The sequence below is a fragment of the Schistocerca americana genome, chromosome 6 (assembly GCF_021461395.2).
Source record: "Schistocerca americana isolate TAMUIC-IGC-003095 chromosome 6, iqSchAmer2.1, whole genome shotgun sequence".
NCBI lineage: Eukaryota > Metazoa > Arthropoda > Insecta > Orthoptera > Acrididae > Schistocerca > Schistocerca americana.
Window position 1 is genome coordinate 346,506,758 of NC_060124.1, and position 863,014 is coordinate 347,369,771.

Here is an 863,014-nt window from a genome sequence, read left to right on the forward strand (position 1 = left end):
TCAAATTCTAAAGGTGGCAGGGTTAAATTACAGGGAGCGAAAGGCTATTTACAATTTGTACAGAAACCAGATGGCAGTTATAAGAGTCGAGGGGCACGAAAGGGAAGCAGTGGTTGGGAAGGGAGTGAGACAGGGTGTTATTCAATCTGTATATTGAGCAAGCAGTAAAGGCATATATTGAGCAAGCAGTAAAGGCAACAAAAGAAAAATTCGGAGTAAGTATTAAAATCCATGGAGGAGAAATAAAAACTTTGAAGTTCGCCGATGACATTGTAACTCTGTCAGAGACAGCAAAGGACTTTGAAGAGCAGTTGAACGGAATTGACAGTGTCTTGAAAGGAGGATATAAGATGAACATTAACAAAAGCAAAACGAGGGTAATGGAATGTAGTCGAATTAAGTCGGGCGATTCTGAGGGAATTAGATTAGGAAATGAGACACTTATAGTAGTAAAGGAGTTTTGCTGTTTGGGGAGCAAAATAACTGATGATGGTCGAAGTAGAGAAGATATTAAATGTAGACTGGCAATGGCAAGGAAAGCGTTTCTGAAAAAGAGAAATTTGTTAACATCGAGTATAGATTTAAGTGTCAGGAAGGCGTTTCTGAAAGTATTTGTATGGAGTGTAGCCATGTATGGAAGTGAAACATGGACGACAACTAGTTTGGACAGGAAGAGAATAGAAGCTTTCGAAATGTGGTGCTACAGAAGAATGCTGAAGATTAGATGGGTAGATCACATGACTAATGAGGAGGTATTGAATAGAATTGGAGAGAAGAGGAGCTTATGGCACAACTTGACAAGAAGAAGGGACCGGTTGGTAGGACATGTTCTGAGGCATCAGGGGATCACCAGTTTAGTATTGGGGGGCAGCGTGGAGGGTAAAACTCGCAGAGGGAGACCATGAGATGAATACACTAAGCAGATTCAGAAGGATATAGGTTGCAGTAAGTACTGGGAGATGAAGAAGCTTGCACAGGATAGAGTAGCATGGAGAGCTGCATCAAACCAGTCTCAGGACTGAAGAACGCAACAACAACAAGTTCTAGGGGACGTGGAAAATGCAAGTGCATATGTTGAAATGTGATTTAATAAGCAAATGGTACACCCTAATAATGTATTCAATGGGAATAAAAGTATGGTAAGTTGTTTATTTTTGGAAATTTTCGTTGTTACAAATAGGTACTGGCTTTACAAGTACCCCGCATGCAACCCCGAAAAAGTACTCGCTCCATTTGTGATCTCTAACGCTTACCCGCTCAGTTTCCATAAAGAATCTCATTCCCGCGGTCGCAGTTGGAAAGCGGAGTGGCCGGGCGTTATCTGGGCTGGGAGAGAGGAAGGGCCGAGTTTGCCGCGTTTGCGTCCTCCGCCGGTTCCGCCGCGTCGGTGCGTCCACCGCCCACGCCGGCGCCCCGTGAGGCAGGTAGCAGCGGCAGCGGCGGCGGCGGCGTCTGCGCAGCGAAAGGGTGCCGGGGGCGGAAGGGGTGGGGGGGGGCGCCAGGCGACGCCGGCGGCGAGCGACGCCTGGGCAGCGCCGCGCAGTGGGCGCCGCGACGCCATGCCGTGACTGCCGCAGCCATGCGCGCTCTCCGCCCCGCCATGTTCTTCGCCTCCTCAGGTACGTGCGGCGCACACGCCTCCTGCCACCCTCCGGAATGTCGCTGCTCCGAGCTGCTTACTGGACGTCGCCTTCTCAGCTGTTAGCGCGTTACACGCACCACTGTGAACCCGTCGCACTGCGTTGTTCGTGTGGTTAAGAACGCAGAACCCATTCACAGAACTGCACCGTTTTAGAAACTGCCTGCACTAATTATTACCTGTGTTTGGTCTGTTATGCCATTCTCAAGTGGTAGTTCGCTATGGAGTGCCTCAGTACATTTCGTTTCTTGGCTTCGTGACAACAATGTTTACGTGTTCCGTGTATGCAGTGACACAGGAGTCCTGATCGTTTATACGGGGCGCTTTTAGATTCCCGCTACAGGCTTCGAGGGGTTGTAGAGAGGACTTGGTAGATACAGTTTTGATAAAGAACCCGTATCTGGAAATGTACCGTTTTGACGTATTAAGGTCGGATCACGTTCAAATCTCTCGGTTCACTGTACGCATACAGCAGAGACAATGACCTCCGACCTGCGTTCTCTGCAGAAGTCCACGGCGTGGATCATATTTCGGACACTAGCCTTAGGACTCTATTCTATGTGACAAAGAACGTCAAGCCGGGAGTGCGGCGCGTCTGTGTAGCACCACAGTCAACCCTCTTTGTTGTCACGTACCAATTTCTCGTAGTAGTTGTAATCGTACGAAGGTGTTAGTTATTAAATGTCACAATTATAACAGTGGCTGACGACAGCACCTGCTCCTCAGCTTGTGTCCGTACCGCGAAGCGGGAGGTTTCAAAGTGATTCGATGTCCACACTTACTTTGTATCCAGACGGACACTTCCCGATACGGGTTGCTTATCACAACTTTGTCCGCTCTGTAATTCATAGAAGCCTGTACTAACAACTCTGAAACACCCTATGTAAAACATTCTTGTTTTTATTACTATAGAACACATGTCAAATGTCACAGCTCCTCGATACACAGTGGAAATTATGTGCGCAGATGAATTGATTCCATAATAATTATTTCGTGACGTACTACGTTCTTTTATAGAAATGACGAAGACTCATGTCTTTATCGTAATGGAATTTTCAAGTCCTGCTTCCGTGCTTGCAGAGAGTAATAGTGAATTAAGGGGGGTAGGACGTCAAACGGTCCGACTTGGAGCAGGAGAGGCATCACAAGACATTTTAATTTCCAGTGTCTACACTTTTACAAATAAATTCATAAAGCTTTGTCAGCATCACCAGGAAGGATTCAGGATTCACACTCATTGCAGTGGAAGTTCGAAAACATAATAAAATAATTTTTTTTACGTGTGAAATTTCTTCATTTTTTCACTTACTAGTGGCTGCATTTGTTGCTATAGGTACACTTTTCTTCACAAGATACAGAGATTCTTCGATGAATTTTGCACAGAATACATACCATACTTACAGGTGTATGAAAGTCTAGAATTTGTTTAATTCGTGAAAAAACAAATGATCTGTTGTATTTTAAACTTCATGTTTAGAAGCTCGTGGTCGTGCGGTAGCGTTCTCGCTTCCCACGCCCGGGTTCCCGGGTTCGATTCCCGGCGGGGTCAGGGATTTTCTCTGCCTCGTGATGACTGGGTGTTGTGTGCTGTCCTTAGGTTAGTTAGGTTTAAGTAGTTCTAAGTTCTAGGGGACTGATGACCATAGATGTTATATCCCATAGTGCTCAGAGCCATTTAAACCATGTTTAGAAAAAAAAAAACACAAATTTTGTAGTTAATTACCTCAATTTTTACCACAGTTTTTAATAGATTTCGAAACTTCTAGAGTTTCATACACCTTTAAGTATGGTTTGTATGCTGTGCAACATTCATCGAACCATCTCTCTTACTTATGAAGAAAAGTGTACCTATAGCAACAAAGGCTGCCATTAGTAAGTGAAAAAAATTATGAAATTTTAGATGTAAAAAAAATTACTTCGTTATGTTTTCGAACTTCCACTGCTATGAGTGTGAATTCTGAATCGTTCCTGGTCATATTGACAAAGTTTTATGAATTTATTTGTAAAAGTATAGACAGTGGGAATTAAAATGTCCTGTGGTGCCTCTCCTGCTCCAAGTCGGCCCGTTTGACGTCCTACCCCCCTTAAAGAGGTTTCGCCTTCTTGCAAGAAAACAATGTTTCTTTCGTTTCACTGAAGTTTTTTCTTTTTCTTTCTTTTATTATTTCAGAAACAATAAAAGAAAAACCGCGTAGTGGATGCCACTACTGGTTCGGAGAATAAACAAATTAATTAATAATAAATAAATAATTGAACAAGAAGGCGGGTCTTCTTGAGTTAGTTATTACTCCTATCTTACTATAAAAGGGAATACGCAAACAAAGTGCACACAAGAACAGTGTCCTCTTAAAACGGAACGATATGCATTCGCACACATCATAGTGAGCTATGACTTGAGAATAACACAACAGGCCGAAATCGTGATCGTGGTGAATGAATAATTCTCCAAAATTGCTCGAACGAGTGTTTTGCAAGCCATTTCCTTTGTAGCTGAATTAAGTTAGCGTAACATTATCACAATGAATCACAATCAGGCATCTGCTTTCCTCACAACTTGTCTTTGTGATTATTCTACTTTACGTGGGTCCGAGTGGTTAGTGCTAGGTGCTTTACGGTAGTTGCCTTTTCCAGTGATTTCTCTCCAGTGGCGTAATCCAACAGAAGCGGATTCTTTGCCTGTTTATGCGCAGTATTTATGTCTCAAGAGAAAGGAGCTAACATGTACACTTCTCACCAGCGCTGGAGTTCGCTTCATGCTTTCTCCTGTGAGATGCTAGTTTTAGCCCACTACATTCGGAACTATAAACTATTTGACAACATTCATCTTCGTATCATAAGCGGCATTTAGGAAGCTTCGGACGATTAGTGCATTGGGGGGGGGGGGGGGGGGGGGGAAGCTGATATCCAGCAACTTTGATGATTCAGTTTCTGTGCTCAGTGTTTCCACGACGAATTAGTCATGTGCTACGAACAAATATAATTTCCTCTAATAGCTTGAAGCCTATACAATAAGCAAATAAAAGAGCTTGGTTCAAAGCACCTGACGCAGGTGACTTTGTCGTTAGCAGAAATACTGTAAGAAAAAACACAATTACCGATTCAGACACACCAACTACCTCTGCGCATGTCGATTTGCAGTCCACTATCCCCGCAATATCGATTATCGATTACTGAAAAGTGAAGCATCTAGCGTTAACGATGTTGAAAACAGGCGTATAATCACCGCAAGATATTTTTATTGCTGTTTGATTACCTAGTGCTGGCGACCGAACTGCTGCAAATTTCTGTTTCACATAATATAAATATTACTTTATTGCTTTCTTCTTGCTGACAGTACCACCAGTTGCCAACATTCTTATGCACAAAAGCAGCATTTACGCTACACTAGCATTAGCTGAATCTATGTGATGGTGCAGGTATTGTACTTCGAAATATATCGTGAAATAGAAAAATAAATAAGACTGGTTACATTTTCTTGTATGTTTGTGTTGTGGGTTGGCAGGAGAGCCAACTTCGGGATACAAGAGGAAGCCGAAAGGCACGCGTTTTAGCTCACGCAGGCTGGCGTGAGGTCTGGAACAGGACAAGGAAATTAGAATTTAGAAAAAACGGACATAGCGGGTGGAATACTTAACTTTAATTCATAAATGGTGAACGTCGCTCTTGACTGTACATTATTCTCAGTATCAACAGTAACTGGTAATGGCGCCTTGCTAGATCGTAGCAAATGACGTAGCTGAAGGCTATGCTAACTATCGTCTCGGCAAATGAGAGCGTATTTTGTCAGTGATCCATCGCTAGCAAAGTCGGTTGTAGAACTGGGGCGAGTGCTAGGAAGTCTCTCTAGACCTGCCGTGTGGCGGCTCTCGGTCTGCAATCACTGATAGTGGCGACACGCGGGTCCGACGTATACTAATGGACCGCGGCCGATTGAAAGGCTACCACCTAGCAAGTGTGGTGTCTGGCGGTGACACCACAGTTTGTTTTTCCTTATAGTCGTAAGATTTTTTTAACTTCTGATAAGTTCAAAATGGTTCAAATGGCTCTGAGCACTATGGGACTTAGCTTCTGAGGTCATCAGTCCCCTAGAACTTAGAACTACTTAAACCTAACTAACCTAAGGACATCACACACATCCATGCCCGAGGCAGGATTCGAACTTGCGACCGTTGCGGTCGCGGGGTTCCAGACTGAAGCGCCTAGAACCGCTCGTCCACCCAGGCCGGCTTCTGATAAGTCAGTTCACTCATATTTCTATGTTTATTTACAACAAAACGCCACAGAGCTTCTGATGCTGTTGTGTTAGTTTAAATACTGGCTATTCTATATTTCCGTGCTGCTTTAGAGTGAAGTAACCTGTAGTACAGGGATAACGTAAAAAGTCGTTTTTCAGCTTATAACCACCATCTCTTTATAGAATTTAGATAATTTAATTGTTCTCGTTTTTCTTATTGAAATGGCACAGAGAGAAGCAACACTGGTGCTGACCAGTCAGTCCAGATATATCAATGAATTTTACAGCACTGTTTGTGGAAAACGGCATTCGTTACGCTTGGTGTTACTTGAAACGGCAGCAATTACAATTTGGCCATAGTTTCGACTGCACATCGTATTAGTGCGGCTAGCAGTCTTTGTTAATTAGAGGGTCACGTCTAGACGTCACCTGTTAGGGATAAATTAGACACTAATTTTCGCTCTTTAAATAACGCAGTGGCCCCACAGCCTGTAGGTCTCCCGTCTTTCGTTTAATTTATGCAAGCATTCCTTTCCATTCAGATATTTCTAGGCATCTGTCCAAATCTGCTTCTAACAGAGATTTTGTTGTGATGGAGAACATGACTTTTTCCGTCGCTTTCATTATTTTGTATCGAAGTAGAATCAATCATTTTCAGTATGGTAATGTATACAGCTAACATGCGTTTATGCTGGAGAAAGAATATTTTTTTAGCCGTCACCTCAAGCTTGTGGTTAAAATTATTCGCGATACTGGACATTTAGCTGGTAAAATATGTCAAAGAAATATACAGGGTGGCCCAAAAGTCTGTTAACATTTGAAAATGCAGTAATTCAGTGGATAATGTACGTAGATAGGTATAAATTGACACGCATGTCTACAATTACGTGGACTCTTATTGAAACCGCCAACAGCCTTGCGTTAGTGGCAACACGGGTTCCTGTCAGATGACCGAAATTAAGCGCTGTCGGGCTGGGCTAGCACTTGGATGGGTGACCAACCGGTCTGCCGAGCGCTGTTGGCAAGCGGAGTGCACTCAGCCCTTGTGAGGCAAACTGAGGAGCTATTTGACTGAGAAGTAGCGGCTCCAGTATCGGTAAACTGACATACAGACGGGAGAGCGGTGTGCTGACCACTTACCCCTTCATATCCGCATCCAGTGACGCCTGTGGGATGAGGATGACACGGCGGCTGGTCGGTATCGTTGGGTCTTCATGGCCTGTTCGGGCGGAGTTTAGAGATTTTTTTTAGTTTTTAGTCCTATTGAAACCACAAACGAGTGCAAAAAATGGCCAAGAGATGACGCTGAGCGGCAACACGTGAGTGATGCCGCATGATGTTCAAATGTGTGTGAAATCTTATGGAACTTAACTGCTAAGGTCATCAGTCCCTGAGCTTAACACTACTTAACCTAAATTGACCTAAGGACAAACACACACACACTCCCATGCCCGAGGGAGGACTCTAACCTCCGCCGGGACCAGCCGCACAGTCCAGGACTGCCGCATGATAATCGTGTGTAGAATGAGCTGTAGTGAGAGAGGAAGTCAGATGCGCCAGCAATCGCAGTATGCTGCCTCCACCAGAAAAGCCACTGTTAAGTTTACTATCAGAATAGTGAGTCTGTTGCTGCAACTTAACGATACAGAGGGTATTAGAACTGATAAAGGACCTGTGATAAGTGAAAAAAGTAATCACGAAGTACGAAGCCCGCAGCGGCCGACCAGACACAAGGGCTACTGCTGCTCGGACAGTCCAGGAAGAAACGGGGACTTTAGCGGGTTCGTCTCCACAGGGCGAAGTCAGAGCTCGTGAAGTCGCACGTCGCATCAGCATTCCACGCACTACTGTTTGGAGAGAACTGAGGCGTAACACAAACACCGACCCTCTCCCTCCCTCATCCAATGCTACCCGTAGAAAATCCAGCGCCAACAAGAACCGTTAGCCTCCGAATTGTGAGCGCAGAGCATTTGCAGTTTGGGAATTTCAGAATAAAGGGAAGATGACGATTGGTGTCTAACGTGTTGGGGACAGATGAAGCCCATTTCACACACCAGGATCTGAAAACACCAACAACAGCAGAATTAGTGCTACCGAAAATCCTAGAACTCTCGTGGAAGCCCTATTTCATGACGAGGAAGTCACGGTGTGATGTGGATTTAGCGCATCAATCGTGATGGTACCCTTTTTCTTCGAGGAAATGCTGGGTGCTGCTTTTCAAACTATCAGCGTGACGGGTGCGAAATACGCCGGTATATTATAGAAACGCATCGTACCTAACGTGGCTGATAAATAGTTGCCGGAAGGTACGGCTTTTATGCAGATGGTGCTTCGTCCCAATTGCTACACATATGAAAGATTAGAATTATATTAATACTTTCAACTGCTAACGGTCGTTGAGACATATCAACGGGGACAGGTGAAAATGTATGCCCCGACCGGGACTCGAACCCAGAATCTTCTGCTTATATAACAGACGCTCTATCCATCTGAGCTACCGAGGGCACAGAGCATAGAGTGACCGCAGGGACGATCTCGCGAACGCCTTCGGACATGTCCGAAAGAACAGACACCATATCCATATAAGCATATGAGAGATCTCTTATGCACATCTTTTGGTGTGGATCGCCTGCTGAACCACCACTTCGGTCATCCTTGGCCTTCCAGGTACCCAGATTTCAATACGTGTGATTATTGGGTATGGGAATGCCTGAAGTCGCAAGTCTACTGCGATCGTCCGACCTCATTACAGTGCTAAAAGAAAACATCTGATCGCAATTTCTCACCATATCTGCTGATAACGCTGTACAATGTTGTTAACAACATTGACCTTCGTCTACATACATTGTTGATGAATGATGCTAAAATATTGAGCATTTGTTATAAAGAACATCGTCGTTGTTAAAAATCAGTTGTTATGCTTATTATTGCTTTTGTATCATATGAAGCGCCATCTGTAGGTCGTTTTGTGCGCTTTTTATCGGTTTCAATAAAACCTGACGTCGTTTCAAGCACGTGTGTCAGTGTGCACCTCCCTACCTACATTATTCTGGAAAGTATTGAATTGTCAAATGTTAACGGGATTTTGGGGCACTCCGTACTTTAAACTTCTCCTGTATCCTGCTGATACGATCTCAGTTTCTGAAGCGCTGCGTCTTCTTTACCTTTGATTACGTTTTTCTGTTTCTCATGGTCACATTCACCTTTGATGAGAGGAAGAAGGGACTGGATGACAGGACGTTTGTTAAGACATGAGGGAATAACTTCCTTGGTACTAGAGGGAAATGTTTACGATAAACACGGTAGAGGAACACAGAGATTAGGATACATCCAACAAATAATTGAGTACGTAGTTTGCAAGTGCTAATCTGAGATGAAAAGGTTGGCACAGAAGAGGAATTCGTGACGGCCCGCATCAAAGCATTTAGAAGACTGATGACTAAAAAGAACCGCTTGCCCTCCATGGAGGCTGGCACCGGCACTATTTCTTGAAGTCGTAATAGCATAGCAGAGGGTGGCATCAGTCAGTCCTTCAAAGGTGTGGCCGTCGCCATGTCTGACCACTCTGTCAGTTCTTCCGGGACCGACCGGCAGCTGCCGGCTCGTCACTTGGGTGTCCCTAAACTGCCCCAGAAATCCTGCCAGCAGAAGGTGACCTACAGTCCACTGTGCAACCGGAACCACGTTTTGCTTCTGGCTAAACGGAGAGGTGACGCTAGGTTAAAAGCAGGCTGAAATATTTCGTTGTGCAGCCGGGATTCGATCTCGCGGCCTTTCGGTTTCCAGGCACGCGCTTTACCACGAGATAAACGGGCCTGACTCGCTAAACTATTTTTCAGAACTTTAGAGTGGAATACACTGGGCATAGTGAACTGACTACTCCAAATATAATTTGCACCCGATAGGCATACGTTAGTTTTTGCGTGGGATCGAAGCTAAGCTGAAAGAACCGTTTCTCGCAGTCCATTAGCAGAGCCCAGGACACTTTTTTTCTACAATGTTACATGTACACTGTGAATACACTACATGCAAAATAGTGTAAAAAGTCTTCAGCTATCTCCATCTACGAAGTAAGTTGAGATTTTATTAAATCTGCTACAAGTGTGTGTAGAAACATAAAGGAATCGTAACATTATCTCACTGTCATCATTACTCTAATGAATGTTCCTTGTCTGTAACTGCCACTTGTACAACACGCACCGACTAGCAACTGCAGCAGACGGCGAAAGCAAACGAAGTTGAGTATTTATGAGAAACAAAGAAGCACTGACGCAGTTTTGTATAAAAACAGTGTGGCTATCAAGCAGAGTGCCGGCCTGTTATAGAACACAATCAAAGTTCCGACAAACTTCGCAGTGATTAGTTCGCGCATCTGACTATAAATAAAGAATCATCTCCGTTCGTTGATTATGTCTGGCTCTGAGTACACAATTGATGTGAGTGGCTGCTTTACAATTTTTCCGTTGTCGAACAGTAATTTTTTGATTCAGTTCTAGCAGATCTAAAATTTAAAGCCTAGCTAAAATATATGGAAAGCGCGAGTATAGAGAGTTATTTCGAATATGTCGTCAAAGACTCGTGTTATCAAAGATTAAATTATGTGTGCTCTACACTGTTTCCTGCAACCTATTTTACTTCGTACTTAGTTAATTTATTCTGTAGCCTGTAATAATATCCGTTCGGTAACGGTTCTTCCGTGGCTGTTTTCATGAACCTGTGAAATTCCAAGGAAATACTTAACAAAAAATCAGTGCTTCGAGCCCATTTTACGAAGTATGTACGTAAAATATCAAACCTGAAAAATCATGTTGCGACAGTGAAAGCAGGTGACTGGCCAATTCTCCACATGGTCTCCTTCGCTGTGACACGTTTTCTCAACTACTGATGGCGGAGACCTTGTTGTGGAAGTATGCATTTTCGCTGTCCAGAAAACACTCAGTCTCGAAAATCGCCTCACCTACACTACTGGTCAGCCCAAACGTTGTGGCCACTGCCCACGGCGACGTTGGATGCTGCCTGGTGGCGTTGCGGGCACGTTCCTCGGTAACAAAAGTGTGTAAGCGGAGCAGACACGGACGGGTTATCACCCTAGCGAAGATATGGGCTGCAAATGGTGAATCCCATTGAGATAAGCGACTCTGACAAAAGGCAGATTAATATTAAGCGATGCCTGTGAACGGATATCACGAGAACGGCGAAGCTGGTCGAATGTTCACGTGCTATTGTCGAGAGCATCTACGGAAACAGAAGGACAGCGAAACTACCAATAGGCGCTAAATGCTTGGTTTCCACGACTCTTCACAGTACGTGGGGTTCGGACGTTTGTCTACTCTGTAAAGTAAGACAGATGGTGATCTGTGGCATCTCCGCCGAAAGAGCACAGTGCTGGTGCACGCACAAGTGTTCCAGAGTGCACCGTTCATTGACACTACTGACCATTAAAATTGCTACACCACGAAGATGACGTGCTACAGACGCGAAATTTAACCGACAGGAAGAAGATGCTGCGATACGCAAATGATTAGCTTTTCAGGGCATTCCCACAAGGTTGGCGCCGGTGGCGACACCTACAACGTACTGACATGAGAAAAGTTTCCAGCCGATTTCTCAGACACAAACAGCAGTTGACCGGCGTTGCCTGGTGAAACGTTGTTGTGATGCCTCGTGTAAGGAGGAGAAATGCGTAACATCACGTTTCCGACTTTGATAAAGGTCGGGTTGTAGCCTATCGCAATTGCGGTTTATCGTGTCGCGACGTTACTGGTCGCGTTGGTCGAGATTCAATGACTGTTAGCAGAATATGGAATCGGTGGGTTCAGGAGGGTAATACGGAACGCCGTGCTGGATCCCAACGGCCTCGTATCACTAGCAAACGAGATGACAGGCATCTTATTCGCATGGCTGTAACGGATCGTGCAGCCACGTCTCGATCCCTGAGTCAACAGATGGGGACGTTTGCAAGACAATAACCATCTGCACGAACAGTTCGACGACGTTTGCTGCAGCATGGACTATCAGCTCGGAGACCATGGTTGAGGTTACCCTTGACGCTGCATCACAGTCAGGAGCGCCTGCGATGGAGTACTCAACGACGAACCTAGGTGCACGAATGGCAAAACGTCATATTTTCGGATGAATCCAGGTTCTGTTTACAGCATCATGATGGTCGTATCCGTGTTTGGCGACATCGCGGTCAACGCACATTGGAAGCGTGTAATTGTCACCGCCATACTGGCGTATCACCCGGCGTGATAGTATGGGTGCCATTGGTTACACGTCTCGGTCACCTCTTGTTCGCATTGACGGCACTTTTTGAACAGTGGACGTTACATTTCAGATGTGGTACGACCCGCGGCTTTACCGTTCATTCGATCCCTGCGAAACCCTACATTTCAGCAAGATAATGCACGACCGCATGTTGCAGGTCCTGTACGGGCCTTTCTGGATACAGAAAATGTTCGACTGCTGCACTGGCTTGCACATTCTCCAGATCTCTCACCAATTGAAAACGTCTGGTCAATGGTGGCCGAGCAACTGGCTCGTCACAATACGCCAGTCACTACTCTTGATGAACTGTGGTATCGTGTTGAAGCTGCATGGGCAGCTGTACCTGTACACGCCATCCAAGCTCTGTTTGACTCAATGATCAGGCGTATCAAGGCCGTTATTACGGCCAGAGGTGGTCGTTCTGGGTACTGATTTCTCAGGATCTATGCACCCAAACTGCGTGAAAATGTAATCACATGTCAGTTCTAGTATAATATATTTGTCCAGTGAATACCCGTTTATCATCTGCATTTCTTCTTGGTGTAGCAGTTTTAATGGCCAGTAGTGTACATTGTGGAACACGCAGCTCCGAAGCAGATAACTCATACGTGTTTATATTTTGACCCAATGGCATGGTCAATTACGATTGCACTGGGACCATCAGGATTCGACCGTCTAACAATGGAAACTTTTCTTTTCTTAGGGTGCATCACATTTTTTTGTCTCCACAAACTCTGTCATCGAGATGAACGGCGACTGAAAAGTGTAGCACGCCACGGACGCTGGCTGGTGGACAGTGTTATGCTGTGGGAGACATTCTCCTGCGCTTGCGTGGGACCTGTGGTAGTAACCGAAGAAAGCTGACGGCTATGAACCATCTGAATCCATTCATGCTTGACCTCTTTCTCGACAGCGATATCAGATTTGAGCGGTATAATTGTCCGTAATTCGGAGCCAGAACGGTACTACAGAGGTTGGGGGAGCGTTATAGTGATCTCACGTTGATGTCTCGAAGATCAAATTCGCCTGATGTAAATCCTATGGAACCGATCTGGGTCGCTGTCGGACGCCATCACCGAGCACGCAAATCAATGGCACTTTATTTACACGAACTACATGACCTGTGCGTAGGTATATAAGGCCACATACATCCAAAAACTTACAAACTGTCGGGTCCCTGATACGCAGAATCAGTTATGTGTTTTATTGTATAGACAGACAAACAAGCTATTAAGCAGGTGGTCATAATGTTTTGGCTCATAAGTGTGCATCAGTACTCTACAGTTCACATTCAAGTGCCTGGCAGAGGCTTCTTCGAGCCACCCTCAGAATATTTGGCTACCGTTCCACTCTATAGCAGCACGTAAGTCTTTCTCTATGAGTTCTGACTGCTCTTAGTTTATTACACTGATCATTTCTCCGTATGTAGGTTGGAGGCAAGAAAATATTTTCAAGACACAAAGGAAATAAAGACATTAGCTGCCAGTGGGCATTGATTTATACACTCCTGGAAATTGAAATAAGAACACCGTGAATTCATTGTCCCAGGAAGGGGAAACTTTATTGACACATTCCTGGGGTCAGATACATCGCATGATCACACTGACAGAACCACAGGCACATACACACAGGCAACAGAGCATGCACAATGTCGGCACTAGTACAGTGTATATCCACCTTTCGCAGCAATGCAGGCTGCTATTCTCCCATGGAGACGATCGTAGAGATGCTGGATGTAGTCCTGTGGAACGGCTTGCCATGCCATTTCCACCTGGCGCCTCAGTTGGACCAGCGTTCGTGCTGGACGTGCAGACCGCGTGAGACGACGCTTCATCCAGTCCCAAACATGCTCAATGGGGGACAGATCCGGAGATCTTGCTGGCCAGGGTAGTTGACTTACACCTTCTAGAGCACGTTGGGTGGCGCGGGATACATGCGGACGTGCATTGTCCTGTTGGAACAGCAAGTTCCCTTGCCGGTCTAGGAATGGTAGAACGATGGGTTCGATGACGGTTTGGATGTACCGTGCACTATTCAGTGTCCCCTCGACGATCACCAGTGGTGTACGGCCAGTGTAGGAGATCGCTCCCCACACCATGATGCCGGGTGTTGGCCCTGTGTGCCTCGGTCGTATGCAGTCCTGATTGTGGCGCTCACCTGCACGGCGCCAAACACGCATACGACCATCATTGGCACCAAGGCAGAAGCGACTCTCATCGCTGAAGACGACACGTCTCCATTCGTCCCTCCATTCACGCCTGTCGCGACACCACTGGAGGCGGGCTGCACGATGTTGGGGCGTGAGCGGAAGACGGCCTAACGGTGTGCGGGACCGTAGCCCAGCTTCATGGAGACGGTTGCGAATGGTCCTCGCCGATACCCCAGGAGCAACAGTGTCCCTAATTTGCTGGGAAGTGGCGGTGCGGTCCCCTACGGCACTGCGTAGGATCCTACGGTCTTGGCGTGCATCCGTGCGTCGCTGCGGTCCGGTCCCAGGTCGACGGGCACGTGCACCTTCCGCCGACCACTGGCGACAACATCGATGTACTGTGGAGACCTCACGCCCCACGTGTTGAGCAATTCGGCGGTACGTCCACCCGGCCTCCCGCATGCCCACTATACGCCCTCGCTCAAAGTCCGTCAACTGCACATACGGTTCACGTCCACGCTGTCGCGGCATGCTACCAGTGTTAAAGACTGCGATGGAGCTCCGTATGCCACGGCAAACTGGCTGACACTGACGGCGGCGGTGCACAAATGCTGCGCAGCTAGCGCCATTCGACGGCCAACACCGCGGTTCCTGGTGTGTCCGCTGTGCCGTGCGTGTGATCATTGCTTGTACAGCCCTCTCGCAGTGTCCGGAGCAAGTATGGTGGGTCTGACACACCGGTGTCAATGTGTTCTTTTTTCCATTTCCAGGAGTGTACAAACGTGGTAAGTTGAAAATTTGTGCCAGAGCGGGATAGAACCCAGGCCTCACGTTTATCAGACTGTTACGCAGACCACTACGCCCTCCAGACACACTGGTCACCAGAGTCGATCGGACTACCCTAGCACGCCTCTCGTCAAACTCAAGTTCTCAGCTTACACCACACAGTACTGATGTAGAGCGCCTGCTCATTATCGTTTCGCCGATTCCCGTAAGAGTTCGAGCTTGGTGTGCATCTGGCTGAAGGAATCATTACCCGTCACCTCCTCATCTGCATACAAAATATTTTCACATTAGGAGAAAGTTGGTGGAGATCTCGTCGGAACGAAAAACGCCCCCTGTTGTAGTGATTGCCATCCCGACTCGCTTATCATATCCGTGACACTTTCTCCTCTATTACGACTTAATGCAAAACTCGCTGCCCTTCTTTCGATTTTTTCCATGCCCTCCGTCAATTTTATCTAGTAAAGATCCCGTGCCGTACAGAAATCGCTAGCAGAGGATGAACAGGCGTTGTGTAGACAGTGTTTATAGTCGACTCCTCGTCATCAGAGAAAGGGCTTCTCTACAATGGTTTCTTCATCCGTGGAAGATGTCAGTGGGTGCTATGTCCGGTGGAAACGGGAGTGAAGTAAAAGTTAATAGTCTAAAGAACAGTGTGTGGGACTGTGATCCGTGGAGAATGAGTTAAGGCGTTGTCGTGGGGCAAAAACATCCGCTTCGACAATTTCGCGCGGCGCTTCGAATTTACAGCTGTACGTAAACTCGTCGGGCGATTTCGATTGTTTTCTCCTGTGGAGGACTTAGCCTTACGATCATAATCTGTTGGCACCACTCCAAGGTAGTGGCAAAAACCGCTCAGCATCACCGAGACAGATGATGGTTGTGTCTTCACCTTTTTCGGAGGTTCGTTTTGCTCCTTTGGTTGCACCCGTAGTGATGCACCCAGCTGTCGTCCACGGTGATCATGTGGCTAAGGATGTTATCCAGATTGGCCGTATGCAGCTGCAACATTTCCGCTAGTGCCTACGGTCGGCAGATTTTTTGAACGCGTGAGCTGTCATGGAATCCAGTGAGAGTGGGAAAGTAAATAACTTTGTATGTACATTTCTGTCCTTTTTTACAAGGTGTGTTCTCGACCTTACAACTGAATTTGTGTTTGCGAAAACAGTGCCCTCTACCGCCAACCGTTAACTCCAGGGATAATCATTACTGTTGCTTGCGACGATGATATTTCAGTTATCATTCTGAAGCTTTGTGAGTGAATTGCAACTTGCTAAAAGAAATGGCAAACTAAAGTAGACACCAACAAGAAAGGGGAAAAAAGACAGGCATCAGGGTTGTCTGTGCCATAATTTGAATAAAATAGTTAGAGCGGGTAAGCGGTGTAACAAATATGCATGAAAGGACTGCGCGCAAAATAGGGGTTTGGGGATTTTGGTGCCTGGTCCTATTTGAGCTACGAACGGGGGTAAAAAGTGTTTAAATGAAATGACACAATTTCAGATACTTTAATGGTCTCATACAGATAAGCAGGAGATCTTGGCTCGATTCCTGGCCTTACTACAAGTTTTCAGTCGCCTCTTCAGTCTACATACATAAAATCCTCTGAAACCGTGTCATTTTATTTGTATAAATACCTGCACCTGGGTTCCCCGATTCTACCTTCGATACTATGGTGCTCTTACAGAACATGGAGAGTCTCGTCAATTCTGTTCGTCTGTAAGGAGAAGTTTAAAGTAGACTGGCGCGGCAGTGAGAATTTGGATCGAGGACGGAGGCGTTCCAGGGTAATCCGTGCAGTTTTGCGAACCTCTATGACAGAGTGCTTAGTAGTTGGCGAACGTGGCTAGTAAGCAGGAGATGCGGGTTCGATTCCCGGTCTTGGTACAAATTTTCACTCGGCGCGTAAGTCTATATATATAAAAAGTGTTTAATTTAACGTGGACCTGGGACCATTTCTGTGGCCATTCAAACATCTTACTGAAGCCATGTTATAGTATATTAATCAATGTTTGAACGACTAACCGGGACTGGCGCACAGGCAGATTGTGCGAATCGATTAATTCCTTTTGGAAAAGACTGTAATTGGGCTGAAATTAATGCTCAAGTAATGGCACCGTTTGTATATTCATCGTTCTGATTTGCAAAAACACGAAAAAAAAATGTTTTTTCTGGAAGGCTTTATGAGGCGCGCCAGTTCTATAATTTAAACTCGTACGAATCGGTTCAAACTTTGCACGATTTTAGATAAGCAGATAGTGACGAAACGAATTTTTTTCATCCGGTAATCTTTATCCGTTGTCGAGATACGATGGTTTAAAGTTGAGCTAAATGTAGCAAATAAAATACGTTCTTACGTGAATTGAATGCACGGAAGTAGTTTATAAGGTCACCCAAATAAATAAAAAATGCGTTCTTACGATAAAATTTAAAACTCGTGGCAATAAATCTAGCTTCATTCGGATTTTACGTGCAAAAAACATTTTTGTAAGTTTTTACGCACGGCAAGCTTCAAACTCGTGCTAATCGGATCAACTTTTGGAAGGAGTTAGACATATATATGTAATTAGTGGTCGTCCTGTTGTTTTGTGAAAGCTTTATGCGTTGCCGCGATATATGCACCATGATTCGAAAGACAATAAAAAAACCTATACCGGATCAGTCATCGGCAGAGATCTACATCGGCTGTCAAGCTGTGGTGTCTAATGTCAAAGTTATGTTACAGTAACAGTTGGAAACCATAGTGAAAAATGTTCCTATCGTAGCACAAAAAAAGTCGAATGTGTCCTGGACACTGATCGGCATGTAATGGAAGGGAATCGACTTACCTGGCAGATTCAAAGACATTTAAATCGAAATATTTTGACGTATGTGCGCTTTTACGAGTTAACCCTACTTCCCCAACGCAGTGAACTCTCTCAGCTGCAAGTTGTTTGCACACCTGTACCTTGCAATTTGTAGGCCAAGGTGCCTGATTATTTGCTAAAATCCAGAAGATTCGCTAGCCATAGTAAACAATAACATATGGATGAGGAGCATACATGTAACAGGTAAGAGCCCGCCGCTGTGGCCGGGCGCTTCTAGGCGCTTCAGTCCGGAACCGAGCAGCTGCTAGGGTCGCAGGTTCGAATCCTGCCTCGGCATGGATATGTGTGATGTCCTTAGTTAGGTTTAAGTAGTTCTAAGTCTAGGGGATTAATGACCTCGGATGTTAAGTCCCATAGTGCTTAGAGCCATTTGAACCATTTTTGATAGCTAAAAACTTTTTTGTAGGGAGATAAAATTTCTACGGGTGGTTTTGTTACTACTGCCATATAGGTCGAAAAGTTAGTTCCCTTCTTATGCATCTCTAAATCTGCCCAGGACATATTCGTCTTTTTTGTGCTACGATAGGAGCATTTTTCATAGTGATTTAACTTTGCGATTGATTGTTCGCAGTAGCGGGAGCCACTGTTGCCGGTGTACAGCCAGTACGGGATATGGCGCCTCCATTTCTCGGTTCGCTGAAACGTCAGTCACAGTCTTATTTTTACGTCTTTCATAAAATTTTGACGATTTGTTGTAGATAACCATTCTTTTTAGCCGAAAATCCCAGAAAGCTGAGAGTGGGACAAACGTACTGCCAGGTGGGAAATTTAGGAGGGGCATTTCCGGTTAGAGTATTAGCTTGATAACCAAGCGAAACACCTCGAAATTCTTGGAAGGAACCGGACGATTGAAACTATGTTTGTATCTGGGATAATGGAAACACTGGCACGGAAAGAAATGAAATTTTTTGCCCGAATTCAGAGAGGGAAATTGAAAATGGTTTTCACATCGAATGAAGGCAGCGGACACCCACATTACGGCCTCCCGCTATGATGGAGTATCGATAAAAAATCAACACAAAAATGACATGAAATTGCGAAAATGAAATGCGTACAGCCATTGCTTTTATTAATATCTCTAGGTAGGACTGGTTGTACGATTGCGTGTTTCTCCTCCTAGGGGCTCTGGATTTCTATTCTAAATGAAGGCAATCGGACTTCTTTGGAAATTAATTATAGGTTTAGCTCTTTTTTCGTTGTGGTCGCTTGCTTGTTGGCAGGAAACATGCGGTCAGGCTTTGCTCTTTGCTGATATTAGAACATCCTTCTTTAGTGTATTGTCTTATGACAGGCTTCAACTGGAGGTCCTCCATCGTGCCCTGTTCTGAGCAGCTTCCTTGATCTGTCTTTAAGAACATCCTTTTCTAATGTCGTCCAATATTCCAACTATTTTCTTACCTTTTCCTCTCATTACTTCCACTTTTCCTTCAATAATTATTTCCTGCAGCATCTTCCTACGTAGTATGTGTCCCAGCCAAGATATTTTCCTGTTTCTGGTCACTTCCAATAATCTTCGTTTTTTCCCTATTATCTTCATTACTTCCCCATTCTTAAGTTTGTTGGCTAACTTCGCAGTAGGATCTTCTCCAAAGCCACATTTCAAAACGTTCTACATATCTTTCTTCTTTGTTTTTAACTGTCCATGGATTCACTGCTATATAACACTACCCTCGAGACAAAAGATATAGCAGATATTTTCCTCAGTTCCTAATGGTATTCTTCCAGATATTAGTAACTGCTTCACCTTTCCATATGCTCTCTTTCCCGTAGAAATTATTCTTCCTTATTTCTTCTGTGCGCCTTCTTTTCCATGTCATTAAACTTCCCGGTACAGAAAGGATTTTATGTATGTCTGACATCGGGTCAATCATTGGGGGCAATCTGAAAGTATATTATTCTTGAAGAATCGAGTTTGCCAAGATCGCTGGCATTCTTTTTATTACTATTACATATTTCGACATATGTATGCTGTCATCATCGGCACGTGTACCATTATTAGATGTGCTTGCTATTTACAGCACTGAAAGTTGCATAGTGATGTTGAAACTTTTTATTACAATTTGACGCAACATCTCTGTGTGGCCGGTCGAAGTGGCCGTGCGGTTAAAGGCGCTGCAGTCTGGAACCGCAAGACCGCTACGGTCGCAGGTTCGAATCCTGCCTCGGGCATGGATGTTTGTGATGTCCTTAGGTTAGTTAGGTTTAACTAGTTCTAAGTTCTAGGGGACTAATGACCTCAGCAGTTGAGTCCCATAGTGCTCAGAGCCATTTGAACATCTCTGTGTGACTTTCATTGTTGTAAAAAGAATGTACACCGAATAATGCACGATCCGATGATGACAGAGTAGGTCTGTCGAAACCGCTAATAGTAATAAAAGGAATTACTAGCGATCTTGGCAAACTTGATTCTTCAAGAATAATAGAAACGTTCATACTTGTACTGTTTTTCCATCTAGAATTATGTTAACTGAAGCTTCTATCTCATCACTTTTGCCTTTCCTCTATTGATCCCCATTCCACACTCTTTGCGCCTTCTTCCTGTTCTGATTCCGCCAGTACTGCTTCATCATCGGCTTTTTTTATAGTTTTTATCCTTTCTCCTCCAATCCTTGCATCCTATCAGTTCTCTTCCATAGCTGAATAGTTTCGCAGACATTAAGCATCCTTGTGTTACACTCCTTCCAGTGCTCATCTCTTCCGTCTCCTCATTCCCTACTCTGTCAACTTTTGCTTTACAAACATCCCCTTTATTATTAACCTTTTATCTTCCCAATCTTTACCAACATCTTTCTGTACCAACATTCTTAGCAGTATACTCCCATGTTCATTGCTGTCATTCATTATCCAGTCACCCTCAAACGTTCTATATCATCTCTTGTTCCTTTACCCTTTCTGAACCCAAACTGTTCTTCCCCAATATCTTCCTCGATTTTCTTTCCAGTTCTCCTTAGTATGACACTCGTTACAGCCTTTTACATGACTGACAAAATTAATTCTCCTATAGTCTTTGCATTCTTTTGCGTTGCACCTTTTAGATAAAGTAAGATGGTCTTCAGTAGTACTTGAGGCCAGATTCCTGTGTCATAAATTCTGTTTACTAGCTCAGTCAATAAAACTGACAACAGATTGTGACCTGTGGTATTTGTGATTAATAAATTAAATTTTTATACAGTCGCCTAGTTTAATTGGTGGATGATAAGCGCTTCTTCACAATAATAATATGTCGTCCAGCGCTAGAACATGCAGCGATAGAAAACTCTACTACCACAACCAGAATTTGAGTGAGTGAATCTTCATTTGTTAAAAAAAACTAAGCCAGAAATTTTTACACTTCGTTGAAAATTATTAATCTCGCAGTTGAAGGGTGGTCCACGCATGTCTTCGCTTACTACCACACAAAATGTTTTGCTACCTGGGGACGTTACACCGAGTAATGAAGTAGAGCAAGGGACTTTTCAGCTAAATGGAACAGAGGTAGTGCCAACTGGGACTTCCGTACTAGGTATGGTGTGGATCCTCCCACAGCACAGAGCAATAGACCATGGCAGAAATCCGTTCGCGGTGCAGCTCGATAGCTCAACATGCCCCCGATGACCGTCTGGCGTGTGTAACGACGACGTTTACACTGGAAACCATACAAAATTCAGCTACTGCAGGCTCTTCGTGAAGGTGACAAACAACAACGTATGGATTTGCGTAGTTTCGTTCTTCGCAAGATGCAGGATGACAGTTTTCTTCAACGCTTAGTGTTTAGTCACGAGGCAACATTCCATTTAAATGGAAATGTGAACCGTAATAATGTGGGATATGGGGTACGAGTAACCACATGAGGTTGTACAACATGAGAGGGACTCTCCAAAATTTAATGTGTTTTGTGCAATTTCACGGGAAAAGTGTGTGGTCCACTTTCTTTTGCCGAGACCACTGTTACAGGAAGCAAATATCTCGATATGCTTGACAACTTTCTTTTCCCAAGTTGGAAACTGATTCGAACGACTTCATTTACCAACAGGATGTGGCACCGCCACACTGGCGTCTGGAAGTGCTGGAATTTTTAAATCAAAGTGTTACTGAATCATGGATCGGTCGCTCTGGACCAGATGACTCAGTCTTACATTACTGGCGACCAGGGTCACCGGACCTGACTGTATCTGACTATTTCTTGTGGGGGTTTATAAAAGACTCTGTTTATGTGCCTCCCTTCCAACAACATTGAATGAACTGAGACATCGCGTAACAGCAGCTGTGGAAGCTGTAACTCGAGGAATGCACGCTGCAGTGTGGGGACAATCTGAATACCGAATTGACATATGCCTTGCAATCTCAAAGGGAGCATATTGAACAGCTGTGAAAAGTATAAAAGAAAATGACTTTAAGTTTCCGGTTCACCAAAAAACAAAATTAGTTTCAGATATATACATGTGTCAAATCGGATGATTCTTTTTGACACACCCTGTGTATCGCACGATTCGGACAGCTGGCCAAATGAAGACCCACAACGAGGTCTCTTACAAAGTCTGTCAGGCGCCCACTGCGCTATTTTACACGAGTACGTGGCATCTCCGCGTCCTTCAAAGTGATCACACATCTGACGCTTTTCACGCCCCTCATGTACCGTAACAGTCCTGGTAACACCACTAAACGGAATAACACTGATGCAGTTGGTTGCCCGTTCTACCTCTCACAGAGAATAGCAACTTCAGTCATTTACATGCCCGTCAGTGGTTTGTGCTTGACGAAGTTAATTTTACATCCGATCGTATCCTCTGGCTGCTTGACTTTTTTTGTCAGGCAGTGTAGTTTCACAAAAAAAAAAAAAAAAAAAAACACGCCACTTTAATTTTTTACTAAATAGTGAAGCAATTAAAGCAGAGATAAAATGACCATTGTTTTATTCAAACAGACTTGGATTAATACATGTTACTCTGTGAATAAACGTTGTCACAGTGGTAGTGTGCGAGGATTTATGTCAAATGAAAGTGTCAGCTGTTGTTCGAGTGCTGTGCTAAGCAGCACACTGGCGTATAGCCGTGTACCCTATAGACATAACACAGAGTGAAAATTATTAAACCCGACAACCTCTGGGTGGTTGCACGGGACACGGAAATACATATTTTTCTGTTACGTCATATTTTCCTGTGCGGATTTTTTAAACTGGTAGAGGGAGTTTTCTCTGGATGGAAATTAATTAAACTAACAGACTCCGCGAGGTTGCGTTGGATAGTGAACACTTCTTCTAATTTGTTTCTCTGTGAGGACGAAAAGTAACATAAAGAGGTTTCATTTCTTTCTTACCAAGAGGCAACAACATTAATACAAAACAGTTACTTTAATTACCGTAGAGGTTCAAAAGATGCCTCCATTGGCATGTAAACAGAGATTGAACTGGCGGGTCATGTTTTGTCTATCGTGGTCAAAGACTGAAGGACTGCCCGTAATTCGTACCGCTGCTGCTATTATCCAGCCAACAAGATCTTCTTCAGGGAGAACAGAGGTTTAGTAAACAAGACGGCACGAAACTCAGTGGCCTAGGCAGGAGATATGGCCAGTTAAAATGTCACCAGCACCAGCCCACACGAATGGCTCGAAGCACTAACATCTGAGGTCATCAGTCCTCTAGACCTAGAACTACTTAAACCTAACTAATCTAAGGACATCACACACATCCATGCCCGAGGCAGGATTCGAACCTGCGACCGTAGCAGCAGCGCGGTTCCGGACTGAAGCGCCTAGAACCGCTCGGCCACCGCGGCCGGCCCAGCCCACACATTCACGTAGAACCTCAGATGTTCAAATGTGTGGGAAATCTAAAGATGACTAAGGTCATCAGTCCCTAAGCTTACACACTACTTAACCTAAATTATCCTAAGGACAAACACACACACCCATGCAAGAGGGAGGACTCGAACCTCCGCCGGGACCAGCCGCACAGTCCATGGCTGCAGCGCCCTAGACCGCTCGGCTAATCCCGCGCGGCGTAGAACCGCAAATGACGAGCGCGAGTAAATGTGTCATGTGGATTACCCTCACTCAGAACATGCGAATTGTGGATGTTGAAGACCGCATCACGTCCGAACGTTGCTTCATCTGCAAACAGCACAGAGGACGCGAATATAAGATGAATTTGACACGGCGCCAAGTACCACTGCGAAAGCTGTGCTCTGAGTGGATAATAACCTGGCTCCAGGTCGTGCAGCCGCTATAAATAAATTGTATTAATAAATATTCGTAAAGGACGTTTTTTGTAATCGTCTGATTCGCTCCCGTGTTATGCACAATTGCACTATGAGGTGCATTCAAGTTCTAAGGCCTCCGATTTTTTTTCTCCGGACTGAAAAGAGATGGAAACATGCGCATTGTTTTAAAATGAGGCCGCGTTCATTGTCAATACGTCCCAGAGATGGAATTTTACCGCCAGCGGCGAGAATGAGAACTGTTTTAAATACTTCAAATGGCGACGTTTTCCTTACTTGAACAGCGTTCAATCATTCGTTTTCTGAATTTGCGTGGTGTGAAACCAATTGAAATTCATCGACAGTTGAAGGAGACATGTGTTGATGGAGTTATGGATGTGTCGAAAGTGCGTTTGTGGGTGCGACAGTTTAATGAAGGCAGAACATTGTGTGACAACAAACCGAAACAACCTCGGGCTCGCACAAGCCGGTCTGACGACACGATCGAGAAAGTGGAGAGAATTGTTTTGGGGGGTCGCCGAATGACTGTTGAACAGATCGCCTCCAGAGTTGGCATTTCTGTGCGTTCTGTGGACACAATCCTGCATGACGACCTGAAAATGCGAAAAGTGTCATCCAGGTGGGTGCCACGAATGCTGACGGACGACCACATGGCTGCCCGTGTGGCATGTTGCCAAGCAATGTTGACGCGCAACGACAGCATGAATGGGACTATCTTTTCGTCGGTTGTGACAATGGATGAGACGTGGATGCCATTTTTCAATCCAGAAACAAAGCGCCAGTCAGCTCAATGGAAGCACACAGATTCACCGCCACCAAAAAAACTTCGGGTAACCGCCAGTGCTGAAAAAATGATGGTGTCCATGTTCTGGGACAGCGAGGGCGTAATCCCTACCTATTGGGTTCCAAAGGGCACTACGGTAACAGGTGCATCCTACGAAAATGTTTTGAAGAACAAATTCCTTCCTGCACTGCAACAAAAACGTCCGGGAAGGGCTGCGCGTGTGCTGTTTCACCAAGACAACGCACCCGCACATCGAGCTAACGTTACGCAACAGTTTCTTCGTGATAACAACTTTGAAGTGATTCCTCATGCTCCCTACTCACCTGACCTGGCTCCTAGTGACTTTTGGGTTTTTCCAACAATGATAGACACTCTCCGTGGCCGCACATTCACCAGCAGTGCTGCTATGGCCTCAGCGATTTTCCGGTGGTCAAAACAGACTCCTAAAGAAGCCTTCGCCGCTGCCATGGAATCATGGCGTCAGCGTTGTGAAAAATGTGTACGTCTGCAGGGTGATTACGTCGAGAAGTAACGCCAGATTCATCGATTTCGAGGGAGTAGTTGATAAGAAAAAAAATCGGAGGCCTTAGAACTTGAATGCACCTCGTAGTAGCGAGGGCGATTATGCACTCTACCGGATTAAATAATGCTCACATATAATTATATGAATGCGTGGTGTCTATTCTTTCGAACGTGTCCGAGAGGACGCACATCATTCGGAATCGGCACCTGTGTGATTCATATTACGTAAATTAAAGATGGAGGGCGCAGAAAGGAAAGGAAAGGAATTATTGCAGCCTGGGGACTTTATGCGGAATCAGCGGCGACGAGTGAAAATGTGTGCTGGACTGGGATTCGAACCCATGACCCCCTGCTTAATAGCCAGCTGCGTTAACCATTCCGCCATCCGGACATTGTGTTTATCACAACTGGGCGGACTATCTCGGTATGCCCCCCGATCAGTTCACATTCCCACGTGGCGCACTTATCTGCAGTCGCTATCCATGCTCTCTATGCTCGCTACTTTGAGATTCCCGCAGGAGTCCGCTAGCGCAATAGCAGTGGAAATACTATCGACGATTCTAGCTGCCAAAGCAGAGTTAGCCTTCCGAAATTCCCACACCAAAGAATACGGAGTAAATATTTCAGAATTCGAATCACGAACAGCTGCAAAAATGAGTAACTTAGAAATAGATATTCTCGGAGTAGTGACGCAACTTAAATCACATAACAAAAGCAAGTCTTCCGGTCCGGACTGTATGGATTCCTTTCAGACTAAGCTGATACAATAGGTCCATACTTAACAGTCATATACAACCGCTCGTTCGACGAAAAAAAATGGTTCAAATGGCTCTGAGCACTATGGGACTTAACTGCTGAGGTCATCAGTCCCCTAGAACTTAGAACTACTTAAACCTAACAAACCTAAGGACATCACACACATCCACGCCTGAGGCAGAATTCGAACCTGCGACCGCAGTGGTCGCGTTCGACGAAAGATCCGTACACAAAGACTGGAAAGTTGCACAGGTCACACCAATATTCACGAAAAGTAGTGGCAGTAATACACTAAATTACAGGCCCATATCATTAACGTCGATATGCAGCAGGATTTTGGAATATATATGTATCACTTCGAAGAGAATGGCCTATTGACATACGGTCAACATGGGTTTAGAAAACATCGTTCATGTGAAACAGAACTAGCTCTTTACTCGTACGAAGTGCTGAGTGCTATTGACAAGGGATTTCAAATTGATTTCGTATTTCTAGATTTCCAGAAGGCTTTTGACACTGTGCCACACAAGCAGCTTCTAGTGAAATTGCGTTCTAATGGAATATCGTCTTAGTTACGTGACTGGATTCGTGATTTTCTGTCAGAGAGGCCACAGTTCGTAACAATTGACGGGAAGTCTTCAGTAAAACAGAAGTGACCTGTGCCGTTCCCCAAGGTAGTGTTATAGGCCCTCTGCTGGTTTTTATCTATATAAACGATTCAGGAGACAATCTGAGCAGTCGTCTTATGTTGTTTGTAGATGATGCTGTAGTTTATTGACTAGTAAAGTCATCAGAAGATAAAACAAATTGCAAAACGATTTAGAAAAGATATCTGTTTGATGCAAAAATTGGCAGTTCAACCTAAATAACGAAAAGTGTGAGAGGTCACCCCCAAGAGTGCTAAAAGGAATCCGTTAAACTTCGGTTACACGATAAATGAGTCTAATCTAAAAGCCGTAAATTCAACTAAATACCTAGGAACTACAATTACCAACAACGTAAAGAGGAAGGAACACATAGAAAATGTTGTGGGGAAGGCTAACCAAAGACTCCGTTTTATTGGCAGGACACTTAGAAAATGGAACAGACCTACTAAGGAGAGTGCCAAAACTACGCTTGTCCGTCCTATTTTAGAATACTGCTGCGCGGTGTGGGATCCTTACCAGATAGGATTGACGGAGTACAACGAAAAAGTTCAAAAAAAGTCAGCACGTTTTGTATTATCGGGAAATTGGGGAGAGAGTGTCACTGAAATGATACGGGATGTGGGGTGGACATCATTAAAACAAAGGCGTTTCTCGTTGAGGCGGAATTTTCTCACGAAATTCCAATCGCCACCTTTCTCCTCCGAATGCGAAAATATTTTGTTGACGCCGATCTGCATGGGGAGACACGATCATCATAAGAAAATAATGGAAATCAGAGCTCGCACGGGAAGTGTTCGTTTCTGCCGCACGCTTTACGAGATTGGAATAATAGAGAATTAGAGTGAATGTGGTTCGTTGAGCCCTCTGTCAGGCACTGAAATGTGATTTGCAGAGTATCCATGTAGATGTAATTGTAATTGTGCATCCGAACTGAAGTTGGTGGTTGGTGGATTCAGTGCCCATCGAGGTCAATCAAATATACCGGGTGATCAAAAAGTCAGTATAAATTTGAAAACTGAATAAACCACGGAATAATGTAGATAGAGAGGTAAAAATTGACACACATGCTTGGAATGACATGGTGTTTTATTAGAACAAAAAAACAAAGTTATTGGGCCTTTTTTCTTCGAGGAAATGCGTGATTCTGGTTTTGTAACTGCTACCGTCACGGGTGAGAGGTACGCCGATATGTTACAGAATCGCATAATCCCCAGCCTGGCTGATAAACACCTGCTGGAACGTACGATGTTTATGCAGGATGGCGCTCCACACCATATTGCTAGAAAGATCTCTTGCGCGCGTCGTTTGGTGATGATCGTGTGCTCAGCCACCACTTTGTCATTCTTGACCTCCCAGGTCCCCAGACCTCAATTTCGTGCGATTATTGGCTTTGGGGTTACCTGAAGTCGCAAGTGTATCGTGATCGACCGACATCTCTAGGGATGCTGAAAGACAACATCCGACGCCAATGCCTCACCATAACTCCGGACATTCTTTACAGTGCTGTTCACAACATTATTCCTCGACTACAGCTATTGTTGAGGAATATTGGTGGACATATTGAGCATTTCCTGTAAAGAACATCATCTTTGCTTTGTCTTACTTTGTTATGCTAATTATTGCTATTCTGATCAGATGAAGCGCCATCTGTCGGACATTTTTTGAACTTTTATTGGTTCTAATAAAACCCCATGTCATTCCAAGCATGTGTGTCAATCTGTACTTCTCTGTCTACATTATTCCGTGATTTATCCAGTTTTCAAATTTATACTGACTTTTTGATCACCCGGTATGAATGCGTGGTGGCAGTTGTTTCGGACATGTTCATATAACCGATTCGCCTCGATGGGCAATGGATCCACCTACTTCAGTGCGGATGCACAATTACGTTGGACCTCCTGCGGGAAAGCAGCGGGCATGTAGCACAGAGACTGCAGGTAAGTGGCGCAGGTGGGATTGTGGGTCGTCCAGGAGGCGTGCTGTGACAGTCCGCACAACTGCATTAGACACTGTCTCCAGATAGCGCAGTAGTTAACGCAATCGCCTAGTCATCTGGAGATCCCTGATTCAAATACTGCCGGCCGGTGTGGCCGCGCGGTTTTAGGCGCTCCAGTCTGGAACCGCGTGACCGCTACGGTTGCAGGCTCGAATCCTGCCTCGGGCATGGATGTGTGTGATGTCCTTAGGTTAGTTAGGTTTAATTAGTTCTAAGATCTAGGCGACTGATGACCTCAGAAGTTAAGTCGCATAGTGCTCAGAGCCATTTGAACCAATTTTGCACCATTCAAATACTGGTCAAGCGCACATTTTCACTCGTCGTCTCTGGTTCCGCGTAAAGTCCCGATGCATTTGATCAATAGTTCCTTCCCTTCCCTTCCCTTCCCTTCCCTTCCCTTTCCTTTCCTTTCCTTTCTCCCCCTTGTAATGGTACTTGAATTACGTAACCATTACGGCACCTCAACTGAACCTCTCGATACCCGCAATATTCTAATGTGTTTCTTAAAGTAGTTGACATATTTCTGAGACAACATTCAGATTTGATTTCATTAACGTAGAGGCACTTCGATACATCGATATGTTTATATTGCAATGATATTATTCTTATGTGTATTATTTCGTTTGTCACTATGATTTTAGACGTACTTGTAACTCTGATTTTTGGGCGCGTAAGAGACTAGTAGTTGTTAGAGAGTCGGACCTTGAAAAAGTCAAGTCTTGGACGTCATGTTGGATTTGTCACTATGATTTTTGACGTACTTGTAACTCTGATTTTTGGGCGCGTAAGAGATTAGTAGTTGTTAGAGAGTCGGACCTTGAAAAAGTCAAGTCTTGGACGTCATGTTGGAGAGACGCATATTGTAGTCAGCTTATAAAAATGTGAACTTTAACAGTGCGGAAGATGTTTTCAAGTATGTTTTGTATTGTGAAGTGATGTTTTGTGTGTTACGTGATATTGCAACAAAAGCAATAAAAAAGAAGTGTAACTTAAATTCGGAGTGCTGAATATTTTTTTACATCACCTTTGTGCTAACTTTCTAAGGTTTAATCTTAAAGAATGGTTTGTGAAACACGTCTATAAAACTTTTGAACATAGCAGAATAAAACCTAGGCCTCTTTGCATTCGAACTTGGAACCATCACCACCTAGATTTTCGACGATTCAGCCATGATTTTACAACGAGACCAGCGTGGGAAACACGAAAAGATGAGTGCCTAGTTTATTCATTATTACATGAAATGACTTTATTAACTGTGCTCTAATGACACCTGCCACATAATAACTTTGTTGTTGCCCGAAAGTGCAGTATTTAGCAGCGTGAGCAACACCACAATCATTATTAAATTTTGACTTTTGTTGTGGTAGTGTTCTTAGACCCTCCACCTTTAATTAACATTATTCGAGAAAAATGTTTGGTTTGGTGTCCCTTGGAACCTCCCAGAGTCTGCCGGTTTAAATAATTTTCGCTCTGCAGACGTAAGAATATTGGAGTGCACGCAGTGGCTACCTCCCCTCCTTGCTTCTCTGTGGTGAACACCCCTATACCTTCAAGCTGGGCAGGTGATGAGTTCGCTTTGCCGTATAACATCCACGTCGCTAGGGATCGCAGGTGATGCGAAGTAATTGTTGTGCGAGTGCGCACTTAACTGCAGTAGGGTCAGCAGGGCTTTAGCTGCGAGTTACTAAAGAGCTTTCGGTTGAAGTGCTTGCGCTGGCGTCGCGGTCAGATTGCAGACGGCTTGCGGTGTGTGCAATTGGAAGCTCGTAACCGGGACAAAGACCCAGCGGCTTTGCCAGCTGGGTTGGTGTTTGTGCTCCAGTCGTATGCAGCCTGGCGCACGATTTCCAGTTAACGCGAAATGCTCCAGCAGAGGCGGCTCGCTTGTAACGCCGGCCATTGCCGACAGATAATTCACGTGAGTGCTCTCACGAACGAGAGCTCGACAACAACTGAATTTCTGCTGGTGTAGCGGTTGCCATTTCCCGACCTGCACAGCCTAACACGGTTCGCAGACAACGCCATTTTTTGTACCACGTGTCTATACTCCCGTAAGAGAGCATCTGCAGTGGACTAACTTGCATGTAAGCACACCGCTAACCTTCACATGCGCGGTGTACCCATTCTTCTGCCTTCGGTTCTCTTGAGCTGCAGCACAGCTAGAGTGCAACATAGGCATTCTTTTGGAGACACAGTGTGGACGAGGGTCACAAAGACGTAAAAGCAGATGTAATACAGTAGTTCATAGGAGAACAAAGTAACATTACTAGTGATTCACGCGGAATGTATCTTATGAAATTTAAGGCTACGTATTGGGCACACATTTCAATTTGGTTCATTTTAAATGGGAGTGTAGGGTATGTGTGAAGCAAATGTTGCTAGGAACGGATGTGGTGCGACGGAAGCATGCTTGTAACAAACAGTTTCGATACCTCAGTTTGGATAGTTAGGTTTCTTTTTTGAGAAGGAGCTGCAGTACCACTAGCGATGTGTCATTATATATATATATATATAAAATGTTAAAAATAAACAGTGCCAATTGTCGCTTCGCCTCATTAGTTCTTGGTTTAGTAAAATGTCTACATAAGCTACTGCATATGATTTGCCTGCCCCGTTAGTGGTGCGGTCGAACGCACGGCTTTCCGCATTGGGAAGGAGCGCCTGGTTCCCGGCACGAATCCGCCCGGCGTACCTGTGTCGAGGTCCGGTGAGCCGGCCAGTCTGTGGATGGTTTTTAGACGGTTTTCCATCTGCCTCGGCGAATGCGAACTGGTTCCCCTTATTCCACCTCAGCTACACTACGTCGGCGATTGCAGCGCAAACAAGTTCTCCACGTACGCGTACACCACCATTAGCACGCAAACATAGGGGTTACACTCGTCTGGTGTGAGACGTTTCCTGGGGGGTGCACCGGGGGCCGAACCGCACAATAACCCTGAGAGAGTGGTTCGGTGTGGGGCCGCGGAGGGGTGAAGTGGACTGCGGTAGTCGTCGTGGGGTTGTGGACCACTGCGGCTGCGGCGGGGACGGAGCCTCTTCGTCGTTTCTAGGTCCCCGGTTAACATACAATACAGTACATATCATTTATTTTTCGTGATTTAAAAAAAAGTTCAAAGAATATTCTCTCCCATTGTTAAGTTAAATAGGCATCAATGGTAGCGCGGGGAGGGCTGAGGGGGGGGGGGGGGGAGACGAACGAGTATGTGGTGTGATTGTACTCAGATGTAAAGGATGGGAACTGTTGTGGCGTAACAAGACTGCTACGCCACACTGAAGTAGCCGAAAGGCACGCGTAATCTCACTTAGGCTAGAGAAAGGTCTGAAACAGGATAAGTAATAAATGGTAACAAGAAAAGTACGTAGCTGCTATAATACTTAACTTTTAATTCGTCATTGGTTTACAACGTTCTTGATGAGACATTTCATACGATAACTATCAAACTATGTAAGGCTAATGGCGCCTTGCTAGGTCGTAGCCATGGACTTAGCTGAAGGCTATTCTAACTGTCTCCCGGCAAATGAGAGAAAGGCTTCGTCAGTGTAGTCGCTAGCAAAGTCGTCGTACAACTGGGGCGAGTGCTATTCCGTATCTCGAGACCTGCCTTGTGGTGGCGCTCGGTCTGCGATCACACAGTGGCGACACGCGGGTCCGACATGTACTAAATGGACCGCGGCCGATTTAAGCTACCACCTAGCAAGTGTGGTGTCTGGCGGTGACACCACAGGAACCACTGATCTAGAGAATGGTGAAACAGGTCCCTGGTTGCTTGTACTACGGTGCACAAGTCAGTCGTTCTAGAAACACGATCTTCGCACGTGGCGATGTGCGCCAAGAACCATACGTGGGGAATATAGTCTTCATGGAAAGGAATGTAAGCAGTTAGTTTACGCATCATTAAGAACAGACATTCTGCTAATATTATTATCCATGTTGTTCTCACACGTTACTGAATTTAGACTATTCTTCGCGAAAATTGCAACATCAAGGAGACGTGGCAATGCACAAATAGCAATTACGGAACAGTGCGCACACTGTGACCGTGAGAGTTCAATACAATGACACCCCATTTGGGGTTGGTTCAAATGGCTCTGAGCACTATGGGACTTAACTTCTAAGGTCATCAGTCACCTAGAACTTAGTACTACTTAAACCAAACTGACCTAAGGACATCACACACATCCATTCCCGAGGCAGGATTCGAACCTGCGACCGTAGCGGTCGTGCGGTTCCAGACTGTAGCGCCTAGAACCGCTCGGCCACCCATTTGGGGTTGTTCGGCCGCCTAGTACAAGTCTTTTTATTTGACGCCACTTCGTCAACTTGCGCGTCTATCACAATGGAGATAATGGCAATACAACATCCAGTCCCCGAGCGGATAAAATCTATCTGGCCGGGAATCGGACAGAGGTCCCACGCACGGCAATCAGCTGCGTTGCAATCAGAGTCTCTGGTTCCTGAATGAGATTTTCACTCCGCAGCGGAGTGTGCGCTGATATGAAACTTCCTAGCAGATTAAAACTGTGTGCCGGACCGAGACTCGAACTCGGGACCTTTGCCTTTCGCGGGCAAGTGCTCTACCAACTGAGCTACCCAAGCACGACTCACGCCCCGTCCTCACAGCCTTACTTCTGCCAGTACCTCGTCTCCTACCTTCCGAACTTTACAGAAGCTCTCCTGCGAACCTTGCAGAGTTCGAGTCTCGGTCCGGCACAAGGTTTTAATCTGCCAGGAAGTTTCAGAGTCTCTGATGTTGTGGCATGGAGAGAAAGAGGACCTCGTCTGGTCACAAATAACGGAACAGTCAAAACTTCTGTCATCAAACTGAAGTTTCATAGCAGCTTTTTGGTTTTGTGTAAAAAAAATGTCTGTCATAGCTTTGCAGGATAACTTAAGGAAGATTTTGAAGTATGGAGTTAACCTAATCAGGATTTGCATGCTACTGTTCAGACTTTTCGATCAAGTATATTTTCCGTGCGCCACCTCATCTTTTGATTTTAACTATGAGGTTTTTGCTATTATTCGCTGTGAACAACTCATGGTGGATGATTTCGTATCTGCTGCCATCTTTGTAACTGATGGTCAAATCGGAGGCCCTGAGGATAGAAATGGCTGACTGGTCTTCCACCGCCATTCAACGGGTATGAGCTCTTAGCGGTACAATTAACGCACGTCTAATTGTCCGTGCTCACAAGCAGCAGGCGAAATCCTTATGACAACCGTGTCGCTCGCTCACACTAACCCCAGAGCTCTTCAGAGACTGATTCTTCTGTGCCTAGTAACTCGTACTGACTGAACCAAACTTATTTCCAGTTATTATGTTAAAGAGGTAGCAGCACCTGCTAATATCCTCCTGTTTCGCTTTGGATACTCTCATCACGTTTAACTGGTTAAAACGGAGCAATCCAAAATAAATATAGGATTTGTTGTAGCTACTAAAATGATAGCATTACATCGCTAAGATATACAGAAAATATAACAGAAAACTATTTTTTCATATACATACTTCACTAGTGCTGATTCCCCTTCGTAATACGGTCAAAAATGGTTCAAATGGCTCTGAGCACTATGGGACTCAACTGCTGAGGTCATTAGTCCCCTAGAACTTAGAACTAGTTAAACCTAACGAACCTAAGGACATCACAAACATCCATGCCCGAGGCAGGATTCGAACCTGCGACCGTAGCGGTCTTGCGGTTCCAGACTGCAACGCCTTTAACCGCACGGCCACTTCGGCCGGCCATACGGTCAAGATATAAGTGGTAATCATCTCATTCTATATGTGCAATGTGTGTTGGAATCACTACAACAAGTGTTTTTTTTTCTTATTCTTTGTCATCACTCTTCAGAATAGCTTGATGCGGCCCGCCACGAATTCCTCTCATGTCATCTCAGAGTAGCAGTTGCAACCTACGCCCTCAATTATCTGTGTTCCAGTCTCTATCTTCCTCCACAGTTTTGACCTCTACAGCTCTCTCTGGTACCATGGAAGTCATTCCCTGAGGATGTCCTATCATTCTGTCCCTTCTCCTTTTGATCCTTCCTCTGCGATCCTGCACAGAACCTGCTCATTCCCTACCTTATCAGTCCACCTAATTTTCAACATTCGTCCGTAGCACCACATCTCAGATGATTCGATTCTCTTCTGTTCCCGTTTTCCCACAGTCCACGTTTCACTACCATACGATGCTGTGCTCCAAACTTACAGTCTCAGGAGTTTCTTCTTCAAATGTTTGATGCTAGTAGGCTTCTTTTAACCGGGAATGCCCTTTTTGCCATTGCTAGTCTGCTTTTGATGTCCTCCTTGCTCCGTCCGTTATTGGTTACTTTGCTGCCTAGGTAGCAGAATTTCTTACCTTCATCTACTTCGTGACCATCAATCCTGATGTTAAATATCTCTCTTTAATCATTCCTGCTACTTCTCATTACTTTCGTCTTTCTTCGATTTACCCTCAATCCATTTTCGGCACCCATTAGACTGTTCATTCCATTTAGGAGATCATGCAACTCTTCTTCACTTTCATTCAGGATAGCAATGTCATCAACGAATCGTATCATAGATATCCTTTCACCTTGAATTTTAATTCCGCTCTTGACCCTTTATTTTATTTCCATCATTGCTTCTTCGATGTACAGTAGAGGCGAAAGACTGCATCCATGTTTTACACCCTTTTTAATCCGAGCACTTCGTTCTTGTTCGTCCACTCTTACTATTCCCTCTTGGCTCTTGTACATATTGTATATGACCCGTCTCTCACTATAGCTTATCCCTACTTTTCTCAGAATTTCAAACATTTTGCACCATTTTACATTGTCGAACGCTTTTTCTAGGTCGACAAATCCTATAAACGTGTCTTGCTTCCATTATTAACCGCAACGTCAGAATTGCCTCTTTGATGTCTTTACCTTTCCTAAAGCCAAACTAATAGTCTTCTAGCCCATCCTCAGTTTTCTTTCCAATTCTTCTGTGTATTATTCCAGTTACTAATTTCGGCACATGAGGTATTAAGCTGATTGTGCGATAATTCTCGCACTCGTCAGCTCTTCCAGTCTTCAGAATTCTGTGAATGATATTTTTCTGAAAGTCAGGTGGTATATCGCAGACTCATACATTCTACACAGCAATGTGAATAGTCGTTTTGTTGCCACTTCCCCCAATGATTTTAGAAATTCTGGTAGAAAGTTATCCATCCCTTCTGTCTTATTTGATATTAAATCTTCCAAAGCTCCCTTACATTCCGAGTCTAATACTGGATCCCCTATCTGTTCTAAATCGACTCCTCTTTCTTCTTCTATCACATCAGACAAATCCCCCCCCCCTCCCCCCCCCCCCCCCCCCCCCCCACAGTAGAGGCCTTCAATGTAGTCTTTACACCTATCCGCTCTCTCCTCTGCATTTAACAGTGGAATTCCCGCTGCACTCTTCATGTCACCACCATTTCTTTTATTTTCACCGAATGTTGTTTTGAATTTCCTATATGATGAGTCAATCCTTCCGACAATCATTTCTTTTTCGATTACTTCACATTTTTTATGCAGTCATTCCGTATTAGAAACCCAGCATTTCCCATTTATTTCATTCCTCAGCGCCTTGTATTTCTGTATTCCTGAATTTCCCTGATCATTTTTGTATTGTCTTCTGTTACTCATGATTTCTTCGCAGTTACCTTCTTTGTACCTATGTTTTTCTTTCCAATTACTGTGATTGCCCTTTTTAGAGATGGCCATTCCTTTGTAACTGTACTGCCTACTGAGCTACTCCATATTGCTGTGTCTATAGCCTTAGAGAACTTCAACCGTATCTCGCCATTCCTTAATACTTCTGTATCCTACTTCTTTGCCTATTGATACTTCCTGACCAATCTCTTAAACTTCTGCCTATTCTTCATCGCTACTACATTGTGATCTGAGTCTATTTCTGCTCCTGGGTATGCCGTACAATTTCTGATTTCGGAATCTCTGCCTGACCATGATGTAATCCAACTGAAATCTTCCCGAATCACCTGGCCTTTTCCAAGTATACCTCCTCCTCTTGTGGTTCTTGAACAGAGTATTCGCTATTACTAGTTGAAATTCCTTACAGAACTCAATTAGTCTCTCTCGTCTCTCATGCCTTGTCCCAAGCCCATATTCTCCTGCAACCTTTTCTTCTACTCCTTCCCCTACAACTGCATTCCAGTCGCCTATGACTATTAGATTTTCATTTCCCTTTTATGTATATCCTCATATACTTTCTCTATCTCTACATCTTCGGCTTGCGACATCGGCATGTATGACTGAACTATCGTTGACGGTGTTTGTTTGCTATCGATTCTGATGAGAACAAGCCTATCATTGAACTGTTCATAGTAACACACTGTCCCATTCATAACCAGTCCTATTCCCGTTTTATACCATTTTCTGCTGCTGTTGATTTTACCCTATACACATCCGACAAGAAATCCTTGTCTTCTTTCCATTTCACTTCACTGACCCCTCGTGTATCTATATTGAGCCTTTGCATTTCTATTTTTTGATTTTCTAGCTTTGCTACCACGTTCAAGCTCCCAACATTTCACCCCTCCCCCCCACCCCCCGACTTTTAGAATGTTATCCTTTCGTTGGTTATGCAATCTTTTTCTTATGGTCACCTCACCCTTGGCAGCTCCGTCCCAGCGGTCCGAATGGGGGACTATTCCGGAATCTTTTGTCAGTGGAGTGATCATCATGACACTATTTCAGTTACAGCCCACATGTCCTGTGGACACACATTATGTATATTTAATGTAGTGGTTTCCATTGCCTTCTGCATCCTCCTGCCTTTGATCGTTACTGATTCTTCCGATTTTGGTGGCAATTTCCCACCCCAGGGACAAGAGAGTGCCCTGAAACTCCGTCCACTTTTACGACCTCTTTGCCAAGGTCTTTGGCAGAATGAGGGTGATTTCGTATGCCGAAAGTCTTCGGCCGCCAATGCTGATTATTAATCAAAATTTAAACCGTGGCGCTTTTCGAACCTGGGACCGAGGACGTTTTGATTACTAATCAAAGAATCTACCGCTTGGCCATGGGTGTATTATGGATTCATTGTGGAATAATTTTCGACAAAGGAGGCACGTACACAAGGTCCTACACGTAACCCCATATAAGGGAATCCATGGGTCTGGAGACCTACTAACAAAATAGGCACGAATGCTGGTCGTGAAAAAATACAATTTCATCACTTTCAAGAGCCGTAAAAATGAGTTCTAAGTTGGAAACAGAGTGTTACAGGCCTCGTGTGTGTGTACTCTCCACTATTGCGACGTAGTCCAACACGACACAGGTACTGAGATCACTAGACAGAACTAACAACGAATGCTTGTGTTTATCCAACACTGTAGGACTGCAAATTAATGAAACAAAAACATTAGCAGACCCCTTGGTTGGAACTTCCTCGCAAATTGTAACCGTTTGCTGGTCTAGGATTCGAACCTGGAACCTCTTCCTTTCAAGTGCGGCTGCTCTACCAACTGAGATATTTTTTAAAGAAAAATTAATGTTATGTTGAATTGTAACACAAGAAACTGAAGGTTTTACAAAAGTTGATGGAGGAGAGGAGATAAGTGTTAAACGTCCCGTCGACAACGAGGTCATTAGAAACGGAGCAGAAGCTCGGACTAGGGAAGGATGGTGAAGGAAATCGACCGTGCCCTTTCAAAGGAACCATCCCGGCATTTGCCTGAAACGATCCAGGGAAATCACGGAAAACCTAAATCAGGATCGCCGGAGATGGGTTTGAACCCTCGCCGTCCCGAATGCGAGTCTAGTTTGCTAACCACTGCACCATCTCCCTCGGTAAAAGTTGATAGTTAGCTTAACCATTATCTGTATATCCTACAAATTATTTATATTAACCAAGGAATTAATAATAATAAAAAGAAGAAAATGATGATAATGATGATAAAATGACCGACTATATCAATAAACATTTTGTATCCACAGGAACTTATCTTTTTAAACAACAAAAATTGCTTTTAGTTCTTCTTCCAAAACATTTTCTTTATGGTATTTTATATATAATTTGAACTGCATTTAGAATTGGGGAAATTGAAGAGCCGAATTCCAACAACTGCTACAGAATTTAAGTTTATTTTCCTGAAATAAGAATTGCGTGTGTATTACAAGAAAATGAAGAAGCGTTATGTACGTTAATAACACGAACGATTAGTTCAATTTTTTTGTAGAGGAAATTCTTCGGTCCAGTTTTTGACGATTAAACTGTACAAATATAAAAATAAAGGTGAGATGCAAAACGTATCATTTCCTTTTTACATCTAATATGACAATAATACTAACGCAATGTAGAAAAGGAAGAACGCGAAGTCACACTAAAAAATTATTTGTTTTTGTTGCATTCTCATCCCAAGCACTCCTCTCTTGGTGCTGCCCCCTCTGGAACGTTACCCTGCTCTATTCGCACAATTCAGTAGCATGTTGCTTTTACGAAGAAGCTGAATCACTACGTTCAGTCACCCCCACAAAGCTCCCTCCAAAAATAACGCATTTGGCCAATTTTCCCTCTGCCACAAAGTAGAGCAAATGTTCGCATCTTCTCTCATTTACGCTCCTTTCTCTGTTCACTTCTCAATCAGTCACGCCACTTTCTTTCCCGTAACTCTTCATTAATTGCTTTATCACTTTCATTCTCTCTCTCTCTCTCTCTCTGTCTCTCTATCCCACCCCATCTCCCCCCCCCCCTCTCTCACTCACCCTCTTCCACCCCTTCTCCACTGGTAGCGCTCATAGTTTAAATCGACCTTCTTGTACATATTCTTTATTGTTTACTTCTCTTGAACGAAATTAACTGGTAAATAATTATTTTTCCCCCTTTCCGCACTATAAAAATAACGTTATCTTCTTCTTTTTTCTTAGCCTTATCTTCATGGGGTCGCCATGTTGTTCCGTATTTGTCAATGTTAGTGCTAGATGGTGCACTCCCTGCCGCCTCTGCCCCAATTCTCCCCCTGCTCTCCCTGCGTCTTCCACTCCACCTGCCCTCACTGGGACTTAGGTTACTTAAATGGTTCAAATGGCTCTGAGCACTATGGGACTCAACTGCTGTGGTCATCAGTCCCCTAGAACTTAGAACTACTTAAACCTAACTAACCTAAGGACATGACACACACCCATGCCCGAGGCAGGATTCGAACCTGCGACCGTAGCAACAGCGCGGCTCCGGTCTGGAGCGCCTAGAACCGCACGGCCACCGCGGCCGGCACTTAGGTTAGTTAGTTCTTAGTCTAGGGGGACTAATGACTTCAGATGTTAAGTCCCATACGGCTTAGAGCCATTTGAACCATTTTGAGGGTTAAATTCTGTAGCACTGCGTCTAATGTTATCCCACGTGAAAGTGTAATAACGATTAAAAAAATGGTTCAAATGGCTCTGAGCACTATGGGACTTAACATCTGAGGTCATCAGTCCCCTAGAACTTAGAACTACTTAAACCTAACTAGCCTAAGGACATCACACACATCCATACCCGAGGCAGGATTCGAACCTGCGACCGTAGCGGTCGCACGGTTCCAGACTGAAGCGCCTAGAACCGCTCGGCCACACCGGCCGGCGTAATAACGTTTATTAAAGTATTTCCGAATCGTGTAACTGAAGTGTGACACGGGTACCAGGCCGGTACTCACCTAGTCAGACGTCAAACTACCAAATAACCGCATCCAGATAAGTCAGCACACTTTCCCTTGTTGTTAATAGGCCGGGCGGATTCGATTCGGAATCGGCTCACCTGCCTGAGTACCGGAAGCGGAATGCTAAAGCGCTAAGCTATTTGCGAGAGTTACTTACAGTGAGGTGTATCACCTAATATCGTGTTAGACCCCCTTTTGCCCGGCGTAGTGCAACAAGTCGTGACATAGACTCAACAAGTTGTTTGAAGTCCCCTGAACAAATATTGAGGCATGCTGTCTCTATCGTCGTCCATACTTGCGGGAGTATTGCTTGTGCAGGATTTTGTGCATGAACTGACATCTTTATGGTCGGCCATAGATATTCGATGGCATACATGTTGGACGATCTGTATTGCTAAACCATTCGCTCAAACCGTCCAGAATGTTTAAACCAATCGTCGGCGACATGGCACATTGGCATCCATAGAAATTCTATAGTCGTTTGAGAACTTGGGGTCATGAGTAGCTTCAAATGGCCTCCAAGTAGTCGAACAAAACCATTTCCAGTCTATTATAGGTTCACTTCGGCCAGAGGATCCACTCCATTCCCTGTGAACACAGCCCACACCATTATCGAGCCACCACGAGCTCGCTCAACACCTTGTTGACAGCTTGAGTCCATGGCGTCTTGTGGTCTGCGCCGCACTCCAAGCCTACCATTAGCTCTTACCAACTGACATTGGGACTCATCTGACCAGGTGACGGTTCTCCCTTCGTCCAGGGCCAAACTGGTATTGCCACGAGCACTGAAGGCGATGTCGTGCTGTTACCAAAGACACGTGCGTCGGTCGTCTGCTGCCATAGCCCATTAACGCCAATTTTCGCCGCACTGTCCTAACCTATACGCTTGTCGTATGTCCCACATTGATTTCTGCGGTTATCTCACGCAGTGTTGCTTGTCTGTTAGTACTGACAACTCTGCGCAAACGCCGCTGTTCTTCGGTGGTTACGTGAAGGCCGTCAGCCACTGCGCTGTCCGTGGTGAGAAGTAATACCTGAAATGTGGTATTGTCGACACAGACTTTACACTTTGGTTCTTGTACACTCCTGGAAATGGAAAAAAGAACACATTGACACCGGTGTGTCAGACCCACCATACTTGCTCCGGACACTGCGAGAGGGCTGTACAAGCAATGATCACACGCACGGCACAGCGGACACACCAGGAACGGCGGTGTTGGCCGTCGAATGGCGCTAGCTGCGCAGCATTTGTGCACCGCCGCCGTCAGTGCCAGCCAGTTTGCCGTGGCATACGGAGCTCCATCGCAGTCTTTAACACTGGTAGCATGCCGCGACAGCGTGGACGTGAACCGTATGTGCAGTTGACGGACTTTGAGCGAGGGCGTATAGTGGGCATGCGGGACGCCGAGTGGACGTACCGCCGAATTGCTCAACACGTGGGGCGTGAGGTCTCCACAGTACATCGATGTTGTCGCCAGTGGTCGGCGGAAGGTGCACGTGCCCGTCGACCTGGGACCGGACCGCAGCGACGCACGGATGCACGCCAAGACCGTAGGATCCTACGCAGTGCCGTAGGGGACCGCACCGCCACTTCCCAGCAAATTAGGGACACTGTTGCTCCTGGGGTATCGGCGAGGACCATTCGCAACCGTCTCCATGAAGCTGGGCTACGGTCCCGCACACCGTTAGGCCGTCTTCCGCTCACGCCCCAACACCGTGCAGCCCGCCTCCAGTGGTGTCGCGACAGGCGTGAATGGAGGGACGAATGGAGACGTGTCGTCTTCAGCGATGAGAGTCGCTTCTGCCTTGGTGCCAATGATGGTCGTATGCGTGTTTGGCGCCGTGCAGGTGAGCGCCACAATCAGGACTGCATACGACCGAGGCACACAGGGCCAACACCCGGCATCATGGTGTGGGGAGCGATCTCCTACACTGGCCGTACAGCACTGGTGATCGTCGAGGGGACACTGAATAGTGCACGGTACATCCAAACCGTCATCGAACCCATCGTTCTACCATTCCAAGACCGGCAAGGGAACTTGCTGTTCCAACAGGACAATGCACGTCCCCATGTATCCCGTGCCACCCAACGTGCTCTAGAAGGTGTAAGTCAACTACCCTGGCCAGCAAGATCACCGGATCTGTCCCCCATTGAGCATGTTTGGGACTGGATGAAGCGTCGTCTCACGCGGTCTGCACGTCCAGCACGAACGCTGGTCCAACTGAGGCGCCAGGTGGAAATGGCATGGCAAGCCGTTCCACAGGACTACATCCAGCATCTCTACGATCGTCTCCATGGGAGAATAGCAGCCTGCATTGCTGCGAAAGGTGGATATACACAGTACTAGTGCCGACATTGTGCATGCTCTGTTGCCTGTGTCTATGTGCCTGTGGTTCTGTCAGTGTGATCATGTGATGTATCTGACCCCAGGAATGTGTCAATAAAGTTTCCCCTTCCTGGGACAATGAATTCACGGTGTTCTTATTTCAATTTCCAGGAGTGTAATACTGAATTTCGTAACAATTTCCAAAATGGATTGTCCGTTGCATCTAGCTGCAAGTACCATTCCGTGTTCAAAGTCTGTTGATTGCCGTCGTGCGTCCATAATCACGTCGAAATTCTTTTCACCTGAATTACTTAAGTACAAATGACAGCTCCACCAATGCATATCCCTTTTAGAGTTTGTGTACGCGATACTGCTCCATCTGTATATGTGTATATCGCTATCCAATGACTTTTGTCAGCTCAGTGTAGGGCTATGTTTTATAAAATTGTATATTAGACTTGTAATATGTTCTTCAAAATGATCGTAATGAAAGATGTAGTGGCTCTAGTCTAAACAGGTTAGATACATATAAATAAGTATATTATTCCTCTATATGTGCGGAAGCCACCTCTGTGTTCGAGGTCGCTGGTGCACACCTTCGCTGTGGCACTTGACTCGGGGGTTAGCCAGTTCTAATCCTGGAGGTGGCAGTATTTGGCCAGCATAAAGTCCTTGATGAAATAACAAACGTCTTTGTAATCTCTCATGAAGTGAGGGCATGTCACAATGTTGATGACCATCCATCCATCTGTGGAGGATGTAAAGTTTGGTGGTCGCCGTGGTCCTTTCAGAGAGGGGTGGACTACGCGGCAGCACCAGGTTTTACCCGCCCCTACCCTTCACCTGTAACAAAATAAACCCAACACTACACTGCACAATCATTCATCACAGTAATCTTCATGACACACATACTCACTTGACACTTCGTAAAATGTCAGAGTATGGCAATGTGTAACGTTACACACATGCAGTCGAACTATTTGGCTGCCAAGAATTGGTAGGAGGTGAATTTGTTTGTGCAGTTGAACGCTAGTGGGCCCAGAGGCCAGTGTGCACTGTGGCTGGCTCTGCTAGACGCAGAGACTGTGTAGCTGGCTCGTCCGACCAAGTGCAATGGCGAGGAACACTTTGACGGAAATGCATAACCCCCACAGAGCATGTGAACAGCGTACTTAGCCCGCGTGCAGAGTGGCGGACTTGGAATCAGTCTGAAATATGACTACTTACGGCTCCTATAAATTATATAATAAATCTCAGTTAAATAAAAGAGCAAATATAAATACATCTGCAGTCTCAGAAAGCTGAGGTGCAACCAATGAAACAATAATATTTGCAATATCTTAAAAAACTGCATGAGGTAATATTTTACAGTGATTAAACATTTTCACCGTAACTTTAGAGTTAACAACTTTTAAACCCTTCATGCAGTGTCAAGAAACTATATCTCAGATGATAGCATTGTACTGTAGCTATCATCTCTGAAAGCTATTCATCTGTATCTAATTTATGGATTTATTATATACACACATCAAAAAAAGTTCTGCATCATCTCGATTTCGAGAGTTCTGGAACCTGTACAAAAAATTGGAATAGAGATCAACATAAACATCATTTCCGCCCTTTTTATTGCTCATGAAAACCACACATTGCATGTTGTACCACCATACAGTGAGACCTTCGGAGGTAGTGGTCCAGATTGCTGTACACACCGGTACCTCTCATACTCAGCAGCACGTCCTCTTACATTGATGCATGCCTGTATTCGTCGTGGCATACTATCTACAAGTTCATCAAGGCACTGTTGATCCAGATCGTCCCACTCCCCAACGGCGATTCGGTGGGTCACGTCCACCATAAACAGCCCTTTTCAATCCATCCCAGCCATGTTCGATACGGTTCATGTCTGGAGAACACGCTGGCCACTCTAGTCGAGCCATGTCGTTATCCTGAGGGAAGTCATTCACAAGATGTGCACGATGGGGGCGCGAATTGTCGTCCATAAAGACGAATTCCTCGCCAATATTCTGCTGTATGGTTGCACTATCGGTCGGAGGATGGCATTCACATACCATTCAGCCGTTTACGGCACCTTCCTTGACCACCAGCGGCGTTCATCGGCCCCATATAATGCCACCCCAAAACTGCAGAGAACCTCCACCTTGCTGCACTCGCTGGACACTGTGTCTAAACCGTTCAGCCTGACCGGATTGCCTCGAAATAGGTATTGATCGTCTAGGCATCGTTGAACTACAGACAACACGACCCGTGTACCTCCTTCCTTGTGGAATGACTGCAACTGATCGGCTACCATACCCCCTCCGCCCAACAGGAACGGCTCATGCATGGTTGTTTACATTTTTTGGCAGGTTTAGTGACATCTCTGAACAGTCAAAGAGACTGTGTCTATCTTCTGGAGTTCTGGGAACCGGGATGATGCAAAACTTTTTTGTTGTGTGTATTTGTATCTTTTTCATTACCGGTGTGCAAATGTTTGTCAGAACATTGCAATCTCCACAATAACTCAGCAACTCACTGCATGAGTACCTCATATCTTCTGATACTTGTGTGGTTATTAAAGACAAGGCTACCATTTTGCCAACAGAATTATTAAAAAATCATGGTAATGTAAGTGGTCAGTCGCATGTCTTAGCTGTCATCACTATTGAAAATAGAACTAAAAAACGCTTCTATCCAGCAGACATAAATAATTCCTTAAACAATATTTAATGACAGTTTGTTGTCATTTAATGTGATCATAATGACGCAACACCAAATCTTTATTTATATTTACTGTGAATGATTTGAGTGTGACTTTTGTAATGTATTAGCTTAGTGTGGAAAGCGGTCAAGTTGAGTCAAGTCACATCACTGGAACATAAGAACGATGTATTTTTTGGTGGATTCGGCTTTCTACCAACGGAGGAGCAGACAGTAGCGGAACACTGCTGGAGTCAAGTGGAGATTTATCTAGTGGTGTGCTCCAAGGAGCGATTCAAATCACTTTTATGTGATTTCTGTAAGAAGTCAGACCTACATATGGTAACGTATGTTAATCGATCATGTACGATATATATCCTAGACAGTGAAAGGATGCTACAATACCTTAACTTTTTAAGGGACTATATTTCGAGAGGGCCGAAGGTGCTCATTTTGAACTCTAACTTTTTTCCTCTTACTTTAAGGTATCGAGAGTAGACAAATCATGAGTTTCTATTCGTTATATCTCTTGAGTTATTGTGCAAATCGTCATAATCAGTTTTGAGTTATTTTGAGCTGGCGAGTATTTCGTATACTATGATCATGTAATTGTCTTAGTTTTTCATGCATCCTGGATGACTTGGGTATTCTACTACAATTCTCGTAATGCTCTCAACACAACTTTACCGCATAGGACCACTTTCTGTTTGTTTGAGATATAACTTCTTGAATAAACATAATTCAGAATTATTCTCTGTCGTCTACATCAATTGAAAATATTAGGATATAACCCTTTTTATTAATCAATATCTTTTGTTTAATGTCTGTTTATTTTATTAATATGCAATTACAGTCAGTGCATAGACTATATGACCGCAGGATCACAGGTACAGATTACTATTTGCAACGAGTTAGCTGCTGGACATGCAACAGAACGGTACATAGCACAATAAAGTACGAGTGGCCGCAGGTAAAGTCTCAGTTGCTTTGCTTATATGGGATGCTGTTTGGAGAACCTACTATTCAGCAGAATAGCCATTAAGTAAAGTCGAAAATGGGAAACGATCTCAACTAAGACCTTGTCATGAGCGGCGCTGCAGGATTCCTGCGTATATTTCCTCTCAAAATGTTCAAATGTGTGTGAAATCTTATGGGACTCAAATGCTTAGGTCATCAGTCCCTAAGCTTACACACTACGTAACCTAAATTATCCTAAGGACAAACACACACACACACACACACACACACACACACACACACACACATGCCCGAGGGAGGACTCGAACCTCCGCCGGGACCAGCCGCACAGTCCATGACTGCAGCGCGTTAGACCGCTCCGCTAATCCCGCGCGGCTATGTTTTCTCTACGCTCATTCCTTGGGTATGAGAGTATTTATTATTACACGTCAGGAAAACGGCCTGAAAGTGTGCTGATTCTCCTTGTTGCTCCTCACACTGCTTTTCCACGCTGAAAGGCGCTACCCAAACGTCGTCTCACACGCCCTGTCCCCGCAGCCAGTGCCCGCTGACGGTCTGAGAGCAGCGCATTCGCCGCCAACAGAGCTTGACCCGCGGCGTTGTGTCTCGCCCGTCTGAGGTGCACCTTCACTTTCAATTACCCGCCGCGTTGTACTGTTAATTACTCTGCCGCCTGTCAAAGCGGCGCTCATGAGCGCCAAGTTTCTCCGTCACTGCCATCTGCAAAGTGTGTGTCGTAAACGCGCTCTCCCCGAATAATTAACGGCACTCCGCGTTTATCACGCCCCCTCCCCTTTCACGTCCTGTATTTCGTAGCTCGCTTTCGCCCCGTTGTGCGCTATTTCCTTGTTACTCAATAGCTTCCAACAATTTGCTCACTAGCAATAAAGTCTTTCCTAAAAATGTTAGTTTAACATAACATCTCTAATTAACGGAAGTAAGTGTAAGTTCAAAGTAAAGCGTCTAGCTGTACTTTTATTGTAGGTGATGTCATAGCGAAACTACTGGCAAGCCAAGGATTTTACACTTTCTGTTATACTCTGGAAACAGCCACTGTTACAAGATTTTAAACATGCTGGAGCAGCAACTGTTGAAAATCTTCACGGTAAAAGATAACAGCCAAACAGTTGCAGGATAAAGATTTATTGAAATCCTTGACCACGGTTGCGGTATATCTAAATATACCTGTTGTGTTGGCAGAAGAGACAACACCGTGTTACGAGTGGGGGCCGAAATGCACGCGTTTTAGCTCACGCAGGCTAGCGTGAGGAGGGAAGAACTATACTGACGTGGGGTCTGGAACATGACAAGGAATTAGAATTCAGAAAGCGGACGTAATTAGTTTGATACTTAACTTTAATCCATTAATGATGAACGTCGCTCTTGACGGTTCATGATTCACAATATTATCTGTTAGTAACTGACTATGGCGCCTTGCTAGGTCGTAGCAAATGACGTAGCTGAAGGCTATGCTAAACTGTCGTCTCTGCAACTGAGAGCGTATGTAGACAGTTAACCATCGCTAGCAAAGTCGGCTGTGCAACTGGGGCGAGTGCTAGGGAGTCTCTCTAGACTAGACCTGCCGTGTAGCGGCGCTCGGTCTCCAATCACTGACAGTGGTGACACGCGGGTCCGACGTATACTAACCAACCGCAGCCGATTTAAAGGCTACCACCTAGCAAGTGTGGTGTCTGGCGGTGACACAATACCTTCATCAGAAGCAAAAATATACTAAAATCTCATCCTGTAGTGGAGATAGATAAAACAGTAGTGCCAAAGGCGTCATCAATAGTTAAAACATAACCTCCATTTATGGATCATACTTATGAAGAGAAGGTCGATGCGAACACGGCATAACATCAGTACTTCGCCTGTACTTTTATGTATCTCCACTGCAGGATGTGATTTTAGTGTATTTTTGCTTCTGATGAAGGTATATTTGTATATACCGAAACCGTGGTCAAGGATTTTAATAAATCTTTATCCTGCAACTGTTTGGCTGTTATCATTTACCTTGAAGCTACTTTTACTTTAGGGGTTGCAGTCCCGCTGCAGTTACGGAACGTGAAGTTAGCACTGAGACACAGGGTGTCACGGAAATCCTGCGACAAACTTCTAGCGGAGATGTGGCACCTATAAGAATTGGCTGCGAACGTCAGGGGTAAGTGGTAGCAGAAGTCGAAGATCGGAAGGATACAAGACAGTGATTCATTTTAAATATTTATGGTCGCGATGGGTACACATGATGTATTCATTGGAAGAATCCTAAGGAAATGCAGTCCGAAAACAAAGGATGTAGGTTACAGTACACTTGTTCGCCCACTGCTTGAATACTGCTCACCAGTGTGGGATCCATACCAGATAGGGTTGATAGAAGAGATAGAGAAGATCCAACGGAGAGCAGCGCGCTTCGTTACAGGATCATTCAGTAATCGCGAAAGCGTTACGGAGATGATAGATAAACTCTAGTGGAAGACTCTGCAAGAGAGACGCTCAGTAGCTCGGTACGAGCTTTTGTTGAAGTTTCGAGAACATACCTTCACGGAGGAGTCAAGCAGTATACTGCTCTCTCCTACGTGTATCTCGCGAAGATACCATGAGGATAAAATGAGAGAGATTAGAGCCCACACAGAGGCATACCGACAGTCTTTCTTTCCACGAACAATACGAGACTGGAATGGAAGGGAGAAGCGATAGAGGTACCCAAGGTACCCACCGCCACACACCGCCGTGGCTTGCGGAGTATGGATGAAGATGTAGATGTAGATGTAGGACATGCAACTCTAACGTTACAACAGATGCTCGAAGTTGGCACAATCAAAAGCCACGCATGCGTGGCATGAACAGAGGACTGGCTGTTGGACATGCTCGGACACATCAGGAGTTTCTTTGATTGCAGCAGCGGCGCAGACGATTCTTGCAATGAGAGATCCCACAGGATCGCGATACATGAGAGACTTCGTGGCTCCCCTCAGAGGGAAATCAAGGATCGATAAATCCATTGTGTGTGATGGCCTGGGAACCGGTGCAGGGACGACCTGCTCAAATACCCATGAGCAGCCAGTCCAAAATGAACAAACCTCTCATGCCTTGCGATCCAGTGGGATCTCAAACGGACCTCTCGCAAGAAAGGTCTGATCAGCTGCTACAATCAAAGAAACTCCCAGTGTGTTTGAGTATGTCATGCAGTTCGTGCTCTGTTGGTGTGAGGCATGTGGTGGTCTGTAATGGATTGCAAGAGCCGTTTGTGCAGCTGATACAATCAAACTGATGTATTCGATCATGTCTGGCAGTCGATGCTCCATCAGTGTCAGGCATGCGTGATCTAAAATAGAGCTCTTCGCAGGAATCGTCTGAACGACTGCTACAGTCAAAGGAACTCCTAGTATGTTTGAGTGTGCCCAGTAGTCAACGCTTCGTCGTTGTCAGGCATGCAAGGTCTGAAATGGATCTCATCGCAAGAATCCTGTGCGCAGCTGCTACAATCAAAGAAACTCCCGATGTATTCAAGCATGTCCAGCAATCTGTGCACTGTCAGTGTAAGGCATATGTGGTCTTAAATGGATCTTGTCGCAAGAGTTGTTTGCGCAGATGCGACAACCGAAGAAATTCGGGGTGCATTCGAGCATGTCCGGCAGGCGACGCCCTGTCAGTGTCAGACATGTGTGGCATCTGGTGGTGCAAACTTCTGTCATCTGTTGTAACATTAGAGCTATGGTCATTTCAGATGAATCACTCTCTTGATTCATTTTCGATCTTCGACCTCTGCTGCCATTTACTCCTGCTGTTTGTGTCCATGATTTCAAAAATGGTTTAAATGGCTCTGAGCACTATGGGATTTAACATCTATGGTCATCAGTCCCCTAGAACTTAGAACTACTTAAACCTAACTAACCTAAGGACATCACACACATACGTGCCCGAGGCAGGATTCGAACCTGCGACCGTAGCGGTCACGCGGTTCCAGACTGAAGTGCCTAGAACCTCACGGCCACACCGGCCGGCGTCCATGATTTGCTATGCAATTCTTAATGCTAACGACGTACCCACTTCCCCTAGAAGCCTGCTGCAATATTTCTAAGGCACCTTGTGTAAAAATGAAGAAATATAATTTTGGTTTTATTGTGGTACCAAAAAACAGTAAAATAGATAAAGAGGAATTTTCTAACATGTAACATAAATCTAAATGTTAGGAACTATTTCCTGAAGGTATTTGTCTGGGTAGTGGGCTTGTATGGAAGAGCCGCCAGGGTAGCCGAGTGCGCTGACGCACTGCTACCTGGACTCCGGTAGGCGCGCCGGCCCCGAATCGAATCCGCCCGGCGGATTAACGACGAGGGCCGGTGTGCCGGCCAGGCTGGATGTGGTTTTTAGGCGGTTTTCCACATCCCGCTAGGTGAATACCGGGCTGGTCCCCAGGTTCCTTCTCAGTTCCACGCGTCGCAGACATTTGGAACACGTCCACACGATTTACACTAGACGCAAACAGTTGGGGTATGCTGATTCCACCTGGGGGTTACGGAGTGGCGGCAGGAAGGGCATCCGGCCATCCCTAACACTAACACTGCCAAATCCGTTGTAACCACGCCGACCCTGCGATCGCTGCGAGATTATGGCGTAAGCGAGAGAAAAAAAAAAGTGGGCTTGTATGGAAACGCCGGCCGGTGTGGCCATGCGGTTCTAGGCGCTTCCGTCTGGAACCGGGTGACCGCTACGGTCGCAGGTTCGAATCCTGCCTGGGGCATGGATGTGTGTGATGTCCTTAGGTTAGTTAGGTTTAAGTAGTTCTAAGTTCTAGGGGACTGATGACCTCAGATGTTAAGTCCCATAGTGCTCAGAGCCATTTGAACTTTTTGTATGGAAATGAAACGCGGATGGTAAGCAGTACAGACAAGAAGAGAGTAGAAGTTTCTGAAATGTAGTGCTACAGAAGAATGCTGAAGATTACATGGGTAGAACATCTACTAATGAGTAGGCATTGAATCGAATTTGGGATAGTAGAAATTTATATGACACAACTAGACCAAAAGGAGGGATCGTATTTCAGTCTGATAGTGTAATATTGGTAAAATAATCTGCGAAATGCAATGTCTGTTCTGGAATACTGAATACCTTTGTTCTCATGTTGAACGTGTGACTTGACCTGTTCTCCAAGTGATGTTACCGGAAAATGCCAATAATGTGCTGTGTTACCTTTATCATCGCGGCGAACGCTGGTTGAATGCGTCACTCCCATTATGGTAATGTCACTGTCAACTTTTGAAGTGATATTCCTAGGGAGATAATTACGTTAAATAAGAAGCCCACAATTTTATTTGTTTTGGGTTAAGAGTTATTATTATTACTTTTAGGTTCTCGGCATCAGCTAGAAGCGATTCAAGCATGTTTGTCAATCACGTTACAAAGTTCGCTGAGCACCCAGATGAACACAGTACTTTGCCTGTTACTGATTCGTGATACTCTCGCCTTCCTTGGTCCCTCAACATGATTTTTATAAGAGTTAATTTTTGTCCTGCGCACACACTTCCGACCGTAATCACACGCCATCCGCTGTTGCCACTTCAGCCTTGCCTGTCTTCCCTCTGTGACCTTCCGAATACTCTACTGGCGACCCTGTAGCATGCTCTGGTGACATCAGCACAATTCCAGCGTTCACAGAAAAAAATAATAATTTCTCACGTGTTAGTCGTTTCTAAACGCATCATTTTTTCACGGTACTTTTGTAATCAAATACTGAAATCAAAGGGATACCGCTTTAATTGGTTAACTCAGACATTAATTTGCGTGTTAAAAACAAAAAAATTGTATGACAATAAAAATGTGAGGTGACATCTGAGCTACCCGAGGATGTGCTCACTTTACAAACTGATGAAGGATAAGCCTTACGAGGTATATTATTTTTTATCAGCTTCTAGCAGAAGCAACTGAATAAGTACCCACGTGGCTTGCAGCTATTCGGGCAGGTTTCCATTGACAACAGAGTACTGTAGCGCAGGGACTGAAGCCTATCTGTTACAAAGACCTTTGACGCTTTTCGGAGGAACGTCGACCCTCTTTCTCCATGTAGCACCTGCCAGTTCCGCTTATTCTTGGCCTTCTATGGAACTACGTTTCAAAAGTCGTCCGCTTTTCACGTTCATTTTTCCGCGGAAGCTCCTCGCTTGGCGCTTGCCGTCAAAGGAGGCGCCCCCGCTTCGCTTCTTTTTTTTTTATGGCGGATTTCAGAACTGAGCCCCGGGGCCGAGTTAAGTCGCAGCGGTGCTCGTTATTCTGCTCTATTTGGCGCTCTGGAAACTATTCTCTTCCGGCAGAGCAGCGGCGCAAATTTTAGCCTCCGGTGCTTCCGACGTGTACTCTTCCAGAAGTGCTTTCCCCGTTCTTTCTTTCTTTCTTTCGTTCTTGTTCTCTGCATACTTGCCTACAGGGCATGCCACATAGATCTGACGGAAGTCGAACATCGTCACCGAGCGGCAAAACTGTCTGTAGTGTAACGGCATCTAAAAAGCAAATGTAAGCATGGAGTGAAAACATTTTTAAAACTGGTCGCACTCTCAGAGAATTAAACCTACATCGTAGTCAACGTGGATTTAAATTCAGTTCCCATAAGTAAGGAAATACTGACATCTCTATATACAAAAGGCACTGTCCTCACTGACTGAGTCACCATCACTCAACCCAGACCGCTAAGGATAGAAACTTGAAGTTTGGAGAAGGTGCGGATCGTATACTGTAGGCGTTGGCTAAGAAGGTATTTTTCGAAATTTCAACCCTAATGGTGTGAAATAGAGGTTTAAGTGTTTCTCACTGTCTCTATTAAGACAATTTTGAAGCTAGACCTGTAGAAATTGGTGTTTGGTTTCTCGGCCATAAATAAAGAAATATATGTTTCAGCATTTTTGGAAATTTATCCCTGTGGGGTGAAATAGTGGGTGAACGCTTTTTTTGAAAATATATCGTTACTAAAGATTTACCAAAGTATCTTTAGAGCTATATCTATGAACATTGGTATTTGAATTCTCGGGTACAAATAAAAAAAAATAAGTGGTTCAGCGTTTTTGTAAGTTAAACCCCTAAGGGAGTGAAATAGGGGATGAGACTGTATGTGAAAATATTTTATTATCAAAGCATTTTTAAACCTAAATCTGTGAAGAACTAAATTTGGCTACTCAGTTGGAAATAAAAAAATACTTTTCATTGTTTTTGGAAATTAAACCCGTATGAGGGTGAAACGGGGATGAAAGTTTTTATGGAAATGTTTCATTTTGCAAGCATTTTTGAACCTAAATCTATGAAAATTTGTATTTGACTTCTCTGCTGTAAAACATACGCATGTCACTGTTTTTGGAAATTCCATCCCTAATGAGGGAAAACAGGGTCAGGCGAAATCACTGAATCATCATCGCCAGCCAAAACCGCTAAGGACAGAAACCTCAAGTTTGGAGTGGGTGTGGAACTTATGCAGTAGGCATTGTTTAAGAATAGACTGTCCTAAATTCCACTCCTAAGGGGGTAAAAGAGGGGATGAAAGGCTTTTTGAAAGTACGTCGCTGTTAAGGGAATTTTGAAGCTATAGCTACGAAAACGTAATTGGTTTCTCCGTCAGAAAATAAAAAATATGTGCTTCAGTATTTTTGGAAATTTAACCTCTAAGGGCGTAAAAAAGTGAGTAAAAGGTTGTTTCAAAATGATTACTAAAGAACTACTAACGGATTTTTAAGGCTACATCTATGACAGTAGGTACCTGACTTCTGGGTTAGAAATTAAAAAAAAAAAAATACGTATATGAGTGTTTCTGGAAATTTAACCCTGAAGGAAGTGCAATAGGGGCTGAAAATTTTTAAGAAAACATTTCATTAAATTAAAAAATTTTAAAGCTTAGTGTATGAAAATTGGTATTTCACTTCTCGGTTATATAAAAAGAAATCTTCGTTATGGGATGAAAGTTACTGTGAAAATTCCTCCACGAGAACGCAGAAAACATGGTTAACAAAAGCTTTGGACTCCAGCTACCAGAATCGCTTTTTGATCAGAAGAACATCTGAAAAAAGATCAGGCTTATATGGCCTCACTTAGCGTGAAAAGCTTAGAAAGTGTTGCGATTTGTGAGTAACACAAAAATTCGATTAAATAAAAACAAAAAAATCTCTCCAGGCCGTACAGTATAAGGTAGCGGAGCGGCGGGCGCTAAGCTAGTAAATAGATAAGACCATCAGTATTGAAGTTGTTTTCTTTGTGCTTGGGTCCACAGCCAATAACCATTAATTTCTTTTTTCTTTCTTTCTTTTTTTTTTTTCAAAGATCGACGTAACGTCATTTTAAGAGCACGCTATCGTGATAGCTGTTACTACAGCTACACTGCCATAAAAAGAAGAGAAGCACTCAGAAGACGTGGTCTAATATCAATGTAACTTCATACACGTGCACACCATCGGCGGGGATATAAATGATGAGTGACAGGTAGAACGGCCATGAGAGCGTATTAGTGTTGTTTGTGTTTAGTGTTGTTACCAGGCCTGGTGTCCGCCCCCAGTAGCTGAATGGTCAGCATGACGGATTGTCAATCCTCTGGGCCCAGGTTCGATTCCCGGCTGGGTCGGGGAATTTTCCCGCCCAGGGACTGGGTGTTCTGTTGTCCTCATCATCATCGACTGCCGGTCGCCGAAGTGGCGTCAAGTTGAAAGACCGGCACCCGGCGATCGGTCTGCCCGACGGGGGGCCCTAGGTCTGGTAGGCTATATAAGAAACTCGAGCGGTGTCAGTTGTGAAAGAAGTGCCGCGTACTCTTGTTTGAGAGCGTTATCTGCAGCTGGTAGAATCTGAAAGGGACTTTATTGTGGTTACATTTGGCTGGCATGTCAATCGTGCAATATGCATATTTGTGTGGCATTCCTATGTGTGTGTGACTACGTTTTGGACTGTGTAGGATCGTGAGGTCAGGCGAACTCGTTGTGAAGGTTCAAGTAGACCAAAGGGAGGATCACCATACTGTGCAACAAGCGCATCGTAACCCCTTCACATGTGCGCCTGCTGTCCGAGAACGGGTTACGGACTCCCTGTGGCTTCGCGGAGCATTGGTGTGAGAGTGGAACAGGGAATTACCGTTCCATGCGTAGGCTGACGTGGACACCACAACACAAACGCCGGCATTTGGAGTGGTGCCATGTCCGGAAAGCACGGATTGCTGATGAATGGAGTCGCATTGTGTTCACTGATGAATCTGCACTGCCCCGGATGACCATCGTCTGCAAGTATGGCGACGATCTGGGCACAGGTTCCATTCTTCCAATGTCTAGGAGAGGCGGTACAGCGATGTTACTGCTGGCGTCATAGCGTGCGGAATTATAGAGTATAACTTCAGATCCCTGTTGGAAGTGACTGTGGGAATTCTGATAACACGAAGTTACGTTATGGACATCCATCGTCCTTATGTATTACTTCTGCGCAACAATATCGTGTTGCTATTTTCCAATAGGAATGCTCGTACCCACATAGTACTGTCTGCGTAATGGTGAGGTACTCCTACGGCCAGCGAAATCTCCTGATGTGTCCCCAGTAGAACGGATTTCACGTTGTACATCAGTTACGTCCCAGAGACGTATTCGCGATATCAAGCACCGGTTAAAACAGTGTTAGGCGATATTGCCTTAGTAAAGGATATAACGATCGTATGACATCCTGCCCAAACGAATCCGTTCGTTCATCCAGACTATAGGGGTTGCAATTTCATACTGAAAAGTGGGCTCATACTGAAAAGTTCTTTATAAATTTGACTCGATTTTGTAATCGCATGCCCTTTCAAGCCGTGAAGTTACATTTCCTTCTCTCGTCCCCTCCTGGGGAGGAGGAACAGCTTGCAGTAGAAGAGATGTTTCACACTTGAAGGGCTTACTTCAATAGTGGCCCAAGTCCGTTTTTTTTTCATTCTGATACAGATTCCTAAAGTTAAATGAGCGCTGAAAAATCTGCAGTTGAGATACCAAAAATATTCAAGCATATGGCTTCTTGCTAGAGATGAACCTTTCTTTCTGTTTGTTTGGATCATTAATTTCAGAAGCATTATGGGCAGAAAAGTGGAGGTAATGGACTTGTACCACTATTGAAATAAGATCTTCACTCGTGAAAATGAACAACTGTTCGTAATTATTAAGACGTGTGTGATCGAGGCCATGATTACTGAACTTTTTTCTCCTTGTTTCGGTCCATACCACCATGTCTCAAAATGGAAAACTTTTTACCACTCTTTACAGATCAAGGGGTGTCACACTTCCTTGGAGAATGTCAGATATCTTTTCGGCTTCACAAGGATAATATTTTCTGAATCCATGCTGGTTACGTGTCAATAGATCGTTCTCTTTAAGGTTTTCCATAACATTGGAAACCTGAAACCTGCGACTGTTCAAACCCGCGTCCGACCATCCTTATTTAGGTTTTCAGTGATTTCCCTAAATCGCTCCAGGCAAATGCCGGCATGGTTCCTTTGAAAGGACCAATATGCTTCCCTATCGTTCCCTAATCCGAGCTTGGGCTCCGTCTCTAATGACCTCGTTGTGGACGGGATGTTAAACACTAATATCCTCCTCCTCCAAATCGATGTCGGTGATATGGATCTATAATTCAGGGTTATTCTTATTTTCTTTCTTGTGTTTTGTGTGACATGTGCAACTTCGCAATATTTCGGTACGGAAGTTGCTGCCCAGTGGGTAATGGAAGTTAGATTAGAAAGAAAAGGGTCGAAATGTTGTCAAACATTGTCAAAAGCTTTCTCTAAGTCTACAAACGCCAGAAACGTAGGTTTGCCTTTCCTTAATCTTTCTTCTAAGATAAGTCGTAGGGTCAGTACTGTCTCACGTGTGCCAACATTTCTACGAAATCCAAACTGATCTTCCCCGAGGTCGGCTTCTACCAGTTTTTCCATTCGTCTGTAAAGAATTCGCGTTAGTATTTTGCATCTGTGACTTATTAAACTGATATTTCGGTAATTTTCACATCTGTCAACACCTGCTTTCTTTGGGATTGGAATTATTATATTCTTCTTGAAGTCTGAGGGTATTTCGCCTGTCTCATACATCTTTCTCACCAGATGGTAGAGTTTTGTTAGGCCTGACTCTGTCAAGGCTGTCAGTAGTTCTAATGGAATGTTGTCTACTCCCGAGGACTTGTTTCGACTGAGGTCTTTCAGTGCTCTGTCAAACTCTTCACGCGGTATCACATCTCCCATTTCATCTTCATCTACATTCTCTTCCATTTCTATAATATTGTCCTCGAGTATATTGCCCTTGTATAGACCCTCTATATACTCCGTCCACCTACCTGCTTTTCCTTCTTTGCTTACAACTGGGTTTCCATTTGAGCTCTTGATATTCATGCAAGTGGTTGTCTTTTCTCCAATTTGCTTCGATGTTTACCTTTAATCCGATCTGGTGTGGATCCCACACATTCGAGCAGTACACAATACTGTGCCGTACGAGTATGCTGTACGTTGACTCCTTTATAGACGAGATACACTTTCCTAGAATTCTCCCAATAAACTGTAGTTGAGCATTCTTATTCCCTACAAATGAGCTTACTTTACGCGTGGATATGTAATCAACGTGACTGTGGCAAGCGGCAGGACACTAATACTGTATTCAAACATTGCATGATTGTTTTTACTACTCACCTGCATTAGCTTACATTACCCACATTAAGAGCAAGCAGCCATTTTTCACACCGCAGAGAAATTCCGTGGAAGTCAACGTGTATCGTTCTACATCACTCAAAGACGACACTGTCTCGCCCACTACAGTGTATTCAGAAAACAGTCGCAGATTGCTGCTCTTCCAGTGCAACACATTGTTTATGTATATAAAGAACAAGAGAGGCCGTATCACACTTCCCTGGGGTATGCCTGACAATCTCTTTGCCCCCAATGAATAACGTGTGCGAAATCTATCTTTTAACTTCAAATAATACTTGATTTTCTAAGACGATTACATGTTAATAAAAATAACTAGAAAGCAAGAAAGTGCCATTGTAGAAAAACTATGCCAACTAAGGTTTTCAGGATTTTTTTGCCAGGTAAATGCCTGAATTGGTAATTTACTCCCAAATATTCCACTTTCCTCCACTCCAGGATCGTTGGATTTTATTTGAGACGAACCAAAAGCTCTACAACAGCTCGCACAGTCGACTTAAGCACGAAGCGAAAGATGCAGATTTAAGCGAAGGTATACGGAGATGCATTCTATTCCTGAAAATACACTATCTGTCACGCAACTTCTTTTGTATGACCCAGTGTCAAAGTGATGTCATCGTATTACACGCAATGGACTTTGCGCCACCCTAAAAATTCCATTGGGACACACAGAAGCAGTTGCATCATTCTTTCTGAATGTCGTTTTTCCAAATTCATTTGAGTTGGTTTTAAGCTCTAGCAGTAACTGTGTTTGCTGATCAAATTATGGAAATTCAGATCTGCCCATTAGGCGAACAACTATTATTTATATACATTTATAAACAGTTGCTTGTATAATAAGTGGGACCTGAATCTTCATAGTTTAATACACAAACACGGCTAGTATTAGAGCTACAAAACCGGACAGTGATTATTTCATCGCTTAATCGCATATTCAGGCATTCCGGAGAAATCTCAGTAATAAATATGGGAAAACCCTATCGAAACATCAGAAGACAATCCTCAATATAAATGAAAGTCGTCTGTACCGTAATGTAACTCCGAATAGCATGCCATCCACAGAAAAATAAAAAGGAAGGTCGATATATTGTGGTAAAAACAAGAAATGTAGGAAATATATGCTAAAAACAATTGCTTAACACTGAACTTTACAAAAACAAATCCGCAATTGGCCGATAAAGTCAAAATTATAGCTTACTTTAAGCAAATAATAGAAGGAGTAAAGGCGTACACAGATAAGAGGTAATACAAGAAAACAGGAGAAACAAAAGGAAAAAACGCTCAGATATGTAAACAACACCAAATTCAAAGATATTTTCCACAACAAAATCATCAAGCTGACATAAATCTACCGAAACCAGAGAAGTGATTTCTTGATAGAGGACCAAATAAAACATGGACACAAAAGTAACATAATAAACAGCAGAAGCCCCTGCAACAAAATCTGAAAAACATTATAAAATAACAAGAGAAAAACAGCAAACCAAATTTGAATGTAAACCTGACAAGAGAATTATTAACTGTAGAAAGAACACAAATAATCAAAACCCACAAAACCACCATTAATCTCCAAAAAGCAGAACATGCAAAGATATTACATCTAAGAAGCTAAGGCAAAAAATAAAACAGCACGAATCCAAACTGACAAAGTGGAGAGAGTCAACGTAATTATGATCATGAATGAAAAGAGTACATCTAACATTAGTGTTTTTGGAGGGTAACATCATCACCAAGATGACAAGTGACCCAGTTCCAAGAAACCAGAGAAACATTCAACAAACACTTAAAAACATTAAAACATATTTACGTATGGCTGGATAAGAATGACAGAAAAATCTAAAGACATACTCTGAATTCCTTACCAAAAGTACACTAACAAAATATTCCTAGAAGACCAGTCATTAAGTTTGATCAAGACCACAGAGATTCCAGACATGGCAATCACTGTATCGTTTGATGTCATATCAATTTGTACTTCATTCCAATAGATGAAACAATCATCTTCATCGCAAGAAGACTAAGACAGCAAGACAACACACGAGACACACAAACCGAAGAAACAGGACCCGTATGCAGCAATATGTAACTGCACAAAACTACTTTGTGTTGAATACTTTGGGTTGACAACACTGCAAACGGGCTCACCAAGTAGTGGTCTCTTAGCTAATACATTCATAAGCGTCTTTAAAAACAAGGTACTTAGACGTGTAACAAAAAATACAAAGTTATATATTGGTATCATTACATCTATGACATTATTGCTGATTGACAAATCACGTAGCCTTATGAAATAGCTACATATCTAAATAAACGATTAACACCCTAAAAGTCAGTTAGTATTAGAAACAGAAACAGAAAACGTGCTAAATTTTCTATATCTTATCATACAAAGAACCAACAACACACATAATTTTGCAATATACAGCAAACCCACAAGCATAATCCCCAGTGTTTACAGTCAGTCTAACCACACATTGACACACAAACTAGCAAGCAATAGATTTGTGCTCCCTCATTAACATACAGTAAACTAAACCTTAAAATATGCAAACAGACAGGGAATGAATATGCCACATGAATAAAAGACCTTGCACAACTACACAGAGAAACATAACACACAAACAATGACCACACACAGAACACAGAGCAAGACTCCTCACACACAACAGAATCGCACATACTCAGCTACAATAACAAAATAGTTCATAGAATCGGCAACATTTTAAAGAAACAGTGGAATCGGATAGAACACAGAACACACAACATAACCTAGAAAAAAATTCAGAACCCAAGAAATTCCCACATACAGATGCAACATATCAGGCATATACCCAGTGATATGCAGTTGTTCCGCTGGTGGCGGTCCGTAAACGTAGGGCGAACGTGCGGAAAGTTACGAGAAAATATTCAGAACCCCAAAAAGTAAAACCTACCGTAGCACATTTTCTGACCACTTAATAGCCCACAATAACTACCGAACTAAAATATACACAGATTTAAAAGCACTAAAATACAGCCATATCTATAACAAAAACAATATAAGAAAACTTCCACGTGTAGAAGGTATTAACAGATGGAAAACTGGCTATAAACGACACTGTACAGTAGCACGCTACTTGACAGATTAATGGAGGTATCAAAAAAAAAAAAAAAAAAAAAACACACACACACACACACACACACAGACTCCCGCACCCGCGCGCGTGGAGAATGCGTAAACGGAGTTTGTTTAGCTCCAGACTGATATGGAAAAATGTGAACATCAGCAGTGGCTATAGATATACCAGTGACATTAACACTATGTTCTGTAAGACGCAAAAGTGTAAATTGCGACGAGAGTTCCTCAAAAACATGTATCGTGTTTCCAAATTTTCGAAATTTATGGTAAGTTCCTATTAGACCAAACTGCTGAGATCATCGGTTCCTAGGATTATGCACTACTTAACCTAACTTATATTAATTTACGCTAAGGGCAACACACACACCCATGCCCGAGGGAGGACTTGACCTCCGACGGGGGAAGCCGCGCGAACCGTGCAAGGCGCTTTACACCGCGCGGCGTATGGAGTTTCTTTATGCACTTACACAAAAGACGAGCATACAAATAAGGGCGGATACTTTCACAAGTAATTGTAAATATAGCGATATGTGTATACATAATTTCATTATAGCATATGATGTAAGGTGTCAGGCAAATCCAACACCTTCCATGAAAACCCTGACATGATAAGCAAATCCAGTAGTATGTCACATAGCTCCGAATAAATCGTGAAATTAAATTAACCAAAGTAATACAAGTAACGAGTGAGCAAATGGAATACCACAGACTAACACAAGAATGCCTAAATGCATGTCATACCTTCCCAGCGTGAGACAGACGCTGTTCCGAGGGGAGAAACGAGAACAGAAGCCGAGAGCAGAACCGTGTTAAGCTAGAAGGCCCTACGATAAGGAACGGACACCCACGTCGCCAGCTAACCGCTAGGACCACCCCCAGCCCATGTTAAAAGCTAGAGCCCTCCAGTAGAACAGTATAGATCTTACGATAACACAAAAAGGGCTACCCCAGCCGCAAGTTTTAGCGTGAGACTTTTTCGCGTCTCTGTTACGTCAGGACCACCCCCAGCCCATGTTAAAAGATAGAGCCCTCCAGAGGAACAGTATAGATCTTACGATAGCACTAAAAGGACCACACCAGCTGCAAGTTTCAGCGTGAGACTTTTTCGCGTCTCTGTTACGTTGCAAACTTTAAATACATTGCCCCACCACGAAAAGTATAACGTTTCTCATTGGATAGACAGAATTTTTGTAGGCGGAGCTTAAGGTTAACATTGAGACCCTGATTGGTCAGATGAAAACCCAGTCAGATAGTTTTTTTTTTAACCAACTTCGGTAAATTGGAGTAACGAGAAATTAGGAGAGAGTTGCTTCTGAGATGGCGAGGTGACCGGAGCTGTGCTGTCCGCCGCCCCCTGACGAACACCGACAAGGTAATGAACGCACGCAATGCGGCATAACAGCGCATAAAGCTTCACTCAGAACTGCAGAAGTCTCATCTGTTACACCCCCTTTTTGCGTAATACTAGTGTCGATCGTCAATTAAAGCTCATGGTGTTCACATTTGCCACTTGAAGTAAAAATCTGAAGCGCGATGATTTTTCTGTTATATAATTATTGAGAAGCCACATCAGCCACTGTAATTTACGACAAGTTAGATAAGTAATTAAAGATAATTGAGGGTCACTGTAGACCATTTTGATAGTTTTCTCTTTTGTGAAACTTAATTTAAACCTAGATTATAGATTTGATATGCCATAGGTCATTCTTCGATCCATTGTAGAACTTGGAAACCCATTCAGGGAATATTCGTTCACATTTTTGTTGAATGCAGTTGGTTTTTACCATCCTGTATTAAAACATTTCCTTTTATCGATAGTGCAATTCATAAACAATGTTTTGTGAGTAGAATAAAATTTCCAATGGTAAACTTAACTGCTTTTTCGACGTTATTTTACCAGCTAACTAAAAATAGGAATGCCTTGAACCCCTTCCACTAAATTTAGTTAGTATTAAGATTCTTTTACAGGGAGTGCAGTGGAGCTGACGCTGAAATCATTAAGTATTAGATTATATCATCGCTAGTCTCACTGAACTCTTCTGAACTCTACATGTCATGTGTGGTCTGACGTCTCCTTATCAGCAACAGGTCCCAGGTTCAAACTAGTCAATTCCCTAAAAATCACGCTCAGAGCGTCGTTGCGCGAAAGTGGTGGGGAGACACGATATAGAACAAACAGACACCACGCAGAATGTTAGAATGAAATAAAACCTTTGTTTTTTCTTGTTTCAGGTGAGTGCTGTGCTATGGAAAACTGGCTACAAACTGGCGTGATGTCACATTCATACGGTAAGAGCCCGTCAGGGGTTCCTTATTGTCATTAGAAACGTTTTGTTTTTGTAGATATACACTTATGAAAATTTTTGTATTGAATAAGTTAAAAGATCTCATTTTCTGTGTTTCCGTCAAATGATCATCAGATATCAACTGTAAATTCCTTTATTTTTGGTTTGTTTGTTAGTTCATTGCTCTCTCTCTCTCTGTCTCTGGTTTACATTCCTTCATCAGAGAGCTCCAACACGGGTCCGAGATGTTAAACGCCCTTTCATATCACTACATACTTCGTTCACTCTATGTGCGCCGCCATATTGGGCAATGGAAATTTGTCAACTAACACACGCACGTACAGACTTAAAATGGCCAGTAAAGTAGTACCGCTGAAAGTCTACAGTAGGTCCCATCCTTTCATAATTTATTCCGTAGTTAAACGTATTCGTAGTTTGAACTTACTGGAAGATTAAAACTGTGTGCTGGTCCGCGTCTCGAACCCGTGATCTTTGCCTTTCGTAGGCAAGTGCTCTACTGTCTGAGCAATCCAAGCACGACTCACGTCCCGCCCTCACAACTTTACTTCCGTCGTTATCTCTTTCTTACTTTACAAACTTCGTAGAAGTTCTGCTGCATGCCTTGTAGGACAAGCACTCCTGGAGGAAACGAGATTGTGGAGACATGGCTTAGCCACTGCCTGAGGGGATGCTTTCCAGAATGAACTTTGTAAGGTACGAAATCTGAAAAAAAATGTGTGGTACGATGACCTGGTGCAACTCTTTCAGTTGGACGCCAATTGGGCGACTTGCAGCTTTGGAGACGGGCCTTAAGTCGTGGTGGGATACCTCAGGCGGTGTACTCGCTTCGGCGGTATATACAGTAAAATTTGAATGATACAGAGGAGATTAGTATGTCCCCTCAGCAAGAATCACATGCAAAATCGTGATGCGTTCCACGTTTTCGACAATGGAGGAGCAAGAAGTAGAAATCACAAAGTGTACTTCAAAATCCACACACGGCTCACAATGCTTTCTGTTCCGTGACGAGTTCTTTTATCCGGTAATGAAAAACAACGCATTTCTGTGGCTCGTAACCAGTTATAACTGCTACTCAATTAACAAGAAAACCGAAATGCGTCTTACTGTACTACCTACCAGTGGAGCACAAAGAACTGCTGCATTGCATGAAGTGCAAAGATAACTTCGGCAGATTGTTCATTGCTGTACTATCATACTGATACATGCTATTCAACAGAGAAGCACTCCGTCTTCAGGCCATAAGTGTCCCATAGAGACCATCCGATCGCCGTGCGATACTTAAGCCGAGGATGCGGATAGGAGGGGCGTGTGGTCAGCACACCGCTCTCCTGGTCGAGTAGCTCCTCAAGTGGCATCAAGAGGCTGACAAGGGAACCTCTCCATCGCACCCCCCTCACATTTAGTTATAAGTTGGCACAGTGGATAGGACTTGAAAAACTGAACACAGGTCAATCGAGAAAACAGGAAGAAGTTGCGTGGAACTATGAAAAAAAAATAAGGAAAATATACAAACTGAGTAGTCCATGCGAAAGATAGGCAACATCAAGCAGAGTGTGAGCTCAGGAGCGACGTGGTCCCGTGGTTAGCGTGAGCAGCTGCGGAATGAGATGTCCTTGGTTGAAGTCTTCCCTCGAGTGAAAAGTTTAATTTTTTATTTTCAGACAATTATTATCTGTCCGTCCGTCCGTCCGATGCGAGGTAACTGCGCCGTAGTATGGGGACACACAATCAACTTCGCTCTCCAAAATTCCAGGACATGTTCAGATTTGCTTGGACATATGCAGGATTTGACGGTTTACACACGGAAAAATTTGAAAACGTTAAAAACATATGTTTTGACAGAGCACAGGGAAAACTGTGCGACTGTGAAACTGCTGCATTCATTTGTTGCACTTTATGTGACAAACTCTTATGTTTTCATCACTTTTTTGGGAGTGGTTATCACATCCACAAGAAAACCTAAATCGAGCAAGGTAGAAGAATCTTTTTACCCGTTCGCCAAGTGTACAAGTTAGGTGGGTCGACAACATATTCCTGTCATGTGATGCACATGCCGTCACCAGTGTCGTATAGAATATATCAGACGTGGTGACCTATGACCTTGAGATCAAATGTTTTCAGTTCCCATTGGAGAGGCACGTCCTTTCGTCTACTAATCGTACGGTTTTGCGGTGCGGTCGCAAAACACTGACACTAAATTTGTTACAGTGAACAGAGACGTCAATGAACGAACGGACAGATCGTAACTTTGTGAAAATAAAGAAAGTAAACCTTTCACTCGAGGGAAGACTTGAACCAAGGACCTCTCGCTCCGCAGCTGCTCACGCTAACCACGGCGCTCCTGAGCTTACACTATCCTTGATGTTGCCTATCTTGTGCATGGACTACTCAGATTGTGTATTTTACTTATTTTTTTCATAGTTCCACCCAACTTCTTCCTGTTTTCTCGATTGATCTGTGTTCAGTTTTTCAAGGCATATCCACTGTGCCAACTTATAACTAAATCTGAGGGGGGTGCGATGGGGAGGTTCCCTTGTGAGTGCACCCCGAAAAATGGCAACAGCGCGGGGCGGCCGGGATGGTCACCCATCCAGGAGCCGGCCACGCCCGACAGCGCTTAACTTCGGGGATCTGACTGGAACCTGTGTATCCACTGCGGTAAGGCCGTTGCCCCATTCAACAGAGCTTTTGGTTAGAAAATAAGGAGGGGGGGGGGGAGTCAGCTCCTTAGAAAGTGAACACTTTCTTTCTTCACTCAAGCAGAAACTTTTGGTTTCCAGAGAAACTATTCAATTTCCCAATAGCATACTGCAGTTTTTTAAGGACTACAAAATCTTCACTTTGCTGTTTTCCTTGCTGAAGAACAGATATAGAACGACAGAAAAGCCAGGATTTGTTTGTTCATACGAAATAAATTTTTACGAGTAGAAATTATATCATTGTTTTAAGATAGGAAGAACTTTTGGTTTCATAGAAGGAGAAAATGTAGGTAGATCTCTGGCCTCTTTAGGTAAAAGTTCCGGGTTCGAGTCCCGCCCCAGTGCCCCAGTGCACAGTTTTAATCTATCAGGATGTTTCAAATTAGCACAGGGGTCTCCAAACTACGGCCCGCGGGCCGAAACCGGCCCGCGAGGGCCGGCAAACCGGCCCGCCAGATATTTGAGGTGGCACCTATACTGCCAACAATTGAGTTTCAAGGTCTATCGCGACCAATACACCGCGACATTGTCGGAGCTCTATCTTTACAAAGCAGAAGGTCATGGTTAAAGTTGTGGCTATCCGCAATAAACAGACAGACCATTCTTCGTGCGATGGTGAAAAAAAAAGAACGGTTAACAGACTAGTTTGGCGAAAACATTTAAGTGAAAAAATTCTTTGCATTTTATTCTACTCAAGAGTCTGGTGCAAGTCTTTCAAAGGGACGCCACTTCGGCGACTGGCCTTAGTAATCAATCATTATGGAAGATGCTTCTTAAGCGAGGATTCACTTTCTTTTGATTTCGTTGTAAAATACATACAGAATGTGCAGTGACATACTTTTTTGTCGGTGGAATTCGCCAGAGTAAAATACGCCAGAATTTCGGTCAGGTACGTCCACCAATCAAAATTATGTAATTAAATAAAAATCGTTGTTCGTTTCAGTGCTAGCTATTCCCACAACCTTAGATTTTTGCGATTTCATCTTTCCTTTAGCCTTACATAACGGTGATCATGGAGTGCCAGGTTGCTTTAATCCCACTAGGTAGATCTTGGCCCTTATGACTTCGTGGAGGAGTCAATGTGGCCAGCGGACTCAAAAGTTTGGAGACCCCTGAATTGGCACAAACTGCGATGCCTAGTTATTTTACTCTGGTACTCACAATTGATTAAGAATATACTTGTCTGATTGTGGAACAATGAGGTATATGTAGGGAGACTTGTGTCTTTTTCACTGAGCTAGCTTTCGTTGCGCGTTTGGGAGGCTATGCGTGACAGCTCCGGAGGTGATTACTATGCGAAACGCAATATGTTTCGGCGAGCTGCTGTGACAAGCGGGCTGATAAGACTAGTGACGAAGTAATTAGACGGCGTGGGGAGGCTGCGGCACATATTGCGTGTTCTGCACTTCTCTCACACTGAGGGATTGAATGTTTGCTTACGGCTGCCGTTACTCTAAATTACACTGATGTAGCAGACGGTCGGTTCTCCTTCGCAATGGTCTCGGTGCTGTTCGCAACCAGCCCTCCTCGTTTCGTTGTATCCTAAGTGAAAGTGACCACGAATTGCAGGACTTGTTTAATGGAATCGACAGTTTATCACACACTAAGGTTTTTTTAAAAAAAAAAAAAAAAAAAAAACGAAAATAATGACGAGTAGCCGCAGAAATGGGGTCAGCGATAACTTTAATAAGAGAACGGGGAGGGGGGGGGCCGAGAATTAGACAAAGTGAAGAAATTTTACTATCTTGGAAGGAAAAGAACTCGTGATGGATGAAGCCAGCCGCGCGGGATTAGCCGAGCGGTTTGGGGCGCTGCAGTCATGGACTGTGCGGCTGTTCGCGACTGAGGCTCGAATCCTCCCTCGGGCATGGGTGTCCTTACGATAATTTAGGTTAAATAGTGAGTAAGCTTAGGGACTGATGACCTTAGCAGTTAAGTCCCACAAGATTTCACACGCATTTGAACATTTTTTGATGAAGCCTGGATGATGTAAGAGGCAGACTAGCACACGCAGAGACGGTATTCCTGGCCGAAAGAGTTTACCAGTATCATGCGTTGGCCTCAGTTTGAGGAAGAAAATTTTGAGAAGGTACTTTTGGTGTGGTGTCGATAGCTACGATGCCACGGCGTAGGTGCAAGTTGTTACGTTGGCACTACGGCACCGACACCGACGACAGCGCCCTCTAGCCGCCGCTGTAGAGCTCTACCAGCGTCGCTTCAGATTCTGCCCATTTGATCATGAGCAGACGGCCGGGACATTTCGCTTCAGCTTCGCTTCATATAGAGACTTTGCACTACTTACGACGGGTCTAAGACTTCGCACCTACGTGCTCCTCAGTGCAAAGTCAGGTATTCACATTATTATGTATTCAATTAATATTGTGATATAGTAAAACCATGTCTAAGAGCAGTACCGAGAGATTTTCACCTTTTCCTGCTCCTACTCACTTTCTACATTCGGCCTACCCTTCAGTTTATAGGAGCAGACTCACGCGCCGCCTTCCAGGCGGGATACAAAATTTGGAGCATAGCGTTACGTAGTAGTGAATCGTGGGTTGTAGAGAAATCGGAAAAGAAGAGTGATGTGTACGGATCGTCTGGGTGGAACAGCTCGCACACATTGTGTTACGTTTAGATGTTCCGAGGTGGACGGAGGAACTGTGACAGTGCAGACAAATTAGTGACAAATTAGTGCACTGCAGTATTTAACTAAAGTCGTACAGCAACTCGTCCGCCGTGCTTGTGGACAGATACAACTAAACAGTGGCCTTCCAAGGCGTGCGTTACTGAAAACAATGTCGACAAGAGTATGTCTGTCCTGGATGAAACACTGTCAATCATTGTAGTGATCACTTGTCCCTGTGCGAAGGCTGTAAGAGGTTCCAGTTGTAGACTGATCTCCACTGCGAACTGTAGATACGAGCAGCAACACTGGAACTCCGTACTGGAACTGTCGCACGGCACCGCCGAAATAAACTGTCCGTTGCTGCCTGTGACCGCAGCTTATCACGATGCGGAAGTCCACCTCACTGGCGGCGGCGCGAACGTTGCTGATCAAACCATGCTTGTGGTTGTCGGCGCCAGTGACAAACTTTCCCAGCGCGCGAGCTCTGGTTGCGTCCATAGGCGAGGACACAACAAAGATAATTGAAGTGTTTGAGGTGTGGTGCAATAGAAGGATCTTAAAAATCACAGGGACTCTAATGAGATAAGAAATCAGGAAATTTTCCACAGACACGAAAATGTGGAAAACACTTATGAGAAGAAAGAGCAGGATGATAGGACATACAGGAAATAACTGCCGTGGTACCTGGGGGAGCTTAGTAGCAAGGTAGACACTGGATTATATCCAATAAATAACTGAGGAATACTCTCAGATCAAGAGGTTGGCGCAGGAGAGGAATTCATGGCGTGTTGCTTTAAACATATCGGAAGACTGATTAACTCTCTCCTCCCGGACAGGCCATGAAGGCCCAAAGGTACCGACTGGCCGCCGTGTCTTCCTCAGCCCACAGGCGTCACTGGATGCGGATATGGAAGGGCATGTGGTCAGCACACCGCTCTCCGGGCCGTATGTCAGTTTCCGGGACCGGAGCCGCTACTTCACAATCAAGTAGCTCCTCAGTTTGCCTCACAAGGGCTGAGTGCACCCCGCTTACCAACAGCGATCGGCAGACTGGATGGTCACCCATCCAGTGCTAACCCGCCCCGACAGCGCTTAACTTCGGTGATCTGACGGGACCCGGTGTTGCCACTGCGGCAAGGCCGTTGGCTGGAAGACTGATTACTAGACACAAGAAACGCGAGGGAAACAGGAATTAGAACATTTCGTGGAGAAGAATTTTGGTTTAATAACCTTATTTTTCTACTTGGGTTGTATTTATTTGGACTTCCTCGTTTCATAACTGTTTGCGGCTTTTTTAAAGGCGTTGTCGAGTGTTTATCCAAGGTGCCACAACTATGAAAATGACAGAGTTTCCATATCATTTGTTTCCATTAGATCTGATTTATAAATGGTGTTATTCTTGGTAGCTTTACAGTACTATTTGTATACAAAAGCTAATACAAGCGCCTCCTGTTGTTGTGTTGCCTTTTCTATACGTGTGGCATCTTGTTCTAACTACACAACCTATCGAACAGGTTTGAAACGGAAAATCTATCTGAATAAATACAGACCAAGTGTAAAAATAGCGCCTTCATTTGATAAATTTATCGCTCTGCTGTCCACTATGTAGGAGAATTGTATTGTATTCAAAGTTCGACAATATAAAATTTCTAGTGGGGCAATATCCCTAACTTCGGTTTGCTGCAGAATCCTTGAACATATTCTCAGTTCGAATATAATAAATCTTCTTGAGACTGAGAAATTTGTTTCCGCATCTCGTGGTCGTGCGGTAGCGCTCTTGCTTCCCACGCCCGGGTTCCCGGGTTCGATTCCCGGCGGGGTCAGGGATTTTCTCTGCCTCGTGATGACTGGGCGTTGTGTGATGTCCTTAGGTTAGTTAGGTTTCAGTAGTTCTAAGTTCTAGGGGACTGATGACCATAGTTCTTAAGTCCCATAGTGCTCAGAGCCATTTGAACCATTTTTTGAGAAACTTGTGCCCACGAACAGGCATGGTTTTAGAAAGCATCGCTCGTGTGAAACTCATCTTACCCTTTTGTCGCACGATATACTGCGAACTATCGATGAAGGGCAACAGACAGATTCCCTATTCTTAGATTTTCGGAAGGTGTTTGACAAGGTGCCCCATTACAGGCTGTTAAAAAAGGTACGAGCATATAGAACAGGTTCATAGATATGTGAGTAGCTCGAAGACTTTTTAAGTTATAGAACACAGTATGTTGTTATCGATGGCGAGTGTTTATAAGAGACAAGGGTATCTTAAGGAGTGGTAGTACTGCTGTTGTTCTCTCTATGCATAAATGATTTGGCGCACAGGGTGGACAGCAATCTGCGGTTGTTTGCTGATGATGCTTTGATGTAGGATAAGGTGTCGGGTTTGAATGGCTGTAGGAGGATACACGATGACTTAAACAAAATTTCTAGTTGATGTTATGAATGGCAGCTCGCACTAAATGTGGAAAAATTGAAGTTATTGCTGATGAGTAGGAAAAAAAACCCATAGTGTTCGGATACAGCGTCAGTAGAGTCGTGCTTGAGACAGTCACGCCCTTTAAATATATGGGCGTAACTTTTCAAAGCGATATGGAAGGAGCATGTGAGGTTTCAATAAGGGGAGCATGTGACGGTTCGATAAGGGGAACGACACCAGAGAAACAATTCTGAATAGCATTTAGTTAAAGAAGGAAGGGCGAAAGAAAATCAGCATATCTTTGTAGAGTTTGTGGACCCATAGAATATCTGTGAGGTTAGAACAAAATGTGGAGAGTGGTCACAGTAATGGCCACGATGGGCAGGCGCGATGATTTGTTGTTAAGGTCATAAATTTTATGACGGTGAGACAGAGAAAGGAGTGTCAGTGCTGAAGGAAAACCTGACGGGACGTGCGAGCAAAACTTTAAAGTTGAGTAAGGCGATTGTGTGCAAACTACGACACTAAAGGCAGGAGACTAAAGACAGCGGGAGTCAGGTATCTGTCTCAAGAACAAGAAGAGAAGTTCACACAGTAAATATCTATTGGCTACATGGATAAATGTGTTATTATGCACTAATTTCTTCGTTATTTTACGAAGTACATAGAAAAGACAACTTTGCGAAAACTTCGCAACCTCTATCGAATAGAAATGGAATTCAAGGCTAGAACGGAAAAAAATGGGAAAATTATGCTGTGGGATTTAGTTTTTAAAGGCGACAGAAAAAATACAGTTGCAGTAGTGGAAGGTCGGGTAACATGGCACAGCGGATTGTATCGGCCAAGAGCTGTTTCTAAAACTCAAGCGCAGGTGGAAGCACCTAAAGCACCACTCAGATGTGAACCGTGGAGAAAAACACCCTCACGCGATTTTGAATCAAAACGACCGTGCGCATCGGAGTGGCAACAAGGTATCTACTACTACTGGGTTTTTAGCTGCACGACGGTAATTTCAGCGTTTTGTACCATGTTTGCAACTGATATTACATTTTTGCAGTATCTTTAGATACAACTGACATTCAATATATTGTAGGCTGTAGCATTGTCAAGCCCAACTTGGTGCTGCGTTGTTTTCGTAATCATTTCATCCTCGCCGACACGCAAATCGCCGATATGGCGTCAACTAAAAAGGCTTGTACCAGGCGGCCGGGCTCCCCGCAGATGGTGCTCCCGGCTTAGCGACACTCATTGTTATTGCAGTTACGTTGAGTATTTTTTGTACTGGAGAGAAGCAAAATGGAGGTTCCGTACTTTGTAAATGCTCGGTCAGGGAGGGGTGTCAGCTGCGTCAGGAAGTGCCGTCGACGTGACGCCTGATCCCGGCTCGTCAGCTCAGCTCTCGCATCTGTATCGACCTTATCGACCAGCGCAGCCGCCATCTTGGTCTCGCATTAATTAGCCCTGCGCGCTACACTGGCCATTCCGACTGCAGTTATTAGCAAAAATATTAACCGCTTACTTTCTGCTGCAGGATCTTAATGAGTCCTACAAATTATTCCGCTGACATGAGCGAAACCTTTTGATATGCTACTGCTGTTCCGCAGGCTACTAAGGACAGCAAATGTATAAAATTGCGTCGTCCTCCAAAGACACGCAAGAAACGGTAGTTTGTATTTCTTTTTCAATGCAGAACGGAGGTAATTTTCCTCGTTCGTATGTCTGTCTCTATTTTGTACAACTATTTCTTTCATTGCTACAATTTAAAAACTCCGATTTGCACATTACACTTCTTTACAGTGGTTTTCAGTGGACAGCGCTCTTTCTCAGGCAAGTGTAGAGGCAACTATCATAGCTATGAGCTATGAAACGAGGTGAAATTTATTAAATACACAAACAGAAAAGAAAGCCAACATGAAAAAGTAGTTAATGTAGAGTAATGAAATTTCCGAATACATTTCTCAAGGTTACACATTTAGGTGATTAACATTGCAAAATCACAGGTTAAGCCGTTGGAAATGTCAAATGCTGGTACATTAATAACCTGTGTAACCGCCAGAATGTTGAATGCGATCTTGCAAACGTGGATTCATTGTGCTGTACAGGTGCCGAATGTTAGTTTGTGGGATGGAGTTCCATGCTTGTTGCAATTGGTCGGTAGATGACTCTGCAGTTGTCGTACGATGACGTCCCGTATGTGCTAGAATGGAGATGGATCTGGAGATCGAGAAGGCCAAGGCAACATGTCGGCACTGTGTAGAGCATGTTGGGTTAAAAACAGCGCTATGTGGGCGAGCAATATCCTCTTGGAAAACACCCCCTGGAATGCTGCTCATAAACGACTGCACGACAGGTCGAATCACCTGACTGTTGTACAAAACTGCAGTCAGGGCACGTGGGATATCCACGAGACCACATCTGGCGTCATGCGAAATCGCACGCTAGACCAGAGCTCCAGGTGTAAGTCCAGTGTGTCTAGAACACAGACAGGTTGGTTGCATGCCCTCAGCTGGCCTGCTCCTATAACCAACACACGGCTCCCGCTAGCGCCGAGGCAGAAGCAGTTTTCATGAAGAAACACAACAGACCTCCGCCTTGCTTTCCAATGAGCTCTCCCTTGACACCACTGAAGTCTCAAATGACTTTCAGAGAAATGCACGCTACAGGGCGTCCGTCTCGGAGCTGTCCGGAAGTAACCGATCTGTTATAGTTTGTTGTGTCACAGTGGTGGCAGCCGTTGCTGTACCGTAGACGCAGTGCCATGCGCCAGAGCCATACGCCGAACACGATGGTCTTTGCTCTTGGTAGTGTCATGTGGCCGTTCGGAACCCGGTCTTCTTGCGACCGTACATTCTCCTGACCACCGCTGCCAGCCGTCATGAACAGTAGCTACATTCCAGCAGTAGCGCAGAATGTACAGCCACTTGTCATAGCCCTATCACACGACCTCGTTCAGACTCAGTCAGGTGTTGATAACGGCGTCTTTGTCGCCTTAAAGGATTTCTTGACTAACATCAACACATCAAGCTGAGTTACACAGGCAAGTAACGATCACGACTGTACAGCTTGTGTTTAAAGTAAACGTGATTTGCGTTCTCATACTGGTGCTACTGGCTTCACTCTAACGCGACTGGCGTGATATCTGAAAAGACGTCATCTTTCAGATGTAGAAACACGCAACACGCCTACCAACTTTCGTTTATGTCGCACAACTCCTTCTTGCTGCTGAAATTTATTTTTTTTTCTTTTTTGCCGTCAGTGTAATAGGATTTTTCATATACAAATAAAAACGAAACTTTTTTCTTTTACTTGCTTCTTTTACTTTACGATAATCACTGGGGCCGGCCGCTGTGACCGAGCGGTTCTAGGCGCTTCAGTCTGGACCGCGCGATCGCTACGGTCGCAGGTTCGAATCCTGCCTCGGGCATGGATGTGTGCGATGTCCTTAGGTTAGTTAGGTTTAAGTAGTTCTAAGTTCTAGGGGACTGATGACCTCAGATGTCAAGTCCCATAGTGCTCAGAGCCATTTGAACCATTTGATATTCAACGGTTTGCTTTTACAATTGCCATATTGTGTGTGATTTATAGCCATCCTCGAATATATAAACAAGAAAATAGTAAAAAGAAGTCTAAAAATCAAAACGTAGGCTAACATTATAGATGGAGAAGATTAAAAGTGACATATAATTTTTGCGGCACTAGAATCCTCGTAGTTCAGCGGCACATGCCTTGTCATGCGGCTTAATCTAACGTGTACAAGAGCAATAAATGATGAAATCATTATGTATAGATGACTTATTTACACACTTGTCACCAGAAGTTTTGCATCACCCCGATATATCGTACATTTGTGTCGCTATTGGGACTGTTCCCGTACCGATAGGAACAACTGACGGTGTTTGTAAATATTCACACAGTTACCACGAGCGCTGCCTTCGGGTAGAATTCCGCACTCAAATGGATTGGAGCATCTGAGTTGAAAGTAAAACATCAGTAGGACGTCTGTGGAAGAGTAGCGTGAACATCCGTCATGCCACGAAGGACAGTCGTGACAAAGGCCCCCACGTTCGACAGATGCACAGGACGATCGATATCTGTGATTTTGAGTCACAGGAAACATACAGAGCGCTCCAGAACCGAATTCGGCTACAGGACGTGATGTATCACATCAAACAGTAGACGACTGCGTAATGCGAATATTAACTCCCCACTACCGTGGCGAGCACCACGCCGTACACCAAAACACCGCGGACCCGGCTACAGATGGGCAAGAAATCACGCAGAATTGACACCCCAGGATTGACATCGGGTGTTGTTTACGGATGAAACTCGGATCTCTTTGTACCCTGGTAATCACACACAATGTGTTTGGAGACAAGCCGGTGATCTCGGTCACCTCGGGCACTGTGCCTCGTATGTGCAAGAGGAAGGTGGTGGTTTGAAGTTCTGGAGTAGCATTACATGGAGCCATCGTACGCATCTCGTGGTTATTGAGGGCACTCTCAGTGCTCTTCTGTACAGGGACTAGATTCTGCAACGAATAGTGGGACAATATCGCCAAGATTTTGTCGAGAATTTCATCCTGATGGATGATAACTCATGTGATCATCGCACTGTTGTCGTGATCACTTTTCTTCAGCATGCTAGGATGAGCAGAATCGAATGGCCTGCCTGTTCTCCAGCCATGAACCAAAACAAAAATGAGGTTGGGGTGGGTGGGGGGTGGGGGGGGAAATCGATTGAAACGAGCTGTTTTTGAACGTCGACAACGATCGGGTACCCTACGCGATATACGCAGAATCGCCATTGAAGAACGGGATAGTTCTCACCAAAGGTGGTGGCTTGCTGATATCAACGGTGTGTCACGAAGGATTCAAACCTGCATCCGAGCAAGGCCACGTTCCACCACTTTCTCATGTTGCTGAGGAGTGTTGTGAAAAACCCCCCACGGAAAACAGCCCCTTCTGTCGTTGCACATTTTTTGTTTTTATCTGGTGAGCTAAAAACATTGCAAATGAATATATACGCATGCTTCAGAGCTAATTTTTGTTTTCTGTGCCTTGAATTTCGAAATAAAGGGGATGACGCAAAGCTTTTGTTTATGCGTGTATACGCACACCGAGAAAAGATTCATCATCTCCTTCACACTGGTCGCTTTGGAGCCCTGCAGATGGGTTACAACTGGTACCAGGTCTGTGACCCTTCACAGCTACCAACGAATCTCAAGCTGGCATTTCTTTTCCTACACCTTGTTTTATGTGGTCATTCCATTTTAGACTACTCCAGGTGACTGCTTCTAGACGTTTTACGGTAGTTACTGTTTTCAGTGACTTGTCGCCAGGAGTGTAACCGGTCAATTTTGGCGTATTTATGAGCAATACATTACATTTATTTACGTCACCGACCAGTACCTGCATCAATCATTGATAGTTTGCAAGTCTTCCTGCATGTCGTTAGTGTGGCGTTGCAGCCTTTACACAGATAACAGTGTCGTCCACGAATAGTATCATGTCGCCTCCAACGTTATCCATTAGGTCGTTAGTACATATTGTAAACGGTAACGACGCTATAATACTCCCTTGGGGTACTCCCGAAATCACCTTCATATCTTTTGATTTGGTTTTGTTTAGAACAAAGTGTCCAGCCTTATCTGCAAAGATATATCTGAATACAGTCACAAATCTGGTCCATTAATGGCCCCAAATGGTTCCTCAGTGTGCTATAAATTTCCTAAATATTCCACGTCATTGAGCAAGACCAAATATTTGGGGGACCGGAAAGTTATAGCGTAGTCTTACATTACATTCAAACAGATGTTATTAAAAGCTTTTTATTTTTAATCAATGATGTAATGGCTCTTAGCACCATGGGACTTAACTTCTCAGGTCATCAGTTCCCTAGAACTCAGAACTACTTAAACCTAACTAACCTAAGGACATCACACACATCCATGCCCGAGGCAGGATTCGAACCTGCGACCGTAGCGGTCGAATGATGTAATCACCTTCGTTATCAACAACTTTTTGTCATCCAAGGTACAAATTTTCAATACCGAATCGATAAACATGAACGGGTTTTTGAGAAAAATATCTGGCGATGGTTTTTAGACATCATCCACCTTTTCACATTTTTACCACTTGGAAAATGCTGTAGCGATGGGAATAAATGGGAATCCGACGGCGCAATATCGGGCTGATATGATGGGTGAGACAATACCTCCCACTAGCTGTACTTCGTAGCGATTGCTTCGGAGAGAGTGCTTTTTGCGTTTTGGATTATCGTAAAGGACCCATTTTTCATCACATTTTTCATAAGTAGTATGTCGTATATTGATTAGCTTCGTTTGTCTCTACCAACCTGCTGCAAATGATCTTGGGTGGTTGACAAAGATCGGTGAAAAGTATTTGGACAAAGCTTTGCTTCCGCTTCGGCCGTAATCATGTCTTTGTCTAAAGTCGCTGGTCTTCTTGATCGAGATGAGTTGCAAAGGTCAAAATTACTGGATTTGAACTTAAATCCACTTTTGGCATTTACGAACGTCTAAGCCACTTGTATCAGTTTCGCAAGTATTTCTGGTAGCAACTGATGCATTACTACCCTTTCAAAACCCAAAAAGCATACAATGCCGGATATGTACTTCCCCTGGTAGTCGGCTGGCCATTTCACCATAAAGAAATAAAATTAATTATTTACAAGTAAACAAGTCATTACAACCTTAAAATCTCTTTGGCACGACTTTCTTTGATGTACAAAAATGAGTTGATGAATGACAAACGAATATCGAAATATATACAAACGATATTACTTTTCGGTCCCCCTTGGCATTGATTGCGAATCACGATGCGAAATGCTGTTTTTGACACAAAGTGTTTCCACATTTGAATCATTTTAATGATTGCTTTACGATAGACTTGTGATTTGTAGTCAAACACCCCGTGAGCCGAAGCCTTCCATTCTTATTATTGTCTTTCAGGTAAATTTATTACATGGTCGTTTTCTACCTTGCATGTATCCAACTGACCGAGCAAACAACTACGTACTACCTATTAACCTGCCACATACAATTTAACGAGACTATGTGTCATGGCATTTTAAAACTTTTGTCCAAAGATATGTATTTGCATGATATACTTGCAACAACACGGAGGGCGTTTACACTCATATTCGCAACGGAGCATTGTGCACGCATGTAAATTCCGTAGGCCATAACTTGATGAATAATAAACAGCGTTGTACGTCGCTTGAAGCGTGCTCCGCTATTATTTTGCGCTTTCATACTCGTTACTATGCGCCATGCCGCTAAATACAAATAATACGTGGGCAGGCAGTTGGTATTTCCCTCCTATAGTCTGCAGAACGAACTGTGCCGCTGCTAGAACTGAAGCACTCTAACAGGCCGCGACCGGCACAACACTTTGTGCATCTGTAACAGTTGAGTTAGCACCCTAATCATATTTCCCTTTAGATTGCTTGCCATTCTCCTAAATATGTTCATATTGACATCATTCCGATCACTGCCTTTCACTGTTTACAGTATAGGCCTATAACGAGAATGGAGGTAGCCTAATTTTCAGCCCTTGTTCCATTACTCTTCGAGAACATCACATACCAACCCTTCTTTCTAGATTATTCTGCCATAACCCTCATACAGTTTCGATTTAGTGTTTTCATCCGTTGGAGCCGCAGAAACTATGCCTTCACATGATACTTCGGCCATACAACTTTCGGCAATTTTCCGAGTGAGCTAACATGCAGAAGTAAGGCGATGTAGATATGACCTAATGTGGGCTTAAGCAATGGGAAAAACGAAGTAGAGAGATTTAAATCCATGGCTTACCTGCCATGTATGGGAAGCTTTCAAAAATAAGTCGAATGCCCGCCAATTACACAGTTAAAGTGATATGTCGCCTTCATCCGAACACAGCAACACTTGTGCTCCGTGAAGGACGGTTGAGTGCTCCACAAGGCAGGAGTTTACCTGATTCACTGAAGTGTGGCCTTTCATGTATCCGGCAGACGACGCGTACAGTCCATGGGAGATGCGCGGAACACCCAAGGAACAGCAGGGGGTTCGGAGTAGGTATTAAAATCCATGGAGAAGAAATTAAAACTTTGAGGGAATTAGATTAGGAAATGAGACACTTAAAGTAGTAAAGGAGACTTATTATTTGGGGAGCAAAAAAAGTGATGATGGTCGAAGTAGAGAGGATATAAAATGTAGACTGGCAATGGCAAGGAAAGCGTTTCTGAAGAAGAGAAATTGTTAACATCGAGTATAGATTTAAGTGTCAGGAAATCGTTTCTAAAAGTATTTGTATGGAGTGTAGCCATGTCTGGAAGTGAAACATGGACGATAAATAGCTTGGACGAGAAGAGAATAGAAGCTTTCGAAATGTGGTGCTACAGAAGAATGCTGAAGATTACATGGGTAGATCACATAACTAATGAGGAGGTATTGAATAGGATTAGGGAGAAGAGGAGTTTGTGACACAACTTCACTGGAATCGGTTGTTAGGACATGTTCTGCGGCATCAAGGGATCACCAATTTAGTATTGGAGGGCAGCGTGGTGAAAATAGTAGAGGGAGGCCAAGAGATGAATACACTAAACAGATTCAGAAGGATGTAGGTTGCAGTAGGCACTGGGAGATGAAGCAGCTTGCACAGTATAGAGTAGCATGGAGAGCTGCATCAAACCAGTCTCAGGACTGTAGACCACAACAATATACTGGGCAGTGGTTTTTACAAATACGAATTGTAATTAAAATAATATCCCTCCTTCTGCTAGTGCTGACATATAATAATAAAATCTCAGTGCAGTATAATGCAGTTCGCAGCAAGCAAGTATCATCAAAAATCCTTTAACGTGAGAAATGAATTGTGACCTGATGTCTCTAAGTTCAGAAGAAACTATTCGCTTGCTTGCCAACCGCTATGTGATGCTTGGCGCCAACTGTAGTTAGTTTCGCTAATTTCTTTATGAACTTCAGACTCATTCTAATAATTTTGCAATTAGATGCTATCTTTACGTCTCCGACGTTATTTATCGTCAAAATAGACATTTTGGCATAGTCTTTGCGTGTACTTATCAAGTTTCACTTTTCCGGCTGCAGCATGTCCGGCTCTAGCATGTCCATCAAGTTTACATACATATCTTAACCTACAGCTAGCCTATGTTCCATAACATTTAGCGCAAAACTCAATTTCTACTCTTTGTCAGTTACCACTGCTGTATCATCAATGAGTCTTTTTGTGCTAATTTTCTGGCCTTGACAAACAACAACAGTTCTGCAATTCCCTTTTCAATGAACAAAATAAACATCAATCGTGAAAATGAACTTGCTTTACATCTTTTCTGTCAGTGCAGAATATTTGAATTCGCTTTGAAGAAAGAGTGAGTTTCCATCTCCCTGCCTAAAAAGGGAAAAAACATTTTATTTCATCCCAGATTATAAACTGCCTTTCCAAATTTATAGCGCCACAATAAGCTCCAAAATCCGACCTGCTTTGCATTCTGAATGTGCTTCTGCACTCCATATACACAATACACATTTGTTTTTCCTTTATTCGTATTTCAGTTCCTCACAAAGGGCATGGGCTGACAGCGGATATAAACCGCTCTTCAGCCAAAGTTTACGTAAATTCTATTAAAAAGATGACAATAACAGGTGATTTTGTAAAAAAGAACGCGTTGATAGACGATACTTACAATTTTTTAAGCAAAAGACAGTAAATAAAATTTTTGTAAAATACACATAGATGGAAAATATTGATGGTTTTTAAATTTAGTTTGGTAATTTTGTATTGTAATTAAAATATAGTCATTGATGAATGTGAATTAATGTTGCCATGGTGTAAGAATGATCCTAGGTGATACATGAAACTGAGTACGATGATGAATGTGAATATGAGCCCTGTAGAACCAGAGCCGGCCGGTGTGGCCGAGCGGTTCTAGGCGCTTCAGTCTGGAACCGCGCAACCGCTACGGTCGCAGGTTCGAATCCTGCCTCGGGCATGGATATGTGTGATGTCCTTAGGTTCGCTAGGTATAAGTAGTTCTAAGTACTAGGGGACTGATGACCTCCGATGTTAAGTCCCATAGTGCTCAGAGCCATTGAACCATTTTTGTAGAACCAGAGGGAGCGATTCAGATCAGTGAGGTGGATGAAGGAACGAGGAGAAAATGGAAGGATAAGTATTTTTATGGAGTGTAGCGATGTATGGATGTGAAACATGGACGATAAATAGTTTAGAAAAGAAGAGAATAGAAGCTTTCGAAATATGGTGCTACAGAAGAATGCTGAAGTTTAGATGGGTAGATCACGTAACTAATGAGGAGGTACTCAATAGAATTGGGGAGAAGAGGAATTTGTGGCACAAGTTGACTAGAAGAAGGGATCGGTTGGTAGGACATGTTCTGAGGCATCAAGGGATCACCAATTTAGTGTTGGAGGGCAGCGTGGAGGATAAAAATCGTAGAGGGAGACCAAGAGATATCTTGCACAGGATAGAGTAACATGGAGAGTTGCATCAAACCAGTCTCTGGACTGAAGACCACATCAACAACAGTTTGAGGTCGAGCATTGTGATAGGGTTAGAGAGAAAGGTATATCTCGGGACGGATTTCGCTGTTGTGGAGTGGAAGTCAGTTAAAATTCAGGCGGAAGATAATACATCATCGTTTAACAGTGTATTTATACATCCCAGTCACTTGCAGCAAACAGAGCACGATCGCTTTCTTGGATGAAAGCAAGGTGCTAAGAGTTGACGAAATAAAATTGACGAAAGACATCATTTGACTTTCATTCTTTAGTACACTATGTCAAATGTATTTGACAAGATAACTTTGTCAAAGAAATATGATAATGGAATATCAGCTTCAAACCGGCCTAAGGCATAGAAGTTATTAGATCGCGGGACGATGGATATCTCGAGCAGAAGTCGAGATTTCTCGACTTTAGACGTAAACTGTTCGACCAAGTCGAGTCGCGCTCAAACGCACCGCTGCCACTAAGATGGGCACAGAAAAGTAAAGCCACCTTTTGTGGTCATCTGTCCATCGTAATGCCCGCAACAAAGCGCACGTCGGAGACTTCCTGTTATCTGGGCTGCGGCGGAGGTAATGTAGTGGAAGGTTATGGCGGCAGGCGGAAGACCTCGCAGCGCGTGGGCGTAATAACAAAGCCTGGAGAAGTGAGGCTGCAGACCATCTCCGCCTTCCTTCTGCAGGCCGTAACGGCGAAGCTTCCAGAGAAACAACGCAGCCCCAGACAATATAAAGACAAATGACCGACAAGTCCGAAGAACTACTACCACTGCGCCTAACGTTTCCGTAAATCAAGGAGAAATCACGAAAATAATTAAAGCTCAGAAGTTCTGTGTACACTGCCACAGAACGTACTCAGAGACTACCGTACATTACGAAGAATACATATAACACGGAAGGCAAGTTTCTGACAAAGACTTAAGTCCGTACCCGGAACCTGTTTCAGATGTGAAAAATATCCGACAGGGTATTCCCGTGGCGCTGTTACACACGGGGTACTCGAGAGGGTGGTTCCGCATCCTACTTTAGTGTAATGCTGGTTGATTATGTTATGTCGTTGCCTGACCCAGACTAGACAAGACACTTCAGAAGACAGTTCGTCTTCCCCTACAAAGAGCCAAAGAACAGTATAAACGCAAACTTGGTCTCCTGCTCCTCATCGATGTGTTTATTGTATTTCTTAGTTTCTGAAGGCCTTGCGTAAGTGACTCAGCTCCTGGGCAGGTTATCAGTGTCTGGTTTAGTAAACGAGAAAAAATTAAATCTATCTTGAGGCCTCTATCCGAAGTTGCATCTTCTGTTTGTATCTGCACAGAAAATATAAATTAGTATTTTGGTAATGGGATAATGAAGTTATTTGAGATATCTTAAAGTACTGAGTGAATATACTTAAACAAGGAACAAAATATTATGCATCTGGTTAGGAAACTAGGTGTCGACCGTACACTTCCCACAAAGAACGGACGTATACGTATTTAAAAAATAAAGTTTGTAATTTCGTACCAAAAGACGGTGATCTACTAAGTCCCCTCTGCAAACTCGAGAAGGGTGTGACATGAATTGAGAAACACTTTGTACATATGTAGGAGCTTTTGTTCAGCAGCTTCGTCCATGTATGCATATGTCAGATACACTATGCGATCAAAAATATCCGGATACCTGGCTGAAAATGACTTACAAGTTCGTGGCGCCCTCCATCAGTAACGCCGGAATTCAGTTTGGTGTTGGCCCACCCTTAGCCTTGATGACAGCTTCCACTCTCGCAGGCATTTCAATCAGGTGCTGGAAGGTTTCTTCGGGAATGGCAGCTCATTCTTCACGGAGTGCTGTACTGAGGAGAGGTATCGATGTCGGTCGATGAGGCCTGGCGCGGCGTTCCAAAACATCACAAAGGTGTTCTATAGGATTCAGGTTAGTCCATTACAGGGATATTATTGTCGTGTAACCACTCCGCCACAGGACGTGCATTATGAACAGGTGCTCTATCGTGTAAAAAGATGCAATCGCTATCCCCGAATTGCTCTTCCACAGTGGAAAGCAAGAAGGTACTTAAAACATCATCGATGTAGCCCGGTGCTGTGATAGTGCCACGCAAAACAAGTGGTGCAAGCCCCCTCCATGAAAAACACGACCACACCGTAACACCACCGCCTCCGAATTTTACTGTTGGCATTACACACGCTAGCAGATGACGTTCACCTGGCATTCGCCTTACCCACACCCTGCCATCGGATCGCCACATTGTGCACCGTGATTCGTCACCCCAAACAACGTTTTTCCATTGTTCAATCGTCCAATGTTTTCCCTCCTTAAACCAAGCGAGGCGTCGTTTGGCATTTACCGGCGTGATGTGTGGCTAATGAGCAGGCGCTTGACCATGAAATCCAAGTTTTCTTAACTGTCATAATACTTGCAGTGGATCCCGATTCAGTTTGGAATTCTGTGTGATGGTGTGGATAGATGTCTGCCTATTACATATTACGACCCTCTTCAACTGTCGGCAGTCTCTTTCATTCAACAGACAAGGTCGACCTGTACGATTTTGTGCTGTACGTGTCCCTTCACGTTCCCACTTCACATCGGAAACAGTGGACCTGGGGATGTTTAGGAGTGTGGAAGTCTCGCGTACAGATGTATGACACAAGTGACGCCCAATCACCTGATCACGTTCGAAGTACGTGAGTTCCGCGGAGCGCCCCATTCTGCTATCTCACAATGTCTAATGACTATAGAAGTCGCTGATATGGAGCACCTGGCAGTAGGTGGCAGCAGCACCTGATATGAAAAATGTATGTTTTTGAGGGTGTCCGGATACTTTTGATCACATACTGTACTCCACATATCTTGCCGATTCCTCTCTCTGCCTTCTGATACTATCAACACAACACACCGAACCCAGAAGACACCCGAGATGTCAGGCGTTACCACCCTTTTTCAGCCTTACCCGCCCCTAGAAAACAGACCGACAATACAGTGAGTAAACACTGCATCATCATCCCGTTCTGAGCTATGTATAAAATATAAAATCTGTACCTCATCAGGAAGTTTGTTTAAAATGGTTCAAATGGCTCTGACAAGGGAACCTCCCCATCGCACCTCCCTCAGATTTAGTTATAAATTGACAGAGGGATAGGCCTTGAAAAACTGAACACAGATCAATCGAGAAAACAGGAAGAAGTTGTGTGGAACTATGAAAAATAAGCAAAATATACAAACTGAGTAGTCCATGTGTAAGATATGCAACATACGTGAACGATGATAGCTGATGAGTGCCGTGGTCTCGTGGTTAGAGTGAGCAACTGCGGAAAGAAAAGTACTTGGTTCGAGTCCTCCCTGGAGTGAAAATTTTACTTTCTTTATTTTCGCAAAGTTACCATCTGTCCGTTCATTCATTGACGTCTCCGTTCACTGTGATAAGTTTAGTGTCTGTGTTTTGCGACCGCACCGCAAAACCGTCCGATTAGTAGACGAAAGGACGTGCCTCTCCAACAGGAACCGAAAACATTTGATCGCAAGGTCATAGGTCAACCGATTCCTCCATAGGAAAACACGTCTGATATATTCTTTACGACACTGGTGACGGCATGTGCGTCACATGACAGGAATATGTTGTCGACCCACCTAACTTGCACACTTGGCGAATGGGTAAAAAGATTCAGCTACCTTGCCCGATTTAGGTTTTTTGTGGATGTGATAATCACTCCAAAAAAAGTGATTAAAACATAAGAGATTGTCACATAAACTGCATCAAATGAATGCAACAGTATCAGAGTCTCACAGTTTTCCCTGTGCTCTGTCAAAACATACGTTTTTTACGTTTTCAAATGTTTCCGTGCGTAGACCGTCAAATTCTGTATATGTCCAAGCAAATCTGAACATGTCCCGGATTTTGGAGAGCGAAGTTGATTATGTGTGAGTGCCTGAACTTTGATAATTATCTGAAACAAAAAATTAAAATTTTCACCCAGGAGAAGATTTGAACCAAGGACCTGTCGTTCAACAGTTGCTCACGCTAACCACGGGACCACGGCGCTCGTAAGCTAACAGTCTCCTTGATGTTGCTTACCTGGCGCATGGACTACTCAGTTTGTATATTTTGCTTATTTTTTCATAGTTCCACACAACTTCTTCCTGTTTTCTCGATTGATTTGTGTTCAGTTTTTCAAGGCCTATCCCTGTGCCAACTTATAACTAAATCTGAGGGGGGTGCGATGGGGAGGTTCCCTTGTGAGCACTATGGGACTTAACATCTATGGTCATCAGTCCCCTAGAACTTAGAACTACTTAAACCTAACTAACCTCAGTACAGCACACACATCCATGCTAGAGGCAGGATTCGAACCTGCGACCGGAGCAGTCGCGCGAACTTTGTTTAAAGTCAGTTGCTACGTTTGTTCCCAGCAGACACACAGAAAATGAAAGCGACCTAATACACACACGTTAGAAAGGCGTGTCAGTTTATGAAACGAATAATTACCTCGGAATTTCACTGCAGAAAGTAAAGTCCTTCGTAAACAGTTACTTATTGCCAGTGATGTAATTTCCTTCTCTTTGTGTGCGCCGAGGTATGGTGAGGGGGGCAGTTCAGTAGCATTATTGTGGATCGGTGAGAAATGCGCGCCCGCTGGGCTTCTCAGCAGGCAGGATGTTCTGCTATTGGCGGCGGTTGCGCGCTAAGCCGCGCAGCATTTTGCCGGCGACCGCACCGCCGTTATTCCGAGACAATGCAAGGCAAAGCCGCCCACGCCGCCGCCACCGCCTGCCCGGCTGGCTGCTCTTCGCCGCCTCGGCTCCGCCGCGTTAGCCCTCGCCTGGCTAGGATTATTCCTGCCAGACATTTAGCAGCCGCGCGCACCGAATTTCACAGCCGCTGGCCGGATTACACGTCGGCTGCGATATTCGCCGCTACCCGGCGCGAATGCGCGGCCCCCTAGCGGCACAATTGCTTACCTCAGGCCGCTGTGCTCCCACCATTATGGAGAATATCTTCTGCTCACGTCAGGGCCGTGCGGGCGAGGGATGTGCGGTGGTGGGTGTTTGAGGCGAGGGAATCTTATGAACGAAACACGGTGATATACATAGCAAGTTGCGCTTCATGACTTGAGACAAGCCTTACCCAACGTAGTTGATGTTTGACAATAGTACACTACTGGCCATTAAAATTGCTACACCAAGAAGAAATGCAGATGACAAACGGGTACACATTGGACAAATATATTATACTAGAACTGACATGTGATTACATTTTCACGCAATTTGGGTGCATAGATTCTGAGAAATCAGTGCCCAGAACAACCACTCCTGGCCGTAATAACGGCCCTGATACGCCTGGGCATTGAGTCAAACAGAGCTTGGATGGCGCGTACAGGTACAGCTGCCCATGAAGCTTCAACACGATACCACAGTTCGTCAAGAGTACTGACTGGGGTATTGTGACGAGCCAGTTGCTCGGCCACCATTGACCAGACGTTTTCAATTTGTGAGAGATATGGAGAATGTGCTGGCCAGGGCAGCAGTCGAACATTTTCTGTATCCAGAAAGGCCTGTGCAGGACCTGCAACATGAGGTCGTGCATTATCCTGCTGAAATGTAGGGTTTCGCAGGGATCGAATGAAGGGTAGAGCCACGGGTCGTAACATATCTGAAATGTAACGTCCACTGTTCAAAGTGCCGTTAATGCGAGCAAGAGGTGACCGAGACGTGTAACCAATGGCACCCCATACCATCACACCGGATAATACGCCAGTATGGCGATGACGAGTACACGCTTCCAATGTGCGTTCACCGCGATGTCGCCAGACACGCATGCGACAATCATGATGCTGTAAACAAAACCTGGATACATCCGAAAAAATGACGTTTTGCCATTCGTGCACCCAGGTTCGTCGTCGAGTACACCATCGCAGGCGCTCGTGTCTGTGATGCACCGTCAAGGGTAACCGCAGCCATGGTCTCCGAGCTGATAGTCCATGCTGCTGCAAACGTCGTCGAACTGTTCGTGCAGATGGTTGTTGACTCAGTGATCTAGACGTGGCTGCACGATCCGTTACAGCCATGCGGATAAGATGCCTGTCACCTCGACTGCTAGTGATGCGAGGCCGTTGGGATCCAGCACGGCGTTCCGTATTACCCTCCTGAACCTAACGATTCCATATTCTGCTAACAGTCATTGGATCTCGACCAACGCGAGCAGCAATGTTGCGATACGATAAACCGCAATCGCGATAGGCTACAATCTGACCTTTATCAAAGTCGGAAACGTGATGGTACGCATTTTTCTTCCTCACACGACGCATCACAACAACGTTTCTCCAGGCAACGGCGGTCAACTGCTGTTTGTGTATGAGAAATCGGTTGGAAACTTTACTCATGTCAGCACGTTGTAGGTGCCGCCACCGGCGCCAACCTTGTGTGAATGCTCTGAAAAGCTAATTATTTGCATATCACAGCATCTTCTTTCTGCCGGTTAAATTTCGCGTCAGTAGCACGTCATTTTCGTGGTGTAGCAATTTCAATGGCCAGTAGTGTAGCTTCACCACAAGTGATTCACATTCGTTTCAAAATAGAGACACGGCGGGTTGGTCGAATAGTTTCTAGCACAACAAATAATGAATGACAAAAAATTCGTAATACCAATCTACTTTTCAATATAATATCCGTGTACACTAAAACACTTGCGGACACGTTCAGATAACTTCCGCAACCTATCTTCCATTTCGAATCCAACCAAGCATTCGCAGCATCAATCACTTTATCATCATTGTCAAATAGTCGTCCTTTGTGATCTTGTTTTATGTTTGGGAAAAGAAACAAGTCTGATGGAGTCAAATCTGGAAAATATGGCGGATGACGTAACAATTCGAACCCGCAGTCACGCAGTTTCCAGTGTTGCGAGACCTTTGTGCGCAGGTGCGTTTTCCTGATGCAAAAGAAGTCCACGCGCCAATTTTCCGCACTTTTTTTTTCTTTATCTGTTCTCTCAAATGGCGCAGGATCCTGCAGTAGTATGATGCATGGCAGTTACGCCCTTTTGCAATTAATGCGCCATAATTACCACTTCTGCATCCCAGAAGACCGATGCCATCACCTTACCGGATGATTTTTTCCACTGTTTTGTCTCAGGATCAAAGTGGTGAACCCACATTTCGCCCATCGTCATATACCTTGCAAGAAATCCGTCTTCATCCGCTTCAAATTGGCGGACGAGTTCTTCTAACACTGCACAAAAACAGTCTTTCGGGACCAACCGAAATGAAACTTTCCGCGTTCCCAAAATATCCAGAACAATGTCATGAGCACGCCATGGGCGATTCCAAATGTGGTTTCAATGTGATGCAACGTTGCTCGACGATCCTGCAAAATCGTATCGTGAATTGCAGTCACTGTTTCATCAATGGCAACGGTGACAGACCTTCCGCTCCTTGGCGCATCTTCCACACTTGTTCTTCCATGTTTGATACTGGACACCCAGTTTTTCACTGTTGCATAAACGGAGCACTGTCCTTAATTGTACTCCGCAGGTCCTCTGCAATTTCCTTGGGCGTCATTCCCCTCAAATGAAGATATTCAATCACAGCACGGTTCTTGATTCTCTCGACATTCAAAATGGCTCTGAGCACTATGGGGCTTAACTTCTGAGGTCAACAGTCCCCTAGAACTTAGAACTACTTAAACCTAACTAACCTAAGGACATCACTCACATCCATGTCTAAGGCAGGATTCGAACCTGCGACCCTAGCGGTCGCGCGGTTCCAGACTGAAGCGCCTAGAACCCCTCAGCCACATGGGCCGGCCTCTCGACATTCGCTACTTTGCTTACACTACGGTATACATCGCATCCTAGCGGCAAAACTAACGACGCTGGAGCCACGAAATTTGACTTGCATACCCACAAAGGGTCACCGTAAAAGTAGGTGTTGTTGTTTGTGCGAGACATTACGTTAACGATCTCGTGCTGGAAACTTTTCGCCCGCCCCTCGTACACTGCCTGACAAAAGTACAGCACCCACACGCGAAGGTGAAAACGAGATGCAACTTCATACATTGAAAGGATATGTGAAGTTACTTCAGTGATTACAAAATCGTTTCAGAATAAAAAACAGTCTTGGATGCGAAATTGTTTAATGTCAATGACTTGTTTCATCCTTTTGGGGCATCATCAGATTGTGTAAAAGTAGGTGGATATGTAAGCCATCCGTCAAAAGTCATATACAATGGAAAATGGACGCAGCAGTAACGGGATATGCAGTTGCTGTGGCCTCCATTTTTCGTTTTACGTGGCCTTATAACGGATCGATTGCATATCCAGCTACTTTTACACAATACAGTGATGCTCCAAAAGGATGAAACAAGCCATTGATATTAAATAATTTCGCAACCGAGGTTGTTTTTACTCTGAAATAATTCGAAACTGGTTGCTGTAGCGCCCTGCCACAATGGAATGGAAACTTGGCAATATGAGGCCATGTAGCAGTATGACGTTGCACCATGACTGGCCTGGACGCATGCACTTATTCGGTTAGGAAGTGTGTCATCCTCTATTGAGACAATTTGGCCCGCAGTTCTTGTAACTGGTCTTTAATATTCTGAACACTGGCCAGAGACACATATTGAAGTACGTACAAGACGGTGCTACACGCGCTCTATCAGGCACTGATCTGTGTATCTTACTGTCCATGGCAGTACCTCAGCACCACCCAGAGATGTGTGCCATGTGTGGACGACACTGTTATGGGTCTCCACAGGTCACCACCAGTCTCGTTGACGATGGTTCAAAAAATGGTTCAAATGGCTCTGAGCAGTATGAGACTTAACTTCTGAGGTCATCAGTCCCCTAGAACTTAGAACTACTTAAACCTAACTAGCCTAAGGACAATACACACAGCCATGCCCGAGGCAGGATTCGAACCTGCGACTGTAGCGGTCACGCGGTTCCAGACTGTAGCGCCTAGAACCGCTCGGCCACCCCGGCCGGCGCTGACAATGGTTATCCGAGGCAGTGCAGAACTGCGATTTAGCACTGAACATGATGCGATGTCATGTATTGGCAGTTTATGCTTCCCAGTCACGACACCACTTAAAATGCAGATACTTGTGTTGTGGTGTTGTGGTGTTAACAGCAGTCTACACATGGACGGCAGTTCCGCAGTCTGGCAGCTGCCACTCTCTGACCAATGGCGCGGGATGACAGAAACGTTGCTGGAAGTCCATTACTTGTTCTCAGATGGCAGGCACAAATGTGAAATGGTTAAGTGTGCTTTGCTGCACAGTACAGCGATTCTCCCTCGTGGTGGTCAGATGTGGTCGACCGGCACCTTCATAACGATTATGCCTCCTGCCCTCATGTTTCCACACATTTCAACATTGGGCCACTGTCTCATCTGAATGCCCCACAATTCGACCAGCTGACCAAATGGAGACAACAATGAAGCCATTTTCAATCTCTTTCACTGTCTCACATGAGTGTGTGGCATCTGTGTCCTTTACATCCAGTGCTGCTCACACCCCTTGCTGGGCCTGTGTGGACAACCAAGCACAAACAACACTAAGGTAGTCTTGTGGCCACTCTCTCACACATACATGCCGATAGTGCGTATGTGTAAGAAGTAACATTGACCTCCAACACCTCTGGGTGCCTCACTTTTTTTGCAGATGATGTAACTGTAATATGTATCACCGCTTCAGTGGAAGGAGTTTTCTTTGACATCGCCGGTGATGTTTTTCAAATATCTTAGTTGTCGAAACTTCCTGGCAGATTAAAACTGTGTGCCCGACCGAGACTCGAACTCGGGACCTTTGCCTTTCGCGGGCAAGTCCTCTACCAACTGAGCTACCGAAGCACGACTCACGCCCGCTATCACAGCTTTACTTCTGCCAGTACCTCGTCTCCTACCTTCTAAACTTTACAGAAGCTCTACTGCGAACCTAGCAGAACTAGCACTCCTGAACGAAAGGATATTGCGGAGACATGGCTTAGCCACAGCCTGGGGGATGTTTCCAGAAAGAGAATGAGGCAAAGGTCCCGAGTTCGAGTCTCGGTCCGGTACACAGTTTTAATCTGCTAGGAAGTTTCATATCAGCGCACACTCCGCTGCAGACTGAAAATCTCATTCTGGAAACATCCTCCAGGCTGTGGCTAAGCCATGTCTCCGCAATATCCTTTCTTTCAGGAGTGCTAGTTCTGCTAGGTTCGTAGGAGAACTTCTGTAAAGTTTGGAAGGTAGGAGACGAGGTACTGGCAAAAGTAAAGCTGTGATACCGGGCTTGAGTCGTGCTTCGGTAGCTCAGTTGGTAGAGCACTTGCCCGCGAAAGGCGAAGGTCCCGAGTTCGAGTCTCGGTCGGGCACACAGTTTTAATCTGCCAGTAAGTTTCATATCAGCGCTCACTCCGCTGCAGAGTGAAAATCTCATTCTGGATCTTAGTTGTCTTTTGTATGTTGTCCGCGTTTTGCAGCTGCAGATGGTAGTAAGTACTACAACGCCTTTATATGAGTAGAATTAGATCTGTGTTTTAATGTTGCGGTTAATGATTTGAGAGAGATCCGCTTCAGTTGTACTGGTATGTATTCAAAGCATGACCAGTTTCGGGATTAAAATCCCATCCTCAGGTGTATGAAATTATTGTATTTAGTAACACACAACATGCAGTCAGGCCAGTGAGTGCAGAAGTGGTTGGCGTTTCTACCGAACGATTGCACGCGGGCGGACGGTTGGGGTTGGGTTGATTTGGGGGAAGAGGTCGTCGGTTTCATCGGATCAGGGAAGGATGGGGAAGGAAGTCTGCCGCTTGGTGGACGGACAGTTTCTGCCAACATGCAGTGTCAAAGGAACCATCCCGGCATTTGCCTGAAGCGATTTAGGTAAATCACCGAAAACCTAAATCAGGATGGCCGGACGCGGGATTCAACTGAAGTCCTCCCGAATGCTAGTCCAGTGTGCTAAAGCCACTGCGCCACCCCGCTCGGTGGGCGGACAGTTTCGGCCAACATGCAGTGATTGCAGCTCTCGCACTGACTGACCCGACCGCATGTTATGTTTTACCAAATACAATAATTTCGTACACCTGAAGATGAGATTTTAAAATCCCAAAACCAGTCGTGGTTTGACTAAATATTAGCACAGCTGAAGTGGATCTCTCTTGTGCCATGTTGTAGAGTTTGAAAACACTTCCAATGGTGACTACACGCAATGCTGGTAGACGTCAGGCGAAGCTAAATTTCAACATCAGCTTTTGCGTTTGAAATAGTATACCCATGTTAAGTGAAGCACTCAGCATTCTATAAGACCTCGTCCTTAACTGTTTTGGTATAGATACGTGTTAGCTTATATTGGAGCTCGGGTTAAAAAAAAATTGAGTCTTTCCCGATTACTAAGATAAATATTAAAATAGTATTATTAAACGCATTCAGAATGAATACAGTCTGAAAAGCTGGTGGTGTTTTTCTTTTTTCAACTGTTCATAGATATCACCACCAACTTCAGAGCACTTTACAGGTCTTGTAAACAGATGATGTATCCATAATCAGAGCTGCTGAATACCTTGTGTGGCAGCACTGGAATTGAAAATATGAACTTGAGGATGAGGATGAAGAATAGCTACTGCTCCTTTGTTAACACTATTTGCTCGTGGAGGTTATTTTTTTACCATCTCTGTGGTAGTGACGTATTGAAGAAATTCGCAAGTTTCTTGTGCCGTGGAATGGCCAAATGCTGTTACTTTTACTTTTGTATCATATACTGTCGATAATAAAGATGCAGGTTCTACTAGCTGAGAAATACGACTTGCCTGGGTATTAATATAGTTGTGCCCAAGACGTCACACAGGTGGAATTTATTTTTGATTTATAGAGTTTCTTTGTAAACAACCCTTGCAGTAGTTTGATTTGAGACATGAACGAAGTGGTTGTCTGCTTCACTAACATGGGAGGGAACCACATAGAGTTGGCCAAGCAAAAGGTAACTGATACTAAGGTCCACTCCTGCGACGTGCAGTGTCTGGCCTTGTACTTTGTTTATGGTCATGACATAAACTTGCTAGGAATTGTACACGTTTAAAGTTAAATGGTAAATGGTTCAAATGGCTCTGAGCACTATGAGACTCAACATCTTAGGTCATCAGTCCCCTAGAACTTAGAACTACTTAAACCTAATTAACCTAAGGACATCACACATATCCATGGCCGAGGCAGGATTCGAACCTGCGACCATAGCGGCCGCGCGGTTCCAGACTGTAGCGCCTAGAACCACGTGGCCACACCGGCCGGCTAAATGGTAAATTGTTAGGAATAAATGCGATTCACAGTATGAAAACTTATCCGCCTGCAACAGTTACCATCAAAATTTCCGCTACCATGACGGTACGTCAGAGAGAGCTAATTTTAAACATGTGTGAGTCAAAGGTTCTGAGGAATGAGATAATACAAGACACTCTCAACCAGACTTATGTCGTACCTCACTTTCAGAAGGAGATTCCAAAGAGTCTGGTATTCTCGAGCCACAGCAAGTCTCACCTCACGATCTTCATTGGATTCTTGAGACGACATAGTCCTAAGTCTTCTAGTCATTCTGCTTTATTCAGAGTGATTCTTCACTTCAATTTTCTAGGCATTTTTATTCGTAAACGAAATAAAATTAAAATGTAATGAGTAGGCATTCAAATCAAAAAGCAAAATTAACAAATTCATTTTTCCTAGCAAAGCTTGTAAATAAAACTTATCGAAAGACCAAAAACAATTTCATGAAGCCTTTAATACACAAAGCGAAATCAATAAACCTGTATATTCTAACCAAGTAAATTCATTGTTAGTTTGCATTCGTAAAGATAAGATTGAGGCGCTTAATTTTGTCTCTGACTTAAACTTCCGAAAATGCATCTTTCAGTGTGTTAAAAATACTAATAGCGCCGTCTTTTGGTTTTTGATGTACTGTGAAACTAACAGCACTCTATTGGCTCTTTCGTGTATTACGCCGTGATGATTAAACATCAAAACTACAAAGCTGAGCAGACGGTTTTAGATAAAACTTTAAATTACGATCGCTTTCTTTTTCTGTGAACCGATTTTGTTGAAACGAAGCCTATATGTAGCCCCAAGTTACGCTCAACTTACGTATTATCTGAACGTGCTCACTGCCCGCACCACCATAATTTGAGGTCTCAATGATGTAGATTTCTCGCCATTACGTTCCTTTTTTTCCTCCGCTCCACCAGTTCACTCTTTTAGTGCACATATTTTTTTGTTTAATTCTGTATGACATTTGTTTCTGTTGTGATAATCTTCGCTTTTGATGTCAAAAAGCCTCTGTTTCAGTTCACATTAGTCCATTAACACACCCACTTGATCGTTGCACCAAGTTACCATATTGTTCCTTCCTTCTTCTTTAAATCACTCACCAAGCGGGCAGCGGAATTTCTAAACTGCGGCTGCAGACGTCTTCGCTGACTGAAAAGACAACATGCAGCAGTTAATAGGTGTGGAGCGCGTTTAGGTTGTCCGACCAACTCTGCTGACTCTTGGCGTGCACCAGAAGGATATTGTAAACAGGCACTAATAGTATGAGACGCATTTTTAAAACTCCCTGTATATTTGTATGATGTTTTCCCTTGAGAACGATCCGTGCATCTTAAATAAACTGCATTTTCTCCGTAGACGCCCTGACGAACACTCTCCACTAATAAGGGGAAAGTACGAACATCCCCACACCAATTTGAATCAAATCGACAGGGTCTGTGGGGCACTACTAGGACTTTAACATACGTAAACAGGAAGATGCAACTTTCAACCATTTCTGAGAAAATAGAGTTTAAAAATTATAGACATGTTGATGCTATAAGCTTTGTAGCGGTAATAGTGTTCGAGGAAACCGCAGCCGAGTGAGTAAGCGCTTAGTTTCGTATGCGCGAGATCTGTGGATCGAATCCCGATGCTGGTAGCTTATATTGTATTTCCTCATAATTCTAACAACAGATTTATTATGACTGTTAAAAGTATCAATATTCAATTCTTCATTTACTATTATCCAGACCTTTAACATGAAAAAGGTGCTCGCTCGCTCGTCCGTCAACGGGATGCCAACACCCCGAGGTGTGGTAGTTCCAGCACTGAAGTGCTTCTCCTACCTGCCTTGGATAGGGGAAATTTTTTTTTCCAGAAGGATACTGAAAACGAAAAAAGGATACACGACAACTTTCAATCAAATCTGTGTACTCGTTTTATTTATAGTATCTACATTTTTGGCAAGTATAATATTTAACCTACGCAACACTTCACGAATCAAGATGATACTGGTAAACAATAATTATCACTACATATGGGAGAGAGGAGAACATTGCAGGAAGGGTACACTGCAACATCTGCAATTTTTTCATAAAGTATTCTGTCAGGTGCTGCCATCGTGTGGCGGCACCTTTAACTGCGTGGTAGCTTCACTGTGGTGGTCGGAGTTTGCGCTTGAAGATGTTTTTCTTTGTCTTCTCTTTCTTTGACCGAAATTACCTTTGTCAAGTAATGTTCACAGTTTCAAAAATGTTGTGTATGTATTAATACGTCTGGCAACATAAATTAAAATCACAAGTAATAAAAGTTCCATTTTGTCGTTTAACAATTTAGTAACTGATTTTAGTTTAATGTGATTATCAGGAAGTTTACTTGTATTTTACACGGCGGTGTGAAGTGTTGCAACGTACCCCGCTCTTGGTTAGGTAGACTTTTTATGTCTGTTGGATAATGTAATGCTTTGATTTTCCTTCTTCTTGTATTTTACATTTACTCAGGCTAAATTTTTATTTTCAGATAAACAAAACGCAAAACAGAAAAAAGGCTGACACCTTTAGATATGATGCAGAGAGCAGCCACTTTGGTTCAGGAAAATGGGCGAAATGGCGATTATTCTATTAGAAAAATTGAAAAAGGATTTAATATTTGTTACTGCATCCCCTTTCGATTAATCAAAATGAAAAAGGAAACAGGCGGAAGACATACTTGTAGGAACTCAAAACACATGAAAGTATTTTCAGACAGTCAGGAAATAATACCCAGGGACTATATCGTGAGATTCGACAAAATTTTGTTCAGGTTGACCAAAGAAGTAGTACGAAAGGGATAGCTTCGTGCAAAATACTTTAAATGCTGTCATCTTGGGCACAAAATGAAACAATAATCTACCCATCACACAATCCAGAAGCATAAGTCTGGGAAGAATGACAGCATTTAACAAAAAAAATTATTGGGGTGTTTTTCCAAAAGTTAGGAGATATTTATCCCCCTCATCTTCTTCCCCCTTCAAGAATCTGGTACGTGGATGAAACGGGTGTAACTACAGTGTTAAAGCCAAACAGGATAGTAGGGCAGAAGGGCGTGAAACATGTTGAAACTGTGAGCTCTGCTGAACGGAGAGAAATGGTGTCAGTAGCAGCTGCTACATGTTCTCGAGGGACCTTCGTTCCACGCATGATAATTTTTCCAAGGAAAAATTTTAAACGTCATTTTATTCGTGATGGGCCCACCGGATGCATCGGTGTTGCCACAGGCTCTTGATGGATGGTGTAGCAAACTTTTTTAACAATTCTCGATCATTTTATTAGGCAAACCAGACCAACAAAAGAAGATCCTATCCTAATACTGCTGGCCAACCATTCGTCACATCTCACCATAGAAGCTCTTAGTGAATGTAAGAACAATAACGTAGTTCTATCACTTCCTTCCCACTGTTTTCACAGATTACAGGCCCTACATGTTTTTATGGACCTTTCAAGAAGATGCGCATCAGGGGAACCGACGCCTGGTTGAAAGCCAGAAAGACGCTAACAATTTATGATTTGCCTTCCATTACAAGTAAAGTACTTCTCGCCACTTTCACACCAGCAAACGTTACTTCAGGGTTCTCAGCACTAGGCATATTGCCATTTGAGTCTGACAAATTCCAAGAAAATGTTTTTTCTGCGTCTTTTGTGGCCGATAGCCCTGTTGCAGAAGAAAAACTTTCAGATCCTCTGGCTGAATCCGAGAGTGTGGCGAATGCTGTTAATGCTATGCCAGAAACTTCAGCGGAGAAACGTTTTTCCCCGGAGCAAATTCGCCCTTTTCCTTAAAGCTGGACCAAGGAAACAGAGCAACCGTGGAAGAATGGAGTGTGCGCTATCTTAATAGATACCCGACAAAAGAAAGAGAAGAGAGAAATGATAAGAAGACACCAAAGAATGGAAAGGAAAAAAGGGAATAAGGAAGCAACAACTAGCAGCAAAGGAAAATTGCAGTTCCATCCATGTTCCGAAGAAGAAGAAGAAAATAATTGTTTGACCTATGGTGAGAATGTACTACATGCAAATTATGTTCTCACTGGTCATCTGCAAATTATGATCCATGCTACGTGTGTGTAGAAAGGGACACAATGAAGACACTTCTGACATGTCAGACATTTCGAAATGAGTAGGCTATTTTCAGTGAAATTTTGGTATGTTACAACGTGCCCCATTATTGGGGTAAACTGAAACACGTGCTTACCTCTCTTATATATTTTATTGTAGCTACTCTAATGGTTGAAACGGACTTTTTGTTAGTGATTGCTATGTGTAAAAGTATTATATTCCCAAAGTCATTTTCAAATTACCCCCGTTTGACGTAAAAAGTAATAAAAATTAAAAACTGTTTTTTGCTGCAACGTGCCTCTCCCACCCCACAGCAGACGTAAGTAACTCCGACTTTTGGCATGTCCATGGTTTTTTTCAATGTGTGTATTGCAAAACAAATTTCGTTTACATTTATAAACTGTTCTCGGTACGACGCATAACGAAGAGTAGCACCGTTTATTAGTGCAGATAACTCACAAAAAAAGTAGTACCAGCACCGAGATTCTATCAAGAGACCTCGCACTTATGGAACTAAGCACTTACTCTCTCGAAAAAATGGCTCTGAGCACTATGGGACTTAACATCTATGGTCATCAGTCCCCTAGAACTTAGAACTACTTAAACCTAACTAACCTAAGGACAGCACACAACACTTACTCTCTCGGCTGGGGACGCGTTACCTACTGCCGACCGTACAAAGTATATAAGCACGCCAAAAGTTTTCAAACTCGATTTCCCCGAAAACGGTTAAGAGTTGCGCCTTCCTGTTCACACGTGCCCTACACACTCCGTCAACATGAAACAGATCGGTGAGAGGAAGTGCGCACGGTACCGTTGTAAGAGTATTCGAGTAAGAAGCAAATTATATTTCAGGATTACCTCCTGGCAGGAATAGCAGATGCGTCGTTTCATTTGAGTTTGTAAATGTTTGCATCCTCCTCGTGTAATTATTCTCTTAACACTCTCTCTATGCAGCGCCCCCCTTGTCTCCCTCCCCCCCCCCGCCCCCCATCGCTCTCTCCTCTGTTGCTCTCTCTGACCCCCTCTTCCAGCCACCCGCAAACACAGGAAGCAACCGAGTGTCCACTGGATCTAGTGTAGGGTAGTCTAACTGACGCTGACAAATTCTGGCCGGCGGCTTTTGTTTTTGTTTCACTGGAAATTAGGTCGGCGTGGCGCGCTCATCAATTTGGGAGAGGAGACAGACGGCGGGGAGTGGTGGCGGGCGGGGAGGGGAGGGAAAGGGAGGGGAACGGTAGCAGGTTGCGAGTGTTTCCAGCAATCGCTGCCCCCGTACAGAGCACTGCAGCCAGCCCGCTGCGTCCGAGTGGAGGCGCTCTGCCAGACAAATGCCACCCACGCTCTGTCCTCGTTTCGGTCGTAATCAATTCAACCGTGCAACAAGATTGATTGCTCTACAAAGCTATCTGTATTTCTATGATTTAATCGCGGCAAGTAACGAACAGTCGCCGGCCGAAGTGGCCGAGCGGTTCAAGGCGCTACAGTCTGGAACCACGCGACCGCTACAGTCACAGGTTCGAATCCTGCTTCGGGCATGGATGTGTGTCATGTCCTTAGGTTAGTTAGGTTTAAGTTCTAGGGGACTGATGACCTCAGAAGTTAAGCCCCATAGTGCTCAGAGCCATTTGAACCATTTTTTTGAACAACCAGTCGCCATCGAAACACACTAACGGCGTATTAATTGATCCACAAAATTAAGAAAACGCAGCCGTAATCCTACTTTGTCTCGTATTAATTTTCGACTGTAAACCTTCCAGCCACCTTAGGACCTAGTCGAACACATTTAATGCTGCCAGTTCATCTGACAAAAGCATTTACCGCATTCGTATGGTGAGACTGCCCCGTATTGACTAAGAATATTCACGTAGCCATCTTCCACAGTCGTAGGGGCCATCTCCATTAAAATGGACAGCAAAAATTACCGCCTTGCTGCATTTTAATGGTGATATACTCCAGTAATTCTGATGACCTCAGATGTTAAGTTCCATAGAGCTCAGAGCCATTTGAACCAGCATGATGAAATGCATGTCAAAAATGTAATACTACAAATCTTGAAAAATTACCCGTATGTGGCGGAGAAAGCGACGAGGTAACTGAGCTCACGTGCTGACAAGTGGCTCTGGCTCTGAGCACTATGGGACTTAACGTCTGAGGTCATCAGTCCCCTAGAACTTAGAACTACTTAAACCTAACTAACCAAAGGACATCACACACATCCATGCCCGAGGCAGGATTCGAACCTGCGACCGTATCAGGCGCGCGGTTCCACACTGAGCGCCTAGAACCGCTAGACCACCGCGGCCGGCTGCTGACAAGTGGGTTGACTACAGTTCTGAACAATAGTACGATTGGTGGGGTAAATGAGTGCACAAAGTTTTTAAAAGAAACGTAGCTAAAACAACGGAAGTACAGTAATAATTTTGTTTTTACCGACTCTAGGAACTGTGTTTGGTCGTACCTTGTCTGTTGCAAAATGCTGCGAAATGTTAATTCCTACAAGTTCTGCGATCTCGCCCTTTCAAAGGGACCCTAATCTTCCTTCCTTCCATATTGTTTCGCCCTCAAACTCGTTTGATACTGTAGACATAATCATACGGTGTTTACGTAACAGTTAACAATAATTACTAAATAATGCTGCATTTTAAAATTTCTTATAAAAACGTTTTGTAAAATAGGTCTGTTTTGCCTTGGAATCCGAGCTACATTTCTTGTATCACAGTTGTAGCTATAATGTTACTTCGTGAAAGCATGAATAGGAAAAATGTGCGCTGTTCGTCCGAGTAACAAAAGTCTCTGACATATTAATATGCAATAAACCAGATTGTGTAATGAAGCTACCCGTAAGAACGTATTGTGATTTTAGAATGATCTTATTGTTAAAAATTAACAATATTTTATTTACTTATTTTTTCGTTGTGTGAGAAGTGTTTAATGACATGATGTTTTGGAAAATTATTTAAATATCACTATCTAGGCTAAAAAGGGTCAACCGGTCTCGATATGTCAACGGAAAGGACGTTTTTGTGCTTCGCGAGTACACGAAGGTACTGGCAGAAGTACAGCTGTGTGGAGGGGGCGTGAGTCATTCTTGGGTAGCTCAGATGGTAGAGCACTTGCCTGCGAAAGGCAAAGGTCCCGAGTTCGAGTCTCGGTCCGGCAGACAGTTTTAATCTGCCAGGAAGTTTCATATCACCGCACACTCCGCTGCGGAGTGAAAATCTCATTGTAGCAGGGCTGTCAGCCTTCAGTAATATCAGAAATAAATTCTGTAACAGCGATGGGTAACTAAATTCGTATGTTTCAGGGTGACAAAACGATCAAATTGCTACAATTATTTCAATAAAAACCACGTATAATGGCAATATATCTTGCGACTGCTAGACCTCAGTAAGTACGCACATGTAAAAGTGAACAATCGATGCAAAATGCGAGGATTTAGTTCAGTTAACGACTTTAACGTACTGGTAAATATGCGGAAGTATTTCAACTCAGACGATGCAGTCAATTAAACTTCAGCTTCACGGAGTGTAATGCACGTGGAAATATGCCTGCTGAAAAGATAAACAGTTTAATTACGACTACAATGGTATCTATTACGATTCTGCATATGAAAAGTAAAATTTAACAGAAAACTTCAAACAACACCAACTCTTTCTACGAATTCCTCATTTGATTATAGTTTAAGAAACAATGGATGAAATACAATCGTTTCAGTTTAATTTTCTATTACTTCCACTGAAATCTTAGTTTAACAAAATAGCTGTTCAAATTAGCTGCTGACCCGTCGTTGATGGCAAAAATGGCAACAGACTTGACACGGGGTCAATCAGCTGTTACAGTAGCGGTGCTGCCCGTCGTGCCAGCTACCTCACTATTCTTAGAGTAAATAATGACCAAAAACCCAATAATTTAAAAATGGGTGCTTCTGAAGAAATTTTTAATATGCAATATCTCGTTGAGTACTATTTATTGACATGTCCTGAGGGGATGTTAAAAAGAAATAAATAGCTGATGGACGTACCGATTGCACATATACAGTAATATAATACAATAAATACAAAAATCCAATCTGTAAAGCATATTGTAAATAAGAACCTTTTGTAGAAGTGTATAAACTCTTATTACATAAAAATCGGTCTGGTTTTGAAATGTCGAAGAAGTACGGTCAAGGAGCCCGCACGGTTAGCCGTGCGGTCTAACGCACGGCTGTCCGGATTGGGAAAGAGCGCCCGGTACCCGGCACAAATCCACCCGGCGGACTTGTGTCGAGGTCCGGTGAGCCGGCCAGTCTGTGGATGGTTTTTAGACGGTTTTCCATCAGCCTCGGCGAATGAGGGCTGGTTCCCCTTATTCCGTCTCAGGTACACTATGTCGGCGATTGCTGAGCAAACAAGTTCTCCACGCACGCGTACACCACCATTACTCTACCACGCAAACATAGAGGTTACACTCGTCTGGTGTGAGACATTCCTTTGGTTCTTGCACATATTATATATTACGTGTCTTTCCCTATAGCTTACGCTATTTTTCTCAGAATTGTAAACATCTTGCATGATTTGACTCTGCCGTACGCTTTTTCCAGGTCGACAAATCCTATGAACGTGTCTTGATTTTTCTTTAGTGTTGCTTCCGTCATCAACCGCAGCGTCAGAACTGCCTCTCTCGCGTCTTTACCTTTCCTAAAGCCGATCTGATCGTCGTCTAACAGATCCCCGATTTTCTTTTCCATTCTTCTGTATGTTATTCTTGTCAGCAACTAGTATGGATGAGCTGTGAGGCTCGCGCTTGTCAACACTTGCTATCTTCAGAACTGTGTAGATGATGTTTTTCCGAAAGTCTGATGGTATGTCGCCACTCTCGTACGTTCTAAACACCAACGTGAATAATCTCTTTGTTGCCATTTCCCCCAATGATTTTAGAAATTGCAATGGAATGTTATCTAGCCCTTCTGCCGTCTTTTTTTTTAAGTCACCCAAAGTGCTTTTAATTTCTCACTCTAGTATTGGATCCCCTACCTCTACCTTGTTGACTCCTGTTTCTTCTTCTATCACATCAGAAAAATCTTCCCCCTTATACAGGCCTTCAGTGTACTCTTCCCACCTATCTGCTCTCTCCTCTGCGGCCGGCCGGTGTGGCCGAGCGGTTCTAGGCGCTACAGTCTGAAACCGCGCGACCGCTAAGGTCGCAGGTTCGAATCCTGCCTCGGGCATGGATGTGTGTGATGTCCTTAGGTTAGTTAGGTTTAAGTAGTTCTAAGTTCTAGGGGACTGATGACCTCAGAAGTTAAGTCCCATAGTGCTTAGAGCCATTTGAACCATCTCTCCTTTGCATTTAATAGTGGAATTCCCATTGCACTCTTAAAGTTACCGCCCTTTCTTTTTGTTTTGATTTTTCTATACGCCGGTCAGTCCTTCCGACTATCATTTCTTCTTCGATTTCGTCACATTTTTCATACAACCATTTTGAACCTTAGCTTCCGCGCACTTCCCATTTATTTCAATTCTAAGTGACTTGTACTTCTCTAACCCTGAATTTCCCTAGACATTTTTGTACTTCCTTTTTTTGCCGATTAGCTGAAGTATTTCTTCTGTCACCCATGGATTCTTTCTTCGCTGTTATCTTCGTTGAACCTATGTTTTCCTTTCCAACTTCTGTGACTGCCCGTTTAAGAGATATCCATTCCTCTTCAAACTGACTGCTTACTGAGTTGTTCATTATAGCATTACCTATAAACTGAGAGAACGTCAAGCATGTCTCTTCATTCTTTAGTACTTCTGTATCCAACTGCTTTAAGCACTGATTAATTGTTCCTGCCTAGTGTCTTAAGCTTCAAAAAAATGGTTCAAATGACTCTGAGCACTATGGGACTTAACTGCTGTGGTCATCAGTCCCCCAGAACTTAGAACTACTTAAACCTAACTAACCTAAGGGCATCACACACATCCATGCCCGAGGCAGGATTCGAACCTGCGACCGTAGCAGCAGCGCGGCTCCGGACTGGAGCGCCTAGAACCGCACGACCACCGCGGCCGGCTCTTAAGCTTCAGTACACTCTTCACGATTACTAAATGGTCACCTGAATCAATATCTGCTCTTGAGTACGCATTACAGTCTAGCACCTGAGTTCGGAATCTTTGATTGACTATGATGCAATCTAACTGGAATCTTCCCGTATCTCCGAGCCTTTTCCCAGTAAAATTAAGTCATATAACTCACCTTTGGTGGGTATCAAGTTGCTGTTACGTCAAAAGATTTCTTTCCGTTAAAAATTACATACTGTGCTCTGTGTGCTAGAAACACGTCAACATATTTTGGGTGTTGAGATCCATGTTTCGCTGGAGACGGCACTAATTTCAGTTTCCGATAAGTGTTGCCTCAACCTTCTCGTTCAGTCATTCCGTAAATCGCTCAAGGCAAATGTCGGGTCGGTTCATTCGAAAGGAGTCCGCAGCTCGTGGTCTCGCGGTCGCGTTTTCGCTTCCCAAGCACGGGGTCCTAGGTTCGATTCCGGACGGGGTCAGGGATTTTCACCTGCCTCGAGATGACTGGGTGTTTGTATTGTCCTCATAATTTCATTATCATTCATGAAAGTGGCGAGATTGGATTGAGCAAAGATTTGGAATTTGTACGGGCGCTGATGACCGCGCAGTTGAGAGCCCCACAAACCAAACATCACCATCATCATCATTTGAAAAGGTACGGCCGATTTTCTTCCCCGTCCTTAAACATTCTGAGCTTATGCTCCGTCTTTGATGATCTCGATATCGACGGGACCCTAATCTTCCTTCCTTCCATATTGTTTCGCCCTCAAACTCGTTTGATACTGTAGACATAATCATGCGGTGTTTATGTAACAGTTAACAAAAATTACTAAATAATGCTGCATTTTAAAATTTCTTATAAAAACGTTTCGTAAAATAACTCTGTTTTGCCTTGGAATCCGAGCTACATTTCTTGTATCACAGTTGCAGCTATAATGTTACTTCGTGAAAGCATGAATAGGAAAAATGTGCGCTGTTCGTCCGAGTAACAAAAGTCTCTGACATGTTAATATGCAATAAACCAGATTGTGTAATGAAGCTTCCCGTAACAACGTATTGTGATTTTAGAATTATTTTATTGTTAAAAATTAACAATATTTTATTTACTTATTTTTTCGTTGTGCGAGAAGTGTTTAATGACATGATGTTTTGGAAAATTATTTAAATATCACTATCTAGGCTAAAAAGGGTCAACCGGTCTCGATATGTCAACGGAAAGGAAGTTTTAGTGCTTCGCGAGTACACGAAGCCCCGTCTGGCACGACGGGCAGCACCGCTACTGTAACAGCTGATTGACCCCGTGTCAAGTCTGTTGCCATTTTTGCCATCAACGACGGGTCAGCAGCTAATTTGAACAGCTATTTTGTTAAACTAAGATTTCAGTGGAAGTAATAGAAAATTAAACTGAAACGATTGTATTTCATCCATTGTTTCTTAAACTATAATCAAATGAGGAATTCGTAGAAAGAGTTGGTGTTGTTTGAAGTTTCCTGTTAAATTTTACTTTTCATATGCAGAATCGTAATAGATACCATTGTAGTCGTAATTAAACTGTTTATCTTTTCAGCAGGCATATTTCCACGTGCATTACACTCCGTGAAGCTGAAGTTTAATTGACTGCATCGTCTGAGTTTGAAATACTTCCGCATATTTACCAGTACGTTAAAGTCGTTAACTGAACTAAATCCTCGCATTTTGCATCGATTGTTCACTTTTACATGTGCGTACTTACTGAGGTCTAGCAGTCGACGAGATATATTGCCATTATACGTGGTTTTTATTGAAATAATTGTAGCAATTTGATCGTTTTGTCACCCTGAAACATACGAATTTAGTTACCCATCCTTGTTACAGAATTTATTTCTGATATTACTGAAGGCTGACAGCCCTGCTGCAATGAGATTTTCACTCCGCAGCGGAGTGTGCGCTAATATGAAACTTCCTGGCGGATTAAAACTGTCTGCCGGACCGAGACTCGAACTCGGGACCTTTGCCTTTCGCGGGCAAGTGCTCTACCATCTGAGCTACCCAAGAATGACTCACGCCCCGTCCACACAGCTTTACTTCTGCCAGTACCTCGTCACGTACCTTCCAAACTTCACAGAAGCTCTTCTGCGAACCTTGCAGAACTAGCACTCCTGGAGGAAAGGATATTGCGGAGACATGGCTTAGCCACAGCGTGGGTGATTTTTCCAGAGTGAGATTTTCACTCTGCAGCGGAGTGTGTGCTGATATGAAACTTCCTGGCAGATTAAAGGTTCGCAGAAGAGCTTCTGTGAAGTTTGAAAGGTAGGAGACGAGGTACTGGCAGAACTGAAGCCGTGAGGACGGGTCGTGAGTCGTTCTTGGGTAGCTCAGATGGTAGAGCACTTGCCCGCGAAAGGCAAAGGTCCCGAGTTCGAGTCTCGGTCCGGCACACAGTTTTAATCTGCCAGGAAGTTTCAGCCCTGCTACAGTTGTAAAATTCGTTTCCTTAATTAGAAATGTCTGAAACGTAACCTGTTATACATAACGAGCATGTAACCATTTCCATACCACACAAAATAGCGCGTGGAGACACCCGAAAACTTTGTGCTCCGCGCTAAGCAAAAACCCGATCTCTCTTGATGTTTTAGTCCTGAAATTTCTTCTCTCTCTCTCTCTCTGTCTGTCTCTCTCTCGCTCGGACGCACGCACGTGCGCACACACACACACACACACACACACACACACACACACACACACACACACACACACACGGAGGGAGAGAGAGAGAGAGAGAGAGAGCGAGAGAGAGAGAGAGAGAGAGACTATCTGAGCGAAAATATCGGAACACCTATTAGTGAATTTTAATGTGGTATGTGTCCACCCTTCGTTCTTATGACGGCTTGAAAGCTGCTGGGGAAAATTTCAGTGACTTGTCTATTATGTCTGTGAGGGAATGGCAGCACATTCATCAAGAGGCGAAACCGAAGAAGTTAGTTATGCTGGACGCTGGGGTCTGGAGCGGAGTCGTTCCATTGGTTTCAATCGGGACGCCGGGGAGACAGTCCGTTCACGGAATATTGTAATCCACAAGCTATTGCCTCACAGATGCGGCTTTAAAACAGAGTGCATTATCATGCTCATACATTTATCAGGTCCAAACTGTTCGTTTACCGTTATGTTATGTTAACCGGGGACCTAAAAACGACGGAGAATATCCGTCCCCGCCGCAGCTGCAGTGGTCCGCAACTCCACGACGACTACCGCAGTCTACTTCACCCCTCCGCCGCGCCGCCCCACACCGAACCCAGGGTTATTGTGCGGTTCGGACCCCGGTGGACCCCCCAGGGAACATCTCACACCAGACGAGCGTAACCCCTATGTTTGCGTGGTAGAGTAATGGTGGTGTACGCGTACGTGGAGAACTTTGCGCAGCAATCGCCGACATAGTGTAGCTGAGGCGGAATAAGGGGAACCAGCCCGCATTCGCCGAGGCAGATGGAAAACCTCCTAGAAACCATCCAGAGACTGGCCGGCACACCGGATCTCGACACAAATCCGCCTGGGGGATTCGTGCCAGGGACCGGCGCTGCATCCCGCCCGGAAAGCCGTGCATCAGACCGCACGGCCAACCGGGCGGGCCTCGTTTACCGTACGCGGTACACAATGCTATAAAATGTCACCATATCCATTCGCTTTTAGCGTTTTCGTTAGCTTAATAAGCGGACCAACCCTAGTCACGAGAACCATCTCTTTACCGTACGCCACCTCCTCAAAGTTCACTGCTGCAGCTACACATTGTAGCATGGAGCGTTCTCCGTCGAATTGCCACAGGGTGCAGCGTTATTCGTCACTCCAAATCCGTTGTTTCCAGTCAGCCACTGTCAAGGGGCGTCGCCCATCACATCAACTCAAACGTAGCTTAGCACTGGCTGTAAAAATGTGAAGCTTTGAGGAGTTGCTCGACCTTTGCACCACTGGAGGTGTCACTTTGGAAGACACGAGTCGCTCTTTCCGGTGATTTTAAGCGTTTTTTTACAGCCACTCTTTGAAATGATCGACGGTCTCTGTCCGCCAGTTCACGAAATTTGTCTGATTTTTCTGTGGCTGTGGTTGTTCCTTCGCGTTTCCACTTCACAGTAACATCACCAGCAGTCGACTGATGTAGCTGTAGAAGGGTTGAAATGTCGCTGATCGATTTGTTAGATGACATTCACGTTCTAAGTCACTGCCGCGCGGAGTGGCCGCGAGTTTAGAGGGGCCATGTCACGGATTGCGCGGCCCCTCCCGCCGGGGGTTCGAGTTCTCCCTCGGACATTGATGTATGTGTGTGTGTGTGTGTGTTTTGTTCTTAGCATAAGTTAGTTTAAGTAGTGTGTAAGTCTAGGGACCGATGACCTCAGCAGTTTGGTCTCTTAGAAATTCACACACATTCGAACATTTCTAAGTCACTAGCTCTCCTAACCGACCCAATGGGCAGTTACTGCTTCTTTATTGACGGTCTCGCAAACTGACCTACGATCGGGAGAGCGGAGTGCTGACCACATGCCCCTCCATATCCGCGTCCAGTGACGCCTGTGGCCTGTGGATGACACGGCGGCCGGTCGGTACCGTTGGACCTCAGCTCCCGTTCGGACGAAGTTTTTTAGTTGTTTATTTAATTTTTACTTCCTCTATTGAAAACACTGTACCATTCGCCTCCTTTGGTTCTAGCACATTCGCGTACCGTGACACCTCAAAAAATGGCTCTAAGCACTATGGGACTTAACATCTGAGGTCATCAGTCCCCTAGACTTAGAACTACTTAAACCTAACTAACCTAAGGACATCACACATATCCATGCCCGAGGCAAGATTCGAACCTGCGACCGTAGCAGCAGCGCGGTTCCGGACTGAAGCGCCTAGAACCACTCGGCCACAGCGGCCGGCCCGTGACACCCAATGATCAATTCCACATTACAAAGGAGTGACTTGCTAGTTTTGATGAGATAGTGTACGAGGTGTGTTCAACAAGTATCGCGAACTTACATTTTTCTGAAATAATTTTATTTACTCGTCTTCAAAAATGGTTCTGAGCACTATGGGACTATGGAACTTAACTTCTGAGTTCTTCAGCCCCCAGAACTTAGAAATAGTTAAACCTAACTAACCTAAGGACGTCCCACACATCCATGCCCGAGGCAGGATTCGAACCTTGGTCCGTAGTGGTCACGCGGTTCCAGTCTGTAGCGCCTAGAACCGCTCGGCCACCCTGGCTGGCACTCGTCTTCATTAATGCCATCACCTTCAAAGTAGTCCACGTTAGACCTTATACACTTATGCCAGCGATTCTTCCAACACCTAAGACACTTCTGGAACTTGATCTTCGGAATTGAACGTAGCTCTTTCAGTGATGCCCTTTTAATCCCGCCTGAGCTTGTAAAACGACGGCCCTGTGAGGTCACATTTATTTTTGGAAACGGAAAAAAGTCACACAGAACCATATCTGGCGAATATGGAAGCTGGGGCATCATTACAACATAGTTTCTCGCCAAAAATTCACGAACAAACTACTTGGGCTGTTCCGAAAGTAAGCTCCGATCGGTTGCGAAATGAAAACTGTCCTGAAAATCAAAGATGTTTTCTCTACATAGTCGCCATTCCGACTAAGACATTTTTTGTAACGTTGTACCAATTTTCCAATACCCTCGTCATTGAAGGAAGCAGCCAGTGCTTTTCGCAAGTTCTCTACACTCGTCTACAGCTCGTTGTCAGTGCCAAAACTCTGTCTTCATTTGAGCAGAGATGAACCTCAGGGGTAGCCAATTACGGGCTGTATTGTGGGTGATCAAACACTTCCCATCGAAAACTCTGCTGGAGCATCTTCATTGCCCCTGCAGAGTGCGGCCGAGAACTGTCCAGAAGGGCGATTGGGTTGTTTCGGGGTAGGAGACCAAACTGCGAGGTCATCGGTCTCATCGGATTAGGGAAGGATGAGTAAGGAAGTCGGCCGTGTCCTTTTCAAACCATCCCGGCATTGGCCTGAAGAGATTTAGGGAAATCACGGAAAACCTAAATCAGGAAGGCCGGGCGCGGGATTGAACCGTCGTCCTCCCGAATGAGGAAGAGTGAAACGCATGACAGTTATGTTATATGGGCTGCACGACATCAGGCGAAATCTCTCACCAAGCTCTCATACTTGGTGGAATATACTATTTTCCAGGCATGTTTACGTGCTCACTGTGCGCTCGGTATTGGGAAGAGCAACGTACTGCGATCGCCGGCCGAAGTGGCCGAGCGGTTCTAGGCGCTAGAGTCTGGAACTCTGTGACCGCTACGGTCGCAGGTTCGAATCCTGCCACGGGCATGGATGTATGTGATGTCCTTACGTTAGTTAGGTTTAAGTTGTTCTAAGTGCTCAGAGTCGTTTTTTGTACTGCGATCGACGACCATATGAGACACGCTAACAACGCATCTGTGCAAAAATTCATCGGATTTTCGCAGTGGTTTCAATTTCGCGACCCATCGGAACTTAAGTTTCCGAATAACCCTTGCATGAAGCGTGAGCAAGTGCGTTATCGTGGTGCAAAAGTCATGAATTGTTTCGCCACAAATCTGGGTGTCTTTTTCAAGTTGTTTTCCGCCAGTGGCATTCAACCTGTGGGAAGTCCTCCCCATTGATCGTTTGACTTTTCTCAAAAACTCATGATGCACTATGTCGTTAAAATTGAAGAAAACAGTGAGCACAACCTTCACATTGGACCGCATCTGCCGAGCTTTTTTCTGTCTATGCGATCCAGAATGCCTCTACTGGGACGATTGAGCCTTACTTTCGACGTCATGCCCGTATACATATGTTTCGTCACGTGTTATGACACGTTGCAATAGTTCTACATCGTTTTTGACTTCATTTAGCAACTCTTGAACATTTTGCATTCGCCTCTATTTTTGCTCTGAATACATTTTGCTGTAACGTATTTCATACGCAAAACATCCGAAAAGATTTCAACCTCCTGAGCAACTTCTGTTCGCCGCTGTTTTCGCTCAAAATTCGCCTGCGGCACACATTTTACTGTCAGAAGTTTCATATCGAAAAATACGAAAGTATTTCATGGTATGAGCCAATTACACTCCTGGAAATGGAAAAAAGAACACATTGACACCGGTGTGTCAGACCCACCATACTTGCTCCGGACACTGCGAGAGGGCTGTACAAGCAATGATCACACGCACGGCGCAGCGGACACACCAGGAACCGCGGTGTTGGCCGTCGAATGGCGCTAGCTGCGCAGCATTTGTGCACCGCCGCCGTTAGTGTCAGCCAGTTTGCCGTGGCATACGGAGCTCCATCGCAGTCTTTAACACTGGTAGCATGCCGCGACAGCGTGGACGTGAACCGTATGTGCAGTTGACGGACTTTGAGCGAGGGCGTATAGTGGGCATGCGGGAGGCCGGGTGGACGTACCGCCGAATTGCTCAACACGTGGGGCGTGAGGTCTCCACAGTACATCGATGTTGTCGCCAGTGGTCGGCGGAAGGTGCACGTGCCCGTCGACCTGGGACCGGACCGCAGCGACGCACGGATGCACGCCAAGACCGTAGGATCCTACGCAGTGCCGTAGGGGACCGCACCGCCACTTCCCAGCAAATTAGGGACACTGTTGCTCCTGGGGTATCGGCGAGGACCATTCGCAACCGTCTCCATGAAGCTGGGCTACGGTCCCGCACACCGTTAGGCCGTCTTCCGCTCACGCCCCAACATCGTGCAGCCCGCCTCCAGTGGTGTCGCGACAGGCGTAAATGGAGGGACGAATGGAGACGTGTCGTCTTCAGCGATGAGAGTCGCTTCTGCCTTGGTGCCAATGATGGTCGTATGCGTGTTTGGCGCCGTGCAGGTGAGCGCCACAATCAGGACTGCATACGACCGAGGCACACAGGGCCAACACCCGGCATCATGGTGTGGGGAGCGATCTCCTACACTGGCCGTACACCACTGGTGATCGTCGAGGGGACACTGAATAGTGCACGGTACATCCACACCGTCATCGAACCCATCGTTCTACCATTCGTAGACCGGCAAGGGAACTTGCTGTTCCAACAGGACAATGCACGTCCGCATGTATCCCGTGCCACCCAACGTGCTCTAGAAGGTGTAAGTCAACTACCCTGGCCAGCAAGATCTCCGGATCTGTCCCCCATTGAGCATGTTTGGGACTGGATGAAGCGTCGTCTCACGCGGTCTGCACGTCCAGCACGAACGCTGGTCCAACTGAGGCGCCAGGTGGAAATGGCATGGCAAGCCGTTCCACAGGACTACATCCAGCATCTCTACGATCGTCTCCATGGGAGAATAGCAGCCTGTATTGCTGTGAAAGGTGGATATACACTGTATTGGATATACACTGTACTAGTGCCGACATTGTGCATGCTCTGTTGCCTGTGTCTATGTGCCTGTGGTTCTGTCAGCGTGATCATGTGATGTATCTGACCCCAGGAATGTGTCAATAAAGTTTCCCCTTCCTGGGACAATGAATTCACGGTGTTCTTATTTCAATTTCCAGGAGTGTATTATGCCAGTTATCAGCAACTACTCCAGTTGTGATTTGGCGATAGTTCATAGTCACTTCTCTCACCTTTAACGCTTTTTCATCGTTTCTTAATGTGTTGGGGCGTCCAGAACAATCTTCACGCCGCGCGGGATTAGCCTAGCGGTCTGAGGCGCTGCAGTCATGGACTGTGCGGGTGGTCCTGGAGGAGGTTCGAGTCCTCCCTCGGACATGGGTTTGTATGTTTGTCCTTAGGATAATTTAGGTTAGGTAGTGTGTAAGCTTAGGGACTGATGACCTTAGCAGTTAAGTCCCATAAAAAAAATTTAAAAAAAAATCGTCATCTTCCACACCCGTGTATCCTTGTAGTTCTCATAGCAGACTCACCTAAAGCAGTAGTCAACATTTTCATAACTTATTTGCATTTTATTCCATTTTTATAGACAAATTTAATGCAAATTTTCTGATCCACATTTAAAATTAATCAATAATCGCCATTCGTTTGGATTAAATTAGATTAGATTGAAGTACTGGATCACCCTCCATATAGTCCCGATCTTGCCCTTTCTGATTATCTCTTATTTGGTCCACTCAAACAGGCATTAATGGGCCGTCGATTAGCCTCGGACGAAGCAGTGAAAGAAGCGGTGCATTCCTAGCTCGCATCCTAATGGAGAACCTTGTTTTATGAGGGCATCAGTGAAGCTTGTACAACTATGGACCAAGTGCGTTGAAATGCAAGACGGCTGGTGTGGCCGTGTGCGGTTCTAGGCGCTTGAGTCTGGAACCGGGCGACCGCTACGGTCGCAGGTTCGAATCCTGCCTCGGGCATGGATGTGTGTGATGTCCTTAGGTTAGTTAGGTTTAAGTAGTTCTAAGTTATAGGGGGCTGATGACCTCAGAAGTTAAGTCCCATAGTGCTCAGAGCCATTTGAACCATTTGTAATTAGAAAAACTTGAGTTTAATTAATTTTAATGATCCTCAGTCAATAAACAGTAAAATTATGTACATGAATCAAATTTAAACTTCCACTATTTACAGACTTAAGACTTACGTCTGCTTTCCATACATCCATCATTCACACAGTAGGTACTTACATGGCTGTTACAACCAAGTATTGTCAAAAATTAAAATATAATACGAGGTGCATTCAAGTTCTAAGGCCCCCGATTTTTTTTCTCTGGACTGGAAAGAGATAGAAACATGCGCATTGTTTTAAAATGAGGCCGCGTTCATTGTCAATACGTCTCAGAGATGGCAGCACCGTACAGCAGATAGAATTTTACTGCCAGCGGCGAGAATGAGAACTGTTTTAAATACTTAAAATGGCGACGTTTTCCTTACTTGAACAGCGTTCAATCATTCGTTCTCTGAATTTGCGTGGTGTGAAACCAATTGAAATTCATTGACAGTTGAAGGAGACATATGGTGATGGAGTTATGGATGTCTCCAAAGTGCGTTCGTGGGTGCGACAGTTTAATGAAGGCAGAACATTGTGTGACAACAAACCGAAACAACCTCGGGCTCGCACAAGCCGGTCTGACGACATGATCGAGAAAGTGGAGAGAATTGTTTTGGGGGATCGCCGAATGACTATTGAACAGATCGCCTCCAGAGTTGGCATTTCTGTGGGTTCTGTGCACACAATCCTGCATGACGACCTGAACATGCGAAAAGTGTCATCCAGGTGGGTGGCACGAAGGCTGACGGACGACCACACGGGTGCCCGTGTGGCATGTTGCCAAGCAATGTTGACGCACAACGACAGCACGAATGGGACTTTCTTTTCGTCGGTTGTGACAATGGATGAGACGTGGATGCCATTTTTCAATCCAGAAACAAAGCGCCAGTCAGCTCAATGGAAGCACACAGACTCACCGCCACCAAAAAAATTTCGGGTAACCGACAGTGCTGAAAAAATGATAGTGTCCATGTTCTGGGACAGCGGGCGCGTAATCTTTACCCATTGCGTTCCAAAGAACACTACGGTAACAGGTGCATCCTACAAAAATGTTTTGAAGAACAAATTCCTTCCTGCACTGCAACGAAAACGTCCTGGAAGGGTTGCGCGTGTGCTGTTTCACCAAGACAATGCACCCGCACATCGAGCTAACGTTACGCAAGAGTTTCTTCGTGATAACAACTTTGAAGTGATTCCTCATGCTCCCTACTGACCTGACCTGGCTCCTAGTGATTTTTGGCTTTTTCCAACAATGATAGACACTCTCCGTGGCCGCACATTCACCAGCCGTGCTGCTATTGCCTCAGCGATTTTCCAGTGGTCAAAACAGACTCCTAAAGAAGCCTTCGCCGCTGCCATGGAATCATGGCGTCAGCGTTGTGAAAAATGTGTACGTCTGCAGGGTGATTACGTCGAGAAGTAACGCCAGTTTCATCGATTTCGGGTGAGTAATTAATTAGAAAAAAAGTCGGAGGCCTTAGAACTTGAATGCACCTCGTAAATTTTCATTAAAATGGTCTACTGCACTTGTTGAGCAACTCATGGATGGAATAGAAGGAGTTGGCCACCAAAAATTATTTTAAATTATGTTTAAATTGTGCCTCATCTGAAACTAAACTCTTAATGGTTGCTGGTAACTTATTGAAAATATACTTTGCTGAATACTGAATTCCTTTCTGGGCAAGAAAGTAAACACATGTAACGTTCTACACAACTGACAACAGACAAGATCCAATATGGCTACCAGCGTGCAGTTACGTTTCAGATACGTTTACCAATACAACGACGAAAAATCGCGCGAGTCGGCCCAATACAACCCGTGAAGTTACAAATTCCGATGCTTTTTGGACACACCTCGTACCGAGACAGAGAGAGAGAGAGAGAGAGAGAGAGAGAGAGAGAGGTATGTGAAGTTTGTTGTCACCTGATATATTTCCTCTCTCGGTAAATTCATTTTTCCGTTGGCAATAAAATTCTGTAAAAAATTACGTTCGTGAAAAAGTCGGCTGCTCGATGTAATTTGATACAACTGTGAAATGAGGGGGGAAAGAAACCGCCAGCGAACTTTCAGGAGAGCCAGCGTCCAGTGCGCGTTATCTCGCAGAACGCTCTCAGCCCACCAGACTCGGTAACTGGATTCCGGGCGTCGCGCCGCGTCCAACCCTGCTGCCACGGTTGCGATGGCCGTGTCTTTTCTTTTTTGGTACACAGTGGTCCGTGCCAGCCAGCCAGGCGCACAGCCGACAGTGAAAGTAGTTCATAAGGCCGCCGGCGTGGCGCTGCGCCGCCAAGCGACGAGATAATGCGACGCTGGCGCCGGCGGCGTTTTCCGCTAAATTCAATTCCTCCGCGGAATTAGCTAAAGCGCGCTTGACCTGTTTCCACCAGACAAGAATTTAATCAACGCTATATTGGGTTCGCCCATAAAATGCGCGGTAGCAAGTCACATCCGAGGACACGGTGTGCTCTCAAAGGGGTGGTGGAGTAGCAGGGAGGAAGAGCGACTATCTATACCTCCGCCCTTTGTCTCTATTCTGGAACCTCACCTGTCTGAGAGTAGCCGTTGTCGACCTTTGGTGGCCCTCATTCCGAACGCAGCCCGGCATGAAAGCTTTGATGAACTAATATATCTCTCCCGGTAGTGGTACGTGTCGAGTTTCGAAGCCATAGTGCTTTTGCTGGAACTATACCTTCTCGATAGTATTTTATTACTAGCTGACGGCGTTGCCTGGATATGTATTTATTTTAATCTCCTTTAGTCCATCTTCTCCTTTCCCCCCATCTCTCCCCATCTGCTCCTTTCTTTGTCCGTTTCCTCCTCTCCCCTTTCTCCGCTGATGGCCTCGCTGCTGGGCGCCCATAAGATCCTATCCTTCCCTTTCTCTCTATTTCCCCCTACCCTCTCTCTCTCCATGTCCTACCCAAATTTGATTGAAATCGATCCAGGGATTTAGGAGCAGATCTGTACACGTGGTTTCGCCCGCGTATGCGCAAGTCACATATATTTAACATATTTCACACATAGTTCATCTGTCTCTCTATCGAATTTCGCCCTGCAATTTCGTTTGCATGCAGTTCAATATTTGTGACGTCAACTATGCGTCGTATATTGACGATTCCGTGGTGAAAGGTAATGCCTCCGAATTTTGTTACGTAAAATCTCTTAATGTTTTTTTTAAATAAAACAAACGTTATTAACATTTTAAATCTTGATTCTTCATGTTTATATATTTGCAACCCTCTGCCGCTAGAGGGCTCCGGATTGTAACGTGTAACATAGCATTGTGCGACGTAACTGTCGGTGCGTGAGAAACAGCGTGCTGTATTCGAGTTTCAAATTCGGAGAGTTCATCCACACATGTCATTCACTATGGTAATGCCAGACCACACACGAGCGCTGCGACATCTGCAACAATTCGTCGCCTTGGGTTCACTGTCCTCGATCATCCTCCATATGGTCCGGAGATGATCCCATCCGATATTCACCTGTTTCCAAAACTGGTGCTGTGTGGTGAGAAGCAGTTACCATATGCTGTAGATGATTTTGTACATGTTACTCATGATTGCCGATTGTGCCTATTCGCGGATTTACTGGGTGTATTACGTTCCAGAACTTACGTTGAAGGAGCTTGTTTGATGGTGCTTGTTTGATAACGGACGTCGTGTCGGAGACTAGTCCCCGCAAATAAAAGGATATTCCAGAATGAGATTTTCATTCTGCAGTGGAGTGTGCTCTGATATGAATCTACATCTACATCTACATTTATACTCCGCAAGCCACCCAACGGTGTGTGGCGGAGGGCACTTTACGTGCCACTGTCATTACCTCCCTTTCCTGTTCCAGTCGCGTATGGTTCGCGGGAAGAACGACTGTCTGAAAGCCTCCGTGCGCGCTCTAATCTCTCTAATTTTACATTCGTGATCTCCTCGGGAGGTATAAGTAGGGGGAAGCAATATATTCGATACCTCATCCAGAAACGCACCCTCTCGAAACCTGGCGAGCAATCTACACCGCGATGCAGAGCGCCTCTCTTGCAGAGTCTGCCACTTGAGTTTATTAAACATCTCCGTAACGCTATCACGGTTACCAAATAAGCCTGTGACGAAACGCGCCGCTCCTCTTTGGATCTTCTCTATCTCCTCCGTCAAACCGATCTGGTACGGATCCCACACTGATGAGCAGATTAAAACTGTGTGCCGGACCGAGACTCGAACTCGGGACCGTGCGTTTCGCGGGCAAGGGCTCTACTACTTTTTTATTTGTATTATTTTTTTTTTTTTTTTTTGCATTTTCTTCGTTGTTTATCGTTGTTTACATGACATCCGTCCAAGTTCGTTTGTTGATCCTTCCACTCAGTTTTTTATTACAGAGGTCAACCGGTTCTCTGACCGAACAAGCTGAGCTACAGTGCCGGCGCCATCTGAGCTACTCAAGCACGACTCACGACCCGTCCTCACTGCTTTACTCCCGCCAGTACCTCGTCTCCTACCTTCCAAACTTCACAGAAGTATTCAAATTTCGGCAGGATTACAGTTAGTAGTTTCACAAATACTTTATTAATAGCTTGGTCTCTTCTGGCCACTGGCTATCCTCAAGTCGTGAAATAGGTTGACGCAACGTATCTTGTCAGTTCATGGAAGTCCACCTTAATGCCTGGAATAGGGACTTCAGCTGATGATATATATGAGAAAAAGTGCCACCATAACTATATCTTGAAACTGTCTTTATTCTATCACACGACTAGTTTCGGCGTCACATTACTGCCTTCCTCAGACCCCCACAACTGCCAAAAGAGTATTTTATTTGCGTGGAGCATTTACGGGGGGACCTTGTTACTAGCACACATGGGCTTCCATCAAGATGAAGACCGTGTTGCCTCCAATCATTCTCCGTCTTGGAGAGAACGCGGTGTCGAGTATAGAATCCTGATGAAAGCAAACGCGTGCTGGTAACAAGGGTCCCACAGTAAATGTTCCAAGGAAATCAAATGCTCTTTTGGCAGTGGTGCAGAATGGCGGTAATGTGCCGCCGAAACTAGCCGTGTGATAGAATAAAGACATTCTCAAGATACAGCTGTGGTGGTAATTTTTCTCACATACCTCGTAAGTGTTGTTGGTACAAATCATGAGTTCATATTGATACCAACCTGTCACTTTACATTCATTATTTGTACCGACAACACTGACAACATACTTTACATGTCTTCACAGCCTGACAAAAAAAAAAAAAGAAAAAAAAAAGTGAAGCACCCAGAAAACGTGATCGAATGTCAATGTAACTTTGTACACTTACACGCTATCGGCTGGAATTTAAATGGTTAGAAGGGGTGTAATTCTCTGTGACAGAACTATCACCAGACTGCGCTGGTGTTGTTTGTGTTTAGTGCTGGTACGAGGCCTGATAGCGCATCTAAGAGGCACGAATAGCGTCAGATGATGAGTGATCCCTGCGAACCGAGAAAACAACATACTGCGATGTCCCTCGTGTGAGACAGCGTTATCAGCATCGTACAGAGATTGAAAGAGGCCTCGCTGTGGATCTCCGTTTGGCCGGCGGTCGAATGGTGCAACATCCAGATTTGTGTCGCATTCAGATGTGACAGTGGCCCGATGTTGGACAGCATGGGAATTTCAGGGCCGGCATACTCTTATGAAGATTCCGATCGACCACCAAAACGAGAATCGCCGTGTTGTGCACCACGTATGTTTCTACGCCTTCACATCTGCACCTGCCATCCCAGAACGAGTAATGGACTCCCTCAAATATTCTGAGTCATCGTGCACCATTGGTCAGAGAGCATCAGGAGCCGGACTTTGGAATTACTGTCCCATGTGTAGACTGCCATTAACATTACAATACGAGCGGCTGCGTTTGGAGAGATGCCGTGACCGGGAATCCTGGAATGCTAATGAATGGCGTCACACTGTATTCCGCGATGAATCACACTTCTGCACTACACCGGATAACCATCGTCGGCGAGTATGTCGGTGACCTGGAAAGAGGTCCCCTCCTTCCAAATTTTGGAGAGGCACAGCGGCGTCACGTGTTGGGGAGTCGTCGAGTACGACTTCTGGTCACGGCTGGTAGCGATTGAGGAAATTGTGACGGCATAATGGTACGACACGGACATTTTGCGGCCTGCTGTGTTACCTCTCACGCGAAAATATTGCAGTGCAGTTTTTCAACAGGACAATGCTCGTCCACAAATGGCACGTGTCTGTATGACCTGTTTGCTGAGGCACTCACGTGACCAACAAGACCTCCATACCGGTCCCCAATAGAAATGTGTCGACCAGATCAGACGTCAACTCCGTTCCGGCGCCAGTATCGTGGATATTAAAGTATTAAAGAGCAGTTACAACAACTGTCTACATATACATCTACATAGATACTCCGCAAGCCACCGTATGATGCGTGGCGGAGGATACCCTGTACCGATACTAGTCAATTCCTTTCCTATTCCACTCTCAAGTAGAGCGAAGGAAAAACGACTTTCTTTATGTCTCCGTATGAGCCCTAATTTCTCGTAACTGGTCTTCGTGGTCCTTACGCGCAATGTATGTTGGCGGCAGTAGATTCGTTCGGCGTCAGCTTCAAATGCCGGTTCTCTAAATTTTCTCAACAGTATTTCTCGAAACGAAAGTCGCCTTACCTCCAGCGATTCCCATCTGAGTTCCCGAAGCATCTCAGTAACACTTATTGTTCGAACCTACCGGTAGCAAATCTAGCAGCCCGCCTCTGAATTAGTTCGATGTCCTCCTGCAATCTGAAGTGGTACGGATCCCAAACACTCGAGCAGTACGCAAGAACAGGTCTCACCAGTGTAACATATGCGGTCCCCCTTAGAGCTGAACCACTCTTCCTTAAAATTCTCCCAATAAACCGAAGTTGACAATTCGCCTTCCCTACCAGAGTTCTCACATGCTCGTTCCATACCATATCGCTTTGGAACGTTACGCCCAGACATTTAAACGACTTGACTGCATCAAGCAAGACACTAGTAATACTGTATCCGAACATTACAGGTTTATTCTTCCTATTCATCCGTGTTGACTTATATTTTTCCTCTTTACGTCTAGCTGCCATTCGTCACACGAACCGGATATTTTGTGTAAGCCCTCTTCCATTTTCCTTCAGTCACTCAACTTCGACACCTTATTCAACGCCACAGCATCATCAGCAAACAACCGCAGACTGCTGCGTACCGTGTCCGCCAGATCATTTATGTATACACAGAGCCAGCCTGCCACGGGAGAGCATACAACGCCGTTATGAAACCCTTACCAACCGATCCAGTGCATCCATCTAGTCCAGACAGGATGCGACGTCATACTGATAGCTGGGCCCGACTTCCGTGTCAAAAGGAAAAGGAACAAAGGAAGAGTGGTTTTAACGTTCCGTCAACATCGAGGTCATTTGAGATGGAGCTCAAGCTCAGACTGTGTCAAGAATGGGGAAGGAAATGGACCGTGCCCTTTCAAAGGAACCAGCCCGGCATTTGTTGTGTTGTTGTAGTTTTCAGTCCTGAGGCTGGTTTAATGCAGCTCCCCATGCTACTCTATCCTGTGCGAGCTTCTTCATCTCCCAGTACCTACTGCAACCTGAATCTGTTTAGTGTATTCATCTGTTGGTCTCCCTCTACGATTTTTACCCTCCACGCTGCCCTACAATACTAAATCGGTGATCCCTTGATGCCTCAGAACATGTCCTACCAACCGATCCCTTCTTCTTGTCAAGTTGTGCCACAAACTCCTCTTCTCCCCAATTCAATTCAATACCTCCTCATAATCTTCAGCATTCTTCTGTAGCACCACATTTCGAAAGCTTCTATTCTCTTCTCGTCCAAACTATTTATCGTCCATGTTTCACTTCCATACATGGCTACACTCCATACAAATACTTTCAGAAACGACTTCCTGACACTTAAATCTATACTCGATGTTAACAAATTTCTCTTCTTCAGAAACGCTTTCCTTGCCATTGCCAGTCTACATTTTATATCCTCTCTACTTCGACCATGATCAGTTGCTTTGCTCCCCAAGTAGCAAAATTTCTTTACTACTGTGTCTCATTTCCTAATCTAATTCCCTCACCATCACCCGACTTAACTCGACTACATTCCATTATCCCCGTTTTGCTTTTGTTGATGTTTATCTTATATCTTCCTTTCAAGACACTATCCATTCCGTTCAACTGTTCTTCCAAGTCCTTTGCAGTCTCTGACAGGATTACAATGTCATCGGCGAACCTCAAACTTTTTATTTCTTCTCCGAATTTTCTTTTGCTTCCTTTACTGCTTGGTCAATATACAGAATGAATAACATCGGGCAGAGGCTACAACCTTGTCTCACTCCATTCCCAACCACTGCTTCTCTTTCATGCTCGGCATTTACCTGGAGCAAATTAGGGAAATCATGGAAAACCTAAATCTGTATGGCCGGAGGCGGGTTTGATCCGTCGTCCACCTGAATGCGAGTCCATTGTGCTAATTCTGTGTCAAATTGACTGGATTTTGTCATCACTGCAATAATGTAACATACATGCTGAAACTGTGCGGTTCATTTCGTTTCCTGCTCCCCTTCTGGGCACTTCACTGCTTTTGTCAGGCAGTGTATTTCAGAATTTTAGAAAGCTTTCTGTAATTGGAGCAAAGCAGCAATCGGTATAAAATGCTAAAAATCAAATAAAAACAGCCTCAACAGCGTTTTGAGATTTTTATTCGTTAGCAGCCGGTTTCGGGCGTTTCCTCAAACCATCTTCAGGCTTTCCCCACCATTTGGTTGCTGGTGGCGGCAGACGGAGCGAGGCCCGTGGAAGTAAAGATGTCACAGCTAAAGATGGTCTGATTAAAGGGTCGAAACCGGTTTTTAACGAATAAAAAATTTGAAAACGCAATCGAGACTGTTTTTATTTGTTTTTTAATAATGTATTTCACGTCCTTCCGTGCAGTAACAATCTGTGCTGATCAGTGCAAAGAACTTGCGACATTTGCAGTAACCTTGTGCAAAGAACGGTTTCATTGCAGTTCTAGTCAGGCTACGGGAGTAATTAACTGCGTTGCGTGAAAAATAGCCAAAAACATAGAAAGGCCAACACGATTTTCATATCTGAAGTCGTCATGGAAAACAACACCATAAAAAGAAAAAAAGTCTTGTCAGATATCTACAGCTTCTTTGACAGCGTACCTTAAATGTGTTAGTAGGAAACAAACCGAACTACGCTCTACTCATTGATCCAACGTTTTATGAGATACACATTTCTTATCATTGACCTCTGTGCTATAAAACTGTGATGATGCGACCATTTTACTATAGTTCTTATTACAAGTGACAACCTGTTGCCCAGCCACTTAGTTTTTAGGTTATCTTCCACGTGTTGTTTCTCTTTGGTACAAGCGAACAATTACGAGCGTTAACGAATCGTCTGCAGAGGAACAAAGGGGCCTTAATACGAGTGTTGGAACTTTAACAGAGGCAACTATTTATTTACAGGTCGTACAAGATAGATACGTATTTCAAAGTTTTACTGACCTTCAGAGTAGTCACCAGCATTGTGTATAACCCGTTGCCAGCGATGTGGAAGTCGTAGCAGTGCCAGTTGTGTTGACCGTTCGATCGGCGCGGTCTATTGCTCGACGAATTTGTAGCAGTTCTGAAGCGAATGGCCCGAAGTGTGCCGGCCGGAATGGCCGAGCGGTTCTAGGCGCTACAGTCTGCAGAAAGTGTCATTATTTCTCTCTCTATGCTGTTCATTTTTGGAACACAACCTACGACAAATTTAGAAACAGAAGTGATGACACTTTCTGCAGGACCTGACCATCATTTTGCAGGACAATGCTCAAGCGCGTACAGTGCAATCTGTTCCTGATATGTTTGACTGATGGGGCTGCTAAGTGCTTTACCACCTAGTGCACTCCCCGACTTAAGCCCTCGTGAGCTCAACCCGATTTCTAAACTGAAGGAAACACTTAGCTGCATTCGCTTCAGAACTGCTACAAATTCGTCGGGGAATAGACCGCGCCGCTCGAACTGTCAACACAACTGGCACTGCTAAGAGTATCCTACGACTTCAAAAATGTTCAAATGTGTGTGAAATCTTATGAGACTGAACTGCTAAGGTCATAAGTCCCTAAGCTTACACACTACTTAACCTAAATTTTCGTAAGGACAAACACACACACCCATGCCCGAGGGAGGACTCGAACCTCCGCCGGGATCGGCCGCACAGTCCATGACTGCAGCGCCCCAGGCCGCTCGGCTAATCCCGCGAGGCTCCTACGACTTCCACATCGGTGGCAACGGGTTCTACAGTAGCTCAGTAAAACTTTGAAACACGTACCTATTTTGTACGAGCTGTAAATAAATAGTTGCCACTATTAAACTTCCAGCCCTCGACATTTTTATACACAATCTAATTCGGTGCAGTCGTGCAGCTGTCAGAAAACTGCTCTCGAATGCAAGTGAGTATTGCATCCATAGGTATTCGTCTACGCTGTAAACGTAATGCCGGAGCCTGCCGCGAGTAATTGGCGTAATTGCTCGGTGCTATTTGGCTGCCAAACTGCCTCGCGCTGCTGTATGTTTTTGCGGTCCATCCGCTGCGAATTGATGCATGTACGCGGCAAGAGCAGCATCGCTTTGTGCTCCCCGTTTGATGTTTGCCTACACTCCCGAACGGCATTTGCGGGACCGCGTATGGCAGCCAGACGTACTGAGACCGAAACTTGCCTGCTGCAGCAGGTGCGCGTGTCAAGTGCGACATTCATTTAGTAGCTGCCTCCTTCCGTGCATGTCTTTAGCCCTTCCTTCCTGACACAGCTCTCATTAAGGTACTCCATGAACGATTTTCAGCGTTAATAAGCAAGTGAGAACACTTTACTACTGGGAGAAACTAATAGTAGCTGTAATAGCGTCTCAGAATGTTTATCTTTAATGTGAATAATTGTTTGCCAGTCTGTTAACTATTATATCTACTTGCTGCTTGGCTTTCACTTTGTTTGGCAGTGTAAGTGATTTTTGAAGGTCTAGCAGATATCTTTTTTTTCTTTGTTAATCAAAACTGGACGCATCTGAAAGTAGGAAGTGATCGAAGATCTTTATTTTTCGAAAATTTTCAGCCTGTCGATTGTTGTGTTGTTGTTGTTGCGGTCTTCAGTCTAGAGGCGGGTTTCCTACCCACCTAATTTTCTGCATTCTTCTGTAGCACGACATTTCAGAAATTTCTGTTCTCTTCTTGTCTAAACTATTTATCGTCCATGTTTCACATCCATACATGGTTACACTCCATACAAATACTTACAGAAACGACTACCTGACACTTAAATCTATAACTGTGTTGACAAGTCTTTCGTGTGACGTCATAAGCGCGTGAATGCGTGTGAGATCGCTCTCTAAGTTTTCATGTATTTTTAGGTTTCAGATACATATTTTAACGGTTTTTGTGATAATATTTACTATATAAGTGACTTATTAGTGGTTTCTTCATTCACCTCCGCCTTTCTTGTGACCTGATATTTGTGAGTGTTTCGTATCGAGCAACTTAACCTCTTACCTGTGTTTACATTCCCCGCTGACCAGTTGCAGCTGTAGCGGCGCATCGAAAGCTAATTACTAATTAATTGTTTGTGTATAGTGGTGTATTTAGGAACTTTAGTAGTCTTCAACCGGTGTTCTTGGTGTTTTCTGGTGAAATAATTTTAGAAGAAATTTTTGGGAACTGTTTTCAGTTTCGTTACTGTGTCATTAGACGTTTGATTTTCTTTCTGTGTTAGACTTTTGTTATATTCTCATTTGCTGTTGATTATTATTGTTAATAATAGTAGTTACTTCCCTTGTAGAGTAAGTTTGTGATTATTGTAGTCAGTTTTTTAACATCTTCTTATTGTACTAGCGGAACTTAGATAAAGTAGTTTTCTTGTTTCAATAACTCTAAAATTTTACCATGAGTGAGAAGTGTGGGCTTTGCCGTAGGTTAGTGAGTAGTGGACTGCGGTGTGAGACTTGTTCTAAGTACTTTCACTGGGGGGGGGAGGAGGGGGGGAATGCAGTGGGGAAGCCAGTGGGCATTCTAGTGATATCCTCTCCTGGAACTGCAGGTTATGTAGCAAGAGTAAGTTGATAGAGGAGCAGGAGCGTAAGATCTGTGCCCTTCAGGTACAGTCGAAAAACGCACAGGAGGAGCTAGATAGGATGAGGAGGGAGAAGGGGGTTGGGGAATGGGAGCTGGCTGTTGGCAAGAAATCTGCTAGGAGAAGGAGATTTTCAGATACTTTTACTATTGGTGTTTGCAATAGATATGACCAACTGTCAGAGTCTAGTGGAGAGGAATCTCTAGTAGCTGTAGATGTAGCAAGTATTCAGCAGACCTCAACAGTTACGGTGGCTAGGACAGTTGCAAAGTCTAAGAGAAAGAAGAAGGTTCTGCTGTTAGGTAGTTCTCATGGTAGTGATTGTGGGTGGGGCTGGTAATAGTATTGATAGGGATAGGGAGTATGACATAGATGGTGACCTGGAAAAGATAGCCACTCAGACTGGCAACACGAATGTGCATTTCGTGGAACTGTTTCAGCGTCACGATCGGCTTCATCTTAATACAGCCGTCAAGCGTAATAACATGAGACTTGGGGGTGCGCTGATGACAGAAGGCATGAGTCACATTTCAGTGGTGTCGGTGGAGTCTATCAGCAGGACGGGTTTCACTAGACATGGAAAGGGGAGGCTGGCAAAGCTTATAGGTGATAGCATAGGTGGGGGTGGTGGGATCACTCATGGGAAAATTCCTGTACTAGTGGGTGTTAGAGCTGCACCTTTTTTAGACTGAAGTCAGCTGATAGGTATTCGTGCTTAAGGAAAATCTCTCTAACAAATAAACCACTTTCGACAAAGCTTAGGTATCCGAGTAATGAGAGAATTAGTATATTTCATCAAAATATACAAGGTATTAGAGATTAAGATAGTGAACTGCTTATAGATGTTGACTCTGAAATTATTGGTATATCTGAACACTTCTTAAATAAGGGGATAATTCAGAGGCTTCCTTTACCAGGATACAGGTTGGCTGGCAGCTTCTCTAGGAGCTCTTTGCGGTGCGGGGGAGTAGCCATGTATGTGAAAAACGGTATCCCATTTGAGTCAATTGATGTTTCAAAGTACTGCACTGAAAAGGTGTTTGAATGTTGTGCAGGTGTGGTTAAATTTAGTGGAGTTAAACTTCTAACTGTTGTTATTTATACGAGTAGATCCCAGACTCCGATTTCACAACATTTTTGCTAAAGCTAGAGGAAGTTCTTGGTTCACTTTATAGGAAATACAAAATGTTAATTATATGTGGTGACTTCAATATTAATTGTATAAGTGATTGTGCAAGGAAAAGGATGCTGGTAAACCTCCTTAATTCATATAATCGTATGCAAACCGTATTCTTTCCAACGAGAGTGCAAGGGAACAGTAGAACAACCATAGGCAACATTTTTGTTCATTCCTCATTACTAGAAGGGCATTCTGTTAGCAAAAAAGTGAATGGCCTTTCAGATCATGATGTACATGTTTTAACTCTAAAAGATTTTTGTGCTGCAACACATGTTAAATATAGTTATCAACTTTTTAGGAAAGCTGATCCAGTTGCTGTAGAGACCTTCGTAAACCTTATCAAGCAACAAGAGTGGCAAGATGTTTATAGTACTGATACAATAGACGATAAATATAATGCTTTCCTCAAGACTTTTCTCGTGCTCTTTGAAAGTTGCTATCCGTTAGAACGTTCAAAACAGGGTACTAGCACAAACAGGCAGCCTGGGTGGCTGACTAGAGGGATAAGAATATACTGTAGAACAAAGTGGCAATTATATCAAAACGTTAGAAACAGTCAAAATCTAAATGCAGCAGCCCATTACAAACAGTATTGTAAGGTGCTTAAAAAAGTTATTTGGAAGGCAAAAAAGTATGTGGTATGCAGATAGAACAGCTAGGTCTCAGGATAAAATTAAAACCATATGGTCAGTCGTAAAGGAAGTGGCTGGTCCGCAGAGACAGGTCGAGGATATAGAATCAGTGAGTAGTGGGAATGTCCGTGTTACTGATAAGTCGCATGTATGTACAGTATTTAATAATCACTTTCTGAATATAGCAGGTGAACTAAATAGAAACCTAGTCCCAACAGGGAATCATATAGCGCTCGCAGAAAAAAGTGTTCCGAGACTGTTACCTGAAATGCCCCTCCATGATACTGACAAGAGGGAGATTGAGTTAATAATTAAATCACTAAAGACCAAGAACTCTCATGGATATGACGGGGTATCTAGCAGAATACTGAAGTATTGTTCTATGTATGTTAGCCCAGTACTTAGCCATATCTGTAACTTTTCCTTTAGGAGTGGTCGGTTTCCTGACCGATTAAAGTACTCGGTAGTGAAACCACTTTATAAAAAGGGAGACAGGGATAATGTTGACAATTATAGACCTATTTTTATGCCATCGGTTTTTGCTAAAGTTATCGAGAAGGTTGTATATACAAGGTTACTGGAGCATTTAAATTCACATAATTTGCTGTCAAAAGTACAGTTTGGTTTTAGAAACGGTTTAACAACTGAAAATGCTATATTCTCTTTTCTCTGTGAGGTTTTGGACGGATTAAATAAAAGGTTGCGAACGCTAGGTGTTTTCTTTGATGTAACGAAAGCTTTTGACTGTGTTGACCACAGGATTTTAGTGCAGAAGTTGGACCATTATGGAGTAAGGGGATAGCTTACAATTGGTTCGCCTCTTACTTCAAGAACAGGTAATTCTCCGCAATATTGAGAGTGGTAGTGATGTTCAGTCCCAATGGGGCACTGTTAAGTGGGGCGTCCCCCAAGGGTCGGTGCTGGGGCCACTGCTGTTTCTTAGTTATATAAATGATATGCCTTCTAGTATTACTGGTGATTCAAAAATATTTCTGTTTGCTGATGGCACCAGCTTGGTAGTGAAGGATATTGTGTGTAATATTGAAACATTATCAAATAATGTAGCTCATGAAATAAGTTCGTGGCTTGTGGAAAATAATTTGATGCTAAATCACAGTAAGACTCAGTTTGTACAGTTTCTAACTCACAATTCAACAAGAACTGATATCTTGATCAGAGAATGGGCATATTATAAGCGAGACGGAACAGTTCAAGTTCCTAGGCGTTCGGACAGATAGTAAGCTGTTGTGGAAAGCCCATATTCGGGATCTTGTTCAGAAACTAAATGCTGCTTTATTTACCATTAGAACAGTATCTGAAATAAGTGACAGTTCAACACGAAAAGTAGTCTACTTCGCATATTTTCACACGCTTACGTCATATGGCATTATTTTCTGGGGTAATTCTTCTGATTCAAAAAGGGTATTTTTGGCTCAAAAACGGGCTGTTCGAGCTATGTGGTGTAAGTTCGAGAACCTCTTGTCGACCCTTATTCAATAGTCTGGGAATTCTGACATTGCCCTCACAGTATATATTTTCTTTAATGTCGTTTGTTGTTAGCAATATTAGCTTATTCCCAAGAGTTAGCAGCTTCCATTCAGTTAATACTAGGCAGAAATCTTGTGATCAAGACTGAACTTTAGTTAAAATATATTCCAGTCAATATTGTCAAAAGCTTTCTCTAAGTCTACAAATGCTAGAAACGTCGGTTTGCTTTTCCTTAATCTATCTTGTAAGATAAGTCGTAGGTTCAGTATTGCCTCACACGTTCCAACATTTCTACGGAATCCAAACTGGTCTTTCCCGATAGACTACCAGTTTTTCCATTCGTCTATAAGGAAAGGATTGCTATTTTATGACCTCAAAATTACTGCTTTCTGGTAGCATCGCTCATCGTCACATCTGTTAAGAAACATAAAAAGAAACGACAGTTGGGGTTTAATCTTGTGTTTACGGTATTACTGGGCTAAAAAGTTCCTATCTACTCTGCGCAACGCAATTAAAGGGTCACTTTCTTGAAACACGGTAATTGTCTCTCATTACGACGCGTAAGTTCGTAATTTGGCTCATAGATACCTACAACCTTACTCTCTAATGGTGCGAGAACCATGGCTCCCTGCGATGTATTCCGCGGACTCTACGACGCTTGAAACACCAAGTGCTCGCCACATCCGGAAAAAGGCCGTAGCTCAGAAGTTCATGTGAGATGTAAGGTGGGTTGATGATGTCACATTGTCGCCAGGTTTCACCACAATTCTGCCTAAAGCCACGTAGGACGTCTCACACATTGGGCAGGTCGTCACACCACCCCTTATCCATATTTCATTTTTTTTTTTTTAGCCCTATGCGATGGAGATCGCAACAGAAACAACCAGCGTTGAACTCACGCGGTTTTCTTGTGAGTAGCCCAGAAAACATTCCAAACACACTACCGCGCAGAATCGACTCGAAAAGGCCTCAGGAAATGGCATAAAGGGCGTCCATAGAACTACCTCTTTCCTTGGGACGTCTACTTCCACACATTTTGCTATACAAAACGACAGTCTGCAGTTCTGTGTGCAAAAGGACGACGTTCTTGACAACCTTCGACAATACTGGCACCTCTCGGGCTATTCAGTCCATAGATAAGAACATTGCGGGGCTGCAGCCCTATTAAAAGTGATCTGATCGCTGTGAAGTGTGACGCAATTGGAAGAGCAGTCGAATGAAATGCATAGTGCCCGCCCGGTTAGCCGTCCGGTCTGACGCACGGCTTTCCGGATTGGGAAGGAGCGCCTGGTCCCCAGCACGAATCCGCCCGGCGGACTTGTGGTCGAAGTCCGGAGAGCCGGCCAGTCTGTGGATGGTTTTTAAACGGTTTTGCATCTGCCTCGGCGAATGCGGGCTGGTTCCCCTTATTCTTATCTGGTGTGAGAGGTTCCCTGGGCGGGGGGGGGGGGGGGGGGGGGGGGGGTCCACCGGGGGCCGAACCGCATTATAACCCTGAACCGTGAAAGAGAGGTTCGGTATGGAGCGGCGGAGGGGTGAAGTGGACTGCGGTAGTCGTCGTGGGCACTGCGGCTGCGGCTGTGACGGAGCCTCTCCGTCGTTTCTAGGGTCCCACTTAACATACAATACAATACAAAGGCATAGTGTCTTGAAGAGAGATTATAAGGTGAACATCAACAATAGTAAAACAATTGTAACGGAGTGTAGTCGAATTAATCAGGCGACGCTGAGGGAATTAGATTAGGAAATGAGATACTAAACGTAGCTGCTGATTCGAGGCATGCAGCTTCGGAATGGTAGGTCCGCAGCTGCATGATATTGAGGAAAATCTGATAATTCTAATTTTGTCCGTCTCAGTTGCATTAATGTACAATTTATTGCTGCAGTGGTTGCCGCTTTAGGGCTAACTCGTCCATTCTCAGATCACACACCTTGTTATTAACCGTAACTACTTAAACATGGCGCCGAAAGGCACGAACTGCTTGATACGAGTGAGTCAAACTGTGAAGCAGTTCGTGCTTTTTGGCACCCTGTCGTGTAAATAGTTACGGTTAATAAGAAGGTGTGCGGATTGACAACATGAAAGCCGGCTCGAAATCGGTAACCACTGCAGCAATAAATTGTATATTCATGCAACTGAGAGGGACAAAATTAAAATTTATCAAATTTTCCTCAATAAATGTTGTAGATGAGCTCTACTCTTTGGGCAACAAAATAACTGTTGATGGCGAAAACAGAGAGAATGTAAAATACAGAATGGCAGTGCCAAGAAAAGCGTTTCTGAAAAAGCTGAATTTATTATGTAATATATATTGTTTAGCCTTGTACGGAAGGGAAAGGTGGGCGACAAACAGTCAGGGAAGAAGAGAATAGTAGATTCGAAACGCGCTACAAAGGAATGTTGACGATTAGGTGTGTAGATCGAATAACTAATAAGAGAGGTACTAAAATGGATCTGAGAGGAAAGAAATATATGGCACAGTTCGATCGGTAAATAGGACACTTTATGACTGATCAAGCAGTTGTCACTCTGGTGATGGTAGAAAGTGCGAGGAGTCAAAATTGTAGAGGGAAACAAAGTCTTGACTAGTAAGCAGGCTGAAATTGATGTAGGCTGCAGTAGTTACGCAGAGATTGAGAGGCTGGTTCAGGATAGACTAGCGTGGACACATACAACAAAGCATTCTCTGGAATGAAGACCGGTACAACAAAAACACCACTACCACCTCATTTACTACTCTTGTGAGTCTGCAGACTGTATTTGTCTCTAATACGATATTCCTTGTTCAGAGACTTGGGTTTCTGTCATCTTTAAACTCGTTACCTAACGAACACCGATTGTCCACAACCGCAGTTTTACGGATACGATGACGGAAAAAAATCGTAACACCAAAAAATAATTAACGTAGATAATTCTTCCGGGTTATATGGCCGTGGTCCATGGAATACTTCTATTCCTAACGTTTCGTCGAATACTACGTTGGACATCCTCAGTCGGCAGGACTCAACAGGACCAGCCATACCTCTGAGGATGTCCAACGTAGTATTGGACGAAACATTAGGAATAGAAGTATTCCATGGACCACGGCCATATAACCTGGAAGAATTATCAATAACAGTACCATCCGGTCGTGAAAGCCTTCATTGTATGATTAACGTAGAGAAATGAAATTTCGGGATTACATTTGCCTACGAAACTTATTTAAGTGATTAACATTGCAGAATCACAAGTTACTCTAAGCGCGAGATAGCCATCGCAAACGTGAAATGCAGGTACTTCAATAACCGATGTAACCGCCAGGATATTGAATGCAAGCATACAAATGTGCATATATTGTGTTGTACAGGTGCCGAATTTCAGGCTGTGGGATGGAAATCCATGCTTGTTGCACTTGGTCGCTCAGTGCAGGAACGGTTAACGCTGTTTGTGGATGACGCTGGAGTTGTCCGATGATGACCCATCCATGCTCGATTGGGGACAGATCTGGTGATCGAAGGCAACATATTGACATTCTGTAGAGCATGTTGGGTAACAACAGCGGTATGGGTGCGACCATTATCCTCTCGTAAAACACTCCCTGGAATGCTGTTCGTGACTGGCAGCACAATAGATCGAATCACCAGAACATGTTGAAAATTGTAGTCAGGGTGCGTGTGATAACCACGAGAGTGCGTCCGAAATCAGACCCCAGGTCGCAGCTCCAGGTTTAGTTCCAGTGGGTCTACCACGCAGACCGGTTGGTTGCAGGCCCTCAGCTGGCCTTCTTCTAACCAACACACGGCCATCATTGGCACCGAGGCAGAACCATATTTCATCAGAGAACACAACATACCTCCAGCCAGCCCTCTCGCTTGTCCTCACTGAAGTCGCAGATGGCGGTGGTTTGGGGTCAGTGGAATGCACGCTACACGGCGACTGGATCGGAGCTTTTCTTGAAGTAACCGATTTGTAACAGTTCGTCGTGTCACTGTGGTGTCAGCTGCAGCTCAGATTGCTGCTGCATGTGCAGTACGATGCGCCAGAGCCATAACCAGAAATGACATTCCCTCACGTGGCCGCCTGGACTGTGTATACAGGGTGTTACAAAAAGGTACGGCCAAACTTTCAGGAAACATTCCTCACACACAAAGAAAGAAAATATGTTATGTGGACATGCGTCCGGAAACGCTTACTTTCCATGTTAGAGCTCATTTTATTACTTCTCTTCAAATCAGATTGATCATGGAATGGAAACACACAGCAAGAGAACGTACCAGCGTGACTTCAAACACTTTGTTACAGGAAATGTTCAAAACGTCCTCCGCTAGCGAGGATACATGCATCCACCCTCCGTCGCATGGAATCCCTGATGCGCTGATGCAATCCCTGGAGAATGGCGTATTGTATCACAGCCGTCCACAATACGAGCACGAAGAGTCTCTACATTTGGTACCGGGGTTGCGTAGACAAGAGCTTTCAAATGCCCCCATAAATGAAAATCAAGAGGGTTGAGGTCAGGAGAGCGTGGAGGCCATGGAATTGGTCCGCCTCTGCCAATCCATCGGTCACCGAATCTGTTGTTGAGAAGTGTACGAACACTTCGACTGAAATGTGCAGGAGCTCCATCGTGCATGAACCACATGTTGTGTCGTACTTGTAAAGGCACATGTTCTAGCAGCACCGGTACAGTATCCCGTATGAAATCATGATAACGTGCTCCATTGAGCGTAGGTGGAAGAAACTAAAATGAGCTCTAACATGGAAATTAAGCGTTTCCGGACACATGTCCACATAACATCTTTTCTTTATTTGTGTATGAGGAATGTTTCCTGAAAGTTTGGCCGTACCTTTTTGTAACACCCTGTATAACTTTGATGGGTGGTGCAATACACCTGTCTCCATATTTTACAATCATTTTTATTCGGTTTTAGCCATTGGAGCTGAGATATTTCTCTTGGAAGGGCCTGTTACCTGCGATACAGCCACGGAAACTACGATGAAATAAAGCAGAATAACGAGAAAGGCTATGATCGCGAGACAGTGAGGTGAAGAAAGCAAAACCCATCAGGAAGAACTGTCGTTTTCATATAACATTTAAAAAAATCGTTACCTTTTGCGAGAGAAATTTGCAGAAGATTGTACTGGTAATGAGCACGTACGTTTGGAACAGCGCCTTTTCCATAAAATATTAAACAGCGCAGACTGCAAGTCTACCGGTTCGTTCCGCCGAACTGAAGGCATTTTCAGAACAATGCAGACCGTTTTCCACAGAGAATCAGTGAGGTCCTGCCTGCCAAGCGCCGTTAATCTGAAATGAGAGTGCAATTAGACGTGAGGACGAGGAAATGAAAGACGTGTGCTGCTATTGCTACAGTCTCGCTTTAGACACAGGATCAATCACGGAACAAAACCAGCTTCCCGCCGCAAACAGCTCTCTTCTCCCACTGCGACTTCAGGAATGTGAAAATTGCGGGGAGAGTCGCTGCGATAACGAGATGAGTTGACGCCGGCCACGTGTCTGCTCCACAGAATGGAGCTTTATTTCCGCGCTTCACATCGCGAAATTTCATAACTGCGCGACGGACATCGTATTTGCTTATTCGCTCCTCTTTCCATAAACTTCGAACTACTCCACTGAGTTAGTATTTTTGTCATTTCTGATGCAGAAAACAGCTGATATTTAGTGACTGGAGAATTGCACCTATGTGTAAGTTTCTATGCTCATTCCAAGTAATGCATTTTCTCATTATTTATCCTCCAGAAATGTCAGCTGAACGACTCTTATTCTATGCAAAGATCTGTTGACATATTACCACCTCGTTTGACGACAGAAAGAATACCCCCTACTATTTGCATTTTTCTCAGCGATTTGAGACAAGATGATAGCCTCTTGGTATGTTATGGAATAGCTTCATGCAGCCCCTACATCTGTGACTCGTTCCAACCCATTTCGACAGAAACCAAGCAGATGTTCTACGAAATAGTCACTAACAAGATATCTAATTGCGAACGTTCTGTTAGAGATATTTAGAAACCAAGACATCATCGCCATCATCATGTGTTCAGCCGTAGGGCAGGTCTTCCCATGTAGCTATCCACGCTGTCCGTCATTTGCTACCCCCTTCGTCTTCTCATAACTGTTTTCTGTCGCTATAGTAGCCACCGTCTGGTATCTTCTACGCCCGCTTCCTTTTTCTTCTATTCGCCGTTTCTTCCATAGAATCCACCTGTAAACAGTCTCTTCTCATCCTGTGTCCAAGCCAACTGTATTTGCTCTTCCTGATTATCTTCAAAATTTCTCTTCTCCCTCTTTTCTCAACACCTCCTCATTTCTCACTTAATCGACTTATTATATCCCTTCCGTGCTTCTCCACATACCAAATGCTTCTATTCTTCTTTCTTCCTCTTTCCATGTCTCAGGACTATATTTTGCCGTGCTCCATATAAAGCACTCCTCCAGTGTCTTCCTCAGGTTCTTGTCTATGTAAGCACATAGAAGCCGCCCCCTCTTATGAAATGCCTCCTTGGCAATAGATATACGCGTTTTCGCCTCCTTCTTGCATCTCATGTCTTCTATAATTATATTTCTCAAATATGTGGAAGCATTAACGTATTCTATATCTTCCTGTTCTAACTTTATAGTTGTTCTTACTTTTCTTGCACTTATCACCATAAAATTTGTCTTTTTCTTGTTAATTTCCATTCCGAGTACCTCACATGTCTTATCTAATTATTTTAACATTCAAATCATAATTTTTTCGCTCTCTGACAGTAACACGATATCACAAGCAAATCGAATACATTCTATCCTCCTCTTTTTCGTTTCAGACATTTCTGAATACTATGCTTCAAGTACATGTTAAACAGCACTGGGGAGAGGCAGTAGCTTTGCTCACTCCCAATTGTGCTTTCCTATGTCATTCTGAATCTGTACTCGTGGTTTCTGTTGTAAATATAGGTTGTCAATCAGTCTTCTATCCCTCCAGACGACTTCATTCTTTCTAAGAATGTGCATTAATTTATTCTACTGTACTGTATCAAATTCATTCTGCAATTAAATTAAAACTGGATAAACTTCTCTTCCTCTTTCAATGTATCTCTCACCTATATTTCTCAACAATCTAATTCCATCTATTGTACGCTTTCTCTTTCAAATCCATGCCGTTCTCCCCAACACATTTTTTGAGTCTTCTGTCGAGTCTTCTACGTATCACCCTTAGTAGAACTTTTCCTGCATGAGAAATCAAAGTTATGGTTCTAAAATCCCCAAAGTAGGCACTGCTTTTCTTCTCAATCGGTGTCGTTACTTCCAAGAGAAAGTTATCCCGCCATTCACCTATTTTATATGTCTTATTAGATGGATGAGTTAACTCTTTCACACCCCTACTCCCAAGGCTCTTAAACAATTATGCTGGTAATCCACCAATTCACCTCGCTTTATGATTCTTCATCTCTCTTATACCCTTTCTACTTCTCTTTCCAAGGTGCAGTATCCTCTGTCCTCTTTCATAACTCTCGTTTCCTAATTCAATATCGTTTGGTTTTTCATCAGCCTTATGTAAGCTCTCTACATATTCTTGCCACCTTCCCAACACTTCCTCCGGTTTATGAATCATAGTATCATCACTTCTTTCTGCGATTACGTAGGCTTTCCCGGCGTAATAAGTCTTGAAAATCTCTTCGGGTTTGCTGCCGGATCCTAAAATCAACTCGACTCAATATTTCGGCGATCCAACTGTTCGCCATCTTCAGGAAAATGCTGCTTATCCTGATGAGTCCCGCTGAGAACTGACGCCAGGTTGCAAATCGAAGTCCTATATAGGCCACCGTTCAGTACACGGCGCATGCGCCGCCCATCACGGTTTCTGCCTTCCAAAACAGGGAGGTGGCGCCCCCCTTAGTGAAACACTGCTGGCAACGATATATCGCAATCAAGGCCGCACCGAAGAACGTTCAGTTTTGATGCGAGATAATACAGGATTCCACGTTTTGCTAAGAGGAAACCCATTGTCCCTGTTGATTAAATTATCAGTCAACCTAATTTCAATCGCCTCTTTATATACACTGTTCCAAAAACCGGAAATGTTGGCAACCACAACAGTTTCCTCAAATTTCATTTTGTGTCCCTCATTTAGGCAGTGTTCTGCTACCGCCGATTTTTCCGGCTGTTGTAGCCTCGTATGTCGGCGATGTTCCACACACCTGTCTTGCACTGTGCGAATAGAACGGCCAACGTAATCTTTCCCACATTGACACGGAAATGTCTGTTTGAGTGGACCAAACAAGTGATAGAAGGGGCAAGATCGGGACTATATGGAGGATGATCCAGTACTTCAAATTTTAGTTCCTGGAGCGTTTCAGCAGTGTAGGCAGCAGTAAGCGGACGGGCATTGTCGTGCAACAACACACCACCTTTTGACAGCAGTCCTCGGCGTTTGCTCCGAACTGCAGGCTTTAGCCTGGCAGTAAGCATCTCACTGTAACGTACACTGTTTATTGTTGTGCTCCTTTCCCCATAGTGTTCCAGTACTGGACCTTGTACGTCCCAAAAAACCGTAAGCATCAGTTTTCCTGCGTACGGTTGGGTCTTAAACTTTTTCTTGCGCGGCGAATTTGGATGTTTCCATTCCATACTCTGCCGTCTAATCTCCGGCTTTAATGATGGATCCATGTTTCGTCACCAGTAATGATCCTGTCTAAGAGGTTGTCCTCTTCGTTACTATAGCGATCCAAATTGTTTTTTGCAGATGTCCAAGCGCTTTTGTTTATGCAACTGTGTGAGTTGTTTTCGGACCTATCTTGCACGAACTATATGAAACCCAAGTCAGTTGTAAATGATTTGGTAGGCAGAACCGTGACTAATTTGCTAACGATGTGCCACGTCGTCAATAGTCAATCGTCTGTCTAAGAGAATCATTTCCCGTGTACGCTAAATAGTTTCTTCATTTGTGGCGGGAGACGGTCGTCCGGCTCCTTCATCGTGCATAACACTTGTGCGACCATTTCGGAATTTTTCAATCCATTCGTAGACACTCCGTTGCGGCAAAACACTGTTCCCGTACTGTACCGAAAGTCTTCGATGAATTTCGGCCCGTGTTACGCCTTCCGACCACAAAAAACGGATCACTGAACGTTGCTTTTCCTTGGTGCGGCAGCAGTAATGAAACTAACCTAGCAGTTTGAAAATTGTAAAGATGTAACAACAAATAAGCAAAGCATGCGTCATCAACATAAAACGACAGTACTACCAAAATAAAGAAAACTATAAATAAATTGCGGATAATAATTGACTTATCCTCGTATATACATAGCCTAAGTTGCATTTTTTGGCTGTGATACATCATGCGAACTTTTCTTTTATCCTGAAGTTGCATTACAAAGTAGTTGCCGCTACCATACATCTAACAATCAGTTAACTGTATGAGATGTAGTATCTAATATTTTTATCTCTCTTTGCAACCTCGCATACTCCTTGTTACGTTTGAGAAGCAGACACGTCTCATGATTTTTATGTGCTCGATGCGCGCGCCTCTGTGTATGTGTCTGTGTGCGTGTGTGTGTGTGTGTGTGTGTGTGTGTGTGTGTGTGTGTTTTGCACGCTCGAGTTTTCTAGAAAATGTAACGTTTTAAATTTATTACAGTCGCTATTCGTGTAAGAATCTCGGAAAGCTGGAGGTACACAAAAAGAACTATATCACATCCGTTGCGAATTGCGTCGCCGAACTTTGTTGCCCTTGCACTGACGGAAAGATGAGGTAAATTCGAAATTATGAAACTAATTCGCTATCGAGTGCGTTCTTCATTTTTCAGCTTGCGCGTACTTTTACCGGTACTGGCTCTGGCGAGAGTTCGCCGTAAATAAAAGACTACAACGTTAATAATCAATTAGTCTCTGCTGAAAGAACAGCGTCGAAGAGCCAATTAAAAATCCACATCCTTGTTCGTTACACGGCAGCTTGAGATCTCCTCACAGAAACGCTCCTCTATTCTCTCAGTTTTTATCTTCTTTTAACCTCTTCGTCCAATTAAAATCAGATTACACAGCCGAGACCAGCTATGTACTCAGAGCTAAACTCGACGAAAATTTCGAGGCAAGAGAGAATATATCTTGTATTGCGAAATATTCGCAGAAAATCTCATTCGAAATATTTATCTCGCTGTCCTCCAATATGAAAGGATAACCTATTGAGCCGCGATAAATACGATTCACTCGTACGTCTATAAAATTTCGTTTTATCTTCACTATCCATCGAAATAATTTTAAATGAAACTGAAGACATGATGACAAGTCTAGTTCATTAAAGGTTAAAGTTTTAGCGTGATCAGAACAGCTGCTTTTTGGGATGAAGTATGTAATATGTTAGGGCTAACAAAGTGGTTGCCTGTTACAGTTTCACCCAATTATCAGCCAAAGATGTCACTGATACGCAAAACTAACTTGAAATATTGCGGGAAGAAGCAGGGAGAAGTTGACTACTAATTTCATCAAAAAAAAAAGAAAGAAAATTCTGATGTCAAAACACCAGGGAGCGACTTCAAAATTAACAGTAACAAAATATTCCCTAGTAAAGCATGGGTTTAGGAAATATCTCTTCTGTATAATATATATCCTTCCACAAATCACATTCTCCAAATAAAGGGCTCACGAGGGGACTACGTGGTAGTAGGATTGTTGTAATCTTTCGTATTTATAGTACGTGAAGTTCAGAACTCAATTACAAAGTCCTGAAAATTTTTCAATGCAGCTTATAATGTTACATATCCCTTACTATCAAAATGTTCGTAGACGTACAGAAAGTAAACAGACTACGTTGAACTAAGTGTTCTAGTGTTGTCAACGTTTATATATGATTTCATAAGGACAGCAACATTATATTAGGAGATAATTGTTGCGTATCTTGCTATGGCTGTCTTGTTGTCTGGGGTGTTGGTTCTGTTTATGCTTTCCATTAAACGGATCCAAGGAATTTTGTTTCAGTAAAAGTCGGTGGAATATTGCTGCTTTTTTTACATCATCAGTACTTATTCATAAATTCTTGATACTTTCTACAATACTACTCGTTAAGTAAACGCATTGTGCAACATTTCAACAGAACGCAAAGAACTTGATAGTTAACACCGACTATTTTGGAGCGTTTGGCGCCAAAAATTTCTAAAGTATTACGCACATAGCTCCCAGATCTTTCTAGAACAGAATGTGGTTCAAATTAATTTTATTACTGAAATTATTTTTCAGGTGTAATTTACATAATGTTTTCTGGAAATAATTACTTATCTAAAGATTTATGCACCTAATAATTAACAACGTAGGTTGCAAATTTTGACTATAAAAACTATCAGCTTCGTGTCTTTGTATAATTGTCGATGAATTAGCGATAAGAAAATTAGGAAAAAGAGAAATGAAAACCGAAATTTTGTTTACGTGAAAACTAAAGCATAATAACATTAGTTACACTGTAAAGTGTCTTTGACTCATTTAAGTTAACAGTTGTAATTACTAATTTTTGTGATTCAATATCGGTGTTGCTAAATGTATCGATGTTCAAAATAAAACTATATTATCAGAAGAATAGTGTTTTAGTGGTCAAATGTATGCAAAATCATCTTTAGATGTGAAATATGTAATTTAAGTATAAAAATTAAGTCAGGCCAAAATTTATTTCAATTGTAGTACGAAAGTTCTGAGGAGGCAAGATTCATTACAAACTCTCAAAAATTCTCGAGAAAATCAATTTTGTAATTTTCCGTCAGTCTTTAATGTGTTAAAGCAAGGTCGATTTTTCTCGAAAGGCCGTGTTTTATGTTAGATTCCTGCCCTGCTTGCAATTTCGTGAAGTGTAAAATACATAAAGATGGGGAAAAAATCAAAAGCGTTTGAGACTAGTAATCGTTTGTTCAAGTCTTACTTCGTTCATTATTTTTTCGTTTTTTTCGCTCAGTTCTTATACCTAAATTTCATCAAATATATGCTGACAGATATTTAATTGCTGTTTTTATGAAAAGTACACGTCTTCTTACTTCCAATTACATTTCGCAAACAAAAATCCAACTTTCATTGAAAATACACATCCTTTATTACAGCTCTTTTGTAAAGGACTGTTTAAACTAAAAAACTTACAAACTAAATTCTTTTACATCCTTATGTATTTTACCCTTCATAGAACATGCACGTTTGTTAAAAGCTTTGGCAGGGCTGGGAAATTAATCTGGCGAGTATTCTACCACACAGCTACAAGATCTGTCGACAAAAATTGACCTCCCTTTAGCTGTAAAAGACGGTTAGAAAATTTCAAAGTCAATTTTCTCGAGAATTTTTGAGAGCAGCATCTGAGAATTTAGTGGAAGTATGTTACAGTACTGTCATAAATATAAAGAAATACCAAAATCCGATTACGATGTGGCCCGCTTGTCAGACAAACACTTCAATTCCGTCGCTCATATTTCCGAAATGCGTACGACACTCTACCACGTTTGGAAAAATTGCATAAAATTTTCTCGCTATTCTCGCCGCATCTCGGAGATACTCGTCTGTCAGCGTCCTAACTGAGAGGGCAGCGCGGCTGACTGCCAACCAACGGACCCGGGTTCGATTCCCGGCACTGCTGGGGATTTTTCCTTGGTGGGATGTCTGTTACGGGGTGCGCTCAGCCACGAGACGCCAGTTGAGGAGCCACTTAACGAGTAGTAGCGGCTCCAGGTCACGAAACTGACCTCACACCCCTCAAATCACGTCAAATGACGACATTACCGGAGGATGACACGATGGTCGGTCGGTAACAATGACCCTCCATCGAGAACTGTGGACGGAGAGTTGTCGTCTTTCGGATATGTTCGAATGAACAGATACCATCTTCATATAGTTAAGGCTAACCAGCAATTGACCTCCTTGTTCTGTAAAGTTGCACATGTATTGCCCGAACTCTACGGCACTCGGAATTGTCTGCCGCGAGTAATGAGTGTAATGGGCAGGGGCACTACGAATGTAGTGTGTGGACATTAAGTTGGGAATGTGAGTCTCACGGGGAACGTGCAAGGGATAAGTCCCTGCAGTCCCACAATTCTCTGTGCCCTCGGTTGCTCAGATGGATAGAGCGTCTGCCATGTAAGCAGGAGATTCCGGGTTCGAGTCCCGGTTGGGGCACACATTTTCAATTGTCCCCGTTAATGTATATCAACGCCTGTCGGCAGCGTAGGGTCTTTATTTATCATTTCATAACCCTAGTTGTCGCTCTCTTGCACTCTGTCTCCCTCTCTCTCTCGCCGACTTGGAATATTAAATCAGCTGTTGCCCCGGGAGTAGACAACATTCCACTGGAACTACTGACGGCCTTGGGAGAGCCAGTCCTGACAAAACTCTAGCATCTGCTGAGCAAGATGTATGAGACAGGCGAAATGCCCTCAGACTTCAAGAAGAATATAATAATTCCAATCCCAAAGAAAGCAGGTGTTGACAAATATGAAAATTACAGAACTATCAGTTCAGTAAGTCACAGCTGCAAAATACTAACGAGAATTCCTTACAGACGAATGGAAAAACTGGTAGAAGCCGACCTCGGGGAAGATCAGTTTGGATTCCGTAGAAATGTTGGAACACGTGAGGCAATACTGAGCTGTATTATCTTAGAAAATAGATTAAGGAAAGGCAAACCTACGTTCCTAGCATTTGTAGACTTCGTGAAAGCTTTTTACAGTGTTGACTGGAATACTCTCTTTCAGATCCTAAAGGTGGCACGGGTAAAATACAGGGAGCGAAAGGCTATTTTCAATTTTTACAGAAACCAGATGGTGGTTATAAGAGTCGAGGGACATGAAAGGGAAGCAGTGGTTGGGAAGGGAGTGAGACAGGGTGTAGCCTCTCCCCGGTGTTATTCAATCTGTATATTCAGCAAGCAGTAAAGGAAACAAAAGAAAAATTCGGAGTAGGTATCAAAATCCATGGAGAAGAAATAAAAACTTTGAGGTTCGCCGATGACATTGTAATTCTGTCAGAGACAGCAAAGGACTTGGAAGAGTAGTTGAACGGAATGGATGGTGTCTTGAAAGCAGGATATAAGATGAACATCACCAAAAGCAAAACGAGGATAATGGAATGTATTCTAATTAAGTCGGGTGATTCTGAGGGAATTAGATTAGGAAATGAGACACTTAAAGCAGTAAAGGAGTTTTGCTATTTGGGGAGCAAAATAACTGATGATGGTCGAAGTAGTGAGGATATAAAATGTAGACTGGCAATGGCAAGGAAAGCGTTTCTGAGGTTGAGAAATTTGTTACCATCGAGTATAGATTTAAGTGTCAGGAAGTCATTTCTGAAAGTATTTGTATGGAGTGTAGCCATGTATGGAAGTGAAACATGGACGATAAATAGTTTGGACAAGAAGAGAATAGAAGCATTCGAAATGTGGTGCTACAGAAGAATGCTGAAGATTATATGGGTAGATCACTTAACTAATGAGGAGGTATCGAATAGGATTGGGGAGAAGAGGAGTTTGTAGCACAACTTGACTAGAAGAAGGGATCGGTTGGTAGGACATGTTCTGAGGCATCAGGGGATCACAAATTTAGCATTGGAGGGTAGCGTGGAGGCTCAAAATCGTAGAGGGAGACCAATAGATGAATACACTAAACAGATTCAGAAGGATGTAGGTTGCAGTAAGTACTGGGAGATGATGAAGCTTGCACAGGATAGAGTAGCATGGAGAGCTGCATCAAACCAGTCTCAGGACTGAAGACCACAACAACAACATTGTCGAATTGTTCGAGCGAAAGTAGCACCTGTTACGAAAACTACCTGGGTCTCTTGTTTTACGTTTACATGCATTTCCGAGTATCAGTAAGGTATTATCAAACGAGTGCCATCATGATCATTGCACTAACGCCACAACAGGGGCTCGCTGACGCAGTTAGTGTAGGCTAAAGGGCAAACACCGACGATAGACAACTGTCAAGCACATGTACGGGGCAATAAAAGCCCGTTTTGTTTTACGGCCTGCTGTGATAACTGGCAGCATGGCGTGCTAGGAACTCGGGGCATAACAATGTTCGTTTATAACTGTATTAAGTGCTTCGATCCGCATTAGCCTCTCCTGGCGCGACTCTCGAATTCCGGTCGTAAACCCATAATGGTGCCGCTCGCTCGCCGTCACGTGATGTTATCCACCCACCGAGATTGCTGTTCCCAGAGCTTTACTGTCGTGTATGTCACGCGTCCGGCTCGGTGAAATTTCGTCAGTTGGCAAGAAGGGCAATAAAGGTGCTGGTGAACCTTCCTCTTTCAGACTTCTTAGCTGGCAGTTCTTTTCTATAGGTTTGCTGACGAAAACATTGTGCTTCTTTGCTTTCCTTTTGCCTCCATAACCGGTATCTGTAATGTAATACACTGCTAGCGTTAAAAATATCAGCTCCAGGAAGGATAGCAGATATCGAATTTTTACTGATTGTGTGCTTACGATATGAGACGGCTTGTTGAAAAATAATGCCGCCGTTTTTTTTTTTTTTTTTTTTTTTTTTTAATTCTGTTCTCAATATCGCTTGAGGTCGACTTTCCCGATTTTCTGACGCAAGTTGCAACCCTCTGTCGCTAGATAACTCCGAATAATAGCGTTTAACATGGCGGTGTGCAACATAATGATGTCTGTGCGTGAGAAACAGCGTGCTGTTATCGAGTTTCTAATCGAGGAAAACATGGCTTCAATTTCAATCTATTTCTCTTTTCAGCAAGACAATGCCAGACCACACAAGAGGGCTGCGACATTTGCAACAATCGACACCTTCGGTTCGTTGCCAGCGATCATCTTCCACACAGTCCCAACTTGGCCCCATCCGCTTTTCATCTGTTTCTAAAACTTAACTAACAAGTTCGAGGACTTCACTTTGATAGTGAAACAGCACTGCAAGCAGAGGTGAGGCCGTGGCTTCGTCAATAATGTCACACATTTTACAGTGACGCTATCAACAAAGTGGTCTCTCGTTGGCAGAAATATGTTAGTCGCGATGGTGATGATATCGAGAAAAAAATATGTAGTTGGTAATAAACTTTCACAAAAATTTAGAACAAGCAAAGGCCTTTTACAGGGCTTCCTCATGTCACGATCATTATTTAAAACCTATATAGATATTAGCCTTAGAACATGGTGTCGTAAATGTAATAAAATGGCTCTGAGTACTATGGGACTCAACATCTTAGGTCATAAGTCCCCTAGAACTTAGAACTACTTAAACCTAACTAACCTAAGGACATCACACACACCCATGCCCGAGGCAGGATTCGAACCTGCGACCGTAGCAGTCCCGGGGTTCCGGACTGCAGCGCCAGAACCCCACGGTCACCGCGGCCGGCGTAAATGTAATAGTATGGGATTAGAAATAAGAGATGGTGTTTACCTACATCATTTATTGTTTGCTGGTGATCAAGTAGTCGTAGCACAAGATGGGGAGGATGCTAACTATATGTGCAATCAACTAGCAGTAGCATACAAAACTTGGGATTTGGAGATTAGTTACCAAAAAGCAGTACTTGACTAATGATTCAGGTGAGCGATGCATTGAAAGAAAGAAAATCAAAAAGATAAAGACTTTCTGTTATTTGGGATCCATTTTAGAAATCGAAGTAAAATCAGAGTAAGAAATCAATAAAAGCATTAGTAGTTGACAGAAGGTCATTGGCATACTTAACTCAGTCTTATGGAGCGGGAATCTAATGAGCAGAACTAAAAAATTAATATACAAATATATACTAGAGGGTGTGGTTCTGTATGGAGCGGAGACCTGGATAATTAACCTGAAGCATATCAAAAATTTATAAGCTCTAGAGATGGACTTCTGGAGAAGATCGGCAAGACTCTCCAGGAAAGAGAAGGAACACCGAAATAATAAGGAGAATGGAAATAAAAGAAGGAATATATGACGTTATGGATAGGAAGAAATTACGGTGGTACGGGCATGTACGACGAATGGAGGAAGCCAGAACAGCAAAATTGATACTGGAGTGGGAACCGGAGGGGAGAAGAAGACCTATGACCACCTGGCTCCAAAATGTACAGCACACAATGAGGAGAATGGGTGCAGAGGAAGAGGACACACAAGATCGAAACACCTGGAGGAATATTTTGAAAATATAGTTTAAGAACCTTTATTCTTGGTATACTAATTTCCGAGTAGATTATTATGTTGGAGATAAGCCTCTGTAGTGAGGAAAAGCTCAAATAATAAAAAAATAAATAATGACGCATAATGTTAATAAAGTTTGTTACATTTAAAAAGCTTCAACAGTTTTCATGCAAAAATTTCGGTGGCATTACTTTTCAGCAGGTCCTCGTACACTGTGCAACACAATTAAAGGGACACTTTTTGAAACTCCTAATTTCTCCCTTTTCTGCGCACGATTTTGAAATTTGGCTCAAAGGGGTTCAAATAATGGTTCCAATGCCTCTGAACACTATGGGACTTAACGTCTGAGGTCATCAGTCCCCTAGAACTTAGAACTGCTTAAACCTAACTAACCTAAGGACATCACACACACCCATGCCCGAGGCAGGATTCGTACCTGCGACCGTAGCGGTCGCGCGGTTCCAGACTGTAGCGCCTAGAACCGCTCGGCCACCCCGGCCGGCGGTTCAAAGGGGGCTACAAGCTTCCTCTGTAATTGTGTAAAAACGTGACGCCCTCCGACATCGTCCTCGAACTCGGGGATCCTTCAAACAGCAAAGTATCGACACATGCGAATAAAAGGCCAGAGTTTGGAAGTTCATATGATTTCTAAGGTGAGTTTATGATGTCACACTGGCACCAAAGTTCACCAAAATTCTGTCAAAGCCACTGTGGACGTGTCACACAATATGGAGATTGTCGCATCTTTTCTTACCGACAGTTAACCCCTTCGTTTGACGCCATTGCGGTGGTGGTCAGAACCGTGAGCCCTAACAGTTGAAATCATGCCGGTTTATTATGGGTGGCGAAGGAAAACGTTTCAAACACACCGCCGCTAAGACTCCCCCGTTCGGTAACAATATCAGTGTCACTTGCGCACCTCTGTTTGGCACTTGGAAAATAACTCTGTAAACACACTCTGCGTCCAGTAGAAGATAGTGCGATGTACATTCGAGCCATATTTCAAACTTCTGAGTCGCAGTGCGGGACAAATATGGGATTTCAAAGAAGTGACGTGACATTTCTGTTGCTAGCTTTAGTACGAAGAGTACATGATTAAATTTGCTATCTCTAGTCATTCACGGTGCTCCCGTTTTTCATAATATGAGTATATGTCAAACAGTACTAGGGAGAACAGCAGCCTTGCCTCACTATCCTTCCTATTGCGCTTTCCTCCAGCATCTCATTCACAATGTGTACTCCTATTTTCTGTTTTCTATGCCTCCAGACGATTCCATTCTTTCTTAGAATGTGTATTAATTTGTTCCACTTTATCAAATGCATTCTCCAAACTTCTCTACATCCTTCAATACATCCATCACCCATATTTCTCAACAGTTTAATTGCATCTCTTGTACCCTTTCCTCTTGTAACTGAAATGGGTCAAAAGACAGGGGGAGAGGGGGCAAAAGAGTGTGGACAGAGTGTGGGGAGGAGGATATGAACAGACAGAGGTGAGAATATATATAATCAGATCGAAAGTATCCAGACACTTCTATGTAATTTTGTAAACAGAAGGTACTGCAGAACGGTTGCTGAATAAACGATATCTAACGATAAAGATATAAAGCTCTATAAAGCTTACTTCATTCAGCTGGTGTAAACTGTAGAAATTAAAAGAATATATTACAAGGCTTGGGCAAGCAAACCTCAAAAAATCAGAAAGTAACGGATAAGCTATTATACACACTTAAGAATTCCTAAAGGAATCAATAAAAAAAAGTAGATGGGATGTTACTCGCATATAAAAACACTTAACCAACTGAGGTCATCTTCCACCCTTATGTTGACATGGGACAAAAGTTCAGTGTCTGAAGTATAAAAGAATGAAGTTGAGAATTTACTAAAACGACATCACAACGAGGAAACAAGGTCAACTGAATCACGCAAGATTTAAAATTAGATACAAAGGAAAACGAATACATTACGTAGAAACACTTACATAGATTTCAGGAACAGTTTTTGTGCTGCTCGATCGGCCCCACAAACAGGAAAACTGTGAAAGGTAAATAGTTCGGTGTGGACAGCGAGACCACACGCCGTAATGACGCAGACACAGTATAAACTAGAGTGAAACTAGGAGAAAAGTCACAACATAAGGAGGGTGGAGAACGTGTACATCAAAGCAACGAAGAACAGTACTGTGTAACTGATGTGTTGGTAAATGTGCCAACACCTTGTAGATAGAGGAGGCCGAAATACGCTACCTAACGCAGACGGGCGTGAATTCTGGAACAGGATAAGTAGTGAATTCTAATAAGAAAAGTATGCAGCTCCTCGAATACTTAACTTTATTCCATGTTGTGGTACATCGCTGTTGATAATACAAATAAGACTCTCTTCAGATACGGTTAACGGCGCCTTGCTAGGTCGTAGCCATGGACTTAGCTGAAGGCTATTCTAACTGTCTCTCGGCAAATGAGAGAAAGGCTTCGTCAGTGTAGTCGCTAGCAAAGTCGTCGTACAACTGGGGCGAGTGCTATTCCGTATCTCGAGACCTGCCTTGTGGTGGCGCTCGGTCTGCGATCACACAGTGGCGACACGCGGGTCCGACATGTACTAAATGGACCGCGGCCGATTTAAGCTACCACCTAGCAAGTGTGGTGTCTGGCGGTGACACCACATTCCTCCCCCGCAAATCGGCGAACGGTCGTGTTATAAGGCTTCCGCCCGCCGTGGGGAGGACCCCATGTTGACGTATGCGATGAGGTGGGGAGCCTAACAACAGGCGAGGCTGTGCCACCCGCACCCGGCCATTCGGTCCGAGGGGAGCTAGGAAACGCCTGAAAACCTAGTCCAGGGTGCACGTCAACATGCGGTGTATGCGCCCGTAAAGAGACAGTAGGGGCCGAAGGGTCAACCTCCATTGCGTCGGGGTATTCGACGCGCGATGACATCATGTGGTCCGGAGCGGGCAAGAGTTCCATGGCGGAGGACGGCTGGTCACGGGAAGCGATTGGCGGCGCGTGACCCAGGGAAGCGCTTGGCGGCTGCAGCGAAGCGTCGCATGTGGGCGGCGCCGGCGGGAGAACAGGCGGCGGCGGCGGCGGCGGCTGCGGCTGCGGCGGCGCGTCGCCATGGGGCAAAATGGAAGGCATCGTCGGTAACACCTGGGGATGAGGCGAGCCAGTAGATGGGTCCCCAGGGCGCCGACCGGACGGCACCGTCGCTGAAAGCAGACGGGGAGCGGCAGAACCCGTGCGACGACAGAGGCGCAGCTGATTGAGATGCCGACGCACCTCACCAGAGGCCCCCAAAACCAAATACATCGCGCGGCCGAGGCAGTGAAGAATGCGCCCTGCGAGCCAACGCCGTGAACCTCGATAGTTGCGATAGAATACAACGTCGCCTGGAGCAAAAGCAGAAGTCTGCCACTGCACAGGAACCTGATGCGGCGGATGCAGCAAAGACATCAAGGTTCGATGAGGACGACCGTGGAGCAACTCAGCCGGCGAGCGACCATCTCGGGGCTGAGAGCGATACGAAGACAAAAAGAGCAACAACGCGTCCTCCCGAGAATGCGACTCTTTCAACTTCAACATCTGTGACTTGAAAGTCCGGACCAATCGTTCAGCGGCACCGTTTGACTGAGGCGAAAACGGCGCGGATGTCAGATGTTGAATACCATTGGCCTGGCAGAATGACTGAAATTCAGCGGACATGAATTGTGGGCCATTGTCGGAAACAATAGTCTGCGGAAGACCTTCAATGCAAAAGATAGCAGACAACGCTTGGATGGTGGCAGAGGACGTCGTGGAAGACATCCGGACAACAAAAGGAAAATTACTGAAGGCATCTACCAGAACCAACCATTGAGCATTCCAGAATGGACCAGCAAAATCGGTGTGCAAGCGTTGCCAAGGGGAAGTGGCTTTTGGCCATGCAAAGACTTTCTGCGGCGGTGCAGATTGTTGTTCGGCACACGCCATGCAAGAAGAACACATATTCGTAATCGCAGCATCGATTCCGAACCAAGTACAGTGCTGACGAGCAAGTTGTTTCGTTCGCACTATACCCCAATGTCCTTGGTGTAGAAGCCGTAAGACAGAGGACTGTAACGAACGTGGGACCACGACTCTGGACTGATCATTATCAGAACGCAACAACAAAACACCACGTCGAACAAAAATTCTCCTTGTGAGCAAAAAATCTGCGAACCAACGGATCCTCGATCCGAGACTTTGACCAAGGCCATTGCGTAGCAACAAAACGCAAAACGGTAGCAAGGACAGGGTCAGCAGCTGTGGCTGTAGCTACACGACGAAAATCAATCGGAAACGATTCGACCACTTCATCGGTTTCCGCATCAGTGAACATGCAAGCAAGTTCGGAAGAATCGAATGCTTTATCCTCAGCAACAGGCAAACGGGACAACGCATCGGCGGTTCCGTGCTTAGCAGTGGACCGATACAAGATATCGTAGCGGTACTGCGAGAGGAAAATAGACCAGTGAATGAATTTCTGCGCTGTACGCGGAGGTACAGGCTTGTACGGATGAAAAAGCGATGTCAAAGGTTTGTGGTCTGTGATGATAGTAAAGTGACGACCATACAAGAAATCATGGAACGTAGTAACACCAAATACGAGAGCCAAAGCTTCTTTCTCTATCTGTGAATAATTTCTTTGCGCAGACGAGAGCAATTTTGACGCAAAGGCAATAGGGCGATCATGCGAGCCATCTTTGTGCACAAGCACAGCACCGATCCCGAAATTCGATGCATCTACCATCAACAAAAGGGGTTTCTGGGGATCGAATGGCGTAAGGCAAGTATTTGAAAGCAACGCCGATATCAACTGGCGAAAGGCGCGTTCGCATTCCGTCGTCCAGAGAAACGGAACACCTGTATGGCGTAAGCGATGAAGCGGAGCTGAAATGGAAGAGGCATTGCGCACATTCACTCACACCTTGTGATTCTAAATCGTGTAATGTTCTTGCGACCTCAACACACAACGCGTGAGGAACATTGCGTGCTCTGAAAAATTGCGGTTGCGCGTTTACTTTCAGGTCCACATGTGCTTCATAATTCTTAGCGCAACCAAGGCCCGGTGCAAAAATGTCTGCAAATTCTTCACATAGCCGAGAAACACTGTCTGAAGGCACAGTCTGGTTTACTGATAGGACCTGATTTACTACAGACAAGTTAAACAACTGAAATAAATCTAAACCAAACAAGTTCACTGCAGTAGAAGAACGAAGAACGTAAAATGACACAAGTTTTGTTTGTCCATTATATGTTGCAAGAAGGGTGCACTGTCCTAACACAGGGATAAGCTGTCCTGAATAACTTTTTAACTGAACATTTGCGGCACGCAATGGAGGTTTGCCCAGTTGTTTGTGCGTGTCGTGATTGAGCAATGAAACTGCAGCTCCGATATCGAGCTGGAATGGTATGACCGTGCCATTAAAGTCCAAATCTACTAAAAGTTTATTGTCCTGCTGACGACAAGAGCGACTGTTTTGGGCAATTTGAACAGACACTGGTACAGAATCACTTGCTAATGGACGTGATTTCCGGCGACGTCGACGCACACTTTTTGTGGGACGAACACAGTCACTATTATAGGAAGTGGCACTGGACGAAGCGGAATTAACTACATGAATGTCCAAGGGCGATGGTTCACGAGTCTGAGTGTCCTTGGTTCGATTCCGGCGCGAAGCAAAAGGCCTGGAATGATTAAGAGTGTCTGATCTGAGCTTTTTCTGGCAAACACTTTGAACATGTCCTTTCTTATTACAGTAAAAGCAAATAGCCTGGCGTGACGGGCAATTTTCACGCGAATGTCTAGTTGCACACCGCGGGCATGATTTCACTGCAGTTGTGTGCTGGCGCGGCACACCTGGTATAGAGCGTGGCGGCAGCTGCGCAGACGTGCGCGAGGGCAGTGTACCGGGCCGCGCAGCGCGCCCGGCCGGCCAGTTAATGTTACACACGGCTGGCGAAGTCGCAAAGGATTCCTGAGTAAAGTCAAGCGTGTCTTGTCTATCCAATATGTCTATCACTTGTTGAAGGGAGGGATTAACTAGTTTCAAAATTTGCTCCCGTATGCGAACATCAGAAACGTTCTGTGCAATTGCATCACGCACCATATTATCTGAATAAGGAAGGCCACAGTCACATTCAAACGCACAATCCCTAGTAAGGCCTTGCAAAGTTGCAACCCACTCCCTATTAGTTTGACTGGTCGTACGTTTTGTACGAAAGAACGTATACCTTTTTTCAACTACATTAACTGTTTCTTTGAAATAGGCGTCCAATGCCGACAAAATTTCTTCGTAGGACAGAGTTGCTACGTCGCGTCGGGGAAACAATTTCACTATCACACGGTACGTTTGCACCCCTACACACGACAATAAATAAGGCTGCCGCTCGTTACCTTGAATTCTGTAGGCGGCGAGATGAAATCCAAACTGGCGGGACCACTCGGTCCACGATTCCACGTCTGGGTCGTAGGGCCTAAAAGGCGGTGCAACTGCATGTTGTGGCTGCGGGAGCGGTGAAGCGGCGGCGGCCGCATCGGTTTGAATGGCACGTTGACCCTGGACGAGCTGTCCAAGGGCATCCAATAACGCCTGCGTCTGCTGATTCTGCAAGTGATAAAATTCGGACAGTACATCTGGCGAAGCCATGACACAAGTAAATGGAAGCAATTAGAAAGAACAAGACCCTTTCCGTTAAATCGTCGCCAATGATGTGTTGGTAAATGTGCCAACACCTTGTAGATAGAGGAGGCCGAAATACGCTACCTAACGCAGATGGGCGTGAATTCTGGAACAGGATAAGTAGTGAATTCTAATAAGAAAAGTATGCAGCTCCTTGAATACTTTGTTGTGGTACATCGCTGTTGATAATACAAATAAGACTCTCTTCAGATATGGTTAATGGCGCCTTGCTAGGTCGTAGCCATGGACTTAGCTGAAGGCTATTCTGTCTCTCGGCAAATGAGAGAAGGCTTCGTCAGTGTAGTCGCTAGCAAAGTCGTCGTACAACTGGGGCGAGTGCTATTCCGTATCTCGAGACCTGCCTTGTGGTGGCGCTCGGTCTGCGATCACACAGTGGCGACACGCGGGTCCGACATGTACTAAATGGACCGCGGCCGATTTAAGCTACCACCTAGCAAGTGTGGTGTCTGGCGGTGACACCACAGTAACGAACATATTTGTTCAATCAGATACAGAAAACAGGGAGGTGGCCTAGATTATGTGATAATTGTTGAAATGTGTGTGAAATCTTATGGGACTTAACTGCTAAGGTCATAAGTCCCTAAGCTTACACACTACTTAACCTAAATTATCCTAAGGACAAACACACACACAACCCATGCCCGAGGGAGGACTCGAACCTCCGCCGGAACCAGCCGCACAGTCCATGACTGCAGCGCCTTAGACCACTCGGCTAATCCCACGCAGCTATGTGATAATTAATTAAAATATTTTTATGATATAGGTCTCTTGAGTTCATTGGTAGTATCAAGAGAATAAGAATGTACACTTCTTAAAATTTCAATTCTTCCAGCACATTAAGAATACGACCTTTCTCCCAGTATGTAAGACAACCAAACCATAGCTAACCTGCTGCGGATAATGCTGTTTGTCAGTCAAATGCGTGGCCAAAGCTGACACAGAATTGGCGGCCGGTCCAAAACAAGAACTCTCTGTACCGCTATTTCACTACATGACGACGTGAAACCAGGATGCGGAATTCACCACTAAACGTCACCAGAGCTGGATTCGCCAATAAGGAACACTGCCTGTGTTGTTAACAAGAACGATGTAGTGTTCCATACGACATGCATGTATGTCTGGAGAGACAGGCACTGCGGCCTTAACCGCTTTGGCTGTCCATACACGACTCGCAGCGACACCCAAATTTCCACATGTCGTCGTTCCTGCGTCCCAACTTGTATACACGTTATGTAATTTCCCGTTCAAGGAATGGCATCTTAACTTAAAGTTGTTGCCTGGTACCGGCGGATAAATACGATATTGCAGTGCCTGTGTTGTTAAGAAGAATGATGGGATGTTCCTTCGGAGATGCGTGCAGCGGGAAATCTGGGTTCGAGTACCGGTCCACCACAAATTTTCACTGTCACTATTCCGTTATACAGCTGGCAGTTGTTCGTATTCCCAATTAAGAATACATTTCAAGTGTAAAAGGTGGTGGTGAGTTTTGTGTTGTTAGTATCGGAGCAGTATCAGCACAAAGGTGAGCTCAGTGAGTTCGAACGTGCTCTAGCCATTGAATGTCATCGAAGTAAGAAAAGCTTTTAAAACGGGCAAAAAAGACTGTTGATGATTTATGATTGTGAAGCGTAATCGCAAACAAACGGCAACTAAAGCAAGACACAGACCGTAAGGAATTCCAGAGGTTGGTTGTACAAAGGGCGTTCGAAAAGTTTTGTACAGTCGTCTATAATTTTTTTTATTTTTTGCAGGAGGAGAATGAATTTTTTTTGTGAACATTCTTGGAACAATTTAGCTATACACTGAGCCTGCTCAATGTAGCCTCCATCAGCTGTGACGCATCTGGTCCAACGTTCTTTCCATGATGTAAATGCGCTTTAGTAAAATTCTGGAGATTGACTCTGGAAATGAGGTATTTCTCACTATCAATATTTTACCAGGCATCTGGGTCTTCAGACGACCAAAGAGGTAAAAATCAGACGGAGCCGAGTCCAGACTGTAGGGAGGATAACGAACAATTTTCCAACCCATTTTCCTGATTTTTCTCCTGCGTCATAAGGGCTGTATGGGGTTTGGTATTGCCATGGTGTAGTCTGATGAGCTGACCCTGAAGCTGTGGTCTGTGAGACTTGATGGCACGTCGCAGTTTGTCCAGTGACAAACAGTAACGGTTCCGGTTAACTGTGGAGCCATGTTCCAAAAAGTAAATGAAAATGTGTTCCTACTGCTTGTCTTCGTTCTAGGTAAACTCTATCTTGGTAGCAGCGCCGTCTGAGGCGCCATGCCACGGTCCCTGCGGCTCCCCCCCCCCCCCCCCTTCGGTTGTTTGAGTCCTCCCTCGGGCATGGGTGTGTGTGTGTTGTCCATAACGTAATTTAAAGTTAGAGTAAGTAGTGTGTAGGCTAAGGGACCGATGATCTCAGCTGTGTGGTCCCATAAGACCTTACCACAAATTTTCAAATTTCTCTCTGCAATTGAGAACGCTTGCAGCATTATACAAAGCCACTCCAACCAGCTAACGTGCCTCTTGGACAGAATTTGGCACGATATCCTTCAGGAGGGCAACCAACAACTTTGTCAATCAATGCTAAGCCGAATAACTGTTTGCATAAGCGCCAGAGCTGAACCAACGCGTTATTGACTTGCTTAATTAGCGAAGTTCTCTTGAATAAATCATCTAATTTTTATGAAATTGTAATCATTTGTTTGTCTGTACATGTAGATCGCGTGTACCGATTTACTTCCCATTCGGAAAATTTCTTGCGTATGATTTTTTTTTAAAGGCCCACAGAATTCGGAACCGAACTAATAAGCACTGTTACCAGTCGCCTGATGTTTGGCGCACAAAATGAAAGCTACGGCATCGCCGCCGACGGCACATTAATAGAAAGTGAGTCTATTGGGCCGGACTTGTCGATTGCAGGCTTGGCGCGGAGTCTCGTGGCCACAGTTTACTGGCTTTTTATGGGCGATCGGCGCGTGGTCATCTGCAGTGAGCGTGAATAATTCGTGTCGCCGTGTCCCCGTGGCGTTGTAAAGCCACAGGCTGCGCAGGTATGCGAGGCAATCATTCTGAATGTTTCACGACGCCTGCTTGGCAGCTGAGTAGTGCGACGCTGGAGTAGCGCAACTAGCGTGTTCATACGCGGGGAAGTTGCTCTCGTGTATAATACACGATGGCGCTCAACTATTCCGGTTCTATCACGCTGCTGACAAGTCAATAATGTACGACCCATTCGTTGCAGTAAATAACTGGCTCTGCTTTGTGAGGTACACGAAATGAATGTTATGAACGTTGCAGGAAACACATGCACAAACCCAACGGAGAGAGGGTGAAAACAGAATAACATCTGCATATGCATACACACTTGGCAAGCCACCACAGAGTATCAGATCTTGTACCACTGCTAGTAATTCGCTTTTCTGTTCCACTTGATAGTTAAGCGAGGGAAAAACGATTGTATACATGTTTCCATAAAAGCCCTGATTTCTCTCGTCTTCGCGGTCCTTACGCGTAATAGACTTTGGTAGCAATGGCATCTTTCGGCAATCTTTCGCAAATGCCGATTCTCTACTCTCAAAAGTGTTTCGCAAAAACAAACAAAACAAAAAAAAACATGTTCTACCTTCCAGGATTCCCATTTGAGGTCATGGAGGATTTCCATAATACTCGCGTGCTGATCGAACCTATCGGTAACTACTGCAGCAATACAGTTTCTGAACTGCTTCAATGCCTTCCTTTAATCCGACCTGGTAGGGATCCCATACACTCACGAATGGACCACAAGAGTATTCCTTACTCAGTCTCCTCTATAGATGAGCTACACCCTAATAAACTGAAGCCGGCCGTTGGTCTTTCCTACAACCAACCTCACGTGCTCATTCCATTCCATGTCGCTTTTCAAAAAAAATGGTTCAAATGGCTCTGAGCACTATGGGACTTGACTTCTGAGGTCATCAGTCGCCTAGAACTTAGAACTAATCAAACCTAACTAACCTAACGACATCACACACATCCATGCCCGAGGCAGGATTCGAACATGCGACCGTAGCGGTCGCTCGGCTCCAGACTATAGCGCCTAGAACCGCACGGCCACTCCGGCTGGCTGTCGCTTTTCAACGTTACGTATTTGAAAAGCAACGATATCAGAAATTGGGTCCGCCTTGATGCAAAACACCTTCTTTTTTGTTTACTCGTTTGTTTCCCAAACTAATTTCGAGGACAAATATCACCATCATCAGTGTTCTTTTTAATCTAAAAGATGCAGAAAATGCATAGTTATACATGCACAGTAACACATTATTACATTTTTACTGTTCGTTTTTGAAATATATTTTTCTATGGATACTTTCGTACTACCTTATTTATTGTATGCTATGGCATGTTTCTAAGAATTATTATCGCTGTTTCCGACATATTTTCTGTGCTTTTTTCTGTTGACGTTTTCTCTCAGCGAACATCATATCATCTGCAACTGTGTGAGCGGCTGTTAGTAAACAAAATACTAAAAGGTGAACTTGGTATGTCAGCAACATACTCTTGGGGTTGCGGTAGTGTTGTGGAATCCAGTTTTTGGTGTGTCCTGGGCTGTTACTTATTTATTCGTGTACTCACATTCGTTGGACGGCATGTAGCTGATTCTATACACAGAAAAACAAAACTTTCGCACTTTGTTTATGGCCAAGAACATAACGCCATCTTGCTGTTCGCGTGTGTCGCGAGAGGTGTATTGCATGTTGCAAGAAAGCTATGAAAACTGTAGTGGGGGTTTCGACGACTTCTGTTCCTTATTTACGTCACTGCGTGTGACGGGGTAGTTGTTCTTTTGCGTGTGTGCTTTATATTCTGTGTCCTTGGTCAGTTCTCTCACAGCGGTAGAGAGTGGGTTGCAAAGCGTTGTGTTTTCGTTTATCACATTTTTCCCTTCCACTATAGCCTTTTGTATGTAATAATTTTATTATATTGTTAATTGTCGGTATTGACTTCCCTATCACACACAGAGACATAAATAAGGAACAGAAATCGCAATTCCCTCTACAGTTTTCATAGCTTTCTCGCAACATGCGATACACCTCTCGCGACTCGCGCGAACAGCAATATGGCGTAATGTTCTTGACCATAAACAAAGGGCGAAAGTCTTGTTTATCTGTGTACTGAAACAGCTACATGCCGTCCAACGAATGTGAGTACACGAATATATAAGTAACAGCCCAGGACACACCAAAAACTAGATTCCACAACCCTACCGCAACCCCAAGTGTATATTGCTGATACACTAAGTTCACCTTTTAGTATTTTGTTTACTAACAGCCCCTCACACAGCTGCAGATGACATGATGTTCGCTGATGTTGCTCATAAGCGATGCAGTGTGCACGCGATAACTTGAACGTATCCTGAGACATACTTTCCTTGTGTCTGAATTTTTGGCCGTTGTTCTGAAGAATATAATAAGCCGGAGTTATGTTTTTTGAAACCAGGCATTTGCCTATTCTGTCAGAATATTTCCAAAGAAAAGGAATCATATGGTACTCTTTTCTACTGGAAGTACTATTGTTTATTGTTATAAGAGAGCTGATAGTTTCTGGTTGGAATAAAAATTGCACCACATTGCGCTTCATATGTAGCCTACAAGTGTTTTGCAGTAATTACAGTGCTGTTTAACTGTGCACTCTGTAGTCACCCGAACCGCTTGAGAATTTTGTATTGAAACATTCTTATGATTGTTTTTCTTTCGCATTTCACTTTCCGATGTCGATGCAGAGGTCAACAGAATCGTCGGCACAGATTCGCTATCAATGATTGAACCTTCCTGATGATGCTACACACTCTGGTAAGCGTCGTGCAGTTTTAAAGTAAAAAACATGTGCGTACAGATGCGTCATTTGACGTTTAATAGCTTGTTTCTGACTTATTTAGTAAAGCACGAAACATCTGCACACTGCTAGTTACATTAGTCATACAGCAGCAATGGTGATGTTCTGTGTGATGGGCAGAGAGTAACGCCATTTTCATTCTCTCTTGAGCAGCGTTGTTTTATTCGTTACCCCGTTCTTCATTTGTTCTCATATGTAGCCCTACACGTTTATCATATTCTCTAGCGGGACGAGAGACAAATGGGCCCCAGAGGAGTGTCATGGTTATTACTACATGGTTACCCTCACCATTTGTCTTCGCGTTGCTTATTTCGTAGTCTGAAACATATTTCGCACCTCTAGGCTCCCAGGATTAAGGCGTGTTTTATAGACGAAAAACGGAAGATCCACTGAGAGCTTAACGGTAACTACGCCACGGGTAACTTATTTTCGCTCTGGGATTAGGCACACATTACGTTCAGAACACTACCCCCGTTCCACGATTTGCTGTTGGTTGCCACAGTTATTAATCTAAGGCAATGGAAATCGCTGCGTCGCGAAAATAACAGTGATACAAGGTCCAATTGTTCGCTGAGAAGCGTGTCAACTGTCTCCAAAAACTGAAAAATTATACTGGGAGGTCTCCATGCTTTAATAATTAATATCAATAGTTACAACAACTATTTTTCTTGGTTTAACTTCTGCTGTATGAAGATGTTACAGGCATAGTTGATGATCCAACAAATTTCCACGCAGCGGCGTCACTCTTACACTTTTTTATTTTATGTGATCATTTAATAAGTCAAAAATACCGACACGAATTATTTACAGAACAACTGGGAAACTGCTAGAAGCCGACGTCAAAGGTTAAACCTACGTTATAGTATTTGTACGAAGGTAATCCCAAAGGTAAGGTCTATATTTTTACAAGTACATAGACCTGTTTATTGCTACAATGGTTTACATCAGTTTACAGCTTGAACATTTAGCTATTTTTCGATATAATCACCATTTCTGTCGATGCATTTTTATAGACACCGTAGCAGTTTTTGTATGCCCATGTCATATCAGCTCGTCATCATGCTATTCAGAAAGTTATTAACCGCTTCTTTCACCTCTTCGTCGGAGCTGAATCGCTTTCCGGCCAAATGTTCTTTTTAATAATCATTAGGCGCCAAGTCAGGACTATAGAGTGGGTGGGTGATTATGTTGCACTGAAACTGTTGCAGGAGAGCAACGGTTTGCCGAGCGATGTGTGGGCGAGCGTTGTCATGGAGAATGTGTACGCTCTTACTCAACATTCCTCTTCTCCGGTTCTGAATTGCCCGTTAGAGTTTTTTCAGAGACTCACAGTACCTGTCAGCGTTAATTGTGGTCCCAGCGATTCAGTTCCGACGACGAGGTGAAAGAAGAGGTTCATAACTTTCTGAACAGCATGGCGGTGAGATGATATGACATGTGAATACAAAAATTGCCACACCGTCTACAAAAATGCAGCGACAGAAATTGTAATTATGTCGAAAAATAGCTAAATGTTCAAGCTGTAAACTAATGTAAACCATTGTAGAAATAAACAGGTCTATGTACTTATAAAAAAATAGGAGACCTTACTTTTGGGATTACCCTCGTAGACTTACAGAAAGTTTTTGACAATGCTAACTGGAATACACTCTTTCAAATTCTGACGGTAGTAGGGTAAAATACGGGAAGCGAAACGTTATCTACAACATGTACAGAAACAAGATTGAAGTTATGAAAATCGAGAGGCACGAAAGGGAAACAGCAGTAGAGGATGAGTGGCACAGAATTGTAACCTCTCCCCGACGTTATTTAATCTGTGCATTGAGCAAGCTTTGAAGGAACAAAAGAAGAAATTTTATGAACGCATTAAAAGTAGTCAATGAGCTCTGCTATTTGGGCACCAAAATAACTGATGATGGCCAACCAGAGGGAATATACGAGGGATATTTTTTGAGAAGCTCGGATCGGTCGCGAAGTTAAAACCACCAAATGAAGCTGTGCACAGATCTGCTGCACAATGTCTCTGGTACGCCCGTCGATCGCGTCACGTCGCGCTTTTCGGGTCTGAACGCACAGTGAGAACATAAAGATGCGTAAAACACTAGAGTCTCCCGCCAGCTGTGAAGTGCCTGCTGAGGCATTCCGTCTGACTTCTTTCCGCCCACACAGAGTTAGTTGTCATGATATTCGTTCTTCATGACAATTCTCGGTCGCACGCTGCAGGTGCAAAGAAGTGGGAAGTGTTTGGACACCCACCATACAGCTCGACATTGGCTCCCTCTGAGTTTCATCTCTGCTTACGTGAGCCGCTGGCTATGAGGACCGCATTTTGGCACAGACAACGAGCTGCAGACCAGCATGTGGAATAGGCGGATATCACAAGTGGCTGCCTTCTATGACGAGGGTACTGGTAAGCTGGGTACCACCCTACCACCGATGTCTAAGTGGGTGCAGCGACTAGGTAGGGAAGTAGCTGTGTAACACATCCGGGGGTACAAATGGGGGGGGGGGGGTGGAGATGTCCTTTAATTGGTTGTCGATTCGTCACCGTGCGCCCTGTCAATACCACGTCACATACCTGATAATCCCGCGGCGGTCGTATTGTTCTGCTCCACATTGCTGCTGTCTTGCCTGAAATTATGTATCTAAATAGGCAAGCGGGTTCAGGGAAGCTACTCAACGTTAAGCACAACACTGTCCTACGTCTGGCATGAACATCTACACTGCTGGCCATTAAAATTGCTACACCAAGAAGATATGCAGATGATACACGGGTGTTCATTGAAAAAATATATTATACTAGAACTGACATATGATTACATTTTCACGCAATTTGGGCGCATAGGTCCTGAGAAATCAGTACCCAAAACAACCACCTCTGGCCGTAATAACGGCCATGATACGCCCGGGCATTGAGTCAAACAGAGCTTGGCAGTTACAGCTGCCCATGCAGCTTCAACAAGATACCACAGTTCATAAAGAGTAGTGACTGGGGTATTGTGACGAGCCAGTTGCTCGGCCACCATTGACCAGACGTTTTCAATTGGTGAGAGATCTGGAGAATGTGCGGCCAGGGCAGCGGTCGAACATTTTCTGTATCCAAAAAGGCCCGTACAGGTCGTGCATTATCCTGCTGAAATATAGGGTTTAGCAGGGATCGAATGAAGGGTAGAGCCACGGGTCGTAACACATCTGAAATGTAACGTCCACTCTTCAAAGTGCCGTCAATGCGAACAAGAGGTGACCGAGATGTGTAACCAATTGCACTCCATACCATCACGCCGGGTGATACGCCAGTATGGCGATGACGAATACACGCTTCCAATGTGCGTTCACCGCCTGTCGCCAAACACGGATGCGACCATCATGATGCTGTAAACATAACCTGGATTCATCCGAAAAAATTACGTTTTGCCATTCGTGCACCCAGGTTCGTCGTTGAATACACCATCGCAGGCGCTCCTGTCTGTGATGCAGCGTCAAGGGTAACCGCAGCCATGGTCTCTGATCTGATAGTCCATGCTGCTGCAAACGTCGTCGAACTGTTCCTGCAGATGGTTGTTGTCTTGCAAACGTCCCCATCTGTTGACTCAGGGATCGAGACGTGGCTGCACGATCCGTTACAGCTATTCGGATCCTGAACCCACCGATTCCATATTCTGCTAACAGTCATTGGATCTCGACCAACGCGAGCAACCATATCGCGATACGATAAACCGCAATCGCGATAGGCTACAATCCGACCTTTATCAAAGTCGGAAACTTGATGGTATGCATTGCTCATCCTTACACGAGGCATCACAACAACGTTTCACCAGGCAACGCTGGTCAACTGCTATTTGTGTATGAGAAATCGGTTGGAAGGTTTCCTCATGTCAGCACGTTGTAGTTGTCGCCACCGGCGCCAACCTTGTGTGAATGCTCTGAAAAGCTAATCATTTGCGTATCACAGCATCTTCTTCCTGTCGGTTAAATTTCGCGTGTGTAGCACGTCATCTTCGTGGTATAGCAATTACAATGGCCAGTAGTGTATATTCGAAGTTGTGATGAAGGACAACCATCGTGTGTACAATGGAATGACGACAATGGAAATTTGTGCCGGATTGAGACTCGAAACCGGATTTCTCGCTTATCGCGAGCGGCAGCTCTACCCAAACTTCCATATCTCGTCAACCATGTATCTACATCCTGCACTCGTACGTTCCTTATCTGCATTCCCGCACAGGTTGGCATTATAATTGAAAGTGACCCGCCCGGTGTCAGCGGATAAATACGGTAGTCCAGAGCTTGTTTTGTTCGTAAGAATGTTGCAATGTTGCCCAGGACATGCATGCATGACCGAAAGAACAGGTACTGCGGTGACTACAGCCGTTATGAAATACACGAAATATATTCGCCGTTGCGTATATGGACAACCATCGACTGGCTGTGGAATGACGACTATGGAAATTTGTGTCGGACTGGGACTGGATTTCCCCGCCGGCCGGTGTGGCCGAGCGGTTCTAGGCGCTTCAGTCTGGAACCGCGCGATCGCTACGGTCGCCGGTTCGAATCCTGCCTCGGGCATGGATGTGTGTGATGTCCTTAGGTTAGTTAGGTTTAAGTAGTTCTAAGTTCTAGGGGACTGATGACCTCAGATGTTAAGTCAGAGCCATTTTGAACCATGGATTTCCCCCTTTATCGCGAGCAGTCACCTTAACCGCTTTGGATTCCCGTGCACAGCTCACGGCCAGACAGACCCAAAAACACAGGCATATCGTATTTATCCACCGATATCAGGCAGCGACTTTCAATTAAAAATTCCACCCGCCCCCACCTTGCAGCGGTATTACAAGACCTATGTGCGAGTATAGGTTGTGACGCAGGATCGACGACATATTGAAGTTTGGGTCTGGCCTTGAATCGTGCACAGATAGCCGAAGCGGCTGAGGTGACCTCTCGCGCACAGGGAGAAATCCGGGTTCGAGTCTTGGTCCGGCTCAAATTTTCATGCATGCATGCATGCATATCCGAAGGAACATTAAAGCGTTCTTCTTAACAAAACAGGCACTGGAGTACCATATTTTCTAACTTCGAACATAAATTGTCTTGAATGCTTTTCTAAAGGATGTAGTCTTGTACCGAAGTGAACCAGTTCGTACAAGAAAAGAACAGGGCTGTACCGAGGGCGTTGCGAGATAGGGCCCCGCCAAGGAAGCGGGCAGAAGCTGCGAAAAAACTAAATGAAAAAAGAAAAGCAAGAAAGAAAGACGGTTTAAGTATTAACCGGGACAGGTACGCAAGTTTTCCAACCCCCTCCCGTCTTCCCTCTGACATCCCCCCCCCTACCCCCACCCCCTCGCCGCACGTGTTGCTGTCTTTTGCCTCCGAGAACACGCCTTTCCCTTAGCCCGCGACTGCAAACGCACTTTGTTGTCACCGTGCCATTTCTCCCATGTCATTTCTTCCACATTATATCCTATAGAAACGACTACTTCCGAACAGTTCGCATCAGTGCGTTCGGCTGACGCGTACATAGCTCGCTCGTGTTGAACAACAACTTCTTCTTCCTCTCGGTCCACAAATGTGGACCTTCTTAGTTTTTTTTTTTCTCTCTCCACAAATAAGAGGATTTTTCCTCTTATAGGGCGATGGTATGGACCTTCTCCATTTTAACACTATAGTGCAGCTTGCTGCAAAGAACTATTCGTGTGTGAGTTTTGAGTTGGTCGTATGCTGAAAATGACTTCTTCTACACATCGGAAAGATTTTTAAATAACCATTATACCTAAATATTAGACTGAGAACCTGTGTTTTTATCTAAAATTCACTAACTGTTCTAGATGGTGCGAATTACTTCACATTTGCATAAATTTAGTTCATTGGTATGAAATAATACATTTTCTTAACGTCCTCGTACCTGGACCTCAACTCATAATGCAAATACGAGAGAAATAGGATATTTCACAACCAATGATAGTGAAACTCTATCATGAAAACAGGAAAAATTGTGATCTTTTTTATCACATTAGAAGTGTTACATTGGCACTGAAGAACTGCCGGTGTGAATTTTTAATAATTTTGTAGACGGTGTGATTGCCAGTTGTTGGATGATGTACCACAGATGGTGTTCAATGACTCAAACACATGTTGGCAAAGTTATAATTAATTACAAATATGTCATGCTAGTTGAGAACATTCTTGTACAGTGAATTTCTTTGGCAGTGAAGATATAGATGATATAGAAAACCTTAATAAATATCCAAGCAGAGCTCTCTTGCGGAAATTGAGTTTGACAATGTTGAGCACCGAACATTCAAAGAATGTTTCAAAAAGTGGCTCAAATGGCTCTGAGCACTATGGGACTTAACATCTGAGGTCATCAGTCCCCTAGAACTTAGAACTACTTAAACCTAACCAACCTAAGGACATCACACACATCCATGCCCTAAGAAGGATTCGAACCTGCGACCGTAGCGGTCGCGAGGTTCCCGACTGAAGCGCCTAGAACCGCACGGCTACTCCAACTGGCAGAATGTTTCAAAATGCAGGAAACCTAGCTGCAATTCCAAGATAAGAGTCATGTTCATCAAGTGTGAAATGTACTTAGGTATTGTGGAAAATAACTGTTTTGAAGTTTGTACTACAAAGTAAAGATTTTTTTAATGGCTGTAGCAGATTATTGCTTGCCAGAAATTGTTGTATGATTATTACTTCCTTGCGTATATGAAGCTACATCAGAGCATCAACAAAAACCCGTATTTGAAATCATGTATTACGAAAATGTTAGCACTAAGAAACCTATTTTCTGTATACTTTAGCGAATGTAGTGGCCTGTTTGAAATTAAATAAATATTTGGCTGCAACAGGAAGAGAAAATACAAAGCAAATGCTTGTACGTTTTTACGATAAGAGAGATTGGGGGTCCACACAAATAGACTTCATTTATACCTTAGTGAATCATCAAAAAAATAATTCTTCTGCATTTGTGTGTAATGCTTGTGAATTAGTTTGTCGGATAATATGAAAAAATTCCTGTGAATTTGTTAATCCCAGGTGTGGGGAGGATAACCTTCTTGCTTCTACTATGCTACGGTATTGTAGAACCTGAAAGGCTGGCGAGCTGTTGCTGAAGCAAATACGCTATTTGACAGAATGATTCTGGTTTTTGCCGCTTTCTGCGTACTGAGGGCTGGAACGAGTCCCGACCGTGCAAGTAGCAGGTAAAAAAGGTGAAGGACATATGAAATTTGCTTACCCCTCCCACAAGTTTCGATTCGTACAATCTGCTTTGTGAACAAAAATAATTCAGTTATATGGTTCCTGAGGCTAATGACAACAGTACGGGTGTTGTTGCATCTAAAAACTGCTATAACGTGTCAACGTAAACTTTACCCTCAAGTAAAGACACGTGTGTCCTGCAATTGGACATCAGCTGCATTGCTCAAACACCTGGTGTCGCAAGGCCACTGGAAGTAGGAATTACTTATGTACACTGTCTAGTCACGTTAATTTAATCACCTTCTGCAGAGCGGACGTGAAGAAAAAGTGACAGTGAGTTTCTGGAAGGTACCGACAGGGATGTGGTGTGGAGCCAAGCCGTGGCCAGCTGCGCTAGGTTAGTCGCTTGAGGATCTATGACGTGAACAGCCCGACCGAGGCTCTATTGGATTTACATCCAGACAATTTGTTGCCAAGGGAATTACAATAAATTCATTGTGGTGCTCTTCCAGCCACGCACTTACACTGTGAGCTGTATGACACGTTGCGTTATCCAGCACATAGATGCCATCGTACTGAGGAAAAACAAATTGCATTAGCGGTGGACATGGTCCTCAACGATAGATGCGTTCTTGTGCTGATGCACTGGACCTTCCAAAATGACTAAATCACGTAGGTGATGCCCTACGGCCTGGACCCTTCCGACGATTGTTGGAGGGTGTTTGCTTTCAGACTTTCCACACCGTACACGACAACGGTCATTTGTGTGATGGAGATAAAACGTGATTCACCATTCAGTGGGCGTCCAGTTACGGTACTGACGTTCAGTCTTGGTCGCCGATGAACAGTAGTCAGCATGAGTGCGTAAACCAGATACCTGCTGCCGAGGGTCATGCGCAGCAAAGTTCGCTGCTCGCTCGGTGAGGGAACACTTGGTAGCTCTGCGGTTCATCTAGGCGGTTATTTGCTGAACTGTTGCGCTTCTATTTGCCGTGCATACCTCCGTAACCGTCGTCCGCCCCTGTCATCTATGGTCATTGTGCACCGTAGTTGCCTCGTTGCCGGTTTTGGATAGCGCAATTTTGCCATTCACTGTATACTTTAACCACGGCGGCGAGCGACAAGCTTACAAACTCTTTTTCGGGAATATTTCCACCCTTGACCCAGAAGGCAATGATCAAGCCCTCTTGGACGTCAGATAAATCGCTTCGTCTTCGCTATAGACAACGACTGCTCTGTTTTTCGGGTCCCCTCGACATGCTTTACATAACATGCACTGCTAGTGCTGCAGCGTACTGTTTGAGTGTGGTTCTTCAAAAATGGTTCAAATGGTTCTAAGCACTATGGGACTTAACATCTGAGGTCATAAGTCCCCTAGACTTAGAACTACCTAAACCTAACTAACCTAAAGACACCACACACATCCATGCCCGAGTCAGGATTCGAACCTGCGACCGTAGCAGCAGCGCGGTTCCGGGCTGAAGCGCCTACAACCACTCGGCCACAGCGGCCGGCGAGTGTGGTTCTTGCACATTGACGTCGAATGAAAGCTGTGGTTACATCAATATGACCGGCCAGTGTATTTGATATTTTGTTGTTATTGAAGTTCGAATGGAACTGACACACGCTAAGGCATCGAGAGTGTAACATTTCTGTGTTATATGTTAAACACAACGTTATCTCCATGAAGTTCTTGTAGCAAATCTCACTGGACGGTCTATTTTAATGTCCTTTTCCAGCCATGCCCACATGGTCGTGTCGTTCGTACGTGCGCGTCCGAGCGAACCGCAACGAGTTGTGCAGCGCTGTTACAGAGTAAATGAGCCGATAATTGTCGGGTACGTTTCATCACCGCCGAGCCGAGCCAGCTATGTACCAATATCGAGGCTGCAGCATAAAGCCTTCATAGTCGTACGTGACTGTACTCGAGGAGGGAATTTTTGAGCAGGAGTACCTGACAGCAAAATGCCAAACAGGGGTCAATCAAACCATTTCATGTCACTAACTTCGTGTCTGCAAGCATCTTAAAGAAATTGTATGTGTCGTATGTCGAAAAACGTGCCGCAATTTTGGTTCTAACTACAGCACAGATATTGATACAGCAGAGCTAGTTTACTTTCAAGTGCCAGGTTAAAGAGATGCTGAACGGTGTTGCGACGGCTTTCCCTTTAAAAACGAGGGTTGTCCAGAAAGTAAGTTCCGATCAGTCGCGAAATGGAAACCACTGGGAAAATCCGGTAAAGCATTGCACAGATGTGTTGGGCAGTGTCTCTAGTATGCTCGTCGATCGTGTCGCGTCGCTCTTTTCAGTTTTGAGTGAACAGTGAGCACGTAAAGATGCGTAGGAAATAGCGTCTCCCGCCAAGTATGAGGCCCTGGTTAGAGATTTCGCCTGTGTCATGCAGCCCACGTAACACAACTGTCGAGCAGTTCCTTCTTTATGTCAATTCTCGGCCGCACACTGCAGGGACAATGAAGACGCTCCTGCAGCGTTTCGGATGAGAAGTGTTTGATCACCCACAATACAGTCCGTAATTGTCTTCCCCTGAGTCTCATCTCTGCTCACAAGAACCGTTGGCTATGAAGACAAAATTTTTCCACAGACAACGAGTTGCAGACCAGTGCAGATAACTGGCCGAAAGCACAGGCGGCTGCTTTCTATGACGAGGATATTTGAAAGTTGATACAACACCACGACAACACTCGAAGTTGGAGCTGCGACTATGTAGAGAAGTATTTCCTGATGCGATAATTTACCAACAGCCGTATGTATTGTAGAAATTTATTTTAGGAACTTTTTATGTGCTACCAGTTTCGGCGTTACAACGATGCCATCTTCAGGCCCCACGCGTCGTAGTCGTAAAATCCCTATACACGGAATGAGCCGATTTTATGAACTTCTTATGTGTTACCAGTTCATCGTAATGCCGAAACTGGTAGCACATAAGAAGTTTAAAAAAAACGAACAGTTCGGCTGGAGACACCAAAGGGTACAGTTCGGATTGAGACGCGAAAGCGGACGGTCCGCCTTTAGGCAGCCAGGACGTGAAACGACTTAGAAAATTTCGCGTTGTATGGTATCGCAGGACTTAGTCTCTGAGCGGTGAGCAGCTGTGTGCCTGTGTTTAACTTGTCGCATAGTTAGTGAGGTGGAGTGTTGGACTTTTAATTCACGATGAGATTGTGCATGATCGAACTGTGTCAAATGGATATGCGCTCGAGTCTAATAGTGATTCTAAATACGACCACTTCCGCTATTAGTTTGCTTTGTGAATAATCATTATTCTACCCAAAACGGAACTGCGTGACCTACATCATTTATGGGTCGTTAATTTAGTTCCCGATATTATTATTACGGTTATTATATGTTATATTAACTGTGTATTTCGCCAACTTGCCATCAGCCAGACAATTTATCCAACGGGTTACAAGTGTCTAATTTAGGGCATGTAATGCGACACGTGCGGTTCATCTCCTAGACGAGGTTGAGCCAAGACATTTCGACGAAGAGGAACTGCATGTGAGCCCGACCGCCTATGGGAAGTTAGCTCTCACCGGATACTTTCGATCAGATGTGTAGCCTGCATAGAAACGTTATAGACTGAGTAGCCAAAACTCATGGGGTAACACTGAGTGTGATGTCGCTCGTCGATTGCTGTATCCTAGGTGGTACATTCTTCTCCTGTAGAAAGCGTTGCTGAAGCGTCGAGCTGACTCGTGCAAGACCGCCGAACGCCCCGTACTGTCATGCGGAGGCAACAGTCAGACTTTTGCGCGTGTGAAAACACGGTGTCTGCGACTTTGGAGAGCCACCCGATGTACTGCTGCCCTCGAAAACCCGAATTCTTATGTCTGATATCGGATGACCTAAGCATCTTGCACCGATTATCATAGGATGATTGGCTGACGATGAGCTGTCATGTCCTCTGCACATCTGTCTGTAACAAATTCCTCAGGTATCGCGTCTAGACTTGCGTCATTGACAATATCTACTCGCAACAATCGGCTGTCATACAAGACACATCGCCAAATGGGACAAGCCTTCCTGTGGCCAATCAGTTAATTCGGGTAGGCGACTCTGTAACCGAGGTTTCCACGATTGTGACTCGCTGGCCTTGGTGGCCGAGCGGTTCTAGGTGCTTCAGTCCGGAACCGCGATGCTGCTACGGTCGTAGGTTCGAATTCTGCCTCGGGCATGGATGTGTGTGATGTCCTTAGGTTAGTTAGGTTTAAGTAGTTCTAAGTCTAGGGGACTGATGACCTCATATGTTAAGTTCCATAGTGCTCAAAGCCATTTGACCCATTTGATAGTGACTCCTGCAGCCTTTGTTGTAAACTGCACGCTCATGATTGATGATTGAGTGATGATTCTCAGATAGCCTTTAAGTACACTTTTATTGAAGACTCACAAAATACATAAAACGAATAGCAATCGAGATAATAGTCTTAGATGAGATCTGAGTACCAGAATAAAGCCCGTTGGGATATCAGTGCAGTGATTCCACTAATACAAGTATACAGCCAATGTTTCACTGTAGCAATTCCAAGCCTGTAGGGGCATTTGGAGCGATGTCATATGTATAGTGTTGTGTAGATATGAGACCCGAACTGGACTCAGCAGAAGCTCCGGCTGACGTGTAAGAACTCTGAGGGAAGAGCTGAACAGGCGGAAGAATATCCACGTGCGCTTGACGGACACATGACCTGCGGATGCAAGCTAATTCCCTCGATTGCACCGCCGCGATTGTTGCTGCACGCGCTGCTTACAGGCGATGTCGGTGCTCCTGGTAACACCTGCTAGCGTTTAACCTGTGAACAAATTGCAATCAATTCGGTGTCCACAACAAGCAACGTACTGGCGAGGCGGCTAAACAGTCTCCGACAGAGGAGCGCCTGTAGCCCTGCAGCAGACTACCCGCTTATCAGCGCCGTTGTGCCGGAAGGAGGAGTGGCCGACGAACGGCCACATACTTGGTAACTAGAGAGACTCTCGCCCAGAAAGTAGCATGATGCCCTTCCATTTAGAGTGACTTCTGCAAGGAGAACTTTGTTTTCGTCAATAATCCTTAACTGGTATGACACGACTGTGACACGGCTGTCGTCCTTCCTGGTGATCACACCCTTCCCTTACGGGGATGTTTCAACTTTTCGCTGCGTGTATCTTTCAGTTGTAGTGCCGGCTTCCCTCTGTGGAGCTGGGTTGTCGGTCGCACACTGCATGAGTTTCAGTTAATCCACAGTGAAGTCACCGTGACGTCTCGCAGACATATGATACCAGTTGCGCGATTATAATTTGTCAGACTTGTTTTCGTGTTTATTGTGGTTATTCTGGTTCAAAAAATGGTTCAAATGGCTCTGAGCACTATGGGACTTAACATCTGAGGTCATCAGTCCCCTAGAACTTAGAACTACTTAAACCTAACTAACCTAAGGACATCACACACATCCATGCCCGAGGCAGGATTCGAACCTGCGACCGTAGCGGTCGCGCGGTTCCAGACTGAAGCGCCTTTAACCGCGTGGCCACACTGGCCGGCTGGTTATTCTGGTGTTACATATTATGATTATTACTGAAAGTACCTCGTAATTAATTTTCTGAATATGGAGCCTCTACCAGGACCAGCTCACTATTCAAAACAGCTTGAACAGATAATTATTCCCCATGATTTCTGAGAGTCAGTGAACCAAATTTCGAAATGCATTTACAGGAATTGATTGATGAAGTTTTGGTCGTCAGTGATACTGATCCACATTTCGTAATAGAAAGTGATACGAATTTAAAACGGGCAGTAGATGACGTATGGATAATTGTGACGAATGCTTGTATGGTGTAGTATGGTATTTGTAGATTATGGAATGGATGAAAGCAGTACACACCTTGCTGCTTTCGAACAACACTAGAGTCGCCAAGTAATATTTTAATATTGTTGATCTATCAATTTTAAGTTGCTGTTAACCATAGATTACTAAACCCTCATAAAATTCACGATTGCGTTTGGTATCTCTTCATGGTTCCCACCAATCTCGACACATTGGCGACACGTGCTCTTAGTAATTTCACACAAAACGTAGTTGTTAACAATGGCTGAATTATTTATTGCCTTACTCCAGCGATGTGAGATATCAAGCAGTCACATTTAGAAGAGTGTTGGCCTATGTCACATTGCCCCTTTTCAGTGCTTATCTCGTCTTTTTCTACTAAAATTATCACAATATGGGTGGTGCTGAGTTCGATTGTGACACAAAAATGATTTGCTTCAAGAAGCTGATAAAGACACAGCCAATGGAGAATTTAACGAAGAGGAAGATTGTGTTCAAGAAGATAATCTTATTTGTACAGATGGCAGTGATGTAAACACAGACGTTGGAGCAGCAAATGAGGAATCGGATGAAGAATCCCTTGGTGGCCGTCGAAGAGAGCAGAAGACTCCCTTCCCATTTTGTTTGTAAAATACTCTTGGAGTCATGATAATTATAATGATTTGCAACTAGTGTTTATCATAAATTATGACTTCTTTCCGCGTAACATTTTGGGCTGTGAAATTGTCATTATTGGATATAAAACAGAGCATTTTGTAATTATTCTGTATGTAAAATACCACTGGAAATTATGAATTCCTTTGAAAAAAATTTGGAATAGTAAAATTTACCATGGTTTAGTGGTAATGAAACATTTCCCATACAGAAGGAGGAGAAATAAAATCCTGCAAAAGCGTAAAAATATTTGGGAAAAATAAAGATAACTCCAGCACACGTGACAATGACATTAGTTCCAGAATAGCAATGTAAAGAGGGCTACTAAAGCTTTGCGTAGAAGAATATGGTATAATAACATTTGGCGGGACACAAAGAAAAGAATATTTCGCAGTGTGATTGTCTATGGAGCTAGTATATGGCATCAAACAAGGAAAGTTAGGGAGAAAATCGGCATAGTGGAAATGGACTATGTGTGAAGATGTCTGCCATTAACAAGGCGAGATAGGATACCAAATGAGAAAGTATGGAGGCGAATGGAGACAACGTGCTTCATAAAAAATAAGAAAATAAAAAAATGGAGAACAGAGCTCTTCAGGGGTAGGGATGGGGTTTCGCCGAAACAACCTGTTTTCGGTTATACCGCTTTTTTCTTTTCACGCCAGTTTAGCATGATTGTTAAAATTGCTGAATGTAACCGGTTTCTGAAATAAGCGATTTTCGTTTTTTGATTCCTATTATTTCCTGTAATAAATGTAAATAGAAATCAAACAAAGACAAAAATTTTAACTCTTTCAATTTCAAGATACATAGAATCAAAATGTTCAGTTAAATAGCAATATAAAAGAAAACTTAGTCCGTCCACCATTCGATGCTTTACTCGAAAAGTTATAAGTGACTGATACTACAAAAAATCGGCAGTGCTCCCTGGTGATTCTAATTTCTTTAAACGCTGCTAAAAAATCATACCACTATTTGCGCATTACGAATAGTGAGTGCTAAAAGGTGAAAACTGAGGTTGAGAAGCTCTGTTTTTAAGTTGTCCGTTTCCGGGTCTACTAGCAAATAAAGGCATATTGTGTAGATACAGGCAGCAGATGAACTGCTTTCTATTTTTATTTTATACTATGAATGAATTGTTGTTAATTTTTGAACTTACTACTGTTGCCATAATTTCCTTGCTATTTCATTATTTCATAGAAGTGGCGTACAAACTTCTAAGCTTCTAAAGCAAATGAAGCATTGTAATTCATTGCATCGTCACTTCATCACAGTGTTCTCAGACTAGGGATGGTGCCATTCTGCAGTATAAGATGTCCGGCAACAAGAGCAAGAAACTAGTGTATAGACCAAGTGGGCCAAGGCTTGCAGGCTGCACATACACGCGTGCCTTAGGACATGGCAGGCGGAAACAAGGTTCAAATGGTTCAAATGGCTCTGAGTAACATAGGAATTAACATCTGAGGTCATCAGCCCCCTAGACTTAGAACTACTTAGAACCTAACTAATCTAAGGACAGCACACACATCCAAGCCCGAGGCAGGATTCGAACCTGCGACCGTAGCAGCAGCGCGGTTCCGGACTGAAGCGCCTAGAACCGCTCGGCCACAACGGCCGGCCGGAAACAAGGACGTTATTGTCATAGCAGTGCTGTAGCAATTCTTATGCCATATGTTGCTCGTTTCTGTCGGCATTGTAGTTAAAATAGTACTGACCGCTTTTACCATTTTCTGTAATAACGTAATATTTCAAACCATTGCAAAATTTACGAGTAAAATTACTCCCTTTTTTAAAAAAAAGGTTTATTTAAAAATGAAAAATTTTAGCGCTGTTGCTGTGACTAATTGGTATTTCGGTTTTTTACTCGCTTATTAATAAAAACTAAAAAGCATTTGTTACAACCGAGACTAAACAAATACCAAGAAATACCGATTATTCAGAACTGAAATATCGGTATCGGTTTTAACCGTTCGTTTTTTGCCCTATTTAGGGGTACTTACGCGTACGGAGAATGTCTGTCCGAAGGTGGCGAAGAAAGATTTCCAACTGGAAGCCGCCTGGAAGGAAGAGGAGAGGAACGTCAGCGCTGTGGTGGAGTAAACACATACAGGAAGCAATGGAAGACATGGATCTAGGACCGGATGACTAGAACCAAACAGGCCTATAGAAATCAAAAATGGTTAACTCCCTTTGGGAAACGCCGTAGAAGAGGAAGAAGAACCAGAACAACAAGAAAAAAAAATCCGCTCTACGGTCAATGTAGGCAGACCATCGCAAGATACACAGGAGGGGATATCTTCGGGACATCACCTGTGTGTAGCAGATAAAGTAGCGGTCATAAGACGGCCCCTTGAGGTACGCCTGTAGTTGAATGGGGAACGCGGTGTTTGTATATTTATATTTGTGCTGATCAGAGCAAGAGGAATGAAGAACAAAACGTTTCTCCGCAGTTGTAGCAGAGCTGCTGAGGCGATAAACTGCTTAAGTCTGCGTGTTGGGGAGTTGCCGGGGTGGACAGGGAATTGTAGGGTTGGGGAGTGGGGAGGAGTTGGGGGAGGGTGGTGGTGGGGGGGGGGGATGCCGGGGTCTGACAGAGGCGCACCTACTCGGAATTATATTTGCAGGGCGCAAATTGCGGATCTGAGAAGGCGAGGCGGTGAGATCAATAGGGCGCGCGACGTGTAGCGAAAGCACGATTGCCGCCGTGTCTGCCGGCGCCCACGCCGCTCCCGAGACGCCGCCGACCCGATGGGGTCCCGCGAATCAGGAAGGCGGCGCTTTATATTTAGCGACGCCAGAAAGGAGACGCAAAATAAAAGGGACGGGCTCTGCACCACCGTAGCGTGCGCGCCGGTCGTAAATTCTGTTCAAGGGTACGTCGTAAATTCTCTCGATTCGCTCGCTAACGTAGCATTCCTAACGATTCAGGAAATAAGCTTCAAAAATTATGTTCGACTGTATAATGGAACTGGCCAGTGACACACTTTTATTTTACAGTACACAATACGATACATAGTATAAAACAATTATCGATCTAGTAACATTTTTATTTACATCCAAACAGGTGCGTAAGTGCCATTTGTTTATCTGCGAATGTAGAAAATATATAGATATAAATTATTATTGGCGAAACACTGTAATACTAAAAATTTGGCAAACATACTGTGTGTTTTTGAACAACTAGTCACAGTAATAATAATAATTATTATTATTGTTATTAACAGCATCGATATTGAATTTCGAAGTAATAAAATCAAAATACTGAACTGTAAATGAAAAACATACGAAGATAATTTAATTTGTATCTATGGGAATGCGATGGCAGGACACGTGGTTAGGCAAGTACAAGGCTATAAATTTAAAATCAAATTAGGGGAATCTACAAACCAAGGGGTCCGAGAAGAGTGTAGCTTATCACCTACACCTATAAATATATACATTGACGATATGATTAAAACATGGAAACAACAACAGATCCGGACTTGATATTGTCATATGACTTATTTCGTAACACAGTGTTTTTTTGCAGACGAACTTGCAGTTGTACAGGATAGCTAAACTTCGCTACAAAGATCAATCTATAAAATTAACCAAATTTGTAAAGAATACAATATGAAACTATCCATTCCAAAAACCAAAGTGACGACTTTGTATATGACAAAACCGCTGAGGACTGTCAGTCACTTTAGTTACCTAGTAAATATTATAAGCTACCAGAATGAACTCGACATTGACAACAAACAGCAGAAATATCAAGCGAAAGGTGGAACAATCAATATAACATTGAGAAATAAAGTGAGAAGAGACAGAGAAATCAAGTTTTATGAGGTACTGGCAGGGTCCACATTGCTAGTTGGAAGTGAAACATTACAACTGCTAAAAAGCAAGAAAGTAGAAACCAAGCGGCAGAAGTGAAATTTCTAAGAGGAGTGAAAGGCTGCACAAGATTAGATAGATTAAGAAACAAAGACATAAGAGCAGAGTTTGGTATATCTGCTGCAAATGAGAAGATCAACTTTAATCGACAAAACTGGCCATGAAGTCTACAAAAAAATGCCAGATTCAAGACTACCAAAACAACCATAAATTCCAGACCTTTGGATATAAGATCCGTAGGAAGACCAAGAAAAATAGCACTGGACGCTTAGAAGACGTAACAAGTCTAAGGCATAGATCCTAGACCATGATGAATGAAGAAAAAGGAGAAGAACTAGAAGAAGAAATTACTGTAATGCAGGAGTAGGTCTAATAACAAATAATAAAATAGGAATGAAAGTGAACTACTATGTACAGCACAGTGAAAGCTGAGTAGGAAAAACAATCCCACAGTGTTCGAATACAGCATTAGTGGTGCGCTGCTTGATGCAGTCAGATCTAGTAAATATCTAGGCGTAATGTTGCAAAGCGATATGAAATGGAACGAACATGTGATGTTGTGGTAGGGAAGGTGAATGGCCGACTTCGTTTTATCTGAAGAATTTTGGGAAAGTGTGGTTCACCTGTAAAGGAGGCGACGTATAGAGTACTGATCGAGCGTCTGGGATCCTCAGTAGGTCGCATTAAAGGGAGACATCGAAGCAGTTCAGAGGCGGGTGCTAGATTTGATACCAGTAGGCTCGAGCGACAAGTGAGTATTACGGAAATGCTTGGTGAGCACACATGTGAATGCCTGGAGGGAATATGACGTTATTTTCGCGATACACAATTGAGAAAATGTAGAGAATCGGCATTTGAAGTTTACTGCAGAACGACTGTACTGATGCCAATGTACATTTCGTGTAAAGGCCGCGAAACCAAGATAAGAGAAATTATGGCCATATAGAGAATTGTCTTTCCCTCGCTCTCTGTATGAGTGGAGCAGGGACGGATTGATTAAAAGTGGTAAAAGGCATCGTCCGCCATGCACCATACGGGCCGGCCCGTGTGGCCGAGCGGTTCTAGGCGCTTCAGTCTGGAACCGCGCGACCCCTACGGTCGCAGGTTCGAATTCTGCCTCGGGTATGGATGTGTGTGATGTTCTTAGGTTAGTTAGGTTTAAGTAGTTCTAAGTCCTAGGGGACTGATGACCTCAGATGTTAAGTCCCATAGTGCTCAGAGCCATTTGAGCCATTTTGAGCGCCATACGGTTGTTGCACCGTATGTCTGTAGATGTTGATGTAGAAATGTAGGGACACTCGAGGCAGTACTGACACTGTAACTTGTCTTTGAGGATAGGTCGAACAGAGGCAAACCTACTTTCATAGTATACGTGGGTTTATGATCTTGCAGATACGGGGGTTGGAACTTAAATAGTGGGAACTATTTATTCACAACCGATACAAAAGAGTTACATCTTTGCACCTGTTACTGTCCTTCAAAGTAGTCACCAGCGTTGTGTAGAATCCGTTGCCACCGATGTGGAAGGCGTAGTACACCGTTAGCAGAGCCTGTTCTGTTGATGGTACGAATGGAGCAGTCTAAAGTTATGGTGATTCTCTTGTACGACTGTGATGGTGTTATCCTAACGCATTACGTTCCTTGACGCCAGAACGTCAGTGCACAATGTTACTGTTCGTTTTTGGAGCATCACCTGCGACAGGCTTTGCGAAAGAAGCGGCGACACTTTCTACACAACCCACCCATCACTTTGCACGACAATGCGCGGGAGCACACAGCGCGAGCTGTGGCTGTTCTGTTCGGTCGATGGGACTGGGAAGTACTGTACCATCCACCATACTCTCCGGGCTTAAATCCTTGTGACTTTGATTTGATTCCGAAGATGAAGGAACTACTTCGTGGCATTCGCTTCAGAACTGTCCTAGACGTTCGGCAGGCAGTAGACCGCTCCATTCGCACCATCAACAGAACAGATTCTGCTAACGGTATACTACGCCTTCCACATCGCTGGCAACGAGTTCAACACAACACTGGTGATTACTTTGAAGTACTCTAACAGATGCAAACATGTAACTCTTTTGTATCGGTTGTGAAAAAATAGTTGCCTCTATTTAAGTTCCAACCCTCGTAGTAATTGCCTTTAGATACCTGAAAATGATCTGAGACCGAATTTGTACGATAGTACGAAAAATAATAGAAGAGTTTATAGGTGCAGGCCATAAGGAATCATCAAAAATATCTAACTACTGTGGATCCTTGTTTAAAGAAAATATCATCAAATATTGTATTGCGGGTATCCACAGCTGTAGAATTGAACCATGATGAATAAGTGTAGAATAGGCCACATCGTCCACACAGTCATTATTGCAATAATGACTGTGTGGACGATGTGGCCTATTCTACACTTTATTTTAGATCTATGTGACGATGCTGTGCTGATTATATTTATATGTTTTGACCGTGCCATTATGGCCTTATCGCTTTAAGACTTTGTGTAAAAAAGATCTGAGGATGGTCATTACGGACTGAAACCGGTCATCGTCTAAAGAATTGATATTGTGATCAAAGACTGGAATAAAAAACATTTGACAGTATTTGATCTCTGCATTCGCGACCATGTCACAGTTGGTGAAAAGACTCTAACACACTAATTGGCTAATCCTGAAGACGAAATCAGCGCATTCCGTGCCCATTTGCGTCAGTAAAGGGAGTCGAGTTGAGCCAGAATTGCTGTATAAGCAAGAAACAAGTGTCTGCCGTGACACTTACACCTTCTGCATGATAATACGAAATGTTCTGTCGTGGGAACCTCCTTGCTGGACACCTCCGCAGGAGCCTGTGAATCAGCGGTTGCCGCGGCTCCGCACTTGAGGGCGCTGCAAGTTTCGGGTCAGCTCATTTTTCGGCGCCGGCAGACTTTGGAGGGCGGGTCCCTCGTCGCTGACGGCTGTCCTCGGGAAGCACCAAAACTCTGCCAAGTTTGCACGGAGTTTGACCGGCGGTGGTCCTAACAGCGGAGGCTGCGCCAACCAACTGCCAAGGCGCGTCGTCCATCAGCCGCCCGACGCTTCGATGTGACCCACATGACGCGTACGTCGTTACACATTGCCCTGGCGTACGACGTCTCGCGTTTTTCGATTGGTTTGATGCCTTCCTCCTTCTCCTTATCTGTGTGAACCTAGATAATACGAAACAAAGTATTCGGTATTAGTCACCCATTTAAAAGACTACATCGTCTTCTTTGATGCGCTGGAGATGGTGCAAAACTGGTACCAGGCGGTTACGTGAAAATCAGATTTCATTTGAGATCATTCTTATTTATTGCTGTGTGTCAGTCGCATATTTTTAATTAGATTACATGCTTCGATCATTCTGGATCATTTTCAGATCGAAGCAGTTGTGTCAGCAGTCCGTCTTGTCTACTCAGAATCACATCTGATAAGTGGTTCTGATTATACAAAATGGGTTACGGCCGGCCGGGGTGGCACAGCGGTTGTAGGCGCTACAGTCTGGAACCGCGCGACCGCTACGGTCGCAGTTTCGAATCCTGCCTTGGGCATGGATGTGTGTGATGTCCTTAGGTTAGTTAGATTTAAGTAGTTCTGAGTTCTAGGGGACTGATGAAAAAAATGGTTCAAATGGCTCCGAGCACTATGGGACTTAACATCTGTGGTCATCAGTCCCCTAGACTCAGAACTACTTAAACCTAACTAACCTAAGAACATCACACACATCCATGACCGAGGCAGGATTCGAACCTGCGACACTAGTAGCAGCGCGGTTCCAGACTGAAGCGCCTAGAACCGCTCGGCCACAACGGCCGGCAGAGGACTGATGACCTCAGAAGTTAAGTCCCATAGTGCTGAGAGCCATTTGAACCATTTGAACCTTACATTTTATAACAGGTGGTTCATTTTAAAGCTTTCGATATAGATTACTGTTTTGGGTTGGCAGGAGAGCCAACACCGTTTTACTAGAGGAAGCCGAGAGGCATGCGTTTTAGCTCACGCAGGCTGGCGTGAGGTCTGGAACAGGACAAGGAAATTAGAATTTAGTAAAACGGACGTAGATGGTGGAATACTTAACTTTAATCCGTTAATGAAGAATGTCGGTCTTGACGGTACATTATTACAGTATCAATAGTAACTGGTAATGGCGCCTTGCTAGGTCGTAGCAAATGACGTAGCTGAAGGCTATGCTAACTATCGTCTCGGCAAATGAGAGCGTATTTTCTCAGTGAACCATCGCTAGCAAAGTCGGTTGTACAACTGGGGCGAATGCTAGGAAGTCTCTCTAGACCTGCCGTGTGGCAGCGCTCGGTCTGCAATCACTGATAGTGGCGACACGCGGGTCCGGCGTATACTAACGGACCGCGGCCGATTTAAAGGCTACCATCTAGCAAGTGTGGTGTGTGGCGGTGACACCACAATTACAAAACGTATTCCGTATTACAAACAGCAATTATTATTTTCAGCAATTACAGTGGAGGTATTAATAAATTAAAATACATTAGAAACTTTAAAATAAGCAAAAAAATATTCAGATTTTAAGAACATATGATGATAGATGATAGGAAAGACAGATAGAAGGGTAGAGAGAAATGTTATCCTATCTGAGCCAGCCTGGTCTAAAAGCCTCGGAACTGCTTCGATACTTGCAGTCCCGGTTCGCTACAGTTTAATTTACGGATTAATATTTCTAAACAGTATTTACAAAAACGCTATAACTATTACGTACATCGCGGAAAGCGCAGTGGTGTGTGAGTGTGAAGAATGTTAAAGGAACCATATCCCGGCTGGAATTGATATGGCTCAGTCTCAGACGTTCCGTGGTGTCTGGAAAGAACTGATGTACCCTACGGTCCTTTGCCAAGTATTCACCCGCAGTTTTAACGAGTTGGCGCATCTCTGTGATGTCCTGTCCGGTAATCTCGATTACCTTTTCCTGTCTACTCCCCCTCCTCAGCCCTACGCCGAATGGTTATGTCGATAGGGAAGGTTCCAAACACCACGCAGAGTGACGTGTGCTGAAAGCTCCTGAAATGCTTACCAGAGGACTTCTCTGTCCTTGCCGTACGATGCTCCTATTCGTCACCAGACGTACTCGGTGAGTCCATACATTGGCTCCAAAACAGACCACAGATTCAAAGAGCACACAATGGTAAGTTCGCAGTGTGTGTAATGGTTCCCTGAAGTGTGTTCTGTTGAGTCAGGCCAGCTTCTGCATGATCTTGGCAGCCCTGTCAGTCTTTGTTCCGATGTGATCGTCAAAGGATAGACATTCGTCGAGTTGCACACCAAGATATCGTATTTTCCGTTGTCTGAGTATGCTAATGTCACGTAGCTTTATGGTTGGAATACTTTGTAGTGCTCCTTTGAGTACAATACAAGCTGCTTCGTTCAGAGCCATGTGAAGTTTATTGTGTTTGAGCCAAGGCGAACCAAAGAGTGTGTTTTATTGTCAGAGCCGGCCGCTATGGCCGAGCGGTTCTAGGCGCTTCAGTTCGGAACCGCTCTGATGCTACGGCCGCAGGTTCGAATCCTGCCTAGGGCATGGATGTGTGTGATGTTCAAATGGTTCAAATGGCTCTGAGCACTATGGGACTCAACTGCTGAAGTCATTAGTCCCCTAGAACTTAGAACTAGTTAAACCTAACTAACCTAAGGACATCACAAACATCCATGCCCGAGGCAGGATTCGAACCTGCGACCGTAGCGGTCTTGCGGTTCCAGACTGCAGCGCCTTGAACCGGACGGCCACTTCGGCCGGCGTGTGTGATGTCCTTAGGTAGTTAGGTTTAAGTAGTTCTAAGTCTAGGGGACTGATGACCTCAGATGTTAAGTCTCATAGTGCTTAGAGCCATTTGAACCATTTTCTTTTATCGTCAGAACACTTAGAAGATGTAACAAATCTACTAAAGAAACTGCTTGCACTACGCTTGCCCGCCTCCTTCTGGATGTTTAACTGACGAGAAGTGATGGAATACTCTCTTTGAAATTCTGAAATACAGGGAGCGAATGGCTATTTACAACTTATGCAGCAGCCAGACGGCAGTTATAAAACTGGGGAAAATGAAAAGGAAGCAGTGGCTGACAAGGGAGTGTGACAGGGTTGTACCCCACTCCCGACATTATTCAGTCTGTACACTGAGTAAGCAGTAAAGGGAACCAAAGAAAAATTTGGATTAGGAATTGAAGTCCAAGGAGAAGAAATAAAAACTTTGAGGTTTGCCAGTGACACTATTGTGTGGTCCTGCCCACTCGTGTAATATGGGGTGCCTAGGAAGCTGCTTTCTCGGCTAGCTAGACAACGTACAAGCAAATCATATTAATGGAGTTTCTTACAGTAATTGAATTGACAATACTTGCGTATGTACAAGATGGGTCGCAAGTAATTGGTGACATGTAAATAATCAATGTCCTTCGACAGATACAGTTTCCATGTGAGCTAATCATACAAGTTCATAAGTCGCTGCTGTCGTTAATATCGCTGCTCGTCTTCTGGTGCGGCTCTTCTAGTGCCGCCGAGGCTGGCTGGAGCGGCTCTTATGTTCTCTTCGGATAGAGGCTGCTGCTGTCGTGGTGCGGTCCTAGTCAGCGGGCTAGTGGTTGACGTCGTCTTACAGACTTCTCTGCGGTTACGTTCCATGCCGACGTGCCGGCGCTTGTTGTTATGCCGGAACAACTATAATTCTGTCAGAGATATCAAAAGACCTGGGAGAGCAGGGGGATATAAGATGCACGTCAAGAAACGCAAGACAAAGATAATGAAGTCTAGTCGAATGAAATCAGTTGATGCTGAGGAGATCACATTAGGGAACGAGACACTTAAAATAGTAGATGAGTTTTACTATTTGAAAGGAAAAAAATTGATGATGTCAGAAGTAGAGAGGATATAAAATGTAGGCTGACAGTGGCAAGAAAGGTGTTTCTGATGACGAGAAATTTGTTTTCGTCGAATACAGACTTAAGTGCTAGGAAGTCTTTGCCCGGAGTGTATCCATGTATGGAAGTGAAACATGGACGATAAACAGTTTATACAAGAAGAAAGTAGACGTTTTTGAAATGTGGTGCTACAGAAGAATGCAGAAGATTAGATGGCTAGATCACGTAACTGAAGTGATGCTGAACAGAACCGGGGAGAAAAGAGAATTGTGGCAAAACTTGACTAACAGGAGGGATCGTTTGATAGGACATATTCTGAGACATCAACGGATCATCAATTTTGTACTGGAGGGAAGTGTGGAGGGTACAAATCGTAAAGGGAGACCAAGCGATGAATACAGTAAGCAGATTCAGAAAGATGAAGCCTTGCACAGGATAGAATAGCATGGAGATCTGCATCAAACCAGTCTTTGGACTGAAGACCACAACAACAACCCAGTCACAGTTTTCATTGTTGGGACTTCAAATTTCTTTCAGTGAAAGATAAACAAGGCACGAGCAACATATATGAATTATGAGGACTTTGTTTATGATGGTTTAAATTATATTCAATGTACTCACCATTGTGCAACATACGGTTATACCCCATCATGCCTTGAGGTAAAAGAATGTACTCTGTGGGGCACAAACGGGAAATGTCATATTTTCCGCCTGAGGGATTGGACACACCGACACTGATGCAAGTCACCTTCAGTCCACCCTGTACAATCCTCATGGGTCCCCTCCTCACACTTTAAATACTTTAACCAGTCATCTGATTTTCTTGTTAAGACTTGCAAAGCAGACTCGGCGGTTCATCTCATCCTCAACTTCAAATGGCTCTGAGCACTACGGGACTTAACATCTGAGGTCATCATTCCCCTAGAACTTAGAACTACTTAAACCTAACTAACCTGAGGACATCACACACATCCATGCCCGAGGCAGGATTCGAACCTGCGACCGTAGCGGTAGCGCGGTACCAGACTGAAGCGCCTAGAACCGCTCGGCCACTTCGACCGGCTCAACTTCAGAAGAGCTGTTTGCCTCATACGTCTTCTGACTCCATTTTATGGTCTATACCTGCAGTCTTTCGACAGTGTTTTTGACCTGCAGGAAGGTGCTTTTGTTGCATTGAGTTCATTTTTGTAGGATGCCTCCGTGATCACGGCTCATTTTCCTCTTAACATGGTTGATGGTGATCTCTCGTAATGAGGAACTGGCTTTACAAAAATGTTCAAATGTGTGTGAAATCTTATGGGATTTAACTGCTAAGGTCATCAGTCCCTAAGCTTACACACTGCTTAACCTAAATTATCCTAAGGACGAACACACACACATGCCCGAGGGAAGACTCGAACCTCCGCCGGTGATACAGTGCATGAATACTGTGTTTACACCTCAGTCGACGGAATAGGATGTGGAGAAAAAGTGATAACTGACTATGTTGTATTCTGGGAATCTGGCACTATTCTTTCTGTTGCTAAGGGTGCAAATTCCTCTTCGCCAAGCGCGAAAATATCCGTATTTTTAAACCCAGGTAGGTCATTTTGCACTCTTGCTGTTCTAGCATATGAAAGTCTGAACAACTGAGCTATTTGGTACTGAGCTCCCACTCTTCCCGGATGGCTCCTAAGCATTGTCTTAATTTCCTGACTGTATAAAGCGCTTGATGGTCCCATATCACATGAACAAATACCTCTTCAGTAAGGGATAACTAATCAAGTTATTAGTGACAAAAAATCAGAAAATTGGCGCAAAATAATTGAAAATTCTATATGGAATTATTACATTGTAGTTATCAAAACGTGCACACGCAAGTAGCGCACGGTTTTAAAGCATTCTTACGTTACACATATGAGTAATAGGTTGTGAACCCATGGGGAAATACTAGACAGTTCCGGTTTTATCCCATTGTTTTTACCTGGTTTTACCCCAACTGTACCATATCATTAAAATTAGTTCTGCATGAGAAAGAAGGTGAAGAATCGTTTAACATGGCATATATTCATAAATCCTGTTAAAAGTATTATTCGTTGTATGACTAGTTTCAGCTTCTAATGTGACGGTATAAGTTCCTAATTGAGCACTAAATATCAAAAAGTAAGATACAGAACAATAAAAATCTAATAAATTATTTTGCTCAACAACAACGCGTCTGACACTACCATGGTGGTACTGAAGTTGCCGATGTCGCCATGGGCTAATGGCCAAAACACAATGTTACTAATTCGTGAAGAGAAATATGAGGCTACAAAGTTTCGTCCCCATACCCGATTATACCCTAGCTTCTCCTATTGTTCAGCATTGACGGAGTTCAAAGAAGGGCAGCTCTTTTGTATTATCGTGAAATAGAGGAGAGAGAGGCATGGATGTGATAAACAAGTTGGGGTGACAATAACTAAAACAAAATAGAATTTCGTTACGGCGAGATCTTTTCACCAAATTTTATTCACTAACTTTCTGTACCCAATGCGAAAATATTTTTTCACCCCACCTACAAGGGGAAAAGTGATCATAAAGTAAGAGAAATCGGAGTTCTCACGGCGATTCGAGAGTGGAAAGTACTACAAATAGTGTGAATGTGGTTCTATGAATCCTCTGCCAAACACGTAAGTGTGAATTGCAGAACAGCCATGTAGATATACTTATAGATATGGCAGTAAAAAGGGTTTTAATGACATTTACACCAGCAGCGGAAGCCTATGTATGTGTAAGGATAAAATCCTTGTTTGACGATTCAATATTTCGAAATTTGTGCTACTTTTCTCTGCCAGTGTTGTATCAATATTATTTCTCGGTTTGTTGGATACTTGAGGAAGTACACGATATTCGCCACGTGCTGAAATCAGCAAATAGTGAACACGTGGACGTGGAAACATTGAAATATTTTGTTTATTTATTTAACCTGATATTATTAGTCTCTTACATTATACCAAAGTTTCACAAATACAGTACCTTTTTTACAGTTCCCTTAGAAATAACAATTTTAATAGGACAAACGGCCTTTAAAAATTTGAAACAGCCTGAGGGCACAAGTTGGCTCTTCCCTTCAAATGTTGTATTGCAGTTATGGATCCAGCTACACCGGAATTAACGAAACACATTAATTTTGCCATACCATTAGATTTTAATCGTCGTCGAAAACATTAACGTAATCAGCACTGAAGTTTCTTGCGACTTTACATCGAACAATTTGTTTGTTCAGTATTCCGCTCATCGCATCTGCTTCCACTTTAGTCTTTAATTATCATTGCAACAGTCTGTCAGGAAACAGGAGCAAAGAGCCGAAAAAGAGTATCGGCAATTTTCGACTGTTAAAAGGAATTTGATGAATGTGACTCGGTGGTGCAAGCGCTGAACTGTTAGCGTTGCCATGAATTTTCATCGAAAACTCCGAACGAAGTAGTCCGCCAGTGGCGCGAGTTGCAGTATGTTAATCCTCCGGTTCGGAGCCGAATATGTGGGTGCGATAACGAAATAGCGTAAGTCATTTCTACTGCACGCGTTTTTCCATTTGTATTTTCAACAAATTCGGTGGGCACGGTGGATGGAATTTACGAAACGCCAGGGTATGGAAATGGTTTTATGCAAAGCTGCTGCGAACGCACGAAGAGCGTTATCGGAGTTATGGGGCGTGCTGAATTATGCGCAGCACTGCTCTGTTTCCCTTTCGCTGTCACCCGCATTACTTTCTTACGTCGCTTGTGATTTCACTGAATGAGTAATTACTGGCAGGTCGTTCATTAGTGCATAGACAAACGGATTACTAAAGGAGGAGCTCACAGATGAACGGACTACTTCGTTGCAAAAACATTTCAGATTTACGACGCCTTTCCCCAAATTTTTGACGTTAATATTAGGATGCTATAAAAACAATTCAGAATTCCTACTTGCTACGCAAATAAATCTTTGAAAATACCGGAATGTTATTTTATTTTAATATCAAGAATATAATGAGATCAGATTAGCTGGTGCGTAAGGCTGCTTGAGGAAATTAAGCTTTAAGCAGTCGTACAGGGTGACCCGAAGTGACGGTTATAACTGTGAATAACTGTTTTATTTATTTATGCGGCCACATGTCTGAGATTATTTTGCACATATAAGCGTAAGTAGTCTCTTTTCCTTGGTCTTTAAGTCTCTAAAATACCAATGGAAACTAATGATAAATAAAACAGTTATTCACAGTTGTAAAGGCTTTGTTAAAAAAAAAAAATTGGTTCAAATAGCTCTAAGCACTGTGAGACTTAACATCTGAGCTCATCAGTTCCCCTAAACTTAGAACTACTTAAACCTAACTAACCTAAGGACATCACACACATCCATGCCCGAGGCAGGATTCGAACCTGCGACCGTAGCAGCAGCGTGGTTCCGGACTGAAACGCCTAGAACCGCTCGGCCACGGCGGCCGGCAACCTCTTTGTGACTGTTTACGCACACGTATATTCTATTTCTTACTATAGGCAATGCATCGCACTCTATTGGAAACTTGTTTTGTATAACGTTATACTTGTGCTAATTTTTCCATAACGAAACAGTTTTACTAGAAGTGCGAGATATTACGCCAGACTAATACATTTTTCCTTTGTCTTGCAGGTAAGCTCATGAATCTATTCGCGTATGGAACTGAACATAATATAGTGGTCCGATTCGCGGAGGTACTGAAAGTCATGAGGACCAAATGTATTTCTGGGAAAGGAAAGGAAAATTTAACTATTATGGTAAGTTGTTTTCAGGTACGTTGTCCTGTTTCAAGTAATCGTCAAATATGGTATATAGCCTTGTGACTGATGACCAGTCTGTCCTATTCTTTAAGTCTCTCTCCCTTTTTTGTGAGATATGAAAGTAATTACAAAAGTGCACCTGTAAATAGTGTAAGTAGCAAGACAACTTAAATGTACAGTCTGGAAACATTATATATCTCACAACAAAGCGTTTGTAGTTAACTATTTGTTTTTGTTTCCTTAGAAAACTGATGGTGCCTAATACGATTACGCGAAGCGTGTTTGGCTGAAAAACTATTATAATAATTCGGTTGCGAAAGAGGGATTACATTTATTCGTATCTCATGATAATTGTCATTGACCTAGCACCTGAGGAAGAATAGCTGAACATATTGGGAATATTTCTAACCTCTGTATTGATTTATCTGTGACCTCTCAACGTTTGCAATCGTCGGAATTGCAGCTGCCAATTATAGCGACTCATTCACAAGTTTTCGGTCGGTTGAAATGGTACAAATAGCTCTAAGCACTATGGGACTTAACATCTGAGATCATCAGTCCCCTAGACTTAGAACTACTTAAACCTAACTAACCTAAGGACATCCCACACATCCATGCCCGAGGCAGGATTCGAACCTGCGACCGTAGCAGCATCGTGGTTCGGGACGGAAGCGCCTAGAACCGCTCGGTCACAGCGGCCGGCTTGAATGGCTTCCTTGGTGATAGAGAGCGGGGGGGGGGGGGGGAGGGCGTTGTCATGTTGCAGAACAACGCCACGTGTTCGATCAGGTCGTTGTTGGTGGATAGCGTTGCTGAGTTGTTGCGTTTGTTCGACGTCAAGTTCCGCATTCACAGTTTGGTTTCGATCAAGCAGTTCATGGTGGAGCATTGTTGTCTTCGTGGACTAAATTGCCTACTTTTAATTGCTTAAAGCCATTCTGAACCTTCCTAAGGGTCATCACTTCTTCGTAGTACACTTCACAAATCTTTAGATCAGTTTTTGTGACTTTGGCAGCTCGATTAAACGCAAAAAGCAGAAGGTGCCGAAAATGCTGCTTTGTGTCGACTTGACACTCAATTTTAACGACCTGAAAAGAGCAGAGTATAGCACCATAATAAACTACATACACCATTTTTATGGGCACATAATTCTCTATTGAATAACATAAAACGCTCTGCCAACACATATTCATTTTCGTGCAAAATTTTCACTTGTGGACCAACGCAATATATCTTGTTTTATAAACCAGCCGTCGTATTACAGAATATGCTACATATATACACGCACAATCTTAGCTTAATTATGTATGATATGTATTCACATGCTGTTATGCGACGAACACATGTATGTAATTTCGACGGTACTATTTCATTTAGGCATGTCGGACATAATGTTTCATTTCAACTTTCACTTGAGAATGGCTACAAAGCCGAAAGCATGATTTTGTGAAATAAATGGATAATAATTTACAGTCAAATGGGGGAAACTTCTTTCAAAACAAATTCAGAGGCTCTTTAGGGATACCTTCTGAGTACGATGGAATAAGGGACATGCTGTTTCCAGGGGCTTGTTATAGAGTTATTACATTTAGCTTAGTTTCTTGCTCCAGTTAGCTTTGTGTCTGTATTGCACTGAAAATTGTGCACAACAGTGCAGACGACGGTATTCGGAGAGTGTCTTATTCCCATTTGCTCGCAGTTCCTGATCTTGATAACAGTAGTGCTACTGCGGTCATTAACCGTTGCCCACAAGTCTGTATTCAGTACTGATCTCTCCAGGGTTTTGTTTTCTGGTTTTTCTGGACCTACACCTCGAGCAATGGTCTGAGGTGCGATTTCGTATGACAGCGGGTGCCCTTCTGTGGTTATCCCACGCATCCTTGTTGCAAAGTTGTACGTCAATCTGATGATTCGACCTACTGTGTTGGCATTCATGAACAGCATTCCAGGGATGCTTCCAACACGATAACGCTCGTCCACATACCGCTGTTGTAACCCAACATCCTCTACAGTGGGTCCATATGTTCCATTGGCCTGCTCCATTACCAGATCTGTCTCCAATCTTCACATAAACATCATCGGAAGACAAATGTAGCGCCATCCACAAACTGCGTTAACCGACCACGTGCAACAGGCGTCGAACTCCGTCCCACAAATTGACATCACGCACCTGTACAACGCAACCCATACTCGTTTTCGTGCTTGAATTCAATATTCTGTAGATTACACCTTTTATTGATGTAGCAGCGTTTCGCATTTGCAATGACCTATCTCGCGCTTACATTAACTTGCGTTCTTGCAAAGTTAGTCGTTTATATATGTTACCTAGACAAATGTATTTCCGAAATTTCATTACTCTACGTTAATAATTTCTGATGTTGCCTTTTTTTCCGAAAGTGTATTCAGAAGGTATCCGTAAGCAGTCTATGAAAGTTTGTCGGCGGAGTTTCGGCTCACTCTGTCTCTTGAAAGATTAAAGTAACTGCGACCAGTCAGTTTTTTATGATAATTCATTTCGCCTTTTCTGGTTTTAGGCGGGCTTGCCTATCTTCAGACGGGGTCTATGTTAGGATGGAAAGTCACGGATCGCTTGTGATTTGGAGAAGCCAACGAATGTAAGAACAAAGAACTTGGTTGTTTTGAGACACGTACACTACTGGCCATTAAAATTGCTGCACCACGAAGATGACGTGCTACACACGCGAAATTTAACCAACAGGAAGAAGATTCTGTGATATGCAAATGACTAGCTTTTCAGAGCATTCACACAAGGTTGGCGCCGGTGGCGATACTTACAACGTGCTCACATGAGGAAAGTTTCCAACCGATTTCTCATACAAACAGCAGTTGACCGGCGTTGTCTGGTGAAACGTTGTTGTGATGCCTCATGTAAGGAGGAGAAATGCGTACCATCAAGTTTCCGACTTTGATAAAGGTAGGATTGTAGCTTATCGCGATTGCAGTTTATCGTATTGCGACAGTGCTGCTCGCGTTGGTCGAGATCCAATGACTGTTAGCAGAATATGGAATCGGTGGGTTAAGGAGGGTAATACGGAACGCCGTGCTGGATCCCAACGGCCTCGTATCACTAGCAGTCGCGATGACAGGCATCTTACCCGCATGGCTGTAACGGATCGTGCAGCCACGTCTCGATCTCTGAGTCAACAGATGAGGACGTTTGCAAGAGAACATTTGCACGAACAGTTCGACGACATTTGCAGCAGCATGAACTACCAGCTCGGAGACCATAGCTGCGGTTACCCTTGACGCTGAATCACAGACAAGAGCGCCTGCGATGGTGTACTCAACGACGAACCTGGGTGCACGAATGGCAAAACGTCGTTTTTTCGGATGAATCCAGGTTCTGTTTACAGCATCATGATGGTCGCATTCGTGTCTGGCGACATCGCGGTGAACGCACATTGGAAGCGTGTATGGGGTGCCATTGGTTACAAGTCTCGGTCACCTCTTGTTCGCATTGACGGCACTTTGAACAGTGGACGTTACATTTCAGATGTGTTGCGACCTGTGACTCTACCCATCATTCGATCGCTGCGAAATTCTACATTTCAGAAGGATAACGCACGACCTCATGTTGCAGGTCCTGTACGGGCCTTTCTGGATACAGAAAATGTTCGACAGCTGCCCTGGCCAGCACATTCTCCAGATCTCTCACCAATTGAAAACGTCTGGTCAATGGTGGCCGAGCAACTGGCTCGTCACAATACGCCAGTCACCATTCTTGATGAACTGTGGTATCGTGTGGAAGCTGCATTGGCAGCTGTATCTGTACACTCCATCCAAGCTCTGTTCGACTCAATGCCGAGGCGTATCAAGGCCGTTATTACGGCCAGAGGTGGTTGTTTTGGGTACTGATTTCTCAGGATCTATGCACCCAAATTGCGTGAAAGTGCAATCACATGTCAGTTTTAGTATAATATATTTGTCCAATGAATACCCGTTTATCATCTGCATTTCTTCGTGGTGTAGCAATTTTAATGGCCAGTAGTGTATCTGTAACTGAGCCCGAGGTCTATGAGAAGTTGAAAGCTGATAATATGTTTCATCTCCGCACGACTGTCAGAAATTCCAAGTATGGAGCCGGATGCTCCCTGTGGAAGAAACACGAGGTGGTGTGGTGGGAGGGTGCAGAGTGAAGGCGGAAGAGAGGCGCAGGTTGGATGGACCAGCTGAGGAGGGTATGGTGGTGGGGGGGGGGGGGAGGGGCTGCTCCCTGAAGCACGTGCGACCTGGATGGCCGCGTCCCTGGAGACATCCACTGCCACCCCCGGTAGAGGAGACCCAGCTGCGTGACCACTTTGCCTCTACCTCTAACGTGGAAAGCGTGCGGCGGAGGTCGATAGCGGTACCCCTCTGGTGGCTTTCAGTTTTGTTTCGACATTTCTCGTTCTTATCTTCGCTCTGGAGGTTGGATTGATGAAGCTCTCTGCGCTTTGGGTAAAGGGTGCGTACCGTTCATAGCATTGTGCTGCTTCAGTACATATGTCATTACTGTCTTTTAAAGTCGGAATGTAGTCTAATTAAATCAGGTGATGCTCAGGGAATTAGATTAGAAAATGAGACACTTAAAGTAGTAGATGAGTTTTGCTATTTTAGGAGGAAAATAACTGATGATGGTCGAAGTAGAGAGGTTATAAAATGTAGGTTGGCAATGGCAAGAAAAGTGTTTCAGAAGAAGAGAAATTTGTTAACGTCGAGTAATGGTTTAAGTGCCAGGAAGTATTTTCTAAAAGTATTTGTATGGAGTTAGCCATGTGTGGATGTGAAACATGGACGATAAATAATTTAGACAAGAAGAGAACAGAAGTTTTCGAAATATGGTTCTACAGAATAATGCTTTTTGATTTTTCATTTTCCTCTGTAGATTTTCTTGACAGTGAGAGAAATTCATTCTAGTTCGGTCGCCTAGTGTGTAGACTGTTTGCCGTTCCGTCGTCACGGACCATTGCTCGGGGTACACCGTCTTGGAGGTCGTCTACACTTCGTACCCCAAGAGGCAAGACGAGAGTTACAAGTAACATTCTGCAATGAGCGATTGACGCACAACAGCCATCCAAAATATCTAGGAATAACTATTGACCGGTCACTAACCTATAAACAAACACCTATAAATAACCATACAAAAGATAAAAAGTCGAAACAACATATTAAGAAAGCTGACTGGAACCTCCTCGGGAGCTCAAGCTAACACCCCAAGCACCGCAGCACAATCTCTTGTTTACTCGGTGGCAGAATACTGCGCCCCAGTCTGGTACAAGAGCACACACACTAAGAAAATAGATGTCCAGCTTGATACCACCATGAGGATTGTCTCACGAACTCTGCAATCATCTCCACTTCCCTGGCTTCAGGCCCTTTGCAATATAGCTCCTCCCTCCCTCAGAAGGCAACAAGAGAATGGAAGAACATTAATGGCCCCTCTGCCTCTGAAGATATACCTATCCGAAAAATACTGGACCATCTACCATCTACCCGCCTAAAATCCAGGAAACCTATATGGGAAGACGAAGTCCTCAAATTCCCAGAAAGGTACGACACAGCAAGGGAATGGAGGCAATACTGATCTCTGAATAATCACCATCCTTTCACCACTGATTTTGATCCTTCGATACCAGTGGAAGGAATGCAAATGGCCAGAACTTGGTGCAGACTTAATCGTGTGAGGACTAACCTCGGCTGGTGTAAGGCCATTCTCCACAAATGGAAACTCACTGATGACCCACGATACGTATGGTACGACAGGTCATTAACGTGCAATGAAAATAGAACAGGAGCTAAATTTGAATCCTGGAGAACGTCTGATACTATCTGTCTGCGCATTGCGCATTGGTATGTAAACTGCAGTACAAAAGTCAGAAGTTTAACCGTGCTAGGGAAGCTACAAAATCTTAAAAGGGAACAGCTAAAGCTCAATCTGTACATAGTGGGGATAAGTGAAGTAAAATGGAAAGAAGACAAGGATTTTTGGTCAGAAGAGTATGGGGTAATATCAGGAACACCAGAAAATGGTATGAGAGTAGGATTCTTTATCAATAGGAAGCTAATGCAAATAGTGAGTTACTGTGAACTGTTCAGCGATAGGGTTGTTCTCATCAGCAAACTTACACCGACAATGATAGTTCAGGTATGAGAAGGTTCTTTGCAGAATCGGCGAGGAAAGGAATATATGAAAAAGGTACAGGATGGTAGGACATCTGTTAAGACGTCCGGAAATGGCTTCGGGTACTAGAGGGAAAAACCTGTAAAGGATGATAGAGATTGGAATACATCCGACAAATGATTGAGGAGGTAGGATGCAAGGGCTACTGTGAGATGAAAAGGCTGGCCGCATCACAAGGCTGGTGATTAGATTCTCTAATAAACGTTTGTGTTTTCTGTAGCACACGCTGCTGAAGATGGGATCTGATCCAACGTTAATCCAGATTGTTCACAAATACGTACGAATTTGTTCTCTTTATGTATCTGAATGACGCTTTTACTATACTTTCAAGCCGAGATGCATCAAACAGACACGCGTTACTATCGTTTATGGTATTGTTTTCCCTTGATAAGCCGTTAAGTTCACCCTAACATGTAAGGACACAAATAGATATTACACACATCTACATACTTTGGAATTACTTCTACTGAGTTGACTTTGAAATTACTACTGCTATTGATAAGATAACAGATTTCCAAAGATTTAATACACGACCTGTATGATTCACTGTGGTATGTTTGTAAATTTTATGCTTTTCTGTTGGAAAAAGTTACTCTAGAAACTAGGCCATATGTTTTCTTATGTTTGTTTGAATTACTTCCTGAGTTTTTTTAATGTAAATGTCTTTGATGTATTTCTAACAAGAGTAGTTCCTTTCCGATTAATTTTTGTGTGAAATGCGTTGGCAGTGTGGCTTACAAATCCCTTTTCTTATTTCACCACAGGGAAAATTTGTTAACTTGGTAAACATACAATGTCAAATCACATGGAAAGTCGACCAGAGGGTGTAACGTTACATTGTTAGGACGGGAACACACGAGAACATGCAAGGTGTCTGCAGTTGTTAAGGATAAAAGTCTAAATTGCAGGCCGGTATAATTACCTGACATTGCTAAAAGGAGAGCATCTCTGTATCAGTGTAAAAAAGCTTCCAAGATAGCTGTTTTGCCGAGATCGCATTTGATGCATAGCCTAGTTATTAGTTTCAGCAAATTTATATTCCCATCTTCAGATCATGGGATACTGATTCCTAAAGGCCCCACGTGCGGCATATTGCCATTTTCCCATTGAAAGAATGGAGGTAAATTCACAAAAAAGACACTCCCATGCCACACTAAGTACACTAAGATAAAAGTCACAACCACTGAAGTGAAGTGGACGTCCTCTATACGCACATCTGACAGCATTGGTTGTGGTCTATCTCATGTATTTGACACCTGTGTGTCTTTTGATACAGTTATTGGACACGTTCACCAAGTGAATCAGTACAAGATTGCAAAACAAATATTCCTTTATTTCTGAAAAAAGAAATCAACAGTAGCGTTGATTACAAACCCAAGAAAAGGAAAGAACCTCAAATAATAGGAAATATCCGATACATTGTTAAGAATAAAATGTTACATTTATAAAACTTTCAAGGAGAAGAAATAACAAAGCGGGAGCAACATGGTCTGAAGAAATTAAAAAACATGGGGAGAAAGTTAAAAAGTACCTGAAAAACAGAAAACAACAAGAAAATAAGAGGAATCGAAGTTGCTAGTGATCCTTGTTGGACCCTAGGCGTTAGTTTGTGACGTAATTTGAACCTCGTACGTGTAACCATTCCTGTGAAAACATGTGTTAACCGATGGACAGACAGTCGGACGATAAATTACAAAAAAACTATTTTCTTTGATATAACTACAGATTAATAGTTTTCGCACGTTTTCCTTTAGTTGTATTGTGAAACCTCGCTTCGCCAAATTTCATTATTCTAAGGTCAACGGGGAGTTTTGATGAGTGAGTTTGCGGTATCAAAACATGTTACATAAATGGCCGTATTTTTTATCGCATTTAAAAAGACATGGCTCTGAGCACTATGGGACGTAACTGCAGTGGTCATCAGTCCCCTAGAACTTAGAACTACTTAAACCTAACTAACCTAAGGACATCACACACATCCATGCCCGAGGCAGGATTCGAACCTGTGACCGTAGCGGTCGCGCGGTTCCAGACTGTAGCACCAAGAACCGCTCGGCCACTCCGGCCGGCTATCGCATTGACTTAGAAGCCTCAGTTTCTTACGCCTCCAAGGGAGCATAGACTTTAATATGTGACATAAATTTCAGCTTAATACGTCTACTCAAACCTGAGAAAAGGACAACAAACTGATCCTATAAGGGTCCCGTTTTTATCGATTAAGGTATGGAACAATAGAAAAAGAAGTAATCTCCACTGGGAATAATCTTACACTATAATTACCTTCCTACATCCAATGACACGCATGAAACATTTTTTCTCCTCTTGCTTTATTTCACATTGTTAACCCCTCCAGTACACCTCACCGAGCTGTTTTGCCAGTTTCACGTTGTAACAATCTCAGTGTTCCATTTCGTCTGCCTGTTCTCTCTCTCCCCTTGTGTGTGTGTGTGTGTGTGTATGTGTGTGTGTGTCGGAGCAGCCAGTTAATTCCTTGTTCCCTCTTTCGGCTGGGAGTTATTTGCTGCAAGTTAAACTTTTCCTACTACCACCCTTACTCGACGCTTGCCTTTGTTTTCAGTGTTGCTACGTTCCGGCGGCTCTCTGCAAGACGTCGTACGGTTCCAATGAAAGTTTTAAGATTTTGTTTGTAACGCGCAATAGCAGAATCGTAAATTGTTTGTTTTCTCCAGAAACTGGAGCGCGAAAACGCGGCAGTGCCTGCATTACTAACAACGGGAATGCGCAGACTTTTCCAGCAGTCTCCTCCGGCGAGTTAGCTTATTGCGCTCTAGCTCCTTCGCAAACAGCGCTTCTGAGAACTCACATCTTACGGTAGATTTAAACATCTGTGTTGCTATGTTCGTGTGGATGAGCTATTAATGTACAGGAATTTCCTACATTAATGGTAACATTTCTTATGCAACGAAATCATTACAACCACCATCGCCTTTACAGCGGAACCCATTAACCTTGTTGCTGTTCCTTTTTACATTCTTCTTCTTTTTTAAGGACATTCTTGCAAGATACTTTATCCATTTCACATTTTGGCTTGTATTGCAGGTAATGAGTGAGGTTACGCTGCTTATAACAGACTGGCTCCGTAACCAAGACTTTGCTTGTCAGACTAGATCTGTAAGTATGTGAATGCCACTGTATATGAACAGTTGAAAAGGAAAATGGTCGATTTCGGTTTATTGGCCGAAAGTGTCGTTCATAACGATACTACGTATAGAACATTAACGGGACCCATTCCTGAGTACGGGTCGAGTGTTTGGGTTCCCCACCAAGTCGAATTAATGGAAGGCAACGAAGCTGTTCAGAAACATCCTGACAGATTCGTTTCCGGTAGGTTCGATTAACACCCAAGTGAAACGGAGATGCTTCGGGAACTCAAGTGGGAGGGGAAAACGACGTTCTCTTCGCGGATCACTATTGCGAAAATTTAGAGAACCGGTATGTGCGACGGTCGGCAGAACTGTTCTACTGCCGCCAATATATATTTTTACTGATAGTGAAATTTATCCCTCCCCTATTTCTGTTGTTACTTAGTTCTTTTCGTACTTAATTAACTGATTAACTTATTTATGCAATATCACTCTTAACACAAAAATCGACGCACCACGAAGGAATTATCCGAATGGGACGGAAATCGGTACATGTGACGTACCTGTACAGATAAACAAAATTTCAGTTTCAGAAAAATCTGCTTATTTATACAAGAGAAAGAGCTTCACAAATTGAGCAAATCTATAACGCGTTGGTCCACATCTGGCCCTTACGCAAGCCGTTATTCGGCTTGACGTTGACTGATACAGTTGTTGGATATCTTCCTGGTCCAATTGGCGCTTAAGATCGCCAAGTTCTCGATGTGGTAGGAAGGTCTTGCACATAATGCTCCAGGTGTTTTCAAATGGGAAAGAGAAATGGCTCAAAGCACTATGGAGGTTAACATCTGAGGTCATCAGTCCCCTAGAACTTAGAACTACTTAAACCTAACTGACCTAAAGACACACACATCCATGCCCGAAGCAGGATTCGAACCTAGCGACCGTAGCAGCACCGCGGTTCCGGACTGAAGCACCTAGAACCGCTCGCCCACGGCGGCCGGCAGGGCAAGAGATCTGGTGACGTTTCTGGCCAAGGTAGTGTTCGGCAAAGACGAAGATAAGCAGCAGCAACTCTCGCCGTGTGCGGGTGGGCATCATGCTGAAATCTAAGTCCAGGATGGCTTGCCGAAAAGGTAACAAAATGGGGCGTAGAATATCGTCGACGTACGTCTGTGTTATAAAGGTGCCGCAAATGACAACCAAAGAGGTCCTGGTATGAAAAGAAATGGCACTCCAGACAATGACTCCTGGTTGTCGGGCCATATGGCGGGCGACGGTAAGCTTGGTATCCCAGCCCTGTGCGGACCGTCTCCAGACGCGTCTCCGGCCTGAAATCTCATTGACTGGAGTAGAATTGTCTTCAGTGATGCCCGCTTCACATTGAGCAACGACAACGAGTGAAGACCCGAACAGCGGTGGGATACTACTAACCTGACCATCGACAGCATTACATTTCAGCAAGTTGATGCCGACCGCCAACGGCGAGATTTCTACTGCTTGTCTTCGTGCTCGCCATCCCAGTAAGGTCGTCGGATCTCCCTCCAATTGAGAACGTTTGGAGCATTATGGGCAGGGCCCTCCACCTAGCTCAAAATTTTGACGATCGAACGCTGCAGTTGGACAGAAGTTGCCATTATATCCCTCATGAGGACGTCCAACAATTCTATCAATCACTTTCAAGCCTAATAACTACCCGCCAGGGTAGCCGAGAGCGCTAACGCGCTGCTTTCTGGACGCGGGTAGGCGCGCCGGCCCCGGATCGAATCCGCCCGGCGGATTAACGACGAGGGCCGATGTGCCGGCCAGCCTAGATGTGGTTTTAGGCGGTTTTCCACATCGTGATAGGTGAATACCGGGCTCGTCCCCATGTTCCGCCTCAGTTACACGTCTCGTAGACATATGAACACATTCGCACTATTCCATGGATTACACTCGACGCACACAGTTGGGGTACACTAATTCCATCCTGGGGGGTACGGGGTGGCGGCAGGAAGGGCATCTGGCCACCCTTTAAAACATTAACATGCCAAATCCGATTAACAATGGCTGACCCTGCGTAACTGCGGGACAAGGCTCAAGCGATAGATAGATAGATAACTTTCAAGCCTAATAATTGTTTGCATAAGGGCCAGAGGTGGATCAACACGTTACTGACTTGCTCTGTCTCTTGAGTAAACCATTCAATTTTTCCTGAAATTGTAATAATTTGTATGTATGTACGTGTCCATCACATCTACCGATTTCCGTCCCATTCGTGTAATGCCTTCGTGACGCGTCTTTTCTTTTCATAGAATGTATTTCACGCGGAAATATTAGGGCCATCAAGCTTAAAAAGGATGTAAGACATAGATGCAGGCATTCTGCCCCACCATTCAATCTGTACATCGCAGAGATTGTGATGGAAATAAAAGAAAAGTTTGGGACTTCAGGGTGAAAGATAATCAGAGATAAAATTCGCTGATTGTGTTGCCATCCTCAATGAAAGTAAAAACAAGACCTGTTGCGTGGAATGAACAGTCTAACGAATCCCATCTATGGATTGAGAATAAATAAAAGTAAGACTAAAGTAATGAGGAGTAGCAGAAATGTGTTCAGCGATAAGCTAAACATCAAAACCCGGGAGCACATTGTAGACGAAGTAAAGGAATTCTGCTGCCTTGGAAGCAAAATAATGCACGATGGGCGAAGGAAGAATCAGACTGGCACAGGCAAAGATAGTATTCCTTGCCAAAAGAGGTTTATTAGTATCAAACATCGGCCTTAATTTGAGGAAGAAATTCCTCAGAGCGTACGTCTGGAACAAAGTATTGTATGGAAGTGATTGATGGACTATGTGGAAATAGAAAAAGAAGAGAATCGAGGCGATTAAGGTGTAGTGCTATTAAAAAATTTTGCAAATTTGGTGAACTGATAGGGTAATAAATAAGGAGGTGCACTGCAGAATCGGCGAGAGAAGGAATGTCGGAAACGCTGACAAGGAGGAGGATCAGAACTACAGGACAAGTATGAAGATGTCAGAGAATTACTTCCGTGGAACTAGAGGGGACTGTAATGGGGTAAAGACTGTATGGCGTGGTAGAGATTGGAACATACCCAACAAATACACCGTTGGAAAGAAATGAAACACCTTCCAGTATTGTGTTCAGTGGCACCAGAGTATAATATCTGCATACTGACAGGTTATAATGTTAGTGGTTCATTTTCACTGGTCATCAGCAAACAGATGGCGCTTAGGAGGCCCGTCAGGCAGTAACTATGTTAAGTTCAGAGATGAACAGTGTTTGCAACATTCATTCTAGGGTATAATCACACTGTACCGACGAGTACCTACTCCTGTTGAGTAGCTTCAGCCATTTGAATGCGGTCCCAGTCAGGGCCTGCAAGAAGCTGGATGGACTTATATATCATTGGCGGTGTATCGCTGCTTTCATTAGTGGTCAGTTGAACATTCCCACACCTGTAGATCAGGTTCTGAACGCTGCATAGTAAAGACACACGTCAAGAACAAAGCATTATGCGAGCAACGGTGGGCGACCGAACACCATCCAAGGACGAAATCGGGGCATCAGGGAGCACTGGGAACTGCCTGCTAAGGTCACATGTGCCTCTGGACAGGCTACCACTGACACCACGCCACCAAGGGTGGTTCCTCTGGTGCCGTCTGGAGAGTGGAATGGCGCTCTGTTGTCTTCAGTGATGAGAGTAGGTTCTGTTTGTGTGCAACTTATGGGCATGCACGTGTACATCGTAGGCTTGGTGAATTGTTCCAGAGTGGTTTCGCTCACGACACACAGGTCCCATCCACGCTAGACGGTATGTGTGAGGGGGAGGGGGAGGGGTGAGAGATGGCATCATGTAGAGTCCATGGATAACGTGGCCTCTAGAGCCATAGTTGGCAGGGGATGCGTTGGGAGAGCAGTAGTGGTGGGGGTTAAGGGCACCTACATCTACATGGTTACTCTCCAATTCACACTTAAGTGCCTGACAAAGGGTTCATCGAACCATTTTCATACTACTTCTCTACCATTCCACTCTCGAATGGCGCGTGGGAAAAAGGAACACAAAAATCTTTCCGTTCGAGCTCTGATTTCTCTTGTTTTATTATGATGATCATTTCTCCCTACGTAGGTGGGTGCCAACAAAATATTTTCGCATTCGGAAGAGAAAGTTGGTGATTGAAATTTCGTAAATAGAGCTCGCCGCAAAGAAAACCGCCTTTGTTTCAGTGATTGTCACCCCAACTCGCGTATCATATCAGTGACACTCTCACCCTTATTGCTCTATAACACGAATCGAGCTGCCCTTCTTTGCACTTTTCCGATGTCCTCCGTCAATCCTACCTGGTAAGGATCCCACACCGCGCAGCAGTATTCCAGGAGAGGACGGACAAGGCTGTCTCTTTAGAGGGTTTGTCGCATCTTCTAAGTGTTCTGCCAACAAAGCGCAGTCTTTGTTTCGCCTTCCCCAGAATATTATCTATGTGGTCTTTCCAATTTAAGTTGCTCGTAATTATAATTCCTAGGTATTTAGTCGAATTGACAGTCCTTGGATTTGTGCGATTCACCGAATACCCAAAATTTAGTAGATTTCTTTTAGTAACCATGTGGATGACCTCGCACTTTTCTTTGTTTAGTGCCAATTGCCACTTTTCGCACCATACAGAAATTCTCTTTAGATCATTTTGTAATAGGAATTGATCGTCTGATGATTTTACTAGACGGTAAATTACAGCGTCATCTGCAAACAGTCTAAGGGGGCTGCTCAGATTATCACCTAGATCATTTATCAGGAACAGCAGAGGTCCTATGACACTACCTTGCGGAACGCCAGATATCACTTCTGTTCTACTCGATGATTTACTGCCTATCACTACGAACTGTGACCTGTGATGTAGGAGAAATGCTGAGCACTGGAGTGGAAGCGCAGTTCTAAACAGAAGCCTAAACTCACATTTCTTGTAGTCCGAGCTCGTGGTCTCGCGGTCACGTTCTCGCTTCCCGAACAAGGGGTCCCGGGTGCGATTCCCGGTGGGGTCAGGGACTTTCACCTGCCTCTAGATGACTGGGTGTTTGTGTTGTCCTCTTCATTTCATCATCATTCATGAAAGTGGCGCGATTGGACTGAGCAAAGGTTGGGAATTTGTACGGGTGCTGATAAGCGGCAGTTTAGTGCCCCACAAACGAAACATCATCAACATCATCGCATTTCTTGCAAATAATGTCTGAAGCCCCTCCACGCTGACTATCGAAAGAGATCTGTCTCCTTTGGTTTGGTTGGTATCTAAAAAGAATTCCGCTGAAAACGCGGCGATTTATTTTCGCCTGGGTTGTTAAACATTTGTAACTTTCAGAGGAGCGTCATGAGCTGCAAAATTTGAGCAAAGCAAACATTTCTCTTCTCGCCATATTAAAATTTGCCTCTTTTGTCAAAACACAGTGGTGTTTACACAGTATCTCCTGCTGAAAATGTTGTGCAGAATCAATTGTGAGAGAATTCTGAAACAGCGGTGTATTGAGTCAGGAGCTGAAGAAAATTAAGGTCAGTACCTTATGAAAAAGCATGGCCTCGATACAAAATAAATGTGTAGTGTCTTCACTTATATTGTTCCAAAACCCACAGCATTTCTGGTTTCACTAGCTATCGATGGCCCTTCAAAATTACATTCTTTGAGCAAGAAAATTTGTAGTTAGTGGAGTAACATGGTACTGAAATTTTGCTCAATAACCACATGATAAAATACTCTCCTCTTTGCGTGCTATCGTTTGGTAAAATCTCCTTTTGATATGTCAAACCGTTTATGAAATAGGAGGAATGTTCTGGATGTTTCATTCTGGCTTTATGGGTGGCACTGCGCGATCGGAGACGAGTGAGCTACATCAGATTAATTTTCTTGAGATTTCCTTTAATTTACATCTCTGCTCACAAACAATTTGTTAACAGATTACTGATTTCGGTCTATAATGACCATCATCAGATCTGTTTTATAAAAACAAAAACAGATGACAGAGAAATGCGCCAAAATCTAAAGAAAAATTCAACATATTAACTAAATTTCATACCCTGCAACATATTATGTTGTATGCACCAAACACAAAGCCATAGCGACCCCTATTCTTCACTGCAAACTTTTTTGTTTTTCGCGCGGTGTCTTACTTCCATGTAAATATCGCAATAACTATGGCCATTAACGAAATGATGGGCACATTATCATGAACGTGACATATAAAGTTGTAACGAAAAATGAATTTTTTTTACCTAATAGTTTCTGTAAAGTTGACTGAGAAAGACTGCAGGGCGTGCGCCGCGATTTTGTCATCGCCGACCGGCCGAAAGGTGGCAGACACTGTCGCCCTACCCCTCCGAACAAACGAATGAACACGCCCAGCGGTTTGGACCAAAATTGTACACTGCGCATCGGGCACCGTATTTTGCGTGGACTCTACTCGTCGTGGTCACTTTTGGTGTTTCCGCGGGGGAAAGGTAAACACCGCCCGGTACATTGCACAGACTGTTATACCTGTGCCGCTGCCATTTCTTCGGCGGAAAGATGAAGTGCTCTTTCAGCAGGACGTTACGCGTCACTTACGGCTGCTGTGATGCGACGTGGTCTTCCTGGTGTACACCAGCTGCACTGCCCAGCAAGATAACGAGATCTCTCGCCCATTGGACACACATGAGACGTGATGAGAACGGGAGCTTACCCGTTCTCCGGGTCCTTCAGGAACCATTGCCGAAATGCAACAAAATTGGCAAGATGCTTGGTACAGTCGGCACTTTTATGATCATAATTTCATAGTTCTTCTTAACGACACAGATAGTGCAATACTGTATTTACCCACCGATACCAGGCAGCGACTTTCAATTAAAATGTCTTCTTTTGTACGGGAATTACACGATGTGTGTACGAGTACGGTTGTGGCGCAGGAGCGATGACATGTGGAAGTTTGGATATGGCTGTGAGACGTGCACGAATAGCAAGAGCGGTTTAGGCGACCGCTTGCGTAAAGCGCGAAATCGGATTTCGAGTCCCGTTCCGACACAAATTTTCACTATCGTCGTCCCCCCATACAGATAACGGTTGTTCGTATTCGCAACTGCGAATACATTTCAAGTGCCTTTATGATCGTTTGCATGCGAAAATTCGCACCTGTGTTGGCGCCAGAGTGGATGCATGGTGTATTGATGCGACTGTTTGGCCACCTTTCGCTGTGAAATGTGTGTTTATTTGGTCTGAATTTATCATACACTTGTACAATGATGAAGTACCTCTCACCTCACTTACCGAGCGAGGTGGCGCAGTGGTTAGCACACTGGACTCGCATTCGGGAGGACGACGGTTCAATCCCGTCTCCGGCCATCCAGATTTAGGTTTTCCGTGATTTCCCTAAATCGTTTCAGGCAAATGCCGGGATGGTTCCTTTGAAAGGGCACGGCCGATTTCCTTCCCAATCCTTCCCTAACCCGAGCTTGCGCTCCGTCTCTAATGACCTCGTTGTCGACGGGACGTTAAACAGTAACCACCACCACCACTCACCTCACTTGTCAATTACGAGGTCGTTTCGAAAAAGATACAATGGCTCGCAGTCCTTAAATAGAACATTTATTTAGAAAACGTCAGTTACATCTTATTAACTGCATTATTTGTTATTTTTCGACATTATCACCCCCGTTATCCAAACATTTGTTAAGTCAATGCACAAGCTTTTGTATCCCACTGTCATAGAAGGTTGCCGCCTGTTGTCGGAACCACATTTCAACTTCATCTTTGATCTCTTGATCGTCGTGGAATGATTTCCCACCAAGATGTGACTTCAGGTAACGGAAGACATGGAAGTCGGTGGGCACAAGGTCCGGGCTGTATGGCGGATGGTCCAATACGTCCCATTTGAATTGTTTGAGTTCAAAAATGGTTCAAATGGCTCTGAGCACTATGGGACTTAACAGCCGTGGTCATCAGTCCCCTAGAACTTAGAACTACTTAAACCTAACTAACCTAAGGACATCACACACATCCATGCCCGAGGCAGGATTCGAACCTGCGACCGTAGCAGTCCCACGGTTCCGGACTGCGCGCCTAGAACCGCGAGACCACCGCGGCCGGCAATTGTTTGAGTAGTGCTTTGGTTACGAGAGCTGTGAGGCCCAGCGTTGTCATGAAGCAAGCGGACTCCACTTGTCAGTATTCCCCAGCGTTTGTTTTGAATCGCCCTTCGAAGACGTTTCAAAGTCTGGCAGCATACAGCAGCATTAATTGTCGTTCCAGGAGGCATAAATTCCAACAGAAGAATGCCTCGTTTGTTCCAAAAAACAGAAGCCATGATTTTCGTCGCTGAAATCGACGTCTTGCAGTTCTTGGCTTTTGGTGAATTCGAATGGCGCCATTGCATTGATTGTTGTTTGGATTCAGGTGTATGGTGGTAAACCCACGTCTCGTCACCTGTCACAATGTGATCAAGGAATACATCACCTGCTTCAGCATAGCGTGTGAGGAGGTCGAGTGCAAAGCCCATCCTTTTCTTTTTGTGTTCTTCCGTGAACAGTTTTGGAACCCAGCGTGCACACAATTTCCTGTACCATAACTTGACAGTCACAACGTCATAAAGAGTTGTCATTGACACGTCCGGTACGATCTGATGCAATTCTTCAATGTGAGACGTCTATTCGCACGAATTGCTTCCTCTGTTTTCCGAAGAAGGGCATCAAAGCTCACAGATGGCCGACCTGATCTTGTTCGTCATGAACATCGGTCCTACCTCCAGAGAAATGACGACACCATTTCGTTACATTTTGTCGATTCATGGTGTTCCCATAAGCAGAAACAATTTCATTGTGAATGTCCGCTGGTCGCTGATCTTTTCCATGAAGAAAACGTATGACGGAGCGCACTTCGCATTTGGCGGGATTCTGAATCGGCGCAGCCATTTTAAACACGACCTACTCCAACCAGAAGCAACGTTTAACTGCCGAACGACCGCGAGGAGAAAGCTAACGGTTCAAGGTTAACACCAGTGTTGCCAACTTGCTCACCAAAACTCTTCTGTTCCTCTGGCATACGGTGTATCATTACTTTCCGAAATACCCTCGTACACTGTCCTTGAGGGTGTTGCATATTTGTTTTCGTTATTGTAAGTGAATGTTTTGGTTGGTGAATGTATGTTTGTGTTCATCTGTTTATTAAAGCAAAAAAATCAGAAATACCGTGTGGTGCAGAATGTTCCCTACTGAGCTCTTCGAGTTTACCCTCATCTCGGCCGCTAGCGAACTAGTAATTTATTTTTGCTTGCACAGGAAGGTAGTACTTTTTTTGCAGTTAAAACATATTTATTCTGCCGTGTGAACTGTATCAGCCATCTGAACTCGTCACGCAGGCGCTTCGTGCCCCGTTTGCTCAGCGAGACAAATATTTGCTCGCCCCGCGTCGTGTATGTGTCGGTCACACGCCGCTACACCTGCTGCCCGCCGCTCAACGCCAGCTTCCTCTCCGGATGCCACGTGCGAGTATTTGCCACGCCGGACGCGCAACTTCAACTCTGGATTCAAGCTCGTTCGCTCGGTTTCGAAGTGCAATCGCCGAAGTAATTATGCTATTCACGTATTAGCTCGGAATCGAGCTAAGTGTAAAGTAAATCCGACAGACGCAAGCGCAAATTTCCACGTCAGATCCAGCATTTCGCTCGACCGTCTGCTTATTTAATTATCGTTATCCTTTGACATTTTCGCTGGGGAGATACTCGATCTGTTGATTTAAAACATGTGTGCATAAAAATTCTATGTCAAGATCGCAAATTTTCTTTACTCACTGACGATCCGTCTGCAGTTCTGAAAAACGGAAAATTGCATATAAAAAGTAAACAACACAAAATAGATTCAATATTTGAATTTCCATTAGGTGCAGTACATACCAATTCAAAATATTGTTCAGTGTGTGACAATCAGCACACATCGTATTCTTAGAGCTGAGTCGCCTAAGTTACATAAAAAAGGTCTTATAGGTACAACAGAAAAAATATCAAAACATGCAAAAATATATGGTTAGTGATGTGAAATTCATTACCCAAAATGAAAAATCGTAGTTGTTTATGTAAATTGACACTAAACAATTTACGTAACCATCAAGGAATAGATAGTCATATCAGATAACAAAATAAAGACAATACAGGATATAGTGAAGGAGGAGACCGGTAGAACCAGACATGAAGAGGGACAGATAGCATTAAGTTTAAATGATACATTGGTGACAGATGTGTATAGTGTTGCAGAACTTTTTAACAAACATTTTACAACTGTTACTGAAAAGATGGGGTTGTCGGGTTCTGTAGATGCTGCTATGGAATGCCTCAAACCAGAAATTTCAAGTAACTTCCATAATATGAATTTGACCCTCACTCCCCAGCAGAAATTATGTCCACTATAAAATCTTTAAAATCAAAACATCTGGTGGGTATGATGAAATATCACCAAAGTTAATTAAAGAATGTGATTCTGGGTTAAGTAACATATTAAGCTATTTGTGTAACCAGTCGTTTATTAATGGAATATTTCGTGAATGGTTGAAATATGCTGAAGTTAAGCCACTGTTTAAGAAGGGAGATATAGAAATATCATCAAATTTCCGTCCAATTTCACTTGTGCAAGCATTCTCAAAAGTTTTAGAAAAAGTAATGGACAATCGGCTTTATAACCATCTTATCTCAAATAACATACTGTCAAAGTCACAGTTCGGATTTCTAAAGGGTTCTGATATTGAGAACGCTATTTACACTTACAGTGAAAATGTGTTTAATTCATTAGACAAAAAATTGCAGGCAACTGGTATATTTTGTGATCTGTCAAAGACATTTCACTGTGTAAATCACAATATCCTTTTAAGTAAATTATACTAGTATAGTGTAACAGGAAATGCTCCAAAATGGTTCAAATCTTATATCGTTGGCAGGAAACAAAGGTTGTTATTAGGAAAGAGACATGTATTGAGCTATCAGGCATCATCCAACTGGGATGCCGGCCGCGGTGGCCGAGCGGTTCTAGGCGCCCAGTCCGAAACCGCGGGACTGCTACGGTCGCAGGTTCGAATCCTGCCTTGGGCATGGATGTGTGTGATGTCCTTAGGTTAGTTAGGTTTAAGTAGTTCTACGTTCTAGGGGACTGATGACCACAGATGTTAAGTCCCATAGTGCTCAGAGCCATTTGAACCATTTGAACCAACTGGGAACTCATTACATGTCGGGTCCCACAATGCTCCATTTTAGGGCCCATACTTTTTCTTGTGTATATCAATGACCTTTCATCAGTAACATTACCAGATGCCAAGTTCATTTTGTTTGCTGATGATACAAACATTGCAATAAATAGCAAATTGCGTGTAGTCTTAGAAAGAACGTCTAATAAAATATTTGTGGATATTAATCACTGGTTCCTATCCAATTCTTTGTCACTAAACTTTGAAAAAACACACCCCATGAAGTTCAGAACTTGTAGGGGGTGTCCCACGAGTATATGCCTAACATACAATGACAAGCAGATAGAAGAAGTGGACAGTATTAAATTCTTGGGATTACAGCTTGATAATAAATTCAACTGGGAGGAGCACACTACAGAAATGCTGAAGCGTCTTAACAAATCTCTATTTGCAATGCGAATTGTGTCAGACATAGGGTATATAAAAATGAAAAATGTAGCATACTATGCTTAAGTTCATTCCATAATGTCATATGGGATTATTTTTGGGGTAATTCATCAAGCCAAGCTAAAGTTTTCTGGGCACAAAAACGTGCAGTAAGAGTTATATGTGGTGTGAACTCAAGAACATCATGCAGAAGCCGGTTTAGGGAACTAGAGATACTAACTACTGCTTCCCAATATATTTATTCCTTAATGAAATTTATCATTACAAATGTATCACTTTTTCAAACCAACAGCTAAATTCATGGGACCAATACTGGAAATAAGAATAATCTTCACAAGGATTTAAAGTCACTTACTCTTGTACAAAAAGGTGTGCATTACTCAGAAACACACATTTTCAATAACTTGCCAGCAGCCATAAAAAGCTTAACAACCAATGAAATTCAGCTTAAGAGGAGCCTAAGGGATTTATTGGTGGCCAACTCCTTCTACTTCATTGATGAATTTCTCAGTAGAACCAACTGATTTGTGTGTGTGTCTATTGTACAATTTCAGTGCAGTAATGTGTTCGATGTAAATAAGTGTGTGTGTGTGTGTGTGTGTGTGTGTGTGTGTAAGTACAATCTGACTTCTGCACCATTTCAGTGCAGTAATGTGTTCGTTGTAAATAAGTATTATAGTAGTTCTATTACATGATTATTACATTATAAATAAAAAACTTTTTTTTATTTTAAATTCAGTGCATTAGTGTTTGTAAAATGATTCTTCCAAATAGTGTTCATTTAAAAATGACGATCACTCCACTTGGGACCTGTGGAATGATACATTAGCTTATTTGTTTGGGTTGTAAATATTTGTCATGTATTGTTGTTTTTCCGACATGTTCTCCATCCTGGAGGACCTCCTCACTACGTATCAATTGGAATGAAAGTAAATCTAATCTAATCTACGATTCTTCATTTTAGGTAAGGTATTTCACATCACTCACCACATATATTTGATGTTTTTATTGTGTCACGTCTTAATAGGTTTCCCGTTATATATATATATATATATATATATATATATATATATATATATATATATATATATATATCACTAGAGCGACTTAGCTGTAAGAATACGTCGATGTGTAAATGATTGCCACAAACTGAACAACATTTTACACTGGCATGTATTGCGTAATAGAAATTCAAATATTGAATGTATTATGGATCGTTCATTCTGATATGAAATTTTCTGTATTTTAGATCTAAAGATTGGTAGTCAGTGAGCCGAAACCGGTAATCAATAAAGAAAATTTGCGATCTTGGCGCAGGATTTTTATCCACATATGTATTTAATTATTATTTCCAATACAGTCGGAATTGTACCGAGATGAGTGGCATAGGAGTAAAAGTGACGCAGTGCGGAGGAAATATAGATTAGTTTTAATTTTAACACATGATTTATGACTCTCCTTATGTTTACTCTCAAGCAAAATACTTTATATTTTAACTTAAGTGAATAGTAGGGATTTTAATTTAGTTAATACTTTGGTAATTAACTCAGAAAATTAATTAGAATGACTGAATGTCGCTGGTTTCTTATACAAAAATACTCAAAAGGGAAGTGCGTGATCTCGAGCATTGAGAACCGCACTAAAACATGCACCGAGTATAAATCGCTGATCCCAAAAGCAGTGGTTGAGCTATTCTCATGCAAAACGCACCTGTTGGCTGCTAGCGCCGTCCGACGGTGGTATATGATTCCTGGTCAGGCCATATAGCCCGTACTCTGTAGGATGACAGTTTTCCGAATAAGGATGTAAACACTTCCAACCTCGTGATGTGAACCTCTTCAGGCAATATGAGCTCTCCATCAGGAGGATGGTTCATTTTGTAAGACTTTGTGAAAAAACCACAAGCGAACTCAACGATCATTATTTCATCAACGGACTTCACTATGTTCAATATAATCAATTTTCTGGGCCGAAATACATTCTTAATACGCAATATGCTTGGCAAAATGTAGGTTATGACATCGTTCCACACTGCCCCCTGATGAACAATATACAAGTGTACGGAATATCAGAGCAACTCGGTGACTGGATTGAAGAGTTTCTTTCTAGCGAAAGAGAACACAGCAAACCGTTCTCAGCGGAGCGGATTCAGACGGAAAAGTAACTTCAGTGTATTTCAAGCAAGTGTTATAGGTCTGCTACTTTTCACAAATCTAGCGAGTGGTGTAAGGGTTATCACACTGGACTCGCATTAGGGAGAACAACGGTTCAAACCCCATCCTGATTTAGGTTTCCCGTGATTTACCTAAATCGCTTCAGGAAAATGCCAGCATGGTTCTTTTGAAAAGGCACGGCCGGCTTCCTTCCCCATCCTCCCCTAACCCGATGGGACCGATGACCTCGCTGTTTGGTCCCCTCCCCCAAATCAACCAACCAATCAACTTTTCGCAGTATGTATAAATGACTTAGTGGACAACATCAGAAGTTCCACGAGGCTTTTCGCGAATGATGATGCTGCTGTATACAGAAAAGACGCAGTGCTAGAAAATTGTAGCGAAATGAAGGAAGACCTGCTGAGGATCGACGCAGGGAGTGACAATAGACCCTCAACATGAACAAATGTAACGGATTACGAATACATAGACAGAAATACCCTTTATAGTATGATAACACGATTGTAGAACTATCCTTGGAAGCAGTTACAACCCTAAGATCTCTAGGAGTAGGCGTATGGAACGATTTGAAGTGGAACGACAACATGAAACTAATAACTCGTAATGCAGGCACCATTCATTAAAAGAATTGAAACGAATTGCCAGGTGGTGTAATCCACTCGCAAGTTCGTACAATGCTTGAATATTGTTGGCATCCGCGCCAGATAGGACTAATAGAGAAAACAGGAGAGGATCCAAAGAAGAGCAACACCTTTCGTTGTTGGTTCATTTAGTAAGGGCAAAGTATGAGGAGATACATACACTGCAAAAGAGGCGTTCTGCGTCACGTTATGATCTACTGTTAAAATTCCGAGAGTATACGTTCCTAGAAGAGTCAGCGAATATACTATTTCTTCCTGTCTGTACCTTCCAAAAAGACCATGAAGATAAAATTAGAGGAATTCGTGCCCACACGGAAGGTTGTATTGTATTGTATGGAACTGGGGACCTAGAAACGAAGGAGAGGCTTTGTCCCCGCCGTAGCCCTCAGTGCTTCACAGCCCCACAACAGGCCAGGAAGGTTCAAAACCAATCCTGATTTAGGTTTTCTGTGATTTCCCTAAATCGCTTCAGGCACCGCCGCCACACACCGAACCCAGGGTTACTGTGCGGTTCGGCCCCCAGTGAACCCCCCGGGAACGTCTCACACCAGACGAGTGTAACGCCAATGTTTGCGTGGGAGAGTAATTATGGTGTAGGCGTACGTGGAGAAGTGTTTGCGCAGCAATCGCCGACATAGTATAACTGAGGCAGAATAAGGGGAACCAGCCCGCATTCGCCGAGACAGATGGAAAACCGCCTTAAAAACCATCCACAGACTGGCCGGCACACCCCGACCTCTGCCCCCTTTCTGCCCGGTAAGCAGTACGTTAGACACACGGCTAACGGGGCGGGCACACGGAGGCTTACCAACAATCGTTCTTCCTGCCAGTCATACGTGGCTGGTACAGTAAAACGGGTAACTGACAGTAGTATATAAAAGTACCGCACACCACTCAGCGTAAGGTCGCTTGCGGAGCATAGATGTAGATGACATACCAATATCATCATTTGAAAATGTAATCAATGTGGCGTTTAATACTGGGTTGCTTGAATGGAAAAGTGATACCGAATGTCAAACAGTGGCTTTAGACAGATGTGCATATTGTTCTGTTCCTCTTTACTGTGTCCATTGAACTCAAATCACACACCTTCTCTTTTAAGACTGAGTAGCTATATAATACAACCAGGTCAGAAGGAAACCTCGGTTGTTGGCGCGGCGTAACTATTTTAAGAAGAGCGAAATAAAGCAATAAGTCACGACCTAGAAATATGTCTGTTTTTGGTCCTGTCAGATCGGTATTCTGCTAAATATAGCAATAACAATATATAGTAATACGTCACGACATTGAAATATGTTGTTTTTGGTCCTGTTATATCTATCTTCTGTTACTTCGCGTAACGAAAATTCGTCTCTTAGACCCGGAGTAGGTGATCATTCTAATGTCTCTCGCGGTAAGACGCGCACTTTTTCATGCGAATGGCTCATAACACTGGTTCTGTGATGAGCAATTTATTTTTAAAGCACATTTTTGTGTGATTCTGAGCGTTCAAGGTCAGCCACTGCCTTTGCAGAAAATATCTGGTAGGAATTTTAATTTTGTTGTTACATTGGTACTTAAATCAGGAAATCAGGGTGTCTGAATACCATGAGTGCGTTATACAAAAATACTTTAAAAACAACCTACGAAATTTTGCTGACTTCGGGTTAGCCTTGTAAATAATTAATAACGCGAAATTGTAGACTGTGGTTGGTTACGTAGGTACTGAAAATGGTGTCTGTGTGTGTGTTGTTCTCCCTCTATTCCCTGCAGTAGTCTTTTTAGTCGTAAGTTGGTGAGACCTTTATTATGCAGAAATTCACACAAATGCAACACATCATTCTAACGGTTTGTTTGTGTTAAATCATTATTTAAAAAGTGGCGTAATGTTCTCAAGGATCTCATGTTAATAGTGGTGGAAGGTCGTTGGTGCTATCAAGTACGAGGACTGTTATTCACGAGGACCGTTCCGGAAAGCAAGGTCCGATCGGTTGCGAAATGGAAACCACAGTGAAAATCGAAAGTGTTTTATTTGGAACCATTTGCTACTCCTTCCAGCTGCCTCTCTGCAAGGTCGCCGCTCCGACTTACATTTGTTGCAGGGTTGTACCAACATTTAAAAAAAAATGTTCAAATGTATGTGAATTCCTAAGGGACCAAACTGCTGAGCTCGTCGGTCCCTAGACGTGCACACTACATAACCGAACTTACGCTAAGAACAACACACACGCCCATGACCGAGGGAGGACTCAAAACTCCGGTGGGAGTGGCCGCGCAGTCCGTGACATGGCTCCTCGAACCGCGTGGCCACTCCGCGCGGCGACATTCCAAGTCCGCCACTTCTCTACGCTGGTCAGAAGTTCGTTGTTTGTGCCAGAATGTTATCTTCCTAGCCAGAGATTCATGTGAGCAGAGATGAACATCAGAGGGAGTTAAGTCCCGGCTGTTGGTTGGGTGATCAAATACTTCCCATCGAAAACGCTGCAGTGGTATCCTCATTGCCCCTAGAGTGTGCAGCCAAGAATTTGTCACGAAGAAGGGAATGTATGACAGGTACGTTATGTGGGTTGCACAAAATCAGGGGAAACTTCGTAGTGTGCACCATACCTGGCGGGAAACACTATTTTTTTGGCATCTTTATGTGCCCACTGTATCCTCAGAACTGAACAGACCGAGCGAGGTGGCGCAGTGGTTGAACACTGGACTCGCATTCGGGAGGACGACGGTTCAATCCCGCGTCCGGCCATCCTGATTTAGGTTTTCCGTGATTTCCCTAAATGGCTGCAGGCAAATGCCGGGATGGTTCCTTTCAAAGGGCACGGCCGACTTCCTTCCCCGTCCTTCCCTAATCCGATGAGACCGATGACCTCGCTGTCTGGTCTCCTTCCCCAAAACAACCCACCCCCAACCCAACTGAACAGAGCGATGTGACGCGATCGACTGGCGTATTAGAAACACTTCCCAACAAATGTGTGCAAAGCTTTGTCGGATTTTCACTGTCTTTTCCATTTCCTAACCCATCACACCTTACTCTCCCAATAGCCCTCGGACCTTCTCAACTCTGCCTCTCTTACTGAAATTAGGAAAATAATAAATTCACTCAAAAGTAAAAGATTGCAGGCAATTGATGGCATTTCCAGCAGGGTACTAAAAGCTTCTTCCCAACACATAAATAGAATTCTCAGCCACATATGTAGCAGCTCAGTGAAATGGGACATTTTTCAGGATAGACTGAAATATGCTATAAAACATTGCATAAAAAGGGGAATAGATCTGATGCTAACAACTACCGCCCAATCTCATTTCTGACAGTTTTATCCAAAATTCTTGAAAAAGTAATGTGTTCAAGAGTAGCTTTACACAGGCTATTTGTAAAATGAAGTACTAACAAAATGTCAATTTGGTTCTCAGAAAGGATTTTCAACAGCAAATGCTATATATGCTTTCTCTGATCAAATATTAAATGCTCTGAATAATCAAACCCTATCCATGGGATTTTTTGTGATCTCACAAAGTGTTTTTACTATGGGAATCATTAAATTCTTGTAGATATTGTGGTATAGGGACAGTGCACAAATTGTTATTCATATTTAACTGGAAAATGCAGAAAGTTGAAATTAACAGTACAAACAGTCTGAAAAAATCAGCAGAGTCCTCTAATTGGGGAGGTATAAGATTGATACACCCCAGGGAGCAGTCTTGGGTCCCTTATTGTTCTTATATATATATATTGCCATCTTCATGAAGATGCAAAGCTAATTCTTTTTGCTGATGGTACAAGTATGGTAATCACACCCACTAAACAAGAATTAGATGAGAAAATTGTGAATAATGTCTTTCAGAAAAGTATGAAGTTGTTCTCTGCAAATGGACTCTCACTAAATTTTGAGTAAACACAGTATACATAGTTCTCTACAGTAAATGGTACAACACCATTGATAAAAATAGACTTTGAACAGAAGTGTGTTGCTGAGGCGAGATAGCCAAAATTTCTAGGTGTGCGTATTGATGAGAAATTGAATTGGAAAAAAAAAACACATGGATGATATCCTGAAACGTTTGAGTTCAGCTACTTTTGCTGTTAACGGTTATTGCAAATGTTAGTGACAAACATATCAATAAATTAGCCTACTTTGCCTGTTTTCATTCACTGCTTTCATATGGCATCATATTTTGCGGTCATTCATTATTAAGAGAAAAAGTATTCATTGCACAAAATCATGTAATCAGAATAATAGCTGGAGCCCACCCACGATCACCTTGCAGACATTTATTTAAAGAATTAGGGGAGTTGACAGTACCTTCACAATACATATATTCACAAATAAAATTTGTTATTAATAACCCATCCCAATCCAAAAATAATGGCTAAGTGCATTACTACACACTAGAAGAAAGGATGATCCTCACTATTTTTGGTTATATCTGATTTTGCCACAGAAAGGGATTAATTTCTGAGTGACAACTCCTTCTACTCAATAGATGAAGTAGTAGCAGCTGTAAAAAAATTAATTGTATCTTGTAAAGAGCTCCACATCATTACGAAATGTCGTATTTATTGTCTATGGAACAAGTAAGAATGTAATGTGATGTGATGTATTCTATCTGATGCAGCAGGGTACTGGATCGAGGCCGCTATTCTAATCCATCCTCCCCTCTGTCCCGTGCTTTAGCACGTGGAATGCCGTGACGTATCACAACGCGCTTGCAGACAAACAGGCGTGAGGAACAGTGCTTCGGTAAACGGGTGCCGCAGCCGGGTTAGGGGTGCTGGCGTGCAGCCAGTAGGTCGCAGGGCGGCCCCTTGCACTGGGGATTCTCCCTGCACCCCCCCCCCTTCCCTCCCTCTCTCTCTATCGTCCATTAATCACGCGCTTCCGGCGTGCCGGAAGTTCCGCAATCTCCCGGACCATCTCGGCGGTTTCTGCAGTGCGACGGGCCCGGCCCGCCTGTGGAAGTATCGTCTTGCACAGCTCCTATCGCTAGCTATCAGAAACGTGACCAACACAAAGGTATAAGGAAACGGGGGACAGAAGGTACTAAGTTCATAGGCTAATGGGGGAGGCAAGAAGGACCCTTATGACATCTTCCAGCGCGCTTAAGTGCCTTTGTTGCTTCGTCCCCTTACATCAGCCTACATCTCCTACTGCTCGAGATAAGTCGCTGTAGAGCCAGGGCTGGTTTATACCCCAAGCGACTCATGCGGCCACTTGGGGCGTGTAATCGTACCTTCCCCACACATCACCAGTAAATTTTCAGTCTCTTCATTAGTTTCAAAAGCTTCGAGAGGCGTAATACATACAAAAACTTTTTTTACTTATCTTCATTTTCTCGTTGTTGGCTGCAGTACGTCTAGGGGTAGGTTCTTGAGGCTGCAACCTTGACTTTTAGGGTCTCAGTTGACATAACAACTGCTGAAGTACTTTCTGCTTCTATGACTTTTTTTGTTTACTTTATCCCACTCTTCCATATCACACTGACTTCGCAATCTCCATTTTCATAAAACCAAAAATTACATTATTGTTGCCAAAATTAAAAACACGTCCATTTCCATCAGAGGCATGCCCCCTATTCCTAACTCATTCTGCGGTACTAACAATATCCCAAAGAGTCTACAAAAACTTTCTTGGCAAAAGAAGAATCTTCGCTAAGTTATATCATTATTTCGTAAATGAATCCAGAAATGAATTTAATAATTGCCATTAGATTGTACAATTAATAATATGAATTATAAGTATGCCAGATATTTCGTAATTTCCAATATTTCTAAAAGAAGATTGATTTTAAGTGTACATACTGTTATTACATATCGATTGTAATAAATTAATTTCTTTTTACTTACTTTAGTCTGAAATATAATGCACCGTATACAAGATCAAATGAAATTCATTTAGTTAACAGCTGAGATAATGTTCTCCTATAGAAGATTCGAAAATACGAGGGTTGGAACTTTAATAGTGGCAACTATTTATTTACAGCTCGTACAAATATGGTACATGTTTCAACGTTTTACTGACCTTCAAAGTAATCACCAGCATTGTGTATAACCCGTTACCAGCGATGTGGAAGTCGTAGGATACTCCTGAGTTGAGTTGACAGTTCGAACGGCGCGGTCTATTGCCCGACGAATTTGTGGCAGTTCTGAAGCGAATGCCGTGAGGTGTTTCCTTCAGTTTAGAAATCGAGTTGAACTCACGAGGGCTTAAGTCAGAGGAGTGCTGTAAGTGGTATAGCACTTATCAGCCCCATCAGTCAAACAAATCAGTTACAGCTTGCACTGTGCGTGTTGGGCATTGTCGTGCAAAATGGTTCAAATGGCTCTGAGCACTATAGGACTTAACTTCTAAGGTCATCAGTCCCCTAGAACTTAGAACTACTTAAACCTAACTAACCTAAGGACATCACACACATCCATGCTAGATGCAGGATTCGAACCTGCGACCGTAGCGGTCACGCGGTTCCAGACTGTAGCGCCTAGAACCGCACGGCCACCCCGGCCGGCTCATTGTCGTGCAAAATGATGGTCAGGTCGTGCAGAAGTGTCATCACTTCTGCCTCTATGCTGTTCACTTTTGGAACACAATCTACGACCAGCTTAGAGACAAAGGGGCGGCCCTAAATGAGAAGTCCCATTTGTTAAATGTGAAAAACCGCGTCCGTGGATCATTGTACGTGCATTTTTAGCGCATTTAATAGCCTACTTTGCACCGTGTGATTATGTGTAGGAAGTAATAATTATGAACCATAATTTTCACATTGTTTCATTGATTATCTGCAGATGATTACAGGCGTCTTCGTCTGAAAAGTCTGGTTTGCATTCGTTATGACTGAAATGAATATGTCCTTTTCTAGTTTATTTTCTTGCAAAATATTTCTTAAAACTTACTGCTGAAATTATGCAACACAAAAACAGTCATTTATTAAACGATTTACTTTTGAATTAACATAATTCCAGACAAAATAACACGTTTGATTAAAAGAATATATGTAGAGCTTTCAAATAAAGGATAATAATCTTAATTCAGATATAATTTTTTCGGTTATGTAGCAATTTTAGTAGAACATGTCTTGTTTACATCTCAGTTTTAATTATATTTCTGTAAGTAAACTGTCTGCAACAAAAGTAATTACGTAGTTAGATTCAGAAGAATGGTAATTAAGTATCGAATAATAAAGATAAAACTGAAATATTGTAAACAAAAGTTCGAATGTTTCTGAATTTACATATTGGTTCAAATGGCTCTGAGCACTACGGGACTCAACTTCTGAGGTCATCAGTCCCCTAGAACTTAGACCTACTTAAACCTAACTAACCTAAGGACATCACACACATCCATGCCCGAGGCAGGATTCGAACCTGCGACCGTAGCGGTGGCGCGGTTCCAGACTGAAGCGCCTAGAACCGCTCGGTCACCCCGGTCGGCGAAATTTATATATTCCTCGTTATATATTAGACTCTATAAAAGAAAAATCTGGTGTTGATTGCTTGTCTCCTACTTCATATCTCAGTTTCTGTTCCTATTCCAAAAGAGATAATAGGACGATGAACCTTTTTTACTGTGTAATGGGTACGAACTGTACAAGGAAAAAACGAATCCAATGCTTCTGTTAATTCTGATCCATAATAATTCAAATAATTACTTCTATTTGACCAATAAAATCGCGTAATACGCATACAAACTCGTATCGGAAAAGTGAAAGTGACACCGGGTATTGACTACTTCATCAACAGAATTTTATTTTCCCACATCCCCGTGATTCATTTCAAAATGGTTCAAATGGCTCTGAGCACTATGGGACTTAACATCTGTGGTCATCAGTCCCCTAGAACTTAGAACTACTTAAACCTAACTAACCTAAGGAGATCACACACATCCATGCCCGGGGAAGGATTCGAACCTGCGACCGTAGCGGTCACGCGGTTCCAAACTGAAGCGCCTAGAACCGCACGGCCACACCGGCCGGCGATTCATTTCAGGTTTAAACCTCTCTGTGAAGTAGAATGTGTCTCTTGTAGCGGCTGCTACCGAGATTTGGTGGTCGTCTACATATCAGTCTGGCCCGTACTAAACAATCCCCTGAGGAAACTTCGTAGCCTTTCCTCTGTAGCTTCTGCTAATCCCAACTAGTAATTGTATTTTATTATCAAGTATCGTAATTTCCTTTATTACATCATGATGCACAGACTGGCTGTTGCAGTGAAGTTAATAAGCTTGTTCAAACGAATGCGGCTCCGGATTACAGTTGTAGTTCCAGTTAATATGGGGCGACTGTAACCGGAAAATGCAGTCACACGTTAGGCGTTATCAGAACACAACGGACAGCGGTCTCTGTTGCCATCTGGTAGCAGCGTTGTCCCGCTGTGAACATGACGGGACCTCTGCCAACTCGGTCTCCCCCAGCAGGTGTTCTGAGACAATCGCCGTGAAACCGTCCAACCTGTTTACTTTCTGTTCGAATACCTGATCCAGTGAGGCGACGTATACTGCACAGGTGGTGGGAGTGGCATTGGTATAAAAACTCTCGGTGTATGACTTCAGTACACGCATATTCAGGGTGTAATTATGAAATTTGATACAGTCAAATTTCAGCATGCGATCTATTTCGAAAAATGCTTCTGTTGATCAGGATTGTCTTTTCGTGTTTGGTGGCATTATGTTGTGTTACTGGTTTCGTCCCTCAATAGCCGTCATCAGACCTAAACATTCAGGTATATCAAAAATGTAAAATTATTATTACACATAAAAAGCTACAGAATATTAAAAAATGCAAAATGAAAATTTGACATTAAAATTTCCGCCCAAAAAGGTCTCGTCCAGAACAGAGCTTAATTCGGAAAGAAACTCTACAGACATCAAAAGATTTATAATAAAGTAGTTCACACATTCTCAGATTAAAAGAACAGATTGTGAAAGAACTAAATCTCGTCCCCAAAAATATAGCAGTTGCTAGCGAAATTGTAAATGGTCCAAAATCAAAGACAAAATTCAGTTGAGAAATTTCTGACACAGTGAAATTAAAGTAGGAGTTAGACAAGGTGATGGACTCTCTCCACTACTCTTCAATTATGTCTTACAAAGTTTTCCATCTACCTCGGCGAATGCAGGCTGGTTCTCCTTATTTCGCCTGTGTTACACTATGTCGGCGATTGCTGCGCAAACATGTCTCCATGTACGCGTACACCATAATTACTCTACCACGCAAACATTTGACGTTACACTTGTCTGGTATGAGACGTTCCCGGGGGGAAGACGGGGGGGCAGGTGGGCGGGGGGGCGGAGGGGCGGGGGAATGTCCACTGGGGGCCGAACCGCACCGCGCAATAACCCTGGGTTCGGTGTCGAGCGGCGGTGGGGTGGGTGGACTGCTGTGGTCTGTTGTGGGGTTGTGAACCACTGAGGGCTACGGCGGTAAGAAGCCTCTCCGTCGTTTCTAGGTACCCGGTTTAATACAGACAATGTCTTAGAAAATGTAATCCAGATGTGGCATAACCTAAATAAGGCGAACTAATGAAATTAAGAAGCATTAGTATTGGGACCGGGTGCTTAATTTTTGCAGACGATCTGCCGATTGTACGTCAGGACACTGAAATAGCCCAAAAACTAATGGAAATTTTTAAAGAAACATCAGAAATAGTAGCACTTCGAATATCTTTTGAAAAACGATAATACATACCCAGCAGTAACCTGGCATCCAGAATTCTAAAAATTAAATGCTGGACAACCGAGAGTGTTTCCTAGTTCAAATACTTAAGCGAAACCATTAAGGAAACTGACCTACAAAAAAAAAATTGGTCAGAAAATTCGTTTTCACGAAATGAAAACAGGTTTCAGGATCAAAAACGAATGTATAACAACAATCCATCTCAAAATACACAAAACTGATACATTAATACACTGTCATCAAACCAGAGTATACTTACAGGGCTGAATCACACAGTGAAGAAGTAACATACAGATCTGAGAGTAAATAAAGAAATTGGAAAGTATAACAACATTTATTTGTACATGTAAAAAACCGACTAAAATTTATGGGAATGTTAATAGAATTGAACCACTCAGATTAACTAGACAGTTTGCGCAATTGTACTAAACTCGCAGTAAAGCTAAAATTTGAAGCTATGAAATGAATTGCTGTAGTGAAATAAGTCGTCAGGGAATAACACTGATGTAACAAACAGAAACATTGTAAGGGAAGTGGCTCGCGCACTGGACTCGCATTCGGGAGGACGACGGTTCAATCCCGCGTCTGACCATCCTGATTTAGGTTTTCCGTGATTTCCCTAAATCGCCCCAGGCAAATGGCGAGATGGTTCCTTTGAAAAGGGCACGGCCAACTTCCTTCCCCGTCCTTCCCTAATCCGATGACACCTATGATCTCGCTGTCTGGTCTCCTCCCCCAGACAACCCCCCATTGTAGGGGAGAAAATTCACGACTGGACAGTTGGCCAGGCAGTAAAACACAAGAAACTTAGTCTGACGAGGGGAAAAGAGCCCACACAATCATCCAGCGAATATACTTTAGCTAACAATCGGACAGATCATGTCTGTAAATCGTGTCTGTGTATTCGGACCATGCCGCACCCATGTTTCTTACGTAGTTTTTGAACGATTACTCCCCTGGGTTTTGTTAGCTAGGTCCTATCAGTCACTTGTTGTTCAAGCCAAAGAAACCTTTGAGAAGATACCCCGGAAGATATGTTGATGGTTAGCAACAGTTTGATGCAGTATCGAACGTCTAGAAATCAAGGAAGGAGTAAGTTATCTGCTCAAGAGTCAGCAGTAATCTTGCGTTATTGACGTCTAGTGCCTGACTTTGTACCACAGACTATTTTATTCTCTTATCTAGCATCTTTCATTAACCATTTCTCATCATTTCAGTTATCATGTTCCGTACGATCGAAAAATCATTATTTCTACAGATTTTGTCGCCATTATTTAACATTGGGGTCAGTTTGCAGAAGTCGATGAAGACCCCCAACTTTGCAGCATGCTGTGCTGGATATTTTCATATTAAACTGATGAAGGCAAAATAATTGTCTACTTTTATTAGTAACTCACAAACTGCTCGCAGACACTGTGACCAAGTGAAGAACCGCAGACAACTGAACTGAATACGTCTTCTAATACAACAATTACGTGTATAACCACGCGCACAGCACTGTCGTAACAAAACTGTACATTATTTTATGCCGGGCGAAAAATAAATTGGTATTAAGACAAATGTTGATGGTATTGAGACAGCAACCAGCCACAAATTTATTTTCAGTTCATTTATTGAAAAGGTGCCGTTACCGGTTTCGAATCTTTACGATTCATCTTCAGACGATTTCATGCTTTCATTAGAACATGTGGAGCGTTTTTTTTTTTTTTTTTTTTTTTTTTTTTTTTTTTTTTTTTTTTTTTTACAAATTAATTATCCTAAAACATAAATAATACATAATTATAAGCACGCCACACAGACGGTTGCGTTACAGATTTGCATTGGATGTGACTTACGTGAAATGTCGGTTTGGAGTGTTTGTTTTCATAGTTTTCGTTCAACAGACGTGAATACATTCCCACTGCATTCTTATCGTTGCACACATAAATTTTTCTCACTGAACACTGTAGGTTTGTCACAGAACAGATTTCCAACATGCACCACATGTTTTGATAGATACAAAATTATTACAAACAAACGAGTGTCAAAGATGCTATGATATATCGTAACATTATAAAGATGTCCCATGTTTGGAAAAAGATCATATATTCACTTATGCAACTGAAACGCCTTTTACACTAGTACAAAGAGACACTGATTTTGTGAGTTTTAGAGCGAATACTGTTACATTGATTATAAAGATGTTCCATGTCAAAGATAATTTTTTTGTGAATACTGTACACGTAAGACAGTGCATTATTTATTTACGATGGTGGGTCAAATGAAAACGTTAAATTTGTAATAACAAATCGAAATTTGGAGCCGTTATTCTTTAAGTTCGCAAGCGTGCTACAAATAGCTTGCAGAATGGCATGTAGGTGGCAGCATAGTGCAGATGCACACATACCGTCGCAGTATCAGTATAAAGATGGCCGCCCCACTTGCGACTTGCACCAGGGAAGAACAGCGTTCTGTTATTCGATTTTTGCGCAGTGAAGGTGTGAAACCTATTGAAATTCATCGACGAATGAAGATTCAGTACGGTGATGCATGTTTGTCACAGCAGCAATCTACGAATGGAGTAGGAAGTTCGCAAATAGTGTGACTTCAGTGGAAGATGCTCCTCGTCCAGGTCAGGCACAACGAGTTGTGACTCCACGGAACATTGCAGCAGTTGAAGCCATAGTGAAGGAAAACCACCGAGTGACACTGAATGACATTGCAGTATGTTTAAAGATTAGTCATGGGTCAGCACACCACATTGTACATGATGTGCTCCAGTTTCATAAAGTGTCTGCAAGATGGGTGCTACGGCAGCTGACTCGCGAAATGAGAGAACGACGTGTTGATGCTTGTGAAGAACCACTTCGGCGCTTTGAACGAGAAGGTGATGGCTTCCTTGCAAGAATCGTTACTGGGGACGAAACCTGGGCTCACGTCCACAAACCGGAAACAAAGAGAGCGAGCAAGGAATGGCGCCATTCCTCATCACCAAAACCAAAGAAGTTTCAAACAGCACCATCAGCAGAGAAGGCTATGCTGACTCTCTTTTGGGACGAAAAAGGCATCATTTTTGAGAATTTCATGCCTAGAGGGAACACTGTCACCAGTGCATCATACGGAGATCTCCCAAAAATTATCAGAGGCCCGCAATCATATCAAAGCAACGTGTGTTGCTGTCAGCAGGTGTCCTTTTGCAACATAACGATGCAAGGCCCCACACTGCCAGTACAACAGTTGCAACAATCACAGACCTGCATTTTGAGTGTCTTCCTCATCCACCATCCTCACCAGACCTTTCCCCAAGTGATTTGCATATGTTTGGACCACTCAAAGACGCAATGGGAGGAAAGAAGTTTCGTTCTGTTGAAGAGGTACGCCACGCGGTGCATCAGTGGTTGCGCTGACTACCAAAAAAATTTTTTTCTAAAGGAATTTATGCACTTTGTAACTGCTGGAGGACTTGCATCGAGCGTGGGGAAGATTATGTTGAAAAGTGGTACAGCTTTGTACCACTTCTGCACAATAAATAATATATAAAAAAATATTTAAGTTTTCATTTGACTCACCCTCGTACATGAAGCATCATGAGAATTGTAGTAACATATAAATTTGCTACTTGATCTGCAGATAGGCGTAGGAATATTATTTGCTTTGTAGGGTGGAAAATAATTTTTGGAAATTTTTCAGGAAATGGATGTTAGCTAACTCAGTTTGTTCGTTAAGGATACACTCTGGGGTACTGTTTTTGTGTGTGTCATCATATGGCAAAATTACAAATTAGTATTATCTTGAGAAAGGTATTTCGGTGTCAGTTTCTCATATTTTTCTTCGCCATCACTGAAGCCAGAAACATTAAAATATCCTAAAAGTGACGATAACTAGTCCGTGTATAGTGTCTGTAACCGCGGAAATGCAAAGACAGGAAAAACTGACAGCAAGAAGAAAGACTCGTGCTACATAAATGGAAGTTATTAGGCGTCTTTCTACATCTGAAAGATGGGAGTGACGCTTGTAGCGCCACTACGAGAATACAAATCAGGTTTGCTGTAATTACACGCTCCAACTGTTGTGAGCGTTAGTCACCTTTGAGATTGGACGTGGTGAGTTGATATTATCAACACCCCACTGAATTTGAAGGAGGTCATGTAATAGGCAGTGTGAAGCTGGATGTTCCTTCTGCGACATTGCAGAAAGTCTTGGCAGGAATGTAGCCACTGAACGTGACTGCTGGCAGAGGTGGTCACGAGACTGTATGGTCGTAAGAAAACCGGTTTCCGGACGGCCACGTGGCCCTATCGAGAGGGAAGACCATCGTCTTCGGCGTGGGTCTCTGTCGCATTGTACTGCATCTGCAGCATTAATCTAGGCAGCAGTTAACACCACAGTGACACAACGAACTGCTACAAATCGGTTACTTCCAGTACAGCTTCGAGGCAAAAGCACTGTAACGTGCATTCCACTGACCCCAGACCACCGCCATTTGGAACTTCAATGATGGGGCAGAGTGGAGGCCTGTTGTGTTTTCTGATGAAAGCTGATACGGTCTCGGTTCAAGTGGCGGTCATGTGTTGCTTAAGAGGATGCCAGTTGATGACCAGCAGCCGGCCGGTGTGGCCGTGCGGTTCTAGGCGCTTCAGTCTGGAACCGCGTGACCGCTACGGTCGCAGGTTCGAATCCTGCCTCGGGCATGGATGGGTGTGACGTCCTTAGGTTAGTTAGGTTTAATTAGTTCTAAGTTCTAGGCGACTGATGGCCTCAGAAGTTAAGTCGCATAGTGCTCAGAACCATTTGAACCATTTGATGACCAGCAACCAACCTGCCTGCGTGGTATACATACTAGACTTACATCTAGAGTTATGATCTGGGGTGTGATATCGTACGACAGTAGGAGCACTCACGTGGTTATATCACGCACACTGACTGAAACATTGTATGTCAGTCTGGTGATTCGACCAGCTGTGATACCATTCATGAACTGCATTCCAGGGGGAGTTTTCCAAAAGTTTTCCGCTGCTGTAATCCAATTTGTTCTGCAGTGTGTCGGCATGTTGCCTTGGCCTGCTCGATCTCCAGCTCTGTCTCGAGTCGAGCACATATGGGACATCATCGAGCGACACTGCAGCGTCATCTGCAACCAACATTAACTGTTTCTGATCACTGATCAGATTTTAAGCAAATGATCTTTAAACAGCTGCTATGAATTATAAGCCATTGGGCTACTGAGAGTGATAAGGGAGAGGTACATGGAGAAGAAAAATGGTTCAAATGGCTCTGAGCACTATGGGACTCAACATCTTAGGTCATAAGTCCCCTAGAACTTAGAACTACTTAAACCTAACTAACCTAAGGACATCACACACACCCATGCCCGAGGCAGGATTCGAACCTGCGACCGTAGCAGTCCCGCGGTTCCGGACTGCAGCGCCAGAACCGCACGGCCACCGCGGAGGCAGGAGAAGAAAAGGAAGGTGTATATTGTGTTCATTGATATTGAGAAGGCTTTTGGCTGTGTCAGATGGGACAAACTGATGGAAAACCTAAGGAAACATAGACGGATAATTAGAAATTTATATTTGACCAGAGAGCAAGAGTAAGAATAGAAGGTGTGATGAGTGAAGAAATTGAACTGGGAAGAGGTGTAAGACAAGGTTGTTGTTTATCACCGACACTGTTCAATATATATCCGGAGGAAATTATTAGTTAAAGTTTTGATGGAAGGAGAGGAGTTTGTAGAGGGGGTCGGAGAGTGGAGTGTATAAGATTTGCAGACGACGTGGTTGTGATGGCAGAGAGTGCAACAGACATGGAACAAATGTTAGATGATCTAAACACAAAATTAGAAGAATATGGAATGAAGATTAACAAGAAGAAAACGAAAAGCATGGTAATTGGAGGAAAGAGGAGAAAATGCCGTATGAAAATAGGGGGAGAGGAAATAGAGCAAGTGAATAACTTCAGTTACTTGGGAAGTGTAATAATGGATGATATGTATTGCTCAACAGAAATTGGGAAAGAATTGCAATGACGAAAGAAGGATTCAAGAGCAAACAGAAATTACTTTGTGGACCACTAAACAAAGATCTGAGGAAAAGACTTGCCAAGTGTTACATCTGAAGCGTTGCAATGTATGATGCGGAGACCTGAACGTTAAGGAAGGAAGATGAAAGAAGGTTGGAGGCACTAGAGATGTGGATATGGAGAACAATGGAAAAAGTGAGATGGGAAGACCGAGTAAGAAATGAAGAAGTATTAAGAAGAGTTGGAGAAGAAAGAAACGTTCTGAAAGTCATCAAAAAGAGAAAACGGAACTGGATTGGACATTGTTTGAGTAAGGACTGTTTATTGAAGGAAGGAATAGAAGGAATGGTGGAGGGAAAAAGGGGAAGAGGAAAAAGAAGATATCAAATGCTGGACACAAAGGAGGCAAATATTCAGCAGTGAGAAGACTGGCTATGGACAGACAAAAGTGGAAGAGGCTTAACCCCTGACAAGACCTGCCGTAAGGCAGAATTCCATACTACATGAATTATGAACCCACTGTCATTCAGTAGGAAGCCAAATACAGCTGATTAGATTTTAAGCAAATGATATGTAAACGGCTGCTAATAATTATGAACCCATTGTCATTCAGTACACAAACGAAGTACAGAATAGTAAAAGAATTAACAACCACTGAATAGGCAGCTACAGTTAGCCAAAATTCACTGATCAGACTTAACCAAATTACAATTAAACAGCTGATAACAGTTATGAGTGGTGTTTGCATGAACCCCATCGGGAGGGGTCGGGAGGAGGGGAAGAGCGAGAGGTAATGACATACACGGAAGTAACTTACCTTGGACAGGATCGCCACCGTCCTTCCACTCCTTAAGCCTGCAAGAGACTGGGCGGCCTTCACTTGCCAAATAACCTCCCAGTCGCTGGTGTGTTTTCGAAAATATCATCCCCACTCACTGAAATGGCTTTGCAGGGCAGGTGATAACCGACAATCAAAACCAGGCTCGGCACCTTCACAGGAGCCGATTCTTTCTCTCCTGTACCAATTCGCTTCTACACAGAGTACGCAAAATAATTTGCCCCCCTTCTAACAGCCGTGTACCGCAAGTCTCTGGAGGAAAGGAAGGTTCCAAATGATCGGAAAAGAGCACAGGTAGTCCCAGTCTTCAAGAAGGGTCGTCGAGCAGATGCGCAAAACTATAGGCCTATATCTCTGACATCGATCTGTTGTAGAATTTTAGAACATGTTTTTTGCTCGCGTATCATGTCATTTCTGGAAACCCAGAATCTACTATGTAGGAATCAACATGGATTCCGGAAACAGCGATCGTGTGAGACCCAACTCGCTTTATTTGTTCATGAAACCCAGAAAATATTAGGTACAGGCTCCCAGGTAGATGCCATTTTCCTTGACTTCCGGAAGGCGTTCGATACAGTTCCGCACTGTACCTGATAAACAAAGTAAGAGCCTACGGAATATCACACCAGCTGTGTGGCTGGATTGAAGAGTTTTTAGCAAACACAACACAACATGTTGCTCTCAATGGAGAGACGTCTACAAACGTCAAAGTAACCTCTGGCGTGCCACAGGGGAGTGTTATGGGACTATTGCTTTTCACAATATACATAAATGACCTAGTAGATAGTGTTGCAAGTTCCATGCGGCTTTTCGCGGATGATGCTGTAGTATACAGAGAAGTTGCAGCATTAGAAAATTGCAGCGAAATGCAGGAAGATCTGCAGCGGATAGGCACTTCGTGCAGGGAGTGGCAACTGACCCTTAACATAGACAAATGTAATGTATTGCGAATACATAGAAAGAAGGATCCTTTATTGTATGATTATACGATAGCGGAACAAACACTGGTAGCAGTTACTTCTGTAAAATATCTGGGAGCATGCGTGCGGAACGATTTGAAGTGGAATGGTCACATAAAATTAATTGTTGATAAGGCGGATGCCAGGTTGAGATTCATTGGGAGAATCCTTCGAAAATGTAGTCCATCAACAAAGGAGGTGGCTTACAAAACACTCGTTCGACCAAACTTGAGTATTGCTCATCAGTGTGGAATCCTTACCAGGTCGGGTTGACAGAGGAGATAGAGAAGATCCAAAGAAGAGCGGCGCGTTTCGTCACAGGGTTATTTGGTAAGCGTGATAGCGTTACGGAGATGTTTAGCAAACTCAAGTGGCAGACTCTGCAAGAGAGACTCTCTGCATCGCGGTGTAGCTTGCTGTGCAGGTTTCGAGAGGGTGCGTTTCTGGATGAGGTATCTATTATATTGCTTCCCCCTACTTATACCTCCCGAGGAAATCACGAATGTAAAATTAGAGAGATTCGAGCGCGCACGGAGGCTTTCCGGCAGTCGTTCTTCCCGCGAACCATACGCGGCTGGAACAGGAAAGGGAAGTAATGACAGTGGCATGTAAAGTGTCCTCCGCCACACACCGTTGGGTGGCTTGCGGAATTTTAACACTCACTCAAGAACCTCATTAATGGAGACCGTTTCTCTTGTAGCATCAGTGACAGAGTCGATGAGCATTTCCGTGGCACTCTTGTGTTCATTGAACGAATCCGTGGGAACATGTGTCGCACTAGTTTCAGTATTACTTAGTTTTGAGAATAATGAAAGATACGAAATAATCAGGCGAACGAAGGTTTTGTAAGCTACGTCTTTGTTGGTTGAACGGCATTTCCTCAGCATCCCTCCAATGGAAGTGGTGTCAGTTTCCCGACTGCTTCGATGCGGCCAGCTACGAATTCCTTTCTTGAGCTAATCTCTTCATTCAGAGTAGCACTTGCACCCTGCCGGCCGAAGTGGCCATGCGGTTCTAGGCACTGCAGTCTGGAACCGCGAGACCGCTACGGTCGCAGGTTCGAATCCTGCCTCGGGCATGGATGTGTGTGATGTCCTTAGGTTAGTTAGGTTTAACTAGTTCTAAGTTCTAGGGGACTGATGACCTCAGCCGTTAAGTCCCATAGTGCTCAGAGCCATTTTTGAACTTGCACCCTACGTCTTCAGTTATTTCTTGGATGCATTACAGTCTCAGTCTTCCCCTATAGTTTTTACTGTACACAGGTTCCTCAAGTGCTATGGACATTATTCCTCGAAAACTTTGAACATAGCTGCTAAGGTCAGTGACCGTGTCAGAATTATATTAGAACAAATAAGCCCTCGGTCACAAATATTAAGTCAAAATTGAGCAGGTTTCGACGCTACTATGAGCGTCGTCTTCAGAATTAAACTAACTGTTCTAAAACATATTAGGTATATAATACATTAATAAAATTAAAGTTTGTACTGACTGGAAAGAGATGCATTACTTACAAGTCACAAGTCGCCTTTTCGGCTTAGATTTTTTAAAATGTGACTTGTAAGTATTGCATCTCTTTCCAGTCAGTACAAACTTTAATTTTATTAATGTGTTATATACCTAATATGTTTTAGAACAGTTAGTTTAATTCTGAAGACGACGTTCATAGTAGCGTCGAAACCTGGTCAATTTTGACTTAATATTTGTGACCGAGGGCTTATTTGTTTTAATATTATTCCTCGATCCTGATGGTGTATTCCACATATTTCGTTCGTCGCCGATTCTACGAAAAATCTCGTTTCTTATCAGTCCACCTAAATTTCAACATCTTTCTACAGCATCACATTCCTAACGCATCGCTTCTCCTCTTTTTCTGTTTTCCCACAGTCCTTGTTCACCACCATAGAATGCTGCGCTCTAAATGTACATGTCAAAAGCTTGTTCCTCAGATTAAGGCCGACGTTTGATACTAGCCGAATTCTCTTGACCAGGAATGCCCTCTTTTCACGTGTTAGTCTGCTTCTTATGTCCTTCGTTTATAATGTGATATTTTGCTTATAAGGTAGCAGAATTTCTTAATTTCGTCTACTTCGAGATTCCCAGGTTTGATGTTCAGTTTCTGGCTAATCTCATTTCTGATACTCCTCATTATTTTCGTCTTTCTTCGGTTTATTCTCAATCCATATTCTATACGCAGTACTCCATTCAACTCACCCTGTTGTTCTTTTTCAGCTTCTCTGAGGGTAACAGTATAATCAGCGAATCTTGCCACTGATATCCTTATACCCGTAATTTAATCCCACTCATGATTTTTTCTTTTATTTCCGCCATTGCTCCTCGATATATAGGTAGAATAGTAGGGGCAAAAGTCTACTTTCCTATCTTAATCCTTTTTAATCCGAGCTCTTTGTTGTTCGTCGTCCATTTTTATCGCGTATTATCTTTCTTTGCCTGTTGCTTACCCCTGTTTCTCTCACTATTATCAAACATCTTCGACCATTTCACATTCTCGAACGCTTTTTTCTCGACAAATCCAATGAAGGTGTCTTGATTTTTCTCATGCCTTGCGTTCATTTCAGTCGAACGTTAGAACTTCCTCTTTGCTGCCCTTACCTTCCAGAAAGCCAAACTGTTCGCCACCTAACAAATCCTCAGTTTTCTTTTCCATTCTCCCTCATTTCGTTCTTTTTCCCCTGACTAGTTTTATGCTGTCGTTTCTGTTTATGTCGCTTATAATGCGTATTCTCAAATCGTTCAGTGTTTTTACGTTGTCCCTTGATTGATAGCCAATTGCGTAATCGAACGATAATGGCTCTTTCTTCTTATTTATGTTTAGTTCACATTTATTTATGAGCTGTCTCACAGTATCTTTCCCTACGGAATCCATTTTTATTCCTGTATGGGAGATTTCCGTAACGCATGAAACGTGTCCCATATTTCTACCACAAATGGACGGCAACGATGTGGTACTTTTTTTTATTTATTGGCCTTTGGCATTAACTATTTAGCCAGAGAAATGAGTATTTACAGACTTATAATGCAGTATCATATATCCAGCATATATATTAGAAATAACATTAATTCCAGGTAAACTTCATGGTACACTTTCTATAATCACACCCTCAACACATTCCATATATCACAACTTCACAATGTGCATCCTTTGTGTCTGACTTAGAACTGGATATCCGTTTCTTGCCGGGCAATACTGGTATATTCAACTGTGGGCAGTTGTGCAATCAGGTACGTAAGAGATGGAGGTTGGGGAATTCCTGCTCTGATCAAGGCCTTAAGAAACTTGCGGCGTTGTTTGTCATAGCGTTGGCACCCTAGTATCACACGGCTGAGGTGCTAAATCTAAGTTGGATAGTCTTCGCAGTACGGCGATGGCTGAACTTTTAATCTTATAAATATGTGAAGGATAACAACCGTGACCCAGTCGGAGCCTCGTTATAGTAGTGGTATGACCTCTAGCTAGCCTGATTTGGGAGAACCAGGTTTTTCGTTGAATATTCGGCTGTATTGCGGCATAACATCTTCTCTTCGACTGTTGTGGGATCACCCACGTCTGTGACCATTCTTGATGGACATTTTTCTTTAAGCCAGCAACAAAATCTGTATGCTGGAGGCAAGTGTAGTCAGTTTGGCCATCAATCACACATTGTTTCACTAGGTGGTCCGTCATCTCTTTGCATGAGATACCAGAGTGTCCCTTGACCTATAACAACTGGACACGTTTATGTTAACTTTCAACTGATAGATTAACGTAATTGGCTCTGAGCACTATGGGACGTAACATCTATGGTCATCAGTCCCCTAGAACTTAGAACTACTTAAACCTAACTAACTTAAGGACATCACACACATCCATGCCCCAGGCAGGATCGAACCTGCGAACGTAGCAGTCGCGCGGTTCCGGACTGAGCGCCTAGAACCGCTAGACCACCGCGGCCGGCTAACGTAATTGCATCGATCACATGGCAGTTAGCGTTGGAGCCCCATTGCTGCTTTTCCAGGTTTTCCAGTGCACTCCTCGAATCCGTCACAGTAAGGATGTCGTCGAATGATTTGCCGCATATCGAAGGGTCTCCTTAATTGTAAGGCCTTCGGAAGTGAAGATGCTGGCACTTCTTGGAGGCTTAAACATAGCCCAAGATAGTGACCCCTCAGAAATAAGGAAAGCCGATGCGCTCGCTTGTTTTGGAACCGTCAGTGAATATTTTGACCGATGAGGGCGACGTTCATTCAATCAGTTGGGCAACACCAGCCTTGAAGTTCAAATCAAATGGTTCAAATGGCTCTGAGCACTATCGGACTTAACATCTGAGGTCATCAGTCCCCTACAACCTAGAACTACTTAAGCCTAACTAACCATGGACATCAAACACATCCATTCCCGAGACAGGATTCGAACCTGCTACCGTAGCAGTCGCGCGGTTCCAGACTGAAGCGCCTAGAACCGCTCGGCCACATCGGCCGCCACTGGAAGTTCGATCCGACCCTCTGGACTGATACAAAACTGTGTGTCAGTAGTTCAGGACTTCGTATTTCAAGTTAAATGCAGGAGGCAGAGAGTCTACTAGGACGAGGGGTACCACATATCTCTGTTCTCTGAAGCTTTGAACTAGTAGAGGTGCCACCCTCCTTCGAATGCTATCGACGTACCTGTTGTCCACAATAAAGCAGTTAAGATTTTGAAGAATAGGATGAACTGTTTGCGCTGCTCCACCACGGATGAATTTCTGAGCAAAGAAAGTCTTCCAAAATTGGAACTACACTTCCGCGCGTCCTACGGCCAAAGTTACGAAGGTGGATGCCTTACTGCTGACCCAACGGGTATCCCGTTAGATCCACTTGTCTTCCTCTGTTAATCGATTTTAATCGATTTTCCACTTCGCGGTAGCTTGTGATATTCGTGCAGATTGAAAGGAGGAGTAACGGTTTTATAATTTTCTTCAGTGGAACAATTTCGGAAAATCAAATTCAGTATTCTGGCCGTCTCTGTGCCATTCTCCGTTTTGGTGGCGGCACAATCGCTCAGCAACTATTGATTCTCGCACAACAACCCAGAACATGAGACCCAATCTCCATCCCGGAATCCAACGAAAACCCCCTTATCGCGCCTACGGTGCAAACATTGTTCTAGCGCATTATCGAAAGGGCGCGATTACCTGCCGTTAACTTTCGCGACCGCACCGCGCCGCCTCCTCTGTGCCTTATTTACGGCTGCAGTTGAGGGGAATTAACGCGTCCGCGGGTGGTATGCCGGCAATTTATTGCCCCGAGCAACGAAACTGCGGGCCGCAGATAAGACGGCGGCAGCCCAGCAGGGCTGCCATCGGCGCAGACATCGCTGCACGCCAAGCCAAGCCACGCCACCCCAGACCGCCAGCCGCGCCGCGTTCTTTTAGTTAATGAACGCCAGTCACGGCAAGCCGACGGCCAAACAGTAAAACACGGGGCGCTAGCACCAGCCTCAAACGCACACCGCTGCGCCGCCTTCGGAAGCAGTTGGCGGAGATAACAGAATGCCCAACTGATGGCGTGCTCCTTTCCCGACGGAGGTCCGGAATTCTTCTTCCCTGGTTGCAAAACATTTTAGAAGGACGATGCCAATATTAAAATAAATCCCAACAGAAGAAATTGTTAATGATGTTTTTCAAAGAATTATTCTCCGAAAACGACTTGCAAAATGATTTACACTCCTGGAAATTGAAATAAGAACACCGTAAATTCATTGTCCCAGGAAGGGGAAACTTTATTGACACATTCCTGGGGTCAGATACATCACATGATCACAATGACAGAACCACAGGCACATAGACACAGGCAACAGAGCATGCACAATGTCGGCACTAGTACAGTGTATATCCACCTTTCGCAGCAATGCACGCTGCTATTCTCCCATGGAGACGATCGTAGAGATGCTGGATGTAGTCCTGTGGAACGGCTTGCCATGCCATTTCCACCTGATGCCTCAGTTGGACCAGCGTTCGTGCTGGACGTGCAGACCGCGTGAGACGACGCTTCATCCAGTCCCAAACATGCTCTATGGGGGACAGATCCGGAGATCTTGCTGGCCAGGGTAGTTGACTTACACCTTCTAGAGCAGGTTGGGTGGCAAGGGATGCATGCGGACGTGCATTGTCCTGTTGGAACAGCAAGTTCCCTTGCCGGTCTAGGAATGGTAGAACGATGGGTTCGATGACGGTTTGGATGTACCGTGCACTATTCAGTGTCCCCTCGACGATCACCAGTGGTGTACGGCCAGTGTAGGAGATCGCTCCCCACACCATGATGCCGGGTGTTGGCCCTGTGTGCCTCGGTCGTATGCAGTCCTGATTGTGGCGCTCACCTGCACGGCGCCAACCACGCATACGACCATCATTGGCACCAAGGCAGAAGCGACTCTCATCGCTGAAGACGACACGTCTCCATTCGTCCCTCCATTCACGCCTGTCGCGACACCACTGGAGGCGGGCTGCACGATGTTGGGGCGTGAGCGGAAGACGGCCTAACGGTGTGCGGGGCCGTAGCCCAGCTTCATGGAGACGGTTGCGAATGGTCCTCGCCGATACCCCAGGAGCAACAGTGTCCCTAATTTGCTGGGAAGTGGCGGTGCGGTCCCCTACGGCACTGCGTAGGATCCTACGGTCTTGGCGTGCATCCGTGCGTCGCTGCGGTCCGGTCCCAGGTCGACGGGCACGTGCACCTTCCGCCGACCACTGGCGACAACATCGATGTACTGTGGAGACCTCACGCCCCACGTGTTGAGCAATTCGGCGGTACGTCCACCCGGCCTCCCGCATGCCCACTATACGCCCTCGCTCAAAGTCCGTCAACTGCACATACGGTTCACGTCCACGCTGTCGCGGCATGCTACCAGTGTTAAGGCCGGTTCCCACTAGGGCTGCCGCGCGTCAAAACGGCGCGTCAGCGGCGTGGTTGCCATGGAAATGGCGTCAGCGGCAGGGCGCGGCGGGCTCTGCGTCGCGGTTTGACCATGTCGAACCGCTTCCGCTGCCGCGTGCCGCGCTACAGGTGCGCGCCGCCAATCACAGAACGCGCTGAGCGTGACGTCAGGTACGGACTCCCGGGCCACACGAAGTTTCGCCGAACCGCTGGCGCGGACGCGGCGGCAGCTATGAAATACTTATCATCCGATTCCAAGGAAACTATTCGGTAGAAAAATTTGATTCTTGGGCATGTTACAGCCTGATATCTTCTCTCGATAAAGGACCGAATTTCTTTTCGTTATTCGTCGTGGTTACTTGCTGTATCGCATTTACGTAAACCTTTACACGAAATTTTAATGAGTGTGCAGAGGTAAAAACGCATTGCGTGGACTTTGCGTACAGTTCATTTTAGGTAATACATTATTGCGTATGAAATTTAGTCAACATATCGAAATTGTTTTTAAAGCTGAGAGCAGATCGATAGCTATCACCGTTCTCGAGATATTGTCTGATATGTCGGCGGACGGGCTATGCCGTGACCGCGCGGGGGTTGCTCGGCGGCGCGACCGGTACTTCGTCCTGCTCGTCGTAAACCATGTGGTTGTATCAACCGCAAATTTCGTAAACGGTTCAAGAAATCGAATTTTTTTTTTTTTTTTTTTTTTTTTTTTTTTTTTTGCAAACGATAACTTGTGAAAAGTCATGTATTTCGTCGCATGATAAATATCCTAAATCTGTTTATCTACCAAGATATGAAAGTAACTACAGTTTTTCAGAAGGGATAGATGAATTTTTTTAAATGGCATTAATAGCATGTCGAATGAGAAGTTAAACCGAAACTAATTTGCTGGTATGTCATAAGATGTAATTTACTAAATATGTAGAGCTATTGATTATTTCCTTTCTTTTTTCTTTATCCAGTGTACTTTACTGATTCAAGACGCGTTTCGCCTTTTACTTTAAGGCATCTTCGGTGGAATCTAGAATGACTCAGTTTTGTTTTGATCTGTGATACTTGGAGATTATAAAACAGTTCACATCTTTTTTTACGTGAATGACTGATTACTTACAGTGAATTGAGTTTTTGGCGGACATATACGTTTCCCCTCACCTGCTCATATGCTGGAGGTTGAACTAAAACTTAGATTATGGAACATAAGCACATTTTCATGTTCGCTCTTTTTTCTTCTGTCACTAGCAGTAGACGTTTTACCGAAAACTCTGATTTAAAGTCGTAACTACAGTGTGTTCAGCTCATGTCCCTTCCTGTCTGGTTTGTTTATGTACATGTTGCCAACCTGCAGAATTATTTGCTGAAAACTAATGTTTGTTTATTTTTGTTCTCCTTATATCTGTATGTGTGTGTGGCTAGCCAGTGATAGTTATAGAAAGTTGAAAGTGAATCCAGTAGTTGTCAGACAGTGGTTGAAAGATTTGGTGTTCAGCTGATTTCAGTTTTGGTTTAAATGTTTTTAAGGAGTGCATGGAAGAGTAAATTCACTGCTTACATTAATAGATAAAATAGTAGAATAGTATTTCAACAGATGATTATTATCAGAATACTATCACCCAACCCCTTTGTCCTCACTCTTTGACGCCCCACAATACGCCCTGTCAACTAACTCCTATTGTCGTCAAAGTTGTACCGTAATTTCCTCTTCCTCCTCTATTTAATTCCGTACCTCTTCTTTAGTCACACGATCCTCGTATCTAAAGTTCAGCATTCTTATGAATCACCACGTTTTGAAAGCGTCCATTGTCTTCTTGACAGAAGTGTTCATCGTCCACGTTTCACTTACATACGAGGCTGCACTCCACACAAATACCTTTGTAAAATAGTATCCAACCATTAGCATTTATATTCGGTGTGAACAAATTTTCTTTTTCAGAACGCTTTTCTTGCTATTGACAGTCTTCAGTCAGGTTTGCGTCTGCACCAGGAAATGCCTTACAATTTAAAATCTGGTTTCGAAAACTGTTCCAAATATATATTATTCTTTCGTGATTCTTAAGCAAGGTGCTGGCGATGATTACATTATGCTCTGTGGGAAATTCTATCAGGTGGCTTCCACTTTCATCCCTTCCACCTAGTCTTTGTGTTCTTACTGTTTTCGTGTACCTGCTACCGTATCACATTTTAAATTTTTGTCTCGCTTAACTATCTGAATAATCTCTTTTGTCGTACATTGTTTCAATGTGTTAGGAGATAGTGAACAATCGTGAACGGTAGTCATGAAATCTGTTTATGGTGAAATGAGAAAACGTGAATAATGAAATATGTGAAAGAGTACATTGTACAGAAAATGAAAAATTGGTATGTCTTCACCCAACTTCGTCTTTCCTTCATGTAGGTGTAAGATATAGCTAATCAAACGCACCGCGCGTTTCAGTGGGTCGTGCCCCGTACCTCAGTGGCTGTCCGTCATTGGCTACCGCTAGCGTCTGCCGCTTCCAGATGGGAACGCCAATTCCGCGAGCCGCCGCGTCAAAGCGGAAAACGCTTGCCGCTGCCGCACGACGCGCTGCCGCGCTCTAGTGGGAACCGGCCTTTAAAGACTGCGATGGAGCTCCGTATGCCACGGCAAACTGGCTGACACTGACGGCGGCGGTGCACAAATGCTGCGCAGCTAGCGCCATTCGACGGCCAACACCGCGGTTCCTGGTGTGTCCGCTGTGCCGTGCGTGTGATCATTGCTTGTACAGCCCTCTCGCAGTGTCCGGAGCAAGTATGGTGGGTCTGACACACCGGTGTCAATGTGTTCTTTTTTCCATTTCCAGGAGTGTAGACTTCTACCAGCAACTGATGTAGAGCAGAACATGAGTCACTTAGGAAGGAAGAACTGATTGCACAAAAGCGAGCAGTAAGGTGTTTTCTCACAGTCTTGTACACGCACGAGTTGCCGACCTTCCGCGAAGGATAAAAGGACCGCCATTCACGGTATGACTCAATTCCGACGAGATTAGCAATCAGCGTTTTCACGTCAAGATGACGGCCAGTTAGACCGCTGAAATATTGTGTCTAGATTATAGTATGATGCAGCAGCAGACCCGACAAAAACATCATCCTCAGTTAACGTGGCGAGAAAGTCTACGTAGTCTCACCCACCACGCTTGTCAAGATGCGGCCCATACTGCAGCGCACGCGCTTTATATGCTCCCATGGCGCCGTGCTGTCTGGAAACTTAGCACCCTTACACCTAACGGCCACAACTGGCGCCTTTTTTATTGCACTGTGAGTTTCGAAGCAACTTTTACTGCGCATATTTCTAACTTAACGGTTGACAATAAAAGTGTGCCAGAGGTGTCGCACTTAATGGGATGAATGTAAAAATGGGAGACGGTTCAGTGAGCTGAATGAATTGTGTTTAATTGGCTGATTAAAGTTTGGTACTCCAATTAATGCCCATTGTTAATTAATTGCTTCCCATGAACGGATTCCTTCTACGCCACCGATTCATTTCTCAGTCGGCTATATTCTATGAATTTTTACGTAGGGGCTTCACAAAATAAGTTACACTTGTCTTGCCACGCTAAGTCCATTGCGTAACAAGAGTGACGCATTCTCAAAAGAGATTGTTTTCCTGAAAGTGATTTCCTGAAAGACACAGTTCTGTTGTGGTACTGATAAACGGTGCACCACAATGTGCGATTGAACTGGTGCGGCAACTAGAAATCTACTCCAGAGTAGAAGTACGCGGGACTATACGATTCTTGTGGGCGAAACGTCTCAATTCCACGCGTATTCACTGTGACATACTGCCCGTATATGCATCAAATACAATGTCGCGTCCAATTTCATGAAGGCCGCGGATACTTGCGGGATGCTGATCGGGAAATTCAGATCTTACAACATGCGATTTCTATCTTTTCGGAAAGCAGAAAGAACTTATTAAAAAAGGAAATGAATTTCCTGTATGAGTCCGCGATCATTATGAATATTTTGTGAATAAAGCAGTGTAGATCGTTTATTAAAAGTCGTAATGAATAAAGAAATTTTAATAACCGATCTATACAGTTCCATTCATTACGACGTTTCGGCCACTGCCGTTATCACATATCAAAGAGCTTAGAACTGATAAAAGGATGTCCTGACCCAAAACCTTCTTTTATAAGTTTTAAGCTTTTGATATCTAATGATGGTAGTAGCCGAAACGTCGTAATGAATAAAGAAATTTTAATAACTGATCTATATGGTTATACTCACAAAATATTCATAATGATCACGTATTCATATGGGGAATTCCTTTCCTTTATTAATAAAAGTTCTTATTACTTTCCTCAAAGAGCAAGCCGTGACCAAGGAGCGAGTTTTTACCGTCGAGGAATTGAACGAACGGTAGATAGTTCCAAATGTGGTTTACCGAAACTTGGTGACTACGTTGTCAACATCTGTGTCACTTTGAACTGCGGTGCTGCGCTCAATTAAAAGTTACTTCGCCTGCCATAATGATGTATAGCTTATTTTTTGAAATCCCCTCATATATTTCCGCTATGTCTTTTTAAATAGAGGAACGCAACTGCAGGTTTTTGTTTACACCATTGACAGCAACGACGACAAAAGATGACAGTAATTTATACCGTACCTGTCATCCAGATCTTCTCCATCGACAATTCCGCATGTTGTGTACACAACCAGTAGCAATCCTTTTTTGCTCTACACGGGGTACAATCTAGCTGTATAACTCAGGAAAACTGCGACAGTCTCGCAAGGAAGCTATCTGCCACTCAACCGCAAATTGTTAAAACACAGGTACTGAAATATGTACAGTTCGTCACAGACACATAATATAACTCACGGTGAAAACTATAGTAATCGCAGACAATTCGTGTAGATAATCCAGTTTCTGAAACAGTGACTTCTAATGTTTACTCTTTTACCCAGCAAGGCGCTGGTCATACTCTGCTGTATCGTCAGTGTACATCTATTCAACCACGTATGTTTCCTGTTCTTAGTTCTTTTGTGACATTTCGTACAATATAATTAAAATTTCTCGCGTTGAGAAATGAGAAGGAGCGATCTCTTGTGCTGTAAAAAGCTTTCTGTAGCCAAGATCGCATAAATACATATTTATTTTCGACAACTGGTTTCGACAGGCTTTACTATCATCCTTTGGTCTTCAAAATGATAGTTAAAGAACATGTTCATTGTGAGTTATGTCCTCATGCCAAGATGTCATATTAGTGGATAAAATGCACATGCGAAGGTTTGAGGGAAATAAAACGTTGACAGTCAAAAAGCACCTTGTGCAGATAGCTATGTCCGTAAATGTAACGCTAACAGATGATTGTTAAGCCTTAGAAAAACACAGTATACAAAATGTACACTAGCATATTTGTTTACGTCAGCGTGAATGTTCGATTCACTGATCATCCATCTCAGACGGCGTATATAATCAGCTCAAGATTGCTACATACGAGGGTTGGAACTTTAATAGTGGCAACTATTTATTTATAGCTCGTACAAAATAGACACGTGTTTCAAAGTTTTACTGACTTTCAAAGTAGTCACCAGCATTGTGTATAACCAGTTGCCAGCGAAGTAGAAGTCATAGGATGCTCTTAGCAGTGCCGGTTGCGTTGACAGTTCGAGCGGCGCGGTCCATTGCCCGACGAATTCGTACCAGCCCTGAACCGAATGCCGTGAAGTATTTCCTCCAGTTTAGAAATCGAGTTGAACTCACGAGGGCTTAAGTCAGGGGAGTGCAGTAGGTGGTATAGCACTTAGCAGCCCCATCAGTCAAACAAATCAGTAACAGCTTGCACTGCACGTGCTTGAGCATTGTCCTGCAAAATGATGGTCAGCTCCTGCAGGAAGTGTCATCACTTCTGTCTCTATGCTGTTCATTTTTGGAACACAACCTACGATAAATGAGGAAGGAAATTATGGTAACAGTAATAAATTAAAAACTTAATAATAATTGATCATGGTTTAAAGTAAAACAGAAAGTATCTGATCTGCTGCCTCTGTCAACATAACGTTCCTTTATCTGCATGCAGCCACAGGAAACGGACAAACTGTAATGAAAAGCAGTTTTCTTCAACCTCAGTTTTCACCTATCGGAGTAGACTGTTCTTATTGCTCAAAAAGTTTTATGAATCCCGTTTACAACATGACTTTTGAGCAGAGTTACAAATAATTAGGATTAATAGGACACTGCTGGTGATATTTAGTAGTATTCAATCGCATTTCGCTTTTAGAGAAAAGCAGTGGTGGACGGACTAAGTTTTATTTCATTTGCTTCTTCAGTTTAATATTATGACTCTTTTTCTCTTGAAACTGGGGAGTCAAAAAATTTTGTTTGCTCCATTTCTACTTTTATTACAGGAAACAACAGGAATAAAAACCGAAAATCAGTTGTTTCAGAAACTGATTATTTTGACCGGTTTTAACAGTGAGGTTAAATTGGCGTGGAAAAAACTGATAGCTGGCCGCCGTGGCCGAGCGGTTCTAGGCGCTTCAGTCTGGAACCGCGCGACCGCTACGGTCGCAGGTTCGAATCCTGCCTCGGGCATGGATGCGAGTGATTGTCCTTAGGTTAGGTAGGTTTAAGTAGTTCTGAGTCTAGGGAACTGATGACTTCAGATGTTAAGTCCCATAGTGCTTAGAGCCAGTATCCTATGACTTCCACATAGTTGGCAGCGGGCTATACACAATGCTGGTGACTACTCCGAAGGTCAGTAAAACTCTGAAACACTTATCTATTTAGTTGTTGTTGTTGTGGTGGTCTTCAGTCCTGAGATTGGTTTGATGCAGCTCTCCATGCTACTCCATCCTGTGCAAGCTTCATCATCTCCCAGTACCTACTGCAACCTACATCCTTTTGAATCTGCTTAGTGTTTTCATCTCTTGGTCTCCCTCTACGATTTTACCACGCTGCCCTCCAGTACTAAATTGGTGATCCCTTGATGCCTCAGAACATGTCCTACCAACCGATCCCTTCTTCTAGTCAAGTTGTGCCACAAACTCCTCTTCTCCCCAATCCTATTCAATACCTCCTCATTAGTTATGTGATCTACTCATCTAATCTTCAGCATTCTTCTGTAGCACCACATTTCGAAAGCTTCTTTCCTTTTCTTGTCCAAACTATTTATCTATTTAGTACGAGCTGTAAATAAATAGTTGCCACTATTAAATTTCCAACACTCGTGCATATAGTCAGCTCAGTTTCACACTATGGCACATTTCGACAGATACTGATATCAGTACTGCAGTTACTTGTCCGTGATCTGTGACTGCTACACTAATAAATAACTGCAGCCAGACTAATTAATACCGTGTGGAGTTGGTAGGACTATCAAATTATTTTTGACAGCTATTTATAAGCGTTGTACTTAGCTGTTACTGAAAAGCAGATTAACCGCCATAATTGATATCAAAGCCGCGCGGGATTAGCCGAGCGGTCTAGGGGGCTGCAGTCCTGGACTGTGCGGATGGTCCCAGCGGAGGTTCGAGTCCTCTCTCAAGCATGGGTGTGTGTGTTTGTCAAATGGCTCTGAGCACTATGGGACTCAACTGCTGAGGTCATTAGTCCCGTAGAACTTAGAACTAGTTAAACCTAACTAACCTAAGGACATCACAAACATCCATGCCCGAGGCAGGATTCGAACCTGCGACCGTAGCGGTCTTGCGGTTCTAGACTGCAGCGCCTTTAACCGCACGGCCACTTCGGCCGGCTGTGTGTGTTTGTCCTTAGGATAATTTAGGTTAAGTAGTGTGTAAGCTTAGGGACTGATGACCTTAGCAGTTAAGTCCCATAAGATTTCACACACATTTGAACATTTTTGAACAATTGATATCAAAAAGTAACCGTTTAGTCCGTCCCTAAAACACCCCAGACGACGCTCCGCTTAAAGCGGAAATCAGTCACCTGGGCAACGCTCCATACGGCATTTGTGGAGACTCAAAACTACCTGTAATACTCAACTACACATCGCTACGCCACACCTTCACTGATAACTTCGATAGCAGAGGCAGGACGCACTGCATCGGTTGCCAGGCAACTGCAGCAAACGGCGGCACTCGAGCGACTTCGGGCAGAGTGCGGATACACGCACCACAGGGGGCGCCGTCTTGCTCGTGTTGCTTCCCTGTCCTCGCCCTGCCTTCCCTTCTGTTCCCCGGCTGGCGCACTCTCGCGCAACGCCGGCCCTCGACGCGCAGCCGGCGGGTTCGGTGCCGACGCGGTGCTACGGCCGCTGCGTGATCGAGTGCGTGCGTGCGTGAGCCGGGCAAGGCGCGGGGGCGGTCGATACGCAGCGCGCTGTGCCGTGGCGTGGTGCGGCGCGGGCGGCCGCGGACGCGCCATTAGCGAGCGCGCCTGCTGCCGCGACACGGACGCGCCGGGGCTCGCCACCTGCTACTGCGCCCCTCTTCCCGCCGGCTCACTCCACACTGACTTCTGCAAAACCATCCTCGTCGATCTAAAGCACAAGTCGCCGAAATACCGGAGAAAAAAATATCCGTAAGTATCGTGCTGCTAGAGACTGAAAAGTCTGTAATCGTTTGGGTACCAAGAAAACGAAATCTGTCGGAGGCTAAGAATATGAGACGTCGTCAAAGGCTCGTGATAGAAAAGGGAGTGGTTTTTACTTACATGACAGAAGTGAAGTCAAACCACTATTGACATAGCTTCCGCAGAATAAGTACACTACTGTCAATTAAAATTGCAGCAGCAAGAAGAAATGCAGGTGATAAACGGGTATTCATTGGACAAATATGTTATACAAGAACTGACATGTGATTACATTTTCACGCAATTTGGGTGCATAGAACCCGAGAAATCACTACCCAGAACAACCACCTCGGCCTTGATACGCCTCGGCATTGAGCCAAACAGAGCTCGGATGGCGTGTACAGGTACAGCTACCCATGCAGATTCAACACGATACCACAGTTCATCAAGAGTAGTGACTGGCGTATTGTGACGAGCCAGTTGGTCGGCCACCATTGACCAGACGTTTTCAGTTGGTGATATATCTGGAGAATGTGCTGGTCAGGGCAGCAGTCGAACATTTTCTGTATCCAGAAAGGCCCGTACAGGACTTGCAACATGCGGTCGTGCATTATCCTGCTGAAATGTAGGGTTTCGCAAGGATCGAATGAAGGGTAGAGCCACGGGTCGTAACACATCTGAAATGTAAAGTCCACTGTTCAAAGTGCCGTCAATGCGAACAAGAGGTGACCGAGACGTGTAACCAATGGCACCCCATACCATCACGCCGGGTGATACGCCTGTATGTAGATGACGAATACACGCTTCCAATGTGTGTTCACCGCGATGTCGCCAAACACGGATGCGACCATCATAATGCTGTAAACAGAGGCTGGGTTCATCCGAAAATATGACGTTTTGCCATTCGTGCACCCAGGTTCGTCGTTGAGTACACCATCGCAGGCGCTCCTGTCTGTGATGCAGCGTCAGGGGTAACCGCAGTCATGGTCTCCGAGCTGATAGTCCATGCTGCTGCAAACGTCGTCGAACTGTTCGTGCAGATGGTTGTTGTTTTGCAGACGTCCCCATCTGTTGACTCAGGGATCGAGACGTGGCTGCACGATCCGTTACAGCCATGCGGATTAGATGCCTGTTATCTTCACTGCTAGTGATACGAGGCCGTTGGGATCCAGCACGGCGTTCCGTATTACCCTCCTGAACCCACCGATTCCATATTCTGCTAATAATCATTGGATCTCGACCAACGCGAGCAGCAATGTCGCGACACGATAAACCGCAATGGCGATAGGCTACAATCCGACCTTAATCAAAGTCGGAAACGTGATGGTACGCATTTCTCCTCATAACAACGTTTCACCAGGCAACGCCGGTCAACTGCTGTTTGTGTATGAGAAATCGATTGGAAAGTTTCCTCACGTCAGCTCGTTGTAGGTGTCGCCACCGGCGCCGACCTTGTGTGAATGCTCTGAAAATCTAATCATTTGCATGTCACAGCATCTCCTTCCTTTTGGTTAAATTTCTCGTCTGTAGCACGTCATCTTCGTGGTGTAGCAATTTTAATGGCCACTAGTGTAGCTGAGAGTTTTCATGTAGGAAGTGATGCTCTAAAGTAATCACGGGGTATAAGGATATCTGTATTTCACAGACGTCATTCAGACCTTTTCAGATTGCTTTAAAGAGATAAGCAGTCTTTGCTGCAAAACAGGGTTTATTATATTATACTTTGCCAGTAACGCATTTCGCCATGTTTAAGGCATCTTCAGATTGGCTGGCACAACAGGTGTTAAATACATAGGCTGTCGTTCATGCAAATGCCACAGAGGACAAACGCCGTTGTCAGTATTTTAAGAAAACTGCGTGGTTTCCTAATGTGAAATAGTGTTGAGTACACGGCAGGCGGCCGGTGTGGCCGAGCGGTTCTGGGCCCTTCAATCTGGGACCGCGCGACCGTTACGGTCGCAGGTTCGAATCCTGCCTCGGGCATGGATGTGTGTGATGTCCTCAGGTTAAGTAGTTCTAAGTTCTAGGGCACTGATGACCTTAGATGTTAAATCCCATAGAGCTCAGAGTACACGGGAAGTCACGCTTACAATACATAAAATATCTCAGTAGGTGCCTTTGTCGAGTTTTAAGTGACTTCACGTAGTATGTAGCGCAGTCCAAAAGACAACAGAAATGTGATCAGACCAGTGCCAGAGCTAGTGGGGCACGGTCAAATGGAGGGTGCCCCAGGGATCAGTGCTGGGGCCACTCCTATTCCATATTTATATATTGACATGCCCTTTAGTATTACAGGTGATTCTAAAATATTTCTGTTTGCTGATGACATTAGCTTGGTAGTAAAGGATGTTGTGTGCAACGTTGCCACTGTTTTAAAAAGTGAAGTTCATGAAATAACTTCGTGGCTTGTAGAAAATAAACTAACGCTAAATCACAGTAAGACTCAGTTTTTATAGTTTCTAACACACAATTCAACGAAACGAGACGTTTTAATTTCACAGAATGGGCATATGATTAGTGAAACTAAACAGTTCAAATTTCTAGCTGTTCAGATAGATAGTAAACTGTCTTGGAAAGCCCATGATCAGGATCTTGTTCAAAACCTTAAAGTTGCCATTTTTACTATTCGAACGGTATCTGAAGTGAGTAATAATTCTATGTGAAAATTAGTCTACTTTGCTTATTTTCATTCCCGTATGACATATGGTATTATATTTTGGAGTAACTCTTCCCATTCTCAAAGGATACTTTCGGCTCAGAAACGCGCGGTTCTGGCAATAAGTGGTGTAAGTAAGCGAACCTTTTGTCGACTCCTGTTCACTAGTCTGGGTAATCTGACATTGGCCTCTAAATATATATATTCTTTACTGTCGCTTCTTGTTAACAATATAGCTTATTCCCAAGAATTAGCAGCTTTCATTCAGTTAGTACTCGGCAGAAATCCAATCTCTATTTGGATCGCACTTCCTTAACTCTCGTGCAGAACATGTGGAGTATACTGCTGCATCCATTTTCAAAAAAACTACCACAAGAATTCAAAAATCTTAGCATTAATTCATGATCGTTCAAATTGAAACTGAAGAGTTTCCTCATCGGTTACTCCTTGTACTGAGTCGAGGAGCCCCTTGAAAAATTAAGCTGATTCCTGTGTTATATTGTTGATTGCGTTTAGGTAAACTTAGAGCTTGTCTTTCTTGGGTTAATAACATTTTATTTTATATGTTATTGCTTTTATATTTTAATGTCATGTACTGACATGTTCCATGGCCTTGGAGATTTGCTCCTCAATTTGGTCGTACGGAACTAGACGTGTAAAATAAAGAAAAAGAAATCCATCAAAAATGTAAACATGCAAGAAATTCTGTTGTACATGTTCTGGCCTCGCAGATAATATAAAATAATATAAATTATGTGTTTAACACCTGCTGTGGCAGCCGATCTGAAGGTGCCGTAAACAACGCGAAACGCGTTACTGGCAAAGTATAGTATAAATAAGCCCGCTTTGCAGCCAAGACTGTTTGTGTCTTCAAAATACTTATCACTGGTTGATGCATCATCCCGCCATGAATTGGAAAAAGTTCTATTGTCGTCTGCCTGTCACAGATTCAAAATAAATCTAAATTGCTACCCATCGCAAATTATTCAAGTACCTGTCACAAACGGTGCAGATATAAAAATTATGCAGATACACATCACAAATTATCCACATCCCCTTCACGAATCATTCAGCTATCATCCACAAATAATTTATTACCTATCGCAAATTATTTAAGTATCCGTCATAAAGTACTCAAATATTCATCACAAATTATTCAAACACACATAATAAATTAATCAACTACTCATTATGTTATTCAAGCACCCATCACAAATTATTCAAACGGTCCGCCATTCGTGGTTTAATGGCATCCGGCACTATAGCTCAACGTATTCGGTCAGAGGTCAGCCTACCGTCTGTAATAAAAAAACTGAGTGAAATATTCAAAGATGAACTTGAAGAGGTGTCTTGTGAAGTCCGCCCAGACCAAATTCCGAGAACAATTACGCGCAAAATGAAGGGGAAAAATGCTTAGCGTCACTGCGTATAGATTGATGGATCCCACGTTGTCTCCTGACCAGGCCGCAGATTTTCTTCGTTGGGGGACTGGGTGTTTGTGTTGTCCTAATAATTTGATCTCATCTTCACCACATATATGCGCAAGTCGCGGAGTAAGAGACTTACACAAGGCAACCGAACAACCCTAGATAGTGTCTCCCTGGCAGTATGATCATTTCATTATCCAAACACATATTACAAATTAGTCAGTTACCCATTTTTCATTAGTCAGTCACCCATCACGTATTAGTAGTCAATTACCCTTAAGAAATTAGACAATCGCCCATCACAAGCTAGTCAACTATCCGTCTAAAATTATTCAAATTACTTTTCTTGTGCCTATCACAGTTCATTGAAATACCCTTTATTTATTCATTTTTAACGTACACATAAAGAACTTCTTGTGCATTATTCAAATGCCACGCCAAAATTATTCAAATACCAGCAAAACGAGGGAAGCCTAGATCAGCATGGGTGACCGTACAGGATTTGAATCACGCTCTTTCGGAATAAGAGTGCGGTAAAATAATCATAAAGTCACTTTTCTTGGTCGGGAGACTTCACAAGACACCACGTCTGCACACTGGACTCGCATTCGGGAGGACGACGGTTCAATCCCGCGTCCAGCCATCCTGATTTAGGTTTTCCATGATTTCCCTAAATCGCTCCAGGCAAATGCCGGGATGGTTCCTTTGAAAGGGCACGGCCGATTTCCTTCCCCGTCCTTCCCTAATCCGATGAGACCGATGACCTCGTTGTCTTGTCTCCTCCCCCAAACATCCCAACCCAAGAACACGTCACGTCATGAAACGTCACTTCAAAATATCCCCCAGTGTCTTTGAAACTGCATTACTCACGTTAATCTCTTTGTAAATGCCTCGTAAGTTTCTTCTTTATAACTGTAGTTACTTTTTGACCGAATAAAATAGTTGGGTCTTAATAAATGCAACTACTCCTAATGCTAGATCCTCGATGTCAAGACTAGGCTAAAAACCAAATTGAGACTCATGTAATCCGATATTTTTTTTCAGTGCTGGTGGTTGAGGCTTAAAGTGACGCCAACGTTCCGTCCGGCGTGAACCGACTGTCATTTATTGGGATATTTCGTGATGTGAAGTCCCATTTGGTCTGGTGTAAAACTATATAAACCATGATTACATGGCAAACTGAGTGCGAAAAATCTGTGAAATTGTCTGCTTGTGTCTGTCTGTATGACGACAGTTTGTACCAGATAAAAATTATAGCTTCAATGCTTCAAAAAATTAAATACAGAAAATCCGTTTTGTTTTCAATCAATACTGTTAAGAGGTTTGAAATATAAAACCAAGTCGCATGCAGTGTGACTGGATTGCTACTTAAATGTGGTGCAGTTCTCTGTAAAGCAATTGTCTGTACATGCCGCATAAAGCTTTCCCTAAATCAACGTCGAAAATATCAGATTAGGCAGTCTCTTACCAACTTCTAGTAAACGAACACACAGTGTCAAACTGCAGCATTGCCTGATAGTTCTCCTACCTAGTAGCTTGGTAAAACTCTTCTTTTAGCGCTGCTCCTTAGTGACTTTTATCTCTACATGTAGAGGTCCTGAGTTCGCTATATGTGACTAAAACCATTTTGCGTGATGAGTAGCAGCTGTGATTTAAACTGGCGGTTTATGTACGTATAATGTACAAAGCTTTTTCTATTTGATATGATGTGTTTTACCATCAACTAGTTTTCGAACCACTGTGAGCATTGTGCTGACAAAAACGGGGGAAATTTAGACACAATTTAGATAATAATGTTTGAAAGATTGCTAGTTTCGAATCGTTACATTGGAAAGCATCTTTTTTAACCATATTATGTGTGTATTTCTAACGCATGAACACACCTACAGCTTTCACTGTTCAGTTTCGCGGATGTTGTATGCTACTTCTGTTCGTTTAGTGCTTCTCATGTCAAAGATGGAGATGTGCCAAACTGTAACTTAATCTTGCATTGTCATACTTTTTGTACATGCATTCAGTATTCTTTTCTATAAAATCAAGTGCACCTAAATACTGTGTGTGTGTGTGTAAGATGGCTAAAATACACACTATAGGAATGAATTTGTCATGTAGACCAAGATGCAATGCAGCAACATAAGTGTCCTCCAACTAAAAGACTTTTCTCTTCGCACACATTTAGCTAACATATGCCTAAAATGTGGCGCGAAACATTTACGGAAGAAAACAAAAACTGGTACCTGCCGACCTCGGGCAAGATCGATTTGGGTTTCGCAGAAATGTAGGACAATGCAAGGCAGTACTGACCTTATGACTTAGCTCAGGAATAGAATTACAATGAAATGAATACCCCTAGCTGCATACGGGCGGTGATATGTCAACGGGGACTGTTGAAAATGTGAGCCCCGACTGGGACTAGAACCCGGGATTTCCTGCTTACATGGCAGACGCTCTATCCATCTGAGCGACCGAGGACACAGAGACTAGTGCGACTGCAGGGACCTGTCTCTGGCACGCCTCCCGTGAGACCCACATTCTCAACTTACTTTCCCGCACTATATTCATAGTGCCCCTGCCCATTATACTCATTACTCGCGGCTTGTTGCCAATTCCTGTAAGAGTCAAATGGCCAGTGAGCCTTAACTATATATATATATATATATATATATATATATATATATATATATATATATATATATATATATATGGTATCTGTTCTTTCGGACATGTTCTGTTCTGTCGTCCGAAAGAACAGATACCATCCCTTTTTTTTTTCCTTTATTGAATTTCAATTCCCCCCGAAGGGGGCGGGCTGGCAGCAGCTTGTACGCTTCTCTACAGCCTACAGACTTTTATTTTAAAAAACGGAAGAAGAAAAGAAACAAGAAAAACAGGCGATAAAACGGTGACGTCAAGTGTAAAATGGCGGAAAAATGCGGAAAGTTAAAACAGAAAGCAAAAGGGGTTGGCAACGTAAATAATCAGACAAGTAACATAGTACACACACAATTAAAAAACACGGCGACAGTCTGGTTTCTGTTCGCAAGAGATAAAAGGCACACCCAGTGACAGTATGATGGCCGTTCGCAACACTTCCCAAAAACAACACAACACGGAACACTCACTGTAGAACACTCACTGTAGAACACTCACTGTAGAACACTGCACGAAAGTGGCGGCACAAAGATGACACTCCCGAGCCAAAGGCAAATGGGGAGGGGGGGGGGAACCTGGAGGAGGGGGAAGAACAAGGAGGGAGGAAGGAAAAAACGAAAAAGGGAAGGGGGACCAGGGAGGGAGAGGACTAATGAAGGGGGAGAAGCACAGACGCGAGAGGGAATGAAAGGAGGCAGAGGAGGGAAATGCAAAAGGACTCGGGGGAGAGAAGGGGGCAAAGAGAGGGGAGGTGGGGAAGAAAGAGGATGGAAGGGGGGGGGAGAGGGAGCCCGTGAAAAGGACAGAGGAAAGGAGGGGGAGTGAGGATCAGAGTTGATACGAGGGATAAATGGAGGGGGAGAGGGCATCATCCAGGAGGGGGAATTGATGGAAGCCACCTTGGGAAAGGAGATGTAGGGTGTAGAGATGGAGGGTAGGGGACACACAACAGTGAAGACGTGGCAGTTGGCGGGGATGGGAGAGGAGAGGAGCAACCAGGGGGTGAGGGGGTTCAAGGCGGCGGGAGGTGTAGAGGATGCTGATTTGTTCGAGGAATAGGAGCAGATGGGGGAAAGGAATGAGATCATAGAGGATCCGCGTGGGGGACGGGAGGCGTATACGGAAGGCAAGGCGGAGTGCATGACGCTCAAGGATCTGGAGGGACTTATAGAATTTGGGGGGGGGGGGGGCAGATATCCAGGCAGGACTGGCATAACAGAGGATGGGACAGATTAAGGATTTGTAGGTGTGGAGGATGGTAGAGGGGTGCAACCCCCATGTCCGGCCAGAGAGGAGTTTGATGAGTTGGAGGCAGTTGTGGGCTTTTGATTGGATGGAGCGGAGATGAGGGATCCAGGTGAGGTGACGGTCAATGGTGAGGCCAAGGTAGGTGAGGGTGGGGGTGAAGCGGACAGGACGGGCGCAGACAGTAAGGGAGAAATCCAGGAGCCGGAAGGAGCGAGTGGTAAGACCTACGATGATTGCCTGGATCTTGGAAGGATTGATTTTCAGGAGCCACTGGTTACACCACGCAGCAAAAAGGTCAAGGTGATTCTGGAGAAGGCGTTGGGACCGTTGGAGGGTAGGAGCGAGGGCGAGGAATGCGATGTCATCAGCATATTGCAAAAGGTCTACTGGAGGGGGGGGGGGGGGTTGGGGCATATCTGCCGTGTACAGGAGGTAGAGGAAAGGGGAGAGGACAGAGCCCTGGGGCACCAGATACCATCTTCATATAAATCTATTTAAATAGTAATCCAGTCGCACTGCATACGAGTTGGTTTTATATTTCAATCCTCTAAACAGTATAGATTGCAAAGAAAACAAATTTTCAGTATTATTTAATTTTTTGAAGCACTGAAGATATAATTTTTATCTGGTACAAACTTTCGGCATACCGACAGACACAAACAGGCGATTTCACAGATTTTTCGCACTGAGTTTGCCATGTAATTGTGATTTATTTAGTTTCATAATAAAAACAGCCTTTTACTCACATGTGTTGATCGAAATTATTATCACGTCTGCGACCTCATTATGAAGACGTGGAAACGCTTCCGGAGGAAAATAGCGTAAACCTCCTGGGCAACTTTGATGTACAATAATTTGTCTTTTAAACAGGAACTGCATTGGAGATCAATCAGTTCCATTTGCACAGGGGCGCTTTCAGTTGAAACAGCAAACGGTCTTGAAGATAGACATTAGATTGGCAGTGTCTTCAAAACATTTAGAAACCTGTCCTGTAATTCTTTCTGTGCTGCAATGACTTCTTCAAACCTCGCGTTTTCTTTACGGCAATGAGTTCAGGGAACTGGACTGTGTTTGTCAGAATGTGTCCCTTCTATAACACCGTTTTCTATTCACAGGAATCCTCACCAAGTTTGAAATAATTTTTTTTCGCCTTGCAGTGTCTTACTGAGGCCAGTTTCCAGTGAAGTCCACTTAAATGTCGAGGTATGCAGCTCATTCCGGGTGTTTTAATTTTTGTTCCTACTCACCTTTTCTAGCCGCACCGGATTAGCCGAGCGGTCTAAGGGGCTGCAGTCGTGGGCTGTGCGGCTGGTCCCGGCGGAGGTTCGAGTCCTCCCTCGGGCATGGGTGTGTGTGTGTTTGTCCTTAGGATAATTTAGGTTAAGTAGTGTGTAAGCTTAGGGACTGATGACCTTAGCAGTTAAGTCCCATAACATTTCACGCAGATTGGAACATTGGAACTCTCGTTTCTCATTCATAAAGTCAACAATATAGGAAATTTAATCGTTCCATGCATGCACCTTGACGTAAATAACGTACTTCGCACTAATATATGAAGTTTCCATACTGATAGTTTAGTTCCGTCGAAAAGTGTTTCAACTAACAGTGTGTGTGTGTGTGTGTGTGTGTGTGTGTGTGAATTCCTAAGGGAACAAACTGCTGAGGTCATCGGTCCCTAGACTTACACACTACTTAAACTAATTTATGCTAAGAACCCATGCCCGAGGTAGGACTCGAACCTCCGGCGGGAGGGGCCGCGCAGTCCGTGACATGGCACCTCAAACCACGCGGACAACTAACAGTGGAATAACGTGTGCGACTTCAGAAAATTTACCGTTCGTACGTCCTCTATGCTTGCAAAGTTAGCAACAAGTGTTTCTTGATGCACAGGACAATAAATCCCGTCAGTCGCATGTTGTAATTTTTTGCTCTTTAATCAAATGGTTCAAATGGCTCTGAGCACTATGGGACTTAATATCTGAGGTCATCAGTCCCCTAGAACTTAGAACTACTTAAACCTGACTAACCTAAGGACATCACACACATCCATGCCCGAGGCAGGATTCCAACCTGCGACCGTAGCGGTCGCGCGGTTCCGGACTATAGCGCCTAGAACCGCTCGGCCACCTCGGCCGGCGCTCTTTATTCGGCATCTAAAGTTTTAAATTCTTTCTGCATGATGTTGTCATGTCCTTTCACATCAAATTTGTATATCGCATAATGGGCACTGAGAACTCTTATCCTTTTCTCCTGTCATTCCCATTGATTTCAAGGGCGTGTGACAATAGATCGGTAGACGGCCGCTTTTTGTGCAAACAGCCACTTTACGTGTCAACTTTACACCACGAACAAATAGTGAAGGATAAACAACCCTGACACCAGGCTTTGTCGAATTTGAAGATAGTCGTGTTGACCGAAAAATGCCGCACCTTAGTCCTAAACGAAATGACCTGCTGTTCCGATTACTTCCGAAAAGTACGGAGCGAAGTTGAAACAGGCCGGGCCTCAGCCAACACGTGGTACGCACATCTTGCTCGCGTGCTGTTTGGCATGCTGTGGCCGACCCTACCTTACAAGATAGGTTACAGAAAGGCAAACCTTCATTTACAACACTTGCAGATTCAGAGTTGTTGACTCATGTTGCCTGGAAGACACTCTTTGAAACTCTAAAAGTAACGAGGATAAAATACAGAGAGCGAAAACATTAGACTGCAGTTATAAGAGGCGAAGGAGATGAAATCGAAGCAGCAGCTGAGAGAGAATTCTCGTTGTTATTCACCCTGTGCATAGGGCAAGCATTAAAGGAAACCAAGGAGATATTTGAAGAGGGAATTAAAAGTCAATGAGAAGAAATTAAGACTGTGAGGTTTGCTGATGACATTGTAATTCTTTCAGAGATAGCAAACGTCTTGGAAGGGCAGTTGAACGCAATAACGTCTTGAAAAGAGGCTATAAGATGAACGTTAACAGAAGTAAATCAAGGGTAATGGAATGTGACCGAATTAAATGAGGCGATGCTGAGGAAATTAGATTAGAAAACGAGACGCTAAAAGTAGTAGATGAGGTTTGTTACGTGGGCAGCAGAGTAACTAATGAAGGCCGAAGTAGAGAAGATATTAAATGCAAATTGGCTGTAGTGAAAAAAGTATTTCTGAAAAAGGCGAATTTGTTACCACCTAATATAAATTTAAGTATTAAGAACTATTTCCTGAAGGTATTTGTCTGGAGTGTACCTTTGTATGATAGTAAAACATTTAGATAAGCAGTTCTGACGAGGAGAGAATAGACACTTTTGTTATGTGCAGCACAGACTAATGTTGTAGCTTAAAAGGGTGGAGACATAAGTAGTGTGGAGATATTGAATGGAAATGCAAAAATAAATTATGGCACACTTTGACTAAAGGAAGCGATAGGTTGATAGGATATATACTGAGGTATCAAGAAATAGTTTAATGGGCGGAAGTGTGTGCGGTAAAAGGGATAAGCAGATGCAAATGGACGCAGGTTGTAGTAGTTATTCGCAGATGAAGAAGTCTGCACAAGATAGACAAGCATGGAGAGCCGCATCAAACCATACTTTGGAGTGTAGACCACATCTACAACAACAACAACTGGCCTAAATTTCCGCTGTTTCCGATATCACCACTAACGTCTAGCTGCAGATGGTCCAGAAGATAATAGTCCTTTGACATCTCCCTTTGAAGATGAGCCTACAGTGACTAGTAAACTAGTTAATGCAACAATAAACCGCATCAAATCCGAAAAGCAACTGGTCCCGTATCATGTGTGCATCGATTGCCAGTAAATTTCATAGCACCGTATGCAGTGGCGCATTGGTTAGAGACCCATATTCGTGGGGATGCCGTTTCATATCCGCGTCTCTCTACCCAGATGTAGGTTTCTCGTGATTCTCTAAACCGCTTAAGAGAAAATGGCTCTGAGCACTTCTGAGGTCATCAGTCGCCTAGAACTTAGAACTAATTAAACCTAACTAACCTAAGGACATCACACACATCCATGCCCGAGGCGGGATTCGAACCTGCGATCGTAGCGGTCGCTCGGTTCCAGACTGTAGCGCCCAGAACCGCACGGCCACTCCGGCCGACGCTTAAGAGAAATTTACGGCCGATTTCCTCCCCCATCCTTCAAATTCCCGAGGTAGTCCTCCGCTTGTAATAACATCTTAGTCGATCGGACGGTAGGGCATAACGTTCCATCCATTTATTACATTCAATTTCTTTGACAATTACCTGATATCAAGTTCTTCGGCATTACCAAGCACCATCGGACAATTATTATATTACATGCTTCCACTTATAATCACATCATGGTTCCTTCAGCGGTGTGAAAAGATCAATATTTAACGGCGTATCATTTCTGTCCAATGACGTAATACCGTAAAATCACATATATTAGGCTCCTGTTCGACGGAAATATTAATTCCTTATGATCCAAACATAGAAAAGACTGTTGCTTCTTTACAGCCTCATTAAATTGACTAAGGAAAGGGATTGATACGACACATCTTCAGGCAGTAAGGAGAGGAGTAAAAATTGTAGACGAAAAGCAAAGTCTGAAAACAGATCTTTTCCCTACAGTTTTTACCCTCTAGAGTACAGTTTAGTACAGGGAAGTTATTCGCTGATGTCTTAAAATATGTCCTATCATGCTGTCCTTTCTTGTGTTTTCTGCGTACACTATGTGATCAATAGTATCCGGACACCCCAAAAAACATATGTTTTTCATATTAGGTGCATTGTGATGCCACGCACTGCCAGGTACTTCATATCAGTGACTTCAATAGTCATTAGACATTGTGAGAGAGCAGAATGGGGCACTCCGCGGAACTCATGGACTTCAAACGTGGTCAGGCGATTGAGTGTCACTGGTGTCATACGTTTGTACGCGAGATTTCCACACACTTAAACATCTGTAGGTCCCCTGTTTCCGATGTGACGTGGAAACGTGAAGGGACACGTACAGCACAAAAGCATACAGGCCGACCTTGTCTGTTGACTGACAGAGACCGAAACTTGGATTTGATGGTCAAGTGGCTGCTCATAAGCCACACATCGCGCCGGTAAATACCAAACAACGTCGCGCTTGGTGTAAGGAGCGTAAACATTGGACGATTGAACAGTGGAAAAAACGTTGTGTGGAGTGACGAATCACGGTTCACAATGTGGCGATCCGATGGCAGGGTGTGGGTATGGCGGATGCCGGTGAACGTCATCTGCCAGCGTGTGTAGTGACACAAGTAAAATTTGGAGTCGGTGGTGTTATGGTGTGGTAGTGTTTTTAATGGAGGGGGCTTGCACCCATTGTTGTCCTTGTTGTTTTGCGTGGCCCTATCACAGCACAGGCCTACATTGATGTTTTAAGCACCTTCTTGCTTCCCATTGTTGAAGAGCAATTCGGGGATGGCAATTGCATTTTTCAACGCGATCGAGCACCTGTTCATAATTCACGGCCTGTGGCGGAGTGGTTACACGACAATAACATCCCTGTAATGGACTGGCCTGCACAGAGTCCTGACCTGGATTCTATAAAACGCCTTTTGGATGCTCTGGAAAGCAGACTTCGCGTCAAGCCTCACCGACCGACATGGATACCTCTCCTGAGTGCAGGACTCTGTGGAGAATGGGCTGCTATTCCCCAAGAAATCTTCCAGCACCAGTTTGAACGTATGCCTGCGAGAGTGGAAGCTGTCATCAAGGCTAAGGGTGGGCCAACACCATATTGAGTTCCAGCGTTACCGATGGAGCGCGCCACGAACTTGTAAGTCATTTTCAGCCAGGTGTCCGGATACTTTCGACCACATAGTGTATTTCTTCACCAATTCTGTGATGAACCAACTAATTTTTTGATCTTCGAAGTCCATTTCATTTTGGGCATCCTTCTGTAGCACCATATCTGAAAAAAGTTCGACTCTCGTCCTTTCCGGTTTTGCCACAGTCCATGTTTCACTATAGTACAGTGCTGTCTTCTAAACATATCTTTTCAATGGTTCTTTCTCGAATTAAGGTTTATGTTTGATACTTTCGGAATGCTATTGGCCGGGAATGGTCTCTTTGTATTAGACTGTTTTTTTTATGACTTTCATTCCTTCGTGTGCCATATGTTACTTTGCTTTCAAGGCTGCAGCATTCCTTCACTTCTTCGACGCCAAGTTTGGTGCTGTTTATCGCTAATTTATACCTCCTATTCCTCATTACTTTCGTCTTTCTTCGACTTACTCTTAGTCCGTATTTTGTACTCATTACACAAATCATTCCATTCACCAGATCCTGTAATTTTTCCTCACTTTCAACGGGGAGACTAATCAATGGTATTCTTTCATGTTAATCCCACTCCTGAACCTGACTTTTATTTCCATCACTGCTTTTCGATGATCGGATTCAACAGTAAGGGAGAAAAAATGTCAGACACTTTTTAATTCGTGCGCATCGTTCTTGGTCTTTCATTGTTATTGTTGTTTGACTTGGTTCAAATGGCTCTGAGCACTATGGGACTTAACATCTGAGGTCATCAGTCCCCTAGAACTTAGAACTACTTAAACCTAACGAACCTAAGGACATCACACACACCCATGCCCAAGGTAGGATTCGAACCTGCTACCGTAGCGGTCGTGCGGTTCCAGACTGAAGCGCCTAGAACCGCTCGGCCACATCGGCCGGCTATTGTTGTTTCTTTGTCCTTATAAATATTGTATATCAGTTGTCTTTTCCTGTAGCTTATTCTTACTCTCCTGACAATTTCTAACATTACATTGTTGAAAGCGTTTTCTAGATTTTCTAGATCGATAAATCCTGTGAATGTGTCGTGCTTTTTCTTAGGTCCTCCTTGAGTTATCAAGCGCATGGTTAGAACTGCCTCTCTGGTAGTTTTACCTTTCCTAAAGTCAAACTAATCGCTACCTAAGACTTCCTCAGTTTGCTTTTCAATTCTTCTTTTTATTATTCTCTTCAGCAATTTCGATGCATGAGCTGTTATGCTGTTTACGCGACAATTGTCGCATTTACCAGCCCCTTGCTATCTTAAAAACCAACTAATTGTACAACAATATTCTGAGTGCGCCCCAGTCGGCTCTTAGTGAAACTCTTGATGACGTTTCGTGTTGTTATTTTGGTTTTCAGTCCGAAGTCTGATTTGATGCAGTTCGGCAAGATGGTAAACAGGTTCAAATGGACATTGATTGCAGTAGTTATAAAATTACTTCTGTCTAGATATCCCCCTCTCCCCCCCCCCCCCCCCCTCTCTCACTCTCTCTCTCTCTCTCTCTCTCTCTCTCTCTCTCTCTCTCTCTCTCTCTATCTATCTATCTATCTGTGTATGTATCTATCTATCTATCTCCCTCTTGCAGTATACCATGGCGTCCCACGGTGGTAGTACATTGCACCGCGACGCACGACAGCTATCGGCGCAATTTATCGACGCTTGCGCATACATATACAAATGCAGCGGCGGCGGCCACTTCCAGGAATGAGAGCTGTGCAATTGGCCTGCGGCCGCTGCAGGTAAATTTTCCTGGAAGGCGCGGCTGTCGGCCAAGAACAGCAGGGGGCTGACGGGCACGCCACGCAATACTCGGAAGACTTCAAGAAAGCTGCAGTGTGCAGCCAACAGAGAATAACAGAACCTTGTCACTTTTAACCTGTACAGTCATAATACAATGTTGGCAGGGTGTCAAGTGAGCTCAAATCCACGCATAATAACACACACCATACATGATGACAAATTGTTTCTAGACTGAGGCACAAGTCGTTTTAAAATTATGATAATAGATATAAAAATCATCTCATCCTGAGCACTTTATTTAATACTAAATTTTCGCCACGGTTACGCCTACGTATGGATTCGACACATACAGGATGGTCCATTGATCGTGACTGGGCCAAATACCTCACGAAATATGCGTCAAGCAAGAAAACTACAGAGAATGAAACTTGCCTAGCTTGAAGGGGGAAACCAGTTGGCGCTATGTTTGGCCCGCTAGATGGCGCTGCCATAGGTCAAACGGATATCAACTGCGTTTTTTAAATATGAACCCCCATTTTTATTACATATTCTTATAGTACGTAAAGAAATATGAATGTTTTAGTTAGACCACTTTTTTCGCTGTAATAATCACAAACATATGGCTCACAGTTTTAGACGGACAGTTGGTAACAGGTAGGTTTTTTAAATTAAAATGCAGAACGTAGGTACGTTTGAGAACTTTATTTCGGTTGTTCCAATGTGATACATGTACTTTGTGAACTTATCATTTCTGAGAACGCATGCTGTTACAACGTGATTACCTGTAAATACCACATTAATGCAATAAATGCTCAAAACGATGTCAGTCAGCCTCAATGCATTTGGCAATACGTGTAACGACATTCCTCTCAACAGCGAGTAGTTCATCTTCCGTAATATTCGCACATGCACTGATGACGCATGTTGTATGGTGTTGTCGGTGGATCACGATAGCAAATATCCTTCAACTTTCCCCACAGAAAGAAATCCGAAGACGTCAGATCCGATGAACGTGCGGACCATGGTATGATGATTCGACGACCAATTCACCTGTCACGAAAGATGCTATTCAATACGGCTTCAACCGCACGCGAGCTATGTGACGGACATCTATCATATTGGAAGTACATCGTCATTCTGTCATGCAGTGAAACATCTTGTAGTAACATCGGTAAGAACATTACGTAGGAAATCAGCATACATTGCACCATTTAGATTGCCATCGATAAAACGGGGGCCAGTGATCCTTCCTCCCATAATGCCGCACCATACATTAGTCCGCCAAGGTCGCTGATGTTCCATTTGTCGCAGCCATCGTGGATTTTCCGTTGCCCAATAATGTATATTATGCCGGTTTACGTTACCGCTGTAGGTGAATGACGCTTCGTCGCTAAATAGAATGGGTGCAAAAAATCTGTCATCGTCCCGTAATTTCTCTTGTGCCCAGTGGCAGAACTGTACACGAGGTTCAAAGTCGTCCCCATGGAATTTCTGGTGCTAGAAATATGGTATGGGTGCAATCGATGTTGATGTAGCATTCTCAATACCGACGTTTTTGAGATTCCCGATTCTCGCGCAATTTGTCTGCTACTGATGTGCGGATTAGCCGCGACAGCAGCTAAAACACCTACTTGGGCATCATCATTTGTTGCAGGTCGTGGTTGACGTTTCACATGTGGCTGAACACTTCCTATTTCCTTAAATAACGTAACTATCCGGCGAACGGTCCGGACACTTGGATGATATCGTCCAGGATAACGAGCAGCATACATAGCACACGCCCGTTGGGCATTTTGATCACAATAGCCATACATCAACACGATATCGACCTTTTCCGCAATTGGTAAACGGTCCATTTTAACATGGGTATTGTATCACAAAGCAAATGCCGTCCGCACTGGCGGAATGTTACGTGATACCTCGTACTTATACGTTTGTGACTATTACAGCGCTATCTACCACAAAGCGAAAAAAGTGCTCCAACTAAAACATTCATATTTCTTTATGTACTATACGAATATGTAATAAAAAAGGGGGTTTCTATTTTAAAAAACGCAGTTGACATCTGTTTGACCTATGGCAGCGCCATCTAGCGGGCCAACCTTAGCGCCACCTGGTTTTCCCCTTCAAGCTAGACGAGTTTCGTTCTTTGTAGTTTTTTCGTTTGATGCTTATTTCGTGAGATATTTGGCCCGGCCACTATCAATGGACCACCCTGTATATTCAACGCACCTCCTCCACGCCCCCTTCCCTTCTCTACGTCCACCTGTTCCTGCCTCTGTTCTCCTCATCCTCGCACTTCTATCTCCTCCTCCCCACACTCTCTGCCTCATCATCTCCTCCTCCCCGCTCGTTGCCCATTTTCTTCAACCACTCTCCCTGACCATGACCATACCTTCCTCCCCCATCCCTGTGAGCATATCCTCCTCCCCCTCTCTCTTTTCATCTCCACCTCCCCCTCTTCCTTTTCCATGTGCCCACCATCCTTCTACAATTCCCATCTGCCTCATGCATCTCTCCCTCCTCCCTTCTCTCTGTCCACTTCCTCCTCCCCTCACTCTTTCCATCCCCTACTCTATCATTCTCAACCTGTCTCCTTCAGTGTTCATTGGCATGTGTAGTCCTTGCAGTACAGTTCAATAAAGCAGGCCGATGCTAGTCCGACAACATGCGTATTGTGCGGGACAGGCTACACACCAGGGGCACATTACCCCCTAATGCACAGGCTGATATGCAAAGCAGGTCGATAAAGCAGGCCGATTGTACCCCAACACCACACACCTATCATGCAGCGCAGCCTACTTGTCAGGGCCTGGAAAACTGTTTCTTGCCCCTGAAAAGCAGTTGGTTTGGCAGACTGATACTGCTCCTACTTATTAACAGTTTCATTTTATCGTTGGAGATAACACTTTGTCCGGCATGTGAATAAGCATTATGATATTGCTAAGCCAAGATTATTGGCATCATTCCGTTTCTGTTTTCAGAAACCAAAACATTGCATTGAAACAAGCGTTCAGTTCATAGTGCTGTGGAATGTGGGAAAAAATTCTCAAATTGGCATTCATAAGAAGAAGAACAACACCAAAAATGCAACAGGAGCGTAATATGTAAGAAATTGTCCACGCAACCTGCCACTGATGATGCCTTTCGGAAAATAAAGGCGAAGCGCGTATGGCACTAAAATTGTGCTTTATTCAGTTGCTGCCAGACGGTCCATAAGTAAAAATTATCAATATACCGTGAAAACGCTGTTTGTTCACAGAAGAAAAAAAGTAAATTCTATTTAAATGTAAAATCATGAATACAGTTTGCATTACACCTAGAAACCTCTCGTCTTTAGTGCCTCTTCAGCATCAACGCCGATAACAACGTTGCTTCAACTCATAGCTTTACAACCTGTCGCCACACATTTCACTGATATCATCTGCTTTTATTAAATGATGTTAAACTTTAACCTTGACCGTTAATGTTGCTATTACCGAATGGACAGTTCATATCTGCATTTTCATCCCTAGAAGAACATTCGCGATGTTTGTCACCTTACATGGCATCTTCCTTTTTCTTTAAGTAGTTCGTTTCCTATTTTGCATAGCACTTAGCTTTTTCTACTCGCTCATGGTGTTCATAGACTAATTTTTTTAAACAGATTAACAGCTGCGTGCAGTGCTGATAACTGAGAAACAAAATGGTATCAACTAGTACACGAATCTATGGGAATCATAAATATACAGCTGTTGCGGCCAGTCCTGTGCATGAGCGTGTGTGCGCGCGCGCACGTTTGTATGTATGTGTGTGTGTGTGTGTGTGTGTGTGTGTGTGTGTGTGTGTGTGTGTGTGTGTGTGTCAGAGAGAGTGTCTCTGGCTGGCACGAATTCCTCTCCTGTGCCAACCTCTTCATCTCCGAGTGCCACTTAAACCTACGTCCTGAATCATTTGCTAGATGTATTCCAATCTCTTTCTTTCTCTACAGTTCTCACCCTCTACAGCTTCCTCTACTACCATTGAAGTCATTCCCTCAAGCTTTAACAAATGTCCTATCATATTGTCCCTTCTCCTTGTTAGTGTTTTCCACATATTCCTTTCCGATTCTGCGCAGAACGTCCTCTTTTCTTACCGCATCAGTCCAATTCATTTCCAGTATTCGTCTGTAGCACCAGATCTCAAATGCTTCGATTCACTTCTGTCCCGGTTTTCCCACAGTCCATGTTTCACTACCATACAACGCTGTGCTCCAAACGCACATTCTCAGAAAATTCTTCAACAAATTATGACCTGTGTTTGATGCTAGTTGATTTCTGTTGGCCACGAATGTCCTTTTTGCCAGTGCTAGTCTGCTTCTGATGCCCCCCTTCCTTCGTCCGTCACTGGTTATTTTGCTGTCTAGGTAGTAGAATTCCTTAACTTCATCTACTTCGAGACCATCAATTCTGATGTTAAATTTTTCTGCTTCTCATTACTTTCGTCTATCTTCGATTTACTCTCGGTCCATATTCTGTACTCATTAGGCCGTTCATTCCATTTATCACATCATGTAACACCCAGGATAGCAATGTCATCAGCAAATCTTATCTTCAATATCCTTGCACCTTGAATTTTAATCCCACTCCTGAACCTTTCTTTCATTTTCATCATTGCTTCCTTGGCGTACAGATTGAATAGTTGGGGCGAAAGACTGCATCCCTGTCTTATACCCTTTTTAATCCAAATACTTCGTTCTTGGTCATCTACTGTTATAATTCCCTCTTGTACATATTGTATATTACCCGTCTCTCCCTATAACTTATTTTCCTCAGAATTTCGAACATCTTTCACCATCTTACACTGTCGAACGCCTTTTCCAGGCCGGCAAATCCTATGAACGTGTCTTGATTTTTCCTTAGTCTTGTTTCCATTACCAACCACAACGTCACCATTGCCTCTCTGGTGCCTTTACCTTTCCTAAAGCCAAACTGACTGTCCTTTCACGCATCCTCAATTATTTTTTCCATTCTTTTTTATATTATTCTTGTCAGCACCTTGGATGCATGAACTATTAAGCTGATTGTGCACCGAAAATACAAGGACCGATCGAGTTCTCTCGCAGCTCTAGGCACAGGCCTACCCACTCGGTGCGATTATCAATCATTATTGTCACCGACTTCATTAACGTTGACACGGAGGGCACGACATGAAGCGAACGCCTGTATGAAGCAGTTACCGTTGCCGGCACGCTTCCCGGGTGTTGCGGGCTGCCGCCAACGCCTTAAGCTCCGATGTTTGAGCGTCAGCGTTGGCTTCGCAACAATGACCACCCATTACGTTTCTTTAAAGAACTGAACACGTGTATACAACTCATATCTCCGGAAATATGTGTCGAAAAATGCTATAATTTTCCACGTACAGAATATATAAACGAGAAGAAGTTTGCATAAAATTTCTAACTGTGTTTGATGTTTGTTGGAAGTCACCTACTGCTGTCACTATGAAACACTGGATGAGTATAGTATTGGTAATTTGCACTCTGTTTTAATAAAAGCTAGTTTTTCACTTATGCCAATGTTCATGATGCGACGTCTCCGGCACTGTGTGTCGTAAATTGCTATAATTTTACGGATACATTCAGTGGGATATGTGGATACGTCTGCAACATAATAGAGTTAGTAGTAAAGAAGTAATAAATTAAAACGTCTTGACCGATGCTGGAGACTTACTGTATGAACGACGAAAATGAGGAAGTCATTAACTTCTTTCCATTCATTATTTTTTTGGAGGTGTCAGTGAGAAAAAGTTCCGACAAAGTTTGAAATTATCTTTAACGTTTGTTGGAAGTGGCTCACTAAGTGCTCTCGTTCTCAAATAATGTATGAATATAATAAACTTTGGATAATTTGTGTTCTGTAAGTTATGCTGCTTCATGACACATGCACAGTTACTAAATGTAATACTTGTCTTGCTATGTTAAAAATTTAACCTAAGATTATACACACATCAAAAAAGTTTTGCATCGCCTCGGTTCCGAGAGTTTCGGAAACTGTACAGAAAATTAGAATATAGATCAACATAAACATCATTTCCGCCCTTCTTATTGATCATGAAAACCACGCATTGCTTTTTGTACCACCATACAACGAGACCTTCAGAGATGCAGGTCCATATTGCTATACACACCGGAACCTCTAATAGCCAGTAGCATGTCCTCTTGCATTGATGCCTGCCTGTATTCCTCGTGGCATACTATCCACAAGTTCATCAAGCCACTGTTGGTCCTGATTATCCCACCCCTCTACAGCGATTCGGAGTAGATCCCTCAGAGTGGTTGGTGGGTCACGTCGTCCATAAACAGCCCTTTTCAGTCTATCCGAGGCATGTCCGATGGGGTTCATGTCTGGAGAACATGCTGGCCACTCTAGTCGAGCGATGTCGTTATCCTGGAGGAAGTCATTCACAAGATGTGCACGATGGGGGCGCAAATTGTCGTCCATGACGAAGAATGCCTCTCCAATATGCTGCCGAATATGGTTGCACTATCGGTCGGAGGGTGGCATTCACGTATCGTACAGCCGTCACAGCGCCTTCCATGACCACCAGCGCCGTACGTCGGCTCCACATAATGCCACCCTAAAACAGAAGGGAACCTGCACCTTGCTGCACTCGCTGGACAATGTGTCTAAGGTCTTCAGCCTGACCCAGTTGCCTCCAGAAACGTCTCTGAGGATCGCCTGGTTGAAGGCATATTGCGACACTCATCGGTGAAGAGAACGTGATGCCAATCCTGAGCGGCCCATTCGACATGTTGTTAGGCCCATCTGTACTGCGCTGCGCGGTGTCGTGATTGCAAAGATGGACTTCGCCATGGTAGTCGGGAGTGAAGTTGCGCGTCATGCAGCCTATTGCGCACAGTTTGAGTCGTAACACGACGTCATGTGGCTGCACGAAAAGCATTATTCAGCATGGTGGCGTTGCTGTCAGGGTCCCTCTGAGCCATAATCCGTAGGTAGCGGTCATCCACTGCAGTAGTAGGCCTTGGGCGGCCTGAGCGAGGCATTTCATCGACAGTTCCTGTCTCTCTGTATCTCCTCCATGTCCGAACAACATCGCTTCGGTCACCCCGAGACGCATCGACACTTCCCTTGTTGAGAGCCTTTCTTGGCACAAAGTAACAATGCGGACGCGATCGAACGGCGGAGTTGACCATCTAGGCGTGGTTCAACTACAGACAACACGAGCCGTGTACCTCCTTCCTGGTGGAATGAGTGGAACTGATCGGCTGTCGGACCCCCTCCGTCTCAAAGGCGCTGCTCATGCATGGTTAGCTACATCTTTGGGCGTATTTCGTGACATCTCTGAACAGTCAAAGGGACTGTGTCTGTGATACAGTATACACAGTCAACGTCTGTCTTCAGGTGTTATGGGAACAGGGGTGATACGCCCGCTAAACCCGCTGGGAAGAACAGGTGATTAGGATTGTGAAAAGGGCCAAATAAGGTTGGGCTCAGTTTCACCTTAAAATTGTAATTTAGTAACACATTTACAACCAAAGCGGCATATAGCCGAACTTTTACAACTACGAGTTTCAAACTCCAAATCTTTCACGGCTAAAGGCCTCCAAACAAGAAATCTTAAAAATCTACAAGGTAAATTTCAAGTGACTGAAAACAGGCAGTTACAATAACAAACAACGTATAACAACTAGGCTGAAAGCCTCAAGACAAGAGTGGATAGACAATCAAAAACAAGATGCAATGCAAACGGCTGAAGGCCCACAATAAAACATTCAGGATTCAAGATTTTAAAATAAAGTACCATAACCTCAAAGGCAGAAGGCCGCACTGTTTAAGCTTGAAAGGTAATTTTTAGAATAAGGTTCCGAGCCGCAATGTTTAAGCTTGAAAGGTAATTTTAAGAACAAGGTTCCAAGGCTGAAGGCCCACAATTAATTTTCCAAAATTTTAAAAAAATATAACCATAAGACTTAACTTTTAAGTAGCTGAAACCGGACTGAAAGACAACACAATGGCAATACCCTTTCAGCAAATATCTACTTGCCAGAATTCAAACATACTTACATAAAACACAGTAAAACCAATAATTTTTTTAAATCATTGGCTATGATAGATTATAAATAGACAATCGAATACTGGTGAAAAAGACAGTAAAGACAACAACACTAAGAAGGCTCCAGGGGGTCGGTCTGCCCTCCTTCACTTAGATGAGACAGGTGGTGAGCCCAACTACACTTGATCCGTCGGAACCCAACCAAGGGACAGTCACGGACCGACCGACAAACTACTTGCTTGCCACCAATCGGTACATGAGAATTCAAACACAAAATGTTACGAGCGTAATTATCCTCAATCAAATATGTATATGTATTAAGCTATCAAAACTACACACTGTATTGGACAGCGACAACAGGTGAGGAAAGGCCACAGCCTGAAATTACGTTAGTGGCCAGGGCAGGTAACTGGAACACTAACGGCCACAAAGCAGAAAATTCCGCTGGTGCACGTGAATTGTAGTCAACCAGTATAGTTAATTCCACCGCATGGCGGCTAAATTTCAGCAATACAAACACTTGGTGTCGCTCACAGGAAAACCTCCCCAACAGCGAACCACTGAAACGAACCACACAACATGAACGGACGCTTGGATACTTATAACACCACTCAACCTTGACGTCCTGGGTCAGTGAGCCACGAAGCCCGTAGCGATTGGACAGCTCCACATACGTGCCGACACTACGCAGGGACCGCCAGCGGACCCAGCCGACTGCACCGCGCGGAGATAACCTCCCTGGTCCACACCAACCGACCGACTCCCCTCAGAATGGCAACATCTAAAATAGTCGTCAGTGGAAATAACGCAAACTACACACACAACCTGACAGACACTTGCACGTAGACCTGAACGGTACCCAACAGTAACTAAGCACGCACGAAGACAATTCGGGAGTCGATACACACACACACACACACACACACATACACACACACACACAGCCGACTCATGAACTATCGGCGAGCTAAAACGCGTCGTCCGGTGGGACGACCGATTGACGATCCACCAAGACCGTGGCCCGGCTCAAGAGATGCGTGGCGGCAATGGTCGGGCGAGTCATGTCGACGCAGACCTCACTTCACTGCACTAGCGCCACATTGCAACTCCCCAACTGGCAGGTCCGGCCTGCGCTCCAGATGCGTTCCAACTGACGGGCAGACCCGAACTCGCGACCCGAACTCCCTTACGACAGACAACGACCGGGAAATAATAGCAGTCGAGCAAAGATACTACGAGAGGGGCTATATCGATACGCGCTGATAACACCGCGCACGGTTAGGCAAAGCAGCAACTCAGTGACCAACAGTAGTAATTTAAATTAACGTAGTGAGGTGGAAGTAAGTTACAAACAGGGTGTAAAATGCGCGATGGCGGGAACACGAGCCACGCACGGCTCACGGCATGATGCAAAACTTTTTTTTGACAGTTCATTCTCTATTGGTCATTAAAATTGCTACACCACCAAGATGACGTGCTACTGACGCGAAATTTAACCGACAGGAAGAAGATGCTGTGATATGCAAATGATTAGCTTTTCAGAGCATTCACACAAGGTTGGCGCCGGTGGCGACACCTACAACTTGCTGACATGAGGAAAATTTCCAACCGATTTCTCAAACACAAACAGCAATTGACCGGCGTTGCCTGGTGAAACGTTGTTGTGGTGCCTCGTGTAAGTAGGAGAAATGCGTACCATTACGTTTCCGACTTTGATAAAGGTCGGATTGTAGCCTATCGCGATTACGGTTTATCGTATCATGACATTGCTGCTCGCGTTGTTCGAGATCCAGTGACTGTTAGCAGAATATGGAATCGGTGGATTCATGTGGGTGATACGGAACGCCGTGCTGGATCCCAACGGTCTCGTATCACTAGCAGTCGAGATGACAGGCATCTTATCCACATGGCTGTAACGGATCGTGCAGCCACGTCTCGATTCCTGAGTCAACAGATGGGGACGTTCGCAAGACAACAACCATCTGCACGAACCGTTCGACGACGTTTGCAGCAGCATGGACTATCAGCTCGAAGACTATGGCTGCGGTTACCCTTGACGCTGCATCACAGACGGGAGCGCCTGCGATGGTGTACTCAACGACGAATGAATGGCATAACGTCATTTTTTCGGATGAATCCAGTTTCTGTTTACAGCATCATGATGGTCGCATTCGTGTTTGGCGACATCGGGGTGAACCCACATTGGAAGCGTGTATTCGCCATCGCCATACTGGCGTATCACCCGGCGTGATGGTATGGGGTGCCATTGGTTACACGTCTCGGCCACCTCTTGTTCGCACTGACGGCGCTTTGAACAGTGGACGGTACATTTCAGATGTGTTACGACCCGTGGCTCTACCCTTCATTCGATCCCTAGGAAACCCTACATTTCAGCAGGATAATGCACGACCGCATGTTGCAGGTCCTGTATGGGCATTTCTGGTACAGAAAATGTTCTACTGCTGTCCTGGCGAGCACCTTCTCCAAATCTCTCACCAATTGAAAACTTCTGGTCAGTGGTGGCCGAGCAAATGGCTCGTCACAATACGCCAGTCACTACTCTTGATGAACTGTGGTATCGTGTTGAAGCTGAATTGGCAGCTGCATCTGTAAACGCCATCCGAGCTCTGTTTGACTCAATGCCCAGGCGTATTACGGCCAGAGGTGGTTGTTCTGGGTACTGATTTCTCAGGATCTATGCACCCAAATTGCGTGAAAATGTAATCACATGTCAGTTCTAGTATAATATATTTGTCCAATGAATACCCGTTTACCATCTGCATTTCTTCTTGGTGTAGCGATTTTAATGGCCTGTAGTGTAGATTATGACAAGTTTTTAAAAGTTTAAGTACTGTCAATATTTATAGGATTTATTGAAAATTAAATTTTTGTTGCCCCTTAAAGTTGACTGTCAGGCAGCCTGCGACGTCGGTCGCACATCCTACCTCATGACACTGCCTGACTTTTGTCTGCCGACCCGCGAACAAGTCTGTGGTGACAAAACTGTCACTGGCCACTAGCTCTTGATGTACTGATGCCCACTAGAAGGAGAGACACAGAAGAGTGAGACAGAAAGGTTGGGTTGTGCGGGGGGGGGGGGGGGGGGGGGGGGGGAGGGAGGAAGAATATAGGACGGGAAAGGCGGAGTAACTATGAAACCGGTGGATCGCATCTGACAATAGCTTCGTCACTGATCGTCGCTGGCAGAGTGCAGCTGCAACACGACACCAGAGAATTATTCCGCTGGCCCGTCGACCTGTCAGCAGAGCTCTTATTTCAAGGCCGGGCCAGCAGCGCCTCCGCTTTTCATTACCGCGCCAGCCCGGGGCCCGCGCGTCGCGGTATAAATCATTTCCACGGCTGTCCACGTCCACGTGGCGCTGTGACAAAAGCGACGGCCGCGATCGATGTGAGCGGCAGCCGGCGGCGCTTAGCCCACGCAGCCGATCCCGCGTCCCGTCCCGTCCCGGATACCCGGACATCGCCTGCCGATGCCGGCCAATCAGCGCTCCCCACATGGCGCGAGATACTCCGGAAACAACGATAAGTCACCGGGAGGCTCTACAGGACGCAGCCGAACGCCACCGAGCAATTTTCTGATATTATTCGGGGATATTTTCTGAGTATTTTCGAGTCAGATAACCGCGGTCTCAGGTGGCAAGTTACACACTGCTTACACGAAACCCCTCGAGTATGAGGTCGCAAAAAGGCCATTAACGTTTACGGCAATCGACACGACCACAATATTGGCTGCTAAAAACAACAGGGGTTGGGACTGGAGGTATCCAATGGTGAGCGCAGCATGAACCTACCGAGCGTAATTGAACTGCTTTGTCGGCGAATAAGGCACAACAGTGCCGCAGCGCTAATGGTATTGATAGAAAGCAGCAAAGGCAACGATGAACAAAGTAAACACTGCATTATATCTGCAACAACACTTGCCGAAGTTGACATTTCATCAGGAGGGAATCCGAGGAATTTCGCAGAGTGAGACAGAAATTGCAGATGAAATATTAGCGTTTCTGCTAGACGAGTCAGTGGAATGTGTGGTGTCGTATACGCTTGATTGTTGACGTTTCATCAAGAGGGAATTCAAGGAATTTCGCACAGTGAGACAGAAATTGTAGATGAAATACTAGCGTTTCTTCAAGACGAGTCAGTGGAATGTGTGGTGTCGTATACGCTCGACTGCGTGTATCAGGAGTGTATCAGGAGTAAAATGATGCCGATAGATGCTTAACAAGTGAAAGTGGTACTATAACTGTTGTCGAGCCATGTAGTCCATCATCCTTGTCGGACGCGAAGCCACAATCCGGTCTCCAGTGAAACGCAGTAAAGGACAATCGTTGCCTAGGGAGCGGGTACTAAACACAATTACACTACTGGCCATTAAAATTGCTACACCAAGAAGAAATGCAGATGATAAACGGGTATTCATTGGACAAATATATTAGACTACAACTGACATGTGATTACATTTTCATGAAATTTGGGTGCATAGATCCTGAGAAATCAGTACCCAGAACAACCACCTCTGGCCGTAATAATGGCCTTGGTACCCCTGGGCATTGAGTCAAACAGAGCTTGGATGGCGTGTACAGGTACAGCTGCCCATGAAGCTTCAACACGATACCACAGTTCATCAAGAGTAGTGACTCGCGTAATGTGACGAGCCAGTTGCTCGGCCACCATTGACCAGACGTTTTCAGTTGGTGAGGGATCTGGAGAATGTGCTAGCCAGGACAGCAGTCGAACATTTTCTGTATCCAGAAAGGCCCGTACAGGACCTGCAACATGCGGTCGTGCATTATCCTGCTGAAATGTAGGGTTTCGCAAGGATCGAATGAAGGGTAGAGCCACGGGTCGTAACACATCTGAAATGTAACGTCCACTGTTCAAAGTGCCGTCAATGCGAACAAGAGGTGACCGAGACGTGTAACCAATGGCATCCCATACCATCACGCCGCGCGATACGCCAGTATGGCGATGACGAATACACGCTTCCAATGTGCGTTCACTGCGATGTCGCCAAACAAGGATGCGACCATCACAATGCTGTAAACAGAGGCTGGGTTCATCCGAAAAAATGACGTTTTGCTATTGGTGCACCCAGGTTCGTCATCGAGTACACCATCGCAGGCGCTCCTGTCTGTGATGCAGCGTCAAGGGTAACCGCAGCCATGGTCTCCGAGCTGATAGTCCGTGCTGCTGCAAACGTCGTCGAACTGTTCGTGCAGATGGTTGTTATCTCGCAAACGTCCCCATCTGTTGACTCAGGGATCGAGACGTGGCTGCACGATCCGTTACAGCCATGCGGATTAGATGCCTGTTATCTTCACTGCTAGTGATACGAGGCCGTTGGGATCCAGCACGGCGTTCCGTATTACCCTCCTGAACCCACCGATTCCATATTCTGCTAATAGTCATTGGATCTCGACCAACGCGAGCAGCAATGTCGCGACACGATAAACCGCAATGGCGATAGGCTACAATCCGACCTTTATCAAAGTCGGAAACGTGATGGTACGCATTTCTCCTCATAACAACGTTTCACCAGGCAACGCCGGTCAACTGCTGTTTGTGTATGAGAAATCGGTTGGAAACTTTCCTCACGTCAGCACGTTGTAGGTGTCGCCACCGACGCCAAGCTTGTGTGAATGCTCTGAAAAGCTAATCATTTGCGTATCACAGCATCTTCTTCCTTTCGGTTAAATTTTGCGTCTGTAGCACGTCATCTTCGTGGTGTAGTAATTTTAATGGCCAGTAGTGTATTTCATCATCCTTGTCCAACAAGGAGGCACAAATCCCGTCTCCAGTGAAACGTAGTAAAGGACAATCGTTGTCTAAGGAGCATGTACTAAACACAATTATGTACATGGAAGATCATCCGCATCATAGTAAAAAAAAAACAAGTATGAACAGATTTCGAACAAATCCGCAGCATTATGACCATGTAGTGCATAAGAGAAATTACGGATATTCAGGGGAGGATAAGACGTACTTGTTAGAAAAATTGGTTTCTGCGCGTTTCAAGGCTGCTCGATACAACTTACAGAATGTGCGTCATAGTGACCTAGTACGTTATGCACATCAAATTGCGTGCGATATAGATTAGAGTGATTTCAAGGGAAGTAGTGGATATGGCATAACTTCAAACAGTGCTACAGAATTGGAGGAGGTAAGACAAAAAATTTCAAACAAAGCGTCAACTTGATGACGCACAGCAATCTGCGGAATCAGTCCGAAAATTTTTAGATGACATACAAAAACATATTGCATCGTTCAATAAAGAATTTGTTTTATCTCCGACCAATCACGGTTTGAAGAGGAAATGCATATGAAGGGAACCCTGGAAATTATAGGTACCAAGAGAGTTGTATTAAGATCAACAAACATCAATGTCTTAACGCATACGTATAAAATTATGCCGAATATGGATGGTAAAGTGGCTGGAAAATGATTCTTTGCGGTGCGAGAAGTTGGAGGTGCTCTGGTCCTTACAATACTTTCTCGTGTGCGTGATCTTGCAAGAGCAGTAGGGAATATTTACGTCACAGCAAGCAAGAGTGGGAAAATGGGCGCAAGAGAACTGTAACTATGGTATGAGCACTGCTTTTTGCCAATATCTGGTCAATATAAATTGATGTTACTTGATTCCTGGTCTACGGATAAAAATCATACTCCTTTCGAGCAAGCTATCCCTCCTGAAAAGTATGTGTCATTGCAATTCATACTATCTGGAACCACTGGACAATTTTTTTTTTTTTTTTGCATGCCCATAAAACAATTCGCACTATCTGCAGCTACACTTCAAAGGCTAGGCAGTTTCACAATAAGTTCCATGAGAGACTGTTTCACTTTCGGTTGCATGTCATCACATTCCATGAGTTGTCATCAACCCGTTACACTAATATGAGTCTACGTGCGTTCCTTAAGAGTAGATACGTAACTGAAGTCCTGCACGGTTTGTAACTCCCAACGAGGTCGTCTCCGATCTTGATGGTGCGAACCTTTGTAATCACTGTGGCACGTCATTTTTCATTCAGTCGACGATATCCATTTTCTGAAGTTCACTACTGGTCACTAAAATTGTTACGCCACGAAGATATCGGCCACACAGTTGTCTTATACTAGTACATGTGCAATGTTGTTTTCCTTGTTAGAAGTTTGCTGTCGAATAGATTGCTCATTCAGAATACATAGTTATCTCGTTTATTGTCTTCTCTTCCGTGTTGGTATTCGCATCGACAGGACTTTCTAGATATTTAAAGGACCTAGTCTTCTTAAATTATATATCTTCTATTGCGTGAGACCCCTTTGTTTCCACTTCATTGTTTCTTGTTCCAATGGTAACCTCTGATTACCTTGATTGACTCTCTGACCCATCTTTCGTGTCTCTTCCTTTAGTACTTTAGTTGTTCTTACGAATTCATCGTCCTCCTCCTCTATAACGACAAAATCATCAACCACAAGAGTTTTATTCCTTACAGAGTAGGGCTGTGAAAATACAATGCGAAAAATATAATGTGGCCCGTGCCTGTGCAGCCGGCGTGGAAGTTGATGTCAGGCCTGGATCTGGGGGAGAGGGCGGGGGGGGGGGGGGGGGAGGAGGGGGCACACCGAATTATCTGCCCCGCGCGGCAACTTCAGAGGGCGCCAAATTCATATTCTTTAAAAAAAGAAAAAAAAAAACCTTGTTTCACAAAGCGCCTAGCATCCAGCGCACGTTGATCTATCGATTATTCATATGATTTTGAAACGCATTCCTGTTGGATTTTGAACATTTATGAAGACTTTCTAAGATGATTTCTGAACGAATCACAAGCTAAGTTTTGAATGTGAGCGTAGTATACGTGATGTCTCTGCCAGGGTAATGTTCCTCGCATCAAATAAATAAAAAACTTTCCCACAAACAAAAGGGAACGGGGCTATACAAGCTGACCTGAACAGGTGAATACCAATCGCTGTTTGCTTATGTGGTTGATTGGGCGTGCGAATGATAACTGTTGTTATAACCGTAATCGAAATCCATGGATTCATACTACCAGAATGGAAATAAACGACTAACAGGAACAACAGGTAAGAAAGATTACATATCATCTTTTCGGTGTATCCAAGAAATTGAAATTATGACAGAATTTTTTTTCCAGATCGCTTCACTAATAAGGGCCATTGCACAGTCTACGGTTAGGAGCCACTTAAGTTCTGTTCTCGGAATAGGACGGAAAACGCGTTGTCCCAACACGTAATAATGCCTAAGTGGAGAATAAATGCGGTATGACTAAACCGGTGATTCTGTAAGGGTTAGTGAAGTTAACCGGAGAATAAACTTTGAAAATGGCAGGAATAGTTTGTTGGAATGAGGAAGTAGACGAAACGGGCACATCACACAAATTATGTGAAAGACTATGACGATTTCAAATTTATACAAAAATTTCATACTACTACTACTACTGCTTTTCGATCTCGTTCTTGGGAAACTGGAGCATATGAATGAAATGTGAAACTACTTCTATACATAAAACTTTTTTCTCGTGATAGGTCTGATAGGCATTTGATATTGGTACTTTGTGAATTATATTCTGTCGTGTTATTTATGTAAATGAAGTAGATAAAAATAACCATTTGACCATTTGTGCCAAAACATCTCGCTTATTTGACGTGTGCTACAATTGCCGCAATATTAGAAAGGCCTATTTCGTTTCATCTAGCAGACAGTGACAAAACAGACGTAATCAAAGCGAGAAACCACACCAGTCTTGGGTACTATTCGTTTTAACAGCTTTCCCAGTATTAGACAACGACATTTTAATTTGTCGTGTCCAAAAACTTTCACGAACTTTGATGAGATAATAGATTCTTTCGCAGAAAGGAAAGCACGCATGTAAAGCTGTAGCGAGGTTAGACAGAAAAAAATGCTGTGAACTAAGGATTGAAGAAGTGTGTACTGTGTTGCTCGTGTCTTGTCCTCACCGGTTTTATGTTTCCTAAAAAAGAAAGTTATTAGCTAATAGGCAATAAAGAGAGCAACTTTTCTGAAGAGTTCTTATTCTCCCGGTCACAAATAATCCCACCCAGTATTAATAGTGAGGTTTTTAAGGGGGAATAGGTTGTCAAACCGGTCGACTGGGTGTAGGGGAGGCAGTTTTTAATTTCCAGTGTCCTGAATATAGGTTTAGTGGCTTCCATTATAAAATATACACACTCGAGTTCCACAAAGCGAAATACAGTGACGTGCGATAGAAGAATGATGTGCGAAGAGGTGTGGCAGTGCACTTTGACACACTTAAGCCCAAATAACATGTCTTACATTTTCTCGGACATATATGCCTTATGTATCAAAAACTTCAGAAACAAGAGTGCTACAAAATGAGCATATTTAATTTTTGATGTCCTGTCTCAAACGCTCGAGTGGCAGGAAGGGGGGAGGGGGGGAGGGCATATCGAAGATCCGGGGCTGGTGGATGGGGCAATGATAGTGGTGGGGGTTCCTTTGTGTGCGGCCACTGGCGCGGTAGGTGCAGTTCGACAGCTGTAGCCAACTCACAAGAAGAACTTCTAAACTGCAGATAGTGAGCCTGGAAACGATCTTATTAACAGGTAATGCCGGTACGATCAATAATTCGCTAAGTCAGTATGCTCTGAGTAGAGCACCAAGTAAAAATATCAGTGCATAAAGAAGTAGGACGGCCGCTTCTAACAGACGGTGTATCAGCTCTTCAGGCGACAGCAAATTATGGTTGCAACACCTTCTGGACAAAGCAGTCGACTCGCTGAGAACAAGAATGCTTTTCTGCATGCAGTCCAAATTATTTTGTGTTTTAGGGAGACGTACTGTAGCACGTCCACATGCTCCAACGGCCATCCACAAGTTGTCGACTGAGCTGGTTGAGGAATGGAACGCCCTTCCACAAGTCTTCCTTCCTAACTTTGTGGCCAGCATGCGAGCACGTCGCAAGCATGCACTGCATCATTGACGATCACACAGCCTACTAAGAAACATGCCCGGTCTTTTGTAATCTCTAGGCGACCGTCATGAATTAGGCTGACTTTAGTACAGTTATTATCTTTGAGTGGAAAGTATCATTTTTCTTCGTCTCACTGCGTATTACCTTATTATTATACTGTAACTGTTCAGCCTATGTATGGCGCGACTTCATCGATCTATGTTACGTGGAAACGGCACATTGTAACATTACATGAGTATGTCCAATATAGTGGGATCTACTTTGCGTCACGTGAGTGTAGGGGAGTCGAAACAAGTAGTGACCCATGACGTCGTATCAACTTAAAATTTTTTGTATACATGTAATTCATTTCTAAATTTTATTGATTAGTTACAGAGTAAAGAATTCAATTATGTACAACATTTAATGAGATTTGTAAGAACAAAAAACTTCCGTGTTGCTCAAGTGCGCTATCAAGTAGTCGTGAAGTGCGGATCTGCGGTAACTTTCATGAATGGGCATAGAATTGTTAATTTACAACCCGGAGTTGTTTTAAAAATTATTCTAGGGAACCACGACCTGACCTTGGTGCAAGCAAATCGCGCGCGAATTCTCAAATATCGGCGCGGAGTTTAAGATACGCGAAAGGATATCGGGCGTTACCGTCGCGTGTATGATTCAGAAGCATTAACCGCAATTTACGGACATTAGCTTGATAATAACTATCCAAGACTTATATGAGTGGCATAGTAATCGTCTTGATGCTTAAAGCAAGCGAGAAGAGATTTATATGACAAATATTAATCATTGAATAGTCAGCTTGTTGATACGTTGCTTAGCAACTCATAAACGGACGGTGATAGAATTACTGAAACGAACTTTTTAAGCATCAATGACCACTATATACACATAAGAAACTAATTACCTTAACTGTGACTTCTGGATTGGATGAGTCTTGTTTTTATTTCAGCTAATTGGTATTAATAAACTTCTTTCGAGGTTGAAACTTGAAGCTTCTATGTACATCATTCCAAAGAAGACTCTTAGTTGATTATCATTATATAACAGTAAATTAAAAATATAGGCAGCCTTTAATAATAAGTTCCACACGTCCATAATTTTCTCCTTGGTTGAAACCACACGGATTAGGAGCAGTCACTGAAAAGTCAGGTAAAATATTATGCTTTAAAAAAGGCTCGAGTCAGATATTAACGACGGTTATGAAATATGGAGACCTAACGGCGTTGGCCATACACGTATATCGATAGCACGTGGAAGGCGATAACTATCGGCACCACCGCGACAGGATTTAATCCGTTTCATGCGCATTGAATCCGCTTGTATTGGCGTATTGAAAAGTGTCCCATATCGTACTTCATCCTTTATGTTTCTATTGCGAGCGTTCTAACTCCTAAATTTATGGCGACACCTTGTAGCCGAGCGCGGAACGTATTTCTTACAGCTGATTTCAGTACGCTCGGAGGGCCGTTAGTGATCAATCGATACGTTTTGAGTGGTGGTTCTAGCGCGATTCGTAGGAAATTTAGAAGATAAGAAGCATTTTACAATCAAGCATCTGAATTTTACATTACTTACAAGCTGATACAAAACGTATTTTCTTCATTCTCAGTTAAAGCCTCCTTTGTCTTGTGTATGTAGAAAGCCAAGATGGTTTACAAAAATCGTGTACTTCCCAACAATTAAGTTTTTTTCCCCGCATTGTGTTGTCTAGTCATGTAACTCCCGTTTCCACCTGAAGGTTCATTCAGGCCATGTAGTAATTTCCTCAGAAAATTTGAACAAGAAATACTGTCTTGTCCTATAATTCCTTGTTTGTGGGTAAGGTGGGCAAGAATATTATTCAGAAATAGTCTGAGAGAGAGAGAGAGAGAGAGAGAGAGAGAGAGAGAAAGGATCTGAAAAGAGACTGGCTTTTTAGTTCGAAACAATTTTAATTAATCGATATTATTCAATCAGGTTTTCAACCTTTCGCATACGCTAATTAATCTCCAGATAACCTATCTTTGCATCGCAAAAATTCATCGCAGTCAACATTTGTTGTGTTTTTCTCGTTACTTCACGTGGCAAGGACTTTCCATGTGGTATAAGAGAAAACGCGTGTGGAGTTCACTGAATTGTCTTACATCTGATACTTCTTAACTCACTCAACCGTTTGTGTGATTGTTGGGTTTCGTTGAACCCACGCCTCGTGTATGATTGTTTCAGGAAGAGATTCTGATTGTTTCACAGATATGTTCTGCACTTTTCCAGCGAATAAAGCTCCGTTTCTGAATACTTACACTGCATCCTCTCACCACTGCAACGGCCAATCAGCTGCTCTGGCTCACTTTGATCCCAGCTCGCTTGACAGTCAGAAAACTTAAAAACCGTTTAAGTGGTCCCATGCTCCCGACACCTACTGCCGCTAGGTGGAGCTGTTCTCATTATTTTTTTCTTTTGTTCGACGGAACAGGCCTTCAATCGTTTATTTGTGTTCGAGAATAAATAGCCCCTTTGAGAAAAAAGGACTTCGTCTTCATCGTAGTAAATAAAACATTTGTAAAACAGCAAAATTTCTTAAGCTTTGTGATAGGAATCATTCTAGCGTTCAGAACTTCCTTATAATGACTTGGTTGTAATAAAGTTAACATAGGATCAAGAGACGCAACGTGTTCCAGTAGTGCTGCATAGACTTGCTGAGGTCCAGTTACTGCAGAACAGTCAATACTGCAAAGGTATTTTGATTTCAGTACAATGATTTTACTTTACTCGCCTAGATATCCATGTGTTAAAGTGCCGTTCCCAGGACGGGGAGATGCGCCGAATCTCGGATCGTATTAACGAGGGCACTGTGCCAGCCAACCTGGCTGTGGTTTTTAGGCGGTTTCCCATATCCCACTAGGTGAATACTGGGCTGGTGGCCAAGTCCCGCCTCAGTTACAAGATTACCAAACATTTAGGAAACTTCAGTTCACTTTCACATGAATAACACTATACACGGAGACAGTTGGGGTACACACATTCCTTCCTGGGGGGAAACAATGCCAAATCCGTTAACAAGCACGTCAACCCTATACCGATGCTGGACAAACACAAGAAAAAAAGAAGATGAAACATTTTTGCTTTAGTCATTGAGTGCTAATATTACGATGAAGTGGAAATAGTAGAATCTATATGTATCTTCAGAGATTTAAAGCTCTTTTTGACCTAATTGAACCCCATGTAAATACAGTACTGTTCATATTGTCGCAGCCACTGAATTATGACCGTTCTGCTCAGTAGTATAAAGAACCCTGGCCAACTCGGAAATTAAAAGCAAAGCGGAACTGACGAGACCATGGCTCACTTTCCGATGCACCTTCAGGGTAACGTAAATAGCAGCCAGAATTTCAAATAGAAATTGGTCTTTTAGGAATGCAGTAAACATGCTATAGTGATAATAAAGGGGTCTACAGTTGTTGGGTATCTCAAAGTTACTTGTTCATTTAAGATGAGCTGCCATATTATATGTCTAGCTCATATAACTCAAAAGAAATTAAAAAATAGCTTTACTCGTGTATTTACTTTTCGAATGACACTTCGTCCTCTTCCAACAACACTTTTGTTGGCGAATTTGATACTCACATATAATTTCTACGAGAAATAAATTATCGTACCCAATATTTGTGGCATCGTGTTCTTTTCGTTAAAGTTTCACGGGGCATCAGCGGAACGGAACGGGAGGGAATGGAATGGAACGGAACGGGGCGTCAAGGGCAAGATTTCTTAGGGAGAAAGTTATGACACTGACGGTGATGTCAACTTGTACCCGCAAAGCTCAAGCTTAACATAGTAGTCTACTTCGTGCTTCTGCGTCTTCTTTGTCTTATTATTTTTATTTTTCTGCGAGATATTGTAGAGTCTGCATGACGAAATATCTACATTTTCCATTGAGTGTACCTCCACTAGAAAGGCCATATGTCTTAATGCGAAAAATGATTTAGGTTTTGCAACAATGAAAGAGAAAAAGCCTACATCTTACATAAATACTAACATAAACTGATGAAGCAATTTTCATTAAATAACCCTCTTGACAGAGAAAACATCAGTTCTGATGAGACAAACACAAGTGCCTTTTGCGCTATTTGCTCCTCAGCAAAAAAAAAAAAAAAAAAAAAAAAAAAATCACAATGGATAAGGCGAAAAGGCGACATGTATTGCGTTATAAGTACTTGGTGTGTTTCTATGTATACAGGGCGTAAAAAAAAATACATATCCCCAATTTCAGCGTTTAGAAGAGTTAACTTTTAAAAAGAAACACTTTTTTTGTTCGACAAAAATGTCTTATTTATACCGTTTCCGTGCAAGACATCAATGAAGGATTTGACCTAGTTCTGTTCAGAGACGGTGCTCAATCACCCATATGAGAATACTGTTTTAGAGATGTTGCTGACTTCCTATGGATTTCTTTTTTTGGGAGGAGATGAATCGTCTGGTGTACGAGACACCGAAAGACACTGCAGAATAGCAAGTTGTCTCTTAGACTGAATGAAACACCCGGTTGTTTTGAGCATGTTGTCATTAGCGCGCATATGTCGGCCGTGCATTGACGTAAACGGACGGCAGTTTGAACACCATTTGTGAGCGTCACTATGGTCAAAACCATTGCAGACCTCTAGCGTGGAAACGGTGTACATGTGACATTTTATCACACAATTTTTTTTCATCTACTCGAAACACTTTAAAATTTTTTGTATGTGGGTTTTTTTCATATTTTCGCTGGCAAACAAATATCGATCGTTTCGCCGACACGTTTACCATTTTTCCACTTGTCATCAGTTTACCGTACAGACTTTACCAAGAATATCCTTCTTGAAGTTTCCTTTGGCGATTAACAAAACTTTAAAATTAATACATCCTAAATTCTGATACTACCAGTGAACCGAATCCCCGCCCCTACCCACCCCCGGTCCTTTAAAAAAATCGGCACCCATGCATAAAGTAGCTTCAGAAGAATACTGTCTTCAAAATAAGCAGCGAATAGAGTTAGTAATAAAGAAATAATTAGTGATGCAAATGTTTTGCCACATGAACAACGAACATTTAGTGCGCGATAAACTGTTTTCCTTTCATTATTCTGTGGCGGTGTCGGGGAGATAAAGTTTCGTAAAGGTTCGAAATTATATATTAAGTTAGTAGGAAGTCTCTAAGCGCTTTCATTCTCAAACGCTGGGTGAGTATAGTTTGGGTAATTTGCGCGCCCTGAACTACGATGACCCTAGACGTTTACAGCGTTTCTAAATTTAGTATTTCATTTACAGTGTTAAATATTTAACGCAAGAGTGTACCTGTTAACTAGTAGATCGTGACGGTGTTTTAAACACGGTGTTGTTCTTATTACAGAAGTTTATTCGCCCAGATCGAATAAAAATAGACTGTGATTACTAGTCTCAGCAAAATTAAATCGCCATCTTCATATCATTAGTATACACTGTTCAGATTAATTGGGCATAGCTTATAGAGACAATGTTCCGCAGTACTGTCTCTCTTATTGTGTGGCGAGAGACGGTACTACCGAATATCGTCTGTATAGTTTTGTGTATAATTGAACAGTCAACGTAATGGACTGGCACTGTAAAAATTTTTTCTATACAAATGATTTGAAGATGGCGATTTAATTTTGCTGAAACTAGTCATCAGAGTGTATTTTTATGCGATACGGGCGAATGTACTGACATAATATGAACAACAACGTTTAGATTCTGAGATAGCCTTCAATGCAGCTGACAATGTCTGGTAATGATTATAACAGTTACAATTGGAAGAAAATCAGCCCTCGGTCACTATTTTTAACAAATTAACCTGGTTTCGAGACTGCTAGGAGTGTCTTCCTCAGAATTTAAAACAAAGAATGGTCTATATTCTATAACATGGTCACAGAATTATGACTAAAAATGTATGATAGAGTGTAAGTACGGAATCGTCGTGAAAGACTGGCAGTACTTATATGTCATTTATAAAATAATACATATGCCATAAGGGCATTAGTCACAAAGATATTTAAGACAAAGAAAACTGTGATGGCGAGCCACTAAGGGCTGCTCGTTACTTGCATGGTGCAGGTTGCGAAACTGACTGAGGTTCCCGCGTTAACAAATGCGGCCAGTTGAACATGGCACTGCAACGAGCGCGCCATCTGGTAGCCGTAGATACAATTAGGCTACTTCACATTGAAATATAGCAGAAATGTTTATAAATAAACAGTATTTGGTACATAATGGAGAGCAATGTTTGTTTGATAGTAGCGTACAACATAACATTTTGTCTACGTCAAAGCTTATAACAGTAAGATAAAACATGAAAACATCATTATGAAAATGTAGATAGGACTGAATGACAACTTTTAGGAAGCAATATTGACGTGAAATGCAGCCAAGAAATATTTGATAGTTGATAAACATAGGACTATCTTAGAAGGAAAAGAACATTTCGGCAATCTGCACAAGGAGACCCGAAGTCAGATACGAGTAACGGCTTTATACCGTTGTAAAAATTTTTGTTACGTAGCTGTAGCTGTTCGTTAAGGATGAGGCTATCCTTTCGAGCAAAATGCTTGAAAATCTCTAATTATTCTTGAATATCTAGTCTACGCCCTTTCTTTTCAGTGTGCAAAATGTTGCTATCGCAGATGGCTTTAGGTTAATGACCTGTAATTAGAAGATGGTCGGCAAAAGACGAATTTTGGGGGCGAGTGCCATTTTTTCTTAGCAAGTGTTCTTTAAACTGTGCGGCTGGTCCCGGCGGAGGTTCGAGTCCTCCCTCGGGCATGGGTGTGTGTGTTTGTCCTTAGGATAATTTAGGTTAAGTAGTGTGTAAGCTTAGGGACTGATGACCTGAGCAGTTAAGTCCCATAAGATTTCACACACGTTTGAACATTTGTTCTTTATATCTGGTTGTGAAAGCACGTCCTGTTTGTCCTAGATAGTACGAGGAGCAAGTATCGCAGACAATTTTGTAGACGCCAGAATTTTCTAAAGGGGAATGCATAGAATGTAAATTATGAATGAAGTTTTTTTTTTCAAATTGTTATTAGTAGAAAAAGCAACGTTGCAATCGTATTTCTTTCGAAGAATGCGTTGGATCTGATAAGAGATAGGCCCCACGAAAGAAATAGAGAAGTATTTTTTTTTAGTTAGACTGGATAACAGAAGTGTCTAGCGTAGTAAGTCTTATAGCAGTTTTCTTTTTAAGGACGTCATCTACTATGTTAGGTTTACACTCGTTGTTAACTGCTATTGTTTTAAGTAAATTGATTTCGTCGTTGAAGTTTTCTTTAGAAAGTGGGATGGAAATGGCTCGGTGAACAGCAGAATGAAAGAAGGCTTTTTTATGCGATTGTGGATGAGTAGAAGATGCAGGAACGATCTGGTTGGTGTATGTTACTTTACAAAAATGTTGAAAGAAATTTTATTTGTTTCTATAGTAAACGTCAAGTCAAGGAAATTTAATTGACGGGCGTCATTTTCAAATTCAATAGTGAAAGAAATTTTCTCATGAAGGTCGTTGAATAGGTTAAAGATACGATCAACACCGTCAGCGGGTCCTTTGTAGGTGATTAGAATATCATCAACGTATCTGGAATAAGAAAGAATGCCTAGTGACGCAACTGGAAAAGAATTAAAAAATTTTGCTTCTAGGGAGTTGATGAAAAGTACTGCTAGTCATTCACGACGATTCCGTACTTATACTCTATCATACATTTTTAGTCATAATTCTGTGACCATGTTATACAATATAGACCATTCTTTGTTTTAAATTCTGAGGAAGACACTCCTAGCAGTGTCGAAACCAGGTTAATTTGTTAAAAATAGTGACCGAGGGCTGATTTTCTTTCAATTGTAACTATTCACGGTTTCTGAACGTGCAGCCATGTACAAAATTTTGCGATTATAACAGTGTTTTAAGTTTTTATATACTGTCAATAATTGTGTGTAATTGTCAAACTGTTGTTGCCCCTGGAAACCGTTCGGTAGGCAACTTGCAACTGGGAACTAGGGACACTTTCAGCCGTGTAGTAATATGGATATTCCGACCTTTTGTGTCACCTCATTTCCTGCTTTCGATACCGCGCTAAGTGCAGTGACGTTGCGTTGACGCTGCGCCTGGTGTTAACACGTCACCGTTTGACGGTGATGTCGCCTGCCGTTCCGTTCCGTTGACGTCTATTGTGAAGCGGCCAGGAGGCGGCGCCGCGCCGCAGCCAGCCGAGGCGTGCAGCGTGCGCAGTGCAGTGTGACGCGGCTTTGTCATAGCGGGCGGCGGCGAGTCTGTCCGGGCGCCGGGCGGACGTGGAGGCGAGGGTTAATCACCCCCGGCGGGGCAGTAACCGCCAAGTGCGGCCGACGGCACTCCACTCCACTCCACTAGCAGCGACTGGCGACCACTGACCGGGGACTGGCATCGACCCCTGGCACCCCCAAGGGCGAGCGCAACACAGCACACAGCCGCGCCGCAATGCCGCAAACACTCGCTGCGCCACACGTTATTGCCAGTGCTCCTCGTTCACCTTTTTGGTGTCTGCTATCGGGCTAAGGCCCTACCTATTTCATAAAAACGCAGATTTTACTCCTACTAGCAGAAGTTGTGATGCTGGAATTTCGTCAATAAAGGATGACTGGGGTAATAAAGCTTCGGCAACCAGGAAAAACGTAGGAGCCAGAAATGACGTTTTGTTCGCCAGTCTTCTGACTGGTCTGATGCGACTCACCATTACTTATTCTGTGAATTTTATCCATAGTGGATGCTGTCAAAGTCCGTGACTGCCCCTTTATGGGGTGTAGAAAAATATCCGCTACCAGTCACAATAAAACGTTATTTATCTGTCACACGACCGGTTTCGGGCATGCGCACATCTTCAGGTGTTTATACATTCATGTACATGGAGTTTCACTATAAGATACCGTGAGCATATGGATGCCTTCCGGCTATAAATTTTGATAAATCTATCTTTGCAATGCACCTAAAAGACCATGGTAACTCAGCCACAGCCATTACAGAAAACCTACAAATACTACACACTGTGAGCAAAGGAGAGAAATTGAATCTGCTTGAAGAGCTAGAAATTTATATCCACAGCTCTAACTCACCAGACCTTGTTCTCAACGAACAAGTGGAACTTGCAAACAAATCCTATCTTCACATATTTCATGAAATATTCAAAAACAGAAAATAATTATCCTGTGATAGAATAACAAAGTAATATTCTATAGAAATTCGATGTAGCAGTCATACAACAGTCCAAGTGTCATTATCGTAATTTGTAACAATCATATTGTAAGCACAAGCTGTAACTGGCACTGTATAATGTGTAATAGCTTCCAAAAATTCATGTGTGTAACATTATAGTATCTCCTAGATCTAATTTCTCTGGCAACAGTGTGGCTCAAAACAGTTCTAGCTGTCAGTTTTTAATTTGTAATAGCTTTGAGTAATTTCATGTATACAACAACATTGTCCTTCCTAGATATAAGATCTCCGACAAAAATGTGGGAAAAAAAATTCATAATGTGTATCAAGAAACGTCGCAGTCTATAATAGCTTTTTAAATTACTATTTATGCAACACCCTTGCACTTCCTGTGGCTATGTTCTTTGACAATAACCTATAAGTTTCTGTATGAGCAACATCTTTCCATCTGCTACATCTAAGTTCTTTGACCACAGCCCACATGTTTGTATGTAAACATAGTGTATTTCACGAGTGCACATCATAATAGTGTAATATGAAGCTATACTTGGTAAATCTGAAATACGGACGTGAAAATGACCATTGTATGTAACTAAGTGGAAAAACTATCACCAAAGCATAACTGTAATAATGGTGCTTCATCTTTATGTAAGTACAGATATATTTTCGTCAAATGCTGCCTTACCACTCACAATTGTCCCACTTGTATCTGTATAGTCACCAGCAAATAATTTTTTTTATTTATACAGTGATCTCCAAAAGTACAAACATGTACATGAATGTATAAACACCTGAAGATGGGCGCAAGCCCGAAACCGGTCGTGTGACAAATAAATAACGTTTTATTGTGACTGGTAGCGGATATTTTTCTACACCCCATTACTTATTGTCCTGCGCCAAAAGCTCCACTTCAGAGTAGCAATTTCCCGCCATGTCCTCAGTTATTTGTTGGATGTATTCCAACCCTTATCTTCCACTGCAGCTTTTACCCTCTGCACCTCCCTCTAGTGCCACTGAAGTAATTCCCTTATGCCTTATCAAATGCCTTATAATCCTGCTCCTTCTTCTTGTCACTGTTTTGCAACTATATCTTCTTTCACCGATTTCGCCCAGAGCCTCCCCATTCCTTACCTTATTAATTTTCACCAGTTTTCTTCACTGAAACGCCAAAGAAACTGGTATAGACATGCGCATTCAAATACAGAAAATGGTTCTAAGCACTATAGGACTTAACATCTGAGGTCATCAGTCCCCTAGACTTAGAACTACTTAAACCTAATTAATCTAAGGACATCACACACATCCATGCCCGAGGCAGGATTCGAACCTGCAACCGTAGCGGTCGCGCGGTTCCAGACTGTTGCGCCTAGAACCGTCGGCCACCGCGGCCGGCCTCAAATACAGAGATATGTAAACAGACAGAATACGGCGCTGCGGTCGGCAACGTCTATATAAGGCAACAAATGTCTGGTGCAGTTGTTAGATCGCTCACTGCTGCTGCAATGGCAGGTTATCAAAATTTAAGTGAGTTTAAATGTGGTTCTATAATCGGCGCACGAGCGTTGGGACACAGCATTTCCGAGGAAGCGATGAAGTGAGGATTTTCCCGCGCGACCATTTCACGAGTGTACCGTGAATATCAGGAATCCGATAAAACATCAAATCTCCGACATCGCTGCGGCCGGAAAAAGATCCTGCAAGAACGGGAGCAACGACGACTGAAGAGAATCGTTCAACGTGCCAGATGTGCAACACTGCCGCAAATTGCTGCGGATATCAATGCTGGGCCGTCAGCGTGCGAACTATGCAACGAAACATCACCGATATGGGCTTTCGGTGCCGAACGCCCACTCGTATACCCTTGATGGCTGCCCGACACAAAGCTTTACACCTCACCTTGGTCCGTCAACACGACATTGGACTGTTAATCACTGGAAACAGGTTGCCTTGTCGGACGAGTCTCGTTTCAAATTCTGTCGAGCGGATGGACGTGTACGGTTATGGAAACAATCTCATGAATCCATGGATCCTGCACGTCAGCAGGGGCTGTTCAAGATGGTGGAGGCTCTGTAACGGTGTGGGGCGTGTTCAGTTGGACTGATATGGGACCCTGATACGTCTAGATACGACTCTTGACAGGTGACACGTACGTAAGCATCCTGTCTGATCACCTGCATCCTTTCACGTCCATTGTGCATTCCGACGGACGGGCAATTCCAGCAGGACAATGCGACACCCCACACGTCCAGAACTGCTACAGAGTGGCTCCAGGAACACTTTTCTGAGTTTAAACACTTCCACTGGCCACCAAACTCCCCAGACATGAACATTATCGAGCATATCTGGGATGCCTTGCAACGTGCTGTTCAGAAGAGATCTCCACGCCCTCATATTCTTCCGGATTTATGGACAGCCCTGCAGGATTCATGGTGTCAATTCCCTCCAGCACTATTTCAGACATTAGTCGAGTCCATGCTACGTCGTGTTGAAATACTTCTGCATGCTCACGCGGGCCCTAGACGATATTAGGCAGGTGTACATGTTTCTTTGGTCTTCAGTGTATAACACTACAGCGCAAACGCTCCTACTTTCTTCCTCTCCGGTTTTCACACTGTCCACGATTCACTCCTATACAATGTTGTGCTCTTGATGTACATTCTCAGAAATGTCCTACTCAAATTAAGGCCTACGTTTAAGAGTACTGGACTTACGTTGCCTGGCAATGACCTCTTTGTTACTGCTAGTTTGCTTTTTACCTCCTCGTTATTCCGTCCGTCATCCTATGTAGCAGAATTCCTTAACTTCTTCCACCTCGAGACCAACAATTTTGATGTTGAGTTTCTCGATATTCTCATTTCTGCTATACTCATTACTTCTGCCGCTTTCCGATTTACTCTCAATCGATATTCTGTACACATTAAACTGTCCATGCCGTTCAATAGATCCTGAAATTCTTCTTCGCTATCACAGAAGATAGCAATTTCATCAGCGAGTCTTATGGTTGATGTCCTAAAACCTGAATTTTAATCCTACTCTTCAACCCTTTCATGTATAGATTGAACAGTAGCGTCGAAAGACTACATCCCTGACTTACACCGTTTTTAATTTGACCACTTCGTTCTTGGTCTTCCATTCTTTTTGTTCCGTCTTCGTTCTAGTACATATTGTAGCTTAGACGTCTTTCCCTATAGCTTACATGTATTTTCCTGATAATTTCATACACCTTGATTTTTTTCTTAAATCTTGCTTCGATTACCAAGTGCGACGTCACTATTGCCTTTCTGGTGGCTTTACCTTTCCTAAAACCAACGTGATCGTCATCTAACAGATCCTCATAAAACACAAATTTGAACTTCTTAATGTGTGTTTAGGGCACTGTCCTAAAGACACTAAAGAGCGGGTTGTTATTCCGTATAACCAGGTGGATACCAATCTTCGCCAAGATGGCGTTTCCCACATAATCTTAACGTCCCGCTGTTTCCTTACGATTCTAAGTGTAATAGTTATAAATGCCATAAATCGTTTTAATATAATAATAAGAATTTGTTAACATCACTAAATAGTGCTTACCACTAACATTACATCCAAAAAAACGCAATTGAAGGAAATGGAGCATTTGACCAGCATTCATTTGAAAATTAACTCATTTAAGAAATGCAATAGTAAAAATCTCTCACAGCTCTGACAATTTGATAATATAATATTTAGAAATTAATATTAGTTTTTTCCTAATTGTTTGTCTTGAACCATACATAGGAAGACTGTGCCACTCCTTTTGCCAAATGGTCTTAGCACTGAAAGACAAGTGTAACTTACTTTTTGAATCCAGAATGAGATTTTCACTCTGCAGCGGAGTGTGCGCTGATATGAAACTTCCTGGCAGATTAAAACTGTGTGCCGGACCGAGACTCGAACTCGGGACCTTTGCCTTTCGCGGGCAAGTGCTCTACCAACTGAGCTACCGAAGCACGACTCCCGTCCCGTCCTCACAGCTTTACTTCTGCCAGTACCTCGCCTCCTACCTTCCAAACATTACAGAAGCTCTCCTGCGAACCTTGCAGAACTAGCACTCCAGAAAGAAAGGATACTGCGGAGACATGGCTTAGCCACTGCCTGGGGGATGTTTCCAGAAAGAGATTTTCACTCTGCAGCGGAGTGTGCGCTGATATGAAACTTCCTGGCAGATTAAAACTGTGTGCCAGACCGAGACTCGAACTCGGGGCCTTTGCCTTTCGCGGGCAAGTGCTCTACCAACTGAGCTACCCAAGCATGACTCACGCCCCGTCCTCACAGCTTTACTGGCAGAAGTAAAGCTGTGAGGACGGGCCGTGAGTCGTGCTTGGGTAGCTCAGTTGGTAGAGCACTTGCCCGCGAAAGGCAAAGGCCCCGAGTTCGAGTCTCGGTCCGGCACACAGTTTTAATCTGCGAGGAAGTTTACTTTTTGAAGTCTCCTCATCGCTTGTCATTTATAAGACCCTTAGCTTTGATGCTAGTTTATTCTCCGAAAGTCAGCTGTGAAACTTAGAAACTGATATGGGTAAAACTTCAAACGCTTCGACAGAACTGTGTGTCTGGGGATCGTGGGATGGGGGTCGGGATACGACACATAAGCAACCACCCGCACTCCCACCCAAAAAAATATCATCCCCTAATCTGCGTCTGAATTTGATTCCACTGAAATAAAATGTACCGACATTTTGCTCAAGCATAAGGTTAGAGAAGAGCAAATTTATTGGTTGTAGATTAAGATTTTCTCCAGTATAGAGCATGCATAAATTTACTGCTGGTATGAGGTGATACAACTTAGTGTAAGTTACTGAACAATGGATAGGGATGCGTGATGTGGAGTCTCCGCCTCGCTGAGAGGGGCAGAGAAGAATTAGCAGCTAAATTGCACTGTCCGGCAGCGGCCCTCCTCCCTCGCCACAATCAGGCCGCAATCTCACGGCCGCACTCACCCCTAGCCAGCTCCCCTCGTGTCAGATAATTCCCCTCACCAGGGGCCGGTAAGTGTCACGGGAAGGCCCACCTCCTTCGGCGCGCCACCAGACGAGGACCCCAGCTGCTCTACAGCCTAACAAGCAGCTTCTTGTGCTCGCGTCCTTGAGTGTCGCAGTCTGCGAGCAGCCATTTTACTTCTCTGAGAGAGGTTCCTGCCGTGTCGTCCCGCTTCCTCCGCTGGTCATAATGAAGCCTTTCTGGAACCGCGGCTGAAGTGGCCCTCCTAATGGGAGGCGTCCCTCACTTCTGCAAGAAAATGAGCTCCTCCCGCATTTCGACGTGGCCCTGGCAGGTACCGAATCAGCAGCATTCCCTTCCGTGTGAACATACACTACTGGCCATTAAAATTGCTACACCACGAAGATGACGGGCTACTGACGCGAAATTTAACCGACAGGAAGAAGATGCTGTGATATGCAAATGATTAGCTTTTCAGAGTATTCACACAAGGTTGGCGCCGGTGGCGACACCTACAGCGTGCTGACATGAGGAAAGATTCCAACCGATTTCTCATACACAAACAGCAGTTGACCGGCATTGCCTGGTGAAACGTTGTTGTGATGCCTCGTGTAAGGAGGAGAAATGCGTACCATCACGTTTCCGACTTTGATAAAGGTTAGATTGTAGCCTATCGCGATTGCGGTTTATCGTATCGCGACATTGCAGCTCGCGTTGTTCGAGATCCATCGACTGTTAGCACAATATGGAATCGGTGGGTTCAGGAGGGTAATACGGAACGCCATGCTGGATCCCAACGCCCTCGTATCACTAGCAGTCGAGATGACAGCATGACTGTAACGGATCGATCTGCCACGTCTTGATCCCTGAGTCAACAGATGGGGACGCATGAACATTAATGAAAAAAACGTATCTTGTTCTATTTGGGAGTACTGGTATTGCTCTTAGGTTGCTGGTGAACCCTTTTTAGTGTCCCGCACCTCATCAGTAGAAGCGGAACCCGTATAGGAACACTTTGTTGTCCGACTGGCTATCTGTCTGTCTGTCTGTTTGTCTGTCCAATTGTTGAGGACCCCCATTTTCTGAGGAACGGATAAACATATCAAGTTGAAATTTATGCCACACACTAAAGTCTATGGTCCTATAAAAAATTTAAGCTAGCTTGCAAGTCAGTGTAATCAATGGATATGGCCATTGACGTCATATGTTTTGATATTGACATACTCCCTCATCAAAATCTGTATGGTACTTCTCATTGACCTCGGATCGTGAAATTAGAGAAGAAGCAACGTTTCATAGAACAAGTAAGAGAAAAAATCCATAAATTTTTAATTTGTAAATTACGTCGCCTGTCTGTCTGTCTGTCTGTAAGACCCCATTTTCTCAGGAATGGGTAGTCGTACCATGTTATGGCCCATAATAAACACTATGGTCCCTTTGTGGTATAAAAAATGTAAGCTCTTACAGCAGTGCAGTCAAAGATACGGCCGTTTCTGCCACATATTTTGATACCCAGTCAGTATCGATATCGATAACAGGAACGAATAGTCGAAATTCTCGAATCCCGGTATGGATGCATAATTTTGTACGAAACCCTCAATGCGCGAGTCCTATTCACACTTAACCAGATTTTTCTATACCACATCTATTTAGAACTATTTTTTGGGAGAAGGTTGGGGATGCCTGTTACAAGGTCATGCATTGGGTTTGGAATGAACTACATCAGCATTAATCCCCTTATCAAAAGGGTCGCCACTTGGTGTGAAAACCTAAAAAGTAGTGAGCCGTGGTAAAAAAAAATTGCTGTTTGAAGAGCGCGCCACAGCGCGTTGTGTGAAGCAGTCTCCCTCCGTTTCCGGCGGTGCGCCGCTGCGGCAATCGCAGCTTTGGTGCCTCCCTCTGGTGGGAAAGCGGAAAGGTTGGCTGTTCACTTGCATTTAAGGGGCGCTATCAGCTCGGCAGTTGGTCAGTCGGGGTGAAGCCAGGTCAGTCTCGCGTCACCAGTTGCTGGTCTGTCTCTCGTTCGCATTTGTGCGGCAGTTAGTGTCTGTCTGTCGTCGGAGTGCGAGTTTGTCTGTCGTTTCGATCAAACTTTGAAGCCAGAAAATGAGAGTCTTGCCACTCCGCCAGTAACAGAACTCAGCTAGTGGTCGCCCAGACGGGACCGAGTTCCTGCATCTGAGTCTGCGCGTTAGGCCGCCAGTCTGCTCGAGTTGCTCAGGTAACGGTCATTGGCGGTTGGATTGGTCGGTTGGTTGGTCGCGCACTGAGACACAAGATGACTTGTCCGCCTTGAGCGTCGGCGCACGTCGCCAAGTGAGTCCAGTGGGCCGCGCCGTATAGAAAGGGGTAGTGGCTTCGCGGTTCACGCGAGAGCAACAGGAGCGAAACCACGACATCGGGCTGGCCGGGGCGAGCTGCGACGCCGTGAGACGGGAGATCGGCGCGCCTTCCTGCGTCCGTTGAAGCGGCTGGCAGCGGACGGTTCGGGAGAGCGTTGGGGGTGCTGCGTCAGGTCTTCGCCAGAAATCGCAGTTTATTAGAAGTGATTGGAGATATGTTTCATTTACTTGTTAAATTCTACTCGTTTTCTTAGTGAGCTCACCAGCCGCTTTGTTTTGGGGTCGTCCCACCATTCTTCTCCGTTTGCCCACCCGCGGGAAGGTGGTTATTTGTGAATTGGGTGGTCCGTTTTTCCCTTGTGGAGTTGGGGAGGGTTAGAGCAATCTGCGGTTCGGGTTGTTCAGTAATCCCCCTGTCAATCTGCCATACATTAATAGCTGCCTCTGTCATGTTTGTCGGATTCGGTGTTAACGAATTTATAGAATTAAGGTGTAAAGGCCGAATTCCTGAAATATGTTTTTATCTTGCCTATCATCTTGCGAGGCGGTGTATGTGTAATGTAGAGCATGTTGTACATTTTATGTAAGTCTGAATTTCATGGGTTTTATTTAAATAGTCATTTTTATAAAGTTGCCACCCTTCCACCGTAAGAGTCCTTTAATAAAAAAAAAAAAAAAAAAAAATTAAAAAAAAAATTGCACTTTCGGTGGCAAATAATTTCTTGGTGCATAGTTAATGTGTTTGTGTGAGTTGTTAAAATTTTTCGTTTGAAGTAATCTGGCGTGTTGCAGATTTGCACCAGTGCAGTCTTTCAGAGCTTGTTGTGAACGGAAAATTTTTAGTTTAAAGTAATCTGGTGTGTTGCAGATTTGCACGAGTGAAGTCTTTCAGAGCGTGTTGTGAGCGGTCGTGATTACGGCCGTGTTGAAAGGGAGCGGAAAGCTTCTTAGCCCGAAGGCTCATACTGTCAGTATTGTTCTTTCTGCCTCTAAATAAAATTGTAACTTGATATTTCGAGGGTGCTTTTCTGCTTATAAATTTTAAATCTGTTTCTGAAAAGGCTTTTGTGAATAAAATTCCCATTTGTTAAAGGTAATTTCATTTTCATCAGTTACTCCCTGGCAACTACTTCCACGCTCACCTAGTCTGCTTAAATGTGTTAATGTTCTTGATGAATCACTAGTAAATAAAGTAAATTTTTTAAGAAAATATTTTGAAAGTAAATTCACGGTTGAAGTAGGCCTAGTGGCGCATCCAGATGCCCTGAGCACATTAATGCAACACTTGTCGCTGATTGAGTAGTATGGAGACCGGGGCATCAGGACTCCATTGTGGGTCATGGAAGCTGGTTGGCAGAGGTCAGGAGGCCAGTAGTCCCCCTGGCGCTTCAGTCCTGAACCACGCAGCTGGTGCGGTCGCAGGTTCGAACCCTGCCTCGGGCATGGATGTGTGTGACGTCCTTAGGTTAGTTAGGTTTAAGTAGGTCTAAGTCTAGGGGACTGATGACCTCAGATGTTAAGTCCCATAGTGCTTAGAACCATTTGAACCATTTTGAAGTAGTCCCCCTCCGTTTGCGGGTAGCAGTGGAGCAGTGACAGTATGCCTAGTAGTAGACCGACATGTTGTCATAGGAATGTCATTGTTAAAACATTCTTTTAGTGTTCATCAACTACAACAGAAGTGACAACACTCGGAGAAGTCAATGTCCCAGGACGTAAGCTGTGTGCAGGCTGCCACGGGGTGTGGCCGTCAGCGGACAGCCTGACAACTTGCAGTATTGGGCAGCAGGGGGATCATGGCGGCAGTGAGTCTGCAAAGACACTGACTGCAGCAGCGGGCGACAGCTCGCAGTCCACACCTCAGAGACTGTCCGGGAACCGAGGATGGGGCGTGCAGAATTAAGCCGTGGACCCAGGGTGGATGAGATGGCTCGCTGCGGCAGTGGTGCCCGCCCACACGAGCAGAGGCAGGCAGAGAGCAGTTTCCCTACACAGTCGTTGGCGACCGAACGCCTGGATGGCCTGGTGCTCGAACTGTAGACCTCCAGGGTAGCAGAACGCAGCAGCTGAGGTAGGTCTCCAGGTGACCCGCCGGTTGGAGGGTCCACGGCATTGAACACGACAACAGCAGCAGGGCCGCAGCTATTAGTGGCAGAGGCGGGAGGTGGTGATTGGCTGATCCATATACTCTTTTCGATGGTCGTCCCCCCCCCTCTCCCCCCAGAGACTGGTGGCTGACAGACTGCAATACCTTTGACTAAAAATGACGAGTATTTACATCGACTGGACTGGACCCATCCTTGTTTTGCTACAGCGTCAGTTTCTATCATGTAAACAATAACGACGCCATGGTCGAATGCGAAGCATCAGGTCACTGACACTACAGTGACTCTGCCCTCTGCTGTGTCGCTGATCTTACAACCGTGGTCCCTCGGCTTGCCCAATGAGGTGGTGATTTCTCGACGCCGTAGCTGTAGTTCTATCTTGTATCAGCAGGTAGTCCCTAATGTAACAGCAACTGATTGATTACTTTTACCATATACCCTATCGCTTTTGCTGAGCCTCCGCACAGTATATCATCCTCTTATGAAGTCCACTACTGATCCTTCTGTGCTTGAAGCACAACCGACACGTCAGCCACTACCTAACCGAGCAAGATTCGTCCTGCCTCCTCGAAGGTACCTATCTCTAGAAGTACACCCACAACGAGATCAACACAAGATCTCACGTCCGCCTAGCTGTAACCACTCATCTTGAAAGTTTAGCCCAACAGCGTTGGTGAAATCCCCCCCCACATTGATTTTCTGGTCAAATGTTTGAGCAGAGCGAAAACAAGACACCATTGAAATTGTACTGTGGATTTTTGTTCGAATTTTCATAGCCAAACGAAGAGTGGGAAATAGACAAATGGGATATCAAATTGACTAGCGTCAGGCCTACTTTTGCAAGGAAAGATTTAATTGCTTGAAATCAATCAGAGTAGTCAAGAAAAACTTAATTAGTTATTTGAGGGAAAACAAATATTTCACAAACGGCTGCTACTAAATCAATTGTCAAAAATTATCAAATCACAGCATAAACTAAAACTTTTCTTCTTTCTTGTGATCTATATACTCTTAATAGTAATAGAATACCGATCGATATTTAAATGTATTCCATATCATGCCTTCTGAACAAAACTTGAAAAATAAAAAATAAAAAAGATAAAAGTAGGACAGTTGTTTTTTGAAATGATTTGTCTAGATCAGAAAAATAATAAAGTAGATTACAGAAACATGTAACGCAGCTCTGAATGATTTTCGAAATCACGTACAGCATACGAGGTACCGACTAAGAATTGTAAATTCAGTGTTAAACATAGAATCTTAAAGAGTAATATTGGATATTTGTCTGGTGGAATTTCACTCAGAGGTCTTCTTACGTCACTGGCGTATGAACGTCTCAGCTGCAGTATATGATTTCGTGGATAGCTCAAAGGTGCGTCAAATGTTTCTCTAATATTTTATTTCATACTTTTAGACAAATAGTATCACAAAACATGTGACCGTTTCCTTTTTCAACTTTTTATCCTTCTATAAGTGTGTAATAAATTTGCTGTCTGCTGAGACTGATCCTGGTTGGTTCATTTCATTTACATGTCGTTCTCCAGGGATATTACTTATGTAAACGTAACTGGTCGTTTCTCACCAATTTTTGTTCCCGCGCGCTTCTCTGTTGTTTCAAAACTCGCCACTCCTGCGCAAAAAGATGTTTGGTTTCCGCGCTCTGTCATCCCTCGCCACTCGACCACCCACAAAAAATCATCCATGACCCCCATAACCGAAATTATTTCTGTTGCAAGGCTAGACACTGGCAAGTGCATTTTTATGAGTAGTAGCCAATGTTTAAAATCAGGAATTGTATTCTATTTGATATTTTACCCACTCGTTTCCTTTTCTATATCTACATGTCATCTGAAAACGTTGACACCACTTCGCAAGGGCTGTCTTTCGTAGGAAAGTACGCACTTTGTGAACAGTCTACAGCTTCAGTTTCTTTCGTGACTTACTCGAGTGTGTATTAGCTGATGAAACGCGTCATAGAATCTCTTTTGAGGACAAGAGTCGCAGCATAATGATTTATGACAGTTACAAGCGCAAAGTTTTACATCTGTTCACATGTTGAGTGAATAGTTCTTTTCTTTTCGTCCATTGTCTTCCACTCGGATTGCAAAGAAACATAATACGTCTGTAATTTGAAATCTGCTTAAAACCGCAACTGGGAAAAAATATAGTTAACATCAAAATTTTATAGAATGTTATAAATTGTCACACACGCTCCCATTCAAGAACGTTACAATAGAATAATTGTTTTAAAATAATAAACTTGTACTGAAAACACTGAATACTATGTTCACTATTTGACAGAATGTAAATACTAGCACTTCTGCTTGGAGGAGGAGTACGTACATTTTCAGTAGTTTTGTAGTAGTAACAACAAAGTGACACACAGATACTAAGCGCTAGAAATTTAGAACAACAAGAGAACAGCAAAGCGAATGCAAATACGTACAAAAAACAGAGCAACTACTTTAAAACTTGCATAGAGAATTTATAGATCTTATCAGTGTGTATAATTACTGTCAAGAAGACTAATTTCATTGTTTTTCCTTGTTTTCAGGTAAGGAACGCTGCGGCTTCTGCAGGAGACCCAGATGCTGTAAATAGTAAGACCACCACACTTACGAAGAAACAAAATCAGTTTTTTCTTTTGTTGAATTTCTATTTGGCGTAATGACACTATGCTCATACTTAATAATAAAGACGCCAGTGAAACCCGTTAGAATATTATGTACCAGTTAGAGAAAACTATGACTAACGTTCGTAGTCACAGGTTGAAGATTACAATGTTTACAATTAACCGTTGTAATATTCTGACAGTAATTCATTCAGTGTACTTTTATTTCTTAACGTCACAGAAAGTGACGCATTCTTGTACTTCAGCAGGAATGCAAAAGACAATTTTGCCACAAAAGCACGTAGAAACGGTCGGACATCATGAATGTATGTATTATCAGTTGCTGCACGAATATATCTATAATCTTACCACGGTCGAATTTGTTGTTTGGGATACGTTCAATATGAACGGATGCCTCTATTTCACAAAACCTAAAATGTAAAAGCCGTCATAAGAAGAGTATATTCGCTCGTTATTCAATAATTAGGAATTGTGCAAAAATCGTTCGTACTCTACAATAATTAGCAACGTTCATTACAGAACAGATCTCAAAACATAAACTGTTAAAATCCTTCATTGTAATACACTCCTGGAAATTGAAATAAGAACACCGTGAATTCATTGTCCCAGGAAGGGGAAACTTTATTGACACATTCCTGGGGTCAGATACATCACATGATCACACTGACAGAACCACAGGCACATAGACACAGGCAACAGAGCATGCACAATGTCGGCACTAGTACAGTGTATATCCACCTTTCGCAGCAATGCAGGCTGCTATTCTCCCATGGAGACGATCGTAGAGATGCTGGATGTAGTCCTGTGGAACGGCTTGCCATGCCATTTCCACCTGGCGCCTCAGTTGGACCAGCGTTCGTGCTGGACGTGCAGACCGCGTGAGACGACGCTTCATCCAGTCCCAAACATGCTCAATGGGGGACAGATCCGGAGATCTTGCTGGCCAGGGTAGTTGACTTACACCTTCTAGAGCACGTTGGGTGGCACGGGATACATGCGGACGTGCATTGTCCTGTTGGAACAGCAAGTTCCCTTGCCGGTCTAGGAATGGTAGAACGATGGGTTCGATGACGGTTTGGATGTACCGTGCACTATTCAGTGTCCCCTCGACGATCACCAGTGGTGTACGGCCAGTGTAGGAGATCGCTCCCCACACCATGATGCCGGGTGTTGGCCCTGTGTGCCTCGGTCGTATGCAGTCCTGATTGTGGCGCTCACCTGCACGGCGCCAAACACGCATACGACCATCATTGGCACCAAGGCAGAAGCGACTCTCATCGCTGAAGACGACACGTCTCCATTCGTCCCTCCATTCACGCCTGTCGCGACACCACTGGAGGCGGGCTGCACGATGTTGGGGCGTGAGCGGAAGACGGCCTAACGGTGTGCGGGACCGTAGCCCAGCTTCATGGAGACGGTTGCGAATGGTCCTCGCCGATACCCCAGGAGCAACAGTGTCCCTAATTTGCTGGGAAGTGGCGGTGCGGTCCCCTACGGCACTGCGTAGGATCCTACGGTCTTGGCGTGCATCCGTGCGTCGCTGCGGTCCGGTCCCAGGTCGACGGGCACGTGCACCTTCCGCCGACCACTGGCGACAACATCGATGTACTGTGGAGACCTCACGCCCCACGTGTTGAGCAATTCGGCGGTACGTCCACCCGGCCTCCCGCATGCCCACTATACGCCCTCGCTCAAAGTCCGTCAACTGCACATACGGTTCACGTCCACGCTGTCGCGGCATGCTACCAGTGTTAAAGACTGCGATGGAGCTCCGTATGCCACGGCAAACTGGCTGACATTGACGGCGGCGGTGCACAAATGCTGCGCCATTCGACGGCCAACACCGCGGTTCCTGGTGTGTCCGCTGTGTCGTGCGTGTGATCATTGCTTGTACAGCCCTCTCGCAGTGTCCGGAGCAAGATTGTGGGTCTGACACACCGGTGTCAATGTGTTCTTTTTTCCATTTCCAGGAGTGTACATTGCAAGACCAGTACCGCCGTAACGAAACGGTGGGCACGTTGAAAGATTACCGTCTAACCTCCTTGCCTAGGGACGCCAGATGAAAGTTGATGTCGTCAAGCCCTGAATGAAAATTGCACAACGGATAACTGGGGAGGGGAGCTTGAGAGCGCTACCTAGAGAGCGTGCCCCTTCTGTACGATACTAGGCAAGGGGCTGGAGGGCTCACACGCTGATGTGTGGGTCCCTTCATTCTATATCTTTTATTTTAAATAAATTCCTTTAACTTGACTTCTTTGTGATTCTTAAGGTATGTTAAAGATTGATGACAGTTGATTACCTTTTTATTTTAAACATTATCACTCGACTTTACAGCGATCGCAGCAATTGTTTCAGTTTACAGATATTACAATTTTACAACTTATAGCTGGGAGATATATTATATACTAATCTGCACGCACATTTCTACGGGTAAGACGGAATTGCGTTGGCCAAATGTATACCACCAAAGTCTCCCAATATTTTACAAAGGACATTCACTATGTGAGGAGAATAACGGGCAAACGGGGGACCAGATACATTAACACAGGGGGTCAAATTTCCGAAATTAAACGAGCACATTCATTTCCTTACACAATCCGAAGCTGGAAATAAAAGAATTAGTAGAAATATTCAAATACCTCTCGTGCATGCGTGAACATTGAGACAGACGCACTTAGGACACGTCTGCTCACTTACCCGTCTTCTGTAACACTCCCAGAATATGGCGGGTACCCGGAGGTCTTCATGGGCTCCAGTGGAGGGGGTGGTCGAACCACTTGGCCGTGACCAACCTCTCCACCCCAAATCTTGTGACACTGGAAATTCTTTCACTTTTACCTGCCTGTGCTGTCTCTCTGATCCCCTACCCAGGAGTAAGGTTGGCACTACTATATTACAGAACTATTCCCAACTAAGATTTGGCCACGCTTTACGGAAAGGTGTGAGGAGGATAAGGAAAGTTCATGTGCAGATTCACATTCACGTACAAGAAATGCATAATACACGACACATATAAATACGTATTATGAAGCCTGACACATTTCTTTCTACCCGTCCACATAGGTTCTGTTGCACCCGCGGCCGGCCGCGTGGTGTATTAAAATTGGCGGCGGAGCCGCCTCTGTATTTCTCGGCGCGAGCGAGCAGCGAAACCTGCTGCTTATGGAGCGGAAACTACTGTACTGTTTCAACGTAACTAAGGTCGGATTTCTTCTGTGAGGCGCGCGAGGTGTAAGTTTACAGTGGTCTTCACAAAAGATGAAGTGAGTTAGAGATTGGTCTGTTCATTCTCTTTGTCATCTGTAACAGCTGACGAAATACTAAATTGTGAGAATAATATTATTTCTTCTTGCTTCTATTTAAGTTTGTGTAACAATACCAGATACCGCAGAACTTAAAATAAATTAGCTGTATGATTACGAGGTAATTTTCTTTCATTTCATATAAATATGAATGATTGTGTGTGTGAAATCTTTCCTATGCAATTTATTCTTTTGTGTATGAGGCATAACCACGCGTAAACAGTCAGTTGAGGACAATAGCTATTTAACAAACGCACTTATTGTGTGGACCTTGCAATACTTTTGCGTAAGTTAGAGCATTACGGCTTTATAGCAGAAGTTCAACAAAGGTTCAGTTCATATTTCTAAAGTACGGTTGTCCTCCAGTGTCAACAAACAGCGAAGAGGTTTGAACCCCAGTCGGCTCGTGTAAAGTGGAAGTGCCACGGGGTTTCTTTCTGCGCCCGTTGCATTTCTTGATACACATCAATGATCTGCCGCTAAACATAACAGATTACTCAAAATATTTCGCTTTGCAGATGACACAAGTGGTGTTGTGAAAGACGTGGCACGTAATGTAGATGATGTAGCTAAAAAGGTAGTCGGTAACATCAGCACAGGGCTTTCAGAGAAAAGATTAACGATTAACTGCGCCGAAACACGCATATATTTTCTGACAAGGAAATCTCAAAAAGCGAAATGTTACGGTCCCAAGATTGTCAAAAATCAAGTCAACCGTTTTATATTCTTAGGATTGTGGGTAGATGGGACTTTTCTTACAAGCACACATTCAAGATTTTGTGCAGAAAATGAATGCTACTTCATTCATGGATAATCTACATTGCGAAGGTTTGTTATTTTCCCTAATTTCACTGTGTTACCTTGTACTGTGTTATATTTTGAGGTATCTCTGTGTACTCACTAAGAGTATTCTTAGCCCAGAAAACGAAATTAAGACAGTGTGTGGTGTTAGCACAGGAACTTCATGTAGGCCGGCGTTCAGGTGCCTCGGAATCCTAACTCCGCCATCCCTGTACACACTTTCCAATCATGGGATTTCTGGTTGATAATATTCACTCATTCAGAAAAAGCTGCAACATTCATACAGTGAGCACTAGACGGAAAAACGATGTAAACTTCGATAATACTTTATTTAGTTCTGTACTCATAGACGTGCACTATGCAGCAGGTTTCGTTTTCAGTAGGCTTCAGGTAGAACTGAAAAAAATTGAGTGATAAACATCTACTGTTCCAATTCAAACTGAAAGGTTTCCTTTAAACTGAAAAATAATATTCCAACAGCCGTTATTTTTACATCTTTTGTTTTGAACACCAGTTCCGACTCCCCAAAAGCCATTATATATATATATATATATATATATATATATATATATATATATATATATATATATATATATATCACAGGGAACCTATATTTACACCTGATTTCCGTAGGAGGGAAGGTGGAGCTGTATTCGACAATATTAAAGTGTATTTTTGAAGGTAGGCCGCTTACAGTTAACGTATAGAATTGGCCCGGCCTAACGGTAACGCGTAGGGACTTAGTTATGTTCATTAGTAACAGAATGGCTATTGCCGACGATGCTGTGGTACTCCGTTTGCGTGTTATTGTAGCCGTAGGTCGTCGCGATAGAAGCGGATGTAGTCCCAGTTCCGCCAGAAAAAATTGAAGAGCGCACATATACTGTAAACAGTACCTTTATTTAGAATGTTACTTTACCTTTTCTCATACGTAAATGTAGGTACTTCACTTTGATTTTTAGAATCTTTTTTAGGTTCTAGCCCTGATCCGACAGTGACTATGGATTTGCACCTTGAAATAGTTTATTTTCTGTTTATTCGGAGTTCACTGAGTTTCCAAAGTAGGCTAGTCTTTAGCTTTACGTAATTCTGTAGATTTTGTGGTTTACTATTCCCTATAAACTTTTACGGAAACCAGACGCAAATATGGTTTCCCTGTTATACACATGTACAACTGGATGCTTTATGTCGTTCATGCTAAAATGTGCCTGAAGATGACTCTATTGAAGAGTTGACACTGGTAGCCTAAATAAGAAGCTATAAAAATAACGGCTGTTGGGATAATATTTTTACAATTCATCGACCAACCACAGTCCCACACTCCACAACTCCAACATGGTGTTACGTTTGCTGAAAGTTTTTCTTGCAGCACTTTCCTTCTAATGTGTACGGGAGTTCCTCGCAGAACTGGTCTCTGTAATCTGTTATTTATTGTTGTACTCTGTTAAAATTGGTTTTCGTGTTTATTCATTCTTTAATTTTTTTGTTTGTGAATTTTCTGATGAGCCTTCTGTAAACGGTGCACTGACTCCGTCCTTGACCAAGTAGCTTTGGTTCATATGGTCCCACTGAAGTTTATACAGTCGGTAAATAACTAGTTAAGTAAAAATAAACTTTTAGTATAACTAATTTTTATATTCGACTAACAACATGAAGTAATTGGTCCTAGCCCCATTTACAGATAGAAACGAAAACTTATGCTTTTGAATTTTTAACAGATTTGAAAATGCTTATAAGATTTATTACGGAAAACATGGGTCACATGCAACAGATAATAGGAGGAAAACTATTCATGCATCTGTTATGTATTACATGACCCCCGCATTTTCGTTATAGATCTTACAAATATTTTCATAGCCATCAAAAATTCACAATCAGAAATATCCCGAACTAAATTGTGGGGTTAGGAATCTGCAAGGGCCCAGGAGAAATTATTTTTTACATTTTATTCCAATATAAAAACATGTTATATTAAACATTTATTTTTAGTTAAATAATTATTTTCTGCTTTTTAGTCTTGTGTGTCTGAAATTTTCGACTCGTTTCAAACATCTTGATGAAATTACAACAAAGACATATGGTTAATTTCAGGTTTATTTCAGTTTTTCTTCACCTGAGTCAAGCAATGTATTACCTCCTGCTAAGTATATCTCTCAAAAAGATGGTGAAAAAAAATCAGAGAAATTGGAGCTTACATGGAGGTTTATCAGCCACTGGTCTTCACCTGAACCTTTGGCTACTGGAACGGGAAAAGTGTCAAGTGACAGTGGTGCACGAAGTACACTCTACCACAACCACACAAGAAAGACTGTCAGTATTACGTCATCCAGTTCTGAGCTATGTTGAAAGTTTCAAGTCCCTAGCTCAACGAGAAGCTAGTTTAAAACCAGTTGCAAAATTTGTACCGAACGGATAAACAGACAGACAAGAGAGCAAGTTAATAAAAGCTTCGTAAAATGGAGTTATGTACACCAAATGTTGCTGAAGTTGCTCAGGGCGTCCCTGGGTTACGCTTTTATATCACTGCTTTTCACCCTCACCTTCAGCCGTAGGGGTGCTAGGAAGTAGTACTGTCACAGTAATTTTTTTCCAGGTTGCGAGTGGTACTGGTGGCCAGTTGGTACTGGTGCCCAGTTTGGTGGAAATTGCTTCATGTGTTACAGAGATGCACCCATAAATCAGTGACTTGCCGCAGACTGTGCACAAGGGGATTCACGCGCATTGAGCCTGTAGGGGCTGTGATGCAATCTGCCAAGCAAGGTCGTCGTGCGGGAACTCCAATTGGGCAGGCGGTGCTATGCGTTCTGCTATTTTGTCCCGTTTTCACCCTACCTCTGTCTGCCCCCGGTGGCTGAGTGGTCAGCGCTATAGAATGTCAATCCCGGGTTCGATTCCCGGCTGTGTCAAAGTATTTCTCCGCTCAGTGATTGGGTGTTGTGTTGTCCTAATCATCATCATTTCATCCCCATCGACGCGCAAGTCGCCGAAGTGGTGTCAAATCGAAAGGCTTGCACCTGGCGAACGGTCTACCAGACGGGAGGCCCCAGTCACACGACGTTTTTTACCCTACCTCTTCCCCTATTGCAGGTAGGTGGTTCTTACCCGTAACGCCCCCGTAACTATCGAACATTTTGTTGTACATAAACATGACGTATTTTTCCGTGTACGGTACAGATTGCGCGAAATTTTGACAGACACAAAGTTTGACAAAATGGCGGACGTTATTTGTGTCGACATTTCGCCGCATATTTTTAATGATAAATTGCTTTATTACGATTTATCTCACTGTATCGTCGGTTTCCAGTACTATGAAAACTACGATCGCCTGAAGAGGTCATGAACAAAATCAATATTTTTCGCATACAGTGACATACAAACGGAGTGGACTGAATCGATGTTCTCCGGATCTTCCACGAACGATACGGGTTGTATGTTCCCACGTTGCGGTATGTTAATGACGTGTCATTAGAGGACCAAGTAAAAAGAACAGATTTCCGCATACTTGTCTTCTTTTACAATGCGAGGGTGAAGTAATGCTAAACAAGTTATTACACGCTTCATTGTCCATCCGCAGAAAATTGATGTAATCATCAAGTTCTGAGTGAAACATTTCCATTAACAGGTTTTCAGCTGTATATTTCTCATTTCAAACCATTCCCTGGACCAGCTTCTTGTTTTCTTCTTCTTTGAACACAGTGATAGGGGCAATGTTAGAAATGCCTTATCTGCATTTGTAAGCACTCCCATTGGTGCTAAAATGCAGCATACACTAAAAGTGTCTGCTTGAAAGGTAAGGTTAAACTGATAAGCTTGCTTAGTACGTGTACAGGCTTGTGTGACACATCCTCTGGCCCTTATGCAAGTAGTTACTCGGCTTTTCATTCATTGACGGCGTTGTTGTATGTCATCCTGAGGGATATCGTGCCAAATGCTGTCCAAATTGTGCGTTAGATCGTCAAACTCCCGAGCTGGTTGGAAGGCCCCGCCTGTAATCCTCGAAACGTTCTCGGTTGGGGAGAGATCCGGCGACCATGCTAGCCAAAGTAGGATTTGGTAAGCAAGAAGACAAGGAATAGAAACACTCCCGTGTGCGGGTAGGCTTTATCTTGCTGAAATGTAAGCCCAGAATGGGTTGCCATTGTTGTTGTTGTTGTGGTCTTCAGTCCTGTGACTGGTTTGATGCAGCTCTCCATGCTACTCTATCCTGTGCAAGCTTCTTCATCTCCCAGTACCTACTGCAACCTACATCCTTCTGAATCTGCTTAGTGTATTGATCTCTTGGTCTCCCTCTACGATTTTTACCCTCCACGCTACCCTCCACTGCTAAATTTGTGATCCCTTGATGCCTCAAAACATGTCCTACCAACCGATCCCTTCTTCTAGTCAAGTTGTGCCACAAACTTCTCCCCAATCCTATTCAATACCTCCTCATTAGTTACGTGATCTACCCACCTTATCTTCAGCATTCTTCTGTAGCACCACATTTCGAAAGCTTCTATTCTCTTCTTGTCCAAACTGGTTATCGTCCATGTTTCACTTCCATACATGGCTACACTCCATACAAATACTTTCAGAAACGACTTCCTGACACTTAAATCTATACTCGATGTTAACAAATTTCTCTTCTTCAGAAACGATTTCCTTGCCATTGCCAGTCTACATTTTATATCGTCTCTACTTCGACCATCATCAGTTATTTTACTCCCTAAATAGCAAAACTCCTTTACTACTTTAAGTGTCTCATTTCCTAATCTAATCACCTCAGCATCACCCGATTTAATTTGACTACATTCCATTATCCTCGTTTTGCTTTTGTTGATGTTCATCTTATATCCTCCTTTCAAGACACTGTCCATTCCGTTCAACTGCTCTTCCAAGTCCTTTGCTGTCTCTGACAGAATTACGATGTCATCGGCGAACCCCAAAGTTTTTACTTCTTCTCAATGAATTTTAATACCTACTCCGAATTTTTCTTTTGTTTCCTTTACTGCTTGCTTAATATACAGATTGAATAACATCGGGGAGAGGCTACAACCCTGTCTCACTCCTTTCCCAACCACTGCTTCCCTTTCATGCCCCTCGACTCTTATAACTGCCATCTGGTTTCTGTACAAGTTGTAAATAGCCTTTCGCTCCCTGTATTTTACCCCTGCCACCTTCAGAATTTGAAAGAGAGTATTCCAGTTAACGTTGTCAAAAGCTTTCTCTAAGTCTACAAATGCTAGAAACGTAGGTTTGCCTTTCCTTAATCTTTCTTCTAAGATAAGTCGTAAGGTTAGTATTGCCTCACGTGTTCCAACGTTTCTACGGAATCCAAACTGATCTTCCCCGAGGTCCGCTTCTACCAGTTTTTCCATTCGTCTGTAAAGAATTCGTGTCAGTATTTTGCAGCTGTGACTTATTAAAGTGATAGTTCGGTAATTTTCACATCTGTCAACACCTGCTTTCTTTGGGATTGGAATTATTATATTCTTCTTGAACTCTGAGGGTATTTCGCATGTCTCAAACATCTTGCTCACCAGATGGTAGAGTTTTGTCATGACTGGGTCTCCCAAGGCCATCAGTAAAAATTAAGGGCAACAAAATACGGCGTAGAGCATCGTTGGTTTACCACTGTGCTGTAAGGGTGCCGCAGATGACAACCAAAAGCGTCCTGCTATGAAAGGAAAGGGCGCCCCATAGCATCACTCCTGGCTGTCGAGCGAGTGACAGTCCTTGGTACCTCACCGCTGTCCAGGGCGTCTCCAAACACCCTTCCGCCGGTCATCAGGGCTCGGTTCGAAGGGGGACTCATCACTGAAGACAGTTCTACTCCAATGAGTTTCCAGGCTGAAGACGTGTCTGGAGACGCCTCGGATACCAACCTCACTGTCGCCGTCCAGGAGTGGCATTTCTTTTCACAGAAGAATCCCTTTGGTTGTAATCAGCTGTATCCTTACAGCACAGCGGTACGTCGACGAGTTTCTATGCCCCGTTCTGTTGCCCTTAATGGCAAGCCATCTTGGGCTTACATTTCAACAAAATAATGCACGTCGATACACGGGGAGAGTTTCTAGTGCTTGTCTTCGTGCTTGCCAAACCCTGCTTTTTCTCCCCAGTTGAGAACGTTTGGAGCATTATGGGCGGGGCCTTCCAACCAGCTCTGGAGTTCGACGATCTAACGCACAATTTGGACAGCATTTGGCACGATATCCCTCAGGATGACATACAACAACTCCGTCAATGAATGAAAAGCCGAGTAACTGCTTGCATAAGGGCCAGAGGATGAGTCAAACAAGTCTGTACACGTACTAAGAAATCTGGTCAGTTTAACCTTACTTTTCAAGCAGACACTTTTCGTGTATTCTGCATTTTAGCACCGGTGGGAATGCTTACTAATGCAGATAAGGCATTTCCAACATTGCCCCTGGCACTGTGTTTAAAGAAGCAGAAAACAAGAAGCTGGTCCAGGGAATGGTTTAAAATGAGAAATATACAGTTGAAAAACCTGTTAATGGAAATGTTTCACTCAGAACCTGATGAGTACATCAACTTTCTGGGGATGTGAAGCGTTTAATAACTTGTTTAGCGTTACTTCACCCTCGCATTGTAAAAGAAGACACACAAGTATCCGAATATATGGGCAGGGCATTCCAACCATGTCGGGGTTTTGACAATCTAACGCGCAAATTGGACAGGATTTGACACGGTATCCCTCAGGAGAACAACCAACAACCCCGTCAACCAATGCCAAGCCGAATAACAGCTTGCGTAATGGCCAGAGGTGGACTAACGTATTCCTGACTTGCTCAGTTTGTGAAACTCTTTCTCTTGAAAAAATCATGCAATTTTTCTGAAATTGTAATCATTTGTCTGTGTGTACATGTATACACCTACCGATCTACCTATTTTCGTCCCATTCAGGTAACTCCTTCCTGGTAGATCGTATGACAGGTGGATAGGCAGAGGAGGGTATCAGTTCCATGGCCTGCAGGTTCCGCTAATCTCAGTCTTTTGGACTGTTATCACTGGAGGCACATTAAATAATTGCCCTATGCAGCGGACCACCCGGATGCAGAAACTCTTAATATTCCTGTCATGGCAGCCTATGAAACCTTTCAGTTCCGTTAGGAAGTATTGAAAGAATGTGACAGTCCATGATTCGACGAGCACATCCTTGTTTAGAGTAAGAGGAGGACATTTCGAGCATTTGTTATGAGTTTATGCGTTGATGAGAGCCAGTTACCCAAACTGTAAACTTTCATCAATACCTCAAAACCTAAGGATTTTCGGACATGTTTTTCTTTGAACTTTTTTCCTGGTTTGAAAGTTTTAAAAGTATTTATGGAACACCCGATATATAACAACTCAGTATAAGGATAAATTACATTTAGTTATGTCAAGGGCAGTGGTTGTCGACCTTTTTGAACTCAGTGCCCTCTTGCTACCTTGAAATGTAATATATTTTAACAGTTTTATTAAAGGTTTGCAAACTTACTTTTTTAAGACTTTATCATCGCCAATACTGAACATATTTCTGTAAAATTTATGTTTGAAAGCGATCAGCATTTATATTGTAAATGTCCAAAGGCATATTTAAAAAAAACTGAATAATGAAGGAAGCTGTATGGACAATAATAATTAAGTCTTAAGCGGGAACACATGTCGTAAAGAATGAAAAATTCGAAGTTTTATTATTATCTGCCGGATACGTAGAGCGTAAAAAGAAAGTGGAAGAGACGTATAATCTTTAAAAGTCAAACCACCAATATAAAACACAAATACAGTGGAATTTAAAGAAATGTAACATTAATAATAATCGTAATGTTTATCACAATAACTATATCAGTCTATGTCACTTAGTGGCCATCGTGGCCCTGAAGAGTCATTGCCAGCTATGCGATATGTGGTTCCACATGTGGTTTCCATTTCATCTCTTTCACATATCTTCAGCTTGTTTCCTACTATCGTCATAGATTGCTGCACTATTCTGAAACTTCTCCCCAGACAGTCGGTGCATAGAAAAATTACGATGAGCAACTTGACTTCCTCCCACAGAAGACGAAGTTTGTTCAGAAATTCTGAAACTGACATACACGAAAATATCAACAAAAATTTTCTCTTTAGTGGGGTGGGGTCATGACTTACGTAATTCTTCCCTCCCCCTCATTCTTGTATCCTCGCCAGCAATGTGATGCTAATGCATTCCATAATATTTGCAGCCTGACACCTTAGACCACTGATCCAGCGTTTTACTCCAGGAAGGAATTGTGATTTTCGTCGTCTTAGTAAACTGAACCACATATGCGGAAATGCACAGTTATTACTCATTACGGAAGTTCATTGTCAGTATTTCTAATCCGCCTTCAACTCAGCTGCACATATGTATTTCAAGTGTAGGGCGTATGGCTCTCTACTGAGAACCTGGATTGTTTCCTAATGACCATTGTAATATTTCACTCGTTAGCGATCTTTAGACGTGTTTAATGTCAATATAGGGATTTAAAATTGTTACATGTTGTTCATCATCTGTATCATGCACATAAATGGCACGTGTCAAGATGGATGGTTCAAATGGCTCTGAGCACTATGGGACTTAACATCTATGGTCATCAGTCCCCTAGAACTTAGAACTTCTTAAACCTAACTAACCTAAGGACAGCACACAACACCCAGTCATCACGAGGCAGAGAAAATCCCTGACCCCCCGGGAATCGAACCTGAGAACCCGGGCGTGCGAAGCGAGAACGCTACCGCACGACCACGAGCTGCGGACCACGATGGATGAAAAAGACTGAACATGTTATATCGTTGTTTCTTTAAATTAACACACAACAGGGCGAAACTAAGTAGCCGTGACTGTAAAACCTGCTGCATTTCTGAGTGTGTCGAAAGAGATGAAAAAACTGCTATACATTTACCTACAGCTTTCTTTCTCACAAAACTTGCCATTTCCGAATATAATGCCTACCGTTTCAGGTATAAATTGTTTAATTATGTTCATAATGACCTGAGACAGAAAAAAATCCATTTGTGAATTTAACAGCAATTTCGCAGGAATTAAGAGGGGCCAGGAACAAAGAAGAAAGTTGTTGACTGAACGCAGATTGTAGTGTAATTACTTTTCATTTGCAGCCCGTCTACCGTAATTCATTTCAAAATTACAGAGCTTCAAATTAAAGATGTTTCTAACACGAATTCGCTCCTTTTTCCTCCATTGTAGCTATTTGAGATTTTATTTTTCACTAATTCGCAGCCATTGTTCTTCAGAATTAACACGGGCTTCTTTTTTGTGCAAAGCGGATAGTTGCACGTATGTCGGATGCGCGAAAACATTCTTACATCGCTTTCTGATGTTGTAATCCTGGAGCCAAACCCGAGTCGGTCGTTCATATTTGTGTACTGGATGGTTTCCTTGTGATGTCATTGAGTACATGGGCCGTAAGAAGGGTGTGACGCAAGACGAATCACTTATTTCGTCCTGGAGTTGGGGGACAGACATGTTTTTTATTGGCTACGCCCGGACTGTACTACACTGCATACCTAACAGTATCTATAACAAGCGCACCGTTTCTACACGTCATGCACTAAAGATTGCGGCTACACAGCGTGTTATCACGAACAGACACATGTTAGTTCCAAGATGCTACTCCAGGCGGATATAAAATGAGTGTGCGCAACGGAAAATACTGAACGCGAAAATGAAGATTTGTCCCTGTCTGACTAACTCCAGAAGCAATTCTTAGGATCTCTTAACGGTGATATTATGTCCTCCTTCTTGCTCTTTAACATATAAATTACAACATAAACACAAATGAATGATTAAGGGAACTAGTAACTGCAAAATGATAAATGCTCTTCCAGCTTATACATTTATTTTAGATTAAAACCCCTTTATATATTACAAATGTTTATATATCAATGTCCCACGGACATTAACTAATATGCTTGATCAATTGCCCAAATCTGCCCCTTTTTATGGCTAACGACCTAATATAAATAACACGAGATGAGTGACATCACCTACGTACTGTAATGGTACTTGAATTAGTAACCATTACGGCACCTCACATCAACCTCTCGATACCAGCAATATTCTACTGTGTTTCTGTAAAATAGTTAACATATTTCTGTGACAACATTCAGATTTGATTTCATTAATGTTGAGGTACTTCGATACATCGATATGTTTATATTGCAGTGATACTATTCTTATGTGTATTCTTTCTTTTGTCACTATGGTCTTTGACGTACTTTTAACTCTGATTTTTGGGAGCGTAAGCAGTTATTAGAGGTCAAGCTTTGGTCGTCATGTTAAAAAGACGCAAATTGTAATCAATTTATGAAATGTGAACTTTAACAGTGAGGAAGATATTTTCAAGTATGTTTTATATTGTGAAGTGATATTTTGGAACGAGTTACGTGATATTGCAAGAAAAGTAATTAAAAAGAAGTGTAACTTAAATTGGGAGCGCTGATTACTTTTTTACACCACCATTGTCCTAACTTGAAAAGTTTAATCTTCAAGAATGGTTTATGAAACACATCTATAAAACTTTTGAATATCGCAGAATAACACCTAGGCCTCTTTGCATCCGAGCTTGGAATCATCACTACCTAGATTTTCGACGATTGAGCCATGAGTTCACAATGAGACCAGCGTGGGAAACACGAAAAAATGAGTGCCTAGTTTATCCATTATTTCAATAAATGACTTTATTAACTGTGCTCTAATGACACCTGCCACATAATGTAACTTTGTTGTTGCCCGGAAATGCAATATTTAGCAGCGTGAGCAACACTACAATCTTAATTAATTTTTGACCTTTGTTGTGGTAGAGTTGTTAGAGTACCAGACACTAGAAGATATTATTCTCAGAGATGATCTACAGTGGTGTGTAACCTCAGCGAACATAAAATTTAGGTGATCACAGCTGTTTAGCTATATAGCCCTAATAAGCCGAAGCAATTAGCAGTGTCACCGTATGTACTGCGTCCGGTGCTTCGGAGTGATGGTTCTCGTACACGCGACGACGGAAGAACCCCAGCCACAAAATATATATAAAAAAAAACACTCATTCAAACACTAGGACGGCAGAAGACGGTTCTCTGATTAGTACAATCTAATACTGTCTTCTCCTCTCTGAGTTATACAGACGAGAAACGCCAATTCTCAGCCACAAGGACGGAGTTAACGTCTCAACGTGAGCTTAGGCAGAAGAAGTGCTCTCAATCATTGAACGCTGCGTACTCAACGACGACTCCCTACCCGGAGGTGAAGTCCAGAATCGTGTAAGTTCGCAACAGTACAGCGCCTAACCGTTCTAACTATAAAATCTCCTGACAGAAAAGGTAGCAAGTCCGTCTGTAGCTACAAAAGCTGATACTGAATGACCATCAAACACGGGACCTCAAAATGGAAGACCTCTTTCTCTCCACTGCTGGCTTCGTAGCAAAGCTCGGCTCCCCTCCTTCGTAACTGCACAAGGCGAATCGTATTCTCAAAACCACGGAATATTCTCCCTCTCTACAGATTCCTCCGAACGCCGAGCAACCATATTTTAGTCTTTTGTCGTCCAGCGCGGAAAGTTTGCGAGGAAATACATGTCCTCGTTAATTAGGAATGCATACAATGGTACGTACCTCAGAATAAAAATCCTCGGAAATAACCCATCCTGCGTGATTTCCGAGGTAACGCTTTCTCGTTCCTCTTTGCTAAATCCAAGATTTTCAGAGTTTGCGAAGTATTATCCGGTTATCCTTCTGGCTCTGCTACAACACTGGCCGGCCGCCGCTGTATTATGCTTCAGCGCTCAGGTTCCCCGACCGTCCGTCGTGGCTACTTCCTGTGTTAAGCAGGACCAACACACCTGTGCAAGTTTTTCCACCCAGGGCCTGAGTTATGCCTGCCGTTTCATTTCCTCTGGCGTTCCAACCTCTGCTAATATAGACGATCATACATTACACGGTTTTGATAATAAAGACAATCCATCGCCTTTCATGCAATAAGCGTTAACAAACTATTTACAGGGTGTACGTGACAATGTCAGTCTTCTTTAAATATTCAGATACACTATGTACACCCTATCAAATGATACCTAATTCCGGTTGTAAATCACTGCAAAGTATGTAGATGAGTGCTTGTTAGGTGCGAAATTATAGCCACCTTACATAGTGGCCAATTCCAACTCACTCCGGAACCCTCGATACTTTCACAGGAGTTCGTTGCAGCACTAGAGGGACTTAAATATACTGGCAGCTTAGATATACTCTGAGGTGACAAAAGTCATGGGATATCTCCTAATATCATGTCGGCCCTCCTTTCGTCCGGCTCAGTGCAGCAACTCGACGTGGTATGGAGTCAACAAGTGGTCGGGAGTCCCCTGCAGAAATATCGAGCCATGCTGCCTGTGTAGCCGACCATAATTATGAAAGTGTTTCCGGTGCAGGATGTGGACAGCCAGATCGTTCGCTTGAACTGTCCACAATGTTCTACAAACCAATCGCGAGCATTTGCGGACTGGTGAAAGGCGCATTGCCCATAGAAATTCCATCGTTGTTTGGGAATATGAAATCCTTAAACGGCTGCAAATGTTCTGCAAGTAGCCAAACATAACCATTTCCAGTCAAATACCGGTTCTGTTGGACCAGGGGACAAAGTCCATTCCATGTAAACACAGCCCACTCCGTTATGGAGCTACCACCAGCTCACACAGTGCCTTTTCGACAACTTAGATCTATCACTTCGTGGGGTCAGCGCCACACTCGAAACCTACCACCAGCTCTTACTCACTTAAATCGGGAATCGTTTCACCAGGCCACGGTTTTCCAGTCGTCTAGGGCCCCTCTGCCAGGCACTTAAATGTGATTTGCAGAGTATCCATGTAGATGTAGAACTGATACGGTCACGAGTCCAGTAGAGACACTGCAGGCGATGTCGTGCTGTTAGGAAAGGCACTCGCGTCGGTCGTCTGCTGTCATAGCCCATTAACGCTGCTCTGTCGTAACGGATATGTTCGTTGTACGTCTCACATTGATTTCTGCGGTGTTTCACGCAGTGTTGCGTGTCTCCTAACAACGACAGCTCTGCGCAGACGCCCCTGCTCTCGGTTATTAAGTGAATGGCGCCGGCATCTGCGGTGTCCTTGTTTGTTTTTGTTGTGATCTTCAGTCTTGAGACTGGTTTGATGCAGCTCTCCATGCTACTCTATCCTTTGAAAGCTTCTTCATCTCCCAGTACCTACTGCAACCTACATCCTTCTGAATCTGCTTAGTGTATTCATCTCTTGGTCTCCCTCTACGATTTTTACCCTCCACGCTGCCCTCCAATACTGAATTGGTGATCCCTTGATGCCTCAGAACATGTCCTACCAACCGATCCCTTCTTCTGGTCAAGTTGTGCCACAAACTTCTCCCCAATCCTATTCAATACTTCCTCATTAGTTATGTGATCTACCCATCTAATCTTCAGCATTCTTCTGTAGCACCACATTTCGAAAGCTTCTATTCTCTTCTTGTCCAAACTGTTAACCGTCCATGTTTCACTTCCATACAAATGCTTTCAGAAATGACTTCCTGACACTTAAATCTATACTCGATGTTAACAAATTTCTTTTCTTCAGAAACGCTTTCCTTGCCATTGCCAGTCTACATTTTATATTTTCTCTACTTCGACCATCATCAGTTATTTTGCTCCCCAAATATCAAAACTCCTTTACTACTTTAAGAGTCTCATTTCCTAACCAAATTTCCTCAGCATCATTCGACTTAATTCGACTACATTCCATTATCCTCGTTTTGCTTCTGTTGATGTTCATCTTATATCCCCCTTTCAAGACACTATCCATTCCGTTCAACTGCTCTTCCAAGTCCTTTGCGTGATGGCTGGGTGTTGTGTGATGTGCTTAGGTTAGTTAGGTTTAAGTAGTTCTAAGTTCTAGGGGACTGATGACCATTGATGTTAAGTCCCATAGTGCTCAGAGCCATTTGAACCATTTGAACCAAGTCTTTTGCTGTCTCTGACAGAATTACGATGTCATCGGCGAACCTAGAAGTTTTTATTTCTTCTCCATGGATTTTAATACCTACTCCGAATTTTTCTTTTGTTTCCTTCACTGCTTGCTCAATATACAGATTGAATAACATCGGGGAGAGACTACAAGCCTGTCTCACTCCCTTCCCAACCACTGCTTCCCTTTCATATCCCTCGACTCTTATAACTGCCATCTGGTTTCTGTACAAGTTGTAAATAGCCTTTCGCTCCCTGTATTTTACCCCTGCTACCTTCAGAATTTGAAAGAGAGTATTCCAGTCAACATTGTCAACATTGTCAAAAACGGTGTCCTTATCAAAGAGATAATGCCTGAAATTTGGTATTCTCGGCACACTAATGAGACTGTGAATCTCGGAATACTGAATTCGCTAACGATTTCCGAAATGGAATGTCCCATGTGTCTAGCTCCAGGTACCGTCCCGGGTTCACATGAATCACCTGAGTAGAAATGAGAGCTTCGCCAATGTACTGCCCTTTTTATCCTGTGTACGATAATACAGCCATCTGTATATGTGCATATCGCTATCCCATCACTTTTGTCTCCCCAGTGTACAATCTGGCGTTAGGAACTTGCTTATTCTGTATAAGAAATAGCAGTAAGTAATAATAGTGATGCTGTAACTGTTGGTTGGTAATATTTACTGACAAAACGCAACCTAACGCTAGATTGCGTACTTACGGCTATCCTGTGTGGCCGTTTTTTAGTACGACTTAAAAAGATCAGTTATTAATTGATCAGCGATGCGTCGGTTCTCGATTGTGTTCAGGAGACGTACGGATTGATTTCGCGAAGGGGTTTTCCTAATTGATCTTTTGACCTGGATTGCCTTCACGCAACCAGAATCTTGGATGAAAATACCTGAGGGCCCTCTTTGAATATGAAAATTGAAGTGAAAATTAGTGGAATTTCGTAAGAGAAAAATTAACAGATCGGAAGTTGAACACATTAGTGGTCTCCCAAATACAATCGAGACACCGCAATAAAGAGCGAACCTGTAACAAAGCTCATATACAATTTGAACATCGTTTTTGGTTACTGTAGGAAAAGAATAAGAAGAAAATTATTGCATCGTAAAATATTAATATGTATTGAACAAACTGGCTTTAAACTTCTAGACATTGACAAATACACAACAAATACATGACGTACATCTGATATTTCTTTTGTACATGGCGCAGTGCAATAATCGCTGCTTTATCAGTCCGTTCCTTCTTATAAATTAAGTGTGTGTAAGTACATTGTATCCTCACCCGAGTTACCGAAATGTTTGTTCGTCGTTTCACATAGTTTTTACACAAAATAAAAATACAACTTGCAGCAATGCTATGTAGTACGTCTTAACATGTCGGCGACCAAAAGTACAAAGGATAATGAAGTCTCTAGAATATTTCTTAACAAAAGATAGATTATTCTTTCTTCTGTTTCGCAGCTTCTTGCTATCAAGCGCTGCGGCAATGATTTTAAATATCTGCGCCCAGCGGGTCATAGTGTTTATTTAGAGTATTTAAACGCTGGACGCGCGTCTTGGTATAGGCGCACATTATAAAAAATATTTCCTCTCTTTACTCTCGCGCTGTGATGCTTAGCATTTTTACGAACTACAGCTCGTTGGCTGTCCTTCTCTTTTATGACAAATATCTCATATGGAAAGTATCTGAAATCCGATAATATTACAACAATCATTACTTCGACATACTATTGATCGGCGTTATTGTTCATACGGAAACACGTTTTCAGTAATAACAAAAATTATCTGGCATGGTGTATTACAGACAGGACTGCAGAACTACAGCACCGTAACAAGAAAATCACCATGCTATTAGTACTGAGACACCATGCTATCAGGGGCAATATGAAACTGTCGATACTCCTGCTAAGAGGCATAAGATGATGTGCCTTACACAGACATTCTCCAAGGTGAGTTGCGGCAGATCAGAACGTTGTAGAGAAATAAGCGGCCAACATAAAGAAAGACATTATGCAACTATACTGCCAAACATTTCTGCAAACATTCAGTTTTGAACAGCACAAGTACTGGAGTAGGGTCTGAAGAACATTGCCATGTAGGTATAATGTAAGGGCCCAAATTCTCAAGTCGAAGCAAGGAAATACTATGGCTACGAAGGGCGATGCCAGTTTTCTAGTCTCAGTATTTCAATATGTCAAGAAGTTTCATTATAACGCACACTCCCCAGCGGAGTGAAAGATTCATTCAGTTTTGCAGTACCTTTGACGAAGCTTAGTTCGACAGGTGAACCGTCGGGTATGAGGCGAAAGAGGTTGGACAATATCACTTCACTCTCTGAAATTTTATGAAGCAGTTCGTGACACCTCTTCTTCTTTAACTTCGCTTCCTTAAAAGATGGAATGCTAATAACGGCGAGACAGCGACCTTCATTTCTCTTCTTTCTTTCGCCGATGCAGCAATAATAGCCTCGAGCTGAGGCTGACAGTTCCCCCCCCCCCCCTCCCTCCCTTGCTACCAATATTCGTATTGCTTTTTACGTTGCAGATCGCTTACGGTCGCTGTCCTCTGTACAGGCTGTCATGACGGAAACTTAATATAGGTGTGGACGCCAGAGCTTAGGAAGCGATTTGTCAAACGTCAGCATTTCATTTTAATCAACACTGCTTAGGTCGCTACTGTTCTGTGAGAGAGTGAGAAACGTTCCTCCTCACTCTGTGTAACAATGCGGCCAAACAGCAGTAAACTGCAATGACTATCTGTCTTCTGTCTCCCAGGCGAGACAAGGTCCCATCTCTCACCAGACGCTTGCCGGATGGATAAGAAACTTGTATACATCTAAATACTTCAGATAATTGTCATTTATTGTTCCATCTCAGTTACGCGCCTTTTTAATTCGATTGCATGTTTCGATCACTCTGGATCATCTTCAAATCTATATGCAGTTTACTTATACCTGAAGATGATCCAGAGTGATCGAAACATGTAATAAAAAAAATGGCTCTGAGCACTATGGGACTTAACATCTATGGTCATCAGACCCCTAGAAATGAGAACTACTTAAACTTAACTAACCTAAAGACAGCACACAACACCCAGTCATCACGAGGCAGAGAAAATCCCTGACCCCGCCGAGAATCGAACCCGGGAACCCGGGTGTGGGAAGCGAGAACGCTACCGCACGACCACGAGCTGCGGACGAAACATGTAATATAATTAAATAATTAAAAAAGTGTGCAACTGAGACGGAATAATAAATGAGAATAAATTTTAATATCTGCTCGTATATAGTTGCTGAATTCTCTGAAAAGGATTATGTCGACAGTAGTGTATATACGTCTACCTATATACTCCGTGAGCCAGTGCGTAATGAATGGTGGAGAGTACTTCGTTCCGATATTAACGATTATCTGTCCTATACCATTCGCGTATTGAGCGGCTAAAAAGTGCGGTGAGTCTCTGTACACACCCTGGTACCTCCTACGATCTTTTTGCGATGCACAGGGTGTTCCATTTATCTGGTTCACCCCAAATAACTTTTCGTTCAGAAGCAAAATAAAAAATGTATCAAGCTATCAACCAGGAGGACTTCAAATAGTATGCCCCATTCAGAGTCCCAGAAGAGCGTCACCATGTCGGGATTGGCTGAGCGTCGGTTTTGATGGTGCTATGGTGCTACTGTATGGTGCCCGATTTGGTTCCTGTTCGAAGTGACGAACGAATGCCCCATCGCCTGTGACGGTGTTCTACAAAAATAGTCATGCGCAAGCAATTCCGCACAGATGGTCCTTCGTTGCTCTATATAGTCTCCTGTTAGGCGGCGAGGAACTCAGCGAGCATACACCTTTGAGTACCCCAACAGGTGGACAATTGTGTCAGCACGACCAACGAGGCGTCCAGTTGAGCAGCGAGATGTTTGTAATTCGTCGATCAACTCGAATGAGTGTGTCCGCACGTTCCAACACTGTAGGAGGCACAGTTGTATGCGGTCAGCCGGCACGCTAGAGATCGCACAAGTTTGCGCGACCTTATTGCGATGATGACAAAATCCTCGCCCAACGACTCACCGTGCTTTTGTTTACTGCCACGTTTCCGTAGACATTATGCACACGACTATGAATATTTGCAGTGCTCAATGACAGCTCTCTGCTTCGAACGTATCTCCGTTAGGGACGCCATTTTGAAGGCTAACTATAGCGCCGCCACCTTTCGTACTTCATGAAACTACAGGGACTGAAGCGGGAACTTTCCACGATGTCACACAACGAACTGCGCATTTTTCAACCGAAATTGGTCGATAAAAAAAATGTTGCATTACTCATTCATGGCCCCTTGTATTTCCTCCCCAATTCGATTCAGTAACCCTTTATTACTTATCCAGTGTACCCATATAACCTTTTGTAAATCCATACTTCAAAAAGTAACATTCCTATCTGGCCTGCATTCTATATCCTCGACATTTCTCTTTCATATAGAGCTTCATTCCAAAGAAATACTTTCAGAACTTACTTTTTTAACATTTAAATTTATAGTAGACTACCTAAGAGCCCCGTTTTCACACGGGTCGCGCCATCACCGATAGTATCGATTTCAGGAAACATTCCTCACACACAAAGAAAGAAAATATGTTATGTGGACATGTGTCCGGAAACGCTTACTTTCCATGTTAGAGCTCATTTTATTACTTCTCTTCAAATCACATTAATCATGGAATGGAAACACACAGCAACAGAACGAACCAGCGTGACTTCAAACACTTTGTTACAGGAAATGTTCAAAATGTCCTCCGTTAGCGAGGATACATTCACCCACTCTCCGTCGCATGGAATCCATGATGCGCTGATGCAGCCCAGGAGAATGGCGTATTGTATCACAGCCGTCCATAATACGAGCAAGAGTCTCTACATTTGGTACCGGGGTTGCGTAGACATGAGCTTTTTTCAAATGCCCCCGTAAATGAAAGTCAAGAGGGTTGAGGTCAGGGGAGCGTGGGGGCCATGGAATTGGTCCGCCTCTATCAATCCATCGGTCATCGAATCTGTTGTTGAGAAGCGTACGGACACTTCGACTGAAATGTGCAGGAGCTCCATCGTGCATGAACCACATGTTGTGTCGTACTTGTAAAGGCACATGTTCTAGCAGCACAGGCAGAGTATCTCGTATGAAATAATGGCGGTGAATCGAGGAAGTACAGTACATACTGACGAAACAAAAATGAGCTCTAACATGGAAATTAAACGTTTCCGGACACATGTCCACATAACATCTTTTCTTTATTTGTGTGTGAGGAATGTTTCCTGAAAGTTTGGCCGTACCTTTTTGTAACACCATATATATATATATATATATATATATATATATATATATATATATATATAATTACTGTAATTATAAATTAAATATACAACAAACCTTCTTCGTCAATCGGTCTATCTGGAAACCGTATCAGAATCCCTAATCCCTACAGTCGTTCCTGAGATTAGCCATTTTTAATTCATATTATGTATAGATCCACATGTTAACAAATTTCCTAATTCCAAGGAGGAGTTTCTTGCCGTTGTCAATCTGTATTTTATACCTTCTTTAGTTCTATCACGGCCAGTTATTTTTCTGCCCAAATATCAAATCTCGGTTTACTGCCTTTAATATCATTTTTCCTAATGTAATTTCCTCACCATACTTTCCCACCTGTGACAAAATTACAGTGTTAAATGAAAATTAAAACACCGGCTGCTGTCATGTGCATTTAATTTATTTAAGCAACCAGTTTCGGTGTTCCATTACTCCCCATTCAGGCTCCTTGACTCACGTAAATTGTAAGGAATCCAGTCTTACGTGCAGTCTTAACAGGAGCCAGTATTAAATAAGCGGTGTTCGTAGATCTCTGGTGTACACGACACTATCCCTTTGTTCATCAATCGACAACTGTCTGTTCGATGTTGTCCTGAAGCCGTCGGTTGATGAGCGGAAGCATTGTGTCGTGTAAACCAGAAATCTACGAATACTGGTTATTTAACACTGTCTCCTGTTAAGATTGCACACGAGACTGGATTCCTCCGTATTTACGTTGATCAAAGGGCCTGAAGATGGTGTTATGGAACACCGAAGCTGTAACGGAACACAAACTGGTTGCGTAAACAAATTAATGCAGAAGTGGCGGCTTCAGGTGTTTTAATTTTAATTTCATATTGAGCAGCCGAAGTTCTTGTAACCATCCACTACAAGGATGGACATTTGAATTATAATATCATCGGCTAACTTTACAGCATTTAGTTGTCTCTAGACTTCAATTCTCTTTTCAGATTTGTTTTTGGTTACTTTTACTGCTTGCTCAGTGTAAAAACTGAGCACATTGAGATAGGATGCAAATTTGTCTCATCCTTTTCTCAAACACTTCTGCTCTTATAAACTGCAGTAGACTTTTCTATCGCCAAGACGAAAACAAACGAACTGGCTTACCAGCGTCTGTGTCGTAATAAATACGGTTGGGAAAAGTATCTTTTGCTAGGTTTGAAGGTTTTTTTTTTCGCACCTATCGATGCGCGCTTCTCTTTTTTTTATTTCTGTTACGTTCACCAGATTTGCCAATCGGCTACCCGCTTGAGATTTTCCTCGTCTGTGGCTCGTCCTCTCCCTCGCTCTCCCCCTCCATCCCCCTCTCCCCCTCCCCACTGTAGGGGGGAATTTGGGATGCTGATGAGGCCCTCGAGTCTGAGTTACGGACGCCGCGGCTGGGAGAAAACGCATTAGGTCAGGCACCGTGCTGCACTCTACCGGTAAACCTCTGAAGCTCTCCTCGCAGTAGCTGTTTCGGGTGTTTTTTTCCCTTGTTATGGGAAGACGTGTCCTCTTCCAAAATACGTAAAGGTGCTTCAGTCCTACACTGCTTCCTTTGGCGGAGGTAATTGCACTGTTTTTCTCACTGTTGCTGGTTCTTCCATATAAAAAACGCCTGCTGCCTTATTTAGGTGATTTTACCATATAGCAACCTATCATTAACAAACTTGTGGCTTGTTCTCGGGATAGTTTGGACTCTGGGTTCAATTGGATCTGCCAAGACCGGATGATGGCTGCACCCTGTAACGTAATGATGACACAAAAACGGAACACAGACGATAACTCTTTTGTACCTAGATTTGTGTGTGTGTGTGTGTGTGTGTGTGTGTGTGTGTGTGAGGGGGGGGGGGGGGGGGAGCCGCAGGACGCAATAATAGACTGATCTGTAGCGTCGTCCAAGTTTTGGATTAGGTCGAAAGGTGACAGTTTGGTTGTGAGTTGACGAAGCCAGCCGGTTTCATAACAAACCTTAGATTTGGTGACCTACTGATCAGTAGCGTAGTCCGTTGTCTGGGTTAAACTGAAAGGTGACAGAGTGGTTCAGTCGGTGAAGTGGTATCGAATGTTCCAGTTAATTCGTATTCTGTATCAGATTCGACATGTAAATCTGTACTCCGCAAGCTGTTCGATAAATCTTCGTTTGAGCAGTAATTTCTCTGATTTTCTTGTCGTGGATATAGCATATTACCTGATTCTTCCCGGAACATAAGCTCTCGAAACTTCATCATTAAACCTCTGTGTGATGTATAACGCCTCTCAACATAAAAATATCTTCCGGAATGGCTTTCAAGCTAATGAACTGAAAAAGCTGTAGAAGTGAAAGAAGACGCAATTAAGTGAGAGAAGTGGTTATGAGATGACAAACTTCCTCCATGCGAGAGATTGTAAACACACCGAAATTGAACAGTCAAAGAACAAATGTTTTGCCTTTTAGTGTGCAATACCTTTTTTCCATCATCAGTCTTCTATCTGGTTTGATGCCGCCAGCTATGCTTCCTGTGTTGCGACGCCATCTTCACATCTGACTGGCACTATACAGGGTATCCCAGATGATAGTCAGTATTCAGGAATATGACAGAAACCCTCATTTCAATCAAAAAATTTCATGTTTCTTATACCGAATGATTCCCGAGGCAGAACACATTGAGTATACATTTGTTTTTAGTCTAGTGGCACGCACGTGTGTGTGTTACCCACCAACCTCTTTGACATTTTCTTCTAGCCCAACCTACCTCGTTGCTTTCAGCCTCTTTGCTCGGATCGTCTTTCTGCCCGTTGAACGCGCTATTGTCCATTTTGTGATGTGAGGGAAGTAGTGTGAGGGACTGAGACTGTATCAGAGAGAGGCATCGGTTAACTAAGTTTGTATAACGCAATACCTAAAACGCCACATACCTACATAAATGAAGAATATGCAGATACGGTGTATATTTATGACTTCTGCGACGGTAGTACATCTGCTTCTGTCGAAGAATTTCGTCAGTGCTTTCCGACACGTCAGATTCCTGGTCACAGAGTGTTTGACAGAGTTCTCAGCACACTGCGTGAAACACGTATTCTTGTGAGTCCCATTTTTTTAAATTCTGAACGCGCAGTCCAACAACCGGTGCAGGAACGGCAACATATTGTTGAAACGGTGCAGCGTTGTTGTACTACCAGCACACGGCGTCTTTCTGCGCATATCAACGTCCCACGAATTCTTCTACGGCGAACAGTAGATGCGGAAACCTTGCACCCATTTCACCTACAGCGCGACCACAGTTTTCGCATTGACGACAATGCCAGCGGACTTGAATTTTATCGCTGGTTACATGAGAATGGTCATTTGCTTGCTTTAATACTATTCACTGACGAGGCCAAGTGGTCACATTGATGTTACTTGACAGAGTATTACTTAATAGCTTTTTCGCGAAACTTCGCCCGCGTACACATATGTCACATATACAGGATGAACCAGAACTCCACCATCACACTTCAGAGCTTTTTCTGGGATACTCTGAGTATTTTGCTATAGGGGACCAACGATCTCCGGGGGCTCGTTACGTGGTAATAATGTAATTAAGATTTATTCGTTTTGCTATCGCAATCACCCTATGAAAATAACTTCAGAACTGACAAAAAGCCCGTAATAACGTGCAACATAAAACACGAGTAATGTAACAACCTTCTTCTGCAAAAGGACTGTGATGTAGTCGCCGTCGCTGTCGACGCAGCCTCATCCTGCCGCTCTTCCATGTATTCAGTGAACCCATACACGAGGTGCATACCGGCCAACTCTACAGTATTTAAACCTTACCATAGTACGGCTGTGTATTGTTGTCAACGGACAACTAACAATGTCGGAAAGCAAAACCCTGGACAGAACCGAGCAGTACTCAATGCAAACTTGCGGGCAACGAGGAAAAGAGGGCATTACTATTGTCAGCAGCAGGTACCGTGAGCGAATGGAGACAAGACACACAGCGCATACCTCCGGCATTTACACTGTTGTGCACTATTTTCAGCACAATACGGATACATAGATATTTGCGGTACGAAACCAAACGTAATGCAGTAACTCAGTGGTCCGTTACATCAAAATAGCCGCAACGAATCTCTGAACAACCTCTGAATGTTTGTCGGTGGAGTTATGGTTCACCTTGTACATATTTCACATACATATAGAGGGGGTCCCAAAAGACACCGACAAGCTTTAGGGACTGGTTCCTTACACCGAAGAAAGGCAAAAAGGTCTACTGAACATGCGCTCTCAAATGTATACCTTAAAGACCTACGAGCACTTGCTCATCTTTGATACTATGAATTACACCTCTCCTGCTCTCTGAACTCGGTAGCTAAGTGGTCAGCGCGGCAGAATGGCAATCCTAAGGGCCCGGGTTCGATTCCCGGCTGGGTCGGAGATTTTCTCCTCTCAGGGACTGGGTGTTGTGTTGTCCTAATCATCATCATTTCACCCCCATCAATGCGTAAGTCGCCGAAGTGGCGTCGAATCGAAAGACTTGCACCCGGCGAACGGTCTACCCGACGGGAGGTCCTAGTCACGCGACATTTATTTACCTCTCCTGCTTCACGCTCTTTGCTCTCCATATTTTGGGAGGAGGTAGTCTGGACCAGAACAAGATAAAAACTCAAGTAAACATGGTCTCTAAAATGCATACCTTAAAGAGCTACCAGCACTTGTTCATCTTCGATACTACGAATCACATCCCTTCGACTTCAAGCTCTTTGCTTTCCATGTCTCGGGAGGAGGTAGTATGGACCAAAACGAAAAACAAATCCAGTAAACAATGGTTCTAAAATGCATAGTTTAAGGGCTAGGAGCACTTGCTCAATAGAAAAGATGTGTTTCACAGAAGATGAAACAGTGCTCATTGCTCTTAAGGGATGCATTTTAGAGCCATGTTTACTAGACTTTTTTTCCATGTTTTGTCGTAAGGAACCTGTCGCTAAACCTTGTCAGTGTTTTTTTGCAACACACTGTATATATGAGAAATATGTACACGGTGAACCAGAACTCCACCGACAAACTTTCAACGATTGTCCTCAGTTACTGAAAAAAAAGCTTATTAAAAAGTCTGGATTTAAATGAAAAGTTGAGGAGTTTTGAAAGCAATGTTTATTTCAGCTTACAAAAGAATAACCCAAAAACAAATGAGCTCGTTGCGTTTGTCAAGTACAAACAGGTCGTTTTCCAACAGTTTTTATACGTCACCTCCTTCTCATCTCAACCCCACCCCTAAGGGCAGTAAGCGTTTCTTACTCCCACAGTATTTTTGTACGAATAATTAATCATGTATACAGGGTGGTCCATTGATAGTGACCGGGCCAAATATCTCGCGAAATAAGCAACAAACGAAAAAACTACAAAGAACGAAACTCGTCTAGCTTCAAGGGACATACCAGATGTCGCTATGGTTGGCTCGCTAGATGGCTCTGCCATAGGTCAAACGGATATCAACTGCGTTTTTTTAAAATAGGAACCCCCACTTTTTATTGCATATTCGTGTAGTACGTAAAGAAATATGAATGTTTTAGTTGGAGCACTTTTTTCGCTTTGTGATAGATGGCGCTGTAATAGTCACAAACGTATAAGTACGTGGTATCACGTAACATTCAGCCAGTGCGGACGGTATTTGCTTCGTGATACATTACCCGTGTTAAAATGGACCATTTATCAATTGCGGAAAAGGTCGATATCGTGTTGATGTATGGCTATTGTGATCAAAATGCCCAACGGGCATGTGCTATGTATGCTGCTCGGTATCCTGGACGACATCATCCAAGTATCCGGATCGTTAGCCGGATCGTTACGTTACTTAAGGAAACAGGAAGTGTTCAGCCACATGTGAAACGTCAACCACGACCTGCAACAAATGATGATGCTCAAGTAGGTGTTTTAGCTGCTGTCGCGGCTAATCCGCACATCAGTAGCACACAACCTGCAAGAGAATCGGTAATCTCAAAAACGTCGGTGTTGAGAATGCTACATCAACATCCATTGCACCCGTACCATATTTCTATGCACCAGGAATTGCGTGGCGACGACTTTGAACGTCGTGTAGTGTTCTGCCACTTAGGACAAGAGAAATTACGGTACGATGACAAATTTATTGCACGCGTTCTATTTAGCGACGAAGCGTCACTCACCAACAGCAGTAACGTAAACCGGCATAATATGCACTATTGGGCAACGAAAAATCCACTATGGCTGCGACAAGTGGAACATCAGCGACCTTGGCGGGTTAATGTATGGTGCGGCAATATGGGAGGAAGGATAATTGGCTCCCATTTTATCGATGACAATCTAAATGGTGCAATGTATGCTGATTTCCTACGTAATGTTCTACCGATGTTACTACAAGATGTTTCACTGCATGATAGAATGACGATGTACTTCCAACATGATGGATGTCCGGCACATAGCTCGCGTGCGGTTGAGGCGGTATTGAATAGCATATTTCATGTCAGGTGGATTCGTCGTCGAAGCACCATACCATGGCCCGCACCTTCACCGGATCTGACGTCCCCGGATTTCTTTCTGTGGGCAAAGCTGAAGGATATTTGCTATCGTGATCCACCGACAACGGCTGACAACATGCGTCAGTGCATTGCCAATGCATGTGCGAACATTACGGAAGGCGAACTACTCGCTGTTGAGAGGAATGTCGCTACACGTATTGCCAAATGCATTGAGGTTGACGGACATCATTTTAAGCATTTATTGCATTAATGTGGTATTTACAGGTAATCACGTTGTAACAGCATGCGTTCTCAGAAATGACAAGTTCACAAAGGTACATGTATCACATTGGAACAACCGAAATAAAATGTTCAAACGTACCTACGTTCTGTATTTTAATTTAAACAACCTACGTGTTACCAATTGTTCGACTAAAATTGTGAGCCATATGTTTGTGACTACTACAGCGCCATCTATCAGAAAGCGATGAGTGGTCACCGGGAGCGTCACTGAGAAAACTAAGGTTTCGATATTAATATCGATCGTTGACGAATATATATATATATATATATATATATATATTTATTTATTTATTTATTTATTTATTTATTTATTTATTTATTTATTTGTCACGGCTTTGTCACGGCTTCTCATCCGAACTGCCTTTTCTAGGGATGATAAACTTAGATAACCACGCGGTGAAGAATGAATCCAATGTCTGTCAGCTACTAATCCAACAAAATCGTTGTGCCTCCCACATTCTTTGACTGATTGCAGAGAATTACGATGAAGCATTTTCACTAATGCCAATGCTGGTGATTTCTGCAATTTCAAATGGTCATTAATATTGGCTTAGCGTTCTGGCATAATCAGTTTATGACTTGTATTACTGCCTTCGACATTGCATCAGTGAGAAAACTGCGAATAAATAGTTAGTTGTCCCCGGTGGAACATCATGGTTTCTTAGGTACATATATTAACATCAACTTAATCTGATTAAGTATCGGATGTCATGAAAAGATTATATCAGAACACTAAGCCAACATTATTGAGTATTTGAAACGGCAGTAATCACCAACATCGGGATTAACGAGAATGGTTCATCGTAATTCTCTGCAATCAGATTTTCAAACTCATTCCTTTTGGTCAAACTAAGTAGGAAGCACAGTGATTTTGTTAGAGTAGTAGCTGACAGAAATTGTATTCATTATTGCTGGTCTGGTTCGCTTATTTTTTTACGGTTGTCCAAGCATGTGGAACAAAAACAGACGGGATACTTCTTAAACGGAATCGTTGGTAGCTATAGCGACAGAGATTGGACCGCGACGTACCTAATTAGGTGAATCCCTATGCGGACGAAAACAACCATCATCGCCGTGAAGTCCCATCGAGCTGTTTGCGACATAGGATTCGGCCTAATTGACGCTGACGTGCGGATTCGGCTTACTAGCGGAAAATGAGTAATTCGTATCGATCTGGTGCTGCACCGCTGTCCCGACGTCCTGTCCTCATTAACTGATAATCCGCTTTATTCGGCGTATCCGGGCGATGATCCGTAATTTGTACTGCAACGCGCCGGTGCCTCATCAGTGCCTGCAGCGGTCACATGCTGTCTGCGAACAGACAGTTTCATCCTACGCTCATTTTGTTGGCGATACAGAAAGAGCGAAACTAGCACAGCAAACAGTAAAAAATTGTGCGCTGTGAAACCTGACCACACGGAGGCCACCGCATGGACAGACGAATCCTAATGGTCTTTTTTTTTCTATTGACTTGAAACATAACATGTAAAGTACAGCAGCGGCAGAACACAATCAAAGTCTTCACTGCGCAGTAGCGATAGTAATGTTGCTGATGACAGGACCACTAAAGCGGAGTTAGTAAATACTGTTTTCCGAAATTGCTTTACCAAAGAAGACGAGCTAAATATTACAAAATTCGAATCAAGAACTGCTGCCGACATGAATAACAGAAGTAGATATCCTCGGTGTAACGAAGCAACTCAAATCACTTAATAAAAGCAAGTCTTCCTGTCCAGGTTGTCTGTCAATGAGGTTCTTTTTAGAGTATGCTGATATAACATGTCCATACTGAACAAGCGTATACAGCCACTCGCTTGACGAAAGATTCGCACCTTAAGACTGGAAAGTTGCACAGGTCAACTCCATATTTGAGAAAGGAAATATGAGTAATCCTCTGAATTGTAGACCTTGTCTTTGGCGTCGATTTGAAGCAGGATTTCGAAACATTACAAGCACTGTGTTCGAATGTTGTGAATTACGTCGAAGAAAACTATCTATGGACATAGTCAGCACGGATTCAGAAAACATCTTTCTTGTGAAACACAGCTAGCTCTTTATTCGTTGATTATTATCGGCAGGGGATGTCATATTGATTCCATATTTTTAGATTTCCAGAAGGCTGTTGATACGGTTCCTTCCAAGCGGCTTCTAATAGAACTGCATGCCCGTGGAGTACTGTCTCAGCTGTGCAACTGTTCCGTCACTTCTTGGAAGAATGGACACAGTTCGTAGGAATTGACGGAAAGTCATCGAGTAAACCAAAAGTGCGTCTAACGCACGGCTTTGCGGATTGGGAAGGAGCGCCTGGTCGCCGGCACGAATCCGCCCGGCGGACTTGTGTCGAGGTCCGGTGAGCCGGCCAGTCTGTGGATGGTTTTTAAGCGGTTTTCCATCTGCCTCGGTGAATGCGGGCTGGTTCCCCTTATTACACCTCAGCTACACTATGTCGGCGATTGCTGCGCAAACGAGTTCTCCACGTACGCGTGCACCACCATTACTCTACCACGCAAACATAGAGGTTACACTCTTCTGTTGTGAGACGTTCCCTGGTGGGGGGGGGTGGGGGGGGGGGGGGTGATCCGCCGGGGGCCGAACCGCGCAATAACCCTGAAAGAGTGGTTCGGTGTGGGGCAACGGAGGAGTGAAGTGGACTGCGGTAGTCGTCGTGGGGTTGTGGACCACTGCGGCTGCGGAGGGGACGGAGCCTCTCCGTCGTTTCTAGGCGCCGGTTAACATACAATACAATACAAAAGTGACGCCTGGTGTTACCGAAGAAAGCGTTATAGGTCCTGTGCTATTCCTAATCTATATAAATGATTTAGGAGACAATCCGAACAATCACCTTAGACTTTTTGGATACGACACTCTCATTTTCAGTCTAGTAATGTCAACAGAAGATCAAAAACAATGAAAAATGATTTAGACAAGATATCTGTATGGTGTGAAAAGCGGCAGTTGATCCTAAATAGCCGGCCGGAGTGGCCGTGCGGTTCTAGGCGCTACAGTCTGGAGCCGAGCGACCGCTGCGGTCGCAGGTTCGAATCCTGCCTCGGGCATGGATCTGTGTGACGTTCTTAGATTAGTTAGGTTTAATTAGTTCTAAGTTCTAGGCGACTGATAACCTCAGAAGTTAAGTCGCATAGTGCTCAGAGCCATTTGAACCATTTGATCCTAAATAATAAAAACTGTGAGATCATCCATGTGAGCGCTAAAAGGAAACCGGTAAATTTCGGGTACACGATAAAGCACACAAATGTAAAGGCTGTGAATTCAACAAAATACCTGGTGATTACATTCACGAACTGCTTAAATTGGAAAGATTGGATGATGTTATATGGAAGGGCAAACAAAGACTGTATTTTATTAACAGAACACTCAGAAGACGCAACAAGTCCATTAAATATAAGGCCTGCACTACGTTAATCCGTCCTCTGACAGAGTACTGCTGTGCGATACGGGATCCTTACCAGATAGGATTGACGGAGGATATCGAAAAAGTTGAAAGAAGGCAGCTCGTCTTGTACTGTTGCGAAATATGGGGGAGAGTGTCACAGATATGATAGGCGAGTTGAGTTAGCAGTTATTAAAACAAAGGCGCTTTTCGTTGCGGCGAAATGTTTTCACGAAATTTCAATCACCAACTTTCTCCTCAGACGTGAAAATATTTTGTTGGCGTCTATCTACGTAGGAAAAAATTATCATCGTAATGAAATGAGAAAGCTCGCACGGAAAAATTTAAATGATCGTTTTTATCGCTCGTTGTTTCAGAGCAAAACTGTGAGAAATAGTGTGGAAGTGGTTCGATGAAACCGCTTCCAGAAACTTAAGTGTGAATTGCAGAGTAATAAGGTATATAATTTTATGCAGACTTAAATTTTGCATGAAGCCTTTACAGCGAGGTGAGAAAGATCATGGGATACCTCCTAATATCGTGTGGGGCCCCCTTTCGCACAGCATAGCGCAGCATCTCGACGTGGTATGGACTCAACAAGTCGTTTGGAAGTCCCCTGCAGAAATGTTGAGCCATGCAGCCCTATAGCCGTCCCTAACAGCGAAAGTGTTGCCATTGCAGGCTTTTGTGCGCGAACTGGTCTCTAGATTACGTCCCATGGGAATCATGTCGGGCAATGTGGGTGGCCAACTCATTCGCTCGAATTGTCCAGAAGGTACTTCAAACCTGGCTGGTGACACCGTGCGTGGTCATCCATAAAAATTCCATCGTTTTATGGGAACAAAACATCCAAGAATGGCTGCAAGTGGTCTCCAAACAACCGAACATCCAAAAGACCCAGTCCGTTCCATGTAAACACAGCCCACACCATTGTGGAACCACCACCAGCTTGCACAATGTCTTGTTGACAACTTGGGTCCATAGCTTCGTGGGGTCTGCGTCTCACTCGAATCCTACGATCAGCTCTTAGCAACAGCAGTCGGGACTCATCTGACGAGGCAACGATTTTCCAGTTGTCACGAGCGCAAAAGAGGCGTGCTGCACGATATGTCGTGCTGTTAGTAAAGGTAATTGCATAGGTCGTCTGCTGTCATAGCCCATTAAAGCCAACTTTGCCACACTGTCCTGGCGGATACGTTCGTCGTATGTCCCACATTGATTTCTGCGGTCATTCCACGCAGTGTTGCTTGTCTGTTAGCACTGACAACTCTACGCAAATACCGCTGCTCTCGGTCGTTAAGTGAAGACCGTAAGCCACTGCGTTGTTCGTGGTGAGAAGCAATGCATCGAATTTGGTATTCTCGGGACACTCTTGACACAATGTATTTCGGAATATTGAATTCCCTAACGATTTCCAAAATGGCACGTGCCGTGCTTCTAGCTCCAACTACCATTTCGCGTTCAAATTCCGTCAGTTCCCGTTGTGTCACGTCGGAAACCTCACGTGAATGCCCTGAGTACGAATGACAGCTTCGCCAGGGCACTGCCCTGTTACACCTTTGTCGCCTTTTTTGTGTCTGTATAGCGCGAAAAATGGCAACTGACCATAAATAATGAAAAGTGTGACGTCATCCAAGTGAATACAAAAAGCAGTTCGTTAAATTTCTGTTACACGTTAAACCACAAAAATCTAAAGGCTGTCACTTCAGCTAAATGCCTAGTGATTACAAGTACGACAACGTAAACTTGAATGATCCCATTAATATTGTTGCGGAGAATGGGAACCAAAGCTTGTAGTTTATTGGCAGAGCACTTAGGAGCTGCAACAAATCCTCTAAAGAAACTACCTGCACCAAGCTTGTCCATTCTCTGCCAGAGTATTGCTGTGCATTGTGGGATCCGCATCAGATACGATTAACAGAGGACATCGAAAACGTTCATATGAGGGCAGATCGTTTTGTACTATCGCGAAAAAGGGGAGTAACACGGGCCTTTCTGGATACAGAAAATGTTCGACTGCTGCCCTGGCCAGCACATTCTCCAGAGGTCTCACCAATTGAGAACGTCTGGTCAATGATGGCCGAGCAACCGGCTGGTCACAATATTCCAGTCACTGCTCTCTGTGAACTGTGGTATCGTGTTTAAGCTGCATCGGCAGCTGTACCTATACGCGCCATCCAAGCTCTGTTTGACTCAATGGCCATGCGTATCAAGGCCGTTATTAGGGCTAGAGGTTGTTGTTCTGGGTACTGATTTCTCAGGATCTATGCACCCAAATTGCGTGAAAATGTAATCACATACCAGTTCTAGTATACTATGCCGCGTGGGATTAGCCGAGCGGTCTAAGGCGCTGCAGTCATGGACTGTGCGGCTGGTCCCGGTGGAGGTTCGAGTCCTCCCTCGGGCATGGGTGTGTGTGTTTGTCCTTAGGTCAATTTACGTTAAGTAGTGTGTAAGCTTAGGGACTGATGACCTTAGCAGTTAAGTCCCATAAGATTTCACATACATTTGAACATTTTTTTGGTATAATATATTTGTTCACTGAATAGCCGTTTATCATCTGCATTCCTTCTTGGTGTAGCAATTTTTATGGCCAGTAGTGTAATCCCACAAATCTGTGGTGTGGTAAAGGTGGGGGGAGGGGCTGTGGAGGAAAATTTAGTTTTCGTTTTGTTTGGGCTGTGGGCGGGGGAGACAGTAACAAATCGTGACTTCCACCTCCCCCCCCCCCCCTCCACCACAGAAAAAACTAACCCCGGAGGCGTGCTGTACGTTTCGTTCTTCCCGCGCGCTATTCCACAGTGGAACGGTAGAAAAATAGAGTGAATGTGGTTCCATGAACGTTGTGTCAAGCAAGTAAGTGAGAATTGCAGAGTAGTCATATAGATGTAGATAAACAAATTTTATGCGGGATTAAATTTAGCGTGGAGCCTTCTGCCGTCGTACAACCTCGAGTCCCGTAGCGCCTCTGAGGAAACGTGTCGGCCGTATGCTAGCCGCAGAGCAGAGTGGAGTCTCCGCCTTGAGCAGCCAGGAGGCGGGCGGCACGGAAATGAAGAGCTGGGACTCTGCTCCTCATCTCCGGAGGGCGCCGTCGCGCCACTTCCAGGCGCCACTGCAGCCGCATGTTAGACGTCGCTGTGGCACGTGGGACGCGCACGAGCGAGATTCAGATGCGATATCTGTCACGGTATAGCGCCGTCTCCCAGGCCGTCGATCCAGGATATTGTAACTTCCCAAAAGTACTATTCACATCTGCATCTACAATGTCTGATCACAGATATCCGGACTCCCCTATGTAATGCGAATTTTACCATTTGATTCCCGAGAGGCGGACCCGCCAGTATAAAAGGAAACGGAGAGTGTTGGTTTGTCAGTTGAGAAGCAGTAACAAACAACGGATTGGATGGGTCCGAAGAGCTCAGTGACTTCGAACGTGGATTAATCATTGATTTTACCCAAGTAACAAATTCATCAGGGACATTTCAACCCTTCTACAGCTGCCCATCTGGACTGTTGGTGATGCGATTGTGAAGTGGAAACGGGAAAGAAGCACTGCATGCAGCGAAACCGAGACCAGGTAGACCTTCGAGAGATGGGGAGGTTGGTTGGAAAAAAATCACGTGAGATCAGCTGAAGGAATCACTCGTGAGCTACCAGCAGTTAACGCTGGCCGCTGTGGTCTAACGGTTCTAGACGCTTCAGTCCGGAACCGCGCGACTGCTACGGTGGCAGGTTCTAATCCTGCCTCGGGCATGTATGTGTGTGATGACCTTAGGTTAGTTAGGTTTAAGTAGTTCTAAGTTCTAGGGGACTGATGACCTCAGATGCTAAGACCCATAGTGCTCAGAGCCATTTGAACCAGCAGTTAAGCTAACACAATGGCTCTATATAGTTAGCTAAAAAGAATAGGTTCAATAGATGAGCAGCTACTCATATGCTACACCTTTTCGTAGTCAACGTTATACTCTGGGGCAATACCATGGAATCGTTTGGGTTTGGCGAAAGCCTGGAAAATATTACCTGCCGTCGTCTGTAGTGCCAGTAGTGAAGTACAGAAGAGGTGGTTTTTCGGGATTGGGATGTTTTTCGTGGTTAATGAGTGGTCTCCTGATTGAGCTTAATAACACGCTAAATGTGGGAGGATACGAATAAATTTTACAGCATTTCAGACTTTGCTCCAGTCCGAAGTGTCCAATATCACTACCTTCTCTGGTTTTCGGCTCTTGAAGAAAAACGGGCTGCCATTCCTCCACAGACATTCAAACACGTTACTCAAAGTGTTCCCAACACAGTTCAAGCCATCGTAAAGGCGAAGGATGGACAGACCTCATATCAGTGACCGATAATTGGTGTCTGGTTGTTTTTGAACAGATATTGTACATCTACACACTAAAAGGCACCTTACCTTGTGTGGTGGAGGTTACTTGGGATCCCACAATCATTTACTCCCTTCCAAGTCCCAATCACAAATTGTACGTGGGAACAACGACTGTGAATAAATAAGGTGTGGATCCAGGTTAGCCGGCTAGAGTGGCCGAGCGGTTCTAGGCACTACAGTCTGGAACCGCGCGACTGCTACGGTCGCAGGTTCGAATCCTGCCTCGGGCATGTATGTGTGTGATGACCTTAGGTTAGTTAGGTTTAAGTAGTTCTAAGTTCTAGGGGACTGATGACCTCAGATGTTAAGTCCCATAGTGCTCAGAACCATTTTTTGAATACAGTAATAATAAATTGTTTTATTACGATAAAATACGTAAATAAGTTGTTTACATCAGTGAATAATGTCCCAGAAATTACAGTTCAGAAAAATATAACCTTTGAAAAGCATACATCCGAAAATTTGGGAAGTACTTGTGTCACACAATACAACAATTGATTCATACAACATTTTGATAAGGTAATATTTTGCACTATATAATCAGACACAAAAGCTCACAATTCGGGCGTGGTTTGAACCTCATGCACCGACAGCTAAATATAGCTCTCATCTGGCTGCTGCGGGGAAAGTCATTCCAGCGGTCAGCTGCCCTGGGAGGCCGAAGCCGTAGCGGGCCATGCGTTTCCGCTGACGTCACCGCACCTGCGTCACTCCAATCGACAGCGATTACAGCAGGAACTCGATGGCAATAACAACACCACGACAACACGTGCACCTGGTTATGCGGTTCCTATTCAGATCGCACCGTCGCAATATAAATGTTTGACTTGCTTTGTGTACACCGGAAATGTGGTCTCTAATCTTTTTTGCAAAACTGTATTCAGCTTTGGCTACGGAAAATATGTTAATCCTTCTCAGAGAGGAATTCAGCAGATTACATCATTGTATTGGCATAAATGTCTGAACTCCCAGGAAATAATCGCAAACACAATGGATATTAGAAAACTGTGTACAGTCGATCGGTGACGGAAATCGCTGCGATAATTAAGAACGAGTGCACGTAACTATTGTACGTAGGTCCTAAAATAAATCTTGTAGTGCGCAGTGACGTAACCCACGGTAGCAGCCTGCATAGTTTTTCACGAATTGAAGGTAATCGCTTCGTATCTCCAGCGAAGAAATTTGAAAGTTTTTACGAGATATAAAAAGCTGTTGCTGCCATGGCACAGGTGAAGCAGTTTTTAAAATCTGAATTTCGTATTCTGAGAGATTGGGCAACAAATGGCCATCAGTTTTGCACTTTAGCCTACTGTAGGGATGGTGGTTTCAGGAAGGCCACACTTGCTTTCTTTCTCCGTTCTAGTCTAATCTGCGCCCATAACCTTCCTTTAATTACCTCATCTAAACTTTTCCTCCTACAGAATCTTTTCTTTTGTTATAAATTTTTGAATGATTCCTGGCTGACGTCCTAATATACACTTGAGAAAAAGGTCATCATCGGTTTCAGAGCCGTTGATGAATGCACTTCCCACCTGAAAACATTTGGGTTGTTTTGGGGGAAGATGGTTCAAATGGCTGTGAGCACTATGCGACTTAACTTCTGAGGTCATCAGTCGCCTAGAACTTTGAACTAATTAAACCTAACTAACCTAAGGACATCACACACATCCATGCCCGAGGCAGGATTCGAACCTGCGACCGTAGTGGTCACGCGGTTCCAGACTGAAGCGCCTTTAACCGCACGTCTTGGGGGAAGAGACCAAACAGTTAGGTCATCAGTGTCTTTGGATTAGGGAAGGACGGGAAAGGAAGTCGGCCGGACCCTTTCAAAGGAACCATCCCAGTATTTGCCTCAAGCGATTTAGGTAAATCACGGAAAACCCAAATCAGGATGACCGGACGCGGGATTGAACCGTCGTCCTCCCGAATGCGAGTCCAGTGTCCTGAAAACATTATTTATAATACAAATCAGTTGATGGAAACAATTGTCCGTTCGAAATGAAAAGAAATAAAACTGATGTATTGACACATCGAACTCACAAACTCGTTTCAGTACAAATATTTTGATAACTGACAAAGGAACTTTGTGCTTTAGATTTGTCAAAATGCGACCAGTGCTCGTAACAAAAACTCGATCTTGAGGGCCTAACATGCGCGTCATATAAAAAATAAGGTATGGAAATCAGTTTATGCTAATGGTAGAGAGTTCTTATGTGTAATTACGGACTGCCAATACGTGACAACTTCCACGCTTCTGAAATTTTTTGTAGATGCCACAACAGTCACTGGTTTCAAATATTTGTATATCAGTGACAGTCGTGACATCTATAATAGATTTCATAACACTTTGTCGTTGTCACCTTCACAGTGACAGTCCTCTCTCATTTCCTCAGTATCGTATTACTTGCTCACCTTTCTCTAACTTTGCAACGGCTTGAGCCGTTAGATGAAACTAACAAAATACAACGTCTCTATGAAAAAGAACACTCCGCAGCGGCGGCTAGCCAAGTTACAGGCATGCGCAATCGCGCTGTGACATGTACCCACCTGTTTGTTCGACAAGTCGGCAAGTTCAGAGACATTGCGGCCTGTAAAACTGAGCTGCCTGGATTCCAGTGCACAAACTCTGACGCTGCGCTTCTTCTGGCGACACATTCGAACTCTTCGAATGAAATGATGGGTCAAGAATGTCGCTATTTGGCTAGCAAATAAATATCAAACTCTTCTGGTAAAAACTGACTATGTTGTTGAAGCGCTTAGCCCTCCAATTTATTTACTGTTTATATCGCCTGACCAGATTAGGGCCTTAAGGCCCTCTATTATTAGTGTGTGCATAAGTTCGTAGCATTTTTGTTTTGCAAGTTGGTATTTCGGTTGATATGGATTCATTTATCAACTGTCATTTTTTATTGTTGCTATTTGAGTTTACTCGTCATGTTGTCATTTGGAGACAGTGAGTGGAGCTGTGGACGCCAGAAAATGGAGTGAAAAGTGGAGAAATCAGAAAATTTCCGACATACTCTTCTGTTTGCGTTCAGCATAAGGATGACAGCAGCAAAGGCAGCCAGAAATATTTGCACCGTGTAAGGGGTATTGGAACTGCGGCTATCTTCGGCGTTAAAAGGTTAAAGAAATTTAATTTTTTGTACAGGTTCCAGGCATTTAGTGCTCTTCTTCAGAAGGTTATACCTATCGCATTAATTGCTAAATAGCAGCAGCAATAAGATAGTACGGCAATGTGGTTCATAGTGTCTGTATAAAATTTGTATAAAGAAGTGAAACAACAAGAGCAGAAATCATGCCAGAGCAGGGGCTGGTTAGCTCCTCTGCGAGTGCCCGTCTCGGTGTTCACAGTGGGCCAAGTAAGGCCGCGTAGCTAAGGCGAAGCGCCACGCAGCTGCCTTGCGGGACACCGCAAGCCCGTGGAACGCGCGTGAGACGGCGGCGCGCGTTACTAGCTCGGCAAGCAGCGCCGCACAAGGCGGCGGACAGTAAGCGCCGCAACGCCGAATAATACTAAAGCGCCCCGCGTACATCTACCTACTCAGCAGGAGACCCAGGTTTTAATCCCGGTGCGACATAAATTTTCAATTTTCCCCACTGATATAAATCAATGTCCACTGCCAGCTGGTGTCTTCAATTCCGTTGTGTCTTCTTTCAATTCTTCTTTGTTTCCTATTTTTCCAGTACTCCGTATTTTCCCGTACTGTATTTTCTCTCTTCTGTCGATGCTGTTCCCGTTTTCTTATCTCTCCTGCCTTGAAAGCCATCTAAATTTAGTATTTTATTCTTCAAACGGTTTATTTCTGTCATTTGCAACTCTTTGAAGTTGTTTCTTTCTAGTTCATTTCTTATTTCTGTAATCCTTACCATTATCGATTTCTTTTTCCAGAAATTCTGCGACATTTATTTCGTTTCCATTCATTCTGCAGAGACGTTCTAAGACGATGAATGTTCGCTTTGCCATCACTTCTGATATTTTCTTTATACGTTCTTAGATCTGCCCCTTACTTCTGATTTTCAACGACCTGTGAATTTTATTGCACGCATTATTTTTCTAATAATCTGTACATTAAGAGTCAAAGAAGCCTTTTGAGCTCTGTGTAGGATTACGGTATATTGATAATTTTTACTTATGGACCGTCTCACAGCAACTGAATAAAACACAATTTTAGTGCCTTATGCGTTTCGCGTTTATTTTCTGCAAGGCATCATCAGTGGCAGGTTGCGTGGACAATTTCTTACATATTACGCTCCTGTTGCATTTTTGGTGTTGTTCTTCTTCTTATGAATGCCAGTTTGCGGTTTTTCTCCACATTCCACTGCACTATGAACTGAACGCTTGTTTCAGTGCAATGTTTTGGTTTCTGTTGCCGACTGTCAGACGGTCCATAAGTAAAAGTTATCAATATACCATAATATTACATGCAACTGAGGAAGACAGGACTACAAAAGTTGAAGATGTCTGTGTAGGATGTCTACATTCTGATAAATGTTTGTCGTAGAGAGCTTTGAAGTTGTCATAGTGCCTCAAACGCTCAGTATGACAGTATGTGCTCCCTGAACCGCTTTTAGAAGTTGCTCTCTGTTTCCCCTACGTACCATTTATTGCAGTCATTGCACTTGATCCGAAACATATGTAAACGTCATCGCCCCCTCCACCTCTCCCCTCCAAAAACAAAAAAATTCAAGGAAAAGATATTACACAGAGTAACTTTGAACGATAGAAACGAACTGCAGGAAATGAGTCCAGAGAGGGATATGCGATGACCTCGCAGGGGCCGTAGTCCGCCCTTGGAGACGCGAAGGCCATGCCGCATGGCTCGCAGCTCGCGGCGAGCCTAGGGTTGCGTCGCTTTCTTCTGCCGGATGCCGTCCAGAGAGAGGAGGGAGGCGGTGTGTGCACTCAGGCCCGCCCTAATACAATACACCACACTACGCTCCAGCCACGGCGCCCGTACGCTGGACTGCCGCCGTAGAGCAGTGGAGCGCTTAAGGACATTTCGTCACCTCAGGCTGTAGCGGTGGATTGCCACTAAAAGCACACACACACACACACACACACACACACACACACACACACACACACACTCCCTCTCTCTCTCTCTTTCTCCCTCTAACCAAGGAGCTGTGAATGCAAGAAAGACGCATAGAAATGTTTCCATATGTAATGGTTTAGGAACGGGAAGTTGGCGGGAAAAGTGAAACAAGTGAGAAAGGCATAATGTTGATTTTATTATTAACCGCCAGTTAACACAATTTCTCCGATATGAGCACCTGAGACATCGACGAGATGGTGCATCCGTAAAACGACGTCATCAACAGTTGCTCGCAGCATTTCCAGTGGAATCTGAGCAAGGTGTTCCTTCATGTCAGGTAGGGACTGAACGTGTCCCTGGTAAACACGATATCCCCAGAGTCAAAAGTCACATGGGTTCAGGTCAGGTGATCTTGCAGGCTAAGCATCTGAAAAACCTCTGTAGGTAACTCATTCGTTGTAGGTTCCATTAAGCAGATCTTCCACTGGCTAGCGGTATGAGGCGTTGTCGCATATTGCGTGAAAACAGTGGTTTCCACACAGATGCGCTCGTCCAAGGCAGGAATCACATGCTGCGCAAGAAGGTCTCGGTAATGAGCAAATGGCGCGTTGCACCAGACAAACCCTCTGGTTGCATTCTCTTCAAAGAACAACGGACCGAGAATAAAGGTGCTTGTGAATCCACACCACTGCCACACACGGTGAGAGCAATGACTCTTCTTGCTATAACGGATCTTTTACGTTGGGATAAATTTATTTTATTTTTTGTTAGATGTTTTCGTTAAATAACTGAATAAATTGTAATTAGGAATAATTTAATTAAGCAGAGTAGAAAAGATAAAGTCAAAGAGATGTTCATTGGGCGGACATTGTCGTAATGTAAAGTCATTCCGTTGTTCGGTTGTTAAAAGAAGTCGTTTGTGTTCCGTTCTGCTGTTCGGACGTGCGCGTATCTGAAAGGAATTAATTCAGGGACTAGAATAACCTTTCACGTAATAGTTACGAGTCGATGTTCCGACAAAAGGGGTTAACGTCAGAGTTAATTTGAATTGTGGGCGACAGGATTAGTTTTGACAGATACGTGAAAACGGACGTAACGAAAGTTGTTCGCATATCATTCTTGAACGTGACTTTTTATTTAACTAACGATTGCGGGCTCATTAAAAGCTCTTATTTCATGATTAGGATCAATCCCTCTTTCCTCCCAGATAGTGATCATTCATTAACATTTACGTCATAAGAAAAAGGATTATTAATAAAAGTGTTATTCCGTTAGTTTGGAACCGACGTAATATCTCTGAAATGACACTGATATATAATTTGTGTTAAATACTGAACTGAGATAGGAAGTAAATTGAAATTAGTGAACATTTGATACTGAGACTATAGAAGCAGAAGCGCTTAAGGTTTCTCTTCTCTAAAATGGCAAAATAGGTACGAACTTTAACTCAATAGTCGACTTTATGTATTGCAAAGACATTAGCGTTTCATACTTATTTTGACGACGCGCTGTTAAACAAAGGAACATTGAGTCTCTGTACGAGTAATAAAATTAAATCTAAAAACATAATTAATGACGGCGAACTCCGCTTTAACAAACTGTATTGCGTGTCGTCATCGGCCAATAATTGCTCAACGCTGGAGACTTGTGTGGTGAAATTAGAAGTCGGGCATATAAAACAAATCCATTCAAGCTACAGTGGAGTCGGCACAACACGACGTGGGCAGTTATATAACGCAACCCACGGTTTAATAGTACCCTAAATTCGGCACTTCTGAGTGTTCACTGCAGCCTGTCGTGGTAAAATGTGTTTCGTCGCTCTGAAGAATATTGTCCGGCCACATGTCATGAACTTCGATCTGTGTCAGATCGAAAAGCAAATTCAGAACGCCGCTGCGGATTGTGAGGTTTCATCTGAATCTTGTTCGGGTACCAGCGTGAAATTGGCCGCTAAACGTTATGTACTGCTGACCATGGGATGGACAATTCTCGTGACGCTGCGTGAGCACTAGTACTAGCCGGGGCAAGTGCTGTGTAGTCAGTTGCAGCAACAGCAGCCTCGTCAATAGATCCCACCAGAATAGAACGCCTTGCTCTTCCAGGGGCCACACCAAACTCGCCAGTGTTTTTGAATTTCATTGTCATCTCCTTTAAGCCATTTAATGGCATTGGGCTTCTGCTCAGACCTTGATACGGAATCACCTATCCCCGCAATGTTAATATATGCCTACTATAGGGAACATTTTCTCACAAACTACTGGAGACAGAGAGGTAAAAATTTTACTGTATGTGCATTCATATGTTACAACAATACTGAAACAACAGTTTATTGTCAAAGTATTTTCTTACAGAGATATTGTACATTTATTTTTAAGTAAATTTTTTCCATCGCTTTTTACTAGACTATCACCCCTAAGTCTTTTGTAAATCAAGTAATTAAAAAATCGTTGTTTCAGTATGTAATAGGGACCTATGTCACTACGTCATAAAAATTTCAGACTTCTAGGTTGACCAGTACCTGAGATAATGTTCCTAGATGAAGTAAAAAGTAAACTTACGGGAAACGGAGAAAGAAGATTAAAACATTCCTGATCCGTAGCTAATACCCCCTTCACAGTCTTCATAATCATCTTCAAGTCTTCTTTTGGCACCCCTCTGCACCTGTCTTGCTTTTTTCACTAATGTCTTGATTATATTATCAGCATGCCTTAGTCTGTGCTGATCTAAAAAGAACATAGCACGTACCGTACGGGAACCAACACACATACCCAACTTTTGAAGGACCTGGCATTTAGTTATATTTCCAAGATTGAAGGTTGCCACAGCATCATACACACCAAAATGTAGTGTATTAATTCCGACAAACACTGTTTTTGGGAGACGATGCCATATCACACTATTCAAGCACTCGTTGGGGTTCTGCGTTTTTCCGTGAAGACATTTCATCAGAAGACTTCTGTCAGCCAGATCTCTGAAAATGGGCTTTATTTCTGCCATGATGGCTGATGGTAGACTGTGGTGGTGAATGTATTTCTCTCCTGTTGTTAGTCCCCTATTGTATTTACACCAGCTGTTTTCACCTTTGGGGCACAAACCATGTTGTGGATGCTCATCCGTGGATGCGGTGTGGAAATATAAAGCCCATATAGCTCTCCTCATTTCTTCAAGATTGCCTGTATTTTGCCTGATTGCAAGGCCATAGCAGTTCTGAATGTGGTCTATTATGGAATCAGTCAATCTTCCTCTGCCATCCAAGGTTTTCCCATCATCTAGTTTTTTTCCCTTTCATAACTGATTTTAACCTTCTCAGCCTGGCACCCATTCTCTTCTGCACATGTCCTATACATTCAAGTTTGCTTATATTTACACTGTTCCCATATGGTTTGCTTTCCAAAACTTCTTTGAATGCTTTAGAGTCACCATCTCCCAGATATTTGACATAGCGAACATTATACCACTGTGAAGAGCGATGAAAAATTTTCTTCACCCCAGCAACCTCCATGCCACCACTACTACCATAATAATTAGCAATACAGTCATCACTGTGTTCATTTTTCAGCCTGCCTGTGCACCTACAGTATTTAGACATTATTGCAACATCAATAACCTTGCCAGTATCAACACTAGTTGCTGTTACAACACCATTGTTGGAGGTGTGGCCCCTTTTCTGCCACGTGCCATCAAACGCCACTGTGAGGTCACGACTGCCGTCATTTTCTTCCACTGCTTCTTCCACAGCAACCTGCATTGACTTCTGTGCTACATCTTCAACTGCAGATCCTAGTACATAATTGTAAGCTTCAAACTTTGAAGGTGCACTTGGAAGATTTAGAACACCACATAGCATATCACCAGCTGCTTTGCCCTTACCAATTGCTCGCAATCCACAAACTAACCTAATATTTACACTATAAAGTTCAGTTTTCTTGTATCCATTATTTACAGTTACTGAAACCGAACTTGGAAACTTACAGCTGTATTTACAAACACTGCATATTAAATTAAACTGGGCAGCCAGGCCAACATGGGATTCTACTTTCAGAGAAACGTTTCCATGACATTTTTTGCAGCACAAACTGTTTTCAAGAGCTTCACACAATATATTCGTATCAATGAGTTCAAAAACTTCATTCCCTCTATCAAGTAAATTATATTTCTCTTCCAAATCTCTTAGTTTTTTATGAGAAGCACTGTTTTCATTTGGTGTAAGTTCGTTCGGCAAATCAGTAATAAGTGGATTCACATTTTCCAACAGTGATGATGATGAACTGCTTTGCTTTGCTAATGAATCATTATTTCTTTTCTTTTGCCAGTTCACACGCTTTTTAAATACTTTTGCTTTAGCTCTAGGCATTTTCACTGCGAAAAATGAAGCACTAAATACGAAATAACTCAACAACAACTACTTTCTTATATCACACTGTTTACAAAACAGTCCCGCCACAAAGTCAAAGAGTAACTTGAGGAAACCAGAGAGAAACATTTTCGGGCAACTAGTGTATAAATAGTCGCTGGAAACCGGGATATTTGAATTCATGTCACTTTAAAGGTACTGCCAAAAAGTTCATGGTCAGCCACGAGAGACGTGTATAACTAAAGCGCAATACCCGATCTCACAAATATATAAAAATAAAATAGTTATAATTGTAGTAGAGCTATGTATGATACGTCATTTTAAAGAGGAAACATGGCAGAATATAATACGCCAATAAAAAAAATTCGATTTTTTAACCCAAAATCCGATTCCGTATCCCCTTAAGCCATTTAATGGCATTGGGCTTCTGCTCAGACCTTTCACTCGGCGATACTCTTTCAATGCAACACTGTAATTGCTGTTGTTCACACAAAAGCTTCATTAACAGTGCACAGGCTCTCTTCTCCATAGCCGTACTGTACACTAGCAGTGCACAGTCCCTCTTCTGTTTATTTATTCAGACGTCCGTAGGACCAACTTGAGGAGCAAATCTCCAAAGTCATTTAACGTGTCAGTACATGAAATTACAACATAAATGTAATAAAAGACAAAAAAATGTTTATAAACCCGAAAAAGTCAGTCTATAAGTTTAAGTAAACGCAATCGACAATGCAACAAGAATCAGCTTAATTTTTCAAGGAACTCCTCGACAGAATAGAAGGAGTGACCCATGAGGAAACTCTTCAGTTTCGATTTGAAAGGGCGTGGATTACTGCTAAGATTTTTGAATTCGAGTGGTAGCTTATTGAAAATCGATGCAGCAGTATACTGCACACCTTTGTGCACAAGAATTAAGGAACTACGATCCAAATGCACGTTTGATTTCTGCCGAGTATTAACTGAGTGAAAGCTGCTTCTTCTGGTGAATAAGCTAATATTGTTAACAAGAAATGACAGTAAAATGGCTCTGAGCACTATGGGACTTAACTACTGTGGTCATCAGTCCCCTAGAACTTAGAACTACTTAAACCTAACTAACCTAAGGACATCACACACATCCATGCCCGAGGCAGGCTTCGAACCTGCGACCGTAGCGGTCACGCGGTACCAGACTGAAGCGCCTAGAACCGCTCGGCCACTTCGGCCGGCTAAATGACAGTAAAGAATATATACATATTGAGAGGCCAATGTCAAAATATCCAGACTCGTGAACAGGGTTCGACAAGAGGTTCGTGAACTTACCCCACTTATTGCCCGAACCGCCCGTTTCTGAGTCAAAAATATCCCTTTAGAATGGGAAGAGTTACCCCAAAATATAATACCATACGACATAAGCGAATGAAAATAAGCAAAGTAGACTAATTTTCGTGTCGAATGATCACTTACTTCAGATACCGTTCGAATAGTAAAAATGGCAGTATTAAGTATTTGAACAAGATCCAGAACTTGGGATTTCCACGATAGCTTACTGTCTACCTGAACACCTAGAAATTTCTGTGAAGTTCAAACGTCAGGTTTTGTTGAATTGTGTGTTAGAAACTATAAAAACGTATACTGTGATTTAGCGTTAGTTTATTTTCTACAAGCCATGAACTTAGGTCATGAACTGCACTATTTGGAACCGAGCCAATGTTGCACGCAACATCCTTTACTACCAAGCTACTGTCATCAGCAAACAGAGGTACTGTAGTGTAATCCGTAATACTAGAGGGCATGTCATTTATAAGGAACAGGAGTGGTTCCAACACTGATCCCTGGGGCACCCCCCCATTTGACCATACCCCGCTCAGACCCCACATCACAGCAATTCTCAACATTGTGAATAATGACCTTCTGCTGTCTGTTGCTACAGTAAGAGGTGAACGAATTGTGAGCTACTCCCCGTATTCCGTAATGGTCCAACTTCTGGAGCAATATTTTGTGATCAACACAATCATATGCCTTAGTTAAACCAAAAAATATGCCAGGCGTTCGAAACCTAGTGTTTAACCCATCCATTACCTCACAGAGAAAAGAGAATGTTGCACTTTCAGTTTTTAAACGACTTCTAAAGCCGGACTGTACATAGCCATACTGTTCACTCACGTTATGGCGTGTAAAATTACAGTGTGGGTGTCACATCGTCACAAGAACAGTATATCTCTCCAGATTTGCACCTGCAACATATCTACCAATTTTCACTGCCATAGATAGTTACAACCAACGCTGGACATGCGTGAGTAACTGAACATTTATTATAACCACGTGGTATTTTTTTTATTTACAGCCAGTTTGGCTTCATATCCTCATCACGTATCTTAAACTCATTCATAATACCTTTAACCTTTTCATTAACAATTTTTTTCAGAATGAAAGATGTTACTGTATGGGTATTGTAATAAATGTATTAGTGAGTAGTAACAATATAAAACAAAGTATTTCCCGTCAGTTTGGTTTCCAAAACGGAGAGAGTTGGAACATAGAGAGTGATTCGTAAGTATTTCTGGGGTTTCGGTTCAAATGGCTCTAAGCACTATGGGACTTAACTTCTGATGTCATCAGTCCCCTAGACTTAGAACTACTTAAATCTAACTAACCTAAGGACATCACACACATCCATGCCCGAGGCAGGATTGGAACCTGGGACCGCAGCAGCAGCGCGGTTCCGGACTGAAGCTCCTAGAACCGCTCGGCCACAGCGGCCGGCTAGGGGTTCTACATCTACATCTACATTTATACTCCGCAAGCCACCCAACGGTGTGTGGCGGAGGACACTTTACATGCCACTGTCATTACCTCCCTTTCCTGTTCCAGTCCCGTATGGTTCGCGGGAAGAACGACTGCCGGAAAGCCTTCGTGCGCGCTCGAATCTCTCTAATTTTACATTCGTGATCTCCTCGGGAGGTATAAGTAGGGGGAAGCAATATAATAGATACCTCATCCAGAAACGCACCCTCTCGAAACCTGGACAGCAAGGTACACCGCGATGCAGAGCGCCTCTCTTGCAGAGTCTGCCACTTGAGTTTGCTAAACATCTCCGTAACGCTATCACGCTTACCAAATAACCCTGTGACGAAACGCGCCGCTCTTCTTTGGATCTTCTCTATCTCCTCCGTCAACCCTACGCGGTACGGATTCCACACTGATGAGCAACACTGAAGTAAAGGTCGAACGACTGTTTTGTAAGCCACCTCCTTTGCTGATGGACTACATTTTCTAAGGAATCTCCCAATGAATCTCAACCTGGTACCCGCCTTACCAACAATTAATTTTATATGATCATTCCACTTCAAATCGTTCCGTACACATACTCCCAGATATTTTACAGAAGTAACTGCTACCAGTGTTTGTTCCGCTATCATATAATCATACAATAAGGGATCCTCCTTTCTATGTATTCGCAATACATTACATTTGTCTATGTTAAGTGTCAGTTGCCACTCCCTGCTCCAAGTGCCTATCCGCTGCAGATCTTCCTGCATTTCGCTGCAATTTTCTAATGCTGCAACTTCTCTGTATACTACAGCATCATCCGCGAAAAGCCGCATGGAACTTGCAACACTATCTGCTAGGTCATTTATATATATTATGAAAAGCAATAGTCCCATAACACTCCCCTGTGCCACGCCAGAGGTTACTTTGACGTTTGTAGACGTCTCTCCATTGAGAGAAACATGTTGTGTTGTGTTTGCTAAAAACTCTTCAATCCAGCCACACAGCTGGTGTGATATTCCGTAGGCTCTTACTTTGTTTATCAGGTACAGTGCGGAACTGTATCGAACGCCTTCCGGAAGTCAAGGAAAATGGCATCTACCTGGGAGCCTGTACCTAATATTTTCTGGGTCACATGAACAAATAAAGCGAGTTGGGTCTCACACGATCGCTGTTTCCAGAATCCATGTTGATTCCTACAGAGTAGATTCTGGGTTTCCAGAAACTACATGATACGCGAGCAAAAAACATGTTCTAAAATTCTACAACAGATCGACGTCAGAGATATAGGTCTATAGTTTTGCGCATCTGCTCTACGACCCTTATTGACGACTGGGAATGCCTGTGCTCTTTTCCAATCATTTGGAACCTTCCGTTCCTCTAGAGACCTGCGGTACACGGCTGTTAGAAGGGGCAAGTTCTTTCGGGTAGTCTGTGTAGAATAAGACGGAAGACGGAAGACGGCTATGCAAAAAGTACAACACGCACAGAAAATAGACATACATCAGTGATGCAGCACCTCTCAAAGTTCTTAAGAGATGCTCAGTGTGGCACAGACGTCAATGCGTGCGCCCAATTCATTGACTCGAACTATCAGGGAATGCGCGATAGCAATCTACAGTTGCAAGCTGTAATAAGATATCTGCAAACCATTTTCGGCCTTATCTTTGCCAGTGAAACATTGATACATAGAGAATAACACGCAACAAGTACCCATTGTCTCTACTGTAACCTTTCGTGGGACACATGTGTCCCATTATTATGGTTTGATGCGGCCCGCCGCGAATTCCTTTCCTGTGCCGGTCATTTCATCTCAGAGTAGCAATTGCAACCTATTTGCTGGGTGTATTACAATCTCTGTCTTCCTCTACAGTTTTAACCCTCTACAGCTCCCTCTAGTCCCATGGAAGTTATTCCCTGATGTCTTAAAAGATGTCCTATCAGCCTGTAATTTTCAACTTTCGCGTGTAGCACCACATCTCAAACGCTTCGAGCCTCTTCTCAGGAGTAGAAACATATGTCCTAATGGTAATGAAAAGCTAAGATACCTGTGATGATCTGAAGACTGAAAACTATTGCAAATAAAGAAGTATTTGTTAGCATCTCTTGGCAGCTAAACTAAGACGTTCTCTTAATTTCGTACGAACTATGAGCACGAATTTGACAAAATACTCCGATGTTAGGCAGGATTCCAACGAATGCGTTCTTGCATGACACCTCTTTCCGTAAACCACTTCACTGTTGATGGTGACCATACAAGTTAGTTTTTGTAACGCCGACTGCCCTTGGATCTTAAAGATATCGTAGCAGTTCGCCTCTAGCTGTGCCGAAGAATTCAACAACTCTAGAGCTGTCTCTCGACCAGACAGTCACGGAGAAGTTCACTGTTGCAATTCTGTGCGTTTCAGGAAGTGTCGGGTAGCATTGCAAGAACCTCTCCACCCCTGATTCATTAAAGAATCGAACTCTGATGTATAAAATAGCATCAAGAGTCTCGTTACTGCACGAATGAGTTAATGTGTTAAATATTTGACGTTACACATATAAGCGAGAAAAAGTTTGGATTAAGTTTCTAACTATGTTTAAAGTTCATTAAAAGTCACCTGCTGCTGTCATTATGAAATACTAGATCAGTATAGCATTGGTAATTTGATTGAAAGCTAGTTTTTCACGTATATCAATGTTCATGATGTGACATCTCCCGAAGTGTGTGTTGTAGATTGATATAACTTTACGGATACATGCTATAGGATATGTGGATACCGTCTGAAACTGTGTTCCGAATAGAGATAGTAGTAAACAAGTAATAAATTAAAATGTCTTGCCTGACACTGAAGTGCTACTATATGAACAGCGATCATGCAGTAAGTAATAAAGTTATTTCCTTTCAATACTTTTTGGGTGGTGTCTGCGAAGAAACTTCTAAAATAGTTTGAAATTATGTGTAAAGTATGTTGGAAGTCACTCTATGCACTCATTCTCAAAGTAATGCATGAATATAGTCTGGGTAATTTGCGCGCCGTGAGTTATTCTTCCTCGAGCCGATCATGACAGCGTCTTAAAGTTTTAAATTCGCTCTCTAATCATAGGCACTACCTGACACTCAAATATTTGTTGCCCGTGGAATGCGTTAGACAGACAAACTGAAAGTGAAGTTGGGTGACCGTTTTAACCACTAGGTATGAATTTCGCAATCCATACATATTGTCGCAGAAGGATCCGAGTAGTGTAGTTGCCGTACTGTAGTGGTTATGATACTAGGTTGTTGCATGGAGGGTCGTGAGTTCAAGACTGCCCTAAGCTGAAATATTTTAATTTCTATATTCAGTTCGAGTACATTCTAGAAGTATGGCAAGAATCATTGTACTGGAATGTTCTGTAGCTGTATATACCTTATGTATTCTGGCCAGAGGCAGTTCGCTCCGCGCTCTTGTACGTGCAAGTGCTGAATAAACCTTCGTTAAGTGAAGTTAGTGTTCGTCACTCATCTACTTACACACACACACACACACACACACACACGACGAACACTAACCTCACTTAACGAAGGTTTATTCAGCACTTGCACGTACACAGACTAATATATATATATATATATATATATATATATATATATATATATATACGAGGTGCGGCTAGGAAAAAACCGGACTGATGCTGGAAAAAACATTTATTTACAATATCATGTTATCTCCTTCAATGTACTCTCCTCCTCGGTCTCTACACCGCTCCATACGAATTTTCCACTGTTCATAGCAATGCTGCAGATCATTTTCGGTAAGTCCATACATTACTTCCGTCGCTTTTTCTTTTACTGCTTCAACAGTCTCAAATCTAGTTCCTTTCAAAGCTGACTTGACTTTAGGGAAAAGAAAAAAAGTCACAGGGGGCCAAATCAGGTGAGTAGGGTGGATGATCTAAGATGGGAATGTTGTGTTTTGCCAAAAACGTCTTCACTGACAACGCACTGTGAGCTGGGGCATTGTCTTGGTGAAGGATCCATGACTTTTTTCTCCACAAATCGTTCCGTTTTCTCCGTACTCGCTCACGTAGGGTAGCCAGGACGCTAATGTAGTTATGCTGATTCACTGTTTGTCCCTCTGGTACCCAATCAATGTGCACAATCCCTTTGATGTCAAAAAAAACAATCATCATTGCCTTGAATTTCGATTTTGACATTCGTGCTTTTTTTTGTCGTGGTGAACCAGGAGTTTTCCAATGCATCGATTGGCGTTTAGTTTCGGGATCGTAAGTAAAAAACCACGATTCATCGCAAGTAATAACATTTTGTAAGAAGGTGGGATCTCTTTCAATGTTTTCCAGGATGTCAGAACAAAACATTCTTCGGCGTTCCTTCTGTTCAATTGTGAGACACTTTGGAACCATTTTTGAACACACTTTGTTCATGTTGAAACTTTCATGAAGAATCTGCCTAACACTTTCCTTGTCAACTCCTGTTAACTCAGACACTGCTCTGATTGTTAAACGGCGATCTTGTCGAACAAGTTTACCGATTTTTTCAATGTTTGCACCAGTTTTTGCTGACAATGGTCTGCCAGTGAGAGTGTCATCACTGGTGTCTTCGCGGCCATCTTTAAATCGTTTAAACCACTCAAACACTTGTGTTCGCGATAAACAATAATCGCCGTACACTTGTTGTAACATTACAAACGTTTCACTTGCAGATTTTCCTAGTTTGAAACAAAATTTGATGTTAACACGCTGTTCTTTCTGTACACTCAACATTTTCCGACGCACAGACAAAACGTCAACTACTTAAAACAGACGCCACGGGCAGACTGAGTGCAGGAGGCAGATGAAACTCGAGCAGTAGGCTGAGCGAGAGTCACGTGACAGGCCACGCGACTTTCAGCCTTATTGCATTCGTTTTATTCTTTCACCAGTACTAGTCCGGTTTTTTTCTAGCCACACCTCGTATATATATATATATATATATATATATATATATATATATATATATATATATATATATATGTGTGTGTGTGTGTGTGTGTGTGTGTGTTTGTTTTTCCCACATCTGCTCCTAAACCACTGAACTGATTTCAGGCGCCAGCCTGGGTGGCCGAGCGGTTCTAGGCGCTACAGTCTGGAACCGCGCGACCGCTACGGTCGGGGGTTCGAATCCTACCTCGGGCATGGATGTGTGTGATGTTAAACCAAACAATAGTAAATTAACGACTACTTGTGATGGGGAAATTAAATCTAAATCCCTCAAATATCTCCTCTCATATGATTCTCCCTATTCATTATATTTTTTTTGATTTCAGGCAAATTTCGTACACACACCTCTTAATGTCAGTCAACAATTGCTGTGAAGACAAGAACCACCTGCCTATCATAGTTAGAAGTATGACGTCATAAACAGCCTGCCTATCATAATTAGGGGTATGACGTCATAAACACCGAGATGCGCGAAGAACTACCGCACTATGCATGACGCTTAAATTTATTACCTCTTTGCTATTAACTCTATTTGCAAGAAATTTCGTTGACAGTATCGGCATGCGCCACTGAATGTTCTTATGCAAATATACCATTGTGTGACACACAGTTCAACAGATATGATATAAACATTGAGATATGTGAAAAAATGTCGCGTAATGCTTAAAGTTTTAATACACTTATTTTTTACTATTAAGCACTCACACAGCCGAGTCAAATGAAGGAAATCCTTGACACCTAGCAGCGGTTTCGACAGCTGCCAACTGCGAAGCGCAAATGGTCGTAGGTGAAAACTGTAGCCGTCTATAGAGCCATGAAGAGGCGTTACCATAGAGACGTTTACAACATCCTGGAGTAGAAACGCAAAGCAGCTGCATCCAGCGGACAGAAACTGCTGAGATCATCTTCCTTGATTTGGATACTATACTTGCACGTTATACGTACTTCCTTGTACGATCGTTTCATAATTTCAAAGAGATTATCAGGAATAAATGGAAATGAAACTTTTTCGATGCTTCACTACAAACACAGTTCTGTTTTTGTTTTCTGGCAAAATGAATGCTGGGGCAACGCCGGGATTTTTCGGCTAGTTATATTTAAAGAACACGCACGAAACTCCGACAGTAACCAATCCACATACTGTAAATCACATCCTTCCACCATTGCCGTACCGAAGGGACCCCCGCCAAGGGTACAGACGGCAAGGACGCGGAAAAACTTACCCAAGAAAAGAAATACAACGGTTTAATAATTAAGCGGGAGATGTATGATATCTCTCCGACTTCTAGTGGTCTTATCTTCTGCATACGAGAAGCTTTTCTCTCGGCCTGCGACTTAAACTTACGTTGTTGTCACATTGTAATTTCTACGGTGACGTTTCGCCCAAGACAAATCACAAATAAATTATTTCTCTAAATCTGTGTTTCCGTGTCTAATAAATGTTGTGACAAGCATTTTTTACTTCGGTTAAATTTTATTACATGCGATTCAACGTCAGGGAGTGATGTTTATTTTTTCATGATTTTTTTTACAAGTCATTTTCTGGAAATTCGTATAAATTTTTAAATGAAAAAATGTTTCTTTCTGAGACCAGTAGTCGCTGTCTCAGAAGTGAGGGTAAGAAAATTATGATCAATGTATACACATATCGATAGCGACTCAAAATTATACCGATAGATTACATATGAAGAAATGTCACGTAGAAGGCAAACAGCATGAGACGTGAAGGTAATTTGTAAATCAGCATCGAACCTCCTAATGAAAGCCATAAAGTAGACGTTTGAAATGAAAACTAAAGGATAGGAAAATCTGTTATGTACTTGTAGGACAGGGTAAAGGCAGCCATTGTCCCTTGCTAAAAGCTAAAATTTGCAATAAAACGATGGACGCTGTCGGTCTATGGGGGACAGTCTTTATCTTCTCTGAAAGGGAAATGAAAAACAAAGTCACGAAGCAAGGCGACATCTGTAAATGGCAGCCGCGCGTTTCAAGTTATATTTCACGAGAAATGTTCCCAACGGAGAAACAGAACACAAAAGAAGGGGTTGGCTGTTCCTAAGAAGTTCAACCGCTCGTAGATATTTGCCTCCCGTTACACTGCGATCGTTGTCTTTCTGACGCTTCAATTTCTAGACTGGGAACTTCTCCTTTCGAATATCCAGCAGTAACTCACCCAGAATAATCGGGAAAAGGCACACATCCTCCGGCAGTAGCTCGAGAATATTGTTTTCGATATATGGTATTAAATTCTATGAAATATTTTTGCCTTTACTGGCAATGTTTGTTTATCAATATAGGCCTATTGCCGGAACTATGATGTGGAGCAACTAAACGCTGTGCGATCATGGATAAAATAATAATAACAATAATATTTCTTCAAGTGCCGATATCTGACAAAATACGAGTTATTTCGGAGATGACACGATACATAACAATTCCGCTTTAAAAATGGTTTAAAACAATATTCCATCATACCATCACTGTTGCTCAACTTCTATGTCGTAGAGGCAATGTGGACAGTATCTTCACGACTCATCTTCTCTCCGACGGCAAGCGACATTTTCCAACAGGATAACTGTCTGTATTACAAGGTCAGATTTGTGCTACGGAGGTTTCATCGAGAGTGATAGTGAACTCGTTTTGATGTTTTGGTCACCAGATTTTCCAGATCTGAAACCAAATGAACGCATCTGGGACTCTACCAGGCACCATCCTCGCACCACCACCGCTGATTTACGGGAGTTGTGTGACCTGTGCTTAGACATCTGTTTCCATGTACCTCCAACATACCTGCCAAATACGGCACGAACTATCGTTGCTGTATTGCGTTCCAAAGGAGGACCAACATGCTGTAAATCAAAGGTCAAATGTCCTATCATCCTACATCCTCATCTGGTCGGCTTCCTTCTCATATTCCTTAGCTTGCTTATTCTGTGGAAAACTGAGTTTCTTACTTTATCAGTATACTTAATTTTCAGCATTCTTGTACAGCACCACTTCTGAAAAGCTTCGAATGTCTTCTCTTCTGGTTTTACCTCCGTCCATGACACACTTCCGTACGGTGTTATGTCCAGACGTACATCGTCAGAAATGTTTTCACCAGATTAAGGCCATTGTTTGATACTACTAGACATATTTTGGCGAGCAATGCCCTCTTTGCGTTGTCTACTCTGATTCTTAAATAGCAAGGAAGAAAGAATGTATCCATGACTTACAGCCATCTGTAACCTGAGCACTTCTCTCAGTTTTACGTTGTGTGTGTTACCTCTAGGTTGTTGTACTTGCTGTAGAGGGTGTTAGCCGATGACTGAGAATGGTGTACTGAACAACATTACATTGGTCCGAGGGCTATTCAGAAAGTCCGATTGGTCGCGAAATGGAAACCACTGTGAAAATCAAAAATATTTTTTTGGAACACTTAGCTGCACATTCCTGCTACTTCTCTACATAGTCGCCGCTACGACTTAGACATTGTCGTAGTGTTGTCCCAAATTTCCGATACTCTCATCATAGAATGCAGTCGCCTGTGCTTTCCGCCAATACTCTGCGCTGGTCTACAGCTCGTTGACTGTGGCAAAACGTTGTCTATATTGCCAGCGGTTCATGTAAGCAGAGATGAAACGCGGGGACAGCCAGTTACGGGCTCTATTGTGGGTGATCAAACAGTTCCCATCGAAAACGCTGCGGAGCATCTTCATTGCCCCTTCAGAGTGCGACGGGGAACTGTCATGAAGAAGGAACTGCCTGACAGCTGTGTTATGTGGGTTGCATGGTATCAGGCGAAATCTCTCACCAGTTGGCAGGAGACAATATTTCCTAGGTATCGTTCTGTGTGCTTACTGTGCACTCAGAACCGAAAAGAGCCGGGTTCGATTCCCGGCGGGGTCAGGGATTTTCACCTGCCTCGAGATGACTGGGTGTTTGTGTTGTCCTCATCATTTCATCATCATTCATGAAAGTGGCGAGATTGGACTGAGCAAAGGTTGGGAATTTGTACGGACTCTGGTAACCGCGCAGTTGAGCGCCCTACAAACCAAACATCATCATCATCATCAGATCCGAAAAGAGTGACATGACACGATTGATGGGCATACTAGAAACAATGCCCAACACATCTGTGCAAAGCTTCATCCGATTTTCACAGCGGTTTCCATTTGGCGACCGATGGGAACTTACTTTCCAAATAGCCCTTGCATTTACTCGATTTTCAGAAATTGGAAAATTGGAAATTTGTGGTAAGGTCTTATAGGACCAAACTACTGAGGTCATCGGTCCCAAAGCTTACGCACTACTTAATCTAAGAAACTAACTTACGCTAAGGACGACACACCCATGCGCGAGGGAGGACTCTAACCTCCGACGGGGGGAGCCGCGCGGACCGTGACAAGGCGCCTCAAACCGTACGGCAACCCTGCGTGGCTTTTCAGAAATAATTATAGCTGTTACTAGTAATATGTTTTTAGGTTGGTTAGTACCTCCAAGAACGCGTAGCACAAGCAAGCCGCCAATGTTTATTTTGCCCATGGCAGCAGGTTAGGTATTGAAATGTGGATGTTTGGGTGCCAAACGGATAGTCTATACTGACAGACGTAGTTACGAATGTGTAGAAAACATCAGGTAGTAAATTACATGATGTGTTCGCGGGAAGACTGTTATACACGGAGAAAAAACAACTGACACACTACAGAGGGTACATACTAAGTTACGAATGATCACAATATCTGTACCTATACTCATAACGTCCTGCGTATTACCCATATTACTCTATATCTCAAAGCCATTTTTATAAGGATTTCAAAAATCATCCATCATTTTTCGCTGTCTAACGCTTGCTCTAAATCGACAAACGTTACGAATGTGTCCTGATATTTCATGTGTGTTGTTTCCATTGTCAATTTGAACGTCAGAACTACCTCTCTACCTTCCCTAAAGCCAGACTAACTGCCCGGTAAGAGAGCATAAATTTCTTACCCCGTTCTACTGTGTATTCATCACGGCAACACGGCCAGAGTGGCCGAGCGGTTCTAGGCGCTACAGTTTGGAACCGCGTGACCGCCACGATCGCAGGTTCGAATCCTGCCTCGGGCATGGATATGTGTGATGTCTTTAGGTTAGTTAGGTTTAAGTAGTTCTAAGTTGTAGGTGACTGATGACCTCAGAAGTTAAGTCCCATAGTGCTCAGAGCCAGCCATCACGGCAACAACGTGGATGCATGAGCTGTTATTCCGATTATGTGATAGTTCTAGCAATCATTTGCCTGCACTATATTCGGTTTTGTGCATGATATTCTTCCAGAAACCCAATGTAATGTCTCCAGTCTCACAGATTCTTCTTCTCAAATTCCGAATTAATGTTACCCATTCTTTCTGCCTTCTTTGCTCGTAAGACTTCCACAGCTCTGTCAAACTCTAAGATAGGACCCCATGGCTGTTATATGACTTTGAATACTTGCGTTAATGAACGGGAAAATCGGTGGTAAGATACGTAATAAATAAATACGGTGCCCAGTAAGAGCGGAAACATATTAGCTAATCTGCGACCGTTCGCAGTCTGCGTAGTTAGACTGAAACTAAGGACAGCGAGCGCTGAAATTTTGCAGGTTGAAATGGAATTTATTTGCTGCCCTGTCCTTTCCGTCACTCAGATGTAACAAGCTGTAGATGGACGTCAAACGTAAAACACGTTAAATTCGGTTTGGAGCGGAAAAATATTTAGTGGCAGTACGTGTGAGGTACTAAGCAAATCCCTGTGTGAAAAAGAGAAAGGGTGCTAGGTGGCGTGTAGAAATGCGCCCCAATAACGAGGAAATCCAGCGTGCTGTCGTGTGGGTCGAGGGAACACAGCAGATAAAGCGTTCGCAGTAATGGGTTTCGAGAGAGCCAACACGTCGCTTCCTGCTGCCGCTCGGTCAGCTACTCTACTAAACAAATGCCGTCATTAAAAATAACATTTCACGGTTATATTTTTTGTCAGGTGGAGCTTTTAAAAAACTGACAGCTGTTGGCCGTGCCTCAGCAATTACGTGGGACAAATGAGAACTCGCCATGGGAAAGTGGTGGGAAGGGAGTTGGGGGGCGCGGGTTTCTGATTTTGACGCACACGCCTGCTCGCTCGTAAAAGCGCGCACACTTTGTCGCTCTGAATGAAGGGGAAATTAAATCCAAATATAGAACGGTTATGTGCGTGACAGAAATCCGCAGCGGAGAATGCTTTTGAAAGCGCTCCATGATAGATCCAGAAAATAACTATCTGTTCCACATTTCTCTTTTGCGATGTAGAAACTGCACAGTGCTATTTTTTTTTCTTTTTGCTTGCTTATACGGAAAGAAGGGAACGGAGGTAACAGAAGAGGATTTGTGCGTCTGCCTACAGCAATCAATACCGACTCACGGGGAAAATACAGATAGGCCGCCGACCTCTAACGAGCGGAGATGCAAAGAAGCCGTCGAGTAGGTTTTGCTGTGGAGAGACAGAGCGACCTGCATTCAAGTGCGAGATGAACACCGTCCATGGACCTCTTTCGCCGCCCGCGCCGTGCGTAAAGGCAGTGAGGCAGGTTTTTTCCCCCTGATGTGCTTCTCCATTTCCTCCCTACGAAAACTCACTAGCTAGCGGTACTTTTGATAGGCGTACAAAAAAATACAGCGATGCTAGACTAAAAAAAAGTGCATTGCAAGTTTTACTTGAATAGCAAGATGACAAGGTTTGTACCCACACTAAACTGGACCACTGTATTCCAATGTGGACAGAGGTATTCTAGTGCATTCTTAAAAGCGCAAGGAAAAGTGAGAAAATAGTGCACATTTTGACACATTCATCACAGGTAACTTAGAAGCAACTTTACGTAAGATTGTGTAGTTTTTCTACTGTTACTATACTAAACGCATTTAAACATAAGAAAAGAACAGTGTAGTACAATGAATTTTACCTGGAACTATCATGAAGATAGCAATCTACATCAACATCCATAATCCGCAAGCCACCTGACGGTGTGTAGCGGAGTGTACTTTGAGTACCTCTATCGGTTCTCCCTTCTATTCCAGTCTCGTATTGTTCGTGGAAAGGAAGATTGTCGGTATGCCTCTGTGTGGGCTCTAATCTCTCTGATTTTATCCTCGTGGTCTCTTCGCCAGATATACGTAGGAGGGAGCAATATACTGCTTGACTCCTCGGTGAAGGTATGTACTCGAAACTTCAACAAAAGCCCGTACCGAGCTACTGAGCGTCTCTCCTGCAGAGTCTTCCACTGGAGATTATCTATCATCTCCGTAACGCTTTCGCGATCACTAATGATCCTGTAACGAAACGCGCTGCTCTCCGTTGGATCTTCTCTATCTCTTCTATCAACCCTATCTGGTACGGATCCCACACTGGTGAGCAATATTCAAGCAGTGGGCGCAATTCATCATCCCACTGGGTGGTTATTCGCAGTGGTTGGGGAACTGTGCACTTGAGAAGGGAAATTTATATTAAATGTAGCGTACGTGAGTGAAAATAAGTCACTTAAATTATTTGTCAATTATTTTTCAGCGTTTACAGTACTGAAATATACTTAAACAGTAACACTGAACGTGTAATCACTTTTATTTTCAGTTTCAACAATTTTTATAATCTTAATTCCTTGGATAAGCATTCATTATAAACATTGTCTTGGGGCACCTTCTCCAGTGCATGCAAACGACTCCAAACGGAGCACCAAATATACTTTACCAAAATTCTTTGTCTGCATGTACGTCTCCACAGATGCAGAATAACTCATTAGGTTCTTTACTACGTGTAGGTAGTGATTTCAATGCACCAGTAAACGGGTTATCGCAATCATCATCACCATAAATTTAAATTCTGGAAATCATTCGCACCTGTTACCTTCCAGCGCACCATTATCCCAGTCTGCCACTACAAACTAAGGCGATCAGATTGTGTGCGTTAAACTGTTATATTTTAAAAGCAAATAAATTGTAACGGTACAGTCAATTACAGGTTTTAATAACATATTTACGTGACAGTATGTCAGTATTAATCATAAGCTCACCTTCTTACTTTCTGTCTGCTGAAAATAACAAGAAACTGGCCTGTTACAGTCTCACACTCAGGCACTGTACAGCTCATGTTTCTTATAACACCAAAAGAGGGCAGCAATAGTGTAAGGTCGGCTCGTTAATCGTGAACTTCAAATATTGAATGCGTATGATTACCTGATGCGCACAGCCACCCATCAGTCCCTTACATCTGCGTCTACATATACAGCAGTACTTCATAAGCCAGCTTACGGTGAATGGTGGAGGAAAGGCTGTTGTTAAGCGTCCCATCCCTCTATTTTTACAGTCTTACTATTTTCACAAGACAAATATCGGAGGTAGCAGTATGTTGGTTGTTACTTCTAGAATCATTCGCTCCTGGAATTTCAACTGTACACCTCACCGTAACACATCATGTCTCTCTCGTGGCTTCTGCCACTATAGTTCGATGAGCACTTTCGCATTTTGCCCTCACTAAAAGAATCAGACTCGAAACACACTGCTCTTCTTTGGATTTTCCTTATTTCTACTACCAATCTTACCAGGCAAAGACTCCAGAATGAGAGGCAAGAATCAAGTATCGGTTCAACAACACTTTCTAAGTTACCTCCTATCTCTCTGTCTGTTATATACCTTCTGAACACATACTCCAAGATACGAGTATTTAATAGATCTTACTGTCATCCATAATTGTGCGGAAATCGTGTAATCAAATAAATAACTGGTCCTTCTGCCTTTTTATGTACATCGTGTTACATTTGTTTACGTTCAATCTCAGCTGCCACTTCTTGCAACACCAGCCGATCCCCTGTATCTAATCCTGAATTCGCTACAGTTTCCTCACGTTACGACTTCTCCATATACCATCCGCAAACAGGTTCATGGTGGCGTTATTGAGTGGTTCATTTATGTATATTGTGAATAGTAATGAATCTATATGATTCCTTCAAGATACCTCCGAAGATACTCCTGAAGAACTTCCGTCGTTAAAAATGACCTGTTATGGATCATTTGCTAGGAACTTTTCAATCCAATCACAAAATTAAAGTCCGTAAAAATAATGATCTTATACCAAACTACATAACTGTACAACAACAAAAAACAGTTCGAAGGTAGCGGAAGTACTCAGAGAAGTTGCTCAGAATATTAGGAGAGTCGTGAAATCAAATCGTTACATTCATCATCATCATCATCATCTCAGCCTTTTCCCACGTCAAGTGGGGCGGGCGTTGCTTTGCTGGATCCTTCTCTTCCATAAATGCCTATCCAGTGCTTCTTCTCTGAGCCACCCTTTCTCACGTAGGTCCCCTCCTACCTTGTCTTTCCATCTCAGTTTCGGTCTTCCTCTTCCCCTTGGCCCTTCGATTTCTAGGTCTTCAATTCTTCTCCCCACGTTGTACTCTCCTCTTCTCCGCACATGTCCACAACATCTTAGCCTACTTTCTTCGATCTTCTTCCCTATGGGCCCCACTTTCACTGATCCCCTGATGTACTCATTCCTTATTCTTTCGTGTCACCCCACTCATCCACCTTAACTTTCTCATGTCTGCCACTTCCATCTTTTTCTCTTGGGCTTTTGCAGTTGGCCAAGTTTCTGCACTGTACAGCATCGAAGGCCTCACCAAAGACTTGTAAAGCTTTCCTTTCATTCTGCAGCTAACCTTCTTAGCACACAGTCCTCCACTCAGTTTCCTCCCGCTCATCCGTCCCCTGTTTATCCTGTGCTGTAATTCGGCATCCAGTCCTCCATCACTTTGCATGTAAGAGCCTACGTATTTCAATTTCTTGACCAGCGTCAGTTGTTCTCCTTGCAGCTTAATATATAGATCTTTGGCATCCTTTGTAGACATTTACTCTGTTTTCACCCAGCTAATTCTCATTCCCCCTTCCTCTAGAGCTTTTCTCCATTGTTCAAGCTTGTCTTGAAGTGCCTCCTGGGTAGGTTCACAGATTACAACATCATCGGCAAACATCATGCTCCAAAGTGCCTCTTTTTTCACATCTTTGACTAGTACATCCATGGCAAGGTCAAAGAGATACGGGCTGAGAGCAGATCGCTGATGTAGCCCTCCTCTCACTGGAAATGTGTTTGTTGCACTTTCACTGCTCCTGACTTGTGCCATTGCACCTTCATACACGTCTTCTACCACCCCGATATACTTTCCTGGCAGGCATTTACTTCTCAGACATCTCCTTGTCTCTTGCCTCGGCACTCTATCATATGCATTCTCAAGATCGATAAAGGCGTATGCAGTTCGGCTTAAACTTCTCTGTGCCTCTCCATCAGTTGCCTTAGTGCAAATATTGCGTCTGTTGTTCCTCTTCCCGGCATAAATTAAAACTGTTCTTCACATACTTCAGTTTCTAGACGCAGCCCCTTCTCAATTATCCTTTCCCAAATCTTCATTGTGTGGGACATCAGTTTTATCCCTTTATAATTACCACAGTTTTGGATATCCCCTTTCCCTTTATATATGGGAACTGCTTCTCCACGCATGCGACATTGTAAAACAAAATAAACTCCAAACTAAAAATTGCAGGAAATTTGCCTACAGTTAATAATAGTAGTAAGCAATGCTGCTGTTTTTGCTTCTGTTATGGAAAAAGCTGAATGTTGCATGCATAGACAATGAAACAAAACGCTTATTGTAAATATTCATTTCTGTTTGTTGCATAGCTGTGAAATACCTTAACAGCAACTAGGGACACCGTGGCCACAAAAGTGAAAAAATTTCTTTAATAAACCCTAATTAATCTACAAAAGTATATCTGCAAGCTTTGTTGTTCACATAACTTGAAACTAACCGGAGTGAGACGTAGTTAACAATTTCGTTGCACCTTAAAAATACCACTAAAATGCAAAATATCCTTTTCATTTGCACAGCAATCTCAGATCAGAGTTGGTTTTAACTTGATCAGGTGCTTCGTTCTTTTGGTAGCCTTGTAGCCTGGTCTTAACCTATAATAGTGGCTTTTCCTTCCGATTGAGAGCAGAATAAAAGAACCTTAAATGATTTTCATGCTCTTCGATAGCACAACACCAAGTGACTTTGAATTTAAAGTACAAAATGACATTGCTACCCTGAGCTTCACAGAATATTGTACATAAAAACAAACCCAAACTAGAACATGCAGGTATAGAAATGCATTATTTTGTAAGACACAGCTTACATTGTGAATCAAAAGATATAGACAACACAAATATAGGTGTTCGTCTTTAAAACTTCCTCACAAAAGTCTTAGCCTTATTGGGATTTTGTTCATAGCTGCTATTTTTTCAACAACTGTGATATATATTTTTTCCAAAATAAAATTCAATCGTAAGATGCACAATTGGAATATTTTATTGCACTTAACCTGTATCGACAGATTAGTCGGTCACCTTTGGAAGTGCACAAAATTTAATAAATCAGAAAAAGCGTATTACACAAAACTTATGCGATATTGGCCTGTAACATGTACAAACAGACTCCAGAGAAGATGGTGCAAATTTTATTTTAGGAAAAACAGTCTTATTAATAAGAACGTACATGGTATATAGAGACTTCAGCATATTTACCTGATAACGAATTGGTTTCATGGGTTTGGTACTGAGTTTTGGATTTCTTAATTCTTTAAACTTTATTTTTATATCATAAACAGTCCCAGTTTCCAACTCACAGTCCAATCAATATGGACGAGTTATCTTCAGACATCATGGCTCCCGTAGAAGCTATTTTGGTGTATATATATTTACAGATTACATATTTCTCTCTAAGTGACCATATTCAAGGCATAGATTAATACTACAAATTAAAGGAAGCTTCATTGGCGTCAGATACATAATTCTTTCTAGTTGCAGCATCTGTTACATATACGTGCCTCCGATATATTACCGTATACATTTGTCATCAGTCACTAAATGTAAACCTCGACAGCCCACTGCAGTGTTCCTTTTATTGCCTACTCAAAATCATATAAAAAAACTGACAATTGTATCAAATTATTTTTGTTTTCCTGTCATCTGATTCAGTCATCATTTTTGATACGACTTTTGGTCAGGCAATAAACGGAACACTGCAATAGACTGTCGATTTCTTCACTTACTAACTGATGAAATATGTGTACGTAACAAATGCCACAACTAAAATCAGTTATTTAATTTGACGCGAAGGAAGCTTCCTAGTGTTAATTCGTGGCTTGAATGTGGTCGCTCTGAGCGAAACTGGTTGACTCTGAGTAAATATACAGTAGAACAGTTTTTAGCGGTTCCGTGATGCAATTCTTCAAATACACTTAAGATGGCCAGAACAATTTACAGACAATATTTTGTAGTAGTTAGCAAGAAAACACCTTTTTGCTTGCTGCACTTATGCACATCCAGACGCGGATTGCCTTTTTTAACAAGCCTTCCTAAGTAGGTATCCTAGAATATTACGTGATTTTTCGTTTTCGCATATTGTGTATTAGATTTAAAGAGTTTACGTAAATATTTTGTAGCAAACTGGAAAGGTACTTACAGTAAAACATAAAACATCTGATGCATTACGTGATGAGCATGCACTTCCTCCCCATGGCGAGAACCGGTGGAAAGTTGCGCTTGTATAGAGCTACTGTAATTTGCAAACGTAACATTTTTTGCTACCGTTTTCAGAGTCTAGTGTATCATTTGTTTCTGTAAGTGATGCCAATTTTCCTAATATTTTTTGTATATGTTCTCTCTCTCTCTCTCTCTCTCTCTCTCTCTCTCTCTCTCTCTCTCTCTCTCGTGTGTACAAGTATAATAGAGGTTTTCTTATTCCATAAAATAATGAGTGGATTTGAATTTGTGGACGACTTTTGGGTTATTTCTCTACTATGTAATCAGTTAGTGTAAACAGTGGGTTGCTTATCGTACTCACTTCGTCATTTAGTCCGCCCTGATAGCTGAGTGGTCAGCACGGCAGAATACCATGCGAGGGGAGCAGGTTCGATTCCCGGCGGGCCGGAGAGTTTTGTCCGCACGGGCGCTCAGAGTTGTGTTTTCTTCATCCTCATTGACAAGCAAGTTACGGAGTTGCGTCAACTAGATAGACTTGCACCAGGCGACCGGTCTGTCCGACGGGAGACCCTAGCCGCGCGCACATTTCGTTCCTCTTCGTCATTTAATAGTAATTTCCTTTATGCCTTTGTTTGGTATAGGTAACAGTTTCCTCCTGAAGTTATCAGAAGTGTTTCAATATTTATTCCATTTTCGTGTCTTTTTCATTTGTTTTTGGCCAACGATTCCTTTCTTTTAAGCCTCCCCCAAAAGTTGAGTGGCTTCTCTATACACTTCTAGTCTCCGGTACCTTCTTTGTATCGGGTATCGAGTGTTTTCGCCAGTTTGTCGTACAGACTTCGCATGAATACTGTTGTATATTCCTGCTTTCTGGTAGATATGAGTGTCTTTTGTTATTTTTTGTTTTAGTCGTAGACAGAATTGTCTCTATTGAAAGCTACTTTGCTATATTTTTGTGGACTGTGTTAAATCAAAAACCAATAGGTGAGAATAAAAAAAATAGTGTAACATTATATGACACTTGCTGAGGATGCCTTGCTGAAAAGGCGAAATGTGCATGGGTGTATGTACAAGGTGTAGAAGTATGAAACCGAAATTTGGTTGCAATAATTACACTCTGTTGTTTGAAACTGATAAACAATATTTTACTCAAAATAATCTCCATTGCTATTTATACATTTCTCCCACTTCTCCGGCAGGCTCTGAATGCCACGCCATAAAAACAGTTCTTCCTTTGAAGCGAACCAGTCAGCGAGCCATTTTCGTACATTTTTATACGAATACAAGCGTTGTTCCGCGAGAGCGTGTCCCAGTGATGCAAATAGATGATAATCGGACGGAGCAAAGTCAGGATAATAAGAGGCATGCCCTAGTATTTCCCAACTGAAGGTCTCGATAGTTTCCCTGACCCGTTTTGCTTTGTCTGGATGGGGCGTTATCTTGGAGCAATATGACTCTGTGTTGCCTTTTCCCACATTCCGGTCATTTCTCACCTAATGCTCGATTTAAATCGATCATTTGCTGCTGGTAGCGATCGATGTTAACGGTTCCATGAGGTTTTAGCAGCTCATAACAGAAGACACTCTTCTGATCCCACAGAACACAGAGCATTGTGTTTTTTCCAAAGCGATTTGGCCTTGCAGTGGATGTCGGTGGTTTGCTTGGATTCAGCCATGATTTACGACGCTTAGGATTCTCAAAATATATCCATTTTTCATCACCTGTCACTGTTCGATGGAGAAAAGACTTTCTTTTGTATCTGGCGAGCAGCATTTCACAAGTGGTCTTTTGATTTGCCTGCTGTCTTTCATTCAGTTCATGCGGAACCTATTTTCCCACTTTCTACACCTTCCCATAGCTTTCAACCGAAGAGAAATGGCTTTCTGCGTCACATTCAATTGTTCCGCGAGTTCCTGTTTAGTTCGAGTGTCATCTTCATCCAATAAGGCCTGCAATTCGTTGACTTCGAACTTTTGGTGGTTTCCCGCGCTCGTCGCTTCTCACGTCAAAATCACCACTTTTGAATTTTTTGAACCACTCGAAACACTGTGTTTTCCCAAGAGCATTTTCACCGAAAGCTTCGACAAGCATTCAATGACTTCAAAATCACCACTTTTGAACTTGAAAATCACCACTTCTGAATTTTTTGAACCACTCGAAACACTGTTTTCGCAAGAGAATTTTCACCGAAAGCTTCAACAAACATTCGATGCGAGTCTGCAGCAGTTTTCTTCAAATGATAATAGAAAACCAATGCTGTCCGCAAGTCGCAGTTCTTAGGCACAAAACTCGCCATGTTTACGGTTTGAAACAGGACCCGATGTATGGAACTTGGATTACTGTGTGCTTACATTCATCAGTCGTTACAGGTAGCAGATGGCACTGCAGACGAAGTGTCACCCTGTACTGACGGCTGGCACCATCTATAGGTAAATTCCGGTTTCATACTTCTACACCTGGTAAGCGGCAGTCAAATAATGACGAGGCACATGAGAAAAAAGTAAGTTAGCCGTTTATTACTTCAAAAGTAATCACCATAAGCGCTAATTCCTTTATCTCACTGTGATACAAGACGGGCAATAGCTTCATGAAAAAAAATGTTTGTGGTTCCCTACGGAACCATGATTTCACCCAGGCGTACACCTTTTCATCCGAATCAAATCGACGGCCGCGAATGGCGTTCTTCAGGCCGCAAAAAATATGAAAATTGCTTGCGGAGAGATCTGGCTATATGGAGCATGTGTAAGGGTTTCCCAGCGAAACTTCTGTAGCGTACTCGAAACAAACTTGTCAACATGTGGGTGGGCATAGTTTTGCTGGTAATCCCTTACACATCCTCCATAAAGTCCCGTTCTGTCCGCATTCGATTTCCATATTTTTGGAGCCCTGAAGAAAGACATTCCAGGCTGTCGATTTGCTTCGGATGAAGAGGTGTTCGTCTGGTTACAGTCATGGCTCCGTAGGCAATGGCAAACATTTTTCCATGAAGACCATCTTGTTTCACGGTGGGATAAATGTATTAACAGTTAAGGCGATTACTTTTGAAATAATAAACGGGGAAAAATTTCCTTGTTAACTACTATAATTTATCCACAATTGCTGCGGGTAATGGTCACCATAAGAAACTTGTTAATGGAAGATAGGAAACTTTGCGTTTAACGTCCCGTCGACAACTAGGTCATTACAGACCGAGCACAAACTCGGGTTAAGGAAGGAGACTGACTCTGCTCTCTCAAAGAAACGATCCTGGCATTTGTCTTAAGGGGGGTAGGACGTCAAACGGGCCGACTTGGAGCAGGAGAGGCACCACAGGACATTTTAATTTCCGCTGTCCATACTTTTACAAGTAAATTCATAAAACTTTGTCAGCATGACCAGGAAGGATTCAGGATTCACACTCGTAGCAGCGGAAGTTCAAAAACATAATAAAATAATTTTTTTTACATCTGAAATTTCATCATTTTTTCACTTACTATTGGCTACATTTGTTGTTACAGGTACACTTTTCTTCATAAGTAGGAGAGACTATTCGATGAATTTTGCGGAGCATACAAACCATACTTACAGGTGTCTGAAACTCTAGAATCTATTTAATTTATGAAAAAATGAATGAGCCGTTACGTTTTAAACTTTATGTTTAGAAAAAATCAAATTTTCTATTTAATTATCTCAATTTTTACCACAGTTTTTAATAGCTTTGGATACACCTGTAAGTATGGTTTGTATGCTGTGCAAAATTCATCAAAGAATCTCCTTACTTGTGAAGAAAAATGTACCTATAGTAACAGTAAGTGAAAAAATGATGAAATTTCATATCTTAAAAAAATTATTTTGTTATGTTTTTGCACTTCCACTGCTATGAGTGTGCATCCTGAATCCTTCCTGGTCATGCTGACAAAGTTTTATGAATTTATTTGTAAAAGTATAGACAGTAGAAAATAAAATGTCCTGTGGTGCCTCTCCTGCTCCAAATCGGCCCGTTTGACGTCCTATCCCCCTTAAGCAGTTTAGGAAAGCCACGAAAAACCTAAATCAGCCGGACAGGAATTTGACTGTCGTCCTCCCGAGTGCGAGTCCATTGTGCTAACCATTATACTAACTCGTTCGGTTAAAACTTTAGAAAATACTGTGTCCCATTCGTAAGTAGAGTTTGGAAATTTTCGTCGAACAATGATAGTTACTTCTAAAGCACCGCAAGACCGCTACGGTCGGAGGTTCGAATCCTGCCTCGGGCATGGATGTTTGTGATGTCCTTAGGTTAGTTAGGTTTAACTAGTTCTAAGTTCTAGGGGACTAATGACCTCAGCAGTTGAGTCTCATAGTGCTCAGAGCCATTTGAACCATTTTTGAACTTCTAAAGCACACACAAATTTCTGTGCGCAGTGGGCCAGCCTGTGAGTAGAGAACGAGTGTAGTTCTCTCTATCGTTGCTACCGACAGCGCAGCAAGTTCGCCTCAACTCACAAGTCGCTAGCCGTGGAAGCGTGTGTTGGCAACAACTCGTGAAAGTGAGAGAGATGGGCGTCGTCGGAGGGAGTGGGCGGGGAGAAAAGGGTAGGAGGAAAAGTATTCGAGTGGGAGGTGCGGGGGAGGGGTGGAGTAACCGGGCCGTCCAAGAGTAAACAGTTTGGTGCGGAGCGGAGGAAGAGTGCTGCAGGAAGTAGAGGCGGCGACACGGCCGCCAACTTTACAAGCTCACCCCTACCTGCCTGCTGTGCGACATTTCTGCAGGGCCCGCACGCTCGCCCATCCCTACCTCTCCACCCCTTTCCTGCGCCTCGGTGCGTCCTTCTGCCAGACACCCGTTGCCCCCGAGGGTCTCTCGTGCCGGGGTATAAATGCCGTCTTAATGAGGGGCGGACTTTTTAAAGGCCACACTTTGCCGCTCACAAGGTCACTGCGGCCGGAGCAGTCTTTGTGGAATAAACTACTTGGCGTCAGCTGCGGCGCATTCGTGTCTCTGACGCCGAGAGCGGCCGTCTGAGTACACTCTCTTTGCTTCGTACTTAAAAGTCTCATAAAAAAATTCTTTTCGTTAATGCGAAAGAGACACCCCTATTTTAGTCTTTTTTGGGTGAACTACTAAGGTTGATACAGATGTATTTCAAAATTGCCGCAGAAGCGAAAATTCGTTCCATGTGCCAGCCTGACAGACGACCTTAACTTTTTGCTAACAAGGGAAACTCCTCGTTGCACCCCCGTATGATAGTCCGGTGGCTAGCCTGCCAAAAACTGAACACAGATCAAGAATGACAACAGGAAGAAGGTCTACTGAACTGTGAAAAAAGTAGCAAAATTGAAACAGTGAACGGTTTAAACTCAAGAACTGCAACGTCGAGCGTATAGGAAAAAAAAGCTTGATGACGTGGTTATTTAGTCACGGTATTGAACTGCAAAGAGAGAGATCCGGGTTCAAATCTCTCATGTCCAATTTTTTTTCCGTACACTGAACTGCCCGCTGTAACGATTCATGTGAATGTTACTTAAGTTTCTTCTGCCTTGTCCATTGATGAATGAATGCGAAATTTTAATGCTTCACATAATTTATTCACATTAATTGACATCCGAACTGCACCTCGTCATGTAAACAAAACACGAACAGACTTCACTGATCTCTTTGACTTCCAAAAGTAATTTCAAAACTGACTTGTCGCAGCATCGCTTTACATAGAATTTTAACAATAACTTCCAAAATAAAGCATTATTAATTTTGTACTATTTCGATGTTACGATTGAAATTTACAAAACACAAGGAAACTGATGTTACAGCCAAATAAGGGATAAAATACAATATTGAATGACGATGTTTTATAGCAATATCTTTAGTTTTCCATAAAAAAATCATTCTGAACTTTAATTACAATAATGTCTCTTGTATTAGTTACATAATTAATTATAGTTTGGATTTGGTTGCTAACATTTAATGAAAGTACAGAGCTCGTTCATTATACGAATACATACATAAAATGCACAAATAAGGCCTCAAATTCTGGAAATTGGAGAACTGGGAGATGTAACAATTTGAGAGTTAATTACAAATTTAATTACAAAGAATATTAATTGCAGATGAAGACATAAAAATAAATAACAAATGAAAACACATCGCTTGGTAATAACTTTTAAGCTATTTCTGAAGATAGTGAGGTCTTCTGTTACTGGAGTTTTAGGTTACCATTTTGTTAATTAGAAACATTGATTTTTCATGCTAACATCTCTGCAGCCACTAGTTATTTATTGCTAAGGACTTATTACTTCAATTTCTCGGTTATTTACGTAATTTAGTATACGTACATAATTTTATCAATGACAACAATCCACCGATAATTACGACAACGCACGTCCTTCCAGAACATTCCACATGCCTTCGTAATGAATATCAAGTTTTTTTATCAAATAGAATAGAATGATACATATTCAGACACACATGCAAGGTCTTAGGAAGCACTGAATTCTCCGATAACTATCCGGATGCATGTAAAAAACGTGGAACCGGACATTTCATATGAGGCTGTACCGTTATACCGTCCGGTCATTGATATGTCTGTTCAGTCTATTCAGATTTATGTCTGTGTCGTGATTTAACGTGCGTTTGCAACAGTGAGGTGCAAGTTGGGGGGGGGGGGGGGGGGCATCCAGACAAGTACCATGACTAGCGTTCCATTTTTGAAGTTTTGACTTGAATTCCTTTGCTGTAACGTAATTCACATCCGTTTGTTGTTTTCATTTCTGTATGATGTCTATGCGGCATCTCGCCTGCTGTCACTGTTCATCACATTTACTTGCGAAGGTATTATATCCTTACCATATGATTCATATTCTATAACCAATGTGTAGTATGACAACTGCCAAGACTACGGAAGGAAAACAGACATGTCAATCACTGGACGGGAAGTTCAGAATTTCTTGAAGGGGTAAAAAAAAAAGGCAAGAGCGAGATTTCAACACGGATTACAGAGCTCTCCTTTTGCAGTTCAACACCGTAAACACACAACCACAACAGCGGGATTCTCAGAGATTGCTCGATGTTGTACATCTTCTGCTTGGACTGGTCACAGTTTCTGTTTTGCTTCTTTTTTCACAGTTCATTACACCTTCTTCCCGTTTTCACGCTTGATCTGTGTTCAGTTTTTGACGGGCTATTCATTGTGCCATCTTACCACCAAATATGAGGGAGATGCGATGGGGAGTTTCCCTTCTAAGTGTTTGGGAAAGTGCAGTGGTTAATAAGGTGAGGCTCTGAGATATGCATGTTATTTTGGTAACACTGTATATTCTGTTTGCTACGTAAATATCGATATCCATAGCCCACACGGAGCAAAACCATGTGACTGAGTGATCTTTGACTATTGCTACAATATCTTTGTTTGCTACACCGTCTCTTCCTGAGGGCGCTAGGCAAAGGTACAAATGGTTCAAAAGGCTCTGAACACTACGGGACTCAACATCTGAGGTCATCAGTCCCGTAGAACTTAGAACTACTTAAACCTCACTAACCTAAGGATAGCACACACATCCATGCCCGAGCCAGGATTCGCACCTGCGACAGTAGCGGTCGCGCGGTTCCAGACTGAAGCGCCTGGAATCGCTCGGCCACATCGGCCGGCAGCGAAGTTACACGTGTTCGAAGTTCAGCAGTGTTGAATAGCAGATTTTGAAGAACAGTCAGGAAATTTTCTTAATAAGTATGGAATGAGATTGATGGTGTTGGAGTATTAATATTTTTGATGTAATTATGAACAAGAACTAAGGAGATTATTTGTGAGTTTTTTCTGGAATGATGAGAGATCGAGGCAAGCACGCAAGTGCGTATCATTGTTTTATGTTATTGAAATTGTAGTAACGAATCTGACAGCAGGACTGTTATATGGATTTCTCTAATAGAAGAGACGTCATTTGTTTAAAGTTATTTCTTAAATTTATTTTATGTAAAAACTATTGTGAACATTAAGTTGACTTTCAAAGCATTACTTTTGAATATAGAGCTTCGTTAGAATGTTTTCAGAAGCCAAATTCCCCACCCTCCTTTCAGTTTATTATGTATGTCTGCACAGTGCACGCTGTGGTACGGAATTTTCAATCGTAGTTTTTTAATGTTGCTTTGATGCTGTATGCTTTGCGCTGCATTCGAGAACTTTGTAAAAATGTTTGTCAAGACACGAGGTAAGTGAAAATACAGTCTAGGACCAGGAAGTTCATTGAGAGTTCAGTTGAGCATTTATTTCAGAAGTAAGGTTATATTCAGGGTAGCAATGCATTTTTATAGAAACAATTAGCTTCAATTTGTAGACAGCGTTGAAAAACTCATTAAGTCTTTGTGTAATTCAGGATAGAGTTTTGTACAATGTACGAGTTCAAGTTAGGAATTACTTTGTTTGGTAATCATTTTTGAGAAGTTTTGGTAGACAGAAATGGTTCAAATGGCTCTGAGCACTATGCTACTTAACTTCTGAGGTCATCAGTCGCCTAGAACTTAGAACTAATTAAACCTAACTAATCTAAGGACATCACACACATCCATGCCCGAGGCAGGATTGATTCTAACCTGCGACCGTAGCGGTCGCTCGGTTCCGGACTGCAGCGCCTAGAACCGCACGGCCACTCCGGCCAGCTTTGGTAGACAGTTTTAGGAAGATTCATTCAGGTAGAGAGAAGCAGACAAGCGGTCAAGTTACAAGGGAACACTACTCGATGCCGTGGGAGGGAGTGGGTTGTCTGTGTCACTCCTTGTACATGGTTTTTATTCCGCTATGATGTAGGGACATGTACGTCGCAAACATATTGTCTACTATGATAGGATGAAACCCGATGTTGCAAGGTCGAAAAACAGCCACGTACGCCACGACAAATAAACCCTTAATAATACGAGTGGATCTACTTTTTTGTCAGGCCTTTTAATTTCTACCCTATATTGAAATCGGTCATGATTTGGTCTGTATTTCGGAAGAAACAGAGTCCAGCGCTTCCCAAGCTATGTACCTCGGGGAAAGCGGCTATCGCTGAGACTAACAGTTTTCGGTTATACCAGTTTTTTCCACTCCAATTTAACCTCACTATTAAAAACGGTCAAAATAGTCGGTTTCTGAAACAACCGATTTCCGGTTTTTACTCCTGTTATAAAAGTAGAAATCGAGCAAAGATTAATTTTTGATTCCCCGGTTTCAAGAGAAATAGAATCAGAGTATTAAATTGAAAAAGCAAATAAAAGAAAACTTAGTCCGTCCTCCCTTCGCTGCTTTTCTCGAAAAGCGAAATGTTATTGGACATTACTAAATATCACCAGCATTTTCCTATCGACACTAATTATTTGTAATTCTGCTCAAAAATCATGTTGTAAACGGGGGTCATAAAACTTTTTGAGCATGAGGAACAGTCTATGCCGATAGGTGAAAACTGAGGTTAAAGAAATCTACTTTTCATTACAACTTATCCGTTTTCTATGGCTACATGCAGATAAAGGCACGTGATGTAGACAGACGCAGCAGATCATATACTTTCTGATTTTCTTTAAACTATGAATGAATTGTTATTAAGTTTTTTATTTGTTAATGTTACCATAATTTCCTTCCTCATTTATTATTTTATGGATTGACAGGCAAATGTTTATTCTGAAACGTGCTATTTGAGTCCAATAATAAGGCAGGAAGCCGCAAGGCCATAATTATCAAACCCACACAGCTTGTGTTAAACAATGTTTATTACCTTCCGCAATTTAATACACTAAAAACAAATTTAACAACCTCATAGAAGAGCAATAAAATTTTCTCTTAAATCCCTATTAAAATCTGCATAACAGATGCATAAAACATTAACAAAATTTCTATTGGTGTAAATACTTAATAAAATCAAAACTTATCAAACTCTGAACCCGAAAGACTATCCTGTATAATAACTTTTCTTTTGCAATATAAATTCATACCAATGTGTAACATTAAGGCATAACATTAGACACACAAGTAATAATTAAAGCAACACCTAAAACTTCAACGCTAGACAATGAAGACACTGAGCACATTAACTGCTGACTAAGGAATAATCTAGTTGATGCCAGAAGGGGGGGGGAACTAATTAAAATAACAGTTAATAAAAAACAGCGCATCAGTATATAAACATTCCCTGAGAACATACGCACATGAAACCCTCCTTTATACAAATTAAACTTCACAACCAGCACACAAGGTACAAATGTAATAAACAAATGGCTGATAAGGGAATACAGAATTAATAAGGTGGAGCCTCCATCAATCTGATCGGGCACGAATTACATAGTGAAACCCAGTTTTACAGATTTAAATTCATATTTCGATCGAAAGATGCATTCGCCAAAGCGGTGGAGGAACGAGCTACAAAGCTTAACGACCTGACAGAGCCTGGGAAAAAAAGGCAATAGTTTAAGGAGGAGATCGAGACAGAAGGCCAGCAACATGGAGCCCGGTCTAACGAATCACAGTTCCACTGGCAGCGGCCAAGTCGTTAATCCCATCGTACCGCACAATTGAAACGTAAATCAACTACAACAGTGCACTTGCAATTGCACATTCATATTAGATGAAAGAATAAAACGTAACATTAAAGCAGGAAAGTTCGCTAAAAAAACTTTAAACCCAACGCTTAAGACTTCATTTAAACACTACAATAAACGCGTAGATAAGATTGTTCCTTGAAACGTAATAGTAACAACTGAGTATTATTTTAAACGGGCAAGAGCCCACCAGAACTACACTTTTATGGAATCTGATGTAGTGTTACAAGACAACATAGTATTTAGTTACTCGTAAACTAAGGTGCAAATTTTGGTAGTCAATCACCAAGGTTACAACAACTTTAGATATACATTCACTCAAAAATGAGCAGCTCGCCGGGCTTCCTTACTTATAGCTGCAGATCGTTCATCAGTGGTAGGAAACTAAGCTGGAAAACCCAATCCCCGTTATCATTCCACGTGTGACATAACTTTGTCGTCTCAGATGCGTCACCAAATTGACACTGAAGACAACATTAGTTAACCATCAACAAATATAGATAAGCACACAATTGCATCTGTTTAAATCAAACACACACCATATGCCCAGGTGAACGGTTAATGCCAGGCGATGCTCCGACAAGCAGATATTCTGAACATGCATTGCGTGGCGAGAAAAGCCAAACACCACGCCTCGTTCGGGAACCCAAACCTTTCCGCCGTCTCCGGCCGCAGCGCCCCAGTAATACCACGCGCAATGAGTATGCGCACCAAGTAAGGGCCACCCTCTCGAGACCGTTGTAACCGCAACCCACAGACCACATGACAACACGACGCTGCAGACTTAAATAGCCAAACCAACGATGAACAACTGACTCGCGGCCGGCCAAAACAAAATCTATGGCAAAGATGACACTACAAGAAAGATGTACTGACACCAGCCGCGCGACGTATCAAATCCCTTAAAGTAAATTAAGCGCTTTACTTCATTGCTACGTCACTTCGTAGATATTTTCAGAGTATGGTTAGTGCCATCATGATACACAACGAATGTTTGACGACGATAGTAAGAAACTACCTTGACCAGAAGGGAGCAAATTTTGCATGCCGCATGTACACATGTATCATGTAATGGCAACTACATGGCAACAGCTACATTATTGTCTCGGGAATACTGTACCAATTCTTATGCCGCGTGTTAGTTGTTCGTTTCTGACGGCATTGTTATTAAAACGGCACTGATCGCTTTTCCAATTTTCTATGAAAACGAAATATTTCAAAGCAATGCAAATTTACGAATAATTATTTAAAAAAGGCTTATTTAAAAACGAAAAAAGTTATCGCTGCCGCTGTGGCTAATTGATATTTCGTTTTTTTTACCTGGCTATTATTAAAAAAAACAGAAAACATCTGTTATAACCGAGATCGAGGGTATACCGAAAAATGCCGATCATTCAGAACTAAAATACATCACCGAGCGAGGTAGCGCAGTGGTTAGACACTGGACTCGCATTCGGGAGGACGACGGTTCAATCCCGCGTCCGGCCTTCCTGATTTAGGTTTTCCGTGATTTCCCTAAATCGCTCCAGGCAAATGCCGGGATGGTTCCTTTCAAAGGGCACGGCCGACTTCCTTCCCCGTCCTTCCCTAATCCGATGAGACCGATGACCTCGCTGTCTGGTCTCCTTCCCCAAACAACCCAAAATTAAAATACAAGTATCGGTTTTAAACGGTCGGTTTTTTTTCCATCCCAAGTGTACTATAGTATCCTTCTGTTCTCTGTTTGTGTCCTCATCTACAGAATGGGGTTTCGTCACCTACTCCAGCGGTACTACAGACACAGTGGAACTTCTCGCCAATGAGTCCTGGCTGTCGGTAATACCGTTAGTCATTGACCAAATGGTCATGCTGTTGCACCTGGATGGACATGGTAGCGCCAGGCAGCGTAATTACCATCACGAGCACTTGTACAGAACCCCGCCGCTACACCGGCAAACACCTGTGCTCTTTGGAATCGCAGGCCGCGGGACTCCATGAGGCGTTCACCCAGCCTCTATTGCTTGACCGAACAGGTGTTGCACGGGTCGCCGATCCAAAGACGTATTGTCAGGATGAAGTGACAGCAGGCGCTTTTCAAGGCAGAGATGAAAAATGAACAAGTACAGGATATGGGATATCAACATTTCACAGACGACACCCAAATTGCCAAGCGAGAGAATTTCTTCTAGGAATAACTTTCTTGGCAGTAGTGTGTGGTCCTTCTGCGGTGAGAATTGTGATCGGTACACAATGGTTAAGAAAGACGTTGCAAAATACACTGATAAGCCAAAACATTATGACCACTGCCCACTGCGGCGTTGGATGCCCCCTGGTGGCTTTGCGGGCACGCGACGTGGTAACGAAATATCTAAGCGGAGCAGACACGGACGGGGGGCACCAAATGGGGAAATCCAATCAGACAAATCATTTTGACAGAGGGTACATTATAGTCGCGCAGAACCTGTGAAGAAGTTTCTCGAAAACGGCGAAGTTGGTCGAATGTTGACGTGCTACAGTCGTAAGCAATTACGTAAAGAGGTAGATGGATAGTGAAACTACCTCTAGACGCTAAATGGTTTGATGTCCACGACTCTTCACAGAAGGTGGCGTTCGGCGGCTCGTCTGCTGTGTAAAGTAAGACAGATGGTGATCTGTGGCATCTCTGCCGAAAGAGCACAGTGCTGGTGCACGCACAAGTGTTTCAGAGTACACCGTTCATCGTACATTGCTGAACACGGAGGTCCGCAGCAAACCACCCCAACCTGTGGACATATTTGACCAAAAACATGATCAGCTACGATTGCAGTGGGTACGGGACCATCGGGATTCAACCGTCGATCAGTGCAAACGTGTCGGCTATTCGGGTGAAACATTCTTGGTCGCTGGTGTCTCAACAATCGCCGTCATCGAGGTGAATAGCGGCTCGTAACGTGAAGCGCGCCACGGACGCTGGCTAGTGGTTCAAATGGCTCTGAGCACTATGGAACTTAACATCTGAGGTCATCAGTCCCCTAGAACTTGGAACTACTTAAACCTAACTAACCTAATGACAGCACACAAATCCATGCCCGAGGCAGGATTCGAACCTGCGACTGTAGCAGTCGCGCGGTTCCGGACTGAAGCGCCTAGAACCGCTCAGCTACCGCGGCCGGCGCTGGCCAGTGGGAGCAGTATTATGCTATGGGACACATTCTCCTGCGCTTGCATCGGACCTGTGGTAGTAATCGAAGACACGATGACAGCTGCGAAACACATGCATCCCCCTCATGCTTGATGTCTTCCCCAACGGCGATGTCATCTTTCAGCTGTATAACTGTCCGTGTCTCGGACTTAAAACCGTGTCTCATTGGTTTGAGGAGTATTACAATGAACTCACGTTGATGACTCGGCGATCAGCTTCGCCTGATATAAATCCAATGCAACCCATCTGGCTCGCTATCTGGCGCCATCACCGTCTCCGCAGGTCAGTGGCCTGTTATTTACGTGAATTACATGACCTGTGGGTATACATCCGATGCCACGTATTTCCACAAACCTACCAAGAAACTGTCAGATCCCCGATACGCAGACTCAGTGATGCAGTCCAAAGACGGACAAACAAGCTATTAAGCAAGTGGTCATAATGTTTTGGTTCATCAGCGTAATTTGATTGGTCAGATGCAGAACATGAGGTGGCCAATCGAGTGCATGGCGACTCTCAGAAAAAGAGAACTATGCAGAAAGCGAGGAGAGAGATTGTCTTGAAGTAGGCTACATGACTTCGACGCTGCGGAGGAGACACCTCCCTCGAGACCCAGTGGTATAGAGACTTCACATGGCGACGCCAGAGCAAGGAGACCGATGATGCCGTTGATGAGAGCTGGCTTCGGGTCATCACCGCCGCTAACGCCAGACATCCAGCTCTGGCCAATGCCAGAGACACAAACCGCTCACTGCATCCAGCCGCCACGAGATGCTGCCAGTCGATTCGAGAACTCACATTCAGCCGCCTCGCCGGCAGCCCGTCCATAGCCCCGTAAATGACTAGCACTACGGCACTCCCATCAAAGTCTGTCTGCCTGTTCGTCTTTCTCTTAGCTACCACGATTGAAAACGCGCTAATGACCCTTGAGTTTTATTCATTAATAACGAGCACACACGCCAAACATACTCTGAGGTGACAAAAGTCACGGGATACCTGCTGACGTCACGCCGGACCTCCTTTTGCCCGGCGTACTGCAGCAACTCGACGCGTCGTGGACACGAACAAGTCGTTGGGAGACCCCTGCAGAAAAATTGATGGTTCAAATGGCTCTGAGCGCTATGGGACTCAACATCTGAGGTCATCAGTCCCCTAGAACCTAGAACTACTTAAACCTAACTAACGTAAGGACATCCCATACATCCATGCCCGAGGCAGGATTCGAACCTGCGACCGGAAGAGTTGCGCGGTTCCAGACTGAAGCGCCTAGAACCGCTCGGCAACACCGGCCGGCAGAAAAATTGAGTCATCCATAATTGCGGAAGCGTTGCCGGTGCAGGGTTTTGCGCACGAACTGATCTCTCGATCTTGTCACATAAATATTCGACGGAATTCATGTCGGGCGATCTGGGTGGCCAAATCATTCGCTAAAATTGTCCAGAATGTTGTTCAAACCAATCGCGACAACTGTGCCCCGGTGATATGCCGCACTGTCATCCATAAAAATTCCATCGTTGTTTGCTACGGTCGCAGGTTCGAATCCTGCCTCGGGCATGGATGTGTGTGATGTCCTTAGGTTAGTTAGGTTTAAGTAGTTCTAAGTTCTAGGGGACTGATAACCACAGCAGTTGAGTCCCATAGTGCTCAGAGCCATTTGAACCATCGTTGTTTGGGGACTTATCGGAGCCGTCTAAGGCGCTGCAGTCATGGACTGTGCGGCTGGTTCCGGCCGAGGTTCGAGTCCTCCCTCGGACATGGGTGCGTGTGTATGTCCTTAGGATAGTTTAGGTTAAGTAGTGTGTAAGCTCAGGGACTGATGACCTTCGCAGTTAAGTCCCATAAGATTTCACACACATTTTTTTGTTTGGGAACATGTAGTCCATGAATGGCTGCAAATGGTTGCTAACGCTTCTGTTTGTCAAAATAAACATTTCCAGCCTATGGCCCAGTGCCATTCCATGGAGACGCAGGCCTCACCATTATAGAGCCACCACATGCCTGCACAGCGCCTTCCTGATAACTTTGGTCCATGGCTTCGTGGGGTCTGCGCTACACCCGAACCCTACCATCAGCTCATACGAACTAAAATCGGCACTCATCTGACCAGGTCACCGTTTTCCAGTCGTCTAGTGTCCAACCGGTATGGTTACGAGCCCAGGAGAGGCGGTGCAGGCTATGTCGTGATGCCAGATAAGGTACTCGCGCCGGTCGTCTGCTGCCATAAGCCATTAACGCCAAATTTCGCCACAATATCCTATTGGATACATTCGTCGTACGTCCTACATTGATTCTATGGTTATTTCACGCATTGTAGCTTATATGTTAGCACTAGCAACAGTACGCAAACGCCGCTGCTGTTGGTCGTTAAATGAAGACGGTCGGCCACTGCGTTGTCCGTGGCGAGAGGTAATGCCTGAAATTTACTCTCAGCACACTCTTGACACTGTGGGTCTTAGAATACTCAGTTCCCTAACGATTTCCGACACGGAATGTCCCGTGCGTCTAGCTCCAGTTACCATTCCGTGTCGAAAGTCCGCTAATTCCCGGCGCGCGGCCATAATCAAGTCGGAAACCCTTTCACATCGATCAGCTGAAGAGAAATGACAGCTCCACTAATGCACTGCCCTTTTATGCCCTGTGTGCACGACACTACTCCCATTTGTGTTTCTGCATATCGCAATCCCATGACTTTTGGACCTCAGTGTATGATAATGGAAAATGAAATGAAGAAGTAATAAAGCAGTTTATGAAAAAATAGAACGAATGTTAGACACAATGAAGAAGAGACGAATTGTATACTGTGGACACCTAAAAAGGCTAAGAGTTTTCAACTTTTTTAGCAGAAACTCTAAAACATCAATGACGAGGTTAAAGCATATCTAAGGGAAATGGAAGTAAACGAGGAAGAAACATGAGAAAAACAAAAGTAGAGAGCAAAACTAAAAAGTTTCAACGGCTTCTAAGAGAAGTCAAAGAAAAAGATAGGTGCAATATGGACAGATGGAAGAAGAGAACAATACTGGGAAAGAATGAAAAACTACTGGAAAGAAAAAAAGAAAGAAAGAGGGCATAAACTGTTTCATATGGTCTCAAGTAATTGAAAAAAAATTAGCTCACTTTTATTTTAATTTCACAAGTGTTCATGCTTTGTTAAGTATTCAATAGCTGGCGTCGGTAACATTTTTTGTCAAAATAAAGTCTTGTGACAATCTAATTACATTCTTGCGGCTATCGCTCCCAGCCCTCTTATTTACTATGCTAATGCTGCAAAATGCAAGTCAAATTAGGTTATAATTAAAAAATTTCAACCCAAACTCCACTCACGCTAGAGGTAATGACCGGAACGACAGCAAAAATACAGCATGGTCGGTATCACCGCCTCCACCGGTAAGTGTCACTGACTTAACGGCGTCGCCCATCTGTTGGCAGTGCGGGGTTGGGCCACGTGTGTAGCGAGAGCGTGAGCAGGTCCCTCGCTCGCCGCCATCATCGATCGCCTGCCTGAGGGACGCGGGCATACACGTGTCATACACGCCGTGTCGCCGCAACGCACCTTAATTAAAATCTCGCCACCACCACACCCGCGTCTCTGCGATAACGTGCATCCCTCCGGGCAAGTAGTTGTTTCTCAAAACAATGATCACCTGTTACGCCGTTTACAATTTTTCTCTCCCATTTTCTTCCTCATAATAATGGACCTGGTCATCAGAAATCTTCAGAAATTAGCACTTTGGCCACCGCTAAATGCTGATGATATTTTTAAGAGGATGTGGTACAGCGGTCGAGCAGCTCCTCATAAGCCAGTCATTTTGGTAGTCAATGCTAATCGATGCTTGAGATACTATGAAGAGTGACGCCATTGGACAGGAGGATAAATGGGAAAAAGTGATCTGGAGTGATGAATCACGCTGCACCCTGTGGTATTCCAAAAAAATGTTCAAATATGTGTGAAATCTTATGGGACTTAACTGCTAAGGTCATCAGTCTCTAAGCTTACACACTACTTAACCTAAATTATCCTAAGGACAAAGACACGCACCCATGTCCGAGGGAGGACTGGAACCTCCGCCGGGGCCAGCCTCACAGTCCATGACTATAGCGCCTCAGACCACTCGGCTAATCCCGCGCGGCAGTGTTAGTCCGATGGAAGAGTTTATGTTTGGGTTTGGCGAATGCCTAAAGAAGAACTGCCATCGTATGTTGTGACAGTGAAGTATGAAGGAAGTGGTCTTGCTCTATGGACTTGGTTTTCGTGGTTAATGTGTAATCCTATGGCGAATAAGATAATGCCATATGCGGTAGAATAAGGACACGTTTTAGAGCACTGTCGACTGTTTACAATAGAAAAACAGTTCCACGACTGACTGCCTATACCAGGATGACATTGCACCCTGTCATAAAGCAGAACCTGTGATGTAATGAGTATGACAATCCATTCATGAAATGGAATGGCCCACTGAGAGTCCCGACCTGAATACAATGAGACATCACAGGTATGAAACAGAACGTAGACTTCGCTCCAAGCGTTCAACATCACTACCTTCTCTGATCTCCGCTCTTTGCGGAAGTCTGAGCTACCATTCCTCTACAAACATTCACGCACCTCAGTGAAAATCTCCCCAGCAGAGTTCAAGCCATCATAAATGCGAAGGGCACACAATGCCCCTATTAATGTCTTCTACTGAATTTCCGGATATTTTTTATCAGATAGTGTATTTTCAGAGGTGCAGCAGATTTCGGTGATGTATCATTTTCAATTCCTTACTAATTTCCTCGTAATTTTAGACAATCACACAGTGTGAGTATACACAGTGTAATTACAAGATGATGCTACAAACTTTCGAGGATGATGAAGACAGATAAATGTATCAATCTGAGGTAACAGATCCTGGTCCGGAAACGACTGAATTGAAAGTTCTAAGCGAAAATCGTTCTTGATACCTATGACAGCGGAATACATGTACCGATACTGTTGATGCTAAGACTGTAGGGTAGTCAACTTTCAGAAGTGCTAGTGTGGACCAAAACAAGAAAGAAATGTCCAGTAAACATGGGCTCTAAAATGACTGTGAAACCATCTCTTCTACTACATACCCTTTGGTTTACATATTTTGGAAGGGGGAAAAGAAGAAAAATGTCCAGTAAACAAGGGCTCTGAAGGCATGGGGGAGGGTAACGGGGTGACGATAGGAAGGGCACCCAGCCACTCCTTAAATTAACCATGACAACTCCTAGGGTTGCATTTCATCACGACTCGTACTGTTCGAATAGCTTACATCACAGTTCGGAAAATCTGGGCTTCTGTTCGATCTTTTGATCGGCATGCGATCTTGTGACTTTTGTTGGCACAATTACAACGACCTGTCTTAGCGTTTTTAGTGCACTATGGATTTTAATCATAAAAATAACTCTGAATCATGGACTGAAATATCTTCTACGGTGCAGTCAGTGCGTAACAACGGCAACTGTAAAAGTGTGCAATCAGGATTCTGTCAAATTCTCGAGCTTTCGCTCGTCCCGCAAATTAATGAGGTCTTATGGCACTATCTTCACGATGGGTCTTGCCGCAGTAATTCCTAAAGGCGATAGAAATTACAGTTATTTTATTACATTTCGTTTGTTGGGTATTTATTATTGATTAACTGTCTTGATTGTTTCGTCTGAATGTTGCCGTCTTGCTTTCAGACTGATTGAAATTTGATAAACTTTTTATCTGTTATTCCAATATGTGAACAGGTATCGAATTGCTCATTTCCAGCCTTCTTGGTAAATAATTACATCCTCTTATAATAAGCAAAATATTATACTGTGTATGTCAAGTAATATTTTTCGGAGGACAATACCTTGGTCTTTGTGACCTTTCACTTAAAAATCAGCATAAAAGTTTATATATCCATACATACCGGTACTGTATCAGATCTCGTATCGAAAATTTGTTCAAACACAATTGGAGTTTGTGGTAGATTTGATGCTATTTCCTCCACTGTCTCATGAAATCGTCAAATTTTAAACAGAACCACATGTTATTGTTGTGACTAGTTCGTAGTTTCTTGTATATCCCTTGCATTCGTCCCGCTCAAGTCAGATGTCACTTGATTGTTCGAACAAACTCTATACTGTGCGGCGCATCGGGAAACTTCGGGCCCGTCCGAACGCGAATATCGTTTGTCAACCCCTACCAGCTTTATTAACAAACGTGCCGACCTTGCGCCGTTGCGGGACAAAGGCACAAGGAAAAGAAGAAGAAGAAAACAGAAAGAGTAAGCACGTTTGACTTAAGAAATACTGTCTCATTTATGACAGAAATGGACATACAAAAGAAAGTAGATAAATTTAATTACATTAACGGAACAACATACAGAATCCTCAGAACTAAAGAAATCAAATCCTACTTAAATTTCACAAAATTATGTCAGTTTTAACCATGGCATAAGTTTCGACCATGGCATATGAAAGAGAGTCATGGAGTGTAATAACAGAAGTTAAAAAGAATACAAGCATCGGAAATGCGATTCCTAAGAAGAGACGTAGTCTTTCGCTTCTACTGTTGAATCTGTACATACAAGAAGCTATGATGGAAATAAAAGTTCAAAAGTGGGATTAAAATTGAAGGTGAAATGATCTCAATAACAAGATTCGCTGATGACAATGCTATCGTCAATGAAAATGAAGAAGAATTACAGGATCTGCTGAATGGAATGAATAACCTATTAAGTACGGAATGTGGATTAAGATCAAACCGAAGGAAGACGAAAGTACTGAGAAATAGCAGAAATGAGAACAGCGAGAAACTTAACATCGGATTTATGATCACGAGGTAGATGAAGTTAAGGACTTCCACTACCTAGGCAGCAAAACAATCAATAACGGAAGGAGCAAGGAGAACATCAAAAGCAGACTAGCACTGGCAAAATGGCCATTCCTCGCAAAGAGAAGTCCACTAGTATCCATCATAGGACTTAATTTGAGGAAGAAATTTCTGAGAACGTACGTTTGGAGCAGAGCATTTTGTGGTAGTGAAACACGGTCTGTGGGATAACCGAAACAGAAGAGAATCGAAATATATGAGATGTGGTGCAACAGAAGAATGTTGAAAGACGCAGGTTGCAATTGTTACTCTGAGATTAAAAGGTTGGCACTGGAGAGGAATTCGTGGCGGGCCACACGAAATGAATCAGAAGACTGATGACTAAAAAAGAGTAATTGGGTGCACACTGTTCGACAAGAGGAGGAATTCCGGCATCGCATAAGAATTGAGAGTGAGAACCTCAATGAGAAGATTAAAGAATATAGGAACAACTGGAAGCACCATGTAGAAGAATGGTAGACGGCAGAATACCAAGATTAATAATGAATTATTGGCCAGTTCGCAGAATACCTTTAGGAAGGCCGAGGAAGAGATGGAAAGCCCAATTATTTCTACCAGCAAGGAGTAACACCCAAATACCTAATAAGTGCAGAAAGAAGAGGGAGATAATACACTAGTGGCCATTAAAATTGCTACACCACAAAGTTGACGTGCTACAGACGCGATATTTAACCGACAGGAAGAAGATGCTCTGATATGCAAATAATTAGCGTTTCAGAGCATTCACACAAGGTTGGCGCCGGTGGCGACACCTACAACGTGCTGACGTGAGGAAAGTTTCCAATAGATTTCCCATACACAAACAGCGGTTGACCGGCGTTGAATGGTGAAACGTTGTGATGCCCCTTGTAAGGAGGAGAAATGCGTACCACCACGTATCCGACTTTGATAAAGGTCGGATTGTAGCCTATCGCGATTGCGTTTTATCGTATCGCGACATTGCTGCTCGCGTTGGTCGAGATCAAATGACTGTTAGCAGAATATGGAATCGGTGGTTTCATGAGGGTAATACTAGCAGTCGAGGTGACAGGCATCTTATCCGCATGGCTGTAACCGATCGTGCAGCCACGTCTGGATCCCTGAGTCAACAGATGGGGACGTTTGCAAGACAACAACCACCTGCACGAACAGTTCGAAGACTTTTGCAGCAGCATGGACTATCAGCTCGGAGACCACGGCTGCGGTTACCCTTGACGCTGCAACACAGAGAGGAGCGCCTGCGATGGTGTACTCAACGACGAACCAGGGTGCACCAATGGCAAAACGTCATTTTTTCGGATGAATCCAGGTTCTGTTTACAGTATTATGATGGTCGCATCCGTGTTTGGCGACATCGCGGTGAACGCACATTGGAAGCGTGTATTCGTCATCGCCATACTGGCGTATTACCCGGCGTGATGGTATGGGGTGCCATTGGTTACATGTCTCGGTCACCTCTTGATCCATTGACGGCACTTTGAACAGTGGTCGCTACATTTCAAATGTGTTACCACCCGTGGCTCTACCCTTCATTCGATCCTTGCGAAAACCTACATTTCAGCAGAATAATGCACGACCTCATGTTGCAGGGCCTTTCTGGATACAGAAAATGTTCGACTGCTGCCCTGGCCAGCACATTCTCCAGATCTCTCACCAATTGAAAACGTCTGGTCAATGGTGGCCGAGCAACTGGCTCGTCACAATACGCCAGTCACTACTCTTGATGAACTGTGGTATCGTGTTGAAGCTACGTGGGCAGCTGTACCTGTACACGCCATCCAAGCTTTATTTGACTCAATGTCCAGGTGTATCAAGGCCGTTATTACGGCCAGAGGTGGTTGTTATAGGTAGTGATTTCTCAGGATCTATGCACCCAAATTGCGTGAAAATGTAATCACATGTCAGTTATAGTATAATATATTTGTTCAATAATTTCTTGTTGGTGTAGCAATTTTAATGGCCAGTAGTTTAGAAACTTTGAGTATCTAGGGTATCGCCGGCCGGTGTGGCCGAGCGGTTCTAGGCGCTACAGTCTGGATCCGCGCGACAGCTACGGCTGCAGATTCCAATCCTGCCTCGGACATGGATGTGTGTGACGTCCTTAGGTTAGTTAGGTTTAAGTAGTTCTAAGTTCTACGGGACTGGTGACCTCAGAAGTTAAGTCCCATAGTACTCACAAGGGTAAGGCCTCAGACACGGCCAACAGATTCGGCTCAAATTTGGCAGGTCGCTTGTGTACAACCTAAAACGAAGGAATCTAAGATATTTTGGGTCAACACCCCCTCGTTTTTGAGAAAATCACCCCTAAAGGCTATGACGTGCAATCAACTCAAAATTGGCGGGATCGATAGATAATTGTAAGTAGAGCATTTTTCATCATCAGGTATGGGGTCCGAAAACGCATACTTTTCCAGATATTGGGGTAAGAAACTTTTACAACTGCCGCTTCTGTACCGACATGCAAAAAGCTTTACGCCGGCAGCGCCGAGAGCGCAATGGCCTAGGTAACTGGCTCGGAATGGGAGAACCCGGGTTCGAATCTCGAAGAAACCTAGCGGATGTTATTCTTTTGGTCTGTCTTTTTCCATATCTCAATTGATACGGATAGGAGGGTTAATAAGGTAAGTAAATCAATAAGGAATGATAATAATAAGGTGGGCAAACTAATTTCCCAAACGCCGTGAGTTAGTAAAGTATTAAACCTTTAAGCCTTGTCACAACTCCGAGTAAGAGTGCTGCGAATTCCTCACAAGGGATCACAGATAGCCATCCGCGCGACGCTTGTTTATAGCGAGGCACGGGACAGAATGCACGCGCGGAGAGTTAAGTTGTCCCGGTTGCCTCTTCGTCATATCATAGTTGTGAACCTGGAAGAGTGAAGGTGTCCAGCTCGAGCCTTATAGAAGTCAATCGGAAAGAGTAGTTTTCCGTCATTAGGCTACCGCGAACCCCGCGGATATATGTAGTGATTCTTCCATCGTTAATGCGCCGAATGAAATACGTCTTTGGTCGTGCGGTAGCGTTCTCGCTTCCCACGCCCGGGTTCCCGGGTTCGATTCCCGGCGGGGTCAGGGATTTTCTCTGCCTCGTGATGACTGGGTGTTGTGTGCTGTCCTTAGGTTAGGTAGGTTTAAGTAGTTCTAAGTTCTAGGGGACTGATGACCGTAGATGTTAAGTCCCATAGTGCTCAGAGCCATTTGAACCATTTTTTTGAAATACGTTTTGTGAATGAATACAGTGTGCTTTCGTAAGTAACATATGACGAGTACTGTATGTGGTTTGCAGTAATTAGCTCGTCTTTTTATGCTGTAGTAACTAGTTATTGTTTGTTGTGTCACATCTTTCGAGATTTGAACCCGGGTTCTTCGAGTCCCAGCCAGTTACCTTGGCCGGTGCGCTATCAGCGCTGTCGCCGAATAGCGTTTACCATACGGGTACAGAAGCGGCAGTTGTTTAAGTTGCTTTCCGCGATTTCTGGAAAAGTTTGCGTTTGCGGACCCCATACTCGATGATGAAAAATGCTCTATTTACAATTATCTATCGATCCCTCCAATTTTGAGCCGATTGCTCTTCACAACCTTTAGGGGTGATTTTCTCAAAAACTCGGGGGTATTGACCCAAAATAACTTAGATTCTTTCGTTTTAGGTTGTACACAAGCGACCTGCCAGATTTGAGCCGAATCCTTTGGCCGTGTCTGAGGCCTTCCCCTTGTCAGAGCCATCTAGGGTATCAACATTGACACCTGATGTGGGAGGACACGGTACGGGCCCTTAGCATTCTCCGCGTATGGCAACCCGGCAAGTATCTGTGTGTGTCCCGTGCGCTGTACTGCGTGTGACCGGTTACCCTGCGCTCTCCTCCAGCACGTGCTGCGGCTGGCCGTGGCTTCCGCGTTTCGCGCTGGACGTCGCTCTTCGCTTTGGGAATCGATAGATCGCCAGCGTCCGGCCGCTCTGCGCCAAATCAAAGCCCGGCCCGGCTGCGGGCTGGCGCCAGTGCGCCGCTTTGATGTCCGCTCCTTCTTCGCATCGTGCATTTTGGAACTTCTCGCTGCTATCTGCGTTTTAGCCCGGCGACTAATGTCCCCCGTACATGGGGGTGCGAGATCGCTGGGGCCTTGCACATTCTAGCCTTCCTAGGGACTAATGTAAAAGCTGTGTCATGGCGTAGGTAGCCGACTTTAAAATTTCGCCAAGTCAATCTCTGACTCAGTATTCTGGGACTTTTATTTTATTGAAACTGTAAGAGTGACGTCGGCTACATGCAGCAATGATGCATACCCCAATCTGCGTGCGCAAAATTAACTGCAAATTAACACACATAATTTTTTCCGAGTCAATTACATAGACGATAGCATCTTAAGAAAGGTCACCTGATAACATGAGATTTTTATCGTGAACAGAATAAACTAAAAATTTAGAAAAGAGATATCCAGTTACCAACTGGAAGGCAGTGTGGACAAATGTAACAGTTAATATACATTCATAAGACGTTACATCAGGAAGGCACGCAGCTGTCAATAATACAATGCGACGGACGGAAAGCTCCAGTGAATATAGCTCAATGACATGTATAAATTCCCCTTATGTGGAGTATTTGATTACTTTCTTCATCGATTCATTTGCTGTGGTCATTTAAGCAACTGGAGATGGAGCATGAATGCACTACTGACAAACAGCTCCGGATATAATCATTCGACAGACACCCTCCTTAGCCCTGACACCAAATTTTATCTCGCGACAAAAATAACACTGAAATGTGGTTACCAGGAAATTAGGTCACCTACATAATTAATATCAGACGATCCATCATCACTATCATCATTGTATAGAGATGATAAAACGGAGATAATTTAATCATCAGAAGCCATAGTTTTAAACAAGAATCGTCAATTTATTGTCGGTTATTCTTCTAATCGGACTTCATTAAACTTCCAAATTCAGCAGCTACTTTTTAAAATATTTCTTCTTCGTCCTCTTTGAACGAACGGGGCAAAGCTATACGGTACAACTCAATGTTAACCTGATAGTCGCACGTGTATGGCGGTCGGGTAAAGTTCAGTTCAACTTTTGGCGTTGATTAAATGTTCCAAATGGCTCTGAACACTATGGGACTCAACTTCTGAGGTCATTAGTCCCCTAGAACTTAGAACTAGTTAAACCTAACTAAACTAAGGACAACACACACATCCATGCCCGAGGCAGGATTCGAACCTGCGACCGTAGCGGCGTCGTCGATTGTAGCTACTATTGCTACTGGTGTATCAAATACTGCACAGTGACTGTACTTAAAAACGGTATCAGGACCAGCGGACAGTGAAGCCGAACCTGGCGCGTATAAATACCGACTGCCCTCCCAGCAAATGGCATTGAATCAGCAGTCGCCGCAGAACGGGATACTGCGCCCAACTGGAGCAACTATACTTGTATGCCAGCCTAAGGGACTGTCTGTTCGGGGGTCCAGTCTCAGCACCTAGGCTGGAGGATCGGATTGAGGCTCTCCCAGCCGCTGATCCATTGGGTATCAAGTGATGCCACACACCACTAACCAGACAGGTGGCCAGGGTTTGTTCCCAGATGTTTCCACTTCTGACACATGTCACAGCAGATTTGCAGCCCACCTTCCTAACAGCTTAGGCGAGTCAGACAACCTCAGCAGGTCGTGGCAGAGCCCCGCACCGCCGCCCTGGAATACTTGCCTCACAAGGTCGCCGCACTGCTGGGCCACTTTGGACGTTGTGTCTTACAATTGTTACAACTTCTGCACCACTTGTTACGGCTTCTGCACCACTTGTTAGCAGCAGAGACAGTGGCTGCGCCAAAGACTCAAACGGCGTGAGTTTTACAATTATTTATTGAACTTTCATTACAATTTCTCCCTCGACGTCGCTGCCCAGCCCTGCGGATCCCTCCGCCTGGCTGCTGCTGTGTAGGTTCTCCGACAATGCGCGCAATGCGCGCTGCCGATCGCACTCTGGAGCCTCAGGCCACCAGTGCTCCGCTGAAGCCAGGATGCCCTGCGGTTGAGATGAACTCGTCGCCGCTCGGCGCCCAGTACGGCACGCCACGGAGCCGCGTCGCCGTGAGGTCAGCTGCCGACGCCTGCTGCACCGGCGGCTGGGAAGCCGTCAGTCTGGCGGCGAACGGATGACTCCTGCGAGCTGGAACAGACTTCCGGAATCGTCACCTACGAAGATTGAACATTCGGACACGGACCACGTCCGTCCTCAGATCTGAACTGCTTCCTAATGGCTTCTCTCTGTTGCTGCCTGCGCTCCACCATTTATATCCGGCAGGAGGACGATCTTTACCTTCGGTGGTAGCTTTTTGTTATTACTCCCGCAGTATATTGCAGCGTAACTTAGCGTGCTGGCCTCACTTCTCCTTACTCAGCACTCTCCAGGCTTCGCTTGGCGCTCGGTCTGTGTGCGTCCTTGCATCAGCTTGTTAGTAGACTGCAACTGTCAGCAAGGCTATCTGTACCGCGCTTACTTCGCAACACCTCGATCGCCGGCTGCCTCTGTTTTGACATTCTCCACTGCGGGAAGCAACGCTTACTACATGCGGCCGCAACACAATTAATCATCGAGCACCAAGGACTGTCAATTCAACGCTCATCCCTTGCCCGCCAGCCATGGACACGATTCTTCTGTAGTAACCTTGTTGTAAATAAATAAATGAATAAACTGTCTCCAAGCTGAACGAGAATGGAACTGCGTCACTTACTGAATAGAGAACACGGGTTCCTATACTGGCTTCACTCTCAGGTGGCTACGGTACCTGGGTGGAGGGCTGAGTGTCTACTTTGCCTGATACATTACAAAACCCAATCTTAGTTTGGTGCAGTTCTCCATTTCTATCTCTTGTCAGCTTTCTCCTTAATTTTATTGTGAGGCAGTGCTAAGAAAAGAATAAGTGACAAAGCTAACAACCACCCACCCACATCGCTCACAGGCCCTGTAGACCCCGCGTTGCATCAGTGATCTGCTTCCATCCTCTTCTATCTCTCGCTGTCTCTTTCCACCCCGCGGGGATTCCTAAAGCTGCGACGTCCTTCTCTGTGTCATCTTTCCACCGTGTGCGAGGTCGAACCAATGGTCTCATTGCTTGGAGAGTGCCCTCAAATGCCTTTGTAGGAATTCTGTTGGTTTCCATTCTAGCCACATGCCCATCCCACTGAAGTCTCCTACTTTTCAATTTCTGGACGATAGTGGGTTGATTCATTAACTGATAAATTTCAGTGTTCTTTCGAACTCTTCGGGCGTCATTCTCCAACACAGGTCCCCACATTTTTGTCATCGCTTTTCTTTCGAAAACATTCACTTTTTCTCTTTATTTCGTGGTAGCCGTCCATCGTTCCGAACCATACAGTACTACTTGGCCAATGATGGTGTTACATATCCTCATCTTTGTGATGCTTGATAATGCTTTACTTTTGTTGGGCTGCTTACACCGTACAAACATCTTGATCCTGGGGCTGCTCTCTCATTTATATCCAATGTTATGATTTTTTACTGCTGAAGCGCAATCAGAGGTATTTAAACTGATGAACTTTTCTGAATCTGGAATGGTTGTCAGCTTCAAAGAGTGGATTTGGCTTTATAACTCTACCTATTTCCATATATTCTGCTTTCTCTTGCTTTATCAAAAGTCCCAGTTTGCTGACACTGTGTCTGAGAGATCTGTACATGTCCTCCTGCTCTTCTTCTGTTTCACTGAGTAAGACTACATCATCTGCGTATGCCAGGAGTTTTACGTAGAATCGGAGACCATTGTATAGCTGTAAATTACTCTTTCGAACCAATTTCTCCAGTACAAGCTTGAAGAGAACACCTGAAAGAGTATCTCCTTGTCGTAAGCATGTTTTCATTGAGAAGTTGGTGGATTCCGATCGTCTGAACTTCACTGCTACCTGTAAGCAATCCAAGCACAGTTGTATCATCCTAATGATTTACTGGGTATCCTAAATTCTCTTAGTGTGTTGTAGAGGCTACTTCCGTGAATGCTATGTTAGTCTCGCTGGAAATCAATGAACTGACAGTGAATGTTTTTGTTAAATTCCCAGTAATTCTCAAAGATCTGCCGTAGAGTAAACAGATTGTCATATTTGGAACAGTTTAGTCGAAATCCAGCCTGATACTTTTGAATAATGTTTGTTGTGTAAGGCTTGATTTTTTCGAGAATGATCATTGACAGAACTTTGTACTTTATGTTCAGAAAACTGATTCTTCTGTAATTTCCACATTCCATTTTGTTTCCTTTCCTGTGTATGGGGCAAACTATTGCAGTTTTCCAGTCTTCAGGTAGTGTTCCAGTTTTGGAGACCATTGTGATAAGGTTATAAATTTCTGTTTGTAGTTTGATTTCTTCCTCTTTTAACATCTCTGCTGATATCTGGTTCTCGCTTGCAGCCTTGTTGTTTTTCAGCTTTTGAATGGTGTCCACCACTTCCTGTTCAGTAATGCTGTATTCGTCTGTATTATTGCTGTTACTCTCGATCATTGCTTCGTTAAAGATTATGTGAGGGTCAGTGCAATTTGACATTTCTGAAAAATACTCTTTCCGGCTCGTTAGAGTATCTTCCAGGTGTGTTTGCATGTCTTGTTTTTTTATCTTTTATGAATAGCTTTTCTCTTTTATAACCTCTTTTACCGTTCTCTGTATACTGAAACAGCTTCTTTGAGTCTGTATTCCTGCTTTCCACTTCTATAGATTCCAAGACTCCAGTTAGATATTTCCTTTTCTCTGTTCATAGAAATCTTGCTCTCTTTCTCTCTTTTCATTGTGATGAAGGTCTCTCTCCTGTCCTCACTCTCCATATTATACAGCCACACCATCCTGGCTTATTTTCTCTTTCCCACTTCTCTCTGACCCACAGGAGACACCACTCTAATACCATGTAACACTGCCGCTAACATTGAAAATGGCTTCAATTCGCCTGGTTCTGCAGTCCACAACTATCTGCAGATACGTCATTAACAGTTGTAGCCGTTCTTTGATTATAAGATCCTAAAGAGCTTCCAAATAATGGGGATGTTGACTGCTTCGATTCAATAACTGTTCGAAAAAGTCCGAGATTTAGCGAGGCAATAAAAGTCCCCTCACTGTTCATCAAACAAGGAATGTATTCGTTCAACCCTGTGACCAACCTTTTCTGATGGTGACTGATTACCAAACGTCCAACGAAGCCCTTCAAAGAGTTGTTATTGAGTCATGCTCTTACAAAAATAGCAAAAAAATACTTCAGCGAAAACCTTCATGTGAAATTTCCATTTAAATTGCACTTGTTTCAAAGAAAACGCCTTTTTTGCATGCTGCACATGGAAATTTTTATTTTTATTTACCCACCCAGAAGCGTTTCGCCTTTTATACAAGGCATCCTCATTGGGTATCCTGAAATATTGCATGATTTGTCCTTTTTTACCCATAGGTTATGGTTTCACATCTAGGTTATATATTTAAAAGCAGTTCCTTACCGTTTTTTTACGAAATAGAAAGGTACTTACAGGTAACTTCTAATTCATTGCATCCAAGCAAACTGCTTTTTCTCATCTGGCATCCAGGTGGACATCTTACAGTTCACTTTCAGTTCACTGTTTACGTTACACATCACTGTAACTGCCATCTTTTTAATACAGAGTTTCATTTGTTTTTCTAAGTGTTACCAACATTCTCAGTTTTCTGCATTCAACTGTTTTGTAAATGTGTGTGTGTGTGTGTGTGTGTGTGTGTGTGTGTGTGTGTATTAGAAAGGGAGAGAGATTTATTATTTTTTTTAATAAAATAAAAATTATTTATTTTATTTTTGTTGCTATTTTTTATTCATTTATTTATTTTTTTAAATAATAATTATTATTATTATTTCCATTTATTCACAAAACTTGTTTCTTTAAGCTCTTACAGGTTCTGAACCGCTGTTTTTTTAAATTAAAAATGACAGGTTTTTGTTTCCGTGGTTGTGAGACATCTGAGTCGTGCCATCTAGCGCAAGTTCGCAATAAATTAAAAAGTGACCCACGTATCCGATTCTTTCCCTCGCCCCACTCCAACTGGGCTAGCGCTCGGTCTCTGACCGTCTCTACTGCTTAACGGCATAAAAACTGCGACCTCGATTTTCAAATTGAAAGAAACCGAGACACGCGATGACGAACTTGCAGGATCTCCCTAACGACGTCGTCCTCCACCAGAGCGGACAGCTCGCCTTTCCACAGCACTGAGCGAATTAATTACCGCCGAGGCGGTGTTGGGCCGCCATGATGCGTAACGCAATCCTCCCTGCGGGCGGTCGTTAGTCGCGCCGCTGTCACCTGACGCGCCATCTCAGGACATGAGAGGGGGGGGGGGCGGAGAGTGAGGGGGGGGGGGGGGGCTTACAGGAGAGGCCTTCCATCACTTCGTTGTGCTGAACTGGAAAGCTTTACTGTTTCTAGTGATCTGTGGCTCATGGTGTAATCGAACAATGGTGGACCTGTTCGCCCATTTATGCTGAATACGTTACATTTATTTTCGTGAAATATCAACTACCAAACCCTGAATCCATCGTCGGTCCTCTGCAGGTCTACCAGCATTTCGCTAGTGTCCTCTAGCATCGCAGCCTTTCTATAGACAACAACATCGTCCGTGAACGCCTCGCGAACCCTCCAACGTTATCGACTACATTATTTATGAGGGTTGGAACTTAAACAGCGGCAACTATTAATTCACAACCGATGCAAAAGAGTTACGTGTTTGCCCCTGTTACTGACCTTCAAAGTAGTCACCTGCGTTGTTCAAAAATGGCTCTGAGCACTATGGGACTCAACATCTTAGGTCAAAAGTCCCCTAGAACTTAGAACTACTTATACCGGACTAACCTAAGGACATCACACACACCCATGCCCGAGGCAGGATTCGAACCTGCAACCGTAGCAGTCCCGCGATTCCGGACTGCAGCGCCAGAACCGCACGGCCACCGCGGCCGGCCACCAGCGTTGTGTAGAAACCGTTGTCAGCGATGTGGAAGGCGTAGTATACCGTTAGCAGAGCCTGTTCTGTTGGTGGTGTGAATGGAGCGGTCTACTGCCTGTCTGAAGCGGAACCAAATCAAAGTCACAAGGACTTAAGTCCGGGGAGTATGGTGGATGGTACAGTACTCCCCAGTCCCATCGACAGAACAGAGCAGCCACAGCTTGCACTGTATGCACCCGCGCATTGTCGTGCAAAATGATGGGTGGGTTGCGTAGGAAGTGTCACCGCTTCTTTCGCAAAGCTGGTCGAAGGTGATGCTCAAAAAAAGAACTGGAATATTTTGCATTGACGGTCTACCGTGGAGGAACGTAATACGTTAGCATAACACCATTACAGTCGTAGGAGAGACTCACCATAACTTTAGACCGCTCCATTCGCACCATCAACAGAACAGGCTCTGCTAACGGTATACTACGCCTTTCACATCTCTGGTGACTATTTTGAAGGATAGTAACAGGTGCTAACATGTAACTCTTTTGCATCGGTTGTGAATAAATAGTTGCCACTATTTAAGTTCCAACTCTCGTATGTACAGGGTAACTCAAAATGAATGAGACAGAAAGAAAGTATTCCTGTGACTCTGTGAGTACAGTAATGACTTTATTTCAGAAATACACATATAGACTGAAAGGTTAACTCTCACACTTCAAGTTGGCAGCAATAAAACTGTTGCACCCTGGGATAGTATCGCAGGCTAACACTAAAAAATTGTTAAAGTTCTTCACTGGCGACGCCAGGAGTCAAGCCACCTGAGTCAGTGACTTCAAACTGCCAGCTAGGAGGAAATGCTGAGGTGAACACTGAAGCAGTTGCTACAAGGGGGACTCGCCGAGCGCCCCAGCCCGCAAACTAAGCACAGTGACATCATGGCAACGGATGGATATCGTCGTACTAGTGACAGAGTAGAGTGTCACAGTAAATCCCAGTTACAACGCAACAGTAACTATTCAGCCACCGATGCAGCAGAAAAGAGGCTCTGAAAGACGAAGTTGCGAAAGTCTGAAGCCGCTAGGAGGGTTGACCATACGAGATATCTAGTATAAATGATGTCAAAGTTACCTCCGCCAAAGCACAGTGCACGGAAAGCGCCTGCGTAAATACTGCAACTTTCTTTATCTCACTCTCATTTGGAGTTGTCCCCTGATAGGCTACATCAGTCGACCCTCTGCGCGCCTAATCATATTGTCACGTAGAAGAAGGTGTAATTAGACGAATGATGAACACTAACTTCACTTAACGAAAGTTTATGCAACACTTGTACATACAATAGCGCGGAGCAAACTGCCTCCGGCTAAAACACATACAGTATATATACAGCTACAGAACATTCCAGTGCAATGATTCTTTACATTTGTGGATACTTTTAGAATGTATTGGAATCGAATATAGAAAATAAAATTGTACAGCCCAGGTGAGTTTTGAACTCAGGACCCTCCATGTAACAGATTAGCATCATAACCACTACACCACGGTGCTACTCAGCTTCTTTACGACAATATAATCTATGGAGTCTCAAGTCTCGCTGGAGAGACGCTGCCACTGCGAGCTGCAGCTCCAAATTCCGAGTTATGGCTGATGGAATGTGGAGACTGCCATCATCGCTTCACACGCCCGGGTTCCCGGGTTCGATTCCCGGCGGGGTCAGGGATTTTCTCTGCCTCGTGATGACTGGATGTTGTGTGATGTCCTTAGGTTAGTTAGGTTTAAGTAGTTCTAAGTTCTAGGGGACTGATGACCATAGATGTTAAGTCCCATAGTGCTTAGAGCCATTTGAACCGTTTTAAACTCCTCGAATCACTTTGCCCATCTAGTGTGATGCGATGGTGTGGTGCCCTTTTTGCCAAACTAGTTGCTAAAACATCTCTGAAGAACTATTACTGGTGATGTTTTTGCATATTTTATGCCACATCACGCCTTGTCGATCGGGTATGCAAGCATTTTGTATTCCAAAGCCAGCGATGAATAACAACAGCTACTTTCCATTGTTTTATAGGGGTCCAGTCCAAGACCCGTACGGTTGTGAGGAGTGCAGGGTGCAATGAGGAGAGAGAATCTGTTCACGCTCGAGAGCGTCAAGAAAACATTAATCAGAAATACATGATTGTCTTCCCCAGGTGCTGGTAGCTCAGTTGGGACAGCGGTATGTAGAGTGTGGTCCCACAGAGCAGCAGTGAGCGTGCGTCAGCCGGCAGCAGTGCGGTGTCGACAGAAGGTTCCCAGGGCAGCCGTTACGTCACGGGCAGTCGCATCTGGCGTGGTCCTCGATGGACGAAGGCAGACATTAGCCCCTGAAGGTTCATCGAAGCACTATCACTGACATCATGTGTCCAGGAGACTGGCCCTCCACCCGGGCTGTGTAGAGTTTGACCGATGCCTCCAGTTAGCAGAATGAGGCCGGCAGCATTAGTGTCGGCTGCAGGAATGGGGAGAGCATCAACATTGGCTGCCCCTCACAATGGCGGCTAGTGTACAGCTCCTTGGCCCTATCGGTCAAACCTCCAGGAGGAAAGTATAATGATGGCAGTCTCCACATTCCATCAGCCATAACTCGGAAGTTGGAGCTGCAGCTCGCAGTGGCAGCGTCTCTCCAGCGAGACTTGAGACTCCATAGATTATATTGTCGTAGAGAAGCTGAGTAGCACCGTGGTGTAGTGGTTATGATACTAATCTGTTACATGGAGGGTCCTGAGTTCAAAACTCACCTGGGCTGTACAATTTTATTTTCTATATTCGATTCCAATACATTCTAAAAGTATCCACAAATGTAAAGACCACGAGCTGCGGACGATTCGAGGAGTCAGGATGTATATGCAACAATAAAACCACAGGATGACCATCCTTCGAGATTCGCGTGTTCTACAAAAGAAGCCCCAGAAAATCCACACGTCATGCCACTAGAGAAACGAATGTGTTGCAGTCAACAGTGTGGCGGCGGTTGCTCTTCAGGTATTGCAGAATACCGCACAAATGATGCAGGCGGAGACAATTATGCATTGTCTTCGTACATCCATATTTAAGGTGGATGATGATGGCACACAGCTGATATAATTTTTATTAAAAACGAAACTCCTCCAGCTCTACTTAAGATTTTATATTTATTTGGCTAATAGTTTCGGCGTTGCGTCAACGCCATCTTCAGGCCCGTACACTTTGACGAAATCAGTTGTGTGTGGCTGAAAACTAGAAGTCCGCAGTGAGTCCAAAACGTATTGGACTCACCGCGGACTTCTAGTATTCAGCCACACACAACTGATTTCGTCAAAGTGTACGGGCCTGAAGATGGCGTTGACGCAACGCCGAAACTGGTAGCCAATTAAATATAAAATCTTAAGTAGAGCTGGAGGAGTTTCCTTTTTAATAAAAATTATGCATTGATCTGTAAGCACGAATGAAGGTGGATGGTTTCGCAGACGGACTTGTGTCCCCGGAAAACACCAAATATTGCGTAAGAAGCAAAGTGAATAAGCATAATTTTGAGAATGTATGGTACAGAAAACTCGCATTCCTCTCTGGAACATGAACATGATTCTCAGAAAATTAAAGTATTCTGCCCTACAACCAGCTGCAGACTCTTTGGTCCCTTCTTATTCGCAGAATCTACCGTTACAGGCATAACCTATCTCGACATCCTTCGTCTCTGGTCATTGCCTCAGTTGACATAAGAAGTACTATACTTCATTTTGAAACAGGATAGAGCCGCGACACGTTGACATAACCTCTTACGTAGTCGCCTCAACGAAAATCTTCTACAGAGCTGGATTGCGCGTGCTGGGTCGAAGTGTGTCATTCATGTTGTGGCACCCAGGTCGCTTGATCTTACGTCAGTGGATTTTTTTCTTTCGGGGGGGGGGGGGGGGGGTGAAGGACGTGGTTTACTTACCTCCATTTCCGCAGGAGTTACAGCAGTAAGGCACCGGATAGTTGGCGCGGTTAAGTCGTTCATCGGGCTACGATGGAACGGGTCTGGCAGGAAATGCAACACCCGATAGACATCTTCCGTGTCAGAAATGAAGCCAACATCGAACATACACTATGTGATCAAATGTATCCGGATACCTGGCTGAAAATGACTTACAAGTTCGTGGCGCCATCCATCGGTAATGCTGGAATTCAATATGGTGTTGGCCCACCCTTAGCCCAGATGACAGCTTCAACTCTCGCAGGCATACGTTCAATCAGGTTCTGGATGGCTTCTTGGGGAATGGCAGCCCATTCTTCACGAAGTTTTCCACTAAGGAGAGGTATCGATGTCGGCTTTCTAAAACATCCCAAAGGTGTTCTGTAGGATTCAGGTCAGGACTCTGTGCAGGCCAGTTCATTCCAGGGATGTTATTGTCGTGAAACCACTCCGCCACAGGCCGTACATTGTGAACAGGTGCTCGATCGTGTTGAAAGATGCAATCGCCATCCCCGAATTTCTCTTGAACAGTGGGAAGCAAGAAGGTGCTTAAAACATCAATGTAGGCCTATGCTGTGATGTGTCACGCAAAACAACAAGGAGTACAAGTCCCCTCCATGAAAAACACGACCACACCATAACACCACCGTCTCCGAATTTTATTGCTGGCACTATACACGCTGGTAGATGACGCTGACTGTGCGTTCGCCATACCCATACTGGGGCATCGGATCGCCACATTGTGTACCGTGATTTGTCACTCCACACAACGTTTTTCACTGTTCAATCGTCCAATGTTTATGCTCCTTACGCCAAGCGGTCGTTTGGCATTTACCGGCGTGATCTGTGGCCTATGAACAGCCGCTCGACCACGAAATCCAAGTTTTCTCACCTTCCGCCTAACTGTCATAGTACTTGCATTAGATCCTGATGCAGTTTGAAATTCCTGTGTGATGATCTGGATATATGTCTGCCTATTATACACTATGACCCTCTTCAACTGTCGGCGGTCCCTGTCAGTCGCAGACGAGATCGGCCTGTACGCTTTTGTGCTGTACGTGCCCCGTCACGTTTCCACTATCACATCGGAAACAGTGGACCTAGGGATGTTTAGGAGTGTGGAAATCTCGCGTACACACGTATGACACAAGTGACACCCAAGACCGTGAGTTCCGCGGAGCGCCCCATTCTGCTTTCTCAGTATGTCTAATGACTACTGAGGTCGCTGATATTGAGTACCTGGCAGTTGGTGGCAGTACAATCACTTAATATGAAAAACGTGTGTTTTCGGGGGTGTCCGGATACTTTTGATCACATAGTGTATGTGAACATCTGTAGGAACTGTGAGGCTTCACCTTTCATACTATATGTGTATTTCTGAAATAAAGTGATTACTGTACTGACAGTAATACTTTATTTGTGATCAATTTATTTAGAATCATCTTGCATGCTGTAAATAGAGGCCATATCACATTTTCTTGAGGTACTCCAGAAATTACCTTCACATATGTCGATTTTGTTCCATTGAGAACGAGATATTGAGTTCTGTCTGCAAGGAAGTCGTAAATCCAATCCTAAATCTCCTTCTACGGTCGGTAAGCACGAATTTTTTTTTACCAAACGGCTGTGCCGAACCGTATCGTATGCCATCCGAGAGCGACGGAGCACGGCATCAACCTAGGCGTCTTTGTGTACTGCACTCTGGATGTCAAGGATTAAAAGAGCTAGCTGATTTTCGCAAGATTCCTTTTTGTGGAATCCATATTGATTTTTACATAGGAGATTTTCGCCCTCCAATAACGTAATAGGCGTCCGCAAGGGGCGAGAGGAAGCACTTGTCCCCCTCACTGAATTCGTTACAGAATTCTTTTACGCTTCTCATATAATTCAAATCTTTGGTATATAACAAGTTTCCCTGCCACATAAAATATTTAGTTCTTGTGGTGTGACAGGTCTCGAAACACTTTTACATAAAAAAGTGTTGTTGCCCCCCTTTCTCGGGCTAAATTTCTGCGGATGCCCACACATCCCCAGAGCATTTGACACGGTGCCCCACTGAAGAATGTTAACGAAGGTTCGAGCGTACGGAATAGGTTCCCAGAAATGTGAGTGGCTCGAAGACTTCTTAAGTAACAGAACCCAGTACGATGTCCTCGACGGCGGGTATTCATCGGCGACAAGTGTGATAGGACCACTGTTATTTTCTATATACACAAATGATCTGGCGTACAGAGTGAGCAGCACTCTGCAGTCGTTTGCTGGTGATGCCGTGGTGTACCGGCAGGTGTCGCCGTTGAGTGACTGTAGGAGGATACAAGATGATGTAGTCAGAATTTCCAGTTAGTGTTATGGATGGCAGCTACCTGTAATTTACGTTAATGGAGATGAGTATGAGAAACAAATCCTTAAAATTCGAATATAACACAAGTAGTACGCTGCTTGACAGTCATGTCGATAACTATCCAGGCATAAAGCTGCAAAGCTATATGAAATGAAACGAGCATCTACTGACAGTAATAGGAAAGTCGAATGGCCGACTTCGGTGCATTGCGAGAATCTTAGGGAGTGTGGTTCATCTGTAAAGGAGACTGCATATATAACACTAGTGCTCCCAGTCTTGAGTACCGCTCGAATGTTTAGGATTCGCACCAGGTCAGATTGAAGACATCGAAGCAATTCACAGGCGGACTACTAGATTTGTTACCAGTAGGTTCTAAAAACACGCAAGTATTACGGAGATGCTTCGGTAACTCAAACGGCAATCCCTGGATGGAAGACGACCTTCTTTTCGAGTAACACTGTAGAGAAAATTTAGACAACTGGCATTTGAAGCTGACTGCAGAACGGTTCTACTGCCAGCAACGTACTACAATACAAAACTACCGTAGGCTGTTATATAAGTAAGCGTAGCTACGGTAGTATTCCTAGTAGCCTTGGTCAGTTAACACCGTAAGCGTATTACCCATATCTTAGGTTTGTTGCGTGAGTATCGGGCGTTACCTCATTTCGATTGCTTTGCTTGCGTGTATGAACAGTGTCTTACTAGATTCCACTCGAGGTCGGAAATATAAAGGGCCGCACAACCTACAAAACATCTCAGTTCTACGTAGTTGTTCTCCTGCTGTCACTTACGAATAAATAGTATTCATAGCAAAATAGAAATTGTCAGTGTTTGATTCCGGTTTTACGCGAAAACTATTAATTTTTAACGTGAAACAGAGGGATGTTGTAATAAAAATAAAAAAGCAACGTAAAGTTATCATATATGCTGGAAAACTCAATTTCCTGAAAAAACGTAAAATTAAAAGAAAAAAACGCAAAACAAAAACATACCAAGCATCGCTTCAATACTCCGTCGAGCTTGTATGAAAGTTATGTCTGTTATTCATAAACAGCTTTCACACTTAGCAATAACAACAGGAATCTGTTGCCTTTGATCATGATGAAGAACGCTGTATTGAGTACAAAAGAACAATAGTTATATAGATTTTTTTATGTTAGCGCATGTAAACTGTACTTGCGTCAAAATTAATTGCTTTGTTTGTAGAAAAGCGCAAGAGTTACGCGATCAACTAATTTTTGTTTCTTATAAAATGCAACTGATACGTTGTAAGGACATAAAATTCACAATGGACTGACCCTGAATTATGTTCGGTTCTGATTATGTCTAAAACAAACACACAACCAAAAATAAAACCAAAGTCATCGGCTCCTAGTTTCTCTCACAGACGTTCTTTTATGTTTCTTTCCCTGCCAGTGCTACCAGTAATCCTACCATTTGCTACGTCATTTATATAATGTACGGAAACTGTCCAGCCGTAGTTGTGGTTGAACGCATTTCGCATAAGACTACGAAGACAAGATACGAGAAATTAGGGCTCATACGAAGGCATAAAGACAGTAACTTTTCTCTCGCTCTGTTTGTGAGTGGAGCAGGAAAGAAACTGACTAGAAGTGGTACGGTGTATCCTCCGCCAAGCACTGTATGGCGGCTGGCGGAGTATGTATGGGGTGGCAGTTACTGAACTATACGAAAAAAAAACGTAAATTAGTTACAAACTACTGCATGCACAGACTTTAACCAAACATGTAAACGTCACTACAGATACTCGGATTTCGGTTATGACTTGTTCGAAATGCCTGCCATCATTGGCTATGATGTGGCGCAGACGAATAGCGAACTTCTGCATGACCCGCTGAAGTGTCGGAACATCGAATCTGTCGATGACCTTCTGAATGGCTGTTTTCAGCTCCACAATGGTTTTGGGGTTATTGCTGAATACCTTGTCTTTAATATAGCTCCACAAAATGGAGTCGCATGTTTTCAGATCCGGGGAATACGGCTGCCAATCGAGGCCCATGACAGTGGCCTCTGGGTACCCCAGAGTTAGAATACAGACCCCAAAGCGCTCCTGTAGGACAGTACTCTCCTGCTTTGATGAGGTCGAGCTCCTTCTTGCATAAACCACATCTTGTCGAAATCAGGGTCACTTTGGGCAATGGGAACGAAATCATCTTCCAAAACCTTCACGTACCGTTCGGTAGTCACCGCGCCAACTAGGAATATCGCACCGATTATTCCGTGACTGGACATGGCACACCACACACTCACCCGTTGAGGGTGAAGAGACTTCTGGATCGGGAAACGCGGTGTCTCAGTCCCCCAAACGCACCAATTTTGCTTGTTGACGAACCCATCCAAGTGAAAGTGAGCTTCGCCGCTAAACAAAATCGTACAGGGCATACTAATTCCCATCATGCCCCGCGGCCAACCGTGCAGTTTGAACGTCCTAACGCAAACCGTTCAGAAGTTATGACGATTTTATTTCATATAGTTCAATAATTGTCACCTTGTAAGTACATCTAGATGCGGAAGTGTGGCCACAAAACATGCTCCATAACTCCACAACAGATTGACGTCAGCTACATAGGCCTGTTATTATGCGCGCTTGTCTGACGACGCTACTTGACTGTGTTGTTAGATGTTTTGATCTCTGTCGTTCAGAACAGCTTTTTGTTTTTATTTGAGCTTCGTAGTCTACCTCAAAAACATAGCCACGATGTACTCTTGCTGTTCAGAATAAAAGAAAGGGCGTGTTACCACCGCTCTTGGTGAAAGCAGTGCCTGATTTGCCATTTCGAGCGGTCTTTGTCGGAGCCACTGTGCGTCCAGAGGCGGTCCGCTCTTTGTGAGTGCGAGTGTGCTCGCCAGAGCGTGGAAGCGCAACTCGTCACACGCCGCTGGCCGCTGTGGCTGCGTCGTAGCAGCCGAGGAGGCGTCGGGCTATCAACCACCCAGCTTTCGGCTCTCAATTTCAGTGCCTCTCAATTAAACCACGGTGTTTATTGTGAAGTACTTAGCGAGACCCATTACCAAGATTCACGGTCGTTACTTCCCAGCTAGTTTTCAAGAGGAGAGAGAATCTGGTCACCTTCGGTCCAAGCTATACCCAGGGTGTTTCAAAATATTTGCATCATATATGTAGGGATGATAAATCACGACATAAAGAACAAGCTTTGTTCGAAACCAAATGTTCGCTGGCGCTTCCTAGCGATGCAAAGTGTCCTTTAATATTCGCCAGCCTCGGGTCACGAGATTTCACCGAACTAGCAGGATGGTCTGCATGCTGCCTACCCAGTAAACTGACAAAATAATTTTCAGCACGAAATCCTTCATAATACGTGTGTCTAAGCGGAGAAAAATATTTTATGAGCGAGTCAAGAACTTTAATTTCATACAGAGCAGTTAGTAGTGGGACAAACTTCATTGTGGCACATTTTGTAAGTGCAAGTCGCCTACATCAGGGGCAGGTATGCACTCAGGGTAAACCTATTGTTTTCCTTTGATTGACAGGTGCTTAACCTATTGTTCTCCTTTGATTTACAGGTACTTAACCTATTGTTCTGCTAAAAGAATCCTTCCTTTTGATTGACAGTCACTTAACCTATTGTCCCCCCCCACCACCCCCACCCCCTCCCCCTTCCCCAACCTCCCTCCCCCCTCGCTGTTACAGCTACACTTTCAGGTCTGAGTTATTGAAATAGCCCCCTCTCACTCTTTATGAATTTGATTAACTTAATTAAACTGATCAATTAATTAACTTCTCCCCCTCTGATAAACCCCCTCCCTTCCCACTCTCCCTCCCAAAAATTGGTGGGAAAAAGACTCAGTTGACCGGTAATTTGGAGAGAAATCGATTGTAGTGTATCGAATATTGTTTTAGGGGATTCAAGCAGTGTATGGAATATATACAAATTGATGAAGAGGAAGGATTATCATAACAGGAAATTCAAGGGTATATTGTTTATTTACAAAAAATTCAGTTTGTGGGGGTTGGATTTCTCTTGCTCATCATTCTCTGCTGTTTGTAAACATGTAGGTCTTGCAAGAAGCAGTTACATGGGGCAAACATGTTGCATAACCTAATGTTCGGCACTGTACTCTGGGTGTCTTGACATAATGTTTGGGCCTTTGTCGGCACTTAACCTATTGTTCTCTTAAGTGGTTTTCCAATCATACCCATTTCCTTAAACTATTTTACTGCCTTTGATATGGAAAACCACAAACTGATTTTTTTGTAAATAAACAATATACTCTTGAATTTCCTATCCGCCAACACGTTCGATATTTATAGCACTGTACGGGTGCACCCAGTATTTCCTTGTCTTTTTCAGCTTGCTGAGCTTTAAATAATTTTAAGCCATAATAACATCCTCTTCAGAAGAGTTTACGATGCACTGAAGCAGAAATGTGAATTGTGCTGTCTTATCGCTTCTCTTACCTCTTCAGTTGGAACACGAGTGTCTTGAGATCATTACTGGAACGTGTTGTGTCGCATATTGTATCGCGGATCAAAGCGAGGCTGGGTCCCTTATTTAGACTGATGTGATAGAGTAGTGAAGCAGATAATTAATCCGGGTCTGGCAATAAACGTTTCCAATTAAATCCACGGAGCAGTAAGCCGCGTAATTTGTCTCGCCTCGCGCTCTGGGCTTCGTGGATTCCGGGCATCGCCGTCAGTGTGAAAGGCACGGACGAAAGAAGTGTTTCACTTCATACAGTACTGTAGAGCGTGAAACTGAACTCGCGGAGTCAGTTCACGATACCATCTTGTCTATGCTACAATTACCTCAAGGAGTGGGTTTCAGATTCTCATCGAGCCACCCTAATTTACGTATCCCAGCTAATGACATGACGGTTTCTTCAAACGCACTACAACAGATTTCCTGCCCCGTTTTCATCGATACTATTTTTTGAATGGTCTAGAGTGACTCGTCGTCGATGGGATCGTACACTCCATTTACCCTTCATTTTTTTATTCTCATTTAATCCACAGTGGCTATAGAGTTTCTTTCAATTGTTTTGACGGACGTTTCCATTGCATCTACGTGTTACTGACGCCAAAGCCATACGAGTGACGCAATAGTAGCAATAGTGGCAACTATTTATTTACAGTTCGTACAAAATAGATACTAGTTTCAAAGTTTTTCTGACATTCAAAGTACTCACCAGCATTGTGTATAACCCATTGCCAGCGATGTGGAAGTCGTAGGACACTCTTAGCAGTACCAGTTGTGTTGACAGTTCGAGCGGCGCGGTCTATTCCCCGACGAATTTGCGGCAGTTCTGAAGCGAATACCGTGAAGTGTTTCCTTCAGTTTAGAAATCGACTTAAACTCACGAGGTCTTACGTCAGGGGAGTGCTATAGGTGGTATAGCACTTAGCAGCTCCATCAGTCAAACAAATCAGTAACAGCTTGCACTGTACGTGGTTGAGCATTGTCCTGCAAAAAAAATCAAAAGGCTCCAAGCACTATGGGACTTAACATCTGAGATCATCAATCCCCTAGACTTAGAACTACTTAAACCTAACTAACCTAAGGACATCACACACATCCATGACCGGGGCAGGATTCGAACCTGCGACGGTAGCAGCAGCGCGGTTCCGGACTGAAACGCCTAGGACCGCTCAGCCACAGCGGCATTGTCCTGCAAAATGATTGTCAGGTCCTGCAGAAAGTGTCATCACTTCCGTCTCTAAGCTGGTCGTAGGTTGTGATCCAAAAATGTACAGCAAAGATACAGAAATGATGCCACTTTCTGCAGGACCTGACCATCATTTTGCAGGACAATGCTCAAGCACGTACAGTGCAAGCTGTTACTGATTTGTTTGACTGATGAGGCTGCTAAGTGCTATACCACCTACCGCACTCTCCTGACTTGAGCCCTCGTGCGTTCAACTCGATTTCTAAACTGAAGGAAACACTTCACGGCATTCGCTTCAGAACTGCTACAAATTCGTCGGGCAATAGACCGCGCCGCTCGAACTGTCAACACAACTAGCACTGCTAAGAGTATCCTACGACTTCCATATCGCTGTTCAGATGATGTTCAGATGTGTGTGAAATCTTATGGGACTTAACTGCTAAGGTCATCAGTCTCTAAGCTTACACACTACTTAACCTAAATTATCCTAAGGACAAACACACACACCCATGCCCGAGGGAGGACTCGCACCCCCGCCGGGACCAGCCGCCATATCGCTGTCAACGGGTTAACACAATGCTGGTAACTACTCTGAAGGTCAGTAAAACTTCGAAACACGTACCTATTTTGTACGAGCTTAAATAAATAGTTGCGACTATTTAAGTTCCAATCCTGGTAAGTGTGTTCACTCTATAGAACTGAGCGATCGTGTCGTTCTTTTCACTACCTCGCGTTTACAATCACTCCTGAGATGGTACAGAGAAACGTGTATACGGTGTCTACCTTTACACTGCAGAGCAGGGCTCAATTCATAAGCGCGAAAAATTGAAAACAACTCAATTCCCTATTCGAGGAAATTCCCTCCAGGGCTGACCTACAAGTATTCAGTCAACGAAACTCCGTCTGATTAATTTAACACTATACCTGTTTACAGAGCTCTTTTCTTCCCTCGCGGATTCTTTCGGTCATATTTTGTGCGGGTCTGGCGCACACTGGCGTTATTTTTTCAAAAGTAACTCACGTCGAGGCCATTACCCAGAGCGGAGGCGAGACACGGCGTCGTAAAATATTGGAAGATGGACTCTGGCGCTGGCGAATGTGCCGTTTGGGTAGTGGCGCGCGAGTAGATTGAGGTCGCAGACGCTGCCTGCCGTAGCGGCGGCGCCGCGGCGTGTTGCACGGCTGCGGCACGGCGGACTCTGCCGCACACCCATAAACACGGCGCGCCTTTCTCGTCCCACTAGGCGGGACCTCCAGTATAGCCTGGCCGGACGTCAGCCGACGCGCACGTAACGAAATGGAAAGAAGAAACACGGCAAACTTAGTAATCAACGCAAGACGACAAACTTGCATCTCTATCACTACATACTATTGCACATTCAACGATACTAGTAAAAGTATGTGAACCGAGTGTCAGTTACAAAGAATTTATTATTATTATTATTATTATTATCTTCTTTCCTTTCTCAGACCTTAGGTCTGGTTAAAAATGGAAAGTGACGCGGACCTTGATCAAGCGTGACTTCCTTTTAACTGTACGGTATAATTACATTGTATTTAGGAACTTTCGGATAATTGAACATGTATCAATAATTACAGATTTCTGTAGTTGTATATATACGTTTGGATGTAGCTGTATTGCGTTGATGTACTGGTGGATATTGCGTGGTATACTCCTGTAGTTGATAGTATAATTGGTATAATGTCAACTTTATGCTGATGCCACATGTCCTTGATTTCCTCAGCCAGTTGGATGTATTTTTCCATTTTTTTTCTCCTGTTTTCTTCTGTATATTTGTTGTATTGGGTATGGATATATGGATTAGTTGTGTTAAATTCTTCTTTTTATTGGCGAGTATGATGTCAGGTTTGGTTGTGGTGTTGTTTTATCTGTTATAATGGTTCTGTTCCAGTATAATTTGTATCATCATTCTCCAGTACATTTTGTGGTGCATACTTGTATGTGGGAACGTGTTGTTTTATTAGTTTATGTTGTATGGCAAGTTGTTGATGTATTATTTTTACTACATTGTCATGTCCTCTGGCGTATTCTGTATTTGCTAATATTGTACATCCGCTTGTGATGTGATCTACTGTTTCTATTTGTTGTTTGCAAAGTCTGCATTTATCTGTTGTGGTATTGGATTATTTAATAAAATGCTTGCTGTAATATCTGGCGTTTATTGTTTGATCCTGTATTGCAATCATGAATCCTTCTGTCTCACTGTATATATTGCCTATTCTTAGCCGTGTATTGGATGCGTCTTGATCGATGTGTGGCTGTGTTAGATGATACGGGTGCTTGCCATGTAATGTTTTCTTTTTCCAATTTACTTTCTTCGTATCTGTTGATGTTATGTGATCTAAAAGGTTGTAGTAGTGGTTATGAAATTGCAATGGTGTAGCCGATGTATTTATATGAGTGATTGCTTTGTGTGTTTTGCTAGTTTCCGCTCGTTCTATAAAGAATTTTCTTAAATTGTCTACCTGTCCATATGTCAGTTTTTTATGTCGATAAATCCACTTCCTTTCTGCTTAATGTGAATCTTTCTGTTGCTGAATGTATGTGATGTATTTTATATTTGTGGCATTGTGATGCCGGCCGAAGTGGCCGTGCGGTTCTAGGCGCTGCAGCCTGGAACCGCGAGACCGCTGCGGTCGCAGGTTCGAATCCTGCCTCAGGCATGGATGAGTGTGATGTCCTTAGGTTAGTTAGGTTTAACTAGTTCTATGTTCTAGGGGACTAATGACCTCAGAAGTTGAGTCACATAGTGCTCAGAGCCATTTGAACCATTTGGCATTGTGATCGTGTAAGTGTATTCAGTGCTTCTAGGTATGTAGTTACCCCATTTCACTACTCCAAATGAGTAGGTCAATATTCCCAGAATGAGATTATCACTCTGCAGCGGAGTGTGCGCTGATACGAAACTTCCTGGCAGATTAAAACTGTGTGCCGGACCGAGACTCGAACTCGGGGCCTTTGCCTTTCGCGGGCAAGTGCTCTACCAACTGAGCTACCCAAGCACGACTCACGCCCCGTCCTCAGAGCTTTACTTCTGCCAGTACCTCGCCTCCTACCTTCCAAACTTTGCAGAAGCTCTCCTGCGAACAGAGCACTTGCCCGCGAAAGGCAAAGGTCCCGAGTTCGAGTCTCGGTCCGACACACAGTTTTAATCTGCCAGGAAGTTTCTAGGTCAATATTGGTATAGCATAAGTATTTATAGCTTTTGTCTTGTTTGTTGCTGTCGATTCTGTAGTATTTTTGTTAGTCTTTGTCTATATTTTTCTTTTAGTTCTTCTTTAATATTTGTATTATCTATTCCTATTATTATTATTATTATTTCATCATCATCTACGCCGTCTTGCAGAAAAAGCGAAAAATGCAAAGGGGAGGGCCAAAGGAAATGAAACGTCACAGCTTGAGAGAGTACGTGATGTTATTTCAGTAATCACACAATCGAGTCAAATCTACAAAGAACCTGGCCGTATGAGCCCTCTCATCAGTATAACATTTTACCCCCATCTAGCATGGAGGCTTCCACTGATTCGGTAGGGCCGGATGTTGTAAAACCGTTGTATCCTCTCCCGAGGGATTCTGTCCCGCAACTGTTCCCTGATATCATGGATACTGACAGTAGGACGGAGTCAACGTCCTGGCTGCTCCCACATATGTTCTCTTCGTTGATCCATTATGGATCGTGGGACGACGGCTGGCATGAACTTCTTGATGCAATAATTTACCAACAGCCGTATGTATTGTAGAAATTTATTTTATTTTATGAACTTCTATGTGCTACCAGTTACGGCATTACATTGATGCCATCTTCAGGCCCCACTCGTCATAGTCGAAAAATCGCTATACACGGAAGGAGCCATGTAACTGGATCCATGGATCAAATCATCCTGCAAGAGCTCTTGGTGGCCAGCTGACACAGACTGTGCCATCCACTGAGGCAACAGGGCATCGCATTCATAGGAGAGAAGGCCCTCCTACGCAGCAGCTGCCATTTTCTCCAATGGCTATCGTTGCAATCAGTCGCAATCACTGAATAACAAGCATCACTCCGAGATGTTCAGCCTATGGTCCGTCAGCGTACAATGTCACGTTCGCTGCCGAAGGGGTGGGCTAGTGGCAGGCGCTGAGCCTGTAACTCCGGTGCTCTGCAGAGTCGTTGGATGACGTTTCTGCACACGGGTTCCTGCCATCGATTTGTTGCTGAAGACACCCTCTACATCCCCTCGAAGTTTATCGCAACATTTCTGGGACAACCTGTATAGACTTGCTTTTGGTTCCCTGCAAGGTGGGAACAGTGAGTGAAGGCAGTCCGCGCATTTCTGCGGCCAGTTTTAAACTAGTCAGGAAGATGACTTTAAACCGCGCAGAAAAAAAAGTGCACCAGCGTGCAAATTCGGCTGGTCAGCTGTTTTCTGTTTTTCGCACTAAAGACTTCAAAGCGGAACCATAAGCGACGAGCTGGAAATACACAACTGGCCATTAAAATTGCTACACCAAGAATAAATGCAGATGATAAACGGGTATTCATTGGACAAATATACTATACTAGAACTGACATGTGATTACATTTTCACGCAGTTTGGGTGCATAGATCCTGGGACCAATGACGGGCGGAGCAAGGAGGACATCAAAAGCAGACTCGCTGTGGCAAAAAAGACATTTCTGGCCAAGAGAAGTCTACTAATATCAAATACCGGCCTTAATTTGAGGAAGAAATTTCTGAGGATGTACGTCTGGAGTACATCATTGTATGGTAGTGAAACATGGACTGTGGGAAAACCGGAACAGAAGAGAATCGAAGCATTTGAGATGTGGTGCTATAGACGAATGTTGAAAATTAGGTGGACTGATAAGGTAAGGAATGAGGAGGTTGTACGCAGAATCGGAGAGGAAAGGAATATGTGGAAAACACTGATAAGGAGAAGGGACAGGATGATAGGACATCTGCTAAGACATGAGGGAATGACTTCCATGGTACTAGAGGGAGCTGAGAGGGCAAAAACCGTAGAGGAAGACAGAGATTGGAATACGTCAAGCAAATAATTGAGGACGTAGGTTGCAAGTGCTACTCTGAGATGAAGAGGTTAGCACAGGAAAGGAATTCGTGGTGGGCCGCATCAAACCAGTCAGTAGACTGATGACCAAAAAAAGATCCTGGGAAATCAGTACCCAGAACAACCACCTCTGGCCGTAATAACGGTCTTCATACGCCTGGGCATCGAGTCAAACAGAGCTTGGATGGCGTGTACAGGTACAGCTACCCATGCAGCTTCAACACGATACCACAGTTCATCAAGAGTAGTGACTGGCGTATTGTGGCGAGCCAGTTGCTCGGCCACCATTGACCAGTCGTTTTTAATTGGTGAGATATCTGGAGAATGTGCTGGCCAGGGCAGCAGTCGAACATTTTCTGTATCCAGAAAGGCCCGCACAGGACCTGCAACATGCGGTAGTGCATTATCCAGCTGAAATGTAGGGTTTCGCAGGGATCGAATGAAGGATAGAGCCACAGGTCGTAACACATCTGAAATGTAACGTCCACTGTTCAACGTGAAGTCAATGCGAACAAGAGATGACCGAGACGTGTAACCAATGGCACCCCATACCATCACGCCGGGTGATACGCCAGTATGGCGATGACGAATACACGCTTCCAATGTACGTTCATCGCGATGTCGCCAAACATGGATGTTACTATCATTGTGCTGTAAACAGAACCTGGATTCATCCGAAAAAATGACGTTTTGCCATTCGTGCATCCAGGTACGTTGTTGAGTACACCACCGCAAGCGCTCCTGTCTGTGATGCAGCGTCAGGGGTAACCGCAGCCATGGTCTCCGAGCTGATAGTCCATGCTGCTGAAAACGTCGAACTGTTCATGCAGATGGTTGTTGTCTTGCAAACGTCCCCATCTGTTGACTCAGGGATCGAGACGTGGCTGCACGATCCGTTACAGCCATGCGGATAAGATGCCTGTCATCTCGACTGCTAGTGATACGAGGCCGTTGGGATCCAGCACGGCGTTCCGTATTACTCTCCTGAACCCACCGATTCCATATTCTGCTAACCGTCATTGGATCTCGACCCACGCGAGCAGCAATGTCGCGATACGATAAACCGCAATCGCGATAGGCTACAATCCGACCTTTATCAAAGTCGGAAACGTGATGGTACGCATTTCTCCTCCTTACACGAGACATCACAACAACGTTTCACCAGCCAACGCCGGTCAACTGCTGTTTGTGTATGAGAAATCGGTTGTAAACTTTCCTCATGTCAGCACATTGTAGGTGTCGCGACCGGCGCCACGACCTTGTGTGAATGCTCTGAAAAGCCAATCATTTGCATATCACAGTATCTTCTTCCTGTCGGTTAAAATTCGCGTTTGTAGCACGTCATCTTCGTGGTGTAGCAATTTTAATGGCCAGTAGTGTAAAATGCAGCGAACACGTGACGAAAAGCTTCAGTACGGCACACGGAGTCGTGGCCGCCGCAGATTTCACTTGACGAAGACAATTAGCTATGTTTACAGCGCGGAAGGAAATTTGGCTAATTGCTGGCGCGCATTAAATCGGGCGCAGTGGGTGGGCCGGCCTGAGGACCTGGCCGCGCCGCTGCCAACCTAGAAAACTGCAGCCGCGTTCGTTTATTGCATTTGCAAACTAAATGAGGGGAGCACGCCGCGGCCGCCTCGCGAGCCAATTAGCTGATGCAGCCTGCTCGGCTGCGAGCCAGTGCAGCTGACGCGCCGCGCCGCAAAAAGCCGACTGCCCTTCCCACTCGTTAGCCACGCGTCACGTGACCGAGGATACCGCGGTCGAATGAACTGGTATGTACGGGTTTTGTCTCGCGCGTTGGATAATTTTTGCATATTTAACCATATTTGATTTACAGCGTATACAGGGTGATTCACCTGCCCCTACAGATTGGTTTTATGCAACCCGCAATGCCTTCAAAAACCACGCGTGAGATTTTCATATTTACTCGCTCGTTACACCCTAACTATTAGTATTGTTATTGTTGTTGTTGTGGTCTTCAGTCGTGAGACTGGTTTGATGCAGCTCTCCATGCTACTCTATCCTGTGCAAGCTTCTTCATCTCCCAGTACTTCCTGCAACCTACATACTTCTGAATCTGCTTAGTGTATTCATCTCTTGGTCTCCATCTACGATTTTTACCCTCCACGCTGCCCTCCAATGCTAAATTTGTGATCCCTTGATGCCTCAGAACATGTCCTACCAACCGGTCCCTTCTTCTTGTCAAGTTAAGCCACAAACTCCTCTTCTCCCCAATTCTCTTCAGTATCTCCTCATTAGTCATGTGATCTACCCATCTAATCCTCAGCATTCTTCTGTAGCACTACATTTCGAAAGCTGCTATTCTCTTCTTGTCCGAACTATTTATCGTCCATGTTTCATTTCCATACATGGCTACACTCCATACAAATACTCTCAGAAACGTCTTCCTGACACTTAAATCTATACTCGGTGTTAACAAATTTCTCTTCTTCAGAAACGATTTCCTTGCCATTGCCAGTCTACATTTTATATCTTCTCTACTTCGACCATCATCAGTTATTTTGCTCCCCAAATAGCAAAACTCCTTTACTACTTTAAGTGTCTCATTTGCTAATCTAATTCCCTCAGCATCATCTGACTTAATTCGACTACATTCCATTATCCTCGTTTTGCTTTTGTTGATGTTCATCTTATACCCTCCTTTCAAGACACTGTCCATTCCGTTCAACTGCTCTTCCAAGTCCTTTGCTGTCTCTGACAGAATTACAATGCCATACCTCAAAGTTTTTATTTCTTCTCCATGGATTTTAATCCGTACTCCGAACTTTTCTTTTGTTTCCTTTACTGCTTGCTCAATATACAGATTGAATAACATTGGGGAGAGGCTACAACCCTGTCTCACTCCCTTCCCAACCACTGCTTCCCTTTCGTGCCCCTCGACTCTTATAACTGCCATCTGGTTTCTGTACAAATTGTAAATAGCCTTTCGCTCCCTGAATTTTACCCCTGCCACCTTTAGAATTTGAAAGAGATTATTCCAGTCGACATTGTCTAAAGCTTTCTCTAAGTGTACAAATGCTATAGACGTAGGTTTGCCTTTCCTTAATCTTTCTTCTAAGATAAGTCGTAAGGTCAGTATTGCCCCACGTGTTCCAGTATTTCTACAGAATCCAAACTGATCTTCCCCGAGGTCGGCTTCTACCAGTTTTTCCATTCGTCTGTAAAGAATTCGTGTTAGTATTTTGCAGCTGTGACTTATTAAACTGATAGTTCGGTAATTTTCACTTCTGTCAACACTTGCTTTCTTTGGGTTTGGCATTATTATATTCTTCTTGAAGTCTGAGGGTATTTCGCCTGTCTCATACATCTTGCTCACCAAATGGTAGTGTTTTGTCAGGACTGGCTCTCCCAAGGCCGTCAGTAGTTCTAATGGAATGTTGTCTACTCCCGGGGCCTTGTTTCGACTCAGGTCTTTCAGTGCTATTCATCAATTAAATTCAATATTTCTTCTGTTACCCAAGGATTTCTACTAGCCCTCGTCTTTTTACCCATTAGATCCTCTGCTGCCTTCACTACTACATCCTTCAGAGCTACCCATTCTTCTTCTACTGTACTTCTTTCCCCCATTCCTGTCAATTGTTCCCTTATGCTCTCCCTGAAACTCTGTACGACCTCTGGTTTAGTCAGTTTATCCAGGTCCCATCTCCTTAAATTCCCACCTTTTTACAGTTTCTTCAGTTTTAACCTGTAGTTCAGAACCAATAGATCGTGGTCAGAGTCCACATCTGCCCCTGGAAATGTCTTACAATTGAAAACCTGGTTCCTAAATCTCTGTCTTACCATTATACACTCCTGGAAATGGAAAAAAGAACACATTGACACCGGTGTGTCAGACCCACCATACTTGCTCGGGACACTGCGAGAGGGCTGTACAAGCAATGATCACACGCACGGCACAGCGGACACACCAGGAACCGTGGTGTTGGCCGTCGAATGGCGCTAGCTGCGCAGCATTTGTGCACCGCCGCCGTCAGTGTCAGCCAGTTTGCCGTGGCATACGGAGCTCCATCGCAGTCTCTAACACTGGTAGCATGCCGCGACAGCGTGGACGTGAACCGTATGTGCAGTTGACGGACTTTGAGCGAGGGCGTATAGTGGGCATGCGGGAGGCCGGGTGGACGTACCGCCGAATTGCTCAACACGTGGGGCGTGAGGTCTCCACAGTACATCTATGTTGTCGCCAGTGGTCGGCGGAAGGTGCACGTGCCCGTCGACCTGGGACCGGACCGCAGCGACGCACGGATGCACGCCAAGACCGTAGGATCCTACGCAGTGCCGTAGGGGACCGCACCGCCACTTCCCAGCAAATTAGGGACACTGTTGCTCCTGGGGTATCGGCGAGGACCATTCGCAACCGTCTCCATGAAGCTGGGCTACGGTCCCGCACACCTTAGGCCGTCTTCCGCTCACGCCCCAACATCGTGCAGCCCGCCTCCAGTGGTGTCGCGACAGGCGTGAATGGAGGGACGAATGGAGACGTGTCGTCTTCAGCGATGAGAGTCGCTTCTGCCTTGGTGCCAACGATGGTCGTATGCGTGTTTGGCGCCGTGCAGGTGAGCGCCACAATCAGGACTGCATACGACCGAGGCACACAGGGCCAACACCCGGCATCATGGTGTGGGGAGCGATCTCCTACACTGGCCGTACACCACTGGTGATCGTCGAAGGGACACTGAATAGTGCACGGTACATCCAAACCGTCATCGAACCCATCGTTCTACCATTCCTAGACCGGCAAGGGAACTTGCTGTTCCAACAGGACAATGCACGTCCGCATGTATCCCGTGCCACCCAACGTGCTCTAGAAGGTGTAAGTCAACTACCCTGGCCAGCAAGATCTCCGGATCTGTCCCCCATTGAGCATGTTTGGGACTGGATGAAGCGTCGTCTCACGCGGTCTGCACGTCCAGCACGAACGCTGGTCCAACTGAGGCGCCAGGTGGAAATGGCATGGCAAGCCGTTCCACAGGACTACATCCAGCATCTCTACGATCGTCTCCATGGGAGAATAGCAGCCTGCATTGCTGCGAAAGGTGGATATACACTGTACTAGTGCCGACATTGTGCATGCTCTGTTGCCTGTGTCTATGTGCCTGTGGTTTTGTCAGTGTGATCATGTGATGTATCTGACCCCAGGAATGTGTCAATAAAGTTTCCCATTCCTGGGACAATGAATTCACGGTGTTCTTATTTCAATTTCCAGGAGTGTATAATCTATCTGATACCTTCCAGTATTAGTACTATAAGTAAAATGAGTGGGACTTTTATGTACGAAATTTAATCTTGTTTAGTTTTTTACTGACATGTGTTTAAAGTTACTCAAGAAAAACGCATTTGGTGGTCACATTTGTATTGTAAGTACGCTATTTAGGTTTTTATGTTGGTAACGTCACGTAGCGCTCTGTATGAAAATCACTGACTGTGCTGTGTGCAGTCTGTGGCTGGTTGGAATTGCTGGAATATTCGCTATTGTAGTGTTGGGCAGTTGGATGTGAACAGCGCGTAGCGTTGCGCAGTTGGAGGTGAGCCGCCAGCAGTGGTGGATGTGGGGAGAGAGACGGCAGAGTTTTGAGAGCGGACGATCTGGACGTGTGTCCGTCAGAAAAAGGAAATTTGTAAGACTGGATGTCATGAATTGATATATATATTTTGACTTTTGAACACTATTAAGGTAAATACATTGTTTGTTCTCTACCAAAATCTTTAATTTGCTGATTATGCGTATCAGTAGTTATTGGCTTCAGTAGTTCGAATCTTTTATTTAGCTGGCAGTACTGGCGCTCGCTTTATTGCAGTAGTTCGGGTTACGAAGATTTTTGTGAGATGATTCATGTAAGGTATAGGTTATTGTTAGTGGGGGCCATTCTTTTGTAGGGGTTATTGAAAGTCAGATTACGTTGCGCTTAAAAAAATATTATGTGTCGGTTTAGTGTTGATCAGAATAAGTAAAGAGAGAAATGTCTGAGTACGTTCAGTTTTGCTCAGCTGTTTGAAAATCAAATGACGTATGAGGTTTTCCAGCACAGTAATTTATAAATTTTTCTAAGGGGACGTTGCAGTATGTTTCTCTTGAATAATTCGAAAACTGCAGCCTGTAGCGAAAACCTTTCCCAGTACAAAATTTAATTCCATTAAATTTCCTACAAAAAGGTTCTGTTCATAACTTGTTCATAACAGTTTGCGCACAACATGTGAGAGAACATGAAAATTTTGGGTGTGGTATTCGAAGGCGTTTGACGTTACAGAAAACCCGTGGGATTTTGACAGTGTTGATAGGAATAAATTCTTTCAAATTCTGTAGGTAACAGGGATAAAATACAGTGAGTGGAAGGTTATCTACAGCTTATACAGAAACCAGAATGTATTTTTAAAGAGCCTAACTACTGCGAGAATGTAACGTAAATATCAGTCAGAATTTATAATAAAATAGATTACTTCAGGAAAGAAGTCTGTTGTTTTCTGGAAAGCGAGTTTTCTTTCTTTATTGTTATTTCATTACCTCGTCCCAGAAGGGCGAGGGTAGAGTGGAAGCGGAACAACACTCTTCAGCCGAAAGGATTTCAAATATTACTCGGTTTCAGATACAAAATTTGAAAAGAATGAACCATGTAAGAGTGTTTTGAGATACATCAAAGGACGCTTTTCATTGATGATATTTAAAATGAGAATTAAAGCAAACATTGTACTGTATTAGTCCTACACTTCGCTACCACTTGATGGGATGGCTGCATTTTGGAGAAACAGTGTCGAGGGGGAAGGTACATTGGTCGTTTGGAGTAGTTAAAGTGTTCATGAAGGTACTGGTTACAGGTGGGTGTAGGATAATGTGGGAGGATGGCTGATAGGAAATCATGGGATGGGGACCAGGCTAAATTTAAGAGGAGGAAAGAAAAGGGATGGGTGGGAAGGAAGGAGAGGTCTGAAATTGGAAAGGGATAGGCAGGAGAAGGTTAAATCTTAAAAGAGAGATAGATGTGAGGGCGGTTCAAAAAGGGCCTGAGCACTATGGGACGTAACATCTGAGGTCATCAGTCTCCTAGAACTTAGAACTACTTAAACCTAACTAACCTAAGGACATCACACACATCCATGCCCGAGGCAGGATTCGAGCCTGAGACCGTAGCGGTCGCGCGGTTCCAGACTGAAGCGCCTAGAACAGCTCGGCGACTCCGGCCGGTTGTGAGGGCGTACTTGGTTGTTAGGTAGTGGTCGTCTATTATATTGCGCTAGGAGAGGATAAGAGAAGTGGGTAAGTGTAGAGTTGGTATGATATATTGATATATGCGCAACAGCCACCGATATTTACGAGCAGGGGACAACAGTGGGGCGTTTCGAGTCGAGTTTGCGGAAACTGTAGTATACTGGCTGTAATAGTGTAGGTGCTGATGTTATTATAGTATGTGGTACCCTAGCATGTACACGTATCAGTGCGTTGGTTGCGTTTTCTCTGCACCTAACAGTCTTCCCGCAAACAAGTCACTTAATTTACTACGTGATTTTTCTCTGCACGGTCGTAATTTCACAGTAAGTGGACTGCACCTGTCAGTATAGACTAATCACTTTGCGTCCACGCGTCCACACTTCAACGCCTGACTTGCTACCCAGAGGAAAAATAAGCATTAAAAGCTTGCTCTTGCCACATGTACTTGGAACTTGTAACTAACCTAAAAACATCCTACTTGTAATAGCTATAATTGTTAGTCTGCAGATGATGTAAATACTGATGTAATGTTGTTCATTACACCGTCCTCAGTCACCAATAAAAAATATCTGCACTTGTACCCGTTAACCCCGTATACGAAGGTATTCAGTGCGGACAAGGAGATGGGGGAAAGAGATGAGCTGGTAAAGGCAAGCGTCTCGTACACCAATATATCAAGAGACAGAGAAACACACACTTGTACGAATCCCCAAATTACTGGAAGTGAAACATACATAAATCGAAGTAACCTTTTGTTAGTGAATTAATGAAAATCCGCTCCAACTGAAAGTAAGAACTTCATTAAGTCACAACAGGTTTCGGCCTTTACATCAAGCAATTTTCAATTGAATCTGGCACTGCCACTGTTAATGCTTAGTATGATGGATACATAAATATTTTACTTAATGGGAGATAAAAAGCCTCGGATACATAAAGTAAAAGTACGGGACCAATATATAATGTACATTTTTCTGTAGGGAGGCAAAGTGAAACTATAAGAAATGTAAGTCAGGTGGATTTTAATAAAAAGTTATGTACCCAATGACATTACGAGAAAAGTGAGCGTGGTGTGATTGTCAAAACTGTGCAATTCGATACATTAAAAGTATTGACACGCCTTTAGTTTCAAGAAGAATTATAGCCGTTTTTATATTTAATAAAAGTGTAAAATACTTGCATTGGACGAAATTTCCTAGTTGAGTGTTAAGTAATGTTCTCTAGCGTGTAAATGATAAACCACAGGGAACTTTTTAAATACATCAGACTTTTATTTTTTTGTCATTCGACATTGCTTCTCTACCGCTCAATGTAAGTTACATATTTTTCCTGTACTTTTACTTTACATGTATAAGGTTTGTTTTTTTTATCTCTATTTATGTAAAATATTCTGCAGTAACAATGGTAGTTTCATATACACTTGAAATTGCCTGATTACAGACAGAAACCCGTCGTGAACATAAAAAGAAATTACTAGCAAATGGAGCGGCTTTCTCTTCCCCTCAGGGGCGGATCGCTCAATTGCCATTCCAGTCCTCCAAACATTACCCTCAATTAGTAACAGCCCTCAGAATTTTTTGGCATGATTAATTAATTAATGGTGTGCTTCCAGGTCTTCTGCTGAGATGTTGTTTCGTAGGTCGTCGAAATATTTTGGATAAAATGGAAGCAACAACTCGACAGAACAGCCGTTAGCGGCACCATTACCCTTAACGTAGCTGCTGCATTTAGACAGTTCCCTCCGAACATAATAATAAACTAATATTTTGTTATTCCATAATTAATTTTTCTCTGTCACTGGAATTTGGTCTGATATGAAACTTCCTGGCCGATTAAAACTGTGTGCCAGACCGGGACACGAACCCGGGAGCTCTTCCTTTCACAGGTAAGTCCCCTTTTTTTAATTGGCTTCATTGAATCTAGACTATCAGCAGACGGCGAAGTACCAATATAATCAACTCGAAATAGCTAGTCGCTGCAACAACAATGATAACATGCTTAGCGCAGTAGGACGATTCACAAGTGAACTGGGTCACAAAAACTCTTCAGCGCTTTAAAGAGTACTGCTATCTTTGATGCTATGACATAATGATATTGTACTTCTTAGTTACCGGTGGCCGCGCGGGGTAGCCGCGCGGTCTAGGGTGTCTTGCAACGGTTTGTGCGGCTACCCCCTCGAAGGTTCGAGTCCTCCCTCGGACACGGATGTTCTGTTGTCCTTAGCGTAAGTTAGTCTAAGTTAGTTTAAGTAGTGTGTAAGATTAGGGACCGATGACCTTAGCAGTTTGGTCCCTTAGCAATTCTCACGCAGTTATGGGTGGCTTTTGGAATTTTCCACGCTGAGCGCGCCTTTTCTCTGGAGGTGAAATTGTGCTGTCTTTTCTTATATAAGAGTGAGTGGGCGAAGAGTCGTCGTTTGGATTATGTACCGAATGGTCGTGCGGAGTCGTTTCGCACATAAATAGTATAAAACATTTTCTGAAGAGTTTAATGAAGAACCGAATGTGTTACGTCGCTTAGCCGAATAAAAGTGATTTGTGATTCGATTTATTCGCGGAAAAGCCCGCAGGATTATTTATGAAACAATGTAAAGAAACAGCACTGTGGCTGTTGATTGATAACTTTTCTATCCGAATATATTGCTGTTTAAACAGATTGAAAAACGCTACTGTGATCAATGATTAAATATTTGACGAATGTGCAAACGCAACGTAGCAATGTTTACTTCAGTATGAATGTGAAACGAACTTAACTGTCAGTACAAGAGCTGATGCACTTAGACACTGTCAGGCAGAGTGTTATTCGCCAGATCCATAATAAAACGAAGTGAGACTTATTTGTACTGTTATTATATCAGACAGATATTTTCCATTCCATAAATGAGGTACTCTAGCACTTGCAAATTAGAGGTGACAAAAGTCATGAGATACCTCCTAATATTGTGTCGCACTCCCTTTTGCCCGGAGTGCAAAAACACGACGGAGCACGAACTCAACAAGTCGCTGGAAGACCCCTGGAGAAATATGGATCCATAATTGCGGAAGTGTTGCCGGTACAGGAATTTGTGCACGAACTGATCTCTCGATTATACTCCATTAGTGTTCGATGGGATTCATGTCGGACGATCTGGGTGGCCGAATCATACTCTCGAGTTGTCCAAGAATGTCCTTCAAACCAATCGCGAAGAATGGTGGCCCAGTGTTGTCTTATTGTCATTCATAAAAATTTCGAGATTGTTTGGGAATATGCAGTACATGAATGGCTGCAAATTGTCTCCAGTTCCAGTCCATTCCAGTTGGACCAGAGGACCCAGTCCGTTCCATGTAAACACAGCCCACAGCATTATGGAGCCACCACCACCAGCTTGCACACTGTCTTGTTGACAACTCGGGTCCATGGCTTCGTGGGGTTTGCGCAGCACTCGAACCTTAGCTTCAGCTCTTGCCAACGGAAATCCAGACTCATCTGACCAGGCCACGTTTTTCCAACCGTCTAGGCTTCAACCGACATGGTCATGAGCCCAGGAAAGACACTGTAGGCAATGTTGTGCTGTTGGCAATGGCACTCGCGTCGGTCGCATGCTGCCATTGACGCCAAATTTCGCCGCACTGTCCTAACAGATACTTTCGTCGCACGTCCCCCGTTGATTTCTGCGATTAGGGTTGATAGAAGAGATAGAGAAGATCCAACGGAGAGCAGCCCGCTTCGTTACAGGATCATTTAGTAATCGCGAAAGCATTACGGAGATGATAGATTAACTCCAGTGGAAGACTCTGCAGGAGAGACGCTCAGTAGCTCGGTACGCGATTTTGTTGAAGTTTCGAGAACACACCTTCACCGAAGAGTCAAGCAGTATATTGCTCCCTCCTACGTATATCTCGCGAAGAGACCATGAGGATAAAATCAGAGAGATTAGAGCCCACACAGAGGCATGCCGACAATGCTTCTTTCCACGAACAATACGAGACTGGAATAGAAGGGAGAACCGATAGAGGTGCTCAAGGTACCCTCCGCCACACACCGTCAGGTGGCTTGCGGAGTATGGATGGAGATGTAGATGTAATTCAAGCAATGTTGTTCGTCTCTTAGCACTGACAATTCTAAGCAATCGTCGTTACTCTCGGTTGCTATGTGGTGAGCGGTAATGCCTGAAATTTGTTATTCTCGGCACACTCTTGACACAGCGGATCTCAGAATATTGGATTCCCTAACGATATACGAAAAGGAATGTTCCATGCGTCTAGCTCCAGCTACCATTCCGCGTTCAGATTCTGTTAATAACCGTCATGCGGCCATAATCATGTCGGAAACCTTTTCACATGAATCACTCGGGTTCAAATGACAGTTCCGCTAATGCAATGCATTTTTATGCCTTGTGTACGCTGTACTAGCGCCATCTGTATACGTGCAAATCCATCCCATGACTTATGCCACCTCGCTCCATATCTACATCTACATCTACATCCACACTCCGCAAACCACCTGACGGTGTACGGCGGAGGGTACCCTGAGTACCTCTATCGGTTCTCCCTTCTATTCCAGTCTCGTATTGTTCGTGGGAAGAAAGATTGTCGGTATGCCTCTGTGTGGGCTCTAATCTCTCTGATTGTATCCTCATGGTCTCTTCGCGAGATATACGTAGGAGGGAGCGATATACTGCTTGACTCTTCGGTGAAGGTATGTTCTCGAAACTTTAACAAAAGCCCGTACCGAGCTACTGAGCGTCTCTCCTGCAGAGTCTTCCACTGGAGATTATCTATCATCTCCGTAACGCTTTCGCGATTACTAAATGATCCTGTAACGAAGCGCGCTGCTCTCCGTTGGATCTTCTCTATCTCTTCTATCAACCCTATCTGGTACGGATCCCACACTGGTGAGCAGTATTCAAGCAGTGGGCGAACAAGCGTACTGTAACCTACTTCCTTTGTTTTCGTATTGCATTTCCTTAGGATTCTTCCAATGAATCTCAGTCTGGCATCTGCTTTACCGACGATCAAATTTATATGATCATTCCATTTCAAATCACTCCTAATGCGTACTTCCAGATAATTTATGGAATTAACTGCTTCCAGTTGCTGACCTGCTATTTTGTAGCTAAATGATAAGGGATATATCTTTCTATGTGTTAGGAGTACATTACACTTGTCTATATTGAGATTCAATTGCCATTCCCTGCACAATTTTCCATTGTTACAGCCTCTCGATACACCACAGCATCATCTGCAAAAAGCCTCAGTGAACTTCCGATGTCATCCACAAGGTCATTTATGTATATTGTGAATAGCAACGGTCCTATGACACACCCCTGCGGCACACCTGAAATCACTCTTACTTCGGAAGACTTCTCTCCATTGAGAATGACATGCTGCGTTCTGTTATCTAGGAACTCTTCAATCCAATCACACAATTGGTCTGATAGTCCATATGCTCTTCCTTCGTTCATTAAACGACTGTGGGGAACTGTATCGAACGCCTTTCGGAAGTCAAGAAACACGGCATCTACCTGTGAACCCGTATCTATGGCCCTCTGAGCCTCGTGGACAAATAGCGCGAGCTGGGTTTCACAGGGCCGTCTTTTTCGAAACCCATGCTGATTCCTACAGAGTAGATTTCTAGTCTCCGTAAGTGATACGTGCACGAGGTTAGAATTATTTTGTAATGAAGCGTGCCCTCTTAGTAAAGCTACAAAACTAGAGTTCGACAGCCGCGAAAACACGTTAACAAATCCAACCAAATTTTCTTTACAGTACCTTAGATTTACATTTACAGAAATCTCATGCGACTCCTTTTTTTAGTGCTCCACTGAGTTGGCTTTGTTTCCTTCTTTTGCCACTTTTGTCCCGCTGACGGCACTAAAAGTAAAAAGAAAAATCCGGTGTCCACAAATACGTCGCAAAATCCGCTCTCGTGTTACCACGGATCGACTGCTGCGAATTTCACGGAGATGTGTGTTAAGCTCGGTGCCACACGGCTGTCGGTTGTCAGTTGTCTTCCGTGAAACATGGCGCCGAGCCGGCAGCGCTTTCGTTCGCAAGAGCAAAAGCAGACGGCGCGGAAGAAAAGGTCCCGGTACTCCGAGGCTAAAGATCTCTGCAGATGGAACAATGGCGCGCTTGTTTCTGCTACGCGACAGCGGAATAATCTCTCTGGCTGCGGAAACAGAAACAAACGGGCGACATTACCGAGGGGAACCTTTTCCGTCGTTACAAACTAAAGAAAAGTTTTCATATTCGAGTAGTTTGCTGTATGCTCTCCTCCTTTCCTGATGATGCCGAGAATAATTGGCCACAAATGTGTTACACACTGCGTACCCGAACTCCATGACATAATTTCGTTTTATTTTTATTTTTCATGAATATTTCCTTAGTATTTTGGTATAATTGACCTATAGTCTTCCTTGGCTCGTTACAGAGTATTAAAGTAATCGTGATTTATTCGGTTTATTACCTCAATTACCTTTGTTTCTGTCAAGATACGTTCACAACAGTGAAAAAAACTCTATATCATGCAACCATCAAGATGTGCATCACAAAACACAGAGTAATGCAATGACTCTCAGACGAAACATATACATTTTCATCACACTGTGTTCAGTCCGTTCTGTCAGTGTACAGTACAGCACGGATAAATGCAGAACTGTTCCCTTACAAGTGTTGCTCGAAATGTCGGTCAGCATCATCACGACAAAGTGTACAGAGATTCACCATAGATCGTCATATAAGCTCAGGAATCCCAAGAGTTTGGCGTACTACTTCTGCGACTGCGACAATCCTAGCAACCAAGTCCGTGTGAGTGTTGATCGGATTCTCGCAAACTAGGCCCCACAGCTGGCCTTGGAAGAGGACCACCGTGACCAATCCATTGTTGTCCAAACTGTTCATCAATTTGGTTCATAGTATTGAGTGGTTAGTGTTTAAGCACCCCGTCATGGTGAAACTACACAAGCCGTCGAATTCTCAGCGTGGATCTTCTGGGAACTGTTGGGAGGACATTTTGAAAGAACGTTTATCGTGAAATATGTAAGGTTCAATCACATACTCGTTGACGTATCACAGCATACAATGACAGTGACTGGTCGCAGAATGGCCATCTTGTCCAACCGTTGTCTGTTTTGGTGTTCTTGTAGTGCCTTCATCTGTCGCCGTAACAGACTGATTCGCCGTGTAATGTTCTGATCAAGGGTGAGTCGCCAGTCTTTGTTGAGACTCTTTCTTTCCCTGATGAAATTCAAAATTTCAGACGGTAGTGACAGGGCTAGGTGACCTGTTCTTCTCTGCTGTGGCGTCGGAAGCTGCAATGCATCCCCAGTGGCGTCGCTTAGGTTCAAGTCTGCACTGTTCGCGTCAACATTGTCATCTAGTTGCTGTTCTTGCAGATGATGCGTAAGATGCTGTGAGAATGATTCACAGTTGGTCTTCGTGTATAAGATGCATTGGCTCAGGGCCTATTTTGAAGGCAACAGGTCGGTGGTGTGATGTCAAGGCGTGCACAACACGCGCCTCGACAAAGTACTGGTTATGGTGATGACCCGGAAATCCAGTGTTTCCCTACTGTGGGGGTAGATGGTTGCCTCCTCAGGTCCGCGAACTTGGCCGTTTGCTTGTTCTGCTGCTCGGAGGTGCTCGTGTGGGACTTCCATGCAACATGTTTCGCGATGAAGTTGCCTGCTGTCAACAACTCCCAGCGTCCCTTGCGTCGTTAGGGTCAAGTTTTAATTGTGGTGAGCGGTAGGCAGTTTTGAACGTCACGAAACCTTGGGAAGTCTACCGTTCGTAGTGCCGGTTTTCACACTGCATAGCGGCGGAAGGCGAGCCCGAACCCGGCAGTCAGTCGGTCATGTCGGTGGCTATCGCTGCAGACTTAGTGTGTTTTCTTTACAAGGCATATATCAATACTCACGTCTTGTGTCAACTGTCAGGATGCCAAGAGCTTATGGTCATTATATGGACACTATATCGTGGAAGTTTTAGGTGGGGAGTGTTTTGAACTATGGTTGTGTAAGATACCGGTAGATGTCGAGCCTAAAGTACCACTGCCAACCTCGGCAATCAATTGCGCCACGGCCATTATCAAATGCTTTGTGTACTCCAGTTTGCTTTGTGTTGTAGATTGCTTTTTTTTTCTTAATTTGAAATGAGTGAAGAGGGTACTCCTGGTGCATAAAGGGATTCTGATGTGACTCTCACCACAATGAGCGATCCCTTTGACTGTAATGTCAGTTCTGCTTTCCTCTGACAGGACATGGGGGTTTGAACCCTCTACCATCCTCCACACCTACAAATCCTTAATCCGTCCCATCCTCTGTTATGCCAGTCCCACCTGGATATCCGCCCCCCACCCCAACTTCTATAAGTCCCTCCAGATCCTCGTCGCCATGCACTCTGCCTTGCCTTCCGTATACACCTCCCATCCCCAATGCAGATCCTCTACAACCTGATTCCTTTCCCCTATCTGCTCCTTTTCCTCCAACATATCTGTGTCCTCTACACCTCCTGCCGACTTGATCCCACTCACCCCCTGGTTGCTCCTCTCCTCTCCAACCCCTGCCCTCTGCCACGACTTCACCGTTGTGACCCCCCTACCTCCACCTCTATACCCTTCTCTCCTTTCTGAAGGTGGCTTCCATCAACTCCTCCTCCCAGATGATGCCCTCTCTCCCTCCATTTATCCCTCCTATCGACTCTGATCCTCACCTCTCCCTCCCTGCCTCTGTCCTTTTCCCAGGCTCCCTCTCCCCCACCTTCCATCCTGTTTTTTCCCTGCCTACCCTCTCTCTGACTCCCTTCTCTCCCCCCGTGTCCTTTTTCTCTCCCCTACTCTGCCTTTCCCACTCCTCACGTCCGCCCAACTCCTCCTTTTTCTATGTCCCCTCCCTCCATTGGCTCCCCCTTTTTTCTTTTCCGCTGATCCTCTCCCCTTTTCCCCCTCTTCGGTCCGGGTCCTCCCTCCCCCCATCTGCCGCCGTGTCGCCTCTATAGTGCTGTTTTAAGTGAGTGTTCAGTGTTGTGTGCCCCTATCAGTGTTGCAAACAGCCACCATACAGTCGCTAGTTCTGGTTTTTTATCTCGTGTGAACAGAAACCAGACTGTCGTCATGTTTTTTAATTGTTCCTGTCTATTTACTATGTGTTTTAATCAACAACACCGACCATTTGTTTTTATATTTTCTTCGCATCTTTTTCTCCATGTTTCAGTTTTTAACAGTCCCCTTTTTATCGCTTGCTTTTATTGTTCTCATATCTGCTAACTCTGTTTTTTAACTTTTCTGTAGGCTGCAGTGCGGCGTATTGTGCTGCTACCAGCCCGCCCCCACCTCTGGGGAAGGGGGGGGGGGGGAATCGAATTCCAATAAAGAAAAAAAAATCTGCTTTCATGGAAGCACAGAATGCGGACGTAGGATGGCAGGCCTTCGAGAGGGAGGTAGGGACTATTCTCCCAGACACTCCTCTCCCCTCGGACAGTCTCAGTTTAAGTTCTCGTTTGTTTACGGTTGCGGCTGACTGCCACGATATACCGTCCAATATAAGAGGCTTCTACCAGTATAAATGGTACTTGCTTCATAAAGTCTCAGATATCAGACAATTCCGGACGTGTCTTCTTCTTCATTCTAGGAGTGTCTGGCTGCTCTACGGTTCTCGGCATTGCGTGAGCGGATGTAGTTTCTGCTTTTGTCGTCTTTTTTCTGCTGCCCTGTAGCTTCTGACTACATCTGAGGCTAATATGTCAGACTTCACACTTGCAGCGCATCATTCCATGAGCTGTTTCTTCAGCATGTCGTCCGCTGGCTGCCACTGGTGCGCGGTGAACTGAACTTGTTTTGGAACTGTTTCTCTCCTTCCATCGGCGGAGGACCAATGCTACAGAGCAATACGATAGGGAGCACAATGACTGTTTGACACTGACTAACATTTGCAATCGATAGAAAACAAGGGTCCATGTTCAGTGCAACTAGATAGAGTCCTGCATATCTCCTCCTCAGTATTACTTTGGATAACATTGCTTGTCCTCATATATAATATGTGAGCAGAGCATGGGAGGGTCCCTAGCTGTACTCTGCCGCATCAAAGCAGAACATGAAGATTCTAACTGTCCAGCCACCTGGTGTCTTCTACAGATCTCTCTGCTCAGAAGCACCTCCTAGATCATTGTTTCGTATCTCTTGATGTGTGACAGAAACTTACTAGCGAGTGGACCAAGACTTTCAACGCTACTAATTGAAAAAACAAATAGTGAAGCTAGTGACTCTTTTAATAAACAAAATGATGTAGCAGGCAACGCCACAAATTGGTAACAAGTGATGTAATAGAAGTTCGACTATATTGTAATGCGTTGCATAGTTCCAGTAAGTAACAACGACAATCCTTGTTCATAAAATACTGTACATAAATAACATAACAAAATAAACTTTCTATTTACACACACCAGCCTGCATTGGTTACCGAGACACGCTATATAAAAGTAATTACATATGCGGCGCACAACTAACACGTAGAATGTGCGGCTTACCGCCTACGCCATATCGTGAGCCGCTCCAAATAGGTGCACTCACTCGACTACTACAGCCAGGCCAGAACACTTTGCTCGGTGCGCATTTTTGGCAAGTCGAAGGTGCACTAAGTGCGTCTGCATTACATGATACTAAAGTTGTCACAGGATACAGGTGATGAAGATGATTTGAAGAAAGTGTATGGCTTCTTACTACTGAGGATCACTACGAAAACTGCCAGTCAAGTCTGAATATATATTTTAAAGAAGTGTTAATAAATGAGAGCTGTGTCTGTACATCACTGCACCTCTTCCGTCATATTTGAGCTAATATTTACTATCTCAGTTACTAAGTGAAGCCAGAAACGTCACGGAAAACATCCTCCTGTTTCCGTGTTTCATATATTGACAGCATCTGTAATTCACTGGGTGCTGTTGTGAGCAGTGCAGGTGTTTCCTTGGCGAGATCGCTTGTTCTGTTGGCTCGCCCCTTGCCACACCTTACGCATGGCAGAGGTGGTGTGCAATGTCTTGCGAAATGGAACAGTCCTTGACTCTGGTAGCACTGTGTCAGGCTGAGGCTGCAGTAATAGTAGAGATTTTCGACCCTCACTATGAAAGCGCTGAATCATTTGACCTCGAAAATTTTGAGGTGCTCTTCGTTGTCTGGGAGGACAGCTACCCTCCGTAGAGTGGCCACGTCTTAATCATTTTTACCGAAGTTTCGACATCCTATATTTCGTGTGAAAAAATAACGGACCCACTCAGGAATCCCAAGAGTTTGGCTCTGGCAACTAGATGCGATCAACGAACAAATGCCATTTCTTCCAGTTTCTCTTTAAGTTCGTCGTTGGTCGTCTCGGGTGGTTAGTCTATGATAACTGCTCTGATAACCTTTGGGCGAGCCATTGAAAATATGTAACACAACATTCCAGTGATTCCGACTATTTCCACATTTCCATAACATTTACTTTGTCAGTCGTACTTGTGAGGTCCATCTTCAGTGAGCCCCCTCCAGCCTGTTTTGCGTTGAGTGGGTGGGAATAGTTTCGCTTCAGCAAGTCTGTAGTCATTGGATCGTCCTGTTTCATTGTCTTCAATAGCGCTGTGGGCATTACTTGTCTTAGCAATGCTTGTATGATGACGTGCCTTGCTTTCGCTCGTGTCTTCTTTGGTCGTTTCCTGAATTCAGCGTCAGTGGCAGATGATTGCTGGACGTCGCTCGTAGCGGTTGTAGGAGCACTTTCTGTCTGTATCGTTTTTACGTTTCGCTAGATTGATCCATATTGCTGCCCAACTAGAATGAGTGAATTCTAAAGGGACCAAACAGCTAAGGTCATCGGCCTTGCACAACTAGAGGTCAATCTATACTGCTGGCAAACTCGTAATCCAAGTCTACTGCTAAAATCTTCGCATCTGGAACCCCATCGGACGGCAACTGTCAGGCGCCGAAGCGGCTGAGGTGCACGACGGTGAGTCTGCCTCTACGCCACTCACTCCTCTTACCGTAGCAAGTGCCGTGAGCGAGTGGAACAAGTTTGTTTCCAAACAAGAGACGTACGTCGCATACCGTCGACCGTGTTCATTCCATTGCAGATACAAAGACAGGTGGAGATAAGAAATCAATCGAAATGCAGTTACTCTGTAACGGCCCTCTGCAGACCAGGGTTCCTATGCACCAAAATGTTCAGAAACTATCCCTGAACGACATCAGAAATTTGGTCGTTGGCATTCGGGTTCGTCCTGTATATTTTTTTCGAAAGCTGGAGACATAAAATGAATTTTTGCTCAAGAATAAGACAGTGTAGCGATAGCACACAATAACCGAGTGAGTTGACGAAATGGTATAGACACCGGACTTAAACTAAGTGATCAAATGTATCCGGACACTTGGCTGAAAATTACTTACAAGCTCTTGGCGCCCTCCATCGGTAATGCTGGAATTTAATATGGTGTTGGCCCACCCTTAGCCTTGATGACAGCTTCCACTCTCGCAGGCATACATTCAATCACGTGCCGGAAAGTTTCTTGGGGAATGGCAGCCCATTCTTCACAAAGTGCTGCACTGAAGAGAGATATCTGTGTCAGTCGGTGAGGCCTGGCACGAAGTCGGCGTTCCAAAACATCCCAAAGATGTTCTATAGGATTCATGTCGGGAATCTGTGCAGACTAGTCCATTCCAGGGATGTTATTGTTGTGTACCTACTCCGCCACAGGCCGTGCATAATGAACAGCTGCTCGATCGTGTCGAAAGATACAATCGCCATCGCCGAATTGCTCTTCAACAGTGGGAAGCAAGAAGGTGCTTAAAACATCAATGTAGGCGTGTGCTGTGATAGTGACACGCAAAACAACAAGTTCCCTCCACGAAAATACGACCACACCATAACATCACCGCCTCCGAATTTTGCTGTTGGCACTACACACGCTGGCAGATCACGTTCACCGGGCATTCGCCATACCTACACCATGCCATCCACTGTTTACGCTCCTTACACCAAGCGAGGCGTCGTTTGGCATTTACCAGCGTGATGTGTGGCTTTTGGGCAGCCTCTCGACCATGAAATCCAAGTTTTCTCACCTACCGCCTAACTGTCATAGTACCTGCAGTGGATCCTGATGCAGTTTGGAATTCTTGTGTGATGGTCTGGATAGATGTCTGCCTATTACACATTATGACCCCTCTTCAACCGTCGGTGGTATCTGTCTATCAACAGACGAGGTCGGCCTGTACGCTTTTGTGCTTTACGTGTCCCTACACGTTTCCAATTCACTATCACATCGAAAATAGTGGAGCTATAAATGTTTTGGAGTGTGGAAATCTCGCATACAGACGTATGACACAAGTGACACCCAATCACCTGATCACGTTCGAAGTGAGTTCCGCGGAGCGCCCCATCCTGCTCCCTCACGATGTCTAATGGCTACTGAGGTCGCTGATGTGGACCAACTGGCAGTAGGTGCCAACATAATGCACCAAATACGAAAAACATACGTTTTTGGGTGTGTCCGGATACTTTTGATCACATAGTGTATCTCCTTGTAAGATCCAAATGTGCTACCGCCCTTCAAGAATTAGGCCTTCTGTGATTTCCCTAACTGTATGCATGATAATACTGGGCTGTTTTAAAAAAAGGCAGTTACCGATGCTTCCTGTCATCCTGCTGCAGCTAAGCTGCAGTTCGGTCTATAATGACTTCGACATCGGCGAGGTGTTACACTTTAATCTTCATGTTTCTATCGTTCTAGAAACACCTGGAAAACGTCTGTTACGTCTGCCACAGACGGCCCCTGCCAAGCAGACTACACTCAAGACACCCCTGTGTACCATATAACATACACAAGCACTTGCAGGCGCAACCAAGAGGAAAAACTGAAGAATGCTCAGTATTGTAGAACACTCAGTATAATGTCGTTTATTGAAACTGAACTACACTTCTCGAACAATCACTATATACACACAAAAACAAATCACTTGTAGACGACCATTCATCAAGAGAATCGGTGAGGTCCGTCGGAGCTGGTCCTAGCTCGGCGAGGAACTAGCTGTACTGCTGCTGCGCTGGCCAGATGGCTGTCGCGACAGACCAGTACCGTTCGCAGCGGACCGTCGTGTAATACCGGCTTAAAGCTGGCGGAGGTCGGCGGAGTACTCCAACTTTCCCTGTATCTGTGAGGCGACCTCTGCAGAAAAAGGTTCGCATTGGTCTCTAGCAAGTTCTGTTTGTTTTGAAGAATTGTTTTCCTCTTGGTTGCGCCTGCAAGTGCTTGTGTATGTTATATGGTACACAGGAGTGTCTTCAGTGTGGTCTGCCTGGCAAGGGCCGTCTGTGGCAGACGTAACAACGTCATCACGTAATATAAACCTTTCATATTTCTTTTACTTCAGACGCGTCACCCAAAACAGGTTAATTAACAACAAAAGTACAGTAGAATTTACTAGCAAAAAAAGTAGGGTGTTCAATTAGCGAGTCACAGCGCAATTCATTGCACAATGAGGAGTAGGTTCTATGTCGTTTTCTTGTGCCCTTGTCCTGTATCGACTCAGGGTCGTCGTGGTTATTAACGGGTTTGGCATGGTCAGTTTAAGGGGTGACCAGATGCCCTTCCTGTCGCCACCCCTCCCCACTCCCCACATTTGCAAATTAGCTTTAATAGTAAATATCATCCTAAATATTAATTAATATCTCTTAACATGAAGTGGCTCCGTTATTTTTTCGCACGAAATATAGGATGTCGAAACTTCGGTAAAAATGATTAAGACGTGTCTGGAGACGCCCATTACAGCGGTGAAATACCAAGCTGAATGTCGTCTGCCTTACGGCTCAACAGCCAGGAGTCATGGTCTGAGGTGTCATTTCTTTTCATACCAGCTCCCTGTTGGTTGTCATCCGCGGCACCATTACAGCACAATGGTACGTCGACGATATTCTACGCCCCGTTTTTTTGCCCTTCATTGCAAGCCATCCTGGGCTTACATTTCAACAAGATAATGCCCGCCCGAATACGGCGACGGTTTCTATTGCTTGTCTCCGTGCTTGCCAAACCCTACATCGATCAGCAAGATCGCCGGATTCTCCCCAGTTGAGAACATCTGGAGCATTATGGGCAGGGCTCTCGAACCAGCTCGGGATTTTGACTATTTAACGCGCCAATTGGACAGAATTTGGCACGATATCCCTCAGGAGGCCATGCAACAGTTCTGTCCATCAGCCCCAAGCCGAATACCTGCTGCATGATAGCCAGAGGTGGACTTGCTCAGTTTGTGAAGGTTTTTCTCTTGAACCAATCGTCCAATTTTTCAGAAATTGTGATCGTTTGTTTGTTCAAATGGTTCAAATGGCTCTGAGCACTATGGGACTCAACTGCTGAGGTCATTAGATCCCTAGAACTTAGAACTAGTTAAACCTAACTAACCTAAGGACATCACAAACATCCATGCCCGAGGCAGGATTCGAACCTGCGACCGTAGCGGTCTTGCGGTTCCAGACTGCAGCGCCTTTAACCGCACGGCCACTTCGGCCGGCGTTTGTTTGTCTGTGCGTGTACACAACAACTACCGATTTGCGTCCCTTTCGGATAATTCCTCCGTGGCGCGTCGTTTTCCCTGTCTTAGAGTGTACATTTGTAGTAACTGGGACAACATTTCATCAGTGGTGGCTCGTAACCACACATTCGCAGGCAATGTTTACCGACATGTTTTTTTTGGTTCTTCTATCGTATACTTTCGCCCGTGGTTAGTTTTCGGTATTAAGTATGATATACTCTGTATGTTAACATTCCTGTACATTATCTCGCTAAAGTCCGCAGCTCGTGGTCTTGCTGTGGCGTTCTCGCTTCCCGACCACGGGGTCCTGGTTCGATTCCCGGCGGGGTCAGGGATTTTCACCTGCCTCGAGATGACTGGGTGTTTGTGTTGTCCTCATCATTTCATCATCATTCATGAAAGTGGCGAGATTGGACTGAGCAAAGGTTGGGAATTTGTACGGGCGCTGATAACCGTGCAGTTGAGCACCCCACAAACCAAACATCATCATTATCACGCTGAAGTTTTACATTCCGTACCACATAAACTTTTGATGTTTAAAAATATTTTTTGCTTGACTTTATTATGAAGAAAATTGACTTAGCTCTTTCTTTCCCCTTATCCTTCAAGTGTAACCCTGAGCTGAAAGCTTTTGTTTCGTTCCACGGTGGCAGCAGGTCGGTGGCGGAGGTGGCTGAAATTCGACCGCTGGGGATCGACGCAGCGCCCCTCCGATTTGGCGTTGCCGAAACGTGACACCGGGCCAAGTCCTTCGTGTCAGGTCTCACCCTTCCCGCCCTGCCACGGAAGCACGCACGGCCACTCGTCCCGACCACAGCCACGCCGGCTCTCAGTACTTGGAGCTATGCAAACTCTGTTCCGCGTCTCATGTAGGGTTTTAAAAGGCTAAGTCAGGCTTTTGATCGTTTTTACAAGGTCCCTGCTGATGTATCTTGCAAGGAGACGGCACGACCGTGGTGTCCGGGATTTGTCCGAAATTTTGTGTGGTGAAAGAGGACCCCTAACACCTCAAAATGGTTCAAATGGCTCTGAGCACTATGGGACTCAACTGCTGAGGTCATTAGTCCCCTAGAACTTAGAACTAGTTAAACCTAACTAACCTAAGGACATCACAAACATCCATGCCCGAGGCAGGATTCGAACCTGCGACCGTAGCGGTCTTGCGGTTCCAGACTGCAGCGCCTTTAACCGCACGGCCACTTCGGCCGGCTCCAAACACCTCACGTGGTTAAAATATTAGGACGCACTACTCGGAAAATCCCGAGAAAAATCGATCCAAAGTTTCTTAGGTGCGTTATGAGTATAAAATGTTAGTCTATTGCCGAGCCGCCGTTTGGCCTATATGGTTAGCGGTCGAACCCTTACGCCAGAGGTCTCGGGTTCGATTCCTCCTCCGGCACTTTTTTTTCCTTCTGTTGCTTGCAAAATTGCAGCGCATTGTTGCAGGAGAATCGTGAAATTAATTCCCGGGAAGACTGTATAAAAATTCATTCTATAATTCACCATCAGTTATCGTCACCAATATTCCGAGACATGATTCAATACGCCTAGTTTGCCTCAAAATTATCAGAAACTCAAAACATTTTCGAAAATGTTAATGGGGAATATTTTTGTACAGATTTATTGAAAACGCCCTGTGAGTGTAAAAAATCCGCTTTTATATGTTGCGCAAGATGTCGCAAAAATTATTGCTTTCTTTGTTTTTACGATAATTACCACTGCGGTTCTTGTTTATAATTATTATACGTATGTATAAAAATTGGATGTTTCCCAATCGAATTTGTTATTCTGATTAAAAACCCAATGATTCTCTTTATATACTTTACAATGAAAAATGGAAAACCCACCGCCATGAATTGTGTTGTTGGACAAAAAGAAAATAATTTTTATTCCATAATGTAACTAATTTGTTAAAGATAATGCACGTTTGGGAAACTTTCTGAATAATTGGTGGAATAACAAAAAAAAATGAAACAAAAGAAAAAAATGCCAGAGGAGGAATAGAACCCGAGACCTCTGGCGTAAGAGTCGGAGCCCTAAACATCTATTTTTTTATCTCATTTTGTTCTATAGTGTTCGTTGAATTTGTTCGTGGCGGACGTCCGATGACATCCGTTCAGGCTGTTCGCTGATACCTTCACTCAGTTTTTTTTATTAAAGATGGGAGCTAAACCCTCTGACCGAACACGCTGAGCTACCGTGCCGGCGTTAACAAGAGAAAATGAAACAAAAGAAAACAAAGTGCCAGAGGAGGAATAGAAACCGAGACCTCTGGCGTAAGAGTCCGAGCCCTAAACATCTAGGCCACACGGCGACTCGGCAAGGGACTAACATTTTATACTCATAAGGCACCTAAGAAACTTTGGATCGATTTTTCCCGGGATTTTCCAGGTAGTGCGTCCTAATATTTTAACCACGTGAGGTGTTAGGGGTCCTCTTTCACCACACAAAATTTCGGACAAATCCCGGACACCACGCTCGTGCCGTCTCCTTTTAGTGTCTCCAACAATCCTAAAATGTCAGCTACGTCCAAGGCATCTACTGGCTGGTCAGCCCCTCGACATTACTTGAATTTCAGTGTCTCCTCTTTCAGTCCACAATTAGCAATGTTTACGACGATCGTATTTCTACATCTACATTTATACTCCGCAAGCCACCCAACGGTGTGTGGCGGAGGGCACTTTACGTGCCACTGTCATTACCTCCCTTTCCTGTTCCAGTCGCGTTATTACCAAACACTCCTGCATTTCTAACAACGATCGTCTGCGAACTTACTGAACCGGAGATTCTGCATTCCGGAGCGAACTTACTGAACCGGAGATTCTGCATTCCGGAGCGCGATGAGAATAGTGTTTCTTTTTTTTTCGCTTTGTTCCTGTTGAGGTCTCCACTCTGGTTTGATACAGCTCTCCATGCTAGTTTATTCTGTGCAAGTCTCTTTATGTCTGAAAAACTACAGCAACGGATATGCATTTGAACCCGCTTAACACACTCAAACCTTAATCTTACTGGCTGCTCACCGAAGGGGCATGGCTTCGATTTCTCCGCTCGGGGACTGGGTGCTGTGTTGTCTTTACATTCGTCTCTTCATAATACACATCCAAATGTTGAGAACGCTGTATGGGCGTGTACCGAAAACCGATAAATTAGAAAGAAAAAGTTTACTCCCCGCCGAAACGCGCACACACTTCCTTCCAGTACCAAATTGATAATTCCTTGTTGTGTCCTTTTAACCAATTCCTTCTTTTAGTAAAACATCTTTTTTTTCTGTGAGTTAAATTCAGTACTTCTCATTAGTTAATCGATCTACCCATGTAATTTTCAACATTGTTCTGTACCACGACATTCCAAAAGCTTTTATTCCCGTCTTCTCTGGACTGCTTATCGTACACGTTTCGATTCTGTACAAGACTACACTCTGTACAAATACCTTCAGAGAAGACTTCCTAACACAAATTAAAATTCGGTGTTAGCAAATTTCTCTTTTTTAGACACGCTTTTTTCGATACTGCCTCAATGCATTGTATATCTCTCTACTTCGGCCATAGTAACTTATTTTGGTGACCAAATAGCAAAACTGATCTATTACTTTCAATATATCATTTCTCAATCTAATTTTATTAGCATCGCCTGATTTAATTCGACTGCATTTCATGTTATTGTTTATCTTATAACTTCTGTTCAAGACTTGCATTTGTATGCATCAATGGGCTCGCTAGGATTGTGGGGCATGATAAAGCTCACGAATTGCCAACTATGCAATGAAGAATGGATTATAAGAGCGAAATATTCCAGCGATTGGCCTAATTGCTGTAGTCAGAGACATGGCCAAAACTGAATGGAGCAAGGCGTGGAAGATCGCATCTCGTAAGGATCATTGTCAGATTGAAATTCAACCACGGCTGCCACCAATAACACCTCCGTAGAATGCACGTCATATCATCACCAGACTGTGACTGTGGGGAGACCAAGGACGTCAGCAACATACAGACTACACTCGTGTTCAGAAAAAAAAAAGAACACCTTGAACAACTAAAGATAGGACGTTCATATTCACAGGACAGGTACATTAGTATGTTCTGCAGAAATAATTAACATTTCAGTCACCTCGGTGCAGCATGTGTCCTTTTGCCTAGTGTGCACAGGGTCCGCCATGGGCCATGAAAACTTGTTCCATTCGTGATGGCATCGACGCGTATAAAGCGCGAATGGCGTCCTTTGGTATAGCCATCCATGCTGCGTTCACTTGGTTCCAAAGTTCATCTGTGGTGGTTGGCATTGGGTCATAGCATTGCACCTGTCATTTCACCATATTCCACACAATTCGATTGGCAACAAGTCTGGTGATGTGGCTGGCCATCCTCTGACACTAAGAACGCACGTGCTCGTGCAGCAACTTGTGGTCGTGGTCCACTGGGGGCCGAACAGCACAATAATCCTGGGTTCGGTGTGAGACGGCGGTGGGATGAGTGGACTGTGCAGCCTGTTGTGGGGTTGTGTACCACTGCGGGCTACGGCGGGGAGGAAGCCTCTCCGTCGTTTCTAGGTCCCCAGTTCCAAACAATACAATACAATACACTGGAAGAAGACAAGTTTCTGGCCGCACATTATATACTTAACACTACTAAGAACTTCTGAAAAAATCGTGACGAGAGAACAGCATCGTGTGGTGGGAGATGCAGATTAAAATATTCAGTTTATCATCGTTTACATAAATAGAATTTTTTTTTTGCCCAGTTGTGTGATAAATGCTCACTTCCTGAGCCACAATGATACTTTCTTTGGGCCGCACGCGCCCCGCGGCTTGGAAACATCCGCTCTACACAAAGCTAATTCGTAACACGCGCATATGCCTACGGTGGTACGATGAAGTCACAGGAAGAAGCAAATACTGCGCGACAAACACGTTCAGACATGATACATCCGTTATAGGCTCAGCCATTGTTTACGCATTATTAGTCTCCTAGTTATTAGCGAATCAAACGTGCCAGTATTTTGTCACACAGGAAAGTTCGAATGACGAGCGAATGAACATTTTCAAGTAAAATGTTGCTTCCTCGACAGTTGTACTGCAGAGCTGCTGATTGTCTCTTGATAGTAGTTTAATATTTACATGATTGATGAGATGTTTTTCAAAGAAAATATGTACCTACATTGCCTAGAAGCTACGTTAAAACTTTAAAATCCTAAATTTCACTTTATTACCCACGTGTGTTAAGAATTCACCAGTACTTCTCATTTTCAGGTGACTATAAGAATTTTAGATGGAAAAAAGAAAATGTGTGTGGTCTGAAATTCATAGCATTCTTCACGATATTTGACGAGATGCAGCAGCACACGCGCTTGACGCCAGGGAGAAAGCGCAGGTGTATATACCCGAGGCACATGGCTTCTGTCAACCTTTCAGAAAGCTTTTAGCGGAACAGACTCAGCGAATGCAGTCCCCACCCCTCTACTCCGACATCCGCCAGTGAAGGGCTTTGCAGAGACGTCAAATGATTTCCACGGAGAACGATGGCGCTGTGAAAACTCCACCGTTTCTCTATCGGGCTTCTCGGATTCCCTCTGTCTGCGTTAACTCCACCAGAAACATGCGACACGCAGCTCACGGAATTTTTGTTTTAGTTTCTTTTCGTACTACCTGAGGTATCAGACACATGCATTTGGCCACTTATTCTGTAAGTTGCAGTCAGGGCAATGAACCATCTTCTTTGAACTTTTTGCTGCAAAATCAGCTAACCTGAGATGTGAATTAATCTGGAAAAATCTAGTCATCAAAATCTTTTATTTTTTAATTCTATATCACAGAATGGAAAAATTCGTATCAACCAACCTCAGTGAAGATCAGTTCGGATTCCGTAGAAATGTAGGAGACTATACTGACTTTTTACACTGACCTTAAGACATATCTTAGAACATAAGTGGAAGGAAGGCAAAGCTACATTTAAAGCACTTTTATATTTAGAGAAATATTTTGACAAGGTTGGCTGAAATATTCTCTTCGTTATTAAAGGTAGCAAGGATAAAATGCAGGGGGCAAAAATTTACCAATAACTTGTTCAGATACCTGACTACAATTATAAGAGAACAAGCAAATCCGGAAACGCTCCGCAATTGCCGGATATGCATGGGAGCTGGAAACACATCCTAATCTCTTTCTCCTCCCTATTTTTGTCCATCTCCTCCTTTTCTCTGCGTCAGTTGCCCCCCTCCTTGCTGATCTTGAGCCTCCTTTATTGTTATACCAACGAAAACTTGATTGGGAATTGAAATCTCTTAAAATAAATATAAATGGGTATATCGGTTGGAATCATTGGTATAAGGGATGTGAGAGATTTCTCGTGCTGCTGGATCTGTGAGGATAGTAGCTGCAATGACAGTATTTTATGTAGTTGTAAACTGCGAAATGGTAGAACTATGTAAGTTCTAGTAGTTAGAGACGTTAAGCCACACAAACAACTGTCGTGTTTTCTGTACAAACCGACTGCGAAACAGCATATTATAGTTGTGTATACAACTGTCGTTTAAAATTATGTATAAGGAGGAAGAATATATACGGAAGAAACATTTGTCTAATAGTTTCAATGCCCTGCTATTGTCAATAAAACTGACAGCGAGAAAGAAAAAGAAACTGTACATTTTCACATCACAGCGTTGAACAGAAAATCTGAATGGCGTTGTTTAAAAAAAAGTATCAAGTATGTCCGTCCAAATGTTTATTAAAATATCGTGTAAAAATTTGAAATAAATCGGTCAAGATAATTTCGAGATGTTTCCTCTTTACACAGATGGTGGCGCACATAAAATTAGCCGATGTAAATATGAAGGAAATGCAGTAATTACAGAAACGAAGAAGTAACATGTACTTACCATTTATTTGCAACGAAAAATACTGTGAAAAATACATTTATGGAAGATGTTGAAAGTGATCCCCTGCTGCAACATCAGCACAAAGGAGTGCACGTCTAAGCATATTCAGGTTCACCCGGCGTACAGTTCGGATATCGATGGCGACAGTTTCACGGCTGATGTTGCCTTTCAGTTCCTGTATTCTGTGAGGATTTGCGTCGTAGACCATACTCTTCAAGTGCCCGCACAGGAAAAAAATCACATGTTATTAGAGCCGGCGAACGTGGTGGCCATAAATTTTGCTGATACTTCATTCTTCGGTGAAGATATTATGAACTCGTCACAAGCTTACCTTAGACGCTTGGCATGTTGCACCATCTTGCTGGATACGGCAGGCATTGCGGGGCACGAAGGAATCGTTAAAATGGCAAGTGAGGAAAGTGTCGAGTACAAAATTGTAGAGGGAGCCTAATGTCTGACTACAATATGCAGATTTCAATGGATATAGTTTGCAGTAGTTAGCAGAAATGAAGATTTTTTCACTGGCTCAAATGCTTCAAATGGCTCTAAGCACTATGGGACTTAACATCTGAGGTCATCAGTCCCCTAGACTTAGAACTATTTAAACCTAACTAACCTAAGGACATCACACACATCCATGCCTGAGGCAGGATTCAAACCTGCGACCGTAGCAGCCGCGCGGTTCCGGACTGAAGCGCCTAGAACCGCTCGTCCACAGCGGCCGGCGTTTACACGGGATGGATTAGCTTGAAGAGCTGCCTCAAACTAGTCTTTGGACTGAAGATCACAACAACAACAAATAACTTCGGGCAATGACCAGTACAACAAGTACAAAACCCAAAAATGTATTACAAAATTAAAGTTACTTTTTGGAAAAGCAGAACCGTCTTACACGTTGCGTGGCTTGGAATACAGCATACACACCTAGGGATGGCGGTTGTCGCTCAAACAAACGGTTTTCGGTTATATCATTTTTTTTCTACTCCGGTTTAACTTGTTAAAACCGCTCCAAATAACCGGTTTCTGTAATAACCGATTTTCGCTTTTTATTCCTTTTATTTCCTGTATTAAAGGCAGAAATCAGACAAAGATTTTGGTATCACACCGGTGTCTCGGGCGTCTCTAGAGACGTCTTCGGGCTGGAATCATTGACTACAGTAGAACTGTCTTCAGTGATGAGGCCGGCTTCGAATTAAGCCCCGATGACCGGGAAGACGTGTCTGGAGAGCTCCGGACAGCGGTGGGATACCAAACCGACTGTCGCCCGCCACACAGCACGACAACCAGAAATGGTAGTCTGAGGTGTCATTTATTTTCATAGCAGCACCTCTTTGGTTGTCATCCGCAGCACCTTTACAGCACAGTAGTTGTTATTGTTGTGGTCTTCAGTCGTGAGACTGGTTTGATGCAGCTCTATCCTGTGCAAGCTTCTTCTTCTCCCAGTACCTACTGCAGCCTACATCCTTCTGAATCTCCTTAGTGTATTCATCTCTTGGTCTCCCTCTACGATTTTTACCCTCCACGCTGCCCTCCAGTGCTAAATTGGTGATCCCTTGATGCCTCAGAACATGTCCTACCAAGCGATCCCTTCTTCGTGTCAAGTTGAGTCACAAACTTATCTTCTCCCCAATTCTATTCACAGTGGGATTCCGACGATATTCTACGCCCCCGTTTTGTTGCCCTTCATGACAAGCCATCCTGGGCTTACATTTCAACAAGATGATGCCCACAGTACACTGCGAGAGTTTCTACCGCTTGTCTTCGTGCTTGTGAGACCCTATCTCGACCACCAAGGTCACTGGATCTCTCCCCATCTGAGCACGTTTGGAGAAATATGGGCAGGGCCTCCGACCAGCTCGGGATTTTGACGATCTTAAGTGCCATTAAAGAATTTGCCACTATATCCCTTACGAGCACATCCAACAACTCTTTCCATCAATGCCAAGCTTAATAATTGCTTGGATAACGGTCAGGGGTGTGCCAACACGTTACTGGCTTGCACAATTTGTGAAGCTCTTTCTCTTGAAATAATCATCCAATTTTTCTGAATCTGTAAGCATTTGTTTGTGTGTACACATGCATTACATCTACCTACTTCCGTCCGATTCGGATAATTACGTCGTGGTTCGTCCGTTTTTTTACTGTCTTAGAGTATATTAAAACAGGCACCACATCGCTAGAGAGGAACAGAAGATAGGACGCCTACACTAACAATGGCTCTTCTGACAAACGGCCAACTTAGAGTTAACAAACAGTATAGCAGTTGTACCCAGTACCCTGATAACTCCCACAGATTACAACAATTATCCCGTTATATCTTGCCGTTCTTGTGACCGTGCGACCTCGCCGTTTCTGTTGCAGCCAAGAGGAAGAGCGCGGTGGAACTGCTTCAGGAAAGCAAGGCGTTCTACGTGAAGTCCGAGACGGTGTTGGACCGCCAGCAGCAGCTCAAGCACTCTGGCCACCTGCAAGTCACCGCCTCTCCGGGCGTCGATCCGCGGCTCCTCAGGGCTCCCAGGTGTAAGTACTTGTTGTTGTTGTTGTGGTCTTCAGTCCTGAGACTGGTTTGATGCAGCTCTGCATGCTGCTCTATCCTGTGCAAGCTTCTTCATCTCCCAGTACTTACTGCAACCTACATCCTTCTGAATCTCCTTAGTGTAGTCATCTCTTGGTCTCCCTCTACGATTTTTACCCTCCACGCTGCCCTCCAATGCTAAATTTGTGATCCCTTGATGCCTGAGGACGTGTCCTACCAACCGATCCCTTTTTCTTGTCAAGTTGTGCCACAAGCTCCTCTTCTCCCCTATTCTATTCAATACCTCCTCATTAGTTACGTGATCTACCCATCTAATCTTCAGCATTCTTCTGTAGCACCACAGTTCGAAAACTTCTATTCTCTTCTTGTCCAAACTATTTATCGTCCATGTTTCAATTCCATACCCTCCACGCTGCCCTCCAATGCTAAATTTGTGATCCCTTGATGCCTGAGAACGTGTCCTACCAACCGATCCCTTCTTCTTGTCAAGTTGTGCCACAAGCTCCTCTTCTCCCCTATTCTATTCAATACCTCCTCATTAGTTACGTGATCTACCCATCTAATCTTCAGCAATCTTCTGTAGCACCACAGTTCGAAAGCTTCTATTCTCTTCCTGTCCAAACTATTTATCGTCCATGTTTCACTTCCATACATGGCTACACTCCATACAAATACTTTCAGAAACAACCTCCGGACACTTAAATCTATACTCGATGTTAACAAATTCCTCTTCTTCAGAAACGCTTTCCTTGCCATTGCCAGTCTACATTTTATATCCTCTCTACTTCGACCATCATCAGTTATTTTGCTCCCCAAATAGCAAAACTCCTTTACTACTTTAAGTGCCTCATTTCCTAATCTAATTCCCTCATCATCATCTGACTTAATTCGACTACATTCCATTATCCTCGTTTTGCTTTAGTTGATGTTCATCTTATATCCTCCTTTCAAGACGCTGTCCATTCCGTTCAACTGCTCTTCCAAGTCCTTTGCTGTCTCTGACAGAATTACAATGTCATCGGCGAACCTCAAAGTTTTTATTTCTTCTCCATGGATTTTAATACCTACTCCAAATTTTTCTTTTGTTTTTGCTTGCTCAATATACAGATTGAATAACATCGGGGGGAGGCTACAATCCTGTCTCACTCCCTTCCCAACCACTGCTTCCCTTTCGTGCCCCTCGACTCTTATAACTGCCATCTGGTTTCTGTACAAGTTGTAAATAGCCTTTCGCTCCCTGTATTTTACCCATGCCACCTTTAGAATTTGAAAGAGAGTATTCCAGTCAACATTGTCAAAAGCTTTCTCTAAGTCTACAAATGATTGAAACGTAGGTTTGCCTTTCCTTAATCTTTCTTCTAAGATAAGGCGTAAGGTCAGTATTGCCTCACGTGTTCCAACATTTCTACCACTTTTTCCATTCGTCTGTAAAGAATTCGCGTTAGTATTTTGCAGCTGTGACTTATTAAACTGATAGTTCGGTAATTTTCACATCTGTCAACATCTGCTTTCTTTGTGATTGGAATTATTATATTCTTCTTGAAGTCTGAGGGTATTTCGCCTGTCTCATACATCTTGCTCACCAGATGGTAGAGTTTTGTCAGGACTGGCTCTCCCAAGGCTGTCAGTAGTTCTAATGGAATGTTGTGTACTCCCGAGGCCTTGTATCGACTCAGGTCTTTCAGTGATCTGTCAAAATCTTCACGCAGTATCGTATCGCCCATTTCATCTTCTTCTACATCCTCTTCCATTTCCATATTATTGTCCTCAAGTACATCGCCCTTGTGTAGACCCTCTATATACTCCTTCCACCTTTCTGCTTTCCCTTCTTTGCTTAGAACTGGGTTTCCATCTGAGCTCTTGATATTCATGCTAGTGGTTCTCTTTTCTCCAAAGGTCTCTTTAATTGTCCTGTAGGCAGTATCTATCTTACCCCTAGTGAGATAAGTCTCTACATCCTTACATTTGTCCTCTAGCTATCCCTGCTTAGCCATTTTGCACTTCCTGTCGATCTCATTTTTGAGACGTTTGTATTCCTTTTTGCCTGCTTCACTTACTGCATTTTTGTATTTTCTCCTTTCATGAATTAAATTCAGTATCTCTTCTGTTACCCAAGGATTTCTACTAGCCCTTGTCTTTTTACCTACTTGATCCTCTGCTAACTTCACTATGTCGTCTCTCAGAGCTACCCATTCTTCTTCTACTGTATTTCTTTCCCCCATTCCTGTCAATTGTTCCCTTATGCTCTCCCTGAAACTCTGTACAACCTCTGGTTCTTTCAGTTTATCCATGTCCCATCTCCTGAAATTCCCACCTTTCTGATGTAGATACAGATATATTATTGTAAAATGAACGCCTCTCCCCCACGAGTGCATCTGTATGTTGCAGATATCCACCAGCACCACCACCAGCACCAGCAGCAGCAGCAGCAGCACCACCACCACCAGCAACAGCAGGCGGCGACCACGCAGGTACTCGCGAGCCCGGCCCAGGGCCCCCGGCCAGCTCCGCCTCCCGTGCCACCTCGCAGCCCCCGTGCCGCCGCCCCCGCACAGCGCCGCAGTGGGCCACACGCCACCGGGGGCGACCAACTACAGACCAAGCTGCGCCGCCTCCTCAATGCGGACTCCAAGGAGAACGTCTTCGTGCCACCCTCTACTTCGCCTCCGACTGCACCCACGCCGCCGCCACCGCTCTCGCCTCCGTGGGACGATTCCGAAGTCAAAACAGTAAGCCGTTTGCACCTATTTAGACCTTTTAAGAGAAAATCTTGTAACTGGACTGCATTCTACTGAAAAGAATCAACGCTCGACACAGAAGGAATGGAGTTCATCCCACATGGAGCAACACCACCCAGATTACAGGCCTGCGCGCACGCTTGTGACGTCACCATACTGATGGCCAGGTCTGTATCGGAACGCTCCTGTTAAGCAATCTGCAGCTGTACGAACTTTACGAGTTTTAGAGCTGAGACCGCATAGGGATTCTCGTGCTTTCCTCTTCTACGTGTCCTTGTAATCAAAGTATGGAAATTTATATCATTGCGTAAAGTAACTGAACAAAACTGTCCTATGTTATTTCAAGATGTAAAATTATTTTGACAATCTGCATGAAATACGCGTTTCTAGGCTTGAATACAAACTGTAATTTTAAATTCTGTCTTTCACCTTATGAGCTACGTTTTCTTGCAGTAAAAAATCGGCAGTATGCAATAACGAGCAGACGTTTTCGGTTTTAAATAAAGCAGCTGCAGCTCCTACAGAATTTAAGAATTTGTTTCCCTGGTTTTTTTCGTAAATTTTCCTCTCCAGTTCAATATTTGCTGACCTCACACGAAACTCAAATCATTCGACGAAATGGAGCACCTCCTGACAATGTTTAATAAATCAAAAAACCCGAAAAAATATTTTATTTCCCTGTTTCTCCAGAAGTTTAGAACCTTAAACACGAAAAGATTGTTTCTCCTATATCCTTGACCTAAATTCGTGTCACAGAGTGCTGTTAATTTAATCACAATGCACTTACATCAAAATCCTGGTTTCTATACTGCTTAATCTGCCGAACACTGAATTCATTAAAGCAATTTTCTAAGGTAGTTTACTCATATTGAAATTATTTCCGAATAGCTGAATATGTGAAACTGAACAAAATCATTCTGTAGCTCTTCCAAATACAAGTACTGGAAACTCAATAATCTGGTAGGAATGATAAGGAATAATAAACATTTTCGAGTCACACTAATTGATATAACTATTCTGTGTGACAATAGTTGCTTCATATTAACCTCGCAGCAATGGTCCAGAATTAAGAAACAAATTATACTGGTACATGATACATAACTGCTTTTAAAAACAATTGGCAAATGTGGTGCAATTGAAACAAATAACACGCTATAAATTTTTTGTCCTTTACTTACCCTTGAATGATGCGTAGACACAAATTCCTGTCTAGGAATAGCTGCAATCCAGCAATTTCTCAACTTCACACATTTGGGAAATCGAAACATGTGCAATTCCATGCCTTTTTGGGATTTATAATTTCCCTGGCAAAAGCGAACGCAACACTTGTTTCCCGTACTTCGAAGAACTGTATGCGAATATTGTATGAAATATATATCACTTTCACGTGGCACACACTTGAAACACAACATACACGCCAACAGGACTGCCGATTACAGATAAGATGGCCAACAGTTTGTGACGTCACGTGCCAATATGGCCGCTGTGTGTAGGCCTTGTATCTAGAAGGCTTTGCATGGAGCACTCAAGTTTTAATTAATACCTCGAAAAAATAAGTTATGTAATTAATTTTTTTGTTAGTTTGCAAATACATGCCTGCAGTCCTAGTATATATTGAAATCACCGTGCTTCGATTTCTACGGGCGTTACCTCATAACGATCGCTCTCTTTACGTATGTGATCAGTGTCTTACCAGATTCACCTAAAAACTGGAAGCAGTAAACTGGGTGACACCCCCCCCCCCTCCTCCCCCCGTTGCGCACATGTTTCCCCAACTCCACTTAGGCAAAGTGTTGACTCATCACTGAAGACGACACGATCCAGAAGACCTTCATCATCATGCAGCAACATTTCGTTTGCAAAGCTGGCATGTAAACTATAGTCTGTAGGCTTTAGAACTTGCAATAACTGAACACGATAAGGACGTAGCTTAAGCATCTCGTGAAAAGTTTCTACACAGACTCACTGGAATTGCTAATTCACGACTAGCCTTCCGAACGAGTTTCTTGGGTCTCCGCTGAAACTCTCTCACTCGTTCAGCGCGTTCTTCAGTTACTCTTGGTTATCCCATACTCTTCCCTTTGCGCAAAGATATACAAACAGAACTGTTTGAGTTGCTCTTTCATTTGATGTACAATTTATAGTTGTAAGTTGAATATAATAAATGCTACAAAGCGATAAAACCCGTATATTCATTTTGAAACACCCTGTATATTTTTAGCCACTTGCCTGGCCGCAGTGGTAAGACCGGTTCCCGCCAGATCATCAACGTTAAGCACTATCAGGCTGGGCTAGCACTTGAAGTCTTTCGAAGTAAGAGTGATTTCAGGTGTGCCGCAGGGGAGTGTCGTAGGACCGTTGCTATTTGCTATTCACAATATACATAAATGACCTTGTGGATAACATCGGAAGTTCACTGAGGCTTTTTGCGGATGATGCTGTAGTATATCGAGAGGTTGTAACAATGGAAAATTGTACTGAAATGCAGGAGGATCTGCAACGAATTGACGCATGGTGCAGGGAATGGCAACTGAATCTCAATGTAGACAAGTGTAATGTGCTGCGAATACATAGAAAGAAAGATCGTTTATCATTTAGCTACAATATAGCAGGTCAGCAACTGGAAGCAGTTAATTCCATAAATTATCTGGGGCTAGGCTTTAGGAACTATTTAAAATGGAATGATCATATAAAGTTGATTGTCGGTAAGGTAGATGCCAGACTGAGATTCATTGGAAGAATCCTAAGGAAATGCAATCCGAAAACAAAGGAAGTAAGTTACAGTACACTTGTTCGCCCACTGCTTGAATATTGCTCACCAGTGTGGGACCCATGCCAGGTGGGGTTGATAGAGGAGACAGAGAATATCCAACAGAGAGCAGCACGCTACATTACAGGATCATTTAGTAATCATGAAAGCGTTACGGAGATGATAGATAAACTCCAGTGGAAGACTCTGCAGGAGAGACGCTCAGTAGCTTGGTATGGGCTTTTGTTGTAGTTTCGAGAACATACCTTCACCGAGGAATCAAGCAGTATATTGCTCCCTCCTACATATATCTCGCGAAGAGACCATGAGGATAAAATCAGAGAGATTAGAGCCCACACAGAGGCATACCGACAATCCTCCTTTCCACGAACAATACGAGACTGGAATAGAAGGGAGAACCGATAGAGGTACACAAAGTACCCTCCGCCACACACCGTCAGGTGGCTTACGGAGTATGGATGTAGATGTAGATTGGGTGACCATCCGGTCTGCCGAGCGCTGTTGGCAAGCGGGGTGCACTCAGCCCTTGCGAGGCAAACTGAGGAGCTACTTGATTCAGAAGTAGCGGCTCCAGTCTCGTAATCTGACATAACGGCTGGGAGAGTGGTATGCTGACCACATCATACTTGGGTGAAGCTGCAGGAAGGAAATTAGTTCACCATGTAAAGAAATTGCAAGCATGTGGCTTTGCTCCCAAACTGTCATGCTTCAGACAAATAGCTTTCAGTTTAGCTGATCAAATGGAACTGAAATATAACTTCAGTCAAGAAAGAAACATGCAGGGAAAGATTGGCTTCTCTCATTTTTAGAGTGTAATACAGACTTAAGCATCAGAAAAGAGCAAAGGCTTTATATTGCCAAAGGAATTGGAATGGACAGAGACGAAGTGAACTCTTACTTTGATCCGCTGACGAAAAACGTTGACAGAAAATTGGCTTTCGGATAAACCAGATAGTATCTACAACTTAGACGAAACTGGTCTCCAGTTAAACAACGAGCATGGGAAGGCTGTGTCAGCCACAAGAAGCTGAGATGTTTTGTTATTACTTCCGTTGAAAAAGGAGAGACAGACAATAACTGCCATTGGCTGCTGTAACGCTGAGGTAGATTACTTACCACCGTACTGTATTTGCGAAGACTAAATAAAATAACAAGACATTGAACATAACAAGCCTCCAGGATCAGTTGTTACGAAAAAACATTCCGCTAATGTCAACTCTGATATTTTCATGGATTGGTTCAAAAACAATTTCCTTTCTAGAAAGGCACCTGGCCCTGCTCTCCACCTGGTAGATGGTGATGCCTTACATATGACTTCTGTCACCCTTTTGGATGAAGCTCCTGAAAACGAAGTATCAATAGTTTGTTTGCCTAGTCATATGACACACTTTTTCCAGCCACTAGGCCATCATTTTTCAAGTCGCTAAAATGTTACTTTAAAGAGCCTTGTCATTCATGGATTGTAGCTAATGCAAGCAAAGACAGAAGAATTACAAGGCAGAAGTTTGGAGAGTTACTCAACGCATGGACTCATGCTGCAATTGTCCAGATTGGTGTATCTGTATTTAGAGCTATTGCAATTATCTCACTGGATAGAGCAGAAATTCCTAACCATGCCTCTGTGTCAGACATTAACAATACTGAGTCTGAACTCCCAACTATAGAAGATGTCTCTAAAGACTTGACTCCAGATCAGCCATCAACATCAATACCTGAAACCAGTGCTCGATTTGTGCTTTTACCAGTGGGGGGGATGTCTTAGGGGATTAGTATAATTATACATGTTACTATCTTGGACCGTGGCGTTACCCATGATTAAACAGTTATTTATAAATAGATGTTAAAGCCGAAACTCACTATTCACGCGTAAGCACTATCAGAAAAGCCATCCCTTGTTATATCTTTAAAAGTACGTTATAGGTAAAGCTTATTTACAAAATCATCTACATACAGGTATACAAGGGGAATTCAAAACGTAAAGGCACATTTGTGAAAAGCTGTACTTATTCTGATGATAGAAAACTGAAACATGCGTTATTTTTCTACGTAACCTCCCTGGACTTCAATGCAGTTTTCCCGACATTTTATGAATTTTTTTATTTCATCAGGAAATACATTTATCGGTTGCACCGCACCGCACTGCAGCAATAATGTCTTCATCACTTTCAAATCTTCTTCCCTGTAGTGCTTCCATTAAGGGTCCAAACATGTGAAAATCGCTTGGAGCTAGGTCTGGACTGTATGGTGGATGTTCCAGCACCTCGAATCTCAACTCCTTTATTGCGTCGTCTGTCCATTTGGCAGAATGTGGGCGAGCGTTATCTTGCTGTAGGATGACACCTCTTCACAGTTTTCCATGATGTTTGGATCTGATCACAGGTTTCAGTTTCGTACGCAACACATCACATCCACCATACAATACAGACCTGGCTCTAAAGCCTCGTTTACGCTGGGGCGACGTCTTGTCATTTTGTTCTAAATGTTTTGAAATGCTTACCTACTACATAACACTTTTTCAAAATTAATAAGCAAACATATTAATAATATTAATAGTAAGACTGTATTAAAAACTTTCAGTGTTTGGCTCCACAAATTTAAATTATATGTAAAGTTTTACTACAGTGCCTGGAAATAAACATCCCAGGTTTGCATCCCAGGGATGCATAAACTAAAACCAGAGGAGGGGATGGTCTGATGCAGAGGGGGGAAATCCCCCCCATCCCCCCCTGCAAATCGCACACTGCCTGAAATGAATTTGTTTACAGGACACCCTTCTACTTGCAAACATTGCACAAATTTGACTACTGTTCAACCAACTGCACACGTCAGTTGCAGTGTAAATGACAACTCAGTGGCTCCTCATGGAGAAACTCAGTCAAAACTGCTGGAACAGATTTCACCTGTTCCTACACTACTTCAGAGAAGTAAATCCAAAAGAAAACAGTCATCAATGACTGTAACATGCAGTGAGTTTATAGCAATGAAAAGAAAGAAAATCACTGAAGGAAAGAAAAAAAGGAAAAGTCTGTGCACAAAAGATGTAGCAGCTGAAAGAAATCAAAACCCCAAAACTAGAGGAATAAAACTGTCAAAGAAGCTTCTGTTTGAAGACACAGTTAAAGATGATGATGATGATGATATTTCCCTACACAATAGTTCCCCCAATTGATTAAATTTTGAAGAAAATGAATGTGTAGAGTGCCTTGAACTTTATCAAGCAGTATCATCTATCTCTGATTGGATTCAATGTTTAAGATGTTCTAGATGACCTCATGAATCATAACTCTTTATGAGAACATGTGTTGTTTGTGTGGACAGTTTTAAAATAAACTTGAAAATCAAATAAAAAAGTGAATGTCATTTTCAGTGTCTTTTGCATGTGGCCATCTGTTACCCACTTTTGTGACATCTTGTGCGGCATTCAATATTTTCGTGACATTTACAAGCCCTTGTATAAGAATGTTCCTTTGTCATAAAGTCTTTTATAATACAATAATTTCTGTAACAATGTACAATTTTCAGACCATTAATCATGCTTAAATTTATTGCAATTTAAGTGTTATATTGATAAAAATTAAAACTAATTTAAAGGTTATATTGATAAAAATTATAAAATAAAAATTAATTTAAAAATATGTTCAGTATCTGTCCTGCCTTTACCTTTCCCTCAGATAACGAAACCATTGCTTGGCAGGCATTTTCAGAATAGTCAGCACGAATTCTGAAAATATCGTTCTTGCAAAACACAACTAGCCCTTTATACTCATGAAGTAACGAGTGCTATCAACAGGGGATGTCAAATTGAGTCCATATTTTCAGATTTCCAGAAGGCTTTCGACACCATTTCTCACAAGAATCTTCTAACCAAACTGTGTGCCTCTTGAATACCACCTCGTGATTTTCTGTCAGAAAGGTCACAGTTAGTAATAACAGACAGAAAGTTGTCAACTAAAACAGAAGTAATATCCCGCATTCAAACACATCTGTGAATAATGGAAAAATTCATACAACTCTGAAGCATAAGGACCTACAGCACATAATGAACTTGATTCGTGAAACTTTTACATGGCCCAGACAGGAGATTCCACTGCAGAGGATGATGTGGAAGATTTTGAAACCAAGTATAATTCCAGTATAAAATATGTCCACCACAGTGCAGCTAAGTGTACATAACAGGTAAATAATTTAACTATTCAAATCAGTTTTAAAGAACTCATTTTGTGAATTAAACTTTCTTCAAAGAAGGAACCAAGCCCAAAATATATTGTCACATAGAAACCACAGTCAAACATGAAGACAGGGTCATCAACAAACTAAAACATCTGCAGCTTTTTATACAGACATTGAATAATCCAGAATTCTCTTATTTGTATAAACACTGAATATTCAGACAGTAATGAGATGTCATTCATTAAAGGTGTGGAAGCAGATTATCTGTCGTATATTCAAAGGGCAAACTCATAAAGGCCATCAGGAGTTATGAATGGTGTCTTCTTCTGGTCACCTTGCCAACCTCCATATGTCAGTAGCCTGTCTGTATGTCCACAACTGAGAAATACTTTGCTCCTTTCAAACAGTCTAAGGTGTCACCAATGCATGGCAACAGATAGACATCTTTCTTCATGACTTTGTTCAATTATCAATAGCTGACGACTGAACATGTCATCCTTCTTCTTCACGTCGACCGCCGGAGAGAACAAGGACTCTCTGAAGATTCAATGATATCATCTTGTAGCATCTTCTCCACTTTCTCTGGGATTATCCGCATTCAGCTGGCAACACCTTGTATGGGTGCTGGCTAATTAGTGGATAGTACCCAATCTTGACACGGTGTTTTATCATGGGCTGTTTGGTCCGTCTTTTATCCACTCTTGATTTGAAAGCATCCAAAATGGCTATGAATCACTGACCTTGTACCTAGGCCATGTCAGATCCTATTGGCAGCTCCACAGCAGCTGCCTCCCTTGCGAAGTCTGTAGTGGTAGTGGAGCATGATTCTTCAGTTTGGGTGTTTCTAAACACATACTTTTAGGGATGAGTTGTGGTTGCTCATGATGATTAGTGATCTCCTTTGACCACATACAATGCTTATGATTGTTATTGACATTTTGATTTCTATTGTAAGCCTCAGTATCGAATTGACAGCTGGAACTCATCTCATTGATGACAGCGGGATAATAATGTCTTCAACAGTAAATAACCACCCAGAGAAATCCTTATTATGCGTGCTTGTTGGAATAGCTCTGTCAATTTGGAGCTCTTATGTTCCACAGCCTATGATTGTTTGTGATGAAGTCCCATTCAATAATAATATCATAGCTACATTCTGTTAAAATGATACATTCAGAGGGCTGTGCTCTATTATTGATAGTTATTCTTGGAATACTTGTTCCTGTTCACTGGACATATTTCACATTTGCAATATTCAGCATAGTTGCTTTTGTATCATAGAACACAGCCTTCTGTAACTGATAATGATAAGCATTCGATATTACAGAAAAAGAAGCCCTAGAGTCAAATATTGGGTGGATTTGTTGGCTGTCAGTGATGACACGAGATTTTGGTGGCTGTTGTCTGAAGAATATTTCCACCTGTACTGGTCTCACATCCATTAATGGTCACCTCGCTTAGTATTCCTGAATTTGGAGGCTAGGCGAGCTGCTGTTACCCCTGTACAGTGTAGGGGAATGGCTATAGTGTGTTGGGGAGTGATCTCATCTAGGGTATGACGATGAGCTTCGTGCCGCAGGTTGACTATAGTCAGCTGCAGCTGACTGGCATGAATAGAACTATTGTGATGGTCGATGTTGATGTGGCACAGTAGTCATCAAACTCGCCTACTTTCTCTGAAGTAGCGTACATGTCCAAGGCATCTGCAGTGGAAACACACAAGCATGTTGTCCTGTGTCCTCCAGATGCCTGTTCTCCTGCAGGTCATTCTGGTTGGCACAGGAGGTGTTTGTACCTGTATTGGTCAGGTACTGGCTGTCATTTGACAGCTGTGGCAGAACTCCAAACCCATTCTTTCTGGTGCATTCAGCTGGTGGTGAAGATTGGTGCTTACAACTGATGCACTTGTTCTTCAGCATTCTCTATTACCTCTTGATGTATCAGATTGACATTAAAGCATGTACTCTCTTGAGTACTCAGTCCAGCATTTATGACTGCCATACATACTGCTGCATCTCTCCTCTTACTGTCTGGCGTATGAAAGAGGGGAAGTCATGGTGGTCTTCCACAATTGTCTTAGGGACCACATTCAGCAGTCATAACCCTTTTTTTCTGTTGTGTTTCCTCAATTCACTGGCACCACTTGATGATTTCCTATGTCATGATGTCCTTACCAAATGAGGTTGTGGAAGATGAGGTTCAATTCTCTCTCTCTCTCTGTGTGTGCAAGTTGCACTTGCATGTGTGTGTGTGTGTGTGTGTGTGTGTGTGTGTGTGTGTGTGTGTGTGTGTGTATTTGTGTCTACTGCTGACAAAGGCCTTAATGGCCGAAAGCTATGATTGTGTGAATCTTTTTATTGTGCCTATCGCTGCTCAGCATCTCCGCTATATGGTGAGAAGCAACTTTCCTTCTCTCGTATTGAAAGATTAAAAGTGATATCCGATGAAGTTAGTGCATGGCTGTTTCATATTTTTGACCTACATAAATGATTTATCTGAAACTTTGCAGAACTCTTAAGGAACTGCGACATTGGACACATACACTGATAAAGGGACCAAATGTATCCATACTAGCCATAGGCAGGAGAAAATGGGAACAGGCTGAGAACTGATTTGCAGCAAACGGCTTTACCTTTAATCTTTCAAAGACTTATGCTATGCAGTTCAAAACAAATATAAAACAAAGAACAGTAACCATAAGTAGAGATCAATGAGTACACACTAGATTAAGCTCATTTTGTGAAGTTATTAGGGATCATGATATATAATAAACTGACTTCATGACAGCAAATGGATAAGTTATCAAAAAAACTCCTTTCTGTCTGGTTTGCATTTCTAAACTGCTCACTGTGTTGACGTACAAAAGGGATTGCTAGCATTATTTGCAAAGTTTCATTGAAAGCTATCGTTCTCAGGAAATGCAGGTAAGTAAAAAAAGTAGTTATTTTACAGAAGTGTGCTGTAAGAATATTAAATAAAGTTGAAAATTAAACTCCTACAGAAGCCTCTTCAGGACTTTGGATTTTTATACTTATGTGCCAACACTTTTACAACCAAGTGGTATTTGTGGTTACCAATAAGAGTGAATTTAGGATGTGTTGTGAAATTCGCAATCACAATACTAAAAATAAAAGGAATTTCTGTATAGAATACGCATATCTGACCAGTATTCAGAATGAGCTTTTTATTCTGAAGTAAAAGTCAGAAACAGAATTGCCAGCAGACACCAGGCAGGAAATAAGAAATCTTCAAATATTCACAACTTAAGTAACAAACTACCTTATTAGCCATTGCTTCTATACATTAATAGTGTGTTTTGATGCAGGGATATAAACTACAATCAACACATTAATGTTTTTAATAAACAGGTTTTAACCTTACCAGCATATAAACAGCTGATAAGTGTCCTATGCTAAGTTTCTCTCTCTCTCTCTCTCTCTCTCTCTCTCTCTCTCTCTCTCTTTTGTACAAACTCATGGCATTGATCAATGAGAGGATATGGAATAAAAAAGATCTAATGAACGTATGTCCAGAAACGCATGGTTTCCATGCTGGAGGCCATTTATTTAATCATACTAGACAGTGGTCTAACAGGCACTGTACCATGCAGCCATAGTTACAGTGTGCACAGCTTCCTTCTAGAGGGTGGTACTGTTCCTCATACGTTATACCCTAATGCCCTCACCTCATAGTAATTGGTACTGTTGTGTCCAATTCCCATCTCTTGTTGACTCACCTTGTAGTGGATGTGATGCAAAATTGTACACAATGGTTCCATATTCAAATCAAGAGCTTCCTGACATGATGTTTACTTATGGAAAGGCAAATGAAATTGTGCAGCAGGCAGCAAGGTTGTAACAGCAGACCTATCCCCACCAACAACAACCACAGCAATCAACATTTGCAACAGTGTTTTGCCATTTGTCTGAGACAGGGTCATTTTAGGAAGGATGAACCCCAAATGTTCGGACACCAGACTTTGAGGAAAATGTGATAAACACTGTGGAAGGTGACCTCCGTGTCAGTACCAGGCAGTTGGCCCGCAAGTACAGGGTAAGTCAGATGACCATGTGGAACATTCTTCATGACAGTTGTTACTACCCGTATCACTTAGTGTGTGCAGGGCTTACCAGTGACAGACTTTCCACATTGTGAGCAGTTTTTTCACTGGTCTCTTCACCATGCAACCACAATTCTGGGATTTGTGTCATCCATCTTATTCACAGATTAGGCCTTCTTTACATGGAGTGATATCTTCAACTTTCCTAACAGTCAGTCTGTAGGATAGTATGCAGAACCCCTATGGTATGGTGACAGTGAATCATCAGCATCGGTGCAGCCAGAAGGTGGGCCGCCATAATTGGTGAGTGTATTTTAGGACCAGTCTTCCTTCAACATTGCCTAACAGGTCACAACTATCGGCGTTTCTTGCAAGTACTTTGCCTCCCCTGCTTGAAGAAGTGCCATTGCTGATTCATAGGGTTATGTGGCTGTTACATGATTGTGCTCTAGCCCCCTTCACTGGTAACGGCCGGACGCATCTCAATCGTGTCTTCCCTGGTCGATGGATCAGGCAAGGGGGTTGAGTTGCATGGCCTGCTTGTTCACCACATCTCAACCCAAGCAATTTCTGATTATGGGGCCATGTCAAAAGTACTGTGCATGCAGAGCCCGTTACAGATGTGGAGACACTGGAGCAGCATATTCATGCTGCCTTTGACACTGTTCAGATGAAGCATGGCCGATGTAAATGTATGAGACAGAACATGCAACGGTGCGTACATGCATGTGTTGAGGCAAATGGAAACCATTTTCAATGCATACTGTAAATGTGGCTGCATGGTACTGTGCATATTAGACTGAAGACTCTATAACAATGCATAATTGATATAGGGTGTTTTAGAAGTGATGGTCAATATTTCACACACGGAAAGAACAGGCCAAAAGTAGCTAAAAAGCTCCAATATACAAGGGCCCATAAAACAGCTGTTGCCAAGATATCTAGTTTAAACTACCAAGGTCAACTCTCTTGAGGACTTATGCTTGCAGATTGAAACAGCCTTCCAGCATCTACAGAATTCTCCAGGACTGCCTGAGAGGATTCACACAACTCATTTCAGAGACGAGTTCAGTGTTGCATTCAGATGCATGCACAACATTTTGAACACCTACTTTAACATTTAGAGATCCCATATGTTCCTAGACACTGATGAAATGCAACAGAAAATGTGTTGTATCTTGATAATGGTTGATCTGTGGACCCATGTTTATTGGGGCTTTTTATCTACTTTTGGCCTGTACTTTCTGTGTGTGACTTACTGACCATCAGTTCTGAAACACCCTCTATGTATACGCATCCAGACACACACACACACACACACACACACACAAATTCCTGTAGTTATCAAAGTGAGCAAAGTGAATGGATTAACACTAATCATATTTGGCTGCTTTACAGAAGAGCCTGCAGTGGTTGCTTCTGGCAGTTAATATATAATTTATGGAAGATGGTGCATGAATGAATGAGTTTGGTGCATTTTCTTCAGCAAGAAGGAAGATTTAGGGTATAATATTCCATTACCAAAAAGGTCATTAGAGGCACAGTGTAAACTTGGATAAGACAAAGATGAGGAAGGAAAATAGTCATGTATTTTTCAAAGTGACTATACTTCAATTCAGTAAACAATGGAAATTATTATTCTGGCGAGACTGACAGTGATTTGAATCTCAGTCCTCCCAAACCCAACAAATTATTTAAAATCTTTGATGTTTTAATATGTATATCCACATACAAATTAATACATACTGGTATCAAATCTCTTTATTTCTTTGCATCTTGGGTATTAATTTTTTGTATTTACTGACTACAGGTTGCTGGGGACGAGCACTCTCTGTCTTGCAGAACATCTGGCTGCAGCAGACATCATAAGTCCCTCCCAGATCTGCATCAGGCTGCAAATACTACTGGTGGCACACAACATTCACAGACTCCAGTACATCCTCAGCCACATGCCACCAGCTCTGGATCTAGCAGCAGACACTCAACAAGGTGATGCATTTTATATAGTAATGCTTGAAATTCTAATCTGTCACAAAATGTAATGACAAACATTGGAAAATCTAAGACGGAATAACAGCAACATGAAATAGAATAGATTGCTACTCATCACACAGAGGCGAGTAGTGGACAGGTACACTGAAAGAAGACTGTTAGGTACTGTAAGCTATCAGAAAAGAGCCCTCTTTCAGATGTAGGAGAAAACATGACAGTGGCCATTTGTGTGTAAGTTGTGTGTGTATGTTTGTCTACATCTGAAGAAGGATTCTGTACAATAGTTTATAACACCTAACTATCCTCTCTCAATGTGCCTTTCTGCTGCTCAATGCCTCCTCTATGTGGTAGGTACCAATCCATGCTGTTTGTATTGTATTGTATTGTATTTTTATTGATCCAGGCAATCATAGTATTGTACAGCTGTACATATGATATTGGACGGGTCAAGAGAGCTATTTACAAGTAATTTTTACAAACTAATTTTTACATTATTTTGTAGCAAGGAAATTATCTATCTTAAACAAAACAGTTAATACAAATCACAGAATTGTAAGGTTGTACATACGATATTGGACAGGTCAAGAGCACATATTTGCAAGTAATTTTTAATAAATTGATTTTACATTTTCTTGTAATGAGGAAGTTAGCTATCTTTAACAAAACAGTAAATACAAATTTTGTATGGTAAAATACAAACAGCCAATACAAATGTAATAGTAAAGTACTCCAGTGTATTTCATAGACATGCACAGTATATAATAATCCAGTATATTTCATAGACATGCACAGTGTATAATTTTCAGACCTAATTGAACATTTATCATAAAATTGTTTACAATTTTAACCCCTGTCAAAAAAATGATCAACTGCATAAAAGCAATGGTCCATGAGATATTTTTTTAACTTATGTGTGAAGGCTCTTGGGTTCTTTGTTGCTTTGATTTCATTTGGTAAATTATTATACATTTGTATCCCAACATTTAAAACACTTTTTTGGTAGCAGGTAGTTCTGGACTGAATCATATGTAGGTCAGATTGCTGTCTTGTTGCATAGTTATGAATATCTCCATTGAATTTTAGTGTGCACTCATTGTTTAACAGGTATGACTTGACAAATGAGACGATATTATAAACGTAAGCAGAGGGCAGCGTCATAATGCCATTTGTTTTGAAATGTTGTCTGCATGATTCGTTATGTCTTAGATTACATATTATGCGTATTGCCTTTTTTTGCATTTCGAAAATATATCTACCTCCAGGTGAGTTCCCCCAAAATATGATTCCGTACTGTAATGTAGAATGGAAGTAAGCATAATATACATGTATGAGAACAGATTTTGTGACTGTTTTTTTTTTTTTTTGAGTATCCTTAAAATGTAACACACAGTTGATAGCTTTTTTCGGATATAATTTGTGTGTGTCTCCCACTTAAGATTTTCATCAAGCCATATGCCAAGAAACTTGACAGAGTCCACACACATAAGCTCTTGGTTATTCAGAATCACATCAGGCATTTCTTGTTTTTGGGATGAGAGTCTGAAGTTGATGTACGTTGTTTTCTGTATATTTATAATCAGTTTGCTCTCGTCGAACCATTTGCTGAGTGACGACATAAGCGGTTTAAGTTTTTGGTTGTGGTCCTCTATATCAGTACCTGTTATTAGTATACTCGTGTCATCGGCAAATAGTGTGGTATGTCCTGTAGCAAGCTTCGTGCTTATATCATCAATATATAGCAGAAACAGTATGGGTGCCAGGATTGAGCCTTGTGGCACACCATATCTAATTGGCATTGTGTCAGAGGAGTGGACAGTAGATTGATGGGTGGTTGTATTCTTTTTTTCAAAATTAATTTCAACTTTTTGAAATCTGTTTGACAGGTAAGATTCTAACCATTTGTTTGCAATTCCTCTTATACCTTTATTTGCTAACTTCTTAAGGAGTATGGTATGGTCAATTACATCAAAGGCTTTGGATAAATCTAAAAAGAGACCAGTAGTGATTTCCTTATTATCCAATGCTTTTAAGGTTTTGTTGAGATACTCATAAATAGCTGTGGTAGTTGTATTTTGCTTTCTAAAACCATGCTGGTGTTTTGTTAATAAGGATAGTTTATTAGTAAAGTCTTCCAATATGGTGTAAAATAATTTTTCATATGGCTGCAGTATGGTACTGCTGCAAGTGTGTAATATCTATACAGGCAAACATATGTGAAACTGTAAAGAAATCTAGCTCTTAAGCCAACAGCAAGAGGAAGTGCATGGCCCAATGACATCAGAGAAATCCATGGCCCAGTGACATCAGAGAAAGAAAGCAAAAACTATTCCAAAATACATTATGCAGACAAATGTTTTATATCTACACCTATAATTTGTAAATCACTATAAAGTAGAAATATATAGAGTTAAGAAACAAAGAAAGCAATGAAACAATCAATAATTACAAAACTCAAATACACATATGCAGACTGAAATGAATAAAAATTTACACCAAACCCAGGTCTCCTGCGGATTACGCAGGTGTGGTAACCACTACATCACCCTGGCACAGGGGTTGTGCACAACTGCATGGACTACCCTAGCACACCTCCCTGCTCAGTCCAAATTCCCATTCGCACCTCAGTCCACTTGGTATTCCTCATAAACTCAAACAGCATTGCAGAGGCACCAAACAAACACAAATGTGCAAAAGCAATCTTTTTGAAACAGAAGCAAAATTCAAACAATGGAAAACAACAGAGCTCCAATAATATTAATACTAATGAAAGGGTCATTATCTGTATTACTAAGCAGCTATCGCAGAACCATGTACCAGTTTCAGGTTGCCTATCTAATGGCTTCCAGGGCAACAAAAATGTTATTTTCAGTATTTTGCTTTGTTTTTAACTGAATTTAAAATTTTTAAATGCTGTTATAATCCAATCATTAAGAGATATAATCTTATGTCAAAATTTTAACACAGTATGACAGATATTATGGTTAGATACTATGTGTCTGTCCTAAGGCAGTGAAACTGACTGTGTGCAAATACCCAGACTTTATTTTTTTATTTTATTTATTATCTAGTATTTGAAAATGAGAACACTTAGCAATTTGCAGGAAACTATGAACATAATTTCAAACCTTTATGAAATTTTTTGTCACTGACAACCACACCTCCCACTCCCAAATGATCAAAGGAAAAAGTTTCTTGGCTACTACATTTAGCACTGTTCATGAAGTAAAACTTGAGCATCAGACATGACATTTTAATTTATTACTTCTTTATTACAAACTCTTTTTGTAATGCAGTTTGCATACAGTATCCACATATTCTTCTAAAAGTACCTGCAAAATTATATCATTGTATATCACATATTCCAGGAGATACATCTTCATAAACTTTGAGGTGTATGAAGAACTAGCTTTTGCTTAAAGTGGAGTGCAAGTGACCCAGACTATATCCATCCAGTGTTTCATAATGAAGACACTTTTTGAGTTCCAAACAACTTTATGCATAATTTCAAATCTTTTCCAGATTTTTTCCTTGCTTATGTACTTATTTCAAATATATAACGCAGTATCTTATTTGTAAAGTTATGTGACATTTGAAGCTGTTTTATACAAGAGAGTTTGATTATTCGAAGTATCTGGGGTTTACTGGTATACTGTAATTGTTAAATCTTCATAGTGGGTTGTAGTTTTTTTACTGATGAACCATGTTACAGAGCTTCATCCTTGAAAGTGTATATTCATTGCAAATTAATTCCAAGACCTGTGCACATAAGAAATAAAATTACGTAAAAAATGAGAATGGTTACACCAGTTTAGAAAAACTGACAAAAATATTTACTTCAAGAATGGGAGATCAGGATAAGTGGCTATCACTTTGGTTGCTCTTAAATTCATGTATAATTACATATTTTCTGGTAGCATTAATATTCATTATGAATTAACTAAAAGCCATCAGTTTCAAAATACAGCACACTGTCTTTTTATTTCATTGAGCATCATTATTATTTGTGCAATAGTAGATTATTTGTTCCTCTCATTTATTTTTCCCAGAAACAAATGGTAACAAACTGTTATGTGTTCAGATGTACTGTTAATTAAATTTCTTTCATTACCATCATGATTTCCATTTAGCGAAAAAGATAACCAAATGAAACAATTAAATTCAATTTGACTGTATTCTGTTAGTAGTAATTGTCTCCATAAAACAATATTTGTACTGATTATTTTGTTACTTCTGGGGTATCCCATAACTAACACAATGTACAGCATGAACAGACTGAAGTGTTGATACATCTACACCTAATAAATTGCATTTTTGCACTCACTGAACAGCTGATAATAATTTGACATTAAAAAGACAATGAAATGTCTCAAACATCCTCTCACTATGTTATTGACTACTTTCATGATTAAGTTGCCACGGCATAAGACTGTTTACTGTAGCTGATTCACTGTGCCGTGAACATGGTTGAGTTGTGAGGAATTGTGGGTAGTAAGTAGTTCAAAATTCCATTAATTTCTAAGTATCTGTAAGTGAGAAACTCCAGTTAGTAGCGAGCTAAAGTAGTAATTAATTATTTGAGTACACTTGGGAAGTTAATTAATAGCCTGTTACATTTCCAGTCCCACACAAAATCCTGCTTTCTGGCATAATCTCAATCATTTCCCACTCATGTGGAAACAAATTATGAAATTCAGCTAATAAACTATACTCTGAAGATGTAATCAAACAATGGAAAATCCAGGATGGAATGTAACAATACCGGAGAAGGAAAGTTGCTACTCACCATATAGCGGATATGCTGAGTCGCGATGTGCACAATAAAAAGATTCACACAACTAAAGCTTTCGGCCCTTAAGGCCTTTGTCAGCAGTAGACACACATGCACACACGCACGCACACACACACACACACACACACACACACACAAACACAATTTGCACACACATCTACAGTCTCAGAGAGCTGAGACCACACTGCAACTTCTTTTAAGAGTTTATTATCAAATATTTTATGTATATTTTTCATTGTTATCTATCCTCGATGCTTATGTTTTGAGAAGTAGGCTATTTTTATTTTATTTGAGTGTCTCATTTCCAATTTGAGTTTTATTTCTGAATTTTCTTTTTATATGCTGTTTCGTATATCCATATAATTTGTTACCTTATTAAATTAATTTAGCAGGTTGTGTTCTCCTTGTACATATTCTATACAGAGAGAGGTGTAGGCCAGGAATTGCAGGGAGTGTTCAGGAGTGAATACAAAGTCATCAACATTGTGAAGCTTAGTGCAGGGTTGGTTCAGGAGACTGTAAATATAGGGGAATTATGCAGGAATTGTATGAAAGAGGATCAGATAATGATTGTGAGTGGAGCTGGAAATGGTCTTGATAGGAACAGGGAGTATTATGTAGGTGGCGACCTGGAAAAGATAGGTAATCACCTCCCTGACTCTTGTGCAGAAAGGCATGCGCTATTCTGCTGCATCCATATTCAATAAGCTACCACAGGAATCTCAAAATCTTAGCAGTAATCCATGCACTTTCAAATGTAAACTGGATAGTTTCCTCTTGGATCATTCTTTCTATTCTGTTGAGGAGTTCCTTGAAAAATTAAGCTGAATACTGTGTTATATTGTTGATGGTATTTATATAAACTCATGGATTGTCATCTTTTTAAGATTTATAAACATTTTATTTTATCTTTTACTATTTTTTGTTGTAATTCCATGCACAGAGATGTTCCATGACCATGCAGATTTGCCTCTCAATTTGGTTCTACAGATCTAGATGTGTACAATAAAATTTTAAAAAAAGCAACCATATCTTGGGCATCCCACATATCACAAACAGCACCATATGGAAGTTTATTACCTCCTTTTATGATTAAAACACAAATTTCTCATTATTATAATTTCACAAATTAGATTGAACATACACCCTTTAATAAATTTCCTACTTCATTAACTCATCAGAATGAAGTTATTTTAAAAGAAGATGCATAGGAGATTTTCCTTTAATTTTAAGATTACAAATATTAATTTTGCATAATTACATTACTTTACATAACATATTTAATTACTTTCAGAGACCTTAAAATACTTACAATAATATTTTATTTTTGCACTAATTATTGCAATGCCTTACACCACGGACTGCTACATACATTTTTTTAAAAAAAGTTGAGGTGATTTGAAATATATGTGGTGTAATTTTTGAAGAGAACATGTTCAGTATGACAGTTTGAATGGATTTAAAGTAATGTAAGACATTAACTTCTTGACCCATTGAGTCAAGAAGTATTGCCTGCAGGATGTTATGACAAAAATACTCACTCCATCTTGTCTTAAATCAGTGCTCATCCTGTAATTACAGTAACAGCACTTTTGCCTTTATTCCAGTAACTAGGACAACAGCTTTGACATTGTCACTTACAAATAACATAATCATCAAAGACAGTTTCCAACTCCCTATGTATTAAGAATGAGCATTTAACATTTTAGACATCAGTATTCTTTGTTTGCAGCCATCCTAATCCTTCTTACAGAGAACTTTTTCAGCTACTCAGATCTTTTTTCATATACCAACAACTAGGTCTCTTACCTGCTATTCTCCTCTGCCATTTCATATGGGTACTGTTTCAGCCATTGTTACAGTGTGAAACAAGTTTGACAGCAGTTGTAGTGGTATCAGCCATAAAAGTAATTTTCTGTATTTGTGGGCACAATAATTAATAATCATATTAATATAATAAACACAATGTCATGCAGATGCTGCACAAGAACTCAGTCTATGGGTTCTGCTATGAGTACTACTTCATCTGGTGGTCGAAATCAAGGTCAAAGGAACAGCTCAAGACACAGTTCACCTTCCAGGAACAGCATTAAAAAAAATAACTGTGAGTTGTATCAGATTTTACTGCACTGTTATTTCTTAACACTTTTAGTGCCAACAAATGTGTTAAATAATTACAAATCAATAACCTTCATGGTACTAGGTTTTGGTCGAATAAATTTTCTGTTTTGTAGATTTTCATATGAAAGACACTGCAGATCTGCAATAAATTTGATTTTAGTGGTGTAAGAAATAATATGTATTAAAGCACATCACAAAAAAGTGACCTTCAAACTTCAAAGGCATCTCTAGGATTAATACTCTTCACCTACAAAAGGTGAGGATAGAATAAGGACGTGTAAGGTTCCATAGAAGTAATTAACAAAATAACCCAAAAATTTAGCATCTGCCAAATGTTAATTAGTTTTGCTTCAGAAAAGATAAAGGCACTAGAAAGGCAGTTCTGACATAATGATTGATAAATGTAATAAGGCTTAGTCAAAATCAAGATACTTACAAGCAATTCAACAACTCAGGGAAAGTAGGCAACATTCTAAAGTGGTGCCATAAGTTTGAAATCCTTAGGCAAATGGGGACAAGAGGGAACAATAAGAAGGAAGACCAATAGATTAAAAACAGTGTAAAGCAGCTATGCAGTCTTTCTCCTGTATTCTTCTATTTTCAGATAAGAAGATAAAACAATGAACAAAATTAAAGAAACAATTAGAAATTGGATTAAAACACGGGGTGAAAAGATACCAGTAGGATTAGCAAATATTGCAATCTTTTGTGAAGGTGAAGAAGAACTGCAGGACCTGCTGAATGGCTTTGATTACTCATTGAGCACAGAATTTGGATGGAATGTAAATCAGAGCGAGCTGAAAGTATTGAGGAGCAGCAGAAATGAGATTAGCAGCAAACCTGACATAAAATCTGGTGACGATACAGTAAACATAATGAAATTTTGGGAGCAAAAATTACACGATAAACAAAGAGAGAAGGAAACAAAAGGCACACTAAAACATACAATGAGATGCATTCATTCATTCAGTCATTGACATATCATGCTCTGTAAATCCTATAATAAAGGAAGGCCTTCAAGAATGTGGAACGAGTCAAGTTATACATTAACAGGCAGAAGGAACCATTGCTGGCTACTTCCGTAAAAAAAAAAAAAAAAAAAGTAACAGCAGTTTATGACTAGTGTCACTCACTTGAAACTGATATCTTGCTATGTTAGAACAACAACTAATTTGACAAAAAAAAGTTCATCTTTCTATCCACTTGGTTGCCGTTATTATCTACTACTTCAAACAAAGCATTTTAACTAACAAAATCAATATGTCTGATACAAATATTAGTGTTAGGAAGAATTTACTTTTCTGGATTCAAATATTCAGATATATTGTATGTTTGGTGAGTTTCAGTTTCCCTCCTAATGTCCACCGCTGACCTGTTAGACTTTCACACCACAGTATAAAACTGTATTCTGAACTCTGTTGTGGGATGCATAGTCTATAGGGAAATTGCATCTGTTTCTACTATTGTCGTTGTGAATTTCTGAGTTCATACTAAATTCACTCTTGTTACTGACAACAATTTTATGGTTTATATGTATTAGAATTGGAGCATAAAAATCCCTGGAGCCAATGTTTTGTTATCAAGCATTCCTTCTCAAAAAAAAGATCTACCAGTATCACATGTAGGCCTCAGTTAGAGAAAGAAATTTCTGAGATTATGTATCTGGAGCATAGTGTAGTATGAAAGTAAATCACGGAGTGTGGGAAAATAATAAAAAACAACAATAAAAACACTTGAGATGTGTGTTAAAGAAGGTTGTTTAAAATTACACAGAATGGTAATAGAACCGAAGCTCATCTGTAGAACTGATAACAAAAGGAATATAATAAAACACTAACCAAAAGTAGGGATAGGATGATAGGACATGTGTTAAGCTATCAGATAATCATACAGAGACTGGAACAAATACAACAAACAAATGGGGAGTTTCTGAGGAGGTAGCAGCTTTTCTCAAAGTAGCAGCTTTCTTAACAATTTACTCAATTAAATTTAGAGTTAATAAGTGGGAATAACATTAAGCAGTATAATGATGGATTACTGTTAATACTGTGTACAGATAAAGTTTCTATGATGTTCTTGTCTTATGTTAAATGTATATCTTGACGTATTCCACATCTCTGAAGGTTCTCCTGCATGATAGGATCTATGAAATACAGTGAATGAATGATGAGATGTCACAACAAACCTGTCAGATGACTGATGAACCAAAGGAAAATGTTCTCTGCAGAGTACATAACAGATCGAAGCTGCTGAAGTAGTTCAGCATGATTTGAAGTGAGTTTGTGCTATCAGCAAAATTCTATACAGAAAACTCAGAAATTCAATAAGTGAAAATAAGGAAAGAGTATCACACATCATATGAAAGATTAATTTTGAAATTCTGAGATTTAATCTTCTCAGAGTAAATGAAAAAATCTTGTACAAGGACCATACTCATATATTTAGAGAAACTGAGTGCCATAAGGAAGTGCATCTGTGTACCTAGGAAGAAGAAAAACTACACTCCTGGAAATGGAAAAAAGAACACATTGACACCGGTGTGTCAGACCCATCATACTTGCTCCGGACACTGCGAGAGGGCTGTACAAGCAATGATCACACGCACGGCACAGCGGACACACCAGGAACCGCGGTGTTGGCCGTCGAATGGCGCTAGCTGCGCAGCATTTGTGCACCGCCGCCGTCAGTGTCAGCCAGTTTGCCGTGGCATACGGAGCTCCATCGCAGTCTTTAACACTGGTAGCATGCCGCGACAGCGTGGACGTGAACCGTATGTGCAGTTGACGGACTTTGAGCGAGGGCGTATAGTGGGCATGCGGGAGGCCGGGTGGACGTACCGCCGAATTGCTCAACACGTGGGGCGTGAGGTCTCCACAGTACATCGATGTTGTCGCCAGTGGTCGGCGGAAGGTGCACGTGCCCGTCGACCTGGGACCGGACCGCAGCGATGCACAGATGCACGCCAAGACCGTAGGATCCTACGCAGTGCCGTAGGGGACCGCACCGCCACTTCCCAGCAAATTAGGGACACTGTTGCTCCTGGGGTATCGGAGAGGACCATTCGCAACCGTCTCCATGAAGCTGGGCTACGGTCCCGCACACTGTTAGGCCGTCTTCCGCTCACGCCCCAACATCGTGCAGCCCGCCTCCAGTGGTGTCGTGACAGGCGTGAATGGAGGGACGAATGGAGACGTGTCGTCTTCAGCGATGAGAGTCGCTTCTGCCTTGGTGCCAATGATGGTCGTATGCGTGTTTGGCGCCGTGCAGGTGAGCGCCACAATCAGGACTGCATACGACCGAGGCACACAGGGCCAACACCCGGCATCATGGTGTGGGGAGCGATCTCCTACACTGGCCGTACACCACTGGTGATCGTCGAGGGGACACTGAATAGTGCACGGTACATCCAAACCGTCATCGAACCCATCGTTCTACCATTCCTAGACCGGCAAGGGAACTTGCTGTTCCAACAGGACAATGCACGTCCGCATGTATCCCGTGCCACCCAATGTGCTCTAGAAGGTGTAAGTCAACCACCCTGGCCAGCAAGATCTCCGGATCTGTCCCCCATTGAGCATGTTTGGGACTGGATGAAGCGTCGTCTCACGCGGTCTGCACGTCCAGCACGAACGCTGGTCCAACTGAGGCGCCAGGTGGAAATGGCATGGCAAGCCGTTCCACAGGACTACATCCAGCATCTCTACGATCGTCTCCATGGGAGAATAGCAGCCTGCATTGCTGCGAAAGGTGGATATACACTGTACTAGTGCCGATATTGTGCATGCTCTGTTGCCTGTGTCTATGTGCCTGTGGTTCTGTCAGTGTGATCATGTGATGTATCTGACCCCAGGAATGTGTCAATAAAGTTTCCCCTTCCTGGGACAATGAATTCACGGTGTTCTTATTTCAATTTCCAGGAGTGTATAACTGCTACCATTCCATCTGGAGCTTGCTTGGTGTAAGTAGAGTTTCATACATTTCATGAAGGATGGTGCCAATGGGGGTTCATTATGTGTGTGTGTTGTGTTGCCATATAAAACATGTATCATTAAGACTGGAAAGGGAAGAGCTGCACTGAAAAACAAAGACTGGAATATGTACATGACAAGGTCAGAGAGAGTGTGTGTGTGAGAGAGAGAGAATGAGAATACATTTGTACTAAATCAATCATACTTACTTACTGGAATGCCAAATATACTTTCAATATGTTATATAATGTTCTTTTTTCTGATTGGTAGAAACATCTGTAAAAAAAGAAGTAAACTGCAAAATTATTAAAAAGCTATGGATTCCTAGCTAAAGAAGTTAATGTTTGCACAATCATATTTTCGTCTGTATATAAATGAAATATTATTCAATTTCATTAGTGGTTATGTGGTGTGCTAATCCTCATCTATTATTTTTAGCATATGAGGAAGAATCTGCTGATGATGATGTAAGGCACCCACCAACGCCAAACTGCAAGGAAAGGTCAGTATTTCAAAGTCACATAGCATGGCAAGAACTTACATCACTGTCTATACACATAATTTTATTGAAACAATAATTGTAACTTTTCAGAAATGTGAAAACACAGCTGCTCATGAAGGTTTGACAAGATCTCAGTCAAAAACAACTCATTAACTGGGTCAACATAGCAATTTAGTATCCTAAATAGAGGACTATAAAAGATGCAGATTGCTTAGGGCCACAGAAAGCTCAAGAACCTGCTGCCTCTTATAGATCAGCTTGAGAATGAAGTCCATCCTTATTATGGACCAGTAATCTACATTAGTCATTTTCAGATGTGACAATCTTAGTAAAATATCATTATGTGGATTGTTAATCAACACATCACTGATTGGTATTCTTTTCCAAGCATTTTCATGACTACCATTTCTACTGATCCTAAAGGTTTCTTGACTGATTGTATGTGAGAGTGTGTTCATGATTCCATTAGATAGTCCCTTTCTTAATTCCAAAGCTGACCCCTCGCCATGATTGCATGTTAAACTACAAGCTGAGCACTCACACAAAGTCTGAATAAAAAGTAATATTGCTTGTCTGAAGTAAAACATAATGGACAGGTGGGTGATTTCATCTCAAGTCATACATGTCATATCAACTCATCGTCATGCATTTCTCTGCAAAAAATATATATTAGACCTCTATACGTAAGTGTAAGAAATAATTATATATAAAAACAAAGATGAGGTGACTTACCGAACGAAAGCGGTGGCAGGTCGATAGACACACAATTGTTTGTGTGTCTATCGACCTGCCAGCGCTTTCGTTCGGTAAGTCACCTCATCTTTGTTTTTATATATAATTTTTCCCACGTGGAATGTTTCCCTCTATTATAGTGTAAGAAATGAAGTATTTTCATTTTATCTTAATTTTTGTAAATGGTACTGTCCTTTGCAAAATACATATTTGGTAAATGACTCTTAAAACAACGGAGAGCAAAATATATATATATATATATACAAGAATGATGTGACTTACCGAACGAAAGTGCTGGCAGGTCGATAGACACACAAACACACACACAAAATTCAAGCTTTCGTAACAAACTGTTGCCTCATCAGGAAAGAGGGAAGGAGAGGGAAAGACGAAAGGATGTGGGTTTTAAGGGAGAGGGTAAGGAGTCATTCCAATCCCGGGAGCGGAAAGACTTACCTTAGGGGGCAAAAAGGATGTCTGCTTGTGTGTGTATATGTGTGGATGGATATGTGTGTGTGTGCGAGTGTATACCCGTCCTTTTTTCCCCCTAAGGTAAGTCTTTCCGCTCCCGGGATTGGAATGACTCCTTACCCTCTCCCTTAAAACCCACTTCCTTTCGTCTTTCCCTCTCCTTCCCTCTTTCCTGATGAGGCAACAGTTTGTTGCGAAAGCTTGAATTTTGTGTGTATGTTTGTGTTTGTTTGTGTGTCTGTCGACCTGCCAGCACTTTCATTTGGTAAGTCACATCATCTTTGTTTATATATATATATATATATATATATATATATATATATATATATATATATATATATATAGAGAGAGAGAGAGAGAGAGAGAGAGAGAGAGAGAGAGAGAGAGAGAGAGAGAGGGGGGGGGGGGGGGGGGGGGGGGGGAAATTCCACGTGGGAAAAATATATCTAAAAACAAAGATGATGTGACTTACCGACTTACCGAACGAAAGTGCTGGCAGGTCGATAGACACACAAACACACACACAAAATTCTAGCTTTCGCAACCAACGGTTGCCTCGTCAGGAAAGAGGGAAGGAGAGGGAAAGACGAAAGGATTTGGGTTTTAAGGGAGAGGGTAAGGAGTCATTCCAATCCCGGGAGCGGAAAGACTTACCTTAGGGGGAAAAAAGGACGGGTATACACTCGCACACACACACACACACACACACACACACACACATATCCATCCACGCATATACGGACACAAGCAGACATATTTAAAGACCAAAAAGGCGAGAAGGTGTTGGTTACAGCTGGGCTATGTTGGACTTGGGTTGGTAGACAACGATGTGCACAAAGGTTAGGTGGTTGTGTTGCCGCCAAAACACGTTAAAGGACGGAGAAATTCGGGAAAATTTCGAAAAAACTGCGTGTAATATATTAAAAGGAGTGGTTTTGTGGTGGCAGATTATGAAAATGAGGCTAACAATTGTCTGACGAAGAAATAATGACGTTAAAACCTGTGGGAAGCGGATAAAAATTATCAGTGATGTGGGAAAAACGGAAATGGAAATAAAGCGAAAGTTATTAGAACTAGCCGAAATGGTTGTTTAAAAGGTGAAAGGAACTGTTTGTGAACTAGAAATGGTGGATTTTATAGCGGCGGTAGTGTTGAAAGTGGCAAAAAAATTTTTTTGGTTATGGTTTGGAAGTGAGTTACGTATTATTGAATATATATAGGCGGGATAAAATTGTATAGCAGATTACGGTAAAAAGGAGAAGGTGAATACAAAGTGAAACTACTGGCAAAAACAGAAAGAGAAAATAAGACGACAGAAAAGATTTCGAAATGCAACAGTGACAATAACAAACGTAATTGTTGGGGCAAATTACTGATATCAATATAATAGAGGGAAAAATTCCACGTGGGAAAAATATATCTAAAAACAAAGATGATGTGACTTACCGAACGAAAGCGCTGGCAGGTCGATAGACACACAAACAAACACAAACACACTCACAAAATTCTAGCTTTCGCAACCAACGGTTGCCTCGTCAGGAAAGAGGGAAGGAGAGGGAAAGACGAAAGGATTTGGGTTTTAAGGGAGAGGGTAAGGAGTCTTTCCAATCCCGGGAGTGGAAAGACGTACCTTAGGGGAAAACAAAGGACAGGTATACACTCACACACACACACACACACACACACACACACACACACACACACACACATATCCATCTGCACATATACAGACACAGGCAGACATATGTAAAGGTAAAGAGATTGGGCAGAGATGTCAGTCAAGGCAGAAGTACAGAGGCAAAGATGTTGTTGAATGACAGGTGATGTACGAGGATCCCCTTTTAGTCCAATGACATTTCATTTTATATCCCCACAAATAACTACATTTGGGTATTTGTATGAGTTGGCTGACTTCAATTGTGATTCGCTGAGATTGTAGTCATAGAATACTAAATTTTTTTTATTTTAAGAAGAGCACAAGATTACACTCCTAGCCATTTAAAGTCTTTATCGTCTTTGAAATCTCATCAAGATATGACTGAAGATTTGTGCAGCCTTTTTTCAGGTATACTTTAGAGTAGATAACAGCATCATTTGCAAAAAACATATGAGGTTACTACTGATACTGCCAAGTCAATAATATACAGCGTGAAAAGGAAGGGCCTCAATGCACTATCTATCATAAAAATACCATATTCTGCTTGGGCTTACATAGGCTGTATTCTCAATTATAATAAGTAACTGCTATTTTAATGATCCTGCATGCTTAAATTTATAATCTGAAATGAAGTATCCCAACAAATAGGTAGATGAACATGGGTTTTATTCCCATCTGTTTCATGTCAAATTCATGTATATACTGTATATAAACTATGCAGTTACATTTAAGGTGTTGTACAACATTGTAATAAGGTTAGTGTTATATTTATTAAAACAAATGAGTAAGTCATAAGTATGTTTGCAGCTGTGATTGAGAGATTTGTATTCTAATGTAGGTGGCTAGTGTTTGGATACCAGTCAGTCAGTATTTTTTAAAGATCTTTGATAAGTTGCAGCTCTGTATCACATGTGGTTTTCATGATTTTAAATATAAGAATTAAACTAACAGTAGTGTTATGAGCTCGGACTAGACATTTATGTTTGTTTGGAAACAAAAGTTGCCTTTTCTCATTTTTCTGTCTTGTATTTTTATCACAGAGTAGCAACACGGAGACCTGTAGAGGGACCTCCAAGTGCTAGTAGCTGGAGTGATAGCGGTCCGGAGGAACCACTTTCTCCCACAAGTCATCACAGGTACATTATTACAATCTGTCTTAAAAGTCTCTTTGTGTGCACTACTTACTATTGCACATCAGATTGTCCATTTCAATTCTGATAGAAGCTATGATACCTATGGATGCTTTCAAAAAATGTTTTGTACACTGAGTAGCTCATCTATCAGTTTATGTTGAGGCCTCAACTGAAGTTCAGTTAAGTTTATTGCAATGTTCTGAATTATGTGTTTGTGCCAAATTTGGCCCTAGATGAATTTATGTTGTGTATTTCTATTTGTTTGATATGTAACAGTACACAATAATAAGAACAAATAGAGTTACTCTTCAGTCTAATGCCTGGATACTCTACTCATGAATAACTCTCTTCAAAGCTTACATCAAATAACACACACACACACACACACACAAAGAAAAAAATACTGTATGTATGTTACAATCATACATTAAACAACCCTTTACTTTTTATCGAAAGAGACAAATCAAGTGAAAATGTGTAATTTTGATTCTCCCATAAGTTAGAAAGTTAGACGTGCCACTCATGGGGAAAACAACTTAAACTCTCTGGGACAAACAACAATCTATGAACATCTGATGACAAAAGATATAAACCAATAACAATGCTAGAAAGTTACTATAAAAGCAAACAGAAAGCTTCCTCACACATTCAAACAAAATCGGAAACTTATTGAATAAATAAAAGCTGGATGAAGTCTAGGTATGCAAAAAGGGCTGATATATGAGAGGCCTTTAACACATTCAAAAGCAAAATATTATCTGTCAGATTGTGAGCCTATGAAGTTTAAGTGCGACATAAAATTATTCAAGGGATCAAAATCATCTATTTCACCCAAGACAGGGCAACTGAAGAACTGACTGAAGGAACATTTCCCACCTATCCAATTCTGAAAGGCTGGAGGGAAGGGGGCCTTAGACAGTAAGAGTTGCAAAGCAACCACTGAATAACCACATGGTGTTACACACCTTTCCATGGTTTGGTGGTGGCTGTTCATGCAGGAAGCAAGGAGCTGAGGATGGGTGGCATTAGGGTATTTACTGGGTTGTATGAGCAGTAAAACACATCTTTGAGAGAGGTGGGAAGTATTTGACAAGAGGTTTTTCCTCATTTCTTAACAAGATGATACATATAAATTGTTTATTTATTTACTTGTTAATAAATTTAATTCAATAAAAATTTCAATTTCCACACTCACTCTGCCAAAGCTTTCACATGTTTTGAATTACACACTAAATGTTCCGTACTCTTGCTGAGAACTAGCTAATGAGTTTGCAATATGTTAATCAACTGTCATCATTAACATGCTAATGAATACATTACTGGTATCAGGTTTGATGATGATGACTGGCGAGCAGAACGTCATCACAGGCCAATTCTCCGATCGAAGTCTGACATCAGTCATCGATACTCCCGTGGGCCTCCTCCACTTGTTCCAAGGCCTGAGCCAAAAACCATTGAACAGCTTGAGAAATTTTTTGAGCAACTGGGACTTGACACAAGAGATTACAGGTAAATAGGTGCAAACACTTCACGCTGTGTTTGCATGTAGTTACATTAAGACAAATAAAAATCATAATCCAATTAAACCAAATGTTCAACATTTGGTCTACAACTTTAACAGTCAGCAGAGTCAAAGTATGCTGGCTTTAACTGAAATTGCAGCACTCCTGCCTGTTTTATTTTGAACTAATTGATTACCCAGTCTTACCTGAATACTTACTTATCTCCAAATTATCTATATGCATATAAATGCTCTCCTTCTTCTATGTAATAAGTCACACTTGTACCAAGTTTGGTCGAAATTGCTCTAAGCAATTATGGTTACATTTTGGTTATAGTTTATATGTCACCTCTAAGCAATTATGGTTACATTTTGGTTATAGTTTATGTCACCCCTTCCTACTTGCCCACCCTTTCGAGTTAAATGTCACCAACACCATAACCAATCAGTCCAGCAACCTTGAAAACTATACATTCAACAGTATTTTAGCTCATTTTCTATGATTTTACATGTCACCCACTTCACAGCACCACAACACGCCTAAACGTGCTAGGGCTGTCTAACCTGAACAGTGTGAAATGTTGTCAGCAATTATCACTGGTGAAGTATGACATTCAACAGATCAGATGAACTCAAGGCATGCTACTTCCAGTGCCTAGTGATACACTGGTTTTCAAACCAGTCTTCATGACAGTGATAGAATTACTATTAACCAAAAAGAGACATTATTAAAAACTTTCTGAAGTCTCACTCTGAAAAGCATTTGCACTAGTATAAACAAAGATAATGCTGAAAATTAGTTTTCTATCTTTCTTTGTAATAAAAATCAAGATGACCAACTAATTGATCTTTATGCATACATTTCTTATAGTTTTTGGTAGAGGAAGGGCAAACTGAAGGAAAAAGAAAACTTTTGTATAAAAGTTATATGGCAGAAAAGAACTGCTGCAGTGAAATGTGACTTATGTCTGAATACTCAATGCATTATGTACAATACTAGTATCTTTTTTCTCAATAATGTTACTGATATTGCTTATAAAGACACATTTCACCACCACATTTTTTCCAGATTTCACCATCTGAGGTTTCCTTTAAGTCTAACAGGTAAAGCAAATACAAATTATGTTACATGTATTGTTCTGTCTTGTCAACAGATCAATGTCAACACCTATGTCTGGTTCGTCATCACCAGTCTACTTTGAAAGTGTCAGCTCTGTAGACTCTGCTGTTGCATGGGGTCCATGGGGAAGTGGAAGCACTAGTGGAAACACACCACGTCAGGCTGAGCAGCCTTCCATCGTTGAACGAAATGCGAGAATTATCAAATGGCTGTGCAACTGTCGTAAAGCTCAGCTCGCAGTGCGGACTTCCAGCTGACTGTCTTGTGTAAGGCACAGAAATAAGTTTACCTGTTTATTACATTTCATTAAAAAAATCTTGATTAGTTGTGTACATTTTATTACTTGCCACCACTTTTGAGCTGCATCCTCCAAATATGTTACTCACAACATGCGTTCAATTTAGTGTAATGATAAAGTCTGCCAGTTAGAGTCAGTTTGAGGAATATCAATAAACCAGGATGATGAAAATCTGAAGCAGTCAAACCAATCAATTTATTTATTTATTTATTTATTTATTAGTTTATCCATCCCTAGAGCATTGTGAATTTTATGGATGTTGTTAACACATTAGATTATATAACTATATGTAATAAATAGATTAATACATTATTTGCTTTACTATATTACATGTTTTACATCATATTTCATTATTCTTTTGGATGTATTGTAAAATGACTCTAATAATTAGCACAGTTCTCAACATTAGTTACATCTCATTTCTGGTGATCCTTGACGTTATAAAAACACTTTGCTAGCAGATAATTTTTTGTTATTTCTGAAAGCATCTATTTCACTTTCAGCTTTGATGACTTGTGGAAGTTTTTTGTGTAATTTAATTCCATTATATGGAAGACTGTCCACCTCCATAGTTGAGTGAACAGCACAGCAGACTGCCATGTGGGAGACAGAGGTACGATTCCTTCTACTGCCAGGGATTTTCCTTTGGTGGGAGGACTGGTAAAGAGAGCATTTGACCTTGTGAAGCCAACTGCCCTACTTGACTAGTACTGCACCTAATAATGCCATTGGCGAAGGATGATACGGCGGTCAGTAGCACTTGATTGGCCCAACGAGTCCAGAACGCAGTACTTTACCAATCCATACAGCTCACCATTCTGGCTTTCTGTTTTGTCTTTCCTACTGAGATGTAACTGCTGGTTGGATCTAGTTCCACGTGTAGTAACCAAGTAATACATGAAACTGAGTCAAGTAATATATGAAACTGAGTCAAGTAACACAAATATGACTTTATTCATAAACTCTGAACAATAACAGAATGAACCCTCTCATGGCTCCATATGTAACAAGACAAAAGAATCATACAGAAGGTGCAACATAAGCAATACACAAAACAACTGATGTAAGCAGTATAACTAAAAGAACATAATGAGAGTGAGTCAGTACTGCTCTGTGTGAATATATAGGTGCAAGTCACAGGTAGATGGCATGGAAAACACTGTGCCATGTGCACACTTCCTATAGGTGGCCTTTAGTGGCTGCTTGCTGATACAGTTTGCAACTGATATAAGTACAGTAGCGTGGCGAAGCTACACTCAGCGCACTCACACTGACCTACACTAGTAGCGGGATACCTGTTCATTTGGTACTAGTCAATGTCTTTTTTTTTTATGTAGATCACTATTTGCAACATGTATTCATGTGGAACAGTCAAGAAACTCATCGATTTAAGAAACTCGGTGTAGTGAGTTCTCTTGCTCCTTTTTGTGACAATTTGTACAGCCCTTATTTGCAGCTTAAAGATGGTTTGTACATTCTGCTCATTTGTTCCACAAAAGGTTACATCACAACTAATAATGGAATGAACACATGCAAAATAAGTTACTCTAGTGTATAAGCTGCTACAACTGAATTTATTATTTTTAGTACATACTGAGCTGAAGCTATTCACTTCCCAAGGGCAGTAATACACTCAGTTCACTTTAAAAGTGAGCTGCCATGCATCCCAGAAATTCTGTTCACAATGCACATCCTATTAACTCATCTACTACTTTAAGAGGATTACCATTGTGTTTTCTGCTTATGTGGAAACTAATACAGTTATGATTTTTTTACATGTAGGGTTGATTTGTTGCTTTCTATTGACCTTCATGAGTGCTTCTTTAGCTTTTTTGTTTAGTGCACTTGGTGACTCATCACCGATTAGAATGTGACTGTTGGCAGAAAAAAAGTATGTTGCATCACATTTTACACTTTGAGGAAAATCGCTGATATAGATCAGGAAGAGTATTGAGCCAAGCACACTTCCTTAAGGCATCCAATATTAATGTACCCTGACTTATAAAGGTATTTTGTACTGTTAGAATAGGGGTCATATACAACAGGGGGAAGAAAAACATAATTTGATTTCCATGTGAACTACTTCTTTCATTAAAACAATGGAAAGTCCACATTGGAATATCAACAATAATATGAAAAGGACTAATTGCTACTCACTGAAAAGATTACATGTTTAACTGCATCCTGGCTGTAGCCGCTGGAGATAGTAGTTATGTGCGTGTGAGGTGTGCCTGCTCATGTGGTCGTGCGTGTGTGTTTCCTTTTCTGAAGAAGGCTTGTGCTGAAAGCTTATGTGTAACAGTATTTTTGCTGTGCCTGTCTCCAGTTCAACGTATCGTCTTTATGGTGATAAGTAGCAATCTATCCTTTTCATAACATTGTTGATATTCTTTCATTACATAATTTATGAAGGTGATAAGGAAAAGAACACTGGTATTGAGAGGAGAGAAACACTATATGAGGAAATATAGAACATCTAGTGGGGGTGAGATAGATTGACAAGCAACTAGAAATTGCACAGCAACAGATTCCGGACACAATATGAAAGTTTGGTGCAGGGCTCCTTAGACAATTATCTGTCACTGACATATGCAGTGTAGGGAAATTTAGTAGCACCAGCAAATGAGAAACTATGTTATTAGTGCACATCCATGACGAACAAGGAGAACCTATAAAAATGCATTTCTAGTGGAATTAGGGCTGGCCGACGATTTTCCAAATAAGTTTGTTCTCATGATGCTGTATGCCTTATAGAAGAAAGAAAATTTTATTTGTACACAATAATAGAAGCAGTTATGGAGCTACTGTGCAATCAAGGGATGGTGCCCATTTTTGTCCTATTAAATGTCTTGATTTCTGAATAATCACTAAATGACAAGAAACTGAACTGCAGTTAGGCAGAAACTGTGTATGCAAATTCTTTCTAAAGCAAAGATATGAAAACAAGTGGAAATAAATTTAGATGTGGTAAAATATGTGTGAAGTACCTCTGAGGAAAGAGGTATTGGCGATTAAACTACAAGAAATGAACATAACATAAAGCTTTTGCTTGTCAGGAAGCAGCAGGCAAGCTCCTGACAAAAGCAGTCATACACTAACAGTCAAAGTTGAGCTTCTCTCATCTAGCATAATTCATAACAGTGGTTTAGGAAATGAGATTGTTCACAGTAGAGAGGTCACAAAGGATCCTGAGGCAAGGGAGATATGATAGGACAGAGAAGAACTGAAACTGGAATATCACATTACACACTGTTGGCAGAAATGGAGAAATCTCGAGAAGAAACAATGTCTTGTAAAGCAAAAAACTAATTTGATGCAGAGGAAAGTGGAATAAATGAAAAGAGCCATACAAAAGCATGAACTATTAATGGTGGTAACTAATGGAAGGAAGTGTAGAGAAAACTAGATGTAGAGCATAAATTTTGTCTCAAACACTTGGCCGCTTGTACTAAATTGGCAGAAGCTTAAAAGACTTAAGATTGCTAGCATTATTACCATAAGTACTGTAAAATATTCCTGTCTGTTATCAATGAAATTAAATATATGTACTATGCACAAAGACAAATGACAATAATAGAAATGATTTAAAGGAGTGACTGAAATTAATTCTCAAGTGCTGCCTGTATGATTTTGTGAAACCCAAGTCTTGTTCCAATACATCCAGGTCTATTGGCCTCCATATGCAATAAATGAACAGTCTGCAAAAATGTAGCACTCTAGATGGCAATATTTCTTCATTCCATAAGAAATTTGCATTCACTGTCACATTTTCTGGACTTAAACCAATATAATCTGAAGAGGAAAAAAAACATTTCTGAACCCTCATGCTCAATTTTGTATTGCATGGACTTTAGTGGATGTAGAATATTACCTTCTATTGTATTAATAAAAGTAGTCCTGCAGACCAATTCTTTATTAAATCATCCATTTATGTAAATCTACTTTCCTGTTTCAATCTCTCTTTCATGGCAAATGGAAGACAATAATCACACCTACAACCTCTGACGAAGATACAATATCACTAACACAATGCAGGTCCTTCTGCCATCAGTTTTTATGTTTGGGCAAAGTAATGTTCCATCCAGCATTGTCAGGAGCAAATCTGTTAAAAACTTTAGGACATTACATATTTAGTTTGTTTTCTAAATGTCATGGAACAAAAAAAACTTGTCACATGGAAGTAGCAAATAGTGACACAGCAACACTGCAAGGCCAGGGGCAGACAGGAATGGGGCATAAGTCGCAACATAGAGCTGTCTACTTTCATGACCACAGCTACAGGGTGCTCTCTCTCTCTCTCTCTCTCTCTCTCTGTCTCTCTCTCTCTCTCTCTCTCTCCCTCTCTATCTACCTATCTGTCTATCAATCTATCTCCCCCTCCCACACACACAAAATATAGTACACTGTTTGGGCAAGATGGGAGACAAGTGTTTGGGGGAACATATGTAGCTATCTGACCTGTTGCAAACTATTTTTGACATTGATCAAAGCAATACTTAATTTGAAAGAAATTTTAATTTCAACTGAATGCACAAATATTTTAATTATATTTTATCAATTGTTTCAGGTGAAGCTTGGATGGCTTTGAGCAAAACTGGCTTATGCCACAAGTGACAATACTGCATTGGATCCTGCACAGTGGGATGGACCCCTGACAATATTTAGCGAAGCATTATTTTGTTTCTGTCCTGTAACTTACATGAAATGACTGGAATCTCTTTCACAGTAAAAGCAGTGATGGTGCTTTAGAATATATCGTTACTTGTCATTTAGAAGAATATGAAATGTCAAGTGAAAGCTCTCTTGGGTCAAAAGTTAGATACTTGTGACTGCAAATACAATGTGATGTGAGAGAGACCAGCCAAGTTAATGAAGTTCTGTTACACCTTGAAAAATAATGAATCTTAAAAAATTATTTAATGAAGTTTATTGCACTGGTTCCTTTGTTTGTTGAGGATTCACTTACATCACTGGAAATATAAAAAACTGAAAGAGCAGCTTTAAAAAATAGGAATGGAAATGTTTAGAATGTACTTTTGCTGAAATAATTTGCATTGTGAAATACTCTGGCAGTTTTATTGTAATTTTTATTACACTTTATTGTACTCATAAAATGACAATATCACAAATTTGCAACAATTGTAATTTTAATAATAAATTATAATTTTTGACTGAAAATTAAGAGCTGGACTGGACAGTAATACGAACAACAAATTTTACATTATTTTTATGTATGCTGTAACTTTTTTTATATGTAGGCTGCGGCTAAAGCTATTTTACTCAAATTTTAAGTAAAAGAAATTTCATTTTAGAGAATTTTAACAGACTAGTTCTGGTAAATAAGTGATTGTAGTTTAGAAGATGACATATTGAATGGTTGACAAGTGTGATGTGATATAGGACTCTATACAACACACTTTATTATTTGTTCAGAATATTTAAAAAAATATACCAAAGAATACAATATGTAAATAAACTGTGGCTATGAGAAATTAATTAAATTTCCTGAGCTGTCTAAATGAGCTCCAGGTGTAGTTTCAGTGTATGCTGTGACTTTCATTGTAGGTGTTGCAATTACCTATTTATAAGGTAACTCTATGATAGAATTTTTATGCTGTGACTATGAGGTATAGATTCTGTAATAACAAAAATGTTAAAATTAAGATTAATGGACTGGAAAGCACTCTCACTATTGGAGATTAGACCATTTTCTCTATCTTTTGCTGTTGATGTGTGTAGTTATTCAATATTATTAATGTACTACCAGTCAAAACTATGTTTGTGCACTCTATAAATCCAACACAGACTTAATAGAGTCGAATGAAATGGCAAACTAACACAAATGGCATTACAGAATAACTCGGAGATTAACAGTGCTATGGCAGGAACCTTTTCAGAATTACACGAATTCAAAATGATACTGGTCACTGTCATGACATTGTACCGATAGTGCAATTTATTGTTTCCCAATTATGTAAACGAGTTAAAAATACATTTCATAATGTGTTAAAATGCAAAGTAAATCCATAACTCCGTCTTAAGAGTGTTTATATTCTAACTTATTACAAAACCAGCATTATATAACATCACCAATTCATTGTAAGGAAAACTGAAAAAAGATTACTAATAAGTGTTAATAAGTATGTGCAGATTTATTGAGAATAATTTAATATAAAGCAAACAGACAGGACAGTTTCCTGTGCTTTCTGGTACTTTTACATCACTTTTTCAAGGCAGCATCACTTGTTTCAGTGTCAAAATATCATGTGTGATTGCAATTTAGATCATGGACTGATCTGAATTCACTAATATGATTTTCAAATACCAGTTATTCATTAGAGTCATTATCAATTAAATGTACTTCGTATTGTTCAGCTTGACTGCTTCTTCTATACAGAACATCAATTTTAAGAACATCTACAATCAAAACTAACTGCTGTTGGTTCTATGAATGCATGTAAATGTGAAAAGCTTAAGTGCATTGATATATAAATGAGGCAGAACATAAACATGACTTCAGCACCATTAAAACTTGACAGACTAACAGTACAACATATAACAGTGATATTAAGAAACTGGATGTTTTCACAATGCATAGATCAGATCTCAGTTGTTTTTAGTGAGAATTATGTACATTACATTGGTAACATCCTTAATTTAATAGAACAGTGAGGTATGACTGTTTGATAATTCCCATAACAAATAAAGTGATGAATTGGTACATAATTTTTTCTCCTTAGTGGCCTCTAAAAGTGCAAAAATCAAGGTGCTGAGTGAAAGATTAAAACAAACATACATTTCAGACCAACGTCTATAAAACTGTTTCATGCAAAGACTCCATGTTGAGTGAATGATAGTTAAAACAAACATACATTGCAGACCAACGTCTATAAAGCTGTTTCATGTAAAGATTTTTTTAATTGTTGAAATGCGACTAATATTAAATGATTTATCATTTTATGTGATCATCATCTCCTGTAGGTGATTCAAGTGTTAAAGTAATGTAAGCAAGGGAAAAAAATTATGATTTTTTTCTTAGCTTTGTTGCATTATTCCTGTTATTTCATATATATCAATATGATTATTGTTCTGTTAAGCTGTAATGAGGTGCATAACTGTATACAAAAGTTACTGTTATATTTCTGCAACTGAGAGCAAATAAAAGTGTGAATATAGATATGTGTTCTTTTTCTTCCTTAACTTCACCCCCACACTTATATGTTAACCATGATGACTAGAAGTATGATTTTTATCTGAAGCTTTGGAAATTTATATTTGGAGAAGAGCAAATACAGAAACTGACTCTCAAGTATTTTCCATACTGATAGAGGAAGAGGAGAAAACACACAAATATTGATTCAGATTCCAACTATAAGTGACAGTTTGAAGTAACCAGCCTTAAAAGTGTTGATAACTCATGTTCTACCATAATGCAGATCGGTATCAGCTATCCCAAGCAGCAGACAAAAATGTTTCATGAAATTTTGGCTCACACACACACACACAAACAACATAAGTGATACAAGATTTCTTCAAATGGTTAACAGTTAAATATGGAACTAAACATTGTTAATTTACTTACTAAGTTTCACATAATACAAGACTAGAGGGCATACACAAAAATTTCCCATTATGGCTAACAGTAAAATATGAGCTCAACATTATTTAGTCACACTAAACTCTTGCTAACATTGCTGTTCTTTGCATGTATAGGTGCCAGATTAGCAGAAGTGCCAGAATATTGAGACTGTCTCAAACTTAGTTTAAACACATGCCTTATTAAATCCAAAGCTACATTCATTTGCCTAGAAAACTTTGTTCTTGAGTGCATGCGTGTACAGTAGTATCATTCACTGGGAAACATGTCAGGCATTTTTAGTTGTCACAATGATGATACATGATGATGGTATGCTTTATCGCACAGTAGCTTTAAAAGCATTACATCAATACCTCATGTATGTGGTTGTTGCATAATGTCTCCAGGAAAATGTCTGCAGCTTCAGCAACAGCAGTGTGAGAAATCTTCATGCTCTCTATGTCCTTTTCTATCACTTTCATCATTACTTTCCCTGCTTGCTTTTTATTATTTCTTCAGCTGTTAATGTTTGGTCTCTTACACAGTTTTCCACATTCAGTCACTCAACGGCATCATCATCATCATCAATTCCTCCTCCTCCTAGAAACTTGCAGAACATGTCAATGTACAAAGTGTCAGCAGTTGATGGTTCCAAACTAAAAGGCTCATCACTGGCAATCAGTGCTGGTCCCAGCTCTGCGTCTGTGGGTGGCTACACTTTTCTCCAGTTTCATTATAGTAGGGTTCTCCACTTTATCCCATGTTTCTGATGTCTGTAAAACAACATTATGTAAGCTGACTGCTGTCCTCACCTTTGACTAGCCTTGGTAAAGTTATTTACACTCTGCAAGAGGTGCATGTTGATTATGAAATTTCATTGATTCCAAAAGTCCAGGGGCTGAATCAAGACTGCACACAGGGCGGAAGAAAGAGTGTTTGTATACCATCGGACATTGGAGTCACATTAGAATGATCATTGGGAGCACTGTCAATTATAAGGATTGCTTTCAGCAGAAACTTTTTCTTCTTCAGCTATCCTCCGCAGCTGGTACAAATGATTTGTGGAACCACCAAGAATACACACTTTCTTCTGAGCTCAATTTTGCATTCTGATGAAGACAATGTGGATGTTGGGGTCTCCCAATCATAATGAGTGGTAATTTATGATTCCATTTGTGTTATAATATGCCATTAATGTTGGTTTACCAACCAGCTTCCGTCTCATTTTTGGCAGCTAGTTTTTTTGAAGGAAGTGTCTTGTAGAAGAGGGCCATTTCATCAGCATCATACAAGGCATCAGCAGTTAAATATTCTTTCTCTGTTATCTTCTGTATCTTCTTTACAAACCCTTCTGTATCTTTTCTGATAGCTGTGCGACTTTTCCGGTTGACTACCAGCTGCCACATGCCATGACATTTGTTTCAGTTTCGTAGGCAACCATCACTGGCTGCGGCCAAGTTACTTCTATGGAGCTCTTTGTTAAATGCAGCTGCTTTTTCCTTTAGTATTGGGCCACTGACTGGAATTCTTTCACAGCATTGTTGTATGAACACCTTCAAACAGCTAAGTCCAGTTCTTCATCCTCATTCTTTTACATAACCTTCCATTTTATCAGCTCACTCTCCATTTGGGTTGCATACTGTTGAACAACATCTTATTTTTTTAATGTTATAAATAGTTTCTTGTCTAACATTATACATAGCAGCAATTACTTTCTGTAAAGAACCTAGGTTCAACTGATCTAAATTCTCAAGTTTTGCTTGAGACCTAAATATTTTCTATTAGAAGCAGTGATACTGAACTGCAAATAAAGCCACAATTTCAAACATGTATAGCATTGTTTAACATGGTAATTAACTAACATCATTGCACACAATAATTCATTGTTGTGCATGTCATTTCTGCTCGAGTTACTAGGGGCTAGATGACGTCTGGATTACTGAGAGGCAGGGTCACTGAGCTTTCCTCAGCAAAAGTTCAGTGCATTTGCAGATCATTATATACATAACACAAGATACCAGAGAGGGCATAAAAGCGTAGGAAGAAGGTACAAACAAAACTGTATTATGAATTACTTACCAAATCAAGTCTACTTTTGATGAGTTTTCAAATCCCTTAAGAGTGTAAAAAGCTTTGTCTTCCAGCCACTTTTGGGTCTTATTTTTAGAGACATTAAGAGAGGCAGCATGTGCCTGTACAGGTAGTGTGTTGAGAAGGTTTATTCCTACATATTCGTAACTGCCTTTGTTTTTCAAGTCGAGTTGTAGGTATGTCAATCTCTAATCCCTGACAAATGTTATGTGAGACGCGGGACTTCGGGAAAGGCAGGATTCGGTATGGACTGGGCGTTACTCAGTAACCGTTGGTTGCTCAGTTTCCTTTTTTTCTTTCTTTTTTTTTTTTTTAAAAAAAAATCACGTACACTTTATTTGGAACCAATTGCAAATGAGGTTGACAATAAGGAGAACAATTATCAAATTTGACTATTAAGACACAAAGTCTAATAAAAAGTCCTTAACCAAGTTGCACTCATGGCTGAAGGCCTTATTGACCAGAAATTCAAATTATTTGTCGGCTGAAGGCCCCAATAGTAATAACTCAAAAACAATTTGACCGATTTGATGGCTGAATGCCTGGATAGCAATTCTTAAGAACAGTTAAACTTCTCCAAGAGATACTAATATATTTTTAAGAAACAACAATCATCAAAATTTCACTATTAAGAGACAATATCTAATTAAAAATACTTAAGGCAAGTCGCATGCACTGCTGAAGGCCTTATTGACCAGAAATTCAAATTACTTGTTGGCTGAAGGTCCCAATAGTAATAACTCAAAAAAAATTTAATGGCTGAAGGCCTGGACAGCAAATTCTTAAAAACAGATAAACTTCTCCAAGAGACGGTAAAATATTTTTTTAAGAAAAAACAATCATCAAAATATCACTATTAAGAGACAATATCTAATTAAACATTCTTAAGACAAGTTGCATTCACAGCTGAAGGGCTTATTGACAAGAAATTCAAATTACTTGTCGGTTGAAGGCCCCAATAGTAATAACTGAATATATAACAAAAAAAAGAACAATCATCACAATCTGATCAAACTCAAGAGACAAGACAGTGCTCGAAGGATCAGCCTGGGAAAGACACTCAACTTCGTAACCGATGAGACAGGCAGCCAAGAGTTGTATTAGCTTAACTGCATGGCAACTCAAACTAGTGACAGTTTAAAAACAGACCAACACTCTTGCAAAATCTACCTAATGTCTGGTAACCAACACAACGATGGAATAACCCAGGCAAGGCAGAACCGGCGGAGGTAGTCCAAAAGGACTGACAGCAGTGGCAAGGCAAGGAAAGGTACACTGCTGCAAAAATACGCTAACCTCCAGGGCAGGTAACTGGGGCGTTAGCGATCACCAGACAGATAAATACCGCTGGTTGAACTTCATCAATAAACACAAGGAATTCAATGATTAATAATAAGAAGCGGAGGATGGCTAATTAATTTCGCCAACTCCAAACACTCCACTCATTGCTCTTCATCTCAGCGACCCTGTGAGCAGCAATGTGTGAACAAACGGCATGATCTCAAAACAGTGGAGCTTTCACTACTGGGTTAATGTTCACTCAACTGAAACATCCTGGGTCCAGTGGACAATGGGGTTGTGGCCCTCGCAACTACAGCCCCTCGATAAGGCAGTTCCTGCGTGCCGCCAGTGGTCCTGGGATGTCCTCGCACTGCCGGACCTCACTGCTGCTCCGCCCCAGCTGAACTGCCCGACACACTCTGACCCGGAAAACACTTGACGACCTTCCAAAGGGTACTAAATATCGATAACCACTGCTGCTGCCACTCGCAGACAGACAACGATAGCAAACGTAGTAGCACCAGTAAACACAAGAAGAAAACAAGACACCACTACCCCTATTACACAATGCCAACCTACCAAAGGGACCAACGCAAGCCGCAACCTCATTACACACAATAATTCATTGTTGTGCATGTCATTTCTGCTTGAGTGACTAGGAGCTAGATGGGGGCTGGATTACTGAGAGGCAGGGTCACTGAGGGCTGAATTAGCAAAAGTACAGTGCATTTGCATATTCATTATATACAAAACACAAGATACCAGAGAGGGCAAAAAAGCATAGGAAGAAGGTACAAACAAAACTGCATTATGAGTTACTTACTAAATCATGTCTACTTTTAATGAGTTTTCAAATCCCTTCAGAGTGTAAAAAGCTTTGCCTTTCAGCCATTTTTGGATCTTATTTTCAGAGATATTAAGAGAGGTATCATGTGCCTGTACAGGTAGTGTGTTGAGGAGGTTTATTCCTAAATATTTGTAACTGCCTTTGTAGATATGTCAGTCTCTAATCCCTGACAAGTGTTATGATTATGAATCAACTGCCTAATGTTGTAACCATTAAGGTTTTCTTTCATGTACAAAAGGCAGCTGAATATAAAAAAGATGGGACTGTAATTATCTGCAATTCCCTGAAGTAAAGCCTACATGTGATATTTTTGGTAATTCCAGAGAAGCTACTGATAGCTTTCTTCTGCCAAACAAATTTTCCTGGTCCCTTAAGAATAACGGGAGTTAATCAGCAGTTGAAACAGAGGTGTGTAATTGTTTCAGTAGATAGATAACTTGTGAAAGGTTTCAAGATGTGCTGCTTCCAAGTTAATTTTCTATCAAGGTACACTATGTGATCAAAAGCATCAGGACATCTGGCTGAAATGACTTACATGTTTGTATCACCCTCCATCGGTAATGCTGGAATTCAGTATGATGTTGGTCCACCCTTAGCTTAGATTACAGCTTCCACTCTTGCAGGCATACATTCAGTCAGGTGCTGGAAGGTTTCTTGAGGAATGGCAGCCCATTCTTCATGGAGTGTTGCACTGAGGAGAGGTATCGACGTAGGTCGGTGAGGCCTGGCACGAAGTTGGCATTCCAAAACATCCCAGAGGTGTTCTATAGGATCCAAGTCAGGACTATGTGCAGGCCAGTCCATTACAGGGATGTTATTGTCATGTAACCCCTCCACCACAGGCTGTGCATTATGAACAGGTGATCGATCATGTTGAAAGATACAATCGCCATCACTGAATTGCTCTTCAACAGTGGGAAGCAAGAAGGTGCTTACAACATCAATGTAGGCCTGTGTTGTGATAGTTGATGTAGGCCTGTGCTGTGATAGTGCCATGCAAAACAACAAGGAGTGCAAACCCCATCCTTGAAAAACAAGACCACACCATAACACCACTGCCTCTAAATTTTACTGTTGGCACTACACACACTGGCAGATGACGTTCACCGGGCATTTGCTATACCTACACTCTGCAATCGGATTGCCACACTGTGTACCATGATTTGACACTCTGCACAATGTTTTTCCACTGCACAATCGTCCAATGTTTAAGCTCCTTACACCAAGCGAGGTGTCGTTTGGCATTTAGCGGCACAATGTGTGGCTTATGAGCAGCCACTTGACCATGAAATCCAAGTTTTTTCACCATTCACCTAACTGTCATAGTACTTGGAGTGGATCCTGATGCAGTTTGGAATTCCTGTGTGATGGTCTGGATAGATGTTTGCCTATTACATGTTAGGACCCTCTTCAACTGTCGGCAGTCCCTGTCAGTCAACAGACAAGGTCAGCCTGTACGCATTTGTGCTGTACTTGTCCCTTCATGTTTCCACTTTACTATCACATTGGAAAGAGTGGACCTAGTGCTGTTTAATGGTGTGGAAATCTCACATACACACGTATGACACAAGTGACACCCAGTCAACTGACCACGTTCGAAGTGAGTGAGTTCCACAGAGTGCCCCATTCTGCTCTCTCACGATGTCTAATGACTACTGAGGTCGCTTATATGGAGTACCTGGCAGTAGGTGGCAGCACAATGCATCTAATATGAAAAACATATGTTTTTTGGGGTGTCCAGGTACTTTTGATCACATAGTGTATATTCCAAGAAGTTTGGTAGAAGTGGATTCAACATTAAGACTGGATAAGCTGAAAGAAATATCTGCAATCTTTTCACAGTTAATAGCTAATGCATTGGCTTCAAACCACATACCGGATAATAAGAGGAAATTTTTACTTTGCTCCTTCAGTTTATTTATGTCTTTCCCAGTATCCCCAGTAGGTGGTATGTATATTGCTAAGACTATGACTTTTCCCTGTATTTCATGCAACTGTATAGCTGCTGCTTTATAATGTTTTTCTACACTCAATGATTCAGACTTAGAAGACTGGATGTGGTGGTGAAATGAGGGCTGCGTAGTGCTGGAATGGGAACAGGGAGGGGACTGGATGGGTGAGGACAGTGACTAACGAAGGTTGAGGCCAGGAGGGTTACGGGAATGTAGGATGTATTGCAGGGAAAGTTCCCACCTTCTCAATTCAGAAAAAGCTGGTGTTGGTGGAGACCCTCGGTCACACTGAAGCCTTCACTGAGCATAATCATCCTTCCATCCTCGTACAAAAACAAATCTCTTGTGCCTTATCTTTCCAGTCTCCCATCACCTCTCAAAGTTCCACAGTCCGGCCACAGAGGAGCATTCTCCTCGTAGCTCAGTACCATCAGGGACTGGAGCAATGGAATTATATTCTCCACCAGGGTTTTGATTACCTCTTGTTGTGCCTTGAAATGAGAAATATCCTGCCCACTATCCTTCGCACCCCTCCTACCATGGTATTCCACCATCCACTGAACCTACACAATATACTCGTCCATCCTCACACAACCCCTGCTCCCAATCCCTTACCTCATGGCTCATACCTCTGTAATAGACCAAGATGCAAGACCTGTCCCATAATCCTCCTACCACCACCTACTCCAGTCTGGTCACTAACATCACCTACCCCATCAAAGGCAGGGCTACCTGTGAAAACAGTCATGTGATTTACAAGCTAAGCAGCAACCACTGTGCTGCATTCTATATAGGCATGACAACAAACAAGCTGTCTGTCCGCATGAATGGCCACCGACAAACTGTGGCCAATAAACAAGCGGACCACCCTGTTGCTGAACAAGCTGCCAAACATGATATCCCTCATCTTAATGACTGCTTCACAGCCTGTGCCATATGGATCCTTCCCACCAACACCAGTTTTTCTGAATTGCATACGTGGAAACTTTCCCTGCAATACATCCTACATTCCTGTAACCCTCCTGCCCTCAGCCTTCGTTAGTCACTGTCCTCATCCATCCAACCCCCTCTCTCTTCCCATGCCAGCACTACACAGCCATCATTTCACCACCACACCCAGCCTTTTAATTTCTTTTTATTTCTCTCCTTTCTGCTACTTATCCCCTCTGCACCTTCTCACCCGCCCTCCGTCTAAACTGCAACAATTCACTGTCTGCCACTCCCACCATACTATCCCTCCCCCTCCCCATCCCAGCCTCCTCCTCAGCCGTACCCAGTCGCCACTCAGATCATGCACTGGTGCTGCTGCTTGCAGCGTGGTTTCAATTCTCTGAGACTGCAGACATGTGTGCAAGTTGCATTTGCTTGAGTGTATGTGTGCATGTGTATATGTGTGTCTACTGCTGACAAAGGCCTTAATGGCAGAAAGCTGTAGTTGTGTGAATCTTTTTGTTGTGCCTATCGCGACGGTGAGTAGCAACTTTCCTTTTCTGGTATTGTTACATTCCATCCTGGATTTTCCACTGTTTGATAAAAATGAAACAGTTACAAAGAACCTTGTGTAGTAATTAGGGTTGTCCACACACACAACATTCCACTGATGCTAGCTAGATGCTGAAATGCATAACAGTTCATATTTGTACTCACGTTTACGTTTCCTGATGAGTTCAACTGTTCACAGTTCAACTGTGCACTTCAACTTTTTAACTGTAATGTTTTTATTTCTGAAAATTCCGCTTTTTAATAAATGTGTGTGGAATATGCTACATACCATGCACTATGTTGACATGGCATGTTGTGGGGCGGCGGATAAGTTTGTAGAAATTAAACTAATTAATTGCTGGATAAACGCTTGCATGTAGAATCAGTTTCTGGCTTTTAGAATGTTGTTAATGCTGTCTTTTGCCGTTCTCAACACTGGCTCTCTATTTACTTTTTTGGCACCCAGAAAGTGATTTAATAAAACCTGGAACCAGTAATTAGAGATCCTAGTGCCCACTTCATTTGAGATACCATTATAGCTGCAGCTTATAGCTCTGAGGAATTAGGAGATTGTCCGGGATTTCTAATCAAAAACGGTTTTCCAAAATAGTTGAGTATATTCTGAAATTCACTGATAAAAAACACAAGTATCCCTACAACCTAACTAACAGAGCAGTTCAGAGTCTAATGCGCTGATGCAACTATAAATGTCCGAATTAAATGTTAAAAAGAATGCTCGCCATAATTTGATGAAAATATTTCATCAAACGCCACGCTAAATATTTGGTAGAATGTCTGTCCCGCGACGGCACGTGAAAATACGACAATACACAAACTGAAGCTAGATAATGAAAATCATTCCAGAATTAACACTTCACATAAAATGTTTTCCTGGTTCCGCGTATCTCTAGTAACTTAATACGGCACCCGAGGCTGTTTGTAGCAGATACACTGATGCGACGCGACTACCGACACAGATGGCGTGTCATTCAGCGTCTGGAGAGAACTGGGGCCTTGCTTCCTCGCGTAGCGTCCTTATATATAAAGCCGTGGTGCGGACGGCGAAGGGAACGCCTGATCTTATCCGCTCTCCCAACTAGCCGCTGGGCTAGTAACGCACCACTTCAAGTTACATAATAATTTATAGCTTCTTTTGCTGATGGCCGAGGAAGCTCTTAATTTAAACGTGCATTCAGCACGCAGATAAGTATTGATAATAAAATTTTGACGTGGCTAAGTTAAATACTTTAGGCGAGAGAATTAATTTAATTGCCCTGCACGCAGTAGATGAGCTCTGAACTGGCCCTGTTGAGATCCGCTATCGCTATAATTTTATAGGTATTAAAAAGAAACTTTACACATCTTCATAATCATAGCGGACCTCCAACCTATTTAAATCTAAACATCCTAGCATTATTTACTAGCCTACTTAATCTATCTTGCTTCCTTCAGTTTTGAGACGAAAACCACAAAATCATGAATTTCTACTAAAATCTTAATTTGTGAAATCCAAAGTACTATTTTTATTAAATCATTATGAAAGATGAATCTAAATATAAATTTTGAAGTCTCTAGCTCTTTTCTGTTGCGCCAATAATTTTTTCAGAAAAACGTCCAAATTTCGAAAATGACTTACGTTATCGAACTGATATTCAACACACATTAATTTAGTATTATTCCTGACATGCTAGAAAAGTTTTAGGTTCTTTGCTTGATTTTTACAGTATTGCGCAACATTTATGACGTCAGAGCTAGTTACAGCAGACTGGCTGGCACACAATGGAAACTGATGTGAATTTACTACAGCGTGAGTAGGCTGCTTTCCTACATCACCCTCTACTTAAATTTTTTGTTTATGAATGTTAATGAATGAAAAAAAATTTAATTACAAAAAGGGAAGCAAGAGTACAGTTTAACTCCCTACGAAAAATCAAAATTGAAATATAAACCTGTAGAAACATTAAAGAAAACTGATTACCTACATTAATTATTTAAATTGTAGGCATGTTCCCTGCCTTTTAACCAATGTCGTTACTCAAAATTTTAAGCAAAGTCAATGAAATATTTTGGCATACATATTGCCTTAGACAAACAAACACATACAAATTGAAAAATTATGAAAATCTTAGATCCATTAAATACATTTTTACATTCACAAATTCAAAGAAAATAACATGATACATAAACAGATGATTATCTCTTAGCAGTCTTTTCTAAACCTGAAAGAAAAAGTTCACAAATAATTTTTACACACGTGGTTGTAGCCGCTTTGGCTGGCGTCCTACACTTCCATTCACAGGGGTAGAGAAGGGGAAGTTGCTATGGTGTGCGTCCTTCACTTCTCTCTAAATTACATGGGGGAAAGGGGAGGGGTCACTGTGAGTTGCGTCCAAGTCACTCCACGCTTTCACGCAGCTACCAGGCTGCCATTATCTGGTTTGTCCTGTAGAACAAACAAAAAGAGTGCCTCAGACTCTGTTCACTTAATATCTATGGTTGGATCACAATGAAATGGGGATATATACATTTTATCTTCCAATATTTTGCTGGAACAAAGTTAACAGAACCTTTTTAATTTTACTCTCATGGTTACTTAACTGTCATAAAATCGTTAAACAAATGGCTCAAAACGCCTTTAGTCATGTACTAGAGAAAATTTTTGCTCCTAAGGCATACAATCATAAATCATATTTAATCTGAATTTATTATTTCTGGGCCGGAACACTGAACCAATGCTCGGTACATTCCTGACAAATCTGCATCTTATTTACTTGACTGACTCATCTTTGGTTACTTTATTCTTAGAGATAGTATGAGTATGATTAGTGGTTGTTTTCTCAGCTTCCATGTACATGTGAGTAACTTTTGGTAATAGTACAGTTTTGAGTGTGCAAAACACACTACGTTTAGTTGACTACTAAATCCACTTATTGGTCCTCTGCCGTTGTCAGTTCCACATCTGCAATTACGTACTTACTTACTTTGAAGTGTATTTATGCGGAGCTAAAATAATGTTTTACGTCTGCCATTATGTACTTACTTACTTTGCTAGTGTATGAACTTAAGTAATACTCACTCCATTTAAATTTAAAGCATAGGAAAGCACATTTATCTCATATTCATAGTGTATTGCAGCTGATTAGTTTGCTCACGTGGCAATCCATTTCCACTCGATCGGACGCTGAAACCACAGGTAGTCTCTCTCGACCTACCACTAAACTGCATCAAGTAATTATGGACGAACGTAATGCTAAATTCCTTAAACCTATAGAACACCATGAGCTGCTCTGTCTCATCTAACATAAGGGTACCTATGGTCGCATTCACGCCTCCAACTCATAACCTCAATACGTGTAGGTGTATCCTGTCACACACTACACTAAAATAATGGCCAGCTCCAACCTTACAAATACTTTAGGGACGTGTCCTTCACGTCTCAACCACAAACACTGCTCAATTCTATTACACTGCCTTTCCTTGCTACACAAGGTGAGTTCATCCTTACCACTTATCTGCATATTTTTCATAACACTAAGCAATCTCTTTCTTACTATTTATTAGTTAGCTCTAATGCATACACTAGGTTTCACTACCACTTCAGATCTTGCTTGTACATGAATTCATACATCTTTTTAAATTACTGTTGGTGGACCATTTCCAATAAAACAACACTTTGTACTTACTATATTACCATGGTACTATACATAATTGTTACTCAAATACATTTGTATCTTAATTACGTCATACTTCTCTATTGTTTACATCACTGTTAGGCTTGTCACATTAGGTATTTTTCTTCACTAATCGGTAGATAGAATGGTTACATAAGTCATAGCTTGATAGTCATAACGGAAAATTTTAGTATTTGGAAAGAAAAAGTCGAAATTTTTGAGGACAGGAAAGAGGAAGAATGAGTGAGACCTGAAATGGAAAGAAGATCTCACACAGCTGGGACTGCACAGCTGCCACACTGTGTAGAGGTTACAGAACAACCTCCTCCCTACAGCATTCATTGGTTTAATGCTGTAAAGAAGAGTTAGAAATTTTAGGTGGATAGAAAAGATGAAGAGTGAGTGAGACCTGAAAAGGAAAGAAGATCTCACACAGCTAGGACTGCACAGCTGCCACACTGTGTAGAGGTTACAGAACAACCTCCTCCCTACAGCATTCATTCATAACCTTTGACCACGGCACGTCGATCTGAAAATACCTTATGATGCCTTTTTAGAACCTGTCTCAGTTCTTCCTTTTGATTGTCTGAAATCTTCTCCATTTCCTGCAATTTAGCTTCTATTTTATCTAAAATAATTGCTTCTTCTTCTTCTTCTGTGTTCAGCTTACTTGTACTAAGACTAACATCCTTGTCCCAATACCTCCTATTTTTCAGAACTCGTATAGGCAGCTCCCAAGTTTCATGATCAGTTACTACATGTTTATCACTAAAAGGTACTATAATTACTCCGGTTATTGGCAAGACCATTTTTAACTGGCTTCTTTCAAAGTCAACAACACTCTGATATTTTGACAAGAAATCTATGCCAATTAAAACCTCAATACTGAGATTGTTTACAATTAAACATGGATGATCAATTAAATTATCATTAATGTTAAAGGGTAGTAAAGCTTCTTGCTTTACCGTTTTTGAAACCTTGCCAGTAGCACCAATTATTCTTAGTCCTGATACCCTCATTACTGTAAGCTTGTCTTTACCAGGTAATGCCTCAAAGAAGGACTGAGATATTGCACTCACCTCACTTCCACTGTCTAAGAGACAACGTACATTGATACCCAACATATTCACTATTATTATAGGGTGGCTTATTCTAGGTTGTACAGGTGGTTCCTCAAATTCATCTAGTAGTTCCTTTTGGATTTGTCTCCAACTAAAGTGATCGACATCTGTCTTCATTACATTTAGGTCACAGTGTGTAGGGGTTTCCTGAATTACATTCTCGGCTGCTTTTTCCAGTCGGTCTATTAATTCTAAATCGAAACACCGCATGACTTCATTACATTTAGTTTGCTGAACATAACCCAAATTACTGTAGTCTGAGCGATTCTGCGCCTCCAGACCGGACATAACATTAGTTACAGCTAAACCACTTTCACCATTATCGTCGGTTTCCTTCTCAAGTGACAACTGGTCACAGCTACTGGGTTCATCGACCCCAAACGGCCTACCCTCTACATTCCCACTTATCTCCTGTCCTAAATCTATTAGTACATTATCAACATCCTGCACAGGCACTTTAGATAAGAGCACATCATCCTCATCGTAAATATAAGCATGAATTTCTTCTGCTTCTTCACCTGTCAATTCAGTATTTTGTAGCTCGTCCCTATCGTTACACTGCTGCGCCTTCTCTTTCTCTTCCCACTTAGAAAGCATCTCTAACACGGTATCTATCAAATACTGTGAGTGATCTAATATTTCTGTTGTATCCTTAGGTGCTACCGACTCTTCATCCACATGTTCAGTTTGAGTATTCTGATCTGTCTTACCAATTCCCTTAACTACTGGCATAGGAAAAGTAACCGCCTGGTGAGCGCCAGTGTCCTCATAAACGGGAACTAGTTTTCCTGCCTCGGCATACTACTGTTTCCTTTAGTTTCATTATAGTTAGCTGGCATAGCCTTACTTTCCGTACTGTTGTTTACATGCATATTTCTGTTTGGAACAAAATTATTATCCCTTGGATGCCATTGTTGGTTCTGATAATTATTTCCCCATTTCCTACCTCTCTTAGGATGGCGAACACCTACTGTTCTGATGTTTACATTGCCATTTTGCTCGTTCCTAAAATTACTATTAATGTTATTGGCATTTCGGTTATTACGTGCTTGCTCCTCATTGGCAGCAACATGTTCTACACATTCCAAATACTCAATGAAACGATCCAGATTGTCTCTAGGGGCTGATATAATTCTAGTTTGCCAATACCATGGCAGTTTGGCTTCAAGACCTAGTATAATCATTTCTGGTTTTAGCTTTTCCGCCAAATGTGACAAACGTGAAATCCATGACCTAGCAAACTCTTTAATTGATTCCTTGCCTGCATTGAAGCGTTTCCCACTCCAAAATTCTCTCAACACTTCATTTTGCTTATTGCTAGACCAATACTCATTAATAAAAGCTGTTTTAAATTCCGCTAATGTTTTACACTTTAACATCAGCTGACCAACGCATGGCGTCACCTGCTAAATGGCTTCTAATAAACGAGATTTTCTCTCGTTCAGACCAAGTTGGTGGAATCACATCTTCAAAATCGTTCCAGAAATCTAGCGGGTGGATATTTTTATCTGGATCGAACCGCAAGAACTGCCGACACCCGATAAAAGCGGCGTTTGCAGCTACAACTTGTTGTATATTACCATTACCAGAAGTTACTGAAGCTACTTTACTCTCAATGTTAGCAATGTTAGTACTTATATTTTCTACTTTCATTTCAACATTATCTACTCCTTGCACAATATGAGTAGTGTCAGTTTTGATGGCTTCTACTTCTGCTTGACATACGTTGACTTTAATATTAACATCTTTAAATCTATCTGAGCACAATTCAGATTCCGCCTCGATCTTTTCTGTTAACTTGTGCTCCAGCTTCGCATCTTCCATTTGGAAGTCTTTGCAAACCTCAGCAACTTCGGATTTAACTGTTTTATACATTTCAGAAAACTGTTGAGCAACCTTTTTCTTAATATCTTCATGATTGTAATCAATTTTATAATTCAAACTGTCTAGATCCTCTTTCAACTTATTGCAACCAGCCTTGAAGGTATCGTCCATTACCTCCAATCGTTTATTAAAATTTGTTTGGCTGGCCACAATTTCAGACTTTAATTCAGCATTCATTCTAGCATTACTGGCTGACATTTCAGCATTACTGCTTTTGACCTCAGTTATTTCAGACTTTAATTCAGCATTGCTGGCAGCTGTTGCTTGTAATATAACATTTAAATCAACAACCCCAGCATCTTTGGGTTGCTCACGAGCTGGCTTTTTATCACACTCAGGTGACAAAAAACTAGCTCCAACACCAGGATCATCAAAACTAAATGAAACTTCTGATTGATTAGTCATATCTAACTTCTCCTTCTTAAACTCTACCATCTCTGATGACTGTTTCATTTTTAATTCATCAGAGAAACTATCATCCAATAAATTTACAATTTCTACTTTTCGCTTTACTACAGGGGTCTCTATTATTGAATCATTGCCCCTTCGCACACTACTGTCAGGAGACAATACTTCATATTTCACTTTAACATTACTACTTTCATGCATATTTACACTTGAACCGTTGTCTGGATTTACAGTTCCCTCAACAGACATAGGTTCTGATATAAGTTTAACTTCAGTTTCTTTTGGCAGTTCCATCGCCGACAGTCTTTTAGTGCAGGTTAGTAAAAATTTTAACAGCTTTTCACTTAACTTAGTTCCTTCTGCATGACGTATGGCGTTGCCGGCGCGGCGTACCAGGATTCCTGATGCGACGTGGCACGTTGAACTGCAGACGGCTCTCCGACGGCTGTTGTGTGTTTGCGTGGCCCGCAATTGCAGGCTCTGCGCCGACTGCTCCAGCGGACGATTGCGGTGAGGCGAAACTGGCTTCTCGCGATGCCGGCAGCACCGCTAGACTCAGTGCCAGCTCCGTCAATCCAGATGCGTTGTTAATCCAATTGCGTCGTTCACATACACACGTAACACTTTCACTGTTTAATACTCAGTTGCGTGTCGCATTTCACTCGCGAATCCGAATAGTTAAAAATCACTTTCACTTAGTTGATATTTCCCGGCCGATGCACCATATGTGGGGCGGCGGTTAAGTTTTTGTAAAAATTAATTAAATCTGCTGATTGCTGGATAAATGCTTGCAAGTTGAATCAGTTTCAGGCTTTTAGAATGTTGTTAATTCTGTCTTTCGCCGTTCTCAACACTGGCTCTCTATTTACTTCTTGGCACCCAGAAAGTGATTTAATAAAACATGGAACCAGCAATTAGAGATCCTAGTGCCCACTTCAATTGAGATACCATTATAGCTGCAGCTTATAGCTCTGAGGAATTAGGAGATTGTCCGGGATTTCTAATCAAAAACGGTTTTCCAAAATAGTTGAGTATATTCTGAAATTCAGTGATAAAAAACACAAGTATCCCTACAACCTAACTAACAGAGCAGTTCAGAGTCTAATGCGCTGATGCAACTATAAATGTCCGAATTAAATGTTAAAAAGAATGCTCGCCATAATTTGATGAAAATATTTCATCAAACGCCACGCTAAATATTTGGTAGAATGTCTGTCCCGCGATGGCACGTGAAAATACGACAATACGCAAACTGAAGCTAGATAATGAAAATCATTCCAGAATTAACACTTCACATAAAATGTTTTCCTGGTTCCGCGTATCTCTAGTAACTTAATACGGCACCCGAGGCTGTATGTAGCAGTGACACTGATGCGACGCGACTCCCGACACAGATGGCGTGTCATTCAGCGTCTGGAGAGAACTGGGGCCTTCCTTCCTCGTGTAGCGTCCTTATATATAAAGCCGCGGTGCGGACGGCGAAGGGAACGCCTGATCTTATCCGCTCTCCCAACTAGCCGCTGGGCTAGTAACGCACCACTTCAAGTTACATAATAATTTATAGCTTCTTTTGCTGATGGCCGAGGAAGCTCTTAATTTAAACGTGCATTCAGCACGCAGATAAGTATTGATAATAAAATTTTGACGTGGCTAAGTTAAATACTTTAGGCGAGAGAATTAATTTAATTGCCCTGCACGCAGTAGATGAGCTCTGAACTGGCCCTGTTGAGATCCGCTATCGCTATAATTTTATAGGTATTAAAAAGAAACTTTACACATCTTCATAATCATAGCGGACCTCCAACCTATTTAAATCTAAACATCCTAGCCTTATTTACTAGCCTACTTAATCTATCTTGCTTCCTTCAGTTTTGAGACGAAAACCACAAAATCATGAATTTCTACTAAAATCTTAATTTGTGAAATCCAAAGTACTATTTTTATTAAATCATTATGAAAGATGAATCTAAATATAAATTTTGAAGTCGCTAGCTCTTTTCTGTTGCGCCAATAATTTTTTCAGAAAAACGTCCAAATTTCGAAAATGACTTACGTTATCGAACTGATATTCAACATACATTAATTTAGTATTATCCCTGACATGCTAGAAAAGTTTTAGGTTCTTTGCTTGATTTTTACAGTATTGCGCAACATTTATGACGTCAGAGCTAGTTACAGCAGACTGGCTGGCACACAATGGAAACTGATGTGAATTTACTACAGCGTGAGTAGGCTGCTTTCCTACAATGTGTGATACAGTCACTGTGGAACAGGATGTGTAACAAAAAATTTTTTGAAGACCATAGGTTGACAGTCAACTGCTGAAACCGAATGCAATCTTGGCTATTAATAGCTTCTTCAAAGCAAATACAGACTGCTCCTTTCAGCCTCTAATTGGGAGACATTTCAATAATGTATTTTTCTCACTGTAATGGTGTTATCTTAAATGTACAAGTTATTTAGTTGATTGGAGCGTTAAGTGGCATTAACGTTTCAAATAAAAATGCACCATTACATTTGTGGTTTGCCATATTATTTGCAGAAAGATAATTTAATACAAGGAATCCATTAACAATATGAAAATATTTTTGTAGGGGAATAAAAATAAACCTGATTAGAAATTTATTGCTGCTGATTTAGAGAACGAACACCACTAAATAAATGAGACACATTTTTATAGCTTTGAAAAATTAATGTCTTCTGGGAGCTCCTTCCCACCTGATATGTCATCAGATTGGAGTTTTGTTTGATACAAGGAAGATCTTGATAATGTATTTCCCCTTCGAACGTTTCCTGAAACAAAATTGAAATATTATCATAGTACTTAATAATAATAATAATAATTATTATTATTATTATTATTATTATTATTATTATTATTATTATTAGAAATAATATTAGGAATTAGGAAAGATGGTAGACAAATAAAAGATCCTGAAATTGGCAAAGAGAACAGCATAACATATGACAAAACTATTAATCTGTGGTAAGTACAGACTGTTCAACAGCAAAACAGACAGGAAAATGGGAAAAGGAGCTCTATTCTCGGGAATGGCTTTTACAGTCAACAAGAAGACCCTCCAATCAGTAACAGAAATGAAACCAATAAATAAGACGTGACAATGAGGCTCAAATAGGCTGTCTTATATGATAATTGACACACATGTACTAGTAAACCAAGATTAACAAGAGAGAAAAGGAGGAGTCAATAATAACTGGGATGAACTAGAGAAAACCACAAAAAAAAATACCTAATGGAGATGTTAAAATTTTATTAGGTGATTGAAACACACAATTAGGCAAAGAAAAAGAGATTCGGAGGACTGACAGAACAACATCAAGGTCACAGACTCGCTAACAAGAATGACCAGAGACTGATCATGCTATGTTACCAACACAATATGAGGATAATATGGTCAACTCACGTCAAGAAAGGCATGAAGAAAACCAAGATATGAAGACTGCCAGTCAAATCCTTACAAGAATAGCAAATCAACCATGTAGCTTTACACACAAGAACTCAAATGGTTCAAATTGCTCTGAGCACTATGGGACTTAACATCTGAAGTCATCAGTCCCATAAAACTTAGAACTACTTTAACCTAACTAACCTAAGGGCATCACACACATCCATGCCCGTGGCAGGATTTGAACCTGCGATCGTAGCAGTCGCGTGGTGCTGGACTGAAGCGCCTAGAACTGCTCAGCCACTGTGGCCGGCACACAAGAACTATAAAGAATTCAAGACCATACAAGTTAGAAGAGGAGCTAACACAGACTACAATCATTATCTCACCAGAATCAAAATTAGGCTGACACCAAATGAAATGAATAAGAAGATCACAGTGATAAAAAAGTTAAATATGACAAAATTTATATAATCAAGGAACAAAGAGAAATGGGAGTAAAGACAGACATGATCTGACAAAAATAAGATCATCAGTCAGGCAAAAAAGAAAATTCATCTAATCCAAGAGAAGAGACATTTGTAGTGGAATGACACATGTGTTAAAGCAATTGGCAACAGGAAAATAGCATACAACAAACAAAACAGTGACAAAACAGAAGTCAGTCTGATAATGTAAAAAGAGGCGAGAAAGCAGTTAAAAGGAATAGAAGAGGATTTCTGAAACTGTAACATGAGAGACTTTTACAAGGTCTGGCAAAAAGACCTCCAGTATTTCAAAAGGTAGTTACAAAGAAACAAAAGATACAGAGATAATATTTTTATCTATGAACAACAGTACTGTGCTATTTTACATTAGTTGGTTTTAAAAACTATGTCTGGTGAATGACGTCTCGCAATGTTGACACATTGACAAAACCTTTCCCTGACATTGTGAAGAATTCCTCTCAAAATATCTAGAGAACACTGAGAAATGTGAGCTGTGGCTCTGTCTTTTTAGAATAAGACTCCTCCCTCTTCATGGTCCCCAACAAACTGTCACATGACAGCTGTGAAATGGTTGTTGGTAAAGTTCCTAGGGGTTTCTGCTACCCAGTAATGGAAATTTTGTTTCTTTACAGTTCCTCCCAAGTGGAAGTGGGCCTCACTGAAGAAATCAAAACAGTGCCAAGGGAAATGTTCTGAAGAATTTTCTCACATACAGCTCTGCAAGTTTCAAAATCTCTCTTAACTCATTGGCAACCACCATTTTGTATGGGTGCATGTGAAGATCGCTGTGAAGGATTTTTCTTACAATCCTATCAGACAATCCAAGGGCAGCTGCATGTTTAAGTGCCAAACATTTCACGGAGGACACGCTTACATATGCTACATTTTCTGGCATTCATACAGTCCAAGGTTGGCCAGTAGATTTTCTTCTCAGTGCACAGCCTGAGGTTCTAAAGTTTGATACTAAAACTAGAATAGTTCCTTAGAATCATGTTGGGCAGGGAAAACCAAAGGATTAGAAATCTGTCTGGCATTCACTGATGATTTGGTAATACAGATAATACAGAAGCCACAGTAAAGCAAATCGAGGTCCTGGAAAAGAAGGCTGAAAAGGTTGGATTACATATCTCCTTCCAGAAAGATAATACATGTCAATCCAAAAAGATGCACCAAAAAAGATCACGACAGAGTTTGGTGAGACAAAGAGAGTTTACAAACTCAGGTATCTTGTGGAGATGATACCAGAAAATGGAACAGAGAAATAAGCTCAAGAACTGAGATATCAAAAGATGACTAGAGCATTCTGGATGACTGGAAACATCTAAAATAAATCATGTCTACCATGTGATGTAAAAGTGAGTCATTACAACGCTGTAAAAAAACTTATATGCATAGGAAACACTGGTCATAGATTGGAAAGGTGCACAAGAAAATATCAAGAAACTAGAGAGAAGCATCATTAGGAAAATCCTAGGGCCCAGTAAAATAAAAGAAAGCTGCAGATTGTTGGGTAGATAAGAGACTCCACAGGTGTCTAATATAGCACACGACATGAAGAAACATTGCCTGAAATTTTAGGGGCTCATCAAGTGAATTCCAGTCACCTGACAAATTAAACAGATCTTGGAGTACACAAAAAGCTTTATGAACATGAAATGGATCACCAAAGTCAGAAAAGACTGTTACGATGCTGGCGTAATAGACAGAAAATCTCACATCAAGCATGTTCGGTGCATGGTCCTCTAGCAGCCTACAAGTGTATGATAATAACAGTAATAATAGTAATAATAATATTTAGTTGACCATAATAAATTTACAGTCTTGTACAACGTTTTTTGAACATTTATAACAATGATATGATCCCATAAATACAATGAATATATGCAATGAATAGCACAGAAAGACATTTACCACTAGTAACATACTGCAATACATAAAATTATTTCTGTAAGTAATTGAACTCACAAATATTTTTAGTTAGTGTAAACGTTTTTAAATGACAGCTGTTTCAAATTGTCCTTAAAAAGATTTCCATGGAATTCTTTTACATTACTTGAAAACCTGTTACAGAACTGTATTTCAGCAGCAAGTGAGCTGTGATCGGTACCTCAGTATCCCATAACCTACATATACAACTACATCATTATTCTGCAGTAAACATCCAACTGCTTGACAGAGTTTCACGAAATCACTGTCAGACTATTCTGTGGCCATTCCACTCTTAAACAGTATGTGGCAAAAAATGAACACCTAAATTTTTCTGTGCAAGTCCTGATTTCTCTCATTTTATTACAATGGCCCTTCCTCCATATATACATGGGAGTCAGTAAAATATTTACACATTTGGAGGAGAAAGTTGATGATTAAAATTTCATGATAATACAGTATGAGCTGCCCTTCTCTGAACATTTTCAATACCCTCCACCAATCCTATCTGGTAAGGATTCCATACCATGCAGTGATACTCAAGAAAAGGACATACAAGCATAGTGTAGGCAGTCTGTTTAGTAGATATGTTGCATCTTCTAAGTCTTCTCCCAACAAAACAATGTCTTTGGGTTTATAACGTAATTTGTAGATAAAAAATCTACTCGCCAAGCAATGGCAAGAGAATGCACACGTAAAATGTATTAAGATTTGCCAGTTTTTTGAGTCAGTGGCTCCTTCTTCTGGCAGAAGCACTGAACGGGAAGAAAGACAGGTGAACGGGTGAAGTAAAAGGACTGGTGAGCTTTAGGAAATGTGGTAGAGTTTGGGAAAGTTGTCCACAACCCCAGGACAGGGGAGAATTACTGGACAGGTTGAGAAGAAAAGACTGACTGCTGGAGACTGCATCAGTTGAGATTTGAAAATCTGAGAGCTTAAAGGTGGAAGATAGGGAAATATGCAACACAGAGATCACTTCCAAAATATCACGTATGAGTTAATAAGAGAGAAAAGTTAAGTGCATTGTAGGTGATAGAGGTGGGGTGGGGGTGGCAAAAAAAATGAAAAGTGTAGGAAACTAAACGGAAGTGAAGAAAGAAATAGTTACTGTGAAGAAATGGCAAGACTAAAGAAATTAATGTAAATTAAGGCCAGGTCAGTGGCGAGAACCAAGGACATGCTGTAGCATCAGTTCCCACCTGTGGAGCTCTAAGAAACTGGTGTCTGGAGGAAGAATCCAGATGGCACATGTGATGAAACAGGCACCAAGATCATGACTGTCATGTTGTAGGGCTTGCTCTGCAACAAGATATTGGATGTTGCCAGTATACACCCTCTGCCTATGCCTATTCATTTTAACTGATTACTTGGCAATTTGTCTTCCCCGTAATTTCAGTCTACTGGTTCCAATTAAAGTTGTTCATAGCTGTAATATGTGGGTATTTGGCTGAACTGACAACCTTTAAATTTGTCTTGTTCATCATGTAGCTGTTTTTAGTACTCATGTGGAGGACCTCACACTTTTTATTGTTCAGTGTCAATTGCCACTGTTTATACCTTACAGATATTTTGTCTGACTTATTTTGTAATTTTTGATGATTTTACTACACTGTATATCACAGCACTATCTGCAAACAATCTAAGAGGGCTGTTTACACTGACTCCCAAATCGTTTATATAGATTAGAAACAGCAGAGGACCTTGGGGAATGCCAGATATCACTTTCATTCTGCTTATTCCTTCATTCTCATTTACAAATATAATTGTCTTAAGGACATGTAAAGAATACACAGTCAGTAAATTATATTTGATGAAATAGTTTCTAAAGGAATGACATTTGATTATATTAGAAATTATTGTAACTGCTCTCTTCTGAAGTCTGAACACCCTGTCCATGTAGACTGTGGATGCCCCACTCCAAATTTGCTGATGTCTGTGGATTAACCTATAGTATAGTTGATAAAGATGTTAAGATATGTAAATTGAAATCGACAGTTTTTTGTTTACTCCACTGTGTTATAATTACTTGGTGGTTATTATGTGTTCTGGGGTGTGTAGTAGTTGTTATGCACATACTGATTAATTAAATAAAACATTGTTTCGGAAATCTTTCACATGTATATTAAAAAATGCCCAACAAATGGTTATGGGCCCAGGCACAGGTGTGAAAGCAAGGTTTTATAAATGTAAAAATTGAAGCTGTGCACAGAAATCCAGAGCAGGTTTGGAAGTTATGTGTATGCTGACCATTCATATTTTGCTGATTGATCATTCTTGCATACAGACTCAAAGCTAAAAATTAGTAGTACAGCATCAGTATGGCTTCAGGTGGATGAAAAGTTGATCAGGCGTGAAAATTACTCAATGAGGAAATTTGCCATAAGGAAGATTTGGTCCATGATGGACTGTCGGATGTTGCTGAAAATGCTCCTTTGGATCCAACAAAATGGGACAATTCTTGAAAGAAGAGAGACAAAAAGGCACATTCCTGGATTATACTTTTCACTGACAAGATGAATTATTCCCATATAAGAGGCATAAAGATGGCAGTAGAAGCCTGGATGGCCTTGGAAAAGGCATTTGAAGACTCAGGATTCACATGTAGAGTGGACTTGCTTAGATCATTAATCACTACCAAATTAGATAACACAAGTCGGTAGATGACTACAGTAATCGTACAATAACAACCATGTGTAAGTTACATGAAATGAATATATCTAAAAACAAAGATGATGTGACTTATCGAACGAAAGTGCTGGCAGGTCGATAGACACACAAACAAACACAAACATACACACAAAATTCAGGCTTTCGCAACAAATGGTTGCTTCATCAGGAAAGAGGGAAGGAGCAACCGTTTGTTGCGAAAGCTTGAATTTTGTGTATATGTTTGTGTTTGTTAGTGTGTCTATCGACCTGCCAGCACTTTTGTTCAGTAAGTCACATCATCTTTGTTTTTAGATATATTTTTCCCATGTGGAAGTTTCCCTCTATTATATTAAATGAAATGAAGTTTGTCATTAGTGAAGTGTGGATAGGAACTTTGCTCCTGGCTGGATTACCTGATCATTATCAGCCTATGATCAAGGCACTTGAAAACAGTGGCACACATATCATGGGAGTTTCTATCAAACTGAAACTGCTGAAGATGCAAGTGTAAATGAAGAATCTGCTCTATATACAAATGAGAAGAGGCCAACGAAACATATTATTAAATGCCACAAGTGCAGTAAATCAAATCATATTGGTAAATATTGTTCTAGCAAGGACAAAACAGCAGGAAGCTCATCAAAAAATGACGGATATGTATTTAGGATCAGACACAACAAAAGAAAGCTTTTCTTGCTGTCATTGATAAACAGTCTCTCCAAAAGGATATGTGCTTTGACTCACATTACTAATGATGGAAACAAGCTTCATAATGTCAAGCTATGGTGGAAAAGCAGTCAGCAGAAATATAAAGTAGTTATGGGTTGACAATGGAAATGAGTGTGTCAACAATGAACTAAAAGGATTTCTGGCTTCTGAGTGTATCATCCACCAGCTTACAGTATGTTACAGTCCACTGCAAAATGGAGTTGCTGAAAGAGCTAATAAAATATTGGTTGAAAAAGCTCAATGCTAACCTACCAAAGGAGTATTGGGCTGAAGCTGTGTCTACAGCTGTGTACCTGTCAAATCGTTCACCAACACCACACTCGGAGATAAGACTCCATATGAACTTCGGTGTAGGAGAAAGTCTTGTTTATCACATATGAGAATTTTTGGCTGCAGTGCAATGGTTCACGCTCCAAAACCCCATTGCAAGGAGTGGGATAAGAAGTCACAGAAGTTGTCATTTGTAGTCTACTGTCAGGCAACCAAAGGCTGTTGATTCATCAACAAGGAGACTGGCCAGATGATTGTCATCAAGGATGTCAAATTCCTGGAATATGGGAATTTTTCAAGTTCAAAGACCACAAACGCATTAGGATTGAAACATGAAGCAGTTCTTCAGGACATCAATACTTCACAAACTGAAGAAGTAGTTAAATCAGAAGACAGTGACAATGAACACTTTTATGGCTTTGACAATGATTCAATATAAAGTGAAGCTCAAGATGAGGGTCACAAGAATAAAAACATACCTCGAAGGTCAAACAGAGAAGCTAAACCCAAGAGGTAGCCTGATCATGTTACTTACTATTTGAAAGAAGGACTTCCAAGTGAAGATATTGATGTCAAAGAAGCTTTGGAAGGGGCAAATAATGAGGAATGGAAAAAAGCAATGAAGAAAGAATTCTCATCCCTAGTTCATAACAACACATTTGAAGAAGCAGAGCTACCCAGAGGACACAAACCACTCAAGACAAGTGTGTATTAAAAATAAAGCCTAAGACTAGCAGTACACCAGAAACATTTAAGGCACAATTAGTGGTAAAAAGGATGTGCTGAAGTTCAAGATGTTGATTATCAGGAAACCTTTGCACCAATGGTCAAGCAGGCATCAATTAGATATCTCTTTTCTGTGGCAGCTCGAGAGTAACTGGAGATTGACCATGTTGACGTCACTGCTGCTTATCTCTATGGATACTTAAATAAAGAAATTTAAGTCATTCCACCAGAAAATTTTGCAACTGCTGGAAAAGAATGGAAGCTGAAGAAAGCTGTTTATGGACTCAAACAGGCTGGTAGGAACTGGAGTCAAAAAATTGATGACATGTTAAGAAAACTGAAATTGAACAGATCAAACACTGATCCATGTCTCTATTTTCACAGAGATGGCACCAAACTAATCATAATGGCTTTCTATGTTGATGATATGCTATTACTCTCAAATGACAGAAGAAGTGTTTTGGATCAATTCAAAAGTTCTTTGAAGAGATTTTTTGAGATAGAAGATTTAGGACAGATAAGCCATTGCCTAGGCATGTAAATTACACAGGATTGTGATAAAGGAAAAATGTGGATCTCCCAGAAATCCTATGCAAAAAAAGTTCTGGAGAAATCTGGAATGAGTGAAGCCAAGCTGTTGTCAACACCACTTGAATGTGGTTTGGACTTTGAAGCAGTTGACTCAGGTGATATCAAGGTACTATATCAAGAAGCGTTAGGAAGTCTTCTATATTTATCCCAAATCTCCAGACCTGATATGCGTATCGCTGAAAGTCTCCTGAGGAGCTATAATCATTGTTTTAAAAAGATACATTGGTTGTCAGTAAAAAGATTGATTAGATATTTAAAGAGAACCACAGATTATACGCAAAAAAATTTGGAAATTTGTGGTAAGGTCTTTTGGGACCAAACTGCTGAGGTCATCGGTCCCTAAGCTTACACACTACTTAATCAAACTTAAACTAACATATGATAAGGACGACACACACACACACACACACACACACACACACACACACACACACACACACCTATGCCCAAGGGAGGACTCGAACCTCTAATGGGGGAAGCGACGCGAACTGCGACAAGACGCCCCAGACCGCGTGGTTACCCGCGTGGCGGATTACACACTAGAACTGTCTAGAGATGGTAACAGTGAAATAATGGCCTTCAGTGATGCAGAGTGGGGAAATAAAATCAATGACTGACATTCTGTAACTGGTTCATGCATAAAATTGCAAAACTCTTTAATTTCAAGGTCTAGTAGAAAACAGAAAACTGTTGCACTTTCTATTTGTGAAGCTGAGTGTATGCCCTTGGCACCAACTGTTCAAGATTTACTGTGGTTAAGATAAATTATGTTTGAAGTAGATCCAAGCAGTATCATAAAGCTATTTACAGTGTATTGTGATAATAAAGTATCTAATGACAAACTCTAAATCAAAGCATATAAATATAAAATATCATTTTATAAGAAGGGATGTTGAGTCAGGTGTTATTAATGTTGAACATCTGCCTTCTGAAGAAATGTTAGCTGATGCTTTCACAAAACCACTTAGCAATGCCAGACATGAAACATGTGTAAGAAGCTGTGGCTTTGTGAAATACCTGAAGGAGCTACTGTACATTTAGGCGTCATACTGTGTGTCGATGTCAGTTTAAGGGGACATTTTAAGATACGTAAATTGATATCGACAGATTTTTTGTTTACTCCATTGTGTTATAATTACTCTGTGGTTACTATGTGTTCTGGGGTGTATACTTGTGGTTATGAATGTAGTGAATAATTAAATAAAATGTTTCAGAAAGCTTTCACATGTATATTAAAAAATGCTCAACAGAGGACAGAAGAAGTTGTCACAAATGCATTTGCAAGATGTTTGAATCAGTATGTATAAGAGATAATCTTTTTACAGATATAGCTGATATGCTCTTACCACGTATATGTTATTCCATCATAATACCTACAAATTTGTATGTATCAGATGTTTCAGCACTAGACAGTGATTCCATATTTATGTCCTCTTGAGACTGGTTATAATCTAACAATAACTTCATCACATTTGTCTTAGCCTTTTTTAATGAAAGTTTATTCATGATAACAATATTATGAAAAGCAAAGTCGCTACTCACCATATAGCGGAGATGCTGAGTTGCAGATGGCACAACAAAAAGACTCCAACAATTAAAGCTTTTGGTTATTAAGGCCTTCGTCAACAATACACACACACACACACACACACACACACACACACACACACACACACAACTCACACACATGATTGCAGTGTCAGGCAACTGAAACCACACCGTGCAAGATATGCATGGCAGCTGGGTGGAGGTGGGGGTAAGGAGGAGGCTGGGGCAAGGAGGGGGACGGATAGTATGGTGGGGGTGGCAGACAGTGAAGTACTGCAGGTTAGACAGTGGGCAGGGGAGAGGTGGAGAGGGGAGGGAGGGGGGGGGGAGTAGTGGAGAAGGAGAGAAATAAAAAGACTGGGTGTGATGTTGGAATGACGGCTGTGTAGTGTTGATAAGTTATATGTGATCCAACTAAAGATCTCTCTATTTTTTTGCAGTGCTAGTTGTTCAGTGCAGCCCTGGCTAATAAATGATGTATTGTCAGCATAATTCACTAACTTCAAGTTTGTGGCCATGTTATGCCACTGGCATACACATGTAATAAAAATGGCCCAAGAACACTTCCTTGTGGGACTACATGGCTGAGAGTCTTGGATGTTAATATTACTGTTAGGGTCTTCCCTTTATTCTTACAACATAGTTTTGCACACTAGCCATTCCTTCATGAGTATACACTTAACTTTCTAATTTGGATAAATGCACTGAATGATTCACAGAATTAAAGGCCTTACATAAATCTACAAAAGTTCCAATGACTTTGTTACCTTGATACAGTCTGTTTAGCAGTTCAAGGAAAAAAGCTGCTACTGCTGTGTTGTATTTACAGAATAAATGTTCTATGAAGGCCTTACTTAGAGTCTTTGGCTCACTCACCAACATGCTGTTTTCTCCTAGTGCTATATTTCTGAAACCCTGGATACTCTCTCTTTTTACATTCATTGTTTAGTATATTCCACGTTGTTTATTAACATTACTGGATTTGCTTCTCTGGTTAGCATAATAATGTGCTTTCAGTGTCTTCAAGGACTGCCTGAATGTTTTTCTGTCTCTTTTGTATTCTTTTGGGAAATATTGTAAATTGGTCTCCCTGAACAGCACTTATATGTCTTTCACATTTTCTTTTAATTTGTGAAATTTTGAAGGACTTTTAAGATTTTATGTATAGTCTGATTTTCTTACTGTTTTTACCAAGAGCTCTAGGGTCTGAAAGAGAGTTTTCAATAGTTTTCATCACCAATTATTCCCTATTTAAATTAATAATGACATGTCAAAGTAAGACTATGAATCAGGTGTTATTGTGGTTGGTGACAAATTTATATGGATATAGTTATAGCACTATAACAAGTCAGAATGCCTAAGATAATTTACGTTATACCTTAAAGAGTCTATGTTCACATCTCCCACTATTATAACCTGTTTTTGTTTGTCGAGAGTTTGTCCAGTAGCTCTTCTAAATGATACAAGAATTTATCTACATCACTGTTTAGTGATCTACATAGACCAAGCGTTATTAAGCTGTTTCTGCCTCATTTTGTTTTTACTGCTGCCAATTCAAAAGCCATGTCCACTGCAAGTTCATCAATGCAATTAATGTTCTCCACACTGAATGTGACTTCTAACACTAATGCGTACATCACCACAAATGCTTATATCACCATCCATGTTTATCTTTCTGCAGTATACAGTCATAACTTTATAATTATTTACTTAAAAACTATGGATCTTTCCAGTTCATTCACAATATATAGCAATTCAGAACTTACTCTATTTTATTTCTACCACACAGTTATTGGAAGTATCACAGCATATGGTGCAGAGTTGTGGGAACTAACTCAGAGGCAGAGAGATCACCTGCTGGCTGTCGAGATGGATTTCTGGAGACAGAGTTGTGGATATTCCAGGCTTGATCATATTAGAACTGACAGGATCAGAGAGGTTATGAATGTCGATAGCACAATCCCAGACTACACGGAAAGGAAGCGCCTACTCTGGTATGGTCACTTACAGCATATGCCAGATACAAGATGGCCAAAAGGTGTATGGCAATGGACTCCACATCAAAGAAGAAAGTGCGGTAGACCTGTGAGATGCTGAAAAGATGATGTCAATGAAGCAATGGCAGCGAGAGGTCTTAATGAAGGAGACTGGAATGACCATGAATGATGGAAATTGGGATGTGAGAGGCAGCGGCAGCCGTGGAAACATCACTCATATATATAATGAACATTCTGGAACATTATTTCATGGTTTTCTCTTTTGGTTTTCTCTTTTTTGTGCTGTCAGTGGGTGTTTTGGCTTCATGTGTGTGCGTGGAAAGCTGCTATACATTACAAATGGGACTCCACGCAATTAACTGATTTAAAAGCACCTTCATTCTGAAATGGCATTCATTGGTGCATTATTATAAGATATAGAGGATAAATGTACTCCAATTAATACTTAGAAATGAATGGAATATTTAACGTAGAATTGTCTATAGGCATCTGCTCAAACAGTTGGGGATATTAACCACAGCCTGATGGTGTATTTATTCAGTGATGAAATTTGCTGTCAACAATCTATTACAGTTTGAGATATTCAAAAACAGACTAGAAGGAAAATGATCTGCACTCCCCTCTAATCCAACTTTGCCATAAAAGTAGTTAAATACATAAGTTTAAACTCTTTCACACTCTGCCTATGGAAATAAAATGTCTGACAGAATACAGAATTCTAACAATACCAGAGAAGGACAGTTGCTACTCACCATATAAAAGAGATGCTGAGTTGCGATAGGCACAACAAAAAGATTCACACAATTGTAGCTTTTGGCGATTAAGGCCTTTGGCAGCAGTAGACATAAATACACACACGCACACACACACTCACGCAAATGCAACTTGCACACACGTCTGCTGTCTCAGAGACCTGAAACTACACTGCGAGCAGCAGCACGAATGCATGATGGGAGTGGCAACTGGGTGGGGGTAAGGAGGAAGCTGGGGCAGGGAGGGGAGGGGGAGGGATAGTATGGTAGGAGTGCCAGACAGTGAAATGTTGCAGTTTAGACAGAGGGCAAGAGAGAAGGTGCAGAGGGGGTAAGTAACAGAAAGGAGAGAAATAAAAAGAAATTAAAAGACTGGGTGTGGTAGTGAAATGAGGGCTGTGTAGTGCTGGAATAGGAACAGGGAGGGGGCTGGATGGGTGAGGACAGTGACTAACGAAGGTCCACTTGTGGTTTGGCCACACTTTGTCGGTGGTCATTCATGTGGACAGACAGCATAGAATGCAGCACAGTGGTTGCAGCTTAGCTTGTAAATCACATGATGGTTTCACAGGTAGCCCTGCCTTTGATGGGGTAGGTGATGTTAGTGACCGGATTGGAGCAGGTGGTGGTAGGAGGATGTATGGGACAGGTCTTGCATCTATGTCTATCACAGGGGTATGAGCCATGAGGTAAGGGATTGGGAGCAGGGGCTGTGTGAGGATGGACGAGTATATTGTGTAGGTTCAGTGGATGGCGGAATACCACGGTAGGAGAGGTGGGAAGGATAGTGGGTAGGACATTTCTCATTTCAAGGCATGACGAGAGGTTATCAAAACCCTGGCAGAGAATGTAATTCAGTTGCTTCAGTCCCAGATGGTACTGAGCTACGAGGGGAATGCTCCTCTGTGGCTGTACTGTGGGACTTTGGAAGGTGGTGGGAGACTGGAAAGATAAGGCACGGGAGATTTGTTTTTGTACAAGGATGCAAGGATAATTACGGTCAGTGAAGGCTTCAGTGAGACCCTCGGTATATTTTGAGAGGGACTGCTCGTCACTGCAGATGCAATTACTACGGGTGGCTAGGCTGTACAGAATTGTTTTCAAATGCGGGTTTAAATTGATTCACCTTAACAACTTCTATTCTTGGATAGAAATAAACAGTCAGTTACAAACATTAATAGGCCAGTAAGTAGCTATATAAATAATTTTAAAACTTTTATGCACTCTTTAGTTCAACTGATATTGTAACATTTATCATAAATATGATTTGCTGGTCATTGATTTAATTACCAAACTAACTGCTCATATTACAACTCTCCATCTGACAGGGACTGAATACCTAACAGTGTACAACTAATGGATATCCCTACACTATTTTTGGTAGTTGCACATTGAAAGTTGTGACAATACACTACTGCTGTTATATACCTAGAAAAGTTATGATACTAATGGTATGACCCTCCCTGTTTGCTTGGATGGAGTCTTACTCCCATGACCGAAAATAGAAGGTTGTATTAATCAGGGTTGAGATAAACCCTGCTCCAGCTCTCAGCTATGATATGAGTATGTGTACAGACCTGCAAGTTAAGTGTTTATCCTTTTCTATGTTTTCCACATAGCAAATTTTGCTTTGTGAGAAGCAGATTGTTGTTCCTTTTCCCTTCTTCTGTATTATTATTATTATTGTTATTAGCAGCTTGGAAGCATGAGGCATTAAACTGATTGTGTGATAGTTTTCATACCTATTTACCTTTACTATCTTCAGAATTGTGTGGATGATATTTCTCCAACAGTTTCGTAGATTCTTCACATCAACTTGAATGGTCCTTTGTTTGCAATTTCCTCCAATAATTTTAAAACTTCCAATGGAATGGAATCTATTTCTTCTGCTTTATTTGATCTCAAGTCTTCCAGAGCTCTTCTAAATTCTGACTCTAATACTAGACCCCCCAACATCTTCCTTATCAACTCCAATTTCTTCTTCTATCATGTCATCAGACAAACCCTCCCTTGCATAGTTGCCTTGAGTGTACTCTTTCCATGTATATGCTCCTTCCCCGCATTTAACAATGAAATTCCTGTTTCACTCTTGATATTAACACCTTAGGTTTAATTTCACCTAAGACTGTTTTGACTTTTCTATATGCTGAGTCAGTCTTTCTGACAATAACTTTTTCAGTTTTTCCAAATTTTTCCCACCGCCATTTCAGCTTGGCTGCCCTGCACTTCCTATTCGTTTCACTCCTAAGTGAATTACATTGCCATATTCCTGTCTTTTCCTGAACATTTTTGTACTTTCTTCTTTCGTTGATCAGTTGAAGCATTTCTTCCAGTCTGTGGTCTAGGGCTAGCAACTTTGACTAGTAATCAGAATGTCATGGGTCACAGGTCTTAACCCAGTCACTGCTTAAATTTTGAATAAAAATCATCAGAAATGGCAGCTAAAGACTTCTGGCATAAGAAGTCACTTTTGTTCTGCCAATAGCCTTGTAAAAAAAGGGCAGAGAAGGGGACAGAGGTTCAGTGCACCCTCTTGCCCATGGTGTGGGAAACTACCCCAGAAATATGGTAGAATCAGCAACTACCAATGACATGAGAATGTAGAAGGCAATGGAAATCACTGCAGCAAAGGCACATAAGGTGTGTCTACATAACATGTAACTGAGAAAGTGTCATGATGATCTGTCTATCAGCAAAATATTCCAGGTTAGTTCCCCATTCTGATCTTGAAGAGGGGACTGCTAAGTGGGAGGTAAGCACGAGAAAAAGAAGGAATAATCAACAAAAGGATAACTTCCTACAGATAGGAGCATGGGCGGCAAAAGTTTGAACATTTAGGAAAGCTATAAAACCTGAAAAAGGAAATTTAAAGGCTCAATCAAGGTACAGGAGTGTCAGTGAAGTGAAATGGAAAGAAGATAAGGATTTCTGGTCAGATGAATATAGGGGAATACCAACAGCAGCAGAGAATGGTACAAAGGGAGCAGATTCAATATGAAGAGAAAAGTAGGGCAGGGTGTCAGCTACTGTAAATAGTTCAGTGACAGGGTTGCTCTCATCAGATTCGAAAGCAAACCAACGGTGACAATAATAGTTCAGGTATACATGACGATGACACAAGCAGAAGATGAAGAGGTAGAGAAAGTATACAAGGATACTGGACAGGTAATTCAATATGTAAGAGGATATGATTATCTAATAATCATGGAGGACTGGAATGCAGTTGTAGGGGAAGAAGTAAGGTTTACAGGAGAATATCACAGTAGGAATGAGAGAGGAGCTCTGCAATAAATTTCAGATGGTAATAGTGAATACTCTGTTCAAGAATCATAAGAGGAGGAGTACTTGGAAAAGATGCAGAGACACTGGAATGTTCCAGTTGAGTTGCATCATGATCAGAAAGAGATTCCAAAATCAGATATTGGATTACAAGGCATGCCCAGCAACACATAGATTCAGACCATAATTTAGTAATGCCGACAAGTAGACTGAAATTTAAGAGAATCATGGAGAAGAATCAGTGTGGAAGGAACCGGGGTACTGAAATACTGAGGAATGATGTGACACATTTTAAGTTTGTTAAGGATGTGGACACTGTGATAAGGAATATCACAGGAGGCAGTTCATTTGAAGAAGAGTGGATGTCTCTAGAGTGGGCAAATCATGTCACTGTATAGAAGGTTTCCAAAATTTGGTCCCATCCCTTGGGGTCTCTCCTTGTGAGTCTTGGCATTATTAATGCATGACTCATTGGATTTTCAAGTTCAGTTATTTAAGTGTTGTAAAGTGTGAGTTAAATATAAAACTTTTGGTATGAATGGAAAAGAATATAGTAATTTAATCTTTTCTGTTGTGTGAAAGCAGTGTTGCTATCTGCAGCTTCTGACAGAAGTGATCATGCATTTGTCTTTTTTAGTCTGACTGTTTTTCATAACAAAGTTGAGGTCTATTGTGTGTGTTGTGTAACAGGCAAACCCATCTGAGTTTCAGATTTTTTAGTAACAGATAAAAAATAAAAAAAATAATAAAGAAATGATATAAAAGACTGACACTTCACACAGTATAGATTCATACCTACAAATTATTACTACTTATGCACTAACTGAAGAACACTACTGAGCCAACTGACTTACCACTTGGCCATGGTGGAAAGAATGTGTCCAACCCAGAGTGACCTGACAGGCTGTCACCACCAGGCATAACATCACGCAAAATAGAACGAGAGACTGATTTCATAACATATGGGGACACAGCATTGGTCAAATCTGAAAAATAAATCAGTATTTAGTGGAACTGTTTAGGTAAAAAAATTACAAGTTTCAGATGACACACAGAGAGATAAATTATTTTTTATTTGTATATGTGACTTTTTTCTCACAAAGCAGCTCCCAAAATTACTGATTTATTTGCATACTGGTTTTTGAATGTTATAAATCCATTGTCAACGCAACAATCTGTCAGTTCATTTTCATTTCTGTCTCAAAAACTGTTATATTCATTTACTAACTTGCCACTTCAGGTAAAGGATGTAAATATCTTTCAAAATACAACCTGATGGTCACTTGCTGATGTAGGCACTATTGCCTAGACCAGGGGAGGCCAATTATTTTGGCTCGGGGGCTGTTTTGTGAGAGGGGAGCTTAACAGAGAGCCCCACCTTTTAAAATGATTATATTCATTAATTAACAATGTTGTAATTTGGAAAAGGTGTAAATTGTACCACAAAAGTCAATAAATCTTACATATACATATAATATTATTAATTATTAAATATCAGTTAAATACCAATATCAATTATTAAATGAAATAGTGGGAGTTGTCCCTATTTATTTATTGTACTAAATAAATGTCATGTGACTAGGGCCTCCCATCGGGCAGACCATTCATGAGGTGCAAGTCTTTCGATTTGACGCCATTTTGGCGACTTGCACGTCGATGGGGATGAAATGATGGTGATTAGGACAACACAACACCCAGTCCCTGAGCAGAGAAAATCTCCAACCCAGCCAGGAATCGAACCTGGGCCCTTAGGATTGACAATCTGTCATGCTGACCACTCAGCTACTGGGGACGGACATTTATTGTACTAATTTGATATAATGTACAGCTGTAAATGCATATGATTTTTCCACAGAATGCTATGGCCTCCTCTGTTGTAATGCTTGCCATTTTGTTCCAAGAAGGCCATTTTCTTCCACACCATTCACAGCACACTCAAGCAATTCCCAATCACTGGGTCTATCTTTCACTGATCCTAGAACAAGTAACTCCTCTGTGATGACGAAATTTTCATTAACTTTGTGGATAAAGATGAGTAATTGTGCAGTATCTTCATTATCTGCTCCCTTGTCTATTGTCAAAGAAAACCTACAAAAGTTTTTGTGCACAATCTTTAGCTGTTTTGTCACTAACTGAGTCAAAGCACCTCGCTACAATCCTTTCTGGCAATAACATGCTCTCAATTTTGCTTCTAAGATCAGGACATTTAAGTTTGTGCAGTATCTTACACTGCTTATTAATTAGGCCTTCTTAAAAAAGGCTTCTTGTGTTTGGCAAGATTATAGGCTACTTTTGAAATGACTGTTGCTTTTTCAGCCTTTTCATAAAGTCCACATTTTAATATTTTGTGTTCTGTCTTGGAAAGTTTTCTGCCAAATTCACTGTGTTTGTTTCGTAATGTCTTTTCATAATGTACTTCTTGTATACACCATTGCATGACACAACAGACACACTCCTTTGTTCCCAGTATTAACACAGAAATAAGTGTGTGTATGTTCTTCATTAAACAGATGAAATTCAGCACCGATTTTATGATTTTATAGAGGGTTCATAATTTCAGTAAAGTTGTAAATTTATATATTTACTGTTGCACATACAAAGTATATACCAGATCAACCAGAAAAACAGTGTGTATTGTACTACACATGCAAACCAAGTCAAAATTTGATGCGGTGGCTGATGGGGAGACACCATAAATGGCTTTGTAAATGGTAAATGTCTTCTCAGTTGCTCCAATCAGCCACTGCACCAAATGTCAACTTGGTTTGTGCAAATAGTATCTACACTGCACATGCCTGATGACATGCCCATCCTACAAAAAATCAGTCATGCATGGCACAAAAACCTCAGTTCAAGATGATTTTTCTCACTCTTGTGGCAGGCCGCACAAAAACCCTTAGTGGGCCACATGTGGCCCCAGGTCTAGACAGTCCTTTAATGCACCAAGCAAACTGCGCCTCAAAATACAAAGTAACAATTATACTAAAGCTATGGAAGCATTTCAATTAAATGTTCTCTACTTTTAGAATATTCTGTATGGAGCGCAGAAACTCATTATTTTTAGTGAGAATTGCTATGCAGTTGGGACTCATAACTCTACTGCACAGCCAGAACCGTGGTACCATGTGTTACTGGATGGTGGCCAGGGGGTGGGGGGGGGGAGGGGGGGTGGGGGGGGGGGGAGGGGGCAACATGATGACAATTTTTGTCTTTCACTTCCAATACTGAACACACTTTGGCTCCAAAGGAGTAACAATACCTGCTGTTACTGTCCAATGGCCTCACAAGTTCATGTAATACTTACATTTCTTGTCAGTGATAGTACAAGAAAGTAAGACGCACACACATACATTGTACAGTGTGTTATCATCAAGCTCCAATGCAACTTTTAGATGATGTCAGTCAGAAACTGACAATGGTAGTAGTCACTTCAGAGTACTTGCTGATGTTGTTGTCAAAGCCTTGCTGAATATTTACAAGAAAATGGCTGCAATATACAAACTTATTTTTGACTGATTTGAGGCATTAATGAAAAAATCTCACACACAAGATTAATTTCCTATGGGTGAACTCAAATTTCAACGAAAGTTTTAAATGTGTGATAAATGCTGATGCTCTCTCTTAGATAACCTACAATGCATGATTAAACATCCATCTGTCCAAGAAAATGGCTTTTCCAGACAACTGACGTTAATATTTCCACATTTTACAGTATTTGTAATGATATGAATGTGTGAGTCAATATTAGTGAAAATGGGAAAAGTAAGTATGTTTATAAGTAAGTCTATTTTTATCATTTTTTAATTTTAAAGATCTTAATCACATTTGCCATATGCTGTTTTCACTATTGTGAATGTTAAATGGACTGTTTCTGACTCCTCTAAGAGTATTGTTACAGGAAGATATCCATTAAACTGTGTGTATTGTGGGAGAATCAAAAAACTTGAACTCTGACTAAAAATATATAAAATAACAAAAATAAAACTATTCTGATCCCAAAGGACAGTGAAAGAGCTTTATTAGACACAGTCCTGTTTTTAATAGTATGTTATTGTCTTCCTCTAACCCGTAAACTGATTTACTCAACCAGTTATATACAAGTCTAACTACGTATCTGTGTAATGGGGGGAGTTGCAGGGTGTTCAGTGGTGAAAACAGCTTGAGGCAAATGTGTTTAAAATACATAAAATTAAAAAAACAGTTGAAAGAGGATTAGTCAAAAACCACTCACTTTTTCCTATTTTTCATTGATACTCGTCACACATTCACATATTTACACACACTGTAAAAAGTGGAAACATGACTATTGGCCTAAAGCCCTTATAAAATGTAAATACAAAGGGCAAAAATAAGCTAGCAGTTCCATTAACTGAAAAAAGTAGTACTGTTTCTTCAAAGTAACAGCGTTTCTGCCATTTTGAATGGATTCAATTTAAATTTAGTCTGTGGACACACATATAATGAAACAGTGGATGGAATAATAACAGTATGGAAATGATATCTTGCTAATTACCATATAAAGAAGGTGCTGAGTTGTAGGCAGGCACACTGGAAAAGATTGCTCATTTCGAAATAGAAAACACCCACACATCCACACAAGCACAACTCACAAACACATATGGCCAACATCTCCAGGCACTGGAGACTGATTGCAACAGCATCTGATGTGAGTAGCAATCTGCTGGGGTGAGTGGTGGGGGTAAGGAGTAGGCATGTGGTGTAGGGGTATCAGGATGGAGATGGGTGAAGATGCTGCTCTGCCCATGGGAGCATGCAGGGACATGGTGGGGACAGGTAGAGGTGCTAGCGCAATGTCAAGATGATGTGCTTTGGGGGGGGGGGGGGATGGGGGGGGGGTGAGGGGTGCAAATGGATGGGGAGGGGGGGAGGGAGGAGAACACATCATGTTGGGCAGCATGTTCAGCAAGTGGGTGATCCAGTCTTCCTTGATCATAGTCTGGTGGTGGCCATTCATACAAACAGCTTGTTAGTTGGCATGCCCACATAGAAAGTGGCTCAGTGGTTGCAGCTTATTTTTTAGATTACATGGCTACTTTCACATATAGCCTTTTGTCATATGGTACAAAAATGTCTGTGATAGGACTGGAGTAGGTGTCAGGTTGTATGGGGTAGTTTTGCAGCTAGTCTATTGCAGGGATGTGAGCCATGAAGCAGGGGTTGGGAGTAGGACTGGAGTAGGGATAGACAAGGATATTGTACAGGTTCGGTGGGTGGCAGAATATCGCTGTGGGAGGGTTGGGTTGGGTTGTTTGGGGGAAGAGACCAAACAGCGAGGTCATCGGTCTCATCGGATTAGGGAAGGATGGGGAAGGAAGTCAGTCGGCCGTGCCCTTTCAAAGGAACCATCCCAGCATTTGCCTGGAGCGATTTAGGGAAATTACGGAAAACCTAAATCAGGTTGGCCGAAGCAGGATTGAACTGTCGTCCTCCCGAGTGCGAGTCCAGTGTGCTAACCACTGCGCCACCTCGCTTGGTCGCTGTGGGAGGGGTAGGGAGGATAGCAAGCAGGATTTTGCTCATTTCAGGACATGACAAGAGGTAGTCAAAATACTGGCAGAGAATGTGATTCAGTTGCACCCGTCCTAGGTGGTACTGAGTCATGAGAGGAGTGCTCTTTGTAGTAGGACAATGGGTAAGTGGGAGGTGACTGGAGAGACAAGGTATGCGAAATCTGTTTTTGGACAAGGTTGGGATGATAATTTTGGTCCAAGAAGGGCTCAGTGAGACTTTTGAAGAGGGACTGCTTGTGACTACTGATGCAATGACCACAGGTGGCTAGGCTGTATGGAACAGACTTCTTGGCATGGAAAGGGCAGCACCTGTCAAAGTGGAGGTATTGTTGGTGGTTGGTAACATGTTCTCGACAGAGGCACTGTTGTAGCCATGAGGCGGAGGTCAACATTGAGAAATGTGGCTTGTTAGGTGGAGGAGAACCAGGTGAAGCAAATGAGGTAGAAGGTGTTGAGGTTCTGAAGGAATGTGGATAGGGCGTCCTCACCCTTGGTCCAGGCCAAAAAGATGTCATCAGCAAATCTGAGTCAGTTGAGGGGTTTGGGATTCTGGATGATTAGATGGTGCCATGTGGGAGCCCATTTCTGTACCATGGATTTGTTTGTAGGTGATACCTTCAAAGGACAAGTAATTGTGGGTGACAATACAGTTGGTTGTAGTGACCAGGAAGGAGTTTGTCAGTTTGGAGTCAGTCAGATAGTGTTCAGGAGTGCCAAGGCCACGGAGTTGTCAGTGTAAATGGAGGTGGCATTGACAGTAATGAGAAGGTTCTGGGTGGAATGGAATGTAATCTGTTCACCTCCTACTCTCACCTTGGACTACCACTATCTACTGTCTCTACAAGTGCTTCCATCGAACATCCCTCACATCCCATCATAGCAGCCAAATCCTGCTCGCAGACCTTCTACATTTAACACACCCTCAGAAATGTCCTCCAACCACTATGCAAAATTCACAACCTAAACAGACCCAAAACACAGTCATGAAAATATGCCCCCAAAAGTCTAGATCCACAGAAGTAGCAGTCCCTTCCAAATGCCTTACCAATTGCCCCACTCAAAATTCAGTCATGTTGGACTTATTTAAGACCTCCTCTCATTCTCCCGACCTCTACAGTGGAAACACTTTTTCACCACCAGCCCTACCAATTAGACCTAATACAAAACCAATATTGAACCCTGCCAGATTCATTTCACTCCTCCATCCAACCTGATCCATCCCCACTGCCTCAAAATCATCTGATTAACTTTCCAGAAGTTTCTAAGCTTGAACTTTGCCTCACCATCATTCCCTAAATACCTCAACATGGACACCAACTTCACATTTGCAGAAAGAACCACAACCTGCCACCTAAAATCCCCACTGCCTCAAAACCATCTGATTAACTTTCCAGAAGTTCCTAACCTTGAACTTTGCCTCACCATCATTCCCTAAATACCTCAACATGGACACCAACTTCACATTTGCAGAAAGAACCACAATCTGCCACCTAAAATCTGATCCAAACCTTATAATTCTACTTACCAACAAAGGCTCCACACTGTGGTTAGGGACAGCAGGGATTACCTGGCAGAGGGACTCTGCCAGTTCTCAGAAATGTCCACATACAAACCCTGTCACAGTGACCTCATTCCAGAAATTGAGCAGAATCTCCAAACCTTCCTCAAACCTTTGGTGGTCCATCCTAGAACCTCTCTCTCTGTCTCCCCACCCCCACCCTCACCCCCCACCCCCACCCCCCTCACCCCTACTCTCCTATCTTCTCCATGCTTTCTGAAGTCCATAAATCCAACCACTCCATGCTTTCTGAAGTCCATAAACCCAACCACCCAGGACACCCCACTGTCCCCAGTTACTGGGACCCATAGAGGATCCCTGCTTTGATGGGCCAACACCTTCAGAATATTGCCCCCATCACTCACCCCAGCAGGTTAATGATAGTCAGGTGTAGTCATATTCAGGCTCCAGCACCCAGAGAGAATGGCCCTGTGTGTGTGAGTTGTGCTTGTGTGAATGTGTGTGTGTGTGTGTGTGTGTGTGTGTGTGTGTGTGTGTGTGTGTGTGTGTTTTCTAAGTATATATAATGTGTAGGAGTGTAGTGTAGTGATGAGTCATTGTTAATAACTTGTTTAGCTTTGGTTTCTAACAGCTGCTTGAATTTTGTCAATGTTTACCTTTACTACCTCTACATCCTCAAAGGTTCTCCTAAACGATGGACAGCTTTACTTATCATGGGATTCTCAAACTTATGTGTCAATACAATTTTTCCCTAATGGCATTTGTGGTTGATGACAAGACTGAATTTTTGGATGCACTGCCATATTTTCAATCACTATAGTACAAGTAAAAATAGTTTTCATATAGACTATGTGTCCAAAATCTACGACAGGTTGTCAGTATGTTATCAGTAAGTGAGTAAGAAAATTGCAACCTGTTTGTCCTATATACTGACTATCGCTATCACTACAAAAAAATCTTGTAAACTGCTGAGTACAAATATTTATTATCACAACTACCACTTATATGTTTCTTGTTTTGGAGAAGGTGTAATAGTCAGTATATAGGACAAACATGTAATAATTTTCTTACTTGCTTCAATGAGCATACAACTGGTGTAGCCTGCACTACATCATTGGTTGGTCAGTATGTAATACATAATAAACATTCAGGAGGGCTTATTCATGAGAATTTAAGAATTCTACATAATGGCCCCAAAGTGCACTTATTAAATGCTTTGGAATAGACAGAAAACTACAACTATTAATGCAGGAAAAAAGCCAGCCATCTACCCTAATAAACAAGCAATTTGATTTGATATATCTTAAATATTTTTGTTGATTTTCTGTAATACATGTCTGCTCTTGTGCTTTCCTTTTTATCACAAAAATTGTTATTAAATTATCTTTATTTTTATGTCCTCTCCCTCTTATTATAAAATATATATTTCTTTTTAGCTCAATTTTTTGTATGACAGATTTTAGCTTGTAAAGATGGTATAATGTCATTGCACCTATCATGGAATTCTCACATGCCTGTAACAGTACATATGGTCTGTCCTTTCTTTGACTGTCAGTGTACTATCTCCATAAGCTATAAAGTGTGACCAGTTTGACATGTATTGAGACATTTCTTCACTACTTAAATAATTTTATCAACAAGTTTTAGGTTTTATACTTCCAAAGGTATGATACAGATTGCCATTCATCGATCCCCATCTCTGTGGTGACCTATGGCATCCATCTGCTGTTACACCTCTGGCATGTCAGATTCCTTGCCACTGACACAATTCATCAACAGGTTTCATGGTGCTATCTCCACAACAATGGCTGGCATCTCCACATTTATCTTTGCTTCCACACCTCAGTTTGAATTTTATGCAATGCTTGTAGATGGCAGTTACGGTTCTTACAACTAATTCTATTGGTTGTTGATGCATATTTGTAAGTATCTGTTGCAAATATAAAGTAATTACTACTATGGCCAACTTACGTTTATGTAATGTTTCATATTGTATGTTATTTGTATCTAGAATGATATTTTGAGTGTTCATGTATGTCATCATTGTATGTTAAGCCCTAAAGCCTCCTAATGAGGTCACACAGCAGTCAAGGGGTGGAGCTTCTCCTTTATAACATGTAGCACTTTGATGTTATTTAGCAGTTGCCACAGGTGTTTTACAACACGTCAGTACTCTGCTCATTGTCCCTGTTCAACTTGTCAGTACTCTATTGTCTCTGCTCACTGCCTAAAGATATAAATACCTTTCTGTTTTATTATTATCACGTATCCACATTTTATCATACACATAAAGTGTAAAATATTAGTATGTTATCCTATGTTGATAGAGACAATAAAAAACACACAAACACACACACAAATTTCAAGCTTTCACAACCCAAGGTTGCTTCATCAGGAAAGAGGGAAGGAGAGAGAAAGACAAAGGGATGTGGGTTTTAAGGGAGAGGGTAAGGAGTCATTCTAATCCTGGGAGCAGAAAGACTTACCTTAGGGGTGGAAAAAGGACAGGAATACACTCGCGCACACACACACACATATCCATCCGCACATATACAGACACAGACAGACATATGTCAACAACATCTTTGCCTCTGTACTTCCGCCTCGACTAACATCTCTGCCCAACCTCTTTGCCTTTACATATGTCTGCCTGTGTCTGTATATTTGCGGATGGATATGTGTGTGTGTGTGTGTGTGTGTGTGTGTGTGTGTGTGTGTGTGTGTGTGTGAGTGCATACTTGTCCTTTTTTCCCCCTAAGATAAGTCTTTCCACTCCTGGGATTGGAATGACTCCCTACCCTCTCCCTTAAAACCGACATCCTTTCGTCTTTCCCTCTCCTTCCCTCTTTCCTGATGAAGCAACCTTGGGTTGCGAAAGCCTGAAATTTGTGTGTGTGTTTTTTATTGTCTCTATCAACATACCAACGCTTTCGTTTGGTAAGTTACAGCATCTTTGTTTTTATATATATTTTTTCCACGTGGAATGTTTCCCTCTATATATATATGAGCTTTAACTTCTAACAAAAATCTGTGATCAAGACTGATTGCTATTTTAAATAATCTAATCAGATTGCTGATTTGTCCAATAATGTTTTCAAAAATTATACAGTGATAATGCCAGATGCTAGGCAATTCCTTCGACTGCAAATGTCAGTTTGTACACTGATGGACGACAAGAGGGATTTCTTGTAAAGATCCTAAAACAGCACTGAGAACGGTATCCAACACAAACACTTCAATTATAACAAAACTGTAATGTCCACACAACAAAGTGGCTGTCGAGGGGAATGAGTAAGGCAGACTTTTGCTGCCAGAAATTGCCTTCAGTGGCTGCTTCAGTCTGTTAACATATAACATCATTTATTCCATACCCCTGAAGGCTCTCCTTTGCGATAAGCTTCAAGAAAGTGGCATGTAAACAAATGAATCCAAAATGAATCCATGTTATTAATATAACAAAGTACATTAATATAATTCTTACACTTTGAATCTGCCGTAATGATGACTGTTGCTTTCTGATACTGGCCTCCTAACAGATGAACATAACCAACTAATATTTTCTGTCTGCCATCCTGCAAGTCTGTTTTTAATACCTTATGATTAATTCCAGCCTTCTCAATTCTGATTCCTTTACACTCTCCCACAGCCATTCTTTGTGTCATACCACTTCTCCTTTCTCTATCTCTCTCTCTCTCTCTCTCTCTCTCTCTCTCTCTCTCTCAATACAATTATTTAATTTCTATACTAAATCCAAATCATAGCACTAACTAGATCACTATAATAGATAAAATATCATTATAACATGGGAAAAAGTAAGAAAATCATATTCTTATGGCACTGTGCTCGAACTATCAGCCCAGGATTTTCTCAATACTGTGCAATTATCTCATATCAAAGTAAGCAAACTTGAATTATAACTTTAAGTAAACTTTACACTTACGAGCTATATTGGCAGCTGCAGTCAAGGCTTCCACATCTCCGGATTTTTGTACGGCACCTTCACGTTCCAGTCTCTGGTAATATGCAGTATTTTTCATAAGATGTTTTACAAAGACCCGTGTCGTTTCAGGAACAAATTTACCATCCAGCAGAGCTGAAGCACACAAAAATTATTGTTTAAATTTCTGTTTCACTCATCAAATAGTTATGGTTCGAGTTTAACATGTGTAAAATTAATCAAACATAACAATAAAAATAACAGATTAGCAAAAATGTCATAAAAACAGAAGTGGTACAACCAAAAGAGAAGAGTTCGTTGGTGACATCAACTTGAAGACAGGTTAAAGTTTGCTTTCCAAAAAAAAGTGAACAGTAAAGCAGTCATCAATCTGCAGATTGCTTTGAACACAAAGTACTTCACCAGGTACAGTCCTATCAAAGTTGATGCTGATTTTCCTCCAATCTTTGAACTGACTTACCCAGCCAGTTGTGGGAATATTGACATCAAAAATGCTTCTCAGAGACATAAGCATTGCTGGGCAGACAGAGTATGGCTGCCAAACAGAAATATCTGAGCAATACACAAAGACTTCAGTGTACTGTGAAATGTGACTGTGCAGTCAGACTTTTGTATTATTTGATTGGAAGAAAGTATTTTTTTACTCAGAATCATCTTGTCTTCATTATTGGAAATTTTCCTTAATGGTGGCCTCATGTTAACTGTGCACTGCTTAACACAGTTAGTAAGTGTTCGTTTCATTTCAGTTAATGTGCCTCTTTTGTTGGACATACTGCTTAAAAATCCCTTTGTGACTCCACAATATGGATGGATGTAAGTGAAGTGTTTCAGCAGTGCAGTCAGTGTGACAATCACCGATCGGTAGTAAAATATGAGTGCATAGTGGTTACGAGTTCTGTGTTACATAATGAGCTCAGTCCAAAGCACCCTCAACAATGCAACAACCAAGCAATCTTCTGTTAGGCTTTGGGCATTAACTACCTCCATATACATCACTGTGTGAACCAGTATGACAAAGAGAACTACTTTCAAACTGTGACACGTTTCACAATATGAGCAGCAACTGTGTTGCAAACAATGGCTGCACGTATGATCACCTTGCATATGATTGCTTCACATGTGTCTCCACAACTCGTCACCCAAGATATGATTAGCAGAGTCACAACCTCACTGAGTTACAACCACACTGCAAGTACTGCAGGCCACCTCATCTCTGATGCCATTCCACTCGACTGCAGTTAATTCTATTACCTCATGGCCACCAGGACACACACTGACTGCACTCTCACCCTAAACAATTGCCATTTCATTAAGAACAACCTGCCCTCTGGTTTGCAACTGTGGAATGTGTTTCCAATACCACAGGCATTCTGGTAATTGAGATATATCAATAAATAAATGTAATGGGAACTCCATGCCATACAATGCACAGTAACAGTCGAACACCCCGATTACCGACTTACAACCAGCTATGATAACACATGAGGACAATGTCACTGTGCCTGCTCAGAAGCCAGCCCAGCCAAACATTCACACCACTACACTGCCAGCTGGAAATGAGGTGTCCAGCACGCCACCACATCAAGGTCATTGCACTGCTGGTATCTTTGTCAGTTTAATGATGCCACGAGGAACTGCAGTCAGCTTTCTGAGTTCTCAAAGTCCACACATGGGTGCACAGGTTCACTGGCTAGCACTGAATCAATAAGTCACCAACAGCCATCACACGTGTGTCAAATATGCATCTCACCAACCCCCATCTCCAGGGGGACACACTGTAAGTTCTGGAAATCTGTGATCACAACACGCCCTACTACTTACTGGTGGAAACAGTTTCAGACATCAGCACAATACCGAAGAAAATTACTTCCACATTCAGCACTAGGCAGTGCTCCAACTCAGTGCCACTAATGATTCACGGATCATGGTGTACAAAATTGTCGAATGAACCTTGCACCTCTCCCCACACCAAAGAGTGGCACTCAGATAATGCATAAATGACATATCCATTGCTCACACACCGGCATTTGAGCACTACAAGTGCACCAATATTTCTTGTTGTGTACCTGGGTGTAAGTTCTTCCACAATGAACCCCAAGCAGGAAACATCATCCTGACCTCTACAAGAGGTGACAGAAGAGTTTCTGCTGCAGACAAGTGCATCAAGGACCAGGGTGCGATTTGTGCTTTTACCAGTGGGGGGGATGTCTTAGATGGTTAGTAGAATTATATATGTTACTAGCTTGGACCGTGGCGTTACACGTGGTTAAACAGCTATTTATAAATAGATGTTAATGCCGAAACTCACTATTCACGCGTATGCACTATCAGAAAAGCCATACCTTGTTATATCTTTAAAAGTACATTATAGGTAAAGCTTATTTACAAAATCATCTACATGCAGGTATATGAGGGGAATTCAAAATGTAGAGGCACATTTGTGAAAAGCTGTACTTATTCTGATGATAGAAAACTGAAACATATTAATAGTAAGACTTATTAAAAACTTTCAGTGTTCGGCTCCATAAATTTAAATTATATGTAAAGTTTTACTCCAGTGCATAGGAAATAAACATCCCTGATTGGGATGCATAAACTAAAACCAGAGGACAATGTCGAGCAATCAGCTGGTACTTCCCACCACAGCACTGGAACCCTGCCTATGGTAGTGAACTGTAGGCCTTCCTGACCACCAACTATTCACTCTAGACCATTACATACACAACAGACAGCATCTGCAGGCAAGGCAAAACTGTGAATATCTTCTGGGGGGGGGGGGGGCGGCAGCCGCCCCCCCCCCCCTCTCCTGCCCCTCGCTGGGTACGCCCATGTCTGCAGGTGAGTTCTCATGTAGGATGAGCAAACTATATGTCAGAAGTCAGTGCCCAATATAGAGACAAGTTAAGATCACTTCATGTCACCTCTGTGGCTGGAAGAATCCAGTGTTATGGCTTATTGCCAGATTTAATAAACTGAAATTTTTATCTCTCACTTCCAGCCACTCATTCTCCCAGTGATGCTTGTAACTGTGTCCACACAATGAGCACACTGTGTTACTGTAGGTATCGTTAACACCTTCTGGGATCCAGTACCTGCTAAATCATTTCTCCAGATTCCTACACATCTTTGTATCCAACAGAATATCCCTTTCTGTAAATAAGGAAGCATGTCTGTGAAAAACTAGAATAGTTTCTCTGTTGGATATATGCTGCGGATAGCTTGGGAGTCCACATAAGAAACAAGAGCATATGAATGATGAGGATTATGGGTTTAAAGATACTACACATCTAAGGTCATCAGTCTCTTATTCAACCCCCAACTCCCACCCCCCCACACCCACCCCCCACCCTCCCACCTTTCACCCCGCTCCCCAGGCACAAAAATTGTGTTCTTTTTGTTTGAAAACAATTCTGAACCTCATAATTAACTATTTTAGGGGCTGTTGGCTTCAACTTAAAGAGTATGAAATGGCTTTAGGTTGCCACTGAGTGTCATCACTGTATTTTGTACAATCATTGGAATGGCTTTTTCGTAGAAAGGTTATTGAAGAATGCCATTTCCGTGGATAGGTGCTTAACCAGATGGAATACAATTGATTGTGGGTCTGAGAAGAACCTGTATACCTCACACATCATGAGTTATTGCAAAATGAATAGAGGCAGCTCAACAATCTCTGGTACAATAAGCGTCTCTGAGCAGCCTAATCGCCTCATGCTGTAAGGTATCAACTATCTTTGGTCTGTTGGACTTCCCAATCCATAATTCAGTTGTAATAGCTCGAGAAATTCATAAATTTTGTGCAGATGTATTCTATTCACTCACCAAGATGGTGACTATGGGTCGTCTGGCTATTTACTGTTGTCTGAGTTTGAATGTGTATAGCATTCTGAAGTGGCAACTATGTCAGCTTTCCATCATAATTGAGGCCTAGTAGCATCACAGCTTTCTAGAAACTTAGAACTGTGCCCCTCATTAAAAAATACATAATGTAATCCTCGACCCAAAGGTTCAACTGAACACCAGAATGCTTCATTACGAATAATCCTAATGTAGGTGCTATGTCCTTGCCTTCATCTGGTCTCTATACACTCTGTTGAACCATGGTACAACTTGGCATTTCTGACATTAACAGATCGCTGCCGGAGGTAAAATAACTGATAAGTGTCAGAAGAAATCAACTAGGAATAAAACACTGAATCTTTGGATTTGTGGTCTGGCATTTACCCACTGAGCAACCACACTAGTTGGATTTAAAAATGTTTAAACAATTAAAAGGCACACACACTGACTTCTCTAAGTAGAATCTAAGGCCAGTGCTCTCTGCCCATTGCTCAAAACACTATTATCAGACGCAGGTGAGAATTAGTCATTATAAGGCCGGAGGGAAGACAGAAGATAGCAAAGTGATCTACAAGCAATAAACATTGCAAATCAGTAGTGTCTTCAATCAGTCAGAAGTTATAAAACTTTAAGGATTTCTTTCAGTTCATTCCTTAAATGATGCAGCATGCTGCAGTACATGAAGTCGATTACAGGAGACAATTTACAAATATCAATTTACAAATATACAAACTGTATTCCTCTATGCTAATGTCAGCAGAAAGCTGAACCTGTGCTTTTATGGAAGAAACTGAAATAAAATATTCTGTCATAGTCTGGGCAATCTTTTGGGCATTGTTTGTAGATATCACTGTCTGTGTGCATCTGACAGAAATTATTTTGTTGGTATTTGACAGTTTCTTGGAGCTAGTGGAACAATTTAGCAAATCCAGAAAAATTTCTCAATAACCCTTGTTGTTTTCTGTTTGTTCTACATGTTTTTGTCCTCTGGAGCACAAAGTCAGTGAGATCCTATGGAGACAGTCACTATTTGAACCAGTACAGAGCCATGTGCCTGCATCTTCTAACTACTGATTATCTAAATGTTAATTATCATTCATCATTCCACACAGGACAGGCTACCTTGTAAGATGGTTTCAGAACTTTGGGATGTGTGTTTCATCTTGTAAAATGATCTACCCAGTCATGGATGCTGCCCTGGTGTTCAAAAGGAACCAGTTGGCTGAACAGAATGTAGCTTGCTCTGCCATGCTCTCATTTTGATGGCTTCTTTTCAGAGTAAGGAATGTGGAAGTTAAAGAACGTGGAATTAAGTATGTGTAAATTAAAATCTGAAATGCACAGTATATTGAAGGCAATGTCCCAACTGATTGAGTCACTCACTGACTCATAATCTCCAGCCCAAACCTCTAAGGACAGAAACTTGATCATATGCTGCAGGCATTGTTTAAGTTGGAATTTTTCGAAATTCAGCCCTTAAGAGGGTGAAATAGGGGATGACAGGTTTTTTGAAAATATGTCACTTTCTTGGAGCTAGACCCATGAAAATTAGTATTTGGTTTATCAATCAGAAATAAAGAAATGTGTGTTACAGCATTTTTGGAAGTGTAACCACTAAGGGGGTCAAATAGTGGACAAATGTTATTTTGAAAATAAATCATTATTAAATAACTACTAAAGTATTTTTAAAGCTACAGGTATGAAAATTGGTATTCAGCTTCTTGGTTCAAAATATAAAAAAATGTGTGTTTCAGTGTTTGTGGAAGTTCAACTCCCTAAGGGAATTAAATAGGGGATGAAAGGTTTTATGAAATTATTTCATTATGAAAGCATTTTCAAAGCTAACTCTATGAAATTTTGTATTTGTATTCTCTATTGGAAATTAAAAAATATGTGTTTCACTATTTTTTGGCACTCAACCCCTGAGGGCATGAAATAGAGAATGAAGACTTTTGCAAAAATATTTTGTAATATTTACAAAATTTAAAACTAAATCTATTAGAACTTGGTATTTCACTTCTTGATTAGAAATGAAAAAATAAGTGTATCACTGTTTTTAGGAATTCAACCCCTAAGGGGTGAAATAGGGTCAGACTGACTTACTGACTCATCATCACCCAGCCCACTAAGTATAGAAACTTAAATTTTGGAGGTGGTGTGGACCTAATACTGGATGCATGTTTTAAGAATGGATTACTCGTAATTTCACTCCTAATGGGGTGAAATAGGAGACGAAAGGCTTTTTGAAAATATGTTACTATTAAGGCAACTTTGAAGCTACAACTACAAAAAGTAGTATTTGATTGCCCAGTCAGAAATTAAAAAAAATATATGATTCAGCATTTTTTAAAATTAAACCTTCAAGAGGGTAAAATAGTGAGTGAACTTTTTTTCCAATAAATCCTTATTAAAGAATATTAAAGCACTTTTAAAGCTACATCTCAAGACTGGTATTTGACTTCTCACTTAGAAGTAAAAAAAATATGTGAACAAGCAATGGTGTGGACAAGTGAAACAACTGCAGCATGGACAGGCACTGACATGGATGTAATGGCCTGCAACAGCTGTGGCACAATAGGCAGTGACATGGGCAGGTGTTGATGAGGACAGGTGGGTTGGTATGGCTGCAGCCCCCCCCCCCCCCCCCAACAAAGAAATTGCAGCAATGGTGGGCAGTGGCATGGATAGCTGCAGCCCTGCAATGACTGCAGCATGGACATGCAGAAGCCTTTTGTTTGTCACCAATAGCACTCTTACAGCACAGTGATATGTCGATGATATTCTATGCCCAATTTTGTTGCCCTTCATGGCAAGCCATCCTGGGCTTACATTTAAGGAACATAATTCCTGCCAGCACACAGCAAGAGTTTCTACTGCTTGTCTTTATGCTTGCCAAACCCTACCTTCCAGCAAGGTTGGCAGACCACTCCCCAACTGAGAATGTTTGGAGCACTATGGGCAGGGTCCTCCAACCAGTTCAGGATTTTGACAATTTGATGCACCAATTGGGTATAATTTAGCAAGATATCCCCCATGAGGACAGCCAACAACACTATCAATCAATGCCAAGCTAAATAACTGCTTTGATAAGGGCCATAGGTGGACCAACACATTATTAACTAGCTCAGTTTGTAAAGTTCTTTCTTTCGAATAAATCACCCACATCCATTTTTTCTGCAATTGTAATCATTTTTTGTGTTTGCATTTACATCACATCTACCAGTTTCCATCCAATGTGGATAATTTCTTTGTCATCAATGTACCTTCACTCATGATATGCACAATTTCAGAGAACACACGTCCATACAGTTCACAAGCCCACTTATTGGGGCCACCTTGGGCAGCTCCCTGGCATGCTCTGGAGTGCTTCCAAAGAAACAGTATTATTTAAGTGATTACAAATGAGTGTTTGGCCTATTCTTTACAATGTATTACTGTTGTCTAATCAATGTCTTCAGTGTTGCACACAACCTATATCTTACGTGTTGCTCTATAAAGTACTGTGTTCCATAAATTATGTTTGTTCTTGCTCTAACAAACTTGGCGACAAGTGAGGGTTACATTTTCTCCATGTGTTAGTGTTAGTGCTCAGTCACCTGACAAACATTTCGATGGAAGAAATACTCCAACACCTCAATGCCCAGCAGCAAGCTTTTGTGGAACAGCAGAAGACTCTCACCATCACTCTCAATCAAGTAGCATCTGTGTGTTCACAGCAGTTTACTTTCCCATCAGTGCAATGGTTGCCCTTTTGGGCATATGATTGAAGATTGGGACTCCTACGAGACACGGTTACTCCAACATTTCCAGGATTTTTGTGTGGGCAATGCAAACCTGTGTAAGCTTTTCTTTCTTTCCTGGCATTTGCCACACATGTATCAGCTGTTGTGCCAACTGGTGCCGTTGCAAGATCTGGCCAATTTATCATTTGATGAAATATGCAATCTTGTATCCATCTATTACTGTGACAAAATGCATCTCATTGCAACACATACAGAATTTTACCATTGTTAGAAATACTCGCACCAATCCTACAAAGCCTGTGATGCAGAATTGCGCCATCACAAATAATACATGGATGACATGGCATGTGATGATATTATTGTCTGGCCCTGGATAGGGAAGTCCACAAAGAAGCACTTCAGTGTGGGAATCCGACGTTTACAGATGTGCTCAATGTAGTACAGTTCTTTGAAGCTTTGAAGTGTAATGGGCTGCAGGTGATCAGATTGCTGCATGGGGGAGAGCCATCAGAAGTTGCTCAGTCAACCCCTATAAGGCATGCTGCAAGTGTTCAGGATGACTGGGAAGCCATTGCAGAAGCACAATCTTCAAATCAGCATTGCGTGGGGCAGCATCAGTTATGGCTGCAGCAGCAACAGGCCATGTCACAGCAGTGGCCACACACTCCTCTTATATCTTTCTCATACTGCTACACTGAACACATGCATGCTGTGTGACCTAAGCATTGGATGGTCTGCGGACCTGTTTGGGTTAGACGTGTTTAATGATTTTGGTTTCTCCATTGCCGATGAAGTATATTTAGTGTCAGATAAGTTCTGAAAGAAAGGCCACATTTCATCAGTGTGTAACTCCTCTTCAAATATGGTAGACACACTAGTACCAATGGACATAACCTGTATCTCCACAATGACTGGTTCCCCAAACAAATTGTTCATTGACTTGTGTATGTTTCATAAACTGCTAAAAATGTAAGTGGACAGAGGAGCTGCAGTGGCTTTAGTAAATGCACAGAAGTTGGTTAGCTACAATAAATAGCAGATTCCGATCCTAAGTCAGTTCTCTTCTCCTGTATCTCACAAGTCTGTTGTTTGCCCTCCTGCCTTCCTTGTTGTGGATCATTCTTATACTGCAGACCTGTTTGGGTTAAACGTGTTTAATGCTTTTGGTTTCTCCATTGCCAATGAAGTAAATTTAGTGTCAGATCAAGTTCTGTATCAGCAATTGGAGTCCATCTGCTCTGAATTTTCATCCCTGTTTTCCTCTGGGCTAGGTTGTGCTACTGGTTTTTAGGCCCACATTCCCATGAAAGAGTCTGCCTAAGGTCCTCTGCTCTGAGTTTTCGTCTCTGTCTTCCCCTGGGCTAGGTTGTTCAAGTTGCGTACTATCTTTTACCAGGCACATCCACTATTACTCAGCCACTGCACTTGCTTTTGCACCAGAATGTGCCTTTTTCCTGGTCCCCAGCTTATTACTGAGTGTTTGCTTTGCTTAAATCTAAGCTTCAATCTGCCCTGTGTCTGACCACTTTTCAGCTGGGTCAGCATCTCGTGTTGGCTACCAGTGACTCTCAGCATGGTCTCAGTGTGGTGTTGGTGCACAAATATGCGGACGAGTCTGAACAACCTACTGCTTATACATCTAAGACTTTAACTATTGCTCAGCAGTGGTATTTTCAGATTGAAAAGGAGGCTTTAGTGACTGTGTTCAGCCTCAAGAAATTTCATATCTTCTTGTATGGTTCTAAGTTGCATTTAATCATGGATCACAAGCTGTTGATTGCTCTTTTTAACTCTTTAGCCTCTGTGCCAGGACAAGGCAGCACATCATTTGCAACAGTGGGCACCCTTCCTCTCCCATTATCATTATAAAATCCATTACTGGCTGTAGGCGCAACACATCAAAGTCGACCCTGTCTCGCCTTCCAATCGGGCCAGATACAGTATTCAATCAGGATGAGTTGTTTTGTTTCTACTTAGGTACTGAAAACCAGAATAGAATAGAAACTTTATTGTCACATAACATGTCATATACAATCAGATGATTGGGACATAGGTGGCTCATTAGTTTAAAGCTACTTCTAACTGTAAATATACAAGATAATTACAGGTATTTTGTAATTTTAAGTATCACAAAATGATTTAAAATAATTATGCTGAAAATAAAGTAAAATTAAGAATACTTTTTTAGTATGACAGAATAAAATGTAACATCAGGAACAGTTATTTGTGACAGTCAGCCATAAATTTTTCTACACTGCATTAATATTTATTTGCTAGGTATTTTTTAAAATGATGACCAAATTCTTCTGGTTCATAACTTTTAAATTTTTCACAGTCTTTATTTCCCAGCCTCAAACCCATAAAGCAAGGTGTCTTCTCCAGCAGTTTTAGCCTATGAGTTGATAACTTATACTGATATTTGTTTCTTGTTTTATAATCATGCTTAAACAGTTTATCCTCAAAAAGTTGTGGGTTTTGTTTAGCAAACTTAATTGTCTCATAGATATAGAGGCCAGGAACAGTCATAAGATCAAGGGCCTTGAACAGAAGTCTGCATGATCGTCTTTTTTCTGCACCTGCCATGGCTCTAATGATCTTTTTCTGTAGCCTAAAGACTCTCTGTAACTTTGTTTTCTCTGATGCCCAAAAAATTATACCATATCTAATCACAGATACAAAATATGCATGATATACAACTTTTTTGACTGGTGTTTTTTATTATACTGCTTATAACATTCATTGCAAATATTAGACTATTTACACGGTGACACATGGCATCTACATGGTCTGTCCATGAGAAATTCTTGTTCAGCATTACACCTAGAAATTTGGTACGGTTTGTGGTGGCAAGGTGATTGTCCTCATAAGGTATTTCTAGTATATCCTGTACAGCTTGTTTTGTGGTAAAGTGAATGATTTGTGTCTTTGTTCGATTTAATTTCAGACCATTATTTCTCACCCAGGCCTCAATTTCAGCCAGAGACTGCTGAAGATGACTAATTAAATTTTCACTTTTCTGCCAACAGACTATTGCTGTAGAGTCATCCACGTAAAGAATAGTGTCTGAATTTATGTTAGTCAGCAGGTCATTTATATAATACAAGAACAATATTGGCCCAAGCATAGATCTTTTGTTCTGTCTTTTCCCAACTTGAGAAGTATCTCTTACCAGTTTCTTCTAGTACTATTCTTTGTTTCCTGTTTAAAAGGTGTGTCAAAGGCTTTACTTAGGTCACAAAGGATGCCTGATACATTCATATTTTTCTCTAGACTACTACTAATTTTTATAACAAGTTCATTAATGGCTTGCCTAGTGCAGTGTCCTCTTTGGAAACCACGCTGATTGTTCTGGACAATATTACACAGATTATTATAGTTAACTATCTGGTTACATGCAGCTCTTTCACATATTTTGGAAAATATTGATAACAATGGGTTTGGTCGATAATTATTCACTTCATTGTGTGCCTTTTTTGTAAATGGATCGCATACTTCAGTCTAGCGGGAAAACATCCTTCCTCGAAAAATTGATTCATTATAGGGACAGAGAATGTGCAATACAATGGGTGACTGCTTTTATTATTTTTGTAGGAATTTCATCCCAGCCTACAGAATTCAAATTCTTCAAGGACTTTATGATATCAGCTACTTCAGAATAGAATATATAGGTGAATTTAAATTTAGTGGTGTTACATAAACTGGAAACAGGGTCCATGTTTGGCAGTGAAAGTTCATCAGTTTTACACGGATTTATGACGTGGCTGTTAAATGCTTCACAAATTCATGTAGGGTCCCAAACAGTCACCTATTTCATTCTTTACAATGGTCCATATTGCTTTAGAGTTATTTTTAGCATTTGAAATGCAATTATTATTTGCCAATTTTTTTGGCTTGTCTGACAACTTTATCAAAGATTTTCTTATATTGCCTTACATAATTTAAGAATTCTGGATCTCAATTGACTTTCACCTCCATATGAAGTTCTCTTTTCCTCATGCTTGAAATCTGAATACCCTTTGTTATCCATGAACCCTTCTTGGGTGTGTCAGTTTTTATAGTTATAAGAGGAAAGCATTCATCGAACACTATCAAGAAGGCCTCCAGAAAGTTATTGAAATTATCATTTACTGAGGACTTAGCAGTAAATGGACATCAGATGAGGCTGATATTATTGATGAACATTTTTATATTTTCTTGTCTAAAATTTCTGATTTTCTTATTTGTGTGCTTAGGACTAACACAGGGTAATGGTTTGCCGATGCCTCTTCTTTCTTCTTGTTTGTCCCGGCTTCCTGAGATATCCCAGTGAAGAGACACAGTAAATATAATAAGTTCTGAAGTGGTGCAATGAAATTATGCAACAGTTAGTAATCTCATGGTCTGTTTATTCGTATTTATGGAAAAGAAAAGAAACTCTCTCATACTATCACGCATCATCAAACTTCATTGAAGATTTCGTTGTATAGGTAAAAATTCTATACCTTTTTTATAAGAATTGCACTGCCACTGTAGTCATAACTCTGACCTTTTCTTATCATTCTATATCCTGGAAATGTGATACATTCGTTCACCTGGCTGTATCTACAATTTTGAACTGACACAAACAGATATATTTAACATTATAATAATTTTAAGTAGACTGCCTTTGACCTTAATGAATAGGCATTCCACAGTATAATACCATTAATGAATATTATCATTAGTGCTGGTGAATGCTGCAAATGAATTCATGATTAAATCTGTAATAAAATTGTACTGTGCTGGTGATTCTAACTGCCTGGCTGGATTAACTTGTCATAATACTAATAATTTTATTTCCTGGATGTCGTTATTAAATTTATCAGTAATTTCTCCTGTTTCAGACATCTGGTGTGTTTGAGGCAAATGGGATTGCTGCAGGTTGGAGTCACATTGTGCTGGTTTGGTATGAAGAATTTCTTATGCATTCTGTACTGTGTAGATCCAGAGACATTCCCTCTTTTACCTCCTTAGGAATGGGGATAGTGTTGCAGTTGTTACCGCCTGTGATACGGAGGCATCTGACAACCTGCTACTGAAGCACAGCAAGTGATACAGGGGCAAGTGCTATCTGAGTCAATGGGACTTCCACGTGAATGTGATGATAATGTCACAGATGCGCTATGTTCCAGATTAATTTCAGCAGGTTGAGCGTGCGGCGACAGCAGGTATGCCTCATGGCTCCATAGGTTTACTGGTTGCATTGGTGCCTCCATACCTCTCTAAACCCTGCTTTTAAGTTACACCTTTGACTCCCATAATATATTTCCTATGCATTTGCCTAGCATACTCAGTGCAGTAACCAACCAGAGCAATTTCAGAAATTGGTGGGATTAATTTGTCATAGTCTACAATACCATGTGAATCTGCACAGTGTGCACATTTTTGCTGGCTATGGCAATGTTTGCTGCCATGGCCATAGTGCAAATATTTGCAGCACTTCATAACCAGTTCACATATTGACATACCGCTCTATGGGGTAATGAACTCTGAGAATGTATATACAATCAGGTAACATCCTACATTTAGAAGCAACTACACATTCTGGCATTGATTTGTCTCTGATATCCTCATTACCTTTTATTTTCTTTTGTATCTCCTGACTGACACAACTTTAGCCTTGTTCTGACAGGTTTATCAAGACATTTCAAATAATTCCTGATCTTGTACTCATAAATCATGGAATACACACCTCCAAATTACTCACTAAAAAACTGAGCTTTGTACTAGATTATTCACAGCTAAGGCAGAGTGGGCTTCAATTTTGATTTTGTTATGCCTGGCACGAGCTACATTCGTGAGCCTACAGCTAATTCCAGCTTCGAACCAATAAAGGTTTGCCGACTCACATAGCTGCTCGTGTTACCTCTGGAATGGTACTAAAGGTAGAGATGGCATGTTCAGCAACCTGTTTCTCATGTTCCACACTTACTTCTTGCTTATCGTTTGTCCTTTCAGCACTTTTGGAATTGTCTTTGTACTGAGTGTTTATTATTATACTGATGGTGTTCCGTTGCTGCAGTATGGGCTGTATACATCGCAGGACGCTGAAACATCATTGGTATGTTCATTAATTGGTGTGGTCGTGGAGTATGATGAAAAAAATGATAGTTACACTTCTGCCACCGGATGAAAATATAGTTTTGTGAGCAGTCAAAATGTTAAATGTTTCATGTTTTGACATCAGTATGCTATTGGTGTAGAGGGTTAAGAAGGTTGAAGTTTTCTGTATGAAACGAGGTGGCTATTGAGAAGAAAGACCATGCACTGCTGATGAATTTGTTTCATCACGACAGCAGCAATAGCATCGCAGCATTGCGACAAAATCACTGACAGAAACAGCTGCAAGGAGCCCCATGTCAATAAATGAGCTAAAAAATGTAATTAATAATATATAAAAACAAAGATGAGGTGACTTACCGAACAAAAGCGCTGGCAGGTCGATAGACACACAAACAAACACAAACACACACACAAAATTCAAGCTTTCGCAACAAACTGTTGCCTCATCAGGAAAGAGGGAAGGAGAGGGGAAGACGAAAGGAAGTGGGTTTTAAGGGAGAGGGTAAGGAGTCATTCCAATCCCGGGAGCGGAAAGACTTACCTTAGGGGGGAAAAAAGGACAGGTATACACTCGCACACACGCACATATCCATCCACACATACAGACACAAGCAGACATATTTAAAGACCAATATGTCTGCTTGTGTCTGTATGTGTGGATGGATATGTGCGTGTGTGCGAGTGTATACCTGTCCTTTTTTCCCCCCTAAGGTAAGTCTTTCCGCTCCCGGGATTGGAATGACTCCTTACCCTCTCCCTTAAAACCCACTTCCTTTCGTCTTCCCCTCTCCTTCCCTCTTTCCTGATGAGGCAACAGTTTGTTGCGAAAGCTTGAATTTTGTGTGTGTGTTTGTGTTTGTTTGTGTGTCTATCGACCTGCCAGCGCTTTTGTTCGGTAAGTCACCTCATCTTTGTTTTTATATATAATTTTTCCCACATGGAATGTTTCCTTCCATTATATTAATGTAATTAATAAATTTGAAGAAACATATGCATTAAGTGGTTCAGCAGGGAGAGGGAGGCAACCCAGTCCCATGGCAGTTGTTCTTTGGTTGGTTGGCTGGTTGCTTGGTTCAGAGAGAAAGGTACCAAACTACAGGGCCATCAGCCCCTTTTTCCACATTCAAACAGGTCATGGAGTAAAACCAGTCTCCAAAAGAGTCTGGGAAGTAAAAAAGGCAGAAAACTAACTGGGAAACACACTGAAAGAGAAAATGAAAGAGGTAAGACAAAGGGGAAAAAACTGGTAGAAGGGCTGGCTGATTGCAAGAAGAAAAATGAATGGGCCGGCCACTCTGCAACACACTAAATTCTTCAGCTTAAAAGACAAGGCTAGAAAAACACAGTTAGGGAAAAGACAAATACCAAGGCGAACAAACAGCAATGAGAGAGTGAGGAAGAGTTAAAATGGAGGGAGGGTGGAGGCCTGGGAGAGAAGCCCCTACTCCCACCTTTACATTGTATGATAACCCCCCCACCCACACACGAATAAAATGTAAAACAGTATCAGCTGTTGTGGCATTGTCTCCCAACACCATTGGAAGCGTGGTGGGAAGGAAAAAAGTCTGGCACAGGGTGACTGAATTGGACAGTCCAACAAGACGTAGACAACAGTCATGCGGTAACCACAGCGACACGGAAGTTGGTCTTCACGACAGACAAGATGACCATGATTCAGCCAAGTAAGGCCAATGTGGAGCCGGCAAAGGACAACCAAATCCTGGTGAGTGGTTCGCATGGATGACCGCCACACATTTGTTGTCTCCTTGATAACACTTAGTTTATTTGGTGTACCGAGGGTGAACTGTCCAGTACCCCAGTTCCAGAAAACTATATGGCGTAAGACTGATCAGAGATCAGTCTCTGGTGGGCTAATTTAAAGAGTTGGTTAACTGGTAGCCTGTTTGGTCAGTCTGTCAGCAAGCTCATTGCCCGGTATCCTGACATGCACTGGGGTCCAAACGAAGGACACTGAATGTCCACTGTTTCCAAGGGCATAAAGAGACTCCTGGATATTCAAAGGATGGCAAGGAAAGCACTGGTTCAGAGCTTGTAGCCTGTTTAAGGAGTCACTACAGATGACGAAGGACTCACCTGTGCAGGAGTGGATATGTTCAAGAGAGCAAGAGCTGTGCAGTGAAAACACTGCATCCATCCAGCAAGGAGTGCTGTTCAGTATGTCCAGCGTGAGCATATGCAAAGCCAACATGACTAGCGACCATTGAGCCATCAGTGTAGACTATTTCTGAGCTCTGTAACTGCTGAGAATAGAGAAAAATTGTGAGCGGGAGGCCTCAGGTGGAGATGAGCCTTCTGGGTCTTGCGGTAGTCCAGACAAAGCTGTGACCGAGGCATGAACTGTATGTAAGTGGACCTGCAGGAAAGGTGGTAGAGAGAAAGTGTCAGGTGCAATAAGAAGTGACCAGACATGGACTGCAATTGGAATCCCAGATCTGGGCCACTGTTGTCAGAGATGTATCACCGTGTTAGGGAAAAGAACATGGTAAATTGGGTAGTGAGGTGAACTATGAATGTGGGTGGTATAATTCACCAGCAGTTGTCACCTGATCCACAATGGATGAACACCACCTTTCATGAGGAGGCTGTTCACTGGGCTGGTTTGGAATGCTTCTGGCACAAGCCAAACTCCACGGTGGTGTATAGTGTCCAGATGCCACAATGCTGATGGTGATGCTGAACCATACACCAGGCTCAGGAAGAAGGGATTGCCTATTCAGCTGCAGAAACAATGGTAGTAATGTGGTGTGGATCACCTCATCGATGCTGTCATGCAACATGCAGGTGAAAGCCTTGGTAAGAGCCTTTCAGCCTTGGTAAGAGCCCATCTGGGCAGCTGGGCAAGCTGCCAGGTGAGTGACGCTGGGGGAGGGACAGGAAGATTGGAAAGTGGTCCTTACCACGTAAGTCGCCTTGCACTCTCCAATGGACAGACAGGACAAGACCAAGACTGCAGACCAAGAGATCAATGGCCAAGTATGTGCCATGTGCCACACTGATATGGGTGGGGCACTTGTATTTATGAGGCAAAGATCAGTTTGAGTTAGTAGATCCTTGACATCTTTACCATGGCCAGAAATCTTGGAACCACCCCACAAAGGATTATGGGTGTTAAAATCACCCAAAATTAGAAAAGGTAGGGTAGTTCAGAAATTAATGCAGCCAATACATGGTGTGGCACTTCACCGTCCAGAGGAAGGTAAATGTTACAGATGGTAATTTACTGTGTTGTTCTCACCCTGACGGTCACAGCTTCTGGAGGTGTTTGAAGGGGCAAAGGTTCACTACAGACATAGGTAAGGAAATAGACACAGACTCCACCTGACATTCTGTTACAGTCATGACCATTTCTGTAGTACCCCCGATAGCCACAAAGGGTAGGAGTACACATTGCAGGAATCCAGCAGACATAGGTAAGGACATAGACACAGACTCCACCCGACATTCTGTTACAGTCATGACCGTTTTTGTAGTGCCCCAAATAGCCACAAAGGGTGGGAGTACACATTGCTGGAAACCAAGTTTCCTGAAGGGCAATGAAAAAGCAGGTGTAACACTTAAAAGCAGCAGTTCCACTGGAGGATGACGCTATCAGTCATCTGAGAAGGCATGACGAGCCCAAGGAGGCATTTCACACCTCATGGTCACCTGTCACCACTGCTGGTGCTGATAGCTGGGACTATCGGGTCTGAAGGTCCTCAGGGGATGCTAGAATCTCCACCTCATCTACAAATGTAGGACTGTTATGGAGTGGTGGCATGAGGACCACATTTCTTAACAGTCTCCTTCTTGGGCTATTTACCCTCTCGCTTCTCTTTAGGGGTGTGCCCAGAAGGCATCTGGGAAGTAGCTTCAAGTATGGATGAAGACAGTGAAGCCCTTCGACCAGTAGCTTGTGGCTCCTTCAGCCACAGGCTGGTGTCCACTTTTTCACAGGGGGGAGACCTTGGAGAATCCCCAACAGCACAAGAGGAGCTGGAGGAGGCTGTTGTTTCTCCAGCTGGAGTGAGGGGACCAATTTCATGGTGTTTGGGGGTGGTATTGCTCCCAAAATAGGTTCTTTGGGAGCAACAGAAGAAGAGATGCCCTCAACCACCAAGGTAGCAGAAGTATTTGAGTGGCCCTGAGGGCCCACTGTATGAGGCAGAGATGTGGGGACTACTATCACCAGTGAGAATGACGTTAATGTAGCATACAAAGACATCAAGTGAATGGGGTGCAATTCTTCATATTTCCATTTAGCCTTTGATTAAGTCACCCAGTCCAGTGCCTTGTACTCTATAATTTTCTGCTCCCTTTGGAGTACCGTGCAGCCCAGTGAACAGGGTGACTGGCGCTCTTCACAACTGACACAGGTAGGAGGAGGTACACATGGAGTATTTGGATGCAGCACATGTCCGCAGCCTCTATATGTGGTGCTGGAATTGCAACTGGAAGACGTGCCCGAATTTCCAGCACTTAAAGCACGACATAGGGGGAGGGATACCGAGCGAGGTGGCGCAGTGGTTAGCACACTGGACTCGCATTCGGGAGGACGACAGTTCAATCCCGCATCCGGCCATCCTGATTTAGGTTTTCCGTGATTTCCCTAAATCGCTCCAGGCAAATGCCGGGATGGTTCCTTTGAAATGGCACGGCCAACTTCCTTCCCTGTCCTTCCCTAAACCAATGAGACCGATGACCTCGCAGTTTGGTCTCTTCCCCCAAAACAACCAACCAACCAGGGGGAGGGACATATGGTTTGATATCACATCAGTAGACAATCACCTTGATCTTCGCCCTCAAAGGCCAAGATGAAGGCAACTATGGCAATTCTATTACCTTTTGGTCCGCTGTAGATGCACCAGACGAAGTGAACACCCTGCCATTCTAAATTGGCTCTTTTTTGAACAGCAAGAGAAGGTCACAATGGAAAATTATCTCCTGGACCATGTTGAGGCTCTTCTGGGGGTTGACAGAAAAGGGAATATCACCCAGCTTGTCACAGGTGAGCAACACCCGGGACTGGGCTAAGGACACTGTCTTAATCAAGACCGACCCATCGCTCATTTTGGACAGTGCTGTCACTTCCCCAAACTTATCCTCCAGGTGTTCAACAAAAAAGAGGCTTCATAGCCAGAATGGAGTCCTCATCTGTTCTGCTGCAGACTAAATACATTGTCAAATAAGGCTCTCTATTTTCCATAGTCCTACATTCCTTCCATGTTGTAGGTGGGGAGGGGAACAATTTGGGGTCATATTTCTCAGGATTAAATTCAACTTTTCCTTTCTTAGAGACTGCTTGAGGCTTCATAGCCAGAATGGAGTCCTCATCTGTTCTGCTGCAGACTAAATACATTGTCAAATAAGGCTCTCTATTTTCCATAGTCCTACATTCCTTCCATGTTGTAGGTAGGGAGGGGAACAATTTGGGGTCATATTTCTCAGGATTAAATTCAACTTTTCCTTTCTTAGAGACTGCTTGAGCCACTCAGTCCCCAGAAAAAGATGACTTGATCCGCTTCATTGCAGGTCATCCGCCCTGATGCCACCCACTCCGATCAGGAGCTCTCCCCACAGGCACCACCCAGCCACAGCAAAGGCCTCCTAGTGCAATGGCCATTGCCAGACTCCTGATGTCCCAAGAAGACTGGCATCTACTCATTAGAAAACATGGGGAGTTTGCAGCTGAGGCATCAGGGTAAATTACAGCCCCACCACAATGGACTCGCTACCATGCTGGATGTTAGGTCCATGGAAATCCTGTACTTTCATGAGAGCAAAGGAGGACAGCGGACAATCAATGGAGATTATGCACCACATACGGTGTCCTCACCCAGACAGCTGAAATATGGGTGGAGTTGTAATGCCATGTCAATAATAGGTGCGGAAGACTGTAACGCATGAGAGATATTTAGTGCACCATGTAAGGCATCCATCCCCAAATGGCTCTAACTTCAGAAAAATTTGGAAAGATGGAGGTCAAACCTGCAAAGGAGATCATAATTCAGTAAGCCAAATGGTTGGAGACTCAGGAATACCTCAGGCCTATTCTAACCCCTGAACCCGCAGAGGGAGGTAGTTGTTGATGAAGTTGCTGTAGCTATAGCTGACAGTGCAGTAGTGCAGCACATGCCTCAAATTCTGCAGCCAGTTCACAAGCTTTGTCACGGGAGTTGTCTCAGCCCTGGTCAACAGTTCAAAAGAAATTCCAGTGCATTTCACACTGGTATCCGTAAAAGATTCAGAATGTCCACCAAATGAAGCCCTATGATAGGCTACAACACCACGATTTTGTCCTTCATTTTTTGGTACACAGGGAATTGGGTGATGCATGGCTGCGGAATATTCTTTAGATGGATGAGGTACATTTTACTCTGCATGGTGTTGTGAATGCACAGAACTGCCACATACGGGATTCCACTCCACCACATGTTGTACAGGAACATCTGCTGCACTCAGCTTATTTGACTGTGTGGAAGCTCCTTTATTCCCAGTCTGTTTTTCTTTGAGGAGATGACACCTTGCGGGCCTGGTAGATGTACAGTAACATATGAATGTTATAAGGACCTCCTTGTGTTACACTTGATTCCAGCTTTGCAAGAATTTAACTGTGTGTACACTACTATTTTTAAGCAAGATGGGGTGACATCACATGTCGCTTGCTAGGTGAAAGGTTAACTTTGAGAAACCTACAGTAAAGACATATGGCCTTCCATATTCTCCAATCTAAATCCATATGACTTCTGGCTATCATGTCTATGAGTGATGTATCCAAACTCTTCCTGATCTGAAGAATAGTATATGACAACATATCACTCTGATTACACCAGAGGCTGCGAGCAACTGTCAAACATGCCGTGTTATGGATGCAGCTTGTTGCTGAATCAGAAGACCACACTGAACTCATTTTAACTTGTGATCACATCCTAATTAATGTGCCAGAACTACTGTTATCATGTGTTTGATTGTTCCTCCCCTTTTCCTGCAACCACACCACATTCTAACTGCTTAAAATGCCATATTTTCACCTGGTGACAGAAAGTGAAACCATTATTTTTTCAGCATACTCCACAAGTGTACTGGTTAATGAACACACCTATGATGTTTCAACATCCTGCAATATATACAACCCACACTGCAGCACTTGGAATGCCACCAATGTAATTACAACCACCCAGTATTTCTGTCTTCATCAGACACAGGTTGTGTTATTTCCACGGATTACTTTGGAGCAGCATGCCCTCTTCGTTTTCCACTGCTGAAGCAACTGCAGATGTCCTGTGACATATACAACCCATAACGCCGCATTCGAACCACAACCAGTTTAATTATAACCGCCTGGTATTTCTGTCTTCCTCAGATGACTATGTGTGTCGTTTTTGTTGATTCTATAGATCTTATAATTAAATTTTCCCTGAGACATTCAGATTCCAACATTATCATAGATCTTTTGATTCTTTTTGAACAGCACATCTTTGTTTACCACTACTAAAACAGCTCCAGATGTTGCCACAGGTACTCATAAGCCCGCAGATTCTTGATGTGATTCATTAATGAAATTTATAGTCCAGGAAACTGTTTCAGAAGTAGAGCTTTTCTCCTGATACAGCCAATGAAAGATGTAATGATGTGGGCATAAAAGCATCCCTTCCCCAGACATGCCACTAGCCATAATGGCTCACTTTTAAATTGCTGCCCCACAAAACTGAGTTGCACCGGCTTGAGCTTCCTTGTGGCACAATCAGTCTTCTTCTTCTTCTTGCATTATGGCCTCTGTAGGACCACGGGTAGCCCCTTTATGGACTGCATTTTCCTCTTCTTCTCCCAGAACCTCTTCATTCTTTCTCTTCTTCTCTCCCACTCTTCTTCCGAGATCTTCAGTTTCCGTTTCTCCTGGCGGCTCCACTGGTGACATTCTAATCTTTTCCTGTATTCTTCTCTGTCATTGATCTCCAGCATATTTGTCGGTATATATTTGTTCCTCCAATTTTCCTTTCCTTTGACCTTGATCCCCAATTCCAACCAGTCATTCCAAAGTTCAACAACCCACTTGGTTCCTGTCTTTCCCCTTGTCCTCCCTGTTGTTTCCCACACTCTCTTCGTCATTCTGTCCATACTCATCCTAACTACATGCCCAGCAAACCTTGCCCTTTTGAGTCTGATTTCCCCGGATATTGTTCTCACGTTCTGGTACAATTCTTCCCTAGGTCTTCGCATTCACCTCTCTCCACCTCTTTTGGGACCTAGTATTTTTCTCAGTATTTTTCTCTCTTCTTTCTCTAGTTGTTCTGCCCTATTTCTTCCTAGTGTCATTGTCTCAGCAGCATATAATACTGCATTCCTCACTGTTGCCTTGTAGTGGCTTATCTTTTCCTCTGTGGATATATTCTTTTTATTGTATATCTCTCTCGTCATGCAGAAGGCTGACCTCATTTTCTTTATCCTCTCTGTTATTCCCTCCTTGGTCCTGTTCCTTCCTGTTATAAATTCTCCCAGGTATTTAAATGTGTCCACCATTTGCACAGTGCCTTCCAGTGTTTCCCAGTCTGCAGTGGTGTTTAATGTCTTTCTCTTGTTACAGGCAATCCTCAGTCCCACCTTTCTGGCTACCTTACTTAAGTTGTCGAGTTGTGTCTTTGCGTCTTCTTCCATCTCACTTACTACTGCTATGTCATCTGCAAAGGCTAGGCAGTCCACTTGAGCCCTGTTGTCCTTTTTGTCCCCCACATGGGTCTTTGGTATTCCTATTTCCTCGTTTATTGCTCTCCACTGCCTGATCACTTCGTCCAGTGCTACACTGAACAACAATCATGGTAATCCACAATCAATCACTTCAAGGTATGCACCTGACAGCTGCTTGAGAAGAAGAAAACTAGTTTGAAAGTCTCAAATTGGCAAAGCAATTAAGAATGATTTCAGCCTCTGTTCTCATTTACATTGCCAACACAACACTGATTATAATTCATTATCGCTATTTGATATCAGTGAGACAGCAGAAGTTTTATTCAAAGTTGCTATATTCCTTTCTAATTTCATTTGGTTGGAATAAGCACATTTAGTATTAAACAGTAGAGTGACAGTTTACTGTTAATACACTGTACAGATTAAGTTTATTATGTGCTTGTCTTCTGTTAATGTATACCTTAGCTCTTCGCACATCCCTGAAGGTAATCTTTCTTGATGGTATGTAAGGAACATGATGAGTAGGTGAATACTACTTCTCAAGGGCAAGGAACTCAAATTTAGCAGTTTTAGTCTGAACTCTTTCAGTTTATCCAACTAAACAATTATGCTGCCCCGCCCAAAATTTGTAAAGTAAGCTCAAAAATGTAGGAGGAAAGAGTATTGTCACTACAGAAGGAACTTGGGGAGCACAACATGAACTCAGAACAAAACGTCAATCCATGGAATAATGGTCAAACTACTACCCACAGGGGATGGAAAAAAATAAACACACTGCCATCATCACAGAAAATTATGGCATAATTGTTCTGAAATGCAAATGATATTATACATTTAAATTTTCTGGAACAGGATACAGAGAGTAATGTAGTTAACACTGAAATATTCAAATCTTTGAAAAGTCATTTAGAAGAATTTGAAGAGACAAACTGAATGTGTTGTTTCAAGGTTAGATCACTCACTTCATGCAGCACAGTGGATGAGCTACACCACACAGTTTTACATGCCTATCACAGAAGTACATTCAGTTATTTCATGACTGTATCTTCTAAAGTGACAGCACTTTGTTGATGGCAACAATCTCTGCATTTCACTTTTTTAACTACATAATGCTTAATGAGGCATTACTTTTCAGTTAGCTCCCATACTGTATAACTAGAGATCTTTTAATACTGACAAATAATAGAAATCAAATTAAAATGTTCTAAAGTATAACAACTATAACATTCTCAAGTAAAAACAACATTCTACATTTACATCAACACATATACTCTGCAAGCCATTGTACAGAGCACGGTAAAGCGTACACCATACAAATATTATTAGTTTTCTTTCCTGTTCCCCTAGCATATTGCATGTGTTCATTGTAACCAGCAAATAGTTTATTCTCTCTTCTACAGTACTGTACATTCCCCAACTGAGCTCTACAATAACAATCAATAACAATTGGCCTCTGAAGATTCTTACATTACATCATCTACTTGCATTTTTCTTTTACCCCTTTGTATTCTGCAACATTCATTTTCCATACATCTGATATTACTCACATTAATGGGAGGCTTGCACTAACGTTTTTAAAATTGCAAATACTATAATCTATCAAATTTAATTAATTACAGCTATGTACAGCTCACTGACCAGATAATAATTGAAGAGGTCAACAAAAGAAAGTGTTATCCAAAGAGTGTGTATTTCGAAGTACTGCAAGTTTGATTAAAGAAAAAGATGGGGGCATAAAACCAATAAGACAAAGTACTTTTTAAAGTAGACAGTTCTTTCTAGTGGTGCAAAGGAAACTAGTTGTTTCCAGAAAGTGGTGCATTCAAAAATACAATATATTATGTGGTCAGCCTAATCCTTACTAAACTGAGGATTAGAAATTTCTTTCACTGACCTCTTCAATTCTCACTTGATACTTCCTGACTCAAGTCCTATGAGCAAGCTGCAGTCAAGCTCACAGTTTTAATCTGCGAGAACATTTCAGCTCAGTGTAAATGCAGCTGCAGAGTAAAAATTTATTCTGGAAACAATCCCCTAGGCTGTAACTAAGTAAATTCTCTGCAATATCCTTTCTTCCAGGAATGCTAGTTCTGCAAAATATGCAGGAGAACTTCCATAAACTTTGGAAGGTAACAGAGAGGTATTTGAGGAAATAGGGGCTGGTCAGGAGTCATGCTTGGATAGCTCAATCAGTTGTGCACCTGCCTAAAGAGCTTAAGATCCCAGGTTCAAGTCACATTCCAAAATACAGTTTTAATAAACCAAGAAGTTTCATTGGTGCAAATTCCATGACAGAGTGAAAATTCATGTTGTAAATAATCCCCTACGCAGTGGTTGATTCAGTTCTCCACAATATCCTTTATTCCAGAAGTGCCAGTCCTGTAAGGTATGGAGGAGAATTTCTGGGAAGTTTGGAAGGTAGAAATGAGATACTAACAGATGTAAAGCTGTGAGGGTGGGTCATGACTCATACTTGATTAGTTCAGTCACTGGAGCATTTGCCCATGAAAGGCATAGGTCCTACATTCGAGTCAATTTGACACACAGTTTCAACCAGTTAAGAAATCAGTGCTCACTCTGCCATAGAGTGAAAATTGTGGCAATGCATAACTGTAGCAAAAGCCTTCCTAAGAGACATTGAAGAACACAGCATCAACCTGAGAGCTGGTATCTACTACTTTCTCGGTCTCAAGCATGAACAGAGCAAGCTGGGTTTCACACAAGTGTTGTTTATGGAACTCATTTATTTCTACAGGAGAGATTTTTGGTCTTCAAATTGTCATAATATGTGAGCATAAAATAAGTTGCAAAATTCTACAACATACTGACATCAGATACAGCCTACAGTTTTGCGCATCTGTTCTTTGGCCCGTCTTGGAAATGGGAATGACCCGCACTTTTTTCCAATCATTAGGAACACTTCTCTATTCCAGTAGCGTACAACATGCTAGTGCTAGAAGAGGAGAAAGATCTTCTGCATAGTCTAAGTAGAATCATATTGATATCGTCTCAGGCCCAGTGGAGCGATTTTAGTTGCCGTTCTACCCAATGGTCACTTATTTTTATATTTGTCATTCTGATATTTGTGCAATGATTTCAAGGAGTAACCACAGTGCCAACTTCCTCTGTGAAACAGTTTTGGAAAAATAAGTTTAATATGTTGGCCATTTCTGTGTCATCCTTTGTTTTGTTGCCATTATGGCCAAAGAGAGTCTGCAGATATGTCTACAAGCCATTTACCATTAGTTAACTACGCACTAAAACAGCTAGTTTATGGTTTTTTTCTTTCAAATAATTAAAGAGCATTATTAATATGATTAACTGAGAAACATGTTTTTATTAAGTTTGTCTTGATCATACTAAATGTGAAGACACAGTTGATCAGTTTCGACTCCTTCACAGCTATTATCATAACTCCTAAAAAAAAATATACAGAAATATAATAACTACTGTTAAATATAACATTGAAAAGTGCACAAACATGAAAAATAATGCATCCATGTGACCTGTTACAAGTTACTGTGCCACTGGCATGTAATACAAACAGCCATTTCTCCTTTTATGTCATGCTTGTAGGAATGAGTATAACTCTGTCAGCAGAAGGTGCAGAAGCGGGATCTGCAGTTTGTATTACATTACTGGACATACACACTATGAATCAACAGAAATCACAGAAGCAGTTCATATTATGTGACTGAGATACACTGAAGTGCCAAAGAAACTGGTATAGGCATGCATTTTAAAGTACAGGGATATGTAAACAGGCAGAATATGGCACTGTGGAGTGCAGTTGTTAAAGATCCTGTTCTGAATGCAGACAGGATCAACAACAAAAGGGCGGAACTCGCCATGCTCATGAAGCATAAGGCTATCCTTATTGCACTACTGAGTGAAACTAAGCTCAAACCCCACAACCACCTAAACTTCACTGGCTATTGCGTCTATCACACCGACCGACCAGATGGCTCCGGTTTTGGTGGAACAGCTATCATCATACACAAAGACATTGAACACACAAACATAGTGCTTCCTGAACTTGAAAAACTAGAGGCAACCACTGTCAGGGTCATGTTCAACGGAGCCTACACTACACTGGTGTCAGTATACAATAGCCCTAAGAACATCAAGACACATGACATCAGCACTTTACTCAACATATCACCATGAGTAATTGTCGCTGGAGATCTTAACGCAAAACACCCTGACTGGAACTCATACACACGAAACTCCAATGGAAAGAAACTATATGAACACGCAGATCCTGGGCCTGATCTCAATGAAGAACCACCTCAGGAGACAGCAGCGGACCAGATGCCAGCACTTCAAACAGCACATGAACAGGCTACAGGGAATAATCTTGGGCAAAATCCAAACATTTAAAATGCAACAGTGGAACCAGAAACTCGAAGGGGTTGACACATCCAACCTGGTGTGTGACAGTTGGCCCGTCACTTCACCAGGGAGAAACTGTATACACTCATGCTACAAGGGCCAGATGGACCAACATATTCTGTGGAAGAAAAATCAGAAATGATGGTCCTCACACTTGCAGCATCATTCACTCCAAACCTGAATTCCTCAGACCCAGCATTCACACTTGCGACTGACCAGATAGTTATAAGCTTCTTGGCCCAACCATCGCACAGCGACATCCGACAGGCTAGCACATCTGGAGTCAAATGGGCCATCATGCATATCACAGCTAGGAAGGCCCCTGGTCATGATGGCATTCGAAACCGTGTCCTCCAGGAGTTCACAGATAAAGCAGTAGAATACCTCACACACATCATGAATGCCATACTTAAACACCAACACTTCCCCACCTTTTGGAAGACAGCCGAGGTCCTGATGTTCAGGAAGCTGGGAAAGACCACTCCCTCCCACAAAATTACCAACACATCAGTCTGATGACCATGCTCAGCAAGATTGTTGGGAAGGTAATACTAAAATGACTCACTAGACACTGCATTACAAATGACACTCTGAAGCTGGAGCAGTTTGGCTTCAGGAATCACCACTCGACAACACAACAACTCCTCCACCTCGTTGAATACATAATACGCGGATACAACACAAACAAAGCAACTGGGGCAGTGTTCTTGGACATCGAAAAGGCCTTCGACCATCTGTGGCATAATGGCCTCATACGCAAACTCAGTGATGCAGGGTTCCCCCGACGGGCTCATATGTCTCATACACTCATATCTCACCGACAGGAGTTTCAACATCGACGTGCAGGGCAAGCAATCAACACGACATGGTATGCATGCTGGAGTACCACAGGGAAGCATCCAACGGCCAATATTGTTTAACCTCTACATTAATGACCTTCCAGCTACATGCAACATGGTGGTGGCAATCTACAAGGATGACACTGCCATCCTTGTGCAAGATTGGAAACCATCGAACATTAACTCACCACTACAGACTGCATTCAGAGCGGCAGTGCCTTGGTTGGTGAAATGGCATGTTAGAGCAAATGTCGACAAGTTCGAAGCTGTTCTGTTCACTAGGAGACTGAAACTACTGCGTAAACATCAACCCTGCAACCAAACAACACTACATGCATGCCCAATACGTTTCTGTGAGAAGGTGAAATACCTTAGTGTCTGGCTGGACCACAAACTACTCTGGGGGGACCACATTCAACACATGACCAACAAAGCAAACATGAGGCTCAAACAACTCTATCCTATGCTTAATAGGCATAGCACACTGAATAGGAGGGTGTCCAGGTCCATGTACACCACACTTATTAGAATTTTGATGACGTACACTGCTCCCGTCTGGGGATATGCTGCGTCCACATTCCTGCGCCATCTGCAGCTCATAAAGAACAAAGTACTCAGAATCATAAGCAATGCACCATGTTACACACGAACTGTGGATCTACACAGGGAACATTGGCTAGATACCCTCTTGCAGGTATTCCAAAAACTCTCCACACGACTGTACAGAAACACGACACACTCACGTAACACATTTATTCTTTCTATGGGGAACTATGACCACAACCATAGATGGAAACATAATAGACCAAAGACACTGTTAGCAAGGAATTAAACATCTATGGTCCATAGCATGCTAACACAACAGTACTGGTGAGCCCTTACAAAACAGCTACTACTGGCAACCCCAGATGCTCGACCCGCCGAAAAACAGGCAATAGCAGGGAAGCCATACTGTACACAACACGCAAACCAGCCACACACACCCCCTACACTGTGAGCCGAGCTATGGCCGATCGCCCACTAATGTATGATGACTTCAAACTGTTATAGGGACGCAGCTGCTGCAGCAGGCCCTACAACGAGCACCCGCAACGAAAAAGGTAGCAATGCACGATAGCTCACACCAAGATAACCACACCTTGCATGCACTGTCACAGCTAGCAAGCCGCTACTGCCCTTACTACCCATCCTACTGACGCAGAGGTTTGACACTTTTTTTCCTCTGGCATTACAAACCGCTACCCTTTTATTGCCTTTGTCCACTTTCTGTCTCCTGATGGACCATGTCAATGAGTAATCCTTCCCAGATGCATGGACAACATCACAGCCCACATCCTGTGACTCCTGATTTAAAAACTAACATGTTATACGGAGGTGACAGTAGAACTTTTGGTTTGGTCACCACGTCGGTGTGGGCGTGGAGGGGGCCCGTCCGATATGGTGCAGTTGTTAGATCAGTTACTGCTGCTAAAATGGCAGGTTATCAAGTTTTAAGTGAGTTTGTACATGGTGTTATAGTCAGCATATGATGGGACACAGCATTTCCGAGGTAGTGATGAAGTGAGGATTTTCCCGTGCGACCATTTCACGAGTGTACTGTGAATATCAGGAAGGCGGTAAAATACCAAATCTCCAACATCACTGCAGCTGGAAAAATGTCCTGCAACAACATACTGTGGATATCAGGAATCCGGTAAAACACCAAATCTCCAACATTGCTGTGGCCGGAAAAAGATCCTGCAAGAACGAGGCCAATGACGAGTGAAGAGAATCGTTCAACGTGACAAAAGTGCAACCCTTCCACAAAATTCCTACAGATTTCAATGCTGGGCCATCAATTAGTGTCAGTGTGTGGACCATTCAATGAAACATCATTGATATGTGCTTTCAGAGCCAAAGGCCCAATTGTGTACCCTTGATGACTGCACGACACAAAGTTTTACACGTTGCTTGGGCCTGTCAGCACCAACATTGGCCTGTTGATGACTGGAAACATGTTGCCTGGTCAGACAAGTCCATTTCAAATTGTATCAAGCAGATGGACATGTATGGGTATGGAGACAACCTCATGAATCTATGGATCCTGCATGTCAGCAGGGAACTATTCAAGCTGGTGGAGGCTCTGTAATGGTGTGTGGCATGTGCAGTTGGAGTGATATGGGACCCTGATACATCTAGATATGACTGTCAGGTGGCACATACGTAAGCATCTTGTCTGATCTCCTGCATTCATTCATGTCCATTGTGTATTCCGATGGACTTGGGCAACTCTAGCAGGCAATGTGACACCTCACCTGTCCAGAATTGCTACAGATTGGCTACAGGAACATTCTTCTGAGTTTAAACTCTTCTGCTGGTCATCAAGCTCCCCAGACATGAACGTTATTGAGCATATATGGGATGCCCTGCAACATGTTCAGACGAGATCTCCACCCCCTCGTACTCCTACAGCTTTACGGATAGTCCTGCAGGATTCATGGTATCAATTCCCTCCAACACTACTTCACACATTAGTCGAGTGCATGCCATGTCATGTCGTGGCACTTCTGCATGCTCAAGGGGGCACTACACGATATTGGGGAGGTGTATTAGTTTCTTTCGCTCTTTAGCATATATACACCATTGCTCAATAAACGGTATGGATTTGGAAGTAGCCGTTCACATTATACAACTGAGATGTACACATCATGGCTCTGATATGTTACAGTGTAATGTTTTTTTTTCATATTTAAGGACTTTTCAATTTCATATTTAATCTTTTTCTATCTACTGCATTTTTTTAGAGTTTTGCTGATTTTTTAGCAAACAAAAGCAGTCAGCTTTGTCATTATGTTTAACTTACTCAAGACAATCTTAATAAAAATATATTCAAATAAATCAGTTCTCCAAGTGACACTGTAACTTTCATGTAACAAAGAAAAGTTTTTATTTTGGTACTGATGAAACAACAGTGTCAGTCCTTTGCAGTTAATCATGTCTATTTGATCATATGACAGCATGAATTGTGGAAAATAATTTCATCAGTATGTAGGATTTCGTTATTTACATATCAGATACTGGAACACACACACACACACACACACACACACACACACACAAGAAAAAGTTATGTCAATGCAATACTTACCAATCCTATTGGCAGCTGCAATTATATTCTCACGATAGTGGTGGCATTTGCAAACAGGGTTACCCTGTAGCTCAAGTGAAGAAAGAATATACCACCCACTTACAACATTTGTGATGTCACCCACGTCCAACAACCTGTTATCCTTTGCTGAAAGAAATGTCAACTTACGAAGAGGAGCCAAGTCCAGTAAGGAATGTAAACCATTGCCAGAGACATTCAGCACTTTCAGAGTTGACTAGAAAACAAAAAGAATATTAAATTGAAATCATCCTATTTCAAAATGAACAGTAACTGATGGGGAAAAAAAAGAAAAACATGTTTCTTCTCACAGCAGTTCTTTCTGTCGTGTCATCTACTCAAAGAATGTTAATAACTGTCAAAGGCAACTCTTCCTATCTGGCGATTTTTATAGTATGAATTCTATATTACAGCATGTGAAACTCACCCTGATTCATATTTGTCTCCTGTGGCACCTTCTATAATTTTTTTGTACCTTACTTTAAAAGACATGCTATAAACAACTTGCCTCCTTAGCAGTTAGTTTATCTTCATATTTGATCTTCAGTGTTGTATAACATGAAAAGGTTCTGAATATCTCAATCAGTTTATCTAAAGAATCTTTTTGTGTTTGTCCTTGCTACATTGCATCAATGTTGGCAGCATTTCTTACATGTAGTGAAATTTCCACTTCTGAAATATCTCCTTCTTCATCTCAATTTTGATACTGATTTCACTTTTTCAAACTTATTTTTCTATTACCTGGAGTTTTAGGTGCTATAATCCCAGAATTCATTCAATTATTATTCTGCCAAAAGTGACTGCAAAGAAAAAACAACATATCTTCCACTTGCTGATAAATATTTGATGCTTTTGTTTCCCAGGGATCCTTCTGGACATAGAGTGCTTTGTTACAAGTATATCTACATCTACGTTCATATTCTGTAAATCACTGCGAAGAGCATGGTAATGGATACATCCCCGTTCTGCAACATATTATGGTTTCTCCCCATTCCATTTGCTAATAGAATGAGGGAAGAATGATTGTCTAAATGCCTCTGTGCACATTGTAAATAGACTAATTTGTTTTTGTGGTTTCCATGGAAGCGTGTGTCCTTAGAAATTCTGAATCCAGTCACTTTTTTTTTATATACATCCCATATGATCGTACTGTTGTTCATAAGGCTGGTATTACACTATCATATTTCTTTGTCAAAGTTGATGTTAAATAATTATGTCAAAGAAATTTGATGGTGTAATAGGGAACTTTGTCAAATCTTGTCTGTCATCAAATAAATATGATCAAATCTAGAGCCTCACTGTAGATTTGTTCATAAAAGTCGCCTGTCTTCTGTTCACTGCAATGTGAAATGTTACCACTTGGAGTGCTAGCATCAATGCAGTATTCTGTCACCAGTAGTGTGTTTATAAACATGGCTGCGATGTTTAATTCACGTGTGCCGTCAACTGCAATATTAATAGAAAGGTATGAAGATGATGAGGTGCTTTAAAATGTGAGGCACGCTGAGTACAAAAAAGGATTAAGAAGACTGGAAAGCTAAAAAAAAAAAAAAAAGCAGAGGTCATTATTTTTTGTACTCAGGATCTCAGGATGTCTCACATTGTAAAGCACCTCATCAGCTTCATATGTTTCTATTAATTTTAAAGTTGTGGGACAGAAAATGTAATTATTACTTTGATCTACAATAAAAATAGTTCTTAATGCACATAAAGTGTATGGAACATTTATTTACTTTCAGATATTGGTCCTTTAGTGCTTTATAAATTGCTTTCACACATTTCAGGTATTAGTTTAGTTAATGTGCACTGTGGTATTCAAGTGCTGTACTGTAAGCTAGAGTAACTCTCTCCTGTAGCAAGAAATCAGAGTGTTACTGTGAGCCTGTCTTCTGCAGATATAGCAGTTCTTAAGTGAGTATTGTGCTTTGTGATATGGCAAGACACTTCACTGAGCAAATACCGAAATGTATGCTCGTCCATTCTTAAGTAATTTACGTACATCTTGACGTCCTTCACTAGAAGCTCATGTAACAAATTTTGTTGAATGCTTTTATCGTATTGTCATAAAACCCACAGTTTCACCCAGGTAGATTTCTTTTTTTTCCCCCGCTTTTCCTCCAAATGCACACACAGTTCAATTGTGGTACATGCAACTGCTGTGCATAATAACAAGTTGTTGTCAGCCATATTGAACTTTGACAAAAAATATGATGACAGTGTAATACCCCTTTTTAGTGCCACATCAAATTTCTTTGTCAAACATATTTGACCAATATTTCATCATTTCTTTGATCAAATCTTTGTCAAATAAATATGATAGTGTAACACCAGCTGGCAAGGAAAAGTCCACAGTGATGGGATCAACTTTTTGAAACCATCTACTCACTGATGTAGGTTTAAGTCCCAGGTATCACACCAAAATTTTGTGTAATGTTCTACAGCATTAACAAAGGACTGTTTTACAAAGTGGTTGCATAGGTTTATGGTTAAGGTAGAGTCCTCAATTTGAAAGGTTATGGGTTTGAGTCTTGGCAGGTGCTTTGAAATTTTTTCTTATATCTTTTTAACTAAACAACTTATGTTTATTTTTATTAGTTAATTGTTTTTTAGATACATTTCTTTTATTTCTATTCCTGTGTCACACCATTTTAACTATTGTATTAACTTTTTCAACTGCTCTCATATTTTATTCATATCCTTCTTTTACCTCTTGGAATCTTTGTACGTGTGAATTTTTTTGTTTATTTATCTGTCATAGTATTTAAATATCTTAAAATGCCAATGTAGTAGTTAAAGAGCAAAAGATGGCATACTATATTTATATTGACTGTATGGCATCAAAAATGTATTTTTTGTTACAAGATGGACATTTTTTGGATGGTAATCATCACACAAACATTTAAAACATAAATTCTTATTGCATTATGGACAATAGAATGTAGATGAAGATTTAAATGAATGAAGGGATTGTAAGTAAAATGAAATTCAAGCAAAATGAGGAATAGAAATAATGAATGCATTAACATGGACAAAAATGTAGGATGATAAAATGACAGAAATTAAATCAAAGTTAATACATAAAAACAATTACATTTAGAGCAATTAATCAAATAAAAATAAAGATCAAAGTCATTTTGACAAAAATTTAAGAATAAAAAATTTCACAGCACCTGATATGGCTGGAACCTACAGCTCTTTCTATGTGAGGACTCTACCTTAACCATTACACTGCACAACTAATTTGAGAAAAAGTCCTTTGTTAAAGCTGTAGGGCATCATATGAAATTCTGAAATTTTTTTGCCAATTACTCACGAATGAGAGCCCATCAGTTTGAATGGCTGCATGGTGTGGTACTTGGGATCTTAACCTACATCACTGTATAAATGGGTTCCAAAAGGCGATCCCACCACTGGGAATCTCTGCTTGTGGGTAAAATGCTTTTTGGAAGTCTAGAAATACTGCATCTATCTGAGTGCCTTGATCCATGGCTTTCAGGATGCCAAGTGAGAAAAGCGTAAGTTGGGTTTCACATCTCTCAGTTTTTGGGATACATGTAAGTTAGCATGAGGCTGTGCAACACATCACATTTGTGCTAAGAATATATTCTAACATTTTACAACAGATGGATGTAAATTGATATTGGACAGAAGTTTTGTGGATCACCTCTGCTACCCTTCTTGTAAACAGGTGTAACTGCTACACTAAAACAGTGCCCTGACAAGGAGCTTGTCATGATGTGATGATCTAAGATTTCAGACAGGAGTAAAAAAAACTCGAACTTTACTGAATTACTCAATACATTGTGCTAGCATATATTTACCTTTGTGTTTATGCTTACTTATTTATTGTTCATTATCTAATAATATTTGGAATTACTGAATGACCTGTAAATAAGATGTCAATTATACAGTTCCATTTGCAAAATTATGATGATTTGGACTTCCACTTAAATGTAATTACATTCTGTTAAAGCCATAAATTCGAACCCAGGAAGATAATTCACCCATGTAATACAACCATTATACAAAATAAGCAAAATTATCAAACAGAAAGTTCTGGAAAAACAATGCATAATGTCATGACCAGTTACTGAGACTGTAAATAGTTCAGTGGATCATAATCTTTAAGGTGGTTTATAAGGTAGTTAGTTAAACCAAATAATGTAACTTAAGCATTGAAAACTTCTGTAACCGGTAGTAATATAAATAATTAAGTATGTCAGTAGCAATTTGCATACATCAAAAACAACTATTCAATATCAATACTTTATGAAATTTTGTATAAAGAATAAACTGTACAAGAAGACAGACAGTGTCAGATATTATCTTAAATACTGTAAAACTTACACCACACTTAAGTTTTTGTGTGAAGAAGTAATTTTTCATCATAACTGTACGAAAATGTTAAAACTAATAAAGAATTTTATCATCATGGATAGTTGCTTTATTATGCTGGGCCTGTGTCAAGCCAAAGCAGTTGGTTGTTGTTGTAGAAAATAGTGATTAGTTGTTTGGGAGCTGTTGTTGAGTTGTAAGAAGTTGTGGCTTGTCTGGTATGAATAAATGAAGAAAATGATCGGGCTATGTACACTCCTGGAAATTGAAATAAGAACACCGTGAATTCATTGTCCCAGGAAGGGGAAACTTTATTGACACATTCCTGGGGTCAGATACATCACATGATCACACTGACAGAACCACAGGCACATAGACACAGGCAACAGAGCATGCACAATGTCGGCACTAGTACAGTGTATATCCACCTTTCGCAGCAATGCAGGCTGCTATTCTCCCATGGAGACGATCGTAGAGATGCTGGATGTAGTCCTGTGGAACGGCTTGCCATGCCATTTCCACCTGGCGCCTCAGTTGGACCAGCGTTCGTGCTGGACGTGCAGACCGCGTGAGACGACGCTTCATCCAGTCCCAAACATGCTCAATGGGGGACAGATCCGGAGATCTTGCTGGCCAGGGTAGTTAACTTACACCTTCTAGAGCACGTTGGGTGGCACGGGATACATGCGGACGTGCATTGTCCTGTTGGAACAGCAAGTTCCCTTGCCGGTCTAGGAATGGTAGAACGATGGGTTCGATGACGGTTTGGATGTACCGTGCACTATTCAGTGTCCCCTCGACGATCACCAGTGGTGTACGGCCAGTGTAGGAGATCGCTCCCCACACCATGATGCCGGGTGTTGGCCCTGTGTGCCTCGGTCGTATGCAGTCCTGATTGTGGCGCTCACCTGCACGGCGCCAAACACGCATACGACCATCATTGGCACCAAGGCAGAAGCGACTCTCATCGCTGAAGACGACACGTCTCCATTCGTCCCTCCATTCACGCCTGTCGCGACACCACTGGAGGCGGGCTGCACGATGTTGGGGCGTGAGCGGAAGACGGCCTAACGGTGTGCGGGACCGTAGCCCAGCTTCATGGAGACGGTTGCGAATGGTCCTCGCCGATACCCCAGGAGCAACAGTGTCCCTAATTTGCTGGGAAGTGGCGGTGCGGTCCCCTACGGCACTGCGTAGGATCCTACGGTCTTGGCGTGCGTCCGTGCGTCGCTGCGGTCCGGTCCCAGGTCGACGGGCACGTGCACCTTCCGCCGACCACTGGCGACAACATCGATGTACTGTGGAGACCTCACGCCCCACGTGTTGAGCAATTCGGCGGTACGTCCATCCGGCCTCCCGCATGCCCACTATACGCCCTCGCTCAAAGTCCGTCAACTGCACATACGGTTCACGTCCACACTGTCGCGGCATGCTACCAGTGTTAAAGACTGTGATGGAGCTCCGTATACCACGGCAAACTGGCTGACACTGACGGCGGCGGTGCACAAATGCTGCGCAGCTAGCGCCATTCGACGGCCAACACCGCGGTTCCTGGTGTGTCCGCTGTGCCGTGCGTGTGATCATTGCTTGTACAGCCCTCTCGCAGTGTCCGGAGCAAGTATGGTGGGTCTGACACACCGGTGTCAATGTGTTCTTTTTTCCATTTCCAGGAGTGTATGTGTAAATCATTTTTTGTAAACAACAGGAGACCATGTAAGTGAAATTTGTAGAGCAACCTCAAGTGGATGTTGTCTGTACTGACAGTCAGAAAGGGAAAAAGTTTTTGAAGATGAATATTTTATTCATGTGCCACATTCCAGGTAACATACTGATAGGTGTGATGCCATGGAATGTCAGAAGCAATGAGGAGACAGTTCTGAATTATGAGACCCGTATCATAACAGAAATTAGCCACAGCAATTTGACATAGTAAACTGTACAGCATATGAGTGCTGGATGAGAAATGTATTTTACTATGTTTTAGATTGGTCAATATTTAAGAAGCCCAAGATTTCAACAACACTGAAATAGGCAAATAGCCACGTTGGTATCACTTTGTGACTAGAAGAAGTAGCACTGTTACTGAGGAAACATCTTTAATCACCATCACCAAATGAATTCCTAGTAGTGATTTATAGGAGATGGACAGTATTTTGTCAGTGGAGTTTAAGGGAAAAATGAGTATCATTAACACTAATAGGTTGAGAAACCACTACATTTGTTATAGCAAAAGAAGAGCCATGACAGCTGAGAATGGTGTGGTCAGTTTTCAAGTGTGCACCGAAAAAAGACTGCTGGTGATATCAACATCACTTATAGAGCTGCAGCTCCATTGAGAGACTCCCACAGAAGAGTAAACAAAATAATGTTATGTGATTGGTTGTGCCAGACATGCTAGGTAGCTGTACCAAACCCATTTTAACTGTCAGGACTTGTCTTTCACTGTCCAGATTATACCTCAAGTACCTGTACCATACCAAGAATACAAGATATTGATTGCTATGGACATCAACAACAGCATACAGTCCACACAATCAGCAGCACTTCCTCATTAACAAGCACAAAAGTGGTTGCAAGCATACTCCAGCGACATAGCACTGCCAACTGCCAATATGTACGGTCCACAGTTTACTATACTGACAGAAAATTTAAAAAAAAAACTCAGCACCCTCAAGGGCAAGGTCACTTTATTGAATTGATCACTGTAGGATTATATGATGACAAATTCAGGCCAAATGAAGCACATGTACCAGTAAAGGGTGCCCAAACAAGCACACTGATACACAGTGCACCCCTTCTTGTGGCAACGGAGACATGTATTCTCACATGCAACCACTCAAAAAGGTGTCAAATGGAATCCAGACTGTCCCAAGCATCTTGTGTCTTTTGCTGCAATTCAGCGATGGCTCTTGCCAGTTCTACAAAAGGAGTTAAGTTCCTACTTCACCGTGTGTCATCTAGTGAACACAGTGAAGTTCCTTCTTCACTATGTCTCATAAGTTTCTAACTGGTGAGAGATCTGGTGATTTTACAGGTCAGGACAGTCATTCTACTGTGTCACAGAGCCGTACGTGGATGTGCACTGTCCTGCTAAAAAAGAACATCACCTTCCTGTCAAAGAAATGGCAGTAGCATGGGGATAACAGCCTGTGTAATGTAGCAGGCAATGGTTACTGTACCCTGCAGAAAAACAAATGTGACCATGAGTTGTAATTAATGCTCCGCCATTGCACGAATTCCGGAATGGGATGTGTGTAATGTGGGCAAGTGCATTCTGGAATAGGCAGCTCATCAAGTACGTGCCATAAATGTTTCACCCATCATTCACACTCAGGCAGAACCTACTCTCATCACTGAATACAAGAGACTGCCTTTCCACTCTACAGTCAACTCTTCCACAACAGCAAAGTAGCCACACTTGGAGTTGTCATGATGTCAGTGGTAGCTGGGGCAGGAGCATCACGATCTTAATCCTGGTGCAAGCAAATGACTCCCAATAATACCTAACAACACAGCAGGTGCAACCTGTGCCCAGATTTTGTTCCTGTATGATATTTGGTTGGCTACCACTGCTTGACAATGCATCAATCTCGATCTGCGTCCATATTATGCATATGTCCAGAACCTAGTCTACAGGTGTGGGAGTGTTCCACAGATCACTGCTGAAAGCAGTGCCTAGCATGTGTAGCAATTTTCTGATTCGTCCATCCAGCTTCCTGCAAACCTGCAATATGATCCTGTTCAAATGGCCAAAACTGTTCAACAGGAGTACGTGCTCATCAGTGGGGCATCATTGTACCTTACAATGAATGCTGCAAACTATATTCACCTCTAACTCAGCACAGATACTGCCTGCAGAGTCAATACACAGGCAGGCCTCCTGAACACCATCTGATATCAGATGAGTGTGATGAATCATTAATGCTACAACCCATCAGTATGCACATATCATAGCCTGAAGCCACTGAATACAGTCCTTGAGGCTGGAGCATTTATTTTCTGGCAATGTATATTTACTTGGCACTATTTTTAAAGCCACCACCATTACCCTGAGTTTTGTCACTCATCACATGACTCCTGATAGAACTGTTTTTTGTATGTTAATACTGTACATCACCTTTACTCCACCAAGCAAAAGTTTGGTTTTTTCCCCCGTCGCATGACCACACTTCCCTCTCTCTCTCTCTCTCTCTCTCTCTCTCTCTCTCTCTTCTCCATCTTCCTCTCTCACAATGGGCCCTTTCCTTCACTTACGCTCTTGCGTTTGCTGTCTAGAACTTCAAACTGGCATGCACAAATCTTGTACATGCAGTCTCCAAAGGAAAATTCTAAAGTCTGCTTTTATACATAAATAAATGTGTGTATTGCACTGATTTTTCACTTAGCTGATTCTGTACACACTTCCACACAGCAGATGCATGTGACTATGGCTTGAAGTCCATTCTTTCTCACAATGTTGATGGAGTTGAGCATCCAAATGCACTTGTTTCCAAGATGTTAACAGGCACAGTGAAATCAGTCAGGCTGAAAAGGAAGCCTTAGCTACCATTTTTGCACCGAACAAATTTCACCACTACATGTATGGACAGCAATTTATCCTGTTAACAAATCATAAGCCTCTTTTAGCACTGTTCAGCCCACATACTAATATTCCAACCACACCTGCCTTATGCCTACAGAGATAAGCACTGTTCCTCTTGGGGTATGGGATCCATTATCTGCCCACAGTGCAACATTTCAGTGCAGACGGCCCATTGCATCTCCCACTGGGATAAGACCACGAGTTTGATGTGGCTCCTGAAATCTGCTTTTGTACCGATGCAGAAGCAAAGCTAGCAATGGCCAGATTACCAACTGACTAGAGGAGGAGGAGATTAGGGTTTAACGTCCCATCAGCAACGAGGTCATTAGAGATGGAGCACATGCTCAGATGGGGAAGGAAATCGGCTGTGCCCTTTCAAAGGAACCATCCCGGCATTTCCCTGAAACGATTTAGGGAAATCACGGAAAATCGAAATCATGATGGCCGGAGATGGGTTTGAACCATCATCCTCCCGAATGCAAGTCCAGTGTGCTAACCACTGCGCCACCTTGCTCAGTCACAGACTAGAGAGATACTACGAGGGTCACTCCAAAAGAAATGCACACTATTTTTGTAAAAATACAGTTTTCATTCTGCATGCGTGGAAGTTTTACAGTGTGGAGATACATCGTTACCGCTTGTTTTCAAACTTAGTTCAACCTGTTCCCACGAGTGGCGCCAACACAGCATGTCTTCAAGATGTCTACTACACTTGATGTTCGTCAGAAGCAATTTGCTGTCATAGAATTCCTGTGGTATGAAGACGAGACAGTGGGAAACATCCACAAGTGGTTGAAAAAGGTGTATGGAGATGCTGCTGTCGATCGCAGTACAAGTTAGTCGGTGGGCAAGCAGGTTGCGTGATGAAAGCGGGCACTGCAATATTGAGGATTGTCCTTGCAGCAGCAGGCCTCATACTGCCCACACTCCAGACAATGTGCAGAGAGTTAACGAATTGGTGACTGCTGACACACACATCACAGTGAACGAATTGGCACACTACGTTGGGATAGCGGAAGGAAATGTTTGCAGAATACTGAAAGTGTTGGCGTTAAAAAAGGTTTGTGCCAGATGGGTTCCCAGGATGTTGACAGTGGCTCACAAAGAAACAAGAAAAACGGTATGCAGCGAACTTTTGGAACAGTACGAGAATGGTGCAGATGAATTTCTTGGAAGAATTGTGACAGGTGATGAAACATGGCTCCATCATTTTTCACCAGAGATGAAGAAGCAATCAATGGAGTGGCATCATGCTTGTGCACACTGCCAAATAGTGGCTCCAACAGGTCGATCCAGAGTTTTACCATGCGAGTATACAGGCACTGGTTCCAAGATGGCATAAGGCAGTTGAGAGGGAAGGAAATTATCTGGAGAAATGAAAATATTGCTCCTAAAGGATGTATCTACACACTGTAAAACTTTCAAACATGTAGAATAAAAGATGGATTTCAAAACAAAAAAAACAAAAAAACAAAAAAAAAGTGCATTTCTTCTGGAGTGACCTCGTATAATATTTTTGGCATGTTTCAAGTGGTCTAACCCAAAGTAGAAGGGAATTCTTATACAAACTGTGTAATGATATTCATACTCTATAAGCACCATTCAATGGTTGTCTTCCTGCTGGAGAAAGAATGCATGTTTCAAGGGACAACACTCAATCTTGATGCACTTCATATCATCTCAATGGCTGGAAAAAGTTGTCATGGCAATAGGGTTGATTTCAATGCCCAGAACATATTATCCCTCACTTCTAATTTTTGTTCCTCACATTGTGCACTAACAGTGTGGTAATGGTTTGCACAAAGAATGCAAAATGTTTTGCCGTGTTTTCTTTCATTTCCCTGAATTCCCATGTGTCTTTGCACTATGCAAAATGATACCTCCTTCCTCTGTTTTTGTAAACAAGTACAGCACTCTCGAATGTTATGGATTTCCTGTTGTATGGGGTAAAAGTGCTGACTAGCCTGAAGAGCAGTCGGGGAATAGAAACACGTGAAGTATTTCTTGGAGCGCTGCTGTACCACCTGTTTCAGTCTCCTCAAGGTCAAAGACAGCTCAGCAACATATGCCATAAATTCATTTGCTTGCTAATTCTTGGCGGTAGATTCACTCAAGACAACTGGCTAGCCCCTATTTAAAACTTAAGTGTATATGAAAAAAGAAACAGAAGTTTAAGCTTTAAGATCCCATTAGTGACACAGTCATTAGAAATGGAGCACATACTCCGATTAGAAAAGAATGGAGACAAAAATAATCCATGTTACATTTTCATAGGAACCGTCCCAACATTTATGATAAGCAATTTAGGGAAATTATGTAAAACCTGAATCTGGATGGCTGGATGAAGTTTGAACAATCATATTCCTGAATTTCAGTCCACTATCTTAGACAATGTGGCGCTTCACTTGGTATATATACACTGACATAACTGCAGTCAACACTTAAAATCTGGATGAAAAAAGACCTAAAAATTTATTTTGGAAAATTTTTATTCGTGCACTCTAGTGAATGTGATACAATTCTTGGCTCCTCAGCAACCAAGGTGGTGTTAAGTCCCATTTTCACTTATGAGTACGAATTTCATCTGCAATTGATGCCACTAGGTGACTGGTCACACAGAGCACTGATGGGCTCATTGCTCATACACACTATCTGATGGAAAGTATCTGGAGCCCTATTGATGTACACTAAATGGGGTGTGTCCATCCTTCACCTTTACAATGGTTTGGGTCTGGGGACACTTTGAATGGGGAGTCTGAATTTCTGTGGAGGAACAGCAGTCTATTCTTTCTCAAGAGCTGAAATCGAGAAAGACAGTGATGTTGGACACTGCGGTCTGGCGAAAAGTTGATGTTTTAACTCATCCCAAAGCTTCTCAATTGGGCTCAGGTCAGAACTTGGGTAATCGATGGGACATTAAACACTAATTGTCCTTCCTCCTTTTTCAAGTACAATAAAAGGATCATACCCTAACCATGAAAAACACCCCTATATCATAACACCATCTCCTCCATACTTCACTGTTGGCACTACACTTAACACCAGGTAACTTTCTCCAGGCATTCGTTGAGAGCCAACCCTTCCATTGGATTGTCACAGATTGCAGTGTCACTTGTCATTCCAAATTACTCATTTCCAGTCATCCACTGTCTTGTGTCATCACTCTTTACACCACTTCAAGTGTCATTAGCACTTGCTCAACAACAGAAATGTGTCACTTATGAAGAGCTTCTCGATCATCATACCCACTTTTTCTAACTCCTTATGCACAGTCATTGCGCTAGCTGAACTAATGGTAGTACTTCAGAACTCATAAATGATTATTTCTGTTAATTTCATGCAATTCTTTTACAACCACTCTCCTTGTCCATCATTAGGTGACGTCTGCTTGGTCTTGATGTAGCTTTGGTTGTTCACCGGCACATCACTGACTGTTGACTTGGGCACTTTTAGAAGGGTTGAAATGTCCCTGTTTGATTTGTTATTCAAGTAACGTGTTATGATTAGTCCACATTCAAAGTCACTGAGCTCTCCTGACCAATTCGCTCTTCCTTTACTTTTCTCTACTTAAAATACAATACTCCTTGCCTCCTTTATATATATGTGGGTCTGCCTCACAGCATCTAGTGGTAAATTCCACATTACAAAAGGTGTCTGGATACTTTTAATCAGATAGAATTTGACTCACAAAAGGTCAATTCATGAAAGGGTAAGCACAGTATAGAAGATTGGTGACAGGATAAGTGAAATGATGCTTTATGCTTGGCATAGCATAATAAGATCAGCTTGATGGCAGCACAAAAGTTAGGAGGATTAGTCATAAAACTCTGCCTGCTGGCCTGATCCCCTCATGGTAAGAAGTGTTAATAATGAATAGATACAAGTGCTGATCTGAATCATATACAGAGAATCCATAATCAAGCTGGAGTTGCACAAAGCTTTGAACGCTATAGATACATAAAACTGCAACCAGTCACTTTTTTTAATAGTTATTTATTATTCCATGACCAGTTTTCAAACCTTTTCAGTTTCATCTTCAGATGGGTTTTTGGAAGTTACACCACTACCACTAGCATAATGCTGGGTGCTGACTCTGTGACAAAGAGATGGAACATGCTTTAATGTATCACCATGAGCATTGTTTACCTGTCGATATGGATGCAAAATTTTAGTTTTGTACTTACCGTGACAGTGCGGGCAGCTTTTTCCTATTAGTATCCATCTGTCTGCTTCGATCTTGATGGCCAGTTGGTACATCACTTCGCGCTCTTTTTCACAATCTGTATACATTTACACTGTGATAGCAAAACTTTTCCTGCATCCAGCATGTTCTGTACAACTGTTGTTTGTTACAAAGTTCTTGACATATAGATTTGACATAGGGCTACTTTGCTCAGAGATGTGTTTGTTTTTGTTTGCATGTATTACAATTAATATATGGAAAAATACTTTAATTAGTTTGGTATAACATGAGAGCTTAAAATACAATTAATTAATTAATTCAAGAACAAACTTCAAGTGATCTGATGACTTAACTTTAAACCGAGAATGCGCTCATTGTTAGAGCAGACAAATGTGGGACAGCTGTTGTCATATATGAATCAGATTATATTAACAAAACTTATGAATTCTTCAGAAATAATAACACAAAATAAATAGTATATGACCCTACTCCCAAATTCCAAGATAAAATTAGAAAGTTACTTAAAAACTGCCCTTCTTGACACCAACAGAAGCAAAGAATTGCACAGTGACAAACCCATCAGCACCAAAATTTACATCACAACCTAAGGTCCATAAACCAGAATGTCCGATACATTGCACTGTGAAGTCCATCAATAGTTAGGTATAATGTCACCAGGAAACTTAATGACATTACCCGCAAGTCATATGTATTTGAAAATAACTTCTCCATGAGAAACAGTTATGAGCTCATCAGTAGCATAATAGAAATCCCCATCCAAGCTACAGCTTGATTTGCATCTCTTGACATAGTCAACTTATATGCAAACATATCTGTCAGGAAACAATCAGCATACTAGGAAATAACTTACTCAAACATGGAACAATGGGTACAGCTGAAATCTATGATCTCGTAGAGGTCCTGGAGCTTACATTAGCACACAACTACTTCCTGTTCAACAAGTTTTACATTCAGGAAGATGGACTGGCAATGGGTAGCAGTCTTGCAGGCTTGCTAGCTGACATACATATTAACACTCTTAAAAACAACTTTTTTAGATCGAAAACCCAAATGAAAGATAAACTGCTTTATTACAAATGCTATGTTGATGACACTCTCATTCTGTTCAATGGAACAACAACAGAAATAGAAAATCTACCCAAAGAACTTAATAAATTACACCACATAATTCAGTTCACTGTGGATCATGAACCACCATAAGGCATTAACTGCCTTAATTCAACTATCTCAAATAAAAATCAAAAGCATAAATTTCAAATTTACAGGAAGCCAACAACCACCATTACCATAAATAACTCATCTTGCCATCCAGACCAACATAAAAAAGCATTCTTCAGAACAATGGTTAATCACCGACTTAGAATCCCAATGGACACATGTGGAAGACAAAAAGAAATGGAAATTATAAAATCAACTGCCTCCAACATGAGTACAATCTTTGTATAATAGATTAACTAATCCATACAACAAAATTAAATCAACCAACTGCTCAACAACCACCCACAAACAAGAAGACACATTTATAAGCCTGCCTTTCCTAGGGAAGATTTCTCACCAAATTTCCAATCTCTTCAAGACATACAAAAAAAAATAAGCTTCTTCACCTACTACAAAATACAAAATAAAATCATGCACAGCATCAAAACCACTATACAACAGAGATTTAAAGTACACATTGAAGCACTCTGTCTTTACAACCTGAACACATCCAGCTTTGCCTCAACATCTTGCCCAACACAATCATCTTGCAAACAACATAGAACAAAACCTCCAAATACTCCATTTTTCCAAGAAAGGCATGATACTTGACCTTCTTGAAGAAACTGAAATCTTTATCAATACACATATAGCAGCTGACAACTTACTCAATGACCAAACTGAACTAAGAAAAATTTTTCCTTCAGAACATCAAATACTTACTAGTTCAAAACAAGTAATCAATCAACCATCCCTATACTGCCTCAAAACCCCATCCCCTAAGCCCTCACTCCTCCCCCCCCCCCCTCCCCCCAACACCCTTATCCTTCTCTTTACATCCTAACTACACTGGTGCCAATGTAAGGCAACTCAAGATATGGACCTCCAGTTAAAACTAATGGATAAGAAGACAGAGAGTGTACAATCCACAAAGTTTTTGGGCATGCACATTGATCAAAACTTAAGCTGGAAAGACCATCTCAAGTACTTATCCCACAGGCTCAATTCGGCATGTTTTGCATTGAGGACTGTACTAGACTGGTGTATTTTGCTTACTTTCAGTCCACCGTGTCTTATGGCATAGTGTTCTGGGGTAAAACTAAATCAAGCTTAACAGATATCTTCAAATTTCAGAAAAGAGCTATATGAATCATAACACATAACTCTCCAAGAACTCATTGTAGGCCCCTTTTCAAAGAACTGCAAATACTCACAATACCATCACTGTATATTTTTAAAAGCATTCTGTGTACAAGAGCACATATGAAAAATCTACGTACAAATGAGGACTGCCATAATTATAATACTAGAACTTGTAAGAATTTGTATGTAGAAAGGGTAAGGACAACACAAACCCAAAAGCATGTAAGTTATTTTGGAATAAAACTCTACAATGCTCTGACGGTGTACATGAAGGCAATAATAGATGAAGTAAAATTTAAGACTGAGCTTAAAAATTACCTTTTAAGCAAAACTTTTTATGATGTAGATGAGTACTTTGATTGTGTGTAAATTTATTGCCAAAAATTTTAATTTATATGTCTAAATTTGTACTTTTAAAAAATGCCTTGAAAGTGATATTCCATTATTATGTCTGTAGTACTTGTACTAGTATGATAACTTTGTTGTGACAGTGGTGGTGGTGTGTTGGGGCTTATGGGTGCTCAACATCGAGGTCATCAGCGCCCTGACACACATTAAAAGGAACGAATGTGGACAGACCTAAGAAAACTAAAGCGCACACTCAAAGAAAGCAGGAAAAGAAGGAAAATGCTACATAAGAAAGTAAAACCTAAGGAAAGGGGAAACATAGCAACAAGAATGTCACAGGAAATTGTTATTGGCTGGCCACTTACATAAAATATGGGTGAGCTTGTCACACAGTGAGCAAATTAAAATCCTCTCCCTAAAATCTTTGTAAAAACATTTGACAGGGCACAGAACTTTAAATCTTTAACCACATTCATCCGAGTGTTGCCTAAAAGAGATGGAAGGTCCGCTGGCAAGTCAGCTGCGACCCGCTGGTCAGAAAATAAAACGCAATCCAATAAAACGTGGTGCACAGTGACCTGGATGCCGCAAGCACCACACATTGTAGGGTCCTCTCGCCGGAGCAGGAAGCCATGCGTCATAGGGCTGTGGCCTATTCGAAGCCGAGTGAGGAGAACCTCATCCCATCGATGGGGCTGAAAGGAAGTACACCACACACGCGTTGTGGGCTTGACTATACGGAGCTTATTGTCAGTCACTTCCAGCCACTCATCCTCCCACCGACGCATGACCCGTGAGCTCAACAGCGAGGTGAGTACGTGCAAGGGGATAGCACACTGAGATACTTGTGGGGCAAGACACGCCTCCTTGGCTGCGAGATCTGCCCTTTCATTCCCAGCAATGCCAACATGCCCCGGAACCCAGCGGAAAGCTACAACCTTCCCCAGCCGCTGTAGTCGGAGGAGGGCATCCTGGATGGTCTGGACAATTTTGTACGCCGGATACAAACGTTGCAATGAGTGAAGGGCACTGAGTGAATCGGAACAGACAAGAAATTTAGGAGAGGAAGAATGTCTCATGTGCTCCAGTGCCCGCAAGATTGCAAACAATTCTGCATCAAAGACAGTAAAAGTCTGAGGCAGTCGGACCTTGAGGACACGATTTGGAAAAACAACTGAGCAACCAACAGAATCCCCTTGTTTAGACCCATCCGTAAAAACAGCTACATAGTCGTGGTGCTCAGATAATATGGCAGAAAATGCTGCATTAAAAACGGTGGAAGGAGTGCAATCTCTCTTGTACTGCAATAAATCTAAAATCACTCTGGGCCTCTTCAGTAACCAGGGTGGCAGGCGGTTAAAACCTTGGATTTGGGGTTGTACAGACTCCACACCAAGGGACACTAGTACACGTTGCACACGGATCCCAAACGGCAATGTAGCCCGGGGACGGCGGGAAAAAAGGCGGTCCAGAGGTGGATGGGAAACAAGATGGTGAGCGGGCGATCTGGGAGCTGCAAGAAACTTACAAGCCTGGCGCACCAGCAGGAGCTGCTGCCGGATGGTAAGTGGCGGTTCGCCAGACTCAGCACAGAGGCTGGGTACGGGACTGGTCCGATAAGCACCTGTGGCCAGTCGGATCCCAGCATGGTGAACAGCGTCAAGGATCTGCAAATAAGATGGCCTCGCTGATCCATATACTGTGCACCCATAGTCCAGCCGTGAACACAAAAAAGCTCCATAAAACTGAAGGAGACATGCCCTGTCTGCGCCCCAAGATCTGTGGCTGAGGCACTTGACGATGTTCAGTGCCTTCAGCGTTCTGGCTTTCAAGTCACGTAGGTGTGGCAGCCATGACAACCTGGAGTCAAAAATCAGGCCCAGAAACCGCACTGTGTCTCTAAAATGTAGGACAGTATCCCCCATATGGAAGGCAGGCAAAGTAAAAAGATGACGAGAACAATTAAAATGAACACAAACACACTTATCGGCAGAAAACTGAAAACCCGTCTTCGCAGCCCACTCCTCTAACCGCCGCACTGTTAGCTGCAACTGACGGCTCACGGTTGCAACACTGGAGGAGGAACAGAAAACAGCAAAGTCGTCCACAAATAAGGAGCACTGTACTGGACTCCTCACCGTAGACGTTATACTGTTGATGGCTATGGCAAAGAGGGTAACGCTTAAAACACTGCCCTGGGGGACACCGTTCTCTTGCTCAAAGCGATCAGACAACGCGGGTCTGAAAAAACTGCTGAGACAGGAAAGACCGAATGAAAATCAGGAGGTGGCCACGAAAGCCCCGTTGATGCATTTGTGCAAGAATACATATCAAAGAAGATACCGATACAGTGATACTGACGGAGAAAAGCCTGCTGAATAGCCGCCTCTAGGAGGGTCAGGTTGTCGACCGTGGAGCGATATTTTCGGAATCCACACTGAAAGCGGCTAAGGAGCTGTCTGGTCTCTAACAGCCAGACCAGATGCCGGTTAACCATCCGTTCCAGGGTCTTTCCGACACAGCTTGTCAAGGCGATACTATGATAACTACCGGGACATGTGCGGTCCTTTCCTGGTTTGAGGAGAGGGATGAGAATTGCCTCCCTCCACGAGGTGGGGAACACTCCTGTCTGCCATATGAGATTAAAACATTCGAGGAGGATTTCCTTTGACGCCGCTGGCAGATGTCGAAGCATGGAGTACCGGATGCGGTCGTAACCTGGTGCAGTGTCAGAAGTCTCAGTAAGTGCCGATTCAAGTTCCCACATGGAGAAAGGGGAATTGTAGGCCTCAGAACTGTTCGGCCGAAAGTCCAAGCTCGCTCTTTCGACAGTCGCACGGTAGCGACGGAACGCTGGATCCTGATTTGCAGTGGCAGTACTTTGTGCAAAATGCTCTGCCAGCATCTGAGCAATGGCTCTGGGTGTCGTTTGGTGGCATCCCTGGTTCAGGACAGCAGCTATTGGTAAACGGCTATGTTTACTGGAAATCCTCCGGATGGCTTCCCATACTCTTGTGGAACAAGTGGAACGGTAGATGGAGTCCAGGAACTCCTGCCATGACCTTTTCTTGCTCTCTTTAATGACACGGCGTGCCCTGGCTCTCGCTATTCGAAAGGTGGTAAGATTGACCGCTGTTGGGCGGCATTTAAATCGGCGAAGAGCCGCACGCCTGTCCCGGATGGCTGACCGGCAATCTTCTGTCCACCAAGGCACAAGGCGCCGCTTAAGAGTGCCAGAAGACTGTGGTATGGACAGGTCAGCAGCATGATGGACCACAAGCATGATGTGATCCACCCATTCCTGTATGTTATTCTGGCGGTCAAAGACAGCCAACCGAGTGAACAGTGGCCAGTTAGCCCTGCCAATCATCCACGATGGTGGCCGCTGCTCCAGCAATACACCATCCAGGAGATGAATGCGGATAGGGAAGTGATCGCTGGAATGAAGGTCGTCAATGATCTCCCAGTGAACAGAGTCGGTGAGGGTTGGAGAGCAGAAAGATAGGTCAATGGCTGAGAATGACCCTGTAGCAGTAGAGAAATGAGTCGGAGTACCTGTGTTGAGGATGCACAACACTTGAGATGTTAGGAGGCTTTCCAAAATTTGACCTCGAGCGCAAAGAGAAGTGGAGCCCCACAGGACATGATGGGTATTGAAGTCTCCCAGGAGGAGAAGTGGGCGGGGGAGTTGGTCGATAAGATCTGTGAGAGCGTCTAAGGTTATTGCATCCAGAGGGGGTAAATAAAGGGAGCAAACGGTAAGCCTCCAAGGTGAATGAATTTCAACTGCAACTGCTTGCAGGTCAGTATCCAGGGGGAGAGCAGAGGAATGGTGGTCATTATTGACAAACACACCGACTCCGCCTTTGGCCCTTTCTCCAGTCAGGTCATCTTTGCGATATAACGTATAGCCCCTTAGTACAGGAGCATCAGATGGTTTTAAATGCGTTTCCTGTAAACACAAGCACAGGGGGCGTTGCCGTGCTAGGAGGTTCAGTTCCTCCACATGTGCCCGCAATCCATTCATGTTCCACAGTATAATGGGAGCCATCTATCGGGGTGGGAGTACCTTCATTCTCACTTTCTGTTGGGGAGGAGAGCCCACAACAGGTGGAGGCTCAGTTTTGGGGCGAGATGATTGCCCCAGTCTGACATCAACCTCCATCGCCTCAGAAGAGGAGTCGAGAGAGACGTCAGAGAGAATGACATCCAAATCAGGAGACTGTATAACTGCAGTCTCCTTTAGTGGGCGAGTCTTCACCTTTGTCTTTGGCTTCGATGTTTTGGCCTGAGGTGGCATTGGAGCCAAAACCTCAGAAGCAGTAGGGGGTGTAGCAGCGCTGGGCAGTGCACAAGACTGGACCCGGGATGGGGCAGGAAGTTCCATGATGTCAGCTACCACGGCCTGGTCAGAAGGCCGGGGGGGAGCAGCAGGTTTCACAGGAATGGCAGCAGCACACGTACATTGACAAGCGCAGGTGCTAGTGCTGACAGTAGCAACCTCCGTTTGTGTAGCGGCATAGGTTTTCAAGACTGGTTGTTTGAGAACGGAAGAAAAGGAAGCAGCGAACGTGGGCGGCTGCATGGACTTGTAGATTTTCTTCGCCTCACCATACCGGATGCGTTTTGTAGTTTTTAGTTCCTGGGTCTTCTGTTCCTCAAGGAAAACTCTGCATTCCCTACTCCACACAGGGTGATCCCCAGAGCAGTTGACACACTTGGGAGGAGAGGAGCAACCAACTCCCTCATGGGCGGCTTTACCACAATTCCCACAAGTGGCTTCCCCTCTACAGCCGAGAGTAGTGTGTCCAAAGTGTTGGCATTTAAAACACCGCATGGGGTTGGGGTAATAAGGCCGTACACTGAGACGTAGGAAACCTGCCTTCACATGCTCTGGCAATTTGGTGGTGTTAAATGTAAGGATAAATGAGTCAGTCTTTATGAGAGCACCATCCACCCGTTTCATAATGTGTTGCACGTCGACAATTCCTTCCCGGGACCATTAAGCCTTCAGCTCGTCTTGGGGAATGTCAACGAGATCTCTGCAAGTCACAACACCCTTGCTGTAGTTCAAGGTGTTGTGAAATTCAGTCTCTATCGCAAACTCCACAAGAAATTGTGCCTTCTGAAGGTTCTGGACTTGCTGGAAGCTAGATGTTTCAACCAACAAGGTGCCATTTCGCAAGCGCTTTACAGATTTTAATGTGCCAGCAATACCTTCTAAGCCCTTCTGTATATAAAATGGCGAAACTTTTTCAAAACTCCCATTTTTTCTTTTAATTATGAAAAACACATTCTGTGAAGCAGCATGCGTTCTGTTACTACTACCTGAATCAGGAGGACTGGCTACATGAGCCCTCTTGTTGGATTTGGTGTTAGAACCCACCAGTGGTCCACCCCTTCTGCTGGCAGGAGAAGAATAAAAGTTCAAGGGTTCCATCTCGGTCCCACGAGCAGCTAGGAACTAGAAGTCCACCTAGACAGAGCCCCGCGTGCCTAGGTAAGCCTTATACAACTGGGGCGCGGCAGGTGCCCCAGAGGTTGCCCGCTTGCGACTGTTCCACCCCAACAGCCATGCATCTTATAGGCGCGCAGCACACCGTAAGATTGAGGGGTTTTTATAGAGGTTTACCTTCCTCGCAATCCAGGTGGTCAAGCCAAGATTACCATTCCCCGCAGCACACAACATTCCACCGCCGCGCCATGCGGTGGTCGCTGAAGCATGTCCGGGGGTTACGGTGACAGGAGACTGGCGGCGCTGACCAGTCCCCAGCTCAGGACCCCGGGGTCGCCAAGCCCGTACTCAGCAAATGAATGCTGAGCCCCTGGTTTTTTGTGACAATTCCTACATCATGTAAATGATATACAGGAAGATAATAAAATGAAATGAAAAATGAAATGAAATGAAATATCCTACCACAGAATAAAACCTGTACTATATTTCTAAATGGTGAAGCCCTCTACTGTTAACATAAATCAGCACTTGTATACATATTACCTATAGCTGAAATAAACAGAATCTGCCTTTACTAGTATTCCAGATCATATTAATGCAGGAACAGAAATACGTCAGCAGTTCATTTGAAATTTTGTTCTTGTTTTAAATTTAAAGGTCACGGTCATATAAACAGCCGTAGTTCATTAAAATAGTATAACTTTCACACATATTATCTTTAGCTAAAATAAATAGAACCTACCCTTACTAATATTCCAGATCATGTTAATGTAAGAACAGAAATAAGTCAGCAATTCATTTGAAGTTATGTTATTGTTTTAAATTTAAATATAAAGTTCATGGTCATACAAACAGCTGGATCTCATTGCAAATACTATAACTCTGTATTGTTTTATTCCTGGGCATTCATGTTCATACCAATCTTCATTCAAGTATTTGCTCATAAATTGAATGCATTATATGTTAACATACAAATAGAAATACGACATCAGATTACTTGAATTTTGTTCTTGTACTGATTCATTCGTTTATTTATTTTATTTTGTTAATGCAAGTCTAATTACAGTATTTGCCCATACACTGACTTTAATACACACAAACAAAAACAAACACGTCTCTGAGTAAAGTAGGCCTATGTCATATCTATATGTCTTCTGCTAGTAATGGTGATGCAACATCCAGAAAACCATCTCAAGATGAACCTGAAAAGGTTCAGAAACCGGTTCATGGAGTAACAAATAACTACTACAAAAAAAGGGACTGTTTACAGTTTTATGTATCTACATTCAATTAACAGTCACGGGTTCTAAAATATCCGTAATGGATAAGCTTAACCTTTGAAGAATATTATCACATACACTCAGTTGCTATCCATGGTTTGTAGCTGAGAGTAATCAAGAAGTTGAGTGCACGGTGGTCTTTAGCTCTGAGATGCCTCGTGTGTTGTAATAATGTTGATCTTTCATCAAAAATTATGGTCATATACCTCCCTGTATTTTAAACAATGAGAGTAGCAATCTTCATCCACAGTTAAGATGTACTGAAAATTCCATAGAATGGTTTGCATTTTTCTCTGATGAGAACTTGAAAGCACACTGCTTGGCCCATTCCTCCAATGTGTCAATCATCAGCTCATGAGCTGTGGTTATTGGATGGAGATCTATTATAAGATGACAAAACATTCTGAAAAGTGTAAATATTAAACATTTTACTCAACAGGGCTTTGCACTATTGGTAAAACATTATTAATTGCTATTGAAAACATGATTTCATCTGAAACAGACATTCAAGAGACTTTGTGCTCTTGCTCAAATAGTCAGACACGATGTGGGCAATCTAATAGCTATGGAAATTTTTATGAAGGACGAATAGTAAACAGATATGAATCATCCTCAGAAGCTCTATTCATGTAGGTATCCAAGGACATTACCTACTGGTTATATTGTTTGCTCTCTCATGGTTTATCAATAGTAGTATGATATCTCCTAAGCCACGATGGATGCAACTAATAGACTTCTTTGCTTCAAGAAACAGTATTAGTTGGTAAGTCACAATATGCTCTAAGATCTCCTTGTATTTAGAAACATAAGCATTCTCTAAGATCTCCTTGTATTTTACAAACATAAATATGACAAAAATTCCCAAGTATTTACTATCATAGCTGTTGTTTCATAGTGAGACAGTTTATACATGCGATCATCTCCAGGAAATCATACCTTATCTCTCCCAGAAATATTTTACAAGATGAGCAAAAAAACACAGTATGAGCAAAATACACTGATTTTTAGGTGTCAATCTTCAGAATCATAAGCAAGTTGTTTGTGTAGGGAGAGAAATGTCGAGTATAGAACAAGTCAAGGTAGGTGTTCCGCAGGGATCTGTGCTGGGCCCCTTTTTGTTCCTGATAATGATAAATGATCTGTCATCATTTATCAAGTCCACCACTGTGTTGTATGCAGATGATACAACATTTCTTCATGCTAGTGATGATTTCAATAGCCTTAAAACATCTGCAGCAAAGACAATTGACCAAGCATCCTATTGGTTCAAGGCAAATGGATTCCTGCTGAATAAAAACAAAACACAGCAGATGGTCTGTAGTCTTAGAGACAAGCGTCTGTCAGATGATCCAAGTTATGTCAAATTTTTGGGGGTATACATTGATGATAAATTATCTTGGGGTCAACATGTACAAGATATTAGTGGTAAATTGTCAAGAGTTATTTACCTGTTAAGGCAACTTATGGCTTGTGTTCCTGAAAAATATGTTAGAACATCCTATTTTTCATTCTTTCAAAGCATAATAACATATGGAATTATTTTGTGGGAGAACTCTAGCTGTGTACATGACATATTAATACTGCAAAAAAAAGCTATTAGGATAATTACTGGTTCTGCATATAAGGCACACTGTAAACCATTGTTCTGTGAACAGAAAATCATGACTGTTATAAACTTGTACATACACTATGTTCTAATTTATATGAAGAAGAAATTACCAGAAACAAAAACCAGAGAAAATGTACATAGCCACAATACAAGAAGGAATAGGTGCATCTATATTCCTTACCACAGATTGTCAAAGTCACTCAACAGCTACGAAATCATGGGGTACAAATTATTTAATAATCTTCCTCAATCTGTTCAAGAATTACCTGAACAATTATTCAAACAAACAATTCATGACTGGCTAGTCCTCCACCCATTCTATGATATAAGAGAATTTATCAACTGTAATATAATACTATAATGTTAACAACAAACCTGTTGTTTCTTTCAAACTATTAATTGTATTTTAGTATGTATATGACGTTGTCTATTGCTGTAATGGCCGAATGACAATAAAATTATTATTATTATTATTCAATCTATTTGATGGAACAACATTAAATTGCATGATGGAAGTAATTGCACCTCTTCTGGGGCCACTAAGTCTTCAATAAAGCTCTTCCAGCAGATTACATAAACTAACAAAACCATAAGTCACAATACACACATGATTTACTATGTGCTATGCTTAAAGATTTTCAAGACTTTTCTTGCTGCAATGTAATATTATAATGTTTAAAAAACAACATACTTAGCATACTGTTGGTAGAACTATTCTACACTTTATATACAGGTTTATATAGCAAAGCTATCTGCTGGAAATGGCAAAACTTCTTGTGAACAAAAAAGTGTCAGGTTGCACCATTTTTAACTTGCCATGTGAAACTAAAAATGTCTCCATAAGTGGCAGTGGAAACTTTTTCATATTTTGAGATAAGTATATATTATGCCCATATCATGAGTTTGTGAGTCCTCGTAAAGCATAACTGTTTTCAGTGGAAGGAAGGAAGATTAGTTTTTTTTTAATTGACTGACAAAAGCATCATTAAGAGACAAAACACAAGCTCAGGCTGAAGGATGGTAAGGAAGGAAATAATTGGTGTGCTTTTCCAAGAAACCATCCCAGCATTTGTCTTAAGCAATTTAGAGAAACATAAATATTTTAAAATATAACCATTAATATTAGGAGAGTAATCCTCAGCTATGAATTCCCCGTACGGCTGTCTAAGTTAGCCACACAGAAACATGTATTTCAAAAGCACACATGGTCAAAATATTAAAGCAAATAAAGTTATTTGGACATGAAGTCCTCGTCTTACTTTAAAAATGGTAACACCAGATTCTCTCCTCCACTTATTCATACTACCACTCACTTACCGAAGCATTCCTTCCGTAAAGTGGTAAGATCTGGCCATATCGGCTCCCTCTCCATGCACCACTAGTTCATAAATGTGTACGGCTCTGACAGACTGTACTAAGTCATCAGCCATTCCACAGATTCCAAATATGTTACAAAGAAAATGGAGAGACATCCTATCAATGGTTATCTACGCAAAATCATTCACATTTATTCCACTAATGCCAATCTCAAAAAGGATCTAAAAATATTATTGGAGAAGGCATTACCATTCTCATCAGTTAATATATTAAGTGCATTATCATACTTAACCCCACAGATTGCTATTTCAAGTTCTTCAAGCAGGTCCAGTTTCTTTTCTTTCTTATTTACATGTATCATCTCTAATCCTCTTCTATGTCTATCAGGGGATGGCTAGCCCAAAAAATAAGTTTGGCAAGCACCAATCTGCGGCAGTTGCTCAATTTTAGGAACTAGTGGTGCATTACTTCACTATTTCACATTGTTAAGGACTTTCGATATTTTAGTTCAATAGTTTAGAAAACCATGTACTCATGTGAACAGTTGAATTGATGCCAAAAGGAAGAATTTGTGTGAAATATACTAACAGGGCCAATGTTATAATTTTATACATAGAGTTCTCATGCAGGTGTTGCTCCAAGGTAGGCTAGTATCTCAATCTTAATAAATTATTTTTGTACTTTGAAACTGTCATTTCTAATTTTTTTCAAACCCAAACTGAATTCCTTATGCTGTATGCATACCTGGACTTAACATTCTCCTTGTAATTAATGACTTTGGTCTAACATCATATTAAGCTACTCTTTTAAACATAAGACAAAAATTAAGATTGTTGATGATGATAACACAAAAAATAAGTCTCCAAAGATAGATGCAAAACAATACATAACACAGTTTTGAAAAGCAAAGTTGCTGCTCATCATATAGCGGAGATGCTGTGTCCGAGATAGACCCAGCAAAAAGACTGTCACAAATAAGCTTATGGCCAACAAGGCCTTGGTTAAAAAATAGACCACACACATGCACAAATGCAAATGCAACCCATACACACAACTGCAGTCGCTGGCAGCTGAAGCCACAGTGTGTGTGTGTTGCTTTACGTGCCAGAGACTGCAGCCATGTGTGTGTGAGTTGCATTTGCATGAGTGTGTGTCTGTTATCTGTTTTTTAAAAAAGGCTTTGTTGGCCAAAAACTCATTTGTGACGGTCTTTTCGTTGTGTCTATCTGTGACTCAGCATCTCCGCTATATGGTGGGTAGCAACTTTCCTTTTCATAATACTGTTACATTCCATCCTGAATTTTCCATTTTTGATTAATACATAATACATTAAGGATACAATCACTTACTGAGAGTGCTTCAACTGACTGAGGATGGAAGTAGAGGGTTTCTCCTTCTGGCAAATGCTGTCTTTCAACATGCAGCTCCTCAAGACTTAAGAGAGACTCGAGGCCTTCAACTACCGATATACAATTATTCCCCAGGTACCTTCAGTCAAAAAAAATTATTTCCTTGATGGTGATTCGTTGTACGATCTTAAAAACTGTGTGTTTCATTTGACGTTTAGACAGACAAAATAAATCTATACTCATCAAAGAGATCAAAAAAGCACAGTTTGCCTCTGCATTCAGCTCAGGAAAAACTATTAACTCTTAGGCTTTAGATCTTCAAATCCTAATTTATCAAAAGAAATGAGTAAATAACTTAAGGAGTAGAAGCAACAACTCACCAAACTCTCTCTCTCTCTCTCTCTCTCTCTCTCTCTCTCTGTCACACACACACACACACACACACCTGTACAGAAACACTGTCCTGATTAATTACACTGTGCTGGCACTGCAGCTCACTTGAGGTATGAGTTGTGTCAGATGGACTGGGTGATGGGAGAAAAGCCACAGGGAGTGGGAAGGATAGATATGGCAGACTGGCTGACATCTGGCAGGGAGAAACAGCAGATGTTGCATCAGTGAACTCATTCTGGCTGTAAGCAATGGGAGCTGTCCACATGGGAGGAATTGTTTGGTAGGGAGAAACAGAAAAAATGTAGATGCAGACTGCATGTTGAGGGTGTGAGAGCAGGATGAGTGAAGTGAGCATCTTGGAGCAGAGATCAAGAAGACTGTGCGGCTTGGTCTATTGTAGATTGTGTCAAGGATGAAGATTGAAGGAAGTGTTGTAAAGACTACTCCAATCTACATAATTCATAGAATTTGGTTTTGGGGACAAGGGTGTAGATGGAACAGTTTGTGAGGAAGCCATTCAAATAGAGCATTTTGTGCTCAACACCGGGTGGGCAACTCTGCTCTCGAACATAGTATGGCAGTGGCAATTCATTCAGGTGGAGAGTTAGTTTGTGGTAACTTTAGGTTACAATATCTCCGGATGTAATTAACATTTTACAATGCAACAAATGGCACTGATTACGTATTCGTTTATGTGTTCAGATGTGCTAACAAAACTAACAGGGTTCCATTTAAAAAAACGTAGGTTTGTGTTAAAAAACATACTTCTGTGCATTTTTTTTATGGTTTGTATTAACCAATTACACTAGCCCCTCTCCTCACGTTCAGTCTGTGGAATCGATTTGTCAGTATTTGATGTGGTTTACGAAATATATCCAGCGGTAATGTTAAGTGACTCACCCTGTATATTACATGCACCATGTAACTTGACACTTTCTGCAGGGGCTGCTGGGAGTGGTGGAATAGATGGAATACCTTAAGACCCACTCCTAGCACCCTCAACATAATCTGCAAAATTACACTGCCCATATCGTACATCTGAAACAATTATCATTAAAAAGGATGCACCGCAAGGTTGTAATGGGGCCACTACACTCTCTTATTTTTGGTAATGATATTGAATGCTGTTCTTTTAGGTATAAAATAGGTTGATATGCAGACAATACCACTATTGTTTGCAAACACAAAGCCTATGACGAAACGAAGATCTAGTATAATTATATTGTAAATACTTCACCTGAATGTACAGTATGTAAACGATGAATCAGAGGTAATATCGCAAGAATACAAGTCAAAAATTCTAGTAGTCACTGAACATGGGCTAAAAGAAAATCTAATGGAGGTCTACAACTTGAAAAATTACTCAAATGTAGCCAGTTTTTGCAGAACATTGCATAAAGGTGGTGGGGCTGGCGTTTTCTTTAGCTAGGCATCAACTAAAGTTATCCAAAATAGCACAAAATATGCTAAAGAAATGAGCTTTGGAACTACTGTATTGGAAATAAAAACTCCAGGGAAGTCATGCTGTGTGTTAGGCCTGTACTGATCATCAAATGGTGAAACAAAAACATTCTTGAAAGAGTCTGTGGTACAGTTCAAGAATTACAAAAATAAATAGTTATTGGGGAGTTGAACACAGATACCAGGTAAAGTACAGAAAAAACTATGACACTAATGGACTTACTGCATACTTTCAAGCTAAAAATAAACCCACCAGAGTAACTACCCATAGTGAAACTACTATTGCTCTCGTAATAACACACAGTATATTCCTTCATGCTACTGTGAGATCCAGGTAATAAACTCCACATTAGCACACCATTTTCCATCACAATAAATATTAACATAAGGAGTGCTGGAAGTGAGCAGAAGATACAGCAGCAAAAGTGGAAGATAAACATACAAAACTTAATCCAACTGAAAAAGATGTTAATGGCAGAAAAATGGGAAGCAGTGATTGCAAACAATGATCCAAATACTAAATAGATCAGTTTTTATATTTGTTTGGTTATTATAATCTTACATGTCCTCTCAGAATAAGATTAGTAAATAAACAAATACCAAAAAAACAAAAGCTGTGTTACTGGAGAGGTACCCCGGATTTGTTTGTAGGTAAGGCTATGGGCACCCATATGGCACCATCCCATACCAACCTATTCATGGTCCATCTAGAGGAATTCTTCCTAAACACACAGAATCCTAAACCCCTCACCTGGTTCAGATTCACTGAGGACATCTTTGTAATCTGGATCAAGGATAAGGACACCCTATCCACATTCCTCCAGAACCACAACAGCTTCTCCCCCATGCGCTTCATGTAGTGCTGCTCCATCCAACAAATCACTTTCCTAGATGTTGATCTCCTCCTCAAAGATGGCTACACCAGTATCTCCATCCATATCAAACCTACTAACCACATGCAATACCTCTACTTCAACAGCTGCCACCCGTTCCGTACCAAGAAGTCCCTTTCATACAGCCTAGCCACCCATGGTTGTTGCATCTGCTGTGATGATTGGTTCCTCTTGAAATATACCAAGGGTCTCACAGACTATAATTATACTCCCAACCTCGTCCAGAAACAAATCACCTGAGCCTTATCTTTCCAATCTCCCACAACGTCCCAAAGTCTCACCATCTGACCACACAGGAGTATTCCCCTCATAACTCAGTACCACCCAGGACTGGAGCAACTGAATTACATTCTCCACCAGGGTTTTGACTACCTCTCATCATGCAATGAAATGGGAAATGTCCTGTCCACTATCCTTTCTACACCTCCCACAATGGTAGTCCACTGTCCACCAAACCTATACAACCCCTGCTTCCAACCTCTTATCTCATGACTCATATCCCTGTAATAGACCTAGATGCAAGACCTGTCCCATACATCCTCCCACTACCACCACCTACTCCAGTCCAGTCACAGACATCATCTATCCCATCAAAGTCAGGGCTACAAGCACTGTGCTGTATTCTATGTAGGCATGACAAACGAGCTCTTTGCCACCTGAATGGTCACTGACAAACTGTGGCTAAGAAACAAGTGGACCATGCTGTTACTACACACACTGCCCAACATGACATCCTTCATTTCAATGACTGCTTCACAGCCTGTGCCATATAGATCCTTCCCTCCAACACCAGCTTTACTGAAATGGTGAGAAATCTCCTTGCAATATATCCTACATTCCCATAACCCTCCTGGCCTCAACTTTCATTAGTCATTTTTCTCACCCATCCAGCCCCTTCCCTGTTTCCATTCCAGCACTACACAGCCCTCATCCTACCAACACACTGAGTATTTTTACTTCTCTCCTTTTCCGCTAGCCCCCCCCCCCCCCCCCCCAACCGCTCCCCTGGCCTCCGTCTAACCTCCTGACTGCATTTAGCTGTCCTACCCTCCTTCCACCTTGTCCTTGTGCACTCCCCAGTGGCACTTCACTGTCCCCTGCCCCTACCCTGCTATCTCCCCCCCCCCCCCCCTCCGGCCCTGCACAGCCTCCTCCTTACCCCCACCCAGCTGCCACTCCTATCATGCACTACTGCTGTTTCTCACAGTGTGGCTTCAACTGCCAGAGGCTGCAGTTGTGTATGTATGTGTGTGTGTGTGTGTGTGTGTGTGTGTGTGTGTGTTTGTTGGCGTAAAGCTTACATTATGACAGTCTTTTTGTTGTGCCTATCTGTGACTCACCGTCTCCACTATACAGTGAGTGGCAACTTCCTTTTTCATAATATTCTTACATTGCCAAAAATCCCACATATAAACCATACCATTGTTTTCATGCCAGCTGCTGATATAGATGTTTCAAAAATAATAAAGAATCTAAAAGTAAAACATTTATCTGGCCATTTGATGGGGTTAATCACATCTCATAAAAGAATGTAGGGAATGTGCACTACAACCCTTAACATGTGTTCTGAATGCTGCAACAGAGGAAGGTGCATTTCCAGATTCACTAAAAACAAGCAAAGTAAAGCTATTCCTTAAGAAAGGAAAACACAGAACAATAACATTGAGCACCACTTTTGCTGAAATATATAAAATGATAATAAACAATAGAATTGTAAGTTTTATACAAGGTGTACAACTTTGCTTCCGCCATTTACCGATAGGTGGCGACAACGGTAAGTAGTGGTCGAAAGAAACAGATCACAGACATCAGGCAGTTAGCTTGGACCTCAGTCAACATAACCTCATTCAAACTTTAGTTGATTTGTGTCTGCATCATAAAGTCGTTCTTGATTGAAAATGTCACTTTACGAGCCTAATTCTCGTCATTTGTGGGCGGTATTACTGTTTTAATTCAATATGAAGAAAACAGAGGCTGAGTCTCATCGAATGCTCTCAAGTATGTATGGCAAGGACGCTATTAGTGAACGAGTAGTTTTAATGCTTCAAGAACGGTGGTTTTAACGTCGTAGGCTGGCATAGTGGTGGAAGGTCATAGACCGGCATAGTGGTGGAAGAGAGAATGTTTTCAAGGATGCAGAATTGGAGACATTACTGAGTGAAGACTCGCATCAAACTCAAGAACAATTGGCATGATTAGTGGGAGTGACACAGCAAGCCATTTCAAAATGTCTCAAGGCTATGGGCATGATTCAGAAAAAAGGAACTTGGGTCCCGTGTGAGCTGAAACCAAGAGACGTTAAATGGCGTTTGTGTGTTCGTGAACAGTCACTTCAGAGGCAAAAATGGAAGGGATTTCTGCATCGCATTCTGATCAGGGATGAAAAATGGATTCATTACAATAACCCTAAATGCAAAAAATCATGGGGATATCCCAGCCATGCTTCCACATCGATGGCCAAACCGAATATTCACAGCTCCAATATCATGCTCTGTATTTGGTGGGACCAGCTTGGCATCGTGTACTATGAGGTGTTAAAACCAAGTGAAACAATCACAAGTGCTCGTTATTGAGCACAATTAATGCATTTGAACAGAGCATTAAAAAGACAAATGGCTGCTATACAGCGAGAGGCATGCTAAAGTGATTTTGCAGCACGACAATGCTCGACCCCACGTCGCAAAAGAGCTCAATATGTACTAGTAAACGTTAAAATGGGCAGTCCTACCCCACCCACCGTATTCTCCAGACATTGCTCCCTCTAACTATCACCGTTTAGATCTATGGTGCATGGCCTGGCTGACCAATCCTTCTGATCTCATGAAGAAGTCACAAACTGGATCGATTCTTGGATTGCTTCAAAAGATTAACAATTTTTTTGACATGGGATTCGTACACTGCCCGAAAGATGGAAGAAAGTAGTGGCCAGCGATGGAAAATACTTTGAGTGATACATGTGTAACCAATTTGTTTCATTAAAGGCTAAATGTTGGGGAAAAATGGTGGAAGCAAAGTTGTACACCTTGTAAACAAATTTAAAATAACACACACATTTCAACACGGTTTCAGGGAAGGGAAATCAACAATAACTGCATCAACAGATTTATTGAAGATAGTTTGAGTTTTCTCGATAGGAAACAGAAGACTTGCAAGATCTTCATGGACCTGTCTAAAGCATCTGATTGCACAAATCATTCCAGACTAATGGATAAACCCTATCAGTATGGGATTCGAGGGAAATGCTGTGACATAGTCAAATCATATATTACAAATAGGAAACAGTGCACAGAAATCGAACATACTAGTGGTTGAAATATAATTAATTACAGTTTGTGCTCAGGCCAATACTGTTCATTCTCTATGTAAATGAGTTTCCAGAATATATAAAACAGAAACTTACAATGTATTCCAATGATACTAAAATTATATGTTTAGCTGGTAACAAAGGAGGAACTTGAGAAGGAAGCACCCCTGAATATTGAAACTACAAACAAATATATAATACAAAACAATCATTTTATAAATTAGTCTAAAATAATTTATACAATACTCCAAACCAAATAGAGTGAAATGTAAAAAGTAAATATTACATTAAATAGTGAGACAATTAAAGAAGTATCACAAAATTCTTAGGAACTATAATAGATAAACATTTGACATGAGGAGAGCACAAAGATGTTCTGTGTAACAATATTATGAATATTGTTATATATTGTTACATTCGTCATGGATTTTCCAGAGGTTATGTGTAAAAAGATAAACACACAGATCTTCATCTTACATAAAATGGCAAAGATTGTGGATGACAAAGTACTCAGGACAGTGTATTACGGACTTTAGTTCCCATAAACGTCCTACTCAATTCATGTATGGGGCAGGGCACCAGATACCCCCTATAAAGAATATTTTCAGAGAAGAGCAGTGAGATTGTGGCGAGTACAGTAGTCAACGACCAAGAAGTTGAACATTATATTATGTGTTATATCTTTTGTCTGATTATCTTTTGTATCTTCTTTGTACTATTGTCTAGCTGTGAAAATGTGTCTCTGTTGTGCTCCTTTGCTTGGGAGCAAATTGTGGTAAATAAAAAAGGATTCATTAAAGTGCACACTTGTTATCTGCAAGTTGCATAGCCAAAATACCACACAGACAAACTTGTAGACAAGCTTTTGTACAGTATAATATTATGACAGTGTACTCACTGTATATATATCAGAGTATTATAGCAGTGACATAAACACCTCAAAAATAATGATGTACATGACCATGCAACAAGAGAAAAGGAAAATTATTACACAAAACAGTGAAATCTGAAACTGACAATAAGTGCTCCCGATGATGCAGGGGAAGGTTTTTTTAACAAACTTCCAAAATCAGTTAAAGATGTAAAGAGATTAAATTCATTTAAAAATCATTTAAAAGTGCATCTTATAAATGTATATAGAGTATGAGTGAGTATTAAAATGTCAGAGCAAATATTAGCTGTTGTACTGTAAAAAGAAACATGTAATAACTGCATATGTACCTAATACAGTGCATCCTATTTTCTTTACTGTAGATTTGTGGCATATATAAAATTGTATGACATACCCTATACTCTCAGCTGAAACTTGTCAGCTAAAGTCCAAGGGCAAAGACTAATTAAATAAATAAAAATAATTAAAGTCTTCTCAATGTAAGCACCCTCAACATTTGTTCATCCTGTCACTGTGGGACAGTCGTCTTTCAAATGTTCAGAAGTTTTTGTGATTCAGGTTCATTTATGGTAGTAGTTCGGACACAAACTTATGAGAGTCAATCTTTTGCCTGTATTTCATCTGTTTGGTTACCAGTGGGCAACAGCAACTTTTTCAGTTCTTTCAGATGTAAGTTAGCTATTGTACTTTGATTTTTCAAGTCCTATGTATATCACAGAGTAGTTTTTTTGGTTAATTGTGAATTGTCTGCTTGCACTATATGTCTACAAAATTTCAGACATCTTTTTTTGATGCAATGGAACTTCATTCCTTCACAGAATACAAATACTATGAACATTAGCACAACCAAATATGATTTGGATCTGATCATACTCTGTGATATTGGTAATTCCATTTTCTTGAAGACACTGATGGTTAATGATGATGTCTTAATTCCAGAGAGTGCTTCTAGGAGAATGACTGTTTGTTACTGGCAAAGTATGGAGTTGATGGAAAGGGAATTTTGTTACAAATATTTAAGATGAGTGTGTATGTTTAACATCATTTTTCTACATGTTTTATTGTTAATTTTGTCAATGCCAGTGTTCCAAATAATTTCATCTACATAATTAGTGTTGATCCAGAGTGATGTTGCCATATCTTCTCATGAAGGATCCCAAGTCTGCATTTTTGGAGTGTCTTCTCATAATAAATTTGGAGACCAGTTTTGACAGCACCCTCATAAAATTTCTCTAAGGCACATCCGCCTTCAATGTCAGTCCTAATGATTAATAATACATTACCAGCAAAGGTGAGGCATTTGATATTGATTTGTTTACTTTTTGTTAGAATATTTATTCTGGGTATTTCTTTCTACCATGTTTCGTTGAACTCATCTGGCACAAGTTTCATTTTCTGATGATATATTTATACTGTATTAAAACACAATGAACTCATCTGGAACAAGTTTCGTTTCCTGATGATATATTTATACTGTATTAAAACACATATTCAATGTTCTCAAGTATCTTAAATACTCTATATAACTTAGGTACCTGACTTAAATGAAGTTTAAAATTAATCACGCTGTATGTTTAACTGACTTTGCAAAGTGAACAATAAGTGAGGAGACTGAAGAAAACTGACTGTAGGGGCAAAAAAATGTCCAAACCCACTGGAAACACAATGAAAGGAAATAAACTGTCTCACAAGACTGTGCTACAAAATGGTAAACATGGTGAACAGTATAGGCCTACTTTAAAGCCCATTGAGCATTTAAAGCCCACTGTGCAAACATCTGAAAACGTTTGTACGTACCAAAAACAAAAATAAAGTTGTAATACACTGGCCAGTAACACTCATGAGACCACCTATCAAAAGCCTGAGTAACCACCTTTTGCATCAGAGATCACTGCAAGATGTGCAGGAAGAGTGTCACTGAGGTTCTGAAATGTATCTACTAGGATGTGGAGCTATGTCGACTCCAATGTTGTGGCCAGCTGCACTAGATTTTCAGTTGAGGATCCATGGCATGTACAGACTGCGTACTGTCTGACTGAAGTGGTTCCACAGATTGTCGACTGGGTTCAATTATGGGGTATTTGGTGGACAGGGGAGTACAGTATACTCATGCTGGTGCTCTTCAAACCAGGCATGTTCACTGCGAGCTGTGTGACACATTGAATTGTCCTACTGGTAGATGTCATTGTGCAGAGTAAGACCAAACTGAATGTAGGGTTGGGCATGGTCCTCAAGGATGGATGTATATTTGTGTTGATTCATTTGGCCTTCCAGAATGATGACATCACCCAGGAAATGCCATGAAAACATACCCTCAGAACAAAATGCTCCCTCCTCCAGCCTCAACTGTTCCAACGATTATTGCTGGTTGTTTGCTTTCATTCATTTCATGCCGTACACACCAACAGCCATCCGTTCAGTGAAGCATAGTATGTGATTCATTTGAAAAGGCCACCTGTCATCACTCACAGGAAATCCAGTTGCTGTACTGGCATGCAACCTCTAGCCTTCGTCAGTGATGAACAGCCATCAGCATGGGTGCATGAACCAGGTGCCTGCTGCAGAGGCCCATAAGCAGCAACTTCCACTCAACAGTTGTTGAGGAGACACTGTTGGGAGCCCTTGGTTCATCTGGGCAGTCTTGGATCATCTGGGCAGTCAGTTGCTCAACCATTGCACATCTATTTGCCTATACACATCTCCACAGCCATCGTCCACCTCTTTCATCTACAGCCCGTGATGTACCACAGTTGCCTCGGCACCTGTTTTGGATAGTGACATTTTTCCATGCACAATATACTTTAACCAGGGCAGCAAGCAAATAATTACATACTTAGCCATTTCAGAAATGCTTCCACCCTTGGCCCAAAGGCCAATGATCATGCCCTTTTGGATGTCATATAAATCAGTCCATTTCCATATTACAATAATAACTGTACTGTTTACCGTGTCACCTCAACACACTTTATATATCCTCCACTGCCAGCACTGCCACCTACTGTCTGTGAGAGGTTATTGCATGTTGATGTCGAATGCTTGCGGTAGTCACAAAAATGTGAGTGAACCATGTAGGTAATGACCACGAAAGATGAAAACAGTTTAGTTCCACATTATAAAAGTAAGAGGTAGCACCACAACTAAAACTGTAGGTTCGCAGAACAGCTTTTGTGAAGTTTGGGAGGTAGGGATGAGGTACTGGTAGAATTGAAGCTGTGAGGATGGGTTGTGAGTCGCGCTTGGGTAGCTCAGATGGTAGAGCACTTGCTCGCGAAAGGCAAAGGTCCCGAGTTTGAGTCTTGGTCCGTCACACAGTTTTCATCTGCCAGGAAGTTACATTATCAGTGGTTTCTGAGGAAGTGAGACCCAATGTATTAGCTATATGTGAACCCTGGTTAGCTCAACCAGAAACAGAATACTACAGACATATTGAACATCTGGAAGTATTGAACGTGTGATGTAGAGACACTACTAGCCATGGTGGTGTGTGTGCATATGCACATAGTACATTCAGCATCAATAAAATTGACTTCTGTATACATCTGGACCTAGACCTAAAATTGGTTGCTTTGGGACTGCCAGATGCTAATGAATTGTTGTTTCTGTGTACTGTTCCCCAGACAACTATTTTGAAAACTTCATTCACCAATTGGAAAGTTGTATGTGACATTCAGTGCACCTAGGATCAAAAACTGCCCTATGTGGAAATTTCAACATCATATGGGGGAAGGTAGTAATGAAGAGAGTGTTTTTATAAACTTAGTAAGCAGCTATGTGACAATTTAACTACTAACATGATGAGATATCTATCTTGATATAACTACCACAAACCTAAATTGCTGGAACTACGAAGTGTGGTTGACCATGTGTTTGCCGATCACAGTGCAAAAATCATGAAGCTATGGGCGAACTCAGTACATGCACAACAAATTTCCATATGGGATTCAAATTATCTCTTGATCCCAAAATCTGGAGCAGTATTCCAGTTTTCTTTCCCTCTTACTTATCTGTATCCTGATGAGATTCTGAAATGTTGAAAATTAACATATTTTTAAATCTGTATGTCTTTCACGTTACTACTTCAGCAGTTGAGAAGAAGACACACCTCTTCGGCCAATAATATGGTTAAAAAATGTGGCTTCCAGGTGTAACATGCGTAAAATAATTCGTAGTGACATATTCATGCTGTTCAAAATTATTGCAAGAAGCTATGAGAACTAACACCTTTCATGAAAATACGATCTGCTTCTGCAGCCAATGACATTAATGCAAATGTGTGATAGCACTCGACTCAGAGGCAGCCAGTTCAGATTTGAACTGCAGAAGAAATTTTCAGTATCATGAGTCAGCCAGTAAGGTGGAAGAAATGCGACAGTATGTACAATGTTCCTGATCACCACATCTGGAACCAGTTTCGTAGGGCAAATTTCAGCCATCTCTGTAGTCGCAAGAACACTAAATATTGTTGATGATAATCCCACGGGGGTGAAAGTTATATGGGCGAAGAGGCAACACGCCATGTAGTTCCATTCCAGACCACTAGAGGCGCTAGGGGTCAAACGAAGCTGGAATTCACCAATGAGAGCTGTCTAAACTCCAGTGGTGGTTGTTTTGAAATGTTCTATCGTCTTGCTCTACACTGAAGTCTGTGGTCCACAGTTACAATCGTCTTTGTATTTGTTTCATATTCACATACTACTCATCTTCATTGTAAGCAGATTTTTTACTTTAAATTAATAAAGCTCACTGTAGAATTGAAGAAATTTCCTGCTGAAAAATGTCCACAATTAATTGTAAGGTAAGACATTTAATTTTTCATTAAATAATCTTGTAGCTTATAAATGAAATGTATCCTCATATATCATGAATTAAGCAGTGTGGTATCCGTTTGTTTATTTAATCGCAGGTTCGAATCCTGCCTCGGGCATGGATGTGAGTGATGTCCTTAGGTTAGTTAGGTTTAAGTAGTTCTAAGTTCTAGGGGACTGATGACCTTAGAAGTTAAGTCCCATAGTGCTCAGAGCCATTTGAACCATTTTTTTTTTTTTGTTTATTTAAAAAACTTTGATTTGTCTGTAGTAGTTTTATTTAATGAAGATGTTTATGTTTTTTTTCAGAATATTCAACACAACAGATTGACGTTGAAATACTCCTGCAAGTTCCCCGGTTGTTCATCTGGCTATTACATGGGTTCAACGGAGGAAATTTGCAACAAGCATTTCTACAGGCTTCCAAAACAACCTCAAGAGTTGCTTCTAAAGTGGAAGAGTGTTTATAAACTGTCACCAGATGTGAAATGTGCTTCTTATTTTGTTTGTGAAGATCATTTTTTTGAAGAACATTTTATGAATAAAAGTAGGCATAGGCTAAACAGGGGCGTGTTTCCAAAACATGTGACAGGTGTTCCATGTGAAATTGCCAAAATCGGTAGTGAATCAGGTGACACTGTTGTCAGTAGTGAATTGGGTCTACCAAGCACTAGTGGTGCTATGGCAACTCTTCCATTTTACAGCTGCTAATACCAGAAGTGAAACTGGTGTTAATGAACTGCAAAGCCTTAGTTGTGCTGTGGCAAGCAGTTCTCACGTAGGTGTTTGTACCAGAAGTGGATCAGGTGAAACTGGTGTTAATAGTGAATTAGATTTACCAAGCACTAGTGGTACCATGGAAAATCTTTATTACACAGGTGCCAATACCAGAGGTGAAACTGGTGTTAGAGAATTACCTAGCACTAGTTGTGCTGAGCAGAGTAATTCATTGAGTGATGCACCTCTTAAATTTTTTATCTCCCCTCAAAATGAATCTGCAGATAGTGAGTACACATTCTTATCTGAAACATTTTGTAATAAGGAAAGTGGGGTTTTAGGTACAGGGGTTTCAAAAGCACGACTTAACTCCAACAAAATCAAAAATGTACAAGATTCATAGGAATACTCTAACAAGGCTATCAAAACTGAAAGCAAAGCTACATCATGAAAAATCAGAACTGAAAGCACTTAAAGATTTATATGACAGCAATACTTTCTCTGTCATAGAATCTAATTTAAACTCTGTTGCCAAAGATTTCATAAACAGCCAATTACGAAATGCTCATCAATCAGCAAATGCAAGACGATGGACACCCGAGGACAAAGTATTTGCTTTATACTTATACAAACGAAGTCCCCGCCTACACAAATATTTGTCAGTTCATTTATATCTTCCTTCTGTGAGGTATCTGAAATGTCTGTTGTCTTCTATACCTTTTGAACCAGGGTTGAATACTTCGGTCATGAATGTAATGAAAGCAGAAGTTGAAGTAATGAACAACAGTGACAAATATTGTGCTTTGTTGTTTGATGAAATGTCTTTAGAAAGAGGGTTGTATTATAATGTAAGCAAACAAGAAATTTCAGGGTTTCAAGATTTAGGGCATTTAGGGAGGTCAAATGTTCATGCAAATCATGCATTAGTTTTCATGGTTAAAGGCATACATAAAAGCTGGAAGCTGGAATTTCACTCACAACTCAGTTTCAAGTATCACTTCATAAAGTCTTATTACCTAGGAAATACGGAAGCGTCCGATCCCGGCCGTCTGCTTTGATCCATGACGTCAAAAATATGGCGGAAACGACCATAAACCACGATTCCAATATGGCGCATATAAAGTCATTACGTACACATTATGAGGACGAAAATACATCGAAAAACAAACACACACACACTTTCCACAAAAAGCCTAATGACACTAACGGGACAAGCGCGGGAAATGTGGTGTTTTTGGGTGGGCGCAAACTAAATATAAACAAATTTAGACACCCACCCCATACAAAACCACACAAAACGACGAAAAAAACCGACATCACAAAACTCCCCAAATACCACTAAACACAATAATCGGACACTTCCCTTGACCTATATAGCTCAACAGCAGCTCCCGATCCCATAAATTAAGATCAAACACTTCCCTTGGCCTACACAGCTCAAAAACATCTCCCGATACCTATACCAACATATATAGCCACACACTGGGATCGAACACTTCCCTTGACCTGCACACTGCTAATTTTATCCATCATATCCATTCCTGAACAAAAACAACAAAAGATTAATTGTACTAAAATCACCACACGACGTACAGCGAACAACACTTAAATTAAACTTCACACAAAATCATCAACTTACTAAAACGAATTCCACTACAAACACAGCTGACACTCGAACAATTCTGGATAATGAGCAAAAGCAAACTGAGCCCATTACACCACACAAACAAAAACCCTGAACATACCACCAGAGAGCACAACAAACCACAACACGACGACATCTACAAACACGCCACACTCACAAACCAAACTCCGCGCCGTCATGACGTCACACACAACAACACCCTTACATCACGGGTCAAAGCCGACACATGGGATCGGACGCTTCTGTCGACCCTATTACCTATGTCATAAGGCAACTGCAATAAATAGGGCTAAAGGTAGTTTGTACAGTTTGTGACCAGTGTGCAACCAACCAGAGAGCACTGAAGGAACTCTGCTGTGAGAAATCTACTGAGTCCAGTCCATTTTATTTTGTAGTCAGAGATGAACCTATTGCAGTCATTTATGATGTCCCACATCTATTAAAAATACTAGAAATGCTCTGCTAGGAAATAAAATACAGTCTGGGTTTAAAAAAGAGGCCAGTTTTGAATATATTCACAGGGCTTTTCTTCTGGATCAGCAGAAGATGTTTAACACATTGATAAAACTACATAGGAATCATTTTGAATTCAAGGATTCTTTTACTAAAATGAAAGTCAAGGTAGCTGCAGCCCAGCTTAGTCATACAGTTGCTGCAGTTATTGAAACTTACGTGGCATTTAATATCTTACCCGCTGAGACAATATACACTGCAGAATTTGTTGAAAAGATGGATTGTTTATTTGATTCACTGAACAGTTCCTATTGTTATCCACAAGATGGAAAGTCCAATAAGTGTGCCCTCTCTGCAGAGTCCCCACATATTGAAATATGGTACAGTCTGTTAAAGGAAATGGAAAATTGGAGTGTGTTGGAGCTAGGCACGACAAATATGTTCAGTTTCATAAGTGGGTGGCAAACTACAATAAGATGACTGATGTTCATTTGGAACAGATTAAAAAATGGCTTTAATTTTTTAAGCATGAGGGCTTTCAATCAAGACCCAGTGGAGAATGTATTTTGCTGTGTGAGGCAGCATGGTGTTGCAAACACCAACCCAACTTGCTTTCAGTTCAAAGCAGCATTGAAAACAGTTATAGTAAATAACATGTCCTTACCTACAAAGTCACTAGGTAATTGTGAGGATGATAGATGCATGCCATTAAGCAATTTAAGGCAATTTTTGGGAGATAGTGATGACAACTTTATTGACTCCACAACAGACCATTCCATTATGGCTCAAAGTGCTTTATATTGTGCCCTTGCTGATAATGAAGCTGCTGCTGGTAGTGGTGGGGCTGATGTAAGAAATGACAGACAAGCACTGGCATATGTAGCTGGTTACATTCTACGAAAGATGGGTGTAACACCTGAAACCAACTGTAGTGACTGTAAAACAACTCTGTTCTCACCAACACCCACAGAGCATAATTTATTTACAAGTTTCAAAGAATATGATGCTTTAAACCCAAAATTATTGTATGCTATTGACAGCTTAATGTTCTTTGTAGCAAATGTTCATAGTCAGTTGTATACATTCTTAGATAAATGTGGACACCAGGAACAATTGGAGAATACATTCTATTCACTGTTTAAGTTTCCAGAGGAAATAACGTTTTGCAAGACTCATTTTTCTGAACAGTATATTTTAAGACAATGTGTACCTCTATTGATTTACATGTATGTGAAAGATTGGAAACACACCATCAGTAATAAAAGACTTGATATTGTTAAAAAACAAATTCAGTAAACGGTTTAAAGCTTTATAACAGTTAAAAGAAAATTTGTCTTGTGTACTTGAGAAATAAAAAGTAAGTTTTGTTTTCATTTCACTGTTTTCACTTCACCATTTTCATTTCACTTTTTTTATCCATCTTTCCTGCTTTTGGTACTTGGTATTGATGTTTTCTTTTTTGTGTTAAAGCATTTAGAGTAGTAAGATGTAGGACCCTTTTTAAGAAATTAATGGTCAGCAGTGTAAGTTTGCTGGGTAGTTACTCAGAACTTATAGTTCTGAAACATAGATGTAACAAATTTTAGATTTCTTCATTAATTAATACTGTGATATTTCTTAACTGAACCTCTTTAACTGCTGCTTATTCTCTTAATAATAGGCTTTTCTTCTCCATTGATCCAGCAGCTTGTATTACGTAAAAATCATGGCATTATTCAGGAATATTTGTAGTCCAGTTTAGCTGCTACAATGTTATTTTTCTTTTGCCTCAATTATTTACACTATATGCTTGTTTCAACTTACTCTCAGTTTCGAGTGTTGCATCTAGTTCTTATGAGCCATAAAACATGCTGGAGCTTTTACATGTTGCTAGATAACAATATAAGCATGTCAATTTAAAAGTCTATTTTTGACGTTTGCGTCTGACAGACAAGAAAACATGATACGAGCAGCGACTGTCAGAATAGGTTTCTCTCTGCTGTAGTACAGTATGCTATAGCTGTGTTTCAATTATTTTATTATGATGCCAGCCAAAATAATTACATAGCACGCCCAGAAAAATTAGGTAACAGAATTAAAAGAAAAAGAAAAACCTACAACGTAAGTAAACTAGGGGGGGGGGGGGGGGGGGGGGGGGGATGCAACCCGCAATGTTTTCATAATTTAGTTAATCTCCATACCACTTGAGGCGCTGCTGTCGGTCTGTGTTTCCCACTTTTAACACGGGAGCTGCAATTCCCTTTTTTCATGTTCTGTGGATAATCCTTTACGGGATTGGGGCGTTATAGGCGCCGTTTACATTGCTGCCTTTCAATAATAGGCTGTGTGTCAATCGCTTCGACATCTCTTGTCATTATCAGTAATCCAAACTGACACTTAACAATCTACATACACTCTATACACTTTCCTGTTGCACTGATGACATCTGTTATGCAATCTTGCAACTGGCCATGAACCATAAGGAAAGGCGGGGAGAGGGAGGAGGGATAAACTCACTGATTTTATTGTGCTGAGACAAGCAGATGAATTCCTTACAGTCAGAATTTGAATGTTATCTCGACAGATTGTGGACCGGTACCCATGCAAAAAGACAGTGTCTGATAAAGAGATACCTAGAACAAACTGGGTAAAGAATTGGATGAAATTAAAAAACCGCATACACTAATGTCAAAGACAAAGTTTATACTGTACCATTTACAGAATGCGAAGCTGCCCTTAAATTACCACTTACGAGCTGCATTTTCATGAATCTGTATCCTCATAAACCTGGTTTTGTAAAACTTTGTATTTGAATAAGTGGAGATAACACCTCGCAATCGATGGTACAAGTTAATTATCAAACTCAGGGTCTCTTTGATCTCTCTTCGATTCAAAAGGAGCATTACAGTGCTGTACTATTTTCTGAATACTTTCTTAACATGATATTTAGGCAGTTTTAAAATACAGAGAAGCATAAAGCCACTATTAATAATACAAGCTTCAAACTGTATTTCACGAAACCGTTGTTTTCAGTACTCACAGTTTTCTTAATTTATTAAGATTGCCAAGGTTTTCTATCTTGGATATTTTGTTCCTCTGGAGGTAGAGATGAGTTAAATTTGTAGCCGTTTCCAGATTTTCAATTTTAGTAATGTCATTGTTATGCAAATAGAGAACGGTCAGTTTTCTGTATTTGGATATATTACCCTGCACAAAAAAACAGTGTTTTACAGCGCTTCTTTGTGTACAAATCGCTAAGGACTGTTTAACAATTTTCTTACAAAATGCTGTACTTACAATGAACTTCAGAAATTTGTCATGCAGGTAAAGATGGGTATTTTTCTTTTGCTGCTCCGACTTGGAAATTCCGTAACTTTTGGAATCATCTTTTTCCGATTTGATAAATGACGACCCTGTTAATTTCACCATTTCCCTTCTCATTTCATATGTTTGTAAGGATGGATGTTAGTAGTGCTCAAGAGTTACAAACTTCCACATTCCTACGAACATCTACTGCATAGTGCGACACGTACACGCCCGAGAATGTCGCCATAGCAACGATCGCGGGACGAAGTTTGAACGATTGAAAAGCGCAACAAGTCACTATTTTTCATATTCCATGGATCATGTTTGCAATATTCGCTACAATGCGTAAAGCGGATTGCAAACGCTTATTCTAGAGCTCCCTTTACACCGATGAAAACACAAGCGAATGCACATAGCAAGCAATGCGCAGGAAGTTCACTTGCGCGCGTCATCATTGACTTGTACCTGCCAATAAATATTTAGTACACTAGAGCGAACGGAAGAGAAAACATACGATGTATTTTGGCGCTGTACCGTCAATTAACCTGCATTCAGTACAGCATGGTGGAGAAAAGAAACAACTTTATTTATTTTGTATAGCGTGCCCGCTGTTGGTCATGAAAGGAAAACGGCTTCTGAATTTTTGCGCAAACGCTCTGATTAGTGATTTGCGGCTGCAGCCATAGCTTGTTTTATTCCAAAATTTCACCTGCATGTCGATGGACGTTTTTCGCCTTCTTCTAGCAGCCACTGACAGAAGATTTCAAAGTAAGACGCAAATTATCGATGATCCATATCAGCAACAGATGACAGGCTGCTTTTACAGTGGCCACCGGCAAAGGTCACCAGAGGCCGTCCGTTACGCTAGCCTCAAAAATCTATTTCGCACATCAACCGCACATGTTTCCCAAATAAGTCCAGAAGTATGTGATGCGATATTCGAAACGCTCGTGAATTTTAAACGTAAATGCGAGGGAGGTACAGTGATTAAAAATGAATAACGTAATGTGAAAATATCAGTAGCTTGGTTCTAAAAGGGCCAATGTCAATACTTGTCAAAACTGGTTTTATTGGTGTACTACATATTGTTTCACGTGCTGTTCATAATGTTAAAATGGCCAACCTCTAAGCCACATAGGATGAGATATACTGGAGTTTTAAATTGTAAGCCCCAAAGTGTTTTATCAAGTTTCAAATCAGCATAAATGGGCCAATCTTGACAGTGGCCGTCCCTCTTATTTTACATTTGTTGGAAGAAGGGCCAATGTCGACATTGGCCTTATTTGCTGACAGATGGTTTCAACAATTGAAACAGAGCTGTGACATTGGATTTAAATCTGGCGGGAATACACAATAATAAGAGTCGTTGCTTTAACAATTACCCTAATCATTTGGCGCATTGTTAGTGAGGAGTATTGACAGTCTCGGTGGGCACAAACATAATGCTTCAGAGAGAGGATAAGGAAGAGCTTGAGGAACAAACTGCACCTGAAATATCACCGCTGAAGTCGTCACTTTGCTTTGAAGGTAAGTTTATTAAAATAAACTGGTATCAGGAGCATTTATCCTTAATTTTTCCAAAACAAGACCATAAATTGACTGGTATCTCTACTTAATGCCAGTCTAAATATTACCAACAGCCTATTAAATTTATTTCATTTTTATTTTCTTTAAGATCATCCCAGTACCAGTACAGAAGGAAATGCATGTTCGTCACTATTTGCAGACGTGATTTTAAATTCTGATGAAGATGTATTTGAAGATTCTGATGAATATGTTTGAAGTGGTGGCGAAAGTAGTGATGAAAGCAATGACAGAGAGAATATAGCTGCACGAAAGACAGTTAAAAGATCTTCTTGGATTGGAGAAATCGATCTAATTCAACAGCAGTCTGGCAATGAAACAACAAAGTTCAGCGGAAGGGGAAGGAAGAAATGTGATCCACAAGATTCCTCCAGAAAAAGAAAGCGAAAGGAAAAATTATGAAAGAAAAATCGGAGAAAAGAATTGAAAACTGCAGGAAAGGACTATGTGGCGTCGAACGGAAAAGTTATACCTGATAAAGTTTTGAAATCATCGTACAAGTCCAGGAAAAATTGCGGAGGAGAAGAAAATGACGATGAGAGAGAGAAAATGTTCATAGAATATTACAAATTGTCCCCAGAAGCTCAAAATTATTTCATAGCTAATCACATGTCTGAGGAAAAGAAACATGTGGAGCGTTTAAGGAACAAAACTGAAGGAAATGCAAGCAGGCGAAAATATTCCAGGAAGTACTTTCTTTACAGACTAAGATAGAAGTATGTCAGAATATGTTCCTTAGTACATTTTATTTAACACAAAAGGAGGTAAGAATAATTGTGAGGAAAAGACGGGGCTCTGAAGGACGAGTGTGTTCTGAAGATGGACGTGGTACACATTCTAATCATCCGAAAGCTCCATCTGATGATATTGATTTAATAAAGGAACACATTAACATGTTTCCTTCCTACGTAAGCCATTATTCTCGATCTCATCCTTCCAAAAAAATATTTATCGCCAGACTTGCGTGTTTCAGCAATGTACCGGCTCTATCAAGAATTTTGCCAAACCAAAGGTATGAAGCCAAGAAGTAAAGCATGTTATCGAAGAGTTTTTGTGACCTGTTTCAATTTTAGCTTCCACAAAGCGAAGGCTGACACTTGTGCAAAATGTGACAAATATGTCATGTTACTTAAGAATTGTACTGAGGATGCTGAACGTTGTAAGGTTGAAGTGGAACGACAGCAACATTTGGATTTGTTTACGATCAGAAAGACAGTGATAAAAAGAAAGCTGAGCAAAATTCCAATGTAGTAACCCTGGCCTTAGATTTGCAGAAATGTCTTCCCACTCCATTTCTACGCTGTCGTGTGGCATTTTACAAAACACAACTTCGGACCTTCAACTTGACCATCTATGTAAAGAGACATAAAGAATGTTCTCCAGCATGTTACATTTGCAATGAAAGAGTGGCAGGAAGAGGTGGCCAAGAAATAGCTTCTTGTCTATATGATTATTTGATGAAACTGACCGACGAAATTGTTGAGGTACAGCTGTACAACGATTCGTGTGCCGGACAAAACACATATTTTTATTGCCATTATGTTTCTGTGAGTAGTGGAAGAATTCACGATTCAGGGAAGACGTTTGGAAATCAACCACAAGTTTCTTGAAGTTGGACATACTCACTTGGAAGCTGACTCAATTCAAAAGCCACTGAGAAGACAAAGAAAACAACATCTGTTGAAGTAGGACTGCCAAGAGACTGGGCCAAATTAATATGCATGGTTCCCCAAAAGCCACCCATAACTGCAACAGAGCTGGAACAAAAAGACTTCTACAGCTTTAAAGACTTGATGAAAAGTCATTATCTGCACAAGAAAATTAACACAGAAGGGAATTCTATTGTTTGGAACTAGATAAAATGGAGAAAGTGTCACTCAGGTATGCCAGGAATTGTCTCCTAAAAATACAGTTACTCCTCAAAAGAACCATTCAAGATGATAGATCTGAACAGAAATAAAACTCTACACTTGTCGATGCCAAAAATTGAACCTATTTCTGATGCCATCCCCCCTCATTACGAGAGCAAACAGTGTTATCATTATCTATGGTGATAAAAAAAATGACTTTTGTAACATGTAACAGGTGGTATCAGTTATTAAATTCTTGAAGAATGAATAAAGTGATTTGATTAATGAGTACGAAGAAATATTTATCTTACAATTATCTGTTTCTGGTTATTCGGTGTACCTGTCCGTAATGTCCAAAGGGCCAATGTCAAATAATCTAAGAGAGTTCATGATGTTAAAATGGGCCAATGTCCTCTTAAGTCCTTTAATTTTGATGTTGAAAATTCTAGAAATTTATTATTGAAAATAAGCTTTAGTTAGGCTGATTTACTATAATGATAGTAACAAATAGCTCCAAATATATTGTTAACAGTTGTCAGAAAATATTTGGAAGCTTATAACTTAAAACTAAGATTCTTGACATTGGCCCTTTTAGAACGAAGCCACAGATACACGAAAGACCACCCATGTATTTAGGGAAGGAAATGATTTTACACTTTTCAAAATAGTAGCTAAACTGTGAAATTAAGACAGACACCTTGAATGTAACCTACAATTCATTCGTGCACCTTTTTTTTCATTAATCTACATTATCCATTTTGATGAGATTCATTTACTTACAGAAATTACATGAACCAACGTAAATTGTTCTGTTGACACTGCCAGCATTTCGGTAATTTCTTGCCGAGCATCATTTTATTTTACTTCAAGTACAAGTTTTCCGTTGCACTATTTATTTATTTACTCTTAATGATACAATTTAGACAACAAGCTCGTTTTGGCGATTTGCTATTGTCAGTACGTCTTAACTGTATGTGAGCGCAAGCTTTCTCGGCGAATTTCATATTTGATGTATTCACGGGTTATCAGCTGAGTAGCGTCGTCATCTCGTAGCAACGTTTCGATGGAATGCGTCTCCATCATCTTCAGCTGAAGTGTCGGGATATCGCACTCACTCTCATCTGATACTTTCCCCTCTTTGGGGAAGTATTTTGGGGAGTCTGTAGCCTTGCGGGTTTTACTCCACTTGGTACTTGTGTGTGCGCTTATTTCTGTGATTTTGGTTGTCTGCATGATGTGATGATTGTTCTGTATGTGCTTGGTACTTGCCTGGGGTTGGCGAGATGATTGATATTATGGGGGAGGGAAGAGGATCAGGAATTGGGTGTAGGGATTTTCTCTTCGACTTAGTCGTCGAAGATCGTCATTGGGCGTTTGTGCTTGTCACAGAACATGTCATACCGACCTAAGGAGTGGATGAGGACGTTTCCTGACCTGGAAGAGCTTTCTTAGAAGGCCCTTGCCAAATCTTGGAAGCGCTCTTTTAGGAGCGGGATTTCAGCAGCAGCGTGCAGATCGTCAATAGGGAATCCGGGGGGTAGGCACAGTGTCCTCCTGTGTGCACGGTTCTGCAACGTCTGGAGTTTTCCAGGTGCTGCTACACCGCATATACCCGGGCAGGGCATGCATACTCCATTACTGGCCATACCAGGGACTGATACACGTTCACACCCACAGAGCAGGGAAGGGAACAGGTTGAGTTGAGGATTGGGTATAGGATGGACATTCTGGCACAGATCTTCCTGTGGACCTCATCTATGTGGGGTTTCCACGCACGTAAGACGAGAGTCCAAGGTTACGCCAAAGTACTTGGCGGTTCTGCGCCAGGGGAGTTGGGTTCCGTTTAGGTGGAGGGGGGGGGGGGTTGAGGAGGTCCGCACCTTCCGAGCCTCTGGGTGATAAGCATTGCCTGCATCTTTTCAGAATTGATGGTAATGCGCCAGTGACGGGCCCAAGTTTCTGCGTCATCTAAAACTCTTTGTAGGCTACGGATGGCCAGGCCCTTATTCGCATATCATGCAAGGTTTTGATAGAATGCGTCTCCATCATCTTCAGCTGAAGTATCGGGATATCGTCGGTCGCGGGCTGATATCTCTGCAGGACCGCTTTCTGCTTCCCGTCGCCGACCAATCTCGCGCCCGCGGAATCACCCGATGTGACTGGAGTGGTCGGTGGTGGGGGGAGGGGGAGAGGGGGCGCCCTGTGCACGGGGTTCATGTCCCGGCGTCCGACTCTGTCTGCTCCGTCTGTAGCCCTTAGTGGAACGGAACATTTTTCCCTGATAGCAGACTCCCACGCTGTGCTGAGATGGTACCCACTGTCGCAGCTGATTAGGTTGGTGTGTAACCGTATTTCTATGGACTCTTTGATTACTGAGTCCCAAAATCCGTTTGTACTGCATATTTTCTTTGTGTCTTCAAAATTGAAGGTGTGCTTCTCGACACTACTATGTTCCACTACAGCAGATTTGTTGGTCTGACTCAAGTGTACATACCTGGTGTGTTCATTGCGGTGCTGTGCAATGCAACGCTGCATCTGTCCTATATATTGCCTACCACATTTGCATCCGATCCTGTACACACCAGGTGCTGTCAGACCTAGTGGATCCTTGGTGGAGCCGAGAAGGTCTTTGATTTTTCCTGCTGCGCGGAAAATGGTCTTCACTTTATGTTTCTTTAGAATTCTCGCAATCTTGGCCGTTGGAGGACTCGCATATGGCAAGAACACACAGCCCATTACTTCTTCTTCAGCCGGTCTCTCCTCTGTCTTCCTGTGGTTGGTCTTCAGAGCTCTCCTTATTTGTGTCTCACTGTATCCATTTTTCTTGGAGGTGTCCTTGAGGTGTTGCAATTCTCCTGGCAAACTTGCCTTATCACAGATGGACGTGGCCCTGTGCACTAAAAGGGAACATCCCCATCGCACCCCCCTCAGATTTAGTTATAAGTTGCCACAGTTGATAGGCCTTGAAAAACTGAACACAGATCAATCGAGAAAACAGGAATAAGTTGTGTGGAACTATAAAAAAATAAGCAAAATATACAAACTGAGTAGTGCATGTGCAACATAGGCAATATTAAGGAGAATGAGAGTTCAGGAGCGCCGTGGTTAGTGTGAGCAGCTGTGGAACGAGAGGTCTTTGGTTCAAATCTTCCCTCGACTGAAAATTTTTACTTTCTTTATTTTCGCAAAGTTATGATCTGTCCGTTCGTTCATTGACGTCTCTGTTCACTGTAATAAGTTTAGAGTCTGTGTTTTGCGACCGCACTGCAAAACCGTGTGATTAGTTGACGAAAGGACGTCCCTCTCCAATGGGAACCGAAAACATTTGATCGCAAGGTCATAGGTCAACCGATTCCTCCACAGGAAAGCGCGTCTGATATATTCTATACGACACTGGTGACAGCATGTGCGTCACATGACAGGAATATGTTGTCGGCCCACCTAACTAGTACACTTGGCGAATGGGTAAAAAGATTCTTCTACCATGCCCAACTTAGGTTTTCTTGTGGATGTGATAATCACTCCCAAAAAAGTGATGAAAACATAAGTTTGTCACATAAACCGAAAATAAAAAGTTAAACTTTTCACTTGAGGGAGGACTTGAACCAAGGACTTCTCGGTCCGCAGCTGGTCACGCTAACCACGAGACCACGGCGCTCCTGAGATCACATTCTCCTTGATACTGCCCATGTTGGGCATGGACTACTCAGTTTGTATATTTTGCTTATTTTTTCATAGTTCCACACAACTTCTTCCTGTTTTCTCGATCGATTTGTGTTCAGTTTTTCAAGGCCTATCCACTGTGCCAACTTATAACTAAATCTGAGGGGGGCGCGATGGGGAGGTTCCCTTGTAAGGTGTTGAGTACAGAATTGCGTTGCGCAGGGTGGTGGCAGCTGTTGGCATTAAGATAGAGGTCCGTGTGTGTTTTCTTTCTGTACACTGCGTATCCCAGTGCGCCGTCCATGTTTCTTGTGATCAGGATATCCAGAAAGGATAAGCTGCTGTTCTCATCTATCTCCATGGTAAATTTGATATTTCCATGTAGACCATTGAGGTGTTGATGGACGTCTAGCAGTTTGCCCCTGCCACGTGGCCAAATTACAAAAGTATCCTCAACGTTCCTGTAGAAGGCTTTTGCTTCTGTTTAGCAGCATCTCACAGCGCTGCAACAAACACATCAGGCATGTACACTTGGGTCAGACCAACAAATCTGCTGTGGTGGAACATAGTATTGATGAGAAGCACACTTTCGATTTTGAGGACACAAAGAAAATACGCAGTACAAATGGATTTTGGGACTCACTAACCAAAGAGTCCTTAGAAATACAGTTACATGACAAACTAATCAACCGCGACACTGGCTACTATCTCAGCACAGCCTGGGACCCTGCAACAGGAAAATCAGAGAAGAATATTCCATTCCACCAAGGGCCACCAATGGAGCAGCCAGAGATGAATGCCTGGGCATGAACCCCACACACACATCCTCCCCACCACCGGCCACTCCAGGCGCATCGGGCGATTCCGCGGGCGCGTGATTGGCCAGCGGTGGGAAGTGCAAAGCCGTCCAGGAGAGATATCAGCCCGCGACCGATGATATCCCAACCTTCAGCTGGAGATGATGGAGACGCATTCCATCGAAACGTTTCTATGAGACGACGACACTACTTGGCCGACAACCCGTGAAGACTTCACATATGAAATTTGCCGAGAAAGCCTGCACTCACATACACTCCTGGAAATGGAAAAAAGAACACATTGACACCGGTGTGTCAGACCCACCATACTTGCTCCGGACACTGCGAGAGGGCTGTACAAGCAATGATCACACGCACGGAACAGCGGACACACCAGGGACCGCGGTGTTGGCCGTCGAATGGCGCTAGCTGCGCAGCATTTGTGCACCGCCGCCGTCAGTGTCAGCCAGTTTGCCGTGGCATACGGAGCTCCATCGCAGTCTTTAACACTGGTAGCATGCCGCGACAGCGTGGACGTGAACCGTATGTGCAGTTGACGGACTTTGAGCGAGGGCGTATAGTGGGCATGCGGGAGACCTGGTGGACGTACCGCCGAATTGCTCAACACGTGGGGCGTGAGGTCTCCACAGTACATCGATGTTGTCGCCAGTGGTCGGCGGAAGGTGCACGTGCCCGTCGACCTGGGACCGGACCGCAGCGACGCACGGATGCACGCCAAGACCATAGGATCCTACGCAGTGCCGTAGGGGACTGCACCGCCACTTCCCAGCAAATTAGGGACACTGTTGCTCCTGGGGTATCGGCGAGGACCATTCGCAACCGTCTCCATGAAGCTGGGCTACGGTCCCGCACACCGTTGGGCCGTCTTCCACTCACGCCCCAACATCATGCAGCCCGCCTCCAGTGGTGTCGTGACAGGCGTGAATGGAGGGACGAATGGAGACGTGTCGTCTTCAGCGATGAGAGTCGCTTCTGCCTTGGTGCCAGTGATGGTCGTATGCGTGTTTGGCGCCGTGCAGGTGAGCGCCACAATCAGGACTGCATACGACCGAGGCACACAGGGCCAACACCCGGCATCGTGGTGTGGGGAGCGATCTCCTACACTGGCCGTACACCACTGGTGATCGTCGAGGGGACACTGAATAGTGCACGGTACATCCAAACCGTCATCGAACCCATCGTTCTACCATTCCTAGACCGGCAAGGGAACTTGCTGTTCCAACAGGACAATGCACGTCCGCATGTATCCCGTGCCACCCAACGTGCTCTAGAAGGTGTAAGTCAACTACCCTGGCCAGCAAGATCTCCGGATCTGTCCCCCATTGAGCATGTTTGGGACTGGATGAAGCGTCGTCTCACGCGGTCTGCACGTCCAGCACGAACGCTGGTCCAACTGAGGCGCCAGGTGGAAATGGCATGGCAAGCCGTTCCACAGGACTACATCCAGCATCTCTACGATCGTCTCCATGGGAGAATAGCAGCCTGCATTGCTGGGAAAGGTAGATATACCTGTACTAGTGCCGACATTGTGCATGCTCTGTTGCCTGTGTCTATATGCCTGTGGTTCTGTCAGTGTGATCATGTGATGTATCTGACCCCAGGAATGTGTCAATAAAGTTTCCCCTTCCTGGGACAATGAATTCACGGTGTTCTTATTTCAATTTCCAGGAGTGTATAACATACCTCTACGGGGAGGATATACATCGCAGTTACAAGACGTTGCAGAAGCTACGGAGCAAGAAGGGGAAGCTGCACAGCAGGTTGGCCTTCTTACTCTGATGTCAGGATAAAGAAGTGATGTCTAAGTTCGCCAACTTGCGGTATCCTGTCAATACCAACAGGACGAGACACATCTTACGATGGGCGAGCGCGGCCCTAGTACGAGAACACATCAGGGTCACAAGACTGGAACTCGACAAGAACGTTAGAAGACAGCTTCCTCTACACCCCTGATTGGCTTCCTGTCTCCCAGAACACACCTGGGACTGGATAGAAGGCAATACCTTTGCCAATGGCGAATGGTCCAAGAAGAAAGCCACCGAAAGGCAGTGCAAGAAATTCCTTCAACTTGCGGAACTGTGACAACAGAAAGAAAAACCATCTCCCAATAAGGTGGTCATTAATCTAACAAACAAGGAACTGGATGGTCCAACAGAAGAGTGCTGTCCAAGGGCCTAAACTTCGCACCAGTTCCAAGGACCCTGCCGAAACGGGACATCATAAGTAGGGTAGAGCAAGCCATAAGGAGACTATCTGAAGAGGCTCCAGAAGAAGTAAGAAGAGACGTCTGCAAAGTACTAGATAAAGCAAAGATGCCGAAGAATAACATTTCGGCGGCAGAACACAAGGCACTACGGCACTCAGGGAGGACCAGGACACAGTGGTCTTGGCAGTGGACAAAGGGAACACGACAGTACTGCTTAAATCAGAAGACTATTGGCAAAAAATCGACTCCCTCCCGCAGGAACCTGCCTGCAAAATACTAGGGAAGGACCCCACCACCACAGTGATTCGCAAGACTCAACAACTAGGGTCTAGAGAAGAATATCATCAGGAAGCTTCACCCGAGGGCACCGGCACCACCACGTCTCTTTGGCCTCCCAAAGGTCCACAAAGAAGGGGTCGCATTACGACCTATTTTGAACACTATTAGCTCGCCGACATATGGTATTGCTAAGCATTTATCACAGATGCTAAAACCTTTGGTGGGTTACGGTCCACATCATGTGAAAAACTCGGCTGAGTTTGTGAAGGTACTATAGGGCATGCGGCTGGAAAATGAAGACCTACTAGTCAGCTTCGATGCAACATTCTTATTCACACAAGTACCAATAGAATACTCCCTGGCTTAACTCGAAGAACACTTTGAGGAGGATATCATAAAGCTCTTTTGCCATGTGCTAACCACTATTTCAAATGTGGTGAGAAGTTCTACAAACAGATAGATGGTGTAGCTATGGGCTCCCCCCCTAGCAGAGGCATAGCCGACCTATACATGGAGCATTTCGAAAATTTAGCACTGGACACTGCTAAACACAAGCCAAAAGCCTTCTACAGGTACATTGACGATACTTTTGGAGTTTGCCCATATAGCAGGGACAAACTGCTAGAGTTCCATCAACACTTCAGTGGTATACACGGAAATATCAAATTTACCATGGAGATAGAAGAGAACAGAAGCTTACCTTTCCTGGAATGCTGATCACAAGAAACATGGGTGGCATGCTGGGACATGAAAGAAAACACACACGGACCTCTATCTTAATGCCAACAGCTGCCACCACCATGCGCAACGCAATTCTGCACTCAACACTTCAGTGCACAGGGCCACATCCATCTGTGATAAGGCAAGTTTGCCAGGAGAATTGCAACACCTAACGGACACCTTCAAGAAAAATGGATACAATGAGACACAAATAAGGAGAGCTCTTGACACTGACCACAAGAAGAGAGAAGAGATACCAGAAGAAGACAAAGCAATGGGCTGTGTGTTCTTGCCATACATGAGTCCTCCAGTGGCCAAGATAGTGAGAATTCTTCAGAAACAAAGTGAAGACCATTTTCCATGCAGCGGGAAAAATGAAAGACCTTCTCGGTTCAACCAAGGGTCCACTAGGTCTGACGGCACATGGTGTACAATATTGCATGCGAATATGGGATTCAATATATAGTACAGATGCAGCGTTGCATTTCACAGCGCCACAATGAACACATCAGGCATGTACACTTGGGTCAGACCAACAAATCTGCTGTGGTGGAACATAGTATTTACAAGAAGCACACCTTCGATTTTGAGGACACAAAGAAAATATGCAGTACAAATGGATTCTGGGACTCAGTAATCAAAGAATCCATAGAAATACGGTTACACGACAACATAATCAACTGTGACAGTGGCTACCATCTCAGTGCAGCCTGGGAGCCTGCAATCAGGAAAATCAGATAAGAACGTTCCGTTCCACCAAGGGCCATGGACGGAGCAGACCGAAACTAACGCCGGGGCACGAACCCTGCACACACATCCCCCCCGCCACTGGCCGCTCCAGGCACATCGGGCGATTCTGCAAGCACTTGATTGGCCAGCGGTTGGAAGTGGAGAGCAGTCCAGCAGAGATATCAGCCCGCAACTGACGATTTGCCCTCAGAAGGGCACTGCACCTAGCCACGTGTTTCCCCACCGACGATTTGCACAACGCTGCCAAAATCCCACTCCCCAAAGAAAGATTCCAAGATCTGGCAAGGGCTTCCTACGGAAGCTCTTCCAGATCTGGAAATAACCTCATCCACTTGTTAGGTTGGTATGACATGTCCCGCGACAAGCACAAACGCCCAATGACTATCTTCAACGACTAAGTCGAAGAGAACATCACTATATCCAATTCCTAATTCTCCTCCCTCCTCCAAAATACCAATCACCTCGCCAACCTCATGCAAGTACCAGACACACACAGAACATTCATCACATCAGGCAGACACCCAAAAACTACAGAAATAACCACACACACAAGTACATAGTGGATTAAAAGCCATAAGGCTTAAAACTCCCCCACACACTTCCCCAAAGAGGGGAAAGTATAAGATGAGAGTGAGAGACGATATCCTGACACTTCGCCTGAAGATGATGGGAGACACATTCCATCGAAACGTTGCTACGAGATGACGACGCTACTCAGCTGACAACTCGTGATGACTTCATATACGATTTAACTGGTATGAAGTTGTCCATTTGGCATATACTGGCACAAATGTCGGTTGCCTTTTTGTTATGATACATTCAAGTTTTTTATGTGTTTACTTTTAATTTCTGTGATCTTGTAAAGTTCTTTATCGAGACCTTTTCCAACAGCTTCGACTCCATCGGTGGTATAATTTTACAATGGAATTTTCACATATTTTGGTGAATGTAGCACATGATTCAAATGTTCAGAGAATTTTCATTGATGTGAGCTTAATAGACTCAGATACGGAATTGTTTGGATGTATCAACAACTGAGAGCATCTTACCGTGTACTTATAACTTTCAGATGAGACGGGATGAGTTTTATAACTAAGCAAGTAAGCAAATTGATTTTCCAAAAGCTGTCAAATCATCTGAGAAATATGTTTGGCCCATAAAAAAAATCCGTGTAAAAATTGTGTATGTAAGTACCTTACGTTCCACTTCATTCTTTGCAAATATATTTATACAAGTACTGAGCTAAGTAATGATGCAAGGATAAATTTTTCCAGGCGTTTGAAGTCCCTCCTTACCCTCATCTTATGACTGGATTTCTGTGGATATTGTTCCGATTTTAGTTCCAATATTTATGGCAAACCTAAGAAAAGATAATTTTTGTTCATACACCAATAATTTTTATTGACACTGTATGTCAAAATTCTGAAGTAGGAAATACTCAGAAGTGAGAATATGTTGGTTCTATAACAAAAATCTAGTCATAACAGCATCTCTGTCCAATCTTCCGTGAAACAACTGGGGCGCACAACAAATTTCACTGTATATCCGAGTGCACACAACATTTTGTGAAACCAAACAATGCTCCATGAAGAACTGCGTTTACCTGTTGTTCACTTAACAACAATAGTTTGGAGAAGGCAATAAAGGAAGTTACCACGGCACACAAGGGCGGCTTTTTCCACCTACTTCTGATCCGCGCTGCAGCAGGGTGGTCATTGTTAAGGAACAAGGGAAAGCAGAGAAACTTGCAGACGTGATACGAATAAGCCAGTGCTCCATAATTGACTGTCTGGTGTGACATTTTCTAAAGATAAGATTGTAATTGCCATGCCATTATCTCACTGCGATCAGCCAAATAATGCTTCAATTGGCTAAATGAGAGGTTTCATGGAATCATGGATATTACTACTAGGAATATATGAGAATTTTAACAGTGGTAAATCCAGGATGGAATTGCCTGAGACAGCAGTCATGTGTGAGTTGCATTTGCGTGAATGTGTGTGCGTGATCATATGTTTCAATTAGATTAGATTTACTTTCATTCCAATTGATCCATAGTGAGGGGGTCCTCCAGGATGTAGAACATGTCAGAAAAATAATAATACACGACAAATATTTACAATTGAAACAAATAAGCTAATGTACCATCCACAGGTCCCAGGTGGAGTGATCGTCATCTTTTTAATGAACTCTATATGAAAGAATTATTTTATGAACACTCATTTACTAAGATCACATTAATGCACTGAATTTAAAATAAAGATTATTTTTTATTTATAAGGTAATAAACATACAATGAAACTACTACAATACTTATTTACAATGGACACATTACTGCACTGAAATGGTGCAGAAGTTATATCAGTTGGTTCTACTGAGAAATTCATCAATGGAATAGGAGGAGTTGGCCACCAAAAAATCCTTTAGGCTTCTCTTAAACTGAATTTCATTGGTTGTTAAGCTTTTTCTGAATGCTGGCAAGTTATTGAAAATGTGTGTTCCTGAATAATGCACACCTTTTTGTACAAGACTAAGTGACTTTAAATCCTTGTGAAGATTATTCTTATTTCTAGTATTGATTCCATGAATTGAGCTGTTGGTTTGAAAAAGTGATATATTTTTAATGACAAATTTCATTAAGGAATAAATATATTGGGAAGCAGTAGTTCGTATCCCTAGTTTCCTAAACAGGCTTCTGCAGGATGTTCTTGAGTTCACACCACATATAACTCTTATTGCACGTTTTTGCGCCCTGAAAACTTTAGCTTGGTTTCATGAATTACCCCAAAACACAATCCCATATAACATTATGGAATGAAAGTAAGCATAGTATGCCAGCTTTTTCATTTTTCCCCCTTATGTCTGACACATTCGCATTGGCAAATAGAGATTTGTTAAGACGCTTCAGCAGTTCTGTGACGTGCTCCTCCCAGTTGAATTTATTATCAAGCTGTAATCCCAAGAATTTACCACTGTCCACTTCTTCTACTGCTTGTCATTGTATGTTAGCATATACTCGTGGGACACCCCTTATAAGTTCTGAACTGCATGTAGTGTATTTTTTCAAAGTTTAGTGACAAAGAATTGGCTAGGAACGGGTGATTAATGTCCACAAATATTTTATTAGCCGATCTTTCTAAGACTATTCTTGATTTGCTATTTATTGCAATGTTTGTATCATCAGTAAACAAAACAAACTTGGCATCTGCTGATGTTACTGATGAAAGGTGATTGATATACACAAGGAAAAGTAAGGGCCCTAAGATGGAACCTTGTGAACCCCACATGTTATAGTTCCCAGTTGGATGATGCCTGATAGTTTAATACATCTCTCTTTCCTAATAATACCCTTTGTTTCCTGCCAGGGATATAAGATTTGAACCATTTTACAGCATTTCCTGTTACACCACAATATTCTAATTTACTTAAAAGGATATTGAGATTTACAGAGTTAAATGCCTTTGACAGATCACAAAATATACCAGTTGTCTGCAAATTTTTTGTCTAATGAATTAAGTACATTTTCATTGTAAGTGTAGATAGCCTTATCAGTATCAGAACCCTTTAAAAATCCGAACTGCCCGATTGTACATTAACTTTTCCAAAATTCTTGAGAATGCTGGCAAAAGTGAAATTGGATGGAAATTTGATGCCATTTCTTTATCTTCCTTCTTAAACAGTGGCTTAACTTCAGCATATTTCTACCATTCAGGAAATATTCCACTGATAAACGACTGGTTACACAGATAGCTTAATATGTTACTTAACTCGGAATTACATTCTTTAATTAACTTTGTTGATATTTCATCATACCCACTAGATGTTTTTGATTTTAATGATTTTATGATGGACATTACTTCTGCTGGGGTAGTGGGGGTCAAATTCATATTATGGAAGTTACTTGAAATGTCTGCTCAGAGGTATTCTCTACCAGCATCTACAGAACATGAGAACCCCATCTATTCAGTAACAGTTATAAAATGTCTGTTAAAAAGTTCTGCAACACTATACACATCTGTCACCAATGTATCATTTACTCTTAATGCTATTTGTCCATCTTCATGTCTGGTTCTACTGGTCTTCTCCTTCAGTATATCCCATATTGTCTTCATTTTGTTATCTGATATTACTATCTTTTCCTTGTAATATATTTGCTGTGATGTCCATATTACAGTCTTTATTATTTTGCAGTATTTCTAGTAATGTGCTATAGCATCAACATCAGAACTGTTTCAGAATGACAGATACAGTTTTCTTTTTGTTTTAGAAGATATCTCTATTCTTTGAGTAATCCATGGCTTCTTTGAGACTTTGAGACCTTGGTTAGTTCCGGGGGAAACAGTGTTCAAATAAGGTAAGCACTTTATTAGCAAAAGTGTTATATTTTTCTTTCATGACATGAAGACTGTAAACATCACTCCAGTGAATGTCTCTGAGGAGTGCCCTAAATTATTGATTACCCTCTTGAGCTCAGATTTGACAGATTTTATATCCTGTTCACTATTAACAATTAACAGAAGGAACTGCACGTCATGGCTTGAGAGGCCATTGGCTATTGGCTTTGTAATATAATTTTGTTCATTGGATTTTTCTATAAAGATATTATCAATGTGTTGTGACTCGCCGATCTTTCAAAGTGCCGCCGTGCAGTTACGCGCGTCCTCTATATGCAGCGCTGTCTGCCAGCCATGCAGCAGCCACGCTGCCTGAGCGGCCAGCCAGCCAGCCAGCGGCCGCTAGACTTGCACTCAGTGCTGATTTGAATGTTACTGTGTACACATGTCTTACTTTGTCTACTTGCTCTGTGACTTACATGTGTTGTGTCGTTTTTGAAATATATGTGTTCAACTTGACGTTATAACAATTGGTGACGAGGATGGGATCATGACTTGCATGACACCGTGGCGGGCACAAAAGTCCACAAATTCGGAAGAGGCAAATTGCTAACTATTATCAGTAACAAGAGTAGAGGGAAGGTCTTCCAAAGAGAAAATGTGAGCTAGAGCACTTGTGGTTGCCGCAGTGGTATGCGACATGCAATGGACAATGAAAGGAAAGTTAGAGTAGGCGTCAATTACGAGTAGCCAATAAGTACCTAAAAAAGGTCCCACGAAGTCAGCATAAATACACTCCCAGGGCTTCTCAGGTGAAGGCCAGGGTGACCAAGATGACTTCGGGACGGCGGCTTTTGATGCACAAGGGCCGCAGGCAGCGACCATGTGTGCGATTTCAGAGTCGATGCCGGGCCAGCACACATGACGGTGCGCCAGAGATTTTGTGCGAGAGACACCCCAGTGCCCTTGGTGAAGGAGGTGCAAGACTGAAGCACACAAAGACACAGGTACCACAACACGCGGCGAAGCATTGTCGGTGGAAAGGAGGATAACACCATCCCTAGCCGTGAGGCGGTAGCGCAAAGTGTAGTAGTTCCACAATGGATACGACATCTTAGCGGATGGACGATCCAGCCAACCCTTCTGAATACATTGTAAAACCTGGGAGAGGGTAGGATCAGAACCCGTAGCAGCCGCCAGCTGGTCCCCAGTGATGGGGAAACCCTCCACAACCCGCTGCTTGGCAACATCCAGGTGGAAACACAGAAGTTCGTCCCTATCGAGTGGCAGATCAGGACGCATGGGAAGCCGAGACAGTGCATCAGCATTCGCATGTTGAGCCGTTAGCTGGAAATGAATCTCATAATTAAAACGAGACAAGTAAAGAGCCCAACGCTGGAGGCGATGTGCAGCCTTGTTGGGAAGTGACGTTGATGGGTGAAACAAGGAAACAAGTGGTTTGTGGTCTGTAACAAGATGAAATTTGGATCCATAAAGAAAAACGCCAAATTTATAAAGAGCATAAATAATGGCCAAAGCTTCTTTTTCAATTTGAGAATATTTTCTTTGGGCATCCGTGAGCATTTTGGAGGCGTAAGCAATGGGTTGTTCAGAACCGTCAGAAAAATGGTGTGCAAGGACTGCACCAACTCCGTATTGAGAGGCGTCCGTGGCAAGAACAAGATGTTGGCCAGGTCGATAAGTAGCCAGGCATGGGGCCTGTTTCAGCATAGTCTTCAATTTCTGGAAAGCTGCATTGCATGACGCGGACCAGTGAAAAGGCACGTTTTTATGCAACAAGCGATGCAATAGCTGAGCCACCGAAGCCACAGATGGTAAAAACTTGTGATAGTATGCTATTTTCCCTAAGAAGGCCTGCAGTTCCTTAACAGATGTAGGGTGAGGAAGGGCATCGATCGCAGCAACAATTTGCTGAAGCAGACGAATACCATTCCGAGAGAGTTGGAACCCCAAGTACGTGATAGATGCCTGAAAAAATTGTGATTTCTGAAGATTACACTTAAGACTGGTAGTCTGTAAGACATGAAAAAGTGTGTGGAGATTTTGAAGATGTTCTTCAGTGGTGGAGCCAGTGACAACAATGTCGTCCATGTAATTGATACACCCAGGGACAGCGAGCAATAATTGTTCCAAGAATCGCTGAAAGAGAGCAGGGGCGCTGGCAACCCTGAATGGCAATCATTGGTATTGATAGAGGCCGAAAAGCGTATCAAGGACCAGAAACTGCTGGGAAGCAGCGTCGAGAGGAAGTTGATGATAAGCTTCTGACAGGTCAAGTTTAGAAAAGTACTGGCCTCCAGCAAGTTTAGTGAACAATTCTTCAGGTCGGGGCAAAGGGTAAGTGTCGATGAGGCATTGAGCATTTACAGTGGCTTTGAAATCGCCACAGAGACGAATATCACCATTGGGCTTAGCAAATGACAACGACAGGAGAGGACCACTCACTCGAAGTGATGGGAAGCAAGATCCCTGAAGCAGTGAGACGATCCAGCTTTCGTTTGATCTGATCACGAAGGGCTACAGGAATGGCCTGAGCCCAAAAAAACTTAGGCCGAGCAGTGGGTTTGAGCATGATATGAGCTTCAAAGTCATTTGCATGGCCTAACCCAGGAGAAAAAAGGGACGAAAATGTCGTCGACAAGGAATCCAATTGAGCATAAGGAATATCATCAGAAACAATACTGACAGAGTCATCTATGGAGAACCCAAAAACGCGAAAGGCATTGAAACCAAAAGGATTTTCCACATTACTATGGTCGACCACAAATATGGTAAGAGTGCGAAGGACGGATTTGTAAGATACCTCAGCATTAAATTGGCCCAAGAGAGAAATCTTCTGTTTATTGTACGTCTGTAATTGCCGAGTGACAGGTATAGGACTGGAGAACCCAACTGAAGATACGTCTGAGAATTGATGACAGTGGCAGCAGAACCTGTATCCACCTGCACGCGAACATCCCAACCAAGGATTTGGACAGTGAGGAATAACTTCCCTGAAAGGGAAGAAGTACCATTGACAGACAACAGAGAAGCAGAATCAGCGTCAAGGTCATGAACATCAGGTATGCGGTCGGATTTGCAAACGGATGACACATGACCCTTCTTTCTGCAATTGTGACACACGGCCCAACGTTGGGGACAATCCTCCCATGAATGTTTCGTAAAACACCGCGGACATGAAGGAAGTTGCCGGGGATTTTGCTGCAGTTTCTTAGAGGTTTGTTTACAGTTAGGCCGAGGCTGCGCTTGAGAGCGTACTGCGGCCACGTTGGCTGGCGGGGACATGCCGCACGCGTCGTCAACAGCACATAGAGGTTGTATTTCCCCAACATCACCCCACGCCTCTATTTGCACTCCAGTGGCGCAAGAAATTTCAAATTACTGCACGATGGATAGGTCTTCATCTAGAGTTGGATGTGCCAACTGAAGGGCACGTTGCCTAACTTCTTTGTTGGGCACTGATCGGATAATAGCATCCCGTACCATGGAATCGTGGTAGGATTCTTTGTGAACTTCAGTAACAAATTGGCACTTTCTACTGAGGCCGTGAAGTTCAGCAGCCCAAGCGCGATAGGATTGATTCTATTGTTTTTGACAGTGATAAAAGGCAACACGAGAGGCTACCACATGCGTTTGCTTTTGAAAATAGACAGACAGAAGTGAGCACATTTCAGCAAAGGGAAAAGATGCAGGATCTTTCAAAGGAGCCAATTGCGACAACAACCAATACATTTGAGGTGAAATCCATGAAAGAAACAGAGACTTACTCGTTTGTTCGTCCGTGACATGAAATGCCAAGAAGTGCTGTCGAAGACGTTTTTCGTAATCAGACCAGTCTTCCACTGTCTCGTCATAAGGAGGAAAAGGAGGTATAGACGACGAGAAACGCCCCGCATTTGATGCTGCTATGAAATCGCGAATCGCCGATGTGAGAAGCATTTGCTGTTCAATGAGACCTTGCAATAGTTGCTCTAAAGTAGCCATGGAAACCTGTGGGTCAACGACGAAAAGGAAAAATCCGCTACCTCATGGCCAATTGTTATAACGTCAAGTTGAACACATATATTTCAAAAATGACACAACACATGTAAGCCACAGAGCAAGTAGACAAAGTAAGACATGTGTACACAGTAACATTCAAATCAACACTGAGTCCAAGTCTACCGGCCGCTGGCTAGCTGGCCGCTCAGGTGGCGCAGCCGCTGCATGGCTGCAGGCAGCGCTGCATGCAGAGGATGCACGTAACTACGCGGCGGCACTTTGAAAGATCGGCGAGTCACAACACAATGGCTGTTTGTGAGCAATTGGCTAGAGTGGGAATTAAGTTGAATGATAGTGTTACTAACTCAAATAAGTTCTTATTGGGAGAGTCTTTAAGGAAATCTGCATTGATGTCACCAGCAACCACTATTTCTTTGTTTTTGGTTGTTAAATGGGCCAGTACAGTTTCAAGGTGGTTTATGGACAGCTTAAATTTACCTGCAGGTGCTCGATATACACTTAATATTATGAAGGATTTTTTATGAAATTCTACTTCTGTTGCACACATTTCCATATGATGTTCTAGGCAAAATTTATGAATGTCTATGTTCTTAAATTTATGACAGTTCCTGATGAATGTGGCAACTCCTCCTTTCTCCATTTCTGCTCTATAAAAGTGAGATGCTAACCTAAATCCTGCAACACTTAGAAGTTCTACATCAGTGGCTGCATGGTGTTCAGAGAGGCAGATTATGTCATCTGGGCTTCATCTATGCAAATAATTAATTCATTACTTTTATTTTTCAGTTCCCAAATATTTTGATGCAATAATGATAGCTGACATTTCACACTCACTGAGTTAAAACTGGGCAGAGTTGAAATTTCTGCTGATTGTTGAAAATTCTTAACCAACAGCTGTTTATGCTGATGTAACAAGCTAGAATTATTGGCTTTGGCTATTGTCTATTGGTGACAAAGGTTCTAATGGCCGAAAGCTATAACTGTGAGAGTCTTTTTGTTGTGCCTATCTGAAACTCAGTATCTCTGCTATATGGTGAGCAGCAAATTTCCTTCTCATAATATTGTATGAGAGTTCTGTAATGAATTAAAACTCTATGTACTCCAGATTCTGGGGTTAAGGGGATTGAGTGCCCCCTCTTGCGCCTGCCCTCCTTGCGGACGTGTATGATCATCATAATTTACAGTGAACATCTACATCAGTACTCCGCAAGCGATCTGACGATGTATGGCTGAGGGTACTTTTGTAATATAGAGGGTGTTTCAGAAGTGATGGTCACCAATTCACACACGAGAATTACTGACGAAAAGCAGCTAAAAAGCTCTAATAAACACAGGTCCACAAATCAAGCATTATCAGGATACAACACATTTTCTGTTGCGATTCATCATGCCACCCATATAAGCTTTTGGAATGCGGTGCTACAGAAGAATGCTGAAGATTTGATGGGTAGATCATGTAACTAATGAGGAGGTACTGAACAGAATTTGGGAGAAGAGGAATTTATGGCACAGCTTGAATACAAGAAGGGACTGGTTGTAGGGCACATTCTGAGGCATCAAGAGATCAGCAATTTAGTACTGGGGGGGGGGGGGGGGGCAGTGTGGAAGGTAAAAATCGTAGAGGGAGACCAAGAGACGAATGCAGTAAGGAGTAAGGAGATTCAGAAGGATGTGGGTTGCAGTAGTTATTTGGAGATGAAGAGGCTTGCACAGGGTATAGTAGCATGGAGAGCTGCATCAAACCAGTCTCTGGACTAAAGACTACAACAAGAACAACAACAACAACAACAACAACATTACGTATATATGTGATTGTTAATGCCACATTTCTCATTGGGGCAGCAGTATTAAACCTACAGTTCAGTAGAGGCTGATAGTTAAAGAAATCTGTAATGACTAAAAAGTGTGTTGCCAGATACAAGGAGGGAGTAAGTGTCCCCTCTTGCCACCACATCAACCCTTTGTGGGGGCCCATGTATGGTACTCAACACACATTCACAGAGCACCTATAACGCAACTGTCTGAATGTTGCGGCTGACAACAGTTGAAAATTTAATGCTGTATAGTAGAAGCTGAACAATCCACCATTTTGAATCCCACACTAAAGGTGCTCATTTAAACTCTACAGAACACTTACATCTTTTAATATTCTCTTAAGGCCATCAAATGTACGTTCCTTGCACAGATAATATTACAGCACAGTAAATGTACTGGCTTACATTTGACTCTAAGAGGCAGGCAAATTTAAGTTGGAGATTAGACAAGTATTTCAAGATATGATTCACTTATGTTCCATGTCACTCATACGTTGCTTTTCTAAATATTTACCAAATACAGTTAAAATGAGTTACCAGTATCATATTTCCTGGTCTACATATGGTACATCAACTTATGTTTATGATAATTAAGTGTCACATACATATACAATTATGGGATAATGACAAAATGGAACACAACAGGCATAAAAATTTCATGTCAGCACAAGAGGGAATTGCATAAGTACTCAAAAGCATATAGCTGATCCCAATTTTATTGACTGTTTCAATAGCTTTAAAAGAAATCTTCAGAAGTTATTTAAAAAATAAAAGAAATGCAAATATTTTGTTATTGCCAACAAATTGTGGTAAAGTATTGTTAATTTACTCCTTCTACATAGCGACCAGCTCCTTACGATGACATGTGGTTTCATACAGCTACTGTAAATAAAATCAAGAAAAGTAGCTTACTTCAAACTTAAAATGTTGCGTTGTGTTATGTAAATATAATCTGCAACAAGACCAAAATAAACATATGTCTTACATATTTAATTTCATTACCACCTCTCTGTGTGCATATCTGATACAAAAACAAACAAAAAAAGCCTTTTCACTTGCATGACACCGTTAGTTGCTCGATTTTGGTGTCCAGTCTTTGCTCCCTTGAATTTACAAGCCACCTTTTAAGCCGATCTATTTCTGAAGGAAACAGATAAAACTTTTAGGAACCACGTCTGCTATTGTTTGAACAGTTTGGAGATGCACACCCAACCATTTGATGCTGTGGAACAATAAAACAGCAAAATGCACTGATTAATTTCCCTATGCCATGCAAAGCATACAACACTGTCCTCCGATTGAGATTCAAAATGGCGGATTTTTCAGCTCAGTATATGCAGTGCTTTAGTTGACAACATGACATCATATTCAACAAGCCCCCGACCACTGTGTCAACTTAGCTGATATTTGACCCATTCTCCCAGAATCAAATTCCTTGAAGCCAGAAAATGTTCTTCTCAGCCAACAGCCGAAAATCTGGAGGATTTCTCCTATTGCTGTATTTCAATAAAGTAAATACAATTAAATAATTTAATTCACTTGCATGATGTTGTTATTAAAATATTAACATTGAAACAAAAAATTGCATTGAGATGACAATTGAATTAATATTTTGGATGGCCTTTCAGAACAAATAGCTTAAAACATCATTAAACAATCAGTTTTCTTATTATTATTGCATACTGTGTGACGTCTGAAGCCCCCACCCATCCTCATCCCCCTCCTCACCAGCATCTTCAGATGTGCAGATGGAGGTTTTCATCCCTCCTCAGAATCTTGTGGTGCTATTAGCTAATGCTGGGGACAAAGGGAGAGCTCGTGCAGTTGCGATATAAAAAAATGGTGGGAAATAGTCAATTTACACTATCCTGGGAAATCACCAAGTCCTCCCCCCTTTGTCGATACAAGCACACTTTTGGTATCAAATTAATTGACTAATTACTTAAATTGATAAATAAACCTCCCCTCTCGAAAATCCCCAGTCCTCCCCTCCGCCACTTCCCCTAACCCCTCCTCCACCAGAAAAGTGGCAGGAGTAAGACCCAATCTGTGCTGGTGAGGAAGGATTTCATGACAGGAAATTCAAGTCAATGTCAATAATAAATTGATGCATATTCTTTATTTAATCAATTTGTGGGAGACAGGGCTCCCCCTGCGTCAGTTCAGGTCACGTTTGTACTTTCTCTTTTCCCCACTTCTTATGACGTAACAACTGGATGCACCAAGGAATGGAATGAAGTACAGTATATTAGCCACCATTTTAAGTCGCCTGCGCATGTTTCTATTGTCTGGGCACTGCCATGGAAGTCAAAAACCACCCAATGTCTTCATTAGAGACTACGACACTAAATATCACAGACCACGGACCAAACATTGGCCTCCTTTGATCTTGTGCACCCGAACAAGGCATCAGTGCATCCGAACAAGACATCAGATGGTGGAATCCCTTTGATATTTGATACCTGGGGAATTCCTGCTGAAACACCACTGCTAACTCTCAAGTGGCTACTTCCCATCTGTGCGTGAACCAGCATCTCCAGACATGGAGGTTTTCATCCCTCCTCAGAATCTTGTGTTACTATTGGCTAATGCTGGGGACAAAGGGAGAGCTCGTGCAAATGCGATATAAAAAAATGGTGGAAAATAGTCAATTTGCACTATCCTGTAAAATGAATTGTTTAATAACAATTTACAGGAGTCAAACAGATCACATAAACACTCACCACCACCTTATGATGATCCTTCTTCATAATAAAACATATTTTCAGTGTTCGAGTATCACATGGAAACGTTATACAAATCAAGTAATGAAATTTACGGCACGTATAGAGTGTAGTGCTAAATTTATATGAAGTATTGTATGCAACGACATTTGAGAATATAAGCATTCTCCTCCACTGCAACATTTCTACTAAACGTATCTGCCAAGAATAGCTTACCGGTTGCGATTGCAAGCAGAAGAGTTTGCTTCCACCGTCTGCCGAGCCACACCAAGCACAGTCCTCCAGCGGGCTCGCAACCGCAGCACACTGTGCAGAAACATCTGTGTTGTGTGCATTGACCGCATTGACAGTTAAGTACCAATTTCCCAGTGTTTGCACGCCTGTTGTACCAGACGGTCATGGGCAACAGAGAGAATCACTGTGACTGCCTAGCCTTCAACTGATCGATCTATATGAGAGGGAACAATCTTCCAGCAAACACTCGTGACATTAAATCTTCTCACACAACAAACACATCCACTTCTGCTGCCACTCTATCAGCATACTGCCTAGTTCAGCATTCAGCTATCCAGATGGCGCAGCAAGAGCCACCGCCAGCACTTAGCCCCGCAGCTGCAGGCAGGAGGCAACTAGCTGGTAGCTGGAATCTTTTCTTTGTACTTGCTGGTCAAGCAAAGCTAGGCCGAAACTACTGGTCTGCCACTGGCTGCAGACATTATGACACAAACAGGACTGTCTTGGGCATATATGGTAGTTCTAATTGCAATTCCACAACAACATAGACCCCCAATTTAAAAAATCCACTTTACCCAATTCAAAACAGGGATGTTGTTGTCCATACACCTGGAATGTCTCACATGAAATGTAGATTCCTTCCTTTTATACGAGTTATTTTCATAGACAGAAGAAATCTGACCATATACACGTTTTCCCATCGCTCAAGTATCATTACATGTTGTGAAAATCCAGTACAACAATAAGGCATAGGCTATTTCCTGCAAGTGTTTTATCACCTGGTAAAAAAATCTGTTCTTATCAGCTTAACATCTGTTACATTCTATGTCACAGCACTAGAATATTAAACTAATTTTTGGCTCATGACAGAGTGCGAATAGCATGCTCTGCAATCAGGCTAATACTACGTATCACTTTATAAACACAGTAATATAGCTGATTTTACTACGATGGACATCTCTCCCTGTATAGGTGCGAGATTAACATTTCATCAAAAGATCTCACCTCACACTAAAACACCTGACTACTCTGGCCTGCGAATTATATCTGTGATACTCTCATACACACTTCCACCCACTTGGCGGCATGTCAATGAAATCAGGTGATGGACTAATTAATTAAATTGTTCATGAGAACCCCTTTGCATGGTGGATAACTTCTTTTCCTGCAGTTGGATTACTACACTCGTCAGGTAATTCAAATGTTAACCCTTGGAGGGAAGGTGATGTTCTTTTTGAAGAACACTGTTGAGAACCAACATTTGAAGCTTCCTTCAGGAGGATTCTACTGCTGCCACATACATTACTCACAAGGACCACAAAGATTAGATATGAGAAATTAACGCTCTTACAGAGGCATATAGACAGTCTTTCTTTCCCTTGCTGTATTTGTGAGGGGAGTGGGAAAGGAAATTACCAGTTGCGTTACAGAGTACCTTCCACCACACATCGTAGAATGGTTTTCGAAGTGTGCATATCAATGTAGCTGTACATTTACTCTACCCATTATGATGTCAGCCAATCCATTTATAAGCACACAAACTTCACATAAAAATATTCTCTCTCATTTATCAAGAAAACAAAAGACAGAATTTCTACTGCTGATTGTCTCTTGGTAAAAACCTCTGTATTAGCCCTTCATTTTCTCAATGAAGGCACTTCCTGAGATGTAAGTGAGACATTGTAATACATTTGTCCACAATACTTAAAAGAAATGGAACAGAGCTTACCCTTCAACTCCCTTTTCATCAGAGTATTGCCTACCCACCATATTCTCACGAATCCTCCAGCCATCGATACATAGCATTTGAATGCACCTGATTTCAGCAAGTAAGACATGTTCCCCACCAAGTCACAGCCACATGCTAATTCTCTCGAAAGCGTGTCACATTCTGACAGCACTGTTCCATTAGTTAGAAATCCTCAACCTGTCATTGACTAGGTAGAGAGCTGTTACAAAAAGAAAACTAGCATACTGATGTTCAGTAGGGAATTCACATCCGTGCAGAGTATACACGGACTGCACAAAAAAATTCAGAAGCATAACACATACAATTCATTGATATCAAATGACTGTCTATAAATATCCCCTTGTACAAATCCTAATTTCCTTTCTCATATTCCTATGATTACTACAATAGGAATATGACAATGTAATAATGGTGTCAGAGTCTCCATTGCCAGCATAGCCTCCCTCTCTCTCTCTCTCTCTCTCTCCCTCTCTCTCTCTCTCTCTCTCTCTCTCTTCCCCCCCCCCCCCTCCCCCCTGCCGCCCATGTTTTTTTTTCTTATCACCCAAACATCCAATGGAGTAAACCTACAAATTATAAAAACTTTGCTAATGTCACATGGTAGATAACTCAATAACATTTTACCACATTGCTGTCTTCTGATAAGTCAAAAACAAATACGGTATGTGTTTTGACATTGACAAAATGTGGTGATCCCATGAAATCTTTGTATTAGTCCGTTGGAGCAGATGGCCACTGATCAAAGTCACTTCCATGTAACTATGTAAAGTTTTGTCACCTGTGCTGCAGAGAGGCCATATCCCACAGACTATAAGTCTCAATAGAGGGTTCTTGTCTTGGTGTTTCATAAGCAGTTTGATACATTGTTTTTGCTGTAACACATCAAAACAGCGTATGACTACAGTTGTCTGTACAGCAATACATTTTATTTTTCTACCATGACTTTAAGGTCTGTGTCAGGTGATAAACTGACATTAACATGTTTCGATCCATTGTCTTTCACAGAAAGCTGGACATCCCATGATGTAAGGTAAGCTGCTCCCACAACACACAGGATGGTTGAAATAAGAGACAGGTAGTGTTTCACAATGACAAAAATGTTGAAGACATTGCAACGTATGGAAACTGGAAGAGTTTCTGGTATTGTGGAGCATTTCCAAACAGCTGTCTGAAGATACTGACCTCCATATTAAATCTCATCTTCCACAGTAGCAGGATAGCAAATGTTTACGTGTTCTGTTTCTGAAGAGACCAAGAGCACTGACTACTCATATTGACGGTGCATATGCACCCACATATATGATCACTGTTTCGATGTCGAAGGTGGTGGTCCTCCTAACCTCCAAATCTTTGGACATAACATCTTTTATTTTTGTGGCTTAAAATGCGTAACTGAATGTGGCACAAGGGGATATTCAGCAGGACTTAAAACCACAGAGCACAGATAGTATGCACCATCAGTTGTCAGTCCCAACAGTGGATGAATGGAATGATTTCAGATGAACATGTAAGTACCCTCATTCCACCATATTTTTGTTGTATTTTAATCAATTTTATGTATTTTGCATGTATTTTCTTAATTGTACCAGGTTTTATGTAATTTCAATGCATTTTATGAATTACTCGAGGTCCAAACCACCACGCTCAACGAATTGTCATGGCAAGAAAACATCTCATCGCATCACTCTCATGATGCTATCAGCCAAGGACACTGCAGCGAAGTTCTCAATTTCTGCATATTGGTAAACCACCCCCTCCATTACTTTGCAAGTGTCATATAAACATTGAAAAATCGCAAACCATGCAACACTGCATACATCACATGCCACAAATACTGTTTCTTAGTGTATGAAATAGCCATAGGTGCAGAAGCAACCAAAACATAAATTCAGAAAGATTTTATTAAGATTTGTCATTCCCCCCCTCCCATGTGGATGGATGCCACAAAGTATTCACGCATTCGTAGGATGAAGTCGGAGATTGGTAGATCTCATCAAGACAGTTTATATTACCAGCCTGTCCTCTACTTCAAGCAAGCTGCTCCTTTGTTAGACATATTGGCTAATGATCCTGAGCAAAACTCTAGATGATCTCTCTATGCATCTTGTATTGTTCCTGTCTTTAAGAAACCCTCAATGCATCATTGTCTCTGATTTAATTTGAAACTGACAAGAAGTGGTAGGGCACTATACCCACTACATTCGACATCTCACAGAGAAACAGAACAAGCAGAGTTAGCAGAATTCCACGTAATCAATACATTCTGATATTTTGCTTTCAGACAGAGTATCACACGTGTTCCAGACTTGTACAACTGACTAATGATAGTGATATAGACCAGTATTCTCATTCCAGTACTGTACCTGCCATTCTGCAGAGACTGTTCTGTACCAGTCTCACTCACATGACCTGTCCAGTTACATACAATCTCTTTAGCTGCATGCATACTGAGTAAGTTTGCATTCCTTATAAGTGAATAGTAGATAAGGAGAAGAAGAAGAAGCAATGTATAGTTTATGCACGATGGAGCTCCAAACAGAAGGGCTTGAAACATTTTACATAATCCATTTATGCTACCAATTCTGTAGTATTGTTGTAGAGATTGGATTCCATACCAAGAAGGTAATGGAAAGAGAGAAATGATTGTAGAACATAAAAACACACTCCTAAGGTGGAATGGTTCTTCATTTAAGTATGATAAAATGTTAAAGCAGTATGGTTTCTGATATATTAGTCACATGGAATGAAATGGTGTTAATATTCCAATGCAGGAAATATATTTCCAACACCTGACATGCTTCACCCTGCAAGTTTTCTATCTAGAAGACTACTACCTTTTACACCAAAGGTGGAGAAAAACAGTTTCTTTTTGATACATGCACTATATAACTTTTTGGAGGTGTAGAGTGCCCACTGATCACATCCAATTAAGATTTGTGAAATTATGATATGTTAAGCTCGCATCAGTCCTAAAAAATGATTGTCAGCAACAGAAAATTCATGAAACTGACATCTGATAAGGAAACAGACAGATGCACAGCAGCTGTGTTTGACATGTGTAATCACATGCCATGCTACCCTAGCTCTGTAACAGAACACAGTCTCTTCCCCACACAACATCTGCCACACAAATGTATACACAGGGGTTGCAGAACCTCACAAACCCACATCACTGACTTAGAATCACTGCAGTTATGAAACTGAAGACTAGATTTATGTCCAAGATTTGGCAAGGAAATGGTGTACTTCGTGTACATTTTCACTTGTCTAAAGGAGGGTGCAGAAATAGGTTTACCTTTGGTTTGGTGGACATGATTCATCACACATGCATTGGAAGCCCTCTGATGACTGTGGTATGGGGAGGTTTGCTGTTAACAATTGCCTGTACATAGCAATCCAAGTCACACACAGAAAATGCAATTATATATGAGTCGAATGCACATTATACCATACAGCTGATTTCATCCGAGAGAACAGTAGAAAAAAAAAGGTTAAATGTCCAATAAATGACCTACATGACCTACCACAACATCTCTTGCTCTCTAGAATTCATCATCAGTCTACCATTAAATCATACCTTGTTACAACGACTCCAAGCCGATTACTCCATCTACTTTCTATCATCCTTTAATGCAGATCCATGTCAATTCAGAGGCAAATGGTTCTCTTTTCTAGAAAAGCATCTAAGACAGCCGTCAACTTGCTTGTATTCCCAGTAACTCAGTAGACATACAGAAGGATGTTGTTAAAAACCAAGCAGCAACAGTTCTATAAGGTATTTGTTAGCTGATGCTGCCTGGTTGTGATTGGCAGATAGTACAGAGAAGCACACACACACGTAAACGCAACTTGCACAAGTTGCATTTACATGAGTCTGTGTGTGTGTGTGTGTGTGTGTGTGTGTACTGCTGACAAAGGCCTTAATGGCCAAAAGCTATAATTGTGTCAATCTTTTTGTTGTGCGTATCGCAACACAGCATCTCTGCTATATGGTGTGTAGCAACTTTCCTTCTCTGGTATTGTTACAGTCCCCAAGCTGTGTAATACAATGCTCTGTAACTACAAGGTGGTTGCTGATAATTTTGGGTCACACAGGACTTGTGATCTGACATATATACATTTATTACTCTCCATTTGGTAGTCATCCACATTAAACAATCTGTTCCAGTCATCTTATCACTGTACACAAAAAATGACTGTTTCCCTGGTTTCCTGTGCTTCCATGTCAACTTTTTCTTGTATTTCTCTTACTGTCACACACTCATTCCCATGTACAAGAATTCTCCTGCACCAAGCAGACATGTAAGTATTCCCTCATCCTCCCTCAATTTCCCCACATTTTGGTGGACTTTCCCTCAATTTATTCATATTTTCCATCAATTTTGGTAATTTTAATGGATGTGTGTTACAGTGCAGTGGATTGTTCTCTCACTATCCATTAAACAATCAGTCCACCTACCTGGACAGGCTTCATTTTGTCTGCGTCTTCACTCTGTGATGGTAGATACTGGTTTAGCCACCAAAGGCAGCCTTGACGAAAATCTGACCAAGTACCTACCACGCAAAGGCCTCATAACTCCAGTCCATGGACAGTACCCGAAATTTAGTTAATAATTGTCTACTGGTAAATTTCCCCAAACATGAGCTTCTCCCATAAGATTAGATACCACAAAGCTTATTTTCTGTTTCTTGTTCCATGACCTAGGCAACGCATCCTCAAAATTCCTCCAGAAGTCTTTGAGATGCACACACTTATTGGGATCAAATCTCAAAAACTGTCTGTGGTTAACATATGCAATTTCAGAGCATTCTGCAATATTATTTATTATTACATGACCACTACTGATAGTAATTCTCTCTTCTACATTTGTTAGCATAATTTCATGATCTTGTAGGTTAACATTCACTGCTGTACTAAATTCTGACAAGTTAGTTTCTATGTCAGTTATTCTTACACACACTTGCCCTCCAAAGAGTTTACATTTGTCACTTTCCTTCTTAATTTAGTCAGCCAGAATATTATGATCCTCATTACATTGTTTTTCAACATGATATACTTGGGTCTTGGGACTTTATTCAAGTCAGCACTTAATTGTTGACCTAACTGTTTACTACCTTCAGCTTTTGCTGTTACAATATCATTCTTGCATTCTTATTTCACATGGCATATTTTTCCTTTCACACTTTCATTAAGCTGTAAAATTCTGCGATCCATTTCCCCCTGAATTTCCTCTTTAAAAATTTTCAGTTTGTTATCAAATTGTCCTTGGTGTTTTATAAACCCCTGATTAATTTCAGAAATTAATCCACTTATTTTTCTATCCACATCAGACCCAAGTTCATTTATTTTTGTATTCATGTTACTTATGTCAATACCCAGCCCACTTATTTAACTATTCATTTCATTACCCAGTCCATTCCTTTCATTACTTAATCCATTTATTACAGATCTCACTCCATTCATAATGCAATACCTAATACCGCCCATCTGTTTCATAATGTTTTGGAATATGGTTGAAGTGCTAACTTCCTACTCACTAGACTCCAATGCTGGCTCTGTTTTCACTTTAGTAACAGTTAATGGTACTAATTTAACATTAGAACCAGGTGTCTGTTCCCTACTTATTTCTTGAATAGGAGTACTCATATTTTTTTCGTCAACTTCAAAACATGACTCCCTTTTTATTTCTTTCACAAAGCCTGGTGCCAACCTAACATCAGCTTTCATCGTGTCTTGCTCATTAATTTACCCATAAGTATCATATACTGAATTTGGATAATCACTGTCATTAATTTGAGACATATCAAAACTAAAATTTCCTCTCACACTATCATCTTCAAGTACTGAATCACCAAAACCCACATCCCCCATCCTTTCACTTATTACAGGCTTATCACTTTTCTCCATGGTGACATGTTTCTTTTCGCACTCACATACCAAATGAAGCAAAACACTGTTTAGCTTTTTCTCCACATTGTTTCCATGGCAAGATGCTACTGTGAGTCCACGCCCCAAAGGCTACCAGCTCCAGTCCAGTTTCTGGGACCCAATGGCACCACTCACAGCTGCCAACTGCTTCTGCTGCCAATCTGCTACTGCTCGCTGCTCCCAGCTGCTTCCGTCGGCATTCCTGTGGTTCACTGACCTCTCTACCTGCTGTGTCTTGACCCTTGCTAGTACTGTTCACAGTATCTAAACTGCATATAAGTCCTCCTCCTATTGCTCCAATAAAAAGCTTTATCTGCACACACATGGGTCTTTCTATCATCAGTTGTACACCGCTGCGTTTAAATTTCATTTGACACTGAACATTACTTTTCCTGGCTGCTAAATGTACCAAATATGGCGGAGCAGGTTGTTCTCTCTCTATCCATTAAACAATCAGTCGCCCTACCTGGATAAGTCTCAGGTTGTCTGCTCCTTCACTCTGTGATGGTCGGAACTGGTTTAGCTGACAAAAACAGTGTTGATGAAAATTCAATTAAATACCTACCATGCAAATGCCACATAACTCCATTCCATGTGCAGCACCTGAAAGTTAGTTAGATTATTGAGCATTTGGGATTCTCGTATGACCCGTTTGAAAAAATATCTAAAATTTCCTTTAAGTTGATTTACTGTCTTTAAAACACAAAAAATAGCTATCAAGACCATATTTAATATCCTGACATCAATTATGCAATGTTGCTGACTGTCTGTTACAAGTTTACACTCAAAAGCAGCCAGAAGTTATTTAGTCCGACCCAATATTTTGAATGTCCTAAACAATCGCTGACCCATGGTCACTTGCACTGAGTCATTCTGCAGGCTTCTTGTAAAGAAGTGCTTGCCGTAATGTCTTGTAATCTGCACAAAACATGCCATGCAGAGTTTGTGGACAACATGATATGATCACAAGTGAATATCACCTAAAAGAAATCACCCACAAAGCTCAAACCTTAACATAATTCTAAATACCGTAATTGTTTTCATCAATGACTTGAGAACCAATCAAGCATACAGATTTTCTCATTTTGGTACAGATTTAATCAGCACAATTTTACATAGGCATTTACCAGAAGACAGCTTCTGAGTGACTCTCTCGACTTGTAGGTCTGAGGCACAAAGCTCTACTCAAACACGTGGGAAGTGCTAGTTTGTTAAGCAACCAATCAGATCATCTTGAACACTTCTCTACTTGCAGTATTTCTAATGTCAGCCAATCAGATTACCACATGTAATTTAGACACAAAATCTCGTAATTCTGAAACTAAATAAAATTTAATGACAACAAAATTTGATTCCTTTCCACAAAATAAATTACTAATAGACTTAATACTCAATGCCCCATCTGGCTCCCTTTTACAAAATCAGGCTCAGTCGGTCATACGTCACAAATTCCCATTTTGAACAACAACTTTCTCAAGCATACATTTACACAATTTTAATAAAATATCACATTCTCCCTTTACATATGTTCTCCTTCACTCTCTCAGTCTCTTCAAAACACTCACATAACCAAAACACAATGAAACAATAATTTTCTGAAGTACTTTTAATTAAATCTGTGGTAACGAACCTAAAGAAAATTCCAGGAAATTAGATTATATGAACCTATCCTCTTTGTTGTAGTTTCAGTTGACACTATACATGAATCGATTACAGTCCCTAACTTAGTTTCACAATGCCAGCACTGTTAATATGCGTTTCAGGAAAACATTTATATCTCCGAAAATACTGAAGTTATTGAACTGAAATTTTAACAGTATGGTTGTGTTATTCAAAGAATGTGGTACACTAGGTATGATAAGGATTGATTAATATTTAATATTACTTCTTCAGATTCATAGAGAGTATGTGTAATGTACTGCACACAGCATTAAGCAAGTACCCAGCTCACACATGGCTCAGTAAAAGTCTGCTCTCCTCCTGGCTCCCTGGCAAGCTATGCTTCCAACACAAGGTGACAACTCGTAATAATTTACTGTGTTACAGAGGGAGAGGGAGAGGGAGAGGGAGAGGGAGGGAGGGAGGGAGAGAGGGTAAGATAGGGAGAGGGGGGCGAGAGGGAGAGGGGGAGAGAGAGGAAGAAGGAGAGAGAGGGAGAAGGAGAGAGAGGGGGGAGAGGAGAGAGAGGAGAGAGAGGAGGGGAGAGGGGGGGAGGAGGAGGGGGAGAGGGAGAGGGGGGGAGAGGAAGGAGAGAGGAGGGAGAGAGGAGGGAGAGAGAAGGGGAGAGGAGGGAGAGAGAGGGGGAGACAGGGGGGAGTGAGGGAGAGAGGGTGGAGAGTGTGTGAGAGAGAGAGAGGGAGGAGGGAGAGAGAGAGGGAGAGGAAGGAGGGGGAGTGGGAGGGGGAGGCGGGGGACTGGGAGTGGGAGAGGGAGTGGGAGAGGGAGATACTATGCTGTGGGTGAAGACTCTGATACCATCACATTATCATATTTGTAGTGTAGTAATCATAGGAATATAAAAAGGAGATTACAACTTGCACAGGGGGATATTTATAGACAGTCATTTGATATCAATGAATTGTGTGTGTTATGCTTCTGAATTTCTTTGTGCAGTCCATATGTACTCTGCATGGATGTGAATTTCCTCTTGAACATCAGTATGCCAGTTTTCTCATTGTAATAGCTCTCTTCCTAGTCAGTGACAGGTTGAGGACTTCCGACTAATGTCAGAATGTGATGGTTTTTCGAGAGAACTGCCATGTAGCTGTGGCTTGGTGTGGGACACCTCTTACTTGCCGAAATCAGGTGCATGCAAACGCTATATGTTGAAGGCTGGAGGATTCATGAGAATATGGCGGGTAGGGAATACTCTGATGAAAAGGGAGTTGAAGGGTGAGCTCTGTTCCATTTCTTTTAAGTATTGTGGACAAATGTATTACAATCTCTCACATATATCTCAGGAAGTGACTTCAATGGGAAAATTAAGGGCTAATACGAAGGTTTTTATCGAGAGACAATCAGCAGCAGAAGTTCTGTCTTTTTTTTTTTTCTTGATAAATAAGAGAGAATATTTTTATGTGAGGTTTGTGTGCTTATAAATGGTTGGGCTGACATCATAATGTGTAGAGTAAATTTACAGCTACATTGATATACACACTTCAAAAACCATTCTACGATGTGTGGTGGAGGGTACCATGTAGCACTACTAGTCATTTCCTTTCCCATTCCCCTCACAAATACAGCAATAGAAAAAAAGACTGTCACATGCCTCTATATGGAAGTTAATTTCTCGCATCTTATCCTCAAGTCCTTACAGGAAATGTATGTTGGGGGCATTAGAATCCTTCAGCAGCCAGCTTCAGGTGTCGGTTCTCAACAGTGTTCTTCGAAAACAACATTGCCTTCCCTCCAGGGATTCCCATTTGAGTTACCTGGGAAGCATAATCTGGCTGCAGGAAAAAAAGTTGCCTCTCATGAACAATTTAATTAATCAGTCAATCAATTGATTTCAATGACTTGCCACCAGGCAGATGTCAGCAACTGTGAGAGAACTACAGATATAATTCACGGGCCAGAGTAGTCAGGTGTTTTCTTGTGCGGTGAGTTTTTTTGATGAAATGTTAATCTCAAACCTATACAGGGAGAGATGTCCATCGTAGTAAAATCAGCTATATTACTGAGTTTATAAACGGATATTTAGTATTAATTTTATAGCAGAGCATGTCATGAGCCATGTTCTTAGCACTATGTCATGAGCCAAAAATGAGTTTAATATTCTAGTCCTGTGATGAAGGATGTAACAGATATTAAGCTGATAAGAATAGATTTTTTTACCAGGTGATAAAATACTTATAGGATTCATGTAAATTGATTGGTTGAAGGCCTCGTGGTCATGGCGATACTCTCTCTGTCCCCTGAACACTTGGTACAACAGGTGTGCGAATACCAGAAGATTGGTGCTTAATTGTTGATGCGGTCAATGCATGCAGCGTGTCTGTTTCTCTGCAGTGTGCTGTAGTTTCGAACCCGGCAGCTGACAGCGTGGGTGTGGCCCAGTGTGGACAGTGCATAATTCATGCTATCCCCTGAATGTGTTTTTTCGCCAGATATGTTTGGTGAAAACACTGCAGTGGAGGAGGATGCTTGTGTTCTCAAACGTCGGTGCATACAAGACCTCAGATATATTTAGTGCTATGGTCTATTTGGAGTAAATTTAATTAATTGATTTGCATAATGTTTGTGTGTGATACTCAAACGTTGAAAATATGTTTTTTTACGAAGAAGGATCATCATAAGGTGGTGGTGGTGAGTGCTTCAAGTGATCTGTTTTATTCCTGTAAATAGCTAAACAATTTATTTGCAAGTGGACTGTTTCCTGTTATTTTTTTTATTTCAATTGCATGAGCTCTCTGTTTGTCCCCAACATTAGCCAATAGGAACACAGTATTCTGAGGAGGGATGAAATCTTCCATCTGCGTATCTGGAGACACTGGTTCACACACAAACAGGAAGTAGCCACATGAGAGTGGGCGATGGAGACTTGGTGGGAATTCCCCAGGTATCAGATATCAAAGGGATGCCACTATCTGATGCTTTGTTTGGGGCCGCGAGATCAAAGGAGGCTGACATCCGGTCCATGGTCTGTGGTATTTGGTGTCATGCCCTGTAATTAGGACCTCTGAGGAGGTGCCCAGATGGTAAACACATGCACAAGCAACTCAAAACAGTGGCTGATATGTCACACTTCATTCCATTCCTCGGTGCATGCATTTATTACGTCATTGGAAATGGGAGGACAGACATGAGCTATACCCCATTTGGGGAGCTCAGTCTTCCGCATCCTGATTAAATAAAGAATATGTATCGATATATTATTGACACTCATTTCCTTTCTCTCCAGCACAGACGGAGTCTCTTTCCTGCCAATTTCTTGGTGGAGGAGGGGGTGGGGCAAGTGGGGAAGGGTTGGGTTGTTTGGGGGAAGAGACCAAACAGCGGGGTCATCGGTCTCATTGGATTAGGGAAGGAAGTCGGCCGTGCCCTTTCAAAGGAACCATCCTGGCATTTGCCTGGAGCAATTTAGGGAAATCACAGAAAACCTAAATCAGGATGCCCAGACGCGGGATTGAACCGTCGTCCTCCCGAATACGAGTCCAGTGTGCTAGCCAAAGTGGGGAAGGGGAGGGTAGGGAAGGGATGGGGAATATCCCACAGGGGAGGGGTTAATTAATTTATCAATTACTCTAAGATAAAAAGTGTGCTTGTATCAGCGAGGGGAAGGGGGGAGGGGTTGGTGATTTCCCAGAGAGGTAGGGGTGAAGGAGGGGTAGAGGCTGGGGTAGGGGGCCCGACAGGACGGATGTTCCCCAGGGAATCATAAATCAATTAGCATAACAGTAGGTTAAGGGGAACGGGAGGGATGGGGTTACATGAAAAACCACTTAGAGGACAACAGGTTAAGGTCATAAATCAACCAACTTAACAGTTTAGTTAATTTGCATAACAATTTGATATCACAAGTGCACCAGAACATACATTACCTTATTACTACCACGCAGACTTATATAAAATGTATAGAGGCAATAAGAACAAATTGTTTTTCATATTTTTATGACCAATTCTGTGACAATGCATGAAGTTAATAAGGTGCTCCATTCTAGATCTGCCGACCCCACCAAACCACTGCAAGATCTCACTGTTTTAATCAGAACACTAGTACAAATGGTAATCTTAAAATTGTGTTAAGAGGACTCACTTTTTGTAAACATTAAGAATTTTCTTCACCCCAAGCTACATTCGTGTTTTGCTTTTGAAAAGCAAGTAAGAATTTTGTGTAGCAATGGTCGAATGACTTTGGATACTGAATTGGGAATACAGAAAATTTTCATTAACTTTATTGTCAGTGAGCCCCAATCCCGAATCCTGAAGAATGTTGAAGTACTACACAATGTGCCATCTATAGCACCAGAAACAGTTTAAGAAGAGTAATGGACAAAATCACATTGTTAGCTTTGGAAATAGGTATCAGATCATCCATACTGCGTGATGTGAAACTCCAGTGGGAGAACACCAACTCTGAGAACTGTGGGAATGTAACGGAACAGCTGGATTTTGATCTCAAGCATCAAAGTATGAGAGTGCAAATAAACAGAACCTTTTGGTGAACTCTGCAGTTTGGCTAGGCTACTTCTAGTGCTACCTTCATCAAATGCAGAAGTAGAGAGGCACTTTAGCAAAATGAATATGGTCAAAAGTTCGCATAGGAACAGGATGGAGAATGTCATGCTCATTTCTGTTCTGATGATTCATGCTGGTCTTCAGCATCTTAGAATGTGCTGTCACAACTTTCAATTTGAAGATGCAGTTCTGAAAAAAATAAGTAAGATTCGAAATATTTATGCTCTTCACAGGTATGCTGCCGGATATGATCGTCTCCACTGCACGATATTTCGGCAACCCATCTGGCCGGCATCTTCAGGTGCGATCGCTGATTACACAGTCGTGCCCGAATTGAATGAACATCAGAAATGGCGGCTCCTTTATCTTTATACCCCAGGTACAGGCCACTGCACCTGTGTGAGAAGCGGAAGAGCTGCCCCCTGCGAAGTGAAGACAAAATAGGGTCTATTATTAATAGAGATAAAGGTTTTCCTTTAAACAAGATAAGGTACCCTATTTTGTCTGATATAAAACAACATGGTCTAGTTTTTGATTCACTACATCTTAATTTGCGATTTATCACTTTCGCCAGTTTCTACCACCAGCGGCAATGCAATTCTTCACTTCGCAGGGGGCAGGTCTTCTGCTTCTCACACAGGCGCAGTGGCCTGTACCCGGAGTATAAAGGAGCCACCGTTTCTAATGTTCATTCAGTTCAGGCATGATTGTATACTCAGTGATCACACTTGAAGATGCTGGCCAGATGGATTGCTGAAATATCATGCAGTGAAGATGATCATACCCAGATGAATACCTGTGAAAACCATAAACATGTAAGAGGCTGGGAAAATCTACGGATACACAAAATTCGAAATAATAGAATGAATCCATAAATTTATACAAATTTCAAGTTTACTATCTTTACAAAATGAATATTGTTTGTTTCATAGGTACTATCCAAGCTTACAGCAAGAGTAGTGGCATTAAAAGCAGCAACCCAGGACCCTCAACATTAACAAAATTCATGGAAGAAGAAATGGATAACCTTGACATATCTGTTTTTCATAAGGAGTGAACTGTTGCAGTCAAAAGAGAAAGAAAGTCAGGAGAAAGAAAGATTATGCAAATAAAAAAACAGTGTACCTTTAATATACTATGTTTATATATAAAGCATGTTCCTCATACAAATATTATTTTTTGGGAGATTTATAGTAGATTTTGGTAGTTGATTAGCCAAAATACACGTGACAAAGTTGGCGACACTGCCACCAACTTAGGCCGACATGTATTGAGCAGAGCCACGGAGCAGAGTGACACTGATACAGGGCCGGATGGTAGCACCTGTGTTTATTTTAAATCTTATGGTTGTATTGTTTTAACTATAAGGAATTATTTTTTCACGAATCTCAATTTCAGAACAGTATTTTGTAAAAACTGATTTGTCACTATAAGTTTTATCACAAGTTTTCAAAAATTGAAACTTGTGATTATTATGACTATTGGGAGGCGGGCCAGGGGAAAGATTGTGTGGTTGAAGAGGTGCACTGTTCTGCCTAAAAGATTAGAAATTAAGCACATTACCCAGCCGTGAGAGAATATGCTTCCTGGCAACACATCGAAAAGATGTTGTCTCTGCAACAAACTGAACTTGCATACTGCCTTACCACATGGATGTATCAATTCAGTTTGAATAAATTCAAAGGATGTAATGGATATAGCAGCTTGAGTATGCTGCGGAATTTGTTGTGAAACCTCAAGCCTATTTTCCTGTAAGCCACACCTTATGGTTTCGGTCTCTGAAGGCTTCCAGTGGCCTTGTACCTTTAATTCAAATGTTTTTTTTTTTTTTTTTTTTTTACAAGCCAACACCAAAAATTACTAAAGTGTTAGTATAAAAAGTACTCATATATATCTGAACGTTACATGCCTGATAGCAATATGTGTATGTTTCTCGTACAAATCATATTTTCACATTTGCTGAGGTTGTTTCAAATATGTTGCAGAAGTTTCTTTGGTCAGCTCTTATCACATCCTCCATATCATCCCATTCTCTCCCCATGTGACTTTCATATTTTTGGAATCCTGAAGAAAGACATTCGTGGCTGCTGACTTGCTTCCGATGAAGTGGTGCACAACTGGGTGCAATCATGGTTCTGTAGGCAACTGTAAACATTTTTCCATGAAGGCATTGAACATCTTGTCTCACGACAGGGTAAAAGTATTAACATTTATGGCTATTAATTTTGAAACAATAAACAGTTTAATTACTTTTTTCCATCTGTGTTGTTTTCATCCAGCTGCCCTTTATACACTACATTCTCAATGCAATGCAAATCACTACTTCTCTGCATCAACTCAGCAGTAAAAATATTCCTTTCCAATAGACTGTGGAATGTGAACAATCATTTCAGAAGTTGAGAAGTGCACTGCTTAATTACCCAGAAACTCACAGTGCTTGCAGTTGTTGCATCACCACATTGAGTAGGGGTAGTTTTATCTCACAAGGCGGAAACACTGAACACCCCATAGCATTTGTGTCAAAGATGTAGAACAAGGCCCAAGTCAAATACAGTCAGCTGGAAAAAGAAGCCCTAGCTATTAAATGTGGTGTTGAAATTTTGTCAATACCTGTATGACTGACAATATTTTCTCATGACTGATCACAAGCCACATGCTGTTCTCTTTCATTCAACAAAAAATATGCCTAATAGTACTGCACAGATGATGCAGTGATGGTCACCTTATTCTTCTTCTTCTTGTGCCTTACAACTGTGCTTATGTCATGCCTCCTTAACATTTTCCTTCAATTCTGCCCTCTCGTTTACTTTCCTTCTTCATCCTCTGGTTCCTAGGTTTCTAATGTTTCCTTCCACGTTGTCCAGCCCGTTTACTTTGCCTTCCTTTTATTCTTCTTGTAAGTTTTCTATTGGAAGAGCTTCTTTGTAGTTTTTGTGTCCTTCTTCATCCTTAGGATGTGCTCCAACCAGGCTATTTTTTTTATGTTTAATTAGTCTTACAATATCAGCTGCTTGTATGAGATGATGCAGCTCATAAAGGCTCTCCAAGTACAATCATCATTTTCAATCCCCTCAAATTTTCATAGTATTCTTTATTCAAATACTGTGGGTTGTTCATCAGTGCTGGTTAGCGTCCTTGCTTCACATCGATGTATAACCACTGACCTAATCATAACTTTATAAACTCATGAGCCAAAACATTATGACCACCTGCTTTACAGCTTGCTTGTCCATCTTTGGAACAAAATACATCACTGATTCTGCATATCAGGGAGCCAACAGTTTGTTGGTACATTTGTGGAGGTATGTGACATTAAATTTTTATGCAAGGTCATGTAATTCATCCAAATAACGGGCCGCTGGTTTGGATACAGGGTGATAGCACCTGATAGTGACGCAGATGGGTTCAATAGGATTTCCATCAGCCTGTGCCCATGGCAGGCTGCTAGTTTTGAACTGCCTCAATCATAATTAACGAAATCATTTGGTCAACATGTGAACGTGTAGGAGTAGTCTGCTGCAGAGCTCCATGTTCAACAATATACAATGAATGGTGTGCACTTATGCGTGCAATAGCATTGTGCTCTTTGAGCAGAGATGCCCCAGATCACCATCTATCCTACTTTACAGAACAGACAAGCACCCGAACCACACATTCTGTGAAGAGTCATGGACATCCTACCATTTAGCACCTAGGGATACTTTCACTGTCCGCCTACCTCTTTCTGTAGATGCTCTTGACAGTACCAGATGAACATTCAACCAGCTTCGCTGTACTCGAGATACTCATTCACATACTCTGCACAATAATAAACCGCCATTTGTCAAAGTTGCTTATCTCAATGGATTTTCCCATTTGCAGCCTATATCTTTGCTAGGGTGACACTCTGTCTGTGCCTGCTCCACTTATGTACCTTTGTTGCTGTGTCACATGCCCACAATGCCAACAGGTGGTTGCCAACATTGCAGTAGGCAATGGTCATAATATTTTCACTTATCAATGAATATAGTCATTTTGAACTGTTGTTTTATCATCCCAGATATCATTAGCTTTCAAAGTATGATAACACCTATTACCACTTAAAATGTGGGCTTTTATGTCAGTGGACATGGAATTTGCTTTATTCACATTAGCCCCTATGTGAGCTGGTACAGCTCGCTATTTAAATTTGTTTTGGTTTTGAAATCACCCGCCACTCAGTACTCCCCACAATGTCAATATCGATATTGGATTGGAGTCTCTGGTTGCCGCATATCTTTGGCGAGTTGGCTTCCCATGTGCCGCGAGGTGACAGAACAAGGTAGAAGGGAGTTGCTGTGAGTTAGCTCTGGACTGTGTGTGAGGAGCAACATCGGTGTCAGAGGGCAAGGCTGCTTGGTCGGTGGGCCCCGCGGAAGCAGTCGGTTGGGGATGGAATGCCGCAGGCTCGAAGATCCTAGTGTGGAGGGCTGGAGTTTTCCCAATGGCGATCATCATTTGGTCATTCAAGGGCTGAGAAGTTATTTATTGGTTCTGGCCGATGAAGAATTACAGCAAGTTTGGTGTATGAGGTGAACATAAGAATTCTAAAGAGGTCCACGTTGGTGGCGCGTATTATCAGACCTGTGTGAATGGTGTAAGTTTTGCTTCAGTGTCCAGTTAGAGTGCTGCTTGGGAGGAGGGCATTGATATCAACATTGTCATCTCTTTAGCTGCTTTAAAGTAAATTACTGTGTTGGATCGAAGATGGAGCCAAGTGAGGGACCGAATCATTGCTGGTCTTATTACGAAACCTAAGTCGATCCACCGCATGTTAAACTCTTATCTACAGTTATAACGAGTAATATGACACTCTGGTATTGTCAACAAGTGAACTTTGGAGGTACTGTTCAGAGTTTGTAGTAATGGAAGATTAACTGTGGAGTTTTCAGTCAGACGATTATTAATCGTGTTAATTGCAGTTCACTTCTTATGGTATCATACAGTTCTACTCATCATGGCGAAACTGTTGAAAGTATTTTCATAATTTAGCTTGGGACGTCAATCTGTGGTTTCGTATGGCGCTTCCAAGAGTTTAAACCACTTTTGTATTTTTTTTGGTTGTAATAAAACTCCATGTCATTCCAAGCATGTGTGTCAATTTGTAACTCTCTATCTACATTATTCCGTGATTTATTCAGTTTTCAAATTTATACTGACTTTTTGATCACCCGGTACAAGAGCACTAATCGATCTGCATGCTCGCATATGCAATGACAACAGTGTGCAAATACAAAATGGTCAGAAGCAGGGTAAGGTATGACTATATTTTGCCTCAAGTACAAGGCATACCAAATAGTAGTTATGTACAACATGGAAAAAAAGACTTGGTAACCTTACTTTCTGCAGTGGGCCATGAATTGAACTAAATCCCTTTCTACAAAGGTGTGGTAGAGGATAATGAAGTACTAGAAGTTAATGATGATGGAGACAATGATAACATAGACTTTCATTATCATAACTGATTTTTGAACTAATTATCAATAATACTAGGAATAATTAGATACTGTTTCTACAATCAGTATTAATACAGTATCTCTTAGCAGCTTAAGCAAAATAATTCTGTAAGACTTGAAGTAAATCCCAATCCAGAAGGTATAGTATCGATTTAATATAAGTTCTAAAGTTTTTGATTGCTAAACATATCCTTTAAAGTTGTTTGCAATAAATGTCACAAAATATGTTAGTGCTGATTGTTATTTGTTTATGAAGTACAGTATGTACACTTTTTAAAATAATTTTTACAACAAGAAGTACCAAATCCAAAATTAAAGTCCTATTAACTGCACAATAATAGTAATAATAAGGAAAATCTTAAATTTTTCTAAATGACAATCAGTGAGTCCCATACAAACTGTATATCAACTGTGGTTTGTATATGAGAACTGTTGTGGCTACAGGAAATTTATCTGCTCTACTGAAAAATCTGCCCTGCTGGATTTGGTACTTTATGGAAATGAGCTCCACAAATATTCCTGACAGGCAGAGTGTGTCAGTTTGAGTGCTATGTCATACATACCCAGTAGCACTGGGGCTCTGAAATAGTTCACTCAATTGAGGCTGCATGACATATTACTGGTTACATCGACAAGGAGCCCCACACATTCCTTTTCAGCTCAGAATTGCTACTATCAGGCTGAGCAAGTCACAGTACACCCTACAAAGCTGATAGATGCAATCCAATATCAAGCAAACTCAACCTACTCTGCACAGAGAAACACGATATAAGTGTCCTTGGGAAGTGAGTACAAGTAAAACTGAATACCTCCAAATGGTAGGCTCACATTGCCTCTTCTCAGTGACAGATGCAGTAATTATGACATGCGCGTGCAATGACCAAGGACACTTAAGCAACACATTGGTTTTGTCCCTCTTTGAGACTACTGTAGTGATTTGAGAATTTCCATGTAAATTCTGGAACCACTCGACCTTCTGCCACCTCAAACACGTGATGTTTTAAAGATAAGTGTGTGTGAGAGAGAGCTTATTTACTGTGCAACACATGTCTGTGTGTGCAGGATAGACGTTTATCGTCGGAAGACAGGAGCTGTGTCAGACGAGCGACACTGACAAGTGTTTGCCGCTCACACCATAGAACCTGTATGGAGGATGCAAGGGTTAACTAAGTATTATTCCTTAGTGGTCGAATAATTGTAATTGTGACAGACAATTGAAACATGATGTGTCTAGAGGCTCTTACTTAATCTTGGTGTTAGACTTGCTAGAAGCAAGACATGTTTTTGATTTTCCGAGTGGTTCTAAAACCAAACTTGTTTGTAAATGTTAATTAAGTGTGTTTCTAAAGCTCAAAGTATGAGTAAAATACAAGAAGACGGAGATATTTATGTCTAAGAAGAGAATTTTATGGGGTATAATGAATTGCCTACTTACTTAACAAGGACGGCAATCCGACTTTACACGTTCTGTCACCAAAACCATCAGAACATGGCGACCGTAGTGATCAGGACTCGAAGAAAGAGGAATTTTGAAACGAAATCAAGATAAAAAGATAATGTGAGTTGCCATAGCAACCATTAGCAACAAGACAGGGAAATTGTTTCTCAGAGTTGGATTCTGCATAAACGGTAAAAAGCGGTGAAAATTAAGAAATACCATACAAGAAAAGACGCAAGGAAAATCTCAACATTTTAGACTAAGAAGAGTTATGATGAGATCTATTCAACGGCGAAGATCCAGAGTGGAGAGTAAGCAGCCCTCACACACATCGCCAGGGCGTGGACCCATAACCAGCAATCGACGCCGACAACACCAGCTGCTGCTCACCGGTGCTGACTACAAATCCGTGTTCACTGACACCAACACTGAAACCGGCCTTTGATGCTGCCGGTGCCCGTGCTGTTTACCACTGCTGATTCCACACCTGCCCACCAATGCAGCCTAAAACTCTACGTCGGGTGAGCAAAAGACAATTATTTAAGTGTGAAGTTAAGGATACTGTTTAAAATAGACTGTTAGTGTAGTTATTATACTCAGAGGTGATTTTTTTTAATGATAACTCAATCTAAGAGAAAGAAAAGTATGGATAATACTAAAAAAAAAACTGGGGAAACATCAGAACCAGCCATAGCCATGACAGCAACAAAAGAAATGCCAGCCTGAACAGAGGTAGCAAATTTAATTAAAGCACTAAGTCTTTAAATTAGATAACCAAAGAACAGAGTCAAATGCTCAAATTGCAACTTTAAGTGAACAATTAGATGCACAAAGTAAATAATTCACTACCCAAAATACTTCTTTAAGAAAGGAACTAAATACAATCTAAATGCTCAAAGTCTTACATTAGATTCAGTGAACACTCAATTAAATAATAAATTGAATGTTCAGAATGAGACTTTAGGATTGTTAAATGCTAGAGTAGATGAACAAAGTAAAGAATTTAGTCAGTTATGTGAAGGCGTGGGAAATTTGAAGACTGAATTTGACGCTTTAACTACTAAAGTAGAGAATTTAAAAATAGATTGGTTCGTTAAGTAGTCGAGTAAACCAACCGTTGAGTCAGACACAGAGTAACCAATTTCAGGACTTAGCTAAAAAGTTAGAATGTGATATTGAAGATAAGTAAAATAATGTTGAAGATGAACTTGATGAAAAATTAGGATCATTTCGAAGTGTCTGTAATGTTACATTTGATGCTGTAAAACATAGATTGCACACTGTAAAGGAAAGTGTTGAGAAACAGGAAAAGCTAATTCCCATAGTCCAGTCAAAAATTGCAGGCATTAACATTCGAGTAGATAACATGGAATGCAACTTGAAGGAGAAACTAGTCACTTCAGACTTAATAAATATAAGTAATCTGGAGGAACAGTACAAAAAGTTGCTGCGAGGATAATCTCCGGCAACATTTTGACTGTTGCTTTTTCCAAACTTAATGATAATAGCAATGTTATAGACAACTTGTGCGAAGAATTCAAACTTATCCATGATAGCATAGAAAGTAGAATAAATTTACTTAATGTTGTATTTCCTAGTAAAGTGGTAATTGTTTTGTTATGGGGAGGCTTTCACACAAAATTTAACGAGAAGTATTGGTCCATAAGCAATCAAGTGAGGTTAATGTCAGATCCATGGGAACCAGGCGGAGTCACACCTGTCCCCCAGGGACGTTAACATTCTGCGTTAATGGGCAGAATGACGACCATCGGATCCGAGTTGTTTTCAGTGTTTCTTCTGTACTGTATTTCCTGCGCTGAATTCCCTTCAAATCTTAAACTATCCTGTAATTTTAGCATATAGAAAACCGGATATGACAAAATAAATAAATAAATAAGACTTAAGAGAATCACGGATAAACAGTGATCCCTAAACATGAAATGAAATTAATAGAATGATATCCAGATGACATGAATTAAACCCAATCTTTTATGTGTGTATAAAAATATAGTATAAGCTTAATGACTAAACAACTATGTTATTGTAGTGTATGATTTTCTATTTAGTATAGAATATTTTATACCTTTTATGAAATGTGATGTAGATGGGAGGGTTTGTATTGGTTTTGGAAGGGGTGGGTATTATAGATTAAAGTGTGATTTACGCTAACAAATAAATCATGGGTCACACTAAACACACACCGCACCTTCTAGACAACCCTCACAGACAAGTCTGACTGATTCTTCACGATTTTCCATTCCATAGGTGCTGCTAAGATTTTTCTTCGGCAACTTCAAAGACGAAGGTGAGAATGTCCGTTCTGTAGGAGACATTTAACACCATACCCCCTCTGGCTTCTCACTCAAGCACTGGCGAAGTAGGGATCCTGGGGGAGGTGGGTGCGAAGGGTTTCCTGTCTTTGGGGCTATCCTCTTTCTCTTCTACAATCTTAGCAACCATTTCTACTTTTTCCTTTCTTGCTTCTCATTCGAGGACCTATCTATCTTTCCCTCTTTCCATATTCATATACTTCTATTACAGAAGTACTCCTCATTTTCCATGGTTCGTAATAACCTACAACTTATTTTATATAAGCAGGCCGAAGAATCAGGCTACACAAACACACTTAGCCATGCACAAAAAAAAATACGATTACACAAACAATGATCTTACACATCAAAAGGGAGAACCATCAAGTGTTGTAGGGGGGGAAAGGAATGTGTACCTCGGGAAATGATGCACACATTGTCGTTTACTGTCATGGTTCTACATTACCTGCTGTCCATCTAACCTTCGTAACCTCTTGGTTCATCCCTATGAAACCCCCAAACCACCTTCCCTACCCTCTGGCTCCTACCCTTGTAACCGCCCCCGGTGTAAAACCTGTCCCATGCTCCCTCCCACCACCACCTACTCCAGTCCTGTAACCCGGAAGGTGTACTCAATCAAAGGCAGAGACACATGTGAAAGCACCCACATGATTTATCAACTGACATGCCTACACTGTGAAGCCTTCTATGTGGGAATGACCAGCAACAAACTGTCCATTCACATCAACGGACACAGGCAGACAATGTTTGTTGGTAATGAGGATCACCCTGTGGCTAAACATGCCTTGGTGCACGGCCAGCACATCTTGGCACAGGGTTACACCGTCCAGGTTATCTGGATACTTCCCACTGACACCAACCAATCAGAAATTCGGAGATGGGAACTTGCCCTTCAATATATTCACTCTTCCCATTACCCACCAGGCCTCAACCTCCACTAATTTCAAGTTTCCGCCCTTCGTACATCACTTGTTATTCAACAACATCTTTGCCTCTGTACTTCCACCTTGAATGGCATCTCTGCCCAACCTCTTTGCCTTTACACGTCTGCCTGTGTCTGTATATGTGGGGATGGATACGTGTGTGTGTGCGCGCGAGTGTATACCAGTCCTTTTTTCCCCCTAAGGTAAGTCTTTCCACTCCCAGGATTGGAATGACTCCTTACCCTCTCCCTTAAAACCCATATCCTTTCGTCTTTCCCTCTCCTTCCTTCTTTCCTGATGAAGCAACCTTGCGTTGCGAAAGCTTGAAATTTGTATGTGTGTTTTTTATTGTGTCTATCTACCAGCACTTTCTTGTTTGGTAAGTCACTGCATCTTTGTTTTTATATATATATATATATATATATATATATATAAAAAAACAAAGATGATGTGACTTACCGAACGAAAGCGCTGGCAGGTCGACAGACACACAAACAAACACAAACATACACACAAAATTCAAGCTTTCGCAACAGACTGTTGCCTCATCAGGAAAGAGGGAAGGAGAGGGAAAGACGAAAGGATGTGGGTTTTAAGGGAGGGGGTAAGGAGTCATTCCAATCCCAGGAGCGGAAAGACTTACCTTAGGGGGAAAAAAGGACAGGTATACACTCGCACACACACACATATCCATCCACACATATACAGACACAAGCAGACATATTTAAAGACAAAGAGTTTGGGCAGAGATGTCAGTCGAGGCAGAAGTGCAGAGGCAAAGATGATGTTGAATGACAGGTGAGGTATGAGTGGTGGCAACTTGAAATTAGCGGAGATTGAGGCCTGGTGGGTAACGGTAAGAGAGGATATATTGAAGAGCAAGTTCCCATCTCCGGAGTTCGGATAGGTTGGTGTTGGTGGGAAATATCCGGATAACCCGGACGGTGTAACACTGTGCCAAGATGTGCTGGCCGTGCACCAAGGCATGTTTAGCCACAGGGTGATCCTCATTACCAACAAACACTGTCTGCCTGTGTCCATTCATGCGAATGGACAGTTCGTTGCTGGTCATTCCCACATAGAATGCATCACAGTGTAGGCAGGTCAGTTGGTAAATCACACGGGTGCTTTCACATGTGGCTCTGTCTTTGATCGTGTACACCTTCCGGGTTACAGAACTGGAGTAGGTGGTGGTGGGAGGGTGCATGGGTTAGGTTTTACACCGGGGGCGGTTACAAGGATAGGAGCCAGAGGGTAGGGAAGGTGGTTTGGGGATTTCATAGGGATGAACTAACAGGTTACGAAGGTTAGGTGGACGGCGGAAAGACACTCCACCAAGAGTGTCTTTCCGCCGTCCACCTAACCTTCGTAACCTGAGGAAGAGTTTAATGGTGTACCCAAAGCAAAAGCTCATTGCCACAATCCTACTACTTGCCGTAACCTCCTGGTCCAGCATTTCACACTGCCCATCTTGGAGCTGCAGCAAGTACAGTCAATGACCAACAAAGTTACTGCAATCTGAGACAATTCAGCAGTGATACAACAAGTGGCATGCATGACACCTGTGCCACTACTCAACATGCCCGCCTGGATAGGGAGACACCATATTGGCAAGTCACCGAGTTGACATCTGCTTTGTGTGGGCTTCCATTGTGAGGATGACATTGTGCAAAAATCATCCTGATGAGATCAACCTGTCTGGGGGCCCAGCTGGAGCACTAATGGGCTGAGGATTGAACTGAGGCCCTTCCACCCACTCAGCCACTGGGAGTCTGTTGACATCAGAGGCTGCCAGCTAGATGTCGAGGCTAGTGTTCGCAACCAGATGTGCATACTTCCATCATTCAGCACAGTTGGGCAGTTCCTACAATCACCCTACTAGCAGCGTAATTGGGCTAGACTGCTGCACCAGCATCTGACATAGCACAGAAGTTGTCTTTAAAAGCATGCTCCACAACATCATTCTGCTCTTGAGATGTGCTTAATGTAGCCCCTGCGGGCGTTTTAGCGACTACACATCAGGTTTGCCACCCACCACCTCGGAACACCTGATGAGGGCACAAGTTGAATGTAATAAACTATTGGGGAATAAACACAGGTTTCAACTGACTTTGAGGTGCCCATGACATATCGTGTCCACCTACACTACGTTTTTCATTTTAGGTACATTGTGCTGCCACCTACTGCCAGGTACTCCATATCAGCGACCTCAGTAGTCATTAGATATCATGAGAGAGCAGAATGGGGTGCTCCACAGAACTCACAGACTTAGAACATGGTCACGTGATTGGGTGTCACTTGTGTCATACGTCTCTATGCGAGATTTCCAGACTCCTAAACATCTCTAGGTCCACTGTTTCCGATGTGATAGTGAAGTAGAAACGTGAAGGGACATGTACAGCAAAAAAGCACACAGGCCGACCTCGTCTGTTGACTGACAGAGAGCACAGACAGTTTAAAAGGTCATAATGTGTAATAGGCAGACATCTATCCAGAACATCACACAGTAATTCCAAACTGCATCAGGATCCACTGCAGGTACTATGACAGGCAGGAGGTGAGAAAACTTTGATTTCAAGGTCGAGCAGCCGCTCATAAGCCACACATCATGCTGGTAAATGACAAACGACACCTCACTTGGTGTAAGGAGCGTAAACATTGGACAATTGAACAGTGGAAAAACATTGTTCGGAGCTATGAATCACGGTACACAACGTGGTGATCCGATGTCAGGGTGTGGGTAATGCGAATGGCCGGTGAACGTCATCTGCCAGCATGTGTAGTGCCAACAGTAAAATTCAGAGGCGGTGGTATTATGGTTTGGTTATGTTTTTCATGGAGAGGGCTTGCTCCCCTTGTTTTTTTGCATGGCACTACCACAGCACAGGCCTACACTGATGTTTTAAGCACCTCCTTGCTTCCCAATGATGAAGAGCAATTCAGGACGGTGATTGCATCTTTCAACATGATCGAGTACCTGTTCATAATGCACAGCCTGTGGCGGAGTGGTTACACGACAATAACATCCCTGTAATGGACTGGCCTGCACAGACCCCTGACCTGAATCCTATAGAACACCTTTGGGATATTTTGGAACGCCGACTTCATGCCAGGCCTCACTGACTAGCATCAATACCTCTCCTCAATGCAGCACACTGTGAAGAATGGGCTGCCATTCCCCAAGAAACCGTCCAGCACCTGATTGAATGTATGCCCACAAGCATGGAAGCTGTCATGCAGGCTAAGGGTGGGCCAACACTATATTGAATTCCAACATTACCGATGGAGGGTGCCATGAACTTTTAAGTCATTTTCAGCCAGGTGTCTGGATACTTTTGATCACATAGTGTACATCCACAACAAGACACCCTCAACTCTACAGAACTGTACTGAACATCCAATATAGCTATTACTATACAAGTGTTAACAAGAAAATCAACACAAATTTTTTCAGTGTGCACCCTGAAGTGCACACCGTAGACAGGCATGGCAGACCAGTGTTACTGGCTCTTGTGTCACATGGTACACTGCCTTTTGCTAATGCACACCACACGACCGTCTATCTTCTTGTACCGACATTAGTCTAGGATTTCCAGCTTCAGTGTTCCCTCACTCCAGGAAACTACTGTTGGGGTTTAAGGGGTAGAAGGGCGGGAGGTGGGGGGAAGCTCAGCTATTGACTGCTCACACATAGTGACTAGTAGCATACAACTGCTTGAGCACAGAAGCCATGAAAAACCAGAAAATTTTGTTGGTCATTGGGTGAGAGATATCAGCAACTTACTCTCAACTCAAGTTCATTTAATCTTAGTTTGTCAATATATATACATAATGTTGTGAGAGTGATGTGCTGTTCACATATTCCTAAATTAAGCAAGGATTAGCATGTGTACCATACAAGTACCATACAAGAATGGTCGTTGGTGCAATGTGACTCACAGACTTAAAAGCGTTTTGTGAGTTTGACAGTTCAATTCTGCCATGTCACTGTGCCATTTTGAACACCAGCCTGACGGCTCTGGCACTTCCAGTGTGCACTGCCAGAGAAATACACACTCTCGCCACAATTGTGGAGGGCATCGCAGGCTTGACATTGGTGATGCGGCGGTCTGAACATGGCCTTTCCTCTCCGGCAATCAGGAAGAAAACATGATCTGCCATCATACAGGTGGTGGATGGGTTTAATGTGCCACGTGCCTCAACCAGATGAGAAATTGGATTCATCAATTGGATTTGCCACCAGCACATTAGATTGGGTCATTATTGGCTCAGTTTGACATGTATGAAGGGAAGATTCATTATACAGGATGAACACGTCTATTCCAGGGCCCTAGGAACCTAAACTATTGTGATGCAGTAGAATTTGGGTGTGAACATTGTGTAAACTGAGTTAAAAGGGGGATGAAGTGACTTGTGTTATTATCTGAACTGTGATGCATGCCTGTGCAGGTGCTATTGATTGGATTAAGTGTATTTGTGTTTACCTTAATCTGTACATATTTTTTATTAATTACTGGCTAATAATCATAGTCTCAATTTTAGTTAACATTATTGACTGAATGCCAGTGCTTCTTGTTTTTTTCCAAGGGCATTTGTGGTAATTTATAGCCTTTCTTACTGTTCATGTTTTGGCTGTTGATTGTTTTGTGATGGTCCCATTTAGATAGTAGCGTACTTTTTAAACATCTGGTGATTAATGTTTGGTGTTGATTTTGGGAAAGAGCAATCTGGATTTCAAATCATAATTAGTGTATTGTAATTTATTTAAATGCTGCCAACAGTGAGCGATACTTAGAGTATTTCTTTCAATTGTGGTATTGTCAGTTGGGTAGTGCAAAATCTGACATATTGAAGTCATGCTGTTCTGTATTTTTTTTAAATGGCCATGTTTTCATCATATGTGTAATAATACAGGAGTACAATGTAAGACGCAGAGTTAGGTTAGTTGCACCACCGATTTCATGGGGGACAAAGTAGCTTTGTCTAAGGAAGTAGTGCACAGTGGGCGAACTAGCCATGAATTTTGTGCTGGTTTTGATGTGCATTTTGCCAAACTGCCTAAGCCTGTAGCAGTATTGCTGTAGGAAGGGGAAATAGTGTCTGTGATGTGCTCTGAGGAGGCTGCACAGTCAATTTACTGCCCTTTGAATTTGCAGGATTGTGAAGTCTTCAATGTGAGTGACAAACTGTTTTACTGACTTGTGTGTTCCTTGGTTAGTGGGTGATCAGTGCAATCTTTGAATGAAGCGATACAGAATAAGCTGTCTCTTCTGGAATTTAGGCAGTCAACATGTAGGGACTATTTATTGTCCTGGGTACGCAATCAATTGAGAGGAAAGATTTACTTTGGTACACATCTGCACAATGAGCTATTGGAAAAATACGTAACGAGAGTGAAGGACACTGTTTGGAGTATGTGATTAGAATATCAGGAGCGTGAGATTATTCATAATATTTTGGAGAGAATGCATTCCAGCGACCAGTCTAGAGTCACTTTTAGTGAGCAACCTAGGAGCTTCCATTACTTGGAAAAATTTATGTCAGAGGTGGAGGCTGTACACCACCTACTGGCACTCTTGGAAGGGTGAGTTAGTTAGTGGCCAAATGCGACTTACTTTCTTTTGCTTGTGCCATTTTTCCCGTGGATGCGCAGGGTCGGCATGGTTAATCGGATGTGGCAATGTTAGTTGAAGGGGTGGCCCGATGCGTTTCCTGCCACAACCCAGTACCCCCCGGGAAGGAATTAGTGTACCCCAACTGTCCGCGACTAGTGTAATCCATGGTATAGTGCAAAAGTGTTCAGATGTCTGCGAGCTGTGTAACTGAGGCGGGATGTGGGGACCAGCCTGGTATTCACCTAGGGTGATGTGGAAAACCGCCCAAAAACCACACCCAGGCTGGTCGGCACACCAGCCCTCATCGTTAATCCGCCGGGTGGATTCAATCCGGGGCCAGCACGCCTACCCGAGTCCAGGAAGCAGCGCGTTAGCGCGCTCAGCTAACCTGGTGGGTTAGTGGCCAAATGAGACTGAGGTGTCAAATAATACAGCACGCTTTTTCAATGACAAGTGTTATAAGTGTCAGGTTAAGGGTCACCTTGGGAGGTATGCCCACAGCCCAAGAACAATTCTAGTAAATGACAAGATGTGAAGAGCGTTTAGCCTTGAATCCCATTTGTAAACAGACTCAGCGGTGCCCAGTTCGAGGGTCCTATTCACGTGTGAAAGAAGAATCTTTAAGTGCACTGTGGATTCTGGATGTTTTCTGGGCTTAATGAGTGAAGATTGGTGCCCTGCATGGTGTACGGTATGCAGCTTTCTTACTCTTGCTGGTGGTATAGAGTCCAGCAGGTTAGCAAATTCTGGGGAAATGCAACTGTTGGAGATGTTCCTATTAAGGTTCAGACTCAAAATTATAAGTAGATGGTTAAAGCCGAGGTGGCTCAGGATTTGTTGGTTCCCACTATTTTAGGGTGGTGGTTGTTGTTGCTGCATCTGGAGAGCGCTCAGCATCGCAGTCATCAGTGCCCGTATGCTGACTGTGTGAGGCAAATGGGGCTATAGCACACAAAACGAGGATAGCCTAAAATACAACATAAGACCACATACGCTCCCTTGTACTCTTTTTTTACATGAACGCAAATGACTCGTCTGAGCAGTACAATGGAGCAAACGAGTCAAGGCAGACAATTACAAACAATGATACCTGATCTGGACAGCCACTAAGAGGCAAGTCCAGAAAAGAAGATTGGTGGACCATAAAAATAGTAATTAGATGAGCCAGTCGTTCTCTAACATACTAAAATTGTTTACCTAAGAGCTCAGGTAGAAGTGAAGACAAAATACAAAATCTTAAAACACATGCCTCATTCAGTTCATTATCACCTAGAATTGAGGGCCAGTCTGTCACTAAACCAGCTTCAATCCTCTCATCATTATATAAAATACAGTTGGTTAAAATGTGGCGAACCATAATCAGCCTAACACATGCATCACAAACAGGTGGTTCTTCACGTCTGAGATGGGAGGCAAGTGTCAGGGGGCTGTGTCCCATTCGAAGTCTCATTAAACGACTTCATCAATTCTAACTGGGCGGAAGGAGGTGCGCCATGGCCTCACAGTCTCTTTTATTGACTGCACATTATTTTCCATCATGCCCAGCCAAGGGCATACCCAGGATCTATACTTGGGGGGGGGGGGGGGGCAGGTCATACTCGAGACAACATACAGCACTTTTTATTAAATAAAACAGTAAACCAGTAAAAAACTGCTTTTAATAATAATTTTAAATACAAGAATGCACTTGTACAATCCGAGAAAACATGCTGCATTTCTTATTAAATAAAACAGTAAACTAGTGAAAAACTGCAAATATATTCTACTAGCCAAAGAATCAAATCTTGTTGAGGCTTTTGCCACAGACTGGAATCTTTATGAGTACAACTGAGTCCCATTTCAGCTGTCTATGGGGATAAAGTTTTTTAAGATCTGAAGTTTGGTGATGTAATTTTTAATGGAAATTTTGACAAATACCCACAATGCCTGATTCACTGTAAAGCCATCAAAGGTGAGCTTTGCACAACCCCAGACTTCCTTCTTAAGTCACCAAGTCGCCACTCAGGTTGTCAAGAGTAGACCAGAGCTGCACGGATGCCATCCAGTCACGCTCACCTTCAAAGAATATGAGGGAAGTAACTCGATTTAATGCCACGATCAACTTTTTCTGGATATCTATCTCCAGCCTTATTTAGACCATGGCACTCCTTACTGACTTCAGTGTAGAAAGGGGAGGAAATTTGAATTGGGCTCTTTTAAGCAAACAGAATTCCAAGTCCTATAAGTAGTCTTGGTAAGTGGCCCCCTGTCAGCAGTGGCTGACTTTAACAGGAAATTCATTGTTCAGGCCAACACACTGATGGCAGTCCTTCAAGAAGATGATGCTAGTGGGACATGACTGATTGCATACGCTTCATATGTCCTTTCTTTGATTGAAGCTAAATATTCTATTTACGAGCTAGACACTCTGAACATTTTGTCTGTAGTTGAGAAGTTCAAAATCTAACTGGAACATTATCCATTCTTGAACAAACAGATAACCAGATCCTCAGCTGGGTGTTGGCTAGACCATGATCTACTGGCTGTATAGCGATGTGGGGAGTGAGTAATTCTGTCTTCCAGTTCCAGATGTCTTACTATTTAGACATTGGGGAACAGCAGGATACTGACCTGTTGCTGGGCAAATTGAAGAGAATGAAGAAAAGGAGAAACTGATAGGCAGTATTTTATGAAGGGGAATATTCTGTGCTCCCTCGGGAAAGCTGCATTCACGGGTAGTCATTTGGGGGTCTTTAAGATGACAATGAAAATTAGGAAACACTTCAGATAGAAAGCTATGGAAAAGCGGATCAGAGCCTGATATCGGGGTGTAAGACATATGGCACTAGCAAGCAAGTATTAAACACCTGTCAGGGATTACGGGCGTCAGAAGTCATCTTGGGAAGGTGGATGCTTCCTAAGCAAGGCCCTACACTATAGATGATGAGTTACAAATAATGTCACTTCCTTCACCTCAGCATCCTTCCACAATTTCTGCTTTGAAGCTGCTATTGTCAATAACACATTACCATATTACTTTAATATCTGTCATTTGCAGAACAAGGAAACCACATAAACCACAATTTACATGGTGCCCTAATTGTACTCCATCATATGAACCCCCCCCCCCCCCCCCCTCCCAAAAGTTCCCTTTTGTCGTTGGGATGTACCTTCAATATGGCTGAATCAGGTTCACATGCAAACTCCTACCATCCTTATGTTAACTTTCAGACCGAAACCCCCCTTGTCCAACTTGGGGTCTTTCAACGCTCTTTTTCTGGAGAAAGCTGATGCTACACAGATTTGTGCTAACTGAAAACAGACAAAAAATATCCTGAAGTTCACCAATCTGAAACTGGAGTGCCAATATAATGCAGGGAGGTGGCCAATCTCATTAACACTGGGTGACAAGATTTTGGTAGGGAATTTTGACGTAGCAAGACAGAGTGGGGGGGGGGGGGGGGGGGGGAGCAGGTGGAGGGGATTTGGCTTCATACAATGTAATGAGGAAACTTTTGCCCAGGTTTGGAGGTCCAGTCCAGGTCCTCCGCTTCATGACACTGGTCACCCTGTTTGAAAGAAATTCAAACCAGGTGGATTTTTAGTGATCATGTTTCCCAGACTACACCGTTTCACGAGGGTGATGCTTCCCTGTGAGTCTGAACTTTGTAAAATGACCACTAAATGTGGTCCTTTTGTTGGAAACTAGAGGGGCAAGTAATCCTTGATGTGTAGATGTATAGATTGTAATCATATGCTTAATAAATGACAATTAGGACTCTGTGTTTATCACTGAACACTCCATGAAACCAACCTCTGGCCACTCTATTGGCATATAATGAGATTCCCACATGGAATATTGAATCAATTTCAACTTTGTGTATATACTGGAATATGGTGTCACGATTCCACAACCATGTTACTAATGTGTGCATGTGCGAGTCCCGGTGTCTCTCCCTTCCTGGGCTTTAGAGTTGGCCGGGGAGAAGTGATGGTTCAATTACATCATGTCACCATACCACAGTGAACATTTGTCAAACAGCCCTGGTGTATCCTGCCTGTGCCACCGGAGAAATATACATGTTCGCCACAACTGCTTGAGGCATTGCAGACCTGGCTTTCACATTGCGGTGGTCCAAGTGTGGCCCTCCCCATTGAGCCATCGATGAAGAAATATAACCTGCTGTCACATTGGCCGTGTAGGGAGTTAGTGTGCCTCAACCAGATGAGAAATTGGATTCATCAACTAAATTTGCCGCCAGAATATTACTTTGGGTGCTTACTGCCTCAGTTTGGCTTGTGTGAAGGAGAGATTCATTACATAGAATGAGGGGTCCTAGGAACCTATAAACTATTCTGTAGCAGCGTAATTTGGGTATGGACACTTCGTTAACTGGGTTAAAAGATGGATGAAGTGAGATGTATCGTCATCTGGATTGTGATGCATGCCTGTGCAGGTGCTATTGACTGGGTTAATAAATCAGTATATGTTTTTTATTCATTACTGACTAGTAGTCATAGTCTCAATGTTAGCTAACTTTGCTGATTGAATGCCAGTGCTTGTTGTTTTTGCCAAGGGCATTTCAGATAATTTGTAGCCTTGCTTATTGCTCATGTTTTGGCTATTGCTTGTTTTGGAATGGTCCTTTTTGGACTGTTGTGTGTTTTTTAAACCTCTGGTGACTACTGTTTGGGATTGATTTTTGGGATGGAGCAATCTGGATTTGGAATCATAATTAGTGTGTTGTAATTGTTTTAAATGCAACCAATGGTGGGAGATATTTTGGGCATTTCTTTCAATTATGGTATTGACAGTTGGCTAGTGTGAAATTTGATAAATATCTGTTGAAGGCATTCTGTTCTGTATTTTTTTTTTTTAATGGCCATACTTTGATCATCACTATGATTTGGTATAATATGTTGTAACTACTTTCTTGCAATTTGAACAATACCAATTCTCTCACGATTCGGCTCTGAATTGAACTTTTGGGAACGGGCGCTGATAACCTCGCTGTTGTGCGCCCTAAAACACTAATCATCATCTTGTAACTACTTACTGGAGGTCAGCCTCTTCATTTTTAATTGTCAGTTTCCATCTAGCTTATGAAGATGCTGATTAAATGTTATTGCACACCTCTCAACCCAGCACCATAATTCTTAACTACCACATGATGCATATTTTCCATGGAATATCCAGAGTGAAACACAATAACATGTTAAAATACAAGTGCAACTGCCAATTATGATATAATCTAACTTATATAGGTAAGCGCGATATGTCACAGTCGCATTGGCTCTATCACTCTCTCAATGAATGGTACTTTTAATAAATCTTTCATATATTGCTGTTCTTGTGGTCTGGCTAACCCACCCCGCAGCTGTATATGAACTACTACTTAGGGGCTTTGTTTCTTGGTAGTGTGGTGCTGTAAAAAAGTGTTAACTATTGTGAGATACTAAATGAATTTGACTCTTCCATATAAACTCTTTTAGTAATTTACAGATAAAAATTCTACTCACCAAGCAGTGACAGGAAAACATGCATATAAAAGATATTATGTATACAAGCTTTCGGAGCCAGGGCTCCTCCTCCTGGCAGAAGGGTTGAAGGGCAAGGAAGAGGAGTGAAGGAGAAAGACTGGTGAGGTTTAAGAAAAAGAGGTTGAGTTTGGAGAAGTCACCTAGAACGCTGGGTCACAGGAGACTTACTGGACAGGACGAGAATGGGATACTGATTGTTGGGACTGCACTGGGCAAGATTTGAAAACCTGAGGGCTTAAAGGTGAAAGAAAGGGTAATATACAAGGCAGAGATAACTGATAAAATATTGTGCACAAGTTAATATGAGTGGAAAGCCAAGTGCACTTTATGTGATAGAGATGGGAAAGGGACAGTGAAAAACAGATAGGTCAGAAAATGAAAGATGTAGAAAACTAAAATGGAGTGAAGAAAGGAATAGTTACTGTGAAGAAATGCTGAGACCCAAAAAATTAGTGTAAATTAATGTCAGTTGTGTGGTGAGAACCAAGGACATGTTGTAGCGCCAGTTCCCACCTGTGGAGTTCTCAGAAGCTGGTGTCTTGAGGAAGAATCCAGATTGCACACGTGGTGACACAGGCACCAAGATCATGACTGTCATGTTGTAGTGCAATAGCATATTGTGTGTTGCCAATATACACCCTCTGCTGATGCCCATTCATCCTAACTGATAACTTGGTGGTAGTTGTGCCGACATAAAAGGCCGAACAGTGTTTAAGTAACAGCTGATATATGGCATGTCATTTCACAGGCCTCTCTCCCTTTGATAGTAAATGTTTTGTCAGTTGCAGGGTTGATATAGGTGGTGGTTGGAGGGTGCATAAGGCAAGTCTTGCAGCAGGGACGGTCTTGGGTAGGAGCCATAGGGTAGGGAGATGGGTCTGACAAAGATATTGGAGAGCGACAAAAAAACTATTTTAGGTGGACAGAATGGACCTCATTTCAGGGCATGATTTTAGGAAGTCATGTCCTTATTAATTGGCTACTTTGACAAGGCTCCAGGGCCTGATGCAATCTCTAAACAGATTCTATTTTGTGTTTGCAGCTGAGTTAGCCCCTCTTTCAATATATCCATCGTGCTCAGTGGCTAGAAAAAAATCACAGGTAACACCCAGCTAAAAGAAGGGCAGTAGAAGTGGTCCACAAAACTACCATCCAGTATCCTTGACATCACTTTGTTACAGAATCTTGGAACATATTCTGAAGTCAAACGTAGCGAGGTATGTCAAACAGAATGACATCCTCCATGCTAACCAGCATGGATTCCGAAAATATCAATGATGTGAAAACCAACTCACATGACATAGTGAAAACTTTGGATCAAGGCAATCAGGTAGAGGCATATTTCTCAATTTTCGAAAAACATTTGACTCAGTTCCACATCTATGCTTATTGTCAAAAGTAAAATTATATGGTGTGTGAAGAGAAATTTGTGACTGTATTGGGGACTTTTTGGTATGGAGGATGCAGCATGTTATCTTGGATGGAGAGTCATCGTCAGATGTAGAAGTAATTTTGGGTGTACCCCAGGGAAGTGTGTTGAAACCTTTGCTGTTTATGTAGCACATTAATGAGTTTGTGAACAATTTTAATAGTAACCTGAGACTTTTTGCAGATGATGCAGTTATCTATAATAAAGCACTGTCTGAAAGAAGCTGCATAAATATTCAGATACTTATAAGATTTCGAAGTGATGCAAAGATTGGCAACTTACTTTTAAATGTTCAGGAATGTAAAACTGTGCACTTCACAAAATGAAAAAAAAATGAGAAAAAAAAAACTTAGTAACCTCTGACTATAACATCAGTGAGTCACTGTTGGCATTTGCTAACTCATACAGATACCTGCATGTAACACTTTGTAGGGATATCAAGAGGAATGATCACACAGGCTCAATCGTGGGTAAAGCAAGTGGTAGACTTCAGTTTATTGGTGGAATACTGGAGAAGTGCAATCACTGTGCAAAGGAGTCTGCTCACAAATCACTCACGTGACCATTCTAGAATATTGCTCAAGTATTTGGGACCCCTACCAAATAGGACTAACGGGCTATTCAACATATACAGAGGAGGGCATCACAAATGGTTACAGATCTGTTTGATCCGTGAGAGAGTGTCACAAAGATGCTGAAGTAACTGAACTTCCAGAATCTTGATGATAAGACATGAACTACCTCAAGAAAGTCTATAAACTAATTTTTGAGAACAAGCTTTAAATGACTCCAGGGGTATACTACAACCCCCTACGTATCACTCACATAGTGGGGACGAGATTAGAATAATTACAGTATGCAGTAAATGGAACAGGAAGAAACCCTTACAACTGTTACAGTGGGATGTACACTCTGCCAAGCCCTTCATAGGGGTCTGCGATTAATGCAGACATGTTGTGCCACGAGTGGATGGAGCTGGAATGCAGGCTGAATGTTGTCAATGTTTGTTAACCTGGTGTGAGTGAGGTTGGGTATGTCATACCCGAGGTGTTTTGAAGTGCTGATTATTGAATGTCATTGTTGCCACACAAATCTTGCTGTCACAATAGCTGGAGGTAAGGGAGAGGGGGGCAAGATGCAGTGTTGAGTTTATTGTTGTGCCAGCGTCAGAGGGAGATACATGTGTGTAAAGGTGGTTAGGGTGCGCCACGCTCGACCTCGTAGTCCGTGTTACATTTTTAAGCTATCAGCAACTTCATGAGATATACAATTATTTATAGTATTCTTTGATTTATTTTTCGATTTTATATTTCTCAAGATGTCTTATGAAGAAAATGAACACCGGCTACAAGAACTACTAGAGAAAGTTTTAGAAAACTGTTCAAATGCTAGTTCCTGTGACTCCGAGAGTGAAGAAAAAATTGACTAAGTTTCTCAAAGAAGTGAAGAAAAGTGATTTGGAGCAAGAGGGTATTTTGGATGATCAGAAGACCCAAAATCTGCGTTAGCGGCTCCTAATCAGTCACCTGAGTTATGTGGAATTTTTTATACGTCCAAAAATGGTACAAAATAGATGAAGGATTGTCCTGCGCAAAGTGTTCGTATTCGTTCAGAGAATATTATTACCAATTCTCTAGGTGTAAAAGGTGCTGCAAAACATGGCAAAACAGAGACTGAATGTTGGAGTCTTTTTACAACAAACAGTATGTTGAATACTGTACTTACACATACAATCAATCAAATAAGGAATATCAAGGGAAATTATCCAGAAAATAAAGAGCAGTACCACATGAACAATGCAACATTGGAGCATTTGAAGGCATTTATGGGACTGGCTCAATTGGTAGTGTACAGATGGTACTGGAGTTGCAATCTTTCGGACTACAATGTCACTGCAGGGGTTTTACTTACTCCAGAACTGTTTGAGATTCGATGATAAGAACACTCAGGATGAAAGGAAAAAGACTGACAATCTAGATGCTATAAGAGATATTTTTGATAAATTTGTTGAAAATATTTAACAACACTATATGCCTTCTGAGAACATTACTATTGATGAGATGTTGTTATCTTTCCGAGGGAGATGTCCTTTCTGTGTATACATGCCAAACAAGCCAACCAAATACGACCTAAAAATATGTGCTCTTGTAGATGCGAAGACATTCTATATCCTCCAACTGGAAGAATACTTGGGAAAACAGCCACCAGGACATTACCAGCTTGCTAATAAAGCATATGATATTTTAAACTGTTTAGTGGAGCCAATAACGAAAACAAATACGAATTTGACATTCAGTAATTGGTTTACTAGTTACCCTCTTATGATCCATCTCTTGCATGAACATTCATTAACTTCTGTTGGCACAGTCCATAGAAACAAAATATAAGTGTACCTGAGATTTTCAAAAAAGGAACAGAAGCATATAGATCTCGATTTGGTGTCCTACGTATGTAAAAAAAGAAAAATAAAGTTGTGCTGGTTATGTCAACTTTACACCATGATAAAAACATAGACCAATCGACAGGTGTGAACTGAGTGCCACTTATGATATTGCCCACAACAGCAAAGGTTGGCCTATGACATTTTTTTATGGTTTCCAAGGGAAATTCGAAAAAGGATTGCTAATCAACTGGGAGAAACTCATCGTCAGTTCCAAAAAAATGACTGGTAGATACGTCAAGTGTGGTGACTGTATTGGGGGGAAAAAGGACAGGAAAATAAAACTTTGTTGTTCGAAGTGTGAGAAGCCAATGTGTATGGAGCACACGATTTTTATGTGCGGAGAATGTGCTGATTTGTATGTGTAATGTTGGTGCTGAGCTAATTGATCTCATATAAGACCTTTTATTTTCTTTTTCTGTTCTATAATTAGAAGACAATATCATTATGTTAATTAATCAAAGAAACTGTAATTTTGTTCAAATTTTGTATGAGAAAATGTTAAACTTCTGAAATGCGTACTTTTTCTGAGAAAGTATACACACTTCATTATTTCACACCTTCCCCCCCCCCCCCCCCCCCTTCCCAAAAAAAGTTTTATATCTTAAACATAGTATTTTACTTACTCATCTTCTTTAATAGACACCATTAATAATATCCCAAGTAAAAAATACTTAATACATGATTATAGTATCAAAAATTCATCATCAGAGTTTCGGGTATTCATACCCACCTCATAGCTGGTGTAATGATTTCTCACTTCATTCATGCCATGTCAAGGCACATGTACTCAAACAGACTAAAAAATCTGGCTTTATGAATCTTACACGCCAAAAGTGCTTGTACATGTTAATTTTTTCTGGGGCCACAAGGCTGAAGTTGTGTAGTTTCTTCTGAGATACCCTGCATAGCTAATGACTGTAGAGTTTATTTGCTGGTCTACATTCTATTCAGAATACTGACAATGGGTTCAGTGTACTATTCAAATAATATTACTTTTTCAAAGCATCTCTTTTGTAAACTGCGAGATTGCTATGCTTCATATTATTTTTTAGGACTTCAATTTACGCAGACCTTTTTACTGCTGATGAGTGTACAGCGAAATTTTGGCATGCTGCATAATGTTAATTTTTATGTACTCCACACAGAAAGTCTACAGAGTCAAGTTATTGGCCCTTTTCTTTCATTTTTTTTCCAATTACAGTACATACACTTTTAATATCACACTATTTCTGTCCCTCACTACCTAATTTCCTATTCCTACTGACAAGATGTATCTTCCCATTGTTTAATTTGCACTAACAGTATTTTACAACAACAAAAAATTAACAAACACGGATAGTTTTTATTCTCCTCCTTGCAGACTGAACTTTATACAATGAAAACATTTCAACAGGTGGAAATGTGGAAGGACTAATGCAAAACATCATCAACTATTTAAAATATTGACATTTATTGTTTAAAGCAATACTGAATAAAGTAGAAAATGCACACCATCAAAAACTAACACAACAATTCTGAACAATTACTTCAGATAATAGTTTATTTATTCTCCTGGTTGACCCAGTTTGCGGAATTCTGCAATCTGCAACCCAACTGCATGTAGAATGGATCTAGCGTCAGGAGAGGGTGCATCTACACCCAGGGCATATCCACATTCACGAATAAAGTATTCCACATCTGCTTCTGATTCTGTTTCTCCAGCTGTCAGCTGACACTTATTTGCAAGCTGGGCAAGTCTTGCCTGCTCTGAACTAAATGCTTCATCCAGGTCAAAAAGCTCCAAAGAAGGAGGAGGGAGCTCTCTGAATGATGGTGGAAATACCTATCGAAATATAATAAAATGTAATACAGCATAGACTAAGAAGGAAATCACTTAACACATTATAAGGAAAAATTACATTTTATAAGCTCAAAGGCACACAACATTAGTTTAAACTCACAGCTGCTTGAAGAAATGGAAGTGGTGTTTCAAACTGAGGTGTTATAAGTCTGAGGGGTTCATGTTTCACGTTCAATTGATTGTAAGCTTCAATTGCATCTGCCACAATGCCTGTATGTATGGAGAATAAACGCTGATCAAACAACTTCGTGTAATCCATTGGTATCTCATCTGTCGATTCCTGTAAGCATACACGTGGCCTTTCTGCCAACTTTGCTGTGTCTGGTATCATGTTGTAGTCTGCTATCTGCAAAGAATGAGAAACATTTTGAGATTTTCACATATTGTAGTAAGAGACACCATGTGTAACGAGTATGAATTCCAGATATCTACTATTAGCTCTTTATGATGTAACATCCATTGAATAAAAGCAATAGTGTTATATAATATGTTCTGAGGGTTAGTACTTTAAATTCTCCTACATAACTTTCTTAATGCATTTTCAACTTATTAACCTACAGTTATGACAAGATATCATATTTTGTTAGTGGGTAACAGGGTAAACAATACAATAACTGAACAGAATGTACCAACAAGGGAAAAACTGAACTATAGCTTTTAAAACCTACTTTTTTTACAATTCATATTCTTGTAATTTACTTCATTTTATTAATGAGTTATTTTATTACAAAGCAGCAAATCATTTTCCAAATTGTAAATAGCAAAGCATATACATGCACTGAATACCTTCTTGTTTACAGCAATTGGAATGATCTGGAAACCTAGGACTGCATGCTGAGGATTGTTAAGCTTACTTTTACTCTGGAAGCAAATTCTTGTTGGAGCTTAACTCCAAATCCAGTTTTCTGTAGTCCACTATCAACTCTTTTTCACAATATTTAACATGTGTGGCACACACTTAGCCTTCCATTCTTCCTTCAGTTCAGTGGAATCAACACCTTTCAAGTCTTAGTATCTTATGACATGCCATTCCCTAGTATTTGCCATAATTAGTTAATGTCTTGACTGATTGTAAGGAAATTAAATTCAGTACTTTGGAAGTTTATATTCTTTTTAATTCCTCTCTTTGCAGGTGATATACGGTGTGTAAGTTAGGTTTATTAGAGTATAGATATAGTACGAGGCTTGTGTATCTGCAATTTATATGCAACAGTGGTTGGGTGGTAACTGTGGAATTCATGCAGTATTGGATGCTGTAAGGACTTAACAACGACAAATTAAAAAATCTGCCAGCTACTTAAAGTACGGAAAACTATTCACAGTTTATTAAGGCTAAACCATATGCAAAATTAGCAAATAGAAAAAGCAATTTTCTGATGTGAAACATCCTGCCAGATAAATACTGTGTGCCAGTCCAGGACTCAAACCTGCTACCTTTGCCTTTTGCAGCCAAGTGCTCTACCAACTGAGCTACCCAAACATGACTCACGAACAGTCCTCACAGCTTTACTTTCACAACTATTTCTTCTCCTGGCTTCCACACTTCACCAAATTTTTCCTGCATGTCTTGTGGACTAGCATTCCTGGAATAAATGATATGGAAGAGAAATGCTATGGCCACAGGGGACTGTTTCCAGAATGAATTTTCACTCTGAAGCAGAGTGTGCACTATGAGGACAGGTTGTGACACTGTCTGGATAACTCAGCCAGTAAACTACTTGCCTGCAGAAGGAAAAGACTCAGGTTCGTGTCCTAGTCTGTAACACAGTTTTAACCTCACAGGAAGTTTCAAATCAGTGTGCACACTGCTGCAAATTGAAAATTCATTCTACAATTTTCTGATGAGAGACAAAAGTTTGAGAAGACAAAATAATTTCGTTCTTTAACGCTGATAATTAAAAAAAAAAAAAAAAAAGAGCAGAAAATGACAACAGTATGAGTGACAAAGAATAGTGTTATGAATTGCTGCTAAAAAGCTGCTACCGGTGTGGCCTTATGAGAAAAGATACTGGTGCAACCAAAACATTTCTTAGTAATTATTAATTATGGACCAGAAATAAATTGTAAGACAACTCCCCCCCCCCCCCTCCTCCAATACACTTCTGAGGTATTGTGTGGCTTCTCCATTTCTAAGTTCATTAGCTGGATACTCAGAAAATGCAAGAAACATATCTGATGTCTTTTTAAGACAAAGAAGTTCAGTCATTTCCTAAAGAAGACTTGCAAAGACAACATACACACTGATTTATCGAAGGGATTTTCTGCTGTTTGTATCAATGGAAACAGTCATTACCTAAAGAAGACTTACAAAGACAACATACATACACACCTATCAAAAGGATTTTGTGTCTTTTGTATCACTATTATATGTTAAGAGACTTTTTCTATTTTCCTTGGTCAATGAGATAGTAAAGCATTTTCTAAAGCAGTTACAAGTAATAGAAGGATGCTACCAATGGACCATCAGTCCACTAGTCACACAAATTTTCTGCAACAAATTATAATTTTAATCTTTTACATGATAAGAGCAACAGAAAATTCTGCAGTTTTCTACTTCCTTTGACTTTTATGAACATTTTAGCACGGGCAGCTGCAGTTGCAACCATATGCTAGTTTAAGTTTTAGGTAACTCCTAAAATGAGATGGTTTGCAGAAAGTGGTCGAAGGCCACAGTTTGCAGGATCCATGTTTTGTGGGTGTCTATAATGTAAGCTGTTCATTTCAATTGCAGGAAAAGTGTTCACTGTTAGCAGGTACCTATGGCAGCAGTGTTCAGTGTTTATGTGCTATGCTGCACATGTACTCCAATTACAAACGACAGCGGTTTCTCATCAAAACAATAAGGCTCTTTGTGTGGATTCAAAAAAATTAAGTCCAATGTGTCACAGTTTACTTCATGTATAACCAACCAAGTTTCTTTGAAAGAAGTGTCTGTGAGAAATTATGGAAAGTGCAGTTCATATGATTATTGAGTTATAATCCACATCATGATGACAGGCACTTCTTTACAGATAGAGGCAGTGATAGGGAAGCCACTGAAAAATGGATATGCCACAGTCTGCAAGAGAGCAGGGATAATCATCTGGTGTTGCAGCAAGACATCCAAAGGCAGATTAAAACTCATTGGGTGTCAGGGGTTCACAGAGAGGAAATGCGGAGAACTCTCCAAAAATGAGCCGCCTTTTGATGTGACACTATAATAATAAGAATATTACATCATATAAGATGTAGAGCAATTTACTGAACCTTTAAAACAGTTATGGAATGATATGACACTGGTTTAGAATGGCTGCATAGAAAATCGAAAAGTAGTAGTAAGCAAACTTGAGAAAAGATAAAAAGAAAAATTAATCATGAATGTACAAAAACACAAATCAGATGCTTCAGGAAAAGCAAAAAGGTCTAGAAGAAGCAGACAGTAATCAATAATGACATTGCATGGCAAACTGACAAAGCAGTGATAGTAAATGTCTAATACGTGACAGCACTCTTAACAGTGATTATAGTGCCTGGAACTGGACTGATTTACTACATAGACAGTAACAAAGACCCTTCAGTGTATATGAATCACAAAAATGGAACAGATGCAGTGATATGGTGGTGGTTGTTGGGATGTTTAAGGGGGACTAAACAGCTAAGGTCATCAGTCCCCTGCAGTGATATGGACTTTTACTATACAGGAGAATGACTTGGGTTGTCATGAGAAGTTATATGCTGGGGGGCCATTAAAACTGCAATCCCACCAAGAAAGCAATCATCAAATGTCAAATCAACATGAAGTACACAACATGCTCGAGTTTGTAAAAGATTAACATTTCAAAGCAATCACACAATGTAGGTAGGATTACTACTGCCTCTAGCCTGTATAAAGAGAGATTACACAGCGGGTTTCTAATTTAGAACTTGCATTTGAATGTCGGTTGTTTATGAGAAGATTACAGTATTTACTCGAATCTAAGCCGCACTTTTTTCCGGTTTTGTAATCCAAAAAACAGCCTGCGGCTTAGAATCGAGTGTACAGTAAGCGGAAGTTCTGAAAAATGTAGGTAGGTGCAGCCACAACTAATTTCTGCTGTTGAATATATGTAGCGCTACACAGGCATGCTTTGCAGGCACAAAGATAAATACTGGCGCCAAAACCTCTGCGTCAGTAAATAATTTTTTTTTTTTAAAAAAAAGTAGAAGACAAGCTTTTTCTCTCCGCCCCGAGTTTCGACCACTGCATTTCCACACATTATCCAACAAAGTAAGTAGAAATTCCGTATTGTTCATCTTCGAATGTAGCAGCCTTTCAAATATTCGTAGCAACAAAAATAAATTTCTTCACAGAAAAATACCAACAATACACAAGGCTTTACGATTATTGCATGAGTTGATACGCTGGGACTCAGTGAGATTTTACGTAGCAGCACCTATTGCTTCGTGGAATTTTATGAAGTGCCCGTTTGGTGTTAGTGAACCATAATTAAGCACTTTCTTTATAGTGCCAAATTCAAGAGAAGAGTTATTTCTTTTGCGGAACAAAGCTGTAATCGTGCTGCAGGTCTGCGACACGGGTTTGATGAGAGCAACGTCAGGCGATGGCAACTGCAGAGAGACAAATTATTTGAATGTTAAGTAGCAGGAAAGCATTTAGTGGGCCAAAGTGTGACCGATATCATGCACTAGGTGATTTTAAATGAATTTGTTAAGGAACAGCATCAGAAATTCCTGCCTGTGAACACCGAAATTTTAAAAGTTAAGGCACATGAAATTGCTAGAGAGCAAAAAATCGAAAATTTTAAGGCTAGTCGCAGCTAGATTGATCTGTTTATGAAGCGCTGGGGTTTTTCACTTTGGAGGCGAACTTCGGTTGCACAGAAGCTGCCAAAAAATTATGAAGAAAAACTTGTGGAATTTCAGCACTTCATAATTAGGCAGCACACAGAAAATCAATACCGTACCTTCTTAGTCATGAAAATGCTGACCAAACTCCCGTATATTTTGACATGCCGTCAAATTATATGGTTGACGCCAAAGGAAAGAAAGACATAAGTGCTCTTACATTGGGGGATGAAAAACAGTGGATGTCCGTCATGTTTGCTTGCACAGCAGATGGACATAAATTACCCCCATTCATAGTTTTCAAGCGAAAGACTTCACTGAAATCGGAAGTGTTTCCAAAAACTGTAATTGTACGAGCAAACGAAACTAATTGGTTTTCGGAGGACACGGTGCTGGAATGGATTAGGGATGTGTGGAATCATCGTCCTGGCGCAATGCTTGGTTTACGCAATTTGTTGGTATTAGATGCGTATGCAGGCCTACAACGCCTGCAGTAAAACGAGAATCAGAGGAAAGTAAAATGGACTTGACAGTAATTCCAAGCGGGATGACGTCAATTCTGCAACCACTTGACGTCTGTCTGAATAAACCATCTAAGGGCAAGCTTAAACGCATGTACACAGACTGGCTTTCGAAAAGCGACAGACAAATGTGCAAGTGTGCCAGTGGATTTATGATGCATGGAAGTGTGTTCCAAATCAGACTGTGCAACAAGCATTTAAAAAATGTTCTGTATTTAATGCACTAGATGGTACAGAGGACGATGCTCTGTGTGAAGAAATGAGCAACAAAGAATCGAGTGATAGTGATTCAGAATCATGACTGATATTTTAAACATTTCGTATAAGATGTACTACAAACCTAATAAATTTTTTTTAATTTCAGCATTTAATTTCTAAGTTATTTCCATTCTTATTTTATAAGTGTTGCTACTCTTCTTTGCACAGGACAGAAAAGCGTCGAGAGCTGCATCAAACCAGTTTACGGACTGAAGATAACATCACACTCTGCGCATTTGAAGTCATTACTAAAAATCTACTATGAAAATTCGACTAGCAAGACTGTTGGGGAAGTATGTCAATATGGCCAACTCTACGTTCTGAATTTTTTCCAACCTGTGACAAGAAATGGTTGCTAATAGGAACTTTTATGAATCGTGAATCACATGCAGTATTCTCTTCACCATAAGAATAATACGAATGTGAACATTATGCCATGTGTTCTTTTGTGTTTGCTGCTATCTCATTTAAATCCTGTCTTCCTAATAAACTACGAAACTAGAGTGAGACAACAGCAAACGCGGAAGAATATACATATCATGTCATTTTTATATTCATACTATTCTTATGCTGGATAGTGAGACAAACAGAAATGAAGAATGGCAAGTGACTAAATTTTTAAATCTAAGATGACTCTAATTTCTGTGCAGAATGTAATGCATAAAGAGGCGTCTGCAAAGATTTTCAAATGGAGAAAAGTTTTCGCTAAGCTCTCATTCAGAACATCTTCTATCATTTGGTTCTTGTTGATCATTATCAAAGAAAGTAGCAGTATAAGTAACAACATATAGCAGTCTCTTACCATTGTTTCGCTAATGAGACAATTCACCTCTTTTTTTTAAATTATAAGCGGCGCTAGCGCGCACAAAAGTAAGCCATGCCGCGAGCGGCAACAGGTCATAAATACTCACTATCAGAATGCGACAAACAATGCATGGCACAGTACAAAAATGCATTTTCAGCTTAGAGTGACGTAAACACCTATAACAAAGAGAATTTCACTTATCAGATCAAAGCAAATTAAACAATCGATTTAAACCAGATGAAGCACGTGAAAAAGGAAGGGTACCCGCATAAATACGGGAGGAGAGCCTGATGTATAGCAATTGCTACCTGGTAAAACTTAACTGCTAAGCTTACAACTCGAACCAAACTACTGTAGCTGTATCTTCATCCATTCGACCTAAATTGTGACTCATGTTACAATGGACCAACTTTGTTTCGATTTGGAGGCGCAGCTAAAACTTTTCTCTCCCCTAGAATTTCGAGTCTCAAATTTCAAGTGCGGCTTAGATTCGAGTAAATGGCAGTATGTTATACACCTCACCTCATGTAATAAAGAGGTACGTCTAACATTACATGTTGGAATTCTGGCAGTGGTAGGAACAGCTGTTCTGGCATATAGCTGGAGCAGCATGGAATGGTGTACCCAAATCTTTCATCCAAGCTCAGTTTGACTCAGTGTTCAGCTGGGTTAGAGACACTACTGCTGACAGAGAACGCAGATGTGTGTGCTATACACTCTGTATGCTCCCAAATCACCTATGGTACGTATTGATCATGTATTCTTCCTGCTATATTGTTTACACACAATACATAAAATTTCATTATTTGCTATATTTCCTGGCACTGCAACTGTGATGGCCAGCAATGTACAGTAAAAATGAGGAAATATTGTCTACAGAAATTTACTGAAGATGACTGATTTGCCCTCAGTGAACACAGCGGACAAAAGTCAAGTTTGTGACATAAAGAACTAATTACGATGGTACGAAGACAATGAAGCATACAGGCGAAGAGAATGAAACATACAGGAGAAGAAAGAAAAGAACAAGCAAAGAAAAAAGAGGGATGGGGTGGGGGACGAGAGAGAAGAATGGTAGAAGGAAGGCTGTGGGTAGTGATTCAAGCATGGAGAGGTTGGAAGCAATGGACTAAAGAAGACTGTATTGAATGTGATAGTTAAGGTAATTTGTTCAGATATTTTAAGCAATACATAACAATAATAATTTCACAAGTTCTGGTGAAAGTAACTATGAGGGAACTATAAATATGAAGTAGTTAACTTTGTATATCAGTCTGAGAAAAAGAGCTATTTTACTTTTGCTCAAGTTCCACAATAACCTAAGTCTTGTAGTAAAACTACTTTAAAAAGTGAAAAGTGTAAAGTATAAAAATCCTCCTCTAATGAAAATCTGGATACAGAATACGATAAAGAGATTAGGAAGATATAATATGATATTGAGCTAAACGGGAGGTAGTGCATTATAGGTATGAACAATCACCGGGAATAATAATAGATACCTGCCTTATGCTGCCTGGAAGCTATAGAAAATGTCTATAAAAATGATGATAGTCACACACTTCAATGTTAATGTAGTTGAATCAATTTGATTCAGCTCAGTCTGTATGCATTAAGTTCATACTGCGCCATGTTTGGGTCAGGTTCCTCAGTGCACTAATATGTAGATGCATCTAAGTGAGACAAGCCAGTGAGAACCTAAATCCCCATTAGACAAACCAAAAATCCTCTTGCAATCTAGTGTCAAACAACATTTATCAGATATCAACCATTGCAGTATGATTAAGGAAAGGCAACCACTCACCAACAACTGATATGGAGCCTATAGAAACACCCAATGGGAAACAGTATTTACAATAGCTTTTGAGCTTTTGCTTTTTCTCATTACACTAACTTCACACAGACGAACAAATCCACACACCCGCAGCCACAGTGAGACTCATTGTCGTGACCAGTGGGGACATACATATCCAACATACAAATTTATTTCCTCGAGTTCACATGGATATGAAAGTCCCAATCTGTGTGGTGCTGTGATCTAGGGTTGGATGTACTGACTGTTTGGAGCCAACAAGATCACTGTTTGGCACCTAATGCATGAGATATCACTTAATTGCTTCAGTTGTGCATTATGTGCATGGTGTTCACATGGTTTTCTATGTGTTTTCCCTGTTTGCAATACACTGTTTGCTAGAAATATACATATTTGTTCACTTATTTTTTGATAAAACACTTTTAAATTTGTTTAATGGTTTTGCCTTATAGCCAGTGTGAGGAGAGATGCTCCATTTGTGCTTTTTCTTCATATTTATGTCTAAATCACTACACTTATATATTTAATTTGGTGTCACAATCTTATTTTATTTCCCTTGATTTGATATGAAATGGGAAACTACACAAACTCCTGGTTTGATTTTGTGATAAACACTTGCCTTCTCCCACTTGTAATATTTCTCCCAGTTGAAAGCTGCCTTAGAAGAGGGGGGGGAAAAGAAAAGTGGTCACATTTTACTCAATTATTACAGTCCATATGATGAAACTTTTTACTACTGCAACACCCAAAAGAAAATTAAAAAGACAATGCCACCATTTAAGTGACTTATTTTCAGAAGCACATCTTCCTCTACACTGGTCGAAGCACTCTACAGCTCCCATTAGAACTGTGTACTCTGCAGAGTAGGATATAGCTGACGTTGTACCATCTCTGTTTTTTCTTGTGATATATTTTATATCTCTCAAATTGTGAGCCATTCACAAAACAGTAACTAGCTTATTATCTTACCATTTTACTGCAGATACACACCCATATGTGAGGATGATGATGTGCCCTTATATACAGCTGGAAAACATTTTCCAGTAAGGAACAAAAGATGATGATACAGACAATGCAGCACACAAAAGCAAGAGATAAGGACTAATTTCATATGTAGGTACTACAAATTTTATAAAATGTTAAGCTGTGAGTAAATAAATTTGTTTGACTTAATAACTATATTAACACTCTTCTTTTTACAGATCCTAATCCCTAGTACAAAAATTATTTTAAGAGGGGTATATGTGTCAGGAATGTGTCCCATTTTAAAATAATAATAAAGCTATAAAAAACAAATAAAATTTAGTAATACAGTGTGACATCGTATCCAGTCAAGAGCAGAAAACAAATTTTTACACTAATATAAAAAATTTTAACTAAAGTCTTAAAAATCTTTTGTAAGGCTAATTTGGTAGAAGAAAATTTTATATAATGTACTGCTACTGACTGTCACCTGTTTATATAATAACTATGTTAAAACAAGGTGCGTGCGCGCACACACGCCCATCCCACCCTACCAATGAGAGAGAGAGAGAGAGAGAGAGAGAGAGAGAGAGAGAGAGAGAGAGAGAGAGCCATTTGCCCACACAGTTTCATCAAAATAATTGGGAGAAATATAAAACTCACCCCTATCTATTTTTGCCCTTCTATTTCTCTCTCCTCTCTTTCACCTGCTCCATCACACCCTATCCCTATCCCACCTGCTTCATCACACCCTGTACCTCTTCCACCTGCCTTCTCACAACGTAGTCCCCTTATGTCTGCTTCCTACCTCCATTTGTCTTCTCATACCCTCTACACCTTCCAGCTCACTCCCTCTCCCCATTCCAACTGCCTCCTTACACCCTATTCCTTTTTCATTTGTCACTAACTCTCTCCATCATCCATCTGCCTCCCACACAGCCCTCTCCTTCCCTTTCTCTCTCTCTCTCCAGCACCTCCATCCCAACTCTCCTTGAAATGGAAGTGCTTCTGTCCAAAAATCAGCTCAGATTTTGAGAGCATCACTCATGCAAAACTCAGCTTGCCTTTTTCTCGCGATATGAACTGTGGATGAAGGGCAACAGGCAGATACCATATTGACACATTCCATATTCCTAGATTTCTGGAAAACATTTGATGCAGTGCCAAATGGCATACTCTTAGCAAAGGTACGAGCATACAGAATAGGTTCCCAGGTACATGGGTGGCACGAGGCTTTCTTCATTAATAGAAATCAGAACATGGTCCTCAAGTATGAGTGTTCATGAAAGACAAGAGTACTGTCAAGTGCCCCAGGAAAGTACTACTCTGTATACATAAATAATGTGGTGAGTAGCAATCTGCAACTGTTTGCTGATGATGCTGTGGGGCACAGGAAGGGGTCATTGAGTAACTGTAGCAGGATCCATTGATTTCATACTGGTAGGTTTGACCAAGATGCAAACATTATGAAGATTTTTTGTGAACTTAAGTGGGAATCCCAGGAGGGAAGACAATGTTCCATTCACAAGATATTGTTAAGATAAACTTTAGAAAACTGGCACTTGAATCTAACTCCAGAATAATTGTGCTGCCGCCAATACATTTCATGTAAGAACCATGAAGATAAGAGAAATTAGGTCTCTTGCAGAGGTATATACTCAGCTATTTTCCCCTCTGTGCGAGTGGCACACAAAAGGAAATGACTAGTAGTGGAACTTGCAGAGTATTTATGCATACATAGATGCCACCCTCTCCTCTCTCAGCACCCCCTCCTCCTCCATCTTAGTCCATCTCCTCATCCTTCTCAGTCCATCTCCTTCGAACTCTCCCTCTCTGGCCAGCTCTTCCTCCTGACCCTGCCTCTCTGCCTAGCTCCTCCTCCAGATTCTGTCCATCTCTTGCTCTGCCTCTCTGTGACCATATCCTACTCCTCATTTCCTGTCATTCCCTAATCCCTCTCCTTCTGTCCACCTTCTCCACCCACCCACTCTGTTTCTATTTTTCTCTTTTCCCCGTCCTCTCTCTGTCTGTTTCTTCCACCATCCTTTCTCTTTCCGTATCTCCTCCACCAACCTCTTTCCCCTCTGCCCAACTTCTCTGCAAATTTATCTCTCCACCAATGTCTCTATGTCCATCTCCTCCTTCCTCTCCTCTCTCAACCTCCTGCTACACCCCTCTCTCTTTCTGTCCATATCGTAATCCCCGCCCACCATCACCCCTCTCTTTATATCTGCCATTCCCCTCTCACTGTCTACCTTGGTCTCCATACTGTTTTTTGGTGCTGCTGAATTAAACAATGTTGTTGCCACATGTAATGCGAGAGGCAATGGAAACGGGCCAGGCCAAACTAGACCCGACCATATACAGTTACATGTCAGGGAGTGCCTGCTACTTGCATTATTACACCAGGCAGCTACCAGATCGGGAGCCAGGAGGGGGACCAGCAACGTAATAACAATGCAGTGGAAAGACAGGACCTCTGCAGGGACCCAATTACTTCACACATGAGCTGTGGACTCTGTTGGGGCAACACGATGGGGAATCAATAACTTGACAAAACAAGTACAGACAGTCAGTATAAATACCCCAATTTTTAGATAGATGCTTGCAGTCTGGCGATAACACAATTTGGGGAGAGGATCATCACAGTCTACAAGTAGACATAAATCTACAATGGACTTTGCCTCCACTAACTCGTAAGTTATGGATTCAACACTCTCCATCTGGTGGGGCACTTCTGGCCCTACTTCCAGCCACTGCAAGCCTCCTACAATAGACAGCCACTGTTCGATACTAGGGCGATGCAACTGCCCAACCAACTTCACCTCATGTCTTCAGCAGATGCCCTGGAGAGCACTGCAATTGTAGAGCTTCTTTGTGATAGTTTTTGTGTGTTCACTAACAAAATGTTTGTCTAATCAATTATGTTTTCATGTTCATATGGCTGATGGCCGCCAGCCATCCACCCACTGCTACCCTGCCTGGGGTGGTGAATTATGGGCTCCTGACACTAAAACTAGTTCCACCACCCAATGTAGTGGGTATTCACCTCCCAACGATTACTAGTGTTAAGTGAGTGATCTAGTTTCCCTCTCCATCAATATGGATGTCTGCAGTTGCATCCTGGAACAAATCTCCAGTCGCACTTGAAGGCAGCAGTAAGCACAATGTTGTGAACAAACTAATTGTTTTCTCCTCCTCAGTTGTGTGCAAGAGAGATGGATATGAAATGGGAATGCCACAGGAACTTAAAAGTGGATTTGTAAAGCTGGAGGAACTGGCTGACTTGTCGCAACTCTGGAGGAACCCTAGAGAACACTATTTGCAACCAGTGAGGCGCATGCAGTGCAACCTGTTGGGCCATAGAACACCAGGTACTGAGTCAGCACCAGTTCAGGACCGCAGGTGCCATCACTGTGATTATTTTGCTAAATAAACAAAATCAAGGTGACTTACAATTAGGCATAGTGTCTAGAATAAACATTTCTGGCTCTTCTGCCGTATTGTATTCTCTGTGTGCATTTCATTGTTCCATTTGTGTCGCGTTATTGTGTTTTGTTTCTATCTCGTGTGATTTGATCGACAGGGGTTCGACACTATCAAGAGTTACACACACAGGGTGTTTCCAAATGGAAGGCAATTAAATCTCTGATAAAAGAAGGAGTGTGTTGAAAACAAAACCAATGGAGGATATATTGACATTTATAGCTCACTTAGTAGCAGCTGCAAGACTGGGGTTCTGGACAGACTAACCTTACTACAAATGACCCAGTTGCACCTGACGGGGGAAGCAATAGCATTTTTTAGGTACCACAGAAGCCTGAAAAGTGCACTTACATTTGAGCAGCAAAGGGTAGGTCTCAAGCAGCACTAAAAGAAACAAAATAGCACAGGATTCTTTCAGGAACATCTGAGTGGAGTGCTACAGAGGCCGAATGAGGCAGAATCAGGAAAAATGCAAATACTTATAAGCTAATGGATGGCAACAAATCAAACAAAATTATTCTCCACGAGGTGGAGCATACGGCATTGGATGCTTTCCTAAGGGGGCTGCCAGCTGATGTGTCAAGGTGGGTATGGGAGTGCCCCCAAAGAATTTGGCTATCACCATTAGGGCAGCTACAGAGTTAAAGGAGATAGATGTTGCAACAAGAGTATGACACACGAGATGTTATAGACGAGGACATTTGGGGCATATTCACAGGCAGTGTCATTAACTACAACGTGGAAGCTGTGGCATGTTTCTGCACCATCAAGATTATAGGAACACGAGGTGAAATGGACAGAGGCAGAATAGTCACCCTTTAAACACCAATGGGAACTCCTAATCTGCTAAATGGCGTCCTAGTAAATTTAAATGCTGAAAAACATATGCAGAGTTGATTGTGGCTTAGTGGGGATTGTGAATTGTAGGGAGCATAATTTGTATTGGACACACAGGTACATATGTCAGTGGCGAGTCTGGACAGGTACATATGTCAGTGGCAAGTCTGGACAGGTACATATGTCAGTGGCAAGTCTGGACAGGTACATATGTCAGTGGCAAGTCTGGACCTCTTCGGTAAGAGGCACTTGAACTTTCCACATTATAAATTACATGGGGTAGGCAACAGTGATATAAAGTCATTGGAGCCAGCATGGCCATGTGTTCAGGTCGAGGTGGAAGTTGTGGGTCTTATAGGTTAAGGGTACTGCACAATCCTAATTTGCTAGCGATAAATAGCCACAAGGTTTATCTATCACGAAGGACAAACCAATTAAACTGCACGCGAAATCACCGAGTCAATTCTTGAGGTAAAGTGGCGCAAAACACTGGGAAATTGCTTTGGATGAGCGTAGAAATGGAACTACTTGTTAACATGTTGAGTGTGGTTTGAGCTACTAGAAGAGAATGAGGCGTTGGATGCAGCATGTTGTTTTGCACATAAAACTGATGCATGCATACCGGAAACGGATAGTGAAAGAGTGGTTGCTGTCAGTGTAGATAACTTTGGCACTAATGAAGTAAATCTGGCCAATAAGTTGTTAGTAGCCAATTTAGATGTTCTAGATGAAGATGATGTATACAGATCAAGTGTGGACGATAGCCTTAAGTGAGCGATCTGTACAACTGCATTGCGTGCAAAAATGGAGTGTGTGAAGAAAACAGAGAGGGTACCCGTGAAGGAGTAGTAGTTAGAATTCAAAGACCATTTTGATCCTCATAGCCCACCACTGGCAACAACCGTACAGGAATCCAACTGGGGAAGAAGCACCTGTTGGCCAAAAACTGTATACAATTGCCCATCAATTAGAATCAATTATGGAGAAATTCATCAAAGAGCAATTGTGCAAAGTACTAGTTCTAGGCAGCCCCTGTTGCTGCACCTACAAAATCATCAGATGCTACAAGAAATTTTAGATTCTGCAGGGACTATCAGGATTTAAACAGCACAAAACCAGCAGATGGATAATCCAATACCAAAATTACAGAAACTCTGGGTAACTTAGTGCAGTGTCAGTACTTTTCTACATTAGATCTAAGGATTGGTTACCATCTATTGGAAGTGGTGCCACAGGACTAATGAAAATATGCATTTTCAGCCATTTCGCAGCCATTACTAGTATCAGCTAATGCCATTTTGTTTCAAAAGTACACCAAACACGTTTCAGAAGCTGCTGGAGAGAATGCTAAGGTGTTTAAAGCCATGGCAATGCATGATGTACCTTGACGAGATCATCATGTTTTCAAAGGAGATGGAGGAGCATAAGCAATAGTTAAGGAAAGTATTTAGTAGATTATGATCCGCATGTCTCTTGAGAAGTGTCATTTTGTATTGCAGAAAGTAAATTACTTGGAATATGTAATTAGTTAGGAAGGGGTGAAGACAGAGTCTATTTTGATACGGGAGTGAGGGATTTTCTAACACCGCAGACGAGTAAGAAGTTGCAGTCAATTATGGGATTAGTGAATTATTACAGAAAACTTATGAAGGGATTTGCAGATATTTCATTATCACTTTAAAGGATATGGAATTCCAGTGGTAGGCAGAATGTCAAGCCTCTTTCAAAAAAGTTAAAAGAGGCTTTAACAACAAGCTCTGTATTGATCTTACAAGATGGGTTTTATCCTGTTGTGATGTTTCCAACTAGGCAGTAGGGTGTCTTTTGAGCCAGGAAGTACAGGGTAAGGAGCACCCAGTAGCACACTCTTGGTGGCAGTTAAATAAAGCTTAAAGAAATTACAGAAAGAGATGTTGGAATTGAGATATAGTGTCATTTATTTCAGATGTTATCTGTACAAGGTGATAACTGATCACAAAGCACTAAAGTGGCTGTCAAAGTTAAAGGATCCTTCCAGGAGACTCATGCAAAGGGCACAGAGTGTGTGAGTTTGACTTGAATCATAAAAATGACAAGAAGTATGGGAACACAGACAGGCGTAACAGAACGGTTGGGATAGTGTGGGCACTAGGTAACAGACTTGCAGAGTGGCAGAAGGCACAAGCTGCTGATGCAGACTGCAACATATTAGCACAACACAATGGTTTAGTGTGAACGGTAGGCTGTTATGTAGGTCAACTAAGATGGGGCCACATACAGTAGTACCTGCTGAGCTAATGGAGGAGGTATTGTAGAAAGTGCATGATAACGTTGCGAGGGTTTGTGCCAACAAAGAGCATCTTCCTGCAGTTAGGCCCCAGTGCTGGTCACACAAAAACCTTGCAAACTCTCAAAAAAATCTTCTTGTGATGGTTTCCAAGCTTCTAATGGAAAGTCTGTGTACTGGTTAACAACTTGGTTTAATAATTATGTATTAAATAATAAAACATCAGAATATTCGTTTGATAATTTGGATATATTTTCCAGGTTGAGTGAGGATCAAATCTGAACCAACTTAACGTTTTACACCAAATCCCTGATACTGCACAATGCACCAGAAGTATCTCAAGCATAAAATTACCACCAAACGAAAAAAGCATCACACACTTATTCTAACTAATGAACACTAATTATACTTTGCTGAACCAACTTTGAAATATCCATGCTTGCTCAATCATACAAGACCATAGAGGGTGCAAATGGTACTCAAATACTCAATGACACCTTTGCCCTCACAATGTGATATCTGGGCATGGAGGGATGTAGGAAAATAGACCAGAGAATGACAGAATGTTACTGGTGACTAATGTGGAAAAAGGACATAGGCCAATAGACCATCAACCATTGAGCCAACCGTGTAAACTATCTCTGATCCCTGAAACGCGCTAAGAATAGAGAGGAAAAGGTAGCAGAGGGGCGCAGGATGCACTGAGTCTTTTGGGACTTATTTATATGTTCCAATGAAGCAGTGGTCGAGGTACAAACCATGGAGGTGTACGTGACCAGACCAGGAGGAGAGGTGGTACAGAGAAAGACTCGACATCAGTGAGCAGTGGCCAGACAAAGACTGCAATTGGGATCCCCGTTGTGGATTGCTGTTGTGGGCGATGTATTGCCATGTTATGGAAAAGGAGACAGTGATTTGAACGTTTAGGTGAGCTGCAAATGTGTGCACTATAATTGGCAAGCAGTTGTTGTTGCAGGGTCCGCAATGGAGAAATACCAACTTCCATGAGTAGCCTGTTCATAGGGCTCATCCAGAAAGCTCCCATCGCAATTTAACTTCACAGTGGTGTATAGGGTCCAGCATCTGTAATGCTAAGGGTGATGTTGAACCACTCGCCAGGCTCTGATAGTCAAGATGGGACTGTACCAGGGCATTGCACAGCAGCAACAGTGTAAGGCAATCTGCACCCCATCGGTGTGACTCAGGCAACAAAGAATGTTGAGATGCTGCCAACACTTTCACTTAAGCTGACAAGGATGGGGAAGCCAACTTAAGTGGGTGTCGAAAACTAGTCCCAAAAACAATAGAGTCCACTACATTAAGGAGATGGTCATCAAGACACAGCTATGGGTGCGGCTGAACTGTACAACAGTGACAGAAGCGCATGATGCAAAGTCTTTGAGCAGATGAGCAAAAGGGAAGGTAAAAGTCATCTGCACATAAGAAGGGTGATACTGAGGACCCCACAGTTACTGCAAGACCATAAATGAACACTAAAATGAGAGGCACACTCAGTACAGAGCCCTGCAGGACCCCATTCTCTCGGATGTGGGAGAAACTGTGCGAAGTACCGACTCGATCTTTGAAGGTGCGGAGTGTCAAAAAGTTCTGTATAAAAATCGGGAGCGGATCCCGGAGAACCCACTCGTGTAATGTAGTGAGGATGTGGTGTCACCAGGTGGTGCCATAGGCTATCGTCAGGTCAAAAAAGATGGCAATAAGGTGTTGACTGCAGGAAAAGGCTGTTCAGATGGCAGACTCCATGTATATCATGTTGTCACTGGTGGAGTGACCTTGGTGAAAACTGCCCTGGGACAGAACCAGAAGGCCCCGAGACTCAAGAAGCCAACACAACCGTCTGTTCACTATACGTTCGAACAGCTTGCACAGGACGATAGCTACCCTATCTAGTGGGGTCTTACCAGGTTTTAGCACTTTAAAAATGATACTGTCTCGCCAGTGCGACGGAAATTCGTCATCACTCCAGACGTGGTTGAAGACGGAAAGGAGGTGGCACTGGTAATCCAGTTATAGATGTTTAATCATTTGGTGATGGATGTGGTCAAGAATAGGGGTAGTGTCAGGACAATGTGCTGCAAGGGCACTGAGAAATTCCCACTCACTGAATGGAGCATTACGTGGCTCAGGGTGGCGTGAAGCAAAAGATAGGTGTTGGCTTTCCACCAGCTGTTGTAGGAGATGAAAGGCGAGCGGTAATTCGCAGAGGCAGAGGAGCAAGCATAATGCTCAGCAAGACGCTCTGTGATTGTATCTGGGTCGGTATATACAGCTACATGTGTGGAAATCCCAGGTATACCTGCAGGGGTCTGATAGCTGTAAAGGTGTCTTATCTTGGTCCAAACCTGGGAAGGAGAGGTTCATGATCCAATGGTGGAAATGTATCATTCCCAACAACACTCCTGATTCTGTCGTTTGATGAGTTGTCGAACTCAGGCACGGAGCCATTTGATGGCAAAAATGTGCTCCAGGGACAGGTGCCGCTTATGATGTTGGAGGGCCCACCTATGATCTCTAATGGCCACAGCAATTTCCAGCAACCACCGAGGCACTGTCTTCCACCGGGGGCAACCTGAGGAACAAGGGACTGCTGATTCAGCTGCAGAAACAATGGTCGTAGTAATGTTCTGGATCACCTCATCGATGTCGGCATGCAACGGAAATCCAATGGTAGTAGCACACGTGAAAGCATCCCCGCCAGCCTTGGTAAGAGCCCATCAGGGCAAGTGTCCAGATGAGTGATGCCGGAGGGACAGGAAGAGTGGATAGATACTTGTCACTATAGCACAAGTAGTCATGAGCTCTCCAACAGACACATGGTAGAAGGGCAGGACTGCAAACTGAGAGATCACTGGCTGAGTATGTGCCACACTAAAATGAGTGAGAGCACTTGTATTTAGGAGACAAATACCACGCCCAATAATCTCAGTTCCACCCCACAAAGGGATCATCATCATCATCATCATTATCATCATCATCACCACCATTATCAGCCAGTTCTATCACTTAATGATGTTGCATCTTTGAGTCAGTGAGTTGCAGTGCCTCGAGAATTGTCGCAAATTCTAGAGACCCTCCGTTTACCACCGTCTTGAACACCCGATATTTTACGTACAATTGTGAGAAATGGGAGTGTCTACCTCGCACCAGTTTTCTGTGCGCGCAGGGTGGACATGTGTCAAAAGAATGCCACAAGGTGAATGGCTGATCGGCACTTACTTTTACCTTCTTACTTACTGACACTCTATAGAGTTGCGGAAGGTGGACTTAAGAGAACCTTGAGTCTTTTTGGAACTGTATTTATTGTAAAAGTAATCAATAGCTTCTGACGGATCAGGAGTCATTCAATTTACGAAATATGATTCATTGATGTGAAACTGTTATGTGGTGTTCTGTTTGTGGAAGTGAAATATAGTAGGGTTGATTTAAAAGTATCCTGAGTGTACACAATGATTTTAAGAGTAGAGAAAATTCCTCCAAACAGGGAAGAAGTTGGGCAGATCGTCGCAGCTGGCTATCCTGAGAAGAAGATCAGCAAAGCACCTCCAAGTAAGTCCAATGATGAAGGGGACATGTGAGTCTTGCACACCCGTACCACATTGCTTCCTCTAGTCGGTGGAAACTGCCAGTGTGTAACAAAGCATCCCAGTAAGATCTTCCATATCTTCCAAGCCTGAGCTTCCTGTTGCCAATTGAATCCCACTGCCTTCCTTATATCTCTGTCCCAACCGTCTGGTGGTCTTCCTCTAGGTCTTTTTTTGGTAAATTGGGCTCCAGTCTAGGACTTGTTTAAACCATCTACCATCTTTTGTTCAAGCAACATGACCAGCACACTGCCATTTCAATGTATTCACTCTTTAGATTATGTCGGTGACCTTTGTTGCTCATCTTATTTCAACTGCTCTCTTCCTGTCTTTTTTTCGTGTAACCCAACATTGATCTTTCAATTCCTCTTTGGGCTACTGTTAGCTTCCTAACAATGAACTCATTTAATGTCCATGCTTCACAGCCATAAGTTATTACTGACTATATACATTGGTCAAAAATAGATTTCTTCAGCTCAACCGACATCTTAGATTTCAAAATTGAAGAGTGCCTCCCATAAGCTTGCCAGCCTAATTTTATTCACCATAATATTTCTGATTTTAAATCTCCTTTCATGTTTATCAGTTGACCCAGATAGATATATTCTGTGACTCTTTGGAGTTGTGTACTTCAAACTGATATACTTCCCTCAGGTGTCCATTCATTGATCATTATAACATTGGTCATTGATCACAAAGGGTTATGGGTGTGTAAATCACCCAGAAGTAGAAAAGGTGGGGACAGTTGGGAAACTAGTGCAGTCTATACATGGTGCAGCATATCAACATCTAGAAGATGGTAGATGCTGGTGATGGAAATTGCCTGTGTCATCCTCACACTGACAGCCACAGCTTCTAAGGGTTTTTGAAGGAACACAGGATATATATACAGACATGAGGTCATATATACAAACTCCACCTGACGCCCTGTTACAGTCATTACAATTTTTGTGATACCCCCAATAGCCACGAAGGGTGGTAAGTTGCCCGGTCCAGGGTCTTATACTCCATAATCTTCCTCTCCTTGCAAAGAACAGTGCAGACCAGCGAGCAGGGGCAGTGGTGCTCTCCACAGCTGACAGGTAGAAGAAGGGGCACATTGAGTATTTGGATGCAATGGATGTCCACAAATGTGACATGTGGTGCTGGAAGTGCACCGGGAAGACGTGTGCCTGAATTTCCAATACTTAAAGCACCGCGTGGGGGGGGGGGGGGGGATGATGATTCTATGTTACATCAGTATACTATCATCTTCTTGACCTTTTCAGGTAACGAACCACCCTTCATCCTCAAGGGCCAAGATGAAGGCATGGATAGCAACCCTATTATCTTTTGGTCCCCTATAGACACACTGGACAAAGTTTTTTTTTAGGGCGCAAAACTACTATGGTCATTAGGGCCTGGTCTGTGACTTAGGAAAAGGTAAAAACTGGAAACCAGCAGCAATGGGAACGAAACTCAAAAAATTGGAGAAACTAAAAACAGAAGGAAAGCTTAAAAAACCACTATAGAAGGGGGTTGGTTGTCCCCAAAAAGAGCTTCAAACGACTGACATCATCTCACTGGCACTAATAAACTCAACAATGCGATCAGCTGAGCGCGTGTCATCTGCTGAAATGGAAGATATATCAGGCGACAGCTGTAGACGAGCGCGTAACGGAGTAAAATAGGGGCACTCAAGTAAAAGGTGTCTTACCGTCCACAGCTGAGAGCAGTGGGGACAGAGTGAGGGAGGATCGCCACTTAAAAGATGTCGATGGCTAAAAAGACAGTGCCCTATCCGGAGTCTAGTTAAAATTACCTCTTCCCGACGACGCGTTCGGGAGGAAAAGGTCCAAGCACAGTGAAGAGCTTTCACGTCCTGCAATTTATTATTGGGAAGTGTTGACCAATGTGAGTGCCATAAAAGAACAACACGACGACATAAAACACTCCGTAGATCGGCAAAGGGAATCGTGCGAATAGCTGGTCGAAAAAGAGAGACTGCAGCCTTGGCCGCTATATCGGCTGCCTCATTTCCACAGATACCAACGTGACCTGGGATCCAGAGGAATGCCACAGAGATGCAGTGGAGCAAGTGTAGGCAGTCCTGAATCCGGTGGACCAGAGGGTGGACAGGGTAGAGAGCTTGGAGACTGAGAAAAGAGCTGAGAGAATCTGAACAGATAACATACTGTATCCGCTGATGGCGACGGATGTATTGGACAGCCTGGAGAACAGCGTAAAGCTCCGCAGTATAAACTGAACACTGGCCGGGAAGCCAAAATCGATTTGGGGTGTCGCCAACAATATAGGCACTCCCTACACCAAACAATGTTTTTGAGCCATCAGTGTAAATAAATGTGGCTTCCTACATTTGTGCACATAGAGCAGCAAATGCCCGACAATAAACAAGTGAAGGGGTACCATCCTTGGGAAACTGACGAAGGTCACGGAGCAGGCAGGTCCAGGGATGGAGCCAAGGCGGTGCTGTACCCCAAGTTGTCAAGAAAGTTTTAGGAAAGCGGAAGGAAAGAGAATGGAGCAGTTGACGGAAGCGGACTCCCAGTGGTAGTAGGCGTCAAAAAAAATGTCATGGGCGGGATTTGCAGACATGGAAGACAGATGGCTAGCGTAACGACTTAGAAGGACAGCTCGCCAATTGGACAGCGGAGCTTCAGCAGTCTCAGCATAAAGGCTTTCCACAGGGCTGGTGTAAAAAGCTCCAGACACTAACCGTAATCCGCGGTGGTGAATAGAGTCGAGACGCCGAAGAATAGACGGCCAAGCAAAGGAGTAAACTATGCTTCCATAGTCCAATTTCGAGCGCACTAAGGCGCAATAGAGGTGGAGAAGGACCACTCGGTCCACTCCCAAGGAGGTACCATTCAGGACACGGAGGGTGTCAAGGGATCGCAGACAGCGAGCCGAAAGATAGGAAACGTGGGAGGACCAGCACAGTTTTCTGTCAAACATAAGACCTAAGAATTTAGCGACGTCCAAAAACGGAAGGTTGACAGGTCCTAGATGTAAGGAAGGTGGAAGAAACTACGTACGACGCCAAAAATTAACACAAATGGTCTAACTGGGAGAAAAGCGGAAGCCTGTTTCAATGCTCCAAGAGTGGAGGCGATCGAGACATCCTTGAGGATGTCGTTCAAGAAGGCTGGTCCATTGAGAGCTGTAGTAGATCGTAAAATCGTCCACAAAGAGGGAGCCTTAGACATCAGGAAGGAGACAATCCATAATTGGATTTATGGCAATGGCAAACAGTACAACACTTAGCACGGAGCCCTGGGGTACCCCGTTTTCTTGGGAGAAAGTACGGGAGAGAGTAGTGTTCACCCGCACTTTAAATGTGCGCTCTGCCATAAATTCACAAAGAAAAAGGGGCAGCCGTCCCCAAAAGCCCCAAGAGAACAGTGTGCGGAGGATGCCTGTCCTCCAACAGGTATGGTATGCTCTCTCCAGATCAAAAAATATTGCTACCATTTGGCGTTTACGGAGAAAATTGTTCATGATATAAATGGAGAGAGCAACCAGATGGTCAACTGCAGAACGATGCTTTCGAAAACCAAGTTGGGCAGGTGTTAAAAGACTGTGGGACTCCAGCCACCAGGCTAAACGGCTATTCACCATACGCTCCAAAACCTTACATACACTACTCATGAGAGAAATGGGGCGATAGCTAGAGGGGAGATGTTTGTCCTTTCCAGGTTTCGGAACAGGAACGACGATAGCTTCCCGCCATCGTCTGGGAAAAGTACTGTCAGCCCAAATTCGATTATAAAAGCGGAAGGAGGTAACGCAGACTATGGTATGATAAATGCAGCAACATTTGGATGTGGATACCATCCGGTCCTGGGGCGGAGGAGCGAGAAGAAGAGAGTGCATGTTGGAGTTCCCGCATGGAGAAAACAGTATTGTAGATTTCGCAGTTTTGAGAGGAGAAAACTAGAGGTTGCACTTCCGCTGCACATTTCTTTGGGAGAAAAGCTGGCGGGTAATTTGAAGAGCTCGAAATCTCAGCAAAGTGTTGACCCAATGAGTTAGAAATTTCGACGGGATCCACTAATTTATCATGGGCGACAGTGAGCCCAGAGACCAGGCAGAAACTAGGTGCGCCAGAGAACCGTCGAATCCGACTACAAACTTCCGAGGAGGGAGTGAAGGTGTTAAATGAGCTAGTAAAGAAGTCCCAGCTTGCCTTCTTGCTATCGCGGATGACGCGACGGCATCGCACATGCAACTGCTTATAGCGGAGGTGCGAGGTATTGAACATTCCGCAGCTGTAAGAATAACGTCTGCAATATGAGTGACCTCATCGTCGACATTAGAAAAGTGACGGTCATCGAATGTCGCTAGAGATGAAAAAAGTGTCCAATCGGCTTGGGCAAACTTCTAGTGTTGTGGGAGCATATATGGCAGTTGTGGCTGCAATATAAGGACACATGGAAAGTGGTCACTCGAGTGTGTATCAGCAAGGGCGAACCATTCGAAGCGCTGAGCTAGCGGAACAGTACCGACCGAAAGGTCCAAATGAGAGAAACTTGTTGTGGAGGCAGACAAAAATGTTGGGTCCCCAGTGTTGATGCAAACAAGATCCGCTTGGTGGAAGACGTCTATCAATAGTGAGCCATGCGGACAAGGATGTGGAGATCCCCAAAGCGGGTGGTGGGCATTGAAGTCCCCAACCAGCAAATAGGGGGGTGGAAACTGACCAAGAAGATGAAGGAGATCAGCTCGTGCCATTGGTGTGGACGATGGAATATTTACAGTACAAAGAGAGAAGGTGTATCCAGAAAGGGAAAGACAGACAGCGACTGCTTGGAAGGAAGTGTTTAAGTGGACTGGGTGATAATGGAGAGTATCATGGAGAAGAATCATGAGTCCTCCAAGTGCTGGAGTGGCTTCAACAGAGGGGAGATCAAATCAGACTGACTGAAAATGGGGGAAAACAAAGCGGTCGTGGGGACGCAGCTTTGTTTCCTGAAGACAGAAGATGACCGGCAAGTAGGATCATAAGAGGATCGACAATTCATCCCGATTGGCTCGAATGCCGCAGATATTCCAATGGATAATGGACATAGGGTGGACAGAAAATGGAAGAATGTGACCAAGATTGCCGTCAACTCAACGACTGCTCAGAGCTTGCGACCGACAGCATGGAATGGCATTCAGCCGAAGGCAGAAGATCCTGATCCATAGGTCGTTCAGGAGCAGCTCCTGCCACCAGCGATCGGCCGGTTGATCGGCCGCCAGCAGTGCACCTTGGTGACACAGAAGACGGCCGAGGGCGGCTACCGCCAGGTGGTGCTATAGATGAGACACGCTGTGGCGGAGAAGGAGAGGAACTGGGTTTCTTATTATCCTTCTTGGAAACAGGATGTTTAGATGAAGGAGGAACCGATGGTTGTGAAGTTGGGGTACGTAAAAAATCTTCACGAGTAGGCTCTTTTTTGGAAGTCCGGGTGTCTGACTTTTGGGCTCGAGATTTAGCAGAACCCGATGAAGGGTGAGCCATAGAGTGAGCAGGCGAAAGCGGGGAGGTTGAACGGGCAATCTTTGCACTGGCTGAACTGATGACCGTGGCACTAAAGGTGAGATCACAAGTCTGCGTGGCCGCCTCCTTTGTTGGCCAAGGAGAGGCAAGGGCAGTGCTGTATTTAACTGTCTGAGGCACAGTGGGCTTTCGACTGGCGAATAATTTTCGAGCAGCAAAGGTCGACACCTTTTCCTTCACCCTGATTTCCTGAATGAGCTTTTTGTCTTTAAAAATGGGGCAATCTCGAGAGGAAGCAGCATGGTCACCCATGCAGTTGATGCAACAAGGGGATGGAGGTGGACAAGCACCTTCATGGGCATCCTTGCCACACGTAACACATTTGGCCGGATTGGAACAGGACTGGCTGGTATGATTGAACCGGTTTGGGATGTAAGGGCGAACGGAAATTATCTCATAGCCCGCTTTTATGTTCGATGGGAGTTGAACTCTGTCAATGTCAAGAAGACAGTACGGGTTGGAACGATGTTCGTGTCAACCCTTTTCATGACTCTATGAACAGCCGTTATGCCCTGGTCAGACAGGTAGTGTTTAATTTCCTGGTCGGACAATCTGTCGAGGGAGCATGTATAAATGATCCCACATGAAGAATTTAAAGTGCGGTGGGCTTCAGACACGCACAGGGAGGAAAAAAGAGAAAGGGAAAAACAAAGGGAAAAGAAAGAAGAGAGGTCTCAAACGCCGCAGTGGAGAAAAGGGTAAAGAGAAGAGGTAAAGAAAAGAGGACAAAGGAAGGGCGAAGACTTGTAAGCAGAGAAGGCGAAGAATGTGTTACATTTTCGAGCGTCCGTCTCCGGACAGAGGCACAAAACATAGTCCCAGAGGGGGAGAAAGGGAAGGAAAGAGGCGGAGATGAGGGAGGGGGGGCGGGGGGGGGGGGGGGGGGGGGGGGGTAAGATGCGGGATGGGGAAGGATGCGGAAAAGGAAGGTATGCAGTCCGGAAAGGAAGGAGGGCCACACTAGCTCGGGGTCCCGTGCTCGCTACACATGTATCCACAAAAGAGTTGTGGAGCCCCTGGGGGGACTGGACGAAGTGAATACCCCATCGTTCTGAACTGGCATGTAGCTTGTCTTTGGACTGCAACAGGAGGTCATGATGTAAAAATAATCCCGTGAACCATGTTTAGGCATTTTGAAATGGGAATATCACCCAGCTTGTCAGAGGCGAGCAACACCTGGGAGTGGGCTAGGGATGCTGTCCGAATCAAGACCAACCCATTTCTCATTTTGGACAGCGCTATCATTTCCCCAAACTTATCCTCCAGATGTTCAACAAAAAACAGAGTCCCCATCTGCTCCGCAGCAGACTAAATACCTTGGCGAATAAGGCTCTCTCTTTTCCATAGTCCTACATTCCACCCATGTTGTAGCTAGGGAGGGAAACGAATTGGGGCCATATTTCTCAGGATTAAATTCAACTTTCCCTTTCTTAGAGACTGCTTGAACCATTCGGTCCCTAGCAAAAGATGACTTGACCCGCTTCATTGCGGGTCATCCACCCTTATGCCACTCACTCCAATCAAGGGCTCTCCCCACGGGCACCACCCAGCCACAGCAAAGGTCACCAGGCGTGATGGCCATTGCCAGACTCCTGATGTCCCAAGAAGACAGGCATCTATTCATCGGAAAACATAGGAAGTTTGCTGCTCAGGCATCAGCAGTGATATCCGTGTTGTCGGGGGGCTAAGACCAAGAGGGTACATTACAGCCCCACCTTAACAGACTGGCTACCATGATGGATGCTAGGTGCATCAAAATCCTGTATTGTCATGGGGGCAAAAACAGGACAGTGGGCAATCGATGGAGATTACGCACCCCGTAAGGTGTCCTTGCCCAAACAGGTGGAATATGGGTGGAGTTGTAATGCCATCATAATATTAGGTGCAGAAGATTGTAATGCATGAGGGATATACAGGGTGATTCACGAAGATATGCAAATATTTTAATATGTTATTCTACAAGTAAAACTAAAGAAAAAAGTTCATATAAACATAGGTCCGCAGATGTTTAGTTACGGAGTTACAGCTAATGAAAGATTTTGCCTGAAATTTAGCAACTTCACTAATATGAAGCCATTGCAAAACTGTACGAGGTTAAAGTAAAGCACCATTTCCATTCATTTTGTTGTTGTTAGTCCGGTGAATCTAATAAAACATGTTCCAGATGCAGGGTGTGTACGTGGACAAGGAAAAAAAATTCCTGGATTTCTCCCGAATTTCCCAGTTAAAAATACACTTTCTCCCGGATGAAAACATCCTTTTTACCTGTTAACTGACAGTGTATTTTCTCTCGGAACTGTATAACTTATCAGTCATTTGAATGATTATGGCTTTATACATGGGCGTAGAATTTTCCAGCGCTATTGAAAACTAAACACAGCGAAAAAACGCATTTTAGAAAGATCTTTGATGTGCAGCAACATGTACGCTGCATATTTTAGTATTACGAAAGTACAAATTCGAATTCCACCAAACACCGCATGTTACTTTCCGAAGCACTGAAATCGAGATTGCAATACGCTTTCGTAAGCCAGTCATAGCTCATGTCACGTGATTTCGCCAGCCGATGACAGCGGGTATTCAGAGCTTAGGACACGTGATGTACTCAGCCAATAGTAATATCACTGTTAACTAGTGTGAACAAACAAACAGAAAAAGTTAACGGTTTAAATTAATATACATAGTGTTGCTACACGAAACGCAAAGCTTTCACATGTAATATTGGTCTATAAGATTAATACGCTGCAAGAGAAGCTAAGCTTTCACATATAATGTTGGTCTTTTATGCGCGTATTACAATTTCAGATATATCACACAAAGGTGCCAGTAAAATTTTTAATAATTACATAAATTTCTGATCTTCTGGGCTCGAAATTCATCTAAATGACTCGTCATCGAAGAGTTGATTTTTAAATGAGAGTGAAACGCTCTGCGATTTAAGAAATTCATCGTACATTCTCGCACATAGTTCAACTTGCGTAAAAGGATATTTACTTTGACAGTAACGCTTTGCAAACCACCATTCGGAATACTTTCCCGCGACCTGCTAGAAATAGGTTTGTTTCTGCAGTTGCCAGAAAGCGCCAGATGACAGGCGTCACTGCACTTGCGCAGTTACGATGTCGTAGGGAGCCCATATGTTCGTACATGTAAAACATTAAAAGATCTTACATTATTTCATAAAAGAAACAAGACATCAAAGGATATCCCAAGAGCATCGCAATTTCGTTACCCATACTAAAATGTGCACATTTGAAGTGCACATTCGTATGTCCAGATTCCCAGTGAAGTAGGCCACGACCTGATATTAAGTTTTCAATGTGGTTTTCGGGATGTAAATTTTCTTGGAGTACCAGTACTGTAGAAAATTTAAAAAGGGAAATGGATAGGTTAAAGTTAGATATAGTGGGAATTAGTGAAGTTCGGTGGCAGGAGGAACAAGACTTTTGGTCAGGTGATTACAGGGTTATAAATACAAAATCAAATAGGGGTAATGCAGGAGTAGGTTTAATAATGAATAAAAAAATAGGAGTGCGGGTAAGCTACTACAAACAGCATAGTGAATGCATTATTGTGGCCAAGATAGACACAAAGCCCATGCCTACTACAGTAGTACAAGTTTATATGCCAACTAGCTCTGCAGATGATGAAGAAATTGATGAAATGTATGACGAGATAAAAGAAATTATTCAGGTAGTGAAGGGAGACGAAAATTTAATAGTCATGGGTGACTGGAATTCGTCAGTAGGAAAAGGGAGAGAAGGAAACATAGTAGGTGAATATGATTGGGTGGAAGAAATGAAAGAGGAAACCGCCTCGTAGAATTTTGCACAGAGCATAACTTAATCATAGCTAACACTTGGTTCAAGAATCATAAAAGAAGGTTGTATACTTGGAAGAATCCTGGAGATACTAAAAGGTATCAGATAGATTATATAACGGTTTTAAATTGCAAGACATTTCCAGGGGCAGATGTGGATTCTGACCACAATCTATTGGTTATGAACTGCAGATTGAAACTGAAGAAACTGCAAAAAGGTGGGAATTTAAGGGGATGGGACCTGGATAAACTGAAAGAACCAGAGGTTGTAGAGAGTTTGAGGGAGAGCATAAGGGAACAATTGACAGGAATGGGGGAAAGAAATACAGTAGAAGAAGGATGGGTAGCTCTGAGGGATGAAGTAGTGAAGGCAGCAGACGATCAAGTAGGTAAAAAGACGAGGGCTAATAGAAATCCTTGGGTAACAGAAGAAATATTGAATTTAATTGATGAAAGGAGAAAATATAAAAATGCAGTAAATGAAACAGGCAAAAAGGAATACAAACGTCTCAAAAATGAGATCGACAGGAATTGCAAAATGGCTAAGCAGGGATGGCTAGAGGACAAATGTAAGGATGTAGAGGCTTGCTAACTAGGGGTAAGATAGATACTGCCTACAGGAAAATTAAAGAGACCTTTGGAGAAAAGAGAACCGCTTGTATGAATATCAAGAGCTCAGATGGCAACCCAGTTCTAAGCAAAGAAGGGAAAGCAGAAAGGTCGAAGGAGTATATAGAGGGTTTATACAAGGGCGATGTACTTGAGGGCAATATTATGGAAATGGAAGAGGATGTAGATGAAGACGAAATGGGAGATAAGATACTGCGTGAAGAGTTTGACAGAGCACTAAAAGACCTGAGTCGAAACAAAGCCCCAGGAATAGACAACATTCCATTAGAACTACTGATGGCCTTGGGAGAGCCAGTCATGACAAAACTCTACCATCTGGTGAGCAAGATGTATGAGACAGGCGAAATACCCTCAGACTTCAAAAAGAATATAATAATTCCAATCCCAAAGAAAGTAGGTGTTGACAGATGTGAAAATTACCGAACTATCAGTTTAATAAGTCACAGCTGCAAAATACTAACGCGAATTCTTTACAGACGAATGGAAAAACTGGTAGAAGCGGACCTCGGGGAATATCAGTTTGGATTCCGTAGAAATGTTGGAACACGTGAGGCAATACTAACCTTACGACTTATCTTAGCAGAAAGATTAAGAAAAGGCAAACCTACGTTTCTAGCATTTGTAGACTTAGAGAAAGCTTTTGACAATGTTAACTGGAATACTCTCTTTCAAATTCTGAAGGTGGCAGGGGTAAAATACAGGGAGCGAAAGGCTATTTACAGTTTGTACAGAAACCAGATGGCAGTTATAAGGGTCGAGGGGCACGAAAGGGAAGCAGTGGTTGGGAAAGGAGTGAGACAGGGTTGTAACCTGTCCCCGATGTTATTCAATCTGTATATTGAGCAAGCAGTAAAGGAAACAAAAGAAAAATTCGGAGTAGGTATTAAAATTCATGGAGAAGAAGTAAAAACTTTGAGGTTCGCTGATGACATTGTAATTCTGTCAGAGACAGCAAAGGACTTGGAAGAGCAGTTGAATGGAATGAACAGTGTCTTGAAAGGAGGATATAAGATGAACATGAACAAAAGCAAAACAAGGATAATGGAATGTAGTCAAATTAAATCAGGTGATGCTGAGGGAATTAGATTAGGAAATGAGACACTTAAAGTAGTAAAGGAGTTTTGCTATTTAGGGAGTAAAATAACTGATGATGGTCGAAGTAGAGAGGATATAAAATGTAGACTGGCAATGGCAAGGAAAGCGTTTCTGAAGAAGAGAAATTTGTTAACATCGAGTATAGATTTAAGTGTCAGGAAGTCGTTTCTGAAAGTATTTGTATGGAGTGTAGCCATGTATGGAAGTGAAACATGGACGATAACTAGTTTGGACAAGAAGAGAATAGAAGCTTTCGAAATGTGATGCTACAGGAGAATGCTGAAGATAAGGTGGGTAGATCACGTAACTAACGAGGAGGTATTGAATAGGATTGGGGAGAAGAGAAGTTTGTGGCACAACTTGGCTAGAAGAAGGGATCGGTTGGTAGGACATGTTTTGAGGCATCAAGGGATCGCAAATTTAGCAGTGGAGGGCAGCGTGGAGGGTAAAAATCGTAGAGGGAGACCAAGAGATGAATACACTAAGCAGATTCAGAAGGATGTAGGTTGCAGTAGGTACTGGGAGATGAAGAGGCTTGCACAGGGTAGAGTAGCATGGAGAGCTGCATCAAACCAGTCTCAGGACTGAATACCACAACAACAACAACACCAGTACTGTTATCTCATGTTTGGTTCTTTATTATGGCCTAATGCCATACGTTCTAGAAGTTGAAAATGTGCACTTGAATTGAAGGGAACAGTGTGTGGAATTAAACACTTCATTTCAAATATATTGTCTGCCTCAGCGGAAAAGATTAATGAAAGAAAATTTCTTTAGCAAACCGACAAAAATGACTTCATTGTTCTGCAAGGCAATTACTACTCGACTGCTAGAAAGGTGTAAATAAAATAAAATCTGCAATTAGTAACACATTTTAGCCTTCCATAATTATGTGAATGTATTTTACTTCACTTGATAGCTCCCGTCCACAGACATCTGTTTTGTTTTCATTTGACGTGAGAGCAGTAAACAAAGAGGAAACAGCAAAATAACTAAATGTAAACACGGGTCATGTGGAGACTACCCAATTCCCCACTATAACTCAGACTGCTCTGCGCATCAGTCCCGGATCTACGATATTTCCGAACCGGGGCAATACCCCGACACTCACTCAAGTGTTTGAGATAGAACGTCAAAAACTTAAAAAAACGGAATTTTCAAAAATATGTTCATTTTGTACAGCACATCTTTCTGAAGAGTTTGATACATAAAACATGTGTGTTTGAGGAAATGTAACACGTGTTATTTGGTCGCAAATTGCCAAAGTGCAGTGCCTCGCCTCCTCACACATCATTCTTCTATCGCACGTCACTGTACTTCGTTGTGTGGAATTGAAACATGTATATTTTGTAATGGATGCCATCAAACCATATCCAGGACAGTACAAATTAAAATGTCCTGTGGTGCCTCTCCTGCTTACAGTCGGCCGGTTTGACATCCTGTCCCTCTTTTTTTCTTTCTTCTTTTTTCTTTTTTACAAAAAAGAACTCTTCAGAAAATCTGCACTCTTTATTCCCTATCAGTTAACAACTTGCTGCTTTGTGTGACATAAAATTAAATATAGGATACATAAACGCAGTAAAGACATGAGACAAGCAAGACAATACACATTTCTTCACTCCTTAGCTCCTAGAATTTTTTTCTCTGTAATCTTGCTACAGCTTTACATGGCGTGCTTTCCTTTCTGCGAAAGAATCTATTACCTCAAAGTTCGTCAAACGTTTTGCTACATGAAAAATCGAAATGGGGTTGTCTCATACTGAAAAAGCTGTTAATACAAATAGGACCCAAGACTGGTGAGGTTTCCTGATCTGATTACACCTATTTTGTCACTGTCAGCTAGATAATACAAAATAGGCCTTTCTAATACTACAACAATTGTAACACACATCAAATAAACAAGACTGTTTTGGCACAAACTGTCTTTTTTGTAACGACAGAATATAATTCACAATGTACCAATATCAAATGCCTATTAGACCTACTGCAAGCAAAAGCTTTAATTTAGGAAATAGTTTCACACTCCATTCATATGGTCCAGTTTCTCAAGTATGAGATCGAAAAATAGTAGTATGAAATTTTTATACAAACTTGGGGAATCGTCATATTGTTCCATAATTTGTGTGATATCCTCGTTTATTATCCTTCCTCTTTCTAACAAAGAGTCTTGTTATCACTAATTCTGTAACTATTCCTGCCAAGTTTGTTTCTACATGCGACGAGGATTACCCTGACAGAGACATCATTTACACTATGCACGCATTCACAAATCAACTTACGATTCATTCAGAAATCAACTTAGAATGTGTTCTAAGACCGACAGGAATGCGTTTCAAAGTCATATGAATAATTTATAGACTAACATGCGCTGGATGCTAGTCGCTTTGTGAAACAAGGTTTTTCCCCTCAAGAATATGAATTTGGTGCCCCCCCCCCTCCCCTCCTAGATCTGGGCCTGCTGCGCATGCATGAATCTGGCATCTTGGGCACTCCAGTAAAAGTTTTCCCGGTAGCATCTTGCTGTGACTGCTTACACAGCAAACAACCACACTTCTGTAGCCAGAAGCAGGAGAAGGTACTACTCAACTGCACATGCGCATCATCCCGCTCGTTACTGCTAAAACGAATCTAATGTAAACAGTTGTGACATCACGCTCATCGGAGGCAATTTGTTGTTAAGAAGCATTGCATAGTCTTCCTAAAGCCTTTGACACATTTTACTGTTGGCAGACGCTTGTATGAGCACTGTGTTTTGTCGCTGTATATGGCGCATTTCCTTTGCTATTGAAGTTTCATTTTTGTTTTTTCTCTCGTCCATGTTTTATTCTGCAGTAGCGGGATACAGTAATATCTTTTGTTAGACTATCGGTTCTTACCACTCAAAATTACAAAAATTTAACTGAAAACAAAAACAATGGAAAATTCCCGGAATTCTAAAAAATTCTTGGGTTTTTCCCGAATCTCCCGGTTGTCCTGGGTCGTATACACCCTAAGATGTGTATCTGCAGTAGTTTTCCAGAACATCCAGACAAGCAAATATTATTATACAAGTACATTTGTTTGCTTTCCATTAAGAATGTAGAAACGTTTATATCACAGTTGGCAACCGTTAGTGAGTTGTTTCACTCATTTCCTAACCTTGAAATGAGTTAAGTTTTCTGTATTGTTCAGTGAAAGAACATAACAAGAATTTAAGTGAAACCAACAGTAACTGTTGTAGTTTGTAGGTTATTTATGAAACAGGGAATACAGTTGCAGTTAACATTATTATTTTTCCAAAATTACATTCTCTACAACTCCTGTTGAAAATTCTGTCCAATTGTCTGGAATTTAAAAAACAAAGTGGGCCACATAGTTAAAAAATTAAAAATTTTACAAAAATACTTCTTTGCTTCTCTGGATGTTCCGGAAAACTACTGCAGATACACATATGGGACATGTTTTACCAGATTCACCAGATAAATAACAACAAACTAAATGAAACTCATGGTTTACTCTAACCTCATACAGTTTTGCGATGGCTTCATATTAGCGAAGTTGTTAAATTTCAGGCAAAATCTTTAATTAGCTGTAACTCTGTAACTAAACATTTGCAGATCTATGCTTATATGAACTTTTTTCTTTAGTTTTACTTGTAGAATAACATATTAAAATATTTGCATATCTTCATGAATCACCTTGTATAGTGCACCACATAAAGTGTCCTTCCCCAAGTGGCCCGCACTTCTGCAGAATTTGGAAAGGTGGAGGTCAGACCCAGAAAGGGGACCATAATCAGAAAGGGGATGGAGATTCCTTGTAGTTGTCTCTTATGACAAGCAGGAATGGGCATCTACTCCTTGGCATACGTGGAGAATTTGCAGCTCAGGCATCAGCAGTGCGATCTCTTATGTTGTCAGGGGGCTACAACCAAGAGGGTACATGATGCCCCCTCCATTGTGACAGACACTGGCGATCATGCTGGATATTGGGTTCGAAGACATCCAGTATTGTCATGGGGATGAAAGAGGACAGCAGACAACAGATGTAGATTATGCGCCCCGTTAAGTGTCCTCACCCAAATGGCTCGATTATTGGTGGTGTTGCAGAGCCCTGACAATTATAGGTGCAGAAGGTCACTATGCACGATGGATAGACGGTGCACCATGTAAGGCATCCTTCCCCAAATGGCCCTCACTTCTGAAAAGTTTGGAGAATGTGTGGGGCAAATCCTAAAAGGCGACCACAATACTTAAGACCAAAATGTAGAGGACTCCTTTTGGTCACCTCAATGTTGTGCCAGCTACTGAGTATTGCTGACGTGTTTTTTGTAACTGCTATACCTATTTGGCACAACTGTTGATTAAAGTACTGGTAATGCACAAGGTACGCCTGGTGATTAAACTGATCATTATACATAATTCTGGGCTCCTTTTCTTATTTTTGTTGACTTAAATTCTTTGTTTGAAATTAAATGAAGTAAGCACTAGTTAATTATGCCAAGCCCTATCTCGTCAACGAGATAAGAGCACCCAAAGGGACAGCACAGGGTAGTACATCATTTTCCTTGCACGTGTTGCTTGCTGCAATGCAAGCTTGCTTATTTCCCTGGATTCCAAAAGGGCATTGTACCCAGCAGAATGATACTTCCTTTCCTTGCCGTTGTAGATGCAGTGACTTATGTTTTGTACCATTTTTTGCTGGGTACATTTGCTGGATGGTCAGTAATATACTTAAGAAATCAGAGTGATAAAACAGTTATCCTGTGGACTACACTTCATCTGCTCTACTGCCTTTACCATAAAAGGCTGTAAATTCACCTGGAAATTGAATCCTAATGATAAACTGAGAGGAAACTACAGATCAGCTGACAGCATTGCCCTCTTCAGATCCATCAGTGTAAATAACTGTTAAATTTGGTCCACAGCTAAAAATACAAAGGAGGATTGTTTAAAAATAAGATCTGGTGTACAGGATTTATTTCACTAATCTCAGATTTGAAAACAGACTGCACCTCAATACTAACCAGGGAGGATACCGGTTCCAATAATGTCCGGCAGTGAGCTCTATAAATTACACCTTCAGTTTAATCTAAACTAGTCTTGTGGCACTTTTGTGATTTATACATGCATGTTCTACTGGTGAACAAACAAGAGGAGATTGTGGGAAAGACTGAATCCTATATGCTTCCTGCACCATGAGGAACGTTAACAGGATGGTTAAAGGTAGTTCCCAGACTCAGCACAGAGGTTGTGTACATAGTGTGTCCAGAAGTTCTGTTGCCATTGTAATGCCCTCATGATGAGTGGAATACAAGGTGTTTGGATAAGACAGCCATGCAAAAGTACGTACTGTATAGCAACAGTCCAGCGATGACCAAAAAACTGCTCTGTAAAATAATAACAGGGAGAACCTGTCTACGACCTCCCACCCTGTGCCCCTCCCACAATATCTGCCATTAAAGCACTTTACGATGTTTAAAGTCTTTAGCATTCTTACCTAGAGATGCTTCAGGTGCCACAAAAAGATGAATTTCTCATCAAGGTGAGGCCTAGACACATTACTAATTTCTTGAAAATAAGAACAATGTCCCCCAGTTGCTTATGGAAAACTATAGAGTGGCGGAACATTATCTCTTCTCACTGTACTACCATCCACGATTCTATCAGCTGCAAGCCGCAAGTGTGTGAAACAGTTTACCGGTAGCTTCATTGTAGTGAGTCATATGGAAGCATATGACTATAAAGTTTTGGACGGTAAGCTCCAAACACAGTTGATGTACAGTAGGTGAGACACATTAGAATCATTGCAACAGACTTCAATTTCCTTACAAAATAGTAACAGCAGCAGCAATAGTAGAAGAAAGAAAGAAATGAGATAATGAAAAACACAACACAGAAAAAGAACTGAAGTAAAATATAAAACTGCAGACTCACTTCAGGATCTTCTGCGTCCACATCATTGAGGTCAAATGGTGGAGGAGACAAGAGTCGCAGTAGTACCTCCCGAATGCGGTCATTATCCTCACGATCAATATAGCGATCGGCTAGCATGTGTCCTGATCCCAGAACCACAAGCCGTCCAGAAACTGCACAGACCGGTCGCTGGTGAGGATATGCAACACTCCCAGTGGAAAGGAGTGCCACAGCTGGCCGTGCAAGCTTCAGTGTTGCACCGTACGGATATATGAAGCTCAGCGCCCTGCAGATATCTGTTATCAGGTGTGCCACTTGTACTGTCCTTTAAGTTACTAGTGCTGTTAGGTGCCATTGCTGAAATGCATTGTGCAGTTTAAGAAATAGCAAACTCAACAAAGAAGATGCCACTTTGTGGTGAGAAACATAAAATAATGAGTGCACATGCTAATTCTAGTAACTGCTCCCACTTCTGAGTTAAGTTTTCTTATAAACTTCATCCTTGAGCTGAGTGTCAAAACATTATTACTACAACAGTAATTGCATGATATAAATGTTAATGATATGGTTATGACAGACCATTTTACTTACATTCTGTGTATATCCCCTGATGACAGGGAGAATACAGCTAGGCATGTGAAAAGGGAAGTTTGCAATAACAGCAATAAAATGCTAGGAGGAGGTAAAGGCAGAAGGGGCAGAGGAATTTTAAATAATAAAAACTACAAGAAAGGCAAGAAATTTTAAATCCAGGCTGTCTACAGAGTGCAATAGTATTGTTTATTATAATAGGCTTGGTGGTGAATGTAGGACACCACCACTGCCACAAGGCACACCTGTGCCAGTGTGACTTAGTGGTCAGAGCATCTGCCTAGTGAGCAGGAGATACAGGTTCAAATAACGGCCTTGGTACAAATTTTCATTTGTCGCTTCAATCTGTATATATACATCATACATATCTGAGACCTGAAAATGTCTCTGTAACCACATAGTTTCATTTGATTAAAGCACCTATGCCTAGGCAGTTTGGTGCTATTCCAGTAGAGTTGGAGAGCCACTGCAATGCTCTTTAAGTTTAGGGGAAATACCAAGTGGCTGAGGCGTGAGTGGGTTGGTTGGTTGGTTGGTTGGTTGGTTTAAAGGGGGGGGGGGGGGGGGGACCAAACTGCTAGGTCATCGGTCCCTTCTTCCAAATAAAACAATGCCACAAGGGTGAGGATAAAACAAGCAAGACTGACAACACAAAATGGAGAGAAAGGAAAAACCACAAGAACGACGCGAGGGCAATAAACAGTTAAATGGACAAAAGTGGAGAAGATAAGCACAGAAACGCAAGAAACAGGTAGAAGAGATTAAAACGACAAAACAGCTTACCATGGCTGGCTGACCATGAGAATAAAAAGGAGAAGCCAGCCACCTGCTACACATTAAAACCTCCACCCTAAAAGCACTAGGGTAGTCTCCTTAATGGCACACAGTTTGTTGTGCATACTGAGACTATGCTATTCCGTCTCCCAAAGCCAAAAAACCTGGCAGAGTAAAAACGGTTGCAGGTCAGTCTCAGAGATGCCCATCTTCAGAAATGGTTTCCGTGTAGCCTGTCTGGTCAGCCTGTCAGCCAGTTTGTTGCCTGGGATTCCAAAGTGTCCTGTGGTCCACACAAACACCACTGAACGACCGGACCATTACAGGGCATAGATGGACTCCTGGATGGTCGCTACCAAAGGATGACGAGGGTAGCACTGGTCAACATCTTGTAGGCTGCTCAAGGAGTCAGAGACGGATGGCCCTACAACTGCAGCTAGACCGTTAATGGCCACTAAAAATAGAGATACACCCAATACAGAGCGCTGCAGGACCCTATTCTCCTGGATATGAGGGAGGGGAGAAGGACTATGAGAGGAACCAACTTGGACACGGACAGTATGAAGCGACAGGAAATTCTGGATAAAAATCGGGAGCAGGCCTCGGAGACCCCACTCAAATAATGCGGCAAGGATACGATGTCGCCAGGTGGTGTCATACACTTTTCATAAATCAAAAAAGACAGCAACAAGGTGTTGGCGTCTGGAAAAGGCTGTTCAGATGGCAGTCTCAAGGGACACAAGATAATCAGTGGTAGAGCGACTCAGGTGGAAACTGCCCTGGCATGAAGCCGGTAGGCCACGTGACTCCAGGACCCAACTCAACCGCCCACACACCACACGTTTCAGCAGCTTACAAAGAATGTCGGTGAGGCTGATGGGCCGATAGCTAGCCACATCAAGCGGGTTTTTGCCAGGTTTGAGCACTGGTATGATGATGCTCTCTCGCCAGTGCAATGGGAAGACACCATCGCCCCAGATCCGGTTGAAGATCAGGAGGAGATGTCACTTGTAGTCAGACGAGAGATGTTTAATCATCTGACTGTGGATCCGATCTGGCCCAGGATCTGTGTCAGGGCAATGTGCAAGGGCACTGAGGAGCTCCATTATAGTGTTCACTGTGGCATGTAGTGAATGAAAGGACTTTCCTTCCATCCGCCGTTTGAGAGTGCGAAAGGCTGGGGGTTAATTCTCTGACACAGAGGCGCGAGCATAGTGCTCAGTAGTCACGTTTGTGTCAGTAGGTAACACACCATTTACATTAACACCTGTTGGGGTGTGGTACACCAAAACTCGTCTGATCTTTGCCCAGACTTGGGAAGGAGATGTATGGCACCCAATGGTCAACACGTACCTCTCCCAACACTCCTGTTTCTGCCTTTTGATAAGCTGGTGAATGCGGGCACACACCTGTTTAAAGGCAATGAGGTGCTCAAGGGAAGGGTGCCACTTGTGCCACTGTAGAGCTCGCCAACACTCCTTAATTGCCTCAGTGACTTCCGGCAACCACCAAGGGACTGTGTTTCGCTGGGGGCACCCTAAAGAACGAGGGATCATGTTTTCCGCCACAGAAACGATCGTTGTAGTTGCCTGCTCAACCACCACATTGATGTTACTATGTGGAGGAGATTCAGTGGTGACAGCAGAGGTGAAAGCGTCCCAGTCTGTCTTGTTTAAAGTCCATCTGGGTAGGTGTCCGTGGATCTGACACCAGAGCTGTGACAGGAAGATGGGGAAGTGGTCACTACCACACAGGTCATCATGTCCATTCCAGTGGATAGATCGGAGATGGCCAGGACTGCAAACTGAGAAATCAATGGCCGAATATGTGCCATGTGCCACACTGAAATGTGTGGGGACACCCATATTTAAGAGGCAGAGGTTGGGTTGTGACAGTAAATTTTTGACATCTCTGCCTCGGCCAATAAGCATGGTGCTACCCCACGAGGGGTTATGGACATTAAAACCGGAGGAAGACATACGTTGCAAACAGTTATTTCCTGTGTCGTCCGTATCCTGACAGCCACAGCTTCAAGAGGAGTTTGAAAGGGCGCAGGTTCACTACATACTGAGTTCAGGACATAGACGCAAACTCCACCTGACACACTATTATATTCGCTACGGTTGTTGTAATATCCCCTGTAGCCACGAAGGGCAGGGGTTCGCATTGCCGGGAACCAGGTTTGCTAGAGGGCAATGCAGAAAGCAGGTGTAAGGCTTAACAGTTGCCATAGCTCAGCCGCATGGTGGAAAAAACTGCTGCAATTCCAATGGAGGATGACATGATTGCGAGACTGGGAAGGCATGAAACACTCAATGAGGCAGTCTACGCCTCAGGGTCTCCTGCTGCCACCGACTTATTTCCTGAACAGGCTATATCCATTGTGTCTAAGGGTCTGGTGAGATCTAGGTCGTCAGCAGACACCAGAATCTTCACCATCCTCAGACGCAGAGCTTGTAGGCAGTGGTGGTGTGGGTACCACCACAATTCCCTTGATTTTTGGAGTCTTCTTTCTGGATTTCTCTGGCTGGCAGGGTATCACTGATTCCGTCTCTGGAAAAGAGGATGATCGTGAAGCCCTATGACCAGCTGCTTTTGGGCACTTCAGCCACTGGTGTCATCTTTCCCACTAGAGGAAAACTGTGAAGGGAGTGACCCAAGGGACCCCTTTCTAGCGGGAGGAGCCGATGAAGACTTATGCTTCTCCGGATGAGAAGTAGGGACTGGTGTCCCTGATGGTTGGTTGGGTGGGGGGAGGGGGGTGGTAGTGCTCCCGAGGTACGTGGTGCGGTAGTAACAAGGAGGGAAGTGCCCCCCAACCAGCTCTCGTACATATGAGGTACCGGGGCGAATAAGGTTCGCTGCCATCCTTAGCCTGGTGTTCCTCCCATGGTGTGGACAGGGAGGGAAACGATTTAGTATCATACTTCCTTGCATTGTATAGAGACTTGGAATGCTTGGAGACTGCTGGCGTTTGGTCACCAGCTAGTGATGACATGGTATGCATCATTGCGCGTCACCTGCCTTGATGCCACCCACACTGACCAGGGATCCTCCCCACGAGCACCACCCAGCCACAGCCATTGCCAGGAGTCCCAATGCCACAGGGTGACAGGCATATACTCCTTGGCATGTGGGGAGTTAATAGCACAGGCATCAGCAGAGCAATCCCTGCGTAGTCTGGGGGCTACAACCAACAGGGTACATGGTGGCCCCACCACAACGGACAGGCTACCGTGCTGGATATGAGGTGCAAGGAATTCCATGGTCACTGTCAGCACAGCAAACGACACTGCATAGTGGGTGGAGGAAAATGCACCCAGGAAGGTGTCCTTGCCCAAGAGATGGAGGAAGAACGGGACTGCAAAGCCTCGAGGAGAAAGTGGGCTAAAGGTCTCAATGCACAATGGACACGAGGCACCATGTAAGGCGCCCTTCCCCAATTGACTCTCTCTTCGGGAAAATTTTGAGAAATGGAGGTAAAACCCTAAAGGGACCATCACATAAAGGCCTAAAGGTGTGAGATTCCTTTTAGTCACCTCTTATGACAGGCAGGAATACCTCGGGCCTACTCTAACCCAGGGCCTACAGGTGGAGGGCGTGAGTGGGAATTTGGATGGAGGAGGGAGGCATGCTGAGGTAGTCCACACAGTTGTGCAAAGCCACTGTGTAACAATGGAACAGTGGAAACTGTTGTTGTGCGTTTTAGGGCGCAAAAACAATTAGGGTCATACGTGCCCATGTTGGAACTATAGCACATGAAGATGCCATAGAGAAATGGAGGTCCTGAACTAAAGATTAAATGTCCTTTGTCATATTGCTACGATGGATAAAAAGTAAAACGTGGCCAACAGCACACAAGATTTGCTAAAGCAACTGATAACACAGAGACGGCAAACATAAATGAGAAGTTAAGTGATTCAAAAAAGGGCATTCCATCAGGAAATGGTGAACCACCAAAGGTTGCAGGCAGTGAGCACAAAGAGGTTGGGGAGCACCATTTAACAAATGGCTATGGCTAAAAAGACAGTGCCTAATATGCAACCTAGTTAAAATAATCTCCTTGCAGCAAGAAGTGAGGACCAGCGATGATGCCAAAGTGACACCACCTGTCGACAGATGGCAACACAGAGATCATCAGAGGGAATAGAAGAACTAACGGGTCGAGGTACGAGAATCGCAGCCTTGGCAGCAGCATCAGTGGCCTCGTTTCTCATCAGACTGATGAGACCAGGGACTCTCATAAACATCACAGTGGCTCCCTCAGGAGTGAGCAAGTGACAGCTTTCCTGGACCTGTTGCACTAGGGGATGGACAATGTATTGTATTGTATTGTTTTGTTTTGTTTTATGGCACAAAAACAACTAGGATCATGTGTGCCCATGTCAGAGCTGTAGAACGTGAAGACAAGGAGAGGAGTTACAAATGGCTACACAATAATCACAATTGATGGAAGAAAAGACAGCTAAAAACAATGACGTGGAGAAGTGTCTATAAAACACGCCCTAGAGAAACGGAGGTCCTGAACTAAAAATTAAATGTCCTTTGCCATATTGCTACAATAGATAAAAAGTAAAACGCAGTCGACAGCCCGCAAATCGTTCGCTAAAACTGCCGATAACTCAGATGGCAAACAGACACTAGAACGTAAGTGGTTAAAAAACTGGTATTCCGTCACGAAATGGCAAACTTTCAAAGGTTGAGCGCAATGAGCACAAATTGGTGGGGGAGGACCACTTAACAAATGGCCATGGCTAAAAAGACAGTGCCTGATATGCAACCTAGTTAAAATGATATCCTCATGGCGAGAGGGCTGAGAGGAGGTTGTTCACGTCACTGGGAGAGGCTTAATAACCCGCAGCTTGTTCCCATGAAGGGAAGACCAGTGGTGTTGCCAAAGTGACACCAGTTGCTAACAGAAAGTGACACCAGTTGCTAACAGAAAGCAACACAAGAGACCACTGGAGGGGATGTAAAAACTAGCAGGCTGAGATACGAGGACTGCAGCCTCAGCAGCAGCGTCAGCGGCCTCGTTTCCTATCAGACTGACGTGACCAGGAACCCACATAAACATCACAGTGGTTTCATCAAGTGTGAGCAAATGATAGCTTTTCTGGACCCATTGCACTAAGGGATCAAGAGTATACAGCATACAGAAGTTCTGAAGAGCACTGAGAGAGTCGAGGCAGATGACACAATTGAAAAGCAAGTGTTGTCGGATGTACTGCGTGGCCTGATACACAGTGAAGAGCTCCGCTGTAAATACTGAGCTGTGTTCTGGAAGTTGATACCGAAAAATGTCGGAGCCAATGCCAAAGGCACACCCGACACCATGGTCAGTCTGACAGCCACGAGTGTACACAAAGGTATTATTGCGAAGGATGAGAAACTTATGGCCATAGAGCAAGACTGGAGTAGTACCCTAAGGAAGCAAATTAAGGTAAAGTAGCCAGTAGTGTGAAGTTAAGCTGCCAGACCAATAGCCGAAAGTGAACTCCAGGAGGTAACAGAGAAGAGTGATGTGCCCCATATTGGCAATCAAAGGAGTTATTGAAGGAGAAGGCGTAAGATGAGTGCCCTGGGATCACAGACAAATGGTATGCATATATGAAGAGGAGAAAATCACGGCGGTATGACAGCAGTAGTTCGACAGATTCTGTATGCAGACTCTCAACCTGGCTAGTGTACAAGGTGGCAGTGGCCAAATGGATGCCACAATGCTGGACAGTATTGAGACGGTGTAAGAGAAACTGACGTGCAGATGCATGAACAAAATACCCATAGTCTAGTTTTGAATGGACAAGGGACTGGCACAAAAGGAGGGGGTTGGTTCGAACCACTCCCCAGGAAGTACTGCTGAGGACACACAGATCACCGAGGGACCACACGCAGCAGGCAGCCAGGTAAAACATGACACGTGAGAGGAAAAAATAAAGTTTTCTATTGAGTATGAGCCCCAGGAATTTCTTAGTTTCAATGAAAGGAAGAGCAACAAGCCCAAGTTGTAAAGACAGTGGAAGGAAACCAACAGCGCTGCCAGAAATTCATACAAATGGTTTTATCAATGGAGAAGCAAAAATCATTGTCGATGCTCGACGAGTAAAGACTATCGATACAATGCTGAAGACATCGCTAAAGGAGACATGTCTGGGGAGCAGTGAAATGGATGGCAAAATTGTCAACGAAAATGGAGCCGGAGATGTCCGGCAGGAGACAAGCCACAATCGTGTTAACGGCAATAGCAAAGAGGATGACGCTCAGGACAGAACCCTCAGGCACACCGTTTTCCTGGATTAAGGTGTCCAACAAGGCAGAACTCACACATACCTTGAAAACTCAATCTTTTAAAATTTCCTGAAGCAATCGGTGCATGCAGCCCCAGAAGCCCCCCCGTGTAAAGAGTATGGCGATTACCAGTCCTCCAGCAGGTGTCGTAGACTTACTCCAAATCGAAAAACACGAGCACAATCTGGTACTTCCGTGAAAACCGCTCATGACACGGATGAAAAAGTGACGAGATGGTCATATGCAGAATGGTGTGCTCGAAATCCACACTGAATCGTAAGTTCCATCACCCTGCAAACACAGCTGGTGAGAGAAATGGGGCGATAACTAGAAGGAAGGTGTTTATCCTTATCGGGGTTAGATATAGGTGTGATAGTTGCTTCACACCAGCATCTGGTAAACGTGCCCTCTGCCCAGATGTGATTGTACGTATGAAGGAGGAAGTGTTTGCCTGCCAGAGAAATGTTCTGCAACATCTGAATGCGATCATCATCCGGCCCGGGCAGAGGATCGTGATGAAGTGAGAGCATGACCTAGCTCCCTTGTAGTAAAGACAGCATGTAGCACTCACAATTCTGAGAACAGAACAGTACTGCCAAAAGCCTCCTCCACTTCTTTCTGATGGAGAAAGGCAGGATGATTGTGGATGGAGCTCGAAATCTCTGCTAAACAGCGTCCCATTGTGTTGGAGATAGCCATGGGGTCCACTATGACATCATCTGCTATGATCAGGCCAAACATTGGGGGATGGAGCCAGGTCCCAGACAGCTGTTGGAGGTTGGCCCACACAATGGAAGAGGGAGTGGAACTGTTGAAAGAATTGGCAAATCAAATCCAGCTAGCTTTTCTGCTATCCCAAAGAGCGCGATGACACTGTGCACGCAACTGTTTATAATGAATGCAAACATAGGATGACGGTTAAAAACGTGGAGAGCACATATCTGTGCGCAAATTGCATCATGGCATGCCTCAGTCCACCAAGGGATCAGGACATGGTGCGGTAAAGAGGAAATGTAAGGAATGGAATGTTCTGCGGTGGTAAGCATAACCTTTGCAAGACATTCTATTTGGTCATCACAACTGGTCAAGGTCGCCAGGGAGTTGTATAGGTCCCAGTCGGCCTTAAAAAGCCGCCATTTGGGTGCGCACGTAGATGGAGTGGGAGTCAACAAATAGATGGCACACGGGAAATGGTCACTTAATTATGTGTCAGAGTGAATGAATCATTCGACACGATGGGCAAGCTGGGCAGTGCAGAAGGAGAGGTCCAAGTGGGAATAGGTGTGTATGAGTCTGAAAGGAACATGGGTGCTCCTGTGTTAAGGCAGATGAGGTTACGTTGACTGAGAAGGTCAGCGAAGATGGCACCTCTCAGATGGGTTGTGGGAGAGCCCCAGTGGGGTTGGTGAGCACTGAAGTCACTGGGCAGCAGAAAGAGGAGAGGGAGTTGCCCAATAAGCTGGAGGCAGTCTACCCTGCTGATATCGAATACCAGAGGGATGTAAACGATACAAAGGGAAAATGTGAAGTGGGGAAGGGAAATGCGGACTGCAACAGATCGAAGCCAGGTAGTCAGGGAGATGGTTTGACTATGAACATCACTCCAGATGAGCAGCATGACTCCCCCATAAGATGGAATGCCGTCCTCTGAGAGGAAGGTCAAAGCAGCCCAGAAAGAAATGCGAGAGCTCAAAGCAGTTGTGAGAACACAATTTTGTTTCTGGAGGCAGAGAACAAGCAGACCGTGTGATTCCAAGAGCAGCCAAAAGTTCTCTTTGTTGGATCTAAGGCTGCGAACATTCCATTGGAGGAGAGTCATGATGAGGAGAGGGGATGAGTGCCAGTCTTCAAAGACTCACCGTTACGGGGCACAGAGGCTAGAGGATCCTGCTCCACGAGATCTACAGAGGCTTCGGCATTCTCCCTCTGTTGGTCTGTGGTTGGTCAATGGTTGCCACTGCACACCAGCAACACAGAGGTGAGCCGGGTTGGGGTATCACGTGGCAACACCATCAAAGAGGATCTCCGAATCGGCAAAGGAGGAGACCATTTGCCTTTGTTTGATTTCTTGGAGCTTTTCCAGTTGGCAGACGAAGACTCAGATATATGTTGGCTCGAGGGACATAAGAAGCCTTCACGGGGGCATTCCTTCTGTCCTTTCCAGCCTGCCAGTTGTGAAGCAGGTGACTTCGCCCCATGAGGGGAAAGTTTGGTGGCTTGTTGCACATGTGGAGGAGGAGATGGGGATGCTAACGTGACACTGACAGATTTTACAACCGCAGTGCTGAATTTGAGGTCGCATGTCTGCACTGGCCATGTCCTTCATGGAGCGAGATGTAGCAAGAACAATACTGTAAGTAACGGATGGTAGAATGCAGTGTTTACGACTAGCCAACAACTTACGAGCGACTGGGTAAGGCACTTTTTCCTTCATGCAGATCTCCTGGACCGCCCGCTCATCAAGATACAGGGGACAAACTCGGGAGGAGGGGGTTCAGAATGTATGGTCAGACTGTGATAACATCATAGCCTGCTTTGATCTTTGTTGGAAGCACCACTCTATCAAAAGTGAGAAAAAGAGTAGGTGTGGGCACTAATGATACATCTACCTTTTTTATCACCCGATAGAGTGCAACGACACTCTGATCAGAGAGAGAGATAGGTTTGGATTCCTGTCTCAGTCAGACCTTCGAGCAACATAGAGTAAATAACACCATGGGAAGAATTCAGAGTCCGATGGGCCTCAACATGAGCAGGATAGCTGTGGAGGGACGAAGATGCAAGCAGTTGTTGTGCTTGAGAATCAGAAGTAATCTCCAAAACCAAAGTGCCATTGAATAATCGAGAGCAGGATTTCACAGGGGTGGCAACTGCATCAACACCTTTCTGAATAATTGACAGATTTACTGTAGCAAAGGACTGACCATCTTCAGTGTGAGGAACTGTAGTGCAGCTGAGAGGGTCTTTTGAATTGTGAGCTTCATTCTGTTTACGTTTAGTAGACACTGACTGTGAAGAAGATGACTGGGTCATTGCAAGAAAATCCCCCACGACTGCCAACATCTCCAATGGCTCCTTCCAACTGGGGACCTCCTCAGAGGGGGGTGCACCTGCCTTAAGTAATTGTTCACACCTCAGATCACACCTCCCTAACACCTGATGGAGGGACCAATTGACAATTTGGAAGGTAGCAGCTCAGGCATTACCCCTCCCTGGGCCTGGCCTGTACCAAGAGGTACATGTGAACCCTACCTGTCGACCCGGGGCTAGGAATTACAAGTTACCCAGCTACCTGTTATGTGTCAGATGCGCGGACCGGCCTTCAGGAGCGCACAGGGAGGAGGAAGAAGAAAAAGAGGAACCTCAAACAGCGAGGTGAAGGAAGCATAGGAGAAGGGGAATAAAAAACAGTGGAGAGACTGTTCTGATGTCGGCTACTGAAAATGCAGAATACATTCCCAAAAACATCCCAGATATGTTCCCCAAGGAAGGGGAAGAAGAACAGCAAGAGGACAGACATGCAGCTTGGAAGGGAAAAAACGCTGCAAGGGCTAGGGCACCGAGATAGCCAAACATGAACCCACCAAAGAGCGGCGAGCCCCTTGGGAGAGATACAGTGGCATGCACATCTACCGAGTGAGCATGGGACCCAGGTTTGAATCCCAGAATCTCAGCCTCAGTACAAATTTTCATTCATTGCTTCAGTCTCCACATATACATGATAGATGTTTGAGACTTGAGGCTGCACAGCAACACATGTAGTAACTTTGAACTTGCTGGTACACCCTATTTGATGGTATGTCTCATAGTTCGGGAGGGTAGTTAGGCTAACTGGAGTAGTTAGGATGAATGATACTTCAGTTGTGACACACACTCTTTTTATAAGTTCCAAAATGCATCATGAATAGTTGTGGATATGAAGTTCATGACAAAAAGAAGCAAATGAACGCCTGGCATTATGGCTTGAGCTGCTGGTGGAATTAGCGACCATGTGCGCGTGAGGTGTGCTTGCTTGTGTGAATGAATGGTGTGTGTGTGTGTGTGTCTTTTTCTGATGAAAGCTGTCACTGAAAGCTTATGTGTAAATGTCTTAATTGTGCCTGTTTGCAACTTGTCATCTTTATGGTAAGTAGAAATCTAACTTTTCCTACACTGTTGACATTCTTACCTGGAGTTGCCATTGTTCAAAGTTATTAATGGGCCTAAGCAGTCTCTTTGAAACTGACCGTGAACTTGGTTTGTCCCGATATTCATTGAGAGAGGTGAACGACATATCAGACTGACATGCCAGTATCTGCATGCCAAGAGGAACATTTGCTCAAACATATTGCGTGTCTGGAAGAGGCTGTAGTTACAGCAAGACACACCTTAATAAAAGCTGCAAGGACTACGCAGCCTAAGGAACAACAAAAGTGCCAGTAGGCAAGCATAACGCGTAATCATCTTTCACACTAGCTCAACTTGTGACTTTAATCCAAGTTGCTCATTGGTTTTTTGTTCTAGAATAGAAAGTCGAGCGACTATCATGAGGATTTTAATGCCAAAAATCTTCATGGATTGGTCTTCAAATTTTTGTGTTTCATTGAACAATCCCAAGCCACACATAAATACAATAGTGTTACTAGGACTTTATTTGCTGTACAAATTAAGAACCATACCCAAACAGGTTGATTAATTGACTGCAAAGGAAGAGAACTGTGTAGTCAGTGTTCATCTCAATCTGCCTGAACATATATGGGACCCAGGTGAAAAGCGACTTCGCTAGGAAAAATAAAAACTTTCAGTGTAGTTGACATGCTGATGAAAGAAGTTACTGTAAACATTACCCTGCATGATTGGACTCGAGTTATCAGGCTGATCAAAAAGGTAGTCCACAGGACATGGAATCATGATGTACTTGTGAAAGAAAAGATCAAAGATATGGCCTTCCTGTCAACAGCAGCTCCAGATCAAAATCCAGTGAGGACAGTGATGATTATACCCTTGTGGTCACTCTGCTTACACTATAATTGTGATTATTCATGAAGTATTCACTGATGAAATTCGCCTGATTGGTACCTCATTTATTTATTAATTAACAATGTTTTCTCATGAGCACATGCTGGCAAAAAGCATGGTGGTCTCTCTAAGTGCTGGTAACAATATTCCATTCCATTCCATTCATTAGCAGTTTTAACTGCAATATAGAGGGGTATGTATGGCCTTTGAGTGAGACGAGTAATAACATAACATATACATTTAGCTTTCACATATAGGCATCATCAGAATAAAAGTGTGTGCAAAAATGAAAGTCTAGAACTTTTGAAATACCACATTCCTCAACAACGCACGACATATCAGAACAAGCACAGTAAGTGAGACAAACATGAACCACTTTTAACAACTACAAGGCAAAACTTACACCATTCTTAACATGTTACCAAACTTCAAATAAATATTACATTTTAATTTTTGCTCTTTCTCTCTGATACTTTAGCCACCAAGAGTCGATAGTGGAGTAGATGTAATACAGCTCATTTTTTAGACTTACAAGGTTTTCTGGCGTGACTGATCGGTAGTGTGCTTCTGGGCTTTCTGTCGAGTTGTTGTTTGCATTTTACACATCATATTTAAATGCTGACCCAAGCCCCTCTTCAGGTGCTGTGAGTTTTGTTGTTATGGTACTCACTGCCTAAACTCCAACCAAGCTGAACCCTTGTTGGTCTATTTATAGCTATGTTTGATTCCCCAATGGAAAATCCAGGATGGAATATAACCATGTTATGAAAAGGATAGTTGCTATTCACCATACAGCAGAGATGCTGAGTTGCAGAGACGCACAACAAAAAGACGGTCAGAAAATGAGCCTTCAGCCAAGAAGGCCTTTGTCGGAGGCAAAACACTCACACACTCCACACAACCACAGTCTCTGGCTGCTGAGGCCTCAGCAGTCAGAGACTGTGGTTGCGTGTGTGAGTTGCGTTTGCATGCATGTCGTGTGTGTGTTTTGTCTCCGACGAAGGCCTTGTCAGCCGATTGCTCATTTTCTGGCAGTCTTTGGGTTGTGCCTATCTGCAACTCAGCATTTCTGCCATATGGTGAGTAGCAACTATCCTTTTCATAATATTGTTACATGTTCGATTCCCGAAGCAGACTACACCCTTTGATGCTCTTTTATTCCAGAACTAGCACTAATATACTCTGAAAAGTAAGTTCTCTTAGTATTTTCCAACAAGGGTGGTTGTGACGAATGGAGATTATTTTAATAGTGTGTCAGGCACCAAGCATTATTTAACTTGAAACCATTGTCCCTGTTCATTAGGTTTTCTTACATCTTTATTTTGATAGACGGGTTAATTATGCTGCCCCAGAAACATGGCACCTGCACCACGATACTTGTCTCATCAAATTTCATTTCACTTCATGATTATATACAAGGCAGTGCTCAGCGACAACCGATCTGTTGGGTGTTTTAGTTAAGTATGTCGTTGATACTGCCTGCCCTCTACTTGACTGTTCTAGTAATCGGCCCAATGTAAGACATGCCACATTCACATGGAATGTGACACACATCTGTCTCTCAGAGACCTAGATCTTCTCTAACATTAAAAAGAATACTTTTTATCTTAGTTAAGGGATTGATGCGTATTTCCATAGGAGCCTACCAATCTTTCTCCATTCTTCCTCAGTCTCGGTCTCATCCTCTTTCTGAGGCATTCTTGATTTTGACTGCACCACCTGTTCAGTTTGATGACCTCAGAACAAATGCCTTCAGAACACTTTTTGCAGGTGTTGTAATCCTTTGGTGAGGCTCTCCTTGTCCAGAAGTGTTCAAGCTCTAAATAACGGAGTCTTTAGCACCAAATTTCCTTGTGACTGACGGTATTGGCTTGAGGTGTGGCGATACAGGTCAGTGTGTGTAGATTTTATTACATATACTGTGAACCAGGGAACCATCCATTCTTCTCTTAACTAACACGCCGAGGGAAGGTGGCTAGCAATATTTTTCAAGTTGATATTATGATGGACAGAGGTTAAATGTTCCAGGAACCCTTGAAGCTTTCTTTGCTCCATATGGTCACACCACAAATGTGTTCTCCATCTACTGACAGAAACACATTGGTTTCAGGTTGGCATACTGTAGTGCCTTTGCTTTAGAGTGTTCCATGTGTAGGTTCGTCACAACATTTGATAATGGACTATCATTTGTCACACATTAGTTTGTTTATCATATTTTCCATCCGATAGGAGATAAATAGATGTCAGTATGTGTCTAAAAAGTTCTGGGGAACAAATGTCAAAGGAATCAGAAAGTGGAACCTCATAAAGAGAGAGACCACACTGATATTGACCATTATAGCTGTATCCGGGAACCGCAATTGAATGAGGCATTGGACGAAGTCAGTGGAGATGCAGATGTGGTCTTCACACCTCCCACATTACACTGAGAATGTGTTTCAGGTATTTTGCCGATAGGTACATAGGTGCACCAATATTACTATGACTCTTACAGAATTCCTTCCTTATGTACCTTAGGAAGGTTACTCAGTAGAGGTGGCTCTGCCACTTGTGTTTTAATACCCTTAATGACATTATGTGGCAAGCCAGACTCACTGAGAAATCACCATCATGTTCCTCTCAATTTTATTTGTTGGATCAACATTTGTCCGTCGGTCCGCAATGTCATTCAATAGATCGAAAATCTTCTTACTGTAGCTCATATGTGACATTAGGAATGTGCTGGCAGAACTACAGCTTTCTTGTCATCTGGCAGATTTCTTAATGCTAATTCTCCCTTAAAGATGTTTGATCTTAGCCTTGACACCTTGTAAGTGCTCCACAGGTGTCATGGCAAATCTCTCCTGCTACTTCCAGTACAAGATACACTATATGCTCCACAGAGCTTATTTACTCTGCTACTGGTAGCAATTTTGGAGTGGGCACGAAATATAACCCTTTGACAATGATCTTCACTTTGCTCTTTTGAAATGACGTCTAGCATTTGTAGAGCATCACAAATTCTCTTTCACACTACAGTCTGGCTTGCTTGCATGGTGCACAATCCAATTTGCCGCTGATGTGTTAATATGATATTTCATTTCAGTGAACTTGGGTGCAACTTGTCCATCTCAACACACTGAGAAGATGACCTGTCCTTGGTGGAGCTTATCCAACTAGTGTACGCTGCGAAATTTCATCTCCCCATAGTGAGAGGTGATGTCTCATGTTTTCTCAGTGTGATTGATTAACAGTGTGCTTCCAGGCATTTTGCCAAATTGTTGTTTCCATTTTACGAACTAAAACAACAATTCCGTAGAACACCCAGAAGCACACTATTAAGTAAACCATTTGTAGCTGTCAACTGGAGAACAGGCTGTAAATTCCTTGCTATGCTAATAATAATAATAATAATAATAGAACAAGAACAAACATTCCTTATATTTTGAACTTCAATGTGGAATTTAATGTAGCCGCAGTTGAAACTGTGTTCATTATAAATTGACAAATATACACCATATTATATACTGCACCAATATAGATACAAGGACTCATAAAAACACAAATTAAAACACACATACACCAATGGTGCTTTGGCTACTAAATGACTATGGTACTGTTAAGCCAGAAACAAAGAAAAGAAGCAAGATGCATAAAAAAATGCATGCAGATGTTAGTTGTTGTAAATCTAATTTCATGTTAAAGAAACAAGCTTAATTTAGCACACATTATTATTCTCACAATGCATATTTACACTTACTGGGAACTATAATAGTCATCTTGATATGCCGAGTATTTCTCTGAAGCTTGAGCAATAGATCGGTTTATAACTCCATTTGTAATTAAGCATTCCTTAGGATGAAAGTATTTGTAGTATGTTGTCCGAATAACACAATCTGAAAATAATTTATTTGCAATTAAAGAAACATATTACATAAAAAAATAATTAGCAAAAACTAATAATCATTTTCACATATTTTTTGTTGTCCGAAAATATAGTTTCAGTTTTTTTAACAAAAATGCTGTTATGCACCAGAACTAACTACCTCAAGCAGGTAATGTCGACATAACTTTGACTTTTACAGGAAACTCACCATAATCGATAACACCATCCATGCCTCCTCTTGCCCCCCACCTTTAAGCACAAATTGGGACTTTTTCATGCTATGATTGACCACATTATTGAGGTGCTCCTAAATCCTTCTGCTTTTGTTACTTAACTTAATAACTTAAAATACTTAGCTGTCAAAAACATATATCAAGCAAGCTTTGTACAAAAACTTTATACACATAAAACCAACAAAAACATAAATTACTCTAAACTGAATTTTTAGGTGACATTTTATATCGTACAGCTAATTTGTAAAAAACACAAAGTGTCCTTTATCACCAACAATATCACCAAGTTGCTCTTTATACGCAAAGAGAAACCTCCGACTGAAAAATTTCTCAGATTTAGAGTCTATAAAAAACAGTGTAATATATGTCTGAATTTTTATACAGAACAGATTGGGAGGGCATTTAAGACCTTCATTCATCAGCACTTGCTCAACAAAAACATTGGGAATTCATATGAGTTGACTTTTGCAGAAAATCTCAAAGTAAGAAACACATTCTTCCTGCTTCACCGTTGCTTGACATGGAAATTTTGCGTACAATTGACAAGGACAACAAAATTAACCTTTTAGAAGAATTTGAAATATATAAACATTCCCCCTTCAATTCAAAAGACTTATTGAATGATCAACTTGCTTTTTTTTCCAAATGTATCATTCAGGGTGAATCACCTAAAACATACACAACAGAAATTGTGAAAATGGAAAATGCTAAGAATGTGCGGTTTTCACAGAATGGTTGGTAGTTATGGGCTCGTATTGTTAGCCAATCAGTAGATTGTAATAATACTTAGAAAGAGTTTTTTTGCAAACGTACACTTTTTTAAATCAAACAGTGCCTACAGACATTAACAAACTAAAAATAAGGTAAATTAGAATGTCAGTGGTGTCTGTTGCAGGATTTTAGTGAGACTTGTTTACAACATATCATATTTTGAAAAGTTCCCACACCAACACTTGTAGAATACCTGTGGTAGTACACACTAAAGAACAACACAAGTGCATACATTAGTTATGTGGATTCTGACCACTAACAAGACAACTGACTATCACAGGTCGTGTTATAATTGTCCACTGGTAGCGGCACTACAAACTTTCAGTCTGGCATGGAACAACTGCTGCACACATGCCAGCATTTCAGTGGAGATGTCCAAGCAGGCTGCTGCAATACGTCATTGCCTATCATTGGGTGTAGTTGGTATTTCCTTGTAGACAGCACCATTCAGTTTTCTACACAGAAAAACAGCTAAAAGCGTCAAATATGGGGAACGGGCCAAGCAAGGTAAAGGCCCCCTGAGCCCTAATCCAATGATTTGCACTATGGACTGGACGGCCATCATATTGGTACCACAGGTTACTCCTAGTCTGCAGAGGAATGTCTTCTAGCATCCTTAGAAGACAGTCTCTTAGGAGGTTACGATTCTTGTGTACATTCAGTGTTCCACCTAAGAGACATAAGAACATGAGCTGATGGTTCACTATCCCACACATGTTTACACTTCATGGATGCTGACATGTCCCCTGAGAAAGCCAGCAGTGATTGTCAACTTACCAACAGTGCACGTTTTGGCAGTTTACCTGGTCATGATTCATTAATGTGGCTTCTTCACTAAACAAGACACGTGATACAACTGGAGTATGCTGTCTTAATGTCCATGTATTGAAGTTAACATGATTCTCATAATAGTTTCCATGCAGCTCTTGATGGAGAGATGTGATACGGATGGAACCTATGAGAATGGACAATGTGTAAGACACTTGTCTGACTCATGCTACATCCTCGTACAATTTTGCAAGAGCTAACATGTGGATGAACTGCAACAGCAGCAAGAACATTAATTTCCCCCCGTTCTGTCATCGACTGTTTCCTTCTGTAACATTGTCTCGGTGTTAAAACTACCACTTTCATATAGCAGTTGAAAAGGCTGATAAATAACTGTTGAGAAAGTTGACATCTACTGGGATAATTCGCCATATACACCATACAAGAATGAATTGCATTCTTCCTTCACTCTTCATAAACCATGAGCAAGTCAGCTTTTTCTGCATTGGTAAACCTCTTTGTCCATGCATGACTTTCCATTTGTGCAATATTTGCGATGCAAGTTTTAGGTGATCCACCCAGTACACGATTTCTTAATATACCTCAATCAAAAAATGGAAAACCCAGGATGGAATGTAACAATATACAAGAAGGAAAGTTGCTACTCACCATACAGCGGAGATGCTGAGTCGCAGGTAGCACAACAAAAAGACTCTCACAATTAAAGCTTTCGGCCATTATTTAGGCCTTCGTCAAAAAGAGACACATATGCGGGTGCGCACCCTCCCCCCCCCCACACACGACTGCAGTCTCAGGCAACTGAAAGCAGCACCACCAGTGCATGATGGGAGTGGCGACTGGTTGGGTGTAATGAGGAGATGGTGCAGGAAGGGGGAGGGATAGCATGGTGGGGGTGGCAGACAGAAGTGCTGCAGTTAAGACGAAGGGCAGGAGAGAAGGGGGGGGGGGGGAAGTAGCAGAAAGGAGATAAATAAAAAGAAATTAAAAGACTGGGTGTGACGGTGAAATGACGGCTGTCTAGTGCTGGAATGGGAACAGGGACAGGGCTGGGTGGGTGAGGACAGTGACTAATGAAGGTTGAGGCCAGGAAGGTTGCAGGAACGTAGGATGTATTGCAGGGACAGTTCCCACCTGCGCAATTCAGAAAAGTTGGTGTTGACGGGAAGGCATACATATGGCATAGGCTGTGAAGCAGTCACTGAAATGAAGAATATCATGTTTGGCAGTGTGTTCAGCAACAGGGTGGTCCACTTGTTTCTTGGCCACAGTTTGTTGGTGGCCATTCATGTGGACAAATGGTTTGTTGGTTGACATGCCTACATAGAATGCAGCACAGTGGTTGCAGCTTATCTTGTAGACCACATGACTGTTTTCACAGGTAGCCCTACATTTGATGGGATAGGTGATGTTAGTGACCGGACTGTAGTAGGTGGCGGTGGGACGATGTATGGGACAGGTCTTCCAGCTAGGTCTATTACAGGGGTATGAGCCTTTAGGAAAAGGATTGGGAGCAGGGATTGTGTAACAATGGACGAGCATATTGTGTAGGTTTGGTGGATGGTGGAATATCACTGTAGGTGGGGTGGAAAGGATAGTGGGCAGAGCATTTACCATTTCAGGGCATGACGAGATGTAATCGAAACCCTGGCGGAGAATGTAATTCAGTTGCTCCAGTCCTGGGTGTTACCGAATTATGAAGGGAATGGTTCTCTGTGGCTGGATGGTGGGATTTTGGGAGGTGATGGGAGATGGGAACGATAAGGCACAGGAGATTTTTTTTGTACAAGGTTGGTAGGCTTCAGTGAGACCCTCAGTACATTTCGTGCAGATGCAACGACCATGGGTGGCTAGGATGTACAGAAGGGGACTTCTTGGTATGGAACGGAAGACATCTGTTGAAGCAGAGGTATTGCTGGTGGTTAGTAGGTTTGTTATGGATGGAGGTACTGATGTATCCACCTTTGAGATGGAGGTCAACATGTAGGAAGGTGGCTTGTTGGGTTGAGTAGGAAAAGGTGCAGCAAATGGGGGAGACGTTGTTGAGGTTCTGGAGGAATGTGGATAGGATGTCCTCACCTTCGATCCTGACAGCAAAGATGTCATCAATAAATCTTAACCAGGTGAGGGGCTTAGAATTCTGGGTTTGTAGGAAGGATTCCTCTAGATGGCCTATGAATAGGTTGGCATGGGATGGTGCCATGCGGGTGCCCATAGCCATACCCCAGATTAGTTTGTAGCTAGTGCCTTCAAAGGAGAGGTAATTGTTGGTGAGGATATAGTTGGTCATGGTGACTAGGAAGGAGGTTGTTGATTTAGAATCTGCCGGGTCTTGGGAAAGATAGTGTTCAATAGCAGTAAAGCCTTGGGCCCTAGGGATGTTAGTGTAAAGGTATATGGCATCATTAGTGATGAGCAAGGCATCATGTGATAAAGGGACAGGAACTGCGAATAGTCGGTGGAGGAAAGGGTTGGTATCTTTTACACAGGAGGGTAGGTTCCAGGTAATAGGTTCAAGGTGTTGGTCTACGACAGCAGAGATTCTCTCAGTGGTGGCACAATAACTGGACACAATGGGGTGCCTTGATGGTTAGGTTTATTCACTTTAGGAAGCATATAGAAGGCAGGAGTGCATGCAGTGGTAGGGGGGAGTAGAGAGATGGACTCTGGGGAGAGGTTCTGGGATGAGCGTAAGGATTTGATTAGTGACTGGAGATCCTACTGCGTTTCTGGAAAGGGGTCACTGTGGCAAGGTTTGTAGCTGGAAGTATCTGACAGCTAGCAGAGTCCTTTGAACAGGTGATCCCTGCAGTTCAAAACAACAGTGACAGTAGGTCACTTACATCACTCTCCAAACTCCCTCCCTCCACCAAACAGAATGTAAACAGACCCACAACACAGTCATGAACCTTTCCTCCAGAAGCCTTAGCCCCACAGAAATATCAGTCCTTTTCAAAGGCCTCACCTTTTGCCCCACTCACAAATTCAGTCATGAAGGACTTGTTAAGACTTTCTCTCCTTTTCCCGGCCCCTGCAGTGGAAACACTTTTCCGCCACCAACGCTACCAATCAGACTCAAACAAAGACCAATATAGAACCTTGCCTAACTCAGTTCACTCCTCCATCCAACCAAGATGCACCACACTGCCCCCAAACCACCCCCTGTTAACTTTCCAAAATTTCTTAACCTCGAACCATGCCTCACCATCATTCCCCAAATCCCTCAACATGCAAACTAACCTTGCATCCGTAGAAAGAACCACAGTCCACCATCTAAAAACAGATCCCAAACTTATAATCCTACTAGCAGACATAGGCTCTACCACTGTTCTTTTGAACCGCATGGATTACCTGGTAGAAGGAGTCCGCCAGCTGTCAGATACTTCCACCTACAAACCTTGCCACAGTGTCCCCATTCCAGTAATCCAGCGGGATCTCCTATCACTACTCATATCCTTAGGCCCATCCCAGAACCTCTCCCATGAGTCAATCTCTCTACTCAGCCCTACCACAACCCACACTCCTACCTTCTATATGCTTCCGTAAGTCCACGTACCTTACTAACCTGGATGCCCCATTGTGGTCTATTACTGTGCCCCCACTGAGAGAATCTCTGCTCTCGTGACCAACACCTTGATCCTATTACTCGGAACCTACCCACCTATACAAAAGATAACAACCATTTCCTCCACTGACTATCCGCAGTTCCTGTCCCTTTACCACACAGTGCCCTGCTCATTACTATTAATCCCACCTCTCTCTACACTAACACTCCCAATGCCCATGGCATCACCACTACTGAACACTACCTTTCCCAATATCCGACAGATTCAAAACCAACAACCTCCTTCCTAGTTGCCATGACCAACTATATCTTCACCCACAATTACTTCTCCTTTGAAGGCACTACCTACAAACAAATCTGGGGTACGGCTATGGGCACCCTCACGGCACCATTCCATGCTAACCTATCCATGGGCCATCTGGAGGAATCCAACCTAAACACCCAAGATCCTAAACCCCTCACCTGGTTCAGATTCACTGATGACATCATTGCCATCTGGAGCAAAGGTGAGGACACCCTATCCACATTCCTCCAGAACCTCAACAACTTCTCCCCCATTTGTTTCACCTGGTCCTACTCAATCCAACAAGCCACCTTCCTAGATGTAGACCTCCTCCTCAAAGATGGGTACATCAGTACCTCCATCCATATCAAACCTACTAACCACCAGCAATATCTCCACTTCAATTGCTACCACCCGTTCCATACCAAGAAGCCCTTCTTTACAGCCTAGCCACCCGTGGTCGTCGCAACTACAGTGACGAGCAGTTCCTTACAAAATATACCAAGGGTCTAATTGAAGTCTTCACTCACAGTAATTATCCTACCACCCTTGTACAAAAAAAATTATCCTGTGGCTTATCTTTCCAGTCTCCCACCACATCCCAAAGTCCCACCATCCAGCCACAGAGAAGCATTCCCCTCGTAACTCAGTACCACCCATGACTGAAGCAACTGAATTACATTCTCCGTCAGGGTTTCAATTATATCTCGTCGTGCCCTGAAACGACAAATGTCCTGCCCACTATCCTCCCACCGCTTCCACAGTGGTATTCTGCCATCCATTGAACCTACACAATATACTCATCCATCCTTACACAACCCCTGCTCCCAATCCCTTTCCTCATGGCTCATAACCCTGTAATAGAGCTAGATGCAAGACATATCGCATACATCCTCCCACCACCACCTACTCCAGTCCGGTCACTAATATCACCTATCCCATCAAAGGCATGGCTACCTGTGAGACCAGTCATGTGGTCTACAAGCTACGAGGATAATCCCAAAAGTAAGGTCTCCTATTTTTTTATAAGTACAGAACTCTGTTTGTGTGGCAGTTGGCCACACTGTTATGAAGAGTGCTTCACGCGCTCTTTGTAAAAATGCGCACACCGCGCTGAGGTGCTGTCTTGGCTTGGCAGCCTTTGAGAATGGAGCTCCCGTAGGATGTTACTGCAAAGTGCAAATTGCGCACAGTTATTCGGTTTTTGAACACAAAAGGCACTGTACCAATTGAAATCCATCGCCAAATGACAGAAGTGTATGGTGAGTCATGCATGGATGTCAAAATTGTTCATAAAGGGTGTAAAGAGTTTGCAGCTGGTCGGACTGAAGTTCACGATGAAAAGAGGAGCAGGAGACCATCAATTTGTGAAGAAACAGTGTTGAAGGTTGAGCAAAGCATGCGTGAAGATCAGCAGATCACCCTTGATGATCTCAGCACGTTGGTTCCTGAGGTTTCCCAAAACACCGCTCACAGAATTTTAATGGAAACATTGAACTACCAGGTGTGCTCAAGATGGGTACCACACTTGCTGACTGAGGACCACATGCAGCAACAAGTTGATGCTTCCACTGCATTTCTTCACCGCCTTGCAGCCGAACAGAACAACTTTCTGGAATCAACTGTCACGGGTGACGAAACCTGGGCATACCACTTTACACCTGAGACCAAGCAACAATCATGCCAGTGGCAGTATCCTTCTTTGCCAAAGCTGCGGAGCTGGTGGCGAGATGATATGATATGGGCATACAAAAACTGCCACAGCGTCTACAAAAATGCATCGACAGCAATACTGATTATATCGAAAAATAGCTAAATGTTCAAGCTGTAAACTGATGTAAACCATTTTAGAAATAAACAGGTCTATGTACTTATAAAAAAAAATAAGAGACCTTACTTTTGGGATTACCCTCGTAAGATGCAACTACTGTGCTGCATTCTGTGTAGGCATGACAACCAACAAGCTGTCTGTCCGCATGAATGGCCACCGACAAACTGTGGCCAATATAAAAGTGGACCATCCTGTTGCTGAACACACTGCCCAACATGATATCCTTCCTTTCAATGACTGCTTCACAGCCTGTGTCATATGTATCCTTCCCAAAACCACCAGCTTTTCTGAACTCCGCAGGTGGGAACTTTCCCTACAATACATACCCGCAACCCTCCTGGTCTCAACCTTCATTAGTCACTGTCCTCACCCACCCAGCCCCATCCCTGTTCCCATTCCAACACTACATAGCCATCATTCCACCACCACACCCTGTCTTTTTATTTCTCTATTTTTACACTACTTCCCCCCCTCCTCCCCTCCATCTAAACTGCAGCACTTCATTGTCCACCACCCCACCGTACATCCCTCCCCATCACTGACCCAGCCTCCTCCTTACCCTCACCCAGTCACCAATCCCATCACGCACTGGTGCTGCTGCTCGCGGTTTGGTTCCAGTTGCCCGAGTAGCAGTCGTGTGTGAGAGTTGCATTTGCATGCACCAGTGTGTCTGTCTGTCTGTGTGTGTGTGTTCTATTGTTGACGAAGGCCTTAATGGTCGAAAGCTTTGTTAGTGAGAGTCTTTTTGTTGTGCCAATCGGTGACTCAGCATCTCCGCTATATGGTGAGCAGCAACTTTCCTCTTAATATACCTTAGTTATACTTTTTATATTAGGAATTTAAGGAGATGGGACCTGGATAAACTGAAAGAGCCAGAGGTTGTACAGAGTTTCAGGGAGAGCATAAGGGAACAATTGACAGGAATGGGGGAAAGAAATACAGTAGAAGAAGAATGGGTAGCTCTGAGGGATGAAGTAGTTAAGGCAGCAGAGGATCAAGTAGGTAAAAAGACGAGGGCTAGTAGAAATCCTTGGGTAACAGAAGAGATACTGAATTTAATTGATGAAAGGAGAACGTATAAAAATGCAGTAAGTGAAGCAGGCAAACAGGAATACAAACGTCTCAAAAATGAGATCGACAGGAAGTGCAAAATGGCTAAGCAGGGATGGTTAGAGGACAAGGATGTAGAGGCTTACCTCATGAGGGGTAAGATACATACTGCCTACAGGAAAATTAAAGTGACCTTCGGAGAAAAGAGAACCACTTGCATGAATATCAAGAGCTCAGATGGAAACCCAGTTCTAAGCAAAGAAGGGAAAGCAGAAATGTGGAAGGAGTATATAGAGGGTCTATACAGGGGCGATGTTCTTGAGGACAATATTATGGAAATGGAAGAGGATGTAGATGAAGATGAAATGGGAGATATGATACTGGTGAAGAGTTTGACAGAGCTCTGAAAGACCTAAGTCGAAACAAGGTCCCGGGAGTAGACAACAATCCATTAGAACTACTGACAGCCTTGGGAGAGCCAGTCCTGGCAAAACTCTACCATCTGGTGAGCAAGATGTATGAGAGAGGCGAAATTCCCTCAGACTTGAAGAAGAATATAATAATTCCAATCCTAAAGAAAGCAGGTGTTGACAGCTGTGAAAATTACCGAACTATCAGTTTAACAAGTCACAGATGCCAAATACTAACGCGAATTCTTTACATACAAATGGAAAAACTGGTAGAAGCCGACCTTGGAGAAGATCAATTTGGATTCCGTAGAAATATTGGAACATGTGAGGCAATACTGACCCTACGACTTATCTTAGAAGAAAGATTAAGGAAAGGTAAACCTAGGTTTGTAGCATTTGTAGACTTAGAGAAAGCTTTTGACAATGTTGACTGGAATACTCTCTCTCAAATTCTGAAGGTGGCAGGGGTAAAATACAGAGATCGAAAGGCTATTTACAATTTGTACAGAAAGCAGATGGCAGCTATAAGAGTCGAGGGACATGAAAGGGAAGCAGTGGTTGGGAAGGGAGTGAGACAGGGTTGTAGCCTCTCCCCGATGTTATTCAATCTGTATATTGAGCAAGCAGTAACAGAAACAAAAAAAAAGTTCGGAGTAGGCATTAAAGTCCATGGAGAAGAAATAAAAACTTTAGAGGTTCGCCGATGACATTGTAATTCTGTCAGAGATAGCAAAGGACTTGGAAGAGCAGTTGAACGGAATGGACAGTGTCTTGAAAGGAGGGTATAAGATGAACATCAACAAAAGCAAAGCAAGGATGATGGAATGTAGTCGAATAAAGTCGAGTGATGCTGAGGGAATTAGATTACGAAATGAGACACTTGAAGTAGTAAAGGAGTTTTGCTATTTGGGGAGCAAAACAACTGATGATGGTCGAAGTAGAGAGGATATAAAATGTAGACTGGCAATGGCAAGCAAAGCGTTTCTGAAGAAGAGAAATTTGTTAACTTCGAGTATAGATTTAAGCGTCAGGAAGTCGTTTCTGAAAGTATTTGTATGGGGTGTAGCCTTGTATGGAAGTGAAACATGGACGATAAATAGTTTAGACAAGAAGAGAATAGAAGCTTTCGAAATGTGGTGCTACAGAAGAATGCTGAAGATTAGATGGGTAGATCACATAACTAATGAGGAGGTATTGAATAGAATTGGGGAGAAGAGTAGTTTGTGGCACAACTTGACCAGAAGAAGGGATCAGTTGGTAGGACATGTTCTGAGGCATCAAGGGATCACCAATTTAGTATTGGAGGGCAGCATGGTAAAAATCATAGAGGGAGACCAAGAGATGTATACACTAAGCAGACTGAGAATGATGTAGGCTGCAGTAGGTACTGGGAGATGAAGAAACTTGCACAGGATAGAGTAGCATGGAGAGCTGCATCAAACCAGTCTCAGGACTGAAGACCACAACAAAAACAACAACAACATGCTTTTATATACGTTCCTTGCTGCTGGAACAGCAGCCTGGTGTGTACAAGGATGTGAATTAGTTACTGTAAACTAATAATCTGTCAATCTGTGTTTACAATGATCATATACAATATGCCATTTTCAGACGTATCATGGCATTATGGTTCTATGAAGAAGATACAGACATATACTAAACCAACACTAAGTAAGTTTCTGTAACACACCTCTTATAATTTACATAAACGTATAGTGAAGATCCAAAGATTTATAATATCCCTAATTTTGTATGCTTCTGAAAATGACAAATTAGTTTGTCAAAACCAGTAAAACAAAATAAAAATGTATGTGCAACTGATGACTGAATTTTATTCTGAAATACATACTACAGTTTCTGACAAATAAGAGCTATGAATAAAATATAGATAATTTTGTCCATGTGTTGGATTTCTGAATTTGGTTAAAAATGATTCCTGCATATCAATGAAGCAGTATGGCTGTAAGTACTTTAAAAAAATGTAGCATAATTAAGACTTGTATGACCTTGTATACTGTTGAAGGAAAATTGTTACTGAAAGTGCCAAATTACTAGCAAAATTGTTACTGAAAGACCCAAATTACTAGCAAAAGCGAAGATAGTTTATACTGTGACAAATCTTAAAGAAGATACACTGATGTTTTATATTTAAACCTGACCATCAATTTCACAAATTAACGAGTATTATATTACTTAATAAATCTGTAGAAATGGAATACATTTGATTTCTTTATGAATGTGATCAAAATATCATTTAACCTTAAAGGGTCCGCCCCGGTAGCTGAGTGGTCAGCGTGACAGACTGTCAATCCTAAGGGCCCGGGCTCGATTCCCGGCTGGGTCGGAAATTTTCTCCGTTCAGGGACTGGGTGTTGTGTTGTCCTAATCATCATCATTTCATCCCCATCGACGCGCAGGTCGCCGAAGTGGCGTCAAATCGAAAGACCTGCACCAGGCGAACGGTCTACCCGATGGGAGGCCCTAGGCACACGACATTTCCATTTTTTTTTTTTACCTTAAAGGGAATGGGCTAGTTACATTTCTCCTTTAAGCCTTAACAGTCGAATTGATGAAATGATCAAGTTAAGAAACCTGCCTTGAACCCCAATATCAAAATGGAAAACATAAAACACCACAAATCAACGCGTACAAGTACATGCCATAATGAGAGGTAAGTTAATTCATATGTCATCACTTTCATAGGCTTTGCAACTCACAATCAGTCACCTTCCAATCCAACCTAGACCTTGAGATGTGCTACAGATCCACATATTAATAACTAAGATTTTGTATTCGCCTTCATTGGTTTAGCCAACTCAAACAAAATCTCACCTTTTAACCTAACCAAGACCTATGGTTATGGTACAGATCAGTCTGTCAGTGCAACCTAGAGTGCAAAAAATAGTATAGAACAAAATCAAGATTGCACACACACACACACACACACACACACACACACACACACACACACACACACACACACACAACATCATTACGACACGAGTCAAAGCTGACAACCAGCATCGTTATGTTTTACGTGTAAATGTAAATTTAACTTATGTTATATTACTTCACAACATGCTAAAAGGTATGGTTCTAACAGTGCTACATTCTGAATAATTTGCAACAACCACTTCATAGGCCAGTGCTAGGATATTACAGTGACCCCACAAAGCCACCTGATGCAGCACTTGCTATTAATATGCTAACAGTATATTATGGCAGTCGGCTGCAATCGTAAACAAATGAGAACCTAGGGCACCCTAGAGGAGAAGAACAATCCTTGCCTCTCTCCTGAATGGCTGCTATCTTATGTCTGTGTTATGTGCTTCTATGAAAGCAGAACTGACATAATGGCCATGGGGACTGCCGAGTTCTTTTGTTGTGGTGAGAAACGCATTTGAATCCCTTTGAGCACGAGGATTAGCCTCTCTCTCTCTCTCTCTCTCTCTCTCTCTCTCTCTCTTCTCCCCCCCCCCCCCCCTCCTTTTTTTTTAAGCAGTTCACAAGACAAAACAAATTGGGAGTACACAAGGCATTTGGTAGTTACTGCAACACAACTGTTTGCTGGAATTGGCAGTGGTGGTTCAGGGCCGACCTCCACCAGTATTTTACGCAACTTTTGTTCAAAACAGTCCCCGTCTAAAATGACCATGATTTAGTGTCCGTATTATACTACTACTACTACTACTACTACTACTACTACTATTATTATTATTATTATTATTATTATTATTATTATTATTATTATTATTATTTTACTGCGAATACGCCATCTGAGGACCACATAACAATTTCAATTCTTCATTCTTTGTTCTTTTCTTTTCTCTCAGTATGCTTTCATCTGTTCACTATGTTTCTTCTTTCTGTCTCCAGACAATTTTGAACCAGTCTTTTTAGCTACCCTGCCTTGGAATTCTTCCATTTTCAATACTTTTTCCCAAAAGGATTCTTTGTTGGTTATATCTTCTGCTTTTATATTCTTCTTCTTCTTCTTCTTCGCGGATGGATCACTTACGACCACCGTAATCGACATTTGTTGGCCTTCCTTATCACCCAGTATTCCTTCATAAGCAAAAAAGGGCTAGCTTTCGTTGCGTAGACCACGTTTGTCTCTTTTCTTCCTCAAAACCACGTGTGTTTATTTTTCTGATTTCATTTCTGTCATGTAGATTTTAAGACCCTAATTCTTTCAGGTCTTTTGCTATCTGTTTGTACCAGTTCGGTCTTGTAGTTTTGTTCTTTAAAAATGTATGGATTTTGTGCTTTAATCTGTTTGAGCCCATTCTTTCTATATGTCCCATGAATTGGCTTCTTCTCATGCACATTGTGTCTGTTATTTTGTAGATATTTTTATATATTTCTGCATTAGGTTTTGGATATTGCACACCATCTTTAGTTCTTGGTCCTTTTCCTCATTATTTTACGTTCTTTCACTTCTATTTCCCATTTTAGTGTTCTGTGTTGAAGATCTAGTGTCTCAGATGCATAGAGAGCTTCGGGTTTCATTACTGTTGTGTAGTGTCGTATTTTGCAGTTCCATGAGAGACTCTTTTTGTTGTAAAGGTTTTTTGTTAACTGAAACGCCGTCTCCATTTTCTGGGCTCTTCATCTGAGAGATTTCTTTTCATTACAATTTTCTGCAGTCCATTCACCTAAATATTTAAATTCTTTTACTCGAGAGATGTACTTATTACCAATTTTGAGATCAGAAGGTGCCATGTCATCAGCAAATGCTAAACAGCCTAATTCTATGCCCTTCGATTTTGGTCCCAGTCTGTGTGCTGGTGCACCTGCTTTTCTCCATTCTCGAACTTTTTCAAGAGCACAATTGAAGAGCACTGGGGACAGTCCATCCCCTTGTCGTACTCCTGTGTCTATTTCAAATTCTGTGCTCAATTCTCCCATAAATTTTACTTTGGATTTGGTCTCCATGAGTGTTTCTTTTATGATGTTTGTTGTCTTTCGATCTAGTCCAAATTCTGCTTTTGTTGACCCAGCTTGTTGTGGACTTCTTACCCCACAAATATTTGAAAATCTTATTAGTTAATCTACTGTCTTGCATCTGGAAAAATGTCCAAAAGATGTGGACCTTATTTTTCTCATTATGTTTGATATATTTACTACATTTTGGTATATTTCAGCATTCCTTTGTAATTTCAAACCTTCTGCTGTGTTTCATGTTCCTAATATTTTCCTTCTAATTGGCCTTTCCAGTACTTCTAATTTATCTAAATTATAATTTAACGTCAGGCATTTGCTTGCATATAGGCTTTCTGGCTTCACTATTGTGTTTTAATGCCTTATTTTTGCATTTTTTGGATAGGTACTTTTTATTGTAGAGGTCTTTGATGATACCCTATGCTCTCCCCATTTTATGCAACCTTTCCTCTATCACTGATTTTTCCAAAGCATTTTCTTGGATTATCTCCTCTAGATATTTGAAATTTTTTACCCTCTCCATTTGGCCAATATCTGATTTCAGGAATTTTGGAGCATCCTTAAAATTTGTTACAATTCCCCACCCCCCCTGCAGAAATTTTTAAGACATTCAGCTGGCTATTTCTTCCAGGAGATTTATTTGCGTTATAGCAGATGCCACATTTTTGGAAAGTATAGCAAAATCATCTGCAAATGCAAGACAGATGATTTTGATCCTTTTGCTTCCTCTTCCTAACCTTATAGTGGAGGTGTTGAGTTCAATAAGTTTTTCATTCCAAATTCTCACGGTTTTCTCTAACACACTATTAAAAATAATCAGGGACAGGTCATCACCTTGTCATACAGCTGATTCTATTTTAAAAGGCTGTCAAATTTCTCCCATAAATTTTACTTTACAGACTGTACCTTTAAGTATTCCACAAATTAGGTTTGTCAGTTCAGACGTTATGCCAAATACTCAAATTATTTTATCTATAGTCTCTCTGTTAACTGAATCAAAAGCCTTTTTGAAATCCACAAATGTAACTACAACATCCTTTGAGTTACGTTGTTGTTGTTGTGTAAGAAAGTTCAATGGCCATTATGAGTACATCTGCTTTTTAGGAAAAATTTCTTGTTGAAACGCACAACTACACTGCTAGCCATAAAAACTGCAACACCATGAAAGCAACATACAACATACATTAGTTTTATATAACTTTTACTATATGTTGAGATATGCAAACAATTTGAATTTCAATGCAACTGCATGAAATAAGTAGATAAATGGTAGCTACATTCTGTATACAAGGAAAGATTAAGCAGCTGATTTCTCATTCAGAAGCACATTTGAATTTTAGTTGTTTTCAAGAGCTCTATACCTTGTGTAAGAAGGAGAAACATCTGTCAGTATCTGTCCAAATCAGACGCTGACAGGATCATGGCCTATCAACAGTGCAGTTCATCATTATATAGCGGATGGGATTGGTAAAGATTTAACAAATGTAATGCATAGGTATCTGAAAATTTTTATTCTTTATAGAGGTCTCAAACACTTCTATAAATAATATCTGGGATTCCGTTAAATCTGCCATTTAGCCACCTGCAGCACTATGTATAAAATTTAGTTCTTGTGGTATGACACATCTCAAAACTGGCAAAACTGTTTACATAAGAAACAACAATTTAAGAGTCCTGCTACTGCTCCTCCACCCCTCTCCCCCAACCCACCCCCAACGAACACCTGTGCTGCCGTGCAAATATGGAACTGATGAGTTGAAGTGGGGCACATTCAACACCATACAGGATCCCAATAGCCCCACTCAACCAGGATCTGAGACAACAAAGTGTTTGCTTAGGTACTCAGATCACACAACCACATCATGTTCCTCAGATCAGGACGTGAGGTTGTCTGAAGCAAAGCAATTATCCACTGGATAGGGCAACAATTTCAGGAGCATCACAGACTGTCAGAAAGGCAACCATTGTTGCATCTTCCCTTGACACAGCAGCAGAGAGATGCACACAAAGAGTGATGTGCTTACTGACAATACTGGAGACTACTGTGGCACCATGTAGTCTTTTGTGACGAGTTCCAGTTCATCAGAGTAGCATCGTAACTGATTTATAATCACGTGGAGCCACCGACAAGAACAAATTGCACATTCCATTTGTCATAGGAACTCATTACCTAATGTGATGATAGCGAACATCATTGGATACAGAACACAAACACCTCTGGTTTGCATAGCCAGTAGTTTGGACAGCAGTCGTTGTGCTTCTGATGTATTAAGACTGATAGCTGTGGCTTATTTTCAAGGTCTCCAAGATGTCCCTCACAAAATAACTGTAGTTTGGATGCTGCCTGTGTTGCCCTGAAAGGCTTCAACAATGAGGATGTTTGACTGACGCCTTGGCCAGTACATTCTCCAGATTTCTCTCCAATGGAAAACATCATGTCGTGGCTCGTCAAGAGAGATTGGCACACCACCACTCATCTATGACTATGATTGATGAACTCTGGTATTGAGTTGACACAGTGTGGAATGATGTACCTGAACCTCTCATCCAAGCTCCTCTTGGTACGATGTGATTCTTGAGTTTCTCCCGGCGTATTTGATAATCAAAATATCCACGGGTATGCTGCCAGTCTATAGTGTCCAACGGGCACAATATTTCGGCGATCAAACATGTCGCCATCATCAGGTGAACTGACGGACTGAGCTCCTGTGAACGTGCCGGCACGGAGATCCGTACGCTATGGCTGCTCAGAGGGAACTGGGTTCGGTCGCGGCGGCGGCCGATTTAAATACCCTCCGCCCGCGGCGCGCTCCCTCCGCCGTCCGCGCCCAGCGCCACGGTCGCGCGGTGGAACAGATTGCGACGGCGTCTGAGATGACGTCGGTGTGATGGCTCTGTCCGCCGTGGTCGTCACAACTATACGTCTGCTCGATTTACTCTTGATTAACCCGATCGCTGGTTCCCAAGCCTTGCTAAGATTTTAGCCACAGTCACGGTTTATGAGGTCGTCATTGGTGCGAATTTCGATGGCCTCTCTAACAACGCTGTCCCAGTATCTCGACGTCTGTACCAGAATCCTCGTGCGGTCATACTCCATGGAGTGATTTTCCGACAAACAATGTTCAGCGACCGCCGACTTGCTCGGATACATCAGTCGAGTGTGCCTCTGGTGTTCACGGCATCGATCCTCGACGGTACGCATCGTCTGACCAATATACGACTTGCCACATTGACACGGAATCTGGTACACGCCGGCCTTCCTCAAACCGAGGTCATCTTTGGCGCTCCCCACCAGCGCACGAGTTTTATTTGGAGGACAAAACACAGTTCCGACCCGGTGTTTCTTCAGAATGCGGGCGATTTTTCCCGAGAGTGCGCCTGTGTATGGAATAAATGCAGTGCCTACCTCCTCCCTCGTGACTTCATCCATCTCAACAGGTTGTGCTGCAGTGGTTGGGCGGAGAGCACGTTGAATCTGCCACTCTGAGTACCCATTTTTTCGAAATACAGTTCTCAGATGTTCCAATTCCTGGGGTAGACTCTCTGCGTCAGAGATAGTGCGCGCCCTATGTACTAGAGTTTTAAGTACCCCATCCCTCTGTGAAGGGTGGTGACAGCTGTCTGCATGCAAATACAGATCAGTGTGCGTAGCCTTCCGATACACCCCATGACCTAGGGTGCCGTCAGCCCTTCTATTGACCAAGACGTCAAGGAAAGGTAATTTACCCTCCGTTTCAGTCTCCATAGTGAAATTGATGTTGGGGTGTATGGAGTTTAGATGTGTAAGGAAGTCAAGGAGTTTATCCATACCATGTGGCCAGATGACGAACGTGTCGTCAACGTAACGGAAAAAGCAAGTAGGTTTCCATACGGATGACGACAGGGCTTCCTCCTCGAAGTTCTCCATGTACAAATTCGCTACCACCGGTGAGAGTGGGCTACCCATGGCGACTCCCTCCGTTTGTTCGTAGTATTCTCCATTAAAAAGAAAATACGTGGAAGTCAAGACATGCCTAAGAAGTTCAGTGGTCTTCTCGTCAAACTTCTGACTAATCAATTCTAGTGACTCTCGCAGGGGTACCCTCGTAAACAAGGAAACGACGTCAAAACTCACCATGATATCTGACTCATCCAACCTGAAGCTATCAAGGCGTTTAACAAAATCCACGGAATTACGGATGTGATGAGGGCATTTACCCACATAAGGACTTAATATTCCCGTCAGGTATTTGGCCAACAAATATGTAGGTGCCCTGATGTTGCTGACAATGGGGCGTAATGGTACCCCCTCTTTGTGAACCTTCGGGAGTCCATTTAGTCTAGGCGGGACCGGACCTTGGGGTAACAATTTCTTAGCGTCACCCTCCGGTAAATCTGCGTCCTTGAGAAGCGCCCTCGTCTTGTTCTCCACCTTCTTTGTAGGGTCAACGCTGATCTTCCGGTAGGAATTGTCATTTAGCAGGCTCTGCATCTTATCAGTGTAGTCCTTATGGGAGACAACAACTGTAGCATTGCCTTTGTCAGCCGGTAAGACAACAATTTCAGAGCGCTCCCTCAGATCACGAATGGCCGCCCTCTCTTTACTGCTGATATTTGACTTCATCGGCTTGGATTTCGTCAACGCACGACAAGTTTCACGACGTATTTCCTCGGCTGATTCTGGCGGAAGTCGAGCTGCAACCTGTTCAACAGCACTAACAATTTCTGCGACCGGAGTGAACTTGGGGGTGGGAGCGAAGTTGAGACCTTTCTGCAAAACCGAGACCGCATCATAACTCAACACCATGCCACTCAAATTGATGACAGTCTTGCACGGAATCTGCAGGGATGGTTTGTCAAGGAGACGTGAGAACTTAGCTGTTTGACGTCCCGTAGCCTTCTTATGGGCGGAATCAGCTGACACCCAGGTGACACCATCAATCCAATCCCAGGAACAAGACAAGACTATATGGACTCCCGAAGGTTCACAAAGAGGGGGTACCATTACGCCCCATTGTCAGCAACATCAGGGCACCTACATATTTGTTGGCCAAATACCTGACGGGAATATTAAGTCCTTATGTGGGTAAATGCCCTCATCACATCCGTAATTCCGTGGATTTTGTTAAACGCCTTGATAGCTTCAGGTTGGATGAGTCAGATATCATGGTGAGTTTTGACGTCGTTTCCTTGTTTACGAGGGTACCCCTGCGAGAGTCACTAGAATTGATTAGTCAGAAGTTTGACGAGAAGACCACTGAACTTCTTAGGCATGTCTTGACTTCCACGTATTTTCTTTTTAATGGAGAATACTACGAACAAACGGAGGGAGTCGCCATGGGTAGCCCACTCTCACCGGTGGTAGCGAATTTGTACATGGAGAACTTCGAGGAGGAAGCCCTGTCGTCATCCGTATGGAAACCTACTTGCTTTTTCCGTTACGTTGACGACACGTTCGTCATCTGGCCACATGGTATGGATAAACTCCTTGACTTCCTTACACATCTAAACTCCATACACCCCAACATCAATTTCACTATGGAGACTGAAACGGAGGGTAAATTACCTTTCCTTGACGTCTTGGTCAATAGAAGGGCTGACGGCACCCTAGGTCATGGGGTGTATCGGAAGGCTACGCACACTGATCTGTATTTGCATGCAGACAGCTGTCACCACCCTTCACAGAGGGATGGGGTACTTAAAACTCTAGTACATAGGGCGCGCACTATCTCTGACGCAGAGAGTCTACCCCAGGAATTGGAACATCTGAGAACTGTATTTCGAAAAAATGGGTACTCAGAGTGGCAGATTCAACGTGCTCTCCGCCCAACCACTGCAGCACAACCTGTTGAGATGGATGAAGTCACGAGGGAGGAGGTAGGCACTGCATTTATTCCATACACAGGCGCACTCTCGGGAAAAATCGCCCGCATTCTGAAGAAACACCGGGTCGGAACTGTGTTTTGTCCTCCAAATAAAACTCGTGCGCTGGTGGGGAGCGCCAAAGATGACCTCGGTTTGAGGAAGGCCGGCGTGTACCAGATTCCGTGTCAATGTGGCAAGTCGTATATTGGTCAGACGATGCGTACCGTCGAGGATCGATGCCGTGAACACCAGAGGCACACTCGACTGATGTATCCGAGCAAGTCGGCGGTCGCTGAACATTGTTTGTCGGAAAATCACTCCATGGAGTATGACCGCACGAGGATTCTGGTACAGACGTCGAGATACTGGGACAGCGTTGTTAGAGAGGCCATCGAAATTCGCACCAATGACGACCTCATAAACCGTGACTGTGGCTAAAATCTTAGCAAGGCTTGGGAACCAGCGATCGGGTTAATCAAGAGTAAATCGAGCAGACGTATAGTTGTGACGACCACGGCGGACAGAGCCATCACACCGACGTCATCTCAGACGCCGTCGCAATCTGTTCCACCGCGCGACCGTGGCGCTGGGCGCGGACGGCGGAGGGAGCGCGCCGCGGGCGGAGGGTATTTAAATCGGCCGCCGCCGCGACCGAACCCAGTTCCCTCTGAGCAGCCATAGCGTACGGATCTCCGTGCCGGCACGTTCACAGGAGCTCAGTCCGTCAGTTCACCTGATGATGGCGACATGTTTGATCGCCGAAATATTGTGCCCGTTGGACACTATAGACCGGCAGCATACCCGTGGATATTTTGATCCTCTTGGTACGATTATCAAACACCCATAAACCACAGTCTGCATATCCCCTCCTCCCCTCACCCCAAAAAAATAGTTAGACCTCCCCAACTCCCACAAACCTGTGAACTGCCACTCCCATACTTCCTCTTTCTAAACTGAGACTATCAATTTACATCACAAAGCCAGACCTTCACATACCACCACCCCCCCCCCCCCCCCAACTTCCTCCAAAATTTAACATACACTGAACATACTTCCCACAAAAAGAAAACCAATCAAGCACAATTCTCACTCACTCCACTCCCATGCGCACAAAAATTTAAAGAGGGCTGATAAAAAATAATAAGTCAGTAAAACAATCTCCATCACGGCAGATCTAAATCTCTCAAACCAGGTTCCATGCCAAAATCAATTTCCAAATATTATCAAGGCGGCACCTCCACGTGTTTAAATCCCAGATATGAAAGTCCAGGACTCTGGTCAACTTCATATTCTCACCACAAATGTGACATCTGACATAATCAGCAATCAATACAAACAGCTGTAAGAATTTAATCTCTATCATCATGTCTTCACGACAGAGTAATTGTTGAATATATCAATCGCACCCATCACTAACAAAAAACAACACAACACCAATCACACCTAGCAAAAAATTCAAACGCATAAAACACAGAACTAATAAATCAAAGTAATTCTCTGGTGACAAAGCATACTCTTCCAGGACAAAGTTCATGCAATGATTACCCTGGATCAAATGGCCAACTACCAAACCTAAACATTCACCACAAGTGTGCACCACCAAATACTACAACACAACATATACAAACACGAATCAACTCAAAAACATTGCACCACATAGATGTCAAGTAATTCAGATAGGAAGAGAAAAGGAGCTTCAGAAGTGTGATGGTACAGAAGCTTGATTCAATCTATCTTCATTAATTATTTATTAATTTATTTAATTCATTAACCCACAGGTTAGGTATGGAGATCAAATAATTAATGAAGAAAGATTGAATCAAGCTGCGAAAAAAGAAATTTGTGGCATAACCTGGGAAAAAAAACCGGATTGGTTGATGAAACACCACTTTGAATATCAAAGAATCGTCAATTTGGTAATTGGGGGAGGGGGAGTGGAAGATTGGAAGTTAAAACGGATTTAGGTTCCAGTAGTTATCCGGAGATGAAGAGGCCTGCACAGGATACATTAGTGTGGGGAGCTGCATCAAACCAGTGTTGGGACAGAATACCACTACGGATTATAAGCATAAATTGAAGGAAGATCTTTCAGTACAAATGCAAAACACAAGCTTTTCATTATTTCGCCCAACGTTCAAAAACACAAATACTTAAATAGCACTTACTCTGATTTAGTAACAATGAATTTCACAGGCATAAGATAATTCAACATACAGGGGCTACTGTATAAATTTTAGTCATTGTTATTATATATCAATCAACTTACCGTTGTTAACCATAATACCATATTCTTCAAGAAGAAAATTGATATTTGTATGGAATGCCTTTTCACCACCTTCGCCAAGCATTACTAACATATATCCTCCGGAATCCAAAAATTTCTTCATGCAGTTGAATTCTGCTTCTGAGAACTTTTCTCGGGGTCCAGGCAAAACGAATACAGAAGTATCCGATAGTGCAACGTCGGTTATTTCTTCCTTATTTCTGAATGTGAAAATACAGCAATACGAAACTATTAAAACTTACTTCAGGTACGATCTAAATATTCCGAATTTACTTACAGCATAACCTTCCACGTCCCCTTCAGCTTACGATGCAGCGTCCTATAATTGTCTGTTAACTTAAACAATTCATTCTTACAAGAATTGATAAGGATGGTGTTGTTGCTCCTATCTTTCACGCCAGTTGACAGATCCTTAGAAGGAAAGAAAGACATTAATAATTGAAAAGTTTGACCTGCCTTTTAAATGAATTACAACTCCCGTTACTGAATGGTAGTGTTAAGAATGTTCAGTTTGACATTTTATCATGCGTTTGTTTACCTCTGAGGGCGCCATACTTTGGTTTACACTTTCCGATCTTCACGTGTTCACATGCCAGTGGCTTCGTTCAGTTTTAGCTTTAAACCATATCGATATGATTCGATCTGGGCCGTAGTTTCTACTTTAGACTGTGGTTTCTACTTTCTTATATATGAGCAAATATTATACGTTTGTGTTGATTAACGGTGTGAATTACCTGAAGAACATAGCTCTCATACTACTGCATATATGCTTTGATACAAAAAAATCCACTGGTTGATTCGTCTTCTGCAGATTTGTCACCATCTCTGATACTATAAGCCAACAACGACAACCCAACATCAACAAGCATGCGTTTGTGTTTGTGTTGATTTTGATCGCGACGCCGCGGAAAGTTACAGTGTTTGAAAACAGTACTTGTAATTTTCTGTCAGTATACGTTGTAACGATGGTAGATTTCTATAGCAATATTGAAGAATTGCAGAATTACTTCAAAACACACAATAAAACACGAGAATATCAGGCACATTCTTCTAAAGTGCATTCTGTTGGTTGGAGTTGCGATGGAAGACGATTAGCATCTGGCTCTTTTGATAAATGTGTGTCAATATTTACCTTGGATAGAGACAGACTGGTAAGTTCAAATTAATGATTGTTTGATTATAGTAGATCTAAGATGTCTGTTTGATGTGCTGTAGTTAGAGGAGGAGGAAGAGATTAGTGTTTTACGTCCCGTCGACAACGAGGTCATTAGAGACGGAGCACAAGCTCGCATTATGGAAGAATTGGGAAGGAAATCGGCTGTGCCCTTTCAAAGGAACCATCCCGACATTTGCCTGAAACTATTTAGGGAAATCATGGAATACTTAAATCAGGGTGGCCGGAGACGGGTTTGAATTGTCGTCCTCCGGAATGCGAGTCCAGTGTGCTAACCACTGCGCCCCTCCGCTCAGTCTGCTGCAGTTCGACTATGATGCGGTTCATAGTACAAAATTTTATCAGTTTCAGTCAAAGTTAAATTGAAGTATAATTGTCAAATAGGTACTGGCCACTGCTTAATAGTTCGTTACTCATTGTATATGAAGCACCTTAACGTGCATGGGTACAAACATCCAGTGTTTTTCGAGACCGATCATTGCCTTGTATATTGTGACGTAGACATGTTAGTTACCGAACCGACCCATTTTTATATATTCTGTAATTGTTGCTATTAATGCCAGCCGTATTCAAAATTTTTTAATGCTAATAGCTTTTGATGTGTTCATTGCAGCTTTCTCTGCAACTGCTCTTTAATAATAGTCTTTGTTGTAATACAGTCCCCCCCCCACTCCAATTAACTTTCAAAATTGTCATAAGGTAGACGTTCAGTTTTATAAGAACACTTTGTCTGCAGTTTCTCATGTGCACTATATACACTTAATTTGTTTCTGGGTTATTCTACACCAAGTGAATTAGTAGTCCCCAGGTGACCATCTCCAACCTGAATGAAATTTTGAATAGGTACGATCAGTAGGGTAATCGATAGATAAGATTAGATTAAGTTAGTCCTTGTTCCATAGATCATGAATATGACACTTCGTAATGATGTGGAACGTGTCAGGTTAATAAAAGGTGTCTATCCAAGATACTACATTACACAAAATATTACATGACAATAATTTTTCTTTTTTTTTTTTTTTTTTTTTTGGGTGGGGGGTGGGGGAAATTATGCACTTACTATATCCAAAAACACATCTAATGAGTGGAAGGAGTTGCCATTCAGAAATTATTTTAATTTCCTTTTAAATGCTAAATGGCTATCTGTCAGACTTTTGATGCTATTAAGTAAGTGACCAAAGACTTTTGTGGCAGCATAATTTACCCCCTTCTGAGCCAAAGTTTGACTGGTGATGTAAAGTTAATGACTGTTGTGACACCTTTTTCTATGTATATTCACAGTTTTGTTGCTTGTCAGCGAGGCCAATAAATGTGACTGCTCTGATCTATAGCTTAGCCTGAGGTCGGGGTATGTTGGTGACAGTTTGATTGTGAGTTGGAGAATCCAAAGAACGTGAAACTAAAAGAACCTGGTTGTGTTAACATGCTGAATTGTAGCTTAGCCTGGGAGTACAGAAGTGACCGATTCCACCCGTTTGCTTTGACCCATGACGTCATCAACGTGGTGGAAATGGCTATTCTAAGCGTCTCCACTATGGTGCCTATGATATCACTACATACACACAGCCACAAACACAAAAATACGTATAAATAAGATAATAACCTCCCCCTCCAAAAATACAATCAAACTAACGGGACAACTGCGGGAAATTGGTGGTTTTAGGGAGTGGACAAGCTAAATATAACAGTAAAAAATACACCATAATCCCAAAACACACAAGATGACGAACAAAAAAAAATTTACAAGATCTACAGGAATCGGACACTTCCCTTGACCTATATAGGTCAACGGCAGTTGACGATACCAAAACACCAATGCCTACAGTAAAAATTACAGAAATTGGAATCAGACATTTCCCTTGACCACAGCTGACAGTACTGAAACACCTATACCTACATATAAAAAAACGAAAATTGGAATCGGTCAATTCCCTTGACCTATATAGGCCTATACTATAACTACTTATACAAAAAAAACCAACAGCTACAGCTACGAAAAGCAAAACCAAAACCACAGCACCTCAAAAATTAAGAACTGAAACATCCCTATGTAAATTAAAACACATTCAATACACAATAAATTCACAAAACATTACAACTTGAGAAAAATAGAACAAAAAAAAAAAACAGTTACTTACCACCAACAAATTACAGCCGGCCATCTCACACACACACACAGATAGAGGATGCCATGAAACACAACAAGATGGCATCTACAAACACAACCAACTCCAACTCCGCGCTGTAATGATGTCACACACCACAACACCCTTACATCAGAGGGTCAAAGCAGACAGGTGGAATCCGACTCTTCCATTGACCCCCTTAGCCCATATGAAAAACTTGCCACTGATATAACATTATCGTCGCCAAGCTTTTGGTGTTTGTCACAGGTTATGCACTCCCCTTGTCACAGGCAATGACTCATTTTGAATATTTCTCTTTATTCTACAGATGTTCCATATAGAATACAATGTTGTTTTTGTAGCCATTGTCATTGTTCTTGTTTTGGTGGTCTTCAGTCCTGAGACTGGTTTGATGCAGCTCTCCATGCTACTCTATCCAGTGCAAGCTTCTTTATCTCCCAATACCTACTGCAACCTACATCCTTCTGAATCTGCTTAGTGTATTCATCTCTTGGTCTCCCTGTGTGATTTTTACTCTCCACACTGCCCTCCAGTACTAAATTGGTGATCCCTTGATGCGACAGAACATGTCCTACTAACTGATCCCTTCTTCTAGTCAAGTTGTGCCACAAACTCCTCTTCTCCCCAATTCTATTCAGTACCTCCTCGTTAGTTATGTGATCTACCCATCTAATCTTCAGCATACTTCTGTAACACCACATTTCGAAAGCTTCTATTCTCTTTTTCTCCAAACTATTTATCGTCCATGTTTCACTTCCATACATGGCTACACTTCATACAAATACTTTCAGAAACGACTTCCTGACACTTAAATCTATACCCGATGTTATCACATTTCTCTTCTTCAGAAATGGTTTCCTTGCCATTGCCAGTCTACATTTTATTTCCTCACTACTTCGACCATCATCAGTTATTTTGATCCCCAAATAGCAAAACTCCTTTACTACTATAAGTGACTCATTTCCTAATCTAATTCCCTCAGCATCACTCGACTTAATTCGACGACATTCCATTATCCTCGTTTCGCTTTTGTTTATGTTCATCTTATACCCTCCTTTCAAGACACTGTCCATTCCGTTCAACTGCTCTTCCAAGTCCTTTGCTGTCTCTGACAGAATTGCAATGTCATCGGCGAACCTCTAAAGTTTTTATTTCTTCTCCATGGATTTTAATACCTACTCCAAATTTTTCTTTTGTTTCCTTTACTGCTTGCTCAATATACAGATTGAATAACATTGGGGAGAGGCCACATCCCTGTCTCACTCCCTTCCCAACCACTGCTTGCCTTTCATGTCCCTCAACTCTTATAACTGCCATCTGCTTTCTGTACGATTTGTAAATAGCCTTTCGATCCCTGTATTTTACCCCTGCCACCTTCAGAATTTGAGAGAGAGTATTCCAGTCAACATTGTCAAAAGCTTTCTCTAAGTCTACAAATGCTACAAATCTAGGTTTACCTTTCCTTAATCTTTCTTCTAAGATAAGTCGTAGGGTCAGTATTGCCTCACGTGTTCCAATATTTCTACGGAATCCAAATTGATCTTCTCCAAGGTCGGCTTCTACCAGTTTTTCCATTCGTCTGTAAAGAATTCGCATTAGTATTTGGCATCTGTGACTTGTTAAACTGATAGTTCGGTAATTTTCACAGCTGTCAACACCTGCTTTCTTTAGGATTGGAATTATTATATTCTTCTTCAAGTCTGATGGTAGGCCTATTTCACCTGTCTCATACATCTTGCTCACCAGATGGTAGAGTTTTGTCAGGACTGGCTCTCCCAAGGCTGTCAGTAGTTCTAATGGAATGTTGTCTACTCCTGGGGCCTTGTTTCGACTCAGGTCTTCCAGTGCTCTGTCAAACTATTCACCCAGTATCATATCTCCCATTTCATCATCATCTACATCGTCTTCCATTTCCATAATATTGTCCTCAAGAACATCGCCCCTGTATAGACCCTCTGTATACTCCTTCCACTTTTCTGCTTTCCCTTCTTTGCTTAGAACTGGGTTTCCATCTGAGCTCTTGATATTCGTACAAGTGCTTCTCTTTTCTCCAAAGGTCTCTTTAATTTTCCTGTAGGCAGTATCTATCTTACCCCTAGTGAGTTAAGCCTCTACATCCTTACGTTTGTCCTCTAGCCATCCCTGCTTGGCCATTTTGCACTTCCTGTCGATCTCATTTTTGAGACGTTTGTATTCCTTTTTTCCTGCTTCACTTGCTGGATTTTTGTATTTTCTCCTTTCATCAATTAAATTCAGTATCTCTTCTGTTACCAACCATTCTTCTTCTACTGTATTTCTTTCCCCTATTCCTGACAATTGTTCCCTTATGCTCTCCCTGAAAATCTATACAACCTCTGGTTCTTTCAGTTTATCCAGGTCTCATCTCCTGAAATTCCCACCTTTTTGCAGTTTCTTCAGTTTTAATCTACAGTTCATAACCAATAATTGTGGTCAGAGTCCACATCTATCCCTGGAAATGTCTTATTATTTAAAACCTGGTTCCTAAATCTCTGTCTTACCATTATATAATCTCCAGAATGAGATTTTCACTCTGCAGCGGAGTGTGCGCTGATATGAAACTTCCTGGCAGATTAAAACTGTGCGCCCGACCGAGACTCGAACTCGGGACCTTTGCCTTTCGCGGGCAAGTGCTCACAATCTGAGCTACCGAAGCACGACTCACGCCCGGTACTCACAGCTTTACTTCTGCCAGTATCTCGTCTCCTACCTTCCAAACTTTACAGAAGCTCTCCTGCGAACCTTGTAGAACTAGCACTCCTGAAAGAAAGGATATAGCGGAGACATGGCTTAGCCACAGCCTGGGGGATGTTTCCAGAATGAGATTTTCACTCTGCAGCGGAGTGTGCACTGATATGAAACTTCCTGGCAGATTAAAGCTGCAAGGTTAGCAGGAGAGCTTCTGTAAAGTTTGGAAGGTAGGAGACGAGATACTGGCAGAAGTAAAGCTGTGAGTACCGGACGTGAGTCGTGCTTCGGTAGCTCAGATGGTGAGCACTTGCCCGCGAAAGGCAAAGGTCCCGAGTTCGAGTCTCGGTCGGGCACACAGTTTTAATCTGCCAGGAAGTTTCACATCAGCGCACACTCCGCTGCAGAGTGAAAATCTCATTCTGGAAACATCCCGCAGGCTGTGGCTAAGCCATGTCTCCGCTATATCCTTTCTTTCAGGAGTGCTAGTTCTACAAGGTTCGCAGGAGAGCTTCTGTAAAGTTTGGAAGGTAGGAGACGAGATACTGGCAGAAGTAAAGCTGTGAGTACCGGGCGTGAGTCGTGCTTCGGTAGCTCAGATGGTGAGCACTTGCCCGCGAAAGGCAAAGGTCCCGAGTTCGAGTCTCGGTCGGGCGCACAGTTTTAATCTGCCAGGAAGTTTCATATCAGCGCACACTCCGCTGCAGAGTGAAAATCTCATTCTGGAAACATCCCCCAGGCTGTGGCTAAGCCATGTCTCCACTATATCCTTTCTTTCAGGAGTGCTAGTTCTGCAAGGTTCGCAGGAGAGCTTCTGTAAAGTTTGGAAGGTAGGAGACGAGATACTGGCAGAAGTAAAGCTGTGAGTACCGGGCGTGAGTCGTGCTTCGGTAGCTCAGATGGTGAGCACTTGCCCGCGAAAGGCAAAGGTCCCGAGTTCGAGTCTCGGTCGGGCGCACAGTTTTAATCTGCCAGGAAGTTTCATATCAGCGCACACTCCGCTGCAGAGTGAAAATCTCATTCTGGAAACATCCCCCAGGCTGTGGCTAAGCCATGTCTCCACTATATCCTTTCTTTCAGGAGTGCTAGTTCTGCAAGGTTCGCAGGAGAGCTTCTGTAAAGTTTGGAAGGTAGGAGACGAGATACTGGCAGAAGTAAAGCTGTGAGTACCGGGCGTGAGTCGTGCTTCGGTAGCTCAGATGGTGAGCACTTGCCCGCGAAAGGCAAAGGTCCCGAGTTCGAGTCTCGGTCGGGCGCACAGTTTTAATCTGCCAGGAAGTTTCATATCAGCGCACACTCCGCTGCAGAGTGAAAATCTCATTCTGGAAACATCCCCCAGGCTGTGGCTAAGCCATGTCTCCACTATATCCTTTCTTTCAGGAGTGCTAGTTCTGCAAGGTTCGCAGGAGAGCTTCTGTAAAGTTTGGAAGGTAGGAGACGAGATACTGGCAGAAGTAAAGCTGTGAGTACCGGGCGTGAGTCGTGCTTCGGTAGCTCAGATGGTGAGCACTTGCCCGCGAAAGGCAAAGGTCCCGAGTTCGAGTCTCGGTCAGGCGCACAGTTTTAATCTGCCAGGAAGTTTCATATCAGCGCACACTCCGCTGCAGAGTGAAAATCTCATTCTGGAAACATCCCCCAGGCTGTGGCTAAGCCATGTCTCCACTATATCCTTTCTTTCAGGAGTGCTAGTTCTGCAAGGTTCGCAGGAGAGCTTCTGTAAAGTTTGGAAGGTAGGAGACGAGATACTGGCAGAAGTAAAGCTGTAGTACCGGGCGTGAGTCGTGCTTCGGTAGCTCAGGTGGTGAGCACTTGCCCGCGAAAGGCAAAGGTCCCGAGTTCGAGTCTCGGTCGGGCGCACAGTTTTAATCTGCCAGGAAGTTTCATATCAGCGCACACTCCGCTGCAGAGTGAAAATCTCATTCTGGAAACATCCCCCAGGCTGTGGCTAAGCCATGTCTCCACTATATCCTTTCTTTCAGGAGTGCTAGTTCTGCAAGGTTCGCAGGAGAGCTTCTGTAAAGTTTGGAAGGTAGGAGACGAGATACTGGCAGAAGTAAAGCTGTGAGTACAGGGCGTGAGTCGTGCTTCGGTAGCTCAGGTGGTGAGCACTTGCCCGCGAAAGGCAAAGGTCCCGAGTTCGAGTCTCGGTCGGGCACACAGTTTTAATCTGCCAGGAAGTTATTATATAATCTATCTGATACCTTCTAGTATCTCCAGTCTTCTTCCATGTATACAACCTTCTTTCATGACTCTTGAACCAAGTGTTAGCTATGATTAAGTTATGCTCTGTGCAAAATTCTACCAGGTGGCTTCCTCTTTCATTTCTTACCCCCAATCCATATGCACCTACTACGTTTCCTTCTCTTCCTTTTCCTACTATCGAATTCCAGTCACCCATGACTATCAAATTTTTTTCTCCCTTCACTATCTGAATAATTTCTTTTACCTCATCATACATTTCTTCATCATCTGCAGAGCTAGTTGGCATATAAACTTGTACTACTGTAATAAGCGTGGGCTTCATGTCTGTCTTGACCACAATAATGTGTTCACTATGCTGTTTGTAGTAGCTTACCTGCACTCCTAGTTTTTTATTCATTATTAAACCTACTCCTGCATTACCCCTATCTGATTTTGTATTTATAACCCTGTATTCACCTGGTCAAAAGTTTTGTTCCTCCTGCCACCAAACGTCACTAATTCCCACTATATCTAACTTTAACTTATCCATTTCGCTTTTTAAAGTTTCTAACCTACCTACCCGATTAAGGGATCTGACATTCCACACTCCAATCCATAGAATTCCAGTTTTCTTTCTCCTGATAACGACGTCCTCTTGAGTAGTCCCTGCCCGGAATTCCAAATGGGGGACTATTTTACCTCCAGAATATTTTACCCAAGAGGATGCCATCATCATTTAACCATACAGTAAAGCTGCATGCACTCAGGAAAAATTACGGCTGTAGTTTCCCTTTGCTTTCAGCCATTCGCAGTACCAGCACAGCAAGGCCATTTTGGTTAGTGTTACAAGGCCAGATCAGTCAGTGATCCAGACTGTTGCCACTGCACTACTGAAAAGCTGCTGCCCCTCTTCAGGAACCACACATTTGCCTGGCCTCTCAACAGATACCGCTCCGTTGTGGTTGTACCTATGGTACTGCTATCTGTATCACTGAGGCACGCAAGCCTCCCCACCAACAACAAGGTCCATGGTTCGGGGGGGGGGGGGGGGGGGGGGGGGGATAGAATACAATAAGGTGTACAAAATTTGACCTCAGCATATGTAAATTTTCACGTTGTATCAGGTGTTCGATAGGTGGCTGCAAAATGGACTAGGATCTATAGGGATACCCTAGCCAGAAATCTTGATTGTTTTGTCAGGCCCATAGCATAGCCCAAGATCTAGGTCAAATTGGAAGGTGACAATTTGGGCATCGGTTAACAGAGCAGAATTTTCTTTGAGCCCTATGGCATTTTGTATTCAACACACTGCTGAAATTTTAAGTCAGTGTCATTCACCATTTTGATGCAACATGAGGTCAATGTAGGGGAAAAATTAATACAACAATTTTTCAACTGTTTTGTGGCTGCCCTTATTTATGAACAAACTTAAAGTATACTGAGTGCTCTTTAGTAGTTCTGCAGCTAGGTGTGCTCAAGAATTATGACGTTTCTGGAAAATGAACATCTTTATAAAAATCAACATGGATTTCGCAAACAGAGATTCTGCGAAACTCAGCTTGGTCTGTTCCTCCATGAGATCCACAGCACAGTGGACAACGGCGCTCCGGTTGATGCCATGTTCCTTGATTTCAGTAAGCCATTTGACACCATCCTGCATTGCTATTTAATGAAAAAAGAAGAATCTTAAGGAAATTTAAGTCGTCCACGAAGGAAGTGGCTTGTAAGGCGCTTGTTCACCCAATTCTTGGGTATTGTTCATCTATATAGGATCCCTATCAGGTAGGTCTGATAGAGGAGATAGAAAAGGTCCAACAAATAGTGGCCTGTTTCGTCGCGGGATCTTTTAGCTGGCAAGAGAGCATTACAGAGATGCTAAACAAACTCCACTGGCAGCAGATGTTACAAGAGAGGTGTTGCGCATCATGGAGAGATTTACTATTGAAATTTCAGAACAGTATTTTTCATGAGGAGTCAGACAATATATTACTTCTCCCCACATACATCTCGCGTATTGACCACAAGGAGAAAATCCGAGAAATTAGAGCCAATGCAGAGGCTTACTAACAATCATTTTCCCACGCAATATTCGCGAGTGGAACAGGGTTGGAGGGATCAGATAGTGGTACTGAAAGTACCCTCCACCACACACCATTAGGTGGCTTGCAGAGTATGATGTAGATGTAGTTGTAGAGATGCTTGTTATCATCTCTGCCAAAGGACAGCAGTTATTTATTATTATTTTAGAAGTTATTAACTAATAATCAAACTATCAAAAAAAATTATCAGTTGTTTGTATACTTTTATGTTGTATAACTATATGCTATCACATTGTATTTTTATTTTTGTTTAATTATAAAGAGTAGATGATTTTGTACCAGAAAATATTTTGTTTGTTTTTGCATTCTCTCAGGATAAATTTTTAAGAAAATAGTTGGAGGGTAATACTGTCAAGTATTTCCAAAGTATAATTGTATTTCATGTTTGATAGATGTTTTAGATTTATGCTACAGGGTCTTCCAGGAGGAATGTTCAATATTTTGGGTTATGACAGGAATGATTTCAACTAAAAATGTGTAGTAACCCTGGGCATACCTTAGTGAGCTATGAGCGCTTCATTGCTTCTTCATGTTTGTCACTGTGAAGCAAATATCTTCTACTGCAAGCTCTTTGCTTTCCATATTGTGGGAGGAAGTGGCATAGATCATAACAAGAAAAGATTGTCTGGTAAAAAGGGCTTTGAAATGCAAACCTTAAGATCTCTTAAAATTAGTGAAGTGTGGTGGCAGGAGGAACAGGACTTCTGGTCAGGTGAATACACGGTTATAAATATATTATCAGATAGGGGTAATACAGAAGTGAGTTTAATCATGAATAAAAAACAGAGGGCCGGCCGGAGTGGCCGTGCAGTTCTGGGCGCTACAGTCTGGAGCCGAGCGACCGCTACAGTCGCAGGTTCGAATCCTGCCTCGGGTATGGATGTGTGTGATGTCCTTAGGTTAGTTAGGTTTAATTAGTTCTAAGTTCTAGGCGACTGATGACCTCAGCAGTTAAGTCGCATAGTGCTCAGAGCCATTTGAACCATTTGAAAAAACAGAGGAATACAGGTAAGCTACTATGAACAGCATAGCGATCACATTATAATAGCCAAGATAGACATGAAGCCCCCACCTGCCACAGTTAGTACAAGACTGTATGCCAACTAGCTCCACAGATGGTCATGAGACTTAAGAAATGTATGATGAGACAGAAGAAATTATTCAGATAGTTACAGCAGACGAAAAGTTAATTGTGATGAGGGACTGGAATTCGATAATAAGAAAATGAAGAGAAGGAAAAATAGTAGCTGAATAGGACTGGTGGAAAGTGATGGAAGAGGAATCCACCTGGTAGAATTTTACACAGAGTATAACATAATCATCGCTGACACTTGGTTTTATAATAATAAAAGAAAGATGTATATGTGGAAGAGACCTGGAGACATGGGAAGTTTTCAGATTGATTATGTAATGATTAGACAGAGATTGAGGAACCAGATCTTGAATTGTAAGACATTTACAGGAACAAATGTGGTCTCTGACACCAATTTAAAACTTAAGAAATTGCAAAAAGGTAGAAGATTAAGGAGATGGGACTTGATAAGTTGAAAGAACCAGAGGTTGTTGAGAATTTCAGAGGGAGCATTAGACAACAGTTGACTAGAACAGGGGAAAGGAATATAGTAGTAGCTTTAAGAAATGAAATAGTGAAGGCAGCAGAGGATCAAATAAGTAAAAAGAATAGGCCTAGTAGATATCCTTGGATAACACAAGAGATATTTGATTTAATTCAGGAAAGGAGAAAATTTTAAAATGCAGCAAATGAAACAGGCAGAAGGGAGTACAAGCACTGAAAAAATGAGACTGAAAGGAAGTGCAAAATGGCTTAAGCAGGAATGGCTAGAGGACAAATGTAAAGATTTAGAAGCATATTTCACGTGGGGAAAGATATATACCACATACAGGAAAATTAAAAAGGCCTTCAGGAAAAAGAGAAGCGGCTGTATGAATAACAATAGCTCAGATGGAAGATGAGTCCTAAGCAAAAAAGGGAAAGCTGAAAGGTGGAAGGAATATATTGAGTACCTATACAAGGAAGATGAACTATAAGGCAATATTATAGAAAGGAAAGTGGACGCAGATGAAGATGGGAGAGGAGATATAATACTGCAAGGAGAATTTCGCAGAGCTCTGAAAGATCTAAGTCGAAACAAGGCCCCAGGGGTAGATGATATTCTGTCGGCTCTACTGATAGCCAGCCATGACAAAACTCTTCCATCTGGTGTGCAAGATGTGTGAGACAGGCAAAATAGCCTCAGACTTCAAGAAGAATGTAGTAATTACGATTCCAAAGCAAGCAGTTGCTGAGAGGTGTGAAAATTATCGAACTATCAGTTTAATAAGTTATGATTGCAAAATACTAACACAAAATCTTTACAGATGACTGGAAAACTGGTAGAAGTCAATCTCGGGGAAGATCAATTTGGATTCCTGAAAAATGTAGGAACATGCGAGGCAATACTGACCTTACAACTTGTCTTAGAAGATGGATTAAGGAAAGACAAACCTACATTTATAGTATTTTTAGACTTAAAGAAATCTTTTGACAATGTTGACTGGAATACTCTCTTGGAAATTCTGAAGGTAGCAGGGGTAAAATACAGGAAGCAAAAGGGTATTTGCAAGTCATACAGAAACTAGACAGCAGTTATAAGAGTCAGGGAGTATGAAAGGGAGGAAGGGAGTGAGACGGGACTGTAGCCTATCCCCGGTGTTGTTCTGTCTGTATATTGAAAAAGCAGTAAAGGAAACAACAAAAAAAAGAGTAGGAATTAAAGTTCTTTGAAAGAAATAAAAACTTTGAGATTTGCCGATGACATTGTAATTCTGTCAGATACAGCAAAGGGCTTGGAAGAGCAGTTGAACAGAATGGACAGTGTCTTGAAAGGAGGGTATAAGATGAACATCAACAAAAGCAAAACAAGGACAATGGAATTTAGTCAAATAAAATTCGGGTGATGCTAAGGGAATTAGGTTAGGAAATGAGACAGCTAAAGTAGTAAATGTGTTTTGCTTTTTGGGCAGCAAAATAACTGACAATGGCCGAAGGAGAGAGGATGTAAAATGTAGACTGGCAATGGCAAAAAAATCATTTTTGAAGAAGAGAAATTTGTTAACATTGAATATAGATGTAAGTGTCAGGGAGTCTTTTGTGAAAGTACTTGTATGGAATGTAGCCATGTATGGAAGTGAAACATGGACAATAAATAGTTTAGACAAGAAGAGAATGAAAGCTTTTGAAATGCAGTGCTACAGAAGAATGCTGAAGATGAGATGGGTAGATCACATAAGTAATGAGGAGGTACTGAATAGAATTGGGGAGAAGAGGAATTTGTGGCACAACCTGACTAAAAGAAGGGATCGGTTGGTAGGACACGTTCGGAGGCATCAAGGGATCACCAAATTAGTATTCGAGGGAGGCATGGAGGGTAAAAATAATAGAGGGAGACCAAGAGATGAATACACTAAGCAGATTCAGAAGGATCTTTCCTTGCAGTAAGTGTACATAATTGCTGGATCTTTATTATTCATGTCAGTATGTAAGATGATTTTAGTTTTATTTATGAACAAGATGTAAGTGAATTTTTACTTCTTTCATGGGAGCATTAAGTGCAGTTTGTGATCTGAGCACTGCAGCGGCCAGGCATGGCTTGTTCCCCCTGCACATCTCCCCATCCTGTGGCAGTCTGTGTGGGCGCCAGGCTTCCTCTGCTCCCTCTTCCTAAATGTATCAACTTACATTTAACATGCTGTAATTTTGGATACATTTTTGCTTTTTATGTGTATCTAGCAGAACCATTGTAACCAAGAAATTAGTCTCTTTCGAGTTGAAGAACGCACTGAGTAGTTTATTGTCAATTAAGTTGTCTGGCCTGCAATAAAAATAGAATGTTGTGTCTACTAGGCAGCTTCAGTGTGTTATAGCACAGGGTTGTCTAAGTAAAATTATTCAGTGGTAGACTAGTAGCTCCAGATGTTTGCCCTGACTTCACATTTGGTTGTTTGGCTAATTGAGAGTGTGATCATCCTTTATTTGTATTGCCTCCGTAGATGCATGACCAACATACCTGACAGGCATGCGGAAGAGCCAAGTTCAGTTCCCAGTACTATCAGTTTTTTTTAAAAAAAAGGGAGTGGAACAGAATCCACTCTGCCTCTGGAGACCAGTTGAGAAGCAGCAGCCCAATGGTCTCGGTAGCTGATGACGACTCAGAAAGCAATGAGTTGAAACTCCATACTGCATCCAACTGATGCCATGTGGCAGAGGATGAAACAGTGGCCAATTGGTATTGTGTGGCCCTCTGGGCCAAATTCTGAAGTTAGCCTACTTTCATCAGGCCTGTTTACGTACCAACAGTTTAGTGATCCACTTCTATAATGGAGCATTGCTTCTCACTCAATTTGAATTTTTGCAAAAATCACTGCTGCAATCCTTTTTCAAGAACAAATATTGTCATTAAAATAGATGATGTGCTCTTAATAAAGCAAGAGCAGCTGAATTTAAAAAATTCACCTGCAGTTGTGCTCAGTTTGCCAGAATGCAGTTCATAAGAAACTTGCTGCTCTGTTATCCTCTTCAAAGGATTCAAATGCTGATGAAATAATGGAAACTGTAGAAAGTGTCAACTCATATGTGCCAAGTTTGGCCGTTCTCTTCTAAAATCTAAGAAAGTCTCAAAATAAGAGTCATAAGGTTACGTAAAGTGCAAGATTTGTCAAGTACAATGTAAAATTTTTCAGCAGATTGTAGTGTAGGTAGGTTTAAGTCAGATACATATGTACAGCAAAATTCTAATAATCAACAATGCCAGTAGTGTGGTAATAATGGTAACCTACAGAGTGAGTTTCTTCAAATATTGAAATTTGCAGATGTTAACACTTGCTTTAAAAAAATTGGTTTGATGTTGCAGAGGCTTCTGAATTTACAGTTTTGGTCAGAATTCTCAGTAAAAGCTAGTAAGCTTAAACTGGCAAGGAGAAGGAAAAAATTCTTAATAGCACTTTGAATAGACACAAATAACTACTGCAGTTTGGTATAACTGCGCATCTCTTTAAAATATTTTGCTAACTAATATTATTTTCCATTTTGAGACAACATAAATTTGGCCAAAACTGTCGTTGAGGTCACACATTTTGTAATCCTATACCGAAGACCTCCTATAACACTCAATTTTCTGTATCTGGACCTCAAAGTTTGCAAAGCTAGCTTTATTTTATTTGGAACATTTACAAAATGTCATTTGAATTATAGATGGTCTGGTTGGGATTATTCCTAAATGTGACCCACTTGACGTGGCATGAGCTCTCTAATTTTTTATCGACAAGCATTTTGTGCAGAGTAACTACTGAAGGCGGAGCTGTGCAGTTTGTAAATGACATGACTTTATTGTTGTGAGCTGTGAACTTTTTCTTATTCTGCAGGAGCTCAACAAATTCATAGTATTTTATTCAGTACTTTCCTCCTGTCCTTTCTTTTGTCTTTCTTATTGTTTATTCCGTCTAGTTCACATTCCTCTCTAACAGTGGAAACTACAGGTTGGAACGTCAACAGTGAAAGAAAAGGATAGATTGCAACTTACACATTGAACACATTGAATTGCAGGCAGGCGCAATGAAAAGACTGTTACACATTTAGCTTTCAGTCAAAGTCTTCTTTAAAAAAAGTAAACACACACACATTCATTCACACGGGCAAGCACACCTCACATGTGACCACCATCTCTGACAACTCGGACAGGAATGCAACTGTCATGTTCAACGAAAGCAGTGGTTTGGAGAGGGTGAGGAAGGGGAACAGATAGGGGGTACACATGTTGGAGGGTGAGAGAGGGAGGAGTTCTCTGCAGGTACTAGATGAAGACATGACAAGACTGCCACCTGGTGCAGCTTTGGGAGGCAGTGCGGCAAGGAAGAGGGTCAGGGAACAACAATGAGTGGAAAATGTGAGGAGCGCGGAAGGAGAGAGATGGGTGGGTGCGGTGGAAAAGGACAGCACACAATGAGGATGAGGGGATGAAAATAGAAGGAGGTGATAGGACAGAGGGGGCGGAAACTGTTGGGTGGAGGCTGTAGGGACAGTAGGTCACTGTAGGTTGAGGCCATTATAATTATAGGAGCAGATAATGTGTTGTAATGATAACTGGACAGTTCAGAAAAGCTGGTGGTGGAGAGGAGGATACAGATGGTTATTGTGCCCCCACTGAAAGAATTTTGGACCTCACTGACCAACACCTCCAACCAATGGTCCGTAATCTAGCTTCCCATATCAGTGATACCAACCACTTCCTTCGCTGACTCTCCACAATTCCCACCTTGTTACATTCTGAATCCCCTCTTGTCACTGTTCACACCACTTACCTATACATTAACATCCCTTATGCCCATGGCCTTGCCATTATTGAATACTACCTATCCCAAATCCTTCAGAATCCAAATCCACTACCTCATTCCTCTTAAGCTTTGCCAACTCTGTTCTCACTCATAACTACTTCTCCTATGAAGGGAAGGTTTACAAATAAATCTGCTGCACAGCCATGGGCACGTGGTTGGAACCTTCCTATGCCAACCTGTTTATGGGCCATCTAAGTGGAGACCTTCCTCAAACCCTTAGTCTCGTACAGTTTCATTGATGATGTCTTCATGATCTGGATTCAGAGCAATGACATTCTATCCTCATTCCTTCACAACCTCAACACTTCTCTCCCAGCCACTTCACTTGGTCCTCCATAACCCAATGCCCCACCTTCCTGGACATTGACCTCCTCTCTGATGGCTCCATCCACACCTCTGTCCACATTAAACCTACCGACCAAAAACAGTACCTATGTTTTGACAGCTGTCATCCCTTCCATGTGACAAGAACTCCCTTGCCCAGTATGCTGGGCTCACCAAGGCATTCACAGACAAACTCTAACCCCGAGACGTGGTCTGCAAGCATTTCTCCTTTGTCATTTTCCCACACACCTCCAATCCTCCCACCACCCCAAAGAACCAGCTGCAAACGAGTGCCTATTCATCATGCAGTGCCATCCAGCACTACATTCATCACCCAGTACCACCCACGACTGGAACATCTGAACCACATCCTTCGTCAGTGCTTTGATTACATATTGTCAAGCTCTGAAATAAGGGAAATCCTATCCAACATCCTTCCCAACCTTCCTAAAGTGATTTTCTGTCATCCAACTTACCTCCACAACATCCTAGTCCATCCCAATGCCACTCCCAATCCCAACCCCTTACCGCAGGTTTCATATCCATGTGGAAGACCCAGGTACAAGACCAACCCAATTCCCCCCCCCCTCCCCCCCCCCCCAGCACTTCCTATTTCAGTGCTGTCACAGATTTAACCTACCCCCTCAGAGGCTGGGCCACATGTAAAAGCAGCCATATCATATACCAGCTCTGCTGCAATCAGTGCACAGCTATTGTATTGGTATGACTACCAATCAGCTTGTCACCAGCATGAGCAACCACCACCAAACTGTACCCAAGAGCTTAGGAGACCACCCTGTGGCAAAATGTGCATCTGAACATAACATGCTTGATTTCAGTGGCTGCTTCACAACCCAGACCATCTGGATCCTTCCTTCCACCACCAGCATTTCTGAACTGTGCAGATGGAAGTTAGCTTTACAACACATTCTCTGCTCCTGAAATTATCCCAGCCTTAACGTACAGTAACCTACTGCCCCAATGCATGCACCCAGTGGTTTCCACCCCTCTGTCCTACCACCTCCCTATTTACGTCCCCTCACCCTCATTGTGTGCTGCGCTTTGCCAACACACCTGCCCATCTTTCCCCTCCCCACCTCCCTGCTACACAGCCTCCCGACGCTGCGCCTGGGGGGCAGTCTTGTCGTGTCTTCATCTAGGCCGTGCGCGCTCCCCAAGACAGCACAGTTCTCTCCTCCCACCTGTACCCTACTATCCCTGCCCCCTCCAGATTGTTGCTTTTATTAAATGTGACAGTTGCATTCCAATCCGAGCTTCTGGAGATGAGGATCAAGTCTGTGGGAGGTGTGCTTGCTTATGTGAATGTATGTGTGTTTTCCTTTCTGAACACGGCTTTGACCGAAAAATCTTTTTGTGATGCCTATCTATAATCCAGTGTGACATTACCACTAACTGGAATTTTCGGAGTTGCAGTGCTTCTTTTTTACACCCAGATAGGTTTCTGTAACTAAAATGAACAGCAATGAGGTTCTCAAGTCACCTCTTACATCATGGCTGCTTTGCATTTCTTTGTTATGTCTCTCCAATTTGTTATGGGTAGTAAGTTAGCGGAACAAGGAAGATATTTTTAGGGTTCCCCAATTAGGGTAAATACAGTGAAAAAAAGCTAAGGCTGTTGGAGGCGTATAGCAGAAATGACCGGTTAACATTGAAGGAAGAAAACTGTCAGTCCTTGTTGCATTGCAAAAATGTATTTTCATTCCAGTGATGCATTATGGCAACACATTCCAGTATCAGTGGTACCCCAACCAATCTACCATCACATGTAATAATTTTGAAAATGATAGCTGCTACTCACCATGTAGCGGAGATACTGAGTCACAGATTATTATTTTTTTTTTTTTTTTTTTTTTTTTTTTTTTAACTCTCACAAAATAAGCTTTTGGCCAGCAAGAGCAAGTGAGCGTGCTCTCTCTCTCTCTCTCTCTCTCTCTCTCTCTCTCTCTCTCTCTCTGTCTCTCTCTCACACACACACACACACACACAAACACCACACACACACACACACACACACACACACACAAACATGACCACAGCCTCTGACAGCAGAAACCACACTATGAGCATCAGCAGTGCATGATGAGAGAGGCAACTAGGTGTGGGTAAGGAGAAGGCTAGGATGGGGAGGGAGAGAGGGATAGCAGGGTAGGGGTGGGGGTCATGCAGGGACAAGGTGGAGAGAGGGTAAGGCAGCTAGGTCCAGTTGGGAGGTTAGACAGAGGGCGAGGGAGAGGTGGGGGGAGTGGGAGGGGGGGTTAATGGGAAAGGAGAGAAGTAAGAAGACTGGCTGCATTGGTGGAGTAGGGGGCTGTGTAGTGCTGGAATGGGAACAGGGAAGGGGCTATATGGGTGGGGACAATGACTAACGAAGGTTGAGGCTGGGAAGGTTACGGGAACATATGATATATTGCAGGGAGAGTTTCCACCTGTGCAATTCAGAAAACCTGGTGTTGGTGGGAAGGATCCATGACACAGGCCGTGAAGCAGTCATTGAAATGAAGAAAGTCATGTTTGGCGGTGTGTTCAGCAACGGGGTGGTCCAGTTGTTTTTTGGCCAGAGTTTGTCGGTGGCCATTCATGCTGGCAGACAGCTTGTTGGTTGTCATGCCCACATAGAATGTAGCACAGTGGTTGCAGCTTAGCTTGTAGATCACATGACTGGTTTCACAGGTAGCGCTGCCTTTGATGGGCTAGGTGATGTTTGTGACCAGACTGGAGTAGGTGGTTGTGGGAGGATGTATGGGACAGGTATTGCATCTAGGTCTATTGCAGGGATGTGAGCCATGAGATAAGGGGTTGGGAGCAGGGGTTGTGTAGGAATGGACAAGTATATTGTGTAGGTATAGACCTAGATGCGAGACAAAGGCCTTGTTGTCCGAAAGCTTATATTGTGACAGTCTTTTTGTTGTCCCTATCTGTGACTCAGCATCTCTGTTATATGGTGAGTAGCAAATATCCTTTCCACAATAGTGTTACATGCCATCCTGGATTTTCCAGTGTTTGATTCTACCATCACTTATCTATCACTGCAGTACTGATATTTTACCAAAAGTTATAAATGTACTTTTTCTTTTACAGAATAAGGAGTTCACCTTCCGAGGGCATGGTGGTAGCGTAGACCAGCTGTGTTGGCATGCCTCTAATACTGATCTCTTAAGTACAGCAAGTGGTGATAAAAGTGTTAGAATATGGGACACCAGAACCCAGAAATGTGCCGCTACAATCTTGACAAAGGGTACACAAAACGTCTTAAAACAAAAACAGTTGTAAATGTTTTGTGCATAATGCGTTCAGATGTGGCATTTTGTTTCATTTTGTAAATGTTCTAGGTGAAAACATCAACATTGCTTGGGCACCAGATGGCAATACTATCGCTGTTGGGAATAAAGAGGACTTGGTGACATTCATAGATACCCGTACTCACAAGATAAAGGCAGAAGAACAGTTTCATTTTGAAGTAAATGAAATTGCATGGAATAAAGAAAGTAATCTGTTTTTTCTTACAAATGGCCAAGGTTGCATACATATATTAAGGTACATCAGTATTATATGGCTGTCTCCCTACACATAATACTCTGAGAAAGAGAAGTGAGTCAAGTCACCACTCCAACAGCAGCTGAGGCTTATGGCAAGAGAGACGCAGTTAGTTAAAAAATAATAATAAAATAAAGAAAAAGCCCCGTGAAATCATCATTTGGATTTGTTTGACAGGTAAAGATGCATAATAGGAACCAAAAGTCTAATGGAGAGAATGGTCAGTACAAAAGCAATATGTCAATAATAATTATATTTCATGCTTGTCATCTCTACTGGCAATGAAGTATTCTAGTTAATGGGTTTAAGCCTTGTTGAGAATGACTTGTTTGGAAATACCAGTATTCTCTCCTAACTTTTTTGTGTGATTTTCTTAAATAATTTTAGGTGTATATTGAAAGCATGCTATAGTTAAATGCGCAGAACACAGTTATCTAGAGCTGTAACTGTTGAGCAAAGGAAATATAAAGTGTCAAAAAACACACAGATCCAAAACATGTTTCATAGAGTTGAAATTTACCTTGAAGATAAATGGTAATTTATAATGTTTCTAAAACACTCCCAATCACACATTTGACTGTTGCTGAAAGATGGCATTTATATGTAGCAGTACTCCCACCTTCGCTCCATTGAAGTCACTTAATCTCTCTCTCTCTCTCTCTCTCTCTCTCTCTCTCTCTCTCTCTCTCTCTCTCACACACACACACACACACACACACACACACACACACACAGACTAAAATGAGGAATTCAGGAAGATTTCCTTAAGTTTCGCCTTTGCAAATACCTTACCACATGTAAAAAATCACTCCATTAATCCTCAAGCTTCATAACTATTAAGGTTAGATGATTCTCAGGCTAGAAGGCCATAAGTGCCTACAAACTGTTACACAAATTGTGCCCAGTAAAACATTCTGTAGCTCACAGCACCTTTCTTGTGGAGGGCTCTTATATCTTTACACGTCACCATGCTAGTAGCTACCACTATGTTTAGATAAAGATATCTTTGGGAGGGGACATAAATACACTATCAGATTTACGTGTATTGATTTTGGCCCACTTGTTGTAGTCTAGAGACTGATCACAAACCGATGCAAAACAGTTCCGATTTTTAAAAAAAGTCGCAAGTTTATAAGTTCTTTGCAGACCTGTCAACTGCGGTATAAATAAATGAGTAGAGCTGGATTTGATGTTATCGTACACAAGGTGTACATTTGAAATTCACTAGTTTATTCAAGAAATCATAACTTTTGTAGTGGCACTAGGTATCCCAGTAAAAACTCGGACTAGCAGCCAAATTCCCAAGAAACAGACTCAAAGTGCCACTTGTGATTCACAAATAACTGATTGCACTGTTAGTTCCTTGATATCTTATCAGTGTACCTCCCTAGGAAAACTGTTAAGTGCATCTGCGGTCTCATTTGCAGAAAATTCCAAGTCGCGATGGAATTGTGAAATAATCAAAGTCCCGACACTTGCACTACGCAGCTGCTTACCACCCAGAATCAGCCACATAAATGTTACCAAATCATATCCTAAAGATAGAGCTCCCCACCCTGTAACCTCTAAACACAAAGTTCCCCCTACATCTCCAAAAGCGAGCCCATCTTATCATGTCTTGCCCTACTAATTCTTTTAACTTCCTTCCTATTGGCTGTTGGTATTGTCTCTTCCCTACCATGCCACTCTGTCCTAGTGATGTAATTACATTCCAATTTTATACAACTTGTGGACCAATTGGCCAATATTAATTAAAAGAGTTTTATATAGACGACACTTAAATGCTTATCAAAATTACATCAAACACTAAATATTAAAATGAATATCTACTCACAAATTATTACATTAGCTTGGTTATTTTGTTTGTGGCCAAACACATAAATAATCTGCACATTTTTAACATTAAGGATAAGTTTAGAAAATCAGGTACTCTAGGTTTGCATGCACTGGTGTGTGCATTAAATGTTGGTGAGTATGATTTGGTGGAAATTCCAACTCGATCACATTTGGTGAGAGTTTTATGTGGAAACATGCTGGAGCCCCCAGGCGAAGCCTTGTGGGGTTATCACAGATTAGCTGCCATTGTACCTGCTCCAGCTATTATGTGTTGTGACCACTCCTACTGGCATAACAGAGTGCATCTGAAATGTAGTAGACCTGTGGTCCCACTTACACACAGAGGACATGGTGTATTCTAAAGGAGGTACCGCAAAAGCTTCCTAAGTCAAACTGCAAACTAGCACCTTCAAAATTTTAATCATACATCTTAGGTGCTTTCTATTCAGTGTTCCCGCTTGGAATTTTGTAACACATTGAAACCCACATTCAGGAATTCCCTAGTGATCATTTTCCCGTCTTGGACCATCTGTCCAAGTTACCAAACTATTCAGAACCTCATTCTGCTCACTGCAATTAATTACTGATGTGCTCAAACCAAAATGCAGCTGTTCATTCTGTAATCTTTGAATGGGCAAACTACTCGTCAAATTCCCAGTTCTTAATATGTACTGATTCAGACTTCCAGTAAGCCAGTCTAATAAATAACAAGCAAGTGATTTATTCTCGCTATAAACAGACTCTCCTCTCCATTAGATTCAGCTTTTTTCGTACATTGCTTCTTTGCTAAGCAAAAGAGAAAAGAGCAAGCTAATTATGTTGTTTCTCTTCATTTACAGTTGCCCCCTGCATCACACTGTCTGTTAGGTGAGTGACAGCCAGCTTCTCTTTCCAATGTATTTAAACTGCTCAAACAACCTAATTTACAAATTGTGTATTTTTTACCTTTTACGATATTAATGTGATTTTACTCAGAAAGCACCACATTTTCTGAAAACTGCAGTTTTTGACTTTGCATACTTAGGGTTTCGGGGATGTAAGGATCCCAAAAAGAGACCTTTCCCCTAGATGTACTTACATCTGTGAGTAGTGCTCAATTTTAATTTTAATGAAAGGAGCATTATTGTAAATGTTATTTAGCAAATAGTCCATTGGGTTTATCTCAGGGGCCCCTTTTTACATTCAGTGATTCAGATTGTGAGATCCTACCCGCGTATCTAACATAGGGTGTCTTGGAAACTGTTTTCTCAGATAACTAGACAACGTTCAAACAAATCTTATTAATGGAGTTCATTACAGTAAATTGAATTGACAATACTTAACTTTGCCTTTTTGCAGTAGGTGTCGCAAGCAAATAGCGATACGCAAATAATCAATGTCCTTCAATAGATACAATTTCCATGCAAGCAACTAATACAGATCACAAGTCATGGCTCGTTTTCTAGTGCGCATCTTCTAGTGCGGCCAAGGCTTGGCAGAACAGTCCTTATATGCTCTTCTTATAGGGGCCGCTCCGGTCGTGGTGTGGTCCTAGTCAGTGTCCTATTGGCTTATGTCATCTCATAGCCTTCTCTGCTGCAGCATTTTGGGCTGACGTTCCGGCACTTGATGTTACACCGGAAGACAGATTACATGTACAATTTTACTGGCAAACTTGGATGTTTCCTTTGGCTCATTTGTGCAATACACACTGTTTCATTATCATATTAGTGCCAGACTGTTAAAAAAGTACATAACAGTGAAATAATTTCTGAAAGTATGTGTCAGTAAAGATTTAGAGTGTGTTCCCTGATCATTGATGTTAAAAAAAAAACTGGACTCTTACTATTTTCCTAGCTGTCGCAAGCAGAGTTTCTTCTTCCAACTAATTGAGGAATGTATTTTGTGACTAGGGACCATTTACTAACAGTAAAGATTTCTCTGTCTGTCTTTATTCATTAACACGGTCAGCTTAGCTGCTGTCATGAGAATTATCAGGAATTAAGAATGAGTCACAAGGACCTCCTCAAGCCTTGTGGGTTGGGAAGGAGGAACACTGTGAATCAACAGGGAAAGTAAAAATGTGATGTCTATAACATGGGGTGTTGTTGGAATCTGAAAATTATAAGTAATACTTGGAAGCAATTATAAAGCACACCTATGCAAAAGAGGAAAAGCACCCACAAAAATTAGAAAAGAAAATAGGTAAATGTCATGCCCAAATACAAAGTTGAACTGGAGGGACATGAGGTTCCAAGTGTTACATAGGGAAGGTACTGAAATGTGCCTCATATCATAAGAATGCTGAGTAAAATCAAATAATGGAAAGTTAAGGATGGCATAACAGAAATATGGGAAGAGTAGATTGATAGAGGATGTGTTGAATCACAGGCAAGTATAATGAAAAAGAATGCTATAAATATGTCAGTTCTCGTTTTCACTCATTCCATGCGGCTCAAACCCTCCCTTTTGGGTGTGTAAGGTGGATCAAATTTCAGGCCATGAATTCAGAAATTTGAGCGCTGCTGGGGGTTTTGGTTGGTGTGTACTAGGCCAGTTAAGTAAGCTGTTAGTCCTCTTACTCAGTACGAATACTAAGTACATATACGAATCAGGACAGTGCATCTTGAATATTGTGACTGCAGTGTATTGGAACTCCATTGAGCATAAAACACATGCTTCCTCTTACATGCAGGGGCTCGCCCTGTTGCAAGTCTGGAAGTGGTGGTGGTGGTTAGTGTTTAACGTCCCGTCGACAACGAGGTCAGTAGAGACGGAGCGCAAGCTCGGATTAGGGAAGGATTGGGAAGGAAATCGGCCGTGCCCTTTCAAAGGAACCATCCCGGCATTTGCCTGAAACGATTTAGGGAAATCACGGAAAACCTAAATCAGGATGGCTGGAGACGGGATTGAACCGTCGTCCTCCCGAATACGAGTCCAGTGTGCTAACAAGTCTGGAAGTGTTCTAAATAAAGTGCTTGTAGACAGCACCCATAAAACATTCTGAGAGAATATGTAACTTACCAGACGGTCACCTGCGATTGCAAGACACACATTAATCTTACACTGCTGATGGTACTTAGTCTTAATGGTATCATGAGAATTTTGATCTGTCCATGAATGTTGGTGAAAATTTGCTTAAATATGACTGAAAGTACAGAAACCTGATTGGCAGTTAGTACAGCACTGTCAGCAAACAACAACCACCACCGCCACCACTATGGCACCACACGAAATATGCAAGACAGACTAATTTCAAATGTCAGAGGTGATCGTGTCTCCATATCAGCACAGTATCAAACAATGGAAACTCCAGGTAGGAATATCAACAGTGTAGGAAAAGTCAGATTGCTACTTACCATAAAGAACACATTAAATTGCAGACAGGCACAGTTAAAAGACACTTATATAAAGCTTTCGGCTACAGCTTCATCAGTAAAAGAGAGACACACCCTTGTGTGTATGAATGGTGTTGTGTCTCACTTTTATTGGGGAAGGCTGTGGCCGAAAGCTTCATGTAAGTGTGTTTTAATTGTGCCTGTCTCCAACTTAACATGTTTTCTTTATGGTAAGCAGCAATCTGTGTTTTCTTACATTGTTAAGAGGACAGTATTATTGAGACAATGTGGTGTCAGCAGATGACTTGTACTGATGATATAACTTGATTATCTATCAGAAAAGATTTTAATTGTTGGTTACAAACCTCACTTGTTTATATTTATATGCCGTTTTTTATTGCTTTGGTGTGAGGAATCCATCCATAAAGTTTGTTGAAGGACATCTGATACACACTGTACATAAAAAAAAAGCAAGTGAATAAGCTGTAGGTTGGTTCCCCCCCCCCCTCCCCCCCCCCCCCCATGAGTTTATACTAACCTATAGCTAAAAATTCTGTTTGACAGTTATCCAGACCTAGAACTACAACATGTGTTGAAAGCACATCCTGGAACTTGTATTTGCATTGAACTAGATCCTACAGGCAAATATTTTGCTACAGGATCGGCTGATGCTCTTGTTTCACTGTGGGATTTGGAAGAACTTGCATGTTTGCGGACTTTTTCAAGGTAAGTTTAGCAGATACTGCTCCATTTTTAAACAAGTTCATTTTACTTTGATTTGAAAGGATTCAGAATTTCAATATTTTCTAAGCATTATGTAACAATCCAATCAGCTTTCAGTATTGTATAAAATAAACAGCTCTTAACGTGTAAAACATTCATCACTTATATTCATGTGAAACTGCTGTACATTAAGCACCAGGGTGAATGTATAACAGCAGTCATACTGTGCAACAAACTCATAATTGATTTGTAGTCTTTATTTAAAACTGCTGCCTCAGGAAACAGTAGTGCATTGTCATTCAGCTGTGCTGTTACATTCATAGTGCTTTTTTTCTCCTGTGTAGTAGGCTTGATTTAAATTGTTCACAGCTCCCAAGGTTCTATACTCTGCTATTCAAATAAATAAGTAATGCTTGGACATGAATAGTGATGTGGGCCAGGCAAATGTCCAGTGAGCAGGACATTTATAAATGAGAATTTGCTCGGGAAATTGCCCAAAGCAGCTTTAAATGTCCAAAATATGGACATTTATAAAAAAAAGCACTTTTTAAAGTTTGTATTGCTAGAATGTATAACTTACCAATTAAAATAAGGGATGGGACAATATTCCTAATACTAGAAGTTAGTAGATGTTTAAATTAGCACATACTTATATCATTCATTGCATTTATTACTAAGAACAAGAGGAAAGAAGGGAGAAGGTATATATATTTTTACTAGCATTATAACTTGCTGTACCAAGGAAGGACGAGTGTTCCAGCAGCTTATCATTTACAGTGTCCTTTTTATTTTTACCAGTTCTACTCTTTATTCACTCTCTCTCTCTCTCTCTCTCTCTCTCTCTCTCTCTTTGACACACACACACACACACACACACACTACGTTGAACAGATTTGTTATGATAAGCTGGTATAAAAATGCATTGCTGTGACATCATCACTTTGTAATGCCACACACTTTATAATCCATGTCTGAATATTACTGAAGAATGATTATTGATAGCAAAATTATTACTGAACATGTTAAACGGCTGGCATGTGTTTCTTGATAATAAATGTATCCTTAAATGTTAAACTGTTTTCAGAGGGGAGGGGGGAAGCTTTATTGTGACATTTAGTGACATTTGATACAGACTATAGTTTTCTGTTCTGTTTCTGTCTTTATCTACTTTCGTATGACTGCACTGCTGTGAAGATAAAATGAGAACACTAACATAAAAAAGATTTAATAACAAAGAATTGATGCCGAAGACACTGGAATTGTTCAATTCCGATACTAGTCAATTCCTAGACAACCAGCGATTCTTGGAGTCACAGAATCTGAATCAGCACATGACTTATTCCTAATTAAAATCATGTATAAACTTTTTTCTGCAGTAGTGTAGTAGGCTATAAGTAAAAATACTACCTGCAGCCTATCTACTTAATATAAACTATGATTTATTTCAGAAATTACTTTTAAACTTGAGTTTTGTTTTCTTTTTTGTTATGTATTACCCCAAGAATTGACCTCATTAAAAATGTATAGATATGTTGCAAAAAACTTGTTCCAATACAGAATATCAGTTTAAATTTTTTTTGTAAGTGTTGCATAAATGTCCAGGCATTTATGAATTTTGAGCATTTGCACAGGCATTTATACTGGGCATTTGCCTCAACTTATAGATGCCCAGGCATTTTTCATCACTAGACATGTAGGTAAATACATATTCTTGTGTAGTCTTAATTGCAAGTGGAAAAGCAGAACACCCTTGAAGACAGCCTATGTAGAGCCTTCTTTTTCTTTGTAATAATGCTGTCAGATACCTCTGCACATAACTGCAAGCAACAAGTTTGGTTTATTGTTGTAGGAGTGGGCAGGTGAAGACTTCAGAGCCAATTTAAGCAAAAACTTTACCAAAAATGAAAACACAATGTAGCTTAGCATTCTGCACAAGGAAGTAATTGTCGCCAGTAAGAAGAACAAAAAGCTGTTGTGGGAAAATTGGAAATGTAAATTTAAATATTTAGAGACAAAATAAAGACGATATTAGAATTATGGAGAAATAAAGGGGAGAATCCTGAATATTAAAATGGAGTAGAATTGTAAGAGGCAAACACAAATTAAAATGATGATGAATATCCAGTGCAAAAGAATTGTAAAGATAGTGATGTTATGCGCTTCACGATATTATGAATGAAAAATGTGTGATCTTGTGCAATGAAAAGTAAATGAAGCTGCTGATGTAACCCATTTTTACAGGAGCGGTAAATGTATTGTTGAAAAAAGGAATAAAAAAGCAAGCACATATACAAATGGATTATGCCCATTGACCAACTCTGTAAATGAGGTTGATTATGTATTTTGTCACTAATTAGAAGAGTTACCTCCTAAATGTGCATCTGTACTCCACAAACCATATGGTGTGTAGTGGGTGTTATATGGTGTTCATACTCTTCTATAATTAAATCTATACTCCGCAAGTCACCTTATGGCATGTGGTGGAGGGTACTTTGCATATTACCATCTCTTCCCCCTTTCCCTGTTCCATCACAAATGGTCTGCAGGGAGATCGGTTGTTGGTAAGCCTCCACATGAGCTTGAATGTCTCTGATTTTACCTTCATGATCTTTTCTCACGGTATGTGCAGGAAGAAAGCAATATATTGGTTGACTCTTCTAGGAACATATGCTCTCAGAACTTTAGCAGTAAACCACAGTGTGATGCAGAATACCTCTCTTTCAGCATCCGCCATTGGATTTGGCTGAGCATATCCATGATGTCTTTGCCTTTACTAAGTGAACCTGTAATGAAATGCTCTGCTCTTCTTTGGATCTTCTCTTTTTCTCTATCGATTTGTTTCATAGGGCTGTTCCACTTTAAATCACTCTGTACACGTATTCCTAGATATTTTATGGATATAACTGCTTCCATTGAATGTTCTGTAATCATTTAATTATACAGTAATGGGTCTCTCTGCTTATTTATTAGCAGTATTTTACATTTGCTTATGTTGCGAGTCAATTTCACTCCCTGCACCAAGAATTGATCGTCTGCAGGTCTTCCTACATGTCATTACTATTGTCCACTATGGCAACATATATTTTGAAAAATAATGGTCTTTGTAAAACTCTCTTGGAGTATGCCCGATGTTGCTTTTACATATGAAGATTTCTATCCATAGAGAATGACATGCCATGTTCTGTTTGCTAGAAACTCTTCAGTTCAGTCACACAGCTGATGTGATATTCAGTACGCTGATATTTTATTCATTAAGCAGCACTGCACAACTACACACATCAAAAATAGTTTTCCATCACCTCGGGTCCAAGAGTTCCAGGACCTGTACAGAAAATTGGAATAGAGATCAACATAAACATCATTTCCACCCTTTTTATTGCTCATGAAAACCACACATTGCATTTTGTACCACCATACAGTGAGACCTTCAGAGGTGGTGGTCCAGATTGCTGTACACAATGGTACCTCTAATACCCAATAGCACGTCCTCTTGCATTGATGCATACCTGTATTTGTCGGGGCATACTATCCGCAAGTCCATCATGGCACTATTGGTTCAGATTGTCCCATTTCTCAATGGAAATTTGGCGTAGATCCCTCAGAGCAGTTGGTGGGGCACTGCGTCCGTAAATAGCCCTTTTCAATCTATCCCAGGCATGTTCGGTAGGGTTCATGTCTGGAGAACATGCTGACCACGCTATTAGAGTGGTGCTGTTATCGTGAAGGGAGTCATTCACAAGATGTGCACGATGGGGGTGCAAATTGTCATCCATGAAGACTTGTGCCTCGAGAGTATGCTGCCGATATGGTTGAAGTATCGGTTGGAGGATGGCATCCACATGTCATATAGCTGTTACGGCGCCTTCCATGACCACCAGCAGTGTATGTCAGCCCCACATAATGCCACCCCAAAACTGCAGGGAACTTTCACGTTGCTGCACTCGCTAGACAGTGTGTCTAAGGCATTCAGCCTGACCGGGTTGCCTCCAAACACGTCTCTGGTGATTGTCTGGTTTAAAGCATATGCGACACTCATCAATGAAGAGAACGAGATGCCAATCCTCAGCGGTACATTTGGCATGTTGTTGGACCCATCCGTACTGCACTGCCTGGTGTTGTGGTTGCAAAGATGGACCTCGCCATGGACGTTGGGAGTACAGCCTGTTGTGCACAGTTTGAGTCATAACATGATGTCCTGTGGCTGCACAAAAAGCATTATTCAACATGGTGGCGTTGCTGTCAGGGTTCCTCCGAGCCATAATCCGTAGGTATCGGTCATCCATTGCAGTAGTAGGCCTTGGGTGGCATTTCATCGCCAGTTTCTGTCTCTCTGTATCTCCTCAATGTCTGAACAACGTTGCTTTGGTTCACTCTGAGACCCCTGGACACTTCCCTTGTTTGAGAGCCCTTCCTGGCACAAAGTAACAATGCGGATGCGATCGAACCGCGGTATTGACCATCTAGGTATGGTTGAACTACAGACAACACGAGTTGTGTACCTCCTTCCCGGTGGGATGACTGGAACTGATCGGTTGTCTGACCCCCTCCGTCTATTAGGCACTGCTCATGCATGGTTGTTTACATCTTTGGGCAGGTTTAGTGACATCTCTGAATAGTCAAAGGGACTGTGTCTGTGATACAATATCCACAGTCAACATCTATCTTCAGGAGTTCTGGGAAACGGAGTGATGGAAAACTTTTTTTTGTGTGTGTGTATTGAATAGCGGCAACTTGGATGCCAGTATCTACTACTTTCTGGGGTGAACAGGGTGAATTGAGTTTCACAACCTTGTTGTTTTTAGAACCCATGTTGATTTCTGCTGGCAAAATTTTCAGTCTCTGGAAATGTCATAATATGCGAACGTAAAACATGTTCCAAAATTCTACAACAGACCAACATCAGAGATATAAGCTTATAGTTTTGTGCAACTGTTCAGTGGTCCTCCTTGAAAATGCAAATGACATGCACTTTTTCCAAATCAGTATGAACATCTCGCTTCACCAAAGACCTGCAGTACATGGCTGCTAGAAGGGGAGCAAGTTCTTTGACATACTCCATGTAGAATCATATTGGTATCCTGTTAGATTCAGTGGCCTTTCTTCTAGCGAGCAATTTCAGTTCCTTTTCTATCACATGCTCACTTGTTTCAATATCTATTATTTTTGACATTCGTGCGACAATATAGAGGAGGAACTACAGTGTGATCTTCCTGTTTTAAACAGTAATGGAAAAAGAAGTTTAGTATTTTGGCCCTCTCTGTGTTGTCACAGAATGTCTGGACAGATGGCTTTGATCCGTTAAGACCAAAACTTCTTTGGCATCTAACCGTCTTTAGATTGATAAAAACTACACTCTTATTTCTACAGTGACAAAATAAACAATACTTAGTTAATGTTTGAACAAATAAAATTCACTTTTATTTGTAAATGTTTTATGAAAATGAGACATAATGAATCAATAAGAAGATTGACACTGCTATGTTTAACAGTTTCTTTATGTTAGATTTGGCCAAGTGCAGTGCTCTTATTAATTCATGTACCAGTTTTTTCTGCTCATTGACTATGTTGCTGTTGATACCATATTCGTTAATTTATTTTTAAACCTATGAGTTGGGTGAATGGAATTAGTGTACTTAATGCTTTTTCCTATGATGGTGGAGGCTCACCAGCAGTTTTCCACCTACATATTTTTAATTCTGTTTAATCAAAATCTGTTTTCAGTATGTTGCTATTACAGAGTCCTAGAAATTGTACTCAAATGTCAAGTTCATTATGTGAAAAATTTATAGACATTCAGTGAAAGTGATCTTAGAAACCAGTACTAAAATAGCAGCAATACAATTTGCTGTGAATAAGCATTTTCCATAGTTTATGTCAGTTCTGGGGGGAATATCTAAATGTTTTAACCTTTGTCCTGTCTGCTAAGCTCCAGTTTTCTTCGAAGCAAGACAGCTGTGTCTTACAGTGGTAAGATATTCATCACATTTATCTGCCAAGAGGGTTGAAGGGTATTTGTATCTTTGAAGAAATCCACTTACTTTGGCAAGTAAATCTGTCACCTTTTCCATGCTTCTTAGAAGCAAACCAAACTCTCTCTGAAGAGCCTCCTGTTCTTTGCTCATTTTCTATCAGATGGTCATACAAAAGCTACTTGTGACCCATTGTGAATGAAAGCACTGCTTAAAATTACCGATTTATTGCCCAGTACTTGGCACTGGAACAGGAAAGTGTGAGAACTGGCCAAATTATATTGAGACAGTAGTGAAATTGGGGACAACAACTATACATGCCCTTCATATTGTGTACCGATTGACTGTCAGCGAGTGAAAAACTGACAGCAGAACGTTGAATGATGTACAAATTGATAACTCAGTTTGAACAACTGGACATGCCACACCAAGCTTGTGGCTCGTAATGTTAAGTTTTCATTACCACTGAGTGTGGACTAATTTCAAGAAACATGATTCCTATATCAGTTTCATAATCTGTGGCTTCCCTCGCATCAGATATGACTAATTTACATTTTTAAAATTTAGATAATTGTTAGATACTTCCGTAATATTAAAGTCTAACAAAATAGTGACAGTAGATTTAATGCATTTTCAACTTCTCGTGGCGTAATGAATAATCGATTAAATTTCAGGCATGTAGCCGCGCAAATAAAATTTCCTCCACCGATATTTTGGCCGCGTATCTTCCGGCCATCCTCGGAGTGAGTCACAAGACTGATGAAAGATGCCAAGTGCGGCCCTATATGCTCCACCGCGGTGGTACTGCGCATGTGGGTCACAGATGCTGGGCGGCGGCAGCCGCTCACTTTAAATGCAGATGATACAGGCGTTAAGAAACAGTGTCCAACTTCCGACAAGTAATACGAATTCTTTCTGTGACAATAGCAGAACCAGCCCTGTGTAAAATTCTGTTTACTGCAGCGTTCTTAACAAAGTGAACCAACCTTGCAAATTTTGGGACAACTCCATGGTCGCAGCACTTCGGTAAGAAACTCAAGGAGCTCAATAGTCTTGCTCTCTGGTGTCGTAATTTGTCCAAACTATGGACCCATAAAACCATCTCCTCCCCGAAGAGGTACTTGATCTGCATTTTAAACTTCTCGTGGCGTAAAGAATAATCGAATAAATTTTGGGCATGCAACCACATGCAAGGTTGTTTCACTTTGTTAAGAACACAGCAGTAAATAGAATTTTACATAGGGCTGGTTCTGCTATTGTCAGAGAGAGAATTCGTTTTACTCATCGGAAGTTGGACATTGTTCCTGAACGCCTGTATCATCTGCATTTGAAGTTAGCGGCTGTTTTATCTCCTGACTCATGGGACTGGATTGATGGCATGACATGGGCTAAGTCTGACTGGGTTCGCGAAGTGGTCACAAAAAGACAGATTACCAAGTACAGCCGATTGGACCAGCCTTCTCAGGTGGACTCTGTTATTTGACGCCCTGTCATAAATTTGACGGGTAAGGATCTGGATGAAGCTATGTTGTCTGTCTTAAGTAAAGGGCTAAATTCTGCCCCTACCCCAAAGACTTTGCCGATATCATCTTTCAACAGTGCCATTGAAGAAGCTGTCCGACCACTATCAGAGGATTCTGCAGAAGAAATCAGACGAGAAACATGTCAAGCAATTACGAAGCATCATCCACAAAGAAGCAATGTTTCCAAGGAAGAAAGATGTGCAATACGAAAGCTGCGTGATGATACTGAGACAGTTTTACTGCCTACTGATAAAGGTAATGCTACTGTCCTTTGGCCTCAGGAAGTCTACAAGGAAAAGATATGTGGTCTACTTAGTTCTGGTGCATACTGGAAGATTAACAAAGATCCTACTAACAAGGTGACAATAAGGACTGCTGCCTTGCTGAAAGCTTAATCACTACCAAAGTAAGTCATAAGTACTTTAAAAGTATGAGGTGCAGTACCACCAAGATTTTATGGTATTCCGAAAGTTCACCAGATGGGTAAGGATGAGCGTCTAGAGGACTTGTCTATGAGACCTATAATGTGTACTATTGGTTCACCAATGTATTTTTCTGCCAAATATTTAGCTTCCTTATTAAAACCATTGGTAGGAAAATGTAGTCAGCACATTCATAATTCTGTGGATTTTATTCAGAGACTTAGCAATGTCAGGCTAAATAGTACGGATGTGCTTGTTAGTTTTGACGTGGTATCATTATACACTAAGGTACCTTTAAAGGACTCGACCTTATCAGCCAACATTTTGATAAGAACATTACGTCCTTATTTGAACATGTGCTTTTATCATCTTATTTTCAGTTTAATGGTGAATTTTATGAGCAAATTGATGGTGTTGCCATGGGAAGCCCCCTCTTCCCTCTGGTAGCTAATTTATTCATGGAAGACTTCAAGGACAAGGCACTAGACTCAGCAAGTTTTAAACATACTGTCTTCTGGAGGTACGTGGACGACACATTCGTGGTATGACCCCATGGAATGGATGAATTACAGTGATTTCTTGATCATTTGAATTCCATCCATGCTAGCATTAAATTTACTATGGAAATAGAAAAAGACGGCTGCCTCCCCTTTTTGGATTTTGTCGTTCGCCGTAAAGGTGATGACACATTAGGACATGCTGTATATCGGAAACCAACACACACAAATCTATATCTTCATGCCAGTAGCTGCCATCACCCTTCACAGACCACAGGTGTCCGTAAGACCTTAGTGCATCGGGCACACTGTATATCCAATAAAGACAATTTGCAAGAAGAGTTAACATACCTCAAGAACATTTTTAAATCAAATGGATTTTCTCCACAACAAATTCGTAGAGCATTCGATGCAAAACCTAAAAAGCAGGTATTTGATGGGGAAGAAGATAGTAATTTCTTCAGATCTAGTGCGTTTTTGCCCTATGTAGGTGCTCTTTCCTCAAAGATAGGCCATATTCTTGAGAAACACTGTGTTAAGGTGATCTTCTGGCCCCCCATGAAGATTGCAGGATGATTTACAGCTTTGTAAAGCGGGTGTGTATCAGATTCCTTGCAGAAATTGTGAGAAGTCGTACATAGGTCAAACAACACGCACCGTTCATGAGAGCTGTATGGAGCATCGAAGATACACACGCTTATTACAGCCAGACAAGTCAGCTGTGGCTGAACATTGTATTGATACAGGACATTCCATGAATTACAGTGAAGTGAAGATTTTAACATCCACCTTTTCTTTTTGGGAATCTGTCTTCAAGGAAGCTATAGAGATTAGATCAGCTAATAACTTAATAAATAGAGATAATGGTTTTAATTTGGACAAAGCATGGAATCCGGCTCTTGTAGTAATTAAACTTCAGAGAAGTTGTCATTGTGTCAGTGCCACCGATCATACATTGATAAGCGAATTGAATGTCTGTACGCCTTCGCCACAGACGGCGCATGTGCAAACGTATTTCTCTGCCGCCGACCAGCATCTGTGACCCGCATGTGCAGTACCACTGCGGTGAAGCATATAAGGCCATGCTTGGCATCTTGTCGTCTGTCTTGTGACTCACACTGAGGATGGCCAGACAATATGTGGCCGAAATATCAGTGGAGGAAATTTTATTTGCGTGGCTGCATGTCCAAAATTTAATTGACTAGATTTAATGTTTTGTAAATAATTTGTATTGGGTCAGCCGTACTTGAATTTTTTTGTTTTTACTCTTCAGAGAATTTCACTTTACCCACCAGACAGTAATCACTCACTGTTGTAGATGATGTTACCAACCTCCGTAGCTGAGGTCACTAATGCACACCTGTGTGGTGATTTTCAACTTGGACATAAGCTGGTTCAGGGTGTATACAACCCAGGACAGCCGGGAGATCTGGGAAAACCCGGGAATTTTTTAGAACTCCGGGAATTTTTCATTGTTTTAGTTTTCAGTTAAATTTTTGTAACATTGACTGGTAAGAACCAATAATGTAACGAAGGATATTACTGTATCTCGCTACAGCAGAGTAATACTGCAGCAATAAAACATGAAAGAGGGAAAAACAAAAAAAAAAAAAAAAATTAAACTAATTTGGCAAAGAAATGCGCCATACACAGCAACAAAACACAGTGCTCACACAAGCGTCTGCCAACAGCAAAATGTGTCAAAGGCTTTAGGAAGACTGTGCAATGCTTCAGAACAACAAATTGCCTCCAATGAGCGTGATTCCACAACTGTTTACATTAGATTCGTTTGAGCAGTTGAGTAGCATTGTGTGTAGTACCTTCTCCGGTTTCTGGCTACAGAAATGTGGCTGTTAACTGTATAAGCAAAGCAGCAAGCGGCCAGGTGCTACCCAGTAAAATTATACTGGTGTGCCTAATCTATCAGCGTCACGCATGCGCAACAGGCTTGGTTCTAAGGGGCGGAGGTAAACCAGAGTATCTGCCCCGGAACGCATCCCTGTTAGTTTTTGAACCTTTTGAACACATTCTAAGTTGACTTTTGAATAAATCATAAGTTGATTTTTGAATGCGTGCACAGTGTACGTGATGGCTCTGCCAGGAGAATCCCCGCATGTAGGAATAAACTTTCCTGCAGGCAAAAGGCGGCAGGGCTATACGAGCTGAGCGGAGTAAAGCCAAACGGGTCAATGCCAATCACTGTTTATGTGGTTGACTGGATCTGTGAATGATTAGCATTGTTATGATTACTAGTGAAAGCATAGATTCAAACTACCAGAGTGGAAATAAATGGCTAACAGGAATAACAGGTAAGAAAGATTACGTGGTATCTTCTCGGTGTATCCAAAAAAATGAAATTTAGACAAAGTTTTTAGCCAGACCTCTACACTAGTAAGGGCTAGTTGTACAGTCCCCAGCTAGCAGGCGCATAAGTTCTATTCTGGGAGGAGCGCGCAAAACACGTTGTACGAACACGTAATAACACCTAACCAGAGAATAAATGCTGGATAACTAAACCGTTGATCGTGGCAGGGTTAGTGAAGTTAATCAGAAAATAAGTTTGGACACTGGCAGGAATAGTTTTTAGAATTAGTGATGACAAAGTTCTTCATTAGAATGAGGAAGGAGAAGAAACGGGGACATCACACAAATTATAGAAGAATATGACGATTCCAAATTTATATAAAAATTTCGTACTACTACTTTTCGATCTCATGCTTCAGAAGTTGGAGCGTATGAATGTAATGTAAACTTTTCCCTAACATAAAGCTTTTTGCTTGTGGTAAGCCTATTTGGCATTTGATATTCGTTCTTCGTAAATCATATTCTGTTGTCCCATAAAATGACCATTTGTTCCAAAACAGTCTCATTTATTTGGTGTGTATTAAAACTTCTGTAATATTACGCATCCCTATTTCATTTTATCTAGCACACAGTGACAAAATACACGTAATCAGATCGAGAAACCACACCAGTCTTGGGTACTATTTGTATTAACAGCTTTTTCAGTATTAGACAACATTTCGTTTTTTCGTGTAGCAAAACATTTGACTAACTTTCATGACGTAATAGATTCTTTTGCAGGAAGGAAAGCACACTATGTAAACCCGAAGCAAGATTAGGGAGAAAAATTTGCTAGGACTTAAGGATTGAGAAATGTGTACCATCTTGCTTGTCTCTCATGTTTACTGGTTTTATGTATCCTATGTTAAATTTTATGTCACACAAAACAGCAACTTATTAGCTAATAGGCAATAAAGAGCGCAGATTTTCTGAAGCATTCTTGATCTCCTGGTTACAAGTAATCCCATCCAGTATTAATTGCATTTTTCTTCTTTTAAGAGGGACAAGATGTCAAAACGATCGACTTGGAGCAGGAGAGGCACCACAGGACATTTTAATGTCTACTGTCCTGAATATAGTTTGATGCATCCATTACAAAGTATACACATTTGAATTCGATAGAGTGAAGTACAGTGATGTGCAATAGAAGAATGCTGTGTGAATATGCGTGGCACTGCACTTTGGCACACTTGAGACCAAATAACATGTCTTACATTTCCTCTCATACATAGGTTTTATGTATCAGACTCTTCAGAAAGATGTGCGCTACAAAATGAATGTTTTTTGGAAAGTCGATTTAATTTTTGCCGTCGTATCTCGAACGCTGGAGGGAGGGGCGGCCACTATCTAATATTGCCCCAGTTTGGAAATATCATAGATCCAGGACTGATAAACAGAGCAGTGTGCGCCGTAGTGGGGTGGTCTCCACTTGAGCCATATTCACGTTTAGTGATTTTGCTGTTTCCTGTCCATTTATTGCTCTCACGTCAAATGAAAACAAAACGGATTTCTGTGGCCGGGAGCTTTGAAGTCCGTTAAAATACATTTGCATAATTACGGAAGGCTATAATACATTATTAGTTTCAGATTTTATGTCCCCTTTCTGACAGTCAAGCATTAATCGCCTTGGAGAACAATGAAGTTACTTTTATCAATTTGCTAAAGAAATTTGGCTTTAATAACTTTCCGCTGAGCCAGCCAATTTATTTGAAACGGAGCGTTTAATTCCACACTATTGGCTAGTTTCAACTGTTCGCTGCATTTCAAGTGCACGTTTTCATCTTCTAGCATGCATGGCATTGTGCCATAATAAAGAACCAATGAGATAATACAGTACTGGTACTCCAAGAAAATTTACATACGAATGTGCACTTCAAGATGAATTATGCCTTTTAGTATGGTTCACAAAATTCCCATGCTCTTGGAGTATCCTCTAAGGTCTTGTTTCCTTTATGACACAATGTAAGATCTTTTAATGCTGTACACATGCGAACATACGGGCTTCCTGCGTCGTCGTAACTGCGCAAGCACAGTGATGCTTGTTATCTGGTGCTCTCTGGTAACTGTTGAAACGAACCTATTTCTAACAGGCCGCGAGAAAATATTGCGAATGGTGGTCTGAAAAGTGTTACTTTCAAAGTAAATTTCCTTGTACGCAAGATGAACTGTGTGTGAGAATGGACGATGAATTTCTTAAATCACAGGGCGTTTGACTCTCATTTAAAAATCAGCTCTTTGAATACGATGATTTAGAATAATTTCGGGTCCAGAAGATCTGACATTTATGTTGTTCTTAAAAATTTTACTGGCACATTTGTGTGATATATCTTAAACTGTATCACATGCAAAAAGCAGCAACAGATTTATGTGAAAGCTTTTCTTTTCTTGTAGCAACACTACGTATATGAATTTACACCATTAACTTTTCCTATTTGTGTGTTCGCGCCGCTTAACAGTGATGTTGCTATTGGCTGACTACACCACGTGTCCTATGTTCTGAATATCCGCTGTTGTCGGGTGGCGAGATCACGTGACGTGAGCTATGACTGGCTAACAAAAGCGCATCGCAATCTCGATTTAAATGCTTTGGAAAGTAACATATGATGTTTGGTGGAATTCGAATTTATACTTTCATAATACGAAAATACAGTGTACATGTTACCGCATGTCATATATCTTCCCAAAATGTGTTTTGTTCCCTGAGATTCTTTTACTAAAGTGCTGGGAAATTCTACGCCTGTGAATAAAACCATAACCATTCAAAAGACTGATAACTTTTACAGTTCCCAGGAAAAGTATACATTCACTTAACACATAACTTTTACAGTTCCCAGGAAAAGTATACTTTCACTTAACACGGAAAAAGTGTATTTTCACCCAGGAGGAAGTGTACTTTTAACCAGGAAAAATCCAGGAATTATTTTTTCATTGTCCACGTATACACCCTGTGGTTTGAATCCTGGTGGTAGAAAATTTTCACTGCTTGTATTTGGCAGGCAAGTGGAGGAGAGGAAGTCATTGTGCCAGTGACTTGGATTAAATTCCAGACTTCTCTACAGTGTCACATAAAGTGAGGGCATGTGACTCTGTTGACGGCGATTTGTCCGTTGGATGAGCACTTTCAGCTCTGTGGCTGCCTTGGTGCCATATGAGAGGATTAGGCTGTGTGCCGGCATCAGGTTTCACTCTGTCCCTTCCCTTCATCCATAACAACATAAACTCAAAACTATGCTGTACAAGCACTCATCACAGGGCAGAGATACATGCTTGACACTTCATAAAAGGTTGGAGAAAGACAATGGCAAATCTCCTCCCATAGGACTCTGTGTAGAACAACAATGCGGGATTCCGGCATCTGCTTCCCTATGCTCTTGCCCTGACTGTGGGCACCCCCTCCATGAGGGGAATGCTTGTGCTCCCCCACCAGTGTGTGTAAATTGTCATGGACAGCATTCTCCACACTCGCCTGCATGCCCGGTGTTTGTGAAAGAAAGGAGAATTCAAGAGTACAAAACCTTAGATTGGCTCACCTACACTGAGGCTTGTCAAAAGTATGACCAGCTCCATCCTGTGTCTATGACTTCTACTTTTGCTTCAGTTACGTCCATTCCTCCTCCTACCCGCCCCTCTTCCCAGCCCCACCCCATTTGCCCCATGCCTTCTGCCTCCTCCTCCCTCTCCAACTACCCCTCCCTGTCAACACCCATACCCACCCCTTCGGGTGCTGCTCCCCCACCCCCGCTGGAGAAGTGCTCCCCTCCTTCGCTGTCCGCCGGTACTGGAGCTCCCTCCTGGGACTCCTCTTCCCGGCAACCCCCTGAAAGGCGATCTGCTGCTCCAAATCGGCAGCATGATCCGCGGCCGGTGGGTGCCAAGATTGCCCGGTGTAATTCCGTGCCCGCCTTCGCTGAAGTCTGCCCTTCTCTTCCTTCCCAAGAGAAGAAGCAGAGACACAAGAACAAGGGCAAGGCCCCTCTGGTACCCCCTCAGGTGGAGCCTTCCCCTCCTCCAGTTAATGAACTAATAGAGTCTGACCCCACCTATATGGATATTACCCCATCTGTATCGGTGACGGGTGGCAACTCAGCAGTGTGACCGACTCTGGTCCATTCGCTTCCCATTTGGACTCCAGCTTGAGAATCCTCCAGTATATTTGTAATGGATATTTGCGTCACCTTCCAGAGTTGCAACCCCTTCTTTCCTTCTACTCTGCCACTTGTATTGTGCTCCAGGAGACCCATTTTGTCAATTCTTACTCACCTGCCCTTCATGGGCTCCACGCTTTCTGTCCGAACCGAATTGGCCCCTTGCGGGCTTCTGGTGGTGTTGCACCTTGGTCCGAAAGGACATTGTTAGTAAATGGGTTCCCCTCCATACCACTCTGGAAGCCATTGCTGTCAGGGTCCATCTGGCCACTCCAATCACAATCTGTAATCTATACCTTCCACCTGACAGACTGCCCACATCCCTTGCCCTAACCACCCTTCTTCAACAACTCCCTCCTCCCTTCCTGCTACTAGGAGACTTTAATGCCCACAACCCTTTCTGGGGTAGTCATACGACTACTGCACTGTGCAGGGCAGTTGAATCTCTTCTGGCAGGGCTTGACCTCTGTTTACTAACCACAGGCGCTCCCACACACTTTAGTGTGGCACACAGCGCTTTGTCTACCATTGACCTCTCCATCTGCAGTCCCGGCCTTCTTCCCTCCATTCAGTGTGGTGTCCACGATGACTTATGTGACAGTGACCATTACCCGATTGTTTTGACCTTCATTCAGTGTCTCTCGCTCCGTCACCCTCCCAGGTGGGCCATATCTAAGGCTGATTGGGGTGCCTTCTCCTCTGCTCCCATCCCCCCCCCCCCCCCTTTGTATTGCCACACGGCAGTGTTGATGAATCTACACAGGCTTTGACTGCCGCCATCCTTTCAGCGGCAGTTTCAGCAATCCCTTCTTCCTCAGAGTCCCCCCGCTGGAAGATGGTCCCTTGGTGGACTCCGGAAAGTGCTGCAGCCATAAAAGACCGCCGCCTTGCTCTTCAACACTTCAAGTGGCACCCTTCTACTGCTCTTCTTCTGGTCTGTAAACGACTCCGCACCCGGCGCACTACCTAATCAAATTTCAGAAACGGATTTGCTGGGAATGATATGTAGCTGCCATAGGACCACACACACCCTCTTCACAAGTCTGGACGAAACTCAGGCGGATTTTTGGTCACCGTCCTCCCACTGGTGTTGCAAGAATTTCTGTGCATGGTGTTGTCCTTACCAATCCGGACTTTGTAGCAGAAAATTTTGCTCAACACTTTGCTCAAGCTTCGGCATCGGCTCAGTATCCGTCCACGTTCCTTCTCCTGAAAGAGCGCTCAGGATGCCTGCCTTCGTCTTTTGTTTCTCACTACTCAGAGCCATATAATGCCCCATTCAGCAAGTTGGAATTCGCCAGCACCCTCACCCTTTGTCCCCACACGGCTCCTGGACCATATCAGATACATAACCAAATGCTCCAGCACTTACCGGTGGCTGGCCACCATCGTATACTGACCTTCTTCAACTGTCTGTGGAGTGAGGGAGTCTTTCCTACCCAGTGGCAGGAAAGCATTGTTGTTCCGGTGTTGAAGCCAGGGAAGCCACCTCTTCAGTGGGATAGCTACCATCCAATTAGCCCTCTGTAAGCTCATTGGACGCATCATGAGTCGGTGGCTGTTTTGGATCCTTGAACCCTGCGACCATTAGTCATCGACACAAAGTGGTTTTCACTGTGGCCGCTCTACAGTGGATAACTTGGTCCACCTGGAGTCTGCTATCCGGTTGGCTTTTGCGCATCGGCAACACCTCCTTGCAATGTTCTTTGATCTGCATAAAGCCTATGGCACTGCCTGGCACCACCACATCCTCACCACCCTTCATGAATCGGGCCTTCGTAGCACTCTGCCCATTTTTATCTGTAACTTTTTTTGTTGTTGCTCTTTTCGGGTCCAAGTTGGCTCCTCCTACAGCACTCCCCATCGACAAGAAAATTGGGTTCCATAGGGTTCCGTGCTGAGCGTCCCTCTCTTTCTCATAGCCATTAATGGTCTGGTGACAGCTGTTGGGCCGAAAGTGTCCCCCCTCTTTGTATGCTGATGGTTTTTGTATTTGCGTCGCTTCCTTTGTAATGGGCGCTGCAGAACGCCGTCTACAGAGGGCAATCTGCCGGGCGCACTCATGGGCTCTCTCCCGTGGCTTTCAGTTTTCGGCGGCCAAGAAGTGTGTCATGCATTTCTGCCATCGCCGTACAGTCCATCCCCATTCGGCACTGTTCCTCGATGGCCAGCCCCTCTAGGTGGTGGACAGCCATCACTTCATGGGTCTGGTCTTCGATGCCCAGTTGACATGGCTCCCTCATCTTCGCCAGCTGAAGAGGATGTGCTAGTCCCATCTCAATGTTCTTAGGTGTCTGTGCAATACCTCCTGGGGTGCAGACCGCTCTGTTCTCCTGCGATTGTATCAAGCATTGGTCCAGTCTCGTTTAGACTACGGATGTCCTGTCTATGGGCGTTGCCTTCGACGTTGCAGATACTAGACCCCATCCACCATTGTGGGGTCCGACTTGCAACTGGTGCCTTCCGGACTAACCCCATACTTAGCTTTCTCGTAGAGGCGGGGATTCCACCACTGCGGGTTTTGCGCCAACAACAGCTGATATCTTACGTGCTCTGCATTCACTGCACCCCAAAGCACCCTAATTGTGGTCTCCTTTATCCAGACACAGAGACCACCCTGCCGCAGCGGCAGCCACGACATGGGCTTACCATGGCTGTCCACATTCGGTCACTCTTTTCTGAGCTCCAGCAATTCCCTTAACTGCCTCTTTTCTCCACTCACGCATGTACCCCTCCGTGGTGCATCTCTCGGCCACAGCTCTGTCTCGATCTCTCAATCGATTCAAAGGATTCTGTTCCTCCAATGGCTCTTCACGACCAGTTCTACTGTCTCCTCAGTTCTTTTCAGGGTTGAGAAGTGATCTATACTGATGGCTCCATGGTTGCTGGCCGCACTGGTTTTGCTTACACCTATGCGCGACGTATAGGTAGATAGCTGTAGTGTTTTTACTGCAGAATTGGTAGCCATCTTGCACGCACTGGACCATATCTGCTCCTGCTCAGGACTATCCTTCACTATCTGTAGTGACTCATTGAGCGGTTTGCACGCTATCGGCCAGTGCTTCCCTTGCCACCCATTGGTCATCGCTATCCAGGACTCCCTTTCTCTTCTTGCTCATCGTGGATGCTTGGTGGTTTTCATTTGGACCTCAGGTCAGTTTGGCGTTCCTGGCAGTGAACTTGCCAATCGACTGGCTAAATTAGCTACTACCAGGTCATCTCTTGCTATTGGCATTCCAGAAATAGACCTTCACTCAGCATTAGGTCGTCAGGTTTTGGGCCTTTGGGATGCAGAATGGCACCCTCTTTCTTCGCCGAACAAGCTCAGGGCAACTAAGGATTCTACAACTCTGTGGCGGTCCTCCTTATGGGCCTCTCGTAAGGCCTCTGTCGTTCTATGCTGGCTCCGCATCAGCCATAGATTGCTGACTCTGGTTATCTCCTCCGTCATGAGGACCCCCCCCCCCCCCCTCTCTGTCATTGTGGATCGATGCTGACTGTGGCTCACAACTTATTGGACTGCCCCAACTTAGCCGTCCTGCCACGGACTTTTAGCTTTCCAGACTCGCTACCCCTGGTGTTGGCTGACAATGCCTCAGCAGCGGATCTCATTTTACATTTTATTCGTGATAGGGGTTTTTATCGTTTTGTTTAAGGGAGGGACCTCCCACCTTATCGGTGAGTGGAGGGCATGGCAGGCCCTCTTGCTCCCCCCTTCGTCCCGACTGGATTGGCTTCAACTGGGCTTGGTGGTTCACCCCAGCCCTCTGCCTTCCCAGTCCTTTCCTTATGGGGTCTGTTATGTCTTGAGCATCTCTCTTGTCTCCTTTGCTTCTTCCTTCATGCCCCTGTCATTAGATCACTTCCTTTCCCTCACCTCTTCTTCCACCCTTTTCCATCCTTCCCTGTCAATAGTTTATCATTTTATGGACATTGTGGTTCCCTCTTCTAAAGTGGGATTTAATCGGTTTTAGTTAATCCAAGGTCGGAGGGACTGATGACCACGTAGTTTGGTCCCTTCTCCACCCAACCAACCCCCCCTCCACACACACACACACACACACACACACACACACACACACACACACACACAAAATCGGCATCATGCTCAGTTAATAGTGATTCAATAACTTCTGTCTATCTGCTTCACTCCACTCTTCCCCTCACCCCCCTTCTCCTGATAGAGTGAGGCTATACACTTGATCATTCCTCGTGGGGTCATACTCACTGATTTTTATTTCCTTCAGCATCATTCCTCAGTCTGTACTTGGGCTCTGCGTCTAATGACCTCATTGTCAATCAGATGTTAATCCCAAATCTATCTTCCTTCGTCTCATTTTGAATGGATGCATTCACATGCCACTCACTAGCCCTGATGTGAGCACTTTGACAATGACCTCTTCCATGAAAACGTGTTATGAATCAGATTTACAATAAAGAAAATAAAAACAAATCACAGGTGAACCTGAGGCAGAACAGTTACATTAATTGCCAGCACCTTACATTGAATATTTACCTTCCCTTTTGCAAAATGAGATAGTTACATGTTCAGTTCAATAATGACACACATTACCTGTATCCTAGACCAATGATTCTAATTTTTTGAGAAGTTATTGTAACTGATTTAATTCTCTGTGTTCTTACAATTGTCTCTTTCTCCAATATGAAGAACTGAACTAGGTAGTGTGGGATTAACAAAAGTACTTGTACTTCAAACGTATACGTTCTTGCTTTATTGCATATAACAAAATAGTAAAATTAGTGGCATCCCTGCACTCGTGTATTTTTGTTACAGGCATTAAGCTACTAGGAACAAATCACAAGAACATGCCAGTTTCCCTTCCTCCCCCTTGTTCATCTCTGGTATCGTTTTCAACAATGCAATATTGCTAACACATTGAAAATAAATTAGCAGTTTTTTATTTACCAATCAAACTATGTGAAATTTGGTAGCTATATAGTGTATAGTATAAACATTGTAGAAAAAATAGTATATACCTTTAGGGTCAATCCAAATGAAGTGGTCCAATAAAAATTAATTTGGTTGCTTTACCACTTTTAATTTTTTTTTTTTTTTTTTTTTTTTTTTTTTTTTATGTGATTACGCTATAATTGAGAAGTTTAATTTACCTTCCCTTTTACTGAATGGCAGCCATTTTCGTTTGTAAGAACACGACGATGTTTCAGGTTAGAGACATTAGCAAAAATATGAATATCTCTGCACTGGGTTAAGTTACAACATTGCAATTGACATGATTGTTTTTAGAAAAGTGTCCTTTACACCATTGTCTATTACACAAAATACCCTAAATTCAAAAACAACCTGTTAAAATGACCTCCAAAGTTTGAAATCCAAATTTTCAAAAATCCATTTTTTAGGCCCAAAAAATAAGAAACAAGGAGTGATTTATGAGAGTCTACTTTTTTTCCTATAGTTAGATATCATACATTACTAGCCTCATATAGAGCAAGAACACTTACAAATATTTCCTTAGTTTTTTATGAATTTTTGAAATTTGAAAATTTTCATTTTTTGTAGAGTTTGGAGTTAGTTATCTCAGGTGGGACTGAATATAAAAATATGATTTTTGCACAGTTTGTACACCTATATGATAACAACGTACTGTAAAAATTTCAACATTGATATCTGACTGTGAAAAAAGATATGAAGTTTTGAAAATGAGATAATTCACATTACTCTACAACTGATCTTATGGCTGTTGCCTATTTAAATGGTTTATTGTTTCATTGTAATAAAATTTAATTGTGACATATATTTAGTTAACACTATCTGCAAAAAAATGTTTATTACAAACTTTATGTAGACATTATACTACTGTACAAAGATGATAAAAATGAAATATGTGAGGTAGCAGGAAGAATTGGTGGGATGCATGAAAAAATTTTCACAGTGGAACCAGAAGAAGAAGTAAGAATAAGTTTTTTGGATCTTAGGTTAATTAAAAGAGATGGACAGCATAATATTAGCATATTTAGGAAGACGACAGCTACTGACACGATTATAAATGTGAAATCGTGTCACCCTGAGGAGCATAAATGGGCTGACTTCAGAGCCATGATCTACAGGATGCTAAAACTGCCACTCACCCCTAAGAACGAGGTGGAAGAATTAAGGATGATCAGACAAGTAGCAGAGCCAAACGCAAATAAGGACCATGATGTAATGAAACTCTTATAATAAACTAAAGTCAAAAATACATGACAAGAAGGAGACAGCAGAACCAAAGAGCAAGAAGTTTGTTGCTGTGTCATGGAGTGGTGCATTTTCCAACAGAATTGTGATTTCAAACGAAAAGTACAAATGGTTGTAGGCTATGCCACAAAGCTGCTAACAACAGCAACAAATATTTGGAATCTGGTGTCTATAAGATAAAATGCCAAGACCATGACAAGTTTTATGTAGGTCCGACAGGAAAGAATTTCATGACTTATTTTAGAGAGCATACGTATAACAAAAATAAGAGCACTTTCGGTACACATTTGGACAGAGAAAAACATTTGGCAGGAAACATAGAGGATAATATGAAAGAATTGCATGTGGTGCCAAAGAGGAAGTTACCGAACCTACTCGACGAAATGGAGATTTATGTACACAGATAATGGCAACCAGAATTACTGCTGAATGGACAGAATGAGTTTAACCTAAATGCTTATTTTGACGTATTCAGAAACTTACTAGTCTGAGCAGCATCGATCACCCCAGCAGCTTAGCATGTGGTCATGTGCACCAGCCGCCGGTGGCAGGGAGAGTGGTCCTCTCTCCACAAGTTCCACCATAGGAAAACAAAAATGTCACACAGAGAAGTCACGACGTGTTGCGATTGAGGTCCCATTCTGGATGTATTATCACCTATCGATTTTTTTAATTAATAGTTACTGTTTCATTAATTACCTTACAATTACAGTTATGGTTATTGTTTTGTCACACTGGAAGATGTAGTTTCATGGATGTGATTTTAATCCTATACTTTTTATACTGGCTTTTTCACAATTGTATGTTTTACTTTGCCAGGCTAGGAGCTTCACATGATTAGTATTTGCACTTTTTATGTGGGTTCTGAGTACGGATGTAATTCCTAGTATGGTATGTCAGTACATGTTTTATTGTCAGATGCTCGTTTTCCCATGTGAAGTAGTTTTAGTTTATGACTATGCATACTGCATTTTAACCATTACATTTACGATACTGATTAATCATGTACCCTTGCTATGGTGCCCTATGCTGGCCTCAGCGTCTTTGTGTAAATTACTAGATGCATTCTGTTCATCACTGACACTTACAATGTACCTACAAGCTTTGTTTGAAGTTGATACTACATCAGAAAATTTTATGGCATGCATGGCTGTTAATCACGTAAACACTTTTTACTTTTCTTATCTAGCACCAGGCCTTTTATAGATTTAGCGTCAGCAAACTGAACTTAGTTGGTTATATCCTGTTTTTGCTTGTAACAGATCTGAATATGGCAATAGCCGAAATCGGTAGTGTTGTTGTTGTTGTTGTTGTGGTCTTCAGTCCTGAGACTTGTTTGATGCAGCTCTCCATGCTACTCTATCCTGTGCAAGCATCTTCATCTCCCAGTACTTACTGCACATACATCCTTCTGAATCTGCTTAGTGTATTCATCTCTTGGTCTCCCTCTGCAAATTTTACCCTCCACGCTGCCCTCCAATGCTAAATTTGTGATCCCATGGTGCCTCAGAACATGTCCTACCAACCGGTCCCTTCTTCTTGTCACGTTGTGCCACAAACTCCTCTTCTCCCCAATTCTATTCAATACCTCCTCATTAGTTATGTGATCTACTCATCTAATCTTCAGCATTCATCTGTAGCACCACATTTCGAAAGCTTCTATTCTCTTCTTGTCCAAACTATTTATCATCCATGTTTCACTTCCATACATGGCTACACTCCGTACAAATACTTTCAGAAACGACTTCCTGACACTGAAATCTATACTCGATGTTTACAAATTTCTCTTCTTCAGAAATGGTTTCCTTGCCATTGCCAGTCTAAGTTTTATATCCTCTCTACTTCGACCATCATCAGTTATTTTGCTCCCCAAACAGCAAAACTCTTTTACTACTTTAAGTGTATCATTTCCTAATCTAATTCCCTCAGCATCACTCGACTTAATTCGACTACATTCCATTATCCTTGTTTCGCTTTTGTCGATGTTCATCTTATATCCTCCTTTCAAGACATTGTCTATTCCATTCAGCTGCTCTTCCACGTCCTTTGCTGTCTCTAACAGAATTACAATGTCATCAGCGAACCTCAAAGTTTTTATTTCTTCTCCATGGATTTTAATACCTACTCAGAATTTTTCGTTTGTTTCCTTTACTGCTTGCTCAATATACAGATTGAATAACATTGGGGAGAGGCTACAACCCTGTCTCACTCCCTTCCCAACCACTGCTTCCCTTTCACGCCCCTCGACTCTTATAAATGCCATCTGGTTTCTGTACAAATTGTAAATAGCCTTTCGCTCCCTGTATTATACACCTGCCACCTTTAGAATTTGAAAGAGAATATTCCAGTCAACATTGCCAAAAGCTTTCTCTAAGTCTACAAATGCTAGAAACATAGGTTTGCCTTTCCTTAATCTATTTCCTAAGATGAGTCGTAGGGTCAGTATTGCCTCACGTGTTCCGACATTTCTACGCAATCCAAACTGACCTTCCCCGAGGTTGGCTTCTATCAGTTTTTCCATTCGTCTATAAAGAATTCACATTAGTATTTTGCAGCTGTGACTTATTAAACTGATAGTTCGGTAATTTTCACATCTGTCAACACCTGCTTTCTTTGGGATTGGAATTATTGTATTGTTTTTGAAGTCTGAGGATATTTTGCCTGTATCATACATCTTGCTCACCAGATGGTGGAGTTTTCTCAGGACTGGCTCTCCCAAGGCCATCAGTAGTTCCAATGAAATGTTGTCTATTCCCGGGGCCTTGTTTCAACAGGTCTTTCAGTGCTCTGTCAAACTCTTCACGCAGTATCGTATCTCCCATTTCATCTTCATCTACATCCTCTTCCATTTCCATAATAATGTCCTCAAGTACATCGCCTTTATATAGACCCTCTATATACTCCTTCGACCTTTCTGCTTTCCCTTCTTTGCTTAGAACTGGGTTTCCATCTGAGCTCTTGATATTCATACAAGTGGTTCTCTTCTCTCCAAAGGTCTCTTTAATTTTCCTGTAGGCAGTATCTATCTTACCCCTAGTGAGACAAGCCTCTACATCCTTACATTTGTCCTCTAGCCATCCCTGCTTAGCCATTTTGCACTTCCTGTTGATCTCATTTTTGAGACGTATGTATTCCTTTTTGCCTGCTTCTTTTACTGCATTTTTATATTTTCTCCTTTAATGAATTAAAGTTAATATTTCTTCTGTTACCCAAGGATTTCTACTAGCCCTCATCTTTTTACCTACCTGATCCTCTGCTGCCTTCACTACTTCATCCCTCAGAGATACCCATTCTTCTTCTACTGTATTTCTTTCCCCCATTCCTGTCAGTTGTTCCCTTATGCTCTCCCTGAAACTCTGTAGAACCTCTGGTTCTTTCAGTTTATCCAGATCCCATCTCCTTAAATTCTCACCTTTTTGCAGTTTCTTCAGTTTTAATCTACAGTTCATAACCAATAGTCCACACCTGCCCCTGGAAATGTCTTACAATTTAAAACCTGGTTCCTAAATCTCTGTCCTACCATTATATAATCTATCTGATACCTTCTAGTATCTCCAGGATTATTCCATGTATACAATCTTCTTTTTTGATTCTTGAACCAAGTGTTAGCTATGATTAAGTTATGCTCTGTGCAAAATTCTACCAGACGGCTTCCTCTTTCATTTCTTACCCCCAATCCATATTATATCCCCTACTATGTTTCCTTCTCTCCCTTTTCCTACTCTCGAATTCTAGTCACCCATGACTATTAAATTTTCGTCTCCCTTCACTACCTGAATAATTTCTTTTATCTCGTCATACATTTCATCAATTTCTTCATCATCTGCAGAGCTAGTTGGCATATAAACTTGTACTACTGTAGTGGGCATGGGCTTTGTGTCTATCTTGGCCACAATAATGCATTCACTATGCTGTTTGTAGTAGCTTACCTGCACTCCTATTTTTTTATTCATTATTAAACCTACTCCTGCATTAACCCTATTTGATTTTGTATTTATAACCCTGTATTCACCTGACCAAAAGTCTTGTTCCTCCTGCCACCGAACTTCACTAATTCCCACTATATCTAACTTTAACCTATCCATTTCCCTTTTTAAATTTTCTAACCTACCTGCCCGATTAAGGGATCTGACATTCCACGCTCCAATCCGTAGAACGCCAGTTTTCTTTCTCCTGATAACGACGTCCTCTTGAGTAGTCCCCGCTTGGAGATCCGAATGGGGGGACTATTTTACCTCCGGAATATTTTACCCAAGAGGATGCCATCATCATTTAACTATACAGTAAAGCTGCATGCCCTCGGGAAAAATTACAGCTGTAGTTTCCCCTTGCTTTCAGCCGTTCGCAGTTCCAGCACAGCAAGGCTGTTTTGGTTAGTGTTACAAGACCAGATCAGTCAGTCATCCAGACTGTTGCTCCTGCAACTACTGAAAAGGCTGCTGCCCCTCTTCAGGAACCACACGTTTGTCTGGCCTCTCAACAGATACCCCTCTGTTATGGTACAAGTCTCCTCACCAACGCCAAGGTCCATGGTCATGGGGAGATCGGTAATAGTGAAGTGTAAAATTTGTGTAATCAAGACAAGATGATATTTGTCCACTCTTCACAGGCTTGTTGGTGTTGAACATTCTAAAATGCCAACTGGAAGAATTTAACCAATTTTCAGAGGAGTGTATATGTTCTGTGTTCAGAAAAAAAATGTTACTGTTGTAAATTACGTTTACTGTACAATGTCTTGTTTTGAAAATCTGTATTAACTTGACATATAAAGAAAGATTCAAAGGAACAAGAGATCCACTAATTTAATTTTCCCTTGTTATAGCCGAGGCCTTGAGGATTACTTTTAAAACTAACCTCTAGTTTTGGAAGAGGGGCAGCAACATTTTCAGTAGTTGTGGGAGCAACAGTCTGAATGATTGACCGACCTGGCCTTGTGGCCTTGTAACACTGGCCAACAGAGTTTTATTGTGCTGGTACTGCAAACAGCTGAAAGCAAGGGGAAACTGCAGCATCCCCCCCCCCCCCCCCCCCCCCCCACCCCACCCCACCCTGCCCCTGTAGACCTGCAGCTCTTCTATATGGTGTAATGAAGATGACATCCTCTTCAGTAAAATAGTCTGGAGGTAAAATAATCACCCATTTAGAACTCCGGACAAGGGGACTACTCAGGAGGGAGTGTCATCAGAGAAGACAAGACTGGCATTCTGTGAATCAGAAAGTGGAATGTTAAACCCCATAATCAGATACATAGGTGAGAAAATGTAAAAAGTTAAATTGATAATTTGAAGTTAGATATAGTTGAAGTGTGGTGACAAGAAAACAGGACCTTTTATTAGGTCTGTACAGGGTTACCAACACAAAATCAGATAAGAGATAATGCAGTAGTAGGCCTAATAACAAATAAGAACATGGGCAAGCTACTATGAACAGCATACTGAAATTATTGAAGCCAATGCCCACCACATTAGTACAAGTCTATATGGCAACTAGCTCCATAGATGATGAAGCATTTTGTTTAAGAATCATGAAGAAAGGTTGTTTACTTGTAAGACTCCTGGGTTTCAGATTGATTGTATAACAATAAGATAGGAGATTTCAAAACCAGATTTTAAACTTTAAGTCAATTTCATGTAGAGATGTGGACTCGGAGCACAATTGTTTCATAATGAACTGCAGACTAAAAGTGAAGAATTCGCAAAAAGGTAAGAAATTATGGAGATGGGATCTGGGCAAAATGAAAGAACCAAAAGTTGTTAAGAATTTCAGAGGGAGCATAGGCAAAGATTGACTACAACTGGAGAAAGGGTTGCGGTAGAAGATGAATGGGTAGTTTCAAGAGATAAAATTGTGACAACACCAGATGTTCAAATAGATAAAAGGACAAAGCCTAGTAGAAATACCGAGCAAAGTGGTGTAGTGATTGGCTCACTGACTATAGCAATAGGAGTCAGAGGTCATGAAAGGAAAGCGGTAGTTGAGAAGGGAGAGAGACAGGATTGTAGCCTGTCCCCTATGTTATTCAAACAAGATGTGACGGAAACCAAGGAAAAATATGGAAATGGAACTAAAGTTCAGGGAGAAGAAATGAAAACTTTGCTGATTGCTCATGACATTGTAATTCCATCAGAGGCAGCTAAGGATTTGAAACAGCAGTTGAACATAATGGATAGAGTCTTGAAAAGAGATTAAAGATGAACATCAATAAAATTAAAACAAGTGTGATTGAGTGTAGTCGAAGTCAATCAGGCTGAGGGAATTAGATTAGAAAATGAAACACTAAAAGTAGTAGATGAGTTGTGTTACTTGGGCAAGAGAATAACTGATGATGATGTAGGGAAGATACAAAATGCAGAATGGCAATAGCAAGAAAAGTGTTTCTTTTGTTAACATTTAATTTCAATTTAAATGTTAGAAAGTGCTTTCTGAAAGTAATTGTCTGTAGCTGTGTGTGGAAGTGAAGTATAGAAATTGATTATTCAGACAACAGCAGCAAGATAGACTTTTCATAAGTGGCACAATAGAAGAATGATCATATGGTCATCAAATAACAAGTGAAGAGGTACTGAATTGAACTGGGGAGAAAAATAAATTTATGGTAGAACCTGACTAAAACAGGGGATTGGTTGATAGGATACATCCTGAGGCATTGAAGAATTGTCAGTTTGATAATAGAAAGTGGGAGCAGGGGGGGGGGGGGGGGGGGGCTCAAAATTATAGAGGGAGACCCCCCCTCAGCTGTCCTTCTAACCCTGTTAACCTTGGTATTGACATGAGTTCTCCCTGTCTTTATTGTAGAAACCTTTGCATGCCAATGTAACATGTGTCATTGTAACATAAAACATAGTCTTTGAAACGATTGGTTCCACCAACTAGTAACGAAGAGAAACAATCCTCAGGTCAGATGAGACACTTTTGACCCTGGAATCTGGGTGACTTTGCCACATAATCCTGAAATTATCATTTGTTTTGTCTGTTGGAGGAAACAGTTATTCCAAAATATAGCTTTTATAACAACAAAAACAATCAATTATTGACAAAATTATAATAATTATTATTCTTCTTTTAAATTTTGATAAATTTATTTCCTTCTCATCCCGTACCGTAAGTCTCCCCTGACCCACGGTTCTGTGTGGCTTTCCCAAAATCTACCCCTTTCCTAGAACTCCACCCCCCTCCCTCCCCCACCCTCCCACCCCCACCCCCATTTTCAACCTGAAATAGGTGCCATTGGTTCCAAAAGCTTGCCAATTACAACCACCTTTTATGTGTGTGTTCTGCTGCTGCTTGGTGAAAAAATATAGCTTTTGTGTTTTGTTTGTTTCTATTTGCTGTTGGTGTTATTTAATTGAAGTTACATTTTAGGAATTTCTCTGAATTCCAGATTAGAATGGCCAGTGCGCACAATCAGCTTTAGTCATGATGGCCAGCTCCTGGCTTCAGCATCAGAAGATTTGGTGATTGACATAGGTGAAGTTTGCTCAGGGAATAAAGTGGTGGACATTGGAGTTGAAGCAGCCACATTTACAGTTGCCTGGCACCCATCTCAGTATTTGCTGGCCTTTGCTTGTGATGATAAGGAAGCTTATGACCGGAAAAGAGATGCTGGCACATTAAAAGTTTTTGGATTCCCATCTGAATAGGCAGCTGACAAGTGCTGGCTTTTCACCTGTGATGATTGAAGACTGAGCTCAGTGTGTAACAAAAGCATTTTAAAGAGAAAAATGTTGGAAACAAATTGATTTTACATGCAGTTGTGAAATACAGAAGAACTTTTGGAAGAAAGAGATATTTTGATAATATTCTGTCTTAATGTGATTTAATTGATTATTGGGGAAAAATGGATAGTACATGTACCATTGCAGATAATTGTCATATTTCTTTTATCAGTTGTTTGGTTGCCTGTATAGTTTAACTGAGTAATTGTTCTGTTTGTATCTTGTAGTAGTTTAATAATTGGGTAAGATGGAAATTTGAAGGTACATGCTATAACTAAAAGCTTTTTATATATTTAAAAAATTCAGGCCTAGTTGTTTGACTTTTGCAGCCAGTTGATTAATGCTTTTCTTCCACACTGATTACACTTGTACAATAAAAAAAATATTCAATGTGTTACAGATTGTCACTAGTCTTTCTCTCTCTCCCCCTCCCCCTCCCCCTCTCTCCCTCCCCCTCCCCTTCCCTCCCTCCCATACCCCATACATGTTACAATATTTCATATAATTTGTAGTGCCTGCTTGTAAATTTACAGTGAGTGTGTTTTGAACCAGGGACCTAGAAACGACAGAGAGGCTTTGTCTCGCCGTAGTCCTCAGTGGTATGCTCAGTGGTGTATGGGTGCGTTGAGACAGTGTTTGCGCAGCACTCACCGACATAGTGTAACTGAGGCTGAATAAGGGGAACCAGCCCGCATTCGTCGAGGCAGATGGAAAACTGCCCTAAAAACCATCTGTAGGCTGGCTGGCACACCGTACCTCGGCACTAATCCTCCAGGCAGATTCATGCTGGTGACCGGCACACCTTCCTGCTCAGGAAGCAGCACATTAGTACGGGCAGGCTGAATCTATAGTACTATGTAACAGCCTAATTTTGTTTCGAATACTTTTTATCTCAGCCACTTTTCCATGTAATATAGTAAGTAGAAGCTTGAGTTATAATGATCATGTTTTAGCACCTGTAGGTGAACAGAACAGAGTGCCTGGAAATATTTGAGGTGGTATCTCTATGTTATATCAGCATTCAGAGTTTCTGGTTCGTAATGCAAGTATTTCATACAAATTGACATGTTGTTGTTGTGGTCTTCAGTCCTGAGACTGGTTTGATGCAGCTCTCCACACTACTCTATCCTGTGCAAGCTGCTTCATCTCCCAGTACCTACTGCAGCCTACATCCTTCTGAATCTGCTTAGTGTACTCATCTCTTGGTCTCCCTCTACGATTTTTACCCTCCCTCCACGCTGCCCTCCAATACTAAATTGGTGATCCCTCAATGTCTCAGAACATGTCCTACCAACCGATCCCTTCTTCTAGTCAAGTTGTGCCACAAGCTCCTCTTCTCCCCAATTCTGTTCAATACCTCCTCATTAGTTATGTGATCTACCCATCTAATCTTCAGCATTCTTGTGTAGCACCACATTTTGAAAGCTTCTATTCTCCTCTTGTCTAAACTATTTATCATCCACGTTTCAGTTCCATACATGGCTACACTCCATACAAATACTTTCAGAAAGGACTTCCTGACATTTAAATCTATACTCGATGTTAACAAATTTTTCTTCTTCAGAAACGCTTTCCTTGCCATTGCCAGTCTACATTTTATATCCCAAATTGACATAGAGAAGTAAATATTGCAATTAATGATTGTGCAATTTTAAAACTAAAGGGTTTAAGATAGGTGCTACACGGTTTTAAACTGAAATGTAAAATTCAGCTTATCATACCCATTCTTGTTGGTATCACAGTACACTGAGTAGGAACTTAATTGAGAAAGGACAGCTGCTAACATTTTATAATTCATTTTATTTAACATGGAAATCTGCCAAACAGCCATGCAGATTTAGAAGTTATTTTATTTTATCATTGCTACCAGTTTCAGCAGTTCAGTAAGCCATCAACAGGCCCCATATGCACCTCTCAAAAAAGTATTGATATTGGAATGCAGTTCCATATTTAATTAGTGCAAATCATGTATTTGAAACTTCCTGGCAGATTAAAACTGTGTGCCCGACCGAGACTCGAACTCGGGACCCTTGCCCTTCGCGGGCAAGCGCTCTACCATCTGAGCCACCGAAGCACGACTCACGCCCGGTACTCACAGCTTTACTTCTGCCAGTACCTCGTCTCCTACCTTCCAAACTTTACAGAAGCTTCTCCATCACTAAGTCGCTCATACACATCCACTCCTATTGCCCATTCTCACTCACACATTTAACCCAACTCATTTCCATTATCTCCTCATCTCTCTCTATCTGTTACTGTCACTGCCTCCTTTCTCAAACCCACAGTCTCCTTCGTTCTGTCCTAGTACTACTTTCTCCTATCACTGTCACTGTCTTCCTCTTGCTCTCCCATACTGTTACTACCTCATTCCTTCCTTCCCAGTGCTGCTGTCTCTTCTCACTGTCATTACCTCTCTTCCTCATTGTCATAGCCATAGACTCTCTCTCATTATTATTGGACCTCATGCACTTCTGCTTCCTCCTCCTCTTTATTCCTCTCCCTCTGGCACTGCCTCCTTCACTCTTTTTCCTAATACTGTTCTGTCACGGTCAACTATCATACACAAACACACTCTCTCTCTCTCTCTCTCTCTCTCTCTCTCTCTCTCTCTCTCTCTCTCTCACACACACACACACACAAACTGTGCTCCAGTATTTATTATTTTTCTATTTATTTCGCACTGCCACTGTCTCCTCCTCTCTCCCAACTTAAAAAAGTATGAATGCGTTCGCACGCCAAAATTTGTTAAATTTTTTGTGGATGCTGAGGAACATCAAATGAGGCAACTGGTACTCCACCTTTCAGTCAGAGCCTTTTTTGTGCTCTGATAGGAGAATTTTTTCACTGGCTCCCTTCTTTTTCCCTGCTACAGCAGGGCAGGTTACTCATGTGAAAAGAACTTTATGGGTCAGTAAAATTTTGATAGTTTACTTATGTGAAATTGAAATAATACAAAACTAATTTCACACTTCAGACCAGATTTTACATGCACACAAATTTTACATGTGCTTGAGTACTACGACATGGGATTCTCTGAACAATTCTGACGATATTGGAGACATTTTACAACATACTTCTCCGTGTCATATCTCTTTATAAACTACATTTCCACCTCACACTGGATTTTTTATGTGCAAGCAGGGTAACTCTGAACCTCTGTATCTTGGAACTAGATAAAGATGTCACCAAAATTTTTATGCTTGTATGAGATTGTTGTTGTTGTTGTGGTCTTCAGTCCTGAGACTGGTTTGATGCAAACAGCTCTCCATGCTACCCTATCCTGTGCAAGCTTCATCATCTCCCAGTACCTACTGCAACCTACATCCTTCTGAATCTGCTTAGTGTATTCATCTCTTGGTCTCCCTCTACGATTTTTACCCTCCACGCTGCCCTCAAATGCTAAATTTGTGATCCCTTGATGCCTCAGAACATGTCCTACTAACCGGTCCCTTCTTTTTGTCAAGTTGTGCCACAAACTCCTCTTCTCCCCAATTCTATTCAATACCTCCTCATTAGTTATGGGATCTACCCATCTAATCTTCAGCATTCTTCTGTAACACCACATTTCGAAAGCTTCTATTCTCTTCTTGTCCAAACTATTTATCATCCATCTTTCACTTCCATACATGGCTCCATACAAATACTTTCAGAAATGACTTTGACACTTAAATCTATACTCGATGTTAACGAATTTTTCTTCTTCAGAAATGGTTTCCTTGCCATTGCCAGTCTACGTTTTATATCCTCTCTACTTCGACCATCATCAGTTATTTTGCTCCCCAAACAGCAAAACTCTTTTACTACTTTAAGTGTCTCATTTCCTAATCTAATTCCCTCACCATCACCCGATATAATTCAACTACTTTCCATTACCCTCGTTTTGCTTTTGTTGATGTTCATCTTATATCCTCCTTTAAAGACACTGTCCATTCCATTCAACTACTCTTCCAAGTCCTTTGCTGCTCCGAGATAGTTATCTTCGGAATATATTGTAAAAATTTCAGCCATTTGCTGAGCATAGTTATCTCAGAATCTGCAGCTCGATTTTGGTGTGAAAAATGGTAAAAACCCTTTTTCTTTGGGAGGGGGGTTTCTATGGAAACGTCCATCAACTGAAGTTCCTTAAGGCCCACCATTGACCACATCAAATGCAAAAGGAACCAACTTATTTTCTCCAACTAGGAAGAAGTGTTTAATATTCGTACTTTGACACTGCACTGTAGGGTAGCGACACTTACCAAGTAGGATTGACGGAGGACATCAAAAAACTGCAAAGAAGGGCAGCTTGTTTCGTGTTATCGTGCAATATGGGTGAGGGTGTCACTGATACGATACGCAAGTTGGGGTGGCAGTCACTGAAACAAAGGCGGTTTTCTTTGCGGCGAGATCTAGTTATGAAATTTCAATCACCAACTTTCTCTTCCAAATGCGTAAATATTTTGTTGACACCCACGTACGTGGGGAGAAATGGTCATCATAATAAAATAAGAGAAATCAGAGCTCGAACGGAAAGATTTAGGTGTTCCTTTTTTCCACGCGCCATTCGAGAGTGGAATGGCATAGTAGTAGTATGAAAATGGTCTGATGAACCCTCTGCCAGCCACGTAAGTGTGAATTGCAGAGTAACCATGTAGATGTAGATGTAGACTAAGACCATCCTTTTCTGTTGGGTATGCAAGTGGTCCCTAGCCCAAAGGCTATCCAGAACACTTGATCCTACCTTTCTGTCACCAACAGAACCCAAGGTATGAGCACCAGAATCCAGTTTTCATGCATGGCATTTTGGAACATATTAGGTAGCACATGCTGTCACATAAATACCAATTCGCTATCTCACATCCTCTAATCAGTCACCACACTACCTACCACTCCGCCCCGGAGGTAAGCGGCCCACTTTACTTAGCTCACACTGAATTCACCATCAATTAAAAATAATGCAAATCTTAAAATATTACTGTCTGTGTAAGTCTTTTTTTCATTTACTGAGCAGTGAAACCACACTCTTAAGAAGCTGTTAATGTTAGTTGACATTTGTAGGCTGGGACGCTGGTTGCTAGATGTATATTATTATAAAATACGACTGAGAACCGTGGGCTACACAGTTTGGTTTATCGGCAGCAGAGCGCACACAGAATAATGTGGCCGGTGGACGTGCAGTCAGCAGGGCACGCACGGGGACAGCAATAGTGGTCGGGGTTGTGGGCAGGCGCTGTAGGGGAATGTCGAGTGCTGGGTGGGAAGTGCCAGTCTAAACTGAAGCCTGTGCTCATATTTTTTGTAAATATTAAAGAGAGCCCTATCGTGCCCACACTTGTATGTTGACCTCTGCTTTGTTTAGTATCTAAAAAGACTCCCACTAAAAATGCAACAAAAGCAGCAGTTTATTTTCATCTGGCTTGTTAACAAGTGGTGAATTTTGAGTGAAACCAACATTTCTCTTGCTGCCATGTTAAAATTTTGCTGCTTTTGCCAAACAACAGTGGAGTTTACACAATGTTACCCCACTACTATGTTGTGTAGACAAAATAGTGAGAGAATTCTGAAAGTGGTTTATTAAATCATTGGCCTATACAGCCTGCTAACAACTGGTTGCAGGTTTCAAGTCCGTTGTTACAATGCCGACCCTGAGGCGGGCAGCAGCTATAGCTTCTACTTAAGTGTTTCTTCTTCTCTGTTAATAGATGGCTCGACATGTTGTTTACCATTGGAAAGCCAAGAAATCTATATATTTAGCAATGTACAACATACTCAATTTCTTTCGATATTTTGTCAGTTCTAAGCAATCATTTTCAGGTTTTGTTAGGTTTATCTCCCAAATTCCTCCAAGAAAACACCCTCTAGGAATTGTGTAATGTGTAAAGCAAAGAAGAAGAAAAGTGATCACAGTAGGAGTGAGAGAAAAGTATAATGGTATTATTGTCCATACCTGTATTTCTTTGGGTGTACCACACCAACAAAAACTTCTAAAACAATATTATCTTCACTCCTCACCACTTCAATAAATAGTAAGGAAAGATTTACAGGGAGATCCTATCAAAAAAGTTATACTATTTTGAGAAAAGTGAGGAAGACATAAATTTAATTGGTAAATATAAGGTTGACTATGGGGTAAAATATGAGTAAGTCAATGGGTTAAATGAAAAACTGAGGAAAAGTGAAGTCAATAGCTTATGAAAAATCACATCCTCGGCACAAAAATAAACAATTAATGTCCACTTTATGTTGTTCCAAAACTCACAGCTATCAATGGCACTTAAAAATTACATTCTTTCATTGAAAAAGTCTGTAGTTAGTGGAATAAAATGGCAAATAATGAATTTTGGCGTAACTACCAGATGGCAAAGTACTCTTGTCATTTAATGCTATCATTTGTCAAAATCTCATATCGGTATTGCAAACTGTTTATGAAATATGAGGAATGTTGTGCATATTTCATTCCGGCTTTATCACTAGCGTGCACGATAGCAAATGGGTGTGCTACATCAGATCAATTTTCTGAAATTGATGACAGACCTCCATCCAAGTCTAACACAAAATTGATATCTTAGATAAATTTCATAAGCAGCAACATATTATGCAACATGCACCAAATGCAAAATCATAGCAACCCCTATTTTTCATTGCAAACTATTTCAAATTTCACACAGTGTCCTATTGAAATGCAAGTATCACAAAAACTGCGACCATTAACAAAATTATGGGCACATCACCAAATAATTTCTGTAAAATAGTTTGAGAAAGCCTACCAAGTGTGCACCCCTCAATGCTGCCATTGCAGTGCTTTGCCAAATGGCTGAAAGAGGACAAACTATGTCGGCCTCTCCTACTGAACAAACTATTGAACTTGCCCAGTGCTTTGGATAAAAACTGGTCACTGCACATCAGCCATACTATCCTGCATAGACTTGTGGAATTTTGTCTCCTCGAGAGAAGTACAGTACTAGTCGGCCACTCAACTTTATTTTAATTTTCCTGAGTAAATTATCCTTTTCGTACAATTAACGGATTTATTACAACACACAGCCAGGATGCAGCATTCTTTTGAAATCAAATAATCCAATGTTGTCTGTGTCACACAACAGAATGCCTTCACTGTGTAGAAGAAAAAATCTGGATATCCTACCACATGAGATGGTATACCTATTCACAATGAAACCTATTATAATGTCAAAAGTCATAACAGGGTTGTTGCTCACTGATTGTTGACAATCTGCTGAAAATTAAGGATAGCTAACTCACGATATAACAGTATTCACATCAGTAGTGTAGTAGCCACCAGAAAGATCGCGGGAGGCGCACATTGGCACGGCGCGTCACGGACGGTAGTTGCCGCAAGTAGAGTCCCGTCCACCAGAGGGCACGCGAGAATTCGGACGCGACCTCTGCCGGCATGACAACAACAACTCTGGCAGCACAGGCCGTGCCCAGTTAGTTAACATCTGGCATGCCTAGGACACAGTCCCGGTCTACGCTAAGTGAAGTGCGACGTAAACGTGAACAGTGTTACTACACAAATGGCGACGAGTAGGGTCGTTCTTTCGCGTGTTGCGTCGTTGTTCCGGTTTTGCAGCTTCTCCACGGCATGGAGGATTTGGTGCGAGTTTTGGTTGCGCAGCAGACGGAACTCATGGCCACCACGAAACAAGTGCTTCCGGCGTTGCTCTCCACGCCGTCTGCTCCGGCGCCGTTCCCTCCTCCCTTTCCCCCGTATGACGAGACGGCGGAGGATTGGGACGCATATGAACATCGCCTTCGGCAGCATTTCCAAGCGTTTCATGTTGCCGATGCGGAGGTATGTCGTGCTCTCTTCTTGTATTGGATATCTCCCTCGCTGTATCAAGTTTTGCGGCAGCTAGCGCCGTTGCAGGAACCCTCGTCCTTGTCTTTTGACGCATTGTGTTCCTTGCTGTCTTCATATTATCGCCGCCGCACGCATGTTGTGGCGGCTAGGGTCAAGTTCTATCAATGCAAGAAACAACCCCATCAGTCTTACCGGGCGTCGGCCGCTACCCTGCACGGTCTTAGTCACAAGTATCATTTTGTCACGGAGCAGTCGCGAGAGTCGTATGCCCACGTTATGGTACGCGACGTCATTTTTCGTTCGGCCCCTGATAGAGAGGTCCGGCAACGGGCCCTGCAGTTAGAAAACCCTTCCCTCGAGGAAGTCCTGTCCATTGCTCAATCGTATGAAGTCTCTCACGCAGCAGGTCAACAGCTGGAAGCGTGGTGCGACGTGCGACGTCGCGGAAGTTCAGGGCGGCGCGGCCGCGTCCACTGTGTCAGGGGTGGACGACGTGTGAGCGGTACAATCCGGCCGTTACGGCCGCTCCCGCACGGCGCGTAAACAGAATTCCGGCTGCTCCCGCACGGCGCGTAAACAGAATTTCGGCCGCCGGCCCCTGTTGCCGTCCTGTGCATCGTGCTATATACATCATGATCGGTCGGAGTGCCCCCAGCGTTGGGCCGTTTGTCGCAAATGTAATAGAAAAGGTCACCTTGCTAAAGTTTGCCGCTCAGCCTCAAAAGAATCAAAGGAAGCAGGTACAGAGGACATGGACGTTGACATTCAGGAAGTTTCATCGGGCCAGGCTCCCGACGCATCGGCACGCAAACTCTTTATCGAGGTGTCGGTTCGGTCGCACCGGTTACAACTGCAAGTCGATACGGGTGCGGCAGTTTCGTTGTTGAATGCACAAACTTATTCCGACCTTGGATCGTCCCTGTTGGCGCCAGTTTACCGGCGTCTACGCGGTTATGGTAAACAGTTCATTCCCCTACTGGGTCAATTCACTACCGACGTGACTTACAAATCAGTCACTCGGCCTATTACTTTTATTGTTGTCAGTGATGCGAGCTCAGCTAACCTTTTTGGCCTGGATGCCTTTCAAGCTTTCGGTTTTTCTATCTCTGACACCATACAGTTGGTCTCCGAAGACGTTCCCTATCAATCATTGGAATCTTTGATCTCCGACTTTCCAGATATTTTTGAGGAGGGCCTGGGGCGTGTTTCAGATTTTGAAGCTCACTTAACGTTGAAGGCGTCGGCTCGCCCGCGTTTTCCCCGCGCGAGGCAGATCCCCTTGTCTCTCCGCCCTCAGGTAAAGGAAGAGCTAGACCGGCTGACAGCCCTAGGGGTCGTTCTTCCCATTTCTTCCAGTGAGTGGGCTTTGCCCCTCGTTATTGCCAGGAAGCCCTCGGGAAAATTACGTCTTTGTGGCGATTTCAAGGCCACCATTAATTCCCAATTGGTGGTGGACACCTATCCTTTGCCTCGTGCTGATTGAATTGTTCTCCTCCGTGGCGGGAGGCCAATATTTTTCGAAAATCGATCTGTCGGAGGCTTACCATCAGATACCACTTGATGAGAACTCCAAAGGGTTGGCGGTCGTCAACACCCCGTTTGGCCTTTACCAATACCAGCAGTTGGCCTTTGGAATATCCAGTGCCCCGGCGATATTCCAGCGTTATCTTGAGCATGTCACGTCGACAATTCCTCATTGTATTAATTATCTGGATGACAACTGTCACAGGCTGCAGCACGAAGGAACACTTGCACAACCTTCGCACCCTCTTTCTCAAATTCAGGTCTGTGGGCTTGCGTTGCAACCTGCATAAGTCAACCTTCTTTCAACCATCCATTGAGTATGTGGGCTACACCATCTCTCAGCACGGTATCCAGCCACTAGGAAGTTTGGTCCAAGGTATCGTCAACCTTCCTCGACCCGCTTCGCTGAAAGAGTTACAAGCTTTTTTATGCAAGATAGCCTATTACCACTGGTTCATTCCCAGGGCTTCCACTATAGCCCACCCCCTGTACTGCCTTCTGCACAAGGGTGTTCCTTTTGATTGGTCGCCCGCATGCGAGCGGGCGTTCACCTCGTTGAAGGGCCTCACGTCAGCCCCTTGTTTGGCTACTTTTGATCCCCATAAGCCGTTGGTCCTGGCTACTGATGCTTCGCAGTATGGGGTGGGGGTGGTCCTGGCCCATCGCAATGCAGATCGTTCCGAGCAACCACTGGCGTTTGCGTCTAAAACGCTTAGTCCTGCGCAGGCCCATTACTCCCAGGTGGAAAAAGAGGCTTTGGCCATTGTCTACGCTGTTACCAAGTTTCACACTTTCTTGTATGGCACGAAGTTTCAGTTAATCACTGACCATAAGCCGTTAATATCGTTATTTGGCCCCGCCTCTCAGATTCCGGATAGGGCGGCCCACAGATTACAGCGCTGGGCCTTGTTCCTCTCTAAGTACCATTATGACATTCATTTTCGCCCTACAGGACAGCATGCCAACGCCGACGCTCTTTCCCGTCTTCCGGTGGGCCTATGATCCTACATTCGATCGAGAGGAGATCATGTGTTTTCATTTGGATGTGGCATCCCGCCAAGCGGTTGATGGCTTCCCGATCACTAGTTCTCGAGTCGCCAGGGAAACGGCAGCTGACCCGGTTCTCCGCCAAGTAGTTCGCCTCATTCAGCAGGGGTGGTCATCCCGCCCTCCGGGCCGGGCCTCGGACCCTCTTCGTAATTATTTTCTTCTACGGGACCGCCTCTCGGTCTTGGACGGTGTTCTCCTTCTGGCTACCGATGATACAGCTCCTCGCGTGGTTGTTCCTGCAAGTTTACGACGGGAGGTTCTCACGTTATTACATGCGGGGCACTGGGGTGTTTCCCGTACTATAACCTTGGCTCGCAGACATGTGTACTGGCCCGGTATTGACAGAGAAATTGAGCACTTGGTGGCCGCCTGTTCCCAGTGTACAAGCCAACAAGCATCTCCCAGGGCAGCGTTCTCTTCATGGCCGCCGGCAACCCAAGCATGGGAACGTGTTCACATCGATGTTGCGGGCCCGTTTCTCAACGGTTTTTGGCTCATTGTCATTGATGCTTATTCCCGATTACCATATGTGGTTCGCTGCTCCTCAATCACTTCAGAAGTTGCAATCCAGGCACTAGCAAAAATCTTTTCTGTGGAAGGTCTGCCAATCTCCCTGGTCTCGGACAATGGACCGCAGTTTATTTCGCAGACCTTCCAGGATTTTTGTAGGCGCTTCGGTATTCGGCACGTTTGCTCTCCCCCCTTCCATCCACAATCGAATGGGGAAGCAGAGCGCATGGTGCGCACATTTAAGACTCAGATGAAAAAATATGTGCACGAATTTCCTGCGGAGGAAGCAGTGACGTTTTTCTTGATGGCATACCGGACCACACTAATGGGAGAACGCAGCCCCGCAGAGCTCCTCCATGGGCGTCAACCTAGGACTCTGCTGCACCTCCTCCAGCCTGGTCCTCGCCAGTCTTCACAAAACGGAGTCCCTGGCTTTCCACTGGGTATGTCGGTCTGGGCCCGTGGGTTTGGTCGCAACCCACGTTGGATACCAGCGGTGGTCCTGCGCCGCAATGGCCGCCGGCTCTATACCTTGCAGGCGGGGGACCGGGTGGTACGTCGTCACCAAAATCAGCTACGTCCACGTTTGGGCACCCACCCTCCGCCCTCTCGGACACCGGCTTCCCCATTGCCGGCACCTGTGTTGGTTTCACAGGGACATTGCCTCCTCTCCCCGCTGTGCCTCTGCCGCACTGTGATGGTTCTCAGCCTTGGCAGCCTCCAGTAGCTCCAGCACCGGCACCGCCATCGTACGAGATGCCCCAGCGAGAGCCGGCCCCCCTAGCAAGCCCGGTTTCTCAGGAGGTTGGTTCACCTGTGGGCGTCCCTGCCCCTTCGTTCCCGCCACTGGGTCTTGCCCCTCCCGGGGTGGAACAGGATCGGGAGTTCGACAGCTTGTCGCCCGTTCTGTCCCGGGCTCCGGTTGTGGGACAACGGGGGCCTCTTCGTGTGGGTCACTTCCAGCCATATTCGAAGGTTCCGGCTCGAGGGTTGGCAGATCCCCTCGACTCCGGCCATCCAATGGATGTGGAGGTCATTGCTCCTGCCCGACGCTCCACCTTCCGACGCAGTGGATCACAGGGGCTTCACCCCCCGGAGGAGGAGGAGTGTAGTAGCCACCAGAAAGATCGCGGGAGGCGCACATTGGCACGGCGCGTCACGGACGGTAGTTGCCGCAAGTAGAGTCCCGTCCACCAGAGGGCACGCGAGAATTCGGACGCGACCTCTGCCGGCATAACAACAACAACAACTCCGACAGCACGGGCCGTGCCCAGTTAGTTAACATCGGGCATGCCTAGGACACAGTCCCGGTTTACGCTAAGTGAAGTGCGAAGTAAACGTGAACAGTGTTACTGCAAATAGTTGTGCAATATGCTCTCACTCACACACACACACACACACACACACACACACACACACACACACAGCAAACAAATTACACACAATCTAGGTTTTGCAGTTTCCCGTGCTACAGCAGAATTCAATAAAGTACAGTTTCAGTTTTTCCTTGTAAACATACAATTCTTCATGTACTTTCAGTATTAGCATTAATGGTATACTGACATGTGGAAGTAGAGGGATTGATGGTAATCACTTTTCATTCAAATTGAGGAGTTTGATTATAAGAAGTTGATCTGAAGTGAGTTTTTTAATAAGCAAATATATTAATATACATCAATATCTGTTCCAAACTGTCTTTTTCTCTGACACAGTGTGTCTTCTTTTTTTTAAAAAAAAAAGAATAAAAAAGGAAATGTTTGGTACAGTCTCTATAAATTAGAACACCTTCAGTCAACATGACAACAAATGTATTAGAGATACATAAATTATTGAACGATGTTTCTTAAACTGGTAACAGAATTTACCGCTTTATAAAAAAAATACATGTTTAAAATAAATAAAATGAAGGAGCAGTTTTTGTGCTAATTCACAATTCGCTGTAGACGACAAAGTTCTTTTTTCTTTTTTTTTATTACAAAAGTAATATATAGAGCTTTGTACAAAAGAATGCACACTCCTTAAAGCTGTGCTGCTAGAAAGGATCAAAATATTTACAACATAATTCAGTAACTGCTTTCATGGCAACAAATACGTTTTTGCAGTAACTGATGTATCAGTAAAAATGAATATAAAAATTCGTACAGCAAATACAACTGCTTTAAAATAAAAAAGGAATTTTTTTAGACTTTTCCTTTCTCTTGCAAACAAGCTAGCTCTCTTTATGACCTGTATTTATATTTTAACAAAATTATTTCAAAAACTGTACACGTTATAGGAAACATTTTGATTAATAAAATAGTTTTCACAAACTCAGTCATCTTCGAAACATTTTCTTTGATTCTTCAGTACTTCCAGCCACCTCAAGAGAAATGAAGTTATTTCGTGACATACAAAACTGCACAGCTGCTAGTTAAGATGAACTGTGGAACTCTTCCCCCATTTCAATGCTTCAAAGACATCCATAGACAAAACCTTCGTTTCTAACAACTTGCCGTAAAACAGACAATCAAGGCAAGAGGGGGAGAACTGCCCTAAGATTTGCACAATCAAAACACTGTTTATCATTTTCAGTCAGTAAATTTGATTAGAATAGTTTAATTTGTTAAACATAATTAATGAAGGTAGAAATTTGTATTTTCTTTTACATGAGCTCCACCAGTGAGCAAATAAATCACAACAGTGTCAATTTGTTAATTGTACATAGATTGTGTAGTAGTGAGAAACACTATACACATGGACGTAAAAATGGCTTTCCTGGCAAGGAATACATGTTACCTAAAGCTATAATAATAATAATTACAAAACAAATTCATTGATGAGCATGTACAATGAACAAACTTCAGATAAATAACACATACGACACACACACACACACAAATGAATAGGTTACAGTTTGTTACAATGAAAAATATGATTGAGTCTTTTTCACAAAAGAACATTATGGCTTGTGGTATGGTCCCTTATACAAAAAAGGAAAGAAATCAGTGGAAAAACAATATGAAACATTAGAATATAGACAGCACAAAATATCATACACAGCAGTAAATTTGATTACAATTCACTGCCTGCAGTTCAAAGAATTCTTCAGGGCAACAGGAAACTCAATTCCCTATGCTCATTTCAGCATAGGAATATGCTTGTATTTCACATGAATTACCATATTCTATGGATTTGATTAGGTTAGAAATTGAAGACTATGGGGTACAATGGTTCGTTCACTCCTCTAGAGTCTGAAAGGAGCTCGCTTTTCTGTTGGTGTGCTAGCAGAGGAACCCTTTCGCGCTGCTGCTGTTCCTGTGTCTGATGCTCCTGATGACCTCCGTGTTATTTTGGTGCCACTGGAAGGAACACCTGGAACTGGAGTGCTTGAACCTGATGGAGTTCGTGCCCTGTGAAATTAAGTTGTTGCTATTAGTAACACAGTTAGGATTTGAAATGAATAATGAGCAATAGGTATGCAAAATCTTTAATGTTTTGTCATGAGACTTGGGGTAATCAATTTTAAGTGTTACAATTATAGTTTAACACTATTCATAACTGATGTTTAGGAACAAATTTTTTGTTTCCTCTTTTGCTGCAAAAAGTTTAGCTATCACAAATATGAAAAAGCACAGTAAATTTCAACTAAATTACAACTAAAAGTAAACTGACGAGATGACCCAAAATTAATGCATTTTAAATAAAATGTTGTTCCATTTCCTTGTATTCAAAATTACACTCGTTGATACACCGTATCAAAGGCATTCTTCGACAAGAGGGAAAAGGACAGTGACAGCTACTGACAAATATAGTAACATAATTTGCATTACCTATAGAAGCCCTTTATTAAAACAGGGATGTTAGAAGACGTGGAGGATCCGCTGTATTGGAAGAAATTATTAAGCGTTAGTTAAGCAGTTCCAATGTAAGTGTTCATGAATTTTTAATTTCAAATTTTTATGCAAGTTTTTTTTAACAATTCCAAATAAATCGTTTTTTGAAATAAATTTCATGAAAAACTATTAGGACTAAATTTAAATATTTGTCATTACTACTTTACCACCAGAAAACACTAAGGACACAACATCCAAAAAGAAAGCACCTTTATACAAGAACAAAGCGAAACAATTAAAACACTCTATTCACAAATATTTGTTAAGGCTGCTTATAGTAAAAGAGAAAAGCGTTAAGTATTCAAATACAACAACATGCAGTAATAAACAATACAAAGCTATCATTGTCAGAGCTACAAGTAGACAGCCACAACTGATATGGAGCAAAACTACACTACTTGTTTCAACGATGACACCATTGTTCCCTGAGACTGTATGCTATATGTTAGCAATACTTTCCTTGATTTAAGCGCTCTTGAAAATTTTAACTTTACCTATTGCATAGTTCATTTAAAACACACCAACAATGGATAGAAAACAGCAGCTTGTTAACACTTTGCCGTCCGGTGACACCACAGTGGTGTCGTGCGTGAAATAGCAATCAACGGCCAGTGACACCACAGTGGTGTCGTGTGCATAGCATCGCTCAGTGGCCAGTGACAGCACTTTAGTATCTTTTTCATTCTGTTGGTGTTTTGTTTAGGTAACAATAAGTTACACACGTCAACAAGTTTTTTTTGTTTTTATAAGTACTTGCGCACTTTCATTATGGCAAACAAAAGAGACGATACGATTATTTACAATGAATGCGCGGATGCCTTGTCTGACATTCCGGACGACTTGGCCGATTGGGAAGAAGACATTAGATATAAAAAAAAATGAAAGTGAAGCAGAATCGTCGGAAGAATTCGGCGAACGCTACAGTTGCCAACTGATTCAGATGAACTGGATGAAGAAGACAGACTATGATTTACTGAGGACCAATAATAAATTTGAAGGATCTCCAGGTCCACACATATTTCCCAAAGATACATAGAAGGTTGTGGATATCACAGAATTATATATTGGGAATGATGTATTTGAATAGATTAGCAAACTGGATCTTAAAAAATGCCAAATTTGTCGACATTATGGGACCCGAACTTAGAAAATGGTTTGAGCTTGCTATCATTATGGGAATTGTAAAAAAAAAGCAAGGATCGATGATTAATGGTCAACGAATCTGTTGATAAAGACACTGATATTTCGCAAAACGATGTCCCGCAACCGATTCAGACAAATAATATCATTTTTACTTTTTTCCGACGACAACAATAAACTGAATAATGCCGACCAGCTTTTTAAAGTGCAATTCATAACTGATTGTTTTTGCAAAAAGTTTAAAGAAATGTTTAATCCAAGTCAAAACATCTCAACTGATGAAGGAATGATACCGTGGCATGGACAGTTAAATATTAAAGTTTACAGGCTGTCTAAAATTACGAAATACGACATACTCATTTGGATGCTGTGTGATTCGAGTACGGGATACATTTTCCCATTAAAGATACATTCCAGTGCTGGACAACCTTTAGCAAAAACAGTGATGAAACTACTGACACCCTCTTATGGAAAGTGGCATCACCTCTACATGGATAATTATTATGCCAGTGTAGAACTTGCAGAGAAGTTACTTGAAAAGAAAATTTGAGTTTGTGGAACGATTCGGCAAAATAGAGGATTTCTGGAAAAATTAAATGCACAAAAGTCAATGTGTTTGAAGTTTGTCATCAATGAAAGGTGACAAGCGCCCGGCGACAAACCAAGTAATCTGAATTAGCGCTGCCAGTGTCAAGTGAATAAATTTATGCGAGACGTGTGGACAGCAAAGTGTTAATATAACAGCCTTGGCATGCAAATAGTTTATGCTTTTGGAACTTGGGTGGAAAACTAACTCAATTCCATTCTTAAGCACAGACAATGTCGGCACAGGAAAAAGCTAATTTTCTAACCTCAGCAAATTGCTAAACCTGTTGTTACTAGTAACCAACTGAGTCTAAACTTTTAATATCAGATACTTCATGACAAAGGTTGTGGAAAATGAAACAGAATGATGTAATATATACAACATAATTTAGGTAGCCAGCAAACACTTGGCCATCTGTTATTTCACACACAATTTTAAGCCTGACACCTCTCATCTCTCTTATTAATAAATCCTATATTAATCCAGTAGCTACAAGAGACTGTACTGACTCCCTTTTAATTTTTCCCCATGGAAAATGACAAAGATGTTTATCAATTCTACATATAGCTCTAGTCTGAACTCTGTTCCAAAACATGTACCAGAACGAATTGTGACACTACCTGTTTTCCCAATTAGTTGGGCTTTATATGCAAATTAGGATAGTGCACTACAGTTATCTATCAGATTTTTTTAAATTTGCCACTGTACCAGTTTACCACAGAACACTAACATTGAAAGTACTAATAGTGGCAGCATGAATTTCTTAACTCTTTGGTAAGAAAATTATGGAACCTGTGCACATTAATAGCCACTTGAAAAACACAACTAATTCAGAGTTTTAAAGAAAATATAAAGAAGATTAAAAGCATGGGTTTCATGAGAGATGACAGTATGCTTTGGTCAAAAGTGCTACTTAATATTACAATATGCTGCTTTTGGTTAATAATAATCATAATAATAACAATACCGGCCAGTTTACTATTCTTTCTGGAGGCATGAAGGCAACATTAAAAACATTACCATCATTCCTAGCCCAAATTCACCATTCCTTTACTGCTCTTTGCCAGTTTGTTACGATTTATGGGAAGAAATGGTGACCCACAATTTGTAAATTGCAATATAATACACAAAATCACTATTTTCATGTTCATAGCACACAAGAACTATCCAAGAAATCTAATTGTACCCGAGATCATTTCTTGTTAGTTGACGAGTAGTGACCAATGACATCTGGTTTCAAACGCAGCTAAACATTGTGATACAAAGTTGTCACGTTTACACAGATTCAGCAGTGCAACATGGCTGATCCATAAGAAATGCAACCCGAAAGAATACATCAATTTCTTGAAGAAAGTGATTTGAGTGATACTGATGGTGAAATAGATTCCAAAAGCAATAAAAGCACAGAATCTGATGTGTGTGAGGACAGTGATTGTGTCGACAAAAAAGATTTTTTCCTCAGCAATCGAGACACTGTAGCAGAGCCAGAAAAAGTATATCGATAATTACTGATGAGTGGAACTGTGATAATGTTTGTCATAACCCTTACATTACCAAGAGCAGCACTGATGGCGATATTGATGTTACTGTTCGCAGGTCCCTATACCAAAACCCATCAGAATTAAATGTAACTGATCAGTTTTTAACACCAAAGTTCTGGGAATCATTGGTCAAGGAAACAAATTTAATCTGCACATAAAACACATGCAAAACAACTGTAAATGTGGGACGAAGAACAATGGTTGGCAAAGCACACTGGTTTCCTGTGACAGTAGATGAGATGAAGGCCCACTTTGTGCTCTGCACACTTACGTCCCAAAACAAGAAACCTTCTGTACAAGATAATTGGTTGAAGAGAAAATGAAGATTCCTATTTTTGGTAAAACCATGCATTTTAGGAGATTTACAGCCATCTCAAGGTATCTTCAGTTTGCTACTGACTTTGCAGATATAAAAGCATGACAAACTGAGGAAGGTCAGACCTATTAATCTTCTTCTTGACAGACTTCAGGTGGTGTAAAAGCCTGGAAAAAGTTTTTTTTTTATTGATGACAGCCTGATGAAGTTCATGGAAGATTGTCATATGTACAATACAACCCTCCTAAGAGGGGAAGATCTGGTTTAAAAGTACAGAAAGTATGCTCATCTGACAATAGATACTATTAAAATTTATACAGGTCTTGAGGCAAAAAAAGTATTCAGCACCACAATAAGAGAGAAAGTTGTTTTGGATTTGTGAGAAACTTTACTGGATGAAAGGAGAACTGGTATAGTTCTCCCACCTTGTTTCCAAGGCTATTGGAGAGGAAGACTTATGCAGCTGGAACTGAAACACCAAACAAGAATGCGCCAACACAGTTCCAGAACTCAGTGCTGAAAAAAAGCAAACTGACTTTTGCATCAGTGAGTAAATTTCTAGCTGTGAAATGGATTGACATACTGCCAATCATTCATGACTATGAAAGACAGCAAGAAGTGGGAAGACTAAGCTGAAACCTAATTGCATCAGTGATTACAACAAAGGATGGACAGAGTTGATGCACACAACCAATGCTTAGCAACTTAAGTCTTTCATGAGAAGATATGAGAAAAGATATAAGAAAAGTATATTTTTATATGTTAGGCAAGGCAATTCTCAATGCAAGTATAGTACACTATACGATGAACTCCAGTAAAAGAAGAACGAGGCTCACAGATTTTTGTCTCAACCTGGCAGAAAAAAATTCTGAAAAACATTAGATTTCCTGATTACAGGATACAGATGCCCATGCCAAGGAACAAGTCCATTAAGACTACAGGAAAGGTACTGGGGACAATTTCCCACAAAAATAACCTCCGACTACAAAAAAAAAGCAGCACTGTCTACAACATATAAGGTCTGTTACAACAGAGGACAGTGTGGGGAATCCTGCTTTGAGTGTGAAGAGTGCATGATTTGCCTACACCTGGATAAGTGTTTTATGCTTTATCATACTCGGACATACTATGTATGATTATATTTCACAGCATAATAGAGAAATGCAATAAATAGACTGCTCTAATATAGCTTACAGTACATTGCTGTAAAAATTAGGAAAATTACTGAAAAATAAGTGTACCACTGTGTCACTATGTAAAAAAAAAACTGTACACCCATGGGTTAAACACACACATTTGACACAAAAAGAAGTTTGTGAAGTGCACATAACAGTCTAGTGTAAATAAAACCATTGATCAATTTATGAATATTAAGAGTTAATAACAAAATAATAATTAAAAATGTGGTGACTTCAGATTATTAATAATGCTATTTGGAAAGTACATACAACATGTTAACAATACAGGATATTATATTGATCCTAATCAATAATTAAACCCACCTAAATTGAACTGAGTGAATACTTAATTCTCCAAAAATTTCATGAATTCAGCTCAACCCAATGCAGAAACAGACATCATTTAAACATGCAGTGTTCCAAGTAATGGCAACAGCAATATGTTCTTTCTTGCCCAAATGGCAATGGATAAACATTCATAATATTTTACATCAATGTATCTACATTAGCTTTATTTCTATATAATCACACAAATGTGTTTCTTTCCCTGTTTCATGCGCATTTTACAAGATGCAGACAATGCAGTACTGTCTTTACTGCTCTATTAGTACAATGGAAAAAGAAAAAAAATTACAATGTATTGCAAATGTAATATATAATTCCACCTCATGAAATGAGTTAGTTCTTTTATGAGAAGACAAAAATAAATAGCAGTACAGAGGAATTATTCCAAGAAAAAATATTTTGCAACTGGGTGTTTTTATTTATGAAGAGTCCCCCCACCCCAAACAGAATTGGAAAGTTGTAGAGAAATATACAAGAAAATTTCTTGCACTTAGGTGTGAAAACAAATTTACCATACCTGAGAAAACCGGTCAAATAAAAGGACTATATATTAAAATGAACGGTTTTATTTCTTCGCAATGAAAAGGAAATACTTCCCACTTAGTGAAAATTCCTCTGACTCCAATATTGTTAATGGTATAGTCATCAGATCAATAAGACTAATATTAAACACCAGTCCGACCATAAAATAATGAAAAGTAGAGGGAATGCCACTCATATCAACAGTGCTAGGTTAGCACATTAAGTTTTAAGTAACAGTAGGAACACACACAAACGCCTGCAAGCGTCAGGTCCCAATTTATTTATTACTAATGTGTGAACACACACGCACCACATGCAAACCTATGTGCAATTAAACAGACATGAAACAAACTAATCATGCAGATCAGAATATAGGGTTGAATTTATGGAACATCAGCTTCTCAATTACTAATTAATATGTCATCATTTCAATTTATCTTTTTCATTTCCCGCAACTTGTTAAAAGAGAATATCACAGTCAGGTAGTACCTTTATTGTAAATGAGCAATCTGAAGAACCCATAACACCTAAAACCAGCCATTATAATTGGTAAAATGAAAAAAATACTGGTGTGGAAGGGGGGATGGGGGGGGGGGGGGTGTTTGGTGGTCCGCCTCATATCCTGTAATAAAGTTCTGCACTGTTTGTCCCATATAGAACTTATTACAATTATCACAGCTATTTTTGTATTAGTCGGTTGTGCGTATTATAGAGTCTTTTGAATACTGTGTTACAGGTTAATCTTGGGCATATCAGAAGTATAAAAGATAATCTCTTATTTTACAGAACACTTACCTGGTTTTTATCAAAATGCTCCCCAAATATGATAACATAATAAACTAACAATTCCTTAGTGTAGACTCTCTCTCTCTCTCTCTCTCTCTCTCTCTCTCTCTCTCTCTCTCTCTCTCTAATATAATTTCTTCATTAATATTGGCATTTTTAATGTTGTTGTGTATGTTTTATAAGGGTAACACCAGAATGAAGATCATTGTTGGAAGTTTCTGTACTCGGGTATCCTATAAAATGTTAATCTTCTCTTGCACAGGGAAAATTTGCTAAAATGTTTTATCAGGGCCTGAAAGTAGGCCTTTTTGTCAACTAGGGGATGAAGTGAAGAGTTGTGTGTAAGACTATATGCTTTTGTTGGCTTACGTCGTCGTCGTGGTCTTCAGTCCTGAGACTGGTTTGATGCAGCTCTCCATGCTACTCTATCCTGTGCAAGCTCCTTCATCTCCCAGTACCTACTGCAACCTACATCCTTCTGAATCTGCTTAGTGTATTGATCTCTTGGTCTCCCTCTACGATTTTTACCCGCTACGCTGCCCTCCAATGCTAAATTTGTGATCCCTTGATGCCTCAAAACATGTCCTACCAACCAATCCCTTGTTCTAGTCAAGTTGTGCCACAAACTTCTCTTCTCCCCAATCCTATTCAATACCTCCTCATTAGTTACGTGATCTACCCACCTTATCTTCAGCATTCTTCTGTAGCACCACATTTCGAAAGCTTGTATTCTCTTCTTGTCCAAACTGGTTATCGTCCATGTTTCACTTCCATACATGGCTACACTCCATACAAATACTTTCAGAAACGACTTCCTGACACTTAAATCTATACTCGATGTTAACAAGTTTCTCTTCTTCAGAAACGATTTCCTTGCCATTGCCAGTCTACATTTTATATCCTCTCTACTTCGACCATCATCAGTTATTTTGCTCCCCAAATAGCAAAACTCCTTTACTACTTTAAGTGTCTCATTTCCTAATCTAATTCCCTCAGCGTCACCCGATTTAATTTGACTACATTCCATTATCCTCGTTTTGCTTTTGTTGATGTTCATCTTATATCCTCCTTTCAAGACACTGTCCATTCCGTTCAACTGCTCTTCCAAGTCCTTTGCTGTCTCTGACAGAATTACAATGTCATCGGCGAACCTCAAAGTTTTTACTTCTGCTCCATGAATTTTAATACCTACTCCGAATTTTTCTTTTGTTTCCTTTACTGCTTGCTCAATATACAGATTGAATAACATCGGGGAGAGGCTACAACCCTGTCTCACTCCTTTCCCAACCACTGCTTCCCTTTCATGCCCCTCGATTCTTATAACTGCCATCTGGTTTCTGTACAAATTGTAAATAGCCTTTCGCTCCCTGTATTTTACCCCTGCCACCTTCAGAATTTGAAAGAGAGTATTCCAGTTAACGTTGTCAAAAGCTTTCTCTAAGTCTACAAATGCTAGAAACGTAGGTTTGCCTTTTCTTAATCTTTCTTCTAAGATAAGTCGTAAGGTTAGTATTGCCTCACGTGTTCCAACATTTCTACGGAATCCAAACTGATCTTCCCCGAGGTCCGCTTCTACCAGTTTTTCCATTCGTCTGTAAAGAATTCGCATTAGTATTTTGCAGCTGTGACTTATTAAACTGATAGTTCGGTAATTTTCACATCTGTCAACACCTGCTTTCTTTGGGATTGAAATTATTATATTCTTCTTGAAGTCTGTGGGTATTTCGCCTCTCTCATACATCTTGCTCACCAGATGGTAGAGTTTTGTCATGACTGGCTCTCCCAAGGCCATCAGTAGTTCCAATGGAATGTTGTCTATTCCTGGGGCTTTGTTTCGACTCAGGTCTTTTAGTGCTCTGTCAAACTCTTCATGCAGTATCTTATCTCCCATTTCATCTTCATCTACATCCTCTTCCATTTCCATAATATTGTCCTCAAGTACATCGCCCTTGTATAAACCCTCTATATACTCCTTCCACCTTTCTGCCTTCCCTTCTTTGCTTAGAACTGGGTTGCCATCTGAGCTCTTGATATTCATACAAGTGGTTCTCTTCTCTCCAAAGGTCTCTTTAATTTTCCTGTAGGCAGTATCTATCTTACCCCTAGTGAGACAAGCCTCTACATCCTTACATTTGTCCTCTAGCCATCCCTGCTTAGCCATTTTGCACTTTCTGTCGATCTCATTTTTGAGACGTTTGTATTCCTTTTTGCCTGCTTCATTTACTGCATTTTTATATTTTCTCCTTTCATCAATTAAATTCAATATTTCTTCTGTTACCCAAGGATTTCTATTAGCCCTCGTCTTTTTACCTACTTGATCGTCTGCTGCCTTCACTACTTCATCCCTCAGAGCTACCCATTCTTCTTCTACTGTATTTCTTTCCCCCATTCCTGTCAATTGTTCCCTTATGCTCTCCCTGAAACTCTCTACAACTTCTGGTTCTTTCAGTTTATCCAGGTCCCATCTCCTTAAATTCCCGCCTTTTTGCAGTTTCTTCAGTTTCAATCTGCAGTTCATAACCAATCGATTGTGGTCAGAATCCACATCTGCCCCTGGAAATGTCTTACAATTTAAAACCTGGTTCCTAAATCTCTGTCTTACCATTATGCAATCTATCTGATACCTTTTAGTATCTCCAGGATTCTTCCAGGTATACAATCTTCTTTTTTGATTCTTGAACCAAGTGTTAGCTATGATTAAGTTATGCTCTGTGCAAAATTCTACAAGGCGGCTTCCTCTTTCATTTCTTCCCCCCCAATCCATATTCACCTACTATGTTTCCTTCTCTCCCTTTTCCTACTGACGAATTCCAGTCACCCATGACTATTAAATTTTCGTCTCCCTTCACTACCTGAATAATTTATTTTATCTCGTCATACATTTCATCTATTTCTTCATCATCTGCAGAGCTAGTTGGCATATAAACTTGTACTACTGTAGTAGGCATGGGCGTTGTGTCTATCTTGGCCACAATAATGCGTTCACTATGCTGTTTGTAGTAGCTGACCCGCATTCCTATTTTTTTATTCATTATTAAACCTACTCCTGCATTACCCCTATTTGATTTTGTATTTATAACCCTGTAATCACCTGACCAAAAGTCTTGTTCCTCCTGCCACCGAACTTCACTAATTCCCACTATATCTAACTTTAACCTATCCATTTCCCTTTTTAAATTTTCTAACCTACCTGCCCGATTCAGGGATCTGACATTCCACGCTCCGATCCGTAGAATGCCAGGTTTCTTTCTCCTGATAACGAAGTCCTCTTGAGTAGTCCCCGCTTGGAGATCCGAATGGGGGACTATTTTACCTCCGGAATATTTTACCCAAGAGGGCGCCATCATCATTTAATCATACAGTAAAGCTGCATGTCCTCGGGAAAAATTACGGCTGTAGTTTCCCCTTGCTTTCAGCCGTTCGCAGTACCAGCACAGCAAGGCCGTTTTGGTTAATGTTACAAGGCCAGATCAGTCAATCATCCAGACTGTTGCCCCTGCAACTACTGAAAAGGCTGCTGCCCCTCTTCAGGAACCACATGTTTGTCTGGCCTCTCAACAGATACCTCTCCGTTGTGGTTGCACCTACGGTACGGCCATCTGTATCGCTGAGGCACGCAAGCCTCCCCACCAACGGCAAGGTCCATGGTTCATGGGGGGAGGTGTTGGCTTACAGAATTTATCAAATTTATGCGTTGAGATTTTATTAATCACTTTCACTTTAAGAAATGAATGTTCTTATTTACTTCATGTTTTGTTTTGAACTTTGATATTGTTGTTGTCACCAAAATAGATAAAACCAATGTTGACATTACATCACTAACTGATAACTTTCCTGATTAAATGAACATTGTCGTTCAAGAATTTTTTATTTACGAAAAAGTTAGCTAACATGACAGCATGGCAATTGGTACAAATCTGGGAGAGAATCACATCTCAGTGTAGACCTAAAAACAAATCTTACAAGCCTATAAAAAGAGAAGGATGGAAATTTCTGAATATTTTAAAACAAAACTACATGATAATGGAAAGGTGTGGCAGAACATGAATAATTTTGGAGTAAAGGTAACAACTTGCTGAATGTGGTGACATTGAGTTGTTAATGGGCACATAAACAACACTGAAAACTTATAAGCTTTCAGATGAATTGTTTCTTGAACTAGAGGACGCGTGGCCCCTACAAGTGTCAATGCATTATGTATATTTGTACTCTAGCTTGAAAAAGGATTCACCTGAAAGCTAGCCAGTTTTCGGTGTTGTTTGTGTGTCCGACAATTACTAGTAGCATCCACTATTTGGCGAGTTGTTACCTTTACTCCTAAATTATTTATCAGAAATCAAGAATATATATACGAATTTAACTAAACAGGCACATATACATTAGTAAATGGCTAAAATGGTCACACAGTCACCTGGTCACAATTGCAGATTGTTTACGGAATGGTTTCCATGGGCAATAAAACTCTGGTTTTTAGTACCTCATATACCTCTCCTTTCACAGAGACATGTGCAACTAAAATCTTCTGTTCACAATCTGTGTCACTCTGAACAAAGGAGTCGAGCTTTTTGACACTTGTCTCCACAGTCATCATCAGAAGTAGAACACAACCACAAGACCAATTACGTCAAGCGGCAAGAAGAGCTAGCACCACATTTGAAACTGAGGCTCCCACATCCCTAGAAGCACCAAGCTTCCGTCTCTGCTTTCACTCAATATCCAAGTATTTCACACATTTTTTACTAAACTAAACTCCATCCAAACAGGCCTTGGAAGACCCAACAGTACAGACTGGCTGCCTCAGGCCACAGGTGTCGCTGGATGTGGATACGGAGGGGTATGTGGTCAGCACACCACTCTCCCAGCCGTAAGTAAGTTCATGAGAACGGAGCCACTACTTCTCAATCAAGTAGCTCCTCAGTTTGTCTCACAAGGTCGGAGTGCACCCCGCTTGCCAACCGTGCTCGGCAGACTGGATGGTCACCCATCCAGGTGCTAGCTCAGCCCAACAGTGCTTAACTTCGGTGATCTGAAGGGAACTTGTGTCACAACTGCGAGAAGGCTATTGACCACGTAATTATAACTGAAGTTAAAAATTTAAAATGCGTCACAATCTACTCATTGAGCAGTATAACCTTACACTAAGCCAAGTATTTAAGTTAGAAACTATATACAGTGAAACCTCTTTATAACATTCCCCCATATAATGTTTTCCTCTATGTTACGTCCATTTTTTCGGTCCCGACTAAAAGCCCATATAAACAATGTTAAATTTTCCTCTTTACTGCGTTTCCTCTATATTACAATTTCCTCCATGTAACGCTCATATTTTTGGAACCCTGGTCAATTATTTAGCTCTTTATAATGTTTAAGTGACTGGATGTAGACGCATCATTTTCCATTCCATGGATTCACAGTTTGCACCGGCTCAGATAGCTCATATGTCAGCGGCACGACCCGGTCATGTGACGTGACACACATTCTGCTTCCGATCTTTTTGGCGCCATTTCAGTTGATGCTTTGTATTTGTAGCGTGTTGTGTGAGCTGAGAAGCAAACAGTTTGTTTGTCTAGTAAGAGTGTGTCTTCGATATAATTTTTTTTTTTTTTTTTTTTTTTTTAATAATCAGTGGACATGAGTGAGAAGTGGAGGAACATCTCTACGGAAGAGAAGGTTTCTGTTATTAGAAAAGGCCTTGAATTTGATGGACCAAAGAAAACCATGAAGCCAGCAGACCTCACAATTGAAGCTGAATATTTTACAGGTAATGAATTTAATTAAGTACTCGTGGAGGGAAGTGAGTGATGAAACTATTAAAAACTGTTTCAGAAAAGCGGGATTCTGTGAGAATGAGATGGCAGCTCCTGTGGAAGATGTTGCAAGTGATTTGCAAGAGTTTCAGGAATTAATAGGCAGTGATTCTGTCATTTTTGAGGACTTTGTGGCTGTGGATGACAATGTGGCAACCACAGGAGTAAAAAGTATTGAGGAGCTGACTGCAGAGAGAAGCTTGGAGAATTATTGTGGTAGTGAAAGTGACAGTGACAGGGAAGATGACCCTGTGCCCTCATATACTAAGGCAGCTGAAGCCTTTAAAACATTCAGGCGATACATGATGGGCCCCAGACTTGAGGACAGAACAGTAGTTCAACTTGCTCATTTGGAGCAAGAAATGATTGCCATAGAGTCTAGGAGAAATAGAAAACAAACATGCTGGCTTGAATATTTTAAAAAATCTTAGGTATGTGATTTTCAGATTGCATGGGTTCCTAGAGTTTTATGCAAATTTAAGTTCCGTTTCATAATTTAATTATTAAAATAATTTTTTGTAACTAATTCTTTTTTAAACTGTACCATTTACTGTGTTTTTATGTAATATGTTCAGTATATCATAAACAAAATTGACTCATATTCTATAAGAGGGTCAACTGAAGAATGGGATACCACCTGTCAGCTTTGGACGGTGATGTCATATCTTAAGAATCTGTTATAAATTTTTACAGTACAAACTGATCCATTTACTTTCACCCATCCATCTACCGGGCCCCAAGTTATAATTACTAAAAACTAATCATTTGATACATTGATCATTTTCAATGAATATCATATTACAGTGTTGTGAAAATTTGAAATGTCATCTGGCACCATTTGTCAAAGCTGGTTAGTGGTATCCCAGTCTTCAGTAATGCCCTATAATTATTATTTGGAAGCCTTCCTCTTTATAGTGTTTTCCTCTATACAGTGTTCAGAATTTGTAGTCCCTTGAAAATCGTTATATAGAGGTTTCACTGTATGTCTTGAGGTCTTGAGGCAGTGTAACTCACAGTGCGCAAATTATCCACATTATGCTCTTTCACTATTTGAGAATGAGAGCACTTAACGAGTTTCAATAAATTTTAAACATATTTTCAAACCCTTTCGAAACTTTTCCTTGCCTACCCCCCCCCCCCCCCCCCCCCCCTCTTTTCCACTGAAATAATGAAAGGAAAAACATTTTCGTTCTTCATACATTAAAAGTTCAGCATGAAGCACTTACTTCTTTACTACTAATTTCGCTGATAGTATCCAGATACACCACAGGTCATACCTACAAAATTATGTCATTGTGTGACACATCATTCAGGATATGTCATTGTGTGACACAACATTCAGGAGATATGACATCATACACACATGATGCTTCAAATTCACATACACCCATCCAGATTTAGGTGTCAGAATGGAACATTTGAAAGTGTATGACTGATTTCTTTCCCAATCCCTCCCTAAAATGAACTCGTGTTCTGTTTCTAATGACCTAGATGTCAATGGAATGATAAACGAATCTTTCACTTTTAACAGTCATTTGTAAGGTGATAAGACATCTGAAGCTAATTTATCTACATCTACATCTACATTTATACTCCGCAAGCCACCCAACGGTGTGTGGTGGAGGGCACTTTACGTGCCACTGTCTTTACCTCCCTTTCCTGTTCCAGTCGCGTATGGTTCGCGGGAAGAACGACTGTCTGAAAGCCTCCGTGCGCGCTCTAATCTCTCTAATTTTACATTCGTGATCTCCTCGGGAGGTATAAGTAGGGGGAAGCAATATATTCGATACCTCATCCAGAAACGCACCCTCTCGAAACCTGGCGAGCAATCTACACCGCGATGTAGAGCGCCTCTCTTGCAGAGTCTGCCACTTGAGTTTATTAAACATCTCCGTAATGCTATCACGGTTACCAAATAACCCTGTGACGAAACGCGCCGCTCTTCTTTGGATCTTCTCTATCTCCTCCGTCAAACCGATCTGGTACGGATCCCACACTGATGAGCAATACTCAAGTATAGGTCGAACGAGTGTTATGTAAGCCACCTCCTTTGTTGATGGACTACATTTTCTAAGCACTCTCCCAATGAATCTCAACCTGGTACCCGCCTTACCAACAATTAATTTTATATGATCATTCCACTTCAAATCGTTCCGCACGCATACTCCCAGATATTTTACAGAAGTAACTGCTACCAGTGTTTGTTCCGCTATCATATAATCATACAATAAAGGATCCTTCTTTCTATGTATTCGCAATACATTATATTTGTCTATGTTAAGGGACAGTTGCCACTCCCTGCACCAAGTGCCTATCCGCTGCAGATCTTCCTGCATTTCGCTACAATTTTCTAATGCTGCAACTTCTGTATGTATACATGCAAGTTCACTTCGGTAAAGAATGGGAGAAAGGGGATGGGGGGGGGGGGGTTAATGATAATATCTTAAATCAGTAGATTTAATTCACAGTTACGAAAGGACAACTTTGACATGAATTGGCTGCCAGTGATAGGTAAACTATTAACTGTTTAACCATATGTATCTCTATGACTTATCTGCCATGTCTGTGAACATAATATGCTGCCACCAGCCTTATACCTTTATTTCTGATGGCTCTCGCAGCAGACCACATTGAAAAAAAAATTAAGAACTAACTTAATGCATTAGATGCAAAACAATGATGACATCACTGTTTCACGGGTATAGCATTTGATTCACATACCTCTGTAAAATTTAACCATGTTGGAAACATTTCATCTTACTGAAATACAATGGGTGGTTTTAAGTAATATAGATACTTCCCAAACAGCTTGATTTCATAATACTGGTACTGCCTGATGATGACTTGCACTCAAAACTAGTTGCAGGAAGATTAATAAAATGTGTTGTTGCTACTGTTGTTTAAAATGGTGTCTTTCTTTAAGTTTACAAGAGCTGCAGGACCCAATGCACAGAAATTACTCCTCGCAAGGAGTTTCTTCTTTGTTATACAATACAAAAGGGGCTGCAATGAAATTAAATATGCAGAAATAAAATGGATAGCAAACAAATGGAAGCAATAAAAGGCAGGAAAAAAATTCACAGCAATAAAAGGCAGGAAAAAGTCACATACACACATATATAGAAAGAAGTTATAAACGTTTACCCTGAAGAAGCATAGGAAGGAGGTGAAGTAACATCTGTTTCTGGTGAACCTACATAAACTGGAATCCTTGAGTGTTTGCTACAAAAACAAAATCAAATCTGTGATATTTGTAGGTGAGATTTCAAGTTTGCAAGAAACTTAATATTCTCTTAACAGTGATTGAGTTTGCAGATTTTGGGAAAATATTCAAACTTTCTCAATAAATCTAATGTCAAATCAGAAAAGTTAGAGTTTTCAAAAATTGCTTTGATTAGACTCATTCAATGCTTGCACTGAATTTTTTTGAATTTAGAAGCCCAGTTTCATTTACTGAAAACACAAAGTCCTTCCACTTGAGTGTGCAAGTGCTCAATTATATGTATACTCAAGTGTCCATAAAATATAAGCAGTTGTCACATATGTTGTTTGTGTTGTTGGAAATCAACAATCACATTAAAACAAATTTTGTGATAACTGTGTTCACTTTAAGACCATCAACAGTGTGGCACAACAAATACACGAGGACAGCCACGGAACCCAAATTCCAACACCACAGTCATAACCCATCTAATTCCTCTGCACAATGTATCACCCAATTTTATTTACCTATTTCGTGTGCCAGTAGACGATGATACATGTGATGCTGTGTGAACTGTTTCTAACCTAAAAATTATTATTTGAATTACAATATTATCTGCACATTCAATTATCAAAAACAAACAAACAAAAAACTTATTTTCTTAACTTCAATATAAGAATCTGATGTATGAACATAAAGACATCTGGTACAAAGCGTAAATGTTCAACATTTAAGTTCCCTATTTCCATGGACCTAAGCGCACAACTGAACTTACAAACTGATGAATAACAAAGAGTTTTATACAGTCACTGTCTTATTCAAAATTGATGGCAGATTTTTGAAACTTTGTACATACTGCTTCATATATCCTAAGTGAGTACAAAAGAACATCATGGAGGGAAGATAATGGATAAAGTGGCAGTTCTCCCTTCCCATTCATATACCTTTTTTTTTTTTTTTCTTTTTTTTTTTTCTTTTTTTTTTGGGGGGGGGGGGGGGCGGGGGCAGGAGGGATGTCTTCCAATTCCACCACATGCAATTGTTTACAATACTGGCTAATATAATCCTCCTCTCCACTATCATTACTTTCTCTTCATTTTTTGAGATCTAGCAAAGTAATTCCTTGGAGCACTGACCATCCAATACTATCTCCTGCTATATATCCCAGCCACCTCTAATTCAATTTCATTAGTTATCAATTATGTTGCCTCTATCATTTGTTTGCTTCTCTGCCTCTTCCAGTAATGCCCAATATAACTCCCCTTTGCTTGCCAAGCTGAATGGTTTTCACACAGTAATTTCATGTTTCCTAACTGTACATCAAAACAGATCGTGAACTTTCCACTTCAGGCACATTGGATTCTTCACTTTGAAAACTCTGTTTTGTTTCACAAAAGCACTCCTGGACACTTTTACTCATCTATTTATGTATTTTGATGCCCATTCTTTCACTGTCTTCAACTGCCTTACATAAGCACACCAGACAAAAAATTATTCAACTCAGGAGACATCACATTAATATATAGGGTTGTGAGTCATGCTTGGGTTGCTCAGATGGTCAAATCCGCGAAAGGCAAAGGTCCTGAGTTCGAGTCTCAGACTGGCACACAGTTTTAATCTGCCAGGAAGTTTCACATTAATATATCATTATTATTGCCACAGAACAACGGATGTGTCTACAGCATACAGATTGTGAAGATATAGAAGAAGGAGCAATACTCAGTCACCAAGATTGCTGAAGTAAACACTTACTTCATATTCGCCATAACCAGAATGAGTGAGCTCAAGTCATAGTGAAAAAGCATCACATGAATAACGAAAGAGCAGCACCCTCCACACAATGTGAGTTAAACACCTCACTGGGTCATCAGTGCACAAGAAGTCTTGTCAGATGACACAACACACCTTCAGTCAGGTAGTGTCCAGTTTCTCTGACCCACTGAAGTCATGTAGCTTTTTATGCCTCTGTGAGCAATGGCCATTCGTTAGGAACTCGACCCACAATGTCAACTGCATGCAGTTCCCTTTGTAATCTTCACTCAGAAACTTGTTGAAACTGATCTGCATACCCTGACAACAGCAATTCCTGTCGAGTTTGAGACCAACTGTCCCTGATGTGGTATTACACTTTTTGTGAGTTATTGTCAGTTAGGATATTCTAATGACCATATTCTTATGTCATATTACATGGCTGCTAGTGGTATACTATCCTTACAAACACACTGGATACTCTGGGTGAAACATCAACTACTGCACAACTTCATTCACTGAGTCATCATTGGCACAATAGCTCCTCTCTACCACTGTCACATCTGCATATTTACTCATATTACTGCACCGATTCCAATCAATTTACTGGCACCTATACACTACGTCAATGCTGCGACTTATGTCAGAGGTGGAGTGTCACACAACTGGCTGATAGCCAGTCATGTGGTGCTTCACCAGTTCCAAATTGACCAATGTGCTCTTTTAAGGCAATGATTAGCATTTTGTCTGATGAGCTTACATAAACTCATAGTAATTCTACAACTCTGCTGTTAATTTATTCTGTCTGTAATAATTACAGTTTAAGACATTTAACCCCACTTTAAAACTCTGTCTATTAAGTTCTTCTATTTGGCAATAGAGGCAAACGGTACAATGTTATCAGGAAAATTTAGATGACCAACTAGTCTTTCACCTCTGAATTTCTCATTTCCTGGTATGCTACGATCGTCATAATAATGAAAATTGGAAAATCTGTCCCAGAAACATGAGATACTATGCATGACAATTAAATGGCTCTACTGTGTTGCTTTCCTTCAAAATCAAATACTCCAACACTTGTGGCCTTTATTCTATTCCATATCCTTTACACACCATGATAACTAAGAAATGAAGGCATGTAATGGTGCCATTACTTCTCTTCAAATGTGGTATTCTGGTAACATTTAAGAATAAGAATCTTTGGTCATTCAAGGTACAACTAAATACTATCAAAGTATCAAGTAAAATGTGTGTGTTTGTACCTCGAGGAAGAACCACTGGCAGGACTGAGAAGCCCCGTCGGCGTTCGTGGCCTGCTGCCCCCTGTCGGTGTTCGAGGCCGGCTGCCCCCAGGTGTGCCATTCACAGGAGCTGTGAGTTTACGCGAACTGCTACCAGAGGTTCCACCCCTCGCTGGTGGTGTTGCTGCAGCACCAACTGTTCGCCTCTGTACTGGAATACGGCTTGGTGTACCTTCGTCTGAAACACAAAATATGCGCAATAACAATACTGATAATGTTCTGATCCTTAGTACCCACAAACTGTTTAACTACCCACGAGAATAAAATTTAAGGCAGAAACATGGCAACCGATAAATAGTAACAACTTTACTCCATATGAGTACAGAACTATTGGGTGGTTATAATTAAAGTGCAGCTGCTCACAGAGATCTGGTGTGGGCTGTCATATGGCAGTGCAGCTTTGTAGTACACTAACACATAAATGTGGAACACATTTACACTGGAAAACAAATTAGCTACAATTGCGGCCACCAAACACAAATCTGGCACGTTACGTTGTTTTTATGGCAGTACAACATCAGCACTGTCATTTGAGAAGCCATAATGGGACTGAACAGTTGGCTACTGAGAAGAGAGATTGTGTGCTATTAGTGAAACTGTTTCATATGAACTGCAGCAATTAGAGTGCTGAACTGAGACGGTATTGATGACTGAACAATCTGAGGAGATGCTCAATGTCATTAAATTGGAGAACATGAGTGAGCTTTGTGTGGCACCTGGAAGACCAAGGTACCCTTTCCCAGTGGAAGTTACTGACAAAGTTTCTGTAGATGTAACTGACCATGAACCGCATGACCTTGGTAATGCTAATGCTCATTTTGTGCCATGAGGAATGTCCATCCCATGGTCAACAGTACGGAACAGTTTGCAGTCTATATATATTAGCACCCATGCAAGATCCGGACTTGGAACTAACTGAAACCTCATTATGCAGCACAACATTCAGAATTTGCTCTTTGATTTCTGGCACAGGTTGAAGTTGATGACATGTGGCCGGGCAAAATTCTGTGAAGTGACGAGGCACATTTTTCACTACCAGGTGCAGTGAATATGCATAATTTCCAAATTTGGGGCACTGTTAAACACTGTGTTGTGTACTAAGAGCAATTACACTCACTGTATGTGAATGTGTAGTGTGGATTCACATGCATTGTTATTCTTGGTCCATTCACCTTTGCAGAGGATACGTCCAGAGGGACTGTCAAGTGTACCATGACGTCTGAACGTTATCAAGACCTTCTTACATAGCATGTGATTCCTGTTGCAGAAGAGGATAACTGTGTAGAAACCCCTGTTTTCATGCAAGATGGGGCAACGCCTCACATTGCTCTCCTAATGAAAGATCTGCTTAACGCAAACTTCCACAAACATGTTATCTCCAATGGTTTTCCAAATGCATGACTTGCAAGATCACTCGATCTGAACCCATGTGACTTTTGGCTCTGGGTACATCTAAAAGAATGTGTTTACCTAGAACACTTTCCATCCCTACCTGATCTGAAGGCCAGTGTGCAGGAACACCTTGCTCAGATTGCCCCAGAACTGTTGCGAGCAACTGTTCATGACATCATTTTGCAGATGCAGTACTTGGCTGACATCTCTGATACTCATACTGAATAAACTGTGTACGCAGAAGTTAATAATAAAATCAACATTATGCCTTGCTCACTTATTTGACCTTTTTAGCATATATTGGTTCTGCATCGACACATTAGAATATCTTCCACATGATAATTACAGCCCATACTGGACCTCTGAGTGGCTGTACTTTAATTAAAACCACCCAGTACAGGAGGGATGCAGAGGATGAACATGCTGCTGTCTTAACAAACAGATTGCTCATTATACAACAAACAAAATTTGTGATTGAAATGATGGATGCAGTATGTTGTCTTGGGTGGAGAGTTAGTCCCTGACAGAAGTAGAAGTAATTTCAGCCATGCCTCAGGCACGTGTTTTGGGACCTTTGTTGCTCGTATTGTACACAGACGACCTGATGAACAATACTAATAGTAATTTCTGACTTTTTGCAGAAGATGCAGTTACCTATAATGAAATACTACTTTAAAAATGCTGCACATACACATCCAGTCATATCTTGAAAAGATTCTAAAGTGGTGCAAATACTGGAAACTTGTTTTAAATGTTCAGAAATATACAACCACACACTTGACAAAATGCGGAAAAATAATACGTTATGACTACAATGTGAATGAATTGCAACTGGAATTAATCAATCAACATTCTGTAGTGCTACGAAACGGAGTGATCGCATAGTCTGAACTGTAAGTAAGGCAGGTAGCAGACCTCAGTTCATTGGCAGGATACCCAATTTCATTTGCTGAAGTAAGTATAGTAACCTGACACATTTTTAAGTAATTGATTTGAGTAGGTGTCTCATCATTTTTATTATTAGGAGATTGAAATTCAATGTGAGCAAATAACATAATACTCTATTAAGATTATTGCTCCACCCAAACAACAAGACCACCTTGAGTAATTCGATAAGCTCACACTTCACAAAATTCAGCAGTGAAGTTTAGAATTTAGCACACAACATTGGTATACATTCTAATGTTTCCAGTGGCATTGCTTAAAATTATTACTAGTAGTCAGGTTATTTGATCTTTTTTATGCCCACAACTTCAAAATCTCTTTCTTTAAATAAGTTGTCACTTACATATCTCAAGAGTGATTACTTTCAAGTGCCTACACCAAAGCAAACTTTCTTCAGAAAACTTTCAACAAGAAGTATTTTACCTGTGCTGTCAAGAGAGAGGGTGGATCCGTGCCTACTGGGAGGCTTACTGCCCTGGCGACTACCTGGTCTCGAACCCGCTCTACTTCCTGCCTTGCTGCCAGGCAGGCTTCCTCCTGGAACATAACATACTTCTTGTTGATCTTTTCATCTGCTGACATAACTATTTTTGTCTGAAAGCTAACCACATACATACATTCAGAGCATAGGAATAGCACTTAAATACAAACAAAAGTAATAAAAAATTCCTAACCCAGTAAACAGTACAGTCATTTGGTTTAATGTAAAATTCAAGTACTAAAAACAAAATTTCATCGAAATGACAATGAATCAGTAGAACATTGGTATTAATTACTTATAACCGTGGAATACCAGAACAGTTCATGGCAGATACTTCACTCTCCTAATTATTTTTTGGTTGCCCACAATCCTTACATACTTCTAACTAGTCAACAGAAGGTACACATATTACACCACATGTACTGACAAAAAGACACGTAATAAAATGAAACTCGGACAACAAACTTGACCACCATCCTGGAAATATGAAAAGTCTGGCAAAAATAAATATATCAAATGTAACAGCCTAACTGCAAAATTGATAGAATTCTGCAGCACTATCCTTGATAATTCATTACAATGCTACAAAATTAATCACAGTATGCTAAACATAATTTTTATCCATCATCACAGAATGTCAATCACAAACATTTAGAAGTAATGGAGACAACTTGCTGAATAGCAGAAGTTTTGAGTTGTCACTAAGCGCACACAAATGAGAAAAATTCGCTAGCTTTCAGAATAAAGCCTTTGTTCAAGGCATGCACGCACACACATACACGTGCCTGCACACACATACACAGTGCTAGTGGCTCGGTTGGAGGGAGCAAGATTGTTGGCTAGGAATGCGAGGAGGGAGGGGTGACAGGTGCAAAGTCTAGGCCTGTGACGCACAGGTAGTGGAGCTGGTGGGATGCGGAACACAATGTAGGTAATGCAGAGACATGGATTGGGAGTGGGCTACAGGACAGAGGAAGGGGAGACTGTTGGGTAGTGGAGGTGGGGGCAGCGGGGTTAACGGAGATCGAGACGAGTTGGGTTACAGGATTGTCTGTGAACGCCCTCAAAAGACTGCCAGCATGCAGGACAAGGGAAGTCTCGTCATTGTAGATATGCCACTCACAAATCGCCAGGCTGTACGGCACTCACATGGCACCCTCCTATGCCAACACTTTCATGAGCCACCTAGAGGAAACCTTCCTTGCCTCCCAAAACCCCGAATCCACAGTCTTCCAACTCCAGTCCTGTCACAGGCTTATTCTGTTTCAACAGAGGCTGGAGCACCAGTGAAAGCAGCCATGTCAAATACCAACTCTAATGCAATCTGTGTACAGTCCTTTTATGTTGGTGCTGAAAACACTACACTCAGTTTCAAAGGCTGCTTCACAAACCAGGCAACCTGGATGCTTTCCTCAACAATTAGCATTCCTGAACTATGCAGATGGGACTTACTCTTGCAACACATCCTTCATTCCTGTAACTCTCCTGGCCTCAATCACAGTTAACGCATTGTCCTCACTCACCTCACCCAACAGTTTCCTCTGTTCTGTCCACCCCCCCCCCCCCCCCTTCAATTCACATCACTTCATCGTGCGCCACACACCACCGACTCGAGCCTTGCATGTCACATGCCTAGCCCATCCAATTGCCAGCCCTCCCTCTCGTATTCCCTACCAGCAAACCTGCTACCTCCCTCTGAGCTGCTAGCTAACCATCTCCAACCCCCTTCCTGTCTCCTACCTCTCCTGTCCTCTACCCACCCAACATGACTCGAACCCCAACTCACCCTAGTCCATCTGCCAATATGCGATCCCAGCACTGTTTGTGTGACACAATGTAAGGATATTTTGTGTGTGTGTGTGTGTGGGGGGGGGGGGGGGGGGGGGGGCGGGTGGGTGCGAGCGCACGCATGTGCGCCCTGTAGATCAACAAAGGATTCATTCTAAATGCTATCAAGCCAACTTCCTGTTTTGCACTGTCTGTCGATGACTCGATGCTTCTGCTATTCAGTGAGTGGTCTCCTTTGAGGTCTACCAGAACTTTTCAACTAAAAAGATTTATATATTCACCAAGGCCAACAACAAATTTCATGGCCTTACTTGGTTCACTTGCACTGTTATCAATAAATGCTTCATAAGCCCACATTTGACGAGTAGAAATGGAAAATGTTCCTAGTGCCATTTTTTCACAAAACTCATTTCAAATGCTATTGTGTTTTCAGTACTCTGCTGCAAGTACCTCTCTGGGGTTCCAAAGTTTAAAAGGTATGAGAAGTGGTTTTTGTTGACTACAATTCCCCTCATTAAAAACCTAATGCTGCATTTCTGTACATGCAATACCACAAATAAAATGTAAAGCCCCAGCATTAACGGGACTTGGAAGAACGAAGAAGAAGAAGAAGAAGAAGAAGAAGAAGCAGAAGAAGAAGAAATTGTTCTTCCTGCTATTTTGTCATAAGCTGACATTTCTGAGAATGGCACTGTCTGTGAAATACAAGTTGATTCTTGCAAAGAAGAAAACAACGACCAGCCACTGTTATTAATGCTATTTATTTACAGTTACCATCACCAGTTGCAAACCAACAGTTTCATCTTCAGGTGGCTATTCACATTTATGTTATATTGTTGTCATTTACATTAGATGTTGGAGAAAATGGTCAACAACAATTGTAATATAAACTGGCTATTTGTGTAAATCTATAGTGTTAGTAACTGTGTCCTTGCAAGAAACAATTTACAAAAACTTTCTTACTGGCACTTAGATCCGTTAAGTTTCCTGGCATGGCACATGGTATGTTCTTAATAAAGTACTTATATTCTAACTTGTCTCATTCTTATTTGTGATGATGTGATATTGCAATACCTTCTCAATTGTTCAGATACAAATTAGTTATGTAGAAACAGAGATACATCATTATTTCATTTTCCTGACAAATGTTAGATGTGGCACTTAGGAATAATTATCAATAATTGAAGAGTAGAAATGGAAAACTTTCTCTAAGTATTGAGATTTTCCTCAACATTAAACAAAACTTTCAGGATCATAACAATATTTAATTATTATTTATTTAATGATATATATTTATTACAAAAAACAAAAGTCAATAAAAACTAGGTACATATCAATAAACTTTTGAGATTACTGCTACTGTTTAAGGAAAAGCATTGTGAACATCAACTTTTTTCTTCAGTATTTCACCTTCCTACACTCTAGCACTTCAGGCATACGTAAATATTCTTCACAGGACTGTTTTTGATACCTGGAGTCAAGCTGGATCTAGGAGGAGCAGACCCCTTCCGCAAAGGCCTTGGCAGAGTGCTTTCATTGTCACTCAGTGAGTCAGGTGTCCGCGCACCACCAGAAAATGACGAGCGTCCTGATGGTCGGCCCATAGGTACACTGCGGGCACTTCTCTCTCGCACCTAATTTTTGAGTATCAAAGAAATAACTGAGTTATGGACTAACCTTCATGTATGATAGTATAAACACATATACACAAAATAAAATATATAAATAAATAAAATTGAGAGGCTCCCAAGATGTGCAATGGTGTGTTAGGACTAGATTAGTTATTTTTGATACTTTTAACTATCTTTTCACTGCCAGATTAATAGAAGTGGAAACAAAATTTTACAAGATCTAAGAAATTAAATGACTGACTGACTGGTTGACTCATCAAGCTGGCAATACAGGAATCTAGCCCACGACTCTTTTGGCACTAAATATAGTGTATTGCTACTGTGGAAACTTACTAACAGCATGCTCTTTTTAATGGTATGCATGTCAACGTGAACTTCAGTAGTTCATCATTCCACCTTCCAGCTTTGGGAATTGTATTAGCTGCCATTTGAAGTCAGGCCTAAAGCCTAATTTCATTTCTATGCTTGTTCTTTCAGTTATGTTAATGGTAATCATCAATTTTTCCAAACAAAAATAGCGATTTTTAAAAAAGACTATAGAAACGATGTAACTGGAGTGAATGGTGACACAGTACGCTCTCATTATCAATGTGTGTTTATAGACTGTGTACATTACGACTGCCTGCAAGCCTCTCCCAACTATGTTCTGTCCAAAGCTAACTCTTACAAAAAGGTATGGCAAACACTTCTACCATGCTTAATCTGACACAAAGCTGAAGTCTCTTTATTTGAGTTATATCACAATATAATCTTTTCCTCTATTTCTTCAACTGTTCTATACATTTCACTCATAAGACATGAAGTGGCTGAAGTCATACACATACAACCATTAACAAATGCTCACTAAAGTAACTGATTGTGATTTAACAGAAGTAAAACTTTGGATAATATTAAGGTGCATTTGGTCTAACCACATAAAAATCATTGAGCCCAAAAAATTAAATATCATATGAGTGTAAAATATGGGGGATTTTATAAATGCTTGTCCACATCAACACCACTGCACATCCTCAAAACAGTGTTTTTAATGTAAAAATATTTAACATGAAACAAAAAAGAAACAGTAATATAAACACAGGTTTTTCATGACATTAAAATACATGTTTGTTATTGCAACAGACACTTGTAGGGAGAGAATAATATGTTTGTCTAAGAAAACTACCATATAATTTGCTATTTAAAAAAATGCAGAAGGAATAGGGTGAGAGGTGGACGGTGAGGAATGACACCAACTATAACACTTCCTTTTATTAAACTTGTCATTCATAGATAATCTTTTCCTGATTTAACCAATGCTACAACTTCACAGTAAAAATTACAATGAGACAGAACAACCGCGCAGTATTATCCTTTAGGAGGCAAAATTCATATTAAAGCTGATGCAAACATTCAAGAATAGAGTGTAGTAATCAAGCTTTTTAGAAGTAAATAGTTTCCCTCTTCAGAAAGGACAAAGGAATGCCTAGTATAATAGGCACTTCTGAACTCCCTTGCAATCTGTTGCCACAGTTCTATCACTATTTCTGGGAGGTAGAAGAAACATTTGCTCTCAAGAAGTAGGATTTATATTTATGTAGTCAGCTAGGACAGTGTACTATTTTCTACATTAAGAATTCCTGTAGACACTAATAGCAATTTTGCCTCCTGAAGGTAAGTACTGGCCACACATTCATTCTCATTACAATTTTGCAAGTTTTCTTGACTGAATTGTTGAGGAGGTGGGGAATGGGGGTGAGAGCTGTGGCTCAGCAGACAGGGAATTTTATGTATGAACTCAAGCACATTTTACAATGCATCAGCCTGTAAATGTGTTACGCTAACCTGAAGAATGAATCTCTCATCAGCCAGTTCATAATAAATCTTACTGTCCTTTTCCAATCAAGGAACGCTTTGTACTATTTTACATAATTAAAGATCATTTCATCCTCTTAAAACACTGATGTGAACACCCAACTTGACTGAAGAGATTTTCAAGTCATCTGGTGTGTTGAAAATTTGGTCCCCAATTGCCACAGGATTTAAACAAATACAACAAAGAGCATACAGGTGCAGTCATGATTTTATTACATTCAAATCTGACATTTGTTTCATTATTATATGTGCAACTTTCTGCTTATTCTTGGTATTCATCTTACTTTTTCAATTCTTGTTTCTCTTATTTGAAGTTACTGTACTTCTTATACATCTTAGATTCTTCTGCCAGTATTCCAGACGCATACTGCACTGTTAATTTTTCACTTAAATGTTGTGAGGGCCTGAAGATGCAAAACATCTGCCACCTCTTAATATTTTTCAGTGTCTGTCATCAGTGCTACACACTGAGTTGACTAAGTCATGGGATACCTCCTAGTACTGTGTCAGACCTTCTTTTGCCAATCGTAGTGAAGCAACTCTGACTCAACAAGTTGTTGGAAGTCCCCTGCAGCAATATCGAGCCATGCTGCCTCTTATGGCCATACCTAATTCCAAAAGTGTTGCTGGTGCAGGATTTTGTGTGCAAACTGACCTGCTGATTGTGTCTCTTATATGTTTGATGGGATTCATGTTGGGTGATATAGGTGCCCAAATCATTCACTCGAATTTCCCAGGATATTCTTCCAACCAGTCATAAACAACTGTGGCCTGGTCACATTGTGCCTCATCATCCGTGAAAATTCCGTCTTTTTTGGGAACATGAAGTTCATGAATGCCTGCAAATGGTCAATGATTGTTACAATTGGACCAGCGGACCCAGTCCATTCCATATAAACACAGCCTACGCCATTAAGGAGCCACCATCAGCTTGCTCTGTGTCTTGTCGACAACTTGGGTCCATGGCTTATGGGGTTTACACCATGCCTGAACCCTACCTTCAGCTCTTACCAACTCAAATTGGGACCTATCTGACCAGGCCACAGCTTTACAGTCATCTAGGATCCAACTGATATGGTCACGAGCCCAGGAGAATCACTGCAGGCGATGTCGTGCTGTTAGCAAAGGCACACTCATGTCGGTCGTCTGATGCCATTAAACTAAATTTCACCGCACATTTCTAACAGATACGTTCATCATATGACCCACATTGATTTCTGTGGTTGTTTCACGTAGTGTTACTTGTCTGTGAGCACTGACAACTCTATGCACATGCTGCTGCTCTCAGTCATTAAGTGAAGGCCATCAGCCACTGCGTTGTCTGTGGTGAGACGTAATGCTTGAAATGTGGTATTCTCGGCACTCTCCTGCCATTATGGACCACAAAATATTGAATTCCCTAATGATATCTGAAATTGTATCCCATGCATCTGGCTCCAACTACCATTCCATGTTCAGAGTCTGTTAATCCCCATCGTGTGGCCATAATCGCCTCGGAAACCTTTCCACATGAATAACTTGAGTGCAAATGATAACTCCACCAATGCACTGTCCTTTTATACCTTGCATACACTACTGCCACCTGTATATGTGCATAACACTATCTCACGACTTAAAGTGTATTGATCATTTCTCCCCCCCCCCCCCCCCCCAAAGCAACAAAAGCTCAACTGTTAAATAGACAAAAACTTTGCATTTCTTTCCAATTAGCCAATTGCCCAGAGCACCAAACAAACAACAATTTTTGACAAAAGTGTTGGAAAATGTATTAAAAAAATCTCCCATAATGAATGTGTAATTATGGATGATAGTGGCATAGTTCATGAATGATATGATATACGACGTATGAACATGGTCACGGGTCTGAGAACATCACATTAAAACTTCCACAAACAAATTCAATGTAAATATGCACAGCTGAAACAAGGGGTCTCGCAGGTGAAATTATTACATCTCGACAAAAAATTCTTGAATGTCATAGTTATTCTCTTGAGCTTCCTTTTCCCTTTCTCGTCATCCTTAAAATGCTCTTCCTAATTCTTCTCCTTTCTCTCTTAATCCAAGGACAAAGTTAAACAAAGAAAATAAAGTGAAATCAAAGGATAAATTATTTGCAACCAAGCAAAAGAAGAAACATAAATATAACTGTAAACACACACCATGTAAATCAGGTAAAAGTCCTATATTAACAATTTCAGTATTTATTTACTCCCTTTAAACCTTATCACCTCACTTCCCAGTAGCTTACTTTGTCTCCTCTTCGTAGTACAAAATACTGCCACAACTGCATTTTCTTGTTATCAGTTGCCAATGTTTTGTCACTATTTTCATTCTGGACTGCATTTCATAAATTTTTATTACTATGACTGTTAACTTAACACACTTTTTCAAGTTCAGTTTTCCCTTTATCCAAAAAGAAGGAATTTCAAGCAGTAACAAATGAAGTCATGCTCAACTACTTTGTTTGAGAATTACTGCAATTTCGTCTTTCTCCATAGGAATACAAATCAATATTATTTAGGGTGGTTTCTCTTAATACACTATTTCTTGTTTAACAACAATAAGCTTCATTTTCAGAACAGTGTACCATGCAGTTTCAGCAAATCAGTACTCAATTATGACAATACAGACATGTGAGGAACTTATTAAGAAAATGACATTCTATGTAACATGGTTAAATAAGAAATGATACGTAAATCACCTCGTGTTGTTATTAAAGTGATTAATATTAAAACTACAGCAATGCAATAATTTAAGGAAGTAATATTTCATCCAATTTTCTTGAAATTCAGTAACACTGACTTATTCATTTCTTAATTAAATGTAACACACATAAATGTAGTGTTATATTCTACAAGGCAACTCACCAGCACCACTTGTGATAACATTTGCCGGGCATCCACTCGGTTGAATTCCACAACTGAGCAAAAATGATTGAAATTGTTGCCATATGAAAACAGTTATGATTTGAAAGACATGTAATGAAACAACTGTACTTACCATTTGCCACTCTAAATTTAAAACTAAGAGCAACTAACTTCCTCTAAACATAATTGATCATATTTAATGATGTATCTATAATGAAAACGGGTGTCCTGTCAATCCCATAAGAAGAAAAGTGCAACACATCTTTTCTTCTTTTAAAACAAAAGAAATGAATGAAAAGAAGTAAATAAATCAATGCAAACTAATGAGCAAAACATTTTTGGGGCAATAAACCAACACTTTAAAAAAAGTAACAAAAACTAACCAAAGAAAAGGAATTCAGTAATAATAAACCTTTTAATGGTGGAACAACGGGACACTATTTTTACTTAAATAAGTTGGGTTAATAACAAGAAATTGTCCTGTGTGACACTGGCATGTCCACTTATTAGTAGCAAGTATCTAACCAAGTTACAGCAACAAGCAATGGGAAAACTAGGAATTATAGTAATTTTCATTCCAAGTATGCAGATTGGGTGCAGGCTGACAGTAAGCTTCTGCCCTTGAGAACATGAAATTTCTGGAAAGAATTCCTCCAAGAACAAGTTATGTTTCCATTTTTGATAATTATTCTTATGTGTCTAACATTAGGGTAATGACGTTCATATAAAATCAATACCTTATTCACTTTTTCCACTAATAAACCAACTACCCAAAATATCATGTCCACTATCATGTGCTATGATCCAGTATACAGGTTCAGAGAAGGAAATAAATATTTAACTGAAATATCCTGATGGTATATGTGGCTAGTTTCCACATATAGCCTAAGCAAAGAATAAAATCTGTGTGCACATGGGAATCTTTATATGAGCAGAAATAAAATGAGGAAAACCCTGACACAAGGAAATAAGTGAGATCTTTTGTGTATGCAATACAGACTGCCAACAGGATAACATCACAACAGCTCAGGTGACAATACTGTCAAGAAGCTTTCCAAGTCACTCAGTTTCAGCTACAGACTATGACACATGAAACACAAAGCAAACACTTGCACCAGCAGTATAATAAATGTAACTCTGAGCACAGCAGTTTAAATAAGCAGTCCATTATGAATAAGGGCATAAAAGTAAACTGAAACAGAAAGAACTCTATCCACACCCTTTGCTGTAATTAAGGATGTCAGAAATGTGCTATATAAATGAGAAATACGCAAAGCATGTACTATTATAGGACAGACCATTATGTGGCTTGAAGATTAAGTGCTCAGCAATGGATATGCAGAAAAAGGGGATGGAATTAAATAAGCTACTGAACCCAGTTTCTTCCTCACAATTATAAAACACATACATGCATATGCACACAATTTCCTGGAGTGACAGGAATGGGAGAGGGAGAGGGGGGGGGGGGGGGGGGGGAGAGAGAGAGAGAGAGAGAGAGAGAGAGAGAGAGAGAGAGAGAGAGAGAGAGAGACGCATAGCATCCAGGTGCATGAATACAATGGGAAGTCCACATGAAGTAGAGGTGGACAGCAAAACAGTTCAATGAAAGAAGGGGGCAAAAAACAGTACAGAAGGAAATAGGTGGTTCAGAAGGAAAAGAATATATGAAATTATACACAATACAGAAATTTTACAGCTATAAACTACCTCACTTAAATTCAATCTCAGCTAGTTCAGTACCCTCTGCTGTCATTACCCCATTTGCATTCGAAGTCCTTCCAACCCTATTTATTTCAAATTCTATTACATTTTACCCCCTTATCATCCTGACCCCATTTACATTTATTTATTGCTCTTTCTCAGCTTGATATTTTATCTATTCTCAGTCCTCCTCACCTCCATGCGTTTTGAATTTGGTCATGTCTGCATTCACTACAACTCTCGTATTTGGTTCTCATCTTTTCACTGTCACACAAATTTTTGTCAATTTCCCGTGCCACACCCATCCAGGGTTCCAGCCCATCCCATGTAATTCAGCTGTGCTGTACTCTCAGATGTATTTATGATTATTTCTGCTCGTTTGCAACAGTGTGACGAGCACTGTATGTTCTATAGCTATTTCTCTTGTATTCCTATCCTTTTTTCAAAAGATCATTTCAACTTTCCACTCAGGTATATCTTGTGAACAATTAACGTCTTCAGCAGATCAAAATTAAACTAACTTCCACTATTATTTGAATAGTTTGTAGATATGAAGTAGACTAGGAGTGTGTTACAGTCCTCATTAGATACCCTACTGGAGAAATTTTCACTGAGAATATATCAAGGCTGAGGGTGCAGCACCACCAAATGCCTTACTGGTTCTAAGTTATATACTTTAAACAGACAAAAATATTTGCTTTCATTTGAAATAATTATTTTAACATGTAGTAAAGTGAAATTAGGCTGCAAATAATGGGACCATAATGCCAGCAATTAAAATCACAAGTCTAAATAAGAGCACCAGTTCACCAAGGGATGTTTATCTTTAGTTTTAAACCAACATTAAAACTGATACAGGACTCACATTGCCGATTGCAGTTCAGCAAGATGGGAACTACAACAGTACATTTATGATTAAGAGTTACATACTGAATGCAAGCAAATGAATTATGTTATGAATGCTGAGAGCTGCATTCTTGCGACATTTGTCAAGTTGTCTGCTTAAGTGTCTATATCAGATACTACAGACAATGTCTCCAACTTCCTACCACAAAGTCATTTTAATTAGAACATAGAAATTAAAGAGAGTAACAAGACAGGAACAGTTTGCCTACTGTATAGTAGCAATGTCATAAATGGAAAAGAAACTGAATCATACAAATATTATCAGTCAAGAGAGAGTATCACCTACTAATGGCTGACAAATGGAGTTACATTAAAATAATACCTTCACATATTTAAAAGTAGAAAGCAGAATAATGGTTCAACAGCTTGCTGACAGCAAGCTCATCAAAGATGAAGCAAAAGCTCAGATGGGGAAGGAAACCAATCAGGTCCTTTCAAAGGAACCACCCTGCCATTAACTTTAAGCGATTTAGAGCAATCACAGACAGGGACTCTAATATTCTAAATTTCGATACTGTACTTCAGTAAATTTGTCCTATACCCAATGGTTTAATTGAACATCAGGTAGAAGGAAGTGCAATATATATTTGCACTCCATTGCAGCTGGAAATAATAAATGAAATATGATATTCACCATCTTATTTATGTGCATATCTACCACTTAGTGCTTCATTTATCTGGTGAGTGATTGGTTGTCTTCTCAGCTAAGCCATCTCCTTTCCTCTCACCCTAAAAACACGTAGAGATAGGTTAATATACTGCTAGCCATTATACCTACAACACCAAGTTGGATACCAACCAACTGTGATATTATTCCACCTTGGCCTCCCACGGCCATTATCAGAAAGGCATGGTGTCATTATGGTAACAAAAACTATTTTTTCGACCATCAGGTACACTGCAAAAGTTCAAATTGCTTCTTGCTCAAGCTGTCTGGTCATTATAACAGCAGAGCACATTCTGATCAGCTTTGAGTGTGCAGACAAACACATGATCCAACCAAAACGCCCTGAATCCCAGGTGTAATAATATTGTGCTCGACTATTGGCAAGTAACAAAATTTTACATTATTGTGCTTCTACAGATTACTAGGAAGAACACTTTATTAAATGTACAGGTGATTTGGGAGTGAACAGGGTGCAAAATTTAGTATGCAGAGCCACCACCACTGGCAGCAGTGATTGCTTCAACCTGGCTGGGCATTGAATTGAAATGAGCTCGGATGAAATTTTGGGTACGTTAAATTGTGCACCTTCAACTGTATGCCAGAATTCATCGATTGTAGCTGTCAGCGAGTGGTGGTATGCCAGTCTCTTGGCCACCCATGTACCGATGTTTCCAATGGGTGATAGATCCGTAAAAATGCCGTGGCAACAGGCTGTTGTCCTCCAGATATTGCTATACTGTCCATGTGAATACTTGTCCTGCTGCAAACAAGGTAATGTTTTGGTTCAAGATACGGCCAAGTGAGCAACATGTCTGTCCTCTCCGGACATAAGACACTGCCATTCAAACCCGATGACTCACATCTGCACTACAGTTGTAATGTCGTGGAACAATAAACTGCCATGTCATTTGGACACAGTCCTGCAACCGTCAAATTCTCGCATACACTGGCAGATGTTTCTTCTTCTTGAATGAGGCATAACACAATATTCTCACAACCTACATTCAAATTTGATTTCTATATGAGAAACCCAATGTGTATTCTTGTCTGGTATACAAAATATAAATGGCGTTTTTTACTCATACCTGCTTATGATGGTTGTGAATATCCAAGTATGTTATACTTTGATGCCAATTTCATGTTTGTTGCTTGCCGTCTGCATGTTGCAATTGGAATGGCCAGCAGTGTGACTGAGAGAACAATGTTTGTCTTTATTTCACACATAGAGAAACTACTGAGGTTATTTCCTGACCGATTGCTAGATCAACAATTTTAACATAAATTTATAGTATTGTCTTTCTTTGGTAAAAATATCATTTTGCAGTTTGAGTACCAACAGCGAGAGATCCATTTTAAAGTTGTAATGTCATTTTGAAGAAACCAGAGCACTTTAGTGCATGTGGTCAGGACATTTCTCTCCTGCAAGTAGTAAAGGTTGCCATAAAGCAGATGGACCTGTACTATATTAAAAAACCTACAAGATAAAGGTCACTCACTAAGTTGAATCTACAGACTAATAGTCACAGATAGGCCAGGTAATGATGAACCATACAACTGGCACTACACCATGCAGCTAATGAAATGTTATTAAAGGGGAATTTATTTGGAAACAATTCAGAACAAAAACAATTAAGTTAAAAAATAAACAGAAAGCAAAAACTTGAGCTTCACTGTAATTTTTCCTGAATGGCTATCTTTTTTTTGCTGGTTATTTTAAGAAGTCACACTTCTGTATGTAAGATACTGCAGTTTTTCCAGTTCCAGTCATACCACACTGTGGTGCAAGTGTGTAACAAAAAGCCAAACTGCCCACACTACAAAACAAAGCGCCAACTCTGCCAGCCAGCCACACGCCTTTCTATTTACCCAGTGGTAGTGAGGGCCGGAAGAAGAGCCCACAGCCAGGGGATACGCACAAGGCAGATCTTCTTTCTGGCGAAGGCTCTCAAAGATGGGCATCAGCTGACTCATATATTCCTCGGCTGTAAGAAGCATGTCGAAAAAGTTCTACAGTTGATAGCATACAAATTTTCTTATTCTCTGCACCCTCAGGAGCGCCACCAACAAAAAATAATTCTTTACAATTAAACAAACTAAACATCCATGCAAAGAAAGACGATAGGAAAAGCTGCCACTTTCATATCTTGTTATCTAACACCAAAATCAAATATTGAAGCAAGTAATATAAGAACAAAAAGGGGAAGCATACTGACCCCACATAAACAACTGCATTGCAAACAATTGCAATACTGATTTCAAATGTTATCCAATGTTCATGTGAGTTTCATTAATGCAACAGACTTCTACAGTCACTGACAAATAACCAAACACTGCAACACAGATTACATTCATTTACCTTCTTGAGATGAGGTAAGTTTCTCAATTCCAACACTTTCTCAAATGTCAAATAGTGCCATCCCAACCCAATTCTTAAAAAAAGACATTTTTATCAGTTTCAGTGGTTTACAGAGAACCCCAAGGTTAAAGAAAGTATCCAATTCAGAAATTTTGTTTTTTCCTCATATACATATGATGGTAATAACACAGGTTCAGTGATGTACCTTGCTTCTCTTTGAGGGCCCAAAGTTTATGTCAATATCTAAAGGGATAAGTCCTTATCAAAACCCAAACCATGAGCAACCTCTTTTTTTCACTTTTTACAACAGGTACGAGTATGGTGAGCTGTATAAAATATCCAGAAAATAGACATGCATGGTATTACATTACCTTATGAACTGATGATACAAGCTGCCACATCCTTGTGCAAAAGCTGTACACAGGAAACCCACTCACCTTGTAAAGCACCCGCTTGTGAAGGTAACATTAACAGAGCCTGAAGAATTTTGACTGCTAGTTGCTGTTTCTCCTCATTTGCACAGGGAATTTAGATTTATTATTATATGTGGACTCAGACATGTTTACTGGTGAATGTATGGAAGTCATAAATGTATGTAAATGCCAAACTGAATAAAATGAACAGCTGGCACAAGATAGCAAGAATCTATGTTTGAGTGTATGGTACTTTTCTAAACTATTTAATATATGGAAGCTTATGATATCAAAAGAGAAAGCATTAATGAAAGCATGGGAAGAACCTAAGAAATAAACAGTCAGTGTACTGTGATACAAATAACTCTATAACTGTGATTAACTAGTAAAAAGAAGAGTAAATGCACAGTGCACTACCACAAAATAAGAAAAATCCTTTGACTCCCTTTTACATACTCAACTCTCTCTCTCTCTCTCTCTCTCTCTCTCTCTCTCTCTAAAACACACACACACACACACACACACACACACACACACACACACACACACACACACACACACACGTACTTTCAAGGAAAGAGATGTGTGAAAGAAAGATTCATGCAGTAAGAGCTTTGTTGCAGGCTGTGCTTAGGAGGGGATGCCCAACCTTGGTGATGGGGCCAGCCAAAGACTGCGACCTCTGCGGAGTTGATCCTGATCCTGATCCGGGGCTGGCCTTCGGCTTGAATGCTGTCATGCTCTGGGACACGCCTTCAGCCAGGATGAACTGCTCACGCAGCTCGATGTTCGTACGTCCCTTTGCTTAATGTCCGAACGAGGTGTGTTCCGATCGGACGGGACATAGGATGGGGTGTGCAGTTCCCCCACAAGCGGTGTCAGCAACAGTGTTTCGTGTGCACGGGTCGGAAGTGGTAAGGGAAGGTCAAATCCAAAGCAGACGTGCACATGGGACCAGGCGAAGGCAGGGTGACGATGTGAAGAGAAAGGTAGACAGAAAACAAACAATAAGCAAATAAACAAAACAACAAAATACACTACAAACTAAATAAAAATGCTAGGTGAACAGCAGAAATACTGCAAACAATAAAACATTAGAAAAAGAACCAAAGCCAAACAGCATCTCTTTGCTAACAACCAAGAACTATGTTCTGTGACAGACAAGCCCAAGTGCAAGGTAATGGTGTGCCTGTTCAGTCTCTCACAATGAAATTATATCATGTGTCTAATTTCCATTCTGGGGACTGCATAAAATCTGTCTCATAACAGGTCAATGCAGGCAAAGACATAAATGACAAAGTAAATGCAAACAAAAGCATCCTAAGTGTTGACTAACCAAAATAGGTGCACATGTGTGTACTGTACAACTACAGACCAAAATGCAACTGCACAGTGCTGGATTTCCCAATTAGTTGGAAACTCTTTGTTCATAATGATGAGAATTAAAGTGCACTAAAAATGATGGCCTACTATTATCAAAAAATTCTCACTCGTTACATCAATGACCCAAAAAACAGAGAATATCATCAAGTTTTGACCTTTGATATCACTTAAAATAACTAATTAGCTACATACTAAATATATTAGGTCAAATAACCTATGAAATTTTATGTAATTTAAAATAATTTCTAGTTATGGGACATCAATTTTAATAACTGAAAATGTATAATACTGAAACTGATACAACAGCACTTAGCAGTTGCATCTGACTCAAAAGTATAAGATACTGAATAGCACACAAAATATTTACACAAAACCTAACTACTTTTTCATGCCAGTGGATGATGACACAACACACTAACAGAAAACACTGCACCATGAAAATTATTTACTCCAGCAATCCCAAGCAAGAGATATAGTGCAAGTCTGAGATGGGGAGTGTAAAACTGAACTGAACAATGTATTAAGAAAATTACTTCACCAGTAGAGTATGCACAACATGACAAGACAAGAAGTCCACCACATACAGTAAGGTCAGCATAGTCGCACATGTACTATGATGATAGGTCAAGTACTGCAATATTTTCACATGTTGCTTCTTAAAACAAAAACCCATAAGCATGAGCATTCCAACAGCATTTCATTTCCTTCATTATTATATACACACAAACTAACTCCATTTGAGAACCACAGCATTTATGTGCAGAGTATTAGTAAAAATTCTATTAAACCTTTTCTTCTAGGTTTTAAGAACTTTTTGGGCTTCTGTCAATACATCCAACATGTAAATAAGTTAGGTGCAGCATGTGTTGTAATGCCAGAGTACATGCATTCAGCAACAAAATGAATAAATTATTTAGTCTTCACATGAAGCTCCAACTACTGACGCTGTCATAACAGCATTTGCAGCTTCTCTTTGTGCAAAATATTTATAGAAACACAATAAACAACAGTGATGATAATCTTGATGAAAATACAAAAGCAAAGCAATAAAATTACACTCAATAATTCGAGGGATGTAAAAAAGAAAGGCAACTTAACTGATGGACAAAACTATTATTTCAAAAAATCTGCTACAGGGGCCACAGAAGGAATTACAGTTCTCACCTGAGCCTGTGTAGCAGTATCAGGATCTGAATCCATGTCCTGGATCTGATCCAGAGACAATATCTGGTTCTGGACTTGGGGGATGCAAGTTGAACTCTAATGACCGAGTCCGAGGTGGGGTCCTGTTATGAACTGGTCTGTAGGAGGGGTTCCCTGAGAAGACTAAATTAATTTTCTGACATTCTACACATGTTCTCCATAGACGAAAGACTTTGTTCATCAACACAAGTACTAACATTTTCAAATTAAAACCAATATTGCTAACTACTTAGCAACATTTAAACATCTGCATGCACAAAAGACTTCTGGAATATTCTTCACTGTCTTCTTCATAAATATATTTAACTATGGTAGAACATGCCACAATCTTTGCACAGTGTCATTAATTTGAGGCAGATCTGAGGTAGACACTACAATTTAGAAACAATTGCAAGATGTGAATTTTCAAAACCCTTCACAAGTGAAATGAAATGTCGATCAAGTATATTCATTTCACCATTAACAATTCTACACTTTGTAGCATTTGGAGACGCACATACAGTGATCAATGTGAAGGAAATAGTTTTACCTAGTAGTAATTTCCTAGAATACACAGATATTCTCTGGGAATATTTTGTTGCAAGTAAATGAAAATTTTATCAAGAGTGTCAGTAGTCTGAATACAACAGCAAATGCAGTAAAATTAAACTGAAGCTTAGTTCCATCTGTGCTTTTGCAATTTCAATGTTTTAAAGAAGTTATTTGAAAAGTAAAGCTTACTTGCAGTCGCAAATCATGTAGCAATTTCACTAGAGAGTATTAATTTGTGAACAGTGTCAAATGTGACCCAGACCCCTGCTTTTTGTATTGCTACTGATTTCTTAAAACTGGGAGTGCCCCAGCTGTGGCAATGAAAAACAGAAACGTGAGGAATACGATTTGGAACCAAGAAATGACAGTTCTAACCAACATTTAACAGGACATTAAGATAACTAAAGGGATATTTTTTATGAAAAATGTTAATATTCATGTGACTCTGATTTCAAAATAGATGAGAGACTTATATGGCTCAGCACTCAAGTGAATAAGTGGAGAAATATTTGGAAACAGGTGTCAAAATTAATAAGATCTGCTTCAACATCATCAATAATTACAAGATGAAGCATTCTTAATTGTTCGAAAAAAATCTTCTCAGAATAAGAAAATCGGGGTGTACACATTGTTTAAAACAGAATGATGAATGTGCCCTATGCACCAAGACATGAAATAACAATATTATTTGAAAACATTTACGAAATGAAGAGGTGCAAAATGGTCCAGTAACTGAAGAACTCATCGAACAAAATCACTCACTCCACAGGAAATAACGAAGGTAAGATTTGAATGCCCCATTGCAAGTTTTCCCTTTTGTTGGGATAAAGATGCAACCATAACGGAGGGGTATCTGTTGACAGGCCAGACAAACTTGTGGTTCCTGAAGAGGGGCAGCATCCTTTTCAGTAGTGCAAGGGCAACAGTTCAGATGGTTGACTGAACTGGCTTTGTTACATCAACCAAAATAGACTTGCTGTGCTGGTACTGCAAATGGCTGAAAGCAAGGGGAAACTAAAGCTGTAATTTTTCCCAAGGGTATGCAGCTCTACTGTCTGTTTAATGATGAAGGCATCCACTTGGGTAAAATATTCCAGAGGTAAAATAGTCTCCCATTTGGATCTTCAGGTGGAGACTACTCAGGAGGAAGTCGTTATCAGGAGAAGAAAAACTGTCATTTTACAGATCGGATTGTGGAATGTCAGATCCCTTAATCGGACAGGTAGGTTAGAAAATTTAAAAAGGAAATGGATATAGTGGGAATTAGTGAAGTTCGGAGGCAGAAAGAACAGGACCTCTGGTCCAGCGAATACAGGGTTATAAATACAAAATCAAACAGGGATATTGCACGAGTAAGCTCAATAATGAGTAAAAAAATAAAATCAAGTAGCAAAGATAGACACAAAGCCCATGCCCACCACAGTAGTACAAGTTTATATGCCATCTAGTTCCACAGATGAGAAGGAGGCTGAAGAAATGTATGATGAGATAAAAGAAATTATTCAGATAGTCAAGGGAACTGAAAATTTAATAGTATGGGAGTCTGGAGTTCCATAGTAGGAATAGGAAGAGAAGGAAAAGTAGTACATGAATGTGGACTGGGGGTAAGAAATAAAGAGGAAGCTACTTGGCAGAATTTTGCACAGAGCATAACTTAATCATAGTTAACACTTGTTTTAAGAATCACGAGAGAAGGCTGTATACGTGGACGAGACCTGGAGACACTGGAAGGTTTCAGATTATTTGTATAATGGTTAGACAGAGATTTAGGAATAAGCTCTTGAATTGCAAGACATTTCCAGGGGCAGATATGGACTCTGACCACAATTTATTCGTTATGAACTGCAGATTAAAACTGAAGAAACTGCAAAAAGGCAGGAATTGAAGGAGATGGTACGTGGATAAACTGAAAGAACCAGAGGCTGTAGAGGGTTTCAGAGGGAGCATTAGGGAACGATTGACAAGAACAGAAGAAATGAATATAGTAGAAGAAGAATGGATAGCTTCGAGAGATGAAATAGTGAAGGCAGTAGAGGATCAAGTAGGTAAAAGACAAGGGCTAGTAGAAATCCTTGGGTGACACCAGAGATATTTAATTAAATTGATGAAAGGAGAAAATATAAAAACGCAATAAATCAAGCAGGCAAAAGGAAATACAAAGGTCTCATAAATGAAATCAAAAGGAAGTGCAAAATGGCTAATCAAGAAAAGCTAGAGGAAAAATGTAAGGATGTAGAAGAATATATCATTGGGGGTAAGATAGATACTGCCTACAGGAAAATTAAAGAGACCTTAGGAGAAAAGAGAACCACCTGCATGGACATCAAGAGCTCAGATGGAAACCAGCCCTAAGCAAAGAAGGGAAAGCAGAAATGTAGGAGGAGTATACAGAGGAGCTATACAAGGAAGATGTACTTGAGAGCAATACTATGGAAAGGGAAGAGGAGATAGAGGAACATGAGAAGGGAGATATGATACTGCGAGAAGAATTTGACAGAGCACTGAAAGACCTAAGTCGAAACAAGGCCCTGGAAGTAGACAACATTCCTTTACAGCTACTGATAGCCTTAGGAGAACCAATCATGACTAAACTCTTCCATTGGGTGAGCAAGATGTAGGAGACAGCAAAATACACTCAGACCGAACTATCAGTTTAATACGTCACGTCTGCAAAAAAACTAACACAAATCCTTTACAGAAGAATGGAAAAAGTTGTAGAAGCTGATCTCAAGGAACATCAGTTTGGATTCCGGAGAAATGTAGCAACACATGAGGCAACAGTGACCCTAAAATTTCTCATAGATGATTGGTTAAGGAGAGGCAAACCTACATTTATAGCATTTGTAGATTTAGAGAAACTTTTTGACAATTTTTAATTGGAATACTCTCTTTGAAATTCTAAAGGTGGGAGGGAGAAAAATGCTATTTACAATTTGTGCAGAAATCAGATGGCAGTTATAAAGAGTCTAGGGGCACGAAAGGGAAGCAGTGGTTGAGAAGGGAGTGAGACCATGTTTCAGCCTATCCCCAGTGTTATTCAACCTGTATATTCAACCTGTATACTGAACAAGCAGTAAAAGAAACAACAGAAAAATTTGGAGCAGGAGTTTTAAAGCTCAGCGAGGAGAAATAAATAAATTTGAGGTTTGCTGATTACACTGTAATTCCGTCAGAGACAGCAAAGGACTTGGAGGAGCAGTTGGACAAAATGGACAGTATCTTGAAAGGAGGATACAAGATGAACATCAACGAAAGCAAGATGAGGATAATGGAATGTAGTCGAATTAAATCAGGTGATGCTGAGGGAATTACATCAGGAAATGAGACACTTCAGGTAGTAAATGAGTTTTGCTATTTACGAAGCAAATTAACTGATGGCGGTCAAAGTAGAGAGGATATAAAATGCAGACTGGCAATGGCAGGAAAAGCATTTCTGAAGAAGAGAAATTTTCTAACATTGAGTATACATTTACATGTGAGGAAGTCCTTTCTGAAAGTATTTGTATGGAGTGTAGTCATGTATGGAAGTGAAATGTGGACAGTAAACAGTTTAGACAATAAGAGAACAGAAGCTTTTGTAATGTGGTGCTACAGAAGAATGCTGAAGATTACATGGGTAGACCAGGTAACTAATAAAGATGTACTGAATAGAATTAGGGGGATGAGAAATTTGTGGTACAACCTAACTAGAACAAGGGATCGGTTGGTAGAACACATTCTGAGGCATCAAGGGATCACTAATTTAATACTGGAGGGGGGTAAAAATTTTAGAGAGAGACTAAGAGATGAATACAGTACGCAGATTCAGAGGGCTGTATATTGCAGTAATTACTCCGAGATGAAGAGGCTTGCTTGGGAGAGAGTAACATGGAGAGCCGCATCAAGCCAGTCTTTGGACTAAAGACAACAGCAAAAGACATTGGCGAGTCTTAAATTACGACCTAATATGAGAGAGAAATGGAAATTTAGAGTGTTGGGAATCACAAAACACTTTAAACTGGGAGCAGAAGCTAGACATAACACAAAGAGGTTGTGATAAATGATGATGATGATCATATTTGGATTGTGGGGCGCTCAGCAGCATGAGTATCAGCGCCCATACACCACACGAAGTTCCAATCTGTCTATACTCACCACTTTTATGAATGATGATGAAATGATGGGGACAACACAAACACCCAGTCCCCAAGCGGAGATAATCCCTGACCCGGCTGGAAATCAAACCCAGGACCCCGTGATTCAGAGGTAGCAATGCTAGCCACTAGACCATAAGCTGCAGACAGGGGTTACGGTAAGCCTGAAGTAGTGAATTCCATATTATCCATGAAGTGTTGCTAACAATAGAAAAGGAAGTTGCGTTTTGTTCTTTCTATCGATCACCTGCCACAGAGTGGTAACAAACTTTTAAATGCTTCACGAAATTGTTTCTCATAGCTGGAAGTGTCGATTGTACTTGTGACCAACTGGAAGTAGCAAAACATACTTTAAATCATCACAACACATGAAATAGTGTTTAAATACAGTGCTGTGTTTGCTACTGCATTGCTATATTCTTTGGTTACAAAAATTATCGAACACACTGTTCATCCAAAGCCTTCCTGTTTCTGCCAAGTTATGATTAAACACACCAAGAGGCAAAGGAAAAGACAGCATGCAGTTCACAAATGTGAGGGAAAAATAACAAGAGAAACTAAAGGCACTGCCAACTGACAAAGATAACTATCAGACCAATAGAAATTAAAAGTAGATGAATCTATGCCATTGAAAGGAAAACTGACTCTCACTGAAATAGCCTACAGCACATAGCCCGAGGATTTGCATCTCTTGCCAGTTTCTCCCCTCAGTTTATACTACTAACTGAATCAGAACTAGTGGTTTCTCAGCAGAGACTTCAGGCACCTTTTATACAGGAACCATGTCACTGCATTGGGCCTCGTCAGATACTG

At 42.3% G+C, this 863,014-nt stretch overlaps 5 protein-coding genes and 2 non-coding genes across 7 annotated transcripts in view; 4 read left to right on the forward strand and 3 right to left on the reverse strand.

Annotated features, from left to right (window-relative positions):
• Positions 1-1,556: 1,556 nt before the first annotated feature.
• Positions 1,557-488,816, forward strand: LOC124619371 (protein FAM110B). Its single transcript, XM_047145696.1, has 10 exons — positions 1,557-1,619; positions 447,445-447,603; positions 450,008-450,348; positions 463,168-463,346; positions 470,115-470,242; positions 474,666-474,729; positions 478,630-478,725; positions 480,052-480,231; positions 481,378-481,609; positions 486,209-488,816. The coding sequence occupies exons 1-9, from the start codon at positions 1,580-1,582 to the stop codon at positions 481,598-481,600; spliced, it is 1,410 nt and encodes a 469-aa protein (XP_047001652.1). The 5' UTR covers positions 1,557-1,579; the 3' UTR covers positions 481,601-481,609; positions 486,209-488,816.
• Positions 64,417-64,523, forward strand: LOC124620909. Its single transcript, XR_006980420.1, has one exon. It is a non-coding gene; the product is annotated as a U6 spliceosomal RNA (small nuclear RNA).
• Positions 488,817-506,465: 17,649 nt separating the features above from the next.
• Positions 506,466-608,888, reverse strand: LOC124619839 (protein phosphatase 1 regulatory subunit 42-like). The gene is made up of 7 exons (XM_047146447.1): positions 608,705-608,888; positions 608,448-608,614; positions 590,866-591,004; positions 564,029-564,263; positions 533,307-533,459; positions 523,171-523,302; positions 506,466-506,747 (listed from the first exon to the last, which is right to left on the reverse strand). The coding sequence occupies exons 1-7, from the start codon at positions 608,846-608,848 to the stop codon at positions 506,629-506,631; spliced, it is 1,089 nt and encodes a 362-aa protein (XP_047002403.1). The 5' UTR covers positions 608,849-608,888; the 3' UTR covers positions 506,466-506,628.
• Positions 608,889-634,468: 25,580 nt separating this feature from the next.
• Positions 634,469-634,652, forward strand: LOC124620785. Its single transcript, XR_006980314.1, has one exon. It is a non-coding gene; the product is annotated as a U2 spliceosomal RNA (small nuclear RNA).
• Positions 634,653-674,167: 39,515 nt separating this feature from the next.
• LOC124619481 (intraflagellar transport protein 52 homolog) lies at positions 674,168-750,106 on the reverse strand. The gene is made up of 7 exons (XM_047145894.1): positions 749,982-750,106; positions 749,721-749,854; positions 749,426-749,643; positions 727,320-727,455; positions 710,954-711,218; positions 674,680-674,925; positions 674,168-674,561 (listed from the first exon to the last, which is right to left on the reverse strand). Exons 1-7 carry the CDS (start codon positions 749,994-749,996, stop codon positions 674,283-674,285), a joined length of 1,293 nt encoding a protein of 430 aa, XP_047001850.1. The 5' UTR covers positions 749,997-750,106; the 3' UTR covers positions 674,168-674,282.
• A 28-nt stretch (positions 750,107-750,134) lies between these two features.
• Positions 750,135-805,120, forward strand: LOC124619482 (THO complex subunit 3). Its single transcript, XM_047145896.1, has 5 exons — positions 750,135-750,594; positions 769,564-769,720; positions 769,815-770,019; positions 775,737-775,898; positions 804,390-805,120. The coding sequence occupies exons 1-5, from the start codon at positions 750,409-750,411 to the stop codon at positions 804,646-804,648; spliced, it is 969 nt and encodes a 322-aa protein (XP_047001852.1). The 5' UTR covers positions 750,135-750,408; the 3' UTR covers positions 804,649-805,120.
• A 12,117-nt stretch (positions 805,121-817,237) lies between these two features.
• Positions 817,238-863,014, reverse strand: part of LOC124619729 — a 503,325-nt gene continuing 457,548 nt past the window's right edge. Inside the window, exons 93-99 of the mRNA XM_047146296.1 lie at positions 855,601-855,755; positions 844,031-844,193; positions 840,714-840,827; positions 837,915-838,131; positions 834,846-834,923; positions 819,418-819,468; positions 817,238-818,997 (exon numbers count right to left, since the gene is read on the reverse strand). Of these exons, the coding sequence (XP_047002252.1) occupies positions 818,832-818,997; positions 819,418-819,468; positions 834,846-834,923; positions 837,915-838,131; positions 840,714-840,827; positions 844,031-844,193; positions 855,601-855,755 (944 nt within the window). The 3' untranslated portion in view covers positions 817,238-818,831. The remainder of the gene's footprint in view (positions 818,998-819,417; positions 819,469-834,845; positions 834,924-837,914; positions 838,132-840,713; positions 840,828-844,030; positions 844,194-855,600; positions 855,756-863,014) is intronic.

Bases quoted from the DNA above. Each gene is read 5' to 3' on its own strand.
- LOC124619839 (XM_047146447.1), bottom strand. From the start codon at position 608,848: ATGAGAAGGGAAATGGTGAAATTAACAGGGTCGTCATTTATCAAATCG. The intron at 564,264-590,865 runs GTAAGTGATTGT...TTTGTTTTCTAG, and splicing joins AGTCAGTTGAAGCACTCTCA to TCAACTCTGAAAGTGCTGAA. The intron at 506,748-523,170 runs GTAAGTCAGTTG...ATTTTGTTTCAG, and splicing joins CTTTCCACCATGGCCAAGTG to GAAACGTTCGAAGGGGAAAT.
- LOC124619482 (XM_047145896.1), top strand. From the start codon at position 750,409: ATGGTAGATTTCTATAGCAATATTGAAGAATTGCAGAATTACTTCAAA. The intron at 750,595-769,563 runs GTAAGTTCAAAT...TTTCTTTTACAG, and splicing joins CCTTGGATAGAGACAGACTG to AATAAGGAGTTCACCTTCCG. The intron at 770,020-775,736 runs GTACATCAGTAT...TCTGTTTGACAG, and splicing joins GGTTGCATACATATATTAAG to TTATCCAGACCTAGAACTAC.
- LOC124619481 (XM_047145894.1), bottom strand. The intron at 727,456-749,425 runs GTAAGTTGATTG...AATTATTTTCAG, and splicing joins TGGTATTATGGTTAACAACG to ATTGTGTTATTCGGACAACA. The intron at 674,926-710,953 runs GTGAGTCTGCAG...CATTCTTTGCAG, and splicing joins TGGACGCAGAAGATCCTGAA to ATAGCAGACTACAACATGAT.
- LOC124619371 (XM_047145696.1), top strand. From the start codon at position 1,580: ATGCGCGCTCTCCGCCCCGCCATGTTCTTCGCCTCCTCAG. The intron at 1,620-447,444 runs GTACGTGCGGCG...TTTCTGTTGCAG, and splicing joins CATGTTCTTCGCCTCCTCAG to CCAAGAGGAAGAGCGCGGTG. The intron at 447,604-450,007 runs GTAAGTACTTGT...TGTATGTTGCAG, and splicing joins GCTCCTCAGGGCTCCCAGGT to ATATCCACCAGCACCACCAC.